We start from the raw sequence: 1,153,433 nt of genomic DNA, 5'->3' as shown, positions 1-1,153,433 counted from the left end.
CTACAGTAATTGGATATGCGTCTTTTCTATTATTTTTAAATAACACAGTATATAAATTAAGGGGGATAGTGGAGGTGGGTGAGAAATAATTGGATGTGATCAATCAGTTTGATTAGATAGGAAACATTTAGATTATTTACCTGGAGACGTCTACCCCCTTGACTCACAGGCAGGGCTGACAAGAGGAATTTTGGGCCCCGATACAGCAACTTCTTTGGGCTCCCATCATATTCAACAATGAAAGACTTGCCTTTGACAGAAGTTCATATGATGCCACACCGTAGTGTACCCAGTTCATATTATGCCACATCGTAGTGCCCCAAGGTCATATTATGCCACATAGTATTACCCTCAATTCATATTTGGTCATGCAGAAGTGCCCACAAATCATATTATGGCATAGTAGTGCCCCCAAAACATATACCATACAGTAGTGCCCACAAATCATATTATGTCACAACAGTGCCTCCAAGTCATATTATGCCACAATAGTGACCCCAAATAACATTATGCCATAGTAGTGCCCCCAAATCATTAGTAAAGCTCAGACAAAAACTCATTCACAAATAAAAATTGGTACAGCATATGAGTGTGAGTCCCAAGAGCAGCTTAATACACCATTTACAATGCAAACATAAATAGATATATTGACACAATCAGATACAATTTATGACAAGCAATGTTTTTTCCTCTTAATTAAAAATCTCTGTACAGATAAATATGCAAAAAACATTATAGCGCAATAATGAGCAATACATAGTGTTTTAAATGTCATTGGATACACAGTAGTGCCCCCAGTTCAAGAAAGGATGGTTAAAAACACATTGCACACAAGAAAATATTTGAACTTACCTGATCATAGCATCCTGTGTTCTGTTCTCCTACTGGGTGCGCTGGGCGAGGAGGGATCAGCAGCTGTCAGCTCACACAGGCAGTCAGGAGCAGGGACAGAGGGCAGTGGTCGAAGCGGAAATTTAGAAGTGGGGGTATGGAAAATATAAGTGAATTGTCCCCTCTGTGCATTCCCATTCTTCATTACTATTTGTGTTTTATGACGGCTGTATCCCTGACATTCCCATTCTTAAGATGTCTCTCCCTTTACACTTTCTTTTACCTATGCCGCTGCACCATCTTCTCCTTTGTCCCTCTCACTTAACCCCCTGCACCACCTTCTCCCCTGGTTCTCTCACACGTCTTCCTGCACCACCTTCTCCCATGGCACTCTCACACGTCTTCCTGCAACACTTTCTCCCCTGGCACTCTCACATGTCTTCCTGCACTGTCTACCCCCCTGGCACTCACATGTCTTCCTACACCCTCTACTCCCTGGCTCTCTCACAGGTCTTCCTGCACCCTCTATCCCCTGGCTCTCTCACCCCTCTTCCTGCAACCCCTACCTCCCTGGCTCTCTCACCCCTCTTCCTGCACCCCCTACCTCCCTGGCTCTCTCACCCCTCTTCCTGCACCCCCTACCTCCCTGGCTCTCTCACCCCTCTTCCTGCACCCCCTACCTCCCTGGCTCTCTCACCCCTCTTCCTGCACCCCCTACCTCCCTGGCTCTCTCACCCTCTTCCTGCACACCCTTCCCCCCTGGCTCTCTCACTCCCTCTTCCTGCACACCCTTCCACTCTGGCTCTCTCACCCCCTCTCCCAGCACTCCCTACCCCCTGGCTCTCTCACCCCTCTCCCAGCACCCTCTTCCCCTTTGGATCTCTCATCCCCTCTCCCAGCAACCCTTTCCCCTTTAGATCTCTCATCCCCTCTCCCAGCACCCCCTTCCCCTTTGGATCTCTCATCCCCTCTCCCAGCACCCCCTGGCTCTCTCACCCCCTCTCCCAGCACTCCCTACCCCCTGGCTTTCTCATCCCTCTCCCAGCACCCCCTAGCTTTCTCACCCCTTTCACAGCACCCCCTTCCCCTTTGGCTCTCTCATCCCCTTTCCCAGCACCCCCTTTGGCTCTCTCATCCCCTCTTCCAGCACCCCCTTCCCCTTTGGACCTCTCATCCCCTCCCCCAGCACCCCCTGGCTCTCTCTCACCCCCTCTCCCAGCACCCCCTCCTTCCCCTTTGGCTTTCACCCCCTCTCCCAGCACCCCCTTCCCCTTTGGATCTCTCATCCCCTCTCCCAGCACCCCTGGCTCTCTCACCCCCTCTCCCAGCACCCCCTCCTTCCCCTTTGGCTTTCACCCCCTCTCCCAGCACCCCCTGGTTCTCTCACCCCCTCTCCCAGCACCCCCTCCTTCCCCTTTGGCTTTCACCCCCTCTCCCAGCACCCCCTTTCCCCTTTGGATCTCTTGTTCCCTCTCCCAGCACCCCCTGGCTCTCTCATCCCCTCTCCCAGCAGCCCCTACTCCCTGGCTCTCTCACACTGGTGATCCCCGAGAGCAAATCGCGGCACCCCCGCGACACCCCCCCCCCCAAAAATCGCGGCACCCCCGTGATCCCCCCCTCCGAGATTCGCGGCACCCCCGTGACCCCCTGAAAATCGCTGCACCCCCGTTATCCCCCCGAAAATCGCAGCACCCCCGTGACCCCCCCTTCCGAAAATCACCCCTGCCCCCCCACCCCCTGCGAATATCGCAGCACCCCCATGACCCCCCCTCCGAGATTTGCGGCACCCCCGTGACATCCATTCAGAAAAAAAAAATCTGGAAACTGTCCAGATTGCTTGTAAATGCAGAGGAGGGAGGGCAACAGAGGTAGCTGGTTCCCGGGGAGGAACCAGCTACCATGAAGACAGGAGGAGTCGGGCCGGCCCATATAGCCATCGGCCCTTCTGGCATTTGCCAGAAGTGCCAGATGGCCAGTCCGGCCCTGGCTAGATCCAATAAGTTGTATAAACTTAGTATTGTGCCGATTTTTATAATTAGTACCGAATCAAATGATTGTGTATGGGAATCATTGTTCACAATATATTGTGTTTAAATAGGATTTCTTTTATATATTAATGTATTTTATGCATTTTACCAGGATAAAATAAACATGATTAACTAGCACTAGATGTTGCTCAATTATTTAGACTGAACCTATTGCTCACAGCCCAATACAAGATAAAAGGTACAGGAAGTGAATCATATTTATCAATCTATATTTAAATTTATTTACACTTAGATTAATACTAAAGTCAATGAGCGCTTAACTTGTAGTATATAATTTCACAATTATTAAAAATAAATGTATAAGATTACTGTTACATCTGGCCCATTAGAAAGAAATATGGCTTGTAATAACGTTCATTGGACAAAGTGCAAGGCCTGCTATGTACTATTAATGTTTCAGAGTCAGTATGTGATTAATATAAACCTCCCAGGTCAAGTCCATGTGAAAGTGGTGTAGAGGTGTTTTTTTTGTTTTCCCATGGATGGTCCATGCGGGGTCTTATATATTTTACATTGTAACTTACCATTATCTGGATGCCTCTATGTACGTGTGAGACAGAGATATCCTACATAAATAAACTAATGTGTCATATTTCTTCCAACAGCGTGCCTACACCAACGCCGCTGCCTACGTCGGGAACATCTATAGACAAAGGAGGAGGTCCATGAGGATAAAAGGGAGGAGGCCCAGGAAGATAAGGAGGATCCCAGGAGGAGCATGGTCCTTTCCCCATTCCCGATGAAAGATTCCAGGGCCGAATTCTGGGAGTAATCTCTGGAGATAGCGGAGTAGACACAGGAGGAAGAGGCCATGGATGAGGACTTGTGGAGGAGGTAGGGACAGTATCTTGATGTTATAATGTTGTCTACTATTAATTATTTTGTCTTTCAGCAGAAAAGTATAGTCCTCAGAAAGCCTTTCTTTCCTAAATGTAACTTTCCCAAGGCCTATTCGGTACTTTTACATCCTCATCAATATCCTCAGTAGCGATCGGAGTTAGTCCTGCATCTAAGTTGCTAAGGCTAGATGACTCCTTCATTATCCTGGATTCCTCAGAAGAATTCTTGAGTGTTAGTCCCACTGCTGCTGCTGCTGCTGGGTGTGACTCTTCATCCCGGATGCAGACCAAGAAGAAGACTACTAGTAGTTTACAACAATTGACTGTTAAACAATGCTTTGCAAGAGGAAGCAAGTATGAAAGTGGTCAGCCAGTTGCAAAGTTGATCACAGACGCCATGGAGAATATGTGAGTATTAGATCTGCATCCAATATCCACTATTAATGCAGCTGGTTTTAGACAATTGCTTGAGGTATTGTGTACCCGTTACCAAATTCCATCAGAACACCATTTTACTAGAAAAGCTATTCCTCACCTCTACCAGAAGGTTCGGAAAAATGTAATTATTGGGCTACAAAATGCGGTTCTACCCGCTGTACATTTAACCACAGAAATGTGGAGAAGCTGAACTGGGTAAACTAAAGATTATATGACTGTGACAGTCCACTGGGTTGGTGATTCGCCTTCACCAGCAGGAACAACAGCAGCATGTACCCAAGTACGTCACATTTTTCAGAGGCAGGCTACTCTGTGTATCACCGGCTTCACTAAGAGGCATACACCTGACTATCTGTTACAAAAACTAAGGGATGTCATTGCAACATGGCTTATTCCGCTTGGACTCTCCTCAGGATATGTCATTTCTGATAATGCCACCAATATTGTGAGAGCATTACAGTTAGGTGAATTCCATCACATTCCCTGTTTTGCTCACAAATAAACTTGGTGGTGCAGAGCTTTTTAAAAAATGACAGGGACGTGCAGGAGATACTGTCTGTAGCCCCTAAAATATCTGGACATTTCCAGTATTCGGCAACAGCATGTAGGAGTTTGCAGCAGCTACAAAGAGCAATTTAATTTGCCCTGTCACCAACTGAAGCAAGAGGTGGTGACAAGGTGGAATTTTACCCTGTATATGCTTCTGCGGATGGAGGAACAGCAAAAATCCATCCACGTTTAGTCCACAAGTCATGAGTTTGGGAAAGGAGGGGGGATGTTATTTTAGTCAAGCGCAGTGGAGAATACTTTCCATGTTGTGCAAGGCACTGAAACCATTCGAATTAGTCACCTGTGAAGTGAGTTCAGACACTGCTAACTTGAGTCAAGTGATTCCCTTAATTAGACTGTTGGAAAAGCAGCTTGAGCAACTGAAGGAGAAGATTAAACAAAGTAATTACGCTAAGTATGTCGGACTTGTAGATCAAATACTTATGCATTTCACCGGGATCCAAGAGTTATCAAAATCTTGAAATCGGATCACTACATTTTGGCGACTGTGCTTAATCCTCAGTTTAAGAGCTATGTCTTTTCTTTGTTTCCAACTGACCCAGATCTGAAGAGATGCAAGGCACTCCTGGTGAGCAAGATGATAGCTCAAGTGTTAAGTGACAGGACGACGTCTCCTCCTTCAGTTTCTCACTGTAACAATTATATAGCAATGTAAGTAATGAATATGGAGTACTTGCCTTACTCTAGATTAGCGCTGGCCGGCCGGTGGCGCGGAGTCTAACGAACCCCCCGGTGTTCGCCAAGAACCGCCGCAAGGCGGGATGGGCTTTGCTGCGGAGGATCGCAGGTCGCGGTTCACTGGTCTGCCTCTAGAGGTAAGGGTTTAGGAGGTAGCCCACAATAACACTGGAACTGGAAGGTAGGATCAGGATAGCCGAGGTCTGGTACACTTGGCGTGGAGATAATTCGTAGTCAGCAGGCCGGGTCTGGTACACTTGGAGTGAAGATAATACGTAGTCAGCAAGCCTGGGTCTGGTACACTTGGAGTGAAGATAATATGTAGTCAGCAAGCCTGGGTCTGGTATACTTGGAGTGAAGATAATACGTAGTCAGCAAGCCTGGGTCTGGTACACGAGGAGTTAATGACTGAAAAGCCTGTAAGGAGCTGGTACACGGGAGACACACGAGAAGCACCTAGTCAGGGTACATAGGAAGTTGCTCTGACGCTGTCCAGGCGTCAGAGCAGGACTTTAGTAGTCTACAGATTTGAATTCCCCGCCCCGGCTGTCATGTGACAGCGCCGCCGTGACCCAGGAAGGAAGAAAGGATCGAGGCGCTGGAGCGAGGACAGGTGAGTTGTAACAGTACCCCCTCCAAAAAAGGTGGACTCCGGACACCTATACCGGCTTGGTGGGGAATTTCTTATGAAAGGCTCGCATGCACATCAGCAGCAGGAACCCATGAACGTTCTTCGGGGCCGTATCCTTTCCAGTCCACTAGAAATTGCAGAACTCCTCTTGACCGACGGGAATCCAAAATTTGTTTGACCTCAAACTCAAACTGTTCTTGAATGACCACAGGAGGTGGAGGCCTCTCTTCAGTAGAGAATTGATTGTTAATTACAGGTTTAAGGAGAGACACATGGAAGACACTAGGAATACGTAATGACGAAGGAAGCTTTAACTTAAAAGCCACCGGATTGATAACCTTAGATAATTCAAAAGGACCGATGAATCTAGGAGCCAATTTTTTGCTAGGAACCTTCAAATGGATGTTACGGGTGGATAACCACACTTTGTCCCCTGGGATGAATTGAGGAGCTACCCTCTTCTTCTTGTCATACGCCTTCTTAGCGCGGATCGCGGATCTCCTCAGGCTTGTTTTCACTAGATCCCAGATGTCAGAAAACCTGTGAAAGAGAGAGTCCAACCCTGGTACCTCTGAGTGAGGAAGAGAAGAGAAGGCTGGTAGCCTGGGATGACAACCATATAAGATAAAGAAGGGGGAATTGGAGGCTGCTTCATGGAATTGGTAGTTGTGAGCAAACTCTGCCCAAGGAAGGAGGTCAACCCAATTATCTTGATTGGCAGAGATGTAAAACCTTAGAAACATCTCCAATTCTTGATTAGTCCTCTCAGTCAACCCATTAGTCTGGGGATGATATGCAGATGAAAGATCCAGTTTGGTTCCTAATTTTTGGCAGAAGACTCTCCAGAATCTAGATACAAATTGCGACCCACGATCAGATACTATGTGTGCAGGACAGCCATGAAGTCGAAATATCTCTTTAATAAAAAGATCCGCTAACACAGGAGACGAAGGGAGTTTCTTCAAGGGAACAAAATGTGCTACCTTAGAAAACCGGTCAGTGACGACCCAGATGACAGTATGTCCCTTAGAACTTGGCAGGTCCGTAATAAAATCCATTGAAATATGAGACCATGGAATATCGGGAACAGGTAAAGGCATGAGTGGACAGGTTGGTCTCTGTCTGGGAATCTTATGCTGGGCACATCTCGAACAGGCAGAGACAAATGACTTAACATCCCTGCATATGGTAGGCCACCAATATTTTCGGGAGACTAATTCCCAGGTCTTCCGCATCCCCGCATGTCCAGAAAAAAGAGAAGAGTGAGCCGAATGTAGCAATTTAACATGGAGGGGTGTGGTTACAAAGGTTCTCCCTGGAGGACAACTCCTCTCGGTCAATGGGGACAAGGCCAATATGCAGTTGGTATCCAAGATTGGTTTGTCTCTCTCTGAAGCTTCGGTATCGGTAGCATCGAATGAGCGAGAAAGGGCATCCGCTTTAACATTTTTTGAGCCTGGGCGGAAGGTAATATTGATATTGAAGCGTGAAAAGAAGAGAGCCCATCTGGCTTGACGAGGGTTTAGACAATGTGCAGACCGTAGATAAAGTAAATTCTTATGATCGGTGTATAATGTTACCGGAAACTGAGCACCCTCCAGTAAATGTCTCCACTCAGAGAGGGCCAATTTGATTGCCAAGAGCTCCTTATCACCGATTCCATAATTCTTCTCTGCAGGCAGAAACCGGCGAGAAAAGAATCCACAAGAATGATATTTGCCACCTGAATCTTTCTGGGATAATACCGCTCCGACCCCTACGGAGGATGCGTCCACATCTACAAAAAAGGGCCGTGTACAGTCTGGTTGAAAGAGAATGGGAGCTGTGGAAAATAAGGTCTTGAGGTCCTTAAAGGCAGGCACTGCTTCAGAAGTCCAGATCTTAGGATTGGCGGATTTATAAGTGAGGGCTGTAATGGGAGCTACTAATGAAGAATAACCCTTAATAAACTCTCGATATTAATTAGAGAACCCTAGAAATTGCTGAGTAGCTTTAAGGCCTGATGGTTGTGGCCAATCCAGGATGGCTTTAAGCTTAGATGGGTCCATTTCAAGGCCAGTCTTGGATATAATATACCCTAGGAAGGGAAGATTCTTTTGTTCAAACACACATTTTTCGAGTTTGCAAAATAATTGATATCTCCGAAGCCTGCTCAATACTTCTCTTACATGTCTGCGATGAGATGTGAGGTCTGGGGAAAATATAAGGATGTCATCTAGGTAGATAACTACAAATTGGTAGAGTAAATCTTGGAAGATCTCATTCATAAAGTTTTGGAAAACAGCAGGAGCATTACACAGCCCAAAGGGCATTACCAAGTATTCAAAGTGTCCATCCCGTGTATTAAAAGCTGTTTTCCATTCATCCCCTTCTTTTATTCTAATTAGGTTGTATGCACCTCTTAGGTCCAACTTAGAAAAAAATAGAGGCCCCCTTTATTTGATCAAAGAGCTCAGAGATCAAGGGCAGTGGATATCTGTTTTTCACTGTGATGGAATTGATGGCACGGTAATCAATACAAGGGCGAAGGCCTCCATCCTTCTTCTTTACAAAGAAAAGACCTGCCCCTGCTGGAGATGATGATTTCCATATGAATCCTCTCTTCAGATTTTCTTGAATGTGTTCAGATACTGCATTGGTTTCGGGAACAGACAAGGGAAAAATGCGTTCGCGGGGAATAGGTTTACCAGGTTGAAGATTAATAGCACAGTCCCAACTCCTATGAGGTGGAAGTTTAGTAGCTTCCTGTTCACAGAAGACATCTGAAAAACTTTGGTAATGACTTGGCAATAGTTGGGGGTTGCCCAGTTGAGCACGGATCTTGGAAAAAACAGGGGTTACCTTAGTCAAACAATTGCTGTGACAGACCGGACTTCAGGAAAGAATCTCACCGGTATGCCAGTCTATTCCAGGAGAGTGATGACGAAGCCATGGCAGGCCAAGGATCAAGGAGTTAATAGCCTTAGGAATTACTAAAAAAAGAAATGGTCTCAACATGAAGTACTCCAACTCTGAAAGTTAAAGGTATGGTCCTGAATAGAATATGTCCTCCAGAAATGGTACCTCCGTCAATGGCGTTCAGGGAGATGGGCCTCTCTAAGGGCTGGGTAGGAATGTCTAATTGAGAGATGGCCGTAGAAGAAATAAAATTGCTTGCTGCTCCGGAATCAAATAATGCAGAAACAGGGTGGACCTTGGAACCTACCACTACTTCACAGGGAATAATAAGACAATCTTTGTTGTGGAAAGAAGAGAGGATTTGAACAGAAGAGCCTAACGAAACCTCCCTATTTAACGTTAGGTTCTGTCGTTTCCCGGACGCTTTGGACAGGTACTTAAAAGATGACTCCCCTCGCCACAGTACAAACACAACCGGTTCCTGAACCTTCTCTCTCTCTCCTCAGCTGAGAGACGGGTTCTTCCAAGCTGCATGGGTTCTTCCAGAGGCTGAACAGGGGTCTGGAAACTAGGAGCGAGACGAAAGGGACCGCGCAGGGATTGTTCTTTTTCTAAGGATCGCTCCTTGAAGCGAAGATCAATTTTAATGCATAAGGAGATTAAGTCATCCAAAGAAGTAGGGAGTTCTTGGGAAATCAATTCGTCCTTAATTCGGTCTGTAAGACCTTGCCAAAAAGCAGCTTTTAAAGCTTCGTTATTCCATCGGAGCTCTGAGGTCATTGTTCTAAACTATACAGCATATTGACCTACAGAAAGGCTTCCTTGCCGGAGCCGAAGAATACTGGTAGCTGCGTTAGCGACTCGTCCAGGCTCATCAAAAACCTTCTTGAAGGTAGAAAGAAAATTGGAGTAATTATGTAATAAGGGATCATCTCTCTCCCAAAGTGGCGATGCCCAGGCTAGGGCCTGACCAGACAAAAGGGATATTATATATGCTACTTTTGCTTTTTCAGAAGGGAAGTTTCCAGGAAGAAGCTTAAATTGTATAGCACATTGGTTTAAAAATCGCCTACATAATTTAGGTTCCCCGTCAAACTTAGGCGGGTTAGGAATACGCAAAGATGATGCTGCACCCGCAGGTGAAGGAGCGGCTGGAGGAGCCTGAACGGGAGTTGATGCCATCCCAGTTGTTTGTAAGGTATCCATTCGGGCTGATAGTCCCTGTAAAAATTTTAGTAATTGATCCTGATTGGATTCCTGTTTCTCTACTCTTCCTAATAGGTGTTGGAGCAAATCCCTAGGGGAGGGGTCTCCTGAAGTATCCATATTTTTGGTCAGAGCAAACTGTAACAATTATATAGCAATGTAAGTAATGAATATGGAGTACTTGCCTTACTCTAGATTAGCGCTGGCCGGCCGGTGGTGCGGAGTCTAACGAACCCCCTGGTGTTCGCCAAGAACCGCCGCAAGGCGGGATGGGCTTTGCTGCGGAGGATCGCAGGTCGCGGTCCACTGGTCTGCCTCTAGAGGTAAGGGTTTAGGAGGTAGCCCACGATAACACTGGAACTGGAAGGTAGGATCAGGATAGCTGAGGTCTGGTACACTTGACGTGGAGATAATATGTAGTCAGCAAGCCGGCTCTGGTACACTTGGAGTGAAGATAATACGTAGTCAGCAAGCCTGGGTCTGGTACACTTGGAGTGAAGATAATACGTAGTCAGCAAGCCTGGATCTGGTACACAAGGAGTTAATGACTGAAAAGCCTGTAAGGAGCTGGTACACGGGAGACACACGAGAAGCACCTAGTCAGGGTACATAGGAAGTTGCTCTGACGCTGTCCAGGCGTCAGAGCAGGACTTTAGTAGTCTACAGATTTGAATTCCCCACCCCGACTGTCATGTGACAGCGCCGCCGCGACCCGGAAGGAAGAGAGGATTGCGGCGCTGGAGCGAGGACAGGTGAGTTGTAACACTCACTGAACTGCTGCTAGGAAAAAAACTTAGATTTCCGAAGAGACCCAGGGATGATGCAGATGACTTAGCACAACATTTTGACATCTAATGGGCAGCACTGTGGCTAAGTGGTTAGCATTTCTGCTTTACAGCACTGGGGTCATGAGTTCAATTCCTGGCCATGGCCTTATCTGTGAGGAGTTTGTATTTTCTCCCCATGTTTGCACGGGTGTCACTCACCGGACTGTGAGTGCCATTTCCCGTGTGTTCAGGAACCGTGGCCGTCCGCCATCCTGAGGGTCTGCGCATGTGCAGCCCTTATCAAGCCTTCTATACCTGTTGCTTTTAATTGATTGGATGATCAGGCAACCCTCCCTATTTAAACCACCTGTGATCATTACCTGGTTGCCTGATCTTGAAGTCTCAGTCCCCATGAGCCTCTGAAGGTGTTCCTGTGTTCCTCGTGTATTCAGCTTATGCTGATTCCTGTTTACTGCTATTGTGGTTGCCAGCTCACTTCAACTCTCCTGTGTTCATCGTGCCTGCACTGAGCTGATTCCTATCCGCTGCCTCCCTTACTACTACAGAGTTCCTGCTCACTTCTACTCTCCTGTGTTCATTGTGCCTGCACTGAGCTGATTCCTATCCGCTGCCTCCGTTACTACTACAGAGTTCCTGCTCACTTCAACTCTCCTGTGTTCATCGTGCCTGCACTCAGCTGATTCCTATCCGCTGCCTCCGTTACTACTTCAGAGTTCCTGATTGTCTCAACTCTCCTGTGTTTATCATGTCAGCTCTCCACTGCCTCCGTTACCACTACTACTGGATACCAGACCGCCTCAACTCTCCCGTGTTCATCATGTTTCCAGTTTCACTTACTACTGCTTCCTGAGTATTGCTTCTTTGATTCTGGATTACCTGCCGTGCGCTGCACCAACCTGATTACCGCTTCCACCCTCCAGTGGTCTCTCCTCCTGCCGGCCTTCAGCCTTCAGGTATCCCTGCACGTCGCTCTGACAGCCTGCTCTCCTGAACCGCGGTATGCATACTTTCCATTGACTTTGCTTTTGTATTGCATATCCATCTGGACTGAGTTGTGTTCTTCTCCAGAGCCTCCTATCCACTGAAGCTATTGTTACCATTGACTTTGTTTTCTATTGCCTGGATTGCTATTGAGACTTTGTATACTTCAAGCAGCGCTGGTCAGTTATTGTTGCATTGTGGATATCATTGTGGGATCAAGTTCTGTGTGCCCCGTGTATACTCTGCTTTACATTCATCTCCCTGTGCTCCTCCTCACATATATATTTCAGTGGTACAACTTGCTAGAGGCAGACCACTGATTCCTGTTCCCTGTGTCACCTGTTTCCAGTATCCTTCCACATAGCAGTGGTACAACTTGCTAACGCAGACCACTGACTTTCCGGATACCTCCACCTGGATTCCATTCCTTCACCTAGACAGCGGTACAACTTGCTATACGCAGACCGCTGACTCTCACTACCTCCTCGCTACCCCTGGACATTCCTCCTCACTATAGCAGTGGTACAGCTTGCTATACGCAGACCACTGACTCTCCTCACGTTTCCTTGTCCATCTGGATCCTCGTGTACATTCATCTACTCATTACCAGTTGCTGCTAGTCATAGACTTTCCTTGAGCATTCTCTCACCATCTGCTGTTTCTCCTGTTCCGTTGTCACCCTGCTACCAGAGAACCATAATACCAGCTATATTACTCTGGTAAGTCCATCATCTGGTGATATCCTGGGCAAAGACGCCTAGTGCCCGTGACAATAAGATCAGGCAATGACAGACCCAGGTGCGAAACCTACAGCTAAAGAGATGCTGCAGCATCTGGTTACCCGTATTGAACAACAGGATGTTCGCCAGCGACATTTGCTGCGGTGTTACGGGCGTTGGCCTCCCAGGGAGCGTCTGTGCAGGATGTCACAGCTACTGTTGATGCTCCTGTGCCTTCCTCCGTTTCCCCAGTGCCATCCTAGGTGTCTACTGCTTCCACGCTACACCTGCCTACTCCCTCAAAATATGATGAAGACCCCAAAACATGCAGGGGTTTTCTAAATCAATGCTCAGTTAATTTTGAGCTTCAACCTCACAATTTCTCTACTCATTGTTCCAGAGTGGCCTATCTCATTTCCTTGTTTTCCGGACAAGCTCTCGCATGGGCTTCCCCTCTGTGGGAAAGAAATTATCCATTATTACAGGATAGTGCCAAATTTATTTCCACGTTTCGAAGTGTATTTGATGAACCTGGTCGTGTTATTTCCGCTGCATCCAGCATCCTCTGTCTACGTCAGGGTTCTCGTACTGTAGGCCAGTACGTCATTCAATTTCGGATATTAGCCTCTGAACTTCAGTGGAACACTGAAGCGTTAATTGCCGCCTTCTGGCAGGGGCTTTCAGATAAAATTAAAGATGCACTGACTACTCAAGAATTACCTACTTCTCTAGAAGATTTGATTTCTCTTTGCCACCGTGTAGACATGAGATTTCGTGAAAGAGAGTCTGAAAAAACAACTTCATTTAAAGCACCTCTTCGTTCAAGCCCTCAAGTTCGCCCAGTTTCATCTCTGGCGATACCCATGGAGATAGGTTGCTCCAAATTAACTTCAGAGGAGAGGGACCGAAGAGTAAAAAATAGATTTTGTATCTATTGTGCTGATTCTACTCATATGCTCAATTCATGCCCTAAAAAATTCGGGAAATGCCAGGCCCTAACCAGTTCTGGAGAGGTGAAGTTAGGGTCCCTGGAGTCCTCTCCATGTTCTACGAAATTAAAAGTTTGTGCTTTTGTTGTTACAGTTTCCTTTGCTACCAAATCCTTTAAGTCCCAAGCACTTATTGACTCTGGAGCTGCAGGAAATTTTATTTCTAAATCCCTCGTGAATCAATGGTCCCTACCAGTGATTACTTTGAAAATACCTATTACTGTGACTGCTATCGATGGATCACGCATTATTAATGGTCTCATCACCCAGAGTACGTCTCCAGTAACCCTTCAAATTGGTGTATTACACCAGGAAGAAATTTCATTTTTAATTCTTCCTGTTACTACCAGTCCGATTGTATTAGGTCTTCCATGGCTTCAACGTCACTCTCCTCAGATTGACTGGCACACTCCTCAAGTTACGTCTTGGGGGCCTGAATGTCATCATCGTTGCCTCTTTCAAGGCGTTCCTCTCAAAATACAGCAATCCTCCATTTCACCTTGTTCACCGGGACTTCCTCCTCAGTATGCTTCTTTTGCCGATGTATTTGATAAAACTCAGTCTGAACGTCTTCCTCCTCATCGTTCATGGGACTGTCCGATCGATCTTCAACCTGGCAAGACTTCTCCCAGGGGACGTGTGTATCCACTTTCGTTACCTGAAACTCAAGCTACATCTGAATACATCCAAGAGAATCTCCAGCGAGGATTTATTCGACTTTCTACCTCTCCCGCTGGAGCAGGGTTTTTCTTCGTAAAAAAGAAGGATGGGTCATTACGCCCCTGCATAGATTTTCGTGGACTTAACGCCATAACTATCAAAAATCGGTATCCCATTCCATTAATTACTGAGTTATTTGATCGTATCAAGGGAGCCGAATCTTTACCAAGTTGGATCTTCGTGGTGCCTACAATTTAATTCGAATCAGGTCCGGTGACGAATGGAAGACAGCTTTCAACACCAGAGACGGGCATTATGAATATTTAGTAATGCCCTTCGGGTTATGTAATGCCCCCGCTGTTTTCCAGGGTTTCATTAATGAGATCTTCCGGGACTTGTTATATGTTTGTGTCGTCGTCTATCTGGACGACATATTGATCTTTTCTCAGGACCTGCCTTCTCATCATCAACATGTGGCAGAGGTCCTTTCCAGACTCCGGAAAAGTTCATTATTCTGCAAGTTAGAAAAATGTTCATTCGAGTTGCCCCAGATTCCATTTCTGGGATATATTGTCTCCGGAGTTGGTCTTCAGATGGATCCAGAAAAGGTGAATGCTGTGTTACATTGGCCTCAGCCAACTACTCTTCGTGCAATTCAGCGTTTTTTAGGTTTTGCCAATTACTATAGACGCTTCATTCAAGATTTTTCCTCGATTGCATCTCCTATTGTGGCCCTAACTCGTAAAGGGGCCAATACTTAACAATGGTCCTCTGAGGCTCTTCAAGCCTTCCAGTTTCTCAAAGAGTCCTTCTCCTCTGCTCCTGTTCTTCGACAGCCTGATGTGACGCTTCCCTTCTTCCTAGAGGTAGATGCCTCTAATGTTGGTTTAGGAGCCATTCTCTCCCAAAGATCGGAGCAACAAAAATTCCATCCTTGTGCCTTTTACTCTCGGGGTCTTCTGCCTGCGGAGAAGAATTATACCATCGGGGACAAGGAGTTGCTGGCTATAAAAGTAGCATTAGAGGAATAGAGATATTTGTTGGAGGGAGCTCGTCAACCTGTGACAATTTTTACTGATCATAAAAATTTGTCATATTTTCAGTCTGCTCAATGTTTGAATCCTCGTCAAGTAAGATGGTCTCTTTTCTTTTCTCGTTTTGAACTAATCATAACCTTCAAACCAGCTGCAAAAAATAAAAAATCAGACGTCATATCTCGAGCTTTTGTGACGTCCTCAGACGTTGAAGAGGGTCCCAACCACTCTATATTAGACCCCAAATGTGTTTCTCTGGCTGCTTCTTCCACTAAGGTGCTACCATTTGGGAGAACCCTCGTGCCTCCTGCTCTTAGGAAGAAAATCCTTTCGTGGTTTCACTCTTCTCGTTTTTCTGGACACTCTGGTGAACGCAAGACCTTTGAAATTCTTTCTCTAAGTTACTGGTGGCCTTTTATGAGGAACGATGTCAAAGATTTTGTGACTGCGTGTGATTTGTGTTCCCAGTTTAAGATTCCCCGCAGAACTCCAGCGGGTTTGCTTCAACCACTACCCATTCCTTCCAAGCCGTGGACCCATATTAGTATGGACTTTGTTACTGATCTTCCTCCTAGTAAAAACTGCAATACTATTTGGGTAGTGGTGGACAGATTTTCGAAGATGGCACATTTAGTTTCTTTGACCGGTTTACCTTCTTCATCTACTCTGGCTGATTATTTCATCAAAGAAATCTTCCGTATTCATGGATGTCCTTCCGAGATTGTTTCAGATAGAGGAGTACAATTTGTTTCCAGATTCTGGCGGGCCCTCTGTAAGACCCTGGGTATCCGATTATCACTCTCATCCTCCTACCATCCTCAATCAAACGGACAAACCGAAAGGGTCAATCAAGATCTTGATACTTTTATAAGGATGTTCTCTTCAGCCAACCAAGACAACTGGGTAGATTTGCTTCCATGGGCTGAATTCGCTCATAACAATATGTATCATGAGTCATCTTCTAAAACTCCATTCTCTGTGGTTTACGGTCACCATCCGTCTTTTCCGAAATTTCCTGCCCTCCCTCCCACCCAAGTTCCTGCTGTAGAGACTGTTTGTCAGACCTTCAAAAATATTTGGTCTCAGGTCAAAACCTGTTTAAAGAAAACATCTGCCAGATATAAGTCTTTTGCAGATAAAAAGAGACGGGCTATTCCACCACTGAAAATCGGAGATCGTGTGTGGTTATCAACCAAAAATTTTCGTTTGAAGGTCCCATCTATGAAGTTCGCTCCTCGTTTTATTGGTCTGTATAAGATCATTCAAGTGATAAATCCAGTTTGTTTCAAACTTTTACTACCTAAGAACCTTCGTATTTCCAATGCCTTCCATGTGTCTTTGCTCAAACCTCTTATCATCAACCGTTTCTCGGTCCCTCCTTCAGCACCTCGGCCAGTTCAAATTCATCAAGAGAAGGACTTTGAGATTACTCACATGTTGGATGCAAAAATTTCGCGAGGAGTTCTTAGTTTCCTCGTTCATTGGAAGGGCTTTAGTCCTGAAGAGCGGTCATGGATCAAAGCAGAAGATCTCAACGCTCCTGCTCTTCTTAAGAAGTTTTATTCCAAGTTTCCGGACAAACCCGGTTCCAGGTGTTCTGTGCCCACCTTTAAAATGGGGGGTACTGTCACTCACCGGACTGTGAGTGCCATTTCCCGTGTGTTCAGGAACCGTGGCCATCCGCCATCCTGAGGGTCTGCGCATGTGCAGCCCTTATCAAGCCTTCTATACCTGTTGCTTTTAATTGATTGGATGATCAGGCAACCCTCCCTATTTAAACCACCTGTGATCATTACCTGGTTGCCTGATCTTGAAGTCTCAGTCCCCATGAGCCTCTGAAGGTGTTCCTGTGTTCCTCGTGTATTCAGCTTATGCTGATTCCTGTTTACTGCTATTGTGGTTGCCAGCTCACTTCAACTCTCCTGTGTTCATCGTGCCTGCACTGAGCTGATTCCTATCCGCTGCCTCCCTTACTACTACAGAGTTCCTGCTCACTTCTACTCTCCTGTGTTCATTGTGCCTGCACTGAGCTGATTCCTATCCGCTGCCTCCGTTACTACTACAGAGTTCCTGCTCACTTCAACTCTCCTGTGTTCATCGTGCCTGCACTCAGCTGATTCCTATCCGCTGCCTCCGTTACTACTTCAGAGTTCCTGATTGTCTCAACTCTCCTGTGTTTATCATGTCAGCTCTCCACTGCCTCCGTTACCACTACTACTGGATACCAGACCGCCTCAACTCTCCCGTGTTCATCATGTTTCCAGTTTCACTTACTACTGCTTCCTGAGTATTGCTTCTTTGATTCTGGATTACCTGCCGTGCGCTGCACCAACCTGATTACCGCTTCCACCCTCCAGTTGTCTCTCCTCCTGCTGGCCTTCAGCCTTCAGGTATCCCTGCACGTCGCTCTGACAGCCTGCTCTCCTGAACCGCGGTATGCATACTTTCCATTGACTTTGCTTTTGTATTGCATATCCATCTGGACTGAGTTGTGTTCTTCTCCGGAGCCTCCTATCCACTGAAGCTATTGTTACCATTGACTTTGTTTTCTATTGCCTGGATTGCTATTGAGACTTTGTATACTTCAAGCAGCGCTGGTCAGTTATTGTTGTATTGTGGATATCATCGTGGGATCAAATTCTGTGTGCCCCGTGTATACTCTGCTTTACATTCATCTCCTCGTGCCCCTCCTCACATATATATAGCAGTGGTACAACTTGCTGACGCAGACCACTGACTCCTGTTCCCTGTGACACCAGTTTCAAGTATCCTCTCACATAGCAGTGGTACAACTTGCTACACGCAGACCACTGACTTCCCCGTTACCTATCTTCACCTGGATTCCATTCCTTCACTATAGACAGCGGTACAACTTGCTATACGCAAACCGCTGACTCTCACTACCTCCTCGCTACCCCTGGACATTCCTCCTCACTATAGCAGTGGTACAACTTGCTATACGCAGACCACTGACTCTCCTCACGTTTCCTTGTCCATCTGGATCCTCGTGTACATTCATCTACTCATTACCAGTTGCTGCTAGTCATAGACTTTCCTTGAGCATTCTCTCACCATCTGCTGTTTCTCCTGTTCCATTGTCACCCTGCTACCAGAGAACCATAATACCAGCTATATTACTCTGGTAAGTCCATCATCTGGTGATATCCTGGGCAAAGACGCCTAGTGCCCGTGACAACGGGTTTCCTCAAGGTGCTCCGGTTTCCTCCCACACTCTGAAAACATACTAGTAGGTTAATTGGCTTCTATCAAAATTGACCCTAGTCTTTGTGTCTGCCTGTGTCTATATGTGTGTTAGTGAATTTAGACTGTAAGCTCCAATGGTGCAGGGACTGATGTGAGTGAGTTCTCTGTACAGCGCTGCAGAATTAGTAGTGCTATATAAATAAATGGTGATGATGATGATGATGGTCTGGTCTAAAAGAATTGATCTATAAACGTGACGCCTCTGCCGTAACTCCACATGATCATACTATCAACATCCAAAGGATGGTGGAGGATTATTATTATTAACCTTGTCAGCGATCAGCATAGGAGGCTATTTCCTCAAAATGTGGAAAACATGATGTTCATAAAATTGAGCTATGATTTTCACGGGGAAGGCCTTTCCCGCCAATTACATCAAAATACTGAGACTTCTGTAATGGTGGATTCCAGCGGTGATGAATTAATACTGTGTGAGAATGATGTACAAACTGATGAGGGTGAAGATGAGGCTGAGGATGATGACAACAACATCTTGCCACAGTAGAGTTCATGTCGAGTTAAATGTTTAAACACTTAACCTGCGAAATCCCGACATTGCCACTTTAAATTCAGACGAATACAAGTTGCGATGACAGTAAACAGTAGTGCCGGACACCTCTTCAATCGAAATCACTTGCGGTCAGCATTTGGGTCCATCGGCGATCTGCAGAGTCGCTTTAAAGCTAAGTCTATAAATATTAACATCGCTTTTTAAAAATTTCGGATTTTTTTTGTAGGTGAAGTATGTGTCGGATTTTTCAAAACCGAAAAACCGTACCCAACCCGTTTGCCAAACTCAGTCCTCAGATCCCCCTAACAGTGCATGTTTTACATATCTCCTTGCTGGAGCACAGGTGTATTCATTACTAACTGCCACATTGTAACAGATCCACATGTGGTATAATTATGTGTCAGTAATGAATACACCTGTTCTCCAGGAAAGAGATATGGAAAACATGCACTGTTAGGGGTACCTGAGGACTAAGTTTGGGAAACACTATTCTAATACAAGAGAAACATTAGAGAACAGCAAGTCTATTGAACTCTGAAATCAAAAAGAGATCAAGGGTGGCTTTTCACAATAAAATATGGCTAGTATGGTAACAAAAAATAAGCCAGTTTTCAATGTTTTTGAGCTATTAGCTATAGCTGGTATGTATATAGCTGGTAATTAGCTATAGCTATATTGGCTATTCATACCAGTTCTCCTGTGGATATGCCCGTTCTCAGCAATGCTGCTAGCATGATGAGACTATTTTAGCTCTCAGTGATATGAGGCCAATCATGGGCACTTGTTGACATGAGAGTATCTATTAGCAGATTCATGTGTTTATAGTATCGTATATTATATAAACTGGCACACTAAGGCAATAAGCCAACGTTTCTGCATACAACTAAGTAGAGACCCATTTCCACATATGAGTCAATGTATGACAGTTCCCCTGGATGAATAGGGAACACCTAAAGATTTCTACAGAGTTTGTAAATTCAAACAGTGGGGGCTTTCACAGCAGGGCTAGAAGTTAAAATGCCAGAAGTGACTTACATTATTACCTCGATTACATCACATGATATTGTACTGTAAATACTTAGTTTTAAACCTCTACTGAATTACATTAGAAATGTGATTTATTGTAAAACTTGCAAGTTTAATGATTGGCTGTCTTTGCATTTCTCATTTTCAACTAAAATAAAATTAAATTGAGTTTCAAACAATGCATTGATAACTCATGGAAATTTTCAATAGTATAAAAATCTAATTAACAGAAAAATAAAAAGTGGTTTAAATTGTAAAACTTGCTGATGGCTTATAACCACAGCACTGAATATCTGACTATTAAAATGTATAACTTAATTTCCTAGTTTAATTATATCATTAGCAAACTTGCTAAAACTGATTAATAATATTAATACTATGTTTCTCTCTTTCTTATACCATATTTAGTACTCTTAAATCCATATTGTTAATGGATTCAATGAAAATAAAATGATTTAGCAGTTTATTTGCAGTTCTGCTATCAGTGGGATTTTCATGCTTCTAATTTCTCTATTGAAAGCCATAAAATAACTTATTTTAACATTCTTTAAGTTCAAAATAGGTAGTTTGAGACTGTTCTTATCTGTATCCAGCTTCTTTCAACAGTCATTAAAAGTACATCACGCTAAATTAAAATGGAGCATTTAGTAAAAGGCCATTAAAATTGTTCTATTAAATTGGCGTTGAAGACTTTTTAATTGATGATGTGTGAATATTACAATCATACAATTGCTAACAGTGGTTTTGCACTGTATATGCAAAGTTAATTAACATCTTCAGTCTATAATAACTTAGATTATATTTATTGATTATTCCATTGAAGAGTAGTAAGTAATAGCATTAAACAGCTACTTAAAAGAAACTTTTATATGCTTTTAAAAACAGTCCTAATAAAAAAAACCTTTGCTTAGGGAAATACAAGCTTAATTACACTGATCCTTATTGTTTTGGTTAAACAGCAGAAAGCTTGAGTACATGAGAAATATGCTTGACGCAAGTGCTTAGCGCAACATTTTTCAGACTTGTAGCCTTAGGCCAATTTAAAGTACTGCACACTGTTGCACCATTCCTTTTAATTATTTTTAACATTTGATATCTCTGCTTAATTGAAAAGTGTCTGCTTTAATGTCTTGAATCATATTTATGCATTTTAATGTTTCAATTGCATTGATTTGTGTGTACAAATACCTGTATAAATTGTGCATACATGGTGACAAAGGTACTCCATTGAAAGCAATATCACCTTAGAAAACATGTAAAATCAGGTACATTTATACATCCATAAAAATTGCCACTCAAAATGCTAATTTTCCATGCCTTGAAGTTCAGAACGTCTCATCCTGCAAAAGAAAAATTTGATTACACTGAGGTGAAATATAAAACGTATTACAACATCTAGTCCACATTTAGCATAGAACTCCCTAGTCCACATGTAGGCTATAGTCAATAGTTTTGTAACCCATATACATGTCCGTAGAAATGGAACTGTGCAAAAGTATACATGTAACATCATAAAAGAAGAAGGAACAGTAGTTGAAAAATGCCTCACCAGTTTTCAGATTCGCAAATGACTTTTAAATAGCAAAATCATGTTTAAAATACTAGAAAGATTACTTATTCCAAAATCAAGAAGCTAAAATACATATCAAAAACAACACTTAGGGATATTTCTTGACCTTCTTTAAGGAAGAGAACTCCACATCACATTATTTAACCAGGAGCTGTGCCCCCCGTGTTTCATCGGTTTCACAAAGCAGTTTTATTATCTGCTGTTGGAAACAGAACAAAACAATGAACTGCACAGATGACATCTTATAGCAGATTCTGTAAACCACCATGAATAGTAATAAAAAATATATTTTTGTTTTGTTCTATTTGTCATTCATGATAGAGGATTAACACTGCCTCCTTTGAACAGCTGCATTTGAGACCTTTGTTTTGATTCCTTCATCTATGTATTGTATTTTATCTTCATATTTATGGCATTTTATTCAAAGTGCGCCTAGAATAGTATTGGTGGTTTTACTGTTGGAATAATCAAATTCTGACCTAATTTTTTTTTTGTTTTACTTCTGATTGGTGGTAGAAATCCGTACAGTTACAATTTAAATAAAAGTTTCATTATAAAATAAATTTGCAGATTATAACTTCATAATAATAACCCTGACATGATTTAAAATGTTTAAGGTATGTAATTATGTAAGTTCTATGTTGTGGAAATTGTGAAATGTTATTGTCACGGTCACTAGAGTTCTTGACCCAGCATTCTGCCAGTTATTATCACTACTCTCGAGGGGCGGAGTCTAACGTAGCGACTGGTCTTCTCCAGGGACCCCCGCAAGAGGGTTTGGGTTTTTGCAGCGTCACTACGCAGGTTGCGGTCCTCAAGAGAGTGCAGCAGAGCAATGGAGTACAGCTAAATATAGAGATAGACGGTAATAATGATGCGATGATACTCAGAAGAGCAATTGTATATATATATATATATATATATATATATATATATATATATATATATATATATATATATATATGATGGTTGTAGCAACGACTGTCCGGCCAGGCAGAGAGATGAGACAGATGCTATATATACGAGGCTAACGGAGTCAGTCCAACTGGAGAAATATAGCACGGGCAGTGGTGGTCAGCCAGAGGTAGTTTTACTACGGACAGAATGAGAGATGGCCAGTGAATGGTTAGAAAAACGATAAAAGATCAAAAGTCAATGAATGATAAGTTTACCACGGATGTGGCTGAGAACTATCCAGCCAACAGGTGAGAAGCAGTGGTCACTACAGCATACAGCGGGAGGCAGGTTTTACCACGGAGGTGGCTGAGAAGTATCCGGCCAACAGGTAAGAAGCAGCGGTCACTACAGCATACAGCGGGAGGCAGGTTTACCACAGAGGTGGCTGAGAAGTATCCGGCCAACAGGTGAGAAGCAGCGGTCACTACAGCATACAGCGGGAGGCAGGTTTACTACAGAGGTGGCTGAGAAGTATCCGGCCAACAGGTAAGAAGCAGCGGTCACTACAGCATACAGCGGGAGGCAGGTTTACCACAGAGGTGGCTGAGAAGTATCCGGCCAACAGGTGAGAAGCAGCGGTCACTACAGCATACAGCAGGAGGCAGGTTTACCACAGAGGTGGCTGAGAAGTATCCAGCAAACAGGTGAGATGCAGCGGTCACTACAGCATACAGCGGGAGGCAGGTTTATCCACGGAGGTGGCTGAGAAGTATCCCGCCAACAGGTGAGATGCAGCGGTCACTACAGCATATAGCAGGAGGCAGGTTTACCACAGAGGTGGCCGAGAAGTATCCGGCCAACAGGTAAGAAGCAGCGGTCACTACAGCATACAGCGGGAGGCAGGTTTACCACAGAGGTGGCTGAGAAGTTACCGGCCAACAGGTGAGAAGCAGCGGTCACTACAGCATACAGCGGGAGGCAGGTTTACCACAGAGGTGGCTGAGAAGTATCCGGCCAACAGGTAAGAAGCAGCGGTCACTACAGCATACAGTGGGAGGCAGGTTTTACCACGGAGGTGGCTGAGAAGTATCCGGCCAACAGGTGAGATGCAGCGGTCACTACAGCATATAGCAGGAGGCAGGTTTACCACAGAGGTGGCTGAGAAGTATCCGGCCAACAGTTAAGAAGCAGCAGTCACTACAGCATACAGCGGGAGGCAGGTTTACCACAGAGGTGGCTGAGAAGTATCCGGCCAACAGGTGAGAAGCAGCGGTCACTACAGCATACAGCAGGAGGCAGGTTTACCACAATGGTGGGTGAGAAGTATCCAGCAAACAGGTGAGATGCAGCGGTCACTACAGCATACAGCGGGAGGCAGGTTTACCACAGAGGTGGCTGAGAAGTATCCGGCCAACAGGTGAGAAGCAGCGGTCACTACAGCATACAGCAGGAGGCAGGTTTACCACGGAGGTGGCTGAGAAGTATCCGGCCAACAGGTGAGATGCAGCGGTCACTACAGCATACAGCGGGAGGCAGGTTTACCACAGAGGTGGCTGAGAAGTATCCGGCCAACAGGTGAGAAGCAGCGGTCACTACAGCATACAGCGGGAGGCAGGTTTACCACAGAGGTGGCTGAGAAGTATCCGACCAACAGGTGAGAAGTAACGGTCACTACAGCATACAGCGGGAGGCAGGTTTACCACGGAGGTGGCTGAGAAGCATCCGGCCAACAGGTGAGATGCAGGTAGAAAAATCAAAGACCAGTGTAATAAGGCAGGAATGCTGAAAGTAACTGCAGCCACAGGAACAGAGTACACAGCTGACACGAGGAGGTGAGAATCAAGATCAGACAATTAAGGAGGGGTCAGAGGTGCTTTAAATAGGGAAAAGGCTAATGGATAGCCAATACAAATAAAGGAAAAGTTATAAAGGACCCTCTAGGTTTGCACATGTGCAGAAACACAGTCAATATGGCGGACGGACACGGCGCAGCACAGGCGCCGCCAGAGGGGCAACTAGCCCAACTCCAGGTCTAGAAGTCCGGTGAGTGACAGTTATTAAGTAAAATAGGCATGCTTCAGTCTTTACTGCTCTCATTTTAATCATTTCAACGTCTAAACGAAACCAATTTTAGGAAATGTAAAATAAAATGCAGATTATAACATATATTGGGGGCAGGGGAACTGAAGCAGACGTGGTGAAAAACAACTTGTCTTTGGCTAACATAAAGAGCAGTTTCTCCCGAGTGAAAAATGTAAAATATTGGAACTAAACATAGTGCCTGTACTGCCTCTTCAATATGGTATACACATTTATACCTGTACTAGTTTCATGAGGTGAGAGCTATAATCATCCTTATACCTAAAAAACATATCATATTCATTCAACAATAGCTTCCATTTCTTGTAGCAGATACACAACTAGACTCCAGTACCACCTCTATGCTGATGATTCCCAAGTTTGTCTTTCATCCCCTGACCTCTCCCCTTCCCTTCTGTCAGGCGCCATCCCCGCACTTACAGGAAGTGCCGGGGACGGACACCTTCTCTCTCCGCCGCATCGCACCCCATTGCTAAGCAACGGGACGTGTCCATGCCCGGCAGGCGTGCTCGTTGCTAGGCAATGGGACGCCCGAGTCTGCTTCCTGTCGGCAGTCAGCTAATTCTGACTGCCGACCCCACTGCCACCAATGAGCTTCTCTCTCCCTCCATATAAAGAAGACTCTGGCACCTCTAGGGTGCCAGAGTATCTTGGTCCTCCATGTGCTCCAGCGTAGTTCCTGTTCCTATTGTATCTGTGGCTCCCTTTGGTTTTGACCCAGCTATCCCTGACTACGGCTCTGCCTATTCCCTGTGGATCTCTGTGACTTCCTGGTTTGACCTTGGCTATGCTGACTACGGCTCTGCCTATTCCCTGTCGATCTCTGCTACTTCCTGGTTTGACCTCGGCTATCCTGACTACGGCTCTGCCTATTCCCTACTGTACCTCTGCCCGCACCATGCTGACCCGGCTTGTACGACTATCCTTCATCTCTCTGGTGGCTACCTGGGAGGGGCGCGACCTGCGTGCCTCTGCCACAAAATCCAAACCTCCTTGCGAGGGTCCCTGGTGAAGATCAGGGGTACGTTTAGACTCTGCGCCTCCTGGAATAGCGGTGCCAATACCAGAAGGTGGGTTTTCCTAACAATCAGCATGACACCTTCTGTCTCGTGTCTCCTGCTGTCTCTCAGCCATCTCATCTTGGATGTCCCAACACTTCCTTAAACTCAATATCTCCAAGACTGAACTTATCGTCTTCCCTCCTTCCAAGACTCTCCCACCCCATCTCTATTTCTGTTAATAACACTACCCTCATCTCTGTCCCTCAATTCCGATGCCTTGAGATCATCCTTGATTCCTTCCTCTCCTTCAACCCTCACATTCTGCCCCTCTCAAAATCCTGTTACTTCCACATTCGGAATATATCTAAGATACGCCCCTATCTCACCACGGAAGCTACGAAAACCCTTGTTCACTCGCTTGTAATCTCTAGTCTTGACTACTCTAACCTCCTTCTCTCTGGCCTACCTGACTCTCACCTTGACCCTCTTAAGTCTATTCTCAATGCTGCTGCCCACCTCATTTTTCTCTCCCGACACTCTATCTCTGCTGTCTCCCTCCCAACAGTCACTACATTGGCTCCCCATGGCCTACAGAATTCAATTTAAATTCCTCACCCTCACCTTTAAAGCTCTTAATCAACCCTCCCCTCCCTACATCTCCAATCTCATCTCTACCTACACTTCTAGCTGCCCCCTCCGCTCTGCCTGTGACCGCAGCCTCACCACTTCGGTGATCACCTCTTCTCACTCCCATCTCCAGGACTTTGCACGGGCTGCTCCCCAGCTGTGGAACAATCTTCCACGTTCCATCAGGGTAGCATCTAGTCTCAAACAATTCAAGCGTGCCCTTAAGACTCATTTATTTATTCAAGTTTATCAGTCCTCCTAACTCCCTGGTCCCGGTTCTCTCCCCCAGTTAGTACCACCCTATTTGTTTCTCCCCCTTTAGGATGTAAGCTCTCAGGAGCAGGGCCCTCTTTCCTTGTGTGCGCCTTCTACTATTCCATCACCCACTGTAGCTCTTGGCCTGCTTCCCTAGCCCTGTTTTCTTAAGCTTCGGCCTACCTCTTGCTGATTTCTACCATCACTTTCACTCATTGTCCCAGAAATAATTTGATTTGTATTACCATGTTACCTGTGTGTGTATATATTTTTGTTCTTCATTTTTTGTCCTTTCTGTATCATGTTGTGTCATGGGTCACTGTTTTCTGTATATGTCATGTACAGTGCTGCGGACCCTTTGTGGCTTATCCCATCTCTTAACTATCAACAGCATCCAACCAGAGCCCAGATCAAAAGCTATATATCAGACTGTGCACATATTGCATGTAGCCACCTGCCCAGAAAAAGAATGATGCCAGTGAGAAAAAAAGAACAGGTTCAGAATAAAGAAAATGTACTTTCATTTAAGAAGTGCATGACAAAATGTGTGGGGTTCAGAGTAACTATGTCAGGGTCTACCTTTGCCTGTGTTGCCGCATTGCCTTAGCATGCTACTTTGTCTTGGCAGCTCCTTTCTCCTGGACTTCACTGGATATTAGTTGTATTGGCCTTGCAGTACCTCTGACTCATCCGTGGTGCTGCTACTCTTCCCTTGCCTATATTCTCACTAGCAGGGCTTAACCTGCATCTGTTCTCTCCTTACTTATGCCTGCCTCCCTCAGTTCCCCTTTGCTGGTTATTTATGTTGCTGTTCCTGATGTTGTTATTCTCATTTGTTACTCTTGTTTCTTTTCCTGTTCCCTGGGACTACTGCAAGCTGCTAACCGACATCCCTGTTCCTGGTTCTTTCCACTCAGCCTGTTCACCTGCACCAGCCGTATTCTCCGTTGTTACCTGCTTTCAGCCTCACCCAGAGATCCATTGTACAGTGTCTACTATATTCAGTTTGTACCATTTGCTGCACTATCTGGATCATATCTGCTCAATAAATATTATTATGCTTTCACCATTCTCCAGGCTCTATAGCTGTCATTTCCAGCTCTCAGCACAGTAGTGTGACAAATTATTGAATTAAAACCTTTTATCTGTTTCAGCAAAATATATATAATTTTCTAGGGTTACTGTTATTGAGCCCCATGCCATATTGACAGCCATCCCAAAGTTATGCCCAGATAGCTAGCATATGGTCTGCATAACTATGGGCCTGATTCATTAAGGATCTTAAATGAAGAGGATCCTTATTTCAGTCTCCTGGACAAAACCATGTTAAATGCAAGGGGTGCAAATGAGTGTTCTGTTTTGCACATAAGTTAAATAGTGACTGTTTTTTCATGTAACACACAAATACCAACTTTAAATTTCAGTGTACAAATAAGCTATCAAGTATTTGTGTGCTACATGAAAAAACAGTCCGTATTTAACTTATGTGCAAAACAGAACACTTATTTGCACCCCTTGTAATGTAACATGGTTTTGTCCAGGAGACTGAAATAAGGATCCTCTTCATTTAAGATCCTTAATGAATCAGGCCCTATGTTATCATGTTTAAATAAGAAAACTGGATTTTAAAGATTACCTATTACATTTCTATTTTTTCTATATTCATATTCAGATGATGTTAAACCCAAACTTAAAGAGCAAAAAGAAAGGAATTGTGTCACAACTAAACAGGGCAACAATTAATGAATGGTTTGAGGAATGAATAGAAATCTGAGATTAAACAGAGATATGTGGACTTTCTTTTGAACATTTCTTATAGCTCACAGATTGGTAGAAAACTTCTTATACAATAGTCAAACAGACAATATAGAAAATAAAGCTGTTAAAAAATGTGGAAGTGTAGTCATCAATAATAGACAGGTGAAAATGTGTTATAATATGAGCCTTTCATTTATCATGCTTTTGCAAGGACATTTCTGATTCACTCTTTTGTAGCTGTCTTATTTGTGATGGAATAATCCTAGAAGGATATACTTGATACAGAACAGAATGAAGTTATTTTTTTGTCCCAAGTTGAACTTCATGTTTATCCATTTCAGAGACTTATCAAGCATTACATTTCATTTTATTTTACTTGTAGATGACATAGATCAACAACCAGAAACAAGGGTACAAAATCACAATATGGATATATGTATATCATAACAACAGCGGAATCACAAGTGAAAAATTAACAGTGCTAAAGAGTCATGGGTCTCAAACATTATGCATTTTCTTTAAAACCCGCCACATCTACTACAACAAATAAATCCTCAAAGCAAATTCTATATTATTAACACCTGATAATTATTTAGGGCCTGATTCATCAAGGAGCTTAGGCAAGAAATTTCTTACTTAAGTCTCCTGGACAAAACCATGTTAAAATGCAAGTGGTGAGAATTTGTTTTCTATTTTGTACATAAGTTAAATACTATATGTTTTTTCATGTAGCACACAAATATCAACTTTAAATTTCAGTGTACAAATAAGCTATCAAGTATTTTGATGCTACATGAAAAAACATCCAGTATTTAACTTATATGCAAAATAGAAAACTAATTTGCACCCCTTGCATTGTAATATGGTTTTGTCCAAGAGACTTAAGTAAGAAATTTCTTGCCCAAGTTCCTTAATGGATCGGGCTCGTAGTCATTAATTGAAAAAAAAGTGGGTTTTCTTTCAGCTCCCCCTCCCCCTTTTCTGAGCATGCGCAATGCAATTTTACTCAAAATATGGCATTCCTTAACTTTTCAGGTCTATTGTATGCTGAGTGATATTTAATGCCAGGTTTAGAAAGTTAAATAATATCTGTATATGGTATTTAGTATATTATACTGAGACCTGCCTGGTGCCAAATACACAAAGCAGTACTGCTTAGTATACAGTGTTGAAGTAAGTCATATCTTGTGTCACATCTACCATGCATAGTCATATCTGGTGCCAAGTTTAACATGCACAGTACTATATGGAGCCAAATTTAACATGCACAGTCATAATAATAAGTGTCATATTTAAAGTCTAAAAAGCACAGCCATATCAATGTATATATATATAGGTACATACAGAGTTTAAATTACAAATAATGACCCACCCATACACTAGCCCCTTTGTGAATGCACTTTCTTGGTGCACACAAGCCAATTAGTTTCAATTTATATGAAGACTTTCAACTGCGGAGGTTCTGTGGTACTCGTTATGCCAATTATAGTTATTCCGACAACTAATATAGTGACAAAAGAATTCAGAACAGTATAATTACAACATGAATCAAATGTAGACTTACTATAAAACAGACACACAAGATCTGCGACACACCTGTTATCACATAATATAGTGACAGTAGGATTTCCGTATTTAAACCGGCAAAGCCAGGTCCCGGCAACTGTACAATCTAATCTAAGGGTTAGGGTTACGGTTAGGGTTAGGCACCGGGACCTGGCATAGCTGCTTTAAATATGGAAATCCCAATGACGTTGTATTATGTGACGTAAAAGTTAAGTGCCAGCATTTACTGTATTTGGAATTGATAGCAGGTGGGTTGCAGATATTGTGTGTCTGTTTTAGGTCGGACTCATACTGTTCTGATTTCTTTTGTCGTTATATTACTTGTCGGAATAACTATCATCGAAATCAGAGCTGGATTAAGGCTCTGAGGGATCCAGGGCACTTTAGATAGGGGGGCCCCTGTGATGTAACATGATTATCATTTGAGATAAATACATGACAGCACTAACTGCACTACTGTTACGTGCACGCAGCTCTGCCTTCATGAGCCGTACACGGTGAAGCGGGACATACCTCCCAACTGTCCTTGCAGTTTGACCAGATCCTGGCTAGGCAAGACAGTCACAGTCACCCAAATTTGCTGGTGTCTTAAGCCCAATTGCTACTTGTCTGGATACTGGAATGTTTGGGGCCCTATTTGGAGAAAAAAATGGGTACATAATTCATATTCACATTTAATAAAGAGACCTCATTTTCCCCAAAAAGCCCCACATTCATTTAACCACCCCAGCATTAAAGGTCCAATCACCCCATATTAAATTGATAGACCTTAATCTAAAACTAAATTGCCCCACCATCACCCCACAAAAAAAAAAGGAAAAATTAAATAATTAGCCCCACTTGCAATCCACCATTAAATTAAGGTGAAGGGACCGGCCCAAAATAGTCTCTCTTCTGACTGGCTTCTGACTGATACCGCACATTAAAACTAACAATAATATTGCACATTAAAAAAGGTAAACATTGATAACATATCACCAATATTGATCATATATACAGTGTGTATATGTGTGTGTGTGTGTGTGCGTGTTTGTGTGGGTCGGGTAAGGTTTTTTGGTAGCGAAAAACCAGACACCCACTTGCCCTGCAAAAAAAAAGATGAAAGTGTTAAAAAACTATGTGACTATTAATAGACTTACCTTTACAGCGACTCCGCAGCTAAGCGATGCACCACAATGCTTTCCGCAAGTCATTTCTAATGAAGAGGTGTCCGGCAGTACAGTTTCTTGTCAAATTTAAAGGAATCCAAATCGCGATGGCAAGAAACTGTACTGCCGGACACCTCTTCATTAGAAATGACTTGCGGCCAGCATTGTGGTGCATCTCTTAGCTGCTGAGTCGTCTTTTTTTGTAGTGCAAGTGGGTGTCGGAGTGGTGGTAATTTTTAATACGATCACCACCGGTTTGTGTATGTGTATATATATATATATATATATATATATATATATATATATATATATATATATATCTATATATAGATATTGTAACAAAAGGAGGCATTTAGCTGGCAATATGCAGAGAAAGCAGGGAAGTAGAGTAAAACATTTGTGCAGTAATGCACCTAGATTGAATGTAAAGACCTATGTATGAAAAGCAATAGTTTAAATTTGGTTTAACTTACATGACTTGAAATCCTTCCTCTCAGCAAACAGACAGGGTGTGTCTGTTTGAATTACAGAGCCAGTGATGGGCGTTTCCTTTTAAAGAGAAGGTGGGTGTGTCACATGTTCATCAAGCTAATGCTGGGGAGGAGTATCAGATATAAAAGCTTGTTTATATCATTTGTGCACGGAGATCAACGCTGGGGAAGCTGGCTGGTCTTGAGAGAGCTGAGCTATGTCTAGCTAGCGTTTAGGGTCTCCAAGAAATGAGGAGATCTGTACGGTGTGAAAACATTTACCATCCTGACAATAAAACTACGTAAAAAGGAAGACGTTGTTCGCGTGTGCTTCTGCAGTAGCGGGCTCTTGCCACAAGTGGTGTCAGGAGTGGGATACTCCGGGAAGCAAGTTTCCGCTACCCAACCTGCGCAGACGTCAACATGGAGGAAGTACTGAGAACCCTCGTGAATGTGGCCGCTGCGCAGCAACAGCAGCAAGCTCAGATGCTAAGAATTGCCGAGGCACATGTGGAAAACACAAGGCTCTTAAGAGAAGAGTTAAGCCAGGTGAGACATGACAGAAATGAACCACTTTGTCCTATTCTCCAGAAAATGTCGCCAGGTGATGACATAGAAGCATATCTGGTGTCCTTTGAGAGACTTGCAAAAAGGGCAAAATGGCCTCCTAAAGATTGGGCTGAGAGGCTGGCGCCATATCTGACTGGTGAAGCTCAGCGAGCTTATATGGATTTAGATGAGGAACGGGCCTCTGACTATCTGTGCCTAAAGTCTGAGATATTGGCTCACATTGGAGTTTCCGGGCCAGACCGAGCCCAGCGCTATCACCTATGGCGCTATGTTAAAGAAAAACCGGTCAGAGCGCAAGTGGCTGAGCTTTCTAAAATTTTAAAGAAATGGCTGCAGCCTGAGGAGAATTCGCCTTCTTGGATTATTGAAGTTCTGGCGATATATCACTGCATCCGGGGGCTGAACCGCGATTTGCAAAGATGGGTTCTGCAATCAAACCCACAAACTTGTGAAGAGCTTGCCACCGTGGTAGAAAGGTTTTGTGCGCTACAGCAAATGACTAAAGAACCTGCATTTGTGCCAAAGCCGCTGCCACGCCAAAAGCCAGGTTTGACAATCCTTGCTACGGACAGAGTTTTGTATGTGGTGAGCCAGGCCACTTTAAGGCAAAGTGTCCTAAACTACCGGAACCCATGGACTGCTCCGTGGCACATATTGGGCCTGCTTTTCCAAGCTATTTTACCATGAGTCCCACATCAGGAAGTCCTTGTTTGTTCCGGGTGACTGTGCTAATCAACCAGAACCTTGTTCTGGCCATTGGTTTCCAGCTCTGCCTTACCCGAAACCATAACTTCTCGGTTGCCCAAGGTGAAGGTTCTTTGCGTACATGGCACGACAGAGGAGTATGAAAGAACAATACTACCAGTCACACTCAAAAACTAAACTGTTATGGTGGTAGCTGCCATAGCACCTAAACTCCCATATCCACTCATTTTGGGGCGAGACTTCCCACTGTTTAATGATGTCCTCGGTAAGCGGATCCGGCCGGACATGCCGGCAACTGATGCAACGGTCGGAAGCCCGGTCTTAAAGGAACCGCCTAAAGATCCACAACATCTGGACATCAATCTTTGGAAACCGCCAAACCGGAATGCCATCCTGGGAGTCACAGCAGGAGTTCCACAAAAGCATCCACCTGCGGGGAAACATGGACAGTCCAAACTAGCATTGGTCGGTGATGTCGCAGATGAGCCCACCCCGCCTGTCAGTGAGGATACGGACTGGTCCGCAATACCAATCTTGTTTCCTCTGCAGGACTTTGCTCGAGACCAACTTAATGATGCCACTTTGGAACATGCCTTTAAAAGTGTGACTGAGGTAAATGGGGCAGCGAAAGCCGCCCAGTCTGCAGAAGGTATACCATATTTTATTGTTAAAAATAATTTCCTGTATATAGTTGCTAATGTGCAGGGGGAAAAAGTAGAACAATCAATGGTTCCTCAGGTCCATGTACCCCTAGTGTTAAAAGCAGCACACACACATGTCTGTAGGGGACACCTAGGGGAGGATAAAACACGGGAACGAGTTCTGCTTAGGTTTTACTGGCCCAGTGTACACATGGCAGTGAAAAAGTATTGCCGGTCCTGTCCCATTTGTCAGAGAACCTGTCCCAAACCCATGTACAGGGCACCTCTCATTCCTATACCAATAGTACAAGTTCCCTTTGAATGGATAGCCATGGACCTTGTGGGGCCAATGGAAAAATCCGCACGTGGGCACCAATATATACTAGTGGTGCTTGACTATGCAACCAGGTATCCAGAGGCAATTATCCTGCGAAACATAAAGTCCAGCACCATAGCTAGAGAACTTGTATTGATGTTTACACGCTTGGGAATACCCAAAGAAATGCTCACAGATCAGGGTACTCCATTCATGTCTAAACTGATGAAGGACATGTGCCAGTTGCTAGGGGCTACGGCGCTTTACACCTCTGTATACCATCCACAAACAGATGGCTTGGTGGAACGCTTTAACCGCACATTAAAGCACATGCTCAGGAAAGCAGTGGCTCAAGAGAAAAAAGATTGGGACACTCTTATTCCCTATTTGATATTTGCCATCCGTGAGGTACCTCAAGCATCAACAGGGTTTAGTCCCTTTGAGCTATTGTTTGGGAGACAGCCCAGGGGTATCTTGGATATGTTAAAAGAAGGGTGGGAGCAGCAAGGTCCCAGGGAGCCAAATCTGGTACAATTTGTGTCCCAAATGTATGAGAACCTAGGAAAGATAGGGCCCATTGTGCAGCAACATGTAAAAGAGGCTCAGGAACGACAGAGGAAAAGTTATGATAAAAGTGCTGTTGTTCGATCTTTCAAGCCTGGGGACAAGGTCCTAGTCCTGGTTCCCAACCAGGAAATCAAACTTTTTTCCCATTGGCAGGGTCCATATGAAATTCTAGAGGCTGTCGGTCCTGTCAATTACAGAGTCCGCCAGTTAGGTAGGAGAAGGGAGGAGCAAATATATCATGTTAACCTCCTTAAACCTTGGCATGATGAGGAAACCTCTCCTCAGGTCGTGAGTACTGCCATTGAAAAGTCTGAAGTGCCCATAGAGCCAGCTTTGTCCTTTCAGCAGAGACAACAGACTGAAGAAATGATTCGCCGTAACAGCGATGTCTTCTCTTCCATTCCTGGGCGCACTACCTTAATCGAACACGACATTGTCACTGCGCCAGGAGTCATTGTAAAGCAGAAGCCGTATCGTATTCCAGAAGCCAGACGGGTGGACGTGAGAAAGGAGGTCGAGAAGATGCTCCAGTTAGATGTGATTGAAGAGTCCACTAGTGAGTGGAATAGTCCCATTGTGCTTGTCCCAAAACCCAATGGGACAATTAGGTTCTGCAATGACTTTAGGCGCCTAAACAGTATGTCACAGTTTGATGCCTATCCAATGCCACGTGTGGATGAACTAGTGGAAAATCTTGCTGGTAGCAATTATTTGACAACCCTTGATCTAACAAAGGGTTATTGGCAAGTTCCCCTGACTTCCACGGCCAAGCCAAAGAATGTATTTTCCACCCCTGATGGTCTCTATCCTTTGGATTGCATGGGGCACCTTCCACCTTCCAAAGGGCCATGAATAAATTGCTACGACCTCACACAGCTTATGCAGCCGCTTACCTGGACGATATAGTGATTTATACCCCAGACTGGGGATCACATTTAGCCAAAGTTGAGGCGGTCTTAGCTTCATTAAGGTCAGCAGAGTTAACAGCTAACCCAGAGAAATGTGCCATAGCCATGAGAGAAGCCAAATATTTGGGGTACGTTGTTGGTCGAGGGCATATATATATATATACCCTTGCTGCTATAGGTGGCTACATTTGACATTTAATCAAGTATTAATTATGCGATGAAGAGTTTTCTTGAATATGTATACACATATGGTTTTTTTAATCAGTATAAATATATACATAGCCAGTGAAAGTGTGATGACTTATTCAGTCAATTTCTTGATTGTTCTAATGACTCGGAGGAGCTGCTGTAGCTACGCATGCTCAGCAGCTCCATTTCAGCCATGTTAAAATGTACAGCAGCCGCGGTGCTGCTGTACATCTATTGGAGGTTTAGTCTGTCGGGTGGAGGTGGGTGCACATATGCCAGCCCCCCCCCCCCACAGCCGCACAAGCAAGAGAATAATTGGATCACCAAATGACAGGTAAGGTGATCCGATCAGTGGGGGGCCTTCGGAGAGAGGGGGGCCCAGGGTACCTGCCCTCTGTGCCACCCCTTAATCCGGCCATGATCGAAATAACTATTGAAGTAATTCTATTGTTTTTAAATAAGCATTGCATAGGCGATTGTGTTGTGTTTCCAACGCACAAAGTGATTTATTTTAGCAGATGTAAATAGTTAACAGTTCAATACATTATTATATTAAGATACAGTACAGTACAGCTGTCACGGGCACTAGGAGTCTTTACCCAGGGATCACCAGGTGATGGACTTACCAGAGCAATATAGGTGGTAATATGGTACTCTGGTAGCGGGGTGATCACGGAACAGGAGACAGCAGATGGTAGAGAATGCTCGTGGAAAGTCTATGACTAGCAGCACTGGTAATATATAGGAAGTAGTACACGAGGAACTGAATGGACAAAGGAAACGTGAGGGTAGTCAGTGGTCTGCGGATAGCAAGTTGTACCACTGCTATAGTGAGGAGGAATGTCCAGAAATAACGAGGAGGTGATGAGAGTCAGCGGTCTGCGATTAGCAAGTTGTACCGCTGTCTAGGTGAAGGAATGGAATCCAGGTGGAGGTATCCGGAAAGTCAGTGGTCTGCGTTAGCAAGTTGTACCACTGCTATGTGGAAGGATACTGGAAACAGGTGACACAGGGAACAGGAATCAGTGGTCTGCCTCTAGCAAGTTGTACCACTGAAATATATATGTGAGGAGGAGCACGGGGAGATAAATGTAATGCAGAGTATACACGGGCACACTGAACTTGATCCCACGATGATATGCACAAAGTATTAATAACTGAGCAGCACTGCACAAATATACAAAGTCACAGGAACTATCCAGACTACAAGGTAACACAGTCAAATGATGGCAATAGTCTCAGTGGATAGGCAACTCCAGAGAAGAACAACTCAGTCCAGCAAGGTATGCAATACACGAGCACAGTCAATGATAAGTATGCATACCGTGGTTCAGAAGAGCAGGCTGTCAGAAAGGAGTGCAGGGATACCTGAGCGGCAGGAGGCCGGCAGGATCCGAAGTCCCAGGGAAATGGAAGCGGAATCCAAGTAGGTGCAGCGCACAGGTAGGTAGACCAGCAACGATGGAAACAATACTCAGGAAGCAGTAGTATATAGGATTGGTCGCCTGGAGATCACTGAAGCGTAGAAATGGAATGGCAGAGAAGACAGCAGCGGAACGTTGATCCAATGCAGACAGGCGAGTTGACACAGGCAGGAACACTGTAGAAGCACGGAGAGCGGATCAGCTGGCTGCAGACACGAGGAGTACTGGAGGGTAACGATAAGCAGGACACTGCAGATACACGGAGGTAGCGGATAGGAATCAGCAGGTGCAGTCACGATGAAACACGAGAGAGTTGAGGTAAGCTGGAACTGTTGAACACGGAGACAGCGGATAGGAATCAGCTGGTGCAGTCTCGATGAAACACGGGAGAGTTGAAGTGAGCTGGTGGCTGTAGTGCACGGAGGCAGAGGATAGGAATCAGCTAGAGCAGTCACGATGAAACACGGGAGAGTTGAAGTGAGCTGATAACTATAGTGCACGGAGGCAGCGGATAGGAATCAGTTGGTGCAGTCTCGATGAAACACAGGAGAGTTGAAGTGAGCTGAAAACTGTAGTGCACGGAGGCAACGGATAGGAATCAGCTGGAGTAGTCACGATGAAACACAGGAGAGTTGAAGTGGTCTGGAAACCACAGGGGAGTTGAAGTGGTCTGGAAACCACAGGAGAGTTAAAGTGGTCTGGAAACCACAGGGGAGTAGAAGTGGTCTGGGAACCACAGGAATCAGCTGGGCTGAATACACGAGGAAACACAGGAACACCTTCAGAGGCTCATGGGGAATGAGACTCCAAGATCAGGCAACGAGGTATAGACAACAGGTGCTTTAAATAGGGAGTGTTGCCTGATCAGCCAATTAACTAAAAGGAACAGATACTGAAGGTTTGAAAGGGCTGCACATGCGCAGACCCTCAGGATGGTAGACGGCCACGGTTCCTAAACATACGGGAAGAAGCACTCACAGTCTGGTGAGTGACAGTACCCCCCCTTTTAAAGGTGGGCACAGAACACCTGGAACCGGGCTTGTCCGGAAATTTGGAATAAAACTTCTTAAGAAGAGCTGGAGCGTTGAGATCTTCAGTTTTGATCCATGAACGCTCCTCAGGACCAAAGCCCTTCCAATGAACGAGGAAACGAAGAACTCCTCGCAAAATTTTTGCGTCCAATATATGCGTAATCTCAAAGTCTTCCTCCTGATGAACTTGAACTGGCTGAGGTGCTGAAGGAGGGACCGAGAACCGGTTGATGATGAGAGGTTTGAGCAAGGATACATGGAAGGCGTTGGAAATACGAAGGTTCTTAGGAAGTAGAAGTTTGAAACAAACTGGATTTATCACTTGAATGATCCTATACGGACCAATAAAACGAGGAGCGAATTTCATAGATGGGACCTTCAAACGAATATTTTTGGTGGATAACCAGACACGATCTCCAATTTTCAATGGTGGAATAGCCCGCCTCTTTTTATCTGCAAAAGACTTATATTTGGCAGATGTCTTCTTTAAACAGGTTTTGACCTGGGACCAAATATTTTTGAAGGTCTGACAAACAGTCTCTACAGCAGGAACTTGGGTGGGAGGGAGGGCAGGAAATTCCGGAAAAGACGGATGGTGACCGTAAACCACAAAGAATGGAGTTTTGGAAGATGACTCATGGTACATGTTGTTATGAGCGAATTCAGCCCAAGGAAGCAATTTTACCCAGTTGTCTTGATTGGCTGATGAGCACATCCTTATAAAGGTCTCAAGATCTTGATTGACCTTTTCAGTTTGTCCGTTTGATTGAGGATGGTAGGAAGATGAGAGTGCTAATCGTATGCCCAAGGTTTTACAAAGGGCACGCCAGAATCTGGAAATGAATTGTACTCCTCTATCTGACACAATCTCAGACGGACATCCATGAATACGAAAGATTTCTTTGACGAAATGCTCAGCCAGAGTAGAAGAGGAAGGCAAACCAAACAAAGGGACGAAATGAGCCATCTTCGAAAATCTGTCCACCACTACCCAAATAGTATTACAGTTTTTACTAGGAGGAAGATCAGTAACAAAGTCCATACTAATATGGGTCCAGGGCTTGGACGGAATGGGTAGTGGTTGAAGCAAAGCCGCTGGAGTTCTGCGGGAGGTCTTTAACTGAGAACACAATTCACAAGCAGCTACAAACTCTTTGACATCTCTCCTCATAGAAGGCCACCAGTAACTTCGAGAGAGAATCTCAAAAGTCTTGCGTTCACCAGAGTGTCCAGAAAAACGAGAAGAGTGGAACCATGAAAGGATTTTTCTCCTAAGAGTAGGAGGCATGAGGGTCTTCCCAAATGGTAGCACTTTAGTGGAAGAATCAGCCAGCGAAATACATTTGGGGTCTAGTATAGAGTGGTTGGAAACCTCTTCAACGTCAGAGGACGTCACAAAGGCTCGGGATAGAGCGTCAGCTTTCTTGTTCTTTGCAGCTGGTTTGAAGGTTATCATTAATTCAAAACGAGAAAAGAAAGAGACCATCTTGCTTGACGAGGATTCAAGCATTGGGCAGACTGTAGATATGACAAGTTCTTATGATCCGTGAAAATTGTCACAGGATGACGAGCTCCCTCCAACAAGTATCTCCACTCCTCTAATGCTACTTTAATAGCCAGCAACTCCTTGTCCCCGGTGGTGTAATTCTTCTCCGCAGGCAGGAGACCCCGAGAGTGAAAGGCACAAGGATGGAATTTTTGTTGCTCCGATCTTTGGGAGAGAATGGCTCCTAAGCCAACATTAGAGGCATCTACTTCTAGGAAGAAGGAAAGCGTCACATCAGACTGTCGAAGGATAGGAGCAGAGGAGAAGGACTCTTTAAGAAATTGAAAGGCTTGGAGAGCCTCAGATGACCATTGCTTAGTATTGGCCTCTTTACGAGTCAGAGCCACAATAGGAGATGCAATTGAAGAGAAGTCTTGAATGAAGCGTCTATAGTAATTGGCAAAACCTAAAAAACGCTGAATGGCACGAAGAGTAGTTGGCTGAGGCCAATGTAACACAGCATTCACCTTTTCTGGATCCATTTGCAGGCCAACTCCGGAGACAATATAACCCAAAAATGGAATCTGGGACAACTTGAATGAACATTTTTCTAGTTTGCAGAATAATGAATTTCTCCGGAGTCTGGAAAGAACTTCTGCCACATGTTGGTGATGAGACGGCAGGTCCTGTGAAAAGATCAATATGTCGTCCAGGTAGACAACGACACATACATATAACAAGTCCCGAAAGATCTCATTAATGAAGCCCTGGAAAACAGCGGGGGCATTACATAACCCGAAAGGCATTACTAAATATTCATAATGCCCATCTCTGGTGTTGAAAGCTGTCTTCCATTCGTCACCGGACCGGATTCTAATTAAATTATAGGCACCACGAAGATCCAACTTGGTAAAGATCCGAGCTCCCTTAATGCAATCAAATACTCAGTGATCAGAGGAATGGGATACCGATTTTTAATAGTAATGGCGTTAAGTCCACGAAAATCTATGCAGGGGCGTAGTGATCCATCCTTCTTTTTTACAAAGAAGAAGCCGGCTCCAGCGGGAGAAATGGAAGGTCGAATGAATCCTCGCTGGAGATTCTCTTGAATGTATTCAGAGGTAGCTTGAGTTTCAGGTAAAGAAAGTGGATACACACGACCCCTAGGAGGAGTCTTGCCAGGTAGAAGATCGATCGGACAATCCCAAGAACGATGAGTAGGAAGACGTTCAGACTGAGTTTTATCAAATACATCGGCAAATGAAGCATACTGAGGAGGAAGTCCCGGTGAGGAAGGTGAAATGTAAGATTGCTGTATTTTAAAAGGAATGACTTGGGAGAGACAACGATGATGACATTCAGCTCCCCAAGACGTAACTTGAGGAGTGCGCCAGTCAATCTGGGGAGAATGACATTGAAGCCATGGAAGGCCTAAAACAATCGGACTTGTAGTAACAGGAAGAATTAAAAACGAAATTTCTTCTTGGTGTAGAACACCAATCTGAAGCGTTACTGGAGACTTGCTCTGGGTGATGAGACCATTGATAAGACGTGATCCGTCGATAGCAGTCACATTAATCGGTGTCTTCAGAGTAATCACTGGTAGGGACCATTGATTAACTAGGGATTTAGAAATGAAATTTCCCGCTGCTCCAGAATCAATAAGTGCTTGGGACTCAAAAGACTTGGTAGCAAAAGAAATCGTAACATCAAAAGCGCAGACTTTTAATTTCGTAGAACATGGAGAGAACTCCAGGGACCCTAACTTCACCTCTCCAGAACTAGTTAGGGCCTGGCATTTCCCGATTTCTTAGGGCATGAATTGAGCAAATGAGTGGAATCAGCACAATAGATACAAAGTCTATTCTTTACTCTTCGGTTCCTCTCCTCAGAAGTTAATTTGGAATGTCCGATCTCCATGGGGATCACAGGAGATAAAGCTGGACGAAGTTGAGGGGTTGAGCGAAGAGGTGCTTTAACTGAAGTTGTTTTTTCAGATTCCCTTTCACGAAACCTCATGTCTACATGATGGCAGAGGGAAATCAAATCTTCTAATGACATAGGTAGCTCTTGGGTAGTCAGTGCATCTTTAATTTTATCGGAGAGCCCCTGCCAGAAGGCGGCAATTAAGGCTTCAGTGTTCCACTGAAGTTCAGAGGCTAATATCCTAAATTGAATGACGTACTGGCCTACTGTACGAGAACCCTGACGTAAACGGAGAATGCTGGAAGCAGCGAAGATTACACGACCTGGTTCATCGAATACGCTTCGGAACATAGAAATAAATTTGGCACTATCCTGTAATACTGGATCGTTCCTCTCCCACAGAGGGGAAGCCCATGCCAGAGCTTGTCCAGAAAACAATTAAATAAGATAGGCCACTCTGGAACGATGAGTCGAGAAATTTTGAGGTTGGAGCTCAAAATGAACTGAGCATTGGTTGAGAAAACCCCTACAAGTTTTGGGGTCTCCATCATACTTTGACGGAGTAGGCAGGTGAAGCGTGGAAGCCGGAGACACCTGGGATGGCACTGGGGACACGGAGGAAAGCACAGGAGCATCAACATTAGCTGTAATACTCTGTCCATGTTCCTTGGGAGGCTAACGCCTGATAACATTGTAGTAACAGCTGTTGGCGAGCATCCTGCTGCTCCACACGTGTAACCAGATGCTGCAGCATCTCTTTAGCTGTAGGTTCCGAATCTGGGTCTGTCATGGCCTGATCTTACTGTCACGGGCACTAGGAGTCTTTACACAGGGATCACCAGGTGATGGACTTACCAGAGCAATATAGGTGGTAATATGGTACTCTGGTAGCGGGGTGATCACGGAACAGGAGACAGCAGATGGTAGAGAATGCTCGTGGAAAGTCTATGACTAGTAGCACTGGTAATATATAGGTAGTAGTACACGAGGAACTGAATGGACAAAGGAAACGTGAGGGTAGTCAGTGGTCTGCGGATAGCAAGTTGTACCACTGCTATAGTGAGGAGGAATGTCCAGAATCAGCAGGTGCAGTCACGATGAAACACGAGAGAGTTGAGGTAAGCTGGAACTGTTGAACACGGAGACAGCGGATAGGAATCAGCTGGTGCAGTCTCGATGAAACACAGGAGAGTTGAAGTGAGCTGATAGCTGAAGTGCACGGAGGCAACGGATAGGAATCAGCTAATACAGTCACGATGAAACGCAGGAGTGTTGAAGTGAGTTGATAACTGTAGTGCACGGAGGCAGCGGATAGGAATCAGCTGGTGCAGTCTCGATGAAACACAGGAGAGTTGAAGTGAGCTGATAACTGTAGTGCACGGAGGCAACGGATAGGAATCAGCTGGAGTAGTCACGATGAAACACAGGAGAGTTGAAGTGGTCTGGAAACCACAGGGGAGTTGAAGTGGTCTGGAAACCACAGGAGAGTTAAAGTGGTCTGGAAACCACAGGGGAGTAGAAGTGGTCTGGGAACCACAGGAATCAGCTGGGCTGAATACACGAGGAAACACAGGAACACCTTCAGAGGCTCATGGGGAATGAGACTCCAAGATCAGGCAACGAGGTATAGACAACAGGTGCTTTAAATAGGGAGTGTTGCCTGATCAGCCAATTAACTAAAAGGAACAGATACTGAAGGTTTGAAAGGGCTGCACATGCGCAGACCCTCAGGATGGTGAACGGCCACGGTTCCTAAACATACGGGAAGAAGCACTCACAGTCTGGTGAGTGACAACAGCCAATACTAAAAGATACATACATACCGTTGCGCTATGCTGCGTTTCGCACTGCGCTCCTACGGGTACCGGTGGACAGTAATTCACTTTTAATACTGTGGTCAGAGTAGACTAAAGACTGGGAGCGCAGCTATGATTATATATACATTCAGTGTTACAGAGAGAACAATGTAGATGACATGGCTTGCTTCTATAGGTCCAGACTTCGGGTGGGTCCAGGGTAAACAGGTCATAGGCTAGTTCAAACTAAAGAATCCAAAGGTGGGGGTCATCTCTCCAGGGCATGTGCTCCTTTCTTCCCGCCTGACTCTCCAGTTACAATTAGTCTATTAGCATTTTATGGTCAGTATCATATTAAAGGTTTATTCGCTAACATCAAGGGTGCAATAAAACACGTAATACATTATTTGGAAAGGTACAGGTACAATAGAACATGTATCAGTTATACAGAATACTCTACTACAGTTCTTCAAGTTTAACAGGTTCATCTGTCCAACACATGTCTTTAAGCTCAGAATACATTTAATCACTTCATGTTCATCAATAGCATCATCCTATTTCTATCAATAATGCCATATACAATCTCCTTCAGCTTGCGTTAATTTACACACTTCTAATAATGTCATCAGTTCTTTTCATCAACACTTGTGGGCGGGCTATTGTCTGCTTGTTCTTCCCAGTCTCCCAATACTCAGGTTTCTTTGTACGTGAAACTGTGATCGGCTTGCAAAATATTGGGAGACTCCAGACTAAGGGACCTAGGTGTTGTACTTTTCCCCTAGTGACCTCCCACCCATAATTTGGGTATCTCAAGAATATTTAGTGGAAAGAGAACTAATCCTACTTGATATAATCACTGAGGCACGTGAGAGCACGCCCAGCACTGTTTGGTCTAAAACCTTACCCACCCAAGAATGATAATCATTCTCAAGGATGCCTGCTCAAGTCCGAATATTACTGGACTGGCATCGCTGGGTGTATCTCTTTTTTGAACTATGGGGTCAACATACTTACGGACGTAATGCTACTCAGACAATAGCCACTCACACTTTCTCCAAGCTCCAAGGTTTCCAAATTTTCCTTTACCCCTGAATTGAATAGCGTAATTGGCTGGACCGATTATGCTACTAACTTCTCCTTCATCCCCAATTCCTCAATATCATTACCTGAACCAGCCTCTGTCACCTGCCAATAATTAAAAGAATTGACCGTCCTGAGAAGAGAATGAAATGAGAGAAAAACAAAACAGGAAAAACTACAACTTCAAGATGGACAACTGTCTTAGCCTTTGGCTCAGGTGCTATTAACTGCATTCAAGGCCTTCCAGAACAGATTCATGAGTGCCCTTGGACCATTCTCTGAGTGTTGGCTCTTCTGTAGTGGGTGAAATGGGCACCAGAGTGTCTCTGCTACCCTTTCAGCCGTGATGCTGGTAGCCTACACCTGGTACCTGTCTGTCAAATAACCTGAGCCTAAGAAATTTCTGTTCCACAACTTACTCTCCCGATCCAACATCCTGACAGTTAGTGGGACTTTTCAGGAAACAGTGTTTTGGACGTTCTCGGTTGCTGCCGCACCATTTACCTTCTCTCAAGGTCTAAGCTAGCCTCTCAGTTAGAATCTCATCTCAAGGGGGGTCAAGAACATCCCAAAAACTGAAAGGTTAAGAGACTGCCCAGGAGTGATCTTTTGGTAGCGGGGAAGGACTAGTGGCCGAAGCTATCAGTCACTTCAATCAAGTTCCAACACTTATTCTATTCAATTCGTTCTACCGAGTACCGTTACTTTATGTTTACACTGGTTTGTGGCTAATCAAAAGTAAGTAATTTGTTACCACTACTCATACATTATACATTTATTATCAATAACACGAATACCCCTATCACCTATTATAAGTCTAGGGCTATCACATTGAATAACAAAAGCTTTAAATATGACACAGTAATACATTAGACACATTTCAATACACCTTTACCCAGACATAGTTCATTGGTACACCAGTGTATACTTGAGGATCCTGCATGGTGGTAATTGGATGACGTGGATTTGTTTTACCTGGAGAAAAATCCATCTGCAGGAGGGATATGGGATGGCTCTATTGGTATCATTTTCCTGACATTCTCTTAATCAAGATAGGACGTTGCCGTCCTACTAGCTTGAGAAGAAATGTCTGGTGCACCCCAATATACTCTTATCAGCTTGCACATACCTTCTGTACCCATCTGAGCCTGACCATGTGCTGCCTCCGCTAGGTCTGGAAGATACACTCTGGGAGCTACTGGTCTACCTTGTTCATCTCTCCAGAGTCCACCAGACTCCTCACCACAGTTCTTCACCTTCCAGACAGTTAATTCTTCAGGTAACACAAATCTTCATATATTAACCAATATGTGTATGTGTGCATGTGTGTGTGTGTGTGTGTGTGTGTGTGTGTGTGTGTGTTCACATTTTAAAACTAAAACAATACAACGAAAAACAAAACAAAACATAGATTTGTTATCTGTCACATAAAACCCGGCTGTCTATTTGACAGCTATGTTCGCCCTGATGTGACAGCCATGTATGGTTGTGTGGACTTCACTAGCAGCTACTTCAGTTGGTAACTGTGTCACTGATTAAAGTCCTCTATGTAGTGTCCTACTCATGTGCTGGTATTGCTATAAAAGATTTTTTTCAGTCAACTCAACATCGCCCCCTAGACTAGAAAAATGCTAAAGACCAATGTATATCAATCAATTTTCCCTCTGCCAATTCACATGCCATTCTCAGTACCTCACATTCAGCTACTTGACTAAGTGAGAAAGGCAAAGGGGTTTATTTATATAACACTTTCTTCAAATATAACAGTATCCAGTACATGTCAGTTTAACAGTAAAAAAATATAAAACACGAAAATTCTACATTTTCTAGGGTTTTCACATTATTTCATATCTTGTGGCAAAAATCCTACTCCAATGTTCTACACAGAGATGCATATCTGTATGCTGTATGCCTAACCTCTAGCAATCTCCTATCCACCCTTTGTGCATACATATAAAGGCACATTTTTGTACAGGAGGCACAAAACACAAAAAAAACCTAAAAAACAGATATGCAATTTATAAAAACATGACTCATATTTCCACACAAAAACTTTCTGCTTAATATTAGCATCTTCTATACACATAACACCAACCCCTGACTGTTTCTGTGACTCATGTCAATCTAGTGTGTATATCCCTGAGTTTGTCTTATGTAAAAAAAAAATGTTTTAGCCCCAATACTGAGACTATGGGCTAGATTTACTAAGCTGCGGGTTTGAAAAAGTGGGGATGTTGCCTATAGCAACCAATCAGATTCTAGCTGTCATTTTGTAGAAGGTACTAAATAAATGAAAGCTAGAATCTGATTGGTTGCTATAGGCAACATCCCCACTTTTTCAAACCCGCAGCTTAGTAAATCTAGCCCTATGTCTATGTCTTTTCGTATCTATACAAGAGCAGAGAGAGAGAGAGAAAGAAAAAGATAGAGAGATACTAGCACAGATATAAAGAATGAGAAATAAGAAAGCAATGAATAATAGGAATATAAAGCTTTGGATACAAGGGTTTGAAAACAAACATACATGCAGAAAGGGAGATTTTACAGCAAAAATGACAGCTGGATTGGACTCTATGGGAAAATGGCTGTATTCATTTCACTAATTCCCTTAGCTAATTGCTAAATTATGACCCCTCCCCATACTTGACTAGGGGGTCTTATGTCACCCGTGCAATCCAGTGTCGTCCGTCATTTGTTCATTAAGAACTCGGTATCACATTAACTACATACCTTTTCAACGGACTTTCTGACTTATGACAGAGAAATATAGAAATTAACTCTTATTGACTCATCGGAGATACATAAAACGATATTTTGGAGAAAAGTATGTACATACTTCATTTTCGGATAATGATTCTCAGCCAAACAAATTATCATGAGTCACTGCAGCCTAAAACAAAGAGTGTTCCAATGACCCATTGTTAATTTGTCTTTCAAGAGTAATTCTTCTATTTCTCTATCCCTCCCCTTTAAACACTAAGTCTATATTTCTTCTGTGTACCCTTATCTGTGAGAAGAAAAAAACAAGATAGTTATCTTTAAACAGCAAACGAAACAAACATTTTCATTCTTTACCATCGGCCAGCGATTAGGAAAGACAACATAAAACAAACAAACACAATCAACAAAGATTACTTTTAAATCAGTTTCTTTCTAAACTTTCACATTAATACTTACCACAGTTTTAACCTTTACCTTGCCTGGTTGTAGGACTACAGATGTAACCTGATCTTTTTTTTAGTGGACTATGGTTCTCCCTTAAAACATTTACTGTTGTGAGGTGTGCAGATGCCTGTTGGAAAACCTCTGTGGGTGTCTATGTAATTCCCCTTTAGGTGGCCCAAGTCTATTTGTTTCCACTCTTGTCATTGTACAGCCCCTTGCTTGATGTCCTGTTTTATGGCATCTAAAACACTTCCTCAACTCATGTTGTTTCTGTTCCTTAAACCAGGTGTCGTTATACTGTGGTCTTGTGTACAGTCCCTCTGGTGCTGGGTTACTTACCATCATTAGCCTATTACTCTGTGCTTTTTCCTTTTTACATATATTTTTATCATGTCCTATAGCTGACTCCCTGAGAGCAGGGCCGGATTTACCACTAGGCAACCTAGGCAATTGCCTAGGGCCCAGCGGTCCCCAAAGGGCCCTGCCAAGGCTGGCGGTGAGACCACCCTTTAAAAATGGGCTGCTACTTATGGGCCAGTGCTATATACTTCTCCCCCCCGGGCTAAAGTCTGCCAGCCAGCCCCTGAATAGGGGTATAAGTTATGCTAAAAAACTATAGTGCTATGGATTTTTTCAGGGAGGGGCCCCGAAACCAGTATCTTGCCTAGGGCCCCATGAGGTCTAAATCCAGCTCTGCCTGAGAGCACTTACAGTGATTCCTTTCCAGTGTGGTAATGAAGTTTGCACCCTTCTTTTAAAGTTTTCCCTAAGGCCATCCAATAGACCTAAACCTGCAACCTCCCTGTAGTGTACATTATCCTTTATGTCTGAAACCCCAGTATATTTGGCCATTGCTATTAGAGCCCTGCAAAAATAGTCTGTTGCTTTTTCACTGTCCTTTTGTTTGATAGTAAAAATTTTACTCCAGTCCACTATCACTGGAAAATATATAGGCAACTGTTTGATTATATGTCTAATATTGTCCTGATTATCATCCTCGGTTAAGGATTCATCCTCCTCCAACATACAATCCTTAATGAACTTTTGTATATCAATATCGAGAGGAAGACAGGCTCTAAGCACCCTTCGCAACTCTTTATTAGTAGGCTCATGTGCATTACCTAAATGTCTAATAAATTTCTGACTCTTGGACAAATCTTTGCTAGGATCAGGGAAATCAGACATAATTGAAAACATATCAGACCTAGTCCATGAATCATGTGTTACTACATGTTTTAAGGAAACTTCACCATCCTTGTTGACCTTCCCATTGGGAACTGCTGTTGTGCGAACAGGATGTAAGCCTACCAAATCACTATGTTCTGAACTAGTTGCTGGAATTGCTGTTGCAGTACAATGGATGTCTCCCCCTGTGATAGCCTTTACATCATTCTCACCACTTTCAGTCGTTGCCCCTACTGGTGGGATCGTTCCTTTTCTTTGTCCTGAAACATTACTTAAAACAACATACAAGTTACTAGTTACAGTTTTTACATTTTTGGTTTTGGCTGTACTTTCCGCTCCGACTGAATTTGTCAGGGGCATGCTTGCGCTCAGTTCTCCATGCTTTGCAACGCACACTTCCGTAACGCTCATTTCCGGTACGCTCATTTCCGCTGTGCGCGCACTTTTCGCCACACTTACTTCCGCTTTGCATTCGCTGCTCTGCCACGTGTTACCTTCCATTTGCCACAACTTTAAACAATCATCATGTTTATTTCTAACTTTCGTTGACTTAATCAACCACACTTTATCTTTTACGTTATTTAGTACCTCTGCATTAAAACTCCCTATTGTTGGGAAAGGCCTAACACAATCTTTGGTCATCTCGACCCCCGTGTCGCAATAAGCCGTTGCATATGCACCATATTTCTCACACATACGAAACCTTGCTGAATCAATAAGGCCTTCCTTAGGCAGTACACTGGCCATCTCTAGCGTATGTTTATCACCTATTTGGAACAATACTCTTTATGCAGACCACCGATAACACCGCAGTACTCTGTCCCTTCCAGCAAACAATGCCCTTTATTATAAACACTCTACCGCTAGAGATCTCTTACTGGCCGTGGAGGTATTTGCTTAAGCCACGTCCACTCGCTTTCTCTCATACAAAATGAGGACCCCTAACACAGAAATATCACTTGTGGGACCCAAGGGCTATCAGTTACTCGATACCCTGGCTAAACCACAAAAATCTGTTGAGTTTATTATAACTGGTAGAACAAAGTCGATACAATCAACCAGCCTTTCAAATATAATTCCTCCAAGCTGCACTTCCAATTCGCACTCACGATTGTAGTGCGGTTAGATCGCACTGCCCACTAATACTAGTTATCAGTAAACCTTGCGATCTATTGGTGGCGCTTTGCGAAAACCGCCCTTTGTTTTTCGCCTTCGCTATACCTGCCCTGTATACCGTCCTTCAGTTGGGCAACCTGCCTCATCAGACAGCAACTGAGCACAATCAACAATAAAACAGTGTATCTACGTTACAAAATCACACACTATACACCTTTTCTGCGCAGAAAATCAAAAGTTCCCAACAATAGTAATAATGTCTCAGAGGCTTTCACAAGTAATTATACTATGCATATATAATAACTATCAAAACGATTGTTTAACCATGTGGCAAATCTACCGAAAGTTCACATACGCAAGGCAGGAAGTACATGTACCCTATGCAATGCAATACCCTTTAAAACACAAAACGACAATAAAAAGAAACATTTTTCTTTCTTGTCCCTAGATTCAAATTAGCGTTCCTTCAGACCATGCAACAGTGGACATTCGGGTTCTCAGCACAGAATGGACAACAGGTTTTGAACACATTGCATTCTTTCCCGTATGTGACACGTCTTCCACCCTTTGGTGAGGAACCGAATTCCGTCAGCGTTGCATACCTTCCGGCAACGTAACCTCCAACTCAGAGCCCCCAAATTATTAAAGTAATTCTATAGTTTTCAAATAAGCATTGCATAGGCGATTGTGTTGTGTTTCCAACGCACAAAGTGATTTATTTTAGCAGATGTAAATAGTTAACAGTTCAATACATTATTATATTACGATACAGTACAGTACAGCCAATACCAAAAGATACATACATACCGCTGCGCTACGCTGCGATTCGCACTGCGCTCCCACGGATACCGGTGGCCAGTAATTCACCTTTGAATACTGTGGTCAGAGTAGACTAAAGACTGGGAGCGCAGCTATGATTATATATACATTCAGTGTTACAGAGAGAACAATGTAGATGACATGGCTTGCTTCTATAGGTCCAGACTTCGGGTGGGTCCAGGGTAAACAGGTCATAGGCTAGTTCAAACTAAAGAATCCAAAGGTGGGGTCATCTCTCCAGGGCATGTGCTCCTTTCTTCCCGCCTGACTCCCCAGTTACAATTAGTCTATTAGCATTTTATGGTCAGTATCATATTAAAGGTTTATTCCCTAACATCAATAACTAGAGTATGCAATGTGCGATCTCTTCGCCAAATGCACCGGACAGCTGCTGATGTAAAGGGGATTAATCAGACATGACACATTTCCTTTAACCTGAACCTTAAATAATACTGAGGTGTACATATATTCATAGCATATAAACTAATATTAAACTAAATACTATCTGCTCATAAATTACTGTGTAACGGAACCAATATGAATATGAATTACATAAATAACTAAATGTTGTAATGTGAGTGTGTACGTGAGTATTTTACTGTGCGATCGCAATATGCCACGTGTAGCGTGGCATACTGAGTGCAATTAACTAATAAAACAATATCAACCAATATACTTTCGTTCATCCAATTATACGACTTCGGCACAGGGCCACCTTAACAACATTATGGGCCCCCGGGCAAAGCAGTGCAGCGGGGCCCCTACCTCTATATATGTGTATTATATATATATATATATATATATATATATATATATATAAAATATATATATATATATATATATATATATATATATATATATATATGTATAGATATATAGATATATATGTATATATAGATATATAGATAGATAGATATAGATATATTTGCAGGATTTTTATTTTTTTGCAGGATTATTTATTTTACTTAAGAGCCCTGTCTATGGGGCCCCCTTGCCTGTGGGGCCCCCGGGCACCTGCCCATCGTGCCCAATAGAAAAGATGGCCCTGCTGCGACATAACGTACCCCACCCTCAAGATTTTCCTTCTTTGGGGCATCTAAGATCTCTTGCTTTTCAACAGTTTGTGTATATATTAAGAGTAAAAAGCAAAAAGAGATTTGGCGTGATGCCCTTAAAAAACATTAACTTTTTAAATTTTCCATTAAAAACTTAAATTAAAAAAAGTCATGCAATCTAGACCATATATTGCACTAGATATAAATCCTCTATTAATCGGCAAGATCACTTCTACCATATCTTTGTGATGTAATCCGCATTCAGATGTAAAATTTCCGAGTTAAAACAGCTGACTGACACCTTTTAGCTGGAGGAGTGTTTCTTTTGCAGTCTTGTTTGTGCCATGCAAAAAAGCATTGCATTTTTCTACTTCAAATATAGAAACACACAGATTTTAATTAGCAAATTAAGTGTAAACTCTTTATTTTTAAGGAAATAATGTTTTACTAGTAAAATCCATTCAGATATAAGTTTTCTGAAATGCATTTTATTATCTTAGATGTAAGTTACATACTTGTATTGTTTCTGATTATGATGTCATAGTTTCAATGTGCAATTAAATTATTAATAATCAAATTATACCCTATTACTCATTACAATAGATACCAATGCCTCTCATTCCTACTCATGCCCCAAATGAGTGTAAGGTTTCCATAACCGCTTCACACTTATAACACATGGTCCACCTTTCCTCAACAGTCAAGTAGAGAGGCACGTAGTCTAAACATCACTATGAATATAAGAATGTTTAATACAATGAATATATTACTATAAAACATGGTAAACAGACTTTAATCATTTTACAAATAGACCAAATGTGTATTCCTAACAAGCTTTGCACAAAGCATATGCTAGATAGAACAATGTTATGTTTGTTCTAGAAATATGTTAATATACAATAAACTGCACGTAAATAGTTATGTAAATTCAGATTTCATGCAGAATCCTGTAGTGAGGTATACAATAGATGTAATGTTATATAATTATAGCACATTTTTGTGCTTCTAATAAAATACCTTATATATGTCTGTAATTCTGCCTCAGAAATATAGAAATGGAGATATTTTGGAACAATGTTCATTTTAGAAAACATTTCCAATGATATAATTAACTTTCATTTTAATGCAACAGACAAACATTTTGGGGGTATTTACTGAGAAAGTGCCAATGTAAAGTAACCAATTAGCACTCAATTAGTAAGTAGCTTTGGTTACTATGGGTTATTTTTTTCTTTGTTAGTCAAAAAAATCTCCAAAGATTTACATAACAATTGTTGTCACTCATATTTATAGAGATTTAATAACAGAATGAAAGAGGTTGCATTCATTCTATATCAACATTAGAACTATTTTGCTTTTCATATGTGTTGAAGTCTCTTAATGGACCACTGGCTGTGTTCTCATATGCATACATTTAAATGAGATGTCAAGACAAATTCTATTTGTTGTATAGCTTTAATATAAAATGATTAAACAATTTAATTAAATTGCTAAAATCAATCCATTGAAAAGGAACTACGGCTTCTGCAGGGTGAATAGTGCACATGAAAAACAAAGTAAATTGATTGATATAAAATAATATTTAAATGAAAATGTCAGTTTTATGGAAAAAAAGAGCTAATTTTAGCTGTGAGACCATAGTATAATATTGAATGACCATATGGGCCATAAGGCTATCATTTTTCATATCTAATAATATAATGTTCTTGCCATAAAGTTTTGTATGTAGTATACAGTGCTCAGAATTCACAGTAAAGATATATAGCTGATATCTGTGGTTTGGTGAAAAAAGATGTACCTTTTAAATCAATAGGGAATACTTATCATGTGTGCTATGGTAAAATGTACTATATACCTCATAGCTATATTTAAAGCTAGGAATCTGTTTATTAATTAATGGTCATAGTGATAAAGAATCCAGATATCGTGAATCAGTGTTAGCCCTTGTGTCATCTATCGCTAGAACAACCAGCGCAAGGATAAAAAGGATCCATGTATCAAGAGAATTGTACATGGCCATAGAAACATAAATATCTGGTAAACTTAGTGTGGAGATCTTTTGTCACGGGATTTTTTTTAAAACACGGAGTCTCAGCGTTTTTTTAATCACATACCACCTTATCATCAGGGCACCATAAAAGTCTGCAGTGCTGGACAGTTGGTATGACAAGTCATAAAGCATATCAAGAAAGAAACATAACAAGAGCAGGGGCGCACGCTGGGGGGGTCTGGTTCTCCAGAAACCCCTCCCCTCCGCAAAGAACAGTGTCCCTACATAGCGGCATTGTAGTACAATACAGCACTGCCGCGGACCCTTCTTTGACAGCGCCGCGGCTGCTGTTCAGTGCAGTGATGCTTTTTGAGTCATCAGCTTCAATCTATTATATTTCCCACTCCCTTCTCCCAGGTAAAAAGGTGGGATATAAGGTAAGGATCTGTTATTCACCATGGTTTACTAGTAACTTTTACACTTTCTAGGAAATCACTTATTATCTCTGCCAGTTCTGCTTAGTGACTTATTTACATCCACTGTCCTGTACTGGACGCTTCAACTATCCTTATCCAATACCTCTACAGTCACACCTCTCATTGCAAATATCATATTTCTTCTCATCATCACTCCATGCATGCATTAATCCACAATCCTCATTCTTACCTTCAACTCCCTTCTCTCCAACATCTCAGTTTAAGGATTTTCATCATTACTTCAGCCACTAACTCTTTTATGGCCTGCCTGTACCTTCAAATGCTCTCATTATACAGCCTATGCAGTCTAGAACTGCGCTCTCACCAAAATATCTCTTTCCTTGGCCTTGGCCTATTTCTCCTTCTGGCTGCTGGCAACATCTCTGCCAACATCAAACCCCAAAAAGTTCCCACTAACTGTTTACATTTCTTACATTTCTTCTGCTACAACAAAATTTCCCAGCCACTAGTCACAGGCCGGGCATTTGGCTTTCACACCCGCTAACTGGGTCCGCGCTGACAGCTTCTCCGTCCCACAGGCCACCATATTCCTGTTAGGTCTGCGCGTGTGCAGCCCCATTCAGCTTATTCCCTTTGCTGCCCGCTCATTTGCTGCCTAAGTTGCCTCATATTTAAAAAGGCTCTTATTCCTGCTACTCAGTGCCAGTTCTTTTGGTCACCTGTCTTAAGTGTTAGATATGGCTCCAGTTACCTTCTGGGATTTTTCTACACAGAATATTGCACCTCTTGTGTATCTCTACCATTTCAGTGGTAAATCTGCCGTCCACAGACTATTGCACCTCCTGTGTATCTCCACCATTCCAGTGGTAAATCTGCCATCCTTAGTACCGGTCTCCTCTAACGGTCTCGTTTAGTACTACCAGTGATGGCCGCGACCTGCAGAGCATATGCCACGAAGATCAAAGCATCTTTCTGGGATCCCTGGTGAAGACCATCTGCCCATTAAATTATGCCCCTCACTGATAGTAGCGCAAAACTAGGCAGACTCAGGATATAATCCCAACAAAATGGAGACAGTAAGAACAGACCAACTTGGATCCTGCCAGGGAACCATCGGCTAAGGATATGCTGCAGCATTTGGTCAACAGAGTGGAACAAATGGATGCGATTCAGCGCCAACTTCTTCAACGTATCCAAGCACTTGCTCCACAACTGGATTCTATGGAAGTTTCTGCACCTTCAGTATCCTCTTCCCAACCCGCTGCAGACTCCCAAACACCAGAGGCTCCCTCCTCTTCTCCCTCTACTCTGCGGATACCCTCGCCTTCCATATTTGATAGGGAACCCAAATCGTGTCAGGGCTTTCTCAATAAATGTTCTATTTTATTTGCGTTGCAACCGCAAAACTTCCCTGCTCGAAGGTCCAAAGTGGCATATATAATGATGCTTTAATGGCCACCTTCTGGCAAGGGCTCTCAGACAAAATCAAGGATGTCTTTGCCTCCCAAGAACTAACCTACATCATGGACACCCTGATTTCTCTCTGCAATTGAGTAGACCTCCATTTCCAAGAATGAACCTCGAGAGAGAAAGTTTCCGTCATTCCACAGTTAGGCTCTCACCACGGTTCCATCATCTCATACCAGTATATGAACCGATGCAAATGGACCTTCTTGACCTGACCGCAAAGGAGTGCAACAGAAGACTAAAGAATAAATTATGAATTTACTGTGCAGACCCCGGCCATATGCTCAAACCCAATATCTATTATTGCCATTGACGGATCACGTATTGCTAACACCACCATTAAGGTTTGCATCAAATCTTTTACTCTGCAGGTTGGAGAGCTACACCGAGAACAGATCTCCTTCCTTGTCTTGCCTTCTACCACCATGTGTGTTCGTCCTCTGGGCATTACTTCTACTTCCTCTGACTCAAAGTTTTCTGGACTCCATAATTAATATTTATCCTTCTCAGATGTATTTGACAAGGCTCGCTCTGAATATCTTCCTCCCCATCGGTCATGGGATTGTCCCATTGACCTGCAGCCTGGCAAGAGTCCTCCTAGTGGTCGAATATACCCCCTGTCTCTACCTGAGACACTAGCCATGTCTGAATATGTTAAAGTAAACCTCCAACATAAGTTTATTAGACCTTCCACCTCTCCAGCCGGAGCTGGCTTCTTCTTCATTAAAAAGAAAGACGGGACTCTACAGCCATGATTAGATTATCCTGGTTTAAACGCTATAATAATCAAGAACAGATATGCCATTCCTCTCATCACACAGCTATTTAATCATATTAAAGGAGCCAAGATTTTCACTAAACTGGATCTGGATTACCTTTGTGTTTTGGTTTTGGTTTTGCAAAACTGCCCTTGCGTGTTTTGGTTTTGGTTTTGGTTTTGTTTGGTTTTATTTTGCAATTTTGTTTAAAAATCAATGTTTTTGGGCATAAAATAACCTAATTTAGTGCTCCACCTGTTTCTTGGATAAGTAAGGTAATTCTAAAGCTAATAAATTAGGAAGTTTAATCCCTGGTAGGCCGTCCTTAATTCTCCACACAAACCTGGTTGTCTTCCTCTTCATCTTTGCCTATTGGCAATGCAGCCATCATCTTAGGGTGTATATTACACCCTCCACTGTAGTAGTTGAATAGAAAAAAAGCAGCCTGCATAGACTGTGGAATTAGAAAGTTAAAATAAATGGACCAAGGTAGTTTGGTGGCTATCTATGATCCCCCTGCCCTCCACTTGTAGTTGAATAGAAAAAAAGCAGCCTGCATAGACTGTGGAATTAGAAAGTAAAAATAAATGGACCACAGTAGTTTGGTGGCTATCTATGCTCCCCTCGCCATTCCACTTGTAGTTAAATAGAAAAAAGCAGCCTGCATAGACTGTGGAATTAGAAAGTAAAAATAAATGGACCAAGGTAGTTTGGTATCTGTCTGCATCAGACCCCTCTCCACTAGGAGTAAAATAGTAAACTATTCAGCTGTTATAGAGTCTAGAATATAAATAGAAATTGAGAAAGGCAATTTGGTATCTGTCTGCATCATAATCATTAACATCATCATTAGTGCCCTCGTCTCCTACACAAATCTACCCCTCATCCTCTTCTAATTCAAAAATGGCATCCTCAATTGGTGTATCACCCACTACACTCGGGCTGTTAAGGCACACATCAGCAGAACTGCTGAAAGGAACCTTCTTTATGGGTACACTGTCACTAACAGAATGTTCATGATTACACATACCACTGGTGGATGGACTCTCCCCAGGGATTGGTGTCATTTCTGATTCAGAGCATACATTATCCTCTAATGCCTTACTGTTTTCTTGCAGCTCGGCTTTCACGCATAACAGTACTTGTGCACCACTTCTAGACTCCAAATTACTTGGTTTTGCTTTGTCACGAGTGTCCGTACAAGAAAAAGGCTCAGTAACATTTTTTTGATCTGCCACTAATAGAGAAAGGCGAAGGCCTCATTCTTTCTTTGCCAATGTGTGTGTAGAATGGCATATTGGCAATTTTATTTTTATCGGCAGTTAACTTTTCCTCAGTAACACTTCTTTTGCACTTCAACTCGTTAATTTTTTTGGGGGTGTGTGTTTTTTTGACTGATTTCAAAAGACTGTAGTTTGACATCACCTTTCCCAGATGTCGTACTGGGAACACTACCATCAGGACTGGTGACAGAACCTGGTTGCTGATTCTGCTCATATGTGGACTGCTTAGAATCCATTATGAGCCCAACGCACTTGGAGTGCTACAAATTATTTTTTCAATCTGCTGAAAGATACTTCTTTTGACAGCCAGAAATATTAATGCCAAAGAATGGGGGACACCCCAAAAGCACTTTGGAGTGCTACAAATTATTCTTTCAATCTGCTGACAGATAGTACTTTTGACAGCCAGAAATATTAATGCAAATCCTCTATCCTCCCCTCTTCTCCATCAATTGTTAGCAGAATTAGAATCAGAATTGTATTGTCTGTCCCTGCTCTAATCAGCCTGTGACTAAACCCTGCTCTCTCCCTCTGTCAAATGGCGATGGATTGCTGTGGAGGCGGGTATTTATAATTTTCAAGTATCGCGAGAACCGAGCCCTGAGATCCGCAACATCACAATGACGTTCGGCCTCGTTTTGGAATCCGAGCGGGCGGGAGAGTATCGAGCCTGCTCGGCTCGGTACTCGTATAGCCTAAGTTCGGGTGGGTTCGGTTCTCGGGGAACCGAGCCCGCCCACCTCTACTTTATACCCATGACAGCTATTATGAGTAACTTTTACCTTTGCAGTCTGGCTGGGCCAAAATGCAAAATGTAGACTTAACCTCATGTATCAAATTCCCATTGTCCCATAGATTGTAAGCTTGCGAGCAGGGCCTTCTCACCTCTTTGTCTGTTTTACCCAGTTTGTTTATTAGTTTACTGTGCTTGTCCCCAATTGTAAAGCGCTATGGAATATGTTGGCGCTATAGAAATAAATGATGATGAATGCCATTCAGCTTATGTAACGCCCCAGATGTCCTCCAAAGCTTTGTGAACAAGATTTTCAGGGATCTTCTCTATGTTTGTGTAATCGTCTACCTTGCACAGAAATCAACTTTTTTGTAAACTAGAAAAGTGTTTCTTTGAACATCCACAAATATCTTTTCTTGGTTATTGTGTCAGGCTCAGGTTTACAGATGGACCCTGATAAGGTAAAAGCGTTTCTGGATTGGCCTCTTCCACTCAGCCTAAAACTCATTCACCCATTTGTTGATATTTCCAAATTGTTACAGGCATTTAATACGAGGCTACTCTACCATTGTTGCTCCCATAGTGTCACTCACTCCAAAGGGCTTCAATCCTAAATCTGAGACTCCAGAGGACCTTGAAGCAACTTTCTTAAAATATCCTTCTCTTCTGCCCCCTTCCTTCAACAACCAAACACCTTTCTACCTTTTTTCCCTAGAGATTAATGCATCCAACATAAGCATTAGGGCTGTTCTTTCACAAAGTCTCATCAAAATCAGCTGCATCCGTGTGCCTACTACTCTAGGAAATTCCTTCCCGCAGATAGAAATTATGCTATCGGGGAGCAGACTCTGGAAAGACCAAACCTCCTTGGGGGGCCCTTGGTGAAGACCATCTGCCCATTACATTCTGCACCTTGCTGGGAGTAGGGTTAAACTAGGCAGACCTGTGATCTAATCCCAATGAAACCGTGACACCACCATGGAATGCCAAGCAAATTCAACTTCATTTTGATCTTTCCTACTTTCCCTTTCCTGCACACTCTGGAATGCTTGCTATGTCTGCAAAAACTCACATCCATCCATGATCTCTAATCCCTTCAGCCTCCTTGCCATTATTGACAATTTGCTCTCCCCCCCCCCTCTGACACTGCTTTCCCTGATGTTCTGTCCTATGGGGTATCTCCACCCACATTCCTCCAAGTCATCCACCCTCCCTCTCTTTCTTCTCTATAAATTCCAAACTATCAATCTCTTTTTCCCACTCCCCTCTGCAAAGGTCTCCCATTTCTTTGAAACTGTGCCACCTTTCCAATGATTTACTCACTCCTATTATAGGGGATTTTTAACATCCCCATTAACAAACCTATTGGCACTGCCTTCCTCCTTTGCTGTCTCCTGGTGGGCATTATCTCCCACACACCATAATGGGCACTCAAAGGACCATGTGTTCACAAATCTATGAGCACTATCCAACTTAGCCTTCCTGCTGCCTGGCCAATAACTTCTTACTGTCACCATCTGCCTGCAGCATACTGCTTTGCCTGGCAGCTCCTGCCTCCTGGACTATCAGACTTTATCATTTGTGTTAATTTTGTGTTAGCAGCAGTACCTCTGATCACCAGAGGTGCTGCTATTGTGCCTGTTGTGCTCCTAGTTCCTTAGGAGTTAACACTGCTTAACTAATTATCTCATGCACCTGGGTGTGTTCTCATTTCCCCTTTATATACCTGTCACTCCCAGCACACATGGCTGGTTATTGTTGTTACACCCTGTGTGTCTTCCTCCTGTTTGTGCTCCTGGATTTATGCTGCTGGAGATCTATTTCAACATTCATTCTGCTGACCTGTTTTCATCTGTGAACCTGGTACTTCTCTGTACTTGCTGCCTGGAATCTTCCACACCCCCTGTTTACCTGCTACTGTGTATACCTGGTAATTTCTACAACACCATACTACATCATCTGTTCAGTCTCTTCAGCAATAAACATTGTTTGTTTTTTCACCTATCCATGGCTCCTTAGCTGTGTTTCTTCATTGATCCGTGACACTTTCCTTCTAACTCACCTTGTGTTCTGCAAGACCAGTTGCTCCCAAATCCTTTGGCACACCACAACACCTAAACATTGTCTTGATCTTCTAAGCTTCATTTGAAACACTCCTCTCTTTTACTTCTACTCTGTCCTGCCCTGATGCTTCAGTATCTTTCTAATATACTATTGACCCTAGTTAAGGTAGCTCCAATCATCACACATACTCTTCATTATTTAAACCCCACCCTCGCACTCCAATCAGACCTGCTACCTGAAAAAGTGCTCCTATACTGTTGAGTGTCAACGGAGAAAATTCCACTTCAACACAGACCTCTTCAACTGCAATTTTCTTACTATAGCATCTACCCTCTAACAAAGCAAATCTACTTTAATTCCCTAATATCCTTACATTTGACAAACCCCATCACTGCTACATTTAACTCACTTGTCTGCCCACCCATACCATCCTCAATTTCTTCTCTCACTGATCATGACTTCTTACTTAAAAGGCAGGTGAAGAAGTTATGAGCAATGAGGGAGGAAGGTGATGAAATATTCTCTTGCCAGATCCAGCATCCAACACCAACCTTCTTCTACATTCCCATACTCACCCTCAGTTATTAGGATAAGGTCTGCGCTTCATCCTTTCTCTTTCCCTCAACTTTTCCACTTGAACCTTTCCATCCCAACTCCTCCACTCCCTCCCCAATACTTGATAACATCTAACTCACTTCATAACTGTCCTTCTCCTCAGGCACTTTCCTTGTTTATTCAAACATGTGCTCATATTTCCTATTCTCAAGAACCATCTACTGACCTTACCTCTCCCTAGCTGACACTCCATTGTTCTCCACCCGTTTGCTTCCTAACTACTTGTGCAGCTTGTGTACAATCACCTGATCCACTTTCTCTCCACTCACTCCCTTTTCAAACATCTGCAATTGGGATTTTGCCTTTACACTCCATCGAGATTGTCCTCATTAAATTGACCAATTATTCTCCCTTGTTCTCCCTTTTTTAATTGGGGTCCTTGAAGGCTCTATTCTCAGCCTTCTTTTTTTCTCTCTTCATATCTTTCTCTTGGTAAAATAATATGCTCTTTCAGCTTCCACTACCACATCTATGCAGATGACACCCAAATCTACCTCTCCTCCCTTGACCTCTCTTATTCACTTTTGACTTGTATGTTCAACAGCTCCTCATCCATCACCACTTTGATGTGCCAATGCTACTTAATGAAGACATCCAAAATGGAGCTCATTAACTTCCATTCTTCTAGTTTCATTATCACTGCCCTCCTAGCCTTTCACATGTCTGACAACATCACACTCTCCTGAGTTCCCAAAGCCTGCTCCTTTGGTGTCATCCTCATTCCAACACTCAGTTTTACTCCACACATTCAGTCCCTTGCTCTGTAATGATTTCTTCTCATAATATGCCTCTTTCTCACTCTTGATATAGCCAAAATCAATTAATTCAATTCTGAAAACCCTTGTTAACTGATCTCCCCCACCTGTCTTTTTCCTATAAATTCCTAAATGCCATGGCAACACTGATCTCCCTCTCTCACCACTCCACATCCAATGTGTAACTTTGCAAATTCTGTACTGGCTCCCCAGTACCTTGAGAATCCAATTCAAGCTAACTTAAAGCTCCTCCCCTTCAAACACCTCTGAGATAGTTACGACTTACTATCTCTTTCATCCAAACCATTTCAAAATCCAGAAAAAAAATAATAAAAAACAGGGGCTCAACTATCAATTGCTGGGCCCAAAAACAAAATTCTGGTGGAGCTGCCAAGTTAGCCCATGGTTTAGGAATTGAAAGCCCAAACAGGGCTTCACTGCACATGCTCAGAAGAGCATAGCAACGGTCTCCATAATGGATAGATCAGTATCACTGCCCACCACCACCCAGTGTCACTGCACAGTGGTAGTTCTTGAACTTAAAAACACCATTCAACACTAAATAATTCAAATAAATTTTCTTAATGATTAGTTATTGGTCAGCCAATTAGATACTTGGAAAATACAATGCTCTCTCTTTATGATGTCTGCTAAACACACTCCAAAACTAATATTACAGTGTGGGTGTTATTATAAATAAAAGACATGTAATGTAATATATAAATGCTAATGCATTTTTTATGAAGGGTGGCTGAAGTTGAGTTAGGTGGCATTATAAATTGGGGTGATATAAAGACCACTGCAGTTTGAATTTATATCCCTTATTTAACAAGTACCTGGGTGGAAACCTTTAGAGACCCAAATACTTATTGCCCAGGACCCCACTGCACAGGGGGTCCTAAAGAGCCCCAGCACTATTAGTCCTGATTGTTTATTACCCCAAAACTCCTCCTAAATAGATATGCTTTAGGTTTTCCCAAAATCTCATTGTATTTGTTTTAAAATAGAAAACGTAATGAGGTGCTGATTTTATGGGCACTACTTGAAACATGGACTCTGCTCACATGTAATTTCAGGAAGGATTCAGTTATTTTTAGCGAGTGAAGATCAGACAAAATCCCTAGAATGATAGGTGTATTGACTCCATGTTTCGAATGTCCACAAAAAACCCAGGTATCTATTTATATTGTACTGTATTTCCAGGCCATGAGTGTTTGATAAAGATCATAACAGCCTTTGCTCCCCTTTGTTTCTAAGTAAGTGTTTATTTTGGTCTTCTAGCTAGACAGGGAGAAGAGGTATCGGTTTGGATCATGACTGAAGTGAAGAGTGATCAATGAGTAAAGAAAACTTTTTGGGACTTGTTAATTATAGACAGCACCCGTACTCAAGATAACCTGAAATGACAGGTGAGTGGAGCCCATGTTTTAAGTGGTGCCCATATAATGACCAACTATGACAATAAATAAAAAATTATCTTTATTATTCTATTGTTATTCTTAAACTTTTCTAAGATCATTATGCAGCAAGTAGCTACAGCTTTAATTTACAGTGAAAAACCACAGGCTTGGATTAAAAGAGGAATATTTACAATATGTAAAAATTGTAGTTACATACTTTGTTTTATCAATGGAAATGGATCACAAGCAATTATATTAAATATAAGAAACAACATTGATCACTACGCTATATATAATTTATGTCTTCAAATTTCTCAATTTAACTTAGAGTTTAAACATGATAATATCTTAGTAGTAGCTGTCACAATCAGTCAAGCATACTTATCATATTAAGGGAAATTTAAAATGGTTGTGTAAAGAGTGATCCCTGTCCAAAGTGTAATTTTTCTTTGTTAGTGATGAATACTGTGTGTGTGAGGTCTAAGTTATCATCATTTCGACAATAATGCATTACTAATATCACAATTAACTTTGCTAAACTAACTACATGTGTATTCAATTTACTAACACATTATACACAACACCACATATTGAAAATCATTATACACTTCTGCAAAACTGTTTTTATTCAAATATTCTATTTCCCTTTTATGAACATAGTACTTCAGCTACTACTTCACTCAGTGTTCCAAGCAGGACAGGGTGTGCAAACTTCCAACTCTTATGCAGTTGCCTAGAAACTAATTACCCAGCAGTTTGTGTTGCTTTGCAGTTACTTTCTGTAGCTCAGTAAAGACATACATTCACACAGCTTCTTTTGTCCCATTATTTGCAGCAACATTTAATAACCTAAGAAAGTATGTTAAGCTTCTTCACTATAACATACTATAGATGAACAAAGTAATATTTTTTATATTGTGGTATCTATACCTTATATAGTATTTATTTTCACCATGTCACTTTCTATTACTGATACCCTTACACAAAAATTTAGATGGAGTAGTGGCTACTGGTTGTTATTAATGCATATATATAGTACTCGTATATAGGCTGATATCATTCTTAACTAACTAGTATATTTAATGGAGAAAAACAGTGTACTTTTGCTATAAGACTATTAGCAAAAGAACCCAAAAAGCAATTCGATTTATTTCTTTTAACATTTTAAGTTTTTCTAGTGAAAGTAATCTTGTGTGGCTGCACAAAAATGTCATCTGCCATGCCACCAACTGAAGTAGGCTAATTAGATTTATTAAACATCAAAAAAGATTTAGTGTAAGGTGCAAAAGATAAAATTGTTGAAACACTACACACACACTAAAGTTGGAACGTTAGACAGCATGCATCATGCTGTCTAACGTGAAGAGGCAGTAATAGATGTCATTAGATGGACAGAGGCATTAGTAGATATTTAGACAAGTATATATGCAATTATAAATCACTATGTAATTTGCTGTCACTATATAAATAAATGTTGTTGATGATAGACGACGGTGGCCTGCACCCATACTAAAAAATTCAAAGACTAGTACTATGCACTTCTCGATGGGCAGAGCATTCATGGGAGACCAAGAGCAGACATTTTAAATACCTTATTTTACTTAAGTGGTTGTTTGTGCTATGCATAAGGTAAATGGGGGCTGCAATGCTGCCCTTGTGAATCAAACAAGAGGACTTGTAGGGTGGGGTGCAGGGTATGGGGTGTGTAAGGAATAATTTCTATTAACTCCAGATAGGTAAATTAAACAACAAAAAATCTGTAGTGTATGGAGTGTAAGGATAAAAATTTTGAAACGCAATGCACACACTAAATTTGGAATGTTAGACATCATGCATTATGGAGAGTGAAAAGGCAGTAACACTCAGATGTCATTAGATGGACAGCTGCATCAGTAGATATTTAGAAAAGTAGATATCTACTAAAGTGTAACGTAATTTTCTGGCTCTATATAAATGTATACACTTCAAAGGCTACTCACACAATACATTTTGAATATTACAGGGCATCCAACATAGACAGTGAAGCTACAGTAACAGGCAGAGGTAGTTGGATGGACAATGGTATGAATGAAAAGAGTTACATATTTATAAAAAATAAATAGACGGCAGAACATTTATCTGTAGCCAAGAGCTGAGCTTTCAAATACCTTGTTTTACTTATATGCTCTGATATAGTTGCCAGTTATCGTGTATTTCTACATCTAGTTACCATGTCCATTTTGAAATTAATTTGGTTAAGCACAAGTGTATTATCTGACCTAGTAAGGTTGGTTTGGGATTCCCTGAATGGGCAGGTCTCCTCGGTCTGATGCCAGAAGGCCATTGGCGTTTGGAGACTGAGGTGCCTGTGTCTCTGGGGACAGAGCCCGGAGGTGACCTGAAAATGGACTGGAATCTACACCTTACACAACTCCAAGTTAAAGGGATCTGCCCGAGACTTGCGGCGGAGGTGGTACCAAAGACCCATGTATATAAATATGGAATGTATATAAATATGGAATGTATAAACAATATATATATATATATATATATATATATATATATATATATATATATATATATATGTTATATTAGTGAAGTGTAAAATATATGTAAAACAGACAATTCAGATAGGCCAATAGTTGACCTTCCCACACAAGTATGTATAACTGACATTGATGCAGATTTGGTTGCCAAAACATCTGTCATGACAAGACAATGCAATTGGAAGATCACATTTTGAGAAATTAAAAGGACATACATTTGCACTGGCAAAGAATATAAGTAGAGATGTAGATATGATGCCTGACGATTTATACTATGTTAGGAGTTAGAGAACCATATAGACTGGTTATTTATTTTCTTACTTGAATTGGATAAAGTAATTGCAACAATGTCAGAGTTGCAAAATCCTCCATTAAGACGAGATTGGACACAAAACCTCAACTACAGACAGCAGCATTAGAATACATTTAAAAGATGATGAGAAGGGAAGCAGTGTCCTAGTGGTTAGCACTTCTGCCTCACAGCGCTGGGGTTATGAGTTCAATTCCCGACCATGGCCTTATCTGTGTGGAGTTTGTATGTTCTCCCTGTGTTTGCGTGGGTTTCCTCCGGGTGCTCCGGTTTCCTCCCACACTCCAAAAACATACTGGTAGGTTAATTGGCTGCTATCAAAATTGACCCTAGTCTCTGTCTGTCTGCCCCCCTCTCTGTCTGTCTGTCTTTGTGTGTATGTATGGGTCTATATTAGGGAATTTAGACTGTAAGCTCCAATGGGGCAGGGACTGATGTGAATGAGTTCTCTGTACAGCACTGCGGAATTAGTAGCGCTATATAAATAAATGATGATGATGATGATGAAGGGAACAATGTTAAATAGTAATATTGGAGGAAAAACAGCTCAAAATCAAATCATTTACCTATTTTTCACAATTTTTAATTTAATCCAGATCCAAAGCCAAAACCAAACACAAAACCAGAACATGAAGACGTTTTAGAACCACAACCACATCAGAAACCAGAACGTGGGGGTCAGCGCACATCTCTAATCAACAGTAGACATAAACAAATTTATTTACAAAATAGTTTGCATTTAGGATGAACATATAATCTGTGGCTCAAATGTCAGTCTTTGATAATAAATAATTTAATTTAATAATAATTTTAAATAACTAATGATAATAAAAGTAATAATAATAATTATTATTAAAGCACAACCAAACAAAGAAGAGCTAGTAGATTGATACAACTGTTTAGAAACCATACATCTCTGTTGTGAAATTTACTTAAATGTCACTTGCCAGAAAGAGGCAGAGTTTACATACTGTCAAGATACAAGTGTACATTAGGGTTTCATAATTCTAAAGTGTATATTCTATCATTAGAATATGGAGCACTGTGCTCCAAAACATTCTGTCTTCTTACAGCATCAGTGTCATATTAACTATTCATTGATAGTTGGCTGCAAAACATATTTTTAAAAATGCAAAATGGATTCCTAGGACTACCTGAGTAGGGTTAAACATATGCAAGGAACTATTTGTTTTTTGTTTTTCTAATTTTTTTAAGTATTTACTAAGTTGCACATATTTATGTGTATTTTTTCTTCATTCAGGTTTAACATGCAAGAGCTGCAGTAACTAAAAATAAACCAAAATTTATACACGTGTACTTGTATTATTTTTATTGCATTCCTTAGATTGAAGCAAAATGTTTAAAATGATACAATACATGCAACTTGTTCAAACTGAATACATTTTAGAAAAATATTCCATTTTCTTTAATTCACATGCAAAGTCCCTACGAAACATTTACATACTGCATGTAGATACTACAATAAAATCACTTTAGCACATAAATATGTCATGGCTTATTGAACACGTTCATGATGAGGTGTGTTGTAAACTTTTGTGACGCTTTACAGTTTTTGCTATGTGCCAGTAAAAAAAAATTGGATAATTTTTGGACCTGAGTCAATTCTTTCACAACAGACAGAGCCTCCTTTTGTAGCATGTCAAGATACATTTTTTACTTTTCAATGCTTTATACATAAACAAAAAATGCAGTCTAAGAAAGTTATCCCTAAAATTAGTTGAATATTTCATCTTAGTATAGGGATTTTAAATATACTTATTTTATGCATGATTCTTAATGTAGTTTTATGACCCACAATAAATTTATTTCAGCACCAAATGTCATTTTTAAAAATAACAGTGTGTAAACAAACAAAATGATGTAAACATTTCTTTTGAGAGAGAGGTTTATTTATATAAATAAATGAATCAATGAAATAAACATTCCCAAATATATAGTATGGCAACATATCAGCTTATCCTGAAATGTTTTAAACTGTAACAGTACTATTTTCATGTGTGAAGAGGTTGTCTCTTTAAATGAACCACTTACATTTAGCATATATATGAAAACCCACCCATTACCTATGGTGAAGAGCTGGCTAGCACTGGATCCTTATTATACATATTACATGATAACCACAGCTCTTAAATAGATAAAGCACCATTAGTGCTCTACTGTAGAACAATGGATGAAGGGAGTCTTCCAGAACAGAGAGCTTTTTCAGTTTTAAAAGCCACAGTGTTTCAAAAATATACTGTATCTGACATTTGCTAACAGTCTATTTGGTGCATGACCTATTGATCACTATCCTATCTCTGAAAAACACCTTATACATTCTTTAATCCATCACTGTCTCTTTCAATTACGTTTCTCAATGTCCATTATCTGTTGATTTTCGAGTGGATTTGCAACCTAGAAACATGTTAAATAGCTTTAACAATTTCATATTTCTTAGTCTTAGCTATAATCAGAGTTTTATTTTCAGGTGGTTCAGCCCGGGTTGACAGGCTGGCTATAGTTTACAAACACTAACATTCAAAGTCAGGGTAATAAAACATTAGAAAACTTGTTTAAAATAGATGATATGATCTGGCTCTTGATACATTTTCACCAAGTCGATCCAGTTGTGCAACAGTCACATACATACATTTGAGGGTATGGGGATAATTAGGTTTGATCCAGCAAATTTTCAGCATTTTAAATTTTGTTTTAAGTCAGTTCATTAAAAAAAACATGCTCCATCTGCATTAAGTGCTCTGATACCTTTCACATCATAATTTTATCCATGCATATATTCAAATCTATTATATCTTGTTTATAGCTTGTAAATTGTAGATTTTAGCTTGCATGTCTCAGGGAACCACATCCCAACTGGATTGTCTTATTGCAGTAATTAAAACATGGAATAATGATGGAAACATAGAATATTAGTCTGCCAACTTTATTAATGATTCAGTCTCAGATAATAACTGTGTTTGAATGTGTCAATTTGTTTACTGTTATTTTACCCACATCCTTCAAGTATTACTATTATTATTATTATTATTATAATTATTATTATTTATAAGACACTAACATATTACAGAGGGCTGTATATTGAGCCATGATATAAAAAATAAAATACAACATGAAATAGAAGGTAAAGATGATCCTGCCCAAATGAGCTTAAAATCTAAGTAGCGTAATAATTCATACATAAGGTAACAAAAAAAATAATCGTACTTTGTTGTGGGGAGAGTTTATAACCAGACACATTATTACCAGCTTAAAACTAAAGCAGCCTTGGTGTTATGACACTTTTAATAATATTTACAATAGTATTCGTAAACTTCATGCCTTTAGGGTTTCTAAAATGGTTAGACAGACTGTGTGCAGTGAGGCCCTTCTTAATATTTTAATAATGCTCAATTATTCTGGTATTTAATTTACAACATGTATGGCCTACATATTGGATTCTACATGGACATTCAATTAAATGTATCACATTAAGAATATCACTCATTATAACATTGTTAATCTTATCTGTGCATATCGGTGTGATTTAACCTCCTCAATCATAGAACATTTCATTTTGGTTGACTTACAAACATTACATTTATTGCAAGGGAAGAAATGCCAAGCACAATTATCATCATCATCATCATTTATTTATATAGCGCCACCGATTCCGTAGCGCTGTACAGAGAACTCACTCACATCAGTCCCTGCTCCATTGGAGCTTACAGTCTAAATTCCCTAACACACACACACACACACACACACACAGACACACACAGACTAGGGTCAATTTTGTTAGCAGCCAATTAACCTACTAGTATGTTTTTGGAGTGTGGGAGGAAATCGGAGCACCCGGAGGAAACCCACGCAAACACGTGGAGAAGATACAAACTCCACACAGATAAGGTCATGATCGGGAATTGAACACATGACCCCAGCGCTGTGAGGCAAATTATGGGATGTTCTCCTATCTCTAATATAGCTCCTTGTCAATTTATCTTTTAGACATGGAGTTTTTCAACAGATAAAACATGGAAGATCAGGAATCATATTACCTCAAAGAGAAGCTCTCTTCAATATAGGTCAATATAAGATACAAATTTATTTTTCAAAAAAACAATTCCCTCTTTAAATTAGTGATTACAGAAAAATCAAATGTATCTGAATATACCCTTCCTTCTCTTTAGACATTATCAGTATTCTTTTATACCTGAAAGGTGACTTATACTTTACAGCTTTTATAGTTTCTCTTTTCATTCTCCCTTTAAAATCATAATTTGAGTATCAAAGTCTGAGATGTTTTTACCATCTTACTGAATATATTTATAATCAGAAGTTCTGAGTACCTTTTGATTGTTTGATAACCACAGGCTATAAAAACAACTCAAGCTGTCTGTAAAATTTCCTATCAGTAAGTTTAAAATAATTCTTAGCTACAACTTTGTAATTTTCAATAAAAACAGTAAACTCTGAAGAATAACATATCCTGTTGCAAAACTTAAGATTCCAATCATTTTGATTTATAAAGGAAAATAAATGTTTAAGGAAACAGCATTCCATTGCCAGATAAACAGGCACTTGTGAATATATATCTACCAATATTTTAATCATTCATTCTTGCAGCATTGGGTGTCTATAAAAAAAATCCCAGATTGTCTTAAATACGTTCCCATGGGGGAAAATATTTTGCCCATTACTGTTGCCTGCAGGTAATAATGGTTCTCATGACCCCCAAAACATGATGTTATAGACAAAGATAGTCCAACTCAACAGATAATCTTTTTAAAGGGTATCCATATCTAGTTCTACATCTAGACCCCTCCTAAAAGCGGCTACATTCCCTCTATGGCCACAACAGTCATGGTCAAAAATACTGGCACCCATGCACTTTTTCAAATAAGTCACAATTTCTTCTAAACAAAAGTTGAAATTAACAACAGTATTTGCTCCCCACAATTATTCCTCTTTCAATATCGCAGAACCTTTGCTTTTAATTCTGAGTGTAATACTATATATCCTTTGAAAATCATCAAATGAAGGAAAAAAAGACTAGAATCAACTATAGCTATGGATGAGCTTCCTGCATCTCCCTACTGGCAGTTTATCCACTCTTCTTGTGCAAACTGCTCAAATTCTCCCAGATTTGATGGGTGTCTTCTCCCAACAGCTGTTCTCAGATCTCTCCAAATGTGTTCTACGGGATTTAGATCTGGACCATTGCTGGCCATTTCAGAGCAGTACAGCATCTTATCTTGAACCATTCATGGGTACTTTTGAAGTGTATTTGGGATCTTTGCTCTACGGGAAGACCCATCTTTCTGACACTGGGTTAAACATTATACTCTAAATTCGCCTGGTCATTTTTAGATTTCATGATGATATATGCACATTAAAGGTACCCAGTGCTGAAATGCTGAACCTCCTCCATGTTTGACTGTAAGGAAGTTGTTTTTTCTTTGAAAGCTTCATTTTACATTCTGTAATCGTAAGAATCGTAAGGATGACATACTTTAATAAAGGCTCTAATTTGGTCTCATCTGACTTCAGGGGAATCTCCCAGGCTTGTTTTGGCAAACTCCAGTTTGGGCTTTCTTATGTCTCTCTCTCAGCTGTGGGGCCCTCCTGGGCCTCTTACAATATAACCCCTTTTCACTGAGATGGCAACAGACGTTGCAAGTTGAAACTGTTGTATCTTGCTTCTGAAGGTTAGCTTGAATCTGTTTGGCAGCTGTTTGAGGTGCTTTCTCCATCACATAAACAATCCTGCACTGCAATCTTTGATTAAGATTTCTCTTCCAGCTACCTCTACGGAGGTTGACTAAAGTGTTATGGGTCTTTGGAGATTGATTTGTAGTCTTAAGATTGTCAATGTTTATCTACAATCTTCTGTCTGACCTCCTCAGGCGATTCTCTCGCTTTCATTGCTCATTGCAGAACACATAAATTGACACAATGCAGGAGATTGAGTCATTTTCTCTATTCAAGTTCGTTTAATGAATGATTTTTATATTGCAGGCACCTTCTACTCACCAAAGCTGAGTTCAGTTCCAAAGTGAAGGAGAATCACCTGCTTGAAATCAAATTATTTATAACTACTTTTAAAATGTGCCAGGGGAAAATATACTACTTTTTTTTACCTTACTCTCCTTAATGGGCTTTTGTGTTTTATTCCAGAGCAAGCCCAAAAATATATATGTGTAGATATCAAGATATTCTTAAATTATTTTCTGGAAAAAATGTGTCATTATTTGAGCACATATATATATAAAAATATAAATATATATATATATATATATATATATATATTGTGGCAGAGTCACTGGAAGGAGGCTTGATACAGAGGTATGTGTCCCAGGCTTCCAGCATTGTATACATAAGGCCCAGTCCTCTTCTAATCTATCAGTCTCTAGCAGACTGATCAAGGGATGCAAGTGAGGTGCTTGTAATAAGGCAGCTGGGATATGCAGCCAGTGTCTCAGACCTGGGAGGAGGTGAGCTGCCTCCTGAGACACTCTGCTGCAGTGAGCAGTGATATACATATGGTTTGGTGTGTGCATGGGAACTAAGGTCCTACACATGAGAGAGGGCCTTCATAAATGTATTAGCTAGAAGCCAGACGATTTTATTTGTGTTTTGTTTCTGTTTACAAGCTGGTATATAAACTGGCTGTGACTGTTATCCTCAGGGCCAGTGCTAGGGTCCTCGGCACCCTAGGCACAACTTCAAAATCCCCCCCAGAACACTGCCCCCCCCCGGTCTAAATATTTCCCTCCCCTCCCTTTCCTTACCTTAAAGTTGACTCCATAAAGATGCTCCTTGCTGCTGGGACCCATCCCTCACTGATACTGTCGGGCCGTGATGATGATGTCACCGTTTAGAGCACCGTTGTGTGGCGGTAGTTTATGACCCTCATCATTGTGCTAGGTTAAAAGAGAAGGATGTTTCTGATAAAAACTTACTACAAACTGTTACAGCCCAGTAGACAGCCATTAGACAACCGCTGTTACAAGATGCTGCAGTTATGTCTGATAAAGGACTAGATCCACATTTGTTTGAACTCTGGGAAAAGGGTGTGATGCAGTGCCCAGAAAAGGAGGACATGGTTAAAGACTTTCTACAAACTGCTATGGCCCAGCAATCTGCTATGGCCCAGCATTCCGACCATAAGTCAACAGCATTTACGAGATGCCCTGGCTTGGGAGGAGACCCGATGGCAACAACAGGAGACTAACGTGATTCTGCAGGCAGCCTTTTTGGAGTCCCAGCAGCAAGACCTTGAAGCCCTCCTTAAAAATGTGAGCTATATTAAAGTGAAAGAAAAGACTCAGGAACAAGTCTTAGAAATGCTGAAAGAAGAAAAAGAAATTGCGGAAACAAGGTTTGAAGCCGCACAAGTAGAATGTTTAAAATACCAGCATTATATGGAGCAAATGGGAAGAGAAATACATGAGCTACAAGATAATCTGAAGACAGCGTGGCGGGAAGCCCTGATAACTGCAGACAGGGAGAGGAAAAGGTCAAATACAAAGTGGGACACGCTTAAGAAGGAATTTGATGAAATGAAAATCTTACTGCAGCAGCAGATCAAGGAGACCATTGCTCAACTAAGCCAAAAATTAACAGAGTCAGAGCAGAATCATAGGAAGGCTGAGCTGGAGCAGGGCAAGTTACTGATGGAGAAAAAGACACTAATGGAGGGTATGATGCTTCTCCAAGCATCCTTCACTCCTCGCCAGGAGCATGAAAAAGATATGAAGGAAATGCATTTAATAATCATACAACTAGAGATACAGTTGGCAGATGTGTCACAGAAATGTGAAGAGGAGGCAAACAGAAAATTCCAGTCTGCGGGAAAACCACATACCACTGACAACACACCTGCAAGCCTCTGCCGCACTGACCACAGAGCTGGAGAAAGCTAAAACTGCCGTGATCAGGAAGCAACTGAAGGGTGAGACAAAGGACCTGACTGAGATACAGACAGAGCTGCAGAGAGAGGTTACTAAGCAAACAGCCCTGCAAGCTCGGTTGCACAGGTAGATGGCCCTAAATTCAGAGTTGCAGGACTTGAGTGAACAGATGAGTTTGGACTATGTGACATGGAAGGAACATGAGGTGAAAGTATCAGAGCTGCATAAATTCAAAGAACAGTTCAAGCAAGAGTATATAAAGGCACATGACAATTATCAGAGTGACAAAGTAAACGGTGAAATAACGCAACTTCAAGCTAAGATACAGAAGCTTGAAGCGAATATGTTACTGTTGCAACAATCTTACTCCAAACTCGGCAAGAAAAGAGAAACGTTGCTGACGGAAAAAAAGATTCTTAAGGAAGATGAGAAGAAAGAGCAAGCACCTGCCGACAAAGAATTAGAGCAGCGTGAAGTGCAAGATGCAGAGCTCAAGGCAGTGGAGACCCAAGAAGAAGCTGGGAAAGTAGAGTTGCTGGACCATGCAACCTTGTTGCAAGTCATCAAAGAGCAGCAAGTGCAGCAAAAGCGTTTGCTATACCAGCAGGAGAAGCTCTTGGCGGTTATCAAAGAACAACACATGGAAATCCACCAGGAGCAGCAAGGTGACAAGCCAGAAGTGCATGTTCCAGAGCATCCCAGGATTAAATAAGAAATTAAGGGAAAAGTACCAGAAAAATACCTAGTCATTAAGAAGGAGCCTGCCCTAGATTTGCAGAAGGAAGAACAGAAAGAGGAGGAAGATAAAGTTGCCCTGCCAGCACCTGAGGAAAAGGCAGTATATGAAAATACTGAATAAGAAAAAGAAAAAGGTCCAGTTGATGCAGTGAATAATCAAGTGTCTGATGTCATAAAGACTGATGATGATCATTTAGTTCAGAAGGTTGAGCCAGAGCAGAATGCAGCTTTGGATATTAAGCAAAAGGCAGAGGGAAGCAAAAAGCAGCCCATGCAAGAATGTATGCATTCAGCATACCCACTGCCTAAGTGGATTCCTTGACTTCATGTCCAGCTTTACTCTACACATCCAGTCATTTGCAATGTTGTCACCCCCTTTATACAACCGTTTCTTACCCCAATCTTCAATCTCTCAAGTGCTTTTTAAAAACCATCTTTTCACTATAACCTATCAAACCCCACCTGATACTACACCCTGTGGGTATTCTACCAACTACAGTTCCAATCTCAACTCTGAATCCCACTACATTCTATTGTTCTCATGGGCAAGATCCTTTCTGCCCATTCTTCATTAACCTCAGATGTACTTAGTATGTTGTATGTATGTTGTATATTTATGTATGACTTGTTATCCTGTCTGTCCCGCACTGCAGAGTTTTCTGGTGCCTTACAAATAAAAGCTCATGATGAACATGCTGGCAGTAGACCATTCGATATACACTGTATTGGCATATCTCCATAGAGGTCAAAAACTTCTATGGGAGCCTTCATCTCTCCTTACCTGTCAAAAACAAAATTAGGAAAGTGCAAGATGGATTATTATACACTTGTATGCATATGGCATAACTTACATGTCCATGTGTAATTGATATAAATTGCTTTACTTTACCTGAAATGCCCATGTGAAATGAATAAGTAGAAATGTTTGTACATGCGTGAGAGAACACACTATATGTAATCTATCAAGATCTTTTCCATTGCAGATAATTGGACAACATGTAAAGAGAAAGAAAATCAGAAATTCCAACATGAACAAAACAATTAGGGCAATTCATGAAAGAGCAAATGATGTCATTTACATTTGCAAATTTGCCTATTTCTATGGGAAGCACATGAATCTGCACAGGCGCGGGCTGGGAGAGGCGTGTGTCATGTGATGCGGCCGCCTGTGCGCTGACGCGGCCGCATCTGATGTCATCAGATGCGGCCGCGGGGGGAAAGCATTGTATTTTGCAGCCGGGGGCGGCCGGCCGGCCTACCCCCCGGCCCTAACAGCGGCCTGACCGAGCGGCCCGGGGGGCCGATGCCCCCCTGCCCCCCGGGCCAGTCTGCCCCTGAATCTGCACATTAAGAAAGGGGCATAATGGAGATGCATTAGTCTGTATCTGTTTATGTGAAGTGGCTGGGAGGTTTGGGGTATTACTAGCCAGTTGTTTTCTGGACATAATCATGCGCCTCTATGTGCCCAAATGTAAAAAACAAGATTTTGTGGCACATGATATTTAAGTGTAACGATAGATATGGCAGATCTAAAAGTAGTTGCCTGATCATAAAGTCTCTTTCTCCATTAACTTTTATATATATTTTGTTTTATACAATTATATAATAAAGACAGTCCAAATGTCTCCTCATTCTTCTGGTAAATGTTATTAGACTGAGCAGAATTTTGGGTGAAAATATTATAATGAATTAAAGGGCAATCCTAAAGGGGTAATAGGCAAGACTTTTACATTAGGATTTTACACAATCAGTTGTGTGCATTTTCATGTGCAATACCACACAGGAAGGCACATCACAATTTTGCAGAGCCAGTTCTCAAAAGCTTAATATAGGTGACCTCCTATGTATGCGCTACATGGAAAAATAAGCACATTTTTTGTGCAAGGCAAGATGCATAGTAATAAATAAATGTTTTAGTTTCCCCTGTGCTACCTCCAATTGCAGCAATATACACCTTAGGTTAACATCCAATTTAACCAATATTACAAAATATCCAAAAAACAAATAAAGTGTACTTTTGGTACATTATACAACAACAATAGAATTTCATTAATTATACTTTATCTACAAGTGATCTCCCATCCAAGTACTAACCTAGCCCAATCCTACTTAGCTTCGCAAGATCAGATAAGATTGGGCTTGATCAGGGTGGTGCAGCTGTAGGCATATCTTAACACAATGTCCTTTAAAAGTGATGTGTGCCTTCTTCTTCATAGAAGTGTGTCACTTCCTTTTTCTCCAGTGTTACAATAGAAACAAGCAAACAAATATTGGCCTTTAAAATGATGTGTACTTTCGTCTTAATAAAGGTGTATCACTTCCTCTTTTTCCTCCAGTGTTACATATAAGGAAACAAAAAAAAAAGATCATAGTGCAAACTATGCTAACTTTTAAACCTAAGCAACTGCAATCTTTCTCCTGATTTAAACCTCACAGCAGATATATTCTAATAAAATTTCAAACTCATAAATGTTCTCATCCACAATGCAATATCAAAATCCTTTTCTTTCCATTCATAGAGAGGTCTGACTTTATAGGAGTTATTCACTTTTTATAGATGAACCAAATATTTCTGTATTTCATATCACTTATCACTCCACAGATTGGGTTTATAAACAAATAAGGCAACAATAGTACGATTTGCTTAAAAGTAAACAAATATTCTTTATTTTTTCCAGTATGTAAAAAATATAAAAAAATATAAAAACATTTCAATATCCAGTTTTAAAATTTCTCTCCAATCCGTATGAAGGTGGACACTTACCCCATTAAGCACACAACAGGCATGTAAGGAGTGCAATCACTGTGAGATGATATCAGCAGCTGCCAGCCACATTGCCTCACAGTCCTGTAAGTCTTTCAGGAGCAGTTCCCACATGGTATCAGATCCCCCATTCTCACCACCAATGCGTTTCAATTCTGTGAATCTTTCTCAAGGGAGAAGTGGTTACCCCAATCCTTTCTTCTATACACCAATCACTATGTAGCTTACACAGGTTCATCTGATTAATTAACATCATCTTTTCCATTACATCATATATTTGTTCTTTTTAATACATTTATCTCTGCAGTAACATTCATCTTATATTTGATCTTAAAAAACAAAAAACATATTGCACATATATCTAATAAATTCATAATAATGAGGAGTTAATCCTAAAATAAAATACATCTGTGAGACATTCAGTATTGCAAAAAAATTTCAACACTCAACCTTCGTCTGTTGGGTTTGAACTTGTATCCTTTTGATTATCATCTGGAGCATCTACCCTCTTTGCTACAGCTCAATTAACAGAGGTGTTAGTCAGTAGATTTCTTAATATTTGCAACATATACTTTTAAATGCATTCTAAACTAGTTCATTAAAATGCATAATTTTTCTCTGAGTATACAAGAGAAAAAAAAATAACTCTTTTGAAAATATCTTTTCAATATAATATTTACAGTCATCTTATGCCATCCCATATTACATACTATATTGAAAAGAATATCATGTATGTATCCATGATTACAACAACCTCTCAAAGAAGTTTTATTCTTGAAATACATCTTCATTCAAACTAAATCATTTTATTATTTAATGGCTTTTTCACAAAATAAATGAGTATGTGGGTACCTCATTACATTTTATACTCCCAACTTACTTCTACTGGTGTTAAACTAATAACCTTTTGTTTGCCAATCAGAGCCTCTACCCTCTATACTACAGACCTCCTCCAACAGCTTTATTGATCAATGGATGCACAGATACTTGATTCTTTCAAGATATAGCCTTTTTAATATTTTATTAATAAATAAGTTTAATTCTGAAGGACCCATTTGAGCTCAAAATCGTTATTTAATCCTCTATTGGATAATGTACTTAAAGAGTATATTAACTTAATTTCTGCCTGTGCTAATTAGGAGCTGAAATCCTTCCTCCTCCATTGTTCCTGCACTTTCTTAATTCCACAGAAAGCATTGATTGAATTAATGTTACATTCATGTTTCTGTTTACAATGTGCTGACAATGAGTGCAACATATATGCTTTCTTTATTTTTCTGAGGTGTTCAGTCCATCTTTCCTTCACCTATCTACAGGTTTTCCCAATATATTGTTTTTGACATATGCATTCAATCACATACACACAGTTTTTAGAGTTGCATGTGATAAACTCATTTATTTTATGAGTATAGTTATTAGAGTAGGATTTTATTTTTTCTACTTTCGTAACTTTGCTTTTAATACTCCTACTCATAATGCAGAATCCGCATCTGTAGAATCCTTTTGAATTAATTCCATTCTCAATCTTAGATTTAAAATTACAACTCCTAACCAGATGATTCTTCAGATTCACAGTCTTCTTGTATATAAAATGTGGAGTATCTGATACTATATCTTTTAAACCCGGATCTCTAATCAACACCGGCCAATGTTTTTTGATCATTTTCTACACATTGTTAATATTTATATTACATGATAAATGGACCTTTATTTAGAAATGTTTTCTCCAATTCTTTTTCTTTTTCTCTAGGGACTAAAAGTGTTTGCCTATATATGTTTTTCAACTCTTTCTATAATTGTTTCTATTTTTTCCTCTTTATATCCTTTTGACAAAAATTGACCATTCATTATCAAACCTTGTTTTTCTAAATCATCATTTCCCTTACAATTTCTCTTTATTCTCTGAAACTGACTCAATGGCACTTCTCTCATAATCAATATAGGAATTTGAATTTGTTGGTTTACTATAATTTCTTGCCATTAATTCAGTTCCTTCTACAACAATTTGCAAGTCTAGAACGTTGACTTTTCCTTTACCTTTTTCTATTGAGAATTTGATGTTCAAAGAATTGGAGTTTAACTTGATACAGAATTCTTCAAATGTTGTCTCATTCCCTTGCCAAACAAAGAAAACATCATCTATATAACGGTACCAAAGAACCACATGTCGGGATCACTCCATATGTGGGTATCCTCCCACCATCCTATAAACATATTAACATAACTAGGGGTGAACCTGGTTCCCATCGCCATACCTTTTTTCTGGGTATAGAAGATATTATCATACCAAAATAATTATTATTTAATATCATCATTACTCCTTCCAAAATAAACTTTTTCAGTTCCTCTTTTATAGAGGACTTATCTAAATAATATTGAACTGCCCATCCTCCATCACCATGATTAATAATTGTATATAATGAACTAACATCCGCAGTAGTCATAATATATGTATCCTTCCGCACAAAGGTTTGCAGGATGTTAAAAATATTGCATTGTGTCTTTAAGACAATGCACAATAATAAGATTTAATTTCTTTCATAAATGGTTGAAGTTGGTGGTCAATAAAATGTGATAAATTTAATGTAACTGATGATAACCCTGCCACAATAGGTCTTCTGAGGGGGGCATGTTAATTTTTTGTAGATTTTTGGAAGTATATAAAATACTGGAATGGAAGGATTTGCCACCTTAATGTACCCTTTTTGTTCTACTGTAATGGCACACATTACTTCATATTTATCTACAAAAGTAGAGAGATTTTTCATGATGACATCTGTAGGATTAAGCCTCAATTTTTGGTATGTGTTAGAATCTTCTAATTGTAGCATAACTTCAGTATGATACGTTTGTATATCCTGCACTACTATGCTGCACCCCTTATTAGCGGGTTTTATAATAATCTCTTTATTTGATCTTAATGATTTTACAGCTTCCCTTTCACATTTATCTAAATTCTGTTTCTTATTTTTGGGTTTCAACTTCTGTAAGTCCTCTTTTACTAACTTTTCAAAAGTCTCTGATATGACCTTTTGATGTATCGGAAAAAATGTTGCTTTCTTCTTAAAACAATCTATTTTAGACATTTGTGGTTTTTCACCATTTTGCATATTTTCTTCTGCAGAGATTTGGTTGTTAAAATTTTTTTTAAAGGTTCATTTTCGGATGAATTTTTGCAGGTCAATAAAAACATTAAATTCCTTAAACTTACCAGAGGGGGCAAACTTTTGGCCTTTTTTAAAACTGATTCTTCCTCTTTCATTAAAGTGTATTTTCTAAAATTGAAAATCTTTGCGCCTCCATTATCTTTTGATACTTCATTAATTTTATCATTTTCTTTCCTTTTCAATTTAGTTTGTTGTTCCTTTTTGGCCTTTTCTCAATTTTATTGCCTGCCCGTTATCCTCTTTTGCTTTTTCTTTTTCTCTCCCTTATTCTCCTAAAAAAAAATAATCTCCATCCAAAGCCCCATACCTTTTATTTGTAGTTATTGGACAGTGTCTGAAATCCTTCCTTCTTCTGGACTCCTCTATCTCCTCCCTAATGTTGATTTTATTTCCACATCTTACTTTATTCCATGCAAATCTATCTTTTGTATGGACTCTCTCTTTTTTTGTTCAAAATTCTCTCTGAGCAAATTTAGACCTAGTCCTCCTCCTATCCGGAGTCCTCCACCTTTCATATTTTTTTTGCTGTCTGGAAGATGATTTAAAAAATCATAACTCTTCCTTTCTTCCCATCTATTTTGTATTCTAATGGGCTTTTCAGTATTATTTCTATATTTCTTTTTCCTAACAGATGGAATGTCATTTATCCTAAATGATATATTATCCATACTTTCTTCCTCTTCTATATCAGAGATCTTATTAGAAAATTATTTTCTTTTTTCATTTTAAATTTTTATATATACTGTATCGGAGGAACAATCCTTTAGAAAAAACAGGAAATATAAAAGGGATAACTTTTATATTTCCTGTTTTTTCTAAATGATTGCTCTTTTCTGTTTATCTAGTTTTCTGCTAATCATACATTCCAATTCTTTATTATCCTCCAGTCTTTCAAAAGGAGAGATCAATGTTTCAATCTTTTGACTTATAACAATCAATTCCTATTTTCTCTCCAAAATGTTAAGTTCCTTCAGAGAAAATGAACAATGATTCAAAACTTTGTACCACTATTTGTAAATTCTTTTGAGTCTGTATTGATTGTAGGGATTTGGTCATCCTTAGACCTCTTGATAAAATTGATCACTCAGATACTTTCCTTAATTAATTTTTTTTCCAGTCTATACATGATTTCTTCTAAATTATCTTCATAGAAAAATTTTACATAATCACTAGACTCATGGAAGAGATCTTTTATTTTGGTTCTACAATTTTCTCTATTATTAAACATACTCGTACATCTAAAGTTGGATGGAAATATATAAGTAATAAATAAATATTTTAGATTCCTCTGTGTTACCTCCAATTGCAGCAATATACACCTTAGGTTAACATACAATTTAACTAATATTGCAAAATATCCATAAAACAAATAAAGTGTACTGTGCGCTATTAGTATTATATAACAACAATAGAATTTCATTAATTTTACTTTAGTCTACAGCACTTGGAAGACCCAGGTGGTCTCCCATCCAAGTATTAACCCAGCCCATTCCTGCTTAGCTTCCAAGATCAGACAAGATTGGGCTTGATCAGGGTGGTGTAGCTGTTGACATAGCGTCACACCATGTCCTTTTAAAGTGATGTGTGCCTTCTTCTTAATAGAAGTGTGTCAGTTCTTTTTTTTCTCCAGTGATACAATATAAACAAGCAAACAAAAAAGATCATAGTGCAAACTGTGCTAACTCTTAAAACTAAACAACTGCAATCTTCTTCTGATTTAATCTTCGCAGATATATTCCAATAAAATTTTAAACTCATAAATGTTCTCATCCACAAGTGTAATATCAATCTCCTTTTCTTTCCTCTTAGAGAGATCTGACTTTATAGGAGTCATTCACTTTTTACAGATCAAACAAACATTTCTTAATTTCATATCACTTATCACTCCACAGATTGGGTTTATAAACAAATAAAGCAACAATAGTCCGATTTGCTTAAAAAAAAACAAATATTCTTTATTTTTCCCAGTATGTAAAGATTATCAAAACATTCCAAACAGAACAAATGTGTAATATAATGGAAAAGATTATGTAAATTAGTTAATCAGATGAAACGGTGTAAGCTACATAGTGATTGGTTTATAGAGGTATAAAAGATTGGGGCTACCACTTCTCCCACACACCTTGAGAAAGATTCACCGAATTGAAATATGTTGGTGGTGAGAACTGCTCCAGAAAGACTTAAAGGACTGTGAGGCAATGTGGCTGGCACCTGCTGATATCATCTTGCAGTGATTGTGCTCCTTACGTGCCTGTTATGTGCTTAATGAGTTAAGAGTCCCCTTTCATAGGGATTGGAGAGAACTTTTAAAACTGGATATTGGAATGTTTTATATTTCATTATATTTTTTACATACTGGGAAAAATAAAGAATATTTGTTTACTTTTTAAGTAAATTGCACTATTGTTGCTTTATCTGTTTATAAACCCAATCTGTGGAATAAGTGATATGAAATACAGAAATATTTGGTTCATCTGTAAAAAGTGAATAACCCCTATAAAGTCAGACCTCTCTAAGAGAGGAAAGAAAAGGAGACTGATATTACACTTGTGGATGAGAACATTGATGAGTTTGAAATTTAATTGGAATATATCTGCTGTGAAGTTTAAATCAGAAGAAAGATTGCAGTTGTTTAGGTTTAAGGGTTAGCACAGTTTGCACTATGATCTTTTTTGTTTGTTTCTTTATATGTAACACTGGAGGAAAAAGAGGAAGTGATATATCTTTATTAAGAAGAAAGTACACATCATTTCAAAGGACAATATTTGTTTTCTTGTTTATATTGTAACACTGGAGGAAGGAAAAAAAAGGAAGTGACACACTTCTATTAAGAATGCACACATCACTTTAAAAGGACATTGTGTGAAGTTATGCCTACAGCTGCACCACTCTGATCAAGCCCAATCTTGTTTGATCTTGGAAGCTAAGCAGGATTGGGCTAGGTTAGTACTTGGATGGGAGACCACCTGGGTCTACCAAGTGCTGTAGACTAAAGTATAATTAATGAAATTCTATTGTTGAATAATATCAATAGCGCACTGTACACTTTATTTGTTTTTAGTTTTTATTGTCAACTGAAAATGCTCTATTTTTAGATTTACTGGAAACATTGAAATATTTGTCTTAAAGTGTTGTAGAATTCCATTTAAAATACTGACATTTGCTTTTTCTCTTAAATTGGTAGTTATAAGTTACATATTATCATAAATAATTTCCATGCACTGTCTGTAAAGACCCAATTAGTCATGCTTGTGTTGCATCTGCGCACTGGGCGAGTTTAGTGATTACATTTTCCATCCCTTCTTATATAAGGTCACTGTTATGCACTCCAAATGCTAAGTGTTATCCCATGTATGCTTCAATAAAATATGTTTTTTCGTCATTGCGATGCTACTTTTTCATTAAGGATATTGTAAATATGGTAGTAGTTGAGTCACATCAACCTGAGTAGGAGCAGTATATTGTGTCTCTAAATTTAGTTAAATTGTTTAATGGGAGATCCTCTGTCAATATTTGTAAAGAGTTTTTAGTTTTCTTATGGCGAGATGGGTATGTCTAGCGATGAGTGAAATATTGTAAAGTGTTCTACAAAATATCATCCTCATTTAGCATTTGGCTGTAAAATGTTATGCTTCTTGGTTCCCAGACACCATACAGGAGAATGAAGTGGCTGTCATCTTCACAGAAATAATCACAAACTATAAATTTTGTGAATTGTAAGTTTACAAATACATTGCATTGAAGCAAAAGTGAAATTTGAAAATTGTACCACAGAAACCTCTGCAAAGTGACCTGCTCCACCACAAAACTCAAAACTTTGCCCCAATTGTGTTGACTTTTTTTTTTACGTAGGACAACATAACATGCAGCAGCACAAACACTGAAAATGGCTCTTTAGTATCAGCGTTTATCTATTTAGGTATTATTACGTAGTAACAGCCTCTGAAAACTACCCTTCACACCAATCATGATTAGTATGCCTACACAATGGGTGTTTTTTTTAAGCTAGTATTTTTAATTATATTTTATGAGAAAACCATGCTAGTAGAGCGTGCCAAACTTAAGAGCTTCCAGCCACATCTGAATCAAGCTCTGGGCATCACAAAGTTATTTATTTTTTCTAGCGTGTCTCTTGCTCCAGTAGCAGGGCTAGACTATGTCCTGAGTACTAGTGATGACAGTCTCATATGCATGCTATAACATGTGTTTGCAAACAGGAACAATTGTAAAAATGTATTTTATGTTCCGTAGACATTCAGAACATCCTAATAAATTAAACATTTTCTCTTTTCTGTTTTATCATTAATGCCTTTATTATTAACTGACATTAATTCTTTTGCAAATTTATAATCCACATAGGCATTGAATGTATTCTGCAGTGACTTGATGAATTCAGGAGTGCACAGTCAATTTACGTGCGTTTTAAAACAAGTGCACATTTGCGCTCAGTATGCATGCCTTGATGAATCAGGCCTTAAGTCTTGATATGAGTTACCCCAGAACAGTAATATTTTTACAGCTTGCAGCTCAATTTTTGGTCACTACTGTTGCTCTCTGCGTCTCTGATGGCCTGCCAGCTACAATAGTAGCAAAAGTTATTATTATGTATATGGACCAAAATCAGTTCTATTCTATTAATTAATCAATGTTTCCCATATTAATTCATTCATACATTTGGCCTGTATCTTTAATGATTATAGCAGGATGCTCTCGTCACAATGGAAAACTAAAGTTTTGTCAAAATATTTTGGACATTATCAAACTAAACAATGTTTATTATGATCCACCAATGCATGTTTTTTTTATTCATTTACAAAGCTACACTGCAAATGAAGAACACATTTTGTTGCTACTTTTTTACTTTTTAAATTTAAACAGAGCAGATAGAGGTAATAATAACTTACTGTATTAATAAATATAAATATTTTTCAATACTTTTCATTTTCTGATATAATTTATGGCAAATTGCTTGAGGGTTTATATTAAATATAACCTTTATAAATATAACATTTATATTGATTAATATAAATGTTTCAATAATATATCTATCTATCTATATATATATACACACTATATATATATATATATATATATATATATATATATATATATATATATATATATATATATATATATTGTGTATGTTTCAATAACAAACAGTTTATACAAAAATAACGGTAAAATAACTGTATAAAATGGAAAAATTATTGTTTTGACAAAGGTCCAAATATAAACATATGAGAAGAACTTCTGTCATTAATTTGAATTTCCCAAGATAACATTTGTATGTAAAGTGATGTCACCACAGGCCTGACTAGATATCCCAGCAGGGTTATTTGTGACACTTTACTGATCAAAATCCCACTACACAGGGCTTGGTAATAAATAGAAGGATATTTGGGGGTTACTTAGCTTTCACTTTAATTATATTGCTTTTATTATATAATAAGTATTATTGGAAGGATGACAGTGTTCATATTGTGGTTTGTACCAACCCTATTTACGGTTCTCTCATAACCATTTTGTGTCCAGAGGTATTTTCTCATGAGGAACAAATATAGCTTTGGACACATTGTGCCCATTAATTCATGCAAATGTGCATACATTTCTGTCCGGGCATATAGGGTTGTGGAGCAAGAATGCCATACTAGTGTAGGAGCAGCAATTTGCACAAGCAGAGAGGAGGAAATGTGCAGAGTTAGGTAGAGTGAAGGTGACCCTAGTGAGTACCACTGAGTCACATTTTGAGAAGTTCAGAAACTAGATTCCATTTTTATCCTTTAATATACGTATATTATACATTGTAATGAAATAGTGATGAAGAGAGCACATTTTAAGGTGGAATTTTTGCTGTGCATCAACTATCCCCTTCCCCTGCACTAAAGGAATTGGGAACCAGCTAAGAGCTGGTGGAGATTGGGTCTCCTTCTATACTTGCATTGATGCAAAACAGTCCCCATACACAGTGTATTGTTTAAAATGAAAAATAAATAGATGACTAAAATGGCTGTATGCCCACTCCCCAAATCCTGAAATCGCCCCAATACTAGACAGTCTGGGCTGGTTTCCACTAAGAGGAAAGTGGGCGGTGCAAGTCTACTGTCCCCCTGTCATTGTGAAAGCCAAAATGGTCTGAATAATATTTCCATTGTATGGCATGTGTAAATAATATTTCAACTGAATTTTAATGCAATATTTTATTTGTATGGGTTTTACAGAAGTAGGGCTTGCTGTAATTCAGTAATAGCTTGCTAGCTGTTTTTTTTAGTTATCTTTTATCATGAGCAATATTTAACTAGAAGGGGCCACCCATATCTTTGAATCCTTCCATTAGAATTATTTTGAGAAGAGGTCACAACTGAATGCAGCCAGGTGCTGGCAAAAAATGGTGTCTCATGTAACTTGATAGTCATGGCCCTGGTTTAATAAAGGAAACACCTTTAAGCTTTAAAATAGGTGGTATTTGGTGCACACATGAGTACAAACAGTTTTCCCATCAAAGTTGGACTGCTGCTAATGATGTTGCAGAAATGAGGGCATCCTGCCATACATATGGTGGAATTGACCAATATTTTGAGTTATTGGCATATTTACTTATTTTCATTTATGCCATCACTGGGGTACAAATTCCTCCATACCCACCCTATTCACTTTTTCAGCATGTTCTCCAGAGATGACCAAAAACACTGAGTGTGCTCTTCCAGAGTTGCCAAAACATTAGACACATGTTAAATGCTAACAAAAACACGAATACCTAGGAAATCGCCCACGGCGCTAGAAGTCAAAAACAATGGTCTAAAAGAATGGAAGATCAAACAAATGCCTCCCTGCAGCTCTAACAGCGATTCATCAAATCGCACAACAAACACAACAACCAATAGATGTGAAGCACTGGGAAGGATCTGTGATGTTCCTGTAATATTCACGCTAACTAATCGGAAACAGTGGATGAATTCAAGCCAAGTGAATATATAACATTTAATATGTAAAACAAAATGGTTTCTCACAAATCAGATACGAATCAGAAAATGCCTTACAATTCAGCAACACATAATAATGAAACATAAATGCATAAGATAACCTGCAAGGAAAAAATAAACACAAACAATGCCCGGGCAAAAAGAAAAAAAATCCAAAGTACCTCCAGAAATTATGCAAAACATCAGTGTTTTTCATTTTGCATGCATTTTTCATTGTTCATTACATTTATTATATTTTATTTATTTTTTTGTTTTATTTTTGCATAATTTCTGGAGGTGCTTTGAATTTTTTTCTTTTAACTTACAGTTATTTATAAGAGTTAACCCATCACATAATTGTGGGGAATAATTCCTAAAGCATAACTGCAGTGTAAATATGTTATATCAAATCAATCTATTGATAAGTTGAGCTACTAAAGTGTAAAAATGTGAAGACAAAAAGTCTGGTGTATGTGTTTTTGATGGCTCTGCACATTCCAGTGTGAGAAGATAAAAGTGTCACCTGTGGCAGCTTCAAAGAGCCCCTGCTGTGAGATATATCCTGACCTGGGATGGAGTTTTGATTCCTGAATAGACTTTTAAGAACCATTCAGCATGGTGTCTGGCTCAAAGAGCCCATGTGGTGACTTGGCTATATGTGATGTAGACAAAAGTAATTCAGTTTTAAAATATGCCACTTATAATCAGTAAAAAGTAGTGATCACCCACATATTCCTCAATAGCATGATGAAGGGCAGCTCATATGTCAAATTGAGAATTCTGCCCCACAGATAAGTTAAGGAAATGTGTAAGCTCTACGAATACACTGTATTTAGGCATGTTTGGTATCAAAAGATGGACAAAGTTATAGGGTATTTATTAATAATTAATATTTATTAATAATAAAATTGGGTCTGCGTAATTCTCCACAGAAAAGTTAGGTCACATAGTAGAATTGGGTAGTAAATCAGTCAACATGCAAATGGTGATTGAAAAACGTATCACCAGGAGGTGGGAAGGTGTAAAGGTGTCTTTATAAAGCTGAGACCAGTTACAACAAATTGTCAGTCTTTTGGGAAAATCAATCCACATTGATAAGCTGTCCATCTTCCTAGCCAATTTCCCATGGCACAAATCATGTAAGTGATATTCTGAATGTAACCCCTTTTATTTTAAACTGCTTTGCTTGTGTATGTTATATCAGTTGTTTATTAATTGTTTTTCTTTATATCTGAATGCCCTGTACTTTTGTATATTAAATCTATAATTTAATATGTGGCGTCCTTGATACTCTAATGAATCCATTAGCCTCTTAAGAAGAATATAGCTCAACCAAGTTAACCCTTTGAATACCATTGTGTGATTTGTTGATACATTTGATTAACAAGCTTAGTGTGTGCTTGCATTTGTGTAACAATCTGGAGGTGTGAAAAGTTAACCCTTTGTTTGCTGGTGGGGGCCTTTTTAGCCTGTGATAGCTAGAAGCCTTGTGTGCCAGTGTGGGACAGTATATTGGGGTCCTATTGCCCGTATTCAATAGGTGGTGGCAAACCTGAAGTGTGTGGGGGTGTGAGCGCTGTCTGGGGATGATCCAGTAGGTCAATAACCTGTGTGATAGGTAGAGAGAGACTGTGGGCTGGAATCGTGTGCAACCTCATACAGCAAACACCCAAAGTCATGGCAGCTGGGAGCGTGTTCATGACAGAGACTTTTCTAAACAGGTGGCTTTTCAAAAACCGTTTGAAGCTTTACAGGACAGGGGGCAGTCTGATAGAACTTGGGAGATTGTTTTAGTGGCGGGGGGCAGCATGGAAGGAATCATCACTAGTAATCAGCACTTAGACTAGACTTGTAGATGGAGCAAGAGATACGGCAGTACAAGTACCTGAGTGATGCCCAGAGCTTGAATTGGATGCTGCTGCATGTGCTTGAACTTGGTACGCCCTTACTGTACATTGACTATGAGTATAAAGTCCCTTCCCCGCCCCGTTCCCTCCCTGAAATCGTAGGTTGTAGTAAGAGTCCTCTGTGTTCAAAGATGAATTGAATGTTGCTGCTTTCTTTGGTGTATGGTCCAGTTCTGGGCATGTGCAGAGTAATTGTGCAGGTTACACGCAGAAAATCGCTGTTTACATGCCTTAATGAATCAGGTCCTGAGTGTAAATGTGCTAATATAACATATAATTAGTGTAGGTTTAAGCCATGTGGAACTCTAACAGTAACATTTTACACTGCACTGAGCCTTGAATTGACACCACAGGGGTAAATTGGTTACAGAAAACTCCAATGACATTTCTAGTTGTAATTAACATATTCAATTGGTTGCAAATGGAAACCTGAATATACGTTTTAACTATTACGCAACTTGGCTACATTCATTAAAAGAAAATTATAGGCTTACTCAAATTTGCTATCTTTCCATTCTAGATATATTCAGTTAAGAATACTACACCTTATTTATAATGAGGTTTCATGTTCACTTCTTTATTCACAAACTGATGGAGCTGAGTGTATTGCAGAGAATACTGCACCTTGGCTGAGGATTAACTGGAGAACATGTAGCATTTTTTTGATATATCACTTAATAGTTGAGCTGGTAATAGCTCAGTATTCTTGAATTAACTACAAAAAAACATTCTAAGCACAATCTACTACAATAAATTATGCGCCATCTATATGTATTCAGCAAAACATAAATATTCCTGTTATTTTGCTCTAAGGGCCTTGTATTACTGCATATTTGCAATCACTTGCATGAAAAAAGAACGAAATGGGAGATATTTACGTGAGAGAAGGACACAGTGCAATGGAACTGCAAAAACATCTTTCCATATTTTTTAAGACAAGTGCTTTATACCACTGCCCTTGATGTCATGCAGGAAATGATAACTTTTACAAAGGGTGTAAAGTGTTTTATGAAAGGCATATTGATAACTGTTCCCATATTAATGCTGTATTTAACCCCACACCAACACCTCACTGCCACTATGCATTGCAACAAACAGAATTCTGTTTTTTTTTTTATTACATACAATACATGGACATGTATAGATGAAAACAAAGATCCTGTTGAATACTACTACTGTGATGAATACTAGTTCACTCAATAACAAGTTGTAAGTGAAACATTCTCAACATTTACAGAACTCCGGCTGGTAGTATAAGTGTGTTTTAAGTTTAAACAGACCCCTCCCACATCTCTCTTCTTTGCCAGGTTTCACTTTATAGCTTTAGGATTAACCCATTCAAACCCAAACTGTATTTTTCAACTCAAGGACACTTTCCTCTTATGTGCAAGAGTCACCAGACCGACTGTGGTCTCTCTGCTACCTGTCATATTATACCACAAAGGTTTATATGATTCTTCTTTCTGAGTCAAGTAAGGATACTCCTATGTGTGAGAGGAAATGTGTTTAAAAGTTATTGCTTAGCAACAGAACATGCTGTACCAAGTCCATTATCTTATATTATTATAACATTTTAGTCTTGCCCTCCCCCATAATTTATAAAACATAAAACTGAGGCATCACTGTCATATAAAAAGATAAAATTTATTTCCTAATATTGAGTGTCAAATCCTGTGTAACTGGTGTAGCAGTTTCTCTCAACTTTTCTTGTTATTATTAATCCTGCATTTTTGGGAGTCTGTGCTATGAGTTATGTACGTTTTAGGAGAATTAAATCTATGTGGGCATAGAATATTGTATTAGTGTTTGACTTGACCATACCAGGAACGTTTTTTAAACTATGCATATCACATGTTTAACTTAGAGATAAAGTCAGTATACTGATCTGATGCACTTTTGCTATTTTTAAGGGATGTTTTTAGGCAACCCATATATGGATGATAAATGTATAATGCGAGACACAAAAGTTAATGTTTTCATACCTTCAATGTTTAATGAAGACAACATTTAGCATTCACCAAATTAGGTTCCTTAGCTCTAAAACTATTAAATGTGGATTAATAATTTTCATTTTCCAGGAGAGACACTGTGAAAACACACTGTACAAGCTTCATCTATAATGCCCCACTATTTTAGGCTGCACCTCATGTTGACTGGGTGTTTAAAATATATGTGAAGTACAAAGACGTGCATTGTCTTTCTTACAGGTATTAGGGTTAGATATCGTGCAGTATGGATAGTTTTTACGTATAAAAATGGTCAGGTTCTGGGCGCTTGTAAAGGAAAGATATATCAATTTAATATGGATAGGTCCACAATGCGCTCCGGCCGGAACGAGACAGCTTGGATGTGTTAAACAATAAACATGCATCAAATGACAATGCCAAAAACAATGATAATGATGATGATAATGGTGACAAAAACAAACTCTGTATGATTGCAAATGAGGTTAGGGTGCACTTGCAAGCGATTATAATATGCAATGACAATTGATATGAACCGCAAAAAAGAAAATATAATGTCCAGAGTTATAAACCAAAAATGTTAGTGATGATGAAAAGTACAAGCAAGATAAAATTGGTAGCCGTTACTCACATGAAGCAGGAATGTCTAGTGAGTTAAATAAAACTGGGTTGAGGGACAGTCACCAACGCGTTTCGCCCGGTGACTGTCCCTCAACCCAGTTTTATTTAACTCACTAGCATGCTAGCATCCTATACTACTATATTCAGACATCGGCATCGGAGACCAGCCCGCAGCGTGTATGCGCTCATCCGCAGCGGCACTACCGCTTCCCCTGTTTAGCCTCAACTTTATGAGAAAGAGAGAGACTACGTTTGGGGATTAGGAGGATTACATTTGGATCATCACCATCTATATCCTGCTGGGTACCTGTCCATTATTGGAGACATTTAGATATCTATACAATTTAATCTCAACACGGAGATATCCCGCAGCGTGCACACGCTTATTTGAGCGGGATCATTTTTCTCTCAACAAGAAGGAGTGGATTTCCTTTTAGGGACTAGAAGAACCTTCTTCGTTCTTGTTTTAATAATTGGCATTCTGCTGGGTGCTTTTTTTATCATTGAAATCAACGATCTGTCTATATCTAACCTCATCAGCACAGACTCTGGGACCACTACTAAGTGCTGTCTGCATCACAGACAGCCAGACATTCCTGCTTCATGTGAGTAACGGCTACCAATTTTATCTTGCTGTACTTTTCATCATCACTAACATTTTTGATTTATAACTCTGGACATTATATTTTCTTTTTTGCGGTTCATATCAATTGTCATTGCATATTATAATAACTTGCAAGTGCACCCTAACCTCATTTGCAATCATACAGAGTTTGTTTTTTCACCATTATCATCATCATTATCATTGTTTTTGGCATTGTCATTTGATGCATGTTTATTGTTTAACACATCCAAGCTGTCTCGTTCCAGCCGGAGCGCATTGTGGACCTATCCATATTAAATTGATATATCTTTCCTTTACAAGCGCCCAGAACCTGACCATTTTTATACGTATCTAACATTTGTTGGGAGTTTAGGGGTCCCCTAGACATTCTCAGGTTCGCATTTGGCTGCTTCATATATTTGGAGGAAGCGCAGCCTATCCAGGGGTGGATTGGGAACTTAAAGTGGCCCTGGAAAAAAGTCTGAAAGTGGCCTCATGTGGGAGGGGCCAAATAAGTTGTAGGCGGGGCTCAGTATGTGTGTGCACCCAGTGTGTCTGCCCGTGAGTGTGCCCAGAGTATGTGTGCCCAGTGTGTGTACCTGTATACGTGTGTCCTGTTCTTGTCATTTTCACCTCCTGTAGCTGCTGGTGTCTTTAGCTCAGTTGCTGCTTCTCTGGAATGTTTGAGGACCTATTTGGAAAAAAAATGAGTACATGAAATTTAGAAAACTTCAACCATCCCCGGCATTAAATCAATAGCATATACATTTACTAAATAGCCATCCTCTCCCCAAACTCAGCACCACATTCAATTAATAGACCCCAAGCTTCCCCATCTTAAATTAATAGGCCCCACCAAAAAATGAAATTGCCCCACCATCATCCCACAAATAAGATATTACCCATTAAATAATTAGCCCCCACCTAAACACCACCATTAATTTAATAGCCTACCTCCCACATAAATGATATCAAGAAACCTCCTCACACTCTCTTTTAAGAACCCCCCTCCCTTCTATCCCTTGCACTTAATATTAAGAACCCCCCTTCACACTATATATATATATATATATATATATATATATATATATATATATTTATATATATATATTTATTTAATTTTATTTTTTAAAAGCCCCCCATCACACACTATATTAACATACCCCTCCTTCCCTCACACACTATCTATATACTAAAAGCCCCCCCCAATCACACACTGTATTAACATACCTCTCCTCTTCCCTCCCACTTACACTTACCTTGTAACATCCGCTGTCTGAGAGATGCAGACAGCCTCTCCTGCCGCTCTGCATGTCTGGCTGCTTCCTCCTATCAGTGCTGTAGATTCACATGGGATGTGCATCACGTGACAGGTGGTGTCCCATGTGACTCCCGTCTATAGCTCTGATAGGAGGAAGCAGCCAGACACAGGTAACCGCGCCGCGGCCACATTCAGGAAGGTGGCTGGTCCCGAAGGAGGGGCCAGCCATCCACTATCACACAGACCCCCTCCGCTAGCACCCGTTCCGGGGGGGGAGCGGGGACTTACAATTTTATTTTTTTTAAAAAGAAAAAATACATGCAGCGGCCTACCGGGAAAAGTCCCGGTAGGTTGTATGGCCAATCCGCCCCTGAGCCTATCCATCCTTTTTTAACCATGGATAGTTTTTAGACTGGTATTTTTTATATCACTGATTCATTTTGTTAATGTGTACTGGCTGAGTAATTCCAAGTTATAATGTTCTACAATATTATTTATCCCCTCTGTCCTGGTGGAATAAAAATCACATATTGTACATTGCATCTGAGTGTATTGATGCTTGGGAACAGCAAGGGGTATTATACATGTCTTCTATATCTGTTACCTATCACAATAATTAAACACCACCCTTGGGGGTCTACAAATAGAATCACTAATAATTACAATGGCTAATTTTCATAGATGACATGATAGATGGTGTTCTTCTTTTATTGCGTGCCTTTCTTCAGACTGTCTGAAAGCTGATTTCTTTTCAAGTTAAATCTTCTTCCTGCTCTAAAAAGCTTTTAGAGGAAATGCTATTGATCATGATTTAGTGTGGATCATTTTTGCGGAAAAAAACAAAGGTACAATATTTGTGTATCTGAACAGATACAATTTAGCAATATATTATAATACATCAATTTCCAATGATCATTACAAATAAAAGCATGGAATATGTTGCATAAATCAGCATTATCATAGGTATTATTAAAGTTATAATGAGAGAAAAAGTGACTTTATAAAGGCACTATATATACTTGTTTTAGTTTTTTTAATACAGTAGCTCAATGAGATAACAAGCTTCTTGTAGGTTAAAAATGACTCATTCACATATATATGTTCTGGTGAAATGAGTAAAGCACATGAAAACGTATGCGTCCTTTAGACAGATGTTCCATGCACTTTTAATGTTGTGCTTTACCAATACAAGTTATAATACTGGTAGAGTACTGTACTGGTAGTGTGCATAAACATATGAGACATATCGTGTGCCTCATTTTAAATGTTCCATTAAATTTTTAGAACGCAATAGCAGGAACAAAGCCTTAAGAAACCTTTTAAACTTTTTTAACGCTGTTTTCAGGCATTAATTACTGGCTGAAAGGCGCATTAACAGTGGATAGGTGTGAACAAGCCCTGAAAGTCTGATACACAAAGCAATCCCCTGGCACTCAAAATTTACTGTGGACTACTGATAATGAAAAGTGGTACTATTCCTCAAGCAGCAGTGCATCCGGAGTCCCTTGTGTCACTTTGAAAAACGACTAAAAGGATAAACCTTAATAAAAATTTCCTGAAGCATAGTGCTCCCGGTGCTTTGAAATTATAGGCATGCGAAGGAATACAAATACACTGGAATAGAATAGCTTACATGCAATACTTTTTTTCATATTAAATCATAATGCTTCAGCTTTTTAATATGCTGCTCATCTAAGGGGAATCGATCATGAAATGAAAAAAATGTGTGTCCTGTATCTGTAAAAGCATGACAAAATAAAACTCAAATTAATTTTTTGCTTTTCTATTGGTAATGTTGTTTTGTATAAGTGGAACATTAAGATTATCTACCTCTTACTAGTCTTACATATAACAAAGCAGATAAGGTTTTCCAATTTATTTCAATGTTATAGCACACCACTTGTTAAGCCATTTATTATGGTAGCTTGAACCTTTCCATAGCCAGTAATAGCAACAATTTCAACTAAATGAAAGCAATTGTACATTTTAGTGCAATATTTATACGATGCATTTCCCAGCACTCAAAAAAAGGGCCCAATCTGAAACCATTTTACTTTAAAATGTTGCCTTTCTCAAAAACGATCGGCTGTGTGCACAGATTTGTAGCTCAACTACAATTTACATTACTGTATGATTGGATATCATAGTTCAGACCCTCGCTTTAGCGAATATTTGCTTTTGAAAAATGTGAAAATTTATTTATGAAGGAAAAAGTGTGTATATAAAGACTGGATCCCTTCTTCTCCCATTAATGGCAGCTGATGTTCTGCATTTCCTCTTGGTCATCAGATGCTGTTCCTGTCTAATGCTGGTACCATTAGAACTGCTGGATCCTGTGTTGGGGGAAGATAACTTTGTGTCTGCTGATGCTAATAAAATTGGATGTTTAACCAACTAAACAGCATGGGGCTATGGAAAAAGTTGAACTTATTACATGAAAGGCAGAATAAGCACTTTTGAACATGTAACTGTCAGCTCCTTAGAATTATATATGCGAAAAGGAAGATGGTACTTCTAAAATAAATATTGTATAACTCCATAGTTAATTCAGGCAAAATTCATAGATCTTTTTAACACATGTGGCAGAAACTGACAGTTTTCCCTGTCTACCATGTGCAAGCAAATAGTGCATAAGCACCGGGTTCTTAGGACTAAAATATGTAGGTGCACATATTGCCAGTACAGGCACACATGGCGTTATAGGCCCTATCCTATGTGCCCTCCCCCTAACTCCCTAGGGAGTTGGGTTCTGCAAAATAAAAAATATATTCTCCCCCCCCGGGATACCTGGCCCCATGCTGAAATCACTAGGGCTCTTCCCACACCCCTAGGCGGTGGGTGTGGGTAGTAAAGTTAATAATTTAGGTGTAAACACTATTTTACTATATGGAACTACAGGACCCAGCAAGTGCAGGCTGCCATTAACAGACTGTTAATGGCATGTAGAACAACAAGCACCAGTATACCCATGGCAAGCAGGGCATTCTGGCATTTGGAGAACCACAAGTGCCAGCATGCCCTGAAACTCAGGGCCCGCTGAGCCATGTAGTGCCACAAAATAAAATTTAAATAAACCACATTCCTAGTTCATACCGCATCTTTTTATTACAAATGAAATAAAACCCTGACATATATCTGGGTTCTTCATCTGTAAGGGATCCAATCTTGTAAGCTTTTCATCCAAAAGGCTTGTGTCCATAGGAAAACCCAATACATTCCAGGTTCTGTAGCTGTCCAAAAAAATTGCATCCAAGGTCCTGGTGTTGGACATACTGGTACAAGCACCAGCATGCCCAGATTGTTAATGGTATTTACACTTAAATTATCCACTTTATTACCCCACACCCATCACTCAGGGGTGTGGGAAGAGCCCTAGTGCTTTCAGAATAGGGATGGGTATCCCTAGGGGGGACACACACATTTTTTCTTTTTTTGCAAAGCCCAACTCCCTAGGAAATCCAGCACCATGACGACCAGCCTGGTTTGTCAGTATGGCAGGGGAACCCCACCTGTGGATTCCCCTGCTATAGTGCTAACAGCCCTGGTCAACTTGCCAAGTGCTGGTTGGAGGAAAATCAAGGGGTACCACATGAATCCCACCTGAATTTTGTGAACACCAGCGCTAGGCTGGCAGCACACGGGTTAATATCATTTTAAGGGTGAAACCCCGCACTTTTTTTTTTAAAAACTTTTTTTTTTACACTGTATTGAGCCGGCGGGTGCCGCCGGACCCATAGGCTATTGCAGGAGTTGACAGGTACGTACGTATCCTTCAGCGTCCTGTATATTAGAGCAGAAAGGGGTGTCAAAATACACCCGTAGTCAACGAGGAATGTCTCTTGAGATCCATTGCAAGTTGACTACGGGTATAAGCAGAGCCTATTTGCGTGGAGTTCGACAGATATGTACTTTAATGACTCAAGCCATACATGTTATATACAATATTTTAATTAAAAAATAGCAGCTTAAATAGATCCATTGGTCACCTATAGCAGTAAATGTGCTCAGCTGTGAGTTATCAGTTGCCAAATAAACACTTGTTTACATCCAACTACCTAATGCCAAAGTATCTTTGTTATGTGAATAAAGTGCTCCCACCTATTATTTGTCTGGTGAGTGGATATTACTTCATAAAAAGACATGGCAGTACATTTAGTTAGAAAATCTTTCCAGGCATTAATGATGCTGGCAAAATCCCTATAAAACTGCTCAGTGTTACTGCATTAAAATTCTTATAGCGTTGCACATTCTTATACATTTTTATGTCATCCGTGTTTATCTTGCGCCTGGTCACTTATGCACTTATTATTATTATCATTGTAATATAAAATAGCATATTTACAATTATAATTAAGCCACATGTAGTAGGGACGGTTCAGGGGCAGTTTTTTTCTAGTTTGCCAACACTTTAGCCTCAGCAGATTTTCATTTCTCTTTTCCAGTTCTCAGGAGTTGGGGGCACAGATCCTTGGTTTTTCCTCCGATACATAAATATATATATTATATAGTTCTTGTTGATTAGTACATTAAGTTTACTCATAGGTAATGTTGTAATTTCTTATTGTCCTGATATGTGATATCCAGCATTCATTGAATTATAACTGTTTAAATCAACAGGAAGGATATTGCTAAATAAAAGAAAAGCTAGTATTCCTCACCAATACAATGGGGTCTATTTATCATTGGTGGACAGCAGTACTTAAGGATCTGTATTGCTGCTATTGAAGAATACTTACATGCCGTTTGAGCCCCTCAGTAAAAATCCCTCTCTGCAATGAAAAGGGACTGGCTCCATTGAAGAGACAGCGTTGACTTCCTGCACATGCACTGATGTTTTGTCGCTCATGCACAGTAAAGTCAACTCTTGCCTAAGGAGGAGAGGAGCATGCAGCTTGCAAAGAGGATCCTCTCCAGCAGGACCACACTCCATTGGGAAAGGTAAGTAACACCTTACTGGGATTTGCTTTTCACCGCTTGATGAATAGGTTCAGTTCACCATCCCCATAGAGGTCCACGGGGACAGTGTTAACCAGCTTAATGTTGCTTAAGGCCAGAGAAATCTTTGTTTTCTCCAGTACTAAGCCTTTCTTAAGTGATGAAAGAGCCTTTTTCAGGCACTTTTACTGAATATTAGGCTCTTCACCGCTTCATAAATAGACCCCTATATAGCCCTAAAGAAAAACAAATCATCCTAAGACTATTGGCTGTTAATTCATCAATACAAGCATTGAACATGATACAAAGCAGCTTAAAATACACAAAAAAACAAAATAATTTAGTCAGATTGATTGTTCACAATATATTACTCTATGATTACTAGCCTTTTATGAATAAACAATGTATTGGCATAAAAAAATCAGTTTTTAGTTCACAGCTAGCTAAGTATCTATATATCTAAAAGAAGAAGTTTGTTTGTTTGTTGGTGAATATCTTTGACACCCCTGCACCGATTGGGATCAAACCAATGCGAGGTGGTCCAATTGGATAGTGGCTAGGTTTTAGTGGGGTTAAGGCCCAGACCTCCCATTGGTGTACACTGGGCAGAACTTTGACCCGGGAGCCTGTTCTGAGCCTTCTGCTGGATAGATTTTGCCAAAAACTTCACAGACTACTAACTTTGGATCCCAGAAGACATACTAGGGGTTTGAGGTTCCGGTCGGACCACCCTTTCTTGTACGCTGGCCAGAACTTTGACCCTGTTCTGGGCCTTCCACTGGGTGGATTTGGGTGGATTTGGAGGATTTAATATGAAAACAAAAAAGACAGTGGGCAGCCACCTCATGGATGTGCTACTAAGCTGCTAATTATTTTTAAAATGTTTACAATTCTATACAACTCATTGATAGCTTAATAACTTAAAGATTTAAACCTGGGCAATGCTGGGTACTTCAGCTACTTGATTATGAAGTTTGAAGGAATTAATTTAAACTCGCTATCAGTACACATCTTGGCATCCAAATACCGTGTATTGTTTATTTTATTTTCAAACCAATATTTTTTATATATTTTCAAATAGAGTTGAGCTATTGCTATCTCGCTGTTTGTCTATAAGTGGATATAAAACATTTATTTGGCACAGTCATGCACATATCTCACAGTGCAGAAGAAAAGATTCATGTCAGGGCTTTTCAAAATAAATTAAAGGAAAGACAGTGTAAGTAGATGTGACACAATATATATTTGTACACCAAGAATAGTCTATAAACAAATTATTTTGCTGCCTTAATTTTTCACAAGAGCTTTTATCCACCTTTTTACTCTACAATTGGACCACTGACGATGTCAGTTGTATTCAGAATATTTGGGGTCATACATGACAAGTGCAATTTATTTTATTCAGCCAATATTGTGTATTTGAGATGTTAAACTGCCTGGTTTTGCACAACAAGCACAATATGGTGACTGTGTTGATACACATACATTTCTGCTGGAAATAGGATGATTGGTGCTATACATATGAATAATAGGGAAGTAGCGGGTCCTTCATGTGCAGAGTTTTATTACATTATAAACAAGTTGAATTTTTATGGCTGCTCAATGTGTTGAAGTTAAATAATTGTGATGAAGGTGGTAATCAATAATTTCTGTATACTACTATTGGTTGTGATGCAATTAATATGCAACCAAATCATAATCTTAACAACAAGTAAATAAATGTAATCTATTTTATCAGTTAATATAAATTATAATGTGGTAAAGAAGCTTATTAATCTTTCCAACATGTTAATTGCATCAAGGTCTCATTATGTTAGCAATCACATGAGAACGTATGTAGTATTTAGGAACCGCTTGCACATTGCGAATGTTCGGTATAAGTAATATTCATTTTCATACACCAAATAGCAATTCCAGAGATGTCATGAAAGAACCTGTTTCAACAGATCCAGAGGTGGGAGCCTGAGGAAGGACACCTGGCCACACATGAAAAAATGACGCCCATCTCAAGGAACAATGACCAGAGGAATCAGCCAATGGTAGGAAAAAAGATTAACCGCACCAGGTTATTAAAATAGTATAGATTTGTAAGAAACATCCTCTAATTATTTGGTAATCCAAGTATGCTCAGAAAATCTCCATAAATCTTTGTCTGAAGGGTGTGCCCGAATACTTAATTATAAGTAATCACAAGGAAAGAGGGACAGAAGTATATAACATGTTTAACATTTCTTTTGTTTAAACATCCCGGAGTGCTCGATATATACTGCTGTCCGTCTTTCCTTGTGAATCAGCCAATGTGGCATTGAGTTCTTGGGAGGTTATGACCCATCGACCTATGGATGTGGACCTTAATACTTTATTTATGTATCTTTGTGATGTCACTGCTTTTTATGACTGTACAGTGTATATATTATTGTTCCTCTCCTGCTTTGGAAACCAGAGCGTTCTGATAAAGCTTGATGTCCGTATCGGCCGCACAAGTGTATGCATGTGATACTTTGCCCTGTAATCTATTTTGCAAATAAAACTGTTGCGCTTTGAAACCACAGTGATCGCATCGGAAAATCTTTATTTCATACGATACATACAGATGTATCAAATGGTACATTATTAGAATTACACATTTATCTTAAATCAGGAAAGGAACAAGGGAAAAGACTGTCTTTTATATTTATATATCTCATATGTCTGCTTTATAAAACAATGCATATTAAAAGTAGCACAGGTGTTTCCTTCTAGCATCCTGGGGCTGGACCGCATCCTGTCTCTAGCAGGATGCTGGCTTATATAACGAAAATCAGTTTTTGGCAAATAATAATCTTTCAATTATAATAATGAGTGTTAAAGTTTGTACCACCTATTCCTGGAATTTAGGACCTTATGAACAAATAATATAAGACTGTAAAACTATCTTCAATCAAGTAAACTAATGAAAATAAAGAATGTCTCATTTAAGTCAGAATGTCCTTCGAGAACATGAGTTTAAATCATCATCATTGATTTATATAGCGCCAACTTATTCTGTAGCGCTTTACAATGGGGACAAACATAGTAAACTAATAAACAAACTGGGTAAAACAGACAAAGAGGTGAGAAGGCCCGGCAAGCTTATAATCTACGGGACAATGGGAGTTTGACACGAGGCTAAGTCTACATTTTGCATTTCGGCCCAGCCAGACTGCAAAGGTAAAAGTGACTCATAAGCTAAATGATCCTATCACACAACAATGTTGGTCAGGGGGTAGTTGTCTTGTGTGAAATTGTGTAACGGGTGGTAAAAGGGTAATGTAGTGAGGTTAAGGGGGTAGTTGAGGAATATTATAAGCTTGACCGAAGAGGTGGGTTTTCAGAGAACGCTTGAAAGTTTGTGGACCAGAGGAGAGTCTTTTTGTGGGAGGGAGAGAATTCCATAAAGTGGATGCAGCCCGAAAAAAGTCCTGTAACCGGGAATGGGAGGACGTAATGAGTGTGGATGAGGGACGCATATCTTGTGCAGAACGGAGTTGCCAAGTTGGGAGATATTTTGAGACAAGCGAGGAGATGTATGTTGGTGTAGCTTTGTTGATGGCCTTGTAGGTTAGCAAAAGTATTCTGTATTGGATTCAGTAGAAAACAGGCAGCCAGTGTAGAGAAATACAGAGTGATTCAACAGAGGAATAACAATTTGCAAGGACAATCAATCTTTCCGCAGTGTGCAAAATAGATTGTAGGGGTTTGAGTTTGTTTTGGGGAACACCAGTAAGGAGGGAATTGCAATAGTCAATGGGGGAGATGATAAGTGCATGAATTAAGGTTTTTTCAGTGTCTTGCGTGAGATATGTGCGAATTCTGGAAATATTTTTTAGATGTATGTAACATGATTTAGATATAGAGTCAATATGGGGAACAAAGGATATGTGTGAGTCAAGGATTTCAGCTAGGCAGCGAGCTTGTGGGGTGGGATTTATGGTCATGTTATCAACAGAGATAGAATTGTCAGGTATGCTCTTGTTAATGGGTGGGAATATTATTAACTCTGTTTTAGAAAGATTAAGTTTGAGTTAGCGAGAGGACATCCAAGATGAAATGGCAGAAAGACAGTCAGTTACACGGGACAACACAGATGTCTAGAGATCAGGAGAGGATAGATAAATTTGGGTATCATTCTGAAATCCAAAGGAATTTATTAGATTTCCAAGAGAAGCGGTATAGATAGAGAACAGCAGAGGACCTAGCACTGAGCCTTGCGGTACTCCAACTGATAAAGGAAGAGGAGCAGAGGTGTCCCCAGAGAAATTAAAAGTGAAAGAGTGATTAGACAGGTAGGATGAGAACCAGGATAGAACAGTGTCTTGAAGACCTAGGGATTGCAGCGTTTGTATGAGAAGAGAGTGGTCAATGCTGTCAAGTGCAGCTGAGAGATCCAGGAGAATTAGGAGAGAGTAATGACGTTTAGTTTTAGCAGTGATCAGATCATTGACACCCTTAGTCAACGCAGTCTCTGTGGAGTGTTGAGAACGAAAGCCAGACTGAAGAGGATCCAACAGGTTGCTTGCGAAAAGGAAGCAAAGTGTAGGCAAGTCTCTCTAGAAGCTTGAAGGGCATGGGAGCTGAGAGATGGGACGGTAGTTTGAGAGAGAGATTGGGTCGGAATCTTGTTTTTTTAGAATAGGAGTAATCACTACGTGCTTGTATAATGATGGAAAGATGCCAGTAGAGAGCGAGAGATTACAGATTTTAGTTAGAGGTGAAATGAGCACAGGAGACCGGGATCTACCAATTTGTGAGGGAATAGGATCAAGAGAACAGGAGGTAGAGAAGGACGATAAGAAGAGAGTAGATACTTTCTCTTCATTTGTAGGGTCAAATGAAGAGAGGGTGTCAGAGGGTAGTGGGAAGGAATTGAGCTGATTGCTTGTCGAGGAAGAGGATACCATTTCTAGTCTGATCTTATCAATCTTGTCCTTGAAGTAGGGAGCAAGATCCTGTGCACTGATAGTAGACGGAGGGTTCGGGGTGGGAGGATTGAGAAGAGATTTAAATGTATTGAAAAGGCATTTGGGGTTAGAAGCCTGAGCATAAATAAGAGATTGGAGGTATGTTTGTTTTGCAGTGTCCAGAGCATTTTGATAGGAGCAGTAGATAGAAGTATATGTGAAGAAGTCATTAGAGGTGCAAGATTTACGCCAGTGACATTCTGCTTTGCGGGAAAGTTTTTGAAGATTTCACGTTGCTGTAGTGTGCCATGGCTGACATCAAAGTCGACGTGTAGTATGTAGTGTCGCTAGAGCCACTTGATCAAGGGCTGTTGCTAAGGTTTGGTGAAAATGAGGTACTGCCATCTCAGGGGAGGAGAATGTAGAGATAGGGGAGAGAAAGTGTTGGAGAGAGGTGGAAAATTGTTGAAGATTAATAGAATTAAGATTTCTGCGGGTGTGAGGAGGCTTGGTAGAGTTAGACAGTAGAGAGGTTAGAGCAGTGGGGGTGAGTGTGTAGCTGATAAGGTGATGATCCAAAAGGGGGAAGGGTGTGTTAAGAAAATTAGAAACTGAACACAGTCTAGAGAAAACAAGATCAAGGCAGTGGCAATCCTGATGAGTAAATGATTCAATCCACTGGGAGAGGTCAAGTGATGAGGTTAGAGAGAGTAGTTTGGAAGCAGCTTTGGAAGATGGGTTATTAATGGGGATGTTGAAATCATCCAGGATGAGAGTGGGAATGTCTGAAGATAAGAAGTAAGGGTGCCATGCAGAGAAATCCTCAATAAATTGTTGGTGTGCTTCAGGGGGATGATAGATCACCGCAACATGTAGAGAGAATAGATTAAAAATGTGAATAGCATGTACTTCAAAAGATGTGAACGTGAGTGATGGGACATTTGGTAGACCTGTGAACGTGCACTGTGGGGAGAGAAGTTGTCCAACCCCACCTCCTTGTCTGCCTTCAGGTCTGGGGTGTGGGTGAGATGGAGGCCACTATGTGAAAGTTCTGCAGGTGAGGCAGTGTCTGATTGCATGAGCCATGCTTCTGTTATTGCCAGAAGTTTGAGGTTTTTTGAGAGGAAGAGATCATGAACGGAGGTAAGTTTGTTACAAACAGAGCGTGCATTCCAAAGGGCACATTTAAAGGACTTTGGAAGAGAGGGGAGGCAGGTGATGTGTTTGAGGTTTGCTATAGAGCGGTAGTGTTCTGATGTATGTGTGTGTGGAGTGTGGGGGACCTAGATTAGGTGCAATATCACCGGCTAATAGAAGCAGAGAGAGAGAAAGATAGGTAAGGGGATTGTAAGATGTGTCACTTTTTATTTTTTCTGGCAAAAGGGGGAGGCTGTACTTTTTAGAGATAATAAATAGGACAACAGTTCATGGGTGTTAACTAGAGCTGAGGGGAGTAATGCAGGTGCAATGTGGACAAATATTTGTGCTGGAGGAGAGGTGAAAGATGATACAGTCCTAAAGAAAATGCCATGAAAAGAGACCAAGAAAAGCAATGTGTTAATCAGTTTGATAGAAAGAGTAAAAGCAAAAAGTTAGGGTATTTTAAAGAATTACCTCTTTGCAGTATTCCACGTAGATAGGCAAGTAATGCAGAAATAGGCTGTGGCATATGTAGTTTAGTCCTGGAAGTAATCAAATGTTGTCCAATGTTTGTCCAAGTGGGTTGTCTAACTGCATTTTCATACACTTTGTGAGAAAACTCACTTAGTGCAGAAAACACACACATACGACTCACCCCACATACGTCACCCCATAGACTGAACTTAAATTAATACTATTACAATATGCATAAGCTGAATAACTTTAAAGTATAAAAAACTGTTCACACGTATGCATTTGGATTGAAGCTGTATCAGATGTATACATTCTCTAATTAAGATTGTTTGGTGAAGGCCCTTTTCTATTCCAACATGACTGTGCTCCAGTGTACAAAGCAAGGACTACAAAGACATGGTTTGATGAGCTTGGTGTGGAAGAATTTGACTGGCCAGCACAGAGCAATGACCTCAACCCCATCAAACACCTTTGGGATGAACTGGAACGGTGATTGCGAGCCAGGCCTTCTTGTCCAACATCAGTGCCTGACGTCATAAAGGCTCTATAGAATTAATGGGCACAATTCCCACAGAAACATCTTGTGGAAAGCCTTTCAAGAAGAGTGGAAGCTGTTATCACTGCAAAAGTAGGACCAGCTCCATATTAAAGTGTATGTATTTGAATACAATGTCATTACAGTCCCTGTTGGTGTAATGGTCAAGTGTCCCAATACTTTTGTCCATATAGCTTCTCGCAGATCTGTCTCAATTAATTTTCTCCTCCTCACATAGGTCTCCTTACTCAATCACCCTGGTGTCCAGTGAAACCAATATCCCTACTCTTTCCACTGTAACTGACACACTTTCTTGTCTGACTCTGAGATATGTCGCCCCAGCTTGCTATATTTATTTTTAATCTCTGCTCAGTGGCAGATGTTACCAATACATTTTTTTAAAAAATACAAATATATTGCTACACCTATGTTGAAAAAATAAAGCCCTATAAGTTCCCCAATAAAACAACATTCACCATAGTATATTACGAAATGAAAAGTATTCCTGGTGAAAGCTGTGCATCTTCTCAACATGAATTTTTTTTGGTCTATAAGGTATGAAATACCACCACTCATGAAGGGGAAAGCAGAAAAATATAGACTTAATAGCCCCTGAATATGTGGGCTATTGTGGCTGTACATGGGGAATTTTGTTGCTGCATCATATAATGACTATTGTGATTCAAATATCGGGTACACTATGGTTCTATAATACGTGGGGTTTTTGTAGTTGCATACTATTGAATAAGGTAGTTGTGGCAAATGGCAGCCCTTGGGGCTGCAGAGACCTGCTGCATATACTGGCATTCTAGAGCACATATTGAAATTATACTCCGAAAGGAAGTGTGTATAATCACACTTCTTTTCAGAGAATAGCAAGAGAAGTGCTTTCTGCAGTTGCAGCATGGTCCAGAGCCAGACTCGAAATTGTTGAATGAGGGAATTGGAGCATTGAGGTATTACAGGCACGCTGGCCATTAAGTATTTAGTAGAGACAAGGAGAAAGACGATGAGGGTGGCAATCAGACAGGAGTGCAGCAATGAGGATGGATATCAGAGAGGGGAGGAACAATGAGGGTGGCAATCAGACAGGAGAGGGGGCAATGAGGATGTCAATGAAGTATGAAAAGGTGTAATAAGGACAGCAAAGACAGATATGACAGGTGATAATGAGATTATTAGGGCCGGGGTTGTAAACATAATACCAGCTAGGATTGATGTAGCCAGGGAGCGATACTGCAGAGCCTAAGGCTGGGTACACACTACAGTGTTTTCAGCCAAGTATTGGGATAATCACCCAATAAACGGCCATTCAGCCCAATATCGTATTAGTGTGTACACTTAGATGATGAACACTTAGATGATGAAGGATAATCGTTCCAAAACCCTGACCATCGTTTGATTTGATTGTTCAGCAGAATCATAAATCTCGCTATGGAGCAACATCCTTCCAATTCTGCAGTGTGTATGCACTTATGATAAGGATCTCCATAGAGTTTAGAATCATGACCTTTTCAGCTGATGGTTTTGACCATTGAAGAGCACAGATCTGAGGTTAAATCTTTTAAAATATGTATAGTGTGTACACATGAATCGGCATGTTGATCTAGCCTTTTTTTTCAGTTGTTAGTAAAATCATTGTAGATAATAAATTGGTCAGAAAATATTGTAGCGTGTACCCAGCCTACGTTACTACTAGTATTCACCAGAGCTCGCCACAAGGAGTGATGCATTAAGCTACATTTAGTAACCAGGTCGAGATCCACCGAACTGCACAGAAGGCAGAGTGGGAAGGGTAGCCGAGGTTAGCAGGATGCAGGTTACACAAAGCAGAATCAGCAGGCAGGGGAATAGTCAAGGAAGCCAAAGGTCAAATCCAATCTGTTAGCACAGTACAAATTCAGGATCCAAATCTCATGAAAAGAGGAACGAGCTGGGTCAATAATCAGGAGTCAACTAGTAATTGGTATATACCCTCTGGAACTCAGCACAGCAAATCTGGTACTCTAGCAGGGAGTGACAGGCAGAGCAGGTTTAAATACTGTTTGGGAGTTCAACTCTTCGCCACTGCGATGTCAGCGATACCCTGATTACATCTAAGTGAACTTATGCTTGCCACACTGTTAAGTGAAATATAGATACTGAGTCCTGCATCTAACTGCAGGATTCTTGATAGAGATATATGACAGGTGCCAATCTGTGTCAGTGGGATATGTCACTTATTTAGCTACTCTGCAATGCACAGGGTTAGCCGTACGCAATAATAGTGGCGTGTGACATTGCAAAATAATTGTTAGGGGTCTGGAGTTGGACTAGCACTTGTTATGTGCTAGACATGCCATTTCTATTGGTTGGTCACATCCCCACCATAATCAAGCTCTTGGAAACGCTCCCTGTGTTTGCCCCTGAGCTGCAATGTTACATGAAGTTTCAGCAATCTACTTACATTGCTTAACTGATATTCCCATTTGGACTGCTGCAGAATTCTCACTAGCTCTATCTTTAGGGAGGGAGGCAGCTCAAATTTAAGTATAGGGGGGAGGGGTGGCATATACTTTTTAAAATTAATATTTCACTGAATTGCATTTAATGTAATTTGAATATTAATTTTGCATGTGTTTATTCATTATGTTTGGAATTATTATTTGGAACCTACAACTTTCATATTTATTCAAAATTGTCCTGGCACTATTCACTCTTGTGTATATCAAACTTTGTAACATTATTAAATCACATACAAAAAGAGAAAAGCTGCTAAATGTAAGCATTTGCTATAAAAACTGTAATGCCACATTTCTACATTATCTCTACGCTTTCTCTATGCTATCATGGGCAATAGGTATACACATTTGCTACTACTGACATCAATTTTGTACTTATACTAGTGATGTACAACTTGATGCAATTTGAGTTGTGTCAGATTGAAAACAATTCATTATTTTGTTGGGCCTCGTATTTACCAATTATTTATTCAGCAATACCTTGCAAACACCACTATCAGGGCCGGATTGGCGATTGGCCATACCAGGAAGTTTCCGATAGGCCAGTACCTTATTGAGGCCACCTCACTAATGAATTTTTTTTTTAATTTCTTTAAAGTACACCTGACGAGTGTGCCGGCGCTTGGTTGGGGCTCTTGGTGTTGAGGGGGGGGAAGGGGGGGTGGCTGGGTTGCTGGTGATCAAAGGAGTTGCGTTCCCACAATGCTGTGGGCTCAGACAGAAACTTTCTGTCCTGTCTGAGCTGAGGATCGATGCTGCAGAATGGCGCTGCCGAATGCAAGGTAAGTGAGGGGGCTTCTCAAATCTAACTATAGTGGGGAGTTACTAGAACCAAATTGCATTAGTTCTAAATCCCGCCTACTTTTGTGTTGGCCCCACATACAGTTGACTTGGTCCAACCCACATGAGGCCACTTCAAGAATTTTTTCTAGGGCCACTTTAAGTTCCCAATCCACCCCTGACTGCTATGTCTCTATTGCGAAAAATGCAAGCAACATCCATGCACTGAGCATAATGCAAGCTGAGGAAGAGACTCACAATAATATTTGTGTATCAAAAGGCCCTATTTAAGCCATTCAACACAAAAATGTACTTATTTTTTTATTTACACTTAAAAGCAACAATAAAAATATTTTTTCTTCTAATTCTGCAGTTCCATGTAATGTTTAAAACAACAGGTATAAGCAGTGAATTGGCAGGCAGTTTTTACATTCTGACAGAATTAGTTTGGGTGAACCTTTTGGAGAAAGTACATTTTTTGCTTGAAAACTGAATTCTTCATTGAACGGTGTCCAATGAAATCTACTCACCCCTAGCCACAGGTGAGCCATTTAGTTGTCAAATCCGTGTAGCAAGACTGATGTTCGCCATTTCATTCATATTAAAATTGACTCTATTGGTATATTCTAATGCTCATATGTTATTCATAATTTTAGCAAACAGCTCCTAAGTTTTATGATAATGAATACTCTTCTGGAGTTTATACTCCAAATAAATGAGAAATATTATGCAAAAACATGTAGCACTCAACACTGTTCTGCATTCCATCTCCTTTTCTGATTGCTATTATCATAAATACAAACTTAAAAGCGCAATCATTAGATAATCAAAGCAAAGACCATTACAAAAGGTTATGATTTACAAGTAGTCACTGAATTAAAAATACGATGTGGGCCATATCTGTAGGTGCTATTATCATTATATTTTATTTCTAAAGCATTAACATATTACTCAGCGATGTACATTGAGAGGTCATAATACAAACTAATAACATACAACGACATGAAACAAAGGTAAAAATCTCTACTCCTGTTCAGCAAATACCTGAAATTTTTAAATGCTTAGCTAGGGATTGTTATATTTATTGAGTTACATATTTGGTATACATAGATTGACCCCCCTTCAAAAGAACATTCTTAGGGGCGTATTTAATTGTCGGCGGAAACACCGAAAATCCCGCGGTCCGCGCACTATTACTGTTATTACAGTAATAGTGCGCGGAAAAACGTTACTATGGTAATTTTCTCGCTGGATTTCAGCTCGCAGCTCCCTGAGTCGGGATCTCGGAACAATTGAATACGCCCCTAAGGCTCAATGCCAGCCACACATTCCAATTCTTAGAGCAAGTTTCTTTATTTTACATCAGATTTGCATAAAATTGCATGGAGGCTAGATAGTATTTTAACAGAGCTAAATGGTAAATACAGTTGGCCAATGAACGCATGGCTTGTGCATATGATGCTCGGCCAAAACAAGTGTTGTTTTACATACATTATGTTTGGACCACCAGGTGTGTGTGCACATAGTCATAATACATAACCAAAAATCTCTACGTTTTCCAAGTCTTAGGATATAGACGTCCCATTTTGAAGAACCTACAATATGTGTTTATTTCAATAACGCATTAGCTGCCTTCCAGCCAGAAAGAAACAGGTTAGTGTTTGCATAGTTACATAAGCATGCTTTAGTTGAATGTATCTTTTGCTTGTTTTTTATTGTGAACAGACAGCTAGTCACTCACTGTGTAGAGCCACAGTCAGCAAATACAACTGTGAAAGTCCAGCAGAGCAGCCATTGTCAAATAAGATGTGCAATACAACGATTATGGATAAAAAACTTAATGACTTCATAAATTATCTATTTGTGCTTTAATCAAAATATAATTATATCAACTTTATGCATTAATATATTACTGGATTTACTGCTTTTACTATTTATTTGTATTAATTTTAAATATAAACTTATACCTATTATTTTAAATATACACTTAACATATACACTTAAATATACACTTAACATATACACTTAAATATACACTTTTTATTTATTACTATACAAAGAATTGTGTAAAAAAAATAAATTGCATGAATGTGTATTATCAAATAAGCATCTTATAAAAGAAAAAACAAGGCAAAAATTGGTTTACATTACACATTACATTATATTACATTACACATCGTTGTGCAAAAAGGAAAACAGACATGAGTACAGATATATTTTAAACCATAATGAAATAATGGATCAAAGTGGTGTGCAAAATTGTGTTTAAGATAACGAGTGTGAAAAATGTCCTTTTATTTGAGATTGATTCAGATAAATGATGACCCAGGAGATCTACATATGCACTTTTCCTATGAAACATTAAATACACGAATCCAAGGTCTGAGTTTAATCTTGTTCTTAGTGTATCAAGTGTTATCATAAATGTATTCTCCTAGATCTTTCTCTCTTTAAGAATTAAACTTACCTTTGAGTATCAAAACATCTGATCTGCAATGTTGTTTTGCTACTAGTATTTCTTTTTTTTACTTTTATGTATTGAGTAGCAATGAAAACACATCACTGTATGCAGTTTAGAAGTTGTTTTCACTACATACATGTCACTTGGAGGACATAAAAAAAACACATTAAGGATTACAAAGAGAGAACACACATTAAACATCTAATTTTAAATTGATGAAAATATATCTGTGGACTATTCACTGTCCATGGTTAATACAGTAAAATGCAGGGTGAGTAAGATTTGCAAGGGATTATGGGCATACATAGGCATTCCTAATCCCAGTAGAACTGGTGCAAATATGTGCCTAATTTTGCATGTTTGTATTTACTCCACAAAATATAAATACACATTACATAGATATATTTGGTGGTGTTTGGTAATGCTAGCCATCTTCAACACATATGTTCTGTAGAATTGTCACACAAAATATCATTATTATCCCATAAAAAAGGAGGAATTTCTTAAAAAGGATGGAGGTAAATTAGAGAGGTAATAAAATATATGATATGGCTAAGGTTTAGATACATAGGGACTCATGTAGATTTGGAAGCATTACCTAGGGGGCTCATGTTGGACACATTAGATGTGCAATAAATTGGTGAACAAGAGATTTTTAGATTTAAAAAAAATCTACATCGTGTGCTTTTTATGTTACAGTTTTTTTCTATGTCACTCTACAGGTTTCAGTGGGACAGCCACCATCGGCAACACAGATTTTCTGATTTAGTCACAATTATGTGAACATGTTCTTGTTGTATTTGGCCTATGGTTGTCCGTCCCTTTCCTCCCTTATTCTGTCTCACTAAGCTTAAGGAGTAGTAATTGTAAGATGTTGCCAAATCTGCATACAGACATGTGGATACTCACATGCATTTTTTAGGCAAAAAAGGACTTACGTCCAACTCAGACTTGCTGTTTGTTAGTTTAGCAGCACAGTCTTAGGGTTTTGGCTATTAGATAAGTCTTTAGAACCTGGCTAATAAAGGTCTTTACCTTTAGCAACCACCTTTCTTTCTTTCTCGTAGAGCTAATGTGGTTCTATATTTTTCAGATGCCTCCAGGACTTAAGGTCAAGGGTAGTAAAGGTTTGTCAGTATAACCGTAGCGCACAATGAAAATGGCCAGAATACTGGAGACAGATACCGGCGACAGACCAGAGGTTGGGGGTCAGAAGTGAGCAGGATAACCTGGAAACAAGCCAGAAGTGAGGGCAGGCTGCAAATAAGGAGAATCCAATAAACAGGCAGAAGTCATGGACAATCAGCAGGGTCCAGAAAAAGCTGAGGTTACAACAGGGAATCAGACAGATTACAGGCACAGTATCCACAGGGATATGAAACAGGTTAGCAAGTGTGAACCAAAGCTATAACCGGCAGGGAGGCTCAGCTCTCCCTGCCTTAAATTCTAGTTTTGGGCCAGTCAGGAACCAGAGGCACAACAAGCTGTAATTAGCTGCAGAAGGCTAATGATTATTATTATTATTATTATCACTTATTTGTTAGGCGCCACAAGGTTTCCGCAGCGCCGTACACAGTACAAACAGTAGACCATACAGGGTGACAAAGTAATTAATTACTTTATTAATTACTTTAATTACTTTATAGATTAATTACTTTATTTTGCGAATGCACCCAGCTGTCACCACTATTCTGGGATGCGGTGCTGATTAAAGAAGTGTCCCAGCTGCTGCCCTGGTGATGACTGGAATGAAGGGGAAGTGCCACCCCGGCATCATTTTGATAGCCAGAACGCAAGTAGAACCCTGTCCTTGACGTAATTATCAGATTTTTTGTTGGTATCTGCCAGCCTTGACATGAAAAAACAGTCAGTATTTAACTTATGTGCAAAACAGAATGCTAATTTGCACCCCTTGCATTGTAACATGGTTTTATCCAGGAGACTGAAATAAGAAGTTTCTCAAGTTAAGATCCTTAATGAATCAGGCCCAACAGGAGGACACCGAATGCACAGTAGAGCGACCTGAAAAAACACCTACTTACCAGGATGCAGATGTCTTGATGGGATGACTCGCTGTGTTGCAGACTGTGCAAGATGACGTCATCACAAACGCGACTTGTCTTAAAGCAGCGATGGATGGACCCAGCTGTCATTGATGTAGCTATTATTATAGGGGTTAGGGTCCATCGTCGCTTTAAGACAAGTCGCGTTTTGTGATGACATCATCTTGCACAGTTTGCAACACAGCGAGTCATCCCTGGTAAGTACGTTTTTTTTCAGGTTGCTCTACTATGCATTCGGTGTGCTCCTGTCATCATCTTCTTTGTTGGGGTAGTCAGTACCGTTAAACTGAATACCACCGCTTAATGTCTACTGTACATAACAAACATTTTTACAGTTGCTCCTTATTGTAAACACGTTTTAGTATGCATACTCATCCATCAGCACTAGTAATTGGCACTTAGACTAGACCTCTATCTGGAGCAAAAGATACAGCAGAAAACAAGAGTACTTCTGCATGTGCCTGAGTTTGACTTGGACGTGGCTGCACGAGAATGCCCTAACTGTACATTGCCTATGTGCATCTGCCCATTGCCCACCGCGTTCCCTCCCTGAAATCGTAGGCTGTAGTAAGTGTCAATTGTACTTCACGATTACTTGGACGTGACTCCATTCTGTTACGTATCATCCAGTTTTGAGCATGTACAGAGTGATTTTACAGACAATACGCACAAAATCGGCACATACGTACCTTAATGACGAAGGCCAAAATAGTCCAGTACTTTCTTCAGTTGACTCATTATTATTGCCTTAGGTCACCTTTATGGTGATCCTGACAGGGTGATCTCAGCTGAGTCACATCTTTGATCCTTCAAACAAGGGCATAGGTCAGAGGTGGTTTTCTGATTGTGAGTGGAATGACCCGGTGATCACAAGTCTTTCTTGTCACATTTAATATGCATTGGTTCAATATCGAGTGCCAGAAACTTAAGTATTTCTGATGCAGATATCTATAAAAATTGATTGACTACAGCCTAACAAAGACATTTCTGAACCAGTGCAAATTGGTACGTTCCACCTTACCACTGAAGAGAAAACTAGGAAATCTTGGATTGCACTTATATTGCAGTAATAAGGGACATCTAATCCACAAATGCCAAAATAAGTCAGGAAAATCCAGGGCCTGGGTAAAGATGGTAGCTTTCCCTATGACTATTCAGACAGAAGTCTACTCTAATAGTAACATTAGAGCCATAGCTCACACTATAAACTCCAATACCTAAATTCACATCTGTGAGTTTCCAGTGGATTTGAAAAGTGGAGATGTTGCCAATAGCAACCAATCAAAATCTAGCTATCATTTTGTAGACTGTGATAAATAAACAATAACTAGAATCTGATTGGTTACTATACGCAACTCCTCCTCTTTTCAAACCCGCTGGAAACTTGCAGCATGAAACATTTACCCCTTGGTGTGGCACAACACAAACAATCTTCCAAGTGATGTCAATTCTGGACACATCTTCATGGATAGAAGTGTTCACTTGTAGTTCCTGCCGCTTGGCTATATCACGCTCTACCAGAATGGTAGGTAACTGTCACCCTACGCATGTAGGCACACCAGGATATCAGAACCACGGGTTTCTCCCAATGGAGATAGCACCACTGGATCAAGTTTTATGCACGACTTGTATAAATAAAGTATTCCCCACAATCCTTCCAACAGAGCTCGTAGAATCTGAGACTCCATAACCAATCTCTAGCATAGAACCAATGCAGTCTATCCAGTTCCTTATTTTAAAGGGACCCACATTATCACAATGTTGGCATGCACCCCGGGGGGTTGAGGGACTGAATACCTTAAAGCTTCAGGATAGGGCATAAGTCACAAAGGTATTTCATAATGGTAATGAAGAACATTGGCCCCGTTGATCAAATTAACCTCCCTTAGTTAATTACTTGCAAGCTTTTCCCATGTAGTTGTCACGGGCACTAGGAGTCTTTGCCCAGGATATCACCAGATGTAGTCTTACCAGAGTAGTGTATACACACAGCGATCCTCTGATAGCAGGGTGACTAGCGGAAGAGGAGAATCAGCAGATGGTGAGGGAATGCTAAAGGAAAGTCTATGACTAGCAGCAACTGGTTATGGATTAGACAATAGGAACACAAGGATCTTGATGGACGTGAAGACGTGAGGAAAGTCAGTGGTCTGCGTACAGCAAGTTGTACCACTGCTATAGTGAGAGGAGTTGTCCAGGAGTAGATAGGAGGTAGTGAAGTCAGTGGTCTGCGTACAGCAAGTTGTACCACTGCTTGTAGTGATGGGACTGGTTCCAGGTGCAAGTAGGTAACGGGGAAGTCAGTGGTCTGCGTACAGCAAGTTGTACCACTGCTTATAGAGAGGAAATTTGTAACTGGTGCCAATAGGAAACTGGGAGTCAGTGGTCTGCGTTCAGCAAGTTGTACCACTGCTATAGGTGAGGATAGGCACTAGTGTAGATGAGTGGAACATAAAAGGTAACACGGAGAGCACAAGGAACTTGATCCCAAATGGTATACACGATACAGTAGCAAATGACAAGCGCTGCTTGAGAGATACAAAGTCACTACTGGAATCCAGGTCAAAGGAGACAGAGTCAATAGAATCTATATCTTCTGAAGATAAAGGACTTCGTAGATGAGCAGGACACAGTCAAAGCGGATATGCAATAAACTAGTAAAGTCAATAGAAGGTAAGCATACCGCGATTCAGTTGAGCAGGCTGTCACGAGAGAAACACAGGGATAGCTGAGCGGCTGAACGCCGACACGAGTAAAGGCCACAGGAGAGTGGTAGCGGTAATCCGTGTCTGTGTAGCACACAGGCAGAGAACTTGACACGAGTGGAGCAATGATGATTCATGCAGAAATCAGCAGGAACTGAAGACACGATGAAACACAGGAGAGTAGAGGCGGTCTGGAAACGGCAATGCAATAGTCAGGAATCAGCTGGGACTGAAGACATGATGAAACACAGGAGAGTTGAAGCGGTCTGGAAACGACAATGCAATAGTCAGGAATCAGCTGGGAATGAAGACACAATGAAACACTGGAGAGTTGAAGCGGTCTGGAAACCGGCAATGCAATAGTCAGGAATCAGCTGGAACTAAAGACACAATGAAACACAGGAGAGTTGAAGCGGTCTGGAAACCGGTAATGCAATAGTCAGGAATCAGCTGGAACTGAAGACACGAGGAGAAACACAGGAACACCTTCAGAGACTCACAGGGAATGAGACTCCAAGATCAGGCAATGAGGTAATGACCACAGGTGCTTTAAATAGGGAGTGTTGCCTGATCAGCCAATTAACTAAAAGCAACAGGTCTGAAGGGTTCATAGAGGCTGCGCATGCGCAGACCATCAGGATGGCGGACGGCCACGGTTCCTAATAAAAGGAGAAGAGGCACTCACGGTCCGGTGAGTGACAGTACCCCCCCTTTTAAAGGTGGGCACAGAACACATGGAACCGGGTTTGCCCGGAAATTTGGAATAGAACTTTTTTAGAAGAGCTGGGGCGTTGAGATCCTCAGCCCTAATCCATGAACGCTCTTCAGGGCCAAAGCCCTTCCAATGAACGAGGAAACGAAGCACACCTCGCGAAATTTTTGCATCTAATATATGTGTGATCTCAAAATCCTCCTCTTGATGAGGTTGAACTGGCCGAGGTGCTGAAGGAGGAGCAGAGAAACGGTTGATGATGAGAGGTTTGAGCAATGACACATGGAAGGCATTGGAAATACGAAGGTTCTTAGGTAGTAGAAGTTTGAAACAAACTGGGTTTATCACTTGAATGATCCTATATGGACCAATAAAACGAGGAGCGAACTTCATAGATGGAACCTTCAAATGAATATTTTTGGTTGATAGCCATACACGATCTCCAATCTTAAGTGGTGGAATAGCCTGTCTCTTTTTATCTGCAAAGGACTTATATCTGGCAGATGTCTTCTTTAAACAGGTTTTGACCTGAGACCAAATATTTTTGAAGGTCTGACAAACAGTCTCTACAGCAGGAACTTGGGTGGGCGGGAGGGCAGGAAATTCCGGAAAAGACGGATGGTGACCGTAAACCACAAAAAATTGACTTTTTGAAGATGACTCATGATACATGTTGTTATGGGCGAATTCAGCCCGTGGAAGCAAATCTACCCAGTTATCTTGGTTGGCTGAAGAGAACATCCTTATGAAAGTCTCAAGATCTTGATTGACCCTCTCGGTCTGTCCGTTTGATTGAGGATGGTAGGAAGATGAGAGTGATAATCGAATACCCAAAGTCTTACAAAGGGCTCGCCAGAATCTGGAAACGAACTGCACCCCTCTATCTGAAACAATCTCTGAAGGACATCCATGAATACAGAAAATCTCTTTAATGAAATGATCAGCCAGGGTAGGTGAAGAAGGTAAACCGGTCAAAGGAACAAAATGTGCCATCTTCGAAAATCTATCTACCACTACCCAAATGGTATTACACTTTTTACTAGGAGGAAGATCAGTAACAAAGTCCATACTAATATGGGTCCAAGGCTTGGAAGGAATGGGTAGTGGTTGAAGTAGACCCGCCGGTGTTCTGCAGGGAGTCTTGAACTGGGAACACAATTCACAGGCAGCCACAAAATCTTTGACATCTTTCCTCATGGAGGGCCACAAGTAGCTTCGAGAAAGAATTTCGAAAGTCTTGCGTTCACCAGAATGTCCAGAAAAACGTGAAGAATGAAACCACGACAGGATTTTCTTCCTAAGGGATGGAGGCACGAGAGTTCTCCCAAATGGTAGCACCTTAGTGGAGGAAGCGGCCAGAGAAACACATTTGGGATCTAATATTGAGTGGTTAGGACCATCTTCAACGTCTGAGGACGTCACGAATGCCCGAGATAGGGCGTCTGCTTTTTCATTTTTAGCAGCTGGTTTGAATGTTATAATAAGTTCAAAATGAGAAAAGAAAAGAGACCATATCTTGCTTGACGAGGATTCAAACATTGAGCAGACTGTAAATATGACAAATTTTTATGATCTGTAAAAATTGTCACAGGATGACGAGCTCCCTCCAGCAAATATCTCCACTCCTCTAATGCTGCATTTATAGCCAGCAACTCCTTGTCCCCGATGGTATAATTCTTCTCTGCAGGTAGAAGGCCCCAAGAATAAAAGGCACAAGGATGAAATTTTTGTTGCTCCGATCTTTGGGATAGAATTGCTCCTAAGCCAACATTAGAGGCGTCTACCTCTAGGAAGAAGGGAAGCGTCACATCAGGCTGTCGAAGAACAGGAGCGGAGGAGAAGGACTCTTTGAGAAACTGGAAGGCTTAAAGAGCCTCAGAGGACCATTGTTTAGTATTGGCCCCTTTACGGGTTAGGGCCACAATAGGAGATGCAATCGAGGAAAAATCTTGGATGAAGCGTCTGTAATAATTAGCAAAACCTAAAAAACGCTGAATTGCACGAAGAGTAGTTGGCTGAGGCCAATGTAATACAGCATTCACCTTTTCTGGATCCATCTGAAGACCGACTCCGGAGACAATATATCCCAGGAATGGAATCTGGGGCAACTCGAATGAACATTTTTCTAACTTGCAGAATAACGAATTTCTTCGGAGTCTGGAAAGGACTTCTGCCATGTAACAAAGTAAAGTATAACATACGGCGCTAAACTTTTGCTCATACAAATATATACAATATAAAAGAGTCCAGAGTTATCCAGAGTCCATACCATAAATAAGTCCAGGAATTGATCAAATATTCACCTAGATATATGACACTGAATTCTCAAGTTCTTCTCCCATATACTGAGAATAACTACCAGAACTCGTAGGGGTAAAGTCCTGTTGGTATTGTTATCCTCAAAACAAAGAAAAACATGTATCAGAATGAATCAAGTAGTATTCCCCTTATTCAGGCACACCTCATGTGTTCAATTCTAACTTAAAAGATTTTCATATAAAGTCAGAAAGGCCTCTCCACGTGATGTTTTATAGTGGGTCATGCAATAAAAATGTGACTAAAAACATGTATTCACACCATAGTATTCACTTACACGATTAATGGTATAATTCGCCACATATCATCATAACTGGTTTGTTTGTATCGCATAGATATTTCTCCTGTGGATTTTCTCTCATACAATTTTCCAGATGGAGAGATTTCAACAAAACAGGGAAGATAAAAAGGATATATAGTGTTTTATCCTTTAATACAAACAGCTACCAATATTGCAATGCAAAGTACAGATAATTAAAAGGACAAAGTCCAATCCACAAACAGCGTATATAGATAGATGCAAGTCCGCCTACCAGAGCTCCGGAGTACAATCAGCATGTGTTATATCCACGGGCATATCTCCTCTCCATGAATGAAGGTATTAGCTCTGTAAAGGTGGCACTTGTCCCCGTGTAGCCAACGCGTTTCGACCTCACCCAAATGGTCTTTATCAAGGCTTCTCTTATACGCTGGAAAAGTCTTCCTTTTAAAGTTTAAAAAATGATGTTCCGATGTACTTCCGGAATAGTACTTCCGGTTTTGCGTGTCATAGTACTTCGGGTTTTGCGTGTCATAATCCCTCTCAGAAGCGAGGTTTAGCATGCAAATAAACTTTATCGCTTGGTGTTCTTTTTTACAAAACAGACACTTATAGTTCTGTTTGCCCCTGTTCTTCTCCAAATCGAGGCTTGACATACAAATAAACTTTATCTCTAAATGTTCTTCATATAGAATGAACATTTTCTAGCTAAAACCTATAAAATTTATATATAGCATATAAAACCATTGCAAAAATTACTTGAAATGGATCAACAGAAGACTAATATGAACAAAACTAATAAAATACAAGTTTTATAAAAAAATAAAAAAATATATTGTTAAAAAATATTATTTATAGAATTTAAATATAAACAATAATAATAATTAGTCTTTCTGGATATAGTAATTAAATTAAATAAATAAATTAATTACTCTAGTCTTCCATAGCACCAATCCATTACATTTATTTAAAAAAACATATATTTATAAAAACATTAATCCAGAATGTAATGATACCATTGATCTATATGTTACCCCAAAAACCATTTTAACTCAAATTCTAAATTGAGGCCCTCAGGTGAGAGTGTGTGTAATCTGTGTATCCACCTCATCTCTGTTTGTGCTAATCTAACAGATATATCATTTTTCCTCCAATTCGCTTCAATTGCTGAATACCCCAGAAGTTCTTTATATGGGATACAGAACATTGATGAACTTTCTTAAAATGAGCAGGAACAGAGTGGCTTTCCATACCCTTCTTTATATTCCTAATGTGTTCTGCCAATCTAGTCTTTAAAGATCTAGATGTTTTTCCAACATACAAAAGGCTGCATGAACACTCAATTAGGTATATAACGTTTTTCGTATGGCAGGTAATAAATTGATTAATCTTATATTCCTGACTTCCGGCCAGAAAATGCGTGAATTTATTACTTTTAGATTTACATGCTTTACAAGCTGCACATGTCCCACATCTGTGGAAACCTTTAGTATTTATTCTCCCCTCATTGTTTGATGCAGGAAGAACACTCCTAACTATTTTATCTTTCAGAGATGGTGCCTTTCTGTATATGAAGAGAGGTTTAGTGGGTAACACTTCTTTGAGGACAGGATCCTTTAATAATATATGCCAGTGTTTTCTAACCACTTTCTCCATTTGTTTATGTTGACAGGTATATTGAGAGAAAAAAGCCCATTTAAAGCTATCTTCTCTTTGTATATCTTCATTTATTGGTTCCTTCTTTTTGAGTATAGTCTGTCTTTCAATTAAATGAACTTTAGTGGCCGAATTTTCTATTTGTGCCTTATCATATCCTTTTTGTAGGAACTGATTTTTCATAACCGCTAGCTGTTCCTCATAGTGACTTTTTTGGAACAGTTCCGCTTAAGTCTCCGAAACTGGCTATAGGGAATTCCTCCCAACCAGTTATTATGATGTTCGCTTTCAACAGGAATATATGAGTTTGAATCCGTTGGTTTGAAAAAATGTTTTGGTACATAATTCCCCATTTTCCACATACAGTGTAAGATCAAGGAAATTAACTTGTACATCACTGATATCAAAACTCAACGAGATGTTATACTGATTTTCATTAAGATGTTTACAAAATAGATCTAACATCTCCTTTTCCCCTTTCCATATAAACAAGATATCGTCTATATATCTATACCAGGACACCAGGCTCGCTCCATGTGTATGGCCCTCCCAAACTTGGTTGGTTTCCCAATGGGCCATAAAGATATTAGCATAGCTTGGAGCAAACCTGGTGCCCATGGCAGTGCCGACATCCTGCATATAAAATTGTCCTTCGAAGCAGAAGTAATTATTATGCAATATGAGCTCGATACTGTCTACAATGAGATTTTGTACAGATATAGGGAGTATATTTCTTATGGATTCCTTAACAGCCATTATACCCATTTGATGTTTAATAACAGTGTACAAAGAGCTTACATCAGCTGTTACTAGGATGTAATTTTGTTCCCATTTTAGTTTAGATAATTTTTCAAGGACATCTCCCGTGTCTCTCAGGTATGATCTAGTTTGTTTTACTATAGGTTGAAGATAGTGATCAACTAGCTCAGAAAGGTTGCTCGTATGGACCCTACACCAGCTATAATTGGCCTGCCTGGAGGATTTTCCAGGCTTTTATGCACTTTAGGGAGGATGTATATTGTCGGGATAACTGGATTTTCAATTTTAAGATATTCTGCTGTTTTTGTATCAATCGTATTATTTTTTAGGTAATTATCCACTAAATTAAAAGTTTTTTCTTTGATACGACCAGTAGGGTCTCCCCTAATTTTTTTATATGTGATGCCATCAAGCAATTGTCTGTGTATTTCTATCACATACTTTTGACGGTCCATCACCACTATACTATCTCCCTTATCAGCTGGTTTTACAACCAAGTTCTTATCTTGTTGAAAATTCTCTATTGCCTTTTTCTCCTTCAAACTCAAATTCCATTTTTTAGGTTTACTATTTATCAATTCCATATCATCTTGAACCAACTTAGAAAAACTCTCTAGAAAATTTCCCTTAACATGGGTCGGGTAAAATGTAGATTTTTTCTTAAATATTTTCTTAGGGCATGTGTCTAGGGGTTGTGCGGATGCTTCATCCCTATTTTCTGTTACATAATTTTTTTCTTCATCTTTTAGAAGAAAGAATTTTTTTAAAGTAAGCTTTCTAATGTATTTATGTGTATCCACAAATACCTGGAAATGATTAATTCCATTGGTGGGAGCGAAATTTAAGCCCTTTTCTAGAAGAGATATTTCTTCTTGAGAAAGTTCTTTAGAGCTTAGATTAATGATCTTCACTTTTCCTCCCAAATCATTCTCTACTTGTATTCCAACATTATTTTCCTCAGGATTAATGGTTTCAATATCATTCCTATACTTTAACTGTTTCATTTTCTCTTTATTTTCCTTTTTATGTCTCTTTACTAACTTATATTTTTCATATTTGTTCTGTTTATTACCATCCCTTTTGCCCCGCTTAGTCTTAGATAAACTACATGTTAATGAACTTCTCTTCTGAAGGGCCGGTTTTTCACTAAAAAAGGAGAATCTCTTTGATAGTGTTCAAAAGTATCATAACGATTATGGCACGGTATTTCATAGTTATTCCTCTGATTTTCCCAATGTTTACCATAATTGTTTTTCCTTGTAACTTTTTGCCATTTAGGACCCCTATGGGGTACAATCAGTATCATTGTGATACATATCCCTCTCAGAGTATCTTCTATCAATCTTAGAATTAGAGTAGGTTTTTCTTCTCCAATATTTATCATCATCAGATTTCCTTTCATTCCGAATGGGACTCTGAAATTTTCTCACAGGGGAAAATGGAGTATGTTTCCTATATTTTTTACTTTTATTATCATAATCCCTCTTGTGTATTTTCTGATTATATTTCTTCTTTCTATTATGATCTGGTTCATCTACTTTATTCAAAGAATCTGATTCTATATCTGTCATCTCTGTCTCTTCATTCTGAGGTAGATTTTGTGATGATCTAGAAGGAATTTCATCCTTACTACAGGCATCTTTGTCTCTACTATATTTCTTCTTTTTCTTATTGATGTTTTCTCTCGTTTGTTTCTCTATTTTTAGTTCTATTCTTTTTTCCATAAATTGATACTCATCCAGATCTGATGATGATAAATATTGGAGAAGAAAAACCTACTCTAATTCTAAGATTGATAGAAGATACTCTGAGAGGGATATGTATCACAATGATACTGATTGTACCCCATAGGGGTCCTAAATGGCAAAAAGTTACAAGGAAAAACAATTATGGTAAACATTGGGAAAATCAGAGGAATAACTATGAAATACCGTGCCATAATCAGTATGATACTTTTGAACACTATCAAAGAGATTCTCCTTTTTTTAGTGAAAAACCGGCCCTTCAGAAGAGAAGTTCATTAACATGTAGTTTATCTAAGACTAAGCGGGGCAAAAGGGATGGTAATAAACAGAACAAATATGAAAAATATAAGTTAGTAAAGAGACATAAAAAGGAAAATAAAGAGAAAATGAAACAGTTAAAGTATAGGAATGATATTGAAACCATTAATCCTGAGGAAAATAATGTTGGAATACAAGTAGAGAATGATTTGGGAGGAAAAGTGAAGATCATTAATCTAAGCTCTAAAGAACTTTCTCAAGAAGAAATATCTCTTCTAGAAAAGGGCTTAAATTTCGCTCCCACCAATGGAATTAATCATTTCCAGGTATTTGTGGATACACATAAATACATTAGAAAGCTTACTTTAAAAAAATTCTTTCTTCTAAAAGATGAAGAAAAAAATTATGTAACAGAAAATAGGGATGAAGCATCCGCACAACCCCTAGGCACATGCCCTAAGAAAATATTTAAGAAAAAATCTACATTTTACCCGACCCATGTTAAGGGAAATTTTCTAGAGAGTTTTTCTAAGTTGGTTCAAGATGATATGGAATTGATAAATAGTAAACCTAAAAAATGGAATTTGAGTTTGAAGGAGAAAAAGGCAATAGAGAATTTTCAACAAGATAAGAACTTGGTTGTAAAACCAGCTGATAAGGGAGATAGTATAGTGGTGATGGACCGTCAAAAGTATGTGATAGAAATACACAGACAATTGCTTGATGGCATCACATATAAAAAAATTAGGGGAGACCCTACTGGTCGTATCAAAGAAAAAACTTTTAATTTAGTGGATAATTACCTAAAAAATAATACGATTGATACAAAAACAGCAGAATATCTTAAAATTGAAAATCCAGTTATCCCGACAATATACATCCTCCCTAAAGTGCATAAAAGCCTGGAAAATCCTCCAGGCAGGCCAATTATAGCTGGTGTAGGGTCCATAACGAGCAACCTTTCTGAGCTAGTTGATCACTATCTTCAACCTATAGTAAAACAAAATAGATCATACCTGAGAGACACGGGAGATGTCCTTGAAAAATTATCTAAACTAAAATGGGAACAAAATTACATCCTAGTAACAGCTGATGTAAGCTCTTTGTACACTGTTATTAAACATCAAATGGGTATAATGTCTGTTAAGGAATTCATAAGAAATATACTTCCTATATCTGTACAAAATCTCATTGTAGACAGTATCGAGCTCATATTGCATAATAATTACTTCTGCTTCGAAGGACAATTTTATATGCAGGATGTCGGCACTGCCATGGGCACCAGGTTCGCTCCAAGCTATGCTAATATCTTTATGGCCCATTGGGAAACCAACCAAGTTTGGGAGGGCCATACACATGGAGCGAGCCTGGTGTCCTGGTATAGATATATAGACAATATCTTGTTTATATGGAAAGGGGAAAAGGAGATGTTAGATCTATTTTGTAAACATCTTAATGAAAATCAGTATAACATCTCGTTGAGTTTTGATATCAGTGATGTACAAGTTAATTTCCTTGATCTTACACTGTATGTGGAAAATGGGGAATTATGTACCAAAACATTTTTTCAAACCAACGGATTCAAACTCATATATTCCTGTTGAAAGCGAACATCATAATAACTGGTTGGGAGGAATTCCCTATAGCCAGTTTCGGAGACTTAAGCGGAACTGTTCCAAAAAAGTCACTATGAGGAACAGCTAGCGGTTATGAAAAATCAGTTCCTACAAAAAGGATATGATAAGGCACAAATAGAAAATTCGGCCACTAAAGTTCATTTAATTGAAAGACAGACTATACTCAAAAAGAAGGAACCAATAAATGAAGATATACAAAGAGAAGATAGCTTTAAATGGGCTTTTTTATCTCAATATACCTGTCAACATAAACAAATAGAGAAAGTGGTTAGAAAACACTGGCATATATTATTAAAGGATCCTGTCCTCAAAGAAGTGTTACCCACTAAACCTCTCTTCATATACAGAAAGGCACCATCTCTGAAAGATAAAATAGTTAGGAGTGTTCTTCCTGCATCAAACAATGAGGGGAGAATAAATACTAAAGGTTTCCACAGATGTGGGACATGTGCAGCTTGTAAAGCATGTAAATCTAAAAGTAATAAATTCACGCATTTTCTGGCCGGAAGTCAGGAATATAAGATTAATCAATTTATTACCTGCCATACGAAAAACGTTATATACCTAATTGAGTGTTCATGCAGCCTTTTGTATGTTGGAAGAACATCTAGATCTTTAAAGACTAGATTGGCAAAACACATTAGGAATATAAAGAAGGGTATGGAAAGCCACTCTGTTCCTGCTCATTTTAAGAAAGTTCATCAATGTTCTGTATCCCATATAAAGAACTTCTGGGGTATTCAAGCAATTGAAGCGCATTGGAGGAAAAATGATATATCTGTTAGATTAGCACAAACAGAGATGAGGTGGATACACAGATTACACACACTCTCACCTGAGGGCCCCAATTTAGAATTTGAGTTAAAATGGTTTTTGGGGTAACATATAGATCAATGGTATCATTACATTCTGGATTAATGTTTTTATAAATATATGTTTTTTTAAATAAATGTAATGGATTGGTGCTATGGAAGACTAGAGGAATTAATTTATTTATTTAATTAAATTACTATATCCAGAAAGACTAATTATTATTATTGTTTATATTTAAATTCTATAAATAATTTTTAGCAATATATTTTTTTATTTTTTATAAAACTTGTATTTTATTAGTTTTGTTCATATTAGTCTTCTATTGAATCATTTCAAGTAATTTTTGCAATGGTTTTATATGCTATATATAAATTTTATAGGTTTTAGCTAGAAAATGTTCATTCTATATGAAGAACATTTAGAGATAAAGTTTATTTGTATGTCAAGCCTCGATTTGGAGAAGAACAGGGGCAAGCAGAACTATAAGTGTCTGTTTTGTAAAAAGAACACCAAGCGATAAAGTTTATTTGCATGCCAAACCTCGCTTCTGAGAGGGATTATGACACGCAAAACCCGAAGTACTATGACACGCAAAACCGGAAGTACTATTCCGGAAGTACATCGGAACATCATTTTTTAAACTTTAAAAGTAAGACTTTTCCAGCGTATAAGAGAAGCCTTGATAAAGACCATTTGGGTGAGGTCAAAACGCGTTGGCTACACGGGGACAAGTGCCACCTTTACAGAGCTAATACCTTCATTCATGGAGAGGAGATATGCCAGTGGATATAACACATGCTGATTGTACTCCGGAGCTCTGGTAGGCGGACTTGCATCTATCTATATACGCTGTCTGTGGATTGGACTTTGTCCTTTTTAATTACCTGTACTTTGCATTGCAATATTGGTAGCTGTTTGTATTAAAGGATAAAACACTATATATCCTTTTTATCTTCCCTGTTTTGTTGAAATCTCTCCATCTGGAAAATTGTATGAGAGAAAATCCACAGGAGAAATATCTATGCGATACAAACAAACCAGTTATGATGATATGTGGCGAATTATACCATTAATCGTGTAAGTGAATATTATGGTGTGAATACATGTTTTTAGTCACATTTTCTTGCATGACCCACTATAATATCACGTGGAGAGGCCTTTCTGACTTTATATGAAAATCTTTTAAGTTAGAATTGAGCACATGAGGTGTGCCTGAATAAGGGGAATACTACTTGATTCATTCTGATACATGTTTTTCTTTGTTTTGAGGATAACAATACCAACAGGACTTTATCCCCACGAGTTCTGGTAGTTATTTTCAGTATATGGGAGAAGAACTTGAGAATTCAGTGTCATATATCTAGGTGAATATTTGATCAATTCCTGGACTTATTTATGGTATGGACTCTGGATAACTCTGGACTCTATTATATTGTATATATTTGTATGAGCAAAAGTTTAGCGCCGTATGTTATACTTTACTTTGTTATATGTTATATTATAGAAATCAGGTGGATTCTATTATTAGTATAATTAGCGGCAGCTATCCTATTTAGCGCGGATGTTTTTTTTCATCTCTATAGACTTCTGCCATGTGTTGATGATGAGAAGGCAGGTCCTGAGAAAAGATTAACATGTCGTCCATATAGACGACGACACAAACATATAACAAGTCCCGGAAGATCTCATTAACGAAACCCTGGAAAACAGCGGGTGCGTTACACAACCCGAAGGGCATAACTAAATACTCATAATGCCCATCTCTGGTGTTGAAAGCTGTCTTCCATTCGTCACCAGACCTGATTCGAATTAAATTATAAGCACCACGGAGATTCAGCTTGGTAAAGATCCGGGCTCTTTTGATACGATCAAAAAGCTCAGTAATTAAAGGAATGGGATACCGATTTTTGATGGTAATGGCGTTGAGTCCACGAAAATCTATACAAGGACGTAATGACCCATCCTTCTTTTTCACGAAGAAGAATCCTGCTCCAGCGGGAGAGGAAGAAGGTCGAATAAATCCTCGCTGGAGGTTCTCTTTGATATACTCAGATGTAGCTTGAGTCTCCGGTAAAGAAAATGGATACACACGACCCCTAGGAGGAGTCTTGCCTGGTTAAAGATCAATCGAACAGTCCCAAGAACGATGAGGAGGAAGACGTTCAGACTGAAGCTTATCAAATACATTGGCAAAGGTAGCATACTGAGGAGGAAGACCCGGTGGACACGGTGAAATGGAGGATTGCAGTATCTTGAGTGGTACAACTTGAGAAAGGCAACGATGATGACACTCAGGCCCCCAAGACGTAACTTGAGGAGTGTTCCAGTAAATCTGAGGAGAATGCAGTTGAAGCCATGGAAGGCCTAGAACAATAGGACTGGTAGTAACAGGAAGAATTAGGAATGAAATTTTTTCCTGGTGTAAGGCTCCAATTTGAAGAGTCACTGAAGACGTACTCTGAGTAATGAGACCATTAATAATACGTTGTCACTGACCGGACGGTGAGTGCTACTTCTCGTGTGTTTAGGAACCGTGGCCGTCCACCATCCTGAGGGTCTGCGCATGTGCAGCCCTTTTCAACCTTCAGTTCATGTTCCTTTTAGTTAATTGGCTGATCAGGCAACACTCCCTATTTAAAGCACCTGAGGTCAATACCTCGTTGCCTGATCTTGGAGTCTCATTCCCCATGAGCCTCTGAAGGTGTTCCTGTGTTTCCTCGTGTGTTCAGCTCCTGCTGATTCCTGTTGTTCGTTTGTGGTTTCCAGACCACTTCCACTCTCCTGTGTTTCATCGTGACTGTGCCAGCTGATTCCTATCCGCTGCCTCTGTGCTACTACAGTTTCCAGTCCCCTTCAACTCTCCTGTGTTTCATCGTGACTGCACCAGCTGATTCCTATCCGCTGCCTCCGTGTATCTACAGTATCCTGCTCACCTCAACTCTGCCGTGTTTCATCGTAACTGCACCAGCTGATTCCTATCCGCTGCCTCCGTGTATCTGCAGTACCCTGCTCATCGCAACCCTCCAGTACTCCTCGTGTCTGCAGCCAGCTGATCCGCTCTTCGTGCTTCTACAGTGTCTCCGCTTGGGTCAACTCGCCTGTCTGCATTGGATCAACGCTCCGCTGCTTTCATCTCGTGTAGACCATCTCTACTCTTCAGCGTTCTCTAGGTGTCCAGTTCGATATACTACTGCTTCCTGAGTATTGTTTTCATCTCTGCTGGTCTACCTACCTGTGCGCTGCACCTGCTTGATTGCCGCTTCTACCCTCCTGGGACTTCGTATCCTGCCGGCCTCCAGCCGTTCAGGTATCCCTGCACTTCTGTCTGACAGCCTGCTCTCCTGGATTCCATTCCCTCACCTAGACAGCGGTACCACTTGCTATACGCAGACCGCTGACTCTCATCACCTCCTCGTTATTTCTGGACATTCCTCCTCACTATAGCAGTGGTACAACTTGCTATCCGCAGACCACTGACTACCCTCACGTTTCCTTGTCCATCCAGTTCCTCGTGTCAATCATCTACATATTACCAGTGCTGCTAGTCATAGACTTTCCACGAGCATTCTCTTACCATCTGCTGTCTCCTGTTCCGTGATCACCCCGCTACCAGAGTATCATATTACCACCTATACTGCTCTGGTAAGTCCATCATCTGGTGATACCTGGGTAAAGACTCCTAGTGCCCGTGACAGTAAGATCAGGCCATGACAGACCCAGATTCAGAACCTACAGCTAAAGAGATGCTGCAGCATCTGGTCACCCGTATGGAGCAACAGGATGCTCGCCAACAGCTGTTACTACAGTGTTACCAGGCGTTGGTCTCCCAGGGAACATCTGGACAGAATGTCACAGCTAATGTTGATGCTCCTGTGCTTTCCTCTGTTTCCCCAGTGCCATCCCAGGTGTCTACGGCTTCCACGCTTCATCTGCCTACTCCATCAAAGTATGATGGAGACCCCAAAACTTGTAGGGGTTTTCTCAATCAGTGCTCTGTTCATTTTGAGCTCCAACCTATTTTTCTACCCATCGTTCCAGAGTGGCCTATCTTATTTCATTGTTTTCTGGACAAGCTCTCGCATGGGCTTCCCCTCTGTGGGAAAGAAACGATCCATTATTACAGGATAGTGCCAAATTTATTTCCACGTTCCGAAGTGTATTCGATGAACCAGGTCGTGTCATCTCCGCTGCATCCAGCATTCTCCGTTTACGTCAGGGTTCTCGTACAGTAGGACAGTACGTCATTCAATTTAGGATATTAGCCTCTGAGCTTCAGTGGAACACTGAAGCGTTAATTGCCGCCTTCTGGCAGGGGCTCTCCGATAAAATTAAAGATACACTGACTACACAAGAACTACCTACTTCTTTAGAAGATTTGATTTCTCTTTGTCATCGAGTAGACATGAGATTCCGTGAAAGGGAGTCTGAAAAAACAACTTCAGTTAAAGCACCTCTTCGTTCAACTTCTCAACTTCGTCCAGCTTCATCTCCTGTGATACCCATGGAGATAGGACGCTCCAAATTAACTACTGAAGAGAGGAACCGAAGAGTAAAGAATAGACTTTGTATCTATTGTGCTGATTCCACACATATGCTCAATTCATGCCCTAAAAAAATCGGGAAATGCCAGGCCCTAACTAGTTCTGGAGAGGTGAAGTTAGGGTTCCTGGAGTCCTCTCCATGTTCTACGAAATTAAAAGTCTGCGCTTTTGATGTTAAAATTTCCTTCGCTACCAAATCCTTTGAGTCCCAAGCACTGATTGATTCTGGAGCTGCGGGAAATTTTATTTCTAAATCCCTAGTGAATCAATGGTCCCTACCAGTGATTACCCTGAAGACACCTATTACTGTGACTGCTATTGATGGATCACGTCTTATCAATGGTCTCATCACCCAGAGTACGTCTCCAGAAACGCTTCAGATTGGTGTGCTACACCAAGAAGAAATTTCCTTTTTAATTCTTCCTGTTACTACAAGTCCGATTGTTTTAGGCCTTCCATGGCTTCAATGTCATTCTCCCCAGATTGACTGGCGCACTCCTCAAGTTACGTCTTGGGGAGCTGAATGTCATCATCGTTGTCTCTCCCAAGTCGTTCCTCTTAAAATACAGCAATCTTCCATTTCACCTTCCTCACCGGGACTCCCTCCTCAGTATGCTTCATTTGCCGATGTATTTGATAAAACTCAGTCTGAACGTCTTCCTCCTCATCGTTCATGGGATTGCCCGATTGATCTTCTACCTGGCAAGACTCCTCCTAGGGGTCGTGTGTATCCACTTTCGTTACCTGAAACTCAAGCTACATCTGAATACATCCAAGAGAACCTCCAGCGTGGATTTATCCGACCTTCTACTTCTCCCGCTGGAGCCGGGTTCTTCTTTGTAAAAAAGAAGGATGGATCACTACGCCCCTGCATAGATTTTCGTGGACTTAATGCCATTACTATTAAAAATCGGTATCCCATTCCTCTGATTACTGAGTTGTTTGATCGGATTAAGGGAGCTCGGATCTTTTCCAAGTTGAATCTTCGTGGTGCCTACAATTTAATTAGAATCAGGTCCGGTGACGAATGGAAGACAGCTTTCAACACCAGAGATGGGCATTATGAATATTTAGTAATGCCTTTCGGGTTATGTAATGCCCCCGCTGTATTCCAGGGCTTCATTAATGAGATCTTCCGGGACTTGTTATATGTATGTGTCGTCGTTTATCTGGACGACATACTGATCTTTTCACAGGACCTGCCTTCTCATCACCAACATGTGGCAGAAGTTCCGTCCAGACTCCGGAGAAATTCATTATTCTGCAAATTAGAAAAATGTTCATTCGACTTGCCCCAGATTCCATTTTTGGGTTATATTGTCTCCGGAGTTGGTCTACAAATGGATCCAGAAAAGGTGAATGCTGTGTTACATTGGCCTCAGCCAACTACTCTTCGTGCCATTCAGCGTTTTTTAGGTTTTGCCAATTACTACAGATGCTACATTCAAGATTTCTCTTCGATTGCATCTCCTATTGTGGCCCTGACTCGTAAAGGGGCCAATACTAAACAATGGTCCTCTGAGGCTCTTCAAGCCTTTCAGTTTCTCAAAGAAACCTTCTCCTCTGCTCCCATTCTTCAACAGCCTGATGTGACGCTCCCCTTCTTCCTAGAAGTAGATGCCTCTAATGTTGGTTTAGGAGCCATTCTATCCCAAAGATCGGAGCAACAGAAATTCCATCCTTGTGCCTTTTACTCTCGGGGTCTTCTGCCTGCGGAGAAGAATTACACCATCGGAGACAAGGAGTTGCTGGTTATTAAAGTAGCATTAGAGGAGTGGAGATACTTGTTGGAGGGAGCTCGTCATCCTGTGACAATTTTCACAGATCATAAGAACTTGTCATATCTACAGTCTGCTCAATGTTTGAATCCTCGTCAAGCAAGATGGTCTCTTTTCTTTTCTCGTTTTGAGTTAATTATAACCGTCAAACCAGCTGCTAAGAACAAAAAAGCCGACGCTCTATCGCGAGCCTTTGTGACGTCCTCTGACGTTGAAGAGGTTTGCAACCACTCTATTCTAGACCCCAAATGTGTTTCGCTGGCTGCTTCTTCCACTAAGGTGCTACCATTGGGGAAAACCCTCGTGCCTCCTACTCTTAGGAGGAAAATCCTTTCGTGGTTTTACTCTTCTCGTTTTTCTGGACACTCTGGTGAACGTAAGACCTTTGAGATTCTCTCTCGAAGTTACTGGTGGCCTTCTATGAGGAGAGATGTCAAAGAGTTTGTAGCTGCTTGTGAATTGTGTTCCCAGTTCAAGACCCCCCGTAGAACTCCAGCAGGGTTGCTTCAACCACTACCCATTGCGTCCAAGCCATGGACCCATATTAGTATGGACTTTGTTACTGATCTTCCTCCTAGTAAAAACTGCAATACTATTTGGGTAGTGGTGGATAGATTTTCGAAGATGGCGCATTTCGTTCCCTTGTCTGGTTTACCTTCCTCTTCTACCCTGGCTGAGCATTTCATCAAAGAAATCTTTCGTATTCATGGATGTCCGTCTGAGATTGTGTCAGACAGAGGCGTACAATTCGTTTCCAGATTCTGGCGGGCCCTTTGCAAGACCTTGGGCATACGATTAGCACTCTCATCTTCCTACCATCCTCAATCAAACGGACAAACTGAGAGGGTCAATCAAGATCTTGAGACTTTTATAAGGATGTTCTCATCAGCCAATCAAGACAACTGGGTAGAATTGCTTCCTTGGGCTGAATTCGCTCATAACAACATGTACCATGAGTCATCTTCTAAAACTCCATTCTTTGTGGTCTACGGTCACCATCCGTCTTTTCCGGAATTTCCTGCCCTCCCTCCCACCCAAGTTCCTGCTGTAGAGACTGTTTGTCAAACTTTCAAAAATATTTGGTCTCAGGTTAAAACCTGTTTAAAGAAGACATCTGCCAAATATAAGTCTTTTGCAGATAAGAAGAGGCGGGCTATTCCACCACTGAAAATTGGAGAACGTGTCTGGTTATCTACCAAAAAAATTCGTTTGAAGGTCCCATCTATGAAATTCGCTCCTCGTTTTATTAGTCTGTATAGGATCATTCAAGTGATCAATCCAGTTTGTTTCAAACTTCTACTTCCTAAGAATCTTCGTATTTCCAACGCCTTCCATGTGTCCTTGCTCAAACCTCTCATCATCAACCGCTTCTCGGTCCCTCCTTCAGCACCTCGGCCAGTTCAAATTCATCAGGAGGAAGCCTTTGAGATTACTCATATATTGGATGCAAAAATTTCGCAAGGAGTTCTTCGTTTCCTCGTTCATTGGAAGGGCTTTGGTCCTGAGGAGCGTTCATGGATCAAAGCTGAAGATCTCAACGCCCCAGCTCTTCTTAAGAAGTTTTATTCCAAATTTCCGGACAAACCCGGTTCCAGGTGTTCTGTGCCCACCTTTAAAGGGGGGGGGTACTGTCGCTCACCGGACAGTGAGTGCTACTTCTCGTGTGTTTAGGAACCGTGGCCGTCCACCATCCTGAGGGTCTGTGCATGTGCAGCCCTTTTCAACCTTCAGTTCATGTTCCTTTTAGTTAATTGGCTGATCAGGCAACACTCCCTATTTAAAGCACCTGAGGTCAACACCTCGTTGCCTGATCTTGGAGTCTCATTCCCCATGAGCCTCTGAAGGTGTTCCTGTGTTTCCTCGTGTGTTCAGCTCCTGCTGATTCCTGTTGTTCGTTTGTGGTTTCCAGACCACTTCCACTCTCCTGTGTTTCATCGTGACTGTGCCAGCTGATTCCTATCCGCTGCCTCTGTGCTACTACAGTTTCCAGTCCACTTCAACTCTCCTGTGTTTCATCGTGACTGCACCAGCTGATTCCTATCCGCTGTCTCCGTGTATCTACAGTATCCTGCTCACCTCAACTCTCCCGTGTTTCATCGTGACTGCACCAGCTGATTCCTATCCGCTGCCTCCGTGTATCTGCAGTACCCTGCTCATCGCAACCCTCCAGTACTCCTCGTGTCTGCAGCCAGCTGATCCGCTCTCCGTGCTTCTACAGTGTCTCTGCTTGGGTCAACTCGCCTGTCTGCATTGGATCAACGCTCCGCTGCTTCCATCTCGTGTAGACCATCTCTAATCTTCAGCGTTCTCTAGGTGTCCAGTTCGATATACTACTGCTTCCTGAGTATTGTTTCTATCTCTGCTGGTCTACCTACCTGTGTGCTGCACCTGCTTGATTGCCGCTTCTACCCTCCTGGGACTTCGTATCCTGCCGGCCTCCAGCCGTTCAGGTATCCCTGCACTTCTGTCTGACAAATACAAAAGTGGAAGCTGCTCAAATCAATTTATAGGCCATAACAGGTGCTGAAAGGGTGGGGTTATCCTGCAAGGAACATACACACAACATTTTTTCCCCCAGCACACTGCTATAGCCAGCAACAGATCTGCCATTTCTACTGTAGATAAAAATGCAAAAGTCTTTGTTGCACACATTTGCAAATGTATGTTTAAGCCATCCTGCCACGCCAAGGCGCTTTTGCTAATAGGATGGTCCTACTCTAAACAATGAGAGTCCCTATATTTGGGCCATACATATGTGTTTTTAAATTGAGAGCTAACTTACCAAAGAGGTACCCCAGAAGCCTCCAAATAGCAATCCAATGTCAGCACTCCCCCTCAGCTACTGACACCAACATGCCTCTCAGACAAATACAAAAGTGGAAGCTGCTCAAATCAATTTATAGGCCATAACAGGTGCTGAAAGGGTGGGGTTATCCTGCAAGGAACATACACACAACATTTTTTCCCCCAGCACACTGCTATAGCCAGCAACAGATCTGCCATTTCTACTGTAGATAAAAATGCAAAAGTCTTTGTTGCACACATTTGCAAATGTATGTTTAAGCCATCCTGCCACGCCAAGGCGCTTTTGCTAATAGGATGGTCCTACTCTAAACAATGAGAGTCCCTATATTTGGGCCATACATATGTGTTTTTAAATTGAGAGCTAACTTACCAAAGAGGTACCCCAGAAGCCTCCAAATAGCAATCCAATGTCAGCACTCCCCCTCAGCTACTGACACCAACATGCCTCTCAGACAAATACAAAAGTGGAAGCTGCTCAAATCAATTTATAGGCCATAACAGGTGCTGAAAGGGTGGGGTTATCCTGCAAGGAACATACACACAACATTTTTTCCCCCAGCACACTGCTATAGCCAGCAACAGATCTGCCATTTCTACTGTAGATAAAAATGCACAAGTCTTTGTTGCACACATTTGCAAATGTATGTTTAAGCCATCCTGCCACGCCAAGGCGCTTTTGCTAATAGGATGATCCTACTCTAAACAATGAGAGTCCCTATATTTGGGCCATACATATGTGTTTTTAAATTGAGAGCTAACTTACCAAAGAGGTACCCCAGAAGCCTCCAAATAGCAATCCAATGTCAGCACTCCCCCTCAGCTACTGACACCAACATGCCTCTCAGACAAATACAAAAGTGGAAGCTGCTCAAATCAATTTATAGGCCATAACAGGTGCTGAAAGGGTGGGGTTATCCTGCAAGGAACATACACACAACATTTTTTCCCCCAGCACACTGCTATAGCCAGCAACAGATCTGCCATTTCTACTGTAGATAAAAATGCAAAAGTCTTTGTTGCACACATTTGCAAATGTATGTTTAAGCCATCCTGCCACGCCAAGGCGCTTTTGCTAATAGGATGGTCCTACTCTAAACAATGAGAGTCCCTATATTTGGGCCATACATATGTGTTTTTAAATTGAGAGCTAACTTACCAAAGAGGTACCCCAGAAGCCTCCAAATAGCAATCCAATGTCAGCACTCCCCCTCAGCTACTGACACCAACATGCCTCTCAGACAAATACAAAAGTGGAAGCTGCTCAAATCAATTTATAGGCCATAACAGGTGCTGAAAGGGTGGGGTTATCCTGCAAGGAACATACACACAACATTTTTTCCCCCAGCACACTGCTATAGCCAGCAACAGATCTGCCATTTCTACTGTAGATAAAAATGCAAAAGTCTTTGTTGCACACATTTGCAAATGTATGTTTAAGCCATCCTGCCACGCCAAGGCGCTTTTGCTAATAGGATGGTCCTACTCTAAACAATGAGAGTCCCTATATTTGGGCCATACATATGTGTTTTTAAATTGAGAGCTAACTTACCAAAGAGGTACCCCAGAAGCCTCCAAATAGCAATCCAATGTCAGCACTCCCCCTCAGCTACTGACACCAACATGCCTCTCAGACAAATACAAAAGTGGAAGCTGCTCAAATCAATTTATAGGCCATAACAGGTGCTGAAAGGGTGGGGTTATCCTGCAAGGAACATACACACAACATTTTTTCCCCCAGCACACTGCTATAGCCTGCTCTCCTGAACCACGGTATGCATACTTCTCATTGACTGTGCTGGTGTATTGCATATCTTGCTGGACTGAGTTGTTCTCCTTTGGAGTTGCCTATCCGCTGAGACTATTACCATCATTTGACTGTGTTACCTTTTTGCCTGGATAGCTCTTGTGACTTTGTATTATTGTGCAGTGCTGTTCAGTTATTACTATTTGTGCATATCATCGTGGGATCAAGTTCAGTGTGCCCGTGTATACTCTGCATTGCATTTATCTCCCCGTGCTCTTCCTCACATATATATATTCAGTGGTACAACTTGCTAGAGGCAGACCACTGTTCCCTGTTTCCTGAGTCACCCGTTTCCAGTATCCTTTCACATAGCAGTGGTACAACTTGCTAACGCAGACCACTGACTTCCCGGACACCTCCACCTGGATTCCATTCCCTCACCTAGACAGCGGTACCACTTGCTATACGCAGACCGCTGACTCTCATCACCTCCTCGTTATTTCTGGACATTCCTCCTCACTATAGCAGTGGTACAACTTGCTATCCGCAGACCACTGACTACCCTCACGTTTCCTTGTCCATCCAGTTCCTCGTGTCAATCATCTACATATTACCAGTGCTGCTAGTCATAGACTTTCCACGAGCATTCTCTTACCATCTGCTGTCTCCTGTTCCGTGATCACCCCGCTACCAGAGTATCATATTACCACCTATACTGCTCTGGTAAGTCCATCATCTGGTGATACCTGGGTAAAGAATCCTAGTGCCCGTGACATACGTGATCCATCGATAGCCGTAACAGTAATAGGTACCTTTAAAGAAACCACTGGTAGGGACCATTGATTCACGAGGGATTTAGAAATAAAATTTCCTGCAGCTCCAGAATCAATAAGTGCTTGGGACACAAAGGATTTGGTAGCAAAGGAAACGACAACATCAAAAGCACAAACTTTTAATTTCGTGAAACATGGAGAGGACTCCAGGGACCCTAACTTCACCTCTCCAGAACTGGTTAGGGCCTGGCATTTCCCGACTTTTTAGGACATGAGTTGAGCATGTGAGTAGAATCCGCACAATAGATACAGAGTCTATTTTTTACTCTTCGGTCTCTTTCCTCTGAAGTTAGATTGGAGCGACCTATCTCCATAGGTACTACTGGAGATGGAGCTTGACGAACTTGAGTTCCTGAGCAAAGAGGTGCTTTATGGGAACTTATTTTTTCAGAATCTCTCTCACGAAATCTCATGTCCACACGATGGCAAAGAGAAATCAAATCATCCAAGGAAGAGGGTAATTCTTGTGAGGTCAGTGCATCTTTAATTTTATCAGAAAGCCCCTGCCAGAAGGCGGCAATCAAGGCTTCAGTGTTCCACTGAAGTTCAGAGGCTAGTATCCGAAATTGAATGACGTACTGAACTACAGTGCGAGATCCTTGGCGTAGACGGAGGATGCTGGATGCGGCAGAGATAACACGACCAGGTTCATCAAATACACTTCGAAACATGGAAATAAACTTGGCACTATCTTGTAACAATGGATCATTTCTTTCCCACAGAGGGGAAGCCCATGCAAGAGCCTGTCCGGAAAACAAGGAGATGAGATAGGCCACTCTGGAACGATGAGTAGAGAAATTGTGAGGTTGAAGCTCAAAATGGACAGAGCATTGGTTCAGAAAACCCCTACATGTTTTGGGGTCTCCATCATATTTTGAAGGAGTAGGCAGGTGTAGCGTGGAAGCAGTAGACACCTGGGATTGCACTGGGGAAGCAGATGATGACACGGGAGTATCAACAGTGGCTGCAGTATTTTGCACAGAAGTTCCTTGGGAGGCTAAAGTCTGATAACATTGCAGCAACTGTTGTTGGCGAACATCCTGTTGTTCACTTCAGGTAACCAGATACTGCAGCATCACTAAAGCTGATGGTTCCGATCCTGGGTCTGTCATGGCCTGATCTTACTGTCACGGGCACTAGGAGTCTTTGCCCAGGATATCACCAGATGTTGTCTTACCAGAGTAGTGTATACACACAGCGATCCTCTGATAGCAGGGTGACTAGCGGAAGAGGAGAATCAGCAGATGGTGAGAGGATGCTAAAGGAAAGTCTATGACTAGCAGCAACTGGTTATGGATTAGACAATAGGAACACGAGGATCTTGATGGACGTGAAGACGTGAGGAAAGTCAGTGGTCTGCGTACAGCAAGTTGTACCACTGCTATAGTGAGAGGAGTTGTCCAGGAGTAGATAGGAGGTAGTGAAGTCAGTGGTCTGCGTACATCAAGTTGTACCACTGCTTGTAGTGATGGGACTGGTTCCAGGTGCAAGTAGGTAACGGGGAAGTCAGTGGTCTGCGTACAGCAAGTTGTACCACTGCTTATAGAGAGGAAATTTGTAACTGGTGCCAATAGGAAACTGGGAGTCAGTGGTCTGCGTTCAGCAAGTTGTACCACTGCTATAGGTGAGGATAGGCACTAGTGTAGATGAGTGGAACATAGAAGGTAACACGATACAGTAGCAAATGACAAGCGCTGCTTGAGAGATACAAAGTCACTACTGGAATCCAGGTCAAATGAGACAAAGTCAATAGCATCTATATCTTCTGAAGATAAAGGACTTCGTAGATGAGCAGGACACAGTCCAAGCGGATATGCAATAAACTAGTAAAGTCAATAGAAGGTAAGCATACCGCGATTCAGTTGAGCAGGCTGTCACGAGAGAAACACAGGGATAGCTGAGTGGCTGAACGCTGACACGAGTAAAGGCCACAGGAGAGTGGTAGCGGTAATCCGTGTCTGTGTAGCACACAGGCAGAGAACTTGACACGAGTGGAGCAATGATGATTCATGCAGAAATCAGCAGGAACTGAAGACACGATGAAACACAGGAGAGTAGAGGCGGTCTGGAAACGGCAATGCAATAGTCAGGAATCAGCTGGGACTGAAGACACGATGAAACACAGGAGAGTTGAAGCGGTCTGGAAACGGCAATGCAATAGTCAGGAATCAGCTGGGACTGAAGACACGATGAAACAAAGGAGAGTTGAAGCGGTCTGGAAACCGGTAATGCAATAGTCAGGAATCAGCTGGAACTGAAGACACGAGGAGAAACACAGGAACACCTTCAGAGACTCACAGGGAATGAGACTCCAAGATCAGGCAACGAGGTAATGACCACAGGTTCTTTAAATAGGGAGTGTTGCCTGATCAGCCAATTAACTAAAAGCAACAGGTCTGAAGGGTTCATAGAGGCTGCGCATGCGCAGACCATCAGGATGGCAGACGGCCACGGTTCCTAATAACAGGAGAAGAGGCACTCACGGTCCGGTGAGTGACAGTAGTGAAAGCAGCAGCTGTTCTTGGCTTCCTGTCTGTGAGAGAAGAAACAAGCCTGAGGGATGCACTGCCATATTTGGACTTTCTGTTTATGATAAACAAGATGTCAAAGGAAGTGTAAGTCCATATTAGAAGATTCTGTACTCGACTTTTCAGCAAGACTTGGTTAGATTAAGACTAGGTACACAAAATTCCGACTGATGTGTTATCTACAATGACTTGACCTATGACTTAAGTTCCGATCGGTCGATTGATTCTTCCATACACACTATATACGTTTTTAACAATTTTTAAAGGAGTGAAGCGATTTTGTCCAAAAGTAACTTTGACTCAAAAGGTTGTGATTCCGTACACACTGAAACATATATTGGCTCCCTGTATTAATATGCCATAGAAATTTAAATAAAGGGCTGAACATCACTGGCTAAAAACTCAGATTCAGAAAGAGGAAATACATCATCTCCATGCATTCTATTACACAACTTTGTATATAGGGTATGTTCGTTCTAAACTGCACATTGGCAATTAATTTTAATATAATGGATACTGTTGAACAACAGGTAACTTGTGGACTTTTGCTACTCGCTATGGCAAGAACACTGCAAGCTCAGACCTAAAGGGAAAGAAGGAGAAATGGACCAAGGAATGGTTCCAGAGGAGAGACCCTTTTTCATAGCCCCTGTTACAGGAGATACGGGACAACAACCCTGATGACCTCAGGAATTTCCTGAGGATGAATAAAACCACATTCCATACACTGCTCCAACTTGTGATCCTGTCACGGGCACTAGGAGTCTTGCCCAGGAATTCACCAGATGACTGGGCTTACCAGAGTAGTGAAGATAACACAACGGTCCTCTGGTAGCAGGGTGACTAGCGGAACATATATTGCAGCAGATGGAGAGAGGATGCCAATACAGAATAGAAAAGTCAGTGACTTGCAGCTATCTTGGTCAATGAGTCAGCGACTAGCTGATATAGTGGAAAGGCAGACTTGAACACGGAGATCAGGATGGACGTGAGTAGATGCAGGAAGGTGCAGGGAAGTCAGTGGTCTGCGTACAGCAAGTTGTACCACTGCTTATGGTGAGAAGACTTGTCCAGGTGCAGGTAGGTAGCAGGGAAGTCAGTGGTCTGTGTAAAGCAAGTTGTACCACTGCTTATGGTGAGAAGACTTGTCCAGGTGCAGGTAGGTAGCGGGGAAGTCAGTGGTCTGCGTACAGCAAGTTGTACCACTGCTTATGGTGAGAAGACTGGTCCAGGTGCAGGTAGGTAGCGGGGAAGTCAGTGGTCTGCGTACAGCAAGTTGTACCACTGCTTAATAGGTGAGGATGTGTACAGGTGTCGATGAGTGGAGGCATACAAAGGATAATAGGATGAAGACACTGAGAGCACAGAGGAACTTGATCCCAAATGATATGCAGCGTATCCAGTAAAGTCTATAACGGTATGTGTGGCGCTGCTTGGTAGAGACTTGCTCAGCACAGATATGCAGGCCAATAACGGATAGTCAATCACAGGTATGCATATAACTATTGAGTAGTATAATTAGTTCCAAACAGATATGCAGCGTAACAATAACAGTCTATAGCGGGTATGGATACCGCTGCTGAGAAGAGAAACTTGTCCCAGCGGATATGCAGAGTAAACGTAGAAAGTCAATAACAGATAGGCATACCGCTATTCAGTAGAACAGTCTGTCCATAGGAAGATGCAGGGACTGCAGAGACGCTGAACGGCTGAGACGAGTGTAGGATCCACAGGTGAGTATAACCGGTAATCAGTGTCCAGCTGAGAACACAGGCAGGAAACAGGAGACTGTAGCAGGTATGGAAACCAGCGATGAATAGCACGGGGAATCCACAGGAAACTGAAGACACTAGTAGTACACAGGAGACTGTAGCGGGTAGTGAGACCAGCAATGAGTAGTACAGGAATTAGCAGGAAACTGAAGACAATAGTAGAACACAGGGAACACCTTCAGAGACTCACAGGGAATGAGACTCAAGATCAGGCAACAAGGTAATGAGCACAGCTGCCTTAAATAGGGAGAGTTGCCTGATCAACCAATTAGATAAAAGCAAAGGACACAAGAGTTCTTGGGTGCTGCGCATGCGCAATCCATCAGGATGGCGGACGGCCGCGGTTCAGGATAGGTCCTGGCAGGAAGGCTAGGGAGCCACGCACCAGCGTAGAGACACTCACGGTCCAGTGAGTGACAGATCCCCTCATCTAGAAGGAGGACATCCATTTATGGAGACCCCTATCTGCAGAGCAGAGACTGATTGCTGCCCTGAAATTTTTGACCACAGGAAGGACACTGGCTCATCACAAATACAGCACAGCAATTTCATCTCAAGCTCTGGGTTTGATCATGCCTGAGACCTGGGACACTATCGTACAAGTCCTGCGTGGACAATATATGAATGTTGGTAAAACAAATATTCTATTTTTGTAAAAAATATAATATATTTTTACAATAGAAAATATACATTATATAAAAAATGTGCAATACAATAAAAAAAAAAGAATGGGTTCACAGCAGTTCATAATGCAACAGTCCACTATTATCCATTGGGGATGGACACCCTGTGTACTGCTGCATACTTGTGCTGGGCATTGGTTGAGAAGTTATGCATGCTTGAGGGGGATGTTGAATGTGGAGTGGCCTAAATGTATATGATGGGTTGGCCTGAAATGTCCTTGCTCCTGTGTTTGGGTGGATGGTGTTAAAACTCTGGTTGGCAACAGAGTCTCCCTTGCAGACCTACAAATGACATCATACACCAACTGCTCTTTTTGCATAGCCTTACTTGCAGTTCTCATTTTGTTTGCAAGCATTGCTCCAAGCAGATCAAATGCATCTTGCCGTGGTGGTTGTTGTAAGATTATTTGGCTTGCTGACTGTATCATCTGCAATGTTAGTGCCTCACTTTGGTCCACATCATGGGTCCTTTTTTCTCCTCTTCCTCTTATACCCTTGTGGCTGTATTGGTTCTTCTGCTATGTCCTGGTTTTCTACTGTCAGTTGGCTGGCGTGCGTGGGTCTCTCATGTTGCTTTGTCACATCAGAGATTTGGCCTTCAGATAAGACAGCAGGCTGTTTAATGAAATGAAAACAGAATGTCAACTAATGAGAATAAATATACATTTATGCACAAAATGAACATTTAAATAATCTTTCTCTATCAGTTTCCTGCAATGGTGGAGGAATGGCAAGCTATTGCTGAAGATTTTGAAAGTCTTTGGAATTTCCTAAACTGTGGGGGTGCCATTCATGGTATGCCACCCTCAAACAATGGATCCTATTACAATAACTATAAAGGATTATTCAGTATTATTCTGATGGCCATAGTGTATGCCAACTATGAATTCCTATTTGTGGACATTGGGAAAAATGGAAAGGTGTCAAGTGGCGGGGCATTGGAGCAGACTGTTTTCCATGACAAACTTAAAAGCAATTTTAACTGAATTTGCCAACACGAAGTGACACTAAATATGGAATTTGTATTTGTAGCTGATAAAGCATTTGCGTTACACAATAATGTATTAAAACCTTATCCACAAAGCAATCTAATTTAAAAAAAAAAAAAAAAAGGAGGGTTGTTTAAACATGATGCACTACTCACTCCCCAATGAATGATTAATTGAATAGTGTTAAAAGGTTATTGGGGTAATAAGACAACCTTTATTATCAAAGAATTAAAGTATCCAATAAAATTGCAGCAAAATATAACAAACAAACAAGTGTATAAGTGATAGAAAAAGACTGATTGCACCCAAATAGTCTCTATATCACATAATATATAGGGGATTTGTTAATTAAATAAGTGAGTATCACCTAATTTACAAGGTAATTATGCATATATATCTCACTACGTAAATATATGCCCCTAAATTATGTGTTTGAGCAGATCTGATCCACGTCTTGGATCTAAATCACCTACTATATAAGATAGACAGTTAGGTATAATACACGGCAAAAGCCCAGAGACAGTGTGACTATGCCCGTGCTGTAAATAATGCTACATGTTATCTACTTTGTTGCAATTGCCTACAAAAATGTGGCAAGTAACTAATCGGTCCTCTGTCAGATTATATTTTTCTATTATAGCGCTAATCATCTGCTAGAAAAGATGAGAATCAAGGCTACATGTTTTTATAGGGCATATCGATCGCTAGTCAGACGTGAGAAATCCTTGCCAGGATGTCATTGTTCTAAGTGATGACAAACTCTCTGCCTGGCTAAAAGTCTTATTCAATGTCCTGATTATCTGGTTACAAGGCTGATAGTTTGGTCCTTATTGCAGGGGTATAACCGCTACCAAGGTTAACCGAGCCTATCTATTTGTAACTCACTAATAAAAAGTATTATCCGTCTCCTAAGTGAAACAAGGATCAAGACTGTTTATTTTCAGCCTGCATATTATCAATGGAAATGATTGAGGTACATGTTGCAGGTTATACTAAACGCTAGTGAGTCATTGACAAGACCTTGTCAGAATGTCAGGAAATAAGGTACTGATAAATATTCTGCCTAAGTGGTGGTTTAGGTGCTGATCATTTAGTTATTATGGCTATTTTTGTAAGCTGCTGCTCTTAAAATAAAATGGACATTGTTCGGGTGCAGTCAGGGAAACTGCCACGCGTTTCACAGGTGCTTAGCTTTTTCATGGCAAACTTCACAAAGCAATCTGTCAACAGAAAGGAGGATCTATAATTATAGATTGTCAAGAGCTAGGCACTTTTTGGAAAATGCATTTGAGATTTTGAGCAACAAGTTTAGAGTTTTTCATTCGGCTATAAATCTACGCCTAGACAAAGTCCACAAAGTAGTCATGGCCTGTTGTGTCCTATACAACTGTCTTAGGCGTAAAAGACCCAGTGTGTGCAGTATGCTTGGCAATATGAAGAATAGTATAAAGGAGGGGAAGTTGTAGCAGATTTTGTAGGGATGACACCACTAGAGTCATCTCAGATGAGAAAGGGCAGTCATATGACCAAATTAAACAGGGAGGCCTATTTACAATATTTCAGTGGTGAGGGTGCTGTGCCCTGGCAGAATGACATTGTGTAATGTATGGTATTGTAAGCCTGTAAACTTTATGGTAGGTATATTTAACAAAATAAAAGTGTTAAGCATTTACAATGTAATATGTTTCACTTACTGTTCTTCCACCTGGCGATATATCATCAGTTAGCTCTAATTCAGATGGGGAAGTACTGTCCATCTCCATGTTGCATGTGGCCTGTCTAGATATTACCTCTGCGTGGGTAAAGCTCAGAAGGTCAAAGTTCCAAAACTTTGGCACATACACATCCTCAGCCGCTACCCCAGATTTTATGGAGGCCTCAATTTTGTTAAGTTATTTTTTAGATACAGTTCTCACATTCTGTATCTTCCCCTTTGGCCACTCTAAATTAGTTGCAGGATAATCATCATCATCAGCTATTTATATAGCGCCACTAATTCTGCAGCACTGTACAGAGAACTCACTCACATCAGTCCCTGCCCCATTGGAGCTTACAGTCTAAATTCCATGCCATACACATACACACACACACACACACACACACACACTAGGGTCAATTTAATAGCAGCCAATTAACCTGCTAGTATGTTTTAGGAGTCCATCATGAGCTCCACATTTCTGTCATTTGACATGGTAATACATTTAAAAAAAAAAAAGATATATATTATCGAATAAGCATACACCAAAAAAAAGGGGTCAATATCAACTGGTATCAATAGTGAGCAAACATATATTTGCTGATTTACATACAGTCATGGCCAAAAGTTTTGAGAATGACACAAATATGCCTGCTGGCTCAGTTTTTATGATGGCACTTTTCATATACTCCAGAATGTCATGAAGAGTGATCAGATAAATTGCAATTAATTTCATAGTCCCTCTTTGCCATGACAGTCTACTTTATCTCCAAAACAACATTTACAATTCATTTCAGCCCTGTCACAAAAGGACCAGCTGACATCAGGTCAGTGATTCTCTCATTAACACAGGTGAGAGTGTTGATGAGGACAAGGCTGGAGATCACTCAGTCATGCTGGTTGAGTTAGAATAACAGACTGGAAGCTTTAAAAGGAGCGTGGTATTTAAAATCATTGTTCTTCCTCTGTTAATCATGGTTATCTGCAAGGAAACACGCGCAGTCATCATTGCTTTGCACAAAAAGGGCATCACAGGCAAGGATATTGCTGCTAGTAAGATTACACATAAATTAACCATCTATCGGATCATCAAGAAATTCAAGGAGAGAGGTTCAATAGTTGAGAAGAAGGCTTCAGGGTGCGCAAGAACATCCAGCAAGAGCCAGGACTGTCTCCTAACTTTGATTCAGCTGTGGGATTGGGGCACCACTAGTGCAGAGCTTGCTCAGGAATGGCAGCAGGCAGGTGCGAGTGCATCAGCACGCACAACGAGGAGAAGACTTTTGAAGGATGGCTCGGTGTCAAGAAAGCCAGCAAAGAAGCCACTTCTCATCAGGAAAAACACCAGGGACAGACTGATATTCTGCAAAAGGTACAGGGATTTGACTGCTGAGGATTGGGGTAACGTCATTTTCTCTGATGAATTCCTTTTCAGATTGTTTAAGACATCTGGAAAACCACTTGCCCTGAGAAGGATAGGTGAGTGCTGCCATCAGTCCTGTGTCATTGCAACAGAAAAGCATCCTGAGACCATTCATGTGTGGGGTTGCTTCTCAGTCAAGGGAGTGGGCTCACTCACAATTTTGCCTAAGAACACAGCCATGAATAAAGAATGGTACCAAAACATCCTCCAAGAGCAACTTCTTCCAACCATCCAACAACAGTTTGGTGATGAGCAATGCCTTTTCTAGCATGATGGAGCACCTTGCCATAAGGCAAAAGTGATAACTAAATGGATCGGGGATCAAAACATTGACATTTTGGGTCCATGGCCAGGAAACTCCCCAGACCTTAATCCCATTGAGAACTTGTGGTCAGTCCTCAAGAGACAGGTGGACAAACAAAAACCATGCAGCCCATAGGCGACTCTGATTACAGAATACACACTTCTCAAGTGAATCCTATGTAGATCCTTCGGATTTCAGACCATTTTGCTTGGATAAATAGTGAATGAGAATGGTGGTGTAATTAATGCCGGCTGGATAAAGTCTCAGATCCTTAAGGTAATAAACCGGTTTCTATTGTAGAGGCTTTGTAACCGTAAAACAGTTCAAAGAGGTCTCATGCAACCGGGTTCATGAAAATGCTATACTGTGGCCCTCGCCAATAGAGGACTGGATTATAGTCCGTACAGGGTTGTCTCTGTGAGCCAAGCTCCGTCTCAGGGGTAAATAGCCCACTCCTGTTCCAACGGCCAAATATCACACAATCAATGATTGCGAGCTGAATATAAATTATTTCCACATCAATGTCCCGAGTGAGTACTCACTATAAAATCCGGATAAAAACAATAAGTACACCTGATTGATGGAGCATTGCTTAAGTGCAATTAAGAACACCGGATTGATGTGTCCACCTGAGAGGTGATGAATGAGCTGACCTGATCGGAAACGTATAAAAACCATCTAGATGAGTGAACCTACAATTACTACTCAAATTGAAGAATTCACTACAAGTGATGAAACGCGTTAGAAAGGAAGGAGCATTGCTTATCATCGTTTTTATCCAGATTTTATAGTGAGTACTCACTCTGGATATAAATATATATAAAATATAGTTCAAATAAAGGCAAAAGCAATTGACATGTTCAATACACATCTATGGTCTTTTGGATACAAACATGGTGGATGCAGGTGAGAAATTATCCAAGAAGACATATGCAAAACACATCTATACAATATACAGCTCTGTGCCTTTGTTCTACACAGGATGGACACAGGTATATGATTATGTAAGCAGACATATGCAGTACACATTTATAAATTGCTTCCTACACAGCCATAACTTTAAGTTCCATACACATACAGGTTTTAATGTATATAATATGTAAAATAAATACACACTCATATAAACATATTATGTAATTATATTTTAATAGTAATTACATACAATAATTACAAATCAAATATAAGATCACATGTCACTTCTGGAAATACATGAAACTGTATTCAGAATATATATTTTCATATGTGGTAAGAATACATGTTGTATAAACTTGCATACAGAAAGACATTGATGTTATATGAAACATTCTAAACAGGTTTACTGTTACTTCTTCATTAAAAGCACATTATTCCCATTTGACTCACATTCCGAGCCTGCACCATGTGGGAGAGGTATGAACTTCAGAAATTTACATACACACGCCCAGTCATCGTGTAAGTGTACACACTACTGCGATATCGGACCAACCGCTCGGTTATCGGGTGTTTGACTCAATAATCAGATGAAAACACTGTAGTTTGTACCCAGCCTAAATGAACATTAACAGATATGAACCTATTTAAACACAACGGATTCAGATACTTAAGATACTACATGTTGGCACAGTGTAACACCTTATCACAGACTGGTCCACATAGAAACACTGTCATGTTCATTCACAAGTATAATACAAATACAGAGTGAACAATACCTGTAACTGTGAACCCAAAAATTATAACATATAAAATCCACACAATGAACAACATAACGCCTTTTATGACCTGGGGATAAGCTAAACCCTCAAGTAATGAGTGAAAGCAACTACTCATTTTGTCAAGGCTACTGTCTCCCTTAAAATTGGTGTTGAATTATCTTTTGATCTTGAACATTTTAATTTTTCTGCCCTGGTGGATAGTGGAGCTTTTGGTAATTTTATTGACCAGGATATAGTCCAAGATTCAAAACTATCCACTGTTGTATTGGAAACCCCTTTTCTAGATGAGATGGCAACATGTTTGTTGGAAGTACTATAAAAGTATAAATGTTGCGGGTGGTATACCTTCACTCAGAGGTCCTATTTGTTTATATGGTACATTCACCTGTTTTTCTATAATTCTGGTTGTTCCAACTGTTAGGAACCCCTCAGCCAGTACAGCAAAACCCGGAGTCTGCTCCGAACGTCTGGTGTTCACTGTTGCCCCTAGTGGTGGGGACAGGCTTGGCTGTAGACAAACAAAGGGTCGTGAGATGTGCACTGGCTGGGGAGAACCCAGGAATAGAGTTACTGAGGCAGTAGAGTAGGAAGTGCAGGAGGGAGTCAGGAGAGACACTGAGAGGATGGTATCAAGACTGATATATCACTCTTGGCCACTGAAATAAATAAAGGAACAGTTGATGGAGAGGTCCCCTGATACACAGCAACTTCTGTACCAGTGCTTGTCCGGAAAGGTACGGAACTTGCAGAGATAGGTAGAGATGAAGGAACTGAACGTAGGCAGTAGCCAAGGATAACTACACCCCACAGTAGCGGTGAAAGTCCGGAGATTTAGGGGTAACAGTTCTTAGGCAGTTGCCAGGGGTAACTACAACCCACAGTACTGGTGAGAGTCCAGAGATTGGAGGAAAACAGTTCCTAGGCAGTTGCAAGGGGTAACTACAATTATAGGCAAACAGTCAATGGTACCTGTGGCAAGGTGGAGTCCGGAGCCAAAGGAAGATTGTTGAAATCTAAGCGCCTATAATGTAAGAATGAGCAGAGGAGCTGCAGATCACACCGGAGCCGTGCCTGGGAGCACAACTTTACCGAGGTCCAGGAGATAGCTGACTGGAATTGGTGAGTAAATAGTAGAATCATCAGGAACAGAATCATGTCTGGTACACGGGATATTAACACAGGAGAAGAGTCAAAGCAGAGCACAGTCGGTACACAGGGAAATCCAATGAAGAGTAGACAGGAACGGAAACGGTCTAGTACACGGGGATACACTAAGCCGTCAGGAAACAACAGGAACAGGTAACATGGAAAACACAAGGGAGCAGAACACTATGGTAAACGTATTACCAGCAATCCTGCAGAGGATTAGCCGACTATTTAAGGAGAGCAGAACCAATAGGCTGCAGGTGATAATGAGGAAGCCAGGTGAATGAGCTAGGAGAAACAGGCTGGCCAGGCGAAGCATAACATAGAAATGACAGCATGAATTGAGGGCATATTCTATCAGAGAACATACCTAACTGACCCAATCTAATACCTATCTAATCTATCTAACTAATCTATCTGCCTATCTGATCTACTTAAACTAATCTATCTAATCTATCTAAGAACTAAACTAACTACCTATCTAAACACCCAGTGGCTATCTAAACTACCTAACTACCTACCTATCTTTATCTATCTATCTAGTTACTCTGACAGAGAGCCCGGTGAGTCAAAACACCAACACAACCCACTGATTGATCGATCAATTAGTCAAATTATTTGTTGGGGAGAGTCTTGCCTCTCCCTACCTGTATGAATTGCTGGTACTATGATTACCTCTTTCCCTGCTGTTTATCAAGATTATACTGATGTTTTTTGTAAAGGAGCAGATTATTTGCCACTACATAGATCTTATGACTGTGCTGTAGACCTTGTGCCCAGGGCAAAGTTACTGGTTATTCACACTTTCTCCTCCTGTACTCAAATCTGTAGAAGATTACATCACAATGATTTTGACCAAAGGTTTTATCAGACCATCTAGTGTCCTCTAGGGATGGGTCTGTTATTTGTGGCTTGGAAAGATGGTGGCTTAAGGCCTTTTATAGATTATAGAGGACTAAACAACATCACAGTGAAAAACCCACTTCCACTTATTACAGAATTGTTCGATCAGCTTAGGGGTCCAACCGTTTTCACCAAAATGAATTTAAGATTTAATAACTTTTACCTGAACAGAGTCATATCATCTTATAAATAAGATTGGGTAAGATCTATAACCAAATAATAGAGAATACCTTTAATGTGATACAGAAAGCTTAATACCAGAGCCAGTTAAAGAACACAACTTGCTCCTAATATATGGGAACAATGAGCTAAAAGCTACTTATAAGGGACTACTTCATAACAGAAAATGTTAATATATAAAGTTGCAAACTATAGTGAAGGGGTAGTACTGAAGTACCAGGTCAGATAATCAGGAGATAAAATATTATATTATAAAAATATTTTTACATCTTTGCACTTCACTTGGTACACTTGCTTACTAATGTTAATATTTCACTAGTTTGGGTTTATAGGTTTAATCAACAGAATTATTTTTAGAAATATAAAATAAAGTTTTGATTTTGTGTATAGTGTTGGACTTCAGAGCGCTCCAATAAAGAATATTTTTTTTCTTGCACTCTATTGTCCAATTAAACATGTGGTCAGCTATTCACTGGCATTTCTGTCCATTCAGCTTGGTCAAGCTTACTTTGCTGCAGGGCCGGATTTACCACTAGGCAAACTAGGCAATTGTCTAGGGCCCAGCAGTCCCCAGAGGGCCCTCCCAGGGCCGGCGGTGAGACCACCCTTTAAAAATGGGCCACTACTTTTGGGCCAGTGCTATATGCTTTCAACCAAGACTAAAGTCTGCCAGCCAGCCCCTGAATATGGGGATATGTTATGCTAAAAAACTATAGTGCTATGGATTTTTTCAGGGAGGGGGCCCCAAACCAGTATCTTGCCTAGGCCCCCATGAGGTCTAAATCCGGCTCTGCTTTGCTGAATGTATGTATGTTACACTCACTATATCTCACTAAAAAGCCATGTGTTACAACTTATATACAGAATACATTTGATACTAAAATTAAGACCTGTTACATTACTAAATATAATGCTGTATTAATCTTTGGTCATTATCTATCATTGCTCCTCTGCAATTGTGTCCATATTGGTACGTAAGTCCATGCATCCCAGTGGAAATCTAGACAAACTTACACAAATCAAGGCACATGGTAGTTACCGATAAGCTTTTCCACTGCAGCGCTATTGTTTTCAGCTTCATAGATTACCTCCAATTTCTTCCTGCTTGGTTAAAGAAGCACCTACCTCTGAGGCTGCTGCACATCAATGAAAGTAACTTGCTGCACATCATTGCAAGAGAGAATTGTGGTCATAGGTATTGAAAATATATTATTCAGCTCAGTTGTACACAACCTCTGACTTGATCTTAATATGAGAGTAGTTTTGGTTCAAGTAATGAAACTCTATTATATACTGTTTAGCAGCAGTCCCAACTCTCAGGATTTTATCAAATCTATGGGTGTAGGCCGGAGGTTTGCAAGCAACTGCGTAAGAATTCAATTACAAGTTTTGACATAAACAGATTCACATTTTATGCCTCATGGCAGTCCTATGTGATGTATATACAGTATATGTCACTGGAAAATGAGTATACAAGTACTGAGTTGCATCACAGAGTGTTAAATATCCTATTAGTTCAATCAGAACTGTTAGTCTGTCTTGGTGTACAGTGTTCTGTTTAAGTAAGTGGTGTTGTGTGGGTAACTAAATGCTTTTTTTTATTATAAGTTCATGGATTCCTTCCACCCAGCCAGAGACCATTTTAGTCAGCATACACACACCAGACCTTATTGTCTGATATCAGGTCTCCATGATCTTGGTGTGCTAAAACTCATAATCAATTTCTGTATTAACCTGGTTGGGACTTTCCCTCTGATTTTTCAATAGCTTCTATCTGAATATTAGTATATTGTGTTCATTAAAACCACAGCACAACCTATGCCTGTTGCTTTGAAAATGTGTGCAAGGGCGCACGCCGGGGGGGGTTTCTGGGTTTCCCCCCCGCTAAAGAAGTGCCCCTACATAGCGGCACTGTACTGTATACAATACTGCTGTATAGTACAGTGCTGTCGAAACAGAGCTTCTGCGCAGGCGCAGCAGCTCTCTCGCTTTTTTTAAGGGTGGGAAACTCCCCCCTTAAAAATCCTGCATGCGTCCCTGGAGTGTATAACACTCTTTTTTGAATACTAATGTTTTAAACAAAAATTTGAGCAGTGGCATATACTGACCATTAAAACGGTAAAAAAAAAAGAGAAACTGCATGATAAAAAGTAAGAAAAACATTAGTGTCATAATATTAAAAATTCTCAAAATCTCAGAAAAGGGTCATGTTTCTGAAAACCCAAGACTGTCCAATAAACTTGTGTTCAACTTTAACAATGTTCTGAAAATTGCTATCTTTCCAACTGGTAAAGATTGCAATTCCAATTACATTGACTCAAACTGGAAAAGCTATTAAAAAACTTCAGAAAGGTACTAATAGAGGATGTTTGTTGTCTTCCAATCTGTTATCCTACAAAGGTTCAAATTGGTGAGAAAACATCTTATAAAGTAAGCTGCACACATGAAACAAATACTGCAGAGATATCACTAAAGCAATTCTTACATGAACTGTACTAAAAACAACATTGTTATAATCCTAACTATAGCTTCCCCAGATAAGATTTTATACATTATCACTTTTTATACATTATCACTTAATGTTATTTCTATTATACCCATAAATGTTCTATTTTTGAGTAAACATTGTCACTGAAAATGCAATGGAAAAGCTGTTTGTGCATATTCATGGATGGTGAATTGTATTGGTAATTTATAGAATATTTGGCTGCATTATAAGTCCATATTTAAGTGCATATATTTAACTAAAAGATCTCCATCTCTTTTTAATTCATATTTCCATGTGTAAAATAAAACAAATTTGCAGATGTATTGTTTTTTAATGTTTCGGCTATCTACTGGAGAATCCAGCTGACTTGCATCAATTGAATAAGAAAAGCAATGGTTGGCTTTTCTCTAGTGATTTCAATAGACTTTGAAAGGCAATTAGCACTATAATATTTGATACATTTTAAAAGCAGCAGAAACCATTTATCATCATCATTTATTTATATAGCACCACTAATTCCGCAGCGCTGTACAGAAAACTCATTCACATCAGTCCCTGCCCCATTGGAGCTTACAGTCTAAATTCCCTAATACAGATACACACTCACACACAGATACAGACACACACAGGGAGAGACTAGGGTCAATTTTGATAGCAGCCAATTAACCTACCAGTGTGTTTTTGGAGTGTGGGAAGAAACCGGAGCACCCGGAGGAAAGCCACGCAAACACAGGGAGAACATACAAATTCCACACAGATAAGGCCATGGTCGGGAATCAAACTCATGACCCCAGTGCTGTAAGGCAGCAAAAAAGAAAATATTGAATAAGAATCAATTAACCATTTGTCAATTCCCCAAGATATTTTTCATCATAAACAAAATTTGGAAGTTTTGTTTTGCAATCCGCCTGCAGCACTAGAGCCGTTGCTTGCTATAGTACTCTCAAACCTCTCTATTTACATACATTATTTATTTGCGTTTGGTTGGGTAATTACTGTTTACCTCTTGTGAAGTTCACATTAGAATTTTAGTTACTATTTACTCACTTAAAACTAATTTGAAGTTGTTTCCATAAGGGCCGCCATCAGGGGGTTACAAAGGTGTGAGGGGCCCTGACAGGTTAGGGGCTCTGCCAGTGGCAGATTGAGATTGCATGGGGGCACGTCAGCTGTCCGCACTCAATTGGGCTGGCAGTGATAAATTCATGACGGACAAGCTGTCATTGCAGGGAGGCAGATGAGCGCTCAGTTTCGCAAGATGATGTAATCCTTGACTCGCAAGACAAAAAGCTTCCTAGATGCTCAAACTGCAAGTTCCACTCCGATGGAAATCTGCAAAAATGTGCCCCAACTTTCTTATTGTATTGTGGGCTATATGTCTGTTTTTTCTTACCTGTCTTCTGTTGCCTTCATTCACAGTGAATTTGTCAGGTCATCTGTGTCCACAGGACTGAGTCATGGATCTCTTCTAGTTTAATTTGTACTGTGCACCATGATTTCTGATGGCAGCTCTGGTTCACGTTGACAAAAAAGTTTCCAGGGCATTTTTACATTTGCTGAAAAACATGATTACATCACTTAACAGGTTGTGTTCCTGAGACCTTTGCCATTACTTTCAGTGGTGAGCCTTGTGTACTATCTGTGAGCAATATAACTGGATAACAACTTAATATCCGCAGAGAAAAAATTATATATATATATTTAAAAAAAATGAAAGGGTAACACCTGATATAAATGAATCCTAGGTGACTACTTCAGGTTATTAGTTATTTAATACATAAAGGAAGATGAGACAAAAAAGATTTAATTAGAAACAAATGAAATTATTAAGATTTTAGTTAAAGAGTGATAGTAGGCACTCTTTCAAGGTGAGCGGTTTACTTTTGCAGACATTAACATATCCATACATTTCAGAAGTGTTATGCAAAGAATCTGTGCAGGCCAACAATGAAAATGCAGAATGGGAGGGTAGGGGGAGTGTACTCCAATATTGTGCATATTGGAAACACAGAACCATTTATGCAAAATAAAATGCATTGCTTGTCTACAGTTTAATGCTTGAAGTTGACCCCACTTTGCCAAAACTATTGGGACTACTTTGACAGAGAGCAAGCACATTGAAATTGTTTATTTTGTACATGTGCAGTGAAAAATATATCATTAAAAAGACAAACAATCCACTGCAGACAGTGTGCATATGACCTGTCTTGCTGTACCTAGGTTACCATGTAGTGGTGCATATAAAAACATGTCTGAAAGAGCTGTTGCATGTACATAATGTTTGTGGTGATGCATGACTGTTAAGCACATGCTCCTTGGCTATTTAAAAATGCCTTTTGAAACAAATCATTCTCATTTTCCTGATGTTCCCCCTTGGCTAAGTCTTTATTTTCAATCCTGTTTGTTCCTTTGTTCTACTATTCTACTACCGACCTAGTGTTGACAGCATGTGATAGGGTGAAAATCATATACAAATTGGCATACTGATTTCAAAATCACCACCTCAGTCATGTCCACATCATAGATAGATCATATATAGTAGGGATGTGCACCTGCGACTTTTGAGGTCTCGTGTTTTGTGTTTTGGATCCGGATTTTCATTATTTTTGGGGTTTGGATTTGTCTCGCAAAACACTTGACGAAAGGTCTCGGTTCGGATTTAAGGTTTTGGATTCGGATTTTTTTTGAAAAAAACATAAAAAGTTTAAAAATCAAGTTTTTGGGCTTATTTTCACTCCTACGCTATTATTAACCTCAATAACATTCAATAACAAGCATTTCCACTAATTTACAGTGTATTCTGAACACCTCAAAATATAGTTATTAGTCCAAAACGTTGCAACGAGGTATCTTTCTGGACTGTGTAGTGGAGTGGTCCCCACAATATAATAAGAAAACCATCAACTGGTATAAACCGCACCGAATAAAATACCTGGACTGCGTAGAGGAGTGGGTCACCACAATATATATTAAAAACCCTGAACTTGTATGATTCGCACCAATAAATGTATCTGGACTGCGTAGAGGAGTGGGTCACCACAATATATATAATAAGATAACCATCAACTTGTATGATTCGCACCAATAAATGTACCTGGACTGCGTAGAGGAGTGGGTCACCACAATATATATTAAAAACTCTGAACTTGTATGATTCGCACCAATAAATGTCCCTGGACTGTGTAGAGGAGTGGGTCACCACAATATATATTAAAAACCCTGAACTTGTATGATTCGCAGCAATAAATGTATCTGGACTGCGTAGAGGAGTGGGTCACCACAATATATATAATAAGAAAAGACTCAAGCTTTCAAGTATAGTGTTTATAAAATATAAACAACAATACAGTAGTTTTAGTCAGAGCACGTCAATACCTCTTGTTTTAAACTATGACAGGGCATTTTACTTTTGGTTTAATTTCTTGAATTTGTTTAAATTTGGTTTTACTTTTTGAACATGGCAAACGACTGTTGATTGGTCACATAATGCAAAAAAAAAAGTTAAAAAAAGTGGAATTGTCCTTGGGCCCTCACACCCACCCTTATGTTGTTGAAATAGGACATGCACACTTTAACAAACCAATCATTTCAGCGACAGGGCCTACCAAACAACTTTGGCTGAAATGATTGGTTTGTTTGGGCCCCCACACCAAAAAAGCTATTCATCTCTCCCTGTACAGACTAAACAGGCTCTACTGAGGAAAGATGTCATCCTCATCCTCAACCTCTGATTCCTCTCCCCCTACAGTGTGTACTTCCTCCTCATCACACATTATCAATTCGTCCCCGCTGGACTCCACAAGCACAGGTCCCTCTGTACTATCTGGAGGGCAGTGCTGTACTTCATTGAGGAATTGATTATTCATTTTTATAAACATCATTATTTCAACGTTTTGAGGAAGCAACCTCCTTCGTCGCTCACTGACCAGGTTCCCCACTGCACTAAAAACTCTTTCCGAGTACACACTGGAGGGGGGACAACTCAGTTAAAAAATAGAGCCAGTTTGTACAGGGGCTTCCAAACTGCCTTTTGGAGTTCTACTACGTCACTACCTCTAGTTAAATTAGATTGCAAGGCTTGTAAATATAAATACTTTGAAGATAAAAAAAGCAGGCTGCACAGACTGTGGAGCTAGAAAGTGAAATTAAATGGACCACGTTACTTTGGTGGCTATCTATGCCCCCCCCCGCCCTACACTTGTAGTTGAATATAAATAAAGCAGCCTGCATAGACTGTAGAACTAGAAATTCAAATATACAAAGAAATGGACAAAGGCAGTTTGGTATCTGTCTGCATCAGATCCCCTCTCCACTAGGAGTAAAACAGAAAACTTTTCAGCCGTTATATAATCTAGAATATAAATAGAAATTGAGAATGGCAATTTGGTATCTGTCTGCATCATAATCATCAACATCCTCCTCAGCGCCAGCTACATCAATATCCTCCTCCCAGTGTACAACATTCACACCTTCATTAGCCAAATCTGTAACTGGACTGTGGGTGATCCTTCCAGCATATGCAGAGGGCGTGCTGCAAATGGTGGATGGAGTCACCTCTTCCCGTACAGTGATGGGAAGGTCAGGGTTCACAACCAACAACACCCTTTGACTCGCCTTGGGGATTTGTGATGTCATCTGTTTAAAAGGCAGAGTTCTTTGCTGTTTTGTTGTTGTTGCTGACAGCATAACTCTCTTAAATTTTTTGTAGGGGGGGAGGAGGGCTTAGATCCTTGGGTGAAGCTGGACCACTAGTCATGAACACGGGCCAGGGCCTAAGCCGTTCCTTGCCACTACGTGTCGTAAATGGCATATTGCCAACTTTACGTTTCTCCTCAGATGATTTTAAGTTTCTCTTTTTGCTGTTTTTTGAGAACTTGGGCTTTTTGGATTTTACATGCCCTGTACTAGGAGATTGGGCATCGGGCTTGCCAGACGACGTTGATGGCATTTCATCGTCTATGTCATGACTAGTGGCAGCAGCTTCAGCATTAGGAGGAAGTGGGTCTTGATCTTTCCCTACTTTATCCTCCAAATTTTGGTTTTCCATTATATGTAGCACAAGAGAGCGTACCCCTAAGCCACACACACTCGGCAAAGCCTTTAAAAATTATATGCGGCACAGGAGAGTAGCACTGGACTTATACTGCTGAATCAGTGAACTTTGTAATAGCAGTAGCACTGGACTTATACACTGCTGAATCAGTGAACTTTTTAATAGCAGTACCACTGGACTTTTACTGCTGAATGTGTGAACTTGGTAATATTGCAGTACCAATGGGCTTATATACTGCTGGATTGGCTTTGCAAATTTGGTTATAATTATTTTTTTTTAAAAAATTTTATTTTAATTTTTTATATAACTTTTTTTTTATTTTTTAAAATCTTGGGAATAATGGGGAAATAACTATGCCCTTAGAAGCACAGAGCACAGGACACAGCACCACTGGACTGAACAGGACACAGCGCAGGACCCAGCAGCACTACTGAACTCAGCAGGACAGAGCACAGGACACAGCACCACTGGACTGATACTGCAGAATGTGTGAACTTTGTAATATTGCAGAACCACTGGACTTTTACTGCTGAATGTGTGAACTTGGTAATATTGCAGTACCAATGGGCTTATACTGCAGGATTGGTTGTGCAAATTTTGTTGTAATTAAAAAAAAATGTAATTAGTTTTTTGTATTTTTTTTAAATAACTTTTTTTTATTTTTTTAAACACTTTGGAATATTGGGGAAATAACTATGCCCTTAGAAGCACAGAGCACAGGACACATCACCACTGGACTGAACAGGACACAGCACAGGACCCAGCAGCACCACTGACCTCAGAAGGACAGAGCACAGGACACAGCACCACTGGACTGAGCACAGCACAGCACAGCACAGAACTTAACTGAACAGCACGAGATATAGCAGGACAGAGGACCACCTAACACACCCTCCCTCTACCCTGATCAATGCCCAAGTGAAGATGGCGGCGACTAGCGGGGAATTTATAGGATCCGAGTATCACGAGATCCGACAATGGGATTATGAGTCAGAGCCTCAGTTTCAGATTTCAATTTGGCGCCAATACCCGGATCTGTCTCGGATCCGACTCGGATCGGCAACGTTCGGGTGGGCTCGGATTTCATAAATCCGAGTGCGCTCATCTCTAATATATAGATCTCATTGTTCCTGATAACACATTGTTGGATCTGATGGTAATAAAGTCTAAAATGTTGTGTCATTGAGCTGTCTATCTGCTTCTGTTACATCATTTTCTAAACCTTCTCCTTTGTCAGCTGTGTTATAAGTGTTAAATGGAGCTGATAGATTTAAGCAACTGTGCTAAAAGGTGGCCTTCTGGATGTTTAGGTTGCAAAGCATAAATTCAGAGGGCTTAAATGAGACTGTTGATATAAATGGTTTATAAAAATTTAACCTATATTTTTTACCCCTTTAAATTATTTTTTCATTTTTTAAAATCAATTACTTAGGTTAAATTTCCACTGTATATAATAATATAATTTTATTTTTTTGTAATGATTTATATTATAATACATATGCTGTTGTACTATAAATTAGAGATGTTCACTGACCCCCGTTTTTTGGTTTTGGTTTTGGATCTGGATTAAGTTTGTGTTTTGATTTTGGTAAAACCGCCCTCACGTGTTTTGGATCTGGATTTTTTAGAAAATAGCTAAAACATGCTAAAACCACGTAATTTTGCTCTTTTTTTGTTCCTGCATTATTATTAACCTCAATAAAACTAATTTCCAGTAATTTCTAGTCAATTTTGATCACCTCACAGGTCACAATATTATTTTCATCCACCTTTGGACTGCAGTGACATGGCTGGATGCTAAGCGACAGAGCAATGCACCAAATACACGGCAGTTCATAGCACATCTAGGAAACATTGCTGCAGTGGCAGAAAAGAAAAGTGGTGCAAGATGGAATTGTCCTTGGGCCCTCCCAACAACCCTTATGTAAGATATTGAAAAGGACATGTACATTTTATCAAAGTAAGCACTCCAGCGCCAAGGAGTGTCACTTTTGTGGCTGAAGTGCTCGGTTTATTTGGGCCCCCACAAAACAAGCTACCAATAGCTTAGCTGACTTAAGCCCAACAGTGCTGTCAATGAACTCTACATTATTAAAATAATCTCCTTCTCCTCTCTGGATACCTCCCTCTCATCCCTGAAGAACTGCCAAACTTATGTAGACACAGAAAGTGCACCTGAAAAGGCGCTAATTCATCCCAACATGTGGAGCAATGTTTTCATATGAATACACAAGGATCTGCAGCTTGTGTGGCTAAAATTAGCTCAAAACATACATAATAAACAAGGACATAGGGTAATTAAGTCAAAATCCGGTGAAAGATGTATAGAGAAGATAGTTCCACATAGGGATAGACCCTTAATCCTAGTGCATAAGAATGGAAACAAAATTCTCTTCAGCGAACTCCAAACACCAACAGACCCCTTAAGAAAACTGCTTACGGAATAACTCCGAAACTAAGAATGAAGCTGGAAATGATGATCCCTTCTGGGACGCTGTAAACTGCAACTCCTTCACCGCTCCCACTGATATACCACAAAAAGAATATGCAATGGATTTATCACCTTAAAACTTTACTTCTGAGCGGTCTTAACATGGATTTTGAATTAAAGTGTATATCCTCTCTATACATCTTTCACGGGATTTTGACTTTATTACCCTTTTTTCTTGTTTTTTATGTATGTTTTGAGCTAATTTTAGCCACACAAGCTGCAGATCCTTGTGTATTCATACGAGAACATTGCTCCACATGTTGGGATGAATTAGCGCCTTTTCAGGTACACTTTCTGTTTATTCATCTGTGTTTTTTGGGGGAGTAGTGGTCTTCTCTCAGTGTACCCAGGGCTGCTTGTTCTATACATTAGCGCCATTTCCTGTTTACCTTGTATTTCTATTATGTAGACACAGGAATGCATATTACAAATGGAGTAGCATTACTACTGCTTCAGACAGACTGTGACACGGAACATGTGGGCAGCATGGAGTCTGTTATGTTGGAATACGCTGCATTGAACAGAGTTTAAACAAATATATAGCTGCAGTTGAGGAGACCGTACTTAAATTTAAACGTGACCCACCGGATGAGATCCCAGATTTAAGAGAGCTTATACACGAGAAATACACTGCGTTTCAGAAGAATAATACAGAGGAGGCCCTAAGGCAGGATGCTACATATGTCCAGTTTAAAGAACAACAAAGAGACTTGAGAAAACAAATGGGTGTGTCACCGGCCCCTGCAGACTAAGATTTGGTAGATGAAGATGAGGAGATTGCCATCACCCAGAGCATTCCTATAACACAGTTGAAGATGGTGAACCCAGTGAAAAACTAAGTATGCAGTCACACGTACGAGAGAGAAGCAAATGAAAGGATGATTGAAAACAAGCTTCAGCACTTATAGCACATGTAATTAACATTGGCACACAGCGGTAGCTGAAAGGAAAAGTGGTGCAAGATGGAATTGTCCATAGGACCCTCCCACTGACCCTTAAAATGGATCTTAAAAAGGACATACACACTTTAACAAACCAAGCACCTCAGCAACAAGGAGTGACACTTTTATGGCTGAAGTGCTTGGTTTGTTTGGGCCCCCCACAAAACAAGGTAACAATGGGCTTTACATAGCTAAAGTCACAGTGCTGTCAATGAACTCTACAGTGGAAAGATTTTGTTGTCATCATCTTCAGCCTCATCCTGACCCTCATCAGTGTGTACATCATCTTAGCACAATATTAATTCAACCCCGCAGGAAACCACCACTACAGAAGTCTCTGTAACATAAATGTCAAAAACTAAAATGTAAAAAAAAAGCTTTTACCTTTTTAAAGAAAAAAAACACATCTTTAGTAAAGGTGAAACTTTACTGTAGAAAAACATAAAATTGCCAGCATCAGCTAGCTTCCTTCTGTCAGCTAGTTTACAGCACCTGCAATCTACATTGTCATCATCCTCACCCTCATCAGTGTGTACATCATCATCACTCAATACTAATTAATCCCGGCTGGAATCCACCATTACAGAAGTCTCTGTTTGTTGATCCCAGTAAAGGCCTTCCTCGTGGAATTTGTAGTTCATTTTAAGACAGAGCTATCATGACTTTTGGGCTATTCTTTTAGACCAGACCAAATGTCAACATGTTCTGCTGAATCATCTGCATCATCCTTGTGTCTCTTAGAAAAGCTTAGTTTTTTCCAAGCAGCAGTAGCCTGAGAAACTGAAGGAGGGGACGCTGTCGTGTCAGGTACCACTTCAGCTGTCTACTTGAATCATCCACAGATGAATGTGGATGTTGGCAACAACTTGCCAAGTTCTGCTTGTCCACAGACACGTGGACAGGCGGAACTAGGCAAACTAAAAATTATATGACTGTGACAGCCCACTGGGTTGGTGAATTACCTTCAGCAGCAGCAGCAGCATGTACCAAACAATGCCAGATAATTCTGAGGCAGGCTACTCTGTGTATCACCAGCTACACTAAGAGGCATACTGCTGACAATCTGTTTGGAAAACTAAGGGATGTCATTACAACATGGCTTATCCTGATTGGACTCTCCTGAGGTTATGTCATTTGTGAGAACACCACTAAAATTGTGAGAGCATTACACCCGGGAGTATTCCATCACTTACCATATTTTGCTCACACAATCAACTTGATGGTACTGAGCTTTTTAAAAAATGACAGTGACATGCAGGAGATCCACGGTGAAGGCCATTACCAGTGATTACATCAAAGTACAGAGACTTCTGTAATGGTGGATTCCAGCTGGGATGAATTGTATTGTGTGAGGATGATGTACACACTGATGAGAGTTAGGATGATGACAGTGTAGATTGAAGGTGCTTGGATCTAGCTGAGAGAAGGGAGCTAGCTGATGCTGGCATGCTTGGTAATATTTTGGGTAGAATGGCATGTTGTCAATTTTATATTTTTCTACAGTAAACTTTCACCGTTATTAGAGAGGTTCTTTTTCTTTAAAAAGGTGCAAGCTTTTTTTTACATTTTTGTTTCCCTGACTTAAAACCACTGTGCACTTGAACATAGGCTTTAGCACATGACATAGAGGGATTAGTATCATCATGACCGAGACTGGAGAGTAACAAGAACAATGTTATTGGAGACTGGAGAGTGGCAAGGACATTGTGACTGGATAGTGGCAAGGACACTGCCACCTCTCCTGTTTCTGTATGAGCTATGGCACAGTAGAATGTCACTGGAGACTTTTATAAACACTGACAGCCCTATTATTTATATTTCAGTAATAAAAATTAGCAATGGATCAATGCCATGTAGAATGTAGACTGGCAACAAAACTGAGACCTCTCCTGTTTCTGTGTGAGTTATAATAATACAGTACAATGTGACTGCAGATTTTGACGAGCACTGACAGCCCTATTATTTCTATTTCAGCTATGACAATTAGCAATGCAACCTATTATTATTATTATTATTATTATTTATTTATAAGGCGCCACAAGGTTTCCGCAGCGCCAAACACAGTACAAACAATGGACAGTACAGGGAATAACAGTACAGAACAATAAACGAGTAATACCAAGACTTCATATGCTCCAGGAAAAGCAAACTAAAGCAACAGTAGCCTGAGAAACGCTGTCCCCTCCTTCAGACCCACCTAGATTGTAGACTGGCAACAACACTGGGACCTCTACTGTTTCTTTCTGTGTGAGCTATAATTACACAGTACAAAGTGACTGCAGATTTTGAAGAACACTGACAGCCCCATTATTTCTATTTCAGCAATGAAAATTAGCAATGGACCAATGCCACGTAGACTGGCAACAAAACTGGGACCTCTCCTGTTTCTGTGGAAGCTATAATAACACAGTACAATGGGACTGCAGATTTTGAAGAACACTGGCAGCCATATTATTCTATTTCAGTAATGACAATTAGCAATGGAGCAAAGCCGCCTAGACTGTAGACTGGCAACAACACTGGGACCTCTTCTGTTTCTGTGGGAGCTATAATAACACAGTACAATGTGACTGCAGATTTTGAAAAACACTGACAGCCCTATTATTTCTATTTCAGCAATGACAATTAGCAATGGACCTATCCTGTTTCTGTGTGAGCTATAACTCAGTAGAATGTCACTGGAAACTTTTAAGAAAACTGCCACCCATCCTCTTTCTGTTTTAGATATGACACTGCCCAACTACACTAGAGACTGCAAAGAACCTTGCTACCCCTTCTGTGTCTCTCTGTGAAATGGCGCTGGATCGCCGTGGAGGGCCGTACTTATAAGATCCAAAACTTGTGAGATCCAACGATGCAGCAATGATGTTTTGCCTCGTTTTCACTTCCGAGGGCACACAAAAGTACCAAGCTGGCTTAGTACTCGGATTGGCTAAGTCCATGTGGGTTCGGTTTTCTTAGAACCGAGCCCGAGCATCTCTACTATAAATATATGTCTCTTAATGGTGTATAAATTATATTGAATAAGCTCTTATCATATGATGACAATAATTTAGTTACATGGTTTTTACTAATATTAGTAATGGCATTACTGAAATACTGAAATAATGGGTCTCATGTAGAGTTGAAAACATTTGCACCCCAAATGTAAGCAGGAAAAGATGTACACATGAAAAAGGCGAATTTACACATACTTTTCTCAATATGCATCAAGCTGTATTAGCATTTGTGCCAAGTGTACATCAGGAATAACAATGATTAACATACATTAGCATAGGGAAAGCCTAGTGACAACGCAGTGATGTGACTTGACAGTTTTTGCAGTAGATGCAAAAGTCGCATTACCCTATTTATATACAACATAGTAAGGAAGTGTCATATACAAGAGAGTATATTGTTTGGACTGTTATTAATAAAAAATTTAGTTTGTGCAAAATATGTGCACTTAAAGTGAAACTTTTTTGCTGTTTATAGCTCTTGCTCTCTAAAATGACTCACCACAATCCAGGTCAATGGCACAGCTTAACTGTTTTTCCCAACAACAGTGCGGGTGCTATCTTACCCATCAACACTGAGGGTGTTTGTTATCTTACCCACAAACCTTGAAGATACTGCATTGCCCTCCTGCACTAAGGGTGTTATTGTGAAAGTAGTAATATTGACTTTGCTATTTTGTAGCCATGTTGCTCTTTAGAAGCCATATTATACTGTATTAAATATATTGTCAGTTAAATATATATATATATATATATATATATATATATATATATATATAGAGAGAGAGAGAGAGAGAGAGAGAGAGAGAGAGACAGAGGAAAAAGACATGTCTCTAAATTTACAGACAGGAAACATCACATGATTGACAGAGTTGCAGGTGTTAATTGATCTTATACCATATATAGATTTGTTTTTCTCTAAAGAACTTTCCACCAAGGAAAGACGTTACCAGCTTATACTTAGTGTGATGAAAGTATATACTGTTTTGATAAAATATATACAGTATGTTAAAGAATTTTTAGTTGTGGCACTAGTCTCTGCCTGCGCTTCCATTCCTGACTTGTCTTGTTTGATAAGGGCACTGACTTGCTGCTGAATAAACCTTTATATAATTTTGATCCAAGACTATTTCAAGGATATTTTATTAAACAATTTGGAGGCTTGGCTAGTCTTTATCATTGTCTTCTTCATGATTATCATCACCTCCGCACTCCTGCAAGGGGGACCACCGGATGAGTCCGAAACTGGACAACGGGTTGGGTACTAAATAATGAGGTCTTAAACCCCGACAGCAATTAGGCCTACATGAGAACAATGATGGAGGGCATACCGATAGTAGTTTCCCCTGACAGCTTGCAAAACAGACTTCACATAAACGCGGCGCATGAAGACGGCCAAAATGACGTAAGTATACAGCGCAACACTGTCATGTCTATTACGCTGTTCATTTAAGAAGGCGCCGGGTGTAGCGCCAGTACAATGTCTTTTTTTTTTTCAAAGCATTTTTATTGCACTGGCGCTACACCCGGCGCCTGTTGTGGCTACCACCGCCTGACAACAGTCCTTGGTGAGTATGCTTTGATTACCATTTGATTCATACTGAGACTATGGTATGCAGTGAGAATTGTTATGTTGATAATAAATTGCATGAAGTAATAAACCTATAACTATAACTTTCGCTGACTCATTGCCTGAATAGTGAAATATAGTCAGGGGAATTCTAGAAGTTTGCTGTTTTAACTGATTAGAGCATCAGCCTGATCAACTGATGACTCAATATGTAGTTTAGAATAAATAAAGAATAAGATAATCCTGTGCACAAAACAAACCAGAATGCCCAGGTTGTGCATGTCTCTATAGACTGGTATAGTTTATAGTAAATTGGATAAGTGTGTGAGAGGCTCTGTGGCAGATATGCCCGATTGGTGACAGACATTGCCCTATCACAGCAGAAATGTACCTTAATTCTGGCATTGTTTGTGGAATCCTGCTACGGTAGTTTCGAAACCATCTAAAATATCAAAGAATTAATTGATATAACCCTGAGCTCACTATATGTTTTAAATAACGGTACCTAAAGAAGAATAAGAGCAATGAAAGCGGGTCATAAAAAGGAGGAGAGGTAAAGCCGTACGGACCAGCAGAGTGCATATTGGCATATGAATACAATGGATTCTAACTTAGTACAATACTGTTCAACAGTATAAGTTAACTTTAGGACAAACTATCAGTGTCCAGCAAATGGATCATTTGATGTAAACATATTAGATAATTTGAAACATTGTTTCATTAAAATGAATGGCTCAGAGAAACGTATAAAACATTTAAAATGTTTGGAAAAATGGTATGAACAATCAAAATTGCATAAGAAATTAGAAAAGGGACAAAATAATATTGTACCATCTACTGAAAGCCAACCTGCCGTGCCTGCAAGACCGCCTTCTGCTCCTAGTGCGCCTCCATCACCATATGTACCAATTTACCTCATACTCACTAAAAATAAGAATACTAGTGATGATAATACATATAATGTAAAAGAAGAAATGTAGTTTTATCCCCTTTGGCAGCCACACTCTCTGCATTAAACATAAGTGCGCCCACTGCATAATCCGTGACATTATCAGTACCAGTAACACAACAGTTGGTCATTGACAGTGCATGTATGCTTTTAGCCTATTCAAATACCTTGCAACATCCGAAAAGGGACCCAGGACATCCCGATTCTTCTTTACCAGCTGTCACTAGAAAATGCCACCAATCATAAAATTGATAATTATCATCATCATCAGCAGCTATTTATATAGTGACACTAATTCCACAGGGCTGTACAGAAAACTCACATCATTCCCTGCCCCATTGGAGCTTACAGTTTATACAAAGTTGCAAAATCAAAATTCCCAAACTCAGCAACAATTATAATGTAAATATCTGCTGACACTACACATTTCTCTGTCATTGATTTGTGCAGTGCATGCTTTTCAATACCCAGTAATACAGAATCAATGTATTTGTTTGCATTTACCTATAAAGGTGTGCAATACACCTGGACACTCCTTTACATGGGATTTATTGATTCACTTTCATTTTTTTCTCAGTGTATGCATAAAAATTTGGCAGCATTTCAACCTACATGTGGTTCAGTTATAATTCCATATGTTGATGATTTATTACTGTGTTGCACCTTCATTGCAATTATCACACACTGATACAACATCTTTGCTCATTTACCTTGCACATACAGGACACAAGGTATCCAGAACAAAAATACAAATTTGTTTAGACAGGGTCTATTACTTGGGACACTGTCTTACACCTGGGGTAAGACAGGGAAACTTTACAAGGCAGCGCCGCTTTAAATTTAAGCGCTGAAGATGCCGAACTCGCGGGTGTTAAAGAACCCGGAGCTTCATGCATTTACCCCCTGGTTACAGATACCTTACACCTGAAAGAATACAGTTGATTTTAAAACACCCCCTACCACATAACCAGAAACAAATGAGAACATTCTTTAGCCTTGTAGGCTATTGCCGAAAATGAGGATTCTTAGCAGTGTCTCTACCATTACAACAGCTCATTTCACAGCATAGCTCAGACAAAGTAGAACACACTGAAGAAACAATGTAAGCATTCCAGGAATTTAAAACATTGCTCACACATGCACCTGCACTGGTTATACTAGGCTGCAACAAGCCATTTCAACTCTTCTGTACAGAAGCAGGAAAAACAGAGCTAGGGGTGCTCACACAAAAGCATGGTACTCATCATAGACCAGTAGGGTATTATAGTGCACAAGTGGACACTGTCACACAAGCCTTACCCTCATGTCTGCGTGCAGTAGCAGCAGCAGCAGCAATGCTGGTGGATAAGGCACAGGATATAGTGCTACACCATACACTTCATTTGTACATCCCACATGCTGTTGCTTCATTACTCACCTCAGCGCAAACCAGATATGTTTCTGCTGCCAAATTTCTTTGCTGGGAGATTGCATATCTTACTCCACCAAACAATTTCATTCACTGCTGCAACACTCTTAATCCAGCAACTTTACTTCCATTTGAGACTTCCAATGGGGAGGATATAGAAAGTGAAAGCACAAACACTGACAATAGCGTACAATCAGATTATTTTTATGTACATGCAGACATAATAAGCAGTCCTATGCCACATGCTGAATTAACCCTCTTTACTGATGGGAGTTGCCACAGACAATCAGAATATGGTACATTATGCATGGGTTATGCAGTTACCACTAATTCTGAAATGCAGGTCTATTGGGCCCTCCACACTCAGCTCAAGTAGCAGGATATGTAGCTTGGACAGCAGCATTCAAATTATCTGAAAATAAAACAGTGAATAAATATATACACAGATTCACACTTTGGTGTAGTGCATGTTTTTGGTGAGATATGGAAACAAATGGGTTATCTAGCCACATCTGGTACACAAATAACACACACAAAACAGGTTCAGGCACTAATTAAAGCTACACACCTGCCCAAACAAGTTGCTGTTATAAAGTGTCAGGCACTCAGACAGATACAATGGCTCAAGGAAATACTTTTGCTGACAAAGCAGCCTGTAACAGTGTTAAAGAAACAGAAACTGTAGAACTGAGGATGCTGACATTTTAACATGTTAAACTTGAGAAACTAATTGCAATGCAAAAGTGTTCCCTTCCATAGGAACATGCTAGGTGGAAAGCAAAAGGGTGTGTGTCTGATCAGGTACAGGATTGTGGAAAGACTTAAAAGCATAGTTCCCTACTCTCCCAGAATTTCCAGGAGACTCCCGAATTTCTGGGAGTCCTCCCAGACTACTGGGAGAGCGAGGCAACCTCCTAGTTTCTAATCACCACAATAGTGAAGTGGAAGAGGGCAGGGCTTAGAGCATGAATCGCACGTCATCATGGCCCCACCCACTGCTGTAATTGGCCAGAAACAGTGATTGATGTTTTGGGGGCTGGGCCAAATAGTGTGATCCGTCGGGCCCCGCTCCCAACACTCCCACCTCCTCCTGATCTCCCGGAGGAATCCTTGCCAATGTTGGCAAGTATGCTTAAAAGGACTCACTCATGTAGAAGCAGATAGCATGTGCAAAATGATAGCAAATTATTGGTATGCCCCAGGATTTTCTGTGGCAGCGTAGATAAAATGTGGGCAAAACAGTACCAGCTGTACCAAGATATTTGTATCCTACCACAGACCCATTTCAGAGACTTCAAATAGATTATATACAACTTCCAAAATGTAAAAATTTGCGATATGTATTAGGGGTAAATATATCAAGGTCTGATTTTTTCATTGTTTAAAAATCGTTGCAAATTGGGGGGAAGCTACACTAATTTTTTCCAGATTGTCATGCAACAAGCAGTAGTCTGGCAGCATTAGAATTAATAGTGCTCAAACGGGGGGACCACACACATTTGTTTTTTTGACATTTATGTATTTTTAAACATTTGACAGCTGCCTGAACCTGCGGCTGTATAGACAGGCAGTGTAACAGTGATGTGATTCCTAATCCCGTAGCTAGGATGCAGCGTGTTGTGTCTAGCACTTTTCTAAGCAAACTCGGGAGAGTTTGCTTAATTGCAGCTTCATACATTTGAGACTTGTATAGCTGGAGGGTCAAACAGTTGGGACTTTGATCTCTATCAATTTTTGAAATAGCGATTTTGACAGAAACACATCTCTGGCGATTTTACATGAAATCTCAAGTTTATACATCAGCGAGATTCAACTCTCCCGAGAAAATAGATGGATTTTCAAAATCGCACCTTAATACATTTACCCCTGTTCATTAATATATTTTCAGGTTGGATTGAGGAGTGACCTGTTGTTGCCAGCACTGCCGCATTTATTGCACAGAAAATCATACAAGAATTTGTGTGTAGGTATGGGTTACCACAGGTAATTGAAAGTAATAGAGATACTCATTTCACAGGACAGGTACTCAAAATTACACAGACCTTAAAGACCACAAGCATCATTCAAGTAGGGAGAATTAACGGGTTAATTAAGAACAGATTAGGAAAAATTCAGAGAGAAACAGGAATGTTGTGGCCTGAAACCCTCCCTTTGGTACTGAAGCATTAGAACTACTCCATGACCACCTCTGAATCTCTCACCTTGTTATATCCTTGAAAACTGCCAAGTATTATTTTTTGCCCTCCAACAGACTTAAGCCTACAAAATGATACTGCAACAAAATATATTGTACAGATGGCAAGAAAGTTTCGAGAAATTCACTCCAAACATGCTAAAGATGAGCCAGAGCCTATTATGAGTCCTGCTTATAAACTCTAGCGAGGGGACTTTGTGAGGATGACAATCTTTTTACAGTCTGGTTCCCTTTTAGATAACTGGGAAGGTCAATGGGAAATACTACTAACAACTGATACTTTGGGTAAAGGTTGCAGAAAAGGTGGGTGCATGCCTCTCATTGTAAGACGATAAATACAGAAGGAATCCCACAGTATACAGTCCCCTGCGCTGCACCAGAAGAGGACTTGGGACTAAAAGTGTGTTCCAGAATGGAGAAGTCAAAAGAGAAGGAGAGGAATAACCAGATTTGGTTACTGAAAGAAATTACTACAGTGATTTGTTTTCTTTGGTTAATGGCAGAATTGATCACAGCTTCAGTGGTGTTTTTAGAAGATAATGGAGTTGGCATTGGAGTAAATGGAACAGGTATGGAGTATAACAACAACAATTTTGTAAATCTCTCTGAATTCACAGTATTAAGGAAGAAAAGAGAAGAAAGTAGCCAAGAAGGTGAAGCAGGTGAACAGAGAGGAAAAGAACACAACAGAATTATAGGTTCAGAGTCAAGAGGGAAGTGAGTACAGGTGATAGTAAATGTGAAGGTTTATCCCATATACAGAAATAATATGTGAGTATTGTGGAAATTCTTCTGAGGAAAATTGTGTTAGATGGTGACAAAATCCCACAGACAAAGAACCCAATTTACGAATACATTTACACAACAAAATAAGGAATGCGTTAAAAAAGATAATTATTAGATTTGCACCAAAGCATCCCGTAGCTCAACAATATTTCAGTGTGTTGCAGTACCATTGGCCCTAGGTGAGATAAGGAAATTAAATCATACCCAGTGGAAAAATGTAAGTTAGATTTATAAAGGGGAACCACATGTAGTATGGGTTTCACAATTATACAGCAACCTTGAGGTATGTTTTGAGTTACCTAGGAAAAGAGATTACATTTATACAGATAAGGAAACTAAAAGTACCATAAATCATCATCATCACATCATCATTTATTTATATAGCGCCACTGATTCCGCAGCACTGTACAGAGAACTCATTCACATCAGTCCCAGCCCCATTGGAGCTTACAGTCTAAATTATCTAACATACACACACAGACAGACAGAAATAATACATAAATAGTACAGATATGTATTTGGGAAGACTGCCATGTAGGAAAGCTAAAGTAAAATATACCACAGTGGGTGACTATGGTACTACCAATATCCCAATAGAGAGTCTAAGTAATAAAACATGTCAGGCATTCTGAAAAAAAAGAGGAATTACAATGCAACATATCTCAGTTATTGCAGTCAAGAGCTTAATATTACTATGTGTACACTTAATTTAGGCAGGAACATACACGTCCTAGCCATAGACATAACAGGGAATTGGCCATATATGCCACTCAGAGGTGTTTTTTTTTTCTAATTGGTATGAGAGCATTCAAATGGCTTCCATTTGGACAAACTAAAGGAACTGTTGAAAGTTAACAGATAATTACTCCATAGACAAAGAAGAGAGAGTCAGGAAGTGGCAATGATAAACCTTATAAAGATCTCAAGTTTTTGGACCAGGCTTAGTGTAATAGTAGGTAACATAGCCACACAGGGCAATGCAGGAACTATATACTGTATATTGATAAACATGCTCATGATTTAGCTGAATTATTGGACAACATAATAGAGATGAATGATAGAACATGTAGATATGTAGAATAATTTAAAATAAAGAAAGACATTATACAACACAGAATTATTCTAGATTATCTGACTGCACAATCAGAAGGATATTGTGTAACATTAAATACTCACTTTAGAGCTCAATGTTGTACATTTTTTACTGAAGACCCCATGAAAATTATTAATGACTATCTTCAATAGATAGAAGATTGAAAAACAACTTTGCAAAGTTCCACATCGGTGATAGCGGATGGTTTGACTGGCTGGATCCATCCTCATGATTTTCTGGAATAGGTGGATGGTTTTCTGGTATATTTCAGTCAGTTATAAAGTTGATTCTATATGCTTTTGCTTTTATGATATTGATATATTTGATTTTTAAATGCGGTTGCTTATGTGTGCAATGTTGTATGAAGAGTACAAGTAAATTACTAACAAAAGAAACAAGACAGGAAGAGACTGAATTGTATGATAAAATAGAAGGTAAATGAAGGTAGGGGTGATGCATCCCTACACTTAGAGGATGGAATTGTGAAAGTAATTATATTGAGTTTGCTATATTGTAGCCATTTTGTTCTTAAGTGGCCATATTATACGGTATAATTTATATATATAGCTCTGGAGGCAGAATAGTCAGACAAGCCGAGATCAGCAGGTAAAGCTGAGGTAAGCTGAATCAGCAGGCATAGGAACAGTCAGAAAAGTCAAAGGTCAAACCGATCTGTGAGCACAGTAGAGTCAGGATCCAAATATGATGAAGTCAGAAACAAGCTGAGTCAATAATCAGGAATCGAACAGAATCTGACTGAGAGCTGAATTAAGCTGGTAACTATTTGCCTAGCAATCAGCTGAATCACTGAAATGCATGGGCAGCACGTGGCTTAGTGGTTAGCTCTTCTACCTTACAGTGCTGGGTTCATGAGTTTAAATAACAAACCATGGCCTTATCTGTGTGGAGATTGTATGTTCTCCCCTTGTGTGCAAGGGTTTCCAACCACACTCCAAAAATATAATAGTAGGTTAGTCGGCTGCTATCAAATTGACCCTAGTCTCTCTCTCTTCCGTCCTGTGTGTGTGTGTGTGTGTGTGTGTTAGGGAATTTAGACTGTAAGCTCCACTTGTGCAGGAACTGATTTGAGTAAGATCTTGGTACAGCACTGCGGAATTAGTGGCGCTATATAAATAGCTGTTGATAATGATTCATGATGAACTGCAGGAATGATCCTACACACAGTAGTAGCAGTAATTGCACAGATGATAGATCAAACAAACAGGAGAGCTCTTAACACCCTTCTTGTTACAGGGCAGATTTTAGAAACACACCCTGTTTTAGGACTCCCCACTATATAGAATTTGACCTTGCAGGGGCCCACAACACATCTGGTTTTCTTGCTACAGTAAAACACCAACAATGTCTTATCTACATCTTTGTTACAAATAGTTGGACAGACTATATTTCCCTGCAGGATATTAAATTGTATTAACTATTTAAAGTATATATATATATATATATATATATATATATATATATATATATATATATATATATATATATATATATATATACACACACAGTCATGGCCAAAAGGTTTGAGAATGACACAAGTATTGGTTTTCACAAAGTTTGCTTCTTCAGTGTTTTTGGATCTTTTTTGTCAGATGTTGCTATGGTATACTGAAGTAAAATTACAAGCATTTCATATGTGTCAAAGGTTTTTATTGACAATTACATTAAGTTTATGCAAAGAGTCAATGTTTGCAGTGTTAACCCTTATTTTTGAAGACCTCTGCTATTAGTCCTGGCATGTTGTTAATCAACCTCTTTGTGGGTTATTTGTCCACCTGCCTCTGGAGGATTGACCACAAGTTCTGGGGAGTTTCTTGACCATAGATCCAAAATTTTGATGTTTTGATCCCTGAGCCACTTAGTTATCACTTTTGCTTTATGGCAAGGTGCTCCATCATGCACTGTTTTTGGATGGTTGGGAGAAGTTGCTGTTGGAGGATGTTTTGGTACCATTCTTTATTCATGGTTGTGTTCTTAGTCAAAATTGTGATTGAGCTGCGCCCACTCACTTGGCTGAGAAGCAACCCCACACATGAAAGGTCTCAGGATGCTTCACTGTTGGCATGACACAGGACTGATGGTAGCGCTCACCTTTTCTTCTCCAGCCAAGCATTTTTCCAGATGCCCCAAACAATCTGAAAGGGGATTTATCAGAGAAAATTACTTTACCCCAGTCCTCAGCAGTCCAATCCAATCCTTTTGCAGAATATCAGTCTTTCCCTGATGTTTTCCTGGAGAGTAGTGGCTTCTTTGCTGGCTTTCTTGACAACAGGGCATCCTTCAAAAGTGTTTGCCTCACTGTGTGTGCAGGTGCACTCACACCTGCCTGCAGCCATTCCTAAGCAAGCTCTGAACTGGTGGTGTTCCGATCCCGCAGCTGAATCAAATTTAGGAGACACTCCTGGCGCTTGCCGTACATTCTTGCCCGCCCTGAAGCCTTCTTCACAACTAATGAACCTCTCTCTTTGAAGTTCTTGATGATCCGATAAATGGTTGATTTATGTGCAATCTTATTAGCAGCAATATTCTTGCTTGTGAAACCCTTTTGTGCAAAGCAATGATGAATGCAAGTGATTCCTTGCAGCTAACTATGGTTAACAGAGGAAGAACAATGATTTCAAGCACCACCCTCCTTTTAAAGCTTCCAGTCTGTTATTCTAACTCAATCAGCATGCCAAAGTGATCTCCAGCCTTGTCCTCATCAACACTCTCACCTGTGTTAACGAGAGAATCACTGACCTAATGTCAGCTGGTCCTTTTGTGGCAGGGCTGAAATGCAGTGGAAATGTTGTTTTTGGAATAAAGTTCATTGTCATGGCAAAGAGGGACTTTGAAATTAAGTGCATTTCATCTTATTACTCTTCATGACATTCTGGAGTATTTGCAAATTGCCATCATAAAAACTAATATTTGTGTCATTCTCAAATCTTTTGCCCATGACTATGTTTGTTTACAGGAGTTGTACTTACTACTATGATCATGCTGGACTTGTTCAGTCACTGGTTTAAACACACTTTGCTGTGAAGGATGAAATAGCCCTTAGTGATCAGCATGAGCATGCCATTCCACAAACTAGAATGCCTGCTCGGCAAGGAGTGAACCCCTAGCAGATTGGTCCTTCCTTTCCCAATGCAGAACACGGTGCTGAGTGGCCTCCATCTTGCAACAAAAACATATCTTCCTTCCAGTTCACACATATACAGGCCTCTACTGGGACGGAATTGAACCTAGAGGTGAGCATCCTTGCTGCATCAGTACAACAGTTCAAAATGCTCTGATGATTGAAAAAGAGCACGGGGAAGTGCATGACAGTATTTCCGTTACACATATTTATCTCCATGAAAGATTTTTATTAGGTTATGGTAAAGAAGTTTCACTTCAAAATTCCCTTTTACTATATACAATATAATTAAATACAATCATAAATACAAAATCTAAGTAAAAATCAGTTCAACTCAATGCAAACATCTGTTGCTGTCCACAGTAAAAATGAAATGTGAATCTTCTTTCCAGCTACTTTCCAAATGGAAATATGAATTAAGTAATGTGAATAGATGGACATGATTTCTTATAATACAGCAACCTCACTAATGAACTAAGTACTATCAGCTAGAGGGGTCAAACCACCATCAACCAATCAGCAGATGTTAGCTAGTACTGCTGATTGTCATCATCATCATTGTGTCTCTTTGCACTAAACCTAAGACCCTGTGGTCTCTCTGACATTATACTTGCATAATCTCCTAATGAAATATAGAATACTGCAATAGTTTGACAGTGAGATGTGTAAAGTCCAGGTTGCATGAATACAGGAGGTTATTTGAATATAAAGTTAATCAACATACATATTAGATACAACTTATTAGATCACTTTTTTTAATAATATCTTATGGGACAATAGTGTTCCTTAATAATTAATATGTATGTTATTGAATGGTATTTATCAGATTTATATTGATCTTTATGCATAATGATACTATGAGCAAGCATTTAATAATCTAGTAGATTGAGCTTGATTATATGGTACATACCTGGTTATATAATTATTACATATGTATTTTTAAATGTACTGTGTTGTTTCTTAGCGAAAGTGTAATGGTTAATATTGATTTAGCAAACTGTTTTTTAATGACAAATTTATATCCATTTATGTGATCAATTAATGTTAAATAATATTATTGTATCACTCGGTAGGAATACAGCATAACTGCCGCTTTCAGTTGTGCCAGAGAGGTTAAGCGCCTATATAGGATTTGTGTTTCAATTTTTTTTATTTCATTTGATCGCTTGCAGCCTAGTCCTGACCTCTGATTTCTATCCTTTGGTGCTTCTGCTTCAATATGCTCATAAATAAACTATCTTTCTACCTCTAAAGTAAAAGACTTACATTTTCTTTTAATGCCTATCAATTATAGATTATGCATTTAGCACAGAAGGGACTAAAGCTGAGAAAAAATTGTTTTAATAAAAATCACTAATACTATGGCATTGTCCACCTATCTCCATGTAATTCTTCCATTATTTGTTTAGGGAGCAATATCAGCTATTTACTCAAAATGTAACCTGGTCACAAAGCTTCTTTGTAAATTATTGCCTTGTGTCACAGTGACGACTGGCAAAAGTGCAAAATTGTTTATAATAACATGATCTCTACACACAGTTTGTCTCCCCGGAGTACCTTTCTTCATATGGGATGACATAAAGAGAGCATGATTTATTTGCACTGTGATGTGGCACAAGATGAGCACAGCATGTGCTCACAGGTGGCGTTGATTGGAATTTCATAATCTTAACCAGTAAAACGTGAGAATAATTAGGAGCAATGGGGAAAATAGGTGTTAATACAGACTGAAATCTGAAGAGAAATGTGGATTAAAATGTTTTCTCAATGCCATAATGAACTTCTCAATCAATTATATTAATTTACTTAAACTGAATATGGCTTAATCCATGAATGCACTTGCTTTGCAATGTTTAATAAAGCAAAACATTTATATTACCTTTAGAACTTTCTTGATGAATTAATTTAAAAGCTAAGCAAGCAAAACTGAAAATATTCTATTCAGGTTTGATAATAAAAAACACATATCGTACAATCTACATATTTGTTGTTCTAAAATGACAACTTTTTGGCATCAATGGAACAATGTAAAGCATTTTGTGTTGTAACAATTACTCAGATAAACTGGCTAATGATAGGAAAGTCCATTTACATAAGTCATCACTGCAGGTTTGCTAAGGATAGCAGACACTTGATCAGTACAAATATATGCTTTTAAGTCTAGAGCAAAGAGTGTTGCCTATCAAAAGTGAGTGCAAGTTGTTCTTCCTAGCCAAGTGGTTTGGTGTCAGTGGTGGCTAGGGAAAGAATTTGGAAAATTGAAAAGATTAAATTAATTGAATTGTTTACAAATGGGGCTGTCACAGAACATTCAAAATGCACAATACATAGAAGCGAGAAACAAATACATATTAAGGTGGTAACAGTCATGTTTGAAAAATCATCAATGCTCCAACAGCTAGAGCCTGGGTTAGTTATCAAGATTTCAAGAAGACCCACAGCATGGTGTTACCTTAATCATAACAACCATACACTTTGCTCGTCAGCATGCAACAGCCATCACAACCAGCTCAAGCACTGAAAAATTCAAAGGTTCCTCCTGACCACACTGCTGCCTGTGGTTACTAAAGGTAATTAATGGGACCCCAGAAATAGCATTTATGACATCATTGTGTACTTGTGCAGTGGCAAATTGGCTGATGGCCCCCATAATGTTATTGGGCCACTTGGGGCAGGGTGGGCTGGTCTGGTCCCAAATGCAATGATTTGGGCTGACATCTTTGTAATCAGGCAGCGCTGCCTATTGGTAGGTGCTTTTGTGTCCCCACCTCAGCCTCTGCTAGCTCTTGGTTCTGCTCCTTCCCTTCCTCCCAGCGGCTTCCACCAATGGCTGGAACTTTGTACTACACGGTCTTTGCATAAGCAAGCAAGCAGAATGCAGCATTTAATGTAAGTACCGTCCCCTTTCCTCCCCTGCCCACCTCTGACTCCATTTACCAGTCATATTTGTCTCACCAATTGTTTGTGGCTGTGGCTCTTGACTTTCCCCTCTGTGTGTCTGTATCTGTCTCCCATTTGTTAGTCTCTCTGTCGCCAATTTGTATGTGTACCTTTCTCTCTGTCTCCCAATGTGTGTCTCTGCCCCTCCCCCTTGCATGTGTGCGCCTTTGTCCCCTATTTCTTTGTATGCCTCCAACCCCCTTTGTGTGTATGCTTCAGTCCCCCTTTTGTTTGTGTACCTCTGCACCCTTTTGTGTGTAGTCTTCTGTCTTCACTTTTATATGTGTACCTGTGTTGCCCCTTTGTGTGGGACTTTGTCATACACTTTGTGTGCGTGCCTTTGTCATACACTCTGTGTGCGTGCCTTTGTCCTCCACTTTGTGTGTATGCACCTCTGTTCCCCTTTGTGTGTGTCTCTGTCCTCTGTGTGTGTGTGTGTGTGTGTGTGTGTACCTGTTTTCCCCCTTTAGTGTTTGTGCAACTCTGTTCCCCATTTGTGTGTGTGCCTCTGTACCCCCCTTTCTGCATGTGTGACTTTGTTCCCCCCCTTTGTGTGTGTGCATTTTCATTCCCTTCATTTGTGTGTGCACACCTCTGTCACCTCCTTTGTATGTGTGCACATCTGTTTCTCCTCCTGTGTGTGTGTGTGTGTGTGTGTGTGCGTGTGTGCCTCTGTTCCCCCTTTGTATGCGTGTCTCTGACCCTATCATATGTGTATCTTTGTCTCCAATTTTGCATGTGCACCAATTACTCACCATCTGTATCTCCCCATGTGTGTTTGTTTCTGCGAGCTCCCCTTAATTGCTGTTTCCGTCTCTAAATGATGGGTGCATGTCCCTTTATTTCTATTTCTATCACCACATAATTGGACCTAATGATAGCAGGTAAGAAGATTATTTTGATTTTAATAATTTTAGCTGAGTGTCCCAATAGCAAATTTTATTATGTCATAGGTCTTATTCATCATGCTCAAAACCCTATAAGTGCACACACTAATGATGCTTTGAGACACTGCTGGTCAGGGATTCCTTATTGGAGATTTTGCTTTCAGCACTGGGCTGGTTATTCCTAGAGGGGAATTCACATTTGATAAATAGTTCTATTTCCCTCCAACTAACCTTGACATTAAATTAATAGTATTCCCATTTAATAAATAAACCTATTTTCCTCCCTCCAAACAGCCCCAGCAATAGATTAAATAAATAAATAATAAATATAACCATTTCCCATAACCATCCCAGACATTAAATAATTCATAATCACATTTAATAAATAGACCTCATTTTCCCCAAATAGCGCCACATTCAATGAATAGGTCCCAAACAACCCCAGCATTAAATTAAAGGTCCAATCACCCCATCTTAACTTCATAGGCCCCAATATTAAATTTAATTGCCCCACCATCACAACACAAATAAAATAGCATCCATAATTGGCCCCCATCTACACTCCACCATTAAATTAAGACCCCCTTACCTTACATATTATATTAATATATAGAACCTCTCATTCAAAATATACTGCCCCCTCACTCACACATAATACAATGGCCCCTCACTCACACACAATACACTCAGGCACGGGCTGGGAGGTACCAGCCCGGGGGGGGCGCACAGGCGGCCGCATCGCGTGTCACGTGATGCGGCCGCCTGTGCGCTGACGCGGCCGCCGGTAACATAACAAAAATTATTACATCCACGGCGGGGGACAGGGGGAGGCGGCTGGCCCGAACAGCCGCTAGACTGAGCAGCCCGGGTGCCCGCTGCCCCCCGGTCCAGCCCGCCCCTGAATACACTGACCCCTCACTCACACACAGTACACTGGTCCCTCACTCTCACACACACACAATATACTGGCCACACACACAATATACTGGCCACACACATAATATACTGGCCACACACACACACAATATACTGGCCACACACACACACACAAAATACACTGGCCCCTTACTCACACACAGTACACTGGCCTCTAACTCACATACAATACACTGGCCCTTCACGCACATATACAATATGCTGCCATACATGTACACACATACTATATTAATATACCCCTGCACTTACCTTGTTCCATCCATGCAGCGCGCTCTGCAGTCTTCTGACATGAGACGGCACCTATCACATGGTGTGCATCCCATGTGACAGCAATAGCTAGTGACAATTAGTGTAAGGCAGGGAGGGCGGTCGGCTGAGAATCTGCGGCCAACGGGAGAAGGTAGCTGGTCCCGGAGTAGGGACCAGCCACCAAGTAATTATTAGGGGTCGCACTGGTCCAAAATAGTTTTTTTGGGTTCAGCCCAGCCCGCCCCTGAGATTTGTGATGGTAAGTGTCAGAGCATATGGTAGTGCATTGTGCATTTATACATGGAAAGTAGTGGTTTTTACATACTGGCCTGATTGATTCACAGGAATTTTTTCAGAACTTACTTAATAGATATTTATGATGCTTGTTTATTTCCTCCCAAATGGAATCTAGGAAGCAGGGTTAATTTTTTTTCATGATCGTGTAATACACCTGGCACCTGGAGGAGCATATTGGAGGTTTCTGAGTATAACTGTAGGGTAGTGCCTGAACCAGAGTTCACTTGAAAGAAGCAGAAGGACACTAAAGATAAGTGTCAGCTTATTTACTAATTTGTGAGTTGATGTTTTGATGAGAGGCAACAACGAGGACAGTAGTCTAATACATTCTTGGAAGCAGTGGGTTGGTTGTGATTTGCTATGGCAAAGATCATATGGTTCATAGGGAGTTGGTTGTGTACGGTTGCATGTGGTACACTGTAGCTAGTTTAATGGTGTTCTGTACTATGTATTTATACTGGAAACAATGATGTGAGATTGTGGATTTACTACAATATAGAAATGTGAGTTGTATGTAGTATAAACAGAGTTTGCATTTGTATTATTGTACGTAATATAATATGATTAGAATTGTTTCAATACTTTGTGAGAGTATATATTCTGTATTTGTAGGTTATGGAAATTTGTGGTGGTAAGAGAGCATTTTTGTGATACACTGTGTTTAGGATTGAGTATGAGACTCAAAATATTGGACAGCATGGGTCTGATTCATAATTCACTCATTACAGGTCAGGTGTAAATGCTAACTAATAGTGAAGACTCACATGGCATAGTCTTTGAATTAAAAAGTATACATATGCGTGCCAGTAGCTATCACAGAACTCTTTGCAACTAAGATATACTATAAAACTGCGTTGTATATACAGTAATATTCTTGAAATCTATGTATCTATGTTGTTAATACAAAAAATATATTAAAAAATTATTTGAAAATAAATATTTACATAAATGGTTATAGTGATAACAGATTTTTGTTTACATTTTGCTAAAAAATTATGGTTTCTGATGTGAACTTTTATTGTACTTTTTGTATACTGCAGTCTGGTCTGTGTGTCTACACAGTCTGGGCCCGAGTCATTAAGGAAAGTAAAGCAAAAAAGGAGTAAATATTCTTCAGGGCAATCCATGTTACAATGCAAGGTGTGCAAATTAGTACATTATTAAATAAGTTAAATAATGGCTGTTTTTTTTTAATATAACACAAAAATATTTGATAGCTTTATTTTTACACTGAAATTTAAAGTCGATCTAGGACATATCCTACCCAAAGTAAAAATCTGTCCCCACATTTTAAATTTACCTCCCCATCCAATGAAACATGGTTCTGCCCAGGTACAAAGTTACTCCTTTTTATGCTTTGCTCTCCTTAATGACTCAGGTCCTACATGTATTACTGTTCAGGGAGAGCATACTTAATCTTGAGATATAGCTTGAATATGGCCAGAAAAACTATCGTTCCATGCTATTTTTAAGTACCCAATTTACATGCAAGTTTACATTACTTGAACCAGATGTCTGGGACACATCCACCCACACCCTCTGACATACACATGGTGGAACACACCCAAAACCACACAATAGGCAGCAATTTTATTGTATTGAGCTAATGATGTATGTAATGGAGACTGACACACATCACACAAACACACACACAAATATAAAACAGGCAAATAATATAATGTATTGTACTACACCATTTGGATGTTAGGATAGTGGTATTGCCTCTCTAATTCTGCTGAGCATGAGTCATTGACTGTGGATGTTGACATTACATTGTCAGCTGTGGTGAACATGAGTCATTGTACACCTGTCTCATTAAATTAGATGTGCTTCTCTCCTGTCCTTATTGGATATTTGAAATGTAAAAGTTAATTTTGTTCTACTAAGCTTTGTTAGTGATAGAGATTCACTCTGGACTCTAGACTCCTGTACTGTCTCCTCACTTGGATTCTGTTATTTACTGATTTCAGCTTCAACCCTGGCTCTATTTCCCTGGCTAACAGCATATATAGACTTCTGACTCTGTTCTCTGACAAACAGCATTACTACACCAACTCATGATTCCGGCACCCTGCTTACTGTGATCTCTCTCTCTGTGAGTACAGCATTTTGAACTTTGAACAGTCTATTAAACATTGGTCACTTGGCTATAAAGAAAATATTTCTATAACACTCTGCCTTCTGATTATGGCACTGAGGTGCTCTGGGCTCGTCTCTGCTGCGTTTGGAGTTTTTCTGTCTCCAGTTAGAACAGGATGATTGGAAATTCTCCATTACCAAGACTGTATATTGTGAATAATGTGTCTGTTTCTACAAGTCTGTGCCTTAATTAATCTTTGTGAAGCACTACAGACTGGCAGTATCTCTGTCCCGCATTTAAACACTACAGCTGTCACAAACTGTCATTACAAGAGACTTTGTTCTTTGCTTACAAATCAGTAGCAACCTGTGTTTTCACTGTACATGGTTACTCTTCTATCATATAAAAGCAGAAAACAGAGGCTATAGTGGGCAAAGGCTCACCAAAAGTCATTTGTAATACATCTCTTGGCTGACAAATCTTAATTTGTGCTTCAATATGCAGGTGGTATGGTCAGAGTTCGGCAAAGACAACATGAATCCATGGATCAATCTGACCTTTTGTCAACCATACAGTCTGGTGGAGTAGTGTTATGGGGAATGATTTCTTGGCACACTGGGCCTTTTTAATACCACTTTTTTAAAGGCCACAGCTTACCTCAGTATTGTTTCTGACTATGTGCATCCCTTTATGACCACAGTTTACCCATTTCCTAATGGCTACTTTAAGCAGGACTACGTGCAATGTCACATAGCACATTATATCTTAAGCTGGTTTCATGAATATAATAATGACTTCAGTGCACTCCAACAGCCCCCCACAGTCACCATATCTCAGTTTAACAGATCACCTTTCATATGTAGTGAAATTGAAGATTGGCAACTTGAATGCGCTGTTGAAAAACCTGTAGCAACTGCATAATACTATCATGTCAACATGGACCATAATGTCTAATGAATGTTTCCAACAACTTGTTGAATCCTCACAGAGTCCATGAGGTACATGTGTGTAAACCAAGTTCTAAAATAAATGGGTCACCACCCAAGTGAATGGGAAAATGGTGTCGACTGGAGAGAGGAAAAGATGGAGGGAAGTAGTGGGAATTAATGGTGAGGTTGGAGGGAAAAGGAGACTGGCCATTAAGGCAGGAAAGTGGATTCCATAGAAAGTATTCCCAAGGGTAGGGGTACCAACAAAATTAACTTGCAGGACTTGAATCTAACACAAGTCATAGACTTGAAAAGATGGTTGGTTAATAATAATAATAATAATAATAATAATAATAATAATAACAGCCTAGTTGAAGATATATACTCACCAACAGGCTGTGGGTGCATCTGTCTGGGCTAAAGGGTTGGAAAAGAATGAACAGGAACAACATAGAATTTCTCTCTTGGGAACTGCCAGTACCCCGAGTCCTATTAGCAAGGAAAATCAGGGAGACAGAGATATACATTTATTTAAAAAATTAAAACAAACTTCAATTTGAGATATGAGCTAATTATAATTACTCCTAGCTGTCAGCATATAGTATAAAAACATTGCGCAGCATACTCTTTTGGGAACTTATGCACTTAGAGCTTTTCCCACTCAGTATAGTGGGTCTTCCTCCATAGAGAATTAGAAGATGTGAGTTAGTAGAAGAAAGTGTATTCAGCTAATATAAAGAAAAGTTGTTTCCACATGTGTAGATGCTTAAAACTCAGGTATTAAACCAGAAACATCAAAATATATAAAATAGTGTACATTGTGTGATTAATCAATTTTCTTCAAATGTTGAAAAGACACTAGCTTTTTGTTGGTGGTTTATGTGCTAGGCACATTATTATACTGATGTACGCTGCTGGGTGTATGGAGTAACAGTTTTGATCCTGGTGTCCCAAGGATCAGATCTTGAGGGGTGTTTTAGCCTCTTATTTGTTGCTTTTCTGGAGGCTGTGTGTCTCCAAAAAATAAAAGTGGATACACCAATAGTGTACACTGTGGGGTCTAAGTGGTTGTGCAAAATAGAATGTTTCTGCACTCAGCTATATTAAAAGAAAATTGCATTTTGGACATTCATTATAACAATGTCTGTAAGTAGCTTTGAAATTCTTCCTTGACTGGAATACTCTCAGAATTAAAATCCTCTTATACATGAAATCAGTGGGGGTTTTTTTACCAGAAAAATAATTTAATGGAAACAATATCTGTATATAATTAAGATTTATTTCTGATAAAAAATAAGCAAATGCGATTATAATAAATTATTTTAAAATAATCACAGAATATAAAATATATATAGATAAAAATACTTGTCTTCCACTCACCAGATACAAGTACAGCTGGAGAAAGTACTTACAGCACTAGTTTTCAAAGGATTAAGGCAGGGAAAGCCAATGCTATGCTGATCAGAGGTGTCAGAATAAAACTGGTCTGGAACTCACCATTTCACCTGGGAGTTGTCTGATGCTGTCCCCTCTGTTCCCCTGTGAAGCGGGACCGGACGTCTAATAGTTTTGTCCGGGGGCGTCCTGCTGCTAATCAACAGGCACGCAGCTCTCCCGGCCGTCCTCGTGCCATCAGGCACATGCGCACTCTCATGTCCCGTTGCTAGGCACGGGATGCTTCCTTGTCTCGGCGGTCAGCATGTCTGACCACCCCTCTTCTCCTCCAATCACAGCTTGGCCGCATCTATTTTAACCTGGCTCTTACACTATTAGGGTGCCAGAGTACCAGGTCTCCTGTTCTCCAGCGTTATTGTATGTTCCTGCTTCTGTTTTGGTTCTGACTCAGCTTTCCTGACTTCTCTTCTGGATTGTGCCTGTTTGCGTCTGTTGTGTCCTTGGCTTGTCAACCATTCTTCTGGATTCCGCTACTAGTCCTATCCTTGTGACCTCGGCCTGGTTGACTTCTCTGTGGATCTCCCTTCAGAACCACCTGTTCCAGTGTGGTTTCTGACCTGGACCGTTCTGACCACTCTCAATCACTACTCTGGTAACTGTCTAGGAGTGCCGCGACCTGCGTACCCTGTGCAGCGATGCCCAAATCTCCTTGCGGGGGTCATTGGTGAACACCAGGGGTACATTGGACTCCTGACCTCCTGGTTCAGTGGCGCTAATACCAGTTAGTGGTTTCTGAGCATCTGTAGTTCTCAGCACTCCTTGAAGCCTGACAGAAGTATGTATCAAGCCGACTCTGGCGCACTTTGAAAGGCCTACACCATGTGTATTGCTCCTCCTGATTGTGCTACTCTAGCACACTAATCAGGCTGATTTACAGGTGATGGAGAGAGTCGGAAGCAGTGGGGAGGTGTCGTTGTTCTAGTCAGAGCCGTAACTTAGAATTCTAGCGCCTGGGGCGAGAAAGACAAATGCCGCCACATAGCACTCAATTTTAACCAAATGATCCTAAAACATTCCTAAATTGCGCCCCCCTTTAGAGCTGCCCCCTTGGTGGTCGCCCCTATCGCACATCCCTAGTTACGGCCCTGGTTCTAGTAATTCACATTGAACAAATGCCCTCATGCACCGGACTGATGTTAGGGGGCTAAGAGGAGTCTGTGCCTTGAAGTATGCTGACACTGCCTCTTTGGTTTGTGCTCACTCTAATGAGGATGACCAGGTGGGAGGTGTTTACAGCTCAGCAGGCTCAGTGATGGTGAAGGACTCAGTCAATGAGCAGAATGGTGGGAGCTAGGCTGCATGAGGTGAAAGCGGACAAGCACTGTTCCAGCAGCCCAACAGGTAACGAAAGGGCTCTGAGGGTGCCTTTAAATAATCCCCTACTCAAAAGAGAGGTCATTTGTTCAAACAAATTCTTGGTGTGAACAGATTAGGAGCTGTGAGTGCTAGAGGTCTTAAAGAGCACTTCTTCTTTGGTCCAACATTAAACAACATCCCCATGATCATCAACATCATTCAGTTCTACAATTTAATCACATCCTTTTAGTCTTGGCTATAATGGGAAAAGCTATTAATCAAATATATTTGTAAATGATCATTCCATGGAATTTTTATAAATAGAGCTGGGATGATGACAGTGTGATTTGGGTCTTCTCTGCGGTGAGTATAATATGGGAAAAGTCAGAGCAGCATACCTAAGACTAACTTCCGCTGGAGAGACTTGAAAAATTGAACACAGAAATGGAGGATGAGGCGATTATTTTGTGGAACAGTTTTAACATTTTGCTATCCTTCATTGCAGAGCCTAATAATCACCAATATCATTAGACCAAACGGAAACATTTTTACAGGGAGCCTAAAAACATTTTAAAGCATTTTAAGTTTCATCTTCTATTGATCTTTTCTTTTCTGCATTGTGCAAAGAATGCTAGGCATTAGAGGAACAGTTTCCAAAATGAACAGAAGAACCTGGCAGTAAATTAGTGGTAAAATAGTGTTAGAAGTTCTCCCTATTCTATGAAACTTTCCAAACTTTTACATCCAACTTACCACAAAAGAAGCCACTTTTGGAAAATATCCCTCTATGTATATACTGTAAGGGTCCCTGCAAACATTTTTGAAACCAAACACTTTAATTGAATGTATGCTGGATATTCCAAATCATTAACATGTTTAACTCTGGCTGTAAATACTGTCTCATTTATATTTATAACATTGTATGAAGTATCAGACCTGTGGGATCTAATTATACCCAGGAATCATTTTCATAATCTTTAACAGGAAAAAACATGCTGCATTCAATGGAATTAAGAAATATATCGCCATAATTTAGGCACTCAGCTCATTAATTTAAGATTTCAGCAAAAAATCTGGATGATTTACAATTAAATTAAAAAGTGGTCCTGTAGCACATTTAATTATGTGGATTTGTGCATACTTATATACCTTGCTCATACTTAGGTGCATAACCCTCTATTGATTTTGGGAACTGCTCCAAGGAAAAGTTTTACTTCACCTTTTACATAAAGTCTGAACTTTTTTCTGGTAAAAAAAACCTTATGGTGGAATTAATGATAACATAATTTCAAAGTCAGGCCTACTAACACTTTAGGGCCAGTATCTTCATTATTTCAAAATATAATGTATCTCTGTCTAACCTTTTTTATGTGTTAAATAAATCATTAAAGGGAGAATGTTAATAAAATTCATTAGAATGCAATAAAGTAATGTTCTGCTGCTTTTACAGATACAAAACATAGGCTAAAAACAGATTTTTAAAATTGTCATTGTTGGTACAGAACTTTGTTCAGAGTATTCACACTTGCCAATGCACTTCAGGTCTATACACAATGCGCCTGATTCATTAAGGCACGTATCTGCCGATCTTGAGCGTATCATCTGGAAAATCACTCTGCGCATTCCCAGAATCTGGAGATATGTCCATGAACATAGCGCTGTCCGCTGCGTCTTCGTATGCAAAGGACACTTACTACATCCTACAATTTCGTGGAGTGAACTGTGCTGGGAAGGGGCATTTTGCCCTAGTGAATTAACAATAGGGGTGTGCCAAACTCAAACGCACACAACCACGTGCGAATACTGCTCTGAGCGTCTTAAAATTACTATTTTTTCTGCCGTATCTCTTACTCCACCTAAAGGGCTAGCTTAAGTCCTGATCAATAGTGTTGACAGTCTTGTACGCATGCTATAACATATGTTTGCAATCACAAGCAAATGTAAAAAATGTATTTTATGTTCAGTAGACATTAACAACATTCAAATAAATGTATTTCATGGAAAATAAAATTTTTAAAAAACATTTTTGGTAACTGTTTTATCACTAATTCCTTTATTGTTAACAGGTGACTTTAATTCAAGATTTTTTTTATTTTTATGTGCATTCTTTTGCAAATGTATAATTCACATTGGTATTGGACATATATTCTGCAGTGACTTGTGTAGTAGAGCACAGCAGACCCACTCCCGATTTCAAAAGCACATGTATGTTGAGATCCATGCCTTGATGAATTCGGGAGTATGCAAAGCCTAAATACGTGTGTATAATACTGAACGCCGGTTGCACTTAGAATGCATGCCTTAAATCACGTCCAATGTGCGCTGAAAAGGTTAGTATTTGTTTTATGTTTATTTTATATACTTTTAAGCTATTTATATACATTGATATATATAATTTATATGTTTTATGGCTGATTTCCACCAGGAAGCCAACCGTCACAACATAGAGTAGTAACCCCACATGTTTAAGTGCTTTAAAAATCTTTTAATATTTTAGATTCAATAAAGCGGACTGACAAAGCTTTGCGGATACACCGCTCGAAATGCAAGAATTAAATCAGAGATATTAAACAGTGCTACATCACTTTTCAATAGAAGGTACCTTCCACATCTCTGCATGTTTGTTCCCAGTAGATACCCCATTTTGTGCGCATGGCTGGGTCCTGATCAAGCAACTGCACAGGGATAGGCTTGGTACACAAATCTATTCTGCATAAGGAGCTGTCTAAAGGGTGTTGGACACTATCCCTTTTATATATTTTTTTTCACTTCATGATATACTTCCAAGAATTTACATACAACCAGTAAATGCAAGGTAATAATAAGTATTACATATTCTATTGGTATTTGCTATGCATGAAGAGAATATATTAACACTGCTTGACTAATGGGTTATGCAGCTTTAAAGCTTTAAAATATGTCATAAATAGTACATTTAATAAAAAGGAAACATATTTTTTTACAATCTCAGACATTCCCCTGAAACAACCTTAAGTGTCTCAGACTAGAAAATATTTTTTTTTACAAGTTCTGACATCACACAGAAACTCACACAAATCTCTGCATTTCCTATCTACCTCTATCAGTGCTATGTACCACTGACCCTCACTTTCTTCTAGCATAAATTATTACACATAACAACATCATTTGAGTATGAATTATTTGACTCCCGAGAAAATCCTTCCGCACTGTCAACAGCAATTAGCCGAAGATTTTGTTTGCACTAAACATAACCTACTGATCTGTGGACAAGGTTTTTTCTGGTATGCAAATGGTGTCCACATTTACACACTGCATTTATACAGAATTAGTAGTGTACTGACACAGTGATTAAGATTGCTGCATCACAAGGCTTTTTCTCCACCCTGGGCACTATCTGTGTCGAGTTTTTATGTTCTCCCTCTCCTTCCCTTTGTTTCCTCTGAGTGCTCCAATATTCAAAGAACATACCATATAATGTGCCAATATTTTACTTATTCAACATAGTGATCCATTTATTTTTACGATATATTTGACTACTAGAACATATTCAATTAAGCCTGAACATCGCGGCTGCACATTTTTTTTTTAATACGCTACCACAACATTGCGGTTTTCCCTTTCCCTTTGCGCTTATTTGAATATGCCTCCTAGAGTGTCAAGGAGTTGTCAAATCAGGATCCCTCTGTCTTGTTGACAGACTGAAGAAAATCTTCCACATATTCCACTATCAAAGCATATTTGTTGTTCAGTAAGTTTCTTATACTGTTAGTACCCAACAATATTTTAAAACAATGTTTGAAGTGTTCTGAGACCAATGGGAGGCCTCTAGGGTCAGGATAGGATTTTTTTCCCTTGTGCTTTGGATTGTTTTATCAAGTTGCACTATTTTCATTTATTGCTTATGCTCAATTTTTTAAATCTATTTCTACAGTGTAACGCATATTTGACAATCGTAGGGGGTTACTACAATTGAGCTTTTATGCCAGTTATTGATTTTCATTTCGCAGAAAAATATGTAAAGGAGCATGTAGCATACCAATATAATACATCTCATGCTGTTAAAAATAATAGTTAAATGTCCATATTAGAATGTTTAAAGCTAAACCCATAGTGTAAGATTGAAAGTACTACGTAAAGGAAAAAGATAAAAACTCAGGTGAAAAGTGGTAGTTCCACCTCCGTTGTTATGGTGTTATTTTGACCAGTTTTGTTTAATTTTGCATTGTTTGTAAATGTTTTATTTGGTCATATTCTTTATCAATCTCACAAAGCTTTAATTTGTTCATTTCTTTCCACTTCTGTAAGTAAGAGAACAGAAAATGCTATAAATTTGAATTGCCAATTAGTTGGTATGTGTGTAATAGCAGAATAGCAAGTCACTAACACGGAAAAATTTTTTGTGCAGAATAATATAAATATTTCTAATGAGATAAAAAGGAAAAAAAAGATTGGCAATAAAGGGTTTAAGCTACAACTACTATGCATAGTATGTGTGCTAATCATAACATCGGTGAAAACAACAAATATAGACATGTTGCAACAAGTCACAACACAGACACAGATGGGAATGTGATTAATGTAGTTTAGACTGATCACAAAAAGAATAATATTGGCAGACACAAAGAAAGAAGATCATGGAACATGGAAGTTAATCTCGGTGACATTCCAGCTGTGCTGCAGAATCTGCTTGCTAAAAACCAGTAGATCAGAGTCTGTTGCTATTAAATAACCCTAATCATTTTAATATCAATTTAACAGATTTCATCTGCTGATTTTGTCTTAAATATATTAAAGGGATATAGAACATGTGTGTTACAAAGTTGCGGATTGAATATACAGTATTTGAATGTAGCTCAATTTTAGCAGACATAGCAGTTTATTATTGGTATAAGACTTGCCCCCAGGAAGACAAAATTAGACCCTAACAGTAAGATGACATGTACAAATGTAGCTAGCATTACATTGACACCTGGGAGTAAATGTATTAAGTATCGATTTCTACAAGTCACCGCATATCTGTGACTTTGCAGAAGAAATTGAAAACGGAAATTGCTTTCAAGGCAATTTTTGCCTTGAAACCAACTGTCGTTTTAAATTTCTTCTGAAAAGTCGCCGATATCCGGCGGCTTGCAGGAACCGCTACTTAATACATTTACCCCTTGTCGTTTCACATTTTTACCACATTGTGAATTTAATGCATTGCAATTTCACCTAATGTTACCACAATTATTGATAGTGGTATCTGTACTGGCAGCTAGGGAGACATTTACAGCACATTGTGAAATGTATTCACTCATACGATTTAGCACACATACATATGGATATGTCTGGAGAAAAGGTCATCATCTACTTCTTTCCTGGCTCAAGCTCTGTAAAAGTGCCCAGTAAGGAGTTGATAATGTTGATTTGGGCCTGAGCATTTATTTTTATGTAAAACAAAAACAAAAGATCAATTGCGTCAAAAATAAGTAATTGAGACTTAACACTTTCTAAAACACACTTTATGAGATGTAGGGGTAAATGTATCAAGCTGAGAGTTTTCCGGCGGGTTTGAAAAACCAATCAGATTCTAGCTATCATTTATTTAGTACATTCTACAAAATGACAGCTAGAATCTGATTGGTTGCTATAGGCAACATCTCCACTTTTCAAACCCGCCGGAAAACTCTCAGCTCGATACATTTACCCCGTAATGTTTTTCGTAAAGATGCCATGGTATGGTATATGAATGGTAGACTGGCACGTCTGGTGTCAATTTAATGATTTCTACATCTGTAGCTCAGAAACAAAGTTAACCTATCGTACAGTGTGAACGAGATGTTCTGAAAACTTCTGGCAGTGTATGTATGTGAGCATGGAGCCCCCAAAGTGAACTCAGTAAGCTGTAGACCTTGAAACGCCATGTTTCTCACATTGCTTAAATTAAGCTATGAACATCTGTATATGTAATCAAGAAGAAACTATAATGCAAAGTACAGGAGTTTCTTAGTACTAATGATTACCTATTAATTAATACTAGATAGGTTGTGATTTTTCCTAGCCTAGGTTTCAGATAATTATTAACATAATGAACTAAAATATGTAAATTACAATCAGAAATCTGCAGACTGAAATATATCTTTAACCTAATATTTATGCATCTATTTCTGAAGTTCAGCATAATTGATTCAATAATTTTTCTGAAATGAACAAGTACAAGTTTGAGTTATTGGACTATATAAAAGAATATACAAAGACATACAAGTAGGATTTTCCTTAAATAAATTCATTAGAAAGCCTATGTATTAGAGTAAAAACTAAAGTGTTTCTCTAATTAAATAGTAGGGTATTCACAGTATATTGAATGCAACAGCTAGGGCTATTTTAGGCTTCCTTGGGCTGTGGTGGCCTAGGTAGTCAGTGTGCCTCCTGTAGGCTTACTATATAATGGATATAAAGTCCATAGTCCATGTTAATGCTATAAAACGTCAAAGTTAACCTCCATAAATATGTTTAATTTGTTTTCTGTCCTTTCTTTAAGTTTTAAAAATAACGTCATTTGAACAACAAATACACAATCAACCCACTCTCATAAAAAAAGTTATTAAAAATAATGATTTAAAAATTATATTTTTTCTTGATAAACCTTACTAACTTACACTAATTGTACTTTTATCATATCCAGTAATTACCTCTTCTCATCTTAGTGTATCGTAGTCTACAGCGATTGAGAAAACAAATGACCAAAACTCTCACCACTGTCAAATGTTAAATGAAGGAAACCAGTAATCTATAAGACTCTTGTATCCACCAAGCAATTACACACATAAGCAATAGTTTAAAACTATTTCCCAACATTTGCTTTAGATGATTTTAAAAAAATCTATTTATCCCCACCTATTTTTGATTTCAACCAAAGCTTAGATGAGAAATTATATAAGAAGCTATTATTATTTCAATCTTTTCTGCTTTCCAGCTTCAGCAGATAAAAGAAAAAATTGAATTAACAAGTGATGCCACCCCCCTCATCACAGTTCAATGTAAAGTGTAAACTCATCTCATATTGCTGCTTACCAAATAGCCAACCACTATTTAGTAAAATAAAGATGCAACAAAAAATAAAGATAATTGGAGAGGTGGTGTTTACAGCACTTTAGGACATCAAAATGGGCAGCTTGGCATAATCCCTATAAGTGCCCCCAAAAAACAAGTTAGCCTCCTACCACTGCTGCACAAGCCTTACAGAGACATCAGGGGCCTAATTCATTAAGGATAGTAAGGCAAAAAAGGAGTAAATTTTCTCCTGGGTAAACCATGTTACAATGTAAGTGGTGCAAATTAGTTTATTATTTTGCACATACGATAAATACTGGCTAGTTTTTCATGTAGCACACAAATACTTCACAGCATTATATTTACACTGACATTTAAAGTTGATCTAGGACATGCCCTACCCCAACTATTAATCTGTCCCCATATTTTTTTCTTTGTATATATTCCCCCTCCAATGCAACATGGTTTTGCCCAGGTGCAAAGTTACTTTGCTTTCCTTTCCTTAATGAATCAGACCCCAGACGCATATCTCTATTATAGGAGTACTGCTCCTGTGTCCTGTTTTATCATCATATCTAATTGTGGTGGCATCAGGAGCTTAGGAAGGATTACAGGGATAAACCAAGAGCTTCTATAAGCAGGTAAACATAGGCTTCAATGTCACTGTAATTAGGGATAATGATGAAACACTGGATGTGCTGGTCCTATAATGGAGTAAGGGTGGGATAGAAGGGATATTGGAGCATTGCTAATAATGACAGAAATAGAATGTGAATGCTCTCCCAATGCTGATCACCAAGAAAATTAATATAAATGTGCCCCATTCTATTACATTGTAGGAGAAAAACAGTATGTAAAAGATAAAACAATGTTGGTGAACATGTGGGAGGATAAAAATTCCATCCCCATTCCCTCTCATGGTGTTCTGTCCCCTCCTCTGAGATCCTCTCTGTGTACCCTTACATGATCCCTTCTCAAATGCCTAAAATAATACTCGCCATTTTCTAGTTCCATGTTGAGCACTATGCCCATAAAACCTACAAACTTCTCTCAGACAGCAATAATTATATTTAACATGACAGAAACAACCATTTGTGTAGAAGTATAAAATGGTCTTGGTGCTTAGGAAATCAATGACCAAAGTGCTTGTCTCAGGTATCGCTAAGCTCCACTGATGACAACAAGTGAGACATCAGAATTTCAGTTATTAGTGCTCATGATCTTTGTAATCAGCAGAACTCCTTATGGAGAAAGAGGCAAGACAAAGATAAGTGTCCTGAGCCATTATGCCACAATTATTGACAGCAATTATGTTTGAAATTAACAAAACGTCCATGATTTGTATTGGGACAATAGTTCAACTTATTTCCTTCCATCTATTTAATACAATGTCAGAGAAGCTTGGAGGGTCAAGTGGCTGGAGGGAAATCTAGTACTTCTAAATCTCTAAATATGCCCCTTTCACATTGACCATACTATCATACATATCTTGCTATGCTCTGTGACAGCACATTCACTGTTATTACCAACAGCTTTTATTTAGATCAAGTTTTGCATGTTTGCTAATTTTAGTATTTATTAAAGATGTTCCTGATTTTATTGCAGTATTAGACCCTTTTTATATGTATGCAAAAAACTCACCTTTTATCAAAAGATGCAAAAGGACCTGTCACGAGGGCCAGATGATAGGAATGGTCTTGATCGCTGCTTGAGTGACAGCTACCCCCAGAGAGGTGCGGAGTCTAATGGAGGAGTGGTATTAACCAGCGATTCCCGCAAGGGAATATGGTTTAAGCTGCTCTCAGCCGCAGGTCGCGGTCCTCTATGGGGCGCAGAGCAGATAATGCGCAGAACCACCAATTAGCTGTTAGGCAGAATAGAAGTTGTAGTGAAGAGATGAACTGCAGAGAGCAATAGCACTGAGTTCCACACAGGTGTTATAACACTAGAACAGAACCGATGATGAGCGATGCTCTGCAGTGAAGCCACAGGTCTTGACTGTGAGATAAGCTGAGCCAATAAGGTGGTCATGTGATGAGCTGCAGAAAGTAAAGGCACTGAGATCCACACAGGTGTTATAATGCTGGAACAGGATCAATGATGAGCAATGATCTACCTGAGTAGCTATGAGCTGCACAGGGAGTTACTAAGAAGCGATGAGCTGCACAGGTAATTGCTGGGAAGCAGTCAGCAGCACAGGTATTGCTGAGTAGCGATGAGCTGCACAGGTGTTGCTGAGTAGTGATGAGTTGCACAGGTAATTGCTAAGAAGCAGTTAGCAGCACAGGAAATGCTGAGAAGTGGAGAACTGCACAAGTAATTGCTGAGAAGCTGTTAGCAGCACAGGAAATGCTGAGTAGGGATGAGCTACACCATCCACGATGTCAGGAACAACAGGAGTCAGAGGAGATGCTTCCTATCAGGTAGAGAGAACTGATGATCTGACACCCATTAAATGGAGGAGGGCCCTTATAAAGGGAACTGGCTGCAGGTGATCCCATCACAGCGGAGCAGAGGTTTTGAAGGTTCCCAGGGTAGCTCATGTGCAGACCACTGGACAAGATGGCGTCCGATGATAGAGGAACGCCAGGCTGAACAGCAAATAGCATTTACCAAGGGAAACCAAAGCACACAATGAACAACTTGGCTATTTGGCTACTGTCTCTCTCCTGTGCATCCCTGGATATTTTATCCTTGTGACTTAGTGTGTCCTGGTTTTATCATCTACACCAGTTTGTCCTAGCTATTCCCTCCACGCCAGTGTGACCTGGTTGTTTTATGCATGCCAGTGTGTGTTCGTTGTTCCATGCACACCAGTGTACCTTGGTTATTCTATCCACACCAGTCTATCCCAATTATTCCATCCATGCTAGTGAGTTTCAGGCCATTCAGAACCTTGTGTTTTTCACATATTTTATGCCTGATTCCTTCCATCTTACAGTTATGTCTGATACCTGTTCGTAGAACCATGACCTGAGGTAGAATAGTACCTTCTTACAAGATTCCATAGTGAATACCTATCCCTCATTAGACTCCTCTCCTCCACTGTAGGTACTGTCAAATTGATATGGCTGCTTGAATCCAGAAAAGTGTGATTCCTGACATTGTAACTTTTTTTCTTGTACACTGTCTACCTTTATATAATAAATATGTAATGCTTCTTTTTTTTGTGTGTTCACATAAATCTACATTTGATTGGGAAATGGTGATATTGATGCTTTTTTCTGAAAGAAATAAAATATAGTGACATATACCCCTTTCACTATACAGGATAAGCCTATTTTTACCTTAGATATTTGGAATGTTTTAACTATTTGTAGTACACCTTCCATGCTCTTTGCTATTTCACCATTTGAGTGCCCCTTGGTTCTTTTCTTTACCTGAAGAAACAACATACACCCAGTTGGGCAGGCAGTTGCTCTCTGTCTAGGGGGAGTGGACACATATTAAAGCTTTAAATCAATGGATATGTTGTAATTTTATAAATTGTAATCAGTGGTCGAAGTGGAAATTTAGAAGTGGTGGTATGGAAAATGTGATGAAAATGTAAGTGAATGGAATTTGTTACAATCCAAGCAATACGAGAAGTATTGGAATGACATACCACCGTAGACATCCCCACTTCAACCACCGATTGTAATATTAATTTGCTCTTTTCATTGAGACTTTAAAAGAAATAAAAAATCAAGACTATGAGTATGCTTCTACCTTTGTAGTCCTGATGAAAGAATATAATGTCATTCTAAAACTTCAGCCATGCTTTGGGATGGATATTGTATATTTTGTATAAGATGTGAATACAACACTTCTGTTTTTCCAAAAACCTAAAGTGCCTCTCTTCATTCTCTACAGTGTTTTGTTTGTTCCTCTGGAAGTGAGAGGAAAAGAGCAAGAGAGAGAGAAAGGATTTGTAGTTAAGAAAACCATGGTCAAAGTTATTCAGCACCAAATAATAATTATTGACAATTTGACATGACAGGGGGCTATCATTATTTTCTATTGGTAGATATCTAACAAGAACAACCTCACAATACAGCTGTCATTTAGTAATAAGTGTGTATTTTTATTATTTTTTATCACTATTTATTTTTCAAAGTTCTCATAAAATAGTTGTGCGTGTGCTCTGCTGTCATTAGGTGTTGTTTTTTTTATCTATGAGCTTTTCTAAAATAATGTATATGTTTTTTAGCACTGGAATGCTGAAATACATCTGAATAAGTAAGTAAATTAGTGTGCTACAAGTAAGAAAGGACTAAATATATGTTTACATTTAGAAAATGTGTAAAACATTTTCATCTGTAGTTAAATATTTGTTATAAAGCTAACCATCAACACTCACTGGACCAATTTTCTTCAATATATTCATACTATGTTCTTTAAAATGGTGGATTATTACCCCTTGGAGGTTCAAATCAAGTACAAGCTTACTTGCAAAGAATTGAAATAATCTGATTTCAATAGCTACACCACAAATTAAAAGGCAGGAGGGATTGGGATGATGGGTGAAGCTGTTCTCTTTCTGCACATCAATGCGAACATACTGTACATCAAATGTAAATTTGCTTTGTCAGCACTCCAATTTAAGGATTCTGAAGATCAAATGCAAACATTATTTTTACAACTTTAAATCAAGCATCTGAAGGATCAAATGTAAAATCTATTTGATGCTTTTTTTCAGATAACATCGTTTTGAAGCCTTTTTGCAAGTCTGATTATTCTTAAGAGGTTTTTCTTTGTACTAATTTGCTTTTCCTTGCTCTTTGAGTCTATGGTTCTTTGTACTAAAACATTGATCTTTAAGGTATATTACAGTAAATAAAGAATTACATAAAGTTCATTACTTACAATACAGGAAAAGAACTACACAGACAGAAAAGAAATTAATTAACTGCAAAAATGCGTACATGCACTACTGTTTGTCTACTGAGAGCTGAAGAAATGCAATAAAAATAAGAGTGGTGGGAGGGTGCCATTCTTCATGATGTGCATGATCACATCTGCATGTGACAGCCTTTCTTACATGTGTAACAGTCTCTGCCTCTGTCTCCACAATACCTCCCCTCCAAGTGTGACTGCTTTCCTCTATATCCGCCACCACATGTGATTGCCTCTTCCTCCTTGCTGCATGTCACAGCCTCTTCATCTGTACACACCTACCTCGCTTTCATGTATGACCAGAAACTGATTAAAATCCCATAGGACCGTAGATAAAATTTTAGTTTGGTCCCCTTCTCCACCCTTTTTTGTCAATAAAACCTCACATAAAACAGGTTGGGCTACTCTTAAAGTGCTCACTGGACTTTAGATGGGAGCCTAGGTTGCTTAATGGATTATCTGGCTTTACGTGTGACAGCCTTTCCTTCTGTTTCCCACTTCCTCCCCTCCACATGTTACAACATCCCCCGTTATTTTACACCCTTCTTTCTCCTCAGCTAGTGATGGCTTCCCCCCAACTCAGCATATTACATGTATAGCAGTGCTTCTCTTGACATGTTTGTACCATATCACGTGTGCAGATAACAAGGGAGACAGACAGGAGAGCCTGACTCAATACATATACAGACAACATTTTTTCCCCCAGCACACTGCTATAGCCAGCAACAGATCTGCCATTTCTACTGTAGATAAAAATGCAAAAGTCTTTGTTGCACACATTTGCAAATGTATGTTTAAGCCATCCTGCCACGCCAAGGCGCTTTTGCATATAGGATGGTCCTACTCTAAACAATGAGAGTCCCTATATTTGGGCCATACATATGTGTTTTTAAATTGAGAGCTAACTTACCAAAGAGGTACCCCAGAAGCCTCCAAATAGCAATCCAATGTCAGCACTCCCCTTCAGCTACTGACACCAACATGCCTCTCAGACAAATACAAAAGCGGAAGCTGCTCAAATCAATTTATAGGCCATAACAGGTGCTGAAAGGGTGGGGTTATCCTGCAAGGAACATACACACAACATTTTTTCCCCCAGCACACTGCTATAGCCAGCAACAGATCTGCCATTTCTACTGTAGATAAAAATGCAAAAGTCTTTGTTGCACACATTTGCAAATGTATGTTTAAGCCATCCTGCCACGCCAAGGCGCTTTTGCATATAGGATGGTCCTACTCTAAACAATGAGAGTCCCTATATTTGGGCCATACATATGTGTTTTTAAATTGAGAGCTAACTTACCAAAGAGGTACCCCAGAAGCCTCCAAATAGCAATCCAATGTCAGCACTCCCCTTCAGCTACTGACACCAACATGCCTCTCAGACAAATACAAAAGTGGAAGCTGCTCAAATCAATTTATAGGCCATAACAGGTGCTGAAAGGGTGGGGTTATCCTGCAAGGAACAAACACACAACATTTTTTCCCCCAGCACACTGCTATAGCCAGCAACAGATCTGCCATTTCTACTGTAGATAAAAATGCAAAAGTCTTTGTTGCACACATTTGCAAATGTATGTTTAAGCCATCCTGCCACGCCAAGGCGCTTTTGCATATAGGATGGTCCTACTCTAAACAATGAGAGTCCCTATATTTGGGCCATACATATGTGTTTTTAAATTGAGAGCTAACTTACCAAAGAGGTACCCCAGAAGCCTCCAAATAGCAATCCAATGTCAGCACTCCCCTTCAGCTACTGACACCAACATGCCTCTCAGACAAATACAAAAGTGGAAGCTGCTCAAATCAATTTATAGGCCATAACAGGTGCTGAAAGGGTGGGGTTATCCTGCAAGGAACATACACACAACATTTTTTCCCCCAGCACACTGCTATAGCCAGCAACAGATCTGCCAATTGATTTGAGCAGCTTCCACTTTTGTATCAATACATATACAGCTCAGGAGTCCAGATGGAAGAAGGTAGATGTGGGAGGACTCTTGGTATAAAGTGGTTGGTATTTGGGGTGGCATGGCCTATTAATTTAATATGTGGTGATGGTGGGGGCTATTAATTTAATAGGCGGTGGTGGCTATAAATTTATTGATGAGGCAATTCATTTAATATTGGGGTGATTGTGATGGTTGAGGCTATTTAATGTTGGGGTCATGGTTGTGACTATAAATTTAAGGTGGGGTGATGGGGCTATTAATATAATGTTGGGAGCTTTTAATTGAATGTGAGGCTGGGCTAAGGGCAGTAAAAACTCTAGTTTTGAAATGTGAATGCTGTTAAATTTATGTTGGGACTGGTTGGGTGAAAATTTGCTTATTTCTGAAATGTGAATATAATTAATGTAATATTGGGGCTGGTTGCATGGAAATAGGCCTTTTTATTAAATGTGAATGCTGTTAATTTAACTGTGGTTGCTATTTTAATTAATGTCAGGACTGGTTGCGGAGACACAGACTTAGAATGTTCAGTTGGTACTTTGCTTTCTAGGAGGTGAAAAGTACGTTTTCACTATTCATTTCACTATTCATTATCAATAATCAGGGGAGGGATGGCAGACTTTAGCCCGGGGAAAAGGCCACAGCACTGGCCCATAAGTAGCGGCTCATCATTAAAGGGTGGTTTTTGGTACAATATATATTTATCTATATAAAAATACACTATTTTAGTGTTGCATAATCCATATATATATATTTTTATGCTCAGGCCCAGAGCTGGATCAAGACTTTGGGAGGCCTGAGCACTATAGACAGGGTAACCCCCTATGATGTAGCATGGTTATCATTTTAGACAAATGCACAGGCAATACTGTGTGCACTACTGTTAGGTGCACAGAGCTCTGCCTTCACGAGCAGTACACTGTGAAGCGGGACATACCTCCCAACTGAAACAGTCACCCAAATTCGCGACTGTCCCATCGGATTCAGGACAATTGGCAGACTGTCCTGCTCTCTCCTACCTGTTCTTGTCACTTTCACCACTTGTGGCTGCTGGTTACTTTAGCTCATTTGCTGGTTGTCTGGATCCTAGAATATTGAAGGCCCTATTTGGAAAAGAAATGGGTACATAAAATTTAAAAAACGCCATCCAGCCCCAGTGTTAAATCAATAGCACCCACGTTTTATAATTAAGTCTCCTTCCAGCCACAACATTAAAATAATAATATTCACATTTGCTAAATAGATCTCTTTCCCTCTAACCAACCCTGACATTAGATAACAAACACATTTAATATATAAACTTATTTCCCTCCCTCCAAACAGCCCCAGCAATAATTTGAATAGCATTTACATTTAACAAATATTACTATTTTCCACAACAACCACAGGCATTAAATAATACATAATCACATTTAATAAATAGACCATATTTTCCACAAACAGCCCACAATCAATAAATAGCTCCCAAACCACCCCAGCATTAAGTTAAAGGTCCAATTACCCCATTATAAATTTATAAGTTCTTTCAACTTCCAGAGTGATGTTTCTTGTGAAGAACAAAGATTTTAAATCTTGAATAGTTTATCTGTGTTGAGAATTTGAAAAAACAGTTTGTTAGGTTCATCGCCAGTGTCAGTCTCTACATTTTGAATCATAGTTGAACCTGCAGCTTTCTTGGCAGTTTCATCTGCTCTTCAGTTGCCCACTGACTGGGTTGGTGTTATACGTGTGTGCTTGGTATTTGATGACAGCTACCACCCGTGGTACTTGCACTTGTGTACTTGCACAAGTGTCAAAATATTTTTTTCAGAATTTCCACCACCCTTCACCCTTTGAGACCTTGGAGGCACATGTGGTAGGAAATTTGCTGCATTGAGCATGTTAGATTGGGTACTACAGGCAATTACCTTTCAACTATTTTGTTAATTCCCCTTAGATCCTGTACTACCTGTAGCCCCCACACAATCTTCTTGACAGGGATGATGGGACTATTGGCTGTACGGTTTATCTGTATTAAAATACTTTGCAATTAAATATAACAACCTTTCAAAAATTGGAAAGATGCCAACTTCAACTTCAGATTTTAACGGGTATTGTGGTATTTTGGGTGTTTTACCACCTTCTTTTAAATTGGACCACTACAGGAGCTACATTTACCATCAATCCAGTGTCTTGTCCACCTGTAGTCCATAAGGAACTGGGCATTTGCAAAGATATTTGTGTTACCCTGGAAGGAACTAGATCTATAATAAGGAGATGTACCATAAGTTTCTGGGCAATTGTCAATATATCCTGTACTTTCTGAACATTACACAGGTCTGCAACCAAAAAGCTGTTTTCATAATTTTATCTGATTCTTATGTTTTTTGGTGCGCTAAATTCGAAAATGACCACCGTTTTTTCCTGGGACGTCAGGTTTTTTCACAATCCAAATGTACCTTGGTCAAACAGGTAGCTGGAAATTGCTAAATTTCAAATTCATCATACTTGGGGGGAAAAAAAACTGAACATGGAAAAACAAATTTATTTTTCACTGCCAGTGCTCCCAAAAACATGAAAATACATGTTTATTGGTCCTGATAGTGATCACTGCATTGTTGAGTGTGCTTGCTAGGGCCTGCCCGGACATGTTCTCTCATGCATTAACTTGTTCTCTCATGCATTAACTTGCATGATTCCTCCACAATCTTGTATTTCATTTCAGTCATCATCCTGCTATTGTCTGTGTGGTTCAAAATTAGTGCAATGCCTCCAAGAAAGTGTGTAAACTCACCTGACAGTTTCTGTTTCATATGTGGAGAGTTCATGGTGATTTAGAGGGGTTGATGGCTCAGTTCCACATTTAGTATGATTCTTCTGAATGGAGGCTTTTCATTGACTCTTCCAAAAGAAGCTTAAAAGCAGTTTTACTTCACAATGCGTCCATTCCTGTTGCTCATTTGGTGTACTTTAAGGAGACTTATGAGAACTTGGAGTTGTTACTCAAGAAAGTGGGTTATCAAAACCAAAACTGGTTGGTATGTGGGGATTTAAAAGTATTGTGTATGCAGCTGGGACAACAGGCTGGGTACACCAAATACCCTTGTTTTCTATGTATATGGGACAGTAGAGACCGACAAAATCACTGGAAGCCAAAAAATTGACCAACAAGAAGTCTAGTTGTTGGTGAAAAGAATGTTCTCAGAGATACATTGGTACCCCCTGAGAAGGTTTTATTACCACCACTCCATATAAAACTAGGATTAATGAAGCAATTTGTTAAGGCACTTCCCAAAGATAGCGAATGCTTCAAGTACTTGGGATCCAGGTTTCCAGGTTTAACGGAGGCAAAACTGAAAGAGGGGTTTTTTGTTGGCCCGGATATTAGAAAACTCATATCCGACAAAGACTTCATCAGTTTAATGACTCCAACTCAAAAAGAAGCGTGGGTTGCCTTTACTGTGGTCATAAAAAACTTTTTGGGAAACCAAAAGGACCCAAATTACAAGGAAATGGTGGAAACAATGTTGAAAGCGTTCCACAAGCTTGGTTGCTCCATGAGCTTAAAAGTCCATTTTCTCAATTCACACATTGACTATTTTCCTGAAAATTTGGGAGCAGTGAGTGAAGAGCAGGGAGAACGTTTCCATCAAGATATAAAAGAAATGCAAAGAAGGTATCAAGGGAAATGGAGTGTTACGATGATGGCTGACTACTGCTGGATGTTGTACAGGGATCTTCCGGAAGCCACCTACAAGAGGAAAAGCTCAAAAAGAAGTTTAGAGTTTAAAAAAAGACGATTTCACAAGCAAACTACTTGAGTGTGGTGTTAATTTTATCGTCACCTGTGCAAATGAGTTAATATTTTTCATGTAAATAAAATATTTGCGTAAAGAGATTTTTTTAAACGATGACCACCCGTTTGTTCAAAAACCTGACGGCTGTCATTTTTGGATTCAGCGCACCAAAAAACATAAGAATCAGTCAACTAAACCAAAACAGCTGTCCAAAAATTTTTTTTTGCAGACCTGTGTTATTTTCGGGAATATCCAAACACCCTCAATCAAGAGAACAGTATATAATATAGTCCAATTTACCCAATAGGTCCCGGGCAAGAAAGTTAATAGGAGCTGAACTGACAAATAGAAATATCTGCTGATTTTGAGCGTATGGTATGCAAAATCACTTAGTATCTGCTGGTTCTGAGCATGCACAGAGGTCAGTCATAATGACCCCATAATATTCCAGTAGGAAACCCCGTGCAGTATAAATAGACCTCGCATCTGTTTATATTTCATTCAGCGGCAGACGGTCTTCCATCGAAGATCATAGTGCGTTTGTTTATTATGGTCTTTTATTTTGCTAAGCTGGAATCTGCTGAAATATTATAGGTCATTATGACTGAAAAACAAAAGATATTTTTCCAAGCCCTTGTGTAATATTTCTGAGTCTTTGTGACTTAAGAAAGAAGATTGTGTACATGGACATTTGGAATATTATGGGGTTTTTGTGGCTGAAGAAAAGAAGACGCTTTATATTATGGACATTGGAATATAATTTTTTTTTTGAGGGGGGGGGGGGGGGTGGGGGTAATTTTTTAGGACAGCTCCAGGACCTGGAATGTTATTTTTTTGGACAGCAAATGGACCTTTGGTATATTTTGGATTTGTTTTGATTTGTTTATGATTTCAAGCCTTATTGAAGTAAAAGCTTACAAGGTTGGATCCCATACAGATGAAACATGAGATGGTAAGGGGGGTGGGGGGTTTATTATTTTTAATAAATATGTGGTTGTAACTGGGATATTTCAGGGGTTCTATTATTTTTCATAAAGTAATGTGGTTAAAAAGATGCTGTTGTTGTTTATTTACATTTTACTTTGTGGTACTACAGATCACAGCTGGGTGCTAGGGCATAGGGACAATTTTGGTTCTCTAAGTGCGAGCATGCCCTGGCTGCCATGGGTATGCTGGTGCTTATAGTTCTACAAGTACAAGTATGCAAAGAATGTTACCATACACCCACTGCCCAGGCATGTAGGAAGAGCCCCAGTGATTTCACGAAGCTGGGTATTCCTAGATGGGAAGCCCACACAATTCTTTTTGCGGACCCACTCCTTAGGAATTCCAGCCCCATGCTGAATAGCCTGGGATTGGTTTGACATTATGGCAGCGTGATCTCCTGCCGCGTGTCCATGACCAGAGGCACAAATATATATATATATATACGCAACCTGTTCTCTGACATTGCCCACAATATAAACTTACTACCATCTGTACATATTAATTAACTATAATAGTGTTAAGTACATTAACTGCATAAGTTTGTCATACGTTCTGTTTGCTACAGTCAGTATCAACTGTGAGTCAATATAAAACCTGACTAATAACTTGAATTGTGTTTATACTTGATTGAAACAATTGAACATAGCCCAAACTTTTCAAGGAAGGAGAGCCACTCATTCACTTTCACAGCACAACACCTTCTCCCAAAATGTCATATATGGTAGTTTCATGTGGCCTTAGGGATTATTTAACAGAATATAACACATTGAGCTTTCTTTCTGTCGGGTGGGCTTGGAGACTAGAAAATTGGTAAGAGAATATAAATTGGAGGGGAACTGGTTATGGCATATGTATTCCCTAGCAGGGAGTACTTAAATCGTAAGTGGAATCGTAAGTAGAAATTGGTGAAAGAAGTTAGTGTAAAGCTAAAATAAAGATCATCCAGCCTTGTGTTATGATCTGCCTTGTTTCTATGTGTGCATTTTACCCTGTGTTATGATTTGCCTTGTTACTCTGTGTGTTACTCTGTGTGTTACTGTGTGTTACTCTGTTCTTCTTTGATGGAGACATCAAACAGTTTATCTTGGTTCTTCAGCTTTCCATGAAACAATTTCAAGACTCTCCAGATTACTTTGCCAACCAATTTAACCAAGTGGGTTCTATAATCATGAGTTTTAGAGGGGAGCCACAGATCTGGGCCTTCTCCCTTCTAAATTCCAATAACCCCATTATCCATAATACCATGGAATTTGTTAACGCTGTGTGTACAAATCATCGATGTCCGTTGCTTCCGTTGGTCAACCTATATCTTCAAAAAATAAAAAGAACAGTCACAAACAACAAACCTTGGTTATCGGCTTCATGGGCATTTCACCATCTTCTCATAAAATTAACAGTCCTGTTCCGACTTTAGAATGGGACTCAGACTCAGAGTCTGAGATTGATACATCTAGAGACTTGGTCGATGAACTTGACAATTCTTGTGGTGCTTTGAAGAATTGGCCTTAGTCTGCACTCCATTGGGGAAGGGCTCAATTATGTCTCCTAGAAAATCCCGCAAGAGGAGTAAGCAGAAGAAGAGAAAAGCCTGAAAGAGACTTTTTTTTGGAGCATCTGGAATCCACTCCTGTAAGGGGGGGATAATGTTATGATCTGCCTTGTTTCTTTGTGTGCATTTTACCCTGTGTTATGATTTGCCTTGTTACTCTGTTTGCATATTACCCTGCAGTACCTGTGATTCTCCAGAGGAGCTGCTGTTCGGCCATTCCTACTATCAGGGGTTAACTAGCACTGCTAGTTAATTATCCACACCTGTCTGTGGCCTATATATGCCTGCCATTACCAGAATCCTTTGCTGATCATTGAAGTTCCTAACCTGCTCATGTGTCTCTGTTCCTGGTGTCCCTGCATGTGTCTATGTTCCTGGTTTCAGTTAAGTCATTTGCTGCATTTCATTATTATTTTACCTGTTTGCCAAGATCTGGAAATCCGTTGTTTCATTCAGCTTGAACTGTTTACTGTTTATTTTCCTTCCCTGGACTATACCTTTACTGCAATAAACAGTTTAAACGTTTTTATCATGTGTCTGGCTCCATGGCTGTAATGAAGGAATTGGTATTTAACAGAACTATAACACCTTGATCCGATCCTCCAGCAATAGATCAGGGATGACCAATTCAAGGACACCTATTGAGAGCACTTGGGGAGTAATAAAAATATTTAAGTGGACTGCAACATCCAGTATCTCTAATGAATATGTCACACTGAGAAAAATCTCAAAAAAGGATGAGAGGAGTGAGCTCATGGAGGACTCCACCATGAACTGAAGCTTATAACGGGAATTTTGGCATTGAAGGGTAATAGGGTGTATTAGCCAGGACTGGAGAGAATATAAAATTAAGCAGCCTATTGGTCATGACAGGCACCTGTTTGCTCCAAAGGAAGCCAACCTGATTATTTAAAAGTATTGTAGGGATCAAAGTATTGTTTCTACAGCCAATTAATTTGACAAAATCGGGGAAGAGCAATATGCCTTCAGTATTGACATAATGTTTTGTCTTGCAGGCTTCAGAAGGGTCTCCAGCATTTATACAGAAAGTAAAAAAAAAACAGAACAACAATCATAATATAGACTAATAAGTTTAGTTATATATATTTTGCAAAGCATTTATGAAAATGCAACTAAATGTCAGGAAAGGGTCTCAAGCTATTGGTAGTTATTTGATGGTAGCTAACCGTTCATCTATTAATAAAGGTGCATGTAGAGAAAGTAACGTTTCAAGAGAAAGTTGCACCAGACATATGTAGTAAATGAACTCCTTTTTCTATTCTAGGGTTGGCTGATGAGGAGAGGAGTCTTCCTGAAAATGAAATTGGAAGTAATAGTGCTCTGCAAAAGCTTTTGCAATACTTGCAGTGTTATATTAGTTCAAAAATCGAGCTGCCTAGCATAATGATGTGTGAGCAGGTCTGTTGGTACACAGTTTAATTGCTAACATTTTCACTGACTTATTCCCTTTATTGTAAAATCTTGAGCAAGAGCTATTTGAATGGCTACACCCCAAGTGACTATCTTAAAGGCACATAATCTATTTGATGACTTTTCTCCAAAAAATTTGATACAAATGTGCTAAAAATTGTAGATCAAATAAATAGTCATTGAAGCATCAATATTACCAGCGGGGGGTCAAAACAAAGTTTAGTTATAATATTTCCATGTGTCCTGCAGGTGGGATGTGAGGACCAATCCAACTCCAATTTAGGGCATGTTCCAAGAGTCAAGGGTTATTTTTTTATTTTAAATTTTATTTCCTTCTTTTATTTTATTTGCTCTAAATTGGAAGTGCAAGGTCTGGAATCAATCTCCCCCACCATTATGAAATATCTATTATTTTTGTCAGCATTCATCTTACTCAGAGTAAATTAGATCATTGAATTGAATAGCGTTGTAACCCCAGTATGTTTAGTAGGTTCATTGAACTTTTGATGTAATGTTTGTTGGAGAAGTAAGGTTTGATGGAACCAGCGTTATCTGACGTACCTTCCCAATAAGCTTTTTAGGGCCAAACAGCTCTTATTTGGGGAATTGAGCATTGAGGCTTTGGTGTTATAGGATACTATGTGAGAATTAAATAACAAGGAGACGTGCATGTGTGTCTTGTAAGTGAGCCCTTGGCAAAGCATTCATTTATAGGCTTGCAGGTTGGGAAAGCTAATGCCATTCCTGAGAATAGTGATGGTAGGGGAAACTAAATTGGAGAGCTTTAGGGAGAAAAATAAAGAGATAGGTTGAAATATAAACAGTCATATGTAAAGCTCCAGGGAGTCATAGCCATGTACAATAGAAAGTTATGTGGGTGAACAACATCTATTCAGTAAAAAAAGAATACTTTGAAATATTACATAAGGAAAAAAGTCTATTTGTCACTTTCAACGGGTATCTGTAGGATATATAGAGCCTATTAGGTTCATCGCCACCTACAGGGAGACATGGAGTATAACGGGACAGAAGGTTTTCAACAGTGACCCCCGCAAGGGAGTTTAGGCTTAGCGGCTTCTGCCGCAGAGGTTGCCGCCCTCCTGGTAGGCACCCAGTGAGAATCAGTGGAGAGTGCAGGAAGGAAGAGAACACGCCGGTGACAATGGTCTGTAAGCAGAAGTACAGAGATTCCAGGAGGCTTGGAAGGAGGAAGCAAGATCAGGAGAGTAGATCTATGGCAGGTATACACCAAGGTCCAAGTAGTTGCAAGCAGGAGACTGGATCAGACGGGTAGATAATCTGTGGCAGGTACACACTAGGGTCCAGGTAGCCTGGAAGCTGGAGATTGGATCAGAAAGTGAGATAAACTGCAACAGGTATGCACAAGTTTCTGGATCGTTTGCAACAGAAGACTGAATCTGAAGGTGAGATATTCTGCGGCAGGTATGCAAGAGGTTCCAGGTAGCTACAACAGGAAACTGGATCCGAGGGCGAGATATTCTGTAGCAGGTAATGGAAACAGGAGCCAGGGGAAGTCACATCTACACAGGGTGGAATAGATACAAGATATGGCAGAGAAAGAAAGCAGACAGGTGTAATATATATCCTGCCCATTAGAGGGCACTGTCCAATGGGAAGGAATTGTAACAGATAAAAGATGGGTCTCTGCACATGTGCAGACGCAAATCAAAGATAGCGACAGCAAGAGGCTGCAGTGTGGGAACGCCAGGCAGAGGAAGACACAGATAATGCACCGGGACCTGGCAGAACGAACGTCGAGTCTAGTGCGTAATACTATTGAGCTTTGCAGAAAAGCATGTAAGGAGAAAACTGTATCTAAATCATATTTCTAAGGAAAATATTTATCTCCTCACTCCATAAAGGTAGCATAAATCAGAGGGAAGTCCCATAACCTCTTTGACTCTTCTACTTTAAGAACTAAGATAGACAAGCAGGTAATAGCTGTGTCTAAAAGAAAGGTATATGGAAAACATTTTGGACAAACACTTGGGGAGCCAGGACATACAGCTTGTCTTGTAAACATCAGAAAATACATAAGATCAGAACTTCAGAATAAGAATCAGAATTCAAAGATCAGTATAACAGATTGGAAGCTTTAAAAGGAGGGTGGTGCTTGAAATCATTGTTCTTTCTCTGCTAACCATGATAATCTGCAAAGAACCATCTGCAGTCATCATTGCTTTACACAAAAAGGGCATCACAGGCAGGATATTGCTGCTAGTAAGATTGCACCTAAATCAACAATTTATTGGATCATCAAGAACTTCAAGGAGAGAGGTGCAATAGTTGTGAAGAAAGCTTCAGGGCACCCAAGAATGTCCAGCAAGTGCCAGGACCATCTCCTAAAGTTGATTCAGCTGGTGGATCGGGGCACCACCACTCAGAACTTTCTCAGGAATGGCTGCAGGCAGGTGTGAATGTATCTGCATGCACAGTGTGGTGAAGACTTTTGGAGGATGGTCTGGTGTCAAGAAGGCCAGCAAAGAAGCCACTTCTCTCCAGGAAAAACATCAGGGACAGACAGATATTTTGCAAAAGGTACAGGGATTGGACTGCTGAGGACTGGGGTAAAATCATTTTCTGTGATGAACGCCTTTCAAATTGTTTGGAGCATCTGGAAAAATGCTTGTCCAGAGAAGGAAAGTTGAGCGCTACCATCAGTCCTGTATCATGCCAACAGTAAAGCTTCCTGAGACCATTCATGTGTGGGATTGCTTCTCAGCCAAGAAAGCGGTCTCACCCACAAATTTGCCTAAGAACACAGCCATGAATAAAGAATGCTACCAAAATCCTCCTCCAAGAGTAACTTCTCTCAACCATCCAAGAACAGTTTTGTGATGAACAATGCCTTTTCCAGCGTGATGGAGCACCATGCCATAAGGCAAAAGTGATAACTTAGTGGCTTGGGGATCAAAACATCAAAATATTGGGTCCATAGCCAGGAATCTCCCTAGACCTTAATCCCATTGAGAACTTGTGGTCAATCCTCAAGAGGCGGGTGGACAAACAAAAAAAACACAAATTCTGACAAACTACAAATATTGATTAGGCAAGAATAGTCTTCCATCAGTCAGTATGTGGCCTAGAAGTTGATTGACAGCATGCCAGGGCAAATTGCAGAGGTCTTCAAAAAGAAGGGTCGATGCTGCAAATATTGACTCTTTGCATAAACTTAATGTAATTGTCAATAAAAGCCTATTGAGACTTATGAAATGCTTGTAATTTTACTTCAGTATATACCATACTTACCTACTTTCTTCAGCTCCCTTCCGGGAGCCAGCCAGTGGAGGGGGGCGTGAAGGGGCGGGGTGGCCGAAATCGCGTCATTTCGGCCCCGCCCCATGTGACGTCATGACGCAAATTGCGTCATTTGACAGCGGGGGCGGGGCCAAACGCCGCGATTCACCGGGAATCGCGGCGTTTGGGATCTAATTCTGCCCACTTCACTAGGAAGTGGGGCACTTCCTAGTGAAGTGGGCAGAATTCGGGAGATTGCCACACTCGCCCGGGAGTCCGGGAGACTCTCACAAAATGCGGGAGTCTCCCGGACATTCCGGGAGAGTTGGCAAGTATGGTATATACCATAGCAAGATCTGACAAAAAGGTCTAAAAACACTGAAGCAGCAAACTTCCATATTTGTGTCATTTTCAAAACTTTTGACCATAACTGTAGTTACCCTAAGTGAGTTGTTCTATTGTTTCCAAAAGCAATGTAAAGCACACAGGATCATTTTGTTACTCTACATATTCTTATTTTTTATGTTTTGATCACAAAGTGTAAAATATTTGTAGAACTTTATGAAACCTGGGTAGACAAATTTGGCAGGCTGTGAAGTAAAAGAATTCACAAACAGTTTTTACCTTTAGATTGCATTAAATTATGTGGAAATTCACAACTTCACTTGCCAATTACACTCAGAATGTCAAACTGGATTAAAGGCATAGAAATATGCCAAGTTTTCAGCAGAAAGCCCACAGTGAGTGAAGACAAGCTATTTCCTGACATATGACAAGTGAATGGCTAACAATGAACAAGGGGAAGCAATTTACCGATACGTGATACAATTTCAGAACCAAACATTTAGAGGAAAATTGTCTACCGTTCAATTTTCCTGGTCAGCATTCAAAACACTGGCTTTATTTGTCCTTCCTAGGCAAAACAAAACCTGCCTTTCCCGAATATATTTATTTAATTAACTCTCTCTCAATCTGCATATCAAAATAAACAAAAAAGGTGGTAAGATAATATACTTGAAATAAAGTGTAATATCTAATTATATCTGAAACTGCTGGAAGCACGTGTTTCTACATTAGAAATCACATCCATCACTTATATCAAGGTCATAATGATTAAGAATAAGTGTGCATAAAGAACCAAACTGCTGCTCACACAGTTTTCTCACCATTTATCTGTAGGAATTAGAGATGTGCACTGGTGACTTTTCGTTTCTCGTTTTTTGTGTTTTGGATTCGGATTTCCGTGATGTTTTGGGTTCAGATTTGTTTCGCAAAACACCTGTCGAAAGGTTTTGGTTCAGATTTAAGGTTTTGGATTCGGTTTTTTTTTTGAAAAAAGCATAAAAAGTTCAAAAATCAAGTTTTTGGGCTTATTTTCACTCCTACGCTATTATTAACCTAAATAGCATTCAATAACAAGCATTTCCACTAATTTACAGTGTATTCTGAACACCTCACAATATAGTTATTAGTCCAAAACGTTGCAACGAGGTATCTTTCTGGACTGCGTAGTGGAGTGGTCACCACACTATAATTTAAAAAAACATGAACTTGTATGATTCGCACCAATAAATGTATCTGGACTGCGTAGAGGAGTGGTCACCACAATAAAAATTAAAAACCCTGAACTTGTATGATTCGCACCAATAATGTACCTGGACTGCGTAGAGGAGTGGGTCACCACAATATATATAATAAGAAAAACATCAACTGGTATGAATCGCACCAATAATGTACCTGGACTGCGTAGAGGAGTGGGTCACCACAATATATATAATAAGAAAAACATCAACTGGTATGAATCGCACCCAATAATGTACCTGAACTGCGTAGAGGAGTGGGTCACCACAATATAAATTAAAAACCCTGAACTTGTATGATTCGCACCAATAATGTACCTGGACTGCGTAGAGGAGTGGGTCACCACAATATAAATTAAAAACCCTGAACTTCTATGATTCGCACCAATAATGTACCTGGACTGCGTAGAGGAGTGGGTCACCACAATATATATAATAAGAAAACCATCAACTGGTATGAATCGCACCGAATAATGTACCTGGACTGCGTAGAGGAGTGGGTCACCACAATATAAATTAAAAACCCTGAACTTGTATGATTTGCACCAATAATGTACCTGGACTGCGTAGAGGAGTGGGTCACCACAATATAAATTAAAAACACTGAACTTGTATGATTCGCACCAATAAATGTATCTGGACTGTGTAGAGGAGTGGTCACCACAATATAATTTAAAAACCCTGAACTTGTATGATTCGCACCAATAAATGTATCTGGACTGCGTAGAGGAGTGGTCACCACAATATAAATTAAAAACCCTGAACTTGTATGATTCGCACCAATAATGTACCTGGACTGCGTAGAGGAGTGGGTCACCACAATATAAATTAAAAACCCTGAACTTGTATGATTCGCACCAATAATGTACCTGGACTGCGTAGAGGAGTGGGTCACCACAATATAAATTAAAATCCCTGAACTTGTATGATTCGCACCAATAATGTACCTGGACTGCGTAGAGGAGTTGGTCACCACAATATAAATTAAAAACCCTGAACTTGTATGATTCGCACCAATAATGTACCTGGACTGCCTAGAGGAGTGGGTCACCACAATATAAATTAAAAACCCTGAACTTGTATGATTCGCACCAATAATGTACCTGGACTGCGTAGAGGAGTGGGTCACCACAATATAAATTAAAAACACTGAACTTGTATGATTCGCACCAATAAATGTATCTGGACTGTGTAGAGGAGTGGTCACCACAATATAATTTAAAAACCCTGAACTTGTATGATTCGCACCAATATATGTATCTGGACTGCGTAGAGGAGTGGTCACCACAATATAAATTAAAAACCCTGAACTTGTATGAATCGCACCAATAAATGTATCTGGACTGCGTAGAGGAGTGGTCACCATAATATATATAATAAGAAAACCACCAACTGGTCTGAATCGCACCAAATAATGTACCTGGACTGCGTAGAGGAGTGGGTCACCACAATATATATAATAAGAAAACCATCAACTGGTATGAATCGCACCGAATAATGTACCTGGACTGCGTAGAGGAGTGGGTCACCACAATATAAATTAAAAACCCTGAACTTGTATGATTTGCACCAATAATGTACCTGGACTGCGTAGAGGAGTGGGTCACCACAATATAAATTAAAAACACTGAACTTGTATGATTCGCACCAATAAATGTATCTGGACTGTGTAGAGGAGTGGTCACCACAATATAATTTAAAAACCCTGAACTTGTATGATTCGCACCAATAAATGTATCTGGACTGCGTAGAGGAGTGGTCACCACAATATAAATTAAAAACCCTGAACTTGTATGATTCGCACCAATAATGTACCTGGACTGCGTAGAGGAGTGGGTCACCACAATATAAATTAAAAACCCTGAACTTGTATGATTCGCACCAATAATGTACCTGGACTGCGTAGAGGAGTGGGTCACCACAATATAAATTAAAATCCCTGAACTTGTATGATTCGCACCAATAATGTACCTGGACTGCGTAGAGGAGTTGGTCACCACAATATAAATTAAAAACCCTGAACTTGTATGATTCGCACCAATAATGTACCTGGACTGCCTAGAGGAGTGGGTCACCACAATATAAATTAAAAACCCTGAACTTGTATGATTCGCACCAATAATGTACCTGGACTGCGTAGAGGAGTGGGTCACCACAATATAAATTAAAAACACTGAACTTGTATGATTCGCACCAATAAATGTATCTGGACTGTGTAGAGGAGTGGTCACCACAATATAATTTAAAAACCCTGAACTTGTATGATTCGCACCAATATATGTATCTGGACTGCGTAGAGGAGTGGTCACCACAATATAAATTAAAAACCCTGAACTTGTATGAATCGCACCAATAAATGTATCTGGACTGCGTAGAGGAGTGGTCACCACAATATATATAATAAGAAAACCACCAACTGGTCTGAATCGCACCAAATAATGTACCTGGACTGCGTAGAGGAGTGGGTCACCACAATATAAATTAAAAACCCTGAACTTATATGATTCGCACCAATAATGTACCTGGACTGCGTAGAGGAGTGGGTCACCACAATATAATTTAAAAACCCTGAACTTGTATGATTCGCACCAATAAATGTATCTGGACTGCGTAGAGGAGTGGTCACCACAATATAAATTAAAATCCCTGAACTTGTATGAATCGCACCAATAAATGTATCTGGACTGCGTAGAGGAGTGGTCACCACAATATAAATTAAAAACCCTGAACTTGTATGATTCGCACCAATAAAGGTATCTGGACTGCGTAGAGGAGTGGTCACCACAATATAAATTAAAAACCCTGAACTTGTATGAATCGCACCAATAAATGTATCTGGACTTCGTAGAGGAGTTGTCACCACAATATATATAATAGGAAAACCATCAACTGGTCTGAATCGCACCAAATAAAGTACCTGGACTGCGTAGAGGAGTGGTCACCACAATATAAATTAAAAACCCTGAACTTGTATGATTCGCACCAATAATGTACCTGGACTGCGTAGAGGAGTGGGTCACCACAATATAAATTAAAAACACTGAACTTGTATGAATCGCACCAATAAATGTATCTGGACTGTGTAGAGGAGTGGTCACCACAATATAATTTAAAACCCCTGAACTTGTATGATTCGCACCAATATATGTATCTGGACTGCGTAGAGGAGTGGTCACCACAATATAAATTAAAAACCCTGAACTTGTATGAATCGCACCAATAAATGTATCTGGACTGCGTAGAGGAGTGGTCACCACAATATATATAATAAGAAAACCACCAACTGGTCTGAATCGCACCAAATAATGTACCTGGACTGCGTAGAGGAGTGGGTCACCACAATATAAATTAAAAACCCTGAACTTGTATGATTCGCACCAATAAATGTACCTGGACTGTGTAGAGGAGTGGTCACCACAATATAAATTAAAAACCCTGAACTTGTATGATTCGCACCAATAATGTACCTGGACCGCGTAGAGGAGTGGTCACCACAATATAAATTAAAAACACTGAACTTGTATGATTTGCACCAATAAATGTATCTGGACTGTGTAGAGGAGTGGTCACCACAATATAATTTAAAAACCCTGAACTTGTATGAATCGCACCAATAAATGTATCTGGACTGCGTAGAGGAGTGGTCACCACAATATATATAATAGGAAAACCATCAACTGATCTGAATCGCACCAAATAATGTACCTGGACTGCGTAGAGGAGTGGGTCACCACAATATAAATTAAAAACCCTGAACTTGTATGATTCGCACCAATAATGTACCTGGACTGCGTAGAGGAGTGGGTCACCACAATATAAATTAAAAACACTGAACTTGTATGATTCGCACCAATAAATGTATCTGGACTGCGTAGAGGAGTGGTCACCACAATATAATTTAAAAACCCTGAACTTGTATGATTCGCACCAATAAATGTATCTGGACTGCGTAGAGGAGTGGTCACCACAATATAAATTAAAAACCCTGAACTTGTATGAATCGCACCAATAAATGTATCTGGACTGCGTAGAGGAGTGGTCACCACAATATAAATTAAAAACCCTGAACTTGTATGAATCGCACCAATAAATGTATCTGGACTTCGTAGAGGAGTGGTCACCACAATATATATAATAGGAAAACCATCAACTGGTCTGAATCGCACCAAATAATGTACCTGGACTGCGTAGAGGAGTGGTCACCTCAATATAAATTAAAAACCCTGAACTTGTATGATTCGCACCAATAATGTACCTGGACTGCGTAGAGGAGTGGGTCACCACAATATAAATTAAAAACACTGAACTTGTATGATTTGCACCAATAAATGTATCTGGACTGCGTAGAGGAGTGGTCACCACAATATAATTTAAAAACCCTGAACTTGTATGAATCGCACCAATAAATGTATCTGGACTGCGTAGAGGAGTGGTCACCACAATATATATAATAGGAAAACCATCAACTGATCTGAATCGCACCAAATAATGTACCTGGACTGCGTAGAGGAGTGGGTCACCACAATATAAATTAAAAACCCTGAACTTGTATGATTCGCACCAATAATGTACCTGGACTGCGTAGAGGAGTGGGTCACCACAATATAAATTAAAAACCCTGAACTTGTATGATTCGCACCAATAAATGTATCTGGACTGCGTAGAGGAGTGGTCACCACAATATAATTAAAAAACCCTCCACGGGTCTGAATTCCCAAAAAAAAGGTTCTGGAGTGCGTAGTGGGGTGGCACCGGTACACAATTTTTTACCGGGGCCACAATATTATTAAAAAACCCTCCACGGGTCTGAATTCCACCCAAAAAGTTTATGGACTGCGTAGTGTAGTGTTCCCCACAATATTATTTAAAATTTTTGCAGCAACAGTCAACGTTGTTTAATATCTGATACACCTCTCTCTGGACTGCATAGTGGAGTGGCCCCGGTACCCAATTTGGTACCGGGGCCACAATACCTCCTCCAACCATGGTACAGAACATTCATCATTGAGATTCCATCAAGTATGTTAAAGACAGACAGGGTCGAAGTGTTATTGGTTGACTTTGTAAACCAAAAAACTGTCCCTGTTGCACATAGTCGTGCAATGAAGACTGACTTTTTCATTTAAAGGCACCATCTTTCAAGTGTAGTGTTTCTAAGTCATATTATACTTTGGTAAAATTTGTTTAATTTGTTCCTCTTTATGGTAACTACTAATAGAATTAAAGTATTAAATAGAATTAAAGTATTAAATAGAGTGGTATAGACTGGTAGTGTGGTATAGAGTGGTCCCCACAATATAATAATAAAACCGTCAACTGGTCAGAATTCCACCAAACAAGTATCTGGACTGCGTAGTGGGGTGGCCCCGGTACCCAATTTGATACCGGTGCCACAATAAAATAAATACACCCTCAACTGGTCAGAATTCCACCAAACAAGTATCTGGACTGCGTAGTGGGGTGGCCCCAGTACCCAATTTGATACCGGGGCCACAATAAAATAAATACACCCTCAACTGGTCAGAATTCCACCAAACAAGTATCTGGACTGTGTAGTGGGGTGGCCCCGGTACCCAATTTGATACCGGGGCCACAATACCTCCTCCAAGTTCCAAGTGTAGTGTTTATAACATCTTAACACTACACTAATTCTAGCACGTCAAAACCTCTTGTTTTAAATAATGACAGGGCATTTAACTTTTGATTTAATTTATTGAATTTGTTGGCATTTTCTTTTACTTTTTGAACATGGCAAACGACTGTTGAATGGTCACATAATGCCAAAAAAATAGTTGCAAGATGGAATTGTCCTTGTGCCCTCCCACCCAACCTTATGTTGTTGAAATAGGACATGCACACTTTAACAAACCAATCATTTCAGCGACAGGGCCTACCAAACAACTGTGGCTGAAATGATTGGTTTGTTTGGGCCCCCACACCAAAAAAACAATTCATCTCTCCCTGTACAAACTAAACAGGCTCTACTGAGGAAAGATGTCGTCCTCATCCTCAACCTCTGATTCCTCTCCCCCTACAGTGTGTACTTCCTCCTCCTCACACATTATCAATTCGTCCCCGCTGGACTCCACAACCACAGGTCCCTCTGTACTATCTGGAGGGCAGTGCTGTACTTCATTGAGGAATTGATTATTCATTTTTATAAACATCATTTTTTCAACGTTGTGAGGAAGCAACCTCCTTCGCTGCTCACTGACCAGGTTCCCCGCTGCACTAAAAACTCTTTCCGAGTACACACTGGAGGGGGGACAACTCAGCAACTCAGTTAAAAAATAGAGCCAGTTTGTACAGGGGCTTCCAAACTGCCTTTTGGAGTTCTACCACGTCACTACCTCTAGTTAATTTAGATTGCAAAGCTTGTAAATATAAATACTTTGAAGATAAAAAAAGCAAGCTGCACAGACTGTGGAGCTAGAAAGTGAAATTAAATGGACCACGTTACTTTGGTGGCTATCTATGCCCCCCCCCCCCCCCCGCCCTACACTTGTAGTTGAATATAAATAAAGCAGCCTGCATAGACTGTAGAACTAGAAATTCAAATATACAAAGAAATGGACAAAGGCAGTTTGGTATCTGTCTGCATCAGATCCCCTCTCCACTAGGAGTAAAATAGAAAACTATTCAGCCATTATATAATCTAGAATATAAATAGAAATTGAGAGAGGCAATTTGGTATCTGTCTGCATCATAATCATCAACATCCTCCTCAGCGCCAGCTACATCAATATCTCCTCCCGGTGTACAACATTCACACCTTCATTAGCCAAATCTGTAACTGGACTGTCGGTGATCCTTCCAGCATATGCAGAGGGCGTGCTGCAAATGCTGGATGGAATCACCTCTTCCCGTACAGTGATGGGAAGGTCAGGGTTCACAACCAACAACACCCTTGGACTCGCCTTGGGGATTTGTGATGTCATCTGTTTAGAAGGCAGAGTTCTTTGCTGTTTTGTTGTTGTTGCTGACAGCATAATTCTCTTAAATTTTTTGTAGGGGGGGAGGAGGAGGGCTTAGATCCTTGGGTGAAGCTGGACCACTAGTCATGAACACGGGCCAGGGCCTAAGCCGTTCCTTGCCACTACGTGTCGTAAATGGCATATTGCCAACTTTACGTTTCTCCTCAGATGATTTTAAGTTTCTCTTTTTGCTATTTTTTGAGAACTTGGGCTTTTTGGATTTTACATGCCCTGTACTAGGAGATTGGGCATCGGGCTTGCCAGACGACGTTGATGGCATTTCATCATTTATGTCATGACTAGTGGCAGCAGCTTCAGCATTAGGAGGAAGTGGGTCTTGATCTTTCCCTACTTTATCCTCCAAATTTTGGTTTTCCATTATATGTAGCACAAGAGAGCGTACCCCTAAGCCACACACAATCGGCAAAGCCTTTAAAAATTATATGCGGCACAGGAGAGTAGCACTGGACTTATACTGCTGAATCAGTGAACTTGGTAATAGCAGTACCACTGGACTTATACTGCTGAATCAGTAAACTTTGTAATAGCAGTACCACTGGACTTATACTGCTGAATCAGTGAACTTTGTAATAGCAGTACCACTGGACTTATACTGCTGAATCAGTGAACTTTGTAATAGCAGTACCACTGGACTTATACTGCTGAATCAGTGAACTTTGTAATAGCAGTACCACTGGACTTATACACTGCTGAATCAGGAATGTGCCTTAACAATCCTCAGACTAGGGCTGAACAGTAAAGCATAAGTTGCTGAAATTACATTTACAATCCACTGCTCTTATGAAAGTGTGATAATAGCCACAAAATTAAGGATGACCAGTTTATATTTAGAGTGTTACGGGAGCTGAATGTAGTTTAGCCTAGTATAGAAGAATTTAACTGAGAGCTGTGGTCAGTGATAGAAACCAAATGTCCAGACATGGGGGGTCAGATGTCTCACTCACAGAAGTATGCAGTCACTGCAGACTCCACGCAGACTGTTAGTAATAAAGCACACTTCCATGCTTTAGATACTTTAAAATCTCTTAAATGACTTCTCTCCTGTCAGAAATGGACAATCCCAAAAAAATCTTCAAATAGAAGTTACGTGAACTCCATATTATCTCTCTTACAGTTTCCATATCTCTCTCTTTCTCACTCAGATACTTCTTAGACAACACTGTAGGGCAGGTATACATGGCAACTTACAGTGGCGGAACTAACCCGGAAAAGCCCATGGATGGAATAAGGCCCAGCAATGATAGGACGCTAGACAACTGTGGTCCATCTGCTTTGGAGGCCCCTACATAACAAAACTTCCCTGTGCATGCGCTGGCAGGGCCATCTCTTCCATTGGGCACAATGGGCAGGTGCCATGGGGCCCTGCGGGGCAAGGGGGCCCGTCCGAGGCAGCGCCGGAAAAAAAAATTGTGCAGAAAAAAAAAAAAGAAAGAAAATTACCTTGCGGTCACGTCAGCTGGCGATCCAGCTCCCTCCCTGGTCCCCTCTTCCGTGCTGTGCTCGCAGTGAATGTTGGGCATGATGTCACGCCCAACATTCACTGCAAGCACAGCACGGAGGAGCGCAGAAGAGACTCTGCGCGGAAAAAAGAAGAGACAGGGATCGGACTAAGGTAAGTTAAGGGGGTCCCTATAATATGTATATATATATATATATATATTTATTTAGGGGCCCCGGTGCACTGCATTGCCCGGGGGCCCATAATGTAGTTAAGGTGGCCCTGTGCGCTGGCACTTGTTTAGCTCAGAAGAGGGTCCTCTGGAGTGGATTATCTAGCCCCTTCTCATGTCTTGATATGGGGCCTGGCAATTCATCATTGTGCCCCTGGTAATTTATACATACTGAGAATACTTTAATGCTAGTTGTAGAAGTTGGTTATCAATTACTACAGTAAAGTTGTATTAGTCACAGTAAAATATTGAGTTGTAGAGAAGAAAAGGTATAAACCTAATCTTAACCCTTAGGTGTCCTATAATTAACATAAGGGTATGATCTGCTATCATATCTCACTGTTTGTTCCTCTGCACCTCTTACTTCATTGGTCGGTTACTAAACAGCTGACAGCTGTATGATATTTTGCAACGAGTGAAAGATCAACAGTGAATTAACTTCGGTAGTTCAGGGAGATAAACAGGAGAAACGGTCAGGACTGGATGCTTGTAATGAAAAACCAAGGGATCAGAGCCTCTTACTAACTTATTATGTTATCTATGCTGTCTAGCTGCTGGGGGAGCAATGCTGGGTGGGTAGGGAATGGGTCTAGTAATGACCACCAGCTAAGCTGTTGGGAGCTTAGCTGGTCAAAGTAACATAACAAAGTAATGTTCACAAATAAGCTTAAGAAAAGTGTTAAGCAATTCAACAACACAATCAGCAGGTATATTTATTGGAGGTAAAATGTGCCAGACTACACATAGGCTGTTTTGCATATCAAAATATTTATAGTCAGTGTCATAAACTCACATAAAAAATAAAAGATGATTGGTGTCTTTCAAATATCCTGAAGATAACATTGAACATTCAGGACTGCACTTTCTGGGTAGTGTAATATAACCCAATATTTGAATTGGTTTGCATAGGCACAAGCAAAACATACATACATTGACACATGTATAAATTGTGTGTTACATGCTGAACAATGCTTTTGATGGGGTTTACATTCAAAATGGAAATGATAGTATTCAATGCTCAAGAAGAAGACATTTAATTGGCTGTGGTATCACGGTGGCACAGAGATTAGCATTTCTGCTTCACAGTGCTTGGTCATAAGTTTGATTCCCAACTAGTACCTTATCTATGTGGAAGTTTGTGGGCCTGATTTATTAATGAACGTGATGTGAGTTTTCTTTAAAAATGCATGTAAAATGGGAATACGTATGTTTGTATTCTAGGTCACGCGTATGTAGAAAATAAGTTCCTTGATGAATATGGGAGCAACTCACTTACATGACGTAGAACCAGGCATAAGTAGCAGTGCATTTTTAGTTGCTCCTTTCTCTGATTTACCGGCAGACATACTTCTGTGTATGGCATGCACACACAAACATGCAATTCCTTCATTGCTCTCATGTTTCATGACATAATTATCATGCTGACCATGCATATTAACCCTTTGTATAATGCATTACTACATCAATCTTTACTGTTGCACTCACATGACATAAATTACATGGGTGTAGTTTGTTCCCACAGAGGTGCTACATTAAGAGAAAATCTCTGCAAGGTTCTGTTATGGGCCACTGCTGTTTGATAAGCAAGCTTCTAGAACCAGACTGATAGAGATCTTCACCTATAGCAGCTGCATTTCCTGTAGAACTGATTTGTTTGGAGGTACTCAAATGGCCACAGGACTTATACTCTATAATAGTAGAAGCTTATCAAAACAAACAGTAACACTACGTAGCTATAAACTGGAGTACTGGAGGCGGACACCAGAGACTGTCCAAAGGTCGTGGGCCATTACCATGACAACTGGGACGTGACGGCCCAGTTGTCATTGTGATGGCCAGGATGCGGCCAGGCAGTAAACAGTTCGGGCACCTCCATGACTAGTAACAGGTTCATCCTATTATAACTGAATAGGTGGGGAAAAAATAATAAAAAAATCCTCCAATGACTATTATCAAGAGGAATCTCCAGAAAGTCTTAAAATGGGTGCTAGACCCAAGAAAGATGTGGAGTCAACTGCAGTAAAATATAAGAATACTGAGGAACCTTTTTTAGGGAGAGGCCAACTTCTGGAGAGATCGAAATTTGCTCAAATTAACCCCTATCAAACCTCATTCAAAGAAACACCAAAACGAACACGAGATATGCTAGAGGAAAGAGAGGAGGACAGAGATTGAGTCAGAAGAATGAGATTAAAATAAATACTTCACAAATGTTTAATCGATCCTCTAGATTCCTTACTGATTCACAATCATCTCTTTTAGCGAAGGGTTTGAATTTTGCACCTACTGCAGAACCAAACCTATTTGAATTATTTGCAGAGTTAAATAGATAAACAAAAACTTTATGTAGAAACAAATACTTTGAAAATAAATCTTTAAAAAAGAAAGGATGAAGATGCTGATCCTATAGTGTTAGATAATGAGGACTAGTTAGCAGCGGGTATCCTTGAGGAACTTAGAGAAGAAAATGGTGGATTAGGAACGGAAAATGTTATACCTATTTATGGTGGGACAAGATCTAGAATAGATTCCCCCTCTGAAAAGAAATTCAAGTTGAAATCCGAATTTTTCCCAACATTTAAAGGTCCTCATATAGAGTATTTTTATCAGCTTACAATGGAGAGCTTTAAAGAGATATGTGGTAAAACACATACTAAATACTCTAATTTAAATATAAGTGAATGTAAGGCTATTAAAGAATTACAATGGGATTCATCATTAGTTATTTGAGCAGCAGATAAAGGGGGTGGAATTGTGGTACAGGACCTGGTTTATTATAAAAAAGAAGCGTATAGACAACTGAAGAATATTGAATTTTATAGAGGCCTGTGCACCAATCCCACCCGTGAATTCCAACAAGATCTTAAGGGACTTCTGTAATCAGCTCTTGATAAAGGGATACTTACAAAGGAGGAATTTAGGTTTCTATTTCCACTACACCTGGTCACAGCGATTTATTACCACTTACCAAAATTACATAAAAATGTGATTACACCACCTGGGAGACCTATCATAGCAGGCATTGGTTCACTTACGTCATCACTTTCTTTTTATGTAGATTCTATTTTACAGTCACAGGTGATCACTCTTTGATCCTATATATGGGATTCCACACATTTTTTGAATTTAATAAGTAAGATACAATGGAAGGAGCAATATGCCTTCCTCACTTTGGATGTGGAATCCCTGTAGCAATATTCCACATGACAGAGGAATAAAAGTTATAGAAAAAATACTGTCTAATAATGTCTCCATGTCTAAAGATCAGTGTGACTTCATTGTCAGATTCATAGAATTTATTTTGACACATAATTATTTTATGTTTGACAATGAATATTATTTACAGGTGATCGGAACAGCCATGGGGATCCGGTTAGTGGCGAGTTACGCCAACCTCTACATAGGCGACTATGAGGATGCACATGTGTGGGGATGACGGATTTGGCGTGGACCTGGTTCTCTATGGCCAGTTCATTGTTTATTTATTTATAATCTGGGGTGGTGTTGAGACACGGGCACTTTTGTTTATTTCTGCACTAAATGAGAATCACTATAAGCTCAAATTTACACATAAATTCCATAAAACATATCTGGAATTTATTGATATTCAGGTTACAATTGTAGATGGGGTATTGGAAACATCCACTTTTAAGAAAAAGGTGGATGTGGCTAACTATCTTCATTATACCAGTGTGCATCACACAGCGTGGAAAAACAACATATCCAAAGGGCAGTTTATGCATATGCAAAGAAACTGCACTGATGAGACAAAATATAAAGTACAAAGAAAGAAAAAGTATCCTGACAATGTATTGAAAAAAGCCATTTTGGAGGTATCTAAGATAGATAGAGAGATACTACTTAGAGGTAAACTAAAGTCAAATGCTAATTGTGAGATGTTGGGAAGTAGTGGAGAAGAGGAACACAATTTAGCATTTATCTCAAAATATAATAAAATGTAGTGGGAAGTCAAGAGAGTTATTAAAAGACATTATCCTATTATACATCAAGACTCTATATTAAAGATATACTATTCTTTTGTGATTCTATGTTCTGTATTGTATGAATGTAGGATATAACATTGCTGTGATTCGAATGTTTTTAGTGGATTGGTTGCTGTTTTTTAATAAATTGGAATGTTTTTAACCATTTCATCAACTCATATATGTTCATTGACAATTAGTTTCCAGCGCTGTTTATCTTTTACCTATTTCATCTTATTATGAACACAGTACTAGCCTAGGATTGCATTTTGGAGGCACATGCAGATATATTTGGGGGCATTACTTGGCAAACAGTTATTAGGCCCATAGAGTCCAACACCTAAAGAACTGCAATAGTTGCCTAGGCTTAGGCAAAGGCCCATTTAGAAAACCTCTCCAAGGCCTACACTTTTATACTGCAAAACAAATTAATTAATATTATACTAGATTATAAAATCAAGATACAGACATACAGGGACTTGGGATGTCCCTGGTTATGGTGGTGTAGATGGTATACGCTGCAGCAGAGGTGTTCTGCTTGAATAAATATAATTAGATTTTTATGACGTGTTATGTCTCCCTCCCACATACATACACACATACATATAAGGTTAGGTTTGAACGTTAATTATAAAATACCACACATGTACCGTTACTCTAACATCTTTACACCACTTACATATGACCTTAACCTTGGAGGGAAAACTTTAGTATGTAATCACATACTGGTACTGATTAATCACTATTACATTGGCCTTCTACATTGATAAATTAAACCACATACAAGCCACATTAGAAAATACAATTCTGTCTCTTCTACACTGGGATAGATCATATTGTAATTCTTTTTCTTGTGTGTGAAAAGTTTTTTTTGAGAACTTTTGCCTTGCAGTTTCACCCCTGAGTTCAGAAAAGTACCGGGGTTCGCAAATTGTTCCAACGACACTGTAGCTGCACGATTTATCACCTGCTTTGGAACAGCTGCGGTTAGGACTCTAACTTCTAACCTTTAATTGACCCTTGATTGGTCCCTTTAGGGCCTGGTATTTAAATTTCATTTGAGTGTTTCTTTAGTAGCGCCAAATTATCGGGCTACTGTTTTTGCCAAGCCATCTCTTAGTTATTGCAGAATTTTTATGCTGTAAAGATAGGCATCTATAAATTTAAATTCACCATTAGATTAGATAATTTTTAATTCTAATATTCTAATGGTTTATTTCTAATTTTCTAAAGTATTGCTTAGATTAGAGACCCTCTTAAAAAAGTGAAATAAGGCATTGGTGGGACAGTGTTTTCTTACAAAATATATTGAATAAAGGAAGATCCCTAGAGGACTCAGGATCATTAAGAGACTCTCAATACATGATGATTTTAGCAGATGAACAGGAAGCTACCTTGAATACATGCTCAGTTAATAATGGAATTGCTGATTGTATAAAGAGAAAGAGATTAGGAAAATTGGGTAAGAGATTGAGGAAGAGAAAACTAAGGCTAGGTACACACTGCAATAACTTTCAACCAATTTATGATCACTCATGATTTTACAATCAGTCTGCTAATTCATGTTCACACACTATACACAATTAACCTTCAGATCTGTGCTCTTCATCTTGTCCAAGAGCAGTGTAGCCAGTCATTCCTGTCACAATGATTGTAACACACAAAATACATTTTGACTTTTCCACATTGTATTTATGAATTTCATTACCTTCTGTGACTCTGAAACAAAATATTCACTCGCAGACTGAACAGACAAACTATTCCACCTACAGCACTCTCTACATTTAACAACACAGACACAGTGACAGGTTCCTACTCTGTCTCTTGGCCAACAGTGGTGTGAGTGCATACTCACTGCAGGATCAGAAGGTGGTTGGAACTAGATTTTTAAACAGAACAAGCAATCAAATGAAACGACTATTGGTACTTTGGAACGACTCTCGTTCATTGTGTAAGTATACAAGCTAATACAACATCGGGCTAAACTGTCGCTTATCTGGTGTTTGGCCTGAGAGTTGGTTGAGAAGTCTCTAGGGTCTGAATCATTAAATGTCATGGCTCTCTGGTATATCACACAGTATATCACACAGAGAACAATGGTGATGATAAACTTAAGAGATGTTTAATGAAACTACAAGCAGGGTAAGATCTCAGTGGCTGAAGGGCCAGGCGAGGCATGTAGCTAAAAGTCCAGACATGATATTCAAAAACAAAGTTCTTTTAATTTGCTAGATTCCGGGCTCCAAAGATGCAGAGTGAAGTCAGAGTCAAAAAGCCAGGTAAGCAGAAGCAGCAATAATCCAGAGCTGCAACACAAACAATGATTGAGCAAGGTGTAATTGCCAAGGGTGAGTCTTTATACTCTGGTGATCAGCATACAATTTAAAGCTGAGTGAGCCAGCTCAGCTGTTTCCAGGACACACAATCCCCATAACGGCCACTAGTGGAGAAAATACAGAACTGCACCTGTGAAAACTTAGTGCAGAAAAGCATCAGGTCATAACATTAAGGAAAGCAATGCAAAAAATTAGTAAGATTTCTCCTGGACAAAACCATGTTACAATGCAAGGGGTGCATATTAGTTTATTATTTTGCACACAAGTTGAATACTGTCTGTTTTGTCATGTAGCACACAAATACTTGATAGCTTGATTTTTACTCTGAAATTTAAAGATGATCTAGGATATGCCTCCACAGTTTAATTTTAGCTCCTCCCTCCAATGCAACATGGTTTTGCATAGGTGCAAAGTTACTAATTGTTTTGTCTTACTTTCCTCAATGAATCAGGCTCATAGTGTGTACCAAGTCTTATTTGGTACAATTTAAAAACTCCTCTCAATATACTAAGATTAATAAATGGATTGAAATTTATGAGAAAGAGATTGTAGATAATAAGAAAAATAAACTTTTTAGAGGTATGAGGGATTACTAACAAGGTAGAATAAGAACCTACCTGTCACAACCAGTAGGGTCAGAGGTGTACCCATACAGTCTACTCATGTTGGCACTACCTCCTAGAAAGCGCAGAGTCTAACGGAGTGGGAGGTTTTTGCTAGAGGCTCCTGCAAGGGTGCTTGGTCTTTGCAGCTCCCTTACCGCAGGTCACGGTTCACCTAGGAGGTGATGAGCGAAACTGAGAGGAGAACCAGGACTATAGCTGAAGATGCTTCAGATGAGGAGCATCAGGATGGCTGAGAGATTAGGAGACAGTAGAGCAGTGTGCTGATTAACACAGGAGGCTGGTAGCGATGGTAGCAATAACCAGCAGAGCGTTTATCACGAGGATAGTGGAATAGACACAGAGGCTGTGATGATCTGCGGATTGATGTGCTGGAGACCCAGAGAACAGGTAGCAATAATCTGCAGAGCATTACGACAGTGTAGTATAGTAATCACAGAGGTTGTCATGATCTGCGGATAGATCTGCTGGAGACTTCAGAGAACAGGTAGCAATAATCTGCAGAGCATTACCACAGAATAGTGGAGTAGTCACAGAGGCTCTGATGAATTGTAGATAGATGTGCTGGAGACTTCAGAGAACAGGTAGCAATAATCTGCAGAGCGTTACCACAGGGTAGTGGAGTAGTCACAAAGGCCGTGATGATCTGCAGATAGATGTTCTGGAGACTTCAGAGAACAGGCAGCAAACAGGAGCCAGGCAACAGGACATCTGAACAGGAGAGCAGACCTGAAGATATGGCAACTTGGTAGAGAAGCAGGTGCTTTAAATACACAGAGCTGACAGGCTATTAGCCAATCAATAGAATGCAGGGAGTATTGAGCAGACCAGGTGTATGCCTGTTCAGTTCAGCCCAGCAAGTGAACACAGAAAGAGGTAAACAGGAGAGAAAAGACCAAAATGCAGGTTTAGCTGGTGCAAAGTGTGACACTACCACAAGAAAGAATATCAAGAAAATAAAATGATCTCTGATAGATTTAAAAAGGATTCCTTAGGTAGAAATTTCTATCATAGGAATGGCGGAGGGTGGAAGAATAGAGACAGAGTGAGAGGAGAAATGAGGTATGGAGAGATAGAACTAAGTTTAGAAAAAGAGATTCTTTAAAATCCTATTAGAGAGAGAGCCCAATCAAGTCTGGAGCAAGGCCTAAGACTATTGTAGAGGATCTTAGGCCTATTTTTTTAAGGAAGGAGAATAACTGTGGTTTACCAATACATCGGAACCAATTTGTGACACTAAAACAACAAAAGGAGCACGAGAAAAGAGAGGGGAGAGGTGATATAAAAAGAAAACAGAAAATGTAGGGCACTACAAAGGAATTTTTAACCTATCAAGTAAACAGTTAGATAATGCCCAATTACAAATGCTTCAAAAGGGCCTAATCTTGTACCACTTGTGAACCCCAATTTGTTTGACTTATACACAGAACTTAACAGATATGTGAGGTTTTTTTGTAAACAACGTTATTTGACATGTGAAAATTTGAAAAAAAGAGAGATAGATAGTAACCCATCTATTTTAGATTCAGAAGATTCATGTGGTCTAGCTCTTCTAGAAGGTCTATGGAAAGAAAATAATACAACAGAAGATGTTTAAGTTGAAAAACCACTATTTGTTATTGACAGTCACAGAACCATATTAGATGTAAATACAGTGCCGTAACTAGAAATTTTGGTGCCCTTGACGAGACAGGTCACCGGCGCCCCCGACGAGACAGGGCACCGGCGCCCCCCATCTAAGTGGGAGTGGCATTTGACAAGTGGGTGTGGCTAGCACTTTAGTGAAAGAACTGTTATATGCACACACACACAGTGGTATATTTCAAAAATATATAGAGATAGGTATTGTAATATTTTATGCAGATAATATGTGTAGGTTTAAGTGAGTTTAATATATTGTGATATGTTTCATTGGGGGGGGAGAGTGAGAGAGAGACAAGACTTTGAAGCTTCAACTCTTAAGTGCCGCAGTGGAACGCATGTGCGTTCCACTGACAGGAAGTTCGGCATTTGCGTTCCAAATGCCGAACTTCCTGTCAGTGGAACGCACATGTGGTCCACTGCGGGACTTAAGGGTTGAAGCTTCAAAGTCTTGTAAGTGAATATGAATGTCTCTCTCTCTCTCTCTTGGGGGCAGGTATGGAGGCAGGTAGCGGGCGGCTGCGCCCCCTTGGCCTTGCGCCCTGAGCGACGGCACTGCCCGCACCACCCTCGTTACGGCACTGTGTAAATAGGATTAGAACCAAAATCTGTATTTTACCTGATTATTCAGAGGAGTCCAGCGATACAGATGTTTTATAAGAACACTTTCAATGGTTTTAGAAATCTGTGTAATAATAACCTCAATAGAGATATGAGAAGAACAAATCTGTCTAAGAATGAAAGGAAAGCTCTTTAAGATTTACAGAATGATACCTTTCTGATCATTAAGCCCGCGGATAAGTGTTGTGTTCCTCAGTCGAGAGGTTTATTTGAAAGAGGTCCTAAGACAATTACAGAACACTATTTGCTATAGTGTTCTTACTAGAGATCCAACTACCAAATATCAGATGGAACTAAAGGCCGAAGTTGATAATAATGATTATAGTAATAATAGTTATTAACTATATTAAATAAAAAGCCTTCTGATTGGATTTGATATTGCAGATATGCATGTGTGTATCCAGCAGTGTGTTGTGTCTGCATATGGCAGGTAACGTATAATCAGAGCATATCAATACCCATATTGAAATGGAAACATTTCCTGAGATCTGCTTCTAATTGAATACGGGCATATGCATATGCTCATGCAAGTTATGTTTTTTTTTAAACAGATGTTGCGCTCACTTTGCATTCTAAGATGAATCAGGCCCATTATGTTATCTGTCACAGTCCTCTGTTGAAAATTCTCTAATTTTTTGTCTAAAGTAAGGATCTAAATGATTGGTAAGAAGGTAACAAACTTTGTTTCATTATTGATTTGACATGGGTATATTTTAGCAAGCACTCCAGTATAGTGTCATTCACTCCCCCCTTCATCACTATGAAGAGCAGAATCATCAACATAATACTGTATACTATTGCCACTGTTATGCTGCAAAGTAGTTAAATATTTATCAAGAACAAATATGAGAGGGATTATTAGAATCATTCCCATTGACTTCATTTTCAGACAGCATAAGTCAGTCATGATTTTCCATTGCCTAAAATATAAGTGGATCCTATCTAGCAGCCAGGAACACGTGATGATAAAAAAGGATGGTATTGTTCTTTAATCTTTTAACACCACCAATGCGTAATTCAGCTTGTTCCAAAGAACTTGTGTGGCTAATTTCAGCTTGTCTATTTTCGACCACATTTACTGTGTCAGATTAGCTATGTTTCTTCTATGATGCTTAAAGCACTAGTACAGCAACTGCACTTCTCTGAGTTTGTTGCTTAAATTTTAACTGCCATGCTTTGGGTCTGTGTTTTTACCAAACTCTTTTACTGTTTTGTTGTGTTTAACTAATTAATAATATTACTAATGAAACAAACAAAGGTTATATCGTAAGAGGGTGCCTAAACAGTGAGCCAGTGTGATTATATAAACTCATAAAAGACAATTGCTAAATAAAACTGAAAAGACCTGTTGATCAATAGGTGTGTTAGTCATAACTAGCCTGTGGACAAAAAAAAAATTATAAGTAGGGATTCATCACATCAAGAAAATTTGTATTATTATTATCATTTATTTGTATGAATTATAGCTACAGTACAGGTGAGCTGCAGCTGCAGTACCTATGCTATACTGAATTGGCAGTTCTACATTGCAGTGTGCTATATCCCAGACAGGGGCTGGCAGGCAAACTTTAGACTGGGAGGTCGAGACCCGGCTAGCAGCATATTAGGAACGTTTTAAAGGAAAGAAAATACAGGTAGCCCAGTTACCCAGCTCAAGATGCCTCCCTGCTCCCAGCCCAGCCAACCACTGATAATGATGACCTACAGCATGAGTTCATTTCAAAGTTTGAAAAAGGTCATTGCTAAATGCAACAGGACAGAACAAATCTCATAGTGATCAATAGGCGTGCTAGCTACTACTAGACAGTTGGCAAAAAATGACAGAAATAATATTAATTCTGGTACAGTGAATCAAGATAAACTGTATGCAAAGTCTAAAACTGTACAGTGATTAAAATGTATGTACTGCAACTTAGGCACCATAATGATTAATTTTGCTGCAAAAAAGCAAACACAATATAAATTTATACTATTGATGAATCCAATACATTTGCAGCTGTATTTCCTCTGTGGAAATAATACTATGGGCCTGGATCATTTTCGGACACACATCCATTTGCATAGCGTATCTTATTTGAAACAGCTCTGTGCATGCCCAGAAACTAATATTATATCAATGAACGCAATTGAATGCAATTCATATCGGCACGCAACTGACACTTATGATGGACCACAAGGGAGGGATGGTGCGGACTATACTGCAGAGTTTTGTGTGTCTGCATACTACATATATGTCTGTTTAGGCAGAGTGTACTTCCACCCAGATTAAAATCGAAACATTTATTGACATAGGCTTGGATTTGCCTGCTCTTTTTAAAAGTGCAACTTACGTGAAAGTTGCTTTCGGGCATGAATCAGGCCCTATATGAACAAATGTGTAGTAAAGCAAATATGTATTCAAATAAATTTCACAATATCAAAAATAATCAATCATAACAAACATTCTGAAAATAATTTATATGTGTTTAAAAGTCAATTATTTAAACATTCAATTATATGCAGTATATAAAACTAAGCGAAAAGCACATTCAAGGTTAACAGATGGGTAACAGGACAGTACATAGTTGAGGGCATAACGCAGAGATGCACCACATGTCTGTGATTCTAAAACAAGTGAGAGTCAGTACTCTCTTTGAGAAAGTCACATTTCTCTGGATGAAACGCATCAGTTATCTTTCATAACGTGCATCCCAGGTTGAGTCCAACAAGCAAGTAATAATCATCCTGATCAGTACTACTAACCATTGACATATACACAAGAAAGGGCCGTATCATTTCATCTGAAAGCAATGTGGGTCTGATATGTGGACCACTGCTGAGAGTTCCCAATCGTGAATAGCTTTTCGGCTGTGTGGACAGTGAGAATGGGAGAAACTCTCTAACAGCTACATTTGATTGACACTGTTCTCAATTTACTCTCAAGCGAGAAACTATTGACTATTTATGTTTTGATCGAGTCCCTAAAGGTGTTTGAAGGGGATCAGTATTATAAAAACATGCATAGATTACCTTCATATACTTCATCTACCAAGTGATCTGGCTGTTCACTTTGGAGTACAAATCTTCGTTGTTTGACAGCGTTATGTATGAGATCTGGATCTGTGCACTTATTATGATATTGTGAATTTGAGGAATCTTATTTTTCATAGAAGCTATCATAAGACATACTTGCTTCTTTAAGAGACCTGTGTTACCTGGAAGATACACTTATGATCATAATTGTTATTTATTTATCTGAGAAGTATTATTGTTGATATTAAAAATATTTTCTTATTGCTTAGCATTTTTTCTATCCAATTTTTTTATTGATTAGGGTTGTTTTAGAAAATTGCTTTATTTAAACTGACATGAACTATGACCTATTCATGCAGGTATATATTTTTCATTTAAAAATAATAATTTGTTCTATTGTGCACCTTTCATTGTATTCTTGACATAGGGTAGAGGAACCTGCCTGTAGGATCTTACATTCTTAAGGGAGTGGGTAATGAGAGACAAAAGGAGCAAATTGAAACTATAGGCATAGTGGTATTCACTATGGTTCAGAGGTGAGAAAGATATTGGGGACATTATGGATTGGGCGATGATGGCACAGGGAATGGCACTTATGTATATGAAAAATCACTCTAAACACACTTACCTCATTTTTCGGGGTGTGGTATTTTTTTTGGGCTACAATAGCACCGACAAAACTTACACCGACATAAAAATGTCGATTAGTATAAAAGCACCAGGGAGAAATTAGAGACTTACCATATAACAGACATACATCATTCCCCACAAGCTTCATTCTGGGTACATGTAAATTGCGACTCTATCATCACCATTTATTTATATAGCACCACTAATTCCGCAGCGCTGTACAGAAAACTCACTCACATCAGTCCCTGCCCCATTGGGGCTTACAGTCTAAATTCCTTAACACACACAGACAGACAGACAGACAGACTAGGGTCAATTTGCTAGCAGCCAATTAACCTACCAGTGTGGGAGGAAACCGGAGCACCCAGAGGAAACCCACACAAACACGGGGAGAATATACAAACTCCTCACAGATAAGGCCATGGTCGGGAATCGATCTCATGACCCCAGTGCTGTAAGGAATTACGTCACTTACAATGTTCAGAGCGAGATTGTCGGTTTTAAGTCGGCAGTGGGCGGATCTGCCTCCTGGATTACATTATACAAGGGCTGGTCCGGCCATTGCCGCCTCTCTATTTCCTCCTTGTCACTTTTATACTAATCAGAATTTTTACACTGGTGTAAGTTTTGTCTGCATTATTGTTTCAGAAATAATGACTACCAATTTTTAAAATGGTATGAAATGACTTTGTCTGACTCCCAGCAGTGCAGAGGTTAAATCTGCATAGATGCAGGAGAGAGGAGAGAGAGAAGGAAGGGGATGTACTTCCAAAAAGATGTCTGGTCCTGGGTGACAAGGAAGAGCAGCAAAGCCCAAACTGTCTAGCCCCTCCTCTCTTCTAGATGAAACATGAAATGAAGGAGGAAAATCCCCCATTTTTTCAGGCCAACCCCAGGTACTCAACTATAGGATGGGCCCAATGGGGTTATACCACCCTGTTTCAGGGCCCAGCTAGCTGTTTTAGAGACACTGGAGGGAGCTGATTGGAATTGCAAACCTATGTTTTCCTTTAATATCACTTTTTGAAAGGTGTGGAAAGACTGTAAGACAATTCTAGAAATATGTCTGTGTGTGAAGTGTTATGATCAATTGTGGTGATGATAGGGGAGGGTCATGTCAAAAACATGGGTCTCATTTAGAGCTGAGCATACACCAATTTTTTTTAGCATAATATATGCATTTTCATTCTGCACATACACACCAAAAATGCAGCAGTATCTAGTTGTTTGGATATCATAGAGCAGCAGAAAGGGGACGTGCAAGCATAAGCTGAGTATATTAAGGGTGTGTTCACATATTTCTGACACCTATTTCATACTGGTGCACAGATATGCAGAGATAATAGCTTTTCTAGCTGCATTATTGTATGTAACATTATTATATTGAGTACAAATAGGGTAATGTGACTTTACTACTAGCACTGTTAAGCTTAATCCTAATGCTATTTTTAGGTATATGTATGCACACTTGCATGCCTGACATCTGCCTACACCAAATACTACACTTTTAGGTTTGGACACATCATGAAATATGAAGACTCAACATACATATAAAAGTATATTTTTTGCATATATCCCTTTATATATACACTCAGGGCTGGATTCATGTTCCATTGTGCATCCATTTCTGTAGCATATCTTGCATGAAATAGCTCTGTGCAAATAACACTTGCAATGTACAACACACTTAGTTTCTGCCATATCATTTTCACCAGCTACAAGGTAGGTGTAAATTCCAACTTGCAGTGATGACTGGCACGGCATAGTCCTTATTTTAAAAACATATGCATGCTACTAGCTAACACAGAACATGTGTAGGCAAGTGAGATAAGCTATAAAAAGGCATTGTATATTACGCATTGAATGCATCTTGATTTATGTATTGTATTATGTAAAAAAATACAAAAACATTTTTTTAAAACACATTATATATGATTGTACTTTTAGGGGCATATTCAATTGTTGGCGTTACTGCCTAAAGTAACGCGTCATTACGGTAATAGTGTGCGTAAATACCGTTATTACGGTACTTTTCTCACTGGATTTCAGCTCGCGGCTCAGGGAGCTGCAAGCTGAAATCCGGCTGAGTATTACCGTAATAACGGTAATACTTTTTCCGTGGCGGAAACCGCCAACAATTAAATATGCCCCTTAAAGTTGTTCATTTAGTTATATATATAATATTTTTTGTATCTGCAGTCTGTTCTCTCTGACTATGCAAGTCAAGTACCGTTTAGGCAGAGCATACTTACACCCAGATTCAAATTGAAATGCATCATGAGATACACTTCTATTTGAATATGGTGGAAACTACTCTCAAGCTCCGTGCTCTTTTTTAAACGCAACATGCGTGAATCAGGCCCTCTAATGTGTCTAACTCCAAATGAGGCCCATGGTTTGTGTTCACTACAGTAGCTTTGGAATGCAACTGTGCTTTAGTAGTATGATTTTACATTGTTATCAGGCAAAAAGCTCGGATTTTACCTTCCATTTTATTTGTTAAACTACAGTCAAATTTTTATTCACAGACCCCACATACGCTTTTTTATATATCCCTGTGTTCCTACTTTTTCCACCTGTCACACCATAGAGTGTACAGATACACTATTTTATACAGATATACACAGAGTACTGTGTTGTTGTATGATTGCAAATGCTAAGTACAGTAAAGTAACTGATGTTTTAGCATTGTAAAAGTTAGAGAACACTGTACGCGAAACGCGTTGGGAGGGTCCTTTATTCATCTATCCCACTACAATCTCTATCAGTGTTCTGCCAGCACCATCTAGCATGCTATGACTTTACAACTACAACCTATTACAGACACTGATCCACGGAGATCAGCTTACAGCGTGTACACGCCCCTTTACAGCGGGACTGATGCCTTCCCTGTTCAGCAATCTGTAACGCAGGAGAGAGATCTTTCCGGAAATCAGGAGGGCTTAGAGCGGATCCATTCATTGGCATTCACCATTCGCTAGGCACTCATTCATCAACAGAGGTAAGCCCTCATTACGCACACAATTACCGGCATTACCACAATAGGTCGCGGGACCTCTACCAAGTGCCAGTTTCAATAGAGACTTTTAGTTAATGAGTTCTTGTGTGTTTTTTAGATTTCTATCACGCCTGTATTACACATGTGAGTTGCTTGTTTACAACATATATCATCAGCATTTCCTATTGTTGGTATTCATCATAACATCAAGCGCTCAGCACGTATGTTTTAACCGGCAATAAAGTTGTGGGATTGTCACAAAGTGCTCGTTTGAATCAATAAGACATTCAGATTCTCCGGCATCACGGGGGCCATCACATGTCCTTGGACCTGTCTATAATGCCCGCTTTGTATATGCAACCAATTTTGAATTAACATCATTGGACATCTTCAATATCTACACTGTTGCTATACTCATTGTCTATCTTATGCACTTTACAGCTCTGCAGTGAGCTACAGGAATCACTTGGTATTTGGTGCACCATTTGTTTTTATATTGCCAGCACCGGTGCTAGCGTCCTTGGCGCCCTAGGCACAGTGTGAAAATCGCCCCCCCCCTTTAAAAATCGCCGCCCCCCCCTTTAAAAATCGCTGCTGCGCTTCCCTACCCTCAGCTCCCCTCCCCTCCCCATGTCTTTCTTTAACTTACCTGCATGAAGCTGCTCCTCTCTGCTCTGTCTTCTCCCCTCCACTCACAGACACTGTCGGGCCGTGATGATGACATCATCACGGCCTGTCACTGTCAGTGAGCGGAGGGGAGAAGACAGAGCAGAGAGGAGCAGCTTCATGCAGGTAAGATTCATAGCCCCTTCCCTCCTCTCCTCCCCGTGGATTTCCGTTTTTTTAAATTTCGAGGCGCCCTGCAGAGCCCGGCGCCCTAGGCAATTGCCTAACCTTACCTAATGGGAGCGCCGGGCCTGTATATTGCATATGTATTTATGTCTATTTGTGCATCCACAATATCAGTGTATGCTGTTTTGTTCCGGCCAGAACATATTGTCAATCTGGTTTTAATTACCATACAACCAAGCGCCTAGAACCTGTATATAGATATATATATATATATATATATATATATATATATATATATATACACACAGTACATAGAACTAGATTTGTTTGATTATTTGTTGTTTTGGGAGATCAGCTCTGCGGCTGTCTCTAGTGCTCTGTGTGGTGGAAGTGAGGTGCCGCCGGGTCCCGTCCGCTCGTGCCTGCTGCACATGTGTAGAAACATCTCCTTCTTATTCAAGGAATATCTCTTCAGTTTTGTGTGTAATGTACTGTGCATGCTGTAGATAACGGAGCTGTACAGATGTGCAGCATCTGACCTGTGAGACTGTTTCATATACAATATCCTGTATTTCACAATAGTGCCTGCAAGATATATATATATCTCTATCCTGTATCCTGCATTATCTATACATTCATATATCCAGCGTTCTGGTTAAGTTACAAACCTGTGGCCCAACATCCTTAATCACATTCTGCTGACACCTATTACATGCATCTCCCAGTAGGTTATGCCAGTAATTTTCTCACATTATTTGTAATTATTTTTTCACCATGGACATTTTTGCTGAAGCAAACAGTAGTCCTTTAATACAATGTGCTCATTGCAAATTGGCTTGTGTTTTTCCCTTATTTTACATTTGGGGTGCTTCTAGACTTTCTCCACATTTTTCACTTCCCCAGATTGATCTTGAGGTTTTGAAAAATGAAAATGGGGATGTTACTATGGTTTTTAATCATTTTATGTTTAATTTGTAACTTTTTTGCAACCAGGATAGAGCTTAAATAGTCATAGGAGACACCTGTAAGTTTGTCCTATTGTCATTCTAATATGTTTAATTGACTGTTCTGCAACAGTAGCTAGGTGTAATAGAAACCACATTCAATGGCCAAGGGGCATGAATAACATAATGATTTAAAGTAAAAAAAAAAAACATTGCTTTAAATCACCACAATTGATAAGTCTGCAGTTATAAAATAATTAGGAAAAAATGCTGAATAAATGTACCCATAGCTGCACTTATTTTATTTTGTTCTTTAAAATTGTGTTGGTGCAAGTTTATTGTTTTTTCTTCATATTATCAATGTGTTTGTGTCTGCCATAGATCTACGTATATAACAACATACAGTACACCATAGCACGTATTTATAGATTCACTTTGGTTATGTGCCTTTTCTATAGTACTGTGATATTAAACCATACAGTCAAAACTATTTAATTCATTTTCAATGTTGGTGCTGTCGCAGTTCCAATTCATGCACTATTCTTTCACTAATTGACTGTTCTAACTTGCTGTTTGGAACATGTCCAGTTCTGTCCAGTGGCATCTGCGATTAGTTTTAAATTCTGCTGCATGAATAAATCATCATTGGCCTTTTACTAGTCTATACAATGTTGAAAAGCCCTTTGTCCATGTAATAATATACATTACTTTTTGAATTGAATTCTAAATAGGTTTGATAATATCCATTAAATGCACAATTATAATTGCATGTTGTCAATCTTTAAAAAGTGCTCTTAGGCAGTATATATTCTTTTGGTTTATAGTTCACATGGAAACCATTAACTGCAGGACAAAGAAAATATTTTTACTCAGGTTTGTGTTTGCTCTTCTTCCAAGGCCACTGTTATAATCCATCACTCACCGAAGCCTGTGCAACATGTATGCGAAAAAAGGGTTAATCAAAAACAGCCATTTGGCCTGTTTAAAAATTATTAAAACTCTCCCCATCTGTCCCACACAAGACCTTTGCCTTATCAACCATGCCACCAGGGTTTTTTGTGAAGAGCTGACACTCTTACTCAGGAAGCCTTTGGTTCTCACATCAAACTAAACCAAATTAAACCAAATGATCTCCCTTTACCCAGCGCTTTCCTAAACAAATTGATCTCCTCTGTTTTAACTATGTAGCATTCTAAAACATCTAAGTGTGACACTTGGATTCGTAAGAACACAAAGACCTGAACTTATTAAATGTAATTTATTATGGAAAATAAATATACAATGCTTAAGATGAAAACAATTAACAAAATGACATGCAAATATATAATTCAACAGTTTCTGGTAAAATAAAAAAGGAACAAACAACAGAAATGGGTAAACTCACAAATGAACTTTGAGTTTTCTGCTTGCTGGGAGAACAGGAATAATGGGACACTTGTCAATATGAAATTATCTCCTAAAACTGAATAAATCTGTTAGATTTACAGGAAAGTTTAAACATGCTGCAGGTACCAACAGCATTCCTGCTGGTGAAGACAGACCTAGAAAGTCTGTGTATATGCAAATTCATTTTTTATTACCTCTTTTCAAACACCTTTGAAATCAAAGTTTATTTATACTGGCCTAACTTCTTAGTAGAATATCCTACAAAGATTATATTATTCCACACAACAGGTGATAAGTTTCCTTTCATTTGCATACCTAACATGACTCCTGGAAGCATGATATTTGAGCAAATATCACAATATCAAAACCATAGAAAATAATTAAACCTGCAATTGAAATCATGGAAAGGTCACTTGAAAGAGCGAGGCTCTTTAGTCCCCATGATGAACATTATTCCTGGGCACTGCAGCTTAGTACATGGTGGTTAAACAGCAATGTATTGCAGCTGTATTGCAATATGACATCCATTTTAAAAGTCTCTTACTGGACAACCTAAGGTTAATTATTATTATTAGTGGGAAGTGGGAAGAATGGGTTTACAAAAAGTATAGGGAACAACTGCTGATTTTTTTCAAATAATAATAATGACCCTGGCTATGTTATTGATAGAGACCCAGGTTTTGTGAGTTTATCGCTTATACCTAAGATTGGGCAGCTACCTTAAGTTTAATCTGTTTTTAACTTAAATTGCAAGATCAGCATATTACAGCGTTTGCAGAGGCATCATTGCATGAGTTAAGTGTCCCAGTAGTGATGCAGTAGCAGGAGATGGGGAGAGAGTCCCATTTTTCACTTCAGGTGCTCTGAGGCAAAAATAGGGAACATAATTGCTGTGCACTCGTCTGCCAAACCCAGTTCTGAGCGGCACACTCTCTGAGTACACTGTGGAAACCCCTTGTACTACTTATAATGTAGGTGCAGCTCAGAATTGGGCTGAAGGGGAGGATATCAAAATGTAACATTCACCCTCTGTCCAGGCCCCAAATCTAAAGGATGGAAGAGGCTGTGTAATTACTGTCACAAATCAATTTAGGGGCCTGTTGGTGCTATACTCAGTTACCTTTGCTGCTTTACTGAAAATCGATTACATTTATAATGTAGTACAGTTGTATGTGTCATTTGTCACACAATAAAATTCAAATATATTATAATGTTGCAGTTAAACAAGTCAAAAAAAATATATTCAAAAACAAGCATGCACCTTCAATTTGGAAACTTAGCAATATAAGATTGTGCACAAGAGATTTTTGCAGCTTTCAACATTCTTGCAGATGTGAGAATTCTACTTTAATTTTATGTTACAGAAAAATGCAGATTTGCATGTTTTTTTTAAGATGTTTCATTTCCTCTCTGAATAATGATGTTTGTCCAATCTTCTGGTGAGTTATTCTACCGTTAGATGTGAAATGTACGATGAATAGATAAACTAAGCAAATGCAAACCAATTCACTGAAGGATAAAAGCCAATTTCAGAAATAATTTCACGATAACATAGACCTTTTATAGACTACTTTGTAATATTAATTTAGATTATAATCAGAACATTTTCCTATAATATTTTAAAGTGTGCCTACTCAGATATATAGACACTGAAAAGTCCTCAAAAATGAAAAACAGTAAAATTAAATTAATAAGGAAATGCAAAACAAACATATGAGACAAGGAGCTTTTAGACTCCTACCAATTATATTTAGTGGTGCCAGGACTTGCTGGGACCAGTAGTGCACCCAAAATATATTAAAAAATGAATTTGAACACTTTAGTACCCCCAGCACCAGCAAAGGGTGTTGGGCAGATCCCTAATGCTTTCAGCATGGGGCTGTTATTTTTATAGAGAGGGAGGGTGATTTTATTTTGTTGGGTGGGGTGATCCATTGAAGGAATTCAGTGCCTGTCAAAGTGTTCTCACCATTCCAGCCTGTCTTAGCTTAGTGCTGGTAGCACCATTTTCAGGGATGCCTGAAAATATATGTCCCTATTAGCAAAAGGCTATGAGTGCTAACTAACTTCTTTTGTTAGTTATTTAAACATTTTTTACACTAGCATGGTCCATGCTGATGATCATCATCAGCAGCAGCATGAATTTTGCTCAAGGGTTGGAGTACCAGCAACAGATATGTCGCCAGCTCCAAATACCCAGCACGCACATTAACATGTCCTTACTGTACTTCCCCTACATTGAAACTGCCCTTCCATCATCATCATCAGTTATTTATAAAACGCCACTAATTCCGCAGCGGTGTACAGAGAATTTACGCACAACATTCCCTGCCTTATTGGAGCTTACAGTCTAAATTCCCTAATATACACACTCACACAGACAAAGAGAGAGACTAGGGTCAATTTGATAGCAGCCAATTAACCTACTAGAATGCTTTTGCAGTGTGGGAGGAAACCGGAGCACCCAGAGAAAACCCACGCAAACATGGGGAGAACATACAAACTCCACTCCACACAAATAGGGCCATGGAATCAAACTCATGACCCCAGTGCTGTGAAGCAGAAGTGCCAACCACTAAGCCACTGTTCTTCCATCCTCTGTTCCGCCTCTTCACACGTAAGCAGGCCAAATTCAGGGATGCAAAAATACCTTAAAATAGACGCAAGAGTATACATTTAAAATGCACATGCACAATAAGAAAAAATATATTTGTGATGCTATGGCAGCACTTCACTCTGAATTGAATTCCATTTCATGAATTCATTCTTTCTGTGTTAGCAACGCTGGTTGGTTTTGGCAGTGAAATGGCATGGAGTGTTATTTTTGTGGCACACAATAAGTCTCTGAATTCCTGTTCAGTGATGTTTGAATGTCACAGGATATCTGAACATCCTTTTTGATCAGGTGCACCCCTTCATATCAGCAATGGGCACATCTGTCAAAATCAATGCCACCAGTCCGGGAATGGTTCAAGTATGATGTCAATGAAATTAGTTTAACACAATGTTCCTCCTTTACATTCAAACGACTTACCAATGCAGCTGCCTTCTTTTCCACCAATGCCAGCAGCCAGCTACTGAATTCAGAGAAAAAACCCCCAACACACTGCTATAAAAACACATATATGTATGGATCAAATATATGGGACTCTCACTGATTAGAGTTAGGACCACGCTATTAGCAAAAGCGCTGTGGAGTGGCGGGTGACTTTACCATACATTTGCAAATGTGTGCAACTCAGACTTTTGCATTTTTATTTACATTATTAATGGCAGGTCCTTTGCTGGCTATAGCAGTGTGCTGGGGTATTTTTCTCTGTGTTTGTTCGTTTTAGGATAGCCCCACCCTTTCAAGCACCTGCTATGAGCCAATAAATTGATTGAGCAACTTCCACTTCTGTATTTAGCTAATGAATTCAGCAGACAGCAACCTCCCATAGGACTATTGTGTCCATCACCATCACATTGATCACTGGTAGTTATTTATATATTGTTTTCAGGACCAGGAGCTGGACAGCTGTAATTTATCTCTCCCAAAACCTACTGCTAGTCGTGGAGAGTTGTCTCTATTAAATAAAGGCTGTGCTAGATTTTAAAGCAGGCTGCTCCGAAAGGGAAATTGGGAATGGGGGTTAACACAATTAGTTATACAATAATAATGTGCTAATGCCTTACTATATAAATAGAAAGATGTTTAAGAGCATTTAGAGTAACACATCCATTCATTGCAAATAATAAAATAATGTTGACTAAAAAAGTTAAACAATCAAACTATACTCATCACAAATATTGGTATTTAAAATAAGTTTTAGTAATGCAAATGCTATTAGCTTGTCTTGAAAAATTAAATTAGTATCAAATATCAAGAAAGAACCAATTTTGTTCATTTCACAGTATGTGTTGAGCTTTCTCACTACAAAATTAATTTTAACACAAAGCTAATAAGTAATGTCTTTGTTTAACAATATGTACATTTCTAGACCCATTTAATTTAATTTTCAGTTTTATTATTGTTATGAAAATACTTGTCTTTTGTGTGTGTAATATTTTAAATACATGAAGATAAAAATCCCGTAATAATGATTCATAAGTTAAATAGATGTAATTTTATATTACAAGAATTCTAATTTAATCAGTTCTTTCATATGTTGTTAATTAACAGACAGACCTACAAAGATCAATAATGAAAGCTTCTGATGAGAATGCAGTATTTCAAATATAAATATAATATATCCTCTCAACATATCAAGAAATTATATATATTTTTTCTCATGCATTCTGAAAAAGATGATAGATTGCACAGCAGTGACTATGCTATTAATGCCTATGGACAGTAGCCTTATGTGACACCAGACATCAAATCCCCAGAATAAACCTCTAGAACCTGTTAGCTGTGGTCCTCTTTAGCAGCCCCCTTTCCTTCAGAGCTGGATGTTCTCACTGTTACTCAGTTGTACCCAGGTCTTATGCACATGGTAGTAGAGGCTTAATCTGAGATAAGCACCAGAACAGACGAATAATGTATGTATATGGCATTGTGTGTGTATATATGTATGCCACATTGTGTGTGTATTTATATGGTAGTATGTATGGTATTGTGTATCTGTATATGGTAGTGTTTATGTTAGGGATGAGCGCACTCGGATTTATGAAATCCGAGCCCACCCGAACGTTGCGGATCCGAGTCGGATCCGAGACAGATCCGGGTATTGGCGCCAAATTCAAATGTGAAACTGAGGCTCTGACTCATAATCCCGTTGTCGGATCTCGCGATACTCGGATCCTATAAATTCCCCGCTAGTCGCCGCCATCTTCACTCGGGCATTGATCAGGGTAGAGGGAGGGTGTGTTAGGTGGTCCTCTGTCCTGGTAGATCTCGTGCTGTGCTGTTTAGTTCTGTGCTGTGCTGTTTAGTTCTGTGCTGTGCTGTGCTGTGTTCTGCAGTATCAGTCCAGTGGTGCTGTGTGCTGTGCTCTGTCCTTCTGAGGTCAGTGGTGCTGCTGGGTCCTGTGCTGTGTCCTGTTCAGTCCAGTGGTGCTGTGTCCTGTGCTCTGTGCTTCTAAGGGCATAGTTATTTCCCCAATATTCCCCTGTGTTTAAAAAAATAAAAAAAAGTTTTTTAAAAAAATACCAAAAACTACTTAAATTTATTTTAATTACCACAAAATTTGCACAACCAATCCTGCAGTATAAGCCCATTGGTACTGCAATATTACCAAGTTCACACATTCAGCAGTAAAAGTCCAGTGGTACTGCAATATTACAAAGTTTACACATTCTGCAGTATCAGTCCAGTGGTGCTGTGTCCTGTGCTCTGTCCTGCTGAGTTCCGTAGTGCTGCTGGGTCCTGTGCCGTGTCCTGTTCAGTCCAGTGGTGCTGTGTCCTGTGCTCTGTGCTTCTAAGGGCATAGTTATTTCCCCATTATTCCCAAGTTTTTAAAAAATAAAAAAAAAGTAAAAAAAAATAAAAAATTTTTTTAAAAAAAAATATATATAATAATTATAACCAAATTTGCAAAACCAATCCAGCAGTATAAGTCCATTGGTACTGCAATATTACAAAGTTCACACATTCTGCAGTATCAGTCCAGTGGTGCTGTGTCCTGTGCTCTGTCCTGCTGAGGTCCGTAGTGCTGCTGGGTCCTGTGCCGTGTCCTGTTCAGTCCAGTGGTGCTGTGTCCTGTGCTCTGTGCTTCTAAGGGCATAGTTATTTCCCCATTATTCCCAAGTTTTTAAAAAATAAAAAAAAGTAAAAAAAAATAAAAAATTTAAAAAAAAATAAATAAATATAATAATTATAACCAAATTTGCAAAACCAATCCAGCAGTATAAGTCCATTGGTACTGCAATATTACAAAGTTCACACATTCTGCAGTATCAGTCCAGTGGTGCTGTGTCCTGTGCTCTGTCCTGCTGAGTTCCGTAGTGCTGCTGGGTCCTGTGCCGTGTCCTGTTTAGTCCAGTGGTGCTGTGTCCTGTGCTCTGTGCTTCTAAGGGCATAGTTATTTCCCCACTATTCCCAAGTTTTTTAAAAATAAAAAAAAAGTAAAAAAAAAAAAAAAAATTAAAAAAAAAAAAATATATAATAATTATAACCAAATTTGCAAAACCAATCCAGCAGTATAAGTCCATTGGTACTGCAATATTACCAAGTTCACACATTCTGCAGTATCTTGTGCTACATATAATGGAGACCAAAAATTTGGAGGATAAAGTAGGGAAAGATCAAGACCCACTTCCTCCTAATGCTGAAGCTGCTGCCACTAGTCATGACATAGACGATGAAATGCCATCAACGTCGTCTTCCAAGCCCGATGCCCAATCTCGTAGTACCGGGCATGTAAAATCCAAAAAGCCCAAGTTAAGAAAAAGTAGCAAAAAGAGAAACTTAAAATCATCTGAGGAGAAACGTAAAGTTGCCAATATGCCATTAACGACACGGAGTGGCAAGGAACGGCTTAGGCCCTGGCCCGTGTTCATGACTAGTGGTTCAGCTTCACCCACGGATCTTAGCCCTCCTCCTCCTCCCCCCCCTACAAAAAATTGAAGAGAGTTATGCTGTCAGCAACAAAACAGCAAACAACTCTGCCTTCTAAAGAGAAATTATCACAAATCCACAAGGCGAGTCCAAGGATGTTGGTGGTTGTCAAGCCTGACCTTCCCATCACTGTACGGGAAGAGGTGGCTCGGGAGGAGGCTATTGATGATATAGCTTGCACTGTGGAGGAACTTGATGATGAGGATGGTGATGTGGTTATTGTAAATGAGGCACCAGGGGGGGAAACAGCTGATGTCCATGGGATGAAAAAGCCCATCGTCATGCCTGGTCAGAAGACCAAAAAATGCACCTCTTCGGTCTGGAGTTATTTTTATCCAAATCCAGACAACCAATGTATGGCCATATGTAGCTTATGTAAAGCTCAAATAAGCAGGGGTAAGGATCTTGCCCACCTAGGAACATCCTCCCTTATACGTCACCTGAATAACCTTCATAGTTCAGTGGTTAGTTCAGGAACTGGGGCTAGGACCCTCATCGGTACAGGGACACCTAAATCCCGTGGTCCAGTTGGATACACACCAGCAACACCCTCCTCGTCAACTTCCTCCACAATCTCCATCAGATTCAGTCCTGCAGCCCAAGTCAGCAGCCAGACTGAGTCCTCCTCAATACGGGATTCATCCGAGGAATCCTGCAGCGGTACGCCTACTACTGCCACTGCTGCTGTTGCTGCTGTTAGTCGGTCATCTTCCCAGAGGGGAAGTCGTAAGACCGCTAAGTCTTTCACAAAACAATTGACCGTCCAACAGTCGTTTGCCATGACCACAAAATACGATAGTAGTCACCCTATTGCAAAGCGTATAACTGCGGCTGTAACTGCAATGTTGGTGTTAGACGTGCGCCCGGAGTCCGCCATCAGTGGAGTGGGATTTAGAGGGTTGATGGAGGTATTGTGTCCCCGGTACCAAATCCCCTCGAGATTCCACTTCACTAGGCAGGCGATACCAAAAATGTACAGAGAAGTACGATCAAGTGTCCTCAGTGCTCTTAAAAATGCGGTTGTACCCACTGTCCACTTAACCACGGACATGTGGACAAGTGGTTCTGGGCAAACGAAGGACTATATGACTGTGACAGCCCACTGGGTAGATGCATCCCCTTCCGCAGCAACAGCAACAGCTGCATCAGTAGCAGCATCTACAAAATGGCTGCTCATGCAAAGGCAGGCAACATTGTGTATTACAGGCTTTAATAAGAGGCACAACGCTGACAACATATTAGAGAAAATGAGGGAAATTATCTCCCAGTGGCTTACCCCACTTAGACTCTCATGGGGATTTGTGGTGTCAGACAATGCCAGTAACATTGTGCGGGCATTAAATATGGGCAATTTCCAGCACGTCCCATGTTTTGCCCACACCATTAATTTGGTGGTGCAGCATTACCTCAAGAGTGACAGGGGTGTGCAGGAGATGCTTGCGGTGGCGCGCAAAATTGCTGGACACTTTCGGCATTCAGCCAGTGCCTACCGCAGACTAGAGGCACATCAAAAAAGCATGAACCTGCCCTGCCATCACCTCAAACAAGAGGTTGTGACGCGCTGGAACTCCACCCTCTATATGCTGCAGAGGATGGAGGAGCAGCAAAAGGCCATTCAGGCCTACACAGCCACCTACGACATAGGCAAAGGAGTGGGGATGCGCCTCAGTCAAGCGCAGTGGAGACTGATTTCCGTGTTGTGCAAGGTTCTGCAGCCATTTGAACTTGCCACACGAGAAGTCAGTTCCGACACTGCCAGCTTAAGTCAGGTCATTCCCCTGATCAGGCTGTTGCAGAAGCAGCTGGAGAAAGTGAGGGAGGAGCTGGTAAGCCATTGCGATTACACCAAGCATGTAGCTCTTGTGGATGTAGCCCTTCGTACGCTTTGCCAGGATCCGAGGGTGGTCACTCTTTTAAAGTCAGAGGAATACATTCTGGCCACCGTGCTCGATCCTCGGTTTAAAGCGTATGTTGTGTCTCTGTTTCCGGCGGACACAAGTCTACAGCGGTGCAAAGACCTGCTGGTCAGGAGATTGTCCTCTGAAGAGGACCGTGACATGCCAACAGCTCCACCCTCATTTTCTTCCACATCTATGGCTGCGAGGAAAAAGCTCAGTTTTCCCAAAAGAGGCACTGGCGGGGATGCTGATAACATCTGGTCCGGACTGAAGGACCTGCCAACCATTGCAGACATGTCTACTCTCGCTGCATTGGATGCTGTCACAATAGAAAAAATTGTGGATGATTACTTTGCTGACACCATCCAAGTAGACATGTCAGACAGTCCATATTGTTACTGGCAGGAAAAAAAGGCAGTTTGGAAGCCCCTGTACAAACTGGCTCTATTTTACCTGAGTTGTCCCCCCTCCTGTGTGTACTCGGAAAGAGTTTTTAGTGCAGCGGGGAACCTGGTCAGTGAGCGGCGAAGGAGGTTGCTTCCTCACAACGTTGAAAAAATGATGTTTATAAAAATGAATAATCAATTCCTCAATGAAGTACAGCACTGCCCTCCAGATACTACAGAGGGACCTGTGGTTGTGGAGTCCAGCGGGGACGAATTGATAATGTGTGATGAGGAGGAAGTACACACTGTAGGGGGAGAGGAATCAGAGGTTGAGGATGAGGACGACATCTTGCCTCAGTAGAGCCTGTTTAGTCTGTACAGGGAGAGATGAATAGCTTTTTTGGTGTGGGGGCCCAAACAAACCAATCATTTCAGCCAAAGTTGTTTGGTAGGCCCTGTCGCTGAAATGATTGGTTTGTTAAAGTGTGCATGTCCTATTTCAACAACATAAGGGTGGGTGTGAGGGCCCAAGGACAATTCCATCTTGGAACTTTTTTTTTGCATTATATGACCAATCAACAGTCGTTTGCCATGTTCAAAAAGTAAAACCAAATTTTAAAAAATTCAAGAAATTAAACCAAAAGTAAAATGCCGTGTCATAATTTAAAACAAGAGGTATTGACGTGCTCTAAAACTACTGTATTGTTGTTTATATTTTATAAACACTACACTTGAAAGCTTGAGTCTTTCAATAAAAAAGTAACTGTCCATTGCACGAATATTTGCAACAGGGACAATTTTAGGGTTAAGAAAGCCAACTAATAACACTTCGACGCTGTCTGTCTTTATAAACACTACACTTGGAAGTTGGAGGAGGTATTGTGGCCCCGGCACCAAATTTACTACCGGGGCCACTCCACTGTGCAGTCCATATTTAGGTGTATCAGATATTAAACAACGGTGACAGTTGATGCCCAATTTTTTAATTATATTGTGGCCTCGGTACCAAATTGTGTACCGGGGCCACCACACTACGCAGTCCAGATACTTGTTTGGTGGAATTCAGACCAGTTGAGGGTTTTATTATTATATTGTGGGGACCACTCTATCTATACCACACTACAACTCTATACCACTCTATTTCATACTTTAATTCTATTTAATACTTTAATTCTATTTCATACTTTAATTCTATTTAATACTTTAATTCTATTTCATACTTTAATTCTATTTCATACTTTAATTCTATTACTAATTACCATAAAGAGGAACTGCCGCTTCTATTTAATACTTTAATTCTATTAGTAGTTACCATAAAGAGGAACAAAATAAACCAATTTTACCAAAAGTATAATGACTTAGACTTACAAACACTACACTTGAAAGATGGTGCCTTTAAATGAAAAAGTCAGTCTTCATTGCACGACTATGTGCAACAGGGACAGTTTTTTGGTTTACAAAGTCAACCAATAACACTTGGACCCTGTCTGTCTTTAACATACTTGATGGGATCTCAATGACGAATTGTCTGTACCATGTTTGGAGGAGGTATTGTGGCCCCGGTATCAAATTGGGTACTGGGGCCACCCCACTACGCAGTCCAGATACTTGTTTGGTGGAATTCTGACACGTGGAGGGTGTATTTATTTTATTGTGGCCCCGGTATCAAATTGGGTACCGGGGCCACCCCACTACGCAGTCCAGATACTTGTTTGGTGGAATTCTGACACGTGGAGGGTTTTTTAATTATATTGTGGCCTCGGTACGAAATTGTGTACCGGGGCCACCACACTACGCAGTCAAGATAGATAGATGCGTATCATAGATAAAGTACATTCAGTGGTGTGGGGCAAATTGAAAAATATTCAAAATGCACTGACATTATCAAAAACAAGAGGTTGTCACACGCTAAAACTCCAACATGTATATGATGGAGAGGATGGAGGAGCAGCCGTATGTGTAGTGTAATGCAGACCTGTTGAAGGTTTTTTATATATTTTATTGTGGTGCCCAGTGCCCACTCCTCTAGGCAGTCCAGGTACATTTATTGGTGTGATTCATAAAAGTTCAGGGTTTTTAATATATTGTGGTGACCCACTCCTCTACGCAGTCCAGGTACATTTATTGGTGCGATTCATAAAAGTTCAGGGTTTTTAATATATATTGTGGTGACCCACTCCTCTACGCAGTCCAGGTACATTTATTGGTGCGAATCATAAAAGTTCAGGGTTTTTAATATATATTGTGGTGACCCACTCCTCTACGCAGTCCAGAAAGATACCTTGTTGCAACGTTTTGGACTAATAACTATATTGTGAGGTGTTCAGAATACACTGTAAATTAGTGGAAATGCTTGTTATTGAATGTTATTGAGGTTAATAATAGCCTAGGAGTGAAAATAAGCCCAAAAACTTGATTTTTAAACTTATGTTTTTTTCAAAAAAAATCCGAATCCAAAACCTTAAATCCGAACCGAGACCTTTCGTCAAGTGTTTTGCGAGACAAATCCGAACCCCAAAAATAACGAAAATCCGGATCCAAAACACAAAACACGAGACCTCAAAAGTCGCCGGTGCACATCCCTAGTTTATGTATGCGGTATTGTATATCTGCATTGTGTATGTATGTATATGGCATTGTGTGTGTGTGTGTGTATGTATTGTACATTGTGTATGTGTGTGTGTATGTATTTAACATTGTGTGAGTATGATATGGTAATGTGCGTGTATATTTATTGGTTTGAGTGTGTGTGTGTGTGTTTATGGCATGTATGTGTAAGTATATTTATTGCATTGTGTGTGTATTTATATGGTATTGTGTAACTGTATATGGTAACGTGAATGTGTATGGCATTGTGTATGTATGTATGTATATGGCATTGTGTGTATGTATGGCTGTATATTGTTATGTATATGTATGTATATGGCATTGTGTATGTATGTATTTGGCATTTTGTGTGTATGAATATGGTATCATGTGTGTATGTAAATTATATTGTGTGTGTAGTATGTATATAACACACCTACTTACATTTTCATTTGTAAATAGTACACATTTTATAAAAGTTCCAAATCACACTCAATCATTTAATAAATGAATTAAGGGTTATTTATACAGATAATATTATAGTAAAGGTATTTATGGTTCAGGTCCTCTAAAATGTAAAGAGTTTGGTCTCATATTAAATCTTATTTCACTGCATCTAGCAGTCGCAAGTTATGAGCAATATGAGATTAATACTCAAAAGCACTCTTCTTATGGGTCAGTTTAAACTGGTTCTTCGGTGGGAAGACATGTAGGCAACAGTTGGAGTCAGCAGCCCCCTTCTTTTGGAGAAGATTAAATGAACTGACCTGACTGGCTGTCTACTGGAATATCTTAACCCTGAACCAAGGAAGACCTCTCTTAGTGTTGTCTGTGTATATTTTGTGACATCATCAGTGTTTTTTGTAAACTTAACAACATAAAAACATGTCCCTGAGGAAAGCAATGTACTGAAATGTTAGAATGGATTAAATACACCCTTTTGATACTACTACAGTCTCACCTGGAATCTATTGATTGTACTATGCATACAAGTGAAGTACCGAGGAAGGGGACAGGGTAATGTACACAGGCTATTTAGGAGTGCCAAGCTCCTGGTTACTATATATATATATATATAAATTGTGTGTGTATAGGACATTGTGTGTCTACTTATATGGCATTGTGGGATGCATAGGGTGTGATCAGCTGTATTCCTATATTCAACTATGGGGAAGAAGTGATTTTCTCTGTTTTTCAGTTTAGAGGTTTGAATCTATCCATTTACCTTCAGATTGATAAGGCTATAAATTGTATGCAAATCAGAGGCATAGGTGTAAATCGTGCAAACTCTGCTAAAGTAAACTGAGAGCGATTGTCTGACTCTTCTGGAAGAGTCGATTGACAAACTCTTCTGGAATTCTATGCCTAAAATATACTGCTTTTAGTTTGTCAACTACATTGGATGTCAATGTGTTTTTGAAAGTTTCCAGTTTAAATTAAACAACCTTCCAATGCCTCATTCTGCTGAAATTCCTGTTGAAATACTTTTTTTTATAAAAAGCAATTTGGTGACAAAATACCTGCAACATGCCAAATATTTTTTTTATGTGATCTCAATTTTATCTGGATCCGGTTTTAAGTTTGAGCTGGCAATCACAAGGTTGCCCTATGTATTGTGTGGTGAGCACAAGGTTGCCCTCTCTATAGTATGGTGGGCACAAGGGTGCATTGCATTGTCTGTCGGGCACTGTAGTCTCTGTTTACTTATTTCATGCACCTATACATTTTCCAAACAGGCCACAACATGTTCGGATCCAGGCAAGAAACCAGCAGCAGGTTGTGAAAGCTGCAATAACAGGTAGGATAGAACAACATAGTCTACCAAAGCCTTGTCCTTTAGCCCTCCTGATATTGTTTTTTTAACCTCTCTTACTCTCTCTTTTTCTCCCCCTCTCTTTTGCTGTCCACTATCTCTCATCTTCCTCAATGTCCATCCCCTGCTGTGTTTCTACGCTCCACCTCCTCCCTGTGACTTTACCCCCTCCTTCACTCCCCCTCATCTTCTTCAATCTTACCTCCCCCTCTCTGCACAGTGGGGTGTGGTGAATAGGAGAATGACCTCTTCTCTTTGAGGACCAGTAAAGGAGATTGTATTTTATTGATATTTTTCAAGTTATATAGTGCTGATTCTGCCTGCTTGTTATACCTACCAGTGCAATGCTTTGCCTAATTGTGAGTTAGGTCTGCTTACTGTGACAGGCTCCTCCTACAAAGCAAACTCCTTCTTTCATTGCTCTGACTTCGCCTATCATTGCGCCTGACATTAGCTTTGTCTACCACCGGTAATTGTGTGCCAAGGTGGGACCTATTTTAAAGTTGGCTGTCACGGGCACTAGGAGTCTTTACCCAGGTATCACCAGATGATGGACTTACCAGAGCAGTATAGGTGGTAATATGATACTCTGGTAGTGGGGTGATCACGGAACAGGAGACAGCAGATGGTAAGAGAATGCCAGTGGAAAGTCTATGACTAGCAGCACTGGTAATATGTAGATAATTGACACAAGGAACTGGATGGACAAGGAAACGTGAGGGTAGTCAGTGGTCTGCGGATAGCAAGTTGTACCACTGCTATAGTGAGGAGGAATGTCCAGAGATAACGAGGAGGTGATGAGAGTCAGCGGTCTGTGTATAGCAAGTGGTACCGCTGTCTAGGTGAGGGAATGGAATCCAGGTGAAGGTATCCGGGAAGTCAGTGGTCTGCGTTAGCAAGTTGTACCACTGCTATGTGAAAGGATACTGGAAATGGGTGACTCAGGAAACAGGGAACAGTGGTCTGCCTCTAGCAAGTTGTACCACTGAATATATATATGTGAGGAAGAGCATGGGGAGATAAATGCAATGCAGAGTATACACGGGCACACTGAACTTGATCCCACGATGATATGCACAAATCGTAATAACTGAACAGCACTGCACAATAATACAAAGTCACAAGAGCTATCCAGGCAAAAGGTAACACAGTCAAATGATGGTAATAGTCTCAGCAGATAGGAAACTCCAGAGGAGAACTCAGTCCAGCAAGATATGCAATACACCAGCACAGTCAATGAGAAGTATGCATACCGTGGTTCAGGAGAGCAGGCTGTCAGACAGAAGTGCAGGGATATCTGAATGGCTGGAGGCCGGCAGGATACGAAGTCCCAGGAGGGTAGAAGCGGTAATCAAGTAGGTGCAGTGCACAGGTAGGTAGACCAGCAGAGATGGAAACAATACTCAGGAAGCAGTAGTATATCGAACTGGACACCTGGAGAACGCTGAAGAGTAGAGATGGTCTAGACGAGATGGAAGCAGCGGAGCGTTGATCCAATGCAGACAGGCGAGTTGACACAAGCGGAGACACTGTAGAAGCACGGAGAGCGGATCAGCTGGCTGCAGACACGAGGAGTACTGGAGGGTTGCGATGAGCAGGGTACTGCAGATACACGGAGGCAGCGGATAGGAATCAGCTGGAGCAGTCACGATGAAACACGGGAGAGTTGAGGTGAGCAGGATACTGTAGATACACGGAGGCAGCGGATAGGAATCAGCTGGAGCAGTCACGATGAAACACAGGAGAGTTGAAGTGGACTGGAAACTGTAGTAGCACAGAGGCAGCGGATAGGAATCAGCTGGCACAGTCACGATGAAACACAGGAAAGTTGAAGTGGACTGGAAACTGTAGTAGCACAGAGGCAGCGGATAGGAATCAGCTGGCACAGTCACAATGAAACACAGGAGAGTTGAAGTGGTCTGGAAACCACAAACGAACAACAGGAATCAGCAGGAGCTGAACACACGAGGAAACACAGGAACACCTTCAGAGGCTCATGGGGAATGAGACTCCAAGATCAGGCCACGAGGTATTGAACACAGGTGCTTTAAATAGGGAGTGTTGCCTGATCAGCCAATTAACTAAAAGGAACATGTACTGAAGGTTTGAAAGGGCTGCACATGCGCAGACCCTCAGGATGGTGGACGGCCACGGTTCCTAAACACACGAGAAGTAGCACTCACAGTCCGGTGAGTGACAGTTCCCCCCCTTTTAAAGGTGGGCACAGAACACCTGGAACCGGGTTTGTCCGGAAACTTGGAATAAAACTTCTTAAGAAGAGCTGGAGCATTAAGATCTTCAGCTTTGATCCACGAACGCTCCTCAGGACCAAAGCCCTTCCAATGAACGAGGAAACGAAGAACTCCTCGCAAAATTTTTGCATCCAATATATGAGTAATCTCAAAGTCTTCCTCCTGATGAATTTCAACTGGCCGAGGTGCTGAAGGCGGGACCGAGAACCGGTTGATGATGAGAGGTTTGCGCAAGGACACATGGAAGGCGTTGGAAATACGAAGATTCTTAGGAAGTAGAAGTTTGAAACAAACTGGATTTATCACTTGAATGATCCTATACGGCCCAATAAAACGAGGAGCGAATTTCATAGATGGGACCTTCAAACGAATATTTTTGGTAGATAACCAGACACGATCTCCAATTTTCAGTGGTGGAATAGCCCGCCTCTTCTTATCTGCAAAAGACTTATATTTGGCAGATGTCTTCTTTAAACAGGTTTTGACCCGAGACCAAATATTTTTGAAGGTTTGGCAAACAGTCTCTACAGCAGGAACTTGGGTGGGAGGGAGGGCAGGAAATTCTGGAAAAGACGGATGTTGACCGTAAACCACAAGCACTTGACTTTTTGAAGATGACTCCCGAGATCCATCTTCAACGTCCGAGGACGTCACGAACGCCCGATGAGGAGGAAGGCGTTCAGACTGAACCTTATCGCACAGATCCGTAGATGAAGGATCCTGTGGAGGGAGACCTGATGGGCCCGGTGAAATAGACGACTGCTGTATTTTGAATGGAACAACTTGAGAGAGACAACGATGATGACATTCAGCTCCCCAAGACGTAACTTGAGAAGTGTGCCAGTCAATATGGGGAGAGTGACGTTAAAGCCATGGAAGGCCTAATACAATCGGACTTGTAGTAACAGGAAGAATTAGAAATGAAATTTCTTCTTGGTGTAGTACACCAATTTGAAGGGTTACTGAAGACGTACTCTGGGTGATGAGATCATTGACAATGCGTGATCCATCGATAGCAGTCACAGTAATAGGTGTCTTTAAAGTAATCACTGGTAGGGACCATTGATTCACGAGGGATTCAGAAATAAAGTTTCCCGCAGCTCCAGAGTCAAAAGCACAGACTTTTAATTTCGTAGAACAAGGAGAGGACTCCAGGAACCCTAACCTTATCTCCCCAGTATTGGTTAGAGCCCGGCATTTCCTGGGACAAGAATTGAGCATATGCGTGGAATCAGCACAATAGATACAAAGTCTATTTTTTACTCTTCGGTCCCTCTCTTCTGAAGTTAATTTGGAGCGAACTATCTCCATGGGTATCACCGGAGATGAAGCTGGGTGAAATTGAGGTACCGAGCGAAGAGGCGCTTTGAAGGAAGTTACTTTTTCGGAATCATTCTCACGAAACCTCATGTCTACACGAAGGCAAAGGGAAATCAAATCATCCAAAGAGGAGGGTACCTCTTGTGAGGTCAGTGCGTTTTTAATTTTATCGGAAAGCCCCTGCCAGTAGGCGGCGATCAGTGCCTCAGTGTTCCACTGAAGTTCAGAGGCTAGTATCCGAAATTGAATTACGTACTGAGCTACAGTGCGAGATTCTTGGCGAAGACGGAGAATGCTGGATGCAGCGGAAATAACACGACCTGGTTCATCGAATACACTTCGGAACGTGGAAATAAATTTGGCACTATCCTGTAATAATGGGTCATTTCTCTCCCACAGAGGGGATGCCCATGCGAGAGCTTGTCCGGAAAACAAGGAAATGAGATAGGCCACTCTGGAACGATGAGTAGAGAAATTGTGAGGTTGGAGCTCAAAATGAACTGAGCATTGAATAAGAAAGCCCCTACAGGTTTTGGGGTCTCCATCATATTTTGACGGAGTAGGCAGGTGTAGCGCGGAAGCAGTAGACACCTGGGATGGCACAGGGGAAGACGATGACGACACGGGAGGATCAACAGTGGCTGCTACATTTTGCACAGAAGTTACTTGGGCGACTAAAGTCTGATAACATTGCAGCAACTGTTGTTGACGAACATCTTGTTGTTCCATACGGGTAACCAGATACCGCAGCATCTCTATAGCTGTTGGTTCCGATCCTGGGTTTGTCATGGCCTGATCTTACTGTCACGGGCACTAGGAGTCTTTACCCAGGTATCACCAGATGATGGACTTACCAGAGCAGTATAGGTGGTAATATGATACTCTGGTAGCGGGGTGATCACGGAACAGGAGACAGCAGATGGTAAGAGAATGCTCGTGGAAAGTCTATGACTAGCAGCACTGGTAATATGTAGATAATTGACACGAGGAACTGGATGGACAAGGAAACGTGAGGGTAGTCAGTGGTCTGCGGATAGCAAGTTGTACCACTGCTATAGTGAGGAGGAATGTCCAGAGATAACGAGGAGGTGATGAGAGTCAGCGGTCTGCGTATAGCAAGTGGTACCGCTGTCTAGGTGAGGGAATGGAATCCAGGTGAAGGTATCCGGGAAGTCAGTGGTCTGCGTTAGCAAGTTGTACCACTGCTATGTGAAAGGATACTGGAAATGGGTGACTCAGGAAACAGGGAACAGTGGTCTGCCTCTAGCAAGTTGTACCACTGAATATATATATGTGAGGAAGAGCACGGGGAGATAAATGCAATGCAGAGTATACACGGGCACACTGAACTTGATCCCACGATGATACGCACAAATAGTAATAACTGAAAAGCACTGCACAATAATACAAAGTCACAAGAGCTATCCAGGCAAAAGGTAACACAGTCAAATGATGGTAATAGTCTCAGCGGATAGGCAACTCCAGAGGAGAACAACTCAGTCCAGCAAGATATGCAATACACCAGCACAGTCAATGAGAAGTATGCATACCGTGGTTCAGGAGAGCAGGCTGTCAGACAGAAGTGCAGGGATACCTGAACGGCTGGAGGCCGGCAGGATACGAAGTCCCAGGAGGGTAGAAGCGGTAATCAAGTAGGTGCAGCGCACAGGTAGGTAGACCAGCAGAGATGGAAACAATACTCAGGAAGCAGTAGTATATCGAACTGGACACCTGGAGAACGCTGAAGAGTAGAGATGGTCTAGACGAGATGGAAGCAGCGGAGCGTTGATCCAATGCAGACAGGCGAGTTGACACAAGCGGAGACACTGTAGAAGCACGGAGAGCGGATCAGCTGGCTGCAGACACGAGGAGTACTGGAGGGTTGCGATGAGCACGGTACTGCAGATACACGGAGGCAGCGGATAGGAATCAGCTGGAGCAGTCACGATGAAACACAGGAGAGTTGAGGTGAGCAGGATACTGTAGATACACGGAGGCAGCGGATAGAAATCAGCTGGTGCAGTCACGATGAAACACGGGAGAGTTGAGGTGAGCAGGATACTGTAGATACACGGAGGCAGCGGATAGGAATCAGCTGGTGCAGTCACGATGAAACACAGGAGAGTTGAAGTGGTCTGGAAACTGTAGAAGCACGGAGGCAGCGGATAGGAATCAGCTGGCACAGTCATGATGAAACACAGGAGAGTTGAAGTGGTCTGGAAACCACAAACGAACAACAGGAATCAGCAGGAGCTGAACACACGAGGAAACACAGGAACACCTTCAGAGGCTCATGGGGAATGAGACTCCAAGATCAGGCAACGAGGTATTGAACACAGGTGCTTTAAATAGGGAGTGTTGCCTGATCAGCCAATTAACTAAAAGGAACATGTACTGAAGGTTTGAAAGGGCTGCACATGTGCAGACCCTCAGGATGGTGGACGGCCAGGGTTCCTAAACACACGAGAAGTAGCACTCACAGTCCGGTGAGTGACATTGGCCCTACCTACAATTGATTTGTTTCACCCACGTGAGGCCACTTTCATCTTTTTTTCCAGGGTGACTTTAGGTTCCCAAACAGGAAAAATGGAACTAGGTCCAAACTCCTGTCAGAGGTGTGGACAAAGAGCATCCACAAAATAGTCAGCATCTAGGCAAACTTCAGGCCAGGTTGCATTCCAGAAAATAGTCAGCAACCAGGCAAAAGGTCAGGACATTTGGCAATCTACAGTGTCAGAAACAGAACCAGATATAAATCAAAGAAACCAGGGGAGAGGAATCAAAAACTACAACAAACAGACCCACAGAGTTATGTAAACTGCACTTAAAAAGAGCTGTGAAGAGTGTAGTTGCTTTTGCTATAAAGTGTCACTCACCGGACCGTGAGTGCCTCTACGCTGGTGCGTGGCTCCCTAGCCTTCTTGCCGGCACCTGTCTTAAACCGCGGCCGTCCGCCATCCTAATGGACTGCGCATGCGCAGCACCCAAGAACTCTTGTGACTGTTGCTTTTAATCTAATTGGTTGATCAGGCAACTCTCCCTATTTAAGGCACCTGTGCTCATTACCTCATTGCCTGATCTTGAGTCTCATTCCCTGTGAGTCTCTGAAGGTGTCTCCTGTGTTCTACTAGTGTCTTCAGTTTCCTGCTGATTCCTGTTCTACTCATCGCTGGTCTCCATACCCGCTACTGTCTCCTGGGTACTACTAGTGTCTTCAGTTTCCTGCTGATTCCTGTTCTACTCATCGCTGTTTTCCATACCTGCTACAGTCTCCTGTTTCCTGCCTGTGTCCTCAGCTGGACTCTGATTACCGGATCTACTTACCTGTGGTTCCTACACTCGTCTCTGCCGTTCAGCGTCTCTACAGTCCCTGCATCTTCCTGTGGACAGACTGTTCTACTGAATAGCGGTATGCCTATCTGTTATTGACTTTCTACGTTTACTCTGCATATCCGCTAGGACAAGTTTCCACTTTCAGCAGCGGTATCCATACCCGCTATAGACTGTTTTTGTTACGCAGCATATCTATTTGGAATTAACCGTACTACTCAGTCATAATATGCATAATTGTGATTGACTATCCTTTATTGGCCTGCATATCTGTGCTAAGCAAGTCTCTACCAAGCAGCGCCACATACCATTATAGACTTTGCTGGATACGCTGCATATCTATTGGGATCAAGTTCCTCTGTGCTCTCAGTGTCTGCATTCTATTATCCTTTGTATGCCTCCACTCATCGACACCTGTACACATCCTCACCTATTAAGCAGTGGTACAACTTGCTGTACGCATACCACTGACTTCCCCGCTACCTACCTGCACCTGGACAAGTCTTCTCACCATAAGCAGTGGTACAACTTGCTGTACGCAGACCACTGACTTCCCCGCTACCTACCTGCACCTGGACAATTCTTCTCACCATAGCAGTGGTACAACTTGCTGTACGCAGACCACTGACTTCCCTACTACCTCCCCGCATCTGCTCATGTCCATCCTGATCTCCGTGTTCAAATCTGCCTTTCCACATATCAGCTAGTCGCTGACTCATTGACCAAGATTGCTGCAAGTCACTGACTTTCCTATTCTTTATTGGCATTCTCTCTCCATCTGCTGTGATATATGTTCCACTAGTCACCCTGCTACCAGAGGACCGTTGTGTTAACTTCACTACTCTGGTAAGCCCAGTCATCTGGTGTATTCCTGGGCAAGACTCCTAGTGCCCGTGACATAAAGTTTCAGGCAGCCAATCAAAATGCTCCTCATGCAAGCAGCCTGTGGAGGAATATTGCGGTGAAGTGCATCATGGAAGCTTAACCTTAGGAAAACATTTTCTGTGAATAGATGTCATACTCAAAACAGATTTAGAGTGGGTTAAATATTTTCTGTGCATTCTGTCATATAATGTTGACTTATTTTCATAACCATAGTATTAAATTGCAAGAAATATATTTTAGTCAACAAACTAATGGTTTTACTTTTGATTAATTTCCTTTTATCTAGATCCTGGATCGAAGGCAATCATTATTTCTTTGAAACGTCACAGATATACTTTTCAATACTCTCATTTCAAGATATTAAAGTGAATGTAAACTATCAGGAAATTGCTACAGATATAGATATCTGGATAAGAAAATTACTAATAGAAGTTCTGATCAGACATGTCAAACTAACCTTAATGCTTTCTGTGAGAAAAGCAGTGAATGCAGTACAGGGGGATGTGTTTGCTGGGGGCGGATGCATTTGCAATTCTCTTTATAAGTGACTCACTTACAAAGTAATGGGAATTCACAGTTAAATAAGACAGGTGAACAAGCATTGAACAATATCTGAGAAATGCAAGTAGCTATATGCATTCACCATGTCACTATCATAGACAATGTAACTTGCTAATTGTATTTCTCACTACTTCTTTTGCTTGTTTGCTTTTGGCTCTTGACACTCATTTTCAGACCCTTCTCATATTACACAATGTTTAACAAACTGTCCTTTTACTATACTTCTATGACCTTATCCCTAGAATTACATCCTTCACACCTTACCTATTTATCTATATTGTCTCCTCAATATTCCACTCTTATCTAACACAAATTAGTTATTTTCCTGTCTTCCTGTCTGACACTACTCTGCAGGGTTTGCATAGTCACAGGTTGTGTTTTTGTAGCTTCTTTCAGATGTTACAGGCCACCCTTCTTCTCCAGCCAGTCACCAAAGTTTTTCTAATGTTTCACTTCTGGAATGCATTGTTACTATGGGATACACTTTGGGAGTGTTGATTATATATGCAATGCCTATTTCAATCTCCGAATCCAGACACCATATTCCCCAAATAAACAACTAGAAACAGCTTAATTGTGATCTTCGACTTTGGCAGTCCTCTTTCCTTTAAAGAAGAACCTGCTCACCAGTACTCAGTTGCTCCCTGTTTAGTGCATGCCGGAGTTCAGGTTAATTAAAGGAAAGTGCTGGCACAGAAAATATTGGAGACACTATGGCAATAATGGATATGGTGCTGATCCAGGAATATGCAAATAAAACATGCACATAGAACTGGGCACAATCAGTTATAGAACCAACCAGTTAGGCATCATGATGGTCCAAACGTCTGGACAGAGGTCAGGACAGGAAGGAAAGGACAGAGTCCAAGCAATGGTCAGGACAGGAAATAATCAGGAATTGTTAGTGTCCATGCTGTGGTCAGGGCTGGTGCCAAGCAATGTAATCATGTCTAGTTTCCAGGCAGAGTTCAGTGCAACATAAGACAGTATGGGCCAAAAAAAGTAATGAACAGCAAAAAACAACATCCAGCAACCCAAAAGGTCAAGGTACACTGCATCTATACTGGGAAGTAAGGGGTACCACAACTTGCATTATTTAAAAGCAGTCAACCAATCAGAATGCTTCCTATGAGATGTGCCTCTTCAGCCCACCCATCTGCTTGAAAGCACCTTTAGTACCTGAGAAGCCAGTGGGGAAGAATCATAACAGAATGTTTATTTACTGGAATGGAAGTTTCTTGATCAATTTATAGGTTCACAGCAGGTGCTTGAAAGGGTGGGGTTATCCAGACAGAAAAAATTACAGAGAAAAGCTTCCAAGCAACACTGCTGTTAACCAGTAAAAGAGCTGCTATTCTACTTGTACATAAAAATGCAGAATTCTCAGTTACACATATTTGCATTTTTAGGTACAAGTAAGAATAGCATATCTTTACTGGTTCGAAGCAGTGTTGATGGGGGATTTTTCTCTGTATTTTCCCTGTCTGGATTACCCCACCCTTTAAAGCACCTGCTGTGAACCTATACATTGATTGAGGAACTTCCATTTCTGAATTGTTGTTTGAGAGACATGTTTGGTATCAGTAGCTCATTGGGAGTGCTGGTTCTCTATTATCATTCGGAAGCTCCTGGGGTACCTTTTGATAAGTTAGCTCCTAATTTTAAAATGAAAAATGAAAGTATGACCCAATATAGGGACACACATTGTTTAAAGTTAGGATCACCCTATTGGCAGAAGTGCCTTGACGGGGCGGGTGGCGTATCATACATTTGCAAATGTGTGTAACTGAAAAATCTGCATTTTTTTATGTACAAGTAGAATAGCATCTATTTTACTGGTTCACAACAGTAATGCTGGTGGATTTTTCTCAAAATGTTTATTAGTAACCCTTTCCATGCCTGTTGTTTTATCACAGTTTATATTCTAGAAGTGTATGTCTCCTTCCTAATATTTAACATATTTTGTTTACAATATATACAACATAGTCTACAGATGTCCCCTCTAGTTTCTCAGGCCTTTTATCAACAGACCTAAAATACTCTTGATGAGAGACAATTGGTCTCCCACTACCTGCAATTCCATTTATCTTGTCTCTCTAAGTGTCTCTTCATCAAGCACCTCCCGGCACATCCAAAAACTTCACCAGCATTTCTTACTCTAATTTCTTATAGTTGCTCAAATCTAAGTATTTCAGATGGTTTGTTATCATGTATCTGTATGTGATTGGGGTATTTTATTAACTCTCAAGCAACAGACTGCCAGTGCCCAGGAGAGGCCCACCTAGGTGTAGTGACTGCTTGTGCTTTTCTCCTAGTACCTAAACTTACTAAGTAATTTACTAAACATTCTCTGATTTCTGTACCCTGCTAATGTTAAGCCATAAATACTGCTAGACAATGAAACACAATTATAAATTAATTTCCAAGATGATAACACAGAATACAAAGATAATGTTGTCTTGTGCCATCACCCAGTTAGTGTGGATGTAACCCTTCTTCTATTAAACATTTTATGTTAGGTTGCTTATTTTAAACTCAATAAAAGCTATGGAAAGAAATAATGCCATTCAGCATCAGCAAGTTTTCTCACTGTGGCAAAATACTACAAAGTAAGAAAGTTAGTGCTTAGCCTGTATTATTAATTATTATTTGTATCAATAATATGCCTACTAAATAATAAGCCAGTGCTAGCAATGGAGTGTGCACAACGGACATGATTTAGCCTTTACGTTGCTTATCTTAATATTGAATGTGTGCATTTCTAAATACGTTATTAAGTTCATACACACATCATAAACCACTGTTAACTCTTTCACTTTTGCATGCTGGTTGTGATTGATTAAGGGCTATAAATGCTGATATGTGCCATATTTTGCACAAAATTGCTCTGCGCATACCCAGAAACGGACTATACCCCAGTGTATGCAAGTGAATGCAATTCATCTCCGAAAGCAACTGACACTTCTGACAGCCTACAATTTGAAGGGCGGTATGGGGTGGGAAGGAGCGTATACATGAAGTCAATGTGCAGTAAGGCGTGCCAAGGTTGAGCACTCTCACATCAAGCTCTGGGCAACTCTCAGGTACGTCATTTTCAGCCATATCACTTGCACCAACTACAGGGCAGGTGTAAGTGCCGAGTGATGTAGTGCAGAGTGATTGTGGCATATGCATGCTAGAACATATGTTTGCAATCAAGAGATATTGTAAAAATACAATATATGTATAATAGTCATTAATAACGTCCTACTATATGCATTCCATCTAAAAAAACATTTATTTTTAAATATTTTTTTACTGAAGATTATATTATCAACAGATGTTAAAGCCTCAAATAATTTAACCTTTCTTTCTGTGTGCTCTGATGGGACTTTATATATACATAGGCTTTGCACATATCATGCAGTATATTATGATTGTCTGCATACGGCAAGTGCCGTATAGGCAGAGTGTACCTAGACCTGTATTTAAATAGAACTGTTTCTTCAGATCCTCTTTATGTTGAGTACTGGTGTACCTGCTTGCATTCTCTGCCCATTTGTAAAAAAAAAAAAAAGGGTCCAATAATGAGGCAAATATACTATTAATGTTAATATTATAATGACCGTTTAATAACTAGATTCATTATCACTCACAAAGGGTAAATTCTAGTTTAAACTCAGTTCTTGGAAAGATAATTCTAATTCAGTGTCTGCTCTGTTTACTCTGAATCCCACAGTATAATACAGGGAATAATTATAATTATATCAATAAACATTTTCCACAGAGTCTAATTTGAGATATGCATTCTTATTAACAATAGGTATTTTCAGTAACAGTCCTTACACATATAACACAGTGTAGAAAGCATAATATATTTTACATTAAATACAATGCATTCAGCTGTTTTATCAATGTATAAATGTGCCTTTCCTATCTATGTTACTAAGTTAACATGGTAGCACTAAAGAGAGATATTCCTAGGTGTTTACATGTCAGCAGAGAAAGACAGACAGAATACCTGTGTGTGTCTGTTCTTAGAGTTGACCCCCAAAGGTAAGCAGTCCAAGTACAGGATGGGATTGCAATTAAAAGATGTTAAAGGCCTCTGTACTGGGAGCAAACTTGGCCAAGCAATGGTCTGTGCAGGTCATATTTCAAAGCCAGGCAAACTGGTTTTGTTAAACAGAATTGTAACGAAGAGGGGGTCTTCTCTTCATTAATCCCCTTGTGTTGGTTTTCATTACAGTAAAACTGACAGGTAACCTTTCCCATGTCTTATCAGTGTTCTTAGTGTTCCTAGTGTTTGTATGCAACATATATGAGTGTGTGTTAGAACAGGTGATCAATAGGGTATATATTGTTGAGTTTGGAATTAATTATGGTAAAGCAATTTTTAGTAAAAAATATCAAGTAACATAGAGGAGAGGTGCTAAAGTACCTCAAGATGCTACGGCAGATGGGATGAAGAAACCTGTGTCTTATTTTTATGTACTGGTAAAACCCCACACTTGTCCAGGCAGACCCCTTTTTAAGTTTTTGTATTAAATCTAAAAATCTTAAATCCTAGTTTTGTTTCTTGTTTGGTGTAGTTTCATGATGTCATCATCTTTGCAAAGTACGATTGGGGGCTTGTGAGGTACAATAATCTATGGCATCTGGTTCAAGTCTCATCTATGTCTAGGTCTTACTCTTCTGTGTTCTTAGCAATCATCAAGGATCTTTTGTGTCATCTGTCAGGGATATCATCTGCTACAGATGATATCCCTGACTAGTAGTGAAGAAAAAAAATATCAGTCATTTAGAAATTTTTACTTTCCCCTACCCATATGTCGTCTTCCCCATTGTGTTCACTCTGATATTCTGCAGGTGTCCACTTCATGGTTCCTAATATGAAAACAAAAAAATACCCCGCTCTTCTGGGAATACTCCCTTCCAAGTATGATTAATTGTCCCAACCCCACCCCGGGTTTATGATTTCATTCCAGATTTTACCACCAGTCTAGAATTGCGAAAACATATTTTTCTATCCATTGCGAGTATTAAGGTCTGAACGTCACATAATTTCAACCACTAGGTGTAGTCAGTGATCTGTGGACTGCCTTAACTTTTTACTTTGCCATAACATTGTTTCCAAAGTTTTCCTGTATCTGGGAAATTCTATACCGTGCTTTCATTATCAAAATCCCCCTTTTCGCCATTCACTGATTTGTGTATCAATTGGGAAGGAGAAAGTAAATGCATCCTGCTCATTCTTACATGCGGGGACAGAAAGAAGTGTTAGTATACATAGTACTTTTATGCCAGATAACATCATTTCGCCAACTCATCTCTCCAAGGACACACACCGTTTAGAGATTTATATATTTAGTATACTGTTTATAGCAATTTCTCCCTGAAGAACCTCTTTAAATATGTGACCTTTTGAACATCTTTAACATCTTTAAAAATTGTGTGCATTACCACCTTTGCTGGGTTGCGGATGACACTATTATCATCAACAATTAGTTATATGGCGTCAGAAAGTTCCGTAGCGCTTTACAATTAGGGACAAACACAGAAATAAACAAACTGGGTAAAACAGGCAAGGAGGTGAGAAGGCCCTGCTCGCAAGCTTACAATCTATGTGACAATAGGAGATGTATACAGATTTATTTTCTCTTTAAATTCCAAGTTAGGCATTTTAGTGCCCCTAGTGGCCAGCAAAGGTTAATACAACCAAACCATTAAACTACTATTATGTTTTTTGGGTTTTTTTTAAAACAAAAATGTTTATTGCAGTTGTTTCAACTATCACTGCTACAGCTTAAAACGGTATTATCTCATCCACATCTGTCCCCCTGAACCTGTTGAATAAAAGCATCACACTGGGGGGTTATCTTCTATTTAATTAGGTTTTACAGGTATTTATAAACACAAACTAAGTATATTTATGTCTGCTATTAACAAACACTATTTTACTACACTGGGTATTATCCATGACACTAATTAGCCATGTTACATACAATTGTGTACTTTTCTTCTTAGCCATTGTCTAGTGTTACCACGGTTCTGATGGCATTTATCAGGTCCCGCATAACATTATGTAAGTGGAAATTTCCATGTCACATTTTTGAGTGGCATTTCTATGTGCATTACACACAAGCTGGCCTTTGCACTTTGCCTACTTAAAATTCCTAATGCGTTACCCACTAGACAACTCTCAAAGACGTGTTTCTGGGTCCATTAACATATTGTATCACCCATAAATTCTCAAATTAGAATGAGTCAAAGTCCTTCTCAATGTGGGGACTCATTTCCTCCAGAGTAGCCAACTGCCTAATTGCAGTGACCCCAACCCCACTTGAGTTATGGAGTCTCTACACAGGTCTTCTCTCCCATCAACATACAATTGTGAGTTTCTTACCACTCACAAAAAGAAGTTTCCAGTCTATACCCACCATAGGAAGGGATATTAATCTCATTAATTGTGGATTATACAATTTACAATTATTCATAGCTAATTTAGTCAATACTTGGGTTACATGGCAGGAATGTTCAAGAATGTATTTATATCTGGGAGAGAGCCCAATAAACCAAAAGACTTGAGAGGTGTAAAGCTCCTAAATTTTCAGCTAGAATGCAATATTGTTATAGCTGGGACTACACTGACTATGGTTGGTCATGGTACAAGAGGAAAGTTTAGGTAGGTTGTATAGAGGTTCCACTTAAGAGCCTTTGAGATGCTCTTGGTCAATAAATACTTTCTATATACAACACTATATTGGTTTTTTATACTGTTTTTTCTCTCTCAGTGAACAAGATCTTGCATCCTTACTAGAGTGATTGATCCTCAGACAACCTTGAAGTTCAATTTATATTTGGTACACAGATCTACTTTTATTTTAACTAAGCATGAAGTCAAACATTAAAATACTACACTATTTGTGGTTCTTTTCTTCTGTTTCTCCTTTCTGAGGATCCAAGCCTTCTAGCCCATACAAGTAGGATGACTCTTCACTAGTGCAGCAGTTCCAAATAAGCCTTTGTTTATTACTAATTGGTACACACATATATTGCACATCTTCAAATTACATTGCTCTTAATATACTAACACTTCTGCCAAAATGCTTTGAACATTGTCAAACAAATACAATTCAAATCTTTCATCTCCACTTAGACATCTTAGACCTAAAATCCCAAATTCCTGTTCCTCTACATTTAGATCTATGCTTTACTGTCCCACATCAACCCATACATTCCTCATCAAAGTCATCCTCCCGAACCACAACCTGCTTAGTTCCTTTTTTGCACCCTCTCAGATTATTCTTCATTTGATCCCAGGTACTCTCTATTTTCTATTTCCCATAACACTCAACTACCTGTCTACTTCACCCTATCCTCTTTTAAATCAGTTGTTGGCTGTCTTCTGTGCCCATTCCAGCCTTAACTAACATATATGATCTCTCCCTGAATTGGTATCTTTACATCATTATTCAAGTTTGCAGTAATTACTACTAATCTAAAAGATTATTCTGACTCAAATTCTCTTTCTGATTACCAGCCATCTTTCAACTCCATTGCCTCACCACTCTTCTTGAGAGGTTTGTCTACACTTGTCTCACATGCTAACTTTATACAACCAATTAGATTTGTTCAATGATTCCATTACTACTAAATCTAAAGGCCAATACATGCTTCTAATTTTTTGTGACCTATCTGCTATATTTGACACTGTTTAACACTTATTTCTCGTAAAATTGTTGCATTTCCTGGGTCTTTAGGACACTGTCATATCCTCAACCTCAACCTACCTATCAAACTACTCCTTTAGTGTTTATTTATCTGGATCCATCTGTTCTCTGCTTCCTCTCTAGGAGATCCACAAGGCTCAATCCTAGGCCCCTATTCTTCTCTATTTATACAATTTCTCTTGGAAAACAAAAAAACTCCTTTGCATCTGTATGCAGATGACAGCCAATCTTTTCTATCCTCTCTGGAATTTTCATTATCTATTTTGGCCCATGTTATTGAATGCCTTTCTGCATTACATCTCGGATATACTGTCATCATCTGAAACTCAATCTTTCAAAATAATATTTCCACCATCCGAAAGAAGCTATTTACCTGGCAATTCTACTTCTGTTGACAACATGACAATAAACACTAACTCTCGAGATCACTGTCTAGGTGTCAGACTTGACTCTTTCCTTGTGCCAATCTGTCCCCAACTCCTGTTACATATATCTAAGAAACATCTCATTGTAATTGCCATCTGGCAGATTTTCACCCAACAATATATTGTGAATGCAACAGATAAACTAATTTGTCTCTTGTGCTGCTTCCCACTACCAGTCCCGAAAATTGGTTGCCCATATATTCAGTATCTAATATAAAATAATAATACTACTAACATAAAAAAACTATAAAAACTGCACCAACAGACATCTCTCTCATTTTGTTTTCCAAATAGTTTCCTTCTCAGTCCAAATGCTCTACCCAAGATCTGCCCCTCTCATCCTCACTCATTTCTTGCTTCCATTCTTGGCTACAGGACATTTTTTCTGGCTTCATCCACTCTGTGGAATTCCCTCACTGATTGGTGTGGTCAATATATCTTTCAATACTGTTGGGGTGAACCCAAATATAAACAAATTACAAACTAAGACAACCTAGCTTGCAATTGTCACATCCCACCCACACTGGGGTTACCATTTCTTTGGTAAGCAAACATGGGACTAGGCCACAGATGCTCATGTCCCACTTCTATGAATCAGTCAGGCGGTTTGTTTATTAGCACCTTTAAGATATTACAGATTTTGGCTCTGTCTGCAGGAGTGTTATACCTGATTGCTTATTCTGCTAGATATACTTGTGGACCAGCTAATCAGAGGTACATGGATTTCACTTTATAGGAGCCGCTGTTGCGGTAAGAAGTTCATGTTATTCTGTTGCCCCTCCGGGTGAGTGATTGTACACCTATTCAAATTTTTTGCCAGACACATTTGTGGTCAAGGATACGGGGGGGCGGGAGGGGGGGATGTGTGTATATTCACTACTCCCTTCATGCCCGATTTTTTTTTGCGGACATTAGCTAATTACCATTAGCTACTGAACAGTTACATTATGCAAAATTTATAAGTTGGATACATTGACTGTTTAAGGCTCAACCTTACATGCATACATTCCTCTGAATCAATACGGATAACTATATTTGTTGGTGCCAACGCTATAGAACCCTTTCTGTGTTTATGGAATACTTCATGACATATATGGTGTTTGTTTCAATTTTAATTATAATTGTTATGTTGATTTCAATGTTTTTTTTTGTATAGATATCTAGAGTATAATAAATGCCAATTTGGGTACCATCCGCAAAATTCTAATTTTCTTGATTTTCTGTTTGTGTGGAGGATTAACACTGCCTCCCATTGGTTAATATATTATTTTTAGTTTTGTTTTTTGTTTTTTTATAGCGCCAGAGATTGAGTTTAGTCTATTTCTGGCTAATGTAATACTTGGCAGGATTTAGCTGTCCATCCTCATTAGCCATATTGTTATGAGCAGTGGCATGTCCAACCCTAGTTCGGACATGCTACATTTTTCCTGACCGGGCAAGCCATTTCTCACAGCTTGCCCTCCTGTACAATTCTTCTGTTTGCGTCCAGCTGGATTGAGCTTTTGAAAGGAAGTTTAATACCTGCGTCCAGCGTTGCCTGGCAACCCGTTCCGGCTGTTCTGCACATGCACAGTTTACTGAATACAGCTTCTGAACTCCTATTGTCATCAAGATGCACCTGCCAGGTACTATAAAAGGGACCCTTCTTCATGGCAAAGCCTGCTAGGTAATTGTGCTAAATTTATCCAGACTTTTGAAACCTATGCTATTTTTCTTAGGTGTACTAACCTGATTACTGGACTTGCTGCTGTTTAATTCTTTGAAACCTTGCTTGTTTAATATTATCACAGTGTGTACCCCGACTTGGCTTTGGATTACTGGACTTGCTGCTGTTTAACCTTTGAAATCACGCCTGCCTCATATTGCTATGCTGTGTACAGACCTGGTGTTTGTCTACTGGACTTGCTACTGCTTTAATCCTTTAGAATCTCTCTTGTATCCTAACTGCTGTTCTTTGTACTGACCCAGTTGGACCTATAGACTATGCTATCATAACCTATGTCTTCCTGTCTGCATTATCCAGCTTCTTCAAGGACTTAAATTCTGGACCCCTTTTTCTCAACACCACTCTGGAACCACCTTCCTACAGCATTCCAGGCTGACGTCTGGTTCTCCTGCTGCACTGACAGTCCACACTACAGATCCACTTTGTTACAAGGCATTGGAGTCCAACCATAGGAGACAGATAACTAAGTCTGCCTATTGTTACCGTAACACATCTTCTTTCAAATTTCAAAGAGGTATTTATTATGACCTTACATTTGTCCCCTTTCTTTTCAGAATTTCTAACTTTTTTGCATTTTCCATGTTCAGAGACAGCAGTTTGTGGTTTTAGAGATACATTTTTAGCATGACGTTCATATGCTCCTGTGACTCAGTGGCTCCTGTATGTTCTGAGGACTCTCCTTACGGGACATTGTCTTAAATGTGTACAGATTGTAGACAGCTCTACTTCCACCTATTTCTTTGTTATAATTCTCTGTGCTATCTTTTTTTCACTTGAGCGTGTGTCTGCATTACCTATTGCTCTAATTCTGGGTTTTGCTTTCTTACTCAGCCTTAATCATACTTGCCCACTCTCCCGGAATGTCCGGGAGACTCCCAGATTCGGGGTGGGTCTACCGGACTCCCAGGAGTGTATGGCAATCTCCCACATCTGCCCAGACTTAGGTCCAAAATGCCGCGATTCTCCGGAAATGTAGTTGTTGTCCGGGGAGCTCCCGGACAACAACTACAAGAAGTTGGCAAGTATGACATAATGTTTATCTGCTTTTCATCAGCAGATAGAACTTTTATGATGGTTTTACCCTTTATAAGTTTAGTCCCTGCTTGGTGTCTATGTTACTGCAGCCTGTTCTGGAAAATGTTAGTTTGTTCCTGCCGTACTTTAATATATTTGTTTACAATGTTAGTATGAGATCTCGCTCTCCTATTTTTGCTTTGAATGAGTACTTCCAGCTCTATAAAGCATCTCATCCATCTCCTTTTTAAAAGTTGCTTGCTTCTTCATATGAAACTCATTGTTCAGCTGTGACTCTGCAGTCACTCTCTTAACCGATTCCTTAAACGCTCGTTAAACTCCTTTTGGTCCTGTCATGCTCCAAAGTTAGCACATGTAGAGGGAAAGAGCTGGGAACAATGAAGACCATTTCTTGCAAAGTGTTTAGTTTTGTGAAACAATGCAGATACGAGACTTAATTTATACTTTCAGAGGTGATCACTGTTGTGCAGCTGAACCTATGGCCATTTACACTACACCAAAGGACTTGAATTTTACCCCAGCTCTGGAAACATCTGGCAGTTTTTGGTTCTTTTAATGATACTTGTTTTGCACCTTCATGTTGCACTTTGCAGTGAGTTGCTTTTCGTGGTGCACTCTGAGCAAAAAAAAAGTTTCAAACATGAGAAAGTACCTTTAACTTTTGGCATTTACATAGCATCTTCAATTCAAGATGACTTAGTAATTATGTTTTTAATAGCTTGTCATAAAGACATTCAGGACCTAACTGTTTTAGGACCCTTCCCAAGCTGATGGTGATGTTGATCAAGATTATTCTTGATTTTTTTGCAGTAAGAAACTTTTACTTCCTGGAAATTCTGGGCAGTCATTTCCTGCAGCTATGGCTGTCCCTCTGCATGGTAGTAATCATTGTTGCACCCAGTTTTCTGTTAAAGTGCAAGATGGTAGCCGATGGAAAATATTGCATAGAATGAGAGAGGTTCCTTTCTAAATGCAGAATGGGTTCAAAAATGTACCAGACCTGTGAAAAAAATGTTTAGTTTTGCAAAGGGTGATTATTACAAATCCTTGATTTATGGAAGTACACAAAGCGAAAATTGTGTTGAGTTTTCAAAACTGGGTAATTGAATTGCCTACTGTATGATTTGCAAACTGCTAAATTCTGCACAATTGCAAATGGTCATCAAAACTAAAACCTATGGGGTTTCATACATTTCTAGTCGTCAAAGACACTTTTCTCTTGCTCCAACAACAGGCCACAATATCCATTGTCATTGATATGATTGTTTCTAAGTACCATTGGCTCCCATAATTTGGTCAGTTTGATTAGATATTTTCATGTCTATTCTATAGAATCTTTTACTATATGTGAGATTTTCTCCTAAAAGATATTTTATTTTTATTATCGCGTCAATCATATTAGGCAGCACTGTACAGAGAATATGCAGTCATTCATGTCATTCCCTGCCCCATTTTAGCTTACAATCAAAATTCCCTAACCCCCACCTCCGCACTTAATTTTGATTAATGTTTTATTATACGTAATAAAATGTATTTCACAATTTGTAAGGTATACACACTATTTCACTTTTTTATTCTTTGGTCCTCATTGCACCACATTCATTTTCCTATTGACTACTAAAGGGAATACTACGTCAATTATTCACCCCTTTCTACCAAATGGGCAGCATGGTCAATTAACACTTTTCTATAGTGTCATAACACAAAAAAAACAACAAACACAGTCCTAGCACTGCTGGGATTCCCTTCTCAGCCAATCCCTCTGGTCACATGATGTAGTTCTAACTATTCAGAGACATTACACCCACCTGTCTGCAAGTGACCAGTGTAGCAGTCTTAGATCTCTTTTTATGCATTCTACTTTCACTAAAAAAAGCAAACAGTAAAAATATTTAGATGGCTGGCAAAATATTTAATTCTCATTGATTGCTAATGTGAGTAATAGGCCAGCAAAACAAATAACACAAAATACAATATTAAAATCATGTTAATCTTATGGTGTAATTAATGCTACATTATAAAAAAGATGATCATAATATGATACTATGCTGAAAAAAGCTTTCCAATTCGCAATTTCAATAATCCATATAATTCTTAGTGCTATGCAACATGGAAGCTCAAAAAATATCTTATTTAAGAAAGATTTAGCGTTACAATACAGTTGCTGCAGGGAAGTTTTTATAATCCAAAATTGATCTGCAAAGTCATATAATTATGTTTTTGCAGCACAGCTCACGTTTCCTCATTGATTGGAAAGAAGCTGGTTGAGGAATGAAATGCTTGTGAGGATGAAAATTGGTTTGTCCACTTAGAGCAGCAAATGCTAGCGTGTTAACAATTCTATATTGTTGTATAAGTCTACTGTATGCGTTTGCAGCTGCTGCTGTTTCTATATTTAAAATTCTACAAGATACTATTCGTCCTTCTTTCATCTTGTCAAAACAATTTGCAATTAATTTAGTTGCCAGACATGTTTCATTAACCTAAGTCAAAACATTTTGCTTAAGCCACTAGTGATTTTTTTTTTCTTTTTGGTTGATGCTATACTTAATTCCTCACATGATGTGCAAATGTTATACAGAAAGAGCATATTGTACAAAATATTTTGCTGTGAAAACAAGATATATGTGATGCCACAACACAGCCACACAAGATTTATTGTGTTGTGTTACGTTATGAGTTTGTGGCATGAATTAACTTACTATAGCACAAAAAACAGTTGAGTGGCACAAAATAATTTTTGTAGTTTTACTACGAATGTTATGTACTCCTGATTTGATAAACCTATCTGCATAACATATATTTAAAACATAGTTTGCTGTGCTGAAATATGTATCTGGAGGCAAAAGATGATTGTTTTATCTATTTTAATATATATTTTTAATCAAAATATGTAAACATGAAAGCCAACCTGAGTTAGGTAAAAAAAAAAGGTTAACGTCTCAAGTAGAAATACCTTCAAATTCCAAAAGATCAATGCAAAGGGCTTCAACATGCTGGCAAAAATTGCAAGGTGCTCTATTTATTCCAATAGTCTTCATACAGTAGACACACTTTAAATAAGACGCAGCACCTACTTTTGTTAACTATTGCTTCTTCAATGTATACACTATTTATAACCCAGAAAGGAAAACACAAGTCATAAAAAATTTATTTTCTAGAATTTATCTGACAGATATTTTTATCTCACTAATTTGAAGCCAGACGGGGACTTTTAGGTAAAAGAAATTTGTTCAACCAAGAGTTCACATTTAAATTGTAAATTTCTATGCTCCCAAACACAGTCAGCCTGCTTTATTTACAAATGTTCTGGAGCAGATGGAGAGCCTCCAGAAAGGTATCGTGATAGTAGAAGGGGACTTAAACTGGGCCCTTGATCCAATACTGGACAACTCACCCAGAACATCCTCCTAAAACCACTGTAAGGTTTTGCATGTTTCATGACCATCAGCTGACTGATATTTGGAGAATAAAACATACAGAAGATCAAGATCATATATTTTTTTCCTTTCCCACCCACATATCTCACACACATACACACAAAGTTAGATTACATTTTCATAAGCTACGGACACATACATCTAATTCAAGAATATAAAATAGTATAAACCATATGGTCTAACTGTGCCCCAGTTTAATGTATTTTTGAAATTCCCCACCCAGGCAAAATCTATAATGTAAGATCCAATTATAGACAACAAGAGATGATTATGCAACCACAAATAATACCCTGGATATGGCTAAAGCTACAATATAGGAAGCCCATTAATGTGTAGTTAGAGCCATGTTAAAGAAACAAAAATACATTTTCCTCAAAAAAACCTAAATCCTTAGAATTCAAACATAAAGCATCCCTATCTATAAATGTACAAGAGGAAATGACACAAGCCAGAAACACTTTTAATAAATTAATAAATGAGAACAAAAATGTAGATACACATTTTTTGACTGGGTAATAAACTTAGTAAATTATTTGCTCAAAAAAACTAAAGGCTATGACTTGTGTCCATAACATTAAGGATGAAAAAGAAGCAGTTTGTCACCAAACAAAAATAGCTAAAATATGTAAATGCTTTTACTCCAACTAACAACTAGATGATGTAATACACATAAGTAGCACAGATGAGTGTGAGTAATGCTATGGGGAAAAGACATTACAGGACATACAAGGGAGTCAGACAGTGGACAGACATGGGACAATAGGTAGAGAGGACCCTGCCTGCTAGAGCTTACATTCTAGAGGGAGGGGTGGTGAGACACAGTAGGAACAACTGAGAGACAATGGAGATGGCAAGCAAAGGAAAAGGAGTTGAAGGATAAGATGGTCAGGAGCTGGTAGGATAGGCGAGCTGGAAAAGATGAGTTTTTAGTGAGCTTTTAAAGGACTGAAGGATGGGGGAGTGTCGAGGTAGGCGGGGCAGGGACTTCCAAAAAATTAGGGCAGAACAACAAAAGTCTTGGAGATGAGCATAGGAGGTGGTAATGAGAGGTGAATTGAAGCAGAGGTCGGAGGTGAAGCAGAGAGGTTGGGTAGGTATATACCTTGAGACAAGGTCAGAGTAGTAAGGGGGAGAAGTGTTGGTAAGGGCCTTGTAAGTGAGGGAAAGGAGCTTGAACTGAATTCTGAAATGGATACAGAGCCAATGAAGAGATTTACTCAGAGGAGTAGCAGAAGAGGTGTGACAGGAGAGGAAGATGACCCTAGCCTTAGCAGTTTCTATGGATTAAAGGTCAGACAAATGAAAGTCAGGGAGGTTGCAATAGTCGAGATGAGGAATGATGAGTGAATAGATCAGGATTTTTGTTGCTACCTGAGAGAGGAAGGGATGGATTTTTGTTACGGAGGAGGAAGTGGCAGAATTTGGTGAGGGACTCGATATGAGGGGTAAAGCTGAGGGTAGAGTTGAGGGTGACTCTAAGGCAGCGTTATGTTGTCAACCAAGAGAGAGATATTGGGAGGGACAGCAACATTGACGGGAAAAAAGATGATGAGCTCAGATTTGGAGATGTTGAGTTTGAGAAAGCACTGTGACATCCAAATAGTTACAGCAAAGAGACAGCTAGATTCTTGTGTTAGGAACGCGGTAGAGAGGTCAAGGGAAGAAAGGTAGATTTGTGTGTCATCAGCATAGAGTGGTATTGGAGGCCAAATGATTGAATGAGTTCACCTAGAGAGGTGATGTAGAGAGTGAAGAGCAGTGGGCCAAAGACAGAGCTTTGGGGGACTCCAATAGAAAGAGGAAGAGGGGGGAGGAAGAGTCAGAAGTAGACATGCTAAAAGAGTGACCAGAGAGGTAGTAGGCAAACTAGGAGAGAGCTGTTTCACAAAGACCTAGGGAGTGAACGGTGTTGAGGGGAAGAGAATGATCGACAGTGTCGAAAGCAGCAGAGAGGTCGATGAGTACAATAAGGGAGAACCTTTTTACTTAGCTGAGAGTAAGTCATTCGTTACTTTAGCAAGGGCAGTTTCAGATGAGTGAAGGGGATGAAAGTCAGACTGGAGAGGGTCAAAAAGCAGTGGGAAAAGAGAAAGTGAGTCAGACAAGTCGTTAGAGAATTTTAGAAGCAAAGGGAAGCAGTGATACTGGGCGATAGTTGGAGAGAGAGGATGGGTCAAGGGAGCTTTTCTTGAAAATAGGGGAGATGAAAGCATGCTTGAATGCCGAGGGAAAGATACCAGTAGAGAGAGAGAGGTTAAAGAGGTGAGCAAGGTGATGACAGGTATTGGGAGATGGGGAGGGGAGGAATTTGGAGGAAACAGGGTCAAGAGGACAGGTCGTAGAAGAGGAGGAGAGAAGAGTGAGCATCTCAGACACAGTTATAGGAGCGTAGGAGCCAAGGGTGGCAGAGTGAGCAATAGAGAGTACAGGAGTGGAGAGGTGAGTCTGGCGAGAAGAGATATCATTGTGGATAGAGTCCAATCTTGTCCTTGAAGTAGGTGGCAAAGTCAAGAGTGGTGATGGACAAGGGGGAGGAAGTGAGAGGACGTAGTAAAGAATTAATGGTAGCAAAGAAGCATCTGGGTTTATTGGACAAGTAGATGATGATTGATGTGAAATAGGTTTGTTTGACAAGAGAGAGGGCAGAATAGTAGGAGGATTAATTTAAGGTGGATGAAGTAAGTGATGGAACGGGATCTCCTCCATTGCCATTCAGAAGAGTGGGAACACTTTTGGTGGAGTCAAGTAAGAGGGGAGTGCCAAGCTTGGGGTTTAGATTGATGGTGTGGGGTGCCTGAGCCTGCAGTGTCAAGGGCAACAGAGAGTGAGGAGTTATAAAGAGTGGCAGCATTTGAGCAAGATAGGGAGGAAATGGGAGCAAGCAGGGGTTTGAGGGATGTAACAAAGATGATGGGGTCAATGCTGTTGATGGGACACTGCATGGGGGCGACTTTGGGTGGGGGAGGGGGCAAGGGGTAAAGAGAGGGTAAAGGAAAGGAGACTGTGGTCAAAGAGTGTGAAGATAGAATTGGAGAATTTGAAGATGTCACAGAGATGGGAGAACACTAGGTCCAGGGAGTGACCATCATGGTGGGTGGCAGAAATTGTCCATTGCGAAAGGCCATACTAAGAAGTGAGAGTAAGGAGTTTATAGCCAGTTGTAGTAATAGGAGAGTTGGTGGGGATGTTAAAATCTCCGATAGCAATCGTGGGAAGATCAGAAGGGAGAAAATGGGAAAGCCAGGTAGCAAAGTTATCAAGAAATTGTGAGCAAGGGCCAGGAGGACGATAGATGACTGCAACATGAAGGTGGAGATGGGAGAAGAAATGGATAGAGTGAACGTCAAAGGAGGAGAAGGAGAGGGAGGGTTCAGGGGGATGTAACACTGAAGGTGTAGCCAGGAGACAGAAGGACACCTACACCACACCCTTGTAAGTCCCCAGGACGGGAGGTGTGGGAGTAGGAGAGACCCCAATGGGGGATTACAGTGGGGGAAGCAGTATCAGAAGGGGGAGATCTATGCTTCTGTTAGGGCCAGGAGACCAAATGAATGTGAGAGGAAGAAATCATGAATTTGAGTGTGCTTATTGCAGACAGATCTTACATTCCAGACTGCAAAGGGCAGGGAAGGTGTGTGAGAGGGAAGATGGGAATAAGAGTGGCAGGATTGGATGTACTGGGTAACAGGGGGATATGTGGTGGAGGGGTGAGCAACAGAGGATAGAGGGGATAGGCTTGGCCATGTAGCATGGAGTAAAGATATGGGAAGGCATGTGGGGGAGTGAATGGAAGTGTTGAACACAGAGTAATAAGGCACAGGAAATGCAGTAGCTGACACCAGTGCTGTTAAGATAGGGATAATTACCATGAAATTAAAATAAAAATGCACTTTTTTAATACAGCTTGTACAGTGGTGCTGTTAAGGTAGGAATAATTAGCTGTTGATTAAAGAATTAAAAACAGCCTTTATCAGTTGAGGAAAAATTAAAGGAAAGCAAATGTATAGATAACTATATAAACACTATTGCCTACTCGAGAATGTTAGAGTGAGCAAACAAATTTTTAGATCGCCCATATGGTTTTACTCTAAATAAATAAATTAAACTGATACTTCTCCAAGCTCTCTGAAATCTCTGACACAAAGCAACTCTATCAACGGGCATTGGAAGCATATATATAATGGTTATACCAAGTTAGGGTAAGGACTTGACCAAGAACAGCTATAGAACAATCTCCCTTATAAACATTGACATACTTACCTGATCAATAATTATGGACATTTATCCAGATCAATAACTGAGTAAAGTACATAATGTCCTGTGAAGAGAATGAACTCCATTTGAAACAATGTGTTACTCTACAGAGGTTCTTAAACACATGATATCTATCATATACAAATTGATCACAGAAAACAAGTACACTAATCTATCAAGTTTCGCTAGATCATGGCAGTCAGAATATTAATGATAAGCAATGAGAAAAGATCTTTTAAACTACACAAGTAAGCTCACCAACTGTGTCAATGGTGGAAATACATTACAACATTTTTACTAGATGGTACAGAAGCCCTAATGTTCCCGGGTCTCCTTAATAAATGTTGAAGATGCTTTCAGACTTCAGACACTTCTGACTAAATATGGTGGAAATGCTTTGAGTGCTTTCTGGCATCACAAACAAACCTATTTCCCTCCACAAAAAATAATTAATAAAACACATGAATAATGCACCTAAAGCATTTTTTCCTGTTTATTGGAAAACTTCACATCTTATATATAAAATTCATTGATCTGTTTGTTTTGTCTGTCTGGTTATGTATTCAGACTCCCCTGTACCAATTGAGATGAAACCAATTCAAGGTGGTCCATTTAGATTGTAATGTTCATTTTATCGCTACCAATAAATATTATCCAATGCGATTATTGTAGTTTCAAGGCACAAAGAGATTTTATAGTAAAAGATAGCAGGATTTACAGTAAGCCATGCTAAAGCATAAAATATATAGCAATAAACAGGAAAGTATAAACCAATAACTAATACATTACGCCAGTGGCCCAGGTTCATCTTCATCTTTGTAGTCAGGAAGAGATATATAACACTGTCCCAGGACTTGCTTATATGCAGTTTCATTTAACAAGAAAATATGATGATGTCACAATGTACACAAAGATAAACTAAGTTTATCTTTTATCTTCATTCGTCCAGGATTCAGGTCAGTCTAGTACAATGCAAATCATAGGTTAGTTCAAAGGATTCCTCTGATAAGGTGGAGCCAGCACATCCCAACAGTTGAGCACATGTGCCAAAGGGAACTGACCTAATCCAGTTTAAACCAACCTATTTGCATTTCAAACACAATGGGCCTGATTCATTAGGGAATTTAGGCAAGAAATTTCTTACTTAAGTCTCCTGGACAAAACCATGTCAAAATGAAAAGGGTGAAAACTAGTTTTCTATTTTGTTCATAAATTAAATACTGTCTGTTTTTTCATGTAGCACACAAATATCGACTTTACATTTCAGTGTACAAACAAGCTATCAAGTATTCTAGCTGTCAACTTATGTGCAAAATAATGTAATAATTTGCACCCCTTGCATTGTAACATGGATTTTCCTGGAGAACATTTTACTTTTTCACCACTTTAATTTTAAAATGGATTTGTCTAGGAGACTTAAGTAAGAAAGTTCTTGCCTATATTCCTTAATCAAGCCCAATATCATTTGGAGCATCAATCCTTTATCTTCCATAACTAGTGATCGCAGGAAGCGATCGCATCATCAATAGTAGCAGATTTCTGATGTGCCGATCAAAATGACTAACTTGATACATGAAATCACTAAACATGATACATTTCCTATATTCTGAGCCTTAGATAACTTTAATGTATTTTTATCTATGTATAAATAACTTCTGATACATTTTACTAATAAATAAATATGGATTGGAACCTTAAAAAATATGTACTATTTACAAGTGTAAGTACGAATGTAAATGTGTGTGTTGTTAATCCGTGGCGTACTAATTGCTAAGTAAAACAATAATAATCACTTTAGCTTACTTCATCCAATTATTTGACTTCCACAGGATCCTGGCCATGTTTTAGGGGGGAAGGGGGTTAGGGTCCCGGTTGGACCATTGCTGTACATTGGGAAGAACTTTGACCCAGAGAGCCTGTTCTGGGCCTTCCACTGGATGCATTTGGATGACATCTTAGCTGCTAATTATTTTTAAAATGTTGACAGTTAATCCAATCCATTGATAATTTAATAACTTCAAGATTTAAACCCGGGCAATGCTGGGTACTTCAGCTAGTACTCAATTAATTTGGGAATAGTTTAAAACAAACGACTTGTACATGAAGATACTGTACTTCCTTCTCTGCTATGGACAGATATTATGAATTCATAGCTACTTGGTTTTACTGCATACAATTTTAGGAGCCAGACAAATTTAATTTGTGCACCAGTCAACCTTGAAAGCAGTCCTTTTTATAAACAATGCTCTAATATGCTAATTTTTTACAAATATGATTTGGCATATGGTAGATGAGTTGATAACAAGAAAATAAGGAGAGGCATAGTCAATTTTTCTTTTCTTTTTAGAAATAGTTTAAGATCATATTCTCTTCCTCCATCTAACATATATAAAATCAAGATGGCTATAAAGTCCAGATATTTCCTAAAAGTATTATGTCAAATTATATGAGTTAATGATAGGAGGCTCTGTTCCCTTCCTCTTCACTCTGCTCGTTTGTTATATTGTTATAAAAAATGTAGGACCACTGTTTTGTACAGTATAGAAATGCTGTTATGATATAAAATCACTGTTGGTACTACATAAAAAGAGATTGTAAGAAAACATAGGTTAACAGGACCCAAGGTAGATTTTCAATTGCACAGCACTAAAATAGGATTAAAGTAAACAGACTAGTTTTGCAATTTTACAGAACCTTTTTATAATCTTACCTCATTCTTGGATCCAGGGTTTGTGATAGATTGATCTTCAAAAGGGTAAGTATCTTGTGATAACTGATAACTATTGACAGGGACAGATTAGCTGTTAGACAGTGTAGGGCACAACAGCAATCCCCACTTGCTGCTTGAATGGCAGTTCTTTTTATAAACAGGCCTTTCGGTTACACCCACAGTACAGCAGGGGTGGTCTTTCCTATTGCATTGTCTCGTCCAGGGATTGGCAACCTCTTGCTATCAGTGTGTCAGCTAAAATCTAGTCAAGTCCAGGGGCTAGATTTACTAAACTGCGGGTTTGAAAAAGTGTAGATGTTGCCTATAGCAACCAATCAGATTCTAGCTGTCATTTATTTAATGCATTCTACAAAATGACAGCTATAATCTGATTGGTTGCCATAGGCAACATCTCCACTTTCCAAACCCGCAGTTTAGTAAATATAGCCCCCAGGTGTGCCAGTTGGGGTGTTTATATATATATGTATATATATATATATATATATATATATATATATATATATATATATTAATAGCAATGAAACCAGTAAATAAACATTCATGTTATGCCACACAGTAGTGCCCCCACTTTATGTTATGCCACATAGTTGAGCACCAAATTCATATCACGCCTCATAATTTTGCCCCCAATGCATATTATGCCTCATGGCTGTGCCCTTATTCATAGTATGCCACATAGTTGTCCCCCCTATTCATAGTATGCCACATAGTTGTCCCCCTTATTCATAATATGCCACAGTTGTCCCCACTATTCATAGTATGACACAGTTTTTCCCCCTATTCAAAGTATACTAATTAGATGTGCCCCTCAATTATTAGTGCTGCTTACCATTGGAGACATGTCTTCCGTTCCAAAAACCTGGGAGCTGCTTCAGTAAACCAGCCAATGGCAGTCGAAATGGAGCTTCTGCGCAGGCATCATCGGCTGCTTTACTGAAGCAGCTGCCGCGTCAGTGTGCCAGACAGAAGTGGTTCATGTGCCAGGGGTTGCCGTCCCCTGGTCTAGTGACGCAGCATCAGGATGCACATATCTTGTGTTTAGCCAGGAATTGGAGTAGGAGTCAAGCAGTGGCTGATCGTGAATCACAGTTAAGCTGATTTTACTTTCCATTGCATGACCATCAAGTGGGCACTATTAATAATTTAGATCATCAAGGGAGCAGCATTGTTAATTTAGATCATCAAGGGGTATAATAGTGTAAAATACTCAGAGCCTTGTAACTCAAAATTGGGTTTGAAAGTAACTCTTCTTGAATGACTTTACTATGCCACTATGCTCTTAGTTTTAGTGCAATTGTGCTCTCTTGCTCTTTTTGGTTTATATATAATATACTGTTTTCTGGGGTGGTCCCAGGAGTGGTTGCTGCCCCCTAGCCTACTACCCCCTGTTTTACCTGAAACAGAAGTTGAAGTTAAGTGGGGGATTTTAAACAGCCATACAAGTGAAAGCAGCTCTGTATAGTTTTTAAATTTTTTCCACCACATCCAAAAGGTGCTCTACTGGATTGAAATCTGTTGATTACGTAGGCCTTTGGAATACACTGAACTCGTTATCATGTTCTTGGAACCAGTTTGAGATGACATGTGCTTTGTGATACAATATGTTATCCTGCTTGAGGTATCAATTAGAAGATGGGTAGACTGTGGCCAAAAAAGGAGACATATGATCAGCAGCAGTACTCAGGTTGGCTGTGGCATTTAAATTGCAGCATGTCACAGCAGAAATTGAGATTTTTCAGACCAGGCGACATTTTCCGGTCTTCAACTGTCCAGTTTTGGTGAGCCTGTGCCCACTGTAGCCTCAGTTTCCTGTTTTAGCTAAAATGTGTGGATCTCAGTGTGTTCTTTTGCTGCTGTAAGCCATCCACTTCAAGATTATATGTGCAGTGCGTTCAGAGATGCTCTATGGATGCATAGTTAATTGAGTTAATCTCATCTTAATGTCTTCCTGTTAGTTTGAACCAGCCAAGGAATTCTCTCTTACTCATTAACAAGGTGTTTTCATCCATAAAATTGCTGGTCAGTGAATGTTTTGTTTTCTCTTGCACAGTATTCTCTGTAAACTCTAGAGACTCTTGTTTGTTGAAAATCCCAAGAGATCACCAGTTCTGAGATATTTAAACTATCCCCATCTGGCCCCAACAATCATTCCAAAAAAATAATTAGGTCACATTCTTCCTCCTCCTGGTATTTGGTGTGAACAATTGAACCTCTTGACCATGTATTCATGATTTATGCATTGAGTCTCTGCCATGTAATTGGCTGTGGCTGTTTAAAAGGTGTACCTAATAAAGTGACAAAGGAGTGTGTGTGTATGTGTCTACAATATAATATATATATATATATATATACACATACAGTCAAAATGATACATCCCAGCGCGTAACTCAGTATTTAGGATAATCTATTAGTCCATAGAGTTCATAAAGTTCCAATCTTAGCCAATGTACCAGCGGCTGCCAATTCCTGATTAAACCAGACCTCTAGCCAAAGAGGTAAAGAGGATTGCTGAAGCTGGACCGACAAACAGAAAGAAGAATTTATTGCAAAGAAGTAAAAAGCAACAGTCTAAAGACCATTGGACTACATTCAGCTAAGCATCAAAGTTTATTTGTCTGGTACGTACATACACATGTGGTTGGGAGTGGTGTGCATGTTTAAGTTGAATCACGTATTACGGATCATACAGTATTTGCAATTTCCTTGTTTATGTCTTTCCGGTCTTGCAACAGGGAGCCTGATATAAGGTTTTGGGAGTTCTGGACGAGGATCTGATATGCTCTCATATAACCATATTCTGGGTTGCATATTATAGTGTCTTATGAAATATTAAATGGTATCTTTGAATACTACACTTTCTGGGAGCCCTTTTTCTTCTCTTTCCTATTATATATATATATATACACACACATACATATACAGTGTCGGAAGAGGGTGAGTATGCGCAGGGCTGGTGCTAAGGTTTTCAGCGCCCTAGGCAAAATTTCAAGATACCGCCCCCACCCCTCGCGAACACACCAAATACCTGCCTCACAGACACTTACCTACTCAACTGTGTGCATTTGTGTTTAAAAAAAATAAAAATTAGCCTTACCTTCTCCAGCGGTCCAGATGCCGTGATGTTTGATGCAGAACAATGTCCAGACTCCACTGCAGACACATAATTTCTAGAGGGGAGGTATCCAGGTGTTAGATTTCGGAACACCTGCATCACACCACTGCACCCCCCCTCTGCATCACTTGCAAACTATGGTGTAGAAATTGTACCCCATAGATTGCAAGTCAAATATAGAGCATGAGGTGCCAATCAAATAGTCGTTTTCTCCACCATAGTTTGAAAATCAAATATAGAGCATGAGGTGGCAAATAGTCATTTTTATGTTGTATAAAAATTACTATTTGCCACCTCATGCTCTATATTTCACTTGCAAAGTATGGGGGAGAAAATTACTTTTATTGGCACCTTACGCTCTATTTTTGACTTGCAGCAAGTCAAATATAGAGCATGAGGTGGCAATAAAATAATCATTTTCTCTACCATAGTTTAAAAATCAAGTATAGAGCATGAAGTGCCAAATAATATTAATTTCTCTCCCAAATACCTTGCAAATGAAATATAGAGTATGACGTGGCAAGTAGTCATTTTTATACCATTGAAAAATTACTATTTGCCACCTCATGCTCTATATTTGATTTTCAAGCTATTTGGGAGAGAAATTACTATTATTTACCACCACATGCTGTATCTTTGATTTAAAAACTATAGTGGACACAATGATTATTTTATTGGCACCTCATGCTCTATATTTGACTTGCAGCAAGTCAAATATAGAGCATGAGGTGCCAATAATATAATTATTTTATCCACCATAGTGTTTAAATCAAATATAGAGCATGAAGTGCCAAATAATAGTCATTTTCCCACCGCATAGTTTGCAAATCAAATATAGAGTATGACGTGGCAAGTAGTCATGCTCTATATTTGATTTTCAAGCTATGTGGGAGAAAAATTACTATTATTTGGTACTTCATGCTCTATCTTTGATTTAAAAACTATGGTGGATAAAATAATTATTTTATTGGCACGTCATGCTCTATTATTGACTTGCAGCAAGTCAAATATAGGTCATGAGGTGCAATAAAATAATTATTTTATCCACCATAGTTTTTAAATCAAAGATAGAGCATAAAGTGCAAAATAATAATGAAATCCCACCCCCAACACTTTTTTTGCCTCCACATTTTAGGATTTTACCTTTGGGTACCCCCTTTTTTTTAAAAAAAATTAATAATAAAAAAAAATAAAAATGAAATATACTCACTGTTTTTGAGTCTGGTCAGCAGATGCAGGGAGGATCTCCTTTAATGGCTCAGCAGAGCGATGATTGCTGGGAGGGGAGGGGGGTGTTGGGTAGAAACTTTATTCACACTGTCTGTCACCGGCAGACAGTGTGAACCTGCAGACAGGCGCCGCCGGACAGACTGTCACATGATCACTGACTGACGTCAGTGATCATGTGTGAGATGCGCCGGGCAGCCCGGGCGCCTCACACTGAAGAGGACCGCGGACAGTTAAAAAACACCCCGCCGCCGCTGCTATTCTCTCCCAAGCCGCTGACTAGATTTTAAACACTAGTCAGCTGCGCCCTGCAGATCCCGGCGCCCTAGGCAACTGCCTAAGGTTGCCTAATGGGAGCGCCGGGCCTGAGTATGCGGTGTTATGCCATACTGCCACTTCTCCCAATGCTTTCATAGTAAAACTATCAAATTCCATTCCATACTACCAAATCCAAATTTCCATACTGCCACTTCTGAATTTTCACTTTGACCACTGTGTATATATTTTGTGACAAAGTAACTGGATTAGTTTGTATGGACAGGTATATTTAACCTAGGTTCCTAACCAATCTGTCTGTAAGCAGCTGAAGGGCTATTGAAAAACCAGAAAACGTTCCTGGAGTTATGGATGGAGAGTGAGGGTGGGTTCCATCCATTAGGCCCATAAACCAGGTTACCAATGATCCTGCTAGTAATCAGGAGTTGCACATGCTAGTAAAATGCTGTAAAGCAGCCCAGTCAGTCTCTAACTGCCTGGTGACAGGGGCTGCAGAGTCTTTGTAAGAGCCTGATATCTGTATGTAAGTAACTGTGCTGAACTGTCTCTGTAGGAATTTGTGCCCATTCATTCTGTAGAACATTTATGAGGTCAGGCACTGATGTTGGACTTAAAGGCCTGGCTTGCAAACTCCATTCCAGTTCATTCCAAAGGTATTTGATGGGCTTGAGGTCAGGGCTCTGTGCAGGTCAGTCAAGTTCTTCCACATCAAACTCATTAAACCATGTCTTTGGTGTCCTTGCTTTGTGCACTGGGGCACAGTCATGTTGGAATAGAAAAGGGCCTTCCCCAAATTGTTGCCACAAAGTTGGAAGTATAACATTGTCCAAAATGACTTGGTATGCTGAAGCATTAATATTGCCCTTCACTGGAGATAAAGGGACAAGCCCAAACCCTGAAAAACAGCCCCATACCATTATCCCTCCTCCACCAAACTTCACAGTTGGCATAATGCAGTCAGACAGGTAATGGTCTCACAGCATTCACCAAACCCAGACTCGCCCATCTGACTGCAAAACAGGGGAGCGTGATTCATCACTCCATAGAACACCCTTCCACTGCTCCACAGTCCAGTGTCGGTGTGCTGTACATCTCTCCATCCGACGAATGGCATTGGTCTTGGTATGTTAGGCTTGCATGCAGTTTCTCGGCCATGGAATCCCTTCCATTAAGCTCCTGCCATACAGATTTTATGCTTACATTAATGCCAGTGGAAGTTCGGAACTCTTCAGCTATGGAATCAGCAGAGCGACTTTTACGCACCATGAGCCTTAACAGTCATTGACCCCAGTATATGATTTTACGTGGTCTAGCACTTTGTGGCTGAGTTGATGTTGTTCCTAAATGCTTCCACTTTCTAATAATATCACTTACAGTTGACCATGGAATATCCAACAGGGATGACATTTCACAAACTATCTTATTGTAAAGATGGCATCCTATCACAGTACCACGCTTGAAGTCATTGAACTCTTCAGAACGACACATTTTGTATCACAAACGTTTGCAAATGGAGACTGCATGGCTAGGTGCTTGATCTTATACACCTCTGGCAACGGGTCTGATTGAAACACCTCAATTCAATAATTAACAGGTGTGGCAAAATAATTTTGTTCATATTGTGCATTATATATATATATATATATATATATATACACATACAAGATTCCATGGGATCTTAATCCGACTCTGACTACTATTGTTCTGCAGTGTCATACGTATTATGTAGGGAAAGTGGAATAAAATGCTTCATCAGACAGTGCTGGTATGTTATATAGATAATCTCTACAAAACAGTTACCTAGGATGGCTATGACAGCTATTGCTGCACTTTCATAAAGAAACCATAAGGAAAGCAAGAAGTGAAATCTAATACAAATGTCATGTACAGAATAAAAAGGACATAAATGCATGCATTAATCAATTAATTGAAATTCTACAATTATATAGCACCTACAAAAGATGAAATATCAGCATTATAAACACCATAAATAAGAAAATAAATATCAAAGAAAATAGCTTTTCTATTTATATTTATTTGGCTTAGTAGATCAGCAGCTACTCTGAGTGACATGACAAATAACTGTTTGACAATGTACATATCATTTTGCCTGGGAACTGGCATAAGTAAAGATCCATTATACAGCAGCAGTTCAACACAAATTTATATTTTAAAAAATATAGCATAGAAAAAAGAATGAAAACAATAAAGTTATTGGTAATTGGCAATATATGAAAAACCATGTCCTCCTGCACAGGGGCGTAGAAATGACAATTTTCATGGGGGGCAAAAGGCCAAGGACTACTATGGGGCTTGAAGCCCCTTTATCTTGCATTTGGTACCTCGTTTTACGACAGTTGTAACAGTGACTGTGGATATACAAAGACCCCCAGTCCTATGTTACTTTTTGTCAGTGTTTCAGTGGATGGCCAAAAATGTATTTATACATTATTAAATATTATTATTAATATTAACAACCAATTAGGTTAATGACTGTTAGAAAGATAAATAAATTCAAGTGTTCGTTTCATAGTCATTAACCTAGTTTTTATTCAGATTTCATTGACAGCCTAATCTCATTTGATTGGGAGTATTTTTAAATCTATAGTCACTGCCTCACTGGTTTTGGTGTCTGCTATAAATTTAAATTGCTATATCTCATGTTTGTTACTGGACGCATCACACAAAATCAGGGTAAAAGTTAAGTGAATAGCCAGTTGTTCATCATCAAAACAGGTTATTTATTAGATGTTTATGAATGGAACACTTAGAGTCTTTTAAATAAACAAATCAATAAATCTGTATTAAATCTATATTAAAGAACATTTGGTAGTTATACTAAGACAATCTATAACTTAAGAAAATTCACAAGTTTAGAACAGATACCATGACTTCAGAAAGTAGCATGAAGGCTTTTGAGCAGAAGTTCATAGGGGTCAAACACAGTCTTTGCCTATGCGCAAGTGCCCCCTCTGTCCCCTCAGTTCCTACACCCCTGCTCCTGCAGGATAATCATGACTCTCTGAATTTCCTAATGCCTTTAGAGGAATTCTGCTATATGACGTTCATCAGTAGATCTCATTTACTTATAAAATTGTCACTGAATTTCAACCACTAATCAGAATTTTATATTATCTCTCCAGTGCATACAATGAAAGCAAGTCTCTGATTGGTTGCTATCATTTAGTGTAAATTTTGCACCTAAATGCAATGTTGGTAAACTCATTAAGACATTGGGTTTATCCCAAAATAGACAAATACGAAAATCCACTGCCAGGATATTATCATCATTTAATTGTGTTCATTGTGGATTACCTATATTGGAAAGAAATGACATTATATTGTATGTACAGTCTTGACAAGCTGGAAATAACAGGGTCATCTACTGCATGCTAAGTAGATAGCAAACAAAGTTATGAAATCTACACACTAGCACAAATAGCTCAACTTTTGACAAGTGTCTAAAATATATGCAGCACAGTGTTGTTACTCTGTTCATCCACTTAAATAAACTCATTAAAAAATGATAATAAAATCCCCAGTGTAGCACACAATAATTGCAAACACCTCTAAAGCAGAATAGTTTACATAGACAAATGAACTAGAAAAATAAGTATTTTTACTTGAAGAAGTTCTGTCAATTTTGCATAAAAATAAACTTCATTTTCCCCACAAGGATTCTTAACATTTATATGCATATATTGCATGGGTAAATGGCTTCAATTTTCTGTAAGATTTTCTACAAGAAATTTATTCATCGATCAAGTTGTTTTTATCTACTTTCTCAGCAAATTATCTGCTTTATGCACTGTAATCCAGCTTTATCTCACTATGTTACTGATATAATTTTCACAACTATTGTTTAGGTGTATTTCTCCTTTTTTGCCCGAAAATTAACAGTGTGTGCACTTTAATAATTTTCATATACTGAAATATGTTTTTTGTGTATTTGACTATAATGGGTAAAAATTAAGGTTACCATACGACAACTAAAGCATAAAACCTTTTTACTTGCTATCACAATTTACTATTATATATATATATATATATATATATATATATATATATATATATATATATATAAATATATATATCTACTATATAAATGCCTAGTGGCGTAGTGTGAAAGAAAAAAAAAACCAAGCTGCAGCGCCACCTGCTGGGCAGAGTTATACACTAACCTATATATTTCTTGAAGGAGAAGTGACAGTTGGGAGTGGTTGGTGGTTGCCGGGGGTGACAGTGGGGAGTTTTTAACACCTTAAGTAGCTTAACGAAGGATGTGGCGATGAAGATGAAGGATGAGGCGATGGAGAAATGATGAGGTGGTGACATGTGGACAAAACCACGTTAAAATAGGGCGCTTGCGTCGGGGAGTAACTCTCTTCCCCTGAGGAGGCCTGGGCTAGGCCCAAATGCATGACAAGAACCTTTTTAACACCTTAAGTAGCTTGATTTGACTAGAATGCATGAGTATCATGCACGGGTTAACTTGTGTGTATATATATATATATATATATATATATATATATATATAATGATAGATATATGTATATAAAAAGACATATAAAGAAAAAATATATGTATGTATGTTTCTATATATATATATATATATAAATTATTTAAAAGCCTGTAGACATGACGGAAAAAAAGAAGAGTGTTTTTTTAATGTTTATGCATTAAGTGGTCAATTACAGGGGGCAGATCTTATTGCCAAAGTGACTTTATCCTTGCAGAAGCATTGATTGAATAGTTTGTCAGATGGCTGCTTAGTAGCAAAATGCTTAGTGTGGCAAAATTCACAACATGCTGTTCATGGAACCAATTTTATGAGCATTTACATTTATTTCATCAAAGGTACCGACTTTAAGAATGGCGTGGCATCTTGTTCACTGACTTTGTAGGCATTGATGTGATATTACCTCTGTCCTGCTTGCTCTTTGATTGTCTTCTCTGTGACGGGCAATTTACTGAAGAGTCCGATTGGCATGGCGATGACGAACATGCTCGCGTTCTCTTTGGTCATCAGTCATAGTTTGTCATCTGGCTTTATCTCCCTTCGCCTTTTTGCTGCTTCGTGCTGTGCAGTTACTCACACAGCAGACATTTGCCTTTTAGGTTGCATCGTAGTTATACTTTATTGCTTAAATGAATTAGTATATTCCTATTAATTGCAATTGTTTTTGACCTGATTGCTGCCTGGATAGACCTTTTGCTTGTGACCCCAACTATGTTTATCGCTGCCTGGACCAATCCTTTGCCTGTTGTTAGACTTTGCCCTCCATATGCGAGACCATCTCCATACTGCAGGATCATGGTCGCAGCTCTCTGCTCCATTGGACACCTATGTCAGCTGTGCTCTTCCAGATTTTAAGCTCGATCTTGCTCTGGCACCTTCCATTCTCCACACAGTACTCTACTGGTACTGCACCCATCCTCAACTCAACACTGCCAAGCAGTTATATTGGTGGAGTATAGTACTACATCTTATTGCAATTCACTATATCTATATATGCATCCTTGTTGCCCTAAAAACAGTATCGCTGCTCAGCATCCCACTATAAAGTCCTCTGAGTTGCCTACCTACCGGAGTTAAGTTATCAAAACTCGAGATTAAGTCCTAGGGACAACTGGGCACCGGTGAACATATCTGGTTACATGGGAAAGGGGGTTTCTAAAGTTTAGGCTCACGTCAACAGCAGGTTTTGATAACTGTAGCTCGCAGGGTGATTCAGGACATATATATATATATATATATATATATATATATATATATATATATATACACCCACAAGCAGGTCATTATTCTACTACACGCTTTGCTCAAAATTTCCCTATTACTTATTATTACAAATTTACTATTGCAGTTTTATGAACTGAAGGAGATAACTGTTATACAAGATGTTTTTTTTTCTAGAAGATCAATAATTAATTCAGCCCAAGTAACTGCAATAATAAATTAGGTGTGAAGTTCCAAATCAGAGCATTTTGTAATGAAGGTAATGGGTCATGTTGTAGGGTTTGGTTATCAATTACAACTATTAGACCTTTTCCCAGATGAAAAGCTCATTCGGTCTAATGTAAATGATACCACACTTAAAGGTTCTTGTAATTCAAGAAGAGGTTATATTTAGAGAAATAATATTTCAAACATGAGAAATGAGGAGTTTTTCTCAAGTACTCAAAAACACACTAACATAGAAATCAAAAATGACACTCGCATGCCTGCCAACAGTCCTAATTTTCATGTAATATTTCTGGGTCTTGGCAAAGAAAAGGGACACATTTGCTGTACATGGATTGTGGCTTCCCACAAAATGGGTATGTTATGGGGTAAACGGACATAGTTTTGGTGTATGGGAAATGGAATCAACTGTCCCAATTTTCTAATGAGAATTTGGGCGGGTAAGGACTCACTCAAACATTATACAGCAATTACATAGACTTGTCAACTGCTAGAATGGAGAAAGAATTACATGAAAGAAAGTCCACTGCCCAGAGAAAGGATGAAAAATTGAAGTTATCAAAGAAAGGGTGTTTTCCTAATTCAAAGAAAAAAATGCAGCATAGTTGCATCTGTAGGAGAATAAAAAGGATAATATAAACAAATATGTTTTTGTTCAGCTGCCATTCATCCACTTTTAATATCCTATTTCCTTCTTGGTGCATTGCTGAGGGAGAAAGCTATAAAACCCTCACCTAGGCATACTGGAAATTATGTAGTCAAGGTTGCAAGCAGTAAAATTGTGAGGGAATAGTGGATCAACAACTTCTATACCCTGGCTCCCCAACTATTTTCCAAACAATTTGAAATTGTTTGATGGTTATTGCTGCCATATGTATTTTATATAAATGAATATCTTATCCAATTGGATCAGTTATGGTATAATCACAAATTCAGAATAACATCGTTAACTACTCTGCAAAATTGAAAGAGCCACTTTTATTGTCATGAAGCACTAGCTGCCACATAAAAGAGATCTGTCATAAAACCCCATATATTCTTGCAAGAAAAGCAATACAATATATAGCACTCTTGAAACTTTCCCTTCCCAATTAGAAATAAAATTTCAAGTAAACATAACTTCCATAAGATTATATATAGATTCTGCAGAACCTTATTTAATAGACAATAAAAAACTTTAAAAAACATAAAAAATACATCTAAAATAACATATCATTCAGAGAGAAGTCAGGTATTCGGGTGTCCCCTTAACGTGTAATAAGCACTTCTCATCTAGATATCAATAATTCCTCCAATACATGTGAAATATAAGTTTTCTGCTAGATAAAATAGCAAATAAAACCATATTCCAGAATGTTACTTAGATAGATCCATAAAAGCAGTTAGAGACTCATTCAAAAGGAATATAACACTGAAACTTATAAACATTAGTCCTGTAATGTATTTTACCCAGAATCTGGGCATAAATTAGAAATCTTGCAATTACAAACTTGAAATTCACGGTACCAGTACCTTATACTGAGTTCACACAGATAATCCTCCATTCCTGAAAGAATCTCGACTTGTATAAGACATTTGTTCGGCATTTACAAGACAAAGATCCTCTTCACCTTTTAGGAGAAATAGAAATACCCCAATAGCCTCAAGGGCTAGACCTAAAGTTAAATCCTCAGAAGCTACTTCTATATCATGGGAAAGGAAAGAATCTAAGGAGGTATTAAACAGATACAAGTATTTTTAGGAAGAAGGAATCGCAAGAAAGATTTTTTTTCCATGTGAATAGGTTCGAGACCCTATATCCAGATATCCCAAGAACCCTAAAACGCCAAAGGGACATAGAGGAAAGAGAGGGGGGAGGAAATTAACCAAGGCGGCAGAAGAATTAATAGAAGAAAAAGAGAGGTATCTTTAATCGATCTAACAAATAATTGACTAAGGTGGAGGTGCAACTTTTGAAATAAGGATTATATTATGCACCAAGCATGGATCCTAATCCATTTGATCTTTTTGTAGAATTAAATAGGTACATACAAACTCTGTCGTAAGAAATATTTTGCTTCAAGAACTGTAGGGAAATTAGGGCTCTTCACTGACCCCCGTGTTTTGGATCTGGATTAAGTTCCTGTATTGGTTTTGGCAAATCCGCCCACGCGTGTTTTGGTTTCAAATCTGTATTTTTTAGGAAAATAGCTAAAATTTGCTAAAATCACATCATTTTGCTCTTTCTTTGTTCCTACATTTTTATTAACCTAAATAACACTAATTTCCAGTCATTTGCAATCAATTTTGACCACCTCACAGGTCACAATATTATTTTCATGCACTTTCGGACAAAGACTGCAGCAAGCTGCCTGGATGCTAAGTGACAGAGCAATGACACAAACACACGGAAGTTCATCGCACATCTAGAAAACATTGCCACACAGCAGTGGCAGATAAGAAAAGTGGTGCAAGATTGAATTGTCCTTGGGCCCTCACCCACCCTTATGCAATATATTGAAAAGGACACATACAGTTTAACAAAGCAAGTACTCCAGCAACAAGGAGTGCCACTTTTGTGGCTAAAGTGCTTGGTTTGTTTGGGCCCCCACAAAACAAGCTACCAATAGCATAGCTGCCTTAAGCCCAACAGTGCTGTCAATAAACTCTATATTATTAAACCATATATGCTTGTGAAGCATCTTTAATCTCCTTCTCCTCTCTGGATACCTCCCTCTCATCCCTGAAGAACTGCCAAACTTATGTAGACACAGGAATGGATATTACAACTGGAGTGGCATTACATCTGCTTCAGACAGACTGTGACATGGAATATGTGGGCAGCATGGAATCCGTCATGCTGGAATATGCTGCATTCAACAGAGATTTAAACCAATATATAGATGCAGTTGAGAAGACCACACGTAAGTTAAAATGTGATCCACTGGATGAGATCCCGGATTTAAGAAAGCTTGTACACGAGAGATACACTGTGCTTCAGAAGAATAATACAGAGGCGGCATTGTGGTAGGCTGATAAATATGTCCAGTTTAAAGAACAGCTAAAAGACTTGAGAAAATAAATGGTCGTGTCACCGGCCCCTGCAGACAAACATTTGGAAGTTGAACACGAGGAGATCGCAATCATCCAGAGCACTCCTATAACACAGTTGCAGATGGTGAACCCAGTAAAAAACAAAGTATGTGGTCATACGTATGAGAGAGAAGCAATTGAAAGAATGATTGAAAACAAACCTCAGCACTTATAGCACATGTAGGTAACATTGGCACAGAGCGGTAGCTGAAAGCAAAAGCAGTGCAATATGGAATTGTCCTTGGGACCATCCCACCCACCCTTATAATGGATCTTAAAAAGGACATGCATACTTTAACAAACCAAGTACAGCTCAGCGACAAGGAGTGCCACTTTTGTGGCTGAAGTATTTGGTTTGTTTGGGCCCCCCACAAAAACAAGCTAACAATGGGCTTAAGGCAGCTAATGTAACAGTGCTGTCAATGAACTCTACAGTGCAAAATGTTGTTGTCATCATCTTCAGCCTCATACTCACCCTCATCAGTGTGTACATCATCTTAACACAATATTAATTCACCCCCGCAGGAACCCACCATTACAGAAGTCTCTGAACATAAATGTCAATAACAAAAAAAGCTTTTACCTTTTTAAAGAAAAAAACACATCTTTAAAAAAGGTGAAACTTAACTGTAAAAAAGCATAAAATTACCAACATGTCATTTTACCCAAAACTTAATAAGTATTCCAGCATCAGCTAGCTTCCTTCTCTCAGCTAGATCCCAGCACCGGCAATATACACTGTCATCCTCCTCATACAATACTAATTAATCCCTGCTGGAACCCACTTTACAGAAGTCTCTGTACTTTGATCTAAATGCCAGTAAAGGCCTTCCTCGTGGAATTTGTGTTCATCTTACGACACAGTTGTCATGATTTTTGGGCAATTGTTTTAGACGAGACCAAATGTCAAAATGTTCTGCTGAATCATCTGCATCATCTTTGGGTTTCTTAAAAAAGCTTAGATTTTTCCTAGCAGCAGTAGCCTGAGAAACTGAAGAAGGGATGCAGTTGTGTCTGAACTCAGTTCACAGATGACTACATTGAATAATTTCACCACCTTGCACCATACTAAAAGTATTCTCCACTGCGCTGGACTAAAATACATTCCCCCTCCTTTCCCAATGTTATGGCTTGTGGAGTAAGCGTGGATGACATTTTGCCATTCATCCATCCTCACACACATATAACGTGTGAAATTCCACTTTGTTACCATCATTTGCTTCAGTTGGTGGCAGGGCAAAATAAATTGATCTTGCAGCTGCTGCAATTTCCTGCATGCTGTTGCAGAAAGCAGAAAATGTCCCAAAAAATTTTTGCCCCACAGACAGCATCTCCTGCACGTCCCTGTCATTTTTCAAAAAGCTCTGTACCACTAAGTAGATTGTGTGAACAAAACAGGGAATGTGATGGATTTCACCCAGCTGTAATGCTCTCACAATATTGGTGATGTTGTCATAAATTACATATCCCGAGGAGAGTCCAAACGGGATAAGCCATGTTACAATGACATCCCTTAGTTTTTTAAACAGGTTGTCATTGGTATGCCTCTTAGTGAAGCTGCTGATACACAGAGTAGTCTGCCTCAGAATAATCTGGCGTTGTTGGGTACATGCTGCTGTTGTTCCTGTTGCTGATGGCAATTTACCAACTCAGTGGGCTGTCAGTCATATAATCTTTAGTTTGCGCAGTTCCGATTGCCCCCATATCTGTGATTAAATGTACAGTGGGTAGAATGGTATTTTGTAGCCCAATAATTATATTTTATGGAACCTTCTGGTAGAGGTGAGGAGTTGCTTTTCTAGTAAAATGGTGTTGTGATGGAATTTGGTAACGGGGACACCGGACCTCAATTAACTGTCTAAAACCAGCTGCATTAATTGTGGATATTGGACATAGATCTAGAACTAGAATAGTCGCCATCACGTCTGTGATCCACTTTGTGACTGGGTGACAGCTTTCATACTTGCTTTCTCTTGCAAAGGATTGTTTACCAGTCAATTGTTGTAAACTACTAGTAGTCTTGTTCTTGGTCTACTTCTGGGTTGAAGATCCACCCCAGCAGCAGCAGCGAGACTAATGCTCAAGAATTCTTCAGGGTAATCCTGGATAGGGGGGAAGTCATCTAGCCTCAAATTTTGTTTATCACTTACCCTATTACACCTATTTTTTATCACCTCCTTAAAATTCATAAATCACTTATCAATCCACTTGGGCGTCCTATAATTTCAGGGATAGGGTCACTCATCTTATTTCTCTGCCGTTGTTGATTTTCATTTGCAGAAATATGTGGTCTCTCTAAGATCACAAGTGCGGGACACTATGTATATTTTGAATATGATCAGAGAATTTCAATGGCGCCCTTCTTATGCGTTTTTGACGTTGGATGTACAGGCGTTATACACCCATATTCTCCATATGAAGGGAGTTGAAGCAGTACGACATTATCTGTCCCAACATTCTGGGGTGTCGGTGGGACTGCGTAAATTTATTTTGGATTCAATTTTGTTTGCTTACTCACCATTATTTTCTTTTTGACACTTCCTTTTTTCCAGATCCTTGGTACGGCCTTTGGCACTAGGTTCGCCCTGACATTTGCAAATCTCTATATGGGCCTCTTTGAAGAGGAGTTCATTTGGAAAGATCCTTTTGGGGCAAACCTGGTGCTATATGGCCGGTACATAGATGGTTTATTTTGTGTTTGGGATGGGGATGCACTTTCAGTGAATAATTTTCTTTTTTGAATAATGATAATCAAAAGGAATGTTCTTGCAGCTAATATTCAGTATTAATACACTGCACAGGCAAAGGGTGCTGAGAACAAGTACCTTAAATAGGTGTAATACAGGTACAGTAATGAAGGATGATTGCTGCAAATTTCAAAACACTCTCAAAACAATATCTGCAGAGACTAATGCATGATGTCATGAAGTACTGACATCACGAGCACCAGAACAAGACACCTGCAAAAAAAACAAAACTCCGGGATAAGCAATGATGATGCAGCTGCGCAAAATGAAGGGACTGTGCCAGCTTTAGGTAAGTTAGATATTGTTACAGAAATTCCATTGTAAATTAGCGTCTTACTGCAATAATCTTATGACTTTCTTCATAAGGTATATTAGGCATTAGAATGGGCCTCTGTTTGTATAATAGTTATAAAATTGGGTTCTGCTATATATAGCTATTAAAATAGGCTCTACTTTCCATAGTAGTCACTGGAATTGAGCTCAGCTGCTATTTTTAGGTAACCAGATCTAATTTTCTTACCTGACTTAAATTGAATTTGACAATCATTTTATTGAAACAGTGTAATTAAGATCAATAATTCAATAGTTTGCTATTAAATGTAGTTATAATATTTGTCAACCTGTCAATTTGACAATTACCAGGCTCATTAAAAACATTCTGATCGTGTTTATATTTAATATACCATTACATACTATTTGTAAAATTGATTTATTAAATAAAACAGTATTAACATAAAACCAGCTCAGTTCGATTACAAACATTTATACTAACTTGTATAATTCTACTGGTATGAAAATCAGTTCACTGCTTCGGAACTATATTCCACTAGTTCAGAATCTGGATTGACTGAATTTCGGAATCTTGCACTGCAACAGTGACAAAAAAAATAAGAAAACAGTCACAATACTAACAAACAAACTGCCTATTTTCTATTTTAATATGCTGCAGATTTTGCATTCAGGATGCAACACTATTATTGCTACTAAAGAGGAAACCTGGGGGTATATTTACTAAACTGCAGGTTTGAAAAAGGGAAAATTGAAAAATCAGATTCTAGCTATCATTTATTTAGTACATTATACAAAATGACAGCTAGAATGTGATTGGTTGCTATAGGCAACAGTTTCACTTTTTCAAACCCAGTTTAGTAAATCTAACCACTGGACACTACAAATGAAAATGAAAAAGATGTTGAAGATGGCGCTGTGATAAGTTTTCACTATGGACCTCACTACGTTCTTTATCTCTGCCTCCTTTTTGCTTTTTTGCTAACTTCGCTGCTTTTTTGCAAATGCAATTCATTGATCAGGTAGAATTACAATCTGTAGTTCTATTTCACACAATGGTTTATACTCATTGAGAATTAGGCTAATCTCATTACATGCAATATAAAGCAAACAATCAGATAGCATCAACAAATATCACATGCCTATAACTTTATAAAAGGAGCTTATAGCCCCTCTATGACACAAATTTTTTGTGGCGGAACGTGTCTGTGAATGCTACTATTTGTGATTGTTTTTGTGGCTTTTGACTTATAAGGGGCCTGGTCTCTGAGTATTCTAAACTTCATTTATTTTCTGTGCCCACTTGGTACATGGCAGCATTTGTCAATTTTTATTTTTCATTCTATGCCCTATAGTGACAATCTATTGGAGTCCAATATGTGTGTACTACATTTTTTCAATGCATAAACCATACCTTTCCCATATAGGTGTTCAAATAAACAGGGATACATTGGTTACTATCAGAAGTGATGTATTTTGAATGAATGGAAACAGCAGAAAACAATCATGTCTCTACTTCAAGTGATTAAAGCTGCAAGCTATCTTAGTGTACAAATACATTGTTATGTCAACTTCTGTTTTGTGATAGAACACACTGGTGTAGAAACCCCTATTTGTTTTGCTATTTAAACATACAAGTATCCAATGTTAGGAGCTCTTTAGAGCTGCTGCTGTCTTTCTAATGGTGGTTTGCTAGGAAAACCAGAATTTCCTATGACACCTTGCTGGGGGCTCACATGAGTTGACCTGTGATTGACTCCCAGGTCCTTATAGAGCAGGGAGATCAGAGCTTTCTTGACAGTGATAGAGTTCATGCTGTTGAACTTGCTGTTACAATTGTTTTCATCCCTGTGCTGCTTCTGACCTCTGGCTTGTTTACTTGATTGTTCTCTGATCGCTTTCTGCATTGACTTCTGCCCTATTTACCTGAATCACTTTCTGATCACTGCCTGAATTGACCTCTGGCTAGTTTACCTAGGCCTCTCTTGGCACTCCAATTACTTACTACACAAGTCTCCTATATACCTGCACAGAGGTAACATGTAATAAGATCTTATTACTTCATGTCAAATTCTAGGGATCTAAGTTCCCATAAAACACTTCCCTCTCTATGGGAACTGAAGCTGTTATAGGTGAAGACCTCTTCAAGACAGTTCTAAGATTTCATTCTGTGTCCTGCATCTGCCATAACATTATCACCATCCACACAGGGGAAAAACATTTCTTATAGAAAGTAGACCATCAAGTCCTGTATAAGTTCTGGTCACTAAGCTTGATACAGTGTCACAAATAGTACAAGACCTTACTGTTTGATTTTCTGCCCCAAAAGAGACTTCCATGGTACTTCAATAATGTAATTAAGTTTTGTTAGAGCTTAAAATCAATCTTCCAAATAAGTTTTCAGGAAAACTAAGGAACATTGCAAATTGTATTTCAAATTCAGGCCTCATTTATCTTGTTCTGAACAGCAATAATTGACATACGCATATCCTTACTACAAGGGGATCCATAAACTTTCTGTTTGGACCCCACTAATTTAGTATGGTTGAATTTTTTGAGGCCTTGGGCCTATTTTATGACAGTTCTAATAGTGTCTTCTTCTAAGATGAATTTAAGCTAGCTAAAACAAGGACAGTGGAAGAGTTCTTTATCAAATTCTGCTGTTTCTCTTTGGACTGTAAGTGGAATAACGCGACAGTCCCCAGCCAATTTAGGACATGTCTGTCAGGTGAAATTAAGTCTCCCACATTCCCACTGCAATCCTTTTTCTTCAGTCTCCCACATTCCCACTCATATTGGCATATCCATATTTCATTAAACAGTCCCCATTTAGTTTGGTCATTTGGGAAAGTGATAATTTGAAGTAGGATCTGTATTAACTATTGCATTTCCTTACCAATTCAACTGGTTCAAACAATACCTGTCAGGAGTATTCACATGTGTTCTTCAATCTGCAGACACAATACCTTTCCACAGAAACTACGACTGAGCTATAAATTTGATTCCTGGTTCCAGACTACCCAAAAGAAGAGTTTTTGCCTTATCTTCGCCAGAAACTCAGTCAAGGAAAAGTACATATAGGAAATTTTCTAAATCAGGTTGATTAGACCATCTAAGTTGCTGGCCAGAATCAGATTATTTTTCATTGCAAAGAAAGGTGATGTAGTAGATAATAACTCTAAGATCCAATGAGGCAGGGAATAATGTAATGATTACATATTCTCTGTACAGCTAATATGATTGGCACTATATAAATTAATTATAATCTGGCTGCAAATACTGAGCATACAATTGCAAATGGAAAAGAAAACTTGCATAGTGCTGACTGTTTATCTTACATTAAACATAGAAACTATGCATACATAGTCTAAAAATGTAAACAATGTGTTAATATATCAAAGCAAATAAGACATTGGGAAAAATTAATAAACAATAATAAAACAATATTGGAACCAAATATCTAAAATGGGGAGTCACATTGCTCACATAATGATATCCCTTTAGGGACTCTAATAGGATTACAAACTTAGACAGGCAAATTAAAATAATATAATAATAAATTGGGTTCAAGCTACATGCTTAACCGGTAATATAGCAGGATTCCTGAATCTAATACATTGGTAATATCCAGAAATCCATGTCAGTTGAGCAGAGCTAGTCAGATTAAAATCAAGTCAAACTCAAAATAGTATCAAGATTAAACAAGACATGACCCTTTTAATACCCTTAGAAATGCTCACTTGATGTGATTCATAATCCACCTGCAAGGCAGTATCTATCATTGCACTGCATAGAATATAAATTGCAGTAACACTGGAACATGCAGCAAATAGTTTCCTGGGTTTAGCACTGATGAAAATATCATTACAAAATAAATAGAACAACAATATGGACATCTGGTGCATACAAATTGCAGGTAAATAAAATATAGTCCCAAGATAATATACCAAATTAAAAATGTCATAAATTACCCCTTTATCTTCTGGATGAACATCCTGTGGAGCCCAAATATTCTGTTTGTCAAAGAGAGAATTTTGTTGGCAGAAACACAGCAAACTCCTTGGATAAAATAGAAAGTGAAAACATAATCAAATATAGTGTGCCATATTAAAAAAAAATATTGAGGGTTTGAAAAAATGTTTGAAGAAGGCATTTTACTTATTTTAACTAATTTTTGTTTTGAGTGCCAATATTATATACCAAATATTGGCACAGCAATGGGCACAAGGTTAACCCCCAGTTATGCCAATCTATTCATGGTGTTTTGGGAGGACTCCTATGTGTGTAGTGACCTAGCACAAATATTGACAATGTAAATAGTTTTAAATTGAAAAGTCAGCAAAAAAATCAAACACTTAGATATTTATAACACATACCTATGACCAATAATGTTAGGAAAACTTTCCAATACTCTTTTCCAAACTATAGGCTCAAATGGCTATTTGGAGCTCCCTTATAACTTTGTGGCTGGGTAGGAACATAGTAAAAATGTATATTTCAAAATAACTTTTTGTTCCAGACCCTTCCAGAAAGAATCCCATATTCAATATTTGAAAACATGCAATAAACATTAACAAAATTTGTATGGAATGGTAGATCTCCAAGGATTTCAACGTTAATTCTTATAAAGCCTATATCACATGGTGGAAGGGGTTTTCCTGACATCAATTTATATTATCTGGCCTCTCAATTTACAAAAATAGCAGTTATCTTTGATCAAACTAATACATTTTTGGCTAGATATAGAAACCAATTAATTAAATTTGCTTCCCTTTTAATCAATATGGTTCATTCAAAAACAATCTCCTCTATCCAATATATAAAGAATTTTCTCCCTAAAAAGGTGTGATTCTACTGTTTTTAGATATGGTCTCTCTGCTCTCTACTCCCCTATCACTCCTCTCTAGAAAAACAAGGATTCCACCCAGGCATGTCTACCACCAGTTTCCCCAGTCAATCTCTCTAGGATTTTAATATGTAACAGATATAGTAGTGCAAAACCAGTTTATAGTACATTCCTTCACAAATTGTGGACTTGCTATTGGATATCCAATTTCTGGGCAAAAATAAAAGCCCTTTTAAATGATATGCTTGAAGCTCTAGTACAAAAAGATACATTGGCCTTTATTTTGAGTTACCCTCCCCAGAATTTTTCAAATACTCTAAAAATAAATAAATAAATAAACTGTTTCTTATTCTGGTTGCTGTCAATAGCTTCATAGGCAACATTTGGAAAAACCCTCAACCTTGTTCAATATCAGCCCTTAATAACTAAATGTATGACATGTAGCCTTTATGGGGAAAAATACATATCTGTACTACAGATTCACAAATGTACATGGTAAGTTGTGCATACTATGGTCCTTTACTGAATCCCAAAATCCATAACCCTGCTTTTAAGAGGCATGTCTCCTTTTTAATACTTTAGTATTTCATAGCAATTTCCTATTTTATACTACTAAAAACACTCCAAGCTTACAGAAACTTGTTATGTACTTTTACCTGTTCAATTGTATGTCTCTGTTTACTATTTAAATAAAGAATTTGTAAAAAGTAGGATAATTATACCTGTAACATCCCCTTTCCCATAGGATTAAGGTGTGTATGGGTGTGTGTGGTTGTGATTCGGTTCCTGAGTCACTCGTTTTTCTTTATTCTCAGTGTGCAGTGCGTCCACCTTGGTCTTCAGACAGTAAGCTCTATGCAGGGTAATACCCTTGTTCGGTGACACAAGAGGGAGACCAAGGAACCCTCCGTCCCCTTACACTCAACCCCAGGCTTGAATACAGAAAACAAACACCACTCTGTAGCTAGCTTTAGAAACCACCGGCACATATTTTTCTAGAGTGGTTCCCCAAGCTAGTTTTTTTTTTAGTAAATTTGCATAACGAGTGCACATTTAAAACAGTATATCGACTCACAGGTAAACTAAACAACAAATTAACCTTTAGCTTATCATATAATAACACAGTTCTTAATATCCGAAAGATTGGCTTCAGAGATACCTCTGCAACTTAACATAATTCTAGCAAACAGTTCACACTAAACAAGGACGTGTAAAAACACAGCAGTTAAAACAATATAACTTTCACATATATATGACTGTCCAATATATAACAATATGCAGCACACTTCATAAAGTGCATTTGGTACTCATGTCTACAGGCTAAGTTTGTTACTTTTCAGTAATACTTTCAGAGTTCTCAGTAGAAATAAACTGGTAACTGCAATAATCCTATCTCTCCAGCAAACAATAATAAAATCGTAATAAACACAGATTTCTCCAATTCTTGTCACATGTAGCAAAACTCCAGCCTCTCTTGAGTGGTTTTCCTAATTAAAACTAATTTTCTATATTACTCAGTCCATAAGCTTGGCTAACTATCCATAAACTTACCCTTTAAAATGTAACTCAGTGCCGGAACAAGGGTATATGTTTTTAATCTTCGGGACTTCCCATCTGGTCCCTGACTCACTAAACTAAAATGTACATTTGGCTGTCTTTCTAGTAAAACAGGAAGCATAATTAAACTAAAGGGTACTTATCAATATATTGTTTCATGAACAATTTCAGGCAATCTCTTCAGGATCAGGGTACAGGTATTTAAAGTGGTGTTAAAGTTTTCTTATCTCTTGCTTGTCAGCTTTAATAATGTACATTGTCTTGCTTATGGCAATCTGATTTCTTTTTCCCACTCTGTTGGTTAAATTTCAGCCTGCTGCTGTATATGTTGCTCTGTTCAGTCTCCTCTTGCTCTCACTTCTCCGTTCCAACTTCTCACTTCTTCCTCCTGTCCATTCTCTTGCTTGTCACTTTCTTCCTCTCCTTCTCACTTACAACCTCCTTTTTCTCTGGCCCCCTTTATCCAGACCAACCGCTACACTACAACTGCCAGTTTCCAGTCATTCCTCAAATCTAATTGTCACTTTTCCCTTGCTCCCTTGGTCTCAGTGATATCACTGGGATTAGACCTTTATCAATCCCTGACATTAGTGCACATGTGAGGGCCATCATGTCTGCCAGCCAGGGCCGGTGCAAGGTCTGTAGGCGCCCTAGGCAAACTTTCAGCCTAGCGCCCCCCCCCCTCTCCCCCCTGGGTTCTCACCTAAAAAAAAAACAACAATTTATAATACCCAAAAAAGAAATAAATAAATATACTTACCGTTTTTGATGATCGGATGCAGGGAGGCTCTTCCTTAATGGCTGCCCACCGCTCCTCAGCTTCTTTCCAGAAAAAGGAGAGGGGTGGAGCAGCCTGTGCATGCTGGGAAGAGAGGGGGGCGCTGGGTAAACTTTACTCCTGACAGACAGGGGCAGAGCAGGCGGCGCCGGGTAAACATATGTCACCTGATCACTGACGTCAGTGATCAGGTGTGCAGCCCGGGCGCATCTGACAGCGGCGGCGGACATTTAAAAAACAGCGGCGGCACCCGCCGCCGCTGCACCTCTATCCCACATCTCTCCGCTGACTAGATTTTCAATCTAGTCAGCGGCAGCGGCGCCCTGCAGGACCCGGCGCCCTAGGCAATTGCCTAAGGTTGCCTAATGGGAGCGCCGGGCCTGCTGCCAGCACTACATACCCATTAGCAATTTGTATCTTGGAGGACTTCAACACTGTCTGGTGGCATCTCAGGTCATTCACCTCTAAGATATTTTTGGGTAGATGGACCTGTCAATAGAATATGGAAGGTTACCCTAAATTTTTTTAACTTCCTTTGGTCAGTATTGTTGAAATTTAACTTTTGTTCTCCGATATTTAAAAAAGACACTGATGTTATACACATTATCCTGAGCCATAGTAAAAATATAAGTTAAAGTTTTGTATCATTTTCTTTTGGAGTGATGCACTTTCCATGGAATACTACATTCACCTGCTTTATTTGTAATTGAATTGGAACCGTTGGCTCAACCAATACATTACAGTGATATTATTGTAGGTTATCACCTTGGGGAGATGGTAGAAATGATATCGATGTATGCAAATTATATGATAAATTACTTGGTAATTACTATTAGCAGTAGTGTACCTGAAAAATGCTCTGGGTCAGTAATCATTTGGGATATATCTATTATGTTCCCTATAGACATGGAAATGTTATTTTCCATGTCAACAGGTAACATAAGCAATTGTTTTATGCAAAACTAAACTTGGCCATCCACTGGAGACTCTCACCAAGCCACCTACTTCTTAATGAGAGTGCTGGTAAACAAAGAACTACCTTTACCCAAAAAACCCTTATTCACACATAGGGTTTGCTGAAATCAGACCCAAAGACCACATACACCATTATAAACTGTACATTTTCAACATGTTAATATAAAATATCAGTGATTTATTGTAATGTAAGTATTGATTGATGAAGGTAAAACACTGAAAATAACACTGTAAGAAATAATTAGCAGTCATGCATACAGTATGCTTAGGTGCTCTCAAACTGACAAGGGTTTAGAAATTATCAAGAAACCTTTCTTTTATAGCAACCCTGCTGGACACATGCCCCTTCTGAAAAGGAATCTGTGCTTTTGCACTGCCCAGAAATGCTTACATAATATCTACAAAAGGAAATATGTCAGAGTTAAGAACTCTGACGTATTATATAGAAAGTATGGAAATTCACCAAAGATTTTGTAAAGCAGGTTGAAGAGCCTAATTCTGCAATACACGAACACAAAGTGGTGGAAGCATTTATATATTGCCCCATAATGAGGGCGATCACTGCAATAAGCTTGGCCACCTAGCAGGTTTCCTGTCTATCACCATTGTTGCTCCTGCACAAACAAGCCCTTTGCTGCTCCAGTTGGTCTCAATCTATGCTGCTGGCCCACAGGGTCATGTGTCTCAAGGCCATGTCAAACATCGAGAATGTATTATGCGCTCCTATGTCCATGGTCCTTAACAATATAAGGTATGATTCTGGAGTGGTTACAGACTGGGTGAGTAAGGCCTCTTTAGTTTTGGTAGTCAGCAGGCCACCAGGTCCATTGCATTATAGGCTTCTATAAGCTATAAGTTAGTCATACTGTGACTGGTTGACACTGATGTTACCCTCCTTTAAAATAGCCTTCATTACACAGATCCTCTCATAGTACATTGCATGAAATCCTAATGCCCCCAGGTGTTCCACACAATGTCACTGTAAGAACTGCTGTGGAGTATCTCACTTTCTCAGTGTCCTGGTCTAGGTCCAGAAATCTCCTTTTCCAGATCCTCAGCAAGATTTTCTTTGAGGTATTCTTGGTCCCAGTCCAGTAGCTCTTGAATTTGAATCTCCCAGCTGTTGAATATTTGAGGACTTTTCCCTGCATTTGACACTGGATATTCAGCGCTAACTTTCTCAATTTCATGTAGGTGTCTTCCATATTATCCCCTGCTCCTACCTTAGTTACACTTCACAATCAAAAGCGATAGAAAAACCCCTGAATTTGGTTACCTGGGGTGGTACACCTGCTAACTGTAGATTAGCAGAGGCACAGTTTGGTCGTGTCTTCTCATGTTCCTCCCAAGCTCAGGAGGTCTAAGCCTTGGACTGAGATTCAACCATTGCCACTAAACGTAATATATTACTGAGTGGTCACCCAACATGGACAGACCCCTTGCCAGGAACTAGATGTGTGCATCTGCCTTTGGCCCTGAAGACCTCACCAGGGATTCCCTCAATCCTGCTAGGGGCTCCACCATAACATAGCTATCCCCATGCAGACAGTAACCTCTGCAGTTGCTACCAAACATATTCCAGCCTTGACTAGGTCCAAAATGACAAAAAATCAACATACTATTATAAATACTATTAAAATGATTTCTAACTAAAATAAATCCTTAAAAATCCACAGAGACGTAACTTTTGGTCAGAGATGTAAATGTCTGATAGTGTATAGTGTGCAGGGTGAAACAGAGTTGCTATCCGGTGAATCAGAGAAAATTGAAATAAATCACAATTTGTATGCAAAATTAAAACATTTTGAGCTGATTTTCATATGCTAGATTGTTTAGGTTTTCCTATAACTCCAGTCCTTATTACTAAGTAAAAAAATTCTGAGGAATTAGTGATCGCAATAAAAGTACTTATGTGTGTCAGTGTACTGTATTTTCTTTATCAATGATATAATCAATTCAATAGTGTGTGTAACACCCCTCCTGTCACCTGATTCAAGTGAGCGTTTAGGTTATATAGAATGTGTATGTCCTGTCTGCAGCGATCTCCTTTACCTTATCTCACGTAGTGCAGTGCTTCCACCTTGGTCTGAGTGCAGTAGCTACTTAGATGGGTAGTGTTCTGGACAAGCAACACCAGAGGAAGACCAAGGAACCCTCTGCCCCCTTCTAATAAAACCACAGGCACACACACACAGGACCCCCCCAGTTAAATACAGTTTATTTGAAAGCAACGTCGGCACTTTTATTGGTGAGGAGCGAGCTTCCAAAAGATTTTTTGTCTATGCAGACTTTTTATATCAAATGAGAATCTCACTTGAATGTTAAACTTTGAAGAAATAACTTTTGAATATCAGTTATATATAAAAGGTTTACAATAGAAATACTATAATGCAGGGCAATACCTAATTTTCTATCTACGCTTTCTACCTCTGTTTTAAATGCTAACCTGCTGTTATAAACAGCAATATCCTTAACCCATACTATACTTTACACTTCAGTAACATATAATTCAATTAATATAACAGATCATAAATCAACATACACACATTTGCCTAAAGGATGTAATCGAGTGGTCTATTCCTGGTAATAATGAAACAGATCTCCTCTGCTCCTTTACTCCTCTAGCAGCAATATAAGTACAAAATGCAAATTAAGATGTCATGGCTGTCCGTTTTCCTTCAACTTTAGCAAGATCTATATTATTCCACACTGTGACACTTTGGTAACCTTTCACTATTCAGCAAACTCAGATTTTAAAGTGTTCTGGCCCCAACTTTAGTGATAACATGAAGTAACACATGTACACGTTTTCCCTCTTTCCGCGATTATCACAAAAGCTCTGTCCCAGAATATAGCTCCACAATACTCCGATATGATAAACTTCACACTCCTGAGGTAAATTCTGTAGTCTATAGCAAATACTCACAATTTATCTCAGTCTTTGCTCCCTGTCTTTCTGTCACACACCGGCCCCGTAGACGAGTACCGGCGTTGTTACCTCTGTCTCATAAACGGTGACCATGGTATCTTGGATCCAGTGTTTTAGTCTCAGTCTTCATCTGGCTCCATTCTGTACATGTGTCAATCATTGTTCTCTCTATAACCTGCCACGCGCTCCTATTGGTCCTGGTGCTTTTGGAGTGCTATTTAAACCTCCCAGTTCCTGCTCTCTGGATCCTGTTCTTCAATTTACTTACTCTTGTCAGGATTGGGCTCTCCTCGTGTAACTTACCTGTGGTTCCTGTGCAAGATCTGCTGTGTTTAATCTTTGGTGCCTTCATTGGAACTCTGGCCTTATCAGGTCTCCACTGCTGCATTCAGTGTCTCATCTTCATCTTCAGTTATTGGACTTCTCCGTTTTACTATTGCAACTCCTAACTTCACTAGGAACCTCCTTCACCTGCTGCATTGAACTACCAGCTAAATGGATTAGCTAAGTCTTCATTATTGCTGTTTCACTGAACTGTGGCTGTATCAGTACTTAATTGCTGTCATCTGTGTTACCACTTAAATGGATCAACCAAGCCTTTCATTATTGCTGTTTCTACTGAACTATTGCCGTACCAGCTATTCTTCTACCGTAGTCCTGAGTTACCACTTAAAGGGATCAACTAGTTTTTCAACATATTTGTGTCTATTGAACTGCTGCTGTACCACTAACTCACCTGCGGTTGCTCTGGGTTACTATATAAAAGGTGCAGCGTGTTCTTCATCACATTTGACTCTATTGAACTGTTGTTGTACCAGTACCTCATCTGTGGTTGCTCTGGGTTACCACCTAAACGGATCGGCTTGTTCTTCATCACATTTGTTTCTATTGAACTGTCACTGTATCAGTGGTTCTGCTGTTGTTGCTCTGAGTTACCGTCTGAATGGATCTACTGCTTCTTCATCGATACCGTTTCCATTGGATTGCTCTTCTCAACGTATCAACTAACTTCCTCATCGTTATTGTCTTCAGTGAACTTTACCTGTTATTGTCATATTCCTTCCATATCTGGCTCCACCTATATTCCTGCATCACTCGTTCTGGGAACCGCGACCTGCAGTAATAGATGTGTCTAAACCCATGCCCTCTCCTAGGGTCATGGTGAAAAACACCTACTGTTAGACTCCGCGCTCCAGTTCGAGCATCTGTCATCTGCAGGTATACAGGACTCACTAACTTCTCCAGATTTCGTTACACTTTCATTATTTACCTTATAGCAGAAATAATACAATACTTAGTACAAGTACATAAATTATGAAACCAAAAATGGATACTTATCAGATCTTCTCACAGGAATTTTTAGTTGAATCTCCCATAGGATCCTGCAGCTGTTTTTCCTCACAGGACTTTGCAGTTGTCTTACTAATGACAGGCTGGATAAATCTGACAGACTCTTTCTCTTCTGTTAGCCTCTTTCCTGTCAGTCTCTCTTGGTCACTTGGTTCTCAGCGGCTGCCGAGCTCCTCAGATGCCTCTCCCAGATGGCTCTCCTAAGGTCTTTTTTCTGATTAGAGGCTGACAGGGCTCTCCTTTCAGTCTCTCTTTCTCCTATCTCACTGCTGCCTCTCTCTCTCTCACTCTCTCTCAGAATTCCAACTGCTGTTTTTTTGTCAGTTGGTTTTTCACTTCCTTCATTAGCCCCTCCGTCTTTCACAAGCTCTTACTGAATTCTCTGGCAGTAGCTCAGTGCAAACTGGGGATTGTAGTTCCTGGTTGACCACAGTTCCCTAATGCGCATGTGCAAATGTCTGTGTCTGCCAGCACTGCATATGCTTTAAGGAATTCACCAAAATATTATTGCTGCCACAAAAAACCATTAAACAGATGGGTGGTACTCTGAACTGTATGTGTTGTGTAGGCTTTTGGAGGTGTGAAAGTAACAGTCCATTTCATGGATTTGAGCCACTATTTGTTCACACCTATATAATACGAACTGTTCATATAGCTGGAGGACACTGTCACGATACTAGACACCATAGGGGGCACTGGCTGGTATTTACACAACTGAACAGGGAGGCGCGAAGTCTAATGCACCCACGGCCTTCACCAGGGAGCCCCCACAAGGAGATATGGTCTTGGCTGCGTGGGATGCGCAGGTCGCGGTTCTCCAAGTCTGTTACCAGCGCGGTGGAGGTAGACAGGAATAGTCAGGCGGTCCGAGTCAAACCAAACAGTAGCGCAGAACACAGAACTAGAAGCAGCGTCAGGAACAAGCAGAAGGTCAATGTCAAACAGACTGTGTAGTACCAAATCTGAATCCAGGAGATTGAGCCAAGGAACAAGCCAGGAATCAGCAAAACACGATGGAGCATACAACAGGAAATGCTGGAGCTGGTGTGAACCAATACTCTGGCACCCTAATGGTGCCAGAGTGTAGTTTAAATAGGAGGCAGGAAAAGCTGATTCGGCGGTCAGAATTAGCTAACTGCCGACAAGATGCCCCAGCAGCGCGTCCGTTGCACCTCCGCGCATGCACGTGCAGCGAGGGACCATAAGTGCGTCCCGTTACAAGGCAAAGGGGGGCATTGGGCAACAGGCGGCGATCCCCTGCACCTAGGAGGAGTGCTGGGACGGCACCTGACACACATTTAATAATTATGGATGCACAAAGAATGAATTTGACTATTTGAGATTTATCAAATATAAATTAGGTTTATAGGTATTTTTAATGGTTTTGTATTTATGATATTTATGATATTTACTTATTTTAAACTTTGTCTCAATAATAAGTTTTGGTGAATATTTTTTGACCGTACCATTGATTTGAATATAACATTTGAAATTCACATAAATCAAGTTTTGTGGCAGAGAGTCCATGTTGCTATAAGATGTGCTTTTCTGTATTGCGCTAAATATGCATATGTCCGTATCTAGATTTTTGGATATGTTTGACTTGAGTTACCCTTACACCTGTAAAGGCAGGATGGGATGTCATGATTATGGTCTAGCCAGCAATTAGAAAAAAATATATATTAATGTAGGCCTGACCCATCACAGAATTATAAGTTATATTATTATTATTATTATTATTAATTTTTATTTATAGGGCGCCACAAAGTATCCGTAGCGCCGTACAAGGACAAACAATGGCACAGTACAAGGTGAAACAGCACAGTACAAGTAACAGTAAGCACTATAACTCTGGGGGCTCAGGCACAGCATGAAAGAGAGGGAGGGAGGGGAAAAATGAGTACAGGCAGGTAACTATGGCCCAAGAGGGTGGGCACGGATGACAGGCTGAGAGTCACTGAGGGGAGCGGAGAGAAGCGAGAGGAGACAGAGGGCAGAGGGACTGAGAGGAGGTGAGCTGAGTAGCTGGAGAGCGCAGTTAAAAGTGATGGAAACAGAAGGTAGGAGAGCCCTGCTCAAAGGAGCGAACAATCTAAAGGGAGGGGAAGACAGACACATGGATGAGACGGAGAGACGGGAGGAAGGGGGAGAAGGGAAGAAGGGATGAGAAAGAGAGGTAGCCGACCGGTGGGAGTTTAGGCATGAGACTGGAAGGCTTTAAGGAAAAGGTGGGTTTTTAATGTTTGTTTGAAAGAGGACAGATGAGGGGAAGTTCTGATGGAGCGGGGGATTTAATTTTAGCATTTGAAATCACTATGTGCAGCAAAAGTAAGATTTACTGTATGCTGATGTCATCTTTTGAGTTCTGGTTTTAAATACCTAGTTGGAATGTTTATACAGAGAATAGAGACGGAGTGTCTCAGAAGACCAGCCAAATATAGTTTATTGTGCAGGCCCACAGATGCAACAAGACTTAGAAGGATTGCAGATAGCTAGTATACTTTTGTGTCTTCAAAGGGATTCTAAATGCATTGCTTTTTTTCCTCTAGAGAACATACATCAAAAGAATACGTTTCATAATTCATATTAGAGAAGATCTCTATTATCTGTAATAAACAAACTTAGGGTCATGGCATGTCTCACCAGCCTGATCAGGAAGAGGGAGTGCTTAAGTATCTTTGCAACCTCTGTTATGTTCCTAAGGAAAGATATTCTAGTTATAGAATTCATTATTAGAAGTGGTTTTGAAAAAGGCCAGCGGATTACATGAAACAGGAGCTTTGTTTTTATTCCTGTTTATTTTAAGAAACTGTTTCTTTATGGCAATTTTTTACCCTTTTTATTTTTTACAATAATTTTGATAAAATTAGGTTGATGTTGTATTTTTGTATAAGTCAGGGCATAACTGAAGATTTCCTCAGTGTCAGCTCTGGAGCTAAATCTTAGTGGTGGCAGAACAGGGTAGTTTTTTGGGTTTTTTTAATAAAAGAAAAACCTTTCACACCCATAAATCATGCATGCCCAGCTGAGCATGTTGATCATGTAATTGTTAGACATGGGTACATTCTCAAAGGCATCTCTCAGAAGCATATCTCTTGAGGGTACGAGAGGGCTGGTGCAACGATATACAGTACGATGAGGACATAGGTAAATATAATGAATTTATGTATTATACATGTATGTGCACTCACCTAGCATTAGAACTGGTGCAGACATTGTTCAGTGTTGTGTGGTTTTCCTTGTCCCAGTCACCACTATGTATGACTTGTGTTACTTAACCTAATAAATAAAAACTGTTAGATAACAAAGTGGGAAAATAATATACATTGCCATAGCATCATAGTAACATAACTATTTCATTAATTGACTATTATACTATTTAAAAAATATTTTTTTTTTTAATATATGAGTGGTACGTGTGTTATTCCTAAAATTAAATAATTAAGGCATGATTGTTTAACACTGCATACGTGGATAAGCAGAGGAAATTAAATATATAAAATAAATGCAACAGATTTCTATCACTTGTCATGTTTCTCTAGAACTCTGTAAATTGGGTAAACATGCCCTTAAACATTGATAAATGTTTAATATAAAAACAAACCACAGGGTCCATGTATCAGAAAAAAGTAACTCTTCACTTTGTTTGTCATTTCATTTTAAAAATTTGTTATAAATTAGATGCATTGAACTCATACTATACAAAATGTTCCCTGTTTTTTAAGTGGAAGGACATTCTGAAGGCATGTAGAATATTAAGTACAGTTCTTTAAAGCTCTGCATGGTTACATTGTTATTGTAAGGCAAAGAATGTACTTGAGTGTTCAGAATGTCAGTAGCAATTTTAATGACCAGTTTGTTTAATCAATATTCAAGTACTTTTCAGTGCCCTTTTGATTGTCATCCTTACAAAGAGATAATAGTAAATGTTGGAGGAAAGCAAGTAACTTGCATGCAGTGGATCAATAAGTGTAATTGTTCTTTTACATATGACAGACAGAAGTGACATACCAGCTCTCTTTTATAGAAGCCATTTTTACATTATCTGATTTGAAGATAAACAACTGTTGGAACTTGTAACACTATCACGGAATCTTTATATTGACTGAAGAAATTTAGAGTATGACAGGGGTAAGTGTCCATGTGTCACAAGTAGAGATGAGTGAATCGATTTTGCAAATTTGGCCAAATCTCTGAGAATGGCAATCTGCAAGTGAATTGTTATATTGCAGTCAATATCAGCCAAGTGGCTGGATATGGAAGTATGGGTGAGCGGAAAATAATCTGGATTACCAAAAAGGATTCTCTTTAAATCAAAAGGATTGTTACAGGAATAATGATCAATGCAGGCAGATTACACTGGTCTGCAAAACGTCACTTTCGAATGTTAAATTAATCTGACAGGGTGTTTGTTAAAGCACTTTTCACGCTAATTTCAAATCTGTTTGCCAAACATATGTGGAGGGTTGGGTTTTTGAGTAACATGCTTTTAAAAATAATTTAATTTTTAATTTATACAATATAATACATATGCAGTTAACTCTGACAAAATGATTTAGTGCTTTTTCTGCTGTATTTAGCTTGAGGAACATAATTTTAATGTCCAGCAGTAATCCTCAAGCATTTTCCATCATTGATATATCCTTGTGAAAGCGTTCACTGTGTTTGTCACTTACATCTCCAAGATTTTCTGGGGAAAAGTCCAAATGCAAATCCAATTAATGTATTTTCAAAGACATATTGCATCCCAGGGCTCTGTCTTTTTAAGAAGTTCACTAACCAGTTCTTAGTAATTCTCAAACTTCTTTTTTCAATGGAAGTTTTTCACAACTTTTTATAATGCTCACCATCCACCTGCCCTCAGCTTGTTCAAGCTTCTCTGAAAATGTTCTTCCGTCATGTGCTCTAGTATTTGTGGTCTAACAAGTACCACTACTTTTATTTTTGTTTCAATTATTCTAATAAACTCTGCATCATCATCTTCTGAAACGAAACTCCATACTTCTGGAGGCACTGTAAGAAACAGGCATGATGGCAGAAGGGATAGCAAGATATTTAACTGAATTTTTAAACTTGCTTGTGATTCCACTGATTTTTGTGATACAAAAATAAGTCTGTGGAATGGTCCTTCGGTTATCGCTATACCATAGGAACTTTAAATGTTATGTAACAAGATTTTCCACTCAGACAACTATTAAGCAGAGTTACACACAAAGCACAACAGATATAAGGGGTCCAAGATTTGTCCTGATCTCCAATTTTATACCCAAAGTAGAGCTCATGCGATTGCTTACCAAAGGAGTAATGTTTCTTCTTTGAGACTTGAAAGTTAGCAACAAAAACAACATTTTTGGATGATTGATACAACTACGAGGCATTTTGTCGAAGTATGCACACTGTTAACTTATAAACTGAAAATGGAGGAGTGACTCATACAGTTTCAGAGGAGTGACTCACACAGTTTCATCATATACGCAGCAGACTTCTACTTTAATTTCTGCTTATACATAAATGATACCTAGAGAATGGCTAATGCGCTTAACATGATTGTTTGTGCATTATGAAAGTCATGAAAAAAAAAGAAGTAATTCTTAAAAATGTAAAAAAAAATACATACACACCAGGGGGTAAATGTATTAATGTCCGGATTCTTCAACTCCGGCGTGTTCAGCGTCTTCGGCGATTAAATTTAAAGCGGCGCTGCATTGTAAAGGGAAGTTTCACTTTACAATGCAGCGCCGCTTTAAATTTAATCGCCGAAGACGCTGAACACGCCGGAGTTGAAGAATCCGGACATTAATACATTTACCCCCAGATTGTTATGAGCCAAATGTATAACATTAAAAAAAAAAATATTTCATTTAAAACAAATATAACCCTTCGGACAAATTCTGACCAAATTTTTAGAATCTGCCCCAGAAAATACATAAAAATCAGTCAAAGGTATCAATTGAGCAAAACTATTGTTGACCAATTAACAAATTTAGTGCAAATCTGTGCTTATGAAAAACAATTGTCACAAAATACAACATATATTGCGAGATATAAACATATACGAATACAGTGAATAAATATTTAATCAAACAAAAATGTCTCTTGTGTGTGGTGTGGTTCTTCCCTTGAGAAATGTATGCAATTGTCTCTTATCCCGAGTTATTGCGGGAATAAAAGAAAACACAAAACAAAGACCATCATTGTAATCTGTATATCCAATTAGGCTTTAAATGATGATTCAAGAATTCTAATATAGTTCTATCTACACCAATACAATAAAAAATGGGGCAATAGAAGTTTCAATCCACCCAATTAATTTATATTGTGTTCACTTTTCACTTTGGTAGTGGTAAATCTTTCTAAACATTTTTTCTACAGGAGAAAAATCTTTATCATAAAAAATTATTATAGCAATCATGTTCAAACTCCACTATTATAATAAAAACATATTTTTTATTACCAAACACTTGCTGGATAAAAACGTCTCAATATAACAAAGGCTCACGCTTTTTCTTGCGATATCCAATTCCTATACAGGTGCACGCTTACCCACATTTAGATGTAATACAGTCTCGTAGAATATATCAACACTCTGCAGCGAGTGATGTTCAAATGCCGGCAATCTGCTTCCACAGCCCATATGTTTTTGTAGTGCACGATAGATCCTGGATCTCCACTGCCAATGCGTTTCGATTAAAATAATTTCCAAGGCATGGGGATTGCAATCAAAGTTCTGTTTTTTTAATCCATTAGAACCAATCCTATTCTACTCCACATATGTGGATTAAAGTTCCAATCAAACTATAAATTTCTTAATTTAAAACCATAACAAAAGTACTATCATCATCATTTATTTATATAGCGCCACTAATTCTGCAGCGCTGTACAGAGAACTCACTCACATCAGTGAAGACTAATGAAAGACTAGTGGAAATGCTTCCAGCCATGCCAATCCAGTTTTAGCCATCACCTTACTCAATCTTTTCTTGATAGTACCATTTATCCTCTTGACTTTCCCCACTGGCTTGTGGTCTATAGGGAGTGTGTAACTTACTATCAATAGCCATGAACTTGCATATAAGCTGAAAGACATCCCCAGTAAAATTTGTACCTCAATTGCTTTCAATTATTTTGGGGATACCAAACCTACAAACTCCTGAACGATTTTCTTAGCAGTAAATACAGCCGTTTTAAAGAAAATACTGATACAAACTACTGCATACTTAAGATTCCTGTGGGGTGGTAATTGGATAAAGTTATCCCCACTCCCTTATCTCTATGAATCCTTCCTGTAACTATAATGTATGAGCTACTGTAGAGGTTAAAGTAGGCTCATTGTCATCTCCTTCACTAATACATTTACTCTTTTCCAAAACAGGGTATAATTTACAGGGTTCGCTGTTTTCCCTGGCTGCACTTTTGTCACTATCTCATAAGGTGAGGGTGGAGCACTCAGGTTTGGAACAATTTTCTATATCTTTCTGTGTCTGCGCTAATTTTTCACACCAAACTTTTCCTTCACACTGCCACAATTTTAAAACAGGTGATATATTTAAGTCATAATTTTCTTGAACTTATCATACAAATCTGATCTTTAACTGTATTCAATATGTCAGGATCAAAGCAACCAGCATTAGGAAATTTTTGCACACATTAAGCAGTTACTTTTGTCCACTTCTCGCAATACACAGTTGCTCTCTGACCATATTCCTTGCTCATAATGTATATTGCAGACTCTTCAGGTCCTACCATATACTTATGCTATAATATTGCCACCTGTCATGTCTGCCTGGCACCCATGGTCTGTGGGTCCTTTCAGAAATCTTGGTTTGGTTAAGTAAAATGTCAAATTATAACCAATACAGGTCTCACATGATTCCGTGTCTGCAGAGCTAAACAATTCTTAAGCGACATTCCCTTGCTTTTCCTACTGGAAGCGCTTTCTTCCAATGAGGCACTCCTCCTGCGGAAATTTTTCTGCAAGGCAACCCCTTCCTGTCTATTCACCATGCTAGTCCGTATTAACTATCTGCGTTGTGCACTTATCAAACTATTATCTTCGTTTTACCCTACACTTACGTACACTTTCATAAACACAATTTGTTAGTTAAATTTCCTATTGGCAACTTTCTTTCCCAGATACATGTAACAATGCACTTTACTATATTATAACAAAACAGAATCTATGATATATCTCTATTTAAATCTGTGGCAGTATAGAAATATAGTATGCGCTATTTAAACAAATACTATGCATATCAATCGCAAAATAGGTAAAACAATTTTACCTTTGGTTCACTCCAGCACATCTGATAGACTCTCAAGGCATTAATTCAGCTTCTCAACACAAGATCTATAATAAAAGTATAGAACAATATGCGTTCTTAACTTATGTCGATAAACTGAAATCTGTAGGTCTGCGAGTCCTAGAGTAGTGTGAAGTCTGCTTCGAACCCTCAAACTGTTACGTCCGTATCTATTGTTTGCAATAAAGATTCTCTGATGTGATCGCTGTGTTTTCAAAGCACATAGGTTTTATTCACAAAGTATTGCAAAACAGAAATTGGCATGCTTTCGCTGTTGACACCACACAAGCTTTTATCAGAAAACAATTTATACACTGTACAGTTGTAAAAGCAATGACATCACAAAGATACAGTTACAGTATTAAGGTTCATATTCATATGTCGAATGGTTATGACCTCCCAAGAACTCGATGTGCCATTGGTTGATTCCTCTTGTCATTGTTCCTTGAGATTGTCAGGTGTCCTTCAGATTCCCGCTTCTAGATCTGTATAAACTGGTTCCTTTATGATCCCTATGAACTGGCTATTTGGTGTATGAAAAGAGACGATATTTATAACTAGTATTGGTAAGGTGCAAATGCTACATAAATAACACCAGAAACATTCTCATGCAATTTCGAACAGAATGATACCAAACTTGATGTAATTTAAATGTTGGAAACATTAATTAGCTTTTTCACTAATTGATATTTTATTCTAAAAGATAGAAGATACCTTAAACATATTTAAATTTTGCTATGATATTTATGTTGCGCATTAATCGAAACTGTAGTGTAAAGACATTATTACTTACCACCTTTGTCCAATTATTAGACTTCATCATCTCTCTTCCACATATATAACTTTTTGGGAGACTACTGATGCACGAAAAGACCAAACAAGTTCTAGAAATTAGCTGCTGTGAAGAAGAATGGACCACCATAATAATAATAATAATATAACATTTTGGAAGGAAATTAAGATATTCATTTTTTGCAGTGGAGATAATATACAAACTTTTTTGAGAATATTATTCCAGCAATGTGAGAGACATTGCAGGGTGACAGTCAATATACTTCCTTTGTCAGTTTCAGCTTCAAGTCTGAGACCCTTAATCTGGTGCTGCAAAGAATGGGGGAAGCCCAAGCTTGTAAAATATGCATTCTTCATTAAGAACTGACTATCATAAAGGAATTTTGGTCCACTCTGTATTTTTAATTTGCTGTCACATTCTATCTGAAGTGTGTAATCAGCGGGGGCTTTTCCAAAGCTTCTACTAGATGACAGAAAAGAATAATTTATCTCTCTAGTCAACCAATTTTTCTATTTCATTTGATCCTTGAAATGCATTATTTCTATACCATGTGTCCTCTTCTGTAAACTACTGTAGTCAATATTGAGCATAGAAAATGGCAATCATTTTATGTATACTATGCATGTTTAAACATTGTCTTTGTATGTTTACATTTTGACTCCCCAACACATTTACAGATGTGGCAGGTATTTGCACTAAGTAGTCCACCAAAGCAATTTGGCAAAAAAAGCGAGATCTCAGAAAAAGCAGAGTAGAAGTGAAGTTTAACGCCATCGGCCAGGAGAGACTGAGGTAGGCTTTTCTGGCTAAAAGAGTATCAAATAATTACATGTGAGACAGTCACAACATGCTTGTATCCAATCACATGACTCCCTCTTGAGCTAGGAACGTCCACTGCTTTTGTTTCAACTGACCCATGGCATTGAGTGATTTGATCAGTCAGGACTGCAACAGTTTTTAATAAAATGGGCTATAAATAAAGGTGGTAAATAAATTGTTCCTGGAAATGCTATTTATTTCATTTTTTCCCCATTTTCTTCTGAAGTCACTGGCTGAGATATCTTAAATTGCATAGCTAGTCATGAACAATATAGTGATGAAATTTCACACAATTCATGTTTTGTGGTTGAACGGTCCTTTTCGAAAGGATGTAATGTTCCAACAATAAAGTCTTTGAGATAAGCTTTTTGTTTGCAATTCCTGGAAATGTCATTCTGCACTGTATCTTCAATTTCTCATTTCACAGAATACATACATACCATTGGAACAACTATACTCAAGTTATTTTGCTGTGTGGTATGTTGGGGATGAACTGGGAACACATTGCTAAATTTTGCAGGGAACAAGGCAAATATTTGTCAGAACAGTTTCAATATTTTGTTCATCTCTATGTATAATTTATTGAAAGAATTCTGAATAAAAGGTGGGGCTAACAGGTAATCAGCTCATTGCAGTATTGTATCACTATGCTTTTCTTCTAACCAAATAAAACTTTACCCAATTTCATTATCCAGTTATTTTTCCTGTAATTTTATGAAGGATATCATCAGAACTCACAGGATGGTAATGGTAGTTAAGATGAGTTGTCACTTTGATTATCACACTTTGTTTCAATTCAAACCAGCAATTTAACATAGATATCCAATGGAGTATTAACTAAATATTTTATTGCAAAAAATCTATTATGGTTTATTTTTTTCCACAACCAAATTTTTCCCTTAATGGGTCTTGATAAATGCAAACATTTAACAAGAACTTCATGATATTCACATTTTTTGAACTTCCTCACTTGTTAAGAAGATCAAATTATCATGACTGGAAGTATCCTTATCTTGCTGTTTCTCAAATATAATAAGCACCCAAGGAAATGTTACTGGGCCTGACCTACTTTTCTGTGCAAAAGGAATATTGAAAAGGCAGTTATACATCTTGCTTCTTTATGGCAGAAAAAAAATAAAATATCTAGATATTCACTAAATCGAAGAAAGAATAATAATTTAGTCAACTTTTATAATATACTGAATTCAAAAGGTTTACTAGCTGATATAATTGGCCTCACAGAATCAGAAGTGGTGAGGATGCACAGTTCATATGTGGGACATGCCAGCAATGTGAGTGAAAGACTGATGTGTGACAGGTCCACAAATAAATGTTATTGTAGGCAGAGCTGTCTTAATGCATGGACACCCTGGGCAGTTACTCCCCCCGAGGGCCCCACAAGCATACCATAGACTTGCAAACTTTTCAGTATATTATTCCGGGATATTTATTCAGACACTTCTAACCCTCTTTATTAAAATGTCAGTTGCCACCCCCTGCTAGTAGGAACACTGATTTTGTTTAATGTACCAATAAATATACACTTAATTTTATCGATAATTTACATTTTTATTCCTGTAAGTTGTTGTGTAGGTAGGGCCCAGTGCACTGCTTTGCCAGGGGACTTTAATGCTGGTAAGACGGCCCTGATTATAGAGCTCACTCTTTCGTAAAAATAATTATATGAAGCACATAAGAAGCATATTAAATTCTTAAAATTCCCACAAGTATGTTTAAAAGAGATGAACAAGGAGGGGAATTATTCAACATGTATGAGATAATGTCACCAAGGAGTGTTATGACCATATCAAGACACAAAGCTGCAGACTGATTGCTTTTATACAAGTTATGGATCTCTGTGGTCATAACTAATATCATTTACAAAGTAAGGTTGTGCATTATTCACTATAATGCAGAAATTTTTCTAATGAATACTGAAGTGATGGTGTCAGAACTCCCCAACTCACCAAGCTATTGCTGTAATGTGGTCCATTGAGCAGCATTTGGCAGATATATAATATGAGGCATTTTATATTCCAACTGAAGATAGCAATTGCTTTATAAAGTGATATCAGAAAGCATTCTATTAAATAAAAGGTGATAATTTCTTACTTACCTATGTGTTGTTGCTTTCGCTCTTAAAGATTTAGTCAAAAAACAGAGCTGACTTCCTCCCCACCCCCTGTCCATTCAAACCTTTGTTTATCTCTGAAACACTGTCTTCTGGCTCCCTGTTGTCGCATATCCTGTGTTGCATTCCTTTCTGCTGCCATATCCAGTACTACCTTCACATGTTGCCCTATTGCTAGAGTTACTTTTATCTTCGTACATGAGCCACGCTCAGGACCCATCCCAGGGACCCTGACCTGCATGGTGCACACAGACAAATACCATGGTGATGACTGGTGTCATGCTACACTCCGCATCCTGGGTTGTGGGTAACTTGAGTTGGTTATGGATCTTTAGCATTATGATTCCTGATACCGGACATGAAAAATTGTTAATACTGTGGATTATTAGATTTTCGAGAGATGAATACCTACAAGAGGGACTGTTTGATTGCAGATTCATCTGTTTTATTTGGATGATGTCCCTAAATACACATTTTCTTCATAAATATTATATTATATGAATGGCTAACTAATAGAGAGAATTGATTCTATGTTTAAAATTGTTCTATTTACTTGGGAGTGTTTTTTTCCATATCTCTTCAGCAAATGCTTTGTTTTATTTATTTGTACTGTACCATTTTATATGTATTAACGTGTTTAAAGCTAAAGAATATTGTCAGACTATTTTAATTTACCATTCTGTTCAATTTATCACTCTGTACTTGTTATAGTTGGTTTCTTGGGGGAATCAATAATCCATTTTAAAGAGCAGTGTTTTGTATTTTTCAGCTTCTAGCATTCTTGTTTTTTGCTTTTCCCTTTTTTTCTGTTTTTTTTTCTTGTGCGTCTGATTTTTTCTCTTATACAGTATATTACCCAATTTTTTAATTGAGCATGCTTATAGATTTTCATTTTGTAATGTAACATTTTATACTTTGGCTATTGGAGCAGGTGATGTGCTCTCTTTCTCCATGATCTTGGATTGTTTGCATTGTCTCTCCATTTGTGTCTTCCTTCTCAGTCCCATAAAACCAGCTGTTTTAAGTTCCCAGGAACCTCAAGAACTAAATAAGGCCTGTTAAATCATTGGAGGCTGCTGGAGTATTTTGTGTTCTGCCCTGATTTGTATGTGAACTAGGTCAAAGAGAATCATCTCAGTCCTTATCTTTGCCTTAGCCTGTGGCCTTGTGTCTTCTGTCTTAAAGATATGGACTTAGTATCAATAGACACATTTCACATTATTACTGGTACCGCACACCTATTTATACATATGGGTCGCCAATGCATCCCATCCCATCAAGTAACATGGGCTACCAACTCTACTGTTGTACTTTGTCTAGACAGAGGCATAGTGTTGTATGAGTCTATTAGTGTTTGGATTGAGTGCAACTATGGATGTTTTTTTAAGCAACTATTAATTAACTATTCTGAGTATTATATATTATTATCAACTTCTTAATATGTATTGCCATAACTACTTTATCCTTGACCCATACCAAATCCCTTTTGCCTTTGCCTAAAACTCCTGCCATATACATTAGATTGCATTAATAAATATAACATAGTTTTTTTTTGTAACCCCCAAACCTGTGTCAGCACATAGTAAAATTAGTGCAGCTATGCGTCAGTTTTAGAGAGTTTCCTGAATGAACCCCTGGTGGTGAAAACCCCATCCATGGCCCATAAGCTGAATCAAAAACTTGTGTGAAGGTAATGGGCAAGGAGACAATGTGAGACGAGTATATTGTATAGAATACATCCATTGTTTGGCAATCCCCAAACATCCAAGCTAAAGGGGGTTCTACATATGTTATCCCTCTCCTATTCTTTATCATCTGTCTGCCTTGTCTTATTATGTTGGTACCTTCCATTGTTTCTCTGTCCTGGTTCTGTTACCCTCAGTTTGAAAATTATGACTAGGGTCGCTTCTGCTTGGTGACAGAAAATCATGCCAATGCACCCAGGCCCATTGCTTCCATTAAGATGAATCTAGAAATAAGAGCATCAAAATCCTATTCTAATGAGGACTCCACCCAAAGGTCTAAATTAAGAGAGTTCTAGACTTCTAAATTCTGTCAGTTTGAGTCTAAACTGTACTCCCTTCGACTCTCACCTGATTAAGTAATGCTGACTGAACCCAATAGTAACATGGGTCTAAGAGACCAGTGATACTGCAAAGAACAGAGAATTTGAATAATGTGTACAGTCACTTGTAAGGTAGGATCCTACTTGCCTGCCTTCTCTGTGAAATGAGCAAGTGTGCTCACTCTGCAAGGCACCTGGAAGGTTCCAGCCTGCTTTTGATGCCACCAAAATGTTACCAAGGATGGAGTGAGGGGAAGCCAGTACCTGGACTCATGTGAGTATGCTGGTGTGACTGCAGCTGTGTTAAGGAATAGAAAATACCACTGCGAAGCAGTATATGGAAAAAGGATAAAGAAAGGGGAAAGAGGTCTGTGTATGTTTGCAGGACTATCTATAGAGCATCTTGCTGAACAGCAATGCGATGTTCTGTTTGCACCAAGCAGATTCAGTGATCAGAGACCACATCTAAGATAATGGAAGTAAATGAGGAATGCCATTAAGAGTTAGGTTAGACAATTGTCAAATATTAATATAAGAATTCATGTAATACTGAAACTCATGTCCTGTCATTTATACAGTGACTCATCTTTCATGTCTTGGCCTTCCATTATATGCTCATTCCAGCTGTACTGCACCACCAGTAGCTGAACAGAAATGCCTGTTGCCAATGACTGCTGTCATATTAGAGGTTAATAATGCAGTGCCACACTTAATCCCCCCCTCCCCCTCCAGCCACAATTGTTATTCCACTATCTTATGTATCAGCAGTTACCCACACTACTTAGATTGTAAGCTTGTTTGGTCTAGACCAGAGTTGTCCAACCCGGGGCCCGCGGGCCGCATGCAGCCCAGCCCGCCTGTAAATGTGGCCCAGCGGTTATGGCAAGGGGGCAGCGCTGTTAATGAAAAAAATATCCTGCAAAAAAAAAGAAAAAGAAAATACTTACCTTGCGGTCACGGCAGCTGGCGCTCCGGCTCCCTCCCTGGTCTCCTCCTCCGTGTGGTCCTCGCAGTGAATGTCGGGGGTGATGTCATCACCCGCGCAAACTATCAGCAGCAGTGAAAGATTATCCAGTATCTTATTGTAGTTACTCTGAATTTGGACTTTCTGCACCATGCAGGGCCGGTGCCAGGGTCCACGGCGCCCTAGGCATTTTTAAAAAAGCGGCGACCCCCCCCCCCCCCGCAAAAATCGCCGCCCTCCTCCCTCCTCTCCTTACCTTGTCTCACCACCGCCACCTCTCTGCTTCGTCTCCTCCCCTCCACTCACTGACAATAGTAAGTGGAGGGGAGGGGACGGAGCAGAGAAGCGGCGGTGGTGACAAAATAGCCTCTTCCCCCCTCCCCGTGCATCTGAATGCTGTGCGGCGGCCATGACAGGTATGGTCAGCGGTTGCCGCACAGTTTTAAAGTCTTTTAGTATTCTGTAGTGCCCTCCAGAGCCCAGCGCCCTAGGCAAGTGCCTAACCTTGCCTAATGGGAGCACCGGGCCTGGTACCATGCAATTATGAACTAGCTGTGTTCTCTGTATGTATCTAATATAAATATTAAGAGATGATTGTATTTTTAATATTTTAAACCATTTTAAATGTGCAGTGCTGAGTAGGGTGAAATTATCACCCACTGTTACCCTCATCGGAGGCTGCTCCATGAGCCATTTTTCCCGCCACCCTATCTTTAAATCTCTGTAGATTTCTATTAGTCCTCCTGATGCTACCTATATCGGTGACCATTTCAAACTGGTCAATAAAAAAAATGATTCATGGGTGCAGAAAGAGAGGAAAAAAAGTTTTTGGCATTTAATTCCCCGAACCCCACTAAGGGGCAGATGCAGGTAAGTTAAATTGCAGCTGGTAATGGGACTACTGCTTTAATCATGATTCTGCAACAGGTTTCCTAACTCTTACTAACTTCATTTCAAAGTAAGTTTAATATGTTAACTATGTTTTCTTGGATGATCAGCTATCGTTAGTGTTAGTATATTTTATGTGCGGCCCAAACCAACTCATCGGGCCTGAGTCATCAAGGAACGTATGTCCCTTTTCAGCGCGTAGCAAACGCAAAAGTTTAGTGCGCATGCTCGGTTGCTGGGCCAGTTTACTTTCGCGAACGCTAAAACTGTACGAGCGCGATCGCAAAACCCACTTGCAACGAGCTATGAGTTCTGGGCATGAACAGGGAGGTTCTGGGGCGTGGTGACGTAGTCAATTTCTCATTGGGGCGTTCCCGTCTAACTACGTCCAAGTCATACTGGTGTGAACGCAGGCGATCGCGTTTGTGGTGGCGTACACTATGCGCCTGCCAAAGGTTTAGTTTATCTCTCATATCTGAACCACGAGCACACACAACTTATCCGAAGGAACGCCCATGTGATCAGGACGCATACAGACCCTCACCTGCATACTCTTTGCTAATTAACCACTGCTATAAAGCTCTGCGTAGATGATGTGCCCTGTTCACTGCTGATTCATTTACTGGTATGTTTGCATGATATTGTCACTCACCGGACCGTGAGTGCCTCTTCCCGGACATTTAGGAACCGTGGCCGTCCGCCATCCTGAGGGTCTGCGCATGCGCAGCCCTTTTCTACACTTCAGTGTATACTCCTTTAACTTAATTGGCAGATCAGGCAACCTCCCTATATTAAGCACCTGTGGTCACCACCACGTTGCCTGATCTTGGAGTCTCATTCCTCATGAGTCTCTGAAGGTGTTCCTGTATTACTCGTGTATTCAGCGCTGCTGATTCCTGTGGTTTCCAAACCACTTCTACTACGGTGGTTCCATACCACTTCTACCATCAACTGTATCATCATGACTGTTTGCTGATTCCTATCCGCTGCCTCCGTGCACTACAGTCTTCTACACCACTTCAACGTTATTTTATATCAATGTGACTGTTTGCTCATTGCTATCCGCTGCCTCCGTGCACTCCAGCTTTTACCTCACTCACCTGCTTCTCATCAAGTCTGTTTGCTGATTTCTATCCGCTGCCTCCGTGCACTACAGTCTCCTGCTTGCAACTCGCCTGTGTTCAACATCGTGACTGCCAGCTGGCTACTGTCCGCTGCCTCTGTGCACTACAGTCTCCTGCTTGCAACTCGCCTGTGTTCAACATCGTGACTGCCAGCTGACTACTATCCGCTGCCTCTGTGCACTACAGTCTCCTGCTTGCAACTTGCCTGTGTTCAACATCGTGACTGCCAGCTGACTACTATCCGCTGCCTCTGTGCACTACAGTCTCCTGCTTGCAACTCGCCTGTGTTCAACATCGTGACTGCCAGCTGATTATTATCCGCTGCCTCCGTGCACTACACTCTCATCTCATCTTTGCTGTGACTTCCTCGAGACTGCCGCTTTTCATTACCATCTGCTACACTTCGTGATCTACAGCTCCTGCCCTGCGCTGCACTCCTGTTTCCCATCGCTGTTGGTTCCTGTGGTTGCTACTGGTTACCTCCGTGTGCCGCTGAGTCCTGCCGCTGTGGTCAGCGCTATCGTCCATCTCCTGCTGATCCACTCTCCACGCCTTCACGTGTTCCACTGGTCTCTACCCTCCTGTCAGCATTGGATTTGTATCTCTTCTACTACCCTCTGCTGGATCATCTCCATTCTCCTGGGTTTCCTATGAGTCCAGTTCCACGTGTTGTTGACTCCTGTGGGTTCGTGTCCCTGTCGGTCTACTCACCTGTGCGCTGCACCTGCTAGACCGCTGCTTCACCTATCCAGGGACTTCCTATCCAGTCGGCCTCCAGCCGCTCAGGTACCGCTGCAATCCCATCTGACTGCTACTGCTGAACCACGGTATGCATACTTCTCATTGACTGTGCTGTGTATTGCATATCTTGCTGGACTGTGTTTGGTTCTCTCTGGAGTCTGCTATCCGCTGAGTCTATTGCCATCATTGACTGTGTTATCATTGTGCTGGACTACTTCAAGAGACTTTCTAGATTGCAGACCCGATCAGTCATTTACATATATATATATCTATATTGTGCATATTACTGTGGATCGTGTATAAGGTGCCTGTGTATATCCTGTGTTGCAGTCTTCCCCCGTGCACCTCCTCACATATATATTCAGTGGTACAACTTGCTGATGTCAGACCACTGATCCCTGTTTCCGGTATCACCTGTTCCATTATCCTCTCACATAGCAGTGGTACAACTTGCTACCGCAGACCACTGACTACTTGGATACCTCCACTTGGATTCCATTCCTTCACTCAGACAGCGGTACAACTTGCTACCCGCAGACCGCTGACTCTCATCACCTCCTTGTTTCTGTTGGACATTCCTCCTCACTATAGCAGTGGTACAACTTGCTATCGCAGACCACTGACTACCTTCACGTGTCCTTGTCCATACAGTTCCTTGTGTATCATTACCTCATTATTACCAGTGTTGCTAGTCATAGACTTTCCTGAGCATCTCATCGGCCATCATTTCATGTTCCGTGATCACCCAGCTACCAGAGTACCCTATTACCATCTACATTGCTCTGGTAAGCCTACCATCTGGTGATCCCTGGGTAAAGACTCCTAGTGCCCGTGACAGTAAGATCAGGCCATGACAGACCCAGATGTGGAACCTACCGCCAAAGAGATGCTGCAACATCTGGTTAGCCGTGTGGAGCAACAGGATGCCCGCCAACAGCTGTTACTTCAGTGTTATCAGTCATTAACCTCCCAAGGAACATCTGGACAGACTGTGACAGCTACTACTGAAGATCCTGTGCTTTCCTCCGTTTCCCCATTGCCATCCCAGGTGTCTATAGCTTCCACGCTTCACCTGCCTACTCCGTCAAAGTACGATGGAGACCCCAAAACTTGTAGGGGTTTCCTTAACCAATGTTCAGTCCATTTTGAGCTCCAACCTCAAAATTTTTCTACCCATCGTTCCAGAGTGGCCTATCTTATTTCTTTGTTTTCAGGACAAGCCCTGGCTTGGGCCTCCCCTCTGTGGGAGAGGAACGATCCAATATTACAAGATAGTGCCAAATTCATTTCTACATTCCGAAGTGTGTTCGATGAACCAGGTCGTGTGACCTCCGCTGCTTCCAGCATCCTCCGTCTGCGACAAGGATCTCATACTGTAGGCCAGTACGTCATTCAATTTAGGATCTTAGCCTCTGAACTTCAGTGGAACACTGAAGCCCTAGTTGCCGCCTTCTGGCAGGGGCTTTCCGATAAAATTAAAGATGCACTGACTACCCAAGAGCTTCCTTCGTCACTTGAAGATTTGATCTCTCTATGCCATCGTGTTGATATGAGATTTCGTGAAAGAGAGGCTGAGAAAACGACTTCTGCTAAAGCACCTTTTCGCTCTAACCCTCAATTTCGTCCAGTGTCACCCGCTGTGATTCCCATGGAGATAGGACGTTCCAAGTTATCTTCTGAGGAGAGGAAACGAAGAGTCAAGAATAGACTCTGTATCTATTGTGCTGATTCCACTCATGTCCTCAGCTCCTGCCCTAAGAGATCGGGAAATGCCAGGCCCTAACTAGTTCTGGAGAGGTGAAGTTAGGGTCCCTGGAGTCCTCTCCATCGTCTATGAAATCTAAAGTCTGCGCTTTTGATGTGACTATTTCCTTTGCTACCAAGACCTTTGAGTCACAGGCATTGATTGATTCCGGAGCAGCAGGAAATTTTATTTCCAAATCGTTAGTTAATCAATGGTCTCTACCAATGATTACCTTAAAAACTCCCATTACTGTGACGGCTATCGATGGATCACGTCTCATCAACGGTCTCATCACCAGAGTACGTCTCCAGTAACCCTTCAGATTGGTGCTCTGCATCATGAAGAGATATCGTTTTTAATTCTTCCTGTTACGACAAGTCCGATTGTCCTAGGCCTTCCATGGCTTCAGTGTCACTCTCCCCAGATTGACTGGCGCACCCCTCAAGTCACGTCTTGGGGGCCTGAATGTCACCATCATTGCCTTTCCCAAGTCATCCCTCTCAAGGTACAGCAAGCTTCCATCTCAGCTATTTCACCGGGACTCCCTCCTCAATATGCTTCATTTACCGATGTTTTTGATAAAGCTCAGTCTGAACGTCTTCCTCCTCATCGTTCTTGGGATTGTCCGATTGATCTTCTTCCTGGCAAGACTCCTCCCAGGGGCCGGGTCTATCCACTCTCGTTACCTGAAACTCACGCTACATCTGAATATATACGGGAGAACCTCCAGCGTGGGTTCATTCGACCTTCCACCTCGCCCGCTGGAGCTGGGTTCTTCTTTGTCAAAAAGAAGGATGGATCATTACGCCCTTGTATAGATTTTCGTGGACTCAATGCCATTACTATCAAGAATCGGTATCCCATTCCGTTGATCACTGAGCTATTTGACCGCATCAAGGGAGCCCGTATTTTTACTAAGTTGGATCTTCGTGGTGCCTACAATTTAATCAGAATCCGTTCCGGTGACGAATGGAAGACGGCGTTTAACACCAGAGACGGGCATTACGAATATCTGGTAATGCCTTTCGGGCTATGTAATGCCCCCGCTGTTTTTCAGGGCTTCATCAATGAGATTTTTCGGGACTTATTATATGTATGTGTCGTCGTCTACCTGGACGACATATTGATTTTTTCACAGGACCTGCCTTCTCACCACCAACATGTGGCAGAAGTCCTCTCCAGGCTACGGAAAAATTCATTGTTCTGTAAATTAGAAAAATGTTCATTCGAATTACCCCAGATTCCATTCTTGGGGTATATTGTTTCCGGAGTTGGTCTGAAGATGGATCCTGACAAAGTAAATGCTGTACTACATTGGCCCCAGCCAACTACTCTTCGTGCCATCCAGCGTTTTTTAGGTTTTGCCAATTACTATAGACGCTTCATTCAAGACTTTTCTTCCATTGCATCTCCTATTGTGGCCCTGACTCGAAAAGGGGCTAATCCTAAGCAATGGTCTACTGAGGCTATTCAAGCCTTTCAAACATTAAAAGAGTCCTTCTCTTCGGCTCCAATCCTTCGTCAGCCTGATGTGACACTCCCCTTTTTTCTAGAAGTAGATGCCTCTAATGTGGGCTTAGGAGCTATTCTCTCCCAACGCTCGGAACAGCAAAAATTCCACCCTTGTGCCTTCTATTCTCGGGGTCTCCTACCCGCAGAGAAGAATTATACCATCGGAGACAAGGAATTACTGGCTATCAAAGCCGCATTAGAGGAATGGAGATACTTGTTGGAGGGAGCTCGCCATCCGGTGACGATCTTCACGGATCATAAGAACTTGTCATATCTCCAGTCTGCCCAATGCTTGAACCCTCGTCAAGCAAGATGGTCTCTTTTCTTTTCCCGTTTTGAATTAATAATTACCTTCAAACCAGCTGCCAAGAACAAAAAAGCTGATGCCTTATCTAGAGCCTTTGTTACGTCCTCTGATATAGAAGAGGTTTCCAACCATACCATTCTAGACCCCAAATGTATCTCACTGGCTGCTTCATCCACCAAAACGCTACCATTTGGGAAGACCCTCGTGCCTCCTACTCTAAGGAGGAAAATCCTTTCGTGGTTCCATGCCTCTCGTTTTTCTGGACACGCCGGTGAACACAAGACTTTTGAGATCCTCTCTCGAAGTTACTGGTGGCTTTCAATGAGGAGAGACGTCAAAGAGTTCATTGCTTCCTGTGAATTATGTTCGCAATTCAAATCCTCCCGCAGAACCCCAGCAGGGTTGCTGCGACCACTACCCATTCCGTCCAAACCATGGACCCATATTAGTATGGATTTCGTTACTGACTTACCACCTAGTAAGAACCATAACACTATTTGGGTGGTAGTGGACAGATTTTCGAAGATGGCTCATTTCATCCCTCTGTCTGGTTTGCCTTCCTCGTCTATCCTGGCTGAACATTTCATTAAAGAGATCTTCCGTATCCATGGATGTACATCTGAGATTGTGTCTGATAGAGGAGTACAATTCGTGTCCAGATTCTGGCGAGCCCTTTGTAAAACCTTGGGCATACGATTAGCACTCTCATCTTCTTACCATCCACAATCCAATGGACAAACCGAACGTGTCAATCAAGATCTTGAGACTTTTATAAGGATATTTTCATCAGCCAATCAAGACAACTGGGTAGAGTTACTCCCTTGGGCTGAGTTCGCCCATAACAACATGTACCATGAGTCATCATCCAAAACTCCATTCTTTGTGGTCTACGGTCACCATCCGTCTTTTCCGGAATTTCCTGCCCTCCCGCCCACCCAAGTTCCTGCGGTGGAAACGGTTTGTCAGACCTTTAAAAATATCTGGTCTCAGGTCAGAACCTGTTTAAAGAAGACATCTGTCAAATATAAATCTTTCGCTGATAAGAAGAGGCGGGCTATTCCACCACTAAAAATTGGAGATCGTGTCTGGTTATCCACAAAAAATATTCGTTTGAAGGTTCCATCCATGAAATTCGCCCCTCGTTTTATTGGTCCATATAGGATCATTCAAGTTATCAATCCAGTATGTGTGAAACTCCTTCTTCCTAAGAGTCTTCGGATTTCTAATGCCTTCCATGTATCTTTGCTCAAACCTCTTATTATCAACCGTTTTTCAACTCCTCCCTCAGCTCCGCAGCCAGTTCAAGTTCATCAGGAGGAGGATTTTGAGATTACCGAGGTACTAGATGCAAAAATTTCGCGAGGAGTCCTCCACTTCCTCGTTCATTGGAAGGGCTTTGGTCCTGAGGAGCGCTCTTGGATCAAAGCTGAAGATCTTAATGCTCCTGCCCTTTTGAAGAAGTTTTACTCCAAAAATCCGGACAAGCCCGGTTCCAGGCGTTCTGTGCCCACCTTTAAAAGGGGGGGTACTGTCACTCACCGGACCGTGAGTGCCTCTTCCCGGACATTTAGGAACCGTGGCCGTCCGCCATCCTGAGGGTCTGCGCATGCGCAGCCCTTTTCTACACTTCAGTGTATACTCCTTTAACTTAATTGGCAGATCAGGCAACCTCCCTATATTAAGCACCTGTGGTCACCACCACGTTGCCTGATCTTGGAGTCTCATTCCTCATGAGTCTCTGAAGGTGTTCCTGTATTACTCGTGTATTCAGCGCTGCTGATTCCTGTGGTTTCCAAACCACTTCTACTACGGTGGTTCCATACCACTTCTACCATCAACTGTATCATCATGACTGTTTGCTGATTCCTATCCGCTGCCTCCGTGCACTACAGTCTTCTACACCACTTCAACGTTATTTTATATCAATGTGACTGTTTGCTCATTGCTATCCGCTGCCTCCGTGCACTCCAGCTTTTACCTCACTCACCTGCTTCTCATCAAGTCTGTTTGCTGATTTCTATCCGCTGCCTCCGTGCACTACAGTCTCCTGCTTGCAACTCGCCTGTGTTCAACATCGTGACTGCCAGCTGGCTACTGTCCGCTGCCTCTGTGCACTACAGTCTCCTGCTTGCAACTCGCCTGTGTTCAACATCGTGACTGCCAGCTGACTACTATCCGCTGCCTCTGTGCACTACAGTCTCCTGCTTGCAACTCGCCTGTGTTCAACATCGTGACTGCCAGCTGACTACTATCCGCTGCCTCTGTGCACTACAGTCTCCTGCTTGCAACTCGCCTGTGTTCAACATCGTGACTGCCAGCTGATTATTATCCGCTGCCTCCGTGCACTACACTCTCATCTCATCTTTGCTGTGACTTCCTCGAGACTGCCGCTTTTCATTACCATCTGCTACACTTCGTGATCTACAGCTCCTGCCCTGCGCTGCACTCCTGTTTCCCATCGCTGTTGGTTCCTGTGGTTGCTACTGGTTACCTCCGTGTGCCGCTGAGTCCTGCCGCTGTGGTCAGCGCTATCGTCCATCTCCTGCTGATCCACTCTCCACGCCTTCACGTGTTCCACTGGTCTCTACCCTCCTGTCAGCATTGGATTTGTATCTCTTCTACTACCCTCTGCTGGATCATCTCCATTCTCCTGGGTTTCCTATGAGTCCAGTTCCACGTGTTGTTGACTCCTGTGGGTTCGTGTCCCTGTCGGTCTACTCACCTGTGCGCTGCACCTGCTAGACCGCTGCTTCACCTATCCAGGGACTTCCTATCCAGTCGGCCTCCAGCCGCTCAGGTACCGCTGCAATCCCATCTGACTGCTACTGCTGAACCACGGTATGCATACTTCTCATTGACTGTGCTGTGTATTGCATATCTTGCTGGACTGTGTTTGGTTCTCTCTGGAGTCTGCTATCCGCTGAGTCTATTGCCATCATTGACTGTGTTATCATTGTGCTGGACTACTTCAAGAGACTTTCTAGATTGCAGACCCGATCAGTCATTTACATATATATATATCTATATTGTGCATATTACTGTGGATCGTGTATAAGGTGCCTGTGTATATCCTGTGTTGCAGTCTTCCCCCGTGCACCTCCTCACATATATATTCAGTGGTACAACTTGCTGATGTCAGACCACTGATCCCTGTTTCCGGTATCACCTGTTCCATTATCCTCTCACATAGCAGTGGTACAACTTGCTACCGCAGACCACTGACTACTTGGATACCTCCACTTGGATTCCATTCCTTCACTCAGACAGCGGTACAACTTGCTACCCGCAGACCGCTGACTCTCATCACCTCCTTGTTTCTGTTGGACATTCCTCCTCACTATAGCAGTGGTACAACTTGCTATCGCAGACCACTGACTACCTTCACGTGTCCTTGTCCATACAGTTCCTTGTGTATCATTACCTCATTATTACCAGTGTTGCTAGTCATAGACTTTCCTGAGCATCTCATCGGCCATCATTTCATGTTCCGTGATCACCCAGCTACCAGAGTACCCTATTACCATCTACATTGCTCTGGTAAGCCTACCATCTGGTGATCCCTGGGTAAAGACTCCTAGTGCCCGTGACAGATATATTTTAAGATATTATTATGGTTTCTTTGGTTGATTTTTTTTAACATTTTATTGCTTTATTGTTTTATTTGTCTTGGACTTTTTGGTTATTTTGGGTGTTATACTTTGTTTCAGATAATAGTTAGGGATAATAGTTTTCTTGTATTGGGCTGTGTAGTACTTTTTAGATTATTTTTATCTTTTGTTTACTTTATTTTTTCTTTTTTAGTTTTCCATTGACAATTGTTTGCAAGTGAGCAGGATAATCCTGCTCCATTTTGGAGGTAAGTAACATGGGTCTAGGTCTGCAACCTGACATAGCATAGAAGCAGATGCCATAACTTCTTATTCACCCTCTGACAATTTTTGTTTTGTTTTTTTAGCCACATTATGAGTTTGGCCAACTCATTTGTTGGTGTAAGTATATTATAAATGTTTCCTGTGCAAATAGGAGTGACATTTTCCAAACTATGAGTTAATTGTATTTTTTTTACATCCTTCTCTTCTCAAATATAGCGTTTCTTAGAAATGGTCGAGGCAAATGTGGCAGCACAGGAGGACAACCAGCGTCGCCACCCCCAAAATCAGCAAGTAGCCCATTGTCGCCGACCCAGGGAGCGTGTGTTCAGGCCATGTGTCAGCCTCTTTGGCATGTCTGATGCTGAGGTGGTGCGTCGTTATTAGAGATGAGCGCACTCGGATTTCCTGAATCTGAGCCCACCCGAACGTTGCCGATCCGAGTCGGATCCTTGACAGATCCGGGTATTGGCGCCAAATGAAAACTTGAAACCGAGGCTCTGAGTCATAATCCCGCTGTTGGATCTCGCAATACTCAGATCCTATAAATTCCCCGCTAGTCGCCGCCATCTTCACTCGGGCATTGATCAGGGTAGAGGGAGGGTGTGTTAGGTGGTCCTCTGTCCTGCTATATCTCGTGCTGTGCTGTTTAGTTCTGTGCTGTGCTGTGTTCTGCAGTATCAGTCCAGTGGTGCTGTGTGCTGTGCTCTGTCAATTTTGAGTTCAGTGGTGCTGCTGGGTCCTGTGCTGTGTCCTGTTCAGTCCAGTGGTCCTGTGCTCTGTGCTTCTAAGGGCATAGTTATTTCCCCAATATTCCCAAGTGTTTAAAAAATTTAAAAAAAGTTGTAAAAAAAATACAAAAAACTAATTAAAAAAAAATTTAATTACAACAAAATTTGCAAAACCAATCCTGCAGTATAAGCCCATTGGTACTGCAATATTACCAAGTTCACACATTCTGCAGTATCTTGTGCTACATATAATGGAGAGCAAAAATTTGGAGGATAAAGTAGGGAAAGATCAAGACCCACTTCCTCCTAATGCTGTAGCTGCTGCCACTAGTCATGACATAGACGATGAAATGCTATCAACGTCGTCTTCCAAGCCCGATGCCCAATCTCCTAGTACAGGGCATGTAAAATCCAAAAAGCCCAAGTTCTCTAAAAATAGCAAAAAGAGAAACTTAAAATTATCTGAGGAGAAACATAAAGTTGGCAATATGCCATTTACGACACGTAGTGGCAAGGAACGGCTTAGGCCCTGGCCCGTGTTCATAACTAGTGGTCCAGCTTCACCCAAGGATCTTAGCCCTCCTCCTCCCCCCCCTACAAAAAATTGAAAAGAGTTATGCTGTCAGCAACAAAACAGCAAACAACTCTGCCTTCTAAAGAGAAATTATCACAAATCCCCAAGGCGAGTCCAAGGGTGTTGGTGGTTGTCAAGCCTGACCTTCCCATCACTGTACGGGAAGAGGTGGCTCGGGAGGAGGCTATTGATGATGTAGCTGGCACTGTGGAGGAACTTGATGATGAGGATGGTGATGTGGTAATTGAAAATGAGGCACCAGGGGGGGAAACAGCTGATGTCCATGGGATGAAAAAGCCCATTGTCATGCCTGGTCAGAAGACCAAAAAATGCACCTCTTCGGTCTGGAGTTATTTTTATCCAAATCCGGACAACCAATGTATGGCCATATGTAGCTTATGTAAAGCTCAAATAAGCAGGGGTAAGGATCTTGCCCACCTAGGGACATCCTCCCTTATACGTCACCTGAATAACCTTCATAGTTCAGTGGTTAGTTCAGGAACTGGGGCTAGGACCGTCATCGGTACAGGGACACCTAAATCCCGTGGTCCAGTTGGATACACACCAGCAACACCCTCCTCGTCAACTTCCTCCACGATCTCCATCAGATTCAGTCCTGCAGCCCAAGTCAGCAGCCAGACTGAGTCCTCTTCAATACGGGATTCATCCGAGGAATCCTGCAGCGGTACGCCTACTACTGCCACTGCTGCTGTTGCTGCTGTTAGTCGGTCATCTTCCCAGAGGGGAAGTCGTAAGACCGCTAAGTCTTTCACAAAACAATTGACCGTCCAACAGTCGTTTGCTATGACCACAAAATACGATAGTAGTCACCCTATTGCAAAGCGTATAACTGCGGCTGTAACTTCAATGTTGGTGTTAGACGTGCGCCCGGTGTCCGCCATCAATGGAGTGGGATTTAGAGGGTTGATGGAGGTATTGTCTCCCCGGTACCAAATCCCGTCGAGATTCCACTTCACTAGGCAGGCGATACCAAAAATGTACAGAGAAGTACGATCAAGTGTCCTCAGTGCTCTAAAAAATGCGGTTGTACCCACTGTCCACTTAACCACGGACATGTGGACAAGTGGTTCTGGGCAAACGAAGGACTGTATGACTGACAGCCCACTGGGTAGATGCATCCCCTTCCGCAGCAACAGCAACAGCTGCATCAGTAGCAGCATCTACAAAATGGCTGCTCGTGCAAAGGCAGGCAACATTGTGTATTACAGGCTTTAATAAGAGGCACAACGCTGACAACATATTAGAGAAACTGAGGGAAATTATCTCCCAGTGGTTTACCCCACTTAGACTCTCATGGGGATTTGTGGTGTCAGACAATGCCAGTAACATTGTGCGGGCATTAAATATGGGCAATTTCCAGCACGTCCCATGTTTTGCCCACACCATTAATTTGGTGGTGCAGCATTACCTCAAGAGTGACAGGGGTGTGCAGGAGATGCTTGCGGTGGCCCGCAAAATTGCTGGACACTTTCGGCATTCTGCCAGTTCCTACCGCAGGCTCGAGGCACATCAAAAAAGCATGAACCTGCCCTGCCATCACCTCAAACAAGAGGTTGTGACGCGCTGGAACTCCACCCTCTATATGCTGCAGAGGATGGAGGAGCAGCCTTTGCCTATGTCGTAGGTGGCCTACACAGCCATAGGCAAAGGAGTGGGGATGCGCCTGAGTCAAGCGCAGTGGAGACTGATTTCCGTGTTGTGCAAGGTTCTCCAGCCGTTTGAACTTGCCACACGAGAAGTCAGTTCCGACACTGCCAGCTTGAGTCAGGTCATTCCCCTGATCAGGCTGTTGCAGAAGCAGCTGGAGAAAAGTGAGAGAGGAGCTGGTAAACCATTGCGATTACACCAAGCATGTAGCTCTTGTGGATGTAGCCCTTCGTACGCTTTGCCAGGATCCAAAGGGTGGTCACTCTTTTAAAGTCAGAGGAATGCATTCTGGCCACCGTGCTCGATCCTCGGTTTAAAGCGTATGTTGTTTCTCTGTTTCCGGCGGACACAAGTCTACAGCGGTGCAAAGACCTGCTGGTCAGGAGATTGTCCTCTGAAGAGGACCGTGACATGCCAACAGCTCCACCCTCATTTTCTTCCTCATCTATGGCTGCGAGGAAAAAGCTCAGTTTTCCTAAAAGAGCCGCTGGCGTGGATGCTGATAACATCTGGTCCGGACTGAAGGACCTGCCAACCATTGCAGACATGTCTACTGTCGCTGCATTGGATGCTGTCACAATTGAAAAAATGGTGGAGGATTATTTTGCTGACACCATCCAAATAGACATGTCAGACAGTCCATATTGTTACTGGCAGGAAAAAAAGGCAGTTTGGAAGCCCCTGTACAAACTGGCTCTATTTTACCTGAGTTGTCCCCCCTCCAGTGTGTACTCGGAAAGAGTTTTTAGTGCAGCGGGGAACCTGGTCAGTGAGCGGCGAAGCAGGTTGCTTCCTCACAACGTTGAAAAAATGATGTTTATAAAAATGAATAATCAATTCCTCAATGAAGTACAGCACTGCCCTCCAGATAGTACAGAGGGACCTGTGGTTGTGGAGTCCAGCGGGGACGAATTGATAATGTGTGAGGAGGAGGAAGTACACACTGTAGGGGGAGAGGAATCAGAGGTTGAGGATGAGGACGACATCTTTCCTCAGTAGAGCCCGTTTAGTTTGTACAGGGAGGGATGAATTGTTTTTTTGGTGTGGGGGCCCAAACAAACCAATCATTTCAGCCACAGTTGTTTGGTAGGCCCTGTCGCTGAAATGATTGGTTTGTTAAAGTGTGCATGTCCTATTTCAACAACATAAGGGTGGGTGGGAGGGCCCAAGGACAATTCCATCTTGCAACTCTTTTTTTGGCATTATGTGACCATTCAACAGTCGTTTGCCATGTTCAAAAAGTAAAACAAAATGTCAACAAATTCAAAAAATTAAATCAAAAGTTAAATGCCCTGTCATTATTTAAAACAAGAGGTATTGACGTGCTAGAATTAGTGTAGTGTTAATATGTTATAAACACTACACTTGGAACTTGGAGGAGGTATTGTGGCCCCGGTACCAAATTTAGCACCGGGGCCACCCCACTACGCAGTCCAGATACTTGTTTGGTGGAATTCTGACCAGTTCAGGGTGTATTAATTATATTGTGGCCCCGGTATCAAATTGGGTACCGGGGCCACCCCACTACGCAGTCCAGATACTTGTTTGGTGGAATTCTGACCAGTTGAGGGTGTATTAATTATATTGTGGCCCCGGTATAAAATTGGGTAGCGGGGCCACCCCACTACGCAGTCCAGAATTTTTTTGAGGGGAATTCAGAGCCGTGGAGGGTTTTTTATTAATTATATTGTGGTAACCACTCCTCTACGCAGTCCAGGTACATTATTTGGTGCGATTCATACAAGTTGATGGTTTTCTTATTATATTGTGGTGACCACTCCTCTACGCAGTCCAGGTACATTATTCGGTGCGATTCAGACCAGTTGATTTTTTTCTTATTATATTGTGGTGACCACTCCTCTACGCAGTCCAGGTACATTATTTGGTACGATTCATACAAGTTCAGGGTTTTTAAATTATATTGTGGTGACCACTCCTCTACGTAGTCCAGGTACATTATTCGGTGCGATTCAGACCAGTTGATGGTTTTCTTATTATATTGTGGTGACCACTCCTCTACGCAGTCCAGGTACATTATTCGGTGCGAATCAGACCAGTTGATGGTTTTCTTATTATATTGTGTTGACCACTCCTCTACACAGTCCAGGTACATTATTTGGTGCCAATTATACAAGTTCAGGGTTTTTAAATTATATTGTGGTGACCACTCCTCTACGCAGTCCAAGTACATTATTCGGTGCGATTAAGACCAGTTGATGGTTTTCTTATTATATTGTGGTGACCACTCCTCTACGCAGTCCAGGTACATTATTCGGTGCGATTCAGACCAGTTGATGGTTTTCTTATTATATTGTGTTGACCACTCCTCTCCGCAGTCCAGGTACATTATTTGGTGCGATTCATACAAGTTCAGGGTTTTTAAATTATATTGTGGTGACCACTCCTCTACGCAGTCCAGGTACATTATTTGGTGCGATTCATACAAGTTCAGGGTTTTTAAATTATATTGTGGTGACCACTCCTCTACGCAGTCCAGGTGCATTATTCGGTGCGATTCAGACCAGTTGATGGTTTTCTTATTATATTGTGGTGACCACTTCTCTACGCAGTCCAGGTACATTATTCGGTGCGATTCAGACCAGTTGATGGTTTTCTTATTATATTGTGGTGACCACTCCTCTACGCAGTCCAGGTACATTATTTGGTGCGATTCATACAAGTTCAGGGTTTTTAAATTATATTGTGGTGACCACTCCTCTACGCAGTCCAGGTACATTATTCGGTGCGATTCAGACCAGTTGATGGTTTTCTTATTATATTGTGGTGACCACTCATCTATGCAGTCCAGGTACATTATTTGGTGCGATTCATACAAGTTCAGGGTTTTTAAATTATATTGTGGTGACCACTCCTCTACGCAGTCCAGGTACATTATTCGGTGCGATTTAGACCAGTTGATGGTTTTCTTATTATATTGTGGTGATGACCACTCCTCTACGCAGTCCAGGTACATTATTTGGTGCGATTCATACAAGTTCAGGGTTTTTAAATTATATTGTGGTGACCACTCCTCTACACAGTCCAGGTACATTATTCGGTGCGATTCAGACCAGTTGATGGTTTTCTTATTATATTGTGGTGACCACTCCTCTACGCAGTCCAGGTACATTATTCGGTGCGATTCAGACCAGTTGATGGTTTTCTTATTATATTGTGGTGACCACTCCTCTACGCAGTCCAGGTACATTATTTGGTGTGATTCATACAAGTTCAGGGTTTTTAAATTATATTGTGGTGACCACTCCTCTACGCAGTCCAGGTACATTATCCGGTGCGATTCAGACCAGTTGATGGTTTTCTTATTATATTGTGGTGACCACTCCTCTACGCAGTCCAGGTACATTATTCGGTGCGATTCAGACCAGTTGTTGGTTTTCTTATTATATTGTGGTGACCACTCCTCTACGCAGTCCAGTTACATTATTTGGTGCGATTCATACAAGTTCAGGGTTTTTAAATTATATTGTGGTGACCACTCCTCTACGCAGACCAGGTACATTATTCGGTGCGATTCAGACCAGTTGATGGTTTTCTTATATTGTGGTGACCACTCCTCTACGCAGTCCAGGTACGTTATTCGGTGCGATTCAGACCAGTTGATGGTTTTCTTATTATATTGTGGTGACCACTCCTCTATGCAGTCCAGGTACATTATTCGGTGCGATTCAGACCAGTTGATGGTTTTCTTATTATATTGTGGTGACCACGCCTCTACGCAGTCCAGGTACATTATTTGGTGCGATTAAGACCAGTTGATGGTTTTCTTATTATATTGTGGGGACCACTCCACTACGCAGTCCAGAAAGATACCTCGTTGCAACGTTTTGGACTAATAACAATATTGTGAGGTGTTCAGAATACACTGTAAATTAGTGGAAATGATTGTTATTGAATGTTATTGAGGTTAATAATATCGTAGGAGTGAAAATAAGCCCAAAAACTTTATTTTTGAACTTTTTATGCTTTATTCAAAAAAAATCCGAATCCAAAACCTTAAATCCGAACCAAAACCTTTCGGCAGGTGTTTTGCGAAACAAATCCGAATCCAAAACACGAGACACCAAAAGTCGCCGGTGCACATCCCTAGTCGTTATCTTCTCCCGCCTAGTGTCATCCTGGACACCCTGCGCATAGTGCAGATTGACCTGGAGCCCAAGCGCAACAGCCCAACAGCAATACCGCCATTGACTAAACTGTTGGCACATTGCAATATCATTGAAAGTTACATTTAATTGTGATGTTTACCTTAAAATCCTACCTGGATAACTGCCCATATGAAAAGTTTTTCTAAAAATTAAACCTTGGTTATAAATACATTGAATATGTTATGTAAGCTTCTCTGAAGTCATATCTGTGTCTAATTGCTTCCTTTGCCATTATTTGTCATCCATGTTGCCTGTCTTGTTGCCATAGATATAGTTATTTGTGTCTACAATTATGATACTCGCTCATAATTTTAAACTTTTTCATTCTTGTCACCCCTTGTAGGAGATAACGCATACCCTTTTCGCCCTTGGCTTCTCACTCCTCTATTAAACCCACGTACGGAGCAGGAGATGGCATACAACTCCGCACATACAGCCACTAGATCGGTTGTGGAGCGGGCATTTGGTCTTTTAAAGGCCAGATTCCGGTGCCTAGATCGGTCTGGTGGTGCTCTAATGTATGCTCCATCCATGTGTGTGATATCATAGCTCTGTGCGTGGTGTTCCATAACATCGCCATTAGGAGTGGGGTTCCTTGGGTGGAGGAGGCCGAGGTTGCTGTCCAGGAGGTGTTAGATGCTGACCCCAGCCCTCCAGAATCAGTTGATGCGGTGTCTTTCAAGCAATATGTCCTGGACACCTACTTCTCTTGTAAGTGTTTTTGTTATGTTTTTAAAAAATACAACATACATAGCTAATAAGTTTATAATTATACAATTTATTTACAAAATAACAAAAACACATCAAACAAACAATTATTTGTTTTTACGGGGCCTCTTTGCTGGTATAATGGTTGCATCGCATCGAGGATGAGTCTGGCTTCTGGTAACCCGTGACATAGAAGGCAACAGTGGGGAGGAAGCAGAGGACTGTGCAGCAGCCGACGATTGTGTGGCACGGGGTGCACAGGGGGCAGACATGGCAGAAGGGGCAGCGATGGCAGATGGGGCAGAGATGGCAGAAGGGGCAGCGATGGCAGATAGGGCAGAAGGGGCAGAGATGGCAGAAGGGGCAGCGATGGCAGATGGGGCAGAGATGGCAGAAGGGGCAGCGATGGCAGAAGGGGCAGCGATGGCAGATGGGGCAGAGATGGCAGAAGGGGCAGAGATGGCAGAAGGGGCAGAGATGGCAGAAGGGGCAGAGATGGCAGATGGGGCAGAAGGGGCAGCGATGGCAGATGGGGCAGAAGGGGCAGCGATGGCAGATGGGGCAGAAGGGGCAGAGATGGCAGAAGGGGCAGAGATGGCAGATGGGGCAGAGATGGCAGATGGTGCAGAAGGGGCAGCGATGGCAGAAGGGGCAGAGATGGCAGAAGGGGCAGAGATGGCAGAAGGGGCAGAGATGGCAGATGGGGCAGAGATGGCAGATCGGGCAAAGATGGCAGATCGGGCAGAGATGGCAGATCGGGCAGAGATGCCAGAAGGGCCAGGTGGAGGTAAATAATAGTTGTATTGCTGATTAGAATGTGAATATGGGTCAATGTCAACATATGGGTTGCTTTGTAAATGATGGCGATGCATTTGGGGTCTTAGACTAGAACCAATAGAACCTTGAGAGTGGAGTTGTTCAATATGTGAAGACGGGTGCGCGCAATAAGGCATACTTGTGGAACGATAATCGGGTGAAGTGTAGTATGATTGATACATGGGACTAAGAGATGGAGAGAAAGAAGTAGGAGAAGATTCCTGTGATATGCGTGATTGGGGATTGGTGATATACACTGCAATAAGGTCAGTGAGACGGGTAAGGGTAGTGTTGATAGAGGAAAGGTTTAAGTCCATAGTGTTCTCTATACGGGTGAAGCTACTGTGTAAAGTGTGCTCCATACGGGTGAGGGTTGTATCAATATCTGTGGTATTGGACTGAATAGTGGCATTTGTGTCTCTAATACTGTGATAGCATGCGTGCAGTGATTCCCGTTCACAGACTTCTGCCTCCTCACTCATCTGATGCTCTTCCACATCACGTGGCTCCTCCACCAGCTCATCCCCTGAAATTTCTTCCGCTGTATTGGCCCCTACAAGGGGGAAAAAATAAATAAATAATGCCGTCCTTAGGAAATTTGTGTGAATTTATATATTTATATATATATGTGTGTGTATATACCTGTAGCTGTGATAGGCTCGCTGGCGGGTGGGCTACGTCCGGTGTCAATGTGGCCCACACCTTGAACCATCTCCGAATCCAAACAGGTCAATGCCCTGGTCTCCAATGCAGTCAATTCCAGCGTTGCTGGAGGTCCACCACCTGTCATTCTGGCATGTCTTCTGTGTTCAGAAATTTTATCTTTTTAGGCGGCGTTTAAAGTCTTGCCACCTGTGTGCAAAATAGACACATTAGCAGGATAAAATTATCCCCAAAATCTGGACACATCTAACAAATTTTTGTACGCTTCAATATTTACCTTTTCTGGACCTCATTAACCTTGCGTCTGATTGGAGCCACGGCATTGACCTCATTTGTAATTTCTTCCCATATTCTTGCTTTGGATGGTGCAGAGAGTGGACGCGGAGTGGAGTGGAGCCTATCAACAGCCAATTCGACCAAAATGTCGATTTTATTTTTTGTGAAATTTGGCTGGCGGGTTTTTTTTGGAGTAGCAGATGATGAGCCCGATGGCTCATTGGAGTCTTGTTCAGACATGTCTATAAATGGAAATAAAAGAAGTTTATTCCATCACTAGACCAAAAAGCAGAAGACCTAGGCCCATGTTACTTACCCCAAAATGGAGCAAGGTTCTCCTGTTTTTTAGCCACAGATGTGTTCGCAATCTAAAAAAGGAAAAAAGAAAGGGCAATTATTCCATTTTCTACGACGCTATGTCAGGTAGCAGACCTAGGCCCATGTTACTTACTTCAATATCCACCAATATAAACCGTTTCCTGACAGCAACAACTTTGAAAAGCCATGCAGAAATTGTCAGGGCGAACTATTGCATGCTGTATGCGATTTTATAGTGGTGCATTCAGTTGGGTACGCACCAGAACGCTAGGCACGCTTGGGCAGTGATTGACAGGTCAGTCAGCCATTGTCACGGAGGTGACTTTAGTACCTGCAAGTATTGGCTCAGCTATGCCAGGAGGCGCGGAGTCTAACACGCCGCCGGTATTCACCAGGGACCCCCGCAAGGGAGTTTGGACTTCGCGGCGAACGACGTGCAGGTCGCGGCCCTCCCAGGTAGCTACTTGCGAGGTAAGGGCAAATCCGTGGAGGTACAGGCCGAGTCAGAACCAAGCGGGCAGGTAAGGTACAAAATCAGAAGGCAGAGGATAGTCAGCAGGCCGAGGTCAGAACCGAAGGATAAATGCAGGACACAGGGAGAATCCAAAGGCAAGGTCAGGAAGCCGGGTCAATAACAGGAATCAATGGAGAATACACTAAGGATGGCTGAAACGCTGGAGGCTAGGAAACTAGTTGCTCTGGCATCCTAGTGATGTCAGAGCAGGATATAAATAGCAGGAGCTAAACCCCCATTGGTGGGCAGTGATTCGGTGGCCAGCTGTCTGGCCGCCGACAGGAAATCATAGCAGCGCGTCCCGTTGTCATGGCGACGGGCGCGCATGCGCACACCGCCGCCGGAAGGTGCGTCTCCGTTGCCTAGCAACGGGACGCTGCAGGAGAGTCAGACGTCCGTCCCTGCTTAGCGTGGAGGCGCGGGGACGGCGTCTGACAGCCATCTTAGTACAGGTTCCGCGATGGACGTGCAGACGCACCCCATTGCACTGAGAACCAATCGGTAAGCAGGATATTAAACTGTCATTTCTGAGAGAAAATGAGGTCTGCAGAATTCTCACGTACCGAACTGCGGGTGCTGACCGTTGTTTTGAGCCCGCAGGGAGGTACGTGGGAAATGATGACAAACTGCAGGCATACAGAGCCGTGCGCAGGCGTCTGCGTATGCAGGTTGGTACCCGCCACTTCATCGTGCAGTTACAACGCTGATGGAGTGATCTACGGAGACGACAGCCTGACCTTCTTGCAGATTTGAGGGCGGAAATTCTTGCTAGTAAGTCGCGCTCAAACGCTATATAATATGGCAATGTAATTTTTTCTTCTCACAGGAAATATGGACAGAAAAGGCCTATTTTCTGACCATTAAAATACTAAAAGTATGAATAATGTTAGTCTTACTTGCTATTATTCTGATTATTTCCTATTATATGTTAAAAATTTTAGTGTACATTTTTTGACAAATTTAATGTTATTGACATGAGTACCATTTTAGCATTCAAAGCTATCATTCGCTGCATGTATGTATGTATTCGCTGTGTATGGTGAATACATTACAAAAATACATGTAAGATAACACATCATGGTCTCCAACAGGACGCCAAGGCAGCTCCCAACACCACCGCCAACATCAACAGGTGGTCACACCGGAGGCGCCAGGTGGAAGCCAACAGCCACAGGTGGAGTCAGCGGTGGTGGAGGATTCGCCGCAGTCCGCTGACCTGGCAGCATCACCTCTGCTATTCCAGAGCCAACCAGAATCCACCTCTCAGCAACCACAAGTGCTGGTTGAGGAAAGTAAGTACATTACATGGTAATTTTCGTATACTTGAGTTGTGGTTTTTTTTGTCAAGACATGAATTTTTTATTTTTTGGGTAGAACATGACAAACAGTTTTCACTGGCCATTCACAGTACAAGGCATCCTAAATTCCCACAATGGGAAAAATGTCCTCCCACCAATTCTTGTCTTGTGCGCAGGCCAACTCAGCTGGCAGGCTTTAAAAATGCACCCTAGAGGGTGAGATTCTCCTTGGCTAAATTTTGCAGAAAGTAAATGTATACATCAAAACAATATAATACTACATACTTCGTATTACTTGTGTCTCCCTCTTCCCTTTAGTTTGTAAGCTCTCATGCGCATGGCCCTCTTTTGTTGTGTGCTCCTTCTACAGTTCCTTCATCCTCTTGGCCTTCTTCAATAGGCCTGTTTTTGCTATTTTCTTAAGCTTAGGCCTTCTTCTTGCTGATTTCTACCATCCCTTTCACTATCTGTCAGAGATAATCTGATTTGGTTGCTTTACCCTGTCACCTGTCTTTGTATCATGTTGTGTCTTGGTTCTGTTTTCAGTACATGTTATGTACTCCTACATTTATCAAAATTTAATGAATGGGGCCAGTGTTTGGGTAACATTCATGTATGCACTATACCGAGCTTACAAAATGCAAAGGTACAAGAACCGACAGCTAGCATTTCACCACATTAATGTATTAAGAGTGCATTTACTAAATTGTTGTCTTTCATTTTTTGCAGCTGATGAGGAGTCGATGGGTCCTCCAAGGCACAGCCAGAGGCTTCTGTGTGAATTAAAAAAACAAGAAAAAAAAAAATAAAAAGCATAAAGAAAAAGCAAAAAAATGTAAAAAAAAAATTAAATATCTTAAAAAAAATGTTAAATACCTTTTATTGATTTTTTTTAGTGTTTCTTACTTAACATTTGACCATAGTTTTAGTTTATAAATTAAAATATTTTTGTTAAAAGAAAAACTGGTATGTGTGTGATTTCATTGAACAAATTTACGTATTAGCATTATACACTTAAGTAAAGCTGTTGTTTAAAAGCCAATGGAGAAGAGGCCAACCAATAGGGTCACACCTCGCATCCGGGATATAATGTGATAAGGCCCCAAAGAAATAACAGTTATGTACGACATAACCTCTTTCGAAAACATATACTGAAAACAGAACCAAGACACAACATGATACACAGGGAAAACAGGGCTAGCGGCATAACCTCATTGGTGTTATATAGGTTAATAAAGTCATAAAAAAAATTCCTTCAGCAAAAGACACTTAACGAATAAAATTGGATCATTGTTTATTTACAAAATAATAAGCTTCCACTCTTTTTCTATGCTGAAAACTCTGATCTTAAACAGACCAGAGATGTACTTTGTGTTTCAACAAAAGAAGGTTGTACTATAATTTACACCTATCATATAACAATTGGCTGAGAAAGTATTTAGGCGTATCCTGATCCTTTTGAGTCTCCTGGATGCAATAGACAAGTCGAAGAAGTCTGTGCAAGTCTTTGTTGAAAATCTCTGGATTGGAAACATAGGTTATTTGAATAACTATTTCATTCCTGTTCATATTATTTTCCTTCCAGCTCACACCAAAGGCTTATATAATATAATATATGTATATATATATATATAATATAATACATATGACATTATAAAACCACATCAAATATACATGATACACTGATATATGATATATGATTAAACAGTGAAAATATTTCCATATTAATACATTTAATTCATCAAAACTAAAACATCTTGACAGGGTAAACAAAGTAGCATAACAAGGGGAATATATATTTTACGGTTAATTACAACCAGCACCATGATTCAACAATTGAGAGATATACCAATGATGTTACTATGCACTAAACAGCGTAGCGTTCGCTTCTGCACGTTATGCAAGTATGTGCTGGCATGTACGGCCTTGAACGGGTAGAATAGGAACACTTGCGCCGCAAGTTATGAAGCTGCATATGTGAGAATACGCAGCTTCATGACTTTGGCCGTTCGCAGCCACAAAGTACATGCATTAGTGCACGTACGTACGCTGCGCTCATTTTGCAACCCTTAATGACTCAGGCTCATCGTCTTCCAATGGGAAGCTAAAAGGTTAGACACCCCTGGTCTAGACCATCTTTAGCTTATGTTTCATATAATATCTTTATAAATAAATGATAGTAATCTGTGATAGAAGTGGCAGGATGAAAATTTAATGGGAATGGAAGTGAATTTGATAGTTTTACAATGAAGTTAGTAGAAGTGGCAGTATTGTATACCACTGTGTATACACCCACTTCAATCACTGATCATAACAATAATAACCACTCTAATACTACTGAGAAAGGCATAGCTAAGGAAAGACATGGGGGTGGATAGGAAATATTTACTGCTGACATTAGGTAATTATTATTATTATTATTATTATTAATTTTTATTTATAGGGCGCCACAAAGTATCCGTAGCGCCGTACAAGGACAAACAATGGCACAGTACAAGGTGAAACAGCACAGTACAAGTAAATGTAAGCACTATAACTCTGGGGGCTCAGGCACAGCATGAAAGAGAGGGAGGGAGGGGAAAAGTGAGTATAGGCAGGTAACTATGACCCAAGAGGGTGGGCACGGATGACAGGTTGAGAGTCACTGAGGGGAGCGGAGAGAAGCGAGAGGAGACAGAGGGCAGAGGGACTGAGAGGAGGTGAGCTGAGTAGCTGGAGAGCGCAGTTAAAAGTGATGGAAACAGAAGGTAGGAGAGCCCTGCTCAAAGGAATGAACAATCTAAAGGGAGGGGAAGACAGACAGACACATGGATGAGATGTAGAGACAGGAGAAACGGAGACGGAGTCGAGGAAGGGGGAGAAGGTAGGAAGGGATGAGAAAGAGAGGTAGCCGACCGGTGGGAGTTTAGGCATGAGACTGGAAGGCTTTAAGGAAAAGGTGGGTTTTTAATGTTCGTTTGAAAGAGGACAGATTAGGGGAAGTTCTGATGGATTGGGGGAGCTAGTTCCAATGGAGGGGAGCGGCGCGGGAGAAGTCTTGGATACGTGCGTGAGAGGAGGTAATCAGAGTGGGAGAAAGGGCGACGATCGTTGGACGATCGCAGTGAGCGGGAGGGAGTGTGAATAGAGATAAGGTTAGAGATGTAGGGAGCAGTGGAGTTGGCGAGGGCCTTGTAAGTCAGAGTGAGGAGCTTGAAAAGGATTCTGTAGGGGAAGAGGAGCCAGTGAAGAGCTTGGTAGAGTGGGGATACAGAGGTGGAACGGCGAGAGAGGAAAATAAGCCTAGCAGTGGCGTTAAGTACAGATCTAAGGGGAGTGAGATGAGAGAGGGGGAGGCCGATAAGGAGAAGGTTGCAGTAGTCCAAGCGGGAGATAATCAGAGAGCGGACAAGAGATTTGGTGGCATCCTGGGAGAGGAAGGGCCGAATGCGGGCAATGTTGCGAAGCTGGAAACGGCAGGATTTGGCGAGAAAGTGAATGTGAGGGGCAAAGGAGAGAGAGGAGTCGAGGATGACACCTAGGCAGCGGAGTTGGGGAACAGGGGAGATAGATGAGTTGTCAACAGTGATGGAGAGGTCAGAGGGGAAGGAGGTACGAGAGGGAGGAAAGACAATGAGTTCAGTTTTAGCAAGATTGAGTTTAAGAAATCTAGAGGACATCCAGGAGGAGATAGCAGAGAGGCATGCAGATACCCTGGAAAGAAGGGAGGGAGAGAGATCAGGAGAGGAAAGGTAGAGTTGAGTGTCATCAGCATAAAGGTGGTATTTGAGGCTGAAGGAGCTGATGAGTGCACCCCGAGAAGAGGTGTATAATGAGAATAGTAAGGGTCCAAGGACAGAGCCCTGAGGGACCCCGACTGGAAGGGAGGAAGAAGGGGAGAGAGAATCAGAGGTGGAAACAGAGAAGGACCGGTCGGCAAGGTAAGAGGTGAACCAGGAGAGGATGGTAACGGAGAGGCCAATGGACTGAAGGGTGTGAAGCAGGAGGGGGTGGTCAACGGTGTCAAAGGCTGCTGAGAGGTCAAGGAGAATCAGGAGGGAGTAGTGGCCCATGGCTTTAGCCGAGAGGAGATCGTTCGTAACTTGAGCCAGGGCAGTTTCAGTGGAATGGAGGGGGCGGAAGCCTGATTGGAGAGGGTCAAGGAGGGAGTGTTCAGAGAGGTAGGTGGAGAGACGGTTGCAGACAAGTCTCTCGAGTATTTTGGAGGCAAATGGGAGAAGGGAAATGGGGCGGTAATTAGAGAGTGAGGTAGGGCCAAGATTGGGTTTCTTGAGAATGGGTGAGACGAGAGCATGTTTAAAGGCAGAGGGGAAGATGCCGGTGGAGAGGGACAGATTAAAGAGGTGAGCGAGGTGGGAGCAGGTGGAGGCGGAAAGGGAGCGAAGAAGGTGAGAAGGGATGGGGTCCTGGGGGCAAGTAGAAGGGGGGGAAGAAGAAATGAGAGAGTGGACTTCCTCACCCGAGGTGGGGCGGAAGGAGAGAAGGGGTTGGTGGCTGGGGGGAGAGGGGGGGAGAGTGGAGGGGGGAGGAAGGGCGAGAGGGGGGGTGGCGGAAGAGTGGGTGGAGGAGGAGATTTCAAGTCTGATGGCCGCGATTTTAGAAGAGAAAAAGGAGGTGAAGTCATTGGCAGATAAGGAGGAAGGGAGGGGGGGAGTTGGGGGAAACAGGAGAGTGTTAAAGGTAGCAAAGAGGCGGCGGGGGTTGGAGGACTGGGAGGAGATGAGGGATTTAAAGAAGGATTGCTTAGCGAGCGAGAGGGCAGAGCTGTAGGAGGAGAGGATAAACTTGAAGTGGAGGAAATCAGCCAAGGAGCGAGATTTCCTCCAGTGGCGTTCGGCAGTATGAGAGCATTTTTGGAGGAAACGGGTAAGTTTGGAGTGCTAGGGTTGGGGATTGGAGCAGCGAAGGTGGATGAGCTGGGCAGGGGCAACCGCATCAAGGGCGGCGGAGAGGGTTTGGTTATAGAGGGAGGACGCCTGATTAGGGCAGGACAGGGTGGAAAGGGGAGAGAGGAGAGTTTTGAGAGAAGAGGATAAAATAGCAGGATCAAGGGTGTCGAGATCGCGCCTGGACCGGGTAGATTTGGGTGGGGGGAGAGGTGCAGGAGTAGAGGAGAGAGAGAATGAGAGGAGATGGTGGTCCGAGAGTGGAAAGGGGGAGATAGAGAAGTCGGACAGACTGCAACGGTGGGAGAAGACAAGGTCAAGGGAGTGACCAAGGCAGTGGGTAGAAGAGGAGGTCCATTGGGAGAGGCCAAGGGAGGAAGAAAGGGCAAGGAGTTTGACGGAAGCAGGGTCGGTGGGGTTGTCAATAGGGATATTGAAGTCGCCAAGGATAATGGAGGGGATGTCAGAGGAGAGGTGGTGTGGAAGCCAGGCAGCAAAGTTGTCAAGGAAAAAGGAGGAGGGCCCAGGGGGACGGTATATGACAGAGACGCGGAGATGGATGGGGTAGAAGAGACGGATAGAGTGGACTTCAAAAGAGGAGAAGGAAAGGGAGGGTTCAGGAGGAATGAGTCTGAAAGTACAGGTGGAGGATAGGAGAATGCCCACTCCACCGCCTGGGCGGTCTCCAGGTCTGGCGGAGTGGGTGAAGGAGAGGCCGCCATAGGAGAGAGCGGCAGGGGAGGCAGTGTCGGAATCGGTGAGCCAGGTTTCGGTAATGGCAAGAAGGTTAAGAGAGTTAGATAAGAAGAGGTCATGGATAGAGGGGAGTTTGTTGCAGACGGATCTAGCATTCCAGAGGGCACAGGAGAAAGGGAGGGAGGGGAGAGGGGAGATGGGGATAAGGTTGGCAAGGTTAGCGGTGCAGGAGCGTGAAGTTGGGCGAGGTGAGAGTATGGGTATGGCAAGTGAACAGGGAGGCATGGTGGGGTGGGGGAGGAGTGGAAGAAGTAGAGGGGACCGAAGAATCGTCTGAAGCAGAGGGGTGAGAGAGGAGGACAGGGGGAGTCAGAAGGTAGATGTATATGAGGTATATAGTACACAAGACACTTTATCTCAATAGGAAAACTAGTAGGAGGCAGAATCCAGACACCACCTTAATGTTCTAATCAAGAGCTGCTTATCAGAACTTCATAATTTAACATAAAATTGCCCATTTAACGCATCAAACCTCACTTCCCATATGAAATGCTCATGTAGTTCTATACTGATCTTCAAAAGCCCACACTGGCAGCATGTGCGGGAAGTTTCCTGATTGTAGGTTCTATAATGTTTTAATGCATTGGTAAAATAGCAAAATTCTGTGTCTTTGATGATTAGAACTTCATCCACCTCTTTGAGTGGGCTCCAACTGCTTTAAGGACCAAACTAATGAAAAAGCTGAGCTGATACTAACCAAAACAATGGGTATGTTGCTATCGCTGTTCAGATCTGTTATTTTTTAGTTACTACCAGAATTCATAGTTTTGTGGATAGGAATGCCCTTATAAATCTCAAACCAGGAACGCTATCTAGATCTCAACAGACCCAGTGCATATGAAATTGCTGCCCTGGTTCCCTGGGGCCAGGTTGCCATTGTGAATGTTGCAACCTTTGTAAATACAGCAATATATCCAAAGTCAATAAAAAGATTTCATGGCCTATGCCTTTCTTCAGCATACTAACTATATAGCTATGTAATTTGCATATATACATGTTTGGGTAGAAATGGAAATAGCTCAACATATCAATCTTAACATATTGTTACTATGTTATGTATACTATGTATGTTGTTAGGCTGTTAGTGGTAAGAAAGGGCATACAAGATTAGGGGGTTCCCTTTACAAGGCAGCGCCGCTTCAAATTTAAGCGCAGAAGACGCCGAACTCGCGGGAGTTGAAGAAACCGAAGGTTAATATATTTACCCCTAGATTTTGTACTTGGACCTAGGATCCTTTAGCTCTCCGACTACAAATGGACATATCATCACTGTTAAGTGATGGAGCGCCAAATGCTTTTCCTTTTTGTCTGTGCGATTCTGATGGACGATTAACAAGAATTACAGAGCTATTGATTATTTTTAATGTAGAATAACAGGCATAATGTTCATGTTTCTAAAATGTGCACGTACAAGAAAGGAATAATAAAAAATACTGAAACAGGAAAATAAAATTAAATATAAAAATAATTGGCTATAATAAATATATTTTAAAAGCCGGAATTCAAGCTACCAGGTGTTAGACAATGCTGGAGTTGAGTCACAAGCAAAACAAGGTCTAAGCATGTGATAAGACAATTCAGCTAATAAACAGATAGATTAACCACCTGTCTTGTACTCAACTAAAATAAACACTTTTGTTTTGCTAATAACAAAAGCAATTAAGCTTCTTAACACAGACAATGAAATGACAATTGCAAAATGCAAAGAGTAAGCTCAACATTTATATCTCAAAGTATACAAATGCAATTCACATTAGAGCCATCATGTTTTCAGAGTAAATTGATTCAGATAATTTTATGCTATTGTACACTAAATTGTATGAAAATGTGAGTTTATGCAAGCTCTAATATATTTATTGCACATACAGCAAACGTATAATATATAACACAATGAAAGTAAAACAAACTTAGGTGTTCGGAAAAAACTGAAATAGAATGCAAAAATTAGACTTCTGTTTTGTTGAGCAAGATTATGCAAACAAGATTTATTTGCTTTTGTCGACCAGGTGGATGCACTAGACATAGAATTGTCTAATTTTAGGCATGGACCACAGAGAAATAAAATTGCAAGAAGTTACAGATGGATCTGCACACTTGTGTTTCCAAGTCTATATTTTGAGTTGAACTCATGTTAAGATACTTACAACCTTAAAGCTAGAGTTTAGATTTTGTACGGTTCACATACAATTTACATACACAAAATTTACAACTCATAGCTAGTAAACTTCTAGATCTGTGAAGCTGAAAATGAGATGCAACATAATGGAACATGCTTAACACTCACTTGTCCATACTCCCGAACAGTCAGTATTTAACTTATGTGCAAAACAGAATACTAATTTGCACCCCTTGCTTTGTAACATGGTTTTGTCCAGGAGACTGAAATAAGAAGTTTCTTAAGTTAAGATCCTTAATGAATCAGGCCCCTGGTTCTCCAAGTGCAAGATTCCACAAGTGCTAGATATGTGCAACTCTAATAGAACTGCATCAATTTTACACCAAGACAAATCTTTACATCTAAAACTCATTTGTGTCAGGCACTTAAGTTATGCATAAACACAAAAACAGAGTACTTCATCCAAGGATTCCCCATCAAAATGCCTTGCCTGTTACATTGGTGGATTTTGACATTAGTGTTGTACTAAACTATAAGTAATAGTTTAATAAACATGACTGAAGTTAGGAGGAGGAAATATAAATATGAGCTCCTTTTTGTGTAAAATCTGCAATTTCATACTGTGCACACACACCAAAATTGTGTAGGCTTACGTCTGTATTAAGACCTTTGCATATCCCTGGCTTTCTTCTCCTTATGCCTAAAGAGCCAGAACAGTGGAGTGAAGGGGCAGGCGAGCATAAGGAGACTACAGTAAGAAATGTTAATGTAATCGCATAATAATGTATATGTAATATGTATGTATGTGTATGTATGCATATTTATGTATGAATGCGTATATATGCATGTATGTGTATGTATGCATGTATGTATGTGTGTGTGTGTACGTATGTATGCATGAATACATGTTCTGCTGCTCTCCGTTGAGCCCAGCTTGATCCTTCTCTGGGCCCGCAATTCACTTCACCGAGATGCCTCTCTAATGTTGCCTGCTGCTACTTGCTTACTGCAGCCCACGATGTCGGTCACCTCTCACGTGCCCGCTCCCCGACTGCCACCTCCACTCTATGCCGCGGCTTGGGCCCTACCTTCCGCTGCTAGCACTCTGAACCACCTGGATTACTACCATTGCTAGCCCGCTAAACCACCTGGACTGCTACCACCTCTACTACCCCTACACGTGGCCTAATCCCAGTGAATCTTACCTGGATCGCCTGCCATTGTGCCGCCTCCGTTCCCGCCATCATACACGCCGCGGCTCCCACGTGCTGCTCCGGCCCATGTCCTGACGCTGATGCCGTCTCCATGCTGCCACGTCTAGTCTCCTCTCGGGTCTGTGGTACTGCTGTTCCTCCTCCGTCTGCTGCTCCGGTCCCTTTGCACCTGCCTGCCGTCTCCTGCTATCCCCGATTCGGATGCCGTCAGCGGTAGTAGGTCTTCTGCCTGCTCCGCCCTTCAGCTGGCCTCCGCTCCTACTACCTGCCATCCGGCTGGCCTCCGCTGCCACTGCCTGCTTGCCACTCCAGCTGGCCTCCGCTCCGATGTCTGGTCTCCTACTGTGCCTGCCACGTCCTCTGGTCTCCCGTCTGCCTGACTGATGCCTGGTCTCCTACTGTCTGCCATCATCCATTTCGGCCATCGTCTCGCCTCCCTCTGCCTGGTCCCGCTGCCCGGTCTGCCACATCTCCTGCTGCCGGGTCCTCAGTTGGATGTACTATTTACAGTCTGATCCTGCCCCCTACTTCACATCCACTCCTCGGTCTCTGGGAGCTGCTCGTTTCCTGCAACCTACTTCCGGCTGTGACCCCGGACTCCAACGCTACACTGCGTGCACACTCTCCTACTCTTGTCTCCCTGGTCTCTCCAGCCTGACTCCTGCCTTGGACTCTCCTGCCCGGGTCTCTTCAGCCTGACTCTCCTGGCCTGCCCTAGACAGCCTGGACTCTCCAGTTCCCCTCCTCCACACCTGGTAACGACTTTTGTGTCTCATATTGCATTTTCATTTTGCATTTACCTCCAGTTCATTAGCTCACTCTACCTCAACTTAATTTTATTGTGTTGTTTTGTACTCTATTTTATCCTATTGTTTGTATTCTAGGTTATTTTCACTTGCATTTAATTTTATCTGCTTTTTATTTCATTCATTTTATCCGCACTGTATTTTAATTTTTACTGCATTTCTAATTTTGCTGCATCTCATATTGTTTTTGCCACAGCCTTTGTTCCTGCTCTGTACCATGCCGCCTCGCTCCTTTCCTATACCTGTCCTCTCCCCTAGCCCCCTTCTCTGGCCCAACTCTCACCCTCCCCCCTCGCTCCATCAACCAAGATAATCTCATCCGCATCTCCCCAGTTCTCTCCCTCCCTTTCTCATGTGCCCTCTGGAACTCCAGGTCCATCTGAAACAAACTATCCTCCATCCATGACCTCTTCATCTCCAACTCTCTTAATCTTCTTGCCATCACCGAAACCTGGCATACTTCTTCTGACACTGCCTCACCTGCAGCTCTCTCCTACGGGGGCCTCTCCTTCACCAACTCCACCAGACCGGACAACCATCCAGGAGGTGGAGTGGGCCTCCTCCTGTCTCCTAACTGCACTTTTCGGGTCCTTCCCACCTTACCTTCCCTCTCCTTCTCCTCCTTTGAAGTTCACTCCATCCGTCTCTTCTCCCCTATCCACCTCCGTGTCTCCGTCATCTACCGTCCCCCTGGCCCCACCTCCCTTTTCCTCGACAACTTCGCCGCCTGGCTCCCCCACTACCTTTCCTCTGACCTCCCCTCCATCATACTTGGCGACTTTAATATCCCCATCGACAACTGTTCTGACCCCGACACCATCAAACTTCTCGCTCTCTCCGCCTCTCTAGGCCTTACTCAGTGGACCTCCTCCCCCACCCACTGTCTTGGTCAATCCCTCGACCTTGTCTTCTCTCATCTCTGTGATCTCTCTGACTTCTCCAACTCTCCCTTCCCACTCTCCGACCACCATCTTCTCTCCTTCACTCTCTCCTCCTCCCCTTCTCCCGCCCCGCCTAAGGCCACCCTCACTAGGCGCAACCTTGACGCTATCGACCCTACCTCTTTCTCCTCCTCTATTGAAACTCTCCTATCACCCCTTCCCTCTCTGGCCTGTCCTGACCAGGCATCCTCTCTCTATAACCTCTCCCTTACTAGTGTCCTTGACGCTGTCGCCCCGGCCTCCTCTATCCGCCGACGCCGCCTTATCCCCCAACCATGGCACTCCAAACTCACACGCTTCCTCCAAAAGTGCTCTCGCACTGCCGAACGCCTCTGGAGAAAATCTCGTTCCCTGGCTGACTTCCTTCACTTCAAATTCATCCTCTCCTCTTTCTGCTCTGCCCTCTCCCTCGCTAAACAAACCTTCTTCAAGTCCCTCATTTCTTCTCAGTCCTCCCATCCTAACCGCCTCTTTGCCACCTTTAACTCCCTACTCTATCCCCCCTTCTGTCCCGCCTTCCCTCTCCGCTTCTGACTTCGCCACCTTTTTCGCATCCAAAATTGAGGCCATCAGACTGAACACCTCCTCCTCCTCTTCCCCCGCCACCCTCATTGCTTCACCTCCCCCCAACAATCAACTCTGGTGCTCCTTTTGCCCCCCTACAGGTGAAGAAGTCCGCTCCCTTATTCTCTCCTCCCCACCCTCTACCTGTCCTCTCGACCCATCCCCTCTCACCTCCTTCGATCTCTCACTCCCACTGCCTGTTCTTACCTCGCTCACCTCTTCAACTTATCACTCTCCTCTGGTATAGTCCCCTCCTCTTTTAAACATGCTCTTAACTCCCCTATCCTCAAAAAAACCAATCTCGAACCCACCTCTCTTGCTAACTATAGCCCTATCTCACTACTCCCCTACGCCTCCAAACTACTCGAGCGGATTGTCTGCAACCGCCTTGCCAAACACCTCTCTGACTATTCCCTCCTTGACCCTCTCCAATCCGGCTACCGTCCCCTCCACTCCACCGAAACTGCCCTGGCCAAGGTTACTAATGATCTCCTAACGGCCAAGTCCAAGGGTCACTTCTCTATACTTATTCTCCTTGACCTCTCCACAGCCTTAGACACCGTGGACCACCCCCTCCTGCTGCAAATCCTTCTCTCTCTTGGCCTCTCTGGATCTGTCCACTCACAAGGCTCTCTCCCACTCTACTGCCCCCTACATCTCTAACCTCCTCTCCATTCACACTCCGGCCTGCTCCCTGCGCTCAGCCAATGATCGCCGCCTCTCCTCCTCTCTTATCACTTCTTCCCACCAAGACTTTTCCTGTGCAGCCCCCCTTCACTGGAATGACCTCCCTCGTTCCATCCGTCTCTCTCCTACTTTGTGCTGCTTCAAACCTGCACTGAAAACTCACCTCTTCCGCATAGCCTACCAACCATCTACTTAACTACTCACCTCCACTACTCGCTCTCCCTTCTGGCTCCCCTTGTGCCTAATTCTGTCTACCCTCCTTTAGGATGTAAGCTCACATGAGCAGGCCCCTCTTCCCTCCTGTCTCCTCACCTGTTCTGTATACTCTATCATCAACGTAAAGGTGTCAGCATGAGATGTGGACCGCCCTGCAGGTAGCATATGAGGACAAAGGTCTAATGAGAAGACAAAATTAAGTGACTGAGAATATGAATGAATATTTAGACAAAATTTTGGCAAATAGCTCAGCAATTAGCATATGTGGATGAGGAGGAGGTTGCAATGGCAATGCTGCAGAATTTAACACCAGAATTCGATTTCCAGGTGGTAGCTTTAGAGTCAAATGATACTAAGCTGCCTACAGAAATTGTAAAGGCTAAACTGCTGCAATTCCAACAATGAATTCCTGTTGACACAAATGCTGAAAGTTCTGCATTACTCACAAAAGGTGCAAATTCCAAAGAGCAAAAGTATAAATGCGTTATATGTCACAAAATGGGACACAAAGCATCAGAGTGCAGACTGAGAGGTGCAAATAGTACACATAAAAGCGTGATAAGCCAAATAAATCAGCAGCAAACACTGCAGTCACAAAAAGCACTGCTGGTATATGGACTTAGGGCAGGGTTTCCCAAACCCAGTCCTCAGGGCTCCTTAACAGTGCAGGTTTTCTGGATCACATCTGACATAATTAGGACCACCTGTGGATCTGTTACAATGTGTCAGTCAGTAATGAATACACCTGTGCTCCAGCAAGAAGATATGGAAAACCTGCACTGTTGGGGAGCCCTGAGGACTGGGTTTGGGAAACCCTGACTTAGGGGCTACTAGACACTTCAACTGCAACCAAGAGTGATTCACTTCAATAAAGTCATGTAAACCCATATCTGTAAAAGAAATAGGAGTCAAAGTCCTGACTGCCACAAAAGTTGGGACAATTACAGTGTGCCTAAGCATAAAAGATGAAACTGCCATCACAAACATTCAAGATGTCCTATATGTACCAGATTTGGGAACCAACCTCATCATTATAAGTGTTCTTGAGAGAAAGGTTACAAAGTAAAATTTGCAGAGGGCAAATGTGTGGTGCAAAACCAAAGACAGGCTGTATTTGCAACAGCAACCCGGTGCAACCAACTATATGTCCAAGACAACTAACAGTTTTGTACGATGGAGACCTCAGATAACAATAAATCAATGGAACTGTGGCTTAAGAGACTGGATCATCTGTGATATAATATACAGAAACTAGCTGATGGGATGGTGACATGGATCACGGTGAATAATCCTGAGAGGAACAAACACAGAGACAAATCCCCAGCATACTGCTATAACCAGCAAAGGAGCTGCTATTTTATACTTAAAATAGGATACATTTGCAAATGTATGGAAAACCACCTGCCACTTCACAGCACTTCTGCTAATAGGGTGGCCCTAACTCTAAACAAGGAGAGTCCTATATATTTGGGCCATACATATGTCCTTTTAAAGTGAGAGCTAACTTACCAAGAGGTACCCTAAAAAGCCTCTAAATGGAGATTTTTTTCTGTTTATTCCTTTCAGGATAACCCCACCCTTTCAAGCACCTGCTATGAACATATGAATTTATTGAGCAACTTCCACTTCTGTATTGTTTGTTTGAGAGGCATGTTGGTATCAGTAGCTGATGGGGGTGCCTGTGCTGTATTGCCATTTGGAGGCATTTGCAAATGTGTACAACTGAGATCTCTGCATTTTTATGTAAAAGTAGAAATAGCAGCTCCTTTGCTGGTTATAGCAGTGTGTGGGGGATTTTTCTCTGTTTGTTCCCTTCAGGATAACCCCACCCTTTCAAGCACCTGCTATAAACCTATAAAATGATAAAGCAACTTCCACTTCTGTATTGTTAAATAATCCTAAGAAACCGGCATGTAAGAGTTGTGTAAAGGTTAACGAAATCCGTTGTCCCTTTCCAAAATAAGCAAATAGGTCTTAAGTACCGTTAACCTTAGTACATTCAGATGTGTGTGGTCCAATGGACGTAAAATCTGTTGGTCTATAGGCATTTCAAGACACTTATCAATGATTCAACAAGGATGACACAAGTACTTAATTAAAGCTAAAAGTGAAGTTGAAAATATAATTGTGGTATATAAGAACGTAGTAGAGACTCAGGCAGGTCTAACATTAAAAGTCTTAGGGCTAGATTTACTAAGCTGCGGGTTTGAAAAAGTGGAGATGTTGCCTATAGCAACCAATCAGATTCTAGCTATCATTTTGTAGAAGGTACTAAATAAATGAAAGCTAGAATCTGATTGGTTGCTATAGGCAACATCCCCACTTTTTCAAACCCGCAGCTTAGTAAATCTAGCCCTTAAGATCAGACAATGGTGGTAAATATGACAACAAGACCTTAGCTGAGTTCTTAAGAAAGATATGGCATATATCATGATTTAATAATTGCTTACATGCCAGAACAAAATGGTGTGTGTGAGCATACAAACCGCTTGTGCAAATTGTTGAAAAAACACGGACTATACTAAGTGAAGCAGGCTTAGATAAAAGTTTTTGGGCAGTAGCAGTGTCCACTGCAGTTTACTTTTAAAACCATTCGCAGTAGCTGTGAAAGACAAAACACCACTAGATGCGTGGTCTGGGAGATAGCCAAGTATAAGTCTTCAGCTGTAAACACATATTCCCAAAGAAAAAAGACGAAAGCTAGATCCAAAGTCGGTAGAAGGTATCATGCTTGGATACTGTCAAGAAAGCAAAGGATATAGACTTTGGGACATTACAAACAAACGGCTCATAAAGTCAAGAAATGTGGTGTTTCATGAAAAGACACCATCAACTAAAATGGTGGAAAATCAATAACCACAAAAAAAGATATGTAGCACTCAATGTACATTCAACGGAAAGCGTATCTGTACCTGAAAGTGTGATTACAGATATATTCAATCAGAAAGCAGAGGTTCTGTGAGAAGTAACAGGTATTCCAACTAGAAGATATTGTGAGAAATTCGCCAATATAGTGTTCTGAGAACCACAGAATATCCAGGAAGCAAAATCAAGTAATGACTGGAAAGAGTGGAAATCAAGATGATTTCATGTTGCGGGGATTAGAGTGTTTATTAGTTGCTTGGTTTTCCAAGAGATGACTAGCATCTATCCCTTTTCCTAACAGGGACCAACATTTCTGTATTGTCCAAACAGCAGCTCAGCTTAGGACACCAGCAGGTAATGAAACCTGCAAGAACAGGTAGGAGAGACTATTTGCCAACTTTCTCTATTGTGGTGGGACTCTCTCCCACAATCAGGACATTGGCCCAGACTCAAGGGATATATGTCCCTCTTCACACTGGTTTGCTTTAAGGGGGATCCACACCTAACAGTGGTATGCACAGTGTTGACAATGTATTTGAAGGGGAAGTGGTTGGAGGATGGCCTAACACTGTCTAAAGTGATAACTACACTCCTTGTGCACTGGTCACTCCCACATCTGGTCACATTGCTGCACCCCCAGCTATGTCATGTCTTAATTCCCAATCCGCCCCAGGCTACATCCTCATTAACCTATTTACACAAATATTTTACTTGGACAAGCTAACCTCAGATGGATTTGTACTCCCCCTACCCTTTGCTAACTTCCACATTCTGTCTGGGTAAGTTAATTTCACTTAAGAGAAACAGCTTGATTGAGCCCTTTAAAATCTGCCTGGAAATCATTTTACATCTGCATGGTACCACCACAAATGTAAATAAACTAAATAATACCTTAATCTTTGGCAGATACTAGAAAACACAAATGCCAAATGTAGCTGTTCGTGCAGGAAAAAGGATGCTCTAAAGCAAAAGTGTCCAAACGCAGTCCTCAAGGGCTACCAACAATTCATGTGTTCAGGATTTCTTTAACCATGCACAGGTGAGTTCAATTTTTTTTGGCTGGGCCAGTAATTATTCCACCTGTTTCTACAGACAGAAATCCAGAAAACATGAACTGTTGGTGATCCTTGAGCACCGAGTTTGGACACCTCTGCTCTAAAGTGTGTGGAGTCAATCATTATGCAAACAGCATATTTCAGGGTTTTTTTAAGATTTTTAATCTTGAGAAAGCATTTAAGCAAAAGGAGCATTATGAGGATAGTTACAAATATGAAATAATTAATGAATCTTTGATAGGAGAAGCTGATAGCCGTTAGTTGTGACCACCAAGGGACAGCTAGATAGAACAAACAAGAGTAATTGTATAATTACTACAATAGCCATGGAAAATAGAGGGCTTACAAAGATATCGAACAAAATATGAGTAGAAGAAATGAAGAAACATATACCCTAAGAATGTATGGAAACTACTCAAGTGTAAAAGGAATAGAAACTGGCTGATCCCAGCATCATTCACAAAAACAGGTCTATGATTTAATGACCCATAACCATTAGTGGTAAATGCAATGGTGGTAAATACAGTGAGATATTGCAACAAGTAATTATATATAGCTCATCTGCATACTCACAATTTTTTTACAACTATTTTGCTGAATTTAAAAATGACCTAATGTTAATACATTTAGTTTTAGCAATGTCCTTTAGCACATATGGGCCTTCTGTTCTTTTATGATTACTGATGGGTTTCCTAATAGTTTCAGCACCTCTCTAATGTGCAAAATAGAAGTATTCTTGAACTTTAGTGAAAAGTTAATTATCCCAAACAAATGGCCAAACTAACTGTCACGTTAATGACTTTTAAGGATGGCACTGACTGATATTGGCGCAACTAATCAGGGATACGTGGAGTCTAATGCCCCCCCGGTATTCACCAGGGACCCTCCCAAGGAGGTATGAGCGTGGCTGCGTGAGGTGCACAGGTTGCGGTTTTCCAAGTTAGTTATCAGTGCAGCGGAAGAGACAGGAATGGTCATACGGTCCAGGTCATATGCCAAACGATGGTGCAGTACACTAGGGTGATCCAGAGAGATGGTCAGAAGAACTCCGAAGGTCATATTCCAGGTAACAACAGAGCCAAATCGCAGGACAGAAAATAGTCAGGAACAAAGCCAAAAGTCAGGAACCAAGGTACAAACAGGAGTAAGGGAGCAGGATACAGGATGCTGGAGCTGGTGAAACCAATACTCTGGCACCAGAAATAGGAGGCAGGTGCCTTAAATACACTAATGTGGGCCCTGATAGGAGAAGTGATGTCTCGGTGGTCAGATGACCTTGACCGCCAACTGGCTGGTGAAAGAAGCGTCCCGTTGCCTAGCAACGAGACACGAGCTACTGCGCATGCGCTCGTAGCGTAGCCGGAGGTACATCCCCTTGCTGGGCAATAGAACGCGGCTTAGAGAAGGAGACAGGCGTCAGTCCCCGTCACGAGAGGACAATATGCGGACGGCGCCTGACACTAACTTTAGGTTTCAGTGCTTTGAAATAATATCAAGGGACTACATTCCAGAGTAGAATATGTAAATCAGTGAAATTAGAGAATTGGTTATGGGTCTGAATACTTGTAGGTAGTGCATGCCATCTCCTGGGGCAGGCGAGGACGTATTTCAATAAACCTGACAATAACAGACAAAGTCCAGCAATTAGGGTGCAACTAGCCTGCAGCTAGATTTATTGTGCAGGATTTTTAGAAATCCCAACAACCAAAAATACATTGTAAGTCTGTTTGGCTCTAACTAAACATTCAGGGCCTGATTTATCTTTTAATGCAAGTCCCACTGCATGCCGTATCTTGCATGAAATTGCTCAGCCCAGTGAATGCAACTGCATGCAATTCATGTTAAAATGCAAATGACTCTTCTGACTACATACAATTTTAATGAGAGAAGTGGGGAGAGAAGGGGCAGACGTATATAGGCCATACTTGCCAACTTTGGCAAGTTGTGATGCGGGAGATCGGGGGGGGGAGGTGGTGAATCATATCATCGTGGCCACCGCCCCCTAACTTCACATAACCTTTCTAAGCCTATAATAATAGGGGTTGGGATCACTATGACGCACAAATTGCATCATAAGTCCCGCCTCCCACTACCCAACTAAACACACGGCTAGTAATCTGGAAGTTTGCCTGTTCTCCCAGGAATTTGGGAGTCTCACAGACATCCCGGGAGAGTAGGCAACTATGACATAAGCAATGTACAGTAAAGCCGTGCCAAGGATGAGCGCTCGAACATTCGTCCAATTCAAGCTCTTGGCAACTCTGAGGCACGTTTTGTTTTGCGATAACACTTGCACCAACTACAGGGCATGTGTAAGTGCTGACTGATAATGATGACTGGTACATATGCATGTCAGAATATGTGTTTACAAGTAAGACAAACTGTAAAAATGAATTTTATGTACAGTACACATTAAGAAAATCCTAATGTATGTATTTCAAATTGTGTTCCAAGATGAATCAGGCCCTCAAAGTTTACTTTTCAATTTATGGGAGAACCCAGTGGTTCCCAAACTTTTGCCGTTCGCGGCACCCTTAGAGTCTCCATAATTTTTTCAAGGCACCCCTCCATAATAATTCCGAGCAGTCCTGTTTTATAAGTAGTTGGGTCAAAAAAACGTAATAAGTATTTGTCAGGACAGAAATACTTATTTAGTTGTATGCCAAAATAATACACATAAATCAAAGGTAAAAGAATATTTTTATATATTTTTTTCAATTATATTTCTGTCAAAGAATAATTTACAGCTAACACACTGTGCCCCCTTCATCCGCACACTGTGTCCCCTTCATCCGCACACTGTGTCCCCTTCATCCGCACACTGTGACCCCTTCATCCGCACACTGTGTCCCCTTCATCCGCACCTCTCACTCTGTGCCCTCCTTCATCTCCACCTCTCACTCTGTGCCCTCCATCTCCATTCATCACACTCTGTGCCCTCATCCATCTCACTCTGTGCCTTTCATCTCCATCCATCTCATTCTGTGCCCTTCATCTCCATTCATCTCACTCTGTGCCCTCCGTCTCACTTCATCTGTGCCCTCCATTTAACTTCATCTGCGCCCTCCATCTCACTCCATCTGCGACCTCCATCTCACTTCATCTGCGCCCTCCATCTCACTTCATCTGCGCCGTCCATCTCCGCCCCTCACTCTGCTCCCTTGGCCAGGAAGAGGGAAAAAAAAAATACTTACCAATCCGGAGGCGACCGGGACCCAGCATCCTCCTCCCTCCTCCGCTTGTCACTGACTGCCGGGCGTGATGACGTCACTCCCGACGTTCAATGAGGAGGGAGGAGGATGCTGGGTCCCGGGCGCCTCCGGATTGGTAAGTATTTTTCTTTTCTTTTTCTTTTTTTTCGCTATCTGGCCACGGCACCCCTGTGACAGCGTTGTGGCACCCCAGGGAGCCACGGTGCACACTTTGGGAACCGTGGGGAGAACCTAATATCCAGTCCCCCAAAAAATAATCACAAGAAGCATACAAACACTATCCAAAAACACATCATCAATATGATCCAAAAATATAAAATAACTCTATAAAATTTGTGAACAGTAGACATGATTCAACTATCATCAACATTAATAGCCCAGATAAATTTCATATATAATTGCAAAGAAATCCAATCAATAAAAGGAGACATAATTCATATAAGAATGAAAAATGTTTTCCAATAAATAAAATTCAAAACATATTCCAAAATTACATAAACAATATTTAATTGTACAAAATGTGCAATTAAAATGAAGTGTAAAAGCAACTGCAAAGATTAGTCGACCAATCTGCAACAAAGTGTAGAAATTTAATAAGTCTGCTTACTGATCAAATTATATTGGTTGAAAAGGTTTAACTGCTTCTTTGGATCCACCGCAGATCCAGGGATTTTTCAAATTTGAAAAAAATACATAGGCTTAAAAATATATTTAAGGATTAGTGATCAATAGTATGTCTGCAAAATAATTTAATAGTTGAAATAGGAATCAGTCTCACACAAGGACATAGCAACCAGTTTCCATAACAGTGATGTGCCAAAAATTTGTTTTTCTATATCAAGTCACATTTACGCTTGGACACTTACCAAACAAGACACCTAATCTCTTGGCAAATATTTATACACAACACAGTATGGTTTGATGCCAAACTAAACAGACAAAGATGTGAGAAGCACTCATTATCTAGCTTTTTAAACAATAAGAATGTTTTTTTAAATAACATTGAAACAGCTATTCATTCCTCCAAAATTAGTGCAGATTTCAGTGTACATCTGCCAAAATGTTGCATAAAACATAACACAAAACAACTAAATATTTAATTCACAGATATTTGCTCATACCTTCTAAATGTTACGGTTTGCAAGAGCATGAACATTTTAATATTAAGATATTATGTAAAAAAAATATTCTAAATGTTACTTGGGGGGACTAGTGTATCACGATTTACCCCTGGCTTGTAGTTCAGCACCTCCTCCCTGAAGTGCTGTTCGGTCAGAGGTGCCTCATAGTGCTGTTCAAGCAGAAGTGCATAATAGTGTTGTCCATTTCGAGTTGTGTGCCCAGTCTGGGCCCTTCCGAGTTGTGTGCCCAGTCTGGGCCTTCCGAGTTGTGTACCCAGCTCTTGCCTTCTGTCATTTCATGGTCAGATTGAGTCTTCAAAGTTGTGTGCCAAATCCAGATCAAATGAATTGTGTGCCCAGTCCAGGCCTTTTTTTCAAGAGGACCCATCTCGGGCCCTTTGCTATATTTGCTCAATCCAAGCTCTCCGAGTTGTATGCCCAGTCCGGGCCTTCCAAGTGGTGTCCTTCACCTGAGCCCCAAGAGATATGTGCTCAGCCCGAGCCCTCTAGGTTATGTAGACAGAAGAATACTGATGAGCGCTAGTTGGAGTAAAAAATTGTATGTCTTGATTTATTAAATTAAGATAAAGTAAATAATCACATACAGTGACACATATTCAACACGCTAGTATAGGCAAATAATACAATGCATAAAATAAGATTAATAAATAAAAATAAAACATATAACCTTCCAATGAATGAGCAATAATAAGTTAATTTATAATGTAAACCCGGGGAAAACTTTATCTTTGTTCCAAACACTCATATGGCCAATCTTCCTGTATATCCAAAACCAAATTGTGTTATGCAATCATATTTCATCATTTTCAAGTGAATCCACATAAAACATTATATATTTATATATGGGGTTCACAGCTCAAGTGTGTGTAACTGCAATTCATTGCTGGGTCACAGCAAGGAATTTCGGTACAAATATAAAATTTATGCTCTTTAAGGAACAGTCTCTGCTTAGGAATAAATAGCTCAAATCTGATACATCACTGTTGAGGAACACGTCCTAACATTATTATTTGGAAACAACAAAGTCAGTCTATTTTAGGTTACACTAAGAAGCCAAAAGATTTTCCTTTTTAACTGTCCACAATTGTATTTAGTGTTGTACCTTATTTTCCAGAGAGTATTCAGTGTTGTACCTTACTTTCTAAAGAGCATCCAATTTATACAGAATTAGGAAGAATCCATAAGACATGAAGTCCACGATGGTGATAAGACACCTGAAGCATCTAGGGGCGGTTTCATCAGAGGCTATGTGTTCAGCGCGAGCCCTGTAGGATACGTGCTCCTGCCGTCCAAGTCAGGAACTCCTGCTCTTCTGCTGTCTCAGTTGGGGTTTCCTGCTATAAACCCAATTCTCCAAGGATTCCTACTACACCATCATCCAAGGTTGTCAAAACCTCTGATTTGTCTTCTTTTCTAGACTTCTGACCACCTATTTTCAATTGGGACATCATGTAATTTACTGCCATTCTAAAATTTTGTTTTTATAAAATCTTTTTTTCTATCAGTAGCCAACCTTTTAAATAACCAATGAAAGCAAGTATATTTCCTGTTATCCAACTTTACAGGAAAAGCTCTGAAATGGGCAAACCCCTTTATTGAGACCAAACATCCCAATATTTCTAATCTGCGAGTTTTTCCTGAATTAGTAGTTAGTTTAAAGAATTTGCTCCATCACTTACAGATTTTTCTGGGGGAAAAAATGTTGTGTGTATGTTCCTTGCAGGATAACCCCACCCTTTCAGCACCTGTTATGGCCTATAAATTGATTTGAGCAGCTTCCACTTTTGTATCCATCTTCAATGTCTCCAGTTAACCACTTTATCCAATTAGTGCAGTGCCTTATTACCAAAAAGTTTCATAAAAAGAGAGGGAAAAAGAAAAATTGCCTTTTGGATATCCTGTAATATTAGATGAGGACTTTTCAGCTATGTGTTTTTAATTCTAGACTATGATTCTGACTTTTTTGACAGATCCTGTTCCTGTTTATTGGGCATCGGGTATCCACTCAAGAGGGGGGGTACTGTCATGATTTGACCCTGTCTGCAGTTCAGCACCTCCTCCCTAGAGGCTGCTCTGCCGTCATCTGTGCCTGCCTACAAGGGGTTAAGTTCTCATCATGGGGCTGGATCATGGTGAGTTGTGTCTGGCCCCTGCAAACTGGGCCTGTTCATCAATTGTTACTGCTGCTAGTCTCCATGTGAAAACTCCTATGAGCTAATCCTAACTTCCTCCCTGGAATTATTGTTGATCTTCCGTCTTCTGACCACTGGCTTGCCTTACCCTCATTTTGCCTGATTCTCCCGTGGATCATCCGGTGCCTCCAGACATTCCATATCTGCAGCCATCGGTCTAACTTAGAAAACCAGAGTCTCCTGGTTCTCAGCTTCATCTGGCAATCCGGACATCCAATATATGTAGACCACCGTCAAACTTGAAAAACCAGCTTTCCACCTTAACCTGGCAATTCAGACATCCTATACCTGCTGTATTCCCAGCCAAACCTGCTTTCTTTGAACAACCTGTACCTGCAGTAAACCTGTTGAGACGGTTTCAACTTTTTCTTTGAACTTGTGTTAGTTGCCTTATTTACAGCATCTCAGCTTTACTAGTGTGACCTGTGATTAAAATAAACCACTTATACACTACATTTATGTGAACATGTTCATAGGAGAAAAAATATACACCTCACATACAGAATTTTCTGCTGGTATTAACTGAATACAAGCATAGCTGAAAATATGCATGTATGTGTTAGGAGCATCAGCCACGCTATCTCCTTCGGTACTTCGCGTCCCAGCTGTCATGACAACAGATGTCACTTCTGGTTCCTCCGTTCCGGCCGTCACATAGACAACAGCCTTATTCCTTCTTGCGCCTTCGGCACCTGCGGCTGATCATTTGATGCCTAAGCTTTGGTCCCTGAATGATTGCATATAGTATTTAAGATAGGGAGGGCTTAGCCTCCCTGCCAGTTACAGCGCTTGTGCCCTGCACTATTGCAGACCTGCTCTATCCTGCCTTTTGAATACTCTGCTTTAGACTTGATACCTGTTGTGACCCTTGGTTTTGTTCGTGACCTTGCATGAACTCTGATTGCCCCTGACCTCTGCCTGTTTTTTGGATTACCCTTGCTTGCTGCCAGCCCTGACCTTTTGGCCTGTCTTTAACTACTCTATCTGCTTTGGACCTCTGACCCTTTACTGTTCCTGACCATTCGTTCCTGTTTTTTATACCGCCTCCTATTCACCAGCTGCGGTATTGCATAAAAGCTTTCACTACGCAAGAGCTTAAGACCTGGGGGCATCAGAGTACCTGTGAGCACATAAAGTTCTATGGGAAAGGTTCCTGCTATAGGCCAAGACCTCTGCTTCCTGTTCTGTAAGCTTATATCAGTAGCTGTGAGCTAAAAGAGTATGTTGATTTGAAATGCATCTAAATAGTTGAATATAATTATCTGTCCAGTGTCTTCATAATAGCTCCAGTAGCCAATTCATTACTTACGGTGAGCGATGGTGCATATTAAATTGCCAGTGCCTGAATGAGTCTAGGCCTGGCATCACTTGGACACCCGTTATATATTTCATTTCCTGATCTAGATGCTGTTATCTGGTTAGATTATTGTTGCAGACCTTTGCTTTGTTTGTAGCCATTGTTCATTGCTGCCTGCCCTGACCATAGGGCCTATTTTGACTTCAACATTTTGCATGTTAATATTGTACTGTTTCTGTCCATTTGTGTACAACTGAGACTACCTGATTTCTCTTGCTGTTTTGTTGGTCCCTAGTTGTAGCAATGTTTGCCAGTGTATATTGCTATGTGTACAATATTTGGGGTTAACGGAGTATTGTTAAACACATTTGGCCTGATTCATTAAAGAAAGGAAAGCAAAAAACAAATGAGTAACTTTGCATCTTGGTAAAACCACGTTGCATTGTTGGGAGAGCTAAATTTAAAATGTGAGGAAACATTTATAGTTGGGCTAGGGCATGTGCTAAATCAACTTAAAATGTCAGTGTAAAAATAAAGCTATCAATTATTTGTGTGCTACATGAAAAAACAGCCATTTAACTTATGTGCAAAATAAAAAAAACAAATTTGCACGTTGTAACATAGTATTGTCCAGGAGAAAACTTACTTACTCATTTGTTTGCCTTACTTTCTCTAATGAATCAGGCCCATTAAGTTCTAAAGGAAAGCAGAGAGCGAAGACCCACTACAAATCTGACTAGTCTGGCTACAGCAGCTGACCTACTGATGTCATTGACGCACCCGTAGAACAAAAAGTGGCTATTAACACTAGATAATAATACTTCGCACTGCCTTCTAGCTCCTTGACAAATACGACTTCTTCCAGCTGTGCAGAACTTCCAGATTTCAACTCCTCATTGTAGCAAACACTATTGATAAGGAAAATTCCATTCAACATTTGTATGACATCTTCTCTATCCCAGTTGCCTCAGTTACACTTATGAACTGTAACCACTAAAATCAAAACTGCTTTGTAATAAATAGAAATACCATGAAAAGGTCAAGTCAATCAGAACAATTTATCTCACCTGTTTGTAGCCTCTATAAAGTCATTTGGTTCTTCCAAACCTTTGTAGTGGCAAAGTTTTGTTTTGGATTTCTCTGCTTGCACTTTGAAAAAGTCTTGCTTTGTTTGACTGTACATCACGATTCTCCCTTCTACTTTGGCTTCTTCCATCACTCTTCTACCTTCTATACTCTTTGACTTCAGCTTGTACCTCATGAACAGTTCTCTCAGGACTCAGCTACTTGAATGGACGTGGTGTGTCCTGATAACTACAACAGCCAATTAGTTTTTTCCTGCAAGCTGCTAGTACCCTGACATAACTGATATTGGTGTACAATGCTGCAGAAAGCCATGCCACATTTAATTTAAGTGGTTTACAAAGTCAGAAGGGGAGGCACACTGGTCGATGTGGTATTCATACTATGTAAACCTGTTAATCTTATCAGTAAATTTGACAGTTTAACCTATTTCTTTTTGAGTAGCTTGTGGTCTGTAGCTTCAACAATGTAATATTTGGATTAGCTTTTCTTTAAAAAAAAACAGCCTATGCTGGGACATTTACATTAATAAACACATGCGGCATTATGTAATATAAAAAGATGTATCCTAGAGGATTATCCTAAAGTCTTCTTTATTTCCTACATGGTTACTTACAGATAGGAACCAGACATTTTAATTTATAACAAGACAGCTGCTGCAGATTACAGAGCCAGAGGACTCCATCCATCCATGCCAATTCAATTGGCAAGGACAGAATGAAGAAATGAATGTGGCATCCAATCAGGAGCCGTATTCACTTGCTTATTCTTGCACAGTTAATTGGATAAGCAAAAATGTATGGAATCTTGCTGCTCTGAACACGGCAGTGCTCTGCAAAATGCCATTTATAAAGTTAATAAGATAGAGAGCAGCTGAACGATCCTTCACATACTTCTGTAACATGAGCAACCAGTGTCAATTGCAGTGGTGGAGCTGAGGGCTGTTTTTTTCAGTCCTTGGGCCTTCATCTTTGCACACAGAGTCTGATCCAGAGTTGGCTGTAAAATGGGAGTAATCTACTCTGCCCACATGCAGAGTTGTACACATAATGCTAAGTAACATTTTTTTCCCAGTTAATCTGTGCGAGGGAGCACAGTGTCTGATTAAATTGTGCTTTTATTTGCTACACTCTTGGCTACCTTTTTCAGTCACCATCACTTTACAGAACTTATACATTGAGAGTTTTGCTCTCCACTGCCTAAATTAATTTGTAGTCCTGATAATCATTCACACAATATACAAATGTATGTATTTTAGTATATTGTTGACACTTATATTTTAGACATACTACACTATTGTGCTTTCTATTTTTCTAATGTATCTATCAGTTAGATCTTTTTATGGTTGCGGATCCTTGGAGGAGAAGCAACAAGTAGGGACTTTTATCATTTACTTAATTTAGCAGTGAGCAACTGGGTGTTCTGTAAGAATATTACATTATATCTACTGTTTTGATATAATGTTTCTAGACTTAATTTAAAATTTATTGTGCAATATTAATGAGAGAACAAGATGTGTGGGTGGAGTGGCTTTTTGTGAGCTCCCTTCTTTCTTTATGCTTATTTGTACTACATTATCTTTTTTACCACTCTATATTTCAATGGTAATTGTAGGGAATCCATGTATACAATCATTTGGATATCAGTATCTATTAAGATTTTATCTTGTATTCCACTATTGCTTGTGATTTACTCTGATATATTGTTGTGACCTTCATAAAGTTCCTTTTTTGTTCTCACACTTTTCTGATCATTCTGGTGATCAGATGAATTTTAGAAGTTAACTTTTAATTATTTCTGAGCTAGAGGCTATTATCTGACAACCTTATAAAGAAATGCATGATGGGTTTCAGAGCATTTTAAAATAATAAAGTAATTTTAAATGAAACTTCTGCTCAGCCTGAGGAGAAAATAATCTCATGGGATGAAGTTACTCTCCAGTTCAGTATGGGCTGAGACACAATATTCTTGAAGCATTTTCAGGATTATAAAAATAAGTCAATACTGCATAATATGATCCTGTTGACATGTTGCATGCAAAAGGTCAAATGACAGGTGATTAAATGCAGGTACTAATAAATGTAAAATAGGTGTAAACAGGAATACAAGAAATATTACCTGTTATCCAGCCATTGTGGATTAATGAGACAGTTTAATAATAAAAACCTTGTATAATCAGGGGTATAGCAAAACTAAACAAATTACTTAGTGTCGCGAACATGCTCCCAGCTGCCGTGACTTTGGGGTGTTTGCTATATGAGGTCACACAATTCCAGCCCGCAGTCTTTTTTTAGCTATCACACACGTTATAGACCTACTGAATCGCCCCCAAACAGCGCTCGCACCTCACACACTTCAGGTTTGCCACCACCTATTGAATAAGGGCAATATGACCTTCAATATAATGTCCCAGACTGGCACATAAGGCTTCTAGCTATCCACAGACTGACAAGACCCACAGCAGTATGCCAAGGGTTAACTCTTCACACCTCCATACTGTTACACAAATGTAAATGCAAGCACACACAGCTTGTTAATCAAATGTATCAACAAATCACACACTGGCATTCAAAGGGTTAACTTGGTCGAGCTATATTCTTCTTAACAGGCTAATGGATTCATTAGAGTATCAAGGATGCAACATATTAAATTATAGATTTAATATACAAAAGTACAGGGCATACAGATATAAAAAATAATGAATAAACAATGAATAGATTGACATAACAAGCAAAACAATATAAAATGAAAGGAGTTACATTCAGAGTAGCACTTATGTGAATTGCCTTTTCTGGCCCAGGGAAATTGGCTTGGAAGATGGACAGCTTATCAATGTGAATTGATTTCCCAAAAAGTCTGACAATTTTTTTTTTTTTTTTTTTTATATATTCTTTATTTATTCAATACGAGAAGACAGAATGTATTACATGACAGAAAATCTGACAATTTGAAGCAATTTGCTGTACCTGGTCTCAGCCTTTTAAAGACACATCCCCACCTCTTTCTACCCCAGAGGTTTGTGGCCTGTGACCAGGGCCGGATTAACCATAGGGCTAACTGGGCTACAGCCCAGGGGCCTATGGCATCCAGGGGGCCCTTGAAAGTGCTCAGCAGCAGTATTGATTGGTCGAGGGCAGGGGCGCCCCCGGCGCGATCAGTGCTGCTGAGCACTTTCACAGCGGTCCTTCTCCGGCGCGCTGTAGTCTCCTTACTGAGGAGATCCCGTGAGTCTCGCTCTCACGAGATCTCCTCAGAAAAGAGCGTACAGCGCGCCGGAGAAGGAGGTAAGTGCCGGGGGGGTGGGCACTGGCAGCTCGGATCACGGGGGGTGCGGGCAGCTCGTATCACAGGGGGGGCCCTCATGGATGAATGGAGGCCCATTTAGCCCAGGGGCCTCCATTCCCTTAATCCAGCCCTGCCTGTGACACTTTTTCAATCACCATTTGCATGTTGTCTGATTTACTTCTCAGTTCTACCATGTGACCTAACTTTTCTGTGAAGCGTCACACAGACCCAATTTTCTTATTAATAAATCCCTTATGATTTTGTCCATCGTTTGATACCAAAAATTGGGAAATTTTGACAATGTGACATATCTTTTCCAAAGATATATGATTTTAGCTGTTCCCGGATACCACCCGTACCTGTCATTCACAACCCTGGTGTGATTTCTGCTCCTCAGTATTGAGTTCCACCTGGATTTCACAAAATATGAACTTTGAAGACATTTTCCTTTGAAGCTCACATTTCTATATACCTGTATAGCCTTGGGCTGCAAGGATGTCCAGCTGTGACCGACCCCACAAAGTCTATTCATGAGTCCAAAAACTAACTTGTGTCAGAATATATCTTACAGCAAGAGCTCTTTGAAGCTGCTTTAGGTGACATGGCTATCGTCTCACACTGGGATGTGCAGAGCCATCAAATGCACACATACAACAGACTTTCTGTCTTCACATTTTACACTTGCTAAACTTATCAATGGATTACTTCGATATAACATATTTACACTGCAGTTATGATTTATCCCTTATAAATAACTGTAAGTTATCTATGTTCACGACACTTAGCCAGGTCAGAAACTTTCTGAGCTCCATTCCTACAGTCATACCCACCCACATACAGAGTTTTACTCTAATTACCAACAAACTAATTATATCTCAACCAATCTAACATTGGTGAAGTATGTTTTTTTACTTGTTTTATGTTTGCTTTATATGTATATAAACCAATGTGGTTACTCTTAATATACAGAGTTACTCATTTTTTATTGCTACTCTTAACTATTAAGAGTTAGGAACCAAACTATTAGAGATATCCTATCAATGCTGGATGGATTATGTACTCAACATGTGGTTAAACATGTACTAACTTAGGTTTCTGCTTTTTGAAACAATATTAGGGGTTGTGAATGAGTGCCCAAGGTTTTTTTTTAATTGTCCAATTTTCCCCATCCTTATGAACACCTTGCTATAAATGGATTAGAAAATCTAACCTTTCTCTTTTCATAGTTGACAATGGTCCCTAATATCCTAATAGAGTATAACCAATGAGTCCTGATCCTGCACTGTGGCCGGTCACTGTGCCAATATCTGTCAGCGCCAGTGACAGAACTATAATTGGTTCAGCAGGTGCCATGCACCAAGGCCCATGGAGATAATGGGGCCCATGCATGGCAGATGCAGAGAGTCGGGGGCCCGTCCTCCCGCATCTCCCTCAACCAGGGCCCACAACTTGCTATTTCCACCTATGGTCAGTGCTGCAAAAAGGGTGATCTGCACTGTAGAGTACAACGGTAGAATAGAATAACATGTGTGCAGCATGATTACAGAAGCATCCCACCTGCCAATTGCAATCAATATTAACAAAAATATCTCAAGAGCTGTGAACCATGGGTCAGTAGTTATTTAATATAATAAACATAACAAAATTATAGTGTTAATGAATGCATATGTGAAAAATTGGTTTTGAGCAAATTTGTAAGAAATTGAACTGGAGTGTTGACATACAAAGGACAGAGAATGTACTAATTGAGTAAAACAGCTTAACCAGATAATTTGGTGAACTGAACTGTTCCTCTACGGATTAGATACAAAGTACACAAATGCAACTACTAAAATCATAAAAGTAGCATAAGTTCCTTGTATAAGATAATGTGAAGAATAGTAAAAGCAATCTTTCCCAATGCAGTAGATAAGAGTATATTCTGTTATAGCAGATCAGTCCAAGAAGTCACAAAGAAACAAGATTTGATTTATTGGTTAGTTGCCGATCGATTTGCCTGGAAGTCAGAGTTGGCAGGGGGAGAGTGTTTTTACTGTATATGCTGTTAGTACAGTTCCTACGTGTCTGCTGCGGGGCTTGTAAAGTCTGTTCTCCCTTATGCAGACATCATCAGTCCTGTTGTAGCAAAATAAAGCACATATAGTAAAGTATTAATGTAGTTAAGAAGTTCAAGTGGAATCAAACTCACCTGTAGCTTGATTGCATGCTCTACTAACAAGCTAAATCCCTTCTTGATGAGACATTTCCTTTTGACTTTTCTCTCTTTGGGGCACATTTATCAATATTCACATAAAGTGAAAAGTAGTTTTCAATCCTTATCGCAATGATAAGGATTGAACTATTTCTCACATTTATGTACATCCCAGCACAGAAACAGCAGTTCCGAAAAACTGCTATTTCTGTGATGTAAAAAAACATACTTACCCCCCTCTTCGGAAGCGCTGTCTCCGGGTCTTCTCCTCGTTCTTTTAATTCTTCAATTGCGCACAAAGATCCCCTCTCTGTCTCTGCAACTATCGTTGCAGAGAGAAAGCTGTGAGTGACAGGGAGGGATCATGTGATCCCTCCACACATGCGCTGTCCAGCTCTGCTCTTCGGAGCAAAGCTGACAGCATTGGATTTCTTCAATTCTGATAATGTACGCCAGCTTCAACGATAAGGAGTGCAAAGCAGCAAAAATCCATGATATCTGCTGCAATGCACCTTTAATAAATTTGAGTAGGAGACATTGTGGACTAATTTATATGGTAAGTGCACGATGGTGCACTACCGTTATTTCTTAAATATACCCCTTTGTGTTAATGGAAGTTTTTCCTTGCAACGGGAGCTCACAGTTTCTTCAGTGTGGGTTTGGAGAACACTGGGAGTAAACCAATGTGCTTCTTCACTAAGTCATGTGGCTACTACAGCTGAGGCTTAGAAACTGTAATAACAGCATATACAGTATAAACACTGTCCACCTGCCAAAATCTGACTTCCACGTTTGGCGATGCACCAACAATCAAAGCCAAGGGGTATATTTACTAAACTGCGGGTTTGTAAAAGTGGAGATGTTGTCTATAGCAACCAATCAGGTTCAAGCTGTCATTTTATAGAATGTACTAAATAAATGAAGGCTAAAATCTGATTGGTTGCTATAGGCACGTTTTCAAACCCACAGTTTAGTAAATATACCCCCAAATCTTGTTTCTTTGTGACTCCATGGACTGATCATCTACCACATAATTAATTCATTACCTATTGCTTTGGGACAGACTGCTTCTGCTATTCAGGAAATACTTTCTGATACAAGGAACATCTGCTACATTTTATAATATTAGTAGTTAGCTAGTTAGTTAGCTGCTTAAACTGTTTTACCCAATCAGTACATTCTGTCATTTGTATTCCCACACCCCACCTTTCAACACTGCCTGGAATTGCGGTGTAAGACACATATACACATTGTTTTAGTTTTAAATTAAAGTAATAAAAATGATTTGGATGTCTTATAGAAAGAATAATTTTGTTACAGTAAAACCTGTATGTATGAAGCTTTTTGCATTTACGCACCTTCCTTATCGGGCAGTGCTATTTACATTTTACAAGACTGTAAAAAGGAAGTTTACAATAGAATTATTCAATATGTATTAATTGTGTATGATGCTGTCATATGTACCAATTTCAACATACTGTATAACACATTGTATTTGTTTCGAGTTTAAATTCAGCAAGATGCCATTTGTAGTACATGGAGTTGATGGGAAGTAGCATTTTAATTATTTAAAGTAATTTGTCAATGTTTATTTTGGATTTAAGATGAATTAAGAAGAAAGAAAATGCAATTTCTTTTAGAAAGAAGGTCACATGGTCCAGATCTAAGTTAATTTATCTTCTCTGACAGATCCATTTTCTACTGCTGGCATCATTAGCTAGAAATGAATTTGTCTGAGGGAAGTGGATTTGTGGTTGTTGCAAAGACTTGTTCAGTAGTTGTAGTTTATTTAATTTGTGTGACGTTATTCACTTAGCAAAAATAAATGGTATTGAAGAGCACACTCAGTATTTTAATGACAATGTTGTAATCATATAGCAACTAACATCAAGCATATCTACACTCTTGTAAAAATCCAGGGCAAATTTCCTTTCATTAAGTATATATTGCTGCATGTTTATTGCTACAGTAGATGTGATCTGTCACATACATGTGCCATGTATGTTAAGTCCACCCAGGCATGGCTCACACACGTAGAGCAGACTTCAGATATATAATGATTTTCACCAGTTACACTGAACTTCAGATATGTCATACATTTGATTTTGACATAGGTCTCAATTTGTAGGCACGTGTTCCATTTATTGTTACATGTAATTTCTTTTAAATATTTCAATGCATTTATATTAATACATTTTATATACTTATCTTTTGAATTAGTTTAACACAGGTACTGATATAATAAACAGAAATGCATTTTATTACTGTTACTTGCAACTTGCTTCTACAAATTTGGGTAGCTAGATTGTTAGATTGGACTGGTCTCCAGAGAACCTAGAAACATCACAGTCAGCTAAAAGTCCCAGTGGATAATGAGGCCTATAACTGCAAGCACCACAGTTTTAAAGACTACATACTGGACCACCCTAGTGTCTTAAACTAAAGTGATCAAAAATATACTTACAACAAATTCTAAGTGTCACTTCTCCATACTCATTCTTTTGGGCCTCTCTGAGAGAATCCAATTCAAATTATTTATCCACCTCTGCTAAGTCCTCAACAACAACACTCCTTCATACATTTTAAATCTCATCTTGAAATACTCTCCCTCACACTCTCTGCCTCCAATCTGTGCCTTGACTCCTCTGTGTTAACCACATCTCATTCCTGCCTACAAGACTCCTACCATGCCACTATACACCTATTGAATAGCCTTCCATGCCTGTTCACAATCTCCTTCAAATATTTAAACACTTTCAGAAAGCCCCCCTCTTTTAGTAGAGATTACCCTACTCTCACCTATACTACTCACACAGGTACCCACTAGCGGTTGTCACAATCTCCAATGTTAACCCTTGTATTTATTTATATAGTGCCTACATATTACACAGTGCTTTACAGATAATATTTAATTATTCACATTAGTCACTGCTCAAGTGTAACCTACAGTCTATATATTTTCCCCAACATACACTTGAGTTACTTTTGTAAGAAGCCAATTAACCTACCAGTATGTCTTTGGGAAGTGAGATACTAATAATAATAACAACAATAATACTAACATCGGAACTGTCATTTTGTACACTATATTAATACTACTAGTCACAGTGCTGAGAATTCTTCATTGTTAAAACTAGATGTCCTCTACCGCCAGACCTAAAATTCCTCCTTTCTTATCTTGGTTATGATATTTCAAATGTACAATAACTGTTTAAGGTAAGATTTTTTTTTTATAACATTTGTATTATAAATATAATCAATATGTCACATGTAAAAATAAAGATTTTATTCATATATATGCATAACACTGTTTTGGGACCTTGGATGTAAAAGGCTGGGTAACTGACAATAGGAACTGTGTAAGTGTTTCTCACCTATAAGTCTTGAACTGAACTTGAATTCCTACTCTTCGCTGTGTTTCTGGAATTTGAACACTGGGGTTTGGTTCAGGAGAATCTGCCCCATACCAGACCTGGCCCCCCTCTAAGGGACACTCAATATAGTGTAATAAATACCCCTTTCACATGAGATTTATTTAATATAGGCTGGTTAAACTAATAAAATATTAGCACAGATAGACATCTATGTGCTACCCAGAAACTGCAGCGCATTAGGACCCAGTGTAACAGTACTGTCTCACAGCATAATATAGGAGAAACTCGAGGACATAGAAAAAGTCCATTCTGTAAGATTGCTGTATAGTAGTATATCATACATTTTAAGAGCTGTGAGATAGATTTACAGAGACATTTACTTAAGTGGAGTACCTCACCCAACTTTCCAGTGCATACCTGAAATAGTATCTGCTGTTTTTGATTGCTATACTGAAGTTATAAGATTTTTAGGGCATGGTCTGGGCAGCTGATGGATCTTGGTGAAGAAAAGAGTGTGATGTTCCAGTGGGATAAGAAGGGGGGATGAGGGACCTAAGGGGGAAGTGTTAGTAAAGGAATGGTGGGAGCAAGGATAGATCAAGCGCTGGCAACCGATAAACGGAGACCAGTTATAAAAGAGGTTTAACAGTACATTTTTTGTGTAGAAGGGCACAGCAAGGGCTGCGGGTTCAAGTTAAGGAGTAAAGACATAGGTGGAGAGTTTTAGTGGTATTTCTGTGTGTGAGAGAATGGGGTCCGGGAGGGCTTGACGCTGTCTTAAGTAAATTTACATGAATAGCTTTCAAGAAAAATATAGAACATTACAAGGGGAACGGGTTCACGAGAAAATCTCAGGAGGGACTATAGGATCAGTTCGGCTACCACGAAGAGCAAACCTAGGAAATAAATTTAAGAAGTACTTTGAGGATTTTTGGAGGAACTATTTGTTTATTAAACGGAGTTAAGGGAGAAATTTATAACAATATATATAACAGTATATAAGGTAACCGTATATAGATATTAGTATATATAACAATATAACCTATGATGCTACAAGTAGCAACAAACAATATTGAAATGAAGTGCAAACTACATTTGAGTTCTATTTATAAGCTGTGGAGTAGAAAATCTGTCCATCTGTCTAATAGGACAGGGAGGTGGGACAGGTGTAGCTATATGAGGGGTGGGTCTTCAGGAAGTGGTTTAGGAGGTAATTTCTCAATGTTGTCTCCCCAGTGTCTATTCTCTCCATGTAAATTAGGGAATTATGTAATAGAAACTGGGGGAGTCATAATAATAATACTATATTTTATTATTTTAAATACAACAATATCTCTTTTTATGATTTCTTTTCACTTTACACGTTCACTATATGGGTCATTCCATGTAATTTCAACCAGGGTTGTCCACCACCCGTCTCAGATTTCTGCGAAAAAATTTTAGTTAAGAGAGGATGTCAAAACAACTATTTCTGCCAAATATCTCGACTGTCTGACAATTAGTTGATTAAATATTGATTTTTCAATTTATTAAATAATTTACTAATCGCGGCTTCTTTATCCAGTTTATTTGAAGTACCACGGGTGTTTACTAAGGAATCACCACAAAATTTGGGCTCCTAAGGTATCTCTTCCTACCGAATCCAAAAATCCAAACCAAATTACTTTATCCTCCTCATGTTTTGCGTTATGGCAAAAAGTCATGTTTTTCTAATTCAATTAAAAACGCTAGGTTCAATTGACATTAGGGATTCCATTGTTTGGGGGGTGTTTAAAAAAAGGATACATTACTACTACAAAAAAAAATTAACTGGGTACTCTGTTTCATAGTGGAGAAAAAAAATAATGAAGTTGATGTCCGATTACTGTTGTACCGCATACATAATTTACACATTGTTAAAAACCATACCAAAAAAGTGAACTAAACTGAGGCAATGGGATAAAACTCCCATACAGGAAATTAAACAAACAGAAACTGATGTGAAGGGGATTCCCTTCAGAGAGACCAAAACTGAAATTTTCCAGGGAAAGAGAGAGGGAGACACAGAAAGAGTCAATCATGGCAGCTGCTCATTTGGTAGTCTTTTAAATACAGACTGCCATATTACTATTTACTCAAAAACCATTGAAGTACAAAGCTGGGACCACTTTACAGATGAAGAAAAGGAACTTTTGATTCTGAGAACTGAAGTTTCAAATGCAGTAACCAATGATCCTGAAACCTCAGTCTGCTAACATCATGAAAAGCTTCTGCTGCTAAGATATGAAGAATTTCAGAAAACATGCAGTAATCCTTTCTTGTCTCACAAAAAAGAAACAAAAAAGAGAGGGTGCTGTCGCACTAATCATGTAAGCTAAAGTCCAGTATTCAGATGTTGATAATTATAATCAATATATACGGGGTGCTACCTCACACTGATATGTATCACTAAAAAAGGATGAAAAGAAAGTTTTAGGTGCACATAGCTTCTTTATTTTAAAATATAACTTTTATTCAAGGTTGATTTAAAATAAGCAAAATATAAAACAATTTAAAATCAAATGCTGCCTGCACAAAGCATCTTCTTTATTAATTATAGGACTTATGCTATTGGCAGATATAATAATCAATTAGCAGGTTATTTGCTGAAAGAGCATTCTAATATATGAATCAATAATGTTGTTATCATTTCATTTTCTAAGTTATTTACATAGGATCACGATTTTAGTGTCGTTCTCAGAAGTGTACAATACAATTTATATAAAAAACATATGAAGAGACATCTGCATGGGTTAATTTTCTCATGGGCAGTTCTCCTATTCCTATATATGTTTGTGGAGGATGAAAAGGTAATCTAATAGTCGTGTATAAATTTGTAACAAGTTGATTATGTTCTAAATTGTTACATTGTTACACTATCAAAAAAATTAGAAGACACTAATTTAAGTATAAAACACTTTATATAATAAAATACTGAAAATAATCCACCATAATAGGTTGAGCACTCATAACTTTAAATGGTAAGATAATTACCTCATCCTCACTTCAATTTTATTACAATTGTGTTTTCACCATTATGTTCTTTGTACACAACCTTTATTAAATAAGATCTATTAAATATCAGATTAGTTATATTTTCCCTTTCTACCTTTTTTATTTAAACAACCGCTTAAGACAATCTAGGTCTACTTTATAAGAAGATTATAGCTAGAAAATCTCACAATGTATCTTACATTCTGGACAATAGACTCAACTACCAATGTAATAATTTAGAACATAATCAACTTGTTACAAATTTATACACGACTATTAGATTACCTTTTCATCCTCCACAAACATATATAGGAATAGGAGAACTGCCCATGATAAAATTAACCCATGCAGATGTGTCTCTTCATATGTTTTTTATATAAATTGTATTGTACACTTCTGAGAACGACACTAAAATCGTGATCCTATGTAAATAACTTAGAAAGTGAAATGATCACAACATAACTACCATGTAATTTTCCACGCCTCTCATATAATAATACTTATGTTTAGGGCATTTAGATTGAGATCCCAGATACAAAACAATTTAGAGGGCGGAACTACTACAATTATCAATGATATCCAATAAAGCAGTATAACCGCTATTCATTCCAATTCATACGAATAATCATTGGCCCAGGTCGCGATCACGTGACTAAGAAGGGGCGTCACTTCAGGATACTTAAGAAGTGTCAATTCAATGTCTCGGTTTGCCTGAGAGAAAGCAGACCTAATCGAAACGCGCGTCGGCGTCCTCGCTGTCTGCACTATATGCATCCTATAGAAACTGGCAGCTTGGGTATACTGATGATACTCCGAGTTCGGAAGTATCATCTAGGCAGATAGCAATTCATCCTCCGTATTACAAGCAGAATTTGCCTTTCAGCACTTTGAGACAGCATTTATACTACTGGGAATATATAGAATTATTCAGACACGGAGTGTATCTATGAAAATAATTATATGCGGGAAATTGCCTATCAAGACATTATACAGATAGTGTTTTCCTTGTTAAAAATAAGCACAGGGCTACCCTGACACGGAGCTCTTTTTATGCATATATGAAAAAAGGAATAACACAAAATCATCCTGACATGGAGCTTATTTATACATCTGAATAAATACATGTGGGCTATTGCCTATTAAGGCATTATACAGTGTTTTCACTATTAAAAATAAATAGAGGGTTACCCTGACACGGAGCTTACCTATGTATATAAAATCTATACCTGCATGATTCATATATTAGAATGCTCTTTCTGCAAATAACCTGCTAATTGATTATTATATCTGCCAATAGCATAAGTCCTATAATTAATAAAGAAAATGCTTTGTGCAGGCAGCATTTGATTTTAAATTGTTTTATATTTCGCTTATTTTAAATCAACCTTGAATAAAAGTTATATTTTAAAATAAAGAAGCTATGTGCACCTAAAACTTTCTTTTCTTTCTTTTTTTGTGGCTCACAAAAAAGGATCCAGAAAAAGCTTAATAGTTATGTCACTGAAGTTTACCAAAGAACATGGTGACTGTCAGCTTGTTGTATATTTTAGGCCAGATGATTGTGACACTTCAAACTGTGTGAGCCTGTGCGTTATTAGCGATACCCATGACCATGTAGCTATAACTGTGCATGCCTTCATTACAGTAGCTATGAAACACTTAGCAAAACTATTGGAGTATATTTACTACTTTAGTGATGGTTCTAGTACACAATACAATAACTGCAAAAACTTTTTTAAATTATGCTTCCATAAGGATGACTTCAACATTCAAGCAGAATGAAATTTTTTGCCACATCTCATCGTAAGAGTCCATGTGATGGCATTGGAGGGAGGGTTAAATGTCTAGCCACACGCACCAGTCTGCAAGCAGTGGAAACTCATCACATCTTGACACCTTTGGACCTGGGCAAATGAAAATGTACATGGCATAAAGTTTTTTTTACGTGTCACAAAATGAAATACAAGACTGCAAAACCAAGCTGCATAGCCATCTAGAAACAGCAAGTACTGTGGCAGGAACACGTTCTCATCACAGATTTCGACCTATTAGTAATGATGAGCTACACATCTATCAATTGTCATCTGACGACATAAAGACAGGAGGAACCAAAGTTAGTGTCACTATGACCACAGTCACAAAAAATATGGATAAAAGTGATCTGCAATCTGGAACATACATAGCAGCAGTGTATGATAACATCTGGTACATTGAGTATATCATTCAATGTAATGAGGAGGAACAAGATGTGCTGATACACTGCATGAAACTAAACCAATCAACAAATGTCCTGGCAATCAAGAGATAAGTGTTTTGTTCCTTTTATTCACGTCCACTGTGTAACGGAAGCGCCTACTATACAAGGAAGTACTGGAAGGCAGTATACACTTTCTGGTGACACTTTAAGGAAAATTACAGACCGTTACAACAAGTTCCAAACAAGGGAAAAATAAGGAAATTGTTGACTCAACTTCAGTTAAGGACTTAAGTTATGTGAAAGGTTTTGTCACACCACGCTTATTCGGCTTCCATAAACAAAGACTAGGGGCTGGATTTACTAAGCTGCGGGCTTGAAAAAGTGGGGATGTTGCCTATAGCAACCAATCAGGCTCTAGCAGTCATTTGATCTGATTGGTTGCTATAGGCAACATCTCCACTTTTTCAAACCCACAGCTTAGTAAATCTAGCCCTAAGACACTCACCTTTGCCTCATTAGCAGCCCTCAAACCCTTAGTCTTGATCTGCACATGTGCAGACTGAGTACCTGTCTGTTGCTGGCAAGATTCCTATTGGTTCTTGGTTCAGGCTCTAAACTTGAAAAGGCAACTCCTCCCTTTCCTCTGGGCCTGTTGATCAAGTTACCTGTCTGATTAGGTTCCTACCTATTCGGTGTGCTCTTATTAAAGTAATTGTTATCGTTTTCAAATAAGCATTGTATAGGCAATTATATTGTGTTTCTAACGCACAAAGTGATTTATTTTTGCAGATGTAAATAGTCAACAATTCAATAAAATAATATATTATGATACAGTACAGTACAGCCAATACCAAAAGATAAATACATACCGCTGCTATCGCATGCGCTCGCTGCGCACCCCCGGGACCCGGTGGACAGTATATCTGTTAGAATACTGCGGTCAGTGAAGTCTGAGAACTGGGTGCACAGCTATGATCATATATACACAGTCAGTGTTACAGAGAACAATGCAAATGACGTGGCTTGCTTCTATAGGTCCAGACATCAAATGGGTCCAGGCTTAACAGATCATAGGCTGATTCAATCTAAAGAATCCAAAGGTGGGGGTCGTCTCTCCAGGGGATGAGCTCCTTTCTTCCCGCCAATGCTCCAGTTACAATTAGCATTCCATAGCCAGCATCATACAAAGGTTTATTCCCTAACATCAATAACTAGAGTATGCAATATGCGATCTCTTCGGCGATGGAACCGGACAGCTGCTGATGAATAGGGGTTTAATCTTGAATATCACTGAAGTGTACATATAATCAATATATATATATATATATATATATATATATATAGACTAATAATAAACCAAATACTATCTGCTCATAAATTGCAGTGTAACGGAACCAATATGAATATGAATTATATAAATAACTAAATGTTGTAATGCGAGTGTGTGCGTGCGTATTTTACCGTGCAATCGCACCATGCCACGTGTTACGTGGTGTACGGATCGCAATCGCACGGCAAAACAATATTAACCAATATACTTTCGTTCATCCAATTATACGACTTCGACAGTCCACCCTTTGATAGTATAATAAACTATCACCTTAAAGATGTTATATGCAGGATCTCAGTACCACGTTTCATTGTTATGTAATACAAGTCCCCCTTGATGTATGACCACGCTGTTTGTAGATCTAAACAAGTTATCATAAGAGAGAGTCTTAATCCTCTAAACGACTTCTTCTTTTACTACAAACCGTACACTTCTGGAGCTTGGAGATAACCTTTTGTATGCCCTTCAAGGGTGCAATAAAACACGTAATACATTATTTGGAAAGGTATAAGGTACAATAGAACATGTATCAGCTATACAGAATACTCTACTACAGTTCTTCAAGTTTAACAGTTTCATCTGTCCAACGCATGTCTTTAAGCTCAGAATACATTTAAACACTTCATGTTCATCAATAGCATCATCCTATGTCTATCAATAATGTCATATACAACCTCCTTTAGCTTGCGTTAATATATACACTTCTAATAATGTCATCAGTTCTTTTCATCAACACTTGTGGGCGGGCTATTGTCTGTACATTCTTCCCAGTCTCCCAACACTCAGTAAACTATTGGGAGACTCCAGACTAAGGGACCTAGGTGTTGTACTTTTCCCCTAGTGGCCTCCCACCCATAATTCGATTACCTCAAGAATATTTAGTGGAAAGAGAACTAATCCTACTTAATATAATCCCTGAGGCTCGTGAGAGCACGCCCAGCACTTTATTTGGTCTAAAACCTTACCCTCCCAAGAATGATAATCATTCTCAAGGATGCCTGCTCAAGTCCAAATATTACTGGACTGGCATCGCTGGATGTACCTCTTTTTAACTATGGGGTCGCCGCACTTACGGACGAAATGCTACCCAGACAATAGCCCCTCACACTTTTTTCCAAGCTCCAGGGTTTCCAAATTTTCCTTTACCCCTGAATTGAATAGAGTAATTGGCTGGACCGATTATGCTACTAACTTCTCCTTCATCCCCAATACCTCCTTATCATTACCTGAACCAGCCTCTGTCACCTGCTAATAATCAAAAGAATTAACCGTCCTGAGAAGAGAATGAAATGAGAGAACACAAAACAGGAAAAACTACAACTTCATGCTGGACAACTGTCTTAGCCTTTGGCTTAGTTGCTACTAACTGCATTTGAGGCCTTCTAGAACAGACTCATGAGTGCCCTTGGACCCTTCTCTGAGTGTTGGCCCCTCTGCAGTGGGTGGAATGGGCACCAGTGTGTCTCTGCTACCTTTAAAGCCGTGATGCTGGTTGCCTACACCTGGTACCTGTCTGTCAAATAACCTGAGCCTAAGAAATTATTGCTCCACAACTTACTCTCCCGATCCAACATCCTGACAGTTAGTGTGACTTTTCAGGAAACAGTGTTTTGGATGTTCTCGGTTGCTGTCTCACTATTTACCTTCTCTCAAGGTCTAACCTAGCCTTAACTGACAGGTCAAGAGTCTGCCCAGGAGTGATCTTTTGGTAGCAGGAAGGGACTAGTGGCCGAAAGCTATCAGTCACTTCAATCAAGTTCCAACTCTTATTCTATTCAATTCGTTCTACCGAGTACCGTTACTTTATGTTCACACTGGTTTATGGCTAATTGAAAGTATATGATTTGTTACCACTACTCATACATTATACATGAGTTATTAATAACATGAATACCCCTATCATCTATTATAACTCTAGGACTATCACATTGAATAACAAAAGCTTTGAGTATGACACAGTAATACATTAGACACATTTCAATACACCTTTACCCAGACATAGTTCATTGGTACACCAGTGTATACTTGAGGATCCTGCATGGTGGTAATTCGATGACGTGGATTTGTTTTACCTGGAGGAAAACTCATCTGCAGGAGGGATATGGGATGGCTCTATTGGTATCATTTTCCTGACATTCTCTTAATCAAGATAGGACGTTGCCGTCCTACTAGCTTGAGACGAAATGTCTGGTGCACCCCAATATACTCTTACCAGCTTGCACATACCTTCTGTACCCAACTGAGCCAGACCATTTGCTGCCTCCTCTGGGTCCGGAAGATACACTTTGGGAGCTACTGGTCTACCTTGTCCATCTCTCCAGAGTCCACCAGACTCCTCACCACATCTCTTCACCTTCCAGACAGTTAATTCTTCAGGTAACACAAATCTTCATATATTAACCAATATGTGTATGTGTGCATGTGTGTGTGTTCACATTTTAAAACTAAAACAATACAACAAAAAACAAAACAAAACAGATTTGTTAGCTGTCACGTAAAACCCTGCTTTCTATTTGACAGCTATGTTCGCCCTGGTGTGACAGCCATGTATGGTCATGTGTGTAAGTGTGGACTTTACTAGCAGCTACTTCAGTTGGTAACTGTGTCACTGTATAAAGTCCTCTATGTAGTGTCCTACTCATGTGCTGGTATTGTTAGAAAATGATTTCTTAGTCACCTCAACATCGCCCCCTAGACTAGAAAAATGCTCAAGACCAATGTATATAAATTGATTTTCCCTCTGCCAACTCACATGCCATTCTCAGTACCTCACATTCGGCTACTTGACTAAGTGAGAAAGACAAAGGGGTCTATTCCTATAACACTTTCTTCAAATATAACAGTACCCAGTACATGTCTGTTTAACAGTAAAAAAATATAAAACAGGAAAATTCTACATTTTCTAGGGTTTCACATTATGTCGTATCTTGTGGTGAAGATCCTACTCCAATTTTCTACACAGAGATACATATCTGTATGCCTATCCTCTAGCAATCTCCTGTCCCCACCCTTTGTGCATCCATATAAAGGCACATTTTTGTACAGGAGGCACGAACCAAAACAAAAACTAAAAAACAAAACAGATATGCAATCTATAAAACATGAATCGTATTTCCACAACAGAACCTTTCTGCTTAAAATCAGCAGTTTCTATACACATGAAAACAAAACCCCTGGCTGTTTCTGTGACTCATGTCAATCTAGCGTGTGTATCCCTGAATTTGTCTTATGTAAAAAAAAAATATATATATGTCTTAGCCCCATTGATGAGACTGTGTCTGTTTTTATCTCTACCAGAGCATAGAGAGAGAGCGAGAGAGAGCGAGAGAGAAAGAGAGAGAAAGAGAGATAGAGGGGTACTAGCATTTGTGTAAAGAATGAGAAATAAGAAAGCAATGAATAATGGGAATACAAAGATTTGAATACAAACATACGTGTAGAAAGGGAGATTTTACAACACAAATGACAGCTGGATTGGACTCTATGGGAAAATGGCTGTATTCATTTAACTATGATCCCTCCCCATACTTGACTAGGGGGTCTTAACCGTGCAATCCAGTGTCGTCCGTCATTTGTTCATTAAGAACTCGGTATCACATTAACTACATACCTTTTCAACGGACTTTCCTAACTTATGATAGAGAAATGTAAAAATTAACTGTTGATGACTCATCTGAGATACATAAAACGATATTTTGGAGCAAAGTATGTACATACTTCGTTGTTGGATAATGATTCTCAGCCATACAAATTACCATGAGACACTGCAGCTTAAAACAAAGAGTGTTCCAATTGTCTATTGTTAATTTGTCTTTCAAGAGATTTTTTTCTATTTCTCTATCCCACCCTTGTAAACACTAAGTCTATATTTCTTTCGTGTACCCTTTATCTGTAAGAGGGAAACAAGATAGTTATCTCAAAACAGCAAACAAAACAACCATTTCCATTCATTACCATCGGCCAGCGATTAGAAAAACAAGCATTTGACAACATAAAACAAACAAAATCAATAAAGATTACCTTTTGAATCAGTTTTTTTTTCTTTCTTTCTAAACCTGCTCACCAATACGTACCACAGATTAACTCTAGAGTCGGCTATAGTTCTCCCCCAAAGTATTAGTTGCTATGGGGTGTGCAATCAATTGTTGGGGAGCCTCTGAGACTTGTGTACGCCTCCTTTGTGGGTGTCTATATGATTTCCAACCCAGGTATCCCTTTTTCTCTCTACACAGTTCCTAGTCCTGTGTCCCTTCTTAAGGCAGTAAAAACACGTCCTTGTCATGTCTGCACAATCTTTTGCTAGGTGTCCTATTTTATTGCATTGAAAACACTTCCTCAACTCATGTTATTTCTTTTCCTTAACCCAGGTGTTATTACACTGTGGTCGTGTGTGCAATCCCTCTAATGCTGGGATACTTACCATCATTACCCTATCACTTAGTGCTTGTTCCTCTTTACATATATTTTTATCATGTCCTATAGCTGACTCCCTGAGAACACTTACAGTACTTTCTCTCCAGTATGGTAATGCACCCTTCTTTTCAAGTTTTCCCTGAGGCCATCCATTAGAACTTTAACAGCAACCTCTCTGTAGTGTACATTATCCTTTATGTCTGATACCCCAGTATATTTGGCCATCGCTATCAGAGCCCTGCAAAAATAGTCTGTTGCATTTTCACTATCTTTTTGCTTGATAGTAAAAATTTTACTCCAGTCCACTATCACTGGAAAATATATAGCCAACTGTGTGATTACATGTCTAATATTGTCCTGATTATCATCCTCAGTTAAGGATTCATCCTCCTCCAACATACAATCCTTAATGAACTTTTGTATATCAGTATTGAGAGGAAGACAGGTCTTCAATAATAGTCGCCAATCGTTATTAGTTGGCTCGTACACATTACCATAATATCTAATAAACTTCTAACATTTGGTCAAATCCTTCCTAGGATCAGGGAAATCAGACAAAATTGAAAATGTTTCAGATCTAGTGCATGGATCCTGCTTTGCTACATGTTTTAAAGGAACTTCATCATCTCTGTCCGCCTTCCCATTGGGAACTGCTGTTGTGAGGACAGGATGCAGACTTATCAAATCACTATGTTCTGAACTAGTTGTTGAAATTGCTGCTGCAGTACAATGGTTGTCTCCCCCTGTGATAACCTTTACATTATTCTTACCACTTTCAGCCGCTGCCCCTGCTGGTGGAACCGTTCCCTTTCCTTGTCCCGAAACATTACTTAAAACAACATACAAGTTACTAGTTACAGTTTTCACATTTTTGGTATTGGCTGTACTTTCCGCCCCAACCGAATTTGTCAGGGGCGCGCTTGCGCTCAGTTCTCCACACTTCCGGTACGCTGATTTCCGCTATGCGGCACTTTTCGCCACACTTACGTCCGCTGTGCATTCGCTGCTCTGCCACGTGCTACCTTCCATTTGCCACCATTTTAAACAATCATCATGTCTAGTTCCCGTTTTCGTTGATTTGATCAACCCCACTTTATCTCTAACATTATTTAACACTTCTGCCTCGAAACTACCTATGTTTGGGAAAGGTTTCACACACTCCCGGGTCATCTTGACCCATTTGTCGCAGTATGCCGTTGCATACGCACCATACTTATTAAACATACGGAACCTCGCCGAATCAATTGGTCCTTCCTTAAGCAACACAACATCAACCATCTCTAGCGTTTGCTTAGCACCCATTGTGAAAACAACCTATTTCTCAACGCTACGCAAAAAGACTTTTTACCTGTTCTCCTTTCAAACAGAACCTACTAGAGATTTTTTATCCGTGGACGGTTTCACAGGCTACGCCCACACACCTCCTAACACAGAAATATCACTATGGACAACAGAAATATCAGCTCCTCGATATCCTGGCTCTCCACAAAATCTGTTGAGTATTACTGAATTGGTAGTACCGGAGTTTACCCATTTGTACCAGCGTAATTCCTCCAGTCATTCAGCTCAAGTCACAAGCACGGTTGTAAAAACATGTGGTCCGATCGCACCGCTTAGCAATACTAACTATCTCTAAACTTTGCGATTACTCTTGGGGAGAAAGTTTCTAAAAGCTTTTTAACTGTTCTCTTTTCAAACAGGGCTTTTGCTGCCAGTATACCTGCCTTGTATACCACCTCGGTTGTCCAGCCCGCCTCGTCAAACGGCAACCGATATCCCTGTCTTTTTGACAGTAAATCAACTTTCACTTCAAAATCATACAATCACCAAACACATACACCTTAGTTTTCTGCACAGAAAATAACTTTCCCAAACAATGGCACTATCTTTTCAGAGACTTTACCAAGTGCTTACAGTATGCATATATAATAGACATTATACACAATTGTTTAACCACGTGGCAACAATACCGGAAGTTAGCATATGCTGAGCAGGAAATACGCATACCCTATGCAATGCAATATCTTTTAAAACGCAAAACGACAATAAAAAGAAACCTTTTTCTTTCTTGTCCCTAGATTCAAATTAGCGTTCCTTCAGTCTATGCAACAACGGACATTCGGTTTCGCAACACAAAGTGAACCACAGGTCTTAAACACATTGCGTTCTTTCCCGTATGCGACGCGTCCGCCAATCCACCCTTTGTTGAGGAACCGAATACCGTAAGCGTTGCGTACCTGCCGATAACGTAACTCCCCTTCGAGCCCCCAAATTATTAAAGTAATTCTATAGTTTTCAAATAAGCATTGCATAGGCGATTATAGGGTGTTTCTAACGCACAAAGTGATTTATTTTTGCAGATGTAAATAGTCAACAATTCAATACATTATTATATTATGATACAGTACAGCCAATACCAAAAGATAAATACATACCGCTGCGCTAACCACGGGCACCCCTGGACAGTGATTCACCTTTGAATACTGTGCTCAGTGAAGTCTGAGAACTGGGTGCACAGCTATGATCATATATACACAGTCAGTGTTACAGAGAACAATGCAAATGACGTGGCTTGCTTCTATAGGTCCAGACATCAAATGGGTCCAGGCTAAACAGATCATAGGCTGATTCAATCTAAAGAATCCAAAGGTGGGGGTCGTCTCTCCAGGGGATGAGCTCCTTTCTTCCCGCCAATGCTCCAGTTACAATTAGCATTCCATAGCCAGCATCATACAAAGGTTTATTCCCTAACATCAATAACTAGAGTATGCAATATGCGATCTCTTCGGCGATAAAACCGGACAGCTGCTGATGAATAGGGTTTTAATATGATACTAAGCATAATACCTTTCCTATAACCTGAACCTTGAATATCACTGAAGTGTACATATAATCAATATATATATATATATGTATATATATATATATATATATATATATATATATATAGACTAATAATAAACCAAATACTATCCGCTCATAAATTACAGTGTAACGGAACCAATATGAATATGAATTATATAAATAACTAAATGTTGTAATGCGAGTGTGTGCGTGCGTATTTTACCGTGCGATCGCACCATGCCACGTGTTACATGGCATACGGATCTGTGTTACATGGCGTACGGATCGCAATCGCACGGCAAATCAATATTAACCAATATACTTTTGTTCATCCAATTATACGACTTCGACACTCTCACCTGGATCGTCAGTGTCTCTGCTGTGTTGCTATTTTAAGGGCTATACTGATCAAGCTGCACCTGTCTCCGCTGTGTTGCTGTTTCAAGGGCAATACTGCTCAAGCTGCACCTGTCTCCACTGTGTTGCTGTTCCACTGGCTATACTGCTCAAGCTGCACCTGTCTCTGCTGTGTTGCTGTTCCAGGGGCTATACCGCTCAAGCTTCACCTGTCTCTGCTGTGTTGCTGTTCCAGGGGCTATACCGCTCAAGCTGCACCTGTCTCTGCTGTGTTGCTGTTCCAGGGGCTATACCGCTCAAGCTTCACCTGTCTCTGCTGTGTTGCTGTTCCATGGGCTATACTGCTCAAGCTGCACCTGTCTCCGCTGTGTTGCTGTTTCAAGGGCTATACTGCTCAACCTGCACCTGTCTCCACTGTGTTGCTGTTCCACGGGCTATACTGCTCAAGCTGCACCTGTCTCCACTGTGTTGCTGTTCCACGGGCTATACTGCTCAAGCTTCACCTGTCTCCGCTGTGTTGCTGTTCCACTGGCTATACTGCTCAAGCTGCACCTGTCTCTGCTATGTTGCTGTTTCAAGAGCTATACTGCTCAAGCTGCACCTGTCTCCGCTGTGTTGCTGTTTCAAGGGCTATACTGCTCAACCTGCACCTGTCTCCACTGTGTTGCTGTTCCACGGGCTATACTGCTCAAGCTTCAACTGTCTCTGCTGTGTTGCTGTTCCACGGGCTACACTGCTCAAGCTGCACCCATCTCCACTGTGTTGCTGTTCCATGGGCTATACTGCTCAAGCTGCACCTGACTCCGCTGTGTTGCTATTCCATGGGCTATACTACTCAAGCTGCACCTGCCTCTGTTGTATTACTGTTCCACGGGCTGGATCACCTAAGCTACACTTGTCTTCTTTGTACTGCTGCTACATGGGCTGTGCTGCTCAAGTTACATCTGACCCTATCGTGTCACTGCTCCGGATTGCATTACTTAAGCTTCATCTACTCCGCATTTGCCTCTGTGGCTCAGTGGCATTACAGGTTGTATAATCTAGCTGCTTGTTCTTATCTTCTCCTGCTGGCTGAACTGTTCCTATTCATCTAAGCATATTAAGGCATTACATGGTTTCTTACCCTTGCTGCATCTTCTGTGACTACATTGCTGCCTGGACTGTTACTTATACCTCCGATGTTGTTCTGCCTTATTGTAGTTCCATATACCTGCTGCATTACCATCTTTACTTTGTTGCTGGACGTTCATGCTATTGCCATATTTGAATATATCGATTATATCTCTATTGTATTCATTCATACGATATTGCTGGTGGCACTGCTCACCTTATACTACGTTCCAAGTGTCAATATACTGAAACTCTCCTGTTTATCATCCAGTCATCATTAAATCGCTGATTGTACTTTTATTCTGCATCTGTGGTCTATTTGCCCTCTGGGTGTAGAACTATTACTTTACTAGTGTGCCTACATTACACCTGTTACCATCACTCCCCGGGGACCACGAACAAAAACCCTGGTAGGGACCACAACCTGCGGGCGATCGCCGCTGAGTCCAAGTCACCTTGCGGTGACCGCTGGTGAAAACCATTCACCCATTAGACTCCGCGCCCTGCTAGGGGTAACATCTGTCGGGCGGATTTAAGAGTCCAGAATACCAAACCGTGACAGGTTTTAAATTTAATGGTTTCTTGTGTTAATTATGTATGCGGTACAACAGTAATCGAACACCAACTTTATAATTTTTTTTCTCCACTATGAAACAGAGTACCCGGCTGATTTTTTTTTTTGTGGTAGTAATGTATAACTTTTTTAAACCCCCTCCAAAAATAGGATCCCTAATGTCAATTGAAAATAGCGTTTTTAATTCTATTGGAAAAAACGTGTGTTTTTGCCGTAACGCAAAACATGAGGCAGATAAAGTAATTTGGTTTGGATTTTTGGATTCGGGAGGAAGAGTTACCCTTAGGGGTCTAAATTTTGTGGCTATTCCTTAATAAACACCCGTGGTACTTCAAATAAACTGGATAAAGAAAAATAAATATTTAATCAACTAATTGTCAGACAGTCGAGATATTTGGTAGAAATAGTTGTTTTGACAGCTTCTCTTAACTAAAAAAAATTTCAAAAAATCTGAGATGGGTGGTGGACATTTCATGTTTTTCTAGGTGATCTGATGTGGAATGACCCATATATAATAATAACATATTTAAATGGCGAACTTGAAAACAATATATATAATGGTTTATATGACAACACCATATACATTGGTATATGTAACAATTTAACCATTGACGTCACAAGTGCCAATAAGCAACATTGAAATGAAGTGTAAATCACCTTTGAGTTCTATTTATGAGAAAAGAAAACCTATAACCCAGCTGTTTACGAGGACAGAGGGTGGGACAGAGGAAGATGTGGGGGGGGGCGGTTCAAGAAGTGGTTTAGGTGATGATAGGGATATCTGTTTCAATGTTATCTCTCCATCTTTCCAGTATCTATTAGGAGAGCATGATCTCTCCATGTCAATCACTGAGTTAGACAAAAGGAGCTAGAGGGAGGGGAGGGGTGTCATTAAAATAATACTATATTTTAATATATGAAATACAATGAGGTCTTATAGCTAGTTTTTGTATTTGTTGGTAAGAGAGAAAGATGAGAGAGGGAGAGACAAGGGGAGAAAAAAATATTTAGTCACTTGAAGCACCTGGTCATAGAAAAGTTTTATTATAAATTATGCTATGGACCATTCTGCTTGAGGAGATCATATGGATTGTTGTGTGCAGAGCTGAAGAAGAATTTGGGGCCCCAGTACAGCAACTTTCTGGGCCCCCCTCCACACATAGTGGGAGAAGGGATTTTTCCAGCCGTGCAGTGGCCGCGTGATCACACAGTGATGAGGGCGTGGCCAACATGGACTGTGGCTTCGCCTCTTTACAAATGACATTATGGGGGAAATTCAATTAGCCCGAAGTGTCTCTGGATTGTCTGTGAGACACTTTGCGACTGAGATTTTGTCAGAAATGTCAGCGCGTCACATCACCGAATTGAATTCCCCCCCATTGTGTATTAAAATGGTGTTGCTCTCACCTACATGTTATTGCAGCTTTCACAACCTGGTACTAGATTCTTGTATGGATCCTGGAATGTTGGGACCTGTTTGGAAAATGTATAGATGCATGAAATATGGAAAATAATTAGTGAACACAGTACACAGCACAGATAACGCAGTGTATAATTATATAACAAGCAAAATATGTGTGATACAAATAATCTCAAGTACCTAAATGTTTGGAAATGGTCAGATAATGAAACACAATTATAAGTGTATAAGAGAAATGGATGACTCTAGGAGTTCTGCAACCCCATACAAAGATAAATGCACAATAATAACGTCTATTAAATAACGAGACAAATTAAATAACTCACCTTTATTTACTGGTATTACAAATTTAATGTTTGTCCCCTTCAATATACTCCCCATTTGCACTAATACATCGCTGTAGTGGTAAAAATTTCTGAAAAAAATCAGTTTTGATTTCACAATGAGGAAAAATAAAATGTGGAATGATGCGAAAAATGGTATGGTAGCTGTATTTAATGTATATTTTGTTACAATGTAAACACATTTAGTCATGTATCAAAATGACTGAGTTATAAGGTGCACTGCACAATTCTATTGTCAGTATATTTACACTTCTAGTATAGGTTAATTGTTGTATATAAGATCAAATTTACTGTACATAGCATTCATAATACAGAGAATATCTGTATGATTGAACATAATTGGAGCATTGCCTCTTGTTAATATCAAAGGATGACAGATGCATAGCTAAAGGACATTAAGCCTTTGACAGTCACTTTGTATAATATTATCTCCAAACACTGAAACATGTTTTTTTTTTTTACAGTGATGGACTTCACATGGCCTGCCTGCATCATTATTTAATGCATTTTATCCTTGGAAAATGTGCGAAAAAAATACCATCTTGTTGCACAGTGTTCCTTTAGGTTAATGCTCGAGTGAAGGAATCAACAATGTGTACTAATTAGCTTTTTATTCAGTTTGTTGAAATATAGAACAGTTAATTGCTACTATAGGTATTTGTATAATGCAGGGCCTATGCTAAAATATTTTTTATGAAGTGCATGAATGTATTATATTTTTATAGCACCACTAAATTACTCAGTGGTTTACCAGTCCTCTACCGGACTGTTTTTGAACTATGCGACCGGAACGCTACACAGATGGCATCTCTGTACTGCCCCCAATAAATTTCAATGCCTGAGTATGTACAATTTGAACTACATAATTTTTATCTGTTGCAGCTTCTATCGCTCAACAATCAACATGGATATCAACTTCATCAACAGCTGAGTATTCATGACTGTCGTACAATTAAAATGTTCATTTGCTTCTTTGGAACGGACTTCTGCACGGTGGCATAGTGGTTAGCCCTTCTGCCTTACAGCACTGGGGTCATCAGTTCAATTCCCAATCATGGACTTATCTGTGAGGAGTTTGTATGTTCTCCCCATGTTTGCGTGGGTTACCTCCGGGTGCTCCGGTTTCCTCCCACACTCCAAAAACATACTGGCAGGTTAATTGGCTGCTAACAAATTGACCCTAGTCTGTCTGTGTGTGTGTCTGTGTCTGTGTGTGTGTGTGTGTGTGTGTGTGTGTGTGTTAGGGAATTTAGACTGTAAGCCCCAATGGAGCAGGGACTGATGTGAATGAGTTCTCTGTACAGCGCTGCAGAATTAGTGGCGCTATATAAATAAATGGCGATGATGATATAGATAAATAACTGATTTGTTTGTCTTGTGTGTTTCTCCCAAAGAAGACTGAGGCCTTTCCAATTTTTGTATCAGGGCTGATTTTATGACATTTGTTCAATGGTGACCACAACTAGCCCTTTTTGCACATAAAATGTAGTTTACTATTGCCATGTTTTCCATATCATTGTGAAAACAAAAATCCCAAGTTTTTGGCTTAATATTGGGTTTGGAATTTTATATAATGATATAGCTTTTATTTCTTGAATTGGAAACTTTCTTGGCAGTTGTCTATAAGTAAAATAATATACATCAGTCTCTAGCACTCTTATATCTGCAGCCTCAATAAAAAACAATCTGGTCCACAACCCAAAGGAACAAACAAATAATAAATCAATAAAGTAATGATAAGTTGGCACTAGTAAAACACTCAGAGGTGCGATAAATCAAATGCACATCTACAGTTCAAATAAAATAAATACAGTCCTTATGATGTGCTGTAATTCCTCCTTGTTTTGATGGTCTTTCTTTATATCCACATCAATAGTGAAGATCCTCCAAAGACACTGAATCAAATAAAACAAAAGTGTATTATAGTGCAATAGGCCTTGATTAGAAAAATTCACCTCTGTGCCCTCATGTGTGACATGCAATATACAGTTTCATGAACGCAGTCTGAAGGAAAATAAAATTCTGATGTTATAAAAACACCATAGGGGTATATTGAAACAAAGAGGCAGAAGAACACCAACATTGCACAACGCCCACTATGTGATTCCACTTACAAAATCAAATAAAAGTCCCGGGGAGTTGCTCATCTCATGTTTCTTTTCCTATATACACAGGATTACAGCTCTCATACAGAATTTTAGAACCATGTAAAAATCATAAATAAAACAAGTCTTGTATAATACCTTCTATTTAATGTGGCAAATAAAATTGTTTTAACCAGATACTCACATTTCAGCAAATAAAAACAAACACAGAAATTACATAAATTCCCATGATGCAGGTCTTCCTACCAGAAATACAGCAGAGTCAAGCCCGTCAAAAACATAAGACGCTGGGTGTTATGAGGTTCTCCTCCGTGTAAATGATGAAGTGTAGGAACCGGCACAAGTCCATCCCAACGCATTTCCCCTTGGCATTAAGTCTTTATCAAGGCATAGCAGAGAAGACCATTGGCACTTCTATTTAAAATATATTGTGGCCAATCTAAAACATCTAGCCTCATAACCAAAATGAGGCTTTAATTGCTCGGATATACTAATGTATACTAAGACACACAGAAAGCAGAAGTTGAGACAAAAGTTCAGATTCCGGAAACTGCGGTTATTCAAATTGTGTAGTGGAAATGAGTTATCATGGTAGCAGCCTAATGCATACGTAATGCTGCAAACACAATGAAAATTCTTAAGACCATATAGGGCAAAAAACCTTAATACAGTGTTTAAAAAGAACAATAACAACCGCAATGCACAACAAATATTGTAAATATGTTCTGACATATAGGTCTTAAGGGGGAGTAAGATTTGCCCAACATAAAAATATCCCAATCGCATTCAAATAGGAACAAGATGTTCCTAGTGTGGCATGTGGTAAAGTCTAATTCTATTCTCTCATTTATTGACCTCAAACTCAAGGAGTTGACTAATTTCCTTTTGTACATGATTTAGTCTATACCGTCCTGCATCCATGGAACCCTTCACTTTTAATAAACACGTGTTGATTAACTTCATGTAGGACTCTTTTATTCAATTTAAATTTCAAGTATGGAGCCCTCCTGTTTATGCAATTTGGATGCTAAACAGTCTTTAAATATTGGATCCTTCATAAGGATTCTCCAATTTTTCATAAACCTTCAAACTATTTTCTTATGCTGACTAATTAATTGTGAGATAAAGGCCCAGTGATTATTAATACTAGTGCTTCCCTCTGTTTTATTTTCCTTAGATGCTAAAAAGAATGTATGTTACTTGTTTTGTATAATATTGTGAGCCCTTTCAACTTATTGAAGAGGATGACCCTTATCCAAAAACTGGTTGTTAAGATCATTTGCTTGCTCCTCTAGTACATCAACCTCAATACAATTTCATTTTATGACAATTAAATTGAGCTAAAGAAATGCTTTTTAAATTATGATGATATGATGTTTATTATTGGTTTGAATATACGAGTTGGCGTCAGAATCACTAGGTGGAACTGATGATACCTGCCAGCAGTTGGCGCTACTGAGTACTGAGGCGCAGAGTCTAACACGCCCCTGGTTTTCACCAGGAACCCCCGCAAGGAGGTATGGACTTCGATGCAAGGGACGCGCAGGTCGCGGCCCTCAGTATCAGTCAGCTGGCGAGGTAACAATTGAGGCAGCGGTGACAGCCCACCAGGATGCAGGATGGAAGAGTAGTCAGCAAGCCGGGTCAAAACCAGAGGAACGGATATAGCCAAATCAGAAGCAGGAGAATGGTCAGGAAGTCGGGTCAATACCAAATATCACTCTAAGCCAGAATCAGGAACCAAAGGAGAAGTCAGGAACAAGCCGGGGTCAGAAGCCAAATAACAGCAACACAGGAACAAATGCTGGAGCAAGGATGAAGACCAAATACTCTGGCACTAGACATGTGTCAGAGGCTGCCTTATATACCCTAAGGTGCCTCCTGATAGGGTTAGGGAGATTTTGGCGGTAAGACATGCTGGCTGCAGACAGGTGAGCAGAGATAGCATCCTGCTGCTAGGCAACAGGACGTGGTTGCGGAGAAGGTGCAGGCATCCGTCTCCTGCACCAAGTGTCAGTGCGGAGACGGTGCCTGACAGTTGGAATCGGTTGGTTTTCTATATGTATGAGTAATGCCATCCTAAATATACACAGTAGAGTCAAGAAAATGAATTGATGTTACATAAACAAAAATCATCCAAAAAGTCTTTTCCTCCTTTCCATATGAAAAAAATATTGTCTAGGAAACAATACCAGGTTACTAGGTGTGCCCCCCAAGAATTGTCAATCAAAAATAGAGACTCTTCCTAGTGGGATTCACATAATTGGGTGTGAACCTAGTCCCCATTGCAGTACCAATATATTGCATGTAAAATTGCTGACTAAAATATAAATATCATATATACTCGAGTATAAGCCGAGTTTTTCAGCACATTTTTTGTGCTGAAAAAGCCCCCCCTCGGCTTATACCCGAGTGATGCTCCAGGACCACACTTTTTTACTCTATATCCCTGAGTTTCACATACCGCGCATGCGCGGCCAGCAGCGCTCATTGGAAACAGGCAGCAGGGAGGTCACACAATGCCCGGTGTCCAACCACGCAGCCTGACTGTAACACCAGCACCCGCCTGACCACATCCTCAGCAGTCATCCACAGGCAGACCGGTTCACACCGTACACAGCCTCTACGGGACCCTTCACAGCATCCAAGACATCCTGCATGATGGTAGCTTAAGTGCATTTACTACCATCTAAAGGTAATAGCACAATATCGCCACACCTGCAAGACTGTAAGTTACTACCTTTTGAACGTTATTCTACTTTGAACACTATTCCACTGTGCACCTATAACGCCTAGGTATTGTGTTTTTGGTTTCACTTTCCTTTGTGGGGAGATGGGGCAAGAGGAGTTGTGTTTCTCAGACAGTTGGTGAGGCAGGCATTTTTTATGCCTTTTATTTGACTTCTGATAGTTGTCACTCTGCAAGGAGTTTCTGAAAATAGATAATCTAATGTCATTTATTGTTTGCACTGCAATCTACAAAAAAAAAAAAATACTTTGCATTGCTAAAGATGACAAATGTTTGCCAACCATTATTTTTTTTACTCTAAATAATTTGGATCAGAATGAGAATGTATTGGCACTACTTTGCTTAATCACTACTGGCACTAGCATTGCTTCTTTTCTTGTACAATGTACTTAGTGATGTGGGGTTGTAACAATTTAGGCTCACCGCTTTTTAGTAAATTTTAATCTTCGTCTGACCACCTGTTAACATTGAATGAAAGTCAATGTTCATCCTCATCATCTAAGTACGACTATAACATGCCAAGATTATTGTCTTATAATGCTCATCATCAAACAGTTGAGAATAATCACTAGAATATATCTGCAATTCCATTGCACTTTGTTTTCACCTCTGCTAGTACCTGACAGATTTCCTCAAAATCTGCAAAGATGTATCTAAGTTAAAAAAAAGTTTTGTGTACTAATTTGATATAGGTGATGCCAGCCTTCATATTGATCTCTGTACTTTAAAGGAGAGAGCAATATAATGTACAGCAAAATAGACAGTACATGGGGGGGGGTTGGGTACGTTTGACCTATTACCAGAATTTCGACAATTAGTATACCTACATAAAGATTCCGATGACTATATGGGCGACAAGACATAAATATAGACTGACCTTCAAACAGACAACATAGCAGACAATGTTCACATCAACTTCGAAGACATAAAATCGCAAGAGTGGATATTGATGTCACTAAGAATGGTGACCGTAACATTGATGGTTTTAAAACCTAACCTTAACCCTTAAATTAGATGACACAGGTGGCGGGACCCTGCAATACCACTTTAAAGCCATCAATGTTACGGTATATATACACACACACACACACACACACACACACACACACAGGGCCGCCTTCAGAAAAAATCGGGCCCAGTACGGGCCCCCGTGCCACCCGGGCCCCCCCCCCATGAGCAACACATACTTACATGGGGCCCGCCGCTAGTCTCCGCTATTCTGCCTGTGACAGATCACATGATCGCAGGGGGAATGAATCCTCCACCCCTGCGATCGGATCCTGGTGCCTGGCTGTCACGGTGACAGCCAGGCTGAAGACAGAATAGCGGAGACCAGTGGCGGGCCCCAGGTAAGTCTTTGCTGAGCTGTTGTACCGGGCCCCCTGATGAGCCCGGGCTCGGTACAACAGTACCCCCCGTACCCCCCTGATGGCGGCCCTGCACACACACACTATAATGTTATTGTCAGTAAAAATAATAAAGTTCATTTATGAAGCACACTGGATGGATCCTGCAAAATGCCTTGGTTTTTCACCAACATTGCCTAGATGATCCATCAAGTAATTTGCTTTCGGTTTCAAAGAGTTAATAACTCATGAATGCAAAATTTATTGTGATGTTTACCTTTATTTTTACAATAAACATAACATAAATGAAAAAGTAAATCAAATACTTAGCTTCCAATATGTTCAAGTAACAGTCAATTTCCAGGACCCCTCTTTCACACGAAAGCTGGAAAAACAATAGGCACCTTTCTTCATCAAGGTCCAGTTATGAGACAAGGGTCTCTCTGGCTGCATTCCAGTTTTATACTCAGAGAACAAAGGAATCACCTTACAAAGAATCAACTTACATAAGGGTATAAACTTTTTTTCAGACTCGCTATTGGCACATTACTGATGAGAAAGAATATATTCTCACTCATGTGCAGAAGCATCTGAGACACTACCCTGGCATTATATGTGGCGATGTAATGGTCCAGCCTTTTATCAGAGAAGCATTTTAGAATACACATAGAAAGTACAAGAATAATAAAATGGAGCTCATTGGCCATTTTGATAGGCCTGTTACACCGTGCAATAACAAATGGGATTTTGTGCTGCACATTGGCTGTTTTATGCTTTGCAAATGCTGAAGACTGTATGTTCAGAATAAGTAGCTTAAGATGGAATAACATATAAAAGTAATTTACAAACTTAAAAACATACATATGTGCGGTGGATTTAATTGCGCATACATTTGACCATTTATCCACATTGTATATTCACAATAACTATGTACCTTACTGGATAGTAATTCAAGCAACATGAGTGTTTCCTAGATTGCATTTAGCTAGGAAAGTCTTGATCTACCTGTTTGCTCCAATGAGAAAATACAAACTTCCTAAATACTGCAAATGAGTTTGAGGTATTTATATGGGTTGTAAGATGATACACACTGGCTCATCTTCAGGCCCAGTATCCATGACCAGATAATAATTAAAAGGACTGCTAGAAAATGATCCACAGGATAAGGTAGCTCAGTGGTAGTCAGCATATCGATGCTGACTACACAGACAAGACTTACCACAAAATCTTGAGTCCGGACGGCTGCTCCTAGTAGATCATTTAACTTATGCAAGTACCTAGAACAATTGCAAGATATAAACAGCTATTCTGTCTTTGGGAGGCATAATGTTACCAGGGAGACAAAGGGCAGGCTGGGTCAAAACCAGTTGGACAGAAAGCACCAATGTTGAAACAAAAAAGTGTAAGATGCCAACGATGGTACATTAGAATACTAATACTAGTAAAGAGAAAATATTGTTATAAAATACACCCTAGCAATAAATGTTGCAGTCATGTCATCATATGAGTGACTGGATATGACTCTTTCCTTTCATGTGCCAAGTCACATGTTTGCAAGTGAAACAATTTGTGCATGTGTAAATGTAGAACTTAACTAAGAGATCCTACATACTGATATTATGGAAGTGCAAGTGAGGATAAAAATATAGACATTATTCTGTCACATTAGAACAGAATTCTTTAAAACATGTAGGTGGTTCCAGAGCCCAGAATTTAAATATACAAAGTGGGTGTAGAGTTATATAATCTTTAAACTATTGTTTTGTGCAATAAATACAAAGTACATTAAGGGCCTGAGTCATTAAGGGACGCAAAATGAGCGCAGCGTACGTACGTGCACTTATGCACGTACTTTGTGGCTGCGAACGGCCGAAGTCATTAAGCTGCGTATTCTCACATACGCAGCTTCATGACTTGCGGCGCAAGTGTTCCTATTCTACCTGTTCACGTCCGTACACGCCAGCACATACTTGCATAACGTGCAGAAGCGAACGCTACGCTGTTTAGTGCATAGTAACATCATTGGTGTATCTCTCAAATGTTGAATCATGGTGCTGGCTGTAATTAACCGTAAAATATATATTCCCCTTGTTATGCTACTTTGTTTACCCTGTCAAGATGTTTTACTTTTGATGAATTTAATTTATTATTGAAATATTTTCACTGTTTAATCGTATATCATATATCAGTGTATCATGTATATTTGATGTGGTTTTATATAGGGATGTGCACCGGCGACTTTTGGTGTCTCGTGTTTTGGATTCGGATTTTCTAGATGTTTTGGGTTCGGATTTGTTTCGCAAAACACCTGCCGAAAGGTTTTGGTTCGGATTTAAGGTTTTGGATTTTTTTTGAAAAAAGCATAAAAAGTTCAAAAATCTATTTTTTGGGCTTATTTTCACTCCTACGCTATTATTAACCTCAATAGCATTCAATAACAATCATTTCCACTAATTTACCGTGTATTCTGAACACCTCACAATATTGTTATTAGTCCAAAACGTCTTTCTGGACTGCGTAGTGAAGTGGTCCCCACAATATAATAAGAAAACCATCAACTGGTATGAATCGCACCAAAAAATGTACCTGGACTGCGTAGAGGAGTGGTCACCACAATATAATTTAAAAACCCTGAACTTGTATGATTCGCACCAATAAATGTACCTGGACTGCGTAGAGGAGTGGTCACCACAATATAATAAGAAAACCATCAACTGGTATGAATCGCACCAAAAAATGTACCTGGACTGCGTAGAGGAGTGGTCACCACAATATAATTTAAAAACCCTGAACTTGTATGATTCGCACCAATAAATGTACCTGGACTGCGTAGAGGAGTGGTCACCACAATATAATAAGAAAACCATCAACTGGTATGAATCGCACCAAAAAATGTACCTGGACTGCGTAGAGGAGTGGTCACCACAATATAATTTAAAAACCCTGAACTTGTATGATTCGCACCAATAAATGTACCTGAACTGCGTAGAGGAGTGGGTCACCACAATATAATAAGAAAACCATCAACTGGTATGAATCGCACCAAAAAATGTACCTGGACTGCGTAGAGGAGTGGTCACCACAATGTAATAAGAAAACCGGCATCAACTGGTCTTAATTACACCAAAAATTGTATCTGGACTGCGTAGAGGAGTGGTCCCCACAATATAATAAGAAAACCGGCATCAACTGGTCTTAATTACACCAAAAATTGTATCTGGACTGCATAGTGGAGTGGCCCCGGTACTAAATTTGGTACCGGGGCCACAATACCTCCTCCAACTTCCAAGTGTAGTGTTTATAACATATAAACACTACAGTAGTTCTAGCACGTCAATACCTCTTGTTTTAAATTATGACAGGGCATTTTAATTTTGGTTTAATTTTTTGAATTTGTTGACATTTTGTTTTACTTTTTGAACATGGCAAACGACTGTTGAATGGTCACATAATGCTAAAAAAAGAGTTGCAAGATGGAATTGTCCTTGGGCCCTCCCACCCACCCTTATGTTGTTGAAATAGGACATGCACACTTTAACAAACCAATCATTTCAGCGACAGGGCCTACCAAACAACTGTGGCTGAAATGATTGGTTTGTTTGGGCCCCCACACCAAAAAAACAATTCATCTCTCCCTGTACAAACTAAACAGGCTCTACTGAGGAAAGATGTCGTCCTCATCCTCAACCTCTGATTCCTCTCCACCTACAGTGTGTACTTCCTCCTCCTCACACATTATCAATTCGTCCCCGCTGGACTCCACAACCACAGGTCCCTCTGTACTATCTGGAGGGCAGTGCTGTACTTCATTGAGGAATTGATTATTCATTTTTATAAACATCATTTTTTCAACGTTGTGAGAAAGCAGCCTCCTTCGCCGCTCGATGACCAGGTTCCCCGCTGCACTAAAAACTCTTTCCGAGTACACACTGGAGGGGGAACAACTCTGGTAAAATAGAGCCAGTTTGTACAGGGGCTTCCAAACTGTCTTTTTTTCCTGCCAGTAACAATATGGATTGTCTGACATGTCTATTTGGATGGTGTCAGCAAAATAATCCTCCACCATTTTTTCTATTGTGACAGCATCCAATGCAGCAACAGTAGACATGTCTGCAATGATTGGCAGGTCCTTCAGTCCAGACCAGATGTTATCAGCATCCCCGCCAGCGGGTCTTTTAGGAAAACTGAGCTTTTTCCTCGCAGCTTTATCCTCCAAATTTTTGTTTTCCATTATATGTAGCACAAGAGAGCGTACCCCTAAGCCACACACACTCGGCAAAGCCTTTAAAAATTATATGCGGCACAGGAGAGTACCACTGGACTTATACTGCAGAATCAGTGAACTTTGTAATATTGCAGTACCACTGGTGGACTTATACTGCAGAATCAGTGAACTTTGTAATATTGCAGTACCAATGGACTTATACTGCAGGATTGTTTTTGGATATTTTTTTTTAATTTCTTTTTTTTATAATTATTTTTTTATTTTTTTTATAACTTTTTTTAAAAAATGTTATAACTTGGGAATAATGGGGAAATAACAATGCCCTTAGAAGGACAGAGCAAAGCACCATTGGACTGAACAGGACACAGCACAGGACCCAGCAGCACCAATGAACTCAGAAGGACAGAGCACAGGACACAGCGCCACTGGACTGAGCACAGCACAGCATAGCACAGCACAGCACAGGATATAGCAGGGCAGAGGACCACCTAACACAACCTCCCTCTACCCTGATCAATGCCTGAGTGAAGATGGTGGCGGCCAGCGGGGAATTTATAGAATCCGAGTATCGCGAGATCCGACAACGGGATTATGACTCGGAGCCTCGCTTTCAGTTTTGCAATTGGCGGGAATACCCGGATCTGTCTCGGATCCGGCTCGGATCGGCAAGGTTCGGGTGGGCTCGGATTTCAGATATCCGAGCCCGCTCATCCCTAGTTTTATAATGGCATATGTATTATATTATATATATATATACATATATAATATTATATAAGCCTTTGGTGTGAGCTGGAAAGAAAAGAATATGAACAGGAATGAAGTAGTTATTCAAATAACCTATGTTTCCAATCCAGAGATTTTCAACAAAGACTTGCACAGACTTCTTCGACTAGTCCATTGCACTCAGGAGACTCAAAAGGATCAGGATACGCCTAAATACTTTCTCAGCCAATTGTTATATGATAGGTGTAAATTATAGTACAACCTTCTTTTGTTGAAACACAAAGTACATCTCTGGTCTGTTTAAGATCAGAGTTTTCAGCATAGAAAAAGAGTGGAAGCTTATTATTTTGTAAATAAACAATGATCCAATTTTATTCGTTAAGTGCCTTTTGCTGAAGGATGTTTTTTATGACTTTATTAACCTATATAACACCAATGAGGTTATGCCGCTAGCCCTGTTTTACCTGTGTATCAGTATGTGTCTTGGTTCTGTTTTCAGTATATGTTTTCGAAAGAGGTTATGTCGTACATAACTGTTAATTCTTTGGGGCCTTATCACATTATATCCCGGATGCGAGGTGGGACCCTATTGGTTGGCCTCTTCTCCATTGGCTTTTAAACAACAGCTTTACTTAAGTGTATAATGCTAATACGTAAATTTGCTCAATGAAATCACACACATACCAGTTTTTCTTTTAACAAAAATAACTTAATTTATAAACTAAAACTATGAACAAATGTTAAGTAAGAAACACTAAAAAAATCAATAAAAGGTATTTAACAATTTTTTAATATATTTTATTTATTTTTTACAATTTATTTGCTTTTTCTTTATGCTTTTTATATTTTTTATCTTGCTTTTTTAATTCACACAGAAGCCTCTGGCTGTGCCTTGGAGGACCCATCGACTCCTCATCAGCTGCAAAAAATGAAAGACAACAATTTAGTAAATGCACTCTTAATACATTAATGTGGTGAAATGCTAGCTGTCGGTTCTTGTACCTTTGCATTTTGTAAGCTCGGTATAGTGCATAAATGAATGTTACCCAAACACTGGCCCCATTCATTAAATTTTGATAAATGTAGGAGTACATAACATATACTGAAAACAGAACCAAGACACAACATGATACAAAGACAGGTGACAGAGTAAAGCAACCAAATCAGATTATCTCTGACAGATAGTGAAAGGGATGGTAGAAATCAGCAAGAAGAAGGCCTAAGCTTAAGAAAACAGGGAAAACAGGCCTATTGAAGAAGGCCAAGAGGGTGAAGGAACTGTAGAAGGAGCACACAACAAAAGAGGGCCATGCGCATGAGAGCTTACAACCTAAAGGGAAGTGGGAGACACAAGTAATACGAAGTATGTAGTATTATATTGTTTTGATGTATACATTAACTTTCTGCAAAATTTTGCCAAGGAGAATCTCACCCTTTAGGGTGCATTTTTAAAGCCTGCCAGCTGAGTTGGCCTGCGCACAAGACAAGAATTGGTGGGAGGACATTTTTCCCATTGTGGGAACTTAGGATGCCTTGTACTGTGAATGGGCAGTGAAAACTGTTTGTCATGTTCTACCCAAAAAAATCAAAAAATCATATCTTGAAAAAAAAAAAACACAACTAAAGTATTCGAAAATTACCATGTAATGTACTTACTTCCCTCAACCAGCACTTGTGGTTGCTGAGAGGTGAATTCTGGTTGGCTCTGGAATAGCAGAGGTGATGCTGCCAGGTCAGCGGACTGCGGCGAATCCTCCACCACCACTGACTCCACCTGTGGCTGTTGGCTACCACCTGGCGCCTCCGGTGTGACCACCTCTTGATGTTGGCGGTGGTGTTCGGAGCTGCGTTGGCGTCCTGTTGGAGACCATGATGTGTTAGCTTACGTTTATTTTTGTAATGTATTCACCATACACAGCAAATACATACATACATGCAGCGAATGGTAGCTTTGAATGCTAAAATGGTACTCATGTCAATAACATTAAATTTGTGAAAAAATGTACACTAAAATTTTGAACATATATATATAATATGAAAATAGGAAATAATCAGAATAATAGCAACTAAGACTAACATTACAACTGAAGGTTGCAGAGAGAGAAACTTGGGTCCATTCCACCCACTGCAGGAGAGTCCATAATCCGGAGAAAGTGCAAGATAAAACTAAGACCGACGACATAGATCTGTCACTTGTGAGTCTGTTCCGGGAGACCTAAAGTCTGCAGTCGAGACACCTGAACCAGAGACGTTGCCCCAGAACTATCTTTCCAGCAATGGAGTGGCGGTTTTTGTTTTTCTGTTGTTCCAGGATTTTCCTTGTTTTTACTCTTTCTAGGACATTCTATTTTTGTGAAGGAGGATGGAGGACGGAGGAGAGTTCTGGTAGTGATACGGATGAAATGGAGGCAGAGGAAAAGTTATTAGAATACTCAGAGCAGCCCATTATCAAGCTTGGTCCGGGGGTTATGAAAAGGTCTGCTAGCTCAGGAACTCGGAGGCAGTGTGAGGGGCTATTGTCTGATGAGTATTGTATCTGCAAGTTTTGCGACTCCCTAGTTGAAGAGAGATGCATCCAACGATGCCAGTCCCCCAGTACTCTGAATATAGGCGGGCATCCTTTGGAGGATTATCACTCCCTGGTGGGTAAGGTGCTAAACCAAACCGAGTGTTGGGTGTGCTCTCACGTGCCGCAAGGGCAGCATAATATAGGACTAGTGCCATTCCCGCTAAACATATCGGAAGTACTCAAATTGAGGGGTGGGAGGCCCATAGATGGGAGGTACAATAACACTAGGTCCCCTAGTCTGACGCTTCGACAATACTCCATAGACAGATCTCTGCTGTGTCTAAATAACTCTCATGCAAAACGTCTGGAGAATTGGGAAGCTGACCCATCAGATCAGACAATGGCTCGCCACACTCATTTTAGAGGAAGACTCACAAGGTCACCAATAGGCAGGAATGTTGATGGAAGTCACAAACTAGGGCGTATAACCAAACATAAGAAAGTAGCCATTGGAAAAGTCTCTATAGATAATTGTAAGAATGTCATCCATGCCGACACGTGTCTAGAGCAAATGAAGACACTGGGCATGGGTAGTTTTATCAAAACTCTGTGTGATATAATTCATGGGCATACTGTTCCTTATGTTCTCCCTGATGATGTGTACTTTGTTTGTGGAAGGAAAGCTTATTCCTGGGTGACTCCGAGTTCGAAGGGCTTGTGTTTCTTAGCTAAACTGGTTCCTGAAATCATGACTATTACTCATGAAGAAATGGTTGGTATTCACAAGACTACATCACCACCATACGTACACACACAGTATGAACACCATGGCAAGAGAAATATGATTCCTGGTGAGGAACCCATAGCTACAAAATTGATTAGTGAAACTGCTGGTTTCCAAGTTATGGTAGCCCTAGATCTCACCAGGACCGCTCAGGGAACATTAAACTTTAAATATATCCAAGACCTAGCTAAATTAATAGATAATATCACCGAGGTGTATGATGACACTTTCAGGTATACTGGAAGGGAGCTACAAGCGTACAAGAAGGAGTTGGTGCAACATAGACTGGTACTAAATTATCTCACCTCTATTACTGGTGGGTACTGTGTGACACTGGCCACCCAGTTCGGTGTCAAATGTTGCACGTACATCACCAATAATACGGATGACCTTAAAGAGGTTATAGATCGGAAGATGGATGAAATTTTGCAACTGAAATGGGAATTTCGAAAGAACCATAATTCTTCGTTATATGAGGTCGGGGAAAAGGTGGCAGGTTGGTTCTCATGGTTGAACCCTGTGAAATGGTTCTCTAGTCTGGGGGAGTGGGTACAAGAAATAGTTGCTAGTGTAGGTAAGCTCCTTCTCCTTATACTAGGTGTCATCTTAGCAATTGGTTCATTTGTCAAATGTGTTCCTACTGTGTTGAAGTGTGGAAAATGGTCTCATAGGAGTAACACAGAGAAAGAGACTGAAAGGGTGGTACCAGATACCGAGATCATGGTCTGTGAAGAAGTATTGTATAATCCTTAACTTGAAATGGTGATTGGGTGATAGTTTATTACACTATCAAAGGGTGGAGCTGTCGAAGTCAGCAAATTGGATAAAGTCATTTCAATTAAAATTGAGCAAACTTGGTTGTCTTTGTCTGAAAAGATGCGTACGGTACGCTATGACGTATAAGGGCACGCTGCGGCGTGGAAGGTCGCACGCAGCTGCAACACATGGCAGCAACAGTATTTGGTCTTTTACCATACATTCGCACAAACACGCATACTTGTAAAATAGTACACATTAATGGTAGTTGCAACACAGTCATTTATGTCGAAATATAGTAGTATTTATATTATATATTGTAAGTTATATGCACATTAGTGAAATACATGGAACACGTTGAAGGAATCATATCATGTATGTATGTATCATAATAAACCTAATATAACATTTGCTACTGTTTGGTTCACTCTGCGAAGGAATCACAGAGTGCATACACAAGTTATGAATGATAGGGAATTATGAACTACTTAAGACTAAGGAATCTTGGCGGGAAGAGCAGAGCATACCCCCTGGAGAGATGACCCCCTCCTTTGGATTCTTTAGTATGATTTAACCAATGATGACAACCCCTTGGATCTTCCTGAAACCTGGACCAATAGAAGCAAGCTATACCATTTCCATTGTGTTACTGTATTTCTGTGTGCATATAAGCAGCAGCTTCACATCTAGTGTTCAGACATCTTGTCCCCAGACTTCAGGATTGAATGACTGTACACTGGATCCAGAGCGCCTGCGATAAGTAACGGCTGTATTTATTATCACTTCGCTTGAACATATTATACTACTTTTTGCGAATAAATCGTTGTGCGTTGGAAACACAAATCGAGGTTCGACAATCGTTATTGGTTAGCGACAATACGCACTTAACACCCATCTGCCATCTCTGCCCCATCTGCCCCTTCTGCCATCGCTGCTCCATCTGCCATCTCTGCCCCTTCTGCCACCCGTGCACCCCATGCCACACAATCGTCGGCTGCTGCACAGTCACTCACTGCCGCTCCACTGGCATCTGCTTCCTCCCCACTGTTGCCTTATATATGACTGGTTACCAGAAGCCAGACTCATCCTTGATGCGATGCAACCATTATACCAGCAAAGAGGCCCCGTAAAAAAAAAAAAAAAAAATTGCCTGAGGCTTTGCCATTGGTCCTCCATAGCATTCGGACCACTCCTAGACCTCCTCTTAATCTGTCCCCCTTTGAGATACTGTTCGGACGACAACCTCATTTGATCGTGAGTCCGCAAGATGACTTAAAGTGTAATAATGAAGTGACTGTGCAATATCTTATAAAAATTAGCAGACAGCTGAAACAACAACAACAAAAACTCAAAATGCTGTCACCTGGTATGCCAGAAACGAACTGTCATGATGTTGAACCTGGAGACTATGTTATGATCCGCAATTTCTTACGTTCAGGTTGTTTAGCTACCAAAACTAAGACATTACTATTTCCACTTTAAACTACTACATACATGACATGTTTGTTAAATAATAAAAAATACCTAATAGCCACGCGTCACCATTCGGCCTTGCACCACCTTGCCTCAGTTGCAATCTTTGCCACATCCCTGACTGGCAGAAGGCAAAGGAGTCATGTGTACTCCCTGGCCACATAGCTACCAGGTTACGAATCTGGAGAGAGGCGTCACATATAGCTTGGACATTTATAGAATGGAAATGCTTGCGATTTAAAAAATTAGCAGCATTCCCACCGGAGGGGACCAAGGCTACATGAGTCCCATCGACTGCCCCTATGACGTGCGGGAAACTGGCTATGTGGGAAAACTGCCGTTTTATCAGCACCAGGGACTCCTCATCGAGTGGCAGATGTATGAATTGCCTTAGACGCGACACAAACGCCCCCAGAACAACCTTTAGCACACGACTGAAGGACTTCTGGGACATCCCTGAAGCGACTCCCACAGTGGTCTGAAATGACCCTGTTGCGCAAAAGTGCAATACCGCCAACAGTTTAGTTAATGGCGGTATTGCTGTTGGGCTGTTGCGCTTGGGCTCCAGGTCAATCTGCACTATGCGCAGGGTGTCCAGGATGACACTAGGCGAGAGACGATAACAACGCACCACCTCAGCATCAGACATGCTAAAGAGGCTGACACGTGGCCTGAACACACGCTCCCTGGGTCGGCGATGATGGGTTACTTGCTGATTTTGGGGGCGGCAACGCTGGTTGTCCTCTTTTGCTGCCACATGTGCCTCGGCCATTTCTAAGAAACGCTATATTTGAAAAGAGAAGGATGTAAAAAAAATACAATTAACTCATAGCTTGGAAAATGTCACTCCTATTTGCACAGCAAACATTTACAATATACTTACACCAACAAGTGGGTTGGCCAAACTCATAATGTGGCTAAAAAAATAACTTAAAAAAAAATTGTCAGAGGGTGAATAAGAAGTTATGGCATCTACTTCTATGCTATGTCAGGTTGCAGACCTAGACCCATGTTACTTACCTCAAAATGGAGCAGGATTATCCTGTTCACTTGCAAACAATTGTCAATGGAAAACTAAAAAAGAAAAAATAAAGTAAACAAAAGATACAAATAATCTAAAAAGTACTACACAGCCCAATACAAGAAAACTATTATCTGTAACTATTATCTGAAACAAAGTATAACACCCAAAATAACAAAAAAGTCCCAGACAAATCAAACAATAAAACAATAAAATGTTAAAACAAATCAACCAAAGAAACCATAGTAATATCTTAAAATATGTCATGCAAACATACCAGTAAATGAACAGGGCACATCATCTACGCAGAACTTTATAGCAGTGGTTAATTAGCAAAGAGTATGCAGGTGAGGGTCTGCATGCGTCCTGATCACATGGGCGTTCCTTTGTGTGTGCTCGTGGTTCAGATATGAGAGACTGGCAGGCGCATAGCGTACGCCACCACAAATGCGATCGCCTGCGTTCGCACCAGAATGACTTGGACATAGTTAGACGGAAACGCCCCTATGAGAAATTGACTATGTCACCACGCCCCAGAACCTCCCTGTTCACACCCAGAACTTGTAGCTCGTCGCAAATGGGTTTTGCGATCGCGCCCATACAGTTTTTGCGTTCGCAAAAGTAACCAGGCCCGACAACCGAGCATGCGCACTAAACTTTTGCGTTCGCTACGCGCTGAAAAGGGACATACGTTCCTTGATGACTCAGGCCCTATGTGTTTTAGTGCTTTGTGCTATTTGCAGTATTTGATCAACAGTGCTTTATGAGGTCACACTGAGGACATCCCTAATTACATCTATGTTTTCTTTATAAAAGCATATTGAGAGCTGTAGTTTTATAGCTCATCAATATGTTTTTTCTACCCATTGGGTTCTATTAGTGGTATGCTAAATTGATTAGATAATAATTTTATTTTGGATTTCTGAGTCAAAGTAGTGGTAAATTACAATTTCCCCTTCTTACAAACACAAAAAATTGTTTGTAGAATTGGTTGATTAATTTGCGCTTTATCCAGAATATTCAAATCTGTTGGCGTCATTTCCACCCTTAGAGCAGACTATAAATGATGCAACATTGGCATCAATATCAGGCAAACATTATCAGACTGTTAGAAAATGCAGTCGAAAGATGAGTACTATCATCTTGTGTGACGCCAACTACTGAATGTTGTAACAGACCTCAGTGTAGTCTAAAGTGATCCAAGTTAGACATTTATTCTTTAGTTTGTTACTCAGACAGGATCAGCTAATGTGTGGTCATCTTCAGTTTTTGTCATCTATTGCTTTTTATAGAAAGTGATTTTAATGGAGTTGTCCTAAGTGAAAATTCTAAATAAATTGTGCCAATATGAACCGTAATATACAATATCCAAATCATCCCCTCCTTTATATATTGTAATCAGAGATAAATAAGTAAGAGCAATTAGCAAATATTTAACAGTACAATAATAAAACTTCATAGTGATGGAAGGATTTATAAGGTTTAGTTGTCGGATCAGAGACTGGTAGTCTGTACTCTCAATATATGTGCTGCTTTAAATGGCAAGAATGACAAATTCCCTTTCTTACTGCAAGAAGCCTCACAAAACATTAGAATTTGCAAATCAAAGAGATTGGAGGTCTATAAGTAGATCCTTCAATGAATTCTGTACTATGGTAGTCATTATTCCAAATAACATAATTGCAACAAGATGATGAAAATGCCGAGTGCTGTATTTACAGACATGCAGGAAATGAGACTCCTTGAAACAGTGACATAGAATTTCTATTGCTGTAATTACTGACATGAAGGAAATACGACCTCTTGCAAAGCTGACATAGTACAATTCCAACAAACAAACATACAGGCAGTGAGATTCACGTGGCTAGAAATGTCCACAGTTTCAAAGTTGCTATTGTAAGGACCCGCAAGGAGAAGTGCCTCACAGGGCGACTAACTCATATTACCTAGTACCTAGGAACTTACCACAATTCGCGTGGATGACTGGACCCTACCCCTTCCAGAGAAGAAAGCTCTCCGACTACTCGCTGGTATTGCCCTAGGAAGAGAAACGGAGAATTAAATCCGGGCCTATCAGGGAGTAGTGTTCGAGACCACCGCAATGGGAGAAGACACTCTAGTCAAGCTCGCTTGCCGCTACCTTGCGTTGCTCTTACCAAGGCGCGGGACTACAGGCACTTGAGACCAGGAACAGTTCCGCCTCAAGTACCTCGCACACCTCTCGGTGAGGGCCTAACCGAAAGAGGGAATCGAGCATTATACTCCCACTTCCGGTCCCTGCTTTCCTGCTCCTTCCCGACACCTGCGGGTGACAAGTAACACACTGCCTCCCTCTGCTCTATCAGAGAGGCTAAGATGTACACCCACAACACTAAACTTACTACAACAGGCGACCCGACCCTAACAACTTTCTAATGGCCGGCAACGCAACTAGCATAAATAACTATAACACTAACTGGGTGTGGTGTACTAACGGGACCCACTCACTGTACTCTACGGGAACACCAGTCGGTGTTCACGGTCTATTCCAGAGGGCTGTTCCTAACACCCTCACCCAGGTTGTACCAAGGAGACTGTCTTCTTGCTATGGGGTCACCCACGGTGTCCTAAGGACCGGCTGCACAAGGCCCGAAAGAGGCTCACTGGAACAGCACTCCAATCTGAGCGTAGACTGCCGCACGGAACAGGCAATCGTCACCGCGATGAACCACCCGACTGCCTCCACCCAGGCAGAACACGTATTCCAGAACTTAGTACTGGGACACTCAACCAGAACCATGGGCCGCCCCTGGAACTCAATTGAGCTGTGCCGCACTACCAGTGAGGTACTCGATCACCACCTCTAGAAACCAGCGTAACCCCAGGGATCTACGGGACGGGAAAACTATGTGTGTTTTTTCCCTGGCTATGTGTAAGCTTGTAACTACATTTATCCCCACAGTATAGGTTAGTACAGGAAAACAACAAGTACAAGAGCCTACCTTTAATGGGGGCCTGACGTCTTGCACCTGGAAAGGAATATACAGCACACCAAAAAACAATATACAAGCAATATTCACCGCACAGACAGAATAATACACTGCTACAGTATATGGCAAGCTAATTACACGAGTACACAGCTGCTAGCTAACCTGACAGTTACTACAGCACCAACAGGAGCCTTCTGCTCTACCGTTACCTTCCTCCTCTCAGTGTACTCACCTCACACACAGGACCGCGCCTACTCTGCTCAGGGCTCTCACGCCACTGACTACACCAGGGCCTTATGCCCTATACCATGGGCCTCTCTGCCCAGCTGACTACGGAGCCTTGTGCTCTGATTATGGGTCTTAGCCCCCTCTCTACCTTGGGCTCTGAGCCCACTGACTAGGGCATTGTGCCCTTCTGCTTTGGCCTCTAGGCCTCTAACTAGGGCCTTGTGCCCTGTCTCCCAGGGGCACTAGCCCCTGCCTATTACTAGGCCTTGTGGCCTCCCTCACTATGGCCTCTAGGCCACTGACTAACTACAAGGGCCTTGTGCCCTTTATACTCAATGGGCTTATAGCCCCCTGGCTACCTAACTAACTAGGGCCTTGTGCCCTGCTAACACTTTATGTGCTACTGGCCCACTACCTAATAGGGGCCCAGTGTCCAGTTACCTGGGCCTTGTGCCCCTACTAAGTGCCCACGGGCCTAGCGCCCGACTGTGGCCACAGGCCTAGTGCCCGAAGTTAGAGGGTGTGCTGCGGGCAGGGGCCCGGGAGAGGTAGTGCCCACTAGGGCCTTACCTGCTTCCCAGGTCTTCAGGGATCTTCTCCTGGCTCTTTTCCCCTCGGCCGCCGCCTCTATGCTCAGCCGCTGTTTCCTTCTGTTGATCCCGGCGGTGTTCAGGTGACAGAGGTGCTCTTAGCCCTGACAAGGGCTCTCTGCCGCCGCTAGTGACTCCGCTGACTACGTCAAAAATGTAAGGACCCACGAGGAGAAGTGCCTCAGAGGGCGACTAACTCCTAGTACCTAGGAACTTACCACAATTCGCGTGGATGACTGGACCCTATCCCTTCATCTGTTTCAGAGAAGAAAGCTCTCCATCTACTCTCTGGTATTGCCCTAGGAAGAGAAACGGAGAATTAAACCCATGCCTATCAGGGAGAAGTGTTCGAGACCACGGCAATTAGTGAAGACACTCTAGTCAAGCTCACTTACTGCTACCTCGCTTTGCTCTTGCCAAGACGCAGGACTACAGGCACTTGAGACCAGGAATAGTCCCGCCTCAAGTACCTCACACACCTCTCAGTGAGGGCCTAACCAAAAGAGGGAATCAAGCATTATACTCACCAGGGCACTCCCACTTCCGGTCCCTGCTTTGGCTCACCACCCCAGCCGAACGGAGGAGACTGCCGCCGCCCTTAGGACGACGACAGCCCCGTTCAGGTAAGTTCCCCACGTTTCCTCCCGGTTTAATATTGGCAGTCTCTGCCAACAAAGTCCGGGACCACACAAAATTGGGATCAGTATAACGCCCTCCTGGCTGGCCCAAATTCTGTTGCTGGGACCTCCTAGGTGGAAGCGGCGGTGTTTGAGGTTCCACATTCACCACAGTGGGATATGGAATATCAACATCACCTGCGTCCGCTGCTACCCACCAATCCACCCCCGTCGTGGTTGTTATCGAATCCGGCTCACTCCTCTCTGGGACTTCTGAGGCTGGATCCGGAAAACCACAGGGACGCAACATGTTCCGATGCAATATACAAACTCTTCCAGTTCCTTCCACGGGAACCACTTCATACACCGGGAGGTCAGGAGCCAACCGCCGTTGCACCACATACTGTAGAACTTCCCATCGATCGCTGAGTTTATTCCCTGGCCTTTTTACTTTGACCAGAACTCGTTGACCCACTGTGAAGGGGGAAGCTGAGTGAATCTTGGAACGCAGCTGCCCTCGGACCACATCTCTGGCAATCCTCAACCTCCTCTTCTGTTCAGTCACCCAGCTGTTAGGGGTCCAACTTTCCTCCTCCGCGGGAACAGATAACTCCAAATCATGCCACTCTCTTCCAGGCCGTCCAAACAAGAGAAAATATGGAGTATAACCAGTGGTGCTATGTACACGGTTGTTATATACTCACACCATATCTTGTCCGAACTCCGGCCAACACCTTTTCTGCTCTTCCTCTAGAGTCCGGAGCATCTGCAGTAAAGATCGATTGAATCTTTCACAGGCGCAGTTGCCCTGAGGATGATAAGGGGTGGTCCAAGACCTCTGCACCCCATATGTGTTGCACAGACCTTCCATGAAGCGACCCTGGAAACAGGCTCCTTGGTCCGAATGGATCCGTTACGGGCACCCTCACTTCTAATTGAAATATTTCACAATGGCGCAGGTGGCCTCCTCAGCAGTCTGGTTCCAAGTGGGTACAACGACGGTGAAGTGGTCCGTCATGACCAGTGCATAGTTATGACCACTACTCGCCTCCCCGACCAGAACGTGGACAGGCTTGGCAGACCTCTTCCGTCAGCGCTTTCACGCCTGGTATGAAGTACTGCCTGCGTAGCCACTGATAAGTTTTGGCCGCTCCCAGGTGAGCACCTTGGACATGAGCCTCCACTACCAAGTCCCGCGCCATAGACTCAGGCACCACAACTTGCCACACAGAACAGAGCTCCTGCTCCAGATAAGCCCGATGAACCAGTACCCCCTCACGCTTCATCAGTTGGTCCCAGTGATGAAATAGCCTTCGTACAGCTACAGGCAGCTAACGTCGTTCCCAGTTTGAGGGCCAGTGTCCCTGTTGCCTAAATTGGCGTACACATCGCAATGTAGCATCTTGAGCCTGGCGTTCACCCCAGTCTGCGGTCGTCCTGGGCACAATTAAGGCACACACGGGAGACGCAATCCGAGTAAGATCTGGGATCTCCTCTTCCTCCCTTTCCTCATCACTAGGCCCTTCTGACACTTCCAGGGAATAACGGGACAAGGCATCTGCATTACCGTTAGCCTTACTAGGGCGATATCGAATATTATAATGGAACTTGGCCAGCCGAGCCATCCACCGCTGTTCCAGTGCTTCTAGCTTCACAGTGGCCAGATAAGCCAACGGGTTATTGTCGGTAACTACTTCAAACTCAGCGGCAGTTAGATACTCCGCAAACTTCTTGGTTACTGCCCAAACCACTGCCAACAACTCCAGCTTGAAGGAACTATAGTTCTTGGGGTTCCTCTCTGAGTCACATAGACTCCGGCTGCCATAAGCAATGACCCGTTCTCTGCCATCTTGGACTTGTGCTAGTACAGCTCCCAGACCCTTCAGGCTTCCATCGGTATACAGGAAGAAGGGTTTCTCGAAATCAGCGTATTCCAACACCGGAGCAGTGTTGCGCAAACGCCTTTTCCTGAGCAGCTCCCAGGCCACAGCTTGATTCTTGGTCATAGTGGCGATTCCCCTCAGCAAGTCATGCAGCGGGCCAGCCACCTTTGCGAAGTCCTTGATGAATCTCCGATAGTAACCCACTAGTCCCAGAAATGCCCTCAATTCAGTCACCGTACGAGGGATTCTCCAGTCCAATACAGCAGACACCTTGTCCGGGGTGGGACTCACCCCATTCTAGGACACGACATGCCCCAGATATTCCAACTGGGGTTTCAAAAGATGACATTTCCACGGCTTTAACTTCAGGCCAATTTTCTCCAAGCGCTGTAGGACAATATTGAGTCGATTTAGATGTTCTTCGACAGTGGGAGTGAAAATGATATCATCCAAGTAGATCAGAAGGGCATCGAAATTCAGGTTTCCCAGAAATCTCTCCATCAACCTTTGGAAGGTAGCGGGAGCATTAGTGAGACCAAAGGGCATCCTACAGGACTCAAAAAGACCCATTGGAGTAATGAAGGCTGTCTTCAGGCCATCCTATGTGGCCACTGGTCATTGCCAATATCCACTGGAGAGATCCAGAGTGGAGAAATATCTTGCCTTTCCTAACGCAGCTAGCGACTCCTCAATCCGTGGCAACGGATATGCATCGCGGACAGTACCTAACGGCACCATCTTTTTTCCGTACCAAGACAATAGGAGCTGCCCACAAGCTCATACTTTCAGTGATCACGTGGTTATCCAGCATCTGCTTTAACATCAGCTTGACCTCCTGGTACAACTTGGGCGGGATCGGCCGATATCTTTCTCGAATGGGTAGACAGTCCCCGGTATGGATACCATGCTCCATTTCCTCTGTGTGCCCAAAATCCTCCTCACTTCGGGAGAAAACCTTCTGTCTGGCCCATCCCATAATATTTGTTGTAGCCGGGTAACATCTCGGGGCTCGATCCCTTCCAAGGAGACATCCATTTGTTCCAAAATGGCACTGCCACTCCACTCACGGGACAGGCTATCATCAGGTTCCATCTGGACCGCCAGGCCTCCTTGTTGTTCCGATGCGGGTTTGAGGAGCATTTGTCTATCACCTCCAATATGGTCTGCTTTAATGGCGACAACCCGAGCAACAGTCGTGCCGGGACCGATCTTCTGGATGCGGTCCTGAGCATTGCATAGTCGCACGGCTACCCTTCCTTTAAGTACCCTGGCCAATGTATGAGCCACGAGGGGTCTTTCCGCTGGTAGTTCAGAATTGGCTGGTTCCACCAGCACCACTCTCCCCTCCAACCTCCGATTTGTTCTCACCTCTATGTAATGCAGCACCTCCTGACGAAGGGATACTTCCAATGTCTGTCTGTAGTTGGTCCGTAAGTAACCGAGAAGCTCCACCCCCGATTCAGCGGGTTCTGCATCACACTGGCGCACCATCCTCTGGAAAACTTGTTGCGCCGGCCTGGGCACATACAATTCTCTCCAATATCAAGGACCTTTAGCATGGAACAAGGCCCGATCCAAATTTTGTAGGGCGTTCATCCCCAATATCACCGGACCGTGACGAAGCTCCTTTCTACCTACCACCAAAATGCCTTTCCTCCCCAAAGTCTGTCCACAGACTTCGATGTCCATCCAAACTACTCCCACAACAGGGATAGGCAGATTGTTGGCGACTGTCAGCTTGATCTACATTTGGGCCCGGCTCTTCTGCAAGTGGGCGTAATTATCCAGGAAACACCGTACCAACATGGTGGTCACTTGGGACCCCGTGTACAACAGACACTGCTGTCGTTTGCCTCCCAACGTAGCCACCACTGTAGGGCACTCACCCACCAAATCGGCCGAATTGGTTAAGCTAGGGTTTGCTCCCATTTCCCCTGCGGGTGGCCCCATCACCGCAAGAGACTCTAGTTTAATGGTTCCTGGACCGCAGGCTCAAGACAATTAAGTGCATAATGTCCCAAGAGTTGGCATCTCCAGCAGCGAACATTTGGTCTTGAGCCTCGTTGCAACCTGGGGGCGCTCCGCCGTTCTTCCGTAGGTTCCCGTTCACCTCGGCGATCCCGTGGCCCGTGGACTTCCTGCCGTAATTGTGCGACTTCCTCTTTCATGGCCAACAGAGCTTCCTTCAGGTCTTTCACACAGCTCTCCAGCGAGTGTGCCTCTGCTCCAGACGGATTGCCGGCGGGAAGAACTTGCTGTGGTGCTACAGCATAAGGTCCGTAACGATCATTTAGATCCATGGACACGGCCTCTGCTTGTACTTCCTGAAACGTCATGTCGGCTTTATCCCGCACCTTGTCCAGGAGAATGTGTCGGAGCGGCACGTTCCAGAGCCCCATAGCAAATTGATCTCGAAGCAGAACATCCGCATCTCACAAGGCGCCCAATCCCCGTGGATCTTTTTCCAGAGCTCTCTCACCAATTCCAGGAGGGCGTTACCGAACTGTGTAAAACTTTTGTCCTCTCTATGCACACGCCCGAAGAACCTCTTTCTCAATACTGCTGTACAACTCTCCCAAGATCTTGAAGATCGCGTCCAGAGTGTCCCTATTGGCCTCGGGTTGGAGGAGAACCTTCCTCCTGGCATCTCCCTCTAAGGTGTTCAGAGCAAGCTCAACCTTCATGGCGCCGGCAATCTGGTATAACCGGGCAGTACCATTTAACCGTTCCTGCCAGTCAGCTAACGAAAGATTCTTCCCATCAAACTTTGGTGGGACAATGCGGAACCCACAGCCATTACATTAGGCGGGCTGCACGGGGCGCGAGGCGTGGTATGGTGTGGATCAGTCATCGTAAGCGCGAATCCGGCCGACTACGCCAAAAATGTAAGGACCCGCGAGGAGAAGTGCCTCTCAGGGTGTCTAACTGCTAGTACCTAGGAACTTGCCACAATTCACGTGGATGACTGGACCCTACCCCTTCCTGTGTTTCAGAGAAGAAAGCTCTCCATCTACTCGCTGGTATTGCCCTGAGAAGAGAAACGGAGAATGAAACCCGGGCCTTTCAGGGAGAAGTGTTCGAGACCACGGCAATGAGCGAAGGCACTCTAGTCAAGCTCACTTACTGCTACCTCGCTTTGCTCTTGCCAAGACGCAGGACTACAGGCACTTGAGACCAAGAACAGTCCTGCCTCAAGTACCTCACACACCTCTCAGTGATGGCCTAACCAAAAGAGGGAATCAAGCATTATACTCACCAGGGCACTTCCACTTCCGGTCCCTGCTTTGGCTCACCACCCCAGCCAAATGGAGGAGACTGCCGCCGCCCTGAGGGCGACAACAGCCCCGTTCAGGTAAGTTCCCCACATTATTAAGGGGGCAATGCAAAGACCTGGCGGCTGTATAATTTTTTTTTTATAGAGGGCTCTACAGAGGGCTCTACATTATACACACGCCAGGTCCTCGCGTAGTTTCTTTCACAACAGCACTCTACAAATACTATAGACAATACTCAGAGTATAAGTGCTCATGTGACAGAATCTCAACATTTACATTGACAACTTTGTGCAAACAAATAGAGGGGAAAAGTGCCTAGTTACTAAACAAACTAGCTATGTGACAACAACCTTATATTCAATGTAGCCATAAGTGTCACAGCACACTTATATTAACATAGCTCACTGTACCCAAGACAGACATCTATTTTGACTGTGTTTTACCAGCCATGTGAAAGGTTTTTCTAATCTGAAAAATAGAATGTGAGATGACAATAATAATGAACAGATTTAACACTGGTGCTATGGTGCAATAATATTTTATATGTACATGAAATGATAAAATGGTGCTTCTGTTTTCCAGCTTAACTGTTTTGATTGGATCAAATGTTTCATTCCTGCTCTAAAGTTAATTAAGTTACTGCTAAATGTTCTGAAGAGTTTTCTTAATCATGCCAAAGGTTTAACTGCAACCAAACCCTCTGGGTAGAGAGTTACAGTCAGATCCAATTTGACTTTAAAGTATTTAATTACTCAATTCTAGAAGTGATGTATTCAGGGAGGAAACTAGAAGATATGTTTTATTTTATTTTAGAACCGCTGGCAAAGAAGGAAGTTATTTTATTTAACTTACACAAGTAAAGAAATATCAGTAGTCCTACACATTTTTAATACGAAAAAAATGACTTATTTTTCTTTTTCACAATTATAATGTAAAACAACACATTTGCTGTAACTGCATTGATTTACCAAACTTAAATTTGTTTATAAATATATAATCTACCTGCAGAAATACCATAGCCAAAGCACATGTATAATGTAGATGTAATTTTAAAGTGCTATGCCACACAGACATGTTTCCAGAAAGCAACAAACTGTCACATAAAATCATTACAGTATGGATTTCCAGTGACAAAACACGTGGCTGAAATCACACATGTAACATGTACTGCCTGTTTCCTGTTCAAGCATACTTGCCATCTCTCCATGAATGTCATGTCAGGGAGACTCCCTGAAATAGGGGTGATCTCCCTCACTCCCTGAAGAGTCTGGCATTCTCCCTGATGCTGAGCCAGTACAAGACGTGGTTGGCTTCGCTATCTGTGGCATGATGACACAGTTCAGAAATTGTGCCCTATGTCCATGTATTGATGTTTATTGAGGTGGGCATTTTCATGGAGATCATGATTTAATCAAAAACTGACAGGTAAGACAACATGACTTTAGTAATGCAGACAGAAATGTTAAAGACACTTCATTCTCTAGAGATTCATTAGCCGCCTTTCTTTAACACGGTTACATACTCTTCTGGAATGTCCGGGAGACTCCCGCATTTCTGGGAGACCTCTTGGGATAGCAGGGCAACCTCCCAGTTCTCGCCCTTGCAATAGATAAGTTGCGGGGTGGGGCTTAATGATGCAAATATTGCATCATCTTAGCCCCGCCCCCTGCTCTAATTGACCAAAATTTTGACAATCATTTAGATGTGGGGCCAAAATGATGTGAATCATCAAGCCCTGCCCCCGCACAAGCACCTTCCCCAGGATCTCCCTAAAGCCAACGAGTAAAAGTTGGCAAATATGTGTTCAAGTATATTGGACCCGTTTTGCTAGGTAACTATTTGCAAAAAAATTCCCACAGTTTTAAATGATTGCTATGTCACAAACAGAATTACAAAAAAAAGATCCATGTAGCAGTCTGAAAAACTAGTGACCGTCTTCTCAATTTCATGTGTGACAGGCAAACAGCATTTCCCATTGAAAGCTATGTGTCACTCATTGCTGTGACAGCACATGAACACTGTATTTACAAACACTAATGTGTCACTAACATTAGCTGGAAAAAGCTGCAGTTTCATAGTTCAGCTGACATTAACCTAAGTGTTGATGTTATTTTAACATGTCATTCAAAATTATCTCTCCATTTTAACGGTTACTGAGTAAAAGCTGAAATCAAACATTTTCTTTAAAACTACTCGTCATGTTATGTATACTGGCAGGAAAGAAAATTCCAACATTATAATATTGTTCTGCCCTATTTATGTATTTAAAGAACTTTACATATTACAGCATACATTAATATATGGCGTTTTTTTTTTTATTTATTGCAAATGGACAAATGTAGAAATATGACAACATCCAATGTGCATGTTATAAATGAGTTTAGAGCTACCTTGACATCCAAAAAAAAGGTTAGACAGCATAATTTAAACTCTGCTAGAAAGTATAACACATAGAAAATGTACATGTTGTAGTTTTACTACCCCTATGAGCTCACACACAATGATCAAACAAAATAAACTTAACACATTTGCACAATGTCATTTGGTGTGGTATTTAAGCTCTATTTGAAATACACTGTGTGTGTATGTATGTATGTATGTATGTATGTATATATATATATATATATATATATATATATATATATATTCATTTTGGGGGTTTTTTGTGGGCCCGCATAAACCAGTCCGTCATCGAACAAAGGATCAATGCTTTTATTTGGGACATCAAGTCAGTTAGCTAAAACAGGCATTATCTTAAGAATGAGCAGATAATTGGTGTGTACTATGGGGCAAGATTATAGATTCAGTTTATTATGTGCTTTACTTTAAGTTCATAAGGTTACACATGTAGAAAAATAGACAGTATTGCCATTCAATAAATATTTACACTTTAATGGCAAACTAATAATTTAAATACACTGGGTACCAGAAAAGGTAGCAGACACAAATGAATGCAATCTTTACACTATTTTTCTGTACATGAACATATTCTGAGATGGCTGTTTTACAGAGAGGGCCGGGTTTTGTACAAATATATTTTTAAATTCCATTGGAAAGTGGAGTCCCACTTTATGGGCAGATCATTTCATTTGAGGGATTTATTTTTCGGTAAATCTGATACTGCTTTTACCAGTACAGTGGTGAGTACTCCAACCTGCTCAGGTACTGGCCAATCCAATAGTCCACACTTTAAATCCAAGTCTATATTTCACCCGCAGAGTACGAACGTGTCCATAAAAACATTCTTATGATGTGTAGACCAGAAGGGACAATCTTTTAACCTCGGCTTGAAATACTAATGAGTTCTCTGTACAGTGCTGCGGAATTAGTAGCGCTATATAAATAAATAGATGATGATGTCCTTTGAAGAGCGCATTGCACTTTAGCTCTTTACAGAACTGAAAAATATCATGATGCACCCAGTGGACAAAGGTGGTGCAATAGTGCTACAGGACAAAAATTTTAAGACAACTTTCAGACATAGTTACCTATGAAAAATTATGTTATGACCCTACTCTTGACATCAAGAAAAAAGTAGACACATTGGGGCATATTCAATTAGCTTTTGGATTCGCGGTAACGCGCCGGAACAGCCGCGAAACGTAATACACGGTACCGCAATAACGTGGATTTTCGTTCGCAGCCCATAGGGTTGCGAACGAAAATCCGCGTTAATGCGGTACCGTAATACCCGCAAGAATGCGCACTTTTCGCGGCAACGCGCGTTACCGCGAATCCAAAAGCTAATTGAATATGCCCCATTGATTCAATATATCAATAAGGATGAGGCCAATTTCTTATTAGTCCCTTTTCCCATATATTTATACGTTGCCAAAAATTGATAGAAACTTGAAGGTACCTCCAGGGAGGTCAATTATATGTGCGTGTTGTACTTTATTATGGACTCTTTCCAAATTTGTGGATACATTTTTACAGCCTGCTGTCCAAGAACAATCCACTTATCTTCATTATACCACAGTTTTTAAGCCAACTAAATGAGTTAACCATGATTTCAACTTGCACACTCCTTGTGGCTCTAGATGTGATATATCTACACTTGTATTCCACACAAATCAGATGTTGCTGTAGTGGCAAAGTTGCTGAACACATTTTCTAATTATCCTAGACCGCTGATTACTTTGCTATTGGACCTTTTACACCTGACTTTGAGATGCAATTATTTTGAACAGTTTTACAAACAGATGTCAGGAACAGCGATGGGGTCCTTAGTTGCACCATCATATGCAAATACTTACATGTACAAGTTTGAAGAAAGTTATGGCTCTGCAAAAAAAATTTTTTTTTCAAACATTCTTTTTTTTCCATTATATCAATGATATTTTTATGCCGTGGACTAGGAGCATGAACAAGTTATATACATCCATGAATTCTTGTGAAAGTTCTATCAAGTTAACGCAGAAGACCATATACTTTTTAGATGTTGTTATAACATTGGAAGACTCAAATTGTCAACTAATATCTATTCCAAACCCATGGTCATGAATAACACCATACACCCAACCAACTTTCACCTATACCACTCAAACATGGGTTACCTAAATTTCAACTGATCAGAGTTCGTAGGATTGTAAGCAATGAGACTGAATCTGCTAAGTGACTGTTGGCTATGGGCTCCAAATTTTGTGAATGTTGCAATAGTGAAAAATTAATTTCTGAACAAATCCATAACGTTAGCAATATTCCATGCAAAACACTACTGAAACCAAAATTGGTTTAGAGTAAGAGAAGGATAAAACACCTCTTCCTTTTATCGGAAAACTGTGGCCTCTACTCTAAATGGTTACAAGTTTCAAATTCTTAATTGTAGGCCACTCCTCAGTTGCAAAAGAGGACATGACTTATAGTTCACCTGACCAGGGATTGTGACAAAGGGACATTTCCCTAAAAAACACCTACAACCCTTTATAATGGGTGCTACAGATGTGTCAACTGCACTGCGTGTGGATCATTGATTTCAGGGACATGCTTTATTAATCCAATGATGGACAAGAAATATCCCCTGAAGCATTTCATGTCGTGTACAAGTACATATTTTAGTACATGCAGTTACATGTCCATGCCAGAAAGTTTACATACAAAAAAACGAATGCACTTTACCTGAGCAAATGGCCATACATAGGTCATCAATTAAAAGGGCATTCTTGCAGGACATGAGTGATCAGCCAATCGCAGATCACCTTGCTAAATTTATGCAAAGATTTTCTGAGTTGAAATATATGGTGATAGACAATGTCCCTATCCCTAAGAGAGGAGGCGATAGAAAAAATCTGTTGCTCAGATTAGATGATAAATGGATAATAACGATTGACAGTTTATCCCCCAATGGATTGAATAAGTAGTTGGCTTTACACTGCTGTTCATTACTGAGATTTGTGACATAATTCCCTTTACAAAATGGTCTGCTATACACTAGCTATATATACCAGCAAGCTATGCTTTGGATTGAATTATTTGACAGTTTAATATCACTAATTTGCATTCAGGTTCTAGTACTCCAATTATATCATATTTTATTGGTTTAGGGCACATGAAGTTTTAGACACATTATATGCTTTAAATGACACTTTAGATGGCCAGGCACATTTATGACATTAACTTTTGATTTATCTTCTAACTTTATTTCTATAAAAGTGTGTTAAGCCTTTGCATTGGCGAAGCAACATATGTTAACACTGTGTTATAAGCTGTTTTCCTGTACCAGACGCTGCTTATGCAGCCTGTAGCTCATAGCATACAGCTAATTTACAGCCTTACTTGGTATGTCAGATTTAGCTGTGACAGGTTCTCTGTGATGTTTTTGCTAGCCTGATTTGGTATGTCAGATCCAGCTGTGACAGGTCTATGTGAAGAGAAATTTTCAAATCCAGGTGAAAGCTGCTTGCAATATTCTTTATACTTTTAATACACTCCTTTGGGAGAGCAAGAATACTTGGCCCATGTAGTTGCAGTTATTTGCATAATCTTTTTGGTATTTAAATAAAGTATTTGTTTTCAATCACACATTCAGGCTAGGGGTGTGGCTTACAATTTAAATAGCAGGGGGAGCAGGACAGATAATGTGGTTTTAAAAGGAGAAGTTCTCTCCGAAACGTCACCTACTGATATGCAACTAAAAGCTAAGTTGTTTCTTTATTTTTGAAACTTGAGATGTAAAGACCAAAGAGTGACTTCCTATGTTGACACATTTATTATGGATTGCACAAGTTGTTGTACTGTATGAGCACCTTGGAAGTAACTTGGTAACTGGGAATGGCATTGGATAATATATTACTGTAATATATATAATATATATATATATTACAGTCAAGTCCATAAATATTGGGACATCAACACAATTCTCATACTTTGTGCTCTATACACCACCACAATGGATTTGAAATGAAACTAACAAGATGAGCTTTAACTGCACACTTTCAGCTTTAATTTGAGGGTATTTACATCCAAATCAGGTGAACGGTGTAGGAAATACAACGGTAAAAGCCCACACATGCCCATGAAATAGCTTTTGAGTCGATTGTCCCATTACTTTGGGTCCCTTAAAAGTGGAAGGCACATATAGAAACCGCTGTACTTCCTACACTGTTCACCTGATTTGGATGTAAATACCCTCAAAGTAAAGCCTTGATAAAGACCATTTGGGTGAGGTCGAAACGCGTTGGATACATGGGACAAGTGCCACCTTCACAGAGCTGATACTTTCATCTTGCGGAGAGGAGATATGCCCGTGGATAAAATACAGCTGATTGTATTCCGGAGCTCTGGTAGGCGGGACTTGCATTTATTTATATACGCTGTCTGTGGATTGGACTTTGCTTTTTTTAATCATTTGTACCTTGTTTTGTATTATTGGTAGCTGTTTGTATAAAGGATAAACACTATATATCCTTCTAATCTTCCCTGTTTTGTTGAAATCTATCCATCTTGAGAATTATATGAGAGAAAATCCACAGGAGAAGTATCTATGTGACACAAACAGACCAGTTATGATGATTATGTGGCGGATTACACCATTATTTGTGTAAGTTAATACTATGGTGTGAATACATGTTTTTAGTCACATCTTTCTGCATGATCCACTATAAAATCACGTGGAGGGGTCTTTCTGACTTCACAAAATAATTTTTGAAAGTTAGAATAAAACACTTGAGGTGTGCCTGAATAAGGGGAATACCACTTGATACATTCTGATACATGTTTCTTCTTTGTTTTGAGGATATTAATACCAACAGGACTTTTATTCCTACAAGTACTGGTACTTATTTTTCAACATATGGGAGAAGAATTTGAGTATCCAATGAAAATATATCTAGGTGGATTATTTGATCAATTCCTGGATAACTAATTGTATGGACTTATAGATAACTTTGGACTTTATTACATTATATATCTTTATAAGCAAAAGTTTAGCGCCGTATGTTATACTTTGTTTTGTTATATGTTAGGATATAGAAATTAGGTGGATTCTATCTTTAGTATAATTAGCGGCAGCTATCCTATTTAGCGCGGATGGTTTTTTTCATCTTCATACATCAACACACAGTAATGTGTATATATATATATATATATATATATATATATATATACATATATATAATATATATATATATATATATACACATACACACAAGTTAACCCGTGCATGATACTCATGCATTCTAGTCAAATCAAGCTACTTAAGTCTTAAAAAGGTTCTTGTCATGCATTTGGGCCTAGCCCAGGCCTCCTCAGGGAAGATCGTTACTTCCCCGACGCAAGCGCCCTTTTTAATGTGTGTTCATGAGGTAAAATTACCTCACGAAAAGGAGTTTGACCCCTCAACTCGTAAATTTAGCTTTTACTACCCCTCCCACGGGGGAAGGGGGATGATGGAAGTTAACTGACTTGACTATTCTAATTTTTTGGTCAAATAATGTCAGTATACCAAATTTAAGGTCAATTGGATGAGCCTTTCTGAGAAAATAGTTTTTTCCACACACACACACACACACACACACACACACACACACTAACGCACGCCTCTACACATGTGTGTTCATGAGGTAAAATTACCTCACGAAAATGAGTTTGAGCCCTACCAAATTTCAGCCCTTTTTGAATTTTTTTTCCCACACACACTAAGAATTTAGTAGGTCAGTGTATAACTCTGCCCAGCAGGTGGCGCTGCAACTTGTTTTTTTTTTTCCACACACACACACACAGACGCCACTAAGCATTTATATATTAGATACACACACACACACACACAGTAATATATATATATATATATATATATATATATATTTATTATTTTTGTGGGCCCACGTAAACCAGTCAGTCATTGAACCGTGGATGAAAGCTTTTATTCGGGACATCAAGGCAGTAACTTGAAACAGGCATTATCTTAAGAATCAACAGATAATTGGTGCTTGCACTATGAGTCAAGGTTATAGATTTAGCCTAATATGTGCTTTATTTTAAGTACAGAAGGTTAAAAATGTAGACAATAAAGACAGTATTACCATTCAATAAATAATTCCACTTTAATGGCAAAGTAATAATTTAAACAGATACACTGTGCACATCTGCAAAAAATAGATGCAAGCTGGTTTACAAGCTGAGGAGAACAATCAACTTATAGAAAATACATCATTCAATTAATCTTGATTACACCAAAACTTATTATAAGGGCTTTACAAAGACTACAAAACTTTTCAGATGAATTATTTCACTGCTTCTGTCTATTTACATGATATGTTACATCAAAAATGGTACAAAATATAAAATGTATACAGACAAATGTTCGACAAACATTTTTTTTCCTTTGTTGTAAACTACATGTACTCACTGAGATGTATTGCAGGAAGTTGTGTGCATGGTTATGCCTGGTGTGCATGTCAGATAAGTCAGGAAAAGATTACAGTCTGGTTCTGACCACATATATACTAAATTAACAAAAGACATTTGGAGCCAGTTGTGAATATATAGCTTGTTATTGTCAATATAGTCCAATTTTCCAACTCAAAATGCAGTTCCTACATGAACGACATGATTAAGTTTGTGCATTTTGGGCAATAGCACCGAGTAGGAAAATCTGGTCTTTAAAAAAAAAAAAAAAAAAAAAGACTTTATAGCATTATTCCTGTATAAGAATTACAGTAGATGACCAAAGTGGTGGCCACGACTGGACTGTAGCACCAGTTTATCGATGTTAAAGGTAGCATCTGTTAAGTTTTCTACACAATGCCATAGCCCTTAAATCATCATGTTTATTAATTGTGTTGGCTTATTTGCATTTCCAACGCTATTGTTAATCAGGTCTCATGCAATCTGTTCAAAGAATCTTATCCTCCTTGAATATATTGACTCCACATAGTTTTTTTTTAAACATGGTGACTGTAGCATTGCATCTCCTGCATAGTCATGACAACTGTAAGTACAGGACAAACACACAAGGAAAACAGTGCGAGTTTGCATTCTGCATTTGTTTACAACGTATGGATTTCATGAAACGCACACCAAGTTAAAATACAAATTTGTTTTGCCTGATTTTTTTTTTTAAATGGTGCAAGACATTGTATTCTCAATTCTGTATACAACACCCACCAATACTGTGCAAAAACAACTCATTTTATATTAAAAAATCTACACCGCCTCAGTCTTACTTGACACAGGAGAACCCCATTTATAACAGGAGCAATTCAAACATGCCTAAAACTATAAGGAAAGAGGGGACAAAAAAAATAATAATTTGTGCTCATGCCTCATTAAGTGCTCCCAGCTCTGCTGGAAATACATTCAAATAAAAGCAAACAAAAAGAAAAAAAATATACTAGCTAAAAGTTTTCAAACCAGTGGTTTCAATTTTGAAGTGATGGTAGCCGTGTGCTGTTATTTACCTGTATTTCTGCGATAAATTTACAAAATGAATTAAAAAATAATACGTTAATGCTAGAGTGTACATGTATCATTGATATTAATCTTTATAAAAGAACACCCATTAGGGCACTGTGCTGTATAGGATATTCCATAGTAAATGGGAAAGAAAAAGCTGTAGCTGATATGGGGAAAGAAAAACGCAGACTGTAAGACTATCACAAGATATTTTAAGGCAGTGAAACAGCACCATAGGACTTTTCTTCTTTTGCCCTCCTTAGTTTATTGACAAGGCTCCACATAAATGTAACTTTAAAGGGGCCCTTTATAATCTATATAAAAATCATTCAGCGGGAGGCAATTGGTTACAAAAACACCCTAGTGGTGATGAGTACAATATAAACAGGTGTTTCAATGCTGGGGAATTCAGGATTGTGAGCATGGCAGTTCAGATTTACAATTGGCACTTATCCAGTATATCACAGTAGATTTTCTGGTAGTTGCACAAATCCATTTTGTGCTTTTCTGAGGACCATCATCTAGCTCGGAGGCAGTACACAACAATCTCACTAATGTAGTCATGTGACCGGCACTATGCCTTACATCAGAGGTTTAAAGTGGATTAAAAACACTGCACAATTGATACATAATGTAAAAGAATAAACAAACAAAAAACAAGAACACACATTATACACACATCTGTGCTGTAAACCTTTCAAAAACTAAACGATTCCAGTTTGGCTAACCAATGTGCAATCTGCTTGTTTGACCTCAATCGAGGGCTTTTTCCAGTTGACTAATGGAGATTCACTGTGCTCCATTCATATTGAAATGCCTTGAAATGAAGCTAAATCAAGTATTCTACTTCAATTCTATCACCTGACTTCTGTTCAGAACCAAATCACCTGCCTACCAGCACATTTTCCCGATATGGTGTTGCATTGTGCTGCTTTTGTAATGGCAGTGATCTATTGGACAAGACCATTCTCTAACCATACACCATAAAAGGGTGACTCCTTAGAGCGTTGATTCAAGCGAAGGATCTAAAATCTCATCATGGTGGCTTGTACCATCACTGTCACAGCTTTGTCCACTTGAGAAATTGGCTGCTTCTTGAAGCCGCATTAACATATTCATCTGAAGAAGAGAGAGTGAAAGGAATTACTCCAAACATGTTCATTACACTGGATATATTGCATTATATGTTCTGAAGAAAGGACAATAAAGTATTTAGAAGCAATGTAAAGAGGAAAAAAAAACAACTCAACCTCAACACGTACAGGAGATTATTCTTGGCTTGTTGCAACAATCCATCTTAGTTAAGGAATTGTTCGTCTATGAAAAGACGAACATTGTTTCTTATGTTCTTTATATTATTAGAAGTGGTTGTAGCACATTAATTAATAATGATTTATTAGTTCTTGTATGCTACCTAAGTGATACAACAAAGCACGAGATGAATGTGCTTTGGCTTGCTGTAGACAGAAATGAAAGTTAAAAGGACAAGGTTGCTATCAGACTCATGTTTTTATCAACTAGTATTTCTTGTTTGAAGTTTGACATTAATGTGACAACAAAGTACTATCCACTTATGAAAACTCATAAGCAAAAAGTGGCACATGCAATACAAAAATAATTCTGCCTCTCGCACGCAGCTGCATGCAATGCAGTGTTCCCATTAAGAATATCACTTTCCCATAGAAAACCGGGTTTACTTCCACAACCTGTCACCTTTTGATAAATGCTTGTTTAACACAATGCCTTGTGCACTATGTATGTTTTCAGTGTAAAAGAAATAAAAAAAAGAATAAAAATGCAAGATGTTGCTTCTGAGTCTAAAGACAGCTGTAACGTAAAGAAGAAGCACAGTACTTCATTCCTACATTACAGGAAGGAAGTACCTGGCATCCAAATGACCCAAATAGTAAATGCAGTCATTAGGATTCGTGACATTCCCTATACAGTGGGGAACAGAACTGAGAAATTATTAACCCATTATCTATGTATAGCACAATGAGAAACTTTAAAATAACATATGATTAAAGAACCAACTCATCTGATCCTTAAAATATAAGTAATTTATTTGATCCCTACTTCTATAAACTGTTTAATCTAAATAATGACCCCAACACTCTTCAACCATCATATTAGGGTATACAGACATCCCTACAGAACATCTATCTGCCCATTGTATCTCCAGTTACCCTCTTTAAGTATAATTCACCCTAGATAGAGGATAAGTGTTCAAATAGATTAGCTCAATCCCACCGGAAAAAGCCCCAGACCCAGGCAGCTTTACTCATTTATTCTATACTACCTTTAAAAAGGAAATGACCCTGGACATTACCAATCTATGTACAATAGTGCTTGCTCATGCTCTTCCTACTGGAGATGCTGGAGTCTCAAATAGTAATGAGACCCAAGCCCTGTAATCATCCCAGGTGATATCATCACCCAATAGATCTCATTATTATTATTTATATGGCGCCACAGTTCCGTCCAGTGGGTATGTTCGAAGAGCATATTCGAAAGAGGAGGACTAATAGGAAATATAGGATATTCAAGGTACATAAACACAAAAATAGCAAGTTAAGCATAAAATTGTACATAAAAGACATACAAAGTAAAGTGCATAACAAACAAATGTCTTGCAGAACATGCACAGTGGACAAAGTGGGAGTAGACAAAAAGAGAGGAGAACAAATGGCCCTGCTAATGTCACTAGACTTAAGCCTATTCTCCCCACACTAATTAAGAATCATTAGGTTGGCTTTGGTCATGGTAAACAAGCCCCAGACAGCACACAAAGTGTGATTAATTGTATAACCGTATAAAATACAGAATCTGGGAAACCGGTAGAATGTTACAAATATAACATTGGATATCTCTTCAATGGTCTCAGTTGATTCTGCTTCCAATCTCTTCAGTATAAAATCTCCCTATCAAAGCAGGACTGCTAAAAGTAGTTCCAGATCGGCCACCTCTAAAACTCCTTCTAGCCCCAAGCTAAATTACCCCACCCTTATGTTTCTAAGCAAAGTGAGTCATAGACCCCCCCCCACCCCGCTCCCATAAAGGCAATATAGTGGTACTACTTTCTGTTAATCCCAGCACATTCTTCCAAACCCAAATCTGCACTACAGTGGACCTTGGGATCTATAAGAGAACAGAGGAATGGTCACATCTCTAGCTCAATATGTAAAGTTTTTAAGTGTTTACATCATGGACAAATGTTATTGAAACTAGTTAACAGAATGTACCTGGATCCAGCGGCACTGTACAGTTGTTCCCCTCTACTTCACCCATGTGTTGAAGGGAGTGTAAAACAGACTGGCACCCTATTTCACATATTTTGGGCTCTCCTAAACTTATCTACTTTGGAATGATATTTAGTCCCTGATACAGACAGTTATTCAGGTTGTTATACCCAAAAGTTCCTGCTTAATTCTTTCCCTCACAATGCCTCCCAGATAACAGCCACTTATTCTCAGATCAGCGCCTCCATCACGCAAGAATGGAGAACTTCACTAGCTAGAATAATTGCTAAAATTAATAGGAACCTCAAAATGGAGTTAGCCTCCTTCTCCAGTTGCGTAAACCCCCTAAATTTAACTTTAAACTAAGCACTCCCCCTTTCCTTTTTCATTCTGTGCCACACCCAGCAAAACAACCTCAATAAAAATCTTAAAACATAAAAACATAAAACGATGATCTGTAACTTATTAGTTCACAAAGTAAAATGCACTGTTAGAGAGGAACTATGCTGTTCACGATGGAGTCTTTATAGAGCCATATGAAAGTCACAGTATATAAAAAAAAATATTTTAAAAAAACTTCACACAGATTAGCAATTGTAGTGCAGTTAACACGTAACAAACAATCTAATAAAAGCAACTTAAACTTCGAAAAGAGTCTTCACTCATACCACATATGAAGACTTTGACAGATTCATTAATGAAATTCAAAACACTCAGATGTTTACATTTTTTGGTTTCCAGTTAAATGGTTAATGTTAATATTAGTAAAGAGACAGGGTCACTGTTCTTTGCTTTTTACTCTCATTTAAACAATATCAGTTGACATATTTAGAGGATACATAGTATGAACCCACAGGACCTGTCAGAAACATAATTATTTCATAACAATCCTGTACACGGCACATTAAAATGGTGACGAAAAATCAAAGCAAGTGCTGATAACATGCTGGCTGTTCTAGATTCAAATCTAGGGCACCAATATGACTGTTGATAATGCATTATGCCTTCAAAGGAGTTGCATGTCTATTTTTTCTATTGTAAGAGATAAAACCGTTCACATGAACAATGATAATACTATCAGAGCCAGGAATCTAGAATAAAACTATAATTTTAATTACATTTAAAAAATCCACATTCTTCTCGATGGAATGTGTTCAATAAGGTAGTTCTGTTTTCTTTTAGAAAATGCCCAGATTACTGAAGAAAACAATACATTTGTATTGAAGCAGAATTACAAAATACATCATTGCAAAGAAATATACAGCACTGCCATCTGGTGTTCCACAGCAGTCATTTCACACAAATACAGGAGACATATTGTGAAAATATACTGTACACCACTGACTATACAGTGCATAGAACAAAACTGCTTTAGAAATCACTGAGGCGATTCTGAACCAACAGAAAGTCATATTCATTAAAGCTGTGCATAATTACATTGAGTGCGTATCTGTGTTTTTGTTGTGTTTACTTGGGAACATTAGGATCTAAAACAATGTGTTTGATTTGAGATATATACAGCATAGTTTTTCATATATGAAGTAAACATGCATGCACTCTTCAGTCTTCCACTGCATCTTTATTGAAAAGTAAAGAACGTGGGCTTACCACCAATAATACAAATAGTAAAATACATATTTTGATGGTTGCAGGCTAGATGGTGCTGGTTTGCAATCTGTTCATGCCCTGGAGTTTAGAATCCAGCCCAACAAGATTAAAAAGGTGTGTGACCTCACATTTAAACCTCCACAGGGAGCTGAGGAGGCAGTTCAGTGCGGAGCTGTGCTGTCCTGCATGAGGCTGTTAGGCTGAGATAGAGTTGGAGATCGAAAGAGGTCTGTTCCACAACAGGATTATGCTAGTCATGAGCTTGGTGGAGTGAGTTCAGGAGGACTGGAGAAGACATAGGGGTATATCTACTAAACTGCAGGTTTGAAAAAGTGGAAATGTTGCCTATAGCAGCCAATCAGATTCTAGCTGTCATTTATTTAGTACATTCTACAAAATGACAGCTAAAATCTTGCAAACCTGCAGTTTAGTAAATATACCCCATAGTGTGTCCAGAAAGAAGCAGGAAAGCTGAGGACCAGTTGGAGATGGACAAGAGGTCTGTCCCAGGAGAACAGGATTGTGTCAGACATGAGCTCCGGTTAGTCCTGCGTTTCTGAGGGGAAAAAAAAGTGTGACCACAATCATCATCATTTATTTATATAGTGCCACCAATTCCGCAGCACTGTACAGGGAATATTTATCATTCACATCAGTCCCTGCCCGTTGGAGCTTACAGTCTAAATTCCCTAACACACACACACTAATGTTTATTTTTGTTAGCAGCCAATTAACCTTCTAGTATGTTTGGAGTGTGGGAGGAAACCAGAGTACACGGAGTAAACCCACGCAAACACGGGGAGAACATACATACTCCACACAGATAAGGCCATGGTCGGGAATCAAAGTCATGACCCCAGTGCTGTGAGGCAGAAGTACTAACCACTTAGTCACTGTGCTGCCCCCAATGAATGGCTGAGGCAAGAACCTCAGCTATATAAGGACTGCAGTGTATTTGTGTCTTCAGCAGCCTAGCTGCCCACTGGCTAGATCCGAGAAGTGAGGTAATGTCCTAATGGTGGCTAAGGCATCTACTGTATAAAAAGCCTCTACCATGTCTTTTCTATATAAAATATATATATATTCTACCAGTAATTAAAATGACCATCAACTTTGCTCTGTGACGTTCCACTGTTATTAAACCCAGGAGAGGAATGGAGCATCATCAAGCCCCATAGCAAAACTTGGGCAGTGGCCTCTCAATTCCACTGTGGCCTCCCGAGCCCCCTGCTCTGTTCTGAAAACCTCTGCTGTGAAGTGACCTCTTCTGAGCATGTGTGGTACACAGTGCATGCACCGCTCAGAAAAGGACTCTGCTCTGCTCTTTTCAATACAGAGAAAGGGTCTTGAGGAGTGCTTCACAGACCTCAATGGGTGATGGACAGCATTGCCAGGGCCCCCTCTTCCCTTGGCCCTATAGCAGGCACAACCTCTGCACCCACAATAGTTCCATCATTAAATAAACTCTTTTGTCTATTTTACATGATGGAAAGTTCATGTTTCTATTTGCCATTTACTTTTTGCACAAAAATATAACATAAGCCTGTGCTGTACTTTGTAGTTATGTGTAAATATAATGTAACACTGAGGCCTTATAACTAAATGACACTGTAGATGTTGGTTGAATCATGTGTTTAATAAGGGTATGAGCTTTCAGAAGGTTTCTTTTTAAATGCGCTATATACTGATTTCAGTATCAAAGTGTTCTCTAAATTAACTTGATTTATCTTCTGTCAATGTTCTAAGATAAGTAAAGCTTTGATATTCCTTTATTGTTAACAGTTGTGCCTGGTCGCCCTTATTGCCTAGCCTTGAGAAATATATTGTTGCTTTAAAATAAAGTATAAGAATAGCATATTATTTTTTTTGCCACAGAATGGCTATTGTTTACTTTTTATTTTATGGTCGACTTAACCTACCAATGGGTCACCCTCTTTGTCACCCTCTGGCACATTTTTGGAGGTCGTTCCCTCTTTGGCAGTGGCATATCCATCATAGCCTACATCTTCTGGTCGCAACTGTAATAAATCCGGACATTCACGGAGAGATGAAGCAGTAGTCCAAGGGAAAGTGTCTAATATCCACTTTGATGGATCTTCCCAAGGGGCTCGTTTACCATACATCTGTAAATACAGTGCAGAGTTTAAGTGTTATTACAATAGAGAAATAATACATGTCCTATTGTTGGAACTTTTAACATATAGGTATAACCTTTCATGAGTTCTTTAAAATAATAATTATAATAGATTTAGTAGATTTCATTTCTGTCTCATTTTCTCATTAAACCATTCTTTATCTTAGATACAGTGGCAGAACTAGCATTGGTGCAGCAGGTGCAGTGCACCGGGGCCCATGGAGATAATGGGGCCCGCTGCATGGCAGATGCAGAGGGTTGGGGGCCCTGGTTCTCTCCTTCCCACCTACCTGCACCGGGGCCACAGCTCGCTAGTAGTGCCTCTGCTTAGTTGTACTCTACATTAACTTAATCAATCACTGGTTCTGATGTTGATTAATAGGCCTGCATTTCTAATGACATAACTAGATTGGATTACAAGACACTACTGCTCATATCTTTACCACCTGTAATGGGACACAAACTGTGAATGCATATGTATGTGAAACTGCAGACTGCACTACATTAGGGACTGATCATAAACTAGGTTTTATAATCCTTTAATTGGACATTTTGTTTCAAATAGCTCATTTGTATTTTCATTATGATATATTATTGCTTTCACTTTTTTCTCTCTGTTAAAAACTACATGTATATTAGTTGCTTGCCTGGCTTAATATAGCTGGTAGCTTCCTACTATAATTGTAATGTTGAATTACATACTGTAGTCATTGTAATCATTACAGTGCCATTACAAAATGCAGTCTTGAACAGTATACAATTTTTATAATTAACAACAGTTATTGTAAAGGTTATAGTATACATTCATGAAGCCAAATATCTTTGCATGTTTAATATTTTATTACCAGCTGCATAGAACCAATCTTTTGATTAGAAATCAGAAACTAAGCAATGGAAAAAGGTAGATTGATATCCGATTTATATTACTGATATTAAACATAATTATTTTGGTTCATCCAATTATTTTTTCCTTTCACGGGTGGATTGGTCATAGGCCTCATTGGGAGTATTCCCAAAAGGCCAATGGCTCATGGGGCCAATTGATGCATTTTTTCTACAACTTTAAAACTGTATATATGTTTTCCCAGCCTGTTCCCTAGTCTCGGCAGCCCATGCTCATTCAGGCCGGACCTGCCTTACAGTGGTTGGCTCAAATATTGGTCTACTACCTGGTAGCTGGCCCTTACCCAGGGTCTGGCCACCTTATTACACATACTACTGTATCAGCCCTGTTCTGGTCCATCTGCCCCCTTCCTACTCCTCACCACCTTCTTACCGTGTAGCTCAGCAGCAGTCATAGGCTGACCTCCCCCATCTCTCAACCAGTGAGCTGTCCACACTGCCAGGAGAATTCCATCATTCCTAACATTCCTGCTGTGGAGAGCAGCAATGTATGACGTGATTTTCTGGGATACACCCCCCCTTCCCCCCACCAAATCAATATCTCACCAGAGGACCCTGCAAGTTCTTCCCCTCACATCACCAACCAGTATCCTCCTCATGGGATCTGTACACCCTCTAATATCATTGACTAGGGTTACCACTAAATTAACACTGGATTGCCAACCTTGCAGATCTCCAGATTATCCCTGGATACAATCCCAAACTGAATAGTGTACTGGCTCTTTTCAGTACAGCCCAACCTAGAGGCTCCAGTATATTGGATTTATATAACTATGCTGCTCTGTTCAGTTGTGTCTGCTGAACTGCTAGTCTGTACTGTGTATTGTGTACTATATTATTAATGTGTGTTATTCGTGCATACAGATTGCCATTGTGTATTCTGTGTGCATACAGTGTACACACTTACTTATTAAGTTTTACTGTTGTTTGTACAGTTAATGACTGTTATTTTATTTATTCTGTGCCTCTGTGCACAGCTGTTCCAGTAGTTTGATTTAAGCAGGGAGCCAATTCTGTTCAAAGACAACCGGTTTGATAAAACATTGGTATTTGACATAAAGATGTATTTTCTGGGTCAGTGGATAGGTTTCTGACGTATCTGGACCTGTTCTATCCAGGTTCTGCTGTGCTGCAAGTGGAAACAAACCCCATTGCATTGGCACCCCCAATATTCCAATATACTAGGAGGGTCCTGATCTTTAAAAGAGACTCAAATACGTCACATTGTAATCAGAAGCGCATAGCCTAATGTAATTATTTAAATTTCAGACATAGGTAGACTGGGTGCTAATGTGGAGCATTGGGAAAAAGTGGGTGTGGGTATTGCCATAGTGTAGGGCTTGGGGGGATTGCTGTAATATAGGGGTGGTATAACAGACTGCTGTAATGTGGAAGAGTGGGGGTTATTGCTATAATATGGGAGGTATTGCTTATTGACATAATGTGAGGCAGGTATTGATGATTGTTTTAGTGTAGAGGGTGTTGGGTAGTTTGTGGGGACAGGGACAGTTTGGCCATGTAACCTACTGGGACTTTTGCTGGTAGCCCAGTGGCCTCAGGAGGACGCCTAATGTTTTTTTTAGAGGTTTAAAAATAAAAAAAAATACTTATTTATGTGTACCTCCCTTGTCCCCTTACCTCTGTGGCTGACTGCACTCTCCGAACAGAGGTCACTTGGGACGTTGACCATATGACAGCTGCCGTCCTGTGTGTGCAGTGAGAGGATTCTGCAGCAGCAGAAACAAGGCAAGTGTGAGGCTGCTACTGTATGTGTATAATGGGGGGGGCCTGCTAAGGTGTATGTAGGATAGAGCGGGGCTACTAAAGTGTGTGTAGGATGGGGTGGTGTATGCTGCTATAATGTGTGAGGGAATGGGTGTATGTGTATGCTCTTATAATGTGTGAGGGAATGGTGGGGTCTTAATATTGTGTGATGAGAGAAGGGAGGGGCTTTTTTAATAGTATATGGGTGGGAGGTAGGCTATTAATGTAATGGTGGAGTTTAGGTGGGAGCTAATTATTTAATGGGTGCTATTTTATTTGTGGGGTGATGGTGGGGCAAATTAATTTATTGGTGCGGTCTATTAAATTAATATTTAGTGCTGGGTTGTTTGGGTCGAATAGAATGTGAGGCAGAGTTTGCAGAGGAGGGCTATTTATTAACTGGGAATTTTATTTTTTAATGCCTGGGATGGTTGTGGGAAACAGTTATAATAAACGCAAATGTTATTAATTTATTAGCTGAGACTGTTTGTTTGGCTGGAAATAGGTTTATTTATTAAATGGGAATATTATTACTTTAATATTGGGGTTGGTTGAAGGGAAATCTATTCCCTTCAACTATTTATTAAATGTGTATACTATTAATTTCATTTAATGTCATGGCTGGTTGGATGGAAATAGATCTATTTATCAAAAGTGGGTACTATTATTTTAATGTTGGGGTCGGAGGGATGCTCAATTATTAAATGTGGGTGCTACTGACTTAATGCTGGGGATGGTTGGAGTTTTAAAAATTTCAAATACCCATTTTCTTTTCCCAAATAGGGACTCCAGCGTTCCAGGATCCAGACAAGCAGCAACTGATCTAAAGATACCAGCAGCCACAGCTGGTGAAAGTGACAAGAACAGGTAGGAGACAGCAGGACAGTCTGCCAACTTTCCTGAATCTGGTGGGGCAGTGCAGAATTTGGGCGACTGTCTCATTTAGTCAGGATTTGATCCGACTGAAAGCACAGTTGGGAGGTATTGGGAGGAATACTATTATTATTATTATTATTATTATTAAAAAGAAGTTAAAAAAATAACTCTTACTGGTTGTTTTAAGGTGACATAACGGATAAATTAGCCAAAGATTAAACAAATTTATTGCAACAGTAATGTGATGACAAGGATCTTCACTAGATCCGCCAACTTAAATGTATTGTTAGTGGATAAACAAATCAGATGTGAATTCATACCTGAAGTCCTTCTCTCACGGCTTCCAAAAGATATGGAATTACAGAATAGTTCCAAAGATCCGTATACCATATTCTAGACCCATCCACATCCATCGGGCAGGAAAGGAAAAGGCGTGGACCTAACAAATAGACAGACAGTGTTTTAATTTCGTAACTTTACTTTCGGTTTATGCACACAAGGATATTCATTTCAACAGCTAAAGCTGGTACTAAAAAGGACATTAATCTTTTGCTACACAATTTCTGCAACTGCCTCCGTCACTGTACACATGAAGAAATAAAGAACGTAAGCTCATATGGCCATGGGCATTTATAATTCATGCTTCAATGTCTATTATTTATGACATATTTGTTTTGCAAACTCTTACCGTACACTGCTGAATACTACGCTGCTGTTATTTACATACTGAATATTATTAATAAATAGCAGAAAAAACATTATCATTGAACAACTAATTTCTGGAATTTTTGCATCAATGACTGATTTACTCCTCTAAGGCTAACTCTAAAGGTGTACATGTAAGGGGATAGGATGAACGATCAAGGAAAGTGACTTAAAACCATTCCTCAAAATCTCTAAATATAAGTTAGAGGCCCCGTCGCTTGTGAAATAAAGAATATATCAAAAGATTTGTTGGTTTGCCCTACATATTCAATCAGAGACTGAAAACTGTCAAGTTGACAGATGGAGAATAATTCTGCCATTCACCATTCACATCTAAAACATGTACATCTGTCAGGTTTCTTATTTTCACATAAATTATATTGATATTAACTGATGAGACCATTGTACTACAAATAATTCTGCAAAATGTAAGGAGCATAACTATGAACCAATGACCTTGTATTCAGCAAAATAAATAAACAACACTTGAAAGAGAGAATTGTTTTAAATCCAAAGTCCAGTGACTTGCAGCAAGGAGAGATCATATTACTCAAACCTTGAAATTGATTTCTTGACTGGACGATTAAGGTAATAGATCAGTGTGGAGCAGTAGATGAAGCTTATCTAGATTTCAACAACCTTCCATGTGTCTCATATAAAAAAATTGAACAAGTTCCAGTGTTTTGGATTGGCTTGTAAGGTGGTTGAACAGATAAAGGCAGATAAGACACAGGGATAAGAAACAGAAAGTACATTACAGGGACTTATCAGTCAAAATGAAGTCAGCTTTATATATATACAAAATAAAGTTTTTACTATTTATGTGATTAAATGTTGTGCCTTACTTAGAATTATGGTTAATTTCAAACTAATCTTTCACTCATACAATGTAATGAAGGTGAATAGCCAACAAACCCTACATTAACGGCGAACTTGAAAGTCAAGTAATGTAAACCGCATTCGTGAAAAGCTAAACTGCGGAGATGAATAGATAGATAGCTAAGATTTACACAAAGGACATAAAAACACCTTAAGATATAGCAATCCATAGCATAAATGAAGGCCAAGGATCAAATGGGTTCAGATGATTTAGGAAAAAGAATACATGTATGACAATGGATAGACAAGATGCACTATAACAATATACATTTGTGTATATTACATAGATAGGAATTTGACATTTTTATTTAAAAATAAACTCATGAAACGGTATATGGACACAGACAATATTTTATGTGTGTGATGTAAAGCGGCATCTCATTGCTATACTGTGTATATGACGTTTACTTATATACATGTAAAATAACATATCCCCTATTGGAAATTATTTTAGTATTTGGAGTCACAGAGAGAGGTTATATAAAACATTCTGCAGAGAAATGGTACACAGCACTGAGTTCAAGGGTTTGATTATGAAATAAGTAGGTCGGCATCGAGTTATTATGTTATTTCTGTGTTTGTGTGGAATTTCTCTCACTACCTAAAGACATTCTGGTAGGCTATTTGACATCTGATTAAAACTGGACCCTTGTGTTTCGCTGTCAAAGGCATTTATATTGTGAGCTCTACTACAGCAGGTACTGATCTGCGTGAATAAAGTTTTCTGATTATACAGTTCTGTGGAATATGCTGGAGCTATATAAATAAAGCACAACAATAATGGGGTAATCCATTACAAGATTTTTTTTTGGGAAGTATATTGGATCTATACTATTTTACTATCCCAGCCCAGTGTGTATGTCTGCTCAAAGGGAGAGATAAAGGTGCCAAAACAGATGGGTGGAGTTAGAAGAAAGCTGAGAGAGAGGTGTAAATAAATAAATAATAATAATAATAATAATAATACTAATAATAATAATAATAATAAAGGTGTGTTAAGAAGGGGCTGATCAAGGACCACACCAAGTTTGTGAGAGGAGAGAAAACAGAGCTGAAGCAGAGAGAGAGAGATAACAACCAAGCCATGAGAGAGAGAAATAATGTGAAGAGAGAAAACACAGAAGCTGCCATTTGGGACAGAATGGAAAACAACAGCCATTGAAGGAGAGTTTAAACGAGGAGCTGTTGAGTGGCAGAATTGCAGATAAGTATAGCTTGTTATACTACCTATTTTCTGGTGGACTGAAATGCTACTCATTGGGGGAGAATCAATTACCCACGCTGTTCTAAAGAACAACGCAGGGTGCGCATTATTACAATTACTATGGTAACTGATGCGCATTATTACAGTTAGTACTGTAATTTTAGCAGAGATTTCTGCTCACGGCACTGTGTAATTCAGTGCTAGGCAGCCATCCAACCTTCCTTAATCTCAGTAATAAGTTAAAACAATATATTTAATCAAAGAGAGACACACCTACAGTCCCGGACAAAAAAATAGACACCCTTCTACTCTTTTCAAATAGCTCACAATCTCCTCTAAACATAAGTCCAAAGAACAACAGTATTTAGTCTCCACTATTCATTCTTTGTTGATATTACAGATGCTTTGTTTTTTTATTCTGAATTTAATACTGTATATTATTTTATATTTCTTTATCAGGAAATGAGAAGAAACTGCAATTAACCGCTTTGCATAGCCATGGATGAGCTTCCTGCACCTCTCTACTGGCAGTTTATCCACTCTACTTGTACAAACTGCTCCAGTTCTGCCAGATGGGAAGGACGCCCAACTGCTGTTTTTTTAGATCTCTCCACAGTTGATCTATGGGATTTAGATCTGGGTTCATTACTGATCACTTCAGAACAGTCTAGTCTTGAGTCATTCCTGGGTGCTTTTTGAAGTACATTTGGGGTCATTGTCCTGAGATCCATGACCTTCGATGGAGACCCAGGTTTCTGACACTGGATTGAAGATTGAGCTTATAAATGGCCTGCTAATCTACAGATTTAATGATGCCATGCACACATTGAAGGCACACAATACCATATGGAACAAGGCAACCCCAAAATATCACCGAACCTGCTTCATCATGTTTGACTGTAGGGAATGTGTTCTTTTTTTTGAAAGCTTAAGTTTGTATTTTTGTAAACATATGGATGATGTGCTTTGTCAGAAACCTTTAATATTATCTTATCTGCCCAAAGGACATTCTCCCAGAAGGAAATTGGCTTCTTCAAGTGTTTTGGCAAATTCCAGTCAGGCTTTTTTATGTGTCTTTCTCAGCAGTGGGGCCCTCCTGGGCCTCCTACCATACAATCAATCGCCTCTTTTTGAGTTGGCGACAGATGGTGCTAGCTGAAACTGTTGTACTTTGTGTGATACCTCCATATTTAGGCAGCCATCATGTGACCCCTCAGTACAGATTGACAAGTAGCACTGCCCCAACTCATATTGTTGTATGGCTACAATCTTTTGACCTCCTCAGACAATTATCTGGCTTTCTTTCTTTTCTTCATGCTTACCACAGAACACACAGTAACAAAAAAACAGGAAAGTGAGACCGTGTCTCAATTCAAGCTTGTTTAGTGAGTCATTTTTTTTATAATGCAGGCACCTGCTACTCACCACAGGTGAGTTCAGTTCCAAAGTGAACCAGAATCAGCTACCTAAAATCTTATTATTTGTAAATACTTAGAAAAGGTGGAAAAACTATTTAGCCCATTTAAGAATTTCTCTGATGAACAAACTACGACTTTGTACATTTTTTGCAATTTGGGTATAATTTAATAGTACCTTCATTCATATAAACTGATGTACTGAATAACATGTTAGTGGATGTGATCAGATTAAACGGAAAGTCAGAAACTCCCACTACAGTGTGGCTATAAAGCTCACATTTTGAAAGCTTAATTTTCAATATTGTAATCTTTATATTGCCATTAATTACATTTCTACAACCTAGTCCATAGTGCAGCTTTAGGATAGAGTTGAGAACCTCTATAAATTTAATATGTAAATAGCAGAATACAATGGGAGGGTTTCAAGTAATAAATACCACAACCAATCAGAATCTACTCTCTGCAGCATTGAATGTCCCAATTCAATCTTATCTCAGGATGATCACTAACAAAAGTAACAATCAACAGTTAACACAACCGCTTTAAAGCAGAGCAGAATATAAAATTGGCTTAAATTTCTAAGTTTCCATATGTTTTCCATAAGATAATATACCAATTATTTTACAACATATATGTGATAGTCAGGACAGCTTCTTACCAATAGTGACATCAGAGGAACTGTGTGTCTCCAGGAAGCTGTTGAGGTGGTGCCATGCCTTAGGAATCCATTCAATTATCTTTATGAGGTCATTGTTCCTCATATTGTTTTCTATTTCCATTTCAATAAGTTTTCTTCTTAAGTATCTTCCAAGAAAGCCTTTAACTGGATCGGTATGGTTGGAACATAGTACCCACCTAAAATGAATATGATTGAAGAGAATTTAAAATAAAGTTTACAAACACAAATATTGCAACATTATTTATTAAAATTAATGTGGCATGAATGCAACATGTCCTACCACTTTAGAGGGGGCAGTCCCGCCACTCGATATGTTTGTCCAAACTCATGTGAAGGTGTGGGGTATGTCCACACTCACCATAAGGAACTATTTTAGGGGAGAGTGGGTTAGTACAGTGTGGCTTGGGCCCCTTTGTTGCCTGAGCGCTGCATAATGTGTCCCAATTACCTCCAAGAAAATCTTTCAAGGTATGTTATTACCTACCATTAGTCCCTTGACAATGAAAAATGGGCTTATGTTTCCCCCCCCCATTACTATAAACATATAAAATCAGTACAAAAATGTTTCATATTGCAATTTAAAAATACCATACAAAATAATTACCTGAAATTGTGGTGTAATTCTAAATTTGGAGATGATGAAACACTTTGATTCATTGTTCCAATAATATATGGACTGTAGGAGTAAAAAAATATATATATATATATATATTAAAACTCAAACTAAAATACATATAACTGAGTGACAGGGTGATACGTGTATGATATTGCAGGGCATGTTATTCATCACTTCATAATACATTATGCAGGGGAAAGGAGAAAGAGAGAGAACTTGAGATTCACACATTTTTTTTGCACATTATTGCATACTTAATTTATTCATACTGAAATAGTGTCACTGCTTAAGGGTAAATGGTAATGTAGTCATACAAAGAATGTGTGTGCTTATTATAGCCTGTGCACTAATGCAGCTCCATAGCATATCATAGATACCACAAGCCATACCTTTTATTTTCAGATAAACACTCCAAAAGAACAAAAACAGGCATAGAAATGATAAAAGTGTGAATTTCACACATATATTGCTTCATTTAGGCAGTGATGTTTATTTACTAACATTGCTCAAAGGTGTAAATTCAAACCAACTAAGCAGTCATTTGCTTTCATTGTTTAACATTGTTAGATATTTAATACAAATTTACACCTTTAATCATTGTTTGTAAACAGCCCTTACATCTCTATCTGCTGTTTTGGATTTAGTATATAAAGAACTGAACATTATAATTGGCTCCACATGCTCACTTAATAGCACTTGACAGATGGGTAGGGGATAACATTGTATTTAGCCAATTCTTAATTAATAGAATCAGCTAACTAACACAACAAAAAAAATGTTACAATGTAATGTGATCCTTGTCAGAGCAATTAGCTTCTTTGTATCATTTATCCATTCTTAATATGGACACTTGATATTTAACAGTGCAATATTGTCCTCCTGAATATAAGCTTCCTTAACAAACACTATTAGGTGGAGTACACACTACAGAAAATTTCTCAGTAACAATTTTACCAACGACAAAAAAAAAGTCCTGATCGGCGTGTTATTTTATGTGTACGCTCAGATCTATGCTCTTCACATGTCATAACTATCGGCTGAAAAGACTGTTTCTCTGTAAACTCTATAGAGATCCTGATCATGACACTGAAGAATTGAAAGGATGTCATTCCATTGTTGAACAAGATTTTTAGTCCGGTTTAAATATTAAACCGATAGGAAGAGTTTTGGAGCGATCATCTCTCTTAGTTTCAGTGTACACACACTAATGTGATATCGGGTCGAACAGTCGTTTATCGTGTGATCGGCGCAATAATCAGCTGAAAAGTCTGTAGTGTGTACTCAGCCTTATTGTGGCTGCAACCTCACCCAATTGTTATATTATTCCTCAATAAACAGGCCAGCATTGGTACACTCTGGTATATGCTGGTCTGTAACAGCTATGTTGTAAAGGCAGTTTATCAACATCAATGAATTAATCTCCTTATGTGCAGAAGTGGCATCCTCAGGCTGTAGGAAGGTGCAGCAGATCCAAAATAGGTTGAACTTGATGGACTGGTGTCTTTTTTCAACCTCATCAACTATGTTACTATGTTACTATGTCAAAATGAAGAGGCGTAGCATTATAACAGAGCAACAGTAATAATGAAATCTTGGCAACTGTCCGTTTAGCTAATTATATTTAATTTTAATATAATTTTATGAACTACATATTAAAACTTTTAATTTCATGCCATGTATTCATTCCTTATCTCACTCTAGTGGAAGGGGTAACAGGTAGGAAAGGTGTTCCTATACAAATGTATTGGCTGTACTGGAATTGTCACAAGAACTGCAAGTGTTCAGCAAGTAGAGGGTGAAAAAATAAATTCACTTTTAAGGCTATTCATACTTTCCATGTATAACACACTGCAAAATATATATAGTGCAGAGTGTTTAGAACACGGTAATGTTATGCCAACCTCTATAAAGTTTAGTAAACATACTAAAATGGGAATTACGAGGTTCCAAATGAAAGAAGTTTATTGATTAATATACTCAGTAACTGTTAGAAATAAAGTGTGGTTTCTGCACTCAACATAACACAAATCTGCAGTGTATTCCAGGTGGTGTTCATTACACCTCTCCAATGGTTTGACAGAATGTTCTTTGCTCTTGCTAGTTGTGAGATGATAGGAACTAGTTGTGAGATGATACATATCAAGGTGTCAGAAATAAGTTGTGTCAGCAATAAAAACAGATGAAATTGCACTGACTAGTGTACACTAGATGAGTATATGTCAAAAGATTTGAGAGTTGAAGAGTTTGTCAATTGCCAACTGTCATTAATCAGTAAATCTAGATTAACAAAGCTGTCGTTTGAATTGTAATTGTGTGAACATTCACAGCAACATATCATCTTTTTGTTACTATTACAAGAACTGGCAAATATTGTCACAAATGTACAGTTTTGACAAAACTGCAAAAGCACATGTAATAACCAGTGCATATAAATGTAATCCAAAAAGCAAATGTCATACCATTTACTATATTTACAGTTTAAAAATCCATTGAAAATGTCACTCAGAGATCCTATATGGTGAAGATTATCAAGGATTATCACTAGCGGAAGGTCTGTGCACTGGTCTGCAAGATTGGCTAGGTATTGTCGCAACTCCTAAAATCAAACAGAAGGCAATGGGTTAACACAATAAGACTGTACAGTTTTAAACAACAAACACGCAAACTGAAATACCTAGAGTATAACCACAAAAAGGGTGATTAAATCTAATATAACTTAAAGTATACCTGAATTTGGCCCACTGCAATACTAATGTAGCACAAGGACTAAATTACTAATTTGATTAGGAAACTAAAAACCACTGGCTTTCATTCAGATTACATTGTTACAGCAATTTCATAGGTTTAGTTTTTTTAAATACATGGTAACCATCAGAGAGAAAGAACGCCTACATTACAATAGTTTGATTTATAACCAAAGCATTGCAATTCAGAGCTCATGGAGATGAAGCATTTTAAAGATGCAAAATAATGAACTTCACCATAGTAACTATTCAGTAACACGAAGGAGAACTGCCTGATGCACGCACCTCATTGGGCACAATAGCTTTGTCAGCATTACAAACAGTGCACAGACTGTAGTTGATGATAGTATCAACATATAGTGAATTTCAATAGTTGAAATTATTTACATACTTCCTGAAGACAACATGCATCAGTAAGTAAGTTACATTTGTTTAACATGATGTCCTCTTCACGAAAATGTACTGACATATAAGAGATAATGTACTACCTAATGTAAATTATACAGACATTAGAAGTCACAGAGGGTTTCTGTAAGCATATAAAAGGCTGTGGGCAGAGTGCGTTTATACAGGTGACAGAAATCTCAGGTATTCCTAAATGGAGACAGAAATGACTACACCAGAAATGACTATTTATAATTAATGATATCAGAACTCACTTCTTTATACAAATATTATTTAGTTAATAAATATATTAACATCACTTGCGCATTATACTGTTTTTATAACCTCTTTTGTAACAATATATTTGGCAACATATGGTATATGTATTTTTTAAACATAGATTCCACACTTTTAGGTTGTGCTTTGAATGGTATACAGCTTTCTCAATTCAATCTATTTACAAAATGAAATGTTTTCCCTATTCCTTACCCTTTTGAAAGTGATACATACATATCTATTTGCTTACTCACTTTACTTGATTTGTGATCCACATTAAAGGTTGCAATCGCCTCCTCGATTTTCTTTCTGCCACTTTTGTATACAACGTATTCAGCAAGTTTATTCGCTAGATATGTCTTTCCTGTTCCGCTGGGTCCGGATAAAATAATCCTGTGATGTTCCATCAATAAATTAAAGTAGCGCTGAGTAATTGGTTTAGGAATAAGGGTATCAAACACAAAACTGTCCAAGCTGTTTTCTTCTACACCTACACAAACAAGAAACATCATAAATGTTTGAAACCATATAATAACTGACTCAGTTTTGGAACATCATTAAAACAATTTAACATGACTCAAACAATATTTGACTCATCCACAAAGGGAAATATTGCAGCTAAAATGCAACCTTAATTTATACATGTATTAAAAAACACACTACAAACCCAAGTCTAGTTTGCTTCACAAGCTAAAGGTAAGATAATTAATAATTTGCTGGAGATTATCTCATATGTGGGGCATTTTAAATCATGTAAATATTGAATAAGTTAATTAGTATCATGTGCTTTAATATTGGCAACATAAGTCACTCTGCAGTTACATAGCAAGTCAATATACTGTATGTAATCCCCAATACCTGGTTTTCTTACCTGCAGTGCCCAGTGATGATGTAAATACCTGGGACACAACAACCCAATTTTCTTGCTAACAGGTTGTTATTTTTTCTAGCTGTGTTAGGACCACTGCAAGGTGCAAATAGGTCTCACTTGCTTCACCACCATAATTATGTAATAATTAATCGGTAATCGTGGTAAGATCTCAAGCAGGTCAAGGGACTATTTTATTGGTTTGTTCCTCCTCCACCTCACCATTGCAAAGTAACTACACTGGGTCCCCAGGTAACAATGGTAACTAAGATTAAGATCTTAAGATTTGGTCTTAGCAATTGCCCCATTCTACTATTGAATTTAAACTTGCAGTATATCAAGAGGCATTGCACATTATTTCGACAATGCTGTTTAGAAAGCTACTCCCTGGGACAACATATGGCGATTTGTGTGGAAAAATATGTTTGTTAGAGTAACAGAATTCCTACAACTGTGTCCCCTATTTATGCAAGTATTGTTTTCTAGTTTTCACAACAAAAGGGGAGGGGAGTGACACTTTCCCAGACTAGCGGCGTTTCTGAGACATTCCAGCAGGGTCTTTTTTATTATTAGCGCCAGGTATTTGTTATTTTATACTTGTTTTCTAGTTTTCCCATTTTTTTTTTCCATTTAATTATTGGTATTCACCCAATACTCACTAAAGAAACTTTATCTAGTAGCTGTACATGTTTTATTAAAAGGTGTAGTTTGTATGTTTTATTGCTTGGTATTGACAATCTGCACAAAACTGTGCCTCATGCAGTAGTGTATTGTAGTATTGTATATGACTATACACTACACTGTATGAAAAACTATACTAGACTTTGTTAACCGTTTGTGCTGAAGGGTTTAATAGTATGTCCTATAGAGACAACTAGCTACGTCATACCTTTAGATCTGGGAACAAAACAAGGCAGTGGTGCTGACATCAGTAAAGATGTATTCTCATTATTTTAGATCATTTGTCAGCCTAGCTCCTTCCATTACTTCCATATGTCTCTAATTATCATGGCATTGTTTAACATCCCCATGGATAGCACAGCTGCCTCTAAGTTCTTTTTTTTCTCATACACTAGACTATAGTCCTTAATCTTCAGGACAGTCACACACGTGACATTATATTTATTCACCTCTATTCTATCAAACGGCTATTGAGAAGTGTATTGAACTTCTCAACTAGAATGACCATAAGGCTGTATTATACTGTATACTTGGCATGGGTATTATTTGTTGCTCATGGGGATGTATTAAATAGAGATCATTTGCCATTTTAAAACAAAATATGCTGGTAATTAGCAGGTATAATGTGATTCAGATTTTGCACCAGGGTCCATTGCCCCCAAAGGATACAAATGGTTTGAGTAAGGATAGAGCTTAGGCAAGGGGACCCTAGTGTTTTAACTATACCACTTGTTCCAAAAACCACCAGCATTCTGTATTATTTTATTATACACTTGTCATTATTTTAAATGAGTTGCTAGCCAGGAAAAGCATTGATTCAGCATTGTTATACTAATGGTTCATAGAACAGGTCAGCCTGGTACCATTTTGCATTATGAGTTCTAAATGTGTACACCACTATTAGCATGATCACAGACATAACTAGTGCACAATCCTGTTACTAATCAACCATTCTTTTGCTTATTGCAAGTTCCTTTTTGCCTTTGCGAGGGGGCATTTTGATGCTTCTTCTTGAAAGCCAATTCAACACATTCCTTTCTTGATCTACTGTATATAATTTTGCTGATCAGCTGCATCCTTTGACATTCAATATCATCAACAGTGTTTCTCAATTCCGGTGCTCAGGACCCACTAACAGTGCAGGATTGCCAGGTGACCAGTGAAATAATTATACCACCTGCTAAACTGTGTCAGTCAGTAATGAATACACCTGGGCTCCAGCACGGAGATATGAAAAACATGGACTGCTAGGGGGTCCTGAGGACTGGAGTTGAGACACACTGATCTATAAAGTGATGAAACCTTCTCTGTAAACCTATAAGTTCAATAGAAAATCCATATAGTAATAGTACAAAAGTAAATAAGCAAAGTTTACCTTTTTTTACATTTTAACATTACCTTTAAGGTTCACAGTGATGATATTATTGTCTCCTACCAGATATCCGCAAGGTAGCATTTCAGGCACTTCTGTAGTATTTGATCTAACTAGATCACCAATATTGTAATTGGTGATGGCATCTGAGGTTAAGCTCAAATTAGAAGCTGGATCCACACGGTATATATATTCCTAAGCACAAAAATAGGAATTAAAATATTAAAATAAGCTCACAGTATAAATTCTATACACACACTAGAGTGAATTTCATGAGATGCCAATAACCTATCAGTATGTTTTTTGGACCTTGCCAGACTTTGGTCAATCAATGACACAGTACAAGCAATAAGCATATCAATGTGTTCCTGAGGTCATAATGCACCAGAACGAATGGGGCCCGTTCTCATGTGGCTATACAATCTGAATACCTAACAATCAAATCTAAAAAAAAAAAAGAACACAATACTTTTCATATGGCTGGTACTTAAAGCTAAGCTAGGAGCTAGCAGGTTCAGTCAAGATAAACTGCGCTTACATTTTGAGAGGCTTCCTACAGGATTACATTCAATTTCTAGCACATAAAATAAAAATGTATGTTATTAATAATTACTATTTTTGAACTAGACCATCTTCCAAAAGTGTTTTTTTTTTTTTTCACGCAACTTTATTTAAATAGATAGATATTTACTTTTCCAAAGTAAAGCCATACGGCAGATGTGCTAGAAAATAGGTGACACATTTAAACAATTTAAAAAGATAGACTTTTAGTAGCAGCCATTTTAAATGAGTATACAGTACAGGCACAACATTCGCCCATTAATTTCAACTGCCTATTTATGAATAGAATAACCTCTTCTAATTTATAAATACTTTTTATCTTTTTTTTGTAAAGAACCATACAGCTTGGGCTGGTTCACACCATTACAGGGGGATAATTGACAGCTCAGATTTGCACAGCTGCAATACATTACTTTAGTTAAGTTAATTTGTTCAGAAACTCCACCTGTGTAAAAATTAGTGGCTCATCTATTGTCAATTATTTTTTATATATAAATACCCCTCTCTCTCAGATCCTACAGAGTGGTGGAAACTTTCTAAAAGAAATCTTAACAGATTCAAAATAAAGAAAAAAGCATTCCAGACAACCAGGGATAGGTTTTTAGGGAGGCACAAGTCTGTGAAGGGTACAAGACCATTATAAAGGCAACGCATATCCTTTGGAACACAGTGCATCCCTATATACGGAATTTAGAAAGGTTTGAAGCTACAGGTCCTCACCAAACCCCTGAACCTAGTTGCTGTAGAAAAAGGCCATTTACTAGAAAAGCCTAGGCCAACTGTGACGTTGCACAAGGTTTAGAAATCAGTGACTGCAACGGAAGATAGTGTACATGAATCAACACATTCCCAGGCATTCTACAAAAATGAAGATTATGGAAGGTCAGTAGGAATTTGGAAAGGCCATCTAGAAAATATTACAGAGACGTGGTAGACAGTCTTGGACTCTGACAAGACTAAATTGAACTTTTTCGCTTGAATAGTAAGCCATTTATATGGCGCAAACACTGCACATCAGCTGGGTAAGGGGATGGTTTTCAGCAGCAGGGACAAGCAGTATGGTCAGGATCTATTATGAATGGGGCACATTGCTGACAAAAAAGTTTGGCTTTCAACAGGACAATGATTTAAGGCATACTGCAAAAGCAACAGTTACATGTGGTCTCACAATTAAGAAAATAAATGTCCTTGAGAGGCCCAGTCAGAATCCTAACCTCAATCCCGAGGAAATCCTGAGGTAATACCTGAAACATGCTGTCCACCACTCCCTGACCCAGCCTGAGCAATTTTACAAAAAGGAATATTTTTGGAGACTTATCCAAACCAGGCTACTGGTTGTTGTAATAGCCACCAGCATATATTGAATATATGAATATGAATATATATAAATGTTTATGTTTTTTTTTTACTGTACCTGTTAACACAATTTTGGGTGAGTTAACACATAAGAAAAACTTACTCATCTAATACTGACTAATTATGTTAGCAGGGTTGATTTTAGGAAAACGCTGAGAAAGTATTAGGCCTGAGCGCTGATCAGAGCCTCCCTGGTTGAGGCTATATTGTTATATTCAGCATAAGTATCATATTATTATACCCATTATTTGGGATATTATTTCCATCATTATGTTTTTTCTCTGACATGTTACTGGAGATGAATGTTAGATGGTAAACCTATATGCTTTTCAGATTATTCAATATCTGCTTTGCAGAGAATACTAATTATTATTATTTCATCACATCCATTCAGAAGTCAATCTAATTACTAAAATACAACTATACCAGCCAGAGTACAGATGTACCAACACATGAACTCTTTTAATTGAGTGCTTCTTACAACTGCAACTGATATAGGCAGCAATTATTTGATATTATTTTAATCTAACAGTTTGATATTAATCCAGGAAGATAATGAACATCTAAGTATTAATTTAATTTGGGTTGTAGTGGTTTAAAAAAGCAGTGATAAACTGTGCTAAATAGCTCTAAATGACTTTATTTTGCCTAGAACCTTAGTGTCTAGCTGTTTCTTCTGGCATATTATCAAACGCATGCACTCTCCAGTTTCACAAATCTCTTGCTTATCTTCAATCTCTGGCATCCAGGCTTTCTAATCATTTTTAAACCTATTTATACAGCATGTATAGCATTCCAACATGTTTGAGAACACCAGCAACATTTGGTAAATCTAATTAGAAAGGAGCTATACACAGGCATAATGCAGAGATTTGGACACCCCTGGTCAAACTGTAAGTTTAATGAATCTCCACGTAAAGAAATAAACACAATCTCTGCAGTTTTCAACTTTATCATGACATATTTCTGCACCTTTTAATGCACACATACTATTCCTTTGCTGAAAATAACAGACTAAAAAAAAACACTGGATGGGACATACGGAAAAGTGGGGCACAATTCTAGTTGATAGATCAGTAATTTAGGATTTTTCAAGGAATCAAAACTTGATAGTCTTGGTAAGCCATTAAGCCAGTTTAAGGCAATTCCAGAGTTTAATAACCATCCGGACTTTTCTAGCTTCTCAGGTGTCTCCTCTCGGCAAACATGAGCTTCTCCAAGCAGCAGTGGGAGAACTTAAAATAAAAAATAACTGACTGTTCAAAGCAGGGGAAGGTGATAAAAAGGTGTCCAATTTATGATTTCGTCTGTCAGAAACATTATTAAGAAATTGAAGTTAAAGTGAACTGTTGTTGTCAAGACAAGTAATGGAAACATCTTAAATCTTTATCTTCCAAATAACAAGGCAAAGGATTTGCAGGAGACATTACCCAAGACAGGAGTGGTAGTCCACAGTACAGCGTTGCTTACACAACAAGGATCTGCATGGAAACGTTGTCAGAGGGAAACCTTTCCTATGACTTCATCACAAAGTCAATGTCTGAAGTATACAGAGCAATACATAGATAAGCCAGGCACTCATAAATCAAAGTGCTATGGACGAATGAAATTTATCTCAGCAGGAAAAACATTTGGAGGAAACAGGTGCAGCATTTGAAGAAAAAAACACATTGGCAACTGTTAAGCATGATATGGATTTATTATATTATGGTGTTGTGTGGCAGCTATTTGCACAAGACATATTGTACAGGTGGAAGGAAAATGGATTCAACTAAATAGCAGCAAATCCTAGAATCTAATGTCCTAGAAGAAGAATTGAAGCTGAAGAGGCAGTGATCCAAAATGTACTTCTAGATCAACCATGAAGTACTTAAAGAAATGAAAGATCAAGGTTTTGGACTGGCCTTTACATTCCCCAGACCTGAATACTACAGAACAGAACATCTGGAAGGAAGAGTGGGAAGAGCTGGCTACAAGGAATGTTTGGAAGCTGTGACTATCCTATGTACTGACCGACAGGATAACCACACTTCTGCACATTTTATTTATTACATTTTTTAATCTGTGAAATTCAGCAAACAAATAGTAACTGTGCATCAATCGGTAAAAATCTGTCATGTTTAAGTTTGTACCTTGCAGAGGTTGTGTTTTCAGTGAAATATGCAATTTTCCATTGTTTGCATTGAACTGTATGTTGATTATTTTGCATGTATCAAATTCAGCATATTTGTGCAGGACAAACCACAGAAATGTGATGAGTCCAAATCCCCCAATTAAACCAAGACAGGATTCAGTATAATTGCACCATTCAGCTCAAAGAAAGTTGCTGTATCTGTAACTGTATGTTCTAACAATATGCAAACAATGCACTAACAATACATATCTGTGCATGATATAAAGTCCATCCAGATCACATGCAAATCTACCGTGCAGAATGTTTAAATATATTTACCTTAAAGAGACGTCTAATAACTGCATCTAGAACATCCCATTTGGTCTTCCCACTGACACCAATAGATCCTATTAGATATTGATGACATTTTGCATCCTAGAAAAAAAAAAGTGTCAAAAAAGTATACAATAAAGAAAAAAAAGGAAAAATCAGACAAATACATATGCAGACACACACAAATGTGTGTGATTTAAACTAACTTGGTTCAAATTCATTTTTTCATGTTGATTGATCAAGATAATCCTACAATTGTCTGAGACAAATGTAAAAAAAATATCTAAGCTCAGCCTTAATAGTAATACTAGTTTTAAACCTCACCCTTCATATCTCAAGACCTGAATTTGAAATTACTCAAGACATTTAAACATTCTTTACGTTGCCACAAACTCTGATACATAGGAGAGTTTTAATTATCTACAGTATCTCAAGATCTAAAACTATCACAATATCAAACAAAAGTCACAAAGTATTAACATATAGAAAGCTTTATAATAGCATAATACGCAGCAGAAGAAACAGAATATGATTTCATCTTGTACGGTTCTCTTAATAAAACTGTTCACTGTTACTGTTTACACTGTATTTTTGCACATATTGTTTCAAGAAATTTATGGGGATTGGCTTGTGCTCCATGGCTAACAATAGAAAACTACAATACAGTGTACCCCGTCTGTATCTGTTTATATTTATTATTTAATAGAATACTGGCCATACCTTTGTCCTTCCATATCCTCTGTTAATAGAGACAATGATTTTAACACTGCGACTATCCTTGTGGTACGTTCCATCTCTAACATCATCTAGCAAGATATCTGTGGAGACAGAATTTCATGTCATGCTAAGATTATTGTTATGAAACATTTTTCTTTTACTTTGTGCTGTCATACTGTAGGTTCTCTACATAAGAGGAGAAGTAAATATATATGATTTCATTTTGTAATGTTTTATTGGTTAGAGCATTCAACATTTTCAAAATGCTACTTATAAAGCACAACATTCTGGTATATGACTCAATACGAACGATCAATATACCAACACTAAGTAGATAAACAGCAGGCACTTTGTAATATCAGATTTCAATCAATATTTAACAGTGCAGAAAGTTTTCAGTAACAAGTTCTTATATGATGCTTCCAAGATTTCTCTGATATCTAAAATAAATGAAGAAAAAAAAAGTACCTTTTAGCTTACCTGTTGCTATAGTTTCTGCTATATTTAAATTATTTAATGAAAGGCCTAGTGACTGACGAGAGGAGGAGGATGAGGTGCAACTAGATGATTCAGAGGAAGCTTGGCCCACTTTTCCTGGGGTAGTGGTTTCAGACTTCAGCCTGTCGTTCTCAGCTTTCAGGATTTCAATTTCGTTCTACAACACACAACACATACCGTTAAGATGTAACTGTAACATTTTAAAATGGCTAACAGAAGTTGCATGCTACTTGAAAAAAAAAATTAAATATTACAATATAGGAAGAATCATTTTTTAATACAATTATTTTATTATGCTAGTTAGCCCAATTGTAAACCAAAAGGTACTAATGACAGATCTCATGTCAAACAAATGGAAGGATTATTTTTGTAACACAATCAGATTTATTTAAATAATGTTTTTTTTATCTGTCAGGTTATTGTTGCATGTCTGTTTAGGCTTTTTTACTGAGACATATTTGTAGAGTACATTAACTTGTGGAAGTGTAATGTGTGTTTAAATTTATCAGCATCGAAGGTTTTCCTTATCCCATGCACTGATGAAAAAGAATTTATTGCAGTACCACACAATGGTATTTTTTTTTTTTTTTAATTAAGACATTCAAACCTATTTTCAGCTAAACGAACCTGATATCTGTCACATGATAGCACCCGTATCAACAGTGCACCAGACACTGGAAAAAACTGCAGTCTACCTGTTGTAACTGCAGTACATGCCCCACTGCATCTGGGTGGATATGTAACATGTAAAAGTAAAGAAAATGGAGCATAATTGACCTGCATGCGGTTCATTGCTTCCCTGATTTGGTCAAGGTGATGTGCAGAGCTAAGGGCCTCAAGGCGTATATCTGTTAGCTTTAGTTCTTTTTCTCGAAGTTCACCCTTTAGCTGCTGGATCATTTCCGTTTCTGCTTCAGTGCATTCACAGATCCTGTGAAGGAAAATAACCATGTTTTTTAGTTAGCAATGTATATACATAAGCAACAAATTTGTACATGTAGATGTGCCTTCTGTAATGGGGTCCGGCAGACAATATGATATTAAAAGAAAACTCCCAATCTTTAATTGTTAATTTATTAAAATAATAATTCCCCTAAGTTGATCATGATTCAATTTATTTTGAAACGTATATTGCTGTATGGTTGAAATACAAGACTTACAAACATTTGATTGTATAAAGCAGAATCCCAGTGTCCTTTAAAGTGAATTTGGAAATTTCTTAGTCCCATTCACTCCTGTGGGTAAATTTACTAAACTGTGGGTTTGTAAAAGTGGATATGTTGCCTATAGCAACCAACCAGATTCTAGTTATAATTTATTTAGTACATTCTACAAAATGACAGCTAGAATCTTATTGGTTGCAATAGGCAACCACTTTAACAAAGTTTTTACAGATTAGTAAATATACCTCCTGACTGCTTTTGCCTTATTTGTTAAAACAGACATACAGCACATACCACTCATAATTGTCTTTATTCTGTTTTTTTCTTTTTTTTTTTTACTGTGGAACACAGAAACATTTATGGATTTTTATAAAAATAAAAAACCTTATTATTTTATGTATTCCAAAACAATGCAGGTGATGGGGATCCCCTTAAATTAACTTAAATTTAAACATGCTATTATATGTTCCCAGACGGACTAAAATAGTATGTGCTAAGTAATGTACCAAGCAAATCCATTTAACTGCATTAGCAATATAGTCAATTTTCAATTCTACATATTTTTGTAGCTAAACCTGCCTATTTGTATGACAATGGTTCCTTCATAAAACAACAAGGTAATAGGTATTTTTGTACTTCCATGCCTTCTATACTCCTGATGAGGTTTAGACTGGGCTGATGTGATCATTACTTTATACACAGCTAGGCTACTGTATTATTATGCATTATATGGTTGAATCATCACTGCAGTATACTTGGAAATAGTTTTTGATGACAATACAGTATGACTTTGCTAATGTGAAAGCAATGGTCACATTATACTTTATTTGTGCAAAACAGGGTCTTTTATGCAATACATTAATATAGCTCAGCATAGGGAGCCAGAAAATGGTTAAACACTCATGAGAGGTGTTTAATGTCAAAATTAATGTGAAAGATAAATATATCCTGGGCTGAACCAATACATTGTAAAGCTCAAACGGTGATCTTTTTCATACGTATGGTAATTAATATTAATTGCTTACTCTAGGTTTGTTTTCTTCACCACAGCTATTGCGATAAAGCCAAAGCCCATTTCAAACCAATCAATATAATGCAGTCACAAATGTGTTTAAGTATTAGCCTGGTTTCCTAGATAGACTAACCTAAATATTGATATTATATATTTATATATTTAGTAAATAGTATACAAACATTTCTAATACATTCAAAAGCAAATTACACTGGACATCATTAGGCAAATATCTTCAAATGCTACATTAGTAAATATTCTGCCAAGCCTCTGCTGGGTGGGAATTGCTTCAAAAAGTGTGTGATGATAAAGGACTTACTGATAGAATTGGAAAAGTAATAGTGTGAATAGTTTTTAACTTGTCTCAGAATCTAACAATCCCAGTGGAAAGAGAGCACAATTCAGATATTAAAGATTTGCAAGAAAGATTATGATGTGTCAAACTGAAATGGTAATACAGAACTACAAAATGTGTAACAACCAGGGCCGGATTAAGGGAATGGAGGCCCCTGGGCTAAGGGGGCCTCCATTCCCCCGTGAGGGCCCCCCCCCCCATGATCGGAGCGGATTGCGCCCCCCCCCCCCCTGTGCTCGGAGCTGCCCGAGCTGCCCGCGCGCCCCCCCTCGGCACTTACCTCGTTCTCCGGCGCGCAGTGCTCTCTTTACTGAGGAGATCTCGTGAGAGTGAGACTCACGAGATCTCCTCAGTAAGGAGACTACAGCGCGCCGGAGAAGGACTGCAGGGAAAGTGCTCAGCAGCACTGATCGCGCCGGGGGTGCCCCCGCCCCCGACCGATCAATACTGCTGCTGATCACTTTCAAGGGCCCCCTGGATGCCATAGGCTCCTGGGCTGTAGCCCAGTTAGCCCTATGGTTAATCCGGCCCTGGTAACAACATAGAACTATATATCGTACATCTCTGAACAGCAATAATTTCATGAACATTCTGTCTTCAACAAGGAATTCCTCATTTTATTGACAAATACTGTAATAATAGAAATTAAATTGGAGGTCATGTTAGAGCCTGTTACAAAAATGTATGTATTACAGACACAACTGTGCTTTAGGTCTTAAAATACTGGTTAAAGAGCACCCAAACTAGTAAATCTCAACCAAATAATACAAAAAAAAAAAAAATGGTACCAGGTAATCCTGCATCTATAAATAACGTTTTGTTGTAGTTTTTTTTTTATATATCTAATGGCTCTTCTAACAAACAACAATCATTTTCAGACTTAACTCCTATGTATAACACTTTACAGCTAAATAAAATATAAAAAGTAATAATTAAACACAGTACTTATGTTATGTACAGTTGTCAGGGAGCGGATGGTAAAAACAACTCCACCCAATAGGGCGGATGTGCTTGCAGCATATGGGTGTAATGTCCCTGTAGCAGATATATTCAGTTAGTTCAGTATTTCCCAAACCCATGGAAAACAAATAATTAACAACAGTCCATAATCACAGATCTGTTCTTATAATAGGGTGATTATTTCTGTGCCATAGATGTAATCTCCTTCAAAGTGATTGAAACCCTTCCCATCACCATCCGTGGGAAATAGTACAAATGGATTCCTACCAGAGATCCTGGTGTTCTCAGCATATAGGATATCCAGCGGAATCCTCTGGATGTCAGGCAAATCTTTGGAATATCCCCACTTTTCCACCTTATTCAAGTCCTCCAAAAGTTAAGGCTCTGCGGAGTCTCCTGTGTGTGTGTCTGTCTCTGAGCTGTCACTCCTCTGTCTCTGCGCTGTCACTCCTCTGTCTCTGAGCTGTCACTCCTCTGTCTCTGAGCTGTCACTCCTCTGTCTCTGAGCTGTCACTCCTCTGTCTCTGAGCTGTCACTCCTCTGTCTCTGAGCTGTCACTCCTCTGTCTCTGAGCTGTCACTCCTCTGTCTCAGAGACAGAGGAGTGACAGCTCAGAGACAGAGGAGTGACAGCTCAGAGACAGACACACACACAGGAGACTCCGCAGAGCCTTAACTTTTGGAGGACTTGAATAAGGTGGAAAAGTGGGGATATTCCAAAGATTTGCCTGACATCCAGAGGATTCCGCTGGATATCCTATATGCTGAGAACATCAGGATCTCTGGTAGGAATCCATTTGAACCATTTCCCACGGATGGTGATGGGAAGGGTTCAATCACTTTGAAGGAGGTTACATCTATGGCACAGAAATAATCACCCTATTATAAGAACAGAACTGTGATTATGGACTGTTGTTAATTATTTGTTTTCCATGGGAACTTTTATGCGCTGAATGTCCTAATGTTTTGTTATTACTGACCATTTCAGATTGTATTACCTGAGTTTAGGATTTTGGCTGCATTTAGGATCATATAGCGCCTTAGTAGTGGTTGTTTGACATTATTTCCCAAACCCAGTCCTCAGGTATCCTTAACAGTCGTCCATGTTTTCCATATCTCTTTGCTGGAGCTCAGGTGTATTCATTACGGACTGACACATTGTAACAGATCCACAGGTTGTACTAATTAATTCACTTGTCACCTGGAAAACCTGCACTGTTAGAGGTATCTGAGGACTGGGTTTGGGAAACACCGAGTTAGTTGACACCATTAATGAGCAGAATATGCTGGGTTCTGTAGTTTCAGAACACTGCAGCTGTTTGTAGAAGCTGCTTCATTATGCATTTCCCCAGGCTCAGCACTGGACCCCCAAGGTATGTCCTATCCTCCGATAGGACAGTCTGATGGTAGTCAAATGAGTTCATCAGTAACACCACAAAATAATCTATAGCAGTTTTAAAACTAAAATTATAAATAGTACTTTTAATAATTCAAGTTAGCAAAATAAATGTTTTCCAGGTCCCTGTCTAAAGCTCTGTAACCTTCCATTTTTTCATAAACAGTATAGCTTCTTCTCATTTAGTGCATAAATACATGCAAAGCCTTTATTCTGGCACACAAGTTCAATCACATGCACCACACTACATTTTACCGAGATCTATGCTTGTACATCACATGCCCATTTTGACGTTTCTTTGGTAACCAGATTAAAGAGGACCTGAATTCACACAACAGACAGATTTGCAATAACAAAATAATGTGGTTTGAAACACAGATATAAAAGACAGAAAAAAACAACACAACCTATTCCAGGGGCTTCTTACACCACTCAGAGTCGTCATAAAAAATTGTTAGGTCTGTGTGCAAGATCAGTGCACGCACATAGACCATTAGATAAGGGAGCTCCGTGCCATCCACTCTGTACCCAGAGATTTATATTACTGACAGAAATACTTTTTCTTCTCCTCTGCTCCATTATGCCTTTACTGCATCGGCGTGACAATGCGGCCATACCCCTGGCTCCCATACTGCACTAGTCGGCCGGCTGATTGATGCAGTATGAGAGGCAGGGGTATGGCCATAAAGCTGGGCTGTGCAGTGAAGGCATAATGGAACAAAGGCTCCTCGTCAGGAGAAAAAATAAACATTGGCAGCAGTATAAAATTCTGGGTGCAGGGTTATTGGCATGGAGCCCCACTGAGTCATGGGCCTGTGTGGACTACACCTGCACCCATTATAGATACACTACTGACTGCTATCAGAGACGCACCTGCAACGGCTTTACATTAAGTTACCTCTGTGTAATTTTTTAAATCCAATAACAAACAATAGCTCATGAGAGGAAGATATTCATGTATTTTATATGATGTGGTTGCCATTTTATCTAGAACAATTGGAGGAAACAACGCATCTAGGGGCAGATTCAATTCGGCGTGAGGTGACGCTATGTGTCTTCGGAATAGTTTTCAGCGACACATCACATCAGAGATTTTACAGAAATTTCTGCACATTTCTCAACACATCCGATACAGGTGCGCAGCAAAATTTGGCAAAAATGTCTTATCCTAATAGCCAGCAATAGGCGCATCTGAACATCGAGGCGATGCTCTGCGGTGTCTCGCGCCGAATTGAATCTGCCTCCTACAGTCAAATTCCTATTTTTTATTAATACAGTTACTACAAGGAGAACATGGCATTTTATACATATTGGAGCACGACTAGCATACATTGTAACTTAGAATGTTTAGACATTTTTGCAGTTCTGCTGTGATGCTCTGAATTCATGTGATATGCGGATCATTTCTGGTAGGGCTAGTGACCTAAAGAACAATTGGTCAGTAGTCATAACTCTAATAACTTACTCTGAGCTGGACTGGGATAGTTTCATTGCAGAGGAAATTGAATCCTCTGAATTATGCTGCAATTTTGGAGAGGACGGTACTGATGAATCTGTAAGTTCTTCAATATCTGAGTGGGAAGACGGATGTTTGTTGGATTTTTTCTTGCCAAAGGCTTGTTTGAAAGAGCTTCTCAGCTAAGATAAAAAGACACATTTTAGCCAGTTATAATGTTTGAAAACAAGATTACTAAAGTGTAGTTTTTTTTGCAAGTGAAATTGGTAAAAAGAAATAGAATATAACTTATAACTGTCATACAAAAACAATAATTAAATCTGTAAAATAATATATTTACAGTATGTATTAAAAAAATGTGTTGCTATTCTATGAAGCTATTTACGTGGTAATCTAAGTGATCTATTATCCTTATGTATAAACAAATGTTACTAAAATAGCACTTTGATACATTAATGTCATCAAGCAAAGTTTTCATTATATACTGTGAGCACAGCTGCCTTTCTACAATTTTTTCCTAGTTTTCTTTCTAGACAATTTTGCTTCCTGTAAATATATTAAAAAAAAAACATTGCTTTTAATAATTTGGCAAATACTGGAGATGAAAACCCAATAAATGAACACAAGGTGAAAGACTGGAGTAACGCACAAGCAATTTTCTAACTCTGTAAAGCAACATTTACAGGATTTGTACATAAATTGTATACAGCGGGACTCATTTAGAAGTAAACGCATTTGCGCTCTAAACATAAGTAGGAAAAAGCATATTTACGCGCATGCGTTTGGTCTGATGAATCTAGATTAAAATATAGTATTTGCACAGCTCGTACAAGAGTGTATTCTGATATCACATGATAGCATACTATTCCTGTTGCATTACCCTATTTGTCCATAATACAATAATGTAATGAAGTGTTCTATTTATGAGAGAATATTGTTTGGACAGTTATTAATAAATACAAAATTCACATTATTAATATAAAATAAAAAATACAAACAAAAGTGCAAAATAAAATTACATCTAGTACACATCTGTTGTTTTCACCTTTAAATATCAAATGGGAAATGTTCCTGCACTATCCGAATGCAAATGCCAATTAAGTAAGGCAAATAGATATAATGTAGCTGCAACCATAATTGTTTAAGTACTACTAGCTAAAGGGTCAATAAACAAACAGAAGTAGCTAGATAGTGCTGCTCATAGTCATCATTCTCTGCACCAGAACCCTCTAAAAAGCATATCTGCTGATGCGCCAACATTTAACTATAGCGCAAATATGTGACCACTGTACTAAGCCTATGACTGCTAACTCCAGTTCCACCTCTTCCTGCATAAGTAGACATAAGTCATCAATGCACAATTTTTGATGTGCATGCGCATATCTTACATACAATAAAATACAGACCTACGTTCACCTCTAAATGAGCCCAATCTCCAGACTTAAATCACATTCAATTACACAAACTGGTAGGAAGTAAGAAGCACTTGAGTGCAATGATATGAAGTTTTGTACAAAAGCCAAGTACAAATTAACAATGAAGATTTGATTCATAAAGGGGCCTGTGTTAAATCAAGTAATCGTATTTTATATTGCTTGCATGACATGCATTTGTAACCTAAAGCTTGTTTAGGTATTGAATGTTACAACTAAATAATTGAACAGTGTGCAAAATAATAGCCACAATATTGCAAGAGCAGGAAAAATTATAACCCAGTGTCATGCACCAAATATTCAAAGTATAACAAGAATCTCTAACAAAAATACAGTATGGGAGCATTTGCACTTCTAAAACTAAAAAGGAGATTTAGCCAAAAGAAAAAAAGAAAAAGAAAGTTTTAGAACCAGATAGAAGACTATAAACTAGTAAGTGCAGGTGGCTCTGGTCATCTATTTATACTTTACAGGATGTTTTGCATCATCATTAACAATAGATCTAGCAAAATAATCTGGGTGCGATAGTACACAAGAACATTGAAATGTATTCTATACTTCAACAGATATATAACATACAATGTATCAATCTTAGCTGTCATTTATTAACCCAAATTATTTACTATACTATAGTAGTACTAAACTACAAGTGCTAATGAGTAATAATACATTATAAAAGAAAGAAATTCAAGGTCATAGAAACTACTTTTTGGTCAAACACTAATAAATTTGATATCAATAGAACATAACATAAAATAAAGGTACTAGGAAGAAACATTAACAAAATATGCTAAAATCAGGTGCTTCCACACCAGTGGTATTCCCAAGTTATTTAAGAAATTAGCATCATATTATGCTTGGGGAAGGTATAATAATGCTGGGTAGGTCATTTTGCATTGTATGCATTCTATAGTAAGAAGTGGAGGCCTGAGTAACTGTGAAACAGACATGTTTCATGGTGCATGTTTTGCAAAAGCTACAGTTATATGGTGTTTCATGAAGTACAGTGGTATCACCTATAATGGACTAGAGAAATTCTGGAGAGGCTTCTGAGAAACAGTTTCACACCACCACTATCAAAACATCAACTAATGGAATTTTGTGTGGAAGAATAAGATCTCATGCCTCCAGTGGAGTTCCACAGATTTGTAGATAGATAGGTACAATGATAGTAATGGCTAACCAAAACCAATATCAGGGTAATGTATTATTATCTGTTCAGTCTGACTCCCTTATTGTGAAACACTGCATAATATATTTGTGATCTATAAATGCTAAAGCTAATAATAAGAATATTCTTATCTAACAGACAGTGATTTTTGAGAACTATCATTCAACTGAGGGATGAGTCCATATTTATTACCTACTTGTCACAATAAAAATCAATCTGTGATTACACGTGTGTATGTAATTTTTTTTTAATTCAACTACATGCAACAAATTATAATTAATATGCCCAGATTTAAAAATAATGTACAATAAAGACTTGCATTGAAGCCTTGCAAAATTAAAGTGGCCATGCCAGGAGGTTACTTAACATGCCAAATCAGTCAATGTTCTGTATTCACCTCACTTCTATTGAAGTTCACCTTGTGAGAGATAAAAAATAAATGAAATGGAATGACAAGTTAGTGTCAGATTACAATTACTTTGCATAGTACTCAGTACCCAGATCTCGGGTCCATATTTGTCTGATTACATAGTTCTATGTCTGTGACCGTATTAAGATGACAAAATGAGCTCTTCCAGCAACAGTAAAGTTAGCCAGTTAGGCTATCTGACCGAAAACACGTGTAACTGGCTTGTGTGCAATGGTATAACTACAGACACAAGACATCTACTATACACACATATAATGGATACTGGTGTAAACAAAGTCAAGTGTTTGCACCCAGGGGCACATTTAAAAGAGATGGGGAGGAGCAAGAGAAGTTAATGAGAGTACTATCTGAAAGCAGCATGTAGCAGAACAAGGAGTTGAGGCCAGCAAAGACAGGGTGAGTACATCATGCCTGGAATGGAGGTCTACTTTCATGTCCTGATTGGCATTTTTCCCCCTAGACAGATTTTACTTGCTCACCCTTCTTCCACCCAGTGTCCAAGCTTTATAGATAAATAAATGTATTCTACCATTAATTAAAATTGTACCTCAACACACTGCTCTCCAACCCCCTCAGAAATACAGGCCCATATAAAACAACAAAGAAAATATAAAACGGATACTGACTCACATAATGCCAGTGGGAAACGGAGGGGCAGCCTGCTACTCTTGCACCCTTAGGCTGAGCCTATGTGGCCATTTCTAGAAATCAGACTATGTCTGGTTAATATGCAGACATGGAATCCAATATCCAAAATGCTTGGGAGGTTTTTGGGATAATGAGTTTGCATTAATTTGGAGCACCATGACAAAAATATATTAGATTACATTATGCGCTGTGTTTTCCCACATTGCACTTGGCATTCTCCTCTTCATTCAAGTGCTCCTCACAGTGATTACAGAAGGGTGCACTTGGTGATTAGGTCTGCATGTTTCTTACTGGCTTTCTGAACTTCCTAGTATCCAAATAATACACCCCATACCAATACTAGCCACCGAATATTATGTGTTATGTATGCTTCATATACTACCGACTAGATTGTAGGTCTACTTGTATATTAGACCCCAAATGAAGTCTGCTTTAGCCATGCTGGTTTCTGCTTTATAGATATAGATTGAGGACTGTTTTATAAATTAGACACCAGATTGGGGACTTCTTAATATACTAGCCACCATACTGGAAACTGATTTATATACTAGAAAATAGATTGGGGTCTGTTTTGAATACTAAAACACCAGGAGAGACTCTGCCACCACAATAAGTTCTACTTTGAATATTAATCAACAAAACAGGCTAAGTTTTGTATACTAGCCACCAGAATATATTCTGCATTCACTATAATGAGTGTAACTGCAGAAAGGGAGCCCTGACTTTCAGATTGCAGGGACCTAACAGTTCCAGATGGTGTCCACTAACTAGAAAATAACTAAACAGACAAAAGTAATTTTAAACATTTTTGTAAAGTATACAGAAACACTGAAAACATTTATAGGTGTACTGCACAGGGGCAGCAATGCCGGCAGGACATGTAATGTGTTTGATTACTATTGGAACTAAAGGAAGCTTTGAGAACAAAAAGTTATGTTTATAATATAGGTAAGGGTGAAAAAGTGTAGAGTGTCTGTAGGACTTAACCAAGCTTGAAAGGATGCATGTTTCTTCAAGTTTATTTCCTGCCAATCAGCATTCTGTTATGTTTACCCTAAAGTGAATGATGCCATACAGTGAGCTGTAACACAGGTGTTGACATTGGAACCTGAATGCATTTGTAGTGTCTAGAGCTCAGTGTCTGCCTGCTGATATAAATGTATGCACTTTGCATAATCCCACTGGCATTGTCCTCACAAGCATATAAATGTTGTGCATTTGTGCATGAGTGTCAAATGTGACTCACATGCAGAAAAGCCGTGGATAATATATGATAGACACACTCACATGCATTTGCAAATGCATCCAGATGCAAGCGGCAAGGAGTTTACCCCATTCATTTCGAAGGGGTCTTCCAGATTGCATAATTGTGCTTCTGTTGCATGGGGTTCCGTCAACATGGTATGTGTCCCAGTCATTTCTATTTACACCGCTGCAAATAGTAGTTGCTGCAGATGTACATTTTGCTCCTACAGTTGGGTTAAATTTGATTTAAACCCCTGTATATTCTAAGATGCTTCAGATGTACTTTTTGTTACTATAATCAAGTTACATTTTTCTGAGAAAGTTGTAAATTAAATTGCGACTCTCAAACTATTCATAAACTCCAAACTATTGAAGAGGGTTGGATGGATTGTGTCTTCTAGGGCAGCATGCCGCAATGTGATCTGGCTTCAGTGCTTGCAATAAAAACTACAGTTCTGAAAATTGTGCACTGTTTATTTATTTCACAGTTCACTTTTGTTTTCCACATGAAGATTTTTTTTTTTACTTTTATGAGAAGATTGTTCCAGATACCCTGAGTACTTACAACATAGCAATTTAAACCAAAGCCGTTATATTTCAGTATTGGAACTTACCCAATTTTTCTTTTTCTTTTTCTTGGAATCAACATCATTGCCGCTACCAATGCTGGAATGACTTGTGGCACTATTGATACTGGAAACACTCTCAGAGGAGTGCTGTCTTCTTATTCGCATGTTTGCTGAGAAATGAGTCAAACACCTAGGGTTATTTTTTTATTCTCTAGAACACAATACAGGTTTTTAATCTTCTTGTTATCAGTGCTATCACAACCTCTAACCACTTCATCCTGTATAGCAGGGGGTGGCTCATTCTATTATAAAAGTAATATACAAAGAAAGAAGTTGATAAAAAAAATAGGTAATACTGGAATTGAAAATGACATTTACAATTGTGAAGTTCTAAATAAGTTGAGGAAGCATAGTGGATGTAAACTGTATTTACAATGAAGGTAAATTAACTCCATATTCTATATAAAAAAAATATCAACATTTTTGCCTGGCTGTTTTGGTTACAAGCTGGGGGGAAAAATGTATTTTATTTATATATTTATTTTTATACAAGGTGGAAATGGTTTATCTTCATTTAAGGACCGTTTACATCCACTCTCTGATTCCTCCCTTTTTGTATAATCCCTCACCCCATATGTTATTTGTATCACAGTTTCATAATGTTAAAGTTATGTTTTATTTCTATCATTTTAAAGGGGTATAACTCTTTTAGAAATAAATCTCAATATCAACTCTAATTGGTGGAATAAAAAGACCTACATATTTTTGCATCAATTGTAATCTCTATAGCATTTCTCCTATAGAGTTGATAAGTTACCTTTACTATAGTGCTAACAACAGGTAGCTGATACTGTGAAATAGCTGATAATGTCATCTATAGCCTGGGCATAGGTAAACAAGTGGGTGCAGCAAGGTATAATCCCTGATTAAACAGTGAGGGGCATTTACGAACAGGAATAAATTGTGCCTGTGCGCTGCGTTTCAGACTGTACACAAATATATTTGCACATCAAGTTGGTTTCTTATGCAGTAGATTGTCCTCAGGCAGGTAGGAGGATTGTGATGCAATAATGTAGTGGGTTATGTGGACATATGAAAAAAAAAAAGTATTTGATTTTTGCAGAATGGAAAAAAAGGATTGGGGGGTGTAATTGTTAACTTAATCTTATTTTAGTGGGAGTTTTCTGAGTCTTTTCCTCAAACTAGTGCACCTACAGCAATCTAGTAATAAAATCTTGTGGGGGCAGCTGAGTGATACTCAGATGCCCTGCGATACTGGCCTAGAGTGGTAAGACTCAACTTACCACTTAGTTGGGCCCATCTCAGTGGATATGTGCATGTGTGACCTGGTTTCATACCAGGCCCTGTCATAACAGGTCGCCTCAACGGAGCAGAAATCTTCTAAATGCTACCCTACTTAGAATGTCTGTGTAGCCGATGTGTCGCGGCCAATCGGGAAACCATAGGCTCACCAGAAGCTGCCCTAGAAAGACCAGCAACTTCTGGGGCTCTGTGAGGGATGGAAAGTCCCCCTGCCTGCTCAAGGTGCCCTACAGGAAGTAACAAGACTAGCCCCACCCCCCTCCCCATGGGATTTGTATCTAAAGAGTGTAAACTTTCATGCCCAGCCATCTCTTGAGGAAAGCTCTGAGGGTCTAAGTGAGTGAAAGGAACCTTCTCCAGGTCATATTCCGGCAGATGACTTCTGCTGAAGGAAGCAAAGCAACTGTCTGGCTTCAATTTAGTGTCATTGTTATGTGAAAAGAACAAGGGTGGGTGGCGACTCTACAACAGCAGCTATGGTGACCCCCTGAATGATCACCCCTCTCTTTAAGTTCTGGGAGAACGCCACTCCAAGAATTCTGACCTGCAGCAGGCGTTCCCCTATGCCTGCGGTCACGGAGAGGAAGGGTCCATCAGGCTTCCGGTTTGTCCAGGAGCCTGGGGTCTGGATGTTTTGCAGAGAATAGGGCTCTACCTCTCTGGGAATGACCTCTGGCCATAGAGGACCTGCCCCTAATGGTCTGGCCTCTCACCAATGGACCCCCCCTAAGGGATTGGTGAAAAGACCCAAACCTCGGAACCCTAGGTTTAGGTAAACTCACTGGAAAGAAGGTACTTTTACCTTCCATGGCCTGAGATATATTATTGTCTATTGTCTTGTGGGAAGCACAGTGGCTAAGTGGTTAGCACTTTTGTCTCACAACGCTGGGGTCATGAGTTCAATTCCCAAACATGGCCTTATCTGTGTGGAGTTTGTATGTTCTCCCCGTGTGTGCGTGGGTTGCCTCTGGGTGCTCCGGTTTCCTCCCACACTCCAAAAACATACTGGTAGGTTAATTGGCTGCTATAAAAATTGACCCTAGTCTCTCTCTCTCTCTCTCTCTGTCTGTCTGTCTATGTGTGTACATTAGGGAATGTAGACTGTAAGCTCCAATGGGGCAGGGACTGATGTGAATGAGTTCTCTGTACAGCGCTGCGGAATCAGTGGCACTATATAAATAAACGGCGATGATGACAGCAATGATTGTCTAATTATGGGCCAAAAAGGGCTGAGCCAGAGTAGGGAAGAGCGTCCAGGGATTTCTTTGACTCTGCATTGTCTTCGCAGGACCGGAGCCAGAGACTCCTACGGGCCACTATTGCTGATGCCAAGATAGATGAGGAAACTGAGGCTGCATTTTGAGCAGCCTCACACAGGTAACCCGAGCCTTTCAATAAATGTAGAGCCAGAGGAAGACGATCTGAGTAACCCTGCTTCCAAGCAGGTCAGCCCAGGTCTCCATTGCTTAGGCAACCCAAGCTGAAGACCGCATAGGTCTTAGTGAGGCGCCTGCTACCAGGAAGATGGATTTTAGAAAATCCTCCATCTTGCGGTTGGTGGTGTCGGGGAGTGCCGCAGAAACCGGCACTGGAAGAGTAGTATGGCGGGCATATCCACCTTTGGAACCTGTTCCCAGCCTGCCATTTCTAATGCCTGCAGCGGATAAAGGACTGGAAATCTGCGTGGTATAACAAACTTCCGATCTGGCTGCTTCCAAGCTGACTCAGCTATCACTAAGTTCCACTGATGCCGGAAATCAGACATAACATTTCCTGCGCTTAAAGAGGCCTAGGTCTGACCGAGGTTCCTCTAGATTCAATAGTTTCAATGTCTGGCGAGCTGCCAGTACCAAATTCTCAATGCCCTGAATCCCTGAGAATTCAGCCATATCACTCACCAGGGGAGGGGGGTTCTGAATCCTCAGGAAGCTCATCTTCTTCCACCCAAGACTCTTCTGAATCAGAAAGTGCGAGGAGAAGATGAGTAGACCTATGGCGCTTGCAGCGTCGTGCTTGGGTTCTGGGAGTGTCCAGAAACCGATTTAACCGTTCCAGGCTTTTAACTAAGGACGTGGACCACGCAGGCTCTCACTGAGAGGGGCCTCTGAAAGAGGAGGTGGATGCCTGACCAACAAGGCTCAGGTTCACATTCTGCCCTGCTGCTGGTGCCAATGGTGCAGCAGACGGGGCTAAAGGTGGCGGGAGCCGGGAGAAGTACCCCGCTGAAATCTCCGCTGGGCGGACAAGCATCTGAGTCAGTGCCGACACAGAATGCGTGAGTGTGACCGCCCAAGCCGTTTCCTCAATCTGATGTGTAGCAGAACCCTGGGCCTGTTCACCCCAGGCCCCCGCATTACAGTCCACACAACCCGCCCCTGTGTCCGAACGTCCACTAGGAAGCTTTACTTTACATTTGGAGCAGATGTAATATTTTGTCCGGGGTGTCTTACCCTTGTCTGACATTGTTATATAACAAGGTAATACTTTGCCCCTATTACCCGTTGCATGTCTAGTATAGAAGCAAAAGTTAACAGCTCAAATAATAAAGAATTAAATTTTTTTTTAGAAAATGAAACAACATTCTTAGAGGATACCCTCTCACTCTATCTATCTATCTATCTATCTATCTATATATATATATCCACTGTGAAGCATTTTCCTTGTCTGACATAATGATTTGCCCCTATTACCTGCTACCTGTCTAGCAATAGAGACAGAAGGTGGCAGCCACACCCAGGAATAATTTGGAGAAGGTGTGCTTTTGTTTTTTTTCAGAAAAGGAAAGAGAAGAAAAATCTTAGAGGATACTCTTTTGTCTATGAAATACATCACAGTACCTCCCAACTATATATCTATATATATATATATATATATATATATATATATATATATATATATATATATATATATATATATATACACACACACCTAGCTTGCAGCCTAAACTCCTAAAGCAGACCTAGGTACAGAAATTGTGAAACAATGTTTACTCCAAACAATGGCATACTTATATCCACTGTAACAATACAGTGTACAGTGTAAAAAAAATGATAGAAAAAAGGTACTTAGCCTCACTTGTATTTCCTGGTTTGAAACATACCAACTTGTTGCAACAAACAGAGTTCCTTTTCAATCGTTTCCTCCCCTCTTAAGCGGCCTGAGCATACAGGCCAAATGCGGGATTTTGTTAGCATAACCCCGCTGGCCTCTTATCTATAGCTATAGGTTTTCCATTAGCAGCTGCTCCATTTTTTGGTCATAGCCAAGTGCCCCCCCCCCCTCCAATGCAGCAGGGACTTGGAATATTCCAAAATGGCACCCGGTACAGAAGACGCGGCGCTAACTGCCAGAAGGCAGCGCTGGTGTCTGAATGGCCATGGTAACAGCAGTCTCCTTACTCAGTGCTGTTACCAGAAACATCCCTGCAGAAGCCTCCTCTTGTCTATGGCTGCTGTGCTCTAGTATATCAAGGTGAAAAACCTACACAAGCTGTGTATGTGCTGTCTATAGCACATACAGGTAATAGGTAATATTTAAAAAGGAAATGGCTGCAGAGCAGCACGCCAGAGGTCTTACTCCTCTGGCACTCAAACATATACTGACGCTCACACAGGGATGCAGAAGGGATGTAGCCGGTCAGCAGAAAAGTTACCTATTTGAGTGCCTACTCCAAGTTCCCTCATAACAACTCCATTGTAAGCAGGGTCCCCCAGGTGAAGGTAAGAGAAATGTCTAAAATCGACCTTTTGGCTAAGCTCAAGTGTAGTATTTGACCTAATACAGTTGGTTCGGGATGCCCTGACTGGTGGGTTCTCCTGGGTCTGATGCCGAAAGACTGGGGGTGATTGGAGCCAGAGGTGCCTGTGCCTCAGAGGCACAGGGCCCGTAGTTGACCTGAAACTGCAATAATGGTGTGACTAGAACCGTTACCTTGACTGCCCAAGATTTGCCTCAGAGGTGGTCACGAAGACTTGTGTATATAAATATGAAATGCATGAATGAATATATTATATATATATATATATATATATATATATATATATATATATATATATATATATATTAGTGAAGTGTAAGAAATATGTAAAACAGACAGCTCACATAGGCCAAAGGTTGGCCTTCTCACACAAATAAGTATGTATAACCGATATTGAGATTTGGTTGATAAAAACAGCTGTCTTAATAAGACAATGCAACTGAAAGTCCACATTCTGAAAGATTAGAAGGACAGAATTTTGCACTGGCAAAGAATAAATGTATAGATTGAAATATGATGGCTGATGGTTTACACTATGTAATGGAGTTAGAGAACAGTATAGACTGCTTAATTATTTTGTAGCAACAATGGCAAAGTTACAAAACCCTTTATTAAGACAGCTTGCTGCAGATGCCCAAAATTTGTGAAAATTTGGATAGTTGTGAAGGGCTCATTAGAAAATAGACTGTAAATGACTGGAAATTAAGGTTGATGCTATAAATAGAAGTACAGAGGCAAAAATAGCTCAAAATCACATTCTTTCATGATTTTTTGGGTAAGTCAAAACACGAACCAAAACATGTGGGGGTCAGTGCACATCTCCAGTATGTGTGTGTGTATTATATATATATATTTATTAATATCTATAAATCTCTATCTTTATCTATATACACACACACACGTACGTACACACAAATAGAATTTTATTGAAACAAAAACATAATTCAAAAATACCTCTATGACTGTGATCTGAACCATTAAGCGCTCCTTGTATTGCAGCCTGTGCTGCCGCATTCTGTGCCTTCAACATATCTATTGTCTCTCGAAGTTCGATAAGCTCTGATTCCTACAATCATATAAAGGAACATTCCATTAACTTATTACATACAACAACATCCATATAGAAACATTTAATTTCATGAATTTTATGAAATATGGCAATAAATCAGTACTTGGGGCCTGATTCATTAAGGATCTTAAATGAAGAGGTATCTTTTTTCAGTCTCCTGGACAAAACCATGTTGCAATGCAAGGGGTGCAAATTAGTATTCTGTTTTGCACCTAAGTTAAATACTGACTGTTTTTTCATGTAGCACACAAATACTTGATAGCTTATTTGTACACTGAGATTTAAAGTTGATATTTGTGTGCTACATGAAAAAACAGTCCGTATTTAACTTATGTGCAAAACAGAACACTAATTTGCACCCCTTGCATTGTAACATGGTTTTGTCCAGGAGACTGAAATAAGAAGTTTCTCAAGTTAAGATCCTTAATGAATCAGACCCTTGGTTATGTTATCAAAGAATACGGGTGCATATATTTTACACAGCTTCAGATTTTGTAATAGCATCTTTGACCTGAATAAATATGCTGCCTATATCTGTAGGAGTATAAAAGAAACGGAAAACGTACAGTAGCTCTGAAGCCAATGACAGCAGTAAGGTTATTTCCTAACAGAGTGGAGTTGACACCTGAAAGTGACAGCTGCACTGTGGAGCATCATGGTGGTTTTATATGGTGGCATAAGTGGGTGGTAACATTGTAGCATGATGTTGTATATGATTGGCAAATGAATGTCCCTTCTTACTATATTGTGCAAGCATTAAAATTAACTGTGCAATATGCATTATTTTTTTGTAATACACATACCATGTATTCAAAGGCCTGAAAAGTATGGCACTCGCTAGATGTTCTGCTGGACCTGTCGATAGTAGTAGACTGCCTAGTCAACCAATATATAAGAAATTTTATAAATATCTCCTTGTATTGCAGCATTCTCACTGATTCAAATGACAATGTCTGTTTCTTGTGTCCTTGGACAATTCATTTTGTCTCTCTGGCCCCCAGGCACCAAGATTAAATTTGATTACAATAATGCACAGTGTGTGTAGTCAATAGAATGTGTCCCCTGGGGATTCCACTTTTTCCTGAATTTGAGAGCCAGGCTTACTAGCATTTGTGCTCATTTGTACGGCAAGAAAAACATGCACAGTGCAAATGTTCAAAGCGCTTTAACAGGGCCATCTTCCATGTATTGTGTGCTATATACGAACTACATTCTAGTTCATTTAACAATTGTTATCTCAGGTACATAGGGGCAGTATTGATTTAAAGCTCTGTTGGGCAGGGAAACTGTGCCTGGCAATTTTGCTGTGTACAGCATTGCACAAATATTGTATGTGTTTTATTAAAGGCATTAAATATTAATAGGACCCTTATATCATACTTACCTACTTTCTTCAGCTCTCTTCCGGGAGCCAGCCAGTGGAGGGGGGCGTGAGGGGGCGGGGCGGCCAAAATCGCGTCATTTCGGCCCCGCCCCCTGTGACGTCATGACGCAAATTGCGTCATTTGACAGCGGGGGCGGGGCTAAACGCCGCGATTCATCGGGAATCGCGGCGTTTGGGATCTAATTCTGCCCACTTCACTAGGAAGTGGGCACTTCCTAGTGAAGTGGGCAGAATTCGGGAGATTGCCACACTCGCCCGGGAGTCCGGGAGACTCTCGCAAAATGCGGGAGTCTCCCGGACATTCCGGGAGAGTTGGCAAGTATGCCTTATATATGGACTGACCTTAGCAGATACCAAGATGAAAAGTAGCATACAACACAGCTTAGAGCAGGCCTGTCCAACCTGTGGCCCTCCAGATGTTTGTGAAACTACAAGTCCCAGCATGCCCTTCCAGCTATCAACAGGTTGTCTACTGGCAAAGCATGCTGGGGCTTGTAGTTTCACAACACCTGAAGGGCCGCAGGTTGGACAGGCCTGGCTTAGAGTAAAAAGCCATTCAGAACAAATTACTAAAACACCCAATGATCTACAAGGTAGATATGAATATTTTCAATTTAGGAGCCAGGCTGCTAATAAGCTAGTGACTAGTGTATCCATTCAGATTAAAAACAAAGACAATAAAAAGTAAAAGAGGACCTCAACGGAGGTGCTGTAGGGTAGACTTGTTAAACATGTTATAACCTATAATGTAGAACAACAATTTAAAAACAAAAATGTATGGTATCATAAAAAGTGATGGGTCAAAGCAGTGTCATTTTATTACAACGTATAAAACTTTCATGATTGCATAAGCTTTAAATTTCCAGCTGTATTTAAGTCTTTTTAAACTCACCTTTTGTTCAGCTGTCATTGTTAGGCTTTGCAGCCGTCCAGTCATATTTCCTAAGCTCTTTTCAAAAGCTGCCACCAAATGAGACTGGAAATTGAACAAAAAAGAATATCATCAGAATTGCTTCCAGTTATGGCACATAAACCAGTACTCAGTACATTTGTTCAGATAAGTCTCAAGCTTGTTCCTTTCTTTTGTCAACAAATTCAGTCATGTTAAAATAATAATGAAAGAAAAACCTGTTTGGAAGGATAGATTGTTATCCTTCAATCTACCTGGAACCAAATAAACAAAAATAAATTTGCTGAAAATAATTGAAACTATTTAGCATGAAAGGGATCAGCGCTTAGATCTAGAATTTATTTAAAAGTCTTTAGTAATCCAAACAAATTGGATAAAATGGGATTACCCACAAAAATAACTCTCTAATTAAAAAGGTACAACTTGTTTCACCAGATAAACTTATAAATCAGTATAATATATATATTTACAGAAAAAGGACATTAGAATTATGAGAGAGGCCATTAGCCGAGGGAGTTTAAAATCATGTGGTGTGAAACTGATAATGTTACTTACCACTGGGTGGGGGTTTTAAGTCAGTGTTGGAATCAGCCAATAGGAAGGATGTGGGAGTGTCATGGAAAGAATACATCAAGCAGGTTGAGAAGGAGAGAGCTTCCTGTTTCCTGGATCCGGAGAGAGAAGCTGCAGCATCAGGCTCAGTATCTGTGTTTTCTGGTTTCTGTTAACTGTGCTTCATTTAATTTCTTACCTTTCCTTTTTCTTTGCTTCTCCTTCCCTTCTCCTCGTTTTGCTTTCTCTCTCTTTCCCCTTATTCTTCTACATTTCTTCCCTCAGTATGGCTTCATCCCGCCCTAGACGCTCCAGATCTACCCCAGCAAGGCTGGCCGGGTCCCCCCCTCCTCTCGCGGCCGTGTCCGCTTCTGCCCATCGCCCTGCTCTCTCCTCCGTTCACCCCCCCTCCTCTCAAAACCAGCTAGAGACGCCGGGTCCTCTCGGCGCGAACAGCCGTAGCAGGGGAGGCGCTGTCGGCAGCAGACCACGTGTCTCGGCCGCCGCGAGAGTATCTCGCGGGGCAGGCCCGAGCTGTGGTCGGAGGTCCAGGGCTCCGGAGCGGGCGGCGAGGCCGCTTGTGTCCGGAGCAATTCAGCGTGTCAGGCAGGCTGGAAAAGCCCGGGGCAGGGGATCTCCTTCCCCCGGGGTGTTGGGTGGCGCCCGGCGGCCATCTTTAATTTCATCCGCTGCGGCGGTGTCCAGGGGTCCTGAGGGCACTGAAGGGGGTGTTGAGGCCCAGGAGGTATCCTCTATGCCTGGCAGGGAACAGAACCCGGGGTCCCCATATAGAGGGCTTGGTCCGGTTATTTTGGACCCCCTGCTTCCCCCGGGTCAAAGTGGGCAGGGTGGGGTTGACCATGGTGTTCTTCATCCCCCCCCCCCGGGCGGTTTAGTGTCGAGCATCAGTCCCAATTTCTTCCCTATAGTCTCCAGGAGGCCCCTCCCCCCTCCTTTTACGGGGTCATGGTTCCCAAGTTTCCCCCCTTCCTCTCCCCATGGCCGGTGTTCCCCCCCCCTCCCCCTGTTTCCTCCCCCCTTCTTTTCTCCATGGATTCTGTGGTTCAGTCGGGGGGTCAGTTTTTCCTCTAACAAGGCCCCGGGTTTATTAGGTCCCCCCCGGGTAGGTTTTCCCCTGGTGGTAGTGGAGTGGCTTACCAGCAGTTTCCCATGGAACAATCAGCGGCTTTCCGCTCCCAGGTCCCGGACCCGGGTGAAACCTGGCGTTCCCAGCCACGTTCCATCAATCAGAACAGGTTGGATAGTGACCCCTCTTGGTCATTGCCATACCCCCCTAGGGGTTATGGTCCCGTATCAGGGACGGGCAGTAGGTGGACAGCCCCTTACCCTCCTCTGTCTGGGCAACACTTTCATGCTTACCCTGAACCCTCCTTGGGCAATATATTTGTCGTTACTGGAATGGTTCCGCCTCTTCCCCCGGTTTCCCAACAAGGGGGTGGGGATCAAAGGGCTCCCCCTCAAGCGGGTTTTCTGGGTCATCTCACGGCCTCAACCCCGGTGCCGGCCCCGGCTGGGGTCCTGCCTCAGCCTTTATGTAATCTGCCTTCTCCGAATGCTAACGTGTTTTCTCGTCCAGTTTCACAGGCGCAGTCGTCTTCCTTAGTTGTTCCAGCGGGCATGGACAGGTCACCTTCTCGGTCACAGCAGGGAGGTGAGGCGGAGTGTGCGGCAGTCCAGCAAGAGTCTCAACCAGGCGGTTCGAGGGATGAGGGCGGAGCGGGAGTCGTTCTGCAGGAGGCGCAGGGAGCGGATGGTGAGTACGATGGTTCTACGATAAGCAATACATACATGTCCGGTTCAAGCATATCTACCACTAGTGATGAGTCAGCATCATCTTCCCCCAGGCAGGGTCAGCGCAAGCTAATCAAAATTCTGAACACTCATTTCGGGGGAGCTAAGAGGAAGAGCGCAGATCGACTGGTTTCAATTTCTCCCACACCGGCAGGAGGTCCCCTGGTTAGATGTGAAAACACGGCATTGTTGATAGGAGTTAGGCGCAGCATGAGGCACAAGATTAAGAAAGGTCATTATGTGGATATATTCGAGCTGACAAAGGTCACCCAAAAGGAGTTGGCAGCTGCGTGCGCACGAGGGGGAGTGGGGGAGGATGCATACAGAAACTTTTCAAACTGGCTAACAGGGTATTGCATTTTTTCAGCTTGTTATTTAGAAACTAGACCTGACGCAATCATAGACGTATGGAAATATCTTCACCTTATTAACGAGATGCATAGTTGTGAATGCCCAGGTACCTGGAGATTGTACGATAAGCTGTTCCGCGAGAAGGTGCACGGTCAGCTTTATATGCCCCTGGCTTTTAAGGATGTTGAGATCTGGTTGAGATTAAATAGAGCTCAAGTGTGGGAGGTGAGCACGGGGTACGGTCCTCCGCAGTTAACCAGGTTTCCATATGGGGGGAGACGAGGTGCTCCCCAGTCCTCCAAAAACCGTTGGTTCGCCTTTAACAATTCCTCATGCGGGAGGGGGGATTCGTGCCGGTATAGACACGTCTGCACCAATTGTAGAGGTAGTCATCCCCTTAAAGAATGCCCTAGGGGCTCCGTCGGAGTCGGTAGGGGACGGGGAGGGGCGGGGGGTTCTGTCTAAAGCGGACTCCCCCATTATATTCCCTATCCTTTGCAAATGGCTGTCCCTTTACCCAGATGCGGCGCAGGCCTCTTTTCTTAGGGAGGGTTTTCGCCTTGGTTTTCGTCTTCCCATAAATAGTGGGGTGGCGGGTACTGCCGCCAGAAACCTTCTCTCAGCGTATGTACACCCCGACATCCTAGCGGAAAAAGTAGGTAAAGAGATAGGCCTTGGTCGCATGGTGGGTCCTTTTTCATCCCCTCCCATTCAAGACTTAGTCATTTCCCCGGTGGGAATAGTACCTAAGAAGGCCCCAGGAAAATTTAGGTTAATCCAGCATTTATCTTACCCGGCGGGTAAGTCAGTTAATGATGCAATTGACCCCCAAATTAGCTCAGTGGTGTACCAGTCCTTTGATGATGCGTTAGCACTAGTGAGAGAATTTGGCAATGGTGCGCTTATGGCCAAGCTGGACATAGAATCGGCTTTTCGCCTCCTTCCGTTGCATCCAGAGTCCTTTAAATTTATGGGTTTTAGAATTCAGAACCATTACTATGTGGATCGGTGCCTGCCAATGGGCTGTTCAGTATCGTGCGCATATTTTGAGGCGTTTAGTTCATTCCTCCATTGGTGTATCGGGGCAGGGACGGGACATCGCGGCATTGCGCATTATCTGGATGACTTCCTGTTTATAGGTCCGGCTAATTCCCTTAGTTGTAAGGAAACACTGTATGCTGCGCAAGCGTTATTTCGTGTGATCGGGGTGCCAGTAGCTGCAGACAAAACGGAGGGCCCGGCCACATGCCTGAGGTTTTTAGGTATCGAAATTGACACATTGGAAGGTTGTTGTCGTTTACCATCTGATAAAGTGGCTAAGTTACAATCCCTGATACGAGAGGTCTTGGCTGTTCCATCTTGCACGTTGCGTAAAGTTCAATCGTTGCTAGGCTCTTTCAACTTTGCCTGCCGAGTAATACCCATGGGCCGAGTATTTTGTAGGAAGCTTCAGCTAGCAACGTCAGGCTTGCGTAGTCCCCATTCCCAGGTGCGTTTGTCAACAGAGATTAGGGAGGATCTAGGCATATGGAGTCGTTTTCTAGTGGTTTTTAACGGTGTAAGAGTATGGCCAGCACCTGCAGTAGCTAGTACATCGTTGGATTTGCATACAGACGCATCAGGCTCGAAAGGTTTTGGTGCCTTTTTTCAAGGGGAATGGTGCGCGGCACCCTGGCCGCTGTCATGGAGATCCGAAGGCCTGGTGCGAAATCTTTTAACGCTAGAGTTGTTTCCCATCGTTGTGGCTTTGGAGCTGTGGGCTGCCCGGTTGCGCGGCAGGAGCGTGGTTTTTTGGTGCGACAACTTAGGTGTGGTGCAGGCTATTAACAAGCAAAGCGCCTCCTCACGCACGGCGATTAATTTGCTCCGTGTCCTGGTGTTGAGGTGTTTAGAGTCTGATATTACCTTTCGGGCACGTCATGTTCCTGGCGTGGATAACCAAATAGCTGATGCTCTTTCCCGTTTTGAATGGCAGCGTTTCAGATCTTTGGCTCCACATGCAAGTTTAACTGGCTTACAGTGTCCTCCTTATGTTTGGCAGATGGTCCGTTAGGGATAAGGTGGCTAGCAGAAGCGTCCTTGGCTCCGGCAACTAGAAAATGTTATCAAGGGGCATGGGATCGTTGGTTGAGTTACTGCGCATCTTGCAACAGCGACACTTCAGGTCAGATTCCCTCCATTATGGGTTTTATGTGGAAGTGTTATAACGAAGGGGTTTCTAGAGCAAAGATGGGGTCCCTTTTGGCTGGTATTTCATTCACGGCTAAGTTGAACAGCGTGCAGGATCCCACAAAGTAATTTATCATAACTAAAGCGCTGAAGGGTTGGTCCAGGATTCAGCCTATAACTAGTGACACACGCCGGCCGATTGACGGGCAAATTTTAGCCAGATTGATTACGGCGTTGCGTAATTTAGCTACAGATGACTATGAGGCTTTGCTATTCGGGCTGGCTTTTTCAATGGCGTATCACGGAGCCTTTAGGGTTAGTGAGTTGGTAGCCAGATCTAAGAACGACATAGGGGGAGCTTTGTTGTTTAGAAATGTTATTTTACAAACTATTGTGATACGTTGTAAGATAGTCAAGTCCAAAATGGATCAGTTAGGCAGAGGTCATTGGTTAGCGATTACGGAGCAGCAGGAAACATCCATATGCCCGGTCAAGCTGGCCAATCAATTCGCTAAAATTCGCCCCCCAGGGGAAGGTTTGTGGTTAAGTCATTCGGACAATACGCCAGTAACTAAATTTCAGTTTAGTGCTTTGTTAAAACGGGCCCTTGGGGAGGTTGGCCTTAACCCTGTTGAATATGGCACGCATTCTTTCAGAATAGGGGCGGCCACCGCCGCTGCAGCCAGAGGGGCATCTGTCAATGAGATTCAAGCGCTAGGGAGATGGAAGTCACAGGCCTATAAGAAATATATCCGGCCGGATAAATGAGCCTTGTAAGGGCTCTTATATATATGGTCATGTTCTCTCCTTATGTCTCTCATGGTTCTTTATCGCTTTCATCTCTTCTTTTCTCATCTATCACTTGGTGACCCAGGGTTATGCTGCTCACTGTGTTAAACGGGGGCATGGAGGGATTTTTCCTCTTGTTTTCCTTGGCAAGGCCTGATTAGTGTGTGTGCCTCCCGGGGTTTACAAGGGGTTTTTACCTTCATATGGGTTACCAATTTTCCTTTTCATTTTGTTAAGAATTAAAGAATAAAGATAATTTCAGCTTAGCGAGACAAAATAGATAAAAATAAATAAATAAATCAGTCAATAAACGAGACAAAATAGATAAAATCAATTGCTTCTAGAACTAAAGATAGGATCTTTTTTCCTTTTCCATTATTCGAATTTAGTTGGGGTGGCCCCTCTGGTAGGGAGGGGATACCTCAGCGAAGTGTTAAAATTGAAATAAAAATAAAAATAAAATAATAATATAGTTCTGTTTCTTAACACGGTTGTTTGGTGGATCATTTCTCAGATACGGTTATGATTAATGAGACTATTCATTTTGTTTTAGGTTTTTCGGTGAAGAAGACAAGGATATGGGTCGTGGGTCATTCATTTATCTTTTGGGCTGCGAAGCACAGAATAGCGGAGAGGTGGTCCGGTTTCACACACCCAGTTGACATCCGCTGGTTGGGTAAAAGGGGCATGGTATGGGCGGCTTTGATTCCCACGTTAGGGGAAGAAATAGAAGAGCACGGTACCCCGGATATAGTGGTCGTTCATTTGGGAGGTAATGATGTAGGAAAGGGCAAATCCCTTGATTTAATCATTAACATTCGGGAAGATCTTGCGCAAATACATGCCCGTTGGCCTTCAATGAAGATTTGTTGGTCTAACATAATACCTCGGTTGTCCTGGAGGTCATCTATCCCCCCGGCCACATTGATAAAGGTGGTTAAAAAGGTAAACGGATACGCAAGGCAGAACATTAGGGGCTTAAAAGGGGTTGTCATTAGTCATCCTGGGTTAACAGTGGACAAGAGGCATCTTTTTAGAGCGGATGGGGTTCATTTGTCGCCAGAAGGAACGGTTTTGTTCATAGAGAGGATTTTTTCAGAGCTCAAGGGTTTAGTTCTTTCTTTAGGTGGCGGGCCGCGTGGTCTGTAGGGTACTCGGCTTTGGCAGGAGAGCATGGCAGCCATAAGTTTGTTAAACATACGGTACTTAATGTGTTGGCAATATAGCCTTGGTTCCCTCAATGTTATTAGACTCGTTGATACTCTAGTAAGGAGTATCAGGTTTTGCCTAGAAAGGGCTTGACCAGTTTGAGTTCAGAGGGTATTGAGTTAATCTTTAGTGTATAGTACCGGCCAATAGATAAGGTGTTAACCTGGGTTGGTGGAAAGGAGGCGATCTTCCACCGTATTGGCTTGTGTTGGTTTTTTAGCTGGCTGCCCTTGCTCTTCGCCACCTCTATAAAGAAAAAGGTCCAAATTGTTTATAGTTTTTGATAGTATTTATAGATAAAATAAAATAAAGATAAATAAAATAAAATAAAATAAAAATAATTTAAAAAACAAATAATAATGTAATAAAAGGACCTTTTTTATTCCAAACTTAAGTCGGTGTCCGTGTCTTTATTTTATGGTTGTATATGTGGGTTGTTTAAACAAAAGGGGTATGCATTGAAGGGTAGTCAACACTATGCATTTTAATGGTGATTGATTACAAAGGTAATATGAATAGATTACATTTTAATTTTGGCATACATTTTTATTAATTTTATCCTAGGAGGATACAATTGTGTTCTTTATTAGGATCAGAACCTACCTACAGTAGACATATCTGCAAAAGTCTACAGTGCAGCTTAAAATAAAAATAATAATAAAAAGGTGGCTACTTAAAAATACTTGCAGGGATGCTTGTACATCCTGGTATTGTCTAGATTTTACATTAAACATTAGTCATGCTATTCAAGAATATCCTTACAGTAATACCTATTTGCCAGTTGGCCCAGATCATTTTCAGTGACATTTGACACAAATTGAGATACAGATAGGTTTGGTGTGTACCTGCCTTAACTGTTATATGCCAGTAAGATAATAAATTAAACTTTATATTCGGATGTCCACATCACACCAAATTCTTTTTGTGAAATTCTACAAGATATATTGGGCCTCATTTAGAGTCTGATTCATTAAGGAGTGGTACTGGGGATGTTTTGCGTATAATGCACATAATTACTCTGCGCATGCCCAGAATCGGGCCGTATGCCACAGAACGCAACAACCTACAATTCATCTTTGAGCATAAAGGACACTGCTTAGGATATCAGAGAAGAAACAGGGACGGGAACTGGGCGGATGCCCAAATTCAATTTACTGTAAGGGTGTGCCAAGCTAAAGTGCATACAGCAGCATCTGATTCAATCTCTGGGTATATCTCAGGTGCATGGGCAATAAATACTGTCTACGTTTATATGTAGCACGCAAATACTGGGCTGCTTTATTTTAGAGCTCAGTTCGGATGTACCCATCTTCCAAGCTTAATCTGTTCACACATTTTAAATTTGCCCCTCCACAGGGCAATATGGTTTTATCAAGGTGCCAGATTGCACCGTTTAGCTGCATTCATTCGTAACTCTAAACCAGCTCCACTGATGATGTTCAGGTATAAAGTATAAACATAAAACTGTGTTTGGAAACATATGTGGTCACATTAATAAATTCATGTGGTTTAACTGTCATTATGATTATACAGACAAAAGTGGTAGGTGTTACTCATGTGTTTGGTCCATAAAGTATTTGCTATATACACTGCTGTCCCATATGTATATTTGCTCACAGAAAAGTATATACCTTGCTCTACATTCTAATTAAAAAACCTGAGTTTACATGTACTCTGAGCAGGTTTTACTGTACACATCATATCTGTGTACTTTAAATGTCAGTTTATATACCACTTATTTTCGCACACATTTTTCTCTTCTCTACCTGAATTCTCAATGTGTCTAAAAAATGAAAATGCGCTGGTGCTTGTTGCAGTAGCTGAGACCATGAACATATTCACTATGAGCACGACTAGAGACATCAAGTGCTCTTGGCAAAGGGCACCAGATTGTGCCAGGTTTCTAAAGAAAGGTGCCCTGATTGGTGTCTGAGCCATATCTGTTATTTTCAAGAAGCTTAATGCTTCAAGCTTAGCTGATGGTCACATCTATAAGGTGTCTTTACATATGCAGTCTTTTAAAGGGAAGTTTTTTATTATTTATAAGGATTGTTTTCACTTTGTTTTATTGAAAAGTTTAGTAAATGTAGATAATTTTGCTGCATATTTACCTTTTTTTTATGTATCGGACCAGAAATCCTGCTTTCTAGGTCAAGAAAAAGTGATCTGCCGCAGAAAACTGAAATACTTTTATTTGTCTAGTGGGAAAACTAAGCAATAAAGTAGACTTCTATAGAATATATTCTTAAGGCTATGTCCACTTGAGAGTTATCTAAATTTCTCTCCTCTACTCAGTTTTTTTGAATGGGAAACGGAGGAGCGATAGAAACTCAGAAAAAATTCATTGTTCTCTATGGAGAGATGTTTGAGAATATTGTACATGCTCTATTATGCCATGTTCCTGCTCTGTTAGCCAGCCTGCTAAGGTGGCTGTGTACAGTCTTCCATGCCCCCCCCCCCATAGTAACCAATCATTTCTATCTTAGGTTTCTGTGTTTCACCAATGACCTGTCGAAAAGAGAACGGACGAGTAAGAGTTAAATAATGCTTCTAGTCAAAGAAAATTATGTTGTCTGTGTTTCATCCTTCACATTGCTACTTGACCTTTGTGAAATGTAGTAGGATTTAATTACAAGTGTAATTTAGTCAGTAATAATCTGAACAACAAATAATCAACATACATAAAGCATGCTTTAGAGAACACTGTACTCACATTTGCAGACAGCTGGGATGTCAATGTTGCAACTTTTTCTTGTGATGCTATAAGCTCACGACGCAGTTTTTGTATCTGCTATATAATAATATGAAAAGGACAAACTTCAGTATGTAATTGACAGTTTGTAACATGTTTCCATTAACAGATTACATAATAAATTAAATAGGCCATTGTTTCCGATTCAGAATACATAAATACATATCAGGAGAGAAAATTAATTTTTTAGTCGAAGAACAATATATATTGAATGCTGTAAGGTCAGTGGTGGGCAACTGGTAGCTGTCAAATGGGATATATGTGGCTAAAACTTTCCCATCTCTGTCCTTCTCTCTAGTGACTGTGGTGTTGCAGAATGTTTTACGGTCTATGTAGCAGGTAAATTCATTAGTCACTGATGTGAAGTTTAAGATGTGCTTAGTCTGTATGAGTGTAGTGATAGAGTAAAAATAAAACATGGTTTGGTAAAAGTTATAACTTAGTTAGGGGTTAAAATATGTGGGGTATTTATTGTGTGTAATTTCTGAGCTCACTGTGGCCAGTAAAAAAAGGAGTTAATAAACAACAGTCAACAGAAAGAAATGGTTGCACACCTCAATAGGCTGGCTTCCAAGTCACACAGTCCCATCTGATAACTATCTAGATTAAGGTTTTTCTGGTAGAGCCAGGGGACATGGGCATGGAAAGATTATAGGTTTGTAAATTAACAAGGAAATCCATATGCTGGGTAGACAAAGAGACTCTAAACAACGCCAAAGGACAACAGTTGCCTATTTATTTATATAGGAAATATATACTTCAAAATGCACTCCTTTATATTTCCTATTTTGAGACATCTTTGTGCCAATTTAAACTCAGGGACAGAAAATGCATAAGGTGTGAGAATTCTAAATAACCACTGTACATAAAACTTATAGTAATCCCGCATCTACTGGAAAGAGACTTACTAATGTCATAATAATATCAGATTTCTTTCTATGCAAATGTGCAGGACATTATGACTTATCCATTGAAGGGGAAACTGTGTTTCTGAAAGGTATGTGAGCAGATATATGGCCATCTCCTCCCCATATTATCATATACACTGCCTCCCCCCCCCCCCTGAGGGACCTCCCAGGTGAACAAGTTCATAAATCCCCTGCATGCTATGAAAAATTGTCAGCTTTGGGGACTCAATCTAATTGAGGACTGTCCACTTCATTCTCCCATATATCCAAGGCCTACAGACTATAAAGTTTGTCCTCAATTTTCTAACAAATCCATAAGCCTTTTATGAAGAGAAATATCATTTGACTGTATTAACCCTTTGCATGCTAGAGCATGCTCTATTAACCCTTTGAGTGCTAGGGTGTAATGTGTTAGCCCTTTTTGCCAACAGGGAGCATTGTGTGTATATTTGTGTGACAATATTTTCGGATCCTATTGCCCTAATACAATAGGTGGTGGCAGTGATTAGGTTTGTATGGATGTGAGAGACCTGCTTTGGGAGCGTTTCTGTTAAATGTGCAACCTGTGTGAAAGGTAAGGGCAAGATTGAGCCCTGAAAGCCTCTTAACCCTTTGCAGCAAAATCCAAAACACTGACGCTGGGAGTGCATTTGTGACACTGAGAAATAAAGGCTGCTTTTCTGAGGCCATAATGTGATTTGAAGCTTCTCCAAAGGTAACTAACCCACCCCATTAGAGAAGTCCTTAAAAATAACATGTTGCCCCCTACTATTGTGGTTCAAAAACAGGATTACTGATATACACATTTCAATGGTACATTTTCTCTACCAGAAAAGAAAGGCTGCACGTTAAGTATTTTCATACAGTAAATGACTAACAACAGCTCAATAACCAAATAAAACACGGAAACAATTGTTGTACACAGTAAATAATACATCTGACAGTTCAGGTCATATATAACAAAATGATGGGATAGGTGGCTATAAAGTCTACTAGACCTGTGGTGGATAGGGAGGAAGATTGAAAGGTTTACTTAGTGATTTCTCTAACATTAGCAGATTGTGGCACAACTTCTTCCAGCAAGATTGCTTCCACAGGTTTTGAGGATATAAAATGTCTTTCACAAAATGAGTGGAAGATAGGAATCTGGCAATTACCCGAGAGGTCATGTCAGTCTCATATTAAAAAATATGTCCCTCTGAAAACTAGAAATGAAAAAAATGCAATTCCCTGTATATTATAAAAGCTTTAGTAACTGGGGAGTTGAGGTGCACACTTTTTTTTTTTTTACATTTCTCCCTTAACTATCTGGAATGAGCAGATGTTCAAGATGATCAACCTGTGAAAGGGAGATTAAGTCAAATAAATGTAATTTGATATCTTTAATTCACCGATAAGGTGTATTGACATGAATGGCGATATAAATGTGTCTAGACTTCAGAAGCAATTCAACTTTTTAAAATTTGAATTTGTATTGCAATTAGTGCTATATGTAAATTGAATGAGTTGTGGTATTTGTTTTTTTACTATTATTATTTAAATGGTTTATTCTGCTTCTCTATCGTCTATGGTGGATTTGTTATCGCTGTGTTTTTTTTCTCCGTCATTCCCCTAATGTTGTTTGGCATTATCAATGTGAACGGTTATACAATATCCCAATTACATACAATTCTATATAAATATTTTTAACTAAATGATCATTACCTCTGAAAATGCCTTTTCTTCAGCCTAGGGGAACAAAATGACATTCATTATGTATACAAGCAAATATAGCACATTTAATACAGATACAAAACACACCAATCCTGTATTTAAATAAAAACAATTATCATTTGGATGTGACAAAAAGTAAACTATTAAAAAACACTGTAGATTAAATAATAATTTGCAAAAAAAGTCAATATATAAAGTATTAAAAACATACAATTATCATCATTTTAAGTAGAAAATGTCATCCTTAATCATGTCAAGTCATTTAAGATATTGATGTGGAATTATTATAATTATAGGTTACAGTTTTGTACAGAGCTGATGTTGAGAACATGTACTGTATGATTCATCCTTTCAACTTTTTAAACTTGTCAGGGAATGTGGCCAACAGATGACAGAGGCACAAAGTAAAAACAAGTGGCCTAGTGGTTAGCACTTGTGCTTCGCAGCACTGGGGTCATGAGTTCAATTCACGACCATGGCCTTATCTGTATGGAGTTTGTATGTTCTCCCTGTGTTTGCGTGGGTTTCCTCCAGGTGCTCCGGTTTCCTCCCACACTCCTAAAACATACTGGTAGGTTAATTGGCTGCTATCAAAAATTGACCCTAGTCTCTACCTCTCTGTCTGTATGTATATGTCTATGTGTGTGAGTGCATCTATATTAGGGAATTTAGACTGTAAGCTCCAATGGGGCAGGGACTGATGTGAATGCGTTCTCTGTACAGCGCTGCGGAATTAGTGGCGCTATATAAATAAATGATGATGATATTAACAACTATGAACTGTATTAGCAAAACCAACCTTATAGTAAATGCAATTTTAATAAATACTAAAAAAAAAAAAAAAAAAGACATCTCTCACAGGCTAATCCACCTGCGATCCTGAACACATTATATATTATGAACAGCAGGAGGAGAATTTTAATTTAGAGAACAATGGTTTAAATCGTGTCAATTGAAATAATATATTGTAATTTTCAGTATTTTTTTCCAAGATGCAAAGTGACAAAGAATAGACTCAATGTAGCTGGTACACTGCTGACATCTAGTGCCCGCTGTAAAGATAGACATATTTTTTATGTACTCAATATGGTGCATGTTATAAATTTCTGTAGAGCAGTAGAGATACAATTAAGTAGAAATTGTTGGCTAGCTAATCAGACAGCGCATCAACATAAACAACAACATATTTTCATAAAGTCAGCATTTCTGTCGTCAAGCTTACAACAAGGGAAAGTACATGTGTATAGAATACTATATTAACTTATCACTGTTGGCTACAATAGCATTTGTTCCGTTGGAAATAATCGATAATTTTATAACACATTTCATGAGCCCAAAAACAGAATATATTTTAAATATATAGTACTAGTAATACATATGTACAGCTGTGTACACACAAATACACAGCATTTATTGAGATTCTTTTGTACGCTATGTTGGTCGTGTATCCAAGGGGACATCAGTCCAAAAACAACTTCCATTGTCACCTGCACTCTATAGAGAAACACACCTGTGAACTAGTGCTATCGTTTTTTTATATACGGAACAAAACATGTAGAGTAATTTTTTTTCTGTGTGTCCCAGAAAAGAATGAAACATGTCAAGCAATATGCACAGTCCTGATATATTAGCGTATATAACAGATAAAGCAAGTCATTTCTGGACTTGTTCTAACATATTTACAATGTATAAATACAACTTACAGTGGAGTAAAGAGATGATGTGCTGGAAACTAGGGATAATGAGGATCCATGTACTAAAAAACAAAACAAAAAAGAGATAGATGTTTACTTAACACACAAAGCATCAAATGCTTGTAGAAATGACAAACACTGGAAATCAAAAGTAACCCACTCTCTGTATTTTTCAACATCTTGCATACAACACACACCAATTGCCCTCCATAAATGGGCTGTACTAGCTCTAGTTAAAATCTGTCTTAAAACACAATAATGTACATCACACACACTGCATCCCAACCTCTACACACTATGTACACTCTCAAAATACATATCCACTAAATCACTAACCTAATTTATAGCTGTAAAATTATAATTGCACTAAGAACTTTCTTAGCTTTTATTATCATCTGTGTCATAATGATTCATAATAATGATATCATTACATATTTATTATAATACATCTCTATATCTTGCTACCACTGATAGCTTGTATACATTTCTGTCCAGACCTCATCACTTCCACCAAATACAAGGAAGAAAAATAAGGCCCTGTCATGTACATCACACCACTCTAGAGCAACATTGTCAGGAGATGCACTTACTAGTGAGCAAGTCTTATTCTTCTACTGCCACTGACACATGAAGTGGTGATTGGCATAGTCAGAACCTTCCATTACTAACATTTTTAGATAGATTTTCAGTGAATACTAATAGTACTAGATTGGAGACAATATTCAGTGTAGTCTCCAGAATAACTGAATTTCTAGCATTACAGCGATATATTTGCATATGAAAATTTGTTTTCAGTTTTCTCACAAATGAATAGTTGGAGCACGAAAGGATTTTTGTATGCAATGTGTCTACTGGAGCCACAGTGACGATTTTTCAATTGCAATAACCTTTTTTGTTTTCCCTTTTTGTCTTGTGTTTTACATAATTTCATTCAGCTCAAATTGATGAGGAAAAGAAAAAACACACCATTGTATGTTTAAAGCACTGCAGATATGATATGAAATGTAATCAATAATTCCTTCATTTAATAAAAGCAACTGAATTACCTTCTTCCATGCTGTCTCTGAAGGAACCCGAGTGACTAATTGTTCTTGGCCTGTCCTCTAATGAGGTAGCACTTCCTCCCAGCTGTGAGTCTTCATATAACTCAAAGGAAGCATCTTGTGCCGGAATGCTATTGGACCTCATCATGCTTGGTCCAGGAATTGTAAACTGGGATAGGTTGGTTGGACTTACTGCAAAAAAAATATTTCAGAGTGTAAGCAAAAATCATAATACGTAACAAGCTTCTGAAAAAATCCACAAGTATATACAAAAACAATTTTACTGTAAGAGAACAATAGGGCATTGTTTAGGAAGCAGGGTATACTGGAACCAATTGGGTTCCATTATTTTGCCCATCTTTACTTTTTGAAAAGTTATTTGAATATATGGTGTATTAATTAAAATGATGAGTATAATTCTAACGCAGCTAGATAAATGGAAGTAGTTTCCATTCTTGCGACACCCCTATTGTTCCTGATATCATATACCCTTGCATCTTTTACAATGTGAGAAATTAAGATATAAACATAAAAAATAAGTATTATTCCCCATTAAAACGTATTAGTTTAAACTGATGGTATCTAAAGCCTCTCTATACATATAACACTGGCCCATTCTGCCACCATAGCCCATACAGTACAATTTTTATAGGCACTGTCTTAGAGGCAAACACCAAACCATGATACGTTGTACTAACAATTATATGGGTGACTGCATGGTTCTCTTTTGAATCACTGTACATATTATAGGTTGCAGAGAGTCAGTTTACACTGTAGGAGAACACGCTCTAACTATTGATTTGCAGTCTTCTTAAATGTTTTCTAGAATTGCTGCAGCAGATCAAGAATGAGGATTTCTAGGAAGCCTTAAAGTCTATTAAAGTTGATTTGAAAATTGTGTATTTTTTACTCTTTTGGAAAAATGGTTAAATGTGCCACTCAAGGGCTCACAGTCTTGTTAATTACCCCAATCCCCACAGTCTAGGGAGTTCCAGAAGAGCCTCTGTGCCCTTTACAGCCAGGCTAGTAGCCTCTGGGAAGGGAAGCATATTGTTTTCACTATAGCAGGGGGACACCACACTTGTGGTCTCCCAGTTATACTGGAAACCAGACAATCTAGAACTTTGTCTGATTGAGGATTGGACGGGGGGCACACTACCTGCTTTTTTATTATTTATTGTCAAGTTTCTGTAAACTCAACAGAGATAATTGTCAATAACTTGCAGTTCTCCAATATTCGGCTGTATGTGTTTTTTTTTAAGTGTTTGTCCAGTACTTGCTGGGATGCAAACTTGGTAATTTTATTATAAAAGCACAGTATGCATGCACTGTATACTTTTCATTCATCTGACATCGTACAAATCTCTCAGTGCTATGTGATGTCAGAAAAAGCATTGCTAGGAATTTCAATATTAAACATTTCACGCAAGGCAATGTGATCCCTTACAGTGGCAGTACATAGGATAATGAAACCACACAGCATTAGTAGACAATTGGACACATTCTAAATGTCTATAGTGTGCATTAAATTCTTGTGGGTAATGTATTTTGCCAAGCACAATAAAGCTGAATACAGAAAATATTAATGGCATTGAGGTGTATCGTATTCATTTGACATGTCTCACCCAAATTGGAGTAGTGATATTTGCCACTGGTAGAGGAGGACATGCCTGATGGGGAGACAATAGGAGATTGGCTGCAGCTGTCTTGTAGCCCTCCTGTGGAATGAGAACGCAGCCACTCCTTACCCTCCTCCTGGCTAGTCTGCCGGGATGATGGAGTATACCTTTAAGGAAAAGCAAAACAGCACATTTCTGTTAATACATTTACAGTATACATTCATGTGCAGTTTCTCAAACCATAGAATTAAAATTAAAACTCATTCAAGAAAGTATGGTGGTTAACATGTAAGCCTGCAGGGAATGAGCATTTTGATGCAGATTTCAATGAAGCAATTTTATTACTTTTAAAGTGCAGTGTAAACATGAATATGCAGTACAAAATTGTCATTATTTGCGATCTCTTACATCTACAATGCATTAAAACACATATATAATGACTGAACAGTACATCAGTTACTTTAACGACCAATTAAATTTACTATTGGACATTCCCCAGTATGTGATCCCTGAAGAACTATAACCCCTTAGCAGCCTTGGCTGATTTATTAAGGTCATGGTGCTTGACTCATTAAGGCAAGCAAAATGTGTTTTTATTTTTTTTTAAATGCACATAAATCGGGCATATGCACGTCTCTATTCAACAAGGAGCGGATATAAATATATGTTTGTTGTTGCATACGGGTTTCGTTATGCTCTGCTTTAACAGATGCTACATATGTGATATATAAAGTCTCAAAAGAACGCACAGATAAAAAATATATATTCCATTGATGTCACCTGTTAATGACAAAACACAATAAAACAAAAAGTTTACACACGTTCTAGCATGCATACAGGTCACAAGTAATCAGCACTTATACACGACCTGTAGCTAATGCAAGTGATACGACAGAAAAACATGTACCTTTGAGATGGCCAAAGCTTGAATCGGACACTGCCCTTACTGTAAATTGACTACGTGCATACGCCCAGTCCCCTCCCCGTCCCACTCATGGAATCATATGCTGTAGTAAGGGTCCCTTGCACTCAAAAATATATTGGACGTTGTTGCGTTCACTGACACATGTTTCACTTCTAGGCATGCGCCAAGCAATTTTATGCAAAATGCGGCACGTATCGACATTTACGTTCATTAATGAATCTCAGCACGCATTTAGTCATTGGCTGTGGTTTTGTTTATTTGTTATGGAGTGTGATAAACATTTTTGGTTTTCAACACTGTTTTGAAAAACCATGATATCTGTGGAGGGAATATGGAGCTATTCAGATTATGTCAATTATTGCAACAGCCATCAAATCAGGTTCCATCTAAACTTAACTATTAAGTTGAACATATATGAATAATGGAGTGGGGTCCCTATGGATCTTATTGTCTGTGGCAGCTGGACGACTGTAGTTTGTAGGTCTGTGGACGAATTGGTGGGGATCCTGGAAACAGATGGCCACTTTTCTGCAACTTGGGAAAAAATGTCTGCTTTTTGGAGTTCTCATTTCAAATACAAGATCTACATTTCTATAAGAAAATGTTATTTTATTTATGTGCATGGGAACACTTCCCCTTTAACATTACAGAAACAATATGCATTTACTTCAAGGCAGAATCAAAACTATTCCACAGTTAGAGTGTAGTACAAAACCTGAAACAGGCTGAACACTACAAAATAAAAATGTAATTCTGTAACTGTGTTAACTATTTATGTAGATTAAAGTCTCAGATTATTGATAATGGAATGCGTTCTCTGCCATAGAACATCTCCAAACTGGGAACAATTAACAGCTGTTTTGATGCATCCAGGAAATAGCAGCTGATTGCGTTTTTATTTGTTAGCAGTTAAGTATTAATTAATTGCCAGAGGCCATCATTTCACCGATTTTACCTACACACCATTAAACCTGAGCATAAAACAGCTGGAAATGATATGCCACAGTAAACAATATAAATGCAAATGGTTTTTTTTTATTTAATGAAGGTAGGCCTTCCAAGACACATTGTGACACTTGCCTTTGCATTGCATAACACATGTAAAGAATTATTTTTGTATACTTGATATTACATCATTTTACAGACAACATTTAAAACAATACATCAAAGCTGTAAACGAAGGACTGGAAAGAAGATACATGGATAGAAAGAAATATAAAAGCAGCCAATGGAAAGTCAAGATTTGTTAGTACCTGTCTGGAAAAAAGAAACATGTTGCCCAGCTGTATTACTGTAATTTACAAGCAAAAGCACCATTAGTCTTTTGTTTTTTGCTTTTCACTATTACACTTTTGAAATCACTTTACTTACGTGTGATACAGTTGCAACACTAAGGTGTTACAGCTGGTGGTTTTACATCAGGCTGTGATGCATTGCCCCGTTCTGCAGTCATAAAATCACAGCTGTGGCTTGAACAAAGGTGAAAATAGAGACTGTTGAACCCTATGATAAATGTCATGGTCCACAATTTCTGCTGCTAAAAATGCAATGAATATACCGTAGATAAAGCATTTATCATAAGGATAAGTGAACCCCTTTTCACCTTCACTGAAACTTCAGCAATGGTTCTGTTAACACTGGCAGGGTAATACATCGCAAGTCAATGTAGAATTGCCCCAAATTGTATTGTTTGAGGCCAACATGCTGCACATATTGGTGAGACATAGAGCTTGATCAGTGCCAAACAAAGAGGGAAATTGAATAGACTAACAGAAAGCAAGAGACACCCAAATCGTTGTAAGGCAGCAGTCATGCTCAAGTGACATTTATACCTTAGTCCCTTTTTGGGCAGGGTGTTTCGGTCAAGTTGCATACTGTTAAGATAAAGATAACCCCTACAAACAAGACAAAAACCATTAGGAGCAAAATTACAGTTTACAGCAACGTAAGAACAATATTGTACCAAAATTTTTAGTTTCAATTTAAACAAAGAAAATTGGACATGGATGTCCAAGGATTACATTTTTCTGCTCATTCTCACTACCCCTCATTCTGTACATTAGGAATCCTGCAATTCCTTTATTCTTTAAATGCCAAGTCTGCTGTATAAAGCACAAACTAAAAAGGGGAGGACTGGGTTTGAGGGAAGGAAGCACTTATTTGTACATGTGCTGCAAAGTCTCTACATTTTCTCAGGTTCTCCAAAGAGAGATTCCTCAGCGGCTGATATAGGCAACTACCATAATACTCTGCTCACTATAAGAGTTGAAGGAAATAGGAGGGGAATAATGTCATAAACCATGCTTGTATATGTAGATGTTGAAGCCATATAATTAAATTGAATTTGACATTGGCTAAGAGACCTGAACTCCTCGGTCAGTACATGCTAGGACAGTTCTTGTTATAGTCCTGCCATAATGCAGCTGTTTTTAATCTATAATTTTGCATTTAGACTACACAAAGCTTGGTGACATTTACATAGAATTAGCAAAAATGTAACTCTGTTCTTGCATAAATGCATCGCTATATAAAACTGTTGCATACATTTTTTATTTATATTGCATGCGTCAACTTTCACTTTACACTTGTTCTACTATAGATTTTTTTCACAGTGGGCATTTGCTACTTTCAAACATCTGTATGATGCAGGATTTTGTAACCAATGTCACTCCTATAATAACATGTCTTGAATGAATACATACTTTCATGTGTGGGTATTGCGAACGTGTGCAAATAAATATTGTAGGTATTCAGTTTATTCTAATTAGATTTTTCCCCAGTATGAAATAGATTTGCATTTCTGAATAAAAAAACCAATATTGGATTTTACAAGACAACCAAAGGGCCCATGCTCCAGTCCCAACTAAAAAGAGGGAAAATTGCTTTGTGGTTACTGCAATCTATGCTTTATATTGTCTTCTCAATACTTATCACACTGTATGATTATGAAAATGCAGAGGCACATTTTACAGCAATTAATAAAATTAAGGGTTGGTATACAATAATCATAACACATCTGTTTATTATATTTGGAAAATATCCTCACCTTTCTGAGAGGGTAGATCTAACACTACCAGTCCTCATGAGCATGCTTTGAAGCTCCTGTGTACTTGTGGTCAATCCAGATAGTGAACTATGATGACTGAGAGGTAAATCAATGGACTCTGAGCTGGTATGAAGACTTGTCATAGACTGGTAGCTAGGGGTATCTTTGCTTCCTGCAGAAGAGCTGCTCAGGTTTGCTGTCCACACTTGGCCACCTGATGTAAATGAATGAACAGATGCTGGGCTGGAGGCCAAGGAATGTCCTAGGCTTATGACATCAGACGTTAACTCATTGGCTTTGTTAAATAAAGGGCTGATGCTCCCGCTCTGCCCTCCAGCGCTGCTCATACTACCAGTACCAGATGAAGGGGAATCTAAGCTGCCCTGTCTAGCCATGGAAGTGTTGCTGGGACTAGACATTACTGAAGTTGACTTCCCACCATCACTACTGGCAGCAGCAGAAGGTTTATTTCCTGTTTTTGTACCAAACAATCTACAAAATAAGAGAAGAATGATATAAACATGCATATATCACATGTTCTGTTTCAATAAGGTTTTGTTCAGTAAGACTTAGATTAAGCATCTGGTGCAACAAGTATTTTTAACATTATAACTTATGAAGATACAGTTAAATAAGTTGCTGAATTTCAATACAATTAAGAGACTAAAGATGAACGACAGACATAGTAGGACAATTGTATTTAGAAGTAAAAAGATAATATCTCAGAGGGTCACAGCTAGCAAAGTACTAATAAAGAGACATGTGCCCCCTACTGGTATGTCCAATATTTATTTAAAGTGTATGGTTTACAGCAAGTGAAAAGCCTTTTGATTTTCACAACATGCAATGGACTAAAGATGTTTTCAGTGTTCAAGAGATAGGCAATAATGAGAAAACATTCCCCTGAATCCAGTTGCTGCTTAGCTGGTGCTAGTCAGGGGGACTGCTGCTCAGCTGGTGCTAGTCAGGGGGACTGCTGCTCAGCTGGTGCTAGTCAGGGGGACTGCTGCTCAGCTGGTGCTAGTCAAAGGGACTGCTGCTCAGCTGGTGCTAGTCAAAGGGACTGCTGCTCAGCTGGTGCTAGTCAAGGGGACTGCTGCTCAGCTGGTGCTAGTCAAGGGGACTGCTGCTCAGCTGGTGCTAATCAAGGGGACTGCTGCTTAGCTGGTGCTAGTCAGGGGGGCAGCTGGTGTTTGTTTTCTCAACAAACACCAGCCCCAAATGTGCCTCAATATATTTTATTGTTATGTCCATTATTGAAAGAACTGTTCCAAACATCTCTGAAGGGCTGCAAACACTAAATAATTGCATGCATTCAACTAAAAAAAAACAAATATGCAGAGAAATAGCATTAGACAGACTTGAAAAAACCTGCTTTTGACAAGAGCAAATTTTCTATTTAAATGGGCATTTTCCAGATTGCCATTTGTATATTCACACTCTGGCATTAAGTTATAAATTATTATAAAACAGTCTCTCATCAGTACAGTATATCTATAAACTGCAATATTATCATATTTCAAATAGAGATGGGCGGGCTCGGTTCCCCGAGATCCGAACTCATCCGAATTTACCCTATCCGAGTACCGAGCCGAGCAGGCTCAGTACTCTCCCGCCCATTCGGAATCGAAATCAAGGCAAAACGTCATTGTGACGTATTCGTATTTCGGAGCTCGGTTCTCCCGAGATTTGAAAACCATAAGTACCAGCCTCCACAGCAATCCATCGCCATTTGACAGAGGGAGAGAGCAGGGTTAGGTCACAGGCTATATCAGCACAGGGACAGAGCAATAATTGGACACATTATTGTTTCTATTCTATACAATTCTAATCTTAATACCAATTGTTACAGCAGTAAGAGGAGGATAGAGGATGGTTTTTTTTTTCAAACTTCTGGCACTCCAAGTGCTTTTGGGGTGTCCCTTATTCCCCATTCTTTTGCAGTAATTTTTCTGGCTGTCAAAAGTCATATTTGTCAGCAGTATAAAAATCAAATATTTAGCACTCCCGGTGCTTTTGGGGTGTCCCATATTCCCCAGTGTTTTACTGTAATTTTTCTGGCTGTCAAAAGTCATATTTGTCAGCAGTATAAAAATCAAATATTTAGAACTTCAGGTGCTTTTGGGGTGTCCCATATTCCCCAGTGTTTTAATGTAATTTTTCTGGGTGTCAAAAGTCATATTTGTCAGCAGTATCTAAAACAATATTTAGCACTACAAGTGCTTTGGCCTCATTATAATGGATTCAAAGCAGTCCACATATGAGCAGAATCAGCAACCAGGTTCTGTCACCAGTCCTGATGGTAATGTTCCCAGTACGTCATCTGGGAAAGGCGATGTCAAACTACATAGTCTTTTGAAATCATCCAAAAAAACACACACCAATTTTTTTTTTACCGTGTTGAAGTGAAAAAGAAGTTTAACTGAGGAAAAGTTAAGTGCCGATAAAAAAAAAATTGCCAACATGCCATTCTACACACGCAGTGGCAAAGAGAGAATGAGGCCTTCGCCTTTCTCTATTAGTGGCAGATCCAAAAAAGTTACCGAGCCTTCTTCTTGTACGGTCACTCGTGACCAAGCAAGACCAAGTAATTTTGAGTCTGAAAGTGGTGCACAACTACTGTTACGCGTCAAAGCCGAGCTGCAAAAAACCAGTATTGCTTTAGAGGATAATGTATGCTCTGAATCAGAAATGACACCAGTCCCTGTGGAGAGTTCATCCAACAGTGGTATGTGTAATCGTGACCATTCTGATAGTGTACCCATAAAGAAGGGCACTTTCAGCATTTCTGATGATGTGTGCCTGAACAGCCCGAGTGTAGCCGGTGATACACCAAGTGAGGATGACACTTTGGAATTAAGAGGATGTGGGGGAGATTTGGGTATCCGACGGGGGCGCTGATGAGGATAACGTTGATTGTGTAAGTCCTGCAGCAGTGTGGCACCAGTGGCAGGTGAGGTTCTGGCACCAATTTGCACTTTCCAAACACAAGCAGGGATGACGCAGGTGGCAGACCACAACAGTTTGACATCTGGGCTGGTTTGAAGGATTTGTCAAAAAATGTGTGACCTTAACAATAACTCCAACCAATCCTACTATTAACATGCAAAGGATGGTGGAGGGCCTATCAGGGATTAAACTGTATTTTTCCTAATTTGCAGTAATAAGGTTTGGGTGTAATATACACCCAAAGACGAGTGCTCAATTGCTAAGAGTCAATGATGAAGAGGAAGACAAGCAGGCTTGTCTATAGAATTTGCAAGACCAAGTCATTTGAATTCCAAAAGTGGTGCACAACTACTGTTACGTGTGAAAGCCAAGCTGCAAGAAAACAGTAAGGCCAATCCCTGTGGAGAGTCCATCCAACAGTGGTATGTCTAATCGTGAGCATTCTGTTATTGTACCCATAAAGAAGGGCCCTTTCAACAGTTCTGCTGATGTGTGCCTGAAAAGCCAGAGTGTAGCCGGTGATACACAAATTGAGGATGCCACTTTTGAATTAGAAGAGGATGAGGGGGAGATTTGTGTAGGCGACGAGGGCGCTAATGAGGATGTTGATTATTATGATGCAGACAGATACCAAACTACCTTGGTCCATTTATTTTTTATATTGTTCAGTCTATCCAGGCTGCTTTTTTTTTATTCAACTACAAGTGAAGGGCGGGGTAGTCACAGACAGCCACCAAACTACCTTGGTCCATTTATTTTTTATATTGTTCAGTCTATCCAGGCTGCTTTTTTTCTATTTTACTCCTAGTGGAGAGGGGATCTGATGCAGACAGATACCAAATTACCTTGGACCATTTATTTTTAATATTGTTCAGTCTATCCAGGCTTCTTTTTTTCTATTCAACTACAAGTGGAGGGCGGGGGGGTCACAGACAGCCACCAAACTACCTTGGTCCATTTATTTTTTATATTGTTCAGTCTATCCAGGCTGCTTTTTTTCTATTTTACTCCTAGTGGAGAGGGGATCTGATGCAGACAGATACCAAATTACCTTGGACCATTTATTTTTAATATTGTTCAGTCTATCCAGGCTGCTTTTTTTCTATTCAACTACAAGTGGAGGGCGGGGGGGTCACAGACAGCCACCAAACTACCTTGGTCCATTTATTTTTTATATTGTTCAGTCTATCCAGGCTGCTTTTTTTCTATTTTACTCCTAGTGGAGAGGGGATCTGATGCAGACAGATACCAAATTACCTTGGACCATTTATTTTTAATATTGTTCAGTCTATCCAGGCTGCTTTTTTTCTATTCAACTACAAGTGGAGGGCGGGGGGGTCACAGACAGCCACCAAACTACCTTGGTCCATTTATTGTTTATATTGTTCAGTCTATGCAGGCTGCTTTTTTTCTATTCAACTACAAGTGGAGACAGAAACCAAACTGCCTTTGTCCATTTCTTTACATATTTAACTATAAGTGTAGGGTGTAATATACACCCAAAGGCGATGGCTGCATTGCCAATATGCATAGATGGAGAGGAAGACAATCTGGTTTGTGTGTAGAATTAATGAAGGCCTACCTACCAGGAATTAAACTATTTTTTAGATCATTTATTAACTTTACAATTACATTACTTATCCAAGAAACAGGTGGAGCACTAAATTTGGATATTTTATGCCCAAAAACTTAGATTTTTCAACAAAATAGCAAAACAAAACCAAACAAAACCAAACAAAACCAAAACCAAAACACGCAATGGCGGTTTTGCAAAACCAAAACACAACGGTAATCCAGATCCAAAACCAAAAACAAAATTAAAACACGGGGGTCAGTGAGCATCTCTAATTTCAAATGATATAATATTGTATTACGGATTCATTTTAAAGGATGACAAAGCCTCTCTTGTCCACAAGAGGGAGACAATTACATACTAAATCAATTACAAACTTCATTTTGACAGTATACTCAATAAAACAAATATTTTAAAATTTTATCAACATGACTTATACTACTCCAAGTAAAAACACTGCAATGCATGAACTCTTGATTTCATTGGTGCTTGAAAAATACAAATTGCAATGCAATTGGTGTTATCCCACGAGATGTAACTGAATCCAGCCTTAACAAAAATGTAAAATAATGAGAATTTCTCTCCCAACTACATGAAGTATTGTTAAAAAAATACCATACTTTCCTTTACACCTTTTCCATTTACTCAGTTGTAGCACAATGGTTTGTAATCTAAAGGTGTTCAATTACCTGGGTTTGGATGGACAGTATAATATTAAATATATATATATATATATATATATATATATATATATATATATATATATATATATATATATATATATACACACATACATACATACATACATACACACACACACACACAAAACAAGGAAAACAAGGAAAGTAACACTGATAAATGTTTGCAGGAAAATGTTGGCTCATCATGCCAAGAGACTTCATTATATTTGTCATTAGCTGTTCCCAATGTTTAAAGTCCATTAAAAGACTGAAATCAGACTCTACAACATATAACTAGTAATATTATTCTTACCTCCGGAATGTTGGCGAAGCAATATCAGGATATTTTGATCCTGGTTGCCGCAGACCTTGAGTGCCACAGGCACTGGCTGATGTCGGGCTAGATTTAGGAGAACTTGACAAGGAGACACTTTCTGAGTCTGACACTTTTTCCTTCTCCTTGTCTGTCTGATTGCTTGTGACAGGACTGGAACGTTCTGATGCCATCTTTGAGGGCTCTCTGAGTTTGGCGCCTGCTGCACCAGCTGATTTGCTGCTGACATTGGAGTCAATACTACTGGTGCTTGATCTGTGTCCTCCCCTACCTGGAATACCACTCGTATTGGACTTAGAAGGACGAGGTAAACTGCGATATTGCAGAGCAGCTTTTGTGTTGGCTAGTAACACTCCATCATCTTGATTCTGTGAACCATCAAGACTGGTTTTCCTCCCAGCGCTTTTTCCTCCAATCCCTGATGATTTAGGCATTTTTCCAAGTGTTGCTGATCCACTAGTAATGGTTGCTCCACTTCCACTTATGTTAGATGTTCCAACCCCAGCCTTCTTAAAGCCAAATGAGCCAGTGGCTGTTGGTCTTGCAATTCCAGAAGGTGGCTTTTTCCCTTCATCACCACTGCTTTTTCCAGCATCTGAGGGAGAGCGTTGTAGTGGACCACCCTTAAGTGGTGTTTTCACTTTCTCCGAAGCTTTTACATCATCTGTTTTTCCTGTTGGCAAATGAATAAAGAAATTACATAATTTTACAATAAGGGGGAAAGGGTAGGATAAAGCTTGTCAAATCAGTTCAAAATGGGCATGTCCTAATTTTGACTTCTAACCAGGTAGCCCTTAATCTGGTGTTGATAGGATCCATAGACAAAAAAAACCCATAAGCCTCTTGGTAGAACAGAAGTTTGATCAATATATTACTCTTTTTAAGGGAAAATATACAATGATAACACACAATAAAACTCATAGATCAACCTTACAAGACATAGAGGTAGATTTATCAAACCTTTTAAAAAGGAAAAGTAGGGTGATGCCCATAGCAACCAATCAGATTGTAGTTATAATTTATCTAGTACATCCAAGAAAATGATAGCTTTAATCCGGCGGTTCCCCAAGTGTGCGCAGCGGCTACCAGGGGTGCCGCAGCGCTGTCATCAGTGACAGCTGCGGGAGAGAGGAGTCTGCTGGGTCCCGGCGCCGCGCGGATAGGTAAGTTTATGTGCTCTTTGGTTTTTTCTATGGCTGGCTCGCGGCAGAGGAGTGAGAGGGAGTGTGACAGTGGGGCAGACAGAGGGGCAGGAGTGTGGCAGCGGGGCAGACAGAGGGGCAGGAGTGTGACAGCGGGGCAGACAGAGGGGCAGGAGTGTGACAGCGGGGCAGACAGAGGGGCAGGAGTGTGACAGCGGGGCAGACAGAGGGGCAGGAGGGTGACAGCGGGGCAGACAGAGGGGCAGGAGTGTGACAGCGGGGCAGACAGAGGGGCAGGAGTGTGACAGCGGGGCAGGAGTGTGACAGCGGGGCAGGAGTGTGACAGCGGGGCAGGAGTGTGACAGCGGGGCAGGAGTGTGACAGCGGGGCAGACAGCGGGGCAGGAGTGTGACAGCGGGGCAGACAGCGGGGCAGGAGTGTGACAGCGGGGCAGACAGCGGGGCAGGAGTGTGACAGCGGGGCAGGAGTGTGACAGCGGGGCAGAGGAGTGTGACAGCGGGGCAGAGGAGTGTGACAGCGGGGCAGAGGAGTGTGACAGCAGGGCAGAGGAGTGTGACAGCAGGGTAGAGGAGTGTGACAGCAGGGCAGAGGAGTGTGACAGCGGGGCAGAGGAGTGTGACACAACGTGAGAGGGGCAGTGGAGGGGGACACAACGTGAGAGGGGCAGTGGAGGGGGACACAACGTGAGAGGGGCAGTGGAGGGGGACACAGCGTGAGAGGGGCAGTGGAGGGGGACACAGCGTGAGAGGGGCAGTGGAGGGGGACACAGCGTGAGAGGGGCAGTGGAGGGGGACACAGCGTGAGAGGGGCAGTGGAGGGGGACACAGCGTGAGAGGGGCAGTGGACGGGGACACAGCGTGAGAGGGGCAGTGGACGGGGACACAGCGTGAGAGGGGCAGTGGACGGGGACACAGCGTGAGAGGGGCAGTGGACGGGGACACAGCGTGAGAGGGGCAGTGGACGGGGACACAGCGTGAGAGGGGCAGTGGACGGGGACACAGCGTGAGAGGGGCAGTGGACGGGGACACAGCGTGAGAGGGGCAGTGGACGGGGACACAGCGTGAGAGGGGCAGTGGAGGGGGACACAGCGTGAGAGAGGGCAGAGGACGGGGACACAGCGTGAGAGGGGCAGTGGAGGGGGACACAGCGTGAGAGAGGGCAGAGTACGGGGACAGCGTGACAGAGGGCAGAGGGGGGGACAGCGTGACAGAGGGCAGAGGGGGGGGACAGTGTGACAGAGGGCAGAGGAGGGGGACAGCATGACAGTGCAGAGGAGGGGGGGGACATCGTGAGAGAGGGCAGAGGAGGGGGACAGCATGACAGTGCAGAGGAGGGGGGGACATCGTGAGAGAGGGCAGAGGAGGGGGGACATCATGAGAAAGGGCAGAGGAGGGGGGACATCGTGAGAAAGGGCAGAGGAGGGGGGACATCGTGAGAAAGGGCAGAGGAGGGGGGACAGCGTGACAGAGAGCAGAGGAGGGGGACGGCGTGACAGAGAGCAGAGGAGGGGGGACGGCGTGACAGAGGGCAGAGGGGGCAGTGTGTCTGGATGCAGAAGGGGCAGAGTGCCTGAGGGCAGAGTGTCTGGATGCAGAGGGGGCATTTTTGCATACAACTAAATAAGTATTTCTGTCCTGACCTAAATACGTATTACATTTTTTTGACCCAACTACTTCTAAAACAGGACTGCTCAATAATTATTTTGGAGGGGTGCCTTGAAAAAATTTGGAGACTCTAAGGGTGCTGCAAAAGTTTGGGAACCACTGCTTTAATCTGTTTAGTTGTTATTGATAACACATCCACTATTCATTTTGAGAAGGTTTGATAAATCTACCCCATAGATTTTGTAATACCTGGTGTTTTAAGAGAGCTACTTCCAGATTTGTGTCTTGATGATGTTGTACTGATTTGCGCAGTCATTCCTCGCCTCCATGACCCGGTCTGAGAGATGGATTGAGTTTTTTGCCCTCCTTTCTCAGAATCTTCAGACAGTCCAGATGAATGCCCTTTCCATTTGCTGGTCTCCAGAGTGCCGTCATAGTCGTCATCTTGTTTTTTCAACTCATCATTGCACCAGGGTTCAGAACCTGTTAATGCGCGTTTCTCAGCATCTGTTTTTAGCTGCAGGACATAGAAACTGTTTTGTAAATTACATTTCAAGCATAAATATATTTACATGTTTTAAAGTTAATTCAATTTGATTAAGGGTTGGAAGAAATTGCAATGCCAAAACTATAAGGCCACCAATGGTATTTGAAGGCGTGAAACATCTATTTAATATTGTGCATGTTCTATTAACATATATTCTTTAAAACTAACAGAAACATAAAGATGTAACAGGCCTTATTGCACTGTTTGCCGAAATTGATTGCACTGTTGCAGCAATTGCAGAATTCATGCTACAGAGGAATATATCTGTCCATAGACTGGTAATAATAAAATAAAAGCTATGCATTTACTAACAACATAAATTGCAATGTTGTTTTTATTTAAATTTGACAAGCATTAAAATAGCTTCAGTATAGTGTATGTTTAAATTAAGTATTTGATTGGTGAAATGATTCAACAGATAAAGCACCCGCTTAGAATCAGCTGGTGGTACATAACTGCAGTGAGGAGACTGTCACAGGTCCCATCACAGCTCCTCAAGCAGAGAAACTTTTGCTTGTCCAAGGGGTACTCAAGATTTTTGGGAGGTTGTGAATCCAGTGCACGAGGATTGGTTGACTCAATAGGCCAGGTGAGCCAACAGCAGTGGCTTTGCCATTAATAGCTTTCTCAGCACAGGTAGAAGGCAAATGTGGTCAACAAAATGTTGCAAATTTTCCTACAGAAGGAAGACCATAAACTGGGACAAGAAATGCAGGAGACACTAATGGAGAAACAATGGAGCTGTCTTAACGCAAAACCAACATGATTAGTCACAGTGCTTCCTAAAGGTCCCAATAAATGCATGAAATCACACAGGAAGTATAAAACACACAGGAAATCGGACTAAGTGCTCAAGAAAATGAAGGCACGGGAGTTTAACGACAGGTCCGAGTTAGATGGGTCACCAGGTCAATCTGCAACTTTGTTAGCTGTACAATTTTTAAGCGAACCGACAAGCAGGGAATATGATGGCAAGGCATAGGAATATGATTTGGATTAACTGCAGAGCCACAGGCATCACAATTGCTTTAAGAAGTGAGGTTCTTGCCAAATACATTCACCGGTACAGGCATTGGTTGCCTTGTTTGACTTTAGATTGGTAGCACTAGTAGCAAGGTATGTGTTAGAATTATACATTGGTAGTGAGCAAAGAGTGCATTTGATAATTAGAGGGAGACTTACGTGTGCTTAGCTCAACTGCTAGGTTTGCCGTTATGATTCGGAGTGAAAGAAAAAATCTGGATGGGAGAGCATATAGATATTATCGCAACTACTATTGTTTAAAGATCTGGTTGCAAAATCAGATAAGAGGAGTGAATATGGGGGGGGGGGCAATATAGTTTAAGAACCAAGTGCCAGACTTTTGTGAAATGGTTGCAACTATTTACAACAATGGCTAAAATTATTGATGAAGAGCCCAATAAACAGGCTCTTCACTATTTAAATATATGCACCCCACCTCAGAAGCCTGCAGGGATTATGGGCTGGCAAGCCTGGTGGTATTATGAGAGAGCACACACCGATTTATACCATGTGATTGCAAAGATAATGGATTTGTGGCTGTCACTCCCATTTCAGGCACCATTCAGTGGATTTCAAGGCATCAGGCAACAGTAAACAAGAAGGTGCCTGTCTACTGGTATATTCAGTGTAGTGCAGTGTAGGAGGGAAGCCACATGTAATTCTCTACATGAGTTCTCAGCCTGCAGTGCTTTTCATATATGATTTAGGAGGATTAGGGCAACAGTGGAAAAAGGACAGGCTAAAGGGATCCCAATGCCAATCGCAAACTTTTTTACCTCGAACGGCATTCAGTCAACAATGCTATTGACTCTCAATTATTGTATTGTACGCCTTTTATAATCAGACCATACCTAAACTCAAGAGTTGCTGGAGAGAAGCATTAATGATGAAGTCCAACATTGAGATGGTGTTTTGCTTTCTCCCCCATACATCCTTCCTTTATTTATTTATTTGCTTGGAAGCAAATTTGAAGGGAATTGTAGATAGATGCTTTTCCATGGGTTGATGGTTTCGTGCTCAGGTGGTAAAGTTAGAATTGAATAATAAGGGTATGTGCCATTATATGGACAATTTTTCTTCAGCAAGCCTGGAAGGAACTCTAGTTTGTAATGACACATTGGCATGATTCCAAGTCCTTATAAGGAAGTTCAGGGTACCCCAAGCGCTTGAAATACTTGTAGGACCAAAAACAATGGTGACATTTTTAGGTATAGAATTGGCATCTATTTTGTTAACGGAGACAGAAGCTGTAATATTTGAAGGATCTCATATACTTGGTGCTTGCAGCTAAGAAGACCACACTGAAGTAGTTATAGTTGCCATTAAGGAATCTGACATTTGCACAGTGAATTATGCCTAATGGGCGAGTCAATTACAGATGACTCATTGCTGTAACAAGTAGTTAGTCCACACCATTTCATAAGGCTTGCGAAAGAAATCAAGGAAGACATAAAAGTATGGCTACATTTCCTTGAAGAATATAATGAGCACACAAGGTAAGGGTTTGCCATACAGAGATACAACGATGAGCATAGAGTTTGGGGCATGTGCAGAGAGATGACTGTCACAGTAGGTACAAACAGGCTTTACTAGCAATGTGGCACTGCTAGAGCTGTTTCCAGCTAAAAAAGATGACAAGTGGTTTCTAGGTCACCAATGAGGCAGTGGTAGAGGCTTTGAATATGCTGTCTCCCAATCACCTCCCTTGATAGCATTACTGCAAGCCCTAGTGCTAAAGTGTCTACAACTAAACATTTGGGTAAGTGCTAGGCATATCCCAATAAATTAGCAGGTGCACTCTCCAGCTTTTTTTTTTTTTTTTTTAAATTGCATTGAAACTCCATGGACAGATGCAACCCCTCACATTTTGAATTGATTAGGGCCTCTTGGCTCGGAACATATGCATTGCCTACTGAAGATATTGGGATGCCGGGGCAGCTTTCACACAGGCAATTGGATTATAGTCCCCGGAAGCACCCTAAACAAGGGCTATTGAGTAATTTCTGTTGGACATAAGAGAAAAAGGTTCTGTAATTAACTAAACAGGAAGAGTGCTGGCAGGCATTTAATTTTCCTTACAGCCATTTGGCTGGCTTAGTTTGATGATGTCATTAGTATCAATAGAAGCTTTAAAGAAGTTAATAAGAAGTTTCAGATTACATCGGGATGATGGGTCATTTCAGATAATTATATTGGGTAACAGAAGACATCACACCCGGGATATAAAAACTGGTTGAAGTGAATTTCTCAGACATTGGCATTGACAACTTTAATTAGATTCAGGAAGCAGTGCAGAGAGCCATCTATGTTATTGGGATCAGAGGTCAACTTAAGGTGTCCAACAGCCTCTTTGTGGTGCCTAATGGGAGAAGGCTTATTGGTTGTCCCTAGAGAAAAACTGGATAGTAATGATAAATTTGGGGCACCTGGAATGGTTTCTTACACCCTGGTTATAGTTGTCACTTGAACACAGTATCAGGTGGCCAGATGGATGGGCATGGTAAACATGACCGTTGGGGGGGGGGGATTCAATTCCCCCCGAATTAGCACGGTCGTTGAATGTATTACCGTTTTTACGGTAATTTTAACCCGGCTTTCAGCTCGCAGCTCAGGGAGCAAAATGCCGGCGTTGAAACTACCGTAATAGCGGTAATAATGCGCAGGCCGCGTTACTTTCAACAGTAACGCGGTCAAATGATTTCCCGCCTTGGAATATGATTATCAGAGAGATATCCATATCCTTTGGGGCGAGGGCACTTGGTTGGCCAGTATTCCCCTCCCTTTAAGCTTAATGATGGAATTAAAATAAAAGATGTAGCCATAGTCTCTCCACTGCTTCTTGGCATGTTAGTTATTTTGGGTCATAATTCTAAATGTGTTTGGACAGAGGCAGATAGCTCATTCATTTTTAAAAAGTTAAAAAATACATCCAAACAACTTTTACAATCTTATCTATCATTAATCCATCTAATATCCTATACTTAACTGTAGTTTATTAACAATATCACAGTTTATGTTATGTTTAGGTTATATGACTAGAACCTTATTTGGTAGTTTCTCAGTTTTCAGTGGACTGAGGGTATGTAATCTCTCATATGTTCCTCACAAACACGTTTCATACATGTCATAGGATTTCAACTCAGTAGCCAAAAAAGCTTTTTTGAGGTACACTAACTATTTATGCTAGGTTTGTGTTGTGCCAGCGTGGGTGTCTTTGGGTGTCTGTGAGACTTTGAAAGAGGACTGTATATGCCTGGCCACCCAAGAATTCAAGAATATTCTGAATAAGGTACTAGTTAGACACACATTGCTAGATAGAAGGTCCACAAAGAGAGAGTAAAACCACGATATAACATCTGCAAGCAGATTGCACGTTGGGAAGGAGGTGATTTTATGTTGTATATCACCTTGAAACAATAATGTGAGTAACAAGTTTGCAGACTTAATCTGCAGATATGTTTTGGATAGAGTAGCGGATTCATGCATAAACACACGGCCAATGATGTTATAGTAGAGTAACACTGAACACTATATCTTACCTTCCCAAATACCAACATTTAAGCTTTGGTGTTTAGTGGTAATATAAAATCAATTTGCAGTACATTCTGAATGTTAATTTTAATAACACACGTAGTAATTCAATTTATCGGTCTATAGTCTAATCATAAGTTCGGATCTTCAGGTTCATACACTTACCTGTGTTTGATTAGTTTTTCTAGGAGATACAGTGTTTGAATAGGAACCAATAGAAGATGTATTTAGGTCATCTGTGCTGAGGTTATCAAGTGTGTCACTAAGGCCACTGCTTGCAGAACTGCTGTCATCCCAGCTACAGATAAAATACACAAAAGTAGTGTTGCGTAACTGCAATACTCAACTACAATTAATAATAAATAAGTGATAAACATAACGGTTAGCAATAGCTTGGAATAAATGAATTGGTCACATACAGCATTTATGTCATTTCACAATTTGCAATGTAGGATAAACTACAGTTTATTTAGAAGTAAAAGCATAAAGTGAAGATCTGTATACTTAGTGCTTACATATTTACATATTAAAATCTGTCTGGTTTCACAGAATTGTGGTGGTCCTATTTGTAGCCCATAGCAACCACACACTGAATGTCCTTGGAGGATACATTCAGCAGAGAGATACTTACTATGAAATAACCTTGATGCAAAAGAGAAAAAAAGCAGAGATGATTGCAAGGATTTAGCTGGAATGTGCTTAATGCTCTTTGAATGCATGTTTGCATTCATCCTTTAGAACTCCCACAAAGGGCAATAGAGCCTATCTGACAAAGAAATTGAATGTGGAAGCCACAATTCAACCTCTGTCAGATTTCAATTCTTTGCCAGCGATAACTCAGAAATGTCCTTTATGGACTAAATTTCATATAAAATGGTTTGAAATACAAAAAAAAAAAAAACGCTTATTATTTCTAAGAAAATGATCTCCAAATTGCCTACATTCATCATAGCTGTGAAAATGCACTGCAACCATTTATTTCATAGTCAAGGTTTCCTGAAATGAGATAGCATTCATCAAGCATGGCAAATGAGAGAACTACAGAGGAAAATAGATCCATCACTCACACATAGGTAATAACATTTTTAAGTAAAAGGGATTGTAATGAAAAACTCTGAAATAATACTGTGCGTAAGGTAGTTACAACTTTGTGAATCTACCATCATCTTAGATGTTCATCCAAACCACCAATGGCAACTCAGTCATCAAATCATTAGACCATTATCAAATTATTCACAATCACATTGAGTCTGAATAGGGAATGGACTTTGGGCTAGATTTACTAAGCTGCGGGTTTGAAAAAGTGGGGATGTTGCCTATAGCAACTAATCATATACTAGCTTTCATTTATTTAGTACCTTCTACAAAATGACAGCTAGAATCTGATTGGTTGCTATAGGCAACATCCCCACTTTTTCAAACCCGCAGCTTAGTAAATCTAGCCCTAAGTGTGGTTTCCTGTTGACAGCCCAATCTTTAGTCTAGCATATAGGGATAGAGAAAAACAGTGAGACATAGAAATTTCCACATGATTAAGCCAAATATTTAACAATAGATTTATGCAAGAGATATAGCAGATATAGCAGATATATCCTACATTACTAAAACTAATGCTTAATAAGACCATACCCATAATTCTCTATGGCGACATGAACTGGAGTATTTTATCAAGCTTGAAAAGCTTACCCTTTCAGAGCTTGAAGTTTATAGATAATGCCGTCTGAAGATGGCATTGGTAGCTGAAATCCAAAGGCCACAGTACAGTAGTGCATTGGGTACAGGGATAGTTTCAGGTCTCTCCCCAGTCACATCATTGGTGCATGTACAGACTTGCGGATGTGCATGTATGGTTAAGCTCAGCCAAGGAGAGAAAGAAGGGGCGAAAGCTTTTCTATTAGTATCATCAACAGCTATTTATATAGCGCCACTTATTCAGCAGCGCTGTACAGAGAACTCACTCACATCAGTCCCTGCCCCATTGGAGCTTATAATCTAAATTCCCTAACATACATATCACCAGACCACTCACTCCTTCTCTCCAGACCCCCCCCCCCATTCACTCCATACACCTTCCTCTCCAGCCCCCTCTTCTGACCAGAAACAAACAATTCCCTTGGGGCCAAAACAAATACTGGTGGTGCATAAATAGGATATAAGAAATCAAGCAACAGATAATGGCGAATGCTCATGTATTGAGCCCAATCATATTACAACATAATCAGTGATACAAAAAAAAAAAATAGTATAATACTCTATTTTATTATACTTATACAGTATTTGTTTTGGCACCAAGGGAATTGTTTGTTTCTGTATTAACCTATGAGGGTTGGAGCGCACCCCTTTCTTTACCATCCATTCAGGCAGCCTACCACTCTTGAACATAGGAAGCGCAAATACCCCACTTTTTGCATTTGTTCCCTCTTCTGACCAGCACTCCAGTAGTTTACTTACAAAATCACTAATGACCCACGGCAATATGTACTCTAACAAATAGCCAAAGCCAACCCAATGCTCTCCAAAGCAGAAATAAATGTAAAGCAAAATAAAAAATAATATAAATGATGAATAGAGCCAATCCAAATCTCTCTATAACAATCCAATAATAGTGGTGTGGAAAGGTTAAGAACAAATTTACAGCAGACAAATTTGGAGTACAAAATGCAATATATTTATAGTAGCTGAAAAATAGTCCATAGAGAAAAAAATCAGAAACAAAGTCCAGTAAAAAGTATAAGTGGAAAAAACACTGTAAAATCATAGAATGCATACACAGCGATAACGTGTACTATGAAGGCAAAATCGTATGAAGACTGCCTCACAGACAATGTCCCAAAGATATCCCAAAAAAAAGAAGGTGCCAAAGTCCGTTGGATAGGGTAAGACTAACAGCGAAGACTCCCTCCTTCTAACGACGGTGCAGTAAAAAATATATAACGTCCTCTATTACTTCCTCTGCTATGGAGCGCAGACCTGCGTGTGAAATGCCGAACTTCCGGTACAGATGGCTGGAACGCACAGCCGGGTACTAGTTTACTTACCTGGACTTCTATTCTTGTCATCTTCTTCCCTCTGTGCCGACTCCTTGTCGCCTGTGTTTTGACAGCGTCCTGACGTCAGGATGCTGCAAGAGCAGGAAACAGGCGCCCTCCTTCTTGCGCCGCTGGCTGTCTTCAATGGGCAAAGTAGTCCTGCACCACAGGACTAGATTGCATTTTACTGATGGCATGAAAATAGCGGGCAGGTGTTGCGCCCCCACTAGGCATTACGCCCTGGGCGGTCGCACCGCCCTCATTACAGCTCTGCACACACACACAGGAGGAGAGACTAGGGTCAATTTGATAGCAGCCAATTAACCTACCAGTATGTTTTTGGAGCATGGGAGGAAACCCGCTGCACCCTGAGCAAACCCACGCAAACACGGGGAGAACATACAAACTCCACACAGATAAAGCCATGGTTGGGAATCGAACTCATGACCCCAGTGCTTCACTTGGACAGCCTTTACTTTCACATCACAACTGATACAGATAAACAGAACAGGTAGATACAGACGCACTACGTTATTCTCTTTAATGGGACAATAACCGTTTGCCTGACAAAATCAAGGCGTGACAGGTGTCCTATACCTCCTGACAGACTTCCAGTTCATTCATCTTGCATCCATGTGATGCATTACATGACAGACAGGAATGGGCCATAAGAGTCATCAAATATTTCTGGCAGTATATTTAAATAAATCCAAACACTAGGGAGAGAGGACCCTGGGAAAATGAACAGGTCATCCTGCCCCCACTCTTGATCCCAAGTAAAAATCGGGCTAGCACAGCAAAATGTGAAAAGGTCACTATCACTAGGTTCTATACTGGCCACAGGTTTATAGTTACCACAGGCTAAAGACAAATGGCATTTTTAATTAGAGATCTTTAGTTGAAAAGTATAAATACAAATCACTACCAATCTATCAATAGATAAAAAGGGTTAGGGTTACAGTTAGAAAGAGCATGCCCCTTATCAGGCTAAAATCTATGGTGTTGTCAGTGGTTTATCATGTTACATGAATTTTAATAGTTCATGTTTTTTTATTTGTTTTTGGGGTTTTCTTTTGTTTGATTTTTTAACAAAGATGTTTCATAACAACCATGATAGTGGAAACCTGGAAGGGTAACTAGTAAAAAGTAGTATCGGCTCCAAACAAACACATTGCCAGATAGTATTCCTAAAAAGCGGCAATGTCAAACCCAGCAGGTTAAGTGTTGAAACACTTAACTAAACATTGCTGCTTTAAATTAAGAGGAAAATAAGTCGCCCTGACGTTAAAATCTCTTGACGGACACCTCAGTAGTCGTACTCATTTGCGGTCAGCATCCTGTGCCAATCGGACATCTGCAACTTCGGTATACAGGTAAGTCTGCTTTTCTTTAAACAGCCGTTTTACAGATTCGTCTTTTATTTGGAGGACTTCTCTGTGTTGTTATGGTGGCAATCGTATAAACGATTACCACCGCACACATATGTGTACACACATAGTATAATTATATATATATATATATATATATATATATATATATATATATATATATATATATAATAAACAGTGCACACAACATCTAATATCAGTAAATATAGATATCGTGCCAGTTCATCATAAGTGAATGTTCCACCAGAAATCCAACACCAGCAGATTGTATTCGGCGCGTCCTTCCCTTTTTTCACCACCCGATCTCCACAGGGGAAACCGCAAGATCCTATAAATTCAAACAAAAAGGGCCGCTTCCATGGTGTATTATCCAAGTAAAAAGGTTTATTCAAAGGAATAAAATTTGCACATACCACAGGATAAAAGGTTTCAGGCATATGTTACAATACAGCTCACTTCTAATCTCAATACACGGACATCAGAGTCGAGGTAGCATACATCAGCATAGATCCAAGACCATCTCTACGCGTTTCATCTCAAAGGATAAAAACAAAATAATTTTATTTTGTTTTTATCTTTTTATATAATGTTTTATTTGTTTTGTACATGCAATATCCTTGTAATGCATATATGTAGAGGGACATTTGAATTGTATGTATAGTTATTAGTCTGTCTTAACACAGAGATGTGTGTATATGTTAGTGAACGAGTGTTGCTCTCGTTCATCTGTGAAGGTAATTAAAATTACCCTTGAAATATGTGAGCATTTGAATGGAGATCCACACCTCCTGACGAAGTCCTTTGAGATGAAACGCGTAGAGGTGTTCTTGATCTATGCTGATGTATGCTACCTCGACTCTGATGTCCGTGTATGGAGATTAGAAGTGAGCTGTATTGTAACATATGCCTGAAACCTTTTATCCTGTGGTACGTGCAAATTTTATTCCTTTGAATAAACCTTTTTACTTGGATAATACACCATGGAAGCGGCCCTTTTGTTTGAATTTATAAATATATATATATATATATATATATATATATATATATATATATATATACACACACACACGCACATATACATACACATATATACACACACATATAAGATACCCCAAAATATAACACTGGTATTCATGCAATGCCCCTCATTTTCAGCATACAACCTACTTGCCAACTCTCCCTGAATGTCAGGGAGACTCCCTAAAATAGGGGTGATCTCCCTCACTCCCTGAAGAGTCTGGCATTCTCCCTGATGCTGGGCCAGTACAAGATGTGAATGGCTTCGCCATCTGTGGCATGATGACACCGTTCAGAAATTGTGTCCTACGTCCATGTACTGATGCCTATGAAGGTGGCCATTTTCATGGAGACCAAGATTTAATCAAAGACTGCCAGGTAAAACAACTTAACTTCAGTAATGGAGACAAATGTAAAAGACACTTCAGTCTCTAGTGATTAATTATACCGCTTTCATACTGCCGCCCCGGCAATATCCTGGGTTTTTCAAGCCGGGTTTTTGCCGGGGCTCGGAGCGTCCCAGCTCAGAAACACCATTCATACTGCACCTCAGACCCGGGAATTTACCGGGTTGACCCCATTCATACTGCACAAGTCTGTGCCCTGGCAATTTGTGGGAGTCATCACCAGAGCAGTTTTCATTGGCTGAAAAATGAAAACTGAATTGACCTGCTACATGCACTAGATTATTTGCACATAAATCTGTATTTATACCAACCTCTGTCTCCCTAATCAGTAAAATTGTCCCAAATCAACATATTTAATCCCACAGAAACACAACCTCATTATTTGCTTGTTAGTGTTTGGCAGACTCATTATATGCCTATCTGGTTTACATGGAATTATACATCATGGCTTTGAGGGTCAGCCATGTTTTAGAGGTAGTAGCCTAGACTGTTACTAGGATTTAGGGAAGGAGTATCCATTACAGTGGACCTGTCACATCGCTAATTGTCCAATACACCCCCACACACACTGATGTGAGTTGTGTGCGTCTACAAGAGAATGATTACTTTCTACACTCAGCTTTCACAGAGGTGACAAAACATGATGCTATTATCACTGCATAAATCTGAAGGATGTATTTGGTTGCCTTTAATGCAGGTACATGCATACACACCGCACACTGGGATACAACAGAAACAAAGTATACACATTAACTAAGCAATTAAACAGTTGCAAAGGCAACATTCTAGTGAATAGTTACAATTATTTACTAATGCTTTGTGTAATAAATGCAACCTGTAAAGCTTTACTTAAAAAAGTATTTTTAAGTAAAATTAGTGGTAAGAGCAATAAAATTATTTCTAAAGAACACAACATACACAACATGTACATGCAACGGCCCCTTTGGATGATGTGACTGTGTGACACCCATAGAGGAATGTGGCAAGAATGGAACCACCTCAGTGATGGGCTAATATATAGTGACGGGACTGGAGCATTTCACTTTCCCCTTTGGTGCCAGTTGAAAAACCCGGGTTGCACCATTCATAGTGCAGGCAACCCGGGTCCGACCCGGGAATTACCCCTCGATAAATCCCGGGTTGAAGACCCGGGTTTTTAGACCCGGGATTTTTGACTTGTACCATTCATACTGCACCAAGACCCGGGTCATTTGAGCTCGCCCCGGCAAAAACCCAGGATTTTGGTGCAGTATGAATGGGGTATTAGCTGCTTTTCTTTAAGGCATTAGTTGCCTACTCTCCCGGAATGTCCGGGAGACTCTTGCATTTCTGAGAGACCTCCCGGGAGAGCAGGGCAATCTCCCGGTTCTCGACCCCGCATTAGATAAGTGGCGGAGGGAGCTTAATGACGCAAATATTGCATCATCTTAGCCAAAATGATGCGATTTGTCAAACCCCACAGGCCCACCTCCCCCGGGATCTCCCTAAAGCCAACAAGGAAAAGTTGGCAAGTATGGCATACATTTTCCCCTTCCCAAGAGATACCATCTTCCCATGCAAAATCGTAAGTAGTGCTGTGAAACCAGGCACAACAGCAGTTGTGTAATCCCAGAGAGGACAAATTACTTTAGTGCTTGCCAGCACTGTGATATTCAGTCATAAATGACCTTACGTAGGTGTTTTGCAATCAAGAACAAACGACACAAGGATGTGCTGACATATACCACAAATTATATCTTGTCAAACATAAAGCAACTTTGATAAATAATATAAAAGCTATAGTCATGAAGCTGCATGCAGCACTAAACAGATTTCATTCATTTATCACTATAATGGAATCGTAGGTCTCTAAATAATAGTTAGAATATGAAGTATATAAATCACAGCTATGACTTTATAGGTTTCCTTAGCCGAGAGGTTATGAGTTACTTAATGAGCTAATTTTATGTTTCATTAAGTCCTACAAAATTACTAAAAATTGGCCAGTAGCAATGGGTTGAAGTTGAAAGATTAAGATACCTTCTGTAAACTGTATCTTCCCAGCATTCCCAGTATAGATTATTCTGAAACAGCCAACAACAAAATATTAATCATTAAATAATTAATAGCATGGTTTAACTTTTCATGCTTGTCAGGACAGTTCAGGTTACCCTGAAAGTCAATTTAAAATTGATCACTGAATTCTAGTATACTGCTGGAAGCATTAAATAAACTTCCACAGTCACTGGCCTAAACTAATATCCCAAACAAAACAAAGTAAATATACACAAAATATAAATTAATACATTTATAGTGGCATAAAGCCGATAACCTAATATCATAATATACATGTGGAAAATGTAATACCTTCTCTGTTGGATTTATATATTAAATATAGAGGCAATATTGTTTAATCTAAAAAAATCTAATAAAGACAAAACAAAGACCTTTAGAATTTCATAGGGGGACAATGTACTAAAATTACAATATAAAAATAAAAGCAAAGTTGCACTGATAGGGCTAGCAGCATTTGTAGAGTATGTTCAGGAACATTTATTGGTGATTGATATAATGAGACAGAAAGAGTAGCAGTAATTTAGTGTTATGAGCAGAAATATTTTATAAAAACAGGCATATATCTCAAAAGGAAAGTTATCTTCTAAGTTGAGGGGACATGTAAATACACTCGGGGTCACTTGATGGCTTTAGTGGCAAAAGGGGCAAATATGTGATTAGTGTACCTCCACAGCTCTTTTCATAACATGAATATTAATTTGCATTCCAAAAGTAGAGTGGACCAAGCTTTTGCAAAAGAGACACTTCCCTCATGTAATCAAGTAGTCTTATGTATTTCTATAAAACCAGGGGACTGAAATATAAGAAATTAGCCAGTATCTGTTAAGGCTCCATGGCTAATGATTTTAACAGTGGGCTCCCTATCCCAGTGGGTGCAGGCCAAATGCTCCATTTACCTCATTTATTAATACAGCATTCAGTGTATTTAGGGAAACTGGTCAAATATATTTTCTTTCAGCCCCCTGGTGTCAAAGGAAGTAGAAAATTTTAATGTGTAAATAAGGGACAATGATTGGCATAAGTCTTTGTCAGAACATGGGAGGTATACAGAAGAGATACATGGAAGACTTTTAAATTAAGAGCAGGAATCTTAAGTTGTATGCTGGAGCAAACAGGAAGTCAGTGTAATTACAGGTATAGAGTTGCAGTGTTAGTAAAATGGTAACTAAGACAATCAGTCTTTCAAAAGCATTCATAATTAATTGAAAGTATGATGCCTGTTTCACACTAAACTGTAGATTCCGGGGTATAGCCGGCGGATCTGCCTCCATTACTCTTTTAATGTCGGCATTGTGATTGGTGGCACGGTCAATGATGCAAATCACACTAGCAACAGTGGAATCCTGTCAGTACAATGGCAGTATCAGCATTTAGCCTGCCCACATGTTCATGTCAACAGGCTAAGTGCCGGCATTTCAGAATTCTGATCGACACCGCTGTCATGTCATATCCATGCTAATGGGTATGTAGCTATACATTCTGATATGCTTATTTTAGTATCACTGTCTGTTTTACTCAGATTTTGGCTGTCTGTAGACTTTTTGTTACTCTGTTATTTTTCAATATGCCAAAGATTCTGTTGTGTATGAATCCACCAAGAGAGTTGCTGCACAACACTTGTGCTGGCACAATTGGCACCCACTACCATGCTAAACTATTGTCTTGACCATACCCTCTCTGAATTACGCATGATTCATTGACACCTCCTAATGGCATTACCTTCACATATGACACATATAGGAACATCAGGTATACCTGATAAACTAGCCACACAGTGTATACGGTTATTGTTCTTTAAGATGTTGCTTTCTGTCTACTCAATAGTATGTATTTAAATGAATTAGAATGGACAATGAAATAACTACATTAAATCTGTGAATCCTGCTGTGTTTTCATACTGCTCCTAGAATCAATAACATATACAAATGAAATAGCAGTCATTTACCAAATAAGTCTGTTCCAAAATAATAAAATAAAAAAGCCTCATAAAACTACTCATGCATAGTATTAAACTGTTCTGACTGCTGAAGATCTACGTATGCTATTTAAAATATACTTTACCCAGAATCTATAAAAAGGAAGACACATCACACTGTATGAAAGTCCACACTGTGTCATTTTCAGTTTACTCTATATTATTTTTTGTAACACTGATAGCAATGTAATTCTTTTTAGCGGATTAATTATAAAATTCCTATTTTTTCCATTTTAGAGACACATTAAACAATTTGTTTTGGATAGTGACATCAAACTAGAACGCTTGAATTTTAACAGAGCATCAGAATGGTATTATCCATGTTATTAACAGGGGGCATGAAGTTGGACAATCATAATGCACATGTACCTAAAACGTATAAGTAAGTACGTGCATTACACTTGGAAAGGTAATGAGAATTAGCCATGCGTACAGAAGTGATTATGGCAGATTTAAAGAAAGAAAAGCTTGGTTAAAGAAGATTATATAAAGCACTGGAAGCACAGTGACATTTATGCAGATTCACATGTTCTAATAAAATGCAATTACTAATCCAACACTACTGAGTGGCAGCAAATGACAAACTCTTGGCCATTCTTCTTAATCTATATAGGAAATGTTTGGGAATTGCATGAAGAGAAAAAATGTCATATTGTTAAAGAAAGTAGTGATGCAATCAGTTATAATCAAATTGTCAGACAACAGTATGAACTGTTCCCATTCAGTCTTAATATAGCAGTCTATCTGAATAGAACACTTAACAATTAAAAATTTTAGAATAGGTAATGGAAACTTGTAGTTCTACAACAGCTAGCAAGCCACAGGTTATCTATTTGTGAGCTACACGATTTACATCTTGTACACTATACCTCCTCCAGATTACAGAAAAAGTTTACATTCATTAAATACTTGTGCTAGTGCACAATATTTGTTAGACTTTTGTTTTGTTAAAAATGTGTTTTGTGACCAAACTCTACTACTACTTAATGTAGTACCCTTTTTGCCCAGGAGGGGAAACATCCACTAACATTCACTATTTTTAATGCAGAGTACAGCTTAAAAAGTATCTTGACTAGAAGTAATAAATTAACTGTTTTATTAAATTCTTAATACACATTTATACAATAATCCACTGCCTGTGTGTGTGTTATATATTTTACTTGCCCACTCTCCGAAATGTCCTAGAGACTCTGGAATTCACTAGGAAGTGGGGAGGATGTTCCCTGGGAATCGCAACATTTTGGCACCGCCCCCACTGCAAAATAAAATTTTCATTTTTTTCTAGGGGGACAAAGCCAAAATGAGGCACTCGGCCCACCCTGCCCCCCTCTGTGATCTCCCGGAATTAAAAAACAAAGTCGGCAAGTATGATTGATAGATAGATAATCAAAACATTGGCAGCAAACATACAAACATGACCAAATATTTTAAGCTGGGACTGATACCGGAAATCAAGTACAGTTGACAATTATGGATTTCAGTGATTAACATCTTTAGTTTATATTCAGTTGTTATGCATTTGCAAACAGCATGACGAACAATGATGGACAATCAATCTACAATAGTGTGGCACTTCATTTATAATGCATTGTTTCATTGTAAAGTATTTGTGTTCCAGCTAGATTAATTTCCTCAAACCTGGAGCACAATTAGAGGGGCAATAGCTAGATTTATTTAACGCTACTCTGTTTCATGAATTGAAAAACACACATTTTTCTTTCTATGAATATCAATGAGTATATATTTGGAAATATGCATTAATAAATGTAATTACTATTATTGCATAGCTTTGAGGCTTCCAGCAAGATGAACTATGTTTTTATGACCAGAATGGCAGTTACATGGTGCACTGAGTATGTTGTCACGGTTAGGTCATTGCACTATTTATATAGAAGACATTTATTCCACCTGTACAGTCCGCAAGTAAAGAAGGTTTTATTTACTTATTCATTCAATGTATGCATTTCATTAAACATTAGCGGATTCTGTTTTGCAGGACTAACTCATTTTGTTCGGAAGATATTGCAAGAGTCTTGATATTCACAGAGCATCTCTCTTCAGTTGAGCTCTAAGCAAGTCTTGACACATTTCTCATACCCCAGTGTATTTCATCTGTCTTGGTGCCTGCTGTTGTACATACAGCCAAGTACAGAATATGTCAGTCTTATTTCATTTCCATGGCAAGCCAAAAAGTCTTTACACTGATATAAATATATATAAAAGCATAAGTCACAGCAACAGATTACAATAATCTTGGGCACTAGGCAGCACCATAGTAATGGGATTCCATCCCATTACAAGAGTTCAGAGCCTACTTCTTATTATTTTCTATGCTGGTCACCCCCTGTCACACTGCTATTTCCACCTATCTTATTTAGATTTTGGATAACACATGAACAATCAAGCTAACCTGTGAAGACCTATTTTGTTAAATTCACATCTTCAGAACACTAATATATAAACCACAGCATTAACACACAGTCAATTAGACAGAGCCATTCTGTAATATGTGACAGCAAGTACAAGCATATACTGCTAGTTTATGAATTGTCAGTTCTTAAGTATTCCTATCAGCCAGGGCCGGACTGGGACTAAAAATCAGCCCTGGCATTTAAAGCACACAGGCCCACGTGTTGTGGGCTCCATGCACTATATTGTTGCACACTGATGCTGGCGCAGTACAACATGATGTAGTATGAGTGTGTGTGTGTGGGGGGGGGGGGGGTATTTATTTCTCCTAATGACCCTCAACATTACATTATTAGCACCCCAATTACATCAATAAACACCATGACAATACATTATTAGTACCCAAATTACAGCAATAAATAACCCCCCACACACACTCATACTACATCAATCACCCCCCACATTACAGCAACCAGCATCACCCCCCACATTACAGCATCCAGCATCACCCCCCACATTACAGCGTCCAGCATCACCCCCACATTACAGCGTCCAGCATCACCCCCACATTACAGCGTCCAGCATCACCCCCCACATTACAGCGTCCAGCATCACCCCCCACATTACAGCAACCGTCATCACCCCCCACATTACAGCGTCCAGCATCACCCCCCACATTACAGCAACCGACATCACCCCCCACATTACAGCGTCCAGCATCACCCCCCACATTACAGCGTCCAGCATCATTCCCCACATTACAGCAACCGGTATCACCCCCCACATTACAGCGTCCAGCGTCACCCCCCACATTATAGCAATACCCTCTCCTACTTATTAGCAATACTAAGCACCAAACACACTACAACATTGCCGCCAGCACGCCACCCCATACTACAGCAATACCACCAATTATACAGACGCCACTGTAGGAAACAATGTTTTGCTTTTTTCAAATCTCCCACAAAATAGCAACAACGGACAGAGTACTTACACACACATATAGGTAACAGGTTCCCTATTCCCTCAATTAAATAGTAATGGCAGAATTTTCATGAATCATTCCACATGAAATAAAACTAACATATATCTAAAAAAAACATAACTATTGAATGATCAGTTGAACCCACACGGCCGCATTAAAAGTATTTCCATCTACAGCAAAATGTCACAGAAAAATATTTTTGTTTTACTACAGTAACTGGATATGCGTCTTTTCTATTCATTTTAAATAACACAGTATATAAATTAAGGGGGATAGAGGAGGTGGGTGAGAAATAATTGGATGTGATCCATCAGTTTGATTAGATAGGAAACATCTAGATTATTTACCTGGAGGCGTCTACCCCCTTGACTCACAGGCAGGGCTGACAAGAGGAATTTTGGGCCCCGATACATCAACTTTTTTGGGCTCCCGTCATATTCAACAATGAAAGACTTGCCTTTGGCAGAAGTTCATATGATGCCACACCGTAGTGTGCCCAGTTCATATTATGCCACATCGTAGTGCCCCACGGTCATATTATGCCACATAGTATTACCCTCAATACATATTCGGTCATGCAGAAGTGCCCACAAATCATATTATGGCATAGTAGTGCCCCCAAATCATTAGTAAAGCTCAGATAAAAACTCATTCACAAATAAAAATTGGTACAGCATATCAGATACTGAGTGTGAGTCTCCCAAGAGCAGCTTAATACATCATTTACAATGCAAACAAAAATAGATATATTGACACAATTACAGATAAAATTTATGACAAGCAATGTTTTTTCCTCTTAATTAAAAATCTCTGTACAGATAAATATGCAAAAAACTTTACAGCGCAATAATGAGCAATACATAGTGTTAAACATTATTGGATACGCTGTAGTGTCCCCAGTTCAAGAAAGGATGGTTAAAAACATATTGCACACGAGAAAATATATGAACTTACCTGATTATGGCATCCTGTGTTCTGTTCCTAGTGGGCGCGCTGGGCGAGGAGGGATCAACAGCTGTCAGCTCACACAGGCAGTCGGGAGCAGGAATAGAGGGCAGTGGTCGAAGCAGAAATTTAGGAGTGGGGGTATAGAAAATATAGGTGAATGGAGTATGAAGGCTTGTTTTTTTTTGTTTTTTTAACACTTGTCCCCTCTGTGCATTTCCATTCTTCATTACTACTTGTGTTTTATGATGGCTGCATCCCTGACATTCCCATTCTTAAGATGTCTCTCCCTTTACAATTTCTTTTACCTATGCCCCTGCACCATCTTCTCCTTTGTCCCTCTCACTTAACCCCCTGCACCACCTTCTCCTCTGGCTCTCACACATCTTCCTGTACCACCTACTCCCCTGGCTCTCTCACACGTCTTCCTGCACCCTCTACCCCCCGACTCTCTCACTCCTCTTCCTGCACCCCCTACCACCCTGGCTCTCTCACCTCCTCTCCCAGCACCCCCTGGCTCTCACCCCCTTTCCCAGCACCCCCTTTGGCTCTCTCACCTTCTTTCCCAGCACCCCCTTCGGCTCTCTCACCCCCTCTCCCAGCACCCCCTGGCTCTCACCCCATTTCCCTGCACCCCCTTCCACTCTCTCGTCCCCTTTCCCAGCACTCCCTTCTGCTCTCTCACCCCCTCTCCTAGCACCCCCTGGCTCTCACCCCCTTTGGCTCTCTCACCTCCTTTCCCAGCACCCCCTTCGGCTCTCTCACCCCCTCTCCCAGCACCCCTGGCTCTCATCCCCTTTCCCAGCACCCCCTTCGGCTCTCTCACCCCCTCTCCCAGCACCATCTTCGGCTCTCTCACCCCCTCTCCCAGCACCCCCTGGCTCTCACCCCCTTTCCCAGCAACCCCTTCCGCTCTCTCACCCCCTTTCCCAGCACCCCCTTCCGCTCTCTCACCCCCTTTCCCAGCACCCCCTTTGGCTCTCTCACCCCCTCTCCCAGCACCCCCTGGCTCTCACCCCCTTTCCCAGCACCCCCTTCGGCTCTCTCACCTCCTTTCCCAGCACCCCCTTCGGCTCTCTCACCCCCTCTCCCAGCACCCCCTGGCTCTCACCCCCTTTCCCAGCACCCCCTTCGGCTCTCTCACCTCCTTTCCCAGCACCCCCTTCGGCTCTCTCACCCCCTCTCCCAGCACCCCCTGGCTCTCATCCCCTTTCCCAGCACCCCCTTCGGCTCTCTCACCCCTCTCCCAGCACCCCCTGGCTCTCACCCACTCTCCTAGCACCCCTTGGCTCTCACCCCCTTTCCCAGCACCCCCTGGCTCTCACCCCCGCGACCACCCCCCCCCCGAAAATCGCGGGCACCCCCCGAAAATCGCGGGCACCCCCCGCGACCCCCCCCTCCGAAAATCGCGGGCACCCCCCGAAAATCGCGGCACCCCCGCGACCCCCCCCTCCGAAAATCGCGGGCACCCCCCGAAAATCGCGGCACCCCCCCCCTCTTCAGTAAAAAAAAAAAGCAAATTAGAAAAAAAAACAGGAAACTCACCAGTGTAACTGGCTGCACAGCATAACGGGGAAGGGAGCTGGGGAGCGCGCAGCAGAGGTGGCTGGTTCCTGGAACCACCAGCCACCAAGAAGACAGGGGGAGTTGGGCCGGCCCATATAGCCATCGGCCCTTCTGGCATTTGCCAGAAGTGCCAGATGGCCAGTCCGGCCCTGCTATCAGCCTAGGTTACATATACTGTTAGTGCTTATAGTATTATAATTCATGGTTAATCTCATAAGAGGTATCTTTGTTTAAATATTCAAGTTAAAAAGAAAACGTTAGTTGACTTGATAAACAGAAAGATCTGAAAAGCATTATGTTTCTCCTTCATCTAGTGCATTTGTTTGAGATTAACACAAATTGTAATAAACCAGTCAAGACACATAAAGGTAATTACAAAAAATGTGCAAATGTTCTTTTATGACATTATGTACTTATTTGTGCATGATTGCATCCATTTTTACAGCAAAGTGCACAGAATTGCAGGTCTAGACTGCTACTCACATGTTGCGTATTCTTATGGCAGAAGCTGGGTGAAGTCAAACAATCCTTCAAATGTGGACAAGCTACATAAATGTGCTTAGTTATACACCCTGCTACCAGTTTAAGGCTTTATTTTACTGGATTTGGTTGTTTAAATTGTTTAAATAGAATTCCAGGGATGAGAAGTCACATTTAAGAAAGAGTTGCCTGGTTGGTGTTGGTCCCAGACCATTTTTCGCCCTACAGAAGGAATACGTTCCTGGAGGTAGTATAACCCAAGGCTAAGCCTTGTGATAGGGTGCCTTTTGTACCTTACAGTTGCACTTTATATGGTAAAGTGTATTTCAATCTATTTAATAAATACTTTTTAAACAATCATAAACAGTGGTAAAAGTGGAACTTTAGAAGTGGCAGTAATGAAATGTAGAAGTGGTGTAAAACTTTAAAGGGACATTTTTACTTTTTCCATTCAAAGGTGGAACTCCCAATCCCACAAAAGGTGGTGTAGAGTGATTTTACAGAGTTGGTTCCAAAAACTGTAATGTGGGGTATGCTCCCTGTAATGCTGGAGGAGAATAAATAGGAGCATTTACCTAAAATGAAAAGTTCTGTTCACCCACATATCTTGGGATTCCTAACACAATAGTTCTGTACAATACTTGGCATCAAACTCAGACTGTTAGGAGCCTCAGTACTGGACTGGGTACTGGTATGATTATCACACACCACCTGATATAAGAGGCGCCAGTGAGGTCCCCAAACACTAATGTGCAACTTTTAATTTTTCACCCCTTTACCATACTGAGAGGCAGGGCCCTCTTAACAACATTTTGGGCCTCCGGGCAAAGCAGTGCACCAGGGGCCATATATATATATATATATATATATATATATATATATATATATATATATATATATATATATATAAATAAAAATAAAAAAAAGTGATTATATATATGGGCCCTGCAGCCCAGGGGGTCCCGTCAGAGGCAGCTCAAAAAAAAAAACCTGGAAAAAAAAAAAAAAAAACCTGAAAAAAAGAAAAATAAGAAAATACTTACCTTGCGGTCAGCTGGCGATCCGGCTCCCTCCCTGGTCTCCTCCTCCGTCGTTCTCCGCAATGGATGTCGCAATGGATGTCGCACTGCCATCTGGATGTCATCTTATAGAAATTTAGCCAAGAGGATCACATTTCCATAAATGTTTATTATTTAAAAGGCTTGTTATAGATTCCATGTGGTAAGTTTGCCATATCTTTGGCTAGGTACACAATGGAGCGTTTTCGGCCAATAATCGGGCAAATCAGCTGACATACGACTGTTCGGTCAGCAGTTGGGTTATTGTGTATAGTGACACAATGGTCAAAAGGTGATCCAAAGTGTCAATTGTTGGCTCATTTGGTTGGTCGTACTGTTTAATATTTTCAGATCAATCACCAACCGATCATGTAGTGTGTAAGCACTCATGCTCACAATCTCCATAGAGTTTATAGAGTCATGTTCTTTTCAGCCGATGCTAGCAATGAATGTCCTGGTGAATAAATGTTGAGTGCGCTGTACAAGGAATAATTCATTTGTTCGTTTTGAGACAGTATGTTTTGTTTCAGAGTCACAGAAGTTAATGAAATTGGTTAGGACATGTGAATAGCTATAACAAGGCGGTTTCAATCAGTGTGACAATAATGAATGAATGAATATTGTGCTGTCATTCTCTGAAGACTGGAGGACCAGATGAAGAGCACAGATCTGAAGGTAAATCGTGTCAGTGTATATGCATGAATCTTCAGACTGATCGGACTTTCAATCTTAAGTACAATTGTTTGAGATAACACATTGGTCAGAAAATTCTTCAGTGTGTACCTAGTCTAAGTTATAATCATTGCCAAAGATGGCATTTTGATATTTCTCCAAATGTGAGCTATGCAATGATTAGTGAAATTCAAGATATGGTCTATCATGGTGATGTTTGTTTTGACATATCTGAAATAGAGCAGTGCATGAGTATGAGTGAGTAAGAATGGCACGATGGGAGAGAAATATTGGTTATATCTTGTAAACGATGCACTTTGTCACAGGGTTTTAGTCCCTGGAATGAACCGCCAAATGTGGGACAAGGAGCTCTTCTCCCTGTGACATTCCAGCAGATCTGGATTATTCTGGTGGGGTGAGTTACCATCTATAAAATATTTCGATGCCATTTTCTTGAAACATATGTAGATTTTATTGTTTTTTTGCCCCCTAATTAATGCTGACTCATCAGTTCTTACCCATAGATCTTGCTTTCAAGCAGTCTCATGTTTGACTTTTAGGGGCACGCCATAGTTAATAATTTATAATGTGTTGAGTCCTCTTGAAGATGCTCCACCACAAAGTAACGTCTCTAGTTTAGAGGATTTAACATTACTTGATAAACTGTGAGAATTAAATAAATGCCTAATTAGTAACTTTGGAAATATTAGTTTTTGGGGGGATTGAAACAATCTTTCAAATCCGTAAATTATGGATAAATGTTTAATGGGGCAATGTCTGATAAACATGATGTGTTTTAAAAACCAGTTTTGAAAGGTTTTGTGCATTAATCCAAGTAGGATAGCACAACTATTCCAGATCGGAATAAATTTTATGGTATTTAAAATGAGGTTGTATCTTTTTACAGCATAATTCCAAATTGTAATTAAGTAATGTATCGTTGGGGGTAATTTTTTTTTAATGGGTGTCTAAATTTTGGAACAATCCATAGAAGCATGCAGGGGTAGAGCATACACAAAAGGACAGCTTCAATATCCACCCATATGAGAGTGTTAATCTTGATGTGGGTTAATATTAACTGCGAGAGATGGATGGCTATATAATCCTTTTTGATAGTAGGAAGTCCAAGACCACCATCATAATATGCTTTTTATATAAAAAAAAATTCTTAACCAAACATTTGTATTGTCTTTTTGAAGTGATTATGGTACATCAGATAAAATTTACCAACAGCGTATGGATTAAATAAAGTAACCTCAGGAGAATATTCATCTTGACCCGGTGAAATATGTTCCAGTCAAGAAAGTTTGTGCCAATCTTTCAAAATATTTTGTTTCTGATTGATTCTGTAAAGCTTGGAAAGTTTAAATATATTTTTGATTTGCTGCCAAATATTAGAATCAACTGAAGTCCTGCATATTAGGCTTCAGGATGTGATGGATAAAATGTAAATAAAACACGCATAGTATTCCTAAATATTTATCTGGCACCTACAGTACACAGATGTAAAGATAAATGTAAGATCTTTTTTTAAATTTGTCTACAGAACACAAATCACTCAGCTATCTCATTTGCTAGGGAAAGCAGATGTTTTGTGTTCTGCAATAACAGAGATTATGTGTAGCTAAATGTTTATGTACAGTTTTACCATATGATCTATCAATCAGTATTAGCTATATATTAAATAGATTAATATTAAATAGATTAATATTAAATAGATATGGTTTGATGGTTTGTCCCCATGAGAGGTATGTTTATTGATACAAGCACAGAAAATAACACATTTCTGAGATGGTTCCTCTATACCAGAACAAGCCCCCCTCCCCAAAGTACTGTTCTTTTTTCTGCTTGCTTCAATAAACATACCCCTCATCAGAATGATTCTCAAACTACTACCTGTGTGTGGCCCTTGAACTATTGTTTAATCAATACCTTTGGAAGTTTTTTTGGGGGAAGAATTTCTTGGATAGCACCAGGCATTGAGTTAATTTGTGAGGTAACTATTAAAATACACCTCTAACAGCACTGCACTTCACAATATATTAAGGAAAATATGGTGCTCCTGGCCAAATTACTAAATTAGTGGGTTGGGAAATAAATAAATATAGTGTGATAGAGGTGTGCTACACCAAAATAAGGGAGTAGAATCTGTTTTGACAAATTATGTGATCTGGTGCCTTCTGAACTGTGGAGGGTGCACCATATCAAACCATTATTCAAAACAGATTGGACTCTCTTAATCTGATGCAGTACATATATAGAGCTCTTGTGTGTGCACTGATGTAATGCAGATAGAATAAAGCTGTTTCTTGGTGAGAACCAAGCTGCAGTCTGCAAATTCACAAAACAAATATATCTACAAGAAAATCTTTATATCTAGAAACCTCTAGAATGTAAACTGGCACGGGCAGGGTCCTCTTCCCCTCATGTCTGTCTACCTCATATGTTCATTGTCATGTCTTTTGCTGCATTTTGTGGGAGTGCTATTCTATTTGTTTACCACACCCAAGGAATTTGTTTATCTATTTGTACTTGATGTTGCTATATCATGCATGTATTTGTTGTATGCATGTATTTTGTTATTATGCTTAACTGTTTTTATGCTTCTCCATGCTTTTTGTATTCATGTATTTCATATCTGTAATGATACAGAACTTGTGGCTCCCTATAAATAAATGATCTGAGATATTTAGAATCATATAAATTTACATGTTAAACCACTTGTATTTTAGGTCAGTCGTCCTTTAATCCCTTTGGGGGAAAAAAGTATTGTTCAGAATAACTTTTTTCATAAATTACACTGTTTATTTTTCATCTTAAATTCTTCTTTTGAGTTGGCAGATGTGATACAAAAGACTGACTAAATCCAAGCATATCACCACCACACACATTGTATGTAACCTAGTCATATAAGATATATATTCACAAATAACAAACCACTAGAACCTTGGACATCACATCAAACATAAATACTCATGTGTGGGAACAGACTCAGATATAGGAGATCATTAGATTGGATTGTTGGGAAATCCTTTAATGTGGTCTGGCTCTTTCCCTGTTTGAGTTTAAATTAACAACACAAAGTACAGAAAGAAACATTCTTATACGTCTCTAATGATTGTGGGAATGGACCGAGTGTTAAGGAAGTTGGAAATACAAGTATGTAGCCAGTCTGTGGCACCAACACTTACTCTGATAGGGGCACGATCAAACAGGAACTCTTACAGGCTTTAGTGGTAGTTTTCATGCAATAGTGTCTCTCACTGAGGCACAATAAATAAACCCTTATGGTCCTTCTTTAAAACCCAAACACTATTTCATCAGGAACCTGATCTCTATGTAGAATATCATTTACTGTAGAAAGTACAGGAAAATGACTAGTTTCAAAGCTACTGGTTACATGATAAATACGTTCCAGATTCAGAACAGATGATTGCACAAATTAACTTTGTTCTGCTATCCAAAATAAATTATTTTGTTAATCAACCACAGTATGCGGAAGTGATATATTGACAGCCAAGTCATATTAAGCACCAGTACTCCTACTAAGGAAAGCAACCTTCAAACAATTAAGTAAGGGTTCAAAAACATAAATGGGATTTATCAATTAACAGCAATATGTTACTATCAGAAGGTGTGTGTATATATATATATATATATATATATATATATATATATATATATATTATACACACCTTCTGATAGAAGCAAAGTTCAAGACAATATATATATAAGCCTAGTGGCGTGTGTTAGTCTGTGTGTGTGTGTGTGTGAAAAAAAAAAAACAAGCTGCAGCGCCACCTGCTGGGCGGAGTTATACACTGACCTACTAAATTCTTAGTGTGTGTGAAAAAAAAAACTCAGAAAGGGCTGAAATTTGGTATACTAAGATGTTTTTAATTTGTTAGTTGTTAAAAGTGTTTATAAAGATTTTAAAAAACATATATATATATATTTCTTGAAGGAGAAGTGACAGTTGGGAGTCGTTGGTGGTTGCCGGGGGTGACAGTTGGGAGTGGTTGGTGGTTGCCGGGGGTGACAGAGCGAGAGGAGTGTGATACTCAGGACCACTGAGAGAGATCCCTGTGTCTCGATAGACATCTGGATAGATGTGGCGATGAAGATGAAGGATGAGGTGATGGGGAAGAATGATGAGGTGGTGACATGTGGACAAAACCACGTTAAAAAAGGGCGCTTACGTCGGGAAGTAACGCTCTTCCCCTGAGGAGGCCTGGCTTAGCTCCAAATGCATGACAAGAACCTTTTTAACACCTTAAGTAGCTTGATTTGACTAGAATACATGAGTATCATGCACGGGTTAACTTGTGTGTATATATATATATATATATATATATATATATATATATATACACACATACATATACATACACACGTCTTGAACTTTGCTTCAGAGCAAGGGTAAATATAAAGGGGAAACATCTCAAGCTCTGCAAGGCCAATCAATCTAATTTTAAATATATTTGCAAATGTTTCAAGATGAATTTTCATATTTGATCATTTTATATTTTATGTTTAGCAGCCCTTTAAATAACATTTTGTACATCTTCCAGAACATATGCTTGCAAGGTTTTGCTTAGATATTTCAACACAGATTACAGTTTTAATTTAAACTATGACTTAGTTGTCTCTTTTATTCAGATTAAATGATAACCACGTTTTTTCTTGCATCTCCAATGGATTTTTGTTTCTATCAAAACATTTTCTGGAGCAGTTTGAAAATAATGGTAATTTAAAAAAAAGAATGTACATATGGTATCTAGTAGAATATAATAATAAAAAGACCAAACTTGGGCTCCGATTTTGAAAGTACTGTACATGCAGTATATGCAAACTGAGGCTACAATCATGGACAATGAAAGCATATTAATCTTAAAATGTTTTCATTCAAATGATCCAAGCAAAAAAGATTCTGGTTAGTGCATGGTGGTATTATATACACAACCACATTTCCAATACACATGCATTATAGAAAAGGCTAAATCCAACAGTCTACACAGTGCTGTTGTCAAGCGACAGAAAATAACCCTGTGGAGGGAGCACACAGAGTATTAGGCTAGCATTCTGCAGAACAAAGGGTGTTTTTATAATACATGTTTATTAGAACATTGAAAAACATTCCCATTAGTGGAGTACCCACTCAAGTCCACAGAAACACCCTAAATAATGTGTTTATGTCATATTACAAATCACAAAATTGATTTTGATTACTGACTAAATGGATGGTAAATTATTTATAAAAAGTTGAAACCAATAAAAAATTGCCTGTTAGGCCTCATACCTACTGGAACCAAATTCATACATTGTACTAGCACAATGCATGAAAAAGGGTCTGAAAATTAAACCTACCAGTTCCAATGACACCATACCCATTTGTGATGTTATTTACATTCAGGAGCAGTTTTGCATTTACTGACTGCTCCATTCAATGAGTTAAACACATTTAAATGAATGGAGTTACCTTCATTGATCTCCCAAACGGGACTAGAACCACGAGTTAATAACACTGCATATGACATACGGTTTCACTGGCATATGAACTTCCATTGTCCAAACATTAGTGGGTACCCAACCTAAAGAATGGGGATTAGATATTCTTTTCAAGCAGACCACCCATGTTCTCAAACCTGTTGACTTCATGTTATTTCCTATCTTCACACTGAACAAAATCACCAAAAAAGTTCATAGGGCATTGACAAATACAACTGTGCCATTCTTCTAATGCAAAAAAAGCACAGTTTGAGATTATTTATACACAAACATATGTGCCATGATGTTTTGTGCCTACCTTAGATGTGCTGCCAAAAAATAAAAATTACCCGAATGCTGTCACAAAGCCTAAATAAATGATAACATTTCCATACACTTTATAAAGCTGGGAACACATTATTGAAAATACATTTATTGATGCAGTCATTGCTTATTTTTAAATCTGTTGCCTGCTCTCATTATAACCTACAGGTAAAAGCTAATTATTTACATAATGGAAGAGTTGGAAATGGCTTAAAATTAGGTCAATTGAATGCTTCTCATGAATAATAATCCCTACATATTTAAAAACAACTATACTTAGTGCATGTATTCCAATTTGTTAAACTCAATTTAAACAATTTATGCTATTTTCATTTGTCTTAATTATTAATCCATGTATTAGATATAGAAAATTCCTTGAATCTACCCTTACACCTGCTTATCCATTTGTTCTGCACAATCTCTTAGCGACTGAATCTGTGTATGCTTTGGCAACTCATATGGGGTTTAGTGAGTGCGGTAGGCTTGCCAATGATAAGCATGATCACCATCCAAAGGTGATTGGGATTGATGGTCTTTTTTGATCCGCACACCCACAGAAATGGCAAAATGGTCATTCAAGTTACTTAATCGGCAAGTTATGGGTGAGTACCACATGTGGTCCTGATCCACCTGCTCAGCCTGAGCACCAAGTGTCATGATTACTTTCCAATTTAGCATCAAACATGGGTGGTCAAACTGTTCAGCGTTGTCTAGCAGACAAATCATGTGATTGCTATCAGTTCTCACAGGCTTACAGCAGCCATATTCTGACTGCTTTTACAATATGCTCAGTAATGATCCAATTGATGTCAGCTGGATCACTAGGTATTGAGTTAGTTTTTTGGGGGACACATTACCATATCTTCACATATGTGACCAAATTAAATTGGCAAAAACAGTTATACAGGTTATCTTGATGCAGAGTTTTGCTAAATTCTGTTAGCAATGGGAATGGAAATATGATCTCTCAAAAAATGTTACGATGTATCTAATTTTTTTGTAAAGAGGACACTAAAAGCATACAATAATATAATACTTGTAAAAATAAAATTAGAGACTTACTAGAAATAAAAATACATCTTGCCAGAAAAACATTAACCATTAATTCCTACAAACAATTCTAAAAATGTTACCAATTTTTAACATTTATTCCCTCTAAGTTATACCTGTCTGCATCTACAGCAACATCATGCACCCCTCTGTGAATAACATCACGAGACATTGCAAGATCTGGTATCCTATTAAGACTTCTGGTGTATAGGTTGAGTCCACCATCTGTTAAATACCTAATAAAAACAGAGCAGAAATAACAAATTAAAATTTAATCAAAAACACAGTTTGAGGTTGTTTTTGTCACATTCATCTGTTACAAGAATCAAGACCACCTTCAAATAATAAAAAAAGATGCAGCAAATTAAAATGGTAAACTAAAATGATCTTCTCAACTACGAAAAACAGAAAAAACATATTAGAGGTTAAATAGCTGTTCTGTTTCATATCCAATTTAAAAATTCTACCTACATGATACCAAGGCTTTGGTGAAAGCCAGAAAGCTATGCCCTTGAATTTGTTGCAGGAAGGCATGTGCAAACCAATACACTTAAGTTGCCAGAAAGTGGACAAGCATAAAGGACAAAACATTGACCATGCCAATAAAATCTATTATGATTTGTTAGCCTGTCACATGATTGGCCACACTTCCATACATATAAAATAAGAACCTAGACTGGAATATAAAATAAGCCTTATTACTTTTCTACTACATGTAACAGATGCAATACTTATTTCTACCAGAATAGATGTTTACATTCGAATTTTGTTTTTACATTAATTTGCTCTGTAGGCTTTAAACTTGTAGCAGAGTGGGCCTGGGTACTCCTGCCATTAGGATGCTTATCTCTATAGAATAAAGGCTAAGTATGTCTCTTTCCTTGTGACATTGGTCCACTGGTAATTGTAGTCCTCACCAAGGTTCAAGTGATAACTTGTTCTATTTATTACATGTTTACTTAACCTACTTTCCTCTATTATACTTTCAATTTTACAGACTGTCCTAGCATTAATCTCTTCTCTTGATGTACTGTCTTTTTAAGCTCTCCTTATCTTATGCTTCTTTTCCTCCCCTACTGCACTTTTTAATCCCTCTCTAGCAAACCCTTTCTCATCTTCTACCTCTCCTTATCTTATTGCTCCTCGTGTGCTCTCCATACACTTCTTAAACTGGTGTCTTCAGTCTTCTACTCTTAGTGCTGAACTATAAATTCTCCTCTACTTGCTATTTCCTATCTCTCTCTGTTCCCTTAACTATTTTCTTTCCTTGATTCTCTGGACTACCTCGGATGCCACTGTTCTTCCCTCACTTAAGTTTTTTTTCTCTTTAATTTTCGTCATTTTATTCATATCTCTCCTGTCTCCTTGTTCCTGTTACTCTGTTGATGCTTTCTCCTCCCTCAGCCATGGCTGCCGTTGCTTCCAAATGTGACGTTCAGAGTTCTAAATAGCCCTGCCACCATGAGGAGCAAACAGCTCCGCTCTTACTGGTTCTTGCTCAGGGTATGGTTGGTGGCTCGCTTTGAGTTATGTTGGGAGAAGGTATGTCTTCAGAGATGAGAATGCAGTTTCTCCATGTCTTGAACACACAGTCATTTTTAAAAGCATATATTTCTATTTACAATGTGCTAAGTCTAATGAAGGACGTGGATGATTACATATTCTCTGTACAGTGCTGTGTAATAGGATTGGCATTATATAAATAAATACATAAGGGGCTGTTTATATGCTGTTAATATTTTATTGTAATGATCTGGGAATGTGTAGAGATATATCTAGAGTTTTTATGTATATCTTGTGATAATGCTGACTAGTTAGCTGAATTTTGTATTAGATAGTGTGACGCTATATTTTACTTGTGTATGTATTATTTTTGTTTCTACTTTTATACTACATAGTCTCTAGGCCTATAAATTGTATGTATTATTAAGTCATTTGATTAAGATCTAGCTCTTCTAATATATGCACTGCTGATGACGAATTGGATGTGATGTGTTGGGACATAGTTCCTATCACAGCTATTTTGATAGATGTTGGGAATGTCCCCCTCTGATGCTATGTAAATAAAAGTCTATCTTCATATTAAATCGCTATACCGGAAGCGGAGTTCCGGAAGTGACACATCGGGAGCTGGAGGCGTTGGGAATATCCCCTTCTGATGTCATCCAAAACACAAAATCTGTCTTCATACAAAATCGCTATACCGGAAGTGAAGTCCCGGATGTGACGTATCGGGAGCTGGAGGTCACCGCCTACATGTTAAGATCGTGCTTGCATTGGCTCTCATGTAGAAGGATTTAAGTATTTAGGAGCCTGCGATTATGTTGGATTCATTACTCCTTGATAAAGTCTTATTTACAAGACGAAACGCGTTGGAGAAGTTCTTGGTCCCTGTGCTCATTGCTGGATGTTCTGAGGTGTTGCCGGCTGCTACCCTTATCTTCCACGTTTGTGCCAGCGGACAGATAAGCTTGTTTTATTGTGCTCTAATGTACGGGCATTATTATTTTTTATGTGGTGCCATTAAATTTGTGGTATTTGAGACTAGTTTGGTCTCCTTTTATACTGTGTCACACTATTGTGGATTTATTTGAGACCGCAGATTGCCCTCTATCATTTGGTCTATGCTCGTGGATTCCTGTTACCCAGACCTGAGGTGGATCCAGAGTACGGTCAGCCTGATTATTATATCTGCCTAATTTCATCATATATTTGGTACGGGGTTTTCTTATCGTTGGAGTCACCTCTACATTGTATATCATTGATAATACACTATGTGTGGCGCCCCCTGTCTTTTTGTATTTTATCTCTTAGGTCTAACACTTGCAGACAGGTGTTGATTGACTGGGGAGCTGCCTATTACATTGAGTATAAATTTATTACATGTTTCACTGTGGTCACTTTTATTAAGCGCTGGTTAGCTTAAAGATCTTTTTGGGTGTCTATATATATATATATAAATTATAGTAATATTAGGTCCCAAATTTATCATTGTAGGGCACTACATATCAATACAGTATATTTCCCATTATATATTATTAGGCTTTTACCTTGGTAGTTTTAGATTATTCTACCTTTGCCATTTATGCAGTCTGTTACATTTGTTACTTTTATACAGAGAGAGAGACATTGTATTCTTATCACCAGGACCCACGTTACTTTACTTATTCCACATACTTATTTCATATTCAAATATATACAGAAGTCAGTATGAATAAAGGTCTGGATAAATAGAAATCTTTCAAGAAAAACATTTCTGTACTGATGTGTACATGCTATTAGGTTAGTGATACTGCTATGAAAATAACTGAACAATCCTCATAGGAGGTTGAGGTTAATTTGTTTTTAAATCCAAATAATCTATGTTTATCACATTAAACCAGCCTGGAAACTGTTTTTATTAAGTGATAATATAAATAAATGGAAGGATTATAAAACCGAATAAGAGCCAATAAGGAATTACAAATCAAAGAGGATGAACATTTAAAGCATGGTAATTCCATTTTGCCAAACTAAGAGGTTGTCAAAAAATTATCAAGAAAAAATTACTGTGATGCCAGAAATGTGCAAGTATAAAACATCTCTTGTGGTGTCCAGGGAAACATTAACGTAAAGGGGGATTAACAGAGCATCATTCCAGGATTCTTAGCTTGAAAGAAGCCATTCATATGTGCAATATTTAGCAAAGTTTTTACAGACGCTCCAAATATTATTTTAACTACTATTAAATACTGGGCCAATAACTGTTCATTACTATATCTCCCTTTTGAAAAAAATACTCTCATTCGCTTTGCGAATCTTTTTTTTAATATCCATAAATATTTTATTAAAATGACTTCCCCTTCCTTGGATTAATAGATCTCTTACAAAGTCGTGTTTGGTGGTACACTATAAGGCTCCAGAATAGTGGCACAAAATTTTCCCAGGCCCTTCATGTGAAATTCTTCAGGGCTGAGAGAATATTGACATGTTCATCAACACATTTTGCTCTATGGCGTACTGAGCCAATATTAATCCTTCCCGATGGAGTGAGACTATGAAGTAATATAGTATTAGTGCCTCTGCTTAATATAGGCCTGTATACCGAAAATGTGCTCCCTACTGGGAATATGTAACCCGGTCTCTTGGTACTCCACACCATTTGGCAAACAATGCAAAGAATATGATGATGCATATTTTACAGGTGCATTCTGGATGTAAAAACTGCAGTCTGGACATTATGTATTCCAGCAAGGAGAGCTCTTCAGTTACTTAAACGGTATTCGGCACAATACCAAATAGAGATAATTAAATGTGTTTTATTAGCATTTTTATTGCTAGTAATATTAATTTAAAGGATATGACATTAGTAAAAATTGTATTTAGTGTCACAATACCCACTACCTCTTTAACTACCAGTGTGGTACAGTATCATTAGTGTTCTGGTTTTCAGAGCGCATTGTATTGTTCTATCAATATGCATTTACTGCAAGTAAACTCATTGTGGAAGTCTACAGTGCTCTCCAGACATTAGTGAAAATGCTAACAAATGCATATCTAACACCTTTGCATATGACTTGCCTTTCCACTAGAGCAGTGGTCAGGGAACAGGGGTAAATTACCCCAAATGGGGTAAAAATTAAATTCCTGGGGGTAATGCTGCCGATTCACATGCTGTCAGTGGGATTGTAGACCCCTTTAAATGTGAAATTGCTGTTGTACCAGAAGAGCCTCAAGGGTTGGCAGAGGCACTTCTTGAGCTTCGATGCAATAATAAAGCACGTATTGCATTTGAAAACAAAGCAGATCTGTCATATTTTTGGATGTCAACAGCTGCAAAGGCATTCAAAATTGCACATGAGGAGGCAGTCAAAAAGTTGCTGCCTTTTTCAACAACCTACCTTTGCGAACAAGGATTTTCCACTCTAATGAATATAAAAACAAAGCAGATAAATCGATTGGCCACTGAAGACTGTATCCAAATTGCTCTGACATCAAAATGCCCCCATATTGATGCTCTCGTATCAAAAATGAAGCGATATCATTTCTCCAAAACCTGAAGTTTTGAAGTTGAAGCTTTCAAAGAAATTTTGAATAGATTCAATAAGATTTTGAATTCCAATAATTAATAATATATGATTTCCTTCCTTTCAAATCAAGGGGGTAACGTCAGCATATCTAAATATATTTTGGGTTAAAAAATAAAAAAGTTCCCTGACCCCTGCACTAGCGCTAAACAAAACATACAACACCAGTTAAATTTCAGCATGTGCACCACACATAATATACCAGTCAAGAGTCACAGACAAAGTACCAGCTTGTGTTCATATTATACTATCCTACTAGTATTTTAATTATTCAAACCATAATGAGACAGTCAAAAAATGAGACTGTAGACTGTTTTACTAATAATCACGATTGATTTTATTGAGCTGAGCCTGCTATATATTATGAGTAAATGTCTGTCACATGAATACAATTAAGAATGTTATTGACATATATATATACACATATAAGCAATTGATCATTATTGCTCTTGATATCACCCTATATAGCCAGAAATACTTAAGACTGCTAGCTACAGTTAAAAGAAGTAGAGGAATCACTCACCCACTGTTAATATCATCAGCTCTCAAGCTCTTCCCAAGAATGTCGCCATCACTCATGTAGCCTCCCACATCAACATCCGAAGACATGTCAAGGTCATGGTTTCCCTTCTCACAGATGTCAACTTGTGATAGGTTTCCAAGTCGCGAAACAGCAGCACGTCGAAGAGGTGTGGTGTACATAAAGCGTGATGGGTCAGTGTGGATGAGACGTCCAGTATTACTTCGAGGATAAGCACCAACAAAAGAGGGGGCATCTCCTGCCTGGAGCCTTGGGCTGGACTGTCCAAGTCTCCATGTCACTGTAGATGACCGATTTGTCAAACTTGGTAAACTTCTCCCACTTACTTCTGTTGTCACTGTGCTATCAAAAGTTGTCTCAAGTGTGCTGCAAAAGAATAATATAACAAGAAAAGAAATAGAGAACTACATTTGTGCCAATAAGGGGAAGAAAAGACAACTAATTACAAGCAAAGTCCTTGTATAATTTACATGACCTAAACACTTGTATATAATGCTTGCTGGACTGTCAGAAGCTTTTCAGTAATTACTGCAATTTGGGGTATATTGTATACTGTATATGATGAGGAAGGAACTTGTGCAGAGAGTCAGTTAGCAGGCATACTTAGATTACTAGTGGGCTGGTCTGGGCTCTCAGACTTTTGTTAAATTTGACAAGGCCGCACCTACTGTACAGTTTGAACTTGGCCTCCACAGCTGTAATGGGTTATAGCGACGCAATTTCAAGCTGCCCAATGAATGATGTCCCTTTGACATTAAAAACACTTAAAAAAAAAAAATTGACTTGGGGATGTCCACAAATATGGGCTTTGCCTTTTATTGCTGCTCAGAATCTTCACAATTTGTAGAGAGTTTCAACCTTGGGGAGAACTTGGAGCACCAACAGCTTTCCTGAAATCTCCCTTTAAGATTGATGATCTCCACAAGTAGCAGCAATGTCTAATACGAAACAGCTCTATACACACAGAATCACTGCTTATACCAGGGTTTCCCAAATCCAGTCCTCAGGGCTCCCCAACAGTGCAGGTTTTCCATATCTCCTTGCTGGAGCACAGGTGTATTCATTACTGACTGACACATTGTAACAGATCCACAGGTGGTCCTAATTATGTCACATGTGATCCAGAAAACCTGCACTGTTGGGGAGCCCTGAGGACTGGGTTTGGGAAACCCTGGCTTATACTGAATCTGCAGAACACAGCAGGTGTATCTAGTGCTGAGGGATCCCAGTGTTATTGGGAACTCAATAGCGGTGTAGAAAGTCCATCAATTGCAGAAGAACCCCCCACAGATCAGCAGTTACTAAAAGTGTTATAAAGCACTTCCTCTATATATAATAGTAAAGGAGAGTGGAGCAGTAAAATATGAACAACAGAAAGAGACAAAATAAACAAAAGCAAATGACAAGAGACAATTTGCAGTGAAGTTTGGTGAGAAACTCTAGCAACTAACTCAACATGCAAATAGAGTGGAAAACTAAGGGTAATCGGAAGTCATAGAGGAGAGGCAGTCAACTGGTTTGCATTTATTCCTGTACTACAGACGATCATTTAAACAACTGAAGATCAAGTTTGAGGTACATGACATCACTTGACAATGTTTAGAACTAGGGTAGATAAATATAAAAAAAGAGAACAATTTGAATTTGTTTATATATTCACATCAATTGTTATATTGAGCAGGGTCCCGGTACTTATATTTAGCTGGAACCTCTGCCGCACAACTTCTGCAATTCTCAGGCAGCTCTAGACCAGGTTGAATCAGAAACAGCGGATGAAAATGAAAAACTGCTGCTGACTGGTGGAGTGTACAGGTTATTTCTTTTAAAGGAGAAGTTATGGTATTTTTAATCTCTTGATTAATACGAGGACTAGGCAAAAGTCTTTGGGAGTGTACAAATACCCCACTGTAAAACAGAATAAAGGATGGGTGAAGACTATATCTTAAAGTTCCTAGCATTAGGGGACATTTGCTTTCGCTGGCCCTGTACTGCAGTGGGGGTAGGCAGACTGGATATCTGTCCCCCAATGCAACAGGCTAACATCTAAATAAATGGGACAGGAGGAGCAACAGGGCAGGAGGAGGACTGGGAGGGTGCTCAGTATTTGGAGGTCATTAAGTGCTAACAGCCCACTATTATTGTGTGAAAAATTAAAAGTGATTTCTCTGTCACTTTTAGAAGAGCAGGTCGTTCTGGCTGGGACATTCACAATAGCATTGTACGCAAGCACCTCCTCTAGAATCAACCTATAAATACAGGAGCTGGTATGTGTAGGGGCTATTGATAAAGTGCATAAAATCTTGAACTGGGTTAATTCTCTTCCTATAGTTCTCTTGCCAACCAGTTTAGTCATTAAATGTCTTAGTTGGGTGTAACCCCATACCTCTTGAGTTGGAATAGAAAACTTCTCCTGTAGTTCGGAAAAATGGTGTGTATTAATTTTGACTGAATTTTTTTAGGCAATGCCGTAGTTGGATTCGTGATTATAGCCAACAGGTCGGCTTCAAATAGAGACAATTCGTATTCGAAATTACCGATTTTCAGCCCATTTATATTCTGGTGTTAGCGGATTGCTCTGGCCAACGCCTTTATGCATAATATGAATATCAGTGGTGAGCAAGGACATCCCTGCCGAATACCATTGCAAATAGCAACAGCGTTGGAGAATATGCCATTGATGTTGCTCTTAGCTGGAGAGACCTATAAAGCAATAAGATTTTATGCAGGCAGGAGGTCAAAAGCCCATGTATCCCAGTAACCCCCTCATAAAATGACAGTTAGTCCTATCAATAGCCTGTTCTGCATCTGTAGATAGGATTGATTAGATTGCTCATTAAATGCCTGTAGCAAAGCTCTGTTACTGCTCACCAACTGGTTAGCGATTGTTGCCTTTTAGAAGTTGATTATCCAGTGGCTAAAGTTAGTTTTCATTGTGATAAAGTAAAAATCCACTCTGCATCTCAAAATAAAACACAATTGTTTTCTTCTGGTGGACTTCTGATGATCATTCATTTAGGAAATCATAGGAAACAGTTGCAACTGACAAATATTATTGCCTACACATACATTAAAAAATAAATAAATATCTGTTGCACATACCTGTGACTGATTTGAGTCCCACGTAAACTAGACATAGTTTCCTCCAGATTTTGCCTAAGATCTGCTATATTCTTTACAGTTCTCATTCTCCGAGTTTCTGGGTCTTCACCTGAATGAAATTATTGCTAAATGACTATGACAAATATCAAACTGAAATACAGTTCTTTTCAATTTGTGTAACAATTATTTACAGGAAATGACAGAACATGTAATTAGGTATCATGTTTGGAATCATGTTTGCTTATTAATACTTTCTTTGTAAGAGAGGAAAAGATGAATACAATATACTAGACATCATAGATAGATAAAATAATCTTACAATTCTTTCAAGGACACAGCCGGTGTTCCGGCACATCCGAGTACACTTGGCAGCCCTACAATCCCCCATCATTTCATGTCAACTGAATGTAATAATAGTATAAATTTAACATTTTAAATATTTATTTCCAAGAAACGTTTACTTCCATCTATAAAACTAATTATAGTTATAATAGCATCATGTCCTTATGTAAAAGAGTGGCTATAAAATGACACCAAACATGACTGCAGCAAATGTTTACATAGAGATGTGCTTACATGAAGAGCTGACAGTGCAAGTCATTCTGGAAATTTACTAACGGCAACTGAGCAGCAACTGACCCTTTTATAAATAGGAAGATGCTGCAGACTTATATGTACACTGCTATGCATGTGTGCAGATGCTCTGAATGAAAGTGGCATAATTTAGAGTAGAATAACAATGACCAGTCACAAGTAAGTCTATTGTAGATTATATAGACCATGACATGTTTGCTGCTCAATGTAAATACTTTAGTAGGAGTAAAGCATGATGATATGCTATTAAGCCTATCATTATGCTGTTGATACGCTAGGCATCATCATCTTGATTTTAAACATATTTTGCTTTTTTGTAAACCTTATTTAAAAAAAGCAACAAAATAACCTGCCCCCCCCCAATCAATATAAAAAAAAACAATATTGCCTGCACAAGTACTCAGAGCCTAGGCTGGTAGTGTCAAAATCAGAGGTACAAACAGTGCGGGTCCCCCAGGAAAAGCTGCCACCAGTGCTAGGCTATGACAGGTTTGGCTGGTCACAGTACAAAAGGGGAATCTGCAACATGGTGCCCCCCTGTCATAATGTCAAGCAGCTCCAACCTGTGCCGAGTTCCCTAGTGTAATGAGCCAAGAAATTGTGCCCTCCAACCCCTCCCTCTAGAATTTAACAGCCCCATGCTGAAAGCACAATGGCTCTTCCCACATTCCTGGGGCAACGAGTGTGGGGTAATGAAGTTTAAAGCTTTGCAGCTCCTCAACTGAGCAAATCCTCAGCGAGCTATTTGTTCTTATTTTTTCCAAAGGGATTTACATGCTAGCGTTAGGTAAGAAATAAATTGGTGAATGGTGGTGTTTTTATTTGTTATATATATATATATATATATATATATATATATATATATATATATATATATATATATATATATATATACTGTTTACACCGTGTATTGCATGTTTATTTTATTGTAATATTGTAATTTACTTTTTAAATGTAAAGGTCCCAGGGGGCACTGTATGCATTGTATGCTACAAGTGCCAACATGATCAGTCAGCCATGTGTATGATGGCACTTGTAGTTCTACAAGTGTCAGCATGATCTGGAGGATGGGTATAAATGCACTTGTAGTTCTACAAGGGCCAATATACTCAAACATTTTAGGCATAAGAGGGTTTGCTGGGTCCAGTTGTGCACCAGCAAATAATACTGATGACAATTTTTTTTACCCCCCCCATCCACTACCCCAGGAGGATGGGAAGAGCCCTAGTGCTTTAAATGTAGGTTTGTGCTCTTCTACAGGAAGGTTCTCTGTTATAGTGTCATCTGCCCAGCCTGTCATAGTCTAGTGATGGTAGCTGCTTTTCATGGGAACCCCATGCTGTTGGGAGTAAACCATTTCTTAAAAAAATGGATTTATGATTTCCCTATAACACTGCAAATATGTTTGCAGTAACCTTCAGTTAGCTGCAACAGATGCACCTTCTGATCGTATTCAGGGGAAAACACCCTTACTGTACTTGGGCTGCATTTCCATGCCCCTTCTCTCCCTCGTTCCACTTCCCAGACATAGGGAGATGCAAGCTTAATGCGAGCAACTCTGCATTAGTGCATATGTCTGCATTCTCTTTATAAGCATACACAGTTGCACAAATTAAGCTAAGCAAACTAATGTAAGTTCAACTCAACATCAGGCCCATAATGCTCAATTCATAATAATTAACGATGTGCCAACAACTAGATTCTAGCCTGAAGCAAATACAAATACCTTCATTTACATGCTTAGGTGCAGTGAAAAAGAATGCACTTCTTAATAAAGGAAATATTTTAATATACAGATCTATATGCTCTATTATTTGGTATGCTTTGGCATTATGCCTTTCTAGATAAGTTTGTTTTCCATCATTTGCAGTACCATGCCTGAAATACACTAAAATATTTTTATAAAATGCCGCTGCTAATTTCTAAATTAAACTTTACAGTCTTTTATCAAATCTAATTTCAGTCACATTTGACTAAACACATTTCTTCTAGTAAAGCACTCTAGAACATTACACAAGCAACCCAAGTTGTACATTTCTAGTTCTAGAACTATATTAGTAGTTTTTGATGCTTTGTGCCATATTCGAACATGTACAACATTTCTACTCATCTATACACCATCATGCAAACAATGGAAAACACTGAATGGAAAACATCTTTCCCATTCAGTGCTTCCCATTTAAACATTTAACTCACCAACGGATTCACAATACAATGCCTGTTCTAGATCAACTAGCATGGTCATGATGACTTCCTCATCCAGGTGGGCAGTTCCTTCACGCAAACAATTGTCCTCTTCTTCTTCCGACCAACTTTTGCGCATATCACACAAGTTATTGCAGCATTGATCATCCATGAGCTGAGAGCATCCTGTCACTGAAAAACTTAACACATTTTGGCTTCCTGTAAAGTGATATGGTGATCTTCTCTGAGATGAGAAATTACAGTTGGCTTCCACGTTTTCAGTCTCCCAAGATGTTGCAGGAAGAAGACTGTGCACAGACTGAGAGACCGTCCTTGAGAGGCAGGTAGTAGCCTGAACTTTCTCTTCCATTTGAAGGAAGTGAAGTTGTGAGCTGGAGGTCTCTCTATGATGCCAGCTTGCTTGATAAGAGAAGAGCATTTCATTTTTTTCCTTGCTTCCACTGGCAAATGACAGATTTGACATAGACTTTTGTTTCCGGAGACAAGAATCTCTTCGGACATCTTTCTTCTTGACAAGTGGCAATTCAGTTGGACGTTGCATCTTTTAATAAATCTTTGACATTGCTGAAATTCCCACTTTCATGATCAGGAAAAAATGTAAGCTCCACCTTGCAGACGTGTGCTATATTGTGCAGTATGAAACACACAAGCCATCACTGTGTCATAACTGCAGAGGTAATTCTAAGGCTGTTACAAATCCTTTGGAAGTACATGTAAAGCATGCAGCTTCAATACACGAGTCCAGCCCAGGAGTAAAACCCATTTGTCTCTCTCCATTACACTGCTAGAGGCATCCAAAGGAATAACCTTCATCTTAATAGAAAATTAAAAAAAATAAAAAGGCTCAGTCACCTTGTGCTTTTTCTTTCCTCTCCAGACGACTCCTCCAAACATCGATTCCCTACACTTTATCTGAGACAGTGCTGCAAGTACAGTGTGCTCACGTCAGAGCTCAATTCAAGTGAAGCACAGCTCTGCACAAGTCGCCTGCTAACATTTTAGTATTCAACCTGCATCCCGAGATCTGACTCTTCCCATGCACTGCAGTATGTGCTGCTAGCTGCCATGGCAGCGGACAGCCTCCTCTTTACACTAAGCTGCTGTCCAAAGCACTATGCGACAGGTCATCTAATTGCAGGTTACAAAGTTCAAAGATTCTATTACTTTATGTCTGTGCATAAAACCTCCTAAATAGATAGATAAATAGGTTTAAATTGATAGCTATATATCAAGAGAAGAGGTTTTTTAAGAGAATCTTACCAATATATCTTATGTCTATAGCATTTCTTAATCTTCTGAAGTTATTGTTTGTGTAGAACAAAAATGAATTAACTAGATAATATTTTCTTACATTAACATAAACTAACATATTGCTGAATTTATAGTTATAAATAAACAATGCTTTATCATAACAATGTAGGCTTTTGAAAATAATATTAATGTTTGAATATTTTCTATTATGTTATTTTCAGCATGGGAAAAATTCGGTTTTCTTCCCAGTAATACAGTTCATAAAAATGGTTTCATAATCAAGTTAGCATTTCTGTTCCCTATAGCATCTGCAGAGACCAAAAATAAATGTGGTGCTGTGGAGCGGGAAAGGTTCACAGTAGTGTCACAGCCTCAGGCAGCGTAATCAGGTCACAAGTTCCTAGCATAGCTACAGAACATTGTAATGTATCTTGCAAAAGAAAAGTGTTCTGTGGCATATGCAAGTAAATATACTGTAATCATTACAAAGAAAACTACTCAAAAGAGGTGTTCCACCATCACAAGACCTTAGTTTATTGGTTTTTATATGCCCTATAGCTTCTGCTAAATACATTGCTTTAGTTTTCAGGCTTCCTTGTGAGCATCAGCAGACATCATCAGGGAGAGTTGTTTCCCTTTACCACCCTGTGCTAGGGCCATCATCAGGGGAGCACAGGCGGTACAGCTGTAAGGGGACCGGACAGAATAGGGGGCCTGGATAGACCCCTTAGTCTGTCTGTGCCCCCTTGTCTCACCAACGCGACTCTGTATCTCTTCGTGATGCAGCGGCTCCCATTCAATTATAGGCACGGTGCGGTAACATCACTGTATGGTGCATTCCCCATCTATCAGTGTCGGGGCGCTGCCACATCGCGTCTAGAACAAGGTAAATTAATTGGATGCATGCACTGCGCAGAGGGAGGGGAAGGCCTGCACTGCGCAGAGGGAGGGGGCATGTATTGAAGAATCACAGGGAGGGGGATGTGTATTGGAGAAGGCACAGGGTTGGGGATGTGTGCATCTCGCAGCTCTCCACTGGGGTGTTATCATGGGTTATGAAGATCAGTAGAACTGGAGTGTTGAAGACGCTGTTCAACTATTATGGGGGAGTTTTATTGTACACGTGGGAGTCTGAGGACATGTGGGACTATTTTGGAGCATGTGGGAGGTCTAGGTGGCATATTGTGGTATTCTGAAGCTTGTGAGGAGCATGCAGATGCATTTTTGTATGAGTGATGAGCAGGACTCCTTTAGATGAGTAGGAGTCATTTTCTGGGTATTTTTTCATTTTTAAAATTAGGGGCTGATGTGCGGCCCTTTTTAAGGTTCAATGTATTTATTATTTACTACCTGTGTTGTGTTTTCTTATTGCTCAGATTTCCATATTTCATGTACAATGAATTTTCCAAACAGCCCCCAACATTCCAGGATCCAGACAAGAAACCAGCAGCAGGTTGTGAAATCTGCAATAACAGGTAGTAGAACAGTCCACCAATAGACTTGTTCCTAACCTATCTTGCACTCTCGGTTTTGCTCTTTTTCTCTCCCTCGCTGTCCTCTATTTCTCACCTTCCACAATGTTCTGTCCATGCACCTCTACCTGCTCTGTTTGTACCTTCCATCTTACCAACATGCTCCCTGCCATCTTCACTCCTCCTTATCCTCTCTCCACAGACTATAAAGACTGTGAAAATCAGCTTGTGTCACAAAGAGCAAAGCCTATCCATTAATTTAACACAAGTGAAAACCTTATTTTCTTTCACTTTAAATTGCCCCCACATGAGGGTCACTCCCATTCCCCTGGCGCACTTCAATACTGGGGGAGGATGTCTTTTCATAAACTTGCTCCAGGATTCATGGCTCCACTCTACACTTCTGTGCTCACCAGACAGAGGTCAAGGAGGAGGAAAGGGAGGGGAGGAGGTGGGGAGCTTGCTAGATTCATTTGTACTGGACCCCACAGTCTCTGATGGCAGCCCTGTCGTGTGTTATGACACTGCTCTGCTGAGCTCTCTGTATTGGATGCAATAATTGTGTCCAGTGAGCAGCTTTGTAAAGTATTTCATGGCAACAAAAATAATTGCAACATACAAGCATGGCTGAATATCATAGAAGGAAGCAAGTACGATAAATAAAATATTTAGTAAAAGTTGTAGTAGGGTATGTACATACAAATAAAGGGAAGTATTCTAAAGATAGTAAATCAATCATAGAATAATCTGTAATCAGTAAAATTTAGCGCAAGGTTAACCGTTGTTATGGATTATCATTACTATATGTAAAGTTTTCCTAATACTGTCTGTCAAACACTGTACACCTAAGCCCCGCGCAGTGCTATACTTCAAAATATTCACTCCTAGTTTTCAGACAACTGGGCTATATTTCAAATAATGCTTTCCTGCCATCTGTTTCTCTTTTGCTGGCAGTTCAAGAAAGCACATGTTCCTGATCCAGATTTGAAAGTCTGATTAGTAGTTTGGCACAATATTAAATAATAAAATCTTGGAAATCTGCATGGTATTTGAGTCAAGTAAAAGTCAGAAAAAACTGTAAGTGACTTAGATCACCTTTACAATAGAAAAATACGGAACACTATTTTATACAGTTGAAAAGAAATATAAACATAATCTCTCTAAACATTCAAGTGTTAATCTAGACAGCACCAGATGCATTTTTTTTTTTTTAAAATCCCTCTGGCCAGGGCCTGATCAACCACTAGGCTGACCAGGCTGCAGCCTGGGGCGCTGGGTCCGGGGGGGCGCTGCCCTGTGGGTATTTTTTTAAAAAAAAAAAAAAAAAAAATGTAAAAAAATTTTTTTTTTTTTCTTCATTCATTTTTTTTTTCGGGGTGGGGGAGGGGGGGTCGCCGCAGGGGGGTGGAGGGCTCGACAATCAAAAGCAATGGTGGTCAGTGGTTAGCAACACACAGCCAATCGCCAGGCTGCCTGTTGCTGTGCAGCAGACAGGAAGCAGGACGTCTTCACTTCCTATCTGCTGATCTGAGGAGAGGAGCGACACTGGCACAACTACAGGTAATTGAAGGGGGGAACTGCCCTGCATATCTATAGGGAGGGGGGGAACTGCCCTGCATATCTATAGGGAGGGGGGGGGCTGCCCTGCATATCTATAGGGAGGGGGGGGACTGCCCTGCATATCTATAGGGAGGGGGGGGAACTGCCCTGCATATCTATAGGGAGGGGGGGGAACTGCCCTGCATATCTATAGGGAGGGGGGGGAACTGCCCTGCATATCTATAGGGGGGGGGGGGGAACTGCCCTGCATATCTATAGAGAGGGGGGGAACTACCCTGCATATCTATAGAGGGGGGGGAACTACCCTGCATATCTATAGGGAGGGGGGGGGGACTACCCTGCATATCTATAGGGAGGGAGAGGGGGGACTGTCATGCATATGTATAGGGAGGGAGAGGGGGACTGTCATACAAATCTATAGGGGGGGAGGGGGGGGGCTCCATGAAAATCTATAGGGAGGGAGAGAGGTTGATATGTATGAAGGAGGGCAGAGGAGGGGGCTGATATATGTGACTGGGGGAGTTTTGATGTGACGGGGGGGGGGGGATAGCTAGCTAGCAGAGTGGAGGTAAGGAAAATAGCTGCAAGGGGGATGGATGCAGGATGGGAGGTAAAGACAATGGCTGCAGCAGGGGTTAAGGAAAATGGCTGTGGGAGGGGGTTGTGGTTAAGGAAAATGGCTGCAGGGGGTATTTAAAAAATATAGCAGCTTTGGGGGGCAGAATCTCCTGATTGTGTGGTGGTCACATGGGTGGTCTCAGCAATCACTAGAATACTAAATATTAGTGAGATGGGGCTGGTAGAGGTTTGTATTTGATTGACAACAAATATTCAGATATTGCTTATATATGCCTGTCCAATGGGGTACTTTTAGCTGGCCATAATGGAGTGTTTTGTTTTAACTAAAGGGCCTAATCATTCAGGGTTTGCATTATAATACATTTTTGCATTTTCAAAACAGGACGCCAACTTTCCAGAAGCCAGCGAGAGGATAACAAAGTTGCAAGAGAGAAGAGCAAGAACAGGTAAGAGACAATGGCACAATCTGTCTAAATTTGAATGCTGGAGAATACACCTGAACATTCATATTCAGGAGTGTTCCTATACACCTATATATTCGGAGGAGGGAGGGGGGGGGGGGCGCTGCGGCCGTATTAGCCTAGGGCGGCCAGAACCCTTAATCAGGCCCTGCCTCTGGCACCCAGTTTTCCTTCATCCTTTCAGTGTCAGTTGGGAAAAACTGCAACTGCACAGGTGGCTAGCTATGATTACAAGTCACAAGTCATTTTTATTTGACAAAATAAAAAAGTCAGACCAATCTTTCAGTAGAAGTATCAATTTATAGCACAGATGACAGATGAGTGGAATTAAAGGAGAGGTCTGGTGTATTGGCTAAGGAAGTTTGCATGAATGCATAGATTTTCTTGGAGGTGGACTGTTAGTGAAAGGGGTTCAGTGTGTCAGTCTACTGATCCCCAATGACATTGGTTTAGGTCATCATTGGTTCTCCAGCTACAATGGAACAACAAGTACCATTCTGCTGGAATGCAACAGCTGGAGCGGTTCTAATGACCTAAGATTATGCTAAGACAATAAATACACTACACTAAAATTAGACACCAAATAGAGATGAGCAAATATGTAGTGACATTTCATGGGAAGCAAGTAATTTAGCAGAAGTGCAACGTTCTGGTGATTCTACTGTATCTTTGAATCTTTCCCCTTTGACTCTCCATTCTATGGAATGCCGTTTGTAAACTTGCGTTTGAAGGAATTAATAGATCTGGGACAAAAATGGTCTATTCTCCTGTGTGATGTGGTTGGGATAAAAGTAAAAATACTTAAGGACAAATTTTCGCAGAGCAAAATAAGAGAAATATTGCGACCAAATACAGAAGTACAGTCTTTCTCTGCACAGTCCATAAAAGCCCTCAGCTTCAGGGGAAAAACATTTTTTAAAATAATATTTTGAATAGACCTGGTTCTATACAGTACCAGGTGGAGCTAAGAAGAACTATGCTAAGGGCAAGGGGTTAAAAATTATTTATAAGTCCTTGGCCCCACTACACCAGGGGACAAATGTATTCAGGAGTGGATCCGTCAAATCGCCAATATGCGGGGATTGTGACGGTCATATTTAAAACAGCAATTTTTTTATTTTTTTTTTAAATCCAGTATATTTATTGAAATTTTTTAAGATATAAACATACTAAACAACAAAAAGAAAAGAAAAACAATCGCATACATATCGGAATTAAATGACGGAATTTACAAGATTACATTAAAGCATAATAATAATAAATGTGCTATATTCATTCAGGATCATACATCGTAAATGCTTATACATAAGTATGTTACACATGCAGGGTTTATTACATGGACTCAGATACTTATTATAAGAACTGCGGTAGCCATACATTTAAGTAGATAGAGTATCTGTACTAGATGACATAGGATAGAATGGAGACTCTAACCATCTGTACCATATATTCTCAAATTGCTTCAGAGCCTGTCTGCTAGTATAAACAAATCTCTCGTGCCTTATGGTGGTATTGACCAGTGCCTTCCAATTTTTAACCGTGGGACTCGTCGGGGCCAACCACAGCCTCGCTATACAGACCTTAGCCAACATCAATAACTGTGAAATGTACATTTTTGTCAGTTTATTAACTTTTCCCTTCAATCGGAGCCCAAAGAGACAAGTGGCCGGTGAACTAAGAGACACTTCAATTCCAGTAACCTGAATACATCTCCTGATCCTTCGCCAGAAGATTTGTATACATGAACACTCCCATAGAAGGTGCCAAAAGTTAGCATTGATCGAATTGCATTTCGGACAGTTAGGGGTAGCATCCGGGCGAAATTTTGCCAATCTAATAGGGGTAAAGTAGGCCCTGTGTAAGATAAACACCTGTATTTGTTGAAATTTTAATGATGAAGTATAACCTTTAGTACTGTCTGTAACCATTTCCCACTCCTTGTCTGATAAAGGGCCAATATCTATTTCCCACTGATTCCTCAAACCATCCAAATCATCTGCAGTGGATTCATAGAGAAGACATGAATACATTCAAGAGATCAGACTTCTATAACCCAAGGCCTGTAATTGTTTCCTCAGTGGATCCACCCCAAACACCAAAGTCTCCCCTTTAAATTGTGTGCTTAGGGCGTGTCGTAACTGAAGGTAAGAATAAAACATTGTTCTGGGTACAGAGAATTCCCCAACCAACTGTTCGAAGGATTTAAGTACATTTGTATCATAAAGCTGACCTACCGACACCACACCCAACCGAGACCACTCCCTGGCCCTCTTCACTGTATTCAACTTCTCAAATTTCTTTGCCCCCCAGATAGGAGTATATGGATCAATGTCAGTTTGTTTCATTATTTTAATACAGATTGTCCAAATCTTAACTGCCTGAATCAGGAGCGGAGGAGCCCGCATACCAAGCCGCCCCGCCAGCAGTGACTGTAAGGGAGTGTGATTAGAATTAAATTGGTGTACCAACACCCAATGTAGCTCATGGTAATCGGGGTCCGAAACCCATGCCTTAAGGTGGACCAATTGAGAGGCAAAATAATATAATTTCAAGTTAGGAAGTGCAAATCCACCAGAAGATCTGGATCTATACAGCGAGCTGAGCTTGACCTTAGCCCTTCCCCCTCCCCAAACCAATGAAATCAAATAGCTATCAATGCATCGGAAAATGGAGGGTTGAATATATACAGGTGACTGCTGGAGTATATATAAAAACTTTGGCTGCACCATCATCTTAATTAAATTTATCCTACCGGAGACAGAAAGTGGGAGCTTCTTCCATACATGAGTTTTTTCTTTAATGTATTTGATCTGGGGCCGCAAATTAAGTTCTACATATTCAGCGGGGGTATTAGAGATCCATATTCCCAAGTATTTGAATTTCGATGCCCATTTTAACTGTAAGCCTTCTGGCATTGTCACGGGACACTCCCATCCCAGAGGGAACACGCTAGATTTATCCCAATTAATTTTTAGGCCGGAAAAAAAACCAAATCCATCAACCACCTGCAGCAAATGTTTTAGGGAAGTGTCGTGATCTGAAAGGAACAACAGCATATCATCTGCATATAATGCCACCTTATCCTCTCTGTGCTCTGATCTAAGTCCCACAATTTCTCTATCATGCCGGATCTTACAGGCCAGCGGCTCTATTGCTAATGCAAACAGGGCGGGAGACAACGGGCATCCCTGTCTAGTACCCCGCTCTAATTGAAATTGTTGAGAAAGATGCCCATTGACACAGACCCGCGCCACTGGATGTGAATACAAAAGTTTAACCCATTTTATAAATTCCGGGCCCACTCCAAATCGGGACAATACCTCCCACAGGTATGGCCACTCCACCGAGTCAAACGCTTTGGCTGCATCCAAGGACACCACAACTTCGCTCTCAGAAGAGGGTGACCGCACCTGCAGGAGAGTATACAGCCTTCTAAGATTGATAGACGTGGACTTGCCCGGCATAAATCCCGTCTGATCTGGATGAATTAATTCCAGCACCACTCTACTTAACCTCAAAGCCAGTAATTTTGCTAGAATCTTAACATCATTTGACAAAAGTGAAATCGGGCGGTAGGACTCAGGGTATAACAAATCTTTCCCTGACTTAGGCAGCACCACCACTATTGCCTCTGCCATTGAAGGGGAAAGAGCGCCAATCTCACCCAGCTCGCTGAATGTATCCAACAACCTAGACACAAAAAAGGGCCGGTGTTTTTTATAGAATTCAATTGGGATTCCATCTACTCCAGGGGCTTTACCATTAGGGAATGACATAATAGCTATATCAATCTCTTCAAGAGTAAAGGGTGAGTCCAAAAACTCCCTACTATCATCGGAGAGGACAGGAAGGGAGACACCATTCAAATACTGCTGTAACGTATCCATGTCATATCTGACCTGTGACTTTGTATGTATTTGTGTAATATTTATGAAATACCTCAACAATGTCAGGCATCAGATACTTCTTAACCCCACTGTCATCACAGATAACCGGTACTGCTGCATCTGCCATCTCCGCCCTTGTCAGATAAGCCAGGAAGCTACCATTTCTATCGTCCTCTGCATATCGTACATGCTTAGAAAACAGAAATTTACGTTTGGATTTCTCAAATACATACTCTACCCACTCTCTCTGGGCCAACTGCCATGTTCCCCTTGCAACCTCAGTTTTGTCCGCAATGTATTGTGCTTCTAAGGATTTACACTTTTTCTCTAATATCTGTTCTTTTTGTCTGGACGACTTTTTAATTTCAGCTATGCCAGCAATTAATGTCCCCCTTAGGAAAGCCTTAAAAGCGTCCCAAACTATAGGTGGCCTTGCTGTTACCAGATTATCTACAAAGAAGCCTTCCCACTGTGTCACCAAGGTCGCTCCTGCACCCATCAAGGAGAGCCAGAAGGGATTTAATTTCCAAAAGGACTGGCCTCTATCAATTGCAAAATCAATAGATAGGCAGAGGGGCGAGTGGTCAGAAATTCTCCTAGCCCTATATTCCACGCTCCTTACCAGCGGTACCAGAGAGTGTGACAGCAGAGCCAGATCAATTCTTGAAAATGCATTATGTGATGTAGAAAAGCAGGAGAATTGGACATCTTCTGAGTGCCTCAAATGCCATACATCTACTAACCCCATTTCCTCAACCAGAGCAGAAAAAGCGGACTTAGAGTTGCCAACTACAGCATTTTTCTCTCGCCATCTGTCCACCTCTCCATTTATCACATTATTAAAATCCCCTATACAAATGGCTGGAACATCTGGGAACAATGCCATGAATTCTCCACATTTCCTTAACACCTCACCATTATATGGTGGGGGTATATATACAGCTAACAGAATCACCGGAACCCAATTAATGACAGCCTTCATCAGTACAAACCTTCCCCCTGCATCCACTTGAATTTTTTCCAAGGAGAAGCAGAGACGTTTATGTACCAATATAGAGACCCCTCGAGAATTAGTCGTGTACGTAGAGTGGTATGCCCTACCTACCCATGCTTTTTTAAGGGCGAGTATTCTATCACCGTGTAGGTGAGTCTCCAATAGACAAACAATATCAGGATCATTTTTTCTAATTTGTCTTAGTACAAGAGAACGTTTCACAGCATTATTTAGGCCCCGCACATTCCAGGAGAGAATTTTCAGCTCCTTATCAGATGTACCAGAATACATATAATAGTAGTCCCTCTTATCTCACTACCCCGCATCCCACACCCCTGCAGAGCATACATTGACATACTTATAAGCACATATAATCCTTGTCTATATATTTGCGATAACATTAAAAACTACCCACAACTTAAATAACTTTAATACTAAACCCATACCCCCACCCTGTATACTCCACCCAACTTAAGTATACCTTAAACCCTAACTAAAATTACCTTAAGATATTCAGCAGGCCAGCACACTACCAAAAAAGGTCACCCGCCAACCCGCAAAATACCAGAAGATAGAGGAAGGAAAAGGAAGGAAGGAAAAGGGGCGAATTGAGACAAGAGAGGAAAAGAACGGCCTTAAAGCCATGGGCTCTCCAGCCCATTACATATTTTTTATTTTTTTTTACAGTGGACCTTTCAATATTAGTTTGAAAATCACAGACCCCACCTGAGCGAAGTACATTTTTTTTTTTTTGTACCACAGAAGAGAAATTACATTATGTATAGCAAATACCATGCATAATATCAATGACAAATCAGCAATGTCCAAAGGACTATCAGGAGAGACATAAAAAAGTACTCATCCAGCATCAGCGTCCAGCAGCAGCTAGGCGGTCCAACCAAATTGCAGCCTCTCGGGGGGTATCAAAAAAGGATGTACGGCCCTCCGAAACCACTCTCACCCGGGCAGGGAAAATCATGGCATATGGGATCTGTAAATCTCTCAATCTTCTCTTCACCGGAATGAATTGAGCCCTGTTCTTTTGTACATCCAGAGCGAAATCAGGATACATTGCTACTCGCTGACCATTGTATTCCACTGAACTTTTCTGCCTAGCAAAGCGTAGAATGGTATCTCGGTCACGATAGTGCAACAATTTGACTATGAAGGTGCGTGGGGGGGGGCTCCAGGAGGGGGTGCTTGAGTTGGAATACGGTGGGCCCGCTCCACTGCGAATTGGGCTGTAAATGAATCTGTACCAAACAGTTGGATTAACCACTTTTCCAAGAAGGATTCTGGGGAGACACCTTCTGCCTTCTCGGGCAATCCAACCAACCGAATGTTGCTGCGACGCAAACGCCCCTCCATATCCGTAAGCTTTTGTTTAAACAGAGAGGCTTGTGACTCCAGACTCTCCAACCGGCCCGCAACTGGTGCAGAAGTGTCCTTCAATGTAGACACACGTGTCTCCACTTCACCCACTCTCTCCCTGATTTTTTGTACGTCTTGCCGGAGAAGAGAGAGGTCCACCTGCACCTCTCCTATTTTATCCGTAACACGCTTTTCAGATGCCCCAATGGCCTGCAGGACCTGCTGTAATGTAACTTCAGGGTCCGCCAGTGGAGCCGACAAAGGGGGGGTAACGGGATGTGATGCATCTCCTGAACCAGAGGCTGTAGTGGAGGAGCGAGCAAAGCGGTCCAATTTTCCCGCTGCGGTGGACTGGTTATGTTTGCCCATAATTTCACAGGAAAGATGGGATGATATTTATCCTATAAGCTTATGTGCAACCCTGTAACCTGTATAGCTTTAATTACATATAGGTGTACAGCTCAGATTGTATTGCTAGCAGTGCATTGCAGCCAGTTATCTTCACAGAGAAAGGTATATCTCCTCCAACAACACTGATAATGATAATCAAATAAGTCCAGAGCCCAATTCAGTTACTCCTCACTTGTACAAGGATATAAATGTACCTGTATCAGATGGATATCACAGGCTGTGTTCACCTAGGCCAATATGTGGTATTACAGAGGCGCTATGTCCCAGCAGTCATCAACTGCCACAAACTGCCACAGACTGCCTGTAGTATTCCTCTACCCAGATGCTCAACTCTTTCTCTCCCAGTCTCGGGTAAAATGGCAAGAGCACTATCAAAACAGGTACACTATGTACAGCAACTATTCGGATGCACAGTTTTGGGTCCAAAAGTTTCTTTATTCCACTATAACGGAGATCAACAGGATATCTGGGATGGAGAGCTCGTAACTGTGCTTGCTATTCCATGCTCGTCCAGGCCACGCCCCCTAAAACAGCAATTTTATTAAAGGCCATACTCGTCGCGTTTTGCCTTTAATAAAATTGCCTTTTTTTTTTTAAATATGGGCATCACAATTGCCGAATATTAGCGATTTGACAGATCCGCTCCTTAATACATTTAACCCCTGATGTGGCCAAAAGGCCCTCAAAAGCATGGGGGGAAGTTTTATTACCATGGCCTAAGATAACAATATTGTCCACATTATACCTGTCAAGCTCCCTAAAGAGTTGCATGTTATCTCTGTGAATATTCACAGTTCCCATACACACATTAGATTAACTAAAGACTTAGTGCTTTCTACATAAACCTACAGTCATAATTCTAAGAGAAAGTTGGTTGAATCCCAAAGCGGGCGATATATTTATAAAAATTAATGGATAATCTACACATGGGAAAGACAGGTAAAACAGAGGTGGGAATCTTATTTTATGTTCAGCATTACATTTCTGCATTTAAATAAACCCTAAATACATTTCTACATCTAAACCTATCATTATTGCAGGCATTTGTCGCCCCCAGAAACATCTCTGTAGTCTACATGTAGCTTTTCTTCCTGAATGCTAAGAGTGAACTTGTAGTTCTCAGGGACTTCAATCTCAATTAACATGACCCTAGAAACAGCACATTGTGTACCCAAATCAAATCACTTTGGGTAACAAGTTTCCCAAGCAACTAGGACCTATCTCAATCCCTTCAATCATCCACTTCTAGACTGGGTCCTATCATACTGTCCTAATTGAATCGATAGTTCTGGTATTTTGCCTGACCTTATTAGCGACCATGCAACAGTGTATTGTGAACATAAAAGCAAACAACTGCACCAGAACAGACATCGGCAACCTGTGGCACTCAAGGACATTTTGAGTGGCAGCTGAGTGTGCCATGATTTAAGAGGTGCCACTCAGACGCCCCCACCCACCCGAAGAGAGAGTGGTGAGTGCACTGTTGGAGAGTCAGGTAAATAGAATGGTTATATGAGGTACACTGGTGAAGTGTGAAAAAATCTTGTAGACAGGGGACATGTGAGAAAAGAATATAGTAAGCAGGAGGGATGTGAGAGAAAAGCTTGTGGGCACTGTGGCATATGAGAGAAAAGCTTGTGGGCACTGTGGCATATGAGAGAAAAGCTTGTGGGCACTGTGGCATATGAGAGAAAAGCTTGTGGGCACTGTGGCATATGAGAGAAAAGCTTGTGGGTAGGGGATGGCATATATGATAAAATCTGGTAGGCAGGGGGTGACATGTATGAATAGCTGGTGAGCCAGGGGTGACATGTGAAAGAAAAGCTGGTGGGCAGGGGCATAAGCATGCGAGAGGAAAAAAATGGACAGCAGGGAATGTGTGAGAATAGCTGGTGGGCAAATGGGCATGTGTAAGTAAACTGGTGTGCAGAAACATGTGAGAGAAAAATAGTGGATAAGGGGGCATTTTGAGGAAAGCTGGTGGGCAGGGGCATAGGCATGTGAAAGAAAATCAGTGGGCTGGTGAGCAGGGACATTGAGAGAAAAATAGTGGATGTGGGGGCATGTGTGAGAAAAGCTGGTGGGCAAATGAGCATGTGAAGGAAAACATTGGTAGGCTCATGTTTGATATTGATCTAACCTGTTTAGTGATCAGTGCGTGATGTCAGTTTAACCTGTGTATATTGATCAGTATATATAGGGAAAGTAAACAGAGTGTATGTTGCTGACCTATCATGACCAGTTATTTTTACTTTGTTCCAAAATCTAACATTCGGAAACCCACCTCTTGAAATCTTACATTTGCCCCTTGGAGCCCAGACAGCTTTCTGTATCATGGATCAGTGTCTGAACTCCAGCCTTGACAGCCAACCAGGATTAGGTAAGGATTATTATTTTTAGACAAGGCTGTGAAGGGCTGAGAAGTGGATACTTGGGGGGGGGGGGGGGGAAACTGAAAGCTTTGTCTAGGTCACGGAAAAACCTTGCACAGGGCCTGCCTGTGTCCTGTTCTCTCCTGCTCCACCTCCTTCGTCACAGAGCGCAATAACATCCCACGTGGTGTGGTGCTGTTCCGCATACTGGGGTTTCTCACTGACTTTCAGCCAGTGAAAAACAGTTAATCCTCCTTACAGTTGATTAAATTTACAAAATTTTGAAGCATGTTTTCGTCTCCAAACTATAAATTATCAACTAACTCTGATCCAAACTAGCTTCAAAAATAGAAAGGACAGGGAAGCTACTAAAATTTTTAGTACTCATCAATTGTTATTGTAAAAGTTTGCATATGTTGTAATAGTGGCAACGCTCTGGAAATTATTTTGGCTTATAATGTTCAGTGTCGGGCACTGGAAGAGAAAAAAATGTTACCTACCCCTGCACTAAAATATTCAGAAGTATCAGCTTCTGATTTAGAAGTTTTGTACAGTCCGTGTTCCCACAGTAAATGTATGTGACAACCATGCTCCAAAACTTAGAGTCATATGAGTGTGTGGTGCTCACCTTCCTCAGGTTCCTTCAGATCTTATTTAGAAATACCTTGTGGAAGAGATCTAAAACTAAGTGGTGCTGTTCACAATCTTATGAACTACAGGTACAAGCGGTATACAAATAAACTGCTTCGAACATTGTCATAGAAAATCTGTAAATTCTACTAATATCATAAAGAATTATGTGATGTTGTCAAACAACACTTCTAACAACACTGCCAATGGATTCAATGAACACTTTGTGAAACGTGCTAATTCTTTACTAACCAGGCATATCCGTTACCTTAGTTCAGGTACACTGATTGAGTGCACCTATACTCCCTCCAAATATACTCATAAATTTACATACAATCCAGCATGTAAAGAGAACATTGACCCTGAGCACCAGTCAATCACACTAAACAACTAAGCTAGCTCAAACAACGCATTGTGAAGCTAGCTCAACGACTTCTACAAAACTACGCATTTCCCCAGTCCACTTCAATCTGTTTACATCAAAACCATTCCACTTTTACTACCATACTAAATAAAATGCATTGCAGTTGAGTGTGGTATGGAGCATAGACAGTTGACTGGTATTTTGCAAATGCTTTTGACACAACTATGCAAGTATAAGTGCCCAGGTATAGGAACTCATTCTCTAAAATTGTTTCACTCCTATTTATTAGGTAGATCCCAATGTGTGTCAATCTTTGGCTCCAAATCTAAAACATCTCAATGTTAACTGTACGGTCCCTCATGACTCTGCTCTGGGGTCATTATTGTTTCCATCAATAACTTATTGACAGTTTGAAATCTGCTTACATTTATATGCACGCAGATGATACCATCAGGTATGCAGTCTGATTTCTCTCATGTTGAAAAACGGATAATTAAAAACACTAACCAAACAGTATCCAAGTTAATTGGTACAGAGGTTAAACTTTAAACAATTCAATCACCAGAGCTACATATTCGAGGAAACTCCATCTCTAATCTGACAACAGCATCCAAATATAAATATTTGGTTATATGCCTTGATTTACACCTATCAATTAATCTGCATATATATCACTCAGCCACAGCATTAAAACCACTGACCAGTGAAGTGAACAATATTGATTATCTTGTTACAATGGCACAAGTGAACAGTTAGTTATTGATGTTGATGAGTTGGAAGCAGGAAAAATGGGCACGCATAAGGATCTGAGTGACTTTGACAAGGTCCAAATAGTGATGGCCAGATGACTGGGTCAGAGCATCTCGAAAATGGCAGGACTTGTGGGATGATTACAGTATGCAGTGGTTAATACTTTCCATAAGTGGTCCAAAGAAAGACAACCGGTGAAACGACGACACGGTCATGGGCGCCCAAGGCTCATTGAGGAGTGTGGGCAGTGAAGGCTACCCCCGTCAGGTCCAATCCCACAGAAGAGTTACTGTAGTATACATTGCTGAAAGTTAATGCTGGCTAAAAGTTCATTCTGGATATTACAAACAAGGTGTCAGAACACACAGTGCATTGCAGCCTGCTGAGTATGGGGCTGCGTAGCCACAGACCGGTTAGAGTCCCCATGCTGACCCACTGTCCACCTCCGCAAGTGCCTACAATGGGCACATGAGCGCCACAACTGGACAATGGAGCAATGCAATAAGGTGGCCTGGACTGATGAATCATGTTTTCTTTTACATCATGTGGACGGCTGGGTGCGTGTGCACAATTTACCTAGAGAAGAGATGGCAACAGGATACACTATGGGAACAAGGAAGCCGGTGGAGGCAGTGTGATACTCTGGGCAATGTTCTGCTGGGAAACCATAGGTACTGGCATTCATGTGAATATTACTTTGGCACGTACTACCCACCTAAACATTGTTGCAAACCAAGTACACTCCTTTCATGGCAATGGTATTCCCTGATGGCAGTGGAATATTTCAGAAGGATAATGCACCCTGCAAAAACTGTTCAGGAATAGTTTGAGGAATATGACAGAGAGTTTGAGGTCTTGACTTGATCTCAATCCGATTGAGCATCTGTGGAATGTGCTGTAAAAACAAGTCAGAGCCATGGAGCCCCACCAGTCAACTTACAGGATTTAAAGGATCTGCTGCTAACGTTTTGGTGCCAGAAACCACAGGACACCTTCATAGGTCGTGTGGAGTCCATGGTTCGACGAGTCAGAGCCATTTTGGCGGTATGAGGGATAGAGGTGGGTTAGGCAGGTGGATTTAATGTTGTGGCCGATTGTGTATACTATTAGAATAGAGGAGCACTACGCTCAGTCTCATCAATAACAGCCCAATTCCCCAGTGGTTTAGGAGGAAGAGGGGCAGGATGGCAGGGTGCCACAAACCTCAAGTAGTGACCAGAGGCTGCTCCTACTGTTTACCACCAATATAGGAGAGTCTAAGCCACCCAATAAGTTCCTGCATGGACATGCAAAGAGTATATCAAACCTGCCTGCATATGTGCATAAGAGTGTATACTGCCGATACATATACAAGTGTGCATTGCCTGCTGCTTTACTGTACTATAGAACTGTATTGCCTAATTGCTGCTATACTATAATCACAACTGTGAGTACCTGCATAACTCTGTTGTTACCAATCTTCAATAAATAGCAACCTGTATAAGTTCAAAACCATTTATGGCTTCGCATTCACCTAACATCAAATATGGGTATGCTCTATTGAAACAAATGTAGCCTCTCATGGCTAGAAAGTGTATTGCACAACAGGTACTGATGCCAATTATAGATCATGGTGATATAATTTTGGTTTGCAATGTAATTACAGTATCCACCATTGCAACATGCAATGATATCTAGGGGCATTCCCCCAATGTACTTACATGTAGATAGATATAAGAGCAATCTTTCTTTTGAGGTTTTAGAGGCAATTTAAGTGTATATAAAGTATATATTTTAAACAATTACGTATTATAACCTTCCTATTCCATTGATAACCATTTGTTTAAAAATTTAAAATATATGGGACCATTTAAAATGTTCATCTTGTCTGTTAGGACTAATATTCCCTGAGCTGAACACTTACCAGATATCTCCTCCAGGCACTGTTTGGCTGTCTTACTGTACAATGACTCACTTTTAGTCGGGCTTGTGCAGGAATCAGAAGTTTGTAAGGCAGTGGTCTCATTTTCTGAGTGTGTTCTGCAATGGAGAAGAGTATTTTAGCTCTATCTATAAGGTCATGTTTATATAACATGAGAAAATCTCTCTCTACACTCTTTAATGTGTTACATTTGAAAATGTAGCTACACAGTTCACTCAGTATCTCCATTTACTGGTGGCCACATAACAATAAACGAGAGCACTTATTTGAAACAATGTTTTTATAAATAATGCAGAAGGGAAGTGGTGTTGTCAGAAGAGACAGCACTCTGGAGATTACAGTGTTATCTCACAAAAGCACCAAGCCACTTGAAAATTATTACTTGAATTAATGTCTCTTATGATGTTTATAATCAGCTCATGCAGACAACTATTTACCATCAAAGGGTGTTGCCACTGAGAGGAAGCTCACAGGATTAAGCCATTTAACTTGCTGTTTTAATATAAAAATATCATTTTCAGGGAAAGCAGTCACTGCTCAGCAGATTATAACATCTTTGCTTTAGAGATGGCCAAATACTTTTGATGGATTTACTCAAGGTTTAAACTATAACCAACTGCCATTCTGCCTTATCTGGATCATAGTGAATAAATATAAATGACTAAATGTGCTATTACAGGGGGAAGGGGAACATTTTGAAATATACATATTACAGCACATTAGTCATCAGTCATTCAAGAGCCAGTTCTACAGGGAGTCCTGGTGGCAGGTGCAGACTTAATTGTTTAGTTGGCTGATGGACATACACATAACAGCATATCAGCTAAATTAATTCTGCATATCCAGATTAGAGGATAGAAGTGTTATCAAGGAAGAAAATTTGGGTTCTAGAAATTTTACAGTGATAAAAAGGCCTATGGGATTTCTCGCTCTTCTTCCACACGGAACATCACTTATGATTTTTTGTTCCACTTGGAAATTAAACCACACCACATAGCAGAATTAAAACCATTGTCATTGCAGGTCTATTTATATTTATAAACAATACATTTTGTGAAATGCAAAATTTACGGAGTTAGAAACTGAAAAGTGGTGTGCATTGGCTATTTCAATCAAATAAAAGTGACACGCCTAAGTTAGATTATATTATTATATTACAATTCTCATACGGGGCTGAGCAAAATTTATTGTTAAATAGTTAACATATTCAAATTAATTATTTTTTTCTCACTGGTCACTTTATCTCGTGTACATCTCCATTCATTAGTTGCAAACCATAAAAGTATGTTGAAACATTAAATTACTGATTGGTTCAGCAATATGTCAGTTGCCTAATAGTCTATTATCTAATATATAAATGTCTAGTGGCGTGTGTTAGTGTGTGTGTGTGTGTGTGTGTGTGTGTGTGTGTGTGTGTGTGTGTGTGTGTGTGTGTGTGTAAAAAATAAAACCAAGCTGCAGCGCCACCTGCTGGGCGGAGTTATACACTGACCTACTAAATTCTTAGTGTGTGTGGGGAAAAAATTCAGAAAGGGCTGAAATTTGGTATACTAAGATGTTTTTAATTTGTTAATTTAATTTGTTAATTGTTAAAAGTGTTTATAAAGATTTTAAAAAAATATATATATATTTCTTGAAGGAGAAGTGACAGTTGGGAGTGGTTGGTGGTTGCCGGGGGTGACAGTTGGGAGTGGTTGGTGGTTGCCGGGGGTGACAGTGGGGAGTGGTTGGTGGTTGAGGCCTGGGCTATGGCGCAAATGCATGACAAGAACCTTTTTAACACCTTAAGTAGCTTGATTTGACTAGAATGCATGAGTATCATGCACGGGTTAACTTGTCTCAATATATGTTACTAATAAGGAGCAAAGCACACCACAAAGCAGAATTAACACCATTGTCACTGCAGCTATATTTATTATTTCCGTAAAATGCTGAATTTACAGAGAATGGAACAGTCAGTACACACCACAAATGCTGTACACATGTGAAGCCAGCTAAGATATGTGGTATTCATTAGTATGATCACAATGTTCAAACAGAGAGCCGTAATGTGTTTTGGAAACGTTTCCCTCGGAAACAAATTTTTGTCACAAAGTAAACATTCCACCAGTGAGAAACATGGTGCTCAACATGCCAACTAATAACATTATATCTTAGGCATACTGGTGGATAAAGTCCTACTACAGAAGAGCACCATTAGACCTGTCTATGCCAATTAACTTTTTGTATTTACAATTTTACAAAAGTATCCCAATCATACCTTCTCCTAATGTCATATTTATCATGAGAAAAAATACACATATAGCAATAATGGGGCACTTTGAAACAAACCAATTCAGTAATTAATGGTTAAACAACGCTAATGTTGCACTATAGTTAATACAACATAAATGTAAAACTAGCACTATAAGCCACAATGTTTAATGCACCCTATTTTCCATTTTGGGGAGTTGCGCTGTCAATACAATTTTCAAGTTCCGCTTTTGCTGTTCAACACAATCTTTGTCAATTCCGCATTTTTAAGAATTGACAGCATATGAATAGACCTAGAATGACAATGGTGTCTGCTTATACAGCTGTATGATATAGTGTAATTTACAAGTGGAAGAAAACAATAGGGGGAATATTATGTGGGAAAGATAAGAGATAAGACTGCCCATAGGATGGAACAGGGTGACGCATTATGTTAAAGGGCCTGTGACAGGGCCCCGCAGCTATTAACTGTATTATATTGGGGCAGGAAGAATTCAAACATGCTGCCAACATTCAGTAATCTTCCTCCCGAAGGCCCAAAGCATAACCACCATGTTGTCATGGTGCCGGTCAGGTGATGTGCGGGCTGTGCGGCTGCCAGCGTACAATGCAGCATTGTAATTTCTCAAATGAAAAGATCACTGCACCACCACTCCACTGTACAGCTTTGCTACTTAATATAGGTCCCTATAAATGTGTACTTTTTACAGCACAATAAAAGTTTACAGTACCAACTACAATCTACAGCTGATCTTCTCACCGGCAGTAACGGGGAATACCCAGTTCGAAGCAGCTTACCACCTGTCTGATAGAAAACCACAGCAGTAAAACAGGTTTAGTTGTTTACTATAAAAGTTCTCTCACTGCCTGCAGAAATTTTAAAGTGACTGAAGGGAAATACCCAGGGGCACATATGTCACCTACAATCAGAGTGCCAAGGGAACTCTGAATCTTTGAAATTAACTGCAATAACGCTTGGTTCCAATTCTGGATGCAGCTCATAGATTCATATAGTACTTAGCATTGAATCTTTGCTGTCAATAAACTGCCAATAATTCTTATAGGTGGCCCTGTACTTAAGGACTAATTCCACCAGAGCCGAGTGCAAAACTTCAAGCTCATATGCGTAATAATGAAAATATTTGAATAGTTTTTGAAAGTTTTTTTTTAGGCTTACACAATTGTGTGCAATTAATCTACTAGGGCAAATTATATTTGCATCCAAATGAGTTCTATTGGACTGGATAAACATGAACATTTTCAGCTCTATAACTGGTCCCAGAAGAATTGAGCAGCAATTTTGAGTGTGTGCAACCACTTGCACACAGTCACATGACTGAAAATTGCTAGTGACGAGGTCATAATTCATGAAAATCTGTAAATTCCTATTTGTGCTGTTTAGGTTTTTTCAATAGTAGCCTTATATTAATGTACACATGAAAAACAGCAGTGATATTTACCTGTATATGAATGGTGCCACAGTTGCAGTATTAGGGTGTGTGTACTGCTGCTGAGGAAGTTGAACTGCCCCATTCCCTGTGAACTGGACACCAGCACCAGATGAGCCTGTTGTAGCCGGATGAGTAGTGGAAGAACCGGAGACCTTTCCATCAATGGGAGTAGCTACTTTTTCACTGGCTGTGATTTTTTGTGTTGCCACAGTTTGACTGCCTTTAGTAGTCCTACTTTTTTCAGGCTCTTTTGCATGTGCAGCACCTGGGGGTGTGGTCTGTTTTGTTGCTGGCGTTTTTGACCCCGGTTTAGGGATTCCACTTGACAAAGGAATCAAACTCTCCTTTTTAACTGCAGCAGATTTGTTTCCTTTGGGGATCAAGCTTGCTATTTTGGAGCTCTTTTTGGATCCTTCTGATATCGGTTCTTTTTCTTCCTTAGAAGATTTTTCTACATTTGACTTCATTTTGTCCCTACTTTTCTCTTCCTTATCCTTTGGCTGAGGCAAACCCTTTTTATTGCTGAGATTTTTGCTTCCAGCCTTTGGAGGAGTCAATTTGGGTGACATTTTAGGGCTGTTCAAAGTGGAGCTAACTTCACTTTCTCCACATTCTGATAAGGCATCATCCTCAATAATCACTTCATTTGACGGCGAAGATCTCAAACTAACCCTAGTGTTGACTAGCTTAAATTTTTCAAGCATTGATTTTTGTCCAGAAGAAGTGCTTTTGATTCCTTCTGACAATGGGGGCTTCAGTCTGTCAGAGGAAGCTGTGGGAGAAGTTGCAGGACTAGGTTGCTTGACAGACAGCATGGTAGAAGTGGCACTATGTTTAACATTCATGGATTTACTGCGCCAAGGCTTAGTGGCACTTGGAGAGGGTATGGCAGAGACCACTTGCTGACCAGAGCTAGTAGAATATTGCACATTTCCATTCATGCCTGCAGACTGTTGAGGGCCTTTTGGTGATTCTGTGGTAATAAAAACAACATGAGAGGGGGCAATGGACAACTCACCGGAAGATGTTTCATGTAAATGTAAAAATGGCAACAAATGCAGTTTTATAAAAAGTTGCATTATAAATATAGGAATTGATAATTTGCAGTCTCTGACTAGTCCAACGCACTCCTTTTCAGAATTAAGTGTGACATTCTTTAAAACTTAATAACATCCTTAGTACACGCTAAAAATTTGTCTTACCATGCTTAGAATTTTAAAATCAGGAATAATATGGATATTCGAGTGTTAGAAATATCCTCTTCCTACAGATTGAACAGAGGCTTTCAACACATCTCTATATATACTGGCTGGGCCTGATTCATCATGGCACCCCAGCATTCATAATTATGCACACCGATCTAGGGTTTCGTATACCCGAATTTATCAAGCCACGGATCGAGAGATGCAGGGCTGTTTTTCTCTGCTACAGAGGACTCTGCAGGTACGTATGTACCGGTCAGTGCCTGCAGAGCTGGCAGAACGGGCAGCATTAGATCCGCCTGAGACGCAAGCTTTAACACAGTGTTAAAAAAAAATCCATGGGGTGCCTGCCCACCCCCCCCCCCCACCCTCATGATATTAACCCTAGTGTTGCCAGCCCACTGCTGATTGCTGCGAAATCGGGGGGGATTTCACGAAAACACTTGGAAAACCAGCCGGGGTTGATGACACTATAGCAGGGGGCACACAGCAGGGGGTCATTCTTGTGTTTGGATTATTGTGGGGTCTTCAGGAAAGAAGATTATTTTCAAGTACATTTGGATTATTTTTATGGGTTTAATTTTTTGGGATCCAAGACCTGTGGAATATTATGGATTCTTTTATGGTTGGTTTCAACCAATCTGGATTAAAAGCTTACAAGACAGGATCAATTACAGATGAAGACTTCAGATGGTAAGTATATGGGGATTATTTTTAATAAGTATATGTGGTTTTAACGAGGTGTCTCACTTATTTTAGCGATTTTATAATTTTTATTAAACTAATGTTGTAACGAGATGTGTGATTATTTTTTAATTTTATTTTGTGGGACTACATGGCTCAGTGGGCCCTGGGTGTCAGGGCATGCTGGCACTTGTGGTTCACTAAGTGCCAGCAGGCCCTGGCTGTCATGGGTATGCTGGTGCTTGTAGTTCTACAAGCATGAGCTTACCCACACTGTTAATGGAAGACTGGGCTGGTTGGAACTTTTAGTTCCGTAAAGTAAAATTGTGTTTACACTTACATTAACCCTTTTATTACCAAACACTCAGAGCCCAGCGATGTAGGAAGAGCCCTAGTGCTTTCAGCACGGCACTGGGTCTCCCTAGAGTGGGGACTTGCACATTTTTTTTGTGGACCCCACTCTCTAGGAAATTCAGCCCTGTGCCGAACAGCCTGGGGTTGGTTTTTCATTATGGCAGGGGGACCCACTGCTGTGTGTCTCACTGCTATAGTGCCAGACCCCCCCCCCCCCCCCAATCATTTATCATTCAGAGATATCAAATATTTTTTACATGTATGAGCTTTTTTTTATAGAATATATTATTAAAGATATGCTACATCACCGCACCATGAGGTGGCCACTAGTTTATGGCTACGATATACTTGATAAGCATTGGTTAATAGTATAATTTGTAGTAGTTTCAATCACCCACTGTCAACATTAATCAGATAAGCTGACAGGTTTTTTTGTATTTAAGTAAGCATATATTCTACTGAGAGCATCTATTAACATAGAGCAGTATACTATGTTGCTCTTTCCCTCTTTATACTATACTTAGTTGTGGTAGGATTGGACAGTTGGTTGTGGTAGGATTCTATAAGGAACTGCATGTAATGCAAACAACTCATATGGTCAAGCAAAAATATATATATTGATTTGCATGTATTTGAGTGGTCTTTAGAATGACATTCTGTAACATTACAATATATCAAATACGTCAAAGGAAAGTGTGACATATAAATAATAGAAACCAGCAACAAATGATGAACTTTTTTCAAAAATGACTCAAAATGATCCATGTACAGTATGTTCTACTTTCATTTTTGTGCAAATCATAGTGAACAGTATCTACTATCAGTTTGGGCTCTGCCTGCTGCTACCGAAATGAAGGACACTAGTGTAGATTCATCCTTTGCAAAATATAACTATGTTGATATATATCAATATATTACTGTATTGAAAAAGTATTATTATATTTATATATGGTTCTGCAGACGTTATTTTGTTACATATTGATCATATATGCTCACATATGTTTAGAAATCAGTCAAGAAAGCTTCAATTACCAGAAAAGCTGCAGAGAGCCAAATTACTCTTTGCTCAAAACAACATACAGAAATGTATTTTATAGACACTGTCCCCATCTGGTGGGCATTTAGCGGATTATCAAAACTGGCAGAAAAGGAAAGAATCATTCAACAACATGGACATTCTTAAAACAGGGAACGTCAGAAATCTGTATACTAGCAAAGTTCATACATTGTATTAATACTTGGCAATTTTGACAGTCCTGAAAAAATAAATAAATATATAATAAATTAAGAGACTGCCAAAAGCAAAGTGCAATTAAGTTGTGTGCAAAAACTGTACAACACAATTCGTATTGTGAGCTGACACACTGTAGAAGTGTAATCTCTGTATTCAGAAGTATTAACTTAAACTATTAGTTCTAACAAGTGAAACATATAAATATTTTAGATATATCACTGGTAATACATTGAGAGTCACTAACTTTGAACAATAATAAACAATTATGTACTATGTAGATAAATATACATACATTTGGCAAATGAAACTTGGATATATAAAAAATAAACACAAATAAAATCAAACAAGTTAAATTTCATCAGACACATCCTTCAAATAAGAAACATCGCTTTTGAAAGTGTTTTTATAGCTGCTTTAACTAAGGAGTAATAACATCTTTTAGGGTCTGGAAGAGACTGTAATGTTTTTTTGCCATCTAAAGAAGTGGAAAAGTATATTGGGTATTGGTTTAGAAAAACAAACAGCTGCGTTAGAAGGCACATATTTTGCCAAAGACAGCATTTATTAGAAGTCTTAAGGAAAATAAAATATATATTCAAAGCCCCCTCCGTTAGGGTGAAATATACACACCTACCTTTTTCATTTCCATTTGCATATTGAGGTGGTTTGTTTTTGTCAATGCTGTTAAAGCTCTGACTTCTTCTATTTAAATTAACTGTTCCCTGAACCTTGGCACTGCTGCCTGCAGCGGGCACCCTGGAAGGTCCTGGAAGTCTAGGGTCAAACACAAAATGATGTTATTGCACAAGACACACTGATATTTCAGGTTACTGACAGTGTTACCATACATGTTTGTTCTATGGGACAGAAACGTTAGTGTACAGTGCACAATACAAACCCAATAAAACATAATGTGACATTTAGCACACTGAATGTAATCAGGGTTAATTAGCCTGGTGTGGCCGGGTCCCCCTCACCTCTCACATGGTAAAGATGACTGCTGTAGCATCGAATGGGTTAATACCTGATGTTGGCTGTGCCAACTGGGTTAAACTTCAGCACTAAGGGATTAAAGATGAATTAAAGGGTATATTTATTAATTTAAATGTAAATAGTTAATGTATGAGTGCTATGACGCTGGTAAGTAACCAGCACGAATCACCAGAAAGGGCTGCGCTGGGAGTGTAAATGTATTTATTTTCATATTGTCGTGTATTGATTTATGTAATATGTCATGTTAGAGGAAATTTGTTTTTGTAACTTCTGAAGGCAAGAAATGCTAATCCCATACTAATTAAATCTTTTCACTGTGAGTGACCAACATATCTTTTTTAGTCTGAATGACTAGCAGGGGCTCGTTACCTTTCTATCCTGTTTAGCTTTCACATCCTGTGTCTTAGAGAGATTGCAAACCACTGATCAATGTAAACAGCAAGTGATTTGAGAAATCACAGATTGATGTAAATTTTGCTGACATTTAAAGCTACTTGATTATATACCCGGAACTTTGCACCTCAGTGAAACCACCTGTCCACCACAAATCTGGATTATTGGTAAATTTTGCCACAACTTTGCTCATCTCTAGCTTTGAATTAATCTAAATATCTCAGACAGAAATAAAACTATCAACACTTTATTTCTGCTTATATAGGAAACAAAATCGGGAGAGCTAGTGCACTCACATGAAATCAGATGGTCTTGTGTAGCTATAACACTGCCTTTATTTTTAGGGGGGAAGATTCAGCATAGTCACACCCCCCTGCATTCTGAGTGGCTGGTCCTGGTTGACCTCACCCACTGATCCCAGTTGCCCTCCCCCATTGATCGCGTCTTGGCAATAAATGTAAAATGTATGCTTGTGCCGCTGGGGAGGGGGGGGGCGCCTTTATGTCGCATCAGTCCTTGTTTGCTAGGTATGTGACTGCACTGAAGGGACCACAAAATAAAATAAATGTATGTTATTTTGCATTAAAGACCCCTGGACCATGGTGCAAATTGCAAGCACAGGCCATCTACCTCTCCACTTCCAACCCTATCACAAAACCCCACCATTTCTGAGCATGCTGGAAGTTGTAGTTCTATAACAACTGGAGAGCACCAAGTTGTAGAAGCCTGTGCTTATAGAGAAATAGTCAAATAGAAACTGCAGCTTACTGACCTCTAACACAAGTCTGTCTTGTCTTTGGCATATAGAGAGCAGTAACTCTGTTCCTGAAAGCTTCACCCAAGTGAATGCCTGCAAACAGTCTCCATTTTTGACAAATGGGCTTGATTTTTGGCAACCAACAGGGGAGTGTTCAACTGGGAGAGGTGTATGACCATGTTCAAAGGGGGAGTGGTTCTCGTCAACTGGTGGTGTGGCCTAATAAGGTCATATTTGTACAGATTGGTAATGTTTACAGGTAGATGTGCATACAATGTTAGGAGAAGCTCATATAGGAAAAACAGTCCCCATTCTCTATAATATACAGAGAAACTCTGTTTCAAAATTGTATGCAGTGACTGTAAGGAAAGTGTGAGTGATAATTAGACCTAATACAAATGGAGGTCACTGCCAGAGCCACCAAATACCCTAGTGGCCCTTGGTCTAGTAGCAACTGTACATGTATCAATTCCTTAGACCCCTGCACTTGTTTTGTTACCCCTGTGCTTTTTTTTATTATTTTTATTTTTCTAGCACAGGTGGGCTAGCAGGGTTCCCCAGCAGGGGCAGACCTAGACTTTATTTTTAGTGGGGAGATTCAGCATAGTCACACCCCCCTTCATTCTGAGTGGCTGGTCCTGGTTGGCCTCACCCACTGATCCTAGTTGCCCTCCCCCATTGATCGAGTATTGACATTAAATTTAAAATGTATGCTTGTGCTGCTGGGGAGGGGGGGGGGGCGCCTTTTTGTTGCATCAGTCCTTGTTTGCTAGGTATGTGACTGTACTGAAGGGACCACAATATAAAATAAATATGAACTGATGCGTTAATGCAAGAAAGCTGTGTATTTTAAGATACAAAGACGCAGAAATGTAACTGCCTTTAACAGGTTTTTTTCACGATTATACAGACTGAAATTGTGCAGGAAAAAAATCTGTGTACTGCTGCATAAGAATAAATATGATTTCACAACATATAATGCAAGTGATTTTAGCCATTATGTCATACTCCTTCAAACACGTTTACATAAAATATTACTATACAGCAATCTGTAATACCAAGAGCTCAGCAGTTTAAATGCGAGAGTAACCGTAGACACATACGTATTTGGAAACTTATTTCAAATGACAGCACAGTAGATTATGCAATTTGTGCCATGGATCAAATCTGAGCAATTTATCTCCTGAGCAGAAGAGTGTCTAAGTATCCCCTTTGTCAGAGATTGGGAGCCAAACAAAAACATCATCTAAATCCACAAGACTTCTGTTCACCACAACAGCCTTGACCTACACCAACACTTTATAACAGACCACAAATTAAAGAGGAGCCATAGGATCAATGACATCATTTGCCAAGACTGTGGGAAAGTCCTGCAGTAATGGAAAACCCAAGTAAATATTTAACTAGGAACAAACCATGAATGGAAAACAGTAACACATAATTGCATAGAACACCTATAATTCATTGGCTTCATTTAAATGGGTAATCTCTTTAAATGGGTAATCTCTCTGTACAATTAATTGAAAGCGGTTAATAAATTTATAACACTAGAATAGGTTTGTTTTTTTAAAAAAAAAAAACAACATATAGAAAAGACTTGTTTCTTTTTTTTGAAAAAGCCCAAGCAGAATATTTACTACAACTGTTAAATAAAGATGGAAACATAACAAACATTTTTAAACCTAACACAGTCATCGGGTCATCAACATTTAAAAATGGTATAGCAAAATACAATGAATAAGGATACATGGGCAAATGAACAACAGGTGTAGTTGATTTTCAACATCAAGAAATACATCAGTTACCAGGGGTATTAAATGTATCAGTCCAGTTCATAACTTTTTATGTATATTTTCTACAATCACTCTGTAAAGCACTGCTAAACAAGTTGGAGGACTGGTGGGGAATGACAATGGTTATTTAGATTTATTTTATACACACACACATATATAAATATATATATATATATATATATATATATATATATATATATATATATATATATACATATACACACACACACATATATATACATATTATAAATACACACACATATACACACACACACACACACACACACACACATTTAAATTAACATTGAGGCTAAGGGAATTAGGAAATGACTTTAATCCAGTTAAATATAAATCTGCTGTCTATGTATAGTCTGCAGTGTTGTTTATCAGAATGTTCTGCATTGAATGCTGTTTGTCTACTGTCGCAATCAGTGGTCGTAGTGGGGGTGTATAGGGTGGTGTGCCATGCCTTCATGGTAATACTATTAAATTCCATTCACATTACATTTTTCATACTGCCACTTCTAAATTTCCACTTCCACCACTGGTCAGAATAGTATAATTATAATCTCAGGGACTGAACAGGGTCCGATACAAAAAATGCAATGAATGCAAACGTAATTGGAATATACCTTATCAAATTTGTCAACAAATCAATGTATATCAAATTGAGAAAATGGTATAGTAATTCTACGTGTAGAAAATGTATTGAAAAAAAAAATTTACATTTACTTTTAGAAATAAATTATAATCCCATTCTTGCTATCTTATTACTGTAAATGGAAGCACATACTTACTTTTTCATACTTTTTCTTTCTTTTTAGTAGAAATTGGGCTTTTTTAAATACAACTTTTATATAAAGATCACATGCAGAAACATTAGTTATGCATAAATTTAAGTCAAATATAAAGTTATTACTAGTAACAATAGAAATAAAAGTTCCTCATCCTACCTGCTTTATGTAGAAAACCAGAACTGTATGACTATTCATCTGTTTTGCTGGTTAGTGTATGCAATGTAATGATTGACTACTGGTATGTACTTAAATCTTCTTTAATCAATTGTGCAAATATACACTCTGACTGTTAATAATAAACATGGCCTTTTAACTTTCAACATTGAATAGTTGGATATAAAACACTGAAACTGAAGATTGTATACAGGTGTGTTGAATATATGTTAATGAAGTCTCACTATACTTTTTTTTGACAGGAGCAAAATTAGACAAAAGCATAATTTTCAAAACACTGCCACAAAATATTTGCCTTGTCCCTCAATGCGTCGGAAAATTTGAACATTTCACGAATGTAAATAGGTCTTAAAATGTTCCCAGTCCTACCTCAACCTCACCGCATCGCAGAATGCATTGACAGTCGTTAGCTCTAGAGATGAGAAAAATTGCGCCATTATTTAGCAAAAATCAAGTTTCATGGAAAAACAGGCCATTGTGTAGAGGTGCAAAGTTCCGTTGACAGAATGTTTAACTTCTGCTTTGCCATTCTCTGGAATTCCATTCTACACTGTATTTTTACATTTGAATTTCGCTGGAAAAAGAGCTGTGATGATGGCGGTCAATTAATTTTTGCTGTGTGGTGTGTTGTGATAAGAGTAGGAAGACTGAAGGCTAATGGTAAAACATGCAAAGGTTAGCAGCAGAAAATTGAAAAACAAAGAAAATATTTCACAGAACACTTTGCTCTACCCAGGTCTGTCCAATGCTAAAGTTAAAAATACAGTGTTGCATGGAAGTCAGCTTACTGGCACAAGACACATCTGCAAAATTAGCCGGTTACTCTACAAATTGAAGTTTTGTGCTAAATTTTGTTGCAACGTCTCACTCATCTGTAAGTAAACCATCTACACTGCATGGTCAACCTGATACAACTAGTACTCCATCAGTAATGTTAAAGTAGCCAAATCAAACATTTAAACCTGGACATACATAAAATATACAAACTGTAAATTCACAAGGGACTGGGAACAGGAGTTAGACATAGTCATACCGGAATCAGAATGGGGGAACATATTTCAGCGTACCCATGTTAGTTCAGTCAGTGTGAGAGTGGTTGAAACTCATTTCAAGGTACTGACGTCCCAGTCTCCTAGCTAAAATGATTCTCGGGGTCACAGATCTATGCTGGAGATGTCAGGGAGCTTTGGGCACTCCATTACATATCTGGTGGGATTGTCCGGGAATCAGACCCTTTTGGGATACGGTCATACTCATCTCCAAAATGATTGTGGGAACTTAACTACCAAATTGCCCAAGGTTCTGGCTACTTAATGACACTAATATGCCAGTCTACAAATATAAAATGTCCTTGATAAAGTATCTTAATGGCGCTGCAAAGGCTGTGATACCGGTACACTGGAGGTCACCGCTGGTCCCTACCATAAAAGAATGGTTTACACGGATAGATTTCTATATGGTAATGGATGAAATAATTTATTCGGCAGAGGATAAAAATAGAGCATTTTACATACTGTGGTCGGAATGGATTGAGTTTAAAAATAAAGAGTTGTTCGCTCAGTGGATTGTATGAAGCTTATCACATACCCCCTCTTTCTCCCATACCCACCCTCCCCTCTCTTTCCTTCTACCTCTTTACCCCCCCTTTTTTTTTTTTTCACAATTATTTCACCTTATTTTATCGTATTTTCTCCTTTGAGAAAAATAAAGCAAATGTACCTCACCATGGGTGAAAACGCAACTGCTGAAGTGCAATGTAAAGTTTGAAGTATTGGAATTTTGAGCTAATGTTATTGCATATACTTGTATATGATGTTAAACTTCAATAAAAACAGATTATATAAAAATAATAATATATATACACAAGCTGCATGGTTGTATTATAATGAACAAATCAGAAACAGACTCTAGAAACTGCATGATGATTTGTTAGTTGTGCACTCACCAGATTTATGCTCCTAATTCCATCAATCAGCTCCTCCACAGACCATGACAAAGGGTCAGTGGTTTATAACTGAATAGCTTTAAAACATTGCCAGTCACAGATGTGAGACCAGCAGTGTTTTGAAAAGCTCATGGAAGCAATTCTTAGCACTTTTAGAAGTGCTCAATGGGAAAAAGTTGTTACTCTTTTAAACTTCCCTTTATAGATTTCATCTATGATGTGTGCTTATTAAGTTTTTTTGGAACGGATGCATCCTTGTGATTAATAGCATCAAATGTCAGATACAGAAACCAAAACTTTCCCAGTATAATTTTAGGTTCTCCTGATTTAGCAAACCGCTGTTTTATCATTCTGTGACAAATAATACAGTGTAACCTAATATCAACCAGACACATTCTGCTGAAATTTAAAAGGCTCTCAACAACAAAAGAATAGTGGATGTCATATTTCAATAATAAGTATAGCAACATGTAGCATATATTAATTTGTGTGTTCTGTAATCCATTAAGCGTGTTGCCTGTTTGTTATTTGAGTGCTTTATATTTGTAAGCTTAAATATTTTTGTTTTGTATTTCAAAATATGTTTAATGTATATAAGCTTATATTCTTGATTACCCAAAGTTGTTGTTATTGCTGTAAGTACATTGCAAAAATGATTGCTCCTGTACCTGTTTACACTAGGTATTAAAGAACTGCTAAAGAAAAACTGCTTAGATACTCTCAGGGGCGCCGAGAGGGGGGAGTGGGTACTAATTACCGGGCCCGAGCCCGCACTGCAGACCACCAACTTTTTTTTCTTTTTTTAACTTTCATTCACTTGGCGGGAGGGGGCAGAGCTAATCAGACCAACCTGTCAGTAATCTAATGGAGACAAGCAGCCAGGCAAGAAATCAGACTGCTGCCAGGCTGCCTGTCATTGCAGAGCACAGCAGTGGAGCTATTAGCCTCTGCAGAAAACGGATTTGGGAGTGTTGTATGCCTGACACGGTTTATGTAAATGGTTTGTATGTGTAAATATATGTCATTATGTATAATTATATATATATATATATATATATATATATATATATATATATATATATATATATATACACACACACACACACACACACACACACACACATACATTCTCTATATCTGTATTGCGTGCCGGACACATGGGTGCCCTCTGTATTGCGCGCCGGACACAAGGGTACCCTCGCTATTGCGTGCCGGACACAGGGGTGCCCTCGCTATTGCGTGCCGGACACAGGGGTGCCCTCGCTATTGCGTGCCGGACACAGGGGTGCCCTCGCTATTGCGTGCCGGACACAGGGGTGCCCTCGCTATTGCGTGCCGGACACAGGGGTGCCCTCGCTATTGCGTGCCGGACACAGGGGTGCCCTCGCTATTGCGTGCCGGACACAGGGGTGCCCTCGCTATTGCGCGCCGGACACAAGGTTGCCCTCGCTATTGCGTTGCAGACACAAGGTTGCCCTCGCTATTGCGTTGCAGACACAAGGTTGCCCTCTGTATTATGTGGTAGACACAAGGTTGCCATCTGCATTATGTGGTAGACACAAAGTTGCCCTCTGCATAATGTGGCTGTCACAAGGTTGCCCTCTGTATTGCCTGATGTCCACAAAGGATGCCCTCTGCATTGTGGAGTTGTCACAAGGGTGTTGTGTATTGTTTGGCAGTCCCAAGGGTGCTCTCCTTATTCTCTATATTTTCTGTGATCACTTATTTCTCTAGTGTCCATATTTCATGCACCTATACATTTTCCAAACAGGTCCCAACATTCCAGGATCCATACGAGATACCAGTACCAGGTTGTGAAAGCTGCAGTAACAGGTAGGTGAGACCAAAACCATTTTAATACATACTGTCATGTCTAAAGAGGCGCAACCACACCCTATGTTGGCCAATCTACTTCACTATGTGGCCACACCCTCTTCGTTGGCACATTCCTTCCCCTACTATATGTGGAGGGGGGAGGGGGGGGCAGATAGTTGCTGTTCCGGGGCCCCAAATTTCCTCTTGGCAGCTCTGGATAGTATGTAGAGCTTTTTCAGGCATACAGGAAAAGCTCATTTTCCTGGCTGTTATTCTGCAGAATGCATGGGAATGGGCAACCATACCCATGCACTCCATAAGTTTTTGAGTAGTTTTGGTGAAAAAAGACTAGAGTTTTTCGGTACAAAATAAAGATGTTTGAGTTGTTTATGAAATCTTGTTACCTCTCATGGATTGAATTAGCTTATTATGCACAATTTGCACAAACATCTTACATAAAGACCTTAAGGCATCCTTTAGTGTTGAAGTACAGCATTATACTGTGGTTCCATCTGTTAAAATGGCATTAACTAATTGGAGAGGGAGGTTACAGTTCTGGCTGTGTTAGGGACCACAGTAACAATTCTGGGTCATTACATTGTTCAGCCAGTATATTTTATTGGCATCATCGCATTGTTGTCTATTTTTAACAGGGATTACTTGCTTTTTTTGCCTGCTTTTGATTTCTGCAGCATTATTTTCAGGAACACCATTATCAATCTGTATAATTTGCATTTACTTTTTTGTTTTCTTTTTTTTTGCTTTTTGGGCATTTAAGAAACAGATTTCTAGCCCCTAAAGCACCAAGCACTTTGAGAATAATGTCACTTTATTTTCTCCTTTAATTACCTTGGCTACAATAATAAAAATAGTACATTGCAAAGAAACTTGATTACAAACGGTCTGGTCAATTTAAGTTCTATTAAAGTAATATGTTGTGGTGTTATGGTAACTTATAAGAGCAGATGCTGAACACATTAATTAACAGATACCATACACAAGGTATTTTTACTATATAGCATACATATGGGGGCATTAAATGTGTGTGGGGGACCAAATAAAAAGTACTCTGGCCCTAGTCTACCTTAAAGACCTATAGGTGAGGCCAAATTCACACCAACTTGTCCACAAAGTAGCAAAAGCTAGTCTTCCGGTGTACAGCCTAGGGGGTATAACAGTGCAGATCGATAGAGAGTTTCCAGCTTTCTATTGGTTCTTAGAATAGCAATGGGTGGGGGAAGGTAAGAAGTTTTAAAGGGCCCAAACGCACTCTAGGTGCCCCTGAAAATCTACAACTTTTGTTCTAAAATATATTATACAAGTTAACCCGTGCATGATACTCATGCATTCTAGTCAAATCAAGATACTTAAGGTCTTAAACAGGTTCTTGTCATGCATTTGGGCCTAGCCCAGGCCTCCTCAGGGGAAGATCGTTACTTCCCGACGGAAGTGCCCTTTTTAATGTGTGTTCATGAGGTAAAATTACCTCACGAAAATGAGTTTGACCCCTCAACTCGTAAATTTAGCCTTTACTACCCCTCCCACGGGGGGAAGGGGGGATGATGGAAGTTAACTGACTTGACTATTCAAATTTTTTTGTCAAATAATGTCAGTATACCAAATTTCAGGTCAATTGGATGAGCCCTTTCTGAGAAAATAGTTTTTTACACACACACACACACACACACGCACGCCTCTACACATGTGTGTTCATGAGGTAAAATTACCTCACGAAAATGAGTTTGAGCCCTACCAAATTTCAGCCTTTTTTGAATTTTTTTTCCCACACACACTAAGAATTTAGTAGGTCAGTGTATAACTCTGCCCAGCAGGTGGCGCTGCAACTTGGCTTTTATTTTCCACACACACACACACAGACGCCACTAAGCATTTATATATTAGATTGTTTATTACTGTGCAGATACTAACACAAATTGGATCATTCTAATCATGTTGATTGAAAGTCTGTAAAACATCTCAGGATAAACTCCTAAGATATATAAATTTTAACCCTACCACAACTATAGTTTGCAAATGATCTCCACTAATCTAAAGGAAGGATATACTGGCACTTTAGATGTTAACTTTAAATTATCAGGTTGCAAAATGAAAAGAAAAGACATTTAAAATGACCTTAAATTAATGAAAGAAAAATGAGTTTGAAATGGTTCAATGAATGAGATATTATAAAAGACTTTAACAGGTATATGAGAGTTTGAAAAACAAAGTTACATAATTAGCAGTTAATATTCACAGAGTCAGAAAACACAATTTATTTTAATTATTTAAAGATCAAAACAATGAAAATGAAATTGGAATGAAACACGGACACACTTGTTCAATAGATACAACTCATAAGCTCTGAATGATTTGTGCTAATCCAGTTTTTCTTCTTCTCGGCTGATTATCATTTGCATAGAGCAATGCAGAGTGCTAGGAATTTTATTCTGCAAACTACTACAAGATATTAGCACTTATGTATAGCACATATAGATGAACAAAGTGGTATGCTAGTGATGCAGACGTTCAGCTTACATACATAAGATTTTTCTCTATTACCTACGCAGAGAAAAAAAATAAGCAACAGGATTGCTTTGTTTTGCAGTGATATCGATAGTTTTGCGTATTACACAATGGGACATCTTGTTGAAACATTGGGGATCCCTAGAGCCAATTAGAAGTCAATTTCACTAAAACATTGACATTAAATGATCGGTTTATTTTTTTTAGAAGCAGGTAAGCACCTAATGGCTGATGGCTCTTACCTTCTAAACAGTTAACATCAATGATTAACTTTAGCACATTTGGTAGTTAAATATTATATAGCAACAGAGCTGTAATTAGTAGAACATAGATTATAGTTCATAAAGAATCAGTGATACACATAATAATGCACAATACTACTGCACACATTCGGAAAGGTCATTTGTGGAGTATCACTCATATAATTTGGACATGCTGACGTACATTATATAATTTATTACAAATTAAACACTATTTACAGACGTTATATAATTTAAGAACTTTCAGTGGCATCCTATCTAGGATGTAAGGAACATTTTTTACACATCAGAATTTTTTAGGCAGTTACTTAACTTTTTTTTTTAAAAAGATGCTGTCTGGCAGCTCAGCTTGTTGTTGTAAATATATGTATTATGGATTGCCTAATGTCTGCTTGTGTCTACAAGGATAGGACACCAGTATAAATGGCTATCACTAGCACACAATAAATTAGAGTTGTCAACTGACCTAGTAGTCTTTTTTTGACTTGTAGCAATCCCACTGTGTTTAGACTGAGTTGCGTATCTGGCTGCCAGACTGTTTGAGAAGAAACAGAACAAATAAGTAGAAGCATTTTAAACAACATGCACCAAAACATAAAACACACTAGACAGATGAATGGATCAATTAACACTTGTACAGAGATAATGCAGTGATACAACCAATGTTATTACCAATGAAATGTAATCAATACATAGTCAGTTACAATGGGTTAGCAATGTTGACAGCCAAGCAGCTAACTAACTAAAAAACAGACAAAAAAAATGTGATATGTTCAAAAGGGACAAGTTAAAATAAAATATTTGGATGCATGAACATGGTAACCTTTTAACTACATTCACTAGATTGCATAAAACATTTCCACATATTGTAAATGAAGCCTGGTAAGCTTGTGACATAATTGTACACACATAGAACAAAACAATAGCGTAATCCTATAAAAAATAAAAGTGCCAGGGATACAGCAGTCAGCGAACTGAAAAGAAAAATAGTGGGTGGGACAATGGTAAAAGTTGGTGTGGTTTGAGAGTAAGGTTAGTATGATAAGAAACATATAGAACATGTTCATAGTTAAAATAATATGAAGTTATAAAAAGAAATTGAGTATGCTGCTGTTATGAATCCCAGCATATAGGGCAAGAGAACTTTCACAATGCATCTGTCAACAAACAAGAATAAGAAACAGGACAAGCTCAACAAGACGTGGGGTTTTCTTGATCTTACTTTAATCACCCTAGTCAGCTCATCCTTGTCCGATAACAGCACTGGCAGACAATCTATGTGTATATATTTTCTTTAGTGTTAGTGTTGCAATAACAAGAGAGTAGTTATAGGAAGCAGCCACAGAGCAAAAACAAAATTTTCCCCTATGTGAGAGCCACTAGGAGTCAGGAATACCTCTGTAATGCACACAATTGCAGGGAGAGGATGAGCGAGCACAAGTGCCTTAAGTACTAACTGCACAACATGCAATACATACTACAATCGCCTGCCACCCCCCTAGCAACACAAGCCTATATTTAAATTGAGTCCAACATAACAGACAATATGGGGGAGGGCAGGGCCAATCGGGGCCAGCCAATCAGAATGAAGGAGGGGCGTGATTATGCTAAATCACCTTCCTAAAAATAAAGTCCAAGTCTGCCCCTGTGTAAACTATGGTTGCAGATTATAACCTGAAATGTTGAAAATGAAATGAACGGGGCCACCAGGAAGCAGCACGATATGCCACTTTTAAAGCTAACATGTAAATGCATGTTTAATACATAAGGGCCAATTCAATTCTAAGCAATGTGCTGCAGAGTGCCATTCTGGCGAAGCAAAATCGCAAATTCCAGCAAAATCCACAATGTTGGGGTACCATAGTACCTGAAAATGTGGGCAGCTGGACATCGTGGTGATGTCCGGCGACACAAGGCTTAGAAGTGAATTGGCCCCAGAATGTCACTATCACAATTTTTAGATAATTAATATATTATATACACGTGATGCTTTATATACACACTCCTTTATATAATGTCTATATAAAAATTTACTTTTGATGATCACTTCAATATTCATTAAGGAAAATGTAAAAACTTGTGTATGTGTAAATGTATTATAAGTATTACTATAATACACAATACGGATAATGAGCATTTCTGTGACTTGTCTTTAGGCTCACGCTTTCATATGTTCACAGAACACCTCAGTGACTTCTACCATTTAAAGTAGGGGGGTGTATGCTCCTATATATTATTCTTATAATTATTACTAATGTATTATGTATTATAATGTATGTAATGTTTATAGGCTCTATTTGTTTAATTGGCTCTTCCATTTTAGAAAAAATATATATTCTACCTACTCTGAATATGGTTTCCAAAACAAATGTGAATTACTACCATGCACTGTGTTTATTTCTCACTCTTCCCTATAAAACCAAATTAAAGCGTTAAAAATGTTTACTTTTACCTGGAGAAACCACACTCTGCATATTTCTAATTAAAGAAATTAAAACCTTTTTTCTTAGAGTAATAAGAATCGTGCAACAGTAAACAGGAATTTCCCCTTATGATGGAGGAAAAATATCTTATCAGTAAAACCAAATAATGAGAATGCTAATGCATGTGCAATCAGCAGCCTGCCTGACCGCCGGATTGTATCAAAATGCTTAGTGACCTGAAAACTAGAGAATGTGTTTCAGAGGATATTGCTTAGAGAGACAAGTTGTCTTAATCAATGCAAACATGCAGAGATTGAGGCTGATGCAGAGAGGGACGTACACCAGACTGCATAGTAGACCTTGCGTGAATTCTCTCTCCGCATGCCAAGAAAGCAAGCGAACGTAAATGTGTCTATGCAGATCAGTATGTGTCTGACACTTACGCCCACCTCTGTCTGGTAATCCAGTCATGAATGGTTGGATCATGCCTAATTTGGACACATCTTTGCCCAAATTAAACGAAGATCTCCTATCTCTTGGATTGAGTGGCAGGATACAAACAGTTTTTTATTAAATAAAAAATAAGACATGTTACAACACGAAGTCCATCAACATACACTTGTGGCAGGTGTGACATCTATATTGCAAACTTAGAGAGCAGAGTGTAGAGTTACACTTTTTCAAGATATTATTATTTTTATTATTTATTTATAAGGCGCCACAAGGTTTCCGTAGCGCCGAACACAGTACAAACAATGGACAGTACAGGGAATAACAGTACAGAACAATAAACAACTAGTACCAAAACTTCAGGGGCTCCAGGCAAAGCAGATGTAATGGAGTAGGAGCAGAAAAGAAGGTAGAGAGACAGGAGGGAGAAGGGCCCTGCTCATAAGAGCTTACATCCTAAATGGAGGGGAAACAGACAGCCGGCACAAAGGGAGTCAGAGGGGGGGGGGAGCAAGCGTGCACCCCAAAAGAGGAGGAACAATGGGATGGGAGCGAGCATGGAGAGAGGGTTAGATGGAAGGCTGGTAGGCTTTAAGGAAGAGATGGGTTTTGAGTGCCCATTTGAAGGAGCACAAGTTAGGGGACAAACGGATGGAGCGTGGGAGGTCATTCCAGTGGAGGGGGGCAGCTCGGGAGAATTCTTGAATTCTAGAGTGGGATGGGGTGATCAGAGTGGACGAGAGGCGACGGTCATTGGCCGAATGCAGGGACCGGGCGGGAGTGTGGATGGAGAGAAGGTTGGAGATATAGGGGGCAGTAGAGTGGGAGAGGGGAAAGATACTTGTAATATGTGAATTAAGTTTAATTGACATCTCAGTTATTTTTTTTTTTTCTATCCTGTTTGACTTTTGCAGCTGATAACAGTATTGGAAGCAAGGCTGACAGTTCAGTTTTCTCTCTTACCTAGGACATTAAAATGCCTACTTGTGAGAGAGCTACAATACATCTACAAATTGGGATTTTATGGTTTCTGTCATAAGGTTTTGTTTTGTAATTTGGAGGGGATTTAGCCCTCCAACAGGCTGATTACTGTAAAGAGTGTCTATTTGGCAATGGTAAATTTGATTATTTTGCTTTGTTTATCCTGCGACCATTTAATAATGTCTGTTTGTTCTTTTACAATCGAGGATTGGCAGAGTTCAAGCATTTAGTAATTCAGACCTAACAAATCGTTGCGTGAAGATCACGTTAAAAATTTATTTTCTAATAACGTTCTTGAGCAACATATTCTTAAACACAGAACTTCATAAAGACTTTTTATACCCTTTAAATGTCCTATTAAATAGAATTTATTTTAACAAATAATAAAAAGAATGCTTTAATGGAGATTGGGCCAAAATTACAAATCTTTCCATGAAATGAACCAAGGGAGATTTTCCTCTCTCTGTAAAACCATCTTGCTGCTGTGAAGCCTGTTATTTAGGCTGTGTGTAAAATTTACCTCCCCAAAAACGTAATTCTGTGGGACAATATTACCATGCAGAGTTAATCAACACAACATTCTTAATGAACTAGACATATAAAATCTTTCTGGATGACAAAAAATATGCAAAATGGTCTACGTCTATAAATGCTACAAATACTGAGAACTGTACATGTAAATATTATAACAATTAATAGCGGTCAATTTAAAAACGAAGTCAAAGGGTAAACCAGTAAAGTTGTTTTTTAAACTCAATTTTCTTAGACACATATATACCTGTACAAATTGATCCCTTTTTTTGTGGAAACCTGTGAGTGAACATAACTTTTTAGATCCAAACATCTTAGGAGACCACTGAATAAGGAGTCTAAACTAGTAATTACACATATACTGTAAATAAAACACATTTAACTATTAAATACAAATGGAAAATAATTATTAAACACATTTATATTATTACACAACTCAATTTATAGTCCCTCTCTTGCACATTCTAAATTAAAATATCTTATGACTATACTCAGAGAAATAAATAGTAAATGGTAATTTTACTTGTGAATTTTTCAGTGTATAATTAACGTGGCCTTTGCTATGTGCATAATAGTATTAGTAGTACAAATAGTAGTAGTTTATAATAGTAGTAAGTAGTGTATAATAATAGTTTCTCATTGGGCAGCACGGTGGCCTAGTGGTTAGCACTACTGCCTCACAGCACTGGGGTCATGAGTTTGATTCCCAACCATGGCCTTATCTGTGTAGAGTTTGTATGTTCTCCCTGTGTTTGCGTGGGTTTCCTCCGGGTGCTCCGGTTTCCTTCCACACTCCAAAAAACATACTGGTAGGTTAATTGGCTGCTATCAAAATTGACCCTAGTCTCTCCCTGTCTGTTTGTCTCTCTGTCTGTCTGTGTCTACATTATGGAATTTAGACTGTAAGCTCCAATAGGGCAGGGACTGATGTGAATGAGTTCTCTGTACAGCGCTGCGGAATTAGTGGCGCTATATAAATAAATGATGATGATGATGAGCTCAAAGTTAAAAACCATTTTATTTACCTTTATACTGCCCCATTTGTACCTACTTCAATGCTTGCTTGTGATTAAGATTAGATTTTTATTGCAAACGTGAGTTAGGAATTTAAAGAGCAATAGGGGATAGTTATTTGTTTTCTTAAATAACTACGTACTGATGGCAACTGAACCCCTAATCCCCCAGGAAAATGGTATTGAAACTAGTAAATACTTTTTTCCTAGATGCAACACCCAAATTTTACTTTTCTGTTAAATGTTGGGGGAATGTTTTGTGTAAGCCAGACTAAGAGCATTTTGGCATGGCAGTGACTTACCTTGACTGCATATCTTGCTGTGTTTTTGGCGGACTGCCCTCAGCAGGCGGGGAGGAATGAGTCACGTGTTGCTGGAGTTCCACCAATGACTGATAATACTGCTGCTGCTGATGTTGTTGCTGTTTAAAACGTGATAGACTGAAAAACAGTCCCAAAATGGCTTTCAGATTTCCATTCTTTATTTCTGTAAGGAAACAGAAAAACAACATCCTCTGAACATTACAATGTAATATTTTTACTTATAAATAGGACATTTAAAGAATTTTGTTAGGTGGTGAGTTTGACTGCAGCACTACACCTGTCGTATCAGGACGCGGGTGTCCAAAGATGAGATCAGGGAGGAAAGAAGCCTCCCATTGGGCACAAGGGCAGTGATTTCCTTTCTTCACAATGGAAAGCATTTTCCAATAGCCTCAACCTGTTCTCAACCTGTGGAAAGTATACCGCTAGAGGTACCTCACAGAGCACTTCAGTCTGATAAATATACACAAAACAACATATATTTTGTTTTAGTAAATAAGACATACAGAAAGAACTAGAAACAATTAAGTACATAAGGAGTTCTCTGTAGAAATGTACTCTGCTAGGGGGTATTTTAAATACCTTTATACACATTGAGGGATGCTTTGTATAACTGAATACACTTTAGGGACTACTTAGTAAACATTTAGCATGAGGGTACATGTAAAAACAGGGTCAATAGACCTTGTTCTATGGTAAATTGCTTTATTACTAGAAATTAAAAAAATACATTATGTGTCATGAACTATTATGCAACCTATATCAAAATCACATACAGGTCTAACAAGGATGTACCATAGAAACAATGATATACTAACTATCATTTTATTTTTTATTAACAGTTATTTATATAGGGCCTATATATTACACAGCATTTTACAGAGAATATTTAATCATTCACCTTCCCAGCCCAGGTGGAGTTCACAACTTATATTACCTAACATACGCACACATCCACACAAACACGCACACACACACACAGAGAGTTGGTTTCATCAGAACCTCCCACACAAACATATGTACAAACTTCACACCGATAGTGCCCTGGTTGGAATCGAATCCACGGCACCAAGCACTTTGAGACAGAAATGCAAACCACTGTGCCAGCATTTTGTTAGTGTAATGTTACTGTAGAGTAACATTACAATATACAATTATAATCATATTATTTCAACTACCACTAAGATAAAAGTCATATTATATTTTATATATATATATATATATATATATATATATATATATATTATATATATAATTTCGAAGCATATATATTATTAATTCAGCAATTTTTCTACCCTAAAAACCTGCCCTTGAACAGTCAGACTGGGTGTGAAGAATCTAAAAAGGAATTATTTGACAATATCATTATCATCAACTATTTATATAGCGCCACTAATTCTGCAGCGCTGTCTAAAGAACTCGCTCACATCAGTCCGTGCCCCATTGGAGCTTACAGTCTAAATTCCCTAATATACACACAGACCGAGATAGACTAAGGTCATTTTTAACAGCAGCCAATTAATCTACTAGTATGTTTTTGGAGTGTGGGAGGAAACCGGAGACCCCGGAGGAAACCCACGCAAACACAGGGAGAACATACAAACTCCACACAGGAGTCAGGCCATGCCCCCAGTGCTCTGAGGCAAAAGTGCTAACCACTAATCCACCGTGCTGCCCTAATATTAATCAACTCTCTGTCATTTATAATATGTTCTGTATAAGTAATAAGAAGGGTTTCATTTTAGTTGCCGAATCAGGCAGCAAAATATTTTTAAGGTCCAGCCCTTAGGACAAGTCACATGAAAATGATAAATAAAAATAAATAGGTAAGTTATGATAACATCCCACTTCTCCCTTAGGAAGGATTACAGTGTAGTCTACATTACATTAAAAATATTTTGAGACTTAACCTAGTCAATGAAAATAGGAAACAGAAACCAATAAACTAAAAGTGGCTTGTTTGATATTTTTCTCAGGCTTATGAGCGGTCTTATTTCCCCACTGTTTTATCTGCTGTCCTCTAGAGAACTTCTGAAGTCCACACATGACCTGTAATAAGTGGTGTGTGAAGGTACATGGCGTTTATTCATTGTTATCTAAACATTACTTTGGAACAAAACACTCCTAATCCCAAACAGACCTCTACCTCAGTTATGCAGTTAGGAATATTCAATCATTCTGAAAGCTGAAGCAAAGTCTCACAGTAGGTAAAAAAAATATTTAAACAAAAAGCTATGTGACCAAAAGGGTGAAATACAAACACGAAAAATGATTTTAACACAAAGAGGAGCTATCAAAGACAAACATGTACATTCAATCCTTGTGCAAAGTGCCTTTTTATTTTAATCATTGCAATAAATCAGATATATTTTTGAAGTAGCCCTTGCATTTTCAAAACAATAAGGTAGTGTGTTTTGCATCTCCCTATTAAAGGGAATGTTTAAACATTTTCACTCCCCCCCCCCCCCCCGCCTATTGCAAGGGCTGCTTCCTTACAATACTTCTGCTGTATACACACACACACACACACGCAGTGTATGTGTGTGTGTGTGTGTGATATATATATATATATATATATATATATATATATATATATATATATATATATATATATATATATACACATATACATATACATATACATACACATACACACAGAGTATATATATTCTGATCCATGTTTACTTGATAACAGTTGCTATGAATTTGTTGGCTGCACATTCACGCTTCAAAACTCCCATTCCACCACATCCCAAATGTGCTCTATTGGATTGAGATCCAGTGAGAATGGAGGCCACTGGAGTACATTGCACTTAATGTCATGTTTGTGGAACCAGCTTGACATAACATGTGCTTTGTGACATTGTGAGTAGACTGTAGCCATAAAGGGATGCAGATGGTCAGCAACAATACTCAGGCAGACTGTGGCATTTAAAAAATACTCAACTGTTATCAGAGGCAGAATTAACAAGCTGTGGGCCCCAGTGTAGGGAAGAGGGAACCGGGTCCCACAGCTCACTAGTTTCCGGTGCAGCGGGCCCTATTATCAACATGGGCCCAATGCACTGCACTGCACCTGGTGCACCAATGGTAGTCCAGCTACTGACTGGTATTAAGGTGACTAATGAAAATATTCCCCACACCATTACACCATCACCACTCTGCACCATTGACATGAATCCATTGACGGATCCACGGATTCATGTTTACATCAAATTTTGACCCTACTATCTGCATGATGCAGCAGAAATGGAGATTTGCCAGACCAGGTAATTTTTTTCCAATATTCAGCTGTCCTGCTTTGGAGATAATATTCCCACTGTAGTGTCAGTTTACTGTTCTTAACTGACAGGAGTGGAACCCGGTCTTCTGGTGCTGTAGCCCATCCACTTCAAGTTTCAATGTGCAGTGCGTTCAGAGATGCCCTTCTGCATACCACTGGTGTGACACATGGTTATTTGAGTTACTGTCACCTTCCTGTCAGTTTGAATCGGTCTGGCCATTCTCTTCTGACTTCTCTCAATAACAAAGCATTTTCGTCAACAGAACTATCCCTCCCTGTATGTTTTTGTTTTGCACACCATTCTCTGTAAATTATAGAGATGTGAAAAGCCCATGAGATCAGCAGTTTCTCTGATTCTCAAACCACCCCTTCCTTCACCAACAATCATTCAAAATTCAAAGTCACCTAGATCACATTTCTTTCCCATTCTGGTGTTTAGTCTGAACAACAGTTGAACCTCCTGACCATGTCTGCATGCTTTTCTGCATTGAGTTGTTGCAATATGATTGTCTCTCTCTCTCTGTGTGTATGTCAGGGAATTTAGACTGTAAGCTCCAATGGGGCAGGGACTGATGTGAATGAGTTCTCTGTACAGTGCTGCAGAATCAGTTGCGCTATATAAATAAATAAATGATGATGATGATGATGAGTAAATATTTGGATTAACGAGCAGGTGTATCTATATATATATATATTTATTTAGAGATGGCCTGTCTCAAAACAAAATAATATCACCATTAATTTGTAATGCTGCTGCCATCTACTGTTGTATATAATGGTCATATATTGTATGCATAAGTAGCATCATCTTCTGTGGTCTGATTATCAATATATTTGAAATCTCTCCAGTGGATTGGTCAAAAGTGCCCCGATTCCCCTCCCGTTAATGGTCTTAGAAGTTTTAAAGTGTATTGCCTAGTATTTCCTGCACTGGTTCTTGACACTTATACCTGATTGGGAACCTGCAATCAAAGTTAAGTAAACACTAATTCTTTAATCATTATACCTCCATATTTATTATTATTATTCCTTTGCTCTGTCAATATTTGACGATTGTACAGTTGAACCTCAGTTTGTGAAACTAAAACGTTCACTTCAGGTATCAACACAATGGGCCTATAAATCTGTCCCCACAATTTAAATTTACCTCCCCTACCAACGCAACATGGTTTTGTCCAGGTGCAAAGTTACTCCTTTTTTATGCTTTGCTCTCCTTAATAACTCAGGCCCAATATGTGCTTTTAAAAACTCTGAAGCACCTGTAGGTAATGCAAGTTCGATGCCCTTCACCATGTTCTGTAATCTCTGCCAGCAATTTCTGCTTTCAAGATATCCTTATATTAAACATGGGTGAATTAGTTAGCGGATCATAGATAATACATGTGGAAAATAAAGGAGTAGCTGCAGAAATCCAGTATTGCTGCAAATAGACAAGTTCCGGAATAAAACTCGTGCTCTATTCAGCAATTTAAAAATGTCTTGTCACTGGAGTTTAACAATTCTATTTTCATTTCTTTAATAGAGCTGATAAATTTCACAAGATACTGAAGTGGAGCCAGAGAAGAGGAGATACTATCAACTGTGATTTAGCACACAGATGTGAAAAACATTTTGCTGTAACACAAGCTTCTAAAAAGAATGTCCTGACAGGAAGTGTCCTCTTGTTTCTTTTGTCTTTAAAGCCTGATTTGGCACAATTACCAACCACAAATGAATAAAATAGATGTTCTTAGTGGCAGTGCTTCAAGTGAACTAAATACGAAGAAAAGGGTCACTTGCTTCCTCCTTGTAGGATTACTGCAGAATCCATATAATGACTTGAAAGTTAAAGCAAAACAACATATCCTATATAATGAGTCTGTCAGATGAGATTTGTTTTAATTACATTGTATATAATCAAAACTTTAGCTGCATTTACGCATAGCAATTCTAGTATATTTTATACCAATTTTGCTAAAATATGCACCTAGACCTAAAAACCTCTGACCAGGATTGATCAGATGTCAACTGTGGCTAATAATGGGACAAATAATTGTGATTTGACAGTGTACAGTCATTGACCGTCTGCACTAATTGGGAACCAGAACAACAGTGGTCCAATATGACAGGATACAAATTTTAGACAAAATGGACATATATCTGAGCGCAAAAAAGCTAGATTTTCCAATTTATGGGCACCATTACTATGTGATACCAATCTAGGGCAGGACTATACAATAGAAGTCTATTTCTCATTATATGTTTATGAAATATGCATCAGAACGCACACAGGCACCATTCAAAACAGTAAAGAGGTGACATTTTAATTAATATGACATTACATCTGTAGAAAAAGTATACAAAGTCAAAACCAGTTAGCTATGGTATCTAAGAGCAAAGTAATGAGGGGGCATCTCACAACAGTTCCTGTTTGCCGTAGATATGTCACCACCAAATGTGCAGTGGTAATATGCGAGTATAACAATTGTGAGTTGTAACCAATACTCTGTACGTATCATATTGATATTGGAGGTGTTGGCCAATCCTGGTGTGAGATTTTGGTGTATTTAAGCTTGGATTTTACCCTGTTGTAGTGGACTCATAGCTACTGTTGAAAGGGTCCGCAGTATATAACGGGTAGCTGTTTGATTTTCTTTTTCACTTTTTCTCTTAATCAGTATTATCCACATCAGGGATTAAAAGGCTTCTCGGTTTGGTTTTCTGTATTTACAGAAGTGTGTCGAATGTTCTTGGACTTTTGGTGTCAGGTTGCCCACATTCAGAATTGGGGAGGGAAGTTCTGGAGATCTGTTTCAGTTTCTCATAACCCAATAAAGATCACTCTATCACTTGGTCCAAGAGATTTCTATGCTTTGTTTATGACCAGTAGACTGATTTGTCCATTACTATAGATCCATCACCATCAAGTGGACTAACACTTGTGTCATTACTGGTTTATTAATTTATGGCACACCTGTCCTGCATAGTGTTATGTCCAAAGTCATTAGATAGGATTTCTATTTTACATGCTTTTCTCTTACAATAGGAATCTTACTATCATTTTTAGAAATAATATGAATGTCTGGAGGGCAACTAAAATATTTGACGTACATCTAGTATGAACGATAAATGGAAGTTACCAAAATGTTTTGTGAATATCATTATTATGTACCATGAAAGATATGGTTATTCCTTATAGAGGAAAAAAGTCATCAGGGGTCATGATGGTTTTTTGATAACTACACACTAAAGAATTAAATGCAAAAAATGCCCCTTGCCCATGGTGTGTTGGCTTGTATAATCAGCCTTTATATAATAAGTACTGTGCTGGAACTCTTTAACGACAACTCCTTTGCTGTATGTCAGAAGTCTCAACACTGATTTACAGCAGATGGGCTAGCATAGGAGAGACAGAGGGGCTAGCATAGGAGAGACAGAGGGGCTAGCATAGGAGAGACAGAGGGCCTAGCATAGGAGAGACAGAGGGCCTAGCATAGGAGAGACAGAGGGCCTAGCATAGGAGAGACAGAGGGCCTAGCATAGGAGAGACAGAGGGGCTAGCATAGGAGAGACAGAGGGGCTAGCATAGGAGAGACAGAGGGGCTAGCATAGGAGAGACAGAGGGGCTAGCATAGGAGAGACAGAGGGCCTAGCATAGGAGAGACAGAGGGCCTAGCATAGGAGAGACAGAGGGCCTAGCATAGGAGAGACAGAGGGGCTAGCATAGGAGAGACAGAGGGCCTAGCATAGGAGAGACAGAGGGCCTAGCATAGGAGAGACAGAGGGCCTAGCATAGGAGAGACAGAGGGCCTAGCATAGGAGAGACAGAGGGCCTAGCATAGGAGAGACAGAGGGGCTAGCATAGGAGAGACAGAGGGGCTAGCATAGGAGAGACAGAGGGGCTAGCATAGGAGAGACAGAGGGGCTAGCATAGGAGAGACAGAGGGCCTAGCATAGGAGAGACAGAGGGCCTAGCATAAGAGAGACAGAGGGGCTAGCATAAGAGAGACAGAGGGGGCTAGCATAGGAGAGACACGGTGCTGCCCACCTGAACAATTAGTACGCTGAGGATGTTATCACCACCACCATTTATTTATATAGCACCACAAATACGTGACCTTCATTCAGGCAAATAGAGAATGCAGGATTTTTTATTTCTTTGTGCATTGCATTTCCATTGTTATTTAGTTAATTAAAAGCTAAAAAAAACTTCCAAAAGAATACTTAGCTGAATAATATATGTAAATGTGTCTTAATGCACAAGGATGCATGCATAAATATTAATTCAATATTGTGTATTATAAAGTATATAGAAAAATTATTCAAGTATTAAAGGCAAACTCCCCCCCACCAAAAAAAATAAAAAAAAATAAAAAAAAAAAATAGTTTGGGGTTGAAATAGGTGAACTGAAATAAAATACAATGTTTTACTGGGCAGCCCTTGGATGGTTCTGCCATCTTATGTATGGCAAATACAAAGTTTATGGAGAAGGGCTGTGAAAACCAGCAGGAGGGAGGATCTCCTGCTTAGACCACTAGGAATGCCTCAGTAACCTGCCAAATCCACCAAGCACAGGTAGGTTATAGTAATTTTTTCATTTCAGGTAAATTGATTTCAGTCATAACTAGATTTTTCATTTTGGGTGGAATGAGCCTTTGTACAAAGTAGTCACCTTTCACTGGTCTAATTAGGAAACTTTTGCAAACTAGGAAAAAGAAAACCTTTTTCCAAACCAAAATGCCAATGAACACAATATACAGCCATCATTTGTTTTGTAGGTCACATAAATACCACATTGCAGTTTCTACATGCTTTTGATATTCTTCCAGCACATATGTCAGCAAGGCTTGTATCCAAGGGAAACATAACAAGGTTTAGAACTTGTATCAAAATATATCATATAAAAACAATGATAAATAATATTGCTACTATTCTGTATTGTTTAGAAAAGGAATCTAATAAAAAAAAACTAACACATGAAGATTGTTATGCTTTACATAAATATTATATACTTGGACATCCCTAAAATATGCTCTCCCAAACCTTAATTTTCAAATAAAATGTTTGCGGTTGAGTCATTAGCCCCATCATCTGGTACACAGATGAAAGTGGGTTTTTTTCTTATCACATGACACAATGACATGTCAACCTTAGATACCTCAGTTTAGAATTCTACAGAGAGTAATAGTTGATGTATAAAGGGTATTCCACTTAGCGACAGTAAATCAAAAAATGATAATACAATATATTGAAAAATAATATTTAGTGCAATACATGCCCTGGTTCTCACGCTTATATTAAATCAATTTTTCCTTTTATTATTATAGAGAAATTAAGTTAACACTAGATGGTAAAAGAGTGGTGCATAGCTAAGCTGCCCGGCAGTGATTGTCACAACAGAGTTGTGGCCTATGGTGTATGGAAGAGGATTGGGATTGCAGTACTCAGCTCTGAGCTGCAGCATCACCTGCTCCATCATATGCTCCAGTTCCCTGCTGCAGGTAATAGGGAGGGGGGGGGGGGGGGAGCTCTCAGAGGTAATTTTCTTTAATGGGGGGGGAACTATTATCTAAAGGAGACCTTGTCGAAAAGTAGCCAAAATCTTATACTGTTTGGGAACAAAAGGACCTCAGGGCTATACTCAAGGAAGGGTTGGCTAATTTTAACCTGGGGGGGGGGGCAAGACTCAATTTAGCAGCCTATTAGGAACATTTAAGGGATAAAAAATGCAGGTGGCCCAGTGACCTAGCCCAAGGTACCTCACTATGGGACTAGACTGGGGGACAGATGTCCCCTGACCCCATCCCAGCCTGCCCCTGCTTATACGGTTTGTTACACTAAATAGATTCCTTTGTACCCTGCCCTTGAGGCACATTTCGTGGTACAATAGCAAGTGCATGATGAGCCAAGGCAAACAAGTTTGTGTGCTTTGTTCTTCTCCACTGGAAATGATCTCCAATGTCACCTAGCCTCATCATTTGTACAACCAACAGTAATCCTGTTGCGTAATGGAAAAAAGTGAATTAAGAATTGCAGCCGTTTGCCAAGACTAATATTCTGCTCAACCAGTCTTCATTGTTTCAAGAGGCAATAATGTGTGTTTTGGTAAACAGATTATCTACCATCCACAAAATAATAAAAGCTTGAACTTTTCCAAGTATGTGTGTGTATATGTAATTGTGTAAGTCCTTGCTTATGAATATACTCTTTACTTTTGTGTACCTTTCCTGGAGTAAATATGTATTACATTTAGATGGTGACAAAAAGCAGTGAAAGATTTGTAGGCTGTTCCCCACCAGTATAGAGTTCAAATTAACCTCGAAAGACTCGCGTTCAAGCGACTGCAAATGCCAAATACATCGTTTAACATACTGGAGTAACAAAATGGGAAGAGTTGTAATGTATTACATTATGCTTAGACTGCAGACATGCCTTGCTGGTTATTTTAAAGGGAGTGTTAATAAAAAGTTCACAACATTTTTGAAAGTCCAAATAAACAGTGTTATGCAGCATGTGTATAACAAACATAGCAACATGCAGTAAAAATAGTAAACGGCATCTTACGTTACAAGATGATTGTTATTGCTCTCCATACTGTATGTGTAGGGAGAGTTCAAGAGATTAAAATCCCTTGAATTCTGACAAATTAATTTCTGTTTATATATGGCAGAAAAGGTAATTGATAATGCTTCTGCGCATATAGTTCCCTCAAACACAGGCCACTTGATACTGGCCTACTAAAGAAGGTGCCACAGTTCTCTTTTCATGCTTTGCTATGTCATGTCATGAATGATCCCCACAAATGCAGATCCAAACCTATGAAGCAATCAATGCCAGCAACCAAATGGAACACATACACTCATACTGCTTTGAAGCATAGCCAAACTGGAAGAGAATATTTATAAACTCACAGAACAATTCATATGCAATTACGATAGAATTGAGATGTGTTTTTCTCTATGCATACAGTATGTTCAGCTCCCAGATAGTTTTTATTCAACAAGTACTTGAATACTTCTCAACTTTAAAAATCTCCTCCCCTGGAGATCCCGGAGTGGAGGCCAAGTGGCAAGTACATCATCGTGCTGTGGTGTTTCATGTCACTGAGGCCCCCATTGGAACCACATCACTAGCATGTGTGATCCAGGAGAAAGGCCTGCTCTCCCAGGGATCCAGGAGAACTAAGAGAATTTCGGGAGTCTCTCGGACATTCCGAGAGAGTAAGCAAGTATTGAAGAGTTACACTGAATATTTTCAAAATGGTTGCATGAAAAAGGTGGCATTAATCATAGCAACCAATCACACGTAAGCTTTCATTTCTGTTAAATTGCTCCAGGCAAACAACAGTCTTATTGTTTACTGCGAGCAACAACAATTTACAAATTAACCATTTTTTTTTTCATACATATTCTCTACACGAACACTGTTTTTAAAATAAATTCGTATAAATTGTACATTAAGTAAGGGACATTTAGTTAATCTGCATTTTGTACCACATTATTTATATATTAATGTATAATATTTTTATTGTCATTTAACAGAGGTACCAAAACAAGGATAAACACATATCTCTAGAACAAATTAATGAAATTAGATATTGCAAGCATAGAAAACATAACCATTTCTGCTCAATTATGACATCTAGGACAACAATGATTCTGTTTACATCACTGAAAATATAAGAGTCCAGTTGCCGAATGTTAACAATGAAATATCAAGAAAGACAGGAAAAAGGGCGCTGATGGTGTAGTAATTAATACAAAAGATGATTCTCTATGAGCACTCTTTATTTCTAGGTCTTTTGGTTTTAGATTATTCAATTTTTTGGTGTGGATGTTTAGAAGCTATTTGCATTTGGACTTTATCTTATCATTGTATAAATGTAAGAAAAGTGTTCACGGATTGAATCTAGGACATGTGGATAACTATTAGCGTGGCACGGAAAATAAGATATTGAATGAAACATCAAGGTCAACCGAGGCCTGAATTACTTTAATAGTTTAGCATGTTCAGATCCTAGGATATGAAATAAATTAGAGATGTTAAAGCTAGTGTAGATTTCAGGGAACATGAAATTATACTACTTCAAATGATAAATATCAATGCTTAGAAATGTAGATTATCTGCTTTTTAAATTATCAATGTGAAGGAATTGAGCCAGGGGATCATGCTGGTGTGTAGCGGATTGTCTTACCTTCTGCTGAGAGGCCTTGCACATTAACTCCTCGTGCTGCCAGAAAGTTCAGACAGATATCAACATTTTCAGTCTGCAACATGAAGGAAAACGACAAGTCACTTAGTGCTGCGTTACACAATGTGCCAGTCCAAAATTATTTGAGAAAAGGAATGAATATTTCGCATTCAGTGCATCCATCATCAGTGTTTAGCAGGCACGACTGCTGCTAATTAGGAAAAGCAAATAAAGCTTTTATTGTCCACTCTAAAGCTTATAAAACAATTCATAAAGGCCAAATCCAGAATGGTATGCCTGCTGATCAGCAATCCACCTACTTAATATAAAACCAGGGTTTTGCTCAACACAAGAAAACTATGAAAGCATCCAAAGACAACTTAACACTGTATGTGTGTGTCTTAAAGAGAGCATGATTCCCTCAATGAATGGGGGCAGTGAACAACTGGGATTGAGACGATGCCAATGCAAATTATATGAATGTTAATGAAAGTTTTTTATTTAATCTTGTTCCATGTAACATCTGTGGTGCAATATTGAAATAGTAGTGTGACTATGATAAGGATTTTAACACCAAAAACCCAGTAAGGTAAATCTAAACCTATGTGAAGTCAATAGGTCAATACTTTATTCTCATTAACTCACAAGTGAACCTTAGTGTGTATATGCTTAAAAAAAAAAAGAAAGAATTCCAATGGAGGCAAAGACTAATGTAAATGATTCAATAATCTCTTCATATGTAATCTGTGAATATGAATTTGTAAAACAATACGTATAATATGCAAATATGTAATATATATGTAACATGTGAATATGAATATATATCAGTGCTGTGAAATATGGTGGTGCTATACAAATATATGATAATAATAATAATAATAATATATTAACCAACCATGTCGTAATTTCTGACAATTTCAGGGGAAATGATTAAATGATTATTATAAAATTTAATTTATAAGGTGCTACAAGAGGTCTACAGCACCATGCAAAGGAGAGGAGAGAAAAGTGACAAGGGTTGAGGGAGGACAGAGGGATGGAACAGGGAAGAGGGTAGGATGAGGGAGTAAGAAGGGAAAGTGGGACAGGGAGTGCAGGAGGTTAGAGGGGGAGGAGGGAAGGATAAATGACACATGACAAGGCACTGAAGTATGGCAGTGGAGGTAAACAGTGAGAAGACAGTTGTGAGGAATACAATGGCAATAATGAGAATTATAAAACAAAACAGTGAGGGAGAATATGGAAAGATGTAAGGAGGAGTAGGAAAGGTATTGAGTTCAGTGTAACAGTGTGAGGTGAGGTAAGACAATATTGGTCAAGACAATGGCAAGGCAATAAGCCTGACAAGAAATGAATAAGCGTAAGAGCGCTAACAGTATTTAAGCAGGACTAGGCAGGCTGTAAGTATGCAAGTGTGTATGAGCAGAGAGTAAATGAGACAAAGCTAATGATAGTACAATACCAGTAATGGCTACATAATGGTAAAAGTAGATAGTATTGGACAGCGAATACCATACAGGCAATTGAAGGCATACAGTCTGATGGAGTTGGAAAGAACAGTATGTGCAGAGGTCAGTGGATAAGGTGTCAGACTATCTAAACTAAGCAAATAAAGAGTTAAATATAAAGAACATTAATTAAAAAAAAACTAAAAAAAAGAACTAAATACCATAACCAAAAAAACTTAAGGGTTATTCTTAACTACATTTGTGTGATATGCTATCTGCCCCATACCATTATAAAAGCAGGCTGATTCCATAGTGTAATGATGGACAGTTGTTCTCTATTACTGATTACTGCAACATTTAAAGGCATACGATGATTTGTGGAAGCCAGTGAGTAACGCGTTGCCCCAACTGTAACATTTACTTTCAATGTAGAAAAGAACACACACAGGGAAATGGGACCTATTATAAAAAAAGAGCCAAGAATAGTGTCTATTTGTTATTTGTGATGGACGGTGAAGGGACTGTCCAGTCAAACTTCACTTTTGAACAAATTAGTTTACTTGCTATTAAACAGAAAATGATCAAAATGCAATTGTAATATGATCTAAACTTTATTGTAATAATGAATGGTCATGCATTTCTTTAGAACAAGAACTTCTTATGTCTTCGCTTTGATAAGATGCTCATCCCCATCATATCTGCCAATCTTTCATATTGAATAGCTTAGAGACACAAACTACATTGTCTGTCCAAACCACACCCATTTAAATAAATACCACATCTATTTGTTATTTCATTTTAGCTGTTGAAATCATGACAGGTGGCAAGTATGGATTTTGGTTAGTGTGATTTGTATTACATGCACGTACTATTGTTGCTTTTCATAAAGATGTTTAGCCTACAACTAAACACTCTCTATAAATCAGCAGCATGTCAAAGAGGAGGAGTATCCAGTTTTCTTCTGTTCTTATCATCAATAATTTTTATTGAAGTTTTCCAAAGGCATATAAGTGGGTACAAAGAGCACAAGGGAGGTAAAACAAGGGGAACATCAGGGGAAGCAAAGTCTGAATACCAATGGGGAGTCGGATATGTAGCGTATCAATCAGATTGAGGTAATTATATTAAAGCCATGGGAGGTAGAAGCGCCCAAGCCACACTCATAGCATAGGTAATATACTCATGCCACTTGAACCATATCATAATAGGAGCCGATGCAGATTTAGAATAGGGCATGTCTATCGTCTCCATGGCAAAGCTGTATTGGGTCTTAGTGATAATTCAAGATAAACAGGGGAGACTTCCAGTTCTGGGCCATCATGGCTCTGTTTGCTATCAACATGTGGCCGACCAGATTAAACCAAAAACTTCTCTACAAAGTGGTTGGATGAAGGGGCACACCCAAAACACATGGAAGACATCGGCCACCTGAGTGCACTGGTGCCAACAGTATCTGGATTGGGATGGCAAAATAGTGTGTAGTCTATCGGCCAGTTTAATAGTTGGACTTAAATTTCCGTATGGTTAATACATGGGGACATACGATGGGACATGAAGCAAATGGTTTCCCATTGTTGTGAAGTAAAGGTCAAGTGTAGGTCTGACTCCAAACAGAGCTGGGCAGAACCAAAGAGTGGAGGTATTGATACCAGAACGTTATTAATACTCAATTTAATTTAATATTCAGTCTGTAAAAAAAAAATTTCATAAAAGTGTTCCTTTAAATGACTTATGTACAATTTAGCAGAGAATTGTGAATGTTTATGTAATGGAAGGGTATTGTAACTAAGTTTCAAACTGCTAGAAAGGTTATTTAAAATATAATTTACTGTTTATTTTATTTTCAAATAAATTATTTTAAGTAAAGCAAATAACGACTTTACAAGTACTGCACTGTAACTCTAATATGTGTTTATAAAAATGGACTATGTATGACAGCTATGTCTTGTCATGTGGTTTGTTTTCAATTAATAAGTTAATATAGTTTCTATTACATCACATGCTAATGCATGTGTACAACATTTTAAGTGTGGCACAAACGTTTGGGCATTTAGACAAGTGTAGAACTCCAAAACAGACTTGGTTTACTAACAACCAGGATTCATAATGCCATATACAAGAAATTATTTGTGAACGCTGTCATTTTGGAGGTAAACATTTTTCAGCATCAGTTAGACAGTTGCCTCATATCAGTACTCTGTGCTGTTCTAGTACTATGTTTTCTTCCACTATCTAACTCTCAGTCTGTGACCCTATTCATAAAATAACACTGCTCCCAGGGGCGCACGGAGCATTTTTAAGGGGGGGTTACCCTTCCACCGGAAAAAAAAAAAGTGAGAGCGCTTCCGCGCATGCGCAGCAGCTCTGTTGAGGCAGCACTGTACTATACACAGCAGCCGCGGCGCTGTCAAAGAAGCGTCCGCGGCGGTGCTGTATACAATACAGCACCGCCATGGACGCTTCTTTGACAGCGCCGCGGCTGCTGCATAGTACAGTGCCGCTATATAGGGCACTTTTTTAGCGGAGGGGAGGGGTTTCTGGAGACCCAGAAACCCCCCTGCGTGCGCCACTGGCTCCTGTCCTTGGCTAACAACAGGATTGGGCAGGTCATAGCCCAATCCTCCAACAAGATCAGCACACTCATGTCCTGATATTTTATGAGCACCAATGAGCTGGGCAAACCATAATAATCAGGAGATGAACAATGATAAACATATTCTCTGCCCATAGTCATACGCACTTTAAAAACTCTGATCTGGTCGTCTTGAAATAGGCATTTGTACAATTAATAATATCAGCAAATGACTAATGATAATTAGCATAAGACTGGTGCAAAACTAATGATGTACTGACTGCATATTATCAGGCTACAGTTGTGTACTAAATCCCTCTCTTTAGACTGCTAAAGAAAACATGGTCAGGTTTATTTTCTTTTTGCCTCTCAAAGGCTTCTGTTATTGCTAAGACCCCCAATGCACATCCTGCATTGCTAAATAGCATTCCCTATGCTAATTTTATTAACATGTACACTGAAAAACATTTACAAATACCATTACAGAAATAACATTAGTGCATTGAAAACATGATGCATTATTCAACATAACAACTGCACTTCCCAATGTCACAATAGTGACCCCCAACATGAACTATGCATTGTTATTATTTTGACTTACAGTAATCCTGTTGCCTGTGGACACAAGCTGCCCTAGGTCTGGACTTTGTTGGTCTTACCCCAAATCTGGGCCTGAAGGATACTGCCTCATTTGCTGACCATCTTCATTAAGTCAGACATATCACCATGTGCACAGTAAAATGAATAATAAGTGATAACACCACATCTTCACGTATAAAATACATCTGTGCACCTTCAATGCTGACAACAGACAACTGCATTATTCCACCTGGTACATCGGATTTGTAAGTCCTCCACTTATTAGCTGAACAGCACATGGGACTTAGAGATTTATGGTCAGAAATTATAAAGCATCAGGTAAACAGTGGGGAAAAGCAGCTGCACACATTGGAAAAGCTCCAGCAATGGTTTCTTGTCTTCCCTTTATCCAAGAAGAGACTGTGTGATCAACAGTGTGTCTTTATGTTGTAAAATCCACTCTGAGGAGGGGGTCTTTAACTGGCGTTAGCAGGAGACATCCTTCACAAGGATACAAATGGTTGCTGCTTGTTTGAGCCAAGCTCATTTCCTGTGGCCAAAGATGAATGCTCCAATATGATTTCCACATTCATGTAGAAATAAAATAAGGGCAAATAACATCTACCATCAAGGTAACATTGCACATTTGCTGACAGTAAGTAAATGGTTTCCATGTAACTGAAATTGCTTTGAGACTTCCCCATCAGGAGGTTTTCACTTTGCCGTTTCAACACCAGCCATTAAATAACAACAGTGCAAACAGTAAATCAAACCACATTCATACTTCTGAGAATCACGTAAATAAAGATACTATTATTTACCTTTACAATGCAGACCTTGACTTAAGCAATACATTCATACAGACTAAACAGTGAATACATATGGTGAATATTTAAAAAAAAAGGAATAGAAAATAATGCTTTCAAATGATGTGCACCCTATACATGTTGTATTACACCATGACTGCCATAAATAATAGGCTTTCAGGTAATACTAGTATCTGTTGTAGTGGAGGAGAAGTATTGCCATTTATCTTATTCTTTTATAGGTTTATTTTATATTTGAAATACTTTGATTAAGAATCTGATTTGAAAACATTTGGATTTAAAACAATAAAATCAATGTCTGCATAAAATTAACATTGATAAGTATTTTTTTCTGAAAATATATTTCCTGTACACAAGTGGAATCACACATACCGACTGACATCGTTCTAATACATGTCCAAAGCCTTTTTTCTTTGGCACAGGTGAGTGCAATAGCATTTAGACTTTTATTGCCCTTAATTACCACACCTTGTACACCACGTTTCCTTTTTCTTTTGGAACACATGTGATATAACAAAAAAGAGACAACCCAAAAACACTGTGATCCTGGTACCTGATGAACTTCACATGGAATTCAGATGTGTTGTGTCTAACAACAATCGATGGACATCAGTGTAAGATTGTCCAAAGCTTGATATCCTCAACAATGGGCGAGTGTTTTTCATTAATCAAAATTAATCTACTTGCAACACGGTGCACACTATTATACTCTTTTTGATTCTACACTAGAGCTTCAAGGATTAAGTGACGGAATACATTTTTTCTGAATTAGATGGACTACCCCAGTGATAGCGCATAAACTTTTGCTCAGTCAATGTGCCTGTGGGAAGCACTAAATACAAAATGCACTGTTCAACTAAGGATTATTCAAGGTAAAAAATATCATAGTAGTAAACTTTTGGTCAATGCTTCATATCCAAGTAAAAGCCATACCCTGTATTTATTTGCTAGTAGATATGCTTTTAAAAAAATGACAAAAATTTACAACTGAAAAATGTGCTAAGCAAAGTAGTGTCAATGCCCCATTGTCCTTTTTTCTTGCTTTCCAGTCAACCATTAAAAGTTACTACTTAATGTTTCTTACTTTATTTTTAAAATATTAGGCGATCCACTGCCTTATTTCTAATATTGGCTCACAGGGTACAACACATTTTATTTATATATGAATATCCTCCCATTGAGACCAAGATGATTTTCAGACATTGTTATTCCTTTTCTACTGTGCCGTGGTTGTAAAACAACATTTAAAGTTCTCCAGCCAAAGCGGCACTAGAGGTGGATCCCACTGGTTCTTTTAAAGCTAGAGCCTTCCTAGCTATACAAGCGCTCATGTCTATTTTTTATAGCATCTTTATTACAGCTAGAAAAGAGCAATGCTTCTACAGGTTGTGGATTATAATGAGCACTTAACAAGTCCCTTGTGACAGGGTCTGCTCATGTGTAATGTATCTTAATTGGAGAGTGTTATTATTGAGCTTTTGTAAACCAGTTGAGTTACTAGAACACTAGAGTGACATCCTGCACATTTCACTCATAGAAATGAATTATTTTAACCTGAAACATTTAAACATTGGGCTCTAAATGTGAAGTGAAAAGTGTCAGTGTGGCAGCTCCTTAAGGTTTTGCAAGGAGCTACCAGGTTCAGTTTTAGTGAAGCAGAAAGGAGATGTATGATCATAGACTAGTCGCTTAACCTTACTTGTCCAGCTGCAACCCCCATAGGAAACAATGTCTGTGCTTATTTTTCCACCAAAAGGCAACAGAAAATTTAATAATCATAATTTGCAAATCAATTTTACTGGAGGTTTCATTTTTTTTATAGTAATGGTCTTTTTTAACGATCAAAACTTTACTTGGATGCTCCATTAGTCAGATGCGCCAGGGCTCATAATACCTATAAGGCTGCATTCTTCACTCCTCTTACTGCTTGCCATAATTCAAGCAGGTTGTGCTGGTGTCAATACCTCTCCCCTAAAAACTTTTCATCCGCAAAAAGGAGTGCAGCGCGGAATCTTTATAGCCATCAGTGATCCCAAGAGATCAGATCAGATCCATGATAAATACAATTCCCTTTTTTGTATTAACTAATTAAATTCCACCCAAAAGCTGTTTTTTTGTATTGTTTTGGATTTTTGTTTAAGTGTGCTAAAGATGTTACATGCATTTTTCTCAACAGTACAAAAGGAGTATGATTTAACAATGTAGCACATCCAAGCTTACTGTGAAGTATTAAGTGTAATGATAAGTCAAATGCATCTGACTTCCATCGGACACATCAAATGATACTACGTTAATGTAACACAAAAGAAACATTTACAGCATGGTACTTGTAGAAAAACCAAACTGATTTGCAAGACACTGCAAGCTATATTAATTAATTCAGACATTCGGAATACTCTGGGTGGGATAAAATTATGCAGATTAAATTACTTCTCCAGAAGAAAATAAATACACATCTGTGATAATACAGATGCTTTATATTGCAAAAGAAATGTTATTTCAGTTAAGTGCTGCAGACTTTAAACGTAATATATAGTCAACTTTTAGATCAGTTTGCATGTCCTGCAATTAAATCCAAAGATGAGTTTCCCATGTTTAGAAGGAAATAGTTGCACACATTAAATATAATATATTATATATGTGTGTGTGTATATATATATATATATATATATATATATATATATATATATCTATATCTATATCTATATATCTATATATATATAAGAATGGAGGGCAGATCGCACAATTATAGTTTTACATGTATTATTATTATTATTATTATTTTTTATTTATAGGGCACCACTAGGTATCCGTAGCGCCATTCAGGGACAGACAGAAACACGATACAGGGTGAGCCAGCACAGTACAGTTAACAAAAAGCACAGTAACTCCGAAGCTCAATGTACAGCTAGATGAGAGGTGAGAGCCCCAAGCGGGGTAGAGAGAGGGGTAGAAGGGCAGGAGGACCTTGTGGAAGAGACAAGGAGCTGAAGAGCAGAGTTAAGGTGGTGGAGAACAGAAGGAGAGGAGGCCCTGCTCGAAGGAGTGTACAATCTAAGGGGAGGGTAGGACGGACAGAGACGCAATGGTAGGAAGAGGGAATGGGAAGAACAAAGGCAGAGACGGAGAGGGGGGAAGAGGAGAATGAGAAGGAGGGAGGTAAGAGGGGGACAGGAGGGAGGGCAGGAGTGGGAGGGGGGAAGGGGGAGACTGGGAGAAGGTCAATTAGGTGGGGGACTGGAGGGCTTTAAGGAAGAGGTGGGTTTTTAAGGCCCGTTTGAAGCTAGACAGGTTGGGGGAAGTTCTGATGGAGCGGGGGAGCAGGTTCCAGTGGAGAGGGGCAGCGCGGAAGAAGTCTTGGATGCGAGCATGGGAGGAGATAACCAGGGGGGAAGAGAGGCGGCGGTCATTAGCCGAGCGCAAAGGGCGGGATGGAGCGTGAATGGAGATTAGGTTGGAGATGTAGGGAGCAGTGGAGTTGGAGAGGGCCTTGAAAGTAAGAGTGAGGAGCTTGAACACGATTCTGTAGGGGATGGGGAGCCAGTGGAGGGATTGATAGAGGGGGGAGACAGAAGAGGAGCGGCGAGAAAGGAAAATGAACCGAGCGGCAGCATTGAGTACGGAGCGAAGGGGAGCGAGATGAGAGCGGGGGAGGCCAGTAAGGAGGAGGTTACAGAAGTCCAAGCGGGACAGGTGATGGGATATCATTACAACAACACAGTACTGTCACTAAGTGTAAGATGTGAACGTGGGCAGATACAAGTCACACTGTCCCAGATCAGTAGGCTGAGACCAGACTTAGACCTAACAAGCTCATAGGATCCTGTCCCAGCTAGAGGAGGTCGGCTCTGGCTATAAAGTGTCACTTACTTCATAAATTCGATTTCCTGGCTTTTGAAACCAAATTGAAGAGTGGCATTGACACTACAGGGATATTACCTTATTCAACATATACAGCACTAAAAAATAGCCTTGTCAAGGTAATAATATGAAGGCCTATGTTAAGTTATGACTGAACTCTTTGTTTCATGTCAAATACTTACATGGATTTACTTTGTGTTTTGTTGTGATATATGATAAATTGTTTCAAGAATCAAGCATTTCCACCACCATATTGGATTATGAAATCTACACATTTGCAAAACCTATTGAAGATTTCAACAAATCAATGCAACAAGCCAAAAATGTGGCAAAATTAGTTGAAGAGTATTTGCGTTACATTGGAAAGACATTATTTTTGTTAATGGCTACATTCTCAAAACTATTATTACTATAATATTACTATTATTAAGTCCTCAACCTCCCATAAGGATTTACAGGAATTTACTCCACAGAATATTTGGTCGTGCACCCAAGATGTAGAAACCTTGTTAAAGAGCCAGGACACAAAGTCTACATACATTGTACTGCTGCCCCACAAATGTTATAGTGGGTCTGATGTACCTGAATGCATGTGTTTTATGGCTTGACCAAGAAGGAAGCACAGTTGTATGGAGAAATCTAAATTTTGGATCCAAGAAGTCAGAAATATATGTTATACATAAATATGTTATACATAAATAAGAATATAATTCCCTTTAACTATAATCCCATACAGTATACAAGGTCATCCAAGTGCCTAATCTAATTGCAATCTAATCTACAACACAGGCCGAACGTGTGCTAATAAATCTAGTGGTTTGGATTTATTTTATTTTTTTTAAAAAGTGTATATACTGAGTTATCAGGAATGCTGCAAGCCAGAGGAAACTATTTGAATTTGTATCTGGTCCATGGGAAACCATCAAATTTAAGAATGTTTATATGAGGTGATAGGTATTCCTCCATAGGTAGATTGAAGCTATTCTTTGTGTCACTCAAATGTGTGTAAAATGTGTTTAACTCATATCATCTGTAACATTGGTGTGCTTTCACATTTCTTCCTCTCTCCACTCTATTTATCAATATCGTAGGGCTCATTTCTTAACATTGCATTTAAATGCAACATTTGCACTGAACCACAGCAACCAATCAGCATAAACTTTTCTGTCTAATGCCAGTTAAACAATTAAAATAAGAGTTTATGCACCAAAATGCAGTGTTAGTAAACCCTACTGATTCACCCTCCCTATATAAACAATCAGAAAATCCATTTGGAGCCTTAACTTCCTTTCACAAAGTCAACAATGCGATTGGTAGTTAGAAGCCTAGTCTAGTTATTATGAACACACTGATTGTAAAGGGGCGAGTGCCTTAGCAGGAAAGTATGTCCCCTTCCAAGCAATAATATAGCAGGGAATACTGTGCTTCAGGTTTCTATTAAAGGAAATAAACAATGTACAGATAAACCCTTACTGTGTTTTACATAACCTAGTTTTCTTATTTGCAAATACAGTATCCAGTTTTTTGCAACTGTTGCGCTGGGCATATTTTCTTTATTTGTAACCCAAGCATTCCAACTATTCACAGTATTTGTATGACATGATTTTTAATATGTCTGAAAAATGCGAGGAGCTACTGTAACTCCACAGGCGCTTGTATTACTTCATTACAAAATGCAGTCTATTTCCTACTGAACAGGTGCAACTTGCTGGGGCTCCTCTCTATCTATAGAACATTCTTTCCAATAAAACGATATAGATAGTCATTGAATTTATTTATATGTGACCCAAAACTTTTGATGGGGTACTGACAAGATAAAACAATTGCCTATAAATGTAATAATTTCATTTCTCATAGCACTGTACATAATGTATAATATATTACCATATCTTTTATGTACAACTCTGCAATATGTAATAGTGATATACATATAGCACATCGACAGTTGCAACATGATACAATTCTATACTGCATATATAAATATGTGATGTATTATTTATGATGGATGATGTGATATTTCCTTATTCAGAGCCACAGGATGAATAAACACTGACTGGATGCATACAAACTGATGGAGTGCTGGTTTTACATATATGTGTAAGCCAGTTCATCATCTGTGTGACTGGGCTGACAATGGTCATAATTAGTATTTGAGTAAATCCTCATTGTATCTCACCAATAATTGCTGAGACTTGATTTTAAAATATGTTGGCTTAGTGGTTAGCACTTCTGCCTCATAGTACTGGGCTCATAAGTTTAATTCCTGAATATGGTCTTATCTGTGTGGAGTTTGTAAGTTCTCCCCATGTTTCAACCGGGTGCTCCGGTTTCCTCCCGCATTCCAAAAACATACTAGTAGCTAAACTGGCTGCTATCAAATTCACCCTAGTCTTTCTGTGTGTGGGAATTTAGACTGTAAGATCCAATGGGGCAGGGACTGATGTGAAGGAGTTCTCTGTACAACTCTCCGGACTTAGTGGCGCTATATAAATAGTTAATGATGATGAAGATGAAATATTCTAATACAAGTGAAGTCTTAATGCTTTCCTGGGATTTCTCAAATCTCTCACTGCATAACACTAAGAAAAGATTAATCGGGAGGCCGACACGGTCAACATTTATATTGTAAATATAAAAGCCTCAATATATTTAACAATTGTTTACGGTATGTGAATAATCCTGTTGGTTATAGAGAGGCGTCTTGATGCACTTCAAATATTGTATTAACTAGAAGTCCTCACTCATTCACAGAGGAACATACTGACTTATTTTTTATTTTACTTTTGATAATTATTAAAGGACTACTTTTACGCTATGGAAATTATACTTTCAGAATGTGCATTCTATATATATTGTGTATATACTGTACTTACATTGTATTTACTCTGATCACATTTAAGGAATATGGAAAAAAAACTGTTGTACCCTTGTGCTTTTAATAACAATTATTTTAACAAACATTAGTAACACGATTCTTTTAAGTACTGTAGTTATTTTATTTGTATATTTTGGATTCCTATATTCTCTGAACTAATGAGCAGCAGTATAATAAAAGTCAAAAGTCATAAAACGTGAAATGGAAAAAGTGTATGGTCAAACTGTAGCCTTGATAAATTTAAAGGCTTAAAATGCCAAAGTAATCATAATACGCACTGAAATGCTAGGTACAAAAAGAACATACTTATGACCTACTCAAACCGTCATAAAATTAGAAAACCTGATCCATTTTATTTTGAAACAAAATAGACATGCAATGTATGCTAGTAATAAATATGCTTATACATTTATGTGCAAAATAACAATGTAATCAACCAGTTTTGACATAAGTTATTTTGTATGCTAACCTCCCTTGCTGCTTACAGCTAATGTCACATTAGCACTCTTGACCCCAACCTATTGAGCCCTGCATTTATATGTTTTATTTGGCTGCACATAGACTGTAGATACCAAGCGGATGTCACTAATAAGCTCTAAGAATGCAGCAGGCAATGCTCATATAGACAAGGGCAAATATGGCTAAAATGCAGGCCAGACCCCCCATTGAATGCCTGGGGCCAACATCAGGCCACAGGTTAGTGTTGACCTATGGCCTATTGGTCTTACAGAAGGCTCATAAAAATAATGTTGTAATAGGGATAGACTCCTGTAGGGCCAATGCTGTAATATAAAATGATGCGGCCACATTGGCTGCGATCAATATTACCTTTCCTGCCAGATGCTGGTCCAAGGCATTCAACTGGAGCCTTTTGACAGTATCAGGCTCCTTGTGTGTGAATGACCCCCTGCACCAGAGCAATATTGCGACAAAAGAGAGGATAGAAAGAAGATAATTTGATCTCTTACCTAGATCAAAATTATGTTAAATAAGTTAAACTAAACATCAATGTTATTTATTGAACTGTGAGTTACAGAATATTTGCTAAGTCACAGATATGTATGTGAAACTGCCTTGTGACATCTGAAATCCATATAATGCACCATACTGTATACATTATGCCCTAATAAATTCAGATGTGTTCCTTTCCATGTGGGACAAATACTCCTAAGTATACAGGGAAGACCTATCAATCAGCTGATGTGGAGACATACCCCAAAATAAACAAATAAATTACTGAATTAAACTTTTCAGTAAATCTGCCCATAACATTGAAACATTTTAAATTATTCATTTTGTCTGAAAGTTATAGCTCTTTATTAGGGAATGAATACTCCGTGAGATAAATTAGGGAAAAAAAATTATAATGTGCAAGGTGATCTAATTCTCTTGAGCATCTTAATTGAAGCATCTCATTTTAGTGACATACTCACTGTATAAATGTGTGCCAATTTCCCTCTACACTTCATCACGTCCAATGTTTTCAAACAGATTTTCTCCTGTCAACTGAATCTATCAGATGTCACAAACTTGTTCCCACCTGGATACATATTCCAGTGTTCTGTCCAGACTACTAGCACATTTTTTTTCACATCACTCCTTCTGGAAAGCATTAGATGTTGGTGCACATTTTTCTCAGGGTATTTGCCCATTTGAATAAAACACAAGCTAAGTATTTGTAGATCAATGCAATGGTAAAATATATAGCACATGTAAAAACAGGTGGGAGAAATCTTTTTCAGATAGACCCTAAACAGAGTATACAATATGAAGTTTAAGGTGTGAAATCAATAAATGACTACACATAATGTCCACAAGAAGGACAACATGGAAGGAAATGAGGACAGAATGGGGCAGATCAGATAAAAAGCAGCCGGCCTCTCAAGTGTAATATACAGCAAGTTAAAACCTATACAATTAACAGGGTTACCTCTGTTTGCTTCTACATAAAAACTTTATTCATATGTAATTTTTGTGCTGCTAACATGACAACAGGTCCTCAGCTTATTTTATATTTCTGCTTTTACCGCTTACTCTTTTTTTTTTTTTATTAATTGTAGAATACCTTTATACTAGTTCCTTTTCTGATCAATATCTCCAAGTTCTATTTTCCTCCACATTTCCACACAAATATTCACCACCCATTTGCCAACTGTATTTCTGTAAAGGTTCTTATAATCTGGCATATATCTTTTAGAACACAGAAGGCACATTTACTAACCAAAAAGTCTGCAGACCCGCAAATATATCTACTTGTCCAACAAGTACAAGTCAAGGTGCATAACCCATTTCATAAATTTTGGAATCGCACTAATAAGATCAATCTATGTCTGGTATGCAGGATGGCTGATCTTCCAGATAACCTACACGTCCAACCTGCCACTGCCTAGGACCATCCCTTCATTAACTTTTCCCTCTTCTCCTAAAATACCGCCCATATTAGCCTTATATGTGGATTTGAATAATTATGAGTCTGGAAAAATTAGGAACGTCTTTATTAGATGCGTCACTCTAGTGTGTTTGAAGAAGTGCAACTGGAAGGTACAAAGTGCATTTTACAACGAGTATACAGATGAGATCCAATCTCCAGAACCTCTGAGGTGGTGGTGAATTGAAATACTTTAGCAGAAAGGACAAGGCTTTGTGCCCTCACACAAAGCAGGGAATGCCCCTCTCCACCTATTTATCCATTTCCTTTTAGTAATACAGTCCCACAAAAAGAAATATCATTTCCGCACTTCAGTGCAAAGGTGCTAAACTGCATTTATCAAAATATACCCTCATTGTGCCCAACTCTTCCCATAAGATGGTACAAATTCTGCACTCTCTCAGCACTGTCCTGTGTTGGCCTGAAAACTCATTTGCTTCTCTAGGAGCACTTGCAAAATGTAGGCACATGAATTCACAAAACAGCATTTGTTTCGCACTTTGTGGTTGTTAAAGGAGCCTTATTGTCCTGTCATCTTTTTTAAACTAATTCAATTTTTACAACATTTTTGTCCCTCTGAAGTCTGTTTTTGTGCCGCCCATCTTAGCTTTTATTCAATGTACAAATTATTCTTGAAACGGACAGATCCAAGAACTTTAAATATTCGCACCCATTGTGATTATTTGCCTAACTATACACACTATTTTTATTCTTATGTTTTTTTTAGATATGTTCCCAAAGTTTTTGTCACATGCAATTTGAAGGCCTGCATTGACTTAATTTACCAGTAATTAATTTTAAGGACAACTCAACTTGAATTTAATGCAGACATGGAGCAGCTCTGCTATCGCTAAATATGATTTGCCTGGCTGGGACTTAAAGAAAAAACCTACCTCATATGACATAAGTATGTTTATGTTTCATAAAAGCAGAATCATGTCTATTATTTTGAAAGATCTGAGAACTAGACTATTTATTTTAACTATATAGTTATTAGGTTACTTGTCATAAATGTCCACTAAAACGCATTCATACTCTTCTTTACATACACATTGCCTTAATATATATTTATTTTGCTCATCATAAAGTCATGGCACATAAGTTCTATAAAAACCATAGGAAGTGGTGGTATTAAAAAAAACACACACTTGCCTAAGAAATCCAAGAGTAATGTTAACAGCTAAATATTTAGGAACAAATTTTGTTAATTTGTATGAAATTGCACAAATATTCAACAAAGCTGGCTGCAAAAGCACAAGGCTACGATATTAGCACGTTCAAGTTTCAGCTTGAAAGAAAACTAGGTAATTGATAGGTTAAACAAATATGACTCACTTTAGCACACCATACTATATCAATTAAATTACCCTTTTACAAAAGGTGATTGTAGAGGTTTCTTAAGTAAACCTAAAGTATGAATTCCTCAGAGGCAGAATTATTAGCATAGTGCAATAATTGGATATAATGATGATAATTATTTTGTGCAGCATTAACAAATACATAGCCTTATGTGCGTATGTTTGCCTGAGTGCTTCATTCATAGTAATTGTTTTTAATCAATGGATCAGAAAATCTTCTTACTGCCTTGTCACAGAACATTTTAAAGCACAAAAAGGGGAAAATCATCTATATGTTCTAGGTCATGGCAGCAATGTACTGGCAAGACAGTTCAAAATGCCAATGTCACATTCAAACATTCACATCATATGTATGAACCAGACAATTTAAAGTTGTTATTTTTTATTTGGGCACTTGCTAGGATTCCTTAGGGCTGCGGGGAGGAATTTTGGGTCTTGGGCCTCCTTTTCCCTTAGGCTGTGTGCGCCGGCTTGGCAAAAGCCTGGGGAAGGGTGGTATAACACAGACCAATAGGAAGGTACTGGTCTGCACAGTCACTTTCCAAATAATCAAGCTCCAATGGGAGATGGGGGAAGACTCAGACCCCAACCTACCACCCATTAGATTCTGCTGGTGGTCTCCCACAGACATTGCAGCACCACGGAGTGCTTACATTCTAAGCATGGAAGTTACTGTGCCACCAGCTATTCAAAAACATTGCCCAAGCCACAGCTTTTTGGAGCTGTAAGTGTAACAACTGTTATTGGTTACAACAAGTTATGATGTTGTATGTCAGAAGTAGCTCACGTCATAAAAGTGTTACAGCAACTGCATTATCACAAATATAAAACGTTGCAAATTTTAAGTGATTTTTAATCAAGTCTAAAATGTTTGACCAATAGTTATTTTAATTTGAAAACTCCCTGTTATTGTCCAGTCTTGAAATAGAGTTAGGCCATTGAATGATAACTGATATTTATATAAAATGCCGTAGTATAGCTTTTAATTTTGTAAAACAACTGCCTAAGATACAAGTGCATCTATGAACATCACACATTATGAAGACTATTTACTTACATACTGTAGGTGTAAATGCACAAACCAAAAGCAACCAAACCTCTTTGGATTTCTCTAGTGTAAATTATATGAATGAAAGCTAATATCTGACTGGCAGCATTGGTGCACTATTGTGCTTATGCTTTTAACAAACTGCATCATAGAACTCAAAATCCCATTATTTTAGTGGCTGATGGGCTCAGAGCAGTAGGCTGGCACAGGGCTATGGCCCCATCTGCAATACAATACAACCAGACCAGGGGACTGAAATACTATACGGTGTGGGGGATGGGTATTGGGGCATGAGGCTCCTATTCTTTTACCACTCAGTCAACAGCTCTTACCCTGCTGTGGTGACCAGTGTTGGAGCGTTCAGAGGACTGCACAGCTCTACATAACTCACACTGCTGCTCCTTGTGGACTGCCATAATCAGCAGGAGTCACCAGTGCTCTGCCCATAGCCATCTCTCACATGGAGCAGCAGTGGTGCGAGCTGCTGTAAGTAACAATAGAGCCTTATTCCAATGGACACCACAGCAGGTAGGATACATGGGAGTATGATGCAGGGGCAAACGCAGGATTTCTAGAGGGGGATTTCCACACTACGCCACCAATGCTTGGCTGCTCTCCAACTCTTCCTATCCCCATAATATACATGGGCAATGATGCATGCACTACTGTTGGGTGCACACAGCACTCCTTTTCCAAGCAGAGCCGTGTGAAGCGGGGGCAGTGTCCAGCCAACTCAATTATACAGTGCCCCAAGCTTGGAGGGGGGTTTCCAGGTACTAGGAAACCCCTCTCGGTTTGCCTATGTGATGGTAGTGGTGGTTTTGGAGAAAGGGAGGGTGGGGACATATATGACAGGGATAGAATAGTGAGGGCACATGTGACACAGGGAGGGTGGGCAGATGACATATATTGCAAGAGAAGAGTGTGAGGTTAATAGCATATGTACATCCCACGGTCATTAATAACCCTAACTGATCACTGATTATAACTATATATAACATAAGTGTTTTAAGGACCAAGGCAGGTGCACGTACAAGATAAGGATATTAATCTTTACCATGTGCGGCCTGTTATGCTCCTCCTTCCCCCTTCTACCTGTGCCAAAATCCTCCATCACCTCCTTGGTGGCGGCAGTCAGCGTGTGTCCATTTTTAAGCAGAGCTACATTATATGTAATACTCCAATATTAAATATTGCAGTGCTCTGCTCCAAAAACAGGGTACAAGAGCTACATGTACATTAGTACATAGAGCTCTACAATTATACATCAGTAAGTCAATGGTACTTTACATAAATTTCTATACACAGAAAAATTCACACAGTATAAAAAAAGTTAGATGATAATGTTTACTTATGATTACCAGCAACACCTAGACAAATGTTGTTTACTAGGCCTAATAAGAGTAATTATATCTTGCATAGAGATAAGGTGGTAATAATACTCCTGGTATAATGTAACATTGCAGACACGGGGTTTTATTTGCCATGCCTTGCAAAAGGCTATAAAAAATTGAATAATAATAATAATAAATAATTAATAATAAAAATAATAATAATATGATGAATGTAGTTATGTATAAATCTATTCCCGGACCATATTTCAGCTAAAGTGCAATAAGATCATCAACTGTAGATACTGGTCACAGAGTATACATGATATACAGTTACATAGAAATCATTAACCAATAAAGATTGGACTTACCATCTGGGACTGGCTCTTTGGATAGCCATTGATATCTTCCACTTTTTCATTTGCTGAACAGAGAAGCAGAGAGAGAGATAAGAGGAGTCAGTTAAGCTAATAAGGAGGTTTAAGGCATAGTGTAAACTCTTACCTACAGCACTCTAATAGACCCTTACACACTCTGCTATCAGCCACACTATAAACATACACAAACCTACAGGAGTAGAAGTGTGAATGTGATCTACTGCTAATTCTCCAGCCCCTGCCAAGTAACTGCTAGCATGAAATCATCCCCAATTGTCTCTGCATGGTCAGGGATAATGTTTCAAGGCATCCCAGGAAGAATGATCCCCCTACAGCAAACAAAATGCACACATGGGAGACATATGGTTCGATCAAGTCTTCTACTCTGACATTTCAGCATGTGGAGGATACACTTTAAGCTGTTGTAAAATAACGGTTGGACAGTTAGTTCCCCAGCATTTTAATACAAACAAAATTTCAAACAAACTCACAGAACAATCTGCGCTGTGGAGACATCTGGAGATAGTAACTGCAGTGCAGACACATTGAAACACATTGAACTTAACCTTTTCTAGTCCAAAGCCATCCTGCCACCAACCTACTTCACAGAATCCATCCCTCCCTCATTGATCAATGTACAGCCTCGAGCGGAGACCCCAGACTCACCAATGATCTGAATGATCTCTGCCAGCAGGACACCATCAGCAATATCTTGTTGCAAATCGTTTATCAGCCTCTTGTGACCAGACTTTGCAAGGTAGTGATTTGCCCAGTCAGTGTAAATCTACACAGGGAAGAGGGAGGGATAAGGGAGAGAGAAGATAATAAAAATTATTCAGAGAAGCATTGACTTCAATAGCAGAAGTATTCAGGATCGCATTCCAGCCGGGAAAGTCACAGCTCAAAAGGAAACTGTTATGCTGCTATTATTTAAACAATTTCTTTCCTATTCCGAGCTCTAATGACTCACTTTATTTTCAAATGAGGGTCGCTGGAGTTCTCTGACCACACAAGAAACACACTCTCACTTCATGGCTATCAAGGAAACTGCTGTCACAAATCAGTCACTTCCCTTCCACTTTAATGACTAAGACCCATTGATTTATCAGAGTTAAGATAAAGGGAGTTAAAAAGATATGTGCATTTAGGATTGTGACATTGTTTTCTTTTGAATTCAGAACCTGGGAAATGTTGATGAGTACAATATGTAAGGATATATGTTGTAATTTTATCCAGCTCATTAATAACAATGTAGTTATGGAGAAGCATAGTACATTTATAATAATAAAAATAACAACTGATAACAATAGAATGAGTGTGTCTTAAAAGCATATTCCAGTTACACAAAGATTGCTTTTTGTTTATTTCATTCTTGCACATATCATCTTTATTCATTGTGTAAGGATATTGTAAAACATTTAGGGCTAGATTTACTAAGCTGTGGGTTTGAAAAAGTGGGGATGTTGCCTATAGCAACCAATCAGATTCTATCTGACATTTTGTAGAAGGTACTAAATAAATGACAGCTAGAATCTGATTGGTTGCTATAGGCAACTATCCCACTTTTTCAAACCCGCAGCTTAGTAAATCTAGCCCTTAGTCTTGTCTTGCATACTATCTAGTTGTCTATGGTATTATGCATTCTGTAGTTGAAGTTACAGAGACATTTGGAAAGTAAATAATATTTAGAAGAATAAGGAGCTATTCCATAATGCCTCAATTGTGTCACCACATGATCCAATGCCATCATTGGTTGTAGATAAGAAAATGTATGCAAAAATATATATGTACAAACCATGTAAAAGTACATATACTACAAAAATACCACATGCATACATACATACATATATATATATATATATATATATATATATATATATATATATATATATATATATATATATATATATATTTGAACTACAAATGTTAATACATGCCAAGAAAACCCAAATGTATGTGTAAAGTGTATGGTTAAAAGTAAGACGAGTCAAGACCACTTATTCTCTGTTCGCAGACTGTCTCCACATATGTTATATGCACCAATGCTAAATATAGGGTTGTCATGCTGAAGTCTGTCTTATGATTTGCGAGCTGAAAGTTGAAAGTTACTAAGGCATGATAATCCTTAAAGGGGTAGTCTTGTCATTAAGTCTGTTACCTGTATGGATCTCACACACCACCTCACCTGATAATATGAGGAGGAGAGAGCTGCTGGCTGGGCGGGACAATCAAAATGCCAAGACTGAAGGTTTGTTGTGAATGCAGCACCATACCGGGCAGGAGCCATGGCCAAACCAATCTAGTGCCATATACTCTGGGTACCACCAATATAGCTGCCTCAATAGCAACAACAAGTAGAGCCCATCAGTGCCAAGAGATTTTTCTACTCCATGCTGTCATATTTGACAGACAAGCCGTACGGTACATGTAATGGGGACAGGGGTGAGGGTTTAATCACTTAAATTGGAAAATTCTTGAAATATCTCCTCTAAATCCTTTATTACTGATGCCTCAAAATAGCTTTGGGTTTTATCAGATTTGTAGAGAAAATAAGAAGCATTGATTTACCTATCTTCACCTAGGCCAGTGATGGCTAACCTGTGACACACCAAATGTTGTGAAACTACAAGCCCCAGCATGCTTTGCCAGTAGATAACTAGTTGATAGCTGGCAGAGCATGCTGGGACTTGTAGTTTAACAACACCTGGAGTGTCACAGGTTAGCCATCACTGACTTAGGCTACCAAGAAAAAGTTACATGTGTGAGTTTCCTCTACAGTCCTGAGGCTAATGGTATCTGGAAGTATGGCTGTCACTGCATGCAAATGTTACCAGAACAATGACCCAATTGACCATCTTAAAATGATTTAGCAGATAGATGTTTGGGATTTTCTTCCTCATGTTGTGATTTGTTTTAGAAGGTTAATCATTTAAATGAATTACTGGATGTTCATTAGAAAGCAGATTTAAGGCGAAGCCCATTAGTTCTGATACACCTTGCTTGATGGGTTAGTAGTTCACTAAAAATGCTTATATCATCAGAAATTAGTCTGTCCAACAGACTAAATGTTATTCTTAGGAATGTGGGGTACTACATATAGGTTATACATTACAGTTTTTCAAATTCCCTATGCGTACAAAACATCTAAGCAAACTACAGCAATTTATTAATTTACAACTTATGAAAAAGACATGCTGATATCACTGTTCCAATAGGGTATATTTCACAGATTCGTGAAAAGTCAGGCAAAATATAATACACCGAGGGGCATATTTACTAAACCGTGGGTTTGAAAAAGTGGAGATGTTGCCTATAGCAACCAATCAGATTCTAGTTATTTATTAGTACTTTCTACAAAATGACAGCTAGAATCTCCACTTTTTCAAACCCGCAGTTTAGTAAATATACCCCATGGTGTCCATATGATTCTAAGCATGTAGGTGTGTTATGTCCCACTAGATGGGGCAGTCTGTAACGCCTGACAAACCGCATCAACCAATGGCAAGATCCTGACTGGATATGGTTAACATAATGTGACTATACAATGGAGAAACATAAAATGATGTCATGAGGTTAATGGTCCTTGCAGTGCTTTGGCAAAATGGATGCAGCTCTCAGCAGACTGTTACTTATTTAATTTTCAAATGTTCATTTCTAATCTCTCTGGATAACAAAATCATAACTAAGCATTTATACTTCACTTGTTGAAATCTGGTTAGACTGTTATGGCCGAAACATTTTTATTTTGTATAGATGAGTAGGGAAAAGTTGTGTATGGTCTCTAGCTCTCATTCTTCAGGTTATAAAAAACTGACTAATGAATACAGTTAGGTTATCATGGCTAAAGAGTACACATAAGCTACAGTAATAGCAGTAAAATCCAGGGTGCTTTATGCCTCAGCCCTCCACTAACGAAGTGCTAGCTACCGATGTATTGGAATGGAATATTTTGTATAATGTTACTTTTCTTATGGGGAATGTTTATCACTATTTCCTAGCCTTTATAGCTTCGCAAGGCTTGGTTCTCATAGTCATAACATACAGCCGATAAAGAGACAACAGCAAGGACCACATTTAAGGTTTATTGCAAGTTTTCAGACTTTGTATGGGAAAACAGTTACTATAAAAATAGTATGTGCTGATACAGAATGTAGGAAAAAGGAAATGTGCTGCTCAGGTTATTGGTTTTCTAAAGTTACATATCTCAATCTTCTCTTTAAAATATGTGCATAAACTGCCGTTCTCCTTTACAGTGGTCTAGTCCCTACCATGTCTTTAAAACATCAAATAAGTTACCATATAGTTTTTTTGCAGAATCAGTCCTCGGCAAAATACATGTTTAGGTGAGGAGCTGGTGATGCCAACATATCACTTGACCCTACACAGGACAACATTCAACCTTTTTGAAGCATAGTATGTCCATGCAGTGCCCACATGTAGCAACTCTCAAAGCTAAGCATATTAATATTAAAAGTTTTCTGCATATGCAAGGTGAGAAGCATTAACGTTATCTGCCATGTCTCTCTTAAAATGTCTGAGGCTAGGTACACACCTTGCTGCACAGTCCGCACACGTCTTTGCGGCAAAACCCCCCACAAAACTCTTCTAGTTACTTTCTACATAGAGTCTAATGGCTTTCATATAAAACAAAGATTAGATATAACCAATGGTATGGGTAGAGGCCCTGATTCCTTTTGCAAAATATTAGATATTCCCTATTTTTCTGTCCCATGCATTGTGTTTCCTCACCACCACTAACTCATACTTGCCAACTCTCCCTGAATGTCAGGGAGACTCCCTGAAATAGGGGTGATCTCCCTCACTCCCTGAAGAGTCTGGCATTCTCTCTGATGCTGAGCCAGTACAAGATGTGGTTGGCTTCGCCATCTGTGTCATGATGACACAGTTCAGAAATTGTGTCCTATGTCCATGTATTGATGCCTATGGAGGTGGCCATTTTCATGGAGACCAAGATTTAATCAAAGACTGACAAGTAAGACAACATGACTTCAGTAATGCAGGCAGAAATGTAAAAGACACTTCAGTCTCTAGAGATTCATTAGCTGCTTTTCTTTAAGCATAGTTGTCCGGGAGACTCCTGCATTTCTGAGAGACCTCCCGGCAGAGCAGCCCCGAAATAGATAAGAGGTGGAAGCAGGGCTTAATGACGCAAATATTGTCATCTTAGCCCCGGGGTGGGGGGTCAAAATGATGTGATTCATCAAGTCCCGCCCACCTCCCCCGGGATCTCCCTGAAGCCAATGAGGAAAAGTTGGCAAGTATGCACTAACTACTGCAAGAGCTTTTTCTCCACTGTGGTATGAACTCAGTTTGGAGCTTTCCAAATTCTCCTGAGATAGCGTGGTGACATTACTAGACAAGGCAATATATTTGCTGCACTGTAATGTATTTTGGAGACAGCTCATTCTGCTTCCCAAGATAAACCCTAGTAGTATCTAGTGGCCCTGGTTTCAAAAGGATTGGCTAATTCACCCATTTTGTTAAGCTGTAAGCAGCAAAGCAATGAAGCAATACTATTCTACCCTACAACACCCTGTAAAGTGCAGCTCATATAGAATGCTAATAGTAAAATTTAATTTTGAGCTAGGTGATGACATACTTTCAAACAGCTGGTTGCAGAATAATGTGATTGTGTTGGGCATTACATAAAAATAAGAAAAGAATGAGAACACAGTTAAACACTAAGTAGTCAATATACCGCAGTCACCATACAGTCATGTATAGGCAGTAGCATAAGAATAGACACAATCAATGACAAGTTTGCCAGGTGGTGGCAGTGAAATTAAGGGTTTACTTTTCAACAGCTCGCAAGTTTCCTGTACTTAGATTAAGTGTCTGCCCCATTAAGACATGTATGGTAGATGATGAGCGGAACATTATATTTTACACAGATTATTTAATTGGAGTTGTCAATGCTTTACAAAACATAATAAAATAGGAAGTGATTTAAAATTATTCCATTAGAAAAAATTTGGAATGTCATTTTCATGTTCACTTTATTAAGGAGCACTGTGACTGCACTTATTACTAGTAGTCTATAGTAAGGTTTTAGCCTTTTAGCCACAGACTACATTTTCTGGCAACAAAGTTAGTTGCAACAATGGTGATATCTCTGAGTATTAGTAAGTTAAAGATGGGAGAGCAAGAGAGGTGGCATCCTAATTATAATGAAATATTATAATATACAATATTTCCCAGTGCTCTACAGTAGCCCAATTAAAAATAACTATCAATCTCTGAAGATAACTAGTCCATCTCAATTGTTATAGCATCTGATTGCACAAAGCCTCTATCCAGCTTACACACTACAAGGCCTGAAGTGGTTCGGACTACTGAAACGGGTTATTATTATTATTGTTTATTTATATGGCGCCACAAGGTGTCCGCAGCGCCATACAATATACAGTACAGACAGAATACAAGGGTATGACAGCACAGAGTAGAACAAGTATCACCAAGACTTCAATATCTCCAAGCAAAGCAAATAGAGTGGTGTAGGAGAAGAAGAAATGGTATTGAGACAGAAGGGAAGAGGGCCCTGCTCAAAGGAGCTTACATACTAAGGGGAGGGGAGACGGACAGCAGGCACAAGGGGAGTCAGAGGGGTTCAAGTACAAGAGTAGACGGGAAAGTGGGAGGAGATGAGAACGATAAGGTTAAGTGGAAGATTGGAAGGCCATAAGGAACAGATGGGTTTTGAGAGCCCGCTTGAAGGAGCCAAGATTAGGGGACAGGCGGATTGAGGAAGGGAGGTTGTTCCAGTGAAGGGGAGGCAGCACGGGAGAAGTCTCGGGCTCTGGCATGGGATGAGGTGATCAGTACAGAGGAAAGGCGACGGTCATTGGCCGAACGCAGGGAACGGGCAGGAGTGCGGATGGAGAGGAGATTGGAGATATAAGGGGCAGTGGAGTGGGAGAGGGCCTTGTAGGTGACAGTGAGGAGTTTAAAGAGGATTCTGAAGGGGAAAGGGAGCCAGTGAAGGGCAAGGAGGAGAGGGGAGGCTGAGGAAGAGCGGCGTGAGAGAAAAATAAGTCTCGCAGCAGCGTTAAGTACAGAGCGTAGGGGGGCGAGATGGGAGTGGGGGAGGCCAGTGAGGAGAAGGTTGCAGTAATCGAGATGGGAAATAATGAGGGCATGGATGATGGTTTTGGTAGCCTCCTGGGAGAGGAAGGGCCGAATGCGGGCAATGTTCCGTAGTTGGAAGCGACAGGAGTGGGCAAGAGATTGAATGTGGGGGGCAAAGGAGAGGGAGGAGTCCAGGATGACACCCAGGCAGCGGAGTTGGGGAACAGCAGAGATGGTAGTGTTGTTAACGGTGCTGGAAAGATTTAGAAGCAGGGAAAACAATGAGTTCAGTTTTCGCAATGTTGATTTTGAGAAAACGTGAAGACATCCAGGAGGAGATAGCGGAGAGCAGTCAGAAACACGAGAGAGGAGGGTGGAGGAAAGGTCAGGAGAGGAGATGTAGAGTTGAATGTCATCAGCATAGAGGTGATACTGGAGACCAAAGGAGGAGATGAGATCACTCAGGGAGGTGGTGTAGATTGAGAAAAGAAGAGGGCTGAGAACAGAGCCCTGAGGGACCCCAACGAGGAGGGGGGAAGGGGGAGAGCATGAATCCGGAGTGGAGACAGAGAAGGAGCGGTTGGCAAGGTATGAGGTGAACCAAGTGAGGACAGTGCCGGAGAGGCCGAGAGAGAGAAGGGTCTGCAGAAGTATGAAATCTGCAAGCAGTAATGCACGGACAATTCATAATTAGGGATACACTCATATGTGCTAAGCCCTTACTGTTCTCACAGTTAGGATGGAGGATGTAAGTAAAAGATGTTAATACTGTCTATATATTATAGTTTGAGGTGATTTTGCCAATTTTAAAAAAAGGTACTTGGTCTGTTCCTAAATAATTACCTATGAAACTGGGTGATTAATGGTCTTTCGGGGATTTTAGTAAACTGGCACGGATTTACCAACCTTTGAATAGTCCCCAGAAGGTAACCCCTGGTCATAGTCAGGTGCGCCGAGAGGGGGGGTGGCTACAAATTACCTGGGCCCGATCCTGCCTGGGGGGCCCCACTGAAGATCTGTAGTTGAAAGAAAAAATTAAAAAAGTACTCCTCCCCCCCCACCCCTGCACTCGCGGGTGTCGGGGATCGGTAGTGGCTAAATCCCCTTCAGCTAGGGTACTTTCAGACGCCAGATCACCAGGTCATGTGACTGCAGCGGTCTCATGGTACTTAGTGCGGGCGGACTGCTGGATATCTTCCCGTCCTGTGTGCTGTGCAGTGGAGTGAAGGGTAAAAGAAGGGGTGCTGGAGAGGGAGCATGTGTGACTAAAGGTGCTGGGCAGAGAAGTGACATGTGTGATTATAGCTGCTGGGCAGAGAGGGTGCATGTGTGACTATAGCAGCTGGGCAGAGAGGGGGCATGTGTGACTATAGCAGCTGGGCAGAGAGGTGACATGTGTGACTATAGCTGCTGGGCAGAAAGGGGGCATGTGTGACTTTAGCTGCTGGGCAGAGAGGGGGCATGTGTGACTATAGCTGCTAGGCAGAGAGGGGGCATGTGTGACTATAGCTGCTGGGCAGAGAGGGGGCATGTGTGACTATAGCTGCTGGGCAGAGAGGTGCAAGTGTGATTAAAGCACGTGGGCAGAGGTGGAGCAAGTGTGATTAAAGCATGTGGGCAGAGGAGACATGTGTAAGCAAAGCCGCTGGGCAGAGGGGGCATGTGTGACTAATGCATTTTTCTGTAGGAGGGTGGTCTAGTGCTTTTCACATGCTAGACATGCCTCCAATGATGCACAGCCACACCCCCAATGGTATGGCCACATACCCTTTGTTGGCACACCACCACATGACTTTACATGCTAATCACCTATAGGGGGCCCCATGAAGTTGCTGTACCAGGGCCCAAAATTCCTTTTGGCGGCCTGGTTATAGTAGTTCTATATTTTTAAGGGACACATATTGTTAAGAGAATTTCTTTGAATAGCAATGAAAAATTTTACTTGAAATGCACAAGTACTTTTACTGTACCAAACAAGCTCAGGAATCAAGATAGACTCAATAGATTTGAATATGCCTTGTGGCCTTTTTTGGCTTTAGAAGACCATAACAAAGTTCACTGTGTCTGTAGAACATTGGGGCTCTGTGTTTCTGCATGCTCAATGAGATTCAAAAGAAAACAAAAGGTGAAGTCTCAGTGAACAACCACATCAAACATAGTGGTTTATTCAGGCTGGAAAATCTGACTCATTATTATGAACTCCATCCTTCTTTCAAAAGAAAATTCCCTTGATGCCTGGCAAAAAAATTAGCAAGTGATTTGTATAAATAACATAGGTAAGTACACAAACGTCCAGACAATAATAATGCCAATTCTTAAAATTAATGGAAAACTAAAATACAATAACATTTTCAGTATTTTATTTTATTAACTTACACCCATTAACTTGATGAAAATATATATTTAGGGTTGGTTTTTTTTTTTTTCATTCTCCAAATGATGCCACCTAGAGATAAACATAAAAACCTTCTGAATATATACATTGACATTTCACTTGCTAGCCACTGGTAACCTTTTACTCCCATTTAGTGTTTATTATGGATATCACATATCTGTTCCTGAGGGTAACTTAAGGTCTGTTAAGTTAACAGCTGAAATCAGCCAGCAGAGCAGGTGAAGCTACAGTGTTATGGGTATACACAAAGGTCTGGCAGCTGGGGGATTGGCAGAGGAAGTTATGCAGTAGCTCACTTTGTGTTACATTTATGGCTGTGCTGTCTCAGGCTTTTACTCAATGAGACAAAATGCCCAAAAAAAAAGCTTATGCTTGTGATTTTAAAAATAATGCAATACACAAAACATGTAGGGATGAGTGAAGTTGCAGTGGAATTTAGCGCAAATCAATGGTTAGAGGCTATTCCTCGGAGGTGAAAAGTTCCAGGGATACAACCTGAATTCCAATTTTGTTTTGTCAATCCTCAGCACTGTATTTGTACAGGCTGCATATAGAGTATGCTTGCCAACTCTCCTGGAATGTCCGAGAGACTCCCGCATTTTGCGAGAGTCTCCCGGACTCCCGGGTGAGTGTGGCAATCTCCCGAATTCTGTCCACTTCACTAGGAAGTGCCCACTTCCTAGTGAAATGGGCAGAATTAAGTCCCAAACGCAGCGATTCCCGATGAATGACGCGATTTTGGCCGCCCCGCCCCCTCACGCTCACCTCCACTGCAAGGCTCCCGAAAGAGAGCTGAAGAAGGTTGGCAAGTATGATATAGAGCAGGGATTATAACAGAATCCATTCATTCTACTCTGTGGTGTGATTGGGATATAATAAGGGAGAAGTCCTGGCAAAACAAAAATTAAAGGGGAAATTCCATGCAGAAACCTTAAGGCCCAATTCCGCCAAAAAACATACAAAATTCCACATCCAAATGTGCAAATATTACTTAAAACTTGACAATTTTGTCCATTTCTATTATTGTGTATCTTTTCATACTCTCCTACTAAAATCATATACTCATCTTATCTAAATTAAAAAACAGCTTTGCTAGATTGCAATTATTTTAGAGGTAGCAATGGTTTTACTTATTAAATTATTATAATGGACATACAGTATATACAGTACAGTGGAGTGGGAAAGTTGATCAAAAAAGGAAGAGAAACAAATCAATTGAACAATGTTGTTAAGTTGGATGCTATCTGGATGCACAATAACTTTTATTATCCACATAGTTTACAGAAGGGGGAGGGGAAGAGAGAGAGAGTGTATATATGTATATATATATATATATATGTATATATATATATATATATATATATATATATATATATATATATACACACACACATATATACATATCATATACACATAATATACATACACTGTATATATATACATACATATTATATAGACATATCTATATATCCATCTCTCTCACACATTATATATATTATATATATATATATATATATATATATATATATATATATATATATATATACACACATATATATATACACACACACAGATACACATAGATATATATACACACACACACACACACACACAAAACACATTTTTATTAGAAAGCAGCAGCAACATACAGTGGTGCACGTGCGTTTATAAAAAAAATAAAAAAAATAGACTAATTAAAATACAAGGTAGAGAGACAACAAAACCATGATAACAATTGGTGAAATGTTTGAGCACTGTTTCATATAGAGGCACATGTAAAGCTTAAAGGGCTCACCGTGTATGTTCCCATAAACTTCACATCAACCTTAAAATATAAACCTTTGCATGCAAATAAACACACAGAGACATGTAATAAGTTATTAAAAAATGGCAGAACTTTTATTATAAGGATTTTATATTAAACTAAAACTATGGTGGCGGAGAAAGGGCACTGCGGAACAGCTCTCAAGCTGATAACACTAGATTACTTTGGGGACTGGCGCAAACCGCCGTAAGTCCGCAAACCACGAGGAAAACAAATCCCTACATAATTTGCGCTGAGTTGGCGTCAGAGTGACTGCCCCTTTCAAACTCACGCTGTCCTCCCTCACCGAGCCGGACAGGGACCCTCCTCACCGAAGGACCAAAAGGAGTTACTGGTGCCTCTAAGGGGGCAGTGACCTACGACAACTACCTGTGCGCCCACTAATCAGCCGCTGAATGCAGTGCCTTCCTACCCCCCACGTTAACACAAAAATACTAAATTGAGGAGTGGGTGGGTGGGATCTTGTGCTGCAAAGTGAGGCAGAGCAGGAAGTACAGCCTGCTATATTCAATCAAGGTCCCTCCCACGGAAGCAACCATTGGTCAGTCCCCACCCTATGTTAACCCCTTAAGGTAAGTGTTCAGTTTGTTACAAACCCTGTCGCCCTTTAAGTGCGTTCATCCTAAAAGCCTCACTTGTCATTATTTATGTATTATCTATCTATTTTTCATCTATCTATGTATTCATGTATTATCTATGTATTCATGTATTATATATCTTTATATTATTGTTGGATAGTTTGACCTGTTTAACTCTATTCTGTGAACATTCTAAAGATGCACAGAAAATATAGAATCATTGTCAAGTCAACATGTCCAATGTTGCGACACACAAGGTACCAATTGGTGTGGTTGGATAATGGCCTTATATACCAACAGTCATGATCAACATCAGGTACTGTTTGGAATTTGTAGTCATTTGAAACCCACACACACAGAAAGTGAGATGGCTTAGTTTGGTATAACATGACTATTCAATTTCTGTCTTTCAATTGCTGCATATGTGGGTAGATTAATGCTGGATTCAGCCCCATGGACCCCAGCCTTTGCATGCTGATTTTGCCTACAAATAGTATGTAGTACAAGTGTAGCGCTTCTGTTACACAAGTACTGGTATTTTCTGTGATAGTTGCAGGCAGCATCCAAAGAATGCAGTGCACTTAGGATTCAAACTGTCTGGTATATGCACACAGGCATTCTGAAAAAGCACAACATTCCGAATCTCCCGAAATTCCAACTCACTGTTATGTGTTACTACAGGGACAAAGGATCATGCTCTGATCTGGTTGTAAAACTGTAATGTTCTAAAACGCCCATGTGTCAGAAACTCTCACTGACTACAGCAGTGTTGGCTAACCTGTGACACACCAGGTGTTGTGAAACTACAAGTCCCAGCATACCCTTCCAGCAATAAGCTGCTATATATTGGCAAAGAATTCTGGGACTTGTAGTTTCACAACACCTGGAGTGTCACAGGTTAGCCAACACTGGACTACAGATTGGCCTGGTCCTGTGAGTATTCCAAAGCTCTAATTGGATACAAGATGGTTAAATAAATAAATTGCTCATGATTAAACATCTGAATAACACGAGTCTACATATAAATATTTTTCATTATAATAAAAATAATATAATACCTACAGTCTGTTATATATATATATATATATATATACTATTGTGACTAATGTAATTTTCAATTGTTTTGGTTAAACATTCTATAATTCATCACAGTGTGATCTATCTAGGTATTACTCACTTTAACCGGAAGGAATGACTTCTACTTACTCATTTCCTTGTAATGCTTTCACTCTATCTACTAAAAATACACCCATGAAACATGCTTAAGAGGAGCTTCAATCAATCCCTTTATTTATAGCACTGTGCATGCTTTACTTAAATTCATGTTTCACTCAGATTGCTGTTACAATATGAAGCTACTTCTACTTAACAGTCCTTTACAAAGCAAACTCCATGCTCTAGTGTTAAGTTACAATTGAATAGCTTTCTATGGTTCTAGCAGTTAACTATATTTGGATCAGATACATAGACAGGTTATGAGTTCTAAAAGTCTTTCTAGAGCTATAGAAGACAAAGATAAGATGTGTGTAAGATACCTCTCAATGAATAGAGTCTGGATACAGTTCTTGTTCTTTCCTTCTATGGGGTTTCTCTAGAAATTCAATTTGCATTCCCAATAAATCAATATAGATTGAAAATATGTTCAAAATATGAATAGCTTGCATGGTATGGTAGGAGAAACACTTTCAAGAATGCTTAATATGTAAACAATGTTTCACATGTTATATTTGGTTTTGATTGTTGCTGTTAACTAAACTATGCAATATAATGGTGCCCACTCTTACACATACATCACTGCTGAGCTAGATGCTATAAACTTTTTACACATTAACTGAAGGTACCATCAGTTCTAAATTATGGCTATGTGGTTATAGACAGTGGCGGAAATACCATTGGTGCAACAGGTGCAATGCACCAGGGTCCATGGAGATAATGGGGCATGCTGCACGGGGAAATAGTGAGCTGTGGGCCCCTCTTCCCTTCTCCTCACTTCCCTGCAGTGGGGCCCGCAGCTCGCTAGTTCCGTCTATCGCTATAGGTATAAGACAATATAAGCAGGCACTGTGTGACCCAAGCTAGGGCTCCCAAATTTTAAAACCAAGAACTAGGACATCTATATAATCTGACATTATATCACTCCATCCAAAGTCCCGCTACCGTTGCTTGTGGGGCCAAATAATGTAAAAAATATAAAAGATAAATAACTTTTTCCCATTGACTACTTTATGTCATTCTGTACATTAAGGCTCTGCATTCTAGGGTAAGGAACAAGGTTAATGTTACAGATGTGTAACATTTTATAATTTTACAGAAAAATGGGAGTGGGAAAACCAGGACATAGGGTTAACTTACACCAATGTAAAATTTGTATTTGGGCAACCTGTCAACTTGTATATAGTATTACAGAGTAGAGTATAAGGATATAGTAGAGAGTAAGAGAACCACTAGCAACACAATATTTGGGTCTTGCCAACAGCTGCAGCCTCAGAACCATTCATAATTATATCCATGTCAATATTTACTGGTACATATGAATCTTTGAGAAATATACAATGTTAATGCAATACTATTTTCCCACCCTTTGAGTGTACAGTGATTAGATGTTTGATTTGTAATATTTTTGTGTGTAGGTTATGTGTGTACTATGTATATATATATTTTCAGTATACTAAATTGTGATACCTTCCTAATGACCTGTACACAAAGCTCCTAATTGCACACATTTTAAAATACTTTCCAAGAACTGTTTGTTGGTCAGCCACTGCATCCAAAGAAGGTATTGTCTTGGCGGACCTTGGAACACTACAATCCTCAATATGTCATGTTTACTTAATTAGATAATGGTGTACTATTTCGTTGTAAATACTCATTTTTAAAAAATATTAACTCTCAAAACTTATACAATAATATTAGATGGTAATTTTATAGTGCAGATGGCCAAAACTGAAACACAAGGACATTTCGAGGGACAAATTCTAAAACAACAATGGGACTTTTCTTGGAAAATAGGCACAATTGGTAACTATTACAGTTCTGTTTCCATTTTGTTTTACAATTTAACTAGCTGTGAACTAAATTAAATATGCATCTATAGTTGTGGGGACATTAACCTATGTACACCCAAGCAATGTGGGGACACAACATGAAGTTCCCATGAAATTGACTATGCTGGTCAATACAGGAGACCTTGCTAATATACTCAGCATCAAAGCCTGACAAAAAGTGTGTGCGTGTTTACAGTGTGAAGGGGACATGTATGCACGCCATCACTGTCAGTATGTGTATAATATATATATATATATATATATATGTATATATATATATTATGGCAAGGTGGAATTGGCTATGGAGCTGACAGTCTGCAGGTAAAGGGCTGCAGACCAAGTTATATACAGGTGTAGCACTGTGCTTATTTTCAGTTACGTAGAGGTCTGAGAAATGTGACAAAGGAAATGTAAAGTGAAGTGTAATTTACTTACATGCTTTTACAGTTTCCTTCACAGGAGTAGGCTGACAAGGTATCTGCAGTTAGGAGGAGTTACAGAGCACTTGAGGAGATTTTCTTTAAAGGCAAAGTGGGAGTGTCGCCCGCCAGTCACCCAAGGCTGTTGGAGGAGTCTCTGCTATAAAAGACTGAACTGAGCATATGGGCATCGCAACCGATCCAAGTTAGTGGTCGGCTGGTAGTGAGGGAAACTGCCGTATTGCTAGATATAGGTTGCTGGGTGTCGTCCTGACGTTTGATGGGATATTGTGATGTAACAATTTCGCACTGTTTGATTTGCAACAAGAAGTTGTCCATACTGCCGATGTTTTCCTTGCAACAAGTGGTGTCAGAAGGTGTGTGATACATACATATTACGTGTCCTCTGCTGAGTCATAGAACCACAAGGGTCCTTAGTGCGCCAGAATTAAATCAGATTGCAGCTTTCCCTCCTTCTTACACAACGGGAAACAAAAATTGGGTATGACACACTCAATTATACTCTGGAGAGCAGTGGAGTCCCTGAACGTTCAGAGGACAGTGGTTCAGACACCAACAGCAGTGGCTGGGATGTACCATTGAGGGGTAGTGGAAAGGAAAAAAACAGAGCCTTATTCTACATACAACAGTTGTCTATCTGATTGCAACGATGTTTTAATCACAGAAGGCTTAAAATCTGATGCAGTGTTCAATCAAACACTGTCCAGAAAAAGTGATGGATTCAGAGCTTCTAGCAAAACCAATACTGCCTTGCCATGAGAAACCAGTCTCAAAAATAGCCCGGCATTTTGAGCATGTTCACCATAATGAGACTAAATTTGCCTGGTCATTTAAATTTCCCAAGCACTCAAAGGAAAGGCTCATGCATTTTGAACATCTTCGGAACAGAGGCAACTTTGCACACAACTCAGAGTTAATAAGGACAGGACACTGTATTCTGATTCCATGTAGACAACCAGAAAAATTCATGGTTTCTTGGGGTTGTATGCACAGTGCTGCTTGCCAAGACTTGTTTGCAAAAATATACTGGACACATGAAGAAATGTAAGTTAAACCAAAAGGTGCGATAAACCCAAACCAGGCAAAACCAGCGTCCGTCTCTGTGTGCATATGCGCAGTCTGTTCCACCTGACATCAATGGTGGCTTTTGGAAGCTTTTGAATGACATGACACAAAATTAAATTTTATTCACAACTAAAAATGACAGATGCATAATGCAGGTGGGACATCATATATACAAGAGTCAGATCAGATATCGGAAAACATGAGTGCATCCGTCATATACTTTGAGAAATGGGAAGGCTACTGTTAGATGCAGAACAACTACCCCTTTGGAGAAGATGGAAGACTGTACCATTCCATCAAACTTTAGTAGATGCTGTGAAACGGATATTTGGTTATGACAATGACACCGGTACATTTAAGACCCGCATGCTGGCACTGAAGGTTGGCAATGTGTAGCAAAAGGTCAGCCTGGCACAGATACCTGGATGCTGTTCCAGAAGATTCCAAGATTCTGTTCAGTACTTCTCTTCCAGAAGTGATTTGGATCTCCACAAAGATGTTGCCCTTGCACTTTCTGAGCTAGCACTTCACAACGATTGAAACCAGAGTAAAGCAAGGTAGCAAGATTTTGCAGAGAAGTGTGAAGATTCTGGAGTGACCACTGAAAATGTCTGTATGTTTGCAAGACCAGCTGCTTTGGCATGTTTTAGAGGTTCTTATTGCAAACATCTTTATGCTCAGGAAGCTAAAAAACAAACAAACACTGCCTTCCATTAAGCTTTGAAAGCATTGTGTTACGCTTTCAAAAGTTCTCAACCTAAACACAGAATTGGATCAATTGGCATACTTCCATGGGCACCACCTCCCAGAAGGTACCCTCCAACTCTCCAAGATCAGCAAGCTTTTAATGGCTCTCCAGAGGAAAAGACTGGCTGAATTCAAGAATTTGGAATAGATGAACATTGATCTAGATGTAGGTTCAAAATCTCATTCTAATTCAGTCGTTTAGATATCAGTTCTTATTTAGAATCAATCCATCTACAGAGTGACGAGTCAGATGATGGCAATCCCCCAATCCAAAAAGACAATTGGGCATGCATTCAGTCAACACTTTCCTTTTAGAAGGCAGACTATGTAAGGATCCGGCAACATAGGACCAAAGCAGAGCCAAGGCTTCCAAAGGATGATATAGCACGGTGTTGGCTAACCTGTGATACTCCAGGTGCTGTGAAACTACAAGTCCCAGCATACCCTTCCAGCATAAAGCTGCTATACATTGGCAAAGCATGCTGACAACACCTGGAGTGTCACAGGTTAGGAACTACACTATATTATAGCGCATGATTTTACTACTCAAAGCATATAGTTTTTTCTGTGTTTCGCAGAATAATCTGTAATGGACAATTCTGCTTTCTTTCAGGTCATAAAGAAGTGTGAAAAAAAACCTGACACAGAGAGGAGGTCAAAGATGTGAAAAAGCATATAATGAAGTTTATTCAGACATGCAGGGTGTCCAGAAAGCATGATTGCGTTGGATGCATCATGACTGAGCCATCCGCACTGAGAGATTGAAACTGCTGTGAAATTCTACATAAAGAAATAGATAACTGCTAAAAATAGAAATAAAAATAGTTGAATCAATATGCAATGTTTTGACAAGGCAGTGAAATGTCAATCTTTTGGTCTAGGTGAAACTGAAAATCTCACCCCACCAACTCAAAGCAGTGCCCACATCCGCACTGCTTCATCTTACCTCGGCAGGTGGGGGCAGCATCCTCCGCTTCTCAAACAGATAGTGTAGCGCTTGGCTGTGACATAATAGTGTCACACTCTCGACATAACACTATCTTGGTGGAGCAGCAGCCAGTAGCTTCACATTTAAGATGCTGTTGGCTCCTTCTCCTACATGTTAGTGGTCAGCACTCTGTGTGGGGGGGACACAGGGAGCATTAAAATGATTGGATGAGTGGCACTCATTCAGTGTTTTGGGTGCCCGCTAAACACTTGCACCCTAAGCAACCTCCTAATGGTAACATCTACCTTTATTTTGAAGCAGATCAGTCTCAGAGAATCTATTGTTGCTAATCATCAGTTAGGGTTCATCAGTGAAAAAGATTATTTACAAATCAAGAACAGACAGACACTAAACGTTCTAGGAGTGGGCATCACAGCAAATGCACTCATATGACGCTCTAACAAACTATAAAGAAGCCAAAAGCTAAATCCAGGGATCTACAGGTCTCTGTAAACAGGCAAAAAACTTGTTAAGTTTGCAAAGTTGTATCTGAACAAAAAACACAAAAGGAAACGTAAATGTTACATGCTATGGTTAAAATGTGCCAAAGAGCTTTAGCCACCGTAATTTATTACCTCCAGCTGAGGCATCCCTTTCTGAGTTTAAGATACGCTTCAACTCTTGCCTCGACAAGTCATGGGACTATGCACGTAAATGGCTGGCTACCATCCACTGGAAGTGCCAGTAAGTCCGGAGCTCTGGATGTCACGGAAAAACTGTCAACTACATCAATGGAAATTAGGCCTCTTTGTTAAGATCCATTGTGGGAACCCAGAGTCTGCAGACTTCCTGGAACCACTGCCAGCAGGGGTCAAAAGGAGATATTTACGACCATCACCTCAGTCCTTGTCCAGCTCCCAAGGGCCAAGGCTGTCAATCAAATTATCCAGCAGAGATAGTTACCTCCCTCTGTCCAGAAGCCATAAGCAGACCAAAGGAAAACTGGATGGAAAATTAAGGGGCAGCACAGTGGCCTAGTGGTTAGCACTTTTGCCTCCCAGCACTGGGTCATAAGTTCAATTCCTGACCATGGCCTCATCTGTGTGGAGTTTGTATGTTCTTCCTGTGTTTGCGTGGGTTTCCTCCGGGTGCCCCGGTTTCCTCCCACACTCCAAAAACATACTGGTAGGATAATTGGCTGCTATCAAATTTTACCCTATAATGTGTGTATGTGTATGTTAGGGAATTTAGACTGTAAGTTCCAATGAGTCAGGGACTGATGTGAATGAGTTCTCTGTACAGCGCTGCGGAATTCGTGGCGCTATATAAATGATGATGATGATGATGATTGTGGAGGCTTGAAGACATGACTGGTTAGGGGTTACAGCTCCCGCTGAACAGCCAACAGAGGAACAGTCAAGGACTTGAGATCTTCTTTCTTCATCCTCGTTCCCTGTGAGTCTTGTGGAAGTGTGTGCCTGCTGAAAGTGGGGCCAAACAGAGAGATGCCTCATTGGCTACCAGACTCTCTCATGCCTACTGTGTTAGCTCTGTGAGCACTGTCTTAATGCTGGTCAACTGTGGGTACAACCACTGATTGTTGGTGCAGGCAAATAGTCTGAAGATACCCTGGTATGGTCACAGGTGTACTTTAGTTTATTACATGTGTGTAGGTATGTGTGCGCCTTTAATAAATTATTTAATTCAGCTCAAGTTTCTGCCAATTAACAACCAGAGAATAAGTGAGAAAAAATATGAGCAGTCATACTGAAAGGTATATTCCTACACTGACATTTTATCTAAAATGATTATCAAGACTGGCTCCAACTACATCACACAGTATATGACAGCTTGCAACAGCTGCAAGGACTAAGCCTACAGTACATCTTTCAACAAAATTGCTCCCAACCTGACAGCAGACAATTTAAAACTACAAATGACATGACTAATTATCTGCATTTTAACACAGATTTTCATTTCACATAAAAAGCATTGCATTTTCTTCTGAACTCACTGTTGTTTACGACTTTAAATAAAATTATTGCACTTGATTTTATGGAAATTGACAACATGGGGAAAATAGGGGAAAAAATTGTACTTTAGCATATTTAAAGTAACATTCTTAAAACTTACCTTTTAGTTATCTTTATTAACTATTACTTGTTTTTATCAACAAGCATACTAACATATCAATAATATGCTGTAGGCAGATAATTATCTACAAGCAATCACTGACCAGTACTATTTCTAAAAAAAGTAAGCTACAATTGCTTTCTTAAAGCAATTGCTCCCAGAGAATTGTTTGTAGTGCCTGGATCACACACATATACCACATAGTTGCCGACATTTGCAAACAGTTCCCAAGGCAAGTCCCAGCTGAGCCAGTGCGGTAGAGGGTACATTGCTTCTAAGAGGAAGGAAAAGTACAGTTGTTAAATATTAAAAAATAGGGACATTGCCAACTACTCTCTCCAACATCCTCAATTGACCTCTCCCAGTGGATTGAATCCGCTACTCATCAGGATGGCCACTGTCTTGAAAGTGTTTTCTCTGGACTATGCTCAGTTTCTAATTTCCTTAACACTCCTTTCCCCCTCTCGTATCATCACCTTATTAGCTATGTGTTGTCTCGTGTTACTGACTGTCTTTTTGCTATATCATCATGGATGTCTTCTCGCCAATTCAAACTCAATCTTTCAAAAACTGAATTAATAATTTTCCCACCCAAAAACAGAAGCTTCTTGCCTGATATTTCTATTTATGTTGATAACATGACCATAAATCCCACCCCGCAAGCTCGCTGCCTAGGTGTAATCCTTGACTCACAACTATCCTTTTTTCCCCACATTGACTCTATATTTAAATCATGTTACAAAAATCTAAAGAACATTTCCAGAATACACACACATCTCCCACAAGACACTGCAAAAACCTTAATTCATGCACTCATCATCTCTCACATTCACTATTGCAATTCCCTCCTTACTGGTCTTCCCAAAATCAGACTTGAACCCCTACAATCTATTTTGAAAGCAACGGTTAGATTAATTTTCCTTGCAAACCGTTCTTCTGCTGCTGAGCCATTCTGTCAGACTCTACATTGGTTGCCTGTTTTTCAAAGAATCCCATATAAAATTCTTCTACTAACATACAAGGCCATCAACTAAATTGCTCTGACATACACCTCCTCACTTGTCTCAAAATATCTCCCAACTCGACACCTCCATTCTGCACAAGATCTATGTCTCTCTTCCACTCTCATCACATCCTCCCATTCTCGGTTACAGGACTTTTTTCGGGCTGCACCCACTTTGTGGAATTCCTTCCCTCGCACAGTAAGACTTTCCTCTAGTCTTTAAACCTTCAAACGTTCTCTGAAATCCCACCTCTTCAGTCTTATAATATTCCCCAACCAGCATCTTAATCTCCCTAGGTTACCCTATTACCACCATCAACACAGCTATCACAAGCAACCATCTGACCAACATTGCTGTGTGACTGATCATACAGCCCACTATACAATACTTTTTACCTTTGTATTCTAGCTGGTTCAATGTGCAATATGATGTAGCACATGCCCTTGTGTTTCAAAGTCACATTGTCCCATATAGTGTAAGCTTGCAAGCAGGGCTCTCTTACCTCTGTCTGTATTACCCAGTATTGTTTTATTAATGTTTGTTCCCAATTGTAAAGAGGTACAGAATCTGCTGGCGCTATATAAATAAATGATGATGATGGACAAAATCAGTCATTGTCCATAGAAATTAGGGGTAGTTGGCAACTATGATGCCATGCCTCACTCTCATTTCCTGCACTTATTAGCAGGTGCACTATTTGAAGTACAGGCCTTGTGTCATTGCAGAAAATTATTTTAAGTCACACTTATCGAAATTGTGACATGGAAGAGGGAAGAATGGAAATTGAATTTAAAATAAGAAAATAGTTGTGCTTCAAAGCAACAAGAAAACATGAAACCAAAATGTAATTTTAATCTTGAAGTTTTCCAATGGTAAAGACTGAAGACGATGAGTCATACTTTATTGGGCACTTGAGGATAAGTGAGTGGGAGAGATAAGGATTGCGATAAGCGCAGATGTGACAGCCTCCTAAACCTTTACATCTTTGACACTCATTTTGTTTTTATTAAAAAATGCACATGACCATTTTAAAAAGCCATGTGGAGCTGAATTTATAAAACATGGTAACAACATTATTGGTGTTGGGTGGAGGGGTATGAGAGGAGCCGGATTCTACATTAAAAGACAATTTCAAAGTTACCTACCATGTATTAGCCTGGCGTGGAAGGCGAGGGGGCGCTATGAGCTTATCAGCCTAGGGCAGCCTGAACCCTTAATCACAGGCACAGGAGCACCAAATAAAAACAGTGTCCAGAGGAGACTGATGGTTCAACATCAGCTCTCCTCTGAGCTCTACAGTCAGAAGGGACTGGTGTGGCCTCAAGGCTCTGAACTGGATTCCACATTGTCATGATGCGGCATTTTGTATATGTGCAGCGAGGCCCATAATAAAAGGAGGCACAATGTTAAAAGACAAGATTATGGAAGGAGGGATGATTATGAGAGGGTGATGATGAAGAGTTTAAAAGATGATTGTGGATAATAATGAGAGAGGAGGGAAGAAAATAAAGGTAAGAGGATGATTATGACAGGTAAGGTTATGAAAAGGATGAGACTGAAGGAGGGTGATGATGATTATGGGGATAATGCACAACAACAGGACAGATTAATGCTTTTAGTTTTATTACTTAAATAATAGAATCATTTAGGAACTGTCAGAAAAATGTGTTATATATAATTATATATAACATATTATATATACACCTGCTTTTTAACAGGGAGAATAGCTATTAACACCTGCATGTATATTGCTATATCATGTGCACATTCTTTGCATTAGGGTCCTCAACAACACTGAAACGCTACCTCAATGGAAGTTAGGGTGACCTTACTTATCTTAGAGGATCATTCTTAGTGTTAGGGAGACTATAAAGGCCTGTTAAATTTTCTTGAAGTTTAATAGCAGAGTTTAGAGCATTTGGCTAATTATTCCTTATGATGGAGGGAGTTAGTGTGTACTATTAAGAGTGATGGGTCTACTGTGTATTCTAATTAACTTGTGACGGAGCATACGTTGCTTTCAGCATGAGATGGGTGTGCAGGTTAAAATTACTTAGACTTATCCACACTGCCCCTGGCATACCCCTCCTCAGAGAATTGTTTATTAGTTTGTGTGAATATAAAATCATTTTATGTTAGTGTCAATTTTCTTAGAATTACCCATCTGCTTAATACTAAGATCTAGAAGAACAAAAAAACCTAACCCATACCACAGAGGTAATGTGAAACAAATGATACAAAGACCTAATAGCTTGCAGGCACATTTCTTATGATCCAAGTTATACATATGTTCTTTTTATTACACTGAAAGAACCCTGGAATGATAGACATTAAATCATTACATTTTACTTTATACAATATGATTTAGTTTATTTAATGTTTTTATTTAGAACATGCAACTTTATAGCTTATAAAACTAGTTTTCCTTTATTACAGTGATTATTTAAATTGGGTGACACAGAGGAGTGCTTGCTAGATGTGATCGGATATCAGGACTCTTTTCAGAGAGCCTTGTTGAATAAACGCATCCCAGCTTTTTCATTCACATCAACAACATGTGGTCTGTTACATATTTGATCTAACGTTACTGAGCCTGCAAGAAAGTCTCCTTTCTAAATTGGTCCTGATATATAGTAAATAACGCAGATAAGTCTTATTTACATTTATCGACAAGTAGGTTATATACTTGCAGTTTCTGAGAACAAACCTGCATCATTACAATGACGTAGTGGAAACATTTGCAATAACTAATGGGCAGTTATCTATGCAACAAAAGGTGCTGTAATATAGAACAACCAATATTATCTGCTCATATTCAGTCAAATGCTTCAGAACTCATTGGACGGCACTTCACAGTGCAGATGAACAATGACCCAAAGCATACTGCAAAAGCAACCAAAGAGTTTTTTAAGGCTATGTGGAATGTTATGCAATGGCCAAGTCAATCACCTGACCTGAATCCGATTGAACATGCATTTCACTTGATGAAGACAAAACTGAAGGGAAAATGCCCCAAGAACAAGCAGGAACTGAAGACATTTGCAGTAGAGGCCTGGCAGAGCATCACCAGGGATGAAACCCAGCGTCTGGTGATGTCTATGCTTTCCAGACTTCAGGCTGTAATTGACTGCAAAGAATTTGCAACAAAGTATTAAAAAGTGAAAGTTTGATGTAGGATTGTTTAGTGTTTGTCCCATTACTTTTGGTGCTTTAAAAAGTGGGAGGCACATATAGAAACCGTTGTAATTCCTACACTGTTCACCTGATTTAGATGTAAATACCCTCAAATTAAAGCTGAAAGTCTGCAGTTAAAGCACATATTGTTAGTTTCATTTAAAATCCATTGTGGTGATGTATATAGCCCAAAATATGAGAATTGTGTCGATGTCCCAACATTTATATTTATGGACTTGACTGTATATTCCTTCCAAATATTTATTTCTAAATACAGAGGCCATCTTTATAAGACACATAACTCCTCTTAGATGCTCTTGCTTACTCTATAGAATACATATACTTTCACAAACACTTAAATGTCTTGCAAATCTGCTTATCTGACTACCAAAATGTGTATCAGTAAGTCATCTGTGAGTATTATGAATATTTATATGTGCCTTTGTATAGTATATGTTAATTTATGTTCCTAAGTCTATAGAAATGTGTTTTTGTATTTGTCAGTTTAATATGACAAGGCACAGACGGGACACTGCACTTCTCCAGCTGGAGAAACACAGCAAATCACCTCTTACAGCATACATTTCCAGCTGGATTCAGTCACTACTGTGTGACACTAACCTTCTAATTACACTTAAAACATTAGGACATATGTATATGGAAATGATGTAAAACCCATTGATCCCTTGTGAGCATTCATAATGGTAGCAGAGAGGAAATATATGCAGAGAGTTTCATGTGAACCATAATGCATAACTGAGATTACAGGTGAAATGTATCAAGTTAATGTGCTACACACACAATTTGTAAATGTGACTCTGGAAAATATGTTTTGGTTTCCAACAAAACATAAAACAAACTGCACCCCTTATAGGACCCCACTCATTTCACTTGATGTATTTAAACAAAGATTGGTTTTACACACATAGGAATCGCCTACCCATCTAGTGACAGCAATAATTATAATAAATGAATTTCCCCAATAGAGTACATGTAAACACCAACACAAGTGACCCACTCTGTAGACATTTTAATAAAGCCCTGGCAGTGATTTTGCTTTAATAAGCAAATAATGAGAGAATGAGAGAGAGAATATGAGAGAGAGAGAGAGAGAGAATATGAGAGAGAGAGAGAGAATATGAGAGAGAGAGAGAGAATATGAGAGAGAGAATATGAGAGAGAGAGAAACAAAAATAGGGTACGTGGGCTTAACCCCCTTTATTTTTACTTGTATAGTATTTATGTATAGCAGAGAAGCAGTGAACGGGTACTGAGAACACTGGTATGCACGGCAGTGGAGATGTGTGGAGGGGAGTAGAGTACAGGGCAGCCTAACAGTTCAAGAATGCTTGGCACAACCCCAATTTTGGAGTGACCATTGTGATTTGGCCATGCCCTCATTGTGATGTGGCCAGGCCCCCGAAGCCAGATACCCAAATGCTGGGAGGTATGCCTTTTTATATAACAATATTTATTTAAGTTAACAGAACATACACAGCCCCTCCGAATTGATATATATATATATCACTGTAAGAAATGTATAGGGATTAAAGTATGTATAATACATTGAAGTGGAATGAGCTGTCATGGAATTGGTTTTGGATTACATAAATATATTTTTGAAAAACATCTGCTAATATATGTATTTCCAGCTGCCTTATGCCTTGAAATTACAAGTGTAGCTTTCATCCCTGTGACTTGCTAGAACTGATTAAGGGGTTAAGCCCATAAACATATGTACAATGTATTTCCCAGACATCTCTTTACATTGCTGCAAGCAATGAAGAGAATCACATTCATGGGATTAAGTCTTGTGAAATGACTCTTCTTTTCATGAATCAAAGGAGGAACACTGTTTTCATTTTATTAGCAAATAACTCTACTCAGCCAAATATTGCATGTCTAACGTTCTCCGTCTGTGATCTTTATATGTGGGTTAAAACTCCTCTCATGCTGTAATGCTGCAAAATTTTCCCTTAAAATATCTTAGCCACAATGTCTATTTTGTAAAATGTGTTACTTAATAGTCTTACTGAATATTTTTTATCACATTGGACAATGTATGGTAGGTACATCCTTCCATTTCCAGAGAACAAAGCTCAGTTACACTTCATTTAAAATATTCTCCACAAGGGGGAAACAGAGATCAATACATGCACATGCTGAGCACACTTGACTAAGCTAATGAATAACAATTTCACTTCCAGCATTCTATTTATACAGAAAATATTGAAATTTCGATTAAAATTGAACAATTAAATTAATTTATTTCATGAAAATGGAAAAAAAAAACCACTAACAATATAAGAAAACAAAAAATAAGAGCCATGATATATTCAGCATTTCGTTAAGTCAAATGCAGGTCATGCAAGACAAAATTAGTTTTAATAAGCAAATACAATTATACGTACGTATAATTAGTCATTTTTCTTGCACAATAAAGACATAACACCAATATCAAGAGTTGCATACAAACATAGCAAGTAAGACAAAGGTAAAAGCGCACAAACAAAATCACTGCTATACCAGTCAACTGGAAGTAAAAGTGAACCAACAGCCTTAAAAGGAAAAGGTCACAGCCTATCAAATGTATGAGAGTATACCAAAGGAAAACTAACTAGGATGGATGTCATAAGTAAATGGACCAGATCTTTACACAAATTATCTGTGCAGACATGATTTATGCACATAACATTTTGCAGGGGTCAAGGAGTCACTCACAAAGCATTTTAAAAAGGCTGTGGATGGAAGAGGGGGCAGAATTCCACTTTAATGCATTTGCTTTTGGAAACAAATGTGTTCTTTAGGCTTTTATAGGTCCAGTAGTAAACAGTGCTATCTGCAATTAGACCTGATGTATTGGGAGAAAACACCAAATTAGATGAATGATAGTGCCGTCATTTATCATATAGGTCATTATTTAGGAATATTACAATAAATTCAGTGGTTCGTATAGGGAGAAATAGACCGTATGAAGTTTCTTCATTCAAAAATGGTAAAAATTTCTAATACTTCTTTAATTTTTCTGCAGTCCATCCTTGCATGGACATCCATGTAGACGGCATTGGGTGTTCAAGAAATTAAGAGATAACCAGTGCTTTTTTTTTGTCATAGAACTCACCGGAACAGAGTTCCGGCACCTTTTTTCTACGGATTTTCCAAGTTTTAAAAGTAACTTTTGAACATTTGATGTTTGGTTCATGTGGACTTGAATCGCCCTATCGAGAGTAGCAGGTGGGCGGCAAAATCATTAAAACTGTGCATGTGGGTCGTTTGTGTGTCGAGTCTGATGCATGCGTACTTTGTCCGCGCTGGTTGTGATGGCACTGCTCAGCTTGTGGCGCTGCTCAGCTTGTGATTGGTCATGTGGTCGCGTGCTGAGAGCTTACTGCGGGCCGCGACTGTTATGATTTGTTACACAACTGATGTATGTGGATGTGTTTACAGTGATTGACTACGTGATGTGAGTTCCGGCACCTTTTTTCTTACAAAAATAGCACTGGAGATAACTAACCATTACAATTGAGACAGGGCCATAGGTAAATGTTCTTGTCTAGGGAGAAACATAGATGTGACATTATCCAATCATCAGGCCTTGTTATCCAAACTGACTAAATGCTACATGTGTGTTAGGAACTCCTTCAGTCAGCACGACAAAACCCAGAGTCTGCTCCGAAGTCTGGTGTTCACTGGGGCCCCTAGTGGTGGGGACAGACTTGACTGCAGACGAACGGAGGGTCGTGTAATGTGCACTGACTGGGGAGAACCCTGAGGTAGCGAAGTATAACACAGCCGTGTGAGATCCAAGCAAAAGGTCAAGGGCCGGCAGCAGGCAGCGATACCAGATAACGAGCCGAGGTCAGGGGTCACAGGCAATACAACGAGGTCCAGAAACAAGCCAGGGGTAATACACGGGAAATCCAAACTAGAATACAGTACAGGAGCAGGGAAACAGGAACAGGAGCCTAGCTACACAGGAAGCTATAACTGGCAATGAGGCTATGTCCTCACTTGCCTTAAATAGTGAGAGGAACCAATCAGGCAACGAGCAGAATCTCCTCCCATACATGTAGCCAATCCCAATTAAGCCTGACAAAAATAATAGTTCCTCTAAGCACTGGAATACAAAATAGAGAGACAAGTATAAAAGCATACCGCCTACCGTCCTGCAGAGTCCCTGGCAGCTGCAGCTGTTAAATTCATAATTTCCTCCTGCGCCCGGCTGTATGACAGCTGTCCGGGCGTTGCGGCAGGCGAGTCAGAGCGTCCCGGTTGTTGCCTAGGCAACCGGGACGCAGGAGGTGGAAGTGATGCCCCGGTCGTCCTAGAGACGACCGGGACGCCTGGGACCGCCGGAAGTGAGTCGCGGTGGCCCTTCGGGGAGCCGCGGCTCATAACAATGTGTTGACTGAACAATCTGTATAGCTTATTGTTGGGAGTATCACAGTTGTCTTTCAGAGTTTTTAAAGCAATATGAGTTGAGCAGTAGTTTGGAGAAATGGTGAAACCTACAGAATATTGCATTTAACCCATAAATGTCTAATAAAGCAAAAACAAAATCCCACGGCGCATTATGGGTCAATAAATGCAATAAGTTTATTTATCAAAAAGGTTGTGACATAATCAAACAGTAAAAAATATGTTGTGCACTGGTATCAGTATATACATACATATACTAGAATAAAAACAACTCACAAAAAAGTTATATTGCAAAATAAAGGAAGGGGGAAAAAACATTATATAGTCCTTGATGGTAAAAACTCATAAATCACCCAAGTTCGAAATAGAAGTGATAATGCCCTCCAGGGCTCCAATTTCAAACTCACAGCAAATGTTAATTTGCACGATCCTGAAAACAACAGGAAAGTCCACTTAAGCCTGTGGATTCCTAATCTAGTCCAGGAAAAAGTCCTGTATACAATCTCTGTAAGTGAAAAAGTCTATTCACTCACCCTTGGATGTATTAGGGTAGGTAGTGATGTAGGAGCCCCTCATGATGGTTCAGAATGGAGCGGAGAAAACAGCTTCAATGCCCCTGCAGGTGTAGCTCCTGGGAAATCCCAGTCCTTCTTATACTCCTTCTCCTGAGACTCAGGCCAGATCGCCAGGGAGCGAGAGGTTTCTCTCCCATCCTTCAGGGCTAATCCTAGAGCTGCCGCATCTCATAAATGTCTAATGCTGCCCCCAGTATGTCGGGTAGCAACAAAAGATATTTTTTATCAGTTACAAATGAACAATTTAGGAAAACGTCAGCAAGATTTACAAGTTCCTAAGCAAAACATGAGGCTGAACACCCTGTGCATTATTATAGAGGTACAGACATGGGAAGAACAACATCACAGAAGGAGTTTGTGGCCAGTCCCCCTTCCCCACACGTTCTGCAGCCAATGTTTTACCTAGGACACCCAGTGTTAATGCATAATAGGAATCAGGGCGAATCCAACATAGCTGTATCGCCGCTCTTGTTTCTGTTCATGTAAACCAGTGCATTGTGGTGCTGGGGAGTCCTCCATCACTTGCGGTTCAGTGGAGGGGCCACAGTAGCTAACAGCTGTATGGGAGATAGAGCAGCGGCACTGGAGCGCCTGCTAATGGCAGCTCCTGGTAGTCTTAGGATGCAATACCACACTGGAGACTTGAGTGCTTCACAAGTGCAACAGGGAGACTGCTGCCTAAGAGTCTGGCTACCAACTCTCTGGAGTCGATTTCAGTTTGGAAGTGGTGCTAGAATCTGGAGCAGGGATCCTGGAAGTTAATTTGGGCGCAAGATTGAAAGATATATCTCCCAGCTCATACTTAAAGCCATGGATTAGATGGGACTGAGCCCCCCCCCCACCTCAACCTGGAAGGGGAGGGAAAGGAGGGAGAACACACCCCTGCCATTGAGTAAAGAGTAAAAATAAGAGCATCGTCCAGGCTGATTCACGTAAGTAATACGTGGATCTGGATTACCACCTGCCAACATTTGTCTGCAAAACTGTATATAATGGGCAAAAAAGCAGCATGTAAGTGTGTAATATTTACTACCTTCATATTGTGTGCAGCAGTTCTTTTAAGATCTATTTCTGAGAAAACAGTCATCAGTATATATCCTACTCAGTTCCTGTTAGACAGCTATACCTACTTTGTTCCTGTTGCCTACTGATAACAGCTAATGCTCTAATCCAGCCCCTGGGTATTCTGTGTTGAACACGGCATCCTGTATCAACCCTCTGCCTGCTACCCAACAGTTCTGACCCAAAATAAGTGGCAGGGGTGGTACAGTGCTTTGTTGGGTTCCAAAGCAAATTTTGTGTAGGCCCCTGGTGATGCTGCTCTAATCCCTGGACATCCAGGGGCCTCTCCTGAGCATGCTCCTGCTCTGAGCTCTTTTGAGCTTAGAGCAGGAGAATGAAATGGGCTGTGGGGGCATCAGACAGGCAGGCAGAAGAGACTTTGGTCCAGGTGTCCCTCGAAAGGGAAGAGGGTCTCTGGTTTGGCCAGCCAAGGCATTTTTGTTCTTCCTGGTGACTATTCCCCAGGGTGCGTAGGAGACAGACAGAGGAGTCTGCATCCCAAACCTTTCAAGCTTTCAAGTTCTGCAAATCAGGTAAGTGTGGTAGTGGGTTACTAATGTAATGAGCAAAGGAGGGTATTAAAGTAATTAAGAATGGACAAAAAAGGTTATGTAGTTTGGGTTATTAAGGTTAACTAATGGGCTATTAGTTAAATATGGGGGCTGGTAAGGACTATTTGTATAATGTGGGATCTATTTATGCAACATAGCAGTTGCTGGGAGCTATTAATATAATGTAAGGGCTATTCATGCTATATATTAGCAGGTGAGGGATATTAATTTAATATAATATTTCTTTGTATTAAATGTGGGGGCTATAAGCGGAATACGGTGTTGATTGTGACTTAATATGCTGTAGTGAGCTAATAATGCAATATTTGGTCTCTCTCAAATGTGTGGGCTAATAATTTAATCACAGGGCTAGTCGGGGGAAAGAGGCCTATTTGTTAAATGTGCTTGCTATTGTTTTAATGTTTGTGGCCATTATTGATTACATTTTGGGCCTGTATGGGGTGAAAGAGGCCTAGCGTGTTCCCTGCTGTGAAAACACAAGAGCAGGTATGAACATGTGACACAACTACATATAAAAGAGCAACACATACATATATCAAAGTTACAGCAATAGAATGGTGGGTTAGCATATGTGAAAAGGGAAGCAGAAAGTGGGCATGTCATCTATGCCCTACTACATCTCCCCTTGTCACTTGTGTTCCCCCACCATTCTTCTCTTCTCACATATGGGAAGGGAGGAAGCAAGCACTATTATTGCACACAGATCTACTAAATTCATAAAATGCCCCTCACCAGTGTCCTTGTATATGTATGAATACTAGAGATGTTCACTGACCCCTGTGAAGTGGTATTGGTTCTGGATCAAGTTCGTCTTTTGGTTTTAGTTTTGGCAAAACCACCCTCATGTGTTTTGGTTTTGGATTTGTATTTTTTAGAAAAATATCTAAAATATACTAAAATCACATAATTTTGTTCCTACATTATTATTAACCTCAACAACACTAATTTCCAGTCAATTTTGTCCACCTCACAGGTCACAATATTATTTTCATATTCTTTCAGACAAAGACTGCAGCGAGCTCGCTGGATGCTAAGCGACAGAGCAATGAGACAAACACACGGCAGTTCATAGCACATCTAGGAAACATTGCCACACAGCAGTGGCAGAAAAAAAAAGTGGTGCAAGATGGAATTGTCCTTGCGCCCTCCCACCCTTATGTAAGATATTGAAAAGGACATATACAATTTAACAAAACAAGCACTCCAGCAACAGGGAGTGCCACTTTTGTGGCTGAAGTGCTTGGTTTGTTTGGACCCCCACAAAACAAAACTTAGCTGCCTTAAGCCTAACAGTACTGTCAATGATCTCTGCATTATTAAACCACGTCTGCTCGTGCTGCATCTTTAATCTCCTTTTCCTCTGTGGATACCTCCCTCTCATCCCTGAAGAACTGCCAAACTTATGTAGAAACAGGAATGGATATTACAACTGGAGTGGCATTACATATGCTTCAGACTGACTGTGACACAGAAAATGTTGGCAGCATGGAATCTGTCATGTTGGAATACGCTGCATTGAAAAGAGATTTAAACAAATATATAGACGCAGTTGAGGAGGCCGTTATTTAGTTAAAATCTGACCCACCGGATGAGATCCCAGATTTAAGAGAGCTTGTACACAAGAGATACACTGCGTTTCAGAAGAATAATATAGAGGAGGCCCTGAGGCAGGACGATAAATATGTCCAGTTTAAAGAACAGCTAAGAGACCTGAGAAAACAAATGGATGTGTCACCGGCCCCTGCAGTCAAAGCTTTGGAAGATGAAGACGAGGAGATCGTCATCACCCAGAACACTCCTATAACACAGTTGGAGATGGTGAACTCAGCAAAAAAAAAAGTATGTGGTCACACATATGAGAGAGAAGCAACTAAAAGGCTGATTGAAAACTTCAGAAGGGTAAATCCGCCAGTTGTCCAAAACTTGGCTGTGATCACTCTGACATGAGTATATTGGATCTTGTTCCAGACAATGCACTAAAAAGAGCCTTTTAAATTCACAGCAAAAAGCAAGGTAATCACTGAGCTTCGAATCAGCCCCAATTCCCCAAAAATTAAAATATAGATAGGTACATTTGACGTAAAGTGCAGATTACAAACACTTTGTGCAATACCGATGAAACAACTGCAAAGTGGAAGGTTTGAGTAATACATATACACGTCTATTTAGACATCCAAGCTTATATTACTTCTGCAAGCAACGTTGTTCTTTGCTAATAAAACTGTTGTCTTTCTACCGTTCAAAAAAATTAATAATCCTCCACCATTCTTTGGAGGTTGATAGTTGATAGTAGGATCAGGTGGAGTTACAGCAGAGGTGTCACTAATTTTGGTAAATTCTTTTACAGTAGACCAGACTTCAAAATGTTGTGCTGAGTCACCTTCACGATCAATGGGTGTCTTTGAGACTTGCAATGCACACAACAGTATAGAGCACATGTAGGTAACATTGGCACACAGCGGTAACTGAAAGGAAAAGTGGTGCAAGATGGAACGGTCCTTGGGCCCTCCCACCCACCCTTATGTAAGATATTGAAAAGGACATATACAATTTAAGAAACCAAGCACTTCAGCGACAAGGAGTGCCACTTTTGTGGCTTAAGTGCTTGGTTTGTTTGGGCACCCACAAAACAAGGTAACAATGGGCTTAATGTACTTAAGGTAACAGTGCTGTTAATGAACTCTGCTGTGGCAAGATGTGGTTGTCATCATCCTCAGCCTCACTCTCATCAGTGTGTACATAATCCTGACACACTATTAATTCATCACTGCTGGAATCCACCATTACAGAAGTCTCAGCATTTGGATGTAATTGGCGGGAAAGGCCTTCCTCGTGAAAATTGTATTATGAACATCTTTTCCACATTTTGAGGAAGTAGCCTCCTACGCCGATCACTGACAAGGTTCCCGGCTGTGCTGAAAACTCTTTCAGAGTACGCACTGGAGTGTGGGCAGCTTAGGTAGTGCAAAGCGAGTTGGTACATGAGTCTTCAAATTCCCTTTTTTTTCCTCCCTGTATGTAAAGGGACTGTTTGATGTGTCTATTTCTATGCTGTCATTAAAATAAACCTCCACCATCCTTTGGATGTTGATAGTAGGATCAGGTGGAGTTACAGCAAAGGTGTCATATTTTTTGGTTAATTCTTTTAGACCAGACCAGATGTCAAAATGTGCAGAGTCATCTGCATCATCCCTGGGTCTCATGCGAAAGCTAAGTTTTTTCCTAGCAGCAGTTGAGTGAGAAACTGAAGGAGGAGATGCCGTCCAGTCACGTAACACTTGAGCTGTCAGCTTGCTCACCAGGAGCTCCTTGCATCTCTTCAGATCTGGGCCAGTTGGATACAAAGAGAAGACATGGCTCTTAAACTGAGGATCAAGCACAGTCGCCAAAATGTAGTGATCCAATTTCAAGATTTTGATAACTCTTGGATCCTGGCGAAGCAAATAAAGTACTTGATCTACAAGTCCTACATACATAGCGTAATTGCTTTGTTTCATCTCCTCCTTCAGTTTCTCAAGCTGCTTTTACAAAAGTCTAATTAGGGGAATCACTTGGCTCAAGCTAGCAGTGTCTGAACTCACTTCATAGGCGTCTACTTCAAATGGTTTCAGCACCTTGCACAACACGGAAAGTATTCTCCACTGCGCTTGAGTAAAATACATCCCCCCTCCTTTCCCAATGTCATGGGTTGTGGAGTAACCGTGGATGGATTTTCGCTGTTCTTCAATCCTCAGAAGCATATACAGGGTGGAATTCCACCTTGTTACCACCTCTTGCTTCTGTTGGTGGCATTGCAAATGAAATTGTTCTTGCAGCTGCTGCAATCTCCTACATGCTGTTGCCGAATGCTGGAAATGTCCAGATATTTTACGGGCCACAGACAGCATCTCCTGCACATCCCTGTAATTTTTTAAAAAGCTATGCATCTCCAAGTTTATTGTGTGAGCAAAACAGGGAATGTGATGGAATTCACCCAGCAGTAATGCTCTCACAATACTGGTGGCGTTATCAGAAATGACATATCCTGAAAAGAGTCCAAGCGGTATAAGCCATGTAGCAATGACATCCCTTGGTTTTTGTAACAGATTGTCAGTTGTATGTCTCTTAGCGAAGTCGGTGATACACAGAGTAGCTTTCCTCTGAAAACTGTGACACACTTGGGTACATGCTGCTGCTGTTCCTGCTGGTGAAGGCGAATCATCAACACAGTGGGCTGTCACAGTCATATAATCTTTAGTTTGCCCAGTTCTGCTTTTCCACATATCTGTGGTTAAATGTACAGTGGGTAGAATGGCATTTTGTAGCCCAATAATTACATTTTTACGAACCTTCTGGTAGAGGTGAGTAATAGCTTTTCTAGTGAAACGGTGTCGTGATGGATTTTGGTAAAGGGGACACAAGACCTCAAGTAACTGCCTAAAACCAGCAGCATTATTAGTGGATATTGGACACAGATCTAATACTAGCATAGTCGCAATGGCGTTTAATCCTCTTTGCGACCGGGTGACAGCTTTCATACTTGCTTCCTCTTGCAAAGGATTGTTTAACAGTCAATTGTTGTAAACTACTAGTAGTCTTCTTCTTGGTCTGCTTCTGGGATGAAGATTCAGCCCCAGCAGCAGCAGTGAGACTAGCGCTCAAGAATTCTTCTGAGGAATCCTGGATAGTGGAGAAGTCATCTAGCCTTAGCAACTTGGATGCAGGACTAACTTCGATCGCTACTGAGAATATTGATGAGGAAGGTGTTGTGGGTGTAGATTACAGGTGCCAGGATCTAGCTGAGAGAAGGGACCTAGCCGATGCTGGACTGCTTGTTGTTATTTTTTTAGCATAAGGTTCAGATTTTCCCAACAACTTGCCATGAACTCGCTTCAAATGGCATAACATGGATGAGGTTCCTGGATGGTTAAGGTCCCTCCCTCGACTGACTGTGGCTTTACAAACGCTACAAAAGGCTAGACAACTGTTGTCAGTATTTGGGTAAAAATAATTCCACACAAAATAGGTGGACTTTTTGGTCTTATGCCCAGGCATGACAGTGGGCTTCTTCTTATCACGTGCAAGAACTGCTTCCACTGGTGCAGGGCTTATACAAACTACATCCTCATTAGCGCCGTAGTCTGATACACAAAAATCCCCCTCATCTTGTTTCAATTCCAAAGTGGCATCCTCAATTTGAATATCACCGGCTACACTTGTGCTGCTCATCCACACATCTGCAGAAATGCTGAAAGGAGGCTTCTTTATGGGTACAGTATCAGAAAGGTTAGGCTTACACATAACATTCCTGGATAGACTCTCCCCAGGTGTTTATGTCATTTCTGAATCTGAACATACATTTTCTTCTAATGCCTTACTAGTTCTTCCAGCTCTGCTTTTACACATAAAAGTATTTAGGCACAACTTTTTGAGTCAGAATGACAAGGTCTTGCTTGGTCATGACTGACCTTACAAGAAGATGCCTCAGTGACAGTTGCAGAACTAGCACTCTGAAAGGCGAAGGCCTGCCACTGCGTGTGTAGAACGGCATGCTGGCAATTTTATTTTTTTCTGAAGCTAACTTTGCCTGAACTACAGGCAAAGTTAGGTACAGGTATTTATTTTCTTTACCAAGATGAAAGGGGTTGTTTTTTTTACATTTTTGTTTTCCTGACTTAAAAACACTATGCACTTTAACATAGGCTTTAGCATATGACGTAGAGGGATTACCATCATCATGACTGGTGCCACCAGCTGCTTGGTGCTCCTGGTCTTCTGTGTACTGCTGTGAATCCATTTTGATAATACAGTACAATGTGACTGCAGATTTTGAAGAACACTGACAGCCCTATTTCTATTTCAGCAATGGCAATTGGAAATGGAGCAATGGACCTCTCCTGTTTCTGTGTGAGCTATAACTCTGAGATTAAGGATGCATGTGTTAGAAGAAAACATGCCTAACAAGGGCACTCTGTAATGATCATTTTATTTAAAATATACCTTTTATTAATGTAATCTAAAATATAGTGTTCCAGGAATAAGCCTAAATATAGTAGGCAGCGAAATATTAAAAAGAGAAAGTATTGAAAATTAAAGATTTAAAATAAAGATGTTAATAAGATGGCAGATTATGCCATGCCTGCTGTGTGTTTTATTATTTGAGGATATATTCCATTAATTAACAATTCTCACGTATTATCCAAGTCAGTCAGTATATAGATTGGGATTATTTATCATCAAGGTTTATATTCAACACCTTCGTCACTGTTTATAATATGTTGTTACATATATTCAAGATTTATTCATCAATAATTGCCATACACAATAATATTGACAATATAATTATATGTTTGTTTCAGAGGATTAGTTGATAAGAATCAATTGGGTTACTTAGTGCAGTAATTAGTAGATTGTCATTTATTTCATGACAATCATATTAGTCTGGTATCATTCATATAATGGAGCTGCTAGAGATTGTTATCATCAGTTGATACTATGTTCTCAGAAACGTTGTAGTCTGAGAGACCAATCCTCTTATTTCATATGTCGTTTAACCTATATAAGGTATTGTTGAATATGTAATCAGATTAATAGCATGGTGTGATCCAAGTTCTTTAATGATAATCCCCTGACTAGTTGGATTCTCTGTCCAATACATCCCTGTGTTAACGGGATTAATACCCCTTGATAATTGGACCTGTGCTGTCTCAAGGCATATGGCTCAATACATCTTTAACTTAGGCAAATGTTTGCCTAAGTTAAAGCGAGTAGCGAAACGCGCGTCGGCGTTCGCCTCGCTGTGTTGTTTAGATGCCTCACGTAGCTACTATATGCCTCACAATTATAATAATCTAATTATCGGAGAGATACTAATCCCGTTATAGTGGGGATGTATTGAGCCATATGCCTTGAGACAGCACAGGTCCAATTATCAAGGGGTATTAATCCCGTTAACACAGGGATGTATTGGACAGAGAATCCAACTAGTCAGGGGATTATCATTAAAGGAACTTGGATCACACCATGCTATTAATCTGATTACATATTCAACAATACCTTATATAGGTTAAACGACATATGAAATAAGAGGATTGGAGTCTCTCAGACTACAACGTTTCTGAGAACATAGTATCAACTGATGATAACAATCTCTAGCAGCTCCATTATATGAATGATACCAGACTAATATGATTGTCATGAAATAAATGACAATCTACTAATTACTGCACTAAGTAACCCAATTGATTCTTATCAACTAATCCTCTGAAACAAACATATAATTATATTGTCAATATTATTGTGTATGGCAATTATTGATGAATAAATCTTGAATATATGTAACAACATATTATAAACAGTGACGAAGGTGTTGAATATAAACCTTGATGATAAATAATCCCAATCTATATACTGACTGACTTGGATAATACGTGAGAATTGTTAATTAATGGAATATATCCTCAAATAATAAAACACACAGCAGGCATGGCATAATCTGCCATCTTATTAACATCTTTATTTTAAATCTTTAATTTTCAATACTTTCTCTTTTTAATATTTCGCTGCCTACTATATTTAGGCTTATTCCTGGAACACTATATTTTAGATTACATTAATAAAAGGTATATTTTAAATAAAATGATCATTACAGAGTGCCCTTGTTAGGCATGTTTTCTTCTAACACATGCATCCTTAATCTCAATGTTTTACATGCAGAGGTGCACCAATCCAGCTATATATATTATTAAATCAGCAATTTAATATTAGTCTGGATATGTATATTAGCACTTAGTGCGGTGGTATATTTCTTTTTTTGAGCTATAACTCTGTAGAATGTCACTAGAGACTTAAGAAAACTGCCACCCCTCCTCTTTCTGTTTTAGATATGACGCTGCCCAACTGCACTAGAGACTGTGAAGACGCTGCCCAACTGCACTAGAGACTGTGAAGAACCATGCTATCCCTTCTGTGTCTTTCTGTGAAATGGCGCTGGATCGCCGCGCAAGGCAGGACTTACGAATCCAAAACTCGCGAGATCCGACGACGCAACAATGCCGTTTTGCCTCATTTTCACTTCCGAGCCACGCAAAAGTACCAGAAAATATTCGGATCGGTAAAATTCGGGTGTGCTCGGTTCTCTGAGAACAGAGCCCGAGCATCTCTAATGAATACTGTGGCGGTGTACGCATGGTGGGCACAGGATTCCTGTTCCACCATGCATCTGCGGTATTTCTATATTCAGTTTATAAAAACTAGTTGCGGTGAGACTACTGTTTTCTTTTACTAAAACACGTGTACTCGATATAGGATTAGTTTTGAAAACATGCAGACAGTTCAGGATAACCACACCCCTTAAAACAGTGCACCAATGTTGAGTGTTAGCAGATGCTGTTTACATTGGTCTCTATCATTGTTTTTTCTAGTGGCCTACCTTCCATCTGTCCTAATTTACGCCTCTCAAAAGAGGCGGGGCTTCACATTGTGGCTGGAGTTTTAACCAAATTTGGGCTGAATAGGGGTGGGGTCTATTTTGTCCTGCTTTATGGATTCTAAATGTTGGGTAGTATGTTAGTGGGTCATTCATGTTCCAGTCTGAAACTGTACAGGAAAACAATGTGCAAATGTGCAGCAACTCATGGCAACTAATAATGAATTTTGGTCGATATAATCCAAGTTTCACAATCAACGCAAATTTCTGACTAGTTTCATTGTAGCTTTGCACATTTGCTATTGTTACTATAACCACAGAATGTTAAAGAGAAGCAGAAGGAGGATAAATGTGCAGTTTATGGCAGCAGAGAAGATTATATTTTTTTAAATTTTAAATTGGTAGGTCCCAAATTTAAATGTCATTATTACAGCTGTACTTGTGCCCCTTAATATATCTGCAGCCCTGGTTACACTTGCACTTTTGCCTTATATACTCAGCACTTTATATCCATTATGATAGACAAATTGTTTAAAAAAAAAAAAAAGTCCTACAAACACAGAAAAAAGAGCCACATATTTGTATCAGACACAACTACATATAAAAGTGCAACACACACATAATTCAAAGCTACAGCAGTAGAAAATAAAACAGGTCACAGTCCAAGGTGTTTTCTAATATTCTACATGTACTTAATATAAATTAGGACATATGTTATATTTTGTTAATAACATATCAGCTCATCAATTATATAGATATTATTTCTAAAAGTGTATAAATATTAAAAATGACTTAAGTCATATATTATTCATGACTCAATGGAATTGCAACAACAAACATTCAAGATGAATATTCAAGAAGCTTAAAAGGTTAAACTCAAATAAAAAAAAAAGAAAAATAAATATATTAAATACCAGTCTAATAAATGGGAATAGTATGAAGAAGAGACGTGGAAAATGAAAGTAGTGCTAATGAATTATAGGATTTCAATATTTAATAAGCTATGGTTGATTTTATACAGTGTAACACCACAAATATGAATACATACACTATAATAACATTATAGGTATAGCAGTTAATATTCAAGGATTATTGCACTCTGCTTTATGGGGTTCAGTGGACCTGTGGGCCAACAATATATGTTGCAGATGTGCCATTAGTAATCGAAATATACCCAAAAGGTTTTGGATTTCAAGGGCCAGAGGAAACTGTATTAATGATAAAAACAGAAGTATGGCACTGGCCCCAGCTCTATATACAAGTAGATCGAACCACAATAAAGTAGCACAGCATGGATTTTACAACAAGGTAAAACTTGATCTGAATAGTGGCAATAACAATCCCCGCTACAGAAAAAACACATTTTGCAGGTTAATGAGCTTCATATTTTCCATGAGATAATTGCACATATGAACATGTCATTAGTACATCAGCAGTGCAGACAGGTTCACTGTCAACACCTGAGGCAATCTAGACCTGGAATTTAAACCTTCTACATTATATTCTGTTACCTCTGATGGTTTGCAGACACAAATTCACTGTCCAATATGCCATAAAAATGAAGTTAAAAATAATCATATCCACACCTCTTCACAAAACAATATTTTTTTTGCACATGGAACTCTATCTATCTACATATAAGCATTCCTTTATATGAGTGAAAGCTGCCACACTACATTTTCTGCAGAAGTAAAATGATGTGTCAGACAGGGCTGGGTGGCAGGGAAGGCATTTGTCTCCTGGGTCAGTGCAATTTGGACAGTTTGGGTATGAAAAGATGTCAGTGAAAAGGTCTACAATAATAATGTCTACACAGTTATAAGGTCAACAGTCAAAATGTCTACATGTTCAGAAGATTGACAGATAAAATGTTGATGTGACTGGATCACTATTAAATATCTTTTGGTAAAAATGTATTTAAAGAAGATAGCGCAGGGCACTTATTTATGTAATTGCATTTGCACTTCTTTTTTTATATTGTTTATATTGTGGGATAGGTAATTGTTATTTCTGAGACCAGGGAAGAAATTTGTCTCTTGTCTAACCTTGCTATAGGATATGCCTATTTCTGATGCATATATCTGATACAATGAGCCTGTGTTTTGGTGTATTGTGGTTTGGGAAACTGGCGTGTTGTGGGTCCTTTTGTTGTTCTGTGTGAATATGAATTCCGAACGGTCTGATGAAAGGCCACGTGTTAATTATATATTATATATATTTGATGTGTGAGGTTTAACTTGGAGACAGGAAGGTTTAATTTAAAACGTGCTGCCACATTTCCTGCATCTTTGAGATGCAGGAAATCACAGCAAGGTTTTTAAGAATTTCATAGCTAAGTATAAATACTAGTGGTTTTGCAATGCATGTAAATCAATGGTTGTGTGAATAGAGTATATCCTAATTCTAAAAATATACTTTTTCTGAACTGTATAAAAGATGAGCTCTGTGAGCATGTAATCGTTCTTCTGATTTTTCATCTGACCTGATCACACTGGTATCTTCCACCAGTGTGTGTAAGCAAATAAACCATCTTGTTTCAAAGACCTGCTTGGAACCATCTTCAATATCGTTGTATTCCTGTGATCTACAGATTAGACCCTAAAATCTAATCCATTCTCCGGCTGACTCTGCGGTTTGGACCCAAGCTTTCCCAGTACCAATTGCTCTGCCTGCTACCCATGCAGACCTGGTCCATGTGATAGGCCAGGGGGGATCCATCCACAGCATCCCTGATTCATAGTAAGAGGTCAGGAGTACCGGCCCAGGTACACCAGCAACGAGATACACTAGCAGAGTCAGTTACGCAGAAGAAACACGGTTCTGGATGCCGGTATAGGAGTCCAGTGGTGGCAGCAGCTTAAGCCCCTCCTACTGAGGCAAGAGGGCGCTTTTTGGATAACAAAAGGGAACGGTGGCAAAGTAAGCCCAGCCGGTTCCCAGTACAATAGACAGGATGGCATAGGCGGTCCACCCTGTCACATTCGACATGTAACATGAGTACAGGGTTGTAAAGTCGACAGTCAAAATGTTGACAGAAACACCAGATTTAAAATGGCAAGACAGAAAAAAATAAAAATAAAGGAAGAAATGTAAAAAAAAATAAAAAATGGCATGCCTACCCTTCCCCCAAACAGCTTAACCAACCCTAGTGCTGCTCACCTAGGCTGGTACTGGCAAAATCAAGGGACAAAAAGTGTGGAGTCCCCCAGATTTTACTATTACCAACACAAGGCTTTGCTAGCCGGGGCTGTGGCACTATAACAGAGTCTCACTGCCATAATGCCAAACCAGCCCCAGGCTGGATACCCTAAGGAGATCCAATCTTCCAAATATAAATGCTCCCCCCTCCTAGAATTAAATAGCCCCGTGCTGTTAGTACTAGGGCTCTTCCCACACCCCTGGGGAAATGTGTTTGGGTTACTATTAATGGTTTAATTGTAAAAATCCATTTTGTTCCCAATATAGAAACATAGAATTTGATGCAGATAAGAACCGCTTAGCCCACCTATGCTGCCCATTTTTGTTTATTAACCTATGGTAACCTCAAGCCCTATTTGGTCCTTTAATCTTTGTAAGGATATCCTTATTTCTATCCCACGCATGTTTAAATTGCTCTACTGTATTAGCCTCTACCACCTCTGATGGGAGGCTATTCCACTTATCCACTACTCTTTCTGTGAAGTAGTTTTTCTCAAATTTCCTCTGAACTTACTTCCTTACAGTTTCAGTGCATGTCCTCGTATTCTAACATTTCTCTTCCTTTGAAGAATGTTTCCCTCCTGTACCATTTTAAAACCCTTGATATATTTGAAATATCATGTTCTCTCGTTCCCTTCTCTGATCCAAACTATCCATATTAAGATTTTAGTCTTTTCATGTAAGTTTTGTGATGTAGGCCATGCACCATTTTAGTTGCAATTTATTGTACATTCTCTAATGTATTTATATCCTTATGGAGATATGGCCTCCAGAATTAAACACAGTATTCTAGTTGAGGTTGTATTAATGACCTGTACAGTGGCATTATTACTTATTTCTGCTACTGATTTATCTTCCTATGCAACCAAATATCTCACTTGCCTTCCTAATGGATTTGCTTCATTGCTTACCTGCCTTTAAGTCACCTGAAATAGTGACTCCTAAAACCCTTTCCTCCTCATTAGTTTCCATTATAGTCCCATTAATACTATATTTAGCCTTTTGGTTTTTGAGACCAGTGCATGATTTTGCAATTTTGGCATTAAACTGTAGCTGGCATTCTCTCTTCCTGGTGCACTACAGGTCTCAGCATGCCCAGGCTGCCATTAAATGTTTGAGCATGCTGGCGCTTGTAGCACTAATATCACCAGCATACCCATAGCTGCCAAGGCATGCTGACAATGAGGAACCAAAAGTTCCAGCATGTCCTGGTGCCCAGGTCCCACTAGGACCTGTAGTGCATCATGGACAAATGTAAATAAAATACAGGTGGAAGTGTAAAATGATTTTAGTTGAAATAAACACACCTTAACACTACCCTTATTCACCCTCTTTTTTTCTCACCTAGATCCAGGGTCTTCAACTGTAATAAATCCTTGGCAAAATAAAAAAACCTTGATACACGACACAAGACTACCTCATAAAAGCTCCAGCGCAAAATGAGCTTTTAGCGGCAGTAGTCAAGCCAAGTTCAAGCCGTTGGTAATCCCCATGTTATATATAAGGCTACAGCCGCTAAGAGCAGATTTTGAGGCAGAGCTTTTAGAAGCTAGTCTCCCCCAAAAGATACCTGCCCTCCTCTGGTTTACACACACCACTCTGTATAACAGCCAGTATATCAATGGAATGGAGGGACCTGGAAAAATTGGGGAGGGATACATTTGGATGAAAGTGACCAAAAGGAGGCAAGATTACTTGGTTTGGGTTCAGTTTCAGTCTAATTTCTGCTGTACTAAGCACCTGCCTAATCACCAGTGAACAAGTATGTATTGAGCATGTCATACATGGATTCCATAGATCAGATGGCAGTTATTGCCTCCATTAATATCTTATTGGGTTTGCTGACTTTATATTCTACCCCAATTTGTGTCTTTGAATGCAAAGGACACTTACAACAGCTTACGATTTTATGGGTGGAATGGGGGCGGGAAGGGGCATATGCACGTAAGCAATATACATTAAGGACGTACAACGTTTGAGCGCACGCACTTCTGTCAGATTCAAGCTCTGGTCAGTTCTCAGATATGTGAAATTTAGGCCTCTCTCTTGCACCAGCTATACAGCAGGTGTAAGTGCCAATTGATAATGATAGTGGTCGCATAGGATGCCAGAACATCTGTTTGCAATTAAGAGCAACTTTAATTATGCACAGTAGGCACTAGTACATCCTGATATATGTATTTCATACTAAAAATATATCATGTTTTTTCAATGTATTTTTACTAATGATTATATTAACAGATATTAATGTTTTTCATACTTTTCGTTTTTAATCTGTACCTTCTGATGGGACTTACCATATACCTATGCACTGTGTGTATCCTGCAGTGTGTTTTGTCTGTTTGCATACAGCAAGTGCAATATAGGAGGAGCATATTTATACCCGTAGTCAACTAGAAACATTTCTTGAGATCCGCTTGTACTTGAACACGGGCGTACCTGCATGCAATTTCCGTCCAATTTAAAAAAACGAAAATTGTGTTCACTTTGACATGAAAGGTCTGATTCATTAAGGAACACAATTTGCTGTACGTTCATTATACACCAGCAATATAAGGTGTTAAACAGTACTCACCAGTAAGCATAAAATATCATGTAAATCGATCAGTAATGTGATCAAATGAATAAAATTAAACACTAAGCAGGTAATGTGTTTCTTATCTACATGTTTTTCTGTTCTACAGAACTAGTAATTCTGGGAAGCCATCAAACTCCCTTACAATTTTCACTTAACAATCTCTACATTATCCAACAAAGAATAGCTCATGAATAACACAAATATTTGCTCTAAACATTTTCCCAGATTGCAACTGTTCATCCTCACACAATGACAAAACCTAATTCAGTTATTGTGGTTAGGATCAGTTTTCACAAAACAACGAAAAGAATAGTGTATTGTTTCTACTAGAAATTAAAACAAATATTTGTTGAAATAATAATGGCAGGGCAGATGAAATTTTGGCTGTAGAAGAGTGAAGCAGACTCATTTTGTGAACATAATTAGAGAGGCCTTTGTCTCATTGTAATTTGAATGTTGTCTGTGCAATATATACAACACATCCATTTAAGGCGTTTCTGTTAAATACTGAAGGACAGCAGTAACCTTTCACAAACAAAACAACAAGAAATAATAAGCACATACATATTTTTTATGAAAACATACAGAAGGGCACTATTGTGGTAAAACAACCACTGAGCACTTTGAATACCTTTCTGCATGTTAAATGTGCTTCATTTTATTCATTTTCTTTTCATGTCATTATTTGGCCTGATTTCATGGCTTTTATTGTAAATAGAGAGACTACTTCCCTATTAATATTAGCTTAAACACATTAATTGGATGCTTAACGGGTGTGTATAGTTGCTAACCATCTCTAATGTCTAAAGCTGGGTACACACTACAGAAATTTCGACCAACTTTTTATGCCGAGTGATTTTACATGCGATCGATGGTCCGATCGCTCGGTCCATGGACTGCATACACACCAGCCTTGTTTAGGACGATAAAGGGAAGAGCGGACGTCCCTTTAGCGACTTTTTACAGCCATGTTGTTGTGAGCAATGACTGTAATTTCATACTCACTGTTGTGGATCGGTCGGAAGTTCATAAACACTACACAGCGGAAACGAGATTGGAACGAAAATATTAAACGGTACTACCAACCAAATGAGGCGATAATCGTCCATTTGGGCAGACTTTCGACCATCGTGTCTCTGCACACACTGACCCGACTTTTGAACGAACGGTCATATGTCGGCTGTTTGAACCGTCTTAAGCTGGGTACACACTACACTGTTTTCATCCAATAATCGGCTCAAAGATTTTTAGATTTGCGCCCGGAAATATAGATCAACTGCACAATAATATTAAACAATTTAGATGCAATTTTTACAAGCTATCCTTTTCCTTTTTGCTTTATACTTTAATATTTATTGAGAGAGGTATTTAAAATACAAATAATACCTTATAATCAAATTCAGTATAAATAACATGATAGGGATTATAGTGCTCCAGAGTTCACGAGGACCAATATTCTACATAATGTGCCTAAATGTTCACTAACCTGACAGTAATGTGCCCCTGGTGCCTACTATCAGTGTGTAGCAGGTTACAGGATCACTCAGAGTTAACAGTTAATACACATTCATTATTTTAGAATGCTTATAGTTTGAAAATTACAGGTGCCATAATCAGTAAAACGGAAATTAGTAAAGGGGTATAAATACCATTTGTAAGTGCATAATAAGACCTTTTACAATAGGAAAACTCTGCTCAGCAGCTATCAAGTTACTGAGAATATTTTGAGAATATTTTGTTTTACCATTCAATTTCCAACAAGCAATTCATGCTTTCCAACAGATAATATTTCAACTGGTAGTTTCACAATCCAATACAATACAGGCCTCAGAGTAGATATAATAAATTCAGTTCTTTCCCAAGTGATGTAAACAGACTATGTACAATCATTTGTATTTGAAGTCTTTAGTGTAAGAAAACAGCTTCCTGCTCTGTTTGATCAAACACAATTTCTGCCAGGAAGAGAACTTGTATCTGGAGGTTACACAAATATTGATCATGTACCAGTTTAAGGCTGTGGGTTTTAGAGAGAAGAAAACATTTATTTCTCTTTATGCACGGAAAAAAACTGTTAGAAATAGTTCATATTTTTTAAATCCAAATAGAACCCAATCTCTTACTTATATTTTGTCAGACTGGCCTTGATTTATTTCATACTGTATTTTTAACATCAAGTTGACATCCACTCTCATATGTATGTCTGGCCCATTTTTCCCAGACATCCAAAATATATCCTAATGCAGACGCGCACTTGGAGTGAGGTGGGTTCTAGTTGCCCCGGAAAGCCACCCTACGGGCTGTGACAGATTGAGAGGCTTGCGACAAACCCCTTTGCTTCCGCGCATCTGTTACGCCCCTTCTACATTCTATATCTCGTCACTCACTCCTGCACAGACTACCACATGTAGAACACGAAATCACATGACATAGTGCAGTCCAATCATGTGCAGTAAACAAGTGAGGCAGATACAGGAGTCTGTATCTTAAACATACAGATGGAAGAAGGTAAGTGACTGGGGGGAGTTGTTGCTGTAATGGGGTAGAGTGAATTGGGATGTATGTTCCGCTTCACATTACTTCTCGTTAAGGGCAAGGTGCATGCGCTACAGTTAGATGCAATTAGCTCGCCCTTAATAAGCAGTACAGTGTGAAGCGGGACATACATCCCAACTATCCTTGCAGTTGGTAGTCAAACAAAATTGGGACTATTCCACTAGCATCAGGACAGTTGGCTACTATTGTCCGTGTATTTGATGGGATGGGAATGGTTGGAGAGCAGCCCAACACTGTCTCAAATGATAGTCACCCCTCTTTTCCATGCACTGCCACTCTTGTGGCATGCCTGGAAACTTCTATCTAGAAATCCTACATTTCCACTTAATGATAAGAAACTGGATCAACATAGAAAACAATGCAGAAAGGGCTGTTTGTTCTATGCCAGAAAATTAGGATGAGAAAATACAGCCATATGGAAGTAATTGACCTTTATAGATATTCTTTCTTGTCATGGGAGAAAAACAGCACATTATTCTACCAACCTATTGGGACTTTCAATGAATGTAATACATCCTCTGTCTCTGTAAAGTGTAAAGGTCATATACTGTACTCCCAGGCAAGCTGGGCCCTTTACTCTGTCAGTAGATTTGGTACAATTCTTACAGCTCATAAGTCATTGTTAGAGAAACTAAGTTAATTAGGGTCCAAAAAATGGGGCTATATTTCTATGCAACTATGATTCCCACATGCAATTCCAATAAATATATTCATGACATTATAAGTAAACAATCCACATGGTGGGCCAGTCTTATATATTGCATACAGAATGCTGATTTATAATAGGTTGACTATAATAAGTAAATATAAAGACTTGTCAATGAAACACATTATGCAATACAGTATATATTGGTAGCACATGATAATCCACTCCAGAGATCCCACTCATTAGTGGAGTATAAAGGGTGAATGTAAAGGCTAGTATGTCTAGCAATATCAAGCAGTTTTATTATCTTTGGTTTATAAAATGTCAAGATATTATGCAGTGCTGTACATTGAGGAGACCATGACACAAACAAATTACAGTCAAACAGTAATACTGCATGCAGTATTGTAGCTAGTAATATGCTGAACAGTAGTATGGCCAGTAATATAACCGACAGTATTAAAATGGCCATTAATATGGCCAGTAACAAGCATATTATCAGTAGTATGACCAGTAATATGCCTGGCATTAAACCTTACTGCTTCCATGTAGGGCCCTCCAGTTCTCTGGAGAAGAAGAATTACAAGCAGTGCTACAATTGGTGATGACAACTCCTCTCTTCCCCAATTTCCCCCAGATAATGAGAATATTGATTATCCTGATATAAAGAGCGTTGTCCATACAAAACAGGCAACACTAATTTATGGTCTCCTGTGGTCTTATCACTTTCCTACAATGAGACACTCTTACCATTTATTCCTTGCTTTCATACAACAGTACTCTCTTTGGCACATTAAAAGAGATGCGCTCACCTCTGCACATCTGAATCATCCTTTTCAATGACAGCATGTCCAGTACGCATCATAGCTATCACACAAGTGCTGAAGTGTGGAAAGATACGGTACATGTAGCATTTCTTTCCCTACTTTGATGCTGAATCTTTACGAATAGTAGAAATTCTTCAAATTAAGCTGGGAGAGCTGTCAATTCTATTTAAGACTCCTAATAGATGGATCTTGGTTACCGGAGAGAACGTGGGGATGAGAATCATTAAAGAAGTAAAGGCGCGTATGGAAACTCTCAATTTACTCAGATTATGCAGAAACATAACATACTGAGTTGCACTAGACACCTCTTGGCAAAAAGGCAAAGAATGAACTGAAGTTATTTTTTCTTTTATGATCACATGGAAATACTATTCCCACAGGTTACTGCTCCTTGTGATTTACGATTACTTCTACCACCTTATACATCAATCCCAATATTAAAACCTAAAACAACCCCAATACAGTAATACATGTGCCCTTATCTCAAAGTCAGGCTTTCAATCATCTAATAGGTGTTATGTAAGACATTTCAGCTTGTAAGGTGCTTTTTTTATCTTTTAATTCACAATTTAGTTGCTCTGTATACTTATCATTTTGTATATTAATGGTCAATATACCTGAATGATTAAGTAGAGATTTCGTATGCATTTATGCTGTCAACACAGTCTTTGAAAATGCTCTACATTTTTAAACATATATATGTCATGTATTTTATGTTTTAGATTAATGTGGTTATATGAGGTCATTTACTATAGAACTTCAAACACTCCTCAAAATAGGATCTGTCCGAAGGGTTCTTTTGATGTGAATAATATTCCTGCATTGTGTTGATATGTCGTGCACATTTTGTAGAATCTAATAGGAATATTTATTATAACTGTGCAAGGGTCACATGTTACTTCACACTACAGTACCAGGATCTGTGACTCTGCATAAAGATTCATTGAGCTCTGTTATGCGCACTAGAGCTTGGCTACTTTACATTTTAAAATGACATTTTTGTATAGAAATAAGTAAAACGATTTGTTTTGTTTCAAGTCTATTCCTTCCCTTGCCTTCCTAGGATGCCTCTGATCTGCTGATCTGTGCTAATGAAAAGTCCACGTTGTTTTCCTTGTTATCCTACCATTAGTGCAGGATGTTTGACTACTGCTAGTAGCATAGGATTAACATGTTTGCTGGGCCTCTAGGCCACTGTATTGTTGCCTTTTGATATTTTAGGTCCCCATTGCAAAAAAAACTAACTAAGATAAGCCGAAGTCTTGGTATGACTAGTGCAAAGAAAATATACTTTGGTCAGTTCTTTACCTTTCCTAACATTCAGGTTCATAAAGTGCCTAAAATGTCCTGGAGGGGCTAGTATGTACACATGTCTGTTATTATTATATTTTTATTACCCAACACTTGTCTATTTTGCTTCAGATTACCTTTTGTGGCTTTGACAAGAATATATTGCGAACCCACCCTTGTCAGGTGGCTGTGTTTCCTGAGGCTCTGGGCCTTATCACTATAGAGGGTGGAGCTGGTTATTTTAAGGTGGGGGCTATCCAAAAGTGGACAACCACTTCAAGTGCATTACAGAGATGGACAAGAAAAAAAATCCTTAGTAAAAGGAGCTGAACACTTTTGGGCAACCTCTTAACGAAAGGACATTTACAAATGTTTCATCTGGAGTAGCCATACCATAAGATGACTTTTATACACATCAACAAGCTCCTGCATGAGCTCCAAGCTCCTGACCATGGTGGGTAATGACAGCCTGGGACAGTTGCCTGATAACTTGTGGTAAAAGTACTAGACAAGACAATTGATGCACAATCAGAGCCTTAATTCAAAATGGGTATGTGCCACCATAGCGAGAGACACTTTTCTGCTGAAAAAAACCAAAACATTTTAAAGGAACATGTGGGCTATTTACTATCAAAGTGCAAAGGTGCAGTATGCCACCTTAATTAATCAGGCATTTAATATCTAACTTGTACTAGATGGATGAAAGCAACCTAATGAAGAAACAGAGGATGCAGTGGAGAGAATGTCCAAATGTTAATGTCCAAAACATAAGGTTAAACGTGAAGTTCTCTACACACAGAAAATAAGAACAGAAGAAAAGGTTTATAAAGAGCAACAAAATTCACAAAGTAATAGGACAAGCAGATGTACTGAGACGTGTATAAATTATCAAAAAACCTCCTGTCCAAAATAATAGCAGTGCTAAATGAATGTGGCCAAGAGGCTTCTAGATTCCCTGTCTAAATGGTTGGATCAGCCAACCAATCAGATAAGTTGGAAATTTTAGCCCAGCGGGGCAAGACTCGACTCCGTAGCCTATTAGAAACACTTTAAAGGAAAGAAAATGCAGATAGCCCAGTGACCCAGCCTTAGGTAGCCTATTATGTGACTGGTCCGAGGGCATATGCCCCCCTCCGCCCTCCAGCCCAGCCTGCCCCTGGTTGGAAATAGTTTGAAACATTTGCCATGCTTATGATTGTATGCCCGATCCAACTGGTCAGATGAAAATCATTGAAATACTTTGGAGTTAGATTTACTAAAAATCTTGTTTGGTGCCAATTCTAAACTGCCACACATCGCCGACGGTTTAGTACTCCAAACCGCCACATTTACTATAGGGCGATATGAGCAGGGATGTTAAATGCCTGGTAATGTGTGGCTGACTAAAAACTGCTGGTTTAGTCAAAAAATTCTGAGTTATGGGGGCAATATTTTTTGATAGGGGCCAAAATTATTTTAGAATTATCTTAAGAGGCTAATATTATTGTATTATATTATGGGGCCAATATGAAGATATTGTTATGCTAATGTGTCAATACTAGTTTTTTGCTAATGGGGGAAATTATTATTTATGATGCACACATGTGGTACTACATAATGCATCCATAAAATAATAATATTGCCACCATAATATAATGAAAAATAAAATTTGCCATAATAAGTTAATTCTAAACAAATTTTGCCCCTTAATCAATAACCAATGATTGTCCCCATAATTGATATGTCTTCTCTGATGTTCTGAATGGCCAGATAGCTTGCAGTTTGTGCAATCTCACCTCTCACAACCACCTCTTTTTTCTATCTGTTTTTCTGGTGGTTTTCTTGGCGGTTCGTCAAACAGCAGTTTAGTAAATCTGGCTGTTTGTATTTTGATCATATTAAAAATCGGTTTGTTAAACTGTGGCTTCCAGCCTTTTAACTGATAGTTTGGCCTTTCTTAAATCCAGTAGTAAATCTAGATTTTGATGTCAATAATTTAATGCTGACTGCTGCAAGTGAAGTCTAGTTTTTCTACTTTTTTCTTGGACTTAAAAGCACAGTCCGTGCTCGATCTTGTTGGATCAAAGATCAGAAAAACGATTTTTTTATCGATGCAATTTTTTGTATATGAGGGGTGTCATTTGTTCATTTAAAGTTTATGGAAGGGATGTGTGTGCTTTATTTTTAAATTTGTTTTTTAGGCATGATAAACAGGGGTCTTATAAAACAATATCCACAGAAACGGCAGAGTTGACACTTCTCGTATTCCGTCCATGCATTCCCCAGACCCCCCACAGTCTAGGGTTTGAGGGTTGGAAGAGTAGGACTGGTAACCTACAAGAAACACCAGCCCTGTGTGGACCAGTCTGGGAGCTAGATATAATGGAGGACCGAAGACCACTAGATCCTTGTTAACCAGAGCTGGTTATAGAATTTATTAATGGGGGAATTGTCACATTGTCCTTTTTAAGTGTTTTTTGTTTTATTGACAGAGCAGGACCTATCTTGATAGGAGTAACAGCAGTGCTTTCATGTTTCAGTACCAGCATCTTCTTAAGAAAATAGTGGTGGTTTTTGAGAGGTAAAGAAAGTTTAGCCCATATAAAAGGGAAAAATTAATGCACACATCCTTGTTGGGATCTGTAAAATACTTTGTATAAACTTATCATGAAAGTAAAGTGACACCGATATATAGTTGAAAGACATTCTTATGGGAAAACTTAAGCTAACATTCGTTAGCAGTGAATTTGCTGTCTGAACCTTGTGCGCACATTCACCCCTGTCGTCACACACAGACTCCAACAGGACCTGCTCCCCTCTAACCTCCAACTTGTTTTCTCCCAGATGCAGTATCACATGTACCCTGATCACCCGTATCCAACAGAGTTCTTGCTGCTTCCAGATTACCAGCATTTCTGGCTGCAAAATGAACCAAACATTAACCCATTCTGTAAACTGAACCTGATTCTACTATCACCCTGGGTACAGTCACAATCACCTTACTTAACCCCTGACCGTATGTTTTACTAATAATTAGAAACAAACTGCTTAGAAATATTGTATGGTTTCCCTTTAAAAGGTTCTGTTAAAATAATTATGGATTTGTAGAAATGCATAATCACCTATTTATTACCAGTTAAACACATAGCATAATTAATTCAGTGTGGTTCTGTAATGTCTACAATAGCATACAAGATTTATTATTTTAATAGTTAATATGAAGTCAAGCACAGATTTTCTGTATTAGTGCATGCAATATGACATTTTTACAAATCTGTTTTTCATTATGAGCAAAGATGGTGTAATATTTTCAGTTTAAATTATTAGAACATTTGTAACTTGCTGCCCCCCGCTCTTTGCCAGCAAATACTATATTTGAAAATGCCGAACGCTCAATGTGAAAAATACACCAACAATATGGAATAAAGGTCACCCGACATTCAGGCTGAAAAGCTGAAAACTAGTGGTCCCTTTGCCAGACAAATGCTGTTTACACTGCCTGTAGTCAGCTTCAAATAACTGTGCCAAAATGGCTGGCCTGAGCATAAAAAATTTACACCCAATTTCTGTTCCCTCATATAGTTCCCAGTCTGAGAGAAGCGAGCGCTCACAGCTAGCAGTCTGAGAAAGTTGAAAAGCCAGACAAAGGTCATTGAGTCTTGTCTGTAAACAAAAATATATTTCCAGATGTTGAATTTTCAGAGACTTCATACAATATATAATTTAATTACACATCACATCAGTCCTTTGATTTTAACAGAGTGTGTGGAATGATATAGACCATTCTGTGTTTAGTTTCACACTATTAATGATTTCTGTTTGAAACTAGTCAAGATATGAATGAGATGGCTACAGTGACTTATATTCAGAGCAGGGCTGGCAAATGTGAGCCTGGAGGGGCAAGACTCAACTCAGCAGGCTATTAGGAACATTTAAAAAAAAAAAAAAACAGGTGGCCCAGTGACCCGGCCCAAGGTAGCCCACTATGATAGGCCCCCTGCACCCATGGCCGGATTAAGGGGGGCTCGTGCCTCGGGCCCCCCTCTCTCCAAGGGCCCCCCGCATACCCTCACCTGCACATAGCAGCCGCTGTGCTGCTGACAGAGAGTGGATGCATGCATCAGTGGGGACCCCACCGGCCGCAGCATCGGACAGCTGTCAGTTGTTGTCTGACAGCTGTCAGTTGTTGTCTGACAGCTGTCAGTTGTTGTCTGACAGCTGTCAGTTGTTGTCTGACAGCTATATTTAGGAAAACAGGGATACTCTGCACTCTCCAAACACATAATTAATGCTATATCAAGTACTGTTCTATATTAAAAACAGGGAATGTTAGTTCCACATATTGCAATATATGTTTAAGCTGACCAACTCACGCCAAAGTCTTCCCATTCTTGTCAGTCCTAACATGATCAAATGCTATGCTATTTTATCTGGGCTTAAGGCTTACCTGCACACAGATTTTAAAGGCAAGTCTTTCCCTAGCACTAGCAGCCATGGGAGACCTGGGACTCACCTGACACAAGTTGGAATTAATTAATGTAAAGAATGGGGTGCAAGAGTCATGGGACTTACATTGTATAAACAAAAACAGACATATAGTCAAAATTGGTGATATGTTATCAATGTTTATTTTTTATGTTAGTTTTAATGTCCGGTATCATTGCTAGTTTTAATGTGCATTATCAATTGTATTTTTAATGTGCGGTTTCAATGCTAGTTTTGATGTGTGGTGTCAATATCCATTTTAATGTGGGCCTTTGATGGTTTTAATGTACAGTATTTTAGTTTGTGGAAGCAATGATTTGTCTTATGCAGACAACCTAGGCGAGCCCTCTGGGAGTGCTGTAAGTGTCATACTGTGGGCTGTAGGTGATGTAATGTGTCAATGCCTATAGCCTTATATCCAATGGCGTTATTTTACATGCGTTTTATACAGAGGTGCTTGTACAATTTACAAGTACCTGTACTAATATTAATATATATATCACGCCCGACAGTCAGTGAGCAGCGGCAGGAGAGAGGATGCTGGGTCCCAGGCACCGACGAATTGGTAAGAAGAAAGAAGAAAAGACAGAAGAAATAGAAGAAAGAAGGTCAAGTATGGTAAGTAAAGAAACGGAGGGGAATGGTGATAGGAAACGGGAATGGTGATAGGAAGCAACAATGGAGGGGCAAAAGAATGAAGGAGGGGGCAGAGTGAGGATGCAGGGGCACAGAGTGTGTGTACGATGATGCAGGGGCACAGAGTGTGTGTACGATGATGCAGGGGCACAGAGTGTGTGTACGATGATGCAGGGGCACAGAGTGTGTATATGATGATGCAGAGGCACAGAGTGTGTGGATAATGATGCAGGGGCACAGAGTGTGTGGATGATGATGCAGGGGCACAGAGTGTGTGTACGATGATGCAGGGGCACAGAGTGTGTGGATGATGATGCAGGGGCACAGAGTGTGTGGATGATGATGCAGGGGCACAGAGTGTGTGGATGATGATGCAGGGGCACAGAGTGTGTGGATGATGATGCAGGGGCACAGAGTGTGTGGATGATGATGCAGGGGCACAGAGTGTGTGGATGATGATGCAGGGGCACAGAGTGTGTGGATGATGATGCAGGGGCACAGAGTGTGTGGAGATGATGCAGGGGCACAGAGTGTGTGTACGATGATGCAGGGGCACAGAGTGTGTGTACGATGATGCAGGGGCACAGAGTGTGTGTACGATGATGCAGGGGCACAGAGTGTGTGTACGATGATGCAGGGGCACAGAGTGTGTGTACGATGATGCAGGGGCACAGAGTGTGTGTAAGATGATGCAGGGGCACAGAGTGTGTGTACGATGATGCAGGGGCACAGAGTGTGTGTACGATGATGCAGGGGCACAGAGTGTGTGTACGATGATGCAGGGGCACAGAGTGTGTGTACGATGATGCAGGGGCACAGATTGTGTGGATGCGATGCAGGGCCACAGATTGTGTGGAGATGATGCAGGGCCACAGAGTGTGTGTATGATGATGCAGGGGCACAGAGTGTGTGTATGATGATGCAGGGGCACAGAGTGTGTGTATGATGATGCAGGGGCACAGAGTGTGTGGAGATGATGCAGGGGCACAGAGTGTGTGGATGATGATGCAGGGGCACAGAGTGTGTGGATGATGATGCAGGGGCACAGAGTGTGTGGATGATGATGCAGGGGCACAGAGTGTGTGGATGATGATGCAGGGGCACAGAGTGTGTGTACGATGATGCAGGGGCACAGAGTGTGTGTATGATGATGCAGGGGCACAGAGTGTGTGTATGATGATGCAGGGGCACAGAGTGTGTATATGATGATGCAGGGGCACAGAGTGTGTGGATGATGATGCAGAGGCACAGAGTGTGTGGATAATGATGCAGGGGCACAGAGTGTGTGGATGACTCTAAGGGTGCCGCAAACTGCAAAAGTTTGGGAACCACTGCCTTAATTTTAGATCTATGGGGCCCCCCTGTCATAAGTGCCCCGGGCCCCCCAAAACCTTAATCCAGCTTATATTGCTATGTTATGTTTCATATAGTCATCATTTCTTCATTTGTTTTGCTTATTGTTAGGTGTTAGGAATAGTAATGTAAAAGAAGCTGTTCAATAAAGCAGCAGTAACAAGTATATAAATATATTACACAAAAGCAGTTTACTGATAAAACTCTAGGAAAAGCTACACTAAAGCACGTTTTGTTTTTTGGAGTATCAAAATGTTCATTCATGCAGACTTTTTCGAGACATGCATTTTTTTCATGTTTTTTACATTTTGGTACAATCACATGACTAATCCGACTCAAAATTATCCATCATTATAAGCTGTATGCTCCTTGTATGCTGTGTGCACTCAGCATTGATAAAAGCATCTGTGCACAAGGAGCCCCAAACGCCAGTGTCAATCGCTGCATCTGACAGTGATTGGCTGGGAGACCAGTGACACCTGGGCAAAAGAAGGAGCCATGTTTTAATGTGTTACCTTCTCTGGCGAGTCCCTTTTGGACCTAAGAGGTCAGCTGCTTTCAAGTGTCTTTTGGCTAATAACTGCCACAAAACAGCCTCAGTTTTAAATCACATGTTGAGACCCACCCTCTTTTATAACTAAAACTGAGCTGGCATACATATAGGTTCTGTAATAAGTGGTCCAACTTTTTCATTCCAAAAATTGCAGCTTCGCTTCTAAATTATTCTGTAGAATTGTCCAAACATACAGGTAAGTTAATTGGCTTTTGACTGAATTGACCCAAGTGTAAGCTTTTGTGCCTGTTGTAGATAAAGGAGATTGTAAGTGCCACTCTACGGACAAGCCAGAGGTTCTTCAGTTCTAAACCACTGTGTATTATACTGGTACTTTATGATCAAAAATAGTTCATAATGTTTGTATTAGAAGGGTTTTCTATTTGTAATAAATATTGTGGGTTCTTTTACTGAATGCACCATCCACTCTTCTATTTCTCCACACTGTCCCTGCTCCTTATTAAAATGTTGGGAAAATAATGTAGGGGAAAAGTAAATAATCATCTAACGAGTTGGCTGGTTTTGAATGAAAAAAAGCATTTCTCATTTAATAACTGTACTATTCTTTCAGGTTACAATTCTCCACAGATACAACATAAAATAATTTACCCTCCCAAAGGGCGAAGGCAAATTTTAGTCTCCATCTTTAGCTTAGTCACCATTAACCACCAAGTACTGTAGGTAATACTTCAAATTATTTCTACACATAAGGGTCCAATTCATTAAGGCACGTAAATGCCAATAAGTGCCTTATTGTGCATAAAATCTCACTGCGTACGCCCAGAAACTAACCATACAACAGAGAAGGCAGCAATGTCCAATTCATCTTTGAGCGCAAAAGGACCCTTACTACAGCCTACGATTTCAGGGGCTGAACTGGGAGAGGACTGAGCGTTTGCACGTAGTCAATATACAGTAAGGGTGTGCCAAGTTCAAGCACACACAGTAGGGTTCGATTCGAGCTTTGGGCATGTCGGTTTAAGGTATGTCATTATCAGTCGTATCACTTGTACCAGCTACAGGTCTGGAGCAAGTGCCGATAACTAGTGATGACGGCTGTGTATGCAGCTAGAACATGTGTTTGCAATCAGGAGCAACTGTAAAAATGTTTATGTGCTGTAGACATTCTTAACATCCTAATAAAATGTTTTTTTTATGGGGGCGGGGGGGGGGGGGGGGAATGGAGAAAAAAAGATTAGGTTTATTTGGCATTCCTTGATGAGAGGCCCAAGATATCTCGGAGAGATGCTGAATATATGTTATTAACGATCATTTCATTTGTAGTATTATTATAATTATACTTTATTTATTAGGCGACAAGAGTTTTGCAGCACCATACACAGCACAAACAGTACTATACAGGGTGAAACATAACCGAACAATAAACAAAAAATACCAAAACTTCAGAAACTCCAGGCAGGCTAATGCAGTAAAGACGGAGCAGAAGAGCAGGTATGGAGACAGGAGGGAAGAGGGTCCTGCTCAAACGAGCTTATATCCTAAAGCAGGGTAAATAAAACTTAGGCACAAAGGAAGCCAGTTGAAGTATGTAGGGAGACCGGGGGCCGGAAGTAGAGAGGGGAGAACGAGTGGAGAAGATGAGGGGGTTAGGTGGAAGGTCGGTAGGCTTTGAGGAACAGGTTAGTTTTAAGTAGGGGCGTGCACCGGCCACTTTTAGTGTTTTGGGTTCTGATTTGTTTTGCCAAAACACCCCACTCAAGGTTTTGTTTCTGATTCAGGGTTTTGTGTTCTGATTTTTTTTTAAAAAAGCATAAAAAGTGCTAAAAAACTGTTTTTTTGTTTTTTTTTCACTCATACGCTATTATTAACCTCAATAACATTCAATAACAATCATTTCCACTAATTTCCAGTCTATTCTGAACACCTCACACTATTGTTTTTAGGCCAAAAGGTTGCACCGAGGTAGCTGGATGTCTAAGCTAAGCGACACAAGTGGGCGGCACAAACACGTGGCCCATCTAGTAGTGGCACTGCAGTGGCAGACAGGATGGCAGTTTGAAAAACTAGGCCCTAAAGAGCACATAATGCCAAAAAATAGGTGCAAGATGAAATTCTCCTGGACTGCAGGAACAGTGAACGTAGTTTAATATTGCAGTACTAATATTTCTGGACTGCAGGAACAGTGAACGTAGTTTAATATTGCAGTACTAATATTTCTGGACTGCAGGAACAGTGAACGTATTTATATATTGCAGTAGAATTTTTTTTATACTTTTTTTATAATTTTTTTTTATTATTTTTGTATAAATTTTGTATAATTGTTTTTTACATTTTTTTTTATAATTTTTTTATAATTTTTTAATAACAATGGACTTAGCAGGACAGAGCACAGGACACAGCACCACTGGACTCAGCAGGACAGAGCACTGGACAAAGCACCACTGGACTCAGCAGGACAGAGCACAGGACAAAGCACCACTGGACTCAGCAGGACAGAGTGACAGGACACAGCACCACTAAAAACCCCAACCTCCCTCTTCCCTGGTCTTAGCCTGACTGAAGATGGCGGCGGCAAGCGGGGAATTTATACAATCAGAGTGTCGCGAGATCCGACGGCGGGATTTGGAGTCTCAGCCTCGCTTTCACTGTTTCTCCCCGCCGGAAATACCTGAACAGTGCTCGGATCCGCACTGTTCGGGTGGGCTCGGATTGCGATAATCCGAGCCCGCTCATCTCTGGTTTTAAGTGCCCGTTTGAAGGAGCACAGATTAGGACAGACATGGATGGAGCGAAGGGAGGTCATTCTAGTGAAGGGGGGGCTGCACAGGAGAAGTCTTGAATTCTGGAGTGGGAAGAGGTGATTATAGTGGAGGAGAGGTGACCGCCATTGGCCGAGCGCAGGGAGCGACAGGAGTGTGAATTTGTAGTACATAATCTATATTATGGAACTAGAGATACCAATTGAAACTAGAGAAGCTTGAAAATGTGGGTCAGTTTAGAAATTTGGGAAAAGTTCACCAGTTACATGTCCATGAACATGTTCACAATACAATCTAAAATGGACTCCGATTTAACTTGTAGTTCGAAAGTTATTTCAGCTTTCCTTAAAATTCAAACAGTTTTCCATTAAAGTTATTATGTACCAATTTAAGCTTGAACATGTTCGAAGCTGCTTGACTTTCTTGAGTTTACCTCAATTTTGTGTAATTGATCTAAAATTAGAGGAATTCGTCAATTTTCAAATTGAGTTGCAACGATTTAACAAACCAGTTTGAGAAGCAATTTGAAACTGATTCCAGCTTCTCTGTTCATGACAATCACAGAAATAAGATGTTATTATTGAAGTTCATAAAGTAGCACTACAGAGGTTTATAAAGTTCAAAACACAACTGTAAACATTTATTATGGCCTCAGCTCTTGAGTAGCACTCTGTTCGAGATGGTAAGAACCTCAATTATTAATGATTTCTATCCTTTTTTAACTTTTGAATTGTGGACAGAGTGTATATTGTGTGGACATAGACTTTAATTGGCAATATAAGGATTTTACATAAAATCACAGAGACAATGTGAGATAACGGGCACACAGGATAATAAAATGCCTCTGATCTCCTCTTGATATGCTTCGCTCCAGAACTGTATAGGCAAGCAAGGCACATAACTAGGGTTGCACTCTTAAGATGTAGCATATTATGGGCAGCACAGTGGCTCAGTGGTTAGCACTTCTGCCTCACTGAGGTAATGAGTTCAATTCCCGACCATGGCCTTATTTGTGTGGAATTTGTATATTCTCCCCATGTTTGCGTGGGTTTCCTCCCACACTCCACAGGGGCGCACGGAGCATTTTTAAGGGGGGGGTTTCCCCTCCACCGGAAAAACAAAACCGAGTTTAGGCTGCACTGTACTATACAGCAGCCGCAGTGCTGTCAAAGAAGCGTCAAAGAAGCGTCCGCGGCGGTGCTGTATACAATACAGCAGTGCCGCGGACGCTTCTTTGACAGCGCCGCGGCTGCTGTATAGTACAGTGCCGCTATATAGGGCACTTTTTTAGCGGAGGGGAGGGGTTTCTGGAGAACCAGAACCCCCCCCCCCCCCTGCGTGTGCCACTGCTCAAAAAAAAAACAAAAAACATGCTAGTAGGTCAATTGGCTGCTATTAAATTGCCATTAGTCTCTGTGTGTGTGTATGTTAGGGAATTTAGGTTGTAAGCTCCAATGAGGCAGGGACTGATGTGACGTTCTCTGTACAGCAATGCATAATTTGTGGCACTATATAAATTGCTGCTGCTGATGATAATATACATGAGCTTATGTTGATTGCATTTCCTTTTTTTTTGTTGCTACACTGTCTTTCCAAGTAAATATAATGCAGAAAAAGAAATTTATAAAGGGCAAAGAAATGTCAAGTGCATATCCACTAACTTAGGGTATATCCACTTCGACTCTAGAGCCTTACCTTCAAAACCAGTATACTCTCCCCCTGACCCCGACCCCATATCCATTCAGCCAGTGGCACGCTGAGCTGCAGAAACATGCCAAGCATTACAATGCATTAACTGGCGTGAGATAGCAGGATGAACCTGCTACATCTGGACTGTACCAAATGCAGAAAAAACGAGAGAATTGCACCTTCACTTATTTCGATGGTAAATTTTTTGAAAATGCACTCCAACACACTCATTTTGTTTTTTCATTAAAACGGTATTACCCATAGTACTGTATATTATCAGAAAATAAGGAAAGGAAACAAAACAGTGTTGCGTGCTTAAACATACTTCCTTTAATTGTGCTGTGTCCTTGCTTTGCTAGGTATAATCCTTATTTTAATTTTATTTTTTTTATTTCAAACTGCCTGATTCTTTTCTTCTGCACTTGTATGACACAGCCAAACCAAACAACCACAGGGCTTATTTGGCAACAGTTTCTGAATGTAGGCTGTTTTAACTGAAGGACCCAACTTGAGAATCCCATTAGAATTCTGATGCTCAATGGCGCAGTCAGAAGTCCCCACTTAAGTAAATATTCACAAAGAGAGTGTTAATGTTGTCAGAAGGATAAAAGGTAAGTGTTCCATTGCTCCTTTGAACAATTTTGTAGGAGTTATAATTGAAAGACTTTGGTCATAGCAGTCTGTAGACACCCAGTGTAAACATCTATATAATCTTCATCAGAAAATCATTTTATAAAGGTAAGCAATGTTTCAACAAAATAAACCTACTGTGATATTATGTTTTATTTTCCATGAAAATAATATAGCTGCGCCCTACAACTATTAAGGTAAAGAGTCCAATATTAGAAAAGGCAGTCACTGGCAAGAGATACAAACTTGTTTAGTGAAGATTATGCACATTGAAAATAACTTCATGTATAAACCGAAATCAATAAATTAACATACTAAAAAAGTATTTATACACTACAGATTTTTCACCCGATTATTGTGCCAATCACACTGTAAACAACTGTTAGGTCTGATATTGCAATAGTGTGTACGCTCTCACGATAATGTTTGATTGTACCAAAGCATTGTTTCATTTGATTTTAAAACTGGACTAAAAATCTCTGTAAACAATGGAACAATGTCAGGCAAATTCTGAAGTGTGTATGCATTCACGACCAGATCTCTCTACAGCAGGGGTGTCCAACCTTTTAGCTTCCCTGGGCCACATTGGAAGACGACGTGTTGGTTTTACACATAAAATACACTAACGATAGCTGATCATCCAAAAAAAACATAGAAAACATAGTTAACATATTAAACTTACTTGGAAATAAAGTTAGCGCTACTTGGAAATGAAGTCTGCATGCGGCCCGCGGGCCGGCGTTGGACAAGCCTGCTCTAGAGTTTACAGAGTCACGATATTTTCAGCAGATGGCTAAGACAGATGAAGATCATAGGTCTGAAGGTAAATCATGTAAAATCATGTAAGTGTGTACACATGAAATCGGCATGCTGATCAGTCAGTCGTTGGTAAAATCGCTAAAGATGTCACATCGGGAAAAATTTTCTTCAGTGTGTACCCAGCTTAACATGGAACACTAACTGGGAGTGGAATTACTTGGACTCCAATCATTTTCAGTTGATGGCACTAGTGGCTGAACTAGATATCCATGGGCTTCAACGCATATTATGGGCCCTTATTTCAAGATAGCATTGGAACGGTTAATCCTTAAACATAGAGTTATAGGAGCCTACTTATTAAAAAGCAGTCATGAGTTTGATCCCAAACAGGGCTCTATCTGTGTGGAACTGTGTTTCAATTGGGGTTCCTTCCACAGACCAAAACAAAAACAAAAAAACAAAACATTGGTAGGTTATGTGGCTTCTGACGAAGTGGACCCTAGTCAGTCTGTGCGAGTGTATAATATTATGTATATATATTTACACATACATCTATACACACACAGTCATACATACATCCATAGGGGCATATTCAATTCTTGGTGGAAACGGCGAAAATCCGCGGTCCGCGCACTATTACCGTTATTACGGTAAAAGTGTGCGGAAAAACAGTTGATACAGTAATTTTCTTGCTGGATTTCGCGAGCTGAAATCCAGCTTACTATTACCATATTAACGGTAATAGTTTTAACGCCGCAGGACTTCTTAACAATTGAATATGCCCCATAGTGAGAGGAGAGAGAGGGAGAGAGAGAGATGATAGGTGGTTTCACATTTTTATTTAATATTATAGATGGAAAGGTCCTATTTGTGTTAGTATTTTAATATTGCCCAGCTTTCCAATTCACCAGTGGAAGCTGAGGAGCCCTCAGACCACATATGAGAGGATGCGTAATGTTTTCCCAAACCTCCAGAGGTGTAGGGAAGAAACACTGGCCTCAGACCACAAATAATTATAATATCAAAGCCGTCATATAACTATTTTGTACACTAGTGTTTATCTTAACAATGTTACGATGTATAGTTAAAATTGCAATCTAACAGAATTATAATTATAAAAGGTACAGAATTGTGAATTTTCTATATTTCGTATTATCCACTATTAAATGTTTAAATATTGTAAAAAGCAGCTGAATTTCTATGGTGTGAACTTTAAATATCCAGCTAATACACTGTATAATATATGTGTATACTTTATCTTCTGATTAGCAGTACAGTTAGATATTTATTATATATATTAACAGTCATAATATATGCATGAACATTAACATATTGATAGGCATTTATAGTTTGTCACCTTAATTGTATGAGATACATATATAGTATAGAATAAATTTAGTTGTCCCGTAATGTTATGGACAAATTAAATATATCTATATCTATATATATCCATATACATATATACAAACCTACATATACACACCCACATATAGACGTCCTTATCAAATACAGCTTATTTACTTTTTTAAAAGGTATATAGACTTTGAGCTCTTAAAAGGCATTTTATTATGCTCCATTACGCTCTGCACTACAAAATCTATAATATTTTTAAATGACAAGTTGCCAACAGTTTCATTTGGCCGTAAGACATGTACTGCTGGCTCTACTTGTTTTCCCAGCATTCCCTTTCACATAGTATTGTCTATTCAGGAAGAGGCTGCACATGATTTAAGATAACATCAGTGATGAATAACTTGGACTATCCTGAACTTTGCACCTCTCCCTTCAGCCTAAGATTCACAAGATAATTTGGCAGTGTGCCTGCAGAGTTAGCTAGAACCCCAGACGTCAAATAACCACAAACATTAGTGAGCAGACTTTACAGAAAACATTGAATAATATCAATGGAAAGAGCTGATCATTCTACAGATCTGAAGAAAGACATTTTAGTGATCATAAATTACATTTTATGGTTATTCTGTCAACAGGACAGTATGATATCAAATGATCTTTCATGTTCTGAAAAGAGAACCGCATAGCTACTACTTCATTTCTACAGTGTGGACACTACACTTTGGACTGCTGGGAGTGCAGCTTAATTATCTGTAGCCAAAGTTTATTGAACTTGTCACACTTTTAAATACATTTTTAAAAAATGAAATTGAGGTTGTGGAATAAGAAACAAACTGCATATACAAGCTTGCTGTGTGGGCTTGCTGCAAGGAATTCATTAAGTACATACATTCTGTAATACTGCTCAATATGTTCACAAGGTGGGCCAAATAAATAATGAAAATATATTTTATTGGTTTGATCCCGTTAATAATGTCATATGACAATACGTTCTATGAATAGTATCAGTGAATTTGGGGGTCTGGAAATGTGCCCTGGAAGAATGAAGGCTGTTAGTTTGACAATTATATACATATCGGTGGTAATGGTATTTACGATACTGTAAACACACACAGTGTTTACACCTACATAATTATTACGATACTGAACACAGCGACATGTAAAAAATACCTAGTTAGCTGTAAACAGACACAGGGCAGATCTGATGTAAGGAGAGGGCGACACTTCCAAATGACATCACTTCCAACGGCGACTTGGACATTTCGGTTTTTAAAGCGGCAACACACGGACCCATGTAAGTATTACCTTTATGTTAGGGATTAGGGTTACAGTGAGGCTACAAGTGACGTCATTTGAAAGTGTCGCCCTCTCCTCACATCGGATCTGCCCTGTGTCTGTTTACAGCTCAGTAGGTCTTTCTTACATGTCGCTCTGTTCAGTATCGTAATAATTATGTAGGTGTAAACACTGTCGGTGTTTACATCGTTAATTTGTACTACACCCATACATATACTGTATGTTGTATTAGTTTTTATGATTATTAAATAGGCTACATAATTATAAAATATTAACCATATCTACAATTTCCTGGCACCATAATGCAGGTACATCTGTAAACATCACAGACTACCAGTCCACAATATTTTATTTATATTTGAACTAGAAATAAACTGACACATAATTCAAAACAAATGCTGGTAATTTAGCAAAACAATTATGTGCAATTGGTTAATATAATTTACAAGGACATTGCTTGGATAAAAGCATTTTAGAATTGTAGAAATGTCTAAGGACTGTGACAGTCCCTGGAAATGTGAGGGAATGTAAAATCTATGAGGGTGATGTTCCTTTGGAGAAAGACACACTTGCCAACTGCACTTAATTTACCCATGAAGTCCTAGGTTGTGAAGAAATCCTCATGCAATGGTCTCTATATTTTAGTGCTGACCAACTTCCCAGATCTTACTGTCTACAAGTTTCACAATTAACTATTAGGTGTTCTATGTTAATATTTATTGAACAGTATTATTTACAATGCAAATATTTACATTATAAGCAAGTTCCTTAAACATGGAAACAGCATGGTTGCACAGTGGTTAGCATTGTTGCCTCACAGAGCTGGGGTCATGAGTTCAATTCCCAATCAGGCCTGTAACTGATCTCAAAATCCCATGGCTCAAGATTAGGATCTACCCATGTGTAAGCAGCTTAAATTTGTATAACTAGGTACACACTAGAGCGTTTTCAGCAATGATTGTGTCAAATCTGATGATAAACGACTATTCGGCCGGATATCCCCTTAGTGTGTACAGTCAAACGATGACCGATGGTTTTTAACTTCATAAACAATTTAGGTTGCATTTGACATTTGCAATATAGGAAACTATTCTGTATAGCAGTACTTCTAAACAGGGTACAATTTACTTTAATACTTTTTTCTAGATTGTAGCTTCTTTTTATACGTTGTAGCAAAAAATGTGCAATGAGTTGATGTTCAGTATTGCTATAGTACCTCCTTCTGGCATAAAATCAGCGCCAGCGGAACCCGGTAAGTTGGTTAAGCAAGGTGAAGGGGAGAGCAATTCTGAGAAGTGCTCCCCTCTGCCTACCTTTCCCTACTTGTCCGCAGCCCCAGAAAAAATATCTATCTCTAATTGCCGGTGGCAGCAACACCTGGCGCCCTTCTCCCTGCTCTGTTCGCACTGATTGTAGGGTGTGATGTCCTCACGCCAGATATTTTCAGTGAGGAGTTGCGCAGAGAGGAGCCACAAGCAAGAAAGAAAACAGAAGAAAGACGACAATAGAAAGGTAAGCAAAGGAATGTAGGCACCATGGCACAATGTGACAAAGAGGGAAACTGATGAAGGGGAGCAAAAGCATGATAGAGGAAGCAGTGTGATATTAAACGGGCACAGTGTGATCATAAGGGGGCACATTGTGATGTAAATCATTTTCATATGTTCATCGCTCTAATTGAGCTTTGAAACCATTACATTTTTTGTAGCTGTAATGTTGAAAAAATTAAATGTACATACTGACTAAAAGTGCTGCAACTTCTACTAATGGTTCCGCTATCAGAAAAATATATTTTCATAATACTGATATGCATAGGATATGCTGGGTGAGATATTTTTTCAAGAAAGGAATGAATATCTTACTGGACAGTATTTTAGCAAAGGTATAGATGGACAAAGAAGGGGTAGAAGCTATATCTCTATAGGCATCAACTTCAGTGGGGTAATCGACTGCATAACCTTCAAGTTTTAAGGGACTAGTGATAGATATATTATTATGAATTAACATCTCACATTATAGGCACCATATTACGAGACAGGTCTGTTGAATATTCTTTTTACATACTTTGAAAGACTCATGATCTATTTCTAGGCATATCATCATCATTATTTATTTATATAGCGCCAACATATTCCGTAGCGCTTTACAATTGGGGACAAACATAGTAAACTAATAAACAAATGGGTAAAACAGACAAAGAGGTGAGAAGGCCCTGCTCGCAAGCTTACAATCTATGGGACAATGGGAGTTTGACACATGAGGCTAAGGCTAAGTCTACATTTTGTATTTCGGCCCAACCAGTCTTTAAAGGTAAAAGTGACTCATAGGTTAAGTGATGCTGTCACACAACAATGTTGGTCAGGGGGTAGTTGTCTTGTGTGAAATTGTGTAACGGGTGGTAATAGGGTAATGTAGTGAGGTTAAGAGGGTGGTTGAGGAATATTATAAGCTTGTCTGAAGAGGTAGGTTTTCAGAGAACGCTTGAAAGTTTGTAGACCAGAGGAGAGTCTTATTGTGCGAGGGAGAAAATTCCATAAGTGGGTGCAACCCGAAAAAAGTCCTGTAACCAGGAATAGGAGGATGTAATGAGGGTGGATGCAGATCTTGTGCAGAACGGAGTTGCCGAGTTGGGAGATATTTTGAGACAAGAGAGGAGATGTATGTTGGTGCATCTTGGTTGATGGCCTTGTAGGTTAGTAAAAGTATTTTATATTGGATTCCGTAGTGTAGAGACATACAGAGTGATTCAACAGAGGAATAACGATTTGCAAGGAAAATCAATCTTGCCGCAGCGTGCAAAATAGATTGGAAGTGTTTGAGTCTGTTTTAGGGGAGACCAGTAAGGAGGATATTGCAGTAGTCGATGCGGGAGATGGAGTGCATAAATTAAGGTTTTTGCAGTGTCTTGTGGGAGATGTGTGTGTATTCTGGAAATGTTCTTTATATGTATATAGCATGATTTAGATATAGAGTCAATGTGGGGAACAAAGGATAGGTGGGAGTCAATGATTACACATAGGCAGTGAGCTTGTGGGTTGGGATTTATGGTCATGTTATCAACAGAGATAGAAATGTCAGGTATGCTCTTGTTGGTGGGCGGGAATATTATTAACTCTGTTTTAGAAAGATTAAGTTTGAGTTGGCGAGAGGACATCCAAATGATATGGCAGAAAGACAGTCAGTTACACAGGACAACACAGATGTCGAGATATCAGGAGAGGATAGATAAATTTGGGTATCATCCGCATAGAGATGATATTGAAATCCAAAGGAACTCATTAGATTTCCAAGAGAAGCGGTATAGATAGAGAACAGCAGAGGACCTAACACTGAACCTTGCGGTACTCCAACTGATAAAGTAATCGGAGCAGAGGTGGCCCCAGAGAAATCAACAGTGAAAGAGCGATTAGAAAGGTAGGATGAGAACCAGGATAGAACAGTGTCTGGAAGCCCTAGGGATTGCAGCGTTTGTATGATGAGAGTGGTCAATGGTGTCAAATGCAGCCGAGAAATCCAGGAGAATTAGGAGAGAGTAATGGTGTTTAGTTTGAGCAGTGATCAGATCATTGACAACCTTAGTCAACGCAGTCTCTTTGGAGTGTTGAGAACGAAAGCCAGACTGAAGATGACCCAACAAGTTGTTTGCGGAAAGAAAGTGTGTGAGGTGAGTGTAGGCAAGTCTTTCTAGAAGCTTGGAGGGGCACAGGAGCTGAGAGATGGGACGGTAGTTTGAGAGAGAGTTTGGGTCGGAATCTTGTTTTTTTTTAGAATAGGAGTAATCACTGCGTGCTTGTATAGTGATTGAAATATGCCAGTAGAGAGTGAGAGATTACAGATTTTAGTTAGGGGTGAAATGAGCACAGGAGACAGGGATCTACCAATTTGCAAGGGAATAGGATCAAGAGGACAGGAAAGATAGATAGATAGATAGATAGATAGATAGATAGAAGATAGAGTAGGAAGATAAGAAAAGAGTAGAAATTTCCTCTTCATATGTGGGGTCAAATGAAGAGAGGGTGTCAGAGGGTAGTGGGAAGGAATTGAGCTGATTGCTTGCCGAGGAAGAGGATACCATTTCTAGTCTGATCTTATCAATCTTGTCGTTGAAGTAGGAAGCAAGATCCTGGGCATTGATAATAGATGGAGGGTTCGGGGTGGGAGGTTTGAGAAGAGATTTAAATGTATTGAAAAGGCATTTGGGGTTCGCAGCCTGACCATAGATAAGAGATTGGAAGTATCTTTGTTTTGCAGTGTCCACAGCATTTCGATAGGAGCGGTAGACACAAGTATATGTGAAGAAGTCATTAGAGGTGCGAGATTTACGCCAGTGATGTTCTGCTTTACAGGAAAGTTTTTGAAGATTTTGTGTTGCTTTAGTGTGACACGGTTGACATCTAAGTCGATGTGTAGTATGTAGTGTCACTGGAGCTACTTGATCAAGGGCCATTGCTAATGTTTGTTAGTTTGAGTTACTGCCATCTCAGGGGATGAGAATGTAGGATAGGGGAGAGAAGGTGCTGGAGAGAGGTGGAAAATTGTTGAAGATTAATAGAATTATGATTTCTGCGGGTATGAGGAGGCTTGGTAGAGTTAGACAGTAGAGAGGTTAGAGCAGTGGGGGTGATTGTGTAGCCGATTAGGTGATGATCCGAAAGGGGGAAGGGTGTGTTAAGAAAATTAGAAACTGAGCATAGTCTAGAGAAAACAAGATCAAGGCAGTGCCATCCTGATGAGTAGATGATTCAATCCACTGGGAGAGGTCAAGTGAGGAGGTTAGAAAGAGTAGTTTGGAAGCAGCTTTGGAAGGTGGGTTATCAATGGGAATGTTCAAGTCACCCATGATGATGGTGGGGATGTCTGAAGATAAGAAGTGAGGGAGCCATGCAGAGAAATCCTCAATAAATTGTTGGTGTGCTCCAGGGGGACAATAGTTCACCACAACACGTAGAGAGAATGGATTAAATGGACTAAAAAGGCATATGTAGTATGCGCCCGATTACACTTATTTTAATATCCCTATCATGGACCTCTGTTCCGAAGTAATTAACTGTTTGTAAGGCGGATCATGTATTTGCACTGCTATTATCTCTATACTGCTACAATCCCAGTGTATTATACTACAGATACTTTAGAGCAACTGTTGCATTTGCAACAATTTGACTACATTTTCTCACACATTTAGAATAGACTTTTCATAAGGGATTTATGCCCTACCTTTGCGAGTCCTAAATACAGGCATTATGTCCACTATCATTGTTATTTTGGAAGTATTAATTTATCCCTGAGCCATCCGTCTCCTTCTACATTATTTTATATTTAGCTTTTCATGGTTTTAAGTTATACCAATACAAATTTATATTTGATGGGTGTGTGTATTATTCTTTTCTTAGACCGAGAGCTACATTATGGGTTTGAGAGTAAGCCTCTTTCCCCTATTGTCACTATTGATAGAGATCTCCTATTCAGTATAGATGAGGTGTGCCTCTTATAGCGAGTATCTTTCTTCTTTCCCTTCTTTGTCCATGTATAATATATACTTCTGAGAGAGCACCAACATCAGTATTGAGGGTAGTAATATCTGAATACTATATCAACTACCTAATAGGGTAAGGGGGTCGCACTATTACAATTAGTGAGTACATGTATATGGGTTTGATATTTTCTCTTGTGCAGAGGGTTAATCTTTGTCTCGTATCAAAGGTCTAGATGGTCAGACTTGGACAGAAAGTGAACAGAAAAACCTAATTCATTGGAACTGTGGTGGAAACTGCACTTGTATTCATAGATGCACAGATCTTCAGTTACGTCCAATTCTGAATCAAGCCTAGAGTTTTATTATAAGATCTATTCATTACTCTCTTTATTAAAGTTTAGAATATGATTTGTATTCAAAGAAACAAAGCATTATTGAATAAACAAATCATTTATAAAAAAAGAAGGGGGCAAATTTGTTTTTTTGCACTGGCCCTACATAAAATACACTCCAAATAACTAAGTTATCACAACGTACTGTACTGTAAGTCTCATTAGGAAAGGATCAGCATGCACTGAACGGCATATAAAAAGTAATTTTGCTTAATTACTCACTTCAAGGCTGAAATAGCAAATTGACACATTAAATACTGCTTTAGTGAATAGGCTGACTAATCAAATCTAATTTATTTAAGCAAATGTAAGCCAACATCTTTCAAGCGTAGTACTCATATAAATAATGAATCCAGTACCATAGAGTCCATTTCCTGTAGAAAGTACTGTAGTATATTCGGGTGAATGCACGTTTCTCCCTCAGTATTCTGTGACAGCACAGTGTCAGGACACTTTCTGGTCTTAACTGTTACGACATAAGGTCAGGTAAACGTTCTTTAAAGATCAACATCAAATCCGTACAACATTTTACATTAACAATTGCTCAATTAAACTGTAGGTACAGATTTAAATTTAAAGCTATACTACTATAACTTCTACACTATTGTATGGAAGAGGAGAAGTTAACAATGTTTCCAGACTGTTCAGATGGGATCATGTAAACATAACATATTGTAGATTTACTTGCCTAGCACACAAATATTACAGATACACCCAAAGAAATTTTACTGTATATTTGTATGATGCCTAAAATACTTGAAAAGGCACAGTGCCTAATACATAAGCAATAGAACAGTATGTCCATATATCTCTGCATGCTGATCGCTAATGGTACAGTAGCAGTTCTGCATTTTATCAGAGGCCCCTAAGCAAAAGTTCTCAGCTGTGACAATCCAGAGTATTGTTGCATAAACGAATTGATAGTAAATCAGATAAAACTTAATTAGGTCCCAATAAGCCATGAGTTTGGCAAAAGTTTCATACACATTTCACAGACAAATTGAAAGTGTATTTTATGATTCTTCCATTTGAGTATTGGCAAGGTCATTTTTCTTTGAATAAATATAAGAATATCAAATGAATAATATAAAAATCAATTAAATTGGTAAATAACAGTCATTGCTAGCTATGTAACTTTCACATTAAATCAAGTTAAATGTTATCAAAATATGTTGGTTGATAACATTCTATAATGACTTTTATAGCACATACAGTCCAGATTTAACCATTACTCTGCAAAGATAAAAAACTTCACTCTTATTTAACTCTAGGCTTTCGCTGACACTTCCGTTGATATGATCGAGGCAAGAGGGTTAATGCGATTATTTAAATAAGTAGAGTTTCTGTCTTGTGGTGCTCACACACAGTAATCAATAGATCAGTAAAGTAGGGCAAAATCAGAACAAATTAGGCCATACCCAAACTAGATCCCAGATATGCCAAAACTAGCAAAAAGATCATGTAATGGAATAATACACTTAAAAATAATATATTTTTTATGTTTAACTCCACTAAAAAAATAAATAAAAAATATATAAATATGGGCATATATTAACAAACTGATTCAATAAGGAGTTTGAGTACCAAGGAGCATACGTACATCCCCTTTGGATATAAGTATTGCTCTGCATTAAACAAGTACTGTTTATGAGCCGGTCTGTCGCTGACAGCCCTTGATTCTTGTTCACTTGGTGGGAACTAGAACAGGTAGTCTCTATATATTAGACTGTCTATTTACAGAGTTTCGGACTGTGCATGTAATACATTCTCCCTATTTGTTTATGTTGGTTATTCCTTACTCTGGAAACTTTGGTATTATCATCATAGAGGATAGAGCTCTTGGGTCAGGTGAGCAGAGGAAAGGCTCTCCACACACATTTTATAGCGATAGACAACTTGATATAATGATCTAATTCAAGCTTATATATTACATCTTGGATTATTTTACAGTTTGTAAAACACGTGCAACTTCTTAAAGTACACTAAATAAAATAATGTCTGTGTCACGTCCAGGCCCACAACCCAAGTGTAAACTGGTGTAGCAAGGCTAGCATTCTGTTCACTTATAGCAGCTCCTATATTTCTTAAAATAAGCAGTGGAAAAATGTAAAATACAAAAAACCCACTCCACCCAACAATAATAACACTTATTGTAAGGTATTATAAATAAATAATACTTGTCTTTAGCAAAGTAGATATATTTGGAAAAGTTTACTCCATACTTGGCCACTCTCCCAGAATTTCTGGAAGACTCCTGAATTCCGGGTAGGCCTTCTGATCTCTCGCATACTGCCCTCTTCCCAGTGAAATGAGCAGGATTGGACCCTCCACAACGTGATTCTCAGTGAATTGCAGCATTTTGGCCCACACCTCCTGTAAAATCGCATATGCGCAATTGCGCTGTGGGGCATTCGTCCTCATAAAAAGTTGGTAAGTATGGTTTAATCAAGTATTTGTGTGGCTACACCTACTGTATACAAGGAACAAGTGATAAAGCCATAGTTAAGTGATTTTTTTCCCCCTATTTTTGCTATTTTTTTCCCCTGCGATATCCAAAAGAAAGTTTAATTTTATACCAACACTGTAAAATAATTCAGGTTGCCAACAAATTAAAAAAAGGAATTCCCGGTAAAACAACTTGTATAGAGAACATGAAAAATAGTCTAGTTAATGCTACAAAACATATGATCTGAAAGGGGGTTAGATCATTTTTTCCATTCTTTAGAGTTTGCATGTACATGCACTGTTGATACTTCATTGACTGTACTCTTATAGGGCCTTGGTCATTAAGGAAAGTAAGACAAAAAAGGAGTTCATTTTCTCCGGGTCAAACCATGTTACAATGAAGGAGGAGCAAATTAGTGTAATATTTTGCACATAAGTTAAATACTGGCTGTTTTTTCACACATATACTTGAGAGTTTTATTTTTACACTGAAATTTAAAGTTGATCTAGAACATGCCCTTCCCCAACTATAAATCTGTCCCCCAAATTTTAAATTTACCTCCCCCTCCAATGCAACATGGTTTTGCCCAGGTGCAGAGTTACTTGTTTTTTTATGCATTGCTCTCTCCTTAATGACTCAGGCCCATACAGTATATTTCTGAACACAATTAAATGTTCAATTAGTCTTTGACAAAAAGATGATTGTCCTGATATAGCTATTGCATCTCCACAGAAAGAAATATCTTTCAATTAATGTTTTCAAAAACTGCAGTTTTCAGATTTTTTTCCCTGTAACATAGGCATATAAAAGCACTGAAGCAAGTAAGATTAATTGCATTTCTAGAAACTGTATAAACACAGATCAAGAATAACATAGCTTCTGTTTTGCTTCTGTCAGCACTTCCTAAGAGAAAAATAAGTCATGTTAAACAAAGTACCATGTTACCTTGCACCATCTCTGTGTGTTGCTAAAGCTGCATTACCACCTAAATCGCTAAATGTTACTTCATCTACTCCTCCCCCTCCCTGGAGCCCTGGGGGCTTGTCCATGTGCAGCTCTTTTTCCAGGGTCTCTTCAGTTTCATTAACAGAGAACCGGTACAACTTAAGTTCACCACTTTAAATTCTCAGCGACTGCGGCTTCTGATTGGTGCTCTCACTCACAACCCCCTATACCAGGCGACAGTCACATAGACCTGGCTTTTCCCCTGCAATACAAACCATGGGAAAAAAGCCTGCATAAAAGGAGGTGGAGGAGGTAGATACATTTAATGATTAGGTAGTAATGCAGCTTTATATGGGCAATTTATTTATTTCTGTGCAATATCACATCTACCAACATGGAGCTATTGAGGGCAGTTAACTCTGTGAAACTTCCAGATGAATTAATACATTGGTTCCTCTTCCTTCTAACCTGCTAAAAAACAAAGCTAGCAAAACAATATGGTCCCAAAATGAGCTAGTACTACATTTCTGCAAATCATAAGAGGACTATAGAATGGCCTTCTCCAGGAAAATATATAATTGTAGGCATTGGTTACATAATGGATCCTGTGAACATAAAATATTTTTTCATGCTTATTTAAGATACAATCTTCATAATATAAAATAGCAAAGATTTTGTAAGTTTTCATGAACAGGTTGCTCAATTGCATTGCATTGGTAATTTGTATAGAGGAGCAGCTCCCAGCATTATTATTAAAAAGACAAACATGTTTTACTCTTTTGTACTTTAAGTACATATTGTACTGTAATCATTGTTACATAAAATTAACATCAAATGAATATTTGTATCTCATTTTATTGGTGATTCCATCCTAATAAAACTAAGTTTACTGTGTCTCTACCAGTAGATGTCCTTAATTCTTAGCTCTACATTCTTTGTGGGAATTTGTTGTATTGCATTTCTCTTTGGAAATAACAAAGCCACCTCCTGACTTCTCAGTTCTTTTTTTTTTTTTTTAGACAAATAGGTCAGCGATGTCCATTTGATAAGTGCTACCAGCATAAAGTTGTCTAATAGATAAATGTATCTGAATCTAAGGTTTCGGAATACTGTGCCATTGCTGAAATTCACACTAAAATTCAGAGTGAGCATCATAATGTATGGTTGGATAAGAAAGACAAACGGTGCTATGAAAAAAGTCATTTAATTGATGTCCCTCAATTTAGTGCTGTCATCATGTAAATTATACGTATATATACTAATTATGATAAAGCACTTAGATGACATTTATTATTGTTTTCTTTCAAGCTGTAATTGTGTATGCAAGAAGTAATGAATGGCTCATTTCAACAGAAGAACTAGGACAAGACAAGACACAAACCACAACCAACTAAATGATTCAAAACACAGTGGGTTAATTACAAAGCTCAGGTATATATTGATTTAAACTTATTTTATGTTTATGTTCTGTGTGGATTAAAAGAAAATACATCACATTTTAGTGGCAGAAACCTGGCATACCGTGCACACTGCTGAATAGAGAGGAGCTTGTCCGTTTTAAAACAATACAAATCTCTTTTTGCCAGCTATTTCCTAGTAATGTGCAGACTAAGTAAAACTGGAAAATATTTGGAGACCATTTTACTCCCCTGAGCTGCCTTAGCGGGACAAGTGGCCCCATTCATCAATCTTTATATTTATGTGGACGATAACTCATACAATACTTGTATGGTAATAATGTATGGGACCTTGTATATACATATATACACATACTTTTCTAGCCGGAAGAAAATCTCTCAAAGTAGGAAATGCTCAACCTAGGGGCTTCACAATATGCATGAAATATTGCATAATGCATCTGGCTAACTTAAATCCTTACAATGAGATACCATTGGCTTTATTAACCAATCTTCCTTATCCAATCTCCTACTATCCTTATTTTACAAATTTTAGTTTACCTATTGTAGTGTCATGATTGGGAAGCATTGATGACACGAAAATGACAGTTATGCTACTAATTAAATACTGCATGTCTTGTGCTCTAAGAGCTTCATTCTATGTTACCACCATGAAATCCAGTTCAACAAAGTAAACAAGTGTGCTTGATTGTATATAAACATGACTACAAAAGACAGAACATTTGTAGTAAGGACATAAACAAGTCATAAGTTTAAATTGTTGTGAATGTAGACACCCAATTTAGTTATTTATCAAGTCTGTAAAAAGAGTTCACTTGAAATAATTGTTACAAACTGTTCATTTCAATTGTATGGTCTTATTCCAGAACTAGTTTTAAATAGCAATATGCGCTTATGGCTTTTTTTTTTAATCTTTCTGTTACTCATTCCTTAAATTGATTCTAACTGCACTCCAAGTAGCTTAGTTCCCTTAGAATGTCCAAATAAGTGACATTTAACTATATAAACGGTTTGGTAAATGGGTAATAGTTTTTCTTAAACTGCATCGCAGCTTCCAATTGAATACACTATAGTTTTGGTTTCTGATGAGAAAACCACAGTGGCTTAGCTGTGAGATAATGGGGATTTCTAAATCTGTCTCCAACATAGAGAATATGAGCCAATGTCTCAGGAAAGGTTCTCCTGGAAAACTTCCTGTATCCAAATACATTTGCTATGAGATAAATGTAATTATTACCCATGCAGAGTAGGTCTCAGCATTACAACAATATACAAAGAAGGAGAAAAGCATTGGTTAAATAACAGAGGAGGAATTAAACATCCAATGGAGAGTACATGGAATTAATATAACAAATTACTATAAATTGTATTTATTTCCACTCCAGATAATTCATTACCTATTTGTGTTCATCTTGGACCTTGGTTGAATATTGTCTATCTTTAGTTTACGTTGACTTGTAATAGGTAATAAAGACTTTTGTATGGTAGAAGTACAATTTGCTATGGGTGGCATTAGGCGCAGGGTTAGCCACATTTGAAGTGATGCACACATTTTACACAGCTACATAATAATATTGAAAAAAGTCTATAATGTTCAACCCTTTATAACTTCTAATTACGTTAACCAAGAGGAACGGATAGCAAATAGCAACTGTGACAGCTGGCAATTTAGCCTCACAGGGAATAAATTCCTTACCGATCCCAAAAACATCATGTGGAACAATCATCCTCATAATATCTTTTACTAATTCTAGCTACAGATAACATTTATGGTAAGCAAGTTGTTTGCCATCACCAGCTCATGTTGTAAGTAATTCCGCAGCTTAGCCTCACTTTTACAGTAAAGTGTAGTAAAACCATCTGCCTTCCATTCAGGATTGATGACCTTTGCCCTTTGCATGGTTCTTGGCTTGAAAACTTTTTAAAAAAAACTTTAAAATTTATCTTAAACATATTTATACACCATAATATGTAATATACACATAATTGATCTAAATTCCATTTATACACAATACATATGTCACCTCTAATGCTTGTTTATCCAAGGTAAACAAACCTAGGTTTTCTAATTGCAATTTAACCCTTTCACTCCAATTATTGCTGATGTTACCTACCTCTGAACCCTCTCGAGTTCTTTTATGTCCTACTTAAAGTAGGGTATCTAAAACTGTATCCCATAATCAAGATATAATATTACTAGTGTGACTTATTTAACACTGTAATACTAGGTTTACTTCACATGCATGGATAGCTCTTTTTATGATCCCAGGATTCAATGCACCTTTGATGTTGCTGCTCAGTTCTCTGTTAACAAGTATTACTAAATTAATCTCAGTTTTCCTCAATTATATTTCACTCTAGGGGTCAGTAGCATAGATGTCATCATGGACTAGGTGCATATTCCTACAATTAGTCTGAATATCTTTGACTACCATATAACTGACCTTTTATCCCTCAACTAGTACTCTACTCTTGTGGATATTTTCTTCCTAAACCCAGTACTCTCATTTTTGTACCAAACTCTTATGTGGAATAGAATCAAATGCTTTGGCAAAATACTAAAACATCACATGAATTGCAGTGCAGAAATCTATCTAGGGCAGGTTCTTTATATGCCTAAATCTTGTTTAGAAGTAACTGCAGCTCCTCCTGTTTTACACAGTTTAATGGTTAATGTTGTGCATAAGCTATCGCTACTGCACACAATCTATTTCTTAGCATTGTTTCCTCCTTTGTGAATACAGAAGAAAAAAGCAAATTTAAAAATATCAGCTCTCTCTTCATCTTTATTTATTTTCCTACTTTATTGTTTATATGCTATTTTTTTTTTTTTATGGCTGTTTTTATACTTGATGTACATTTTTTGATTAGAATTGCTATGTTTTGCAACCCGTTTTTCAGATTCAGTCTTTGCTGATCTCACTTTTACTCATTTGCTACATAGGTAGTGTTCTTTAATGCATTTTCAGTCCTTTTCGAGCTTTGACAATTTAGAGGTTTTCTTTTTTCCCTAATTACTGCCAATAATTTTCTTTTTAGCCACATTTGTAACACTTTGCACCATATGGCAACTACATTTATGAGAATAAACTTAGCAAGCTTTAAATTCTGAGACGTCACTAATTTATTCACTTCACCAAGGGCTGTGCCAGGAAATGTAATGTGCATGCACTCATCACACATGGCAATACATCAGCAAAGATAATGAGCCCATTTAAAAAAAAAAGTTATTGATTACCTTTGTCAGTTAGGTGAGCTTTTATTTTACGTTTGTTATATTATGTACTATAAGATATATTGTATTCTCAGACTGACCTCAATTGAACGAGGCTACCTACTGTTTTGTGAGTTACAGTCCTGTGCTGGAATCCCCATTCAGCATAGTGGGAAAACTTTGTTATAAACAATAACATAAATAAAAAGAAGCAGTGTAGCTACTCTCCCAAAAATATCTGCCTCAGGTAGACAGGTTTGGCTGGTCACAGCTTGGTGGTCCCTTTCATAATGTGATCAGGTTACAGTACCTTTAGTGTGTGGCTAACAACTCAATTTCCCCCAATAGGAATCTTTCATGACGTAATCCAGTGTTAATAAAAATACCCTAATACTGTACGCGATATCAAACATTCGCTACCAACACCACCACAGAATAACAGTGAACTGTATTCAGACGCTTGTGATTAGCTGAGTGGTGAAGGCTTGTCTGATTCATTTCAGATCAGAATACAAACGTCTCATTGAATTACAAGATAGAATAAAGAAGATTTATACTATGGTTGCTAACCAAAGTGTTTTAGGTGTCTTCCTTCAATGCAAATAATGGGGATTGTTACACTTTCAATTTTTATTTATTTCAGCATTTCCAACGCACATACAAATCGATTTCTTCAATATGCACCTAGTGGTAGAAAAAAGGTACTATATATTGAAAAAATGAATGCTTTAGTAAGCCTTGGCACTGCAATACAATGTATTTTCACTTGTTATGCTCATGGCAGCGTGACATGCCTGTGTCAAATGAATACTTGCTACATCTTTATGTACTACAATATGTAATCCCAGCCAATCGGACTCTCTTCTCTCTACCACTTCCTATAACAATGATCCAAATATCTACCTCGGGATTCTGCTCTCACATAGTTAGCACCTGCTCAGCAAGCAGCTAGTTAACTCATCCAGATGTTGCCAATTTCAGTGTTGCCATTTGCTCATTTACATCCAGAATCTGGGCATTCAGTGTTGCACTCACATGTTGAACAGCAGTTTTCAATTTGAAATGACTGTTGCAGAAGTGCTTTTACATCACCGAAACTAATGATAATACCTTCATCTCAAAAAGCCATTCTTCTTACAATCAGCATGTGGCAAACTATAACCGACTGGATATTACTCCTAGATCAATTAGGCTTGGCTTTATCTGTGCTCCTATACATAGAAGTTGTGTTTATCACTTGTCGTTCTATGGGAGGAATTGAATTCCGCCCACAATACCGCTGCGGTAAACCCTTATACCGTTAATGCGGTAATTTTAACACAGATTTCTGCTCGCGACTCCCAGAGCAAAAAGTCGGCGTTGAAATTACAATATTAACAGTAATTATGCACACTTTTACCGTAATATCGGCAATAGTGCGCAGGCCCCATTACTTTTTACAGTAATGCGCCCAATTGAATTACCTCTATGAAACATATGCCATTTGTTATTGACTGATGCTTTGTAGAAAAGTGTCCAAACAAGGAACTCTACATCTCATTTAAAATGATACTTGGGAATGCCTTTACAAGGGTGCGAAGCAACTCTTCCCATGGAAAATGAGTAGTGCATGGTCAAGACAACATGTCAATAATAGGTTTTCCAGAGGGAATTTAAGTTATATATTCACTGGTGAAAGATAAAAGTGTGCCATGCTGTAGAGCAGTGTTGGCTAACCTGTGACACTCCAGGTGTTGTGAAACTACAAGTCCCAGCATGCTTTGCCAATATAGAGCAGCTTATTGCTGGAAGGGTATGCTGGGACTTGTAGTTTCACAACACCTGGCGTGTCACAGGTTAGCCAACACTGCTGTAGAGGATATACTGGGTTTGAAAATGATGGCACTGATAAAAAGGTGTAATTAAGTCACAAAGCTTTTCTTAAATGTGATCTGTAGGAAAGGTACATGAATATTGTTGCATAGGCATAGTTATTTTCATAAGTGTCCCCAACTTTCCCGGTACTAAAATCCTAAGCAGTAGAATTCAAAGGAATTGCTAGACTTCTGATAAAACGAGGTGAGGCATGTCACGCAGTAGTCGCAGAACAGTACACACTTTTATATGCAAGTCCGAGGAAGTGTTGAAGGAAGAGAAGAATAGATACAGTAATTGACAAAGTGAAGAGAAGGGCTGGGAGAGTACTTAGAGTTGACAGCTGAAATACAGAAGACAACAGCTTCATAAAAGGACATAGCTGTTGATGAAAGATGACATACAGCTGATAAATTGCTACAAATGATCTGTGGCAAATCCAGTTTTCCTACTTTAACAGAGAAAAAAAAATAACAGACTGCTTCATTTTACAGGTAGGAGGTCAGAGGATTTTCAGGCTTTGCATTATGTTCGGAATAAATCAATGGATAATTTAATTTAAAGATATTGAATATTGTCTCTTTGTTATGGGTTTCCCGTGCATCACTGGTACAAACTGCCTCCTATATTTTGCACTACTAAGCGTAACTCCACTCAAAACTAAACATTTAGGAGTTAAGGGAGATCAGCAAAATAAAATATTACAAGCAGCAGAGATTGGAGGAACAGGGAAGAGTACATAAGTACAATTGAGTAATTTATTTTAGTTTTGGGTGGAGTTATTGTTTAAAAGTGTTAGTGGTTGCGAACCACAAACAGTGTAAAACATGTAGATAATGGCTACCTGCAGGCTTTTGTGTTTAGGCCACTCAGGTTAACACCACTTGTTTACTATATTTCCAATGTTAAGGTAGTGTTGGTTGTTTTATAGTATTAGTAGGGTTGAGACAGTAAGTCGCAAGACACTAAGGGTTAATTTACCATAACCAGATACCTGTACTACATTAGTAAAATTAATAATTTGCAAATTGAGCAATGTAAATGGGGTAAACTGGAACGGAGATTCTGAATATCATAATTTAATAAGTACACCACCAAGAAAAAAAAATCTATTTTTACCTCTATACAGTTACTATGAATTACTATCTCTAACTGTTCTACCACTATATAATTACTACTTTTATATTTACTAACATTTGTTTCCACTTTAAACTACTATCTCTACATTAACAAACGTATACTTACACTAGCTTGCAAAGTTTGAAATTGCTAAGAAAGTTTTGAAATAATTGATACATTTTCTTCATCAATGTACCATTAAATTGATTAAAAAATATATCATTAAGACATTACTAATGTTGCAAATTACTATTACTGCTCGAAATGGCTGATTTATAATGTATTATACACAAAGGCACATACTCAGCAGCCATTACTCCAGTGCGTATTTCTAAAGTCCAACTTTGATTTCAAAAGTGACCAAAACAGCTTTCTCAAGAAACAGGTCAGTCTTTTGTTGTTTTGAGAAATATAGGCTAATGCATGCGCTAGATGTTCAAGAAACTGTATATATGTCATACAAAGGTGTCCAGTACAGTCATGAGAGAAAAGGGCAAATTGGATCGAACCAGGATAGAAAAAGAAATGTAAGGCCCAGAAGCACAACTGCACAAGATGAAAAGCACATCAGAGTCTGCAGTTTAAGAAACAGACACCTTAAAGGTCCTGCGTCAGTGACTTCCTTAAATAGTACACTCCAAATTCCAGTGTCATCTGCAAGAGTTGCACAGAAAAAGCCATATTTGAAACTGGCAAATCGGGAACAAGGTTAAAATGGGCAAAATAACACAGATATTGGACAGTGGATGACTCGAAAGGAGTATTATGGGCGACTGAATCTAAGGTTGAGGTTATTAGCTCAAAGAGGAGAACATATTTAAGACATAGAGGAAATGAAAGGCAAGGGCTGCTTGATGCTTCTGTCATTACTTAAATTATAATTAAAATATTTCTAGTAATATATATAATATATTTATTATTAAACTACTTATGTTTATTTCATAGACCTGTTGCGTTCATCAAACTTTACATTTATAACCGAATCCTCCATGTGGAGCAATCACAGCTTTGCAGACATTTGACATTCCAGCTGGCAGTTTTTAAAGACATTCAAGGGAAATTTGCACCCATGACTTCTGTAGCTCTTCCCAGAGGTGCGACCAGCTTGTAGGGCATTTTTCCCTGACCTTACGGTCAAGTTGATCCCACAAGCGCTCCATATAGCTACTAGAAACTAATCTACTACCTCTATAGTTACTAATATATACTTTACCTCTATATATATATATATATATACTAATATTGACTACTTCTACATTTACACTAACTTTTATATAGCTACTAGAAACTAATCTAATGCCTCTATATTTACTAACATATACTGCCACTCTATATAATTACTAGTAATGTCTACCCCTACATTCACTAACATATAATACCACCTCTATATAGCTAGAAGAAATTACTACTTTTACTCTCATCTCTACATAGCTACTAGAAACCAACCTACTACCTCTATAGTTACTAACATTTACTTCCACCTCCATATAGTTACTACTGACTACTTCTACATCTACTAATATCTCTATATAGTTCCTAGAAATCGATACCTCTACGTTTACTAACATTTACTTTTAGCTGTATAAAGTTACTAGAAACCAATCTACTACCTCTATAATTACTAACATACCCTTTCACCTCTAAAAAGTTATTAAAACTGCTACATCTATTAACATTTACTTACACCTCTATATAGTTACTAACATCTACTACCTCTATATTTACATAAAATTACTTCCTTGTCTAGTTACTAAAACTACCTCCAAAAGTATACAGTTATGGTTTTGTCAGATAACAGAGAAAAATTGCTGCAATGCATTTGTACTTTATTTTTACAGCAGCTATCACAAGGATAAATAATACTGTAATGACTTTTTCATGCAAAAGATTTTTGTAAGGAAATCAGTTCTCACTGCATTCATTCCCACAACAGGATGCTTAAAACACAAAATACAGAGAAAATGTGTACAGTTTTGCTGATAAACTCATTTCCCCTACCTGGAAAACATTTCGAAACATTATAGAAGAATGTGCAAGTGTTATTACACAAGTTGTAATATGGTTACAATTTAAAAAATTAAAATGTGTCATGTTTGTAAAAAAAATATCAACAATAACCTGCTTTAAAATAGCTATATTTCTCTTGATTTTAATTTTTAATTATATTATTGATTTGATCGAGAACATTTGGGGCTAGATTTACTAAGCTGCGGGTTTGAAAAAGTGGGGATGTTGCCTAGAGCAACCAATCAGATTCTAGCTTTCATTTTGTAGAAGGTACTAAATAAATGAAAGCTAGAATCTGATTGGTTGCTACAGGCAACATCCCCACTTTTTCAAAATCGCAGCTTAGTAAATCTAGCCCTTGAACTTTTGAGTGAGGACTTCAGCACATTGTGGAGACTGTCACTCCTTGTGACACAAAAGTAAAGTTCATCAGAGTTTCCCAAATGGTTCACATTTATCTTAAATATCTTCAAGTACAACATTTAGAATGTGATGACAAATGATGCTTGAAATTGTGGAAACTTTCCAAGGTTTCACAAGTTGCCAGTAGCCAGCGTAAAGTGTCAAAAGTGACATTAGTGCAACTTGGGTTGGAAAATAGATTTGGATATTTCCCAAGAGAAAAAAAAAATCTTTTGACAGTTGGTCCACTCAAATGTCTTATTGACTTTATATACATTGCTAATCATTAAAGTGAGGCATCTACATATTATTTAACCCATTAGGAGCCCCACCAATATATTACATGATTTTATGTTACAAAAGTGGCATTCCTATGATTTCTGATACTTTGGAGCATCTAATGAGTTAAGTAACCTAAGAGGTAAATGTTTTGTTTTGCACACAGCATTTCTGGGTAATACTTAAAGCACTGTGCTTGGCTGAATTGCAATGAAAGTGTCCACCAGCCATATAATACATTGGGATCTTACGATGATGACCTGTATGGCTGATATTAGTATGTTTCCACATGGGGCACCTTTAGGACAGCTGTGGGCACGCAGCAAAGACCACTTTAGCTAGTCCCTATACAGATTGCATGAGTATAAATACAGTGTTTTCTAAAGCACATACCAAGATGATACATTTCCTTTATGTTTACACTGGGAGATATGATTAATTTTGCAAGTGTCTTCTATTTGTAGAATATGGCGAGGCATGGTGAAATATCTATTAGGAACTGGACAGTTTAGCAGCTATCGGTTATTTTGGAGTTAGGACTATTACTACTAGGCAGGGCCAGACTGGCCATCTGGCACTCCTGGCAAATGCCAGAAGGGCCGATGGTCAGAAGGGCCGGTCTGATCTGTCAGTGCACACACCGTGCACTGCACAGTGTGTGCACTGACACTTCCTGGTCCCATGTGCCGCGCGCAGCGTCCAGTACAGGTCCTGGAAGGCAGCAGACGAAGAACGGAGAGAAGCAGACAGGCAAGAAGCGGCGAAGGCAAGTACAGAAAACGGGGAGAGAGGGGGGGGGAGAAAAGGTGCCAGACAGACAGAAAACGGGAGAGAAAAGATAGATTGCCGCACAGGAAACGGGGGGGGGGGGGGGGGGAGTTAGTGGGAAATAATATTGCCCACTACTGAGTAGCATAATATCAACTGGGGGCACTTTTGGGGCATAATATCAACTGGGGGCACTATTGGTACATAATATCAACTGGGGGCACTACTGTGTGGTAAAATATGATTTTGGGGCACTACTGTGTGGTAAAATATGATTTTGGGGCACTACTGTGTGGCAAAATATGATTTTGGGGCACTACTGTGTGGCAAAATATGATTTTGGGGCACTACTGTGTAGCAAAATATGATTTTGAGGCACTACTGTGTGGCAAAATATCAATTGGGGCATGTACTCAGGCATGAGGAGAATGTTAATATAATGTGGGAGGTAGGCTATTAATTTAATGGTGGAGTTTAGGTGTGGGGCTAATTATTTAATTTGTGCTTTTTTATTTGTGGGGTGATGTGGGTTAATTTTATATTAGGGGCTAGCAATTTAAGATAGGGTGATTGGACCATTCAATTAATAGTCCCCAAACCACCCCAGCATTAAATTAAAGTGGGGCTGTTTGGTAAAAAAAAATATGAATTTAATGGCAGTGATGGTTGTGGGAAATAGCATTTACTTTTGATAAATAAACCTATTTCCATCCCTCCAAACAATCCCAGCCATAAATGAAATAGCATTTACGTTTAATAAATATACCCATTTCATTTATGGCTGGGATTGTTTGGAGGGAGGGAAATAGGTTTATTTATCAGCAGCAGCAGCTATTTATATTAAATGTAAATACTAGTATTTTAATGTTGGGACTGGATGGAGGCCTAATTATAAAACATGGGTTGTATTGATTAAACACCAGGGCTGGTTGGAGTTTTCTAAATTACATGTACCCATTTTTTTTCCAAATAGGGCCTCCAACATTCCAGTATCCAGACAAGCAGCAACTGAAGTAAAGACACCAGGAGCCATAGGTGGTGAAAGTAACAAGACAGGTAGGAGAGCGCAGGACAGTCTGCCAACTGTTCTGAATCTGGTGGGGAAGTCCTGAATTTTGGTGACTGTCTCGTTTAGTGAGATTTGATCTGACTACAAGGACAGTTGGGAGGTATGTCCCACTTCACACTGTACTGCTTGTGAAGGCAGAGCTGTGTGCAACTAACAGTATTGCACACAGTATTGCCTGTGTATTTGTCTAACATTTGTCTAAAACGATAGCCATGTTACATAATAGGGGCTCCCTGTCTTAAACACCCCAGGCCCCCCAAGTGTTAATCCAGTTATGGTTAGCAGGAGGGAGCGGATAGCTGCTCCAAGTCTATGGATAGGACACAGCCTGCAGAGCAAGCCGTGGAGCTCTAAGTCTCAGAAGATTTGGTAATCTCATGAGACTAAGAGCTTCCCTGCTCACTCTACAGGAAGTTCCCATCCTGATGGATGTCAGCAGCACCAGAAGCATAGATAAGTACAGTGGGCTGGGGGTGTCATAATGTGCCTCGGGGGATGGCGTGATAAATATGTTTTATTTTAATGTATGTATCGTTGCCCCATGTGGCCACACCCACAACACAATGTGGTCATGCCTTTTTCGGTGCTGCCGTGCAGGCCCACCTCGGTTTCTTTCCTGCTGAAACTAAGGTGGGCCTGTGGACTATAAATGCCAGGGCTGATTTTTAGTCCCAGTCCGGCCCTGCTACTAGGTAACGTTTTTATCTGTGATTTGGGAATAATTAGGATCACCTTGATCAAGAATCATAAAAGAGGAGACAGTGGAGCTGCACTTCAGTAAGTCGGGTCTCACATGAGATCTACTATTTTTCATATGGGACTGGGGCAAGTCCTCAAATTTTATTACGTTTATATGTGACCCAATGTTGGTACACTCACTGATTTGCATTATAACGTGCTTCAGTTAATAGGAAGAGTCTAAGTTGCGGATGGCTCACACATACATTTGATAATGTACTTGGAACTAAGTCATCTGCTCCTATAACTACTGTACTTTAAGCAGGTTTTAAATGAGATCTTTTTGCTTGCTGGTGGATGCGGCGTGCACAGAGGTCCTTTTGTATGTGCTCTTGTAGTTCATTGTCTTGCCCCTTATTTACACCTATTGCTAGCTATACTTATATTGCACATCTTGACTTTTTCCTCCATGTACACTAGTCAAATGTCTTTATTAAAATGGATCTATTCCTAATGTATCCAAAGATATAAGTATATGTCTTCATGATCTTAGTCATTTGATTGACCAACTACAAATTATTATACATATGGAGCAAATTATACAGTATATAGGCAAACTAATGACACTATAATATAATAGATGTCATGGGGGCAGCATGGTGGCTTAGTGGTTAGCACTTCTACCTCACAGCACTGGGGTCATGAGTTCAATTCCCAACCAAGACCTTATCTGTGTGGAGTTTGCATGTTCTCCCCATATTTGCATGGGTTTCCTCCGGGTGCTTTGGTTTCCTCCCACACTCCAAAAACATACTAGTAGGTTAATTGGCTGCTATTAAATTGACTCTAGTCTCTGTGTGTGTGTGTGTGTGTGTGTGTGTGTGTGTGTGTGTGTGTGTGTGTGTATGTATGTGTGTCTATGTATGTGTGTATGTATGTGTGTATGTTAGGGGATTTAGACTGTAAGCTCCAATGGGGCAGGGACTGACGTGAGCAAGTTCTCTGTACAGCGCCGCGGAATTAGTGGCGCTATATAAATAGCTGCTGATGGAGATGATGATACAGTGCAATAAAAATATATATATATTATATATTTACAATAGTTATATGTAATCTTATAATATATATAAACTATTGTAAAATATATTATAATATCTATAATATATATAAATTCACAACAGCATAGCTACTGTATGTCATTTTGTAAGGAATGTGGTTGGCATGCTTCAGTGTTTTGTCAGGATATCCTATTGTTATGTCTTTAGTGCGTAAGAGGCCATGCAGTGTAAGATATTCCTTTGAATAAGTCACCTATGAGCAATGGGATGGTTTCCTGCTCCACCGTGGGAGTCATCTCGCCATCACATCTATGTGCATATTATATCTATTTATCTATCTGTATCTATCTATATCTATCTCTATATATCTCTATATGGGGCATATTTAAGAAATAGTGAAAGTGCACTATTGTGCACTTACTGTGAAATCCAGGTCCCAGAGTGTTTTCCGCATATTTAAGAAGGGTGCATCGCAGCAGATATCGCGGATATCTGCTGCTTTGCACTCCTTTACGTTTATGGGAGATGTCACCATTCTACCGTATGGTGACTGTTCCCAACCGCAATCTAACAAGTTCCGAGAAAAAGTTTTTTTCGGTAACTTGTCTTGATAATGTATGTCAGCTGAAGCTGGCGTACATTATCATAATTGTCAGATTTCAGTGCTGTCAGCTCTGCTCCGAAGAGCAGAGCTGGACAGCGCATGTGTGGAGGAATCACATGATCCCTCCCTGTCACTCACCGCTCGCTCTCTGCAACTATAGTTGCAGAGACAGAGCGGGGATGTTTGTGCGCATGTGCAGTTCTTCGAACTGCACAAGTGCAATTCCTGTGTGAAGAAAAATGAAGAGGACCTGGAGGAGATCCGTGGACATCCCGTTCCAAAGAGGCGGGGTAAGTGTGATTTTTTTTTTATCACAGAAACAGCAGTTTATCTGAACTGCTGTTTCTGTGTTCCGTTTTTAATAAATGTGAGAAATAGTTCAATCCTTATCCATGCAATAAGGATTGATAACTATTTTTCATTTTTGACGAACATTGATAAATATGTCTATATCTCTATATCTATCTATATCAATATTCTGTACAGGAAGACAACATTGCCAATATGTTGCGAATATCACACCGTTACTAAAATCCCAGGTGCTAGTTTCTATCTATGCTATTTTTCATGAAAAAGCATTTTAAAGGTGTTATTTATCGCATACAACACTTTTACAATGATTCTCAATTATTCTCATACTTAATTCTGACATTCATTATTAAAAAAAAGGATCAATCAATAAAAAGTTATTTTAACATGTAACATATGTGCACAAAAAACTAATAAAAATAGTAACACCATAAAGTTTATCACTAATCTCCACTGATGAGCATCATCTTCCGAATCAAAATTCCCTTAGTATATTTATAAACAAAAAATGCAAACAGTTTTATATAAATTCACATAATCAGAACACTACTATATTCACAGCACAAACGTCAACATATTTAACAGCAACAGTTATCCACTTAGTCTCCACTTCCGCCTGTTTAAAGACTTATCAAACATTTTTCTCCCTAAAAGATGCTTGTGTCATTAGCTATGATTTTATTGTGAGATAACATTTACCGTCAGATATAATCCTGTATATGTGTGTGTATATATATATATATATATATATATATATATATATATATATATATATATATATATATATATATTTCTATAGCTGTACTATAGATGTGCAAGTTTCTACCTCTTTCAACATGGATTTCATCATGTCACCTTACATAAATATGTATCTATGATATCCATTCGATCAGTTTTCAATGTTTACTCATAACGGCAAAGAAATGTAAATATGGGGGTTAGACATACCAGGTATCTGTGAATATTAGACTTTTCAAGTACATTCTTTTAAAACATATTCCCAAAGACAAGAATCAGCTTGAAAACTAACATTTCTGGAAAGTGAGAGCTAACCAGAGACTCACTACAGCGCATGCTTACCTGCAGATTTAGTAGTTAAAACACATTGTACAGTGTGTTTCAGCAATGAAGATAAACAGATCTATAATATATCCATTCTTTTTACAACTTGTGATAGGTTAATGAAATGCTACTTTTCAACTTTCATTCTTCAGCACAGAATATCAAGTGGCTTTTTTTTTAAAGGTAGTGTTTATTCATTCTGTTTTATTTTTCTATGGCCTTCTTTGTTCTCACCATTAAAACATGTAGAGTTCAATGGAAAAAATATGTTATGGTTTCAAACTTCAATTTCACATAAAGTTAAAGCAGAAATGACTCCAAAAATGACACCCCCTCATACCAGGCGTAAACAATTATTTTCAATGAAGCATACGTAATTGCAATTGATCCGTTACTTTACTTCCTGTAAATTTCAATTTTGCTTGTATTTTATGCTTGGAGAAGGGATTCCTGCCATTATTTATGGCAAATTTTATGTTGTACGTCAGTTACTTCAAGTTCAAATGTTCCACTTTTATAAACAGCCTAAAGTTGGGTAGGCAGTGTACATGTTGAAGTCAGTTATAAAAAGTATGCTCATATTTCAGGGCTTTATAAAAGTCTTTACATACAGATATACATTAAATATTTATCGTTGGATTAGGTTTTATAAATGTAATTTCATGTGAGGCCCTCTGTTTTAGTAATTATATGTCCACAAGGACCGAATTCTTACCCCTCCAAGGGTTAATCACACTACTGCTGACCACAAAATAGGGGGGTAAGATTCACCATTGCCAGTGAAGGCTTCCCTATGTCCTCTGGTCTTTTACTGCCATCCTGATATATAGGCTTCTCCATCAAAGTATTTTTAAAAAAATACTTTACTCTGCAGAGGCTTTCCCAGTGGAGCAGAAGGAGCTACCAAGGATAACTAGGCCTCATAATTTCAGTAGAGCAGAATATATATACTGTAAAATATAGCAGTCAGTAATAGTAAGATTGACCTCTCGATGGATAGGATCACAGCCGTTTTAATAAAGTGGCAAAAAGGACATTTGTCCTGGGCCACAGGATCCCATCATCAGACTTACTATTAATGGAGTCTGGATAGTTGAAGCTCTAAAATAGTTCACATCTCAGCTTCATGGTGTCCTAGAAGTGACCCCTTGTTTTAAAGTGTGAAGTCACTTCATTCCAATTGCTTGCTCAAGGTGACCTTGAAATATACTTGCTAAAAACTAAAATGAACTGCTGACTTTAACCAAACTTTAAAGCTAGGCTTTAATAGTAAACCTAGATGAAGATTTAAAACTTTCGAATTCTATCACAATTCCGTAAGAAACAGCATAATTTGTACCAAGGGAAACAAAGAATGTGCTATTTTGGTGACATGGTGCACGGTTCTTTTGGAATGTAGCTGCCCATTTTATTTTGCCAACAACATGGAGACCACTAATTGGAACTTTGCTCTGGGCCCACTGATGACTTTAGATAGGTTATTGATCCTTGTGGAGAGAGAGAGAGGAGTAAAAATTTCCAAAACTGTTCTGTGGCACATTTGGCTCCTCTCCATTTGAGCGCGGCGTTTTACAGGCTTCTCCTGCAGAACGTAACCATAAGTGTTCAGCAATTCCCCCAATCATATTGTCCCGGCTGAAGTTCACACCACACAGCATTATGAATTCTAAGTGTAACACAGCCCTATTATACATTCTGCAAAATATGGATTATTAAAATACAGTGCTAAATGTCTATCCTACGACATGGCAAAGGTTATATTGATGGAATCTCGCACCCTTGCGTAGCTGCCTGTTCCGCTGCGAAATTAAATTTGTTCTCTGTTTGTGGGTATATGCATAATTATATGATATGCCAAGAGACGGACATTTAAGAGTTAGAAACGATTATGTTACTCTGTTCCTCTCTGGTGCTGTTGATTGTAAATAAACGTTTTCATGTATTAACCTACAATCTGTTAATGGGCTATTGTTTCCAGTCACATTTCCTCAAACCTCACATCCTGACAGCCCAGTTAAGCAAGGAATGCTGCTGTTTTCAGTGACACTATTTGTCTTATGCTCCCAGCTCATGCATCTTGAGGGAATCATCAACACCACAGCTTAAAAACCACTACTGTGCAAACTAACATATTCTGATCTATGCAAACACAAAGCCCAGCTCTCTCACATCGCCATAAAGCAATAACCACAAATAACTTTGCCAGCGCTTGAAATGGAAAAGCATACAATATGAATATCATTTTCATTCAATGACCTTTAGGGAAGCTTACAGTAGCTGTTATTTTTGTTCTGTATTGGGGAACCATACAATTTATTTGATTTTTAATGTGACAAGTGGATACAAGTATTGCTATATAACAAAACAAGAAAGCTTGCCGTGTACAACATGATTAAAATACTTTATTGTTGCCTCCTAACATTACAATGGTCAGAGTCAAGTAGAATTACCAAATTGCTGTATGTGGTTAGAAAAAAACTTTTTTTTTTATTAGTCAGGATACTAGCAGAAGCAAAGATTATTTAAAGTTTGACTGCCTTTTAGAAAAATAAAATAAAAATCGGCAAATAGTAATTTACCATTTTCTATGAGATCAGAAATTACCTCAAAACTAATAGAATCAACTTGGATTTTCATTAGGGTGTCTGGATGGTCCTCCGAGCGCACGTCAAGGAACACTCCGGAGATGCGTCTACAAAAAAAACTGCCGAAAAATCCCACTGGCGCTCTGTGCAAAAAAATCACATCAAAGTCCGTCCTCCTACCACTTTACTACCACCGCCTTTGCTAAAATAAACATTTTTTCCTAAAATGAAGATTGAGATAGCCTAATTTATTACTTAAATTAATTGTGAGAGTGAGTAGACATCAGAACATTATCACATGCGACAGTTTTTTGCATATGAAGATTTTTATTATTATTAAATGTGCCAGGTAAAGTATTGAATATCACCACCTTTGACATATTGAAAGCCAGACCTTTTATATGACAGAAAACCTTTGCAATGCTTCACACATGAGAAACACATTTTAGTTTGGCCCCTTCTCCACCCCTTGATTTTGTTCCCATTGCCCATTGATAAACAGAGACTGGATTCTAATGCTACTTGGGACATTTGCATTTGGTTTGAACTCTTACTTTGTACTATTCTGCAGAAGATGATAGTGCCATCATAAAAGTAGAAGAAAAATAATCATATTTATAGTCCGATTATATGAAGTAGTCACACATGCAAAATTACTTTCCCATTCCAGCAGTCTGTATATTTTACACAAATGTATTATAAAATAGAAGAAAACAACACTGGTATTGTAATTATTGTCAATTCTGTACTGGGATCATAATTCGGAGGAGTATGTTCTACCCAAATGTCCCAATAGTCTCTTTGGAGGATGCATTAGCCAGATTTGGAGTTTTGTTTTTTTTTTTTGAACAGCCTTGTTGGATTGATGTGTGGGAAATTAGGAATATGAGCAGTGTAGAGGGAATCCTCAGTCACACAACATGAGGGTGTAGAATAAAATGTAATGTGACTCATATGAAGCTTGGACAAATTTTCACTAGTATCTTGGATGGATAGTTGCTGTAGAGTTATTTCAAAACTATGGGGAATTCAGCCAATTCAGTCAGACATTTATTACTACTCATTGACCATTCCTAAGTGCATCTTATTCACACACTATCCACAGAATTTAGAGTCCGTCTTCTAAAAATAAAAAGTACCCTTTCAAGAAACCTGTAAAATGTTATTACAATTATAAAATTAATATGCCCAGTAGATATATATCAAGATTGCCATTTACAATGGCTAACAAGTCCTTCTGCAATAACAGAAAAGAGAGTAGATGGTGGCAATAGCACCATACAACTTTCAGTATCCTATTCTCCTGTTTCATTATGGCCGCAGAGACTTCTAACAAGAACTATTCTGTGTCTGTAATTGTGTTAACAGAACTATATACATTCCATCTCCATTATACATTTTCTAAAAGACCAGGTAAAAATGGTGTAAAATCTGGGTAAGAATAAAATGAGGCAAATCTCTAAAAACATTCCAAACATCAAGTAATAAAAGGGGAAAAAACCCAGAGGGCAATTTGTAAAGGATAAAATAGTATTATTGTATTAAACAATTTGCACCAGCATGTAAAATGTCTACACACTGTCAGGCGCCGTCTCCGTCATACTCCCTCTCGGCGGAGACGGACGCCTGACACAACCGCTCTGCCCGGACGGTTGCCAGGCAACCGAATAGCCGCTCCTCCCAACCCTGTCGGACGCCTGCGCAGTAGCTCAACGGGACGCTTTCCCCGGCACTTCCTGTGCCTATTCCACGGAGCCTATCAGCTGCCTTCTGCCTCTATTTAAACCTGGCTCTGGCGCCATTAGGGTGCCAGAGTAACAGGTTCCTGCCTCTAGCTCCCACTGTGTTTGTGCCTCGTGTTTGGACCCGGCTTCTACTACCATTCTCTAGTCTCTGCATTCCTGTTGTGACCCGGCTAGCTGACCATTCTCTATTCTGTGTGACCCATCGTGTTCCTGCGACCTTGGCCTGTTTTGACATTGCTTTTGGATTCTCCTTCTGTAGCTCGTATACCGATTGGCTTGACCCGGACCGTCTGACTCCTCTTCACTACACCAGTAACTGTCTGATAGGACCGCGACCTGCGTACCCTGTGCAACGAAGCCCATACCTCCTTGCGGGGGTCCCTGGTGAAAACCAGGGGTACGTTAGACTCCGCACCTATCTGCTCAGTAGTGCTAATACTGGTTAGTGTTCCTCTCAAATCCGTGCCTGACACACACGGTGGACCGTCAATAAAAAAAAACACATCAATATGTAATAACACAAGAAAAACATTATGCAAACATACCAGTAACATGAAGCACTGAACATTTGCTACAATACAGCAACCATGGCAGAACAAATAGTATATCCTTTTAATTTATGTGGTGACAAATGTGGGGAAAATTAAGGTAAATTCAGGAAAATTGCTCCACTGAAATGTTTTACGATAGGTTTAAAAAAAAGTGTAAGTTCCAAGAAAGTGTAAAATTAAGGAATGTAAAATGGGGGTTTCTCTGTAGTTTTAATTAGCAAAAATCAGGAACATAGATATAGCTTCCAACTCAAGTGTTCCTTAGTTATGCTGGCACATGCCCTAAGGCAAACACAAAATCACCAAGTGTGCCAATGATTCTTTCAATTGTGAGAGAGAGACTAAAGAAGAACTGTACTGGATTAGTGAAGTGTACATAATAAACAAATATTGTGTATACAATAATAAAAAATGTTCGCAATATGGAAAAACCATGGTACCACCTGATCAGGCCCATTGCAGAGGTGACAGGCTATCCGTTGTTTCACTGTCATTATGCCACATTTTGACCTCTTTTTAATATGCATTTGTACTTTTGCCGAGGGTGGCTGAGCAGGTCTGTTGTCACACATGCACACCAACATAAAAAATACCATGATTATTTTAAATTACTGGTTGAATGTACTTTTTACATAGATGCGACTTAATACCGTATATACTCGAGTATAAGCCGACCCGAATATAAGCCGAGGCACCTAATTTTACCACAAAAAACTGGGAAAACTTATTGACTCGAGTATAAACCTAGGGTGGAAAATGCAGCAGCTACTGGTGAATTTCAAAAATAAAAATATTGGGGGGTGGCTTCTATGCATTAGATAACTACATATACAGCTAGTACCATAACTGTGCGTAATGATAAGCACATATTCCCTGAAAGTACAGTCCAAAAATGACTTGCTTCTTTTGATAAACTCAGGCTCCGAAAATGTCTCCAAATGTACAAAAATCATTAAATACCCACATCAGCCCACTGTCCACGAAAGTACACAGCCAGAGGAATAAAAAAAAAAAAAAAAAACACACAAAAAAAACCCATCTTATTTACCTTCGTTGGTTGGTTAATTGTTGGGGATTTTCTTCAGCTCTTAACTCCCGCAGTGGAACGCAAGTTTGCTTTCCAAATGTCGAACTTCACTCGAGTATAAGCCGAGGGGGGTTTTTTCAGCAAAAAATGTGCTGAAAAAGTCGGCTTATACACAAGTATATATGGTAAATATTGGCCTACACAAGATACCTCATAGACCCAACAATCTGGCAAGAAAATTAATAAAAATAACCCACTGTCAAGTGATGACCAAAAGTGAGAAGATGGGCTGTATATACATGCATCTGACCCTTACAGACAATATCTATTATACTATACTACAGAGTTGACATGCTCCACCAGCCAAACCAAGTATTTTGCCATCTATATTATTAATTGAAAAATCCCTATTTAGCTCCCTCACTATTGCTACAGAAAACCACATCCCTCCCTGCTGCCTTGCTAATCTCGGTCCACTAAGCTCTACCTCCCCTTGAAGTTGCACTAAGCCCTCATGTCATCCTCCTCTTCATTTTTGTATGACATACTCAACTAACACTGGGGTCAGTGCAAGTGTGGCTGGCAGGAAATCAGGGCAATGAGATCAATGCAAAAACCACTAACCCCACACATTCCACATGTCCCTTAGTGTTTACAACAACACCCCAACACAAACCACTACATAGGCAAACCGAGGGGGGAGGTTTCCTAGTGCCTGTAAACCCCCCTCCAAGCCTGGGGCACTGTATAATTGAGGTAGCTGGACTCTGCTTGAAAAGGGAAAGCTGCGTGCACCTAACAGTAGTGCACGCAGCATTGTCCATGTATATTATAGGGATAGGAAGAGTTGGAGAGCAGCCAAGCACTGTCTAAAATTATAGCCACGCCCCCATGCATACTGGTCACACCCACTGATGGTGTTGTGTGGAAACCCCCTTCTACAAATCCTGCGTTTGCCCCTGCACTAGATCCCAAAACACCCCAAGTACCACATTGTCCACAGTAATACACTTACACTAACCAATAAACCGTACACTGTATACCCAGCTTTCTATACTAAACATACTGTACAAACATTACTAAGTCACACACTGCAGCTATGCTGCCTCACACCTACCATCATGTACACATCTATAACCATCCTCCACCTACTTTTATGTCACTAGGTCAATTTTGCTAGTACAAATCTCATATATACAGGTTTTCCTTTTTATTAGTGAAATTAGTGGTTAGTCTGTAGTGAGATCCAATTTCTAAAAATATATACGATCACATATTGAAGAAATCTAGAATTAAATACAAAACTGAATATCAGAGAGTAAAGAAAGAGGTGAACAAAACTCCCTAACCTTGTTTCCTTGCCTACATGTATTTTGTCTATCTTGTTTGTACAAAGTAGACAAAAATCAACAACAACAATAGAAACTGTGGGGAATTTGAGTTGAAGACGGTAATGTTAAGTGAAACTAAACGAAAAAATGCCAGCTGATTATGGTAACACTCCAACAGTTAATCTCCATTTAAGCATTGGTTAGCATTGTGATCCAGTGGTTAGCATTGCCTAACAGCGCTGTAGCCATGGGTAAGATTCTGACTATGACACTATCTGTGTGGAGTGGTGGATGTTCTCCTGTGTAATATGGTGGTGCTAGGTAAATAATGGTTAATAAATAAATAAATAAGTTTAGATAGCAACATGATCAATATACCTACAAAGTGTCGCTCTTATGTCATACTGGGACAGTGCATCCAATAAGAGATTGTCCTGGTGAAGACTTTACACCAAAGTGTACTTCTAAGTTCTGTCCCAGCAAGTTCACTGCATATGTGAGGACATTAGGCTGCACATGTGCACAAAGCAATAAAGGGAGGAGCATGGGAGGAGCATACAGCCACTGGGGTGGAAACAAAAGATCCCTCTTGGGATGGGCTTTATAGGTAAGAGCTGCTGGTGTTAAAAATTGGAGACAAGCTGCAAGAAGATAAGCTTTTCGTTGCATATTAAATCGCCCCATAAGACACTATGGGGTACAAACTAGTTTTGTACTTAACACTAGTGATACTATATCATTATAAATCCTGCACTGCAAGCATCCTCAAGCACCGTGGAGCTTGGAGGGAGCCATTCTCATACACTGGAAGAGATTAGGTGCCCTTCTGGGCAAAAATATGTTATTTTTGGCGATATAATCACAATGTGTAAATGTCAAAAATGGTAGGGAAATGTGGGCTGAAAATTTGGCACAAACCTCAGGCAGTTATCATTACTGCTATTGTTAGGTTCCACTTTTTACTGCAAATGTGCCAATGTTTAGTTATAAAATGATTTATCAATCATGAGTTGTCAACGGCCAATTATTGACAATGATGGTCCCAGTTTAGAAAACGTATCCCCAAACATGTGTGCCCCTGGCAACAGCAACTGTATTAGGAGTACTAAGTCAAGCATCCATTCAGGCATAGTTTTCATCCTACGCCCACTTACAACACTGTTGCACCTGTTAATGGTGCCAAGCATGTAACATTACACCTCAACTGGAAAGCAGTGTTACAGGAAGGCTTCTTATCTTGAACTTTTACTCTGAAGACTTGGTTGAGAAATGCAAATCACAGGAATTATTATATAAGAGATTTAAAACAGAGGCAAAATATTTCATATCTTGGGCTAAGAAGGGAGGCGCCAAATCTTACTTCCCTTCAAAGGGGAGGTAACACAAATTGCAGCACACTATAGCTAGAAACAGTACTGTAAGAGCTTTTCATCAGTCCAACACCCATTAGATATATATGTTCTCTCTAGAGTCCAGGCACATTAAGAGCCCCATGGTCAGGACTGGATATGTGGGAGGGTACAGGGGCAGCACTCTGCTCGCTTTGTATGCCAATATTTTTTTATTTTGCATTAAAAATAAAATAATAGTAGCCTAGTAACTTGTAAATAAAGTAGAATATGTTCTAAATAATTTCCATTTAACTTTATTTTAGAGATGAAATGCTGTAGTGGCTTAGACCATGGAGAGCTACAGTGATGAAGTTTAGGAATATAGAAATAGTGGCACAGAAAAAGTAGCCTAAGTGAAAGTACAGGCAGATGTGAGCTGGAGAATACGCTACAAAAACAATTCCCACCCCCCCCCCCCGCCCCTCCAAAAATCAACAAATGTAACATTTGCTTAAGTGTACATGAGAAACGTGACTAAATATTTTTAATAACATTGCACTCCCATGTACATTTTTAACTTGCGCATGTTGCTATAATAATACTTACATTTCACCTCCTGGGTTTTAGCATAATCTAGATAATAAAGAGTTTGATATCAACAGTAGAACAACTGGTTAACAATTGAAAACACATTATACTTTATTTGCTAACCAGAGTATATCCAAGATTATTAACCAGTTTTAGTTTATAATATAAAACAGCCCCTATTTATGGTATTAGTGTCATTATTACGCTTGGATTCCAAAGCCTTAGGTAAGGGCTGGTGCAAGCCCTTGGGGACACTAGGCGGTGTCCCCTGTGCTTCTCACCTTGGCAGGGGGAAGGTGGGGGCAGCATGGTCAGCTCCTCAGACAGGCAGCCTGGCACTTGGGTGTGACATCATAGCCAAACGCCACACTCACAATGTAACACTATCTTTGAGAAGCAGCAGAGAGCAGTTTCACATGTAAGAAGCTGCTGGCTCCTTCTGCTTCATCTCAGCAGTTGGCACTATGTGTGAGGGTGCCATGGGGGGGATTGAAATCATTGGATAATTGACATTGTGTCACTCATTCAGTGTTTTAGGCGCCCCCTACACACTGGCGCACCCTAGGCATCTGCGTAGGTTTGCCTAATAGTAGCACTGGCTCTAGATACCGTTGACATTCATGCATAGGTTAACATGATAAAAGTGTACACTCCATTCATAGGGGTATATTTAACAAATTGTGATGGTGCACTAACGTGCACTTAACATAGAATCCATACCCCGATGTGTCCCCGCATATTTATTAAAGATGCTTCGCAGCAGATATCGTGGATATCTGCTGCTTTGCATTCTGCTTCATTTTGGGGAGTAGTCACCATTCAATAGTATGGTGACTGCTCCCTCTTGCAATCTAACAAGTTCCGAAAAATAGATTTTTTCGGGAACTTGTCTTGATAATGAAGCTGACGTACATTATCATTAATGAAAGTTTCAGTGCTGTCAGCTCTGCTCCGACGAGCAGAGCTGGACAGCGCATGTGTGGAGGGATCACATGATCCCTCCCTGTCATTCACACTCTCTCTCTGCAAACTATAATTGCCGATAGAGAACAGATATGTTTGTGCGCATGCCCGAGGGTTTCACTCGGCGCATGCGCACTGGAGTAAGAACAGGACCCCCGTTGACCACATACTGCTTCGGGAACGAAGCAGCAGTGGTAAGTATGATTTCTACTTCACAGGAACAGCAGTTTTTCGGAACTGCTGTTCCTGTATTGCTTTTTTAATAAATATGAGAAATAGTTCAATCCTTATCACTGCGATAAGGATTGAAAACTATTTCTCATATTTTGCGAGTGATGATAAATGTGCCTCATAGTCTCTAATGCTATGTACATGCTGGTCCACCCTATTTATTATTAATGCATGTGACTCATTGCAGTAAGTGCTGATTTTATTGGGAGTATCAGGAAGCAGCATTACAGTCATTTTAATCAATAATCCCTTCTACAAAAACAAGAAGCTAATCATGTGCCTACTGCGCACTTATTCTGAGCTATGCGTTCTTGCTAATAAAACGGGTAATAAAGCATTTACTATCATTGCATCCTTTATTTAAAAAAAAAGTCATTTATAATTAAGCACAGTGACAGAGGTAGTTAATCAATATTCCTTTAGGAAGAGAGTAAGAAAATAGGCAGCACGTGAACATTTACTAACCTTTCTATCTTCAGTCTGCCTGACATTGCCTTCAAAAGTTTTCTTCTCTTCAAAATCACAAGATGGTTTTAAAATAAGCTGACAAGAATTCAATGACTTCTCTGCCCCCGTCAGCTCCAGGGACTTTGACGCATACTGCTGTGACATAGTCTTGCCAACATGTGGTATAGGTAGAGCAGTATGAATCGGCTTTGATCCTACAGCTGGCTGCCTTAATTTGGAGGAAACGCTAAGTACAGACATACTTTCTAGAAGTAATTTAGCTCTTCAGACAAAATAAAAACAAGTCGTTAGCGTTTTCTTCTGGTACGGTCCACATTCAGCACATCTCCGTTCCTAGTGCATGACAAGCGAATCAGTCAGCCATGTGTTTTCTGAGGATTAGAATTACACACACTTTCCCAATGTGTCTAGGATATTCTTCATTCTAAATGCTTTCTAGCTTACACACACACAGGCTCTGCTCAGCCAGTCAGTTGCAGTGTAAGATTAAACACTCCTTTCGGGAGTGAGACGTTTTAAGGTATCGTTCACAGATCTCTGTGTCTGTGATTAAGCTTTATTCTCCACCTCTACAGAGGCATTTAAAGTATGGGGTTTCCCAGAATGAAAGCTAGGAGCAAATAAAAAAAAAAAAAAAAAAAGAAACAATTTCCAACTGCAACTGTCAAAATAACAGTGAGACTTCAGCTCTTCCTGACTGCACACACAGGCAGCTCGCATTCTTTCTGAGAAAAACATCACTCTATTTCAAGTTTAAAAAAAGGAGGCAGGACATTACAAGTGGCCAAAACAAGCAGCTGTTAAACGTGCTTCTAAGCCGGAAACAAACTCAGCAAAACTGTTTGTTAAATACTGTTGTTTCCTTCCACTTATGAAAACATTTTCCTGACACAATTATCACCTGGAAAGCTGGAACTGAATCTCAATATATCTGTTCAGCTTCTTGATTCTTACTAACAGTGTTACCACTAAAGGATCAATCTACATGTCTGCATGAAAGTTATAGAACTACTGAAAAAACCCCAGTCAGTAAGAGCTGTTTGATCTCTAGATAGCACTCTAAGGGGTATATTTAAGAAAGCACAGTAGTGCACTATCGTGCACTTACCGTGTAAATTAGGCCAGGATGTGCTCTCCGCAAATTTATTAAAGGTGCATCGCAGCAGATATCATTGATATCTGCTGCTTTGCACTCCTGATCATTTTTGCGAGCAGTCACCATTCAACAGAATGGTGACTGCTCCTGGCCGCAATCTAACAAGTCCCGAAAAAATGTTTTTTCCGGGAACTTATTGTGTTAATGTACGCCAGCTTCAGCTGGCGTACATCATAGGAAATGCTGCTAAAACTTCTGTTCTTCGGTATTTCCAGCTCTGCTCCGGAGAGCAGAGCTGGACAGCGCATGCGCAGGGAGTGATCTTGTGATCCCTCCCTGTCACAGCCTCAAGTTCTCCGGTCGGCACATACGCAGTAGCATGAAGAAGAGAAAGTGCACCGAAGAGGAGGAGATTCGGAGCCAGCGCGACGGAAGAGGCAGTGGTGAGTATGGTTTTTTTTATCACAGAAACAGCAGTTTTTCGGAACTGCTGTTTCTGTGTTCCATTTTTAATAAATTTGAGAAATACATCAATCCTTATCCATGCGATAAGGATTGATAAGTATTTCTCATTTTGTCCGATACATGATAAATGTGCCCCTAAGTCATTGGTGTGAGGTCATCGATATTTCTCAGAGTAAGAGCCCTCTTCATTTGTAAGCACTTGCATGGTTATAGTCATATGATTTAGGAAATCTGACTGTATTGATGTGAGATCACTGTGTAACCTCTAAAATCAAAACTGAGATCTAAGAAACACAACTGTGGTGTCAATAGAGATGCCTCTGAATCACACCTGTAAGCAGGGCCGCCGAGAGGGGGGGGGGGGGCGGGTACATTTTATCCGGACCCTGGCTTGCCAGGGGGCCCGGGACCTCGCTTCTAATTTTTTAATTGTTCTTTTTTTTTTTTTTCTATCTTGCGGGTTTCTTTTATGTATTTTTTTTTTTCGCGCCCGGGGGGGGGGGGGGGGGGGCGGGGGGTCTGTTCGTTGGTGGGGGGAGCTGGAACAATAAAACAAACAGAAAAAAAAAAATTCAAACGTGACCGTGGTCCTCCTCTCCTCTTCTCCAAGTCAAGTCACGCCCGTCAGTCAGTGAGGAGCGCCGGACAAGACAAAACCAGAAGAAAGAAGAGAGGACAGAAGAGAAGAAGAGAAAAAGAAAGAAGCTGACAGGAGGTAAGTAAAGAAACAGAGAGGCAAGGGGAGGAAAGGGACAGTGCTATAAAGAAGGGGGAGTAAAACAATGGGGGAGAGAGGCTGAGAATAAATAAAAAAGTAGAGGGAAACAATAAATAAAAAAGGGGAGAGAAACAATAAATAAAAAAGGAGAGAAACATAGAATAAATAAAGGGGAGAGAAGCACAGAGTTAAAAAAAAAAAAGGGGAGAGGCACATTTAATAGTGGGGACTATTAATTTAAGATGGGGTGGTTTGGGGGCTATTGAATATGGGGGTGAGTTTAGGGAGAATGAGGTCTATTTATTAAATATGACAGTTATTTAATGGCAGTAATAATGATTGCGGGAAATAGGTTTATTTCTTAAATGTGAATACTATTATTTTAATGTTGGGGCTGGAGGAAGGCCTAATTATTAATCGTGGGTGCTATTAATTTAACGCCGGGGCTGGCTGTAATTTGCTAAATGTAGCCATTTTTTTCCCAAATAGGTCCTTCAACATTCCAGGATCCGGACAAGCCGCAACTAAAGAAAGTAGCAGTCACAGGTGGTGAAAGTGAGAAGAACAGGTAGGAGAGAGCAGCAGAGTTTGTGAAATGTTGCGATTCTAGTAGGGACAATGGCAATTTTTGGTGAGTGTTGTGCCCAATGTAAGGTGCAGGCCAAGACTGAACTCTTTGTGTACACACTGCATTCTTTCTATACTACACTGTGGTGCTAGATGTCTTAAAAGTCAGGAGTGCTGGGACATATGTGACGCTCTGGTGAATTCAGGACCTAGTGATTTTGATGTGCTAGCTACGCCCCAATGGCGCATTCACGCCCCAAATGTATGACCACACCCCCGAAATTTTTTGCACCGCCGTTAGGCTAGCCATGCCCCAACGGTGCATTGACACGCCCCTGAATGCATGACCACACCACCGGAATTTTTTGCGCCGCCGTTACGTAGCAGCGGCGCAATTTTTTTTTAGGGCTTACTCGACTATGAGGAGGGCCCCATGAATTTGTTGTACCCGGGCCCTGAATTCCTCTTGGCAGCCCTGCCTGTAAGATCACTGGATAAACCTCACAATCAGTGCTGTGCGATCACTGGACAATCCTTACAATTAGTGCTATGTAATCACTGGATAAACCTCAGAACCTCTACTGCAAAATCGCATAATTGGAATCTGTGCTGTACATTCATTGGATAATCTTTACAATTATAATGCATGTGTGAACATAAATAAGCCTCTGAATAGCCCTCTCATAGCTTTCTGGTCAGAGAGAACATACTAAAAGAATCAAAGCTGCATGATCACTGAATTATCCTCAGAACCTGTGTCATGTGATCCCTTTATCACCTTATCAGTTACCACGGTGCAATCCCTGGATAACATTCAGTATCAGAGTTATCCTACCCACTTTTTAATTGCTGATTTATTTTGTTCAAAATTTAATGTAATTAATAGGCAATAATATTTGAGTGTAAAACGCAAAGTAGGTTGCAAACTGATACAACCTTCAGTTTTATTAAACTATTCAAAGTGGACCAGAAAAGGAACTTTTAAGCCTCACAGCCACAACATGATATAATTACAGTGTCAGATTCTGCTTCCCTGCAGTGAAACTTGGCTAATGCCCAAGATGGATAACTGGGAACTGCAATGTAGCTCATCCATTCAGCCATATAATATATGCTAAGTATATCAAGTTATTCAATTAAGTAAATACTGGTGAGTAGGAGAGCAAGGCAAAGCATTTCACCTTTACTTAAAAACAAGTAAAAAAACATAGAATAAATAAAAAAGTGGAGAGAAGCACAGAATATATAAAAAAGGAGAGAAGCAAAGAGTTAAAAAGAAAAAAAAAAAAGGGAAACCTTGTAAGGAAATTCTGCCATTTTTTCATATATATATATATATATATATATATATATATATATATATATATATATATATATATATATATATATATATATTTCTCTCCAATCTTTATTGGGCAATTTATCAAAAACTTAAAAGTCACCGAGACTGCTGTGCAATGGAACTGGAGGCCCAGACTTAGGCTTCTGGTTACAGATCCGAAAAAAAAAAAATTCAAATTTTTTTTAAAGAAAAAAATTGTACAAAAAAAAAAAAAAAAAAATATTAAATATTATTTTATTAAATAAAAACAAACTACAGGACAAATGCTTTATTTTTCTAATAAATACGTTTTACCAGTGAGCACCACCGATGGTGCTCACTGGAATATAAAGAAACATTCTAAACCGCATGCAACATTTGTACCAGTGAAAGAAAAAAATATATATTTCTTGAGAAAATATGATAAACTTTCCCTCTGTGAAACAGTTACCACTTGTGTTTTGTGACTCGATATGAAAACTAGGTAATGTGATTTTTTTTCTTGGGGTCATGAGTGTTTTAGGATGTGCGTACCTGGGCAATTTCATCTCATTACCATTTATTTGTAATCAACACATTCCACTTGGCGTTGAACAGAACCGCTCCTCAGATGGGACAAAACAATACTATAAGATGCATCTATAGTGTCTGTCTTGCATTTTCCATGTATTGTGCCAAATGTGTTTGTCTAGTGCATTCCTCAGGGATATTACAAACCCCATCTGAGGTGCATTCATGGTTAAGTCAATGCTAAGTGAATGAAATTAGGAGCATGGGGATGAGGGAATTACCTGTATCAAAATATTCTTATAGAGGTCCTGCTATTACCATAAATAAGAAACCCACATAAAAGAATCTGCTATAAAGATTCCAGCATTAGTTAGGATAAATGTTGCTAACAAGGCACTTTTTAAATAACTTTCCGATACTAAGGTACCAAACTATTACTTGTTACAAATTTACTTTGCCTCTTAAAACTATTTTACAAAGCAAGAAATTGCATAATGTATTTTCCCTAGTATCACACAATGAAATACCAAATTTTCAAAATGATGAAGCACCATAAAAACTATTTTCTTTTATAATCTCACATTTTTAAGCAAACTGGCCTAGCCTGGAGGAAAAAAAAAACATAAAAAAGAGAACAGTGTAACAAAACAGCAAACACAGTGTGTGACAAGAGTTTTTAAACTCAAAAAGTTATTTTTGCCCTTTTTAATATCTTGATTATACATTTGACATATTGAAACAAAATATTATACTACATATGAGGCAGTGTTTGCGAGTGGTGAGCTAACCATTATAAGGGGGGAATTCAATTGGCCGCGATGTTCCTCAGAACATTGTGGACGCACATTTTTACTGTTTTTACGGTAAAAAATAACGTTCAGTTTTGTTTGCACCTGTCAAACCTCTGGGGTGCAAGCAAAACTAAGTGTTCTTTCTGTAAAAACTTATTCACACAAGGTGTTTCGTGGCCATTTCAGAGGCTTCTCAAGGATTTTTTTGGAATTGAATTTTCCCCTAAAAATGGAAACTTTTTCACAACTGTTGCTCAAAATATTCATCACTTTCAGGATGGACTGCAAAATTTGGCATGTTTCACTGGCATAAATTTGGCTTTAAGTGTTTCGTGTCCTAAGAGAACCACACCACCCAGTTGTGTTCAAATGATTATGCACGATATTGAAGCACTAAACACATTCAATAAACATAATAAGATCAATCTAACAAAATTGGAAACACAAGCTCTACAAGATTTGAAAAATAATGAAGACATCATCATAAAACCGGCCGACAAGGGCGGTGGCCCTACTGAAAGAAGGTTTTGAATCAGGAATATTAAACGAAACAAGAACACTCATTCATTAACATAACACATTCATCCATACCTGTCTTGTATTAAATACCCAAAGTCCACAAAAATTATACCAATTCCCCCGGCAGACCAATTATATCGGGCATAAATTCAATTACTTCAAATCTTTCTCAATATATCGATTTTTTTCTACAGAAATGTGTGAAGCATCAGAAATCATACTTACAAGATACATCACATATATTAAACATACTACAAAACATACAATGGAACGAGGACTACTGGTTAATCACCAGTGATGTGACATCTTTATATATGGTTATAGACCACCAACAAGGTGGTAATAGCACAGAACATTATTTATCTGCAGATCCCTCACTCCACCCACAACAGACACAATTTCTTTTAGACAGCATTGAATTCATAAAGACACGTAATTATTTTTGGCTTAACAAGACATATTATTTACAGACTCGAGGAACAGCCATGGGAACCAGTTATGCTAATTTATTTATGAGTTGATGGCAGGATGAGTATATCTGGTCTAATCCAGCACTGGAGGCGAATCTGGTCCTATGGAATAGGTATATAGACGATGTCATCTTCATATGGAAAGGAGGTGAATTCTCTCTCAAAGAAATTATCCTGACCTTAAATCAAAATCCATACAACTTATACTTCACCACCAAATACAGTAAAGAGTATCGAATTTTTAGATTTATCTATTTTCATACAAAACAACTGTATTCATACCAAGACCTACCAAAAACCGGTTGACATCAATAGTTACATTTTGGCATCAAGTAATCACCATCCGAATTGGCTTCAAAACATTCCGTTTGGACAATTCACAAAAATCCGCAGAAACTGTTCTCAACTTAATCATTTTGAAGAACAGGGCCAAGTCATGGCAAAACAGTTTAGAGACAAACAATACCCAATCACAATGATAAATTCAGCATATACACAAGCATTATCAAAAGATAGAGCAGATTTAATCAAAATTAAAGACAAGCCTTTATAGTCAGGAGCGAATAATAACGTTTTTCTCATTACAAACTATACAGACAGCTCCTTTAAAATCAGGAACATTCTTAATAAACATTGGAACATATTAAAACAAGATCACGACCTCAAACACATCCTCCCAGACAAACCCGATATCCTATTCCGTAAAGCTCCAGATATAAAAAAAAGAAACTAGCAACTAACCATTTCATTCTTAAAGCACCTGTCCAAACTACTCTTACATCCTCCACGGATCCAGTGGGTTTCTACAAGTTTGGGCGATGCATGAGATGCAAAACATGTGGAAACAATAGTACTAAACCCACAAGATTTATTTCTTCAACAAGCACCAAACAATACAAAATCTGAAATTTCATGACATGTGATTCCAAAGGAATAGTGTATCTATTAGAATGCCCCTTCCCTATCCAATATGTGGGACGGACAGTTAGGTCACTGAAAGTTAGAATAGCGGAACATGTCAGAAACATTCGGAAAGGTCTTGAAACACAGTGTCTCCAATCATTTTACGTTGCAACATAATAGCGATCCATCGTTAATGAAATTTACAGCTATCACTAAAGTAGAATAAAACTGGTGAGGAGGTGATTACGAGGAAAACCGATAAGGAAGAACACAAATGGATATACCAACTTAAGACACTTAATCCAGAAGGTATGAATATTGATTTTGATGTGTGTAGTTGTCTATAACATCCTATCCATGGAAGCGCTAGGTTTTAGGACCACACTCTACCGGCATACCACCTGTTATATGCCCAATCCCATTCCGAACTTGGAAGCGATACCGGGTGGGTTGGCTCAGTACCCAATGTAGCCACACTGTTGAAGATCCAGTCCGATAGAAATAGTGGGTCAATTGAGTTGATCTCCCTACCACCAATGAGTGGGTTAAGACACTATGACACGGAACATTCAATACTTACCTATGGATGGTGCCAGAATAGACCATTTTTCATATATATTTGTCCATTTACATCTATTAAATATAAGACTGTAAGCTAGGACCATTTACATAACAATATATCTAATGTCTGTCCTCCTTCATTATCTCCAATGTTAGTAGTTAATTATTGTTATATTAGACATGTCGTGACTCTGCATTCTACATTGATAACTTTACTGAATTTTTTGAGTAAGTGGTTTTCATCTCCATATTTATACTCCATTTTTATTTTCATTTTATTTTTATTTACTTTTATTTTCATCTTTTTTCTGCTGTGTATTTACTTAATCATTATGTATTTTTCCTCTTACTATTATGTGGTAGTATGACTATACTTAAGTCCACAAACATAATATAACCAATATACATGTAAATGTATACATTCAATAGGTCCACAGATCACTGGTCAATACCAGACCACATTTGGTATGTTTTTTTTTCTAAACATACCATCTTGTATGCTTTATGATCATTAGCATTAGATCGATGTAATGTCATTAGAGGCAATATAATAACATGGTTTATCATGCAACTCAAGATATATCCTGAATAATGTCATTTATCCAAATATGGAGACCAAAAATCAAAGGATAACATGGACAGAATACATTAAACAACTACTTGTCCAAGGATCGCTAATCACCCAATGAGATCACAGCACACCATTTAGTAACAAGACACAAAGACATCCAGCAATTACATACAAGCCTTGAAAAAGTCACAGTCATGTGACGAAACGTGTCTGCAGCCACACCCACTTCCGGAAATCAACCCATGCGTTCCATGTTGGAATGCATGCTGAACCACCCAGCTCAGACCACACTTTAAACACAGCAGCTGTGCAACGTTCAAGTGGACTTTCTCCGCCGAACTCACTGATCGGTTCACATAGAGGACAGACCCAATATCGCAAGTACCTTGCTCTTAGCAGCAATATCTATGTATTGTTTACTGGACAATTATCTCTTATATTTAAACCAACCACTGTAGTGATTAGCAGACACTCCGTTTGCATGAGGAATCATCCAGGACTTTTCAAATGGGCTCCTGATTTTTATTAGTCTATCCATGCATTTATATGTTTTTACCTAGCATTGTTTTATTGCATATATGTTGGGGTTTTTTTTGGTTTTTTTTGCATCAATATTTTTATTCAAATTTTTAAAGGTATATGGGGGTACAGAAAAAAAAGAAAGGGGAAAGGCAATTACCAAGAAAGGGGAACACATAGGGATTCCCCACGCAGAGGGAAAGGAGTCACTCAATTAAACTTGAAACTAACATAAGGCACACAATATCAATAATGCGCATTTAAAAATGAAAGGGGAATATAAAACAATCCACTCATAAGGAAGAAAAACAAAAACAAAACCCCCTCCAACAAACAGAAATATAGCAAGACATATCAGCCTTCATTTTGATCATCTGGAGATATCTCCACCATGGGAGGGGTACCAGGGGATAAGAGCTGATCAGTGGGCTGGGGAGATTCTATAAAGGCCGCTGGAGAGTGAGCTGTTGGAAAATCTGAAGTATCTTGGGGAGCCCCAGGGCCATCTGTAATATATTCATGCCACCTGAATCATTTTATGATAGGAGCTGATGCAGATGAGGCTTAGGGCGTATCTATTGTTTCCATCTCAAAGCTATACTGTAACTTAGAGATGATTCGGGCAGTGGTAGATGGGGGGGACGGGGGACTGAGACTTCCAGTTTTGTGCTATCGCTGCTCTAGCAGTTATTAATATGTGGCCCAAAAGGTAGCGATCGTGCTTTGGAATGGAAGTTGGATAGACATGGAGAAGAGCTAGGGCTGGGTCTGGAGCAACAGGAGTTTTTAGGACCGTTGAAATCAGACCAAAAACCTCGCCCCATAGTGGCTGTATCATAGGGCATGACCAGAAGACATGAAAAATATCGGCTATTTGGGAACATTGGCACCAACAGAATTTTGATTGGCTTGGCCAGAACCTGTATAGCCGCTCCGGGGTAAGGTATAGCCGGTTGAGAAGTTTGATCTGCATCTCTGTATGATTAATGCATTTAGACATACGGTGGGAAGTTACAAAAATTCTTTCCCATTGTCGCTCAGTGAGCATTAAATTCAAGTCCTTTGTCCACTGGGTTTGTGCCGGAGTTTTATTCGGAGGGATCAGGGAATAAATGTAATGGTACCAGAATGTTATTCCGCCTCTACCACTACCCTTTGTCAGTCTATCTATAACAGATGATGGGAGCGAAGTGAGAGAGTAGGGGGTCCTAGAAACAGTTTTGACCCAGTGGCTGATTTGCAAGTACCTATATGTCTCTGAGGATGGCAAGCTATAGCGGTCTTGGAGATGCGAAAAGGAAAGAAAAAGGCCTTGGGCAAACAAATCTGACACTGAGGAAATTCCTCTAGCTTTCCAGACAGCCAAATTCACGTCTGAAATGATTTGACTCACTGCCTGAAGAGAGAGGTTACGAGATGGGAGTACAAAGTTGGTATGCAACCCAATGATCCTATCCTGCATGGCATCCGAAATGGACCGTAACCTGTATACAACAGATGGGCGAGCCGGCCTGGGTGTCCAGAGAAGATCCAACAGCGGGTAGCTAGGGCACACAGCTCTCTCCAGATCTACCCATGGCTTCGAGGTAGGGGGGAGCACCCAATCCCGCAGGTGGCTCAATATGCAAGCCTCCTGGTAGCAAGTCAAGTTAGGAAGCATCAGTCCCCCGCATTGTTTAGGTAGGGCCACACGTTTATGGGAAAGAAGGGGGTGCTTCTGCCGCCACACATATGCCATCATTAGCGTATGGAAGCGGGCCATCAATCATTTAGGTACAATATAGGGAATAGTGCGAAAAATATACATCAGTTTGGGTAACAGCATCATTTTGAAAACAGCTATACGGCCCAGCCAGGAGACCTCGAAGTTAAGCCAGTTCTTAGTTAGGGAAGTAAGATGTAAATAAATTGGATTGAAATTAGTTTCGAATACTGTGGATAGGGTAGGGGGAATGTGTATACCCAGATACGGCAAAGAATCCTTTACCCAGACAAACGGGAATTTCCTTTGCAAAAACGATAGTGAGGATTGCGGTATATTAATAGGTAGGGCCTCGGATTTAGTAATATTTAACTTCTACAACGAGGCCAAACTGTAGTCGTCTAGAATGCTTTTTAAGACTGGCTTGCCAGTCACGAGGTCTCCGGATTGGTAACAAACAGAAGTACATCATCCGCAAATAGACATAGTTTGTGTTTTTATTTTATTTGCATATTAAATCGTGTTCATTATCAGCAGATCATACTACCTTTTTTCTGAACCATTCATCAGTTTTGATTCTAGACACTATCTGCAGATATTACATCATTGCCATATATGTCAGATACTATAACTTAGTCATTTCACAGCACTTATGACATATTTCTCCTCTAAATTCTATCGCTTATAACCTCTGGGGGTAAATGTATCAATGTCCGGATTCTTCAACTCCGGCGAGATCTGCGTCTTCAGAGCTTAAATTTAAAGCGGCGCTGCCTTGTAAAAGGGAAGTTTCCCTATACAAGGCAGCGCCGCTTTAAATTTAAGCGCTGAAGACGCCGATCTCGCCGGAGTTGAAGAATCCGGACATTGATACATTTACCCCCAGGTGTGAATCAGTTGTGTTCATAGACTATCATTTCCACAAAACAGAAATTTACAAATACAGCATGTACAGATTGTGTTCCCGGATGGCCTGTTCCCCAGCAATACCATATACATGAAAGTTTGTAGCAGTTTTGTCCAAGTAGAAAATGTGACAGCATTTGAAATTGCAAATACTAAAAGTTGCCGCCCTGGGTTTTTTACATTTCTTTACATAACAATAGAAGTTGAATCACAATCTTTAATAACCTCTGAGTTTAGGCACAGCCATTACAGCAATTCTCCATACAAGCAAAGTTAAAACCCCTATAGCCAAAAGGAAGAAGAAACTAGTTTATAATCAATTTAACAGAGTAATTGGATTCCTTAATCATCCTGACAGAAGAGTTCTGGCTTCCTTTACTATACATTTATTACAAATTACATTTTCTTAGGGGCATTAGAATGAGGATTTTTTTTTTCTTTTGACTTCTTTTCTTGTCAGTAAATTTTTTTTTTTTATCTTCAGTTCACAATGTCCCTATTATACAGTCAATTAGGACAGAGGGAGGAGAGACAGCATTAATTAATTAAAGCAACTGATCATAAGTAGCTGTCGCACAGGGATCACACTCAGTGTTACATTGATATTCAGAAAGCATACATCCAATGCAGATGGAAGGGTACTGGCAACCCTAGGTGCCCCTGTCAGGCAGTGCTCTTCCCTGGTTGTGCCTCCTCCTTCTTACCTTGTGTGGGTTAAATGGGGGGCTGCCTTTTCTGTTCCTGGCTGCTGCTCTTCAGTGTCAGTGTGTGAGTGTGGCACTGCACTGTGACATCACAGTGATACGCTTGGACTATGGTGCTGCACTGACACAGAGGATGAGCAGCATCACAGCGCAAGGTAGGAAGCGCTCATGGCAAACTCAAGTTCATTTAAATAAATGAAACACAACCCCTTTTCTTCACTGTGTTTTAGTTGACAGAGCAGTCGATGAAATTTCAGCGATCTATGCAAGCGCCTTCGTTCACCTAATGGTGTCACCAGCCAATGAATTTTTCATTTTAAGAATATTTGAGGACACAGCATTAATGGTCACTGCAAAACCAGAATTCGGTTTTCATCTAAAGATTTTAAGATTGCAAGCAGGGAACGCTTATCCTTTTGTTTTATTTGTCATTACCAGTCTTGTTTTACACTACTATATTTTTTGTTACCAATTTTAAAGGATTTTGGTGCTATGTATATAATAATAATAAAATGTAGCATATATACTTAGGTAGTATACAAGCAACTTGCTTTCCCTACTAACAGCATAATCAGGGCCGTCTTAACAGCATTATAGGCCCCCAGGCAAATCAGTGCAGTGAGGGCCCTGCCTACACAGCCACTCACAGAAATAAAAAGGTGAATTATCAATAAAATTGAGTATATTTATTGGTGCCTCCAACAAAATCAGTGTTTAAACATTAAAAACCACGTCATAGCCTTCAAACTTCATTGCGCTCAGTTTCATTTCTTTCATTATTTCTGTTTAGGAAGTAGAAGGTCGAGGCAACTGACATGAACTGTTAAAAATATTAGAATAACTTTATTATAGCTTTACAGCTTCAAAAAATTGTGTGAGTTCATTTTGTCTTGTTTATGTACAATTAGTATGCATATGTTGTTTCCATCAAAGTCAAGATATGTATTCACAACAGCAAGATCGCATGTACAGATAGCAGCCGATACGGAGGTGATTAGTCCACCTAAATGTTTTTATAAAGAGAGTTTGAAGTTCTGAATGAATCTCCCAGAATATACTGAAAAGTTGGCAAGCCTGTGCGGCCCCTGGGCAACTTCACAGCATGCCCATGCATTAAGGTGGCTCTGAGCATAATTATATTTAATATCAGAGTCATTTTTAGGTTAGGTCAGAAAGAAGAAACACCCTAAGTCATCAATTGTCCTGGTTTCAGTATATGTATTATACTTTTATAGTGTACAGTTGGAAGGCACAGTTCCAGCTTCCTTTCTGTGTCAACTTTCACCTTAAGCCTTATATTCACCGGTCCACTGTAGATCACCTTTCTCCCCTTTTACTGGAATAATGCTCCAGAAGTGCAGATGTTTACATGTCCATGGATGATATCACTCTTCTGGTGAGACCTGTAGTTCTCTTCTACCTGGTGAAATGCCTCGAATTTCAGGAATCAAACACATATTGCACCTACATCACAAACATGATTTTCTTCAACAGATAATACCCCCCTCTCTCAAACTAGCTTGTAGCCCTCGGTAACTATGGCTCTATTAAGACCCGGCGCAAGCACCTCCATGACACTCCATGGGTACTTTACCCCTATCCTACCATTTTGCTCCCTTCTCTCCTTGTTCGCACCAATATGTCTTCTCCCTTTTTATTTTTATTTTTCCTGTTATAAGTTTAAAGAAAAAAAAAAATCAATAAAGGCTGTAACTGTGTTCAGACTTCAGCTTATGATGTAATTTCTATCCAGTATTGCTAATGAAGAATGTATAGGCTACAAGTAAAAGGGATCTACCTGTTGACTTTTGCAGCCACGCCCCTTCCCAGAACCTGGAGAGGAGGAGTATAATGATGCAAATGACATCACTAAGTCTTATTCCGTAGCATAATGCAGTGAATCGTAACAGGTGATAGGGCAACAGTGACGCAATGGCATTACCACACCCCCTACCACATTTGCCACAAGTTGGCAAGTATGTCCCCAGTAATTGCTACACTGTAAAACTATCTGAAACACAGGGCAAGTTAAAAATGTTTTTGAGAATAAAAAAAATACTCATTTTCCTCCCTACTTTGAACTTCTGACAATCTTCAGTGTATACGAATAGTCTAGAACTACAGTTAATGATTTTTTTCATTGCCAAGGTCTGTGGGTAGCACTTGCTAAGTGTTAAAAGGACAGCCTGCATTAAGGGAAAGACGTTAACAGGCCTCCATAAACTCTCTGGCAAGGTCTCAGTGGCAAATGAAAGCTTTGATCTTACAATGGAAACCATTGCTTTTCAGACCTCTGGCAGAAACTTGTATTTGGGTCAGTAAAGAGGATTTTTTATGTCGCAGCTAAACTGGCATTTTCTACTGGACTGAAATAAAAAAAATAACTATTCCATAAGGTTTCCATTGGCTCAAGGAAACGGTAACATCTGGTGTAATCATGAAGAGCAGGTTTTTGGCCTATGCTGGCAACATAAGGTTCATAGAGACGAAAATGTACAAGGAAAAATACTTTGATGTCAATAAGCATAAATATGCAAATAATAACACAAGTTATATAACATCAATTCATGTTCTAAATAAGGGAAAGAAAAATATGGCTGTGGAATGCTTGTCAATAATTACTAATTATACTAGCATGAAATCAATAAAATGTGCTTGTTGCATTCATTTTTATCAACAGGTGTTCCTAAATAAAATATGGAGTCTCATTTAATAATGCTTTAGGACTACACATTTTGCTAATAAAACATTCAAACAAACCATACTAAACAGAAAAAACATATTACATAAATTGCAAATTATAATACGCTGTTAAAATAATATTTCTTCATATACTTATTGCACCAAGCATTGTACGGTTTCTGTTTTGTAGCTTTGTTAATTTGGTAATTAAGTTTAAAAAAAAAGATTACACAGAAGAGAGGAAATATGGAAACTGACAATTGGCTGTGATATGTGCTGCTGCAGTGTAAGAAGTGGCTAATAGGGTTTATTAATAATAATAATAATAATAATAATAATACAAAAAAAACATACCTGTAAAATGCCTTGAATTATTTGCTGCTAGCAGGTTATGGTCCCAGGAGAAAAGTGTCAGACGCTTAGGAAAATTGACTGTAATAGCAACCTTATGAAGTTCACAGTAACCAATCAGACAAACCAGAACTACCAGTCATAGAAAATTAAACTGAAGATGTGCTAATAAGGGAAAGTACCTGGGATTATACCAAAGATGCCAGGTTTATTCCACTCCCAAATGAATTGATCAAGAAAGATCATAAAATCCAAAGTATCATCTACATTAACACACACTTGCCCACTTTATAGATCTCCCATCTGGGGGTGTGGCCATGCAAATCGCACCATCCTAACCCCGTTACTCTGTTAAACTATACAATTTTCAGCCTATTACAGCAGGGGGCGGGTCAAAATAACACGATTAGCCCCGCCCCTACCAAGGATGCTGGAGGTTGCCTGCTCTCCGGGGAAAGCTCTCAAAAATTTGTGAATTTCCCAGACATTCTGGGATAGTAGGCAATATGCATTAACATAGATAGAGAAAGTGTGCACATATGCAAACATGAATGTGTAAAAAAAAAAAAATTTGGGAGGAGTTACAGAAAGTGCATGGAAGAGAAAATATTCGCAATAAGCTGTATTTAGCGAGAAAACAATATAAAATTAAGCTGCTGAAGGGCAATCACTTGCAAAACTACCTAAGGTGTAGATTAAAAATGGTAGAGTACCTACATTGTAATGAAGAGATAAAAGTCTTCCATGTATTGGTATTGCGACTCATTGATCTCCCAGATAGCTATGAAATGCTTGTGACACAATAGATTCTCAAACAAACTACAAGCTCATGTTAGAATAGTGAAAAGCAAGCATGTAGCTAAATACAGGAGGAAAATGTACCCAGAGCAGAATCAGCACTAAAAACATAAGAATGTGGCAAGAACCATAGTCAGTGATATGAAATATAAAAATGTTTTGGATGCAAGAAACATGGTCATCTAAATGTTTATTTCCAAGTTTGTTAAGATAGAATAAATAAGCTGAACTAAAGTAACCAAAAAAAAATAAAAAATTATGTTATATGGATTTACTCCACAAGTCGTATGACTAGCCATAGAAGAAGTGCTCCTTCTCTCATACTAACCAAACAGAGTTAATTTAATTGGCAGAAAGAATAAGGGGAAGGTTGCCTTCACAGCCCGGTTTTTATTACACTGACCAGAAGGATATAAGAAGCCTATATTAGAATATTTGGAAGCAAGGCCTATGTATATTTCCCAAAATAAAATTGTACCAATTGGGAAATCCATGCAAACAAAGGATTTCTGGTAGGCTAAAGTGGGCCAAAATGGTACAAAAAGCTCCACCAAGATCAACAAGGTAACAATTGGCAGAAATGTGGTATTTCACTAAAGGGAACATTCAACTGGCTGTGAGGTGCCGTCGTACATCGCCTCAATGTTGGGCAGATTACAATGCAAGGAATCTCCACTCATTTTGCCTCCCACCTCTATGGGGTTTGAGGGAAAAATGAGCGTAGATCTCAGCCCCAACATTTGTGCAATGTGTCTCTGTGGATTGTTTCGGAGACACATCGCGCTGAATTGAATCTCCCCCTAAGACTCAAATTTTATGACATCTGACAAGTAGTTCTAATTGCGAACAGGTTGAATAGGAAACATGAGATGCAAAGTCTAAGCATGAGATACCAAAACTGAGGTACAACGACCAGGAAACAGTTGGAAAATGAGTTTTGCTCTATAATAACAAGACTTCTTTAACTTCAGCACATCGATACAATGTCCTCAATCATCTGCTGCAAACAACTGCATGGGGATAAAGCACATTGGTTCCAATTACTCTATATACACTTCAGGAGTGGCAGCAACATGTGTCTTTGAGACAGTGCATGTACCATTTTCTTACATAAAGGGGTCAATGAAGGACCCCTCACAACTGCAAGTGTACACACTGCATGTAGATAACTAAACTTAATAATACAGATTGTAGTGAACCAGGGTCTTCTTTGACTGCAACATGTGTATCAATGCTTATGTGTACATTACACCTTTAAGGTAAACGTGTGTGTGGGAAAATAAACAGCTCCCCTATATACATATATACTCAAAAGTATTGTTTCAATGAATAGTATTAAAAGGAAACCAAAAAAAAATCCATATTGTTTAAATTACAGTCTATGGGCCCGATTCATCAAAGCAATTAAGCGCAGCAATGTTCAATTAACCTTCGTACACAAAGGACACATACTACAGCCTAAAATTTCTGGGAGGGAACAGGGCAGGGAAGGAGTGTTCGTCCATAGTCAATGTACAGTACAGACGAGCCAAACTGGAGTGCACGCAGCCACGTCAAGCTTTGGGCATTTCAAAGATAGGATTTTTTCTGCCGTATCTCCTGCTCCAGTTGCAGGGTTAGTCTAAGTCCTGATTACTAGTGATGACAGTCTCCTATGCATGCCATTACATGTGTTTGCACCCAATGTCTACTGAACATTAAATACATTTTTACAGTTGCTCCTAAGCTCATCAAAATAAATGTATTTCATGGGGAAAAAAAAACAACTACATTTTTGTTTTTGTTTTAAAATATTACATTTTTAACAACAAGTGACATTAATTGAATAGTTTTTTTCTTTCTTCATTGTGCGTTCTTTTGCAAATGTATATTCCACATAGGCAGTGGACGTATGCTGCAGTGTCTTGTGTAGTAGAGGAGAGCAGACCTGCACACTAATTCATCAGCGCACGTATCTTCAGATCCGTTCTTTGTTGAATTCTGGAGTATGCAGAGCCGGTTTATATGCTTTTTAAAACAAACGCACATTGTGCTCAGTATGTGTGCTTTGATGAATCAGGCCTTACATCTCTATTCCCTGAAACCTGACGTATTCCTTTAAACCATCTAGAACTTCTAGGCTGTATTCTTTTACTTATTTATAAATATGTCCGTATTATTTATTAATTAATCCCTCCAGAGACATGTGAAACATTGCACTCTTCCATATATCTCTTCACAGACAATAATTTACAGATCCCATAATTAAAAACAAGGTGTAGTTCAGTAACTAAATTATTTCGGTTCCATGACTTCTGTGGTGTGTAAGGACCTCTGTCCCAATACTACATTTGTACATTTACAAATGTTGCTGAATATTAAAAAAAAAAAAAATGGGGAGGAGATAAAGATTAAAAAGCAAATATTTCACCCAAGCTGAAAATGCAGACACTAAAAAGTGGTTATTGGTTTGTATAGAAATTTATAAATACAGTATGCTGTGTATTTGCTCTACATATTGCATTGTAGTTAGTCATAATCCCTTGCACATTAGTTCAGAACTGGCTCTATCCCTTCAGCACAGTCTCTCTGCAACGTTTCTGGCAGCTGTGCACTAATTAACAGAACGACAATGTGTGCATGCGTGCCGTATACATTTACTGTCTAGAACTTTACTTGCCAGGAACACATCCAGCTACACATTAAAACATTCCATGGCAATTTGGACCATTGTTATAGTGATGCACTGGGTTTATTGCACTGGCCTGGGGAAAAGATCACTTGCCCCCTACCTAATTGCTGTTCAACTGAGTTACTCACTGTGGGCCTGATTCAATAAGGAACACAAATGCAGATCAATGCCATATTTTGTGTTAACTTGACTTCACTGAACACAAGTGTATGCAGTTCATCTTAAAGCGCATAGGACACGTTTGACAGCCTACGACTTCCTGGGAGTAATGGGTTGGGGGGAAGGGTCATATGCATGTAGTCAATGTACAGTAAGGGTGTGCCAAGCTCGAGTGCATGCAGCAGCATTCGATTCAAGCTTTGGGCATCATTAAGGTACGTGTTTTTCAGGCCTTGTATTAATAATAGAACAGAACTTGTGCCAGTGAACACAATTGCATGCAATTTATGACCGAACTTAAATGGCATGACTAGGACCAGAAGGACAGAACGGGCATTGAAAGGGGGAGATGTAGGCAATGTACAGCAAAGGCTTGCCAACGTATGCTATCCGTGGATTGATGCTGAGCTTATACACAATCAAAGGAAATCTTCCTGCATGCATGACGATCGATCGGAAAACAGAATATACACAGCACCATCTCTTCTGTATAGAATCTGCTCTGTTTAATGCATACCAGGTTACACATTTTTATAGTACTTCTGAAGAACTTGTTGATGTGCAAAAATAGTTGATGAATCACAAGATCAGTTTCCTGACAAGCCTGCGGTTGTACTTATGGTGCACGTTTCCAAGAAGCTTGAAGGTAGCACCGTTATTTGTAAGCAGCTACTTCTGCAAATGCCATCTCTGCTTCTAACATCCTCTGCAATTTCAACAATATATACATATATCCCTGAGCATATTAAAATGTGAAGCATTCTTAAAAACTTTTGTATGCAAGTAAGATGGACCACAAAACAAATTGTTTATACAGTTTGTATAAAGAAAATATTGACTTATGTATTTAATGTAAAAAAAAATATCTAAAAAATTTTTTTTATTTTTTTTTTACATCAACCATGTTATTATTTAAGGATTATACTGTTTAGAGTTGTTCATTTATTTTATAATATACATTTTTAGTGTGCATTCTGATGTGACCTTATATTGCACATATGCTTCTGCATATACTGAACTCTGTTCTGTCTGTTAACATAGAGCAAGAACCAGCGCACACTACATTAATTCACATCAGAACACCTCTTGGATTTAAATGCGGTTGAATCTACACTCAAAATCCATGATCTTTTTTTAAACTGCAACTTGCATGCAAGTTGAGTTTCAATATGAATCAGGCCTATAATGTATAGTAATAACAACCATTACAGAAATTGTAACTTAAATTCCAATACATAATGTCAGGATACCTTATAACTTATAATAACTTGGGTAGCCTTGGGATCCCACCATTGTATACTAGACTAGACATGAGCAAAACTGCTGCCAAATGTCCCACAAATAATGTTTAGCAGCGGAGATGATCATTATACAGAGATGCGAAGCAAAACAATCTTCAAGTTCTGCTTAAGCTCTGCAATTCAGCATAATGCCATCCTGCAATATAATTGTGTATTTGCATTTGATTAAATGATAGTCTAGGAATACAGATTGTAGGACAATGGTCAATTCAGTCTCCAGTGCTGTAAGGTTGGGGTAGGACTGGGAACAATTAAGGCCAAACGTACTTAATTTTGCAACCAAATGTGGAATGAGGCAATAATTTCTCTAAACATCTCTACACAAGAATTGTAAAATCTGCCATTATTGTTGTTCTAAACCCACCAATATGTATAAAAGTTTTTTTCATTTTAGTTACAAAAACATAACTTTATATATCTGTACCAGAGAGAGGGGGCAGCTTTGTGTTATACCCACCAGTACTTTATACCAGTACTTTACAGCTACATTTTATGATCCCACTCAGCACTGAGGTGATTACCTGCTCTGCTGACACTTTGGAGAGGTCCTATTTCTCTACCTCCTCACACTTACTTAGACACTGGATGAGCTGCTTTGGTATACTAGTATAGAAGCATGACATCCTCTTCCTGTTTCACCATAATTTCCACATACAAATGTATAATAGCCTAGGTCCTAGGGAACATCCAAAGGGTCTCTCAAGCATGCTGATAACACTGCTAATGGCAAAATGAAGAGCTGGATACTGTGCTCCTACACCAGTTTCCAAGAAAGTGTTAGGCTTTTGGGGTTTTAAGACCTTTTTTAAAGCTTAGAGGGAGAATGAGACAAACCTCAAATGTCAAGAGGGGCCCACAGGTGCCTCCCTTTCTATTACATTAAAGGACGGGGATACATAATTATATGTTTTTATAATATATTTTTATAATTAAAATATAAACGAATATTAAAAGTTAATATTCTGGTTATTTCCCCAGGCGTACACGTATATAATCTGTTAAGTGCGTATTGTCGCTAACCAATAATGATTGTGCGTTGGAAACACAAATCGAGATTCGACAAAGATTTATTCTCAAAAAGTAGCAGTAGATATTCAAGCGAAAATTATAATAAGTACAGCCGTTACTTATCGCAGGCGCTCTGGATCCAGTGTACAGTCATTCAATTCTTAAGTCTGAGGACGAGATGTCTGCACACTAGATGAGGAGCTGCTGTTTATATGCACACAGAAATACAGTAAAACAATGCAGAATGGTATAGCTTGCTTCTATTGGTCCAGGTTCAGGAAGGTCCAAGGGGTTGTCAATCATTGGCTAGTTCAACCTAAAGAATCCAAAGGAGGGGGGTCATCTCCTCAGGGGGTATGCTCCGATCTTCCCGCCAAGATTCCTTAGTCTTAAATAGTTCATAATTCCCTATCATTCATAACTTGCGTATGCACTCTGCGATTCCTTCGCAGAGTGGCCCGGACAGTTGCAAATGTTAAGAGGAGTATTATGATACCACACATGATATGATTCCTTCAACCTGTACCATATGTTTTACTGATATGCATATAACTTATGATATTACACATAAATACTACTATATTTCGACATAAATGACTATGTGTTGCAATTACCATTAATGTGTACTATTTTACAAGTGTGCGTGTGTGTGCGAATGTATGTAAAAGACTAAATACTGTTGTTGCCACGTTTTGCAGCTGCGTACGCCCTTTTACGCCGTAGCGTGCCGTACGCATCTTTTCAGACAAAGACAACCAACTTTGCTCGATTTTAATTGAAATGACTTTATCCAATATGCTGACTTCGACAAATCCTAGACATTTAAGTTATGCACCACTTCTGTATTGCATAGGTTTTTTACTTGGTATATATTTTTTGTGTGACATTATTAGCTGTAAACAATGTTTTCAGTAAATGTTCTTTAGAGCCAGTTATAAGTTCTTCACAAAATAGCTATGTTTTGGGGTCTAACTGTCAAATCTGCATTCTATTTTTTTCAATTTCTCCTGTTTTTTTGTTTTCCAGAATATTTTGCATATAAGCACGGTTGTGCTTGGAGGGGGATGGGGGGGGGGGGGGACAGTCAAGACCTTTTATTCTTTTTTTTTTGAAAAACAATAATAGCTTGATGTGGCCTGAAAAAACAGTCTGTAAGCATTTAGGATATAAAGAGAATTGTGTAGATAGGGATGATGCCATGGACTAATGTAGATTAAACTCTTGGGAATTGGCCTGTCCCTGCTAGTGAGAAAATTAACCTTTGGCACTTCTAGGGTAAAAAGAGTTCCAGTTTCCAGAACTTTTTTACACTGTACCCCAACTACACCCTAGCTGAACCTACAAGCTCTGGTAAGCCCAAGAAGCTTGTGCGCCAGGTTTGGCACCCTGGAAAATATATCAAGCAGGGGTTGATGCCCAGTGTTTCAGTATGAACAACAGGAGTCACAGGGAACAATATCTTAATTTACAATAACTAGAAGTGCTGCATGCATTTGGTGATTAGACACAAAATGAATATGAGCAGATAAGAGCCCATGGGTTGAATAGATGGCTGACAGTAGTTTTAAACCTTCCAATTCAGTCAGTTTTGTAACTTCATTTTTCTGGCTTCCAGTGAAAATATAATCATGATTTGAGTTTGTAAAGGCATATATATATTGTGGTATATGGCATTGAGCTGTGGTTGGTATGTGTTGATTTCAATTGACTTTAAAATTGAACAACTGTTAATTTCTGCACTTTCAGAGTAATACACAAGAATTACACCAAGGATCATTTTTATTTTGATACAAGTACATGTTGTTTTTATCTATGATTCAGGTTATTTTTTTCTAACATTTTTATTATTGATATGATCTGTGTCATTTTCTTGGCAATGCACCTGCATTCTTTTGTTATGTCCAACAAAAAGGACGTGAAGACCATGCACAGCTGCTACGGCTAAAATTAGATACTGCGTGTGTAAGCTGAATGTCTTCCTTCCCGATGCTGACCTACGTGGATAACTTATCACCTTAAGCATGTTATTGCAGATATTAAACATGTTGCTAGTGTGCGACAGATACATGTCCAGTGCCAACAACAAAACACAAACTAATGGATAAACATCCTATTTAATATGAAAATAACGTTTGAATAGTATTTAAGGTGACTGATTAAAGATATTCATCAGTCTAACATACCTATCCCCTGTGGCTTTTTTGAACAGTAAATGTAATGCCCCTTGCGGAATAGGATTGGACGTTACACCCTGTGTTGGGAGGAGTGAGAGAAATTCCAAGAGAGAGAGGAACAGAGAGAGAAAGGCTCCAAGGGGCAGTACGTTTGAAGACCTGAGAGGAGCTTAAGAGAGAAGAAGATGATGATGAAAAGTGTCACAGCTGAGCATGCACCCTTTCAAGCACCTGCTATGAGCCTATAAATTGATTGAGCAACTTCCACTTTTGTATTTGTCTGAGAGGCATGTTGGTGTCAGTAGCTGAGGGGGAGTACTGGCACTGAACTGCTGTTTGGAGGCTTCTGGGGTACCTCTTTGGTAGGTTAGCTCTCAATTTAAAAACACATATGTATGGCCCAAATATATGGGATTCTCATTGTTTAGAGTTAGGACCACCCTATTAGCAAAAGCGCCGTGGAGTGGTGGGTGGCTTTAACATACATTTGCAAATGTATGCAACTAAGACTTTTGCATTTTTATCTTTTGCTGGCTATAGCAGTGTGCTGGGGGAATTTTCTGTGTGTTTGTTCCTTTTAGGATAACCCTGCCCTTTCAAGCACCTACTATGAGCCTATAAATTGATTGAGCAACTTCCACTTCTGTATACAGCTGAGCATGCGTCAACTCTAGGATAGAGATCAGAGTATAGCTTAACGACCTATATGACACTCCGATATTGAGAGTATGTGGGCATGCTATTAGAGACCTGTGTGAGATAAAAGAGAGAGAAATTGTGCATCTTGGTAAAAGTAATTACCTGACAACAGTTGAGTGGTATTGCCGAGGGAGACAATGCATTCATATAGAAACTGTACTTTTTCCTGTGAAGTCCAGGTGAGAGGTTACCTTGAAGATATATCATGTTTGTACAACGTTAACTTGCAAATAAATGCCGAATAATTTATTCACAGTCAGATAACCTTACACGCATTATTTCCATCAGTTGTGTCTGTGCATGACTTCATCTGCCGTACATTTGCCTCCGTTATATCTCGCCTGCATGTGCTGGGGCTCTTGATGAGAGAGACTGAGCTACAGCTAGGTGGTCAACACATTGGCACATCATTAGGTAGGTCTTGTGGAGGATACACATCTATGCAAAGAAGTTAAAGTTTAATTAAGTAAACCCAACAGGAATGTCAGCCAAGGCATTGGATGTTGCTGGTTAAAGTTTTAGACGTAAGTGGGGGTAAGAATATAAGTTTGATATGAAAGTGTGTGGATGAAAAGAAGTGCCCAGTGGTGTAACAATTGTAGATAGTGTAATGTGGTGTTTTATTATATTGCTGGATCTTGGAAATAAACAATAACATGCTCCTTTTTAAGGTCAGAAGTGAAAGCCCTAGACATCATCACCAAGTTCTGTATAAGGAATGGGAGATGGAGTGGGCAAGTAGGAAAGAGTCGTTCTTATTCTGTCTCACAATCAGAGACTAAGAAAGGGACAAAAAGAAGGTGAGCACGTGCCAATCACAGCACAAGTGGACACGCCCCTATCCACTGAGCCAATGGCAGCAAGACTTATCTGGGCAGTGTGTTACCAGTTTGAAAAAAAGCACTTGAGAGAACATTCTCGACAGTCAGAAGAGCACTATGAAAATGAAGCTGAAACAGAATAGAGGGACAGAATATGTAAAAAGCATAACTGAAGAGAAATAGAGCCAGTTTAATTGTTTTTTCAGAGAAAATAGTAGGAAAGCGAGAGGGGAATAGATTGATTGAAAATAAGTGAAATCAGTCAGCTGTATAAGTCAGAAGTGAATATAAGAAGAAATTCCTGACAAGAAAGGAGGATGAATGAGACTAAGTATTAAAGAGTGCAGACATTATAATATTTGGAGAGACCTGTGTTATTGAATATAACTGTTAAAAGACTGATATAATAAATACATGAAATCATCCTGATGAAACAATCTAAAGAAAGAAAAATAACATTCTAGTTTGGCAGCAAAAACACTGTGGAGCCACATTCAGCAAGAGAGGGCATATACTGCATTATTGTATTGAGTCATAAATTATAGATTGCATCATGACTAGAGTAAAACCTGAAGCAGTATCAATGTATCACTCAGCAAGAGAGGAGACGCTACAATCAATGTTGTCTGAGAGGAAGGCGTGAGTGCACCACCAAGCTAGGCAACACAGTTTTCTATTTATTGTGATAAATCATGGCCAGGTCTGATTATTATATATTCTCAGGGGACTTACTTGAGGAAAAATGGATATGTACGTACAGGTAATACTGTTAGATGTAGTATATTTAGCAGATAATTACTAAAGGATTAGTATGTTAATATAGTAATCAGTATATTCATATAGCAATATTACAATACAACCATATACTTGTTATTCTTATTACTTTCATTTATTAGAAGAACTGGGCATTATATTTATTATGTCTTAATATTTTAAATAGTATTTATTAATTTATAACCATTTATAAGATTAATTTGATTAGGTGTATAAATCACATCAACACCAATTATTCATATATTAAAGTTTCATATATTAAAGATCACCTACAGGTTACATGTTACTAATATCCTTCCTCCCTCTCTCAGCCGCAGTCCTGAGAGTTGCTCCATGCTGCCATTTGTCCCAAGGCTCCTCCAGTTCTACTCACAGCCCAATGCAAAATCCGATAAGGGGAGGGGAGAGCAAGAGGACCAATCACAAGCCACGATCAGTGCATGCGATTGGTTCTCACACCTTTTCTAAAGTGGCAAACGGAATTGATTTGCCAGTTCTGTCTTACAAAATCAGCAGAGGACCAAGAAAAAATGGCTGCATAGAGGAACTCCTGGGGCTCCAGGTAAAGGATTGAGCAGAATAGTAAAATGTAATTTGTAGGTGGTAGTGTAGTTAGATAAACTGCAGCAAATCACATCTACTATTGGTAAGGCTGCATTACTAAGCTCAACCTTTACTTAAAGGAAATCCAAATTTGAAACTCATAGCTTATATAATTTAAGATTGCTTGAACACAGGGCAGATTTACGCTTATGTAAAAAAGAAAATGAGACTGAGTTAGCTTAATTTTTAACCAAACACTGTACTTTTGGATGGTGTATACAGGCTTAGAACTTCATGAACTGGAAATACAAGAATGAAAATGAGATGGATATCAAATAAACCAGGTAGCAACAATAAATTCACAAAATAAACTGGTAGAAAGTATTCCAAGTTAAAGAATTCGGAACACAGAAGACAAAACAATGGTAAGCAAGTCAAAAAACAAGAACCTTGGATGCAAAATAACTCCTATAAAATGACAATATCACATGGCCTAGAGACAGTCAAAAACGGAACCTGAAGTAAAAACAGGAATTACATGGGGGTGAGAGCTTGTTGACAGCTCTTTAATTGTATAACACTGAAGCATTAGTTGAGTCAGAAATGGCATACTACAAACATCCTGTATCCCTAGAGAAAAGAACACTGAAGGAGCTAAAGCCTAATTCCTGTGGATAATATGCAGAATGTAAATAGGTATATGTTATGTAGAAAGTCAAACAAGGATACGGCGCACAATGGTGTGTTACTAGGAAAATATCCCAAGTTCAGTGGGGAAGTAGTAATAATAGTCAATAATTCAATGTTCCACGTTTGCTGGACGGTCCTCTAGGACCAAGGGTATATGTCCAGTGTTGCATATATAAAAAGACAGAATAATATAGGCATAGGATTAGTAGGAGCAGTGTTACACACCCAAAGGAATTATTTCGCTTATCTGTATGATTGTGTCTAATCCAAAGACTGGAACACAGCTTAATAACCACTTTTCTTTCAGTAATGTGTGGTCAGCACTCTCAGCAACTGCAAGTCTGGTCTCCAGTCATATATCATCAGCATACTGTAAACACCATATCTCTCTTCCACGATTATTTAATGATGAAAGATTACTTGTAGATCAAATGCGATTGGGACACATTAAAACACAATGGATTTGTTTATCTCAAGTTATCCAATCCAGAGGAACTCAGATATCTTAATGTACCACGGACTTATTTAAGTCTCAAATGCATTGGCCTTGGCTGTGCGTCAGAAGATACTAGGCGAAAGGAATTATGTACCACAGGATAGTAACTATATTTCAATGAATCATTTTCAGGTGCAGGCATTGCAGGAAGGGTATACTATCATTGCTTTATTTGCTGTTTCTCCCCCCCAAAACAGTTCTATTAAACATTTTAGATAATGTTTTGTCTTATTACAGAATGTTTATCAATTTATTGCAATACAGTTAGACTGTTCATATTACATTATTGCACCACATATATTTTTTGTAAACTGATTCTTAATAGAGGTTCCGTTGGAGAATTCAAGTTTCCAGAAACCTTTCAAGTGCTATATGTATGTCATACAGATTGTGTTGCAGTACAAGACAAATATCATGGTACAATGATAGAATTTGCTTCTATTAAGAAACAGACATTGTCAGGAAAAAGCGCAAAATTTGCCAGAGACAAATCATTAAAAATGGGTATTGATCCTGGAGATAAAATAAATGTAATACTTCTAATCTTGCATTTACTATACCATCTGAAAATATTACGCACCCTAAATAGTTCAAAACAATATACAAATCCCACATACCTAATTGCAAAACTATATGTGAACAGTATTTTGATTTTATCTCTAAACCAGTTTACAGTATATTTAATACAGTGCTTCAAGTTATGCTGCAAGCTTAGAGCATTATTATGAGTGACATAAACACATTTTAACACCCTTTTGTTCAGAAAATCTACATGCCGGCAAGCGCAATTGGGGCTATTGAAAGAGTGGCATATAAGGAGATTAATACATATTAAGCTGCCGTTATATCTGGTGGTGAGTAATAGTGGTATAAGCAGGCTCAGTGTAGAGAGAGAGCAGTGTTAATGTATGCAGTTGTCTGGCTGTGTGATTATGGCTCAGTACTAAGATTTTTAAACTTTCGTAATTACTCTGGTTTATGTCAGGGTAATTTCTGCATTGAAATATGTCTCTTAACTCACTAGCAATCAGGACTCCTATGATTAAGTTCTATTGTATACTACCTAAAGCCTTTAATTGCATAGAACTAAAAATATAAAATATACCCTTAAATCAGTATAGTATTGTATGGTTTGAAACACATTCACTTTGAGTAATCTAGACCATATATACATGTTCTGATAACATGTTATCAAATTGTTGGGAAATAAATTAGGCCTGAGACTACCTATAATTTAATAACCTACATATCAGTCATCCACATGGGCTACAATTGCAACTGAAAAAAAATAAACAGATTTTTAGCTTTATTAAAAAAAGATCTATAGTATTTTTCAAACCGTAAATATACATTATATACTATATGCTTTCAGAGTAAATTTTAACAGGCAATTTTCATTTTATACCAAGTAAGCATAACTCATATAAATGTTTTATATATTATTAAACAAATACCTCAAAGCTCCATCATTACTGCAGTAGTAACTTAGCCATCATTGTACATAGATGATTATCTTGTTCTTACTTTTGAAAACATTTAGAATTGTTTACATGCTTAACATCCAAGACAAGATTTATGAGCAGACCCACATGTATGTCAAAAAAAGGTTGCCATCTGTGTTGTTGATTGACCACAACAAAACCATTATCAACAGAATACACACAGACACAGGCCCTTCATAAACATTAAGCTATACTTTTACAAGGACGTTTTTGCTATCTTAGCTTAAATGAAAACACTCGTGTACTCCCCCATCAGAGCAGTTCATCAAAACATTAGCACAGGGAAAACTAGTTTAGCCAAATAATTTTGACTTTACACCACAAGATCATTTTAAAGAAAATTGGAAATTATCACCTAACGTTCAAACATATGTTATTAACCTTTGAACATGTAGCCCTTTCACAATCTGGCATCAATAAGTGCCCTATTAATTTTTTAACAGAGTAGCAGAAGAAAGCCAACCTAAATATTTGTTAAATCATTATTTTATTACCTTGGAACATAGGCATTCCAATGAAAGCACCATTTATGTCATTATATTAAGTTTAAGTCATCCATAAATGTTGAAATTGTCTTACATTGTAAAAGCAAAGATTTCCAGGCAAACATATGAAACGGCTAAAGAAACAAAACAAAAAAAAGCAAAACAGAAAAATACCCCTGGTATTTGCAGCTGATTAAATAGCTACAAGTGTCAGTTTACAAGATTTGCCTATCAATTCACGTCATCATTATACATTGTAAGTACACATTGAACAATGCTGTATACTGTATAATTGTTATATCCAGTCTACGTTAAATTGAATATTACATAACTACCATTACTTTTCTGACACTGCTGAAATGTCTTTGTACATAATTTGTAAATACATTTGGTTATAGTCCATTTAGCTGCACAGTACTAATGTATAGTAATTTTACACAAGGATACTTATTATGCATTAATACTGTATATCTAAGTGCGACAGCTTTGGTGATGTGTGCTATAATGTACACGTCTGTTATGAATTTTCATTTTTTTATCAAAGAAAGAGCCTCTGCTGCCTGTAAGTCGGATGTACTTCATGTGGACATATATTAAACACCACAATCTTTCAGCATCATTTTGATAGGTGACTCACATTAGTAATCTATGCTGATCAGGGACCCTGCTTCTTTCACAATCTAAATATAAGTCTGTGGCCTCCTGATTACCTCCATTTACCTCTTCGGGACACTGCCTCAGTCACATGAAGACCTGTCCTCACTTACACATATTACATTAGTGGATAGGTCACTGCCTCATAATAGATCAGCACATTAATCCACTGAAATATTCTGTGCTGCTGTGAACATTTTAACCACCTAATTGGCTGCAGTTTCAAATCTGGGGATACACAGATGGGATGTGCCCTGACAGATCATTGGTTAAACACATCATAAATGTCAATAACAAAGAAAAAAAATGTCAAGTAGTAGAGCTTATAATAAATACCTTAACAAGATATAATAAAGAACAGAAAGATAGTCCAGTATGTAGCGTAGTTGAAAAAACAAAAATAACTATGCTAAAAAGTAGTTTATTGAAACAGACTCTTAGGATCATACACAGCACTTGTTCTATTGCTATCTAAGATTTTATGAAGTTGTAAAAGTCTAGCCCTGCTTATACTAAAAAGATTTATATATAACTGAGCCACGCCAGTGATGTACACTAGGGCCATGCAGTATAGATCTAATAGCAGAGTTCTCTAAGCAACAGAGATTTTTTTATTAACTATAGTTGCTTAGAAATTGGACTGTTTAGAGACTAAAACAAGTAAAAGTATTGTAAATAGTAAAACTTAAAAGTTAAATGTCTGCCATAAATCTGGGTAGATGAAAAACGGTGATGTTACACCTTATTATTAAAAAAAATAATTTCCCTGACAAGTGTACCCGTGTCTAAGAATCCTAAGATAGAGGATCCTGACTGGTAAATCTTTTAGACTAATGTAGGTATATTTAGTTGTTTGGAGCCACGCAAGGTATCCAACAGACTTGGTTCCCACCCACCTGGTTGCTGTTACATAGGGCCTGTTTCAGAATGGAATGCAAGCACTTGTGACTGAATATGGCGTACATATGTAAACACTTGCATGCAACTTTTTCAGAGCGGAAGATGTGTCCAGGTCTGAATAAGTAGCAGATGAATCCACTTGACAACAGGCACACTCCTCAGTGCGAAGATCAACAAAAACCTTTTACTTTATATTTACGCAGTTGCTATGAAGCATTATTTAAACTAAAACAACCTAGCTAAAACAGCAGGAACAACTTCCTGACATGTGTATCTTTGCAACAACATGTAAATCCTAATTTATGGCAGAGCCACTACTAAAGTCTCAACAAGTATTTGTAAATCATTCACCCACCTCTAATTGAAAGCGGTGTTCATGATGTGCCCAAGACCACCCGTAAATAAAAATGCTTTTTCAGCTGTGAATACATACCAGTCTGAATCCGTGCGTAATTGCTAGAATACCCCCCTACTGTACATGATCTATATACAGCCCTTCCTTTCAGGCACAAGTAATCGTAAGTGCCAAAAAGTCTCAGATCTGAATAGCTGTAGTTGTGTACCTTCAGTTTCCGAGCATGTGCAATGCAAGAAAACGCACAGACATACTACGTAAATGGGTGAACATTTCACTCTGAATCAGGCCCATAGTGCTCAAAATGAACACAATATATCCCAGTATGGAAATGGTATTTCCCATATTGTTGTTATGGAAGCTTGGAAACTTCCTCCAGCCTGGAAGGCAAACCAGCTCTTTCCTGTACCGCTGCATTAGTAGATTATGGATAATAGTCTATTGCTAGCAGAGTCACATATTTATGGAAGAATACATGAATTTCATGTAGAATGCACATGGCCCCAAACTTATGCAACAAATGATGCCATTAACCCAATTTTTGTCTGCTCACTCCTGGCTCCACATTCTCCCACCCTAAGGATTTGTGCACATTAATACTTTACAGTCATGTCCAGTTCTATATAACTTCAAAAGAAAAAAAAATAACTTCTGTAACTGGATTCCCCTTCCCCTTTATTAATGTAATTGGAGAATAGTTTACAATGTTCATTGTATAAATGTATGATAAATGTAAACTGGAACTCCCATGCCCCTCCAAACTTCTAGAGAGAATTGCCTACACTCGCCTCACATACTTTCTTACAGCAAACAACCTGTTGGATCTTCTTCAGTCAGGCTTTCGCTCTCAACACTCCACAGAGACTGCGCTGACCAAGGTTGTCAATGATTTGATCACAGAAAAAAATAATAACCATTACTCTCTTCTAATTCTCATGGATCTCTCTGCTGTATTTGATTTGACACTGTTGACCACTCTCTCCTCATACAAACGCTACAATCCCTAGGTCTTGAAGGCACTGTCCTATCCTGGTTCTCACCCTACCTATCTAATCGCTCTTTCAGTTTTAATTTCTCTGGATCCACCTCTGCTCCACTTCCTTTATCAGTTGGAGTACCACAAGGCTCAGTCCTAGGTCCTCTGCTATTCTCTATCTACACCACTTGTCTTGGAAAACTAATAAGGTCCTTTGGATGTCAGTATCATCTCTATGCGGATGATACACAAATTTATCTATCCTCTCCTGATCTCTCACCATCTGTGTTGTCTCGGGTTACTGACTGTCTTTCTGCCATTTCATCTTGGATGTCTTCTCGCCAACTCAAACTCAATCTTTCAAAAACTGAATTAATAATATTCCCACCCAAAAACAGAAACTTCCTGCCTGACATTTCAATTTCTGTTGATAACATGACCATAAATCCCACCCCGCAAGCTCGTTGCCTAGGTGTAATCCTTGAATCACAACTGTCATTTATTCCCCACATCAACGCTATATCAAAATAATGTTACATACACCTAAAGAACATTTCCATAATACGCACATATCTGACACAAGAAACTGCAAAAACATTAATTCATGCGCCTCATCTCCCGCATCGACTATTGCAATTCCCTCCTTACTGGCCTTCCCAAAGTCAGACTTGAACCCCTATAATCTATTGTGCATGCAGCGGCTAGATTGATTTTCCTTACTAACCGTTTTTCCTCTGCTGAGCCACTCTGTCAGTCTCTACATTGGCTGCCTGTATTTCAACGAATCCAATATAAAATTCTTCTACTAACATACAAGGCCATCAACAAAATTGCACAGACATACATTTCCTCACTGGTCTCGAAATATCTGCACAAGATCTACGTCTCTCCTCCACTCTCATCACATCCTCCCATTCTCGGTTACAGGTTTTTTTCCGGGCTGCACCCACTTTGTGGAATTCCCTCCCTCGCACAGTAAGACTTTCCTCTAGTCTTCAAACCTTCAAGCGTTCACTGAAAAACCACCTCTTCGGACAAGGTTATGATATTCCTCAACCACCATCTTAATTTCCCTAGATTACCCTATTACCATCCTCTACACAGCTAACGCAAGACAACAACTCTCTGACCAACATTGCAACACACACAGCCCACTCAATACTTTTACCTTTGCGTTCTAGCTGGTCCATTGTGCAAGATGATGTAGCACATGCCCTTGTGTTTCTAACTCCCATTGTCCTATAGATTGTAAGCTTGCGAGCAGGGTTCTCTTACCTCTCTCTCTGTCTGTATGTATTACCCAGTATTGTTTTATCAATGTTTGTTCCCAATTGTAAAGCGCTACGGAATTTGCTGGCGCTATATAAATAAATGTTGATGATGATGATGATGATGATGAACTGCTTTCCCAGTGATCCAGTGGGAATCTGATGGTAACAGACTGCCACACCTCTACTCCCAAGTCCTAGGACTGGTGGCGGCGGTGCTGGGGATCACCAAGCTGCTCTAGCAGGGTTATGATGAATCCTGCAGAAGCATAGTGTTCAGAAAGGTAATGTCAGGCTTCCACCTCCCCAAGTCTGAGGAACAGAGAACTGTAATGATAGAGAACTTCCCAGTACCACCAGACTGGTTCCAATGAATCCAAAAGGCATAATGTCTCCTGGTAATACAAAGAGGCAAAGCACAATTCAGTAAGCTCTGGCTACCAGCGATTCCAGGCTAGGTGATCTTATATGCAACTGGAAATGGGGTTTTTCTACAATGCAATATATAACTAATAATGGGGTTTGTTGCTATTCAATATATGTAACCTGTACATATGGTTTTACTATGCTAATTGTTTGAAGACATCAGCAGTTATGGGATTGCACGCTGTGCTCTTTAATTTTTGCGCTAATAATGGAGTCATTTGTTTTAAAACCCAGATTCAATCAAAATATATCTGGAATAAAGGTTAGCCCATAGGAGTACAAAATTTCCATGTATGTGATTGAAAATTGTAGCCAAGCATGGACCATCTTAATGCTATGAATCGATCTTCAGAAACCTTGATGTTTCCATTTGGGCACTGTGTGTCTTTTACATGTGCATGACATCATGAAATTTGGAAATTACCAGGACATTTTGAAGCACAATGTTGAACCCAGTGCAGAAAGTCTATGTTGAAAGTCATGGTTCTCCCAGCAGGACAAAGATGCTGAACACACAGGGATGGTGCACTGGACTGTCCAGTTCTAAATATCAAATAGCACTCGTGAAGAGGTCTGAAAACAGCAGCTGGGAGAAGGCACCCTTCAAATCTAGGCGAACTGGAGCAGCTTGCAGAAGAAAAGTGGACCAAACTATCAGTAGAGAGTTGTGTTGCCAAAGTCTAGCATGTCAATAATTGTATCTATGCCACTTTTAATTTTCAGTATTAAGTTAAAAAAAGCAACAACAAAGGTTCTGTATATTGACAGAGAAAGTTCTGTGGTGAACAATTACTGCTAATGTCACCTTATTTTCAAAGGAAATTGTGAGTTATTTGAAAAAAGTGCATGGGTGCCAATATTTTTGACCATGACTGTAAGATGGTACATCATACCAGTGAGAGTGCACAGGATTTTCCCAGGTACAACTGGAGACACATAGGGACAGGAAGACACCCTGCCCCACATCTGGTGGGAGTGACCGAAGTGAACTTTAATGTGGAAAGAGGTTCATTATCTCATTTTGAATATCAAACTGGCTACCTCTTTATCACACTCCCTGCTACAATAAACTGATGCCCCAGAACACATGCAGAAACATATTTGGAAAATCCTAAGTGCTGTACAGTACCAGATTGCTAACCACTGGAAAAAAACTAATACCTCCTCTCTCATAAAGAATTGTGAGTATTCACTACCCTAGCTACAGAAGACAGCTGTCAGAAAATGATTCACAATGACAGCTACAAACACCTCTTAATTCCTCTAATCAGCACTCTGCTAAGAACAGCAATGTAGCTAGTCACCTCACCTAGTCAACTACTGCACAGCTTTCTTTACTCTGCAATCAGGCATTCAGTGAAAAAGGTTAAGTCAATCTGAACAATTTATCTCACCCATTTGTAGCCTTTACAAAGTCCTTCAGTTCTACCAAACCTTTGCATGAGCAACATGTTGTTTTAGATTTCTCTGCTTGTGCTTTGAACAATACTTGTTTTGTTTGACTGTATATCATGTTTCTACCAATTGTTCAACCGTGGTTTTGTCTCCCACTAGTCTACATTCTACAATCCCTTTACTTTGGCTTCGTCCATCACTTTTCTACCTTTTCCAATGCTTTGATTCCAGCTTCAACCTCCCAACCAGCCCTTCTCAGGACTAAGCAGCTTAGATGTGGTGTGTCTCTGATAGCTACCTCAGCCAAGTAGTTTTTTTTCCTTGGAGCTGCCCTTTTGGCTGAAGCACCATTGGCCCCAGCACTAAATTTTGAATACTTGGTCAGAGAAGACTGAAGACTGGGAGCGCAGCTATGATTATATATACATTCAGTGTTACAGAGAGAACAATGCAGATGACGTGGCTTGCTTCTATAGGTCCAGACTTCGGGTGGGTCCAGGGTAAACAGGTCATAGGCTAGTTCAAACAACCCCCTCAAAGGCTGAGGTCAACATTCCAGATAATTCTCCTGCCCAGAAACCAGTTACAACTAGTCCATTAGCATTTTACAGTCTGATATCAATCTGACAAGATATTGCCTAACATCAATAACTAGAGTATGCAATATGCGATCTCTTCGGCGATGGAACCGGACAGCTGCTGATGAATAGGGGAATATGATATCAGACATGACACATTTCCTATAACCTGAACCTTAAATAACACTGAAGTGTACATATAATCATAATATATAAATTAATAATAAACTAAATACTATCTGCTCATAAATTACTGTATAACGGAACCAATATGAAAATAAATTAAATAACTAAATGCTGTAATGCGAAGTGTACGTGCGTATTTTACTGTGCCATCGCCGTATGCCACGTGTGGCGTGGCATACTGAGTGCAATCAACCAATAAAACAATATTAACCAATATACTTTCGTTCATCCAATTATACGAATTCGACACCACACAAAATAGCAATCACATATAGCTTTAGGATATATCACCCAGAAATCAAGAAAGAAATGTAGATAATCAATGCTGTTTTACCTAATGTCATACAAACTGACTGAAACACACGCATTTCAATAAGGGCAAATGAAACGGTCAGTGTAGCCAAAGAAAAATTACTTATTAAATATTAAATTTAGTATATTTTAGACCTGGTGATTCACATTACAATAATAAACCTTATAAAAAAAAGTCCCAGGCATTTTGTATAATTGATCCCAATATATCAATCTGAATTTTAAAATGTTCATTATAGTGTACCTTTAACATTAGCAAAAGTTTATCTTCATCATTACACTGGTACAATACTTTGTTTAATAAAAATCTTAAATCGGTCGGTATAAAAATGGTACAGGTGTCTTTAGTTCATCTGGAACAAGCAAAACAGGTTGTTTTAGGTTGGCCATTCTTTGGCTTCTTCCTCATGTTTTTAGTTGCTATTTGTAAATCACTGTTAGCTGGCATCCTTCAATAAAATTAAAGTGTACTGCCTTTATTAATGTGCATTCAATAAACAATGAATAGCTTGTTCGGAGCACCTCAATTCTGCATGGCTGCAGCATAGCACAACAAGCATGGGATGTTGCCTGTAGCAACCAATCAGAATGTGTCATTTTTTGTGGCATTTAGAAAAAAGAAGTAAACCTCCACCCTACACCAGTAGAGGAATATTTACCAACAAATTGCAAAAGTACAAATGTGCAGTAACCTGTAGAACCCAAACAGCATTAAGCCTTGGGAAAATTTATGGAAGTTAGACTATAAAACCAAATGTCTTAGAATTTGCTATTGTTTAATAAACATTTGCACTTTCTTAATAAATAGCCTGCATAGAATTAAAATCGTTTGAGAAAACATATGTATGTGTTTAAAAATTGTCTAAGAATCCAAAAAAACACAACTTATTTCAAAGAAATGCTGCTAAAAAAATAACACTTAAACATTAAGCATTTCAAAATGTGAAGGAACACAGGTTGTACTTGTAAGATTCCTGACATTATAATAACAGATCTCTTTAAGGTTTGAGTATATCATGTTTCCCACCCTCATTTCTATTAATACTTCAAAGCAGCATTTGTTTCTACAGTACTTTACAAAAAATGTTTCTTATGTGCTAACAGCAGATCAAATAAGTGGCCAAAAGGTAAAAATGCACCAACATACGGTATTATTTTGTAGTTTTACTTTAATCATCCAACTATTTCCTTGAACAGGAATTGAATCCACAAGAGTTATGATCTACCTTGAGCAAATATGTATAGATATAGATATTTTTTTTAACATTATCTAAAGTATTTAGTTGTAGCCAAAGTGTGGTATTTAGGATACAAATCTGCTACTCAGTACTGCCAGAGGCCTAATAATATGAGCAGATAACTGTCTTTTAAAGTGGGCGTAAATACACACAAATCCAGGTAAGAGACATCTATTCATCCATTCATAATGATATATGAGCATTCTGCAGTGACATCATTTCAACAATTTGTCCTGGCTCCAACAGGCACCGCCCTTTCTGATATGTGAATTTGTGAGTGTTCCATACAAAAGGGATCTGTTGGAGTAAAAAGTGGGCTGGGCTGTAATGTTTAAACTGAAAGCAGAGACAATTTCATGAAAATAAAAATGTTCACTTCTAATTATCTACAGTATGTTTTTAAAAAATAATGTGAAAACTGGTAAAAGTAGTAAAAGTTCTACTGTACCTACATTGCTGCCCGCAGGGCATATTGAGAAATATTTCTAACAGAGCAGGCTGAACTGATCAAAATGACGAAAATTCATTATTAGATACATTGTATAAAACTATATTAAACTTTAAAATAGAATTATAACAAGTCAGACACAAAACAAGATAAGAGCATCCATGAGTAAAAGCTGGGAAGCCATGGGCTCCAGGCAGGGGAGGGCTGGGAAATGTCAGCCCTGGGGGCAAGATTCAACTCAGCACCCTATTAGGAACATATTAAAGGAAAAACGCAGGTGGCCCAGTGATCCAACCCAAGATAGCCAACTATGGGACTGGCCCAGGGGGAATATGCCCCCCTAACCCCCAGCCCAGCCTGCAACTGGTTCCAGGCATCGCCAGTGTTAAAATTTATTAGGAAATTCCACCAATTTTTCTTTTAGATTTATATCCTCCTGATCAGATAAATTTATGTATCATTATTAAATGTTTATTTTGGTCTATTTAAAAGTGGTTATCAACATATGTACTTGTCTTCTGAAGAATCCATTTGATCTCTATAAAAAAAATAAAGTTAAGTTTTATCTCCACCTCCCAATTCACTAGTAATTGGAATATGTCTGGGCATGCAGTAAGCAGTGCACTGTGACATCATCATCATCATCATTTATTTATATACACTGAATGCATCTTAAAATTCAATAAAAAAAAAATCTACCATAGGTCAGCAAAAAGAAAATCATAAGCATATGAAACCTTATCAATTGAGGGATATAAATGAAAATTGTGGGTGGATATAATTAGTCTTTCATTAGCACAAATTTTTAATAATTATGGCAACTTTCACATGAAATGTTTATTTATTGCAAAATGCCTTGTGGTTTTATATGGAGATAGAACTCATTGGTGGCTAATATCATTACACTTTGGTATATGGTTTGCATGACCGCATTAATAAATTCTTATGTGTATCATTTTGCATAGCATAACAGAATTTGACTAACCTATGAATCTTTGTTTTCCAAAATGAATAGATCACAGAAAAATATTAACAGTTTGAATTCACCTGTTCATATTCTTTTGTTAAATTATTTTATTCAGCTTGTTTTCATATTCTCATAAATGCATAGATGTATATATATTTTTTGTTTACTAAAGCTAACAAATTTTCCCTAGATCATATATTGATATAACCAAATATTGTTAAGTGTATCCATTTTTTTTAAAATAAAATTAATACTCCATTATAGTTTTACCATTTTAATTTGTTTATATTGCGCCAACCTACAAGTTTAGTAAAAATATAACATTAAACAGTTTTGTAATAAGATAAAAGGAAATCACTGTAGCAGTGTTTGTAGAAAATGTAGAATAAAATACATAGTTGATGGTTACTGCAGATGCTGTACCTGATAAGCATGAAAGTATATAAAATTAAGGTGGTAAATGGGGGAAGGAGGACAATCATAATGATCTTACAGTTGATGGCTGGGACACAGATTAGCAGAGCTTCCCTAAGATCTGTAATCAGTGCACTCAGTACTGTGCATGACTCCTATTATGGGCTTAGTGACACTTTACTGGACCCTCAGGGGCAGTGCAGCTACACAGCAGATGTGTGCACAAAGAACAGATATACTATAGTCTAGAAATGAGCAGTTCTGGTTTGGAAAAACAAAACAAATATGAGATTTGGGGTCCCGAGTAAAATCGAGTCAAGACTCTGTTTCGCACGACAATTTCGTATCTCAAAATGAGGCAACATGTAATTTTTGGCAAAATATGCAAAACTTGGGAGAGTTGTGGATTGATATCTTCTATATGAAGCCTTCTCTCATTTTCTCATGTGCTATTTTAGAACAGGCAGCATGTAGGGAGAATGTTAGCTGCAGTGCTCTGCTCTAAAAATAGCATTCAGGGTGAAAGAGGGACAGAGAAAACAATAGAATAGTTGCGATTATTGTAAAGCACTTCTGTAAAGATCAGTCGGCTAGACTGATCTCTACAGAAGTGTTTGCTGTTAAATTGATTTTAATTTCAATCTGTCAGAAAGTTTAGACAGAGTAGTTGCTAATGGTTATTACTTCATATATAATAGTACTAGCCTACATAGACTGAGTTAGATATAATTTTGAACTATGTAGCATATATATTGGAGGAAAATAGTGTGCTTTTACTGTATGACTATTAGCAGCAGAATCCAAAAAACTAATCTATTTCTTTTAAATGTTTAAGTTTTTCTAATGAAAGTAATCTTGTGTGGGGCAGTGACATCTCAATTCATTTTGAAAAAAACTGGGTGTTTGTGTGTGTGAGTGTCAACTCTGATGCACACCCAAAACAAAATGCTATATAATCTAATCTTTTGTTAACATTTTTGACATTCAGCGACCGCATTTAGAACATTGCAGCGGCTGCAAAAAAATGTCATCTGCCATTCCACCAACTGTAGCAAGCCCATTAGATAATCTAAAAAAAATAAAATAATGTAAAATGCAAGAGATGAAAATGTCTAAATGCTATGCACACACTAAATTTTTGCAAAGTCAGACAGCATGCATCATGGAAAGTGAAGAGGCAGTAAGAATCAGATGTTATTAGATGAACAGAGGCATCAGTAGATGTTTAGACAAGTAGATACCCAATTCTAAAGTGCTACATAATTTGCTGTTGCTGTATAAAGAAATTATGATAGACAAAGGATGGCCTGTACAGATACCAAAAAATTCAAAAACTAGTACGATGCACTTCTCGATGGGAGGAGCATTCATTGTTATCCAAGATTGTAACTTTTCAAATACCTTGCTGCCATGTAAACAAAATGTTGATGACAGACAAAGGTGGCCTGCACCCATACTACAAAACTTCAAAGACTGCGCACAAAATACATTTTGAATGTTACAGGGCATCCATCATAGACAGTGAAGCTACAGTAACAGGCAGAGGTCACTGGATGGACATTGATATGAATGAATAGATTTAGACATTTATAAAAGTAAATAGAAGAAGGTGGCCTGCATCCATACCAAAAACTTCAAAGACTAGTAATATGCTCTTCTTGATAGGCAGAGCATTCATCGTTAGCCAAGAACAGAGCTACGAGTAAGGTGCCGTAATGCTGCTCTTCTGAATCAAACAAGGTGACTGGTAAAAAAATTATCGGGAGGGCTGAAAAATCAGTCCCTGGAGGAAGCTTCATCCAACCCCCAGGTTAAAGTGGACTGCCCGAGACTTGCAGCGGAGGTGGTTCCAAAGACCTAGGTATATAAATATAGAATGTAAATAAATAATATTTATATGTTCTATTAGTGAAGTGTAACAAATATGTAAAACAGACAGTTCAGATAGGCCAATATTTGCTCTTCCCAAACAAGTATGTATGTATGTATGTAGATTTGGTTGCCCAAAACATGTCTTGACAATGCAATTGAAAGTTCACATTCTGAGAAATTAAAAGGCCAGATTTTGGTCCTGGCAAAGAATACATGTAAAGATGGAGCTATGATTGACTATTTACGCTAAAAGATTAAGTTAGAGAACCACATAAACAGCTTAATTATTTTTGGAATTTAATGGGAGAAAGCAAATGCAACAATGGCAAAACAACAAAATCCTTCATTAAGACAATTCACTGGAAACTTTGGACAAAATTGGTGACAACTGGGTCAGTTAGGAACAGATCATTAGAAAATAGATGGAAATGACTGGAACATAACGTTAATGCTATAAATAGAAATATAAGAGCAAACACAGCTCAAACTGATGTTATTTTACCTATTTTTCACAATTTATAATTAAATCCAGATCCAAAATCTTTTGCAAGTTTTTGGCAAATCCAGTTACAAAACCAATACACAAACACGTTTTAAAACCAAAACCAAAACATCCAGAATCACAACACGTGGGGGCCGGGGGGATCTGCGCACTTCTCTGCTATAGTCACAGATACACTACAGACGTAATTATGTGAGATGTTTGGGTTGTTAATTATTGAAAAGCTTGCAAGTTGATTTGTAATTAATAGATAAACCTACATACATTTCTTGCACCAGAAATTTTTTTTACATCAGTTTGTCCAGATAAAGAAAACATATGGAAACTCAAACCATGAATTTTGTTTCAACTACTTTTAGTTTCTAATTCTACCATAACCTCAATTGTTCTCCATCTCCAGTTTCCAGTAGTTACGGCCTGGGTCTTGCAACAGAAGTTACTTTTTTAGTAATAGAAGAAGAGGTGCCCTAAGCTGTTCACAAACCTCTGCCCACAAACAAATTGTCTGTGTCCTCTCCATGCACCTGCCCCTCCCTTCTGTGCCTCTTGCACTAACTTTGCTTCAAAATAACCGTAGCAACAAGCTTTGGATGGTTTGAGTAAAGAAGAGGTGAGTGCTGCCTCCTCCATTAACTAAAAGCATCAAGAGGGACTGCTCCCTCGTCCAATTTATATCCCCACCCCAAATTAATATTTAAGCCTTTCAATGCTATGGGCATAACAGGTCATGGTAGTTCTGTGATGAAAAAGTAAGTCCAATGAATCTGCCAGGCCACATCTGTTTAAAATCTATATTTAAATGTTTTTAGCTTTTTGAAACTTCCTTACTGCTGTCCCCTCCCTGTACTATAAGAGATGGGGGCACACTGACACAGATGATTACCTTGATCCACAGCTCCAGCTGTCTATCAAGGGATTCTTGAAAGCTTACCCATTTTACTCACCCTAACCCCTATTTAGTTACTTTGTGTCAGGAAGCGGAAGACTCTGAAGTATAAAGTGGTTATACTGCTCAATGACAGTCAACTGACTGTATGTCAATGAGAAGTCAATCTGCTTTCAGTATTTAAAAAGGCAGAAGACGACCAAGTTTAAGTGCAGTGCTATGGGAAGCTAGGGGTCTCCCTAGGCCTCCCGATTGGCAGTTGGAGTTGCCAATAAGATTTATCAAAATGCAGCGGTGTGCAACCCTTATCCTATAGTAAAGCAAAGGGGAAACAGAAAAATAAAAATAAAAGCGATACATTAAAGTTAATCTTCAATACCTTCCAATCAACCCCAAGAGATTGATACTATGCCAAGTACAAACTTTCACACAGCCACCATCAATGGCCACCTCAAGCAACCAATACCACCCTTCACTTAAACAATCTGTGTTTTATATACTGTTTTAAAAGCATGTTTTGGTTTTTTTAAACAAAAATTGAATCAATGTAGTTTAAATGATAAAGCTATACATATATAATTCTCTAACATGCATACATTTAGAAAATATATGTGTTTCTGAAATAAAAGTACTGATTTGGGTCTGTAATTTGTTTGTTTATTAATTGGTAGATCTTTTTGTTGTTTACATTATTTGTTTTCTTGGCACCAGATATCCCTCTGTATATTCAACTTGGCTTTAAGTATAGCTCTCTCTCTGGCTACTTATAGCTCTTTATTTAACAGAAACTGAACATGTTAGTAGGCATATGCAGTCATTCACTTGGCGAACATACAGGAAACGTACTACCAAATACTCCGTGAGGCAATGAGGAAAACTGCCAGGTCTGCCAACTGGAGGAAGGGGGTGGACATGTTGGGGGGGCATGATCTCAGGGGCCATTGGCTATTATTGCAGGAACTTTCATTATAAAAACACTTATAATAAATGGGATCATCAAAAAGTTGTTTTCTTTACCAAGACATTAAAGGGGCGCATGCAGGGGGGGGGTTTTAGCACCACCGCGGACTCTTTGACAGCGCCGCGGGTGCTGTATAGTACAGTGCTGCCGAAATGGAGCTGCTGCGCATGCAGTTTATTTTTTGGGGGTTTTTTGGTGGGGGGGGGGAGGGAGACCCCCCCCCCCCTAAAAAGCAATCTAAACACCATTACAAGACTTACAATAAGCTCCTGCTCTTATAGATGTTGTGTCCACTGGTAAAACATGCAGCATTTCACTGATAAATATGAAACGGGGCAAATATTCTGCGTAACAGTTTTGAAAGTTTTGCTCACCTAATATAAAAGATAAGAAAACTGCATTAAGAAAATAGGTCTGGTGGTAAGAGCAAGGGAAGCAAATTTCAGCCCAGGGGGGCAAGACTGGACTATTTTAAAGTAAAAAAATGCAGGTGACCCAGCCCAAGGTAGCACATTATGGTACCGGCCCGCGGGATAGATGCCCCCCTGCCACCCAGACCAGCCTGTCCCTGGATAAGAGAGTGAAATTGTCAGTACAAAGGACTAGACTTTTATGAAGTTGATTGTGTTCCCCTGATGTGAGCAATCTTTCGCAAATAACGTTGTGATGCTTTCTCTAGTGACTTAAATTACAAGTACCACAGTCTCATCAGATGTGGTTGTGCTTTTCAACACATCACAATATAGATGTCTGTCTTAAGTATATTTATGTAAAAGATAATGACATTAGTTAAGTTTCTAAAAGAATCCATCTTGGTCTTGTTCCCCAACATTGCCTAAACTCCAACATCATTACATATCGAAGGTAATGAAGTGGTGAAACGACAAGGTGAAGGGGGCTGACAGTGCACTGCACACAGATCTACATTTTATCAGTGTTACCCATGTCGAACAAATTTACTAACCACGTTTGGAAGACCATCAAATGACTTTTAGAGGTTGGTCAGTAATCAAAAATTTCTAAAATCATCAGAGAAAGTTATGGCAATCTGTCTCATGGGAGGAACATTATTTGTTAATATTTTATCTACAACATGTTTTTATGATTATTTAGAGATTATTTGCCAATTACTTTAAATATTTGCTGTATACACTTAATTATTTCTGATCACACAGTCATCAGAATACTTCAAAATGACCAGGGGACAATGACTTTGTGAGGAAGGAGTTCCCAGAGGAAGAACTTATTATGCATCTAAAGTGGCCAAGCACCAACGCTGGACATGTCCTTTAATTAAATTCCAACAAGGACAGCTTTTATTTTATTGTTATATGAAAACCTTATTTATGCCTCTTCATTACATTACTTAAATTGTAGTCACCTGGTATTAATCAATCTGCAGACTGACACTGCACAAAAGCCCTACATGTGACAAAATCCATCTGTATATTTACTTTTAATTAAAATGATGTAATAATAAATACAACAAGTGAAAGCATGCAAATGAGACATGAAAACCAGAATACATAGTATTGAAATCATTACATGAGTGCAAGAGTTACTTGGATGGAAAATCACTTATTTTTGAGAACAAAAGTATTAAGTGTTTAATAGAGTTACTGTATTTTAAAATAATCGTATACAGTGCTTTTTCCATATTCGCAAAGAGTCACTTTGATTATTGAAATGGAAGAAATAAAGGAATGGAAAGCACGAAAGACATGAGCATCGATTACTATACGTGGCATAATTATATTCACAAATGTATTAATAAATACAAGGGCTGTTTTTATGTGAATACCATGCAATGACATGGTATTTATATAAAAAGTCTGTGTTTGGGTGGCACTGTTCCAATATGCAAATCCCAAAAGGGACGTGATCCCACAATAAAGCAGATGTTGCTTGGTCAATTGTTGGTGGGGTTGTATCCCAATTTTGAATTTTGAAATGGGGAATATGCTAGAGAAGTAATATATATTTCACACCACAATCCTATACCCCTTCTCCTGTATCTACCTAAAATAAATTTTCTTTTCAACTAATCACAATGCTATTTTTTTTGGCGAACTGCAACAAACACAACAGCACATGATGTATGTTAGGAGTAATAAAAGGGTGTTATATGGTAGGAGGCCAAGAAGGGCCATGAGGGCCCCATTGTTGAGCCAGAGACATAAGCCCAACTGGAGTTTGCCAAAACATACCTGAACAAACTAAATTGGTCTCATCTGTCCACAGGACATTTTCCCAGGAATTCAGAGATTTTGGTGAAGCACATGATCCCTGTCTTTACAGATTTCTTTTTTGTGCTGCATTTGGCATGGTGCGTCTTCATCGTGTACATAGCATCATGAGATCTTCAGATTACCAGGCCATTTTGAAGCACAATGTTGACCACAGCATCAGAAAGTTGGGTCTCCATTGAAGGTCACAGGTCTTCCAGTAGGATAATTACCCCAAACAGCAGCTAGGAATGGTTCAAGACAAGACGCTAGACTGTTCGGAAGTGGCCAGCTAGGAGTCTAGATCTATATCTCATAGATCATTTGTGGAGAGATCTGAGAACAGTAGTTGGGCGTCCTTCCTGTCAGGATTTCCCAGGTATGACCACGGAGAGAGCGCAAGTGGTTAAAGTGGCTTTATTAAGAACACATAACAAACCACCACGGATTGTGGCACAGATATACTGAAATGGGAAGACAGAGCAACAGTTCAATGGGATCAACAATTTAACAGAACTTGGTAATGCAGACTGGAGATGTCACCTTGGTAATGCAGACTGGAGATGACAACTTGGTAATGCAGACTGGAGATGACAACTTGGTAATGCAGACTGGAGATGACAACTTGGTAATGCAGACTGGAACTGACAACTTAGTAATGCAGACTGGAGATGACAACTTGGTAATGCAGACTGGAACAAAACACATGGAAATGCTCACATGAGTGACCTGATGATCTGGCCCAGACTGTTTGAAGCAGGCAGGTGTAAATAGGCCTCATGCAGCTGAAACCACTCCCAGTGATCAAGGAGAATAATCAAGTAGCACAGTGGCCCCTTTGGTGGGCAGTGGTACTACAGGTGGAAAGCATAACAAATCCAATAGAGTCACTGCAGACAGCAGCTGCAGAGTGCAAGTCGTGACACTTCCCATCTGGCAGAACTGGAGCAGTTTGTACAAGTAGAGTGGATAAACTGCCAGTAGAGAGGTGCAGGAAGCTCATCCATGGCTATGCATAGCAGTGGATTGCAGTTATTTGACCAAAGGCTATACTATCAAATATTATATAAGTCTAGGGTGTCAATAATTTTGTCAGTGCCACTTTTTATTTTAGATTTAAAATAATATATAGTATTAAAACCAGAATCAAAACAAAGGTTCTGTATGATAACAGCGAAGGAATTGTGGAGACCAAATACTGTTGTTAATTTCAATTTTAGAGTAGAGGAAATTGTGAGTTATTTGAAATAAAGTGCAAGAATGCCATTATTGTTGGCCATGACTGCAGCATATGTTTAATATTTGTGACATTTATGCCTCTCTTGTTTAAATCGAATATGCTAAGTAGAATCAAACTTAGCCCAGTGTACAGCAGAAATGTTTGTAAACAGTTTCAGCAAACCCTAAAACCTGGATTTGATGCCTTCCTAGTTTTTAGTCACATGCTTTCCATTATTTAAATTCTAGCTTAAAATAACAAACAACTAATGTTTGTTAAAGTGTGTTTGATAACAAAAAGTTGCTCTGACCCTAGTCAGTCTTCATCGTCTGGCAGGCGCGGGCTGGGAGATGTCAGCCCGGGGGGCGCACAGGCGGCCGCATCCCATGACCTGGGATGCGGCCGCGTCATTGATGGCGCGGCCGCATCCCGTGGTATATTGCAGCCGGGGGGACGTCCGGCCGACCTACCCCCCTGGACCTAATAGCGGTCTGACTGAGCGGTCCGGGGGGGCGCTGCCAGCCTGACCCTGTTGTCTGATAGTTGGATTGTACCCAGTTTTGAAGTGTGTAAGGGTAAGAGAACTTGCAGCCAATTGGAATGTTTATGGCAACACAGTTTCTCAGGAGATGAGTGCTGACCTCGTGGGGGATTATGATCTGTCCACTTCTGTTGTTATGATGCAAGGACAAGTCTCCATGTTATATTAGAAGTATCATGATGTGAGTAGAGGAATGGATCCAAGCAATCAGCCACAGAATTTGTTAGTGGAAGGAGTAGAGTCATCCAACAACATAGAGTAGTGATGTGAGGGGCCAGTCACCTGATGTGGGAGATCATGCTGTCTGCCCTCAAGTCCATGTGTAACATTTTGAAGTGATAAAACATAATGTGTTGGCAATTAGATCACCAGGAAGAGTAATTTCATTGTTTTCTAGTATATAGTTACCTGTACATTTAAGTTCTTATATTAGTGTAGGACAGTGTTGGCTAACCTGTGACACTCCAGGTGTTGTGAAACTACAAGTCCCAGCATACCCTTCCAGCAATAAGCGGCTATATATTGGCAAAGCATGCTGGGACTTGTAGTTTCACAACACCTGGAGTGTCACAGGTTATCCAACACTGGTGTAGGACTTGCTTTGTATCACGATGTGAGAAAAGTAATACAGACAAGCAGAATACTACAGACTTCTGGCTCTATTGCAGCCTGTCGGATGGTGATCGCACACACAAAGAGAGAGTGGTCATCTTCTGACAGTATTTTCTGCTATACCAAATAAAGATCCTCCTAATTTCTTGAGTACTTTTCAGCCAACACACACTACAATCCCAGGCCAATTGTCTGTTATTGCCTTTGATATTGCAGTGTGTGGGGACACTTTAAATACTATACAGGCATCATGGCCCAACGATGCCTGTGACAAAGATATTAGTCACAATTAAACACAGTTACACCTTTTATATTTATGTGGTTAAAACAATGTCCCCTGTACATTTATACCTTGATGACAACTGAGATATGAATGCCAAGGATGGACATAACATGCAATATCAATCAACTCAAAACAATGATCTACATTTATTACAAAAAATACTGTTAAGTGACGCATAGCGTTTGGCAAGATTAAACATCTACAAAAGATCGTATTGCGGAATACGTTGTAATCAAAAAGCAAAACAAAATAACACACCCTTGGGCACATGTAGCCTAAAATATAAAGCTATTAGACTCGTTTAATAGATTAACAAGTTTACACATTCCATAACGTACAGTCAACCATGACAATAACCTCATCTAACAAGGAGGAACATAAGTGCTGGTTTCTTGCTTGATTTGCATTAACTAGTCGTTAGTAAGCGGCAGTTTTGTTGAAAGTTGATCTTGGCAAACCACGTTCATGGAGAGAGTTTAAGTGTATAAAAAAAACACATTCAAAAGAGGTTTATGGCTTCTACAGTGAAAGCTCCCTTCTCATCTACATCTGAGGGATAGAGTTCACTGCAATACAAACTGACCCTGTGTAAGAGTTCTCACAGAAAACTTTAAAAGCATGTGGTCAAGCTGCACTTCCCTAAACATTGGAAGGTTTACAATAACACCACCCTTTTGAAGTGGCAAAATAAGCACTCACACACTACACAAAGTTTCAGATAGCAAAATAGAATATTTTGTTACACATTAAACTAAGGGTATATATAGTTTTGAAAAATTCTCAAACAAATTTTGCTTATCTACCTGTTGCACAGAGTTGTAGTCAAGGCTGTAACATATGTTCTCATTAAATGTATTTTTTTATAAAATTAGGGAAACTGTCACAGTATAGCATTGATTAATAAATAACTAAACAGTCTTAATTGCTTAAATCTTTAACTATACATCCAGTTTATTTTAGTTTAGGATTGACTTTTATGGATTACTTATCTGCTAAAATTAACAGGAGTCTGTGAAAAAATATTGAACCTCATCTCACATAAGAGGTTTATACTGACATATTCTGTCCTCTGGTAACCTACTAAAAAAAAGGGGTTATGTATGAGACACAACAAATCACCTCTCTGGGCCTGATTGATTAAGGAACTTAAGTAAAAAACTTACTCAAATTCTTGCCTAAATTGTCTGAACAAAACCATGTTACAATGCAAGGGGTGCAATTTAGTTTATTATTTTGCACATAAGTTAAATACTGGCTGTTTTTTTCATGTAACACACAAGTACTTGATAGCTTATTTGTACACTGAAATTTAAAGTTGATATTTGTGTGCTACATTAAAAAACAGCCAGTATTTAACTTATGTGCAAAATAATAAACTAAATTGCACACCTTGCATTTCAACATGGTTTCGTCCAGAAAACTTGGGCAAGAATTTCAGTAAGTTTTTTTGCTTCATTTCCTTAATGAATCAGTCCCTCTGTTCCTAGATACTGACCAGGAAATACATGGATCCATGTGAATTTGAATTGGGGGGAGTCCAGAACACAAGCAGCCTGAGATTCCCTAATATTCTGCACAGAATATGAAATCAATGTAATCAGCTTCTGATATCCTGCACAGAAAATCACAGAGTCCTTCACTATCAAGTGCTGATAATCACTCTCTGCAGTAAAAATAATATCCAGAATTCATAGTTATGCAGTGTTGTAAGGCGGTCACACACCTTATATCTGTCAGGTGCAAAACACAGCAAGTCTGTTCAGATTGTAACGGTTCATCAATAAGTGATTCATCAAAAGCACTAAACCACATCAAAAGAAAAAAAGAAAAGAAAAAAAAAAATGGAAAGCCTTTCCTCAATCTATGAAAGTCATTGGGATACTTTAAGTGAGATAGCCAGACAGATCGTTCAACACATAGCTTTCCTTCTACTCAGCTATAGGGGTATATGGTATGCTAAAAAAACAAAGTGCTATGGATTGTTTCAGGGAGGGGGGCCCCCAATCAGTCTCTTGCCTAGGGTCCCATGAGGTCTAAATCTGGCTCTGGTTCAACTTGGCAGCGCTTGTTAGTTCAAAAAGGGCCCTGCACACTTAGATAAGTCATGGAAATAAGGAAACATGGTGTTTTTATGGCACTTCTTTACATTTTAATGTTTTATTACATTAGTATATGTGCATATAAATTGCTTTCCAATTTCATATGCACTTGGAGGGTATAAATGACATCACTGAAGGTACTGGCCGATGTTCCAGCACTGATCTCTTTGATTGCTGTCAGTTTGCCCATACAATGCTTCTGCTTCAGTGAAAAATACAGCATTCAGTGAAATAAAAAAGTGACCTTTTCCATAGAGGTCACTAGAATGCTATCTGTATTGTATATAGGTCCATAGGATGCTCTATTGTATAGAGGTCACTAGAATGCTCAGTGTATTGTATATCAGTCTATAGAATGCTCTCTGTATTGTATAAAGGTGGGTAGAATAGTCTCTGCATTGAATATTAGTCAGATACCTAATGCTGTAGTTGATTATAGTACTTTGACATAAATTTTTCATATATTTCACTGGCTACATATACCCACCCACCCACAAACCCTGTCTGCACATTTTTCATCACATCCATTAGTCCACTGTGCACTGGTAAAAGCGCCTGGGCCATTTCCTTGTGTTTGCTTTCCCCCCTGCCAATATGTTGATTTAAGGGGATGCGGTCACATCACATTTCCGACACTGGAAGTTTCGAAAGTTAACCAGTCTATATGAAAATTGTCAGCAGGCTAAATGCCGACACTTCCATTCTGGTGACACCTTGAAATTGTTGACAGTGAGCAGAGTCGGATTCCAAAACGAGGCAAAAACGTCATCACGACGTCGTCGGATCTCGCGAGTTTTGGAATCAATAAATACCCGCCTCCATGGCGATCTAGCGCCATTTGAGAGAGGGACAGAGAAGGGTTAGGTCACAGTAAAGAGCAGGCAAAGTGAGAGAGTAGAAATATGAGGGTGGTAATTTTTCTGAATTTGCACTACAAAAGTGTTTGGGGTCTCATATACAACCTTATAAAAGTTCTGAATTTCTGAGTGCCGAAATACTAATATAGCACTGTATTTTTCTGAATTTGCCCTAATAAGTGTAGGGTATAATATACACCCAAAGAGAGGAGGTGCTTTGGTCATTTTGATTAATCTACAAGTCCTTGCAGGCTTTTTACTGAATTTGCACTACATAGTGTAGGGTCTGATATACACCCTTATAAAAGAGCTGAATTTCTAAAGCTGGGTACACACTACAGAAATTTAGACCAACTTTTTATGCCGAGCGATTTTACATGTGATCGATGGTCCGATCGCTCGGTCCATGGACTGCATACACACTAGCCTTGTTTAGGACGATAAAGGGAAGAGCAGACGTCCCTTTAGCGACTTTTTACAGCCATGTTGTAATTTCGTACTCACTGTTGTGGATCGGTCGGAAGTTTATACACACTACACAGCAGAAACGAGATTGGAACGAAAATATTAAACGGTACGACCAATCAAATGAGGCGATAATCGTCCATTTGGGCAGACTTTCGACCATCGTGTCACTGCACACACTGACCCGACTTTTGAACGAGCGGTCGTATGTCGGCTGTTTGAGCCAATTATTGGATGAAAACAGTGTAGTGTGTACCCAGCTTAAGTGCTGAAATCCTAATATACCAGTTATTGCACTGTTTTTTTTCATAGTTTGCATGAATAAGTGTAGGGTCTAATATACACCCAAAGACGAATGCTCCATTGCTAAGAGTCATTTATGAATAGGAAGACAAGTAGGCTTGTCTTCTGAATTTGCAGTCAAATTCAACAGTGTTATATTGAATAAACAGACACAAAGGGGGAGAAGGAGAAGAGGGAGACAGAAAATTAACCATCTTCCTCTTCCTCTGGACTGTCAATGGTGTTATAGTCTCTTAGTAGGCTGTGGATCAGCCTGCAACAGTCCTGGATGGTCGTCATCTCCCTTTTCAAGTTGAGGCGATTCCTGGCAAGCCAAATAGCGTCCTTAAAGCAGTTGATTAGGCTCCAGGCCTCCGGGATTACCCCAGTGATGTGGGTCCCAGGAAATAATCCATAAAATACCTAATGGTATGAAAGGCAAGTTCTGGGCACACTGTCCTTATGTTCATGTTCCAAGGCATCCAACAGTGCCTGTGTAGTGGAGAAGTCCCCAAAAATACGCTGTGCTGTTTCCCTTCTGGTGATGCAGAAGGGGCAGTGGACATATCGGCACAGGTTCCGGGAGTGCATGAATGTCCTGAGAGGCAGACATCCCTGGATAGCCATCCATGCAATGTCTTTGTGTATTAGTCAACCTCTTAGAGGCCACATTCTCCCACACGTGTTTTGTTGGGTTTGTAATCTGCACTTTATATGAAAGGTACCCAACTAGATTATAATTTTGTGGGAATTGGGGCGGATTCGAACCTCACTGATGAACTGGCTTTTTGCTGGGAATTTCAATGGCTCTTTTTAGTGCATTGTCTGGCACCCTGGATTGGTGTGTGTCTGATAAAAGCACTACCTCACTTATCCAAAAAACAGGTGGAGCGATCAAATGAACCATAACTGGTTTCATGATCCAAGGACAATTCCATCTTGCACCACTTTTCTTTTCTGCCACTGCTGTGTGCCAATGTGTCCTAGATGTGCAATGAACTGTCGTGTGTTTGAGTCATTGCTCTGTCGCTTACCATCCAGACAGATTACTGCAGTATTTGGCTGAAAGTGTATGAAAACCAAATTGTGACCTGTGAGATGGTGAAAATTGAATGGAAATCACTGAAATTTAGTGTTAGTGAGGTTAATAATAATGTAGGTACAAAATAATTACTAAATTATGTGATTTTAGCCCAAAAAAATGGAATTTTGTTAAAAAAATGGCTAAACAGAACCAAAACACGCAAGGGCGGTTTTGACAAACCCAAAACCCAAAAGGTAATCCAGAACCAAAACGAAAACACGGGGGTCAGTGAGCACTCTACTTCTAATCAAATTTGTTTTCTGTTTATATCTCTCTTTTCTCCAAAGTCTTGTCTATGCCTCTATCTGCTTATCCTCCTGTCTTGTCATTACTTTCCTCTCTGTGTCTTGTGTTGCTGCCCACTGCCCCCCTCTACTGGCCTTTCTGTGGTCACCTCTCTCCTCCATTGGTTATGTATATGCCCAAATTTACCACTTTCTTAATCCCAATTTCAAACCATCATACCACATAGTCCATAACTATTCATGGTGCCTCTTGTGTGTGAGATCACTGGAGCAAAACAGTGTGTTCCTGACTTCTGGATAAATGTAAGATTGCTTACAATAGCTTAGCGCTGACATCACTGCACTCATCCCGCGTTAACTGTTAAGGGGCAGTATAGCCATGGCACTGGGCATGACACAAGGGGCCTGTGCCCTAAGACTTAAATGCTGCAAAGCTATTTATTCAATTTGTACGGAAGGTGGTCAAATCCCATAAGTTTTAAAGAATGGATGACAATTCAGTTTAGTAAGTCACTCCTAATGCCAATAATATAGATATATATATATATATATATATATATATATATATATATATATATATATATATATATGCATATATATATATATAAAATAGCATAGCATTTGATCATGTAAGGACTGACCAGACTGGGAAGACTTTGGCGTGAGTTGGTCAGCTTAAACATATATTGCAATATGTGGAACTAACATCCCCTGTTTTTAATATAGAACAGTACTTGATATAGCATTGATTATGTGTTTGGAGAGTGCAGAGTATCCCTGTTTTCATATATATATATACATATACATATATATATATATATATATATATATATATATATATACACATATATATATATATATATATATATATATATATATATATATAAAATAATAAAGTATTTCAATGAATTCACTTTAAAAAAAAGTTTGAAGCTATGGTCTCTGAAGTTATAGTAGGTGACTACTGAATAAATATCTATGAAATAAAGGAAACAAAAATAAAGAACTAAACTCGATGTAGAAATCTTGACATAATATTAGTTTTGGTACTGAAGTACAAATAGATAGGATATTAGCTGCTAACCTTTTCCGAAAGTAATGAAATACTTTGTGCATGGCTAAAAAATATTAGAAAACTACATCCTGTAAAAATATTGATGCTTCGCATGTTAACCGTGTTGGTAGTAGAATGTATTTATGTATATATAAAAAAAACATTTAAACTAGCTGCTACAAAGTCTAGAAAAACAACTTCTGAATGGAGTTTGTTTTGTATTTTACACTAAAAAGATTTCTTGCTCCAACATTAAATTAAGAACAAAAGTCAATAGAATACTGCATCAGTTGTGGGTTTGGCAATGGGCATGAAAAGATAACCTCAAAGGAAGCCTTCTACCATTTTTAGAAGGCTGCGCATTCCCACAATTGGCATATAAAAACTGCATGAACAAACAGAACTGCTGTATGAAGAGACTGAAATTACACTGGAAGGTGACACCGTTCTTTATGGAAAAAATAAGGAGCAAAAGTTCAGGTTTCAGGTTATATTACAATTCATCAGTACAACCGATTCCCCCAGTTCTGTTTTAGCTAAACAAAAGTTTTAAAGTAGTGATGTACTAGCTCTTGAAATAGTTGTGCTGCTGAGTCAGCAATTTTAAAGGAAAATATGCAGCGTTTGTTTACATTTTTTGTTATCCTCTGAATAAGATGCAATTAATCCCATAGGGTCTACCTTGCTAATACAGGTACATAGCCAACTTATTATTTTGGTTAGATACACTCCTTTGAAATAGTTTATCTAATTGTACTTCAGTATGCAGAAATAAGAGCGAGAGCTTTTTCTTTGTAGTGGATGGACAGAGTATGCCTTTCTGAATCTATGCCACCCTGTTATCAGTTTGAGAACCCTTGACACAAGTAGCTTGGTTAGAAGACTTCTGCAGGTAAACTAGGAAGGGGGGCAGGAGCCCAACAAAAATATTACCAAAAATATTGTGGAAAAAAATCAAGAAAGATGAACAGGATCAACAGCATGTTCAACGGTGTTTAAACCAGTACACACATATGTGCAAACAGTATTTATTTTGAAAGGAACTTCTAACACTATAGTTGTTTGCAGCTTGATTTAAAACAAACGTTCAAAAACTTTTCTATTGGATTAAAAATATTTTATATAATTTAGTTCACCATGTTTTGAGTATCTCTACTCACAGAATGTCTAGCACTTTTCAACTTTCATAGAGCCATATGGCAGGATCACATTCACCCTCACCGCCACATAGCTTTTTTTTCCCTCAGCCATCGCCACTCCAGGCCCCGCATGTTGTTTTCTTAAGTTGTATCCTATTAGCTTGCCAGAACAAACCATTCTAATTGACGAAAACAAACCTTTTGCTGCGGTTTCTTTAAACTGCTTGGATTCTTTGCATAAGCAGATTTGGGAACACCGTTTTGATGTAATGACAGACTAGTCCAAGGTTTTCCACAGCAATAGAAATGTGGTTGCTTGCTTGCACTTTAAAACAGGACCATTGGATGCTGACAATGCTCACACTATAGATTTTGTTTAAAGACAGTGAAAGGTTATTGACTAGAGCTTTCCACTATGGTGCCAAACAAGAGGTTTAAGTATAGTTCTAATGTTCGGAAGCATATAAATTGCACTTTAATGGAGGTTCAGAAGCACATCACTCATTCAGAAGGAGCTGCCTGGCTTTCCCATCAGTCAGCTATAAAATAATTTGAAATTTTAATTAAACAAACCTGTTCAATAAAAGATAACTCTAAGGTGGACAGTGCTTTTGATTTAGCATGGTGTTGTCAATGAAAGGATCTACTTAGCTCACCCAGACCCAGCCAGAGTATTGCGAGTAAGGCAAATGTATAACAAAATCTGCTGCAGTTTAGTAAGTTTAGAGTTATAATATTATCAACATAACCTTGCAATTTTTTTGCAAACATAATTTATTACTGAAACACAGCTACAATTTTTGGAACTCAGAAACATCAAGGTTCTTAATGCTTACAACATCAAATTATAATGCATCTAATCAATTTGAATGCTAATTAAAGGCATTGTATGTGTATACATATATACAGATCGTATTTGGATATAAAATGAGCTACCTTTAAACATTGTTACACAAGTCACAATAAGAGGCTGACATTCAGTATTATATCTGTGTACAGAATTATCTGGACTTAGAATCACTGTAGCCACAAATGTGTAATTTTACTAACATTGAATTACAATTTAACAATATGCACAATTAATTTTGATCAACAAATAACGGCTATGCTACAAATTTTTGTTTCTTTAAATCTACAACTGGGACACATTTTTTCTGGGATGAAACACAAATTCTAATTGCAATGCATTTAAAATGGAATCAGATTCTCTACTGTGTATTGTGAACACATTTGTAAGAGAAGATGCTACAAATGTATCAGTCAGTATCAAGTCGCTGTTGGCCTAATACAGCAGCATCTTTATATTTCCTCTAACCAAGGAATAGGCAGTGTCAGGAAGAAAAGATAAGTGAGCTTGGTATAGCTCAGCAGACATCACATTTTAGAAAAGTCCTGTTGCTTCATCACTGGATGTTATTCTCTCTCTAAATCCATTGAATGATTGCCAGTTGGTAACACTTCCCAACATGTTTTTGAGAGCATTGGCTTTGAAAGTCCAAATATTCAAAGGAGGTAGGCAGTATTACACATGTATCTTCCACAGCCAAAACTAACCTGGCAAGACAAGCAGTTCTGCCCTTGAAATGGTTTTAATTTAAGATGAAATTATTATCATTATCCTTTATTTATAAGGCGCCAGAAGATTTCCGCAGTGCTGTACAGAATACAGGGTAAAACAGCATAGACCAATTAACAATACCATAAGCTCCAGGCATAGCTAGTACCAGTGATGTTGGAGCGGAAGAAAAGGTAGAAACAGGAGGGAAGAGGGTCCTGCTCATTAAAGCTTATATCCTAAAGGGAGAGGGCAAACAGACAGCAGGCACAAGGAGGAGTCACTGAAGGGGATCAAGTGCAGGAGGAGCGCATATAAGGGACAGGGGAAGAGAGAGGTGAGGAGATCAAGCATGGTGAGATGGTTAGATGGATGGATGGTAGGGGTTTTAATAACAGATGAGTTTTAAGTGACCATTTGAAGGTGTACAGACTAGGGGAAAGTCAGCTAGAATGAGGGAAGACATCCCAGTGGACAGAGGGCAGCACGAGAAACATCTTGGATTCAGGAGCTGGAGATTTAGTTATCAAATTCAAAACATGACTACGTTTCAAGTTGTGCCCTTAGAGAAGTGATCTCTCCTTAGCTTAGCACTCAATAGCTTGGGGGGGGGGGCGGGGAATTATCAATTAATAACTTTCAAAATTTCTACCCCAGAATCTGTTTCCAAGGGAGGGTAATTTATTGTTACAAAGAACCTAGATCTCCTGACCATCTGATTGTTGTCATTAGTGAAGGAATCAAGTCACCACCTGTGTGAACTACATGAATTTTGGTACCTGTTCAGAAACAGTTTAATTGGATAACCATTACTTTCTTCTGTATGCTTGTAAAGAGCATGCAGCCACCTTTATTGTGGTGGCATTCACAATCCTATCGGCAGGTATACATTGCTCTTCAAGGTTGAATAAAAAAGGCAGACCTAGAGAACCAGAGCAATTCAAAACCTATATCATATAAATAACAAATATGTACATAAAATAGTAAACTGTTAACTAAAGTCAATAAAATGACCACAATGATTGCATCTGTTTACCTAATTTAGATATCTTTAATTGATTCAAGAACACTAAATGACTGCATGTGTTAACTGTTACTTAAAAATAAAACATATCAATAGTCTGAACCTCTTGTTCTGACATAATCAAAGTTTTCACCTCATTCTGCATTTTAGTGGTGTAGTTGTGGACATTACTTGGGCAAAATTTAGCCTTAAATGTTGTAATTACTGTCCAAAACCACACAGCAGAATGAATTGTGAAGTTCTAAATACGGCATTGATTAAGATTCCACTGAGCTGCTCCACAAAAGCAAAACTCGTAGACGGTATCACTGGAACTTCGCACCTCTACAAAATAACCTGTTCCACCACGAAATGTAAATCCATGAAATTTTCCAATAATTTTGCTCATATCCACAAAGTAAGATGTCTTATTACTACTTTTTTATTTTTATCTTGGAAGGACATTTGCCTGTATTTCTTTTATCTGGACTGTGAATAATTAAAAAACAAAGTTTTCAGTCAATTGCAGTTTTTTGAAGCCCAAAGACAAGTTTTCCATGGCTTTTCAGATCAAACTGTGGTCATCGTCCATGTATCTTACCACTTAACTTATTGTGCCAGAGTCCTAACGAATTACTATTCATTCCAAAGGTCACAAGAGTTATCACAAGCTCATTCATTCTGTTTTATAACTGCATTGTTTTGGTAACTATATTAAAAATAATAAGTCTAGATTTCCAACAATCTATTGCTTGCAAATAAGAGAATGAATATCACACTTCAAGAACAAGCAACTATTTTGGGGAATTTTACTATATTTCAAAACCATAACAACCTTACTAAAATTATATAGCTCCACCCAAAATGAAAATTTCATTCTCAGTGGAGTTCAATAATACTAAAATACATCATTCTATTTATCTGAAGCCCAGCAATACCCTAATTCAGTTCATTATTTACAAAGCATCAAAAAGGTCTAGGCACCGCACTCCTCTTTGTTACTAAAGTGAGCTTGTTTCATAAACACTGCGGTGTTGTCAATGCCTTTCACTCAAGAACTACTTGTTTGCTTAAATTTAGAGTTTGGAGGGTCATGGAAAACGCCAACTGCCTATTAGGCTAAATGGTTGGCTATTAGGCTATTGGAGACACTGTTCTACATGCCAGATTAGTGAATGAACACCTATCCCAGCTATGGAGAACCAAGTATGCTCAAAGCTGGTCTTTTAGCACTTTCCATGGCAGCAGACCTTATTAATCATTCTGTAGATTATAATGTAATAAGCAGGTTTTACTTTGGTTTTGAAACTCTAAAGCCCAATTACCATGGACCATCCCAACTTGTAGCTGTGGGATCATTATAATCATTTTTTACTTTTTAAAGGAGACAAATGCAATAAAGCTCCGGATAGGAATATAAACCAATGTTTTTGTACCTTGCATTCGTTCATCAGATTTTTTAAACTGTAAAACTGCACAATGAGAGAGCCACACACACAGACAAGCAACACTCCTCCCCTGCTTACTTGATTTATTACTTCTTTAATGATAACAGACATCAACTGCTCTCTTTCTTTATCCCGCAAATCAACAATTCACTAACTGCAGTAAAGATAAGATGAGGGACAGACATTAACTTATCACCTTCCTGAAAACACTGCAATGGCAGCTGGTTTTACGACAACGGAACAATGATGTGTCATCATACTGTCCCCGTTATGTGAGCAGCACTGTGCCCAATGCAATGTAAAGCAAAACAAGAGATGATGCTGGCCCTGTGCTCCCATTGATTTTACTGCTTCAGTCAGTTAACTGCCCTGATAATTTAAAATATTCCCTTCAGATTGACAGATTTAGATATTAAGCTGATGGAGAAATGAGGGTACAAAAGGTCAAAATAGCTATGGTGGATAATCAAAGGGTGTCAATTTCAATATAGAAAAAAGGTAAATACAACAAACTACAATACAAATGTGAATGCATAACATGTTTTATTGGTAAACAACATATTTAATAAATGTTGGGCAACAGACTTGTACACACCCTTCAATCTTTATCGTCAAGCTTTGGCATATGACTTTTACTGTTTACTGCAATACTTCAACGCACTTAATTTTAAACAGTGACCTAGTGAGAAGTCAGGGTTAGGTGTCAAGTTTCTATCAGGAACTGAATCTGCTAGAGCCACAAACATTGGATTCTGTGTTGTGCTCCATTGCTTTGTTCGTCTGCCACTGAGACAGTTATTCTTTGACTTGCAGTTCTTAAGAGACTATACCCTCAATTTCTAATTACTAAATGAGCTTCACCTGATTTTAATCAGTAGCCATTGAGAAAGCACTGGGCTATTTAAACACAGCAGCTTCCTATTTTCCTTGTCTGATTATCATGGTTTGTACCTGTGATCTTGTCTTGCTGCTCCTACTGTTAACTCGTGTATGAAATCAGCTAGTCCTTAAGCACTTCTCTGCTTGATTATCCATGTACTGACTTTCTAATTGAACCATGTTCGACATTTGCCTGCACTGACCTTGTATTGTTCCGAATTCTTTCCACTCTGACAACTAGACTCCTTCATTAATACCCAGGGCTGGTTTAACCAGAGGTCGTAGTTGGCTAGAGCCCAGGGTCCTCGGGCATCTGGGGGGCTTGCTGGCATTCATCGGGTTGGGGGCGTCCCCGCCCTCAGCTCCGACTGTCAGCTGGTCAAAGAGAATGGCAGGCAGCTAACAGCAAATGTAATGTACTCCGGTTTCCCCTGACACTCCAATAACATACAAGTAGGTTAATAGGCTGCTATTAAAATTGACTTTAGTGTGTTTCGGTCTCTGTGTGTGTATATGTGTATGTTAGGGAATTTAGGCTGTAAGCTCCAATGAGGCAGGGACTGATGTGAGTGTGTTGTCTGAACATGGCTGTGGAATTAGTGTCAGTATATAAATTTGTGTACAAGGATGTATATTCATTATAATCATAAACGATCTTGACCTTTAGATTACACAATTTATTCTTTACTTACATAATCCACCAATTATGGAGACTTCCTCCGTACTAATTTGATCACTACTCAATGTTGGTAGTGGTGCATTGTGCTTCAAGGAGAAGCCCTCTTACAACTGTCTGCTCTGTGCTGATCCTTCTGTTTCACCTCTGACCTATCACTGGACCCACTGGGGATGCATCAGCCACAAGCATATATGATATGATGACTGATGGCGGCCTGCTATATTCAGCATGTGACTGTAGAGCAATAACTGGGCTTCCTCCCAAATGCTCATTTGAATGGTTCTACCCACACCAATGACCTATTTAACCCCTTAATAGCAGTAATGCTAATAGATTCAGTAGATCTATTCCGATGCTGTACCTAAAACTTCTGTAGATCATCATTTGTGATTGTACCCTAATATGTCGGCACCACACATGTATTTGGACCACTGTATGAGGCTCCATTCTAGACTTCTACATCCTGAAGTGGAGCTATGCTGCTTGGGGAACTGATGGCCTTGGTTAGTAGGTGATGCTTTTCTGCTCTCACTGCAGCAGTCAGTTGATCATCATGACTGCGGGGGGAATTAAGAACATCGCTGTAGTTCACATGATCTTAACCAACAGCTACATTCTAAACAAATATGTAATGCAACAGCGATGTGATTAATCTTGCATTATTTCTGACAATGGATATCTGTCCTACAAATAGGCAGGAATTAATCTGACTTCAAATGGATTTTTAAATAAACAAATTTAGCATGTTTGTTTCATTAGAAACCAGTGCTTTTATACTGCTTGAATAGTATTAAATGGAGAAGGAGCAGAGATGGTGTGATGCCCAACTGTTCCCAAGTATAATGCTCGGGGGAATTTTTCAACTTGAAAGTGTGTCCTAAAACCTCAGAACCTTGGGGTGTATAACAAAATGTATTCATTGTTATACTGAAGTCATGTCCTTCTGTGTGGTGTATTCTGAACTGGGCTCCCTCAGAGAGGCCTCAGTCAAAGTAGCTGAAGTTGTGGTACACCACATCCATCTGTTTATAGATACATTCCAGAGATTTGTCCTCAAGATACTAATATACAATAATAACATGGTGCTCCCAAATTATACAGTTTGCAGATTGTATTATCCATCTCTACCTCCCTTCCTACAATTGGGATTATTTACCAACAGAAGTACAATCACAGAGCTCAGCATATAGTTTATCACAGGCTTATAGTGCACCATGACAAAGGGATGAGCATCCAACTGGCAACACATGTGTTTACGGCTTGTGAATAACACATAATATTGCAAAATATGCCGTTTTCAGAGCAGAATTATTGTGCTGTACTTAAAAGGCTCATACTCTAAAATCACATTCACAGTGTTCATTGACATAGGAAGCTGGGTACAAAAAAAATATTACTTTTTTGGGGCATCCTTTGATACATCTCCTCCACATATTGTTATGACTCAGTATCCATGCAGTCTTAGGTGCATCTTCAGTAGTAAAAAAGTAGCAGCAATAAAGCTACATTTAGCATAGTATATGACTAATTATTCTCCATTAATAAATATTATGCTTGTCCAGGCATGAGCTGACCATTAAACTTCTCAGGCCCTTCTCTGCGCCCCAAGCCTTAACATGCCCTGCAAAAGCATGTGAGACACTAGAAGAGCATAGTAAAACTGTCTTTATTACCTTCTATATTCCAAGTGCTGTCAGTTCAGGCAACCTACAGACAGGGCCGCTGAGAGGGGGGCTAATTACCCGGACCCAGGGGTGACAGGGCCCTAACTGCCGATGGGTTTTTTCTTTTTTTTAAATATTTTTTTAATCTTTTTCTTTTTTAGTTTGCGCGAAGGGGGAGGGGGGCGCCGGCGGCTTCCCTCCTCCTTTGCACTGAATGTCGGGCGTGACGTCATCACGTCACGCCCAACAGTGAGGAGCGGCAATTTTTTTTTTACCATGCTCCACTATAAGGAGGGCCCCATGAAGTTGTTGTACCTGGGCCCTGAATTCCTCTTGGCAGCCCTGCCTACAGACAACTAATCTTTGTATCTTTGTATAGGCTCATGCGAGCTGGTTTATTAACTAAACAAGGAAGGCTACGTGGTGCATAATATTTTGTGGGAGGTCTTCCCAGTTTCTTCAAGTGCAAGATAATTAACAAAGTTGTGACATGTAGATATTTATATGGTCTGTGAAATGAAATTCCACTTAACGACACAATCAAATATTATCTCTCTAGATACAAAATGCAATTTGCTAATATACAGGCAACTATAAGGTTTGTAAATTACGGGTCATATAACATTTGCACTGCTGCAGCAATTATGGCTTAAATTAACGTGTCATGCTATGTAACAAATATATTTACTGCATCATAGTATGATGGTGGTAGTTAGGAGATTCACAATGGAGAAAGAACAAATGGTGACAGGAAAGAGGCTTCTGTCCAGAAAACTTACAATTTCCTGAATGTAAACTGTCTGTTTTCCAGTCTATAACCTAAAGCAAGAAAGCCTGTTATATCCTTACGGACTGCTAATAAAAGATTATTCTGAGTAACCTTGTCAGGAAAAATAGCTTGAAATTGGAGGAGTATTTCTAATATGTTTTATCACTGTAAGTTAAAATCAATACCATCTAGATTGATAATTCCTTTTTACCTGCATAAGCGCAAATTTACACATGAACAAACAAGAAAGCAAAAAAATAATAATAATAATAATAATAATAATAATAATAATTGTACAGAAAAATGGATTGAAGAAGAAAATATGAATGAATATGGTTGTTATAAATATGTCTTACATAGCACTCAACTGCAATTCAGTATACCCAGACAGTTTTTAGACTACTAGCACAGCACAGGCATCAGAAAACTTTTCAGCACAGGAGAGGCAACTTGAATTTGAACAAAAATATAAACAAATAGATTGTACCAAGTGGCTAAGAAGACATCAGTATGATAAAAGATGGCTTCATGCAAATTAAACTACATTAAAAGGTTTTTTCTATTTCTTTTTGTATTTTTATTTTTTCTACAATTCCTGGGTGAGGTCAATGTTCTTTGACCTAGGAAGAAGTCTAGAGCTTGTACTAAATTACAGCATACCTTCCAACTGCCCAAGGTAAGGGGAGACATGTCCCACACCACAACAGAGCAGGTGTGATTGGATGCCATGCGGCGATACTGAGGTGTTTTCAGGAGACAGGTGGTGTGTTGTGGTGGCATAGTGCTTCGGAACCACTAGACACGCCCATGAGAAAAATGTCATGCTTCCAATATGACCACAACCGCAGCTGGCACAACCACACACCGTTTTCGGGTAGTGTCTCGATTTTCAAAGGGGAAATGTTGGGCGGTATGTTACAGTTACATATGGAGTGTGTATTACGGTGGTGTACAGCTCAGACTACGGTTAGACCTGGTAATGGCTCAAGGTTAGGTTTGTCTAGCTAAGTCGTTTATTTAAGCTGACAATCCAGTACCTCAGGGACTGTTTGGTATTGAGAAGATTGCAGTACGGAATCAGTAGTACTCAAACATTGGGACTTATTACGCTGATATTGTGGACATTACCATCGTTTATTATACACTATATGTTTGCATGTTTTATGTTTTTATGCTCACATATTGCATAATTGAGCTTGACATCACAGCATTTTTAGGCACTGATTGGTACTGAGGTACCCGTTATTCTAACCCATCCTATCTGCGCCTTATCCTATTTCCACTTCTATAAAATTACCACTAAGGATTTGAATTTTTAATAGCCTGATGGTAAGTCAATCACAAGAGGCCAGCATGGATAATCGATGTCAGACATTTTATATCGATCATACACACCCCCTTACCCCCACATTTGGAATACAAGGATTCAAAAAGACAAATAAAAATAAATATTTACCATTAAATAGAATGGTAAAAAATAGCTTGGGGGGATTTTGTATTATTCAATTGAAGTTGTGAACATTGTGTGGTAATGGACAAGGGGGGCTTAGGGACCAGTGTATTTTAAAACTATAAACACTGCAGTTACCACCCCAGTGGTCCAAATCCTGTGAATTACCCCAGCCCCACAGTTTAAGCCCATCCACCATAGAGACATCAGCCATGCACTGGCCAGCCCGCGGCTGGTTTTCCCTATAGCAGGGGATCCTATGCTTGTATTATCCCTTTTATAACATACCATAAACTATTACTCAGAAGAAAAACTGTAACACATTAAACCTCACAAATTATAATAGTTCGTTTAAGGTTTTAGTTAATTTCAAGAGAGAAAAGTAAGGCTTTTGTTGTGGACCAAAGTCATTTGGGAGAATATCGTTATTGCAAACTCATGCAGAAGTACTACAGGTCAAATTTCTTTGGATGTCTTTAATACATTTTCCCGGGGCTAGGTTAGGATTGGAGCCAGCTCATTTCACAAACAGAAACTTCCTGTGCATTTAGCTTTCTCACAAAGGCTAAGGGATGTTTTTATACGTTTAACTTTCCTATTATTACAGTTCACAGAAAAGGCTTCCACTGGTAAACTAACTGCCATGTAAGGAACAAGCAATGTAACCAATACTTCTTTGTTCCTAATTATGTATGTGAAAGCAAAATAAGACAGTGCTGCACCTGACCACAGGGCAGAGTCCACTTGGAATAATGTAGATTAGTGCATCCAAGGTATACGGGAAGCATAATGGAAGAAATATCAGTAGTAACGGAAAAAGAGCAAGTAAGGGTGTGATAATGGTGCAAATGAACTAGTTCGTGAAACAGAACAATAGTTTGTTGAGAAAAAAAATCATTAAGGACATTCTGCATATCTGTAAATATTACTGGGCCAAGCATTATAACGATCCCAGAAGTAATTGAAGCAGGTGCACAATCTCAGGAAAAAAACAAAATAAAACACTGTGCGAACTATTGACAGGACACTGATTGTGTTGAAAAAGGGGATGATGCATGTGGGTGATGTTAGGTTAGTAAATAACTGCCAAGATTGTATAGTAAATTGGCTATTAAGAGTGTTCGATGTGATGACAGTGTACTAGATTGAAACATGCTTGGATTTATTTCTACTTTAATACTCCTATTATTCTTTTTCACTCCTCAACACTGAACGACTTGCTAAATTTCAATATTTAGTTAACCAAACTCTTCATTTGTGCTATCAACTTATCTTACATTTTGTTACATTTATACATTGACTATTATTTACATCCACTATCCACCCACCCACCCCAATACAAACCATCACATCCAGCATTTTTGTCATAGTTGCCTACTCTCCTGGAATGTCTGGGAAACCTCCTGGGTCCTGGACACACTTAATGAATTAAATGACAGGGGCGAGGATTATGAAGCAAATCACACATCATTGTGGCCCCGCACCTTCCATAATAGGCTATAACTGATGGTGTGTTTAGGGGATGGGGTAAAACTATGCAATTTGCCGAGCCCTGCCCCCACACAACCACCTGCTCCACGCATCTCCCGGAGACAAACTTGTCAAAGATGGCAAGTATGATCTATATAATAGCAAATACCGTCCATCTCCAACATTTCTGACTATTACACATATACATTTATCTACATATTTATTTCCAACACTCCCACTAGATTAGGCTCAACTTCACTTAACTCCATCAACCCTCTTTTCTTTCTCTTTTTTGTTCTTTTCTTTAAGTTTACATTTTTTTTTCTTTTTGTTTGCTTTCCTTGCTCTTGGTCCCCACATCCAATTTGCTCATCTCTCGGTCACCCTAACAGCACACAAACTACCTACCATGGCTCTAACACACCAATTGTTAATCATTTTATTATTAAAACTATTATAAATGCTATTTCCAACCTCTCACGTTATATTCTTTCATACTTCTTAGTAGTTAACACCTTCCATTTTCATTATCCTCTCTTTTCCATTACCAACCACCTATGGACCATTGGCTGTGCTCCACCCCTCCGGACAACGTATATTAAGGACATTCAGTTACCGCACACAGCACTCCATGACTACAAATGGTTAGTTACCTTTTATCTAGGTTTACTAGGTGGAAACCACAGTGGTGGTAACACATACACAAACCCTCTGCCTCAAAAGCCAAGTACATTAGTGTAGCTGTTACACTGCATTACACCAGCTGCAGTATCTGTATGTAATGGGCAAGTTTATGGCTTGCGATAAAGCAACTACTGGGGTTTCCTCCTTCCCTACTTCTATTTCTGTCGGTCACGGGCTCCCTAGGCATACAAAGATGCAGACAGCATATTCACTGACCTGTCACAATACATTGCCTCTCACCTCTACGGGGCAGCAAAAAAAGGGGAGGTGTGTAAATGGGTTTTTGTCAAAAATCAACACTGTCGCTAAGGGGCAGGGGATATGGTGGAGAGAGGGGCTGTAAGGCAGCCATTTCTTAGGTGACACATGGACCAGAAATGTTATTAGCAAGTGATCCAATTATCACTTTTTGCATTGTCCATCTAGAACCTAACCCTACTGTATAAACATATCTTTACTGAATGGAAATTTTTACTTACCAGTGATACCAGAGCTGGATTTATGCGTTGGGTGGGGCACTTAAAATTATTGATGATTATGATTAATACTAGTGCCCTCTTGATGAACTGTAATAATAGTATAATAGTGCCCCCTTGATGAGTTACCCTAGGCCTCCTTCTTTCTTTTGTTCCTGCACTGTATGCAGAGGCTCTTGGCTCCCTTAAGCTTTGTGGCCATGATGTAACGGCGCTGTAACACAACTGGAGCCAGGGGCCTTTGCATATATTTGTGCGACTGGTTCAAGGTGTCGCAGTGGCTGTTGGGCAGACGAGGATTGTCAATAAACAGGCTGGGTCAGTAATAAGAGATTAAACCAGTTATATTGACTAAAGCAAAAGTAGCAGAGAAAATCTATTGTTCGGGCACAAGGTTGTGCACTGAACACATTTGTGAACCTGCTACTGGGTACAGAAGTAAAAGAACAGCAGAAGGATAGGTGTGCACCTAAGCAGGTTAGCAAAGAAAGGGAGAAATAAACGGGGAACACAGTTAAGTGTGGCAGTGTGTGATAGAAAACAGTTGCTGAGGCAATTCATGTAAAAATATATTTAAACTTCCCAGGTCAGCATTAATTCCTAGTCAGCAGTAAGGGATACACAGTTGGTTTGGCTGTTCAGTCTATTTAATAATTTAAATGAAGCTCTAAACTAATATTTATAACATTTAAAAATAGAAGTAAAACTTATAATTATAGATAGTAAAGTGGTCATTTAAGTCTCCCTGGCACAAAACTGATGAGGGAAAAAGTCACTCAAGATTTGCAAAATGAAGTTGGGTAAAACGTGCTATTAGGCAATCTACACATTCCATCCGTTTGACACATTGGGATCTTTAGCAATGTCTCCACAGAGGTGCTTATTTGCATGTCTGCAAGGAGAACCGTTATAATAGCAAACAGTTAAAATGGGAGTTTCTTCTGCACAGACCAAAACAATGTTACTGTAGTTTTGATATGAACACTGCATGTATGTGTCCTGTCTATTGCTTAAAGGAATAAATCTAATATATATTTTTTAAGACATTATGCAAAAAGAAAAAGATAAAACACCACTGATTTATGTTTTGTAGGAAGCCCCCTGACCATAACTATGGAAATTGCAAACATCCTGTAAGCTTTATTAGACACGTTCAAGGTTTTGAAAGGAGCAACTCTTTCTATTAGGAGTAGAAATGAACAGACTGCAGGTATTGGAAGGGTTTCAAGTAAATAACTTTATCTGCATTTCCAAGTTATTTGCATATTATGTTTATATGTTCATGGTACAACAAACACTGTAAATTGATGGGGATTCTTTGATATGCGATAAATTATTGTTTGTAAGTCTTTTATAGATAAAAGGTTTTTTGCACAGTTCAACAATAAAAGCAGACAAGACTTTGCATTTGATCCCAAAAGTATTCAAGTAAATAACTATCTATATGAATATAGTTTAAAGAGGAGACATTTTTGACAATGGTAAAGGTCTTGGAAGCAGCACATTTCCTGAATTGATCCAGCATGACTAGGTGGATCATCCACAGAAGCCATGTGTATGTTGTAGATATATGGGATATGTTTACTATAGCCACCAATCATATTATATCCAGTGTCAGAGACGTGAAGCTGAAGCACAGAACAGGGCAATGTACAGGAAGGTAACAGAGAGCTCTGGATGACAAGTAAACCCCAACAGAAATTCCCAAATACCATGTAAATGACAGGATATCCAAAGGCATTACATTCCCTACAGTAGTACATGGAAACATGTGTAATCCCCTCTGCGAGAGATTTAAAAGTGCTGGGTATTCAGAGCACTGTTATGGCTGATGTAATATTATTAAACAGCCTAGAAACATAATATTAAATACTTTTTTTTTTTTTATTACATATTTGCCATACACAAGGGGGGCGGGGGGGTTTGGGGGAGAACATATGCACCAAAAATGGTAAAATCACTACACATACATGCATAGAATTGTTCTTAATACCACTTGATTTTTCAAGTTATTGTAGTAAAGGGTACTGTACAGCTTTTTGGACCATGCCATATTTCCCATGACAGCTTTGTCACTGATTTACTGCACCAAAGAGGAATTCTGCCACAATAGTGGGCAGCCTGAAACACTTCAAAGGCCACATGTGCAGCCAACTAACTTTAAAAAAATGCCAATTACCCAAAATCTCAGTAATAAGATAAAGCTGCATTTAATAAAAGATACAACAATCTGTAATGATACATCAGAAGTCCATTGGGTAGAACTACCACCACTGCAGGGGTTATGGAGTATAGAGGTGAGGGGGTCACCCTCTGAGACCGCCTTCCTTTGCTTTCATAAGAGTAGAATGGAGGCCCATTCAGACAGGCTGGACCAGTGCTTGCTTAGAAGAGGCCCTGCTTTGCTTTTATGAGAGCAGATTGTGGCCCGGAAAGGTTAGAGTGGCATCGCCGCACCCTTGCCTAATATGTAATTGTACTAGTAACTCCCTTAGTAGCCCAATACTTTAAAACAAAAAAATAGAAACAAGCACAGGATATGCATAAAATGGACATGTATGGCCTAATAATTAAATATGAGCCATTAAATAATATCCAGGATCTATCCAAAAGGAAAGCATTCTGGAGTATGCTGGCACTATAGAAATAAATGTTAATGAATAAGTAGAGAGAAGTGAAATTTTTAAAACAGTTCTGTGAAATATTGCCCTCCTTTTGCTAAGAAATTGTGCAATTTTCCCAGGGTGATTTGGCTGTTAGTGTTCCCAGTCCTACCTACCACACCGCATTAATTAATTGACTGTCTTGTCTTGTCCCAGCGCTATTCATAAATTCCATAAAATGTTAATTTACAAATACAGTGCAAAATATCATTCTACAGAACACCAAAGGACAAGCAAAAGTGGTCAATTTGATCTCCAGAACTCTGCTCCTCTGTGAGATGGTCTATTCCACAACAAAACTCAGTTTGCATGAAATTTTGACGCAATTTCACTCCTCTTTAAACCAAATAAATATTTAATACACTTTTGGCTTCGCAGTTCTGCCATTAGCCAGTAGATGGCACTAACCACAAGCACTGGAAAGTCAGGACTATGGGAAAATTCTAATAAGACAGAGCTCAAAATCTACACAACCATTTTGCATGTCTAAAAGGCATATTTGGTAATAAATCTGAATGCCATCAAATAACCTTGCGTCTCCAATGAAAAACTTTCTATGTTGAGGCAAAACACACAAAGCTGAAAGTATCTTACATTTGCTTTTCACTAGCAATAACATGCAACAGACAATTTATTTAGGTGTTTGGTATTCTGGGCTATAATCAAAGCCCATACCTTACATTATAATGCACATACTCAAAAAAATTTTTATTAAATACCTTGATTTACTGAACTAACTTAAATATGTTGGTAGGTTTTTTCGATAAACTTAAACAAATTATAAAAATATAATATAAGGATATTAAACATAAAGCTTTCTAATGAAAGCTCTGACTCAAAGGGGCCTATTAAATAATTAACCGCCATTCATTAACGACAGGTGACTTTTCGAATACATTTATTAAAAAATCATCCCGCTTCCGATAGGAGGCTGTCCCGATGAGGACTTTCTTATATTTAAACTGCGGTAGTCTGTCCCCCCCGTCCGGTTATTATCATAAAGTAGCTTTCCGTATGTTGAACTAAGGTCACAGATGTGCAAAGCCACTTTTTGATAGTAACCAGATGGAAGATCCTTTTATTGCAATAAGGTAGACTGGCTAATGCCATCATCAGATGGTGTTAGCCAACGGGCTAAAGCGCCAAAAAGCTAGCCAGCGGTTTAACGCAAAACTTAGCCTGATCCATCTTTATCTTCTGCGGTAGGCTAGGTACACACTACAGAAAATTTCTCCTGATACGATATAATTAACTATTTTACCAACGACTGAAGAAAAAAGAAATCAGCACGCCGATTCATGTGTAATCACATTTTATATGATTTACCTTCAGATCTGTGCTCTTCATCTGTCATAACCATCAGCTCAAAAGATCCTGACTCATCCAATGCTAGAACCTTAAATGAGACACTGCTGGTCGTGAGTGCATACACACTGCAGAATTGGAACGACATTGTTTCATCGTTGAACAAGATTTTTAGTTCAGTTTAAAAATCAAATTAAATGATACAATGTGCTTTTGAACGATAATTGTACATCGTTGAAGCGTACACATTAATGCGATATCGGGCCGAACGAATTTATAGTGTGATTGGCCCAATAATCATCAAAAAAAAAATAATAGTGTGTACTCAGCCTTCGACTTCTGTTAGATAGGTAGGTTACTTAAAAATGTCTAAACCATGCGGAAGAAGTTGTTTCCGGATGGTTTATATATTAATAGACCCCAAAGTGAGCTACAGATAATCAACAGCCTAGTATTCTAGCACAAAGTTATGTCATTTTAATGGTAAATTAAGTACATACAAAAAAAATTTTCAAAGGTTGCACACAGCTTCCAGTTAGTTAGAAATGACATTCTGCTTTATCTTTCATTGATATCATTCTTGTTAACACTGTGTACAAATTTATGTTTAAAAAGGTCAAAAAAGATTCTGACAAATTAAAAAAAATACTAAACCTAAAGAGTCTAACGAATTACTAACTTTACCAAATACATTGGCAAACATTCTCTGTAAAGTGCTATGTAACATAGTGCTATATAAAGGCTAGTACAAAAAAAATATAGTTGTTTGAAATAAAAGCAAAAGAAAAATACTCTAATGGGAGAAAATTATACATCTCCAGGCATCTGCCTTCTCTAGACCAGTACTGCCCAGGTATTGTTATGACAAGGTGCCCTGAATGCCTGGCTTGAAATGCTGGTAGGCGCCACCCTTCCAAGCTAACTTGTTTTAGTACATTTCAAAACAGTTAAAAGAGAGGCCCAAAAAATGATTGTGCCCCCCTCACATAGAGAGTACTTGCCCAATGCTGACTAGTACTGCTCCCCCTACTTGTACCCCTGGCAATTGGGTACCAGGGTAAAAAAAAAAAAAAAAAAAAAGTACATATATAGTGCAACCCTTTGTGACACTGCAAGTGCCAGCATGCATTAATAGCCCATAACTGTTATTGCATGCTGCACTTGTAGAACTACAAGCACCAGTATGCACATAAACGCAAGTACATTCTTGTGTTTGTAGTGCTACAAGTCAAGTGTGTACTGCACAATTAATAACGGATGACCAAATAATTTGTAAGAAATAGTGCCCCCATAATAACTCATGCCCCCATAAATTCATAATAGATTTCTGCTCCCCATAAGAGATGTTAGTCCATTAAATACTTAACTAAAATTGTATTTCTTTCTTGGTCTGGCGTAACCTAATGGGAATCTTGTAATCCATTATTATTATTTATTTATAGGGCGCCACTAGGTATCCGTGGCGTCGTACAGGGACAGACAGAAATACAGTACAGGGTGAGACATCACGGAACAGTTAACAAAAAGCACAGTAACTCAGAAGCTCAAAGTACAGCTAGATGACAGGCGAGAGCCCCAGCGGGGTAGCTAGAGGGGTAGAAGGGCCTCACAGAAGAGACAAGGAGCTGGAGAGCAGAGTTAAGGTGGTGGAGAACAGGAGGAGAGGAGGCCCTGCTCAAAGGAGCGTACAATCTAAGGGGAGGGTAGGACGGACAGAGACGCAAGGGTAGGAGGAGGAGAGGGGGAGAGTGGAGGCAAAGACGGAGGGGAGGGGGGAGAGGAGAGCGACGAGGAGGAAGGTAGGTGGGAGACAGGAAGGAGGGCAGTTAAGTGGGGGACTGGAAGGCTATAAGGAAGAGGTGGGTTTTTAAGGCCCGTTTGAAGCTGGACAAGTTGGGTGAAGTTCTGATGGAGCGGGGGAGGTGGTTCCAGTGAAGTGGGGCAGCACGGGAGAAGTCTTGGATGCGAGCGTGGGAGGAGGTGACCAGGGGGGAAGAGAGGCGACGGTCATTGGCCGAACGCAGAGGGCGGGATGGAGCATGGATGGAGATGAGGCTGGAGATGTAGGGAGCGGTGGAGTTGGAGAGGGCCTTGAAGGTAAGTGTAAGGAGCTTGAACACGATTCTGTAGGGGAAGGGGAGCCAGTGAAGGGATTGGTAGAGGGGGGAGACAGAGGAGGAGCGGCGAGAAAGGAAAATAAGCCGAGCGGCAGCATTGAGAACGGAGCGAAGGGGGGCGAGATGAGAGCGGGGGATGCCAGTAAGGAGGAGGTTGCAGTAGTCTAAGCGGGAGATGATAAGAGAGTGGACAAGAGCTTTAGTGGCATCTTGGGAAAGGAAGGGCCGAATGCGCGCGATGTTGCGCAGCTGGAAGCGGCAAGATTTTGCAAGTGAGAGAATGTGAGGGGCAAAGGAGAGAGAGGAGTCGAGGATGACACAGAGGCAGCGAATTTGAGGAACAGGGGAAAGAGAGGAGTTGAGTACAGTGATAGAGAGGTCGGAAGGGCAGGGGGAATGAGAGGGAAGAAAGACAATTCATTCGGTTTTCGTAAGATTAAGTTTGAGAAATTTAGAGGACATCCAGGAGGAGATGGCAGAGAGGCAGTCGGACACCCTGGAGAGGAGGGAGGGAGAGAGATCAGGAGAGGAAAGGTAGAGTTGGGTGTCATCCGCATAAAGGTGGTACTTGAGACCAAAGGAGCTGATGAGTTTGCCCAGGGAAGAGGTGTAAAGAGAGAACAGTAGGGGTCCGAGAACAGAGCCTTGGGGGACCCCTACTGGAAGGGAGGAGGGGGGAGAGAGATCCAGAGGTGGTGACCGAGAAGGAACGGTCAGCAAGGTAAGAGGTGAACCAGGACAGGACGGAGCCAGAGAGGCCAAAGGATTGAAGGGTGTGGAGCAGGAGTGGGTGGTCAACGGTGTCAAAGGCCGCTGAGAGATCCAAGAGAATGAGAAGGGAGAAGTGGCCCCTGGCCTTAGCAGAAAGGAGATCATTGGAGACTGTGGCCAGGGCAGTTTCGGTGGAGTGGAGAGGGCGGAAGCCAGATTGGAGAGGGTCAAGGAGGGAGTGTTTAGAGAGGAAGGTGGAGAGGCGGCTGCAGACGAATCTCTCAAGTATTTTGGAGGCAAAGGGGAGAAGAGAGATGGGGCGATAGTTGGAGAGAGAGGTGGGGTCAAGATTAGGTTTCTTGAGAATGGGGGAAACAAGAGCGTGTTTAAAGGAGGAGGGGAAGATACCGGTGGAGAGGGACAGATTAAAGAGGTGGGCGAGGTGGGAGCAGGTGGTGGGGGAGAGGGAGCGGAGGACGTGGGAGGGGATGGGGTCAAGGGGACAGGTAGACGGGGGGGGGAGGATGAAATGAGAGAGTGGACTTCTTCGCCTGTAGTGGGGCGGAAGGAGAAGAGGGATTGATGGCTGGGGGAGAGGGAGGACGAGTGGGGGGGGCAGGCGGGGGAGGGGAGGAGGAGAATTCAAGTCGGATGGCCTCGATTTTAGAGGAGAAGGAGGCAAAGTCAGCGGAGGTAAGGGAGGAGGGTAGAGGAGGGGGAGGGGGGGACAGGAGGGTGTTGAAGGTGGCGAAGAGGCGGCGGGGGTTGAAGGACTGGGAGATGAGGGATTTGAAGAAAGATTGTTTGGCGAGAGAGAGGGCGGAGCTGTAGGAAGATAGGATGAACTTGAAATGGAGAAAATCAGCCAGGGAGCGGGATTTTCTCCAGTGTCGCTCGGCCGTTCGGGAGCATTTTTGGAGGAAGCGGGTGAATTTGGAGTGCCAGGGTTGGGGCTTGGAGCAACGGGGGTTGACAGAATGGGCCGGGGCGACGGCGTCGAGAAAATAAAAATATCCATAAAAATAAATAGATGGAACAGGCAGACTACTTCCAAGGAGAATACGATGCAAAATGAATTAAGATCCAGTAACACTGGCTAGTTATTACACACAGATTTCCTGGCAATATTTCTTTTGTACATTTCAGCAATAAAAAAATATATACGGTACATATAGGTGAGTTAAAGGCAAATGCCATTAAAGATGAAGCTTGACAAAGACGCACAAATACATACCCCTGCTCACTTGGAAAAGGTAGGTGTAAGTAAAGGTCACAGACCCATTACAGTGAGTGAGTTTAATTGTATGATAGGAGTGGGGGAAAAAAAAATTTTTATTGAGAAACTGCATAGAACCAATGAGCCTGAATAAGGTTATAGCATTGGATGAGATCTCATACAAACCGACATGAGCAAAGTTCTTCAGTGTTCTTGGTGCCTAGTCTGCATACGGACAATTAGGTGAAGAGAGCAGTAAATTAATCCATTTGGGAGTTAGAGATTGTTAAGCATTTAATTTGGAATCTATACTCAAAAATGACACAGAATGGATATGGGATGCGAACACTTTGAAATCTTTTGAGATTTACAAATATAAGTGGTGCTAGAAAGTTTGTGAACCCTTTAGAATGTTCTGAATTTCTGCATAACTGTGACCATAAATGGGTCCAGATCTTCATAGAAGTCCTAAAAATAAAGAGAACCTAATATATAAAGTAACACAAAAGGATAAACTTTTCAATTTATTTATTGATCAAAATGATCTAACATTGAAGGTCCTTGTCAGAAAAAGAATCTGGACCTAAGCTTTCAGTTGTCAATATTGCTTTCCAATGTAGCACTAAACAGGCAAAAACATCCCAATGGCAGACACATTATCCAGGGCATCCCCATCCAGAAATTGGATTGAACTTATGTCACTGATGACATGTGCAAAACCAAGACGGCAAGTACCTATTCAGTACTATGTTTATGAACAAAGCTGTACCCACTTGTACTCTGTTGGAACCAGATATGGAGAAACAAGTGCATGACATTGTAGCACACTTTCCAGCGACAAATTAAACCTCATACAAAGCAGCAAGTGACCATGAAGTGTTAAAGAAAGTAATGCAGGCAGTACATGTTAAGTGTGTTTCATAATAAATGACTATTGGAACCTGCAGAACTCCTTGCAAGAGACAAATGGGTTCATAATTATAGGTGACAGGATTGTTATTCCAGAGCACCTATGTAGTGAAATATTGACCAACACCAGATTCACCTGTGAACAATGTTGACCAAGAAAAATGTCAGCAATACAATGTTCTGGCCAGACGTAAATGTGCCCATTGAAAAGTTTACAGCAAATTGGTAAACACATCAAGTAAATGAAAAGAGAAACATCAAAGAACCATTGATGCCTCAAGAAATCCCAGGATGGGCATGACAGTTTTAGGATTTGATCTGTTCACAAGGAATGAGGAGCCTTCCCTAATTATCGCAGCTAACTAAAGCAGCTATTTTGAAATAGCCAAGATACAAATCCTTACACAACGCACATTTGTCACATTTTAAAGAAAAACTGGGAAGACATGGTATGTGTGATGTGTCAACTGCAAACAATTGTCCTTAATATGCATTACAAAAGGTGACTTCACAATATCAATAGGAATCAAACACAGAACCTCCAGTCTATACTTCCCACAATCAAACAGTCTGGCAGAAAAATACAAAACATTGTGAAGAACATTCTCAGAAGTGTACAGAAATGGCATGAGATCCAGAGCTAGGATGTATGAACTACAGAAACACCAACTAATGGGAGGGTTTTATTACCTGCTCAATTTCTAATGGTAAGAAGGTTACAATCTCTGCTCACCATGATACCAGACAAATTATTTGTAAGAGAGAGTCCATTTGCAACTTGCAAAAATACCATGGGGTAAATGTATTAAACTGCGGATTTAGCAAATTGCCGATATTCAGCGACTTTGTAGGGGAAATTTAAAACGGCAATGTCTTTAAAGGTTTATTTTGCCGTTTTATGTTTCCCCTGCAAAGTCGCCGAATAGCAGCAACTTGCAAAATCCACAGTTTAATACATTTACCCCCATTCACTTGTTGCCCTGCTTTGTGAAGAAAACAGCAATTATCACTCCAGAAGCAACCAGGATCAGGACAGAACCAAAGAGGACAACCATCAGGACATTTTTAAAATTTACTAAAGTATTGCTGTACATGGCTACATCTCAAACCCAGAACACAGGAAGAATTTAAAAACTACTGAAGTAGTTTATTAGTTCAAAAAATACCAAGAGTATTACACACAACATATCATTAATAATATTAATGCAAACTTTATTAGAAAGGATGAAATGTAATAGTTATTGTTTTGTTTATCAGTCCATAACATTTGTAATCTGTAAATTTGTAAACTAATCTGTAAATTTGCAAGCCATCCTTTAATTTAATGCAGTATATATAATAAAGAATAAACATTACTCAGGATCGAGATTAACAAATCAAGTTGTCAGATTCTGAAATTCAACAACAATTTTTATTTGCAAGTAAATGAATGAATAAATCCAGATTCACCAAAATCTGACAAAATAATTTAGACCACCTAAAGAAAAAAGGCAAATCACACTGCACGTAATGTAAGCAAGAAATTCAGCAAGGATCAAAAAATGTCTCGTGCCCATAGCCTCATAAAAGCCCATCTTATTCTGTATTTTTTTAAGGGAAAAACTTTGAGAGTGTTATTAGTTGCGATTGTGACAGAGCTGGGCCACTGGTAGGTCATCATCATCATCATTTATTTTATATAGCGCCACTAACTCTGCAGCGCTATACAGAGAACTAATTCACATCAGTCCATGCCCCCATTGGAGCTTACAGTCTAAATTCCAGAGACTAACCTACCAGTATGTTTTTGGAGTGTGGGAGGAAACCGGAGCACCCGGAGGAAACCCACGCAAACACAGGGAGAACATACAAACTCCACACAGGTAAGGCCATGGTCAGGAATCAAACTCATGACCCCAGTGCTGTGAGGCAGAAGTGCTAACCACTAGGTCACTGTGCTGTTCTTGGTTACTGTACTTTTCTTGGGTTACATCTACTCTACCCCTAGCCTACAAACCTTCAAGCATTCCCTGAAAACTCACCTCTTTAGACAAGCTTATCAAATCCCAATAATGTTGTGTGACTGGTGCCACTAAGTACATTTAACTTTTGCAATCTGTTTAGACTAATATAGTATGTAGCCCTTAATTCATTTATTAATCTCCTATTTTCCCATAGATTGTAAGCTTGCAAGAAAACTATCTTGTCCCTCTGTCGTTAATACCCTGTCTTGATCAGTGGCAGACAAAATTTCGATTGAGCGAATATCGGCATTTAACCTGCTGATATGAAAATGTTGGCAGGTTAAATGCAGACAGGTTTACAAGGTTGTCAGTGTGATTGGCGACATTGAAAGAACAATGCCGCCAGATCAGGGATATAGCCGACGGACCCTGCGGCATTGCTCTTTTAATGTAAGCTTTATGAGTGGCGACTTTGCCAATCACACTGACGACATTATCCACCTGTCTGCAAAATGTAAGTGTCAGCATTTAGCCTGACGACAGTTTCACGTCAGCAAATTCAGTGCCGACATTAGTTTAATCCCAATTACGTACCCTACCCATCTTAATTTATTACTGTGCTGATCCCAAGTGTAAAGCACTGCATAGTATGCTGGTGCTGTATAAATAAATATTATTATTAATAATGTACATGTAGCTTGTTATGAGACTGAAGTTACACCTGCTGACAATTGTGAAGCAATCTAAGTTCTCAGTCATAGTCACTTATCCTAAAGCACTCTTATCGCATTCTCTCTCAATGTCTAATTAGCAAAAATGATTGCTTTAGAATTGTGCCTTAAGTATATTGGACTTGTGTCATTGATGGCTTGTGCAGAACAAAGATGGTTAAGTACCTAGTCAGTAATGCTTCAGAAGAAAGCTGTACCCCCTTTATACGTCAACACAATTTTGTATTATTTTTTTAAAACTATGTGCCACCTACCCTATTTTTCACTTGCTGTTCTCAGCTGCCACATAAATGATAAATGGCATATAGGAAGTGCATGGTGCTAATTGGAGCTGGGAATTAGCAAATTATAGCGAATCCAAGCAAATCACAATTTGCAAGCTGAATAAAAAAAAATTAAAAACACTATAAGCTGAAATTTGTCATACAACCCTCTAAGCAGCAGGACAAGCTACAATCTTTATAAAACAATTCACCATGGTTCTGAGTTACTATATCTAAAAGGAGCAAGAATAAAACGGCTTATATAAAATAACTACTAATATCAATGACTTCGGTACAACTTGCTGAACACTTACTACTGAAATCATTTGAGATAAGTTTGGGATTGAGACATTTTGCCATCTACAGAAGACTTCTTCTCAAGTAATTGTATTAAGTTAATGCTGTTACATCATAGGTGGTTTCATCGCTCTTATCATTTACTTCCATTGTGATTACATTTTCTCATGCACTTCCTTTTCTCAGTGATGAGGGTTGTGATACTTTAGACCTGATACATGTATTGATAAAAAAATTACATTAATGTCACATTTTATAGCTTGTTGTCAAGGTCATCAAACTGGAAGACTAGAAAGTTGCTCACCTCAAACAATATAACTTTGTGATTCCTGTTTCAGAAAAAGTTTTTTCTACCTGACATTCTGCTTAATTCTCTATATAAACATGCCAAGCATTGCTACTAATTGTTAAACCTGTGCATGCTGATCATGCCACATGAGCTGAAGATCTAGAGCTCTATTAAAAAGTAGGCAGCAACAGCTGATGCAATTAACACGGTAAGGTCACAGACTATAATTGAATTGTCGAAGAATGACTCACAACATTAATTCAGTTTTTAATGGCTTCAAATGAACACATGCCATTGTGGTCAAATCTTATTTCAGATATTCACCAAAACACTACAACTAAACGCCTTAGCATGATGAACTCCTCGCGGAATTCTTTATTACATGGTGTCAGTCTTGGAGATAAAATTGTAAAGGAGTAGCAAGGGAAGTGATACATAACTAAATATATTATTTAGTCAGTCACTCACTCCATGGTCAGGATAAAAAAAAAAATGCGTAGTTCCAGCAACCTCTATCAAAATTATTATTCAGACTAAACTGGATTATGACATCTGCTTTTGGTAATCCAATTACACAGTTTAGTGCACTGGATGGAGTATTTTGGGCATAGAATTTATATATATATATAGATTTATTTTTTTTAGAGTTTAATAACTTAGGACTTCAAATTCAGTTAAAGGGAATAGAATAAATGAGCTTTTTTTTATGCACCGGTTTTGTTAATTTGCTGTATATGTTTAAACATTGGCACACCAGTATATTAATTCTGCAAAGCTTCCTGACGTGGCTGCCACTATGTGTAATCAATTGTCCTTCAGGCTGTGTTAAGTACAACAGTTCACTGCACAAATTTAAATGACAATTACAAATACAACAGTGTATTCCACTTATAAAACGCGTGCTCTATAGTGTGTAACAGGGTGAAATTTATAACTGCAAATAGACAGACAAACCCAGCCCTTGTGAGTTTACTACCTAAATGTAGAGGGATACGTTTGAGAAACAGAGTTATAACTTTATGATCCAGGAAGTCATACAGACACACAAACAGAATACGCAAGGCAAAACATCATAGTTCAAATAATCTTGTGTTTGTGGGTGGGGGAGGTGAGGGATTGACTGGAGGTCATGAGGATACAGTGGAATGATGGGGTATTAGAATATAGAGGATTGATAGGGACAGGGCTAGTTCTATATGCAGTCATTCACCACAATGTGACGCCTGGCTGGCCGACAAATGTATTTTACTGTAATCTGGCTGAAAAATGGCAAACCAAAAGGAGCTCCGGCAGATTAATTGCTTAAAAAGTCTAACGACAACCGAACAATATTTTAAATAGCTGAAGTGGAGATGCCTAGAAAAGCTCACCTCAGATATCAAACCTTTGCACCCAGCTTAATATATATATAATTACATTTCTAAAATGAGAATTGGTAAAATGCATCAGAGGAAAAGAAACACTGCAGTGTTGGATTAAGACTACCATGGGGTCGTTTACCGGAGTACAGATTTAAACAGTCATAATTCTAGAGTACAGATATATTTTTTTGGCCAGCACAGTGGCCTAGTGGTTAGCACTTCTGCCTCACAGCACTGGGGTCATGAGTTCAATTCATGACCATGGCCTTATCTGTGTGGAGTTTGTATGTTCTCCCTGTGTTTGCGTGGGTTTCCTCCGGGTGCTCCGGTTTCCTCCCACACTCCACCAAAACATACAGGTAGGTTAATTGGCTGCTATCAAAATTGACACTAGTCTCTCCCTCTCTGTCTGTCTGTCTGTCTATCTATCTATGTGTGAGTGTGTGTTTATATTAGGGAATTTAGACTGTAAGCCCCAATGAGGCAGGGAATGATGTGAATGGGTTCTCTGTACAGCGCTGCAGAATTAGTGGCGCTATATAAATAAATGATGATGATTATGAATTTTTATCTGTAAACCCATTAAATAGACAGTTAAGAATTTTTTTAAAAATGCTGTTTTGTGATTTTAGAAGAGTATCTTCCGACACTTACTAAAAGTATCCTTCCCTACTCATATAATTTAACAATATCATTCTCAGATGCAGTGTCCAGAAATAAATGGCTTCTTTTTAAGGTGTGTGACTAGGAACTGAGTATCTGTGTGTATTAAATCTATCTCCTGCTTGTATGAGATGTTCTCTCTTGAAGTGGGTTGGGATTAAACAACCTGTAATCATATAATCAGAATGCCGAGAGAGCTGAATTTGTGGTAGGCAGTCACCTGTCCATTTATGAGATTATGCCAACGAGGGCAGGGTCAGTGCCACGATATGAGAAGGGTAATGAGGAAAGCAGGAAACCACAGATTGGTGGCACAGCTCCTTCCACTATCTCTCAAAGATAACCGCAGATTAGTGTGAAGCTCTTGATATATTTTATAATGTACTAGAACCCAGGGAAAAGACTCGAGTTTATATTTACTAAACTGTGGGTTTCAAAAAGTGTAGATGTTGCCTTTAGCAACCAATCCGATTCTAGCTGACATTTGTCATTTTGTAGAATTACTAAATAACTAGAATCTGATTGGTTGCTATAGGCAACATCCCACTTTTTCAAACCTGTAGTTTAGTAAATATACCCCTCAGATTGCCTTTGTGAGGCAAAGAATATAGGTGAGGTGATAGTTGGCAGGTAGAGTGAGAAGAATTTGAGGAAGCCGTTAGAGGCAATGCTCATGTAGTAGAGACTGTCAGCCAGGGTAGTCTATTCGAGAGAACGGAAGTAGTACTTCTGGCAGAGGGAAAAGTGCAAGCTGTAAAGGAGAACTGAAATGAGAGACCGTCAGCTACATATTGCCAGTGCCGACAGGGCAGAAAGAAATACTAACAGATCGGAGTAAAACGATAAAAAAAAGGATTTCAAGCAAGGTGACAAGGAGGACCTCTGACAGCATCCATAACTTGGAGTAACCATCTGGATTCCGATACATGCGTCTGTACAGTAGTCTCATAGACACAGACAGATCAACATCTAGAGATATCTCTCTCTCTCTCTATATATATATATATATATATATATATATATATATATATATATATATATATATATATATATATATAGATATATATAATTAGATTTCTAAAATGACGATTCATACAGTGCATTAGAGGAAAAGAAACACTGCAGTGTTGGGTTAAGACTACCATGGGGCCGTTTACATGAGTACCGATTTAAGTAGTCATAATTCTAGAGTACAGATAGATAGATAGATAGGTGTGTATGTTGGGAGACTAACTGAGCTCAATCCAAGTTATTGACCTCATGTTAGAGTAACAAAGGGGGCATTTATTTTACCACCCCAGCATGTATAACCAGGATATCAACTATTAAGGGCACCAATGGTACCAAATAATATCATTGTTTTGATAGGATTATATCCAAATTATTTAGCTAGGACTGTAGATATTATTGATTTGCAAGTGGGTATGATTGACAGGGTGTTTTAGCAGTGCCTGTTTGAGAAAGATGTGTGAAAAAAATAATCCCATTCAGATGTTGTGATTGCCATTTTCTTATTATAAATCATAATTATTCTTAAATAATCTACATTATTTAGACCCTATTTACAATGTATTTAAAACTGGAATAAATGTGCAATGGTTGTTTTTTTTTTTATAAAGTGTTGCCTGTGTGACTGTGCCAGATATATGAAGGTGAAACACCTGTCTTCTCTAATAATCTGATTTGTTTATTATATGAGGATGAATTACCATGTATGTCATTATGCAGAATGGTTTGCATTAAAGTATATTAAGTCAATTCAAATTTCCATTTATCCATTATGTTTATTACTTCTTAAAATATGTTTTTATGCAGTTCTTGTTAGAGAATGTTATAAGAAATGCAGTTATTTATAAAACAGACTTCTGAAAAAACATTTGAGGAAAATGGAGAGCTCAATAAAATAGGGATCTGAGGTATAAATTCAAATACTAGTTTCCTACTTCACATTAATTCTCTGATCATTGATGACAGAGTACCATTTAAAGTACAAATGCTCTAAACTGGTTGATACATAGATTTGTGTAGTGTATCTGTGTTTTTTCTTGCAATGTGCAAGCCCAAAAAGCGAAAACGTTACTGCGGCTGTTCAGACCTATGAGTTTTTGGCACTTAAAACTTTTACATCTGAAGAGGCGTGGCAGGAAGGGGTATTCTAATTTAGGTTGTATACAGTATGTTACTCATTTAGATCCAGCTCTGAATACAGGCAGAAAACACGCATTTGTTGCATGCAAATTTTTCAATGGCAAGTTACACTTTTTTTTTTGGGCATACCACTCTGAACCAGGACCTGTACGTGTTTTTTGTCACAGAAAACATAGACAGACATATTTCCTTGGTTGTCATAAGAGCTCCATTTATTCAGGTTTTTTTATTTTCAGTTTTAAGGTCTTATGAATGATAACATCCAACTTAAGACACTGATTCGAACTGCCTAGATATGGATAACAGAGTGAAAGAAAACTACTTGACACAGAATTAAAACAGAACCCCCCTGTAAGTAGACTGCTTCACAAAAAATGTTCACCTCCATTGTTTTTATCCATTTCCAGTGCTGAGCTCACAGTTCGTTGGCAACCCGTAGAAAGCACAAATATTTTTCAATTTGTAATTGTGTTTTAAGTTAACAATATAACAATGAAATATTTTAAACTGCTGCTACTGCTTACTCTATCCTTGCGCCACTCAAGAGGACCCTGCTCTGCTCTTCTGAGAGGAGAGCAGGGGGCCCCCATTGCTGGGACCCCTTTACCTCCGGGCCACAGAACACCCGGCACACTCTATTGTTACTCCCATGACTATGCTTTTAATATGGAAAAATATTACGTGTATATACACCCCTGGCCCCTTTTCCACTCTTCTTGCCCACTCTATATTCACTCTATAGTTTATCTCCCATAAGCCTTTATAACCTTATATATCACATAATATAACACAGTGAGTGTTTTTTGTATACTTAAAACAATTAAAGCTTTCATATAGGATACCCCTGTGTTCGAGGGCCGCGGGGCACCGCCGCGACTTCTTGCCCCCTCTCTCCGGTGTCCCAGCCATCGCTATGACGACCGGGACGTCACTTCCGGAAGTTTGGGCCGACCGTTGCCAGGGCAACGGCCGGACCCTGAATTAGCTTCCATGCGCTCCGGAAAGTCTAACAACCGGGCGCATGTACAGATCTTCCACCTGTGGGCTGATTAATGTGCAATTTAAACTGGTCTGTGTGTAGTTTCAGGGATGAGCCCTGATTGGTTGGTCTAAGTATTTAAGGCAGGGAGGGCTTAGCCTGCCTGCCGGTTATAGCGCTTTTGACCCAGTTTGCTGACCTGCTGTCGGTTGTTGGATCCTGTCCTGTGGATACTCTACATGTCAGATTTTCTGTGTATGCCTGGACTTTGGACTCTGCCTGTTTGCCTGTGACTCTTACCGGTGGTGTGTTTTCTGACTACCCTGCTTGCCTGTGACCCTTGACCTCGGCTACTGTCTGACCGCTTCCTTCTATTCAGCCTCCTGGCCTGCCATTACGGGCCTGTATTACTAACTCACACTACGTCTGGAGTTAAGTCCTGTGGGCATCTGAGTACCGGTAAGCATATAAAGCTCTAAGGGAAAGGCGACTGCTAAAGGTGAAGACCTCCGCCATCTTGTTCTGTGAGTTGATCAGACCGCCAGCCTAACACCCTGTGTATTTTACTTGGATCACTAGGATGGCAAAATTGCCACTCCTGGTGTTCCACACTAAATAATTACACTGGTTCCCACAGCCAAGTGCGGCTGTGAAGAGTTCCAACACTTTTGAACATGGGGTGCTGGAACCCCACACTCATGGACTCCCTGCTATACTGCCGGCTGTCCAGTGCAACAGTAGGTTGAGAATCCAGGGGGGGCTGTCAATTTTTTACTTTTATTTTTACACTGTGCAGCATATATGGAAAGTTTCTTCTTATTTGGTAGGATGAGCTGGTCCAGTTATCTCTGCAGGAGCATCCCCCATAGGAGGAATGTAGAGCAGCAACATACTATGTTGCTTTTCACTGCAGTAAGTGTAAATCTGTTCACTCATCACTAACTGCTCTCACTCCAGTGAGTGGGGGGCGCAAACATGCCCAATTGTTACACTTACCTCTCCTCGCTCCAGTGCCGTCCTCGCTTCTGCATCAGGTCGGCACTTACGTCTATCGGCGGTCACATGATCGCATGCCAGGGTGGGGAGTTTAAATTTCCAGTGTATATAAAGCTCGTCTGACACTTGTCTGGTGTCAGAGCAACTTGTGTGTATCCTGGCTAGTGCTTAACCTGTATTCTGATCATTTTTCCATGTACCAGTGTCACTTGTCTGACCATCCTTGTTCTCCTGCACCTGTGTTCCCTACCTGGCTTCCCGACTATTCTTGTTTGGCTTTAATCCATAAGGTGTTTGTCATCATCATCATGTACTAGACCCCGACGTGTCTCCCCCTCTTTCAGACAGGATGTAACATCATAGCCCAGCGCCACACTCCCAACATATCACAGACATAGTGAAGCAGCAATCATCAGCTTCTCAGGTAAGAAGCTGCCTGCCACTATCCTTCCATGCCAGCTGCCGATACTCAAGTGCAGGAGGGAAAATAAGAACACTGATATTAAGGGAAATTATGTCACTCATTCAGTGTGATAGATGCCCAAGGTGACCTCTAAGGTTTGCCTAAGTGGTAGCTGTTGCCCTGTATTTGCAATGTCACTACAGGTGTCAACTACAGCATTTATTTAAAAAATCCAGACCACCGAACAGCAGAAAATGGTCAAGCAGGCAGACTATTTTATATTCTGGAATTCTCTACGGTATCTTTTACAGCAGTTGATTTGAACATTTAAAGCCCATGGGAGATTTAAAAGTAATTAATCAAAGTCAACAAAGTTTATATGACAAAATTGTACATATAATTCCTGACACACAGTCTGTAAATATGTATTAAACACAGCTTATGCTTCAAAGCAATTCAACAAACACATTCAAGTTAGTTAGGCCCTTAGAGATTGAGTTTATGCTAATTGGGAATAAAATGTATTTAAAACTCTTATTTTAATAAACACTACCTAGATACATAAACATTTATTTAAAAATAAAAACATAAATAAAAACCACTGGGGTAAACAGATTTCATTGCCAAAGAAAGATATACATTCAACTACAGCTGCATGAAACAGCATCAATTAGCACACAACTTACGGTATACATTATGGCACACATGTTCTACATACTCATTTCACATAACTTGTGGACAGGTGCAGAACAGTGCATCGCTGGGCCCCATAGTAAAATTTGGGTAGGGACCTGGCTGTTCTCGCCTCTCCGGCGAGAACAGAGAGGAGAGCAGTGTAACTGAAAAAACAAACATAGTGTAGCTTAAAATGCATAAAAAAAATAAAAAAAAATCATTTTACACAAACTGCAGTAAACCTAATGCCAAATTATTTTGTAATTCAGACACACTTCCATGGTACTGTCTGAAATCTTGCAGCTTTAATGAAATATATAATAGTTGGCTACTGCCACCCTAATGCAATGTGTGTAGTTCATAATCCCATGTAATTCAACAAAACTTGTGCAATGGCAAGTTAATGATTATACGGTTTAAGAATTAATTTTTCATAGCATATTAAATTTAGACTGGATCATCAAAGTATTCCCCATGGGTATTTTACCTAATTAGTAATTCTTGTGACAGGCAAGACTGAATTAAATAGCCCAGTGGATCATATTTCTCTTAATCAAATTAAAAATTAATTCTAATAAAACTAATCAATATAAGTATTTCAATGTTCTAGTTTTATCGAACAGGTCATGAATACAGACTTATTCAATATTATCACTAAATGAAATATTAACATGAAATCTCAGCTGTTAACGTTTACATCATATTAATGTTTTTGTCTACTTAAGTAGTGTTAATGGAAGTAGTAAAACATCTGCAAATTGCTTAATATTTAGCATAATTAAAAAACAAATATCACTGGTCAAAAAAGAGCAAGTGATGAATTATTATTATTATTATTATTATTATTATTATAATAAGGGAAGCTTTGTGGTATTAGTTCTGTTTTTTTTTTTTATTGTATATTGTTATAAAAAAAAAAAAAATAATAACTTTGGTTAAATGTTTTGGTATGCAAACATTCTAAATGTCACATAGCTAGTTCATTTAATTTACAATAAATGTTGCAATATTTTTCTGTTCAACCAAGCTGCCCTTTTGGAGGTTTACTCAGAACCTTTAGTCGTAGGCTTTATGCTTATTGCATATTATATAAACTTATTTTTTTAGCTCACAGCTTTGTCTGGACACCCATGAAATTCATTTGGTGATCAAAACATATGGATGACTACCATCAGGTGCTTATTACAAGACGAGGCGGGAATCTTGTTACAGGTGGCATTTTTTAGTGATACCACTGAAATGCCCAGAAGAAGCACTCATTAAATGTAAACCCCAGTCTCTGTGGGTGGAAATAAGGTGCATGGGTTAGGAAGTGCACCACCTCTCTCTCTGGCTAGCTCCTGGGCAAGGATGTAGATGCTCATAGGGTCCCTGCACATGTTTATTTTTTAACAAATTCTCTTTAAAAAGGTATTGGGACACAGGTGTGGTAACTTGGGGTACAGTGCAAACAGATGTCTCAATCATTTGTGCACCAGACAATTTATATAAAAAATAAATTTTACAACACAGCTCTTAATCAGTTAATTCAAATATGGTTGCAATATACATCTCTTCATGCTCCTACTACACACAATCTTAAGCATGTACCAAGTTGTATTAAGACAGTTCACATTTCAGCAGGCATGCTCTTACTTCCGTAACAGTAACTCCAGCTTCTGTAACACACTGTGTTCTCTTGCTTCTAATCTCACATTTCCTCTCAGAATCATAGTTACTTCTCTATGGGGACAGTATCCCTTGGGCTATAATACAGGCTTGCTGCGCTTTATCTACCCCTCCTGGGATTCTCACACTCACAAGTGTTCCCTTGCAAGATTTCACCCACAGTCCTTGGGCTATAACACCCCCTCTGGTGTCCTCCTCTGCACCACTAGGTCACATCAGATGCTGCTATACTGCTTCTTACAGCAACCCTCTACTTAGGGTGTCTTTTCATTCTCTCCCCTGTCATATATATCAAGACAGGGGAGAGAATGAAAAGACATTTTCAATGTTGCTCATATTAATTGGCTTCACACTGCTTTGGCAGTGATCCCCCTTTATTGGGGTTTTTTCCTTTCAGGGGCTCTTGTTTATTATTATTTTGGGGACTCAATCATCTTCTTTAGGCTCTCTGAACTTGGGGACTTCTTCCTCTTTTTTTATGCAGCTATTCTCTGAGTAATTTCTCCCTCAAATCTGTCCCATTTCACTCATTCTGTCATTTAAAATGTACTTTGGCCCTTCATAGCAGCAGTCCAAGGACTCGCTCCCACATTTGTCTGGGGATTCCAGGACCCCCTCACTGACCGGGGTCCTTGACTGTCTCTCTCACACCATACCTAGGACACTGCTAAGCAACTGTTCTTGGTGTGTCTCCTTGGTGTCCGAGGGCTGCGGAGGTGTGAATAACAATGACAGAGGGAACATTACATAAAGGGTCTCCTCCCAATAAAAGTTACAAATTAACTATTTTCTGGTTGGTATTATATTTACTTCTTGCTGCCCTGCAGTCTGTAGAAATTGTAGTGCTTTTTGAAACTCCCAATGCTCTCCCAATTCAGTATGCTCCTGAATTGTAGAACAAGGTGCAGTTTGAGGTCCAGTTTGTCAACCCAACTAGTCTCCAATCTGTGCATTCCAGGGCAAGAGTTCAAAGATTGTAGTCCAAAGTGCACCTTGTTGTGCTCCAGAGCCAATGTTCCCATGCAGAGAACATTCTCATACCCACACTCTATTAATCCAAAATTGCCACCATAAAGAGTTGATTTGAAAGCTAGCATTTCGCTGGTGTCTTTAGTTCCTCTCTTAAATAAAAATACCATCACATATATCCTACTACAACTGAATTTATTACTACCCAAACAAGGAAAGTGTTATTAAATGGACTTTAATATAGCAAAATAGCCAAAATGATTTAGGCATGAAAAAAAGGACAACGAAATTACACAGTGGTATAAGATTATGCAATCAAGTTTCTTTAAAAAAAAAGAATGTGATTAGGCAGTTTCCTATCTGATGCAGGAGGATGCAGATTAATAGATCTATTCCCCTAACACAGATTGCCCGCCGGGAATATGACAAATTTTTTATATCATGCTCTCATTTTCAAAAACGTTTCTTACTTCTGCCCTTCCATGTACCCTCACTGGAAGAGGTGTGATGGAAAGTCTTAACAAATTTTTTACTCTGGAGAGGAGTGTTGTTCCAAACACTGGTCAGGAACTTTTTAGAAATGAAATATCTTTTCTTTACAGCATCATAAAAACATAATTATACATCAATGAACACATATTTACAGAAAAGTACATGTATACCAACATATTAATCATGAAACAATGCTTAATTTCTATATTTTTGCTATTAAGCTGATCTCTAAGCCTATTTGCACTGTATATAAATGCATACAGAATAGAATGTAAGTATGAATTATGACCAATATTCCTTTGATGTATACATTTCTTAAGTGTCTCATATGGATTTGACTTGGAGTGATCACAGCTATTGCCCTGTGTGACTACAAAGGGAATTTACAGCTTAGGGCATTTGGTCAGTGCACTAAATGTTATCTACCAGGCTGATTTAATCTTGTACTACAGACATCATGTCTGTCTTACTAGGACAACCCCTGCTATGTAGCAGGATACTGGCACCAGGAGGCAGCATATGGGGAGATGTGATTCGTCAGCCTTAATAAATTAACCCCTCCTGTACTTGTCCACAGCAACCTATGGAAAGTCATATTTTATATTTTAACCCCTTATTGTGATATAGCCAAGGTTACAGTTGCAAGTAAATGGTAAAACCAGAAATATGTTTGAGAAGCAAAAAACACTTCTAAATTTTAATGGTACATACATTTCAGTGAATACTCATTTTGTTATCCAAGTAAACAGGACAAATGAGTAAATGCATTTTTTGGAGATATTCCATTAAAGTTAAAATGCAAATGTGTCTATTCCCTGAAAAACAACACAATGAAAACTAGTATAGTTGTTATGCTATAAAATTATATTACCTATCAATGATTTTATACTGTATTTACTATTGAATCAAATATAATCTCTGAGAAAGCTGATGTTGAAATCAAAATTGTCTCACCAGACATGTTGCAAAAGTATATCTAGTAGGGCTAGAATAATATGTGGGAGTAGTGAGGTGCTCGTTGCCAATTATCCATTGATCAAAAATATTGCATACCAACTAGTGTAGTATCATAGCCATATATTCCCTATATAGTACTTGAGTGTATTGAGCAGTTTAATCAGTAATTTTATCTTTTAAATATGTACACCAACACATAGGGGTCTATTTATCACACAGAGAAAAACCTCATCACTAACAAAAACTGGTATTTTTGCCTGTTTAACAAGAAGGTAACCTTCACCAGTGATCACATTAGCCAGATTTCTCCAGAGACAGCTACCCCATGCTTTGTCTGTTTAACAAGGATAGTGGTAGTAAAAGTACAGCTACAATCCTACTTCTGTTATCGCCATCTCAGGATGGCAGTAACAGAAGAAATTAAATTAAAAAAAATGCTTGACTATATAAATAAAGCATTTTTTCAATTCACAATTCTTGAAAAAAAAAAAAATATATAGTTTTAAAAACTTTATTTTCACTTTGTGGAATTGAAAGCCCAAGTCCAATTTGGTCATGCATATGCGCATCCCCCGAGACTGGCCCAATGAAGTGGAAAGTTGAGCCTAACCACTCAGGCCAGTATCACTGAGCTGTCTTGACAAAATGTTATTAATAAATAATGGTGATAGGTGGATCCTGCTGTAAGCAGCAATAGAAAACCAGCCCTACCAAATTACACTCTATGAAGACAGACCTAAATTTATATTTATATCTTATTCCTCCTTGGGCCACCCCACTCCCCTATCTCCACAGTCCGAACCCCACTGTGGCTCATCTTTATAAAATAAATACATGGAAATAATTCAGCATTAAATAAGTCCATGGATAAATGTTTCACGTCTGAATAAAGTATAACCAAACTAAATAAAACTAAAATAAAAAACAATGCAGTGCAAAGTGGACAGAGTCACCTCAGGCCTGTGGCCTTTTCATATATCCAAGCTGGCATAGAAGCATTTCTGAAATATATAGGAAATGCCATAACATAAAACAAGCCATTAATTAGGTGTTTAGAATGGTTAATGAGTAAACCTGAGCACTTTCGGTGATGGAAACCAGAGTGATTATTTATTCTGATAATGTACTTCTACCACCTCATTAATCTTGTTAATCGATAAAGGTCAAGAGCTGCAGAACATTATCAGTGTACAACCTAAAGACAACTACAGCTTCATACCTTTGTTCTAATTATGTTACTAAAGCCCATGGAAGAGAATTACTTCTGGGGAAAAACAACAAATGGTATGGCTGGAGCGTAAAATAGATTAAAGGTGAATAACAGGAACTACTGTAAACATATCATGGGCAAAAGAGCAAACTTACATTTTATAAAATACCATTGGTTTGATCAAAGCAACGATGCCACCAATTGTTTGATTCTAGAAGTATTGTTGCAAAACAATAAAACAAATTGTTAGCGCATTGCCTTAGTGTGTTCAGTGTGGTTAAAGTTGTTAGGTAAATGCATTTTTTTTCTAAAGATTTCATTAAATTCTATCAGTCAGTTTAGAAGTGCTTAAAAATAACCTTTTGGCACAGCAGCATTTAGAATATGGTACACAATGTGCACATAATGCATTATTTCTTAAAATGTATAATTTCTACTTCATTTGGAACAATAAGCTAAGTACATTTGTTACATTATCTGTCACTTTCTGCCTTTAGTTACACATTAAACGCTGCAGCAAATGTTAGATTGCAAAGTTCATAAGTGGATTTCTGGACACATCAGAGGAGAATGTTCAGGTTTTTATTTTTAGATTTTCAGGAATAAAACAAAAGATGAAACAACTGATTGATATTGTTTCACACCACATCATTTGTAACAGAGATTTACTATGATGAATATATAAAAAATGAAAATCCAGTGGCCTTGAGAGATCATATTCTTTTCTTCTAATATACTGGTCTGATTTACTTGCTACTTATTTATTATTTTTTAATATACTCCACATCAAATTAACAAATACTGCTCAATAGGAACGTTATTTTACTAAAATACATGTTTTTTACTTTATTACCATTATCATTTATTTGTGACGAACCACAGTCATAAACAGCATTAGACGTTGAGTGGATGTAAAATAAAGGTGGAGAGGGACATGCTCTTCAGAGTTTTTAATCTAGTGGGGATGGGGGTACAGCTGAAGAGCAAGGGTAATTCAGATTTGAATTTGGGAGTATTTGTACCCAGGGGAGATAGGAGAATGAATCAGGTTATTTTTTAGCAGGCGTCAGAAAAATAGGTGGGTATGTTAGAGAGCCTTTAAATCTTTGAAGCCTGGAATATAGTCTGATAATGAGTGTTAGCAAATATTTAAATGTTTACCAATTTGAAGGCTGTGACTACTGTCAATTTGGCCTAGCACCCCATCCATTTATTCATAACTGTTAGGGTAGCTTTCAGCTTTCCCACACTGTCACGGGAAACCACCAGCTTATAAATAGACCCCACGTCTTTCAATATTTCATTCTACAGCATGTGTTCCTACACAGAGGAACTAAGTTCACATCATGTTTCTGGCTTTTTTATTTTCCCAAGTAGAATCCTGAGGATTATTTGGTCTTCTTCAAAAAAGAAAAAAATGAAGATTTTTTTTTTTTTTTTTTACAACCTGTGGATTTATTTATTTTTAATTGACATCTACGGGACCTTGGATCTGATTTCTTTGGACACCTACAGGATCTTGGAATGTTTTGTTTTTTATTATGGACTCAAGCCTTACGGAAAAAAAACCTTACAAGACTGGATCCATTACAGATGAAGACAACAGATGGTAAGTATATCTGGGATTTTATTATTTTTAATAAAATTATGTGGTTTAAAAGATGTGTGTGTTTTATTTACATTTTACTTTGCGGTACTACATGGCTTAGTGGACCCTAAGTGTCAGGTCATGCAGGCTCTCAAAGTGCCAACATGCCCAAGCTGCCATGGGTATGTTGGTGCTTCTAGTTCTACAAGCACCAGTATGCCCAGATTGTTAATGGCAGCCAGGGCTGGCTGGGACTTGTAGTTCCACAAACTAAAATAATGTTTTAAACATTTGTTTTTTTATCTCTTACAATTTATTACCCCACACTCACCGCCCATGGGTGCAAGAAGAACCGTAGTGCTTTCATAGTGAGGTTGGGTATCCCTAGAAGTGGGACCGGACATTTTTTGTGGACTATAGTGTGTCCTTTGCATGTGCTGCTGAATGGAACAGGCCCGCATTCATGCAGTATCTGTCAGTTCTGGGCATGTACAGAGTGATTTTACGGACGATACGTTCAAAAACAGCACATACGTTCCTTTATAAATCTATTGAAATATTTGTGAAAAGTACATATACAAAACTTTTTTTTTAACATTTGCCAGATTCATAAAAGGGTGGTATGAAGAGCGAGTATGATATATTACTGATACTTAATAAGCAAAGAATGATAATCAACAATAAATGAGGAATGAGTGATGTAATATGACGGATAAGTTGTTACAAAAGTATGATTGATGAGTTGATGAGTTGATGAGTGGATAAGTCATGAGCAAAGAGCAAGTATAACAAAGGAGTGATGAGTTAGAAGTAGAGATGTATAATGAAACTTCACCATGTTATGCTACATTCATAAGATTTTTAAACAGAAGCCCACAGGTCACCAAGGTGGATTTCTTACTGCTCTTGTTCTACCATTTAAAACCATGAACATTGGTTTATTCTTCAGACAGACAGAGGCTAACTGCCCAATTTGCATCTTACACAAATTTTGTGGAAGTTGTTTTAATGAGCATTGAGATGACTGACAAATAATGATGGGCAAGTGACAAATACGGAAGTAGGGATGAAAGTTGAGTGACAAGGGAAAAGTGATGTGTGTATGAGCAATAACAAGTGATGTGTGACATAGCTTCACCTCACCTTATGCTTCACTCACAACTTTCATTTTTTAAATAACACCAAACAGTCCAACAGAGGGAACTGCTAAATGCTTAAAATTTCACCATAAAGAAGTAATTTTCAATTGTTTATATTCCAGCAAATCAGACTACAGCTAATTGCACCATTTGCATTTCCTAGCAAGCTACGATACATTTCAGAAGTTGTCTCTACACACTGACAGGTTGTTAATGAACTGTTTCTATTTAAAGGCAAAACTAACTCTCAAGTGATACATGACATTGTGTCTCATCACACATCACTTCTTATTCTCATTCATCAGTTATTATTTCTCATTATCGCTCTTCTCTTGTTACTCAACATTTATAACCTATAACTCCTCACTCATTGCTTGTTCTCAGCCAACATCACATTACTCATCAAGCACTGCTCATTAGTTCCCATACCCACATTATTTAAATATATGCTTTCGACAAATGAGGATGTCCTAAAATGAGCACTATGCACAAAAGCTGGGGATTTTTTTTCCAATTGAGTAGATGGATTTCCATGTTTGATTCTATGTGGCAACAAAAAAATGTATCCAAGTGATAGTTTAGCCCCATACTAATTCTTTTGGTTATCTTTCACCGGGGGCAATACACCCCCCAGCCTACCAGGCACCCAGAGGCATTACCATCACTATCTAAAGAAATTATGTACAAATGGCTCTTTGACTAGGGAGGTGTATGCACCATAGTGGTGGCACTGGCTGCTACTATGGTAGTTCTGCCTTTGAACAAAACCAATACGGTCATTGTATCACACCTAGAATAATCAGTAGAATCTACAGATGTTAGTCTGGTTTGTCAAGTCAATAAATAAAATAACATCAAGACAGATTGTATGTGTTTCATTTTGATTTTTTTATATAAATATATTAAAGTTGAACATTTTTTTCACATTTTAGAGGGATTGTGATGTTAGATATCGGAGTAAGGTGTTAGAAATATATTTTAAATGAAGAAGATGAGATAGCCCATAGAATGTCGAGGCTAAGATTAGGAGGTAGGAAAATAAGTTTGTATTGTAATGTTATACAATTAATGTTTAGTGCAGATTACAAAAGTACTAGGAGCAATACATAATTTACCTAAGCTTCGTAAGAAATGTTTGTTTCATTGGTATTTCTTCCTAGAAATGTTGAAAACAGCACTAGATGGAATGTTTGTAGAAATAAAATATTAATATATTGTAATTTTAAAAATTCCAGCTCACCTAGGAAAACTTTTATCAAAAACAATTGACACTTATTTTAAGAATATGGCAGATAAGCTGAGTGACGGCCATGGACGTGTGTTAATCATCTTTCCAATGTTTTATTTAAAAAAATATTTTTAGAAAAATCTACTGGACTTGGTAGACAATGATTATTTTATTTGTTTAAATGATACAGAACATTCTTTCCATATTCAGATTAAAACCCTGATATATAGTCAAAACTACATTACCACCTAATATGGAAAATCTTTTAAACTCCCCAACTAAATAGAGATGAGCTAGCCATATTGTGTTTTGGTTTTACTTCCAAAGTCACCCTTGTTTTGTTTTTGAATATCACCCCAATAATTGTAAATTTGAGGATAAATGCTATAAATTAAATAAAAGCATTATTTGTTCCTACATTCGTATTACATTTGTACCATTATTACTGCATTATTATCTCTGCATGTCAATTGTTATTGCATTATAATTCATTATCCATTTTACTGTCTATTGTGTTCAAATGTATTCCATTTTGACATTCATATTGTTTTATCCACTTGCACCATTTAATTCCAAGTGTTAGATTTTGCAGGTTAAGTGTGGCAATCACTGATATCCCTTTTACATAATTACTGTATAAGGGATGGCAGTGATTGTCAATTTTTGAAAAATGTATTTGATGCCTTTCTTAGAAGTCATCTCCAGTTATAACCATAAAAATGCATTACTATAATTATGTTGTTATTGTTTAAGGGAATTAATCCAACCATTGATTGGGTCAGGAAGGATAAAATTGTGGAGGATAAAATGGTCAGCTGATTTGTTGGCATTTTGCTTTGTCTCACCAGGGTCTCCACTGCTAGAATTTCTAAGAATAAGTTGAATTTGACTGACTTTTCCCTTTATTTCAACTTTGTTAACTATGTATTTTTATTGTTCTGATGTACAGCTATAACACAACTGATACGTTCCTGAACATCTGAACATAATTTTAATAAGCAAACTTAAAAACGGACATGAATGGGTGATTTTAATCATGTAATTTTACAGACTATATTTTAAACCATTATATTTTATTTTTAAACCACTCCTATTAGAAAAGTACACAATATGGGGCCTGTGGGATGTGCTGAATACTTTAAATAAAACATATTGATATTATCCTGTACACACTGAGCATGTAGCAGTTAGATTTATGTCCAATTTGGCCACACAAATTGGCTACAAATAAATCAATTCTGTGTTTGGACTAAATGACTAGATTGTAATGGAGCTCAATTATTGCATTCTGGTGACTACTACACACTATCAGATTGCAGGCATCACTCAGACAACATTCTCCATTAAGCCACAAACATTTTGATAAGATATTGAATGGAAATGGTGTTTTTGTTATAACTTACACAAATCGAGATTTCTGACCAGTTTGCTCTAAAGACTTGAAATTGTCCATTCAAGTTATGTATGTGCACCTTTACTCACTTAGCTCAATAGAGCATTAAAATGTATAGAACACAAGAAAATTAAGTTGTTTGTCCACAAATATGAATTCCAAATAACAATTAATGCAGAAAGGGGGGTGCCCACTACATCCTATACTGAATTACATAAATTAATCTGGCTTTACTTTAAACTCTTTACTAGTATAATGTATAATCACACTATAAATAAACTATATTTACCAAACTACATTAGTTTGGGAAAAGGGGCAAATATACAGTAGTTTAAGCATTGAAAGCAGGTTGCATGTTATTAGAGATTTTGTATTTAATTGTTCAAAATAAAGCATGGCGTGCACCTGAATACTTAAAATCAGATAAATAAGCAGACATGATGCATACATTTCATATCACAAGTCAGACAATCTGAGGCTATTTTCTCACACTGTAAACCTATTCATAAATTAACATTAGGCACTTAACAGAAAACGATGCAAGTTGCCACAGCAACAAGGATGTGTAATGTGTTACTCATTAAATGATGAAAACGAATGGTGGTAATTATGGACAGAAATGGTATTTTGATTCTAGTAGTACATTTGCAAAAACATTTAAATGGCTCATTTTAAAATAACAAAAATGCAGATTTACCTGAACGCATCATTACATAATTTTATAATGCCATTCAGCCCAGTTTACTTATAGCGCTCAGACACAATGCTGTTAGTAGTGATGATAATTGCTGTAAAATGAAGGGCAGAAAACAAGACATCGATCCTAATGAGTAACCTTACTTTGTCGCTTTTTAATTTTATGCGTGGCTAGTTCGCAGTTAAACATTTTTTAATAATCCTTCATCAAACAAGCAATGACTACTTTACTCCCCAAAATCAATTGCAAGTCATTTTAAATTCAGTGCTCTCAAGTCATCTAGATATCCAATTAATATATCACACAATAAAAAATGCATTACCCACAACTAAGCTATGTTTAAAGTAATCTGTTAAACTATTTTTCTTAATAAAAAAGGAAAAATATCTAATAGAAAATATTATATGTAAATTTAACATCCAGCTTTGCAGTTCAATGATCTGAAGAATATCAATACGTAGGCAACTTAGACACACAATTAATAGCACATTCTAAGACCCTGATTTGGTAATTTTGCAACAAACAGTTCTTCTGCTGATGTTGCTTCTAAGGACAGTTTGGAACTTGGTAGTGAATGCTGCAACCAAGGCAGTGGCGGATCCAAGGGGGAGGAGATCGGGGCAACGGCCCTCCCCTAGCAGCAGTAGGCACCCAGCTACAGCTCACTATACTCATGTTCCCGGCAGCAGACAGAGAAACCTGTCCAGCAGCTCAGACTGTGTTTTAACACATCAGCGAGGCCGAACAGCATACTCTGCCTGTCTGGAACATGAGTATAGAGAGCTGCCGCTGGATGCCCACCGCTTCTGTTAGGAAAAAAAGGGGCGGGGCACAAATCCCCCTCCCTTAAAAATTACGTCCACCCCTGAACAAGGGCAGATGATTCTTCCGTGATACAGCATTCAACGGTTCCATTTTATGAGCTTGCATGGTCTACCGCTTCATTGTTAAGCTGTTATTGTAAAGTAAACATGCTAAGGAACAACAGCACTTACAGCTTTAAGCAGGGCAAACTTTTTACCAACTGACTTGCTGGAAAGTTGGCATCCTACCACAGTGCCACGATGAAAGTCACTGAGCTCCTCAGTACAACCCATGGGCTGTTTGCCTACGAAGACTGCAGAAATATATATAATTTTATGCAATGTCTAAAATTATTTTTAACAATGGATGTGGCTGAAATGGTCAAACACACTAATTCGTGTAGCCACGTATTGTATATTAAAGACGCCATGTAGTGTATATTAAGGAAGAGCGGGACTATTGTATGGCCGCTTATTAGTAAATTATAGCCACCAAGTGTCCAAAGTAGGCTAAAACTTGAATAGTACATTAAATGCAAAACCAAACAAAGAATTGATATGACTGATTATTAATAACAAATACATAAAATAGATTACACTTTTAATACATTAACAGCAAAAAAAATACAATAAATACATGCCACTAACAATACTGACAAAAGCCAGACATGATATAAAATATGTTTTATGAAATTTATGTTCTTGCTGGTATGTCATTCTTATAAACTCATAATTTCCTGTCTGATAATACTTTAATCTTTATTCCTTCTAGCATCCAAATAATGTTTTGCAAACCTCAGCTATGTAAATAAATGTAAAAGCAAAAGAAGGAAAATGGCAGCATTTCATCAAGAAAATGAATCTATTATCCAGAAAAATAAGAATAAAAAAAAAATAAAAATTTCACCCACAAGGAGATTCATCAGCAAATATGTATGTGAGCATATAGTTGATGGAGTTTTGGCTACTTGATGGGAATTTAAGAAATATCTGCAGTAAAGATGAGGACAAGGGGTGATAATTTGAGTTCAGAATGGCATACGTAATGACTAAAACAAGTCTGTCTGCTGAGGATTCAGGATAAAGGGAGTGTGGGTTGGGTCCTTTCCTAATCTGCCCTTGATCTCCAACCAATCTCAATTTGCACCATATTTTATTAGGTGGTAGTCACAAAAACGACCTGTGTTCAATGAATGGGCAGGTCGCACTTTATCATGACCTTCTTTTTAAACGCCGTACTGTTCATTAGGCAAAATAGTTTCCAGCAGTTATTCCAAGCAGTCGTTATGAACTAAAGGTAGGAATCCTGAAATTCGCACTTCTCCTCTCTGAGAAAGTGCTGTCGGATTTTTCGTAGTCATTTATTGGTACCCAACCCATTTTATTAGCATCCGTTTAGCCCTGGTCCTTTTCCATCTTTTTGATTCTTCTTATATTGCAAATATGTGTCCTATAATATGAAGCAAACACTTAAGGGCTTAACAAGGAAACATTTGGTGAAATTATACACTTCTAAAATAAAGAAGAAATCATTTTAGTGAATAAACACTAGTTTAGTTACATTGATATCAACAACATACAATTCAGATGAGATTTTTCTACAAAACCGCTAAACAGGTACTTCATTTTATAAATGTACCCCTATCACTTACACTGTCCCCCAAATTAATATACATCAATCTATCTAGAGATCAGCAGTAAATGTTGACTGAATCTAACACATTGGCCAGTTATCTACAAAGCAGCTATTTTGTGGTCTGATCCAGTATGCATGAAAATTAACAATTGCCTAGTAAATTACCCTTACCTGAATTAGAAGAGCTAATTAGTAGGGTCTGTCGGCTGGAAACTATTATTCCATGTTTACTCCATCTCCTATTGCACCTACAATCACTATATATTCCAAATATTATAGCCAAGAAAATTTTACATGTAAGTGATACTCTGTCAAGTTGTTAAGGTAACTCAATGAAAAGCTGCTGCAAGTTTTCCTGATCAGCTGCCTCTGAAAACCTCACACAGTTATATGCACATTCTTTATTCAGTTCTAGAGTAACATTCATACACAGCCCCAGATGTCTGTTGTCTCAACCCTTACCTGGTTCAGTCTATGTAAAATAAAAATATTCTAACTATAATTAAATACAAACATTGACTCTTATGCTGGTAGGCATTTGTGCCCCAAAACTTCTAATTCCCCTTGCCCAGGCGGAGCACAGCCACAGAGAAATAAATACCATTTCAAAAATATATTGAACTTCAAACAGGAATCCTTAATTCTGCTGCTGGCTATGTGTTAACGGGTATATTATATGCAGGATATGAGGAAGAGTGGTGTTTTGGGAAAGGAAAAAAATAATTGGAGCTCATGTTTCACTATCTAGAAGCCCAGGTCATATCTCTTGTGTATTCCTGCGGTGCATTTTATTTGGAATACAACAAGAGAAGTGCCCTTTGGTGTTACGGAAAACCCTTCGTGATATCACCTTGAACTATCAATTAACCTCATAGTTCTATGTGTCCAATAGTTTGTACAACAATTTGGAGCATCACCTCAAAAACTTTAATGCATATATTTACTGTTAATTGTTATTTATACGTAATATATAAGTAAAAACTATTTCTGCAAGGTTGCTTAACAAGACAATGATCATGATTTTTCTACTATATAACAATTTACATAAAACTCCAAGTGGTAAATTTATCAAGTTGCGGGTTTGAAAAAGTAGAGATGTTGCCTACAGCAACCAATCAGATTCTAGCTGTCATTTTGTAGAATGCACTGAATAAATGATAACTAGAATCTGATTGGTTGCTATAAGCAACATCTCCACTCTTTCAAACCCACAGCTTGATAAATCTACCCTCCAATGTTAATTTGCTACTATATATACACAAACACATAATATAAATATATATAATATATACACATAAATTATATATAAATACATACATACATACATACATACACACACACTGGAGATGCTCACTGACCCCTGTGAACTGGTTTTGGATCTGGAATAGCTCCGTGTTTTGGTTTTGGCAAACCCGCCCTTGTGTGTTTTGCTTTTGGATCTGTGTTTTTTAGAAAAAATTCTAAAATATGCTAAAATCACATACTTTTGCTCTTTTTCAAGTCATTTGCAGTCAATTTTGACCACCTCACAGGTCACAATATTATTTTCATACACTTTCGGGCAAATACTGCAGCGACCTGGCTTGATGCTAATTGACAGAGCAATGACTCAAACACACGGCAGTTCCTAGCACATCTAGGACACATTGGCGCACAGCAGTGGCAGAAAAGAAAAGTGGTGCAAGATGGAATGGTCCTTACCCTCACCCTCATCAGTGTGTACATCATCCTCACACATTATTAATAATTCATCACCGCTGGAATCCACCATTACAGAAGTCTCAGTATTTTGATGTAATTGGCGGGAAAGGCCTTCCTTGTGGAAATTGAAGTTCATTTTTATGAACATCATCTTTTCCACATTTTGAGGAAGTAGCCTCCTATGTCGATCGCTGAATAGGTTCCCGGTTGTGCTGAAAACTCTTTCTGAGTACCTACTGGAGGGTGGGCAGCTGAAGCAGTGCAAAGCAAGTTGGTACATGGGTCTCCAAATTCCCTTTTTTTCCTTCCAGTATGTAAAGGACTGTCTGATGTGTCTATTTCTATGCTGTCATGAAAATAATCCTCCACCAGCCTTTGGATGCTGATAGTAGGATCAGGTGGAGTTACGGCAGAGGTGTCACATTTTTTGGTCAATTCTTTTAGACCAGACGCCAAAATTTGGTGCCGAGTCATCTGCATCATCCCTGGGTCTCTTGTGAAAGCTAAGTTTTTCCTAGCAGCAGTTGAGTGACAAACTGAAGGAGGAGACGCCGTCCTGTCATGTAACACTTGAGCTGTCATATTGCTTACCAGGGAGCTCCTTGCATCTCTTCAGATCTGGGTCAGTTGGAAACAAAGAGAAGACATAGATCTTAAACTGAGGATCAAGCACAGTCGCCAAAATGTAGTGATCCGATTTCAAGATTTTGATAACTCTTGGATCCTGGCAAAGCAAATAAAGTACTTGATATACAAGTCCGACATACTTAGCGTAATTGCTTTGTTTCATCTCCTCCTTCATTTTCTCAAGCCGCTTTTCCAAAAGTCTAAGGGAATCACTTGACTCAAGCTAGTAGTGTCTGAACTCACTTCACAGGTGACTACTTTGAATGGTTTTAGCACCTTGCACAACACGGAAAGTATTCTCCGCTGCGCTTGATTAAAATACATCCCCCCTCCTTTCCCAATGCCATGGCTTGTGGAGTAAGCATGGATGGCGTTTCGCTGTTCCTCAATCCTCAGAAGCATATACAGGGTGGAATTCCACCTTCTTGTTACCACCTTTTGCTTCATTTGGTGACATGGCAAATTAAATTGCTGTTACAGCTGCTGCAATCTACTACACGCTGTTGCCAAATGCCAGAAACGTCCAGATATTTTACGGATTACAGACAGCATCTCCTATACGTCCCTGTAATTTATTAAAAAGCTCTGCACCACCAAGTTTATTGTGTGAGCAACACAGGAAATGTGATGGAATTCACCCAGCTGTAATGCTCACACAATATTGGTTGCATTATCAGAAATGATATATCCTAAGGAGAGTCCAAGCAGGATAAGCCATGTTGCAATGACATCCCTTAGTTTTTGTAACAGATTGTCAGCTGTATGCCTCTTAGTGAAGCTGGTGATACACAGAGTAGCCTGCCTCTAACAAATGTGACATACTTGGGTACATGCTGCTGCTGTTCCTGCTGATAGAGAATCACCAACCCACTGGGCTGTCACAGTCATATAATCTTTAGTTTGCCCAGTTCCGCTTATCCACATATCTGTGGTTAAATGTACAGTGGGTAGAATGGCATTTTGTAGCCCAATAATTGCATTTTTCCGAAACTTCTGGAAGAGGTGAGGAATAGCTTTTCTAGTAAAATGGTGTTGTGATGGAATTTGGCAATAGGGACAGAAAACCTCAAGTAACTGTCTAAAACCAGCTGCATTAATAGTGGATATTGGACGCAGATCTAATACTAGCATAGTCGCCATGGCATCTGATCCGCCTTGCGACCGGGTGACCGCTTTCATACTAGCTTCCACTTGCAAAGGATTGTTTAACAGTCAATTGTTGTAAACTACTAGTAGTCTTCTTCTTGGTCTGCTTCTGGGATGAAAATTCATCCCCCAGCAGCAGCAGTGGGACTAACGCTCAAGAATTCTTCTGAGGAATCCAAGATAGTGGAGGAGTCATCCAGCGTTAGCAACTTGGATGCAGAACTCTGATCGCTACCGTGGATATTGATGAGGATGGTGTTGTGGATATAGGTGGATATAGGTGAGAGAAGGGTCCTAGCTGATGATGGACTGCTTGTTGTTATTTTTTTTAGCAAGTTTCTGATTTTCCCAACAGCTTGCCATGAACTCGCTTCAAATGGTCGTAACATCGACTGACTGACTTTACATACTCTACAAATGGCTAGACAACTGTTGTCAGGATTTGGGTAAAAATAATTCTACACATAAGAAACTGATTTTTTTGGTCTCATGTCCAGGCATGACAATAGCCTTCTTATCACGTGCCAGAACCGCTTCCACTGGTGCAGGACTCACACAAACAACATCATTCTCATCAACATCCTCATTAGCGCCCTCATCGGCTACACAAATATCTCCCTCATCCTGTTGCAATTCCAAAGTGGCATCCTTAATTGGTGTATCACCGACTACACTGTTCAGGCACACCTCTGCAGAAATGCTGAAAGGGGGCTTCTTTATGGGTACACTATCAGAATGGTCACGATTACACATAGCTCTCATAGATAGACTCTCTTCAGGGATTTGTGTCATTTCCGAATCTGAACATACATTTTTCTCTAATGCCTTACTGCTTTCCTCCAGCTCAGCTTTTACACGTAAAAGGTATTTGACACCACTTTTGGAGTCCGAATGACAAGGTCTTGCTTGGTCACGACTGACCTTACAACAAGATGCCTCTGTGACAATTGCAGAACTCGCACTCGTTATGAAAGGTGAAGGCCTCATTCTTTCTTTGCCACTGTGTGTATAAAATGGCATCTTGGCAATTTTTTTTTTCTGCAGATAACTTTGCCTGGATTACAGGTATTTTTTTCTTGACCAAAGTAAAAGGTGTTTTTTACATTTTTGTTTCCCTGACTTACAAACACTATACACTTTTACATAGGCTTTACCAGGTGACATAGAGGCATTACTATCATCATGACTGGTACCAGCAGCTGCTTGGTGCTCCTGCTCTTCTGTGTACTGCTGTGAATCCATTTTGATAACACTGTACACTTTGACTGCAAATTCAGAAGAAAAGCCTGCCAGACCTAGTATTTATATTTCAATAATGACAATTAGCAATGGAGCTTTCCTCTTTGTGTGTAACCTATATAACACTGTACATTATAGGACTGTAGATTTAGAAGACCAAGCCTGCCCTATTCATTTTATTTCAGCAATGAGAATTAGCAATGGAGCTTTCCTCTTTGTGTGTTACCTATATAACACAGTACAATATGACTGCAGATTTAGAAGACCAAGCCTGCCAGCCCTAGGATTTGTATTTCACCAATGACAATTAGCTATGGAGCTCTCCTGAATGTCACTGTAGACTTTGTTGAACACTAATACCCCCTCCTCTTTCTATTCTACGTTGCTGTCCAACTGCTCTACAGACTGTGCTACCCCTTCTGTGTCCCTCTGTGAAATGGCGCTAGATCGCCGTGGAGAGCGGTACTTATAGATTTCAAAACTTGCAAGATCTGACGATGTAATGATGACGTTTTGCCTCGTTTTCAATTCCGAAAAAGCGCAAAAAAGTGCAGAGCTGGCTTGGCACTCGGATATGCTAAGTTCGGGTGTGTTCGGTTCTCGGGGAACAGAGCCTAAGCATCTCTAATATACACACATACATACACACTCATATAACATTTATGTGCAAGAAATTGAGATAGTTACAGTTATTGGTTTAATTGCACCAGTGTGTAGTAGTTATTACTCGTTGGTGTGGTTATTACTGCTATATACAAGTCTTCATTACAGAAAACATACGAATGGCAGTCTTTTTTTCATTTCTAACCCAGAGAACATTACTGATGCAGTCAGCGATGAACACCATTCAATGTGTACCCACAAGCTACAGAACACCACTGCTGGTATAAGCTCTCATATGTGTTTCACTATATTAATCACTGGGAAATGAAACTATACTGAAGGATCCTTAAGGGATAAACATAAATCTTATTTTGTGGCACTGAAGCTTAATGAGATATGGGTGTTTTACTAATTCCTGTACTTACAACAACATGATTACATCATTTTACTTTTGTAAAATAGTGGAATACTCTGCATTCAATCAATATATGTTTCTGATAAAAGTTGACTATTAAATTCTGCATACAATATATAGCATGGTTTAACAGGCGGTTGTGTGATTGCAAATTTTAACCCTACAAACTCTGCGCTTATGTCTTATTTGCCTGTACAGCGTAAAATATGTAATTTCCAAGTTCCATTGAAAGCCAATTAATACTATTTTGGAGAAAAGAAAACCTATAGATTAGTTTTTAATTTTTAGTGCTGTAGTAATTGTTTGATGTTGTGTCTAACCACCTGTCTCAGAGGACTTTTATTTTTCACCGTGCTACAAAAAAAAAAAAAAAAAAAAAGGGAGGTACATACTTAGCATTGTCACCAGGGCTGGAATTTGCATTAGCCACAGTAGACCTGTGTCAAGGGTCTCAGAAATTTGAAGATAGCTCTTAGCCTACACAGTGTAATGTCAAGTTTTTTTTTGTTTCTCTTTTATCATAGAAAAATGAAGAGAATGAGGGAAAAAAAAAACCCCAACAACTTGCAAGCATAAATGAGGCACGAAAATATTACATTTCACTGGAGGATTACCTGAGATGTATCTGAGGATTGGGTGAACTGTGTATGGCAGTGCCACTATATTCTGCTATCTGACTGATAAAGCAGAAATATTCTGCGTAAGATTGGGGTGAATAGGGCTTTGGACTCTAGTAATTTTGGTGTATATTGCCTAAAAAACCATGTAAATCCAGCCCTGTTTACTAATAATTAACCAGCAGTGTTGTGTATAGCCTAAGCCAGCTACATATTCATAAATATTTGATACCATAAAAAGGTCATACTGTATAAATCAAAAATTACCTTACCTAATAAAGACACTTTTTTTGGCACAGAAAGGTCAAAATATTTTATTGAAAACAAATTAAAGTGGTGTCAAATAAAAAGCACAACCAATCAGCTACCAGCCATTTCAACACAAAAATTGTGGCAACCAAAAATGTACACTACTATGCAGCGGAATCCCACTTTCCCTGGTTTGGGTCAGTAGCTTTGACCAGCCCAGAATGCTGGTGCCCCATTCCTCTCCGAGGAGGGGTGTTACTAACTATTAACCTCCCTTTAAAGAGAGTGATCCACCGTGTAATCCTCAATTAACAACAAGGCAACCTGAACATCAAAATAAGGAACTTGGAGGGCGGAAAAATTTCCATTGGCAAGAGAGTGAAACCAGCTTATGCCTATCCTTATATCCAGCTCAGGCCATCCTCCAACACCCTTACTGATTGGCTAGTCAACTATAACAAACAAATCCAATAATATTAACACTTACAGGGCTCAATTTTACCCTTTTCAATACAACCTGGGTGCTTATATGCCCCGGGGCAAATCCCTGCCCTCTGTTACCCTTTGCTTCACATTTTTAAGAGTTTACAGACATGTACCTAACATCTTTGCAGACTGTCAGACATAAATGATTAAACATACCTTACTATATACAGTTCGAGACAACACAAAACTATAAAATATATAATCGTATACATGGTGGATGCCATTTATAGAGAGACACATTTTGAAGCCAATAATGCACTCTTCCTAAAAGATCTGTGCGTTCGATTTAATCTTCAATACAAATGTGCACAAATCACACATTCACATTGTATACCTCCCAAGGTAATCAGCAGCTTGCATGCAAAAAGGACTTGGTCCCACTTGGAGTCTGCACAGCACTTTCGAAGCATTAGGCTGCTTCCCTAAAACCATCCATCAATTTCCATGTGTACCAGAGACACTTGCGGGGACATAGCTCCCAGCTTCTTGACTTTGGCAACAAACATGAGACAGTGCCTTCAAATTGGGACACTTATAAGGTATGTCATTGTGAATGAAAACCAATTAAAAATAACAAATGTAAATAGCTTTTATATTATTTACTGACATTGATTAAATGGTAAAATATAATCTATTTATTCTCTGCCAACACTTAAATATGAGCTGCTTATCCCAGGACAACAGTCAGAATGCTGTCAGCTACATAAGAAATCACTGAGTGACTTTAATCAAACTGCCAGAGTACCAAGATTACGTCCTCCACATTTTAGTATAATCGTTAAGGACTTGTGTGATATGTTGCAGCTCGTGATGCTGTCTAATAGACTTGAAGCAGAGCTTTTATTTTCATGTGGAACAGTGTGAGAGAAATGTTCTAATGCTCCAGGACTAGGTTTTTCTTGGCATCATATAATAAAAATATCAATTACCTTAAAATCAGTATATGTTCAGTGTCTAAGAATGTCAATATGTTGTCTGAATGGCAATATTTTCTTAGACCCGGGTAAACTGCATGGTACTAATAAAATGAATAGTGAATAGTAAACTTATGCTGCAACTGCCATTGAAAGAAATTTAGCATTTTAGGAGTTCCCACTTCTATCCCAGGCACACCACTCAGCAGAATGAATAGACTCATCTTCACTGCTCTGTTTGAAGATTATAAATTCCTGGAAATGCAGATTTGGAAACACACTGTAAAGTGTTATGCTGCAGAATAACTCGGCAAAAGCAGACGATCCAAAATAGATGCAATATATATTCAGCTGCTAAACTATAAACAATAAAAGACGACAAAAAATAAATAACCACTTTTCACTCTGACATCCACAGGACAAGGATGCTGCTCCTAAAGGAGGTCTTGGACAACCACATACAAAGGAAAATGCCAAGAAAAAAGGAAGCACTGTTACAAGTCACATGTGTCAGAAACTCAAATATAGTATATACATAAAATTATGGAGAACATACAAAATACTATATAATCAAGTTAACAAGTCTAAAATTACAGGAACACACATAAAAAAGTAATAGCATGTAAAACATATCCTACAAAGAAACTGGGAGAAAAGCAAACAAAATAAGGACAGAAAAAACACCATCTTTAAAGAGGAAGCAATAACAATCTCTAGCGTAATAAATGGATAACTATTCAAAATATTCTATAATGAACCCCAACAATCAGCAAAGTTAAATTCACACAGGTAATAAGTAAACATTGAGGGGTATATTTACTAAACTGCGGGTTTGAAAAAGAAAGATGTTGCCTATAGCAACCAGATTCTAGCTTTCATTTTGTAGAATGTACCAAATAAATAATAACTAGAATCTGACTGGTTGCTATAGGCAACATCTCCACTTTTTTCAAACCCACAGTTTAGTAAATATACCCCTAAGCCTCTTTCAGAATAAGAATTCATGATCACAAGGTAAAAGTTAGAAGCATACAGTTTGTAGAAATGCTTTCAATTCATAAACTGCTCTATGGTTCTACAGTTATGGCAAAAAGTTTTGAGAATGACACAAATATGGGTTTTCACAAAGTTTGCTGCATTAGACCTTTTTGTTAGATGTTGCTATGGTATACTGAAGTAAAATTACATTTAACTTTACTTTAAGTGTCAATGGCTTTTATTGACAATTACCTTAAGTTTATGTAAAGAGTCAATATTTGCAGTGTTGACCATTCTTTTTGAAGACCTCTGCAATTCACCCTGGCGTGCTGTCAATCAACTTCTGGGCCACATACCGACTGATGGCCACCCATTCTTGCCTAATCAATGCTAGGAGTTTGTCAGAACATGTGAGTTTTTGTTTACCTGCCTCTTGAGAATTGACCACAAGTTCCCAATGGGATTAAGGTCTTGGGGTTTCCTGTCAATGGACCCAAAATGTTGATGTTTCAATCCCCTAGCCACTTAGTTATCACTTTTGCCTCATGGAAAGGTGTTCCTTCCTGCTGAAAAGGCATTGTTCGTCACCAAACTGTTCTTGGATGGTTGGTGAAGTGGCTCTTGGGGCATGTTTTGATACCATTCTTTATTCATGGCTGTGTTCTTAGGCAAAATTGTGAATGAGTCCGATCCCACCAGTGCAGAGCTTGGTCAGGAATGGCAGCAGGCAGGTGTGAGTGCATCTGCACGCACAGTGAGGCAAAGACTTTTTGAGGATGGCCTGGTGTCAAGAAGGCCAGCAAATAAGCCACTTCTCTCCAGGAAAAACATCAGGGACAGACTGATATTCAGCATAAACTACAGGGATTGGACTGCTGCAGACTGGGGTAAAATCATTTTCTCTGATGAACGCCCCTTTCAGATTGTTTGGGGCATCTGGAAAAACGCTTGTCCAGAGAAGGAAAGGCGATCGCTGCCATCAGTCCTGTGTCATGCCAACAGTAAAGCATCCCGAGACCATTCATGTGTGGAATTGCTTCTCAGTCAAGGTAGAGGGCTCACTCACAATTTTGCCTAAGAACACAGCCATGAAGGGTCAACACTACAAATATGGTCTCCTCGCATAAACTTAATTGTCAATAAAAGCCTTTGACACTTATGAAATGCTTATAATTTTACTTCCTTATAACATAGCAACATCTGACAAAAAGGTCTCATCACTGAAGCAGCAAACTTTGTGAAAACCAATACTTGTGTCATTCTCAAAACTTTTTGCCATGACTGTAATTTGCCTTGCTGCTGAAAGGAACAAACACCCATGTTAGAAATTCAGCAGTGTTTAAAAGTGCGCAAACTTGTAGCAGCAGATCAGCAAAATGAGCTGGATGTTCTAATGAGACCAAAGCAGTCAATTTCAAAGAAAGCAATGCAGTCCACAATTTTGGTAGCTGTGAATGCTAGCTTGCACGACCGTTCAAAACACTATCTGATTGAGATTCCAAAGAGACCACGAGGAACTAACACAGCTGATGCTGAATTGAGCTGCGGCTGCAGCCTTTCATCTCCATGTGACTGGTGTTTTCAGTTAGTACAGTGAGTGAACAAGAGTCTTTCTGCCCAAGGCAATAAAGTATATCAGCAAACAATATAAGTGGCGACTAACCACTTCTATCATATATATGCTTGTTATGTATACCAAAGAGGAATTCTCTGTGTCAGAGACATTGAGCCACTGTCTATGTTCAGACAGGATAGTGGCTGTAAGCGGGTGCGGCCAACAATGAAAGTGCGGAATCTGAAATTGTTATTTCTTCGGGAGCTAGACATACACAGAGATTGAGTCATTAAGGAGAGTAAAGCATAAACAAAAGGAGTAACTTAGCACCTTGGCAAAACCATGTTGCATTGCAGAGGGAGGTAAATTTAAAATGTGGGGACAGATTTATATTTTGGATAGGTCATGTCCTAGATTAACTTTAAATATCAGTGTAAAAATAAAGCTATCAAGTATTTGTGTGCTAGATGAAAAAACAGCCAGTATTTATCTTATGTGCAACATAAACTAATTTGCTCACATTGCATTGTAACATGGTTAGTCACGGAGAATATTTACTCCTTTTTTGCCTTACTTTCATTAATGACTCATACCCACAGTGTTGATCTATGTAAAAAAAAAAAAAAAATTTGCCTGAAACTTATCCACAACTTCTCATCTCCAGTGTCCAGAAATTGTTTAAGTTTTACTTGAAATTTCTGACTCCATACTATTTATAAAAAAAAACAAAGAAGAAAAAAAAAAAAGGTTAAATGGTCCATATCAGGACAGGTATAGGAGGAGGACATGTGTGCTGTGAGAGCCGGGAGGAGGAAGAGGTGAGCAGCACATCCCTGGAGTGGGCAGAAAGATAAAAGAGAATGTCTGCTCCTCTCTTATGTTTCAGAAAGACCATGTGGAGGCAACACTTCCCAGGCCACCCTTTGTCAAATTAGATGAAGGGGAAGTAATGTATTTTGTTGTGATTTGTTTCATTATAATGTATTCTGATTGTTCATTCTTTATTTTTTTTAGTAAAAGAGAATTTGATTAAAACAAGAATAGAAAGAAAAATATATTCTATAATGAATCAGTAAGAAAAAGTATTTAAAAAAAATAAAGAAGTTTAAATCTTATACATTTTTACTGGAGATACTTGTCACAGCCTGTGTTGGGTTAAGGGGAGGTGGTTTATTGGTGTCCCCAGTGGAGGTGGGATTGTATATTAGATATTTGGGTGAACCCTAGGATTGGCTAAAAGGGGCAATATTGGAGGGGTTCTCAGCCATTAGTTGGGTTTTATACCCCAGTTTGCAGTTTTGCCATCAGGATATGTTAAGTGTCATGTCCTGAGGATAGACATGGTTAGTGTGACTTACACTATGAATTATATAGCATGGTGGTAAATGACCTGGACACCAATAAACCCCCTCCCCTATTCTTGTTTTAATCAAAGATGCATTTTCATAAAATCAGATGTCTGGTGTTGTGTCTATCATTGTGTGACTGGTGTATGGTTGCAGGCAGAGAGACAGATAGTATCCCTGTCTATGGTCACTATATCATATTCATACTACTGTTGGTATTTTTATTTTGTATACGCTTTTTATTCTCTACGAACTAACATGTTCTAAAGCAATTTATTTACCTTAGGCCCTGTAACGTCGGATGTTATTTTAAAGTGTTTAACACGCATTGTCAAAGCCTATTACACATGCTTAGATGCTGACAGTCCAAAAAATAATATGAGAGAATAGGCTTTAACACAAACACTCTTTCTGACAAGTATTTTCTTTTGCATGGATTTTAACATTGCCTGCAGCATTCAGAGGAATTAACACTTCATATGTGCAGTTCTATGGGAACTCTCACTCAAGTACATAGTGCCTTATGCTGCAGGGAAACCTTGAGAAGCTTTAATGAACATGCTTCTAACCCTCTGTTAAAGCTAGGATAAAGTGCATGTTTGTAGCTACACTTTTTATTTTTATTTTTTTATAATCCAAACACCCGTATATATGTATGTATGTATCTATGTATGTATGTATATATGCATATATATGTATATATGCCATACTTGCCAACATTTTTTTCTCCTTTTCCGGGAGATGCCGGCTGGGACGTGGGCGTGCAGGGGGCGGGGCTGCGAAATCGCGTCATTTTGGCCCCGCCCCCGTGACGGAATGACGCAAATCGCGTCATTTTACAGTGGGGGCGGGGCTAAACGCCGCGATTCCGGGTGAATCGCGGCGTTTAAACTAAATTTTTCCCCCTTCCTATCAGGGAGATTGCCACACTCGTCCGGGAGACTCTTGCAAAATGCGGGAGTCTCCCGGACAATCCGGGAGAGTTGGCAAGTATGATATATGCATGTAACCCTTTGGCCAGAAACAAACTGTAGACTCTGATAAACTTTAATGCAGTTTAATTTCATATTAAAACAAATAGTCTTTTCCAGCAAATGAATGAATGGGGCACTTAATTAAATGACAAAAAGGTATGCATGCCCAAAATTCCCCTTCAATAAAAAGGGTTACTTGTTCAATAAATGACATAAGTTATGCTTTTATAAATGTCTGTATAAAGTTTAAAGCTGTTCTAATTAGAGTGAGGCACAAGGTGGAGAGTTTACTTGTGGCCTGTCACCATTCAATGCTCTGGAATCCTTAATTTTATAGCAATATATCAAGTTCTATTATTGCTCTATACTCATAGCAAAATGGTTCAAAAGTAGCCCACTATAGTTAATGATTATATGCAAGTGTACAGTATAACTAATACACAATGCACTTTATAATAAACAATTACAGGGTAGTGGCTGATGCACTGAAGAATTTATTATTTATTTCATACTCAGGACACATGAATTATCAGTTGGATGGTTTTGAAACACCCAGAAAATCAGGGGGGGTTCTTTAAAATCCTTGACAGTGAGAAGTACAGGTGTGTGCCCAGTGCTGCTGTTTAACTGTCATATTTTGTCTCTGGAGATAATGTGATGGAATATGATACAGTCAGGAAGATCTGTTCCCTGAAGCTGTGACCTGAGAGGTTTATAGACGAGCCAGAAAAGAGAGAAAGATATAAAGAGACAGACACTCAGTAAAAAGAGAGGTCCACAGAGAAAAGAGAGTACAGGTTTGTGGGAAAAACAGAGTGGCTAGAATGGTATAAGGAGAAATAGGAAAAGATAAAATAAATAAGAATAGGAGCTGAGGAATTAATAAAAGAGGAAGAAAATAGTTTAATGAGGAGTACAAATAAAGAACATACAAGAGTTCAAAGACTGTTAGAGAAAGACAGACAGAAGAAAGAGTTAGATACAGTTAGTGAATACATATCAGAAAGCCAGCTAGTTTAATAGAAGCAAATTAGTTAGACAATATATATTTACAGTGAGACAGTAAGATTATTAGCAGTCTGTAAAAGCATGCACTATCCTGGCAGATAGCCAGTATGAAGAGTTAAGCGATTTTGGGAAAAGACCAGAGTTGGCCAGAGATTGGACTAGGAATAGCATTAGGGGCAAAAATAGACTTCATTATCCCTTTTAAAGTATCCAGTTCTTTAGGGTCTTGTTGATCTCTTTGTCTCAGGGAATACAACACACTCGCCAGAGCCCCTTGAACATGGAGAATCAACCTCGAGCACGTCAGTTAAGTAGCCTCAGACTGCCCCCACATGCAAACAACTCATTGTTTGGCACCTAAGTCTAATAACCAGATCAGTGCACAATTTCATCATGCACATTGATGGACAAATTACAAAAGTCTTGCTGTTCAGGAACAAAGATGAACAGTCAGATAATAGTGCAGTGTGTCCACCTGCCAACACCTTTTTGAGTCAAACCATGGCCACACACGTGGGTGGAGGAGTCATAATTTAAGACTCTGATCAAATCCGATCCAATCAATTTTTATTAGGTACCATAAGCTTGCACACAACAATGGTTGTTCACTTAATTTATAATGCCCAACTGTAATCTGGCCAAGTATGAACAGCGTAAGTCAAAGCACAAGTTAAAAAGTTTAATGAATAGCCTTCAAAATGTTTGTGTGTTCATGTAATTTTAACAGTATTTGTGATATCAAAATAAACTGTAAATAATGATCAAAGTTTAAAATTCTACTACTTCTATTCAAGTATTTTTATTCATTTTTTGATACAGCAAAAATTGGACCTATATTTTTCAAAAACCCTTACTGGTAGATGTCACCATTGCAATTTTATTGACATTCACAACAACTTGCTTTGCTCCACCTCATAATGATTGATGCATCTGACCTCTCAGTAATCTGTAGGAGTATAGAGAAGCATTAAAGAAAAAATAAAGATGAAATAATAACAGTGCTGCTTACTATAATCGCTTGCTTTGCATTAGAGGAAATATATGGCTCATAGTGAAGCATTATGAACCCATTATGCCTGGGCTACAGAAGCCAGCAATAAGAGAATAATTTACTTTGACTGTAATTGAAAAGCTGAAAAGCAGAGCATAAATTAGATTGCTTAAAAGAAATAGCAAACTACATTCTTTAAAAGGAAATTGCAAAACAAAACACAGCAGAATAATGACCAGTACTGGCAGCGACCCTATTTGTTGGCTTACTAATCAGTATTTCTCCAGGCTGCTCTTCTCATGTCATTTAAAGCATTTAAAGCAACTTCTGATTTTTTTTCTTTTATTAAAGCATGTCAGAATGTAGAAAAGACGCAATACGTACACAGTGAAAAAAAGAAAAGGAAACAAAAAAAACAACAATCAAAGCTAACAATGCAACAGCTGTTACACATTTCAACAAATACATGACAACATTGTCAACACTAGAGAGACAAAGAGAAAATAGTATTTCCACGGAAATCCGTATATAGTGATACGTGGGTCATTGGCACATTAACTGTTTTTATACCAAATAGAGTCTCTAAAACTAACCCAAACATATTCTTTAATTGGTCTGGAGAGAGTGTCAAAGAATGCGTGAGTCCAGAACCATTTCACCGGTGGCCAGTCCCATAAGCATTGGGTGATATCTGCCATCTAGAAGCCACATTTCAGACAACAGTGATCAGCCATCAAACTATTTTGAAATGACTGGATGGGGATAGGTAGGCTCTATAGTAAACATTAAGAGACATATCCGTATAAGATGTTGCTGGGATCAGGCTATTAGAGGTTACTAAGGAGGGAAGTTAGAAAATAAATAAATCAGTCAACAACTCAGGAAAACACTCCTTAAATTGTCCCAATCCTGTCTTCAATGTATCATAGTCGAGTGTTTCATGTAAACATTTATAAATGAATGGAAATAGCCCCAAGTGGAGAAGGCTGCCTAAGAAGCAATAAATCTAGGGGGTTGTTCCAACCATGCTGAGAAAATGGTCTGGTCACTACACTTTCATAATATTGAGCCTGCTAAAAGACTAGGCTGAACGGCCTAATCACTTCATTCCGATCCCCTGCTTGTTGGAAAATCAAGGGTTTCCTAATAGATGGGTTCAAGAACCACCCCACCGTTCCAACCCCCGCATCACTCCAAAGAGTGAAGGGATATACAGCAACACCATTTTGAAAGCTAGGATTCTAAAGTAGAGGAAAATGGATAGATAATAAGGCTTTAGTTTTTGTCCGTGTATTAATATATGCCCCAACTTTCTAGTTGATATCAAAAGGGGGCTGTCAAAAACTATCCGTGATATCACATGGTCATGTAGATAGAGGAAAGCAGTCAACTTAAGGCCAGGGAGGTGAGGTATTTGCATAAGTGTCAGATCCTTGCCAATCTCTTAGGTACTAAAGTTGAGCAGCCTGATTTTTAGAGTTCTATATTGGGCAAATTAATTCCACCATTAGTCCGAGACTGTTCTAGATTTTGTTCTTGTCCCAAATGAAGTTGCAAAATACTCTATTAATATCAGAGATATCAGTAATACCGGCAGGGACTGGAGTGGGTAAAGGAGTATAGGTAAGGATATCATCTTAAGTAAATTACTTTCAAGGTTATATTTAGTCGATATAAAATACCAAGGTTCTTAGGAAGTTGTATACCTAGATATGGGATAGTCTTGTTTGCCAGTTTAATTTGTATGTTAATCAAGCATATAGGGCCAGGATACTGTATCAAATGCCTTACTGGTGTCTAGGCTAAATAGTACATTCTTGGAAGGAGATTGCAAAGACAAGGAGGCCACCATCGCAATTGTCTGCCCTTCACCGGATGAAAACCAGTCCCAAATCCATGCTGGTGGTTAGATAAAAGCAATGGGAGAACAGACTGTAAACAAGTAGCCAGGATTTTAGTCAACAGCTTTAAATCCAAGGGCCCCCTGGATGCCCGAGGCCCCTGGGCTGTAGACCAGTTAGACCTTGGGTTAATCTGGCCCCGATTGTGGTTCTTTGCTCGGCTTCAATATTAGTGTAGTGAATGCTTTTTAAGATAAGGATAAGTGGGTCTATGTTTTTTTAATAAAGTGAAATAATTCAAGCAATGCAGGGAATGTTGTCAGGTTGGAGGCTTTTATAGTATCTGGAGGAAAATCTGTCCGGAGCAGGGGACTTGTGCAAGTGAAGGTTGGAAATAGCTCATTAAATTCCTGAGTGGTTATCTCGAAATCAAGAATTCAATCTTGGGAGTTTGGCTTCATTCAAGATTGTCTCCATTAAGTAGGCATCATGGGGCAGGTTAGCAAAAAGGGAAGAATAGTATTTGTGATTTCTTCTGATTTTGTAAGGAGTTTATTGTGTATGTCATATAGAATGGCTACTATCGTCAGATTGGCAAGTAGTTTGCCAGCATGATTGCCCCACCGATAGAATTTATTTTTGGTAAAGTCTATTTGAAGTTTTGCTTGTGATAGTAAGAAGCACTCAGTAGTTGTTGTGCTCACTTATACTTATCAAGACAGTTGTCACTCAGATCAGAGATATAAGAGCTATTGGGACATATGGTGATGAAGGTAACTATATTTTCCTTATTCGCTTTCTTATAGTTAGAGGTATATGCAAGAATATGGGCATGGAGGACCACCTTGGAGGTCTCCCAAAACAGAATTGGGTCGTCCCAATGTTCTATATCATCATCCTGGAACTATAGCCATTAATGTCTAATATGCTGTTGAAGTTTATCAGACTGATGAAGATGAGAGGAGAACCTCTAAGTACAGATATGTGGTATCACAAGGGCATTCGAATTGTAACAGAAATAATAGCATGTTCAGAGATCAAAAATGTTCCCAATCGCAGAGTCACAAATCACAGTCATAAGATTGTCAGACACCGAAAGATAGTTGATATAGGTGAATGATTCGTTCACTAATGAATGGAATGTAAAAGATTGCCATGTAGGGTTACAGAGTCTACTAGACCATGAGCTCATTTTTAGTCTAAAAGGTTGTCCTCTTTCCTGAGGTAATCACCCTTTTAACAAGGGTGTTCAAAACCTCCCACATTCCATAAAGCCAAGGTGAACTGATGAGTGGAGGTAGTGTGGATGTGAGTGCCAGTAGTGGATTGCGTGGCTAACCTAACCTCCAAGGAATGCTAGATGGAAGAATCAGGCGTCCAAAATGCGAGGTCCCACTCATCCCAGTTATTGAGCGGGGACCCCTTCTGAATTAAACCAAGGTGACTACCAGTAAAATGTGCATGTTGAGCCACCAGCTGTAGAGTAGTCAGCAGACACTGAAAAAGTAACAATAACAAACATGTTTTTACTCCACTTTCAAAGTTTTCCAAAACAAAACTATATAAACATTACAATGAGCAATAAAGTTCTAACAGCAATCAAAGTAATTTTCAGTTGGGGAGGGCAGGATAAGAACAATGGTAATTTTAAGCATACATTGTTTTCCTTCATATCACACTCTTAAGAGCATGGTAAGTAATATTAGAGCATCATCTGGGATCTAGACCAGTGATTCCCAAACTTTTTCAGTTCGCGGCACCCTTAGAGTCTCCAAATTTTTTCAAGGCACCCCTCCAAAATAATTACTGAGCAGTCCTGTTTTAGAAGTAGTTGGGTCAAAAAATTGTAATAAGTATTTCGGTCACGACAGAAATACTTATTTAGTTGTATGCAAAAATGCCCCTCTGCATCCAGGCACACTGCCCTCTCTCACGTTGCCCTCTCTGCCCTCTCTCACACTGTCCCCCTCCTCCTCTGCCGTCATTCTGTCCCCCTCCTCCTCTGCCGTCATTCTGTCCCCCTCCTCCTCTGCCGTCATTCTGTCCCCCTCCTCCACTGCCGTCATTCTGTCCCCCTCCTCCTCTGCCATCATTCTGTCCCCCTCCTCCTCTGCCATCATTCTGTCCCCCTCCTCTGCTACGATCCCTCTCAAACTCTTCCCCGAGCCAGGCGCCAGCCACAGAAAGAAGAAAGAAAACAGGAACTTACCAATCCGCCGGGCGCCGGGACCCAGCAGCCTCCTCTCTCCCGCAGCTGTCACTGACGTTAATATTCAGTGGCAGCCGCGGGCTGCTGGGTCCCGGCGCCCGGCGGATTGGTAAGTTCCTGTTTTCTTTCTTCTTCATAGGTCTGGCCCGCGGCACCCCAGTGACAGCGCCGCGGCACCGCTGGGAGCCGCGGCGCACGGTTTGGGAACCGCCGATCTAGACTGTCTCCCAGGACACTGTTTTTGTTTGCTCATCTTTGTAGTATCTAGTTTGGCACAGTTTGCTTGTTAAGAAATTTCAATATAATAATTAAAGAACAATTCGGGCGCTGTATATATCCTATTCAGGTTAAACAGAAAAGAAAATTATATTATATTACAATATATATATATATATATATATATATATATATATATATATATATATATATATATATATATATATATATATATATATAACTTATATTCGTATGGTGACAGGGTTCCTTGATGGTTCTTCTTCACTGTTTCTCATATGTAGTAGGATTTATGAAAAACAGAAAAAAATAACACTAATAGTATGATATTCAATGCACCCGTCAGGGTTCCGATTTATAATAAATAAATATAAATGTAACAATAAGTTTTATGTATAGTTCTTGTGAACATTTCAAAAGGTAACCCAAAAAAAATAATTTGCTTCATAATCCTTTCACGCGTGCTGCCCCCTAGTGCCACACTTCTTACTAGAAATTTCCTTTTTGTAGTCGCAATTAGCAAGAATCTTGTGTCTCTTTTCTCTCATCTATTTTCCTCGGACATTCCTTAGATACATTTTCTTATCACGTGGAATGCATTTATAAAGAGAATAAAATACATCTAGTGTAATCCAGCTTCAATTTTTTTTACAAAAACTTTAATTCTCCAAAGCACTCACATTTTCAAAAACACATTCAAACATAAAGCACTGGTTTGTACAGTCACTCCTACCAGAATGGATCTCTGAACAACAGAAGTGGTTAAGTAATGTTACCAAACAAACGTCCTGAGATTATAAACACACTGTGAAAGTCCCGACTTCAAATGCTTTTTTAGCACCAGAAAGGAGGTCTGTATTTAGCAATCTTAATGCTCACAGACTTGTACAGAGATCTAGCACCAAAATGTTTCGACTAAACAGTCTCTCAAGGTCAAAAGACTCTCAGTACTTTAACTACCTATTTATAATGAGGAACAAGAAATAGAGAATCAAATTAATAATAAACAAGAGAATTTTTTTAAAAAATAAATAAATCAAATAAACAATATGAGAAAGTGGAGTTTTTTCAAAGACAGAAGGAAGGAGATAGATCAGTGTATAAATGGAAAGACAAAAACAGGGAAAAACAAGGGAAGGTTATTATAGAAACTGTGACCAGAATGAGAGATAGAAACAGAAATTTAAAGTATAAACGTAATAGTTATGACTACTCAAATCAACACAGACAGGAAATCGAAGCAATTACAGCAAAAAGAATTGGAATGAAAAGTGGAATGAAAAATATGAAAAAAACAAACAAACTCCCCTTTCAAATAAAAATACACATGACCCTCTCAAATGACCTAGACTTATCTTTTTTTAGACCAGGATATATAATACATGAGGAAAACATACATGAAAGATTGAAGGGAAAACAAATATTAATAAAAAGGAGCAAGGGTGAGATAAAGTTTGAAAAAACAGTAGATCCCAACCAAACCCCCTCTAAGTTGATTACCTTAAAAAGAAACACCATCAAAAAAATAATTAAAAAAGTAAACTTGCAAGAAAAAGTCCATCACAGGAGATTTAGAGGTAAAAAGGGTGGAAATAAATGTAACCGGAGAAATGAGAAAAGAAAACAAGAAAAATAAGAAAAACAATTAATGGTAAATAAAAACAAAATGGATTGAGTGAAGAAGACATTTCTCTACTGATTAAGGGACTGAAATTCTCTCCTACCACCACCTTAGATCCTTTTGAAGCTTTTTTTGGATATACAAAAATATATAAGACGACTAACCTTAAAAAAGTTTTTTTTAATAAAAATGGATATAAATCCATTTGGAAGTGAAACGGCACATTTAAAAAGTAATGATAACTTACAATTACCAATGAAGTTCAAAAGAAATCAACCTTTTTGTTCTCCCATATAAAAGGACCCTATTTGGAAACTTTTAACAAAAGTGTATTTGGTGATGTCAAAAAAATGTATTACAAATGGTAAGAACGTGGTCAATTTCAAATTTGACGTATAAGGAAAGGAATGCATTAAAATACTCCAAGGAGATAACCGTATCATTATTAAACCAGCAGATAAAGGGGGGAGAGGTAGTTATCATGGATTTAGAAAAATACACTACAGAAGTGTTAAGACATCTGGAAGATGGTAATACATACCAAAATTTGAAGAATGATCCCACTGTACGTATTCAAAAAAGTTTTGAAAAATTAATTGATAAATACAAGTCCAATGATACTATAAACATTGAAACTACAGTTTTTGCAAGTAAGTAAACCCACAGCTCCATATATTTATGCTCTCCCAAAAATTCATAAAAGTTTAGTGGACCCTCCAGGATGGTCAGTAATATCTGGCGTTAATAGCATTTCAACCAATTTATCATTATTTATTGATCACCATCTTCAAACTATAGTAATAAAGAACCCTTCCTATCTTAAGGATACAGGGGATTTCTTGAATAAAATAAAAGATATCCCCTGGGAACATCAGGACTATTACTTAGTAACAGCCAATGTAACATCTCTTTACACTATTATAACGCATCAGAAATGTGTAAGTGCTTTAAAGTTTTACCTTTAAAGTACAATGAAAATCTGAAGGAATTTTTATTGGAAGAAATAAATTTAATATTATCAAACTATTTTCATTTTGGAGGAAAATACTACATCCAAAAAATAGGAACAGCCATGGGTACCAGGTTTGCCCGAAGTTATATAAATTTATTTATGGCATATTGTGAATTTTTGACCTTACCATCAAGAGGTGAACTCGAGGCAAGCCTGGTATCCTGGCTACAAAATATATATGACATTTTTTTCATTTGGAGAGGAGATAGAACATTGCCGAATTCCTTCTGTTCCAACCTGAACAAAAATTATTATAATATAGTGTTTACTTTTAACATAAGTCAACCAACCATTTGTTTTTTGGATCTTGAATTATATATTAAAATACTACTACTCAATCAAAGAAATATAAGAAACCAAAAGACAGCAATTCATATATTCTGAAAAATTGTGAGCACCATGAGACTTGGCTTGAAGGTGATCCTTGTAACCAGTTCTTACGTTTGAAAAAAAACTGCACAGAAAAGGATATTTTAATAGCTCACATGGAAGAAATGAAGAATGATTTTATAGTTAGAGTTTATGGCAAGACTCATTTGATCAAAGCAAGACAAAGCATTGGGAGTAGATAGGGGTATTCTATTATCTTCTGACGACAGACGACAAAAAATGTTAAAATAATAGAAAACATTTGTTAACAGTACTTGTGCCTTTCTACCTCCCATCCCTCCTTCTCCCCTCCCTTCACCCTCATTCCCCATGATATAAAAGTATAAAACAGAGGAGACATCTTGAATTTTAATATTTTAATGTCAATCGTGTTGATTGTGTCTTTCCTGTTGTTTCCTCTTTAAATAAAGACTTTAAAAAATAAATAAATAAATAAAATAATAGAAAACATGATTTGGCATTACTTGCTACAGAAGTTTACATAAAAAAGTAGAAAAAAAGTATATGTAAACATTGGAATATTCTCCACAAAGAGGATGTCCAATCACAAATTCTCCCACAAAAACCCTCTTTCACATATAAAAGAGCAGCAAATTTTAAAGATAAACTAGTTAGGAGCATTCTCCCAGAAGATTCTGCTCAAAATACAGGTCCTATATGAAACAAAAGGCTTTTATAGGTGCAGTATGTGCTCAGTTTGTAAATCTATTAAAAGTGAAAGTACAAGAATTTATTGTGAATAGACAGATTTATATGATAAAACACTTATATCATATTCTTTGAATTGCACGTGAGAATTTGCTGAAATGCAAATGTGGTTTAATTTATGTGGGGAAAACCATAAGAGGTTTGAAAACACATGTAGGTGAACATCTTACAAACATCAAAAAAGGGTATACGATGCATTCATTATCTGCCCGCTTTAAAACAGAACACAATTGTTCCCCAAGTGACCTTATCAGCTATGTGGAAATAGATTTAGCCCAGAAAAATTGGAAATCTAGAAACGTGGAAAACAAATTAGTCCAAAAAGAAATGTTATGGATCTTCACACTGGACTGTCTAATCCCCAAAGGCTTGAATAAGATCTTTGAGCTAAAATGTTTCTGCCAAAGTAAACAACAATTATAGTCCGGACATGTCTTATCATTTTCATTTTGTCTGAGGTATTGATATGAAGGAATTAAGAATATGATGAAAAGGACTACCTTACTCATGATCAATGAACCAAAACTACTATACATATTTTAATTTTATGAGCATAAGTTCCTTTTATACTAAAGCAATGTATTTATACTGTATGAATTTTCTGAAAATGTATGTGTGTAAAACAGATGTCCATTAAAAACAATGTTATATGGACACATGCTCATTTCTCAGTAAGTACACTGGAGAAAGAGCTCCAATAATTTTTAATATGTGGTGGGTCCCATTTTGTTTCATTTTATTCAAATCATTTAAATATATTTTAACGATAAGACCTGATGTGTAAATAACAAGCTCTATATACCACACAGCACTTTGTATAAAAATGAAACCTTATAGGACCTCACACCGATAGGGAACTTCATGCGTTACAAGTGTGCCTGATCTACAATAGGACCCTACATAAATGGGAAGTCCTGTGCGTCCCATAGCACCTGGTGCAAAGAGGAAACCCCATGTGTTGCAAGTGTGTGCCACTTGGAAGTGACTTATTTCCAGCTCCAGTTTATCGTAGTATTTTCCGGAATTATATCAGTATGTGGATTTTGACATTATAAAGAAAATTTTAGAGCAGATTTATAAACACATTTTATAGCGCTATTATTTTTCCCTATTTAGCCTTGGAAAGTAGGCTTTTATTTATTTCGTATTTTATGCGTTCCATGTGTGTCCCAAATGGTGATTACACATTTCAAGTATCAGATTACTATACCATCAAGAATCCGTTTAATTTGGAATAAGGTGAAATTTATAAAAATACTAATGAGATTTCATAAGAGATTAGTAGGAAAATGTATATGAGAAATTAATTATGTGGGCAAATGTTTTAAAGGAATTTCGTTTATTTCCTTTTTACCACTATCTCTTTAACATCTATTTTCTTATATTTTTATTAACTTATGAACATTAGTTTTATATATTTATTAAATGTTCAGTGGTTGTATTCATTTCAGTTTGGCCAAATAATGAATGGTTTAAACATCACAGATGTTCCAAGCTCCTAATCACCTGTGATAGGGTGGATTTTGTTTAAATAGGTAGTTAAGGTACTGAGTCTTTCGACCTTGAGGAAGACTGTTTAGTGGAAACATGTTTGTGATAGATCTTGGTACAAGTCTGTGAACATTAAGATTGCTAAATACGGACCTCCTCTCTGCTGTAAAACATCCATTTGGACTCAAGACTTTCACAATGTGTTTATTATCCCAAAATGTTTGTTTGGAAACATCACTTAACCACTGCTGTTGTGAAGAGATCCATTCTGGTAGTAATAACCGTACAAACCAATGTTTTATGTTTGAATGTGTTTTTTAAAATGTGAGTGTTTTGGAGAATTAAAGTTTCTGTAAAAAATTTGAAGCTGGATTACACTAGATATATTTTCCTTTTTTAAAAAATATCCATGTGATGAGAAAATCTAAGGAATGTCAGAGGAAAATAGAAGAGAAAAAAAAACCTTTTGGAATATCCACAAGAACTATACATAAAATTTGTTGTTCCATTTATATTATTTATTTATTATAAATCATAACCCTAACAGGTGCATACAATATCACACTATTAGTGTTGTTTTTTTCTGTTTTTCATAAATCCTCCTACTACATATGGAGGAGAAACATCAAGGATCCTCTCACCATACGAATATATGTATTTATATATATTTACTTTTCAGTTTAATCCGAATACGATATATACAGCACCTAAATTGTTCTTTAATTATTATATTGAAGTGTTTGTAAATTAGTATACGTTTTACATCAGAACTGGTTTGGGCAGCAGTTGATTTTTGGAGCGCTGGGAGAAATTATTTTTTCTTTTAGAGTTGTTAAGAAATTTATTCATGCCATAATGAGCCAATGTGTAGAATACAGAATTATTTGGAGACACCAAGAATCAGTAAGCAGTCAAAATGTGTGGAGAAAAGAAAGAAGTGATATAGACTCTCCCCACAACAGTAAAGGGATTAAATAATATGCAGGTAGGACTACTATTCTACAGTAATCCAATGGTATAGGCAGATTACTAGCACATGGGTGTTAAGTGTGGAAGTATCAGATCATACACAGGTTATCTTATTTCTAAAGGAAATGTACCATTAGAGAAAAAAAAAGTTGGAAGAATAGTCTTACATTAAATAAAAATCAGAGTACATATTAACAATTGTAGGCAGGGGATAAGTACCAAAGTAAACAGAATGGCTAACATGTTGACAAATCCCCCACTAATGCAGCAATAAGAAGTGTACCTTCAGCCAGTTGAGCCCAGTCCATCTGCCAAGTATGGTAGAACAGGGATAAAAGAATACGAAACAATAAGCACAAAATAAAAGTCAATGAGGGGAGAGAATAAAATAAAAATAAATAAAACCTGCAATGGAATCGGAGGAATAAGAAAGGGGTAGTAGGAAATCTTAAGTTACTAAAGTGCTTGTTTGCTCATTGGTCTTTAGTCAGAGTTGTCCATAAATAGATGCAGAGTAACAGGAAGATCTTCCTATAGATGAGTTGCGGACTGTAAAGTTAGAGGTTGGCTACAGGCTGTGGAGGAGAGAAAAAAAGATAATGGGGGAGTAGAAACAGAAGGGTGAGTAAAGAGTGGCAAAGAGGGTTCACACACAAGGGAAAGAAGGGTTAAAATCTGAATGGGGAAAAGACACAAACAGGGAGACTGATAGTGGACAAAAGGATTATATCTGCGCTAATACCCAGTTGAGTAGGAGGTGGCTGCCGAAAACGGGGACAGTGTAAAGGGGGGACCCCTCCCCCTGGTTGGATATTAAAGGACCACAAGAAAAGACTTGAGGTAGTCCCCAGGCGCCTGTTTGTTGTAATAATGAAAGGTATATGTTAGAGACCATAAGTATTTAATTAGGTCCATACAAGAAAACAAGGGTTAAATGGAGATGTATGCTCCATCTTCCAATATCATGGTACTGGTTAAATTATATGATAATACATGCAGCAGGTAGGCTGACATTAAAAGTTCTGATTCTGGGAACGAACACAATCCGCTTGCTTTATAGTGATGGTACAAAGTATATAGTGATTTGCAGCAATCTTGCTGATATAAAAGGTTCTGTTTATGAACACAAATTACTCACTTAAAACGTAATAGTCCAGGTTGATAGTACAAGTAATAAAATTCAGCCCGATGGTGTACATCGTTTAAAGCAGGTCCCGAAGGATAATGATTAATTGCAGTATCACACGCTGTTAGTGATATTCCCTGAACTGATCGCACAATAAAAAGTCAATAAGATGGATGCGAGTCATTGAATATCAAAGGTGTACAAAGCTCCGGTGTATCACAGGAGGGTAAAGAAGGTGAACTTACCCCGCTCCTGGAGGACCCGCTCTGCAGATGCCTGTTCCAGGAGGCCGCTGTGTGGTTCTCCGTCCGCATGCAGTAGTGTGTATCCGGTCTGTACAGACGTGCAGCTCATGTGGCAATACAAAAGTGTAGATAGTTGATGTTGGTAAATCCGTTTGGAATTCATTACCTACGCGTTTCGCCCAATAATAGGCTTTCTTTAGGGATGTGTGGAGGACAAAGACCACTTTGCCTCCCTTATATAGTTGTTTAAACGGAATTGACCAATAGAAAGTCTTTGTAGTCCAGATGTATTAATTAGGACTTTTCAATGGGTAGAGTCAATATATGGCAGCAAATTAATGTACATGGTAATGAATATATATGGAATTCCTAAGTAGAGATCGGGAATGTTAAAAATTGCAGACAAATCCTATATTACTCTAAAGGATAAAGCCGTGTTGGTACATAATAAATCAACACAAAGTGTATACTAGAGAAAGCTGTTAAGCTCAAAGTCAATGTTGAGGCCTCGTGGTGTTAAAGTCTTGAGTGTATAAATCCATTTACTCTCCTCACGTGACTTGGACCGAATGAAAGCCCCTCCCCTCCATGATTTTTTCACTTTGCAAATGCCTAAAAATTTAAGCACTGAGGGGTCTTTATTATGAAAGAGGGCAAAATGACTTGAGACACTATGTGCCTCAAATCTCTTTTTGATGTTTCTTTGGTGCTCACTGACACGGGTATGTAAATCTCTTGCATTCAAGCATATATATCACCCCCATGGTGTCGCAAGTGATTTTATCTTTAATGGTGTACGTGACACCTGTAGCAGTTGCAGTAAAAGTACTAGCAGGCTTAGTGTCCCTCACATGGCTAGTTCTACATGCTTGGCACCTTGTACAGTGGAAAAACCCTTTTCTATCTTCTCCTAACCATGTACTAATAGGTGTCTGTGTAGTAGTTGGAATACTGCTGTTTACAAGGGCATTTTTTAAGTTGTTAGCCTTCTTGTAAATAAACCTGGGTTTGCTCGGTAGAACCTCCCTCAGGGAGACTGATACCACACAGTAGCAACCAGACAGCCATGATGCAGAATCCCACCGCTGTTGGAATGGATAGTGGATGAAGGGAATACCGATGAAGATAAAAAGAAAAAGGCCAATTTCGGGATCCAAAAGCACAACCAAAGTTGTGTAGTCTAGGACTTGTAAATAGCTCTAGGCCCTATCAGCTGGACAACTTACAATCTTCTGGCTCTATAAATCAGCGAGGCTGAGGCTGAGGATTCAGGCTTACTCTCGATCGGCAGAGTCAGGGAAAGTGAATGCAGTGGAGATTCTGTGGCACCTGTTTAGTCACAGGGACCAGGAGTGGAAGCCGTGGAGCACAACGTCAGGGAATGGCAGCATTGGATATGGGGATGTCGAGACCAAGCCACCGGTATCCATGGGAGGTACAGATGGTTCACCCAAACAGTCCGGTCTGGGAGCTTATTGTTTGACCCCACGTTCAACCAGGAGACAACGAAACCTTCAGTCAGCTAGAAGGGATCCAGAGGGGTCCATCGGGCAGCCAAAGGAACACCAGTTAAACTGAGACACGGGAACCTTCCACCTCAGACAAGCAACCGGGTGTATCAGTCAAACTGTTCGCCCCTCAATAGGCATGACAGACAAGCATGTAATCTGTCCCAAGCATGAAAGGTAAGGCAACCAGGCTGCAGCAACCAAAATGGCAGTTATTGCTCAGCCGAGGCACTTGCCCCAGTAAGCAGGAATGACTTTGGGGCAATAGAGATAGCAGTTTCAAAACTGAAGAGAAGGGTTAGATACTACAGGCTATAAGATTTGTCCACTGGTATATGTAGCTAGGCATAAAACATATAAACCTACAGGATGAAGACAGATTTGCCCAAATAGTCAGGAGCAGTGTTAAAACGTGAGGATCCAGGATGCGCTGCCCACCGGAAGTCCAACTGCTGGCTTTTGAAACATGATTTTTTGCTTCCATGTGTGAAACAAAATATTTCTGGTACTATAATCTGTATGATATTTCTCATTGTTTTTTTTATTTTCCAAATAGATCATTATATGGCTTTCTACTTCTGATGGTTGTCCCTCAGGAATAGAATAGAATCTTTTCCAGATGCTCAGATATACAGAATAAAGAATCTAGACTATCACTTAACTGGATCTGCCGCAGGGACGTCAGTACTATCAATGGTTATCAAATCAGGTCTGGCGCTGCTTTATGCATCACTACCATCAGGTTTACTATGGATACTATGTTGCCGTCACTATGATACAAATGTTGCAACTGTAACAAGTCTAGTACCAGTTGCAACTCATGGTATATGCAATGGTTCATGTGGAAAAACTTGAATTGCACCAAGTAACCCGCCACTAAGGATGGTTATTTTACCCAATTCCTACATTCCAAACATTTAAATCCAGTTCTCCTAATATCCTATCAGGACTTAACCATAATCAACCATAATCTTTTCATATTTCAAAACAGCAAATATTTCAGACTCACAACATACATTAAAGTTGTACAATATCTGTCTCTCACTCGTCCTTCTTGTACAATTTTAGTTAAAATCATGAAGTGAATAAATAATCTGTTAATAGTTCAATCTACTTTGCAGAATTGTATAGTAGTATTTTTTGCTCTTACAGTTTTGGGGATGTAATAAGGGATGATTCTGTACTTTGGCCTCGTGGATAGCTTTTGTTCCTTGTCCGGCAGGCTCTCTGGTAGTATCTTTCTGTGTATTTCATAATAGTAATATGCATTCCTCACAAAATGGAGAGAATCGGGACATAGTGAAATACTATATTCAGATTTATTTCAAATGAAAAAAAGATAGACGGTTCCCTGGAAGAAGTGCAAACTGAGAAGACAGTGGAAACCTCAATCCGGAAGTAATACCTGGTCAAGTAATTTGCAAAATATATCTCAAATAGAAGTTAGCTGGGCTATTACTGTTTTGACTGGTGTGGTTTTTATATATAATATGATTATATAATTCTATATTTTCCATTCAAGGCTGTTACATGCAGCTGTTCTGTTCATTGTTTAGAATAGCAAATAAAGAACTGTCTGAATAACCTTATGTTTATGTGCAAGCCTGTGTTTCCTATTGTATGAGTCATCATTACAATGTGGGTGATTTTTTCTAAAGTTTGACAGTTATGTATATAACATCTCTGAATAGGCTGATTTATGAGAGAGTGTGAGTTGTCTACTTCAGGATAACTTCATAGGTAGAAACCTTCTTCTTCACGAATCATATAGGTGTGGGTCCATTTATTAGTATATAGTTGTCACTCACCTGCGAGACCTACCTAATAGCCATTCCGCACCTTCCACTCTGGAGTAAACAAACTTCAACTTTTTCTGTTTTTAAACAAACTCTGCACAGTAGACTTTTCATTACACCATAATTCCAGCAGGTTTTGCATTAGACCCTTTACATGAGGATCTGCAGTTACTCATTTAGGCCAGTACAGACTATGGAAGTCTGCTGCAGATCATAGAAATTAAAATATGTGCGTCCGACAAATAAAAAAAAATTTTAATGCCACTTTTTATGTGTCCTCTGTGTCAAACATGCTTCTGTTGTCCACCTAGTATTGGGTCATTGTGGAGGATTCCTTTTGTACTGTTGCTTGTTACTTCTGCACTGCATACAACAGTGTACATTTTTCAAGATAAACTAAAATTGGATACCTTATCCAGTTTAAGTGAAAAAGTAAGACAAATTTATATTCCCAATTGACATTTTGAAATGTGTTAAAGTAATTCTATCGTTTTAAAATAAGCATTGCCCAATCAATTGAATGTGTGTCCAAAGCACAAAGTGATTTATTTTTAACAGATGTAAATGGTCAACAATTCAATACATTATTATATCATGATAAAGTACAGTACAGCACAGCCAATACCAAAAAATAATACATACCGCTGCAATCGCTTGCGCACGCTGCGCAACCACGGGACCCGATGGACAATATTCTGTATAGAATATTGTGTCAGAGTTGACTGAGGCCCCAGTGAGATGCAGCTAATATATATACAGTCAGTGTTTTATTGTGAACAATAGAGATGACGTAGATTGTTTCTATAGGTCCAGACGTTGGGTGGGTCCAGGCCAGACAGGTAATAGGTTGATTCAATCTAAGGAATCCAAAGGTGGGGGTCTGCTCCTTTTCATAGCCAGTATCATACAAAGGTTTTACTCTCTAATATCAATAACTAAAGTATGCAATGTGCGATCTCTTCGCCGACTGCACCGGACAGCTGCTGATGATTAGGGCTTCAATATGATATCAGGCATGACACCTTTCCTATTACCTAAACCTTTAATAACACTACAATGTACATATAATCAACATATATATATATATATATATATATATATATATATATATCTATATATATCTATATATATTATATATATAGACTAATAATAAACTGAATACTATCTGCTCCTGAATTACAGTGTAGCAGAACCAATATGAAATTATATAAATAACTAACTGTTGTAATGCGAGTGTGTGCGTGCGTATTTTACCGTGCGAACGCACCACGTCACGTAACACGTGGCGTACGCTTCGCAATACACACGGCAAACCAATATTAAACCAATATACTTTCGTTCATCCAATTATACGACTTTGACAAATGCTATACAATTTATTTATGCTATACAATTTATGAGTGTCATGTATAGAAATGGACTGCTCAGTTGCCTATGATTATGGCTAGAATGGTTACAAGAGGTGACATCAGTGACTATGCAAAATTAATATTTGGTGGTGTACATTTGACATGAACTTCAGTGACCAAGACAAGTCAACCTGCTTCATGTTACAAGAGCAATTCTCTCTAAAGTTATGTCAGCAGCCAATTGTGCATTGACTTAACATGTATGGCAAATCAGGTCAGCAACTGCAGATCACATGACTGCAAATTTTAAGCTGTGGAACAAAGACAGTTTTACCAAATTTGGTCCAACTAGAACTCCACAGAGTAGAATAGTCATCTTGCAGTGCATAAATTGCTCATAACACCTGGAAACGCATGTTTTTGAATTCAGTGGTGCAAACACCACATGCGATGGACTACCAAACAGTGGAGGAAGGTGATACTTTAACATGAATCAATCCTCACCATGTTCTTGCACAAGTGGCACAGACCTAAGGAACTCTACAACCCTGAGTTATTGTTTCCAACAGTGAAGGTTGTGGGTGTTTGCTGTATGAAGTTACACAATTCCAGCCCGAAGTCTCTCTTTACCTATCACACAGGTTATGGACCTACTGAACTGCCCCAAAAACACAGCGCTCTCACTTCCCCAGACACTTCAGGTTTGCCACCACCTATTGAATACGGGCAACAGGACCCCAATATACTGTCCCACACGGCTTCTAGCTATCCACAGACTAGTAAGATCCACACCAGCAAGCACAGGGTTAACTCTTTACACCTCCAGACTGTTACACAAATGTAAATGCAAGCACACACAGCTTGTTAATCAAATGTATGAAAAATCCCACATTGGATTAACTGGGTCGAGCGATTTCTTCTTAACAGGCTAATGGATTCGTTAGAGTATCAAGGACACAACATATTAAATTATAGATTTAATATACAAAAGTACAGGGCTTACAGATATGAAAAATGATGAATAAACAATTAATAGATTGACACACACAAGCAAAACAGTTTCAAATGAAAGCGGTTACCTTCAGATTAACACTTACATGAATTGCAGTCTGGCCAAGGGAAATTTGGCTTGGAAGATGGACATCTTATCAATGTGAATTGATTTCCCAAAAAGTCTGACACCTGCTCCTTCCCATCAGATGTTTTTTTTAAGCAAAATCAAATGGGACGGTCTTCACGGGGCAGGGTAATTGCTAATAGGGGGGCAGGGATGTCCCCTGGGAGTCACTATAGTTTGCCCACAAATATTCCCAAGGTCTTGACCTTTGGGTAATTCTTCACAGACATATCTCAGAGACATAACTTCCCCTTTCAATAACCCGGTCATAATCTCCCACACATTTAAATTCCAAACATGATGGAATTATGACAATGTGACATATCTTTTACAAACATATGTCATTATAGCTGTTCCTGGATACCGCCGGTACCTGTCATTCACAACCTTAATGTGATTTCTGCTCCTCAGTATGGAGTACCACACAGATTTCCCAAAACATGAAATTTGAAGACATCTTCTTTGAAGTTCATATTTCTATATACTTGTATAGGCCTTCACATGCTTTCCTTGGCTGCAAGATTCTCACCTAAGCTTATGGCTCTCTCTAATTCACACCTAATGGTTCTATGGCGTTTACACTACCTATTGAAAGGAAGTCAATTAGGACGGGGAATACAGGATCTAACACAATGGATATCTGATCTGCATATCTTAAGCAGGTCTCCTCACAAAAACGTTTGCTCAACCTAATTACCTCCTACTGGGCTAATTGTTTCCTTTTTAAAAACATTTGGTCAAACGTTTATCCGAGTTGAAAATCAGGTTCACTTCTATGTATCAATGCAGTATTTTATTTGGGCACTGACATTCAATGTTTTATTTCATCATATCATATTTATGCTCTCATCCTGACAGTGTTCATAAAACACAGTGTAACATTTCCTATATTCTATTATTTATCCAGACTAAATACTTATATTATCGCATTTTAGAAATGTATTTTCTGCATTGAATAAAATATTCCAGGTTGATTGGTATGATAGCTAAGCTTTTTTTTTATAATGTAATCTAGTGCATGCAACTAAAAACTATATACGGTACTGAATTTTAAATATAACATGGCTTCACAATTTGCTAAGATTGTTAGACAATAGTAATGCTTAAAGTGACTGTTTTCGATGTAATGGTTTACAAGGTATGCATATTTCTCTAGTGATACCAAATTAGCAATACTATTGATATACCTACTATATACTAGTATTGGCATGTTGCTTATTGAAGGCAATCTAGTTAAATTAACAATAACAAAAATGTATATATTGATACTTAATTGCATGGGCTTCACTTGCATATAAGGGGTGATTGTATCAGTGTGATTAAAGGCATTGAGCGCTTACCGATATCTGGTTTCCCTTCCTCTTCTGCTGAATGAGGAAGAGACTTGTTCCATCAGTCAATGTAAAACACAACTTCACATTTCAGCAAAAGGACAGACTCTGAAAGCTAGATAAGCCGTTTGAACTATATTTGTGGAGTTTCTTTGTTTAATTAGAATTTAAAACGGTGTGATGGTACGGCACAATTTTCGGTGACAATGTTATCTCTATTTATTTGGTCCAGAGGATGTAGTTAGCAGAGGAAAGATAAGAGAAACTCCTGCTGGTTTGGTGTTTAACAGATTATTTCTTGAACACCAGATAACCTGTCATCTCTTTAATATATCATACTTATCTCTAATTAAGCATATCTCTAATTTGGAGACAAAACAATGAGAAAAGGCGGCACACATGCAAAGTAGTAAAATGTAAGTGTTATTCTCAATTAGATATTGACACCTGACAACTACAGGTATGTTAGCAGGTCGCCAGACCAATGGAGAAAAGTGTGGACTGCTGCAGTTACTTTGAAGGGCCAGAGAAGTAAGAGAAGATACATGTATACATGTAGTAAGAAAAGATACTTTTGCACAGCAATTTTGTATTTATATATACAGATAAACAGCTTACATATATGCTACATATACATTTTCAATAGAAATTTTAATTGCAGATATACATATTTTATCCAGTCTGCTTGTATTTATTGCTTAATTGACTGTCTTTAATCTGTGCGTTATATTTGATTTTACTGCACATCTGATTTCTTAATTAACCAACTTGCACTCCTGAGCCACATAAAACATTCTTGATTTAGATGCTTAAAATACATTATTTATTTATTTATTTTTAAAAAAGTGTTATTTGTAGTAAACTAGGTCAGTTGTTCAGATGGCTACAAATATCCACATTTCTAAAAATAAATGTATTCTTAATTCAGTTATGCCTAAAATATACTGAACAAAGATACAAATGCAGGAGGTATAAAACCAAAAATAGGAATTGGTTAAGCATTGAGCAATTTTATCATCAGCAATATATTTTTGCTGTTACTCATAAATGTCCTTTTTTTGGGATGATATATTCAGAGTTATTGAGGACAACATTTTAGCTTTGTAAATCACATATTTGTGAATCCCTCAGGAGATTTTTGTAGTTTCCCATTTCAAAACTGACACGAAAATCTATGGAAACAGAACCACTGCTTTGGTTTTAAAGATGCTGACATACACAAACTGATTCTGCGTTTTTATGCATTCAAGAATATAAAACTTCACACTAAATGAAGAAATACTACACAAAATTAAGTATTTAAAATAAAAAAATGTAACTTAATCTGCTAAAAAAAAATAAAAAAATGTAGGTAGCAGTATGCTAACAGGATGTACAATTGTTAAGCTAATAATTATAAAATCAACCAGGTGTGTTGTGTGAAAGGTAAAATAGAGCAAGTAAGCAATCTCTTCTACAGGCAAAAGGAAAGGACAAATGTAAAAGAACAAAATAAACCCCTTTCCGTTTGCACTTTTAATCTTGTGTTTTCCCTTTGTTATTAATTAGCACACTTATGTAAATTAGTTCCACTTTCGCTTTTCCATTGTGTAATTGCGCAGTTTATAGTATAGGAATAATATCACTTTGACAACGACAATGATGTTCTTGTATTCTGCTCTGTGATGTGGTAAGTGTAGGAAACTCCAAACGGAATACTTAAGGCCAAATTCCAACCAGAGAAACATGCAAAAATCCACATCACACATGAAGTCAGAGGAATATTCCACAGAACAGACTTGAAAGTATATTATCTAACCTTTAAACTAAACATTTAAGTCAGCTGCTGTATACAGCAGCTGTGGACCGGTGGTACTGACATTTCTGGTGCTGTAACTCCCGACAAGCGATACAGCGACATCTTTACCCCGAATGCTTATTTCCCCTACAAAGTATGAATTCCGATATTTTTAAAAACTTACTTGTAGTAAACTCGATTGCTTAAACAGCCCGACAGCCCATAATGATGCGCCTGTGTACGCCGACAGTAATACTAGTACAGTTAAGGGTGAAGTTATGGAATAGCTTAAGGCTACATTATGTAAGCCTTGCCAATAAACATTAAACAGACTGTAGCTGTTTTAACTTCCCCCATACCTGGACTAATATTACTGTCGGCGTACAGAGGCGCGTCAATCTGTGCTGTCGGGCTGTTTACGCAATCGAGTTTACTACATGTAAACTATCAGAATTCATACTTTGTAGGTGAAATAAGCATTTGGGTAGAGATGTTGCTGTAACTCTTGTTGGGAGTGACAGCACCGGAAAATAGTACCCAACCCCTGTGGACGGTAAGGTGGGATATATGCTGCTGGGCTGTAATACGTACCAGTCACTAGATCAAATATGTGAACTCTGCAAAACAGATCCAAAGTGTTGTTAGCTTCCAACAAGCAGAATCCACAATCTGAGTTATGGGTCACAGACTAATATTATCCATACCACATATGAATGTGGCAGCAGCTCTGGTACAACAGATACATGTGCAAGAAACGTACGCATTATGATAATGAATCAATTTCAATGTTCAAATATTTTCACTTCGTAACATAACTCCCCACAGAGATCCTCTTTTTTCCAATTTCAAACCTAACAGTTATCATATGTAATGGTCTTAGTCTTCAGCAGATTCATTGCACAAAAGTTTAAACATCAATTTCCTCCTTTTCTGCAATGACACAGAATAATTTTGTCCAAACACTGTTTCTTAACCATACTTATGAGCAATTGTGCCCACACATGTTTATTGCCAAAATGTACATCACTGTGTTCATGTGTCACAATCACAAGTCAAAGCATGTGTACCTACACAAATTCAGATAGGAGTCATTGTTCTAGGTGTTTCGCTATTCAGTCTAGTAATGACAAAGTACAATGGTCATCCAATTTGAAAGAAATATAAATAAGAAACTGACTAAACAAATTGCACCATGTCTTCACTGTGGGTAGAAACATCTGCAACAATGGAAACCTTATTCCATTGTTAAATGTTCAAGTACACAAAATGAACAAAAATGAAATTTGTACACATTCATCTCACTAATATACCATGACCTACACAATTCTTTATTAGCTTATCAGCTTTATTTTTACAATAACATTTTAAGTTGATTTAGGACCTACCCTACCCCAACTATAAATCTGTTCCCACATTTTAAAAAATATACCTCCCCTTCCAATGCAACATGGTTTTGCCTAGGTGCAAAGTTACTCCTTTTTTATTCTTTGCTCTCTTTAATGACTCAGACCCAATGTGTTTAGAAGAAAAACACATTCTACAGTATTTGCATGCATAAAGGCTGCTTAGTGGAACCAACATAAAAAATTAACTAAGAAATGCTTTAACTGGTTCACTCTTAAAAATATTTAGAAATAAAGCATATTCTTGAAACATTGTATATGCAATGTATTCGGTAAATTACTGCCATTGCCTCGCCTCTTTATTACATTTACAAGTCATTAATTATTTAGTGGAGTATGCAAATGGTAACTTTTGTTATGAACAATTGACAATACATAATTACTAATACATTTCATAAAGCTCCTTATTTAACCTTACGGCTCTCAAACATCCCTCTGTCTCTATTATTGTACATATACACACGTACGTACGTACGTACGTACGTACGTACGTACGTACACACACATAATAATTGATATAGAAATCTAATCTGAACATCTGATTTATTTTGACAAGTACAGTGCTGCTAGGAAGCATTTAGGGCATAATGTTTTGATCCTGGAAATTCACTTGTTTAGTGCCAGGCATATAAATAATCAATTTACATATTTTTTTTTACCATAGACATTTCATTACTAGATATTGGTGTCATAGGAGATTCAATAATTTGATGTTTAAGCCTCAGGCAATAGGGGTTAAAGGGCTGTGAATTTTGGTAAAAGTAAGAATTTGAAAAGTTACCATATTCCTGTGTACATTGCTGAAACTAGTGATTACTCAGCTGCCTAGAAAATTCTGAATTAAATGAGAAGAGAGTTTCCACATTAATTAAGCAACTGTAATTAAGAATGAACAAAATGTCTTTGTTGTCACTAATATATAAATAGTATGTTGGTTTGCGCTGTAATAGTGTTCTATTTTAGACATGACTTCAAGCAGTGACATTCCTGAATTCAGAGTCACAGCAGACAATATGTATCTCTACAGCCCTGTTAATTGTGGCACAGTACATTTCCTGATGGATTGGGAATGGGAATGGTGTGTAAAGGAGGAGGGGTGCTAGCAACCAATATAGTCCATATTTTAAATCAACTTTGTAAGCTCAAGTGCATATATATTTATTTTGTCAGTACTACAGTGGCATAAACTCTTGCACAATTCCTTACATGACATGCCAATGGCATTGCAAAGGGACTATCAGAAATAGAGAAAGTCAGATAAAAAGGTAACTAAACTGGCTGCACATCTGGGGGTAAATGTATTAAGTTCTGATTTCTGCAAGTCGCCGGAAATCGGTGTGTGACTATGCTGCAACAAGAGTTTAGGTGCTGTATAGATAAATGAGAAAAGGTGCTGCATAAATAAAGGATTAGGAAATTCAGTACTCCTTGAAAGTATCTACTTTGCTTGAATACGGAATCTCCCACTTCTAATGAGGTGTTACATTGCAGCACCCTTTACATTATTTAGGCTGAAAAAGGTATGCATGGTCAACCCTTTGATATTTCTAACGTGCTTTTGATCCATGAAAAGATGAAGATCAGAGTAACTATAATTATATTTCTAAAAGGCTTGTCTTGTAAATTTTGATACACACTCTCTTTTTTGCCTAATCAACTTTTGTTTCATAAAAAACATTTTTTTTTTTCTGACAGCATTTATGAATATACACATTTGTATGCAAAGTGAACCTGTCATTGTGTTTCAGTGATGCATAAAAAAAATATATTGTTTGCGCTACAAATTTACTCCAGGGTATAAATATATTGGGTTCTGATTTCTGCATGTCGCCAGAAATCGGCTACTTTGCAGTGGAAATTTAAAGTGGCAATAGCTTGTAAAGTCAAAACATGCTATTCCCCTAAATAGACTTTTAAAAAATCAGCTAGAGAAACTGACGGAGGAGATGAAACAGATCAATTCCACTAACTATGTAGGACTTGTAGATCAAGTACTTTATTTGTTTCGCCAGGATCTGAGAGTTATCAACATCTTGAAATCGAAGCACTACAATTTGGCAACTGTACATGATCCTAAGTTTAAGAGCTATTTCTTCTCTTTCTTTCCAACTGACCCAGATCTCAACATTTGCAAAGAGCTCCTGGCCAGCAAGCCGACAGCTCAAGTGGTACATGACACAACGACGTCTCCTCCTCCAGGTTCTTTGGCAACTGCTGCTAGGAAAAAATTTAGCTTTCCCAAGACACCCAGTGGTGATGCAGATGAGTCAGCATAACATTTTGACATTTGGTCTGGTCTAAAAGAACTGCCCAAAAATCGTGACAGCTCTGTCGTAAAATGAACTACAAATTCCATGAGGAAGGACATTACCGGCAATTACATCAAAGTACAAAGATTTCTGTAATGGTGAATTCTGTGAATGATGACAGTGTAGATTGTAGGTGCTGGGATCTAGCTGAGAGAAGGGAGCTAGCTGATGCTGGTTTGCTTGTTATTATTTTGGGCAGAATGGCATGTTGGCAATCTTATGCTTTTCTACAGTAAACTTTCACTTATTAGAGAGGTGTTTTTTTCTTTAAAAAGGAACAAGTTTTTTTTTTTTGTTTTTTTTTTACATTTTTTGACTTAAAACCACTATGCACTTGAACATAGGCTTTAGCAGATGACGAAGAGGGATTAGTATCATCATGACTGACCCCAGCAGCTGCTTGGTGCTCCTGGTCTTCTGTGGACTGATGTGAATCCATATTGATGGCACACAGCAATATGACTGGAAACTGCAGAGTGACAAGCACACTGACACCTCTCCTGTTTCTGGGCAAACTATGGCACAGTAGAAAGTCACTGGAGACTTTGAAGAACACTACCAACCCTTCTCTATGACCATCATTAATGACACTGCCCAACTGCACTGGAGACTGCCAAGAACCCTGCTACCCCTTCATTTGCTCTTTGTGAAATGGCGCTGGATCTCCGTGGTTGGCAGTATTTATAGAATCCAAAACTTGCAAGATCCGATGACGCAACAATGACACTTTGCCTCGTTTTCAGTCCCGAGGGTGCACAAAAGTACCAAGCCAGCTCGGTACTCGGATCTCCGATGTTCAGGTAGGCTCGGTTTTGTAAAACAGAGCCCAAGCATCTCTAATTAAAACCACTTAACAGTTAGTTCTTGAAGTTGATGTGTTGGAAGCAGGAAAAATGAGCAAGCGTAAGGATCTACGCAGCACTGAGGGTGAATGAAAAGATTAATAGTGAGGCATTTTTTTTTTTTTTTTTTTTATAAAGCAGGTTCTCATGTAAACCAGCTGATGTGTTCTCTTAGCAGTTTAAGTTAAATGTGTTTGTGGTTTGGTATGATTAAATGATTTCTGTGTTCGTTTCACTAGATTGAGAGCACCAACAGTACTGTATTCAGATGTCCATAGTAATATGTTCTTGTGTAAGCAACATGCATTCAATATTATACCCATTCCATTTTCAAAGTTGGGCAGACAACTCTCAATAGTTCCCTAGCACATTATCTGAACCCTTCAGCAGCTTATTTGGTAGATAACGTACCCATCAGCCCTCTCCCTCCTTGTGCAGTTTCCAGACATGTCATCGTGACCCATTTCATCAATGAGACACCTGTCAGGTCTGATATTTGGCACTTACTTTTTGCTAGACTAAACTGTGTTTAATTAATGGATGTGCTGTAAAAGGATTTTTATGCATCAACTAATTCATGCAATCCAAGTTAATTCAGTCAAAATATTCCCTGATAAAGAGAGTCATGTTAGTATTTCTGTAGACCACCAATCATCTTAACACTATCCACAATCCCCTCTGTAATTCAGCAGAAACACCAGCCCTGGAATACTTATCAGTGAGTCAGAATACTTTATAGACTATGCATTAGGTCTCAAAATAACTTTTTAAACTTCACCTGAAGATAGAATATTGCAGTAATCATTGTACAAATTATTAACTACTTTTCTGTACCATGAATTAGGAGGTTGCAAGTTTGAACTACTACTGATACTATTAGGAGTTAAAAAAAAATATTTTACTAAAATGCCAAATGTCAAATCAGCAGAGTAAGGGTGCATATTTCTTTGCCAATGAAACAAACAAGAGTGTGAGTGTTACAAACTGGCATGTAAGTGGTTAATTATAGTAAAATAAAAAGTGTGTGTGTGTGTGTGTGTGTGTAACATCCACACTGTAACAAGGTGTCCTGGTGGGCCACCACCATGAGTCTTTAGAGGACCCAGGGAGCAGTGTAAATTCTCATTGTATGATTTCTTTTCCATCCATAATAATTTCAACATGTGACATCAAATATAAAGTATGTTACATTCTGTTTTCTATTATGATTTTACAACATAATGAAATGGTGTGAACACCACCATTAGAAATCACTGGTTCAATTTTAATGTGCTTTTTTTTTTATCAATTAAACCACTAAAGAAGCATTAAAGCTGTGTGAATGAACCTTTTATTAACTAGCAGGGTGAAAATTCCTGAAGAAACCATTTGTCAGGATGAATAATTCAAAATACTATTAAATTGACTCAACTGGCATATGTTAAGAATATTACAAATATTCTGCAGACATCCTCCTTCTTATATACTCATTATAATGTTAATACAAGAAAAATTTGCTTGCACTTGGTTGAGATAATTTAAAATGTATTATACTATCTGTAAGTTATTCTTGAAATGTTTTAGATATGTGGAGTGTGCTTCTAACTATTGTCCATTCAATCTGACAAAATAACTGTAATGATTGTTATAATCCAAAATATATGATTGTTGTAATCAATTGTTTGTAGAATATTTTGCACTGTTAAATTGCCTTATGTATGTTCCTTTAAATTTACAATGCTATTGTAGTCTTCCCAAAGTCAACTTGGATGCTAACCTATCTCTATGGTAATTGTTAGTCTTCTATAACTCAGGCTATAAGGCCTCCTTATTTTGGACCAAAACACATACATGCAAATTAAAGATTCCAATATACAAAATACAATAGATCAATAATATGCTTCAACACCTCAAGATATATGTAAAAGAGGTGAAATACTGTCTAACATCGTCCACTATTTTGTCTGGCAGTAAGGCAGTAAAAATGCATATAGCTAATATAAGAAAACTAAAATGACATCACAAGAGCCCATAATGTGGTAAACCACCACCATTCCTAAATCAATACTTGCATGGTATTCCTACAATTTTCATTTAACAGAGATAACAATTGGTCTCAAATCTGGAAAAATCAATTACGTAAGTTAGAGTTCTTCAGTGGTAAATTCAGGACAGCTGCTTGGAAGTTCTACAGAAGACCCTTTTACGGACTAGCAATAAATGCTATTAAGTACAACACTTGCCTTTGAACAAGCACTGCTAGATTCACTGACAATTTAAATTAAATGCAAGGCTAAAAATACTGGTAGCTCTCGCATGAAATATTAGATTAATTATTTTGCTGGAGGATACTTTTTCACAATTGCTTTCTGTGTTGTGATGTCTGGGGAATTTTCACAGCATAGATAGCATAAAAAAACAGTGCTAGGTTTGTCTATTCTCAGCTAGTGCTGCCAACATTTCTTAAGGTTTGTCACATCTCAACAAGTATATGCTCTTCGACAATAACTATTTTACTTATAAAGATCAAACTCTTCGTCTAGGGCAGTATACTACACTTGACCAATACAGTGTGGCTTCTGCTGATAGTATTAAGAATAATGAATGGAATATGATTTTCATTTTTTAATACCATTGACCATAGCAAAAGCTTACTGGTGCATTACATCTTAATTATATATTTTGTTTATATTTTGTGGGGAAACTGCAATTAAATATCAGATGTAAACTACATATTAACATGGAAGACCAGTGACTCAGCAATATCTTTTCAAAAGAAATCTTCACTAAATCATTTAGGAAGTGCATAAACTATCAAGCTACAAAAGAAAGCATTCAATCCCAAAATAAAATATCCCAACAAACCAGTATTTATCTCAATTACATGCATTTCTTCCAACATAAACAACTGTTAGAAAGGCTGAACCAAGCAAACAAACAGACCAACACTGTATTACTACTGTGCTTCCTTTAACATGGTAGTAAATACAGGAGCTGAACATGTTGAGGACGTGCGTTTGTCACACAATTGCCAACAAACTAAACTTGTATTATCAAAATAAGCTATTACTTGAAGAAACAAGCAACGACTTAATTATTTAGATATAACTTATATTACATTATCACCAACTCGTCAGTCTTTTGATCTACATTAGAAGTGATCTATCACCTTCTTTACTATACATATAAATGCAAGTGTTTGCTTTGATATTTCAAGGTATTCCAATGCTGCTGATTGCAAACAATTATCCATGCAAGTTTTGAAAGGCATGAGAGTTGGGTACATAATGATTATTCACATGCCCAGCACTTTCATCATCATTAAAAGGTATACTTGCCATGCCATTTTGCAAAAATGAAGTTTAATACTACAGCCTGATGCTAGCCATATACACTGCAATAACGGGTCCTATCTGGTCATATATATCAGGGACTATTTCTTCATTTGCCTCCATGTAGCGCAAGGTTATCTTAATTTATTATGCAGGAAGACCTCCATTTATCATATTGGTCATAAGAGATGACTCCCCATTGCCTTGAGCCGCATATGCATATAATGAACTCGTCAGAGTCTATTTGTATTAGCCTCTCTATTGCACGAATAATGGAGGACACCAATATAGACATAATCCCATCACATCTATGATCATCTATTTGGGCAACATACTGCAACCATTTGGTAATGGTTCTATGTGTGCTTGAGGGCAGAGTGGGTAAACCAGTCTTTCAACCACTACTTCAACCCTTTCACATTGAGAAGTTGTAATGAAATAAAAAACACGGAACTGAATATTGTCCTCCTTATCAGTCTGGGAGACTACAAAAGCACCATAATGAAACCACTAACCATAAATAAAGGTATTCAAATTCTCTCTACGTTCATATCTCAGTTAAGAAAGTCTTAGGGCTAGATTTACTAAAGGGCAGTTTGGTGAAACCACCAGCTGTGGACGATTTTTCCTGCGGTTTTAAAACTGCCGGATATACTAAATCCCAAACCACTATTAAAACAGCCAGAACTGACATTTTACAAAAGCACCACATTACAGATCGCCATCCCGTTTTGAACAATGATGAACATACAAAACGGTGTATTTACTAAGCTGGGGTATGCAAAACTGCCATCCAAAACGCACAAAATAAACAACGTGCTGTTTGAGCTATTTTGCCATTCAGAACATAAGATAAAGCACCATTGACATTTAAATTATTGGGGTAATCATTATTTATTGATTAAAAGGGAAAAATTAATTAAAAATAAATAAATAAAAAAAATTAAAAATGGTTAATATAACTTTTTTATGTTGCACAATTTGTTATTACATAGTCCCTGAATAATATAAAAATTCAATAATTTTGTCCCCTTCATATTATGAAAGATTAACTTATGTAGGCAAATTTTATTCTAAAATAATTTTGCCCCTTAATCAATAAATATTGATTGTCCCAATCACTTAAATGTCAGTGGTGCTTCCTCTTATGTTCTGAATGGCAAAATAGCTCAAACAGCATGTTTGAGCTATCAAGCCATTCAGAAGCAGGTAATAAAACGGTCCTGTTTTTTGGATGGCAATTTTAATGGCGGTCTAGCAGTTTTCAATCCGCCACAAATCACCAGCCATTTTACATCGCAACCTCAAACTGCCACATAGAAAATGCAGCGGTTTGCACCACTAAACCACTGGTGATGTGTGGCGGTTTTTAAAACGCCAAACTGAATTCTTAGTAAGTCTAGCACTTAGAGTCAGAAAGCCTGAGAACCTGCTATCCAGTTCTTTTCCCACTCTCCCTGAGCACATGGCATGGTGGCGCATTACCTAGTCTGAGCCATAGCCTTCATATGTGTCATTAGAGTCCCAGTGCTCAAAGAATCCATGGAAAATAGAGTGTTCAAGAACACAAAATATCCAGCAATTGCCGCCTCCATTAGGGCTGTAGGGTCTACATAAATCCACCATATCATAAACAAGGCCTGAACTGCTAATAATACAACATATATGGCAGAGTCAGTCCAGGCTGAAGTACTCTGAGTCTAGTCTAAGGGGAGCACTGAAATCTGTTTAAAATAGGAGGTGAGAATCTGGAGAGTGGAGATAGAGTATAAGTACAACATTTTAGGGAAAAAAATATATTTACCCTCCCTGCCACTGAGAGGGACAGCGGGAACAATTTTGTAAAGTACACTTAAGAGTTTGCCCTTCAGGTGAAAAAATGAAGGATATATATATTGAGTGAAGTCTCATCTCAATGCCCCTGGTATTTAAATTGGTTCTTCAGCAGCAGCCTGATTGGGTGTATGATTTTTAGATCTGGTTTTGTAAACTTCCAATCCTTAGTTTAAAGTTTTAATTGTCAAAATATTGCAACAAGAGTAAGTCTGTTGCTCCAGTTTTATTTCATGTAGTGGAAACTTATTACATTGATAGAGAGGTTAGAAAGACCAAATGGACAAGACAAAGTAAACATTAAATACCAATTTAATTACATCTGAAAATTTTGCATTGAAAACACTTAGAGAGGATTCATTCAAACTTCTGAAGCCTGAAAATAAGGGCAGAACTATATTTACCTTTGATAAACCTATGTATACAAAAAGTATTATGTCAACACTCCGATGCTGCACACTGCTGTAGTGTAACCAGTGATGGAAGTGGGGGTGTATCAGGTGGTACGCCATAACGTCACTTCTCTTACGGCCTTCATTTTAAAATGATCAAATTCCATTCACTTAATTCCCATTACATTTTTCATACTGCCACTTCTAAATTTCCACTTTGTCCATTGAGCGTTACTGTTGATGTACTGACTAGTATTAAATCTAGGATAGGTTAAAAGGAGGTATAAAAAGCATTCAGTGGCAGTTTCATTTACATATAAAAAATATTTCATCCACTAACACCTTTGTTTAATTATCTTTCAAAAGTGCACAGAAGTTTGGGCAGTTCCGCAGGTGGTCCCATTAGGTTACTACCAAAAGCAGTGAATATTAAGTCTTCCCTACTTTTTAGCAATTTCTTTAAACAAGTAAAGAATTTGTATGATTTACCAGCACATTTACTTGTTTGTACCTTCTATGTTACCAATGCACCACATGAGGGTAGTGCAGTCACTGAATAGGATATTTATTATGGACTTACACAGGAATACACATTTCCATCGGATAGCATCATGAGATTATGCACTGAATAGGGAGGATTTATTTCATTGTAAGAGCCCTGTGACAGGATTGACCGCCTATGCCACCCTGTCTGTTGTGTTGCTGGGGACATGTTGGGTTTGCCTTGCCACCGTCCCCTTTCTTTCTCCCAAATATGCTCTCTAACCGCAGTAGGAGGGGCTTAAGCTGCTGCCACCACAGGACTCCTTAGCGGCATCCAGAACCGCATCCGTCTGGGTAATTGACGCTGCTAGTGTACCCCTTCACTGGACACCTGGGTTGGTACCCCTAACCCAGAGCCGTAACGATGGCGGTGCGACCGCCCCAGGCGCAAGCCCAAAGGGGTGCAGCCGCCCGATACCTGCCTCCGTGCCCACAATTCATTCAGGGCATCAAAAGCAGTGCAGTTCCACCGAAATCCGGAGGTTCGGCATTTGGAACGAAAGTTGGTTTCATCCCCGCTGACGAGCGGGTCATATCCGGAGCCAAGGGGGCGCAGCAGCCACCCGCTAATAGCTGGAACAGACCGTGAATGTCTGGGCCGAGATGTCAGTGGGGTGCAGGTGTCTCAGTCACGGTGCGGCTGCTGGGGGCAGAAGTGCTGACAACTACTCTAACATCCTCTGAGTGGGGCAGACTACACAGCCGAGAGAAGCAATGCTTGCTGTGACACGGAGGATCTTACCACGAGTGGGCGGAGATCATCAGCCTTCACACAACCTATTATTGCGGTCACTCCCCAATGCAGAGAGAGGAAGAAAGTTTAAAGAGCTGAAAGTTTGAATAACTCCAACCACCACGGTGACATAAGCAGAAGTAAATTATAGCTAGGTGATCCGCTGCTGTCTCTGTATGAAAACATTATCCTATAGAGGTACTACAGTAAGAGTGTGGGGTATTTACAGAGGAATAGCTGGGTTATATGTACAAAGTGGCATGTTTACCAGTAATGAGCTACAGGTAGGTATTTATGGGTATAATGACTTTATTACTTATGACATTTTCTCTCTAATATTCAGTGCGCTTGGAACATGAAAGTAGGTGCCCAGGAAGGTGATTATAAATCCCTTCTTGAATACTTCCTGCATTAAATGTGACAGGTAGTTTTTCCCCGGAAAGCTGGGGAGTAATTGGGGAGTAATTTTAGCTGTTCTGAATTTTACTGCACAATTCTTTCACTAAAGTGCTAGCCACACCCACTTGTCATATGCCACTCCCACTTAGATGGGGGGGGAGCGCCGGTGCCCTGTCTCGCCCAGGGCACCAAAATTTGTAGTTACGGCACTGCCCTAACCTCTTCCTGTAGATCAGGGTTGCTGTGGATGGTTTCCCCCCTGGCCAGAGCTGCTCGATAACGGGCAGAGCGATGGTACAAGGCGCTGGGTCCAAACCTCAGAACAGCCGGGAGAACAGATTAGAGTTAGATCTAGTCTGCAGGTCACAGGAATTACAGCAGGGAAGTAGTTGTCAATCAGGCTGTTCAAGCACACTAGTTTATGGTACCAGTGTTCAGAAGGTCAGATGGAATAATAATACATTTCAGTGCAAATAAGTGCTCTTTTTATACAGTTTTGGACAAATGTGGGCAGGTGTTAATGCAGCCCCTTCCTAGCTGGAACCGGAACATCTGATCAGATAATTTAACATCAGGATATAACCCAATTTAACTTCCACATCAACCTGATTTCCTCAGATTTGCTGTCTACATTATTAAAGACTCTCTAGCAAAGTCACAAACCCAAATAATGACACTGTCTCGGAAGTTACAAATCACTACCTCAGAAACAAATGCATTTCCTATACAGAAATACACCTCAATATAATAAAATCAGTACATTTCTAATACACAGTATCAAAAATCAGTACATTTGCAACAATATAATTTGGCACACTGTGCTAATAATTTAAATATATTAGTGCAATAAGTTATTAATAAGTCATCCAGCCACATACCCCATCTTCAACATTCCATCTGTAGCAATCATATATAATGTCATTAGGAAGCACTATCTGCTAATGATCAGTGATAAGCGAGTTTCCATGGTGTTCCCAGATCCTCCTCTCATGACTTACAAAAGATCACAGAGCCTAAGTAACCGTTTGGTCCATACCATGCAGACCAAGAATGAAAATAAAGAACAATCAGGTACAGCAAACAGTACCCTTTGTGTTCAGCTGCACTTTTTATTGATGGAAAAAAATGACGACTCACGTTAGAGGTGAATAACATGAATGGTGAAAGGGACCTTTCGGTATTCGTTTAATTTCTGATGTATAGTGGACTAATATTAACTTTGTATGCAGTATATCTATCTATGTCAGTCTTCTACTGAGTGTATTTTTGGTAATTTTATATGTTTTAACATTTGGATATTTCTCTTATTCGTATAGGCTTGCTTTTGTCTATTTCAGCATCACATCCTGAACACCATAGCAACCATATGTCTGGTCTGAGAGGATTTGATAGAGAAATGTGCCATCACCACTTTGCACTATACTTTATTTTGTCATTACTAGTTTGTTTTTTTTTACAAATGTATTCATCATACACATTTTCGTTAAATAAGGAGAAAAAGGCAGACCTTTTGATAAAAAGGATTAGCCCAAACTTCACCTTGCCTGTTTGTCACACTGTACTGCTTTGTTTGGGATATGTGATATATATGTACATGTATAAGTCTAAATGCATGTATATTATGTCCATATTGGTGACTTTGCAATATGCTATGTATATGTAATTTTGTGAAACTTGTTGCTACATGTTTATGTCTGGGTGTGCGATTACATGCCATACCAAATTTGTTTGGGTGCAGCTATGCATAATAGCACTATCCATAATATGCATATCAACTCATATATGATAACTGCATAATTAGGCATGTCTCCCCAATATTAATTTTTCTCTATGTATGCATTGTACTAGAGGCACTAAATGGTGACTAACACAATGTACAGCCATCAACATATGGACTCATTGTAATGTGGTCATCATAATAGGGTTATATACAGTGTTTACCCCCCCCCCCCCTCCCATGCTACACACACCAAGTACTTTTTGGCCATATAGCACAGGGCAATAGTACGGTTTTAATGTTGATAATTATAAGTACTGTGCACTAATTATGGGTTTTTTCACCACACTGCATCATAAAAGTATTTGCCTTCTCGTTGGCCTGTGCAATGCAGAGTGTATGAAAAATATCCTTTTTTGCCATAGCAAGATGTGCTCATTTAAACTGTATTTCTCCAGTTTCGGACTTAAAAAAGTCTAGTTTGTGATTTACTGTACTGATAGCAGAAGATTTCCGAATGCTTGGCCCAAGGACCGAATGGCTGGATCTCATACAACTTGGTTATCTACATGCAGGGCCAAACTAGAGAGTAATACTGTCACTACTCAGATCTTGGGCTGGGTGGCAAGATCAAAGCATTTGTGACCAGTGAGATTAAAAGCCTAATTGTACAGTTATTAACACAGATACAGTACCATTTTTGAGAAACGCATCTTTAAAACTGTTCCCCTGTTTCTTATATATCCTGCTAAAATGCCTGAAGTAGTATATAAATTAGCTGGTGCAGAGAAATTAAGATTATATTTCACAAATCTAGTGAGACTATTCACTATGCTGTAAACTGGCAGAATACCTACAGGGAGTTTCTTAAGAGAACCTTAAGCAGGCTCCTGCCAATACCTGGCATATTCAATCTATTGTTAATACTCATGGCTATTTATGTCTGCCTAGAAAATGGCTAACAATATGCAAACAAGGCAAATTAATTGCAAATTGAATTATAAGCCTCTAACACAAGTCAATATAGAATATGTTCAGATATTTGTTTATAATGTAGTAGTATGTATCTGACAAGTACTCTAAGATGTTGTTCACTGTTTCCATGGTGTGCAAAACACAAGTAGGTAGGTCCAGGTTAACAGTGGTTAAAGCATAACAATTTAGAATAGGTTGGTGAAATATATTAAAAACTTAAACGAAAGTCCCCTGCAATGTTTTTTTTAGTATTTTCAGTGACTAAAATCACAGAGCACACACCTAACACAGGGCATGAATTTATCACTAAATTCAATTTTTAGATAAAATTATTTAATTTTACAGATTCTGTATGGATGAAGCAACGTTGGATTTCATTTGGGGAAACGGTTAGTACACTAATTATTGCTAGACGTCGATAGTATAGCACCAGAACAGAGAGCTTATCACAAGATGACCGACTTACAATGGAAAACAGAAGAGTGGCATTTGCAAATTTGAACTTAAAGTCATCCCAAGCAACATCCCTTACAACAGACCGGGAAGCCGATAATAATAAAGCAATGTGCAAGCCATTTAAAATCCCGTTGTCATCAGCCAAGTTAAATAACTAAATATACCAAACATCATTGAACTGTTTATACCTAAACATGATGTCAAATAAAGAAAATAAACACAGGAAAATGCTTTTCTATGAGTGTTCAGATGTCTATTACATGGCACTGCAATTTGATCAATAAATGGAAAGATATCAAGCCGAAGCAATTTCAATACAAACACAGATACCACAAAAGAACCATAGGTTAAATGGTATATGAACCCAATTTGTCAAGGTATCAGAAAGGAACCACAATACCCACCCTTTTCTAGGTAATGTGCCCAGTTCCAACCTCTATAAACAAAGTGCAGAAAAATACAATGCTGAATCCATATTCACCAAGATAGGTCATAGCTTCCTTACCAAGAAATGATGTCTCAAATACATTTATAAAAACATTTGAAATTCATTATGGTTTTTAAACCCACAGGGCTGTCTCTAAATGCATCTATGTATATCTATATCTATGTATAGCTAGATCTATGTATATCTAGATCTATGCATATCTACATCAAATGAAGAGACTATCCTGTATACAGTATAGATCTGGAACTGAATCCCACTCTGTCCTGCACACAGAATGCAAAGCTCACTAGCCAGTTATCCTGAGGAAACACTGGGGCATGGGTGCCTACTTTCCCAGAATGTCCCTACGACTACCGGAATATTGGGAGACCTTCCGTATTATCAGGAAGGTAAGCTCACTGCCCGGATCCACGCAGTGCTTCCAATCTAGTGGGAGGCACAGCTACACCACTCACGCAATGCTACATGACATCCTGGGTCCCCCACGCTCTGCCGTTACAGTGAACCAAGTGCAGATTGAATAATCAGTGGAGTAGAGAAGGGGTGAGAGGGTGAAGCGATGTGGTGAGGGCAGATGGGGGAGTGAGTGACAAAAAGCTGAGAGAGAATGAAGGTTGGGGAGAGAAATTAGGTGAAAGAGTGGGGGGGATAGGAGTGAAGGGAGGTGGAGGAAGACAAAGGGTATGAGAAAGAGGAGGAGAAAGAAAATGGGGGACAGAGGGGAGTGAGAGGATCAGCGGATGAGGGTATAAGAGAAATTTGGGAAAAGGGAATTAGAAGGGTTTGTGACAGAGGGAAAGTGTGAGAGGGGCCTCTGTCCTTTCTTTATGTGCCACCTGGTGGTGCTGAACATGCTCTAGATATGGGTGGTGGCAGACATGCCTCTTGGGTGGAGCAGAACACATCCCTTACGGCATAACAATAACTAAAACTTGTTAAACATATCTTTATACATAACAAACATTTATAAAGCGAGGAGGGGGTGAAGAATGTCTTTTTTGCGGGGACAGTCTAGAAGAGAGGTTAAATGGAATTTTTGCATTACTTTTAGTATAAAATTGCCCCTCTTTGTATTCCTTAGTCTATAATGTTATGTTGTGATTTTCTCATCCAATTCCATCTAGTATGCTGATTATAAATTGAGTGTGGTCTAGTTAATGCCATAATAAAATAAAATTTTCCTTAAATATACATTGACATTATCAAATTTGTAAATAGGAGATTATGCTGTTGATGTTAAGATAGAACTATAGCAAATGTTTATTTTGCTAAAGAAGCACAAAAACAAAAATGACCAAAATATTCCTCTACTTTTACATAATACCCCCTAGGTGTATATGTTTGCTCCTGTCTGCACAGTATTAAATTATAATTCCATAGCTGTCAAAACCATACAAAATGAGCACCTACATTGAAAGCTTTAAACTAAATGCAAATACAAACAGAACAGATGTTGCATATTAACTGTTGTTAGTCTGCAATCCTCAGCAATTTGTGTCTCCCTGTTGTGTTCATTAAGAGCAGCCCCCTTTCAATTTCTAGCAGACTGGAAAGTAAAGCTACAACCCCCCTTACCAGCTTCTACTATACTACAAAGATAATGAAAGATAAATAGCCAGTTTAGCTGTTACTCAGGCACGTGTTTTGCAATATTGAATGGTAATCTAAATATTTTAATGGCCAGTAACCATGTTCACAGAAGTTTACCCACACAGTTGAGATCTATTTTACCATTATATTTAATTTACCTTAAAAGGACAAATTAGTGAATTAGGTAAGTTTGCCAGTTTGTTTTTGCTTGTTTGCTATGCTGACATATTATAAGTACTTCAATGTCACTCCTGTAATATACAATCTTATATTGGAGATTAGTCATGTCAATTGTATCACATAACTCATTTTGAAAGTGTTCCATGATTGAATTTTTAACGGTCAGCAAAGATAAAAGACAACTGAACACGGAGACATACTGTAAAAGAATAATGTATGCCCTAACGTAAAATAAAAAATATTCAAAGTCATCTCCGAGTTCTGTGACCTGTATAAAAGCACTCAGCCTGCAACCTTGTGCTTTTAAGAGACCCTCGGTGGCTTCTAATATCCATATATTTTACAGAGGGTAGAAAGAGCTCATTCAATACTGCCTATGTGCCTCATTATATTTAGATTTAACTGATTTTACTTGATCTATCTGCAAAATAATGACTTTGGAGAAGAATTTTCTTATTTTGGTATTTGTTATTTTTTATTGGTGTAACACTTGTATACGCCATGTAATAGATTTACAATGTAAATTATTTACTCCAAAATTATAGCAGAATTACAAGTGACATTATGAAAGGACCTTAATGTCAATGAAGCTCAAAGCAGACCTGGCCATTCTCCACTCCAAATCCTTATAACTTGTCTCTAAGCTTTGAATGCACTGTACATGAATATGGTCACCAGCAATAACTGGATAAATTCACAAATATTATGCATTTTCTTCCAATCATGCACAAATGTCTCTAGCCCAGGAATGCTCATGCTTATGAAAGACAGAAGGCACTTTACGGAGATCAGAAAGATTACATTTGTTAGCCTTAATACAGAGCATATTCCTTTCCATACAAATGAAAACGTTACTTTAAATTCCAACAATGGGCCTGAGTCTTTAAGGAAAGTAAGGCTAAAAAAGAAGTAAATCTTTTCCAAGACAACCCATGTTACAATGCAAGGGGTGCAAATTTGTTTATTATTTTGCACATAAGTTAAATGCTAGCTGTTTTTTCATGTAGCACACAAATACTTGATAGCTTTATTTTTACAATAAAATGTAAAGTTGATCTAGGACATGCCCTACCCCAACTATAAATCTGTCCCCACATTTTAAATTCACCTCCCCTCGAATGCAACATGGTTTTGCCCAGGTGCAAAGTTACTCGCTTTGTATGCTTTGCTCTCCTAAATGACTCAGGCCCAATGTGTTTAGAAGAAAAAAACATTCTACAGTATTTGCATGCATAAAGGCTGCATAGTGGAACCAACATAAAAGATGACCAAAGAAATGCTTTAACTGATTCACTCTGAAAAAAATGTAAATAAAGCATATTCTTGAAGCACTGAATATTTAATTTATTACTGTAATATATTATGTAAATTACTGCATTGCCTCGCCTCTTTATTACATTTACAAATCATTAATTATTTAGTGGAGTATGAAAAATGCTATAAGCAATTGAGACTACATAATTACTAATACACTTCGTAAAGCTCCTTATTTAACCTTACGGCTCTCAGGCATCTACATATCTCTCTCTATCTCTTCATCTATCTCTCTCCATATATCTATAGGTATAAAACGTGCAAACAATTTACAAATATGCTTTTATGCATGAATATACTAATACTGCACAAAAATATAAAAAATGTGGTGATTATAAACGAACATTAAAAGTCAGATGAACAATATATTTTTGCCTGTTATTGTAGTACCTTGCAACAGATTATTATTTCTATGATATTATTTGACACTAATCACCAAAGAATATAATGCAAAACTCATAACAGAAATAGATTTACAATGCATACATTATAAATGAAACATAGATGTTAATTTTATTTCATATAAATACAAATATAGGCAAGGAAAAATTTAATGGCCATGCATCCATGCATTCTCAAGACATTTTGATTTATTCATTAGCCTCTCTCAAAGACACAAAGGGCTTGCAAATCTACAAACAGTCCTAACTAGCACAGGACAGGCCTGATTTTTTGGAGTTACAGGAGGGTCAGCCTGTTGGAAAAGGGCATAGTCTTAAGAAAAACGGGAGTGACATGGGTGGTCTGGCACATCTGTAGAGGGATAATTTGTACCTTTTTGTTTTTTTAAAGCACCATTAAAGTGGAGAGGTACTGATTCATAACATTTATTAAGTCATTAACAGCCAATTACCCCACTACACTTTATGTAAAATTGATAAATATTTTAAATAAGGTGCATTGGTCAGGCCTAATTATGTTATGCTGGAACTTAACTTAGGTTTAATAAAAAGTTCCTTGGAACATCCAAATTGAACAACATTACTTTTTTGAAAAAATACAAGTAATATTTTACATATTTTCTTACCTTCTTCTGATCTTCTAGCTTATGACCAATAGGATTCTTCCCATGTTTGCTCATTTCTGAAGACAAATCCATCACATCTACTTTTGCTTTTTGGATTGTAGATCAGCAGACTAATCCACAATGCGAGAGTTACAAATAAACAAATGTATCTTTTCTTCCATCACAATACTGCTCTGAACTTTACAGAGTCCAAGGAATGGTTAATGAATGCATTTATTGAACACATGCAATAAACCTTGCAATTCTGTCTTGGAGCCTTCAGTATCAGCATATCGGTCTAAAACACAACCAATGAATGAGAACTGTATCCATCAAGAACTTGAACGTCGATTGTTATCTTCTGCATTGTTTACTCTTTTCCAGCTTGGAGAAGGTTTACATTTCATCTATAAACCTGTCGAGATAAAACATATCAGCATACTTTGTCTAAACAGTTATCATGTATCATACAATATTCAAACACCACAAGGGAAAAAAAAGGGTACAGCAACTGCACCTGTCTTCAAACAGATGCTGTCACCACGTAAATTTAAATTTAAAAGTTTGATAGATGGTAAAATCCTCCATCCTCCTTTTTAAGTGCCACATGAAAAGAAACAAATACATGATCTTATTCTGACTAATCCCATTTAAAGCACTCCAACCTCAAAAACGTGTAGCGGCTACTGGTACCTAGTAGAGAACAATGCATTTGCCAAAGTTTTGCATTATACTGTTTAGCATAGGAGAAAACACAGAGGGTTGTGTTAGTCTTCCCTTTGTCTGCTTTTTCATTTTCAGTTCTGCTCCATACTGTGCACCTGTCTCTAAAATGTGTGCCTTCCTTTTATTGTGAGATTATAACACGTAGCTAAGATTGACAGGAGGGCTTTGTAAGGATATAATGGGGTTACAAGACAAATACAAAAGTAATTGCAATCTAGGACAAGATACCATCTTAAGTCAGCTTGGAGATTTTAATACACACACATTTGTTTATTTGTGGATGAACAATTTTCCTGGCAACCTGTCATATCAGTGACAAGAAAAACAGAACCACCAAATGTAAATAAAATCATTGGATTATTTGTCTGGAAATTAGAAATTACCCAACATATACAGTAAAGCTGATTATTGTGTCAATCACACAATAAACTACTTGGATCCAATATCGCTTTAGTGTGTACACTCCCACAACAATGTCTTACTGTATCAAAGCACATGGTATCATTTTATTTGATTTGAACAGGACTAAAAATATCTCTATAAAATGATGGAACGTTGTCGGGCAAATTCTGAAGTCTGTAAGCACTTTCAACCAGCAGTGTAGGCAGATCTCCATAGTGTTTATAGAGTCACAATCTTTTCAAACAGCACAGATCTGAAGGTAAATCATGTGAAATCGTATAAGTGTGTACACATGAATTGGCATGCTGATCGGGACTTTCAGTTGTTGGTAAACTCATTAAAGAAATCGCATCGGGAAAAATTTTCTGTAGTGTATACTTAGCTTAACATCATATACAGTTATTTAAATGTGGCTTAAAAATAATATTTTAAAATACTCAGCACAAAATAGTCACTTTGATTTTAATACACACACTAAATAGCCAGCTTTAGTAACACCTTTATAGAAGAGAAAGTCTTGCAACATGAATATAATTATACATTTATCACTAGAAGGAAAGGGGAAGGAATAAAAGACCACATTTCAATAGGTTTTGCTGTATTTAACTTTAACTAAGGATATATACGGATATTCTCCACACTGAGAATTTAATAATATTTTAGGCAAAAAAAAAAAAAAAGTATGTTTGGCAAAACACACTACGTCCAGGTTTTACCACTTTTACCATGTTTAGTTTAGCAGCCCTACAAATGGCGCTAAACTATAAAAGTCAAGATGTTTACATAAAAACTGTTAAGTACTTTGTTCTGACTTCGCTTTTGTGGATTTGATGAATGGACTTTCGGTTGTGTACAATATCCGTTACCACCCATATATGTGTGTGACATGCCATTTTATCTTTACAATACATACAATGTTTATGAAAATAGTTCTTATTTAGTTCTAAAAAACGGTCAGCAATCTTTACAATGCTCACTTAGGTAACCAAGATGAATAAATATTGGGACTCTGTTGACTGTCATCAGCCTCTAATCGCGGCAAATCGCCTCATTTTGACCCCATCAAGGGACAAAATTGACACTTATTATGGGGGCAGAACCAAAATGACGAGATTCTATGCACCCCGCTCCACCCCCACCAAACCTCTCTCCGGGATTTCCCGGAGGCCAACTAAAGAAAGTTGGCAATTATGCAATGCACCTGCATGTGTATGTGAAGTTAGTAACATGGCCATAGATCCAAAGTTTGCTTTTTTCCCTGGTTTTAAGCAATTCCATCAAGAGAAGTATTATTGGGAAGATACATGAGATGAGATATTATAACCAAATCAATACTACTTTGTTTGCATGATTCATTCATTTACAATGCCTTGAAAGCAGTATCAATATAAGCAATTTATTAATGTATGTATGCAGTTCTCACAGTGTTAATAAACTCAAAGAAAATTGAAGTTTGTTATGTCTGATGCTTTGGCTTAGTGAAAATTTCTCTCTACATGAAGCTTAATTGAATTACTGGACAAAAAAGGGCTTACAAGAAACAACTATAATTGACTGAAGATCTGATTTAGGCTGAAGGGGAATTATAAACTGTAACCATCTAAGAGAACAAAAGCAAAGGCTTTAGTCTCTGCATTGATACATTTTATATAAATTTGATAATAAAATTATACATTGGCAAGCCATAAAATATAACTGTTTTAAGTAAACATTTTATCTTACATCTATGGAAGATTCTTTTCTGATCATCTCCTAGTGTACTGAATGTACCACATTAGTCCGTCTTTGTAACAGATTTCCTCAGTGTTATTTAGAATTTGCAAAACCGTATAACCATGTGTAGATCTTTATTTCAGCAGAGACATTAGTCTCTCCTAGATACTGCATACCCTTTATATACACATGAGAATGTAACAGAAATAGTATTTTTTGCACATAGCCTGCTTCCAACACAATGCCATTAAATTGATACACCTGTTATTCTAAAGAATCACAATGTTTTAGGAGTTTGAATTTGCCTAGTGAATTGTATGTTATATTAAGTACAGAAGAGAATTATGCAACTATTATGGTAAAAAACACTGATTTCCTGCCATTTTGTTGTTCCAACCATTTTATTTTAATGTGGCAGTGTAGTGGGAAATCATTTCAATTGCCTTGTCTGCATTGTTTAGGATTACTGTAAAATTATTTTGTGGTATTTCATGTGTGTACTTTTTTTCTTTTTAGTTTGTTAATGTTTTGTTTCATGTGGAATGCTTCATGAAAATACTGCTGTAAGGGTTTTTTTCATGAAAATACTGCTGTAAGGGGTTTTTTTGGTTTTTTTTTAACTAGGAGAAAATGTGTAATTACATCCATACCTAGATACTGTTCAGTGATATGCCAGGGATTTAATATAGTGTCTTTGGTACAAAAACTAATTGTTTGCTTTCTTTCAAAATCAAGCAGTTGGAACCCCCTTCCCCTCTAAAAACCTGCATTTGTCCCTGAAGATAGTTGATAAGTAACATCCAACATGTTATAGATGGTCTTCCTCTGATCCAAGGTTTGATAATCTGCAAGTTACAACATCCTTACGAGTCAGTAGATTAATGTGTTCAATACCATTTAGGACCGTTATTCAGGTTAAAAATATATGGGAAGTATTTCATATAATATCCACACAATTTATCTTTAAAATGCATCAGATATGCTGTTATTCTGTTTAAAATAAATACTATTCTAGGCCCCCTATTTGTTTGCCTAAGAATCTTATTTCCATATTTGTAGTGCAAGATTAGTGGGGGTTAATTAAAGAAAGTATTCATAGGACTCGAACTGTACTTTATCCATAGAAACAGGCTGTGTCAGCTTGTATGAATGTGTTAGGTTGTTTAGCCAGTGTGGGCTTGTTACAGTTGTATATGCAGATTTAGATGCACAAGAGTTGAACAAGAGGTGAATAGGAGGGAAACATTTTACCTGGAAACACAGCTACATAAGGACAACATCCAACAATCATCTATAAATTCCAGTAATCTCTTCAATCCCCAAAGTCTGCTGCCTAGAGGTCACCCTTGACGACTCCTTCTTTTGCCCAGCCCATCTTCTTACCCCATCCCTACCCATTTTGTCTCTCCTCTCACTCTCCTCTGTGGTCACTATATCTATCCCCTGCTACCCACTTACACCCTACTCCCTAACCCACCCTCCTTCTCTTCCTTCACTCAGTTATCTACAGTTGAAGTCCACACCCTTCTGTCATCCTCACTCCCCTGCAACTGCCCACTTGACCCAATCCCCTCATCTCTCTCGAGGCCTGCTCACACCTTGCCCACCTCTTCAACCTATCCCTCTTATCTGGTACCTTCCCCTCCTTTTAAACATGCTCTTGTCTATCCTATACTCAAAAACCTGTTTGTCTGTCACTAATCACCACAATTATATCCCTCCTTCGTTTTGCCTCCAAAATTCTTGAACAGGTTGTATACAACCAGCTCACCTCCTTTCTCTCATTTCACCCCCTCCTTGACCCAACCCAAATACGGCTTCCCCTCCCTGTACTCCATCGAAGCTGCACTCACTAAGGTCACTAACAATTTTCTGTTCATTAAATCTAAGGGACATTTACCGTTGATCACACCAATCTTTTGCAAACTCTCAAATCTCTAGGCCTCTGTAACAATGTCCTCATAGCCTATGCAACTAAATTTAAATTTCTCAACTACAAAACTCTCCACCTGTCCCCCCCGCCCACATCTCTAACCTCATCTCAACCTACACTTCTTGCTGCCTGCTTCACTCTGCCAATGATGGCCAATTCACTGCTTAGTGATAATCTCTCGCTCCCACCACCAGGACTTTGCCCTGGCTGCTCCCCAGCTGTGGAACAGTCTCCCATGCCCTACCAGTACAGTCATAACTCTGCAAGGATTCAAGCATGCCCTTAAGACTAATTTCTTTATTCAAACCTATCAACCCTCCTACTAACTCCCTTGTCTCGGCAATTACATACACTCCTTGATACCATCATATTTTTTGTCTTCCCCTTCCCTCTAGGGTGCAGCAAGCTCTCATGAGTAGGGCCCTCTTTCCTCTTGTTCTTCTATTCCATCACTCTCTGTACCTCTAGGCCTGCTTTCCTAGCCCTGCTTTTTTGAGCCCAAGCCTACTTCATGTTGGACTTTAGCATCACTCTCACTCACTGTCCCATAAATAATTTGAATTACCATGTTATCTGTATTTTTGTTTACGGATTAGGTCTGGTCTTTGTATATTGTTTTTAATGTAATATGTGTTATGTAATAATGTGTTATGGATCATTGTTGTCGGTGTATGCAGACCTTTTGTGGCAACTTCTAAATAAAACAATACTATTATTAACAATAATAATAATCATAATAATTGATTCATCAGCACAAAGGTCCATTTAGGACAAAGTTTCACATGTATGCTTAAAAATTGATTTTCATTTAAAGCCTTAGTCCATTTTTGTAAACATTTCTTTTCCCTAGGGGTTGAATGAGCAAGAGAGATCATCTGAAATAAAAGTTAGTTTTGGGTGAAGTGTCACAAAACGTCTCTAATGGTCTGAGTAGCAGATCCTCAGATAAGTGAGTTTTTGTCATTTCACTTCATCCAAAACTAAACTGTTTAGCATTGGGTGCTGCTATAGTTTGACCTATAAAAAAATTTGCTCATGAAGGTGCAGTTTCTTTTCTTTATTTTCTTTGAATTAACTATGTAAATCATTTAAACATACATTCTCAAATTTATAGTGTCAATTTCTAGAGGGAAACTATTGAGAATTATAACACAATTTAATTTAAAGTTGGTAGAAGGAAAACTGAAAGCTGCTAAAAAGCGGATTGTTACATTAAGTGTAATAGGTCAATGAATAAATCATCTTTCTAATGTGGTAGATATTAGTATGCGTCATAAGGGGCAGCTTAGATTTTGTTTTGTTGTATTTATTTTGACATTAAATTTTAGTTTTCTGCCTAGAACATCTATAGAATTGTATTCACTTACCTCTACATATTATATATTAGTCTGTAAATAATCCCTCTAATCAAAATTATTACTGTTGCTTTCAAGTATTCAAGGTATTAAACTGGAACATTTGTGACCTTACTACTTATGATGCACATATTTTTGAGCTCCCAGTTTCTATAACAATTAGAACTTTGATTTTGTGTGCATTAACAAAATGATGGTTACGGTTGCAAAAAAAAACAACAATGCAGTCTTAGCTTGCAATGCACTTTAACAGAAAATAATGCATTTTGTACAATGGTGTTCAAAATTTAATACCATGAAGGGGAGGGGCACATAGTGGAGGCAGACATTCTGTTGGATGAACCCAAAATTGTGAATATGACATTTATTATTTCATTAAGAACTTATACTGCAGTGATGTCACTAGTACGCAGGGATTGATGAGAAAGAATACTGGTTTAGTCCACAACATATCTGCTTGGGTGTACGTGAGGAGTCCATTTTAATATTTATTAAGGGATCTATAAAAGGACAAGTTGCTTGCAGGATTTCTGCTGTAACTTTTGAGGTCATTCTTATTGTGGATCGATCTAAAGTACAATATACTGTATATTTAATAGTTTACGCACAACATTTTTGTTGCACTTATTGCTGTAAAATAGAGGTTCACACATTATAATAATCTATTGTTAATCTGTGTGTGACGCAATCAATCACTTGTGGATTTTTTCTCTCATACAATCTAATTGCAGGCGTGAAGATATTTATTCTCTGAATGAGGTAACTCCATATATGGTATAAATATCTTCATACCCGCAAGATCGAATATAGACTTTAATATATACAGCTATTTGTGGATTTGGATTAGCCACCCACTCTGAATTGCATTTATTTATATTCAGGATAAACTTGCAGCTAGGAAACACCAACACCAGTTTGGAAGGCTTATTGCATGCCCAAGGACTTTGTATATATACCTTTAACTTTTTCACCCACATTGTCTTTATAATGCATTCTAAACTACACCATTACATCTACATATGCATTTGAATTTTCTGTTTATGTATTTAAGTCATGTTTATTATTTACATGGGTTTTCCACCATATTCATTCCATATTTTTGATAATTTTAAGTTTGGCGCACTTCTACTTTTTCTAGTACAACTTTTTGTTTTTTTAGGAATCGGCACCCGTAAGATTGGAGCAACACATTTAATTTTTTTAGGACTTAATTTTATTTTAGTGCACTAGAGCTTTTATTGTTTTACTCTAATCTATTAAAAAAAAAAAAAAATCCTTGGGAGTACCAATATCTGTTTTTGAGACTTCAGGGCTTCCTCGGTTTATTTGCTTAAAACACATGAGTGTTTATATACATTTCAATTAATTAAATATCTTACTTAATCAATGACACAAAAAGAAGCGTAGGAGAGTGCGGTCATTAAAACAAGATCAGATAAGCAACTTATTGAGCAGCAGAACATCAGTAATCAATGAGAGTAAGATACTACACATATTGCAAGAAAACACATACATAAACATAATGCTATGTTCTACAAAAGAACATTCTTTTAATTATGCATTCACAATGACAGTTTGCCAGTTATATTTTTTATTATGCCCTCTTCTTGCATATACATTAGGAGTAGTGCAGATACACATCTTTTTAATTGTGACTGTAGTAATATAACTGGATACAGACACTTGGCATGGGCTCTATGCAAATTAGCTGTACCCAAGGGTTGTCTGACTACTTAACACTGAAGCTGGATTGCCAGTTACCATAAGGCTAAATTAGTACAGCTGGTTGATGACTACACACATATAGCAAAAGCCGTCACTAGCAAGTAGAGATGGTCACTGACCCCCGTGTTTTGGTTTTGGATCTGGATTACCGTCATGTTTTGGTTTTCATTTCGCAAAACCGCCATTGCGTGTTTTGGTTTTGTTTGGTTTTGTTTTGCTTTGCTATTTTGTTGGAAAATCAATGTTTTTGGGCCTAAAATAACCCAATTTAGAGCTTCAACTGCTTTAGAGATAAGTAATCTAATTGTAGAGGTAATAAATCATCCAAAAAACTGTTTAATTCTTCGTTGGTAGGCCTTCATTTATTCTACACACAAAACAGATCGTCTTCCTCTCCATCTATGCATATTGGCAATGCAGCCATTGTCTTTGGATGTATATTACACCCTACACTTATAGTTAAATATGTAAAGAAATGGAAAAAGGCAGTTTGCTTTCTGGCTCTATAGGCCCCCTCAACTTGTTTAAAAAAACAAAAAATTCAGCCGTTATAGACTGTACAATATTAAGAGAAATGGACAAAGGCAGTTTGGGGTCACTCAGTCTATGACACCCTACCCTTAAAGAGAAATTGCCCAAACAGCAGCCTTTCAAGACAGTATGTGGTATGGAAATGCCACAAGTCCCTTTCCTCTTTGGGGGTAGATTGCACCCTACACTTACATAGAAAGTTTTAAAAAGATGTTATCGTCATCTTCAGCTTCATCCTCACCCTCATCAGTGTGTACATCATCATCACAGACTATCAATTCATCGCCGCTTGAATCCGCCATTAGAGAACAGTCAGTGCTTGGATGGTGAAGGCCTTCCTCGTGTAAGACGCAGTTCATTTTTATAAACATAATTTTCTCCACATTTTTGGGAAGTAACCTTCTACAGCGATCACTGACTAAGTTCCCTGCTGTGCTGAACACTCGTTCAGAGTACACACTGGAGGGTGGGCAGCTTAGGTATTGCAAAGCAAGTTTGTACATGGGTTTCCAAATGGCCTGCTTTTCTTCCCAGTAAGGAAAGGGACTGACATTTTCATATCAACTACCTCTTGAAAAGTAATCCTCCACCATCCTTTGCATGTTTATACTCGTATTGGATGGAGTTATGGGCAAAGTGACAAATCTTTTGGAAAAATCCTTCAAACCAGCCCAGATGTTAAATTGTTCTGGTCTGTCCCCTGCGTCTTCCCTGCTTCTTTTTTGGAAATTTAATTTTTTACGAGCAGCAGCAGCAGCTTGAGAAAGTGAAGTAGGACACGTTGTCAAGCCGAGGCCCAGTTCAGCGGCCAACTTGCTGAGCAATAGCTCCTTGCAAAAGGTTCACATCTCGCTCATTTACAAGTAAAGACTCAATGTAGGTTTTAAACCTTGGATCAAGCACAGTGGCCAAAACTTACTGATCCGAGTTCAAGATCTTAATAACTCGAGGATCATTGTGAAGCGAATTAAGTACTTGATCGACAAGGCCAACATACTTTGCTGAATTGCTTGCTTTCAGCTCCTCCTTCATTTTCTCAAGCTGCTTTTCCAATAGTCTAATTAAAGGAATGACTTGGCTCAAACTAGCAGAGTCTGCACTCACCTCACATGTCACAACTTCAAATGGTTTCAGCAACTTGCACAGGACTGAAAGGATTCCCCACTGTGCAACAGTGAAATACATCCCCCCTCCTTTCCCAATGTCATGGCTTGTGCAATATGCTTGGATGGCTTTGCGCTTTTCCTCCATCCTCTGAAGCATGTACAGGGTAGAATTCCACCTAGTTTCCACCTCTTGCTTAAGTTGGTGGCAGGGCAAGTTAAACTGCTCTTGGAGCTGCTGTAATCTCCTACATGCTGTGGCTGAATGCCTGAAAGGGCCTGAAATTTTACGGGCCACCGAAAGCATCTCCTGCACCTCACGGTTATTTCGTAGGAAGCTCTGCACCACCAAGTTGATGGTGTGAGCAAAACAGGGAATATTTTGGAAATCACCCAGCTGTAATGCTCACACTATATTGCTGGCGTTATCAGAAATTACATACCCTGGGGAGAGTCTGAGTGGTATAAGCCATGCATCAATCACATCTCTCAGTTTGCGTAACAAATTGTCAGCCGTATGCCTGTTAGTGAAGCCGGTGATACAAAGAGTGGCCTGCCTGTGACAAATGTTACGTAGTGGTGTACATGCTGCTGCTGTTCCTGCTGGTGAAGGTGAATGACCAACCCAGTGGGCTGTCACAGTCATATAGTCTTTGGTTTGGCAACTTCCACTTGTCCACATATCTGTGGTTAAGTGAACAGTGGGCAGAATGGCATTTTTCAGCGCAATCTCTACATTTTTACACACTTTTTGGTATAGTTGTGGAATAGCTTTACGGGAGAAATGGTGTCGCGATGGAATTCTGTAACGCGGACACAAAACCTCAATTAACTGTGAAAAACCAGCTGCGTTTATTGTGGAGATTGGACGCAGATCTAACATTAACATTGCAGCCATGGCGTCTGTGATTCGCTTGGCGACTGGGTGACTGCTGTCATATTTGCTTCCCCTCGCAAATGATTGTTTCACAGTTAATTGCTGAAATGTAGGACTGCTCATTTTATTAACCTACCTCTGGGATGACGATTCACCCCCAGCAGCAGCAACAGCAGCAGCAGGACTAACGCTTTCTTCAGAGGAATCAATAATAGTGCCGGAGTCATCCAGCCTTAAGTGTGATGCCGGGCTAACTCCGAGCGCTACTGAGGATATTGATGAGGATGGTGTGGTGGGTGTATTTTGTAGCCGTCGGTATGTCGGTGAGCGGAGGGTCTTAGCTGATGAGGGAGTCCTTGTATTCTTTTGGGAAGAACTTTCAGCTTTTCCCAACACTTTGCCATGAACTCTCGTTAAATGGCGTAACATAGACGAGGTTCCAAGATGGTTAAGGTCCCTCCCTCGACTGACTGTGGCTTGACATACACTATAAATGGCTATACAATTGTTGTCTGGATTTGGGTAGAAATAATTCCACACATAAGAAGTGGATTTTTTTGTTTTATGCCCAGGCATGACAATGGCCTTTTTCTTGTCACGTGCCAGAACTGCTGCCACTGGTGCAGGACTTACACAAACAACCTCATCCTCATCAACATCCTCATTAGCGCCCTCGTCGCCTACACAAATCTCCCCCTCATCCTCTTCTAATTCCAAAGTGGCATCCTCAATTTGGGTATCACCGGCTACACTCGGGTTATTAAGGCACACATCAGCAGAATGCTCACAATTAGACATCCCACTGTTGGATGGACTCTCCACAGGGATTGGTGTCATTTGTGAATCAGAGCAAACATTATCCTCTAATGCCTTACTGTTATCTTGCAGCTTGACTTTGACGCGTAACAGTAGTTGTGCACCAATTGTAGGCTCGGTAACTTTTTGGGATCTGCCACTAATAGCCAAAGGTGAAGGCCTCATTCTTTTTTGATTTTGATTTTGTTTTTTGGACTGATTTCGAAACACTCTGCAGTTTGACATCGCCTTGCCCAGATTACGCACTGGGAACACTAACATCAGGACTGGTGACAGAACCTGGTTGCTCATTCTGATCAAATGTGGACTGCTTTGAATCCATTCAAAATTATTTGGTAGATACTGCTGACAGATATGACTTTTGACAGCCAGAAATATTTATGCACAATTATGGGGGACACCCCAAAAGCACTGGGGAGTGCCAAATATCACAAAAGTAAAATAAACCTCTATCCTCCTCTCCTCTCTAGCGATTTTTGTTACAGCAATTGGAATAAGAATATTGTATTCTCTGTCCCTGCTCTAATCAGCCTGTGACTATACCCTGCTCTCTCCCTCTGTCAAATGGCGATGGATTGCTGTGGAGGCAGGTATTTATAATCTTGAAGTATCGCGAGAACCGAGCCACGAGACCAGACGACGTCATGATGACGTTCAGCCTCGATTTGGATTCGGAGTGGTCGGGAGAGTACCGAGCCTACTCAGCTCGGTACTCGGATACCCAAAGTTCGGGTGGGTTCGGTTCTCGGGGAACCGGACCCGCCCATCTCTACTAGCAAGCAATGTTTATCTGAATTTTGATGAATTTCAAATGATAGTTGGTAATGGTGTAAAATTCACTTGCCAGACTCCATAGGGGGTGGGAGTTCCTGCGCTGTAGGTTCAACATCCAGATGCCCCTGATCTGCTCTTCTGATTCTGACTATGGATTACAGAATTGGAAGTCCAAACAGGGCTCCACCTCTCGTGCTCAAAAGAGCAAAGGGGGAGTATTGAGCAGCAGATAGACACTCAATGCGCTCCCCTCATCTCCAGACCCAAGAGTTACCACACCCCCTGCAACAGTGCTGCCACTGGTTCTTAGCCACCTTTGGTAGTTTGTGAAGCCCCACACATGTTCCAATTTGAGATCAATTTGCTATAAATTGGCTAGCAAATCACTAATACCCGTAACAGACAGAGCTGGTGCAAGCCCCATGAACAAAGCAGTGCCCCACCCCAACTTTGTACTTTGACAACCTGGGACTGGGAATGTGGTGCTTGGCTGTGACATCATAGCCAAGTGCCACACTCACAGTGAAACACTGACATGGAGGAGGAGCAGCCACCATTAGCTTCACAGGTACTGTAAGAAGCTGCTGGCCACTTCATGTCAGCGTCCAGCGCTCTACGCGGGCGTGCCACAGAGGCATTAAAATCACTTGATAAGTTACATTATGTAACTCATTCAGCGATTCAGGTGCCCCCTAACAATTGGCACTCTATGCTGCCGCCTAGTTTTGCCTAAGGCTAGTGCCGGTCCTGTTCACTGCACTGGTTAAAGAGAAGCAACATGTTTTCTTAAGGAGTTAAACTGAACACAGACCACAAGACTTTTTCAAACATAACCAAACTTAAACAGAGATAACAATATATTAGATCTTATAACATGAAATTAGCCAAATACATTGATGGCTAACACAGCAGATTATTACAGAGTATATATCTGGTTATATATTTTCTTACAAGAGAGGTTCTTGTCAATTTCTGTTTTGGGGAAGGATATTACTGCCCAAAATATAATTGCAACCCCTAGTCCAAGTGCTCTCCCTATCCTGAGATGCTTGGTCTGGAAGTGAAAAGACAGGGGAAGAGGAACTATTAGGCTGAGAGCATTCCATTGCTTTCTTGGCCACTGGAAACTACACATCCCAGCATGCCCAAGCCGCTGAGGGAGTTTTTTTGCGCAGGAGTTGGGTTCAAACATTACTGTGCAGAGCAAATGGAGGAGGATCGACAGTGTAGCCAAGTCCTCTGAGCTACTAAGACAGAGTATCGGGGAAAAGGGAGCTGCAGAGAGGCACAATCAAAGAGGGCAATGCCATTACAGAGAGAATGAGTGCAATGAAGAAGACTTTAAACCTCAATTTAATCTGGTTATCTTTTGTCATTGCGGATTTGATACTATTGTCATTATTGCGATTGCTGATTCTTCTAACATCACCAATGTTATTATTAACTCTTCTATTGTGTCATTATCATTTACCATTCAGTTTTTACTGTTAATGTTATTCCGCATAGAAATTGTCCTATTGTCTTATTCATGCCACTTGTATTTCATAGTTAATTTCTTTATTTTTTATCCACTAGCTTACAGCAGGTTTAATTGAAGGCCTGATAATTGTAAGGCCAGTGTTCGAGTCCTCAACAACCATCTATTGTGAGTTGGACAGGCATTTTCAGAGTCATTCCGTGGTAGAACTTGTCAAAGATCTGTAACCCTTTAGAGAGACCACAACTCGGGTGGAGGCTCTGCATTCAAAAAGAGGTGAGACTAAGCCAACTGTGAAAATATACCACATCTCACCCTTCCAGGTACATTGAGGTACCTGGCTGGACTAAAGCTACATAAATCAATAATACATTGTGTAGTTTCCCAAAATATTAAACGATAAGAAAAACGTTTTCAACAATTGACTGGGATACCACCTGCAATTGCATATTAACATATATTCTGTCTCCTGACATGTAGGTTATGAACCATCTTGTAGATAAATTTAGTAAAATATTTTAATCTAATTGTTGATTGTGTTTTTATTTACATCAGGATTATCTGTTTAGTCAAATGAATAAATACGGTCAATTTTGTTCATTGCCAGTGAGAGAAACTTATGGATTCACAGAAAATAGGATTTTAAAATACAGTGTTGTTCTATGCATATTCATCTTTTACATATTACATTTTATTGTGGAGCACTGATCTGTAGACTGCAACCATGTAGCTACCACCGCGGCTCAGTGTCCAAAAATACATATTCCTGCAGGCTGCACCTAATGATAGCCACAGCGGTGTTAGAGGAAACTCAGTACGTGACACTGGTGGGGTCGCAACTGCAGCTCAAGAAGGGGAGCAGCTGGAAGAAGAGACCAGTTGTTGAAAACTTAATAACAGAAGATAAGGTGTGTGTGGGGAGGAAGGGGGGGGGGAGTGAATTTAAATTATAGACCATTTTTTCTGCAGTGAATGAGACTTACTTGCTTCATAGCTCAATATACAATGTGATACATGTTTGTTTTGTTTTTTATCATTATTCTTTTTTCGTGTAGTGCCAACATATTATACAACCATTTACAGAGAATGTGTGCTAATCATTCACACCTGTCCAAGCTTACAGTTTAACCATAGTGTTTGAACTGAAGTAGAGAATTTAATCTTAGAACCATGGGGCAAGTATTCAAATTCCACACAGACAGTACCCTGGATACATTGGACCACAATGCTATCAACCGTGCAGTCCCAAAAATGTTATATATGTGAATTTCCATGTCTTATGATGAAACAAACTTAATGATTGAGGCATAGGAGTAAACCACTGTTATGTGCTTGGATTTTGCAGGTCAATTTTGCTATGTAAAACTATGGTACCCCAATATCTGATAGAGAGAATAGAAAGGAACAATAATTGGGAGAAAGAAACAATTAATGAAGGGGCCAATATAAGACAAGTGTACAATATAGCTGTCTTGAGGTTTTCACTTGCAATATCTTACTTTTGTCTTTGCTGGATTTTATCCATGAATGTTACAGAAGGCTCTGTAATATTAACAGACAACTATATATACAATTATTGCGTTGGTAAATCAACATACACTATAACTATACAAATAAGTAGATCCTACAGCAGAACATTCTGGGCACCTCTTGTATAAAGTGTTTATCTAACCCTGTTTATTTTCACATTTAATTGTAGATGAGGTTTCAGTAAACCATACTTCATCTTTAGTCTATTGTATAAACTCTAATTCCCATTGACCCTTGTGCTGTAAAATATGAAGCAGGCTATTATTTAATTTAAATAATTTAAACAAACAGAGCTGATTTGGTAGACAGCGCTCTGCAGGAACATGATAACATTTAGGGAAGAATGCAGACAGTCTACCATGACTTTGCTACAAGCAACTAGAACCATTTATCACAACAAAATAATTTAAAATGCCATGATCTATTCCTAAAAATATTATATTCATTCAATAAAGCGGATATTTGTCACCTAAATATTCAGCAAATATCGGGATAAGGTATCAAAATTATATATTACATTTACAGTTTATTCAACAATACAGTACCTTCTTTTTTTACATGTCTATTTAGCAGTTCAGTGATAAAAGCCATATTATGGGCTATTATCATATATTCATTAACAGCGATGCAAGTGTATGTTTACCTCCCTCCTATATACTGGCAGATTTAATTATATTGTAGGAAATGTTAGCACATAATGTGGCATTTTTACAACAAAGGTTCATTGACAGTGGTCCTGATCGTCTCTGGACGACCATGTGATTTGACACATTTAAATGATCAGTGACTCCAGATATGTTAAATTAGGAGTAAAACTGATCACTCTGTTACTATTTGGGATCTGTAGACTCATGTACCCTACTAACCGTTAATGTTCTTCTGCTGTTCATAATATTTTACAATTCGTTTTATTCTCTTAAAATGATGTCAGAGTGGGATGGATCTAAAATGGTCTCTGTCACTAACCAAAAATGAATGTCAGTATTTCATTAACTAGAGACCTTTTCCAGGACAGAAATGCTTAACCAATAGCTTTACTTTAAGGGGTTCATTACCCAGTTTAATAATTATCCCTTTATTCCATTCATGTATAATTTCCTATACTATGAACTTTTAATTTTCTTAAAAAACCAACCCAACCTATGATTCCCAAGCTGACTGATCATTGTCTTAACACCACTCACTCAAAGGGAGCAAGTTAATTCAGTGGAGGTCCCGTAGGAGAATCATGCAATTTACAGCTGCACCTATTTCCGGATATTACAATACCTAAAAAAACATAGCTCATTTTTGCTTGCACCTCTATGGATGATGTTTTAAGTGTCTAACTCATGCTTCCCAAGTGTCCCGATTCCTGTGCGACAGTCCCGATTTCAGTGGACTCTCCCGCCCCACTTACAATTTGTCCCAGTATCAGAGTGCACGCTATGATACCGGAACATAGCAGCCAGTTTCCCCGGGGGTCTAAGAGAAAGTGGGGCAAGACGTGTCCGAAAAACGCTACTGCGCATGCGCGAACTTGTCCGAAACCGCTACTGCGCATGCGCGAACTTGTCCGAAACCGCTACTGCACATGCGTGAACTGCGCAAACAGGAAGTTTGTAGGCGGTGATTAGGCTCGAGGGGGGGAGGGGGGGGGCATGACTTATTTGCCCCTCTTTCGGCACTCCTAATGTTGGGAGGTGTGGTCTAACTTCCTGCCTGGAATTAGTTTCCCCCCAAAGTGTGAAGCAGTAGCCAATTAAAGGTAAATGTTGCTGAAGAAAACCCAACAAAAAAAACAACTTTTTTTTAAAAAAAATAAATAAATCTGCAAATACTTACATACTAAGGAGAGTTACAGGAACTTGAAATAACAATTTTCTCATGTTAAACAGCAAATCATTTTATCCAATGCTTTAACACCACACGGAGCGAAGTCATTAACCCATTACAAAGTTATTATAATCAGTATAATGGTATGATATGCCTCAGAGTTATAAAGGGGGTGCACCCACACATTAGATCTAGTTCATAAAATAAGACAAGAAGTGTGTGCGCCATGGGCACTCAATGGCTTCCAAGTATATCTCAATGATTTAACACATTAAAATTTCCATTTGTGCAAATGGAAATTTTAATTTATTAAATCATTGGGATATGCTTGGAAGCCATTGAGTGGTATACACTTCTTTTCTTCTCTTTTTAATGAAATAATTTTATCCAGTCTTAAATATTAAATGACTATGTTGGACAACAGATTTGCAATTAAATTTGGCAATATGTGGGGGAATTTAATTCCTCACAGCTCTTTTCTGGGCACTACAGTATCCAAACAGCACAGATTTTCTGCACACCTCTATGGGGTGCATGGACAAATCTATGTTTACATAGCTGTAGAGAACCTTCACGACCATTCCAGAGACAGCCCGTATAAAACACCAAATCAGCGTGTTTTAGGAGGATGAATAGGCTGTCATTGAATTAGGCAAAGATTTGTTTATTTTTTAAATGTAGATTCTGGAAGTAATCTCAGATGGTGTGAAAATATGAATAGCTGTTCTGAAACCTTTCCCTCCACCAAGCATTATACTGGGCTGATGTTGCTTTGGTCAGTCAGTTATTCACATTGAGCTCGATTCATTAAGTTAAGCAACAAACATGAGTAACTTTGCACCTTGGCAAAACCATGTTGCATTGGAGGTGGGAGGTAAAAATTAAAATGCAATGGCAGATTTATAATTGGGGTAGCATGTTCTAGATCAACTTTAAATTTCAGTGTACAAATAAAGCCATTAAATATTTGTGTGCTACATGAAAAAACAGCCAGTATTTATCTTATGTGGAAAATAAAACTAATTTGCTCCCCTTGCATTGTAACATGGTTTTATCCATGAGAAAACTTACTAAATTTTTTGCCTTACTTTCCTAAATGAATCTGGCCCATTATGTTTTAAATAAGTCAATTAGCAAAGTGTACCTATTATTATAGAGACAGTTCCAAGTACTAGAAAGAAGAGGTACGCCTTGAAATGTACTTCGCAGAAAAACAGGTGTACTTATTTAAATAAGTTATAGTTTGCTAATCATTAAAAAAAAAAAAAAAAGCACAACAACTTGCCACATACATGCTAAAGCACAGTTGGTCAACGTTAACCTGGCTAAAATGCACTTTTGACAGAAGCCAACTAAAAACAGAGATTCAGCTGACTGGAAGTGTAGGGTGTCAATGAGAAGATAAATAATATCTTCGCAAAATGGCCCCATCCTGGTTTGCCTTGTACATCTCTGGCCACTATTTTAGTGGTACTGCTCCCGCATCCTCCTTCTCTCCTTGAGTCCTCAAAGTTCTGTCCTTGACTCTCTGCTCTTCTCTCTCTAAACCATCCCTCTCGACAAACTTATTCAATCGTTTGGCCTCCAAAACCACCTTTACAATGAGGACGCGCAAATATATCTTTCCTGACGTGACCTCTCACCATTTCACATGCCAAGTATTGAGCTGTCTCTCTGCCATCACTACCTGGATGTCACAATATTTTCTCAATCTTAGTATCTCCAAATCCGAGCTCATCATCTCTCATCCTGCCAATGTTCCGATCTCTCCCAAGATTTCTCTCACTTTGATAAAAGTTGCAGAGTTGCCCCTTACTCTGCCCTCAGTTTTATTCCTCATATCCAGTCCATCACCAAATCAAGCCACCTTCTACTCTGTAACATTACTAAAAACATGCCCTTCCATCGGGAATGTTTTATAACTTCTGAATGCAGATTAATCATGCTAATTAAGTCTTTTCATGCCCTTTCAGTCCGGTGTCAGTCTTCTTCCTGTATCTTGGAACCGGTCTGAACAATGTAGACTGAGGACACAAGTGATACAGAAAACTTAACACCTAGTTTTAGGTAATCAAGAGATTAATGTAAATTTTGTTAAAACTTAAATTGCGTTCGCTCCACAGTTAAAGCCTATATTACATCCTAATAGTATTTATTCAATATGATTTATCAGTCTTTGTGGAGCCATATAGGATCAGGGGGCAGTGTTACCACCTGCTAACGTGTGTCAGAATGTGTATAAAAAATGGCCCTATTTGACCATGTAATGTATCATTATACCATCTGCACTTTCTTAATACCACTAGTACCTCAAACTAGTCGACGTAACTGTTTCTTGAGCCAACGAACATGACTGCTTAAGGAATCCGCTTTGACGCCTACCATAAATCCTGTGACCTACAGATTAGACCTAATCTAATCTGTTATCCGGCTGTTGTTGGGACACAGCATCCAGTAGCAATGCTTTTCCCACTACCTACAGCTCTGGCCAGTATGATAGGCCAGGGGGGAACCATCCACAGCAACCCTGAGGCAAGAGGTCAGGTGTACTAGCCCAGGTGCCAAGCAAGGAAGGATCCTAGCAGCGGGAGTTATCCAGAAGGAAGAGGTCCTAAGTGCGGTGAAGGAGCCTAGTTGTGGCAGCAGCAAAAGCCCCTCCTATTGTGGTTAGAGGGTGGATTTGGGTTAAAGGAAAAGGGATGGTGGCAAGAAAAGCCCAGTCCATCCCCAGCAACACACAGACAGGGTGGCATAGGAGGTCCATCCCGTCACTGGAGTTAATCAGTTATAAAACAAAGTAAAATCAACTATTTTACATGTCAGATCTCAAGAACCAGTTTGTTTGTCAACAGTAGTAAAATTCAATGCTTTATTGCACCCAACCATTCCGCTTTTGAAAAGCAACTGTCCTACTATGTATAATACATATGTATTGCCAAATCTGAAAAATGTAGTCATTCAGATTTCAGGCAAAACAAGTTATCTGGACAGGGCATTTGAGCATGTAATGCCTTTATCATGCAGTCATTGTCCAACCGCATCTATCATTCACACCATTTGGCTGTCTTAAGTTTAAATGACCTGACTGTCCAAAGCAAAGTGTGTATGTGCAACTTTAGTCTTGTCCAAGTACCTTCTCTCATGTTTAATTGGGCCACTTGAAGGTTTCATATTTATTTTAAAGACACTTTTGAAGTTTCTATTACAAATCTTGTAAGGGATAGAGGGAATACCATTTAATATCTGTTCTATGGACAGCAACATTGCCATTTTGTCCCCATGGCATACTGTTTGACTTGGTATAACAGGTATTTTATAGCTGTAATTATAAGCCAAGCATTTACAGCTTAATATTGCTGTAGTATTTTTATAATATTTTAAAAAAACAATGTACAGTATGATCAGGCAGAGGTCACATTTCACAATGACAATGTCATTCAAATACCAGATGCAGATAGGACTGATAAGACAGGTGCTTAACAACTCTGTGTGAAATCTGAAGAGAGCGATGAATGTGTGCAAATCTGAACAGAAGGTGCAAATTACTAGTATGAATGTGTCCCTTGGTGCCTTGGGTTGTCCTTGACTTGAAATTCAGAGAAATTCATTATTCTGTTATCGATGATCTTATATCTCTGATAACACACTAGCACTTGCAATTAAAGCTGCAGTTCCTTATATTGCTTTTTTTTACCTGCTCAACATGAATGTTTTTATTTTTTTTATTCGGTTTTTCCTTTTTTCTCTGTGGGGGGGGGGGGGGGGGACGACTGACATGGCTGCAAACTTTCGCAGCTGGAAAAAAAAATTACATTTCAGCATTTAAGCTCGTTGAGGAGAGGTTCATCGACTCTGAATAAAAGTCATCCCTCCATGTACATGACAGCAGAGAAAAGAGGGGGTCGGGTGGATATGTTGTAAAGGAGCATGTTGAGAAGAGGGGTATTCCGAAGGTTCTCTGCACAATACATCATATGTCATGTGTATGTAGTGGTTATGGTTTTTCCATGGCGTGTCAAACTAAAATGTTAATGGTAAGTAAAAAAACAACAACAAAAAAAACAAACAGCTTCAAAGGAAACAAATCTTTACAGGGCCTCTAAAACTACAAGTTGGCCTGCTGTACAACATATGGCCAAGATGTCTAAAATGTCTGCAGACATGTATATACCATTTTATAGCCAAGTGTAACATTGCAATTCTCATTTGGCAAACTAATATGGACTCCCTTGTGAAAAGTCTATGCTTGCTATTTGATTCAGTTAATATTATCAATGTAAATTTCAATTAAAACTGTTTACTTTCTTCATTTGTAATTATTTCAAACCTATATTTACTGTCAACACTCTTAAGAATTCATGATAGTAAATTAAATAAAGTCCTATTTACAACTCTGGTCTTTTTATTATCCCACATAGAAGGGTTAATTAAAAGAAAATAAAAATTAAACACAGACTATGGAGAGGCACTGGTATATATAGAACAATCCCATGCGCCATGTGGTACGTCACATATACAAACCAGTGTCACCTCACCATAAATCGAGATACAAACAATAAAAAATATATATGGTGGCACAATTACAATATTAAGATTTGTCTATAAAAAAGTTCTCACGTCTTTGTGTTACATCATCAAAGTATAGAATTATAACTGAGGGATGAACTAAACCAGAGGGAAAATAAAAGCGGAGGTGTATGTTCGTAACTATTTGTCCCTCTCCAAGAGGTTAAGGGAGCAGGCAAAGTGAGCCTTGGGTGGGTCCATTGCTGTGCCACTGGAGGTCACTTAGGCCACATTTCACTGGCTGCTGGTGTTCTGCCTCCAGTCTGCAGGACAAGTTGCCCGCCCTCCCTCTCTGTGTTGCAACCCCTCTGCAGGTGTCAACATCTGCTCATGATGTGTTTTTTGCTTGCCACTCTAGGTGGCACAGTTTGGTATGGGTTTCAATATTCTTCGGTTTGTTGCCTGTGCTAGGTTTCCTTCCGTTGTTCGACTTTATTCGCTGGTGCTTTGGAAGCCAACACCAGCTGGTTTAAGATTTGTTGTTTTCCGTAAACATTGAGCATTTGGTGGCCTATGCTTGGTGGGGGCAGAGTTTTATTTATGTAATGGCTGTTCTCGCCTCCCTTCGAAGAGTCGTCTTTGATTTCGGTACAGCATCACCCTCAGGGGTGGGCTTGCTGGTTTAATTTCGTCATCCTTTTGGGATGCAGGTTCTCGGATGCTTGGGATAAGGGTGCACTTGTTGCAATGGTTCCCCATGTATTGATATCGAGAGGGTAAATGACCCTCATTGTGATATTAGGTGCATTGGTCCTAGTAGAACTGCTTATCATTTTCTCCTCCACCATACAATGTTTTGCTTTAATAAACTCCTATATTTGCCAAGTGAAGTGTGGTGTCATTTATTATTAGCAGATTGATAAAGGGGGTAAAGAGGGGGGAGATTATATATATATATATATATATATATATATATATATATATATATATATATATATATATATATATATATATATATATAATCTCCCCCCTCTTTACCCCCTTTATCAATCTGCTAATAATAAATGACACCACACTTCACTTGGCAAATCCGAGCCCGCTCACTAACTATATATATATATATATATATCTCTATCTATCTATCTATATATCTCGGATTTTTTAAATCCGAACATCCCCTTGGATCGGCACTGGTCGGGGATTCCTGCCCGATGCAAAACTCAGAACAAGGCAAAACGTCATCATCCCGCCATCGGATCTCGCGAGATCCGGATTCATATTATTCCCTGCTTCCCGCCCCCATCTTCACTCAGGCATTAGAGAGGGAGGGGGGAGGGTGTGTGGTGGTGTCCTCTGTCCTGCTCAGTCCAGTGGTGCTGTCCGTTGCTCTGTCCTGCTCAGTCCAGTGGTGCTGTCCTGCTCAGTCCAGTGGTGCTGTCCTGTGCTCTGCCCTGCTCAGTCCAGTGGTGGTGCTGCCATAATTCCAGTGGTGCTGTCCTGTGTCCAGTCCAGTGGTACTGCCATATAAGTCCAGTCCAGTGGTACAGCCATATAAATCCAATGGTGCTGTCCTGTGCTGCATAAGTCCAGTGGTGGTGTCCTGTACTGCATAAGTCCAGTGATTCTGTCCTGTGCTGCTTAAGTCCAGTCCAGTGGTACAGCCGTATAAGTCCAGTCCAGGGGTACTCTCCTGTGCCGCATATAATTTTTAAAGGCTTTGCCGAGTGTGTGTGGTTTAGGGGTATGCTCTCTTGTGCTGCATATAATGGAGAACAAAAGTTTGAAGGGTAAAGTAGGGAAAGATCAAGAACCACTTCCTCCTAATGCTGAAGCTGCTGCCACTAGTCATGACATAGACGATGAAATGCCATCAACGTCGTCTGCCAAGGCCGATGCCCAATGTCATAGTAGAGGGCATGTAAAATCCAAAAAGCCAAAGTTCACTAAAATGATCCAAAAAAACTAATTAAAATCATCTGAGGAGAAACGTAAACTTGCCAATATGCCATTTACGACACGGAGTGGCAAGGAAAGGCTTAGGCCCTGGCCCGTGTTCATGACTAGTAGTTCAGCTTCACACAACTATCAAAGCCCTCCTCCTCCCCTCTAGAAAATTTGAGAGTTAAGCTGTCATCAAAAACACAGCAAACAACTCTGCCTTCTAAAGACATGGTATCACAAATTCCCAAGGAGAGTCCAAGGGTGTTGGTGGTTGCGATGCCAGACCTTCCCATCACTGTACGGGAAGAGGTGGCTCCTTCCACAATTTGCAGCACGCCCTCTGCATATGCTGGAAGGATCACCCACAGTGCAGTTCCATATTTTGATAATGAAGGTGTCAATGTTGTACACCAGGAGGAGGATATTGATGTAGCTGGCGCTGAGGAGGAAGTTGACGAGGAGGATGCTGATGTGGTTATCTTAAATGAGGCACCAGGGGGGGAAACAGTTGTTGTCCATGGGATGAAAAAGCCCTTCGTCATGCCTGGGCAGAAGACCAAAAAATCCACCTCTTCAGTCTGGAATTATTTCTATCCCAATATGGACAACAAATGTATTGCCATATGTAGCTTATGTAAAGCTGCAATAAGCAGGGGTAAGGATCTTGGCCACCTAGGGACATCCTCCCTTATACGTCACCTGAATAACCTTCATAATTCAGTGTTTAGTTCAGGAACTGTGACTAGGACCGTCAGCAGTCCAGGGACACCTAAATCCCTTGGTCCTGTTGTATCCACACCAGTAACACCCTCCTCGTCAATTTCCTCCTCGATCCGGATCAGAGGTAGTCCTGCAGGCCATGTCACCGGCATGACCGAGTCCTCTTCAATCTGGGATTCTTTCGGAGGATCCTGCAGCGCTACGCCTACTACTGCAGCTGCTGGAAGTCGGTCATCTTCCCAGAGGGGAAGTCGTAAGACCACTACGTCTTTCACTAAGCAATTGACCGTACAACAGTCGTTTGCCATGAGGACGAAGTACGACAGCAGTCATCCTATGGCAAAGCGGATAACTGCGGCCTTGACAGCTATGTTGGCGTTAGACGTGCGTCCGGTGTCCGCCACCAGTGGAGTGGGATTTAGAGGGTTGATGGAGGTATTGTGTCCCCGGTACCAAATCCCGTCTAGATTCCACTTCACTAGGCAGGCGATATCCGGGATGTACAGAGAAGTACGAAAAAGTGTCCTCAGTGCTCTGAAAAATGCGGTTGTACCCACTGTCCACTTAACCACTGACATGTGGACAAGTGGTTCAGGGCCAACTAAGGACTATATGACTGCGACTGCCCACTAGTTAGATGCATCGCCTTCCGCAGCAACAGCAGCAGCAGCATCAGTAGCAGCATCTCCACAACGCCTGCTCGTTCCAAGGCAGACAACGTTGTGTATCACCGGTTTTAATAAGAGGCACAACGCCGACAACCTCTTAGAGAAACTGAGGGAAATCATCTCGCAGTGGCTTACCCCACTTACACTCTCCTGTGGATTTGTGGTGTCGGACAACGCCAGTAACATTGTGCAGGCATTACATATGGGCAATTTCCAGCACGTGCCATGTTTTGCCCACACAATAAATTTGGTGGTGCAGCATTATCTTAAAAGTGACAGGGGTGTGCAGGATATGCTTGCGGTGGCCCGCAAAATTGCGGGACATTTTCGCCATTCTGCCACTGCCTACCGAAGACTGGAGCACCATCAAAAATGCCTGAACCTGCCCTGCCATCACCTCAAACAAGAGGTTGTGACGCGCTGGAACTCCACCCTCTATATGCTGCAGAGGATGGAGGAGCAGCAAAAGGCCATTTAAGCCTACACAGCCACCTACGACATAGGTAAAGGAGTGGGGATGCGCCCGAGTCAAGCGCAGTGGAGACTGATTTCCGTGTTGTGCAAGGTTCTCCAGCCGTTGGAACTGACTTCTCGTGTGGCAAATTCAGACACTGCCAGCTTGAGTCAGGTGATTCCCCTGATCAGGCTGTTGCAGAAGCAGCTGGAGAAAGTGAGGGAGGAGCTGGTAAAGCATTGCGATTCCACAAAGCACATAGCTCTTGTGGATGAAGCCCTTCGTACGCTTTGCCAGGATCCAAGGGTGGTCACTCTTTTAAAGTCAGAGGAATACATTCTGCCCACCGCACTCGATCCTCGGTTTAAAGCGTATGTTGTGTCTGCACTTCTGTAGACTTGTGTCCGCCGGAAACAAAGACTTGCTGGTCAGGAGATTGTCATCTGACGAGGACAGTGACATGGCAACAGCTTCTCCTTCATTTTCTTCCACACCTGTGGCTGCGAGGAAACAGCTGAGATTTCCTAAAATGGCGGGGGTGCAGAGCAGGCAGGAGCGAATTTGAACATCTGGTCCGGACTGAAGGACCTGCCAACGATTGCTGACATGTCTACTGTCGCTGTATTGGATGCTGTCACCACTGAAAAAAATGGTGGAGGATTACTTTGGTGACAGCATCCAAGTAGACATATCAGACAATCCTTACTTATACTGGTAGGAAAAAAAGGCAGTTTGGAAGCCCCTGTACAAACTGGCTCTATTTTACCTGAGTTGTCTCCCCTCCAGTGTGTACTCCGAACGAGTTTTTAGTGCAGCGGGGAACCTGGTCAGGGAGCGGCGAAGGAGGTTGCTTCCGCAAAATGTGGAGAAGATTATGTTCATCAAAATGAATTATCAATTCTTCAATGAAGACCAGCAATGGCCTCCAGAGACTACAGAGGGACCTGTGATTGCGGAGTCCAGCGGGGACGAATTGATAATGTGTGAGGATGAGGAAGTACACACTGAAGGGGGCGAGGAATCAGAGGATGAGGACGACATCTTGCCTCAGTAGAGCCAGTTTACTTTGTACAGGGAGAGATGAATTGCTTTTTTGTGTGGGGGCCCAAACAAACCAATCATTTCAGCCACAGTAGTTTGGTAGGCCCTGTCGCTGAAATGATTGGTTTGCTAAAGTGCGCATGTGCTATTTCCCCAACATAAGGGTGGGTGGGATGGCCCAAGGACAATTCCATCTTGCACCTCTTTTTTGGCATTATGTGCTCTTTGGGGCCTAGTGTCTGCCACTGCAGTGCCACTCCTAGATGGGCCACGTGTTTGTGCCGCCCACTTGTGTCGCTTAGCTTAGTCATCCAGCTACCTCTGTGCATTCTTTTGGCCTAAAAACAATATTATGAGGTGTGAGGTGTTCAGAATAGACTGGAAATAAGTGGAAATTAATGTTCTTGAGGTTAATAATAGCGTAGGGGTGAAAAAAAAAATCAAAAAAAGAAAAATCTGGATTTTAGCAGTTTTTATGCTTTTTTTCTTAAAAAAAAAAATCAGAACCCAAAACCTTGAGGGGAGTGTTTTGGCAAAACACATTAGAACCCAAAACCTGAAGGCAATCAGAACCCAAAACGCGAAAAGTGTCCGGTGCACATTATATATATATATATATATATATATATATATATATATATATATATATATATATATATATATATATATATATATATATATATATATAAAATATGCAGCAATAAACAATTGGCGCAAACAACAGTATTGTATAATAATATTTTAAAAAGAGTCCACGAAAACACCTCTTCCACGTATGGAGGCAGCCTTCCTTATATTGGATGGTAAGTCCAGAGTATATAGATAGGTATAGTGCAGGAATCGGCGCTCAAGGTGTGACAGTATTGGAAAATAAACCAAAGTTCAGTGGAAAATATAAGTCATAAATAAATGGATCTTTCAAGATTCTGGATAGTCCTCTTGGACCAAGGTTATAAGTCCAGTCTTGTATATATGTAGAAGACAGAAAACAGAGAAATCAGAGGACTAGTGTGTATGTGTGATAGCCCATCACCATAATCACCACACCAAAAGATCAATAAAATAGCTTATCTGCATAAACTGCTCTTATTCAAAGGCAGGAGCCGTTTAGCTGTGTAGCAACTTCCAGAATAATAATATAACCGGCTTCCCCGGTATCATGATGTTTCTCCAGAAATCTGCATAATCAGCACATCTGTACACTGTCGGCTGACAGTGTGGCGACTGCAGACACCAGAGACCCGAGAGGTTTTGTGACTGGTGTATGATTGAGGAACAGACATACAGATGTGCTGATTATGCAGATTTCTGGAGAAACATCATGATATATATATATACATATACACACACACACAGATCTATTCTTATGCTAAAAGTAGCTTTTTATTCACATTTTATGCACATTTCTTAGACCATAAACATTAAATTGTACAACTATTGATTAATTTACCACTCGGCAGAAGTGGTAATATTAGCAAACTACTCCTCCAGTGTGAATGTTTTTGAACATTCATTTTAGATACTTCGGTACCAAAAGGGACAACACTAAATATGCATTCAGTTGCTTTTCATTAGATTGTTGAGATATTGTTAGTATATGATGTTTTGGTAACTAATGTTTACAATCTTTAAGCTATTAATACATTTTATTTATGACATTATATCCATAACGTATTCTTCTATATTGTATTGCTTCTGTAACTTCCAATATTATGGATTAAATTTGATAGACCTTTATAATATACAAGATCTAATGCTTATTTATATTGTACTTTTATCTGATGTGTCAATATTATATTTTTCTCTCTACACTGAGGAAGTTGAGGAAAGTTTTTGTATCAACTTCACAGGATTCTAAAGTCCAAAGTGACAGAATTTTTTCTATTTAAATGGTGGACTCCTCTCTTGTCCAGATTTCCCAGACAGACAGAAGTGCCATTTGAAACAAACAGACAGCAAATGCATCCGTTAGTTTATGATTCATTTATTGCACACATGAAAAATGCATAACATGACTACATTTGAAAGTTGATTGACTTCATATTAAAATTCTATCCTACCCAGGGACCTATATTATATTAGCAGGATCACCCCGGCATTGCGCTGCTACAATTTGCAATATGTGGCAGTTTGGTTTTTTTAGCAAATTATTTGATAAATAGACCAAAAATGCTCTTTAGAAAATAAGATTTGCTACTTTGACGTTATGTCGTGTTGGTGAGGTTTGGCGAGGTTTCCATCAAGCAGTCAAACAATTGTTTACAACCTAAAAATTATGTTTTCAATATTTGTTGCTCTGTCACTTTGTTTCTATGTGGTCTAATAGGTTACTTTTTCATTTACAAAATAACTGTGCAAGATTGCCAACAAACAAACAAACTTCTTATAGAGATTTACAGACTGCTGCAATGTGTGGGTTTTGTTTGTTTGTTCTTTCATTGTTTACAATTCACTTTACATTAATTGGTACAGGCTGATTTTTTGCAGAAATTTGCAAATATAAAAGGGCTTTCACCAATGAGATCATATTCCAGTGATAAAAAAAATTCATGATTCTAGAGGAAGAAGTATAATAAACGATTACCTCTCAGGAGACCCGCATGCTTTGCCTAAATCAAGAGTGGCAACAGATCGTCCTTCCTAGAAACCAGTATTACTAAATGACAAAAAATGCACAAAAAGCATTAAATCTATGGCTCAATCTATGTCTGCATAAATAAGCAGTACACATCACATTGCAGGCAAGCTGGGTTGTCTATGAAGAGCAATATAAATTCACAAATATTAAAATGATATTCATGCACCTCGGCTAAGAATTATACTATGAGACTTCACACTCACCAGGCCGTTCTTGAATTCTCTACTGGAGACCAAAGAATTAAAAATCTCTCTCTCTCAGTCTCATCTCTAATATATATAGATATATTTATATCTATATATATCTATCTCTGTTCTCCTTTGTGGAATACCGCTCCTTGAAGAGCCCTGGGTGTTAACAATATGAACATATATTAATGTATTTTAATTTAATCCTTTCTTGCTGAGAGGGGTTAAAAAAAAAGCTAATCCTTTGCGATCGAGGGCTCAGAAAACACAGAGATCACTGCAATGAGAAGCAGCAACGCCACATGTTTTTCCAAATAAATTATTAATGGTTTAATTCATTAACATGTTTTTGTGCCCCTTGTTAGAGTCATAAATTAGCATTCTACATATTTTTGAAAGGGGATACATAGGCATGATTTCTGCTTCCAGAGCAAAGAACAATTGGAGGGATTTCACTTCAAAAGGAAATTTTGAAGATAAAATGGCAATAAAAATATAATAGACGAATAGTCAAAAAGGCAGTAACTTGTCACTATATGTTAAATCAAAGCACAACACCTAGAAATATGTTTTTAATTTGAATATTAAAGTATCAACAGGCTGTGGTTTTTTTTTTTTCCATTTATTACTTTTCTTTACGCATACATTGGTGTTTTCGGACCATGGCTTACTAATACATAAACGGTAATATATATTGTAAAGTCAGGGCTTGATGAAGAGTACATAAATAATCTATTATTTATGTTTCATTATATAATATATGAAGAGATTCAGCTACAATTTAATTAGCACACCGACTAGGAACAAGTCCCCCCCCCCCCCACTGGGAAAGCATGGGTTGTTACTTGATAAACAGGTTTTGGAACATTTGGCCAGTAATTAACATATGAAAGACTGTAGCCAGCTTCTAGACTCCGCCCACAAAGGTTTTGTACTGTACACAGAGAAATAATCTCGCTCTTTATGCTTGGTGCTCGGACGGGGAGGTAATGCGGCAATTACTCCTAGGTGAACAGGCCCTAGGCCTTGGCTAGTGTGAATGATGGAGCTTGAATGTAGTAAAAGGTGAGTGAGTATGGATTGTTGTAAGTGATATGAAAGTTTAAGTGAGAATGAAAGTTTGAATACAGATAAAATGGAGACATTTGTGCTATGCATGGTTCTTTGTTGGTTAAGCTTTGGTCATGGAAGCATTGGTGTTATACATAGTCCTGTGTGGTTTTGTGTTGGTTTCAGGAAGTGATCAGATTGTTTTGTTGGCTGTGTTGGTTTAAAGGAAAGTAGTGCGGATGGATGTAATATGTGGTTGAAATACCATGTGTTAAAATTGGCCAGTGGACATTGTGTGTTAACTGCTGAATAGCGAGCCATTTGTGGTGAATTGGCTAATACTGCTTGTAATGAGTAATGGGTCTGTACTGACTTCACATTGTTAGTAAGTGAGGCCTTGTGGGCCTACATGTGTTTGTAACAAAGCATGGCAAGTCAGCCATTTTGGATGGTGACTACAATGTAAGAAGTTTCATTATAGACTTTGAGTGAGATGATTGGAGTGAGTGCATCTGTATGGATTCTCCCCTCCCCCTTCACTACACAATGCACACACACACACACACACACACACACACAGTTAGACAATAGTTAGTCAAAACACACACACAATTATATATATATATATGTATATTACAGGCAATAAGTGTTATATATGGCACAAAATCTATATTTTGTGTACAATATTGTTACGCTGTTTATTCTTCTATAATATAATACAACACACTTTAAATGAATTTATATCTTGTTGTGATTATTCTTGAAGTCTGTCGATATAAGGGAATATAAGAATGATATTTCTTGGGTTAATATAGAAATACCTTTTGCGAGGAGTTGGTTGACGGTAATATATATATATATATATATATATATATATATATATATATATATATATATATAAATATAAATAACGGTATTGAATGGTCTTACATATATTTGCCAGTATATTAAGGAGATTGTAACCCAAAAGGGGGGAAAAACCCTTTTACAGGGCTGGATTTATATTGTCGCTTCTCTAGGCCACTAATCTTTCAGGGTCTGAGAATCTGACCCACCAAAATCTGGACTGTTGAGAGGAAAAAAGACTGGTCATCATTTTGTATCCCCTAGTTTAGTTTAAAATAATAACCTACATATTTGATAATGTACTATTTGCTGAGAGGAGAAGTACTGTGATTAAAAAGGTACTTCTTAGTAATGGTCATGATTATAGTCTATCCTATCAGGATTATTATGGAAATAATATGGTAATGTTTTCTATGGTGATCTATTCTAATAACTGAATTGACATTGTGAAAATACAGTATCTAGCAAATCACTGTGTGTGTAAGCAAACAAGGGTTTAATGTACTTTGATTAAGGAAATAGACATATTTCAGGAGCATGCTTTCCCTTATCTTACCCTGATTATTCACTCAGAGATTCCATGTTAACCTAGAAGGATAAATAACCCTATTAATTGCATAGTTAAGAGCTCCACAAAACCTAGAATACTGGCTAAAATTAATTTGGTCAAGAAGATTATACATAGCTCAATCTAAATTCAGTACATAGTATACACTGTTTTTTGTCTTGCCAGTCTGATAAAACGTCTGTATAAATTTGTAGTCACTAAAAGTAAAAAAGCATAATGGGCTGCATTTATCTTCGAATGTAATGTAAAAGGAACTTGCATTTAAAAATAAAATCAGACGTAACTTGCACGCATGTACGCCTGTATTCAAGTACAGTCTGATCTCAAGCAACCTTTCCATTTCAACATGAGTATAACTACGCTCTGGTTATTCTTTCCATATGCAGACAGTATATGCGCATGATACGCACCTGTATATATGAAATATAAATTCCCATCAGAACGCATGCAAAAAAAAAATTCTATTAAATAAAAACTCTTAATACTGTAATCTTTAATTATAATACATCTTAAAAAATGTTTTACATGAAATGCAAAAATCATGATGTCCTTAATGTATACTGTACATAAAATGCATTTTTATAGGTTCTCTCTCTTGTAAACACATGTTCTGGCATGCATATGTGCCAGTCCTGACTGTCGGCACTTACACCCGCTCTGTAGCTTGTGCAAAAGATCAGGCTAAAAAACACATACTTACAGAAATGCCAAGAGCTTGAATCGGATGAATTAGCATGCGCTCCACCTCAGCACACCCTTATTGTACATTGCCTATGTGCGTCTGCCCCTTCCCACCCCGAGCTGCTAACAGGGATTTCACATTGCAAGACTCATCACTGCTCACTACTTAGCAGCTGATCAGCCAACACTTTCTGCTCACATGATTTCTACACAGCAGTTGATTGGCCAGGGGCTACATAATTACACTCATTGCCATAATTACCTTGTTACCGTTTGGTTCACCTAAGCTAGTTCCTGTATCTTTGGCCAACATAGGTTTGTATATCTTCTGCTGTTAGATTAAGTCTTTGACCTTTGTTTTATGTACTGGATCTTGCTTCTGGATCTCCGCCTGCCCTTAAACACCAGGCCCGTTTATTGACCTTGTGTACCTCTCCTGTTCTCCGGCCTGGCTTGCCAGTTGACTATCCACTTTTGTGTCCTGTTTGTCTTGTTTTGTCTACATGTTGCCCCATAGCTGCAAGTTTCCCTGACTCTACCTCACTCATGGCTGTTAACATCTATACACTATTGGGATCAAGTCCAGGGGACATCCAAGTACCTGTGAACAGTGTGTTTCCAGGAAATGAGACTGCTAATGGTATAAATATTCCATACCATAGGCACTGTATAGGGGTTATCAGTCGATGATTGTGGGGTTCATAACACTCTTGACCCATATCATTTTGGTGGCAGTATTTTTTTTATAATATAGGAGGAGTACAGGTCACACACAAAATATAACCAAAACATAGGTGGAACCAAACTAATGAAAAATTAAAAGTAAAATAAACATTAGGTCTTTCATTACAGTTCTTAATTCTCTTTAGTTACTTTTATATGATTACAGAAATGTACCACACTCAGATTAAACTTATTGGGAGAAGCATTCTAGTTTTGGGTGACAATAATCCCTGATCTAAACAAGCCAAGCTTACAGTTTACAACAAAAACCCTCAACAATCCAAACTAGAATATGCTAGAGAAGAATAATATCACTAATATTCTCCATCACAATATCAACACTAACTTATAACATTACTTTATAACATTATGGAGAACAGTGTCATGTACAGCTGAGGAAAACACTGTTCCACGAATATTAACCTCATTATGCATTTGGCTGAAAAATTTTACATGGGAAAATTGGCCTTTGGTGTTCCCAGTTCTATGCCAAAACCACCACAAAGTAAAATGAACCGACAACCCCAGTACTATTCGTAAACATTCAGCAAAACTCGATTAAGAGATGGCATTACACAGAATGGCAAGGGAAAACCAGAACCCTAAAATTATAGTCGGAATGTCGCGCCTCTCTGTTACGCGCTACACACCCTGTAAAATTAAGTGACATTGCTTAATCAATATAAATCACGCCAAATATAGGAGGAGCATAAGTATAAATATGCAATTTACAAATAGAAAATATAGTTTCAAACTATGCTAAAATAAATAAGGTATAATAGTTGAACTCCAACCTTAAACAAAACTATAGTGAAAGGTATTTACCATGAAAAATATTTTCATTTTTTTTTTATTTAAAATAGTGAAAGAAAATAGATTTAAAAGTACATTATGGCAATTTATTAGCAAAAAAAAGTAAGAATTTAGTGAACAACAAAAAAAAAAAAACTACTTGGAGGAGTGTACTTTCATCATTGTGATATCTACATTTAAAATAAAATGTTGATCTAAAGATTAACGTAATAGTTAAAATTGTACAACCAAAAAACAGGAGAAGTGCAGAAATTGCCAGTGATTGAGTGTACAAAGAGACCAAATAAATGCACAAGTCTGAATGAACAATGCGAGTTACCATCTGTGTAAGTTAAACAGTTACCTATGTATGTTAAATGAATTTTAATGCATTAAATCTGAAAATGTTCATTCACCAGAGTCATCATCCTACATTAAGTACTAATTGGATTAGTTGGTTTTTGACCAATCCATTCGTAAAAACATTAATTTGCAAAATTTGGTCATTTGCCTTAAACTAATTATTGACAATCCAGAGAAAACTTTGCATGATTGTAAGTCTATATAAATACAATTCTATATATTTTAGCTAGTGTTATTTCTGAACATCACATTTAGGGCGAAATTTGCACTTAGCCATAGAAACTAATGATCTTCTAAATATCTAGCACAAATTAAGCAATGAGTGCATATATCTGATTATTTACTATAGTTCAGAGCAACTTTTGCACCTGAATGCTTGGTTAGTAAATGTGCCCAATCATTTGAACTGCTCAATCTACGCATGTGTCTATTGTTTTGTCCTTCTGTTTTTTGATGGGAAAACTAAGGTCTCAATGTTTATAAATGATAAATAATAGCTTGACAGGATCTACTTGCTCATGCAACATGTGTAGAAGGATTGTAAGTAACTAGAGTTGCTTGGAAATTTTAAACTGACTCAAAATATGAATGAATATTGTGGTTTGATAACCATTTTATTTTCTGAAGTACAATCGCCAATTGACCCAGATTTGAATTAGTGGTTCAAAGTTTACAGCTTGCACTGGCAGTTCACATTAAAATTTGTATTTATGAATAAATAAAAAATATTTTTCCAAATTCAGTCTAAAAATACTACTGTGTTTGAAGTTGGACATTTGTGGTTTGCCATTAAAAAAATAAAAAAGTATCAATTTAAACTTGAACATAAATTGTACAGACATGGTAAATTCTGTTCAACTGTCTTGAATTTAACTTGATGGTATTAAGATGTCAAAAATGAGACATTCTGTAAAATTTTCTGTCAATTTGGACATGAATTGGCACATCTCTTTATATAATAAAAAACCTCTGTTTACTTAGCTCTTTGGGGTAAGGGTCACTAAACAGTCATAATAAAAGGCGTTGATTGAGCCTTGCAAGTTATGACAGAAGACGTTCCTGTTATTTGTTCTCTTTGTAAATATAAGCTTAGTCATTGACCCAAAGTGCACTTTATATGATGTGTTTTTTTGTTTCATTTTCAATATGACACTTGACATATCAACCAAACGCAGTGAATGAAGCGCATGGCCTGGCGTGTTCCTCGGCCTGTAACATCTCCCTACTTTTCTTCCACAATTCCCAAACACAAATGGTATAGAATGCATTTCAAACCAAATGGATGTAGAAGTTATTGCAAACAAATATGATGTATACATTTATAACAAATTTAAAGTATAATGAGTCAAATGTTGTCATTTTGTAGATGATTATTCATTTTGACACTTAGGAGAATGTTCTCCAATGTGTTTGGCAACAAAGTATTCCCTGAAGTCTCTGAGCAGTGATTCTCTCAGGGATCATTAGGCCATTTGTGCCTTTGCAATGGAAGCAATTACACAAACTATCAGGTCTTCATTGTAGGGGAAAAACTTTAGCGGTTGCAATTCAAATGTTACATTCACAGGAAGAGGCTCCTTACTTCTTCCCAACACAGCAATTACTAGCTTATTTAGTAGTTATTTTAACAATTTCAAATGGCTACCGGACATCCTCCCACAAACTATTGCATATAACATACTGTATATTCAATATGCGATTCTTCGAACAAAACCAAAGCAAAGCTGTTGCTTGACTCAATTGCTATTAATTATACATTTTCTCGGAGATACTCATTATGTAAGTAAATATAATGGGTCTGTCATATTTCTTTTTTAGCACCACAATATTATTAGGTAAATATACATTCTTTTGCATTTTATTTGGCTATATACCATAAAGCATTAAGCTTTAAAATTGTACACTAGCTATGTGCTGTAATAAGTATCTTTTCAACAGACTGAAACCGTGAATGATTTGAATTGATGACTCATATGAACAAAAAGTAAGCGGTTTGTAAGGGGTGTATACCCTGGAAATATCTATATGAAAAACTACACACGTGGTGTTAATTCAGAGCGCTTTCTAACTACACACACTTACTCTCTAAAGGCTCCTCACTTTGGGTTATATTTATAAACCTTGAGAGTTGTTACATATAGGTCTCTTTTCTTCTCCCTAATACGCTCATACTTGGAGAGCATTGGAGAAGTCTCTTGCAAGATATTTTCTCTACTAAAAGAACATTGGGAACTATGAAGATATTGGTGCCTTTTCTAATATAGACATTGCGGGACAATCCAATTGTGTTTTGGACTTCAAGTATATGTCTCACATTTTGGATCTGTATTATAGTATTTAAGTAGAGATTCAGTCTACTTGCGCCCGAAATATACACATTGTTAAATATGTATTATTATTGTAGAGGGAAAGATTAGGGCAGCATTGTGTAGAAGCGCTTAAAAAAGTCACTCTGCTTGCTTATTATAGATCTTTTTTCAACATGTTTGCCAGGTATATATATGTTTTACTATGATCTCTGTTGTACTACAAATATTTTCATCTGGGAATTTGAATATGCTTTTAACACTGCAATAATGTAACCCCTACATTTTGCATGCACTAAGAAAAAAAAACTTGGCTGAGGTCACCATATTGTCCTCAAAAAATAAAATAATTTCCAAAATCATAATTTTCCATTTATAGGGCAGCACGGTGGCAAAGTGGTTAACACTTATGCCTCACAGCGCTGGGGTCATGAGTTCAATACCCAACCATGGCCTTATCCGTGTGGACTTTGTATGCTCTCCCTGTGTTTGCGTGGGTTTCCTCCGGGTGCTCCGGTTTCCTCCCACACTCCAAAAACATACTAGTAGGTTAATTGGCCGCTATCAAAAAATTGACCCTAGCCTCTCTCTCTCTGTCTCTGTGTGTGTGTTAGGGAATTTAGACTGCAAGCTCCAATGGGGCAGGGACTGATGTGAATGAGTTCTCTGTACAGCGCTGCGGAATCAGTGGCGCTATATAAATAAATGGTGATGATGATGATGATATGCTCACAATGATTTAGTTCAGTGGCTGTGCTTCACCTAATTGCCTGTTCCTGGTGGTATCATTTAGACCCTTTGATAATATGGTGTCTTCCTTCAGTCTATTTGCTCATAGTAAAGCAGACATGAGAGAAACAGTGATCTAATTTCAATGAAATACAATAAATTCCGTCTGACATGCACAAAGAGGGGGCTGGTTCGGTAGAGCATTTAGAAAGAGTTGCTCTCCATGTTAACCTATAATGGAAGCTTCATCATGTCTTTTCCCTTATGTCAGCACTAACAGTTCTTCAAAAGATGCTGTTTTTTATCTGCGGCACAGAAAAGAAAAGAAAAGCAATAGGAAAGTGCATACAGAATTTTGTTGCAACTCACATAAAGAATACATAACCCATCCATAAGTGGGTGTTTTATGGATTTCTGCAAATCCTCATATGGGAGACCGCCCGATTAGGTCTAGTGTGTTGTAAATTGTATTTTTGCAATTTAGACGGTGAGAGTCCAGGCCTCCCATTAGTAGTATATAGGATTTTTATTATTTTGTGGGAAGTAAAAAGCCAACATGAATACATATCCCCAGTGACACAACCTGTGCAGTAATGTCAGTGGAGGGTATAGCCTAGTTGACATTACCAGGGACTATTAAACCTAGTGCACAGTAAAACTGGCACTGTAGCTGCGAATCAAGTTCCAATGGTGCTTTTGGCCAAAAACAGTGTCGTACGAGTTCCAGGGAGGAGGTTATTGTACAATGGCCGGTACCTATTTAATACTTATTTTACAACACACATCACAACATTTTTCATTTCCAAGAAACTGAAAACTATAATGGATCCTACAAACTAACGCAAAAATGTTGTCTGGCTTGTGGTACTTTTAGCTGCATTCATCACATTTTGGGCGTAAGCATGAATGACTTCACATAGAGATCATTAGTCTCCATTGTAAATACAACCACCATAAAAGTTGAGACAGGTGCACATGGACAATGGCAAATGTTACCCATGAACTAGAGATGGGCGGGCTCGGTTTCCCGAACACTGAGCCCACCCGAACTTAGGGGATCCAAGTACCGAACCGAGTCGGCTCGGTACTTTCGCTCTTTTTCGGATTCCAAAACTAGGCAAAACGTCATTGTGACAACGTCCGATCTCGCGAGTTTTGGAATCTATAAATACCACCCTCCACATCGATCTAGCGCCATTTGAGGGAGGGATACAGAAGGGGTAGAATAGAGTGTAGGGCAGTTGGGCAGGCAAACTTACAGAAATGAAAGAGGAGGGTAGTAGCAATGTTCAACAAAGCTCCATTGCCAATTGTATATTTCAGTAATGACAAGTCCTTGCAGCTTTTTTCTGAATTTGCACAAAAATAGTGTAGAATGTTATACACACTCAAAGACAAGAGCTTCATTGCTGAATTTGTCATTGCTGAAATACAAATACAATATACTAGTCCTTGTAGGCTTTTTTTCTGAATTTGCGGGCAAATTCAGAAGTGTTATATAGATAACAGGCAAAGAGAAGTGCTCCATTGCTAAGAGTCATTGCGGAAATAGAAATTATAGGGCTGGCTAACTTGGTCTAAATCTGCAGTTACATTTTACTGTACCATAGCTCACTCAGAAACAGGAGAGGTGGCAGCGTTCAGTGCTGAAACAGAAATTGTAATAATAGAGCTGTCAGTGTTCTTAAAAGTCTCCAGTGACATTCTACTGTAGCATAGCTCATACAGAAACAGGAGGGGTAACATTGCTGTTGTCACTCTCCAGTCCCAGGCACGATTATACTAACCCCTTTACCTCATGTGCTAAAGCCTATGTTCAAGTGCATAGTGGTTTTAAAGTCAGGGAAATAAAAATTTAAAGAAAAAGCTTGTACCTTTGTAAAGATAAAAAAAAGCTCTCAAACAAAAACTGAAAGTTTACTGTAGAAAAACATAAAATTGCAAAGATACCATTCTACCCAAAATATTACTAGGCATACCAGTATCAGCTAGCTCCCTTCTCTTAGCTAGATTTCAGAACCTGCAATCTACACTGTCATCATATTCAATTTCTCTAGCTGCTTCTCAAAAAGTATAATTAAGGCAATCACTTGACTCAAGCTCACCATGTCTGCACTCTCTTCACAGGTGACTACTTCACTGGACTAAAGTACATTCCCCTCAAATTCTAGTCTTCTTGCAGCTGCTGCATTCTTGTACATGCTGTTGCAGAATCCCGAAAATGACCATAAATTTTTCGGGACACAGACAGCATCTCCTGTATGTCATTGTCATTTTCTAAAAGTTCTGTAACACCAAGTTGATTGTGTGAACAAAACAGGGAATGTGATGGAATTGCCCCCCGCTGTAATGCTCTAACAATATTGGTGGCGTTATCAGAAATCACATATCCTCAAGAGAGTCCAAGCAGAATTAGCCATGTTGCAATGACATCCCTTACTTTTTGCAACAGATTGTCAGCTGTATGCCTCTTAGTGAAGGCGCCGATACACAGTAGCCTACATCTGAAAAATGTGACGTATTTGGGTACATGCTGCTGCTGTTCCTGCTGGTGAAGGCGAATCATCAACCCAGTGGGCTGTCACAGTCATATAATCTTTAGTTTGCCCAGTTCCACCTGTCCCCATATCTGTGGTTAAGTGTAGTGTGTAGAATGGCATTTTGTAGCCCAATAATTATATTTTTAAAAATTTTCTGGTAGAGGTGAGGAATAGCTTTTCTAGTAAAATGGTGTTGTGGTGGAATATGGTAATAGGGACAGAAGACCTCAATAATTCTTCAGAGGAATCATGGTTAGTGAAGGAGTCATCTAGCCTTAGCAACTTGGATGCAGGACTAACTCCCATCACTTGTGAGGATATTGATGCCAAAGGTGTTGGGAGTGTAGATTGCAGGTGCTGGGATCTAGATGAGAGAAGGGAGGTAGATGATGCTGGACTGCTTGTGGTTATTTTTTTAACATAAGTTTCTGATTTTCCCAACAGCTTTCCATGAACTCGCTTCAAATGCCGTGACATAGATGAGGATCCTAGATGGTTAAGTTCCCTAACCACTACTGAGTGTGGCTTTACAAACGCTACAAATGGCTAGATAACGGTTGTCCGGATTTGTGTAAAAATAATTCCACACATAAGAGGTGGATTTTTAGTTTTATGCCCAGGCATGACAATATCCTTTTTCTCATCGCTGGTAAGAACTGCTGCAATTTTTCTTTGAAAGTATATGAAAATCATATTGTGACCTAGGAGGTGGTCAAACTTTACTGCAAATGACTTGAAATTTGTGTTATTGAGGTTAATGATAATGTAGGATCAAAAAATAGCAAAATTATGTGATTTTAGCATATTTTAGCAATTTTTTTAAAAAAAAAATAATACAGATTCAAAACCAAAACACACAAGGGTGGTTTTGCCAAAGCCAACACCACAAACAAAAAGCTAATATAGATCCAAAACCAAACCACTTCACAGGGGTCAGTGAGCATCTCTACCATGAACACAACTTAAAAGGTAAACCAATGATTTACCATAGAGGCAAGTTTTTCATGCCAGCATGAGGTATTGTAAGGGAATGTAGTCCATTTACTAAGCAACATACTATAGTACCTGGTGACGTTGACCAAGGTATTGGACACCTGTAATCAGTGCATATTAACAGATGCCTGAGGCTAATGACTGCAGAGTGCTAGGAAGCAACCTGTAAAATAGAAGTATAAAATAGTAAAAAACATCCCTGGAAGGAGATGTCTTACTATGGACATTCATTTAATATGGTAAAAACAACAAGGAGCCAAATAATTTGGAATTTATGAGGTATGCATGCAGAAGAAGACTGAACGCTTGACTAAGAACTGACACATTTAAAAATTAGCTGTAGTCCAAAGCAAACCTAAAGAAATAAAAGAATAAAAAAATTTTTGTTCTTGATGGGGAGGGTGTTCACTGCATTTTCATTATGTTATGTCAGCTCTCCAAACATTGCGTCTTGTAGTGGAGAATGAGAGCTAACCAGACGAATATGCCTTCAGTAGTGACCAATCTATACTGCAGTGCTCACTCCCCAGACACTTTTTAAAAGCACAAAGTCTGACCTTCTCCAATAGAAAAGATAAATGTGCTGGAATAAAATGAATGAAGCTTCACAGTCAATACATGCCATCATTATTCAAGAAATCTCAGTCTCTTATTCTCTCAAGCACCGCGTGTCCTGTCTAGTCTTTCAGATGCAATAACATTACCCTCATCACCTCGCACAGCTCTGTTTACCACCCTATTACTTGGATATTGATTGTTTTCAATGACTTGGTAATCAAGAGACTAAACGGCATCAAATGGGAAAATAACAGCAAAGAGGAATGAGGAAAAAGCCAAAGATAGAACAGAAACATTAGGGATGATGAGCCTCGGGGTCAGGAATGAAAATTATACATGCATTGACTAAAATAATTTTCTGCCCAGTAAGCAAGCACATGTTTATGCCATTTGAAACAAGACGTACCAGATACAACTAAATAGTAGGATCCAAAAGATCAGTGAAGCAGATTTAGGAATGTAAACTTCTTTTATATAACTTGCTATTGTCACTGTTTGGTGAGATTCATTAAATATAATGAGCTGGTTATGGACTGTTCTTTCTTTCAGTATCTCTATTGTTAATTTTGTAATCTAAAATACCTAGAAGTAGTATTAATCAGTGGACATATTAATAAAAAGAAAGCTGTACAGCAAAAGAAAAATAAATTTACAGTTTCAGCCACATTATCCCAAAATTAAATTAGTTTATTTCAAGCTCTGCTCCTATAATTATGCCCACATTGTACTCGAAAAATCACTTTGGGTTAGCTGTGACTTCACATGTACCTTTATTAACAACAGAAAGCAGGCTTGTGATCAAACGTGTAATATTTTCCAATTTTAAACTATGAAGAAGCGGTGCCCGTTTTATATTTGTGCCAATAACTCAAATACAAATGTGTGTTACCTGCTTCTACATAGAGGGCAATAACCATTTTCAATTTCAATTATAGGTGTAATTTGAAGCAATCTAGTATTATCGATTTTACCTTATAAATGAGTATATTTCCTCTTACTGTTGAATAATATAACTTTTTGTGTTCTGGATAGTTTACATAATTATTTCCAGTGATCAACATATACAACAAGGAGCTAAGATACTGAGACTCCATGTCCCAGTGCTGGGGTTAAACAGATCTAACAAGAGCCACACAAAACTGTGGACTCCCAATGCTTCTTTATGTGTGCAAGTGCACCTACTTCTTTGCCAAACACATTTCAAGGTGCATCTTTTCTTCATGATCCTTGGAAACACCCTTGTTACATCAATCTGCTCCTAGTTTTGCAGGCTGGGGGATTCTCTTATATAGTGGGCATGTATGAACATACTGGTAATGTGGGGGCTTGAAATTGACTATATGTTGGTATTGTGTAGGCATTTCAGCTATATGTTGGGCATATTCAGGAGTTTTAGCTATATGGGGATATGTATAGGTATATTGTATATGCTGACGCAAGAGGCAACATGGGCATATTGAGTATGACCACAGGCTTTGCATGTTATAATGCAGATGCCATGTTTTCACTTTTATGAGCATGCTAATTTAGCAAATTAATTTGTTTGTGATGTACTATGCATAATAATTTTTGCTCTAACAATAGGTTAAATAATGCTCATTCAATACAGTAGGAAGCATTAGGATTGTAAAACTTTGGCGACATGTGGCTAACCCCTTATTTTCACCGTACATCAACTTTTTTTTCCCACTACAAGCAAGTACTACAGCTGGCATGTCTGGGGACATAAGGTCAGCCACGTTGCATTGCCTGGTGGTGCCAGCCCACCCAGACTTTTATGCAACAGGTGTATGCTATATATGCTAATATACTGTAGTTCATTTTTATTTTACTAGCATAACAGTACATAAGCCTGGAGCTTTGGTGTCTGAGCAGAGTGTCACCAATTGTTAACATGCGTGGCATCAGAGCATATGTGGTGTACACAATGGGGCGTGAGGCCAGAATACAAAGATTATCCAAATGATTCTAAAAAAACAAACTGTTACTGCACCATTCTACGACTTGGCATGATACAATGCTGCTCATTTCATGCTCAGACAGTGTTCTCTGCCTCCTTCCAGCTTTCACACTGTTGGAGCAGACAGTGGCCAATCGTCCGGCTCCCTCTCAGGCAGGATGGGGCTGGAGGAGACCCACATCTGTTGCTTACTGTGGCAAGTATTTTTTTGCTTTGATTCTAAATAAAATTTGGACCCCCCCCTCAAGAAATCTTGTGCCCCTTGAGCCTGGCTTGGGTAAGCTGTCTGGCTGCATGATAGATAAGAGCACGCTGGGAAGAAATGGTTGAACAAGAAACGGTTGAATACAGGTAAGGGTTTAAGTTTGAATAAACATAGATTTTGGCTTTCTGCCTCTAACTTGGACAAGTGGTTTAGACATTAACATTACAAAGCAAGGCACTCTTTACAATGAGAAGTAACTTTGATTTGACAATACTCCTTTGCAGTATATGTATGACAGGAACCAATGTCTTCAGCACAAGCTCATCTGTTTATTTCAAGAATGAATCACAATTTCCTCACAAGGGATATGCCGTACATAGGGTGTTTGAACAAAAAACAAAACAACACAGGTACAAAACATCAAAATCACTTAACTTCAAAATTTACATTACCTGAATACAGCCAACAAAATTACATACATTACGTAAAGATCACACTAGGAGTGAGGGCCCTGCTCATGAGAGATTACATTCTAGATGGGAGGGGGTGGATACAAAGAGGGAGAAGCTGAGTGGGGGCAGAGGTTAGGGTTGCGGAGGTGGCAGAGTTAAGAGTAGTGTTGGTAGGTTTGAATTGTTGAATTGAGTTAGTTTTGAAGGCACATTTGAAGCTTTGGAGACTGGATAGTTGGGTGTGGGAGTGCACGCCAGATAGTGGGAACAATGTGCAGCAGAAATCAGTAAGTGGTAATCAGTGTGGATGAGAGGTGGCAATCATTGGCAGAGCAGAGTAAGAAGGAATGATTGTGTATGTGTTGATATAAGGTTGGAGATGTAAGCTTTAAAAGTAGTGGTTGAGGGCTCTGTATGTGAGGGTGAGGCGTTGGAACTTTATTCTGTAGAGTACAGGGAGCCAGTGTAGCTGTGAGAGGAAAATGAGAGAAAACTAGATGAGCAGCAGCATTGAGGACAGAGTAAAGTAGGGAGAGACGGGTGTAAGGGAGGCCAGAGAGGATAAAGTTACAGTAATCAAGGCGAGAGATAACAAGAGAGAGTGAATGAGAATTTTAATTGTTTCCAAGGACTTCATGATTTTTGCTGCCATCATTTAGAAATTGTATCTTTATTAGAAAAATATAACATCTAAAATCTTTCCAAAGTTGTGGTGTAGGAAACCATGCACTATTATTGGGGAGCAGTGCGATGGGGGATAGGGGGGCATGAGTCCTATGTGAATGCCCAAGAGTTTCCGGTTCTATATAGCAGCAATGTTGACTGTGAATGCATGGTGGAAACTAGTTGCAGTGAAAGTACATGTCCCATGATGCCTTGCTAGTTGTTTTAGTATGCTGGAACATGCGAGTCAAAGGTTATCATGGCACCGACATATTTGCTTGAATTTTTTCCAATTTGTAGATGCTGTACATAGAATTACTATGGTGCAAACAAGCATCCACATTCCACAGTAATTTTATACCCATGCCCCCTCGAAGTTGAACATGCCCCTTCAGTGTCGTGCATGGTATTTTATGGGCACCTACCATTAGTTTCCCTGGTGGGCCCTTCATGCCCCACTGACCACATAAGTCTTGTGTTTGATTATCAGTCTTGCATGGACAAGAATGTCAATCTTATTAGCATCACTGATTTGCATGTTTGAAAGGGCTTTATAAAAAAAATGGGTTATTTGCCTTTAATCGTTCAAAATTTGGAAAGGTCTGCTAAGTTTTAATCCTTCCATTTTATTTCAAGCTCTGTGGTAGATTTATGTCTCCTTGTTTGATTTTTTGGAGCTCAGCCAAGTAATACATTTGCATTCTAGAGTCTGCTGTTTTTATGTTTTAGGCAACTTTATGGCAATAAGCCAGTCCGCTGAGGCTCTTCGAGATACCTGATGCTAGATTTTATACTTGCATAAACTGCTGTGACTCAGGCTCATTAGAACTACTGCACCTCAGCTACTCTCACATTTGCCCCTGAAATGATAGACTGACTGATTAGGCTGCTATGCAAGTCCTAGGTCACATTCATTTCTCAGCTGGTAAACCTGCTTCTATCCTTAATTTGCTGCTGAACAGTTTTTTCCCAGACAGTGGGAATGTTTGCTTATGCCTACAATGCTGCCTGTGATTAAAGTGTTCTGGTTTTGCAATCGAGTACTTTTTTTTCTTTACAGCCTATTATTATTCTGCGCCCTGAGATCCAATATGTTTGTTATGAGAAAACAAATACAATAGCTGCAGTAGCTATGAGATTAATGTATTATGCGAAGACTCCAAGGAATGAAATACAGTGCTGCATACATTCTTTGGGAAACCAGATCTACCAACATCAGACTAAGCTATCAAGTTTAATAATAATAATAATAATAATAATAATAATAAATAATTTGATAGATATTCCCTAAAAGTGTAGGTAGTCAAAAGTAATATAAAATTTGTGGTATTTGTAAAACAAAATCCCACTCTTAACTCCAGTTTACCAGTATGAAAGTTATAAAATTGGGAGTACATTTACCACCAATTAAAGTCCACTTCGACAGAATAGCCCACTTTATATTTACTTATCAGTTACGGTCTCCAAATACATTTCCAAGCAGTCAATGTAGCACCTGTTACAGAATTCAAAGTATACATCATTGGGTTAATACATGTATCATACATTTTAGTGTAAAGCATATTCAAACTTCAAATATAGCTCATCGACTATTAGCCAGAAAGTATCAAAAAATAGGTCATGAGAGAAACTATTTTGTGAAAGAACACACATTTCTCACTTCCCTGCTGACTAGGAAGTGGAGTCTTATCTGGACACAGAAGGTTACTACTTTTTCTAGGTAGGTACTATAGCAAAGGAAAACGAATATTGTGAAATAAGTGGACAAAAGCTCCCCCTACCAGCATTACTAAATAGTGGTGCTCGATAACATGTTAAATGGTTGAGTACTAGTGTTAATTGCTATTCTCAATGGTGAAATTGCATGATTATCTCAAAAGGATGCAACTCCTTTGATCTAAAAACTACAGCGCTGGGACTTGAAAAACACCACTATCCACAAATGAATTCATGAACCTATATAAAACAAATAAAAGTTTTGTTAAATGAGTAAACTATAAAACATCACAAACACCATAATATTAATGAACATATCTGCATATCAGTGCACCGATCTAAAAAACTACTAACCCAATTTCAATACCAATTTATGATGCTTCAATGAACAAAAAAATAAAAAAGTGAATAGAAAGTCATATATAGTGTTTTCCTTGTAAAACACAATTTAGGTAAATACCATATAAGATTATGTGTCTCCAACTGGGAGCGCTCCTTATAATATAAGTGGCTGCTTAGAAAGCATATAGGAGTGATCACCCACACTCCAGAAGGAATATCTGGAGTCAGCTTAGAACCAAAACTCCTCCAAGCAAGGAAGGTGCCTCAACATGTCACTGGGACTCCTTACTAATGCATTTTCGAGCCAGCCCTTACTAGATATAAGCCCCTATACCTGTGAGTGTGAATTTGGAGGCCATTATAAAAGAGCACCCAGAGTTGACAGATATCAAATACCTTGATAAAGACTCAAACAGTTCAAAATGCGTCGCTAAGGAGTCCCAATGATATGTTGAAGCCCCTTCCTTGTCTGGAGTTGGTTTGCTTCTAAGCTGATGGGTGACCCCATTGAAAGAACACGCTAAGACTCAAGCTTTTCGGTAGGCGGTTACTTCACATAACATTGGGATATTCAGGATTTCTGAGAGTCATTAGCTTTTATTTTTACGGAATATCTTATGTTAAAAAAAATGTTTTGAGGTAATGCACCATCCTGTTATTCCTCTTTCTTCCTTTCCCCCCATGTAGCGGATGAAATACAGCTACAGTGGACCTTTGTGGTTGGGATATGCGATAAAGAATACTCTTAAGTAAGAACAATAACAAAGAGGAATTAGTGTCCCCAGAAGGCATATATTCACGTATGGTGTTGGAAGGTTTAACACTTTGAACACATACTTTTTTGGTGATCGAATATATAGAATATATATCAAACATACTACACTATATTAGTTTTTATACTTCTCTCCATATATGCAATGTCACTTAATGGACCATTATCACTCTGGGTGCGAAAGGATATTTGGATAACATTACAAGAGGATTGAACTATATGAACTTATCTAGGACTGCTTTCAAATCCATTATTTATTGTAAGAGGATATACATATATTTCCTATGTGATTGAGGTAGCGCCAAGGGTTGTATATATGATTATTATTTGTAAAAGCCATATGTTGAAAGCTGGCACTTTGGATAATGTTGGCTGTGGAGATCCTCGTAGTGATAGAAAATCATTCAATTACTTACGCGTTTCATCACCTGGAAGTGATTTCTTCAGAGGAGTAAGCAGTTGTAAAGAGTGGGGGGGGGGGGGGGAGGGGGTGTCACTGAACATTCCTCTGAAGAAATCACTTCTAGGATCTCCACAGCTAACATTATCCAATACGCCCCTGGGGATTTACTTCAGCAACATGCAAGCTAATACAATACCGTCAGGAGAGACCGTTTACAGCTCAGCTAGCATGTATCGGGAGGATGGAGCAGAAGTCAGTAAGATAAAAGGCAATAAGACCGGTGATCCTGTTGAAGTATTCCATAATCTGGGAGTGTGCCAGCATTCAACATACAGATTTTACATGCATCTGAAATTCATTTGGTGAACCTGGATTCAGTACACACCGCTAATTTGCACCTTAAGTACACGATGACAGTTTGCTGTGAAAATAACTATATGCATACAATTCAACATCTAGTGCTATTACAATTTGACTGAATACCCAGGAGGATTAAGGTATATAGGGATCACTTGGTGTATGTAAAGTATCAGATTATGATGGAGTCACCAATTTATGGAACAGATGATGCTGTGGTTCTCTGATATCATTTCTCAATTTTTGAAGAGGACACAAATACAGAATAAATAATGTGGGACATGAAAAACAGTATTCCCCATTGATGAATTGTGTTTTAGAAGGAGAGTATAAAATATGACTTACTTTTTATGTATTTTCTATTCCTTGAAGCATCATAAATTATGTTAGTAGTTTTTATATCAGTGCATTGATTAGAGCATATACAGATTTGTTCATAAATATTATAGTATTTGTGATGTTTTATAGTCTATTCATTTAATAATAGTCTGTTATTTGTTTTAGTTTCACGGATTCATTTGTGGATAGTTGTGTTTTCAAACCCCAGACCTATAGTTTTTAGATTGTTTTTTTTTTTTTTTTTTTTTGTTTTTAAGGACACAGGTTCTTTTCAGCTGCAGGGGCTGAACCACCAGCTTCCTAGTAATTAGTGTATCATTTAGTCATTCAGCACCAGGAATGTTTTGTTTCTTATTTATGTTACTCCTTTGATACAGATCCTGTGTCAGTGGTCGGACTTGACAAATGTACAGAGGTACCAACATGTGAACCAGCCATGCGCCCTACATCAAATACAATACAAGTATTACTATTACTTGTCTGTATTTTCCAATATTCACCAATGAGACAGCTTATTTCCTGGCTACAAACAAAACCATATATATTAATAGAATGCCTATTGTACTCTAAATGATGTACATGTAGCGAAAATAAATATCTGGACACATAGCTTAAAAATAAAATGACATTCACAAATTGTAATTTACTTCTGGCTGCGAGCAGGGTCGTCAGTGCTGGATTCATCCTCATTACTTGGTTTCCCACAAGGTAATTATTAGAAACCACTCTAACCAACATTCTGTACACAGTGTGAAAAGAAAGTGCCCACACTGCGGCAGTCAGCTTTTAGACTATATTTTGTGGTTGGAAAGGAGACCCTGTAAGACTCTCACACTTATTCTGATGACATGCTTCAACCAGTGTGGTCGTGCACATAAATAGCTAATAAAAATATTTCAGATCAAGAAATGAGAATGAGTGCTTGAAACTGTGATATTTTCTAGACTGTCATTCACAACCAATACTATTCTTCCCCAAAATATGCACCAAATGCTGTCTTTTCTTTAAACAAAGTCAGTTGCATAGTCACAATCATAAACCGGAGAAATGTAATTTGTTACAGCGTTCTGTAAGAGATTTAATACATACAACAATTTTATTTACAGTTTTACTATGTTGAACATTAAAACAAGTCACTGCATTATAGAGTAATTTCACGTATCACTAATCAATTGTAATGTAATACAGGGGAAAGAGGAGAAAGAAGGAATAAGGAAGAAAATCTGCAGTTTAAGTTGCTTCAACTGTGAAAATATTACTTGTATCATAGTTTCCAAAATAACATTGTGCTAAATGTTATGTACTGTAATACCAGTGCTATTGATATGTTTAACTGGACTACATAAAATCTGCAATGTAAAAAGAGAAGGGAGCAGAGTGAGTCTTGCAGGGTCAACAGTCAGCAGGACACAATGTAATTTTTGTGCCAAAAAAAATGAATGGAAAGAGAACTGCCTCAATGTGCCATTATAATCATCTACTACCGATTATCTATTAACTGTCTCCTCCACACTATTAATAATTTCATAGACTATTTTTACAAAGTAGTTCAAATAAAGCAAAAATATCTAGAGACATTATCTCAATTTTTAAGCTGTTTTTTAAAATTTTAGCAGTATTCTGGAACATGGGGTTAAACTAGTCTTTGTGATCCAAAGATACCCCCTGTTATACGCTGTAAAACATTTTTAAAGCAGAAACCATGGTGCCCCAATAACACAGATCTAAATGTGGGAGTACCCAGCATAATGGGGCCAAGTTACTAGCTCTAGGCTGTGTTATACAGCCCACAAGGCTACTAACTCTTGTTTTTACTCTACTACCAATAAACTATACTTCCAGGAATGTGGAGAGGTAAGCAGGCAGAAGAGAGTGCTCGCATTCAGAGGGTCTAATGGTGTCCAAATTACAGGTCAGTAACAGTGGATTAATATTGGTTGTCGGGATGAAGTCAATTTCATCTAACTATATAAATTTATCTTAACAAATTCTTCAGCACAATTTATTACTGGACTTGTTCTCCAGCTACTGTATAGACAAACCGGTGTATTTTGTAAATATAAGTTGTTCCCTAGCTAGTTTCATTGGCTTTATATACTCTTAAAGAGTGTATTTAATGTTACTTGCAGCTAAAAGTTGGCAGCAATCTCATCTGCCTGCTGCCGTTTGCAGTTTGGAAATACCTAGCATGAATACTTTGGATTTAAACACTGCTGTGGGTGTGGGACATGTGCAGAAAGAGAACACTTACTCAAATGAAACCACCCAGGATAAAGACAACGTCAAGATGCAATAACATTAGCATATTTGATCCAAAAATTTGAATGGATAGGAGGCTGTTGAGTTTAAAAAGACTACTAAAAGTAGAATTAGAATGAAAATAAGGAGGGATATTTAATATATTCAAATGTAGCACACTACATATTATTATGTATAATAATCATCTCCGCGTTATTATGGGCAGCACATTGGCCTAGTGGTTAGCACTTCTGCCTAACAGCACTGGGGCCATGAGTTCAATTCCCGACCATGGCCTTATCTGTGTGGAGTTTGTATATTCTACCTGTGTTTGCGTGGGTTTCCTCTGGGTGCTCCGGTTTCCTCCCACACTCCAAAAACATACGTGTGTGTGTGTATGTATGTGTGTATGTGTGTATGTATGTATGTATGTATGTATGTATGTATGTGAATTTAGACTGTAAGCTCCATTGGGGCAGGGACTGATGTGAATGAGTTCTCTGTACAGTGCTGCGGAATTAGTGGCGCTATATAAATAAATGATGATGATGATTATTAGTAACCCTTTTAGGTCACTATGGCTTTTTTAGTCTGTAGACTGTTTGGTATTTGAACACCTAGGGCTCCCTTAGTTTGTACATATGTGGGGCATTTTTTGCTAGTAGTTACTGGAATACAGCTGTCTGACAAAGGAGCAGCAACGTGGTGCAGATTGATTAAGAGTTGTTCAGTGCAGAGAGGCAAGCTGCTGTTTTGTACTCGCAAAACAATAGATTCCCCACTAAAGCCATACTGCCAACATTGGCCTCTTGGGAATGAGGACAATTGGGTGTGCTCATGTCAGTAGGGACGTGGTCATGTCACATGGAGGTATGCGCTGGAATTCAGAAGTGCTAGGCTCTCCCAATTCTACTCCCCTCTACTAAAAAGATCCTTCAATTTACTACATGTGCCTGCCTTTGAGCCGGGATATACCTTACAACTATTTGGCAGTTGGGATAAAGGTACCTACTGTCAGGATGGCAGGAGAACCCCCTTAAATTAGGAGTGTCCTACTTAAATTGGGATAGTTTTGGGGATAATGCACTAAAGTGAAGTCTAGATCTTCAGACACTAGAGTTTATCTAACCAACTTGAGATAGGCACTTCTGTTTATTGAACAGATACTTTGCAAGCATATTTGTTAAAAAAACAAATGCAAATATGATTGACATGTCGTCATCACCAGATTTTCTTGACATGTGATAACACTCAAGTGCTATTGCATTGTAAAAACAGTCTTCAGACATGGTTTGTATAAACTGTGGGAACAAGAACTAACGGATTCCTGGCCACATCACACAACCGCTGTCACTGACAGTATAGGAAAGGAAATGGGAGAGGGTGTTGCCAGAAGCATGATCATCCATCTTATTGCTGGTGTTTATAAATAAAGTGCAGTACAACACTGTCAGATGTGATGTTTGTAAATGTTATTCTGCTTAACAGGGTTAATCATCAGATTAATTACTGTAAGCACTTCCATCACCAAGAAATGATAATGGTAGAACAAGGGTTCAAATGGAAGTCGTGATTAAATTGTGCAGAGAACCTTAAAATGAAAATGAAAGGATGAGGCAGCTTCCTACTGCACAATATCTCTGGTGCTGCAGCAGTAATTTAAAACACAGGCTCAGCTTTACATTTGTCTCCAGCCGTCAGTGAATACATGTAATCACCACTGATCAAAATGAAAGCATTCGTGCCTTTCAGTAGAAACACCAAGCCTCTCATGTAGAGGCACAGAACTAGACAGCCAGACCCGCAGACCAGCTATTATCACCACCACTCTACTATATTTTCGGTATAACTGGCTAATTAAAATATGGCCAAAATGTAAGTATCTGTTCTCCTAAATTGCAAACTATATTAAAGCAAGATAAAGCTCTTAAACAGCATCATATTCATGCAATATTCCCATTCTCCTGACACACAGTCTGAAGAAAAAAATGTATTGTCATATTTATATTAAAGAAATACTCATTTTAAAGTAAAATATTCTGTACATTGCTTTCAATTAGTTTCCTTTGTAAACACAGTCTGAGCTTCATCAAGGTAATGAAAGTTTAAAACCCCCATTCATTATTTTTTTTTTTTAGAAACAACCTGAAACATAATTTAATTTACAACATTATTTTTCCCGTTCCAATTTCTTGTTTTTAAACACACATTTTGGGTTTATTTGTGATGGGAGAGGGGGTGATTTTGCCATTTTCCGTTTCAAACCTCAAACTAGTGATGAGCAAAACTCTATTCATAAACTCTCACGTCTTAATCTAAACTTTGCTATAAGGTAACATTTATAGACATCACATCAGATTGTACAACACTGCAAATGAAGTTTTAGGTTTTAGGATGAAGAGCCAGACAGAACCAATTTTAGATAAATGGGACAAACAACCACTGGGTTCCCCATTTGTTAAACAAAGCCCCATATAGTATAAAAAGTTCAGTTAGTTGGCCACAATACAAAAGACAAACTATTCTGAGGTAACTATAAAAGCTGACCACACTCTGTTGTGAACCTGTATTCTTAAGGCAAGTATGCTATGGCGACAATAAGGGTGTTCACAGGCTTTCTGCTGCCTGAAGCAACAGCTGAATGTCACACCTTCTCATTCCTAACACAACTTCGCATAAAACATTTAATTTAGTGAGCTTACAGTGCAAAAAATGTATATAGTCACTCATTATTAAGATATACTATCTGGCTATATATCTTCAATGTATACTATTGTTTCTACTTGTACGATCCAACCATTGCTGATATACTGTGTTAAGCAAATCATATATGTACATTTGTATTATTACTTTATATGGTCACAGAAAAGGTAGCCAAAGAAAGACCAGCCTCACACTGGAACTAAAGAAAATAAACTGATGTCCAGAACTCTTCTCTAAGGAAGTCAGCTGTCTGAAATGTAATGAGACAACAGGGTTCCCTGACTGAGTTCTGTTTGTAGCTATGTATAAACTATTTAATCAATTTGTTTGTCTTTGTTAGTAAAATTCTTATAAACACTTGATAAATCACTATTATTTGAACATCCGCTACACTGTTGAACAATGTCCCACTGTTTTGGAATTACAAGGCCCAGCATGTCCTGCCAATCAGTTATACAGGATGTATTGAGTAGCTTGAATTACAGATCACCTACTTAGACAACTTCGTATTCACTCTCACACAGCTGACCCCAACTGCACTCTGATCATTGGTGGTGTAAGTTCTAAAAATCTGTGAAATAATTAGTACATAACTCCTGACCAATGCACTAATTGAATATTTGTACACTCCCTATGGTTTATTTGTTTTTCAAAAAGACACAAAGAATATAGAAATACCCTTGATTCTGCTCCTATAATTGCCTCAGACCTATATCCCTATACTACTGAAGACAATTCATTTAAGGTAATTTTCTGGAATTTGTACATAAAAGTAACTATAGCAGTAATTAATGAACATATATGTCAATTTTCACTGTCTGATATCCATAAAATAAAAAAAAAGGTTATCCATTACATTATTCTACTAAATGATAAACGTCTGTGTACTGAAAACAATATAAATTTCATTTTGGTAGACTATGAGATTTTAAAGATGCTGCCCATGTAACCGTACTAAAATTGAAAATGCAAAAGTAAATCTGTATTTTGCAGAGATATGAAGGGCATGAAAATGTGTCTTTTATGGTCACCTAATAAGTGGTGGTCCTGATAAATTTTCAATCACAGGCCCTACTCTGCATGAGTAACTTGCCATATTACTGTTAAGGACAAGCATGTTTCATTGTTAAATGAATAAGCTTTATCATCAAGGATCTTTTATATAGTAATAGAATAGTGATGTCATGTTGGGCTTCCCTGCATTCACCATGGCTGCCCTTTGGTTGTCATGAGGATAACTGCAGCAGGCAACTTGGGCTATACATGTCTGCAAATGTGAGGAGATTCTTAGTTTCCTTGGCTAAATAAGGGAGGTTTAAAAGAGGTCTTCTGGATTATTCAAAGTCACCTGACACATATAGGGCACCACAGGTCACCAGATGTCTGAGAAGGTGGCAATAATATACAACCCATCCCTCACACCTGGACTGCCTCTCAGAAAATCAGTCCAGACACCCAAATTACTACACATTTGTGGTTGGTTGAAATAACAGAACAACTGAAGTCTACCTAATAGCAGTCTGTACACTAGAAAACAATAATATGAGGGTATTAAGTGTATCTGTTTACATAAGATCTTAGACAACCTACACCATAAGATATTTTATTGAAAAAGTAATTACAGATAAAAGTAAACAGTCACATGTATAAAGTCCTTAGTTCAGTTAGGTTATTCTTGGAGAATCATGGGATTCATATTGTAAATAGCAGCATTGATACTTGTTATATAGACACAGCATTGATCCAGGCACCTTAATTTGGATAAGTGTGACAAAATTTCAAGTGCATAGTTTTATGGATCAAGGTGGCAGCATTTATGGAAGAACAGACATTTGCACAGGCCAAGAGCATATGTTGGGCAGAGTAAGGGCAATCCTTGTTAAAGCCCAGAGCAGGTGCACCTACTTTTGAGGAGCAGTGCAAAACAAGATTTTATTTTGCAGCCCAGAGCAGCAAAGGAAGGGGTTCTTTACAGTAAGGGCAGTCAAGATATGGAATTCACTGCCAGAAAAGGTTGTGGTGGCAGATTCAATAGATATGTCTAAGAAAGGGTTAGACAAATTTTTAGTGGAAAAGTGTATCCAGGGATACGACCGTTAATTAAAATGAAGTATGCAGTGGATATAGGGAAAAAATAGGACTGCAATATTTGGGTCTGGAGGGATTTTTACAGATTGAAACAGATTGGTGGTTGCTTAATCTGGATCAATTTCAAATATAAGTGAGGGATCGCAGGAGATCCAAAATAGGTTGAACTTGATGGACTGGTGTCTTATGAAACTCATCAACTATGTTACTATTATTGAATTTAGATAAGGAGAGTGGAGAGTGCATTTTAGGGGCATTCCTAGCTGTGGAGGCACGTGGCCACTTACACTCCATGCTTTTGCACCTGCTCTGTACTTATTGGGACTTATGTTCCACAATCATGTTACACTTTGGTGGAGAACCATATTTCTAGGCAAGCCAAGTAATGTAATACTAAGCTACATACAAAATAATTGGTACATGCAACAGAAACAGCCTAAATCCTTAATCACTCATGATTAATTTAAGCCATAAATTAGGCTAAACTAAGCAACAGGAGAAAAAAAACAAACAAAAAAAAAAAAGTAATTTAATGGATGGGGAGGTTATAAAGTGGTAGGAGACATACACACTTTGCACAATGTGCTTCTTCAAGTTTTTCCACTACTCTGCACATGAGCACTTCTGATTTATCAAGACGTCTACCAAGAACAGTAGGTGTGCAACTTAATGTGCATTGGGTGGACAATGTAGATAGGACACTGTAAAAACCAAGGCATCTCATAAATTGGGCTCTGTGACTTTTCTTCTGAAACAAGAAGCTGGCATTGATATTTAACTTTTGCTCTCCAATGATCTCCTGTTTCCACAGAGAACTTTAAGCTAACTCCGCTAAAACAGTAATTTCTAACAAGCAACTACTACCAAAAAACAGCAGCACAATAGCAGTCTCCTACTAGTGACCCATGCAACTGGGTGTTGTTAAAAATATATGGGTACGGTTTTCCACAGCCAACGTAATATATGAATAATGAAACTGGAGAGAAGTTGGTTCAGAGGAAACTTGAGGAAAAACTACTTCACAAAAAGGGTAGTGAAGAAGTGGTAATGCCTCCCATTAGAGGTAGAGGAGGATAATACAGTAGAGCAGTTTAAACGTGCTTGGTATAGACATAAGAATATCCTTACAAAGATTAAAAGGACCAAATAGGGTTTGTGGTTACCATAGGTTAATAAAATAATGGGCAGACTAGAAGGGCCAAGCGGTTCTCATCTGCTGTCAAATTCTATGTTTCTTATGAGCTAACTTTTTCTAAAGTCATTTCATCTGTGGTTGGCATTTTATGAATGTTTTAAAAGAAAAAAAAACCACCAAGTAGGAATTGTGTTATATACATATACATATACACACACACACACACACACACACACACACACACACACAGTCATCGATGTGTCAGTACCCTCTTGGGTTTTCACAGGTGATATATGGGACAAGGCAAAAATCCAGTTTCCAAATCCCAGGATAGTTTGTCCAGGGATTTACAGAAACAAATCAATTAGTAATCCTGTTTGTGACAAACATTTTTCAAAAGCACCATATTCAGGGATGCTTTTACTGCGTTCTACTGTAGTTAACTGATAAGCAGTGTTCAAGTGAGTGAAAGGCATGGACCGCGATCAGTTGACTGTACTAATTGGTCTATAAAACAATCATTGCAAATAACATTAATAGCAATGTGAATCATATTTGCAACCCCTAATATACATATTGAAGACTATTTGAGTTAATGTAGATCTTTAATCAGTCACTTGGCATTTTCTACTTTTCCTAAAAGTTACTTTTAGGCAATTAGTGTAACCTCAGAACCTGAGCAATTTACAATGAAACTCCTATGTAGAAAAGATGTATGGATAAATGATTTCCTATAGAACGCACACTTGTTTTAAGTAATATAATCAATATTGTGTATATGTGAAATGTTTTGCTATGTACAAAATACTTTGTGTGGTTTAGGAAAGTTATCAACATTATTAACAGCATGTTATATACACATGTTTTTAAAAAAATAGAAAAATATCTGAATGCTGTAGTAACATTCAAATTCATGCTCAACAAGTGTCTCCACCTACAGTCAGAGGACTGCTTAAAAAAAAATAAAAAAAAATTAGGAGAGTAACGCCAGGTGCAGGGTCACAAAATACAAGGGTAAAATATTTTCACATAACTTTGTATATTGCAGGAGTATATTTACAGATCAAACACTCATCCCACGCATACTGGAAAGTGGATCCCATACCCAATTTTTTTTTTTGGTACGCAGCATGCAATGGGTTTATACTGTTTAGTTTATACAGATTCAAGTTTTACCTTAAAACTTTTCGAAAATGAACAGTATTGGGTCAACAGATCATTGTCACAGACATAACACAGTTACCTGTAAGGACATTTGACTTTAAGCAGCAGAGGCTTATTAAGAATCCGACAGCTCACTGCCAATTAGACTGCACTACCAAGTAACTAAAGCGAATAGCAATGGAATGCCAAATCCTCCAAGAACTGGAATTGTAACTGTCCAAACATTTTATGAGGACTGTACAAGAAGTTCATCGATTTCCAAAGACAGATCCAGATGTTGAAGTTTTTTCTCAGGACTTTCTTGCAAATATAAGAAACTCATGATATTAGAAAAGTATTTAAACCTGCTCCTGAGACTTATTACTACTACTAGGTTACTAGGCATTGAATATTTAATCTGGAATTCTGGCAATGTAGGGTTGTCCAGAACAATTATTTTTCTACATAATTCAGAGTACCAGCCATAATCTGAATTGCACTTAGTTTTCACATACCTTTTCCACATATGGCTCCATGGGGTTACTTTCCTTATTAATCTGTGTAAGGTGCAGCACACATAAACTCAGTCTGACATGAACGTCAAGAAATACCTGTGGCTTTCTAGTACAGTGTCTAGTAAAATTATTCTCTTTCAAAAAGGTCAGGTGTGGTTTATTTTAATTAGTTTAGACCACTAGATCAAATTCATCATCACCATCAATTTATATAACTCATTCACATCAGTCACTGCTCTATTGGATCTTACAGTCTAAATTCTCTAACATACACAGACAGAGAGAATAGGGTCAATTTTGATAGCAGCAAGTTAACCTACTAGTTTGTTTTTTTTTTGAGGGGTTGGAGGAACCCAGAGCACCCGGAGGAAACCCACGCAAACATGGGGAGAACATACAAGCTCCACACAGATAAGACCATGGTTGGGAATTGAACTCATGACCTCAGTGCTGTGAGGCATAAGTGCTAACCACTCAGCCAGCCTGCTGCTACAAAATTGTTGCTAAAGTTCTGCAAATTGAAACCAAGTTTTTACATAGATGGTATCAACGCTATTTAATCTGATACAGGAATACTAGATGTAAATGATGTGGTTGAGACGGATGGGATTTCCTTCCCTTACCTTGTGCTCCAGACACGAGTCAGGTTCTTTTCTGTTCGGATATCCGGTGGTCAGGAGATAAATACTTCAATGAAAGGTACAAGGATTGGTCAAACAACTTGGGTTTATTAAGAATGCGGTAAGGATAATTTTGGTAAGCCACCACGCCACTGACCCCTTCAGCTCAATGGTAATGACAAAATAATTGTTTGATCAACATAGAGCACAATAGCATTTAACATATAATATACACTTGGTGAGTATAAGGCACAATAGCGATAACATCTTCAATATCAATAAATCAATTTTTAGGTAAATCATTTAACATTAACATTCATCTAAAACATTTGGTGCACCAATATTATCCCTGGTAACGTTACCATATTTTACACTCAGTCCTGGGTTGAACTGTGTACAGGAATTTTGTAGTGTTTAAATATCCTGCAGAGCTTTCCAGAAGAGTTAATAATTCCAATTAAGTCTCTGTACTATCTCTCTAAAAGGTAGATGTTAAACTGTAGGCAGTGTTAAAGATTACAACAAAACACAGGACTGTTGCTCAATTCAGTCACAAGATGGCGCTGTTCTCTCATCACTCTTCCCTCTGACGCTGGGGTGTGTGCAGTGCACTACTGGCTAGGATTTTACCTTGAAAAGGTTCTGCAGTTCGTGGAGACTGTGTTGGACGCCCCACTGTGTGTCCCCCAGCCGTTATCCAGCCATGTGTGCTGGCAATGTCACCAATTCCAGCAGCAGTTCAGTCTCTCATGTCAGCTTCCCCTTTCTTGTTGCTATATCACACACTCCTCCTTCCTGCACATCCTCCTGGGTACGTACTTTCAGTTCAACTGTCAACTGTCATTCCCACTGTGTCTTCCTCAGCCTCTAGTAACCCCTTGTAGCCCTGCATTTTAAAAGCGTTTATGTACTTCCTCTGTGCTGTTTAATAGGGCTTTGGGGCACCACATAAAGTGTATTAGAATTAAACTTTCTCACGCCCGTTTACATCTGGAATGACACTTAAAGTACGATGTATAATCCTGGCACAAACAGATGTGAATACACAGGAGCAAATACCATAGGGATCAATGATAATAGCCCCAAACATTCCTGATTTAGGCAGGATAATTCCAATTCTGTTGGCATGGGTGCTACACTAACAAATGCAAGTGGATGCCACATGCACCTGTCATTGGAGTGACCATAGCTCATTTTTGGAGGCACCTTGTTTCTCTGCACACACTTTCCTAAAGGATGAAAGTCAAACATTTTACTTATTGTTTATTTTATTTTTAAGGTTTCAAGCAGTTTGCAAATGTAAATGCTCCATGAACCACAATCTAATGTAAATAAACCCCACGGGTATATTCAATTAGCCACGGAGTACCACTGGTGTGATCACCGAGGCACTCTTTGGCGATGTTACATCTCAGACTTCTCTGTCTCCCATAGAGGTGTGAGAAGAAATCTGCAATGTTGAGATACCGTAGTACCTGCAAATGTGCACAGTCGCAATGTGCAGAGGAACATCATGGCTAATGGAATATGCCCCCAAAAGTGAGCCCATATAAGCTTTTTCTGTTTTAAAAACACAGAAAATGGAGGAAATGATGCACGAATTTGCTTAGAAATACACCTTACTACCTCCCTATACACACACACTATTTTTTTCTTTATTTGCATCTTCCTTGATTTACTTTTAAATTTTAAAGTAAGGAATGAGGGGGTACAAAGAAAAAAAAGAAGAGCATATTACATTACAAAACAAAAGTTACAGCTTAGCTTATCACCACAATACATTACTAAAAAAAAATATTTTTAGTGTTACGTTTTCTAAGGATTGTACTACTTAAAAACCCATACCAATACTGTAGAATACTGAAAGGATTTATTTGCAAATTGCATATTAACATCATAAGTATCAAATCCCCGCTGCACTATTTCCTTGGGAGTCTGATTTATGGCCCTACCTGCTCAAAACTGTGGCAAACTTTGTTCTATGCCTTATAAAATATCAAGTCCGTGGCAGAGCTACCACCACTGTAGACTATGTGGCCATTATGGGGCATGGAATTCAGGGGAGGCCAGCAACTGAGCACCAGCCACTTGAACATGCTCAAATTAGTAGAGTGGGAGCCTCAGACAAGTGGAACGTCATTTCCATCATCCAAGTTTTGCAATAGCGCCCAGAGACCCATGTTCTGACCCTATATAAAACACTAGGACAAGTGAGGCCTTAATGCGAAAGCACTTAAAAGCATGTGTATATATTCTGTCAGGCACACCCATTCTGGGTCAAAAGTTCGTCTGCACAGCCAGCCAATAGAAATCCTCTGGGAGGTGTCCTAGGATTTCTATATATTATCCCTACAAAGGATGCCCGGTCTTTTGGTTTCCTGTACACTTTATCCGCCCTTTGCTAGGAATTAAGGAAGTTTTGCTTGTTTAACCAGTTTTCTCTTCATAGGGGAGACGTCGTAGGTAGGAGAGGAGAGCAGTGCAGTCGGTGACTAATCGAAGGTGCTAATGCTTGATTGGCCACACGTCACTGCCCCTTTCGAAGTAACATGATTCTTGGTCTTGTGTGGAGGACCCCTTGACCGGCCTTTGTGTGGCCACGTCAATGTTTAAAGTACAGAAGGTGCAGTTACGCCGACGCAAGAATTTAGCGCCGGCCAATTGTAGTCTTGGCACAGTGGTTAGAGTTTTGTCTCCCACTTTTGGTTTTAAAATTGGTTGTTAGCCGACTGTCCTGCTCTCGCCATCACCAGAAAATAACTATATTGCAAATTTAAATAAAACTGCGACCTTCTTTTGACAAAAGTAAGAACATCTCTGAGTCTTTATTTTAGTAGGACAATTACGTATGAAGGTTAGTAATATGCAGGAAAGAAAAGACATTAATACTATGCACTCTATGATGCTGGTTGCATAATATTCCTCCATGGTTCATAAATAGGACCAATGTCAATCTCCACATTGCTTTCTATATTTGAGACAGAGCTGAAACAAGTTCATAATATTGCTTTTAGAAAGCTTTACTGCCCTTAACCCAAGTCTTTTTCCCAGAAAATATCAGTGGTCATTAAATAAGCTGGCTAAAGCCAACTCTTTTCCGTCTTTCATTTTTTGGGACTATGCGTACTTTGTGCATATGCATATACTTTGACCAATTCGTAATTATAGGAGTCCCTAAACTATGTGCAATAGGACAACATTTCCAATGCTTTTGTGGTGTTCATACATTTTACTTGCTTTTTTGCTTTGCATTTTTTTCCCAAAATCAATTTAACGTTATATCCAGAGTGAAGTTTTATTTTTTTCGATTAAAAAAAGTCTTCAACTTCCATTCCTCTCTGCCTAACATCTTCTAAAGAAAAAAACTCCCTAGTTTGGAATCTCAGTCAAGTGAATGGAAAGGTGTTTTAAGAGCATATTTAAAATATCAAAAATATCCATCTGAATTGAGCCTAACCCAAATAGAAAGGAAATGCAGGAAAGTTAAAATTAGAACAGGCTCTGTCTTGCAAAGCAAAAAAAAATAAATGTGTATATCACCATATTTTAATATGTTGCTAGTTCAGGAGTATGGTATTTATTTTATGTGCATTAAAAATTAGGTGCATCATATCAAAGGAGATATTTGTTATTGGAGAAAGAGTATGGCAGATAGTGTAACTGTACTGTCTTCTTTCAGGACCATGGACAGAGCTTGGAAAAAAAAAAAAAAACAACAGTTTTGCCATTCCCAGCACACCCTCTGTAACCTCTGTAACTAATAGGGACTGAGTCATTAAGGAGAGCAATGAAAAGCGGTAAATTTTATCCTGGACAAACCATGTTACAATGCAAGGGGCGCAAATTAGTTTATTATTTTGCATGTAAGGAAAATACTGCCTGCTTTTTCATCTAGCACACAAATATTTGATAGCTTTATTGTCACACTGAAATTTAAAGTAGATCTAGGACATGCCCTATCCAATTATAAATATGCCCCATATTTTAAATTTACCTCCCCCTCCAATGCAATATGGTTTTGCCCAGGTGCAAAGTTACTCCTTTTCTTTATTTTTGCATTTTTCTCCTTAATGACCCATAGAGTACAGAAAATGAAACAATGTAGTTTTCCTACAGGAACCTGGACTTTAGATTACAATGGGCAGGGAAATGCAGGAGTTTTATGCTGTATGTTTGACACCAAAAAGGCCATAAAAAGCTCTCGTAAAATTACCCTTCAAATGCTCTCAGAGGTCTGCAAAACATCAACAAACACTTCTTTCCAAGAAATATATTATGTATTATTTTGCAGCCTTCGGAAAGGCCTTTGAGGCAAAAACATTTAGCTCTAATCTCATTTTCACATGTAAACATGTATTTTATCAATATCCGGAGTCAATTTTCTGAATGCAACAACACTGTCTTAGCAGGTCTGAGGAGCGCCAAAAGCCTTATGGTGATGAAAAGATTCCCATGCAAATACACTGCAGTGTTAGTCTGCAGAAAGCTTAAATAATAATCTGTTAAATGTTTAAATAATGACAGAAGTGTGTGTGTATTATGGAATGCAAAAAAATATTCACAAATTTGAGTTAAACGCATTTCTAAGGATGAAAATAAGCATTTAGTTTAGATACAGTGTGTGCAGGAGGTGAACTTTTATAGGGTGATGACAAGCTATTTATATTGTATTGCAAGTGTGGAAAACAATATTGAAGCAATACCAATAGGGAAAAAAAAATCAATTTGTATGATAATTACTGTTGGTGATGTGGAAAAGTTCGTGAATGATAATATCATGATTAAAAGTGTGTGTATCTGTGTGTTTATTTCCATTATATTAAAGTAACACAATACAGTAGCCAAAAAGCCATTCCAGCTATACTTACATATGCAAAATACATTAAAATTACAGGAAACAAGAAAGTTTTCTCTAAATCCATATAATTTGGAAATTAGAATTCTCAGGAATATTTCAATTCCTATATTTCCAATGAAAGAATATAGTTAACTTAAAGGGGCCCTAGTTGGTGTATAATCCCACCTTCTTAATATCACATTTGTGGTTAAAGGCGAACAAGACAGGAATTGAGATCAAGTGGTGCATTAGACAAACATGGGGGGACAGAAAGGTTGGTAAGGCTCAGCACATTACACAAACTAATTTGCTTGTTTTACACTTGAATTGAATATAATTTCCCATTTGTTCAATTATTTCATTTTGTGGGAGGCGATAGCTGTTGGGAAACATAATTGTCTAAGTGATCTCAAGTTAATGTTGATAAAAAAAAAATTCTCTACATACATCCCCCTCCTTGACAACCTAATCCTTCTAATGACCTCGTTACACCATGTTCTTAATACTCCCACTTGAATTACAACTTTAATCTCTCTATATACTTGGGATTAATGCTATCTTTTCGGCATTCATCCATGTTTCATCACCTTCTAATTCCTTGCGTTGCCAGGATGCATTAACTCATATAATCCTGTTACCAACTGATAAACCTAGTTGTTTTTTTATTTCATTTCCTGTTTTTTCCCCTCACATATTTATTGCAATAAGTACATGTAACAAAATATGATGCACCAACCTAGAACAACTCTATTAACACATGGGGCTAGATTTACTAAGCTGCACATTTGAAAAAGTGGGGATGTTGCCTATAGCAACCAATCAGATTCTAGCTTTCATTTATTTAGTACCTTCTACAAAATGACAGCTAGAATCTGATTGGTTGCTATAGGCAACATCCCCACTTTTTCAAACCCGCAGCTTAGTAAATCTAGCCCATGGATTTTAATAACTACGAAGACTTTCAGTTTGACAAGACTATGTTTACTGTTTATTTTACTATGAGATCTATGTTGAATTTTCAGCGTGGTTTATTTCAATACATATGAAATGTTTACCAAGAAATTATATAAGTTGAAATATTTACAAGGAAATATTACTATACCATATCTGCACAGTTTTCTGTAAGCACAAAATAGGACTGTATTGCTATTTTTAAACTAATGGGAGCTGCTACAGCCAAATATGAATATTGTTCATACCTGAAATAATGGCAACCAGTTTTTAGAGGTTATCAATACACTCTGAAGCCTCACATGTGGCATTTATAATTACTTTATAGCTCCCAACATGACTATTACAATATTTTTTGTAATATACGTTTGTATATGCAAGTGTGTGTTTATTTGTATGATATTTTAGCTCCTATATGCATTAAACATTACTTGCTCCACCAACATTTTTTAATGTCAAATATATTACTTTAAGTGAATTTAAAAAACAAACAACCAAAAAATCCTATAGAGATGTAGGGACAACGACTGTTACAGATGCAGCAGACCTCATTTTTGTATTGTACACCCCTTTCCAGTAGTTCTGTTGGTAATATTGTTTTCATCTGCAGAAAAGGTGCAGCAACACTTTTTCCTTTAATATTACTCAGAGGCTTATTTGTTTTCTGAATGAAAGTGGAAAGGTCCCAGACCTCGAGGCTTGTGATCGAAATATTAGCTTGGAGGTCATCTTTCACAAACGCATGCAAGGGCCTAAAGACACCATTACTAGAAAGCCAATATCTTAGAGCCCTATACTTGTGTCATATAGAGCATCACATTTTACACTCTACCTTGAAGGTGAGGAGAAATCAGAATTCATTCGTGGTGTCAGAACTGCCTCCAGTTGAAAAAAGCAATTATAATATGCTGGTTATCCAAGGAGCTTGATGCCGAAGGATCAGTGATCCCGGCTATCACAATAATTGCTGTTGTAGAACTCGCTGAGCATATATCACCGTTAACAGAAAACATATCTGGGAAAGTGATGAAACTGTAATACAGTCACATTTTAGTAAATCATGTTTTTCAACTTACAATTACACCAAGTATAAAACGATGGAATCCAGATCAGAGAAGACGGTGAATATATTCCATGAGCTCTCTATACTGTTCTTTACCGTCATTAAACAGGAATCTCAGTACCAGATAACGTATACATACAAAACCTTTGTGTGAAAACATTGTGCCAGAACGTTCCACAGTAACCCGGCTTATTTGATTGTACTCTGATAATAGTGCGGCAGGGTTAGACATGTCATGCTATCAATCACACTTTTCACCTAACTTAAATATGCTCAATGTTATTTTTGTTTCAAGACAATTTGATTTATTGTTTCATTATCAGAGATACTGAAGAGTGGTTTTACATCCCGTGAGGTCTACAAATTGACTTGATTAAGAAAAAGTTGTTTTCAATTGTAAAGCAAATAATCGTCCCCACAAAATAGATTTGCTTCATATTTAATCAAAATTCTGAATACATTGTTACAACAATTTAGGACAAGTTGGAGATGTCATAGGTATATCCCTTAAAGATTCACACATTCTTGCAATGAGCTTCTTACATCACTTCTCCTAGTGGACACACATCAAAGGTGTTTGTTTTGAGGGATGGACCAATATCTATGTGAGGAACAGGGGAATACAGTTTTATAAATTCCTTTTTAAACTATGCCGTATGGATGTTGGTCATGCTTTATTAATGTTGATTATACATCCTCAGATTTCAACTTATACGCTATATTCTCAGGAATATTGGTTCAGTGAACAAAATGGATGCCTCCACTGTGTAATGACGACAGGCATTTTAAGAGACCAACTTTTCACCTCAGGCAAAAAGTGGCTATACAGATTAGTAGGAATGGAGTAGGAATTGGCAAGCATAGCAGTGTTCACGGTAGAGATGAGAACCCGCTGAAATTTGATTTGTAGATCATTTTGTTACTACACTACTATTATTCTGACTTTCCAAGATAGAACAAATTGAACTCAAATCTTACCAAACCAATCAGTCCGTTCTGTTTTAGACAGTCTGCTAAGATCTTCCAATGTCATTTCACTAGGGATGTGCACCGGCCACTTTTGGTGTCTCGTGTTTTGGATTCGGATTTGCTTGAGGTTTTGGGTTCGGATTTGTTTCGCAAAACACCTGACGAAAGGTTTTGGTTCGGATTTAAGGTTTTGGATTTATTTTGAAAAAAACATTAAAAAAAAGTGTTAAAATCAAGTTTTTTTGGTTTATTTTCACTCCTACGCTATTATTAACCTCAATAACATTCATTAACAATCATTTCCACTAATTCCCAGTCTATTCTGAACACCTCACAATATTGTTTTTAGTCCAAAACGTTTCACCAAGGTAGCTTTCTGGACTGCATAGTGCAGTGGTCCCGGTACACAATATATCACCCTCAACTGGTCTCAATTCCACCAAAAAAGTATCTGGACTGCGTAGTGGAGTGGTCCCCACAATATAATAAAAAAACCCTCAACTGGTCTCAATTCCACCAAACAAGTATCTGGACTGCGTAGTGGAGTGGCCCCGGTACCCAATTTGATACCGGGGCCACAATATAATAAAAAAAAACCTCAACTGGTCTGAATTCCAGGGAACAGATTGCGGACACCGGATGGACGTCTAAAACCAACATAGCAGTTAAGGGCGCAGTTCCTCTTTTTTGTGACTGCACAAACAATTAACGTAGTAATAGAAATGACAGGTTGTTTTTTTTTTAAATAGAGAAAGAAAGAAGGTAGTACTAGAAATGGCAGTCATTCGAATCCCCAGGAGAGTCTAAGTGGGGTGAGCCACAGAGAGATTATTTCCCTCAGTTTCTCTAACAGGTTGTCAGTGTTGTGCCTCTTCTTAAAACCTGTGATACATAACTACACACACTCGGCAAAGCTTTTACAAATTATCTGCGGCACAGGAGAGTACCACTGGACTGTACTTTAATAGCAGTACCTATTATTTTTGGGTACAGCAACAGTGAATGATTGTAGTTAGACTTTTAAATAGCAGTACAAGCTAGATTTTTTAAAATTTTTTAATATTTTTTTCCAATTATTATTATTTTTTTTTTATTAATTTTTTATAAAAATAAATTTATTTATTTTTAACTTTTGGATAACTTGGAAATAACAATGCCCTTAGCAGAACAGACCACAGGACAGAGAAAATACAGAAAGAAAGAAGGTAGCAATAGAAATGGCAGTTCCTCTTTTTTGGAACTGCACAAACAGTGATGAAAATGAAGGTGGAGCTGGTGGCATGTCACGGTCCTCTTCAGAGGACAATCTCCTGACCAGAAGGTCTTTGCACCGCTGTAGACTTGTGTCCGCCGGAAACAGAGACACAACATACGCTTTAAACCGAGGATCGAGAACAGTGGGCAGAATGTATTCCTTTGACTTTAAAAGAGTGACCACCCTCGGATCCTGGCAAAGCGTACGAAGGGCTTCATCCACAAGAGCTACATGCTTGGTGGAATCGCAATGCTGTACCAGCTCCTCCCTCACTTTCTCCAGCTGCTTCTGCAAAAGCCTGATCAGGGGAATCACCTGACTCAAGCTGGCAGTGTCGGAACTGACTTCTCGTGTGGCAAGTTCAAATGGCTGCAGAACCTTGCACAGCACGGAAATCATTCTCCAGTGCGCTTGACTCAGGCGCATCCCCACTCCTTTTCCTATGTCGTAGGTGGCTGTGTAGGCTTGAATTGCCTTTTGATGCTCCTCCATCCTCTGCAGCATATAGAGGGTGGAGTTCTAGCACGTCACTACCTTTAGTTAATTTAGATTGCAAGGCTTGTAAATACTTTGAAGATAAAAAAAAGCAGGCTGCACAGACTGTGGAGCTAGAAAGTGAAATTAAATGGACCACGTTACTTTGGTGGCTATCTATGCCCCCCCCCCCCCACCCCCGCCCTACACTTGTAGTTGAATATAAAAAAAGCAGCCTGCATAGACTGTAGAACTAGAAATTCAAATATACAAAGAAATGGACAAAGGCAATTTGGTATCTGTCTGCATCAGATCCCCTCTCCACTAGGAGTAAAATAGAAAACTATTCAGCCGTTATATAATCTAGAATATAAATAGAAATTGAGAAAGGCAATTTGGTATCTGTCTGCATCATAATCATAAACATCCTCCTCAGCGCCAGCTACATCAATATCCTCCTCCCGGTGTACAACATTCACACCTTCATTAGCCAAATCTGTAACTGGACTGTGGGCGATCCTTCCAGCATATGCAGAGGGCGTGCTGCAAATGCTGGATGGAGTCACCTCTTCCCGTACAGTGATGGGAAGGTCAGGCTTCACAACCACCAACACCCTTGGAGTCGCCTTGGGGATTTGTGATGTCATCTGTTTAGAAGGCAGAGTTCTTTGCTGTTTTGTTGTTGTTGCTGACAGCATAACTCTCTTAAATTTTTTGTAGGGAAGGGAGGAGGAGGGCTTAGATCCTTGGGTGAAGCTGGACCACTAGTCATGAACACGGGTCAGGGCCTAAGCCGTTCCTTGCCACTACGTGTCGTAAATGGCATATTGCCAACTTTACGTTTCTCCTCAGATGATTTTATGTTTCTCTTTTTGCTTTTTTTGAGAACGTGGGCTTTTTGGATTTTACATGCCCTGTACTAGGAGATTGGGCATCGGGCTTGCCAGACGACGTTGATGGCATTTCATCGTCTATGTCATGACTAGTGGCAGCAGCTTCAGCATTAGGAGGAAGTGGGTCTTGATCTTTCCCTACTTTATCCTCCAAATTTTTGTTTTCCATTATATGTAGCACAAGAGAGCGTACCCCTAAGCCACACACACTCGGCAAAGCCTTTAAAAATTATATGCGGCACAGGAGAGTACCACTGGAATTATACTGCTGAATCAGTGAACTTTGTAATATATCAGTACCACTGGACTTATACTGCAGGATTGTTTTGGGATATTTTTTTTTTTTATAATTACTTTTATTGTAATTTTTTTTATAACTTTTTTTGAAATTTTTTATAATTTGGGAAAAATGGGGAAATAACAATGCCCTTAGAAGGACAGAGCACAGGACCCTGCAGCACCACTGAACTCAGAAGGACAGAGCACAGGACCCTGCAGCACCACTGAACTCAGAAGGACAGAGCACAGGACCCTGCAGCACCACTGAACTCAGAAGGACAGAGCACAGGACCCTGCAGCACCACTGAACTCAGAAGGACAGAGCACAGGACCCTGCAGCACCACTGAACTCAGAAGGACAGAGCACAGGACCCTGCAGCACCACTGAACTCAGAAGGACAGAGCACAGGACCCTGCAGCACCACTGAACTCAGAAGGACACAGCACAGGACCCAGCAGCACCACTGAACTCAGAAGGACACAGCACAGGACACAACACCACTGGACTGAGCAGAACACAGCACAGCACAGCACAGCACAGCACAGCACAGCAGGACAGAGGACCACCTAACACAACCTCCCTCTACCCCGATCAACGAAGATGGCGGCGACTAGCGGGGAATTTATAGGATCCGAGTATCGCGAGATCCGACAGCGGGATTATGATTCAGAGCCTCGGTTTCAGTTTTGCAATTGGCGGGAATACCCGGATCTGTCTCGGATCGGCAACGTTCGGGTGGGCTCGGATTTCAGATATCCGAGCCCGCTTATCTCTACATTTCACCTTCCGATTCCATTTGACCGGTTGTGATGTAAAATTCCCAGGAATATTATTTGTTTATATAGCGCCACCAATTATGCAGCACTGTACAAAGAATATTTTGTCATTCACATCAGTCCATACCCCGTTGGATTAGTGGGTTTAAAATGTGACAAGTTTTCAAAACATCTTCTTTGTCATATAAAACTGTTTTATATGATTCAGCTTGAGTAAAATATTGTAGTTACACCCCTAACACACACAGACACAGGGTTAATTTTGTTAGAAGTCTACTAGCCTACCAGTATATCTTTGAAGTGTGGGAGGTAACCAGAGCACCCGAAGGAAACCCATGCACAGGGAGAGAGCACACAAAACGCCCTACAGATAAGGTTCTGGTCGGGAATCAAACTCGTGACACCAAGGCCAAGAGGCAGAAGTGCCATCTACTGTCCCACTGTCAGTGTAGAGCGTTCATGCTATATAAATGTTGCCTGAAATTTAAAAAAAAAACAAAAACACAAAAAACCCAAAACCCTGTTCCATGAAATAATCACCATTCCATGTTTGGCTCCAAACTTTTACATTTTTCATTGAATTTGGCCTTAAGTTTTCTTAGTTCTATCCCAACCAACCCACACAACAGAAAGAATTAACATTTGTCATTCCAGCTATTAAAGTAATTCTATCGTTTTTAAATAAGCATTGCCCAATCAATTGTATGTGTTTCCAAAGCACAAAGATTTATTTTAGCAGATGTAAACAGTTAACAATTCAATACATTATTATATTATGATACAGTACAGCCAATACCAAAAGATAAATACATACCGATGCTATCGCATGCGCTCGCTGCGCAAACCACGGGACCCAGTGGACAGTATATCTGTTTAGAATACTGTGTCAGAGTTGACTGAGGGCCAGGGGAGTGCAGCTATGATTATATACAGTACAGTGTTACACAGTGAACAATAGAGATGACGTAGATTGTTTCTATAGGTCCAGACGTTGGGTGGGTCCAGGGTAAACAGGTCATAGGCTGATTCAATCTAAGGAATCCAAAGGTGGGGGGTCGTCTCTCCAGGGGGTCTGCTCCTTTCATAGCCAGCATCATACAAAGGATTATTCCCTAATATCAATAACTAAAGTATGCAATGTGCGATCTCTTCGCCGACTGCACCGGACAGCTGCTGATGAATAGGGGATCAATATGATATCAGGCATGACACCTTTCCTATAACCTAAACCTTTAATAACACTAAAATGTACATATAATCATATTATATAAACTAATAATAAACCAAATACTATCTGCTCATAAATTACAGTGTAACGGTACCAATATGAATACGAATTATATAGATAACTAAATGTTGTAATGCGAGTGTGTGCGTGCGTATTTTACTGTGCGATCGCACCATGCCACGTGTTACGTGGAGTACGCATCGCAATCGCAAGGCAAAACAATATTAACCAATATACTTTCGTTCATCCAATTATACGACTTCGACACAGCACAGACTATAAATGCTGCAAAATGCGAATTTACAAATATGGAATTTACGAAAGGGTGGCGCATAGGCAGACCTGATTGGCTGCAGAAATATATCTCATTGCTACATAAAACTAGGTTTTGCTGTGAAAAAATTGTTCAAGCTGCAGTCATCTGAAATAATTCACTCATATCAAGCTTGGAGAGCAGCACCAAAAGGTGCTTATGTTGGGTTTTTTTTTTCCACTGGATAGTCCTTGCCAGCCAGTCATTTATCCAGAGAAAGCCATGAACTATAAACTTTAAATACAATCTGTCACTGTGCACCTAATAATAGAGTATTGATTTTAACATTAAATCTGCAGAACTACTAAATGTAGTGTTAGAGATGGCTTGTGAAAACTACAATATTTTACTCAAGCTGAATCATATAAAACCGTTTATATGACGAAGAAGATGTTTTGAAAACTTGTCACAATTTAAACCCACTGTGCAAACCTACTTTAAACAAGCAAAATCACCTCTGAACTACAATCGCTCTCAGAAATATGGCAATATGCCCAAAGTGAAAATAATAAAAATATTTAAGTAAATGTACTTATCTTGACAGACAAGGCATATCATCATCATCACCACCATTTATTTATATAGCGCCACAAATTCCACATATCTTGCATCTATTGCATAGATGTATTTTTCATTAGCTCTCATAAGCTATAACTATAAGCTTGACAATAGCTCATTAAAATGTCTGTCTTTTATAAACAGTAAGATTCTACAAAAAAAGATTACCACCCCATATTTTACTTCTACATCATATTTAACTGCATCATACAATATATTTTAGTTAGCGAATGTTCCTTTAACCTGACTACACATCAGCCACAAAATACCTTTTGGTTTTCCTAGTCACAGACAGTAAATGTATTCTCAACCTCAGCTTCACAGAATTAAAATGAGTAATTGGAAAAATTATTCCATAATTGAAACTCAGCACGATTATTACATAGACAGAATTTTACCTTTAATCTACACCTTGACAATGTTGTAGTGAACATTACAATTAAATGCATCAAGCCTGCTAATAACACGCTCAGAAAGTCCATCAATAGCATTTCATTCTGCCACTGCCCTAAACAGATTATGCACGGGAAATAATTAAAAAGATAATAAATTAATTCCTTGTTCAATGAGAATTTCATGAACATAGGAAAAAAAAAAAAGAAAAGATTAGCTGTCATAGTTTCCTCGTTGTATATGAACATCTGCTAGTGAAAATGACAAGTATAGAATATGAGGAGCATATTTAATAAGACTTCAACCACTATGCTAGAAATAAATTAAAAGCCCTGCAGGGTGTTATAATATTATTTATGGAGCAGCACTGCAGTATTTCTTTTTCTCCCAGGAAGCTATAGAATATTACACTTGAAGACTACAAATATATTGGGGGACATTTTTAGAAACCGGTAGCACAAAAGGTCCTGTAACGGATCACAACCAGATTGCTTTCATTTTCTGATTGGTTGCTCAGTGCTATAATTCACCAAAGGAAGAATAGCCCTATCGCTGGAGAGAAGGCTTCTTCATATCCATCTAGGGGTTAACACCAGCATTAAGGGGGGTGAACCACGCCGGTAATCATGACATACAATACTTGGGAAAGCCTATTTCACAAGGATCACAGAGCCAGAAATCATCTTCTGCGGAAATATTCAATGAAAAAGAAAGCTGTATTATTCAAATAAAGCATTTTTTCAACTTGTTTAAAAATATTTTCAATAAAAAAAATTTCACACATATAGAGGACAATTTAATTCCCACCGCATGAAAACTATTGCCGTTAATACTAACCTGGCTTTCTGCTCACAGCTCAGAGAGCTGTTAGCAAAAAGCCGGCGTTCAAACTACTGCAATAAAGGTATTTACGCGCATTATTACTGTAATAACTGTAATAGTGCGCAGGCTGCATTCCTTTTTCAAGAAACGCGGGCAATTGAAATCCCCCCATAGATGTTCTCAAAAACTGGAACTGAAAGCCCAAATTAGGGCTTTCAAATCAACTGCGCATTTGTGAACTGGGTCATGCATGGGCATATCTCTAGTCACTGGCCCAGTGAAGCTCCAGGTCAATATCACTGGGCAGCAGAGTATTTATTAGTAAATTGGGGTGATAGGTGGTTTTCACTTGCTGCGATAAGCAGTGACAGAAAGCCATCCGTAGTGGCACTCTTATTAATATAACCCCTAACAGCACTTATTAGGCATAGTAGCTTGAGCATCAATTCAGATAAAGAACTCATCATAATTTACTCCTCAGCTTTACCTATGATTCTTAAATGGCAAAATATTGAACTTGATAAATAATGTACTACATACAAAGTAAAATTAATATACATTGCTTTTTAGATTACTTCACTAGATTATGTATATGAATATATAGTTATTAACCAGATTAAAAATGTGCTTTCAAATGGAAAAACTGGGGCTACATTAGCATGACAATTTATATAAGATTTGAAACATGACAAAAACATTTTGATGTAAAATGCAAATCTCTTTCTTAACCTTTTTAGATATTCATTCAATGCTTTGATGGTCACAAAGATATAATAGGATAGACATCCTGAGCTGGGATTTCTTGCAAGATCTGACAAATTACTAGTCATCTATAAATGGCACACCATCCAGTGGACTGGTGCGTGAATTAAATACACCCTGGAGTTGTATTGACATTCTGCTTGTACAATCATTCTTTATTCTCATGGAATAATAAATCAAATAAGTGTTTGTGAAAAGTGAGGACATGGTATTGTATACTGCAATGTCTAAATTTTAAGCATGCAATCCACAACCATAAAAGGTTCAAAAAAGAGACAAACCACTCCTTGCTAGGAGAGCTACTGCCAACTACTAACATATTTAATTCATGAATCACTATAGGTAGGCTGGTTATTGGTTCAGGTCACAAAATGGCTGCCTCCATTGAATGTAGGTGGCAGGTTCTTTTAACATAATTATAGATTTTACTTTTAAATCAGAAAGATTAAGAGATATGGTCTTGACCTTCAATTTAAGGATCCTTTTAGATCTAGGTTTACTGCAAGATAGCTTAACTTCTATTATGTGAAATAGTTTGATAATGTTATATATTGGTAATGATTGCTTTATTCTTAAAAATAGTCTAAAAAACTTTTCCACAACCAATGTTCAAAGTCATCTTTTTGCAACATCTCTAATCTACTGATCTATCTACTGGATGATTTACTAAAACTTGTTTGGTGGCAGTTTTAAGTAGTGAGTGATACCATGCTCCTAGGTGTCACTGGCTGCCAGATGTAAGAGGACTCTTACCACTTTGCCATCCAGTCTTTGGTCCAACTGTGTATTTGTGTGAGCCAACTTCCCCACTAACACACACACACACACACTGGAACTGAAAACTAGAACTTGGTTTTCCAGGTACAGATTCTTTAAAGAAATAATTAAAAGGCACAACACACACAAAAAATAAGTAATTGAATCACTCAGAGTGGAAAACTTAAATAAATAAAGTGTTTATTTCAATTAGTTATTGACATCCTGTGATGGCAAAGGCCATCTCTGTCCCTGTTGCTGCCACTTCTTGGCAGCCATGTCAGGCTGCACTTGCGGCCTCAGTGTATGTTATCATGCAGATTTCCCTCTAAAGCAGCTTTTGGGTGTGACCACACAGATCTATATGAAGCCTCTAGTCCATACCGTTAAGTTGCCCTGTCTAATGTGGCTAAGCAGATGTCGGCCCCATCTGTCAACACCATAATCTGCCACTGCCAGCAGGGCCATCTTAACAACATCATGTTTTTCAAATCCCCCTTAACTTACCTTTCAATCGCCCTGTTCTTCGAGTAGAATCCCCTTCTGTTCTTCGTCGCTGTTCTGCGCTCCTCCCTGCTGTTCTCGCAGTGAATGTTGGGCGTGATGACGTCATCACGCCCGACATTCATTGTGAGCGCATCACGGAAGAGGGGACCAGGGAGTGAGCCGGATCGGCACCATTTTTATAGGAGTCCTGCCTCAGGCCCCCTTGTCCGCTGGGCCCCCGGGCACCTGCCCATCGTGCCCAGCCGGAGAGACGGCCCTGACTGCCGGACCCCCATGGGAGGTACTTGTACCAGCCCCAATCCCCTCTCAGTGCCAGTGTTGATAACCCTTTTGATGAATAGGTTGATGGTATAACTGAGGCTCCAACGAAAACAAAGCATTTTCACCAGCAACAGGGCTCATCACCCTTTCAGCCCTAAGTCACATAAAATGAGTTGGAATCATCCAAGCACTTCTGAATTTAAAAAAAAAACAAAAAACAAAAACAAAAACACAGGTACATTTATTTTTTAATGAATTACTGAACAATTAAGTCACCATACTATTTGAATTTTGGAATACAAAAATCTTATTTTCCTACCCATTAATGTTTATAAATTCAATTATTGCAATGAAATGTTAAAGCAACATACAGTAAGAGTAATGTTGAAATTCATAAAATTCATAGCAGTTTACCTTGTTTTTGCTGATTAACACCAGACAATGCATCTGAGCTCATTATGGAAGAAGCACCGCTAAGCTACAGAGCGGTTCACGCCGAGCATCACAAGTGTTCGGAAATAGAAAAGATTTTTATCATGCAGCTGCTCTACCAGTGTGACTAATCAGGTACACCCAAACATAAAACAACCAAGCTCATAGAATCGCATTTAAACCACTTGTTATGCACCTCATACATCAGGCAGATACAGGATTCATGGACTCCTTGCACGGTGCTGGATTGTAATAATCCCTAATGTCAATCTAAATGCCAGTGCTTATTTAAAGAATAACCAGCTTTAGTACACTTCTACAAATCCTAATTAGAAGGTCTGTCAGAAATATATCATGTTAATACAAGATGAATATTATACCTACAATGGATATGCATGCTCACTTAGCAGTCACTCATTTTTCCAGAGAAATATATATTCATATTATGCAGACAGAATGTGAATACATTCCAGTGCTTTAAGAAAGGTAACCTTTTTATTCAGCGGTAAGGGAGAATAAAATATTGATGCTTGGTAACCTAGTGTTGCTGTCATCAATTGGCATGTTCCAAAAGTTCAATTAAAATAGAATATAAATGTAATATAACTAAATATGCTATAGCTACGAAAAACAGAATATTTATTTTCAATACATATATAAGAAGACAGCTCAGCAGTTTTCAGACAGCATAAGGATTGACAGCCTCTACCATTGTTTAAATTTAGAAACGGACAAATTCACAAATGTACCACTTTGTTGCATTCGGTGTACGTGCATAGTGGCAGTTTTGATGCACCAGTGTTTTGTTCCATGTTTTCTACATTTGAACACAGAAGAAACAGAGGGGGGAATTAAAACTCACTGATTACAGGTCCTTGTGGGGGAAATAGGCATATTGGTTATGCCTCTTTAGTGGCTGGCCACACCCCTTCTGGTGGGCCTCTACCATTGTATCCCCCCCTGAGGGACCTTCAACAACGGTCCCATGTAATAGTGTAAACAGGGCCCCAGTGTTTCATTTTTGAGTCATATGGAAAAATAAGTTATTTCATATAACACAGCTCTGTTCATAAACGGGACAAAGTTGAACTCAGCCACTCCAGAGGTGATGGAGGATTTTAAAATATGGTAATGATTAATCATGTGAGCCCTTCTCTCTTTGTCTCAAATTCTTCGCTGAGCAAACCCCCCCTCACCCCCAAGGACAGCTACGCAATGTCAAATATGCAAGAAAGAATGGAAATGTGCCACATTTTTCTCCTTATTTGCCTTAATACATAGTCCCAATTGTGTGCAAGTGAATGTGTTTCCGGAGAGCGTATATACTAGAGATGCTCAGGCTCGGTTCCCCAAGAACCAAACACACCGGAACTTACCATAACCGAGTGGCTTGGTACTTTTGCACGCCCTCGGAATTGAAAACGAGGCAAAACGTCATTGTTACGTCTTCGGATCTCAGGAGTTTTGGATCCTATAAGTAGCGCCCTCCACGGCAATCCAGCACCATTTCACAGAGGGACACAGAAGGGGTAGCACAGTCTGTAGAGCAGTTGGGCAGCATCATAGGTAGAATAGAAAGAGGAGGGGGTAGCAGTGTTCTTCAAAGTCTATAGTGAAATTCAGGAGAGCTCCACTGCTAACATACAAATACTAGTGCTCACAGATTTGGTCTTCTAAATCTGCAGTCAAATTGTACGGTGTTATATATGTAACACACAAAGAGGAGAGCTCCATTGCTAATAGCACCACTTTCCTTTACTGCCACTTCTGTGTGCCAATATTTCCTAGATGTGCCAGGAACTTCAGTGTGTTTGAGTCATTGCTCTGTCGCTTAGCATCCAGCCAGGTCACTGCAGTATTTGCCCAAAAGAGTATGAAAATAATATTGTGACCTGTGAGGTGGTCAAAATTGACTGCAAATGACTTGAAATTAGTGTTATTGAGGTTAATAATAATGTAGGAACAAAAAAAAAGAGCAAAAAGTGATTTTAGCATATTTTAGCAATTTTTGTAAAAAAAAAAATACACATCCAAATCAAAAACACACATAAGGGCGGTTTTGCCAAAACCAAAACACGGGGGTCAATGAACATCTCTAGTACATACCTTTACAGATCAATCTGAAATTTAAATACAATTTTTTTCCCATTAGCAGGACCCCCCCCCATGCCCTGTCCTCTCCCTCTCCGCAAACTAACAACCCTGTAAAGTCAGGTATGAGTTTAGAAAGGCCGTTCCTAATCCGCTGTCTGTACAATTTTATTTAGAAAGCCTAATACATTGTACAGGTGGCGTCTCCTTAAAATAGCAGGTTAAGAACAGCAAACATAATGTGCAGCTTGAAAGTTACTTCATTGTTACCAGCCGGCTTCTTCATTCGTCGGCAGGGTTTCCGGTCAGTATTAGCAGTGTGCCGTGGAACACACCTTCGGAGTATTCCAGTCAGCGTATATGGTATCGACGAGCCGGTCATCGTAACAAGGTACCCCACCCGTTTGTTTTCCCATACATACCTTGTTGTATCAGATGCTACAGGAACCAAGTTAGCAACTTTAATCACCAATCCAAGACTCCTTAGTTATAAAAAGGTATCAAAATCTTTTTGATTCAAAACAAAATTACAGAAAAAAAGTGAAGTTTGTGTGAAATATAAACAACCTATGCTTGCACAAAAATATTTCTGTTACACTCGTATTTTATGACAAATTCACAAGTATAGCTCCCAAAAACCAACACAAGTCTAAGGGGTAAACTTATCAAGCTGTGGGTTTGGTGTCTATAGGCAACACCTCCACTTTTTCAGTCAGATTCTAGTTGTCATTTTTTAGAATGCACTAAATAAATGATAACTGGAATCTGATCAGTGTCTATAGGCAACATCGCCACTTTTTCAAACCCGAGTTGATAAATAAATTTACCCTGTAGGTTTTATTTAAATATGTTACTTTTTATCACTATTATACCTGCGAACATTTTCAAATGGAAAAACTGAACAAAATAAGGCCCTATTCCTAATCTGACCAAATTTCAATAAACCAGTTTGCATGTAATTTTTACGCTTTTCAATTTTGCCTCACGATCGGATAGATGGCAGTGCAATCGATACGGTCACATGCACCAACATGCACTCAAATTTTTATTCTTAAAGTTGGTCAACATGCACAGTACAAAATCTATAGGAATAACACATTTCAAATAGCCCTGCTATTTGTAAATACAAATGGCAATAAATAAAGCAAGCACAGGTTTCTAGAAAGTGTCAGCAAAATCTTATTGGCAAGCATATCAGCACATCTCTGTTGAGACAAACATGAGCGACACACAAATGACAAGATACTTACTAGAGAAGTAATCAATAACCTGTCAGATATTCACTGAGGATTATTTAGATACAGACCACCTCAGGAGAAACAGATGCTGAGAAAACAATCCAAATAGTAGGACTATGTAAATCTGCTAAACATCACTAAGGATAATATGACAACTGTGCTCACTTTTCTAATAGGACAAGAATATGTTGTTAATAACCAAGAGTATGATAACTCAGGGGGCTAACTAGACATTTTTGGGCCCCATAGCAAAATTTTGTAAGGGCCCTTAAATACATGAGTTGTACAACCTGAGGCATGCCTAAAATGAAAAATAAATAAAATACTCACATGGCTTTTTAAAACATGTGGGAAGCTAAATGGGAACAGAGGAGAGAGACCACAATAGTGCTATTAGCTTGGCTACGCCAATAAGCCTCTTACATCAATAAAAAGTGAATAGAAGTGTGAAACTCCAGTCACCTTGAGAAAATATAAGACAGTCCCAAAGACAGTGTCGCATGGTGAGACTATGTCAATTTTCAGGTCTGTTATTACCAGTGTCCTCCAGTTAAAGGATTTACAAATCTCAGCATACTGCCCATCGTTGGTTGGAAGTAATGTTGGAACTTGTCCTTCCAGCTGTTGTGGAACTACAAGTCCCAGTGGGCCTTCCCAATCGTGATCAGGCAGAATTGCAACTAGAATCTTGGGGCCTCAAACTTTCTTAACACCCTTTGCTCTCTTCCGCAACATTACTGGGCTGGCCAGTCAGCTGTGTACGCCAGTTGCATGGACCCCTTCCCCAGTCTCCAGCACTGGAATGATTCAATGGACTAACAGTCTGGTCATTCTCCCTGACTAGCCACTTTAATGGCTACAGCTGCAGCACATAAAGATTCGCCCATCTTCCCCTGCTGAGTGTAGCGCCACTCCAAACACAATGGTTAGTTTTCTTTGCTCTTCTTCTGCTCCAAATGCATGACCGACTGAATAACTGAGGAATTTGTCTGCCTATGACAGGTGAACCAGTAGCAGGGGATATGTAGCAGTCTCATTTGGAGTTGTTCATATAATATATACACCTCAGACATGCAAGTTGTCCTAGGGTGCAGGAAGCAAGAGTGACAGAGAGAAGAGTCAGCCTCTGAAATGTACATTGCTCGACGCAAGATGTAAGTGTGCTCTTAATGTAGTGTGGGTGGGGGCATGGGCTATCAATTTAATTGTGATGGTGTAGGTCTAATTTAATATGGGAGATTATTATTTATTGATGGGGCAATTTATTTGATGGTGGGACTATTTAATGAAATAGTGACTTAGGCAGTGTCCATTGAATTAAGATTCTGTGATGGGACTATTAATTTAATGCTGGGGTGGTTTAGGGGCTATTCACTGAATGTGGGGCTGAGCTTGGGGAAAAGGAGGACTATTTATTAATTGGGAATACTATTAGATTAATGTCAAGGCTGTTTGTGGGTAAGTTTATTTATCAAATTCATGATGGGCTGTTGGGGGGAGGGGTAGTGTATTTGTGATACCCTGCTATCACATTTAGTCTAAGTGCCCTGAACAACACATAGTGTATATCATGCATGTATTTATTAAAAAAAAATAAAAAATCTCCCTACCACCCAGAGAGGTTGCAAGACCGGTGTGGGGCTTTAGAAACAATTGAAAGGCTCACGCAGGTGCTGGGGGTTTTGTACTTCTGTACTATATTGCATATCCCAAAAACGGGAGGTCTCTCTTCACACAAACACACACCTTCTAGGGTGTCACACATTTATTAAATGTGATTGCTATTAAGTTAGAGCTGGTTGCCGTTATTAGACATGGATGCTATTCATGCAGTGTTGGGACTGGCTGAGAGGAGGGAGGCGTGCTCACTCATTGCTAAGCTTTCCATTTTGCATGTTTCTATCCCTTTTTACAAACAGGGACCCGATATTCGATGATCCAGACAAGCCGCAACTGAGCCTAAGACACCAGTGAAAGCTGCAAAACAGGTAAGAGAGCAGGATAGCCTGTCAACTGTCCTGATTCTGGGGTGGGGCAGTCCCGAATTTGTGTGACTGTCCCACTCAGTCAGAACTTAACCTAACAGTATTGCATGCAGCATTGCCCATGGATTTGAGAGTGGATTAGGAAGGGACTAGAGCAATGTTGGCTAACCTGTGACACACCAGGTGTTGTGAAACTACAAGTTCCAGCATGCTTTGCCAATATATAGCAGCTTACTGCTGGAAGGGTATGCTGGGACTTGTAGTTTCACAACACCTGAAGTGGCACAGGTTAGCCAACACTGGGCTAGAGAGTAGCCTAGCATTTGTTAAAGTTAAAGCCATGCGTGGTGTGGAAATCCCCTCTAGAAATCCTGCGTTTGCCCCGTTAGCCATCACCTTTTGATTGTCACTCTACTGCATGCTACTCTGCACTTCTTAATCAGAGCAGAAGGGGAGTAGAACTGCAATGTTGGCAATTGCAAAGAAGAGAGCTCATTAAGCTCCCTGTGGATGCCAAAACATCTTCTTCAGATAGTAGTGTTCAGATGAAAAGACATAGGGGAGCTGTATCCAGAGTAGCATATTTGACAGATATGCTGGGCCTGGCCAATGAGGGAACAGAGGATGCCGCTTCAACTACTGATTGTCGTGGTAAGAAAAGGGTGGGGTGGAGGGGGTGCTGCTTTCAAGGAGATGGGGGCAAGTCCTAGAGATTGCACTGGAACGGTGTCTAAAATGAGGAAATAATTTATTAGCTGCAAAATGTAAGAAAATCTCTATCAACCAATGTACCAGTCTTCATAAAGAAAAAGTATGACATTACATAAAACTATCGCTCTTTCAGTGTTAATTTCTCTGGATCCACCTCTGCTCCGCTTCCTTTATCAGTTGGAGCACAACAAGGGTCAGTCCTAGGCAGGGGCGGATTGGGAACTTAAAGTGGCCCTGGAAAAAATTATTGAAGTGGCCTCATGTGGGCGGGGCCAACTTAAATGTAGGTGGGGCCAACACAAAAGTAGGCGGGATTTAGAACTTGGAATTTGGTAGGGGAAACATTTAGGAAAACCTAGATATGATGACTTAATACACAGTGGGTCATTTCTAAAGCAATGCAGGAAAAAAGCTGTAGCCCCCTTACATATAGTTTTCCCAGATATAGCCCCTCTCACTTACCTTAAGTATCAGGGCCGGCGCGCTCTGCAGCGTTGCTCCGCACACATGATCAGACAGACAGGAAGTGAATACTTCTTGCTTCCTGTCTGATTAGTGCACAGTGCTGAAGGACCCACAGTGCTGCAGCACCAGGCAACCTCGCAATGCTTACCACTGACCACCAATTTTGGGATTGTTGCCCTCCTTCCAACCGCGCCGGGTGACCCAAAAAAAATAAAATTAGAAGGCGGCCTCGTTAGACCAGCGGCCTCCCGGGGAGCTTCTTGGTAAAGGTAATGGCCAATCCGCCCCTGGTCCTAGGTCCTCTGCTATTCTCTATCTACACCACTTCTCTTGAAAAACTATTAAGCTCCTTTGGATTTCTGTACCATCTCTATGCAGATGATACACAAATTTATCTATCCTCTCCTGATCTTTCACCATCTGTGTTGTCTCGGAATTACATACTGTCATTATTTTTATTATTTTTATTTTATTATTATTTTCTGCCATTTCATCTTGGATGTCTTGTTGCCAACTCAAACTCAATCTTTCAAAAACTGTATTAATAATATTCCCACCAGTGGCGGATCCAGGGGGACGTCGATCAGGGCGATCACCCCCCCCCTAGCAGGGGCTTGTTGCCGGCGGCTGCACACTGTGCAGGTCCGTTCAGCAGTGACAGGGTGCTGCCCGGCTGCTCTTATTGTGTTTAAAACACAATCAGAGCAATGGGGCAGCACACTGTCACTGCCGAGTGGACCTGCACATACCGTGCAGCCGCCGGCAGCCTTAGAAATTAGAAAGGGGCGGGGCCTAAATCGCCCCCCCTAAAATCGCCCGGGGTATAGCAAAAGTCTGGATCCGCCCCTGATTCCCATCCAAAAACAGAAGCTTCCTGCCTGACATTTCAATGGATAACATTACCATAAATCCCACCCCACAAGTTCGTTGCCTAGGTGTAATCCTTGATTCACAACTGTCGTTTATTCCCCACATCAACTCTATATCTAAATCATGTTACATACACCTAAAGAACATTTCCAGAATACGCACATATCTGACACAAGACACCGCAAAAACATTAATTCATGCACTCATCATCTCCCGCATCGACTATTGCAATTCCCTCCTTACTGGTCTTCCCAAAGTCAGATTTGAACCCCTACAATCTATTGTGCATGCAGCGGCTAGATTGATTTTCATTGCAAACCATTATTCCTCTACTGAGCCACTCTGTCAGTCTCTACATTGGCTGCCTGTATTTCAACGAATCCAATATAAAATTCTTCTAACATATAAGGCCATCAACAAAATTGCACAGACATACATTTTCTCACTTGTCTCAATCTCCCAACTAGACACCTCCGTTCTGCACAAGATCTACGTCTCTCTTCCACTCTCATCACATCCTCCCATTCTCGGTTACAGGATTTTTTCCGGGCTGCACGCACGTTGTGGAATTCCCTCCCACGCACAGTAAGACTTTCCTCTAGTCTTCAAACCTTAAAGCGTTCACTGAAAACCCACCTCTTCAGACAAGGTTATGATATTCCTCAACCACCATCTTAATTTCCCTAGATTACCCTATTACCATCCTCTACACTGCTAACGTAAGACACCAACCCTCTGACCAACATTGCAACACAGCCCTCTCAATATTTTTACCTTTGCATTCTAGCTGGTCCATTGTGCAATATGATATAGCACATGCCCTTGTGCATCAAACTCCCATTGCCCTATAGATTGTAAGCTTGCGAGCAGGGTTCTCTTACCTCCCTGTCTGTATGTATTACCCAGTGTTGTCTTATTAATGTTTGTTCCCAATTGTAAAGCGCTACGGCACTTGCTGGCACTATATAAATAAAAGTTGATGATGATGTGCGATAAAGATTAAGGACACATTTTAATAATGAGGGCATGTGGTGTGTGCTTAAAAATGTATTTAAGCATTTGTGTGTATTTTGTATTTACCGCTTACTTTTTAGTTTTAACAGATAAATCTACAGTATATCTTACGAGCCTGTGACAGGATGGACCGCCTATGCCACTCTATCTGTTGCTGCTGGGAACCAGCTGGGCTTACTTTGCCATCATTCCCTTTCTTATCCCGAAATGCGCCCTCTAACCGCAGTACGAGGGGCTTAAGCTGCTGCCACCACTGGACTTCTTAGCGGCATCCAGAACCGCATCTTTCTGGGTAACTGTCGCTGCTAGTGTACTCCGTTGCTGGTGTATCTGGGCTGGTACCCCTGACCTCTTCCTATGGATCAGGGTTGCTGTGGATGGATACCCCCTGGCCTATCACACTGGCCAAAGCTGCTGGGTAGCGGGCAGTGTGGTGGTACCGGAAGGCTAGGTCCAAACCTTAGAACAGCTGGGAACGGATTAGAGTTGGGTCTAATCTGTAGGTCACAGGAATTTCCGCTTGGAAGAAGTTGTCAAGCAGGTTTTTGAAGCAAGTGATGTTTATTTAGCTACAGTAGTCCTAACAAGGACAGCTCACACTGGTAAAGGTACCAGTGATCAGTCCAGATGAAACAATAATGATATATTTCAGTGTACAAGGGCTCTTTTTATACAGTTTTAGAGACTAGTCTTGGCAGGGGGTAAGTCAGTCCCCTGATCAGATGACTGAGCACAGATTGCAATATTTCATTCAAAAATTAACATCAGGATGTGAGATTTTTTTTAAACACGGATTTTAAATGCATGTTATACTTAACAAAATTTACACCTATCTGTGATATCCTGCATCACGCACTGTTTTCATTGCTAGGTTTACTGTCTGTCTAACAAGACCTGCACACAGGTAATGATTCCCTTTTGTGTATTCAAGTGTTGGTTGAATAGACTTACTTAGCATTTCCTGATATTAGCAAAACAGACTCCCTCCCCACATATGCCTAACTGGAGATTTCCTCTAGCAAGGTTACAAAAACCCAAACAAGACATTTCCATACAAAACACATCCCAATGTAACATGATAAGTGCATTTGCAATTATATACATTGGTGTCTGCACCACTAATTGAAATACATTTCTACAATAAATTATTTCTACATGATCCAGACACAAATACGTTATTTATAAGTGATCCAGCCACAGAACCTCTTTTCTAGAATACAGGAATTCAAAGTTTGAGGTAGCATAGTTGCCAGTTCCGGAGCCCCTCTAATCTACAGCCCAAAAGGTTATTTTTTTTTATTCTTCTTTTTTTTTTTGTTTAAAACATGTTGTTTTCTACTCCTTATATACAGAAGTGGTTTACATCATTTGGGGGTGAACAGCACTAGAGACTCCACAAAAATCATGTTACCGAGACCCTAACATGCTAGGTAGGATAGTGTGGGAGCTAGTTTTATGATTTGTGGAGTTGAAGGGCAGCATGCACTGTATAGGACATTATAAAATATGCATGAGGGCCACTGCTCTTTAATTAATATACTTGCTCTCTGGAAACAGTCCAGATTGTCTGGTTTAATTTTGCATGCTTCCAGCATCACCAGCACAATGGTTGATTTTTTTTCCTCAATAAGAAAGAAAACATTCCTGCAGTGTGTAATTGGTATTTTCATCATTAGGAGGATCCGTACAAATAGCATTAAGAGCTTTTTGGAGGCTAGAAAACTGGCAAAGCGTACGTGTTACAATGCCAGATATAGAAATAGAGAAATTGAGATTCACAACACCACAATTCCTTCAGTATAAAAAACAATTACTTGTTGCCCTCTGCGTATACAAAGGGGTAAAGCAACTAGTTTCAAAAACATCAGCAAGAAATGTACAGTGGGAGAATCTACAAAAGTTCACACTTTTTTTTAAAATGCTATCTAAATTGTCAGGAAAATAATAACAAACAAAAATGTATGGGCCCATGAAATGAATGGGGAAGCTTCCTTTAAATTTATAGGTCAAGCATAATAAATAAAAATCATGTCACCCTCCAAATCCTCAACCAGCCCAAGCCCTAGAAAGAATAGGCTAGCTTCAACTATAGCAAGGAGACCACAAGCTTGGGGTACCCCATGTCATAGTGAAAACTGCACCTGGTTAGTGCAGGGCTAAAAAAGCGGCCAACATTATCCTCTTTGCCCTCAATCATTGTAAGAAAAATCTTCCTTAGTTGTGATTCTCTAGGGGAGCATGGTCCATGGCACCATTTTCTGTGAAAACGTTTTATAGGATTCACCCAGCTACATATTGAATACTGATAAATGGGGAATTGCAGTGATTTTGCGTTGTCTGGTGATTGTTTTTAAGAGGTTTGTAAAACTGACGATTTATAGGTAGTTTAATATTTGGGGGTTAGTAAATTTCCTTGTAAGTTACTAAAAGAAGTAGTAAAAAAAATATATAATTTCTACAAATTAACCTTTAGTAGGTCCCTCTTAATTAGTATATATTACTCATGTTCACATAGATCATATATAGGTTTAAAACAAAGGAAAGGTGATTGTTTAAAGAAAACTGTATTGTAGAGATTAAAAAAAAAAAATACTGAACGCTATTCTGAATGCAATGAGTTTTTTTTGGAATAAATCTAGTACACAGTTTTTGCACCAGTGGTTTCATAGTGAGAAGCCAATAAAGGATCCATTTAAACCCAATTGAAAATGCTATTCAATGTCATAACGAACTCCAAAAAAGTATAGGAGACATTATATGCACAAGCATTATTTTATACTGTATATACCTATGCAAATTATCTAACATATTTAGAATAAATTATGCCCATAACTATTTTTTTTACTGCTAAAATAGCAATATCCTATAGTAGTAGTCTTCCTTTCCTTCATTACTATGCAGATATGACAAAAGATGCTAAACAAGTTAGGATGTTTTACACCGCTATTGGCTCTTTGTGAAGTTATTATTTTTGACAACTTCGGAATGTATTTGTCTACAGAAAGACTAGCGATCTTTGATGTCCAGTGTGGAGATGAATGAAATGCTACAGACTGTCTCTCAGTCAGACAGAAGCTGCAGGCACTGGCAATGAGCCAGAGGAACAAAAACAATTTCATTAATTATTTCCATCATAATTCAAGCTTCTAACTATAGAACAGTTTAACATTTAATGGAGTAAAACATTTTAGCGTACACCAAAATGAATAGAATGGACGTGGCATAATAAAAAATATTTTAAGGTGCAAAAGCAAGATTTAGATGACAATAAGTAGAGATAGGATTAAATGATACTTAGAACAACAATTTAAGGTTCTACAACTTGGATAATCCATATGCAATATTTTTCCAGCATATGAATTACATTCCCTTCACACACCATTACCTCCTACTAAAAGTTGCTAGCCCCCTCTTCCCATGTCATGAACTAAATCTTATCCTTCCACAGAAATTGGACCCCAATTTTAGGAGAACCCGCCCTGCCACAACAGCATTGGGTTCTTGTTTTCCACGTGGACAAATCAAGAAACAGTATAAACTTAAACCAAACTCAAGTCAATTCATAACATATGATCTGAATAGAGATATAGCTGTCTCTAGTCCATGTCAAAAGCTAACTCCTGATCATCAAAGATCAAGCACTGGTGGGTTGAGTTCTCTCAAGCTGTGAGAGGTGTGCGATTCAACAAAACAAAACCTTTAATAGGTGGCATTATCTTATAATACATTGATTTACCTTTTTGGCTTCTGTTTTCACCATGACTTTTAGATCTACTAGATGATTTGTCCTTGAATACAACATAACTAAGCTCTGCTCGGGGAATTGGATATACACCTGTATCCACAGAAAAATTGTGTGCTATATCAAATGCCAACAAAAATAAATGTATTAGCCTAAGATTATATAAAAGACTTTGGTAAATAACAGAACATGATTATTAAATGTAGAAATCATTAGCTTAAATTGTAGTTAAAGTGGAGAACCTCTGTAAAGCTTTAAGAAATGGATATAATGAACACACCAAAAAAAAAATATTCAGAAACAATAAAAAAAAAAAAAAGAAAAGAGAAGGCTATTAAAACGGTGCATGGGTTATAAAAGAAAGTGAAAAGGACATAATGCAAAACAATTCATGTACAGTTTACAAAAGTATCCATGTACTGTTTACAAGACTATACCAAAATTTAAGCTGGCCACATAAAATGCCCTAATCAGCCCATTGGTCCAATATTGCACTATAGGTTGCACACAAGAAAAAAGTCACAATGCCTGCTAATAATCTACTAAAAATGTAATTTAGCCATTATCAGGCATGTTGGAATAGGTGGACAGAAAGGAGTGCTCTTTAAAACAAAAACAGAAGACTATTAGAAGGGCTTACAACTAAAGATAAACTCAAATAAATGACTCGCACCTTACACCAATAGTCCAATAAAAGTTCAAACTAAACTAGTTTAACAAATAACTTCTACATCTAATTGTATGTTTATATGCCTATTGCTATGCATTTTTAGAAATAAACTAAACGTTTTATAACCCAAAGGCGTGTCCGCTAGGAGACGTATGAACAGGTCAAAGTACAGTAGATTTCTTAGGGCAGATTTTACTTTAGATTATACGTTATTTTACCACAAAATAAAACCAAAATTACTTTATTTACAAGGTCATATCTATAAAATGTGCACTTTCTATGTAGACTTCCAGCATAATTCTTCTAGCGACCCAGTGCTTCTACATTTGCAGTTGGACACCATGCTTCTCATATACTGACTGCAGTGGCGATTGGTCTGTGTGTCCATTTCCTCCTGCAGTCAGTCTTTAAGGAGTGTGGCGATAGTGGGAGTAGATCTACTTAGTAGAAAATAAATATGCTGGAAATCAGCACAAAAAGGCCTAGTTGCATAACAAAATAAACGTTGAAGAATCACTGCCAGAAGGGGTAATGGGAGCTAGGATGCCATTAGCAATGTTATTAATATAACCTCATTGTGCCCTAACTTCCACGCAGAGCAGTCATTGTTGTAAAGAAGCAGATCTGTTTGGGAGCTTACATTTTTTAGAAAGAAATCTTTGCAGGTTAGAAAGCTCCCCCTTATAATAGGTGGGGTCAATTATAAAATTGAAGCCGTATTCCAGTTAATTATACTAGGCCCAAGAACATCTGTTGGTTATCTGATGGTATCCCCAGATACATTTATTGTACTGGTATACTCCATGGGAGATCCTGCTTTTAAACAAAACAATGGTGCAGCTAGTTATTGTTCGTGTCATTGTTAGTGACTATACTTGCAAACCTCTGCACGTCTGCATTTCAAACCTCTGTATTTCAGTTCTCTTCAAACAATGAGCATTTTATTGGTGCAATTTAAAATTTAATTTAGATAACAGATGCATTGTCCATTTATATCTCATAGCTCTAAATAGATCTTTATTGTATAATTATCATCCTGCTCTGCAAAGCAAGTCGCTGCTGGTTTACCGCATGATTATTCTCCCTTTGAATAAAGACATTTCTAAAGAGGACCTTAAAAATGAAAAATACTGTGTACATATGTCAATCAATGGTCACTGGAGAAAAATCTTCTACTCTCTTGCACTATTTTGACCTTTATATACACACATTTATTTTTGCATTTGCTCTGCATTACATAATAAATCTGTGCATGACATTTTATTGGCCGTACAGAATCATTGTGTGGTTTAAAAAAATATAATTAAATCTCACTTTTATTGAAACAACATTTCATTTAAATTAATGTTTTAAATCCTAATATAGGCACTTATCGAAGTACAGATACAGAATGCTTTTTTTGTCATTGGGAACAAATCCATAAACAAAATGGAGTTGAGATAAATTGTGTTAAAGCCGGTTATTGCAAACCTGATTTAATTTGTAAAGACTTTGTAAATAAGGATGAGATGTCAGCTAGTTGACCGAGTCAGTTGCACTGTTTAGAAGGTCCTAATCTACTCACTTGTATTGTTATATATAGCCACATGCTGTATAATGTTCGATGAGTACATTTATTTATAATAAAACATAAAATATTGTTTATTTGCGTATTTCATCTATGTTTAAACACATTCCCCTGAATATGACCTCTGTTTTGTGTATGTACATTTAATCTATCTATCTCTCTATATAATATATATACACACACACATACACACAATCATGAATGGAAATGGACAGCAAAATAAAAATTAATCAGATTCAATAGAAATCTATACTGTATTGCTGATGATCATTCCTCCACTTTTTCTTGTTTGACCGAGTCAGGTAATCAATAAACTACAAAAAAGAGAAAGTGGCTGACCTAATTCAAAGAAGTCAAGCATAAATGTAACTACTTAGGAATGTAATGTCAATATCAGCTTCCTTATCAGACTTGTATAAATATAATTGTAACACAATAATAAAAGAGAATATGATGACACTCAATTGGAGGAGTTTAAATTTATCTTTACTTGGTAGAAATACAGTAATTAAAACGATGGTATTTCCAAAGTGGTCATACCTGATCCAGATTTCAATCTGTATCTCTAAAGTACTACAACTTTTCATAGAATTCCTATGGTGAAATAAAAAAAAAAAACAAGGACCAGTAAGAACAAACTACAGTTGGACAAGAGACAGACGGATTGGCTTCCAAAACAACTTTTGCCCACTCAGCTACGTTTAGCTATATGTCAGGATGGTTATTAGGACAAGATTATTAGGTCAACCAGGTATTAGAAGCAGAACTGTTTGCCCCCTTCTCCACAGTGTCCTACACATGTGAAGTCATCTACAACCCAAAGCAATAGGCCACAATATCCTCTTTAAAGATACCTATGATGAATGGTTGAGCATACACATAAAGCTAATACGCACAAAATTAACCACTGAATATATCATGATTTTGGGGAATCCGTCCTTCAAACCAGGGATGTCTATCAAGTATTTCTTAGATTAGAAATGCAAAAGTTATTCCATTGTTCAAGGATGTTTGATGTTGTGTGAACCCTGTACTCATATCAGCAATTAGAAAATAAATTCTCTTTAAATAATAGACAGTTCTCCATGTATTTACAATTAAGACATTTTATAGTGGCATGAAACAAAATAAAAAACGTCTGACACTTTAAAAAGTGCAATAGATTTTCCAAAGAATACATCAAATTTTTAAATAAAGACCTACTGTAAAAAGCCCAAAATTATTATTGAGACCTCAGAAAAGGTGATGAAATGGATGCAAGAGGTCATATTAAGATATTAAATAGAGCATTCGTATCCCAAGCCCAGAGGAACAATTTTGCTAGTACTGAAACAGGTGATTTTCACAAAATGTAAAACAGAGAATGCTAATTTATATCAGAATTTCTGGGTATAGAAAAGATTCTAGAATAAAAAGTTTTGAAGTTCAGAAATGCAACACTTAACCTTAAGCTAGAGAACCCAGTACCAATGCTTTTCTGTAACAACGAACATTGGAAAACATATTTGTTGCCTAGAGATGTAATACCTGTCTCAATTGTAATCCTAACAATCTTAAAGAAAGCAATCTTGCAGAAGTGGACCTCTTCATCACGCCCTTCTTGAGAGATAGAACCAGAGATACATAATATACTCTATTGTAACAGAAGGACAGCATTTCCAAATATTGAAAAGCGTGCAGATAAATGTTGTTCCAAATGGGATTATATATAGAAGCATTAGACAGTGAGACGCAAAACATCATGAAGCTATTCGAATCCACAGATTGCCATTTATAAAAACAAATTAGTGAAGGTAACTGTTAAGGCATTTGAACACTGCCCAATTCTTAATCATATATAGATTACTTATACCCCTCCGCCACGTAGGAGTTCATTCTTCAATACAAAATAGCCCCAGCTTCTCGCAACCCACAATATGGCTTACTCAATATAAAATCAAGAAGATTCTTACTATTGTGAATTACTTGCATTAATGTTTTTCTTTTCGGTTTTTCGTTAAGTAAAGGATTTAAGTTTTAACGTCATACTTTAAGAATAGAGAATAAGCTGTTTAAACTGTTTTAGGCACGGTTTTTATTATTAACTTTTTTTTTTATTTATTTTTTTATTTTAATATGCTGCTACTGCCCTAAATTAATATAAATCACAAAACAAAGTTTCTTTTATATACAATGTTTAGCATAATGGAATTGTTTGAAAATACGGCATCAGGGCAGACAGAAAAGGATTATTACAGCTATCTGAATGTTTAATATTTAATACCAAAAGTATTTTGCTACTTTATAAATAGATCTTTTTTACAGTTTTACTGTGTCAATTAATAACTTGTTTATTTTTACTATAAAACTGTTTTGACATGTAGAGCTTTCTTTTTGTAGAAAACATAAATACACATTTATCTTATAAGATTTACACAGCTGATAGGAAAGTATAAATCATTCTACAATTCTGACCATGGTGACTTTTAGGGGCAAACCCATAAATGTATCTCAAAATATACTGTCCAATGAAGACAAACTAAAACATGCACAGTTACAGATAGCAAGAACAAAAAGGTACACATTTTACTTTTAGTTTATATTACCTGATTGCTGCAAATGTATGCTTTTACTATCCACTAAGGCAGTGCCAACCATAATACTCTGCCCACCCAAACATATTTCACACACCCCCACACATACTCTGCCCCTCCTTCCCCCCCAATTACTCTACTTTTAATAGAAGCCCTGATTGGAGCTGCATTGAGTATGTACCAGAAGACACCCATGCTCTGCTTTTCTGGGAGGCTTCAGCTGGGTCCACCCCCAAATTTTGCTATGTAACCAGTAATGCTGCATCCTGCTCTGCCATAGGGTGCGACTAAAGCTATGGTTACATTTTCAGTCTAGTTGATGAGACCCACCACCACCTGTGTTGCCAAATGTGAAAGACACAGGTATTTGGTGCTTGGGGACAATCTGTGCAGCATTGGCATGGTCAGATGATGGGTAGAGCAGATGCAATCTGTGCATTAGCACCTTAAGGCAGGGGATAGTGATGTGGTTGTCACTGAACAAACAAATGTTGGGGGCCTAGCTCACATTTTGGGGCCAAGAACTATGTTCATTCTCATGATTTTTACACATTTTTCAGAAACATACATTGAAAAAAAACCACTGTATAATCTGCAATATTCAATCCTCTTACATTGTCCATGAAAGAAGAGTCCTCAACTGCACAAGAAATACACACAACCCCTATATCATTTCCATTTTTCTTTCAAGTTGCATATTATTAATTCAATCACAAACAGTAATGCTCTACATCTGCCACCTTGTTGATCTGAGCTCTTCAGGCTACGTGCAGGGAGAGTTGCTAGGCAGGCTGAGAATCACAAGAACAGTAATTGATAGCACATTTCTGCACATCGACAAGCTAAACAAAAGGGATGACTTTTTGAAGCTGTGCAAGGAAGTAACAGCGATAGATTAATGAGCTAGTACATACTGTGGTCTCAAAAGGCAGCAATGCCATGGATCAATTGCAGTGGAGCCTGTGTCCTCATTATCAACACTGTGTCACTTAAGGCACCAATATCAAAGAACATACTGCATTCAGAGTACAAGCAGGCGAGAAGTAACAGCAAGAAGGAAGAAAAAGTGAGGCTTTTTTTATCATTTATTACAGCAGTAAACAGAATATATTTTTAAGATTAACCAAAATGATTGCATGTCCAAAGACTATACACAAATTGTACTAAAATTCAAATTTCACATTTAACAGCTGGAAAATCACAGTAATGTCGCTAGTGGCACCTGGACACCAGTGCAAGATATTAGACGAGGTCCTTTAAAGTAACCTGCAGGCCACTATACATTGTATAAAGAAGCCTCAATTGTAGGATACATTGGCCAATAGAAACTGCACAGAAACTCTGTTGAACTGTGACCCTTTATTCATTTTACATCTATCCATTATGCAAGAACCCGTTTATAGCACAGGAGACATATCCCCAAACACTGGACAGATCGGAAGTGGAAGCACATCACTGGGACTCAAGCTGGCAAGACAAGGCAGAGAGTCCTTGGTACCAGTGGTGCAGTGAGTACTGAAAGTACGCCCAGCATCTCTGCTGTCACATATAAGCAGATTGGGACACAGACAAGGCCCCTGTGTCCTTTAGATTCTCAGTGAATGAGACTGCTGCTATTCCAGAAACTACACCTTTGATTTTAAAGTTTATGCATCTCAAAATGCCTAGAAAAGTTTTCTGTTTTCTGTTTTCTTTATAATGTGTTTCCAACATGAAAGATAGAGGCATTGCATGTTGCTCTAATTCGTCGACATACTGCCACAAACTGTCCATTTAATGGAATTATCCATTCATAGGTACATCAAAGGGTGCATATCAAGCCAGAGTGGTCTATAAAAACACCCAATCACGGGACATGTACAAACCTGTCCAACACTAATCAGCAGCTGACCTTGTCATCATCATCATTTATTTAAATAGCGCCAACATATTCCGTAACGTTTTACACTTGGGGACAAACATAGTAAACTAATAAACAAAACTTTGTAAAACAGACAAAGAGGTGAGAAGGCCCTGCTCGCAAGCTTACAATCTATGGGACATTGCAGCCAGCCACTTGTATACACCTTTTTTCAGATATTAGATATTTGCATTTCAAATATAAAATTTCAAACATCTCAAGATCTATCAAAGAATCATCACCTTTATTATTTATAAAAAAAAAAATCCACAACAATCATTGTCATTATGTAATATACATTTGCGAATGTTTTTAGTACTTTATATCTAAAACAAAAATTGCCTGCTACTTTTTTTTTTTTTTTTTTTTTAGTTGTCCTTTAAGCCAAGGTCCTTTAAATAACTTGAACATAGCAAAGCTAAAGAAAAACTTATCTGTCTTCATATGAGTCCTGCCGACATCTTATGGGCAGTGGCCAGTTAGGTCTTTTCCTGTAATGCCAAGGTGCTTCTTTCTGGGCTGGCTGCAAACATCTTTCTGGACAATGCACCCATAGATTCAGTGGCACTTTATGGGAAGATCCTTCATTAGTTCAGCCAGCAGCAACACACATTACTTCTTTCTCCAGCCAGTCCATTTTTGGGGTCCCCTACTTTTACCCCCCAAGAATCTCCCTGAAGCTTTCTAGTACATTCTTGGGCTCTAGAGAGCAGCCTGGGCTGTAGTTTGCAGTCTGTCCACCAAAAAATGGGCAACACAATTTGCAATTAACTTCCCAGAGGCACTCTGGGGAACTATAGTTTTCTGAATGAGTGCATATAGTAATATACCTGTGATTTGCAGAGTATTACAGCTGCAGAGCAAAACACCTCAGTTTCGCACCAATGCGCCTAGATGGGTAGCCCAGCACATAATCTACGTTCTTGGGGTATTAAACGGCAAACTAGAAGTGTGTCCAGGAGTATAGAGAGGCAGAATAGTCAGAGATGCATTGCGCAAAATTGCCATCATATCACAGTCATCATAATCATCTATTTATTTATAGAGTGTCACTAATTCTGCAGCGCTGTACAAAGAACTCATTCACATCAGTTCTTGCCCCATTGGAGCTTACAATCTAAATTCCCTAATATACACACACAGACCGAGAGAGACTAAGGGCAATTTAATAGCAGCCAATTAACCTACCAGGATGTTTTTGGAGTGTGGGAAGAAACCGGAGCACCCGGAGGAAACCCAAGCAAACACGGAGAGGACATACAAACTCCGCGCATATAAGGTCATGGTTGGGAATCAAACTCATGACCCCAGTGCTGTGAGGCAGAAGTGCTAACCACTAAGCCACCGTGCTGCCCACAGTCCAATCTCCTTCCAGTTTAGAACCACCCATTCCATTAAGATATATTTCAGTTTATCTCACAAGGATTGCCCTCATACCGCACAACTTCACGCTTCTTTACAAATGCAGTCTTTCTTTATAAACCCATGCACACCACAGCAGCCCCTCTGCAAAGTGTCACCAGAAATGTGCTGGGAAGTTGTCCCTCTATAGCTCCCAGCAGTCGGACTGGCGAATAGCGCCAGTTATTCACAATTCTATTAACATGAATTGTCTACAGAGTATAAAAACTTCCCTGCACAGCTAAAAAAGTGATGGGTGAGAGCTGCTTTAGTCCACATTCAACTGTCTATATCTAGTGCCATAAATCTAGCATATAATATAGATTGTTTTATGGTGTTGCCATTTTTGGGAGGTGGAAGAAGTAAATAAAAGTTCAAAAGGGAAACAATCAACAAGAATTAATATAAATGCAGTAAAAAATTCTAAATAAATAAAATTTGAAATGTTTATTTAAAAAACAAAATAAAATAAAAAAAAAACACATAATTGTTTTGAGTTTCAACATGACAAAATATATTTTTGCATCATTTGGGTTCTCATTTTATGGCAGCTAAAAAGCCTCTAGCGCTTAAATCTCTGAAAATAAAAAAACACACACACATATACACACACACACACACACACACACACACACCACCCTTAGTAAAGTCACAGACATGGAGTGGGGGTGGATGAAATTGTTGCGAAGTCCCATAGAAACTGTGCATAATGCATTTCTGCTGGATGTTTCTGTAAATAATCTTCACTACCTTTTGCAAGCATGAGTGATGTTTCCTGTTTCTGTGCAAGAACACACCGCGTGAGGTTCCTATGGGATCTCATGGTTAATAAGACAAGTAAGGTTGAAATATGTAAAGAAAGCCCTTCACTTTTTACATATAATTTATTATTTATAAATTAATAAACCCAGCTATTTTACCCCAAACAGGGCAGCAGACATTATAAATCAGAGTGGAAGCTCCCGGAGGGGAGGTCCAAGGAGCAAGTGTGGGACAACGAAATTTGATGCCTGACAATGAGACTCACATGTTAAGTCTGCCCCGCCCACTTTCCTGGAAGTTTGGGTGGGATCTGGGTGAATGGCCTACTCTTCTGTGAGAACTCCCCGAAATCCATGTAGTCGAGTAGCAAAGTATGTCAAAAACTGTAGTAAGCAGATTAAGAGCGGCCAGCTTGTGTGTGATCATCTGCTAGATCTGGTCATCGATGAGTGGGATTATTGGCTCTTGTGTGGCCAGTTTTATACAAATGACAGAAAACTGGCTTATCTTGAGTCAACACTAAAAATTGGTTTCTAACAGCCTTGAATCTGGGCATTAAATTATTTGCTGCATTTCAGTTACAAGGTTTTATTTCATACGAAGGTCATCTGGACTAATGGTGGAAACACCACATGCAAATTTGTATTTGTATGTGATATCTCATCCATAAGCCTATTATCCAGAAAGTTATGAAAACCATAAGAAAAAAGTAAATAATTGCTATTTAGTGAAAACGTTACAGACACAGACATCATTAAGAGCCTCATTCTATGGTCACAGAGATGAACACTACCAATCAATTTAATCAAAAGAGGAATATCAAGGGTAGCAAGGGGATAAATATAGATCCTATAACTATAGATATTGGTGGGGATGAGAACTCCCAAATTATCTTTATCCCGTCACCTTCATTACCATTAATATACTAAACAGATGGGGGTTGGTAGAAAAAAAATAAATAAAAAACTATTGACTGAAAAGGTCATTATCCATTATTTGGCTGCAAAACGCAACAAGCATTTCATGCAATGCACTGGTACATGGCAGCTTACTCCCAGAGAAGTATGTAGATCAGGAACAGAATGGCTGTATTTTACACACTATAACATGCATCAAATACGTACTCTCTCACCATTTAGTTTACACTAAAATCCACACAGTAACTATATGCTAATTACCTTGCTTGTGGATGGAAATTCAATTCTAAAATAGTCATTTATTCCCCCCAGGCCACATCAGCATATTCCCTCTGAATGAATCTTAATGTTCCCCAGTGAATTAAGGCACTTATTAATTCAATGTACAATATGCTGTGTCAACAAGTAAATCACCATTTGTGCTTTATGGTTCAGAAATTGCACCAAGCATTTTCTAAACATTCCCAAGCACAAGAGGTCATGCTACTTATACTTACAAGCAGTCTCTCTACCCTGTGTATCATCCCTGCAACCTACAATTTCATCACTTAAAGCAAAGCAACAATGTAAGTCTGCTTCATGTGTAGTTTAACCAGAAGAACTTAATTGAAATCATTTGTCCTGTTCCTTGTGTTACTCAGCCATTTTATAGACAAGAATCCTCCAGTTGCAATGATTCAATGAATAATCATCTGACTCTCTTGAGGGTTGCCTCATACATAATTTAACACTTTGCAAGACTAGATGAGATCACATTTTCATCTGATGACATCCCCAACCACTGTGTAAGCTTATAAAAAAAATAAAAAATATGATACCTAGTATAGCAGCTCAGCGGCTATATATAAAACCTATACAAATGTTTGATATAGCTTGAACCCCTGCTACAGGGCAATGATTTCACAGTGAAAAAAAAATTAAGCCCATGTAAAATTGTCATTTGTTTTCACGTCGACATTCTAAGATGTATTCCATGAAAATAAAAGAAAAGCATCTGGCTAGAAGCATCTTATCAAACAAAGGCATACAGTGCCTTAATTTCAGAATTAGCAAATCCCTCATGGATACTAGATAAGTGGGTCTGCCATCTAAATCCTCTGGTTTTACATGAAGGATAATGCATGTAGGAATAATAAACAAGGTTTCTAAACCATTGTTCAATCCTGCATGGGTTGATAAGTTTTTCCTAATGATAGGAGTCTACACAAAACAGCTATTGTTTTAGTTTATTTTCTGGAATAATGATGAAGTGAGAATATGCACCGCAAAAATAGCATGTTGTAGAGATAGAGCTATATGATATGATTCCTATGCTGAATGCGCTGACAGCAGTGATACATACGTGCATGGATATTATCACAAGAATATAGGGGTCTGCATAAATTTCCCGCACATCACTGCTATCTGTGTGGACAACATGGTTGGCCCGCACGGAGAACAATGGATTTCTGACTTCCCAGCCTTTTATGCACCTGATAAAGGTGAAGCTTCCTAAAATGTTTTGCAGTTTTGAGCCTCTTTGACACCATTTTTTACACGTAATGAATGATCTGCGAAACGCTGATACACAATATGCATTCTTCTAAATATGTGTATGGATTCATATTGAATTTTTACATTACATTAAAGTAATACACAACATAGTTTACATAGATTTGATTATACGGTTTTGCTAAATGTATCAAAGCTATTTTCGGATTGGTTACTATTGCGTTAGTGCACACCCCCCACTGTCTGGTTTGCATTCAAAACATTACAAAAAAAAAAAAAAAAGTCTAGACCACAAAGGAGAATGACTGGGAGAGAGCAAATGTGTAGGAGGGAGGTACAGGCCAAGCTGATTGAAATAGTTTTATTTAACTGAGTGCAATTTAGAATAAGAACTTCTGAAATATTTATTTGGTCTATTTTAAATATTCCTGTCACATACCTCTAACTGTCGCGTATTTTCCTCAGGAGAAGCCAGCTTTTTGTGGCACAAAGGAATGGGCGAATCCTAGTCAAGTCATGAGGAATTGGGGGCTTGGTTGGCAAATCAGCGGAGTGTTCTAGGCAGAGCTAATCAATAACATTTAAATGGCTATACTGCTGAGAAATGACTACACCAAGTGTCATTGTAAAATGTAACAACAATATAGCAGTTCAGTAACACTCGGTGATTATAGAAGAATGGGAATGTCATGGGGCTGCATAGGAAACAACAGGCTTTATTTTTCAATTTGATTTAGTAGATTTTAGACATGATCCATCACAGCACAAAAACCCCATATAAAGAAAAAAACAGTCTCAACATTCCGAATAAAAAGATCCTATAACAGTGCTCCAAATGTGACAAATCAGCTGATATACAACTGTTCGACCACATATCGCATTTGTGTGTTTACTTGCATGATGAACGACAGTTGTTCCAAAGTGCCGATTGTAGTGTCATTTGGTTGGTTGTCCTGTTTGTTAATCTTGTTCCAATCACCTTCCGATCACGTAGTGTGTATGAATTCATGACCGATTCCACAACCAATTGTTGCCAGTTCCTCAAACTGCGACTCCTTTCGGGGCCTGTGTATGTAAATTTCTGATGTCTTTACCTTTCCCACGTGGCGCAGTGTCCGCACGCCAGTCAAACGGCAATTAGTTGCTTCTAACGGAAAAGCAATAGTAGCTGTATATTGCATGTATATATATATATATCTGCTTGCAGCAATATGATTGTCAAAAGTCGCTGCCCAGACGGTTGGTTTTCCACAAATGGTTTAAAATGTGTCTATTGTGTGTGTATGAATCACCGGACCAATCGGACCTTCAGTTGTAGATACAATCTTTGCAGATAAAATATCGGTCAGAAAATTCTCCAGTGTGTACTTAGCAGGAAATCAAACATGTGCGGCCAGTAAAATATTGCCAATAAGTTTGATAAAGCAAGGAAAGAGTCTTCATATAATATCACTGGAAATTATAAAATTGAAGATTGAAACCAGAGACTGGAATAAAAACATACAGACGACATGTCAGACGTCAGTTAATAGAGCATTAGCATGACACTAATGCTCTGACTAGCCGATATAGTGATCGCAGAGTAAACATATTAACAAGCGTGCTAATGAAGAAAACACGCAAAATGTCAGCCACTACTCTTATCAGCCTCAGAGCCATGTTCAACATCTATAAACTGTGTAAAGATTTTCCAGTCATTCTAATTAAGCTGCCTAATGGTATACTACATATAAAACAACAAAACCTATAAAACACACACAAACTGTAGTGTGAATAATTAGGAGATGTTTCCTTCCATCCTGACACATTCATATATGCACAAATATATGCTGATACAATCTTTTAATGTAAATGTTTAAGTGAAAATGCACTGTACATGTAACCTGAGAAATTTGCAAAATAAAATCCTCTTATACCCATTGTCTGAGTGTGAATCTTGAAAATAGTTCAAATTAAAGAATAGCTAATCAGAAGAGTGCAGGTTTTATTTACTGCTGAAAGAAAGAATCAATTTGCAGGTTAAACTGGGAAATATATTTTTAGCTTTCCAGTTTCCAGAATGACTGCTGTATATCACATGGCAGAGACAGGAGTGTCAAAGGAAAAAAAAAAAAAGTGCACCAAGTTGTTATGGCAACTAAACTATGTCTGGGACATGAAGCACAGGCTCTCCAGTCTCCACCAATGCTTTACGATTGCATTTCAAATTGAACAAGAATATTACACATAAATCCTCTAATGCCATTCAGAGACCACCGACTAAAAACGTTCACAATACACTTTTTATTTTGAAAAACCAACCAGCCGACTGTATACATTTAAAGGAAAAGCAGACTTGCAGCAGATTTATTCAGACCCTATAATAAATCTAAAAGTTGGATTTGAAATATACAGTAGACGTATGCACAGTGCTCTCAACAAAATGCATAAATGCATACAATCATTTTCTCTAAAGATTGGCATCCAAGCTATTTAAGTAATCCTAGGAGGGCAAGTGAGGCAATATGGCAATATATTTTAAATGGATTTCTTTATATTGCCCACACACACACTCACTCTACGGTCATCATTCAACTTTATTTTCAGCTTTATTTACAGACTGTCACATCATCTTGCTGTATTGTTTGTCTGTTAGCATTATAAGGACCAAAATGTATGCATCTATTTTCAATAAACAGCAAGAACATAGGCCCAAGCAGTGGTGAAAGTGGGGGTGTATATGATGGTATGCCACACCGCCACTTCTACTGCTTTCATTGTAGAACTATTTAAATTCCTTTCACTTACATTCCATTATGTTTTCTATACACACACTTCTAAATATATTGAAGCACACCCATTATTTGACTTGTAAAAGGTTATACATATGTCAAAAAAAAATAATTTGGGGGAACTGGTCCTACTTGGCAGCTAACTAATACTTGCATACTCTTACAAATATTGGGAGAGGAGGACACCCTCCCACATACCACCCACCTTGATAGTGATCATGGCCCATCATCCACTGAGCAACGATGCAAAGACATTACACAAAAGGATGCGAGACTGTAATGACACAATTTGTGGCTTCTCCTGGTGGGCAGGTCAAAAACATCTGAAAGTACGCCAAAACTACTGCCGTAAACACCCCAATTGTAATCTGCTACTCTATCAGGATAGTTTCTAAACAAACCCACTACTTGGCTCAAGTTGGAAAATGCAATATAGACTCCCAAGCACAGAAGAGTTCATGTTATAGAAGGTTACTGCTACGCAACAGAATTGTGAAGCTATACAGAAAGTGGCTTAACTATGCAAATATATTAGGTCTGCATGGTGGCACGGTGGTTAGCATTGCTACCTCACAGTGCTGGAACACGGATTTGATCCCGACCAGCACACTGTGTGAATGCTCTCCCTGTGTTTGCGTGGGTTTCTTCAAGATACTCTGGTGTCCTCCCACAGTCCTAAAAGATACTGGTTACGTTAATGGCTCTTGATCCAAAAATGGACCCTAGTATGTGTGTGTGGTAGGAAACAGACTGTAATTAATGATTCAAAAAGTTTTTTGAAGAGCTATGCAATATGGTTGTACTGTACAAATGGCCAATAAAAATAAATAATGCTACCTTCAGATCAAGGCCTGTAGTATACAATGACAGATGCTCGCTAATAAGTAAGGGTCTAGTATGTAGATTTCTTTGTACACTGCAGGACCAAATTAGAGTGGTTTTACTCTTCAGTGTTCGATCCTCGTTTAACACCCGGAAGAGGGCAGCCATATTTTGCTGGTCAACCAGGAGTGCACTAGTACAATTCTAGTTGAAGATGCTCGCATTGTTATATGGGGTAATCACTGAAACATTGTATAACAGATGAGAGGAGGCAATAAATATGATTTCACTTAGTGCTCTTATCGCAGGCATCTGATGTCATACTGTAGTCCTCTGAACAGCATACAAATACGTATTACAAAAGGTCACTCTAGAGGTAAGCTAGCCAAATCCATGTATTATTTTATAATCATTGGGCAACAGGAAACCAGTCAAGAACTATTAATTTAGCCTACCAACCAAAATGGACTGATCTTTTCAATTTGACTTGTTTTGTGGTTAATTAGGAGAAAGGCCTGGTAGGTTGGGCTGCAATGTAAATGTTTACACTTCATTAAATGAAAAGTCTGAACTTATCTTAAGTGACAGATCTTGACAGACACAAAGTAAATTGCATGTGTCCTATAATCTGATTAGTGAGCTGACAAATTAGATCAGCCACAAGATCAAAATATATTTATGCATTTTAACCACTTCTTGAACTTGGTGACTAACACATTCCACAGCTTTGCAGTGAGACAGTAAATTGCGAAATATCAAGTATTGTAAAATTTCATGGGGTGGGAGGTTGTAACAATACTTTATTTTGTTAACTGGTTTAAATACATAGTTCAAGATGAGCGGCAATAGAAAAAATTAACTATGGACCCAACACAGAAGCATAGCTCCAGGTGCATACCCTTAAAAGTGTCTGTAACTTGAAAAATGTATTGAGATACTACATCACCTTTTATTTTTTTCTTCTCCCTATTAGGGGAGATATTTGACATTGTTAAACAATAAAAAAATTAATCATATATTAGAACACAAAAAGACATTTAGATGAGAAGAACATATGAACTCATGTTAACATTTTAGCGCAATGAAATTATGAAATCAGAGGCCATCAATGACAGCCAGGTTTCTTTGCAGGCGATTGAATTAGAATATCCAACTTCAAAAATAAAGGGAACATAGGAGCTAAAGCCAGTTTCCGCATGATATAGCTCATAGGTGATGCAGTCATGAGGTTTCAAGTAAGAAAATTATAACTAAAGTCTTTAGTACTATGTAGGACATTATCTCACAATTTGACAGGATTAAATTACTAACACTTTTATTGAAAACACCTGTGATTAAATGGATGTAAAACTACAGGTGTCATTTATGAAAGGGGTTTTGACAGAATGAAAACAAACCATATTTCGTGAATCAAATATTATAAAATATTTGCAAATAATTCTTACATACTGTGTAAAATATTTGTCAAAAACAGCACATTATACAACATGTTCCATGGGATGAAAGCACATATTAATGTTTTGATATCCAAGGTTTTTGTTTGTTTTAGCATATATCATACTTGCCAACTTTGGCAAGAGGAACTCCGGGAGATTGAGGGGGAGGTGGGCATGTTGGTGTCGGGGCCCAGCGGGCACGGCATTTGGCCCTGTCCCCTAAACGTCCATCACAGTTTCTGGCCAATTACAACACTTTTTCCACCACTTTAATAAAGAAGAACTTAATAACCGGATGGTAGCCCTGTTCTCCTGGGAGTCCAGGAGGACTCCCATGAATTCGGGAGTGGCAAACATGGCACATATGCGTAACTTTACAGGTGCTTTGGATCCGGATTTTCTCGATGTTTTGGGTTCGAATTTGTTTCGCAAAACACCTGCCGAAAGGTTTTGGATTCGGATTTTTTTTGAAAAAAGCATAAAAAGTAAAAAAATCAATTTTTTGGGCTTATTTTTACTCCTATGCTATTATTGACCTCAATAACATTCAATAACAAGCATTTCCACTAATTTACCGTGTATTCTGAACACCTCACATTATAGTTCTTAGTCCAAAACGTTGCAACGAGCTATCTTTCTGGACTGCGTAGTGGAGTGGTCCCCACAATATAAATTAAAAACCCTGAACTTGTATGATTCGCACCAATAATGTACCTGGACTGCGTAGAGGAGTGGGTCACCACAATATATATAATAAGAAAACCATCAACTTGTATGATTCGCACCAATAATGTACCTGGACTGCGTAGAGGAGTGGGTCACCACAATATAAATTAAAAACCCTGAACTTGTATGATTCGCACCAATAATGTACCTGGACTGCGTAGAGGAGTGGGTCACCACAATATAAATTAAAAACCCTGAACTTGTATGATTCGCACCAATAATGTACCTGGACTGCGTAGAGGAGTGGGTCACCACAATATATATAATAAGAAAACCATCAACTTGTATGATTCGCACCAATAATGTACCTGGACTGCGTAGAGGAGTGGGTCACCACAATATATATAATAAGAAAAAAAATCAACTTGTATGATTCGCACCAATAATGTACCTGGACTGCGTAGAGTAGTGGGTCACCACAATATTATTAAAAAACCCTACACAGGTCTGAATTCCACCCAAAAAGTTTATGGACTGCGTAGTGTAGTGTTCCCCACAATATTATTTAAAATTTTTGCAGCAACAGTCAACGTTGTTTAATATCTGATACACCTCTATCTGGACTGCATAGTGGAGTGGCCCCGGTACCCAATTTGGTACCGGGGCCACAATACCTCCTCCAAACATGGTACAGACCATTCGTCATTGAGATCCCATCAAGTATGTTAAAGACAGACAGGGTCGAAGTGTTATTGGTTGACTTTGTAAACCAAAAAACTGTCCCTGTTGCACATAGTCGTGCAATGAAGACTGACTTTTTCATTTAAAGGCACCATCTTTCAAGTGTAGTGTTTGTAAGTCATATTATACTTTTGGTAAAATTGGTTTATTTTGTTCCTCTTTATGGTAACTACTAATAGAATTAAAGTATTAAATAGAAGAGGCAGTTCCTCTTTATGGGAATTAGTAATAGAATTAAAGTATTAAATAGAGTGGTATAGAGTGGTAGTGTGGTATAGAGTGGTCCCCACAATATAATAATGAAACCCTCAACTGGTCTGAATTCCACCAAACAAGTATCTGGACTGCGTAGTGGGGTGGCCCCGGTACCAAATTTGATACCGGGGCCACAATAAAATAAATACACCCTCAACTGGTCTGAATTCCACCAAACAAGTATCTGGACTGCATAGAGGACTGGCCACTGGCCACCACAATATAATATATAGAAAACCTTCAACAGGTCAGAATTACACCCAAAAATAGTATCTGGACTGCGTAGAGTAGTGGGCACTGGGCACCACAATAAAAAATATATAGAAAACCTTCAACAGGTCAGAATTACACCCAAAAATAGTATCTGGACTGCGTAGAGTAGTGGGCACTGGGCACCACAATAAAATATATAAAAAAACCTTCAACAGGTCTGCATTACACTGCACATACGGCTGCTCCTCCATCCTCTCCATCATATACATGGAGTTTCAGCGTGTGACAACCTCTTGTTTTTGATAATGTCAGTGCATTTTGAATATTTTTCAATTTGCCCCACACCACTGAATGTACTTTATCTATGATACGCATCTATCTATCTTGACTGCGTAGTGTGGGTGCCCCGGTACACAATTTGGTACCGAGGCCACAATATAATTAAAAAACCCTCCATGGGTCAGAATTCCACCAAAAAAGGGTATGGACTGTGTAGTGTGGTGTGCCCGGAACACAATTTTTTACAGCGCCAACAATATAATTAAAAAATTGGGCATCAACTGTCACCGTTGTTTAATATCTGATACACCTAAATATGGACTGCACAGTGGAGTGGCCCCGGTAGTAAATTTGGTGCCGGGGCCACAATACCTCCTCCAACTTCCAAGTGTAGTGTTTATAAAGACAGACAGCGTCGAAGTGTTATTAGTTGACTTTCTTAACCCTAAAATTGTCCCTGTTGCAAATATTCGTGTAATGGACAGTTACTTTTTCATTGAAAGACTCCAGCTTTCAAGTGTAGTGTTTATAAAATATAAACAACAATACAGTAGTTTTAGAGCACGTCAATACCTCTTGTTTTAAATTATGACAGGGCATTTTACTTTTGGTTTAATTTCTTGAATTTGTTTAAATTTGGTTTTACTTTTTGAACATGGCAAACGACTGCTGGACGGTCATATAATGCAAAAAAAAAAGTTCCAAGATGGAATTGTCCTTGGGCCCTCACACCCACCCTTATGTTTTTGAAATAGGACATGCACACTTTAACAAACCAATCATTTCAGCGACAGGGCCTACCAAACAACTGTGGCTGAAATGATTGGTTTGTTTGGGCCCCCACACCAAAAAAGCTATTCATCTCTCCCTGTACAGACTAAACAGGCTCTACTGAGGCAAGATGTCGTCCTCATCCTCAACCTCTGATTCCTCTCCCCCTACAGTGTGTACTTCCTCCTCATCACACATTATCAATTCGTCCCCGCTGGACTCCACAACCACAGGTCCCTCTGTACTATCTGGAGGGCAGTGCTGTACTTCATTGAGGAATTGATTATTAATTTTTATAAACATCATTTTTTCAACGTTATGAGGAAGCAACCTCCTTCGCCGCTCACTGACCAGGTTCCCCGCTGCACTAAAAACTCTTTCCGAGTACACACTGGAGGGGGGACAACTCAGGTAAAATAGAGCCAGTTTGTACAGGGGCTTCCAAACTGCCTTTTTTTCCTGCCAGTAACAATATGGACTGTCTGACATGTCTACTTGGATGGTGTCAGCAAAGTAATCATCCACAATTTTTTCTATTGTGACAGCATCCAATGCAGCGACAGTAGACATGTCTGCAATGGTTGGCAGGTCCTTCAGTCCGGACCAGATGTTATCAGCATCCCCGCCAGCGCCTCTTTTGGGAAAACTGAGCTTTTTCCTCGCAGCCATAGATGTGGAAGAAAATGAGGGTGGAGCTGTTGGCATGTCACGGTCCTCTTCAGAGGACAATCTCCTGACCAGCAGGTCTTTGCACCGCTGTAGACTTGTGTCCGCCGGAAACAGAGACACAACATACGCTTTAAACCGAGGATTGAGCACGGTGGCCAGAATGTATTCCTCTGACTTTAAAAGAGTGACCACCCTCTGATCCTGGCAAAGCGTACGAAGGGCTACATCCACAAGAGCTACATGCTTGGTGTAATCGCAATGGCTTACCAGCTCCTCCCTCACTTTCTCCAGCTGCTTCTGCAACAGCCTGATCAGGGGAATGACCTGACTCAAGCTGGCAGTGTCGGAACTGACTTCTCGTGTGGCAAGTTCAAACGGCTGCAGAACCTTGCACAACACGGAAATCAGTCTCCACTGCGCTTGACTGAGGCGCATCCCCACTCCTTTGCCTATGTCGTAGGTGGCTGTGTAGGCCTGAATGGCCTTTTGCTGCTCCTTCATCCTCTGCAGCATATAGAGGGTGGAGTTCTAGCGCGTCACAACCTCTTGTTTGAGGTGATAGCAGGGCAGGTTCATGCTTTTTTGATGTGCCTCTAGTCTGCGGTAGGCACTGGCTGAATGCCAAAAGTGTCCAGCAATTTTGCGCGCCACCGCAAGCATCTCCTGCACACCCCTATCACTCTCGAGGTAATGCTGCACCACCAAATTAATGGTGTGGGCAAAACATGGGACGTGCTGGAAATTGCCCATATTTAATGCCCGCACAATGTTACTGGCATTGTCTGACACCACAAATCCCCATAAGAGTCTAAGTGGGGTAAGCCACTGGGAGATAATTTCCCCTTATTTTCTCTAATATGTTGTCAGCGTTGTGCCTCTTATTAAAGCCTGTAATACACAATGTTGCCTGCCTTTGCACGAGCAGCCATTTTGTAGATGCTGCTACTGATGCAGCTGTTGCTGCGGAAGGGGATGCATCTACCCAGTGGGCTGTCACAGTCATATAGTCCTTCGTTTGCCCAGAACCACTTGTCCACATGTCCGTGGTTAAGTGGACAGTGGGTACAACCGCATTTTTTAGAGCACTGAGGACACTTGATCGTACTTCTCTGTACATTTTTGGTATCGCCTGCCTAGTGAAGTGGAATCTCGACGGGATTTGGTACCGGGGACACAATACCTCCATCAACCCTCTAAATCCCACTCCACTGATGGCGGACACCGGACGCACGTCTAACACCAACATTGCAGTTACAGCCGCAGTTATACGCTTTGCAATAGGGTGACTACTATCGTATTTTGTGGTCATGGCAAACGACTGTTGGACGGTCAATTGTTTTGTGAAAGACTTAGCGGTCTTACGACTTCCCCTCTGGGAAGATGACCGACTAACAGCAGCAACAGCAGCAGTGGCAGTAGTAGGCGTACCGCTGCAGGATTCCTCGGATGAATCCCGTATTGAGGAGGACTCAGTCTGGCTACTGACTTGGGCTGCAGGACTGAATCTGATGGAGATTGTGGAGGAAGTTGACGAGGAGGGTGTTGCTGGTGTGTATCCAACTGGACCACGGGATTTAGGTGTCCCTGTACCGATGAGGGTCCTAGCCCCAGTTCCTGAACTAACCACTGAACTATGAAGGTTATTCAGGTGATGTATAAGGGAGGATGTTCCTAGGTGGGTAAGATCCTTACCCCTGCTTATTTGAGCTTTACATAAGATACATATGGCCATACATTGGTTGTCTGGATTTGGATAAAAATAACTCCAGACCGAAGGAGGTGCATTTTTTGGTCTTCTGACCAGGCATGACGATGGGCTTTTTCATGCCATGGACATCAGCTGTTTCCCCCCCTGGTGCCTCATTTACAATAACCACATCACCATCAAGTTCCTCCACAGCGCCAGCTACATCATCAATAGGCTCCTCCCGAGCCACCTCTTCCCGTACAGTGATGGGAAGGTCAGGCTTGACAACCACCAACACCCTTGGACTCGCCTTGAGGATTTGTGATAATTTCTCTTTAGAAGGCAGAGTTGTTTGTTGTTTTGTTGCTGACAGCATAACTCTCTTCAATTTTTTGGAGGGGGGGGGGGAGGAGGAGGAGGGATAAGATCCGTGGGTGAAGCTGAACCACTAGTCATGAACACGGGCCAGGGCCTAAGCCGTTCCTTGCCACTCCGTGTCGTAAATGGCATATTGGCAACTTTACGTTTCTCCTCAGATGATTTTAAGTTTCTCTTTTTGCTACTTTTTCTTAACTTGGGCTTTTTGGATTTCACATGCCCAGTACTACGAGATTGGGCATCGGGCTTGGAAGACGACGTTGATGGCATTTCATCGTCTATGTCATGACTAGTAGCAGCAGCTTCAGCATTAGGAGGAAGTGGGTCTTGATCTTTCCCTACTTTATCCTCCAAATTTTTGGTCTCCATTATATGTAGCACAAGATACTGCAGAATGTGTGAACTTGGTAATATTGCAGTACCAATGGACTTTTACTGCTGAATGTGTGAACTTGGTAATATTGCAGTACCAATGGACTTTTACTGCTGAATGTGTGAACTTGGTAATATTGCAGTACCAATGGGCTTATACTGCAGGATTGGTTGTGCAAATTTTGTGGTAATTAAAAAAATACCAAAAACTAATTTAATTTTTTTTTTAAACACAGGGGAATATTGGGGAAATAACTATGCCCTTAGAAGCACAGAGCACAGGACACAGCACCACTGGACTGAACAGGACCCAGCAGCACCACTGACCTCAGAAGGACAGAGCACAGGACACAGCAGCACCACTGACCTCAGAAGGACAGAGCACAGGACACAGCACCACTGGACTGAGCACAGCACAGCACAGCACAGCACGAGATATAGCAGGACAGAGGACCACCTAACACACCCTCCCTCTACCCTGATCAATGCCCGAGTGAAGATGGCGGCGACTAGCGGGTAATTTATAGGATCCGAGTATCGCGAGATCCGACAACGGGATTATGAGTCAGAGCCTCAGTTTCAGATTTGAATTTGGCGCCAATACCCGGATCTGTCTTGGATCCGACTCGGATCGGCAACGTTCGGGTGGGCTCGGATTTCATAAATCCGAGTGCACTCATCTCTAGTAATCGTCAGACATTCTTCCAACTAACCTCTTTAAAACTATGCTTCAGGCCTATACATATCTGTGTTTTTCACATTAAAAACAAAAAAAAAAAACCCACAATAACTGTAGCTCTTTATAACTTACATTCTTAAAGCAAGTATCAGGTCAATGCTTATGAATGTTATTTTAAATATTATAAACAAAGCGATTTTACAAATATTATAAACAGAACGATTTTACACTAAGTTGGTTGTTCACTTTGTAGCATAAATGCTTAAATAATTGACTTTTCTTGTGGCTATCTCTTCCATACTACGTTAATTCATAAGGCCCTCTACAAGAATTACCAAGCTCTACAATAGGGCCTATAATATGTCTGAACCATTGTTTGTGAGCAGTGAAGGCAAGCCTGATTCAACCAAATGTCTGAATTCACCTAGTTGGGATATGACCACTTATAGTCAATCAGAAGCGAATATATTGTTATAGCTAATTTCAGACTTTTAGGGGCATATTCAATTAGGATTCGCGGCTGCGTGTATAAAAAGTGTCATTACAGTACCGCAACATCCCCTAGGGGTACGCACAGAAATCTGCAATGTTGCGGTACCAGGACCCGAGCAGCGTAATCACGGGCACGAATCCTAATTGAATATGCCCCTTAGGCTAGTTTTACAAGAAAAAAAAATTTCAAATGTTTGTGGCCACGATAAAGCATGAAGGAGTGCAAATAATTTTGCATACTGTTACTCATAGCTCAAACACCCATGAAAGATTTGGATGTAGTCTTAGTCAGCAAGAAGGGAGGGAAAAGTTTAATTTGAATTAAAATATTATACACTAATAAGTAGAAATAAGTAGAACGTGTAGGACACCTTTATGGCCAGACTGATAGTAAGTTATGCATCAATACTACATTCTTCATTTACCTTAATGGAGCGATCAACGTATGCTTAAAGCTTTTTATTATCTAGAACACGGGGAAAAGATCAAGGCTTCCAAACAAAGCCAGTCAGTATAGAAAACTATCATAAAGAAGTCACATGATACGAAAAGTTAATATTTAAATAACAGCTTCCCACCAAAGACATTAAAATAAAGGCATCTTATTAAAATAAAAAAATAAAATAAATTAACAGTCATTATGTTGTTCAGATTATGTATGCCATTCGTTATGTTTGTGATGGCTTACTTGAATGTCACCTAATTTGTAGAGATGAATAAAGTCATCCACTTCCTAAACTAAAATTGTCAACATATACACATCGCAACCCAGGGGCGAGGACGAGCAAGATCGCTAACCATATACACTTTAAATGATAGCGTATATGGCAAAAATAATTTGCCTATTAAATGGCAAACGAAAATGTTCTAACCAAATCATTAAATTGCCATAACATTGTAATAGAAATCCTGTAAACTACAGCATTGTTTTTCAGTGCAATATAGAGTAGCACAAGATTAGGTAAGAGCACATCATACCGTATATTCCTTTACTACTGGGCAGCACATTGTATGGGCCTCATTGGGCACGTACAGGAACTATCAGCTGCATCCTTTGCAAGATTGGCAGCTTAATAGCTTACCCATAGATCCCTCATTACATCCACCACGGACGCTCACCATTCAATCTTATCTGGGTGCATTTATGCATACAAAAAAAAAAAAAAAAAGATAAAAAAATTTAAATAGATAAAATGTCATGAAATCTGACTCAAACAAAGACCAGCACTGCAGTATTTTACATTAAAAAAAACAAGAAATTTAATATGCTTTATAATCTGCTCAATTTAATTAAAAAGGAAATGGGCTAATTAATCTGTTTAATCTTCTACGGTCTCCCACACCAGCAAATTACAAATGAACATACCAGTAGCCCTCTATTTACATCTGGCTGCTTGTTGCTCAGGAATATACAACGGACACAATAAAGAGTGAAATAAATAATGCATAAATAATAGTAAGGAACCCATAATGCTATAGCTCAGATATATACTCAACTAACCTACTAAGGGGGCCAACAGTTTAAAATAACATTTTTAATAGTTAACATTTACTGTCTGCTGCTTAATTATTATGGATGTGTCATTTAAATTGTATTTATATACTAGATTTGTTAGGTTGAAACCTGACAATTTAAGAGTATTATTTTCTGAATACATCACAAGGAATCAAAATATCACCTATGAGTATGGTTATTCTAGCAATTTTCAATTATAACAAACGTATGTGCAAAGTAGTTCAGAGAGTTTCTGTTTTCCAAATCATATTCCTAAACTTGTGACTTGGGCAAACACACAAAACCCGATACAGTTTATTCACCTTTGATATTCTAGCTGAAGCACTGTAAGGTTCAATATCATGAGAAATGTAGCTAAGCAACAAAGCGAGTGCAACAGGCCGTCCATCACTTCTATGAAATGCTCCTAAACTTACTGCAATTTATACAGCTTGCACAGACAGAGCAGAAGTGCAACACCCAGGGTCAGACTGGCCACCAGGTTACAGGAGAAAATTTCTTTGCCCCACTTTATGATCACCTCTAGCATGACATTCTGGACGCCCTCCCAGGATGAGCTATCCTGCTGCTTGTGACCGCAGATGGTACCGACTCGTTCCTCACCTTTCCTCCTCTCCTGGGGGTAAATGTATCAAGCTGAGAGTTTTCCAGCAGGTTTGAAAAGTGGAGATGTTGCCTATAGCAACCAGATTCTAGCTATCATTTTGTAGAATGTACTAAATAAATGATAGCTAGAATCGGATTGGTTTTTCAAACCCGCAAGAAAACTCTCAGCTTGATACATTTACCCCCTGATCTCTTTACATGTGAGGAAGGCACCACATGACATGCGCTCCATCCCACATGTGCACGCAGTACAACAACAAGACAGAAAAAGGTTTCTGCAGCACTGGATGGAAGAGGGTAAGTGTGGGGAGAGAGGAGTGATTTTAATGCAGGCGTGGCGTACTAATTTAATGGTGAGGGTGGGGGTCTAATCATCTTAAAGTGGTATTTAATGGTGGAAGGTAGTGACCAATTTTTAAAAGGGGGACTGATTTTCAGGAGAAGAGCTATTTATTGAATGCAAATACTAATTATTTAACTTCAGGGCTGGTTGGTTGTGGAGAGGGGGGAGGGGTGGGGTAGGTCTATTTATTAAATGTGAATAATGTTAATTGTCAGGGCTGGTTGCAGAAATGGAAGCCCAATTATTAAGTGTGGGCGTGATTGATTTAACATCAAGGCTGGTTGGGGGGGTGGGGGGGTGGTGAGAAGCCTAATGTGGACAAACACCAAGCCCTAAAGGGTTCACTCTATTAGATTTTCCAAATTTCATGTATAGGTAGCGAAAGCTGCAAGAACAGGTAGGTAATAACAGAACCAGTCTGTTAACTGTTTGGATTCTAGCGCGATAATCACAATTTTGGGTGACGGTCCCACTCAGTCAAGACCTTATCTCTATCTAGGTGGTGGGGCCCAGACTGTGCATTCTATTGGCATTCTGCGATGGATGATACCATAGATGTGCAGCAGGAGGTCTCATAGATAAAGAATCACCTCAGGAGTTACCTTATATTCAGACAGAACGAGTCTTGAGATGTATATCTTCTTTATATAGTACTAAGTACCAGGATCAGTATAACAACAGCTTTCAGTAATAGCTTCTTAACATAACATATCAGTAACATGAGCTGCTCAGCTCACCTCCTTTCTCGGAGAGTTTCTTCTAGAACACACAGAGTTGAGACAGGAAATATACAAACAAGTACATGCATATACAGCAGACAAACAATACACCTCTGTATGAATACAGCGCCATATGCTGACCCTCCATGTTAACTACATGCATATAAACAAACCCATAGTCTGTTGTACATATTTCAACACATTCTTTATATACATTCTTTACATAGTACACTATGGTGCTAGTGCATTATTTTAGGACTAGTCATCTTGTTAAGAGTGTGCAAACCTCTCTACCTTTTGCACTCTCCTCTGGAAGGGATATTGGATCCAGGGGAAAGGCCTACTCTCCTGGGAGTTTAGGAGACCTCCCGATATTCAGAAGTCTTCCAGGTATTCAGTGAGAGTAGGTAAGTATGAATTAGAGATCACTTTAAATGCTAAAGTTTGCCAAGTCAGTAATGTTTCAATAGTAAAGGAAACTGAACAGAATACTACAGCATTTATTGAAAGCTGAAAGTATGTCTCATTTGGCAACTAAAGCTGTACTGAATCAAAAGAGGATTTTCACTTTAGAGCTCCTCTTGCCTCAGAGGTCTACCGCCCAGCCAGTAGTAGTACAGTAGTTGTAACCATACATGGCACAAACTCAGAAGGATCTACTTATTAAAGTAGAAAAGTGTGCTTTTGTATTTTTCGCCCCAATACTCGCCTCACACACTTCCGTACAGCAAACAACCTACTGGATTCTTTTCAGTCAGGCTTTCACTCTCAGCACTCCACAGAGACTGCACTGACCAAGGTTGTCAATGATTTGATCACTTCTAAATCTAAAGGCCATTACTCTCTTCTAATTCTCCTGGATCGCTCTGCTGCATTTGACAATGTTGACCACTCTCTCCTCATACAAACGCTACAATCCCTAAGTTTTGAAGGTACTGTCCTATCCTGGTTCTCATCCTACCTATCTATTTGCTCTTTCAGTGTTAATTTCTCTGGATCCACCTCTGCTCTGTTTCCTTTATCAGTTGGAGTACCACAAGGCTCAGTCCTAGGTCCTCTGCTATTTTCTATCTACACCACTTCTCTTGGAAACTAATAAGCTCCTCTGGATTTCAGTATCATCTCTATGTGGATGATACACAAATATATCCATCCTCTCCTGATCTTTCACCATCTGTGTTGTCTCGCGTCACTGACTGTCTTTCTGCCATTTCATCTTGGATGTCTTCTCACCAACTCAAACTCAAAATCTTTCAAAAACAGAATTATTAAAATTCCCATCCAAAAACAGAAGCTTCCTGTCTGACATTTCTATTTCTGTTGATAACATGACTATAAATCCTACCCCGCAAGCTCGCTGCCTAGGTGTAATCATTGACTCACAACTATCATTTATTTCCCACATCGACTTTATATCTAAATCATGTTATATACATCAAAAGAACATTTACAGAATACGCATATATTTCACACAAGACACTGCAAAAACCTTAATTCATGCACTCTTATCCCGCATTTACTATTGCAATTCCCTCCTTACTGGTCTTCCCAAAGTCAGACTTGAACCCCTACAATCTATTTTGCATGCATACACACATCTCCTCACCTGTCTCAAAATATCTCCCAACTAGACTCTTTAAACCTTCAAACGTTCTCTGAAATCCCACCTTTTCAGACAGTCTTATAATATTCCTCAACCAGCATCTTAATCTCCCTAGGTTACCCTATTACCACGATCAACACAGCTAACACAAGACAACCATCTGATCAGCATTGCTGTGTGACTGATCATACAGCCCACTAAATACTTTTTACCTGTGCATTCTAGCTGGTCCAATGTGCAATATGATGTAGCACATGCCCCTGTGTTTCAAACTCTCATTGTCCCATAGATTGTAAGCTTGCGAGCAGGGCTCTCTTACCTCTCTGTCTGTATGTATTACCCAGTATTGTTTTATTAATGTTTGTTCCCAATTGTAAAGCAGTACGGAATTTGCTGGCGCTATTTAAATAAATGTTGAAGATGATGATGAATAAAGCACATCACCTTTAATCTCCTATTAAAAAAAAGTGTTAGTGTTATTTTGCATCATCAACTAGGGTTATAGGTGCCTTTTCTTTTTGCATTGGAGATTGTAATGCAGACACGTGTCACTCACTGTGACCTACTTTAAAAGCGGTGATGGATCTTTAAACAATTCTATTTCCACAGAAAAATGTCATCTTCTCAAACCAGGCATTGTTCATTACTTTATATGGGGAAACTGCCATAATTGAAGGATTGGGTAAAGAGCTTCATTAGAAAGTCAATGCAGAAATATTCAAGGTGGGATGGAAAATAGGTTTGCTATTTTGCATTATTATGTATTATTTTACTTAAATAGATATATTGTTGAGTATGAGTAGCAGTCTCTTCACAATTGCACTAGGTTCACTTGTCAAAAATCAGTTTATGCTACATCAAAGTAAAGGTTTATTAAGAAAAATAAAATAAAGCTCAAGGTTTTCTTTACGATGCTTGACACTGCCCTCCATCAAGCTGCTTTTGCTCCCTTCACAAAGTACAATCTTAGGGGCAACTGGACCAAATGATCAAAGTCTAAGGGGGGGGGGGGAATTCAATTCCCCGCATTGATCAAAAGAATAATTACCATTAGTACAGTAATTGCTGCACGGTATTACAGTTACTACAGTAATTTCAATGCCTACTGTTGCTTGCAGCTCCCTCAGCTGCAAGCAGAAATCCGCTTTGAAATAACCGTACTAATTGTGCGCACCCTGCATTGTTCTTTAGAACAACACAGGGAATTGAGGTGCCCCCTTACACTTGGATCATGTGCCCCAATTGGGGTTTTGAATTTGACATACCTGGTTTAACTCATTTCTTTTATCACACTGCACTTTCAATGTTCTCCAGCTCTTCCTTCCCTCACGCTACCATATTATCTGAATTTTCAACCCCTAATATATGTTATTGTATTCCATTGTCCCCTTGGATTAACCAAACAATTAATTTAACAATTCTCTACTTCGTTCCATAATTTTTTATCTTTAACATAACCATTATTATCTTGGGCAATTTCAGCATCACAATTGATGACAAACATTAACCTATTGCCTCCAAGCCTGGGGCATAGCCACTGTGAGTATGGGGAGTGGAGCTATGGGGCCAGGAGCTGGGACCCCATCATGAACCCCCCACTCTGCTCTAAAATGATGGTGATGCACAAGTCCAGCATATGTGGTGGACTGCGAGTACTTAGAAGAGCTGCCGGCTCTGCTCTACTGAGAGCAGAGAGGGGGCCAGACCTCCACCCAAATTTTGTTATGGGGCCTAGAGATGCACCCTTACTTCAAATGACTCTCTTGGAATCTACCAGTGAACATACTAGAATATCCATTGTGATACCACTGCCTTGATGTTCTCCACACTTTGCTCTGTTTTTATATTTCTTTAACACCCCTTTCCATCTTGGAGACCATCACCTAATCACCTGCAAACTTGTCTCCACCACTTTATTCTTTAACAAGCCTCCTCATACCTACAGAAATTATCTGTTCTCTTAAGCTGAAGAGGTGAGAGTTGTTAAAAATGTCATTGATCACTACTTTCTCCTGTTCTAATCAGGCAACCCCACATCTTAATCACTCCGTAGCAACAGACCTTGACTAAGTGCTCTAACTACCCTATCTTCTCAGCCAGGGCCTCCAAAAACTCTACCACAAAGATCAATGGTAAAATGCTTGTGCTTCTGATGACTTTTCTCAAATATACTGCCATCTACCACACCTATCAAAATGCTCTGGTCACCATTAAACAAATATACTTCCAATCTTTCATCTCTGCTAAACCCAAAGCCTCATTAAATACATTTAAATGTCTTCTCAACTCTCCTATCCTCCATAACTACTACTTTAAGCAACAACCTACTTAGTTTCTTTCCTACATACCGACACCTTCTCTTCATTTGGCCCCACAAATGAAAACGAAGTCTCTACCCTTCTTCTTCTTCTCTTACAGATATGGTACTTGTACACCCTGTCCATTTGCAGTCCCTGGTACCAAAATTTTCTCACTATATACTTCTAGAAAGGTTTACATACACTCACCATACAGACTTATTTTCCTTGCATAATCTATTGCACCCTCTTCAGTCAGGTTTTCCAATGGCTTCACAAAGATTATACTAAATCCAAAAGACCACTACTCGCTTCTAGTTCTCCTTGACCTCTCTGTTGAATTTGGTACTCTGTCATGTATTTGTTCTTTTCCTACTTATAAAACTCCTTCAGTGTTTGCTTCTCTGAATCCACCTCCTCTACACTTCCTCTATTGGATGGGACTACAACGAGGCTCAGTTATAGACCTTCTGCTCATCTAGATGTATACCACTTCTCTTGGGAAAATTAAAAAGATCTTTGTTGTTCATGATAATCTCTATGCACATGACCCACATTTGTCTTTTCTCTCTGGATCTTTCATCATCTATGTTGGTCCGTTTTACTTCATGTTTTTCTGCCATTTTATCTTGGATGTCCTCTTGTCACCTCAAACTTTAAAAAATGAAAATATTAATATTAAACTTGCCAACAGGAGCTACTTATCAGAGATTTATTTCTGCCGATTACACAACAATAAACCCTACCCCTCTCAGCTCGCTGCCTGGGTGTTATCCTTGACTCAGAACGGTCAACTTACTTGCATATCATGTAGCATTACATTATATGTTTTCCTAGGAGAAAAACATCATTCCCATTAATTCCTTAGACAGCTGTATACATCATTGACACATGTTATGTGGTTACTTTCAGTGAATACATATTTATACAGAAGTCTTCTCAAAAATTGGTTATAGAAACTATTGTTGAACTTGAAGTGACCCAAATAACTGGGCAATAAAATTGACTACTCTTCTGTGATAACAGGGTATCTCAGATTAAAGAAGAAGGGATAAGATGACAGAAAGCAGAACTCTGAAGTATGTACGTTTCCCACCAAAACACACAGTGATTTTGACTTAAGTAACTTCAGCTTTTAGGACATAGATCATGACAACATTACCACATGCCATACTTTATAATTATCCTGATTAGGATAAAACCATGACATGCATTTTCCCACAGACATGCCCCTGCAGCTTATTTTAAACTCAGCAGCTAGACAAATTTTCCTTGGCAAACATTCGTATGCTGCTGTGCAAGTCTACATTGGTTGTCTGTATATTACAGAATCAAATATAAAATTATTCTATGGACATACAATGCCCTTAACAAATCTATACTTTCATACAGATCTTCACTTGTATCAAAATACCTCTGAGCTCGTTCCCTCTGCTCTGCCTAAGATCTGCACCTCTCAACCACACTCACTACCCCCCTCCATCCCGTTTAACAAGACTTTCCCCTACTCTTCAAACCTTCAAGTGTTCCCTAAATACACAGGCTTATCATATTCCTGAACCATCCTATTAACCTCCCTAGGCTAGATTACCCCACTACCATCTGTCTACATAATTCATGCAAAACTTACATTTATTCTCTTTCTGTACTTAAACAGCCTATCCCCACTAATCCTATCGTAATCTAGCTGGGCCAATAAGCAATCTGCAACATTTAACCTCATGTATCCATCTCTTATTTTTCCCAATGACTGTATGCAAACAGGCCTCTTTTACCTCTCTCGATTTGGTAATACAGTGTTTTCCCCCAACTGTAAAGCAGTTATGAGTAAATATTACCTAATAACACTAATTTCTTAAACAAAAAAAACCCCCAAAAACCACAAGTTTACTATGAGAAAATAAAACAGCACCTTTCTGTTCTGTACATAAATACTAATGTTTGTATGTGAAACGATAACAAATGTCTAAAAAATATATAAAATACAGTGCAATAAACATTTTTGCTAGTGTAGGTTTTTATTTAATCATATTTTAAGAATATGGATTTCCTTACGAAATATATAGATGTCCACACACTAAGCTTTCTCGGTGACAATGCAATGTCCATTTGTGTGTGCATACAGTGGCCACACACTGGCTGAACTATCTGTTTTAATGTGTTACTCCAATACAGTACCAGTGCACTGCCATTTTACCTGCTGGGGAGTTAACAGAAAGCAAAAATCAGTGCTTTGCAGCTGCTGTGTAAAATACAGCAACAGAAATAAATGGATTTTGTCAGACTTGGCTTCCAACCTCACATTTGGTAATATGCCACAAATAACAGGTGGCTTCTACTTTAGTAACACATGTATGAGGGCTGTGCAGAATGAAGAAACAAAGGGAGAGCTTTATAAGAAAATAGAATTATTTTTGTAGGACATTAGAGCATGACTAACATATTTATGTATTTTTCAAGGTTTTAGACTGCTGCCAAGATATTGCCAAGTTTCGTGGGTTGTGATGATTACATTTTTGCAAGAGCCATCACCTAAACGATAACGTGATAAAACACTCAGCCCAATTGGCCACTCACAATATCTCTGAAAACATGATGACAACAATAGTCAATGAAATATGCAACAGGCTCATTTTTATTTTGTTTCATTGCAATTATGGCAAGTCTATTGCTAGCAGACTGCATGATTGTCTCAAAATCAAAGTGTAACAGTTTAGTGTTTTCTAAGCACTTTGATATAAGGATACATTTTAGAAGAAATAAAATAAAATTCCAAAAGCAAAATAAGAAGAAAAAAAAAAGTCAGAACATCTACAAGATAGGGTGGATCTAGGACCATGAATTACTAAACGCAAGCCTGAGAATATCATCACATTGTTCATAATGTAGCTTATGCTAAAATCTTCCACACATTAGAGGTCAAAATATAATGAGGAAACCAGGAAAGATGTATGTATGATTCACATGTATAAGTTGTACAGTATGAGAAGGGAGATATGCTGTCATTGGAAAGCCGTGACTCTACTGCTTGCCCGACATTGATTTCTCCAGGTAGTAGAACAATAGATGCATTTCAATCCATCTTGATGATATTGCAACCAATGAGCTACCTCAGTAACCATGGTAACGGCTGTTCCTCCATTGTGCAATGGTAATGATATCATTGCCACTGTCTTTCTTATATTTTATAAGGTTGTGCTGTAAAATGGGAACATTCAGTGCATGGACTTACAGTTTCATTTCAAGTTTATTTTGTCAAAATAAGTCAGATCTTATTTTTGTATTGTATTCTAAACACTGCAAATCAAAATCCATAAACATGCTGAAATAAAGGTTTATTTTTTTTCTATTGTTGTTAAATTTAGCAGCACTTCCTTACATTTTAGTGTAATAAAACCTTTATTTTTCCGTTCTTACAGAATTAGTGAGCAACAATACAATGATTTCAGTTAAAAATATATTCAGCATGTCCCAGTATATACAGATGGCTCATGTTTCTTTTAGACTAATGGCACAATGCAGAAACTAGCAAAGCACAGTGGGAGCACAGGGTTGTGTGGCAATAACTACCCCTTCTCCATCATATGACAACGCTAGTGGAGCAGGATTAACATGAAGGGAATAATCAATGAGCTGCTTCACTGGCATTCAATTGCACAGTTCTTCTAAATAAACATACTCCACCTCTATATGGATGAACAAAATATTTTTTCATGTGCAGATGTCAAAAATGTGCATAAACTATAAATCATGTTGGGCTAAGTATATTAGGTCATTTTTTTTTTCATTTCACAGAAACCTAGTCAATTAAGCCTAAATAAATAATAAAATATTTGAAATATACCTTGAAAATATTTAAGGCTATTCATCAGACAGTGTAGGCGCCCAGGAATGCCAGTCCACCCTCCAGAGGAACCAAAGTATGCACCACAAAGCCCACAAGTGGGGCCTAGGGAGGGTGAACAGGCCCCACATCAAAATTTGAATGAGGGCCCAACCTGTATAGCTTAGGTGTCATATTGCAATACTATAGTCTATACTATACTTATTATAATAATGTGATATTATAGTGTAGTCCTTTATAAATCAGCCAGGTACATCAAAGAAGCGCAGATCCAAAATTCCATTAAACACCGTACGCGACACCTTACAGCCATGATTGAGTAGCAATGCAGAGCCTACAGTGTAGTTGTATGCATTAAGGTCATATGATATGTATGGCTGGTATTTACTATTAAAATAAGGTACTCTAAAGTGAATGCAATATATTCAAATAAATATTACACAGGGACATATTTTAAGATCAACTATATCCACTATTGGGATTTAAAGATGAACAGTCAAATATAACAATTATGATCATGGGTATAAAATGCAAACTAAGGACTTGATTCATTGGTCAATATAAAGATCAGCTTGCGGATCACTTTATCCATTTCTTTAAGAACAGGGTTTTTAAACTTTAAGGATACCACAGGCTAGATTTTGTGGTTAAGTTATGTGAAGGTAATATAAAAAAAAAAGTTATTAACATTATCGAGAAGCAAATTTATATTTCAGCTAAATTAGTCATACCTATCAGTTTAATGAATTTTCAACCAAAACTTGAAATAAAAATACACTGTCACTACTGGTAACACTGATCCAAAATATTTAAGATTCAGCATCCAGAGTAACATCCAGAGCTTTTTGACCAGTATAAAAAGCACCAATAATAGTAAGATCACAGTTCACTGCAAATTTTAAAAAGGTCATTAAATTCATAATGACTAAACCCCACTGGCATCAATTACATCATCGTTTATATATTTTATATACACACACACCCACCCCAAAATACTCATGCAAAAGTATACACTTTGAAAAAATAAAAATCTGGGAGGCATCAGACTCAACCACTCATCTGTGTTTTTGTATCCATGGTGACAACATGTTAAATGAATCACATGATTAGCTCCCATTTCACTGTAATCCAATGACTGTCATCAATTCTCAATTTATCATCAAGACACATATCCTTTAAGGTTCTCACAATGACCTTCTGAAAAATAATTAGAGAAACAAATCAAGCATGAAATTACAGTGGTACATTTAAAAAGTTCATGTGGACTTAAAAACAAAAGTAGAAGGTAATAAAACATTTATGAGTGTTACCACCCCCTGTCTTGCGCAACCACGATTATTTTTTCCTTCTGTCCCACTGATTCAAATGACTGAACAGTAGCAATTATTCAGAACTTGGCAGAAAACAGGATTTGCCTTCTGTTCAGGTTTACTTACAGACAAGAGTCTAGAAAACATAGTTGCTACAACAAGATTAGATATTACTTCCCGCTACATGGAAACCCTCATGAAAATATTGTTTAGCACTATTAGTGCCAGTAAATGTGGAAGGTTGTCTAAAACACAACTCAAATTGGTGCACATTAATCTGAAGCACTGACCACATGTCACTTGAGTGTTTTAGAACCCATACTTCAAAGTTGGAGTTTGAAATTAACAGTTTAAATCATCAGTTAGTAAATCTGTTTCTATTTTTTTTATATATACATTTTTATTTAAAAAGATACAAATCTCTCTCAAGGGGAAAATTCTATTAAAAGTAGAGATATCTAAAAAGGTTATTCAAAATGCCTGACTGAATGACTATACAATTGTACACCATTCTACTATTCTAAGTCTGCAATAGAATTTTCCCAGTTTAGTAATATTTCTTTACTTTCCTGAGACAATAGACATTTCCTAGTCGTTCTCCATTCTAACACAACACTTCCTACTTCATCTTTTTACTGCATTAAGTTTGAGAGAGATATATATATATATATATATATATATATATAAATATAACAAAAAGGGAGGCATTTTTCTGACAAGAGGCAGAGAAAGTATACAAACAGAATAAAACATTGGCACAGTTATGCACCTAGGTGGAGATTAAACCAGGTAAAAACATATGTGTAGTTTGGAGTGTGTTAACTTACATGATTTAAAAGCTGCTTCCTCTCAGCAAACAGACAGGGTGTGTCTTAGTCTAAACAGAGCCAGGGATGGGCGTTTCCTTTTAAAGGGAAGGTGGGTGTGTCACCTGCCCATCAAGCTAGGCCTGTGGGAGGAGTGTCAGGTATAAAACCCTGCTTGTTTCATTGTTCAGGGACATCAACGCTGGGCTAGCTGGCTGATCTGGACAGAGAGCTGGACTATGTATAGTAAGCGTATAGGGTCTCCTATACTCGCTTCTCGGCCTTTTGGCTAAGATCAAGTGTAGTATCTGTTCTTATCAGCTTACCAACTACCTGGTGGAGGTTATGCTGAGTGTGGCTCATCCGATAGCGCACTCTAACCCTGGTGAGGAACGGTTGGAGACTTGTGTTACCCGATCGAAGCCGGCCAGGAGCAAGAAGACCGACCCCGGGGAAGAAGCGCTGCCGACCCCCCCTGCCTGCCGGGAAGAAGACGCCGGGAGCACCTCTGGCTGAAGAAGCCCTCCTCTCCTCGGGCCCTGCTCCACCGGAAGAAGCGCCCCCTCTTCAGCGGAAGCCCCTGCTCCTCTCTACCCAGCAGGAGGATATCTGCACTGCTCCCTCCACCCCGGAAGACCAGCCTCTCTGCCCCAGGAAGAGCCAGGACGATGGCCTCAGTTACCCCAGCTCCTGCCTCCACCCCTGCTCCTGCCACTGGGAAGAAGGGAGGAAAGACCACCGCCCCGAAGCCTCTCCCCGTGGCCGGAACTTCTGCCTCCACTGCCCCTGCTACTGCCGGACAAGGCCAGCCCAGCCAGGACACCCCCCAGAAGACCCCCACTCTGGAACCCTGGATGAGGCAGACCGTGGTCCTGAAGCTGAAGGAAGTGGAAGGAAGGGTCCCAGACATGACGGCTGAGACCTTCGGTAAGAAGATGATCCTGGACCAGGGCTTCTCCAAGGCTGAAACCCTCAGCATGCAGAATTACCTGAAAGGGATCTGGTACATCACCTTCGCCTCCATTGCCATCTGTAAGAGGTACTGGGAGGCAGTGAAGACTGCGAGACCGGAGTCTCCCTTCTCCCGCTTCGTGGGGAACTGCCCCATCCAGAGAGAGGAGAGAAGAGTCACGGTCTCCATGAGAAATCCTCACACCCCTGGTAAGGACATCGCTACCTTCCTGAGCCGATTCTGCTCCGTGGTCAAGGACCCCTCCAAGATCCTGGACGTCAACGGCTTCTGGACAGGCAAGTGGTCCATCATTATCAGACTGAGGAAAGACAACGCGGCAACTGACGACGGACTCCAACACCTGCCATCAAGCTTTGCCCTGGGCGGCTCTGCCGGCCTTCTTCACTATGCCGATCAGCCGAGGAACTGCAGGAAATGCGGCGAAGCTGACCACATGGCAAGAAGCTGCAAAGTCTCAGCCTGCAGGAACTGCAAGGTGGCGGGGCACGAGACCAAGGATTGCCCACGAAAATTGTCCTGCAACCTCTGCGGCCTGGCCAGCCACATCTACAGGGACTGCCCCCACAGGGCCAGATCCTACGCTGCAGCTGCCAGGATTGGACTGCCGGAAAGCGGACCTGCCCCTGCCCTGCAGCCCAAGCCAGCCCAGAGGAAGCAACAGAAGCCCACACTGCAGCCAAGAGCTGGTAAGATATCTCCCACCCCTGTGACAGCACCCCCCTCCCTCCCCGCTGTCACAACACCCCCCCCCCTGCAGTAGCACTAACCCCCTCCACCGCTACTGCAGCTCCCTCCCTTTCCCCCCCCTCCTCCCTCTTGTGTCTGCAGGTGATGAGAACAAACAAAGGAGGAAGCGGAAAGAGCTGGACTGCCCAGCTGGCGACTCTGACCCTTCCAAGAAAAAGGCAATTAAACTAGAAGAGGACCCTCTCCCGTCAGAGGGGGTCCTGGTAGAGATGGTGGACGAGTTGCTGGATTCTGAGCAGGAGGAGGAAGAATTCCTGCAACTGCCCCAAATCTGCCTATTCGACCAGCTAGAGGAGAAAGGTCTGCTCCCACCCGAAGGGGACACGGGCAGACCGGACCAGGTCCCACCGGACGAGGAGGGTAACTGATGTATTGACTGTGCTAACTCTCTTTTTTCTCCCAACTAATGGCTAACTTTTCTCTTTTTACCATTAATGTGAGGAGTGTGAAGGATAAGATTAGACGTCAGTCTGTGTTTACCTTTCTTGACAGTCAGAAATGTGATGTTTACATGTTGCAGGAATGTTCTCTCCCTTTCTCTAGTTCCTACAGGCATCTGGGGAGGCAGTGGTCTCACGGGCCCTCCTATTGGTCTGGGGGGAGTGACTGTAAGTCTGCAGGGGTCGCCATTCTTATCAGGGGAAGCCTCTTCACACTAGATTCCGTTCAGGAGTTTGTCTGCGGCAGATTGCTTATCGTAGATGGCTCCTGGGCGGGTGAGCCTATCAGGCTTATCTGTGTGTATGCATCCCCGGGTAAGAATGAGCATTTGGAGCTTTTCCAGACCCTGCGGGCCCAGCTCGCAACCACCAGGGCGGTAGTGATGGCTGGGGACTTTAACTGTCCTATAGAGGAAGATGGTAGGAGTTCCTGTACTAATGCTAAACTTGATGTTTCTTCCAGGTTGTTGCAGGAGATGGTAGCCGAAGCATCCTTGCGGGATGCAGTGGGATCCATGGGGGCTGGCTCTGTGAATTATACTTGGAGTCGCCCCGATGGCTCAGTGCGTTCCCGGATTGACTTTGTGTTTACATCGAGAGCGGTAAGACAAAACAGGCATGTCATGGTTCTCTGCTTTTTCTCTGATCATAGGGCCATTCTCTTTGAAGGTGTTCTGGGTCACGGGTTTCCTCCCGGCCCTGGCTCTTGGAAGTTGAACTGCGCTCTGCTGGGAAAGGAAGAGGTGATGGTTGAGCTGAGGGATGCCTATGTAATGTGGAAAAATGACAAAATGTATTTTGACTGTATATCTAACTGGTGGGAGTATGTCAAGGGCAAGTTTCGCAGTTTCTTTCAGGCTAAAGGCCGCCAACAGGCGTGTGAGAGGAAGAGAAACTTCAGGAGGCTTCAGCGTCAGCCCCTGCTGGATCTCCAACTCTGCGGCTGGGATGTGAAGGATGATCTGGCTGAGGCCAAGGGGGGCCTGAAAAGGCACTTCGAGGAAGAGGCCAATCGCATCATCTTCTGTTCCAAGGTGGAGAATCTGGAGAAGGGTGAGAAATGTAATTCTTTCTTTTTCAGAAAACTCCACTCCGGCCACACGCCCCTGACTGAGCTGCGGGACGAGTCTGGCACCCCCAGGAGGGGGAAGGAGGGCGTCATGGGAGTCGTCACAAACTACTACGGCAAACTCTACTCCCCTAAGACTACAGACGACGACGCGGCTGAATCTTTCCTGTCAGGTATCACTAACCCTATTGATCCTACAGGTAGGGCAGCTATGGATGCCCCCCTCACCTTGGGGGAGCTGCACTCTGCCGCTAAATCCTTTAGGCCGGGCAGGACCCCGAGCAGTGATGACCTCCCAGCCGCGCTCTATGTAGCGCTGTGGGACCTCATTGGCCCGGACCTGCTAGAGCTGTATGAGGAGATGGTGGTGGAGGGCAGGATGCCTCCTACTCTGAGAGAGGGCTTGATCACGATTTTGTATAAACGCAAGGGAGAGAGATGTGACCTCAAAAATTGGAGGCCCATCTCCCTCCTGAACGTGGACTACAAGATTTTGGCCAAGGTACTAGCCAACAGGCTAAAGGTTGTCATTGGGTGAATTGTTCATCCTGATCAGACTTGTGGAATTCCTGGTAGAAGGATTGCAGACAGCCTTGCGCTGCTGAGGGACACGGTTCATTATATCAAAGACCGCCATGCACATGTGGCCCTGGTCAGTCTTGATCAGGAGAAGGCCTTTGATCGTGTCTCTCATGGTTTTATGCGTAAGGTTCTGTGCAGGTTTGGATTGGGCGATATGTTTTGTTCTTATGTTAACCTGATGTACCTTGATATTTACAGCTCGGTGTTGGTGAACGGCTGGAAGACTGACCCCTTCTCTGTATTGTCTGGGGTCAGACAAGGCTGCCCTCTTTCACCTCTCCTTTTTGTCTGTTGTATAGAGCTCTTTGCGATGTCCATCAGGCGAAACCCAGAGATAAGAGGGATCACCGCACCGGGTCCAGACCGACTAGAGGCCAAGTGTTCGCTCTACATGGACGACGTCACTGTCTTCTGCGCTGATCAGCGTTCGGTGGCAGCACTCGTCCAGACCTGCAACAACTTCGGCCAAGCTTCAGGGGCAAAAGTCAACTGCGGGAAGTCAGAGGCCATGCTATTCGGGCAGTGGCACTTGTCATCCCCCGCTGCATTTCCCTTCACAATCAAGCCGGACTTCATCAAAATCCTTGGAGTTTGGTTTGGTGGAGAGGAGGCGGCCCTGAAGTGCTGGGAAGAGAGACTAGCAACAGTCAGGCAAAAGATTGGACTGTGGAGCCTCAGACTTCTTACCATCGAAGGGAAAGCACTGGTACTGCGCAACGAGATTCTTCCCGTTCTTCAGTACACGGCCCAAGCTTGGCCACCTCTTGCTGCCATCTGTAAGACCATCACAAGGACAGTCTTTCACTTCATCTGGGGCTCCAAGATGGACAGAGTGAAGCCGTCAGTTATGTACAAGGAGCCCCACAAAGGTGGGAAAGGGATTCCAGACATCCCCACCATGCTGCGGGCTTTCATTGTTTGCAACTGTATCCGCAGGACACTCCTTGAAAAGAACGTTTGCTCTGCTGGGAAGTCCATGTCCCGCTTTTTCCTTCTTCCTCTTTGGAGGAAACTTGGTTGGGACAAGTGGGACAGCTCCTTCCCTTACAACTGGACTACACCTTGGTTTTACCTGGATGTTGGACAATTTGTGAGGGAGCACCATCTGGAGGGACTTAAACCAGTCTTGTGGAAACCTAAAACTATCCACAAGCTCATCAGAGCTAAGGACATTATGGAGTCTGTTCCAGGGCTCCCTGTGGCCACGGCCAAACATGTTTGGGAGAATGTGGCCTCTAAGAGACTGACTAATGGACATAAAGACATTGCATGGATGGCCATTCAGGGGGGCTTGCCTCTCGGGACATTTATGCACTCCCGGAACCTGTGCAGATATGTTCACTGCCCCTTTTGTATTACCAAGAGGGAGACTGCTCAACATATCTTTTGGGACTGTCCCACTGCACAGGCATTGTTGGATGCCCTGGAACATGAACTTAAGGACAGTGTGCCCAGGACTTGCCTTTCATACCATTCGGTATTTTATGGATTATTTCCTGGGACTCACACCGTTGAGGCAATCCAGGAGGCCTGGCGCCTTATGAACTGTTTTAAGGACGCTATGTGGCTTGCCAGGAACCGCCTCATCTTGAAGCGGGAGAAGATGACCATCCAGGACTGTCGCAGGCTTATCCATAGCCTGTTAAGAGACTATAAACACCCTTGACAGTCCTGAGGAAGATGAAGACGATGATTGATTGTAATTGATTGATTGTTGTCTCCTCTTCACCTTCTCCCCATTGTGTCTATTTCCAATAAAAAACTTTTGGTTTGTGCTCCCCTCCCTCCCCCCCTCCAAACCATTACCCTTCACAGCATGAAGTATTATTGAATGTCATGTCTATTTATACACCCTTCCCTTTGTGTCTGTTCTCAATAAAAACTTTTTGCTCGTGACTCCATCACCCTACCCCTCTCACCTACCTCCCCCTCACATCCAATGTTATTTTATTGCACTGTGATACGCTTTAAAGTTTGAATGGTTAGTGCAGTACTTGATGTATATAGTGTAGGATGTCATGTCTTGTACTTTATGCCCTGTATTGTACTAAAACGTATGCATAATCATGTCTTACAATGTACGGTGTACACTTGAATGAAACGTATGAACTGTGTTTTTTGTACTTTATACAAAATAAAGCTACTTTTTCAATAAAAAAAAAAAGCGTATAGGGTCTCCATAATTGCTGTGCAAGTATACGGTATCAAAATATTATTACCACCCTGACAATAAAGAACCATAAAAAAGGGAGAAGTTGTTCGCGTGTGCTTCACCAGTAGCGGGCTCTTGCCACAAATATAAATAAAATTATATATATATATATATATATATATATATATATATATATATATATATATATATATATATATATATATATACACATACATACACATATATATATATATACACACACACACACACACACACACACACAAAGACTTCAGGACTACATGCAGATACACTATAAAGTTAATATTTCTGGTACGCACATACACCTTTGGACGGGTTTGGTGTATTGGGTTTAATCATGAAGGTCTATGCACTTTTTCTTGCCCTATATGCTTTTAATCACCCTGTCTCTGAGTCTACTATGAGATTTGGAATACTCTAGGGGTAGGAGAGTGCGTGGTGACGTCTTTGCCATAGCTCCGCCTCCCACTATAAAATGCCGAAATTCACAGCATTGAATATTAGTGGGGCTTATTGACGCAATTAAGCACCGCCCCCAATATTTTTTCTTCTAGGTACAAATTACATAATATATATATATATATATATATATATATATATATATATATATATATATATATATATATATATATATACACACACACACACACACACACACATGTATATACATACATACACACACATAGTGATCAAATTTAGATTTAGGTCAGGATATACATCATACTAGCCCATGGACACACAACTTTCACAATCTCTTATTAATTAGCCACACCTCTTTTATTCAGGACATTCTATAGCCTTGCAGAATAAAATAGTACGAAGCTGTACAATCCATTGCAGTGTGCAGTTCATACAAAGTAGGATATCTATGCCAGTCAACACCAAAGAGTAGAAACAAAATAATAAACAAGTCAGGATTTCAGGCACGTAATATCCCTTAAAAATAACCTGCAACACACAATGGTGAAGTTTCCATGCCGTCAGGTAGAAATCTAGTTCTAAGGAAGTTCTAAAGCCTTGAACGTTTGAGACTTTTTGTAGGATTATAGCTTCAGTTCACAAAAGCAGTGAAATGAAAACAGTTTCCTTCTGAATACGCTTGGGAAATAGATCAAGAAACATTTGTTCGATCACAATAATAAAAAAAAAAAAATCCATTCAGTTCCACAAGAGATAGACTCTTTGATAAAGAATAAAATATTGTGGGGCCTCCTGGTGATGTTGAGCTTTAGAAGTTATAACTTTTAATCAACAACTTGCAATAACAAAAACCCCTTTACTATGAGACAGCAGTATGAGCTTATGTAGACATTTTACACATATCACAATAATAAGCTATTATCTAAAACCTGAAAAAGCTTTTTATACTGGCATCTGTGGATTTTAATTGATTATATGGAAGAATAGTAATGATCATTTTACAAATCAACACGTAGTAATTTAAAGGGCTCAATACATAGTCTGCAATCTTTCACCTGCTGTGGATTCCTTCAACTATTTTGTTTTTTGCCAAACAGCTAAAAGAAAACAGACATTTATAGTGTATTAGTACTACTCAATAATCTAAAGATTTTCTTAGAGCATAAAACACCACCGTCGGTGGCTCATTGACATTTGTTAATGCTATTTTAGAAGGATTTGATCGTTGAATATAAATTGGTTTATTTAACAACCAAATTATAGACTGAATGCCGCCTTAAGCAAATGTAGTTTTTCAATTTACATATCATGAAACTTAGAACATACACAGATGAACAGGATTATTATGTTTACATTTATTCATTTTGACTCAACAGTGGGCAGTTATGCTAGATTTCCAATGAGCTCAATCTACAAGCCAGTTACTAAATAAAGCAATGGCTTTCAGCCCTTCATATTAGTTACACAATGCAGAGAGAATTGGCTCTTATAAGCATATGTAATATTGTGGTCATCTTTTCTTTTTACAATGCAATTTATGATAAAAAAAAATATATAATGCAGACTATGGCAGACAATGCCTACGGCACAAATGGTCATTAGCTGACCCAAGGCAATGAGCCAAGACAACATATTAACACGGTCTTAATATCTCATAATTTTTCAAGTTACTTTTCTTCATCACACAAATGATGGATAGAAACTCCCACAGCCTTCTGCTTCTCCCCAGGCTTATGAAGCATTTGATTTCTTTGGAGAGAGACTGCCTGGGGCACACCAAGAAACTAGATTAAATTCTTCGCAAATACTTCCTATTGTTTGAGCAATTTATCAAGCTGTAGAACAACAACAAGCAAGGTGACTATATACCACCAGCTTTCCAACCCCATTAGAGCATCTCTTCCATTGTGCATTTTTACTGAGGTTACAAGTTAATGAAACATCTCTCTCAAAGTCTAATTAAGGTATTTATGAGTGATAGACAGATGATAGATATAGATATATATATATATATATATATATATATATATATATATATATACACATATATACACACACACACACACACACACATATATATCTACACATACATATATCTATCTATCTTGCACAACAACCAGTACTTGTTGTATACGTTGCTTAGTACCAAGAGAGAGCCCCAATATGAACTCGTGTACAGTTGTTTTTTTTTTTTACTATACTCAAGGGGGTGGAAGATAGAAAAAATTAATTTTTTTTTGTACAACTGCATTGCACACTAGACAGTACGTATAAAAAAAAAAAAGAATACATAACAAGTAAATCAGAATTTAAAATTATTTTAATTCCTTTAACTTTAATAATACGTTGTTATTGTTACATAGCTTAGTATGATAATCTGTATCGCTCTTATTAGATTGACATCAATAGGGGCAAGCTCTGTTCACAAGAGATTAACTAGTATTAGTATGTTCCTAATCAATATTTAGATTTGCTACTGTATCTTACTGTACAGAGCTGTAAAAAGAAGAGAGAATAGGAGAATAAGTGGAAAGAAAACAAAAGGCACCAATATATACTTACCAGGTTGCAACCATTCTATATTTAAAACGTCTGATCCATCACAGATCTAGCTGGCTCCCCCTTGCTTATATTTACCAGGGGAAACCATTAACTGCAAACAAGGCAGTTTGAATTAAGTTATATATCTACTTTCTGTGCGATTGGCTATTTGAAATCCCTAGATTTAAAATCGACCAATCAAACTGCACAGAAGGGTAGTGAAATTTCAGGTGGCCTGATCACTATATATAGTTGCTGTAGGCAAACTGAAACCACATGGGGGAGGAAAGTCAGACATTAATGTGACAGATCTGCTACTGTTACTGTCAGTGTTGTTTTTTTGTTTGTTTTTTACAGCATGTAGATGATAACATCTTAATTTTAAATTTAGTTGAGCTTAAAAGTATATAGGTGGCACTCAGTGTCACCCATTTACAGCATGGACAGAAGTGTAGCAATGCATATTAGGTCTTTTTAGCTTATAAACAAATACACAATGTGATGATATTTGTATGAAGAAGTTTAATTATCTTGGCTAGTGTACTTAAATTACCTGGCAAATCTGATTGCAAATAAGGAAACAATACAACCAAATAACTGATTGGTTGTGCTGACAAGATCTTTTTCAATAAATATATGAATCTTTTTTTTAAAAAAGGAATGGGGAAGGGAAAAATAAACGATTCCCCATTACACACATTTTTCACTTCACTGTCCTTGGATAATGTTAGCGTAATGTCAGTGCTACCCCATTTCCTGTAATGCATTTATGGTTTGTACTAGCTTTTCACAGGAAATGTGCTCAATCTTCACTAAACTAGCATGACACAAGCATCACCATAGGAGTCTAGACAAATTTTAAAAGCATAGAAAAAAAAATATTCTCTGCGTGTAGGATTTAGTTAAGGCAGATGATAGTAGGGAAAGAACATTATAGACAATGCTACCCTTAGGAACTACAAGCTGAGATATTCAGGGTTGATCTGATGAACATGCAGCTTCAAAGAAGGAGATTTTTTAACAACAGAATATATAACAAACCAGGCTAAGTGAACAGATGTTATAATAGTTTGTGTTTAAGAGGATAAAATTATTGTCTCCTTACCATCATGTATCTTCTAATTAACATCAATGCACAGAGGATCTGACAAAGAGCACAATCTACACTGACTCATCACCTATTTGGAGATAATGTAAATGTTAGGTACAGATTACAGCTTCTAAGAAACAGAACAACTTAGGTTTATAACTTTATAAGAAGATAAGTAAAGAAATTTATATGGGGTCGTATGCATCAGTTGTGTGAATATATTAATATAATCTACTAATTTTATAGTGCAAAGTTAAGAAACTGGAACCTGTAAATTGTGATTGTACAGAAATGCAAATGAGTCTGATCATATGGTGCCAACTCCAGACAGAAAAATGCCCACTTACTTGCAGATGTATGTACGCATGTTCTTATACTTTTCAGGTAAAATAAGGCATATGTGGACAATAAAAAACGTAATGTTGGGATAACATAAAACCATGATAAAAAAAATTGTAATGCAACAAAAATATATCATCATTTAGTTATATATCGCCAGCAGATTCCGTAGCACTTTACAATTTGCAAAAAACAGTACTAAAACAATACTGGGTAACACATACATAAAGAGAGGCAAGAGGGCTCCGCTCGCAAGCTTACAATCTATGGGACAATGGTTTGATACACAAGGGTAAGTGCTACATCATATTGAATATTTGTCCAGCTAGAATGCAAAGGTTACAAAGTATTTAGTGGGATGTATGCTCAGTATCACAACTCTGTTGGTCAGAGGTTTGTTTGCTTGTGTTAGCTGTGTAGAGGGTGGTAATAGAGTGAACTAGGGAGATTAATAGGGTGGTAGAGGAATATTATAAGCTTGTCTGAAGAGGGGTTTTCAGAGAACGCTTAAAAGGTTTGAAAACTAAAGAAAAAACTTGTGGTACGAGGGAATGAATTCCATAAAGTGGGTGCAACCCCAAAAAAGTCCTGTAATCGAAATAGGAGGGAGTCATGAGAGAGGAGGCGAGACACAGATCTCGTGCAGAACAGAGGTGTCGAGTTGGGAGATATTTTGAGACAAGTGAGGAGATGTATGTCTGTGCAATTTTGTTGATGGCCTTGTATGTTAGTAGACGAATTTTATATTGGATTCGTTGAAAAACAGGCAACCAATGTAGAGACTGACAGATTGGCACAGCAGAAGAAGAACTGTTTGCAAGGAAAACCAATCTAGCCGCTGCATGCAAAATAGATTTTTGTGACTCGAATCTGATTTTGGGAAGACCAGTAAGGAGGGAATTACAATATGTACATATTCTAAAAAAATTTTTTAGATGTATGCAGCATAAAGTATATATAGAGTTGCAGTGGGGAATAAAGGATAGTTGCGAGTCAAGGATTACATCTAGACAAGCTTGTGCAGTGGGATTTTTAGTCATGTAGTCAACAGTAATAGAAATGTCAGGCAGAAAGCTTCTATTGTTGGGTGGAAATATTATTAATTCTGCTTTTGAAAGATTGAGTTTGACGAAAGGACATACAAGATGAAATGGCAGAAAGACCGTCAGTAACCTGAGACAACACAGATGGTGAGAGTTCATGAGAGGATAGATAAATTTGTGTATCATCCGCATAGAGATGATACTGACATCCAAAAGGAGCTTATTAGTATTCCTAAAGAAGTGGTGTAGATAGAGAATAGCAGAGGACATAGGACTGAGCCTTGTGGTACTACAACTGATAAAGGAAGTGAAGTGGAGGCTGTTCCAGAGAAATTAACACTGAAAGAGCGATTAGATAGATAGGATGGGAACCAGGATAGGACAGTGTCTTGAAGACCTAGGGATTGTAGCATCTGTATGAGTAGAGAGTGGTCAACAGTGTCTAATGCAGCAGAGACATAAAGGAGAATTAGAAAAGAGTAATCACATTTAGTTTTAGCTGTGATCAGATCATTGACAACTCGGCGCAGTCTCTGCGGAGTGCTGAAAGCGAAAGCCTGATTGAAGAGGATCCAATAGGTTGTTTGCAGAAAGGAAACGTGTGAGAAGAGTGTAGGCCAGTTTCCCAAACCCAGTCCTCAGGACTCCTAACAGTGCATGTTTTCCATATCTCCTTGCTGGAGCACAGGTGTATTCATTACTGACTGACACATTTTAACAGATCCACAGGTGGTCCTAATTATGTCACATGTGATCCATAAAACCTGCACTGTTGAGGAGCCCTGAGGACTGGGTTTGGGAAACCCTGGTGTAGGCAATTCTCTTAAGAAGCTTAGAGGGGCATGGGAGCTGAAATATGGGGCAGTAATTTGAGAAAGAGTTTGGGTCAGATTTTTTTTTAGAATAGGAGTAATCACTGTGTGCTTGAATAGTGATGGAAAGATACCAGTAAAGAGAGAGATTACAGATTTTAGTTAGAGGTGGAATGAGCACACAAGACAAGGACCTACCAATTTGTGAGGATATGGGATCAAGATGACAGGAGGAAGAGTAGGAAGATAAGAAGAGAGTAGAAACTTCCTCTTCACTTGTGGGATAAAATGAAGAGAGTGTGTCAGAGTATGCTGGGAATGAATTGAGCTGATTGCTAGTCAAGGGAGATGATACCATTTCAAGTCTGATCTTATCAATGTTGTCCTTGAAATAAGCAGCAAGATCCTGGGCACCGATTGTAATCAAAGGATTTGGGGTGGGAGGATTGAGCAGAGATTTAAATTAAAAAGGCATTTGGAGTTAGAAGCCTGAGCATAGATGAGAGATTGGACATATACAAGGTAAATGATGGTTTTGGAAAGTGTTTGATTCTATCAAAATCTTTATTTTTGTTACTTTTTTTTTATTATAATGGGTAATGGTCTTAGGAAACCCTATCCATTATACTGGAACCACTGGAGGGGTGGGAAGGGATTCACTCCAGTGGTTGTAATCCTTGTAATTACCTTGGAGAACACAGCCCTGGGGGGTCAGTACCAGCTTTAAACATGCCAGTTCTGTGAAATCAAGAAGGACACTGAGCTTTGTGTTTGTGCATGTTCACTTTTTTAATTTTGCATCACTTGAATTGTGGTAAAATAAAATGAATACAACTCTGAAAGGGCAATCCGTTTGTCATCCAGTAGTTAATTTTAAAATTAAAAACAAAGCATTTTATGATAGTTGTGATAAATTGAAAATACAAATATCCAGTAAGCAGATACTGGGAACACTGTGCTAAAACAAGTACAACATTTTGCATACAAATCTGATAGTTGGGTCTCATAAAACACACATTTTTAAAATACGGCATGTAGAGATCAGAAAATTTCAACAGTTTTCTCAGGGTTAGACTAAACTACTAATTTTAGTCATACAATGTTATGCAACAATTCAATTAAAACAGGTTACATGACCTTTTAGCAGTGGCCTATAATGGAACCTGCCAGAGGTAGAACAGTGCCTCACTGGGCCCCAGCACTGCCTCCCTATAGTAATAATAACTTAAGGGTGGGGATTTCATATAAGCCCCCATACCCCGCCACAGCCTATAAGAGGGGATTTGTGCTTAGCTAGCAGTCTCCCTTTATTTCCGCTACTGATTTAAACCCTGCTGACACCAGGCATCTGATGCACCTGAACACCTGAAGTTGCAGAGACTTACATAACAGATACTGGCTACATACACTTTGTTAGAGTGTGTATTTAAGAAACAATTCCATTTAGACTTTAGTGTCCAGCCAGACAACCATTTTCTAATGCTGCTGTCCATATGAGAAAAGTGCACGTGACCCACAAGAACGTGTTGAGTCCCATGGCAGGCTGACCCATGATCACACCCATTACATGACATGGCTACTCCCACTCTGGTTGTACACCGCTACTTTGCATCAGTGCACACACATCTGTCCCCATTTCAATTTTTTTTACAGTGTTGAGAGTTATGGCACAACTGCAATGATGTTCCTCTTTTCTTGTTGTAAAATGTAAGTATTTTACATGTTTAAGCGAGCTTGGTTTTATTGCTGCCCCTTCAAATGCACTAGTTCTCGATGTAGCCAATAGACCAGAAAAGGCTGTGCACCCTATTTCAAATCATGGAATTGTTCTGAAATGGAACAGACAGCTGTTTGCAAAATAATATTAATACTGTTGCTAGGATACAGTCACAAAGGAGGTTTGCTATGATCAAGGTTTAATTACAGTTAGCATATAATGAACGTGTTAAAAATCAAGGTTATCGACATACCAAACAAATGACAAAACATTTCTATAGTGCCAAATTATATTGAAAGGTTATCGTCACAAGTGCACATGAATTAAGATTTCTCATTTTTAATGCATTATCAGGTAGCCCTAAAGGTGTTATTAAGGCAGAGTCCAAATACGAGAGCCAGCTATATCCAATCAAAATATATATATTAAATATATATGCACACACATATTCTCTACTTAGTCCACAAGAGTTCAAGTCTAGCTTAGTGTACTGGGCATTGTTTAATATTACTTACCATGAAAGTACCCAAATCATGAAGGTAGCGTCAACACACATCTTCATGATTTAAAACAACAGTGGAAATATTCCTGAATTAATGGCCTACAAAACAAATTTAAGGCAGAATGGCCTAAATAAACACAGCGTTCCTTCTGCTTGTTTGGCCTGGAAAGTAAAGGGACAATTGTAGCTTATCAATAATTATATATTCATGTTGTCCAGTTACATTTTATTACCATAATTTGATTATATTTAGGCCACACAATTATTAGGACATTTAGCTTGAAAATACCATCACCCCAAACCATTTTCCAGTCTGAATGCAGTTGAACTGTAAGTTATACCCCATTCATACTGCACCGAAATCCCGGGTTTTTGCCGGGGCGAGCTCAAACGACCCGGGCCTTGGTGCAGTATGAATGGTACAAGTCAAAAATCCAGGATCTAAAAACCCGGGTCTTCAAACAGGGATTTATCGAGGGGTAATTCCCGGGTCGGACCCGGGTTGCCTGCACTATGAATGGTGCAACCCGGGTTTTTCAACCCGGGTTGCACAGAAAGCAAGCTGATTGGCTGTCTGCCTGTCTCTGGAGGATTTGGAATTGGGCATTTCTCATTCATTTTATGCTTGCCAAAAAGAGGCCATTAATTTTCCATCTAGAAGTCTAGTCTTTTGGGGGTAATCATTGAAATATGCAATGCCTAGCTTTAAAAGCTCCTACAACCTTCCCTTAAATATATGTTTCCCAGTCTCTTTATGCCTTTCAGAAAGCCCTCCTAGACTAGTACGACTAAATATATAAGCCAATTGGAGATATTCTTTATTATTGTATTATTATATCGTGCATCACCATTTTTTTTGAAAACTGCTCTGGTGATGACTCCCACAAATTGCCAGGGCACAGACTTGTGCAGTATGAATGGGGTCAACCCGGGAAATTCCCGGGTCCGAGGTGCAGTATGAATGGTGTTTCTGAGCTGGGACGCTCCGAGCCCCGGCAAAAACCCGGCTTGAAAAACATGGGATATTGCCGGGGCGGCAGTATGAAAGCGGTATTATTTGGCTAGAACACACCATTGCCTTATGGAAATACTGAATTAGCACCCTGAATCCTGCTCTTACTCTCTTGCCCATAATGTTATTCATGTTGTTGTAATATAATACGTACAAAATTATTTATTTTGAATAAAAATACTATTGAAGATGCGCATTATGTAACTTAATATGTTATGATTCTTATGGGTGTCACTCTTAAACGAAGGCCAAAGATAACTGCCATTAACGCCAGCCCGTACACACAAGACCGGTCACTATTTTACATAAGCCTTTTCTAGATACATTTCTGTATTTAATGCTATATGTGTTGTAATTCAGAACCTTACCATAATAACACATTCCCCTTAAGGTTATTATATATTAAATAGTAATAGTAATACTAATAATGAACCTTCTAATATAGCCTGCAGTTTTGTTCTATCCATACCTGTGATAACCTGTCACTGAAGCTTTACACTGAATATTGTCATAATAAAATGACAATTCACTTCCCAGCACACAGCAGTAATTTTGACAATGTTACCATTTTATAAATATATTCTAGCATATCCAAGAGGGAGTTTTTATCCTAATGTAACTGCCAGTAAAATTAGACAAAGGTGTGTGAATATTCGCTTTGTTGGCTTCAGTGTGAGGGGAGGAGAATCCTCTCTAACAATGGTTTTGGTGAGGCTTAATCTAAAATAAAAAGAAATCGGCTATGGTGGTATTACAAAACAAATACATGAGGAGCTAGCAATACAATGGAACATTGTACAACATCACATTTTCCAAAAACAAACATTTAAAAAAAAGTATATTTTATTTCCTATTTTATTCACTTTGAATATAATTAGTTTCAGAGATCTAGCATGCACTGTGTGTGCATGTGTGAAGATTAATGACCAATGTTCCTGAGTAGATCAATAGCAGGCTGGTGTAGGAACAGGAATGACAGAACAGAGAATGGGTTCTAGCCACACATCCAGCATGTGCTTGTGAGATCAGGCAGACACTGACATAGCATCACATGCTACATAATAAGCAGCCAAGAGAGATAGTGTGCCGGATCCCCTCGGAAGATACATAACAGTGCTACCACCACAGCATGACATACAAGTCCCTACACAGATGTGCAAGTACAGCAAATACAGACCACACAACAATACATAAGCATCACACACCCACCACTTCCAGTAACCATTTCACTGCTAGGCTTCGCAGCCCAAACCTTGCACGACCATAATATTACCCCGGTCTATAATGAAACATAGAGGCCACAAGCTACTCTTACAAACCAAAGAAATCCAGAAACAATTCTCTACAGCGCACATCTACAGAAGAAACAGCCTGTAAAATTCACAAAAGGTGTAGAAAAGGTCTTTGCTTAATAACACAGAAATAAAGCTTTTGCGTACCTGATAGATGCCATTCCAGGTGCTGTTTATCCCAGGTTTCTCAAGTGCAAAAACCCTTTAGCAGGTTACTATGGAGATGATCTTCCAGAAAGGAAAGGTTGAGCCTTGCATCCCATTCACATAGTGACATGCAAAGTGAAGGAGCCGGCTGAGGGATCACAGCTTGTCTGCTAGTACCTCTTCCTTTGCCTCTGTGCTTCCACTGGCCCTCGGGGGACTCAGCTTGCAGATCAGCTCTTCACCGTGCCAGAGGCTGGAAGCAAGAAGCCATCCTCACACCAGTCTGGGCTGAGATCTCTGCAGCAAGTGGCGCTGTTCCTTGATTTCCAGTAACAAAAGCAACAGACACGCAGGCTCTGCACACAGCAGTTAGCAGGATCATTTCATGATGCTCTGAGTCTGGCCAGCGAGGACTTACACGCAGGGGAGACTATTAGCAGGGGGGTTGCAAAAAAATAAATAAAAAAAAAATCAATTCCTTTAACTTATTCAGTGCTGCAGAACAAATGTTTGTTATGATTTTTTATGTATATGTTGTTTGCAGAATTCACTGTATTAATATTCTCAGAACGTATTCTACATTGGTGCAATATTTAAGAAGGAATAACAGAATATCAACGATATGATTGGTAACACCAGCTGCAGTGAATGAAACAGCTGAAAACCAGAGCTGAGTGTGACCAGGACAGCTGACCTTCATCATTATTAACCTCTCAAGTGTCTGGAGGACTTTCAGCAACAAGGAGGTTAACACTAGCAGGTGTACAATTAATCCTACATGTCATGGGCGTAACATGGTCATTTTGATGGTAAGTTTTGAGGGAGACCATAGGAATGTACTAACACTATGGAAAACACTAAAATATGCTGTGTTTTTTTCTAGATAAAGATCAGGATTAATATCGAATCTTTTTTTTGTTTCAGAGAGAAGAGAGCCTGCCACAATTGAATCTGCAATCCTGTATTCCCCAATACAATCTGCGCTTCTCATACTTGCATATTTGGATTAGCTATTTTCAGACAATTAAAAAAAATTATTACAGCATATTTCACAAATATGAATTGCTTTGGAAAGCCAGCGATTTATGATCTGCAGTCTGTTACAGTGTTACACACATCGATCATGTAGTTACAATTTGTACTGCAATAACCAAAACATAACAGGAGATGTTTCAGACAATAGCAGTTTTCCCCAAATCAGGCACATGTATGAAAGCTGTAGATAGGGTACATAAGAACAGTAAGAAGTAAGAGTTGCATTATTAAACTGATACAATATTTAATGCTATATTTATAAATAAGTCCCCACATTCTGTACAGTAGTTCAACCAATCAGCACTATGCTTGTGGTAACCCTATTACTAATGGAGTTGGACCACTTAAAATGTTGACAGAAGCTGACAAATTACAGAAAGGAAAGAGTATTCAGATAAGGTGGCACTCTGATTCCAACATAACACTAATTCAATAAATAATACATTTTCTTGTGCCAAATATCACATTTTTTATTAAATAGATTACAATGTTTTTTTTTTTTGTATGAGAAGTTGAAAAATGACCTTGATTGCGGCCAAGGGGCTGTAATAACAGATTCAGGGACCCTTTAAACTGGGTCATGAGAGGCAGAAGCCATGTATATTTAAATTGAAATATTCCTTAGGTATTATGGGAACAGAGAATAAAATTAAAGAAATTCCCCTTACTTAGGGCAAAGCATTCTAGTGATGTGAGGATTGGGTATAGTGGAAACAGAGGTTGATTTTTGGGTTCCACCATCTTCAAACACATGTAAAATGTAAATGAAATATATTCTGATGTCTTCTGCTAAGCAGGGATCACCCCTAGGGAGGTATTAAGGTTGTAGAGACTGTAAGGTAAGTAATTTGTGGACACCTACCACTACAGTTTCAATGCCATAATGAAGTCTGCACAAATGCATGTCACTGGCTGCCAATAATTAATGTTGTGTGACATTGCCAGAGAATGCCGTGCTGCCACACTATTCAGAGGGTGGTGAGCGTCATGTGGCAGAGGCCCAATTAGTTTGTGGGGACCAGTGCTTGAGTCCTAAATAAGGTACATATACTCAATTTTCTGTGTATGAAGGTGTGGAGAGGGCATGATAACACAAAGCTCTCCAATCCAAACCCATTCATTGTCGACACACATGTTGAATAACAGTATTAAGTTAATACTAAGTATATAAAACTGCATCTGCAATACATTTATCTATTCTTAAAAATAAATTACAATAATCAACCAGCAACAGCTTTAAACACATTAAACTAAATCACCAAGTCTTACTATCACTTTTTATTTCCATACCATCACTGCATATACCTATATTTCCCAACTTTACCAGCCTGTACCCCAAATGTCCCACTGTTTACCAGACTGTGTCCCACATGCCCCTCTCCTCTCTTACATGTGCTTCACATGCCCCCGTCTCACTTCATTTCATCCCATACACCCCTTCCCCACCATTGTGTACTGCCCATGCCTCTTTCATACCCGTCTCTACCCCCACATACACTCTCCTCATCAGTCTGTGCTCCACATACTCATCATCTTCTTGGAGCCCACATGCTGACTTTTCACCTGCTTATGTCACACATGCCCCACTGCACAACTCCTTCTGTTTCACATGTTTTCCTCCTTCCCTGTAATGTACCATGTAGCTAGAATATTCATGTGACATCAGAAAACCCTTAACCCAAAGGGAAACAGGCCGCTACCCTAGTGACAATTAACAGCAGGTGAGGGCAGGGACATGACAGAATGCAGTTCCTGTACAATCTAATAAAACTGTTAAATACTGTTACTAACTGCAGAATCATTCCGATTCCAACTTCTTCAGGGGCTGTGACCTCGACAATAATACAATTAAGCACTAACAGAGGTGAGTTCTGGGCCATCTTTTCCATTGCGCACAATGGGCAGGTGCCCGGGGGCCCCACAGTTAAGGGGCCCCCATAGACAGGGCTCTTAAGTAAAATAAATAATCCTGCAAAAAAAAAAAATAATCCTGCAAATATATCTATATCTATCTATATATCTATCTTTATATATATATATATATATATATATATATATATATATATATATATATATATATATATATATATATATATATGATACACATATATAGAGTTATGGGCCCCGCTGCACTGCTTTGCCCGGGGGCCCATAATGTTGTTAAGGTGGCTCTGGGTGAGTTCCCCCACAAACTGCTGGAGGTCAGTAGTTGAGGCCACCAATTTTACTAAATAGAGGGAGAGGCTCCATCTTTTAAAAATGATATGGCCAGAGTTCTGTGTTAACCTACATATAAATCAGGGATTACTGTATAAATTCTATTTGCAGTGGAGCATTACAGAATGTGGCACAAATGTTTGCAACACACATAACGGTAAACAATGCTTCAGAGAGGAACATGTAACAGGTTTTGAGTGTCTTACAAAAATTCCCTTGTGTATTTCTCATTCTCTCAGATCAGTCATTTACAGCTTTGATATGCTTTAGAGTATTGATACATTATACTTATATTTATATTTGTATTGATAAAACACTTTATTGAATGTTTTCTTTTCCAGGGTCAATATAACAATGGTATTTCTGAGGCGACAGGCAGAATGCACTACATACTGTGATTGTTAATCCTGTGGATAAAGAGAATTAAAACTTATGTGATAAATTATTTTTTTACATTTTCACCAATATTATTTTAATCCTATCCAAAAGATATATATTCACACAGTTCACACGTGTAAGAAAAACATTTGGACAGAATAAATAGTTTGTTTTTGCTGCTGTTATTGTTCTCTATACGTAATGGGGAGTAATTTAGAGTTGAACTTAAAAGATGCCCTTTTTTGCGTATGCGCAAATGTTCATCTGCACACTTACGTTTGCATGTCTGTATTTTTATTAAGACACATCTTATAATAGCTGCAACCTTATATGTAATACCCCTGATACGCCTCTCGAAGCTCAATGGGCCCTGTCTTTTACATGACACTGAAAATACTTCCTCAAGATGTGCGCATGAGTGAGACACATAATTTGTTTGTACAATTGTACTTGTGTCCAACTTGGCATCATTGGGAGAAACTAACTAATGTCAACAATAGTCACAGTTATTATTACCATTAGGCAGCTTAAACTAGGTTAAGAGCTTAGGTAGCCTGGAATCATTAACAACATATATTCGTTTAAAACTCCTACAAAACGAATTCACTTGTATCTATATACAATGTAGGAGGGTGTACAGGTACCCCTCGATACTGACATAAAGAAAAGCTGTTGCACTGATATCCCAAGCATCGCACATCGAATGCTCTTTGCAGAACAGTATAATATTTACACAGTGCATGTAGATCATTCATATGCGTAGATTTTGATTACTTTGGTCATAGGCAAAGCTGTAACCCCCTTTGTAAAAATAATTTGTTTGCCCTGGAATTTAAAAGTATTACTGACTCACTAATGCACTTTTGTGACCTTTTGAGGCACAATGGATACAGAGTTAGAAAAAAATGCTTGCACACTCAAACATTCAAAATGATAATTGACAACTGTGGAATGGTTTCACTGAAATAATTGTAATTCTATACCTTCCAAGTAACACTTTCAGGCATAAAACATTCATTTGGTCTAATTCAAAGTATTTTTCCAGTGACGGAACTACCAAAGATTGACATGATGACATCACCCAGACAACCCATGAAGAGGAGGAGAGTACACAAATCATCAGAACCCAGGAATTTGGTCTCACCTGCCTGGGAGCACAGAGCACATTCAGCTAAAATAGATCCAACAGGAACGGAATTACCAATTGGACCTTTTAGACCTACAAGAAAAAGTTTGACCATAGTTTCTGGTAAATGGTACAGTTGAGATTTGTTTTTAATTTCAGAGTGTACCCTTTGTTGAGTGAAAATGGCTTGTTTCTTAACCAGCACTTCAAGTAGGATAAAACGTGTAGGCAGTACACCAGTGCATTGAGAGTGAATGCTGGATGGATCATGGTTACAAGCCAAAAGGACATGCTTCATGCATGAGCCATTCAGCGTTCACTCTGAATGCTTGTGTGTGTTATCAGCTTGTTCTAAGTGATGAATACAGCTAACTATGAACATTATGTTATATATTATACCAGGCCTGGCCAACCTGTGCCTCTCCAGGATTTGTGAAACTACATATCCCAGTATGCCCTGCTGTCAGCTGGCTAACTACTGACAAAGAATGTTCGGGTTTGTAGTTTCAGGAGGGCCAGAGGTAAGATGCAGTGGATGTTTATACCGATGTCTGCTATGCTCTGTGCATTCAAAATTGCTCAATTGGTCAGTTTCAATACAATTTAGGAAATTCCAATTATATTTTTTATTACAGAAACTGATATGTCTCAAAACCATCATTGCATTGTCACTGCATATTAAGTGTGCCAAAGTAGGTCTGTTATTATGTATCCTACTTCTCCATTTCCTCAAAATTGATTGATGCACAAGGAGAGTATTTAGTGGAGAGTATTTAGTGTCTTAAGTATTTCATGCACAGCTGACAGAGGCTTCAAAAAATGACCATAAGCCCAAATCAGAATGATTCATCCTGTTAGACACGTCTCTCTCTCCGGGTGCCTCCCTGCTGTGATATAGTCTCCTTCTATCAGGAAGCTCTGAGCTGGAGATGATGCCATGATTCAGACACTAGAAAAAGCAGAGACAGAACAGATGTGCAAATGGAGGGAGAGGCATTGCAGAATGCTGTGCATTACTAAAAATGTCAGGCAATCATATCAGAATCAGTCAAGTCTTCTGGCTGGGGAGTCTGGACTAGAGCTGCACTACATTCATGAAACAGATATATTTAATTTGGTTTATGGAATATGTTGTTACTTTCCTATACTTCAGCTATACACATCTGTTATTCTCTGATTTTCAAACTTGGAAGTGTAATAAATTATCCTCAAATAACAATCCACATGATAAGATAGACATTATTACTCTTTTAAAATCTCAGCTCTTCTGCTACAATTCTACCAAGTTGCAAAATGTATTATCATAACATATGTTACAGCTGCAATACCACCTACGGAAATACTTTATTGACGTGACCCTTCCTCCTAGCCTGAGAACCAGTGGCTGCTCCATTGCAGAACTAAGGGAGGGGGGGGGGGGAGTGGTTAAATTGCAGGTTGTGATTGGTTCTCTTTCATCATTTCCATTTAAAGATGGTTAACTTAATTAATTTGCTGGTTCTAGGCAAGATGGATGGGCACATTACTTGCAAATGTTTTATGGTCACAGTTCAGTAAATGTAAAAATGCAGTAACATTTATTTAATAAATACTTTGTTATTTACAATAACAATATTTGCAAACATTAAATATGCCTTTTGTTTATTTTCTACAGTAGTGTTTTTTTGGCTTCCTCTATAAGTCTATGGCAATTACTCTTCCACTAGTATCACTACCAAGCCATGCATGCACCAATTGCAGATAATGGTGGTGGTATGTTGTTAGGGTACAGATCACCATTTTCCCCTAGAGCGTTTAAAATTCTCAACAATGTCAAAAATAGACTACATATTTTGTTTTTACTAAACAGAGTTAATTTATTAATATAAATCATTAACTTTTCAACTGTTTATTGAAATTGGAGTAATTATTGTGCTTAATCTAGAGTTGTAAATGTGTGAAGAGGCTACAAAATACATGTAAGTCTCGCTGGGATCTATGCTATGATTGTCCTAGAACTCACTTCACTATCTGACTAATTATTGTATGTAGAACACAGAATTCTCATCTAACAGATTGCACCACTGCAGGCATTACTTGGGAACAAAAATAGTTCTCATTTTTTCATTTTTTTTGCCTGGAATAGTTGACTGGTAAGTGTCTTACAGTGCTTAGTAATGACATTGCTTATTGCTGATGAGTGGGCTCACTTATATCACATGACTTAGTAAGGGTTGTTTACTAACCAATATATGCACTTGCATACTGCATTACATTTTGTGCAAAAACAGCTTTTTCACTGTCTTGGACACCAAGTTAATTAGATGCAACTTTTCTATTTTTGTTATACAACAGCAAATATTTTATAGAGCTGTATCTAAAAAATGCATGAAAGTCAGGGAATATTAGGACTTTATTTAATGTGTACATTTTAATGCTTTTATTGCATTAATATTATAAATGACCCATGTATTGTAGATAGATAAAGGCTTATGATATAAATATCTGGAAACAGTTACTATTTATTAATGGTAACAAGTTAAAGTGGCTATTCAAGACAATTAAACACTTTTAAAGAACCAAGCAACAATTATAAAAAAAAAATCTTTATCAAGTGGACATAATTACTAAATCGTCCAAATGACAACAGGTTTTGTGAATACTGTCTGCAAAATTCTTCTTCCAAAAATGTGAATACAGTAAAATAATGTCAATCAAAATTGCATCATAGTGTAAAGTATAACACTGACATATTCAGTAAAGGATCTTTTACTATCAGGCATCATAAAGGCCATTGTGTCTATTTTTTACTTGCAGAACTATAGTATAGATTACTATAGTATGTTATAGTATAATATACATTTTACATAGGTATTTATGTGCTAATAGAGAATAAGTGATATTCATTTCTTTTGTGTAGTGTTTTTTATATTTTAGATTACCATTCACAATGCAAGAAAACATTTAGGGCCTGATTGAAAATTTGACATATTCATATTTTGTGGTGTACTTATACCATACTTGGAAATTTTTAAAACCTCTGGGACGTCATCGCGTCACCATGGCAGCCATGCCTGCTATGAAATGGCGAAATTCATGGCATTGCATAGCGGGGGCGAGGCATAACAACACAATTTTGTTATGCCCCGCCTCCACCATGACCCAGGAGAATGCCTACTCTTCTGGGAGTTCAGACGGACTCCTGGAAATTCTGGGAGAGTAGTCAAGTGTGATTTGTACGCACCGCCGAGCTGTGCACCAAAATGTATCATATTTAGGTATGTGCACATCTTATTCTTGCGACCCCTTACACCTGGAGAGGCACAACTGCTGTTGGGTAAGTGCAAGTTGAGTTTAGTAAGGGCATGTAAGGACATAAGTAGACCACGGCCCCTTGACCTCTCCAGCTGATAGTACTTCATTACCATCAAATTAAAGCCACCTAGTCAGATATTTTTATACTTCATTAATATTTGGACTAATGAAGGAGAGAGAATTGCCATTGGATTAATACAACAGAAAATGACAGATGTGGGGGTGTCTGTATTCCATTACATTTTATAAACAAAATGCCACTTTCACATAACACTTTCAAGACACTATTCTATTTTGTGTTTATGACACTTCAATACATTATATTGTGTGCGAACTGGGTAAAGCAACTTTCACATTTATTTATAACAGTGTCACTCTGGATATCTACGCTATTGTTTGAGGTAAGTTTATGCATTAATACGCTTGGCATATGTTTGACACAGAAATACTGCTGTGTTTTGAGATGGATGTATCTTGAGATATGTGCAACTCAACATAAACATATTAGGACACATTTTTGCAACATCATTTTTCCACGGACATTTGGGACATAAAATGCATCAAGCTGTAACTGAAGCCTTAATAGATAAGATAGGACAAAATGATAAATTCTGTTAAGCTTTCAGGTCTGTTGTATTTCAAATGGGAGCTTAAATAAATGCCAAAACATTTCTGGTTGTGGTGCTGATTTCCTAGCTTAATAAAACGTTATCATTATAAAGCTGGTCGCACATGTTGCAATATTGCCAGTGATATGAAACCATTGGTGCAATATCGCAAGATCTGGGCCCCAATATTAGCTTGGTGGGCGATAATAATAAGATCAAACTGGATTTATTTCCGTTCATTTTGGAAAATGTGGTCAGAATGTGACTACTGTCGTCCTGTGTGTGGAGCCAGTTTCCAACTGCAATAATAGGCCCGATTATTAACGGACCAGGTTGCTTGGCCCAAGAGTTCAGCAGTCCGATCTCTTCCAATATGGCCGTGTACATGAGGTAAAATTAGAAAGTGACTGTGTGGCTCAGCTCTATGACCAAGCCATAGCATAAGTCTGTGTGTAGCCATCTTTAGTTTGCAATTTCCTGGTGATCCTGAACTTTCTGATAAGTTTATTTGTCAAAAAAGATTTTAAGTCAGCCAGATAATTTAACATGCTAATGTTAAATATATGTTCTGATGTTGCTAAATAATTTCATAATGGTTATGCTATTTAAGAAAACTATTTGGCTATAATTGATAATGAGATGCTAATCCCATCTCATGTTTAATTTATGTAATAGCAATTAGCATTAGGTAATTATAATGACAAGTAATTGTTTTTCCACGATATGTTATTTGTTATTTTGTATTAAATTGAATATAATTGTTGACAATAGAGGTGGGATGTATGACAAAACGTTTAAATGTAATCTACTTGATGGAGATTACAGCAGGGAAGTGTCTTCAGAATAATAAAATATAATGCATATCTTTATTTGGAATATTTAATTTATGTAGCATACAAATTATCTCAAAGCCTCCAGTGTTAATCACCCCCCTACAAAATGTGTAGAGCAAAATACCTTTTTACATTCACATTCTGGTGGTGATTATGTTTCTGTCTTCGATGCTATTGGCTGATAAAAGAAATAAAACTTTAACTCTATTGAAAATGTGATAATTGTATCGCCCATTTCGCCAGTACACAATATACCCAGGCTGCTCCTCAATGCTGCCATTCAGCCGTAGGGAAGATTTATGTTGCTTCTCCGTGATCTCCAATAGCCAGTCAGAGTTAAGTGAAGTCCGAGTGTCTGGGGATCAATACATGAGATACAGGCAGCATTGCTATCAATTAAAGCACGGACTGTTCCCTGTTACTGTCACAGGTTTTCCTGCTGAAAGTGCCATTGGACAAAGAAAAATCTCTTGGCAGCCACATTTGTAAACTTCATCTATACAATACAGATTTCATCCAATCCAAAAGGCATATCAGATTACCAGTTCAGATTATTGCTCTGACAATTTATATTACAATCACTGTGTATGTCCTGTATAAGGATATAAATGTTGGGACCTTTCCCACTGGATTTTGGATATAACTTTATATTGTATTTGTATTATATTGTATATTGTGGGCAGCACAGTGGCTTAGTGGTTAGCACATCTGCCTCACAGCACTAGGGTCATGAGTTCAATTCTCGACCATGGCCTCATCTGTGTGGAGTTTGTATGTTCTCCCTGTGTTTGCGTGGGTTTCCTCCGGGTGCTCTGGTTTCCTCCCACTCTCCAAAAACATACTGGTAGGTTAATTGGCTGCTATCAAAAATTGACCCTAGTCTCTCCCTCTCTGTCTATCAATGTGTGTGTGTGTGTCTATATTAGGGAATTTAGACTGTAAGCTCCAATGGGGCAGAGACTGATGTGAATGTGTTCTCTGTACAGCGCTGCAGAATTAGTGGCGCTATATAAATAAATGATGATGATGATGATTTGTCAGTTATCACCAATTCTTTTTATAATATGGATGGATAGAAAATGTCACAAATTCTGGATGGCTTCAGGGGCAAACGGAGGATTTTTAAGGGGGGTTTCCTCCCCCCCCCAAAAAAAAATATAGAGAGAGAGAGCTGCTGCGATGCTGCACTGTACAGCAGCCGCGGTGCTGTCAAAGAAGCGTCCGCGGCAGTGCTGTATTGCTGTACTGTACAGGGCAATGTTTAGTGCCCGTTAGTTCGAGGAGGGGAGTGGTTTCTGGAGAACTGCGTGCGCCCTTGGGCTCCAGCTCAGGAGCTGCTGCGGGTATCACATTGTAGCTTGGGGCTTTGGTTAAGGGTATTGATGACAAAAATTACATTGTTACTTTGAAACACTAAATACATGTGCAATAAAATGGTAAATGAGACAGCTATTTAAGTGCTTTTCTGTATATATGTGAACAGGCCAAATGTCATCTTCTTCCTTTGAAAAGCATTTAGAAATCATACTGACCAACCCTCCTATGAGCTTTGGACACATTTTCTCTGATAAATTACCTTTTATGTACTGGTGTGTTACCAGCAGCTATACGGATAGGGTTTCTTTGGGTACACCAGTGGGAAAAGTGAAAAAGAGCCTCACATGGGAATATTACACTCTCAAATAAATATTTCATCCCATCTGACATACAAAATACCTACTTCTACTTTTTATTCTTTTGTATTTGTTCACAACAATAAATATAGGAATAGATTTTTTTCAAATAAAACTCAGAATAATAATTATTTTTATACTCTGTTTCTTTTCTTGAAAATACCTAATGCCAATCCATTTGTTAAAGCGACCACCTTGGCATGAGGAAATTAGCAGTAAATGAATAGTGTACATTTGTGGATATTTTCTTTCTTTATATTTAAATGTAATATACCCATAAGGTCTATTTTGCAGATACAAATCCATGTCTAGCTGGCAGCATTGCTCAGATATATGCTAGTAGTAGTACTGTATCTGACTATCTGAATCTGTTAAAGACAACAATCATTCTCTGTTCACAAGGTGGACACAGTATCCAGACATACATTGTAAGCCACCACTGCCACATCATTTGCTTAACATCCATGATTTGAAAACCAAACTGCTAATAGATTTGATGGTCAATGAAATTAATGTTTTTTCCTTCTCTCAATATTAATGCACATAATTAACTTTGGGTGGTGAACAAACCTGTCAATAGTACTACATAGCTCCCACCATTTGTGGTTTAATATGAGAGACTAGGACTGTGCTCCACTATATTGCGACAGTACACGCATAAAAAGGTAATATGGTCAAATCCTATACCTGTTCAGTTCCTTTCCAGTCTTGGTCCCCCGCCAAATACTCAACAGATTTTACACAAGTACCTTGCGTTTTGTGTGGAGAGGCAAGCGCCTCAGAATGGCTCCTTCACGTCTGTTCCGACCTAAATTAAGAGGTGGCCTGGCAGCTCCCGATCTGGAACTTTACCAAAGAGCCGCTAGGCTTGATCAGCTTAAGGATTGGACTACTCCCCACCCTCGCAAATCAAGGGTCTCTATTGAAGGCCAAGCGGTATCCCCGCTCCTGATAGAGGACTTACTTTGGTTAGATGGCAAGTCTAGGCCTTCCACAGCAGCCGCTCTGCCTAGTGTTAGAGACTCCTTAGCGAGCTTGGATAAGATGGTTAAGGTCATTCAGGACTTTTCCCTCTCCTTCTCCCACCTCTCCGTTCCTGCGGTGGCAACATTAATTCCCGAACTGCGACTGGGTCCATGAAACTCCCAAGGTGTCACTAAGGTCTCAGACCTCTTTGAGCAGGGTATCTTGGTCCCATTTTCCTCTCTTCAGGAGCACTTTAAAACCTGATATAAATACCTTTAGATACGTCTTTGGATTTAGTCGCAGCAATTCTGCCCATACCCGCCATGCCCCCCCCCTGCTGCTTGGGAATTGGTTGATAAACTCACGTTCCCACGCTGGAAACCATAGATTTAAAATATTCCATTACTGCCTCCTCCCCCCTGATGAAGTGGTTCACTTGGCTTGATTACTATCCTACCCATAGGTCTGTCCTCTCACCTTCTGGGTCCATCTAGGATAGTACTATCTCTTCTTGACCCCTCTTCCGTAGGGGCCTATTGCATTCCCCATCTGGCTACCTACTTATAGCAGCTTCAGGAGTTGACTCCATCCCTTATACGCCCCACACCCCACACCATTCTCACTTTTATCCTTTAGCTTGTACTATACCACTGTCTCTGTTCTTTTAGTTTGATATGTGTTTGCATATGTTAACAATACCTGATGCTTTTTAATGCCACTTGACCTTTGTTTGTTCATACCTAGGTATATTTACTCTGTCATTCCTCACTTGCGTTATTTTTTGTGTTTTTTCTTTGGAAAATCTAATAAAAGCATTTTTGAGTTATAAAAAAAAAGATGATATGATCATGTCACATTGGGGACATGTCCCGACTCCCAGGGGTGTGCTCAGTGCTTCAGAAGATCTGGACCCCTCCAGCCACCTTCCCCTTCTCTAAAAACACCCCTTTAATTCCATGCACGCCTGTCACTGCTGCTCATGGCATTGAAGGAGCATCACTTAGTGGGACACGAGTAACCAACTGTTACTGAATTGGTCCGGAGGAGGGTGGGGCATTCCCCTCATTTTTGGACTGTTAATAAGAGTACTTGGGAAGTATGGTGCAGAATTTTGGACGTTAGGTACTAGGTACAGTTTAATGACGGGAAACCTGATATACTTCAAGGACTGCATGTGTAGTCCTCTAAAGCAGTGCTCCGCAACGTTTTCTCACCCTCGGCACACCTTACCTTTCCCAGAATTCCACGGCACACCAAAAGCATCACACTGAACCCATCATGCTGTATTTCAACCCTTTGTGTCTACCCTTTCATGCTGCTCCCTTTATGATGCATTTAATCTCCTTTGAGTCTCCCCTTTATTGCTGCACCCCTTTATGATGCTTTTTCTCCCCTTGTTTTGTGTCTCTCCTTTATTGCTTGCTGCGCCACTTTGTGATGCATTTACTCCCCTTGCTTTGTGCCTCTTGGTACGAGTGATGGGTACACTTTGACTAGTACATAGAAAGTAGGACAAATGAGCAACTAAATTTAGCAGTAGTAAACCAATAACAATATATACATATATACATATAAGTGTTTATTTAATAACATGGTGCAGAAAAACTGCCAATGTACAAAAATACAGTTGGCAGACTGACCTGCTCTCTCCTACCTGTTCTTGTTGCTTTCCTTACCAGTGGTTGCTGGTGTCTCATGCTCAGTTGCCGCTTGTCTGGATCCTGGGCCCTATTTGGAAAAAAAATGGGTACATGAAACTTAGAACACTCCAACCATTCCTTGCATTAAATCAATAGCACCAACATTTAATAATTAGGGCTCTCTCCAGCACCAACATTAAAATATTAGTATTCACATTTAATAAATAAACCTATTTCCATCCCTCCAAACAGCCCCAGCAATAAATTAATAGCATTTACGTTTAATAAATATAACCATTTACCACAACCATCCCAGCATTAAATAATTAATATTCACATTTAATAAATAGCCCTCCTTCTCAAACTCAGCCCCACATTCAATTAATAGCCCCCAAACCACACCATCTTAAATTATAAGGCCCCACTATTAAATTAAATTGCCCCACCATCACACCACAAACACCCATTAATTAGCCACCACCTACGTCACACCCACATTACATTGCACAAGCCCCCCTGCCCTCACCCACATTACTTTGCTACAAGCCCAGCTGCCCTCAATCACAATAAATTGCCACAAGCCCCCCTGCCCTCACCCACACACACATTACATTGTCACAAGCCCCTCTGCTATCACCCACATTACATTGCCACAAGCTCCTCTGCCCTCACCCACACACATATTACATTGCCATTAGCCCCCTTGCCATCACACACACACTACATTGCCACCTCACCAAACACCTCTCGGACTACTCCCTCCTCGACCCTCTCCAATCAGGCTTCCGCCCCCTCCACTCCACTGAAACTGCCCTGGCCAAAGTTACCAACGACCTCTTATTTGCCAAATCCAAGGGTCACTTCTCCCTACTCATCCTCCTCGACCCCTCTGCGGCCTTCGACACCGTTGACCACCCCCTCCTGCTACAAACTCTTCTCTCTCTTGGCCTATCTGGTTCTGTCTTTGCCTGGTTCACCTCATACCTCGCGAACCGCTCCTTTTCTGTATCCACGTCTGGCTCCTCCTCCACCCCCTCCCCTCTCCCTGTTGGAGTCCCTCAGGGCTCTGTTCTCGGCCCTCTTCTATTTTCGCTCTATACCTCCTCCCTTGGTGCTCTCATCTCCTCCTTCGGTCTTCAGTATCACCTTTACGCTGATGACATCCAACTCTACACCTCCTCGCCCGATCTCTCCCCCTCCCTTCTCTCTCGTGTATTCGACTGCCTCTCGGCCATCTCCTCCTGGATGTCCTCGCTCTTTCTTAAAATTAACATTTCTAAAACTGAAATAATTGTCTTTACTCCCCCCAGGCTTCCCTTCCACCATGACCTCTCTATCACTGTCAACAACACCTCCATCTCCTCTGTCACCCAACTTCGCTGCCTGGGTTTTACCTTCAACTCCTCTCTCTCCTTTACCCCCCACATTCAATCCCTTGCCCAAGCCTGTCGCTTTCAACTTCGCAACATTGCCCGCATACGGCCTTTTCTCTCTCAGGATGCCACCAAAACTATCATCCACGCTCTCATTATCTCACGCCTCGACTACTGCAACCTCCTCCTCACCGGCCTCCCCCTCTCCCACCTCGCCCCCCTCTGCTCGATTCTGAACGTGGCTGCCAGACTCATCTTCCTCTCTCGCCGCTCCCGCTCCGCTTCCCCTCTCTGCCTTGCCCTACACTGGCTCCCTGTCACTCACCGGACTGTAAGTGCCATTTCTCCTGTGTTCAAGAACCGTGGCCGTCCACCATCCTGAGGGTCTGCGCATGTGCAGCCCTTATTAAACCTTCAGTACCTGTTGTTTTTAATTGATTGGATGATCAGGCAACCCTCCCTATTTAAACCACCTGTGATCATTACCTGGTTGCCTGATCTTGGAGTCTCATTCCCCATGAGCCTCTGAAGGTGTTCCTGTGTTTCCTCGTGTATTCAGCTCCAGCTGATTCCCGTCTACTACGTTTGTGGTTTCCAGACCACTTCAACTCTCCTGTGTTCATTGTGCCTGCACTCAGCTGATTCCTATCTGCTACTGCTGCCGGATTCCAGTCCGCCTCAACTCTCCTGTGTTCATCGTGCCTGCACTCAGCTGATTCCTATCTGCTACTGCTGTCGGATTCCTGTTTGCCTCAACTCTCCTGTGTTCATCGTGTCAGCTCTCCACTGATTCCTATCTGCTTCTACTACCGGATTCCAGACCGCCTCTACTCTCCCGTGTTCAGCGTGTCTTCCCTCCGCTGCCTCCACTACTACTGCCAGATACCAGACAGCCTCAACTCTCCCGTGTTCATCATGTTTCCAGTTTTACTTACTACTGCTTCCTGAGTATTGCTCCGTTGATACTGGCTACCTGCCGTGCGCTGCACCAACCTGATTACCGCTTCCATCCTCCAGTGGTTTTTCCTCCTGCCGGCGTTCAGCCATTCAGGTATCCCTGCACGTCTCATTGACAGCCTGCTCTCCTGAACCACGGTATGCATACCTTCCATTGACTTTGCTTTTGTATTGCATATCCGTCTGGACTGTGTTGTGTTCATCTCCAGAGTCTTCTATCTACTGAAGCTATTGTGACTATTGACTTTGTGTCCTATTACCTGGATCACTCTAGTGACTTTGTATACTTCAAGCAGCGCTTGTCAGTTATTATTGTATTGTGGATATCATCGTGGGATCAAGTTCTGTGTGCCCCGTGTATCCTCTGCATTACATTCATCTCCTCGTGTCCCTCCTCACATATATATATAGCAGTGGTACAACTTGCTGACGCAGACCACTGACTCCTGTTTCCCTGTGACACCAGTTTCTAGTATCCTCTCACATAAGCAGTGGTACAACTTGCTATACGCAGACCACTGATTTCCCCGTTACCTACTTGCACCTGGAATCCATTCCTTCACTATAGACAGTGGTACAACTTGCTATACGCAGACCACTGACTCTCACTACCTCCTCGCTACTCCTGGACATTCCTCCTCACTATAGCAGTGGTACAATTTGCTGTACGCAGACCACTGACTCTCCTCACGTTTACTTGTCCATCTGGTTCCTCGTGTACATTCATCTACTCATTACCAGTTGCTGCTAGTCATAGACTTTCTTTGAGCATTCTTTCACCATCTGCTGATTCTCCTGTTCCGTTGTCACCCTGCTACCAGAGAACCATAGTACCAGCTATATTACTCTGGTAAGTGCATCATCTGGTGATATCCTGGGCAAAGACTCCTAGTGCCCGTGACACTCCCCATCCCCTACAGAATCGTCTTCAAACTCCTGACCACCACATACAAGGCACTCTCCCAGTCTACTGCCCCCTACATCTCCAACCTCCTCTCCATTCACACTCCTGCCCGCTCCCTGCGCTCGGCCAATGACTGTCGCCTCTCCTCCTCTCTGATTACCTCTTCCCACTCCAGAATCCAAGACTTCTCCCGGGCAGCCCCCCTTCACTGGAATGACCTCCCTCGCTCCGTCCGTCTCTCTCCCACTCTAAGCTCCTTCAAACGGGCACTAAAAACCCACCTGTTCCTCAAAGCCTACCATCCTTCCACCTAACCCGCTCTCCCCTCCCTCCCGTCCCCTCTTTTACATCAACTGGCCCCTTTTGTACCTGAGTTTTGTTCACCCTCCCTTAGGATGTAAGCTCATTTGAGCAAGGCCCTCTTCCCTCCTGTGTCCTTACCTACTCTTCTGCTCCGTCTTTTCTGCATTAGTCTGCTTGGAGCTTCTGAACTGTTGGTATTTTTGTTTACTGCTCAGTTATGTTTTACCCTGTACTGTCTATTGTCTGTGCATTGTACGGCGCTGCGGAACTCTTGTGGCGCCTAACAAATAAAGGATAATAATAATTGCCACCAGCCCCCTTGCCATCACACACACTACATTGCCACAAGCCCCCTTGTCATCACACACACACAACACCAGCTCTCTTGCCATCACACACACACAACACTGACATCAGCCCCCTTGTCATCACACACACACACAACACTGGTACCAGCCCCCTTGTCTTCACACACACACAACACCAGCTCTCTTGCCATCACACACACACAACACTGACATCAGCCCCCTTGTCATCACACACACACACAACACTGACATTGCATCCCCCCTTCACACTTACCTTCCAGCCGCGCTGTCTTCTCTGCTCCCATGGGTCAGCATCTGTCTTATGGTGCGTGTTCCATGTGATATCTAGGTCTTACGGGATGGGCCACATATAGGGGGAGAGAGGGAGGGAGGGACGCATCCGCGGCCACTGGAAGGAAGGTGGCTGATCTCAGGGAAGGGTACTAGCCACCTTCCTTGTTTGAAAAAAATATATATGCACGGCACACTTACCAACATCTAGTGGCACTTCGGTGTGCCGCGGCACACCAGTTGCGGAGCACTGCTCTAAAGGACCACATATATCCAAGAGGGGTAGAGTTATCAAACCCTTTTAAAAGGAAAAGAGGTTTTGCACATAGCAACAAAAGCAAATTCTAGCTATCATTTTGTGAAATATACTAGATAAATGATAGCTACAAGCTGATTGTTTGGGTGCAAACTGCACTTTATCATTTTAGAAGGTTTGATAAATAAACCCCTTAGTCTCAATAATAATCTAAAACAATAAATGTAATAAAAAAAAAGGAGACACCAATATGTAATAGGATATGTGCAGGCATCTTAATGTAAGATAAACACATATTATAAGATATGACACACAAATCTGACAATTCAAAGTGTCTTCTGTGTTACAAGATTTGCCACCAGCTTTTGTGTGTTAGGTGTAAGGCAGGAACAATTCCAACGCAATTCTGCAGAGAGTTTTCATCCATCAACCTGTGGTGCTTGTTGTTTTTAACGTGTCCCACAAAAGAGGATGTTCACATCTGTACGTGGAACCTAAAATACAGCTTTGCAGTACATAGGTGCACAACAGGTCTTGCCAAAAAAATTTCTTCTAGCCCTAATGAAGTAAGCAGGAATAACACAGCTCTTTCCTATGGGGGACGTAGGGAGACAACATGGTGCAGACTGCATGTCCTTCCTCCTCTGATTGCAGATGTGCTGCTAGCGCTATATTACATTCCTGCGTTGTATGGTGGAGATTACACATAGAGAAATGCATGGGATGCTCCAGTTTAAGTTCAGTCTTAATCTCTGTTTTATGACCCGCTGACCCTCTGAGCTTCATCCTCTGTCTCAAATCTTATTTGGTAAGACTTAGGACAGCCCCGATTTTTAAAATGTACTAGCTGAAGTACCCGTCGTTGCCTGGGTTTAAATCTTCAGATTATTAAGTTATCAATGAGTTGGATGTAACTGTCAACTTTTAAAAAATATTTCGCTGTTAAGATGTCATCCAAATCTATCTAGAACATCCAGAGCAGGCTCTCTGTGTCAAAATTCTGCCCTGGGTACACCAACAGGAGGTCCGACCGGGACCTCAACCCTCTAGTATGCCTTCAGGCATCCCAGACCAATTGCTACCCCTCTGTGAAGTTTTCATCCAAATCCATCCAATGGAAGGCACAGAACAGGCTCACTGGGTCAAAGTTCTGCCCAGCCAGCATACACCAACGGAAGGTCTGATCGGGACCTGAACCCCCTAGTATGCCTTCTGGGATCCAATGTTACCACTCTGTGAAGTTGTCATCCAAAATCATGCAGTGAAAGGCTCAGAACAGGCTCCCCGCATCAAAGTTCTGCCCAGCGTACACCAATGGGAGGTCCGACCAGGACCTTAACCCCCCTAAAAGCTTGCCAGGATCCAACTGGACCTCCTCACATTGGTTTCATCCCAATTGGTACAGTGGTGTCCGAATGCATAACCGGACAGACAAACAATCAAACAAACAGACAAATGATTTTTACATATAAGATTACTATACCAATTTTGGACCTTGGAAAACCATGTCAAATTTGAAATGTGAGGACAGATTTAGATGTTGGGAATGGGGTGTGTGCTAACTCTAAATGGAAAAGTGAAAATAAAGTTGCCCAGTATTTGTGTGCTACATGCAAAAGAAGGCAGTGTTTTTCCGGCATGTAAAAATAAAATTGCATTTACATCCCTGGCAACACAACATAGTTTGTGCAGGTGCAGATGTGCACTGTTTTGCTGTATTTACTCCTAATTCTAAATGAGGCACTTAATGTGGGCAGAGATATACTGAAAAAAATGGACACTATGTACACTATATGGACAAAAGTATTTGGACGCTTGACCATTACACTAACAGAGACTATAATGATATTGTGTTCAAATATATACGTTAATATGAAGTTGGTCCCTCTTTTACAGCGATAACAGCTTCCACTCTTCTTGAAAGGCTTTCCACAAGATGTTTGAGTGTTTCTGTGGAAATTTGTGTCATTCATTCTGTAGAGCATTTATGAGGTCAGGCACTGATGTTGGACGAGAAAGCCTAGGTCGCAGTTCCAGTTTAAGTTCATCCCAAAGGAGTTTGATGGGGTTGAGGTCAGGGCTCTGTGCAGGCCAGTCAAGTTCTTCCACACCAAACTCATCAAACCATGTCTTTGTCGTCCTTGCTTTGTGCACTGGAGCAAAGTCATGTTGGACTAGAAAAGGGTCTTCCCCAAACTGTTGCCACAAAGTTGGAAGCATAGCATTGTCCAAAATGACTTGATATGCTGAAGCATTAAGCTTGCCCTGTATTGGAGATAAGGGGCCTAGCCCAACCCCTGAAAAACAGCCCCATACCATTATCCCTCCTCCACCAAACTTCACACTTGGCATAATGCAGTCACGTTAACGTTCTTGCGGCATCCGCCAAACCCATACTCGCCCATCTGACTGCAGAACAGAAGCGTGATTAATCACTCCACAGAACACGTTTCCACTGCACCACAGTCCAGTGTCAGTGTGCTTTACACCCTATCATCCGAAGCTTGGCTTTGATTTTGGTGATGTGAGGCTTACATGCAACTGCTCAGCCATGGAAACCCATTCCATTAAGCTCCTGCCACACAGTTTTTGTGCTTACATTAATACCAGTGGAGGTTCGGAACTCTTCAGCTATGGATTCATCAGAACGTTGCTGATTTTTACGTACCATGCGCCTTAGCAGTCGTTGACCCCGTTCTGTGATTTTACGCGGTCTTCCGCTTCGTGGCTGAGTTGCTGTTGTTCCTAAACGCTTCCACTTTCTAATAATATCACTTACAGTTGACTGTGAAATATCCAGCAGGAATGAAATTTCACAAACCGTCTTATTGCAAATGTGGCATCCTATCACAGCACCACGCTTTAAGTCACTGAGCTCTTCAGAGCGACCTGTTTTGTATCACAAATGTTTGCAAATGGAGACTGATTGACTAGGTGTTTGATTTTATACACCTCAGGCAACGGGTCTAATGGGACACCTTAATTCAATGATTAACACGTGTGGCCAAACACATTTGTCCATATAGTATACGTAAGATTGCAATTTGCAGTTAGGACAAACATCTTGAGTTAGATCAGTATTATATAAAGCCTTGGGGTCTGATTTGAGGTGGGACGTAGAATAGTTTATGTAGCACATCTTGTGTGAAATTCCTCTCTGCATGCTCAGGCAGGCTTGTGTGTTTCTGGCACTTATACCTACTTGCACCATGAGATGAGGGGCAGGATGGGAAAGGGCATGCAAACACAGGTCAAGTACAATAAAGGCGTGTTCACATAAATGCAGCTCAGGCAGACCTGCTATAGGGCAGTTGCAAGTACATGTTGATGACAATAACTTGTAGTAAACCAGGCAGATATGCTGCTGATACAGAAGTGGGCCCATCTCCAGATGCATACGGCTTTGCATATAGAGGGAAATATGCTTGTTTTCCATGCTATTTTTTTAATAGTGAGTTACTCCCGTTTTGCATCCAATTCTGAATCAGGCCTTTGTTGGGCAGAAAAATACATGTGCAATTTCTCCATACATTATACAGTATATTTAGTATTGCAATGTGCAGTGAATACAAACACTCCAAATTACAATTAACAATTCCTTGATTTGCAGCACCATGTCACCAGCACCACTTGACATATAGAATTAAAATTGCTTTGAAATTAAACTCCCTGGGTCTGACCCAACAAAAATCCCAAAAGTAGCCATAACAACAATCCACCCTTGATTTGTCTTTTGTTTTCTCATTTTACTTCTGTAATCTACTGAGTCTAACAAAATGTTTTTCTACAGTAGGTTGTAAGTGGTAAGTGCCAGTAGTGTTGTAACATAAGCTACATACACAACATCACAAGCACTGACAAGTGAAGTGAATAACATTGATTATCTCATTACAATGGCACCTGTCAAGGGCTGGAATATATTAGGCAGCAAGTAAACAGTCAGTTCTTGAAGTTGATGTGTCAGAAGCAGGAAAAATGGTCAGCCGTAAGGCTCTGAGCGACTTTGACATTGGCCAAATTGTGATGGCTAGACGACTGGATTAGAGCTTCTCCAAAATGGCAGGTCTTGTGGGGTGTTCCTGGGATGCAGTGGTTAGTACCTATCAAAAGTGGTCCAAGGAAGGAAAACCGGTGAACCGGCGATGTGGTCATATGTGTCAAAGACTCATTTCGGGCTAGCCCTTCTGGTCCAATCCCACAGAAGAGCTACTCTAGTACAGATTGTTGGAAAGGTTAATGCTGGCTATGATAGAAAGGTGTCAGGACACACAGTGCAATGTAGCTCACTGTGTATGGGGCTGCATAGCCACAGACCACTCAGAGGGCCCATGATGACCCCTGTCCACCAACAAAAGCTCCTACAATGGGCACTTGAGCTCCAGAACTGGACCATGGAGCAATGGAAGATGAATCAACTTTTCTTTTACATCATGTGGACTGCCGGATGTGTGTGTGTGTCATTTACCTGGGGAAGAGATGGCACCACGATGCACTATGGAAAGAAGGCAAGCCGGTGGAGGCAGTGTGATGCTCTGGGCAATGTTCTGCTGGGAAACTTTGTGTCCTGGCATTCATATGGATGCTACTTTGACACATACCACCTACATAAACATTCTTTTAGACCAAGTACACCCCTTCATGGCAATGGTATTCCTTGATGGAAGTGGCCTCTATCAGCTGGATAATACGCCCTGCCAAACTGCAAAAATTGTTCAGAAATGGTTTGAATAACTTGACAAAGAGTTCAAGGTGTTGACTTGGCCTCCAAATTTCCCAGTCATGGAGGACCCATAGCAGGACTTAAAGGATCTGCTGCTAATGTCTTGGTGCCAGACACCACAGGACACCTTCAGAGGTCTTGTGGAGTCCATAGCTCAACAATCAGAGCTGATTTTGCGGCACAAGGGTGACCTACACAATATTAGGCGGTTGGTTTTAATGTTGTGGCTGATTGGTTTATATATGAGTTCTGTCTGTTCCTCCTACCAATGCGAAAGACATCCGTGGACTGTCCTAGTTATCTCACATTTTGCATTTTCCTTTCTTTAGAAGACTACTAAATAGTAATTTTTATTTTATTTTAAAATACTCAGCTAATCATTTCTTCTACTTTTCCTCTCACACAATGCCAGTTTTTCAATATAAACAAAATAATTCCCCAAACATTGCAGTGCTAAAATATGATGCAACTCATAACAGCCAAAATACATTTATTTTTATTTTCTAAGCTTTAGTAAAGAAATGACAGAATCTGATTAGTAGTTATGGGTTACAGTAAATATGTCAGCAGTTACCTGTTCTCCAGTTTCCATAAATGATCCCCACTGTATGTGGTAATATTTTTGTCACTCTGGCATCACTAAAATCCAGCATAAAATGAAGGTATAGTAAGCATATGCAAATCATTATTATTGAAAACACTATAGAAATCCAGCAAACTCAAGCACATCATCTGTCTTCCATCATTTTCAAAATCCATTAAATATGCCCTATTGAAGCATAGCTTGTTTGTAACAAAATTAGTCTCCATGCATGACTTCTTCCTCTGAAACAACCTCAATCTTCTGGAAGTGACAGAAACATGGCTATTCAGACACTGCTTCCTCTGCAGCTCATTCACATGGCGGTCTCCACCCATACCTCCAGACCTGGAAACAGACAAGGAGACGGACCTCACCTTTCTCCACATTGCACATTCACAGTGTTAGATTTTCATCTGCTTTGCATTCTGCATGTTACTCAGACCTGATCTGCAGTTTGTCAGACGCCGTCCCTGCGCCTCCTCCGCGGGCAGGGACGGACGTCCGTCTTCTGAACGCCCCGTCGCCATAGCAACGGGACACGCTTTCCAGTTTCCTGTCGGCGGTCAGAACAGCTGACCGCCGATCCACTGCCCACCAATGAGGAGTTACTGCTTCCTATTTAAAGCCTGCTCTGACACCATTAGGGTGCCAGAGCAACTGGTTTGTCTAGTCTCCAGCATTGCAGTATAGTGTTCTTGTCTCCTGTATTTGACCCGGCTTCCTGACCTCGCTTTCGGATTCTCCCTTTGTTCCATCCTGATATTCTGGTTTTGACCTCAGCCTGCTGACCATTCTCTGTCTCCTGATTCGGTACCTCATCTGCCCGGTTGGTTCCTGACTCTGCCTGTTTGACTACGTGTTTCTCTATATCTCGCAAGTAGCTACCTGGGAGGGCCGTGACCTGCACGTCGTTGCCGCTAAGTCCAAACTTCCTTGCGGGGGTCCCTGGTGAACACCAGCGGCGTGTTAGACTCCGCGCCTCCTGGTGTAGTAGTGCCAATACTTGCAGGTACTAAGGTCACGTCTGTGACAGTTTGCTCTGGCCATGTCAACCGATTCAGCTAATGAGCCCTCTGCACGTGACCTTCTACTCCACTTGGCTCATAGGGTGGAGAAGCAAGAAGCGGAGCAGGCACAGTTACTTCACTGTATCCAAGGAGTCGCAACTCGTCTTGAGACCCTCCAGGTCTCCATGGCTTCTGCTCAAAACGTTCCTGTGACTACTGCGGCTGGCGCCGCCACCTCTTCCTCTCCTGCAGTGGTTTCCTCAACAACCCTGAGACTCTCTCCACCGGACAAGTTTGATGGCGAGCCTAAAAAATGCAGAGGATTCCTTAATCAGTGTCTTATCCATTTCGAGTGTAATCCTGCATCTTTTTCCTCCGAACGCATTAAGGTGGCATTTATTATGTCCTTATTATCCGGACAAGCCCTTGCTTGGGCCTCCCCCCTGTGGGAGCGAGATGACCCTATGCTGTCCAACGTCACTACCTTCATTGAAACCTTCCGCAAGGTTTTTGATGAGCCCGGACGCATCTCCTCGGCTGCCTCCAGTCTTCTTAACCTCCGCCAGGGATCCCTGACCGTCGGGCAGTATGCTATACAATTCCGCACTCTGTCCTCTGAGCTTAGTTGGAATAACGAAGCTTTGGTAGCAACCTTTTGGCAAGGACTCTCAGACCGAATTAAAGATGAGTTAACTTCCCGTGAGCTTCCCGCTGATTTGGATTCCCTGATTTCTTTATGCAATCGCATTGATCTACGTTTCCGTGAGCGTACTCAGGAACGTGCCACTTCCAGACGGTCCTCTACTCGCCTTGCTCCCATGTTTCAAAACCCGGTTCTTCATGAAGAACCGATGCAAATCGGCCGTTCCCGGCTGTCCGCCGAGGAACGTCAACGTCGCTTCAAGCAAAACCTATGTCTGTATTGTGGAGATCCTGGTCATACCATCTCATCTTGTACCAAGAGACCGGGAAACGCCCCCTCCTAATCGGTGGAAGGGAGGCCGATTTAGGAGTTGGAGTTATTACTCCCTACACCATTTCTAGCAATGACTGCCTCATGCCCATCTCCTTGCATACATCTGTCGGCCCCTTTGAGACCTTAGCCTTTGTGGATTCCGGCTCTGCCGGAAATTTCATCTCTGCCACTCTGGCATCGCAACTCCAATTAGCTACTATCAAATTGCCTCAGCCGTTATTCCTCACCGCGGTAGATGGGAATCGGATCTCCAACGGGTCTGTTTCTCACACCTGCGCTCCTGTTCGGCTGACGGTAGGGGTGCTACATTCTGAAGTCATCGAGTTCCTGGTTCTTCCTCGTTCTGTCAACACCGTCATTCTAGGATTACCTTGGCTCAAGCTTCATTCACCCCAATTTGATTGGAATCGTGCGATGGTTATTTCTTGGGGCCCACAATGTTTTAAGTCCTGCCTGTCTGGTCTGAAACCTGGTCAGACCTCTCTACCTTGTCATCTGATATCTCCACACGTTGAATTACCACGTTCATATATTGCTTATCAAGATGTGTTCTGCAAAGCTGCAGCCGAGATCCTGCCCCCCCATCGGCCCTGGGATTGCTCCATCGAATTACTACCTGACAAGCCTCTTCCAAAGGGCAGAATCTATCCCCTATCTCTCCCTGAGAACACTGCTATGACCACCTATATCTCAGAGAATCTTCAACGTGGCTTTATTAGGAAATCCTCCTCTCCCGCGGGCGCGGGATTTTTCTTCGTCAAGAAGAAAGACGGTTCCCTACGGCCGTGTATTGACTACCGGCGATTGAATGCCATCACCATAAAAAACAGATACCCGTTACCTCTCATCTCTGAGCTCTTTGATAGAATCGCTGGATCCAAGGTCTTTACTAAGCTAGACCTGCGGGGGGCGTATAACCTCATCCGTATACGCTCAGGAGACGAGTGGAAGACTGCATTCTGTACTAAAGAAGGCCACTTCGAATACCTAGTCATGCCCTTCGGGTTGTGCAATGCCCCCGCTGTTTTCCAATCTTTTATTAATGAGATTTTCCAAGACCTTCTCTACATCTCTGTAGTAGCTTATCTGGATGACATCTTAATCTTTTCTTCAGACTTGGCCAGTCATTGTGATCATGTAAGAGAGGTTCTGTCTCGTCTACGAGCCAATAAGTTGTATTGTAAGCTTGAGAAATGTGTATTTGAGAAGCCACAGATTCCTTTCCTGGGCTACATCGTGTCAGGTTCCGGTCTACAGATGGATCCAGTCAAGCTATCTGCCATCCTCAAATGGCCTAGACCTATGGGTCTGAAAGCTACCCAGAGATTCATTGGCTTCGCCAACTATTACCGGCAGTTCATTCCACAGTTTTCTTCTATCATCGCACCAATTACCGCTCTGACTAAGAAAACTGCTAATCCTCATGTTTGGTCCTCAGAGGCCATCGACGCCTTCGAAGCACTCAAGAAAGCCTTTTCTTCCGCCTCTGTGCTTGTTCAACCGGATCAAGATAAACCATTCCTGGTAGAAGTGGATGCCTCTGCAGTAGGAGTCGGGGCAGTTCTTTCACAAGAAACCATTTCAGGGGGACTACGGCCATGTGGGTTCTTTTCTAGGAGGTTCACTTCCTCCGAATCTAACTACGGTATAGGGGATAAAGAGTTATTGGCGGTGAAGTCTGCGCTTGAAGAATGGCGTCATCTTCTAGAGGGGGCACGTCATCCAGTTACGGTATTCACCGATCACAAGAACCTCATCTATCTCCGGGATGCTCGGTGTCTCAATCCCCGGCAAGCCAGATGGTCCTCATTCTTTGCCCGCTTTAATCTCATTCTTACTTATCGTGCTGGTTATCTCAATTCCAAAGCTGATGCCCTCTCCCGCTCTTTTGATGTCTCCGATTCTTCACCCACTACTGTACCTCTACCAGTGTTTGAACCCTCCTGTATTGTAGCCATCACCCGTACTCCTCCTGTGGGTTGTTCTTTCCTAGAACCACATCTACGCGTAAAGGCGTTACGCTGGGCTCATGCCTCTAGGTTTGCCGGTCATGCTGGTACTGAAAAGACTCTCTCGCTGTTATCATGACATTACTGGTGGCCAACTGCCCGTACGGATGTCCAAGAGTTTGTAGCCTCATGCTCTATTTGTGCCCAGAATAAAGTGCCTAGACAATCTCCCGCTGGATTGCTACAGCCTCTTCCGATTCCTGATCGTCCATGGTCCAGCATCTCGATGGATTTTATTACTGATTTGCCACCCAGTAGCGGCTTTGACACCATTTGGGTCACAGTAGACCGGTTCTCTAAAATGGCTCATTTCGTTCCTCTAAAAGGCCTTCCATCTGCATCCAAATTGGCACAAGTCTTCATCAAAGAGATTTTTCGTCTCCACGGGTGTCCTCTGGAAATAATCTCTGACCGAGGCGTCCAGTTCGTGTCTCGCTTCTGGAGAGCCTTCTGCAAAGATATAGGTATTACTCTCAAGTTCTCCTCTGGATATCATCCCCAGACGAACGGCCAGACGGAGCGAGTAAACCAAGATCTAGAGGCGTTCCTTCGCTGTTTCTTATCTCATAACCAGTCTAATTGGAGTCTTCTGCTACCTTGGGCCGAGTTCACACACAACAATCATGTCCATTGTTCTTATGGGTTTTCTCCTTTCTTCACTGTGTATGGGACTCATCCTACCCTCCCCACGTTCTCTTCCACCTCCTCCACGGTTCCTGCCGCCCATGCCATGACTCAAGATATGGCTAAGTTATGGGTTACCACCAAAGAGAACCTTCTGAAATCTGGACGGCATTATAAATCTTCTGCTGATCATCATAGAAGAGTTGTGCCGGCTCTCCAAGTGGGGGACAAAGTGTGGCTGTCCACCAGGAATCTAAGATTACGGGTTCCTTCCATGAAACTTGCACCTCGTTTCATTGGACCTTTTCCAGTAACTCAAGTAATTAATCCAGTTACGGTTCGACTCCAACTCCCTCCACAGATGAAGATTCATAACACCTTCCATATTTCTCTCCTCAAACCGCTGGTCCTAAACAAATTTGTTCATACCTCTACTGTTCCTCAGGCTATTTCCACTACTATGGGCAATGAATATGAAATTAGCCAAGTTCTTGCTGAACGCAAAGTTCGAGGTCGTTTCCAATACCTAGTACACTGGAAAGGCTTCGGCCTAGAGGAGAGATCTTGGGTCTTTAAAGAAGATTTGCATGCCCCTAGACTACTGGCAGACTTCCTTAAACATCGTTCTGTACCTAGTGATTCCCCCAATTGTAAGGAGAGGGGTACTGTCAGACGCCGTCCCTGCGCCTCCTCCGCGGGCAGGGACGGACGTCCGTCTTCTGAACGCCCCGTTGCTAAGCAACGGGGACGCGTCTTCCGGCGACGCGGTGCGCAGGCGCGCCCGTCGCCATAGCAACGGGCCGCGCTTTCCAGTTTCCTGTCGGCGGTCAGAACAGCTGACCGCCGATCCACTGCCCACCAATGAGGAGTTACTGCTTCCTATTTAAAGCCTGCTCTGACACCATTAGGGTGCCAGAGCAACTGGTTTGTCTAGTCTCCAGCATTGCAGTATAGTGTTCTTGTCTCCTGTGTTTGACCCGGCTTCCTGACCTCGCTTTCGGATTCTCCCTTTGTTCCATCCTGATATTCTGGTTTTGACCTCAGCCTGCTGACCATTCTCTGTCTCCTGATTCGGTACCTCATCTGCCCGGTTGGTTCCTGACTCTGCCTGTTTGACTACGTGTTTCTCTATATCTCGCAAGTAGCTACCTGGGAGAGCCGCGACCTGCACGTCGTTGCCGCTAAGTCCAAACTTCCTTGCGGGGGTCCCTGGTGAACACCAGCGGCGTGTTAGACTCCGCGCCTCCTGGTGTAGTAGTGCCAATACTTGCAGGTACTAAGGTCACGTCTGTGACACAGTTCAGGTGTATCTCTCTTTGAGAGCTGATTGGAAGGCTACCACTTTTAGGCTTTCATCTGTCCTGTGCTCATTGCCAGTGATAGTGTTACACTCTAGCTTTCTGGTTCCTATATCTGTGTCCTGTGTGATTCTTCTTATCATACATCAAGCAGTTCCTGGCTCTGCATTCAGCAGTCTCCTACTTCCTGATACCTAGCTTTGCAACTTATAGTCTGTTGGTTCCTGATATCTGGCTTTGCAGCAGCACACTTTTTATATAGCTCTAAACAGTATCCTTAGGCACATATTGTGGTAATTATCATTGCACACTCTGCAGGGCATTTGCAGTAAAGACTGTTATATTCCTGCATTGCCGCAAATACTGTTATATTTCTACATTGCCACAAAGACCTATTTCCTGCATCTCAGTCCCTATGTCTTCTTATAAATACTGCAATAAACTCAAAATTGTATTTACTACAACATCATCTTGTATTCCTGTGAATTACTAACATACAGTTCTACCAAATGTCCCATCACTCACGTTCTCATCTTTTGTAGTATATGCAATCTTAATTTTCAGCCCATTCTCTCTGTATGTTGATTTGAATTAGCATCCCCCAGAACCACTCTAAATTTTCCTTAATTATTTCTCAGCTTGGCTCCTTCTTTTCTTATCCTCTGGGTACTAAGACTTCTAACCCCGAAAGCCTCTTTACTACATTTAGATCCTCTCTCAACCAACCCAAGTTTGACTTCCTACTTCAAGAACAAGATTTATAACAGCCAACACAAAATGGTATTTCTTCCCAGAGGAAATAATGTGCTCAATTCTTAACTGCACCTTCTGGTACTTTCTCTTCATTGGATTCCACAGATGAAAATTAAGTATCTCTTCTTTCTACTATATTATTGTCAGGATCTGCCTTCTGCACTGCAGCATCGACCATAGGGATGTTGCTTTACCACTGCAGCTCCTGTCTGCTGGACTATGTTTGGACTATGTTTGGTATTATTTGTATCAAGCCTGTTTCTCTGGCATACTAGATGCTGTAGTCATTGCCAAACCTGTTACATTAATAAAACTTTTCAAAAATGCAAAACGTTTGATTCATGCAGTCATTGTATCAGCATTCACTATTACTAATTCACTCCTTACTGCTATTCTGCTAACCAGACTTTCATCCCCAAATCTCTCATTCACACTTATTTCCTGCTCTCATTATATTTTTGGACTGCACCAATTCTTTGGTATTCCCTCCCTTCTACGACGTCATTTCTCTAGCCTCCAAATGTTCCAGTGTTTCTTAAAATCTCACCTCTTCAGACAAGCTTATCAAACTTGCAATCCACCCTCTTAACCACCCTAGGATATACTACCCAATTAATACGTCTCTACACAGTTCACAAAAAACACATGTTTTCTCTTTCTAAAATCAAATAATCCTCTGTACAACATTGCTGTACGACTGGATTACATAGCCTCACTTTTTCCCGTTGCAATCTGGCTGGATCAATTTGCACTGTGTGGCACTTAACCTAATGCAGCTAATACTCATTTTCCGATAGTGTTAGGGTTCTGTTCACAACCACTTCCTTAATTACAGCCATGGAGCCAGACACATGATATAAACGTTTTAAACTGTAAAGAAAAGTATAGTCCAGGTAAGGCAAAAATAAACAGTAACAGTTCAGGCTGAATGGAACAATGGATTTCCAGATCTTGGCAAACAAGCAGTAAATAATAAAGAAATGCAGCAGATGACTTAACTGAAACCAGTTTGCAGCAGTAGTCAGAAACATGCAGGTAAATCAGGAACAGAGAAACACATGAGCAGGCTAGGAACATCAATGACCAGCAAAGGCTTCTGGAACAAGCAGGCATAAATAGGCCACAGACAGGTGTGGCTGATAACTAGCAGTGGTAGTTAACCCCTGATAGTAGGAAAAGGCCGAACAGCAGCACCTCTGGAGGATCACAGGTACTGCAGGATAATATACACACAGGGAAACAAGGCAAATAATAACACAGGGTAAAATGCACACAAAGATATAAGTCAGATCATAACAGATAGATTGTAAGTTTGTGAGCAGGGCTCTCTTAATCCTTTGTCTCTTTGTTAATACCCAATTGTGTTTTATAACTGTTTCTGTTCCCAGTGGTAAAATCATGCAGAATATGCTGGCACTATATAAATAAATGTTAATAAATAAAATAAATCATATATTTCTCAGATGTTTATGCATACAAATATTCACACAACTCAGGCATTCAAAGACCTTTATCCACATGTATATAATAGTTATAAAAATCCCATTTGGAACATCTACCTTCCCTCGTGTATATGTATTTGTGCTAATGAAATAGATGTCTACTTTACCTGAGATAATGCCCTCTTATAGTTTACAATAAGTAAAAATACAGTTAATACTTATTATATATTGATTGCTGTCATTTATCATTGTAATATTCTGAAACATAATTTTAAATTGTCAGAGTATTCTGCTCTCTAAAAGAGCAGAGGACAGAAAGATGACTAGTGATAAGTGACAGACTGGTTATAGTGACGAATTGAGAAGTATGTACAATATCTAGCGCTCTGTTGTTATTTTCGGCAGCTTAATGTGCACTGCAGTCTGATAGAACAGTGAATCATTGATTGGCTTTCATGCTTCTATATTGGAAGCCAGCTGTCAGAACTGCTTTGTGATTACAATAAAGGAGAAAAAAGAGAGGAGATTAATTTTAATGAGGATAATATAAACAGTATTTAAAAAAGATGGAAGTTTCATTTTCTCGGATCGATACCAGTAAATACTTTGAATATTTGATTAAAAGGAACTGAAATGTTTTTTCACCACCTATACAGCAATACAGAGTACATCTGTTGAGCTCAGATCCCTGGAAGCAATTTTTGCATAGCTAATCCATGTCTCCAGTCAAAGCACCAAAGGAAAACCCGACTAAAAAGCTCATAAAGTGCATCCAAAACCATGAAATCGTCTCTCTGAGGATAAAAGCATAAAAATGGCTATAACAATTGCTTGCTGGTAAGATGATCAAACCTCTTTCTCAAGCACATATTTTTCTCCTTCTGCTTTTCAGGATCCCATAGTTGAAAATATTTGGGTTCCACCATATATTGCAGAGTATACACATACTTTTTGTGCTTACATATTAGACTATTTATTGGCAATTCTTATGCGTTTCCTTGTTTAATATATAAATATATATATATATATATATATATATATATATATATACACATACATACATATATATACACATATATATATATATACATATCTATAATATAAATGTCTAGTGGCGTGTGTTAGTCTGTCTGTCTGTGTGTGTGTGTGGAAAAAATAAAACCAAGCTGCAGCGCCACCTGCTGGGCGGAGTTATACACTGACCTACTAAATTCTTAGTGTGTGTGGAAAAAAATTCAGAAAGGGCTGAAATTTGGTATACTAAGATGTTTTTAATTTGGTAATTTAATTTGTTAATTGTTAAAAGTGTTTATAAAGATTTAAAATATATATATATATATTTCTTGAAGGAGAAGTGACAGTTGGGAGTGGTTGGTGGTTGCCGGGGGTGACAGTTGGGAGTGGTTGGTGGTTGCTGGGGGTGACAGAGCGAGAAGAGTGTGATACTCAGGACCGCTGAGAGAGATTCCTGTGTCCGGATAGACATATGGATAGATGTGGCGATAAAGATGAAGGATGAGGTGATGGAGAAAAATGATGAGGTGGTGACATGTGGACAAAACCACGTTAAAAAAGGGTGCTTGCGTTGGGAAGTAACGCTCTTCCCCTGAGGAGGCCTGGGCTATGGCCCAAATGCATGACAAGAACCTTTTTAACACCTTAAGTAGCTTGATTTGACTAGAATGCATGAGTATCATGCACGGGTTAACTTGTATATATATATATATACACACACACCTATATATATATATATACATATACATATGTACATATACATAGTGTGGCAAGAGCCCGCTACTGCAGAAGCACACGTGAACAACTTCTTCCTTTTTAGGTAGCTTTATTGTCAGGATGGCAAATGTTTTGACACCGTATACTTGCACAGCAATCATGGAGACCCTAAACGCTAGCTATACATAGACCAGCTCTCTCTCAGGACCAGCCAGCTTTCCCAGCGTTGGTCTCTGTGAACAAATGGCACAAACAAGCTTTTATACATGATACTCCTGCCCCAGCCTTAGCTTGATGGACAGGTGACACACCCACCTTCTCTTTAAGAGAAAACGCCCATCACTGGCTCTGTTTCAACTAACAGACACACCCTGTCTGTTTGCTGAGAGGAAGCAGCTTTTAAATCATGTAAGTTAACCAACTTTAAACTACACATATGTCTTTACTTGGTTTAACCTGAATCTAGGTACATAACTGCGCCAATGTCTTACTCTGCTTGTATGTTTTCTTTGCATATTGTCAGATAAATGCCTCCCTTTGTCACAATATATATCTTTATGTATGTGTATGTGTATATATATATATATATACACACACCAAAACAAAATTTTCAGTAAAAAAATCAAGATCCAGCTAAATTCTGATCCGTTTCCTTGGTCCTTTCTACCTATGCACAGAGCAATGGTGGGGAGATTAGGTTGAAAAAATAAATCCCTTATCCTATCTCAGTGTGGGCAGCATTGCAGAGAAGTAAATAGATCACAAACTAGAAATACATCACAAAAAAATTTCAGCAAAATTTTAATCTTATGCCGATTAAATATCCAGAAGTATTCAAATGGCTCCTTTTCCTCTTTCGTATATTGGAATATTAAGTGCATTGCCTGATTAATGTTTCCTTATTTTACAGCTGAGATAAGGTTGCTAAATGGGCACCAGTGAGTCATCACGACATGCACAATTATGCACACTCAGCTAAATTTTAGGTCGTTCTAATCGTTCTGAGAGCACGATTGATACTGTAATGCATAAAGCTGGCAGAAATATTAATTTACTCTATAACATAACCTTAGAGAAAATAATATGTAAAGGTCATTTATTGTTTTTTATTGCCTAACCAGGATGGTATTTTAAACAGATAACTGCTCAGAATATGGATAAAGACACATTACGTTGTTTATAAGAATATAATTTACAGAAATGACACATTGTTGTTTTATGGAAATTAAAAAGTGTAAATTATATGTAAAGGTCAAAATCTTTTACATGTGAAAATATCCCGTTAGAATAGTGAGTAGTGCATCTAAAAGGATTGGTGATGGTCTGATTATAATGGATTTCAATATTGTATTAAACTTTTTATTATTTCACATTATGCATTAGAACTTAATTACATTTTATTTTTTTACATTACTATATTTTATCATAAGCTGTAAAATGATGGTTTATGTTGTAGCAACAAAAGGGATTTATTTACAGTGAAAGTTAAAAACTTCAAATAACAACAAATTCAGATTTGCAAGGATAGTATATTTCTGCTAAAAAGAGCATGCCATTTGCCTTTTACTCAGAAGATGCCATACTTGCCTACTTTTTTGACCTGTCCTCCGGGAGATCCAAGAGGACAGGTCATGTGACAGGGGTAGGGAGAGGGGCGTCATCATGTCACCGCTAGTCAATGCCGTGAATTTCTGCATTTTATAGTGGGGGCGGGGCTATGGTGACATTCATTCACCATGCCCTCCTCTACCAGGATCTGGGAAATTGCCCACTCTCCCGGGGATCCCGAAATTCATCCCACATACCAAGTTGCTGTATTGAATGAAATCATAAATGACTTTTCTGCAACAATCATAGCCAAGGTGGTAATTGGAGAGGAGGTGAGGAGCACGTCACAGGCAGATAAAAGAGGGCGTAAGGGAGAGTATGCTACGATGTCAGAGATGTTTGACAGGAAAGTTATGAGGGTGAGTATCATGAGTTAGGTTCAGAAAGGTATAGTAGCCAGTGTAGGGATTTACAGAGTGATGCAACAGGTGTGGAAGGGTAAGACAGGAAGATCAGTCTTGCAGCTGTCTAGAGAGCTGCCCCACCTGTCTCCGGATCCGGTGCCCTTGAAGAGGGTGAAGACGGATTCGGAGGCTGCCGCTGCGCCCCTGGAGGGGCTGAAGATGATCCTGGTTCCTGTGCCCATGAAGAGGGTGAAGAAAGAAAGGAAGAAATTCTACTCACCGATCCAGCGTTCCAGCGGTGAGTATAGCTTCCTTCCCACAGGTCTGGGCAGTGGAGGAAGGATGAGCCAATCAGGGCTCCCCTTTCTCCGCTGGCCAATCAGCGGCCGGATAGGTGAGCCAATCGCGGCACACCTTCGGTTGTTTGAAAGATTGGCGCCGCGGCGGGCCAATCAGCGCTCGCAGTGGCGCCTAGTGATGACGCCATGCCGGCGAGTATATAAACCACCGGCCGGTTCCATCTTAGTCAGTAATTCGTCTGCGGAGAAGAGAGAGGACGTTGTGGGATGTCCGGAGCGGCGGATCAAGACCAGAAGACGGCGGAAGTGGCAGGGTGCCCTTGTCAGGGCAAGGAGCGACCCTGCCACTTATAATCACCACCGCAGGCGTCAGCGGGGAGCCCTTGTAAGGGCTGAGAGCGTCCCCGCCCTTGGAGCAGCTGATGGGTCCGCGGCGAACCGGAGAAGAGGCGCCGCCGGCTGGAGGGTCTGGAAGACCCAGAAAAGAAGACAGCGTGGCAAGCTGAGTATCCTGCGCAGAGCAGGTGAGTATACTCGGTATAAAGTCGGGCACTAGGCCCGTGGCCACGGTCGGGCACAAGGCCCGTGGGGAGCAAGTTAGGGGCACAAGGCCCAGGTAGTTGGGCGATAGGCCCCTATAAGGTAGTGGGCTGGTAGCCCAGAGCATTAAACGGGCACAAGGCCCTTAGTTAGTTAGTGAGGGGCAACAAGCCCAAGGTGTATAAGGGCACAAGGCCCTTATACTTAGTTAGTGGCCTAGAGGCCATAGGAGAAGCCATAGGGCCTAGTCAGGGGGCTATAAACCCATAGTCAGTAAAGGGCACAAGGCCCTAGTAGTTAGGCAGTGGGCGAGTGCCCAGAGTTAGGAAAGCCACAAGGCCTAATTAGGCAGGGGCTAGTGCCCTTAGGTAGAAGGGCGCAAGGCCCTAGTTAGTGGGCTCAGAGCCCAAGGTAGTGAGGGGGCTAAGGCCCATAGCCAGAGCACAAGGCTCTGTAGGCAGCTGGGCAGAGAGGCCCATGGTGTGTAGGGCATAAGGCCCTGGTGTAGTCAGAGGCGTGAGAGAGCCTGAGTAGTGTAGGGTGCTGTCCCATGAGAGTGAGGTGAGTACACTGAGAGGAGTGAGGTACAGTAGAGCAGAAGGCTCCTGTTGGTGCTGTAGCAACTGGCTGGTTGGCTAGCAGCTGTGTACTCTGGTGAGTAGCTTGCAAAATACTGTATTACTGTTTTTATTCTGTCTGTGCGGCGAGTATTGCTTGTATACTGTATTTTTGGTGTGCTACATATTTGTTTCCAGGTGCAAGACGTCAGGCCCCCATTAAAGGTAGGCTCTTGTACTTGTTGTTGTCCTGTACTAACCTGCACTGTGGGGATAAGTGTAGTTACCAGCTTGTATACATAGCTAGGGGAGAGCCCACATAGTCTACCTGTCCCATAGGTCCCTGGTGTTACGCTGGTTTCCAGAGGGGATGACTGAGTGAGTCAGTGGCAATGCAGCACAGCTTGATTCAGTTCCAGGGGCGGTACGTGGTTCTGGTTGGGTGTCCCAAGCCTGAGTTCCGTGCAGGTTCTCTGGCGGTTCCAGGTGGAAGGACACGTGTTCGATACCTGGGTGGAGGCAGTCGGGCAGTTCAGTTACGATCGGCTGTTCCGTGCGGCAGTCGACTCCCGGCTGGTGTTCCCCGTAGTGTATAGTGAGTAGTTCCCGTTAGTACACCACACCTAGTTAGTGTTTTGGTTGTTTAACCTAGTTGCGTTGCCGACCATTAGAGAGTTGTTAGGGTCGGGTCGCTTGTTGTAGTAAGTTTAGTGTTGTGGGTGTACACCTTAGCCTCACTAATAGCGCAGAAGGGAGGCTGTGTGTTCCTTATCATCCGCAGGTGTTGGAGAGGAGCAGGAGAACCGGACCGGAAGTGGGATTGTCCCGGTGAGTATAACGCTCAATTCCCTGTTTCGGTTAGGCCCTCGCCGAGAGGTGTGCAAGGTACTTGAGGCGGGACTGTTCCTGGTCTCAAGTGCCTGTAGTCCCCCGCGCCTTGGCAAGAGCAAAGCGAGGAGACGGCAAGTGAGCTTGACCAAGAGTGTTTGTGTTCATTGCCGTAGTCTCGGACAGCCCTTAGCTTGTAGGCACGGACGCAATCTCTGTCTCTTTCTTAGAGGGACGCGGTGGAGGTGACAAGGGTTGCGGTTGCTGATCTGCTGGGATCAGACAGCGACTGGGGCATCGGAACAGGACAGGAGGTGACCATCATTTATAAAGTAAGTTCTTCTGTGTGCGTCTGTCCTGTTCCCCACAGGCACTATTACAGCTGCTTTTAAGACAGATAGGAGCATGGATAGGTGAGTTATAGCCAGAAAGGAGGAGGTTGCAGTAGAATTGCTAAGGTTTTTGCATATCTTTTTGTGTATTTGTTTTGTCTACATGTCTTTTTTTTATCTTTTTATCTCACTTATTTAAATGTCACACTTTTATAAAATAAACAGTACAAAACGTTTTCATTTCCAAAGAAAGAGCTCATTATGGCAGCCCTACTCATAAAGAATTAGCCTTTATGAGTACATACCTTCTCAAGAAGCTTAAAAATAGGGTCTATTCCATTCTCTGGTGTGGCTGTAAGATGATTGCGTTCTACCTAATCTAAGGCGGTAAACAACAACCCCCATCTACCAGTTGACTTCATAAAAGCAAACTGTAGGCAGTATGCCTCACCTTTGTTCCACAGAAACTGGGATTTAATAAAAGGATGTATAAATACAATACAAAAATAATAAAATATATAACCAATGAGCAATAATAAAGCAATTTAAAAAACAATCAATACAAATATGTAAATAATTTGAAATATTCAAACATGACTATGATGTTATCCATGAGTTTCTACACACCAAACCCCTGTTTTTAGTCCACCTATATGAGCTAACTATAGTTTTTGTTTGTTAATGGCTAGTGGAAATACTAGTAAATCCACAATTTGCAGAGGTTTGGCTGAAGTTGCAGTAGCAAAAAGTTTATTTAAGGTTTTTTCAGAAATGTGTATCAGAAAATCTGTGTACAACATATTCCAAATAGAAAGCAACATGTGCAAACTGCTCTGAAAAATGTTCAGGCATCCAGTGCCTGCCCTCTTCTGCTGTTCAGATGTGTGTGATTATAAACTGCAGTCGCAGCAAATAATGATACATGCAGGTATTGGATCAATGATTCTGCTGCCTTCATGACTGTGATGAGAGCAGGGTACCAGACACTGTAAAGCACATCTTGGACCCCCTTTCATTGGGTATAATGACGATGACAATTCCCTTATGTGTTATATTTAGCTATTTGTAATTTTTGTAATCTGCGTTTGTGACTGGATCACACACAAATAACTTATTGTATACATTTATTTAAAGGAAATAGCGAAGGGCACTTATTTATATAATTGCACATGCATTTATTTTGATATAGTGTATATTTTGAGAGAGGAAATCGTTATTTCTGAGACCAGGGTAGAAAAATCGCGTTTTCTGTTTTAACCTCTCTAAAGCAAATGCCTATTTCTGATATATATATATATATATATATATCTGATACAATGAGCCTTTGTGGATGGAAGCCTTTTTTGTATTGTGGTGTGGGAAAATGGCTTGCTTTGGTTTGTGATGTTCTGTGGGAATGTGTATTCTGTAAAAAAGACCCCATAAGTTAATTGGGTCTTTTGATGTGTGAGGTTTCACTTGGAGACAGGAAGGTTTAATTTAAAACGTGCTGCTAGATTTCCTGCGTCTAAAACAAAGATGCAGGACATCACAGAATTTCTAGAATTTCACAGATAAGTGTAAATATTGTTAGCGTTGCAATTCATGTAAAAAAATTTTTGGTAAACAGGGTACATCCTGATTTTAAAAATAGCCTGTGTCCAAATCTGTATAAAAAGCACTGTCCTGTACACTGAAATGTATCATTCTTATGTTCCATCTGACCTGACCACTGATACCTTTAATCAGTGGAACTGTCCTTGTCAGGACACTTAAGCAATAAACATTACTCTGCTCAAAGACCTGCTTGACAACTTCTTCAATATTGCTGTAATTCTGTGACCTGCAGATTAGACCCTAAAACTAATCCATTCACTGGCTGTCTCTGAGGTTTGGACCCAAGCTTTTCCAGTACCACCACTCTGCCTGCTACCCATGTAGCTCTGGTCAGTGTGATAGGCCAGGGGGGATCCATCCACAGCAACCCTGATCCATATTAAGAGGTCCGGAGTTACTAGCCGAAGTGTACCAGCACAGGAGTACACTAGCAGTGGCAGTTACCCAGAAGGAACGTGGTTCTGAGCGCCATAAAGAAGCTTAGTGGTGGCAGCATTGTAAGCCCTTCCTACTGCGGCAAGAGGGTGCATTTGGGATAACGTAAGGGAACAGTGGCAAAGTAAGCCCAGCCGGTTCCCAGCAACAACAGACAGGGTGGCACAGCATTGTAAAAGTTTTCAGAACTATATACCTAGTTGTTGAAGGTATTACAGCCACTAAGACTTACAAAGTTCCCTTGTTCCAGAGATATTAGGCCATTTCTTTGATTAAGCACATGAACTTCGTGGGTGCAAAAATTTGCACCATCTGATAGGTGGAGTTATGCAGATTAGGCGATTTCTTCGCTAAATTCAGATTAGGCACACAAGTGCATATAATTCGACATGATTTGAAATGACTTGCAATGTGATTGACCAATATGATTGGTTAACAAATGTATTTCATCTCAGTAAGAGACTTCTAGTCTCTGAGAAGAAGAATGAGTGCCTTACTGAGGCTCTGTTGTTAACTGGTTTCTTTGAATGGGGATGGTCTGTAAAGTACTGCAGACATTGCAATGTAATCTAACCCATATGTATCAGCATACATAGTATTTTCTACAGCAAGAGTAGCAGTGGCACTCATTTATACAAAACAAATATTCACTTATACCTTTAATTTGCCACCACATTGAGGTAAAAGTAATGGAACGGACACCTACACAAACATATGTATTTACGCTTGAACAAAGGCTCTGTTGATTGGGGTCTTTCCCTGTTGATTATTACATATTGTCTCACTAGCTAGATATCAGCAAGCAACTGACATAGACCAATTTGCATTGCCAATACTATGACTATTTAATTTTACATGATATATTATTTCTTGTACCTGATGTAAAATCATTTCAGTCATTTCAAAGCAAAAACTGATTTATTGTAGTAAGCAACTAAACTATTCAAAGACAATTTACACTTCAGTACTCTAGTGTCTGAACCCTAGTCCAAGCAAGACTATGGTTCATTAAACATCTCATTTATTTCTGTAAGAAGCAAAAATCTAATAATGAAATTCAAACATGCTTAGCAGAACTGATGCTATGCATAAATATCATCTTTTTATTTCCATTACTAATATTTTCAAAAGTAAAGCCCTTGAAATCATTTGCTTGTGATAGTTTGGTTTCCATGGAGAAGGACATGCACTACCAGCCCACAGCTTTCCTGATTGTGCTAATTTCCCTGCCATGCAATGTTTTCATAAGGCAATAGCCATGGACACATTGATCAATGAAATGTGTAACACTTAATATAGTTTATTTAACTTGCAACCAGGATACCCAGTGTGGCTTGTAAAAATGCAATTTCTTTACTTTTTAATTCCTATTTACTGTTCTTTACTATTCTTATTTAGTCTTTATAAGTTACCAATTAAATCAAATAATTTAACAACAAATCATATACAAGGTAAATATTTAAAATAAAACACAAAGAGGTGTTTATGTGCATATTTATAAATGATACACAGTCCATTGTACTGTCTTGTAATGTTCATGTTCATGCTTGTGTTTCACAGTGTTTTGCCTCTCCTTATTCCCCACTGTATAGTTTATGTCTATGTGGTCCTATGCTTAGTCCATCCCCATTTATGCTTTGAAAAAATTGTTTTGAAAGAGTTTTGTGAAATAAAGCAACAATTTCTGACTTGCATCTTTACTAAACAATAAACTGTGGGAATTGTATTTTGGGACAAGTGTCACAACCTGTGAGCTGCTTATGTTCTTGAAAGTGTAGTGCCCTCAGTATTGCGCAAGTGAGAACATAGTTACCTCCTGGTAAATATCTGGATAAATAAATAATTTAGCTTATTAGTTAAAGAGCACCAACAGTTATATAACATTTTAAGCAATAGTTAACATGGTCATACTAAAGCAAATGGCACAGAACCCACAAAGGGTACAATTACATCACTATTCCGCAACGTCCACAAGTACATGCTTGGCTCTCTTGACAGTGCCAGCAAAGCACTCCGCTCTTGGCAATACACAGATTCACAAGACCCGTAGGGGATATCGAGATGAGGAAGAAGACTTGCAGAAACTTGCAGTCCTTCAGCAGCATCACGATCTTCAGTCAGTCCAGTGGGAGTCATAACCCTTTGCCAGTCCTGTCATTCAGCTCACAAATACAGACAATGCTCTCTTGTCTCCAGACACAGCCTTTAATACAGTCTTTGGTCCCCACCATTCAAGATGCTGTTTATCCGATATGCCTACCCAATTGAAAGTTCTTACCTCCTGATGCTGGAACATGGATCAGGGTCCTCCCATTTTTGTGTGTGACCCCCCTGTCAGCAGTAGCTCTATGCTATATACAAATTTCAAATTCACACAAAGAATCTCCTTAAAAAGAGCATAGCAAAGGCATTGTAGCTTGTTTAACCCCTTTGTGGCCCATCTGTAGATGATCATTCTGACTATTAGTCCCTGAGTTCTTCTATAACTGTCCAGTGCTTCCTCCTGAGTCTAGTCGGGGGCTTGACCAAATGCTTAGTGCGGAACTGGAGCAGATTGTGTTTTCCCTGTTCTTGGTTTGAAAGGTGGTAACCATTGTACCCAGCTCTCTTGTATCAATGCTAAATAAAGCAATGTTAAAAAACACATTATACTTATACATATACTTATACATATAAGTGGGGATATACTTAAGAGAGAGTATCTGTGGGATTAACCTTTTTTGACAATGCCGGTACCTACCTCTCCTTTATCCTGGGGATATGAGGAACAAAAGGGCTTAAAGGTATATTGATGACAGTCCACTCTTGTGACAAATGAGGCACAGCAACGATGGTGTCAAATTCACCCCTTGTTTCCTCACACATTGGTTCACAAAAATTGTTAACACTGACATGCTTGTTAATTACTATTACATTTTAAGAAAGCCTGTTCTAAGCCTGGGCTTCCCTTCCATATGTAAGTACATAAGAATATAGGACTCTTAATTCTGATCCAGCCAACAAGTATGACATACTGTTCTTTAGTAAAGATCAACAAGTCTGCTGCAGTTTGCTTTATAATAGGTCATTAGTTCTATTTTCAGTGAACTGATTCACAAAAGTTTTATTGATACTTTCCTGTTATCTGGAGCCATTTGCAAATATGACTATTGTTTCAAATTATTTGAAAAAAAAAAGAATTCAACCAACATTTAAATCTTTACTGTTATCTGGAGCCATTTGGAAAAAAAATACAACCAACATTTAAAAATGAAATTATTCACCCTGCCTTCTACCGAAAGAGAGGCTGTGACATTTTTGCAAAAGAAAGGAATACTGCCAGCTAGGATGCTGTGTCAAAGAAATCATGAAATTAAGCTTTACTTTGGTTCTTGTATTTCCTGGAATTGTAGAAAATCTACTTGTCAAAAGAAGGTCAACATCCACCAGGGAAATTGGTTCACCGACAGTCGTCTACCATTCGTGACAGCCGCTTGCTTCTTCTATTGCTGGGCCAAGGAATTGGCATTGATCAAGTTGTGCAAAGAGGAATTGGCCATGAACAAAAACACAACTGTCGACTGGAACAACTACATGCGAGAAATCTGCACCGAGTACCTCAATCGACAGCCAAAAAAGAAGATCTGAGGCGAAAGATTAATCGTCGAAATCGACGAGAGCTTGTTCACTAAGCAAAAGATCAATGCCGGGCAAGTGCTTCCTCATCAGTGAATCTTCAGAGGACAATGTCAGGAGACGCACAAGGCTTTTTGGTAAAAGTGGATGATCGCAGTGCGGAAACTTTAATGACAGCAATTTTGGACAATATCTAAAGAGGCTCTATAATTTACTTGGATAGTTGGCGCGCCTAGCAGACGGAAGAACTGGAAAAGGCTGGATTTCAACATTTCAAAGTAAATCATCGCTACAATTTTCTCAATCCTAACACTGATGTCGAACGAATGTGGGGATCCGCTAAATGGCAGAATAAACTACATAGAAGAACAACGAGGCAGCATTTGAAGTCATATTTAGCTGAATTCATTTGTAGACTGGAAGTCAGAGAAGACAATGTATTCGAGTCACTTTTGGACGCAATTTCTGGTCTCCGGAAAATAAATTAAAAAATGGCTCTAAATAACAGGAAAGTAGCATTTTAATAATTGCGTAAACAGATGTTTTCATTGTATAAAACTCATAGATAATGCACTGTGTAGAATTTGGTGTCATCTGTGATTGTTATTTATAACATATTTTGCTCAAAAATAAAATTTTAAAAGATCCTTTTCTTCCAAATTCAAATCATTTTCTTCACCAAAACCTTGTCAAACTGTTTTGCCACTAGCGAATCACTGTTATACACAAAAACTTGAATTTTGCAGAAAAATTGCACTCAGAACCTTGATTTTGGTAAACTGCAAATTAAGAGATACTTACTATATTCTCCTTAATAAAGAACCATTATGGAGTCTTTCAGATGGTCGCTTCCTGTTTACTACTGTCACAATCAGATAGCAACAATGGTGCCTACTGAATCTGTAGGCACGGAGTCTAACACACCCTTAGTCTTCGAAAGGGACCCCCGCAAGGAAATTTGGATTTTGCCTCAAGGGACGCGCAGGTCGCAACCCTAGAGAACAGTAACCAGCGAAGTAGATGGAAAGAATGGTCAGGTAATCCAGGTCAGAACTGAATGGGCTAAACAAGACCAGAACATAATCCAAGAGAAGCGTCAAAGGAGAACCAAGGTTCAGATTCACCAGGATACATCAAAAGCTGAGGGGTTAACCAGAAGAAAAGTCCAAGAGAAAGCGGAAGTCAAGCCAGGAATCCAATGGATTGTCAGCACACAGAACTACAAACGCTTAAGCACCGGAAATGAGACCCAATACTCTGGAACCCTAATGGTGCCAGAGCCATCGTAGAACTGTGACCTGTCACTGTCTCTCCCCTGTCTCTCCTGTCCATTCACCACCGCTGATATATGTCTTTGAGCAATCTGTAGCTGGGTGTTGATGTGAGTTTGTTTGAACAAGGGCTTTCTGCTTTCCAGCCTCCCGTACAACCCAGATTTATGAAGTATGTGTGCTATTGTCATCCAATTCACATTTACTCCCATCTCTGTCATAGAAGACTATAGCTCCTTTAGAGTTGACATTGGCATCCCTTACTACAGCTCTTGTCACCCAAACACTCTGTCACAAATGCCCAGCCTGTCCCAGATATATCAATCTGAACAGTTGGCCGAGACTGACATCACCATAGTCACTTAGCAATGAATGCACCTTTTCTGCCACCACAAATGATTTATTATGGTGTCCTTATGTTCACCAAAACCACTTGTTAATGTTTCACACTTAAATCATATACACATGTAGCATGAGCCTCCCTGGGCTTCGTAAGTTCACAAGAAATCACAGAGAATACACTAGATTTAAATTTTTTAATCCGAGACATGTTTCCAAGGCTTATTTACAAAAATGGATAGCAAAGCATACAAAATTTTACATAAATGAGTTTCAGAAGATAAAATAGGAAACAAAATCAGAGTTACTACTTACTAGTTAAGGCTTGATGTGTGAGGGAACACATTTGAGGAAAATGAGACATTTCAGTGTTGATAGACTACCTCATAAAAATGCACAATCTGATGTTTAAAGTAGAAGATTTTAAACCCTTTTTCCACATAGCCCTCACCACCCACCTTTGGAGTTTATCTGTCAAAGGACAGATTGATCTCCCAAATGTCACAGGGCTTTTCAAAGGACGCTAGGGATGTTCTGAGATCGGAATGTTCACAAGACCTGATTTCCCACCTTTGCTAGTTCTGTTTGGCTAGCTAGATGGTTTACAACTTTGGGACTTCAAACTCCTCCAAGACCCTTATCTATCCCGGGCCTGGCTGATTTCAAAAGATTAATGACACTTGCATAAGTTCAAACTCATGCTTAGATTACATTACAAGTTTACATACAATATACATTGTCATATATGAATTCAACAGAAAATAACAATCAGTCATTAACTATACTACATAATCATCACACCTCCCTCTAAACCTAGGGCACGTAGAACTGTGACCTGTCACTGTCTCTCCTGTCCATTCACCACTTCTGCCACTTAGCGCAAGAGGCCATCTACGTTTTCATGTTCTGCTCTCTTCCGGTGCTGAATGTTAAAGTTATACTGCTGCAAAATTAAACTCCATCTCGCAAGCTTTCCATTATCCCCAGAAACTCTATTCAGCCAGCTTAGGGGATTATGTTCTGCAATAATGGTGAAATCCCATCTATACAGGTAGGGCTGTAGTTTTTGCAGTGCCCATATGATGGCTACATCTAGATGCATACTCGTGACATTTTTCTCCCTGTACAAAGGGCCATTTTCCCCAAAAATTCTTACTTTCCAGACAGGACTGACTGACCCTCCTGCTTACTGCGGATAGACTGGGATCAGTGATTTGTTTTGTTTTAAAAATGTCACTTCAAAGCTTGGCAGTGTTGCACACAGCATGAGGCTGTTCATTCAAACCACTGCCTGAATCTGCAGCTTCTACAATGAGGACATGGGGGAAAGGGGGATTAACTTCTAGTGAACTTAACTCCATGCTTTCAGGGGTTAATGTACAGCTGATCTGTACTGCTTTCCGGGTCACTACTGCTAAAACATTGGATACATTTTCACACTTTGGGTCACCTTCAAAACTGAGCTACATGTAAATCAATCTGACTACCTAAAATATTAGCAGACATGGATTCACGTTTAGGCACAATTTAACACATCTAGCCCTGATCAAATTTACAACCTAGGAGATTTAAAGTGCTAGTCTCTCCAACAAGAGCATTATCATCAAACACATTGGCAAATAATTCCTCCCTCTGCATTACAGGTACCCACAAATCTGCATGAGTATCCTCAGCAGCAGATGAAATTTTATTACATATTTTTGCACTCATGTTATGCTGGTCAGCAGAATTCACCTGAGGAAGAATAGAGTTAGTTTGCACCAGTGCATCAGAAATTACATCACTTTCATTTATATAAGCAGCGTGCATCCTTCCCAAATCAGTCCCCAACAGTACCGTGGGAGGGAGATTATCTAGTACCCCAACGTCTCGTATTCCTCTGCCAGTTCACCAATCTAGATACACCCTGGCTAGGGGAACTGCAGAATGTACCCCCCCCCCCCCACTCCTCGCACAGAAATAGTCTTCTCGGGAATAATGTTCTCTGGGCTCACTAGAGCTGGATGTACAAGAGTAAGGTCTGCGCCAGAGTTTAACAACCCAAGTGTGTCACTCACCGGACCGTGAGTGCCTCTTCACTGGTGCGTGGCTCTCCAGTATTCCTGCCAGCACCTATCCTGAACCGTGGCCGCCCGCCATCCTGATGGTCTGCGCATGCGCAGTTCCTAAGAACTCTTCTGACCTTTGCTTTTAGTTAATTGGTTGATCAGGCAACGCTCCCTATTTAAAGCACCTGTGTTCATTACCTCGTTGCCTGATCTTGGAGTCTCATTCCCTGTGAGTCTCTGAAGGTGTTCCTGTGTACTACTCCGTGTCTTCAGCTTCCTGCTGATTTCTGCTCAACTCATTGCCGGCTTCCAGACTGCTTCAAGTCTCCTATGTTCTACTATGTCTTCAGTTCCCTGCTGATTCCTGCCGGTTTCCAGACCGCTACAAGTCTCCCGAGTTCTACTATGTCTTCAGTTCCCTGCTGATTCCTGCTCTAATCATCGGCGGCTTCCAGTCCGCTATTACCTCCAGTGTTCTACTCGTGTTCGCTATCTCCAGTGATTCCTGCATTGCTCATCGTTGTTCTACCCGTGTCAAGTTCTCTGCCTGTGTGCTGACCCGGTCCCTGATTACCGCTACCACTCACCTGTGGTTTCTTTACTCGTGCTGGCGTGCAGCCGCTCAGCTGTTCCTGTATCCTCTTGTGGACAGCCTGCTCAACTGAACCGCAGTATGCTTACTTTCTATTGACTGTATTCGTTTACTGCATATCCGCTTGGACTGTTCTCCACTCACCCACGGAATCCTCTATCTCCCTGAGACTGTGTTATTACTCTGCATATCTGCTGGGAAGTTTACCTCTTTGTTCAGTCGTGAGATACATATGCTAATTGACCTTCTGCTATTAGTCTGGATTCCAGTAGTGAATTCGTCTCTGTCAAGCAGCGCCTGCCACACCAACATAGACTTGTGCATATTGTTTGGGATCAAGTCCCTTGTGCTCTCAGTGTCTACATTCTATGTTTCCACTCATCAACACTTGTACACCTCCTCACCTATTAAGCAGTGGTACAACTTGCTATACGCAGACCACTGACTTCCCCGCTACCTACCTGCACCTGGACAAGTCTCTTCACCATAAGCAGTGGTACAACTTGCTATCCACAGACCACTGACTTCCCTGCTACCTACCTGCACCTGGACAAGTCTCTTCACCATAAGCAGTGGTACAACTTGCTGTACGCAGACCACTGACTTCCCTGTTACCCTCCTGCACTTCTTCACGTCCATCAAGATCCTCGTGTTCATATCTACCTAATCATTAACCAGATTGCTGCTAGTCATTGACTTTTCTATTTGCATACTCTCACCATCTGCTGAGTCATATGTTCCGCTAGTCACCCTGCTACCAGAGGACCACTGTGTAACCCACACTACTCTGGTAAGATCATCATCTGGTGATATCCTGGGCAAAGACTCCTAGTGCCCGTGACAAAGTGGGACTTGGTGTCTTACCTTTACCGCTTGCAGCTTGTCTCTGGGGCGTTCTTGGGGTCCTCCTGCACACAGGACAGCTGGCACTGGCTTTCCTGCTGGGCCCCCCACAGGAGAAGGAGTTGTTTTCTTCTTTTTGGGGCAATTGACACTGATGTGCCCCACTTCATCACATGTAAAACACCTGCGGCCAGTTGCCAAAAGAGGTTTTCCCCCCGCCCCACAAAAAGGTGCAGCAAGAGCTGGTTTGGTTGACGGGGAACTCAGGGGTAATCCTTCAGGTTGCCTCTCTTTCCACATAGTTTGCCCTGGCACTCCCCAACTCTTCTTCATTACGGGATCTCTGGTAACTGTATACTTGTCAGCCAGGCTGTCACGATCCGCAACTCATTCCCTTAGTTCAACTGGGCACAGTGTGAGGAACTGCTCCTGGATATGAAGATCCTTTAGCTTATCATAGTCCAGTACTTGCAATCCCTCAATCCATTGATGCATCATGGATGATATTTGCTCTAATAGTCCAGCATAAGTATCAGAGGGACTGCGCCTTGAGTCTCGGAATTTCTGCCAGTAAGCCTCAGGAGTTATGTTGAAACGAAGTAATAAAGTTTTCTTAATTGCAACATATTTGCTGTTCAGTTCCTGGGGAAGGTCTGCAAATGCTTCCAAAGCTCTCCCTCTCTACCCAAGAGTTAAATGGCCCACTCATTGGGGTCCAGTCTAAACTGTCAGCAAGTACTTTCAAATCCCCTCAGGAACGCATCAAGATTGCGGACTTTTTCCAACACAGGGAATTGGTGGTGCCTGGGATTTTTCCTATCCGGACCTCGGTCCACCAACGGGCTGCTGAGTCTGGTGAGCTCCAGCTGATGTTCGCGTTTGGCTTGACACTCTACAGCGGCAGCTTCCCTGTCTGCAGCAGCGCGGTGTTTGGCAGCCTCCCTGGCTGCACAGGGTTCAGCAGCCTACCGGTCTTCTCGGCATTCTGAAACCTCTTGGAGTTGCTGGATCAGCTGCAGTGATGTGTTTGATGAGTCTGCATCCGTCATCTGTTTGAGAGCAGTGTGAAGGTCAATGTCCAGGATAGACTCCTCCCTTGACAGAGGTATTTGTGGTAATGTCCAGTGCTGACTGCTCTCCTGAAGCAGAGAGGTTTTCACCACTGTCTCCTCCAGCTCCTAGTTTCTGTTCAGTCTCCACAAGCACTTGAATCAGTTGCTCTCGATTCCTGCCGAGGACGACAGCAATTCCTCTTTCGACACACAAAGTCAAAAGCTCATCCTTTTTCATCTGTTTATAGTCAGGGGCCATCCTGGACCTCACACTTTCACAAAATAAAAAATAGAAAGAAAACATGAAGAGGGGGGGGAACAGAAACTATTTGTGTAGTATGTCTTTTAAAATTTTGTAAGCGTTGAGTGTAATATCCGGTCAATTAGGATGCTGACTCTCTCTAGAATCACACACCACTAATTCACTTAAGCTCTTTTTAAAAAAAGAAAAATATTATCAATCCCACCATGCTGCCAACCAGTTTGTCATGAAGGCCCAGCCTGTCCCAGATATACCAAACTCAACAGCTGGCCGTGACTGGCATCATCATAGTCACTTAGCAATGAATGCACCTTTTCTGCCACCACAAAGGATTTATTATGGTGTCCATATGTTCACCAAAACCATTTGTTAATGAGCCTCCCTGGGCTTCGTAAGTTCATGGGACATTTCAGTCTTGATAGACTCCATCATGAAAATGCACAATCTGATATCTAAAGCAGAAGATTTTAAACCCTTTTTCCACATAGCCCTCAACACCCACCTTTGGAGTTTAGCTGTCAAAGACAGATTGATCTCCCAAACGTCCTAGGGCTTTTCGAAGACATCTAGGGATGTCCTGAGATCGGAATGTTCACAAGACCTGATTTCCCACCTTTTCTCATTCTGTTTGGCTAGCTAGATGATTTACAACACTGGGGCTTCAAACTCCTCCAAGACCTTTATCTATCCCGGGCCTGGCTAGTTTCAAAAGATTAATGACACTTGCATAAGTTCAAACTCATGTCATCTAGCAAAGCACGCGTTTAGATTACATTACAAGGTTATATACAATATACATTGTCATACATGAATTCAACAGAAAATAACAATCGGTCATTAGTTATACTATATAATCATCAGACACTCTATTTTGGAGGTGGACCTTTTCTAGGCAGATTCACATTTGTTCCATATCTTCTCCATTTTGTATGATGGATTTAACTGTGAATCGGGGTATATTCAATGCATTAGAAAAAAGTGTGGACCATTTTTCTGAGTGGTACTTTTCCTAGATCTGTTTGGAATGTTGTTTTGTCTTCATTTTGTAGACTTGAAAATGCACTAACTACTTGATGGAGACATACTAGTAGGTTAATTCGCTGCTAACAAATTGACCCTAGTCTGTGTGTATGTTAGGGAATGTAGACTGTAAGCTCCAATGGGGCAGGGATTGATGTGAATGGGTTCTCTGTACAGCGCTGAGGAATTGGTGGCGCTATATAAATAAATAAATGATGATGATGATGATGATGGAGGTCACAGAGACATGTGTATTTTTGCTGAAATGATTTGGCACATAGGATTACTCCAATAATCTATTAATGTTACTTGTGAAGAAAGTTGGTTACTTCAGAGGAAACCTAGTATTGATATAACAAGTGGTATATACTAATGCAATCACTTTTTTTCATTTTTTTTTGTTTAGAATTAATTTGGAAAAATGGTTGGATTATATTTTTTTTGGAACATTATTGAGTACTTTATGTTAATTAGTGGGAATATATTTCAAATAAGTCCATCATGGTTTCATGTTGTAAAAAGTGTAAAAGTCCAAGGGGGCAAATACCTTTTATAGCCACAGTTTAAAATTTCACTGGTACAACAGCACTGAACATGTTTGCTGTGCAAACAACTATGGAACCCATTTCGAAATTTCTGGCTTGAACATGTACAAACCACCACTGTCAAACAGCCCTGTTCTAACTAGCCCTCCTTATCAATGCTGCTTAATATATACCAAGGATGCCATCAACATGACAAAGCAGAAATATGACTAAACAAAAAGTGACATAGATAATGGGGCTTCAATTATAAAAATACTTAAATGTGACCTAATTTAGTTCATTGTCCCTCGTTCTTTCATACAAAATAAATTAATATTATTCTTTGTGATATAGATTAAGGTTCTTCTAATACAGCGGTTATCTTCCAATAAGCAAAGTACCCAAAAAGACAAAGGAAAAATAATACAGTGTAGTACCACAGTGATGAATCTATACATCAGACAACCATCTTCTTGTTAGGGAAACAAATGGAAAGTGGCAAAGAGCATGCAAAAACATATGTATGTGTTTAAAAGTACATCAAAAGCAAGAGCAAAACATGGTGAAATTAAATTTGCCTCCAATTTCGCTTGCACTTGCAAAAATCCATTATTGTTCAGTTCAATTCAATAATTTCTTGTTACTCTAAAGTCTATTTCAAAATCATGGAATAATACACAACAATAGCGATGTACCATCAAACAATATTATATATTTATATTTATAAGATTATAGATTTAAAATCAGTCATTTTGGATTCGGTGCTAGGGTGCAGGATGAACAAATGCCGCATCTATGAAATCCAAAAGATTTAATTTGACTTCCTTTCGGTCGCAAAGGTACAACACTCCTAACCTATTTATTTTTAAAATTAACTGCCGTAATATATCAATAATCAATCAATAATAAAAATCAACAATGATATAAGCAGGGATAGGCTCTTTAGTGAAATAAACAGGGATAGGCTCTTTAGTGAATAAACTCTAATGTTTTTAGTGATTTTTTTTTACTTGTCTATATTGTTGATTATACTGAATGATGAATGATAACCCCATACCCCGTTGGCCTTTATCTCTTTATGCTTAGGAACCAATAATTCACATCTATCAATTTTTTTAAGCCTCCTAAATTGCTTATTCAACCATTTCAAGTTTATACTCTTTATCTAGAAACGTTTTTCTCATCTTCTTGCCTTTTGCTTGAAAGATTTTGAAAGCAAAACAATGTTTTTTCACTCATGGTCAATGGGAATATTTCAAGCCACTTTCTGTGATGGTTACCAGAGGCTTGTATATAGGATTTACAATATTTAGGTTTTCTATAACTTTTGTGCATAGATGCCAATTTTTATATATATTGGAAGATTATAAAAGGGTTTAAGAAACACTATTAGCGCTCCAAGATATAAAAGCAGCCAAACCAGTTTCTAACTAAATGATGCACACATCTAGAGATCAAATATAATAAAAGGCACATTTTTTTAGAAATAATTTAGTACTAATCTTACTTCAAGATACAGTTATTGCAAACTCAAACGTGACATATGGTTAATCTATTATGTGCTGAAATCTTTGTTCATAGATTCATAATTCCACCATACATATAGAAAACAAATAAAACAAAACATAGTGCAAAACCATATATAAAGCTAATAATTATATCTAAACAATATTTAATCATCCAAATAAGATAAGTGAAGATATCCTTGTGAAAGAAAGGCTTACTAGAATTTTTCTTTCCTATTAGCTTTTTCAATTTATGCAAATGATGACAATCTGGTCCACCCATGGCACTCTAATGGTAACATACTTATTAGAAAATATCTTAAGGAAACACCCGTAGTAATTTATTTACATAATTCTCTCCACATAGTTACATCTTGAATGTTGCATCTCAGGAATATGTTCCAAATTATGACCAAAAAAATATAGAAAAATGGAGAAGCCTAGCGTAATATTGTTTTTCTTTAAAGCTTCTTTATTACAATAAACTAATACACTCACATAAAAAATACTTAAAATGAATTTCAAGATAAATGAAGGTGTACAAAGGTACTCCTACCATCAGAAGGAATCATATGCGCAGCATTTAAGTGAATTTCAGATGTTATTTTCCTGGGATTTCATCTTATAGATGCCACATCGATTCTCTCCAAGATATTATAGTAGTGCAATAGGATACCTTAGTTCCTCACACTGTAGTCTCCAACCAAAGCATTTCAGCTGTCAATGTGCAGTCTTTTTCAAGGTGTATGAGGCACAGTGTGTTGAATCCATATTTAAACTCCAACTAACCACTCAAAAGTGTATGGGGACGAGTCATGTGATTTTTAGTTTTCATTAAGAATTCCTGGAAAAATAAGTTTACAGAATATGTCTTCTTCTTTTATTCATCTAAATAATTTCCTAGCATCAAAGTTTTATAATAAAACATCAAGTGATTTCAATATTTATCCGAAACCGGAAGTGATATATCGCACTTAATTATTATTATTCATTAGTCTTAAAATCCAATAGGATAGAAAAAAGGAATTGTAAAGAAGTTTTATAGCAAAAAGTAAAGATTAGGCTCTATGTTTAAAACATTAATGGAACAATGCATCTTTCCATATCCGGAAATGAAGTGACGTACCTCCGTCACTTTCGGTTTTGCAATTTCCAAATATCAAAAATCAGATAGATGTAGATTTGATTTATAGAGACAATTTCCATTCCCAACCTATACAAATAAATTCATAAGGAGTCTATATCCAATATCTAATGTCTATCGTTTTGCCAGCACAGTGACGTTAACGAAGGTCACTGTGCTGGTTGTTATGCCGACAAGCATAAACTTTAATCCAAAGTATCTATCATCAATGGCCCAAACAAATCAACAAAATTATTAGCAATTTAGCTGTTTAATCTGTATAGAGATAAATTGGTCTTTATAGAGGCAATTTCCATTCCCAACCTAAAAAAACATATTCTTGAGAAGTCTAGATGTCAGGGACAGCCTGGGCTGGGGGGAAGGGCGGCATTTGCCCCCCCAGGCCGGTCCCATAATGGGCTACCTTGGGCTGGGTCACTGGGCCATGTGCATATTTTTCCTTTCGAGTTTTGCCCCGGGCTGAAATTTGCCAGCCCTTCCCTGCTTGATGTAATATTTAATGTCTTTGCCAGCACAGTAACGTTACCGGATATCTATAGAGATAGTGAACACAATAGAAATTGACACGGTGGAATACCATATAGCCAATAACAGTTAAAACAGATGAAAGATATGAAACAAAATTTTATTATGAGGGGTTGTGATGAAAAATTCCTTGATACAGCAAAAAAGAAAGCCCTACAAAAACTAGATGTGACTTATTATACCCCAAGAAAGTGTGAGATAACTATATATATATATAAAAAAAGTTTGTTTGCTTGTTTATAGCCAAAATCTTCAACACCCCTGCACTGATTCGGATGAAACCAACGTGAGGTGGTCCAGTTGGATCCCTGCCAGATTTTAATGGGTTTAGGGATCCGGTCATACCTCCCATTGGTGTGCACTGGCCTGAACTTTGACTCTTGGAGCTTGTTGTGAGCCTTTCACTGGATGGAATTGGACAAAAATGTCAAAAGACTTTTAACATTGGATCCCAGAAGACATATTAGGGGGTGCAGGTCTCAGTCCGACCTCCCATTGGTGTACGCTGGACAGAATTTTTACCTGGGGAGCCTGTTCTGGGCCCTCCACTGGATGAACTTAGTTTGTTTGCATTCGGACATCCCTGCATCGACTGGGATGAAATCAATGTGAAGTGGTCCACTTGGATCCTGGCCAAGTTTTAAGGGTATTAGGATCCCGGTAGGACCTCCCATTGGTGGACGCTGGGCAGAACTTTGTCCCAAGGAGCCTGTTCTGAGCCTTCTACTGGATGGATTTGAACCAAAAACTGTACAATCTGGTAACATTGGATCCCAGAAGACATTCCAGGGGGTTGAGGTCCCAGTCAAACCTCCTGTTGGTGTACGCTGGCCAGATCTTTGACCCAGGGAGCCTGTTCTGGGCCTTCTACTGGATGGATTTAGTTTGTTCGTCTGTCCGGACATGCATTAGGACTCCCCTGCACCGATTGGGATGAACCCAATGTGAGGTGGTCCAGTTGGATCCTGGCCAGATTTTAGTGGGGTTAGGGTCCCTGTCAGCCCTCCTATTGGTGTACACTGGACAGAACTTTGGATTTGGACGAAAACTTCACAGACTGGAAACAATGGATCCCAGATGACATACCAGGGGGTTGAGTTCACAGTCAGACCTCCTGTTGGTGTACGCTGGCCAGAACTTTGACCCAGGGAGCCTGTTCTCGGCCTTCGGATGGATTTATTTTTTTTGTCTGTCCAGATGTGCATTCAGACTCCCCTGCACTGCTTGGGATGAAACCAATGCAAGGTGGTCCGGTTGGATCCTGGTGAAGTTTTAAGGCAATTAGGGTTCCAGTCGGACCTCCCGTTGGTGTACACTGAGCAGAACTTTTAACCTGGGAGCCTGTTCTGAGCCTTCGACTGGATGAATTTGGACAAAAACTTCAGAGACTGGTAAAATCATTGGATCCCATAAGATATATTAGGGGGTCCTGGTTGAACCATCTGTTGGTGAACGCGGGCCAGAACTTTGACCTGGGGAGCCTGTTCTGGGCCTTCTACTCAATGGATTTGGTTTGTTTGTCTGTCTGGCTATGCATTAAGACTCCTCTGCATCGATTGGGATTAACCCAATGCGAGGTGGTCCAGTTGGTTCCTGTCTAGGTTTTAGGATGTTTAAGGTCTCGATCGGACCTCCTGTTGGTAAACGCTGGGGAGACTGTTGTGAGCCTTCCACTGGATGGATTTGGACAAAAACTTCTCAGACTGGTAACATTGAATCCCAGAAGACATATTAGGGGATTAAGGACCAGGTCAGAACTCCCTTTAGTGTATGCCGGCAGAATTTTGACCCAGGAAACCTGTTCTGGGCCTTCCACTGGATGTATTTGGTTTGTTTGTCTGTCCGGTTATACATTCGGATACCGCTGCACCAATTGGCATGAAACCAATGTGAGTTTGTCCAGTTGGATCCTGTCTAGGTTTTAGGAGGTTTTGGGTCCCGATCAGACCTCATGTTGGTGTACGCTGGGCAGAACTTTGACCCGGGAAGCCTGTTCTGGGCCTTCCACTGGATGGATTTGGATAACATTTAATATAAAAACAAAAACGACACTGGGCAGTCACCTATTGGGTGTGTTGGATTAGCTGCTAAGCTGCTAATATTTTAGAATATGTTGACAGTTACATCCAACTTATTGATAACTTAATAACTTGAAAATGTAAACACGGGCAACGCCAGGAACTTCAGCTAGTATAAATTAAAACAAAAGAAAGGAATAAGGATTGAAATCTGGCCTTTATTTCTAGATATAATAATGATTATTAAAAGATAGGAAAAGTAGTGACTGGAACACTGGAATATATTACTAAAGGATCAAATTCTCCTAAAGGTGCTTCTAAATAAACAAAAGTTTATATATAGGAGATCAACTAGTTTGAAAGACCATTTAGAAAAACGTTACACCATTGTTACTATGCCAACAAATATAAACTTCGGTGTGAAATATCTATCAACAATGGTCCAAAAGAAACAATAAAGTTGTTAGCAATTTAACTGTTTTGAGATAGATTGGTCTTCCTTAATACTTTTAAGAAATATAGCAGCCAAAATATATTTACAAAAAGGTAATGTACCAATTATAATGTATAAGCCACATTTTAGACAATATTTATGTCCTACTAAGTTTACAATCATATACGTCACCTTCTATCATGCATATCAATTTGGCATTCAGAATGTATATTTCAATTAGGGGTGTGCACCGGCCACTTTTCGTGTTTTGGGTTTTTGGTTCTGATTAGCTTGAGGTTTTGGGTTCGGATTGGTTTTGCCAAAACACCCCACTAAAGGTTTTAGGTCTGATTTTGGGTTTTGGGTTCTGATTTTTTTTAAAAAAAAGTATAAAAAGTGCTAAAATCCATATTTTTATTTTTTTTTCACTCCTACACTATTATTAACCTCAATAACATTAATTTTCACAAATTTCCAGTCTATTCTGAACACCTCACACCTCACAATATTGTTTTTAGTCCAAAAGGTTGCAGCGAGGTAGCTGGATGTCTAAGCTAAGTGACACAAGTGGGCTGCACAAACACATGGCCCATCTAGGCGTGGCCCTGCAGTGGCAGACAGGATGGCAGTTTGGAAAGCTAGGCCCCAAAGAGCACCATAATGGCAAAAAAAGAGGTGCAAGATGGAATTGTCCTTGGGCCCTCCCACCCACCCTGATGTTGTTGAAATAGGACATGCGCACTTTAACAAACCAATCATTTCAGCGACAGGGCCTAAAAAACTGTGGCTGAAATGATTGGTTTGTTTGGACCCCCACAAAACGAGCTGGCAAAGAAAAAAAAGAGGTGCAAGATGGAATTGTCCTTGGGCCCTCCCACCCACCCTTATGTTGTTGAAATAGGACATGCGCACTTTAACAAACCAATCATTTCAGCGACAGGGCCTACCAAACTACTGTGGCTGAAATGATTGGTTTGTTTGGGCCCCCACACAAAAAAAGCTATTCATCTCTCCCTGTACAAACTAAACTGGTTTTACTGAGGCAAGATGTCGCCCTCATCCTCATCCTCTGATTCCTTGCCCCCTTCAATGTGTACTTCCTCATCCTCACACATTATCAATTCGTCCCCGCTGGACTCCACAATCACCGGTCCCTCTGTAGTCTCTGGAGGCCATTGCTGGTCTTGATTGAAGAATTGATAATTCATTTTTATGAACATCATCTTCTCAACATTTTGCGGAAGCAACCTCCTTCGCCGCTCACTGACCAGGTTCCCCGCTGCACTAAAAACTCTTTCAGAGTACACACTGAAGGGGGGACAACTCAGGTAAAATAGAGCCAGTTTGTACAGGGGCTTCCAAACTGCCTTTTTTTCCTGCCAGTAAAAGTAAGGACTGTCTGACATGTCTGCTTGGATGATGTCAGCAAAGTAATCCTCCACCATTTTTTCAATGGTGACAGCTTCCAATGCAGCGACAGTAGACATGTCAGCAATGGTTGGCAGGTCCTTCAATCCGGACCAGATGTTGTCTGCATCCCCGCCAGCTGGTCGTTTTGGAAATCTCAGCTGTTTCCTCGCAGCCACATGTGTGGAAGAAAATGAGGGTGGAGCTGTTGGCATGTCACGGTCCTCTTCAGAGGACAATTTCCTGACCAGAAGGTCTTTGCACCGCTGTAGACTTGTGTCCGCCGGAAACAGAGACACAACATACGCTTTAAACCGAGGATCGATCAGGGGAATGACCTGACTCAAGCTGGCAGTGTCGGAACTGACTTCTCGTGTGGCAAGTTCAAACGGCTGGAGAACCTTGCACAACAAGGAAATCAGTCTCCACTGCGCTTGACTCAGGCGCATCCCCACTCCTTTGCCTATGTCGTAGGTGGCTGTGTAGGCCTGAATGGCCTTTTGCTGCTCCTCCATCCTCTGCAGCATATAGAGGGTGGAGTTCCAGCGCGTCCCAGCCTATTGTTTGAGGTGATGGCAGGGCAGGTTCATGCTTTTTTGATGTGCCTCTAGTCTGTGGTAGGCACTGGCTGAATGCCGAAAGTGTCCAGCAATTTTGCGCGCCACCGCAAGCATCTCCTGCACACCCCTGTCACTCTTGAGGTAATGCTGTACCACCAAATTAATGGTGTGTGCAAAACATGGGACGTGCTGGAAATTGCCCATATTTAATGCCCGCACAATGTTACTGGCATTGTCTGACACCACAAATCCCCATGAGAGTCTAAGTGTGGTAAGCCACTGGGAGATAATTTCCCTCAGTTTCTCTAATATGTTGTCAGCGTTGTGCCTCTTATTAAAGCCTGTAATACACAATGTTGCCTGCCTTTGCACGAGCAGCCATTTTGTAGATGCTGCTACTGATGCAGCTGTTGCTGTTGCTGTGGAAGGCGATGCATCTACCCAATGCCCTAGTGAAGATGGCGAACATAAAGAATCCGGATCTCGCGAGAACCGATGGCGGGATCCTGACGTTCAGCCTCGTTTTCAGTTTGGCCATCGGCGGGAATACCCGAACAGTGCTCGGATCGGGCTCGGATCCGCATTGTTCAGGCGGGTTCGGATTGCCAGAATCCGAGTCCGCTCATCCCTAATTTCAATAAATAATAAAACGTTATTAGTAAATCTTAAATACATATACCAAAATACAAACAAGATTAATAGATAGACAGAATATATACAAACAATTTCAATTTGATTAATATTATTCTTGAATTCCATTCTTCTCTTTGATCTTCATAAGGAGGTATTGATTGAAGTGGTTTATATTCTCCATAAGTTTTACATTGTCCATCACTACAAAAGGAGGATGATATATAGAAAAGAGAGGAAGGGGACATTCAGTCAAATCTAGTTAAATAACATTGACCTCAAAGTCCTTATTCAAACCTTGTGGGTCAAGAGTATCCAAGTTAATTATCCATTTAATTTCCCTTCTCGATAATTGATTTTCCACATTTCTACACTTCCAATCTGGGTGGATTTGGTTTATCCCCACAAAATTTATATGGTCCTTTCCTCTACATTTATGTTGCTGCTTAAAATTAGCTGGCAATTAATGGGTCTCTAGGCCCTTATTATATTATATAAGTGTTGACTCATTCTTTTTTTCAGAAGGTCTTGTGGTTTTGCCAATTTAAATAAACCAACATTTACACTTTATTATATAAATAACATTCCAGGGGTAAATGTATCAAGCTCAGATTTTGAAAATCTCGCGTTTTTTTCAGGAGTGTTGAAACTTGCAGCTGTATTAGCCTGAGATTTGTAAAATCGACAGAGATGTTTCTGTCAAAATCGCTATTTCAAAAATCGCTAGAAATCGAAGTCCCAACTGTTTGCCACTCTAGCTATACAAGTCTCTAAATGTATGAAGCTGTGATTAAGCAAACTCTCCCGAGTTTGCTTTAAAAATCGCTAGATACAACATGCTGCTTCCTAGCAATGAGATTAGTAACATATTACTGTTACACTGCCTGTCCATAGTGCCTTAGGTCCTGGTGGCTGTCAAAAGTTAAAAAAATAGATAAATGTTTAAAAAAAATAATTGCATGGTGTCACCCCATCTGACCACTATTAACCCTAGCGCTGCCAGCCTACTGCTGGTTGTGCGAAAATCAAGGAAAAATTTGCATGGGGTCCCCCCGATTTTCAAGCAACTAGCACTAGGCAAACCAGCCGGGGTGGTTGGCACTATAGCAGGGGGACATGCAGAAGGGGTTCCTCTGCCATAATGATAAACCAACCCCAGATGTTCAGCACAGGGCTAGATTCCCTAGTGAGTGGGGTTCGCAAAAAAAAAAAAAAACGCCCGGGCCCCCTCTCATGGAATAACCAGCCCAGTACTGAAAGCACTATGGCTCTTCCTACACCCCTGGGCAGTGGGTATAGGGTAATATCAGCAATTAAATAGTGAGAAAAATTAACAAATGCCATTTTGTTTTGTGGAACTACAAGTCCCAGCCATGTCAGAGTGCCATAAACAGTCTGGGTATGCTGATGCTTGTATAACTACAAACACCAGCATACCCATTGCAGCCAGGTCATGCTGACACTTGGAGAACCACGAGTGCCAACATGGCCTGACACCCATGGCTGGCTGCAATCTGTAGGTCCACAAAACAAAATGTTCAAAAAACCACCACACCCTCATTAATACCACACAAATTTAATAAAAATAATAAAACCCCAATAAAAACAACAAACACCCTTATTCATACCACACATATTTATTAAAAATAATAAATCCCCAATATACTCACCAATCTGACTTCTTCTTTTGTTAGCAGCTTTTAATCCAAATTTGCTTAAAAGCCATGTCCTTGAATATTTGTAGATCTAAATGTCCATGATTGAAGTCCCCAAAATAATTGTAGATTCAAATGTCCAAGCTTGAAAATATCTTCGGTTCTTCTGGTCAGCATGACCCCCTAGTTGCTTGCAGTCTTCTTTATTTCAGGTGACAAGGCCCCCTCAATTTGTAGATCAAGCCAGAACATGCTTGACACCGCAGACTAACCCGTCGCAAATGAGCTTTACACAAGCACGCTCTAAATTTATACTGTACAGGGTTTTCCCATGCTGTCATGGAATTTAGACTGCCTATTTCAGCAATGACAAATAGCAATGGAGCAATAGAGCTCTCCTCTTTGTGTGTTACCTATATACCCCATTACAATGTGACTGCAAATTTAGAAGACCAAGACTGCCAGCCCTATTATTTCTATTTCATCAATGACAATTAGCAATGGAGCAATGGAGCTCTCCTGAATGTCACTGGAGACTTTGAAGAACACTGCTACCCCTCCTCTTTCTTTTCTACCTATGACGCTGCCCAACTGCACTAGAGACTGCTAAGGACCATGCTACCCCTTCTGTGTCTCTCTGTGAAATGGCGCTATTGATGACAGATACTTTGGCTTAAAGTCTATGCTTATTGGCATAGCAACCATAGTAACGTTATCCTCGGTAATGTCACTGTGCTGGCAAAACGATAGACATTAGATATTGGATCTAGACTCATTATGAATATGCTTGCACAGGTAAGGAATGGAAATTGTCTCTAAAAATCAAGTCTACATCTATTTGAATTTTGATATTTGAAAATTGTAAAACAGAAAGTGACGGAGGTCCGTCATCTAAATGTCCCAAGAACATGTTTTTTAGCTGGGCAACCCTGGCACCCATCATAATGTCAGTTTTCTGTAGGTAAAACTGTTTTTTTTTAGTTATTATTTAGAATGAATTTGATGCCTTCCAATAAAAAGTATTTTAAATGTTCGGTGCACTTGCTGTGATATAGATAATATCTAATGGCTTTTAAACCAAACTGTTATTTGATAATCGTATGTAAAAACCTGACATATGCAATCACCAATGAGTAATCCTCCTGTCATGTCTTCCAAGGATGTATTAATACCAACCATGTATGGCTGTAGATAAAAATCAATGAAGTACGACAAGTTTTAATAATAGAATTTGCACCCACTATTATGGGTCTGCCCGGATGATTACTTAAAACTCTTGAGTATTATTAAACAACCTTTTTCTTTATCAGAAAGAACTTCTGTAATTTATCTATGACTTATATGAATTATTCCTAATACTTTCTGTAGGGTTCACTTTGATTAGGCTTGGAGGGTCTCACATTCTTTATAATATATGTTCCTAGGAAAAAGCAAGGTTCTATATCAGCATCATTTGCATTTAATATTATTATTTTTTTACGCTAATAATATAAATTTATAAAATAAACTAATATTTATTGTAATTTGCATGTTTAGGTATGCTAGCGAATAATTCAGAGATGATTTTGCATCCAAATTCTTTTTTTTTTTTTTTAAACAAGTGTTTATTAACGGTCAAACAAAGAATTAACAATGCAGAAGGATACACGTTATATCAGACAAAATATAATCAGTGCATTGGGTGGAGAAGTAGAAGTTTCTGTGCTTCCGAAATGAAAAAGCACAGATTCTGTGAAATAAGGACCGGCATTTTTATATTTAAAAGAGAAGGAAGAAAAAGAGGAAGATAAAGGAGGAAATGAGAGGTAGAGGGGGAGAGAGGGAGGAGTGTGGGAAATCTCTCGTGAACCGAAGGCAATGAGCTGGGAGAAAAAAAAAAAAAAGGGTTACGTATGAGTAGGGGGCGTGATTAAGTAAAAGGGGAACGGTATTGGAAGTAAGACATCCAGGGGTCCCAGACCTTGTTAAAAGATTTGCCCGTATTTCGTATAATGCTAGTCATGTATTCCATCTTATACATATGCCAAATCCTATTAGTTACAGCGGAGAATGAAGGGGGGGCAGCCTGCTTCCAATCTATGGCGATTTGACATGTGGCCGCTGAAATAATGTGACGAGCAAGTTTATTTTGGTGTCTAGTGGCCGTGGGGAATCCGAGGGGTAGAATGAAAAATTTGGGGTCAAAGGGTAAGGGGATTTGAATTAACATTTCTATCAAAGCTTTAATTTCGCGCCAGAAGGGAATCAGTTTCGGGCAGTCCCACCATATATGTAAGAAAGAGCCCGCACCAGAGCGTAGACACCAACATCTGTCAGAGGAATCAGGCAGTATCTTTTGTAGTCGGGTAGGAACATAGTACCATCGGTAGAGGAGTTTGTAAACATTTTCCTTTATTCGGACGCAGATTGAGCTGGAGGCAGCATTGTCCCGAATTTCCGACCACTCCTCATCATCAAGAGGAGAGCCCAGGTCGTGTTCCCATGACATCTCATAAGGGTCTCGAGGAGGAGTAGAGGGCGCAATTAATTCAGAATAGATATTAGAAATAAGACCTGACGTCGATGCCTGGCGTAGACACAGTGTTTCAATTGTTGTGAGATGTCGAGAAGTAAGACGTGGTTTGGCGAGGGAGTGAAAATTGCGAATTTGCAGGAATTGATAAAATATCCGTGTGGGCAGGCCAATTTTAGTTTGAATATCCGTAAATTGGGGAAATGTTATATTGCGGGTTATGTCATTTAGGAAACGTATCCCTCGGGAATGCCACGGAAGGAATGCGGAATGGTGTAGGCCGGGAGGGAAGTCAGGGTTATTAAAGAGGGCGATAATTGGTGATGGCTGTGGAGAGAGTCCGTAGAGCCTGATGGATGAGTCCCATATAGCCAGAGAGTGGGAGATTATGGGATGAGACAAGGCTTTTTTGGGCCGACGGGCCCGTTGAATCCACAGAAGGGAGGCAGGAGTGAGCATCCCCAGACTTTCCGCCTCTAGTGTCACCCAGACCCTAGCAAAAGCAGGACCATTCCATAGGACACACTGAGCGATTTGGGCCGATAGGTAGTATTTTTTAAAATTAGGTATACCTAGACCACCACCCCGTGAGGATCTCTGTAGGACCCCGAGTCGTACTCGTGGGCGTTTACCTGCCCAAATAAATTTAGAAGACTCAAATTGGAGGAATTTAAATACATAGGGGGGAATTCGGATAGGTAAGGTTTGAAAAAGGTATAACAGTCTGGGAAGAATATTCATTTTAAAAGAGTTTATTCGACCTATCCAGGAGATGAGTTGGAGGGAACAAGTGTTGAAGTCTTTCTTAATTTGGGAAAGGGTATGGGGGAAATTAGCTTGGAATAGATGGGAGGGGTTTTTGGTGAGGAAGACCCCCAGGTATTTTATTTTATGGCGATGCCAGGTGAAAGGGAATGTTTGATCTAAGATTGCTTTATCTGCTTTAGAGATATAGAAATCCAAAGTTTCAGTTTTGGCAGGATTAATTTTATAGCCTGAGAAGTGCCCATAAGTTTCTAATTCTGAAAGGAGGGGGTGGAGAGAGGTAATGGGGTTGGACATGCTAATGAGGACATCATCTGCATACAAAGCGATTTTGCTTTCCGTAGAGCTGACCTTTATACCGGAAATGGATTGATTGCAACGAATTCTGGCTGCTAACGGTTCGATTATAAGAGCGAAGATCAATGGGGAGAGGGGGCAACCCTGTCGAGTGCCATTAGAAATTGTAAATGGTTTGGAGGTTAGGCCATTGGCCGAAACCGTAGCAGAGGGGTTTCTATAGAGAGCCAAAATACCGGTTAGAAATCTACCACCAAAGCCCATGGATTCGAGAACCCCCCTCATAAATGTCCAAGAGATACGGTCAAACGCCTTTTCCGCATCCAAGGCCATCATGAGGGAGGGCAATTTTCCGTTATGTATGGAGTGTATCAAATTGATGGATCTTCTAGTGTTGTCGGGGGCCTGTCTCCCTGGGATGAAACCCGTTTGGTCCGGGTGAACCAGTTTTGGAAGTAGGGGGTTGAGCCTGGTAGCCAAGATTTTAGCGTAAAGCTTGAGATCTACATTGAGGAGGGAAATGGGTCTATAGCCCGTACAGTGGAGAAGGTTTTTCCCAGGTTTGGGAATTACTGCAATATTGGCAAGCGTAGTAGCAGAGTCAAAGGAAGCCCCTTCCAGAATTTGGTTGAAAAAGGATGTTAGATAAGGTACAAGGTCCGCAGCAAACTTTTTATAATACTGCGCTGAGAAGCCATCAGGACCAGGAGAAGAGGCGGGCTTAAGGGATTTTATAGATAATTTTACTTCATCTGCAGTGATGTCCCCATTTAAGCATATAAGCTGGGATTGAGAGAGGTGTGGAAGAGGGGTACTAGCTAGGTACGACTCCAGAGAATCCGAAAGGAGATCCCCCCTGGGAGGGGAGCCAGGAAGGTTATAAAGGGAAGCGTAGAAGTCTCTAAATTCCTTAGCAATTTCTAGAGGATCATATGTTACTGAATTAGTGGAGTTCTTATGGAGTTTGTCAATAGCTCCTCGGGCACGCCTCTGACGGAGCTTCCGAGCTAACAATGAATCCGCCTTGTCTGCCTTATCATAGAAGCGTTGTTGAAGCTTCTGTAATATGGATGCTGCCCGACGAGACAGAAGGGAATTAAGCTGGCCCTTTAAAGAGTTAATTTGTGTTAATAGAGATGGATCGGGGACCAGCTTATGCTGAGTCAGAAGAGTGGAGATACGTTGCTCTAATGAGGAGATTTCTAGGGCGGTTTTACGCTTTACCTGCGAGGCAACACTTATGAGTCGCCCGCGAATGGTAGCTTTGTGAGCTTCCCATATTACGCCTGGCGCCAATTCCTGAGTGGTGTTCTCTTGAAAGTAATCAGATATAGCTGATTTAATGTCCATAAAGGAGGAAGTATTTAAAAGCAAGGAGTCATCTAGGCGCCATCTAAAGGGGCGTGGATAATGGTGGAGGAGGTCGAGAAGAATATATACCCCCGCATGGTCAGACCATGAGAATGGGACAATGCCCGCTTGAGTTGTTAGGGGTATCAGAGATTGGGAGACATGGATCATGTCAATGCGGGAGTATATCTGATGGGGAGCTGAGAAATGAGTATAGTCTCTCACAGTGGAATTTTTAAGGCGCCAGGTGTCATGTAAAGAGTGTTGTAATAGCAAGGCAGACAAGGTGGAGGAGGCCTTGGAAGAGGGTGTAGGGAGTCCGCGGGGGGGAATGGAGGACCTATCGAGGAGAGGGTCCAAGACAACATTAAAGTCACCTCCTAATACTATGTGACCCTGGGCCAATCGCTCAATGTGTCGAAATAATATTGGGAAGAACTGAGCTTGGTCTTGGTTTGGGGCATAGGTAACGACTTATGTGGTTGGGTGGGAACGAAGTGTGCCCATTACCAATAGGAAGCGACCCTCCGGGTCGGAATATGTGGAGGAAAGCTGAAATGGAACCTTATTGTGAATAAGAATCACAACCCCCCGTTTTTTACAGTTAGCTAAGGCAAAAAAAGTCTGAGAGAATTGCTTACCTTGGAATTGAGTGTGTGAACCTGTAAGGTGAGTCTCCTGGAGGAAGACTATGTCAGCTTTTTCCCTTCTGCAGGCTCCAAGGACTACTGTGCGTTTGCGGGGGGAGTTGAGGCCATTGACGTTAATGGAGAGAAGTTTCAAGGTCATGGAGGCCAAAGTGGTGTACTCGTCGCTATATGACTCATCTGGGAGCTGTAACAGTAAGGGGGTTAGGACCAGGGAGCTTTAAATGGAGGGGAAGGGGAAAGAGGAAGAAGGAAAAGGGAGAGAGAGAGAGAAGAAGAAGAAAAAGAAAAGAGAAGCCCAATTGGGCAGAAACCCTTTAACAGTGGGATCCAGGAGGGATCCAGACATATTGTAAATAAACATAGTATAGCTAAACAAAAATCGTATAGGGAGCATGGGGGGTGGTAAGAATACATCTAATCAGGTTTGCCACCTGAGTCGATGGCTCTGTCTAGTAAACTGGATACGGCTATTAGAAAGAGAATCCCATTAACGGGTTATCCAGATGCATAGATAAGTTGTGCAGCAGGGGAGGGGGGGGACAAGAAAGGGGAGGGAGGGGAGGGGGGGAAGAGGAGGAGAGGGAAATAGAAGAATAGAGGGGGGGCAAGTAGTTTGAGTAAAGACATATTATACATTAATACAGTACAATAATGCAAAACGAAAGAACTATAGTTTAAGGCAAGTAGGGAATGCCCCAAAATATAAGAACGTAATAAGAACAACAACTGTATTATGTAAATGAGAACAGAAGATACCAAGCTGAAGACTATGAATTGTTTGGAGTGTAGACATTCATAGGCAAAAGTTATATTTCAGCGTCCAAGTTAAGATGCCACATAGGCTAAAAGGTTATATCAAACCCGGTGTCCATATTGAGGTGCTTCTATCATAGGCACCTCCGGACCTACGAGCAAAGGAAACAATAACATAAATTATATTAGAGCATTTGAACATTTCAGGTTGGAGAGTCGTCTTGAGCTCGACGCCGAGAAATCTTAGACCACTCAGGGGCTGGAGGTAGTGACCGGTCTTGACTTGGCGTGGAGTTGGGTGGTGGCCTGGAGTCGGGAAGAATGTTCATCTTGGCTAATATTTCCTGACCTTGGTCTAGGGTTTTAACGTGATGAGTGGTGTTTGCCGCAAAGATTTGGAGCTGAAAAGGAAACCCCCAGCGGTAGCGGATGTTGTGTTGGCGTAAAATCCTGGTGACAGGTTGAAGAGCTCTTCTTTTTTGGATAGTAGAAGGGGCAAGGTCTTGGAAAAATTGAATGTCCATATCTCTAAAGAAAATTGAGGTGGAGTTCCTTGTGGAAGCTAGAATACGTTCTTTGATGTAGAAGTAGTGAAAACGCACAATTATATCACGTGGGGGTTGGTCAGAGGCTGGTCTGGCTCTGAGGGCGCGGTGCGCACGGTCCATCAAGCAGTCAGAATCTGATAGACCTGGGAGTAGATGTAGAAAGAGGCTTTTGAGAAATGGCTGGATTTCAGAAGGTGAAATATCTTCGATCACGTTACGGACTCGAATATTGTTCCGCCGAGAACGGTTTTCAGAGTCCTCTTGTTTTTCTTTTAAGGACTCCACTTCTTCATTAAGACGGGATAATTCTCTGTCAAATGTCGCTTGAGAGCGACAGAGGTCGTCTGTTTTTGTTTCTAGAGTGTCGGTACGAGTACCCAGAGAGGAGAGCTCACTGACCGCCTTTGAGAGTTCCTGTTTGAAAGCTTCCTTGACCCCCTCCAATAAATTTACCATGACTGCTTGGATCTGAGGGTCTAGTTCAGATGATGACAGATGCGAGAGCTCTGAGGTGTCTGTGGAGGTTTGCGACGCTTTATTTTTGGAGCCAAAAAATTTAGACGAAGAGGAGCTGCCTGAGGGTTTTTTGTTCTTCTGCGACATGCTGGTTTTGTTGAGAACGTAGTAAAGTATAATGTATAGGGCCCAGGGGGAAGGGAGAAAAAGAGGAGGGTGCTGCACAATAGAGTTTTGAGAGTTATACAGAGCACATCAGTCCCAGGTAGGGCATCGAGGATTAGTGCATGATGTGCAATGGGTTCATATTGAGGCGGTGCAGGTATCACGATACAAGTAGCAGAATGTCAGCCTTGCCTCGCAAAAGAATAGCTTCTAATTTGTTATATAGAGTGTTTGCATCCAAATTCTTACTTCAAATCTAAACTCATTTATACAAACTTTTATGTAGGTGTATTACTTTAGCAGATTAAACTGCAAAGTCATTTGTCCCAGGCTATATTAATATGTAAGTGTTACAAGGAATAAAAAAGTAACAGCATAATATACTCCGAATGTGTTTTTACATTTGTAAAGAAACCGTTCGCACCTCCCACATTAGCCGTTACGTCACACTTTCTTATTTTTAATTTAGCAGCCGATCTTAAGAAGCGAATCTTAAAATGGATTTAACAGCTTAAGATCTGTTGCTTCTTATATGCTGTTGCGTAAAGGACTGAAGGTGGGCGTGTTTTTCAACTTTCTGCTCCTTATTGAATTGCAAATTTCTTATCTCCCCGTTTGTTCTTAAAATACGCATTGCAAATTCTGCAACAGATCCATTCGTTAATGAATTAGGCTTATAGTAATTAATGATATATTTAAAAAAAAAATCCATTTTTTTTTTATTAAATACATTTATCATGTTGTTATTAATGTCCACTGTACATAAAATGCACTTTTACAGTTGATCCTGATTGCAAACACATGTTTTAGCATGCATATATGACCGTCATCACTATCACTTGGCACACCTGAAAAAAACGTACTTTTGAGATGCCCAAAGCTTGAATTGGGCACTGCTACATGCACTCAAGCTTGCTACACCCTTACTGTACACTGACTACATGAATAAGTTCATTCCTCTGCCTGTATTTCTACAGTCAGAAATATTACTACCACAGTTTGTTTTCTTGTATCAGATGTTCTAAGCTTCTAAGATTCCCTTCTTTTCCCCATTACTAATTTCATAAATCATACATATATTCCATTCTGAAATGTTTATTTATATAGTTGTCAATGGTATTAGTAACTTTTTACATGGCGCGGCTTGCACAATTGGGAATTGTCCATCACATAACCCACAATAGTTCATTTTACACTCTAAGCTGAGCGGTCTGGGTGTGAAAGAGCTAAAGGTAAAATTCTTAGGAATACATCTATTCTGCAAGGTAGGCTGAGCTGAGGATTCTCAAAAATGCTTTACAGGATGGAAATTGCAAAATATAAAACTATTCATCCTTTTAGCTCCTGATTATTCAGTATTCAGCTCAGTGGAAACAATGGTTGGTATGTAAACAGAAATATGCCTTCCTTACTCGGGCTTAATGCAGTAGCCCAAATTGCATCAAATCAGATGTGGCATCAGGGAGCTGTGGTGAGTGAGGGGAATTACGGTGACTAATGTATGGTGTTAGGAGATGGTGCTGTGTGAAGGGTATGGTGTTAGGGAGTGGTTGGGAGTAGAGGTATTTGCGTGGGTGAGTCATGGGGGAAATTTATAAAACTGTGAGTTTCTGGCAGGTTTAAAAATTGGAGATGTTGCCTATTGCAACCAATCAGATTCTAGTTATAATTTATTCAGTACAGTCTACAAAATGACAGCTAGAATGTGATTGGTTGCTATAGGAAACATATCCACTTTTCAAACCTGCCAGAAGCACGCACCTTGATAAATATACCCCACAAGTTAACCCGTGCATGATACTCATGCATTCTAGTCAAATCAGGCTATTTAAGGTGTTAAAAAGGTTCTTGTCATGCATTTGGGCCATAGCCCAGGCCTCAACCACCAACCACTCCCCATTGTCACCCCCGGCAACCACCAACCACTCCCAACTGTCACTTCTCCTTCAAGAAATATATATATATTTTTTTTAAATCTTTATAAACACTTTTAACAATTAACAAATTAAATTAACAAATTAAAAACATCTTAGTATACCAAATTTCAGCCCTTTCTGATTTTTTTTTCCACACACACTAAGAATTTAGTAGGTCAGTGTATAACTCCGCCCAGCAGGTGGCGCTGCAGCTTGGTTTTATTTTTTCCACACACACACACACAGACAGACTAACACACGCCACTAGACATTTATATTATAGATGGTGTCAAGGAGTGGTGGTGAGTGAGGGCTATTTCAGTGGGTGAGGGATGGCAATGTATAAGATGGATGAAAGAGAGGTATTTCAGTGGGTGGATGGTTATTTGTTGGGGGTAAGTGTAGTGGGTGGCAGCACTACTTTAGACAGCTGAGCCTGCACTGACACTTTGTATATGATCTCTAATCTTCGTTCCTCCATACACGTGCCATATAAAAGTGGAGACATTCTGGACAACCCAGAACTACAGGATGAATGCAGCAGGCTCTGTTACCTTAATGTAACAGGCCGAAAAATGGTTTGCGTCCTTACCCTACAAACATTTCAGTCCTTATAATGGTGACATCTGTATTCAAGCAGAGAATGTTATCTTAATATTTTGTTCAATTCAAAATTTGTGCTTGAAAGGTTATGTTGGTCTTCAATGGACTGAAAGTAAAATGGAACCTATTGTACTAAGTACTAACAAAGCCATAACTAGAACAGTGGGAAATGTGCAACCACCAAGGGTGCCTACTATCGCCCCCACCAAAACATGTAGGAGACCCCAGTGTTCTCTCTCACCCAGGGCACTAAAATGTCAAGTTACAGCTCTGGTCACAGTGCTGATAATGAGAAACCATCACATTCACAGCTGGAATCAGTGTTCAGTACAAGTAGCACTGATGTTAAACTTCAGAGGGAAATACTGAGATAAGTTTAAAAAGAATTGCCAATGATGTCAAAACATTATAAATGGTGAGTGGAAATTAAGCATGCATGTGGCTATATTGGCAGCAGGTGAATGTAAAGTCATACTTATATTACCAATTTGTGGGGAAAAGGCAGCCAAAGCTGCTGATTCAGTCACCAGCATAAACCTGATATCACTGTGCATGAATAATGACACTATAATTAGCAACAATGCCCTGGGTACAAAAGAGAATAACTGAAGAATAAAAAGGGTTAACATGATGTAGTATTTTCCTACAATAATACAACATTACTCAGTTCCTCCATTGTTAATGGCCTGAGGTACAGCTGTTATTTGTGCTTATAATTATCGATGTAAATAGATTATGAAGTCAGAGAAAACTGTGCTGGCATTCTACTTTCCTTGTAAATGGAGATTCATGACCGAATTCCACAGAGAAAGAACAGGAGCACATTATAGGGGAAACTCGTTTGCAGAAATCTGCAGAGGCATCACATAATCCACTTGCACGAGTTTTGGCATAAAAAATAATGTCCTAGCAATGTTGTGATATTTCCTGTCTGGAGACTTTTTCCCCTTCAAAGCTTCTTAGAATGATCATGCCAATGTCGGAACATATTGCGTAATCAATCATTTAGACAGGTAAAGACATTCTGTACAAAATTTATCTGAGATAAAACGATTATATCCCATACACTTAAGACTGTCAAAATGATTTGCCATTTATATTTTTATATTTGTACTCCTCTGATAATAGACTGCAATGCTCGGCACTCTCAAGATTTCCGGAGCGGCAATTTCTATTTGGGAATGGTTTAGAAAACAATGAGTGCTACAAGTGGTTTTCAGGAGCATTATTTTCAAAAAAACAACTTCATCTTTATAAAATATAATAGAGTTGACCTTGAAGCATACCTTTCTAATAATGTTACCATATAAAAGAAATAGACATCCTTGTGAATTCCATTGCTAGAGCGGAGGCAATGTGCACTGACCAAGTGAAAGAAAATCTATATCTCAAGGTCATAAAATGTCCTTCTTCTCCCAAGAATAGTCTTCATGTGCACATTTTCCTTCTTCATGTCAATAATCAGCACAAATATTCAGGATCATTTGAATGTAATTTTTCTTTATAATAGGCATCACCAATCAATAAAATTATACATCAAAGTTCTGCATGGTTTGCCATTTAATTTTATTTATCTCACTTAAATAAGACCTCTAAAAGGTTTTCATTATTTTTGAAAAAATATGTGTTGTAACAATAAAGCTCATTTACTAACAAAAATGCATTTAGGTGCAATGTTACCTATTAGATTAGTGCTAGTTATACATTGAGATAAAGTGCTTCAATGGTTGCTATGGTTTAGTGATTATTTTGCGCCTATATGCAATATTAGTAAATGATCCCTATTATATAAACTTTTCAACCTACTTTAATGCATACATTGTTTGGCTTTTTCATGGAGTTTGGTGGAAAATTTAAGGCTTCAAACTCACTAAATTATAAATTGCTAACTACATAGAATAACATATTTATTCAAGCACTGTTTGGAGAAAGTCTTAGATAATAATTCTATACTTCAATCAGGGGTTAACCCCTACCAAACAGTCAGTACTTTACTGGCATTTTATGTTTCATAATGATTCTATATTGTCCTAATCTTCACAGATACCCTCCAGCTGTGCAGATATACCCAAACCTATCCATCCTTTCCAATCTTTCATGTCTTAAACATGTTGGGCCTGAGTCATTAAGGAGAGCAAGGCCAAAAAGGAGTAAATTTGATCCTGGACAAAACCATATTACAATGCATGGTGTGCAAATTAGTTTATTAATTTGCACATAAAGAAAATACTGACTTTTTTGTCATGTAGCACACAAATACTTGACAAGGACATAGCCCATCCCAACTATAAATTTGTGACCACATTTTAAATTTACCTCTCCCTCCAATGCAACATGGTTTTGCCGAGGTGCAAAGTTACTTCTTTTTTTTTCTATGCCTAATGACTCAGGCCCACTATATTCTTCCCACTGACTATTCATGAGTTTAATCCGACCAGGGGGTAAATGTATCAAAGTCCGAGTTTACCAGCGTGTTTAAATCGCGGCAAATCGCGGGTGTTTACCCGCAAGTTTTGTAAAAAAAACTTGAAATGTATCAAGCTGCGATTTTGACACTGATGTTCAAAATCGCTGGTCATCTCTGGCGATTGTGGGCGATGTAAACACTCCCGAGATTAGCTAACTCTCCTGTGTTTGCAAAACTCTCCTGTGTTGTATCAGTGTGTTTTAAACACATCACTGTTACACTGCCCCTGTCATACAGCTGCCGGAGCTCCGGCAGCTGTCAAAATGTTAAAGAACAGATAAAAGTTAAAAAAAAAAAAAGCGTGGGGTCCCCCTCTATTCATGCTTAACCCTAGTGCTGCCTGACTAGTGCTGGTCCCGGAAAAAACGGGGAAAAATTTTGCGTGGGGTCCCCCCGATTTTCACTTTACCAGCACTAGGCAAACCAGCCAGGGTTGGAGGCACTATAGCAGTGGGACATGCGGCAGGGGTCCCCCTGCCATAATGACTAACTAACCCTAGACTGTTCAGCCCTGGGCTGGATTCCCTAGGGAGCGGGGTCCGCCGAAAAAAATGAGCGGGCCCCCCCCCCCTAGAAAGAGCCAGCACAGTGCTGATAGCACTAGGGCTCTTCCTACTACCCCTGGGCTGTGGGTAGTAGGGTAATACGGCGATAAAGATTGAAAAAAATAAACAGATGCCATTTTGTTTTGTGGAACTACAAGTCCCAGCCAGCCAGCTTGCCAAAAACAGTGTGGCCATGCTGCTGCTTGTATAACTACAAGCACCAGCATACCCACGGCAGCCAGGGCATGTTGGCACTTGAAGAACCACAAGTGCCAACATGCCCTGACATCCCTGGCTTGCTGGGACCTGTAGTTCCACACAAAAAAAGTTAAATAAACAACAGCACCCTAGAAAAAACCATATACATTTATTAAAAATAAAAACCCCACAATAAACGCACTAACCACCCTCATTTAAACCACATCTATTTATTAAAAATAAAAACACCCCAAATACTTACAAAAGATGTCTTCTTTCTTCTTCAAAAGGTCTGTGCTTGCCCCAGTCCCATAATAATTATACTTCCAAAATGTCCAGGCTTGGATAATATCTTCTTCAAATTCGCCCAGAAGGGGCCCCTTGTTGATTGAAGTCTTCTTTGCTTCAGCCAGGAGGGCCCCATATTTGTACATCCCGAATCTTTAATCTTGATTGCAGAAAAATAAAAAAGTGTTGACCCGCCGCTAACACCTCCTACCTAGTAGGAGGTCCGGTACGCATTGCGCAAGCTCTAACTACTGTATTATGTGATTTTCCCACGGTAGTGGGGGAATGAACGTAAGTTCATTGCGTACCGGACCTCCTACTAGGTAGGAGGTGTTAGCGGCGGGTCAACACTTTTTTTATTTTTCTGCAATCAAGATTAAAGATTTTTTCATACATTTGAGAGCTGTATAGCTGCAGTGGCAAACAGTCGGTAGTTTGATCTCTGGTGATTTTGCAAATAGCGATTTTGACAGAAGCAGAACTCTGGCGATTTTGCATGAAATCTCAGCTTCATACATCGGCGAGTTTCAACTCTCACGAGAAAATCGCTGGAGTTGCAAAATCGCACTTTGATACATTTACCCCCAGGTCTCAGTTATACTCAAAATATCCCAATTCCCTCCCAACATATTAATTCTAATTCACCTATTTTATTTGCCCAACTCCTACCATTTATTAACCTACATTTGATTGATATTTTTACATTACATAGGTGCTTTCCAACATAAAGTGCACCTGGCTTGCAAAGGTTGTCATATTGAAAATATGGCCAAATCTCTGCCACACAGCCCAGTAGCGTAACAAGAAGCCCTTTACTCCACAACACTCATTCTGGTCGCTAATGGGAACAGCTAAGTCCAATATTGTGACTATTGGGCAAAGCACCATCATCATAATCACCATTTATTTATATTGCGCCACCAATTCTTCAGCGCTGTACAGAGCATTTTTGTCATTCACATCAGTCCCTGTCCCATCGGAGATGGTCTAAATTCCCTAACACGTACAGAGTGACAGACACACATAGACTAGGGTTAATTTTTTCTTCAGCAGCCAATTAACCTACTAGTATGTCTTTGGAGTGTGGGAGAAGATCGGAGCACCAGGAGGAATCCAATGCAAACACAGGGAGAAAATACAAACTCCACACAGATAAAGCCCTGTTCGGGAATCTAACTCATGACCCCAGTGGTGCTAATCACCTTACTGGATGCTGCAAGTATTTCTATTTTTCTCATTGATTTTCAAATGTTAAAATTATAAATTGTACCAGGGAAAGTGTCCCTGTGAAAATGCAACTTTGTATTAATGATGCCCATCCTGCGATGCTTATCCTGTCAATTATATTTTTATGCATTACTGAGCCAGCAACTATTCTCACAGAAATACTAGGCAGTACACTGTCTTATGAGGAAAGGATGAGAAAGGAAAGCATCGGCAAAACAGACCAATCATGTGCATCTCCTAGGTCATCAAGAGGTTCCTATCACACAGCTAAGGAGAGTGGGATATTTGTAGTTGCCTGAACTTCAGAACAAAGATGGTGAGTAGTGTGACTTTGCCTACCATGCTCAACTGCCAGTCTTGTCAATGTGGCTATGTGGCCTTTCAGTCTGTCTCTCGGTCCTGTCAACGTGTCTCCTGGTATTGTCAGCATGTCTCTCAGCCCTGACAGTGTGTCTCCCGATACTGTCAGTCTGTCTATCGGTCCTGTCAGTGTGTCTCCCGGTACTGTCAACGTGTCTGACTGCTCTATCTTTGGGTATGTTTGCTCTGTCTTTGGGTCTGTCTGCTCTGTCTTTGTTTCTGTCTGCCCTGTCAGTGTGTCACCCAGTCCTGCCATGGTGTCTGCCTGTCCCTTCATTATGTCTATCATTCATTACAGTGTGTTTTTCTGTCTTGCACATAAAACGAAGCAGTATTTTATGTAGAAGCAATCCCTGTCACCTATTAATCCCATACATGCCTCACAAATAACACTAACTACGGAAATGGAAGTTGCTCAATTAATTCATGTGTTGCTAACAGGGCCAGATTAACCTGAGGTCTAACTGGGCTACAGCCCAGGGGCCTCGGGCATCCAGGGGGCCCTTGACAGTGCTCAGCGGCATTATTGATCTGTGCGGGGCGCGATCAGTGCTGCTGAGCACTGTCACTGTAGTCCTTTCAGGGCGCTCAGTAATAAGGAGATCTCGTGAGTCTCACTCTCACGAGATCTCCTCAGTAAGGAGCATACAGCACACTGCGGAAGGACTACAGTGAAGGGAGGAGAACAGAAAAAGGTAAGTGCTTGGGAAAGGGCGGTGGGTGGCTCACAGGGGGAGCACGGGGGAGTGGATCTTGGGAGGGGGGTGCTCATGGGGGAATGGTGGCCCCCTTAGCCCAAGGGCTTCCATTCCCTTTATCCGGCCCTGGTTGCTAGCAGTTGCTAGAAGGGGAGGGTTTATGTAGAGAAGAGACAAATACAGATAAATCTCCCAACATACCACTAAAAGGGCTGCTATTCCATTTGTCCACAAAATGTAGAAGTCTCAGTTGGACACATTTGTAAACATAATAAGCCACCTGCCACATCAAGTTGCTCCTGTTAATAGAGTGGAACTAACTCTAAATAATGAGAGTCTCTATATTGAGTCACAAATTCTTGTGTTTTTAAATTGAGAGGTAAATAATTTGGGACCCCAGGTACCTCCAGATTGGCAATAAAGGACTATCACTCCCTGTCAGCTACTGATCCCACAAGCATCACTGACAACAATACAGAAATGGAAGTTGCTTAATAAATTTGTAAGTTCACAACAGATGATATAAAGCAGAGGAGTCATCTAAAAAAGATACAAATAAACATAAAATTCCCCTAGGACACTGATGTGAAGCAATAAAACAGCTGTTTTTCTATTATTACATAAAAAGAAGGAGTCTCACTTACACATATTTGCAAACATAGGACGCCAGCCATGTCAATGCACTCTTGCTAATAGAGTGGACCTAGCACTAAGCAATGAAAGTACTGGTGTGAACTGGTAAAATAGCTGCTATTGTATTTGTACATAAAATAGAGAAGTTTGTCTTTCTTCCAGCTGGGGACTCAAGTTCAGTGCAATAAAGGAAATGAAGCTTTATCAGTAATAATACTAATTAGAGTGCAACCATTGGAGCCACAGTATTTTTGTTGTGGGATCATCTCCAGTTATAGAGGCAACAACAAATACAGCTTTTGTTCTGAAAAGAGTTGATGATGTTTTAGGCACTGTGGGCCTGAGTCATTAAGGAGAGTAAGTAAAAGAAAAGGAGTAAATTTTATCATGGACAAACCATGTTACAATACAAAGGGATACAAATTAGTTTATTATTTTGCACATAAAGAAAATACTTCTTTTTTTGTCATGTAGCACACAAATACTTGATAACATTATTATTACACTGCAATTTAAAGTTGATCATGGACATGTCCTACCCCAACTATAAATCTGTTCCCACATTTAATTTTACTTCCCCCCTCCAATACAACATAGTTTTGCCCAAGTGCAAAGTTTCTCCTTTTTTTGCTTTGCTCTCCTTAATGGCTCAGGTTCTGCGAGTTTCTGGTTAATAATGAACTGGCACTCAAGAAATGGCAGCACACAACAGACCACTCATGTGTAATACATTTAAATTAAAGTGTGTAATCCAGATTGCAGAACTACTCTAAAACTGCAGCTGATTTAGGAAGCCTAAATAGTTTATTTATACAAAGTAATAAAATTAACTCTTACATGCATATTAAGAACAAGTTAACCCGTGCATGATACTCACGCATTCTAGTCAAATCAAGCTACTTAAGGTGTTAAAAAGGTTCTTGTCATGGATTTGGGCCTAGCCCAGGCCTCCTCAAGGGAAGAGCGTTACTTCCCGACGCAAGAGCCCTTTTTTAACGTGGTTTTGTCTACATGTCACCACCTCATCATTTTTCTCCATCACCTCATCCTTCATCTTTATCGCCACATCTATCCAGATGTCTATCCAGACACAGGGATCTCTCTCAGCGGTCCTGAGTATCACACTCCTCTCGCTTTGTCACCCCCAGCAACCACTCCCAACTGTCACCCCCGGCAACCACTCCCAACTGTCACCCCCGGCAACCACCAACCACTCCCAACTGTCACTTCTCCTTCAAGAAATATATATATATTTTTTTAAAATCTTTATAAACACTTTTAACAATTAACAAATTGAATTAACAAATTAAAAACATCTTAGTATACCAAATTTCAGCCCTTTCTGAGTTTTTTTCCCACACACACTAAGAATTTAGTAGGTCAGTGTATAACTCCGCCCAGCAGGTGGCGCTGCAGCTTGTTTTTTTTTTTTTTCACACACACAGTCTAACACACGCCACTAGGCTTATATATATTAGATATTGATTCACACAAACGATACAGTCTCAACATTACAGTTCTAGAGATCTGTGGTAAAACATGTTATTAGATCTTGGTTGTCTCACATAGCATGCTATGCCCAAGTATCAATGTAGTCTATTTGGTACAATTTCAGAGGAAATTCTCATTCTATTCAGTGGAGAAACAAAATGTAACCTGCAATTCTAGTCTCATGCTTCAGAAACACACACAATACCAATAGTAGGATATATCAGCCACTCTGTAATAATTACCCACTTGTGGGTTCCAAGAGTGGAAAAATTGAGGTGGAATCCCGTGATTGTATTCACACTGAGTTCGTGGAGCAGTATAATGTGGCCATCTGTTAAATCCTCTCCCACTGGTATCGATGTTGCAACATAGTTCTGTTGAAATATTGGCATCCATCTGTGTACAACTGAATACAGGCACTCCTCATAAGCAAGTAGTAAAACACCATTCCTCTTTATTTGCTTGCAGGCAATAAAGCAAAGGCAGTATACAGAAACCGGAGAAGAAAATCGTGAGCTGTCCAAGATCGGAAGGTCTGTAGCAAATTTGCCGGGAATTACAGAGCATCCTAGCTGTTGCCCTGGTGACATCCGGGATGAAAGGGCAGAAGAGACGTCTTGGCTGTCAGGGCAACAGCCGGGACATGCCTCAATGTCAACCAATGAGCCACCATGGCTCATAACAGTACCCCCATTGAGGAGGGCTTAAGGAACCCCGACGTCCAAGTTTCCTGGGAAATTGTTTGAAGAACTCCTTGAGTAGTCTAATCTCAAGCAGATGTTATTGAGGAATTCAAGACGGTCCTTCTGCCATGTAACCCTTCCAGTTTACGAAGAAGTGAACTTGTCCTTGGACCTTATGAGTGAACAATTTTTTATTTAATAAACTCCTGGCATGACTTGACAGGTCTGTGTGCTTGATGATGCCTGCATTTGCTGGACAAGGACATTGGTTTGAGAAGCGAACAATGAAAGGTTTTCGGAATTCTGATAGAATGAGGGAGATCCAATCTGAAAGCACAGGGTTAACTTGTTTAATAATGACATAAGATCCAATGACTCTAGGACTGAGTTTCTTACAGGGCTTTAGTAGTTTGATATTTCCTGTTGTGAGCCAGACCCTGTCACCAACTTTAAGAAAGCACTGCCTGCGATGAAGATCTACAAAGTGCTTGGACCTAAAAGAGACTGTTTGAGAGCAGCATGAACCTTCCTCCATATCCAAGTAAGGTGAATAACAGTACTATGGACATCAGACAGACTTGAGGACATTAGAGTGGCCACGGAGTTAGCATGAGAATGGAAGCCAAGGTTGCAGAAGAAGGGATAAACACGTGTAGATCATATCATCATCAACATTTATATATATAGCGCCAGTAGTGCTTTACAATGAATATCGCATTGTTGTAGGTGAATTATGCCCATGGGATCAAGGTAGCCCAACTGTCGTGAAACTTTGATACATATAAACATAGGAATTGCTCTAAGAATTTGGTGAACCTTCTCAGTTTGCCCATTTGACTATGAATTATCCAGATGGTGTTGCAGCAAGAAGACAGAGGTAGGTCTAAAATAAATTCCATGGATAAGTGTGTCCAGGGTCTTTTCAGAATGGACAGAGGAATGAGTGGACCTGTCAGGCATCTACGGGACAATTTATTCTTGGCATAGACCTCACAGGAAAGCACAAACTCTCTAGCATCTAGTGTAACAGATTAGGCTGGATCTTATGGCTAATCTTGTTTGACACTGGCTTAATAGAGGTACAGAGTCTAACGAACTCCCTGGTGTTCACCAAGTACCGCCGCAAGGCAGGATGGGCTTAGCTGCCGGGAGCTCGCAGGTCGCGGTCCTTTGGTCTGTCTCTGGATGTATCACTAGTGGATGAGACAAACAGGTAAGCACATGTAGTCAAACAACCGGATCTGATACACAATCGGGCAGCACGGTACAGACTTAGAAGGTAGTCTCAGCGTGAAGGAATTCCTAGGTTTGGTACACGATCGAGCAGCAGAGGTGCAAAACAGCAGACAGAAGCAAGGTCAGACAAGCCGGGTCGAAAGCACAAGATATCAGCAACAGATAGTCAGCAAGCCAGGTGGGTACACAAGCAGAGGAATCAGAGTCAAACAGGCAGCACTGGTACACGGGAATCAGATCAGGAACAGAATAGAATCCACAAGGAATCTAAGCCAGGAAGCATACAAATTGCTCTGGCACTGACTGAGAGTCAGAGTGAAGTTTAAATAACCAGCAGTTCAAAATCCCCACCCCGAGCTTTGCGATCATTTGACTAACGGTACCCGGAAGTACGGCTTCCGATAGCAGAAAGCGTACAGTGCTGGACTGAGGACAGGTAAGTTTATGACAGTACCCCCCTGCCATAAGGGTAGACTCCAAACACCCTAAAGAGCTTTTTGGGAATTTTTTTATGAAATTGTTTGAGGAGACGGGGAGTGTGAAGATCAAAGGTTCTAACTTAGGAACATTCCTCAGGCCCATAACCCTTCCAGTCCACAAGAAATTGTAGGGAACCTCTGGATATACGAGAGTCTAGAATCTGTTTTACTTCATATTCTAGCTGATCCTGATCAACAATCAGTGGTGGGGTTCTGGAGAAAGTGGAGAACTTATAAGTGACCACTGGTTTCAGCAAGGAGACATGAAAACCATTAGGCATATGCAGAGAGCGGGAAAGTCTCAACCTGAAGGCCACAGGATTGATAACCTCTGAGATCACAAAAGGCACAATGAACCTTGGAGCTAATTTTTTTACTGGGAATTTTCAAACTGATATTTTGGGTGGATAACCATACCCTATATTGGGTAGCTAATTTTGGACCAACTCTTCTCCTCTTATCATACGGTTCTTTCAAACAACTGGCTGATTTTGTCAGGTTACTCTTGACTTGTTCCTAGATGTACGAAAAGTTGCGAAGCAAAGAATCTACTGCAGGAACCTCGGAAGAAGGTATTTGAGAGAAGGTGGGTAATCTGCGGTGACAGCCATAAAGAACAAAGAAGGGTGAGCTGGAAATGGCCTCGTGGTAATGATTATTGTGGGTGAACGCAGCCCATGGAGGAAGATCCACCCAGTTATCTTGATTACCCGATACATACATCCAAACTTCTCTAACTCTTGATTTGTTCTCTTGGTCAGTCCATTGGACTGAGGGTGGTAGGCAGAGGAAAAATCAAGTGTAATTCCAGACTTGTTGCACAAAGCCCTCCAAAACTTGGATATGAACTGGGATCCTCAATGGGAAACAATGTGTAATGGACAGCAATGGAGATGACAATTTTCCTTAATGAAAATTTCGGCCAATGAGGAGGAAGACGGGAGGTTCTATAGAGAAATAAAATGGGCTGCTCTAGAGAAGAAATCATTGACGACCCAAATAACTGTACAAGATCTAGAAGGAGGGAGGTCAGTGATAATATACATAGAAATTTGAGATCAAGGATGCTCATGAACTGGTAATGGAATTAAATGTCCATAAGGTTTTCTAGAAGAAGTTTTATGTTGTGCACACTCAGGACAGGCCAAGACAATTTTTTTAACATCATCGTATAAGGAAGGCCACCAATAATTTTGAGATAACAACTCCCAGGTTTTACAAATGCCTGAATGGCCGGAAAAGAGAGAAGGATGGGCCCAGCGTAGAACCCTGGTACGGAGATGACATGAAATGAAAATCTTGCCTGGAGGGCATCCTCTGTTAACGATGTGTGTAACCGCTATAATACGGCTAGGGTCCAGAATAGGTTTATTCTCCTCAGAACGTTCTGAATCAGCTGGATCAAATGAGTGAGATAGAGCATCCACTTTGATATTCTTGGATCCAGAATGGAAGGTGATGTTAAAGTCAAAGCAAAAGAAGAAATCATAAATAGCAAATTTAATGGACAGGAGTTCCTTATCACCTATTCCATAATTCATTTCAGCTGATAACAGGCGACGAGAGAAGAACCCACACTGATGAAGTTTACCAGAGAAATCGGGGGGGCCATACCTTGGCGTTGGCTGTTTTATGAGTTAATGCCGTGATGGGTAATACCAGAGTGGAGTATCCTTTTATAAACTGGCGATAATAATTGGAGAATCCCAGAAAACATTGAGTGACTTTAAGACCTGAGAGTTGGGGCCGATTAAATATGGCTTTCAACTTGGTTGGGTTCATCTGGAGTCCGGTTGTAATGGTCCAGAGACAGGATAGGAGCCCAGTGGCAGGGAGGAAGGCTGGCCAACAGGAGATTAGAAGGTAAGAATGGTCACACGTAGCCAGGTTCGGTACACAGTATTGCGAGGAGGTCCAAAGGTTCAGGAGGAGGCGAAGTGGAAGGCAATCCGAGGTCGGTACACAAGTAGTTAATGCTTTGAACCAGGAAGAGTAACAGGAGGAGGAGCTTGATCACAGGCAAGGAGTATAATAATCAGGCACTGTAGACAGCAACTGGCCAGGTTTTTATAGGAAGTCAAGGGGTGGAGCTAAGGCATGCTGGAACATCAGGAGATCTCAGGAACTGATCTATAACACAGAATAAAGGAAAGGAGCTACCCAACAGCCAGAAGAGCTCAGTCAGCAGAGCAGCAGTCCACAGAGGTAGAAGCCCTGGGTTTGAATCCTGACACCGGTCCCAAAAATGACATAACCCAAAAAGGGTAACTGCTTCTGTTCATACGTGCATTTTTCCAATTTACAGAATAAACGATTGTCCCTAAGACGAGACAGGACCTCTGCCACCTGTTTATGATGGGTTAACAAGTCTTTGGAGAATATCGTCTAAAGAATAATACAGAATCAAGGGTAAGGAGTATTGGTATTTCACTGTGATGGCATTGAGTCCTCTGTAGTCTATGCAAGGGCGAAGGTCCCCATTTTTCTTTTTCACAAAAAAAGCCTGCACCAGCGGGAGAGGAAGATTTACGAAAAAAGCCCATCTTTAATTTTTCTTGAATATACTTCTCCATAGCATTGGATTTGGGAATGGATAGAGGGTATACACGACTTCGGGGAATGGGTTTGCTAGGTATGAGGTCAATGCTGGAATCGCAAATTCTATGAGGAGGTAATCTCGTGGCTTCCTGTTCACAAAAGACATCAGCGAAAGCTTGATATGGTGTAGGCAGGCGAGGAAGGGGAATTACCCTGGAATGCTGTGGTGAGAGTCTGGAAACCACTATCTGAAGACAGTGAGAATGACAATGTTGCCCCCAGGACAATATACGGACAGACTGCCAGTACAAAGTTAAGGAGTGGAGGCATAACCAGGAAAGCCCTAGAATGACCAAGTTGGTAGTCCTCTGAATCACTAGAAAAGAAATAACCTGCTGGTGTAGTACACCAATCTGTAGGGTAATGGTAAATGTCCAAACCAGTATGTGTCCCTCAGAAATCTTACTCCCATATATAGCCATAAGAGAAACAGGTTGCTTCAGAGGTTGGGTGAAATTGCAATTTGCTTCACCAAGGCGGCCGAGATAAAATTACTTGCTGCTGCAGAATCGAGAAGCACAAATTGGGAAATAGTAGAGGATTCTATCCGCAAAAGAATGGGAAGAATAAGGCTGTGTTTATTTTGGTAAGTAGAGAGAGTCTGACCAGGAAGGCCCAATGATACATCTCCTGAACTTGTTAGGCCTTGTTGTTTCCCGAATGCTTAGAACAGGTCCCACACAGTATAGGCACAGTCTGTTCCGAAACCTCCTCTCCCTTTCTTCAGCCATCAGGTGAGTTCCTCATAATTGCATATGTTCTTCAGGAGAGAGTGCGGGCGCCTGACAATTGGGGGCAAGACGAATCAGACTGCAACGGGACTGCTCTTTCTCAGAATTGCGTTCCTTGAAACATGGATCAATCTTGACACAGAGCGAGAGCAGGTCAACTAAAGATGTGGGGAGCTTCTGTGAAACCAGCTCATCCATTATACGGTCTGATAGACCTTGCCAGAAGGTAGCCATGAGGGCCTCGTCATTCCAACGGAGTTCTGACGCCATTGTTCTAAATTGAAGAGCATACTGTCCCACAGACTGGGTTCTTTGGCGTAGGCGTGGAATACCGGTAGCTGCATTGGAGACCCTCCCGGGTTCATCAAATATCTTTTTGAATGTAGACAGGAAGGTAGCATAATTATGTAAGATGGGATCATTCCTTTCCCACAATGGGGAAGCTTAGGCCAAGGATGGACCAGACAATAATGAAATCACATAGGCTACCTTAGCCTTCTCAGAAGGAAAATACCCCAGCAAAAGTTTGAACTGTATGAAACATTGATTCAAGAAGCCTCTACAGAGCTTGGGATCCCCATAAAACTTAGGGGGGTTTGGTAAGCACAACCGGGAGGTAGTTGCAGCAGCTGCAGGAGGAGACTCAGGAGCAGAGGCCACAGGTGCTGATGATCCAGAAGCTGCTAAGGTATTCTGGATTGCATCCATACGAACAAATAGACTCTGGAGAAATTTTTGAAGCTGCTCTTGATTTGCTTCTTGCTTCACTCTTCCTACTAGATGTACTAAACGATCCCTTGATGAGGGATTGTCCTTTGTTCCATGGTCAGTGCAAACTGTAGTGGATTAGGCCGGATCTTAGTGCTAATCTCGATTGATGCTGGCCTACCGGAGGTGCGGAGTCTAACAAACTCCCCGGAGTTTACCAAGAACCGCCGCAAGGCGGGATGGGCTTAGCTGCCGAGAGCACGCCAAGAGCGGTCCTCTGCTCTGCTTCTGGATGTAGCACTAGTGGATGAGATGAACAGGTAACCACACATAGTCAGACAACTCGATCTGGTACACAATCGGGCGGCATGGTACAAAAATAGAAGGCAGTCTCAGCATGAGGGAATTCCTAGGTTCGGTACATGATCGGGCAGCAGAGGTGCAAAACAGCAGACAGAAGCAAGGTCAGATAAGCTGGGTCGAGAGCACAAGATAGCAGCAGCAGATAGTCTGCAAGATGGGCATACACAAATGCAGAGGAATCAGAGAAGTCAAACAGGCAGCACTGGTACACAGGAATCAAATCAGGAACAGAATTGCACAAGGATCCATGAGGAATCTGAGCCAGGAAGCATACACGTTGCTCTGACACTCACCGAGTGTCAGAGTGAGGTTTAAATAACCAGCAGTTCAAAATCCCTGCCCCGAGCTTTGCAATCATGTGACCGTCGATACCCGGAAGTGTGGTTTCCGATAGCAGAGAGCGGACAGTGCTAGGTCGAGGATAGGTAAGTTTATGACAATCAGCAGGCAAGGAGGGCCATCACACTTCACGAGACAGATTCTCAATAGTCTTTGAAACTGAAGACTGGGTATTGAAGGCGGTTTTCCACTTGTCCCCATCTCTGATCCGGATGAGATTATAAGATCACCGTAGATCGATCTTGGAGAAGATTGTGGCCTGCTTAAGCTTATCAAAGAGAACAGAAATAATGGAAAGTGAATATGTGTTTCTCAATATTAGCCCAAATTCCCTTGGCGCCAGAATTGGCCAGAGTACTAAAGATGTAATATATTTTACTAATGTATCAAAACCTTATATAACGTAGTATATTATATATGCAGAAAAATCTAGACTGATAATAATAGTAAATAAAATGTATTGCAAGGTAAAAATAGACCTAAAACAACAGCAAACAATTTCGCAGCATCAGTGAACTGATAATCAACAAAAAATTCATCAAAAATGAAAAAAAATGAACACATAAAAAAAAATAAAAAAAATGAACACATAAAATTATAATCAAATATGAAATGCTGTATCATAAATGATAATCTTAAATCAAGGATTCCAAAAGTTCATATCAAAGATGTCATGCAGGCTTTGTCCCGTAATAGATGTAAATGTCAAAGAAAAGCCAAATAAGTTCTACTTCATACCAGTACTGATAAGCAGTTTGATCCTAAAAGAGTTCTAAACAATTGCTAACAGGTCCGTTAATATAGTAGGGAGTAAGGCAGGAGATTGTGTTTAATCAGATGGTTATAAATCCTCCTTTGAGTGTAAATCTAGGCAGTGGCGTCTGATTAGCAGAACATGGGAGTAGAGTAACTTACTCCACCTTAGGAGTTCATTTCCGGAGTTTCCAGTCCTGGTCTGTCCCTCCATTGTGAAGCTGGGTCCGTGATCTGCCTCCAGATGTGCCTCAGTGTGCGGCCGTGTGTTCCTTCTTGCCGCATAGTTCAGCTTTAAAATGCTACATCTCCGCCGACTATGTGAAAAGCCAGTATCTTTGTTTTATAGATATGTCATAGATAGGCCACTGAAATCTATGCACATTCTCAGACTATAATCTTACTTGGATAGAAAATAGAAACCGGCTCCTACCGGCAATTTAGAGAGCCTGATAAAGCCTTTCTGCAGGTTTTCCTCTACATACTCCTCCATAGCCTTGGTCTCCAGGATAGAAAGTGCATACAATCTACCTTTAAGTAGTTAAGAACCAGGGATGTGGTAGATTGCACAGTCATAATCCCGATGAGGAGGAAGGGAGTCTTCTTCTTAGCAAATACATAATGGAAACCCTAGGAAGGGGATGGAAGCTACTCCAAACAAGGCAGCAAGACCCAGAGGGGTAAGGTGAAACAGGTAGAGGAGCAGGCCGCACTCCAATTTATGATCCCTCCCTTGCTCCAATGAATATGAGGATTATGGCCCTGGAGCCAAGGGTATCCCAGAATCAAGGACAAGGGAGGGCATGAGATCAGGCAGAAAGAGAGAGTTTCAGAATGGTGGTTACCCACCATGAGCTGCAAAGGTGCACCCAGTCAAGGATTTTTCATCTAAACTGCAGACAGTAATACTTGACTCAAGCTTAACAGAGGGAATACCCAAAGTCTTTATGAATTCCACATCAACGAAGTTACCGGATGCGCTACTATCCAAGAAGGCAGAAACAGGGATGGAATTGGCGCCATAGATAAACAGAGTAAGAATCAAAACAGAACTTTTGAAAGAGACTATTAGAAGATCTAGGTCAGGGGTCAGGGAACTTTTTTTTACCTTTTACCCCCAAATATGTTTAGATACGCCGACGTTACCCCCTTGATTTGAAAGGAAGGAAATCATATATTATTAATTATTGGAATTCAAAATTTTATCGAATCTATTCAAAATTTCTTTGAAAGTTTCAACTTCAAAACTTCAGGTTTTGGAGAAATGATGTTGCTTCATTTTTGATACGAGAGCATCAATATTGGGGCATTTTGATGTCAGAGCAATTTGGATACAGTCTTCAGCGTCCAATCGATTTCTCTGCTTTGTTTTTATGTTTGTTAGAGTGGAAATTCCTTGTTCGCAAAGGTAGGTGTCACGACTGTAGTGGGTGTTTGACTGGTAGAAGGTACCTGCTGTTGTTGGCGCAACTCCGAGGAAGGCGCGGAGTCTAACGTGCCCCTGGTATTCACCAGGAACCCCCGCAAGGAAGTATGGACTCCGCTGCAGGGACACGCAGGTCGCGGTCCTTCCTAGAGTCCACAGCGAGATACAAGGGAGTGTCAGACAGGCCGGTTCGGCAACGTTCAAGTAGAGGAGGTACAAAGGGAAATCCAGAAGAATGGTCAGGCAAGCCGGGTCGGTAATCTACAGGGAGCGCAGTACAAGGCAGAATCCAGATAGGGGTGGTCAAACGGTCCGGGTCAAAAGGGTCACAGGCAGCACGAGGAAGGTCAGGAACAATATAGCAACTGGTACACAGAAACGCTGGAGGCAGGAAGACCTGATACTCTGGCACTGGTAGGAGGGCCAGAGAAGGTTTAAATACTGGAGTGCTCCAATAGAATCAGCGCTGCAGCGCTGTCATCCTCAGCGCCGGGAATCACTATAGCGTCCCGTTGCCTAGCAACGGGTCGCGCTGTCTGCAGAGGTCAGGCGGCCGAGGATCCGGAAATGACGCGTCTGGTTGCCTAGCAACCAGACGCGCGATCATACAGTCAGGCGGCCGTGCGGACGGCGCCTGACAGTATACCCTCCTCTTCCTCCTCCTGTTTGAAGGAACTTCTTGAGAATTCTAGGAGCGTGAAGGTCCTGTTTGTCCACCCATGATCTCTCCTCTGAGCCAAATCCTTTCCAATGGACCAGAAATTGCTGTTTGCCACGAAGAATGCGAGAAGCCAAGATCCGACTGACTTCGAATTCAGTTCCAGAAGAGGTTTGTATTGGTGGGGGACGACCGGGAGGTCGATAGAATTTATTGAGTACCAGTGGTCGTAGTAATGAGACATGAAAAGTATTATGACATCTCAGAGAAGGAGGAAGTTTCAATTTGAAGCATACAGGATTAATGACTTGCATGATGGTGTACGGGCCAATAAATCGAGGAGCCATCTTCATAGAAGGGACCTTTAGTCTTAGGTCCCGGGTGGATAGCCATACCTGGTCTCCCACCTTTAAGAGAGGAGTGGCCCTCCGATGACGATCTGCAAAGATCTTGTGATGCTGAGTAGCCTTGAGTAAAGCCGTCTTAGTCTTAGCCCAAATGAGAGAAAATTCCCGATAAAGAGTATCTACAGCTGGAACCGGTGAAGAGGACACTGGAAAAGGATCCGGAAACACAGGGTGACTTCCGTATACAATAAAGAACGGAGAGAATCCGGTAGACTCATGAATGTGTTGATTATGGGAGAACTCCGCCCAAGGAAGGAATTGAGACCATTTATTCTGGTTGTCGGAGGTAAAACAGCGGAGGAATGTCTCGAGATCCTGATTGATTCGCTCCGTCTGTCCGTTGGTTTGCGGATGGTATCCCGAAGAGAATTTAAATTCTATGTTTACTCTCTTACAAAAGGTTCTCCAAAACTGGGATGTAAATTGGACTCCGCGGTCCGAAATGATCTCCTTCGGGCACCCATGTAGTCTGAATATCTCCTTGATAAAGATATCTGCCAGACGACTGGCCGTGGGCAGTCCAGTTAGAGGAATAAAATGTGCCATCTTCGAAAATCGATCAATAACCACCCAGATAGTGGTAAACCCTGCACTGAGGGGTAGGTCTGTGATAAAATCCATGGCCACACTTTCCCAAGGAGCATCGGGGATAGGAAGTGGACGAAGAAGGCCTGCCGGGACTCTTCTACAAGTTTTGTGTTGAGCACAGGTAGTGCAGGAAGCAATAAATCTCTCAACATCGGCACGTACATTAGGCCACCAGAAGCGTCGGCAAAGCAGCGATGTAGTCTTCTTTATTCCAGCATGGCCGGCAATGCGGGATGAATGAGCCCACTGCAAGGTCTTGAATCGGAGATGGGGTTCCACAAATGACCGGCCTGGAGGAGGAGAGGACGTTTTGGTCCTAGTAAGGGCTACGATATTAGAAGGATCAATAATATGCTGCGGAACCAATGGTCTTAAACGATCGGAATCGTCAAATGAGCGAGATAATGCATCAGCACGTCCATTCTTGGCTCCCGGGCAGAATGTGAGCTTCATGTCAAATCGAGCAAAGAAGGATGCCCAGCGGGCTTGCCGAGGATTAAGGCAACGAGCCTCTTGAATGAACACTAGATTCCGATGGTCGGTAAACACAGTAACAGGAAATATAGCCCCCTCCAACAGATGTCGCCACTCCTCCAGAGCCGCCTTGATGGCCAGTAATTCCTTGTCCCCTATTCCATAATTACATTCGCTTGGAAGAAATCGTCTGGAGAAAAACCCACACGGGTTGTGTGAGCCAGCCGGAGACTCTTGAAAAAGCACCGCCCCAATGCCTACTGAGGATGCATCTACCTCTAGGAAAAAAGGTCGTTCTTGATCTGGCTGGGACAGAACTGGGGCTGAAGAGAATGCTTTCTTTAACGTTATGAAGGCAGACATGGCCTCCGAAGACCAGACCCTAGGGTTGGCAGTCTTCCTGGTTAACGCTGTAATGGGGGCTATAATGGTGGAGAATCCCTGAATAAATTGGCGATAATAGTTTGCAAAGCCGATGAACCTTTGAATAGCTTTAAGGCCTTGTGGCTGAGGCCAGTCCAGAATAGCTGACACCTTGGAGGGATCCATACAAAGACCTTGACCCGACACGATGAAACCAAGAAAAGATACCTGACTAATCTCAAACACACATTTCTCCAGCTTGCAATAGAGGTGATGTTCCCGAAGTCTACGTAAGACCTCCTTTACTTGTTCCCGATGAGTCTTCAGATCTTTAGAAAATATTAATATATCGTCTAGATATACTACCACAGAAGTGTATAACAGGTCATGAAAGATATCGTTAACGAAGGTTTGGAAGATGGCTGGGGCGTTGCAGAGGCCGAAGGGCATCACCAGGTACTCGAAATGTCCATCTCTGGTGTTAAAGGCCGTTTTCCATTCGTCTCCTTCTTTGATGCGAATCAAATTATAGGCCCCACGGAGATCTAGTTTGGAAAAGATTTGAGATCCACTGAGTTTGTCAAAGAGGTCGGAGATGAGAGGTAGTGGATATCGATTTTTGACAGTGATGCGGTTGAGAGGACGATAATCAATACAAGGCCGAAGAGACCCATCCTTCTTCTTAACAAAAAAAAACCCTGCACCCGCTGGGGAAGTAGATTTGCGGATAAATCCCCGTTTCAGGTTTTCTGAAATATATTGAGACATGGCTGACGTCTCTGGACGAGATAAAGGGTAGGTCCGCCCTTTGGGGATGGGTTGGTCAGGAGATAAAACAATAGCGCAATCCCAGGGACGATGGGGAGGCAAGATCTCCGCTTCCACTTTACTGAATACATCCTGGAATTCCATATAAGCCTCAGGAAGGTGGGTTAGCTCGGAATGAGCCATTACTTGACATTTAGGAGGCAAGACTCTAGACAAACATTCAAAGCGACATCCTTCACCCCACGACATAACTTGAGCGTGGTCCCAATCCATCTGAGGAGAATGTCTTCTCAGCCATGGTAACCCCAAGATGAGGGGATTAATGGACCTCGGCAACACCAAAAGTTGGATAATTTCGCTGTGAAGTACTCCTACCCTCAACCGAACAGGAGAAGTCACGGAGGAGATGGAGCCGTGAGTGACACGACTTCCGTCGACTGCCGTCAGAGATAACGGTTGGGGCAACGGGTTCAGAGGTATCTGGAGCTGCGAAGCTAGATCCGCCGAAATGAAGTTCCCGGAGGAGCCGGAGTCCACAAAGGCCGTGGTGGAAAAGGTACCCTTGGGGGTGCTCAGGATGACAGCCATCTGAAATTCTGGAGAATTTTCTTTAGAATAGGGAGCAACTGTGGATTCTCCTAAAACGGCCTCCCCGCCACCATTTAGGAGGAAGAGTTTCCCGGTTTCTTGGGACAAACTCTTAGCAGGTGTCCCGGATCTCCACAATACAGACACAGGCGTTGTTTGAAGCGTCTCTCCCTCTCTTCAAGGGATAATTTAGAGCGTCCTACTTGCATTGGTTCGTCCACTGGCAGGATGGGATTTTGGAACTGGGGTGCTAGCCGTGGTATGAACCGTTTGCCAGGAGAGCGTTCCTGCGTGCGCTCTTGGTAACGCAAATCCACCTTTATGCACATGGAGATGAGAGAATCTAACTCAGCCGGGAGTTCTCTGGAAATTAACTCATCCTTAATCCGATCCACCAGACCTTGCCAAAAGGTTGCCACCAGTGCTTCATTATTCCATTTTAACTCGGAAGCCAGGGTTCGGAATTGAACTGCGTATTGCCCTACGGACAGGTCACCTTGGCGGAGGTTTAACAAGCTGGTAGCTGCAGAAGCAACTCTTCCGGGATCATCGAAGACTTTCCTGAAAGCTTCAATGAAAGAGTTGGAGTTATGAAGAAGTGGACCCCCTTGTTCCCATAAAGGTGAGGCCCAGGCAAGGGCTTGACCACTGAGGAGGGAGATGAGAAAAGCTACTTTGGTGCGTTCTGAAGAAAAGGCCCCTGGGTTGCACTCAAATTGGATGGCACATTGGTTCAGAAAGCCCCTGCACTTCTTGGGATCACCGTCAAACTTTTCGGGTGTCGGGATGCGTACACCGGAGGCCGCTGTAGAGACCGTAACCACACTGGATGCTGTGGATGCCGCAGAGGTTATGGCTGGTGTAGCGGGTGCAGCATTCTGAAATGTATCGAAGCGGGTAGCAATCCCTTGGACACATTGTAGAAGATGCGCTTGGGCTGCTTCTTGTTGCTCCACACGTTGGGCCAAATGCAGGAGTAGGTCACGAGCAGACGGTTCACCAGACCCCTCCGTTGTCATGGCCAGAGTATACTGTCACGACTGTAGTGGGTGTTTGACTGGTAGAAGGTACCTGCTGTTGTTGGCGCAACTCCGAGGAAGGCGCGGAGTCTAACGTGCCCCTGGTATTCACCAGGAACCCCCGCAAGGAAGTATGGACTCCGCTGCAGGGACACGCAGGTCGCGGTCCTTCCTAGAGTCCACAGCGAGATACAAGGGAGTGTCAGACAGGCCGGTTCGGCAACGTTCAAGTAGAGGAGGTACAAAGGGAAATCCAGAAGAATGGTCAGGCAAGCCGGGTCGGTAATCTACAGGGAGCGCAGTACAAGGCAGAATCCAGATAGGGGTGGTCAAACGGTCCGGGTCAAAAGGGTCACAGGCAGCACGAGGAAGGTCAGGAACAATATAGCAACTGGTACACAGAAACGCTGGAGGCAGGAAGACCTGATACTCTGGCACTGGTAGGAGGGCCAGAGAAGGTTTAAATACTGGAGTGCTCCAATAGAATCAGCGCTGCAGCGCTGTCATCCTCAGCGCCGGGAATCACTATAGCGTCCCGTTGCCTAGCAACGGGTCGCGCTGTCTGCAGAGGTCAGGCGGCCGAGGATCCGGAAATGACGCGTCTGGTTGCCTAGCAACCAGACGCGCGATCATACAGTCAGGCGGCCGTGCGGACGGCGCCTGACAGTAGGATGTTGCAAAAGGCAGCAACTTTTTGACTGCCTCCTCATGTGCAATTTTGAATGTCTTTGCAGCTGTTGACATCTAAAGATATGACAGATCTGCTTTGTTTTCAAATGCAATACGTGCTTCATTATTGCATCGAAGCTCAAGAAGTGCCTCTGCCAACCCTTGAGGCTTCTCTGGTACAAATGCAATTTCACATTTAAAGGGGTCTATAATCCAACTTGCAGCATGTGAATCGGCAGCATTACCCCCAGGAATTTAATTTTTACCCCATTTGGGGTAATTTACCCCTGTTCCCTGACCACTGACCTAGGTGGATGTTTACCTCAACACCTAGGCCTGATCTTTTCTCGCCTTGTTAGGACAAGAACGAAGTAGATGACTCCTACCGCAATACAAGCATAGACTCAAGGAGCATTGTATCCTTTTCTGTAGGGAGACGGTAAGCCCCCAGCTGCATGAGTTCAGAAGAATCCAAGGGTGTAGAATAGGAGATCGGAAGAGAACAGGAAGATAAAGATATGTCTTCTCAGTCTTTCATTCTCTAATTTTTCAGTCATTCTTAATTACCAACTGCATGAGACTCTCCAAAGTAGATGTCGAAGGATATTGCACCAGGGAGTCCTTCATCTGCTCGGACAAGCCGAGACGAAATTGACGGTAGAATGCGGAGTCATTCCATTCATTATCGGTGGACCATCGCCTGAATTAAGCACAGTACTCTTCAGCAGTCTGCTGACCTTATCTCAGGGCCCTTAGATGTGATTCAGCTGTGGCCATCTGATTCATAGAGAATTAAAGAATGCATCAACAGACAGCAGGGCAGGGACACTTAGACCTAGACTGAAAGCCCAAGACTAAGGATCACCTTGGAAAAGGGAGAAGACAAAACCAACCCTTTGTTGTTCAGAGCCCAAGGAGCGGGGTCTTAAACAAAATAGAGCTTACAGCACTCCTTAAAGTTGTGGAACAGAGCTCGATCCACAGAAAATCGGTCCAGTAAATTAAGCTTGGTCACAACTGTGGGTGCCAGGGTTGCTTACAAGGACTTTGAGGATTACTTCTGAGTGGATAACGAGAGTGAGAGCTCCTGAACCACTTGGGATATGGTCTGGGTTTGGCCAGCTAAGACTAGAGCTAGTTTGGCTGGGGTCCATCAGACAGAATCCACCAAGAATATCTGGCCAGTTATAATGTTACGGCTAGCAGTTACTGATATAAACATCTAGAACAGGATAACAGAGGTCTTAGCCTATAGCAGCCACCTTTCCTGTGCAGCTAGTCACGCTCACAGGTACATGGATGCCCCCAGGTCTTAACTCTTAGTGTAGTAGAGGTTTATATGCAATACCGCAGCTGGTAGGTAGGAGGCAGTATACAGAAACCCGAGAATAAGGTCAAGAGCAGTCCAAGGTAGGGGGTCCATAGCAAGTGGGTAAATCAGGGACAGGCCAAAAAGGTCAGGGCTGGTAGCAAGCAAGGGAATCCAAACAACAAAGCCAGAGGTCAGGGAAATCAGAGTTCAAACAGGGTCCAGAAACCGCCCAGAGGTCACAACAGAAATCAAACAGCAAATGGACAGAGTATCCACAGAATTCGGAGCAGGTCAGCTAGTGAGTAACACATATGATATAACCGGCAAGGAGGCTAAGACCTCCCTGCCTTAAATAGTGAAACCCACCTATCAGACATCAGGGCATCAGCCCAGTCAAGCAGCTACAGGAGGCCTTAATCATGAGGGGAGCCTACTTGCACACATGTCTTGCTGTCAGATTTGCCAGGACGTGGTAGTGAATTACAGAGCGTCCTGGCTGTTGCCCTGGTGACAGCCGGGATGAAGGGGAGGAAGTGATGTCCTGGCTGTCAGCTCAACAGCCGGGAAACCTCCTAGTGTCAACAGGCGAGCCACCACCATGGCGTCTCGTAACACAATGACTTTAACATCTGCAGTATTGTTTAATACTGTTGAACCCTACAATCTACCATAACACTGCAATCCATTATCCTGTAATATCACTGCAATAACTATTATATTTAATCCCTTAAACACTTTGACCCTGCAGTATGCTCTTGTGAAAACTCTTACCTGTTGGTGGTGGTGTGGTGCAGTAACAGAAAAAAAGATGCTTTACAAATTTAGGATTTTTAGATGTTTCCCGTGCAGCCCCCCTTCTCTGGAACGATCTCCCTTGTTCCATCTGTCTCTCTCCTACTCTGTGCTCCTTCAAACATGCACTCAAAACTCACCTCTTCCTCAAAGCCTACCAACCATCTACTTAACCCCCATCTCCTCCCTTTAGCTTGTCCTCCCTTTTCTCCTCTTGTCTCAACTGGCTCCTCTTGTGCCTGGTCTGTTTACCCTCCCTTAGGATTTAAACTCGTATGAGCAGGGCTCCCTCCCCTCCTGTCTCCATACCTGTTCTTCCGCTCCGTCTTTACTGCATATGACTAGCCGGAGTTTCTGAACTATTGGTACTTTTTGTTCATTGTTCTGTATGGTTTCACCCTGTATACTCTACTGTTAGTACCTTGTGGCGCCTAACAAATAAATGATAATAATAATAATAATGTTTTTTGCCAGTGAACTGTTATTAAACAGAGTGTTCCTCTGTAAGTAGAACTAGTATACAATGCATTAATTACAGGGATGTCACTGACAGGCTGTTTAATATATAGGTGTGAACCTAGTACCACCTTAAAGTACTTCCACATCCACACTTTTTTTTTCACTGCAAAATCAAATAGAAAAAATTGTATAAAGGTGGAGTTCCCTTTTAACACTGACCCAGACACCAGGCATTGTACAATGGAAAATGTATTTCTTACCATTGGAGTGGCACATGACAACAGTGGATTGGCAGACTATGTTCAGCCTCCTTGCTTCATCATTAAACATAGCTGAAAACGCAAAACAGACAAATGAACAGAGTGGTGAGTTGACTTGATTTATCAGAATGGGTATAGCTCCACTTTCACAAATAAAAACAGTACAAATGTAAGTTACAGTATGTTTATATGATTTATATGAACAAGTTAACAAGCACTGCACAGAAGTTAGTTGTAGTTGACTTATTCTGCATAAAACCAATGTTAATCAGATAATGCATGACATTAAAGTATTAGGAAGTTTTGCTAAAAACACATTTTCAACTTGTAGGTCATGTAAAAGTCTCTTCATCCTCAAGGCGTTCATTGACATTTTCATCATTAAATACATCAAATTCTGTTTTGAAAAAAATGTATATTAGAATTGGAAAGAAATTGCTGAACTTTAATGCAAAGCCACATAATTACAGTTAAATAGACTCAATGGAATTAACATTTGATGCATGCATTAAATATGTGAGTGGTTAATAATTCATTAAATCTATTACAATTACATTTTAGACTTAACAATCACTCGCAACATGCACTAGCAACAGCTTAGTCTTCAAAGGTCCGTTTCTATTGAATGTGAAATTATAATGTAGTTAGATTGTAAAGTACTAGTTATGTTTAATTAGCAATAGATGCAAATCAACATTATACTGTAGATAGCAGAGACTGAAAAATAAGAATCAGCATCGAATATACAAAAAGGAATAGACAATGGAGTCATGCAGGCTAATAATAATTACGCTTTAAAGTTTATTAAATTATGTAAAAAATTTAATCTTGGTTAAGTAGCACACAACTTCTTATCATAAGCTACTATCACTTTCATTGACAGTTGAAACATTTTAAAAGAAGGTTGGTTAGAGGAAGACCTTAGGTATCTGTAAGCTGAGCTAGCTAATGGATTTCCCCTATCTAAATACTTACATCAGCAAACTGCAGGACTATCATGGCAGCTCCCAGTCAGCAATGGCATTAATATACTGATTTAAATCAGTTTAAAACACATATCTATCACTTTCATATACAATAACGCACACTTCATGCATACAATTTAAAATAATTGTTTTTATATGGGGAGTTTGATTTGTTTAAAAAATATAATATCAATAATTCAACGCTGTTTAGGGAAAGGGGATATATGCTAGAGCAGGTAAAAATAATGGTATTGCTGTCACTATTAAATGAAATGTGTCCCCTACATAAAGAAGATGCATTCACTAGAAACTTGTACTTCATGCTTATTGGTCATTAAGTGCCTTGGCGATGTCACTATTCCCTTGTTAATTGATACACAGCTGTGGCTGGATCATTTATAAATAACTTATTGTATCAATATATTTAAATTATTAGCACAGTGCACTACTAATTTATATCATTGCAAATGTATTGATTTTTATTATATATTATATTGTGTGCACTTTGGTATGGGAAATGTATTTATTTCTGAGGCATATGCCAGGGGAGGAAATGTGTATTTTGTGACTGTCTGAAGGCAGATAATCTCATGTTAATTAGATCTGTTCATCTCAGAAGGGACAAACACCTGCTTTGGCCTGAAGGCCCGGCAGGGGTTCATTACCTGTGTGCATGTTTTGTTAGAGAGCCAGGAGGCCTTCTAACAATACAGACAGCACAATTGAGGATATCAGGTTGGTGTGAAACTTAAACTGTGTTAGGTGCAAGATTAGATAATGTCCTGATGTTAAATTATTGAATGTGCTTTTTCAGACGTGGTGGAGTCATCTAGAATCAGGGATTAGTGTTACCCCCTGCTAAGGTGTGTCAGAATGTGTATAAAAATGGCCCTGTTTGACCATGTAATGTGTTATACCATCTATACTTCTGAAGATCAATGGTCCCTTATACTAGTTTATGAACTGTCCTTATTAGGACACATAAGCTAATAAACATCATTTGCTTCAAGATACTGCTTGACAACCTCAATGCTGACTTCAGAGCAGACTCCGGGTTTTGATGTACTGTGTTGAAGGGGCTCCTAACACTGTAATTCCTGTGACCAGCAGATTAGACCCAAATCTAATCAGTTTTCCGGCTGTTCTGAGATTTGGACCCAGCGTCTAGTACCACCACTCTGCCCGCTACCCAGCAGCTCTGGCCAATGTGATAGGCCAGGGGGGAACCATCTACAGCAACCCTGATCTACAGGAAGAGGTCAGGGGTAACAGAGGTACTCTAGCAGGTACCCAGAAGGACGCGGTTCTGGATGCCGCTAAGCAGTCCAGTGGTGGTAGCAGCTTAAGCCCCTTCTACTGCGGTTAAGTGTGCATTTGGAATAAAGAAAGGGGGCATGGCCAGGCAAGCCCAACCGATCCCCAGCAACACAACAGACAGGGTGGCATTGGTGGTCCATCCTGCCACAACAGCATTAATATTTCTATAGTCCATAACATGGCTACCTCCACTGCATGTATACCACATGTGCTCTTTAAAAATAATCAAATTCAGAATATTAAAAATACAGGAAATTAATTTATAACAACTAAAATTTTCAACCTGCATTTGACAAAAATAAATTTATGTGATGGAAACTTCAGATGACTGCTGAGCTGTGTAATCAATTGGGAGATATCCCTCCATGCACACACTTCTGAAACTTGCAGTCAGACGCAGACTAGAAAATTGGCAATTCTTGCTTTTTACAGAATTTTCACATGTGCCTGGGCACGGCCGTTACTGAAGAACTGTGTCATTGATGGCAACGATAGAGCGACACCCACTGAATTGTATAAAAAAAGCTTCTTTTTTATTTAATTTGGGCGCAAATGAATGTGGACTAGTGTGCTTTGTATTCCAGGGCTGCTTTTTAATGCCATTTCAGCCCAAGTTGGTTCCCTACCAACCAAGGCACATCCTTTGAAATCTGATGCAGGAACACTCTTAAGGGCAAAGCTCAAGTTTCATCTATTTATTTATTTTATGTTAGCTGTAAATTCACAACTTCTTACATACAAGTTTGGCAATGTGATGTAGTTCCTCCATCTGCAGATGGGTTCTGACAAAAAATATTTGCTAATAAAAGACTTAGAAATAAAGAAATGTAGTTAAGTTGAAGGCACATCATATAAAGTATTGACAATGTGTTATCTGATAAGGGTTCATACATTTTTCCCTCCTATTCACCTTTTTGCAACCACTTTTGTTTTAAATTAGAGGCGATTTGGTGCAGTTGCCCGGAGTAGCTGAACTGTGTCAAATCAATAGCCAACTTACTTTTTGGTCAGCTCTGCTTAATGAACCTATCTAAAGTACAAGTAAGTTTGCAAAGGCTGACTTATCAATAAGCAAAACTATCACCAAATTAAATATATCAGGGCCGTTAAATATAAAGTATAATTGAAGATTGTCTCTTTAAATTTCAAAATGTTTGACATTACTGTACTGAACCCTTAACATAAACCAGTATCTAGGCAGGGAAACTTCAGGGAGCTTTTGGTTAGAAAAGCGAAGGCAAGTGGGGCATTGGTAACCTAGTATTAGGACTCTTAATGTGATCCTAATTTGTATCTGGCCTGCAGAATCTCTATGCTAGCAGAGGTGCTGCTGTTTTGCCATTGGACATTTCCACTTCAGCTGCAAGAGTTAACCTCCTTCCCTAATCATCACCTGCACCTGTTCCACTGCCTTATATACCCACCCAATCATTGCTCCTTACAGTTCATCAATTGTTTGATGCTTCTGGTCCCTGTCAGTACTTCTGTGTTATTGTGCTTGTTGTTCTCCTGATTATCTGACTTCTGCCTGCTCCATCGTTTTGCCCCTTTGCCTGTGATCCAGGACCCTGGCTTTGTTTGACCTTGTTCCTGCTTACACCCTGGTATCATAATGGATCCTCTGACTTCTGACCCCTGGCTTGCCTGACCCTCCTTTGCCTGGTTCCTCCTGTCACCTGGCTAAACCTGGTAACTTGAATCTGTACTTCCCCATTTGTGTCTGACATCCAGTGCCTTATGCATCCTGAATTACCTGGTATTCGGTCTACTTGGGCCTGTACTTCATCTGTAAACCTGATCCCCAGTCACTGCTAAACCTGCATCTGCAATTCACCATTTGTGCCTGGCATCCAGTGTCTCCTTGTACCTGCGCTGTCTCTGTTACACCCGGCTACAAGCATTACCAAGTCTTTAGTTCCTGTTTTGATCTGATTAATACATTCTGGTTGCTCATTGCCTGCTACGATGAGCAGCCATCTCCATCAGACTAGTGCCAAACAATTCTACATTACCCCTGCCTGTCTGACACTGAGTTCTGAAATTCATCTCGCCAGCATTACTTGTTGTGCCTATGGACATGTGATACCTATATTAACATTGACTGCATTTTGTTATCACTTATGTGATAACAAAATGTGATACCTGTGTTCAATATAAAGACACTCCGTTTGCAGTAACTACCAATACTTTCCATTGCATTCATACTGGGAGGCTTAACATCTAGGTGGGTCCTTAGAAGTCCCTCGTAATATCTGTAACACCTCTTTGAAAATACTTTTTTTGTATATGTCAGGGATAAGCCCCTCTAGCTACTCCCTGATTAAATATCTTATCTTATATTCTAACAGTCATACAATATATCACCTCTATTCTGTCAGGAAACCAGAAAAACCGCTCCTAAACCCCTTTATCAGTCACAAACTGCACTCTGCGCACTTGTGACTTGGAAGCTTACTGTAAGGGAACACAGGATTCCAGACCCAAATCTAACACTTACCTCTTTCTCTAAGGCTACAGATTTCGCTGATCCCGTCCCAACAGAAACGCAGGCTTCACACCTCTCAGCAACTGCCACCAGCTACGAATAAGGCCCGTAGCAAGCCTATGACTTAATCACCCAATTGCGCACACTCTGTGCACCGGTAGCTAAATAGTTAACTCTTCTCTCTCTGGTATCCAAAGAATTAATCCAGCCAAGCAATCTATCTCTTCTAAACAGGCAATGGATTCGTTTAGAGCAATAAGGACAGAACTATTAAATTTTAGATTTAATATACAAAAAGTACAATGCTTACAGATAAGAAAAACAATTAGATAAAGATTTGACATACAAATAAAACATTGCAAACAGTTCTAAAAACAAATGGGATGAAAGTACAGAGCATTACTTACAAATAATAATCTGTATGCCTGGGGCAGGCAAAAAGATGGACAGTCCTTCATTTAGATTGATCCCCAAGAAGCTGACACTTTGTCCCTCCAGTACACAGGGGTTTTTAAGCAACATGAAATGGGATGGTCTTCACAGGGGCAGCGTTTTATGCTAATCAGGGGTTGTGGCCTGGAACACTTTTTCAATCCACCTTTACATATTGCCTGCTTTACTAACCAATTCTACTATGTGATATATTTTTTCTGGAGAGCATTATATCGATCCAATTTTATCATTAATAAATCCCCTATGACTTTGTCCATCTTTTGATATCAAACATGTCTAAGTACAGTGCATTCACAGAGCTTAAACTCCTGTTCTTCATTTCTCTGTGGGACAGAATTCTTAATTTAACATATGAGCTGCCCTTAATCATGCTATTGAGGAATATGTGGTTGATCACTACTTTTTATTGATTTTAAGTGGCATATTTAAAAACTGAATTCTGTTTGTCTATACAGTATTACATATAGGCCATGTCAGCACCTGGCCTCTTTGAGCCAGACCACATGCTGAGCGGTACCGAAAAGTCTATTCAAGTGTCACAAAAAGTCCAGGGGGTAAATGTATCAATGACCGGATTCTTCAACTCCGGCGAGATCGGCGTCTTCAGCGCTTAAATTTAAAGCGGCGCTGCCTTGTAAAGGGAAGTTTCCCTTTACAAGGCAGCGCCGTTTTAAATTTAAGCGCTGAAGACGCCGATCTCGCCGGAGTTGAAGAATCCGGTCATTGATACATTTACCCCCAGATCTCACCCCGGGAGTCCTTTGAACTGCCCCTCCAGGTGACTCTTCTATCTGTTCACACTGGGTTGTGCAAAGTCATCAAATAAATTTACAACAGACTCTCTGACTGCAAATCTTACACGTTAACTTATCAATGGATTCATTTGATATCACCTATTTACACTGCAGTTATGAATTATCCCTTTTAAATAACTGCAAGCTCTCTATGTTCACGGCAGTATTGTTATGTGCGTATTGTCGCTAACCAATAGCGATTGTCGAACCTCGATTTGTGTTTCCAAAGCACAAAGATTTATTCGCAATAAGTAGAATAAATATGCTCAAGCGAAGTAATAGTAAATACAGCCGTTACTTATCGCAGGCGCTCTGGATCCAGTGCAGTCATTCAATCTGAAGTCTGGGGACAAGATGTCTGCACTCTGGATCACAAGCTGCTGCTTATATACACAATCACATACAGTAATACAATGAAGATGGAATAGCTTGCATCTATTGGTCCAGGTCTCAGGAAGGTCCAAGGGGTCGTCATCATTGGCCAGTTCATACAAAGGAATCCAAAGGAGGGGGTCATCTCAGCAGGGGGTATGCTCTGCTCTTCCCGCCAAGATTCCTTAGTCTTAAGTAGTTCATAATTCCCTATCATTCATAACTTGTGTATGCACTCTGCGATTCCCTCGCAGAGTGAACCAAACAGTAGGATATGTAACAAGGTTCAGTATGATACCACTCAGGATGTTATTCCTTCAACCCATTCCGTGTATTTCACTAATATGCATGTAACTCTGATATAAAATATAAATACTACTATATTTCGACATAACTGACTATGTGTTGTAACTACCATTAATGTGTACTATTTTATAATGTTGCGTGTCTGTGCGAATGTATGGTAAAAGACCGATTACTGTTGCCGCCACGTGTAGTGGATGCGCACGCCCTTTCACGCCGTAGCGTGCCCTTGTACGCCATAGCGTACCGTACGCATCTTTTCAGACAAAGACAACCAAGTTTGCTAGACTTTAATTGAAATGACTTTCTCCAATTTACTGACTTCGACAGTTCCACCCTTTGATAGTGTAATAAACTATCACCCAATCACCGTTTCAAGTTCAGGATTATACAATACTTCTTCACAGACAATGATCTCGGTATCTGGTACCACCCTTTCAGTCTCTTTCTCAGTGTTACTCCTATGAGACCATTTTCCACACTTCAACACAGTAGGAACACATTTGACAACTAAACCAATTGCTAAGATGACACCCAGTATAAGGAGAAGGAGCTTACCTACACTCGCAATCATTTCCTGTACCCACTCCCCCAGACCGGAGAACCATTTTGCTGGGTTCAACCATGAGAACCAACCCGCCACCTTTTCCCCGACCTCATATAACGAAGAGTTATGGCTCTTTCGAAATTCCCATTTCAGCTGCAAAATTTCATCCATCTTCCGGTCTATAACCTCTTTAGGGTCATCCGTATTATTGGTAATGTACGTGCAACATTTGACACCGAACTGGGTGGCCAGTGTCACACAGTACCCACCAGTAATAGAGGTGAGATAATTTAGTACCAGTCTATGTTGCACCAACTCTTTCTTGTACGCTTGTAGCTCCCTTCCAGTATACCTGAAAGTGTCATCATACATCTCGGTGATATTATCTATTAATTTGGCTAGGTCTTGGATATATTTAAAGTTTAATGTTCCCTGAGCGGTCCTGGTGAGATCTAGAGCAACCATAACTTGGAAACCAGCAGTTTCACTAATCAATTTTGTAGCTATGGGTTCCTCACCAGGAATCATATTTCTCTTGCCACGGTGTTCACACTGTGTGTGTATGTATGGTGGTGATGTAGTCTTGTGAATATCAACCATTTCTTCATGAGTAATAGTCATGATTTCAGGAACCAGTTTAGCTAGGAAACACAAGCCCTTGGAACTCAGAGTCACCCAGGAATAAGCTTTTCTCCCACAAACAAAATACACATCCTCAGGGAGAACATAAGGAACAGTATGCCCATGAATTATATCACACAGAGTTTTGATAAAACTACCCATGCCTAGTTTCTCCATCTGCTCTAGACACGTGTCGGCATTAATGACATTTTCACATTTATCTGTAGAGACTTTTCCAATGGATACCTTCTTATGTTTGGTTATACGCCCTAACTTGTGACTTCCATCAACATTCCTGCCTAGTAGTGACCTTGTGAGTCTTCCTCTAAAATGAGTGTGGCGAGCCATTGTCTGATCTGATAGGTCAGCCTCCCAATTCTCCAGGCACTTTGCATGAGATATGTTTAGGCACAGCAAAGATCTGCCTATGGAGTATTGTCGAAGCGTCAGACTAGGGGACCTAGTGTTATTGTACCTCCCTTCTATGGGCCTCCCACCCTTCAATTCGAGTACTTCGGATATGTTTAGGGGGAATGGCACTAGTCCTATGTTATGCTGCCCTTGAGGCACGTGAGAGCACACCCAACACTCGGTTTGGTTTAGCACCTTACCCACCAGGGAGTGATAATCCTCCAAAGAATGCCCGCCTTTATTCAGAGTACTGGGGGACTGGCATCGTTGGATGCATCTCTCTTCAACTAGGGAGTCGCAGAACTTGCAGATACAATACTCATCAGACAATAGCCCCTCACACTGCCTCCGAGTTCCTGAGCTAGCAGACCTTTTCATAACCCCTGGACCAAGTTTAATAATGGGCTGTTCAGAGTATCCTATTAACTTTTCTTCGGCCTCCATTTCATCCGTATCACTCCCAGAACTCTTCTCCATCCTCCATCCTCCTTCACAAAAATAGAATGTCCTAGAAAAAGTAAAAACAAGGAAAATCCTGGAACAAAAGAAAAACAAAAACCGCCACTCCATCGCTGGAAAGATAGTTCTGAGGCAACGTCTCTGGTTCAGGTGTCTCAACTGCAGGCTTTAGGTCTCCCCGAACAGGCTCACAAGTGACAGTTCTATGTCGTCGGTCTGAGTTTTGTCTTGCACTTTCTCCGGATTATGGACTCTCCTGCAGTGGGTGGAATGGACCCAAGTGTCTCTCTCTGCAACCTTCAGTGATGTAGTACTGGTCAGCAGCACTTGGTACGGGCCTTCCCAACGGTCTGTTAAACAACCTGAACGTAAGAAATTGCGGATCATAACATAGTCTCCAGGTTCAACATCATGACAGTTCGTCTCTGGCATACCAGGTGACAGCATTTTTAGATTTTGTTGTTGTTGTTTCAGCTGTCTACTCATTCTTATAAGATATTGTACAGTCACTTCATTATTACACTTTAAGTCGTCTTGTGGACTCACGATCAAATGAGGTTGTCGTCCGAACAGTATCTCAAAGGGGGACAGATTAAGGGGAGGTCTAGGAGTGGTTCGAATGCTATGGAGGACCAACGGCAAAGCCTCAGGCCAGGCCAACCCAGTTTCAGCCATTATCTTACCCAGTTTGTTCTTGATAGTACCGTTTACTCTCTCCACCTTACCACTGGCTTGTGGTCGGTAAGGGGTGTGAAGTCTGCTACTGATTCCCATGAGTTTACACATATTTTGGAAGATATCACCAGTAAAATGGGTACCCCTATCACTTTCAATGATTCTAGGGATACCGAACCTACACAAAAAGTCTTGTACAATTTTCTTTGCAGTGAACACAGTAGTATTAGTGGCTGCCGGATATGCTTCTACCCAACCGGAAAACACATCAATACACACTAACACATACTTTAGATTCCTGCACTGTGGTAATTGGATATAGTCAATTTGTATTACCTGAAAAGGTCCGTCTGTAGGAGGGATGTGGGATGGCTCAGTTGGAATAGTTTTCCCAACATTTTTCCTCAAACAAGTAAGACATGACATTGCTTTCTTACCAGCTTGAGAGGAAAATCCGGGAGCACACCAGTATGCTCTCACCAGTTTGCGCATACCTTCTTTACCCAGGTGAGTCAGGCCGTGTGCTGCTTCAGCCAGGCTTGGATAGTATGTTCGGGGAGCTACAGGCTTACCTTGTCCATCCCTCCAGAGTCCTGAGGACTCTTGACCACATCCCTTCGCCTTCCAGACCGCCTTTTCCTGCAGGGAACACAAATCTTGCATTTCAATTAATTTCTGCATGTCTAATGTCTGAAAAACCATCATAGTCTCGGTCGATACAGTCATAGGTTGCCCTGCTGCCCATTTAGCAGCTTCGTCTGCCCTGTTGTTGCCCAGGGACACTGGGTCTTCTTCAAAGGTATGGGCTTTGCACTTTATGACGGCTACTGTTCTGGGTAACTGTATCGCAGTCATAAGTCCTTTTATGTGTTGTGAATGTGCTACTGGTGTACCTGCTGCTGTCGTAAAGTTTCTAAGACGCCAAAGGGCCCCAAAATCGTGCACTACCCCGAAGGCGTACCTAGAGTCAGTATATATATTGGCTGATTTACCCTCTGCCAATTCACACGCTCTCCTTAGTGCTACTAGTTCCGCCACCTGGGCTGAGTGAGGTGGGCCAAGGGGTTCAGCTTCTACCACATCCTGATCGTCTACAACAGCGTAACCAGTACATAGCTCTCCTGTCTCTGTCTGTCTATGGCAACTTCCATCTGTATAAAACGTAAAATCTACATTTTCTAAGGGGGTGTCACGTATGTCGGGCCTTGCAGTAAGGGTCTGATTCAGGTGTTCCATACAGTCATGCTTGTCAGTATTCTTGCCTAACTCATCATCAACCAGGGTCTCCTCACCTCCCACCCTTTGTGTCTCTTGAGACACATACGGAAGGTATGTAGCTGGATTTAAGGTGTTACATCGTTTGATGGTGATGTTTGAGGGTGCCATCAGGGCTAGTTCCCATTTTGTGAATCTAGCTGAAGAAACATGTCTGGTTTGGGCTGAATTTAACAGAGCTGATACAGCATGGGGTGTATAGATGGTTGAATTATGACCTAATACTACATCCTCGCTCTTACTTACTAGAAGGGCCGTTGCTGCTACACTTCTGAGACATGTTGGGAGTGATCTTGCCACATTGTCTAATTGTGCACTGTAGTATGCTACCGGTCTGCTAGTGTCACCATGTTTCTGTGCGAGGACACCTGCTGCACAGCCATCAGCTTCTGTACATAATAGCTCAAAAGGCTTTTCATAATCGGGTATTCCCAATGCAGGTGCTTTAGTCAGACTATCTTTAAGATTAAAGAACGCTTGCGCTGACTCTTCTGTGTGTACAACACGTTCTGGTTTTGAGGAAGAGACTAGCTCCTGCAATGGTAATGCCAGAATAGAAAAACCTGGGATCCAGGATCTACAGTATCCACACATCCCCAAGAAAGTACGAATCTGCTTCTGGCTCTGCGGCAGAGTCATGTGTTGTATGGCCTCAATTCTGTCGGTTGTCAGGTGTCTTAGCCCCTTAGTGAGGCAATGTCCTAAGTATTTGACCTTAGTCTGACATGGCTGCAATTTATCCTTTGCCACCTTGTGCCCTGTTTGTGAAAGATGAAGCAATAACAATTTAGTATCATGCAAACATGACATAAAATAATCAGAGCACAACAACAAATCGTCCACATATTGAATTAGAACAGACCCATTGTGGGGTTGAAAGGATTGCAAACAGTCATGTAAGGTTTGGGAGAAAATACTGGGGCTGTCAATGAACCCCTGGGGTAGTCTGGTCCATGTATATTGCACTCCCCTGTAGGAGAATGCAAAAAGGTATTGGCAGTCAGGGTGAAGAGGGATTGAAAAGAAAGCAGAACATAGATCAATGACAGTAAAATGACTGGCAGACGGTGGAATCTGCATGAGGATGACAGCTGGATTCGGCACTACGGGGAATTGGCTCTCAACAACTTTGTTAATTCCCCTTAAGTCCTGGACTAATCTATAGCCCCTCCCCCCACTCTTCTTCACAGGGAAGATGGGACTATTTGCTGTACTTGTTGTATCAGCCTCTCAATAACAGGATATACCATTAGTTCCACCTCTGGTTTTAATGGATACTGTGGGATTTTTGGAGCTATCCTACCACTTTTTAGATTGACCATGACAGAGGCTACGTTTGCCATCAGTCCAGTGTCCTGTCCATCTCTGGTCCATAGGGAACCTGGTATTTCCAGCAACATCCCCTTTACTTGAGATGGACTTTGTTCTATAACAGGAGAGTGTAACATTAACCTTTGAGGGGTGTCCAATATGTCCTGTACCTCATGTGCAACCTTCTCGGGTATATCTAGGAACACACCATCTGAAGTACAGTATATGACACATCCCATTTTACATAGCAAGTCTCTCCATAGCAAGTTAGTAGGAGCCGCTGCAGCTAAGAGAAACGAATGCTTAGTATGCAGAGGGCCTATAATAACTTCAGCGGGTTTAGTTATAGGATAATGTAACACTTTTCCCGTCACCCCCATAGCTGGAATGGTTTTACTGGTCACCTGTAGATTGAAAGGAGAGGTTATCACAGATCGGGCCACCCCTGTATCTACAAGAAAAGTTTGTTTCCTACCAGCTATGTCAACTATTATTGTTGGTTCTTCACTCTGACTCTCAGTTAACCTCACTGGCTGTAGACTACAGGTATGACCTGACCCCTAGCGCTGACTATTGATTTCCCGCGCAGCATTTGCTGCCGTAATATGCGCGGGTAGATGTGAGTCTTCTAGTCTATGTGAATCCCTTCTTGGAGGATATCTATGTGACCCACCCCTCTGTGTATTGAGTCTTTCCTTTTTACAATCTCTCATGTAATGTCCTTCCTCGTTACAGTTGAAACACCTGATCACTTTAGGTTTCTTGTTATATGGGTTGTATGCTGGTGGTCGTGTATGCACCCTTTCTAGAGCCTGTATACTTACCGTCATTAACCTATCACTTTTCTCCTCCCTTTTTCTAAAAAAGTTTTTGTCATGCTCCACAGCAGACTCCCTAAGAGAGTCTACTGTGACGCCTCTCCAATTAGGTAATGTGGTTTGTACTCTCGTCTTTAAATTTTCTCTAAGGCCATCCATTAGTACCCCTACAGCTACCTCTCTGTGATGTGGGTCCTCACTTATGTTGGATATCCCAGTAAACCGTGTTATCGCTGCTATAGCTCTAGTGAAGTAATTTGCTGCTGTTTCACTATCCTTTTGTTTAATGGTGAAAATCTTACTCCAATTTACTACTACTGGAAAATAGATGGCTAAGTGTTTGACAATCTGTTCTATATTCTTTTGGTTAATCTCATCAGTCAAGGTGTCATCTTCCTCCAACAAACAATCTTCAATGAATTTTTGTATGTTAGTATTGGGAGGAAGACACGCCCTCAACACTACACGCCAATCCTTATTGGTTGGTTCGTGGGCATTTCCTAAGTCTTTAACAAATTTCTGACACTTAGCCAACTCTTTTCTAGGATCTGGGAATTCAGTCATAATGGAACGTAATTCTGATCTAGTCCAGGGACAATGCATTGTAACATTTCTTAAAGGAACTACACCATCCTTATCCGGTTTCCCATTGGGAACTGATATTGTGCGGACTGGGAATGCACCCTCTGGTACACTAACTTCAGGGGACACTACAGGATTTGCTGGTTCTAGATTTAGAACGCTCTCACTCCTAGTGATCACGCTACTCTCACCTATCTCAGCCATTTTCTCATACTTGCGCTGAGCCTCTAGTACACTAACAGCATGGGCAATGGCTGAAATCACAGTGGGTTCATCTTCATTTTCAGATACACTTGATTGAAACTGGTTTAAAACAGGATACAACTTAGCAATTTTTCTATTTTCAGTTTTAACAACGGCTGTACTTACCCCTCCCGCCACATAAGGTGGCGGGGGCGCGCTTGCGCTGAGTTCGCCGCGCTTCGCAACAGGTACATCCGCCTTGCACGCGCTTTTCGTCACGCCTACTTCCGGTTTGCATTCGCTGCTCTGCCACGTGTTACCTTCCATTTGCCACAATTTTAAACAATCATTATGTTTATTCCTCACTTATCTTTTACAGTATTTAGTACCTCCGCATTAAAACTTTCTATTGTTGGGAAAGGCCTATCACAAGTTTTGGTCATCTTGACCCACGTGTCACAATACACAGTTGCGTATGCACCATATTTCTTACACATGAGAAACCTAGCTGAACCAATAGGGCCTTCCTTAGGCAGTACACTGACCATCTCTAGCGTATGATTAGCACCCATGTTGAACAATATACCAACTTTGTTGCTACAATCACAGCTAGAGATCTCTAATGCTCGGTGAACGTATTTCCTTTAGCCGCGTTCACTCGCTTTTCTCGCACCCGGCGAGGATCCCTAATACAGAAATATCACTATGGGCCCCAGGGGCTATCTGCTCCTCGATACCCTGGCTCAACCACAAAATCTGCTGAGTTTATTATAACTGGGAGAACAAAGTCAATACAATCAATACAATCAACCAGCCTTTCCAATATAATTCCTCCTAGCTGCTTCACCAATCCGCACTCAAGATGCGGTAAGATCGCACTGCCTACCAATACTAATTATTAGCAAACCTTGCGATCTCTTGGTAGTGCTTTTGCGAAAAACACGTTTTCGCATTCAGTATACCTGCCCTGTATACCGTCCTTCAGTTGGGCAATCCGCCTCATCAGACAGCAACTGAGTACAATGAATAATGAACAGTGTATCTACGTTACAACATCACACACTATACACCTTTTCTGCGCAGAAAATCAAAAGTTCCCAACAACAGTAATGATATCTCAGAGGCTTTCACAAGTAATTGTATTATGCACATATAATAACTATCAAGACGATTGTTTAACCACGTGGCAAATCTACCGGAAGTTCGCGTACGCACAGCAGGAAGTACACATACGCTAAGCAATGCAATACAGTTAAAACGCACAATGACAGTAAAAAGAAACAGTTTTCTCTTTTGTCCCTAGGTTCTAGTTAGCGTGCCCTAGATAATGCAAAACGGACATTCGGTTTCGCAACACAGAGTAAAATTCAGGTTTTGAACACCATGCGTTCTTACCCGTTTATGACACGTCTCCACCCTTTGTTGAGGAACCGAAATCCGTTGGTCTTGCGTATCATCGGCAACGAAACCTCCAAAGCTCTTGAGCCCCCAAATTGTTATGTGCGTATTGTCGCTAACCAATAACGATTGTCGAACCTCGATTTGTGTTTCCAAAGCACAAAGATTTATTCGCAATCAGTAGAATAAATATGCTCAAGCGAAGTAATAGTAAATACAGCCGTTACTTATCGCAGGCACTCTGGATCCAGTGCAGTCATTCAATCCTGAAGTCTGGGGACAAGATGTCTGCACTCTGGATCACAAGCTGCTGCTTATATACACAATCACATACAGTAATACAATGAAGATGGAATAGCTTGCATCTATTGGTCCAGGTCTCAGGAAGGTCCAAGGGGTCGTCATCATTGGCCAGTTCATACAAAGGAATCCAAAGGAGGGGGTCATCTCAGCAGGGGGTATGCTCTGCTCTTCCCGCCAAGATTCCTTAGTCTTAAGTAGTTCATAATTCCCTATCATTCATAACTTGTGTATGCACTCTGCGATTCCCTCGCAGAGTGAACCAAACAGTAGGATATGTAACAAGGTTCAGTATGATACCACTCATGATGTTATTCCTTCAACCCATTCCGTGTATTTCACTAATATGCATGTAACTCTGATATAAAATATAAATACTACTATATTTTGACATAACTGACTATGTGTTGTAACTACCATTAATGTGTACTATTTTATAATGTTGCGTGTCTGTGCGAATGTATGGTAAAAGACCGATTACTGGTGCTGCCACGTGTAGTGGATGCGCACGCCCTTTCACGCCGTAGCGTGCCCTTGTATGCCGTAGCGTACCGTACGCATCTTTTCAGACAAAGACAACCAAGTTTGCTAGACTTTAATTGAAATGACTTTCTCCAATTTACTGACTTCGACAGTATATATGATATGATTTCTAAGGTGCATTTTACTTGTGCCAGAGCCCCTTTTTATTACAGTTTTATAATTATCCTGTTTATCCAGAAGTCTCCATTAATGAATTGTGTGGGGATAGAACAACCTGTAGTCAATCACATTATGAGAATGTTCACAGCAGCAGATTCAGGAGATGTGCTGATCTTGATCTAATGTTGTTATTATATTAGTGAGGGCAGGACTACATGTGACAAGGGCAGCATCCTGTTGTGTAGAGGGCAATAGAATCAAACATTGAAGCTAATATATAAGGAAATATAAATAATAAAACTAAGCTAACCAACTAAATGTGTTACTTTAATTAGAGTTACTGAATAAACGCTACATATTACAGGCATCGGTGTAATTTGTGTATTGCAATATCATGATATAAGGTACATTTTGCCTCTGCTATTACTTGCAATATTGTATGTACTGGAAATATAAAGACTTTTTCCATATTGTGTGAAGATAGCAGGACAGAAGAAACCATGGTGGCTAAGTGGTTAGCACTTCTGCCTCACAGCATTGGGGTCATGAGTTCAATTACCGACCATGGCCTTATGTGGAGTTTGTATGTTCTCCCTGTGTTTGCGTGAGTTTTCTCCGGGTACTCTGGTTTCATCCCACACTCCAAAAACATACTAGTAGGTTAATTGTCTGCTATCATATTAACCCTAATCTTTCTCTGTCTGTGTGTGTGTTAGAGAATTTAGACTGTAAGCTCCATTGGGGCAGTGACTGATGTGAATGAGTTCTCTGTACAGCGCTGCGGAATTAGTCGCGCTATATAAATGATGATGATGATGATATTGAATGACAGGATGGAGAGCTAGTTAGTTGTGTTAGCTAACGTAATTACCATTTGTCTCAAATGTCCATTGTTATTAGGTGTGGCTTAAATCTAGCTTGGTAGTAAAGTAATCAGAACACTATCTGAGTGACTACTATGATACTGACTTGCTGCCCATGTTAGTTATCTAGGTCAACAGGTATTCTGGGAGGTAATTAAGTTAGAACTTCCAGATGATATGTAACGTGTCTCCACAGTACTATACTGGCTGAAATAGCTTTGGGAAATGTATTAATATGTATCAATATAAATGTTATTGTATCAAAATTTATCTCAGACTTATATTTTGTAGTGCTACAATGTTTCAGGTGTATTCATGTTTCACTCAAGTGTGAAATGTCATGTTATTCCCTGATGTAATATTGTAACTTTGTTTAGTGCATCTAGCCAAATAGTTAATTCAGTCAAGTCATTCCATTGTATAAACAAGGTAATAGAGACAGTATGTCTAAAGGTTAAATAATTTAAGTATCCACTGATAAACCCTGTTGAAAGGGGAAGGATGGGGTACATCTTGACCCTACTCCTTGAGTAGACAGTCAGGAATAAAAGGAGAGCAGTATGTCAATGGAGTCATTCTATCTTGGAGGACCCTGGTGTACAAGATATTAGCACAAAGGACTCTGGGCCAGACATTGCAGTGCCGCCTGAGGAAACCCTACCAGAACAGGGTCTGTGAGAGCCAGTAGCCCAGGCTGGGGGACACAGGACTGTCTAGTAAACAGTAGCGATAATACTGCAGAAGGATAAGACTCTGAAGGATACTGAGATTGTTACTTTGGGGTGATAATTGCAAGACGCTGCTGGAGGGTACACGCTATCATTTACCCTTTACCCTGTGAACGTCTTTTTGGTGTTGTTGTTAGGAACCCCTCCAGCCAGTACATCAAAAACCGGAGTCTACTCAGAAGTCTGGTTTTCACTGGAGCCCCTAGTGGTGAGGACAGACTTGGCCGCAGACAGCTGAGGGACGAGAGTTGTGCACTGACTGGGGAGAACCCAGCGATAGCGTATAGGAGCAAATAGCAGAGTGGAGTCCAGGCAAGGGTCGAGGGCTGGCAGCAGACAGAGTATCCAGTAGACAAGCCGAGATCAGAGGTCAGAGGCAAACAGCAACGTAGGAGTCCAGGCATAAGATCAAGGGGCACAGGTAATCAAACGTAGTCAGGTATACAGGCTAGGGTCGGCAACAATAATCAAATCCAATGGTAACAGAGAACAAGGAATATAGCAGGCTAGTATGCAGCAAAGCAGGAACTATAACCGGCAGGAAGGCTTTGCCCTTTCCTGCCTTAAATACCAGCATGGCCCAATGAGAGAAAGGCAGACCCAGGGGAGATCATTAGACAGCTGGCCCCTCCTCAATTTGCGCACACGCCCGGCTGTCCTGAATGCCGGAGCACGACGCTGCACAGAGAACGCGTCCCGACCATTGCCTTGGCAACGGCCGGGACAACCCGGAAGTGACGTCCTGGTCATCATGACGACGGCCGGGACGCGAGGGCAGAGAGTCGTGGCGGCGCCCGGAGACGCCACGGCTCATGACAGTTGTGCTGTTGTAATAAAGCTTTATTTTTGGATATATTCTTGTATGCGCAAGCGAGTTGAATACCATGGAGGGGAACAACTGTCATAGCTAAGGGTGGTTTCCTCACACCAAGTATTAATACTAAGAAAATATATGGCTAGGAATGTGACTCATATTTTAATCAATGAGATGTACTATAATATACTGTATGCTGCAAGATTTCTTGGATTTACCCAGTAACATGGTATATTCATAGCAAGATGCCCTGGACATGCCTACCAAGATGTCCTAAAAATGGCCAGCAGTCACTTACCTCTACTCTGAGCACGTTGCCTCTTTCTCCTACTCTCTTTCCTCTCTTGTAGGTCCCGATGTGAGACAGACAGAAATATATTCCTTTTAAGTGATTAGTGTATTCTGTAAATGGACAATGAATTCAGGTCATGGGTATGAAGAGACCCAATCACTAATACATTGTGTAGCAGACAGTAGATTAAATAAGATTGGTTGAGCTGTCATGCTTGCAGCAGAACATAGTATATTTCCATTTAAAATTACTCTGATCATTAGATTTTTGCATTTAAATATGTACAAAATGTGCCTCAATTACTGAAAAATCAAAGATAACAAATGCTAAAGTCCTAGTTAGAGAAAGGTAATCGTAATTAACTAAAATAAAGATAGAGGCCTTGCAAAATCTCCCTAATTTCCATATAATGAGGAAATTTACAAAGCAGTGTAATCAATTTCTTTCTGTCCCTTTTATGATTAAATGTGATGTAGTTTATCGACTCACCAAGACAATATTTTCTTCTTCTCCATAAATGCCTGTTAGTAATACAATAACATAATGGCCTTGTGTTAACACAATGGTACTATAGTCAATTTTACCTCCTGGTACATTTACTAAACTGTGGGTTTGAAAAAGTGCTGATGTTGCCTATAGCAACCACTCAGATTCTAGCTTTCATTTATTTTGTGCATTATACAAAATTATAGCTAGAATCTGGTTGCTATAGGCAACAACTCCACTTTTTCAAACCCGCAGTTTAGTAAATATATCTCTTGGTGTTTGCTGCAAAAGAAAGTGGTAACTTGTTTCACTTATGGTGGACCTGCTTTAACATAGGCCCACATTGGCCAGAAAAGCATAAACTTCTGACTTCTATATTTGAGCATACTCTTATATACAAATTCCTTTTACATTTTTTCAATAGAGTTTAGACACTTATTATTGACTACTAGCGTCTTCTGCAAGAGTTTGGTTTATAAGAGTGAATGATTTCAAGAGGATAGCCTTACTCACAAAGGGCTGCTTTGCTCTTTACCTCTTCATGTGATTCACGAGGCTAGAATTAACAAAAATAGATATACTGTAAACAATTACTTCTGAGCTTTTGAAGGACAGCTAGACCCCATAATTGACATTTTCATAGAAAAAGTATGAATGAAGTATGTATATACACTATATGATTTTACCTGGACATTCCACTGCAGCTAAAACAAAAAATGGGACTATACAATTGTTTCCATCACAGATAGCTAAAGCCACAACTCATATCTTTAGGACAAAAGGCACAAATTGCAAAACAGCCCCTGTAGGTTTCCTGTGATATCACTGGCCCTGGTGTTTTACTACAACAATCTGACGTCTGCATAGAGCTTTTCTGTTATACTCAAGACTTGCTAGTCAAATCTGAAAAATAAAGCAACACACCATCCAAGGCAGCAGCCGCTTTCTCTTAAGCAGCAGTTTGGGCTCCACAAATCTTTCCTGATCGCACGTAACTTTCAGAATTTTCATGAACCAACAGCAAAGCCCATTTATTCTCAATGGAAGTCATTTAGGAAAACAGATAGTGTGGATCCTGCTCCTCACTAAACTACTGCGGTGAAAGCTGCGGCAAGGTAAATATATCTGTTAAAAAAGGTGTAGTACGAGTTAACGATAATGTAAACACCAACAGTGTTTACACCTACATAATTATTGCAATAGTGAAGAAAGCGACATGGAAAAAACAACTACTTACCTGTAAACAGACACACTGGAAATCTGATGTGAGGAGAGGGCGACACTTCCAAATGACGTAACTTGCAAGCGCGAATTGGATTATTTTTTGTTAAAAGCGGCAACACACAAACACATTTAATTATGGCAATATTAATTGTATTCCTAACCCTAACACTTATCCCTATCCCCTAACCCCTAACACTAAGCCGCTGTATAACCCTAACCCCTAACGTAAAGGTAATACTTACATGGGTCCCTGCATGCCACTTTAAAATTCAAAATGTCGAAGTCACGCTTGCAAGTGACATAATATTGTCTCTGAATACTACATGTATGAAATAATATATTGTAAGTTTATGTGTGAATTCTTATTGATTGTCTCAGATAGGAAGGCATGCGTTCACATTCCCAGACCACAATGCTAGAAATAGGTGTCTCACGGCCGTTCTGGAGGCACCTCGCGCGGGGTTTTCAACAATTGAATCCCCCTCCCCCCCATTGTGTCAGTTTATTGTTTTTCGTGCTAGTATTTCAGGTTTATAATCTTGGTAACCTGTTACATCTTGTGAATCTACCTGGCCTGGGATATGATCTCTCTATATTTCCTCTATGAATCCCCATCTACCCCAATAAACACTCAGGCCTCCCTCCCAATAATATGTTTGCTAAGGAAAGACTACTAAATAACAGACTCAGGACCAATGTTCCCTCTAATTTTTTTGGAAGCTGAGCGGAAAAAAGGATAGCGTGTGCGGAAAAAAATAAAGCAAAAATTGACTGAGCAGAACTTGCGGAAGCCACAATAATTTTGGTTAATTAGTTGAGCATGTAGCAGACTTATTGTATTTGATTAAAAATACATATATGTTGACATTCAGCACATCATATAAAGCATATATCTGGGACTCGTTAATGAATATTGAGGTGTAATCTCCAGGATTTAAATTATCTTACTTACTCTTACAGCTTTGATTACCTGTTGTTCTCTCTTGCTTGTACTTGCAGTGTTGTTGTCATCTAGCTGACTTTCAGAAAGTTGGGGTCCTGTTATGCAGAAATGATATTATAACGCAAAATGTTAACAAACCCTGAATGATTACCCTCTTTAGTTCAAGAACAACACTCCATTATGTCCAGAACCCCAGATACCCCCATAGAACATATAGAATAAATAGACAATAAAATATATGAAATTGTGTTGTCAAAGAGCTATAATCAAATACTAACATCTAACAGCCCAATCTGACTAGTATTTAGCATTCTAGTGACCACTGAGAACATAATGAGTATCCCTGTAACCGCCACACAATACTGAGAACATCCCTTATACCCACCACACAATACAGAGAACATGCCCCCCACAAAGCTGCTCTACTCTTTAACTTCCCCCCTTCAGCCAATACATCAGCCCTTTTCTGCCATTTTTGCAGTCCTGTCAGAACTTTTTACAGCCCCCTTCTGTCATGTTTTACAAGCCACATCTGCCATTTATACGGTCCCCTTCTGCATTTTTGTAAAGCCCTTTATGTCATTTTTATAGCCCCCTTTAGACATGTTTATAGCCCCATTCAGACATTTATTTAGTTTTTTTAAATATATTTTTATTCAGATTTTTTTTAAAAAAAATAAACGGTACAGCATATGTTATGATCATACAACTCATAACAGTATTAACACCGAGAGTTTGTAAAACAGGTGAGTTAAAGAACACAGAACCACCTCAAACGGGGTGATTCACAAGAATAGTAACATATAGGTAAACAAAAGTCAAAAGAGTTATGGTTACGAGGTATCCGGAGTACCATGAAGGGAAAATGGAGAGGGGAAGAGGAAGAGTAAATAATAGAAGTGGAAAATAGAGAGGAGACAGTTTGTGGGGGGGGGGGGGGGGGAGAGGAGGATATGTTAGTAGGGGGAAGAACAAAGAAGAAGGAAGGGGAAACAGGACCTAGCGAGACTCAGCTCAAACAAATACTGAAGTATCATTGTTTTCATTTTTCAAGAAGAGGAATGTGTAGCAGAGAAGTAATCTTGCCACCTATGCCATGTGGAGAGAAATTTCTAAGGGCGATCATTAACTACACTAGTCATGTGCTCTAGGTTATATATTTGCCAAACGCTTTGAATTAATTCCGAAACAGAAGGGCTCTCTGATTGTTTCCATTTCTTGGCAATTAAGCATCTGGCTGTGGTCATGATATGGCCCGGGAGTAAACACATTTGTCACTCACCGGACCGTGAGTGCCTCTGCGCTGGTGCGTGGCTCCCAGCCATTCCTGCTGGCACCTATCCTGAACCGCAGCCATCCGCCATCCTGATGGTCTGCGCATGCGCAGCTCCCATGAACTCTTGTGACTGTTGCTTTTAATCCAAATTGGTTGATCAGGCAACTCTCTATTTAAGGCACCTGTGTGCATTACCTCATTGCCTGATCTTGGAGTCTCATTCCCTGTGAGTCTCTGAAGGTGTTCCCTGTGTTCTACTAGTGTCTTCAGTTTCCTGCTGATTCCTGATCTACTCATCGCTGGTTTCCATACCCGCTACCATCTCCTGTGTACTACTAGTGTCTTCAGTTCCTGTGGATTCCCTGTGCTACTCATCGCTGATTTCCATACCTGCTACAGTCTCCTTTTTCCTGCCTGTGTCCTCAGCTGGACTCTGATTACCGGATCTACTCACCTGTGGTTCCTACACTCGTCTCTGCCGTCCAGCGTCTCTGCAGTTCCTGCATCTCCCTGTGGACAGACTGTTCTACTAAATAGCGGTATGCCTATCTGTTATTGACTTTCTACGTTTACTCTGCTTATCCGCTAGGACAAGTTTCCACGCTCAGCAGCGGTATCCATATCCGCTATAGACTGTTATTGTTACGCTGCATACCTGTTTGGACTTAACCGTACTACTCAGTCGTTATAGGCATAACTGTGATTGACTATCCATTATTGGCCTGCATATCTGTGCTGAGCAAGTCTCTACCAAGCAGCGCCACACATACTGTTATATAGACTTTGTTGGATACACTGCATACCTATTGGGATCAAGTTCCTCTGTGCTCTCAGTGTCTGCATCCTATTATCTTTGTATGCTTCCACTCATCAACACTTGTACACATCCTCACCTATTAAGCAGAGGTACAACTTGCTATACGCAGACCACTGACTTCCCCGCTACCTACCTGCACCTGGACAAGTCTTCTCACCATAAGCAGTGGTACAACTTGCTATACGCAGACCACTGACTTCCCCGCTACCTACCTGCACCTGGACAAGTCTTCTCACCATAAGCAGTGGTACATCTTGCTATACGCAGACCACTGACTTCCCCGCTATCTACCTGCACCTGGACAAGTCTCTTCACCATAAGCAGTGGTACTACTTGCTGTACGCAGACCACTGACTTCCCTGATACCTCCCTGCATCTACTCACGTCCATCCTGATCTCCGTGTTCAAATCTGCCTTTCCACTATATCAGCTAGTCGCTGATTCATTGACCAAAGATTGCTGCAAGTAACTGACTTTCCTATTATTGATTGGCATTCTCTCTCCATCTGCTGTGATATCTGTTCCGCTAGTCACCCCGCTACCAGAGGACCGTTGTGAGAACTTCACTACTCTGGTAAGCCCAGTCATCTGGTGAAATCCTGGGCAAGACTCCTAGTGCCCGCGACAGTAAGATCAGGCCATGACAGACCCAGGATCGGAACCAACAGCTAAAGAGATGCTGCAGTATCTGGTCACCCGAATCGAACAACAAGATGTTCGCCAACAACAGTTGTTGCAATTTTGTCAGGCTTTAGCCTCCCAAGGAACCCCTGTGCAAAATGTAGCAGCAACCGTTGAGCTTCCAATATCTCCATCTCCTTCCCCAGTGCCATCCCAGGTGTCCATCGCTTCCACGCTACACCTGCCTACTCCTTCTAAATATGATGGAGATCCCAAAACCTGTAGGGACTTTCTTAATCAATGCTCCGTTCATTTTGAACTTCAACCTCATAACTTCTCTACTCATCGTTCCAAAGTGGCCTACCTCATCTCTTTGTTTTCCGGACAGGCTCTCGCATGGGCCTCCCCTCTGTGGGAAAGAAATGACCCTTTATTGCAAGATAGTGCCTTGTTTATTTCTACATTTCAAAGTATTTTTGACGAACCTGGTCGTGTTATCTCTGCAGATTCCAGTATCCTCCGACTACGCCAAGGATCTCGGACTGTGGCTCAGTATGTCATTCAATTTCGGATACTTGCCTCTGAACTTCAGTGGAACACTGAGGCACTGATCGCCGCCTTCTGGCAGGGGCTTTCCGATAAAATTAAAGACGCACTGACCTCTCAAGAGTTAGCCTCCTCCTTGGATGATTTGATTTCCCTTTGCCATCGTGTAGACATGAGATTTCGTGAGAGAGATTCCGAGAGAATAACTTCCTGCAAAGCGCCTCTTCGCTCAGTATCTCAATTTCGTCATTCTCCACCTCCAGTAGAACCTATGGAGCTAGGTCACTCTAAACTAACATCTGAGGAGGGAGAACGAAGAGTAAAAAATAGACTCTGTATCTATTGCGCTGACTCTACTCACATGCTGAACTCATGTCCTAGGAAGTCGGGAAATGCCAGGCCCTAACCAGTTCTGGAGAGGTAAGGTTAGGGTCCCTGGAGTCCTCTCCATGTTCTACGAATGTGAAAGTTTGTGCTTTTGATGTCACCGTTTCCTTTGCTACCAAATCCTTTGTCTCTCAAGCACTTAGAGATTCTGGAGCTGCTGGAAATTTTATCTCTAGTTCCCTAGTGAATCAATGGTCTCAACCAGTGATTTCCTTAAAGGTTCCCATTGCCGTTACTGCTATTGATGGATCACGTATAATTAATGGTCTCATTACTCAAGGTACGTCTCCACTGACTCTTCAAATTGGAGCCTTACATCAAGAAAAAAACTTCTTTATTGATCCTTCCTGTTACTACCAGTCCCATCGTACTAGGCCTTCCATGGCTTCAACTTCATTCCCCTCAGATTGACTGGAACACTCCTCAAGTCACTTCTTGGGGTCCCGAATGTCATCATCGTTGTCTCTCTCAAGTTGTTCCACTCAAAATACAGCAGTCGTCCATTTCACCATGTCCACCGGGCCTCCCTCCTCAGTATGCCTCCTTTGCGGATGTGTTCGATAAGGTTCAGTCAGAACGCCTTCCTCCTCATCGGGCATGGGATTGTCCGATTGACTTACAACCTGGCAAGAGTCCTCCTAGGGGCCGTGTGTATCCACTTTCATTACCTGAGACTCAAGCAACATCTTAGTACATCAAGGAGAACCTCCAGCGAGGATTTATCCGACCTTCTACCTCTCCCGCTGGAGCGGGGTTTTTTTTCGTAAAGAAGAAAGATGGATCATTACGTCCCTGTATAGATTTTTGTGGACTCAATGCCATTACCATCAAAAATCGGTACCCTATTCCGTTAATTACTGAACTTTTCGATCGCATTAAGGGAGCCCGGATCTTTACCAAGTTGGATCTTCGAGGTGCCTATAATTTAATCCGGATCAAGTCCGGAGATGAATGGAATACAGCTTTTAACACCAGGGATGGCCATTATGAATATCTTGTTATGCCCTTCGGGTTGTGTAATGCCCCCGCTGTCTTCCAGGGTTTCGTGAATGAGATCTTCCGGGATTTGCT

General features: G+C 39.7%; 3 protein-coding genes and 3 pseudogenes across 7 annotated transcripts; 4 read left to right on the top strand and 2 right to left on the bottom strand.

The window, feature by feature from the left end:
* Nucleotides 1–81,830: 81,830 nt before the first annotated feature.
* LOC142155355 (5S ribosomal RNA) lies at nucleotides 81,831–81,949 on the bottom strand (annotated as a pseudogene).
* A 1,321-nt stretch (nucleotides 81,950–83,270) lies between these two features.
* On the top strand, nucleotides 83,271–83,389 carry LOC142155334 (5S ribosomal RNA; annotated as a pseudogene).
* Nucleotides 83,390–437,888: 354,499 nt separating this feature from the next.
* Nucleotides 437,889–977,199, bottom strand: NAV3 (neuron navigator 3). Of its 4 annotated transcripts, XM_075209582.1 has the most exons (41): nucleotides 977,094–977,199; nucleotides 917,412–917,483; nucleotides 888,742–889,135; nucleotides 631,001–631,118; nucleotides 630,329–630,381; nucleotides 611,634–611,706; nucleotides 600,156–600,339; nucleotides 594,922–594,990; nucleotides 583,640–583,779; nucleotides 579,541–580,504; nucleotides 575,810–575,925; nucleotides 555,006–555,114; nucleotides 551,889–552,272; nucleotides 546,416–546,535; nucleotides 521,618–521,750; nucleotides 516,601–516,868; nucleotides 513,564–514,257; nucleotides 508,049–508,540; nucleotides 506,835–506,897; nucleotides 504,084–504,244; nucleotides 502,462–502,650; nucleotides 501,425–501,477; nucleotides 499,713–499,736; nucleotides 497,062–497,139; nucleotides 487,449–487,532; nucleotides 485,058–485,169; nucleotides 479,069–479,193; nucleotides 476,529–476,549; nucleotides 473,537–473,709; nucleotides 467,964–468,117; nucleotides 467,169–467,343; nucleotides 466,692–466,789; nucleotides 465,978–466,073; nucleotides 461,635–461,803; nucleotides 458,942–459,177; nucleotides 457,743–457,879; nucleotides 455,272–455,343; nucleotides 454,647–454,843; nucleotides 450,103–450,221; nucleotides 446,025–446,228; nucleotides 437,889–440,377 (listed from the first exon to the last, which is right to left on the bottom strand). In XM_075209582.1, the coding sequence occupies exons 3-41, from the start codon at nucleotides 888,811–888,813 to the stop codon at nucleotides 440,258–440,260; spliced, it is 6,849 nt and encodes a 2,282-aa protein (XP_075065683.1). In that variant the 5' UTR covers nucleotides 888,814–889,135; nucleotides 917,412–917,483; nucleotides 977,094–977,199; the 3' UTR covers nucleotides 437,889–440,257. The 4 variants fall into 4 exon arrangements, with proteins under 4 accessions (XP_075065683.1, XP_075065680.1, XP_075065681.1 ...); XM_075209579.1 differs by lacking the exons at nucleotides 888,742–889,135; nucleotides 917,412–917,483; nucleotides 977,094–977,199 and adding an exon at nucleotides 732,248–732,834; XM_075209580.1 differs by lacking the exons at nucleotides 476,529–476,549; nucleotides 888,742–889,135; nucleotides 917,412–917,483; nucleotides 977,094–977,199 and adding an exon at nucleotides 732,248–732,834.
* On the top strand, nucleotides 488,979–494,742 carry LOC142152682 (uncharacterized). 2 transcript variants are annotated; one of them, XR_012691373.1, is made up of 2 exons: nucleotides 488,979–489,792; nucleotides 492,223–493,649. XR_012691373.1 is itself a non-coding variant. In XM_075209577.1 (2 exons), exons 1-2 carry the CDS (start codon nucleotides 489,189–489,191, stop codon nucleotides 494,286–494,288), a joined length of 1,200 nt encoding a protein of 399 aa, XP_075065678.1. In that variant the 5' UTR covers nucleotides 488,979–489,188; the 3' UTR covers nucleotides 494,289–494,742. The 2 variants fall into 2 exon arrangements, 1 of the variants encoding a protein (XP_075065678.1); XM_075209577.1 differs by lacking the exon at nucleotides 492,223–493,649 and adding an exon at nucleotides 493,693–494,742.
* Nucleotides 977,200–1,002,970: 25,771 nt separating the features above from the next.
* On the top strand, nucleotides 1,002,971–1,022,982 carry LOC142150807 (uncharacterized). The gene is made up of 3 exons (XM_075205991.1): nucleotides 1,002,971–1,003,030; nucleotides 1,014,378–1,015,282; nucleotides 1,022,976–1,022,982. The coding sequence occupies exons 1-3, from the start codon at nucleotides 1,002,971–1,002,973 to the stop codon at nucleotides 1,022,980–1,022,982; spliced, it is 972 nt and encodes a 323-aa protein (XP_075062092.1).
* On the top strand, nucleotides 1,013,925–1,014,035 carry LOC142155732 (U2 spliceosomal RNA; annotated as a pseudogene).
* Nucleotides 1,022,983–1,153,433: the final 130,451 nt, after the last annotated feature.

This window comes from Mixophyes fleayi, chromosome 4 (assembly GCF_038048845.1).
Source record: "Mixophyes fleayi isolate aMixFle1 chromosome 4, aMixFle1.hap1, whole genome shotgun sequence".
NCBI classification, from domain to species: Eukaryota; Metazoa; Chordata; class Amphibia; order Anura; family Limnodynastidae; genus Mixophyes; species Mixophyes fleayi.
Note: the sequence above shows the minus strand (reverse complement) of the source record. Positions and strands in the feature narration are given on the sequence as shown.

Bases quoted from the DNA above. Each gene is read 5' to 3' on its own strand.
- LOC142152682 (XM_075209577.1), top strand. From the start codon at position 489,189: ATGGAACAATCAGCGGCTTTCCGCTCCCAGGTCCCGGACCCGGGTGAA. The intron at 489,793-493,692 runs GTGAGTACGATG...ATTTTGTTTTAG, and splicing joins GGAGGCGCAGGGAGCGGATG to GTTTTTCGGTGAAGAAGACA.
- NAV3 (XM_075209579.1), bottom strand. From the start codon at position 732,490: ATGTCTGTACTTAGCGTTTCCTCCAAATTAAGGCAGCCAGCTGTAGGA. The intron at 611,707-630,328 runs GTAAGTCCAATC...TTCATGTTGCAG, and splicing joins CAAAGAGCCAGTCCCAGATG to ACTGAAAATGTTGATATCTG. The intron at 580,505-583,639 runs GTAGGTGTGTAT...TTATTACCACAG, and splicing joins TGCAAATGGAAATGAAAAAG to AATCACCAAAAGGCCCTCAA.
- LOC142150807 (XM_075205991.1), top strand. From the start codon at position 1,002,971: ATGTGCACGCAGTACAACAACAAGACAGAAAAAGGTTTCTGCAGCACT. The intron at 1,003,031-1,014,377 runs GTAAGTGTGGGG...GCCACTGGGAAG, and splicing joins GCAGCACTGGATGGAAGAGG to AAGGGAGGAAAGACCACCGC.